Source organism: Anabrus simplex, chromosome 3, assembly GCF_040414725.1.
Source record: "Anabrus simplex isolate iqAnaSimp1 chromosome 3, ASM4041472v1, whole genome shotgun sequence".
In the NCBI taxonomy this organism is placed as follows: domain Eukaryota; kingdom Metazoa; phylum Arthropoda; class Insecta; order Orthoptera; family Tettigoniidae; genus Anabrus; species Anabrus simplex.
Genome location: NC_090267.1, coordinates 438,167,611 through 439,321,043, shown reverse-complemented (window position 1 = coordinate 439,321,043; position 1,153,433 = coordinate 438,167,611). Strand labels below are relative to the sequence as shown.

At 41.2% G+C, this 1,153,433-nt stretch overlaps 3 protein-coding genes and 2 non-coding genes across 7 annotated transcripts; 3 read left to right on the top strand and 2 right to left on the bottom strand.

Moving 5' to 3' along the window:
* Positions 1-13,655: 13,655 nt before the first annotated feature.
* TRNAQ-UUG (transfer RNA glutamine (anticodon UUG)) lies at positions 13,656-13,727 on the bottom strand. Its single transcript has one exon. It is a non-coding gene; the product is annotated as a tRNA-Gln (tRNA).
* A 223,736-nt stretch (positions 13,728-237,463) lies between these two features.
* TRNAK-CUU (transfer RNA lysine (anticodon CUU)) lies at positions 237,464-237,536 on the top strand. The gene has a single exon. It is a non-coding gene; the product is annotated as a tRNA-Lys (tRNA).
* Positions 237,537-440,529: 202,993 nt separating this feature from the next.
* Eip74EF (Ecdysone-induced protein E74) lies at positions 440,530-1,010,929 on the top strand. 3 transcript variants are annotated; one of them, XM_067143498.2, is made up of 14 exons: positions 440,530-440,716; positions 483,615-483,644; positions 556,279-556,342; positions 559,075-559,273; positions 566,339-566,518; positions 571,417-571,500; positions 580,977-581,106; positions 593,760-593,915; positions 979,737-979,943; positions 987,066-987,176; positions 987,270-987,455; positions 1,005,656-1,005,943; positions 1,006,074-1,006,266; positions 1,007,983-1,010,929. In XM_067143498.2, the coding sequence occupies exons 4-14, from the start codon at positions 559,199-559,201 to the stop codon at positions 1,008,089-1,008,091; spliced, it is 1,719 nt and encodes a 572-aa protein (XP_066999599.2). In that variant the 5' UTR covers positions 440,530-440,716; positions 483,615-483,644; positions 556,279-556,342; positions 559,075-559,198; the 3' UTR covers positions 1,008,092-1,010,929. The 3 variants fall into 3 exon arrangements, with proteins under 3 accessions (XP_066999599.2, XP_068082850.1, XP_066999601.1); XM_068226749.1 differs by lacking the exon at positions 571,417-571,500; XM_067143500.2 differs by lacking the exons at positions 440,530-440,716; positions 483,615-483,644; positions 556,279-556,342; ... (3 more) ...; positions 580,977-581,106; positions 593,760-593,915 and adding an exon at positions 951,916-952,442.
* On the bottom strand, positions 496,589-553,373 carry Lsm11 (U6 snRNA-associated Sm-like protein LSm11). The gene is made up of 5 exons (XM_067144605.2): positions 553,046-553,373; positions 551,871-551,943; positions 519,134-519,255; positions 512,238-512,376; positions 496,589-499,185 (listed from the first exon to the last, which is right to left on the bottom strand). Exons 1-5 carry the CDS (start codon positions 553,217-553,219, stop codon positions 498,944-498,946), a joined length of 750 nt encoding a protein of 249 aa, XP_067000706.2. The 5' UTR covers positions 553,220-553,373; the 3' UTR covers positions 496,589-498,943.
* An 83,146-nt stretch (positions 1,010,930-1,094,075) lies between the features above and the next one.
* On the top strand, positions 1,094,076-1,097,406 carry LOC137499039 (uncharacterized). The gene is made up of 2 exons (XM_068227086.1): positions 1,094,076-1,096,144; positions 1,096,521-1,097,406. The coding sequence occupies exon 1, from the start codon at positions 1,094,116-1,094,118 to the stop codon at positions 1,095,580-1,095,582; it is 1,467 nt and encodes a 488-aa protein (XP_068083187.1). The 5' UTR covers positions 1,094,076-1,094,115; the 3' UTR covers positions 1,095,583-1,096,144; positions 1,096,521-1,097,406.
* The last annotated feature ends 56,027 nt before the right edge of the window (positions 1,097,407-1,153,433 follow it).

The following is a 1,153,433-nucleotide window of genomic DNA, read 5'->3' as shown; positions in this document are numbered from 1 at the left end:
TCGGCCGTTATTCTTGGCTTTCTAGACCGGGGCCGTTATCTCACCATCATTAGCTCCTCAATTCTAATCATATAGTGTGAGTGGACCTCGAACCAGCCCTCAGGTCCAGGCAAAAATCCCTGACCTGGCCGGGAATCGAACCCGGGGCCTCCGGGTATGAGGCAGGCACGTTACCCGTATACCACGGGGCACCATTTCGCTCAGCGTGAATAAAATTATTTATAGCCTAGATTGTAGTGGCCCATTCCCCGACTTAACATACCGGTTTTCATTAAATTCTCTTCAGCCATTTTCTAGTGATGCGTGTACCTGGGTACGTACATACATACATACTGTACCAGGAAAGGTTGATTTTCAAGAGCATGAGGTCTTTCTAAGGGGTGTCTAGTCCTTAGGAGATGGTACAGAGAGAGAGGATCGCAAGGCGAAATAATAGATATTATATTTTTTCTTTCCTTTATTCAATCTCTGGGAGGTCACCCTATTATATCGCCGAATCATAGATATTTACTAGAAAATAAATCCCAATTTCGACAACGGAATATTAAAAAAAAAACAAGTTGATCAAGTAAAATTCAACTGAATAATGTCTTTCTCAATCAGTCGTGTCCATCGTAGCTTTCATGACATAAATTAATAATCAAGCATGTTGTAAGTAAATAAGAAATCCTAAAGTCTTTCTAAGGGCACTTACGATTTTAGTTTACGCTTTCTACATAAATTAAAGAAAGTAAAATCTGTAATTCCTTCTTGTAAACACATTAAACTCAAATATGAAACACTTGAAATTAAATCTGATCTTCTGGTATAAAGTTCTGAGTATTGTCCTATTTTTTTGTAACTTATTATGCACGTGACATAAATATCGCAAATTAAAAGTTTATGATACACTTTCACTATGAATGAAACACTCAGTTGAAATCCTAAAGTTCCATTGAGGGAGAAAATACGACATTACGAGAGCACGCTGTTATTTGAAAGTCTGTCTTAAGTTTTGAGTGTCGTAAAGCGTTAATTTTCCAAGTTTATGAACTATGAAATAAGTGAGATTTTGATGTTCTTTGCCAATAATGACACTGTTTGTAAAAGCTCTGTTCAAAGTCAGAATTATGTTTTTGAATGAAAAAAAAAAAACACTGTTATCACCTGACATACGCCTTCTCGTTGAGCTCGAACAGTTGAATACTGCTCTGCAAGCAGCAATCTGGAACTCAGCTAACAGCTATCACCACGATGTTCCATAGTACCACGTGTCTGGAACTGTCCCTCGTAGTACCAAGTCCACGTTGATCTGCATCAAATCTCTGTCGATCTCCGTCGTCTCGATTCAGGATTTCTCATGTTAATAAAAGAGTGGCTTTAACACGAGAAAGTCCAACTGACCAAGTTGAAATGTGGAACATTTGATTTGCACTGTTAGAACTGATTATGATTCTCATAAATAATCATCATTCACTGGATGAGAAATACGTCGCAGCACTGTCTATTATCATCAATTACGATAACTGAAAATACGAAAACACACTTCCACGCATAGTTCATCTTGACACTTACTGCACACTGTCCGTATTGTCAAGAATAAATTTCATTCGAAGCACAGTTTATCAAGGCTCACTTTCACCACAAAGAAACAAATAAATAACTCTCTTTCGTTAATATCTCGTAATGTTCCTTCTCACTATCACAGTTCTACAAGTATTCGTGCATGATTTTTTTTTATTTCACCATATCACTGAATTACGAAGTTTATTATACAGTCTATCCACACGGGTTGTTTCAAATGGTACAGTCTGTTACGATGATACGCGAACAGTCTTTCGGCACGAATTAAAGTGTTCCAGGCTCTGATAAAACTCAAAATAGTCAACGTGTTGCAACCTGCACTCACGATATTCTAAGTAGAAATGGTTCAAGATCATTACAATTTATAGTAGCCGTGCTAACTTCGAGTTTGTTCAAGTCATTCACACGAAAATTGAGATATTTGTCAAGTCCAAAGATTTGATGTTATACACACGTTAATTTCCTAAGTTTGAACGTCTGGCGAATTGCAAGTCCCACAATTTATAAGTTACTTACATGTATTCACAGAAACTAAGTGTCAACTTGCAGTCGAAATTGTATAAGTATGACGATGTTCCGGCCGGATGAATACTGATTTCGACTCGTCGCGTGCAGCTTGACATGCGACCCAGCGGTGAAGAATACGAACTGAATTGCTACTCTCCTTTTCTTCTGGGGGGCCCCCGAAGCCCGCTCCCCCCGCGTGACCATCGACTCAATCTACATGGCCTCCGACATGCTATTATTTCTAAGAAGAAAGAGATAGCAAGGAGGAGTGGGGAGTGATACAAGGAGTATCTGCCTGTTTCCATGTCAGACACGCTACCAGGCGATATTGTGTTAGGTATATGGTATTGAAGGGTCAGGGAAAAACCACATGGGCAGAAAGAAGAAAGAGCCTACATGTAAAACCTGACATCTTTTGATAGCACATGCAAGGATGTGGGCTGGAGAAAGATCAGAGGTTGTGTTACTTAGGAACAGGTAACATGCACAAAACATAAACCAATTCCTTGCCATTCCATCGCCTGGGGATCAGTCCGTCTGGGCACTGCTGTGACTAGCGCGCTCCTTGCCGGTTGCGGAGCCATGCGTCGAGTACCACTAGGGCCTGTCGCACGACTCCACCTCCTTGGGGTACCTCGTACCCAGTCTCCGATCCCGGAGAATGGGGGCCTCCTGGAAGGGGGCGGGTCATGGCGCCGGGCCTCCTTACTCTCTGCCCGCGCCATGGCCCGGTAGACAGGGCAACTGCGATGGGAGGCCGGGTGGACCCCGAGCAGTTGGCGCACACCGGCGCCTCCCTAAGTGCTGCGCAGGCCGTGTAGTGGTGGTCACCACCACAGCGGTTGCACCTCACCTCGAGCCCACAGCTGATCTGACGGTGGCCCCACCTCAGACAGCGGAAACACTGCAAGAGCTGCTGAGGGGGACGTTTAACTCTCACCTGACTGCTGCTTCCCGCTGAGGTCCTCTCCTGATTGGCTCCTCGGTTGACTGCTGTCCTGGGGGCAGTCTTGGGTTGCGGCTGGGCGGCCCTCTCCTGGTGGGCCGGCGTCGCCTTCTGCTTCCTGGTGCGGCGTCGTCTTCTTCTTCTTCCCTGGGGGTGCTTCTCGGCTGGGGAAGAGGCCTCGTCCTGATGCCCTCCTCCCGTCCTGGTGACCCCGGGGTGGCTGGTGGTACCGCTGCGTTGCCATCTGCTTCTTCTCCCTGGCTGGCGGCGGCGACGTCGGTCAGTACTAACGCTCGACTGCGTTCCCTGTCCTGTGGGGCGCACATCGAGGTCTGCATCTCGAACGACATGTTGGCTGGCAGGGCCTGGACGGCGTCCTCAGCACGCCAAGGGGCGTCCTTATCCACTGCCGTGCTGCCATCCACCATCACGGGCGCTCTCCTGGTTTGCGCCCGGGTTACAGGCCCCTCCTGGTAGGCCTGCGTCTGCGACCACTTCGCCATGGTAGGTGGGCGACGGTCCTGGTTGGCAGCCTTGTTGGTCTGCGTGTACTTCGTAAAGTACAGCTTTCCAACTGGGGTCGCGCCGTCGTCGTCCTCGGTCATTGGGTCCGTCTGCGAGGCTGCCTCCTGGTAGCCCGAGACGTCCAGGTGCTCCCTGAGTCCTGGTAGCCGGGCAACCTGCAACTGCTGGGACGCCTGCTCCTCGTACTTACGGAAGCAGGCTGCGTCCCTGGGACGGAGGATGATCGCTCAGCCAGGTATTACATCGCTGATGGTCTCGTAGAACACCTCTCCGATGGATGAAGCGATGCGCTCGATGGTAAGGGTCAGGTAAACCGTCTCCTGGTAGGCGGGCTCCCCCCACCGGTTGAACACCACCAGCGCCGGAAGTCAGACGTCGGGGGCCGTCTCTGGTCTGAGCGCCGCTTGAAAGGCCTCAACAGCTCCCTCGTAGTCGAAGTTCTCCGGTAGCTCTTTGCCGATCAGTTCCTCCATCCTGGTCCTCCTGTAACAGAAGGTAAGAAAGAGCGAGCACTGAGAAGTGCTACAGCTCAGACAATGCTCCTTCGAAAATGTACTAATAAGTACAAGTGCCTGGCTGATACTTGAAAAGTATAGAGCGCCTGGCAAGGAGAGAGAAAGCAGAGCGAGAGGCACACGTTCTTCCACTACGGCAGTCAGCTCGTCCACGGTTTGGTCTGATGCTTATATTCCGTACAACCCAAGGTTGCTTGCCACGTCACTGGGGGAAGTGTGATTCCTTTCTCGCTTATATCTGTTGAATGCCGTGATGGATTTTATTGAAATTAACATATGTTTACGTTCAGAACATGAGCTACACGATGATGTATGTCTCATTTCCGTATCTTTATCGGCTGAAAAGTTAGAAATTTTTCTTCCAGTACATTCGAGAGAAAGGCGTGCAACATGTAGTAGTGACGTCACCCGCAGGTTCATTGCTTCGTATTGCGCTCGCACAAGATGTCGGGCATACGAACATATATTTCTGCCGACCCTTTTCCATATATTCCGGCAATTATAAAACAGTGTACAGTACAGGGCTGGAACAGTTCCTGGTACAATACATACAAGACAGAAATTACGGAAAAGTAAAAAAGTGCATTTCCTTGTTACTGTGGACACTACCTATGCAGAAATGCCATTCTTTTTTAAATTCTGAGCAATGTACAGACAAAACTCTTATTTTATATATATAGATAAGTATACAAAACGTATTTGCGTTCTCGTGGTTCGTGAACAACCTTGCGAAAAGGCATACAAGGAACGTATCACAGGAATGAGGCGTTGATTTCTTTTAAAGTGAGATTTACTTTCCTATGACTGTTTTGAGAAATCTAAGAGATTTTTTTAAATGGTACAAATTAATTCGTTACTGTAAGGGATAACGCTTCACTAATACTGCATGTTTTTAACCCAGCGGTTCCCAAAGTGTGTGCCGCGACACCCTGGGGTGCCGTGAAATAGCACAAACTTTTCATTTGTTGTCAGTTTTCTTATAGTGTACTTCGTAATTAGATGTGACATCTAGCAGTCGCTGCGCAATCCAATATTCCAAATAGTAACTGACTTTGCTAAAGCCTCTACGATCTGCAATAATAATACCCACTGACCGAGCAAGTGGCTGTGCGCCTTGGGCAACGTAGCTATCAGCTTGCATTCGAGAGATAGTGGGTTCGAACCCCACTGTCGGCAGCCGTGAAGATGGTTTTCCGTGGTTTCCCATTTTTACCATAGGCAACGGCCACGGTCGTTACTTTTCCACTCCTAACCACTCCCATCGTCACCATAAGACCTATCTGTGTCGGTGTGAAGTAAAGCGCATTGTAAAATAATAATAAAAAACTATATTTCCGGATAGTTCCCGAAGTTTTTCGAACTTTCTGTGTACTTTTTGAACTTTTTTAGGTAAAATATTTTCGATCAAAAGTGATTAATGCCTGATCTGTCATCCTAATCCTACTACACTTACTTTACTTAAATGTATGATGTTATGACACGCACTTTACAACTCTCTTTGACAATGTTGCCCCATCGCCATCCTTGATCAAAGTTAGCTTAACAAGTTGACTCACTCGACAATAATTGTATGCAATTTTCAGATAAGAAAATATCAACAGCATTTTTATAGTTTTGTTACTCATGCTTAATGTCATGTGTCTCTTGTGGTGACACATTTTGGAAGAGACAATACAGTACTTAAGCACGACATATTCAATTCCATAAATACTAGCCTAACTAACTCTCGAATTAGCAGCACTGCAGCGCCATGGATTTGGTTTGGTTTCGTAAAACTTCAGTAAAGCCCGGACGTTCAGGCATTTTTTTGGGCTAAAATAGGCAGGCAATGAGCATTTAAAATTTGGGAAATTAGCATTAAAATAATAAAACGGTTTAATGCAAGCTACTTGTTATACATCTGCGTCACGTTTTAATGCTTAGTCGTACATACCAGTGAGCCTCCGTAGCTCAGGCGGCAGCGCCGGCCTCTCACTGCTGAATTCTGTGGTTCAAATATCGGTCATTCCATGGGAGATTTGTGTTGAACAAAACAGAGGCGGGATAGGTTTTTCTTCGGGTACTCCGGTTTTCCCCGTCATCTTTCATTCCAGCAACACTCTCCAATATCATTAAATTTCATCTGTCAGTCGTTAATCATTGCCCCAGAGGAGTGCGACAGGCTTCAGCGCAATTCCTATCCTCACCACTAGACGGGGGCTTCATTTATTCCATTCCTTTTCATTTTTCTTACATAATAGGTGTGGGACCTGGCAACCCTCACTGAGTAAGATTTGTGTCATATGAAAATATCGTTTGTGCAAAAGTCATTTTTTCTCTATTAAATAAAAGTGAAATTGTTATCTCTATTATTAATTTAACACATTGAAAATATATTTTATTTCCACTGATTCATTTTAACATATGGTTAATAGCAGAACATACCCACAACGATTCAAAAAAAAAAAAGCATTGAAATAGGCAGTGCAAAATAAGATGGACAAGAAAGGCAAGACTTAAATGCGGCCAGTATCCATTATCGGGAGATAGTGGGTTCGAACCCCACTATCGACAGCCCTGAAGATGGTTTTCCGTGGTTTCCCATTTTACACCAGGCAAATGCTGGGCCTGTACCTTCATTAAGGCCACAGCCGCTTCCTTCCCACTCCTAACCCTTTCCTGTCTGATCGTCGCCATAAGACCTATCTGTGTCCGTGCGACGTAAAGCAACTAGAAAAAAAAAAGAGAAATAGTAACTGGTCCTTCTTCTTTATTTGTTTACCCTCCAGGGTCGGTTTTCCCCTCGGACTCAGCGAGGGATCCCACCTCTACCGCCCTCAAGTGCAGTGTCCTGGAGCTTCAGACTCTGGGTCGGGATACAACTGAGGAGGATGCCCAGTACCTCGCCCAGGTTTGCTGATTCGGGGCGCGGAAACCATCGAAATTGAAACATCTCCAAACGATGATTCGCTGTGCAGCTGACTAGTCAATCGACAACCTTCAAAATACTCGCTGAACTTCATGAAACGTAGAAAGTACTCGCGGGCAGTGTTAAGCGAAACGAGGAAAATATTTTAGCATTATATCAGGTTTCCCTATTAATTGCAAAATATGGCCGACCACAGACCATTGGAGAGTCTCTGATAGACTTTTGGATCCATGTCATCTTCTATACCCTTCAGTTTCCAGAAAGAAAGTGCTGCGTTTATTGCCTTTCATGGCAACATAACCGTGTGAGTGTACAATTTCTGCTGTCACACAAATCAAAACGAAGTACAGAAACAGAGCTGAAGTAGAAGCTTATCTTCAGTTCGAGTGACTACGCTTGTAAAAAGCTTGGTCTTTGGAAAACATCACGATCCGTTCCCACCAAGTGAATTTTTTCAGGACAGTTTCTAGGTCCAGACTTGTAATTAGTATCCAAGTGTCACAATGTTTTGTATCTTTTACACATTTAGAAAGTATGTTTATGTAAATGAAGTTAAATTAAGTCCACCTGTGTAGTGTAGTGGTTAGTGTGATTCGCTGCGAACCCCGGAGGCCCGGGTTCGATTCCCGGTTCCGCCATGAAATTTGAGAAAGTGGTACGAGAGATGGAACGGGGAGGTCGGGAGGTCACCTGAGTGGAGAGGGGTTCGATTCACATTTCAGCCATCCTCGAAGTGGTTTTCCGTGGTTTCCTACTTCTCATCCAGGGTACTGGGCGGGCAACTTAAAGAAAATACTAGAAGGAATTGGGATGGGGAACTATTGGGACAACGGTTTAGAAGAAAGAAAAGTCTGTGGGAGAGTGGCACAGAGGGTAGCAGATATAGAAATACAAAGGCTAAGAGCTGAGGGTAATAATAGGAGAACTCTGGAGGAATTCATGAATATATACCCAGGTATGAAAATAATACATGATAAATTAACCAAAAGAGAATACAGGGGAATGATATGGTGGTTGATGGGAGTTTATAAAAATAAGGCATTTACAGAAGTCGCAAATACATGTTTATTGTGTGAAAAGGAGTTAGGAAATGCACATTTCTTGAGACAGTGTGAAAGTACAAGAGCATTACGGGTTAAATACTTGGAAGCGGAAGAGATAAATAAAATGGAAAGAGAATCTGAGTACTATACTCTTGTCAAATTAATAAACAGGGAATGGAGAAGGCCAGGGAAACTATCAAAATTATTCACAATTATAAAAAGCTTGTGGGAGAAAAAAATGAAATTAGTGCATGAGGGAAGGGGCACATGCTGCTGAAAAAAAATGATGAAACAGCGTAATCAGCACGAGTACACATGGTTAAAAGGATATTATGGGACACTTAAGCTACACATACAGGAATGCATGCTAGTATTTCAGGATGAACCAAGTCTCGGCTCTCCTACTTCGGACGACCGAAGTTGGAAGAGGGAGACTCCAAATCGACCAGTTACCCGTACAATGAATAAGAAGTTTAAAATTGATTATAGTCAGTAGAAGAAAACATACGGAGAGTAGTTATCTCTGAAGTATCATCTCTGTATGGGTTAATAATAACGAAGTTTTGTAATCATGTATGTACATAAAACAACTTTGATTCACAGATATGGAACATTATAGAGTTTAACTCACTAATAACTAAGGGCGACAATAATTATAAGTTTAGTATTATTTTCGTTTTTCATATCTGTTCAGTTTTGTTCCCTTGTTCCTTAGGTATTGTTGTTTGTCTGCCTGTTTTATTTTCTTTGGTTTTGTTAGTTAGTTTGTTTTGGCTACCTTCTAATGAGATTGTTGGTTGTTTGTCTGCCCGTTTTATTTTATTTTGGTTTTATTTTAGTTTGGTTTTGTTAGTTTATTTGTTTTTGGCTGATGACGTACAGTGGAGTTGGAAGAGGCGGGGATAGGCCTGACCTATCTCAAGCTAAAGTGTTGATTCGGTACGTCTGCACATGTAAAGTAGAGTAAAGTAGTGAATAGTGTTAGGTTAGGGGAAGTAAGTTGTCAATGAGACAGTGAAAGATGAGCCGAGTTATGGTATCCGTCTCGGCAGTGAAATATAGGTGTGATAGCCTACATGTAGAGCTAGGCAATCCGCTCACATGTGGGTTGTTACAGGAAGGAGTGGTGAGGAAATAACATTGACAGCTTAAAGGGTCTATGAGGTATCGGTTTCCGAGCCTCATGAGACATGTCTGGTCGTGACATCCCAGGGAAGGGTGGTAGCAGTTCCTCACCAGGGGTGATGTCACGGCCAGACAGATTTAGGATAGATTTAGTATATATTCATGTAGTAAAGTAGTTAGTTTAGTTAGGTGGTGTGTTGCATGTGGAGCTGGCGATCCGCCCATGTGCAAGATGCTACAAAATAGATTTAGAAGTAGTTAAGTAGTATATTCATGTAGTAAAGTAGTTAGTTTAGTTAGGTGGTGTGCTGCATGTGGAGCTGGCGATCCGCCCATGTGCAGGATGCTACAAAGTAGATTTAGAAGTAGTTAAGTAGTAAGTAGTTAGTGTCTAGCTATAAATAGTCTGTGAGTGTTTATTTTATTGGAACATTGTAACTGGGCGAAAGCCTGTTATGTTCAGTTCAATAAATTCATTCATTCATTCATTCATACTTCTCATCCAGGCTGGGATAGTACCTAACTTAAGGCCACGGCCACTTCCTTCCCCTCTTTCTTGTCTATCCCTTCCAATCTTCCCATCCTCTCACATGGCCCCTGTTCAGCATAGCAGGTGAGGCTGTCTGGGCGAGGTACTGGTCCTCCTCTCCAGTTTTATCCCCCGACCCAAAGTCTCGCGCTCCAAGACACTGTCCTTGAGGCGGTAGGGGTGGGATCCCTCGCTGAGTCCGAGGGAAAAGCCAACCCTGGAGTGTAAACGGATTATGAAAGAAAAAAAAGTTACATTAAACTTGAATATGGAGTAATATAATAATTATTGTCCGCCTCTGTGGTGTAGTGGTTAGCGTGATTAGCTGCCATCCCCGGAGGCCCGGGTTCGATTCCCGGCTCTGCCACGAAATTTGAAAAGTGGTACGAGGGCTGGAACGGGGTCCACTCAGCCTCGGGAGGTCAACTGAGTAGAGGTGGGTTCGATTCCCATCTCAGCCATCCTGGAAGTGGTTTTCCGTGGTTTCCCACTTCTCCTCCAGGCGAATGCCGGGATGGTACCTAACTTAAGGCCACGGCCGCTTCCTTCCCTCTTCCTTGCCTATCCCTTCCAATCTTCCCATCCCTTTACAAGGCCCCTGTTCAGCATAGCAGGTGAGGCCGCCTGGGCGAGGTACTGGTCATACTCCCCAGTTGTATCCCCCGACCCAGAGTCTGAAGCTCCAGGACACTGCCCTTGAGGCGGTAGAGGTGGGATCCCTCGCTAAGTGCGAGGGAAAAACCGAACCTGGAGGGTAAACATAATGATGATGATGATGATAATAATTATTAGTCCCATATTACACGAATAAAATCAAATACAGTAACATTACAAAATTATGTTTTTGGTCACTGAATTCAATATTATATTCTGTGGCTGGGGGTCCTAGGTTAAGCATGCAGACACAAAAAAGATGCGGGATATGATGCCGACCTTGGACAAGAAATAGGGGGCGGGCTCTGTGGAGCTGAACATGCTGCGATCGTCCCTTGAAATGACTCGCTACGACCATGCAATAAATGAAATTCCGTGTAACCTCTGGAAAGGCCTGGTGCAGGTCTTTTGATTTGACACCCGCAGGCGACCCGGGCGTCCTGATGAGGTTGAAATGATTTTGAAGACGGCACATACACCCAGTCCCCGTGCCAGGGGAATTAACCAATTATGGTAAAAATTCCCGACCCTGCCGAGAATCGAACCCAGGACCCCTCTAACCAAAGTCGAGCACCATAACCACTTAGGCATGGAGCCGGACATGCAACGAATGATAATGTGCGTTGAAGGCTTGGTGTAGCCCCAGTTGTGGAGAAAGCAAGAGAAGCCCGACTCCGGTGGTACGGTCACGTTCATGTGAAAAGACGCGATTCAGTTGCCAAAACAGCACTCCAACTTCATCCTGGAGGACGTCGACCTCATGGTAGACCGCTTAAAGATGTGGATGTCATGCGCGATGTTGATCTCAACCGCGAAGACGTCCACAGCAAGCCCTGGAAGAGACGTAGAGAAGATGTTGTTTATTATCTGAATGTCCGACTCGTTGGCTGAATGGTCAGCGTACTGGGCTTCGGTTCAGAGGGTCCCGGGTTCGATTACCGGCCGGGTCGGGGATTTTAACCTTCATTGGTTAATTCCAATGGCCCGGGGGCTGGTTGTTTGTGGTGTCCCCAACATCCCTGCAACTCACACATAACACTATCCTCCACCACAATAACACGCAGTTACCTACACATGGCAGATGCCGTCCACCCTCATCAGAGGGTCTGCCTTACAAGGGCTGCACTCGACTAGAAATAGCCACACGAAATTAAAAATTATCTTAATAGGTTATATAGATAACATGGGGTCTTAGTATGCAATATAGTGTGTGTAAGTAGTGCAATTAACGGTGTCTACGTCAGGGATGGCAAAACTTCACAGAATAGCGTGTCAGTTAAGGTCATGTTTATCACTTTTTACAAGCTACTTTACGTCGCACCGACACAGATAGGTCTTATGGCGACGATGGGGCAAGAAAGGGCTAGGAGTGGGAAGGAAGCGTCCGTGGCCTGAAGTAAGGTACAGCCCCAGCATTTGCCTGGTATGAAAATGAGAAACCACGGAAAACCATCTTCAGGGCTGCCGACAGTGGGGCCCGAACCCACTATATCCCGAATACTGGATACTGGCCGCACTTAAACGACTGCAGCTATCGAGCTCGGTTATCACTTCTTACTGTCTAGTATGTCATCGGTTATTTTGCTTTAAAACCATCATGAAACCCCTCATTTGACTTCATTTAGCTATTTGATTGCATTACGTAATTATAAATCCGTTCGACAGAATGTTTCATAATTTTATTTAGCAAACATAAGTGAAAATTACAAAATTCTTCTTCTTCTTAATCTGTTTACCCTCCAGGGTTGGTTTTTCCCTCGGACTCAGCGAGGGATCCCACCTCTACCGCCTCAAGGGCAGTGTCCTGGAACGTGAGACTTTGGGCCGGGGGATACAAGTGGGGAGAATGACCGGTATCTCGTCCAGGTGACCTCACCTGCTATGCTGAACAGGGGCCTTGTCGGGGGATGGGAAGATTGGGAGAGATAGGCAAGGAGGAAGGAAGTGGCCGTGGCCTTAAGTTAGGTACCATCCCGGCATTTCCCTGGAGAATTGGGAAACCACGGAAAACCACTTCGAGGATGGCTGAGATGGGAATCGAACCCCCCTGTACTTAGTTGACCTCCCGAGGCTGAGTGGACCCCGTTCCAGCCCTCATACCACTTTTCAAATTTCGTGGCAGAGCCGAGAATCGAACCCGGACCTGAGGGGGTGGCAGCTAATCACACTAACCACTACACCACAGAGGCGGACTTTATTTTTCAAAATTTACCAATTAAAAATGCAATGTCCGCCTCTGTGGTGTAATGGTTAGTGTGATTAGCTGCCACTCCCCCTAATATCTAAACTACCAAAGTATTAATCATGTATAGTCTCACTTAGTAATGATAGCCACTTGATGTCACTATGATATAAAAAAAAGCTACGAAGTGAAGTACGGTAATATCCTTCTATTTCCAAAACTTTGGTATCATTTCAACAACATGAGTTAAAAGAAATTAGTGATTTCCTTAAGACTGGCGTTCTGTGAAGTACCGTAATTGTTACTTTACTGATTACTTGTCGAAAAAGTAATATGTATGTTTACCGTCCAGAATTAGTTTCTCCGGACTCAGAGAAGGATCCCACCTCTACTCTTTCAAGGCTAGTGTCCTGGAATGTGAGACATTTGGTCGGGGATACAACTGAGTAGAAGGACCAGTACCTCACCCATTACCTGTGGTGCTGAACAGTGGCTTTATGGGGGATGGGAAGTGGGAAACCACTTCGAAGATGGCTGAGGTGGGAAATGAAATGGCGTATGGCTTTTAGTGCCGGGAGTGTCCGAAGACAAGTTCGGCTCGCCAGGTGCAGGTCTTTCTATTCGACACCCGTAGGTGACCTGCGCGTCGTGATGAGGATGAAATGATGATGAAGACAGCACATACACCCAGCCCCCGTGCCATTGGAATTAACCAATTAAGGTTAAAATCCCCAACCCAGCCGGGAATCGAACCCGGGACCCTCTGAACCGAAGGCCAGTACGCTGACCGTTCAGCCAACGAGTCGGACGCTGAGGTTCGAATCGAACCCCTTCTCTACTCAGTTGACCTCCCGGGGTTGAGTGGACCTCGCTCCAGGTCTCGTACCACTTTTCAAATTTCGTGGCAGAGCTGGGAATCGAACCCGGGCCTCCGGCAGCTAACGACACTAACCACTCCGCCACAGAGGCGGACAATCTAATTGTAGGCTAATTGAGTAAAACGTTTAGCCTGCTTTTCTTAAGCCATAGTCACATTGCTTGGCTTTCGTGACTGGGATAATTTTAGTATGCAGCACAAAGAATTCTTCATTCTTGGTTCTGAATTCCCAGATACTCGGGCAACCTTTAGTAGAAATAGATGAAGTTTAAAATTTCTCAAGGTCCCACCGAGATTTGAACTCGGATCGCTGGATTCAAAGTCCAGAGTGCTAACCATTACACCATGGGACCTGACTGTGAGTTACATCAGCACAATAGTATCTGTATTAACGTTGCGAGATCTCAAGAAGTGAATAGTTTGAGCCACAAAGTAACAAAGACCAAGTTTTGAGCAAAAAACATACTGCAACATCAATTATTCGTTAAGTCTTTTCAAAACGAATTAACTTTGTGCTTCTTGACAAGCTTAAGATGACAGTACTTATTTATTTCTGTGAACTTAACATTTTTGGCAAAACATAATTTGATTTGATGAATTTGGTTAGTTACTGACTTTAGGTTGACACTTGTATGTGTCTTATGTTAACTGCAAGATTCTTTAATCAAACGTTTCTTAAAATACTACTTCCTTTCGCTCGCTTTCTGATCCCAAGTTGGCAAGCTGTATTCTGGCTCATTCCAGTGGTATTTGAAGGTGCTTAAATACGGTTACGTCAGCCTCGTGTCGGTAGATTTATCGCCACGTGAAAGAACTCTGTAGAGACCAAATTCCGGCACCACGGCATCTCCGAAAACCGTAAAAATAGTGAGACTTAAAAACAATAACAGTTTATTATTATTTCCTTTTGTTTGTTTGTTTGTTTGTTTGTTTGTTTGTTTGTTTGTTTGTTTGTTTGTTTCTTTCTTTCTTTCTTTCTTTCTTTCTTTCTTTCTTTCTTTCTTTCTTTCTTTTTTAATCCGTTTACCCTCCAGGATTGGTTTTTTCCCTCGGACTCGGCGAGGGATCCCACCTCTACCGCCTCAAGGGCAGTGTCCTGGAACGTGAGACTTTGGGTCGGGGATACAACTGGTGAGGAGGACCAGTACCTCGTCCAGGCGGACTCACCTCCTATGCTGAACAGGGGCCTTGTAGGGGGATGGGAAGATTGGAAGGGGTAGACAAGGACGAGAGAAGGAAGCGGCCGTGGTCGTAAGTTAGGTACCATCCCAGCATTTGCCTGGAGAAGTGGGAAACCACGGAAAACCACTTCGAGGATGGCTGAGGTGGGAATCGAATCCCCCTCTACTCAGTTGACCTCCCGAGACTGAGTGAATCCAGTTCCAGCCCTCGTACCACTTTTCAAATTTCGTTGCAGAGCCGGGAATCGAACCCGGGCATCCGGGGGTGGCAGCTAATCTCACAAACCACTAAGACCTCTCTGTGTCGGTGCGACGTAAAGCAACTTGTAAAATCTTTTGTAGAATCCTAAAAGATGTAAAATTCAAGTCTTTTCACCCAAAATCACTTCACGCGTTGCATGAAGATTACTATGATAGAAGACTTGATTTCTTTGAACCATTTGTAATCCGGAACGAAGCAGATCCAAATTCTTGGCAGTCAATTTTATCGACAGATGAACTAAATGGTCGAGTTAATCGCCACAATTGTGTTTGGTTGTCCGACACAAACCTCCGTGAGATACTAGTAATGGACAAAGAGCTCAATGTTTCAGCTATTTCTTGCTGTCTGGGAAGGAATTTCAAGTATCGGGTTACTAGGATCTTATGTTTTTTCGAGAAACTGATACTCCAACCGAACCGTGTATTTGAACATTCTGCAGAAGTTTGTAGTGTCTGAGCAGAAAAGCAACTACTTTTAGCATTTCATTTGGCCAAACTCCGTGGCTAAATGGTTAACGTGCTGCCCTTTGGTCACAGGGGTCCCGGGTTCGATTCCCGGCTTGTTCAGGAATTTTAACTATAATTGGTTAATTTCGCTGGCCCGGGGGTTGGGTGTATGTGACGTCTTCATCATCATTTAATCCTCATCACGAAGCGCAGGTCGCCTACGGGAGTCAAATCAAAAGACCTGCACTTGGCGAGCCGAACATGTCCTCGGACACTCCCGGCACTAAAAGCCATACGTCATTTTTTGGAGCTCCACCTCACTTTGGATAAGCAACTTTTTGGATAAGACAGTCACAAAGTGGATCGGATGCCGTGGGATTATTAATTAGTCACCACACGCTTGTGATTTGACGCAATATGATTTTAGTCTATGGAGGATTGTGAAGAACAGGGTGTTTTCTGCATCGCCAAAAAAAATTTTTAACTGAGAATGTCCATTGAAAATGCATTTCATACCATTAAGAAAGATAAGCATTTATTGTCCCATATTTGTGAATCGATTGTAAGTCGTTGCATGAAATGCACTGAGCAAGGTGGCACTTCGAACAATCTCTGTCTTCAATAGTTGCATATTATGTTAGGGGAAACTGACTTTTGCGCCATCCTACAAATCCCCGCTAGTTGTCTTTGTTCGTGCGGGTTAATCTCGATAACCACCCTGCGGCTGCTGATGTGATTTCCACCGTTGTATGGAACGTTTAATGAGGAAGCTTCAGGTGTATGAAATATTGACAAAAGGGAGACCAGTAGAGACGATTGTAGGAAAAAATGAAATAATAACTCGGCTATTCGAACACTTTGCTTGGTTTGCGCTGCCTGAACCATCAACGATAAACCCCAAGTATAGTTCGCACACTAAGGGCACAATCTTACTCTTTCTCCCCTGTTAATACTGAAGGTAGCGATTTATAGTCATTTTCTGACAGCTGGGTTCGATTCAGTGTTACTAACCATACGGTTTAGGGACCCTACTTGTCGATACGACGTCTTACAGTTACAACAAAATCGGTAGATTGTGCGTAAGAATTTCGGGAGTTTTAATGAAAATTTCGGTAGTTCTCGAGCATTGAAATGCTGTATGAAAATGAAAACCTACAAACTGTTTTCCAGTCAGTGACCGGGTCAGGGATGGAATGAATGAAGCCCCATCTTGCGGCGAGGATAGGAATTGTGCCGGCTGCCGAGGCCTGTCGCACTCCTCTGGGGCAATGATTAATGACTGACAGATGAAATGCATTGGCAGTGAAGAGTGATGCTGGAATGAAAGATGACGCGGAAAACCTGAGTACCCGGAGTAAAACCTGTCCCGCCTCCGCTTTGCCCAGCACAAATCTCACATGGAGTGACCGGGATTGGAACCACGGAGCCCAGCGGTGAGAGGCGGGCGCACTGCCGCCTGAGCCACGGAGGCTCATCACTGAAATGATATAATATAACTAAATTAAAGAATGCAATAATCATTTGAAGTTATTATGAGAAAAATATACAAATTCACTCACCCGTACTCTCTGGCCACTCTATTATTATTATTATTATTATTATTATTATTATTATTATTATTATTATTATTATTCTCTTTCTCCCCACTCTTTCCGTTGATGCAGTTATTCATCAGACGTAGTAATAATGTGCCAATTTTGAAGTCGTACCAGGATGTAGATTTTGTATTCCATGTGCGGGTCGGTGATTTCCGTTCGAATGATGCAGTCAAGCGTGAGTTTTGAGTTCAATAAGAGGGGAGAAATTACGTAATTCGAGCCTAAAATGAATGCGGGGAAGTACGTACGTGGTACGTAACGAGATATGTTATCGATAAAACGTCTCGCAGTGAGACGAGGGGCAGTTTTTCGGCACAAATAGATTATGCACCATTGATCATTATTATTCATTTTCCATAAATTTGGATTAAAAGGAATTTCTGGAGTTTTTTGTTTTTTCCGGGTTTTCTCCTCAAATTTCGGGGGACCTGGCAACACTGCCGGTTGGCACTATGTAGTCATGTTTTTTCGTGACTTGCACACTTTTTAGTGATAGATTTTTGTTCTGGGTTGAGGAGTTCCGGTTCCGGTAATACTGCCAACAGAATGGAAATGAAATCTGAATTGAATCGATAATATGATCGATCGATATGAATTTTCTAAATCTTCATTATCTTAAGCCAACAAATATATCATACACACACATTATATAACATTTCTCTATGCGAATCTTGTTCCTAGCATGAATTCTATAGTTTGGCTTTGCTGTGTAAACAACAACATTACGAGTACGTAAAGTGTACGCCAGATGTCGCACAGCGATGCATAAGCGATTCTTAGTTTGTGTTTCAAAGGTTGCCAGTACGAATCTTGAAGATAACCGAGGTCGACCGATTCAGCACTAGGGTGTCCATCTATCACTAAAAGATGCGCGTACAATACGTACTACCTCTGCCGTATTAAGATCAGTTCAGCTGAAATGGATGGATATTTCGTTGTCAACCTAACCTAACCTAACCTTGTCTTGTCACGACTTTGGTACGGTTTGCAGACTTAGCCTTTGTGTATTCTTATTGACTTACGGTATATGTACTTGTAATATATTTGCTTGTGTGTCTTATTACAGCGTGGTTTCACTTCAGTCCGACAAATTTCAGGAAAGGAGCCGAAGGCAAACACCGAAGAATACGGTTATAGTAATGCGTATATCAAGATAAAGGCAGAAAATAAATTCCGTGAGTGTGTTTATTTCATTAATAAATTCCTCATTGAGCTAGAATGTCGACAATTTTGAATATATTGATTGATCATTACTCGGATAAGGGAACCTCCACTATTGAGTCTGAACCTGAACCTCGCGCTGCGACTGCTGCCGCTTGAAGAGCGATAGCTGTAGTTGAATTGGAATTACCGACAGATTGGGTCCTTACATTCCATTTTGATATGAGGCTCGTAGAGCGTGCAACTCATCATAATGTTTGGTAATAGACTAATTTAATTTGCTATAGTAGATTCTTTCCTGGTGTCCAGGAGTGTTCTAAGGAATATATACAGTACTTAACTTAACATTAATCTAAGCCTATTACTATTAAATACATAATATTAATTGAAGTGTATGCGAAATATGGTAGATATATACAGGTGTGTTTTCTCGAGGTGGTAACGTATTTGGCCCTTTTCGAGTTTGATCGCCTCCGTTTACTGGCGGGCAAATAGATGACGATATACGACTGCCTCCAGGGTCATCCCTGGGGGCGGGTGAAGAATGCCTAACAACATATTTTTTAATTCTGTCTACAATACCACTGGAGTGTATGTGACTCATGAGGATTGAGTGTCTTTCCTCCGGTGGTACTTCAGACAGCATTTCTACCGCCTCCTGTCGGGTTGGGGGCATTGTTCTTTTCTGGTAGACGTAGTCTGCCTATTTCTTCTTTTTCGGTGCTTGTTTCTCCGGCTGAGACATTTCCTCCTTGTCCTGGACGCTGGGGTAGTGGTGGGAAGTCGGTCGATCTCAGCTGGAACATCGGTGTAGTTGCTGTACCGGGAGCCCCTCTCTCCTTCTTCTTGAGGGTCTGCCCTTCCTTGGCCCTGATCATAACACGGCAACCACCGTAATTAGCGGTGTGGTTGCCCTTGCAGTTTATACAGGTAAACTTCTTACTGTCTGTGAGGGTACACTCTGCAGTGCTGTGCGCCCCCAGGCATTTGACACAGCGCGGCAAAAGGTTACAGCTTATGTGTGTGTGCCCTGTGCGCTGGCAGCGTTTGCACTGTGGCGGTCCTATCGGTTTCTTGGGTCTTTCTACCTTTATTATCTAGTCCATTAGCGTATTCTCATCGAATACCTGTCGAGATTTTTCCGAGTAATGAAGTGTTACGGCGAACAGTGAGGTTAGTTTGTTGATGGTTAGTCTAGGTCTCGTGATTTCAATATGTAACTAGTGAAGTTGGCAGCAGTGATGAGCCAATAAAGAAAAGAAAAAAAAGAAGACAATAGTTTAGTCATATTTGCTTTTTAGTGTATAGCCTTACGAGCAGAGTAGTATACGTGTGAACGAAGTGTTCAGTCACTTCTGATCTGCATTTAGGGGAGTCGTCCAGGTGGCAGATTCTCTATCTGTTGTTTTCCTAGCCTTTTCTTAAATGATTGCAAAGAAATTGGAAATTTATCGAACATCTCCCTTGGTAAGTTACAATCCCTAACTCCCCTTCCTAAAACGAATATTTTCCCCAATTTGTCTTCTTGAATTCCAGCTTTATCTTCATATTCTGATCTTTCCTACTTTTAAAGACACCACTCAAACTTATTCGTCTACGGATGTCATTCCATGCCATCTCTCGACTGACAGCTTGGAACATACCACTTAGACGAGCAGCTCGTCTCCTTTCTCCCTAGTCTTCCCAGCCCAAACTTTGAAACATTTTTGTATCGCTACTCTTTTGTCGCAAATCACCCAGCACAAATCGAGCTGCTTTTCTTTGGATTTTTCCCAGTTCTTGAATCAGGTAATCCTGGTGAGGGTCCCATACAATAGAACCATACTCTAGTTGGGGTCTTACCAGAGACACTTATATGCCCTCTCTTTTACATCCTTACTACTACCCTAAACACCCTCATAACCATGTGCAGAGATCTGTACCCTTTATTTACAATCCCATTTTTGTCATTACCCCAATTAAGATCTTTCCTTATATTAACACCTAGATACTTACAGTGATCCCCAAAAGGAACTTTCATCCCATCAACGCAGTAATTAAAACTGAGAGAACTTTTCCTATTTGTGAAACTCACAACCTGAATTTTAACCCCGTTTATCATCATACCATTGCCTACTGTCTATCATCGACGTCATTTTGCAGTTGCTCACAATCTTGTAACTTATTTATTACTCTGTACATTGCGAGAGTAGAGGAATTTAAGTACTTAGGCGAATGGATCACTGAAAATGGCTATGAAAATAAATCAGTAGCTTCAAGAATTCTGAAAATGGAAATTGCTTTTGAACACACAAAGAATGCGTATAACAAAAAAAAAAAAACAAAAAAAATGCTTCTCCTGGAACAGTAAAATTCGTCATTACTTAAAACTGATGAAACCTGATGATCGTTATGCTTCAGAAACGCTCAGTTTACATCATAAAAAAAGTATAGGAACAATTAAAAGATTAAATGGTTCATGGTGTGGGTTACTGTAGTCACGTCCTAGTTCGTGAACCATGGGCAACGGCTGAGTGGCTTAATAAGTGGTCCTGAAAGTCGGGATACCAGCTGCTGCGGAATGGGAATGGGCATCTCCGACACATTCTGCGTCATGCCTACCTGGTGTTCAAGCGGCTAGGATTATACAGTACACCGGTTGTCCCTAACGCGTTAGAGGAGAGATCCTCACTTGGACTATGTGTAAGTAGGGTAGCATCCTGCTTCATGAATTTACCGAGCTCAGAACATTTTAAGCAAGCCTCGGACCTATGGGAGTAACGGAGTCCCACTCCCATTTGACAGGCGAGGGACTCCTTGGAAACAGCTTGGCGAACGAAATGAAATTCGATGGGGAGCTATCAATATTAATGGGGATTATGGCAGAAAGAAAGTAGAACTGGTTGAGTCAGCAAAGAGGATGCATCTGGATGTGCTAGGAGTAAGTGATATTCGGGTAAGGGGAGATAACGAGGAAGAGATAGGAGATTATAAAGTGTACTTGACGGGTGTTGAAAAGGGAAGGGCAATGTGTGGGGTAGTGCTTTTCATCAGGAATACTATTCCACGCAATGTAGTGTCTGTTAGGCACCTAAATGAGCGAATGATATGGGTAGATTTGGCAGTTGGAGGAATTAGGACGAGAATTATCTCAGTGTACTCACCATATGAAGGTGCAGATGAGGATGTTGACAAGTTTTATGAAGCATTGAGAATTGAGTGACATCGTGGTCAGAGTCAGCAGCAAGGATAGAATAGTGCTAATGGGCGATTTCGATGCGAGATTTGGAAGTAGAACTGAAGGATTCGAAAGGGTGATTGGTGAATGTGGAGAAGATTGGAAGCTAAGAGGAATGGGAAGCGTTTGCTGGACTTCAGTGCTAGTATGGGTTTAGCAGTTACGAGTACTTTCTTCAAGCATAAGGTTATTCACCGCTACACATGTGAGGGTTGGGGTACAAGTTCCATAAAAGACAATATCTTAACAGATTCAGAATTCAGGAAATCTGTTAGGGATGTACGAGTTTTTCGGGGATTTTTCGATGATAAATATCACTACCTGATCTGTAGTGAACTAAGTATCTCTAGGCCTAGGATAGAGAAAGTGAAATCTGTCTGCGAACGAATAAGGGTAGAAAATCTCCAGGACGAGGAAATTAGACAGAAGTACATGGATATGATTAGTGAGACGTTTCGAACAGTAAACAGTCAGTAGGTTCAGGATATAGAAAGAGAATGGGTGGCATACAGGGATGCTGTAGTAGAAACAGCAAGGGAATGCCTGGGAACAGCTGTATGTAAAGATGGGAAAAAGGTAACATCTTGGTGGAATGATGAAGTGAGAGCAGCTTGTAAACGTAAAAAGAAGGCTTATCAGAAGTAGCTCCAAAAAAAGGGCTGATGCAGACAGGGAATTGTATGTAGATGAAAGAAACAGAGCGAAACAAATAGTTGCTGAATCCAAAAATAAGTCGTGATAGTATTTTGGTAATGACCTGGAAAGGCTAGATCTAGCAGCAGGAAGATCTTTCTGGACAGCAATAAAGAATCTTAGGAAGGGAGAAAAAAGGAAATTATCAGTGTTTAAAGTAACTGAATCGATTATTTCAGAAACCAGTCAAGCGCCAAGTCTGTCATTTTTGGGAAAATGAAGAAAACTGTCTAGCAACAGACAAAATGTTATTGTAGGGGTTTTAATATTTTAGCTTGAAAGTATACCATTTAATACTTTCTATCTAAGGAAAGCTATTTTGTGCTTATTAACTTTGCTGTAAAAAAATCCGAAACATTTTCCACTTAACTGGTTTCTGAAATAAACGAGTGTTGCAAACACATTTTTGTGGGATAATTCTTGAATTTTGAAAGGATTTTGTCATAAACTCCATATTTGTGTAAACAGAAAATATTTGAATAGGTTTAGACTACAAATATAATTATTAAAAGGATGAAATCAGCGATTCCTGCTTATTATGACAGGAGGTAATTAATCCTCATAAACGAACTCCACACCCTATTCTGTCCCTGTAGTAGGCCTTTGTAAAATACTGTCCTAAAACTGTTCATATCCTAAGGTTTTAAGGCATTTAGGTCACGTATCTTCTTGATATTGATGGACACATAAAACAAACAATAACAAAGAATAATGTAAGGCTCAGACCAGGTATTTCATTTCCTGAGTAAGAAAGATAACCTTCTCCTTTTACCCTGGCATTTCGAATAATATTACGCATGTGAGTTTGTGTGTCTACCACTTCCATTTCCTTTTTGATACAGGTTCGTCTTCTGAACATTGAGACATATCACTACTATTATAAAAACACTGCACTAAACAAAAGAAACACTTTTTCAATCAGTTGTTCAGAAAACTACGAATATGCCATTCAAGAAACACAACAATGACAATATAAACTGCTGAACAGCTGGATTCAGAGCAGCAGCACCAACCGGCAAGGTGCGGCACATCACAAAATGTACCAGCAGTTTACTGCAGAAACCAGCCAAGCGGTGTCACTTAACTGGTTTCTGAACTAAATACGAAATTCAACGTAATGCCTGACCATTATAGGAGGAAATTTCTTGACTGGTTTCAGCACCAAAATGTGCGTATACACTCCTAGTAACAAATTCTGCAATTAACTCTTTTTTTCATTTTTTTTTTTTTTGGCACTTGACTGCTGTCTGAAATAATCGATTCAATTCAGGTGAACTCACAATAGATCCCAGGGAATCACTGGGCAGGTGGAGGGAATATTTTTAAAATCTTCTCAACATAAAAGGAAATCTTCCTGGTGGTGTCGTTAACAACCTACCTCATGGGGAGGAAGAAAATATGTTGATGAAATTACGCTTGAGAACGTGGAAAAGGTGGTAAAGAAACTCTATTGTCATAAAACAGCAGGAATAGATAAAATTAGACCTGACAGGGATGAAATGGCTTCATAGAGTAATAAGATTAGCATGGAGTGTTGGTAAGGTACCTTCAGATTGGACAATAGCAGTAGGCCTAACTGCACTTATCTGTCAGCAAGGGAACAGGAAGGATTCCAACTATCAAGGTATCTCATATTGATTAATAGACCAGGCAAAGTATTCACTGGCATCTTGGAAGGGAGCGTGCGATGAATGGTTGAGAGGCAGTTGGATTAAAACCAGTGTGGTTTCAGAGCACAGAGGGGCTGTCAGGGTAAGATTTTCAGCATGCGCCAGGTAATTTAAAAATGCTACGAGATAATTAGACAGTTATATTTATGTTTCGTTGATCTTGAGAAAGCATATGGCAGGGTACCGAGGGAAAAGATGTTCGCCATACTAGGGTGCTATGTGATTAAGGGTACATTAATAAAATCAATTAAAGGCATTTATGTTGACAATTGGGCTGCAGTAAGAATTGATAGTAGAATGAGTTCTTGGTTCAGGGTACTTGCAGAGGTTAGACAAGGCTGTAATCTTTCACCCTTGTTGTTGGTAGTTTACATGGATCATCTGCTGAAAGGAATAAAGTGGCTGCGAAGGATTCAGTTAGCTGGAAATGTAGTAAGCAGTCTGGCCAATGCTGACGACTTGGTCTTAATGGCAGATTGTGCCGAAAGCCTGCAGTCTAGTATCTTGGAACTGAAAATAGGTGCAATAAGTATGGTATGAAAATTAGCCTTTCCAAAACAAAATTGATGTCAGTAGGTAAGAAATTCCAAGAGAATTGAATGTCAGATTGGTGATACAAAGCTGGATCAGGTAGATGATTTCAAGTATTTAGGATGTGGGTTCTCTCAAGATGGTAATATAGTAAGTGAGATTGAATCAAGGTGCAGTAAAGCTAATACAGTGAGTTCACAGTTGCTATCTACAGTATTCTATAAGAAGGAAGTTAGCTCCTGGACGAAACTATCTTTAAATCGGTCTGTTTTCAGATCAAATTTTGCTTTACTGGAGCGAAAGCTGGGTGGACTCAGGATATCTTATTCATAAGTTATAAATAACAGAAATGAAATTAGCAATAATGATTGCTGGTACAAATAGGTGGGAACAATGGCGGGAGGGTACCCGGAATGAGGAGATAAAGGCTAAGTTAGGAATGAACTCGATGGATGAAGCTGTACGCATAAACCGGCTTCGGTGGTGGGGTCATGTGAGGCGAATGGAGGAGGATAGGTTACCTAGGAGAATAATGGGCTCTATTATGCTGCTTAGCTTATTGTTTTAAGGGGCCTAACATCGAAGGTCATCGGCCCGGCTCTATTATGGAGGGTAAGAGAAGTAGATGGAGACTAAGACGACGATGGTTAGACTCAGTTTCTAACGATTTAAAGATAAGAGGTATTTTAAATGAGGCCACAGCACTAATTGCAAATAGAGGATTGTGGCGATTTTTAGTAAATTCACAGAGGCTTGCAGACTGAGCGCTGAAAGACTTAACGGTCTATAATGATGATTTATGTATGTATGTATGTACAGTATGTATGTATGTATGTATGTATGTATGTATGTATGTATGTATGTATGTATGTATGTATGTATGTATGTATGTATGTATGTATGTATGTATGTATGTATATTAAACGATTAAGATGATCTCAAAACAGTTGGACTCGAAATTTCAGGTGCAGAGAACAAGAATAAAATTATCAGCCTTCTTAAGAAACACAAATTTTCAACTGAAATGATGCACAGAAGGCCTGTAGAGATTTCAGACGAATTAAGAACACTGCGATCAGAACGAATGTAGAAGTACTGGGCAGATAGGAAGAATGAAACAGAACAACCTTCAAAGAAAAAGTGTATATGGAAGACTCAAGTGGTCCAATGTGACCAGTAAAGTAAATAATAATAATAATAATAATAATAATAATAATAATAATAATAATAATAATAATAATAATAATAATAATAATAATAATAATAATAATAATAAAAGTTTGAAGGAAGGAAAATCATGAGAAAAATCTGAGGGCCAAGAATTAAAAATGGCATACATTACCCCAAACCCAACTCGGAAATATACTTAAAAATATCTAAACTTACTGATACGATGAGAGGTGGTGGTGGTGTTGATTATTGTTTTAAGAGGAAGCACAACTAGGCAACCATCCTCTATATAACACTAATCAGAGAGGAGAAAAGAAAGGAAAGGATGTGACACTTCGAAAAATGAGGGTATCGACCAAAGAAAAAGAAGGGCCACGAAGGACGTGAAAATGAGACTCCGTAGGCCTCGGGAACCTAATACCATCGGGGTCGAAAAACAACAAGAGTTGACCAAGGGAGGTCGGATAGGATAGATGAAAATGAGGAGTCTGGCACAAGAAAGTGGAAGCAATGCCAGGACTCAGTTGAGGACTCCGTGGACGCCAACCTACGCTCCTAAGTTGAGAGCCCCTGGGGCCCCTTTTAGTTGCCTCTTACCATAGACAGGGCATTCCGTGGGTGTTATTCTACTGCCCCCACTACAGGGGGTTGATACGAAGAGACTGGGACGATTTAAATTTATAAGTCATTTGAAAAAGTGGATATCAACACACTTATCAAATACACAACTTTTTTCAAATGAAGGTACGAGATCAAATTGGCATAAGCAAGTAGAGAAAGATCTCGCTGAATTAGGATTACCAAATCTGCAGAATAGAAACGTAATCAGGAAAATTGTTCACACAAGGGGGCTTTGATAAAGACGAAAGGAAACCAACATGACGTACGTGGTCTTATGAACAGGAATTACAACAATCTATGAACATGAAGAACTCTTGGGCAGAGGGAGGCTCAAAATATGTTGATTCCGCGTGGTCCTGAGTGACCCATTCGCGCAGAAGAAGAAGAAGATGAAGGAAAAAAAGAATAAGAATTTGAATGATTGGTTTGGGAGTTACCATCGTCTTAGTGAAAGCCTAGGAACGCTTGGGGATAAAGTAGTGAACTAACGGCAAGGTGGCCGGGAGGTCCTTGAAGTAAACGTCGCACTGAGGTAAGTGCAGTCGCTCAAAAAAAAAAAAAAAGAGCGCATGAGCACTTTTCTCAGAAACAATTGAACCTATAGTTATGTCTGTTGTGGGTATACACAGGGTTTGTATTTACATGGGTGGTGAATTATATTTTGGTAATAATTAAAATTAAGTCTGGCAGAATATTAAATGTTTGGAACGTACAATTTTTTTTAATTTTTTAATTATTATTATTTTTTTTTTTTTGCAAGTTGCTTTACGTCGCACCGGCACATATAGCTCTTATGGCGACGATGGAAAAGAAAAGGGCTAGGAGTGGGAAGGAAGCGTCCGTGGCCTTAATTAAGGTGCAGCCCCAGCATTTGCCTGGTGTGAAAATGGGAAACCACGGAAAAACACCTTCAGGGCTGCCGCCAGTGTGGTTCGAACCCACCCGAATACTGGATACTGGCGGCACTTAAGCGACTGCAGCTATCGAGCTCGATCATACAATATCATGTGCTCATTCTTTCCTTGAGCGACTATACATACAATTAGTGTAGACCTATGTTATGTTGTAGACCAGTGGTTCTCAAACAGGGCGAGTTGGCCGTGCGGTTAGGGGCGCCCATCTGTGAGCTTGCATCCGGGAGATATAAAGAACAGCTCAGAAGATAGTTTTCCGTGTGGTTTCCCATTTTCACACCAGGCAAATGCCGAAGCTGTACCTTAATTAAGGTCACGGACACTTCCTTCCCGCTCCCAGCCATTTCCTGCCCCATCGTCGCCTAAGACCTACCTTGTGTCGGTGTGACTTAAAGCAAATTGCAATTAAAAAGTAGTTTTCAACCTGTAGTACGCGTACCCCCTAAGGGTACGCCTAAAACTTTTAGCGAAGAGTGTCTGTTGAAAAGGTATTTCCACTTCCAAAAAATAGATCACTCTATCGTCTATATGCATTACAGTAGCTGAATATTACATTGCTGTGAGCAATCCAGACCACGAAGATGTAATTCTTTAAGGAGGGACCTTTGAACATAGAAAAATGGGGTTATTAAACTATTTTTATGCAGCAATGGAAATGAATACTAAAAGGAAATTTAGTATGACAAACACATTATTTCTTAATGAAATGAAATGGCGTATGGCTTTTAGTGTCGGGAGTGTCGGAGGACAAGTTCGGCTCGCCAGATGCAGGTCTTTCGATTTGACACCCGTAGGCGACCTGCGTGTCGTGATGAGGATGGATTGATGATGAAGACAACACATACACCCAGTCCCTCTGCCAGGGGAATTAAACAATTATGGTTAAAATTCCCGACCCTGCCGGGAATCGAACCCGGGACCCTTGTGACCAAAGGCCAGCACGCTAACCATTTAGCCATGGAGCCGGACTATTTCTTAATAATATGCCTACATAGTTAGAAATAGTATAAACCTATGACATAAATAATTAATTATTCAAAATGGTTGGTGTATCATGGTCAATATTTTGCTGTTTCCCCTGATAATTTCCGAACACATAAATGTTTTTCTATGATTCTTTTTTACTTTATGATCAACAATGTAATAGCTACAACATGTACCAGAATAAGTCAATCAAGTATAGATATTTTTTTCATTACGTTATTTTCAAGTAGTTAATTTTTCGTTCATTTTAACTTTAATATTTTTAAAAATTAACCAACGAAGCTTGCTCAATAATTCTACTATATCTCCTTTTTCTTCTCTGTGAAATATACATGCATGCGACATTTCACCTTATTGTCTTAAAAGCTCTGAGTTATCATGGAAACCGTTCTGAAGACTTGGGAGAAAGAAGACGAGCTGCTCGACTAAGTGGTATGTTCCGAGCTGTCAGTGAGAGATGGCGTGGAATGACATTAGTAGACGAATAAGTTTGAGTGGTGTCTTTAAAAGTAGGAAAGATCAGAATATAAAGTTGGAATTCAAGAGGGCAAATTGGGGCAAATATTCATTTATAGGAAGGAAGTTAGGGATTGGAAGAACTTACCAAGGGAGATGTTCAATAAATATCCAACTTCTTTGAAATCATTTAAGAAAAGGCTAGGAAAACAACAGATAGGGAATCTGCCACCTGGGTGACTGTCCTAAATGCAGGTCAGTATTAATTGATTGATTGATTGATTGATTGATTGATTGGTTTATTTATTTATTTATTTATTTTTTAATTCGTTAGGGCCATCTATGGACCACGGTGCTTGTGTTTTAGCTGTTTCTTGAAGTCATCGTCGTTGTTTGCCACAATTGGTGTTCTTAGCGGCTGGTTTGGCAGCTGTTTTCTTGTTGGTACCTCGAGCTTTCCTGATGGCCCAGTAGTCCTTCATTTTCCGGCTAAATTCAATCTTACGTTCCTCAGACCATTTCCTGGTCTCGTCTTTTGGTCTGTGGGTAACTTCTGTGAGGGATGTTACAAAGGATTTAGTTTTAAGAGTTGTATGATAGTTACTCCGATCAGCTATGTCGTTTTGATTTATGTGGAGTTCCGAAAGGTCCTTCTCCACTTGCTTCATCCACACGAACCCAGTAGCTTTGCCCTTGTTAGCAGCCTTGAAGATCCTATGAGATAATCTATTTGAGTCCATTCTGGATAGGTGTCCGTAAAAAGCCAGTCGCCTTCTTCTGATGGCATCTATGAGATTTTCTTGGTGTTTATATAGCTCACGATTTGGTTGATACCATCGGCTTCCATCTGGTAAAATTCTTGGTCCCACTATCCGTCTCAGGAACTTTCTTATTTATGTATTTAAAAACAAAAGTTACTGGAAACGAGCAATAAGGCTTGCTTAGGTGACAGGGCTTCAAGTGTTTGGCCATATCTCCGAAAGTATTGGAAATATTAACAAAAATTTTGCACTGTTATAAAGAGAAAAGTTACATTTTAAATGAAAAAATAAATAGAAAATCGCATTTTTGGTCGGTCAAAGGTGTTGGTCCCCTCTTAAAAGTTGTACCACCGAGCTCGATGGCTGCAGTATTCGGTAGATAGTGGGTTCGAAGCCCTGAAGATGGTTTTCCGTGGTTTCCCATTTTCACACCAGGCAAATTCTGGGGCTGTACCGTAATTAAGGCCACGGCCGCTTCTTCTCTGCTCCTAGTTCTTTCCTGTCCCATAGTCGCCATAAGACCTATCTGTGTCGGTGCGACGTAAAAAAAAAAAGAAAAAAAAGAAAAAAGAAAAAGTTGTACCCAACCCGATCTTGGGTACATTTCATGTGCCTTTTATGTTTCTTGCGCTTTTCCCTCAACTTTCTTAAGCACCTTTTGAACAGACTCTCCTCATATGTAGCCACGCTTCGCTTGAAGTTTCACCTGGACTACGACACATGAGAAAACAGTGCCATGCCATGCAGGCACACCCATCCAATTGAAATGTTGATGGTTTACACTAACTCAATTCCAGAATTAATATCGAACATTTTTCATCCCTATTTATGAATTTGATATTGAGGCTGAAACCTAGAGTTTTGTGAAACTTTCATACAAACAGAGTATCGTGTGTTACTTTATGATCATTGTATTATATCTGATACAGACACAAACGCTTACATTTCTTGTGATGTGTTATAAAAATCCCCAGTTCTAGGCTTTTAGCCAAGCAACTCAATGTTGAAAACATCCTAGGGATATGAGACACGAATTTTAGGTAAACAAAATATTATAAAGTATGAGAATATGTTTTTTATTTATTTATTGCTAAAAATTACAATCCCTTTCCTAATCATCATTATCCGGTCGATTAGATTAGCAGTTTGCCTTTATCCACCGCTACGAGCGCTAATGTGTGTCAATGCAGAGTTTCACTCAAGCTCCACTACGAGCGCTAATGTGAGTCAATGCAGAGTTTCACTTAAGCGCTTATAACTACATTCTGTGTGAATATTTTTCAAAAATCAACAAATGTCTGAAGGTATTGAACCTAGGAACACATTACAGAAATAATTTGAATAAAAAAGAAAATTAGTAAAGAAACAAGCGATTTAGGCCGGAGGTGTGTTTTTCAGTATGATATAACTATCCAAGACTCACAATTTGAACCTTTCCGGACTCTTTAGCCCGTCAACTTTCGGCACAATTGAGAAAATTGTTAAATTTACGTTTTTCGTAGTATGGGGACCCATACTTTGTCTACTAAGAAATGTTTTCAATATTAAATTGTACGTAATTTCACAAACTTGTCTTATTTAAAATGTGTGTTTAAAAGAATGGTTTATAATCAATTGAAATTCCTTACTAATTAGCCAGGTACTCACATTTTTAAACCTACCATTTAGGGATTTTTTCGTGGATGTACATTGAACTTTTAACTATGAGTGAAGGGTACAATCTCCTAATAGTTTGAAATGCCGGGCTGAGTGGCTCGGACGGTTGAGGCGCTGGCCTTCTGACTCCAACTTGGCAGGTTCGCTCCTGGCTCAGTCCGGTGGTATTTGAAGGTGCTCATATACGTCAGCCTCGTGTCGGAAGATTTACCGGCACGTTAAAGAACTCCTGCGGAACAAAATTCCGGCACCTCGGGGTCTCCGAAAACCGTAAAAGTAGTTAGTGAGACGTAAAGCCAGTAACATTATTATTATTATTATTATTATTATTATTATTATTATTATTATTATTATTATTATTATTATTATTATTATTATTATTATAGTTTGAAAACCTCTCTTCAAGACCATTCAATCCCCTCCTCATGCAAAGGCCTCTCCCAACTTCTTCACGTGCAGTCCTCATCCAAACCTGTCCCGCAACCCGTTTCAGGACATCAGACCATCTAGTAAAAGGCCGTCCTCTCGGAAACTCTCAAATATGAAGTTTGCATATGACATCGTCCTTTTCTCGGAGAGTCCTAAACAACCTCAGAAGATGACAGAAGATATAAATGAGCACAGCAGGAGAGTTGGATAAATAAAATAATAATATATACGTCCCACTAACTACTTTTACGGTTTTCGGAGACGCCAAGGTGCCGAAATTTAGTCCCGCCGACACCGAACTGACCAAGTTGGGATCAGAAGGCCAGCGCCTCAACCGTCTGAGCCACTCAGCCAGGGTTGGATAAATGATTAATGAAACAAAAACCAAGTTCATGATCAACAGTCTTGAATAAGAAATTAAGTACTATGGTAACATGTAGAATATGTAGAAGAATATCAAGAGACAATTTCATTCCTTAACAGTGATGGTGATGATTATTGTTTTATAAGAGGAAGTGCAACTGAGAAACTATCCTCTGTTAACACTAATCAGAGAGAAAAATGGAAGGGATCCAACACTTCGAAAAAATGAAGGTATCAGTCAAAGGAAGACAAGGCCCACGAAGGACGTGAAAATGAAAGACTCCCTAGGATTTGCAACAGAATACCGTCGGGGTCGAAAAGAACAAGAATTGACCAAGGGAGGTCGGATAGGATAGATTATAGTGAGGAGCCTGGCACAAGTAAGTGAAAGCAATGGCGGTACTCAGCTAATGGCCCCGTGGTTTCCAACTCACGCTCCCAAGTTGAGAGCCCCTGGGGGCCTTTTTAGTCGCCTCTTACGACAGGTGCGGGTTACCGAGGGTGTTATTCTACCGCCCCCACCCACTGGTAAAAGCTCTTTAGATTAGATTTCACTTCATTCATTCTCAAGGTCTGGAGGGAGTCGATCTATTTAATGATTTAATTCCCCGTCGATAAAAATATCATATTTCCTACAAATTAACTTGGAACTCAATTTTGACATTGTATCATGATTCACGAGTTTCAACGATGGTAAGTTTATTTTTTCAAACTCAAGCATTGCTGTAAATAGATCATTTTAACTATGTCAGAAGTGAGTTGTTGGGAAAAAGGGCCGCCCGTTTGCTGTTAAAACGGGAGAGTAGTTCAGACCTTCAAACACGGGAAATCCCGTATAATACGGAACAGGTAGCAACCCTAGTTTTGTCAGTGTTAGTAGCGTAGTTACCCAGCCTGCCTCTCTCGGGAGCTCGCGAATCCACAGAGCATAGATCCGAACCATTCAATTCTCTGTCGGTGTGCAGCGCTTTGTTCCAGGCAGTCACGTACCCAGGACGTGGAGGACAATACCGGATAACTCGCACAACACTGGCTCTCCTATAACTGAAGAAAATTCCACACCGAAAAGATAAAGTAGTTCGATTCCGTGTCATAACAACAATCAAAAGTCCGTCAACACATAGGAGACAATGTAAAACATCCACCGTATCCCCCGTCTGTCGTAAGGGGTTCTCATTTTGAGTACGTCAGTTGGAGACCACGGGGCCCCAAGCCGAGTCTAGTGTTAATTCCACTTACTTATGTCAGGCTCCTCAGTTTTATCTTCTTTTTTTAGGTCCTATGGCGACCATGGGCTAGGAAAGACCTAGGAATGGAAAGGAAGCGACCGTGGCCTTAATTAAGGTACAGCCCCAGCATTTACCTGGTGTGAAAATGGGAAACCAGGGGAAAACCATCTTCAGGGCTGCCGACAGTGGGGTTCGAACCCCACTATCTCCCGGATGCAAAGTCACAGCTGCTGGCCCCTAACCGCACGGCCAACTCGCCCGGTCAGTTTTATCTTCCCTATCGGATCACACTTGGTCAACTCTTGTTTTGTTTTCTTCCGACCCTGATAGTATTAGGTTTGCGAGGTCTAGAGTGCCCTTCTTGGCCCTTCCCTTTCCTTGACCGATACCTTCATTCTTTGAAGTGTCGGGCCTCTTTTCAAAATTTGTTTTACGTCGCACCAACACAGACAGGTCTTATGGCGGTGATGGGATAGGACAGGGCTAGGAATGGGAAGGAAGTGACTGTGGCGTTAATTAAGGCACAGTCCCAGCATTTGCTTGGTGTGAAAATGGCAAACCATAGAAAACCATCTTCGTGGCTGTCGACAGTGGGGTTCGAACCTACCATCTCCCGAATGCAATCTCACATTTACGTGAACCAAATCACCCCCTGTATTCTCTACCCGTCGTAAGAGACGAGTAAAACGGGCCGGAGGAGCTCTCAACTTGGGAGCGTGGGTTCGTGACCACGGAGCCCTGAGCTGAGTCCTGGCATGGCTTCCACTTACTTGTGCCAGGCTCCTTACTTTCATCCATCCTATCCGACCGGCCTTGGTCAACACTTGTTTCTTTTTCGACCCCGACGGTATTAGGTTTGCGAGACCTAGGGTGTCTTTCATTGTCACGCCCTTCGTGGTCCTTGTATTCCTTTGGCCGATACCTTCGAAGTGTCGGACCACTTCCATCTTCTCTCCCTCATTAGTGTTATATAGAGGATGGGTGCCCAGTTGTATTGTACTTCCTCTTAAAACAAAAACCACTGATCCAAATCGCGTAGCCAACTTGCTCCTCCTTCATATTATCCTCTTATTAGTGTTAAGAGAAGATGGTTGTCCGACTGTAGGGCCTACTTCCTCTTAAGACAATTATTACCATCATTAACCTCCCCCCTCCCGAACTACGGTTTAGCAAAGTAGTAATCGGCTTGGGCTCAATTCTGGAAATGTCCAGTACTTAAGACTGGTTAGAACTTGAATGTCGTGTACACGCATGCACAGAAATGGTGCCCCGGCATATACAATCAACACTGCCCCACTCGAGTACGGAAAAGAAGGGGAGGGAGCGAAGGGGTAGTGTTGAAGGTCACTCCAGTGCTGAAAAGGAGGGGAAGGGTTTGAACTGGTATAATAGTACTAAGGGCACAGTGTGTGTATTCCTATACAACCGCCACTGTACCCATTTCAATTACAACAAAGTCTTGTAGCAGGCTGTCTACCTGCGTAAAGCGAGGAGGTAGAAAGATACCGTGCTTTGTTTATATCGCGACACTGTGCATACGTGTACCACACCTCATGGAACGTATTTGAGGAGAGAAGTAATTTAAAATCACTATATCGGCCTTCCTAGAAGTGGATTTCTGTTGACTCCCATTTCATTTCAGTAATAATATAATCAATTTTAAGACCCGCTACCTACATTTTAACATTAATTTGCAAGGTGGTGAGGTGTCGGAAATTTGTTCCATTCCCGTACGAGTTCTTTTGCATGCCGATAAATCGACCGAGACGAGGATGGCATATTTGGTCATCTTCACTACCACCGGACTGACCCGTGATCGAACCCACCAAAGTGGGCTCTCGGGCCGACTCAGAGGGGGTATCATGGTGTCTTATGAGAAAGAACAGCGGTAGGTCTGGGAAGGTAGCGAGCGTGGCCTTAGTTGCGGTTTATCAGCTTGCGTTCAGGTGACAGTGAGTTTGAACCCTGCTGTCGGCTGCCCTGAAGGTGGATTTCCGTAGTTTCCCATGTTCACACCAGACAAATGCTAGTGCTCTACTTTAATTAAGACCACAGTCGCTTCCTTCCCTTTCCTAACCCACCGCCACCATAAAACTTATTTGTGTCGGTGCAACGTAAAGCGGAGATTTGAATATGCTGATTTGTTGCAGTGTCTATAAATACTGCAGCCGTACTGACAAGGAGTTTCCTCTGCACTTGATAAATATGACGATTTTTGACATGGGTGTAAAACTCCTAGCGAAACGCCTATGTTTTAACAGACATACCCAGTCCTAACCCTGAGTAAAGTGTGAAGGTAAGTTATTTTGTTCTAGCTTTCACTGGCTGATACAGTGGGTAAATATAACTGTAAAGGTCTGCATACACCAACGCGGGAGCGGGAGCGGTCCCGTCGCGAAATATTACGAGTACAGCGGGATATGGATTCATTCACACCGGTGCGTCACTCTCCCGCCTACATGGCGGAATTGCTGCGAACCATTTTCATTTTCCATTACTGAAATGAACGTCAGCATTCCAGAAGTACTACACTAAAGATACACAGATCCAATCATGGGACCTAACAAACGGTTCTTTTCAGAACCTACTCTGACTGTAATCTCGGTGAACATCGAAGGCTTGTCATCACCGAAACAACAATTACTATACGAGCTGTGCCAAGAACAGAAATGCGATGTTTTATGCATTCAGGAAACTCATAAAGATAACCATCAGAATCGACCATATGTACCAGGTCTGAAGTTAGTTGCAGAAATACCACACCCTAAACATGGTAGTGTCGTTTTTGTCAAACCAGAGATCCAAGTTGAGAGTGTCCACTGTACAATCAACCACAACATCGAGATAATCCCCCTAGAACTCAGCAATTGTGTAATCACTTCCGTTTATAAGCCTCCTTCAGAAAGATTCTCCTTTGCCCCACCTAAACATTTCTATTCAGAGAAGACATCTGTAGTATTAGGAGATTTCAATAGTCACAGCCACGTGTGGGGATACACGCATGAAGATGAAAATGGAGAAGCTGTTCTTTCTTGGGCTGAAAGTAACCACCTCTGTCTCATCCATGACAGCAAACTACCTCCATCCTTCAATTGTGGAAGATGGCAACGAGGATTTAATCCAGACCTTCTCTTCGTAAGCGAGAGTATAGCACAACATTGTCATAAATCTGTGTGCTCACCGATCCCCAAAACACAACATAGACCAATAATGTGTCAGCTACTCCCTGTAATAAGACCTGAAGAAACTCGCTTCAGGCGACGATACAACTTTAGAAAGGCTAATTGGTCTAAGTTTTCCGAAATGTTGGATGAGAAAGTTCGGACTATCCCAGCTGTACCTGAAGAATATGAACGTTTTGTTGATGTTATGAATCTATGCTCTCGGACATGTATTCCAAGAGGCTGTAGGACAAACTATGTCCAAGGGGTAACTGCAGAGACATCAGTATTGCTAGATGAATATTACAAATCATACAACGAAAACCCATATAGTGAGGAAACCTCCAACGTGGCAACGCGTATTCTCTCTTCAATCTCTGAGGCAAAGAGAGACCAATGGGAGAAACTGATGGCAAACTGTGATATGAGTAGAAGCAGCCAAGGGGCTTGGAGATTACTACGGCGCCTAAATAATGACCGTTCTCAAACAAGTACACATGTAAATGTTAAAGCTGATGAAATTGCACACCAGCTCATTGAAAATGGAAAAACTACTAGAACCATCAAGACTAGTAAGAATACATTTGAGAGAAAACCTGATCAAGAAATCAGCATTATAGATCAACCTTTCACTCGGGCTGAGCTTGAGTATGCGCTGAGCAAAACTAAAAACGGTAAAGCTGCTGGCCTTGACGACATAAGAGTTGAGGAAATTAAGAACTTCGGTCCAGCCACAAAGCACTGGAGTGTTTCCTTTCTGGCCAATTCACTGTATCCCAATGTTTATCCCATGCCTTGCTATCTCATTCGCATAGGAAACAGGGAAATTTTGTATAGCCTTTTTGTTGTCCCAGCAACAATCCAATGATCTTCAAATCACCGCAAATTTGCCACCCATGCTCGTGATATTTAATTTTTTCAAGCACCATCTTTAAGGTCTCGTATGTTTCAGACATTTTTGTGGAGTGTGCAAGTGGTACGGATGCCAGAACATTTGTATTATGAAGCAAAACAGCCTTTAAACTTATTTTGGAAGAGTCAATAACACCACGCCAGTTACTAGGATCATACTCTTTCACTCCCAGTTGACGTAGAAGATTTGAAACATCCGTACAAAATACAAGTTCGTCTTCGTGAGTATAATACTTTTGGACTGTTATCTTTGCAAGGAAACTGCTTTATCAGTCCATCATAAACATTGCATAAGGGCTGGGGCTTTTAACACGTCTGTTCATTCAAGTGGTCTAAGATGAAAGACAAACGCTCAACTGTCTTATCTTCAATCCTACATACCTCGCGGTCTATTGCGTATCTGTAGGAGTTAGTTATGAATTTACCAGGAAACTCCCAACTACAAAATGAAAATTTAGACAGCAATAAACCTATAATAAAATGCAAACAATAACAAATCAAATCACATAATTGTATTCTAAAAAAAGTTGCGCGAGAACATCTCTCAACATCTTACGAATTCATGCAGATACTAAAACACTGAATTGCGTCAAAACTAGACGTGATAGATAAAATATAGCATCATTTTCGGAATAAGGGCAGGGATTTCTATAAAAATTACATATTTTCTATTTTACCGCAAAATCATGTTGGCTAGTGTTATCACTGCTTGTTTGTGACTTTTTTCACACATTTCTCCGTTCGCAAACTTCCAGATACATATAAGATGTATTATTATTATTATTATTATTATTATTATTATTATTATTATTATTATTATTATTAGGGCTAAATGGTGTGCAGCATAGGTGTAAGAAGGGTAGTCTAATTACAGAGCACGCCGAAGGTCGTCACTGTTAATATTATTATTATTATTATTATTATTATTATTATTATTATTATTATCAAATAAATTTCAATTGTGATATCCCGGTGGATATATATTCTCAAAATACCATGGGAACGACGTTAAATGTAAACATAAATTACCTAACGACAAGCAATTATATGAAAGCGAGACATTGGAAGAAATTATAACAAAACCAGGAATTTCATGATATGAGAAGTATAAAAATGCAATGTATGAAAACAATTTTTATTTTCGTAAATTTAAAACGATTTTTCTACAGAATTTCACTCCCTGCGTATTTCCGCCATGTCATCATACTGTGGGTTCCCTCTACTGAGACCAAGTCTGCCTATTAAAGTAATGTTATTGCTGGACAATGCAGGGCCACATCCAGATGAACACGAACTAGTATGTGGTGGAATTCGTGCTTTATTTTTGCTCCTAACGTAACAAGTTTGATACAACCTATGGATCAGGCCGTTTTGGAATGTCTAAAAGGGAAGTATCGGCACCGCCTGCTACATTCATTCCTGAAAACAACAGAACGTGAGGAAACCATCACGAACTTCCTCAAACAGATAGCCACGAAGGACGTAATGTATTGGACGAACTTCGCAGCGACCGCGGGATTGTAGGTTTCGCTGACTGACAACTCTGCGTGCATGAGAAACAGCCATTATCAGACGTTATCAGATAGCGCAAGCCTGGAGGAGTGCATATTACACGTTCATAACTACGGTACTCCATGGCTAAATGATTAGCGTGCTGGCCTTTGGTCACTGGGATCCCGGGTTCGATTCCAGGCCGGGTCGGGGATTTTAACTTCGTCTGGTTAATTTCTCCGGTTCGGGGGGTGGGTGTTTGTGTTCGTCTTAAATATATAAGTTCAGTTCATCAAAGTCAATTAATAAAATAATAATAATCGTATGAAAGCTAGAACAGGTCGATAATTTGAAGTATTTAGGTTGTGTGTTCTCCCAGGATGGTAATATAGTAAGTAAGATTGAATCAAGGTGTAGTAAAGCTAATGCAGTGAGCTCGCAGTTGCGATCAGCAGTATTCTGTAAGAAGGAAGTCAGCTCCCAGACGAAACTATCTTTACATCGGTCTATTTTCAGACCCACTTTGCTTTACGGGAGCGAAAGCTGGGTGGACTCAGCATATCTTATTCATAAGTTAGAAGTAACAGACATGAAAGTAGCGAGAATGATTGCTGGTACAAACAGGTGGGAACAATGGCAGGAGGGTACTCGGAATGAGGAGATAAGGGCTAATTTAGGAATGAACTCGATGAATGAAGCTGTACGCATAAACCGGCTTCGGTGGTGGGGTCATGTGAGGCGAATGGAGGAGGATAGGTTACCTAGGAGAATAATGGACTCTGTTATGGAGGGTAAGAGAAGTAGAGGGAGACCAAGACGACGATGGTTAGACTCGGTTTCTAACGATTTAAAGATAAGAGGTATAGAACTAAATGAGGCCACAACACTAGTTGCAAATCGAGGATTGTGGCGACGTTTAGTAAATTCTCAGAGGCTTGCAGACTGAACGCTGAAAGGCATAACAGTCTATAATGATAATGTATGTATGTATGTATGTATGTATAATCGTATGGCCTCAGCTACCGTGTGCAGACATTTCAATTCGACGCCATCTGGCTGTCTGCTCGTCAATTTCGACGTTCCATTTTACTCTAGGCCCCCACTAGGTGACAGACCGAGTAAACCGAAACTCTCTTGGGCGTCTATGGCTGAGATTTAATAAATTTTGTCGGGTAAACACCAAATGTGTCACCAGAGATCTTTTACATGCCGACATCGTACGACATGGAGTGTCGAATGGACTTTTTTCCGCCCTTCAAAAATCCGACCACCTCTGCCGGGTTTGAACCCGCTATCTTGGGATCCGGAGGCTGACACTCTACCGCTGATCCAGAAACAGAAACATGCAGAGCATTGTCGATTCATAATTAATAATCAGAAATATACAAAATTGTAGCTGGCTAAATGGTCGTTAAGACCGAAAGCCAAATTGAAAATAAAAAAGCTACGGTACTCTATATGCAATACATGTAGACTATATATTCTTTCAAATAAGGACGTATAAGATTAAATGTGTTCAAGACGGTGTTTGTATAAAATTTCCCGAACAATATGCTTTATAATCACCGTGTACCAGGAAAATAAATAACTACTTTAAAGGTTGCCATAAGCAATGAAGTACAAAATAAAAGGCTATTTTTAGGGGGCTTAACATGCTCAACTCTCCCATGAACAATTATGAACAGAATTACGACCAATTCTCTGCCGCTACCATATCGCTTCTGTAGCAAAACGCTATTTGTATAAACAAAAGAAAATACCGGGCGAGTTGGCCGTGCGGTTGGGGTCGGGCAGCTGTGTGCTTGCATCCGGGAGATAGTGGGTTCGAACCCCACTGTCGGCAGCCCTTGAAGATGGTTTTCCGTGGTTCCCCATTTTCCAACCAGGCAAATGCTGGGGATGTGTCTTAATTAAGGCCACGAGCACTTCCTTCCGATTCCTTTCCTATCCCATCGTCGCCATAAGACCTATCTGTGTCAGTGCGACGAAAAGCCAATTGTAAAAAAAAAAAAAAGGCTATGATAAGAATAGCATCTTCTCGAGCAATCATGTTGATACAGAAGTACACAAACAAATTATTGTGCATTGAAGTCTTCTGAAGACGTGGACCAAATTTCTCTGCGAAACGTAAAGAATTTCACCTTGTTTTCATGACACGGCATAAGTCTAAAAGCCAACATCATGTCTACATGATATCGGCTACCCTCTTAAGATTATCCGTTGTCTTTTTTAGTAAATCTTTTGAAAATCTATCCTAAAATATCGTAAAACAAATGAATTTACAGACAGCGGTTCCTCTATACAGATTTTTTTAGTAGTAGTAGTAGTAGTATTTATTCATTCATCATGTCGTTTACATATTTACAGGACTCTGTTTTATGTATACATAACTCTTCTAATAACATTATTACTTGAGGAATATTAATCTTATAACTAAACCACATATATTACAGAAGTGGTATTATTATTATTAACATATTAATACTTAAAATAAATTGAACTTGTAACTATCTCTTGCACACATTAAATAAATTATTATTATTATTATTATTATTATTATTATTATTATTATTATTATTATTATTATTATTATTATTATTATTATTATAATACAAAATCACACCAACCTCAACAGAGTCGAGTAGATATCAGTAAAATACCACGTAAGGTGAAACCTTGTGTGTGGTAATTTAGAATATTAATTACATAGAGATAAATATATTTTAAATGATGCCTGAAATACGAGTATGGGTATGAGTGAATGACGGATATGATCAACAGCACATGGTGGAGCATCGAATAGAAATTGGATATGGTGATTTGATATTCTCATTTAGTTATTTCTTCCATAACAGTTTTATTATCCCTGACAAAGGATTTAAGACACTTCAGACTCATTTTCTGACCTAATGAAGTAGTTTGTAAAGAACCGGAGATTACTCCAGTATCTGTCGGTACTTCTCGAAGTTGCTTTTACTAACTCGTCGAAATGTGAATGAATGGAGTAGTCCCTTTAACTGCCTATAATTGGAAACAAATATGCACGTAGCCGTACTTCTCGCAAGGATATCATGTGGAAGGACAGGAAACATGTCAGTTGAAGTCCTACCGCCAGGAAGGAAGCCCCGCCATCTGGTTGTAAACGCTATGTGGAAGCTAAGTTACGGCGAGAAGGCCAATGTTGAAGGCTGGTCGTGTCTGCATAATCATTTACGTTGAAAGACTATCAACGAGCGACGTTTGTCAGTCGTGAGAGTGAATCGAAAATAATGAAGCGAGGATTTGCCTTGTACGGGACGTCCGTAGGTGACAACAGCAGCTTATGACCTCTGTCTGTGGCTTTTGAAGCCAGTGGTATCATTTCTTGGTGGCCACAGGACGTCGTACAGTAAGTCATTCCAGTTTTCACTTCCTCCAGCCATGGCAAAACTGACAAATTGATTCATAAGTTAAACATATTACGTGTTAACAACAATGAACATCATCTTGATCAAGTTACACAAATTCTTTAGTTGATGCATTTACTGTTCTCATCCTAATAGCACCTCAAGGTTATCATAGGCTACCAAACCAAACTAAACACCATGCCGGAACAGCCTCCAAGGACCTTGGCCTATCAGGCAACCGCTGCTCAGCCCGAAGGTCTGCAGATTACAAAATATCGTGTGGTCGGCACGACGAATCCTCCCGGCCGAATCTTGGCTTTCTAGACTGGAGCCGCTATCTCACCGTCAGATAGCTCTTCAGTTGTAATCACATAAACTGAATGGACCTCGAACCAGCCCTCAGATCCAGGTAAAAATTCCTGACCTGGCCGGAAATCGAACCCGGGGCCTCAGGGTAAGAAGTAGGTAGGCTTCCCCTACACCGCCGGGCCGGCTTTTATCATAACCTACACCGAATTTTTAAAATAAAATGTTGCCTTAAGATAATAGAATTCTACGTTTTAAAAACTGATGTTGCATGTAGCTCACTCCCATGGGATGTACCGGAAATACAGCTACAGAACTGGCGATCCGAACATGGCCTCTGACACTCCAACTTCGTACGGGAAGTATTGGTGCCTTACATGGCACACGCCATGTCGGCTAGCTGTCACCTGGGATTCTGCATTCTAATACAAGAAGTCCTCCAAATGCCCCCCATGCGCCTGAATGCACGCCAGAACACGCCACCTCATTCCAACACTCCAGGCACTGATGGCAACCTTGTTCCACACACTGTTTGGCTCCATGGCTAAATGGTTAGTCCTGGCCTTTGGTCACAGGGGTCTAGGGTTCGATTTCCAGTAGGGTCAGGAATTTTAACCATAATTTGTTAATTTCGCTGGCATGGGGGCTGTGTGTATGTGTCGTCTTCATCATTTCATCCTCATCACGACGCGGGGGTCGCCTACGGGAGTCAAATTAAAAAATTCAGTCTGGCGAGCCGAACTTACCCTCAGACGCTCCCAGAACTAAAAGTCATACGTCATTTCATTTCCACATGCTGGCGAAGTATTGCAATGTGACATACCTGACTCCAAACTTAATCCTAAATACGAACTATACCTCCATTCCAGCTAATATCTAAAATAGGCGTACGATCGACCGTAGGGATATGTTCATAGGGACGTTTTGTGTTGTTTTGGGGCATACTATCCACTTCTCCCTTCCCCTCCTCCCCCCTTACTTCCCGCACGTTTGAGAACATTCTGTATATACATTAGAACCTCACTAATCCGGAGTAATTACCGGCTGAATTGGCCGTGCGGTTAGTGGCGCACAGCTGTGACCTTATATCTGCGAGAGGTTATGTAGACCAAAGGTATCGATGAAATGCCACTGTAATATTTGTAGTAAATGGAACATTAAAATTGCCTTTGCACCAGTAAAGTGAAAAATTAAGACATACCGTCGTTACTAGAGAAATATGTATACGTACTTACGGGCCGTAAACAGGACTCCTTTATGTTGTATTCCGCTGCTCGTGCCGTCTTTTCTTTCTTTCTTTCTTGAGGTCCAGGGCTTGCACCGACGAATGGGAGTGCTATGTCTGTGAATTGCCATTATCTTTGTCCATATGACTAACGCGGGCAGTTCAAACGGCAAAATAGCATGATCCCTGGACCAATAAATATATCATTTAATGAATGAGTTAGGGCACAAAACGAATGAGCAATATGGAGAAAACGACACCTAATTAATTCAAACAACTTCAGTGAGCAAAGACATCACACACGAAAGTGTTACACAAACAGAACACATACGGAAGCGCTGCGACGTAGCAGGAAAAAAATAGTTGTAAGGTAGTAAAGTATGTATCCATATTATTCCCTGCAAGTAAAATATTTCGTACTATTTCTTAATTTACCGCAGATTTTACACTTTATTTGAGTAAAATGAATTATTATATTCCATTTGGGACAAATATTACAGTGACATTTCGTCGATACATTTCATCTACATAACCTCTGGGAGGTAGTGCGTTCGAACTTCACTGGCGGCAGCCCTGAAGATGGTTTTTCGTGGTTTCCTGTTTTTACACCAGGCTGTACCTGAAATTAAGGCCACTGTCGCTTCCTTCCCACTCCTAGGCTTTTCCTATCCCGTCGTCTCCGTAAGACCTATCTATGTCGGTATGACGTAAAGAAATCCGGACTAATTGCGGCTCTAGGTTGTCCGAATTCATCAAAGTCCGGATTAAACAAAATAACTTACGAAAGGAGCCATGGTACATATTTAAAAATCTGTACAATAAATATAATAATAATAATAATAATAATAATAATAATAATAATAATAATAATAATAATGCCATTGGCTTTATGTCCCAGTAACTACTTTTACGGTCTTCGGAGACGCCAAGGTGCCGGAATTTAGTCCCGCAGCAGTTCTTTTACGTGCCAGTAAATCTACCGACACGAGGCTGTCGTATTTGAGCACCTTCAAATACCACCGGACTGAGCCAGGATCGAACCTGCCAAGTTGTGGTTAGAAGGCCAGCGCCTCAACCGTCTGAGCCACTCAGCCTGGCTGTTCAGTAAATGTAACGTGTACAATACAGTATTTCAAATTTAAGAAATACAAAGTTTATTTAGTTGTCTTATACAAGAAGTAGCTGCCTGGCCGAGGTGGTAAAGGACGCGGGTTCGAATTCCCGCCAGGAAGTCGTATTTAAGAAACGAGATTTCCACTTCCTGAGGTGCATATAGCCCTGAGGTTCACTCAGCCTACACAAAACGTGAGTGCCAAGTACCAAGGTTACAAATAGTGAAAGCCTTTACCTTCCACCCCTCCAAGGGCCTTCATGCCCTTTATACAAGAAGTATAATACAGTATTAGGCCCTTACAAGATACAGAATAACTGGTGCAGTACAGAATCAGAACGTGACAATCGGAGCACACCTTCACTGACCACACTTGACACGCTTACTAGTTTGGAGAAACTGATCTTTTGTTGACATTAATTAATTAACTCACGCTGATGCCTCAAATGTTCGTAATATGCAGATATGTTTTCATCGCTGTTATCTTCATCGTATTTAACGACAATGTTTAGATGGTCTTTAATTTCATTAAGTTTTGTCTTAGGGTTAATAATATCATCTGCTTCATCCTGGTCATATTTGTCCGTTTCAGAGCTCTCTGCAGTGATCACACTTTAGACAATCTCCTCCTCAGTTAAAATGTGATAACCCGGATCATCTTCATCTGCTTCTATCCACAACACAGTGTCTTCCAGTGTTGCTGAATTTACACACCTTGGTGGAGGTTGTTATGAAAATCCTCCCGTTTCCAATCCAGCTTATCTGGTTCAACCTCTTCATTTATTAGAAGTTTCTTCAACGAGTTAATCAAAGTTGATGATTTCATATCACTGACAGCGGACGCGAAATTGAAAATCATCGATATGAATTTGTAATTGCATTTATATTTTATTATAGTCCGGCTCTATGGCTAAATAGCGTGCTGGCCTTTGGTCACACGGGTCGATTCCCGGCAGGGTCAGGAATTTTAACCATCACTGATTAATTTCGCTGGCATGGGGCTGGGTGTATGTGACGTCTTCACCATCATTTCATCCCCATCACGACGCGCAGGTTGTGTACGGGCGTCAAATCAAAAGACCTGCACCTGGCGAACCGAACTTGTCCTCGGACACTTCCGGCACAAAAAGCCATACGTCACTTAATTTCATTTATTATTAACCGACTGTTCGGATTAAGCGAAGTCCGAACTAATGGGATCCGAATTAATGATGTTCAACTATATATTTTTTTTAAACCTACAACCTTTTTTCCAGTCAGTGACCGGGTCAGGGATGGAATGAATGAAGCTCCCATCTTGCGGCAAGGATAGGAACTGTGCCGGCTGCCGAGGTCTGTCGCACTCCTCTGGAGCATTGATTAATGACTGACAGATGAAATGAAATGCTGGAATGAAAGACGACAGGGGAAACCGGAGTACCCGGCGAAAAACCTGTCCCGCCTCCTCTTTGTCCAGCACAAATCCCACATGAAGTAACCTTGATTTGAATCACGGAAGCCAGCGGTGAGAGGCCGACGCTCTGCCGCCTGAGCCACGGAGGCTCCATCTACTGTACTTTACATCTACGTAAATACGCAAAGCAAAGCAAAGTCACCTCCGTACAGGCCATGAAGGCCCTTGGAGGAGTGGAAGGTAAAGGCTTCCACCATTGTTAAACTCAGCACATGTTGGGGTAGAGTAGTTAGCTCTACGCCCGGCACGTAAATACGCAGACAAACCAAATAATACCACCGAGTAAGTGGCTGCTCGGTCTGGGCCACTTAGCTATCAGCTTGCATTCGAGTGATAGTGGGTTCGAAGCCCACTGTCGACAGCCCTGAAGATAGTTTTCCGTGGTTCCCCATCTTCACATATCAGGCGAATTCTGGCGCCGTACCTTATTTAAGGCCACGGTCGCTTCCTTCCAACGTATCCTTTTCCTATCCCATCGTCGCCATAAGGCCTATCTGTGTCTGTGCGACGTAAATCAGATTTAAAAAAACAAATGCTGTACAAACCGAAACAAATTGATAAACTATTTTATCATCATCATCATCATCTGTTTACCCTCCAGGTTCGGTTTTTCCCTCGGACTTAGCGAGGGATCCCACCTCTACCGCCTCAAGGGCAGTGTCCTGGAGCTTCAGACACTTGGTCGGAGGATACAACTGGGGAGTATGACCAGTACCTCGTCCAGGCGGCCTCACCTGCTATGCTGAACAGGGGCCTTGTGAAGGGATGGGAAGATTGGAAGGGATAGGCAAGGAGGAGGGAAGGAAGCGGCCGTGGCCTTAAGTTAGGTACCATCCCGGCATTCGCCTGGAGGAGAAGTGGGAAACCACGGAAAACCACTTGCAGGATGGCTGAGGTGGGAATCGAACCCACCTCTACTCAGTTGACCTCCCGAGGCTGAGTGGACCCCGTTCCAGCCCTCGTACCACTTTTCAAATTTCGTGGCAGAGCCGGGAATCGAACCCGGGCCTCCGGGGGTGGCAGCTAATCACGCTAACCACTACACCACAGAGGCGGACTGATAAACTATTTACAGTTAGTTAAAGTATTCATGTAGTTTTCTGGGAGTTCATGTCTTCGAGTTTTCATTTTAAAGGAATCTTTCTCCTTCTTCTCCCATATCCTCATTGGATGTCGGCTGTCACCAGGTCAGCTGCCCTGAAGATGGTTTTCTGTGGTTTCCCACTTTCACACCAGGCAAATGGTGGGGCTGAATCTTAATTAAGGCTAAAGCTGCTTCTTTCTCCACTCTTAGCCCTTTCCTAATCAGATCGTCGCACAGTGCGTAATTTCAGGAATCTAGCCGGCCAAAAATCGTATCTCGGAAACTAATGGATCGATTTACATAAAACTTAGTATGTAACTGTTATTATTGGAGATAATTAAGTGTGTGGTCAATCAAGTACAAAGAACAAATTACTACGCCAGGAATAGAATTAGAAATCTTTGTCATTTTAATCATTTTTCGTTATAGCTTTAAGAAATTAAATAGATGTTAATAGTGGGACATACTGTTTAGAATGTTTAAGAACAGATACAGGAATACATGTACTTGCCAAACAATTTATTCATTAGATGCAGTTACATCAGAATCGCTACCGTCACTTTCATTATCTCCTTCGGCAGAAGCAGATACAGGATGCTCAGACAGTAAGTCGAGCACTTCTCGTGAAAGCGGAATCAGCTTCCTCCTCCTTGATTTACCTAAGCTGGTAATATAAGGGTCCGATAATATAAGCAGACTATAGAAAAGGTCAGTATTTGTGTCTTTCTGGAAGGATTCCTATTATCTTTATTCCTGGTCTCCTGGGCTTCCTCGGAGAGGTGTCCAATAGGTATAATACAGTGCCATGACCCAAGAGTTTGTGCAAAATTACATGCATGTAGTACGATTTGTATTTTTGTAAGTACAATTGTATAGTTTCCTTTGCGTACATGCCAAACGTCACTTTATCAATGGAATACCCACTCGAAAGAGTTCCTACGATGGCACGTAGATGGTTTATTAAATTTATATCTACTCCAGTAATATCTGCAGAAGTGGAAATCTCTCTGAAGAATCTTCTAGCTGTTTCCATCATTGATATTGCCAGCACTTTGCTTCGGATATCAACCAATAGACTCGTTTCCTCCCTGAACTTCTGTAGTGAAGTCATCTACAGTATTTATTTATTTCGTGTGTATTTTAGGCTTTAAATCAGTGCTTAAATGTATTATGTTGAATGAGAGTTATGCGATAAGCCTACGTGTGTGTTTCTTTAACATTAATACTGTGATCTTTTGTAATCATCTGCAGTATTTATTCAATGCTTCTGTTTTCTAGCTTTTATTGTCTGGATAAATTTATTAAATGCAATTAAATACATCCCCCGCCCCTCAAGTCCATAAAAATTTTTTGTCTATTTTCTCTCGCAATTTGCCTTATATTTCAATGCTGAGGTTTCTTATGTGCCGTAGTTTACCTCTGATTCTGTACAAACCAAAAGTGGCCCCTGTAAACCCCACGTCCCCTTCAGTTCATAAAAGTAATCTGTAGCTTAGTTTCTTCAGCCTTTTGTCTTGAACTTGCATACTGAATTTCACAAATTTATGTGCCGCAGTTTTCCCGTGATGGCGTTGAGCGGAGCCGTTCGATATGGCAACCCTGTTGTCATAAGAGCAATTCTGTTTCCTTAAACATGCAATGAGCTATAGTAGGCTAATGGCAGGCTAATCATGACATTGTTGTGATGCACGTCCTTCTGCAAGGCTCATTCTCTGCTCGAACCAACTTTTATTGTACTTTAGCAATTTGTCCCATTTTCTACTATATTTTGTCCAGCGGGATCGAATTTTAGCACACAAAATACTGACAGATTTCCTTATTGACTTGGATGTATCCTCGGAACAATCCTCACAGCCTGAATGTTCAATTACAACATTCGCAATATCATCGTTCCGCTTATATTCTCTGCTGTTCCTCAACATCTCGAAAACCGACCTCCAGGTTACAGAGTACATGGCTTCTGAAAAAAATTAATTACTCTCATGGTCGCACCTGGTCGCAGCAAAAAGTCACGGTTTTCTATTCATTAAAGTATAGATAACTCATCCAAAAGACTTTCATTGTGGAAATCAAAGGCAATCCATTTTGAAAGTCAGCTCAAATTTGTATAATTAGATAGCGCTTGGACACCGTGTACCCGAATTTTAAGTGCATAGTTCGGACAACAATATAGTAATTTTCAGAAAATGCTACATACTATATAAAAATACATACCTTCATCTAATATAATTGCATTGCAAGCTAAATAAATATTTAGTTCTGACGTCTTTACTGAGCCCTCACATAATAATAACTGCGCGCTCGCCTTGCCAGATTATGATACCCTAACGAAGGAGAGCCACTTTAGCCCTTCGGTGAGATTAGATAATCAGACAGCACGACTTTTCAATACTTAATTACTGTACCCAAGAGTCTTATAAACACGACTCACATAAAATGCGCACCAAAGACAAGGGTTGAAAATATTATTTTCGGCCGGCTGGATGCTAGAAATTACCCACTGTGCGTCGCATCGCCATAAGAGCTATCTGTGTCGGTGAGACGTAAAAAAAAAAAAAAAAAAAAAAAAGTAATTAGCAAGGCCGCGAGACGTTCTGTATCTTAAGGGACAATGTCGTATTTAAGAACAAAATCTCCTGCCCCTTAAAAATAGTTTAAGACTATCTCCAACTCGCCGCCATATCACATCAATTATCAGAATGAGACTTGGACATGCATCTTACCTCAGTCATCTGTTCAGAGTCAAAGTTATAGACTTTCCAAATTGTCCCCCTCGAGGCGCGGGGCTGTGAGCTCGCATCCGGGAGATAGTAGGTTCGAATCCCACTATCGGCAGCCCTGAAGATGGTTTTCCGTGGTTTCCCAGTTAAACTGTTCTCATTCAACCCAAGTTCCTATAGCATGGCTTTCTATCACCAGTTAGTCACAATGCCATGTTTTAAAGATGTTGCTCTTTGACCTTCCTATTTTCTAAATGTACAGAGCTGGCGGCAGCATGGTCTTACGGACCAAATACCAAAATGTTAATTTTAAAAAGTTTAAGGGACATAGATTGTCCCTTATTTTCAACACTGGAAATACAGATTTTGCTTGTCATCTCGACAATAAATGCACAGTAAATACAAGTGATGGTGTAGTGGTTAGTGTGATTAGTTGCCATCCCCCGGAGGCCCGGATTCAATTTCCGGCTTTGCCACGAATTTTGAAATGTGGTACGAGGGCTGGAACGGGGTCCATTCGGCCTCGGGAGATCAGCTGAGTAGAGGGGGTTCGATTCCCGCCTCAGCCATCCTCGAAGTGGATTTCCGTGATTTCCCACTTCTTCTCCATGCAAATGCCGGGATGGTACGTAACTTAAAGCCACGGCCGCTTTCTTCCCCCTTCGTTATCCAACCCTTCCAATTTTTCCATCTCCCCACAAAGCTCCTGTTCGGCACAGCAGATGAGGACGCCTGGGCGATGTACTGGTCCTCCTCCCCAGTTGAATTCCCCGAGCCAAGGTCTCACGCTCCAGGACACTGCCCTTGAGGCGGTAGAGGTGGTATCCCTCGCTTAGTTCGAGGGAGAAACCAACCCTGGAGGGTAAACAGATCAAGAAAGAAAGAAATAGAAGTGATATGGAAAGAACTGTCTTTAATTAATTAAGTTAGAAATAAAAAAAAACCTTATGTCTTGCTTTGTTGAGCCACATCAAATGATTCAATATCGACCTAAAATAAAAGAAAGCTCAGTAATAGAAGAGAATCGAGTACTCCCATCCCCTAGTTCCCCTGAAACTGGGGAGAAGGTAATCGTTTATTGTAATCCATTTGTTTAATATATGCATTATATTTATCTTCTTACAATTATTTGACTATTACTGCATTAAATATTATACTTAAAGATAATAATATTTATATCCATTCCGCGAATTATAATCCCTTTTTTCTTTTCTATTTACTTTCTTTTGGTCCCAGATGTAATGCAGTGCTACACATTCTAGGACAAATGTGAATTTTACTATTCATTTTAAGGTAGTGCTTTCCTTTTCATTTCCTTTCTTTCTTTCTTTCTTTCTTTCTTTCTTTCTTTCTTAATCTGTTTACCCTACGGGGTTGGTATTTCCCTCGAACTCAGCGAGGGATACCACCTCTAACGCCTCAAGGGCAGTGTACTGGAGCGTGAGATTTGGGTCCTGGGATACAACTGGGAAGGAGGGCCAGTACCTCGCCCAGACTGCCTCACCTGCTATGCTGAACAGGGGCCTTGTGGGGGACGGGATGTTTGGAAGGGATAGGTAAGGAAGAGGGAAGGGAGCGGCCGTGGCCTTAAGTTAGGTACCATCCCGGCATTTGCCCGGAGGAGAAGTGGGAAACCACGGAAAACCACTTCGAGGATGGCTGAGGAGGGAATTGAACCCCCCCCCCCCCCCCTCCCTCAACTCAGTTGACCTCCCGAGGCTGAGTGGATCCCGTTCCAGCCATCGCACCACTTTTCAAATTTCGTGGCAGAGCCGGGAATCGAACCCGGGCCTCCGGGGGTGGCAACTAATCACACTAACCACTACACCACAGAGGCAGGCCTTTTCATTTCCTTCTGCTATATATTTTTAGAACACAAAGAAGTGTTGCTGTTCTTCCCGGTGTAATGCACTCATTGTTTAATAATTTAACAATCGATATATATAAAATAAGAGTTTTGTCTGCACATTGCTCAGAATTTGAAAAGAATGTTTTTTTTTTTTTGTATCGGTCATGTACATAGTAACAAGGAAATGCACTTTTAACTTTTCCGTAATTTATGTCTGTCTGTCTGTCTGTCTGTCTGTCTGTCTGTAGTATGTATGTATGTACACGCATCACGAGAAAACGGCTGAAGAGAATTTAATGAAAATCGGTATGTGAAGTCAGGGGATGAGCCCCTACAATCTAGGCTGTAAATTATTTTACTCACGCTGAGTGAAATGGTAGTTTAGGGGAAGGCCTAAAATTAAATTCTCAAATATTTATATTATTAGTGGTCCTATCGATAAATATTACATAACTAAAGTTATATAGAATTAAATTTCCGAACATTTATGTCATACATTGTTACCATACCGGCTATGATAACACATATATTCATGAATTTGTATTGTTGTTGCCAAGTACATATCAACGCCGAGCCAAGAGAAAATGGGTTAACAGAATTTAAGTCGGTATATAGAGTCGGGAAATAAGAAACTAGAGTCCAAGATATAAAAAAGATTTTATTCGCCCTGTATGAAATTGTAGTTTAGGGAAAGACACCTACCATTTAATTTTTAAATAGCTATGTTATTGGTCCTATCGAAAAGTACTACATAACAAAAGTTATGGAGGATACAATTTCCGACCATTTAAGTTTTATTCAATTTTACCGTACCGACTATGATATGACTGGTATTTCAGAGTCGGAAGAAAACTAAATGTGAAGGCCCACAATATTGAAAGCATTTAACATTCATCAACAATAACATTACATTGACCAATGTTTATGGTGATGTCCTTTGTCTCTTATGCTGCCTCTCAAATCCGATAGTGGGATTACTGCTGCGTACCGAGTATAACAGCCTGATCGAATATTGGCAGGGAATAGCTGGGGAGTTAAAAACTTTCTTCTTTAGCATGACATTCCTCTGGTTCATACATTTTCTGATACAGTACTGCTGGTACGTAACTCACTGGTTTATCATAGTATTCCAGCTATTCGATCCCTACTCTGACGCACTGTTTTGAATGAGCAGTGTGCACTCTTAAGACAGAGGCTCACGTAGTAGTAGTAGTAGTAGTAGTAGTAGTAGTAGTAGTACCTGGTCTAGAATGGCAATTTAGGCATATTCCAAATTATAGCATCACAATTCACTACATAACTCAAAAATCAACCCTGAAAAGAGCCGTTTCTTCACTTTTATTAATTCTACATTCATTTTATTCAAAATTAGCAGTGAAGAGGGGGTTTCTTCTCTGGCTTGGAGGAAAGAATTGCCTCCAAGTCAGATAGATTTTTCCACCGCCAGTGTAGTGAACTGAGATTTTCCGACTCATCGGGTACTCCTAGGAAACAGATTAGTAAAAGGGCATAGATTTTGCCTTGGGGCTCTCCACTATTCGAACCCCTCCCCCTCCGAAAAAGAGTGTTCACGGATCATAGGCCGTCTGCCGCCTGGTCATTCCAGCTCTGGAACTTTGGGTTGTTAGATCGGCAGCATAGTACTGTTCGTTAAAAGTGAGAAAATGTGTGGTTTTTTATTTGATCGAGTATTTCATGTGAGGTAAGGTAAGGGTTATTCTACCCGAAGGCAGGTCCGAACCTCCGCAGAGGTGTTCCTGAGCCGGAGTTTACGTGTGGTAGGGTGGCCAGTTCCTTTCCGCTCCTCCATTCCCTTACCCCCCCTTCCCCAACCAACAGCGCGTGGCAACCCATCCAACTCCTGACCACGCCCAATGTCGCTTAACTTCGGAGATCTCACGGTATTTCATGTGTAATCATTCCTTTTACTCGCGCCATTCCTACTGACGTCATTGTAATGATCTGTGTTCATTTCAGTTGGGAAAACCACCAAGACAGTCTTTCTGAGGATGTAAATAGGCAGGTGGAGAGTGAGTGTCTGCCATTATAATGTAATTCCCCAACCTGACTGTGCCTGATGGTAGGCCAGCGGGCCTACCATTACAATGAAAATTCCTTAACGCAGTCTTCATATGGAAAAAGACGTTTGGTGATTTCTCCGTCGCGTTTCCAGGGTAACGTTAAGAGCTATGCAATTTAATACAGTCTTGCTCACAACACGTACTCTATCTAACCTACAATTCTGTATACATTGTAGAATTCCGTAGAGAAGCACGGGTACATCAGCTAGTAAGCTATATAATTCTTTCTCTGTCCGACTCATAGACTGAATGGTCAGCGTTGAGGCCTTCGGTTCAGAGGACCCCGGGTCCGATTCCCGGCAGGATCGGGAATTTTAACCATGATTGGTTAATTCCCCTGGCAGGGAGACTGGGTGTATATGTCGTCTTCATCATAATTTCGTCCTCATCACGACGCACAGGTCGCCTACGGGCGTTAAATCAAAAGACCTGCAAACCACACGCCATTTAAATTCTTCTGACCCGGGGACTGGGTATTTGTGTTCGTCCCAACACTTTCCTCTTCATATTCAGACAACACACTACACTACCAACCACCACAGAAACATGCAATAGTGATTACATCCCTGCGTATAGGTTTTGGCATCGGGAAGGGCATCCGGCCGTAAAACAGGGCCAAATCCACATATGCGACACAGTTCACACCCGCGACCCCCAGAGATGTGGGGAAAGCGATAGAAGAAGAATATATAATTCTTTCTGTATTTTTGTTTTATATTCACCACCCAAATATTTAACTCTTAAGTGCGTCAGTCTCGCTACATACTCTCAATTATTTCTCTCTCCTTTTTTTTCCTTTTTGCAAATTGCTGTACGTCGCACCGACACAGACCTTATGGCGACGCTGGGATAGGCCGCGATGGGAAAATGGGAAACCACGCAAAACCATCTTCGGGGCTGCCGATACTGGGGTTCGAACCCACTATTTTCCGAATGCAAGCTCACACCTGCGGGACCCTAACCGCGCGGCCAACTCGCTCGGTCTGTCCAGAAAATAAGCAATGATTTTCGTTATGTCACTCTCTCTCTCTCTCTCTCTCTCTGTCCCTTATTTTTATATATTTTCTCATTAACTAGCACCTATTTCTCTATTTCTTTGCTCATCGATATGTTTGAGATAATTTCACAGAATTCCGTAGTCTCACATTTTGCCTTAATCATCTGCTTACCAGTATCTTTCTAATCGTTACTTTCTTGCTGAATTTCTTATCTTTGTTCTGAATCTCTTTACCCCAATAGTTCCACTTTCCTATTCTGTCGAGCATCCTTTCACTTTCATTAGCCAATAATCAATAATAATTTAACTCCTCAATAGGCAACTATGTGTTCTTCCTGAAGAAGGTTTTCCTTTTTCACACCAGGTAAATGCCGAATCCGTTGCTTAACCCATTGTCTGTTAAGCTAACTGCCCAAAGGCTGTTTGGATCCTCAAATAGCACCACAAAGGTGGCGCCATAATGAGGCGTACAAGGTATAATAAATAGTGATGTAGTTCGTCATTGCTTTTCTAGTTCGGGTCTTCTGTCTGCCGAAACTATTTTTGAATAAATTCTATTTTAATAGTTTTCTTTTTCACGCATAACTCTATTTTAATTAAGTCGTTTCTTTTTCAAGTACAGGTCATGCGAGTAGCGCCTTTCATAACACTAGTCCTGCTCCAAAGGGCGAGTATTTATAGGCACTAAAAATACCCAAAATAGGAAGGCAAATATGCTCTTGAAAATAGGCTCTACAATGGCAAAGAAAAAAAAGGGCACTAAAAACCAACCCGAATATACCATCTCCTTAGCATTTGAAATTACTCAGCATATGTGTATCATGCCACTTCGTTCTCAGCCCAAGGAACAACTGGTCACCAAAATCAGGAAAAGGTAAAAGTAATAATGGTGATAAGTATTTGCTATTTTGCTTTACGACGCATCGACACAGATAGTGGCGACGAGGGGATAGGGGAGGCGTAGGAATGGGAAGGAAGCGGTCGTGGCCATCATTATTTATTTATTTATTTATTTATTTATTTATTTATTTATTTATTTATTTATTTATTTATTTATTTATTTACTTCGGCAGTGGCGAAGTTAGGGCTCGTGGCCCTCTCTTACACTTAACGACATAATTTAGAGATAATACATATATAAAAGAAATGTCCGACTCATTGGCTGAATAGTCAGCGTTGAGGCCTTCGGTTCAAGGGTCCCGGGTTCGATTCCCGGTCGGGCCGGGGATTGTAATCGTCTCTGATTAATTCTTCTGTCTCGGGGACTGGGTGTTTGTGTTTGTCCCAACACTTTCCTCTCCATATTCAGACAACACACTACACTACCAACCACCACAGAAACACAAAATATATAGATAGGGTTGGCGTCAGGAAAGGCATCCAGCCGTAAAACAGGGCCAAATAACCATTTGCGCACAGTTCGCACCCGCGACCCCCCACGTGTGGGAAAAAGCGGTAGAAATAGAAGAAGAAGACATATATATAAAAGAAATGTACTGTTCTATTATAAAATCATAAGCTAAAAATTAAAGATTTGGACAACATATAATGAAGAAAGTAAGGTTAAACAAATACAATAAAATGAAATAAAATAAATCCGGAGCATAAAGGAAAAAAGAAATAATGGAAAGCAAGATAGAAACTGAAAAATATAAGCAATGCATAAAGAGAACACAATACGTATTAAAGTAAATGGAAATATAAGTATGGCCATAAAAAGTGATCTATGTACATGAATAACAAGCTAAATATTATGTACATTTATACTATAATAATAATAATAATAATAATAATAATAATAATAATAATAATAATGGATCCTCAAATAGCACCACCAAAGGCTATGCAGTTATAGGGAAACCGAAAAAACCAATGGCAGAGCCCAAATGAGGCGTACTAGGCAAGATGAGGAGTGAGGTAGTTTGCCATTGCTTTCCTCACTGGACCAGAAGGTTCTACTGCAGCACGACTGATCCTATGAGCAACACCTTTCATAACACTCAGACACTAGTTGTGCTCCGAATGTCATTACTCAGCACCACCCATACCCCTGCAGCTTCCATATTGTCACAGCCATGGATGAGACTGGGACTTCGGTGGAAGCTACACTTTGCTCTGGCCTGTGCCAAGAGACGGATACAAAAATACTGCATCCATCAAGAAATGGCAACAGGCGGTAATAATAATAATAATAATAACGACAATCACACAACATATCATACGTCATCCTTTCTTAGTCAGCACGTGTTACAATGACAGCCAGGTACTGTTCCTAATTTTGAACAGTAAAACTGCCTGTTGTTGGCTAATTTTTTTTTTTATTGAGAAAGTGACCTTTCCACTTCACATGATTTGAGGGGACAGTATGTAAAAGCAGCTCTGCTGGTGGTGTTATGTCTGTCCCTTCGAGAACAGCAGCAATAGGTGCATCCTTCCAGCCGGGATTCCTCCGCATTATACTGTGAAATTTGGCACTGATCTCACCTCCTATCGCTCCAATAAGGTTAGCAATTGTCATCTCCACCTCACGAACAATCCCTGCAGCCTTCATAAGGAGTAAATCTCTCTCTCTTCCAGCTTCTTTATTTTGGAAGGTAGCTGGTCAAACTAGGAAGAAATGTACGTGAAAATCTTGGGGTTGGCCAGTGCAGGGCACAGATTCAAGGTCAGCTCATTCCAAGCAGAATCGGAGGACAGAAAGAACGTTGTTATCCTTTAATCACTTTTTTTTTTTTTTTTTTTTTTGCTAGTTGCTTTACGTCGCACCGACACAGATAGGTCTTACGGCGACGATGGGACAGGAAAGGGCTAGGAGTGGGAAGGAAGCGGCCGTGGCCTTAATTAAGGTACAGCCCCAGCATTTGCCTGGTGTGAAAATGGGAAACCACGGAAAACCATTTTCAGGGCTGCCGACAGTGGGGTTCGAACCTACTATCTCCCGAATACTGGATACTGACCGCACTTAAGCGACTGCAGCTATCGAGCTCGGTTTAATCACATTCAAGTGTCTGTCTTTGTTAGCTACCTGCAAAGAATGCCTACTTTCAGCGGCTATTTGGTAAAGGAGACTACCAAAGTAGAGATGGGTGGAAACGATTTAAAAATTTAATATTTTTCGTTTTAGGCATTTAAATTGCAAATATCAAACATTAGCCATTAGTGCACGAAATAGGCATTTATTAGCACAATAAAACCGGCGTATTTCCTTCACAAATCGACTGAAACAGATTTTAGACTTATGAGCCTACATCTGAGTTGAGGATAAAAATAAGCATTTATGACGAAATCCTCGCCTTAGTCATTACTTATTACTCAGCACCATCCAAACGTCAGCAGCTTCCATACCGTCACAGCCATGAATTGACTGAGATCTCGGTGGAATGAAGTGTACATTTCACTGTGGCCTGCGCCAAGAGACAGTCGCAAAAATACTACATCCATCAACAAATAATAACAGGTGCCGTTCTTCTTGCTTCCGAATTTGGCCAACTGTGGACCGCGTGAAAGTTAATGCTTTCTGGTCAGTCTTCTTCGTTTCTCTACCCAGAACTTCTTCATTCGTTCACTCCTTATTGTTCTCTGCTCGTCAGATATTACAAATTTGGGCCTGTTCTTCCGCTGCTCTTCATGGAATTTATGGTCATCTACTCGAGTTCTGAACTTCTCTCTGTTGAGGATCAATTCTGGTGTTATTTTAATTTCTTCTGCGTCCTTCTTAACCTCTCCATCCATTTCGTTATGCTCCTCATTCCAATTACATATTTAAATATCCTTTTACTCAGGCGGTTGTCATTCATTCCGATGAGATGTCCGTAAAATTTCAGCCTTCGTTTTCGCATTGTGTCCGTGATCTTTTCGGAATACTTGTAGAGATCCTCATTTCTCATTTTCCTCCATGTATCATCCGTCGTTTTCTGAGGTCCAAGAATTTTCCTCAGAATTTTCCTTTCCTTCTTCTCGATTTCTTTCAGTTCCCCTTTTTAATTTAAGATAAGGCATTCTGAACCGTACAGCCCCTCTGGTTTTACAACAACATTGTAGTGTTTAATTTTGGCTTTGTAGGATATTGCCCGTTTATTGTACCTGTTCTGTGTCAGTCTGTAGGCCAGTTCCAATTTTCTAGCTCTTTCCTTGTTTGCCTCCTATTCTCGTTAGAAACCTATTCAGGGATATTCATAGATTTCTTGGTAAGCTCAAACCAGGTGGCTGGCTGCACGGATAAGATATCACTCCTTCCAGGGAACAGCAAGATAAAGTTCTCACGAGAAGCATTTTTTGTTTGTTTTCAAAGAATACGGAATCACCGATACACCAGATGTAAAGTTTAAAATGATTCACTATGCGACGACATTGGTAGTTTTTAATGTACCTGGTATGAGTGTTAAAAATCTCACGTTGTAAATTACGGGTGACTACACTGAAGCTGTTACTAATTTTCGTAAGAAGGTGGTATTGAAAGAATCCAAAGTTTTCAAACTGGAGTTAGTTTCTATGTAGAGCCCTGCGCAGATATACAAAATATTATCCTCAGCCGCTCCGCATCCGCGAATGGTTATCCGCGGATATTGGAAATATTTGACTATATTACATCCGATGTATTGAAACGGATAGATCTATTAACATAATACAACAGGCCTGATACCTGGCAACAATCTCCTGCAGCGACACGTTTATGAGGGATCTTTTCACTGACTGCGGTCAGGGGCCAGTTAGGCGTAGATCAGATTTACGACTTTATTGACTCAGGCTCTTTATATATATCACCATTTTCCAATAACAATGTCAAGAGTCGCCTCAACACAAGCATAAATAACTGCATGAAAAGTATGAAAGACTAACTTGTCGAGATTTCTGGAGTATACCTGAGTGAAAATCAATAAACATTATTATTCAGAAATTATCAGCAAAATTACCCGCACTGCCATACATTTTGCACCCGCCAATACACTAACTTCGCGGATATCCGCGCAGATCTCTATTTATATGGAATTATTTTTTAAGCTCTAAAGTTCGTAGTTTGACCTGTACTTACAGAATTACATACAAACTTCTGTGTAAAACTAAATAGTTATTTATACGTGTAAAATAAAAGTCCACAGTAAGTGCCTGTCTATGTTTCAGAACCACTGAACATATTTTAATTAATTTTGAACTTAAGTAGTGGTGAAGTTCGGGCTTGTGGTCCTCTCTTAGAGTCAACCACGTACATTACAGGATACTTATATAAACAATACTATTCTGTTATAAAGTAACTAAGCTAAATAATAGATTTGGAGAACATAACCACTCATCCCAGAGAAGAACACGATAAATCAAAAAAATAAATTTCTCAGGCGAAACATTTTTTGTTTTTTAAACAATACGAAATTATTGATTCACAAAATGTTGTTAAACCATTCTGCGTTATATCAAATAGCTTAAATGACGAGCATGTTTCCAAAACGTACTTTCTCCATATTTTGAGGAAATTGACTTATGGGTACATTGATAATGTCCATCTCTTTCTCCGTGGAATAGTGATGAGTTTTTTTAGGCAGAATGTCCTTTTTATAAGCACAAAGCACGGTTAAATATGATCTATGTTTCCAAAGAGTCTCTTCTCCACAGCAATATGGCTGACTGGAGTGCATCACAATTATGTTTACAAAATGTCTCTATACTGCATAACAAGGACTGCCATTATTGATTCAAAGCTGTCTCTTATCCTCCAATACAACTAGATATAAAGGCAATGCAAAACGAGCATTCTATGCAATTTCATTGCAAATATGGTGATAATTTTGTAGTGGTAACATTGTTACATGACTATTAGATTTAGGAAAACAATTGAACTACAGGTTATAGGTTATGCCTAGTTATTGTGCTTTTACGCACATTGTTTGGTATATTTAATAAGTTTGGACATACTTTTTGTCAGGTGTTTACTGTTACATTCGTTTCTACGCAAAATAATGGCAGAAAAACAGTCAAATGAAGATTAGTGTGAAAAACAGTGTAGTAGTTCCTGCTACCTTGAGAAAAGGGACAAAACGTACTAGGAACGAGGAGGAGTGGAGGAAAAATATTAAGAAACGAAAACTCTATGCTCAGAAGAGACTACCACAGATGCCGAAGTGTACGCATGGCAGCAGTGTTTTGAAGTGTAAAGAGTTATCTATGCAGGATGTTCAAATATATTTCCAAAACGTCTCTTATCCTTTTTATATTTCCAAAATGTCCCTTCTCCAACACATTTGTATTAATATCTAATTAACGGTATGTTATTAAATGCATTCTTTGATTGTGGAGAATTATGGAATGTATAGTCTAATAATTAGCAAGAAGAATGTTTGAAAGAGTCAAACTCAAAATTACATTTTCTATTCGTTTTTTCTCCGTTCTGTAAACTAGAAGCTGCTGGAGAAAGGACATTTTGGAAATATGCTCCTCAAATATAATGGTTTTGGTTTGATATTTGTTTAATTATAAAATGAATGAAGTATCTGCTTTCGATCGACAATGAAACTAGCTTCTGTTCTATTGACCAGGAATTATTTTCTTATGTGGACCAATGAAACCCAAAGTGGTGTAAGTCACATTTGTGTGTTATTAGCTAGTAATACTTAACAGTTCGTTTTTAAGAAAGGCAGCTGTGTAAATCCGCTATCAATAATTCATTTACGAGATAATAATGTTCACATCCACATTAACAACAGAAAAAATACCACACACAAGACTAACTGACTTATCTCGTTGAAGCTGCTTTTATTAACAATATTCAGAATATTAACAAGATAATTCAACTGGTTCTTACCAGGGACTGTTTCGTATTCTTGAGTAATCTGGAAGTGCAATTTAGCTTATTCTTCTTCTTCCGCTTTCTTTCCCCTCACCTGTGGGGTCGCGTGTGCGAACTGCGTTTCACATGTAGATTTGACCCTGTTTTACGGCCGTATGCCTTTCCTGACGCCAACTGCATATCGGGGGATGTAATCACTATTGCGTGTTTTTGTGGCGTGTTGCCTGAATATGAAGAGAGTATTGGGACAGACACAAATATCCAGTCCCCGAGGTAGAAGAATTAATGAGAAGCGATTAAAAACCCCGACCAGCCTGGGAATCGAACTCCGGACCCTTGTAAGCGAAGGGCAGTAAAGTGACCATTAAGCAAAGGAGTCGGACTTGGCTATTTCTTCAATATTATAATGAAATGACTTATCTTGTTGTCCGCCTCTGTGGTGTAGTAGTTAGCGTGAGTAGCTGCCACCCCCGCAGGTCCGGGTTCGATTTCCGGTTCTGCCACAAAATTTGATAAGTATCCGGGCTGGTACGGGGTCCACTCGTCCTCGGAAGGTCAACTGAGTAGAGGTGGGTTCGATTCCCACCTCAGCCATCCTGGAAGTGGTTTTCCGTGGTTTCCCACTTCTCCTCCAGGCAAATGCCGGGATGGTACCCAACTTAAGGCCACGGCCGCTTCCTTCCCTCTTCCTTGTCTATCGCTTCCAATCTTCCTATCCCTCTCGCCAACAAGGCCCCTGTTCAGCATAGCAGGTGAGGCCTCCTGGGCGAGGTACTGGTCATCTTTCCCAGTTGTATCCCCTGACCCTAAGTCTCACGCTCTAGGACACTGCCCTTGAGGTGGTAGAGGTAGGATCGCTCGCTGAGTCCGAGGGGAAAACCAACCCTTGAGGGTAAACAGTTTAAGAAAGAAGGAAAGAAAGAAGAAAGACTTATCTTGTTAGTGTCAAAGGATAGAGAGCATTGACGTTATAGTAGGTTACTGCAGAAATTTAAAAAAAAAAAAGAGTTATCTAGTTTTACTCGGAATATATGATATTATACCGGGATTTGAAGCAGCCCATTCTTCACGCCAAGCCTAATCTACTTTGAAGTAAATCCAGCACGTGGCTGTGTGGTTTGGGTCACGTAGCTATCAACTTGCATTCGGGAATTAGTGGTTCGAACCTCACTGTCGGCTGTCCTGAAGATGGTATTCCGTGGTTTCCCAGATATAAGGCCACGGTCGCTTCTTTCCCACTTCTAGCGCGTCGTCTGCATAAGACCTATTTCTGTCGGTGCGACGTAAAAGGAAAAAAAGAATGAGCAGTTGTGGACGAGTCTGATAAAACTGGCAAAAGTGGCATGATTTGACGGTAACCGATAGAGCCGTCATTGTTTTATTCTGTTGTGTGTCAACTTTTGCTATTTGTTGTACGTCGCACCGACACAGATAGGTCTTTTGGTGACGATGGGATAGGAAAGGCCTAGGAAGTGGAAGGAAGCGGCCGTGGCCTTAATTAAGGTACTGCCCCGGCATTTGCCTGGTGTGAAAATGGCAAACCACGGAAAACCATCTTCAGGGCTGCCGACAGTGGGGCTCGAACCCACTATCTCCCGATTACTGGATACTGGCCGCACTTAAGCGACTGCAGCTATCGAGCTCGGTTCAACTTTTGCAGTATGTGCACTATTAAGACAAATAGGGTGGCAATATTTGTATTAGTATGACGTAAAGTATATTACATTCAATGAAAATCCACAGCCTGTTTCCAGTCATTCGGCTGGATCAGGAATGGAATGAATGAAGCCCCCATCCAGCGGTGAGGATAAGAAATGTGCCGGCTGCCGAAACCTGACTCACTCCTCTGGGGCAATGAATGATTAATGACTAACAGATGAAATATAATGATATTAGAGAGTGTTGGTGGAATGCAAGATGACAGGGAAAACCGAAGTACCCAGAGAAAAATCTGCCTCGCCTCCGCTTTGTCCAGCAACAAATCTCACATGGAGTGACCGGGATTTGAACTACGGAACCCAAAGGTAAGCTGAACCGGGATCAAACCTGCTAACTTGTGCTTGGAAGGCCAGCGCTCTACTGTGTGAGCCACTCAATCTAACCATACAAAAATGGATTAATTTAAAAATAAACCCTCCAAAGTTTGCCAGAATTATACATATTGAACAATCTTCAGTCAGGGACAAATGTATTGGTTTTCTAGCATATGCTGTCTTTTTCCCCCAGGGTTGGTTTTTCCCTCGGACTCAGCGAGGGATTCCCCCCCCCCCCCCTACCGCCTCAAAAAATGTGTCCTGGAGCGTGACACTGGGTCGGGGAATGAAACTGAGGAGGAGGACCAGTATTTCGCCCAGGCGGCCTCACCTGCTATGCGGAACAAGGGCCTTGTGGGGGATGGGAAGATCGGAAGGGATAGACAAGGAAGAGATAAGGAAGCGACCGTGGCCGTAACTTTGGTACCATCCCGGCATTTGTCCGGAGGAGAAGTGCGAAACCACGGAAAACCATTTTAAGGAGGCTGAGGTGGTAATCGAAACCCCCTCAGTTGACTCAGTTGACCTCCCGAGGCTGAGTGGACCCGTTCCAGCTCTCGTACCACTTTTCAAATTTCATGGCAGAGTCGGGAATCGAATCCGGACGTCCGGGGATGGCAGCTAATCATACTAACCACTACACCACACAGGCGGACATGTGCTGTGTAAAAAATAAAAGAGCCGGGCTGAGTTGCTCAGACGGTTGAGGCGCTGGCCTTCTGACCCCAACTTGGCAGGTTCGATTTAAAGGTGCTTAAGCCTCGTGTCGATAGATTTACTGACACTTATCTGGCTGCATGGCTGAATAATTAGCGTGTGGCCTTTGGTCACAGGGGTCCCGGGTTCGATTCCCGGCAGGGTCGGGAATTTTAACCATCACTGATTGATTTCACTGGCACGGGGGCGGGGTGTATGTGTTGTCTTCATCATCATTTCATCCTCATCACGACGCGCAGGTCGCCTACGGATGTCAAATCGAAAAGACCTGCACCTGGCGAGCCGAACTTGTCCTCGGACACTGCCGGTACTAAAAGCCATACGCCATTTTCATTTTTTTTTTTACTGATACTTAAAAGAACTCCTCTGAGACTAAATTTCGGCACCTCGGCGTCTCCGAAAGCCGTAAATGTAGTTAGTGGGACGTAGAAAAACAATAACATTGTTATTAGAAGTAAAAAGATATTGGTGGTATTCAAGGTCAATGTTTTAGACAGAGGCATGACGACTTATTTCTTAATAACAGGCTATTCTCATTTGCCATTGTAGACTTCTCTCATTCAATATTATGCCTATTGCTACTTGAGACTCGCAACTAGCCAGTTAACGAACGAAGGAAGCATTCTGTCACTCGCCCGCAAACACTTGGCAATCAGTCATTGCACTCCGCTGTGCCGGCAAGCAGCAGGCCAGCGATCGATGTGTGTGTGATGTTCCAAAACAGCTGAGCTGCGGGGCTGTCGGTTACCAACCTCGTTCTCCTCCTTCCCCGCGCGCAGAGGTGAATGACTGAAATGTCAAAGTTACGTGACGTCACGGACTCAAGCTCCACCTCCCGAAGCGCCTTGCTGCCAGAGAATCCCAACTTGACTTGAAACCGCGCGAGTTTACCTCGCTCCGACCAAAGGTTTCAAAGTTCGTACGACGAAGTGAAAAGCAATGCCATAGTGTATCAAGTGTAACAACGGATTGTCTTGTAACTACAGCGTGTAATTTTATGAAATACCATCGCAAACGGCCAAGGTGACGTCACTGTTACGCCACTAGTTCGCTGTTCGCTTACGTTCGGGAATGTTCGGCTCCTGCAAGTTTGTATCGGCTGCGAACAGCGGCCAGTGATCTTGCATGCCTCTTGCCGAGTGAGCGAGGTGTAAGTGAATTTCCGTGCTTTCGTTTGTGGATTTTTCTTGTGCGTGCGGGGGAAAGTGACAACTCGGAGTGAGTGTTGGTGCGGATAAGTGCCGTGGATCAGTGTTTCGTGGTGACGGAGTAACAGCAGAAAATTGTAATTCTTCGGGTAAGTTTTATTTTAAAAAAAGCACAAACCACATCATCAGTGTGATCATGGGATGTCATGTTTTGGTGTCAATGACCTTGTCGCGGAGGTTAAGAGAGCGCCAGTAATCCGCCCAATACCTGCGGATATTCTCTAACTGCGCATTTCTTGTTATTTGTCCCTTCATTTGAAGTTGTCATGTGGATAATTCCGTCGATCGATATATAGAGACAAACTCATGTCAAATAAAAATGAATTATGCTGTATCACGCCGAAGGCCGGTAGACAAGGAAGTCAAAGGGGGCGGAACCCTATTTCAATTACATTCAATGATATTACATTGCTTATCGCTTAGGGTGGCGATAATTTCGTAATATCAGTATTACGCGTAATGCTTACAGAGGCTTGTACTTTTTTATTTTTCACGATCTGTAAACCACTTCTTAATGTGTTTTAGAAACTGGATAAAATGCAAAATCTATTCTAAAATGGGACGTCTTTATTTAGGTTTTTTTTTTTAATTTCTTCTGGAAACTTAAACGTAGGAGTTTGTGCACCCTTCGACTGCCTACAAATGCTGTCGGCTGTTGAGATCAAATACCCAGAGTTTGTCTAAGAAGCTCTGCAGCGTATTTGAGGGTCTTAACAAGATTTCAGATGCTGAGAGATATTTCATTAAATTCAGTACAATTGAATTATAATGAATGACGTAACAAAATGATCAGGCGTGCTCTATGATTCCGTTCAAGAATGTCGCTGATTCATGAACATGATTTAATTTTGTATATTTTCTTTTTATTATTCTGATTTTATCATCATCATCATCATCTGTTTACCCTCCAGGTTCGGTTTTTCCCTCGGACTTAGCGAGGGATCCCACCTCTACCGCCTTAAGGGCAGTGTCCTGGAGCTTCAGACTCTTGGTCGGGGGATACAACTGGGGAGTATGACCAGTACCTCGCCCAGGCGGCCTCACCTGCTATGCTGAACAGGGGCCTTGTGGAGGGATGGGAAGATTGGAAGGGATAGGGAAGGAAGCGGCCGTGATCTTAAGTTAGGTACCATCCCGGCATTCGCCTGGAGGAGAAGTGGGAAACCACGGAAAACCACTTCCAGGATGGCTGAGGCGGGAATCGAACCCACCTCTACTCAGTTGACCTCCCGAGGCTGAGTGGACCCCGTTCCAGCCCTCGTACCACTTTTCAAATTTCGTGGCAGAGCCTGGAATCGAACCCGGGCCTCCGGGGGTGGCAGCTAATCACGCTAACCACTACACCACAGAGGCGGACATTCTGGTTTTATACTAATATAAATTCATTCTTTGTTTTTATGCTCTCCTTTAGCCTGCATGATTGAAAATGCGATTTTAATTCCCACTAAATTTATCAGATTACATAACCTTCCATTCATTAGAATTAATTCTAATTCTTTTGCTTCAAAACGCCAAATTAGACTTGTATAATACCGGACAAGTTGGCCGTGCGGTTAGGGGCGCGCAGGTATGAGCTTGCATCCAGGAGATAGAGGGTTCGAACCCCACTGTCGGCAGCCCTGAAGATGGTTTTACGTGGTTTCCTATTTTCACACCGGGCAAATGCCGGGGCTGTACCTTAATTAAGGCCACAGCCACTTCCTTCCCATTCATAGGCCTTTCCTATCCCATCGTCGCCATAAGACCTATCTGTGTCGGTGCGACGTAAAACAAATAGCAGTGATTTCAAAACGCTAAGAATCACCAGGCCTACATTTCACCCCCTTCAGGAAATATTTCAGCGGATTTACCTGGGATTTGAAGCACGATTACAAAGGTTTAGACCCTTCGTTATATTCTTGAGGTCCTTGAACTCTAAAGATGTTGGTAATCACAGTTTATACAAGAAGGCTGAAGTTTGCTGCGAGTCTCTTTTGAGTGATGTAATATTTAGTCATGTTTGGAGATACGCAGATGTACCTGAATTTCTATTACTCTGTGATCAATCTATTAGCTATACTAATTAAATTAATTCGTTAATTTATTTCCTTTTAACTCATAGCGAAGTTACTCTGCTCCTTTGCTGAAACATCAGCTTAGAGACCTTCGGTTCAGAGGACCTTGTGTTCGATTCCCGGCAGGGTTGGGGTCGGAGGATTTTAACCTTAATTGGTTACTGGGGTTGGGTGTATGTGTCGTCTTCATCATCATTTCATCCTCATCGCGATGTGCAGTTCGCGTACGGGCGTCAGTTCTAAAGATCTGCACCTGGCAAGCCGAACTTGTCTTCGGACACTCCTGACACTAAAAGCCATACGCCATTTAATTTCTCTGGTCTCCATACATACATTTCGAATGTCCGGCTCCATGGCTAAGTGGTTAGCGTTCTGGCCTTTGGTCCAGATTGTCCCGGTCGGGGGTGTTATACCTTAATCGGATCCTGGGTGTTCGTGCCTGCTCCATCATTAGAAATCATCCTGCAGGTACTATCTGCGCACTTGTTATCGATAGATTTGTGTACGGGTTTGAGGAGTAAGGAGGGAGCAATTCCGGTTCCAGTAGTACTGCCAACTGAATGGAAATGAAATCTGAATTGAATCGATAATATGATCGATCGATATGAATTTTGCTAAACCTTTGTTATCTTAAGCCAACAACTGTGTCACACACACATTATATAACATTTCTCGATGCGAATCTTATTCCTAGAGTGTATTCTATAGTTTGGCTTTGCTGTGTAAATAACAACAGTACGAGTACGTAAAGTGTACGCCAGATGTCGTACAGCGATGCATAAGCGATTCATAGTTCGTTTCAAAGGTTGCCAGTACGAATCTCGAAGATTGCCGAGGTCGACCAATTCAGCACTAGAGTGTAAATCTATCCAGAAAAGGTGCGCAGACAATAGATAGGGCCACATCCTCACACACATGCCTGTAGGCCTTGTATTAGAAAAAGACCTGCACCTGGCCTCTCCAAAGGCCATACGCCGTAAAAAATCGTTAAAAATCTTTGGAATTCTTGACATGACTAAGCTATCGTTCGTGTCGACTTCTTTATGTACTGCTACTCGTAGGCTGCCTGTCCGAGACGGTAAAGGCGTGTTCGGTTCTTCCGAAAGGCCCTGCGTTCCCCCCATCAGAAAGTCGAAAAATCGCCCTGAGTGTCATTCAGCTTACACCAAGAATATTGACTACCGGGTTAATTCTTGGGGACAAAGGCGGCGGGGCGTAGAGCTCACCACCCTGTCCCACTGAGTACGCAGGATACGAATAATGGCGTGTGGCCTCTGGAGAGGTCTGGTGCAGATCTTTAGGCGACCTGCGCGTCTGTGAGGATGAGGCCCTACCTAAGCTGAAATCTGATGCTGGAAACGTCACAAACACCCAGCCCCAGAGCCGCAGGAATTCCCGACCGGGAATCCCCAGCGTACTAATCGTTCAGCCATGGAGCCGGCCAGTACTGTCCCCTCGTTCCGGATCACCTGACACTGGGAAAAGTTCGGTTCGCCAGGTGCTGGTCTTTTAATTTGAAGCCCATATGCGTGATGAGGACGAAATGATGATGATGATGATGATGACACAGCCAGCCCTCGTGCCAGCGAAATTAACCAATGACGGTGATAATTCCACACCCTGCCGGGAATCGAACTCGGGACCCCTGTTTGTTACCAAAGGCCAGCACGCTAACCATTTAGCCATGGAGCCGGATTATAACTACATTAAATTATACTTAAACCCAATAGTGTTTAGTGCCTCTTCTACTAATATTATTACTTTTGTCCTAGATGTTATACATTGTCCTAGGACAAGCGTGTATCCTACCTTCTAATTCTCTTTTTTCACATACGTTTTAGAATACAGAAAATTTTAGCTGTTCTTCCCGTGCAATCCACTATTTATCTTCTTCTTAATCTGCTTACCCTCCAGGGTCGGTTTTTCCCTCGGACTCAGCGAGGGATCCCACTTATACCGCCTCAAGGGCAGTGTCCTGGAGCTTCAGACTCTGAGTCAGGGATACAACTGGGAACGATGACCAGTAACTCGCTCAGGTGGCCTCACCTCCTATGACGAACAGGGTCCTTGTAGGGGGATGGGAAGATTGGAAGGGAATCGAATCGACCTCTACTCAGTTAACCCCCTGAGGCTGAGTGGACCCCGTTCCAGCCCTCGTATCACTTTTCAAATTTCGTGGTAGAGTCGGGAATCGAACCCGGTCCTCTAGGGGTGGCAGCTGATCACACTAACCACTACACCACAGAGGCGGACCTACTAACTTTACAATTGTGTGAAATTCTTTGTCTTTTTCTGTTTTATCAATCGTCAATGATCTGCTATTAGTGCTATCGCCCAGGTGGCAGATTCCCTATCAGTTGTTTACCTAACTTGAACGTTTTCAAAGAAATTGGACATTTATCGAACATTTCCCTTGATAATGCCAACGGCCGTAGCCGTGTTGAAACACCGGATCCCGTGAGATCTCTGAAGTTAGGCAACATTGGGCCTTGTCAAGATTTGGATTTGTTGCCACGCGCTGTTGGTGGGGGTTAAGGGAATGGAGGAGCGGAAAGGAACTGGCCATCCTACCGTACGTAAACTCCGGCTCAGGCACATCTCTGCGGAGGATCGGACCTGCCTTCGGGCACAATACACACTTACCTTACTCCCTTGATAATGTATTCCAGTCCCTCACTCATCGTCCTATAAATAAATATTTTCCGCAATTTGTCTTCTTGAAATCAAACTTTATCTTCATATCATTATCTTTCCTACTTTTAAAAGCTCCGCTCAAGCTTATTTGCCTACTAATGTCATCCCACGCCATCTCTCTGCTTACAGCTCGAAACATACCACATAGTCGAGCATCTCGTCTCCTTACTCCCAAGTCTTCCCAGCCCAAAGTTTGCAACATTTTTGTACTACCACTCCTGTCGGAAACCACCTAGAAGAAATCGTGCTGCTTTCCTTTTCCAGTTCTCGTATCAAGTAGTCCTGGTGTTGGTCCCATACAGTGGAACCATACTCTTAATTGGGGTCTTACCAGTGACTCATGCGCTCTCTCCTTTACACCTTTACTACAACCGCTAATACTCTCATAACGACGTGAAGAGATTTGTATTAACAACCTCTTTGTTGTGATTACTGAAATGCAGATTATTCCTTATGTTACGGAGTTATCCGTGGTAGTTAGAGGTGAAAGAAGGTGCGGGCTGGAATAGGTCTCAACTACAAAATAAAAATTAATTTAAAACATTAACAAAGGTTATATTTTCTTTTCAAAATCAACAAATAACAACAACAGAGTAACAGGTACCAAGTAGCAGGAAAACAAGTTAAGAAATTACAATTCTTTACAAGATTTGGGCTTCGAGCCCCAAAATTAATTTCTGAGCTCTCAGCTCACCACCACAATTGCTAAAGGGCAGAAAACCCCTAAGTACGAGGAGCACTTGCTCCTAATTACAATTTTAAGAAAAAGAGCAGACCCGCTCTCAATTTTACAAGCCTATCAAAGGCTACAACAAACTTCATTTCTATCTGCCCTTGCGGCACACATGGAAACAGGGGTAACTAATACCCAATCTACTGAGCTTTCTCAGGAAGGAAAACAAAACGGGTTAAGTAAATGGCCCAAAATACAAAATGAATGGAGGCGATAACTTGCACTCCTACACCAAGTTTTTGTCTAAAACCTATGTGGCGCTAGGCCGATCATACAGGGGCTAATCCCAAGCTAGGGAGGTGACACGTATGAGAAAACTTTACTACATTAAAGAAGAGCGGTTATGAAAACGCAGTCACCTCCTATTCAAAAATGAAGGGGAGTTCGAGAGGGTGAAGCACTCTCTATCCCCGCTTTACAGTAATTTATAGATTTATAATTTATAGATTTTACATAGACAGCAAAGAATTTACATTTTTAAAAGGTAGGTTACATACTAAAGGTTTCGAACCCTCCCCGAGAGTTAAACTGCTAAGCTAGCAAGAAATGAAGATGTTAACAGGCCATTACCTTGTAGATGAACTGCTGCTTGAAGAAAGAGGCGCTTCCCGCCCCCTGCTACATATTCACACACTAAGAAAGATGTTACTGAAGTGGCTCCGAGACAAGAAAATCAGCACTTTATATACCTTCGTGGAACATTCGAGACCTTTCAGGAATGAGTAGACACACCCTTTCACTTTTATTGGATGACAGCAAAAACTAATACACAAGACGAGGAAGAAACCCCTTATTGGTGGAAAATTAATTACGTAAATTCCAGATTGGTTACATTCAAAACGGGCGGAAAGAAAGGGTTTATATGGCCAACCCACACACCACAGAACAAAATTTAGTAAAAACAAAATTTAGGAATACAATATTTCTTCAAGAAAGTTCATTCCATTGCACCAGAGTGTTACCATAGTTTTGGGTAGAGACATCTGTTAGAGATTGTCCACACCTCTTAATCGTTGAAAAACAAAAGGCAAATAAAAACCACTCAGTGACATCTTCTGAATAACAGTGGAATTAGATCAGTAGTTAAAGTTCCAAGTTTCTCCAGTAGAGAAGTTTCAATTGGCGCAATATTTGAATTAGCGGCGTGGAGGTGTACCGCCCGGTACACCTTATATTAACACCTAGGTACTTACAGGGATCCCCATGAGGTACTATCACCCCATCAACACAGTAATTAAAACTGTTGTGACTCTCCCTATTGGTGAAAATTAAAACTTGTATTTTCTTCCCATTTTATATTTACTACTCACAGTGACTGTCTCCCTACATGCTCTCAAGAAAAGAACTTCTTCCATGGACGCTCCACAGCAGCCCTGTTCAACGCTGTTCCAGCGTTGCCCTAAAATGGCGCCTTCCCCAGTTAATTTCCAAATTAAGTTTTAATTAATATTTGAAAACAGTCTTTTTGCATTCGAATGAAGATTCTTACTTTTCGTCTTAAAATCACCGTCCTCAAGCTCAGAAAATTTGTCCTTACCTCAAAATATATCTGTCACTGTGGAGTAGTGATTAGCGTGATTAGCTGCCACCCCCGGAGGGCCGGGTTCGATTCCCGGCTCTGCCACGGAATTTTAAAAAGTGCTACGAGGGCTGGAACGGGGTCCACTCAGCCTCGGGAGGTCAACTGAGTAGTTCGATTCCCACCTCAGCCAACCTCGAAGTGGTTGTCCGTGGTTTCCCACTTCTCCTCTAGGCAAATGCCGGGTTGGTGCATAACTTAAGGCCACGGCCGCTTCGTTCCCTCTTCCCCGTCCATCCCTTCCAATCTTCCTATCCCCTTACAACGCCCTTGTTCAGCATAGCAGGTGAGGCCCACCTGGGCGAGGTACTGGTCCTCCTTCCCAGTTGTATCCCCCGACCCTAAGTCTCACGCTCCAGGACACTGCCCTTGAGGGCGTAGAGATAGGATCCCTCGCTGAGTCCGAGGGAGAAACCAACCCTGCAGGGTAAACAGATTAAAAAAGAAAGGAAGATCTCAAAGTATAAAGAGTTTTGAGGTCATAAAGCCTAACTGACTAGTGATCGCAATTAGTGAAAGGATGATTCGTTAGAGCAGCCCCTTCTACTTACATACCAGATTTTCCTCAACTTGCAGGGAGCATGCAGTGCTAAATTTCACATTAATTATGTGAGTAAATATAAATCCATATATTTGTTAATTCTATATTTATTTTTAGTCGTAGCAAAGGCAGCAGTACGAGAGAGTGGGGGAGGGGGATGCGTTTAAGCTCAGTGGCTTAGCTGCTGGTTACCCACCCAGAAGGCCGAAGTTCGTATCCCGGTCGATCTTCGGTCAAGATTTTCATCTCAAGAAAGGGCATTCGCACTTTAACCCCTAGCCAAAATCAAAATGAGCCTGGGTGGCCTCAACTACCCCCGAAATAACTGGGATAAGGCAGCCGTAATGTCGAACATGGCGCCCGTGTACCCTTAATTATCATGAGAGTGTGCCCGAGTGCAAACGAACTTTCGACAGCCCTGCTCCACAGAGTAAACAATGATTTTCGTACTGTTTCTCTCTCAAATCCTTATTCTTATATATCTTCCGTGCCAGGGCTGAGTCAAAAGTGGCTGCATTTTAGGACATACAGGTAAGTTTGAAGTTTAAAAAAGAGGCAGTATTAATTGTAGAGGGTTTGAATGAATAGACACCGAGCGAGTTTGCCGTGCGGTTGGGGCCACGCAGCTGTGAGCTTGGATTCGGGAGATCGTGGGTTCGAACCCAACTGTCGGCAAATCAGAAGATGGTTTTCCGTGGTTTCCTATTTTCACACCAGACTGTGCCTTAAGGTCATGGCCGCTTCTTTCCCACTCTAGCTCTTTCCTATCCCATCGTCGCCATAAGATCTAACTGTGTCGGTGCGACGTAAAGCAATTAAAAAAATTACAAATGAATAGGCCTACACCAGCCTATGTCAGAAAATTGTATTTTCACTTTTTAATTAACTTCATCATCTTCTGTTAACTGTTGAAAATTAAATCAGTGACTTGTACTATGAGGTAATGTGACATACTCTTACGCCCTGGCACGAAATATATGCTCATAGCCACCACACCATACCTCTTACTCCTTTATTCGTAAGCCTTTCTTTCTTTATAGACAACGTTTGGACTATTTCGTAGAATTTTAATAATGTTCTTTTTATCTTATATTGTGCCATGACCATATGCTTCTCAATATATTTCACTCTAATAGTTACTTTCTTACTCATCATCTTATCTCCGTTCTGAATTTCTTGATCCGAATACTGCACTGTATTTGAAGCCTTTACATTCCACTGTTCCTAGGACCTTCATGGCCTGTACAGAGAAGGCTTTAAATATTTTCTGTGCTGTGAGTACAGTAATATAGAAGTTCATGGAAGTTCGCTCAAGTCTTCTTCATAAAGGGGCTGTCAATGCTTTTGATTAAAGCTAAATGCTGTTAATATATATTTTATCACAGCACTTACGTTCGAATTTTTCAACTACCCTAAACAGAGGAGAATTATTACGTATAAGAACTGATTTAATATCTACATTTCTTAAGCACGGGATAATCTAAACTAATGAAATCAAATCATAATGGTTAGCTGAGTCCTGTCATTGGTTCTACTTGTACCAGGCTTCTCACTTTATCTGTCCTGTCCGCCCTGCCTTGGCCAACTCTTGTTCTTTTCCGACCCCGATCGTATTAGGTTTGCGGGGCCTAGGGAGTCTTCAATGTCATGCCTTTCGTGGTTCTTGTCTTCCTTTGACCGATACCTTCATTTTGAAGTGTCGGACGTCTTCAATTTTTCCCCTCTGATTAATGTTAACAGAGGATGGTTCTTAGTTGTACCACCACCTTCCGAAGTTTTTACTGTGTTTGTCTTGTAGCTATTGCTTTAGTCCGCCTCTGTGGTGTACTGGTTAGTGTGATTGGTTGCCACCCCTCCCCCTCCGGAGTCCCGGGTTCGATTCCCGGCTCTGCCACGAAATTTGAAAGGTGGTACGAGGGCTGGAACAGGGTCTACTCAGCTTCGGGTGATCAACTGAGTAGAAGGGGGATTCAGTTCCCACCTCAGCCATTCTTGAAGTGGTTTTCCTTGATTTTCCACTTCTCCAGGCAAATGCCGGGATGGTACATAACTTAGGCCACGGCCAATTCCTTCCCTCTTCCTTGTCTATCCCTACCGATCTTCCCATCACCCCCCCCCCCCACTAGGCCCTGTTCAACATAGCAGCAGCTGAGGCCGTCTGGGCGAGGTATTAGTCCTCCTTCCCATTTGTATACCCCCGACCCTAAGTCTCACGCTCCAAGACACTGCCCTTGAGGCGGTAGAGGTAGGATCCCTCGCTGAATCCGAGGGAAAAGCCAACCCTGGAGGGTAAACGAATTAAGAAAGAAAGAAGCTATTGCCTTAAAGGAAACGTAACGTAGATAGATAACATCACAAATGAAGACATATTGTTGTTTTGAGTTATCAGTCCATAGACTGGTTTAATAGAGCCCACCATGCCACCCTCTCTTATGGTAACCTGTTCATTTCTACGCAAATGCTAAAGTCTATATTTACTTTAATCTGTTTGTCATATGCATGCCTTGGTCTACCTCTACTGTTCTTACCGCCTACTCTTCCTCAAAAACTGACTGAACAAGTTGTGAGGGTATCTCAGTATGTGTCTATCATTATCTCTCTTCTTCTTGTGATGAAATTTCGCACACATTGTTCTCCTCCCACCAACTCTATTCATCATTTTTCAATTTGTGATCCAATCGACCCACCTGATTCAGCATTATTCTTTAGCACCACATTTCAAAAGCTTCTATCCTCTCTCTGTGCTAGTCTTTGTCCATATTTCACTTCCATACAATGCCCTGCTCCACCCTAAATTCTTCAAAAATACCTTTCTACTTATTTTTCTGTGATGTGATAGAAAGTATATTTTAGGGATTAAGTTCAATGAGCAACCAAGAAAAAAAACATTGTTTACTTTAACAGGGAATATGTGGGGTCACACACACACACACACACACACACACACACACACACACACACACACACACACACCCCGTGATAGCAGTTAACCCTACAAGAATATGTGATACCAGTTGGGGGTTAAGGAACCTTCTCTCTCTTACGGAGCAAATAACTGTGCGGTTCCAGTCACGTAGCTGTCAGCTTGCATTCGGGAGGTAGTGGGTTCGAACCGCACTGTCAGCAGCCCTGAAGATGGTTTTCCGTGGTTTCCTCATTTTCACTCCAGGCAAATGTTGGGGCTGTACCTTAAGGCCACGGTCGCGTCCTTCCCCCGGAGAGAAGCAGTGGTATTATATCATCTTCGGATCGGCTACGGTTTAGCAACGCACTCCTACTTACTGAAGGGATAAGCCTTCCCCCCACCTTCCGGCGTGTACTTGGGGTGGTACACATCCATACGGAGTTCGTGGACCTGGCGAATCTGCGCCGTAGTCTAAAACTTCCGAGTACCATCTTCTTCGTTCTACGAGATGACGAGCTGTCAGCAGACATCATCATCCGTTTTATGAGGGATAGTGATCTGTTTTATCCTATATGAAAGTGTATTTTCCATTTGTTTTTGACTTTTGTTTTAGTTAACTCCGTTTTGTTTTATTGACTGCGTTTTAGTTCGTCTTTGTGTATTTTACTTTGTTATTTTAACTTTTAATGTGAATTATACATATATCACTTCAAAGGCAATGCCTTATCCTATTTCATTTTTTGCATCATTTTATAAGGATATAATGCATTTCGAATGAGATCCATTGTTTATTTTAAATTCATATTTATTCATTTTTTTTTAAATTTAGTCAGTGGATAAATTTTAAAATTGTAATTTTCATGACATCATTACATTTCGTTTCACCTCGTACCAGTAAGGGCCGATGACCTAGATGTTAGGACCCTTTAAAAGCAAGCATCATCATCATCATCATCATCATCATCATCATCATCGCTTCCTTCCCACTCCTAGACCTTTCCTAACCCACCGTCGCCATAAGACCTATCTACCTGTATGTCGGTGCGACGTAAAGCAGACTGAAACCTTCTCTCAGCCTTTTCAAATGCAAGGACTTGGAACTGGTAGGTCAGATTTTAGAGATTTTTATCAGTCAGTATTCTCAGAACATCACATTGAAAAATTAAGTAAGAGTAATACGGAATCTCACAAATTGAAAAGTAATTCCTATCCTTCCTTTCTAATCATAACAGCTTCCGGCCAAGTTAATGCATTTAGAACTTGTAAAACATATTTTTTTTTACTTCGATAGGTTCTAATAAAATGTTCTTTAAGTGGTGCAAGATTTGACATTGTGATCATGGAACATTTCTTGACCCCTTAATTTCACGTAGTATAGTCCTAACTTCAGTTAAGAAGAAGCAGTCAAATTAACATTTTGTTCGCAATGCGCTGCGCGTGGCGACAGCCTTGAAACAATAATTCATTACGTAGTCCAATGACCTTACACTGGTACTTTCTCCAATGACGATCATCCCGAGACCTTATCGTCTGGTCACATGAATATTTACACAGTGGCATTACTCTCTTGTGATTTCTCTATCACATACAAGCGGGACTCCGACTACAGGCCCTTTGTATCTATCCTCTTCAGTGAAATGGTGAAACCTCACGGATCTCTTTAATACTTGGCGTAGGAGGCTATGCTGTTCTTGCCGAGTCATACTGACACGCAAAAGACATGTTGTTAAGTCATCCCGAAAACTAGAATTAATATTTATTTATTTATTTATTTATTTATTTATTTATTTATTTATTTATTTATTTATTCATTTATTTATTTATAACTTATCTGCAATACATTTGCTAATCTTTAGTAAGATATTATACATTATCTTTGCAATTATTTTCATCTATTGTTACACATTTTTATGCATTGTTGTAATCATTACTGTTTGCAACGTTGTCAAGACTCCTATTTACAACATTACTAAGGTCTCTACATTTAGATTAGCATAATAATATTTTACACAAGGTCATTTCGTCCTGTGTTGTGTGTTTTTATCGATGATCTAAATGGATCCCTGAAATGTATCAATCAAAATAGATACATTTCCTTTCATGGACTAATATTTAAATTGTAATTTTATTTGATATGACTCGTATTTTCACATGTTTTTAATTGATATTTTGTTCTTAAGTGTGTCATTTCTGAAGACAACTTGTTCAGAAATTTAAGAAACTACAACTCTAGAGCCATATTTGTTGTTGTACCTGATGATCTGAAAATAACTTCTGTACCTGTCTTGTTCCACGTCTATGTTCATTTATAATTCTATATTGTGGGGTTCAATAATTTTCTTTAATTATGTTGTAATAATAATAATAATAATAATAATAATAATATACTAAGTGAAATTGAATCAAGGTGCAGTAAAGTTAATAGAGTGAACCCGCAGTTGCGATCAACGAGAAAGAAGTCGGCTCCTGAACGAAACTATCTTTAGAACGGTCTGTTTTTTTGCAGACCGAATTTGTTGTACGCCAGTTAATGCTGGATGTACTCGGAATACAGGTATCTTATTCATAGGTTATAAGAAACAGATATGACAGTAGCGGGAATGATGTCTAGTACAAACAGGTGGAAACAATAGCAAGAGTGTTCTCGGAATAAGGAGATAAGGTTGCCTAGGGGAACCCGCCAGGTGTAACAATCCGATTTCCCAGAAACTTCGCTCAGTGGAACAGGGGACGAAATAAGCGAACACAAGTTTCGGCTTCTCCGTAGACACTCGACCGGTTCCGAGAAAATGACGCTCAACTGACGCGGTGGTGCAGTGGCATGAACTCTCACTTTTGCGCCCTGTGTTCAAATCCCGATGATTTTTTTCTTTTTTTGAAATATCATTGCCCGTTTTAGTCTATTAATGTTCTGTCCGGTAAATCTTTCTTAATCCGTTTACTCTCCAGGGTTGGTTTTTCCCTCGGACTCGGCGAGGGATCCTATCTCTACCGCCTCAAGGGTTGTGTCCTGGAGCGTGAGACTTTGGGTCGTGGGGATACAACTGGGAAGGAGGACCAGTACCTCACCCAGGTGGCCTCACCTGCTATGCTGAACAGAGGTCTTGTGAGGGGATATGAAGATTGAAAGGGATAGACGTGGAAGAGAAAAGGAAGCGGACGTGGTCTTAAGTTATGTACCATCCCGGCATTTGCCTGGAGGAGAAGTGGGAACCACGGAAAACCACTTCGAGGATAGCTGAGGTGGGAATCGAACACCGGCTGCTGAGTTGAGCTCCCGAGGCTGAGTGGAACCCGTTCTAGCTCTCATACCACTTTTCAAATTTCGTGGCAGAGCCGGGAATCGAACCTGGGCCTCCGGGGGTGGCAGCTAATCGCACTACACCACAGAGGCGGACCTGTCAGGTAAATGAATTTTCAAACATCTTGTTCTATACTCATTGCACAGCAAAGGCATGGGACGACTAGACGCGATGCAATAAAAGTCCACGCACTGATTCATAATCAGTTGCAGGCGTCACTTTTTGGAAAAATGATCCGTTATGCGTCGTTTGTCGCAAACTTACTGCAAATATGTGAAATCTTCAGTAATGTTAACGACGTTTCTTTCCCGGGTGACATTATGCACAAAAGATGCGGAAAAGTACAGTAAACACAGGACGAACCGGTACTGTCCAGCATAATAATCTTACGCATCCTTCTGTTGTTAAATAGAGCAAGCCGCTAGGTCGCGGTACGCACAAAAGCTCGAGCAATACTCAAATTATTGTTTTCTGACCCCAGCTTGGCAGGTTCGATTCTGGCTCAATCCGATGGTATATGAAAGTCCTCAAATACGTCAGCCTTGTGTCGGTAGATTTACTAACACGTAAAAGAACTCCTGCGGAACTGAATTCCGGCTATCTGCGAAAACCGTAAAAGTAGTTAGTGAGACGTAAACCCAGTATTATTATTATTATTATTATTATTATTATTATTATTATTATTATTATTATTATTATTATTATATTATATTATTATTATTATTATTATTATTATATTATATTATTATTATTATTATTATTATTATTATTATTATCTGCCTCTGTAGTCAGTGTGATCAGCTACTACCCCCGACCGCCCGGGTTCGATTCATGGCTCTGCCACGACATTTGAAAACTGGTACGAGAGCTGGAACGGGGTCCACTCAGCCTCGCGAGGTCAACTGAGTAGAGGGGGGTTCTATTCCCACCTCAGCCATCCTGGAAGTGGTTTACCATGGTTTCCCACTTCTTCTCCAGCCAAATGCCGGGATGGTGCCTACTTTAAGGCCACGGCTACTGCTTCCCTCTTCCTTGTCTATCCCTTTAAATCTTCTCATCCCCCCACACAAGGCCCCTGTTCATACAGCAGGTGAGGCCTCCTGGGCGAGGTATTGATCCTCCTTCCCAGTTGTATCACTCCCGACCCAAAGTCTCACGCTGCAGGACATTGCCCTTCAGGCGGTGGAGGTGGGATCAGAGGAAAAAAACCCAATCCTGGAGGGTAAGCGGTTTAAGGAAGAAAGATCATCATCATCATCATCATCATCATCATCATCATCATCATCTATGGTTCACCCAGCCATCTGTATATCAGTGCGCTGAAGACAGCCTCATATTGCACGGATCAGGTTCGGAAGAGAATAAAATCCTTCGAACACGAATATGTGTGCTATCGAGTGTCAAAATCAGTTAAACCGAGATATATCGAAGAGAAAGGTGAACGGAAAATCTGATAATAAAATTAATTCCATACAATAGCCGTGTTATTCAGCAGATAATGGAATGCAAAGCAAAGTCACCTCCGTACCGCCATGAAGGCCCTTGGAGGAGTGGAAGGTAAAGGCTTCCACCATTGTTAACCTCGGCACGTGATGGGGTAGAGTGGTTAGCTCTACGCCCGGCCGCCTTTGCCTCCAGGAATTAACCTGGTGCTCATTTTTGGTGTAGGCTGAATGAACCTCAGGGCCATATGCACCTCCGGAAGTGGAAATCTCGTTTCTTAAATTTTACGACTTCCTGACGGGTATTCGAACCCACGTCCTTCCGGGTGAACCGAGCACGCCTTTACCGCCTCGGCCAGGCAGCCCCTGATAATGGAATGCACCTGGAATAATAATAAGTGTTTTTGTATTTCAAAATTGTATGCGGGAATAGGAAATGAGGTAAACATAGAACGGTCGATGAATCAAGGAATAAGTTACAAACATAAGAATGAGCTAAGGAAACAAATACTGTGCTAGTTTTCCAGCCAGCTACGTGGTATAAGGGTAGCGTTCCTGCCTGTTACCTGGAGGCCTCGGGTTCGATTTCTGGCAAGATCAGAGATTTTTACTTGGATCTGAGGGCTGGTTCGAGGTTCACCCAACTTTCGTGATTAGTTGATTACAGTTGAGGAGCTATCTGATGTCATATTCGTGTCTCTATTTACTTGGAATTGACTCTTTTTGTAAACGAAACGCTGAACTTTTATTTCTTTGTTGACAGTGTTTTTGCCTTATTCTGTGCAATAATATATTGTGAATATATTGGTACATTATTGGGACCTTTCAACCAGCATCTGAAATTTTTGGAGAACAACGGAATTAGTGCAAGAGTCAGTACAGTCTTTGTTAGCCTTGAGAATCGAAGCTGGATTCCTGTTCGATGCATCTTTTAAAGTGTCGGCTAAAGACTCAACTACGAAGGCGGGTGAAGTAATTCACTCTCTGCAGTATCTTGTGCCATGTGTTCATTTTCTTCGTGTGGCTAATACTCTCCTGTTTCAATCCTTGTAAGGCAGAAAGTGGGTGTTGGTCTGGTGGATGGTAAAATTTAGTGTGTGTGGTGTGCGAATTTTAGGATGTTGTACTAAGGTTATTAACAGTTTATAGTTAACCCACAAGGGGTCGTGTCACGATCTTTTGGAGCGGGTGCATACATTTTTTATTCCTTCGAAATAGTTTCACTGTATAAAGTTTCCTCCCTTCCTGTACCTTTCAGTGGACTCGTTCACTACGCTTGCCTACGTTCGCTGTTCCTAACTTTCATCATCAGTCACTCAGTGGAAAGCTTTTTCTGTAAGCCTGGTCATTTCCACCTTGCGCGATTCCTGACGTACGCCGTCCGCGGTCTTTGTTGTCGGTATAGAAGTGGTTTGTCAGTTTCATGGATATATTTCTTTTTAGTAATACAATGTCTTTTACTACAAAAAGTGGTATTTAGCTTCACGGATATATTTTTCTTTAATAATACAATGTTTTTTGCATTAAAAACAGGTATTTTCTTTCATATATACATATATGCATTTCTTTAATAATAAAATGCGTTTTGCAATAAAATTGGAATTTTGTTTCATGGATATATTTTTTATTAATAATGCATTGTGTTTTGCTATAAAAATGGTATTTTGTTTCTTGGATATGCTTTGCTTTAATAATACAGCTTGTTTTCACTATAAACGCCTGTATTTTGTTTCATAGACATGTTTTTCCGTAAAGATAAAATGCATTTTGTTACAAAAACTGATATTTTATACTCCCCGGTCAAATCGACCGTGCGCGTGCGTAACTCTTTTGACGCGACCCCTCGCGGGTAAAAAATCCCGCGACACCCCTGGGAATCAAACACGGAACTTCGACTCCTGAAGGACATACGCTAGTCACTCACTACGGAGACGAACAAACGTGGAGAGTATTATAATATTCTATTCATCATTCCCGATTTTGCTGTACCTACCTACCTTTTTACCTAAACAGGTAAGAGAGTAGATTGCGAGTTGCGGTTTCATACCAATTGTTGCTCATTTGTTAGATGAAGCCATAAAGTGACTGGAACGGAACGAAGCCTGCCAAGTGTAGGAGACAAGTAAGCGGCAGTCCATTGAGTGGTTCTACCTTGTTTCCAAGAGTGGACTGTAGGGAATATACAAATAACACGTTAGGTGTTCCAAAAAACAAAACAAAAAACAAAAAAGCAGGCCTGCTGGGCCAGTGTTAAACCAACATAGATGGCCATCTGTTGTAGCTACAGACAGATGGAGAGGGGCAGGGCAAAGGAAACAAATGGGGCTAATATGAGTTATTAATGGCGTGGGGCCTCCGAAAAGGCCTGGTGCAGGTCTTCCGTGTTGACGCCGTACAGGTGACCCCGCCGGGAATCGAGTGTGGGACCCCTTGAATCAAAGACCAGCAAGCTAACCATTCAGCCATGAGTTACTCATAATAGTAAATTCGCATCAAATATTGAGGCCACGAGAGTGCGAGTTGCGCTCTTACCTACTCGGCTCCCGTTTTACCTACTTCCACTGTCCAGATGGCTCCCGCCTAGGCGATTGTTGCGCCGATTGTAAAATAGATAAAACCGGGCTGAGTGGCTCAGACGGTTGAGGCGCTGGCCTTCTGACTCCAACTTGGCCAGGTTCGATCCTGGCTCAGTCCGTTGGTGTTTGAAGATGCTCAAGAACGTCAGCCTCGTGTCGGTAGATTTATAGGCACGTAAAAGAACTCCTGCGTCTCCAAAAACTGTAAAAATACTCAGCGGGACGTAAAGCCAGTAATATTATATTCTTCTTGAAACAATAATCACCACCATTTTGGAGCTAAATGGGGAAACCTTTCAGTGAGCAGGATGGGGAAAATGGGAGGTAGCCGCTAGGTACGGGTGATATGAAATTGTGAGTGGAAAAACTACGCCATTGAGGACTATGAGCTGCACTGTAGATTCCATAAGAAAAAAAATATTCTCTGCCCTGGTCGAATTGCTAGCACCTCACGGGAGAATCACTTGCCTGAGGGCATGAGAGAAAATCGAATTTCGGCCTTGCCTCCGGTCATGTGGCGGTCAGTCACTCTAGTTCATTGCCTGCTGAGTGGGTATCGATCAGACACCCCAAACTGTGCTCGGACCTGGTATCTGTTGACATATTAAAGGCCAGCGTATTATTGGCTGTATAGAATTAGGCTTTAGTTCTCCTTTAATGTCAATGGACGCAGTTGACTAGGCGTTTGGTTACTGAGCTCTTGGTTGCGGGATCGAACCCCTGCTCTGTCCTTTGGTATTTAAGGGAGGACCCTACTGAGTTTGTAAGTCTCGGAATTTTCATTCGATATTCACAATATTTTGCGAGTTCGTTTATGTTGCCAAAATTAAGATTATTGTTAAATTTGGAACATTTTGGTAACATAGTTTCAACATCCCTTGAAACATTCTTGTGCTAGTTCTTCGGGTTATGTTAATTGATACGGGGTTACCCGTGGACCAGCAGAGGTGAAAGAAGGTGTCGGGGTGAATGGGTCTAACTACTATATCAAGACAGAATTTAAACTGAAATGGAAGTTTATATTTTCAAAATGCAACAAGTTAACAAATTCTCACTTAGATAACAATGACATAGCAATTTAAAAACAAAACTTAGAAAGGTCCAAGATTTCAGAATTTTCACGCTCTTGGGCTACAAGCCCCTAGTTTTACAATTTTTGAATTCCTAGCTTAAAATGACAAAAGAGTACAAATTTATATCAGGGCAGAAATCCCTCAATACCTGGAGCGCTGGCTCCTAACTCACAATATCAAGCCTTCAAAAGGCATTCAGCAATCTTACTTTGAAAATGTGTTAGCAGGCTCTGTTTTCACGCCTATTCAAGGCAACACCAAAACTATCTTACACCTTTTGGCCTTCCATGGCCCAGCTTACAAACTGATACAGGGGTATCTCGTGCCCAACCTATAGGGCCTTCGTGTAAAAGAAATAACAGTTAAATAAATGGCCCGAACACAAAATGAATGGAGGCGTGTACTTGCACTTCTAAATATGCATTCTTAAAACCTAAAGGGCACTAGGCCGATGAAACAGGGGCTATTCCCAAACTATGGAGGCGACTCGTATAAGAATAAATTAAGACTTTACGGAAAGGAAGAAAACCAGTTACAAAACGTAGTCATCTCAACCCAATATGAAGGGGAGCTCGAGAGGTTACATCACTCTCTATCCCCGATTTACAGTTAAAGATTTTATGAAATTACATAAGCTGGCAGAAATTACATTTTCAGGAAAGTAGGTTACATAGTTCAGGTTTCGGACCTCCTCCTCGGGTTAAACCGCAGAGCTAGCAAGAAATAAAGATATTAATAGGCCATTACCTTGTTGAAGAATTGCTGCCTGATGAAAGCGGCGCCTCCCGCCTCCTGCTTGACACACACACAGTTAGATGTTGATGAAATGGCCAAGAGACGTGAAAATCCGCAGTTTATAAACCCTCGGGGAAAGTTCGAGACCTTTCATGAATAAACTAGCCCCACCCTCTCAATTTTATTGGAGAACTTAAAAGTTACACTCAAAATCGAAGAAGATGATGGTGACTGGTAGAAAATTAATTACAGAAATTCTTGATTCGTTGAATTCAAAACTGGCGGAAAGAAAAGATCAATGTTGCCAACCCAGAAATGAATGAACATAATTTAGTAAAAAAATTACTTATGAATACAAAACTTCTTTGAATCAAAGTTCATCCACTTCGTACCAGGGTGCATTACTGTATTGTTGTAGTGACATCTTCTGAGTAAAGGTTGAAGTAGGTCTAGTTTCAAGTTCACAGTTTCTTCTGTAGATGAGTTCTTTTAGGCGCAAGATTTAAATGTGCGGCTTAGAGGTGTACCTCTCGGTACATTATTATTATTATTATTATTATTATTATTATTATTATTATTATTATTATTATTATTATTATTTAAAATGCATTATTGATGTTAATAGAACATTTTTCTCTCACCCTTTTGAATAATTTTTAGAAAGTCTCAAATTTTCCTGTTTAACTCAGGATATCTCTGTCAGCTATCGTTATTTTGCAAAATGTATACTAACTTTTATGCATCTCACATGGCACTATAGGTATGCCAAGTTTGAAAACAATCAGGCAGACACTGTTGCATTTGCACCATATTTTTAATACTGAAAAGTAAAGTTTGGATAAAATTGCAGTAGCTGCATCAGAACCTCCCAGAATCATATATTTCTCCTTTCTTGGCCCATTTCTTCCCCTCAGCAACAGTTTTTAACATTCTATTCTACTTACTGTTAAGCTCTTAGGGCCAACATAAAAAAATACGTATCCCGTAGATTAGCATAGTTTTCATTAAACACTGTTTGCATAACTTATTCCATTACGGTAAGCCACGTCATATGCGAGTGTTAAGGTATTAATTCCAGTTAATAATTATTGGTAAATCTAACATACTGAACTCAAGTTCAACTTTGAAGACTGAAATATTCCTCAGAAAAAGAGAACAAAAGTACAAGACACGTGCGGTGGGCATTTTCTGCTCGAATGATTTGTCGTCCATAACGGGGAACGGGTGAATTTGACTATTTCGAATGTTCCTCCGTATACGTAACTATGGTAACTGTCCACAGATGACAACGCAGACCAGTACGCCAGGAATAGCCAGAAATTCAAAAGCGGAACTATGATGGTCCTATACAGTGAAATTCCGAAGATACTAATCGAAGAAGTGGACGTGGCCAAATTCTTCTCCTACAGCTTTTCCCACATCTGTGAGATCGCGGGTGCGAACTGTGTCGCACATGTGGACTTGGCCCTGTGGTCGATTTTTTTCGTGTACGGCCATTTTAAAATTTGAATTTGAGGTTTTAAAAATCCCTTCACATAGGGTTGGCGTCAGGAAGTGCATCCGGTTGTAAAATAGGGCCAAATCGATATGTGTGTCACAGTTCGCACCCGTGACCCGACAGGTGTGTATACTATTACTATTGTCCGACTCCGTGGCTGAATGGTCAGTGCTGAGGCCTTCTGTTCAGATGGTCCTGGGTTCGATTCCCGGTCGGGTTGCGGATTTTAATTGCGTCTGATTAATTCTTCTGGCTCGGGGTCTGGGTGTTTGTATTCGCCCCAACACTCTCCTCCTCATATTCAGACAACGCACCACAGAAAATCGCAATACTGAATAGGACATTTCTCAACATAGGGTTGCGTCAGGAAGGGCATCCGGCCGTAAAACAGCCAGATCCACACGCACTCCACAGTTGGCACCCCGACCCCGCAGGTGTGAGAAAAGCGGTGGTGGTAGTAGTAGTAGTAGTAGTTGTAGAAGAAGCATTATTATTATTATTATTATTATTATTATTATTATTATTATTATTATTATTATTATTATTATTATTATTAGACAGTCCCGTGCTTTGCGGGTAGTATGCCTATCTTTTACTCAGAGACCCGGGTTTGATTCTCGGCAGGTTATATACGTCAGGAAAGGCAACCAAGGCGAAACAATGTTATTTGCAATATCTGGCTGGACAGTGGCCAACTTGGAAGGTCACGGCTCTCAATTGGCTGTATGTACCAAAGCGTTATTCTTTCCCGAGCTGACGACAACTCGAGCTCTGTTCCGAAGCCGGTACACTGCTTAGGGTGCCGCTGGTTTTCGGACTTCATTAATCAAAATCTCCAGATGTTTCGGTCTTTAACAGTGACTCAGGTGTTGTAGGTTGCGCTCAATCTATTTAGCCAAGGTGAGCTTGGGATACTGAACCTTCCACTGTGCTGGCCGCTTAAGCCAAGGACGTTTGTATGATTGATATCGTTTTCTTGTCCATACGTCAGATGTAGTCAAACCAGCTGAGTCATCTCACCCGGATCGCTTTTCCAATAGCGTACAGGTCATCACATTACTTCCTGATGGTATACTGTACTCCTGCCATGTAAGATTATACGCTGAGGGTACAACCTTATTCTCCTGTTAATACTGAAGGTATGATTTATAGCTATTTTCGAAGTGTTGGGTTGGATTCAGTGTCGCTAACTGTACAGAACCTACTTGCCGATATGACGTCCTACAGTTACTGTTAATAATAATAATAATAATAATAATAATAATAATAATAATAATAATAATAATCCGAGCCCGATAGCTGCAGTCACTTAAGTGCGGCCAGTGTCCAGTATTCGGGAGATAGTGGTTCGAACCCCATTGTCGGCAAACCTGAATATGGTTTCCCGTGGTTTCCCATTTTCACACGAAACAAATACTGGGGCTGTACCTTAATTAAGGCCACGGACGCTTCCTTCCCACTCCTAGCCCTTTCCTATCCTATCGTCGCCATAATACCTATCTGTGTCGGTGCAGCAATGAAATAAATAAATACTGATTATGTAATCCCCATAGCGTCCGTCTCAATGGCAAAATGGTTAGCGTGCTGGCCTTTAGTCACAGGGGCCACGGGTTCGATTCGCGGCAGGGTCGGGAATTTTAACCATAATTGGTTAATTTCGCTGGCACGGGGGCTGGGTGTGTGCGTCGTCTTCATCATCATTTCATCCTCGTCACGACGCGTAGGTCGCCTACGGGCGTCAAATCAAAAGACCTGCATCTGGCGAGCCGAACTTGTCCTCGGACACTCCTGGCACTAAAAGCCATACGCCATTTCATTTTTTTAATCCCCATAGCCCCTTAAAATTCCTCAAAAAATAATCCCCCCCTCCCGCCCTAAAATTCCCCTGGACTCTTGTCTCCCGCCAACTTTCCCTCTGGGACGATTAAATCCCTCTAAATTTAGAGGTAAAACTCCTAAGTTGGCAACACTGATATTACCGTAGCGTAATGGCTAGTGTTATTAGCTGCCGTCCTCGAGGGCCCGGATTCGATTCCAGGTACTGCCAGAGATTTAAGAATGGCAGGAGGGCTGGTATGTGATTAAAATGGTACCTACATGCAACTCACCTCTATTCGGGGTGTGCATGAAAAGAGCTGCGTCACCTCAGAATGTGGGTACGAATTTTCTTCACATACCGTACCAATAATACCATTCGTTGTGCAACTGGTTCCTGTAATGAATGATGTGAAAGTGTTGCTCATAGGTTCGGCTTTGTATGCATTTCAGTGAGCTTAGCAGACTAATATTTAACAGTACCTTCTGGCTCGGCGAGGAAAGTAACGGGAAACTACCTTACCTCTCATTTTCCTAGTACTTTTTCAGCGATGCCTAGACGCTATAGATGTTTATAGCGGATCTGTTCAGGATCCAACCAGCTTCGGGCTGAGTACTCAATATACTATATACATACATACATTTTTTTTTTGCTAGTGGCTTTAAGTCGCACCGACACAGATAGGTCTTATGGCGACGATGGAATAGGAAAGGCCTAGGAGTTGGAAGGAAGCGGTCGTGACCTTAATTAAGGTACAGTCGCAGCATTTGCCTGGTGTTAAAATGGGAAACCACAGAAAACCATATTCAGGGCTGCTGACAGTGGGATTCGAACCCACTATCTCCCGGATGCAATCTCACAGGCTCGAACGCTGTAGCACCCCCCGGAGTTGGCGCCCCTGTACATACATACATACATACATACATACATACATACATACATACATACATACATACATACATACATACATACATACATACATACATACATATATAATCACGTAATTGTATAACGTAAGGGTTTGTTCTTACGCGACTTACGGCAATTGACTTGGTTACCCGAGGAACTGAAGCTGCAGTATCATGTTCCTGTGAAGGTGTGCAATCTCGACCAGGTCAGCGCACCCTACTGTGAGTGAGACATGGAATTATGTTGGAGGCCTGCTATTGATTGATCTGGCGGATTGCGTAACGGCCTACCTGGCAGTCCTGACCTGCGTGCGGTGTGACCTTGACTGGCGCGCTCATCACCACCACATTCCACACTACACCATCTTCAATTAAAAAAAAAAAAAACTTCAATGGAAGGGATCAGGTTTCAAACTAAACTACAGTTTCCAAGAAGAAAACCGAGCGAGTTGGCCGTGCGGTTAGGGACGCAGCTGTCAGCTTGCATTCGGGAGATAGTGGGTTCGAACCCCACTGTCGGCAGCCCTGAAGATGGTTTTCCGTGGGTTCCCATTTTCATACCAGGCACATGCTGGGGCCATGGCCGCTTTGTTCCCACTCCTAGACCCTTCCTATCCCATCGTCGCGACAAGACCTACCCATCTGTGACGGTGTGACGCAAAGCAAATTATAAGAAAGGAACCCTGTTCCAGAATTGAAGTCGTTAGAATGGCGAGGAATCGAACCCAGGGCCTCCGGGTAAGAGTAGGCACACTATCCCTAGACTATGGAGCTGGCACCGAAAAAAAAAATGTTCATAATAATGAATTAATGAGAATGATAAGGTCGTGTATCTTAATCTACGGTAATCCGCGTCAGGGTTAGTTGAAGGTGTGTATCAATCAATCAATCAATCAATCAATCAATCAATCAATCAATCAATCAATCAATCAATCAATCAATCAATCAATCATCTGTATTTAGGGCTGTCTACCAGGTGGAAGATTCTCTATCAGTTGTTTGCCTAATATTCACACTTATTTACTATTACTTACTTTTTTTTTTTTTTTCAGCGAACTTGGAAGTGTATCGAACATTTCCCTTTATCATTTATTCCAATCCCTCGTTCTATAAATGAATATTTTTCCCCAAACTATCCTCTTGAATTCCAACTTTATCTTCATATTTTGATCTTTCCTACTTTTAAAAGCTTCACTCAAGCTTATTCTTCTACTTATGTCATTCCACGCCAACTCACCACTGACAGCTCGAAACAAACTACATTGTCGAACATCTCGTCTCCTTTCTCCCAAGTCATCCCGGCCCAAACCAAGATAGTTAGTGTATTCTACGTACTTTGGGCCCAAACATTGCAACATTTTCGTAATAAGAGTCCTGTGTCGAGAATCACTCAGAACAACTCGTGCTGCTTTTTTTTTGGATTTTTTCCAGTTCCTTGTATCAAGTAGTCCCAGCGAGGGTCCCATACACTGGAGCTATACTCTAGCTGCGGTCCAGAGACAAATACGCCCTCTCATGTAGGGATTCAGGCTCAAGCCATTGTAAGTTAAAACTGCCTTTAAGTTTGGTCCATTTGTAAAAGACTAGTTCTTCCTTGTGGCTTGTTGGTCAGGATATAAGCCCTACAACTTGCCTGTTCATCCCGTTTACCATAATACGGTCCGGCTCTATGGCTAAATGGTTAGCGTGCTGACCTTTGGTCACAGGGGTTCCGGGTTCGATTCCCGACAGGGTCGGGAATTTTAACCATAATTGGTGAATTCCGCTGGAACGGGAGCTGATCGTAGGTGTCATCTTCATCATCATTTCATCCTCACCACGACGCGCAGGTCGCCGACGGGTGTCAAATCCAAAGACCGGCATCTGGCGAGCCGAACTTGTCCTTGGACACTCCCGGCACTAAAAGCCATACGCCATTTCATTTTTTAACCATAATACAGTCTGGGGAGAAAGGGGCAATGGGACGCACCCCTCTAAATCCCCTCCCGTGGTAGCAAGCATTCTGTAATCTGCTTCATCTAATGGGGAGTTGACATAACGTGTATGCGAGCGGAGTGTCAGCCTGAGTTGCGTGTTTCTTGTGCTGTGCAGAAATATTCGTTTTGTTACATCAGAAGAGTTGAATTTATATTAAGAGACGTACTAAACTGTTCACTTTCTTCTCGAAAGTATTCAGTTTTCTGAACGTGAAATGCAATATCTTGTGATACACATGTGATTTTCATTTTTTCCTTCATCGGTTATAAAATGGCAGAACAGAAGGTGTGAACGTGTCTAGAGGGGTAATCGTACGCGCTCTGCGTCTCATTATCCCTTCTGTGCGTACAGTTATCCCCTCTAAACAAAATGGATTTTATGTTTTACCAGAGACTTATGTGAGTGATACGTGTACACTATTAGCGAAATAAGTACATGGGCATATAATTAAAATTAAGATTTTTAATTTCAGATTGTTCGGAACCGTTAGAGCGCTACAGATAAGGCTTCCTGGTCTGACGAAACGTTATTTGCTGCTGTTAGAACTGGACGTAAAGTGCGTGAGGTTGGGCGTCAGTTTGGTATTCATGAGGCAAATTTAAGGAAGCGTTTGAAATGTGGTTTAATGGGAGGAAAACTTTCTTTACTGAACATCAAGGAAAGGAACTCTGTTTTCACCTTCTTCAGTTAATAATAATAATAATAATAATAATAATAATAATAATAATAATAATAATAATTTTGTGTGGCTATTTCTAGCCGGGTGCAGCCCTTGTAAGGCAGACCCTCCGATGAGGGTGGGCGTCATCTGCCATATGTAGGTAACTGCGTGTTATTGTGGTGGAGGATAGTGTTATGTGTGGTGTGTGAGCTGCAGGGATGTTGGGGACAGCACAAACACCCAGCCCCAGGGCCATTGGAATTAACCAGTGAAGGTTAAAATCCTCGACCCGGCCGGGTATCGAACCCGGGACCCTATGAACCGAAGGCCAGTACGCTGACCATTCAGCCAACGAGTCGGACACCTTCTTCAGTTTGTTAGGCTATTTTACGGCATGACGATGATTGAACTACGTCGTGTTGCCTATGAATTTGCGGACAGGAACAATCTTTGTAACAATTTTTAAGAAAACTACTAAATTACTGTAGCTGGCAAGGACTGGGCGCAAGGTTTCTTGAGCAGAAACTCAGAACTCAGTCTGCGGAAACCCGAAGCAACTAGCGTAAGCAGAATTTTATCATTTAATAAAGCAGAAGCTGACAGATTTTATCATTATGTCTTGACTTTCAGTGAAAAATGTGTCCTGCGTCACGTGTTTATAACGTTGACGAAACCAGCATTTCGACCCTCCACAAGCCACCTCCAATAATTGCCCGCAAAGGTCAAAAGCAAGTAGGGACAGCGACCAGCTAAGTACGAGGAGACGAAATATTACTGTATGTTGCGCCATGAGTCTTACGGGTAATTATATACCACCCACGATTAGGCTATACTGGATATCCCATGTGAGGATGACCACTGCAGTAACACGTGGAGGCCCTCCAGGAAGCATTTACATGTGCTCCAGGTGAGGATGGATGAATGAGGACTTGTTCCTGACGTGGCTCAAGCATTTTGCTGCACATTATTCAATTATCAGTGAAGAATCCAGCTCTTCTTTTAATGGACAACCATTCGAGTCACACATCACATTCCTCCTTTTAATTTCTGCAAGGAAAACGGAATTATTGTTTTTGTATCAATTCCTCTCCCATTCCTATCAGTGAATCAACATCTTGTGTGAAAACACAAAGGTCTAGGCCTAAGCAGCACTCTGAAATTTTGACAGCCACACCCAGAAAGACAGTATTAGAGGAGTTGGAAAATAAGAGAAACTAGTACACAATGGGCCGGCCCCGTGGTGTAGGGGTAGCGTGCCTGCCTCTCACCCGGAGGCCCCGGGTTCGATTCCCGGCCAGGTCAGGGATTTTTACCTGGACCTGAGGGCTGGTTCGAGGTCCACTCAGCCTACGTGATTAGAATTGAGGAGCTATCTGACGGTGAGATAGCGGCCCCGGTCTAGAAAACCAAGAATAACGGCCGAGAGGATTCGTCGTGCTGACCCCACGACACCTCGTAATCTGCAGGCCTTCGGGCTGAGCAGCGGTCGCTTGGTAGGCCATGGCCCTTCAAGGGCTGTAGTGCCATGGGGTTTGGTTTGGTTTTAATACACAATGGTCAAGAAGACTCGAGCTGGAAATTCAAGAAAATGAAGAAAACAAATAAGGTACTTTTTCAAGACAACAACAGCCGTGCGCGTAGAGGCACGCGGCTGTGAGCTTGCATCCGGGAGATAGTAGGTTCGAATCCCACTATCGGCAGCCCTGAAGATGGTTTTCCGTGGTTTCCTGTCCCATCGTCGCCGTAAGACCTATCTGTGTCGGTGCGACGTAAAACAACTAGCAAAAAAAAAAAAAAAAAAAGACAACAACAGTTTGTCAAATGAAATATGTAATGATGATAATGATGATTACACGGAAGAAGTGGTGTTTGGGTTGCCACAGAGGAATACCACCAACGATGTTTGTCTCTTCTGTGGTGAAAGAAGTACATGCGTGCCATTGCCTCACATGGGTGGGTAATGGTACGCAAAACCAATTTCTGTAGTTTGATAGAAGACTCGGTAACGTTACTACTTGTGTACTTGTATTCCACACTCCGTATTCCTAAATATATTTCCTATCATAATGAAGTACTGTAGAGATTTTCGATCCTGATCACTTCTTACAAAATCTGCTTGTCATTGTGGCTTCAATCTTAGTGCAAAGAATACCATAAAATGGACGGGGGATCTTGGATCCACGTCGCTTTGGAACTGAAGATTGGCTCGAAATACGAATTTTGCAGAACGATGTAGGCTAGGTTTCTTCGTAGGTGCTCAAACATTCAAAATATAATGCTTAATACTTCATCAATGCTGTATTTCAAACTGCAAATAATATGGACAGAAAATAAAAATGCCTACAATGTAGAAAACATAAATTTAATTTAGCAAAGCCTAACATTTGACTGAAAACAAGCATAAAGATGATTGTCTCATATTTTTGAAAACACTCACAGATGTTTGGAAGGACCTATTGGCCCATACACTTCACACTTACAAAATACGTTTAAAAAATCATTACTACATCCGAGTTGAAGGACGTTGCGTTTTTCTTTGTGGATTTCATTATTCAGCAGTATAAGTAGAAGAGACCAGTGTATCATAAAACATTGAAAGATGAAATGAAATGTCGTATGGCTTTTAGTGCCGGGATATCCCAGGACGGGTTCGGCTCGCCAGGTGCAGGTCTTTCTATTTGACCTAGGCGACCTGCGCGTCATGATGAGGATGAAATGACGATGAAGACAACACATACACCCAGCCCCCGTGCCATTGGAATTAACCAATTAAGGTTAAGATCCCCGACCCGACCGGGAATCGAACCCGGGACCCTCTGAACCGAAGGCCAGTACGCTGACCGTTCAGCCAACGAGTCGGACATTGAAAGATAAACACACTAGACTACAGACAAAAATCAACAAGCAGAGATTAGGAAGAGTGATTCCAGAAGCAGAAAGAAAATTTCGTTCAGAAAGGATGAACCAGTATTGGGCTGACAAAATGAAGAACAACCTCCATAAACCTGACTAAGTAGTCCTCTGTTGGCTAAAAAATTAAAATAAATAATAAAATGCCACGGTACACCCAGTTTATCGAGGAGGCTCTTAATACCCTTGACTTTGTTTTCTTTCAATACCTTGCCCATTGGTCCTTGTTCCCCTTCGTGAAACAATCATGTCCTACCTCTTTTCAACAGGGTGTGTTTGCACACCACGAGCGAAAGAGCAGTCCCACCACAACCAGTAAGCGGTCACGTGATACGTGCGCGCCGAGCTATTGGCCACGTGGAGTAGCGGCACTTTGGAAATAAAAACATTGACGAGTTGCGTCACTTTGGAAATTACAACTATTGGATGACATTTTAATCATGATATACTCCGCTTTGAAAATAAATACGTTCCCGCATGATAAAGTACTGACCGGAGAGTTGGCCGTGCGGTGAGGGGCGCGCAGCTGTGAGCTTGCATCCGGGAGATAGTGGGTTCGAACCCCACTGTCGGCAGACTTGAAGATGGTTTTCCATTTTCACACTAGGCAAATGCTGGGGCTGTACCTTAGTGAAGGCGACGGCCGCTTCCTTCCCATTCCTAGGCCTTTCATATCCCATCGTCGCCATAAGACCTATCTGTGTCGGTGCGACGTAAATCAAATAGCAAAAAAGATAAAGTACTGTTGTAGGAGTAAATGTTCACGTTCAGCTTGAAATCCGAAAAGAAAGTTGAGTTGCTTCACTTTGGAAATAAGCCCTTCAATCGTAGCAAATATTCATTTAGAGGAAGAGGGATTAGGGATTGGAATAATTTATCAAGGAAACTGTTCGATAAATTTCAGAGTTCTTTGGAATTATGCGAGCTAATCAAACAATTGATAGGTAATCTGCCACCTGGGTGATAGCCCTGAATGTAGATCGAGCGTGTGATACAGCGTCACTGGATGGAGGTGAGATAAGTTCACAGCCAGCAGGTGGGTCCGATAATGTGGACTGTTAAAGATAGGGCCATGCAGATAACTGAGGGTCAGTCTTATGCTTCAATATTAAACGCACGATTTCTAAAAATTGTAATAATTGAATACTGTATTGTTTGGGTTAGCTGAAAGCCTTGTGGAAAGTGCAGGATTAATGACAATAATTCATCATCATCATCATCATATTATTATTATTATTATTATTATTATTGTAATTCTACAGTTTTTTCACATCTGTGGGGTCACGGGTGCGAACTGTGTCGCACATGTGATTTTGGCCCTTTTTTACGATCGGATGCCCTTCCTGACGCCAACCCAATATGGAGGGATGTAATCACTATTGCGTGTTTCTGTGTTCGTTGGTGGTGTAGTGATTCAGAATATGAAGAGGGGAGTGTTGGAACAAACACAAACACAAACACCCAATCCCCGGGTCAGAAGAACTAATGAGACGCGATTAAAATCCCCGACCCGGCCAAGGATCGAACCGGGACCCTCTGAACCGAAGGCCTCAACGCTAACCATTTAGCCAATGAGTCGGACAATGACAGTAATTCCATATAAGAAAGTATTTCTTTGTATGTTGGCATTTTACATCTACAGATATATAATATCATGAATAAGGTTGTCACCGAACGTGTTGGCCGTGCGGTTAGGGGCGCGCAGCTGTGAGCTTGCATTCGGGAGATAGTGGATTCAAACCAGGGGCGTAGCCATGGGGGTTACTGAGGGTTAGAACCCTGGAATTTTTACAAAAATTAAATAACCAGAATCTGACAATAAACAATAAACTAAATAAACATTCGGAAACATACTGTTATTGTGCAACCAACAGATGTGTAATTAATTTGTATCAGTGACCTTATAACGAGAAGTCATTCATGCACCTCCATTGTGTTCTACGAGCATTGTGTAACTTCATCCCCCCTCCCCCACTCCCCCTCGGCCGAACCTGGCTACGCTACTGGTTCGGACCTTACTGTCGGCAGCCCTGCAGATGCCTTTCCGTGATTTTCCATTTTCACACCAGGCAAATGCTGGGTTGTACCAGGCCACGGCCGCTTCCTTCCTACTCCTAGCCCTTTCTTATTCAATCGTCAGCGTAAGACCTATCTGTGCCGGTGCGACATAAATCAGATGGTAAACAAATAATAATAATAATAATAATAATAATAATAATAATAATAATAATAATAATAATAATAATAATAAAGATGAAGAAGACGAAGAAGTAGAAGACCACAGAAAATTATGATCTGGGTTGCCGATGGCAGGACTTAATCCATAAGACGTAGACATTACGTGGGAGAATCTTCTAAACAGAAACCTACTGAATAAGTTGAGAGCATCAGGTAGGTGTTAAAAACATGTTTTCCTAAAGAGGATAGTCACTCTTGTTGAGATCCTCACAACACACAGCCAGTAGGCGGGGATAAGAGTATAACAACCATGTTGGCTGAGCCTCATCAACCCACTGCATCGACCATTCCCAAGTGATTCTACAAAACTGTGCGTAGGGGAGAATTCTTTGAAGGCTTCATTCGTAATTTAGCTCCATTACCTGCACAAAGAATTTCCTTCCTTTTATGAAGAGAACCGGGCTGAGTAGCTCATATGGAAGAACGCTGGCTTTCTGAGCCCAAATTGGCAGGTTCGTTCCCGGCTCAGGCAGGTGGAAAACAGGAGTACTTTATTAGAAGTTGGTAGATTTACTCCTAAGGGATGACGTTCCAGTTCTCGGCGTCTCCAAAAACCGGAAAAGTGGTTAATGGGAAGTAAAATCAATAGTGTTGTTGTTGTTCTTCTTCTTATTATTACTATAGGACCGGCGCCATGGTCGTCCGTTTGTCCTGGGTTCAAGTCCAGGCCTTGTCACGTATATGATACTGGAATGGTTCAGCTCTAGGTAACATAGCTGTTAAGGTGATAATAATGATTGTTGTTTAAAGGGGTCTAATATCTAAGGTCATTGGCCCTAGCTGTTAAAGGATTTTTAAATTTATTTTTTGCTATTTGCTTTACGTCGCATCGACACAGATAGGTCTTACGGCGACGATGGGATAGGGAAGGCCTAGGAGTGGGAAGGAAGCGGCCATGGTCTTAATTAAGGCCGGTATTTGCTTGGTGTGAAAATGGGAAACCACAGAAAACCATCTTCAGGGATGCCGACAGTGGGGTTCGAACCCAGTATCTCCCGGATGCTAGCTCACAGCTGTGCGACCCTAACCACACGGCCAACTCGCCCGGTGTTAAGAGATGTAGCCTAATGTCGTGCGATCTCCGGAGATACCTGGTGCTGTTCTTTATAGCTGACGCCCACGGGCGACCTGAACGTCTTGGAGGTGGTAGTGGTGGTGATCATGAGGTAGGGAGAGGGTGATACCTGGTGTCGACACAATAGCATACTCCTGTCTAATAGTACCAAGGGGTCTGCTCAAAGCTTAATGTCTCCATCCGATGGACGATTCACTATCAACAGCGTCATACGCGCTCGCTGCATATGAACACTGCCGAGAAGTTTAGAATTCAGCCTAGGCGTTTGCCCAGCATTCTAGTGATAAAAAAATTGTATACCACTTCTCTCCTATCCCGCCGGTCAGCTTTCTGAAGATTAAAGTATTTTCCACGAACGGTACTCGAACCAGCTAACCACAGCGTCAGCCCATAAAGACGTGACCCCCTCAACGATCATGGCCACGAGACGATCATTCAGAAGCGAGTTAAAAACCTACCGTGAGCATTCCTTGGAGGAGTAAGAATGTAAACTCGTGTGCCCGTCCCGAGGTGGTGCAGCCCTGTTCAGGCACACCTCCAAGGGAGGTGAGCTGTACGCACTTTTTTAAGCAGCCTTTCTCCTGCTCGTAACTCCAGAGGCTGTACGCTGGATTGAAAAACTTGATATTCAATTGTGAAGCACAAATTACTCTGTTTCTCATCTGTAAATATATATATTGATATTGTCTGTATAAGCCGTACGCTAAAATAAATAAATACCAGCCTTCCTGCCATTCTTAATCTCTGGTATTACCGGAAATTGAACCTGAGCCACCGAGAATGGCAGCTAATAGCGCTAACCTTTAGCTACGGAGGGGAACATTCGTTGGAGTGATTTTCGTTGTTTCTCATTTCAGCTGTAAGTCAATGGCGGGAAGGCATCACGTTGTAGTTTCTTACATTTCAGTCTTCTTCTACTTCTTCTGCCCCTTTTCCCGAATCCAGGAGGTGGGGGTAGGGTGTGCGAACTGTGTCACACATTTGAATCTTAGCCCTGCTAAACGGCCGAATGCCACGTTCGTATACTTCAGTCATCATTGTTAAACGCATCATTTCCTTTGTTATTTTTCATTCTGATATACGTTTTACTTCACGGGGTTTACTGGTATCCTAACACGTCTCCGTTGTCTAGTACGATTCGGATGATGATAATAGAAGAAAGTATACAACCTGTTTTCCAGTCATTGACCGGGTCAGGGATGGAATGAATGAAGCGAGGATAGGAATTGTGCCGGCTGCCGAGGCCTGTCGCACTCCTCTGGGGCAGTGATTAATGACTGACAGATGAAGTGAAATGATATTAGAGTGTGTTGCTGGAATGACAGATGGTAGGGAAAACCGCAGTACCCGGAGAAAAACCTGTCCCGCCTCCGCTTTGTACAGCACAAATCTCACATGGAGTGACCGGGATTTGAACCACGGAACCCAGCGGTGAGAGGCCGACGCGCTGTCGCCTGAGCTACGGAGACTTCAATAATAATAATAATAATAATAATAATAATAATAATAATAATAATAATAATAATAATAATTTCTTTGACTTTTCTTTACTTGTTAGAGATTGTAATAAACGTGAGGGTTTCGGAATTTTGTCTCGCAGCAGTTTTTTTGACGTTCCGGAAACTAACGACACGGAGTTGACTGAATGGTGAGAGTAGAGGTCATTAGTTCGTAGGGCCCTGGATTCAGTTCCGGCAGAGGCTGATTCTCATGGCTGCGGGACTGGGTGTTCGTCTTCATTTACACACAACGCACCTCGTGCAATTTTGAGTAGTTACATTCCTTCGCATAGGATTGGTGTCAGGAAAGGCATTCAGCCATAATACAGGGCCAAGTCCAACGTGTATGACTCATCTTGTACCCGCCGGAAGAAGAAGAAGAAGAAGAAGAAGAAGAAGAAGAACGTATTCGCACCAGAATTGTTTGTAGGTAATGACTGAGGCTACCTTTCTGTGTGTCTCTTTCAAGGTCGATTCTTATTGGTGTTTAATGACATTCAGGTAGAGTAAGATATTTTATTACCGTTGAAAAAACACTCTTCTTCATTGTTCCATTCACTTTTAATAATAATAATAATAATAATAATAATAATAATAATAATTTCGTGTGGCTATTTCTAGCCGGGTGCAGCCCTTGTAAGGCAGACCCTCCGATGAGGGTGGGCGGCATCTGCCGATGTGTAGGTAACTGCGTGTTATTGTGGTGGAAGATAGTGTTATGTGTGGTGTGTGAGTTGCAGGGATGTTGGGGACAGAAGAAAATACAGTCCACGAGCCAAGGGAATTAACCATTTAAGGTTAAAATCTCCCACCCGGCCGGAATCGAACCCGGAGACCTCTGAACCGAAGAGCACTGCGCTGACCATTCAGCCAAGGAGCCGGACCATTCACCGTTTGCCAAAAATAGTGAATGAAACCATAATTTACAAATTCTCATTCATTTTTTGACCGGTCCAGGAGGCGATACACTTATACTTCAGTCTGGATTCGGACCGGGATCCGCCAGTTGACGACCAAGGATGTAGAGATTTAGGAATTCAACCACCTCTTAAACAAATACTCTTTTTCTGTATCGCTAACTGAAAGTTCCAGTGGCCTTTTTGAGAAACATATCTAATGGCATAGACATTATACGTGAAAACTTCCCTAACAGTTCTCACAGTATCTGCCATAATATTAACGGCAGAAATAGATTAAGAGTGAAAGTCCCACCGGTGAATTACAGATAATTTGTTTTAAACTTCTCGTTTGCTGTAATCTTTTTTTGAAATTGTGAGTTTGTTCAAGGTGTTTCAACTGTTTCAACAGTCATTACAATGGTACACAGTCCTACTGAATTATTGGTGCCACTGCCTCCAAATAATTATCACAGTTCAAATATATTTGTATTTATATGAAACTAGAGATTTTATATTTGATAAATTTATAATTCAATGATTAATTGAAACTAGAAGACCCGTGCATTCGTTACAAATAGGTCAGATAACTAGTCTTGCTATGCCTATCATATTGTTTTGCCTGCCCTTTTCAGTAGTTTTAATGGACATTTAATACAGGTAAATAATAATTGACTCATTCGTAATGTAGTATATAATACTTCTTTTCATGCAATATTATCTGTGCTTCGACCATTCTACCGTGTCTGGATCTTAACATTTTCAAAAGATCTTGCCCGAGAGTGTAACATACAATTGGCCGTGGCTGACTACTGGTTCGGGTAAGTGGACACCCACTTTTTCAGGAGTTTGTCCCTGCGCTTTATTAATGGTCGTACAGAAGGCTGGTCGATGGATACCTTCCCGTCTGTACGTACTGCACTGTTTTCTCTTAGCATCATGTAAGTTATTAGGAACGTTCTGCCATCTGTTGAATATATTCAGAAGCTGGACAAGGTCAGAGAATCAAAGAGTATCTAGCACAAAATAATACCGTATTCTTCCATGATCAGAGGAAGTGTATAGATATGATATTTTAGAAATAGCATAATTTAGAAGTTACTTGAACAATAATTACAGAGTTTGTGTCACGGCATGGTTATAAATGAGTGTGAAAAGTTAGTCTCCAGGAAACTTCAGTTGTAATTTGTATTATACTCGCCTCTGTCTCAGAAAGAAGCTTCAGTTTTTTCTTTCTTTGTGTGTTGGCATAAAATATATAATACATATACCTGTTCAGGGAGGTGCGCTTTTGAAAATATGTGAATAAATATTCGAAATCTTGGTCCTTTTCACAGCTACCTATATGTATATTATTTCGCTTTAGAAGCGAATAGAACATTTTCATTCTAGATTTTGAATATTTGTTCAATAGTAAAATAATACCTTAATATATCTTTAGCATTTGTTTATATCTTCACCGACTCTTAAACTAACGAATTGAACTGAAAACCAGAATTCCGCATGGAATGGTGACTCTACTGCGCCTCTTCTTAACGAATAGGCTCCCTGGGAGACGAAGATCAGGGCACTGAACTCGGCTGCTCAAGTTGGTGTTTCGGTTGGAGCGATGGCTGCCGCGATGTTGCCACACAGTCACTCCATGGATGTAGTGCCCATTTCTTCTCAATATGGTTGCCATAACAGGTTGCCAGAACTGTTGATAGAATTTGTTTCCTCCGCATGGAATCATACCCTCTCAAAAACATCTCTAAATCATTGGCACCCACTTACGAAAACGTTTCGTATACGTCCATCGTGGACCAGAAGCAGACATTCGGTCATTGTAATTGTCTTCAGAACAATTTAAAAGCTCTCCGAACGTAAATCACCTTTTAAAGTTGAGTGAAAGGTGTAAGGAATTGAACGTTCGACGTCCGTCACTTTGTAAAGAAATATGGCAGCTAGTGAGGAGGATCTTTCGAAGTTAAGTCCCTTTAAACAACAAGCATCATCATTATCATAATCATGATCATCTTTCGAAGTGGCTTGAACGTGACTGTAACAAAGAACCTGTGTCAGTGGAAAGCGATATTTGAAACCGAAGTGATTAAATGACTACAATAGTTCAGATGAAAATAATTTTACTGACGTAGTTTTCAACCACCCTGGAAGGTTGATTTCCAGTACACTAAAAAAAAAAAATTACAATTTACCATAGTTTTTTCACTATGAAGGATTGATTAATGGTTACTGAACATCGATATTGATTTAAACACAAAAATTCCATTAACATTTCCATTTATTATAAATATATTAAGTTCCTCCATTTACTATTAAATCAATATGGAGAACCTGAGTCTAAAGTACCAATGGTCTTATTTTTATTTTCATGCAGACTCCATTATCATTTTCAGGAGGAATATTGAGTCTTGGGTAGTGGGTTACTATTATTATTAATGATCTGACCCAAAATACCCCTTCTAGAAATTAAACAAACGAAGGTATGCAACTTTGAGACTCAAAAGTTCGTAGACTATATCTGTGGCGATTAGAGTCATGGGACCCCAGACTGAGCCTGGCATTGCTGTCATTGTCAGGCTCCTTTCTGTTTTCTTACCAGTGGTTAGACACTCGTCTCTAGAGGTCCAGATTTTGGGGTCCAGTCCTGGTGCATTCGGTTGGTGTTCGGGATTATTCACGCTTAAGAATCCGTTTTACCGAGCGAGTAGTCCGCCTGGTAGCCACGATCGTAAAGTTACTAAGTCCCTATGGTCTGACACCATGGTTAGCCAGTTCGAATCCCGTCGGTGGACACATTATTTTTACCAGAATATTGGCCGGCAGGGTAGGAAAGGTGGTGGTATACAAGTTCCAATCACTAGATTGCGTGCCAAAAGCCTGGATTCAATTCCAAACCTCTCTCCAGGGTTCATATGGAGTGAGAGCATACGACGATGTTGATGGTTATTCCTCTGTCGGATGGAGACGTAAATCCTTGAGCAGACTCCTTCGTTTTATTCAACCGGAGTAGGCTATGTGCCGACACCGGGTTTCACCTCTCACTACCTCATTATCATCCCACACCTAGATGCGCAGGCCACCCGTGGCCGTCAAATAGAAAGAACTGGTCTAAGCAAGCCGAATATGTGATATGAAAAATAAATAAATAAATACGTAAATAAATAAATAAATAAATAAATGGCGGGCTGAGTGGCTCAGACGGTTGAGGCGCTGGCCTTCTGACCTCAACTTGGCAGGTTCGATCCTGGCTCAGTCCGGTGGTATATGATGGTGCTCAAATACAACAGCCTCGTGTCGGTAGATTTACTGGTACATAAAAGAACTCCTGCGGGACTAAATTCCGGCACCTCGGCGTCTCCGAAAACCGTCAAAGTAGTTAGTGGGACGTGAAACCAATAACATTATTATTATTGAATAAATAAACGAATGAATGAATGAATACTCTACGATACATCACTATGAAACGGTTCTGAAGTCAGTAGTTACAGTATTCAGCTGAAACCCTGTCCGTACAATCCAATAAAGGACTCCTCGAAGACCTGGCGAAAAAGAAGCGCAGAATAATTAGAGGAATCGTGGGATCCAACTACAAGAATGATATTCACGAAAAAAAAAAAGATCCAACAAGGAAGTCTATAACAAAATAGAGAAAATTACAGACACGATCCGCAAAAGACGGGCACGATTTTGCGGTCACCTCAAAGGAACGAACGGAAACAGGTTGACCATACATATCTTTCACTGATTTGATTCAAAAACGAAAACCACGTTGCTTTGGTTAATAAACACCAAAGAGGACCTTCAAGTGCTACAGATCAAACTGGAAGACGCCTTTGACAGAGGTCTTTTCGAAAAAAATAAAAAATAAGATATCGATGAACGGGCTAAACTAAGACGAACAACCGAAAAGAAGAGACGGTGTTCCTTGAACAGAGGAACGCAAGCTGACCCACTCAAAAAGAATGAGAGAATTCTGGGCTCAAAAGAAAGCAAAGTTAATTGCCAAAAGTAACAGGACTTAACGTGGTCCTCCATGGTCCCAGCGATTAAATAAATAAATAAATAAATAAATAAATAAATAAATAAATAAATAAATAGTCCGCCTCTGTTGTAGTGCTTGGCGTGATCAGCTGCCATCGCCGGAGACGCGGGTTCGATTTCCGGCTCTGCCATGAAATTTGAAAAGTGGTACGAGAGCTGGAACGGGATCCATTCAGCCTCGGGAAGTCAGCTGAGTAGAGTGGGGTTCGATTCCCACCTCAGCCATCCTCGAAGTGGTTTTCCGTGTTTTCCCATTTCTTCTCCATGCAAATGCCGAAATGGTACCTAAATTAAGGCCACGGCTGTTTCCTTCTCTCTTCCTTATCTCTCCCTTCCAATCTTCCCATCCCCCCACCAGGCCCCTGTTCAGCATAGTGGGTGTGGCCACCTGGGCGAGGTATTGGTCCTCCTCCTGAGTTGTATCCCCGACCCTTCCCTTGAGGCGGTAAAGGTGGGATTTCTCGTTGAGTCCGAGGGGAAAAATCTACCCTGGAGGGTAAACGGATTAAGAAGAATGAATGAATGAATGAATGAATGAATGAATGAATGAATAAGCGAGTTGGCTGCAGTTCTGGCCATATAGGTGTTAGGTTGCGTTTTAGAGATGGTGATGCTCTCGGCATCCCTAAGGTTGCTTCTTTTTCCGTGGTTTCCCATGTTCATACCAGGCAAATGCTGAAGCTGTACCTTAATCAAGGCTAGGATGGCTTCTTTCTCAGTACATACCCTTTCGAATTCCATCGTAAAAGAAACTGTCTGAGTTGGTATAATGTTGAAACCATTAGAAAAGTAAAAATACCTTTCATGGGAAAATTTGCGGTACTCCGGAAGGGAGGGAAGTTGACTGGCTGTGTAGCAAAGCGGCAGGATACACACTCACCTCCATGTTCAACATTGCAGAATCGAATACAAACGGTCATTTGGAATTCAAGACCGGTAAATATGAGAGACCATAGGGAGCGTGATAGCTCAATGGTGTATAAACTGTCTTCTGACCATGGAAGCCGTTGTTCAAATCCCTGCTCATGCGAGGGGAAATTTTGAAATGAAGGCTCACGTCCCTGTGGTTCGTATTCCACGTACAGCTGGACGTCCCTTGGCTATTATCATAATAGCAACAGCCACGCAAAACCGCAAGCTTAATAATAATAATAATAATAATAATAATAATAATAATAATAATAATAATAATAATAATAATAATAATAATAATAATGTTCCTGGTTTTACATCCCATTAACTACTTTTACGGTTTTCTGAGACGCCAAGGCGTCGAAATTATCTCCCGCAGATATCATTTTACCTGGAAGTAAATCTACCGACACGAGACTGATGCATTTAAGTACTTTTAAACACCACCGGACTGAGCCGGGGTCGAACTCACCAACTTCTTCCTGGAAGGCCAGCGACCGAGCTCGATAGCTGCAGTCGCTTAAGTGCAGGCAGTATCCAGTATTCGGGAGATAGTAGGTTCGAATCCCACTATCGGCAGCCCTGAAAATGGTTTTCCGTGGTTTCCCATTTTCACACCAGGCAAATGCTGGGGCTGTACCTTAATTAAGGCCACGGCCGCTTCCTTCCCACTCCTAGCCCTTCCTTGTACCATCGTCGCCATAAGACCTATCTGTGTCGGTACGCCGTAAAGCAATTAGCAAAAAAAGGAAGGCCAGCGCTCCACCGACTGACCTACTCAGTCCAGCTAAAAGCTACGAGCTTATCTGCCAATTTGACCGATAAGCTTAAGAAATCGTCTCTTAACATTTATAGCAATTGAAGAGACGTTGAATGTTATTGCCGAAAGAGAAATGAAGTTTTTAACGATTTTTTATTCTTTCTTTTCGTTTGTTTTCCAAACGTGACGATTCTTGCTGTCATTTACACGACTTGCCGGGAGAGAAGTAATGATTATTGTTTTAAGGAAATAAGCAATGGTTTCAGTCACATTTAATGTTAATCGAAGGAGGGAATAATTATTAAGCGCAGTGTGCATACATAATTGCGTAAGGTACAAAACCATTCATCATTGGACAATAAGAAATAACACCTAAATTGACAAAGGAAACTCTGATAGGTTAGGTTAAGACAGAATGATTACATATCTAATTTGACGGATTGGGGGGGGGGGGGGAAGGAAACCACACTCGCACAGTGTGTCTCTGAGGCAACATATCCTCATAGAGTGGAACTCTTTACGATAATACCTCAATGGGATTGTGGCGTTTCGGCATTGCGAGGTTCAAAGGCTGATCGTGACAGTGAGGTGGTTTCCTCATCGGATATGCCCGTCCTTCGGTTTTACTTCAAGAAAATGCTGGGCTTTTCCTTTTTTTCTTTGCTAGCTGACTTAGAAGAAACAGTGGTAAACCTTCCGCGATACTGGAATAGGAGAGGGCTAGGACTGGGAAGGTAGTATTCGTTGCCTTTTTTAAGGTACAACATACCTAATGTGGAAATGGGAAGACATAGAAAGCCATCTTCGGAATGCAGAGACGATGTCACTCGGTTTTTTACCTAGATTATTACTAGATTCGGTTTTGGCCAACTATGTTCTAGCGCCAATATTCCTTCATTCCTTTGCTTGCAGCTCTTTTCGTCTGTCCAACGTTGCTTCTTCTTGGGTGCCGTTTGTAGTTCCTGGAACCCCTCAAATGCTTGTATCTTGTTTCTGAATGTGGTTCTGTCGTGGATATCTTTTTCCATTATGTTAATTTCTTGCTGTTAACGTCGTGTTAAACTATTGCTAGTGAGTTTTGCCTTTTCTGTTGGACTTGTTTTCAACATTAAAAGTTCAACTATTTTAACATTTCATAGCACACAGCGTAGGGTTCCCCAATATTAAAAAAAACGTAAAATTAAGCAATTTCTGTAGTTGTGCCGACATTTGAAGGGCTAAAGGGGCCAATAAGATTTCAAATTGTGAGTCTTGGATAGCTCTATCAAACTAAAACAAACAAATTTCGAGAGTCACTTCCGGCCTAAATGCACTTCCGGAAAATCAGCCTAAAATCGCTTCTTTATTTACTCGTTTTCATTTATTAAAATATTAGCCAAAATTATTTACATAATCATCATCATCATCATTATCTGTTTACCCTCCAGGTTCGGCTTTTCCCTCGGACTCAGCGAGGGATCCCACCTCTATCGCCTCAAGGGCAGTGTCCTGGAGCTTCAGACTCTTGGTCGGGGGATACAACTAGGGAGTATGACCAGTACCTCGCCCAGGCGGCCTCACCTGCTATGGTGAACAGGGGCCTTGTAGGGGGATGGGAAGATTGGAAGGGATAGGCAAGGATGAGGGAAGGAAGCGGCCGTGGCCTTAAGTTAGGTACCATTCCGGCATTCGCCTGGAGGTGAAGTGGGAAACCACGGAAAACCACTTCGAGGATGGATGAGGTGGGAATCGAACCCACCTCTACTCAGTTGATCTCCCGAGGCTGAGTGGACCCCGTTCCAGCCCTTGTACCACTTTTCAAATTTCGTGGCAGAGCCGGGAATCGAACCTGGACCTCCGGGGGTGGCAGCTAATCACGCTAACCACTACACTACAGAGGCGGCTATTATTTACATAATTCTTTACGTAATGTGTTCCTTGGTTCAATACCCTCACACGGTTTTTGATTTTGTGAAAAATGTCCATACCGAATGTAGTTATGAGGGCTTAAGTGAAACTCTGCATTGACTCACATTAGCGCTCGTAGTGGTAGAAAAAGGCAAACTGCTAATCTAATCGACCTGATAATGATTAAGGAAAGGATTGTAATTTTTAGAAATAATTAAAGAATATATTCTCATACTTTATTGTCTTTTATTTACCTAAATTTCGTAGCTCATATCCACAGGATATTTTCAACATTCAGTTGCTCGCCTGTAGGCCTAGAACTGTGATTTTTTTCTGACCTTGTCATCGCTCATTCTCGTAAATGTGCCCCTATAATTTATCCCTTTGTTTACCCATGACGTTTGGTATCGTGCTACTTATTATTATCTCTTTGAACAAAAAGAGTTCACATTGACAAGAAAAGTGCGGAGATATGACTATAGATGCAGTAGATGGTCAGATGGCCATGCTAAAAGCAGTTTTCATCTCCGGGAAATTCTTTCTAATCCTTCCATGCCTATCATTTACTGTATATTCAAAGACTTCATTGACTGTCGGACATATTTCTCATTCAATACTTGGAGCCGATAGCCACAATGCCCCATTCCTCTAAAAGGAAAGTACGGGGACCATACCGGATTGAAATTACGATCCTACAAACTCACCGATGCTACTTGGGGTCGTACAACTCGTTTATGCCATGCCGTACCGAGCCAATGGCGAGCCTTGCCTTGCCTTGCCATGCCTTACCGTGCCGTGCCGATGGGAGTGCGCGCTACATTTGTAAACACAGTGCGAAGGGTCAATGACCACAGAGCTAGCCGGCGCGGAACAGCTAAACTTATCAGCAACGTTGAGCTTTAAGTTGTACTGTATATTAGCTAGAACTTACACTCTCAATCACCCCTCTTATTAGCACTTCTTTCCTATTCCTGAGGCTGATTCAGAAGCCATAATAATTTGATTATTATTGCTATTTTAAAGTGTTTACTGTATACGTCATTGGCCACCATAATGGATTCTCGGTGCTACCTAGTTCGCCTTTCATATTTTAGGCAAGTGATCAAATTAAACAATGGTAAAACTTGTATTAAATTATTGATTAATTGAATTTACATATTTCGATCTTCAAGGCAATCATTTTTAGGCGCGGGAAGGAAAAAAATTCACTTCTTATACCACTGACGAACGGTTTGGGTCATGTAGCTATCGGCTTGCATTCGGGAGATAGTGGGTTCGAACCCCACTGTACCTTAATGAAGGCCACGGTTGCTTCCTTCCCGCTCCTATCCCTTTATTATCCCGTCGTCGCCACAAGACCTTTCTGTGTCGGTGCGAGGTAAAAAAAAAAAGAAAACAAGAGAATGACATTAACTAAATAACACAAATAATAAACTGTTGGAAGAGAAAGTAGTGCGTTAAGCTTAAGTGGGGAGAAATTCAAGAACTGGAAAAGATACAAAGGAACGCAGCTCGATTTGTTCTGGGTGATTTCCCACAAAAGAGTAGTGTTAGGAAAAAGCTGTTAACTTTGGGTAGGGAAAGGCTTGGGAGTAAGGAGACGAACCCGGCCTCGCGGTGTAGGGGGCAACGCGTCCGCCTGTCACCTGGCGACCCCGGGTTCGATTCCCAGCCGGGTGAAGGGTTTTTAATTGTAAATTATTACTATCCTTGGCCTTGGGACTGGGTGTTTGTGTCGTCCTTAACGTTCCTTTCCTTACATTCAACAATCTACACTTCCGTAATTCCAATTACACGCAGGTTCATATCATATGGTGCAAGTAGGGGCAAAAGATCTATATAGTTCGACGCCCCGAACAAAAAGCATTTAAAAAAAGGAGACGAACAGTTCACCGTAGCGGAATGTTCCGATCTGTCAGTAGACGGATAAGCCTGAGTGGAATTTTTAAAAAGTAGGACATATAATATGAAGATAAGGTTGGAATTCAAAAGAACGAACTGGGGCAAATCCTCTTTTGTACGAAAAGGAAATAGGGATTAGAATAATTTACCAAGAGAGATATTTCATAAATATAATTTAAAAAAGGGTAGATAAACATCTGATACGGAATCTGCCACCCAGGCGACAGCCCTAAATACAGGCGCGGTAAGTTTATTCTAATATTAGTCATAAAATAGTTGGGTAGCGTGGCCCAAATGGTCGAGTGCTGGTTTCATGAGCACATGTTAGTTGGCTCAATTCCGGCTCGGGTAGGTGGTATTTGAAGGTATTCATGTCGGCAGATCTACGGGCACGTAAAATAATTCTTGTGGGATAAAATGTCGGCACCACATCATCTCTGCAAACAGTGGATGTAGTGTATCATCATCATCATCATCATCATCATCTCATTTTCACTTTCACGAAAATGCCGGGACAGTTGATATTCATAGCCCACAGCCGATTTCTTCTATCTCCTTACTCAGTTTCATTCATCATTCATTTCACCTTCATTAGCACCTCAACTCGGTTTGGTATCAGGAAGGGCATCTGGCCGTAAAACATGCCGTACAATTTAATCTCGCCTCTTCCCCGAATACATATCAAGGAACGGGACTAAGAGGGGTAAATATACAGTACATTCTTCTTCTTAATCTGTTTACTCTCCAGGGTTGGTTTTTTCCTCGGACTCAGCGAGGGATCCCACCTCTACCGCCTCAAGGGCAGTGTCCTGGAGCATCAGACTCTGGGTCGGGGGATACAACTGGGGAGGATTACAAGTACCTCGCCCAGGCGGCCTCACCTGCTATGCCTGAACAGGGGTCTTGCGGAGGGATGGGAAGATTGGAAGGGATAGACAAGGAAGTGGGAAGGAAGCGGCCGTGGCCTTAAGTTAGGTACCATCCCGGCATTTGCCTGGAGGAGAAGTGGGAAACCACGGAAAACCACTTCGAGGATGGCTGAGGTGGGAATCGAACCCACCTCTACTCAGTTGACCTCCCGAGGCTGAGTGGACCCCTTTCCAGACCTCGTACCACTTTTCAAATTTCGTGGCAGAGCCGGGAATCGAACCCGGGCCTCCGGGGGTGGCAGCTAATCACACTAACCACTACACAACAGAAGCGGACTCCATTATTATTATTATTATTATTATTATTATTATTATTATTATTATTATTATTATTATTATTATTATTATTATTATTATTATTATTATTATTTTTATTATTATTACCGGTATTATTGAAAGAGCCGATTAAAATATGACTTACAGTTACAATACTGTATTCTAATTCTAAAATCTAGTGGATTCGAATAAGCCGGCCCCGTGGTGTAGGGGTAGCGTACCTGCCTCTTACCCGCAGGCCACGGGGTTTGATTTCCGGCCAGGTCAGGGATTTTTACCTGGATCTGAGGGCTGGTTCGAGGGAGTTCCACTTAGCCGACGTGGTTAGAATTCAGGAGCTATCTGACGGTGAGATAGCGGCCCCGGTCCAGAAAGCCAAGAATAACGGCCAAGAGGATTCGTCATGCTGACCATACGACACCTCGTAATCTGCAGGCCTTCGGGCTGAGCAGCGGTCACTTGGTAGGCCTAGGCCCTTCGGGGGGGGGGGGTAGTGGCTTCGAATCACACCGTCGGCAAATAATTTTGTTTATGCCATTTTGCACAATATTTTGATGGCTATATTTGATTCTGTCCGCCTCTGTGGTGTAGTGGTTAGTGTGACTAGCTGCCACCCCCGGAGGCCCGGGTTCGATTCCCAGCTCTACCACGAAATTTGAAAAGTGATACCAGGGCTGGAACGGGGTCCACTCAGCCGCGGGAGGTCAAATGAGTAGGGGTGGGTTGGATTCCCACCTCAGCCATCCTTGAATTGGTTTTCCGTGGTTTCCCTCTTCTCCTCCAGGCAAATGCCGGGATGGTACCTAACTTAAGGCCACAGCCGCTTCCTTCCCTCTTCCTTGTCTATCCCTTACAATGTTCCCATCCCCCTAACAAGGCCCTTGTTCAGCATAGCAGGTGAGGCCGCCTGGGCGAGGTACTGGTCATTCTCCCCTGTTGTATCCCCCGACCCACTCTCTCACGCTCCAGAACGCTGCCCCTGAGGCGGTTGAGGTGGGATCCCTCGCTGAGTCCGAGGGAAAAACCAACCCTGGAGGGTAAACAGATTAAGAAGAAGATATTTGATTCTCTTAATTATGCTATTTTACTTGGAGCTATCGTGCTCACAAATTTAACGTACCTAATTTAATATAATTATTTGGAAAAAATGACGTCCAGAAATATTGTTAGTTTGTTTTGGTACAGTAGGTAAATCGATACTCTCATTAAATATCGCTATCGAATAATACATCGATATTTTAGTATATCGAAACTCGCAGGCCCCGCGTTCAGTTCTCAGCCAGTATAAATAATATTTAATTGTGAACCGAGGGCTGGAAAGGGCATCACTCGGCGTCATTGAGATGAGAGGCTACGCACCTGGAAGCTAAATCATACGGCTGAACATAGTCTATCGGTTATCACCCTTGAGCACTCCAACGTGTACAGGCCATCTGGCTGGAAGTGCCATGGTTTGAACTGGTCAGCAAGCATCACACCATTTACCTATGGTGGCTTTGTGGAATCTACAATATTTGCTTGGTTAACGGGCTAGCCCTGTTGATACATTGGCCCCGTTAAGCAACATTGGATTGGTAATCCACTTGCTGTTCACTAGAGAAGAGGAAACGAACTGGTTCACTCTATCATAAGTATACTTAGGATGCCTGATCATTGGCCTCTGGCCTAGGGAACAGTAGTGAAACCTGCGAGTAGATGGGTAAGTTGAGCTTTTCCAAAAATCTAAAGAAATTCAAGCAAATATTTATTGAAATGTAATATACTTCTGAAATGCCCGCGTAGCGAAGCCTTGTCCAGTATGCAAGGGTGATTTGTAGTCGTCAAAGCGCCAAGGTAAGTGGAGTCTTTCCTAGTCAATGACAAGAGAGCTGGCTATTGTTGCGCGCGTCTAGCTACAGAATTTTCAGGCTCGCTTTCCCCAGCGAGATTGTAAAATAGTGTATTTTATTGCTATTTCACTATTACGTATTCAATGCTACCTAAAGCTGCACGTCTGTAGATTTGAATATAATTTAGATTGTGTCTAAAGGCAGCCATTTGATACACTCAGCAGTGAAAATGCGATTCAACCTAATGATGAAGTCATTTAAATCGTCCTTAAAACAATAAGAAAACTCATAATACTATTAAAGAGATTAAAAACTAAATCGGCAATTTCGGAACTCTCTACCTCCCAAACAGGGAAAGAGAAACTGCAGATACACAATATTTATGACGGATCTACACCTATCAAACCACCGGTATGCATTATTATTATTATTATTATTATTATTATTATTATTATTATTATTATTATTATTATTATTATTATTATTATTATTATTATTATTATTACATGAAGGCATGTGTGGCGGGGGCGTGTAGGGAAGGAATTTTAGGCATGACAGTTAGAATGAAAATGTGTTTAACCTAGGGGTAAATGTCTTCCACCCGCAGAACGGTTCTACAGTGAGATTTGCGTAAGGATTAGCGATCTGAACTCTCAGAACCCCTAACATTTATGCAACTCTCCGACATACCTGTAGAGCGGCTACCTGATACTTGCGCCTGGTATATGTTCCCGTTCTAACATGCTAACTTAGTGCCTAAGAATCCTTAGCGGCTGGCTTCCCACCCAGAAGACCTATAGCTCATTCCATGTTAAGAAAACAGTATTGCTGTTATGACAAGAGAGATGCCATATCGAACGGATCTGCTCAACACAATTACGGGAAAAACGCCGGCACATCAAACTGTGAAATTCAATATCTATGTTCAAGACAGAAAGCGGAAGAAACTAAAATACAAATTATTAGTATGTACTAAAGGGGTCGGGATGTTAACAGAGGTAAACTACAGCACATAAAAATACTCAGCATTGAAGTGTAAGGCAAATCGGGGTGAAAATAGACAAATAATTGTTATTGGCTCGAGGGGTGAGGGATTCATTTAATTGCATTTAATAAATTTCTCCAGGCAATATAGACTAGAAAAGAGACGCAATACATTGGTTAAATACTGTAGATGACTCTACAAAAGATCACAGTATGAATGTTAAAGAAAGAAATCACACACGTAGGCTCATCGCATAACTCTCACTCAACACAAGACAAACACGCACTGATTTAAAGCCTTAAAACACACTTGCAACAAATAAATACTGTAGGCCTAGATGATTTCACTAAAGAAGTGAGCTGCGGGTGGTTCACAGAGTTAGTGACTGCACGAGGCTTGTACGAGAGCAACACACAAGGAAAAAAAAAGGAAGGCAACGAAGCGATGGCTGTTCCCACCATTGTGCTTCCTCCCTACAAATGTACTTATGAAAAAGAAAATGTTATGTAGTTATTTTAACAACTCACGGCCAAAAATGCGTCATCCTTTTTATCTATCGTTCATAATACATTACAAAGTGCAGTATAATATTCCTTAATCACGAGGAATTATGGGTGTCTCAGAGGGAGTGTGTTTACTCCTTGTAGGTCCATAAGAACAATACTGTTTTCTTAACGTGGAATGAGCTATAGGTTCGAATCCCGGTCGATCCTGGGTTGAATGTTGCAACGGAAGGCCATGATGGAAACCTTCCGAATCCAAGTGGGTGGCATTAGTGGTTTAACACGCTGAATTGTGCTTATTTATAGGCTGATTCATGTACTGTGTGACGTATTGAGGTGTTATCTATCATACCTGTGCTCCCATTATAGAAAATTTTCACTAAATAAGTGAGCTGAATTTTTGCCAAGACGACAGCCATTTTGATTTTTATTGTTCAGCGTTGATTTATATGTCCAGTAGCTTTAGGTTATACAGAGAAGATAAAGATAAACCAATGCCATCTAAGCGGTGATTCTAACAAATTACTAAGGAAGCCGCTTGTTATCATATAAGCGTTCTGTGTCCATTAATCATTCAACGTCTGAATTAGGCTATGTTCTCAATATTGTTTGTTTCTCTCTTCTTGCCGTCTTTTAACTCTCTTTAAATATCCTACTATGATACCTTCAATTCATTGTTTGCACTTACAAGACGAAATATTTTACACATCTCCACTTTCTGATATATTATATAGTTTCATAGCAATACTGTCTATAGGGCTAATAAATTATCATCATTGACAAATAAATCTGTAACTATATTATCGGGGTTATACATCCTGTACTATGGCTACAAATTACACCAATAAGAGTACCGCTGATAACAAAACACAATGTCAATTTTGCGGACAAATGTATAAAGGCCTTAAGATACATATAAGTAAATCACACCCAGAGCAATACAGAGCTTGCTTGTTGAATCCATCTATGACCACACCTAGCCAGTCTAAGATTCCACCTACAGATCCTATTCCTATTTCTAGTAAAAATGGTCAGTCAACGAAGTTGGAAATAACCTCTGATCAAAGAGAGCAAAAAAATAAACCTTACCACGACGAACTGAGTAAATGGCTAGGTATTTTTCAGCATGAATTGAATGATGCTGAATTCAATGAACAAGTCACTAATTTTGTAAACTTCCTTGCCACAGCTACAGACCTACTGCCAGATCCAAAGAGTCCAGTTACTAGATATGTTGAAGCTCGTAAACGTGGCACTTACAAAAATAACAACCGACAGTATAAAACCTCCAGTAACCCACAGAGATCCTCTAAGAATGATCGTGAACGTCGGAAAGCTAAATTCGAATATGAAGTGACTCAATATGAATATTTTTACCAAAGGAGGAAAGCAATTAGAAAAATTTTAAGTGGCAAAAGAACTAATAATTTGAAACTAGAGAAAGATGTTCTTGAAGGATATTTTAGGAACAGATTTGAAACTCCTAATGATTGTATGAGAGACTCCTATATTGGTTATACGAATGATACCTTAGATGATACAATTTCAGTATCTCAAGAGTTAGTTTTCTCTATTATCAAGAGCATAGCAATTGACACTAGCCCAGGTCCGGATAAGGTTTTATTGAACTCTGCTTATAATCCATCTGCTGCTAATATTTTAGCCCATATCATCAGAAGAATATTTGAAAGTGGGTTCATTCCTGAGGTTCTCAAGGCAGCGATAACTGTTCTTATACGTAAAGGCGGTGAGGAGATTGATCTGTCCAAATGGAGACCGATTAGTATTTGCTCCATTATTCGGTGCATATTAAGTAAGATCCTTGATAAAATTGTAAGGGAATACATCCTTTTGAACCAGTTCCAAAGAGATTTTGTCCTGACCCCTGGCTCTTTCATTAACGTGAATATTGTTGATGGCATTTTACGAACAGCTGTAATGAAAAAGATTTCGGGCTGCGTAGTATTCCTCGACATCAGCAAAGCGTTCGATAGTATTGGACACAGTCACTTAAAGGCGACAATAGAGAACTCTATACTACCCAGATCCATTAAGAAGTTACTAGTCAATCTTCTCACAGAAAACACAACACAAGTTCAAACTGCTCATGGTCATACAGATAAGATAAACATCAAATGTGGAGTGATGCAAGGAGATCCCATTTCACCTTTCTTATTTATCTGGGGTATAAACTACATCCCTGATGAACTTACAGACATCAAAGCATCAGAAATGTATGGTTTCAATTGAGTCCTAACACTGTACCTTTAACATCCCTATGCTTTGCCGACGATCTGATGATCATAGCTAAAGATCAAGCAGCAGCTTCAATCCTAGTCACTTCTGTCATAAATCCGCTTCAAGAAATAGGTTTGCATATAAATGCGGACAAATCAAATGCCATTATTAAAAAAATGGTAAACTTCATTCTGATGATATCGTGACGGTCTCTGGAAACATTACAAGTATAAATGATAGTAAAGAAATAAAATATTTAGGGGCAACTTTCAGACAGACTTTAGTCTTCAATGAAAATTAGGTACTTGAAAAATTGAAAGCTAACTTAGATCAGATTACCAGGACTCACTTACTCCAACCGCATAAAAAACTGACTGTAATAAATCGGTTTATTGGCCCTACAATGATATACCCCTTCCAGACTGTTTCGGTTGAGAAAATTCCCAAATCAAGTCTGTTAAAAGCCGACAACATGATCAGAAGCGCACTTAAAGAAATTATATAACTTCTGAGTGACACGCCGACAAGTATGATCTATTCGAGCCACAAATATAAAGGGTTAGCGTTAATGCGCGCTACTTGGGAAGCGTACCTTCAACAGCTGAACATCAATCTTAAGCTAGAAGCTGTGAATGATTCGCACGTAAATGCTGTTCGAAATTTCACAGCAATAAAAACTCGCTGCCTATCTGAACTTCAACTCAATGAAGAGACATCATCGAAATCTGTTAGATAACTGCGCGATATACTTAGAACACGAGAATTTGAAGCTTGGTGTGCATATCCACAGAAAGGAAGAGGTGTTGAGTTATTTGCTCAAGTCCCTGCTGCTAATTCTTGGGTTACCAGGAAGGATGGTTTAACTTGTTCGGAATGGAGGGAGATGTTGAAGATGACCGCGATGGTTGCATCAGTACGTACTCTGTCGGGTCGTTCTACCAGCACAGGCCACTGCAGACTGCAGTGAGTATGAAACCTTACCACATGTGCTGGGGAGTTGCCCTCAAGGAGAACTGCTTAGGATCAAACGCCATAATATCATCAGAAACCTGATTGCTAATGCTCTTCGTCTCAAAAATCTACAAGTGTACGAAGAAGTCCACTGCATCGTCGAAGGAGGCAGCACTCGCAGGATTGATATTATAGCGATTGACAGACGGAGGAACGAAGCAGAAATTGCTTTGAATCTTCAGCCTCTCAGCCGTCTGACGTAGACAATGAGAAAAAGGATATCTATAATCCAACCAACCATCCCTTTCTTTCTTGAGTCGTATAACCTTAAAAAATTTACGGTGACTGGACTTTTCTTTGGGGCGAGGGGAACAATTCCCAGATCTTTCGTCACATGGTGACAAAAATATAAACTAGCGAGAAGTCTACAAAATGAGATAGACGTCTCACTCATCAAATACTCCGTTCCGATTCTTCGTCACCATTTATATGGAGTTCATGCCATTTAACATGGTTAATTGTAACCTATCATTTTTTAAAACATTAATCTTTTTATCTTCCCTCAAAATTGTTATTGTGTATTATTCTGTGTCTTATGGCAAATCTAGGGTGTCCTGGATCAGACTAAATAAATAAATAAATAAATAAATAAATAAATAAATAATAGTAGTATTTATTTATGTCATTATTTATTTATTTTTTATTTATTTTATTTATGCATTTTATTTAATGAAAGATTGAGTTCCATTCAAAGAAAATTCCCATGTTTCGCCACTGATGGGGACATTGACCGGTCTATCAACGTCCAGGTTTGGATTAGGCACCTAATAAATGAAGGTCTGCACCTTGTTTGTGCAGGTCTTTGCACACGATCAGCTGCGGAGGTTGGTGGTTTTTAAATATATAAACAAGAGCTGATATTTCAAGCGATGAGTAGTCTGCAGATCAGTATTTGAGAGTTCTATAATTATATCTGCATTACCCACGCTTCCGAGAAGCTTTCCTGCTTATAGAACCAGAGAAAGTGTGTATTTCTGTTTAATTTGCTTTGCTTGGAGGAGGAGGAGGAGGCCAGAAGCTCAATCCGGAAGTTCACTCACCACATTCATACCCGAGAGCTCGCCATTGTTTGCCGCATGGCTTATTAATAGCTGGCGTCTATTTTGATCGCCGAGTCACGCGCCCAGCATGAGACTGCTTATCAAACGTTACAATTGACATATTTTAAATTCATTCCAATATGGACGTTTTTCAACAGTTGTAGGCCAATAGTATGGCAATAGTTACGGAGTAGACACTTCCTTGCGGTACCCTTAACGTCGGAAACGAGACGACTTGGGGCCGTATTTCGATTACGAGCATTTTTTTTGTGTAGTTACAAAAAATGCAGATTGGTAATGAAGGACATTATGCAAGGAATACGCCAGTTAGGCCTATATAAAGTTATTATAATGTATTTTTCTATGTTCTTCAGACTCAAGTATTTCTTAAACATTTAGATAGACTTTCTACGGTAGGTGGGGAGGGGGGCGGGGGAGGGTGTAGTGAGCCTGCCTTTTAGCAGCAAGTCCTGGGATCGATTTCCGCCCATCTTAGGGTTTTTTTACCTGCATATGAGGGCTGGTTCGATGTCTACTCAGCCTACGTGGTTACAATTGAGCAGCTATCTGACGGTGAGACAGCGGTCCCGGTCTAGAAAACTAAGAATAATCACCGAGAAGATTCATCATGCTAACCATGCGTTATCTCGTAATTTGCAGGCGTTCGGGATGAGCAGCGGTTGCTTGGTAGGCCAAGGCACATCGTGGGTGGAGTGCCATGGGTACTGGTTTGTTTTTAGACGTGGACTTTGTCGTCTTTAATTTATAAATTTACCGAGCGAGTTGGCTGTGCGGTTTGGGTCACGGAGCTGTGAGCTTGCATTAGGGAGATAATGGGATCGAATCCCACTGTCGGCGGTGTTTAAGAGGGTTTTCTCTGCTTTCCCATTTTCGTACCAGACAAATGCTGGGATTGTGCTTCAATTAAGGCCCGCGGTCGGTTTCTTCCCAGTTCTAGTCTTGTTCTATCTGATCGTGACCATTAAAACCTCTCTGGATCGGTGCGACGTAAAATAAATAAATAAATAAATAAATAAATAAATAAATAAATAAATAAATAAATAAATAAATATGACAAGCCATTTATATATTTCCTGTACTTAAACTTTCCTTTTTTAAAATACTATTTCTCCTTATTGAAGTGTCGGTAGCCATCCGGAGGCGATGCTTCATGTCGGTATTCTTGCTGCACATTGTTCTTGGACACTTTCGAAGAGAGTATAACAGCTTGTAACATGTCTGTCTTCATTACTCGTATGTTTACGTTAGCTATATCATTAGCAGACTGTCGTGGCGTTCTTATACTACCATCGAGAATAATCTATCTAGCTTTAAATCAAATTTTGAATTTCTACCAAAAACCATAACCCACCTACACGAAAGTGGCATGACAAATCCGTTGAATTTATGATCAATCTGGAGATCGTATCATGAAAGTGAAAGATGAGATTGACGATGCAGAGAGGAAAGGGTAGGAGACAGTTTGTAAAATCGATTGATGCTTTAATGAAAGAAATCATGGTTGACATTTTCAAAGATAATTTAACAGCTTATGACATAGTGTTTTTCAAATAAACGCCTGTGAAACTACTTGCTGCAAGCATAAAACCAGCGTTGTTGACCCACGTAAGCAAAAGAATTGCTATCATCACATATTTCTATTATAACCGAAACTATTCCACTACAGTACTTCCCATTATTTGATTGAAAATGTGGTAAATAACAATGTATACGAGATATAATGAATTTGGTTACATTTCAATGCGTGTTCGTTTGGCTCTGAATGTCAAAAGGAGTAGAATATTCAAATGTATGCAGTGAATTGAACGATGTACATTCGTTAAAAAAAGGAGAGGAAAAAGTGATCGAATGGCATTGTATATTCCTCACATTTAAATTGTTGTTGTTTGTGTCCATAGACTGGTTTAATGCAGCTGTTCATGCCAACCTATCCTGTGCTAACCTTTTCATGTCTACATAACTGCCGCATCCTACATCTACTCTAATCTGTTTGTGATATTCATACCTTGGGCTACCCCCTCCATTCTTACACACTACACTTCCCTCAAAAATCAACTGCACAAGTCCTGGGTGTCTTAAGATGTGCCCTATATTGCTATCTCTTCTCGTCAAATTTAGCCACAACGATCTCCTCTCACCAGTCCGATTCAATATCTCTTCATCAGGGTTAATTATTACTATTAAAATTTAATTCACCTCCCATTTATATATAAACCCTGTGGATACCCACAACATACAGGTTCATTTTTTACGATTGGCTTTAGGTCGCACCGACACACATAGGTCTTATGGCAACGATGGGATAGGAGTGGGAAGGAAGCGGCCGTGGCCTTTATTAAGGCACAGCCCCAGCATTTGCTTGGTGTGAAAATGGGGAACAGTAGAATACAGGACTGCTAACAGTGGGGTTCGAACCATTCCGGCTCCTTGGCTACATGGTTAGCGTGCTAGCCTTTGGTCACAGGAGTCCTGGGTTCGGTTCCCGGCAGGGTCCGGAATTTTAACCATTATTGGTTAATTTCGCTGGCATGGGGGCGGGGTGTATGTGTCGTCTTCATCATAATTTTTTTTCCGGCTCCATGGCTAAATGGTTAGCGTGCTCGCGTTTGGTTCAAGGACCTCGGGTTCGATTCCCGGCCGGGTGGGGGATTTTAACCTTAATTGGTTATTTCCACTGGCCCGGGGACTGTGTGTGTGCGTATGTCGTCTTTAAGCAGAAAATACAAGGGGAAAAGAATTATAAATATAAGAAAGTATTTAAAACCCTCCACTGTCTCCCGAATGCATGCTAACAGATGCGGGCCCTTAACCGCACGGCCAACTCGCTGTGCGTTACGACTTCAAACACTTGCTTGCGAGGAATGTATTCAATACTAGCTGGTGTACCCGTGCTTCGCTACGGAATTTTACATTGTACACAGAATTCTAAATGAACTGCATAATAACATCGGTATTTACAAATTACATTTTGGGCGCCTTCCCCTGAACTACCAGCGTGAATAAAGTTATTTATAGCCTTTACTTATTTATTCCCCGATTTTGCATACCGATTTTCATTAAATTCTGTTCTCTCATTTTCTCGTGGCTCGGCATTGATGTGGACTTTGCAACAAGAATGGAAATTCATGAATACAGTGGAATCTCGATATTTCGAATCAACTCGGAAGCTAAATTTTATTTCGAGTTATCGAACTTCGGAAATATAGAGAATACCGTTTTTAAGCGTGTATAACACGTACTTGAATTATATGTATCTATAGGCTTATATTGAATACATTGTTTTTAACAGTATTAAAATATACATACAAACCCTATTTTACGGCATCTTAATTATAGTGCTCATTATAGTAACTTTTTAGAAGATAGGAACGTATACAATACTATCTGGTAAAAAAATATGAAATGAAATATGTTTACCATCCATGGTTGGTTTTCGAGTAATGGGGGTTCGAGATATCGAAATTCGATTGTATCTCTGTTATCATAACCTGTACGGTAAAAGTGTATAAGACATAAATGATCGGAAATTTAATTGTATATAACTTCAGTTATGTAGTATTTATCTATAGGACCACTATTAACATATATACAGTAGTGAAATAAGAAACATACCTCGTTTAACACCTTTGGAATAAATCCGTTAGTCTCTTCTGTTTGTTATTGTTAACCTTCCCTCCCTTCACGTTGAAACTTCTCGTCAGTACCACGCAGCCGAGATTCATAAATGGAGCTTGTTATCCGCGACTTCGGGGGGGTTGCTTTCGTACGTGGCCGGTGATTATTGCACACCCGAGAAACAGCGAGGCTTCGCCGATTTCCCGATCATTAAAAGTTTCAGTTATTCGGTTCCCGTCATATTCGCCTCCAACATCACTGTAAACCCTTATTTACTTGTTAACTGTTCCTTACGAACTACAAATGCCGTATTGCACAGTTAATGTTGCACAAAATTCGAGTTGCAAAATATTTTTTCCTTCAAGGCAGGAAATGTTTGCTTCGAGAAATCGAGAAATTCATGTGACCGAATTACGAGTAATAGAGAAATAAATACACGTGAAGAATAGGACGAACGGCCGGGAAATTTACATTTACTTCGAGATACTGAAAGTTTGATTAATCGAGGTTCGAGATATCGAGATACGACTGTATCTCTACTATCATAACTGGTACGGTAAAAGTGTATAAGATATAAATTATCGGGAGTTTAATTGTATGTAACTTCAGTTATGTAGTAATTTTTCGTCAGAACCACTATTATCATAGACTTTTGAGAATTGAATTTTAGGCCTTGATTCAGCGTAAATAAAATTATGTACATCCTAGATTGTTGTACCTTATTTTCCGACTTTACATCATCATCATCATCATCATCATCATCTGTTTACCCTCCAGGTTCGCTTTTTCCCTCGGACTTAGCGAGGGATCCCACCTCTACCGCCTCAAGGGCAGTGTCCTGGAGCTTCAGACTCTTGGTCGGGGGATACAACTGGGGAGTATGACCAGTACCTCGCCCAGGCGGCCTCACCTGCTATGCTGAACAGGGGCCTTGTGGAGGGATGGGAAGATTGGAAGGGATAGGCAAGGAAGAGGGAAGGAAGCGGCCGTGGCCTTATGTTAGGTACCATCCCGGCATTCGCCTGGAGGAGAAGTGGGAAACCACGGAAAACCACTTCGAGGATGGCTGAGGTGGGAATCGAACCCACCTCTACTCAGTTGACCTCCCGAGGCTGAGTGGACCCCGTTCCAGCCCTCGTTCCACTTTTCAAATTTCGTGGCAGAGCCGGGAATCGAACCCGGGCCTCCGGGTGTGGCAGCTAATCACGCTAACCACTACACCACAGAGGCGGACTCCCGACTTTACATACCAATTTTAATTAAATTATCTTCAGCTATTTTCTCGTGATACTTGTTACTGTGGACACGACCGAAACAGAAATGCCATTTTTTTACAAATCCTGAGCAATGTACAGACAAAACTTTATTTTATTTAAATATAGATTATGCGTTCATTCTTGTTTTGAGGCACTCTACGTGCAAGATTTGCAGTCGTTCCTCCATTTACCATGGCCTTTTTATTTGCTCGAGTAGTCGTGAGCCCGATATAACCAAGTTCGATTTTTAAAATTTATAATTATCAGGTCTCTTGCGGCTAATTGGAAGCTAATAAGTTTTTTATACATCATTATTTAAATGTGTTTTTACCGGGCGAGTTAGCCGAGGGGTTAGGGGCGAGCAGCTGTGAACTTGCATCCGGGAGATAGTTGGTTCGAGCCACACTGTCGGCAGCCGTGAAGATGGTTTTCCGTGGTTTCCCATTTTCACACCAGGTAAATGCTGGGACTGTACCTCAATTAAGGCCAAGGCCGCTTCCTCCCCATTCCTAGAATTGTCTTATCCCATCGTCACCACAAGACTATCTGTGTCGGTGCGACGTAAAGCCAATTCTTAAAAAAATGTGTTTTTTCAAAGTGTTTATCCCATAAGTGAGAGTATCGCAGGATCAGCCAATATTCCCGAAAAAGATAGTCATAACTCAGCTGTATTTCTGACAAAAGTTATATGTACTTCTTGGTGCCTGTTTGAGTCACATTTCTCGTTTATCGCTAGGAACACAGTCCTGTGCCTAGAGCACTCTGTATTGTTATGTATGTCCACAATCACCTGCTGGCTATGAATGCACACCACTCATCTCCCAAGTGGACCTCACGTACTGGGATAAATCACTCATATTTTGGAGTACGGTATTTTTATTCCATTCACAAGTGTGGAATGTGTGGAGTTAATTGTAAAAAGCTTTTACATAACTTGAGTGGCGGCGTGAGGCTGGTGACGTCACCGCTTGGCAGGGCAGGGTCATTGCCTCGGCCGGCCGGCGACCGGGGAAAGTAGCGCGCACTACATCATCATCATCATCATCATCATCACAAGGCAGAAATCGTAAGTACCAATAAAAGCATAAAGTTTAAAAGGTATGTACTTTCTCTCACGTTTATATGTAACTGATTTACACGTAGTTATATTCTGTTCTCCTATATCTGTTTACCGTCCAGAGTTGGTTTTCCCTCGGACTCAGGTAACGATCCCATCTCTACCATCTCAAGGGCAGTGAAACATTGGGTCAGGGATAAAACTTGGAGGGAGGACCAGTACCTCGCCCAGGCGGCCTCACCTGCTATGCTGAACTGGGGAGTTGTGGGGGGGGGGGGGGCGGGGATGGGAAGATCGGAAGCGATAGACAAGGAAGAGGGAAGGAAGCGGCCGTGGCCTTAAGTTGGGTACCATCCTGGCATTTGCCTGGAGAAGTGGGAACCACGGAAAACTACTTCGAGGATGTCTGAGGAAGGAATCGAACCCTCCCCCGCCTACTCACTTGACCTCTTGAGACTGAGTGGACCCCGTTCTGGCCCTCTTACCACTTTTCAAATTTCGTGACAGAGTCGGGAATCGAACCCGGGCCTCGCGCTAACTTTTACACCACGGAGGCGGATCCTACCAAATATTTCGCCCTGAAAATTTGCGTGTTCAAAAATACGAGATATATATAACTCGGTCTTCATGTTTGTTTCCAGTCGTATGCTAGGTTTTCGCTCAATTAATTTTTTTTTTCATTATAGGCATTTTTATTTTCTATTCGTATTCTATGAATTTTGAAATTCTTAAATTGTGCGTATATACAGCATTTGTGAAGCATTTGATTAAATATATCATTAAACAATTACCCTATATTTGAAAGTTTGAGCACCTACGAAGTAACCTGACCTACACCGTTCTGAATAATTTGCATTTCGAGTACCTCTTTGGTTCCAAAGTGACGTAAATCCAAGACACCACGACAAGCAACTTTGGTTTGAAGTGATATGGCTACATAGAAAAAGTGAAGTCTCTTATTAGGAAATCACTTTACTAAACAACGATGTTTTCTGAAATATTGTGTTTCGTGGAGATGAGTCACTTTGGAAATAAGCCCCTGTGTGCAAGGAATGGCCGGATTAGCTAAAGTCTCCTGAAATTGTATAGATTACACTTAACAAAATGTAGAAGTAAGTGGAACATCGATTGACTTAATGGTAATCTCAGCCGATTCTAGTCGCGTTATAGGAGGAAGATGTGCGGTTCCATAGCTAAATTTGGCTTTGGTTCAAGGGATCCCGCGTTCCATTCCCGGTCCGGTCGCGGATTTTTAACTTTCATTAGTACCGAGTGAGTTGGCCGTGCGGTTAGGGGCGCGCAGCTGTGAGCTCGCGTCCGGGAGATAGGGGATTCGAATTCCACTGTCGGCAGCCCTGAAGATAGTTTTCCATGGTTTCCCATTTTCACACCAGGCAAATGCTGGGGCTGTACCTTAATTACGGCCACACCCTATTATTATTATTATTATTATTATTATTATTATTATTATTATTATTATTATTATTATTATTATTATTATTATTATTATTGTACCGGGCGGTACACCTCCGCGCCGCTAATTTAAACATTGCGCCAATTGAAACTTCTCTACTGGAGGAAGCTTGAACTTTAACTTCCACATTAATGCTAAGATTTCTCAGAAGATGTCATTACTATAAATTTTGAAGAGTTCTGAACTGTGTCTTTTTCGATTTATTTTTGTTTTCTCTGTAGTAAGAAGTGTGGACATTCTCTTATAGATGGCACTACTTAAGAACTACAATTGTGGACCCTAGTGCGAAGTGAAGGAACTTTTTTTTGAAGAAATTTAGTATGTATAAGTTTGCTCTTTGTTAAATTTCTTTCAGTCATTGTTTGAGTTGGCAATGTTAATCCTTTCGTTCCGCCAGTTTTTAATTTAGCCAATTCCGAATTTCTTTAATTAATTTTTGACCAATCAGGTGTATCTTCTCCAACATGGATATGTTGCTTGACCCTAGCCAATAAAGTGAGGGGGGTGTGGGTTCTCATTCTTGAAAGGTCTCGAATGTTCCACGAGGGTATATAAACTGCTGGTTTGCTGGTCTCCGGGCCACTTCAGTAACATCTCTCATTGTGTAATTATGTAGCAGGGGGCGGGAAGCGCCTCTTTCTTCGGGCAGCAGTTCAACCACCAGGTAATGGCCGTTTTATAACTTATTTTCTTGCCAGCTCAGCAGTTTAATCCTCGGGGCGGGTTCGAAACTTTCCTCATGTAACCTATATTTAAAATGTAAAAGACACTTGGTATAAATTCTGTTTCTTTAACCACAAATTGGGATAGAGAGTGCCTAACCCTCTCGAGCTCCCATTCATTTTGATTTGAGGTGACTACGTTTTTATAACAGTTTCCCTTCTACTCGTAATGTCATAACATTTTTCAATCGTGTCACCTCCGTCGTATGGGATTAGCCCTTGCATAAGCGGCCTAGTGCCAAATAGGTTTTAAAGAAATGTATTAGGAGTGCAGGTACGCCTCCTCTCAAGTTGGTATTTTGGGGGCCATGTAATTGTCCTGTTTCTCTAAGGAATAGGCCTCAGTAGGTTGGGTATTTTTACCCCTGTTTTCATGTGCTTGGAGGTCAGCTTGAAGGGGGAGTTTGGTGTGGCCTTTGATAGGCTTGAACTTTGAGAGCGGGTTGCTCTTTCTTAAAGTTGGTTTCTGTGTGCCTCGAGCAGGCTTGACTGAATAATTGGGAGCAAGTGCTCCTGGGCATGATTGGGGTTTTCTGCCCCTTTGTTGAACCTGGTGTATAAGTAAAGTGGGGCTAATTGCTCAAGAATTGGGAATCTGGGGCTCGAAGCCCAAAATCCATTAATAAACTGTAATTGTACTTTCTTAACTTGTTGATATACAAATGAGTTCCTGTTATACTTGTTATTTCTTGATCTTGAAAAGAAAATATAACCTTTGTACAATTTTAAATTAACTTTAATTTCGTAAGTCGAGACCTGTTCATCCCAGCACCTTCTTTCACCTCTGCACATCCACAAAACACCGTAACAATTATTATTATTATTATTATTATTATTATTATTATTATTATTATTATTATTATTATTATTGCTAGTTCCTTTACGTCGCACCGACACAGATAGATCTTATGGCGACGATGGGATAGGAAAGGCCTAGGAGTTGGAAGGAAGGAAGCAGCCGTGGCCTTAATTAAGGTACAGCCCCAGCATTTGCCTGGTGTGAAAATGGGAAACCACGGAAAACCATTTTCAGGGCTGCCGACAGTGGGGCTCGAACCTACCATCTCCCGAATGTATAGGTCTACTTGTCGTTCAATTTGTCTGTTCACTACATTTGTTGCTTGTCTGTTGATTTATCTTGTTTTTCATTTTTCTTCTCATTTGTTCATTTATCTTCTTTTCAATTTCAATTGTCTTCTTGTTTGTTTATATTCTTCATCTGTTCATTTTTCTTCTTGAGTGTTCATTTGTCTTCTCGTCAGTCTGTTCATCCGTCTTCATGTTAATCTGTTCACTTTTCTTGTTGCTTGTTGATTTTTCTTTTTAATCTGTTTATTTTTTCTTCTTAGTCTATTTATCTGTCATCTTGTTAATCTGGGCATTGTTCTTCTTTTTTGTTGGTTTTTCGTTTAGTTTGTATTTTAATTTGTTTCCTTATATGTTTGTTTGCTTGATTTCCGTTAATTAATTGATAGTCTGTGTTATTTCTGTTTGCTTGTTTGGATGTCTGCGTTTCCCCTCCATCGATTATGTACGTTTGCATGTCTGTTTGTTTCCATCATAACGCCAAAAATATTGGAGTCGAGTCGGTAGCATACCACCTGTAAACAAAACAGAAGGCGTTCTTAGAGAAAGATGATTTGTCATCCTTTCAATGTCCGAATCGTTGGCTGAACGGTCAGTGTACTGGCCTTCGGTTCAGAGGATCCCGGGTTCGATTCCCGGCCGGGTCGGGGATTTTAACCTTAATTGGTTAATTCCAGTGGCACGGGGACTGGGTGTAGCCTATGTGTTGTCGTCATCTCCATTTCATCCTCATCACGACGTGCAGGTCGCCTACGGGAGTCAAATATAAAGACCTGCACCTGGCGAGCAGAACCCGTCCTGGGATATCCTGGCACTAAAAGCCATACGACATTTCATCCTTTCAATAAAATTTAAAACGACTGAACATTTTTTAAATATTCATTACTTCAAATTCAATAGTATTTAAACTCAACCACTTACACATTAAAGGTCACTGGTTGTAGAACAAAGATTCCCGGCCTCGGGAGGTCGCAGTTCAAACCCTATAGTTTGCCGCCCTTAAAGAGAATGCCCACGATTTATCACTTTTACCTCCAGGTAAAGATGGATGCAGGGACAGGCCTTTTCGGAAGTCTATAGCCCCTTTTGTCTTTTACTTGTTAGCCTAGGATACGTACAGCGATATGAGCAAGAATGTATTGTTTATATCACGAAAACTGAGCAAAGTGTGTGTCCCTTTGCCTTAATCCAAGGTTGATATAGTGGCTTCTTGTATGATTTAACCGGATTCGATTCGTGCATCTACCACAAATTTAAGATTGCTTTGAGGGCCTACTATTCCGTGGTTTCGCTGCTTCATATCTAGAAGAATGTTGAGGTGGTATCTTACATTCAAGCCACGGCCACTCCCATTTCAATCATGCCTCCAAATACTGTAATTACAAATGCATACAATACACTAGCTTCAGACAAGACAGCTGTACAGGTGATATGACAGACTTAGCAAACACAGACTGCATAGGACTGATGATCATGCCGTTCCAAACAGCAAAAGTTCCATCTCTTAGACTTGTGGGGAAGGAGGACTGATAATTTAGACACGAGACATGAGCTTGTTCCGTACGTCTAAAGAACATGAAATTCGAATGACATTGGCACTGCATTCTTGCCAATTTTTCTGTGGTTTGGATTCCATGTAAAACTGGAGATTACTTGGTTCTGATCACAGTATCAATAGTTTCACAAAACGACACGTTTAAGCAAACAGGCTAACTTCCGACTTTCACGTGACTGTTTAAATTGTTATCATAGCCATGGGACCTATAGTTTTATGTGGAATATTTGAACCAAGAGTATTTATTTTCAGAAGTCCCACCTGCGTTAGCAGAGATTTTAACCAAGAAATGAATAACACCAGACTTACTTATCGAATACACCAATTTCTGCAAATCAAACGTACGAGCCGGGCTGAGTGGCTCAGACGGTTGAGGCGCTGGCCTTCTGACCCCAACTTGGCAGGTTCGATCCTGGCTCAGTCCGGTGGTATTTGAAGGTGCTCATATACGTCAGCCTCGTGTCGGTAGATTTACTGGCACGTAAAAAGAACTCCAGCGGGACTAAATTCCGGCACCTCGGCGTCTCCGAAGACCTTAAAATAGTAGTTAGTGGGACGTAAAGCAAATAACATTATTATTATACAAACGTACGAGATCAAAATGGTATAAGCGAGTAGAGAAAGACCTCACTGAATTAGGATCACCAAATCTGCACGAGAGAAATGTAATCAGGAAAATTGTTGTCACGACGGGATTTAAATGAAGATGAGAAGAAACCAACACGGCGTACCTAGTCGGGAACAGAAATTAATACAATCGATGAAGATGAATTGCTATTGGGCAAGGAGGAAAGATCAATAAATGTTGATTCCGTGTGGTCCTAAGTGACCCATTCCCGAAGAAGAAGAAGAAGGAGAAGAAGAAGATGAAGAAGAAGAAGAAGAAGAAGAAGAAGAAGAAGAAGAAGAAGAAGAAGAAGAAGAAGAAGAAGAAGAAGAAGAAACCATTCCTAATAATGATCTGTTCTCGGTGTGAGAATGCAGGTGTTTGAAGTGGTCCTGGTAGGGCAATGACCTCTCTGCGTAAGGAAAGGTGGTAAGAGTGTAGGCGCGCTGTAGGTACTGGGGTCAACGACCCGGCTGGAGAAAGTAGCGCTCACTAGCTCGGCTCCAAGCAAGCAGCAGCAGCATCATCATCATTATCGTAAGGAGACATGTGGATCCCAACAGAGAGGCGATTATGTAAACACAAGTTGTGAAAGTGAGACGTCTTTCCACTCCCAAATCTCAGATTACACTCCGCTCATTATCAGGCAGGGTCATTGCCTCGGCCAGGCAGGACGGAGAAAGTCGCGGCGTGTTCGCTAGCTCGCTCTCCGACAAGACTTCCAACGAAAACAAACATCAAGTACACAGCAGCTATGTGCATACCAACCCAGCTCGAACACGTCCTGAACGCTGAGTTCTCTGATTAACATGACGAGCTTTTCATTTGTAAAATCAAATAAAGTTCATGTAAAAGATAGGGAGATGGTGTTCTCCTGTGCGGGGGTGGGGAGTAGAATAATACCCCCTTCCTGTCGTAAGAAGCGAATAAAAGGGGCCCCAGGGGCTCTAAACTTGGGAGCGTGGGTTGGCGACCGCGGGGCCTTTAGCTAATTCCTGGCATTGCTTCTACTATAGTTCTCAATATTTCATTTTGGTGTAAATAAATATCACCCAAAATAAGTTCACTTCCTTGTATAAAAACACTTTATTGCCGCTACGTCTAACAACACACAATATTATACACAACACAACACTATTAAGGGAAACTCACTGAAGCGATATTTACTGTCGGTTCTGTCAAGTACAGACATCAACAAGTCCACACACATTGATTATTCACTTTACCATCACAAGGCAAGACTGTGTTCCCTTTCACTCAAGTCGATTCTGACAAGTTCAGATGTCTACCAAATCCTCAGCTTACCGTAACACTCACTCTAATCCACACTCTCCAACTCCAATGGCCTGTCAGCTCGATATATATACCGTTCGACAAACATTCTAGAAATATCGACTTCTGGAAATGTTCTTGCAGCATTGTAAATGGAATACATCCGAACATACAAGGAACAATCGATCAACCGGCCTCTCGATTTTAGTTGATCAAACTCGAATGTTCGATTACAGTTTACAAACACACATGGACACGTCTATAACATCCCCAATGTTTCTACATGTTTCTGGTTAATAAATCATTACTGTAAGTTTCCAGAAACCTCCATATGTGTCAGAATGATTTTCAGTTATGCCCAATATACGAATATTACAGAGGTTTTTTTTTTTTCTTTTTTTACTGTTTTCGACTAAACATATTTTGAGGTTAGACGTATTCACAATACTTATTTGAGGTTATACAAATGTACAGTACATATTTACAGGGTATAGTCGTACTTAGCATTTAATAAAATATAATTAAAATATATTAAGCATAATAATTCAAGGTTTTACAAGAGTTAGGTTATGTGTAGGATGGCGTACATGCGACACCACTAGTGGCAGGCTCCTGACTTTTATCTGTCCTATCCGACCTGCCTTGGTCAACTCTTGTTCTTTTTCGACCCCGATGGTATTAGAGCATTCGAGGGGTAGGGATTCTTTCATTTTCACGCCCTATCTTTCCTTGGCCGATTCCTTCATTTTTCGAAGTGTCGGATCCCTACCATTTTTTCTCTCAGGGAGATCGTGGTCAGAAGCCTAGTGCTCTTAGTGCCGGTGAAGTCTGCCTGAAAACTTGAGCCGATGGATGTGTTTAATATTAGTGATCGGACCGTTGTCGTTGGTAGCTTGCATTCTGGAGGTGGGTTCAAATCAAGTTATCGGCAGCCCTGAAGTTAGTGTTCCGTGGTTTCCCATTTTCACACCAGGCGAATGCTGGGGCTGTACCTTAATTAAGGCCACGGTCGCTTCCTTCCCACTCCTAGCCCTTTGCCGTCCCATCGTCGCCATAAGACCTATCTGTGTCGGTGCGACGTAAAGCAAAAAAAAAAAAAGGTATGTCAATTTCAAGTGTTCTGTTACTCAGGGAACTTAGTTTCCGTTTGATTCGTTTGTGACCTTTCCGGCTAAATGGAATATTTTTGTTTTATTTTGAAATCCACATTGAAATTCCTTCGTTGAATAAAAAAATGTTGCTTTATTTTAAATTTCTTTTACACTTACTTTTCCGGTCTCGAAAGCCAAGAAAGCCGAGAGGATTCGTCGTGTTGACCACAGGACACCTCGTCATCTGCAGGCCTTCGGGCTGAGTAGCGGTCGCTTGGTAGGCCAAGGCCCTTCAAGGGCTGTAGTGCCATGGGGTTTGGTTTGGTTTGGTTTGGTTTTTCCACTTACTTTGTTCAGAGAAGATGATTACCTACTTGTACTTCTTAAAAGCAAATTCACCACCAGTACAACCAAAAAACTATTATAAAAATGTTTGGTACAAGCAGGTGGGACCAATGGCAAGAGAGTACGCGGAAATGAGGAGATTAAGTTTGGAGTGAACTCGATGAATGAGCTTATAAACCGGCTTCGTTGGTGGAAAAATGAAATGTCGTATGGCTTTTAGTGCCGGGATATCCCAGGACGGGTTCGGCTCGCCAGGTGCAGGTCTTTCTATTTGACTCCCGTAGGCGACCTGCGCGTCGTGATGAGGATGAAATGATGATGAAGACAACACATACACCCAGCCCCCGTGCCATTCGGGTTAACCAATTAAGGTTAAAATCCCCGACCCGGCCGGGAATCGAACCCGGGACCCTCTGAACCGAAGGCCAGTACGCTGACCGTTCAGCTAGCCAGTCGGACTTCGTAGGTGGCATCTTGTGAGACGAATGAGGAGGATTCGTTACCAAAGAGAATAATGTAACGGACTCAGTTGGTCGAGTGGCTGTGAGCTTGCGTTCGAGAGATGATGGCTTCGAATCCTTCTCTCGACAGCCTTGAAGATTGTTTTCTGTGGTTTCCCGTTTTCGTACCACGCCACTGCCGCTATCTTTCCAATCTTAGCCCTACACCAGCCTCGCGTCGCGGAAAACCTTCGATATGGTAGCTTGACATTAAAGCATTAGCATAAATAAATAAATAAATAAATAAATAAATAAATAAATAAATAAATAAATAAATAAATAGACTGCCATGAAAGGCAATACAAGTAGAGGGAGGCTGTCTTTTATGATTCAACGATGAGAGGTACGGAACTAATTAATAACAATATTAATACTAATAATAGTAATAATGCTATTAATAATGCTATTGTTTTTACGTCCCACTAACTACTTCTGACGGTTTTCGGACTCGCCGAGGTGCCGGAATTTTGTCCCGAAGGAGTTCTTTTATGTGCCAGTGAATCTATGACACGAGGCTGACATATTTGAACACCTTGAAGTACTACCGGACTGAGCAAGGATCGAACCTGCCAAGTTGGGGTCAGAAGGCCAGCGTCTGAGCCACTGAGCCCGGCACAGGCCGCAAAGCTAGGCTACTTGGAAATAGAGGATTGCGGAGGCTCTTAGTTAATTCACAGAGGATTGCAGACTGAACGCTGAAAGGCATAAGTTTAACGAAGAAGTATGTGTGCTAATAAGTAAATAATGTTTGTGGTTTAACGTCTCACTCTTCCGGAGACGCCGAAGTACTGGAAATTTGTCCGGAAGGATTTATTTTACTAGGGCTGATTAGTCGAGGCATTAAACGCGTGCTCGAATTACCCGGAAAGACGTAGATTCGATTCCACGCCAGGAAGTCGAAAGCTTTTAAAAGCGATATTTGCACTTCTAGATATGACTTTGAGGTTCACTCAGCCTGCAGAAAAAGTGAGCAGGTACAAAGTTAATGAGGAAAGGTGGCCAAGTAGCAAGTTTTTACCTTCCACTCCTCTAAGGGCCTTCATAGCCAGTACAGAAATGGGTTTTAGTTTTGTTTTGGACGTAAGACCAATAGCATTAAAATTCAAGGAGTAAGTGGAAGGTATCCGACCATTCGAAGAATAAACCAGTATTGGGAAGAAAGGGAAGAGAAATGAGATGCCTCGAATACCTTACGCTGGAGGGATCAGAAGAGAATAGAGAATTCGAGTCGAGCAATGGACGTCGGATGGTAAAATGAGAGGAGGAATTGGGCACAAGTAAGAGGAAGGTAATGCCAAACTCAACTACGGGCTTCTTAGCAAGATAACGGACACTTCATTGATGACGGTGATAGGTGTTATTTTTAAAATACATGGAGATCATTAAATCAGGAAGACCAAGTTGGCAGGTTCGATCCCGGCTTAGTCCGGTGGTATTTGAAGGTGCTCAAATATGTCAGCCTCTTGTCGATAGATTTAGCGGTACGTAAAAGAACTTTTGTGCGACATAATTGGGCTTCTCGGCGTCACCGAAAACCGTAAAATTACTGTAGTTTGTTGGACGTAAAACCATTATTATTATTATTATTATTATTATTATTATTATTATTATTATTATTATTATGAAGACTATTTCACCTTTACAAACAAATCAAGCTCTTGGCACGTACAGCCCATTTAGTAGCACTGTGCAAAAGGATGTGTAAGAAGGTAACAACGAGGGTTAAGGTACAACAACAAAAACAATACTCTTATGGTTTTACGTCGCGCTAACTACTTTTACGGTTTTCGAAGACAGCGGAATTTTGTCCCGCAGGAGTTCTTTTACGTGCCAGCGCTCTACAGTCTGAGCTGCGCAGTCCGGCGGTTAAGGAACATCGGAGGCGCGTACACACACGCACAGAAATGGTGTCCCGACATAAACAGTCAGCATTGCCGCACTCCAGTACTGAATAGGATGGGAGGGAGTAAAGGGCTAGTGCTGAAGGCACAGTGTGTGTGTGTGTGTATTGCTATACATCCGCCATTATGTCCATTTCAATCACAACAGTCTTGTAGCGGGCTGTCGACCTGCACCAATGCGTCAAGCGAGGAGGTGGAGGGACGCCATGGTTTGTTTATATCGGAACACCATTTCTGTGCATGCGTGTACATCTTTGATAGCCAGAGAGGTCTGCTGTAGCAGAGCACTAGTGGCGATTGGGAATTAGAAGTGGGGATGAAAAAAATTACAGACAAGAAAATGTACCCGGGTTTGTTAATAAAGAAATTAAAGGAACGAATTAGCTGATGAGACACCAGGGCTTGTAAAAATAGCTTTTTTAATAATTCCTAATTTCAGGTGGCTAAAATGGAATAAAATGCCGTGTTTTCTCCACAAATTGGAGGAAGACGACTGCCCCCTCCCTCGTTCCCCTTATTTCTGCCACTGTAGCAGAACATGATATACATAATGACCATCAAATCATTTTGTATGTCCCATCTGTCGTTTGTAAGGAGAAAGGTTTACATTTAAAATCATGCGTGAGGTGATAGAAATTACTGAACACTTCAACTGTTTTAACAAAGGGCTTATATTGTACTGACTAGGTCTTGGCTTAACGTCTCCATCCGATGTACGTAGTACGAATAGCCATCAACAGCGTCATATGCCCTCATGCCATATAAACATTGCGGAGTGGTTAGGAATAGAATCCAGGTTTTTGACACGCAGTCTAGCTCTCCCACATTGCCGGCTAACATTCTAATGGTGAACATGTTTCCGCCAACGGGATTCGAGCCGGCTAACCACGGTGACATATCATAGAGATCAGGGGTTTCCAAAAGATGGCCCGCGAGGTTTTTACATTTCTTGTACGAAATGTGAAAAAAAATGTACACAAATATTTCATAGCTCTTTCAAAAATGTATTTTTGTATGTTCTTGGCGAATGAAAGGTTCAATCGCTCCCAATATACGTAACACGATCGGTTCGAGAGCCAAGTGTTTACATCACAAGGAAGATAGAGCGTAGCCGAGTGAGATGACCATGCGCAGCTATGAACTAGCTTTCGGAAGTCGTGAGTTCGAACCCCACTGTCGGCAGCCCTGAGAATGTTTTCCATTTTCACACCAGGCAAATGCTGGGGCTGTACCTTAATTAAGGCCACGGCTGCTTCCTTTCCACTCTTTGCCCTTTCCTGTCCTATCGTCGCCATAAGACCTATCTGCGTCGGTGCGACGTAAAGGCAGCTTGTAAAAAAAATGAACACAGGGAGTCAACTTCTCCTACTGTTTGTTCATGACGAAGATTAATAATAGAACAAACGGACAACGTTTTAGTTGTTAAACTCATTTGATTGCAGCTCTGATTACAGCACAGATGACGTTCCAGGAAATGTGTGGGGGACTCAAGACGTCTAAGTGGATCAGCCGACAGTCAACTGTTTATGTGTTGTCTTCTGGTTTTAGGTCGAGTAAAGACTCATATACATTAATGTACATGTAGCTTAGATTGTGACCTCCTATAGATAGACAGACAAGTGATGAAGACTGTTATAGTGAAATTTGAAATAAATTATTTATTCATTGAGGTTGGTCGAAATCTGGTGAGCGAATTCAACACGTCTGCATTAAAATGAGCGTAATTAATACTGTTCCAATAATTTTCACTTCGTTCGACGGAATACTGGAAGATTGTGTTGAAATCACTCCTTCAAGCACTCCTTCAACTATTGAATGGATATAATATCTACATTGCCGCCACCTTTGAATCTTATATCTACCCCTTGTGTAGTTTTAATTCCCATTTTTGGAATGTCGACTCGATTACCTATTTGATTGAAGTGAATAATAATGTGAGAGCATATAAGTTTATTATCTATCCACAAATTTTGCATATTGATTGATGTGTTACATTGAAACTTCAGTTAAGGTGGTGGTATTTTTCTTTTAAGGATAAGTACAATGGAACTACTGTAGTGGAAAAAAGTATAGGCAACCGAATTAATACGTTAATAAAATGTTTATCCATTGACCCACATAGAAACAGGCTACACCATACTTCAGATTCTATTATTATATGTTTTAGTTATGTGGAGTAGAGATTTTTTTATCGCACCCAGTTAAAATTTAACGCAGGTTGAACAAAAATGTTCTGGTATTTTTTCCATTTCCAACGGAGCGCCCACTTAGAACAATTCATAACTTTAAAAGTATTGATCTGATCGTTACCAAACTTTCATACGAGTTAAAGGAACTTACTGTTTATCTCTGTGCCAAGTTTTAATTTCATCTGATATTTCCGAAAAAGGTTCTAGTAAATTTTGTAAAACATCTTTTTTCCTCATTATTGCGTGATCTTAGCCGTAAAAAAAGTCGGCTCCTTGTTGAAGTTCATGAAAATGTCAGGTTAAAATTAAAACTGCTTTTGACTGCATGCAATTGTTGATTTTATATTTATTTATATTTAATTGTGTGGTTGTGTGAGAAGGCAGACATTTACTGAATGGAAACTGAAATGCTTCAGATATTACAAAAAAAAAAAAAAGTTACAGAACGTATTGTAGTAAGGATGTAAAGGAATAATTGCTACGAGAGTTGGAAACTATTTCAAGGGAAAGCAGCCCGATTTGTTCTGGGTGATTTCCGACAAAAGAGTAGACACAAACATGTTCATAACTTTGGACTGGGAAGACTTGGAAGTAAGGATACGAGCTCGACTACGTGGTATGTTCTTAGCAGCCAGTGGAGAGATGGCTTGGAATGACATTAACAGAGGAATAAATTTGAGTGGAGTTTTCAAAAGTAGGAAAGATCATGATATATGAAGATAAAGATGGTAATCAAGAGGACAAATTGGATCAAATATTCATTTATAGAAAGATGAAGTAATTTTTTCCTCTTCTTCTCCTTCCGATTTTCCCCACACTCTGTGAGGTCACGGGTGCAAACTGTGTTGCAAATGCGGGTTTGTGCCTGTTTACGCCAATCCTACGTGGAGAGATGTAATCACTATTGTTTGTTTCTGTGGTGTGTTGTCTGAATATATGAAGAGGAGAGTGTTGGGACAAACAGAAACACCCAGTCCTCGAGCCAGAAGAATTAATCAGACGCGATTAAAATTCCCGACCCGGCCGGGAATCGAACCCGGGACACTCTGAACTGAAGCGCCTCAGCGCTGACCTTTCAGCTAATGAGTCGGACAGGAAGAGGAAGTAATGATAATAATGTAATCATGTTATTTGCTTTACGTCCCACTAACTACTTTTACGGTCTTCGGAGACGCCGAGGTGCCGGAATTTAGTCCCGCAGGAGTTCTTTTACGTGCCAGTAAATCTACCGACACGAGGCTGTCGTATTTGAGCACCTTCAAATACCACCGGACTGAGCCAGGATCGAACCTGGGAAGTTGGGATTAGGCCAGTGCCTTAACCGTCTGAGCCACTCAGCCCGGCGAGGAAGTAATGACTGTTAGATACATTTCCAGAAGACTAGGAAAACAACTGATAGGGAATCTACCGCCTCGTCGACACCCCTAAATGCACATCGATAGTGGATTGATTGATTGATTGATTGGTTGATTATAAGGTTGGGGATGAATCAGGTGATAATGACCTTTTACCAGTTAGTCATCCCTTGCTAATCGTTTGACGTCAAACCGATTCCGTGTGGGGTAAAGTACTGTAGGTCTGGGACTGGGAACGAAGGCGCCGTGGCTTTAATAACGGCCCCAGTGTTTGCCTGATGTAAATACGGGGGTAGTACGGAAGACCATTTTCAGAGCTTCGAACCCATGATCTCCAGAATGCAGGCCTACATCTACATGGCCGATACAATTCGCTCGGTTGTAGAGCACTGCGGTATAGCTTCATATTTTCTCTGCTGATGTTATTTAGACTACACTTACTATACCGACAACGCTGTAATCGCAGCTACACTTCATCCTACGGTGGCGTGTTGTTTTCTTATCTCTGGGCAGGTCATGCTCATGTTTAGCCATATTGTGTATTATGCAAGCCAGAGGACTGCTGACTGACGTATGGTGCTCGCACCGATGAATTCCATTGGTTGAGACAGGCAAAGAGTATCATAGAAGATACTTATATTTCCATTTTCGAACCAATATTGACACTTAAACAACGTCTAGCTAAACAATGGCTAAACATTGGTTATGTAACGGAACGTCGTGTATACCTTGACCAGTGATTCTCAAACTGTGGTACAGGTACAACTAGGGGTACGTATGAGACTTTCAGTGGGGTCCGCGAGAAGCCTTCAGGCGAAAAAAAGAAGAAAATTTGAAATAACTGATGATGATGATGATGATGATGCTTGTTGTTTAAAGGGGCCTAACATCTAGGTCATCGGCTCCTAATGGTACGAAATTAAACGAAATGTTATGTCAATTCAAAAATCCATAATCCTCCACTGACTAGATTCGAAAACGTGAGGACGAAGAATGAATGGATGGATATGAAGTTAAAACAATCAGTGGATCCGACCCGCAATGCCCCATATTCCGAGAAACTAGCGTTAATAGTATAACTGACCAAGGGACTGCTTCTAAAGCACAATACTGAATCGATAATGCTTGTAGTCCAAACGGGTCCAAAATCCAGGTCATTGGCCCCTCATAATGGTACTTATCGCTAGGAAAACAGAACCATGCTATTTGTAATGTTGCGGTACTAATCAGAAGTGGCGTAGACTCGCGGTATTCCACACATTATGGTACTACTCACAGGTAATGTAATGCGCACATGTAACACAGACCTATGGTGTTTCGCACATTGTGTCGCTATTTATGGGCAACGTAAACCTATACAGACAACGAAAACCTGTGGCGTTCCTCACATAAGTCGACTAACCACAGGGACCCGCACTATCCTGTGGTGTTCATCACATAGTGGGTACTAATCACAGGTACAGTAAAATGCATCCTGAGCCACTCACTGTCGCTACTAAATAAACCTACTTTGTACCTAATATAGTGGTATTGATCGCAAGTAAAAGCGACCCATGGTGTTCCCTGCGTGATGGTACTTATTACAAGTAGTCTCATGGTTCTAATTTGATCATCCCTTAGTCGGACCGTTTAGTCGCCTCTTACGACAGGCAAGGGTTACCGAGGGTGTATTCTTCATCTGCGTCTCCCACCCACAGGGGGTTGTGTGTTTGGTCCGCGAGAAGTATTTTATTTCCCTCAAGTCCGCCGGCAAGCCGGTTAGGACCCCCCTATCCGCCACTTGGGACGCGCCACGTGGGAGTATCACCTCTCTCCCTGCTACGCCAGCGTAGTAGGTTGGTGGTACATCTGTTCTACTCTGTTTGTCATCTTCATGCCTTGGCCTACCCCTGATGTTCCTATCGCGTACACTTCCCTCAAAAGTAACTGAACAAGTCCTGGGTGTCTTACGATGTGTATTATCATTCTATCACTTCTTTCTGTCGGCCCCGTGGTATAGGGGTAGCGTGCATGCCTCTTACGCGGAGGCCCCGGGTTCGATTCCCGGCAGGGTTGGGATTTTTACCTGGACCTGAGGGCTGGTTCGAGATCCACTTAGCCTACGTTATTAGAATTGAGGAGCTATCTGACGGTGAGATAGCGGCCCCGGTCTAGAAAGCCAAGAATAACGGGCGAGAGGATTCGTCGTGCTGACCACACGATACCTCGTAATCTGCAGCCCTTCGGGCTGAGCAGCGGTCGTTTGGTAGGCCAAGGCCCTTCAAGGGCTCTAGTACCATGGGGTTTGGGGGGTTATACATTTCTAAATATTTCTTAGTGTGACTTGTTAGAATTTGATGTTACTCGAACTACATTGAAAACAAACCTGCGGGTCAGATTATTTACGATGCCCACTGTAGAAGTGCAGTCTGGTCGACAAAGTAGCGATCGACCTGAACTCACGAACATTGATGCTGCTTTTTGAGATGCCAGACGTGTGCTGTTTTATTCCAACGCGGGAGGCATTTATAACGCTACCAGGCTGCATAACTTTAGTCGTGTTGTGCTTACTTCCGCCTCATCGTACAGGCAGGTTGTCATGTAGGGATTGTTTTGATTGGTTCTGTAATTACTGTAATTATTTAGACTGAGGGTTGACTTACTGTACATGTCTCAAGACTTCAAATAATCTAGTTTCCAAACTTCTTCCTGGACAGAGTGTGGGGAGACTGAAATAAGACCAACATTTTAGTGGTCACTATGAAGACATCTAGCGAAACCAACAATTTTATGCAATTACTGTGAAGAAACAGGGATAAAACCAATGTTTTTATGAAATCAAGGTGAAAAATGTGGTGAAAAATACAACATTTTTATGGAATGAGTGTGAAAAAATGCAGTGAAAACTATGGAGTAAATGTGTGAAAAATATAGTAAAATCCAAAGTAAATTCATGTTCTCGTCCCGAGGTGGTGGTGCTGCTCTTTTTAAGGTACACGCCTAATGGAGGTAAGCTGTGTGTACCATTTTTACTCTCCTGCCAATCTTAAATTCTTCGGAGTATCAGGAATCGAACCCTGGCGAGTGACGACAGCAGCGAATAGCGCTGACCGTTACCCAACGGAGATGGACATTAAATATTCAAAATATACATACACTGAATGTAAAAACCAACATTTTTTAAGAGAGTGTGAAAAAAAGTGATGAAAAAGGAATGTGGAGTGGTGAAAAAAAATGTGGAGTGAGTGTGAAAGAATTTAGTGCAAAACAATTTTTTTCTCGATATTTTTTTGTTTTTGATTTAAGGTTGCTCTTTGTAGCTCATACACGTTTTTGAGGATTTTTTAAATGTCGTGTGGTCTCTGGAGAGGCCTGATGCAGGTCTTTCGAGTTGTCACCTTATAGGCGACCTATAGTTTATGAGAATGCGGCTCTACCTATTATAAATTGCCATGCCCGAGCCATCGGAATTAATCAATGAAGGTTAAAATTACCGATCTTGTCGGGAATCGAACCCGGGACCCTCTGAACCATTTAGCCATGGAGCCAGACTCTTGAAAAGTGAAGACCCCCTGGTGTGTTCTTCTGGTGGCGACCTCACCGTGGCCCACATCCTGACAGAATGTGCCTATCTCTCAAGTCTAAGCCTGCAGGAAACACTCGAACTCATACTAGCCGATGACGAGAATACTGCTGATCTCGTCATTCGCTTTATGTGTGAAAGATGGTGGTGGTGATTGTTGTTTAAGAGGAAAAATGAAGGTATCGGCCAAAGAAAGACAAGGGCACGAAGGACGTGAAAATGAAAGACACCCTAGGATTCGTAAAACCGGATAGGATAGATGAAAATGAGGAGCAGTTCCAAGACTCAGTTAAGGGCACCGTGGTTGCCAATCAACGCTCCCAAGTTAAGAGCCCGTGGGGCCCCTTTTAATCACCTCTTACGACTGGCAGGGGGTACCGTGACCACCTTCACCCAGGGGGGTGGATTTCAAGCGTTCTGTTGCCCAAAGAACTTACGTTCCATTTTTGATGCGTTTGTGACATTTCGGCTTAATAATATAACCTAATTTTAAAAATTTATTTTCGAATTCCTCCGACGAATACATTTTTTCTCCATTAATTTCAGAGAGGATGATAGCCTAGTTGTACTTCCTCTTAACACAAAAATCGCCGCTCCTAAATCTACCACTCTGTTCCCCACTGGGATGACATTTCCCCAAGCTTCCTGGATTACACTCAATAAAACATACCTTGTACCAATTCTAACGTACGGTCTGGAAGCAGAAACTTTGACTGGACTTGCAAAAATTCGCTTACAGGCCACTGAAATGAAGTTACTCCGTTCTTGTCTCCAAAAGGCAAGGAGAGACAAAATAAGGAATGAGAACATCCGGCAACAATTTGGATGGATATAGTCTGTTGGCAACCTTAGAAGTAAGCAGTTTACGATGGTATGGACTTACGAATCACTTGATGTTGAAAGGGGACTTCTGACAATCTCTAAATTTTACAGGAGAAGGAAAGACCTGTCTAGGTAATGGAAAAATCGATCCTTTTTTTACGCCTCTGACAGTGCATGATGCATATTCTAATGCACACATCGGTGCACGGAAATACAAAATGTAATTCATAGATTATGACAAAAAATACCACGTCTCTTGATACATCAAATGGAGTGAAGTGTGGAACTTCAAATGACGGCTTCCGCATAAAACCCACACGTACTTACAAAATGTATTGTTATTGCCTTCGAAAGGTATAAATACAATTTTCAGTATGAAAACTGAAGCAATAATGCCAAACTTAATAGTAATATGAAAATGAAGTGCAGTAGAATATCAACACAGAGAAAGCAGTTCCAATCAGAGGAGTTCAATGTAATAAAATAATGCCCGAAATATTACTGATGTTATGAACTTCTAGATGTCGCCATTTAACACCATACGGAGATTTCGCAAGCACGACACAGCCTTGGTGTGGACTGCAAAGGTCTCCTTTCAACACCTCTCATCTGTAGAACCGCATCAAAACCGAACCTTTCATAAAAAGTGATGTTCTCTACTTATCTACCGGAGTGTTGTAGATATACGCTGAGAGAATTCAACTCAGTTAATTAATTAATGAATTTTAATTAATTAATTCATTCATAATGTCTGTTGTAACTTAACGATCAATCGCTACTGATCTGCAATGAGGGCATTCGCCCAGGTGGCAGATTTCCTATCTATTGTTTTCCTAGCCTTTTCTTAAATTATTGCAAAGAAATTGGAAATTAATTGAACATCTCCCTTGGGTAAGTTATTCCAATCCGTAACTCCCTTTCCTGTGAACGAATATTTGCCCCAATTCGTCCTCTTGAATTCCACCTTATCTTCATACTGTGATCTTTCCTGCTTTTAAAGACACCACTCAAACTTATTCGTCTACTGATGTCATTCCACGCCATCTCTCCACTGACAGCTCGGAACATACCAATTAGTCGAGCAGCTCGTCTCCTTTCTCCCAAGTCTTCTCAGCCCAAACTTTTGTAACATTTTTGTAACGCTACTCTTTTGTCGGAACTCACCCAGAATAAATCGAGCTGCTTTTCTTTGGATTTTTTTCCAGTCCTCGAATCAAGGAATTCTGGTGAGGGTCCCATACATTGGAACCATATTCTAGTTGGGGTCTTATCAGAGACTTATATGTCCTCCCCTTTACATCCTTACTACAACACTTAAATACTCTCATAACCATCTGCAGAGATCTGTATCGTTATTTACAGTCACATTTATGTATTTACCCCAATTCCTATAAGGAAGTTTCACCCCATCAACACAGTAATTAAAACTGAGAGGACTTTTCCTATTTGTCAAACTCACAACCTGACTTTTAACCCCGTTTATCATCATACCATTGCCCACCGTCCATCTCACAACATTATCGAGGTCACCCTGCAGACGCTCACAATCTTGTAATTTATTTATTACTTTATACAGAATAACATCATCTCCAAAAAGCCTTATCTCTGATTGCACTTCTTTAATCATATCATTTACATATATAAGAAAACATGAAGGTCCAATAATACTGCCTTGAGGAATTCCCTCTTAATTATTACAGGGTCAGGCTAGTGACACAAATATACTTCCACTAACAACAATTAATAGCGGGTAGCATTCATGATGTCGTAGACTAAATAACAATGTTAGTCTAGGACAAAAATAAACATAAAAATCTTAGAAATTACAATTTAATGATCGGGTATAATTAGTGAGTAGGCGTAATTTTAATATTTAAGGCAGTAATAGATACATTAATTGACAAAATGATGATGTATCAGATAATTTGGATTGCGATAAATGATTACTCTTTTCTCAGTTTCAGGCCATCATGAACTAGGGGATGGGAGTGTTCTGTTCTATCCTGTTCTGTTTGTAAATCCCGCAGAAGTAACCCTTTCAACATCAAGCGGTTCATATGAGAATCTTGGCTCCAAATAGGATCCCAAAGGAATGTTTTTAAGAGGCCCTGAGGAAGGTCTCATGATGGTTAGATTAAGTACATTTTCAAAGATTTTTGGACAACGTGATGTAATTGACAGCAAAAATAAAAGAAATAAAAATAGATCATCAGTTGGGGACGGACAGGACGAATTGCCTCGTAAACACTCCCACCAAGCTCACTGGAGCGGAGAACTGATTTTTTATTTAGTTTCATTGTCATTGAAAACGTTTTCTACGCATGATGTGCTCATGAAAAGTGTTTTAACATTTTTATTCTACGAAGTGATATCCCACATAACTTTTTACTATCAGTTACAATCCCATATATTTTTTTTTTAATATGCAAATTCATGGACTTTATTCCGAATTTCTCTTTGGTGCGGCGAACGAGTAGACTAGTAGGCTGTAATTTGAATGTCGCTAGGCTCGCCTGAAGACTTGAGGTGAGACTGAATGACGGCATGGGAGGAAGACCCACTAGTGTTACCACGGCCTTGGCTGGTCGACCAGACCTTGCAGAGCAATCGGATTAACTTAATTAGGTCGAAGTGGCCTCTGCTTGACGTCATCGCAACAACTTTGCCCCGTCAGTTGTACAGCCGTTAGTTTTATCTTGTGCAAGTAGGAAGAGATCTCGAAATGGATGGTCTGTGTAAAAGATCATAACCTTCGCGATTGCGATTCATGTGTCGAAAGTTGCTAGTAGTCTAGCTTGTCTCTTCTCAGACCTTTTTTTCTCTCTGGGGTAAATTATATCCAGTGTTCGCTTACAGTCCATTTACAACTACGGAGTGAAACGGAGAGCCATATCGCCGGTCTTCCTCTTGTTTTCTTCCACTCCACAGGGCTCTAGAGAGATAGTCCACCTAGGGAATCGAAAGACCGGCCTCCTAATCAGTTCACACGAATAATATTTGTTTTATATGATGTTTGGATTATGTCGGACTTGAGTCGTGACCCAAGGTTTCCATTGCCACCTTCAGGCAGATTGTCACTTTCATATTGTATTTGAAAAAGAAAATCCAATATTTGGTCCTTCAAGTTAGGGAGTTGAAAAGGTGTCTAACAGTCGCCAGTGAATTTTTCAACGCTGAGTTCTCTATAGTCTGCATAATGGTGTCCGGGATTTTGTTTATTCTTAAGAAGGTCAGCGTCTCCTTAGGAATTGTCCCTCTAGCGCCAATCATAAGGCCAATGACTTCACATTTTGTAATTTCATATTTCTTTCCGAGATCCTCAAGGCATGGTTCATATATGGCCTTTTAGTCCTCACACAGTAATCGAGGCTGCTGTTCATTTTCCTCGAATCTTACAATAACTATACCCGTACCTTTCGCCCGATCTATGGCAACAATATCAGCTCGTCTTGTGGATCCATTTGTGGAAAGACATCGTACGTCTTCATGGATCTCCAAATGTTGTTGTTTACGGAGACTCCCAGCAATCAGTGGATTCTCATCAGCTCTCCCTTAATATATGAGCTAAGGTTTCAAACTCGTCACATCTTCTGCAACGGAATGAATTAAGGCTCCTTCCAGGGAGAGATAGAGCTGGGATGACGTTACAGTTCATTTTAATTGCTTCTGTCCATTGCCCGCATGACATACCTCTCTTTTACAAATTGATCTCTAACAGAATCTCAGCTACAATACTTCACCACATTCCAGTTGAACAAGCAGGATTCAGACCTAACAGGAGCTGTTGCAATCAGGTTCTGGCACTAACCAGCCATAATGAGCAGGGCTTTCAAGAAAAAATGAAGACGGTTGCTGTGTTTGTGGATTTATCATCAGCCTATGATACAGTCTGGCAAAAAGGGATGATCCTAAAGTTCCTGAAAATTATCCCTTGTAAGACCTTAGCTTCCTTGCTCAAAAACTTGCTATGAAATCGCCTGATTCAAGTACTGTACATCCCAATGGAAACAGAAGCAGATCCTACAGATTAAATGATGGATTGGCGCAGGGTTCTGTTCTTGCTCCACTTCTCTTCAATCTCTACACGACAGATCTTCTATCTACTGCGTGCCGAAAGTTTATATATGCTGATGGCATAGCCCTAACAGCACAGTCAACAGACTATGAGACCGCTGAACCCATCCTCACACAAGATCTCCTAAAAATGGATAGATACTTCAACACCTGGCGATTGAAACCCAGTGTAAACAAAACAGAGATCAATACCTTTCATCTAGACAACAGGAGAGCGCATTACACTCCACAAGTTCAATTCAGAGGCCAACAGCTAAAATACTGTGCTTATCCAGAATACTTAGGTATTGTGCTGGATCGCTCTTTGACGTCTAAAGAACACCTCTGCAGAACAGCAGCAAAGGTTAAAACACGTAACAACATCCTTCACAAACTGAGTGGCACTAGTTGGGGAGCAAATGCTAATGTCCTCCGAACAAGAGCTCTTGCCCTAGTGTACCCAGTTGCAGAATATTGCAGCCCTGTATGGATCAACAGCGCACACACAGGAAAAGTTGATGTCAAGCTGAATGATACCACGAGGGCAGTGTCTGGCACACTCAAATCCACACCACTTAAATGGCTGCCAGTATTAACTAACATCCACCCTCCTTACCTTCGAAGGCTAATTGCTCTGAAGAAGGAATAGTTAAAATGTGCTGCAAATACACTCTTGCCGATTCATCAGGACTGTAACCCTCAGAAGCATGGACGATTAAAATCTCGACATCCATCATGGCAACTAGGAAAGAGGCTGGTTGGGTCACAGTACAACATGAATAATGCCTGGAGGGAAGAGTGGGCTGCTTCAAACCCTGACCAGCTAGGGTTGATATCTGACCCTTGTAGGAAACTTGCTGGGTTCAACTTGCCAAGAAGAATCTGGGCTTCGTTGAACAGAGTGCGGACCGGTATTGGAAGATGCAACTTCTGGCTCCACAAATGGGAAAATTTTCCAGCCCTCATTGCGACTGCGCTGACGTGGCTTAGACAGTCCACCATGTTGTAATGATGTACCCACTTCGGAGCTTCCAGGGAGGATATCACGAACTTCATGCGGCAAGTGAGGAGGCAGTGTATTGGCTAAATTCTCTGGACATTAAATTATAAGTTATATTACCATCCATTGATCCTTTGTCCGATTGTTGTTCTATCTACTTTAAGTGTATATTATACATATGTGTAGTTTCTCTGTACCCTCTATACGCCATTCGAAGCAAATAAACCTCTCTTATTAGTGATCAAAGCATTTCCTTCCTTCCAGTGGGAAAAGAATTACTCCCTTACCTTTGGATGGTAATGTGCACCAACTTCTAAAGGAAACTTCGCGGAGTACTTTTCGGATGAGCTTCGGTTTTCGAGATGTTCAACTTGTTCCTTGCTAAGCGGCAGGTGTTCAAGGCGATTTCAGTACGGAGCTCTCTAGTGGCTTCGACGTATGTGCTTCTCACACGCATCAGCCTTTTGCAAATATTTATATGCTGAATGAAAGCCTCCCATTGAATTTTGGAAATTCCACGTTTTTTAAGATACCATGCTGCGTAAATAATTGCATCTGGGGCATCAGTAGGTATTCCAAAAAGAGGAAGGGGTCCTATCCTTCCAAGAATAAACAGTGAATGTCCACGAAGGGCGTGAACATAAGAATTATGACCCTCATAAACGTACCATTATCCGTTTTGGTAGAAAACAGGAATTGACAGAGGGAGGTCGGATAATGTGACAGCGAGGATTCTCACCAACGTGGGCGCTGTTCGATCCCCGACGAGTGCATGTGGGAAAGAGACGTCACGTCCCCGCTGTTTGAATTCCACATAAAAATGGATGTGCCGGGCTGAATGGCTCGGACGTTTGAGTGCTGACTTTGACTCGAAGTTGGCGAGTTCGATCCCGGCTCAGTCCATGGGTATTTGTAGGTGCTCAGATACGTCAGCCTCCAGTCGGTAGATTTACTGGCACGTGAAAGAACTCCTTCGGGACGAAATACCAACTCTTCAGTGTCTCCCAAAATCTCAGGCAGTAGTTAGTGGGACGTATGCTTGGTACAAAGTATAGGGCACCGTGAAATATGAATCACCGAGCTCGATAGCTGCAGTCGTTTAAGTGCGGCCAGTATCCAGTATTCGAGAGATAGTGAGTTCAAACCCCACTGTCGGCAGCCCTGAAGATGGTTCTCCGTGGTTTCCCATTTTCACACCAGACAAATTCTGGGGCTGTACCTTAAGGACACGGCAACTTCCTTCCCACTCCTAGCCCCTTCCTGTCCCATCGTCGCTAGAAGACCTATCTGTGTCAATGCGACGTAAAGCAACTTGCAAAAAAAAAAAAAAAAAAAAAAAGAATCTTATGAATGGATGAATGAACTCAGTGGACTACTTTTTGTGCAGCGTCAACATGGCATCGTGAACGCCTTCCCACTCAAAGTGGGGGCCCGCCCTTCATCCTCATTCGTAACCAGGCCCTGGTCGCCTCCACCCTGCGGTTGGCGAGCTCATGAGCGCCTTGTTAGGTAGGATTCCTTTTTCCCTGCCCTCAATGGGATATCGAACTGGGCTCCCCTGCGCCACCAGCCGATCGATGTTGTGTTCTGCTTAATATACCTGTAGCACGCGACTGGCTACGACCGCAGTTTAGAGGTGAAAAGAATGTCATATGAACTTCGTCGTTTCTTTAACCTCAAGAAGACCGGCGGCGTAGCAGAGATGGTTAGGTAAATTCTGACTCAGCCCATTAAGTGGATAACCCGTTAAGAACAATCTTTTCACCTTAAATATATTTTTTAAATATGAACTGGCCTCATGTGGGTAGGGGCGGTAGAAGAACATACGCGCTCTCCCCTACCTGTCGTAAGAGGCGCCTAAAAGGGAGACGAGGAGCTCTGGCATTGCTTTCACTTACCTGTGTCAGACTCCTGGCTTTTATCTGTCCTATCCGAAGACACGTAACATTGTCTTAATAAATAACATAACACAAAGGATAAAAATTGCTCCCTTGGTGAACTCTTGTTCTTTTCCGTCCCCGACGGTATTAGCTATTTGAGGCCTAGGGAGTCTTCCATTTTCACGCTCTTCGTGCCTTTTCCCTTTCGTTTGCCGATATCGTAATTCTAACGTTGACTTAAGTTCCTCGAAAATGGGTGCATGGAAAGAAACATTTTAAGACGCTTTTAGTGTTTGGGCAGAGCGCATATATCACCGCGAGTATTTACCTTACGATTATGTTTAATGTCTCAGTTGTCAGCTAAATAAATAAATAAATAAATAAATGAATGAATGAATGAATGAATGAGGTACACCTTAGTAACAAGTATTTTTTTTTTGCACCCTGTGCAGCTGGTCTGGCAGGGGACCTGTTTTAAAGATGCTGAATGGCTGTCTCGGGTATGGTACCTCACGATCGCTGTTGATCTTGTCGTAGCAGGGTACGAGGTCAGGTACCTTCTCATAGTATCCCACATGTGCTCGATGGAGCTTGAGGTCTGGTAGAAGGCTTGCACGGTGTACAGCATACTGTGTTGGTCTTGCGGCATAGGCATGCGTGTTCTGGTGGATTGATTCCCTCTGTGTCTAGATATTGTCGGAGGGTGTACAAAGCATTCATTATCTGGCAACGATTCTTCAAATTCAGAATTAAAAAATTCAACTATATCCGAGCTCACGAGAGAAATAGAGGTGGTACTGAGGAGTAGTCCTTCTGATCCTGAATAATAATAATAATAATAATAATAATAATAATAATAATAATAATAATAATAATAATAATAATAATAATAATGTGTGTGTATGTGTATGTTTAGTCCTCAGCCCGAAGGCTGGTTGGATCCTCAACAGCTTCGCCATCAGCTGTCATAGATGGCCTAGGCATCACTGAAGAGGCGTACTAGGGAAAGGAGGAGTGAGGTAGTTTCCCGTTGCTTTCCTCACCGAGCCAGAAGTTGCTATTACATATCAGTCTGCCAAGCCCACTGAAATGCATACACCAACCGACCCTATGAGCAATATTTTCACACCATTCATAGCAGGGACTGGCTGCAGAAGGAATGGCATTACTAGCATCACTCATACCTCAGTCACTTTCATTTTGTCAAAGCCAAGGATAAAGCTGAGACAGATCAATGAAAGTAACAAAATTGCTCTAGCCCATACCAGAAGACATAGTGCACTGTAAACACTAGGTCCCGCCAGCAAAGGCATAATAATAATAATAATAATAATAATAATAATAATAATAATAATAATAATAATAATAATAATAAATGTATGCACTGAGAGAGTCGTAGAATATAGGCAATGGAAATGAATGTATCAGAAGAAAATCAATTATACTGTAAATCATAGGGTTCCAGTGGGTTTTGGAGCAGCCTGTTTCGCTATGGCTAGGCAGTCCCTTTGACCCCACTCACTCACGTAACCATGTGGCACTAAATATCTGCTTGGTAGCAAAGATCGTGATAGACGAAATGCCGTTCCCCTTTATTCTCTAAATGAATGCCTAAGATTCTAATGTAAGTCAATTTCTTGTAAAATATACATAGTGAAGGAATAAAAATAAGTGAATTCCGATTTCTACTATTAGGCTTATAAACTACGGTAGGCCTACGAGGATAATCACTTCTATAAGATTCTGTCGAATGTGAATCGTTATTCTGTGACAAGGTTCTGTTGTCATATCCAACCCACCGATTCAACAGTGTGGTGGGCAAGTTCACGATGCGAAAATTTGGAGTTTCACACGTTTCTTCCCACCACTCGGGACAAGAATTTAATGCTGTAATAGAATGCAGTAGATTGTAAGCGGGTATGATGTATCCTCTTTCTGTACGACAGTAGTGTAGGGCGGGGTGCATATATAGTAGGGGTTAAAGCAGATCGTATCGAAATATTCCTGCAAATCTCACAGTAAAACCGTCGTATGGGTGAGAGGATAACTATTTGCATTGTACGTTATTACTCTATGAAACGGTCTAGATATAGTATTTACAGTGCAATATGTCTTGTGGTGCGGGCTAGAACTTGGCTACTTCCATTGACCTCAGTCTCAACCTGTACGTAGCAATTCCCTGTTGTCAAAGATGTGACAGTGTTGCCCACTAGTTGGTTTGTACATTGCGGTGGGCTTGCAGACTGATGCCTGATAGCAATTCCTGGACGTCTGTATGAAATTCCTGGCCTTAGTCGTTAATTCAACAATCTGGATCCTTGGCTGAATGGTCAGCATAGGTCCTTCAGTTCAGAGTGCTGGATTCGATTCCCAGTCTTGTCGGAGATTTTAACTTAACTAGGTGTTCGTGTTCGTCGTAATATACATCTTTATTTACATCCAGCGTGTTGCAGTTCACACCACTATAGAAGCACACGCAATAGTAAATCCATCCCTCCAAACACAGTTGCCCTCAGGAAAGTCATCCGGCCGTAAAACTGGGCTTATTCCATATAGAGTGCCGACCCCAGGTAATTGAGAAATGGCGAAGGAAGAACAGTCATAATTCAGCAATCTCTGGTCTTTAGCATATCCCCTGAACAGATACAATGCTCCACACAGACGGAAGTCCAGTGTCTCGTACTGCGTGGATGGCAGATTGCCTATCCCACAGGTGTTCTTACTATTCCGTGTTTCTGCAATGTAGTGGATGTAAATGAAACATTTTAGTCTAACTTATGGCATTACTTTTCCAGGAACTTAAGGTGAGAAAAAAACCCTAAGCCTGACGGTAGGGGACTTCCAAATTTAATTTATTGGTAAGAAGTTTGCCGAAACAAAAGCTATGGTTTAGTTATAGAAGATTTCTCATGAGGGGCATATAATATTGTTGTCAATAGATCTTTGTATTTAGAGTGAGTGACGTCTACTGATAAGTTGTGCAGACATTGTTTTCATTTGTAATTCTAAGATGATGATTACAACTTTAAAGATCCTGACTTCGAGGTCATCGCTTCTGGCGGTAGATGGTCAAAGTTCGTGGACTATATGTTAGATACTATCCTGGCGTTCAACAAGAGCTAGAAAACTTATTTTGTGTTATTATAATATTTTATATATTTTTAAAATAGGAATGATATCGGCGTAAATTTTTCTTCAGTATATCTGTTATTTCTGTTGTCAATAGAGCCTGTGCGGGTCATTTGGGTTTTTGTATCGAAAGTCTTCCTCACGCCACGTAATTTTTAGTTGAAAATTCCACCCTATAATATACCAGAATTCGGATCTTAGTTGTCTGTGTGGAAATCTAGCAAGTCCTTTACATAAACAAGAAATTAGCAAACTAAGAAAATCTAGCAGTTTTGCAGTTTCACCGGGCATATTATTGGTCCTCGTATGATAATGCCCTTACTTAGAAGCGTTTTTATTAAACATTTCTTATGTTCACAGTCTGTGTAGAATCGCATTCCACTAGGATGTGACGTTAATTTTTATTATCATCTTCAGCAGCGAATGATTGAAAATGAAAATGCACAGCGTGTTTCCAGTTTCAACTGGGTCAAGAATGGAATGAATGCAGTCCCCATATAGCGGCGAGGATAGGAACTGTGCTGACTTCCGAAGCCTGTCGCATTCCTCTAGGGCAATTATTAATGTCTGGCAGATGAAATGGAATTATATTAGAGAGTGTTGCTGGATTGAAAGATGACAGAGAAAACAGGAGTACCTTGGAGAAAAATCTGTCCCGCCTTCGCTTCGTCCAGCACAAATCTCACTTGGAGTGACCGGGATTTGAACCACGAAACCCAGCTGTCAGAGGCCGGCGCGCTGCCTCCTGAGCCACGGAGACTCTCACTGAATGATTATATGAAGTTAATTTTTTCATAACACAAATCTGGTGGCTGATACTGGAAAGACAATAATTGCGGAAAATAACTTTCCTAATCCTACCTCAGTGGCGTAGTCGGTTAGTTGCAGTCCTTCGGTAGCGACTGAGATCAATAGAATTTGAGGGTGTTTATTTGTGACAACTGCTCTCTTTAGGCTTCAGTAAATTGTAGGTTATAAACTTCATGGTTCTGATCCGTATTGAATTGTAAGTACAATTAATTAATGTAATTTAGAATATTACATATTATAGTATTGAAAGGTGGACCATTACTACATTAATTTAATAATTATATTGTCCAGTAAATTGAGGAACTCCTGCGGTACAAAAGACAGACACTTTAACCTCTTAAAATCCGTAGCTGTTGTAGGAACGTTAGAAGATCAAAAAACATTCTGCATCTTCCTAGTACGGAACATCTTTTAAAATTAGTGAGCGTTAAGCATGATTTTGGTGTTGACTTGAGGTTGAAATAAGTTCTGTTATGAAATTTTTATTATTATTGTCGTGGAAACATATTTAAATTCCGTCTCAAATTGGGTGTCACGTTAAAAACAAGATTAAACTTATTTGAAACTGTTGATGACGTCATCACACAAAATAAGATGGCTGCTCAGATGACCGATGATTTCTTGTATTTCACGGTACGAAAGATATTGTAGCATCGGGAACGGACGGGGTAGCATCGTTCGCAAGGTGTGATTTTGTAGCTAATGGACAAACAAACAGAGATTGGTGAATTTCATGAAGATGTAATAGTGCATAACAAAAAAAAATGTCAGACGAAGAAAGTATTACGCAGTGACTTGGTGGCTAACCGGGATTCAATGCGACGGTGGGTTGGTGCATCTATCAATGCTAACGGAGGGTATTTTGAATAGTATTTGTAAGAAGTGTTCCATGTTGTATCTTGTTCTATTTCTCTGTGTTTCCTATGATTAATGTTCTGCGTAGAGTTGTATAAAACGAGTTTTAACGTGGAAATAAATCGTTTACGGTCCTATGTCCATATACCATATTTCTTCTTCTGCATGTGAGGAATGCGTCCTGAAAATTTGATCGTACTTTATTGTTACACTCTGTATATGACATGATATATTCTAGCTTCCATCATAAACTACACAGAATCATTAAAAGTTAATATTTCGAAGTATACATATAGTCCCCTGCACGTGAAGTATGTTTTCAGAGCGTCAAATTGTCAACTTCTTATTTCTGTTATTAAGTGCTTAATGTAAAAAAAAATAGTCATGTATAACAACGATTTATTCACTCTTTACTTCCAGATTCCTTAGTTGCCTATCAGATCAACTACAGGCCTACTTTCTTTCTTTCTTTCTTTCTTTCTTTCTTTCTTTCTTTCTTTCTTTCTTTCTTTCCTTCTTTCTTAATCCGTTTACCGTCCAGGGTTGGTTTTTCCCTCGAACTCAGCGAGGGATCCCTAGGACCTAGGAAATGTTTCCATTCCCCTCCCTGAAGGGTAGGGGCGGGCCAACTAGAAGGTAACGCCTTCTTTCTGGCCAGGTGATTCGGCGGGCTTGGATATTTGATGGAGTTAGGAAGTTTGACTTGGTGAAGGACCTGGGTGGGGTTTTCGGCCTCTTGGCTAAGTGCTTTATTTATTGTTTCAAAATGTACAATTTGACATTATATGGGATCCCACGTCTACCGCCTCAACGGCAGTGTCCTGGAGCGTGAGACTTTGGGTAGGGACAACAAGTGAGGAGTAGGGCCAGTACCTCGCCCAGGCGGCCTCACCTGCTATGTTGAACAGGAGCCTTGTGGGGGGATGGGAAGATTGGAAGCGATAGACACGGCATTTTTCTGGAGCAGAAGTGGGAAACCACGCGAAATCAGTTCGTACCCCCGTCTACTCATTTGACCTCCCGAGGCTGGGTGAAGCCCGTTCCATTTTTCAAATTTCGTGACAGAGCCGGTAATCGAACCCAGACCTCCGGGCGTGGCAGCTAATTATACTAACCACTCCACCACAAAGGTGGACATAGGTCTACTTAACACGTTTTTAGTTCGTTAAAACTGTAACAGCTATGACCTTTCATTCGAGATGTAGTGGGTTCGAATCCCATTGTCGGCAGCCGTGACTATAGTTTTCCGTGGTTTCCCATTCTCAAACCAGGAAAATGCTGGGTCTGCACCTTAATTAACGTCACGGGCCCGTCCTTTCGACTTCTATCCCATCGTCGCCATAAGACCTATTTGTGTCAGTGAGAAGTAAAGCAACTTGAGAAAAACATCAATAAACTGTGAGTGTTCATCGTGGTTTGTTGTTGTTGTTACTTCTCAGTGGCAGTGATTCCTGGAGTCAGAGTCAACACCGCGATCTTCTTTAAAGGCGGGTCGAGACTTATCCCTGTACCGTATCTCCGTTGCGTATCAGTGTGGACGGTGTCCCGTATCACCATTCCGTTGCAAAATGTCGATACGGTGATACGCAACGCCTTGTTTGCTCACTTGGCGGTCTTTTGCCGTCGCATCAATTGGACGACACGCAGTGCAGACGTGCTAGTCTGGACGTGCCCATGTTACATCACACCGTTGCTACTCAGTTCCACACAAAGACAATGCATAGTCATCGTCAGAGAGAGTTATTCATATTTCTAATTCAGTAATGGTTTCTCATTCAGAGAATGAGCAAGCTCCCCTGTAAAAGGGACTTGAAGATTAATCTCCTTATTCGTTTACTGCAGTATTTGTATTCTGTCTTGCTTCATATTGCTGAGACTTGGAGCGTTGCAGAGAACACCGCCAAAAAACTCGCCAAAAAACTTCTTTGAGATTTGGTGCTACCGATGCCTGCTCAGAATATAATGGGTTGACAGAATACGTAACCCTGAAGTAGGCTACTCCAAAACCTGAAAAAAAGAGCTCGAGGTCATGCGCAACACCAAAAAGGAGGAAACTAAAATACTGAGGCCATATCATTTGAAATGATAAATGTAGACTGCTTTAGCTTGCCTTACAAGGTAAATTTAAAAAAGGAGAATATCTTGGCTACGGAGAATGGTATACATAGGCTCAGTATCCCTCGCTCTTTTTCGATTTGCTGAGAACAGGAATCAGATCGGCCTGATTACAGCCGACTTCCAGTAAGGATATGGAAGAAGAAAAAGAAAAAAAGAAAGAACGCTGGATTGGAGTAAGGAATGTGTGATAAACTAATCGATCAGTACAAGAAGTGAGGGACGTGATATGCAAACTCGAAAACGCGGAACATTTTAATGGAAGAAAAAAATGCACACTGCATATCCTTGTGAAAGTTTTGTGCATTCCACTGACCGATTGAAAATTCATGCCCGCCCACAGACGGGACCTATTTTTCTACTTTCCTACTAGCATAGATCTGTAATGTCCACATACGTGGTGATTTCTTACTTCTTTTCTTTATAGCACAGTGGAGATAGATGTTCGCGGGCGCTACTGCGTTCAACTTAGATGTAGTCATTGCTAATTGAAAGCTGGTGCGAAAGTGAGGTTCAGCTCATTTCTTTCCGTTGCATGGATTAGACAGCTTTCTCGGATACGGATACGCTGGAGGAAAATTCTCGCGTTTCCTCTTGTCTTATCACCGGATGATACGCAACAAGTCAGGACCCTTTGAGTCCACGAAGAGGCGGAGGGATTGTTCCACGCCTTCCCACCATGTGGCCTTTGACTGAGACGACTTTTAGATTGTACTACTTCTAGTAGGCTCATGACTAGAGCGCGGAGTTGTAAGTAAATCAAACTGCAAAATATCTACATAAAAAAGTAGTAAATATAAGTGAAATATGTTATATTCACAAAATTTGTAATATTCATAAAACATGTAATGGTATTAATGCACTAAATCGACAGAAATGTTCGTATATTCATATTATGGTAATTGACTTATGGAAATAATTAATGGCGTGTGGCCTCCGGAGAGGCCTGGTGCAAGTCTTTTGAGTTGACGCCGTATAGGCGACCTACGTGTCTATGAGGATGTGGTCCTACCTATGATGAATTCTAATGATGAAAACGGCACATGCACAGCCCCCGAGCCATTGGAATTAAATCCCGGACCCGGCCGGGAATCGAACCCGGGACCAGCTGGGCCAAAGGGCAGTACGCTAACCATTTAGCCATGGAGCCGGACGTGATGAGGATGAAATGACGATGAAGACGAAGAAGAATGAAACAGTGTTGATTTCGCGTGGTCCTAAGCGCCCCATTCGCGAAGAAGAATAAAACACAGGTATAACCATATCAGAACCACAATTCGCCGACATTTTTCATTTTCAAGTTGCTTACAAGTAAAGGAATCGGATATAGAGGGCTCGGAAGTTGAAGACCTATAAATTGTCTAAAAGGACCTGCAAAAAGACCTAAAAACAACAAATAAAGGACCTAAAAGTGGCAAAAAATAAATCCTAATTCGTTCATAAATTTAGTTTTAATTACAGATAATTAATAAACGAATATAATATTTGCAAAATTGTGGTGGTATGCAAAAATATGAGTGAAATACTTCTTCTTTCAGACTTTATATATTTTTAGATTGACATAAATTTAAAAAAGGGAATTCAGTGTTTGTTAAACAAAGTACTTGCAGAATTTAGAATGAAATATTTTTTGCGCCTAGGATGAATTCGGCGAACCCGCAATGGACATCCTGGAAAAAGGAATTGAAATTAGTATAACTAGAATCATATTTGTCTTAACCACACTAGAGTTACAGAAATTGGAATTTGGAAACCTTACCTCAGTTGGCTTTGCAGTAGGCTACATCACAATAATCATCTCCAGCTTCTTAGGTGTAAAGGACCGTCAGTTTTCAGACAGCACGTTGTGAAACGTCGAGAAACTTTCCTCCACATCAACGGATATTAAGGGTTCATATTTGAAGCAAGTGAGATCATCTTCTTCTACAAAAACAGCCTGGCTGAGTGGCTCAGACGGTTGAGGCGCTGGCCTTCTGACCCCAGCTTGGCAGGTTTGATCCTGGCTCAGTCCGGTGGTATTTGAAGGTGCTCAAATACGTCAGCCTCGTGTCGGTAGATTTACCGGCACGTAAAAGAACTCCTGCGGGACTAAATTCCGGCACCTCAGCGTCTCCGAAAACCTTAAAAGAGTAGTTAGTGGGACGTAAAACAAATAACATTATTATTATTATCTTAAAAACACTCACATCAAAATTTTCTCCTTTCAATATTTGAATTATCTTGCACATAATTTGATACCCCTAGGTTTTTCAAGCATTAGTTTGAATTTTTCATTTAATTTCATTAGTTTTCTCTCTTACTACACAAAGAATGTTTAAGAGGCGATGGATGAACTGATGATGATTCGAACTGAGAATGGGCAGTACAAATGTTGTCAAAGGAAGGCGAAGTTGTAAAAAAGGACATTAAGACCTAAAAGAGCTAAAAGAGGATCTATAATTCAAAAAAGCTGAAAAAGGCGAAAAAAAAAGACAAATAAAACCCGCCATTTTCTGGCCTACATTGACCCACAATGAACATATATGATATTGGGCCTCATTTTCGGGCACTCAAGAGAAAAAACGATGAACTTCCGAGCTCTAATAAGAATCCGGGCCCTAGTTATAAATTTGCCATTCCTCTCCATCAACATCAGCTGTCTGGCTACTGTAGTGCATATGCAAGCTCATATAAGTTATCAGCTAAGTGCTCGGAGCCGCCCAGCTACAGTATTTTTCAGCAATTAATTATAACACTGCCATTAACTTCACAGCAAACTGCTTAATGCCATTAAATTTATGATATATTTATTGATTCTTCTTCTACGTTGTACTGAAGTATGGTCAAGCGCAAACAGTTTCCATACTGAACACGCTATCAGGTCCTTTCACCTTTTCGTTAGACTGAGCACTCGCTAGTTTAAATTAAAGGGAGACTCTCAGTGTACTGTGCGTACACGACTGATATCTGACCAACTCTAAAGGCACAGCCCCTTTAATATCAACATCATAGCAAAACGTAGACCATGATAGGAACAAGTTAACCGAGATCCAGTGATGTGTTGTTTACAGTTTAAAGTTGCGCGATTCACAGTATGCCGATAGCAACCCTTAAAAAGAATATTTTTATACATTTTAAAATATAACAATGATAAACCAGTCGACCAGCGCTGCTCCGCAGTATTCGTTATAAATAGGTCAGATAACTCGTCTTGATGTGCTTGTCGCAGTCGTTTTGTTTCGTCTCCCCTTTTCAATGGTTTTATGCAAATTTAATAATAATTTGCAATTCGTAGTCAGAATTCATCCATTCTGATGGTAAAAATCTATCCATATATTCGCTTTTTTATCCTTGGTATTGTGTCTTAGAAGACAATGGTACCTCTAATCGCAGTTCTTCTATACAGAGCGGTGGTCTTGTGAGCTCATACGTTAGTCTCGAAGAATTTTTTTTTTTTTTTTTGCGAGCCAGAGAACTTTTTAAGATACATGGTCTTTACTCTTTCTAGTGTAGCTGGGTTATCCTTCGATAGGTGTTCCCAGATAATGACGGGGTCTGTTTGTACGTAGACTTTTCCTCTTAGCACCATGTAAGTGATTAGGAACGCTCTGCCATCTGTTGAATATATCTGGAAGCTGGGAAAGCTTAGAGAATCAAAGAGTATCTAGCAGGGAATAGTATTCTTCCGAGAACAAATGAAGTGTATACTCTCTGGCTTGACAGGTAGTAATCAAACATGGCTGCATGCAATGACATCACTAAGGATCTGAATATTAATGAAAGTTTTAGTCGCTTAGCTAAGTAAAAGAATGTATTGCGGGTTAGGGTAAGTCTTCGCCTGCAATTATTGGACTGGTCATTTAATGATTTGATTTTATGATTGCTCGAAGTTGGCTGATCTTAGAGATCTATCAAAGTCTCATGATTCACCGTCAGGTAATTCCGGAGAGAGGAAAACAAAAATGAAGCAAGTTGGTCCAGTCGAACGGACGGACGGATTTGCCAAAGCTGTTTTTAGTAAACTCTTTGAATATATCGATATGGAAATATCGCTCAAGTAGACAAACGTAAGTATATAGGTGAAATTATTGAACCAGCAGGGTTAAATCAGCAACCTAACAAAGAATTGAAAAACTTCAAAGAGCATACAAAATTAATTAAAATTGAAGTACTGTATCAAAAAGGGCAAAATTACGACATTATAGCAAAGTAGTTAAAACAGGAGCACTTTATGCATCTGAAACTATAAAAATTGGCGGAAAATGTCGAATAAAGATGATCGAAAAATAAGAAAGAAAAATCCTCAGGAAAATATTAGGACCAAAATGCAAAATGGAAATTCGATGAAAAAGAAATCGCATGAAATCTGTCAAGTTACAGAACAAATCACAGATACATTTAGGAAACGGTGATAATAATTTTATGGTCAGTTATACAGAATAGTAATAACAGACTCGCAAAGAAAATTTTAAACTTAACCTTATTAAAATCACAATAATTGGCTAAAAGGAATCAGTGAAGACCTAAATGAAATTGGCATTAATCAAGGAACCATTAAAGATAGAATAAAATTCAGAACCTTAATTCACAAACATATTTTCTGTAAAGCCCACCCGACTAAATACAGGATGGACTGAACAACGTAAAATGGAACACAGCGAGAGATGAAGACAATTTTCCTTACAACTTGCTTTACGTCGCACCGACAGAAAAAGTGACGATGGGATAGGAAAGGCTAGAAGTGGGAAGGAATCGGCCATAGCCTTAATTAAGGTGCAGCCACAGCATTTTCCTGGTTTGAAAATGGGAAACCACGGAAAACCATCTTCAGGGCTGCCGACAGTGGGGCTCGAACCCACTAACTCCCGGATGCAAGGTCACAGCTTCCCGCCCCAAACCGCACAGTCAATTCGCCCGGTAGAAGATGAAAATATATTGGGAAGATAAGAAGAAGAAGAAGAAGAAGAAGAAGAAGAAGAAGAAATAAAAAAAGGTTAATAAGTTCAAGCGCGCTCCTTAGTTAGGCTTAACGAATCACGAAAAAGAATAATAATTTGAAAGAAATAAGCTATCGAATGGCGAAGGAATATTAATGAAATCGGTGGGTGATTCCCGACATTGCCCTCAATATATACATTTCCAAACGTTCTATATTTATAACATTGATATATATATGTTTGGATTCAGGAAAGCTTGCTTATATTCAAGAAGGTGAAACCGAAAATGTCAATTTTTTATGTTTTTTCATGACCGTTTTCATTTAAGTGGCAAAAAAAACCTGTTGGGATAAACCTCATCTTTTTGGGGAAAAGTTGACCAGAGGTCACAAGTTAATGTTCTCGTGACCGTGCCCAGTTCAGGGAACTTGTCACTTCACAATAGGAGTTGGCCGCTAACTATAGCCACAGCCGCCCACGGTTCTGCGGCTGGGTCGCGACACCAGCGCCTCGTGCGGTGTCGACCTCAGGCTCCACTCTGCTACACCAACTTGCAGATTTTTCTGTCTCCAAAGCCAGCTTGGTAACTGCGGAATTATAGCTGAGCACTGATGTAAACCAGGGTGTCGTGGTGAAATCCACCAAGACGTTTCGGTGATAACAATTGAAAAAATACCATTTTCGGCTAAACATACACATACCACTAATTACTATTATTATTATTATTATTATTATTATTTCATCTTTGAGGACTACTGTAAGTGACTTATCTATCAGAGACATTGTTTCCGTGAGTTCAAGGTAGCTACTGTACCTTACGCGTATTTGTTACCCTTCGAAAGCTGATGAACTTTGTCTCACAGTTACATCCATACAAAAAAAAGGGAAAACCGTCCCAGTACACGATGGATTTTTGAGTAGGATAGGTAAATGCTTCCGCTATTCATAACATCGGCACTGAGTGGTAATTTCGTATGTGTTAGGAGTGTACTGGTAGTTAACTAATATTGGAAATAAAAAACTAAAATACCTGAACAGGCCCGTGTAATCTTTAACTAGGCAATCAAAGAATTAAATCAGTATCGACAAAATGAGAATAGACATTAAAACACACAGGAAAATGCAACTACCCCTCATAAAAGCAATGTACACTTTCAATAAAATATTCCTCATCACTCACCGAAGGAACATTACAACATCCGAAAAGTAAGATATCTGAATCGTCACAAGACATTACAAGGTAATATCTAAGTCATAGGTTTTCAACTGCTCCCTGGAGCGACTTGAGTGACCTCCGGGGCAGCCGTGGATTTTACTTTAAGTGATGAAGAAAACAGGTGTGTTAACTTACAAAGAAAACTGAAAATGTACTTTATCCATAATTATCTTTAAAAAAATATTTTCCTTTCATTTTTGTTTTCAAAAGTATTAAAAAGAAAATACCATAATCTGTTCAGTTTTCCATAAGTTAGTAAAGGTTTTCCATACCGCTCTTTGTGTGTACGAGGTTTTTCTTGTACGTTAGTATATTTTTTTCACAGATTCTTGGAATAAATACCAGCATATCGATAGAGAGTTTTTATTGGGCATCCCACAGGAAGACGATCAAGGAATGTTGTTGGTCAAGGGAACCTTGTGCCAAAAAGGTTGAAAAGTACTGATCTAAGTCAAAGCAAAGTCATCTCCGTACAGGTCACGAAGACCCTTGGAGGGGTGGAAGGTAAAGGCTTCCACTGTCCGTAACCTCGGCACTTGGTGTGGTAGAGTGGACAGGTCCCCGCCTGGCCGTCGTTGCCCCCAGGAATTAACCTGGTACTCATTTTTGGTGTAGGTTGAGTGAACCTTAGCGCTATGTGCATCTCCGGAAGTTGAAATCTTCAATTTTTCTACTTCCTGGCGCGGAATCGAACCCACGTCCTTTCGGATGAACCGAACACGCCTTTACCGTTTCGGTCGGGCAACCCATGAGTAATATTTAAGCTTAGTCTAATCCTCTATGGATCAGTGATAAAATGTCGGCCTCTACCTCTGGGGATCGCGGCTTTGAACACGCAGGAGTCAGATTATTATTATTATTATTATTATTATTATTATTATTATTATTATTATTATTATTATTATTATTATTATTCCAGTTTAGCCATAATTTACAATTAAGCCCCAGTTGATGATTTAGGATCATATTTAGACTATTTCCATTTACAATAAAATAATTTAGACTATGTTTTGTTGTTTGCATCTTTTGGTTTGTTCAATTATTTGTTCTTATTTCGATCACTAATGTCATTGTATGGGGGGGGGGGTGGATAATGTATTACAAATGTATTGTCTGTTTTGAATGCCCTGGGTAGACCATTTTTTTTTTGTAAGGAATGAACCAAGAAAAGTGGTAAATGAAAATAGAGGATAGCGATATTTTGGAGGAGAACGTTCCAGATTTTTACTCCAGTAAAATAATATTACACTGACATGTCAGAAGTTATGGGACAGGGATCTAGGATTGTGTAGGCTCTTCTCTAGCTCGTCCAAGTTGCTGTAACTCGTCGTCGCATAGATTCCACAAGTGGAAGAAACACTTGTCGAGAGATTCTGGCCCATGACGTTTGGAGAGATTCTCATAGCTTCCTGCTAATTGGAGGTGCTGGTGTGAGGGACCTTACCACCACGTCCCATAAATGCTCGTCAGGGTTCATATCAGGCGAATGAGGCGGCTACAGTAGTCGTTGAAACTCTCCAGAAAGCTTCTCGAACCAGTGTTGGACAACATGGGCCCGATGATATGGCACATTATCCTGCTGGAATATCTCATCGTTGTAGAGGTATGTGAAGCCCATGACGAGCTGCAAGTGGTCACCAAGCAGTTCAGCGTAGCAGTCACTGGTTAAAAACCTGTTCAGGTGAATAAGCGTATCCAACCCATGCCACGTGAACACACCCCACACCACCAACCTGTATGGTGCGTTGTAGACTACTGGGGTCCATGGCTTCATGAGGCCGGAGCTACCATCAGCTCAGAACAAAGCACATTTGGAATAAATGAAATTTTCCCGCATACACTGATCACATTAGTGATCACAATAAGAAGAAATAATTGACAAACCGAGTGAGTTGGCCGTGCGGTAAGGGCGCGCAGCTGTGAGCTTGCGTTCGGAAGATAGTGGGTTCGAATCCCACTGTCGGCTGTCTTGAAGATGGATCTCCGTTTTTAACCATTTTCACACCAGAAAAATGCTGGGATTGTATCTAAAGGCCACGGCCATTTTATTCCCATTCCTAGGCCTTTCCTATCCCATCTTCGCCATAAAACCTATGTGTCGATACGACGTGAAGCAAATTGTAAAAGAAGAAATATTTTACTGCTCACCGCTTTTTTATACCGCCGGGCTGAGTGGCTCAGACGGTTAAGGTGCTGGCCTTCTGACCCCAACTTGGCAGGTTCGATCCTGGCTCAGTCCAGTGGTATTTGAAGGTGCTCAAATACGACAGCCTCGTGTCGATAGATTTACTGGCACGTAAAAGAACTCCTGCGGGACTAAATTCCGGCACCTCGGCGTCTCCGAAGACCTTAAAAAGTAGTTAGTGGGACATAAAACAAATAACATTATTATTATTATTATTATTATTATTATTATTATTATTATTATTATTATTATTATTATTATACCAGTGTTATTTTTCATCGATGGGTCGTTCTGTCTCCAAAGCTGGGAGACTTTTGCTCGGTAACCACTCTGTAACCTGCGTCGATGTACATAGAGGTGAGGTAACTGTCCGTTCTAGAAAGTTTGTTCCCCGAGCTGCCGAACAGACCTTCCTCACTCATAACCTAATGAATGAATGAATGAATGAATACACTTCTCTCCCAGTCTCAGATGACCACCAACTGGGGCGAGTGTATTCGTTTATTGTAATCTAAAACATTACTTGTAGTTAAATATGAACGTACTACAAACGAACAAACAAACCAATAAACAAAAACAAGATACAAAAAATCCAAAGATATTCCAATTCGTTAAAAGTTAGGTAATGAATAACCTAATGAAGGCACTGGTTCAAGAGTAGCGTCTTATTTTACTCTTACCGGATTAGATATGGTTGTTTGGACCAAGCTACATGTCGCCAGTCCTCCAGCGTCCAATCAGCAACGTCACGCGCTCATGCGAGACGCAGTGCCTGGCGTCGTGGTGTAGCCTTGGACACTCTGATAGATCTGTTCTCTTATCCCACTGGCGTTAAAGAACGCAGCATTGACCTGCTATATATGAGTCTGGTAGGTACCTGCTTCATTGAATGTGGATGTGATTTTAGACAGTGTGACTTGTATGTTACCATCGACAGTTCTACCAGACGTCGCTAATCGCGATAATTAAGTATCCGTGCTCGGCCACTGCGATGTTCTCTGTGGGTGGTAATGCCTTCCATGAGGTATTCCAGATACACACGTGGAAACTTCCAACGAGGAATTTTAAATGCCCGCACATCTTCGAAAATGGAATGTTCCATCCATCTCGCCCCCACTATCGCGTCCCGTTCTAAAGGATGTAATTCACGTCGCCTTGCCACGATCAGCACAGACGGTGTTCACCACATTCACTCTCGAGATGCCAGATCACACCTGATACAGGTCTGGCCACTTGCAGACGACACTCTGCGGTGGCGCCACCGACTATTACATTTAAAAACTGCTATCCCATGACTTCTGGCATGTCAGTATAATAATAATAATAATAATAATAATAATAATAATAATAATAATAATAATAATAATACCGAGCGGGTTTGCCGTGCGGTTAGGGTCGGCGTTGCTGTGAGCTTTCATTCGTGAAATCTTGGGTTCAAATCCCACGGTTGGCAGCCCTGAAGATGGTTTTCCGTGGTTTCCCATTTTAACACCAGGTAAATGCTGGAGCTGTACCTCAATTAAGGCCACGGTCGCTTCTTTCTCGCTCGTAGCTCTTTCCTATCCCATCGTCGCCATAAGACATGTGTCGGTGCGAGATAGAGGAAAATTGAATAATAATAATAATAATAATAATAATAATAATAATAATAATACAGAGCAACATTTTGATCCGGATTATGTCGGAGCCAGTTAAATTTGAAACCTGAATTGTTATAAGCCGAAACCATAAAACTGAGCGTGTTATTCTGTGTATGCAAGCTCGTTTTGTGCCAGACTGTTCTTCTTGGTCACTACCTAATTTATTGGGTTCGGCACTTACGCTAGATTGTTAAATAAATACAATACAATAAACAACAATGTCTCGACTGACAGATTGCAGGTCTTTGATTTCACCCTGCTAGTTGCCAGTGTAGATATTCTATATTTACTTCTGTTGTATTAAATTTTACAATTTCCTCCCCCCCGCATGACGCAACAGCCCCGATGGGCCATGGCCTACCAAGCGACTGCTGCTCAGCCCAAAGGCCTGCAGATTACGAGGTACTGCGTGATCAACACGACGGATCCTCTCCGCCCTTATTCTTGGCTTTCTAGACCAGGGCCGCTATCTCACCGTCAGATAGCTCCTCAATTGTAATCATGTAGGCTGAGTGGACCTCGAACCAGCCCTCAGTTGCAAGTAAAAATCCGTGACCTGGCGGGAATCGAACCCGGGGCTCCGGGTAAGAGGCAGACACGCTACCCCTACACCGCGGGGCCGGCAATTTTACAATCGGTGCTCCTTATAGTGAAACTCAATGTTCCATAAGAAGATGAATTTGTGCGCCAAGGGTTAATATTTTGCTGCTGACCACTTAATTTCTATACCAGTGTTATTTTTCGTCGATGGGTCTTGCTGTCTCCAAAACTGATTCTTGTCTGCGATCGGAATTGGGGGACTTTTGCCCGGTAGCCACTCTGACACCTGCGTCGATGTACGTAGAGGTGAGGTAAGACGAACTGTTCGTCCTAGAAAGCTCGTACCCTGAGCTACCGAACAGACCTTCCTCACTCATAACCTAATGAAGGCACTGGTTCAAGAGTAGCGTCTTCTTTTACTCTTCCCGGATTAGATATGGTTGTTTGGAACGTCTCCAATGTCTCAAACCGAGAACGACACACTTAGAGAAACATCAACACTGCTTGCTCCTCGCTGGCGGGAACTGCGATAAATACCTTTATTTTTACAATTGTCGCACCGACACAGAATGGTCTTGTAAAATAGGAAAGGGCTAGGAGTGGATAGGAAAAGGCCGTGGCCTGAATTAAGGTACAGCCCCAGCATTTTCCTGGTGTGAAAGTTGGCAAGCACGGGAAACCAACTTCAGGGGGATTCCGACAGTGGTGTTCGAAAGCCACTATCTCCCGAATGCAAGCTAACAGCTGCGCGCCCCTAACCACACGGCCATGTCGCTTGGATCGACAAAAAGTACGAACACACATTGAAATGTGACTTCTTGATAGTAACGAAATGGCACCTTAATAGTTCATTTACGAGGAACATTCATGTAATAACTTACTCCAGACCCCATAACCCCTCAGTATGGCCAATATATTTTCTCTTGGAACTCTGGTACATACTGTATCTTAGAGTTCCTTCGTCTCTTCTTAGCGAGCAAGTGCCTGCGCATTCGGGAGATAGTGGGTTCGAACTCCACTGTCGGCAGCTCTTAAGATGGTTTTCCGTAGTTTCCCATTTTCACACCAGACAAATGCTGGGGCTGTACCTTAATTAAGGCCACGATAGCTTCTTTCCCGCTCGTAGCCCTTTCCTATCCCATCGTTGCCATACGAACTATCTGAGTCGATGCGACGTAAAGCAATTTTTTTTAAAGGTGACTTAACTTTCATTTAAATTCCTATTTTTGTGACTTTCATGTTTAAAGCAATAAGGCTTTAACTGTACTCTTTATATAAGTACATATTAACATTTAATACAGTATAGATATTCTTAATATGATTAAACATTTTAAAATAAAAAAGTCCAAATTTCACTCCGTATTTTGACATTTTTAGCCCATATGTATGTACCAGGTTTATGTATAAGTCTTTTCCGGTTTCACTAAGAGATGGCGCCAGCGAACAGTGCGCAGCGTATGAATTTGACCCATACGTCAGTTTGTTCGTCTGACATTAACCTCCCAACACACACAAGTTGAGTCCGCCAAACACTAGCGTCTGTGTTGTATCGTTCAGTGATCGTGTCGATCTTTGTGCCTGAAAAAGGACATTTGCGGCACGCGCTGCTTTTTTATTTAATCAAAACAAAAACAAAAAAGGCCGTGGAAAGTCATCGCTTGCTGATAGAAACATGTGGTGAACGCGCTCCATCGATTAGAACATGTGAGACATGGTTTCGTGGTGATTTCAATGTGCAAGGCAGTGCGCGCGCTGGTAGGTCACAAAAGCGCGAAGACGAGCAATTGCAGGGCTTACCATTAATGCACAACGCTATCGTCAACAAGCGATTAATTTAAATCACGCATTGATCGAATGGGACAGAAACAAACATGGCAAGGTGCTTTTGTTACACGACAATGCGCCGTCTCACACAGCAAAACCAGTGAAAGACACCTTGAAATCGCTTGGATGGGACATCCTTCCGCACCCGCCTTACTGCCCCGACCTGGCGCATCTATCATCTCTTCCCATCAATGGGGCACGCGCTCGCTGAGCAGCATTTCAGCAATTTCGAGGAAGTTGGAAAATGGCTCTACGAATGGTTTGCTGCAAAACACAAGCAGTTTTTCGGGCATGGTATTCATAACTTACCTGAAAGATGGGCTAAGTGTGTAGAAGCCGCTGGGCAATATTTTGAAAAAATAAAAACTGAAATTCCCTTAAAAATTAAATGTTTTCTTTACCACAAAACCGGTAAAAACTTATGCATACATCTGGTACATACAGTATTTAGCCATCTTTATTACATAAAAATCCTAGCCATTATAATAATAATAATAATAATAATAATAATAATAATAATAATAATTATTATTATTATGCGGATAAGTTCATTAGGACTACGAAAACTACTCATTGGCGTGTTTTTGCCCTCTTTGTGCCCATATTTCTTATATTATTTTACTGTGGTTTTCCTTTCTCTCTTCAGACCAGGCTGTTCCAATGTTCTTCTCCGTTCTTTCCTCTTGGTCAACTTACCATTTGTGAATTTTGGATCTGAGGATTACCCTGTTTTAAATATCCGCTGATGTAATTCCTGCCTGTTAGAAATCTGTTTTGATTTCGCCAATCCATTTCGTTGCCTGTTTTAGATTTACTCCTGTTTCTGTCTGTCTGGATGCATTCTTTTAATATCGCTAAATTGTTACGAATAAAACTCCATCTATTTCATTAATCTAATTTATTTCGGGATGACCTAAAATGCACACACACATATTTAGACATACACAAATCTAAGCAGTTATGAATGGTCACACTTACTCATTGCAAGTCTATTCAGAAGTTCCTCTACCTTATGGCGCAGCAAGAGTCCAGCCCATTCCTTTACCTGGGACGCTAATCCTTACTTTCCCCTTTCCCCAAGTCCAGTCGCCTCCTAGAGCAGCTGTGCGTAGACAGCTGGATTTTAACACAATGCCACTGGCTACACAACACACGATGACTGTTCGTTGGTTCGATTCCACAGACAGTCCAGTAATTCACACAGTAACATGCAGTTAACAACTAAACATTTCAACAGTATTGAACAGCAGGACGATACTCACAAGAGCGAACATTAACACAGGTCCATTTACCTTCACACTCGCGATAGTGGCTTCCCTCGCTCTGCCTCAGTCCACAGAAATACACGAATACACAGTACAGTCTTCCGTTCTGTCGTCTCCAGTTCCCGCACTCACTGGTCTCTCCGACACCACAACAGCAGCTCGCTCGTTCAGAGCTCGGTGGGACATTATGGCTGGTTTACACGTGGACAGTGTTTAGTACAGTAGTAAGTGGTAAGTTACTACTTAACTCACGTAGGCTTGTTTAAACGTAAGACAGCGTTTAGTACAGTGGTACATGACAGTTTGTCACTCAAGCCACGTGATTCAGTCGTTCCTGTATCGTCAACTAGATCAGAGATAAGATGGACGGCCATCAACAACGTGTTAGATAACATTTTAGAGGAAGTTGAGGATGAGGTGACCAAAGTTGGGAGAAAAAGAGAATGGGAGCGAAAATGGATTACCAGAAGGAATAATCTCGGGGCAAGTACAATACTCTTTAAAGAATTAGCCGAGGAGGATCGACAGGAATATATGTTATCCTTGCGAATGTCACAAGTAACATTTAATGAGTTACTGCATAAAGTTGAACCAATGATACAAAAGACAGATACCATCATGCGTAGAGCATTATCAGCAAAGCTGAAACTGCATATCGTGCTGTACATGCTCGCGACGGGAAACAATGCCCGAAGCCTTCATCATTTCTTCAGAGTTTCCAAAGCCAGTATATCTAGTGTTTCCGGAAGTATATGAAGCTATATATATACTGCTCTGAAAGATTTCATACAGGTAAGGAAAAATACAAACACATATTGGTTACAATATTATATATAAGCGATTGTTTAGCAAAACGACTATTATCAAAGGTTTATTGCTTTTAAATTTCAGTGAATACACATCAAAAACCTATCACAATAATTAGTATGTTTCCATTCTGCAGTGACTTAAAAGCTTCTGTCCATCTAGCCATTGTTGTCGGCAATTAGAATGAACGATCAAAAGAAAACAGGAACTCACAACGATGATCAGCTCCGTAGCTTTACCCACAACTTATGAACTTGACTAAATTGCGCCCGTTCGCACGTGGTAAGTTGCAAGTACAGTGCTCCCCCACTACTCCGATGGGTGCGCGCGCAGCTGGTGAGAAGTCTACTTGAAAGGAAAAATAGACTGGATTCTATTCCACTTGACTAAATTGTTACTTAATCGTTTACTTACCACTTACCACTAAAGTCACAGTTCACACGCTGCAAGTCACTTAAAATTAAGTTAATAATTTAGTTACCACTAAATTACTGTCCGCGTGTAAACAGGCCATTAGCGACAGCCAACACCTCTGTCGCCCTCAGACCAGCCACCGAACCCCAACACACTGACTCCACCTCGGAGCCCAACTGTCACTCCGAGTTCAGTACTGGCTGACTGTCCGCGGCTAGCCTCCCTTTTTATAGCTCGCTTGATTTGAGCCAGAAATTTCCTGAAAGTACCTAAAGGAGCTACCACAGGGCTGGCACGTAACAATATAATCTTAACCTGTGCTTTCTAATGCCACTATTATTATTATTATTATTAAGTTATTACTATTATTATTATTATTATTATTATTATTCCGGGAATTTTGTGGAACGCAGAGGTATAAGAAGGTGCTGGGGTGAATGGGTGGAGAGGGAAATGACCAGAACATTAAAGCACTCAATTTTGAAAAATTATGTATTTATTTCTTTTTATTTTAAAATTTGATAGACAGAAAATCTGAACAAGCAACAACAAATAACAAATAAATGGAATAAGGATGAGCTCGTCTCCTCTGATGACAACCACGGACTATCAGTCCAAAAGTCAGGTACAGTAGAGAATAGAGTGCCCGTACTAGCTGGCCTTAATGTAAAAATAAAAGGTTTAGCACGATCGGCCATGAACAAAAGGCTAGGAGGCGAATCACTTGCACTCCTTTTAGGGTAATACTAACAACCCTAAATGGGCTTATGGCCCGAAGTTGTAGAGGCTAAGCCTATACTACAAAGGGCTGACTAAACGAAAAATATTAAATGCCGAAGGAGAGTGAAGAATTAAGAAGTTTAGAAAATTTTATCCACCCCATACCAAGTTGAATGGGAATCAACAGAGGGTGAACACTCTTTGTTCCCTTACTTTACATGTTTCCCAGGAGAGATTTGAACAGAGTACTCAGGCTTTGCCGAAAATTTACATTTAAACAATGACTTTAGAACTTTACATTAATCAAAGAAGTTTGAAACCTTCCCCTTAAGTTATCTGCCTTGAGCTATCACTATCACATTTCTGCCATTACCTTGAGTAGCTGGGCCTTCCGAACGACGGCAGTAAGCCCCAGACAATCCCCATTTTTAATTGGCTAGAGAAATATACACCAAATTCCAGATCGGTTAATAACTTAAGGAAGAACAGAGCCGTGGGAGTGTTGACAACATTGACACATTAAAACAACAATCTACAAAACTTAGTTTTCCACCTTCCAAAAATTGAAATTCCCTGCAGAATTAATTGTCCTTGATCCCGCCAGAGGGGGCACATTGGCCGCTGGTAAAGACATCTAATGGTTAAAGCTCCAAGAATCTTGAGTTACATTGGTTCGGGATTCCTAGCACAGATGGCCTTCTAGAACGCGCGCATTTCAACGGGGCGGAGAAGGTGAACCCCCGGTACAATTATTATTATTATTATTATTATTATTATTATTATTATTATTATTATTATTATTATTATTTTTACAGACAGGCTCCTTAGTTGAGTGTTCAGATTACTGGCCATTGGTTCAGAGGGCTCTGGCTTTGATTCCTGGCCAGGCCTGGACATCCGGCCGTCAAACTGAGCTAAATCCATATCATGTGCCGGCCCCATGAAATTGGGAATAAGGCCAGAAAGGAGATGAACAAGAGCGTTCTTTCTAAATCTCGACGTGTGCTCTGAACGAAGTGTAGAGGAGCAGCTGTGGTAACTACGCACGCTCCTATCTCATCTGCTGTTTAAGATCTGATCATCTCGAGCAGCAGGTGAAGCTGATACTCTGTGCACTTGGTGGGCTATTTGTAAGATATACCTTAGTGCGTTGCCAGCTTCTCTTCGTGTCAGAGCGTGTGCTCACTTCGCCGTCACAAGTAACCATTAGTTTATTTAACAGCGATATTTCTTAACCAACTGGTGGGCCATTCAGTAAGTAGCCATTATTACCTAAGGCTTGAGCACTGTGTTGGTGGTGGTGGTAATTGTTATTTAAAGGGATAAAACAACGAGGTTATCGGCTAAAGTAAACAAGCTTAAGAGTTTTAACATAACTGTTAACCGTAAGTTCTGTGTTCTACGTTCGGTCCTACGGTTTTACCTGGAATTCGATGTTATCAGCCTTAAATAAAATTAACTGAATGACTAAATTCTTCTTCATTTCGGCCTGCTGTGGACGACGTTACTCCAGCCGCTCGTATTCTTCCCCAACATTCCCGCACTCGCTTTCTGTATTGTGAGTCTCCTTTCTTGAGTCCACTTCTTGCATGCTTTCGACTTTGACTTTTCTTGGAATCGCTGGTATGCTGGAAGATTCTTCTTATTCTTATTCTTATGGATGTGTTCATGTGTTGTGACCCTTATTACTCGAAGGTCTTTTTTAACTTTCGGTGATCCAAGGTCCCTTGGTGTTCTTGTTTACAAAGAAGGAAAAGATCCAGTTGGTCAATTTATGCGAGCTCATACTTATGTGGTCATAAATATTAATCCTCTTTTCCGAATAATAATAATAATAATAATAATAATAATAATAATAATAATAATAATAATAATAATAATAATAATAATAATAATATAATACCGGGGGAGTTGGCCGTGAGCTGTGAGCTTACATACGGGAGATAGTGGATTCGAACCCCACTGTCGGCAGCCCTGAAGATGGTTTTCCGTGGTTTTCGATTTTCACACCAGGCCAAATGCTGGGGCTGTACCCTAGTTAAGGCCTCGGCCATTTCCTTCCCACTCCTAGGCCTTTCCTGTCCCACCGTCGCTACAAAACCTATCTGTGTCGGTGCGACATAAAGCAAATTCAAAATAATAATATAATAATAAATCATATCAGGTTGCGGGATTAAGATCTCACGCACCTTGGCGTCTCTGAAAACCATAAATACAAATTTGGACTAAGAAGTACAGAATGGAGTTAACATTATCCTAAATTTATTCTTACTTTCTTCAGGTTATCCTGGCTATTTTCTGGGGTCGCTGGAGCCACCTAGGCTCATTTACGTTTTGGTCAGGTGAATAAGATCGGATGACCTTCCTGACGTCACACAATCCTTGAAATATCAAAACCTCCAGCCAGAATCGACCGGGATTCAAACCTCAGCCTTCCGTGTGGAATGCCAGCAGCTAAGCTACTCAACTAATCACGAATTTATTCTTCTCTTTGAATTTCTTTTCATGATCATATCCCAAACCATCCTTAGAACTTCAGTGTGCGTTCTCTTTTCTGCTCAGCTGATCAAAAGTAGTAGTAGTAGTAATAATAATAATAATAATAATAATAATAATAATAATAATAATAATGTTATTGTTTTACATACCGATATCTACTTTTGACTGTTTTCGGAGACGCCGAGATGCCGAAATTTAGTCCTGCAGTTCTTAAATATTTTGGACACATGACTGAATAGTACAGGATCCTACAGTTGAGAAGACCTCAGGACAACAGAGATCTGGCTGAACAAGAATATCCTGGCTGAAACCCTGAGAGACAAGTTCGAGATGAGCACGATGTCGCTTTTCCATTTGGCAAGCTCGGACTACAATAGCCGTGGTGATTGAAGAAGAAGAAGAAGAAGAAGAAGAAGAAGAAGAAGAAGAAGAAGAAGAAGAAGAAGAAGAAGAAGAAGAAGAAGGTCACTTGCAGTAATTATTTAAAGGAAAGTATTTTCCCTTTGTCGATAATCCGACGATCCAAGATAATTACACTCTCGTCGAGTTGATAGAAGACGGATAATATTTCAGTCAGTGATAATAGTCGTTGCGCCTGCAAAAGCCCCTATGTGCCCGCTATGCATTGAAGAAATACTGACCCGTAGCACAAACATGATTAACACGTTGGGCGCCATTATTCTTTTGAAATTTTGCTCTGTGGGCCGAAACTTTATTTTTACCCTCTCTAAGTGGACATTCGTGTCCGCCGTGGCCCAGCGGGAAGTCCAAAAAGTTACCAATGTCCGCTGTGCGCTTAACTTGGTAAGAACGATAATTCTTTGAAGATCGTCGCGCAATATTGAACCGTAGATGACGGATCCTTATCAGCCAAAGTTCTAGGTAGAAATATTTTCACAAAGTGGTTTTTGCAGGTGCAGTGACGAAATTATATTTCATAGCTTTTTAGTACTTAGGTAAAGTGATGGAACTCGTGAGATGTTAAGTTCAAAAAAAGTGCATCGAACCTGCTGGCAGTATCAAATGGAATGCGGATGCTTTTGAGGTAGGAAACGATAGCATGTAGATAGTCGTCTGATTAAGAGGTGTGACAAATAACAGTTCATATCAATGGTAGTTTATCACTCTAATTATCTTCAGTTATTATGACTAATGTTAAGATATATATATGAAGACTGTTTTACAATCGATGGTTAGCCTCAGAGGGGACTTCAAAATTTTGTAGAGGATGTCTTCGTTAAAGAAAACCTGGCAGATTTAGTCGGATTTTCGAAGGGCGGAAAAAAGTCCATTCGACACTTCATGTTTGGCATGTAAAAGATTTCTGGTGACGCAATTGACGTTTACCCGAAAAAATAATTAAAACTCGGTCATAGACGCCCAGGAGATATTCGGTTTATTTTGCCATCTAATAGGCCTAGAATAAAACGGAACGTCGGAATTGATGAGCAGACAGCTAAATGACGTCAAATTAAAATGTTTGCAAACTGTAGATGAGGCCATGCGATTATTATTAATTCTTACAGCGCACAGTGTGTCGAATCCCATATCTAAGTGGAAATAATTCACTGCCGCAAATCAAAGCGAAACTTGGCTAATTCGATAGTGAACAAACCAGATGGTGATCTTCGGTCTTCCTTTCCGCTTTCTGATGCGTAGGAGGGAGGGGACAGGTGTTGAAACGTCTTCCTATCAGTTATCAGTTTAGTTGGTAGGAAGTGTCGGAGTGAACCGAACGTTGTGTTTCAGGTGTGTTCAACGAGGTGTTGTCTTCTGTGGCTCATGGAATAGTGAAAAGAGGCATATGCTCTCACTATTGTGCGTAGTACAAGCGTTATGCACTAAATACATTATTTACAGTGCGTTGTAAAAGGAAGCAGTTGTAGAAAATTAGATTGTTTTTAGATTTTGCTCGAGAGAAACTTTGAGTGCCTCACAGTGCCACTTTACTTTAAACGTCATTCGATGGGAAATTTAATTTATATTCAGGATCTGTAGTGGTTTTGTTGCGCACGAATGTGCATGATGGTTTATTTTCTTATTTTCAGTGACTACGTGGGCGTTACCGCGAGAAGAATTTTTGAACGCGTGGCGGTCGTGTCGTAAAGAAGGGCGTTCATAAGTCATATTTCAATATGTTATGAATAAATTTGAGCGTACAACTCTTACTGACACTCAGGTTCAGGAGCTAAGAAACAAAATTAAGTTGATATCCCATAATATTAACAAAAATGGGAGAGTGCAGGAAGAAGAGGACGATTTCGGGAAAAATTCGGTGATTGGTTAAATGGGACGGATTTCATCGTGTTAAGTGAACAAGACGACATTGGTCCAGCGTATGATCCGAAAACAAGTTGTGTCCCTAACAAAGCCTGAATGTTCCGTAAAGACGAAGAAGCAAGAAGTTTCTGATATTAACGAATCGCGTAGTTTGGAGGAAGTCGCGTTTGCTGCTGAAGAGATGCAGCAAACATGGTGAAAGAGCTTTATTCTTCCCCAAAAAGAGGCACAAAATTTAATAAAGCTCTATTTGCTCACAAAAAGGAGCAGGGCAATCGTCCATTTACACCGGAGGAAGCGTTAGCGTTATATGTTGACACCAAGTCTACCTCGTATGGTTATAAATTAATGAGGACGTGCCATGGATTTAGGGCATTTTATTTACCCCTCATATTAGCTTTAAAGAAAGCTAAAGCTGCGTGTTATCCTGTGGAGGAAGATATGACTATTAGCGATACCTCAGGTACTGTAAAGTTACAGGCAATATTAGATCTAACGGTAAAACGCTTAGTTTTACACCTTGCCTGTGCAAAGTACTGATTCCTCTGCCACCCTTATCAGCAAATGGGGATGTGACGGAAGTTCAGGTCACAGTTTGTACAAACAAAAATTTAAGGACCAGAGTAACACGGATGAGTATTTGTTTGTAATCTGTTTCGTTCCTTTAAAACTGCACCTGAATGATGCCAATAAAACTGTCATTTGGACAAATCGCAGGCCTTCATCAACGCGGTGTTGCCGGCCAATAACATTTCGTTTTGAGAAGGAAACATCTGAAATGGACAAACGTGAAGTTGAGTTAATTCAAAACCAAATAAAAGAGCTGACGCCATCTCTGGCTGGAAATTGGACTGTAGTTCACAGCTTTCTGCAAACCATGGTAGATGGAAAAATCTGTAATATTTTGACATATACCCCAGGCTCTCAAATTGGCTATATTTGTGGCGCAAAGCCAAGGGAAGTGAACTCACTTATGTCTGGAAGTGTTAATGTCAATAAGTATATTTATGATTTATCTACATTATATTCGTGGATAATAACACTCGAATGTTTAAAAACATTGGTTACAGAATTCCATTTAAGGTATGGCAGGTTCGTTCACAAATCAGGAGAGAATTTGAACATAGGAAAAAACAAATTCAGCAAGATTTTAAACGAATACTGGGCTTGACAGCTGACGTTCCTCAGCGAGGATTCGGCACTTCAAATGACGGCAATACGGCCAGAAAATTTTTTCATGAAGCTGAAAAAGTTCTGAAATAACGGACGTCAATTGAGGCTTAATAAAAAAGTCCATGTATTACTAGCTGCTCTTTCTTATGGTTCTGAAATAAATGTTATTAAATTCATCGAATTTGCTGCGCAAACTGCAGCTTTGTATGTTAAACTATATCCATGGTATTATATGCCCGTAACTGTGCATAAAAGTTTAGTACACAGTACTAAAGTAATTGAACATTTTCGTGTGCCAATAGGAACTTTACCTGAAGAAGCTCAATAAGCTAGAAATAAATATTGTCGGAGGTTTCGTGAAATTCATGCTCGAAAATGTAACAGGGATTCAACGAATAGAGGCTTGCTTAACATGTTGTTGATTACATCAGACCCCTTAATAAACAAGTACCGAACAATGCCACGTAAAACTCCTGGGTAATCAACCTGTGGAAGTTATTGAGTTACATAATGACTGCCAAGATCCTTTCACATAAAATGAAGAAGACCAGTATAGCAATGACTATGATGCTCTGGACTTTACAGACGAATTAGGGGACGAATGAACGTTAGACATGTTACTATTAACGGGATAAGATTGATGAGACAATTACTTGTAATTAATATGATGCTTTAACGTCTTTTATGAAGCGTTTTTTAGTGTTATCTTGCCTTTTTCATGTGGAAATACAATATATATATATAATATTGTTTTCGTGTGTAAGATGTGTTTACTAAAACTACGTCATTAACAGGACTGGAAAATGAAATCTTGTTATAAAGAAATATTGTTGTTATGATTTGGACAAATATATTTTTATTTTTAAAAAATAAATGTTATTTTTTGTGCATATTTCGTTGTTCTATGTTTAATACCAGTTTAAAGTACGTTATCAGTCTGGAAGATTTACATACAGTGCCTTTGTCTATTCCCTCAAATAAAGTGTAACTGAAAATACTGGGCTGAAATTCTCATTGTTATTCATATTTTATCCAGTTTTAAATAGTATGTTTACCATTGTCATAAACTATAATATACATATCCAAATCGTGACTTTACTCCCGTAAATGGACGATTCTTTTGTTGCTTTCGGTCATTTTTACACCTCCCCTTGCCTCTCACCCCTATATATTTACCCCCGAAGATCACAAACTTTAGACGATGCCAGACATGAATTCAGCGACCTCGAAAACGGCATATTGCCAATTTTAATAGGATCCCAGTACTGTTAACGACGTTCTTAATTTTTCCCACCTGGAATTGGATTCGACACACTGTGCAGCGTTGTGCCCATCTGTGGAGCGAGATAGAACTTATTTAGCTGATGCTAACTTTCTTCTTCCTCGGTTCACCCGGAAGGACGTGGGTTCGAATCCCCGTCAGTAAGTCGTAAAATTTAAGAAACGTGGTTTCCACTTCCGGGGGTGCATATGGCCCTGAGGTTCACTCAGCCTACACCAAAAATGAGTACAGGTTAATTTCTGGGGGCAAAGGCGGCCGGACGTAGAGCTAACCACTCTACCCCATCACGTGCCGAGGTTAACAATGGTGGAAGCCTTTACCTTCCACTCCTCCGAGGGCCTTCATGGCCTGTACGGAGGTGACTTTGCTTTTTAACTTTCTTCTTCTCCCAAAATCTCCTCTGGGCACTGAACATTAATTATTATTATTATTATTATTATTATTATTATTATTATTATTATTATTATTATTATTATTATTATTATTATTATTATTATTAACTAAGCATCCCTACGAAGTGACATAGATTCATATTCTTAATGCCTTCACTGGCTGCTGTATCCATCGCGGTATATAATTTTTTCAAAAATTATTTATCAGTATGACCCACCTTCTAACGCACATGTACCCGCTTCACGTAGTTTCCGAACACCCTATACAAGGAACTGCGAATTAGTGGGGTGGTATTAGTGTTGTGTGTGAGGCCCCGGGCATGAGGAATCGAACCTTGTACCCCAAGAATTGAAAACCAAGACGCTGACCAGTCAACCATGGTGCCGAAGAAGATAAAAAGATAAAATAATAATTGTTGTTTCAGGCTTCTTGAATTGTTATGCCTCATAAGAGACGCTGGGATTTCGAAGTTTTGCCCCACAGGAAGTCTTCAAATGGTAAAAGCCAGGATAGTCGTACTTCATCTCCCTCTATTTGGACTGACCTCAGCTGGAATCGAACCCCAATATCTTGGAAACACAGTATTAACCAGAGAGTGACTGGGCTAATCTGGTCGACTTTAAACTGCAAGCATTACCACGCTATTTTAATTTTGATTATCCCAGTGTCAACAGGCAGTACTGAAAGTTGACATGCTAGTGGTTCTGAGTATCATAACGGTATTCTGTTAACAGTTGTAAGGATTAGAATGCTGAAGAACTTAGACATGACCGGGACATTGTTCAGCTGTTGGGCGAGGAATTTGTGAGAGTTCAGCGCCGCACCGTATAGGCAGCCTCTTGCATGGTTCTACTTAGCTGGTTGCATGATGAAGCGAGCGGATATTCAGGGGCAAACACTCGTGGAAGTAAGTGCGATGTTTTTTTACAGGGCTTTTTTTAAATCTCAGTTGGGCTGCTTGGCTGAATGATTAGCTTATTGGCCTTCTGTTTCGAGGGTCTGGGTTTGGCCCCCAACCGGGCCGGTGAGTTTAGCTTCTCTAGCTCTGGAGCTGAATTTTTGTGACCGTCCTAATACAAATGAGCACATGGTAGCTTAGAGAATACGAATATTATTGTCATATGGAATGAGGAATATTGGTTCGTCCATCGAATGGCGACGTTAAGCCATGAGCAGACCCCTTGGTGTTATTCGACAGGAATAGACTATATGCTGGCAGTGGGTTTCACCCTCTCCCTTCATACCTTCATATACCTCGCATCACGTAATTCATTTCATCTCTTTAACTCCTCTCTCGTCGCCATAAGACCTATCTGTGTCGGTGCGACGTAAAGCCCATAGCAAAAAAAAAAAAATTAACTCCTCTAATGAGGATCACGTCTAGAAGGGCATCCGGTTGTAAAAACTCGCTACGAAGATATGTCACTTCATATCAGATCCTGAAAAAAACGGGACAGGTGTTGGACATTATTATTATTATTATTATTATTATTATTATTATTATTATTATTATTATTATTATTATTATTATTATTTCTTTCTTAATCCGTTTGCTATCCAGGGTTCGCTTTCTTCTCGGACTCAGCGAGGGATTCCACCTCCACCGCCTCAAGGTCAGTGTCCTGGAGCGTGAGACTTTGATTTGGGGGATACAGCTGGGGAAGAGGACCAGTACCTCGCACAGGTGGCCTCATCTGCTATGTTGAACAGGGAACTAGTGGGGGGATGGGAAGATCGGAAGCGATAGACAAGGAAGAGAGAAGGAACTTGCCGTGGCCTTAATTTAGGTACCATCCTGGCATTTGCCTGGAGAAGAAGTGTGCAACCGCGGAGAACCACTTCAAGGATGGATGAGGTGGGAATTGAACCCTCTCTACTCAGTTGACCTCCCGAGGCTGAGTGAACTCCGGTCCAGCCTTCGTACCCCTTTTCAGATTTCGTGGTGGAGTCGGGAATCAAGGCCGGTCCTCCGAGGTGGGGGGGGGGGGGGGTGGCAGCTAATCACGCCAACCACTACACCACAGGGGCGAACACGTTATTATTATTATTATTATTATTATTATTATTATTATTATTATTATTATTATTATTATTATTATTATTTATTATTATTATCCGGAAATCTGGGTCAGAGACTTAAACAAAATTTAGGAAACATTTGGGTTAGTTACGGACAATCGGGCTGTAGTAGGGGCGCTGTGATACTCATTTTTTACAGTACCACCCAAGATACCGTCTAATTTAGGACTGGAGAAGCGCACCAACACAATGTTACAGAAGTTTAATGCGGATTGTGTGTGTGTGTGTGTGTGTGTGTGTGTGTGTGTGTGTGTGTGTGTGTGTGTGTGTGTGTGTGTGTAGGCTGCTTTGCGAACGAAAAGGAGAGAAAAACAAATCACACACCTATTTTGTTCTCCGAATGTATATTTTCGCTTAGATTTTATAAGACGATAGTGTATTTTGCATTCGGGTTATAGAGGGTTCAAACTCCCACAGTTGGCGGTCCTTAACATAAATTCATGAAATAATATTCAAGTTTAGTAATTACCTGTCATTTTCTGTGGTTTAGTATTTTCACACCAGGCAAATGCTAGGACTGTACCTTAATTAAAGCCACGGCTCTTTCCTTCCCACTCCTAGCCCTTCTGTATCCCATCGTCGCCATAACACCTATCTCTGTAGGTGCGACGTAAAGCAAAATTACAAATTTCTCTCTGATTTTTCTCGTTTCTGTACAGCCTTTTAGCAGATATGTATAGCCATTTCCCCTTTTCCGTTCTAATTTCAGAAACACGACCAAAAAAATTAAGGTGATATGTTTGTAATATTTTCTAACACTTGAATTGAAATACCCTTTGTAAGATCTATTAGAAAAATAAAATCATAGTTTTATTGTACCCCATTTTTGAACTATCAAGTTTATTATTTCAAGAAGAAACTTTAAAAATTTAAAACTATTGAGCCGTTTAAGATAGAGTATTTCTCCTTATACAAAAATCATTGTTCCCTAATTAACAGAAAAATGAAATAGAAGACCGACAGCAAGTAAACTGACTTAAATGGGAGGTCTTTATTTTCCTGACACTGTGTATATTTCCGGTTTTTCTAATTTTTTGCAGCACTAAATGTAAATTGTTTTTCGTTATTTTTTCTCTTAAGTCTTTATTGTTGTATACTCCCGTTAATAACCCCATCACACCTCTCATTTCCCTCGTTAATTTTTGGACCTTTACTTCCATATTTTCACTTATTTTATAATATTCTACTAGTATTCTCTTTTTATTACATTCCACTTCTTTGCGAATGCCGACAGCTTGTTCAAACTCTTTTGAAGACCCTCCCTAGTCACAGCCATTAATATGACATCATCTACAAAAATCAAACCCGGTATCTCTAAATTATTCATGACCGGCACTGCCCATTTTTCTCTACCATGCCCTTCCAAAATGTCATTAATGAACAGTAAAAGTAGCAGCAGCGAAAGTTTACAACCTTTTTTTTGCTAGTTGCTTTACGTCGCACCGACACGGATAGGTCTTATGGCGACGATGGGACAGGGAAGAGCTAGGAGTTGGAAGGAAGCGGCCGTGACCTTAATTAAGGTACAGCCCCAGCATTTGCTTGGTGTGAAAATGGGAAACCACGGAAAACCATCTTCAGGGCTGCCGACAGTGGGGTTCGAACCTACTATCTCCCGAATACTGGATACTGGATACTGGCCGCACTTAAGCGACTGCAGCTATCGAGCTCGGTCAACTTTTTTTTTTTTTTTTTGCTAGGGGCTTTACGTCGCACCGACACAGATAGGTCTTATGGCGACGATGGGATAGGAAAGGCCTAGGAGTTGGAAGGAAGCGGCCGTGGCCTTAATTAAGGTACAGCCCCAGCATTTGCCTGGTGTGAAAATGGGAAACCACGGAAAATCATCGTCAGGGCTGCCGATAGTGGGATTCGAACCTACTGTCTCCCGGATGCAAGCTCACAGCCGCGCGCCTCTACGCACTCGGCCAACTCGCCCGGTCAACCTTGTTTTAGCCCCGTCCTACAGTCTATGGGCTCGCTGATTAAATGGCCTTTTAGCTTGATGCAGCAATGAACCTGGCTATATAACGCTTCTATCGCCCATATCATTTTTCTAGAAACCCCTAACCTGCCTATTTTTTCTACCAGTGCTTCTCTGCTAACCGTATCAAAGGCTTTTTCAAAATTAATGGCCGCTTGGTACACGTAACCTCTGTCTCTACTTAAATACTTACCCAATATCATCCTGACTGTCATAATGTTGTCTACTGTTTGTACTCCTTTTCGTAATCCTCCTTGGAATATTGATATTATTTATTGGCTTTCTGCCCAGCTTGATAACCTGTTAGCCAAAATCCCTGCATAAATCTTACTCAGCGAGTCCAGTAACGTTATTCCTCGATAGTTACTTGGTGCGTTCATGCTCGCTTTCTTTTTGTTAATTGGGCAGATGATTTCGCTTTCCCATTCTTTCGGTATGATGCCGCTATCGAAGATCCTGTTGAATAATTTAACTATTCCGTCCCTAAATTGACTGTAATTCCATACTTTTTTCCAGCATAAATTATTTATGCCTTTCCTTCCCCCCGCCGATTTGTTCTTGAGTTTACTTATTACCTCTTGTACTTCTTCTATAGAGATCTCTTTGTCTAGTTCGTATATACTAATTTCTAAATTTCTCCAAGTGTTCATCATCCCATCTTCACATTTCCATCTATCCCTGACACCTAACAAGCCACTGAAGTAGGTCACCCATTGGTCATAGCCGATTACAGCTTTCTCAACCCTTTTACCTCCTCCGCTAATTCTGTTTATTCTTTTCCATACTCTCTCTGCTTGGTTTAATTTGCATTCCCTGTTAATCGCTTCTGTTTGTTCTGTAATCCATGACTTCTTCGTCTCATCAATTTTCCCTTTGTATTCCTTCCTTAACCTACAGAAAGATTCTCTTTCCTCCATATTTTTACTTGATCTATATTCTTTTAAAGCCTTCATAACTTGCACGAGATTAAGGAGGCATTACTTATCGTACCATCCACCTGTAATGCTACTATATCATAGCTTTCAAATACCTTCATTACTTCGTTATTATTTCTTTTGCTTAGCAGACCTTCGATATTTATGAATCCTACTTTCCAATCTAGTTATAACTTGCCCTCTTTTCTTCCTCCATTACCCTCTCTGTTTTTGCTTCTTGTTATCATTAACCTTTCTCCATTTATCTCCACCCCTTCATATCTTGACGATTTAGGTAGTTCTTTCTTATCTTTTCCTTCCGTATCCTTATTTTTCTTACCCCACAGATCTTTTAAACTGCTGCTTCTTCCCTTCAACAGCATGTCTCACCCATTTTTATCGTCTTTCGATCCACTCCCTTCCATATTGTGCCCGCCCCCTTTCTGTTACATTTTATCCTTATTGTTTGTCTTTCTGTTTTTCACTCTTTGGACCACCTTCTTACACAATCTCCTGTCATCACTTAATGAATGTATTTCCCATTCGTACCCCATTCCTATGTCGTCCAGTAACTTCTTCGCCCTATCGACTCGGTAGCCCTCATTTTGATGCTTCATTTGGTACTGATCTGCTATGCCTAGAAGTTCACCTCCTGCTCTCGTTTTTAGCCTCAACCAATAGTTAATTATTCGTTTCGCTGTATCTGTCCGTATACTCATCCGTTCGCACATCATTCTCACTCCACTATTTGCAGTACAGCTTGTCATTACAAGTTGTAGGAATGTTGAAGAAAGTACATCGACCCAGTTTGCAAGCCGGGGGAATTAAGTATCTACGATTATAATTCCTCGACCGGGCCGATAATCGAACGCGGGGCTCCGAGGACCGAAGGCCAAGATGCATACCATTCAACCATAGATAAGAAACCCTTGAAACAATCACCACCATCACCTTGGACCTCTGCACGACTGTGGTGACTGACTACTAAGCTACCGTGGTACATGGTGACACACTGCGCATCACGTTAAAAAGTTGCCGTATTATTTGTGTTACTTAATAAGAGTTTAAAGCAGATTGTATATTAATTTTTTTAAGTAACATTTACTTCTTTTATTTCCATGGCATGAGGGCAACAGGAAATTTGCTGCAACATTACATTGTGTAATATACTCCGAGTGCATATCATTATTTTTTATATATTTGAAATATTTTCATTATGCCTTGAATTCGACTATTTAATACTGTCAAAACGAGAAAATCATGTACTATATATTTTATCTAAGGCAACAACAAATACTTTTTCATAAAATATGGGGGTATTGTATTTAAAACAATTGTATTGTCTCATAACCATAAGTCATCATCAAAGCCCGGATTTTCATGCCATAACAGGTTAGACTGCAAACTAAATTTGATGTAATGCAGCAAGAGTAACGTAAATCAAAGGAGTTCTGATGGGCCGTACCCCTAACGTTTATGCAAACCCCATAGCATAATCGTTGTGAAGGTAGACTATACTTGCTGCTCGCTTCAGAAACTTTGCATTCTAACCTATACATGCATAAAAATCCGGGCTCTAATGATCATATAAAAAATATACGAACATTAAAAACGAATTCCATTAATATCATTACATTATATTTACTGAATATTACATATTTAATTACGCATTTTGTGAATATTAAATATGTCACTGATATTTACCAGATTTTATGTACATATTTCGCACTTTGATACTACATAAAAATACGGTCCCTAACATTATTATTATTATTATTATTATTATTATTATTATTATTATTGGGCGAGTTGGACGAGCGGTTAGGGGTCCGCAGCTGTGAGCTTGCATTCGGGATGTAATGGGTTCAAATCCCGCTGTCGGCAACCCTGAAGATGGTTTCCCACACGAGGCAAATGTTAGGGCTGTACCTTAATTAAGGGCACGGCCGCTTCCTTCCCACTCCTAGCCCTTTCCTATCGCATCGTCGCCATAAGACCTATCCGTGTCGGTGCGACTTAAAAGCTAAATTGTAAAAAATAAATATTATTACGTAATTCTCTTAGTTAAAATCCAGGAAATACCTCATAAGGATAAGGTTGTACACTTTCGAAGATATACCTAAGTAACTATTAAATAATGTGTCTGTAGTAGTAAATTGTAATTGAATTAGGTATCATGACAGTTTGTTAGTTGGAAGGAGTGTGTTACATTTCGAAATGGAACAAAACCAGTGGCATATAATAGCGATGGGTGCAATGATCGGACGGTCTCTCCTCCATGTTGGTGGTTATCCGTGACTGGGGGAGGGGGATGTCTGTTATTTGTTTTCGTCGGTCATATGTACTTAAATATGTTTGATTCCCCGTAATTAATAATTCTGGTTGCATGTGAGTGCAATGGTTGCGGCGGGCGGATGTCCCCCCCCCCCGTCGGTTGGTGGTTATCCGTGACTGGGGTGGGTCTCTTCGCGGTTTTTTGTTCGCTTATATGTGGTAAAAATAAGTTACGTATGATAAGGATGTATAATATGTATAGGTATGCAACATATACTAACAATATTTAACTTTTAACGAATTGGAATATCTTTGGAATTTTTTTTCTTGTTCTTGTTTATTTGTTTGTAGTACGTTCAAATCTAACTACATGTAATGTTTCAGATTACAATAAACGAATACACTCTCCCCAGTTGGTCACCCGTGACTGGGAGATAAGTGTATTAATTAATTAATTAATTAATTCATGCATTCATTCATTTATACGTAATTCTGCTCCTTAAGGCCAGGTGGTGCCTCTGCGAAGCGGTCACGATGGTCAGTATAGCGGACTGAAAGCCCCATAATTCAGAGATTCCTCTCTCTCTCTCTCCGTAATTAATTCGGATTCCCCGTCAATAAGGTGTGCGGTTACTAACTACTCGTACGGTAGCGCGCCAAGTGGCGAGTACCTCACACTGCAGTTCGCAGCTAGTAACATGGCCTGCCGCACCAGACTGGGTCAGATGGCGGAGAGGGGGCCAACTTTCCATCACTTGATGCTCCACGGGGTCATGCTGGACCCACCGACTGAATGTAGGTCACCTACATTACTAGCCAAATCCGACTGAAAGTGAGTCAAAGTCAACATCCAAGGGCGCACGTCAGCGCTTGACGAAATTGTTCATCTCGCGCAGCCTGCCTGCTACAGCTGTTTGAGACCACGTTACGATATATCTCACAGTTGTTTATTTACTAGGTTTAGGACATTTTCCGCAGAAACTCATCAAGTTGGAACAATGTTTTGGAACCTTTTTTTTGTTTCTGGGAACAGTAAAACTATTTAATTGAAGCTTGGGAAATCCTGGTTACCTGGACCACAGTTTTACGTATTATAGGGATGATCAGTAGGCGAGCCAAATTGCAGTTCGTATATTTAAAGCAGTGTTTGTTTAATACTCTTCGTAAAAAGTCATTCATTTAAATTTTACAACTTACAAAAATATTATTATTATTATTAACAGTAGTATTATTTGTATATTCTTTCTAAAACGCTTCAGGTAAATAAATTTATATTAATACTCTCGTTGTAAAAATTCACTTTCAATTACAAAGGTATAGAGAGCTTTAAGTACATAATTATGCTGACATTGATAATTCAGTGTATTGATACACAGACAATCACGAACAGTTGGTGATTTTTGTGTTAATATAATTGATTTTTGTCCGCCTCTGTGGTGTATTGGTTATTATCAGTAGCTACTATCCCTGGTTCGTTTCCAGGCTCTGCCATGAAATTTGAAAAGTGGTATGAGGGGTGGAAGGAACGGGGTCCACTCAGCCTCCTGATGTCAACTGAGTAGAGGGGTGTTATATTCCCTCCTCAGCCATCCTCGAAGTGGTTTTCCGTGGTTTCCCACTTCTCCTCCAGGCAAATGATGGGATGGTACCCAACTTAAGGCCACAAGCGCATCCTTCGCTCTTCCTTGTCTATCCCTTCCCATCCCCCTACAAGATCCCTGTTAAACATAGCAGGTGAGGCCGCTTGGACGAGGTACTGGTCCTTCTTACCAGTTGTATCTCCCCGACCCAATGTCTCACGCTCCAGGACACTGCCCTCGAGGCGGTAGAATCCGATGGAAAAACAACTCTGGAGGGTAAACGGATTAAATAAAAATATGATGCTGATATCACTCCATACTATCAGGCTCTCTCATGGCTGAAACCTGATATACGTCGGCAGTTGTACATTTTAACAATAGTGTTTAGATTGTGAATTAAAAACCAGCCGCTGTATATTTCTTCTAAATTAACCTTATTATCATTATCTTTTCACGACCTAAATACCCGCTGGGGCTCCTTTCTTTCTATTCCTGTCCACCGCACAAATAAACCGATAATTCTTTTGGTGACCGGTGCCAGTGTATGGAATTCCCTGCCAGCTCAGTTCTGAGACACCAGCTTCTTTTCAAAATTTAAGGTCGCCTGCTGAGATTTCCTGCTAGAAACAGCTGTTGAATGGTTGTAGTACGAATGAGAGTGTGTGCCCGAGGATTAGTTAATTATAAGAGCATGTACCAGGATCTGTGGGATTCGACCGCACTATTTTCAGAATGCAAACCCACAGCTGCGGGCCCCTAACCGCACGGCTAACTCGCTCGGAGGGAAAACATATTGGGTTATTATTATGTACATAATTTTATAGGAGCTACCGGTTTCACCCGGAAGGACGTGGGTTCGATTCTCCGTTAGGAAGTCGTAAAATTTAAGTAACGAGATTTCCACTTCCGGAGGTGCACATGGCCCTGAGGTTCTCTCAGCCTACACCAAAAATGAGTACCAGGATAATTCCTGGGGGCAAAGGAGGCCGGGAGTAGAGCTAACCACTCTACCCCATTAGGTGCCGAGGTTACGAATAGTGGAAGCCTTTACCTTCCACCCCTCCAGGAGCCTTCATGGCCTGTACGGAGATGACTTTGCTTTGTTTTTTTTTTACATAATTTCATTATGTTATTTGTTTTTATTTCATTCTTACAATTTCTTAGGTTCATGCACTGCACACTTTCATTTATGGGCCGATGACATACATGTTAGGCCTCTTTAAACAGCAGTAATAAATAATTCATTTTCATTTATTGCAGTATTTTGTTACACTGTTGCGTTTATGCTAAACATGTTATACATTTTCTTTAAGGTTTAAATATTACTTAGCTTCAAGCATCTTCATTATTTTAATATATTTTCCGTAAGTTTTAAATTCAACTTAAATTACATCAGTTTTTAAAATTAATTTAGTTTGTTAATTATTCAGTCAAATTCAGTGTTAATTATATTATTTATATTTTAATTATTTTATTTTTTTATTTGGGATTGTAAACAATGTTTCTAAGTGTAAGAGAGGGTCTAAAGCCCGAACTTCTCCACTCAACAAGGCATTAATAAATAAATGCATAAAATATTAAATAAATTTATTGTTTGTATGATATTCGTGCTTGTCTCAAGGAGCACAATAATTTTATTCCCGGTCGCATCTTGGATGGGCAAACCCTAGTAGATCGCCAGCCAAACTTCAGGTGCAGCGGTCCACAACACCAAGACAACAATTGAATTGCTTATTCCTAAAAGAGGGGTTACGCACCTGTTTGCAAAATTTTCAGAAGTACAAATAATTCTAGATTTTTGTGTTAACATATTTTTGTGTGTTATTGATTAGAGTCCCTTATTGGAAACGTGTGTGCCAAGAATAGCAGCATGATATTGACACTTTGTTGATGTCATTAACTAGGAATTTTGTTCCACAGGAGTTTGTTTTAACATGGTGGAAGCCAACAACCTCAGCCAGGATCAAACCCAATGTCTTGCGGACAGTACCGGGCCTTAAATGGTTAGGTAATTCCCTTGGCTCGGGGAGTGGATGTTTTTGTTTGTCCCAAACATCCCTGCAACTCACACATCACACACACACACTATCCTCCACTACAATAACACCCAGTTACCTATACACGGCAGGTGGGGCCCACCTTACACGAAATTATAATTACTTGACTTTACGACGATATTCTATTGAGTTATTCATTATTTAAGACATGTAAACACTTTAGGGCTTTTCAATTGTGAAATTACCAGCGTTTCGCTCCAGTAACCATTATTACTTGTTTTGAATGTAATTCACAGATTGCTGTATGCCCTTTCTTATCTTATCGTAAAGCTCTGTAGAGAGAACTTTAGATTTTTCGTGATAAACTTGCTGCCTGGCGGCATTTGGCAAGTGAAAGTTGTGGACAACAATTTGTACAAGTTTCTCATTCACAGTAGCTTTAATATTTGACGTGAATCTTGTGGTTGGTTAACACTTGAGTTTATGGGACACGACAAATTAAATTAGCATTATAAATTATTTTTTAGGAGAGAAAGTATTCTCAGATGATTATATCAAAAAGACACAATATTTTCAGAAATCTGTCAGTAACATTAAGAAGACCGAGCGAGTTGGCCGTGCGGTTAGGGGCGCGCTGCTGTGAGCTTGCATTCGGGAGATAGTGAGTTCGAACTCCACTTTGAAGGTGGCTTTCCGTGGTTTCCCAAAGCAAATGCTGGGGCTGTACCTTAATTAAGGCCACGGCCACTTCCTTCCCACTCCCAGCCCTTTCCTAGCCCATCGTCGCCATAAGACCTGTCTTTGTCGGTGCGACGTAAAGCATATTGAAAATAATGTATATATCGAGAAGAAATGCATGAAATGACATGGTTAAACAGAATACATGGCAAATTTTCTTTCTTTCTTTTTCTTTCTTTCTTTCTTTCTTTCTTTCTTTCTTTCTTTCTTTCTTTCTTTCTTTCTTAATCTGTTCACCCTCCAGGGTTGTTTTTTCCCTCGGACTCAGCGAAGGAAGGAAGCGGCTGTGGCCTCAAGTTAGGTACCGTCCCGGCATTTGCCTGGAGAGGAAGTGGGAAACCACGGAAAACCGCTTCCAGGATGGCTGAGGTGGAACTCGAACCCACCTCTATTCAGTTGACTTCCCGAGGCTCGGTAGATCCCGTTCCAGCACTCGTACCACTTCTCAAATTTCGTGGCAGAGCCGGGAATCGAATTCGGGTCTGCGGAGGTGGCAGCTAATCACACTAACCACTACACCACAGAGGCGGACCATGGCAAATTTTAAAATGTATAAAGATTCGCTGTAAGTTGATTACTAGATACATATAATGTAAGAATTACAATGAGTATAACTATTTTACCTTCTCTGTAATTTTAGATAATAATAATAATAATAATCTGGCGGGATTGAGATTGTGGGGCAAACAATCCATCACTGATCGATAGTTATGAGGATATTATTTAGTCTATCGATTTAAAAAATGCACTAGCTGTGCCCTGATATCGAGTTCATATTAATTTATATAGAAGAAATAAATTTTAAAAATACACATAGTCAGTTACAGGAACCAAAATGATGAAATGTACTCGATTCTTAGTCTCGACTGTTACTCCTGTGCCACTTCTCACGTCCTGGTGTGTTTTGGTAGAGCAAAGCCTTGTGGGCGTTAGTTGGCAGCACGTGCCGATCTGCCACTGTCATGGAGCAGGCAGGGAAGTGGGGCAAGTTAGGTGTTATCGCTTCACTTTCAGCAGTGAACTAGCCAGGAGAATTTCTCTTGCTGCCTTGGGGCATTCGGCAAGTGAAAGTAGGAGGGAGGGGGGGGACACAACAATCAGCACAAGTTTCTCACTAGCAATTCTGTCAAATATGGTGATTTTAACCGTAGCGTGTGTTAATAGTGTCCTGCTTCACGTTCTTCATACCAAGAGATTCAAAACTGAAGCAGCCCATTCGAATACGAGCGTACAGCACCTAACAAAAGTTTAACACCACCTGCGAAAATCAGTTAATGAACTGCTGGCTCTACGTTTGTGGTACGAATTGGTCTGCAAATATTTTGTGTCTTATTCATATACAACTTACAAAAATACAGCCGTTGAAATATCGAATGACGTTTATGATTTGTTTTTTCAAACCTTTTAAGAACCTTTAAAAATAGCTCACTTTTGGGTGTAAATGCCATCCTGTTCGCTTAACTACATCAGGTATAGGACTATTTAATTGTTTTATACCTATCCAATACCTCTGTGGATCCGTGGTAGAGTGTCGGCCTCCGGATCCCAAGATAGCGGGTTCAAACCCGGCAGAGGTAGTCGGATTTTTGAAGGGCGGAAAAAAGTCCATTCGACACTCCATGTCGTACGATGTCGGCATGTAAAAGATCTCTGGTGATACATTTGGTATTTACCCGACAAAATTAATTAAATCTCAGCCATAGACGCCCAAAAGAGATCCGGTTTACTCTAGGTCCGCTAGATGGCAGACAGAGTAAGCCGGAACGTCGAAATTGACGAGCAGACAGCCAGATGGGGTCAAATCAAAATGTCTGCAAACGGTAGCTGAGGCCATACGATTACTATTATTATTTATTTACCTTGAAATCCGAAAGATGAAAGTATCATAAGGTCATTTTTGACAACACTCACTTCGAAATTCGGAGATTGACTGTAACCTGACGCTAGCCAGTGATAAGTCTGGATCTGTAACATGTCTTGATCCCTCCGATCTGATGAGCGAAGCCTGTAATACGTGAGGATTGCAAGTCTGGTGACGGTGGCACATTCCAAAGATGTTTGAAGTTTGTTGTTGGTTATTATTACCTAAATGCGAAATTTCAAGGACTTCCACAGCCAGCTATCTGCTTTCATGTCTGTTAATTCTAACTTATGAATAAGATATCCTGAGTTCATCCGTCTTTCAGTCACGAACACCGTAGTTGGTCTTAAAACAGACCGGTGTAAAGATAGTTTCGCCCGGAGCTGACTTCTTTTTTTTCTTACAGAGTACTGTTGATTGCTACTGCGAGCTCATTGCATTAGCTTTGGTGCACCTTACTTTACTACCATCCATGCAAAAGAACTACGGGACGAAATTCCGCTAACTGTGCTTCTCTCGTAAAAGACGTATTATTATTATTATTATTATTATTATTATTATTATTATTATTATTATTATTGTTGTTATTATTCACACCATTATGCCCACCTGAGGAGCACGCTTGAACTTCTTTACCTGATGATTTTGCTTTCTTCTTTTCCCCAAATCTCTTCATCCTCTCTCTGAACTTTTTCTTACATTCTTCTGTCCAGGTTTTATTAGTTCTAGCTTTTGGCTCCGCGAAACAATGACTATTAATCAGTGTTATGAAAGCAGATCGGTTCTTCACAGTTTCATGGTTGATGTTGATTTCCTGAAGATCTGCCTCTATTTCATTTAGCCACTTATTCCTGACTTTCAGTGTGAGGGCAAGATTTAGAATTATTTTGGTCTATCATTGTTCATTCTGAGAATGTAACAATTGAATTTCAACCTCCTTTTTCTGATAGTGTCTGAAATTTTTTTCAGTATAGCAATAAACTTCATGAGATTTGCTTTCCATCCATACTCCCTCTGTGCAGTCTGGGCAGAAAATTTTCCGTAACATTTTTCTTTCTTGCTTTTCTGAATGTTTTATGAGTGATCTACCGCCAATGTTTAAGGTTTTCGACGCGTATAATGCTTAAGGTTTTATTACTGTATTGAGTTAGTTTTGTTTTCCGAGATAATGATTTTTTGTTATGTGTTTATTATTATTATTATTATTATTATTATTATTATTATTATTATTATTATTATTATTATTATTATTATTATTTGTTACGGCGATCTAGAGACCACGTTTACACAACCCACCTGACCTCTCTCTCAAACTAATTCCCTTTTCTTTGCACTTCTTCCAGATGTTCTGAAGTATTCTGACTTCTCCTTTGTCGCTCTTCAACCGAGATTTTGCGTGACTTGACGAGTTTCTCCGATGCATCTGTCATTCCAGAAAATTTCTTCGTATTTTTCTACGTTAGGGTCTTCCAGGGACCACATGACAATTTCAAGGTTTCATCCTTTGTTGTACCTTCTTCTTCCTCCAATTCTCCTCATTATGTCTCTTTCTCCTCTTCTCGGACCATTTTGGGCCTGTCTTAATTCCCTCCCGACCTCGGAATCCTTCCATTTTCAACACATTTTTCCTAAAATTCTCTCTGTTGCTTCTCCTTCCTTCTCTTATACGTTTCTTTCTAAATCTTTCAATACTTCATGAATCCAGATTTTTGTTGACCTTGTTCCAGAGATATTTGAAATTTGTCTAGTTAACTTGTTGTCATCCATTCTGTATAAATGTCCATAAAATGTAAATCGCCTCTTACGCATTGTTTTTGTTATGCTTTTTACGTTCTGGTATATTTCATCATTACTTCTTGATTTCCAGAGTTCTGTAGTTCTTAGCGGACCAGCACTTCTAATTTATTCAGTCATTGGTCACTGTATTGTAGGCTTGTATTTTGATATTTTTAGATAAACACTTGTTGTTGTAGATATTCCTAGTTATATCGTCGCCATAAGACCTATCTGTGTCGGTGCGACGTAAAGCCCCTAGCAAAAAAAAAAAAATTCCTAGTTATACCGTATGCTCTTTCCATCTTGTGTATCCTTTCTTCTACAGCGGATTTTTCCAAACTGTTTTCTTGAATTGTTTCTACCTTTCTCATTCGACCAATTTCTGCTATTAGAATTTTTTATATTTGTCGTAAATTTGTTTTTATTAAACGTGTTCTGTGGAAAATTTCGTCCAAGAGATTGACTTGTATACCTGTCAAGGTTTCTGAAAGTATGGCGAAATTATCTGCAAATGCTAGGCAGTTTATTAGAACATCTCTGTTTCTTCTTCCCAGTGTTATTGGTGAATGTGTTCTTCGAATTTGTCATTGTACAAGTCCGGCTCCATGGCTAAATGGTTAGCGTGCCGGCCCGGGTTCGATTCTCGACAGGGTCGGGAATTTTAACCATAATTGGTTAATTTCCCTGGCACAGGGGCTGGGTGTATATGTTGTCTTCACCATCATTTCATCCCCATCACGACGCGCAGGTCGCCTACGGGCATCAAATCAAAAGACCTTCACCTGGCGAGCCGAACCCGTCCTGGAATTTCCCGGCACTAAAAGCCATACGCCATATTTTTTCATTCTAAATTCTTACTATTTTCTGCAGGACGCAGTTGTAATAGGAGTGAATATAAACCAACTGCTTGCATTACACCTTTATTCGTCCTGAATGCTTTTGTTTTCTCTTCCTATTATTATTGAAAATCCACAGCCTGTTTCCAGTCATTCGACCGGGTGAGGAATGGAATGAATCAAGCCCCATCTAGCGGCGAGGATAGGAATTGTGCCGGCTGCCGCAGCCTGTCGCACCCCTCTGGGGCAATGATTAATGAATGAAAAATGAAATGCAATGATATTGGATAGTGTTGCTGGAGTGAATTATGACAGGGAAAACCGGAGAACCCGGAGAAAAACCTGTCCCGCCTCCGCTTTGTCCAGCACAAATCTCACATGGATTGACCGGGATTTGAACCACGGAACCCAGCGGTGAGAGGCGGGCGCGCTGCCGCCTGAGCCACGGAGGCTCCTTTATTATTATTATTATTATTATTATTATTATTATTATTATTATTACAGCACACGTACATTATTTTAAAAGTAACCGAGTTGGGTACTTGGAGCGGGTTGTGTGGCTGAAGTGTTTGTTGAGAGACTTCATTTCTCATATGCACACCTGGAAACTGCCGAGGCTATTGTCTTAATTAAGGCCAATCCTGGCCCCTTCGCATCCCAACGTCGCCGAAACCCTGTCTGAGTATTCCATATCTTTCAGAGGTAATTTCGAGGGCGATCTCTTAGCTTCTTGCGTTACTGTGAGTCACGACATGATCCATCTCCTAGGAGTTCATGCGAGTTTCTTTTTTGGGGGGGCCACGCCTCTGTTAATTACGGCTGCGGCACGTAGTGGGGTCGACATTGAACTACTGCTGGCAGGACCTTGCCCCACATAAATACAGGAATTACATACGATCCTAAAATATACATTGCGTACTCCGGCTAATTCATTCTCGTAAAATATTCCGTCAGGGTTCCGCGAATATGACTCGATCCTTTCATTGCGATGTAATGTAACTAAGTAATGGAATTGGGAACAGAAGTAGATTTGAATGCGTGCATGGGCTATCCTGCAAGTGTTTTACGTGCCTTCTTAATTATTATTATTATTATTATTATTATTATTATTATTATTATTATTATTATTATTATTATTAATAATAATAATATTATTATTGAAAGGATTTTTAGGCAATAATAGGGTAGAATGCAAACCTGGGTGATCTGCGCCGTAGTCTGAAACTTCCGAGGACCATCTGTCATCCTCTCCGAGATGACGAGCAGTCAGCAAACCTCGTCATCCGTTTTATGAGGGGATAATGGACTGTTTTAACGAGTATAAAAGTGAATTTTCTATTTGTTTTTAATTTTTATTTTATTATTAACTACGTTTTATTCTATTGACTCTGTTTTAGTTCGTCTTTGTATATTTTAATGTATTATTTTAACTTTTACTTCTTAGTAATAATAATAATAATAATAATAATAATAACAATACTGTTTAATAACAAACAAGAAGCACTCCAGTCCGTAGAAATACTTCATGAACTAGCGGCAAGAACAGGTCTGCAAATTTCATATGAAAAGACAAAGTATATGGAAGGTAGAAAATTAGGACTTAACAACCATCCTCTAATCACTAGATGTGAGATAATCTCCCAAGTAGATACATTCAGATACCTAGGCGAAATTATACAACCAAACTGGATAAATCATCAAGGAAACAAAGAAAGAATTACAAAATTACAAAAGTATACAAAATTGTCTGGAGCAGATACAACAAAATACGTATATTCCAAAACTCAAAATGATGACACTACAACACAGTTTTCAGACCAAAAGCCCTTTATGCATCCGAAACTCTGGTAACTGGTGCAGATCACAAATTTAAAAAAACGTCGAAAAACAAGAGAGGAAAATTCTCAGGAAAAAGGACCTAAATGCGAAAATGGTATTTGAATGAAAAAGAAATCACAGGAAATCTATCAAGTAACAGAAAATCAGACACCATTAGAAAAAGAAAAGTAAAATTCTATGGTCACCTGATCAGGATGGTTAACAATAGGCTAACAAAGAAAATACTAAATCCCGCAGTATCTCTAAAAAATCACAACTGGCTTACAGAAATAACCAAAGATCTTCAGGAAATTGGTATAAATGAAGAAATCTTGCAAGACAGAAAAAAATTCAGAAATCTCGTAAACAAGTACAAATTTGCAGACCAACCTAAAAGACAATCTACAGGATGGACGGAAGAACACAAAAGGAAGCACAGCGAAAGGATGAAGAGATTTTGCTAAGACAAGAAGAAACACCGTGCTAAATAAGTTCACACGCGCTCCGTAGTTGGGCATAACGAATCAATAATAATCTTATTGGCTTTACGTCCCACTAACTACTTTTACGTTTTTCAGACACGTCGAGGTGCCAGAATTTAATCCCGCTCGAGTTCTTTTACGTGCCAATAAATCTACCGACACGAGGCTGACGTATTTGAGCGCCCTAAAATATCACTGGACTGAGCCAGAATCGAACCTGCCAAGTTGGGGTGAGAAGGACATCACCTCAACCCTTTGAGCCACTCAGCTCGGCACTTTTAATTTAAATGATATATATGATGGATTAAAATTTTTTTTTTTGCTAGGGGCTTTACGTCGCGCCGACACAGATAGGTCTTATGGCGACGATGGGATAGGAAAGGCCTAGGAGTTGGAAGGAAGCGGCCGTGGCCTTAATTAAGGTACAGCCCCAGCATTTGCCTGGTGTGAAAATGGGAAACCACGGAAAACCATTTTCAGGGCTGCCGATAGTGGGATTCGAACCTACTATCTCCCGGATGCAAGCTCACAGCCGCGCGCCTCTACGCGCACGGCCAACTCGCCCGGTATGATTAAAATTTTAAAATTTATTTCGTTTCATCTCGTATCATTAAGAGCCGATGATTCAGATGTCAGGCCCCTTAAGACAACAAGCATCATCATCATCATCATTATCATCATCAAGAAACTTTTGCGTGAACTTAACCGTGATGGTGCTGGTTCAAGTCCATACAGTGGATTATTAAGCGAAGAAGTTGGCCGGTTGCATGTTGTAGATATTTTTGACTTAGCGAGTAAATCTAAATTATTAGTCGCAGATAATGTTTCAGCGTTGGTGGTTTCTCGTGAAGTTACTTTCAATTAAAGAAAGAGCCCGACCGCCTGTTAAAGTGTAGATGTGTATGTACTTCCACAGAAATAGACAGTTAAGTGCCACGGTGTTATAAACAATGTTATAAACCTGTCACATTCATTGGGAATACAACAAACTTTTAATTATGGTTTGATCATTATATTTAATTATCTTAATTGTCCAGCTCCATGCCTAAATGGTTAGCGTGCTGGCCTTTGGTCACAGGGGTTCTGGGTTCGATTCCCGGCAGGGTCGGGAATTTTAACCATAATTGGTTAATTTCGCTGGCACGGGGGCTGGGTGTATGTGTCGTCTTCATCCTCATCACGACGCGCAGGTCGCCTACGGGAGTCAAATCAAAGGACGTGCATCTGGCGAGCCGAGCCTGACCTCGGACACTCCCGGCACTAAAAGCTATACGCCATTTCATTTAATTCTCTTAATTATCTTATTTGTCTTGGGACTATCATGATCTCATTTTTAAAGAACTTCAATATAATTTCAAATCCTTGTATTTTGGAAAAATCATAATTTGATATCGAGAGATATCCAGATATATTTCTTATATCTAAAGCCACTTATTTTCATTTCCGACTCAAATATTTAGAAGTGTATAAATCAAATGTTAAACAAATATTTCTGCATTTCTAAATAAGTTATTTGAGTGTGATTTGATATAATCTGACGATGTCCTTTTAAGAACGAAAGATATCATTATCTATTTTAAATAAGTCGTTTCTTTTTTCAACTATAATATTGTTACCATAATTATGTTTTCTCTTTCAGGTAGTTTATATTTTTATTATTCAATCTTAGCTTTGGCAGACTGAATAACCTAACACTTATAACATAAATATTGATATTTCTTTTTGATAATATCAGCATATCGATACTCCAATTAAATATCGATGTTCAGTGTAACGTAACATCCCTATTGAGTGGGTATGGTAATTTTGTACATTGGACGTTGTAGCCTTATTGTTCGTCAATCATTATTAGTGGCTATATACAGCCGGGACATTGCTTGTGACATGGCATGCCGTACCTGATAAAAGATCAATATTTCGCTATCTTCGAACCCAGTACCAAGGGATCTGTGGCACAAAGGACTCTCCTTGTGACGCTTTATATTGATCTACTATTACCGTCACATTAGTACCAGCTCATTTATTTACCGAGAGCTGTTCACAATAATAATAATAATAATAATAATAATAATAATAATAATAATAATAATAAAAATAATAAAAATAAAAACAACAGTATGTCCAGGTCCTTGTTCGTATGGTCAGCGTACTTGTCTTCGGTTTAGAGAGGCCCCGGGTTCGATTCCCGGCCGGACCAGGGATTTTAATCACATCTGGTAATTCCTCCGTAGCTCAGGGGTTGGGTGTTCCTATTAGTATACATCTACATACAGCACATTACACTATAAACCATTGCACAAACAAGTAATAGTAAATAAATCCCTCCACATAGGTAAAACTGGGCTCAATGCAGATATAATGCTGACTCCAAGTAATCGTAAAAAGGCCAGGAATAATAATAATAATAATAATAATAATAATAATAATAATAATAATAATAATAAAGTGTCTGCCCGGTTTGATCACGTAGGTATGAGATTGAGATTGCATTCGGGAGATAGTGGGTGCGAACCCCACTGTCGGCAGCCCTGAAGATCGTTTTCCGTGGTTTTCCTATTTTTTCACAACAGGCAAATGTTAGAGCTGGGCCTTAACTAATGCCATGGCCCCTTCCTTTCTACTCTTAGACCTTTTCGATCCCATCGTCGCCAAAAGACCTATCTGTGTCGAAAAATCCCATGGCGCAACAGCCCCGAAGGACCACGGCCCACAAAGCAACCGCTTTTCAGCCCGAAGACCTGCAGCACATTACGAGGTGTCGTGGTCAGCACGACGAATCCTCTCGGTTGTTATTCTTGGGTTCCTACACCGGGGCCACTATCTCACCGTCAGACAGCTCCTCAATTTTAATCACGTAGGCTGAGTGGACCTCGAACCAGCCCTCAGGTTCAGCTAAAAATCCCTGATTTGGCCGGGAATCGAACCCGGGGCCTTCGGTAAGAGACAGGCACGCTACCACTACACCGCAGGGCTGGCCGGTGCTACGTAAATCAAATCGTAAAATAAATAAATAAATAAATAAATACCTATTGTTTGTAACTTGCTACTTGTTCATAAACATAGTCATTCTTATTCTTTAATCTTAATAGTCTCTACTCCCAGTGCTAAAGGCCGTTGTTGTCGTTCTTTAGTGTCCAGATTCCTATTTCTGCTGCTTATAAATCAGCGAAATATATCTTTAAAATAACCCAAGCATTATGAAGGGTAAATACGTTACATTCTCGATGTGACATGTTCGAAAATTAATTGGCAGTGTATTACAAGGCGTGATGTCAAGACGGTGGCACCAATTGTGAGGAACAGCTGGCGAACCTTGATATCAGTGGCCCACTTTAGTGTTCGGCCATGCTCGTCAAACAAACAGGTCGTCATTGATTCGTCAATGGAGGAAAAATAATATTTATATATTCACCTTTGCAGCCGAACGTTAGAATTTACTCTATTTGAGGTTCGAATCCCCGTGTTGATTGCGGTTATCCTGAGTAATGTTTTCTGCGTGATCCTTCCGCTCGCTCTCTTTTAACCTTCTTATTCTAGTAAAATGCTGGGATGATGTACAGGTTGTAGGAGAACTTCCGTCCAGTCACAGGTTGTGATGAAGGTGATGAGGACAATTAAAATGTGGATCTATATATTAAAAACAGTTTTCTCCAATCTGTACAACAAGCAGTTCCATGGAAGAAAGTATTACAAGAAATACTACTCGTTTGAAATTTTAAATCAAGCATTATCATATACAAATTCACACACAACTTACGTATTCCCAGTGCTTTATTCTCTCCGAAATTACCTGCCAGTGAATCACTAGTCATTGATAGGTCTCTGTGTTCAGTCTACTTTGAGTAATCCCAAAACCAAATCATTAAATGACCATTCCAATAATTGGAGGCGAAGGCTTACCCTAGCCTGCAGTACATTCTGTATGTATCGGATTGCTCACAGTTAAAGAGCAATGTCTTTACGTACAGAAATCGGTGAAGCTATAGGCGGCTATAGGCGGCTATAGGCAAACGTGCAATTTCAACCAAACTTTTTAAAATGCTTTATTCCTCACCCTGTGAAGAGGTGAGGCGGGCCACCCAGAGGGCAACATCCTCTCTCTGGCCGGGAGAGCGCACATGTTAAAGGAGGCGAGAAATATACGTGAGGGGGACGGAAGGGTATGATGATATCTTAGAGGTAGATTTAATCACTTTTGTGGGCAAGGGAGCATGATATGAGGGTATAGTTTATTTATTTGTTTGATGACTACAGTATTTGTGGTAGGGGGTTCATTATATAACCAAACTTGGTACACATATGACTTAATACTATCTTGAGAGAAATGCCGTGGGAGTAAGACACAACCAGCACCCTAGGGGTGGAGTAGTGAGGGAGTGGCATGTAAAAATAAACGAAAACGACATATATTGGTGTCGAATTAATACTTTCCACGGTCGCTGAGATGAATGAGATGAGTAGGGACACTCTGGATGACATTTGGTTCCAATTTTAGCCACCATTGGCATTGAGGTGGGGAGGGTGTGAGAAGGGGTGAAAACGAAAAATGGTTAGTACTGAATTCATAATTTTGGTGTTGTCCAGGCTGATTGGTGACAATCCCAATAACAATTGGAATCGTATAGTACATATCTATAATGCTGTGTGTAAATACAGTTATAACTTATTTTTAATTTTAATATCTGAAAGGACTGGGCGAGTTGGCCGTGCGCGTAGAGGCGCGCGGCTGTGAGCTTGCATCCGGGAGATAGTAGGTTCGAATCCCACTATCGGCAGCCCTGAAGATGGTTTTCCGTGGTTTCCCATTTTCACACCAGGCAAATGCTGGGGCTGTACCTTAATTAAGGCTACGGCCGCTTCCTTCCAACTCCTAGGCCTTTCCTATCCCATCGTCGCCATAAGACCTATCTGTGTCGGTGCGACGTAAAGCCCCTAGCAAAACAAAATCTGAAAGGATCAGTTACTTCCCAGACAATCTGGTCTGCCACAAGGACAAATTTCCATGCGAAACTAAATACTCTAAAAACGAACACTTTACATTAAATACACAGCAATAGCCCCAAAGCTACAGAATAGTTCGTAAAACCCGGACTGTGTGGGAACAGAGCTCCGAATAAAGTCGCAGTAAGTTCTCACAGCCAAGAAATTTGAATTTATGATTTGAAGTTAATATTTTGATGCTGTTTCCTTACTTATGTTCACAGCCAGGGAAGGGTTAAAAAAAAAGCGATGTTTGCTCAGGAAGAGCTCCGAGCATCAGAGCTTGCCATGCCGATGGGAGAAGCTGAGGCGTGCAGCAGGCAGTGAACAGCAACATTCTTGACCTTGTTACTGCCAATGCAAATCCCAAAATGTCTGACGCTGCAAAATGTATTCAGAGATGACCTAGATTCGAGGGAAGGCACCGTTACGAACAACACACGACTCTTTCACTCTTTCTCGCTATGAGGTGACGATACCGCTGCTGAAAGAGTCGTTTTTTGCTGAACAAGACACACTTTACTGGCTCGTTACAGTTTGGTGTCATGGTTGTTACTGTACCAGAGAAACTTTCTGCCGTATTAATGTTAAAGTTAACGCGTTAAATGGTGTAGGAGTTCTCATTTTCACTAACAGCTGTCCTGGGTATATCTGGTAGGATACAGTGATTCTCCGGGAGTCAGACTCTCCGGCTGAATGGTCGGCCTTCGGTTCAGACTGGGGCGGAGATTTTAATCGCGTGTGATTACTTCTTCTGGCTCGGGGACTGGGTGTTTGTGTTTGTACGAACACTTTCATCTTTATATGCTACCAACCACCACATACCGTGCTCGAGAGCTGCAGTCGCTTAAGTGCGGTCAGTATCCAGTAATCGGGAGATAGTGGGTTCGAGCCCCACTGTCGGCAGCCCTGAAGATGGTTTTCCGTGGTTTCCCACCAGGCAAATGCTGGGTCTTTACCTTAATTAAGGCCACGGCCGCTTCCTTCCACTTCCTGGGCCTTTCCTATCCCATCGTCGCCATAAGACATATGTGTCGGTGCGACGTAAAGCAAATAGCAATTGTGAGGTCCTAAGGATATAAACGACCCAATCAGCAAATTGGTTCGGTGTAATTGATTTCACGCACGAAAGAGGCACATTTAAATTTTATTTCACCGTGCGATTAGCCAAGGCTTGCTAATCACGTTTACCTAAGTGACCTTTACCCAGAAATTCAGAATTGCCCGATATTAACACAGGTGTACGAAGCAGATCCTGTTTTGATGAATACGTTTTGGAAATCTGCATTGGTGCACGAGCAAGAACATATTTCATATCCTCACAAGTAGATTCGACCAAAAATGGTTCTTCGATTACAATCACAGATTTATTGAGAAAATTTTCAAAAGCAAACTCTGAAAGTGAACCTACACTTGCGGCATAACCAGTCACGAAGTGTGTGGCAATGCTGTGTACTATAAAACTTCGCTGTTACTTGGTCCATAGAGACAGAGCGAGTTAATCTTTCGTTGTTCCTCATTAAGAATTTTCTTAAGGTTGCAGACAAAATCAATAGGAACAATATTATTTCTATAAAACAATTTAGGTATTGTATCTCTGCTAAAACTGGTGCCATCAGCTGCACACTTTAACAGATGTTGAAATATATTTTTTCTTTCGGAACAAGGTTTTTCTTTAATATAACAAGAAATTTTATTTTGAATTTCCCTATCTAACACATGGGAATAATGTCCAGTAAGGAGCGTCCATGTGGTAACTCGATGCACGAGACTGTCCGCCAGGCATTTATCATCAGATACTTGTCCATGCCGTTTCAGTTTCTCGCCCGTCGGGATTATTTCATTTGTGTATATGTAGAGTGATACCCTCCATTCAATCGGGATCCATTTGTTCGTCCAGTGTACATAAATCGTACAAACTCTACGAGGTAGCCTTGTACTTCCTAATTAACTACTCAAGAATATTGTTTGAACCTTTTGATGGCGAAGTACTCCCAGCTCGGTGTCTCGGTCCAGGGTGATGGTTGTCCAGGGGTGGTTCAGAAGATGTAGTAATCCTCCTCTTTCTGGTTAGCTCCTGGAACCGCCGAGAATTCTCCTGTTGAAGATGGATCGATTGTGACACCACTCTAACGAACTCAGCCCATTCCCCAAATTTATGCTAAATAGACTAAGTCTTTACAGAGTAAGGAAGGAGCAGACGTATGGTATCGTTGCCCTTCAGATCGAACTTGCAATTTGGTTGATGAAAAATACCCTGCAGAAGAATTGAGAGGTGGTCAAGTGAGAGCTCTGCTAAATCGGCGCTTTGAACGAGCCAGCTCGAAAGTGTCGTTAGTGCAGAAATAATGAAGCTGATGAAAGTGTGTGTCCTTATATACCTATTATGGATGCTTATTTCAAGGTTATAGTTCGGTATAGTGATTTTAATATATAACTAGTCAAGTTGGCAGCAGTGATGAGCCGTTAAATAACAGAATAGGACGGCGATATTTGCTGATTAGTGTGTAGCATTACGTGCCGTGTACTATACCTTGACATTACCTTTCCGTTATCACGCCTCTATTCTTTTTAAAGATAAAATGTACATAGAGTTAATTCAGAGACGTTGAACTATGTTAAGTTATTGGTAGTCTTAAAGAGACGCCCTAGTGCCTGCAGTTTGGTTTGGAAAATGATATTGAATGAGTCAGTTCAGGCAATGTGTCCGTGCATTGCCTATCTATTGTGCAGGGAATCGATACTGCAATCTTGAGGTCAGCAGATTAGTATGCTTCACGGTCAAACACAAAGCGATAAAACACTGTCACGCAGAGAATATCTAACCATATCTTCCGCGATTTTCAGTGTTGCCGTACCGGGCTGTAATTTTAGCATCGTAACGGATGATGTTCCATTTCCAATTATTTTCCCACGAACGTTCTACGTTGTCTTAGGGGGAGAGGTGACACTCCCACGTGGCGCGTCCCAAGTGGCGGATAGGGGGCTCCTAACCGGCTTGCCGGCGGACTTGAGCGAAATAAAATAGCTCTCGCGGACCGAACACACAACCCCCTGTGGGTGGGGGACTCAAACCAAGAATACACACACGGTATCCCCTGCCTGTTGTAAGAGGGGGCTAAAGGGAGCGACCAAGGGATGCTGAACTTTGAACCATGAGATTACCTGAGATTAGTACCATACCGCGAGGAAATCAATGAGTCGACTTTTCTTGCGATTTATACCACTATGTGAGGAATAGCACGGGTCTGGGAGTGGATCACATTGGGTTTGCAGTATACGTGTACAGTATTCGCCACTATGACGGAGGCTCTCCTCTGTTCACATTCGATTGGGACAGCCTAAGGAGATAAAGAGGCTCACCTCATTCGGGTGTTTCACCATCGGGTTGTGGACATCATGGGTCTGCGTTTTGAGGAACACCACGGGTCTGGGCGTTGCCTGTGATCAGTACCACTATATGAGCTACACCGTGGGTCTGCGTTGCATGTGATTAGTACCCATTATGTGACGAACACCATGGGTTTGCATTGCCTATGAGTGGCGCCATTATGTGAGAAACACCATAGGTCTGTGTTACTTGTGATTAGTACTGCTACATGAGAAATACCATAGTTCTATTTTATTAACGATAAGTACCATTATGAGGAACCGTTGACCTGCATTTTGAACCCCTTCACACAACAAGGATCATGGCTTCAGGACTGTGCTTTGAAAGCAGCCCCTTGGTCAGTGCGTGTACCATTGTTCTAAGTTAGTTTCTGGTGAGGTGGGGCATTGCGGGTCGGATCCACTGATTGTTTTAAGTTCATAATCATTGTTTGTCGTCGTCTTTTTGAATTCCAGCCAGTGGATTGATTTTAGAATTATTCTTAACTTTTAATATTGTGAGTTATATCCGCTGATAATTTTACATTCATTCTACATCATCAAGTTTTGAATTCTGGTCAGTGGATGAATTATTTAATAGGAGGTAGAGTATGATATGTGACGGCGAAGATGACAAAGATCTGGAAAGACAGATCCATCACCAACAACACCAAACCCAGGCTGGTAGATGATTTGGTTTCTTCCATCGCCTCATTCGCAGCTGAAACCCGGACGATTAATAAAGCCGACAGGAGGAAGATTGAAGCGATCGACCGGGTGAGTTGGCCGTGCGGTTTGAGGCGCGCAGCTGTGAACTTGCATCCGGGAGATAGTGGATTCGAGCCCTACTGTCGGCATCCCTGAAGATGGTTTTCCGTGATTTCCCACTTTCACGCCAGGGAAATGCTGGGGCTGCACCTTAATTAAGGCCACGGCCGCTTCCTTTCCATTCCTAGGCCTTTCCGATCGCATTGTAGCCATAAGACTTATGTGTCGGTGCGACGTAAAAGTCAAAGTGTGGGTGTACCGCCGAATTCTAGGAGTATCGTGGACCGGGCAGTGGATGAATGTTTCCGTCGTAGAAGATCTCAAGATCAAGACAGGCTCACGATGAGGATTAGCCAGGCCTATTTGGGATGCTTAGGCTGCCTATCAAGGAGAACTGGGGAGCCTCCGTGGCTCAGACGGCAGCGCGTCGGCCTCTCACCGCTGGATACCGTGGTTCAAATCCCGGTCACTCCATGTGAGATTTGTGATGGACAAAGCGGAGGCGGGACAGGTTTTCTCCGGGTACTCCGGTTTATCCTGTCATCTTTCATTCCAGCAACACTCTCCATTCTAATTTAATAGCATCTATCCGTCATTACTAAATACTTTGGGAGTGGCAACCCCATCGTACTAATAGCCTATATATGATTCATTCATTACATCCCTGACCTGGTCAATGACTGGAGAACAGGTTGTAGGTTTTCATTCATTTTCATCAAGGAAAACTGGAGATATGGAGAAGCTGATTGTAGAGGGCAAAGTGTAAGGAGCAAGGACCCAAGGAAGAGCTCCAGCAAGGTGGATTGACCAGATGAAGGAGTTGGTTAGGAAGTCTCTACATCATGGGACGCATCTAGCACAGGGTAGAAGAGCATGGAGAAAACTTTGCAAGTAGCCTACTCAAGACATGACTCTTACACCCTTCGAAGGGTGCATGGATAGTAGAGAGAGAGAGAGAGAGAGAGAGAGAGAGAGAGAGAGTGAGTGATATCCGAAATGGGGACAATGATGTCGATATACGGTCCCTTACCCCAACCACCACCACTTAGAACCTCTTCTCAGGTATGAGAGACTCCTTGATAGTAACAGACAGTGGATTTGACCACGAGAAGACCAAGTCATGACAACATATTTTAATTAACCTCAGTGACTGAAAATCACAATATTTGTAATTTCGGATTTCCCGCATTATTGGGACGGTTGAAGTTAAATTCTATGAAAGTTCATCACATCTAAATAATACGAGTATGATTCTTCCAAAGTGGTCTCCAACCCCTTATTGTATCTTAAGCACCCTTGTGAGTATGCAACAGGTTGCACAGCTTTCGTCATGGTAACCGAGGAAGAGCTTGAGGAACTGACCTTTCTTGGTCTTTACTAGCTCTCATAGACATTAAAGCGTTACCAAGCGGCAGAAATAACTTCCAACCCTGACTAAAAAAAATCTATTGTTTTAGAAACTACTGCAGCTAAGAGTATATCTAAATCTAATTAAACATCTGCCTGTTTTACCACGTTACGAAATCGACCGTTGCTCACTCACTGATGCAATGAAAACTGATACAAATTTCTGTATGCTGCATTATAAAAATCAATACGAAATATGGATATTACAAACTTCAACGCTATTCTAAGTTTGTCGAAGTTTGGAGACACTTTAGACAATTGTTTCCTGTAAAATACCATATCATACTTGAATTTGTTGAACAGGAAGAACTGATGGAACACATCTTTGCTTTCTTTGTTATACGCATGGCCAACAGGAGTGTAGACAGGCTAGCCTATTTGAGAAACGAATTTGTATAAGGACGGGCATTGTCATGTTGAAACATCACTTTTTAAATTTTGGACGAGAGATAGGGATCTACGATGGCCCCCTTGGAGTGGTACTCTTCGGTAGTTTAGGTGCCTTCATCAATCATAATAGTAAACCTGAAAAAACTACGATGGCGTCACCAGTAATGCTATGACGTGCTGAGTTACTCAAGATCGGATTGAATGACCTTCCCGCATAGGTCGTATGTTACTTGATATCTCCTTGTTCTCAGGTGATGGACGTGGGGGACGATAACGGGAATGTTGGGGATAATGGGTATCCAGTCTTAATGAACCCCTCCTTTAGCAATTGATAAGGCAATGGGATGCCTTTGCTGGGGAGACCTAGTGTTTACACTGCTCTGTGTCTTCTGGTATGGGCTCGAACAATTTTGTTACTTTCATTGACCTGTCTCATCCTTCGATTTGACAATATGAAACTGACTGAGGTATGAGCGATGCTAGTAATGCCATTCCTTAGTCTTTCAAGCGGAAGTGATAGCTATCACAACATGTCTTGAAGAACATTTTCATTTTTACGGACAGCCAAGCGGCCATTATGGCACTAAAAGTAGTGCGGATAATGTCCAGAATTGTCTGGTATTGCAATTCACTTCTCTTGAAGCTCTCAAAGTACAACATTGTCAAAATAATATGGGTACCGGGGCATGCAGGTATAGAAGGAAATGAAAAGGCAGATAAACTGGCCAGGAAAGAGCAGAAACACATTTTGATAGCGCAGAACCTGTATGCAGGATTTCCTATGGACAAGCCCGATACTACATAGGAAACTGGGTACAAAAGAAACAAATGGAGAACTAGAAAAATACTCCAGGATGCAGGTTTGCAAAGGAACTGATAAAAGGACCAAACAAGAAGCACACTAAAGAACTGTCGAAACTCAGCAGAGAAAATATAAGATGGGTAGTAGGACTGTTGACAGGACACAAAACACATACATAGAATTGGAGTAATAAGAGACAATATATGTAGGAAATGCAGTGAAGCAGAGGAATCAGCTGACACATACTTTTCGAATGTGAGGCGCTAGGTTGAATCAGACCCTCCACTCTAGGACTACCAGGTGAAGAGAGAGAAAACAATCTAAGACCTAGTAAGAAAAACCTGCAGCTTTGTGAAGGGAGCAGGTATATCTAGGTGGGAATGAAGGAAAAACATGGTAGCAAAAGATCTTAGAGGTCTACGCTAATTAGGAACTAGTATTTAGAGGCCCCATGGAGAAGTAGGAGAAGAATGCCATTCCTTATGCAGCCAGTCCCTGCTATGTTGCTCATAGGGTCGTTTGATGCTTAGTAGACTGATATGTAATAGCAACTTAGTGAGGAAAGCAAAGGGAAACTACCTCACTACTAATTTCCCTAGTACACCTCTTCAGTGATGGCTAGGTCATCTGTGACAGCTAATGGTGGAGCTGTCGAGGATCCAACCAGCCGTAGGGCTGAGGACTGAACATTCATGCAAAGAAAGGGAACTTTGCCGACGAAGATCAATGTTTTGACATGTGAAAGTAACTGCATACATAGTTTCGCGTGTTGTATCTGATGACCTACATAACGCAGCAGTCCGATGAATGTCAAGACGAATTCGGAACGGAATTTGGAGGCCAACTTCATTCTCTCATTTTAAATAATATGTGAATTAGAGCCTACGATGGCACAAGTCATTTAAAAAACACGGGTACGCATGACACATCGGAAACATGTTTTTTTTGCTAGTGGCTTTACGTCGCACCGACACAGATAGGTCTTATGGCGACGATGGGATAGGAAAGGCTAAGGGGTTGGAAGGAAACGACCGTGGACTTAAGGTACAGCCCCAGAATTTGCCTGGTGTGAAAATGGGAAACCACGGAAAACCATCTTCAAGGCTGCCGACAGTGGAATTCGAACCCGCTATCTCCTGGATGCAAGCTCACAGCCGCGCGCCCCTAACCGCACGGTACGGAAACCATTACATTGTAAAAGTTCGTCTCTACCCTTGACTTCGAGAGATTGCCTTAAAATTCTTGTATCCCCATATCCTTTCTGTGAATTTCTGAATAATAATAATATAAAAATTACTTATTTGATTTAAGTTATTTTATTCTATCTACAATACACTTTCAAACTTCAACACCAGTAAGGTATTCATTATTTACACCTTGTACGTGCTTATCCACCTGTGAACTTGTTATGTATTGGTGTGCACTGTTGCAATCCTTCTCATTTACAACTTTATTAAGATTTCTGCGTTTGCATTATCATAATATTTTACATGCGGTCACTTCTTTCTGTGCTCTCTCTTTTTTTATCACTTTGATCTAAATGAAATCCTGAAATGTATCAATCAATGTAGAGAAATCTCTTTATGATAATTTTTCCATTGAAATGAAATGAAATGAAATGAAATGAAATGAAATGAAATTAAATGAAATGTCGTATGGCTTTTAGTGCCGGGATATCCCAGGACGGGTTCGGCTCGCCACGTGCAGGTCTTTTTTATATGTGACGCCTGTAGGCGACCTGCGCGTCGTGATGAGGATGAAATGATGATGAAGACAACACATACACCCAGCCCCCGTGCCAGTGGAATTAACCAATTAAGATTAAAATCCCCGACCCGGCCGGGAATCGAACCCAGGACCCTCTGAACCGAAGACCAGTACGCTGACCGTTCAGCCAACACGTATTTAAACTGTGTCCGCCTCTATGATGTAGTGTTTAGTGTGATTAGCTGCCACCCTCGGAGGCTCAGGTTTGATTCCCGGCTCTGCTACGAAAGTGGTATGAGGTTTGGAACGGGGTACACTCAGCCTCGGGAGGTCAACTGAGTACAGTGGCTTCGCTTCCCACCTCAGCCATCTTCGAAGTATTTTTCTGTGGTTTCCCACTTCTTCTCCAGGCAAATGTCAGGATGGTACCTGACTTAAGGCCCTGGCCGCTTCGTTCCCTCTTCCTTGCCCATCCCTTCCAATCTTCCCATCCTCTCCTCACACACCACAATGCCCCGGTTCAGCACAGAAGGTGAGGTTGACTGGGAGAGGTACTGGTTCTTCTCCCCAGTTGTATCCCCGATCAAATGTCTCATACTCCACGACCCTACCCTTGAGTCCGAGGCAGTGTTGCCACCTTAGCGGATTTTCCGCTAAATTTGACGGAATTAGAAGACTGTCGGCGGAGAAATATATCATTTAGCGGACAGCGGAGTTTTTGGCGGAATTCTAGATTTATTATAGCGGGATTTAGTGTTTTATCAATTTTACGGTTTGAAAAAATTGTGCTCCAGTCTGTCTCTGAGCTATTCCATATTTCTTGTCAGGAGCTAGCAAGTCACATGAGGAAAACATGTTAACTTATATGGATTTGATGTTACGAGATCATGGTATCATAAATTTGTAATGCGTGGGGAAAGGGTACTTATCTCTTAGTTGATGAATGACGACAGGTAATGAAACTGTGAGAGAGTGGCATATACAGGGTGTTAGGGGTATACGTGCAGATATTAAGCTAGACGGCAAAGAAAAATACATCTCACAATATATGCTATGTACTTTTTACCTTGTCCTATTAGTTTGCCCATAACTGAGCCAAATATTTCAGGACCTAATGTGTTTTGAACGGCCGTAGCAGGATATGCCGGTTACGTCATTCTGTCCACGCGTAGTGGAAGCACAGTAGCAGAGTATAGGGCTTGTTGAACCTGTTTCTTATCGCAGGCCAACGCATGTTGTTGTGCACTTCCCCTAAAGCCTTGGCAAGTAGGAGAGGATGACTCACGTGCCAAGCCACTTGCTGTACTCGAAAAGCGGTCTAGGGTACTCTGTGTGAAATGTACACAGAATTCTTACAGTGACCTCGAAGATACGTACCAGCACATACATGCGAATCAAGTATTGTGTAGTTGTGTGTGATTTTTAAGACGTCAATGGCATTACTCAGTGATCCCAGCTGACAAAATGAAAGGAAATAGTTAATAAGTAAATTAAAAATGAGCGCAACATTTCTGTGCTCTTATTGCGACAGTCCACGATGAATTTCTGACAATAGACAATGCGAGTTTTCTATGCTTATTCATAAACTTTTCAGGTCAGTGAAAGGACGGTGGACACTGAAAGAAAAGGTTGTAAGTATTCAGTCATACTGTTATTAATGAGACAGATTTCAAAAACCGTAGCTGCAAATATGCGTGAACATTGCTCGAAGGAAAAATAGCTACTGTGGATTTGCTTTGCTAGTTACTTTACGTCGCACCGAGACAGATAGGTCTTATGGCGACGATGGGACAGGAAAGGGCTAGGAGTGGGAAGGAAGCGTCCGTGGCCTTAATTAAGGTACAGCCCCAGCATTTGCCTAGTGTGAAAATGGAAAACCACGGAAAACCATCTTCAGGGCCGCCGACAGTGGTGTTCGAACCTGCTATCTACCGAATACTGGATACTGGCCGCACTTAAGCGACTGCAGCTATCGAGCTCGGTCTACTGTGGAATTGCCGCCGGGCATTTCTAATAGAAGGCTTATTCTTCTTTTTCCTAATCTGTTTACCCTCCAGGGTTGGTTTCCGGACTCACCACTACCGCCTCAAGGGCAGTGTCCTGGAGCGTGAGACATTTTCCTAATCTGTTTACCCTCCAGGGTTGGTTTCCGGACTCACCTCTACCGCCTCAAGGGCAGTGTCCTGGAGCGTGAGACATTGGGTCGGGGGATACAACTGGGGAGAATGACCAGTACCCCGTCCAGGCGGCCTCACCTTCTATGCTGATCAGGGGCCTTGCGGGGGAATGGGGAGATTGGAAGGGATAGACAAGGAAGAGGGAAGGAAGCGGCCGTGGCCTTAAGTTAGGTACCATCCCGGCATTTGCCTGGAGAAGTGGAAAACTACGGGAAACCACTTTCAGGATGGCTGAGGTGGGAATCGAACCACCTCTACTCATTTGACCTCCCGAGGCTTAATGGACCCCGTTCCAGCCCTCGTATCACTTTTCAAATTTCGTGGCGGAGCTGGGAATGGAACACGGTCCTCTGGGGGGTGGCAACTAATCACACTAACCACTATACCACAGAGGTGGACAGAAGGCTAATTACTGGACAGTAAGTGCCGATAGGTAATGTAACGGACCCGTTTAATTAAAACTTCCGTAATAATAATGTTACTACTACTACTACTACTACTACTACTACTAATATCTTAACGTTTCACTAACTAATTTTCACGGTTTTCGGAGACGCTGAAGTGCCAGAATTTTGTACCGCAGTACTTTTTTAAATGCAAGTAAATCCACAGACACGAGACAGGCGTATTTCAGCACCTTCAAATACCACCGAACTGAGCCGCCATCGAACCTGCCAAGGTGGGATCAGAATACCAGCGCTCTATCGTCCGAGCTACTCAGACCGCCATTGGAGCTTAGAGTAAGTTGATCGTGCGGTTAGGGGCGCGCAGCTGTGAGCTTGTATTCTAGTGATAGTGGGTTCGAACTCCACTGTCGGCAGCCAGGAAGATGGTTTTTCGTAGTTTCCCATTTTCACATCAGGGAAATGCTGGGACTGTACCTTTATTAGACTTCGAACGCTTCCTTCCCACTTGTATCTCTTTTCTCTCCCATCGTTGCCGTAAGACCTATTTGTGTCGGTGCGACGTAAAACAATTTGTAAGTACATGTTTCGGTAATTTCGGAGACATGTCTGCAATTATAATATTAATAATAATTCGGACCTGTTAAAAGTTCACTATTTTCTTTAGTGTTTTCTGACAGATTACGAGCTACGATGTTTGAGTGGGGCGATTAACTTTTATTTTCATAATAGTTAGTAATAATAGACTAACACAGTTTTTATAATAATATTGTTACTGGCTTTTCGACGGATGCAAGCTGACAGCTGCGCGCTCCTAATCGCACGGCCAACTCGCCCAGTAATAATAATAATAATAATAATAATAATAATAATAATAATAATAATAATAATAATACATCTTTACGTGCCAATGGAGACGCGCGGTGTCGGAATTTTGCCCACAGGTATTCTTTAACGTGCCTGTAATCTACCGATCAGAAGCGGTCGTATTTGAGCACCTTGAAATACCAGCGGACTGAGCCAGGATCGAGCCTGCTAAGTTCATGAAACCAGTGCTTGAACAGTCTGAGCCACTCAGCCTGGCAACGTTTATTTTGATACGTTTAATAGGCACTGCAAAATCAGCAGTAAGCTAGAAGGCTTTCATTTACATTTAAAGTTCTCTTCGGTTGGAAGCACGAAAGGAAGGTACGTCTAATTCATTTATGTTCATAACATGTCCCTTACTTGTATGAAGTAAAACGTTCGATGTGTTTTGACATTTCAGTTCCGATACTACTCACTTGGAAATCATATCCCATGCATTCTTTCGTTGACGTAATAAACTTTATTTACATAGACGTCAACGCGGGATGTTTCTGCATACGGCGAGTTGCACTCCCAAAAGACCATGATATTGAAATCGCACTGTGGGAAAATATTCCACGTAAGCAGTTCGACAAAAGCACTAAACGTGTCTCGTGCCGATTCCGTTGTCTGCTGTACCTAGGGAAGGGGATGTGGCTGGACGGGTTCCCCGCCCCTACATGAAACCGGTCTGTCTGACCTTGACCTGAATAACAGCTGTCAGAGATGCGAATTATCGTCTGTACTAGTACGCGAGTTACTTCGTAGTAGTAGAATCAGTAGTATTACTTGAATAATGCCAGTGTATGAATACCACGAATACCATGATATGCTGCTAGTGTATCGTGTGGCAGAACAGAACACGGGTCGCCCTTCATGAATCTATCGGGAAAGGCTTCGAGCAATTTATATTTTGTTTTTTATTCACTACGAGTTAAAACAGAGGACACTTTGATTTTAAGGGCCGATGACATTAAGACAGCAATCATCATCATCATCATCGTCGTCGTCGTCATCATCATCATCATCACGTATAAATATTCAATAAAATAATTGTTTTATATTCATCATTACTGAAATAGGAAGTATAAGTTAACATTTAACTTAAGAAGGTTGCCTAGAGTGTTTTGTTAATTTACAAAAGAAAAATTAAAATTTCTTTTAGTGTAAGGCAATCTGTATGTTTTTGTTTTCTAAACTGTTGTACTGTAATGTTTAACATAGGTACATTTTGTTGTTCACAGGCGTTTTCGTGTACGTTCGTAAATCCGTACTTTTCTATTCGAGATAGTCTTGTTACCGTCCACCTGGAATTACGGAGCCCGTACTGTATGGTAGTTATTTTTCTACAACAGAGTGTTACTCATGCGACTGTAGTTCCTACGACCACGCCACTCTTATGTCTGTGTCACTAATGTGCGCTTTGTTCGGCTCTGTACTGCTTGACCATGTGGCTCTCGTTACCTTCTTCTGCCACTTCTTCTACTGCAGCCTTATGTCTTATTCTACCGACATCATCTTAACACGCAGTAGCGTAATCTGTTGCGATTTACCGAGCTCGATAGCTGCAATCGCTTAAGTCCGGCTCCATGGCTAAATGGTTAGCGTGCTGGCCTTTGGTCACAGGGGTCCCGGGTTCCATTCCCGGCAGGGTCGGGAGTTTAACCTTAATTGGTTAATTTTGCTGGCACGGGAACTGGGTGTAATGCCATCTTCATCATCATTTCATTCTCATCACGACGCGCAGGTCGTGGATACAGGTGCTTATGTACCACAACATCACCGGCTTTCAGGCCGGCTCCTTGGCTAAATGGTTAGCGTGCTGGTCCTTGATCACAGGGGTCCCGGGTTCGATACGCAGCGGGGTCGCGAATTCTAACCATCATAGGTTAATTTTGCCGGCACGGGGGCTGGGTGTGTGTGTTGTCTCATCATCAATTCATTCTCATTACGACACGCAGGTCGCCTACGAGTGTCAAATCGAAAGACCTGCTTCTGGCGAGCCGAACTTGTCCTCGGACACTCCCGGCACTAAAAGCCATACGACATTTCATTTCAGCGTGGCCAGTGTCCATTATTCGTGAGATAGTGGGCTCGAACCCCTCTCTCGGCAGCCCAGAAGACGGTTTTCCGTGGTTTCCCATTTTTACACCAGGAAAATGCTGGGGCTATACCTTAATTAAGGCCACGGCCGCTTCCTTCCCTGTCCTAGCCTTTCCAGTCCCATCGTCGCCATAAGGCCTATCTGTGTAGGTGCGACGTAAAGCCAATAGCTGCTGCGATTTGTTATTAGCACCATCATAGTAAAATGTAATATAGTTGTGGCGGAATCTTCTTAGATACCTTCGATATCTGTGGATTGTGTATAATTTGATAACTCATCTGTACTCATGAAAGCGACCGTCGGCCTGGCGTTCAGGTTAATAGCTACATCTCTCTAACGCGTAACCTTGATTATGTTTCTTAGATTTGTTGATGTGTATGTTTGATGTTTATACCCAGTACGAGATTACAGCTGACTCATCCCCACGAGCTTGACCTGGTTCTCGTCTTAAGCATAGTAATCTGTAGGTAACTACTGCGTCCGATGCTAACTCACGTGACATACATTTCATCTTGTTTCCTCTTAAACCACGCGTATTTTACTATTTTCTTCCACGTATTTCAGCTTTTAATTACTGTACCTGATAATAATAATAATGATAATAATAATAATAATAATAATAATAATAATAATAATAATAATAATAATAATAATAATAATTGCTTTACGTCCCACTAACTACACCGAGCTCGATAGCTGCAGTCGCTTAAGTGTTGCCAGTATCCAGTAATCGGGAGATAGTGGGTTCGAGCCCCACTGTCGGCAGCCCTGAAGATGGTTTTCCGTGGTTTCCCATTTTCATACCAGGCAAATGCTGGGGCTGTACTTTAATTAAGGCCACGGCCGCTTCCTTCCAACTCCTAGGCCTTTCCCATCCCATCGTCGCCATAAGACCTATCTGTGTCGGTGCGACGTAAAGCCCCTAGCAAAAAGACCTATCTGTGTCGGTGCGACGTAAAGCAAAATAGCAAAAAACTACTTCTACGGTTTTCTGAGACGCTGAGGTGCCCGAATTTAGTCCCGCACGAGTTCTTTTTATGTACCAGAAAATTTGCCGACACGAGGCTGACGTGTATTTGAGCACCTTCAAATATCACCGGACTGGGCCAGAAGTTGGAGTCAAAAGGCCTGCACCTCAACCGTCTGAGCCACTCAGCCCGGAAGGAGGTACGAAATATAGGTACGTTTAATTTATTTAGTTGTATAACATGTCCATTATTCATTTGAAACTAAACGTTCGATGTGTTTCGATAATTCAATTCCGATGCTACTCATTTGGGCATCCCATGACTGTTTTCGTTGGCGTAAGGAACTGCCATCTTTCTTCTACCTTTACGCAATGCACAACGGGGATCGTACCGTATTTCACGTCCTGGCGCGCTTATCCCAACCAATAATTATATCAGTCGTACTGGTCCCGCACCGATACAGGTTTTCAGGTCATTTCCATACTCACTAGACCACGGGGCTGATGACCACAGATATCCCAACCCCCTAAATGACAAAACAGCAAATGAACCAGTATTAACGCTGAGAATTCGGTACATCTTCAGGGTCCGAAACCGATGACCAGGGTTGTCTGAAGCCCCTAAGACGGAAACTAAATACTGACAACAACGAACCCAGTCTGGCGAGAATGTAACGTAATATGGCATACACTACTGTAGTAGTCACCTTCAGCTGTTATCATAGCTCAGTGGCTCTTAAACATAAAACCAGTTTGACAAGTATGTTACGTAACATCTCGTGCAATACATTGGCAGCGTTCAGCTGTTACAGTAGCACACTTGCTTGTAAACATAAACAGAAACCAGTTTGGCACGAATGGCGCGTGACTCGCCTGTTCTCAATGCGAAGCTATTCATTCACCAGAACAAGTCATACTACCTATTCTAAAAACATCGTATCTTTTTGCTCTCGAAAATAACTTCCGAGGATTACTAAAAGTTTGATATATAGTGGTTCGTCACATCGTTCTCTATTGCTAGAAGAAATATCTGCAGGTATACACCTAACACCCTGTATATCTATGCTATGATGGAAAACCGTTTAATGAACTGGCCTGTTCTGTTCTGGCCCTTGAGGTGGGGGATTCACCTAGTTTGCACCCGGCACTAAAACGCCTAAGTTTTAGCTCGCCGGCCCGCAGGCTCACAAATCAGATGAGTGCAGACATTTACTTTTATTATTATTATTATTATTATTATTATTATTATTATTATTATTATTATTATTATTATTATTATTATTGCTCATTTTTAATGCTCATTATCTGAGATCGGATTTCTTGGCGGAATTTTAGGGGATTTGTAGTAGTATTTAGTGGATCTTGAAAATATAAGTTGGCAACACTGGTCCGAGGGAGAAAGCAAACCTGGACGGTGTCATAATTAATGATGACTGGAGAAGGAAATTTTAGTAGATTGAAGGATTCTAGTGGAGATCATGGGTGCAGCATTAAATCAACACTTCCTGTAATTTTAAAAATCATTTTTCGAAGTATGGTGTCCTTTTATCGAGTTGTTATTTATCTGTTATATACGCAATAGAAACAGGCTTGTATATACGATAGCGTTTTTAGTAATATGTTCTTCTGTTATGTTGCAGAATACGGTGGCGAGTTAACTGGAGGGTCTAGAGTTCAACGCAGCACCTTACAGTAAGTACGTTATTCATGGCAGCATGTTGTTTTTGTTTCCTCTGACATGTCAGGTACATTATGGTGAGTTTATAGAGAGCAACCGGTAAAGGAAGTCAAAACTCTGAGATTTGCCGACAATGATGATATTTTATCCGAGTCTGCAGAAGATGTGGTGATATGGACACATTCTTGGAGGAATACAGCATGATAATAAATGAATCTAAAATAAAGGTAATGAAGTAGTAGTAATGTAGAATAACGATAGCAGAAGTAAGGAGGACATGAAATGCAAACTAGCGCAAGCAACAAAAGAATTGTGCTTATTTCGAACATTGATATAAGAATTAGAAAGGTGTTTTTGAAGTAGGTTTTAAGGGTGATCAATCATTCACCACTGATCTGCATTTAGGGCAGTCGCCCAGGCGGCACATTCCCTATCTGTTGTTTACTTAGCCTTTTCTTAAATAACTGCAAATAATTTGGAAATTTATTGAACATTTCCCTTGGTAAATTATTCCAATCTCTAACTCCTCTTCTTATAAACGAATATTTGCTCGAATTTGTCCTCTTGAATTCCAACTGTATCTTCATATTGTGATACGTCCTACTTTTAAAAACACCATTGTAATTTATTCGTATACTAATGTCATTCCACGCCCTCTCTCCACTTACAGCTCGGAACATACCACTTTGTTGAGCAGCTCGTCTCTTTTCTCCCAAGTCTTCGCAGCTCAAACTTGGCAACATTTTTGCAACGCTACTATTTTGTCGGAAATCGCCCGAAACAAGTCGAGCTGCTTTCCTTTGGATTTCTTCTAGTTCTTGAATCAAGTAATATTGCTGAGTTTCCCTCTCCTTTACATTCTTACTACAACCCCTAGATACCCTCATAACCATGTGCAGAGATCTGTGCTCTTTATTTACAATCCCTTTTATGTGATTACCCCAATGACGATCTTTACTTATATTAACACCTAGGTACTTAGTGTGACCCCCATAAGGAACTGTCTCGCCATGTACGCAGTAAATAAAACTGAGAGGTATGGAGCGGGAGTGAAACATGGACGATAACTAGCTCAGAAAGAAACATAATATAAAGTTTTGAAATGTTGTGTTTAAAGAGAATGCTCAAGGTGAGATGGGTAGAGAAAATGAATTGAAGTGGTGAGAGGAGAATAATTTGGTGAAATTTGACCAGAAGAAGAGATAGGATGATAGGATACATCTTAAGACAGCCAGGAATTCATCAGTTTCGTTTTGAGGGAAGTGTACGAGGTAGGAACAGTAGGAGTAGACCAGCGCATGAATATAGCGAACAGATTACAGTAGATGCAGTTACGTAGAAATTAAAAGATTACCACAGGATAGGGGACATGGAGAGCTGCATCAAACCAGTTTATGAACTGATGACCCAAGCAGCCACCTCCCACGCACGTAGAGGTGGGGTGCTGTAAGTGATGAAAATAAGTAAGGAAAATAAATACAATTTTTTTTAGTGAAGACATGTGACACACATACGAAAAGAGTATGAAGAGACAAGGAAATGTGATAGTAAAATATAAAGGTGAAAAGAAAACACATATGAAATATATAGGGTGATTCAAAAGAACAGTAACAACGCTTAGTATGTTGTCCGGGACGACGAACGGATTGTTTTTTTCAAGAGGGAACCCATATCTGTTAATGCATGGTTTGGGTGCTGTGTGGCGTCGAAGTTTAACAACACCTCGGATATTGGCAAGGATGTGCGTATCTCATTTTTTATTCTTCAAGAAACAACCACCAGCCCAAGAAAGGTACCATACCGCGCTTTAAGTTGCAAAAGGAGTTCGAACTGTCATCTTGTACTTGAGTACAGAGCCTACAGGTATTGCACAGTATTTGCCAGCGCGCGTACAGTAATTGTAAGGTTATCCGTGGCCGTAGCGTGGCTACACGACAGCCCAGTTACACGTACAGTGGACCTGTTCGCTGTATTCACGGGTAATTTTTGACTTTTGACAGTTGTTTTAAAAATGTATTTTAGTTAATTAGTACGTTTCCCCTTAGGGCGAGAAGGAGAGCCTGATAAACTCAGTGGCTTTATACCCGCAAGGCTGAGGGTTCGAATTCCGGTTGATTCTGGGTTGCGATTTTTATCTAAAAATTACGCGATGTCTGGAAGAGCATCCGGTACTAAATCCCCGGCAAGACAAAAATGAACCTAGGTGGCTCCAGCCACCCCAGAAATAACTAGGATAAGCTGAAGAAAGTTAATGTGTATCACCTTACTGGGCTATGGAGCCAAGCTTTCCATTCGGGAGACACCGTCAGTTGTTCTGAGAATGGTTTCCTCTGGTTTCCCGTTTTCACTCCAAGGAAATGCCGAGATAGTCCCTATTCACAGGCCACAGACGATTTCCTTCACCTCCTAACCCATTTTCATTCAGTTCATCTCAATTAGCTACTCAACTGAAGTTGTCGTCGAGAAGGGCATCCGTGCGTGAAACATCTCATATAATTTCGTATTTTACTGAATGAGCGGCTGCGCGGTTTGGGTCACGTAGCTTACATTCAGGAGGTAGTGAGTTCGAATCCCGTTGTCGGCAGCCCTAAATATTGTTTACCATGGTTTCCTATTTTCATATCAGGCAAATGCTGGGGATGTACCTTAATTAAAGCCATGGCTGCTTCTTTCCCGCTCCTAGCCCTTTCCTATCCCATCGTCGCCATAAAACCTCCCTTTGTCGGTGTGACATAAAGCAAATTGAAAAACCTACTATTTAGTCCACTTGTCGTAGAAATTCGTACGTTTTGATATGCCATGGACCACAGCAGTGAATATGTCTGTTTCTTGCTAGACGTGGCAGAAGTGGCCACATACTAGCAGTGAGTGTGTCGACATATTTGCTGGATAATTGAGTCATGCTAGCGTTACGTGAATGAGCTCACCGGTCACGCTCAGCCCATTATCGCTAAGTGCAAGTATCTGAAGGTTGGCTACATTGGACGAAAGCAACGGTTGCATTTTTCAGTATTTTAATGTTAGGATGCCTGCTTGTCAATTTCGACGCTCCGTTTCACTCTGCCAGATGGCAGAGAAATTGGAAATGAATTTGTGAGGTAAGCCCTAAATGTTTTACGGGAGATCTTTCACATGATCTGGAGAAGGGTTAAACTGCAAATTGCAAGAGTAAAGGAATTTAAATACTTAGGTGGAGTGGCGAAGTGTAATTCCTTGTATTGGGTAGACGGAGGATTAATGAATCTCGAAAGTAATCGGGAGATAGTGGGTTCGAGCCCCACTGTCGGCAGCCCTGAAAATGGTTTTCCGTGGTTTCCCATTTTCACACCGGGCAAATGCCGGGGTTGTACCTTAATTAAGGCCACGGCCGCTTCCTTCCAATTCCTAGGCCTTTCCTATCCCATCGTCGCCATAAGTCCTATTTGTGTGGGTGCGAGGTAAAGCAAATAGCAATAAATAAATAAATAAATAAATAAATAAATAAATAAATAAATAAATAAATAAATAAATAAATAAATAAATAAATAAATAAATAAATAAATAAATAAATAAATAAATAAATCTCTTAAAGTAACAAACGTGCTCAATTCCTCGAAAATCGCAGCCTCATTCTACTCCAGGTTGGAACCTCTTTCTTCTCTTCAAGAGGCATACACAGTTAGGAATTAAAATATAATAATTATTTTTTGTAGTTTTCACATACACATTAATAAACGAGCAGAAATGTTATTTCAAATTAATAAAAAGAAACCTTCATAGCTCCATTAATGCGTATATAAGTAGCTTAGTGAGTCTTTAGAGTATTGTATATTTTATAACTAGGCCTGTTATGTTTGGCAATGGTTTGAAGCTGAAAAAAGCCGTAATTTAAAAGCAGTAAATGCGTATATAAGTCCACTATTGAGTCTTTAAGGAGTATTATATACTTTTTTTATTTGCTTTACGTCGCATCGACACAGATAGGTCTTATGGCGACGATGGAATTGGAAGGAAGCGGCCGTGGCCTTAATTATGGTACAGCCCCGGCATTTGCCTGGTGTGAAAATGGGAAACCACGGAAAACCATCTTCAGGGCTGCCGACAGTGGGGCTTGAACCCACTATCTCCCGATTACTGGATACTGGCCGCACTTAAGCGACTGCAGCTATCGAGCTCGGTATATTATATACTTGAATACTATGCCTATTATGTCTGGCAATCGTTTGAAGTTGAAAAAGCCGTATTTTAAGACCAGTAAATACGCGCGTTATCGAAGGATTCCTCACTTGACGCCGAGAGCAGGAGGCCCTACATTGAGATGTACTGTAGTTATAATAAGAAAGCCGTATAATTCAATTCCACCTTCATATTACACACTTTATTAACTCTCACGTTGTTCCAATATGGACAACACAAATGCTAACATTTGCCTCCAGTTAAACATTTCTAACATTACTGATAGAATAAGGCTGCGACAAATTCAATTTTTAAGCCATTTGGAAAAAATGAATAACACCAGGTTTATTTATCGAATACACAAATTTCTGCGAATCACGTTCGTTCGTTCGTTCGTTCGTAATCTGTTTACCCCCCATGGTCGGTTTTTTCCCTCGGAGTCAGCGAGGGATCACACCTCTACCGCCTCAAGGGCAGTGTCCTGGAGCTTGAGAATGACCAGTACCTCGCCCAGGCGGCCTCGCCTGCTATGCTGAACAGGAGCCTTGTAGAGGGATGGGAAGTTTGGATGGGAGAGGCAAGGAAGAGGGAAGGAAGCGGCCGTGGCCTTAAGTTAGGTACCATCCCGGCATTTGCCTGGAGGAGAAGTGGTAAACCACGGAAAACCACTTCCAGGATGGCTGAGGTGGGAATCGAACCCACCTCTACTCAGTTGATCTCCCGAGGCTGAGTGGACCCCGTTCCAGCCCTCGTACCACTTTTCAAATTTCGTGGCAGAGCCGGGAATCGAACCTGGACCTCCGGGGGTGGAAGCTAATCACGCTAACCACTACACCACAGAGGCGGACTGCAAATCATGTACGAGATTAAAATGGAATAAACAAGTAGAGAAAGACCTCACCCAAAAAGGATCACCAAATCTGCAGGATGGAAATGTAATCAGGAGAATTGTTCACAATTTGAGGAAGATGAAAAGAAACGAACACGACGTACCTGGTCGGAGGAACAGAAATAACAACAAGCGATTAAAATGAAGAACAATTGGGCAGTTGATTCCGCGTGGTCCTAAGTGAGCCATTCGCGAAGAAGAAGAAGAAGAAGAATTTGTATTTACAGTTAGCTTTACGTCCAATCCACACAGATATGTCTTATGGTGGCAGTCGGATAGGAAAGTGATAGGAGCGGGAAGTAAAAGAGCATGGCCTTACTTAAGGTTCAGCCCCACCATTTACCTGGTGTAAAACTGGGAAACCACGGAAAACCATCTTCAGGCCTGCCGACAGTGGGGTTCGAACCCACTATCTTCCGAATGCAAGCCGAAAACTACGGGACGGAGACCACCCAGCCATTCGCTCGATTTAAAAATTTCTTGTGGAGGTTGTCAACCTGATCAGCGAATGAACAACTACCCTTTAAGAGGGAAAGCAGTGGGGGGGGGGGGGGGGTGAACGTTGGAGGAGAAGTAAGACGTCAGTACGGGAACAGTAATAAAGGGACTTCTAGATCTACTGAGCTGGCCGTGCGGTTAGGGTCGCGTAGCTGTGAATTTGTGTTTGGGAGATGGTAGGTTCGAATCCCACTGTCGCCAGCCATGAAGATGGTTTTCCGTGGTTTCCCATTTTCACACCAGGCAAATGCTGGGGCTGTACCTTAATTAAGGCCACGGCCGCCTTTCCACTCCTAGTCCTTTCCTATCCCATCGTCGCCATAAGACCTATCTGTCTCGGTTCGACGTAAAACAGATTCTAACACCAATAAAAATTAAAGCCACGGCCGCTATCTTCCGAATCCTATCTTGTTTCCATCCTTGCCTCACCAAAAACCTTCGACGTGTTAGAGCGATGTTAAACTACTAGCAAAGAAATACAACTTTAAAATCCTTTCAGACCTGAAGAGTTGGAGCGAAGAGCTATTTCATATCATCAAGTAGGCTAGTTGTTTTTGATATCGTATTCCTTTCCTGGCGTTGGGAATCTTTTCATTCCCTTCAGGTTTGGTCGAAGAAGATTCACTGACTCAGCATCTTGAAGCTGAGCATATACATATAAGGGCGATGCTCTTGAAGCTAATTAAAAAGAATCTTTCAAACTCTCGACAGAGTGTAGTGTAGACTGTATCCAGTCTGCAGCCTGCTGCGATAAGCACTTGCTCAGGGAAGGTGATCTTAAGACTACAGGGATCTGACGGCTACGCAGACCTTCAGCTGGCCATGGCGCTCGATAAATGTCAGTGACGATGATTCAGGACGGTAACTCCGCTTACTGCATAACTACAGTACAAGGTCACGACTCACCGATAAAGTGCCCCCAGTGCATTAAATCTATCCTCGAAGTAACCCTTGAAACACTTAAATTCTACATTACAGAAGCAAAAATAATTCAATTAACAGCCATTTCTTTGGATCAGTGGATCGAGTTCGGCACCTGCGGTGAAACATTTGACATTTTTCTTCTTTCTCTCTTAAGCCGTTTACCTTCTGGGGTTGGTTTTTCCCTCGGACTCGGCAAGGGATCTCATCTCTACCGGTGCAAGGGCAGTGTCGTGGGGTCGGCGAGTAAAACTGGGGAGGAGGACCAGTACCTCACCTACCCGTCCTCACCTACTATGCTGAAAAAGGGCCTTGCGGGGGATGGGAAGATTGGAAGGGATAGACAAGGAAGAAGGAAGGTAGCGGCCGTGTCCTTAAGTTAGGTACCTGCCGGCATTTGGCTGGAGAAGTGGGAAACCACGGAATATCACTTCGAGGATGGGTGAGGTGCGAATCAAACCCCCTGTACTGAGTTGACCTCCCGAGGCTGAGTGGACCCCGTTCCAGCCGTCGTGCCACTTTCCGAATTTCGTGCAGAGCCGGGAATCGAACCCGAACCTCCGGGGGTTGCAGCTAATCACGCTAACTACTACACCACAGAGGCGGACATTATTATTATTATTATTATTATTATTATTATTATTATTATTATTATTATACAATAATATGTTATCTGCTACCTTCTGACGTGGTGTTATCTAGGCGGCCTGCCGAACAGTTTGGACATTCCGATTGTGCTGCTACCTAACTATGAAATCGGAATTTACTTAAGTGTTGCATTAGAGACCTCTAACCCTTAAAACATTACTTTTATCTGTTATTTACATGAAAGCTGACTCAAAATCGAAATTGTCACCGTGAGATGGACTTTCTCTTCCTGATTTTATTGGAAAACAATCCATTACGTGGTTCTTCTGGCCAGGGAGTAAAAAAAGTTGTCCTACAACCGCCAACAAATTTTCAGTGCAGTGTTGTCTGTGGTCTGTGTGATGATGTCCGGGAGTGGATGTAACAAGGGAATTGCCGCCAGACTTGGAGAAAACCAATCCCCTCATCATGCAAATTTTAGGTATGTCAGGTCAATACTGGACCCGGAACACTACATGAACCATCTTAGGAGCCGCGATCTGTAATACAAGTTTTGTTAACTTGGCAGTGTGTAGTTATCATTGACATGCAGTTGATGTGTAGCTTGTGCAAGGAAATTCTTTGTATTGTATGCCGGTACCAGCGTTGTGTTCTGAAGGTCTGTTCGATACAGACAAAAGATTCCCCAGAAATGACTGCATATCATGAGGGGGGCATGTATTGTATTCTATAAAGGCTGCAGCCAGAGCTGTCAGTATAATAGATGATGTCCTACCAAATCGTCCTGTTTTTCTGACAGGTTGTATATACCCCAATAACCATTTATTGAGAAAATTAACTCGACTTCGTACCACAACGGATACTTGTTGACTGTACTTACAGAATCAGGTTAAGAAAGCCTCCTACGGGTGGGGCGCAGACGAAGAATATACCCACGTTTATCTTCTGCCTGTCGTAAGAGGTGACTACAAGGGGCGTTCAAGGTGTGATTCATTAAGAACCATGAGACTACTTGTGATTAGTACCATCACGCGGGGAACACAATGAGTCCCTTTACTTGCGGGTAGTATCACTATGTTAGGTGCACAGTAGGTTTGTGGTTAGTAGCAACAGAGTGTAGTTTGTGGGTTTCCAGTACCTGTGATTAGTACATGCATGCACAGAAATGGTGTCCCGTCGTAAACAATCGACACTGCCCCACTCCAGTACTGAAATGGCGGGGAACGAGTTAACGGGTAGTGTTGAAGGCACAGTGTGTGTATTGCTATACATCCACCACTGTGCCCATTTCAATTACAAGTGCCGGGCTGAGTGGCTCAGACGGTTAAGGCGCTGGCCTTCTAACCCCAACTTGGCAGGTTCGATCCTGACTCAGTCCGGTGGTATTTGAAGGTGCTCAAATACGACAGCCCCGTGTCGGTAGATTTACTGGCACGTAAAAGAACTCCTGCGGGACTAAATTCCGGCACCTCGGCGTCTCCGAAGACCTTAAAAAGTAGTTAGTGGGACGTAAAGCAAATAGCATTATTATTATTATTCAATTACAAGTCTTGTTGCGGGCTGTCTACCTGCAGCAATACTTTAGGCGAGGAGGTGGGGGAGGGCATCCTTTGTTTATGTCAGGACACCATTTCTGTGCATGTGTGTACCACTATATGCGGAACATCACGGGCTTACGTTGCCTGCGATTAGTACCACTGTGAGAAACACCACGGGTCTGGGCATTGCCTGTGATTAGTACACCTATGTGAGGTGCACCATGGGTTTGCGTTGGCTGTGAGTGTCGCGATTATGTGAGAAACACCATACGTCTGCGTTACCTGTGTGACGTACAATGCTTGTGAGTAGTACCATAATATGTGAAACGCCGTGAGTCTACGTTACTTTTGATTAGTCACGCTACATGAGAAATACCATGGTTCCACTCCACTAGCGATAAGTACCATTATGAGGGGCCGTTGACCTGGAATTTTGACCCCTTTAGACATCAAGCATCATCGATTCAGGATTGTGCTTTGGACGCAGTCTCTTGGTCAGTAATACTATTGTTTTGAGATAGCTTCGTGTCGGATCCACTGATTGTTTTAAGTTCATAATCATTGCTCATCGCCGTCTTTTTGAATTCTAGTCAGCGGATCGATTTTGTAAATATTTTTCACTTTCAGTATTGTTAGTTGGATCCGCTGATTATTTTAAATTCATATTTATCCATTCATTCTTCATCATTACGTTTTGAATTCTGGTCAGTTCGATGCATTTCGGACTTTTAAATTGTCATTTATTTCGTTTCATTTCGTACCATTAAAATAATGCTTTACGTCGCACCGACACAGATACGTCTTATGGCGGCGATGGGATAATAGAAAATTGCTAGGAGTGGGAAGTTAGAGGCCATGGCCTTCATTAAGGTACATTGCAGCATTTGTCTGGTGTGAACGGGGGAAACCACGGAAAATTATGTTCAGCGCTGCTGACAGTGGGGGGTCGAACCTGCTATCTCCTGAATACACGCTCACAGATTGGCGACTGTAACCGCACGGTACAGAATCAGTATCGCACACATAAATAAAGGGAGAGGTCAACTGGAAATGCCACCCTATCTTCACTCTGTTACGTGTCCACCTTCGTAGCGTAACGGTTACGCCTCTTAGCTGCCGTCCTCGGGAGGTCCGGTTTCGATTCCCGATACTGGCGGTGTGAATGAAAAAAAGGGCACCACCTCAGTATGAGGACTTTTAGTGGATTCGAACCCCACTGTCGACAGCCCTGGAGATGGTTTTCCGTTGTTTCTTATTTTCACACTAGGCCGTACCTTAGGGCCACGGTCGCTTCCTTTCTATTCCTATCCCTTTCCTATCCCATCGACGGCATGTGACCTATCTGCGTCGGTGAGACCTAAATCAAATTGTAAATAGACTAAAGGACCTGCGCTTCTCCGCAGGATTCGTTATAAATTGGTCAGACAACTCTTCTTGATACGCCTGACGTAGTCATATTGTTTTGCCTGCCCTTTTCAGTGGTTTTATGAACATTTAATAAGAAGTGTGTTATGGTGTGGCGCAGTTCGTACTCAGAATTCATCCATTCTAATGTCATCATGTCGCCTGTTTGGTAAAAATTTCTCCATATATTCGCTTTTTCTATCCAGCAGTTTTTGATGTAAAGCTTCGTTTTGTGTCGTAGAAGGGAATGGTAAATTTTTTTTTATCGCAGTTCCTCTAAATATATAACGGATGTCATGTGAACTCATAGGTTTGTCTCCAAGGAGCCTTTTTTTTGCCAGGCAGAGACTTTTTTAAAGATACATGGCCTTCATTCTTTCTAGTGTAGCTAGGTTATTCTTGGTTAGGTGTTCCCAGATAATGTCTAAGGCGTATGTCTTGATGGGGTCTGTTTGTACGTAGACTTTTTTCTCTCAACAGCATGTAAGTTAGTGGGAACGCTCTGCCATCTGTTGAATGCACTTGGAAGCTGGGCAAGGTTAGAGAATCAGAGTATCTAGCAGGGAATAGTATTCTTCCGTGATCAGAGGAAGTGTTTACTCACCGGCTTGGCAGGTAGTAATCAAACTTGGCTGGATGCAATGACAATACTAAGGATGAAAATCGCACATATTAGAATGTTAATGAAAGTGTTAGTCGCTTAGCAACCTGCCAAGTACAGAACGTATTGCGGGTTAGGGTAAGCCTTCGCCTGCAATTATTGGAGTGATCATTTAAAGATTTGATTTTATGATTACTCAAAATTGGCTGAATTTGAAGACCTATTATTGTCTCATGATTCACCAGCAGGTAATTCCGGAGAAAATAAAACAGAAAATGAAGCATATCGGTCCAGTAGAACGGACGGACGGATTTGACAGAGCTCTTTTTAGTAAACTCTTTTAATATGTAAATAATAAATGTATAATTACGGAATGCTGCTGGAATTAAATTTACAGGTAAAACCCGCAGATCCTCTCCACGTTTCCTAGCACAGATTTGACATCTAATACAGTAGAAGTACATTTGTGCAGAAGGGTAGGTGACTCCCCGCGGTTGGGGGACTGTGACGCTTGATGGATAAGACGTCCATGATTTTCGTGTGTGGTCACTGTCCTTGGGCGCCCTTTTGTCTCCTTTTATTGACATGAGACTGATCCCGTATGCCGGAACTTGTCATTGTCCTGTTATTATTTGGTGTCTCCTTATTAAACCACCCCTCGTTCTGTGAAGCAAATTCGGCCCATTCTGACACCCCACTCCGGTAATAAACACCTCCTCTGTTGTGAGAACCAAAATTGCTGAAATGAACACAACAGTGAATTCACAAAATGGCAATCTACAATATCATACAGGGTGGTTCAAAGGAACCGCTTTACTATGTTGTGTGGGACGGCAACTGATGATATTTCAAGCAGGGATCGATGTCTGGAGATGCATGATTTGCGCACTGTGGGGAGTCAACATTTGACAACACTTCGGATATGGTAGTGGACGTACGTTCCATATTTTGCGAAGAAATATCCACCAACTCAACAATAGCATCACAACGTGCGTTAAATTAGAAAAGTGGTACCGAGCGATTTGGCCGTGCGGTTAGAGCCGCGCCGCTGTGGGCTTGCATCCGGGAGATAGTGGGTTCGAACGCCATTGTCGGCAACCCTGAAGATGGTTTTCCCGTGGTTTCCCATTTTCACACCAGGCAAATGCTGGGGCTGTGCCTTAATTAAGGCCACAGACACTTGCTTTCCACTCCTAGGCCTTTCCTATCCCATCGTCGCCATAAGACCTATCTGTGTCGGTGCCACGTAAAGCCAATTGTAAAAAGAAGATAAAGAAAAGTGGTAAAAATTGTCGACGTCCTACTTGATTACAGACGCCTTCCGGCCGCCAACCCTATGGGGATCGTGTATACTTGGGGATAAAACATGACGGCCTCAGTTCCTGGAAGCAAGCTGGAAGTCAGCCGTCAATCACACCCTGCGACGAGTTCTAAGTGATCCTTGTTTGGCGTGGAGAGGTTGCCAAACCACTTTCTTCAGTCTTTACTCTTCCTGTCGAGTGCAGTTTTGACGATTTGGCAACTCCGGCTACAGTAGACGTAGTAACTCCTACAAGCCGCTAATAGACACCAGACTGCCGGTGGAGAGTAGTGGTGTGAGGTGAGGTCGTAGTGTTTTGTCCCCAAGTATATTAGCAGCACCTTCATATGCCTGGGCTGTTACATGGAAGAGACTGCCCCTCGCTCCGGCTGACAGGGACACAGCTTATTAATGATCCAGAATGTCTTAACTGATGCGCTTTGCAGATAGCGTGCTTTAAAAGTGAAGGACTCCAGCAGTCAATGCCAGGCGCTCTTACGTCATCGTTTGACCTCTGAGCTGACAGCCATTGCTGTCCACCCGCACTTCGCTTCGTGACCAGTAGAGGGCATTGTGGGAACCTAAAAACTTCGAAATTCCCCTTTGTGTGTATTCAAATCTGTTTCGACCTGCCACGGTTACAAACTTCAGCAGATAATTAAAGGGGTAGAATAATATTTTTTTTGCCAGTTGCTTTTTTTTGTTGCTATTTTGCTTAACGTCGCACCGACACAGATGTGTCTTATGGCGAAGAGGGGATAGGAAATGTCTAGGAAGTGGAAGGAAGCGACCGTGGCCTTAATTAATGTACAGCCCCGGCATTTGCCTGGTGTGAAATTGGGAAACCAGGGCTGCCGACAGTGGGACTCGAACCCACTATCGCCCGATTACTGGCTAGTTGCTTTACGTCGCACCGACACAGATACAGTAGGTCTTATGACGACGATGGGATAGGAAAAGCCTAGGAGTTGGAGGGAAGCGGCCGTGGCCTTAATTAAGGTACAGCCCCAACATTTGTCTGGTGTGAAAATGGGAAACCACGGAAAATCATCTTCAGGGCTGCCGACAGTGGGATTCGAACCCACTATCTCCCGGATGCAAGCTCGCAGCTGCGTGCCCCTGATCGCACGGCCAACTCGCCCGGTCGTAGAAGAATCAAGAATAACCAGCATAATGAACAGAGCCAACTCACGTTAGAAATCAACATCGCTATAATACGAACAGGTCAAACAAGATATTGAAACTTGACACCTTCAAAATCCCGGAATCACTAATACATGATCGAAAAGCCACAAATAAAGTTCAAGAAAGAATTGAGGCCGAAAAAATCAGAAAAAGCTAAACAGTAACAAAGCTAAAGAATGAAAGATTTATGAACAGAGAAGAAAACTCTCAATGTACAAGCAGCCCCTGCAACCTGAACTAAGAAAAAAAAAACCATCGTAGCCCACATCTGGGTCATCCAAATAATAATAATAATAATAATAATAATAATAATAATAATAATAATAATAATAATAATAATAATAATAATAATCATAATAATAATAATAATAATTTTTAAACTCAGTTCCAAGTGTCGAAGACCGTACTAGAACCGAGGTAAAGGAGCATGCCAGGCGGCTAAATCTGTCATACTTCACCGCTACGATGTCGAATGGGCAAGAATAGTTATTGAAATTAAATATACAGCAGAAGGCGTGTGAAAATCCCTGCACCATCATCATCTTCTTCTTCTTTCTGGCCTTTTCCCAATTATCCGGGGTCGGCACTTTGTATAGATTTAACTCATGTTTACAGCCGCTTGCCCTTCCTGACGCCAACCGTATGTGGATGGGTATTTTCACTATTGTGTTCTTGTGGTGCTTTGTAGCGTGATGTGATGTATTTAATTGAAGATAGGTATTGAAACTAACACAAACAACCACTCCCAGTGTCCGACTCGTTGGCTGAACGGTCAGCGTACTGGCCTTCGGTTCAGAGGGCCCCGGGTTCGATTCCCGGCCGGGTCGGGGATTTTAACCTTAATTGGTCAATTCGAATGGCACGGGGGCTAGGTGTGTGTGTTGTCTTCATCATCATTTCATCCTCATCACGACGCGCAGGTCACCTACGGGAGTCAAAGACCTGCACCTGGCGAGCCGAACCTGTCCTGGGATATCCCGGCACTAAAAGCCATACGACATTCCATTTACCCACTCCCAGTGCTGGAGGATTTGACTAAACAAAGTTAAAATCCTCGATTTGGCCATGAATCGAACCCGGATTCCCCTGAACCGAAGGTCAGAATGCTGATCATTCACTCAAGGAGCCGGACTGGAAATCCCCGCATCGCCTTATACAAATGTCACACTCGATCACCGAGATTCTTATAGACTACTACTACTACTACTACTACTACTACTACTACTACTACTACAATTTTGCTGTGTGAAGAGATCCTTTAAAATTGTATGTAAATCCATTTGTAAAGGGTATGCGTCATCATTTCGTCATCGTCGTTAGTTCCTTCCGAGCGGAACGCATAGTACCGCAAGGTCCCGTCAACGAGTCCTGTTTCAAGCGTCGTTCTCGATATCGTTCCACCCGATTTTAACCGTTCGTAGGTCTTCTTTCAACGTTTGGCGCCACGTTTTGTGTTGTCTGACCACCTACCGCCTGCTCCTGGTGGCTCTCAATAGTATAGCGTTCTTCGAATATCGGCTGTCTGGTAAGCGAAGAATATGACCGGCTAGACGCATTCGACGTTCCGCCACAATATCTTGTAAATTCCTGGAGCTACTGTGCCGCAAAATATCCGCATTTGTGACTCGATCGCCCCAAGTGACATCCAAACTTAAGCTTCCTTGCAGTCTGCGTCGTAATTTTCCATGTTGCACTTTCGTAAACCGCTGTTCGCATCACGAATGTTTTATAAAGTTTGAGTTTTTGACTGTTGAAGCAGACCACATGGACCATAAGCGCTGAAAGACCGCTGAGGCTTTGCCAGTTCTGTAGCTGACATCTACATCTACATTGCCATCTTACGTTAACTCGCCGCCTAGGTAAGTGAATTGTTTTGCATTCTGTTCGATTTGCTGTCGTCAACCCCGACACTGAGCACAGGAAGTTAACTACTAACCCAGGCTATTCCAAGAGGGCAGCCAGAGAGAACGAGAGAGAGAGGTAGACGGCACATTTTATGAGATATAGAAAGAATATTCAAGAATATAAAATATCAGCCTCAGTCTTTAAAAGAAAATAACACAACAAATAAGTATCCCTTTTTTCCGCATTTTGGATGACAGCTGACAGTTCTTTGATTTCACCAGCTTGTGATCAGTGTTGCTAACTTAGTGGATTTCCCGCTCAGTAGCGGCGATTGGAGGGGGCGAGGGAGAGGGGGCAGTCGCCCCCTTACTTTTTGGAGAAAATATTACATTTTTATTCCACTTTAGCCGGCTAAAACTACGAATTATAAAAACAAGCCATTTGTACAAGCCCTGTTGTCTTATCAGATAATTCTTTTCTACCACCATTATTAGCGGAAATACGCAGAAAATGTCCATCGTCCCGGCTAACCGATTTGTACAGCGCCACAGCAAATAGTTGAGACTTCGCCTGTGCTGTGAGTATTTTTTTTTTTTTCCTAAGGTCATAGACACTGAGATATGATTCACCAATTGCCGCGTGCATTCGTCGGTCTGGCAGTCTCTTTAGTGTCTGTTAATTTTTTAGTGTATAGAAAAATACAAAATGATTTTAATTGTATAATGACGCCGTATTTCTTTTTAATTGTAATAAATGTGTAGTATTATTCCTTTGGTGAAAGTTTTATTGTATAGCATTGAATCAAATTCTCAAAAAATCTATTATTACCGCTTTTAAGTTGGCAAACTGTCATTCTTTACCACTCTGTCGAAATTTGCTGAGAGAGCATAAAATACTTATCATTCTGTGCCTTCTTTTAAGCTTTGATGTATATAACCCGAGCCCCCTCTAACCGCGCTATATCCCTCGAACCCGTGTACTGTTTGTTGTCTGTATTTTTTTGCCTCCGCACTTTTAATTCCCAATCGTCGCTACTGTTCCCGCTAAATCTGGTGGATTCTAAATTCTTATAGCTGCGAAAAAAAAAAACCATTTAGCGGCTAGCGGTATTTTTGGCGGAATTTTAATGTGTCAGAAGATTTTCTAGTGGCTTTGTTAAATGTAAATCTAATGTCACACATTTATGGCATAAATATCACTGTATCACAATAGTGGGAAGAATAAGAATGCACCTAGTCCCCGGTGGAAGTACCACCAACACTACTGTTATTTCTCAATTGCGTTAGGCCGAGCCTGTAAATCTCCTTCATGTAATTGGGAAGTTTGGTTCTTTACTGGACGTGACCTGTTTTTCTTTGTGAGTGTGCACATTAAATAGTTCAGTTCTTCACTGGTGTTTGTGCGGGACTGAGTCATCCTACTGCAGCACCACAGGGATCTCTATCTAAATATTTAGTATTTTAGTGACTTTCATCAGTGTGTTGTGCACGCATTCTGTGTTTTTTTATGTTTAAATGATTTACGGTATGTATTTACATTAAAATAAATGTGAAGAATATAGCAGATTTCTAGCGGAATTGGCACAGTCAATTAGCGGATTTCACTCGTACAGTATTGGCAACACTGCTTGTGATGTCGGGGAAGGTTGCTAGAGCAGAATTAATGCGTAACCCTGCTTCCAACGCAACATCGGACAGGCATGACCTAGTTTCAATAATGTTATTTGCTTTACGTCCCACTAACTACTTTTACGGTTTTCGGAGACGCCGAGATGCCGGAATTTTGTCCCGCAGGAGTTCTTTTACGTGCCAGTAAATCTACCGACACGAGGCTGACGTACTTGAGCACCTTCAAATACCACCGGACTGAGCCAGGATCGAACCTACCAAGTTGGGGTCAGAAAGCCAGCGCCTCAACCATCTGAGCCACTCAGCCCGGCATGACCTAGTTTCAGGATCATTCAGTTCTCTTAGGAATTTGGATGCAATCTGCTGGAATATTACAGAAATGGGCGTTTCTAAAAGTGAAATTATCATGAATATATCCTTCAATAAAACGTGTGACGCGATGTGACATGTGGTCCTAATAGTGAAAGAAGCGTTCTGACAGGTAGCATAGGAGGGAGGTGCTATTGTAGTGCCGTTGCTGAGAAGTGAAAGGTCTGCCAACTCCAAGTGGACAGTACCCGTAGGCTCGTCTCCATGGCAACCGTAGTGGGTCCGCTCACGTTTCCAAGTTAATCATACCCCTACTCCCTTCTGTCCAGCCAGGCAGGCAGTAAACGGACCTTTCTTGCGCTACCTGTAAGAACCGTTGCTTTAATATTAGGACCGTGCAGACTGTGGTGTGAAGTATTGATGGATGACCATAACATACTGATCCATAGCCTATGGAGCTCCATGACCTGTGCACCTCTCAAGGTAGCTGTTGCTAGGTAACAACTTGCTGCATGACAGTATTTCCTTACATAAATTTTCGGATGACTCCCAACTCTAATATATATTGTGACAATTTCGATAGCCCGGCTAGCTCAGTCGGTGGAGCATGAGACTCTTAATCTCAGGGTCGTGGGTTTGAGCCCCACGCTGGGCGCTATTAATGTTCCCGTTAAAACTAGACAACAGCCGCAATGTCTCAGTGTTTTCCGGCTGTTGACTACTATTACCGGGTACATTCATTTTTTGTTTTTTTGTTTTATTTTTTTATTTTTTTAAACTGCGCGCCCCAAACCGCATGGCCAACTCGCCCGGTGTCAAAAACATTATCAAATATGCAGCCAGTTCCTTTCATTGCAATATAACTGATAACCATGCAGTTTGCCTCACCAATGTTAAATATCATTAACCATTTTACTGTAATTTAAACACAATTTCCATCAAGCAATTGTTCGCGTCATAACAAAAACATCGACTGTGCTAATAGGAAGATGTGACTGGAAACTGCCACATGTAATATCATTATCTATATGGGAAAATTTTATTCAGAATTTTATTCGTAGAATACGCAAGGGGTGTATGTGACAGTTTCGAAAGTCCGGCTAGCTCAGTCGGTGGAGCACGAGACTCTTAATCTCAGGGTCGTGGGTTCGAGCCCCACGCTGGGCGCCATTAATGTACCCGTTAAAACTGGACAACAGCCGCATTGTCTCAGTGTTCTCTGGCTGTTGACTAATATTAACGGGTACAATATTTATGTCAATGTTCTATTCAGGTGACATGTCTTCGATATTTCTATGCCATTGTCGAAGTATTTAAGCGCTTCACGGTTATTATCAGTGTTACGGACAAGTCACATGTGAGAATTATTCAGAAATTCTCTCCTATAATTGTTTTTCAAACGGTGAAATTTCCATCACAAACGTATTGATTCTGTCCCACGTAGCACCAGTCAAGATTTTGTAGTCTTGAAAAGAAATATTTAAATCACTCAAATGATTTGTAATATCGGCGAAAACGTCAAGATCAGCAGCACAGCGCGTGCCCTGGGTAAACACAGGGGTGCGTCTGGGCTCCATTCTCCTAAAATGAATGAAGGTAGGAATGACCTTGAATAACCAACTGCTCAAGTCGGCCGGTCGACTATTGATAAGAAGTGGTGAAATGTTTATTCTGTTCCCCATAATCGATCTCATTTTCATAAAACATATTCTTCTTATCAGAATAACATTGTATTGTAGTCCCCTACGTTGTCCACAATGCGAGAATCGTCGCATACCAGTCGCCTCGCCATGGGTGAATTTTGCAATCTCATGTTTCAGAGCGTTGTCAGTGTCCTCTCATGTCCCAAACCGTCTCCCACTCAATTGTTCTTTCACTTTGGGGATGGCGTCAAAATCGCAGGGAGATAAGTCCGGTGAGTATGGCGGCTGTTCCAGTACTTCCCACCCCAGCGCTGAAGTTGTCAGCGTATAGGCTCTGCTGCATGCGGTCTGGCGTTATCATGGACAAGAATGACATTGCTTTGGCTTGTAACACAAGTAGTACCCGTCTTCTGTCCACATCCATGTACTGGATAATTACTGCACGTGATACATCAGTGCTGACACTAACAGATCTTCCGGACCGTTGCACGTCGCTGCTTATTTCACGCCTGTGCTGAAATGCTGCTGCCCATTTACGAACGGTTCGGTACGGAAGGGCATTAATTCCCACAGCTTCCATCAGCTCTCTATCATTACTGGCAATGTGATCCCGACGAACGGCCAGTTTGATGTACGACCGCTCTCCTTGCATCGTCACACCCATTCTCCTCGGAGCCTAACTCATTACTGCAGTCCCGTCGGTGTCCGGCATTTGCGGTCTCTGAGATACACTTGTGGCCACTCACAAAAATTCCCCAGCAGTTACAGGAGATTTGCGGTCAGTGTACAAGGGGGTGGGCCTCATTACATTAATCTCGAGGTATGCCCGCTACCTGCCTGGGTTCCTGCTCGCTCGTTCGGGATCAGCATATTTCTCTTGCGCGCATTATTTACAGCCTGATACATTCGGCGATCATTGTGCACATTACAATGGTTATATGTGCAGGAAGTATAGGGAAAGTCAACATGGAATAGTCACCTGGGTGTGTCTGAAGGAGAAGAACAAGTCATGTCGTGTTTTTGGAAATATAAAATTTTTCAATTTGAAACAAAGTATAAAACACCCCAATGTACAGTATATTGTGTTGAAAGTTAGATTAGATCACGTGTTTTTGAGAAAACAATGTCTTAAAATTGACGCATGGATGGAAAATTTAAAAACGGGTACTTTTTGCGTTCCACCTGCGATATGAATATAATTACAAATTAAAAACCTAACGTAAAATGAAGCGAGGAATGTGATGACGCCATTGGATTTTCAGTAGACCTATTCGTTATTTAATGATCAACTTTCAACCTCGAGTGCATATAATAATTTGGTCGACAGTAAATTATATGTCTTTAAATGCCGATTCCCATCACACTTTATCCAGAATGTTAATGTAGAATAAGCGAACAGGAGCTCAGGCAGGTTAGCAAGGATATCCCGAGATTAAGTTAATGAGGTCCACCTCCTGCTGCAGTGATCGCAAATCTCCTGTGACTGCTGGGAAATTTCTGTGTGTGAGCACAAGTTTATCTCAGTGACCGCAAATGTCCGGTGACCGTAAATATCCGGTAACCGTCCCATCGCCCAACGCGTGGTACCTCGTGCTGTGTCCATGTACTATGAATATCATACTTTCCAGGACATATGACTATGGTAGCACTGTGCAAATATGGCGAAAAATAGTTTGCCATGGCTTATGCCTCAACCCTCTTGAAATATCAAATTACTTTCGCAGCGCGTTAACAGTTCACAGGAGACACCACTTTCTGTTGAACTGTCGGCGATGTATATCTGCTTTTCTCCAGGTCTCCTTCTCTGTTTACCATGTGTGAGCACGTCGCAGATGCGAGTCTACAGTTAACAGACACCCGAAGCGACGTCTTATGAGGCTCATTGTTGTCTTGAAATACAGAGAGTTGCATTATAAGCACAAAACCGGTTTTAATGTGGTATAAACATATAGTAACACGAGCGAGGAGGCACTGAAAGTACTGTTTATCACTGCTTTAAGACATTCAAGACACAGAAATCTACATGATGGAGAGGACTGCGGCGAACATTCTCAAACTCATATTTATTACCTCTGTACCGTAGTCGGTTAGTTGATTTCTTTTTATTACTAACATAACGACTTCGATCCCCGATGAGGGGATAACTTCATGTTATCAGCTTCTGGAGCTTACATAAAGTAAATTTAATCATAAAGCCCGTATTGTCGTAAGTATATATTTGTGAAATCCTTCATCAAAAAAACACCTTTACAATACTAATTGCCTGTCTTTATTTTAAGACAACATTATTATATTTCAAGAAATGTTTCGTTTTCCTTTAGGACATCTTCAATCGATGATATACAAGACACCTTAAAATATAGCAGGGACATTGAAAGTTAACTAAAATTCAAAGTCGATTGCTGCATGGTGTAAGAGGCCATTTGAAGAAGTAAACTCCCTCGATAGATCAGCAGTGGATTGTTGAACTTACGACCTCATGATTGCGGTTTCAAACCAAGCAGAGGAAGTCTGATTTTATGAACATCGGAAAAATTCCATTTTGCACTCCATGTCGTAGTTGGCATTGAAAGATCTCTGGTGACACACTTGGTGTTTATCCGACAAATTAAACTTAACAATATTGATCGCCCAACAGAAACCCGCTTTTTATTCTGGTAACTGGTCGAGTTGCTGGTAGGCTGCCTAGATGACGTCAAATCAAAATGCCTGCACGCGGTATGTGAGGTCGTACGATTATTATTATTATTATTATTATTATTATTATTATTATTATTATTATTGAGGGCCACATGACCTTCAGGTTCACTCAGCTACAACCAAACCTGAGCACCAGATTATTATTATTATTGCTAGGGGCTTTACGTCGCACCGACACAGATAGGTCTTATGGCGACGAGAGCACCAGATTACTTCCAGGGGAAAACACGGCTGGGCTCTCTCTTTCACTTGATGCTGAGGTCACGAACAGAGGAGGCCAGGCCTACCTTCCGCTCCTCCGAGGGTCTGTATGCTTTATTATTTATATTGATTATTTATTAATCGGCCATCTAGTGGCATTATGTCCGACTCGTTGGCTGAATGGTCAGCGTACTGGCCTTCGGTTCAGAGGGTACCGGGTTCGATTCCCGGCCGGGTCGTTTAACCTTAATTGGTTAGTTCCAATGGCTCGGGGCTGGGTAGGTGTGTGGCGCATTCAACATTATACGCCATTATTATTATTAGTGTCATTATACATTCTGGCCTTTACTCAGTTTTCGATTGAGCCAGTAGGTTTTCATTAACTCGCACTCCCTGTGGGTGGGGGACGCAGACGAAGAATACACCCACGGGATCCCCTGGCTGTCTTAAGAAGCTACTAAAAGGGGCGGCCAAGAGATGATCGAATTAGAACCATGAGACTACTTGTAATTAGTACCATCACGCGGGGAACGTCATGGGTCGCCTTTACTTGCATAGTACCACTATGTTAGGCACACAATGGGTTTGTGATTAGTAGCAACAGAGTGTCAATCAGGCTGGGATTTACACTACCCGTGATTAGTACCACTACATGCGGAACACCACGGGCTTACGTTACTTGTAATTAGTACCATTATGTGAGAAACACCATGGCTCTGGGCCTTGTCTGTGATTAGTACCAGAATATGAGCAACACCGTGGGTCTGAGTTGCCTATGATTAGTACACACTATACCGGGCGAGTTGGCCGAGCGTTTAGAGGTGCGCGGCTGTGAGCTTGCATTCGGGAGATAGTGGGTTCGAATCCCACTGGCGGCAGCCCTGAAAATGGTTTTCCGTGGTTTCCCATTTTCACACCAGGCAAATGCTGGGGCTGTACCTTAATTAAGGCCATGGCCGCTTCCTTACACATTAAGTGAGGAACACTACAGGATAGTACGATTCACGTGCTTTGTACACCTACGTGAGGAACACCATAGGTTCGCGTTGCCTGTAAGTGATGTCGCAGTGTGAGAAACACCATAGGTATGCTTTACCTGTGTGACGTACAATACTTGTGAGTAGTACCATAATGTGTGGAATACCGCGAGTCTACGCTACCTTTGATTAGTACCGCAACATGACAAATACCGTCGTTCTACTTTGCTAGCGATAAGTACCATCATGAAGGGCCGATGACTTGGATTTTGGAGCCCTTTAGACTACAAGCATCATAGATTTAGTATTATGCTTCAGAAACAGTCCCTTGGTCAGTAATACTAATGTTTTACGCTAGTTTCTGGGAATGTGGAGCACTGCGGGTGGGATCCACTGAATGTTTTAAATTCATATTCACTCATTCATTCTTCATCACGTTTTGAATTCTGGTCAGTGGAGGATTTTGGACTTTTAATTTGTCATTACATTTCGTCTCATTTCGAGTACGAGTGTTTTGATGGTAGCCACAGTGAAGAGAGAACAAGCGCTCACTGACATTTAGTTTCGCTAATGTGTCCTCAGACCTCAGTAAAGGTCACAGGCTCTAAATGTGCATTATACTACCATCTCATTCTCCCAGGGAGAGATAGTGACGTCACGACACTCCACACAATGCTTGTTATGAAGCCGTTTACGGTTTCCATGCCCTATGAGAAGATGATACTGACTTTCAAAAATACATCAAACTGTACAGTTTGACTCCTTAGCTGGATGGTCAGCGTAATAGGCTTCAGTTTGGAGAGTCCTGATTTCGATTCTGACAGGTTGGGGGATTTTAGCCGCGTCCGGTTTGGGGATGGGTAGTTGTTTTCGTCTTAACATACTGTACATCTTCATTTACATACAGCCACACGTACCGAGCGAGTTGGCCGCGCGGTTCGAGCCACGCAGTTGTGACCTTCTTTTCAAGAGATGGTGGGTTCGAATTCCACTGCCGGCATCCCTGATGATGATTTTCCGTGGTTTCGCTGGGGCTGTAGCACTTGTCCATGCTTGCGTTACCGAAAACTTTTGATGTGTTAGTACGACGGTAAACCACTAGCAAAAAAATGCAACCGACCGACCGACTGACCAACCATTCAGTCACATAAAACCTGAATCAGGAAGGGTATCCGAGTGTAAAATCGGGCTTAATCTACATCTAGTCACAACCTCCCACTCCCCGCCACCCCAGCCCCAAAATGGGAAAAGGTCCCAAGTAAATGGGGGGAAAAGCAAAGAACATCTTATAGAATTTCACTGCCTGTGTATGTTGCCTGAATGCTGCCATTTCTTAATGTATGCTGTACTTCAGCATCGGTTTCTTGGCACAGGCCAGAGCCAAATGTAGCTTCCACCGAAGTCTCGTCCTTTGCTGTGACAATGTGGAATCTGCTGTGGTATGCATGGTGCTGAGTGATGAGATTGAGCACAACCAGTGCGTCTCAATGTTATGAATAGCACTTCCTGGCCTAGTGAGGAAAGCACTGGCAAACTACCTCACTCCTCATCTTGCCTAGTACGGCTTGTTTTGGCGCTGGCATCGATTGTTACGGTTTCCCCGTAACAGCATAACCGTTGGTGGTGCTGTTTGACGATCCAGCCAGCCTCTGGGTTGATGACCTGACAGACAGACAGACAGACAGACGTGAGGGGAACAAGAAGGGTTTTAAGGAGAGTTGAAACACTAAAAGTAAAATATGTGATAGAAATTTTGTTTAATTAGACAAATTATCAAATGTCCGTTAGGAAAATCAAAATAATCATAAATATTAATTTATTGAAATGCGCACATGTTGTACATATTGTCGGGTGTTAGCACACCATGTACACTTTCACATTCCGATCACTTCAGTTTACAAGTCGAAAATCCACTAGGGACTTCACTAGATTTTTACATGTAGTAACATGGGAACGATCACAGATTTGCTCACGCAGTTCACACATGCATTTGGTTTCGGGGTCATGAAAACACTTGATTTTACAGATTTTATGATGGATCCATGTGCTGCCAACGAGTTCACAAGATGTCAGAGTTCCTGATTAGTGTTGGACCATGGCCTCCATTGTGTAGAAGCTGGACCAAATCTCACTTCTCTTAAATATGTCTCTCAATAAAATGTGTGACGCGGTGTGTGCAGGCTGTGATTTGAAGTATTGATAGATGGCCATGACGGCCTGTACAGTTCTCAAGGTACTGTTGCTAGGTAAAATTGTGTCACACATTTTCCTCCATACACTATTTCGTTACATAGAATTTTTGGACGACTCCCAGCTTCTAAGGTTTACATGTGTCAAAATCCTGATTACATTTGTGTTAAGAAATCCAAAATAAGCGCTTGTGAGGGTTTTGGCAATGAACGGTTAGGGCTCATAATTAGTGTGCAGAATAGTACTCTGTTAACATCTCAGATATAATTAGCTGGGAAATGTACGGATCATTAATATCTAATCAATGAACACTTTCCTATGTTACGCGATTCGCGGCAAAGCTTATGGCTATTTTTGCGCCTAATATTTGCGAACATTTCTTTCACAACTGAACCAGATTAAAAACAACGCGCGTACACGAATAATAGACGTCCAACTTATGTTAGCTTTACGTCTATCTACGAACTGCATTCTTCTTACAGTACAGAGTGTCCTAAATTAGATCGACAAAGCCACTCTTTGTGAAAGAGCCTATTGGCTGCGAAGCTTCATTTCAGTACAAGAGGGGATTATGTCAATACTTGATTGGATCATAGAGGAAGGGATTGAAGTGTCATTACCGAGAATCGGTAGGAGAATGATACTGAAAACAAGAAGTCTACAGACTGGAAGTAAACAAACTTTCTGATAGATGATACTGAGCTCAGAGAGTAAACAAAGTGGATCGAAGAATGATACTGAATTGAAGAATTAAACGCATTGGATGGTAATTTTTTTTACAATCTGCGACGATAGGGTAGGAGAGGCCTGGGAGTGGGAAGGAAGTGGTCGTGGCCTTAATTAAGGTACAGCCCCAGCATTTGCCTGGTGTGAAAATGGGGAAACCACGGCAAACCATCTTCAGGGCTTCCGACAGTGGGGTTCGAACCTACTATCTCCCGGATGCAAGCTCACAGCTGCGTGCCCCTAACCACACGGCCAACTTTCCCGGTTTGGGTGGTTAGTAATAATGACATAAACCTCTCTTGCACTGAAACAAAGCGTCATCCTCAAGAAAACGTATTTGGATGAAGTTTATTTATCCGATCCCAAACTTTGTCGGTCTAATTTACAAACATTCTGTACACAGTAAACGATGTACCGGTAAGCGATTTACAGAATGTGTGAATGTCTTATTGCCACAAATGCAATACTCTCATAGGTGCATACTCATGATTAAAGCCCGGATTTTCATGCAGTAATAGGTTAGATTGCAAACTAATTTGGTTAGTAGGAAATGCCGGCCACCCGCTGGTCCATAATGTAGAAAGAGTAACATAAATTGTAGGGGTTCTGATGGGCCTGATGCAAACCCCATAGCATAATCGTTGTGAAGGTAGACTATACTTGCTGCATTCTAACTTATTAGTGCATAAAATTCCGGGCTCTACACATGATATATTCAGTACAACATTAGTTTCGCCCAACCCTAGCTGACGCAGGAGAAGGTAGTGCGTGACATCTTCCTCTTGATGTAAAAAAAAAAAACAGAACTACAGCTGCGTCTGAAATACGTTGAGTGAGTTAATTGTGATAACTTAACCTCCATGCCGCACCTAGATTACGATAACACCACTAATAGTACCGTAAGTTTAGATGAAAGGAAAAAGCCATCAAACTACGTGAATTAACTGAAGAGCGCTGGGCTAGATTTATAGCTGCGTACGGGGCCAAGGGCGTGAATCCCGGATGAGGGCATCCTGTTAAGAGGTTTCCGCTGTTTCTCTACATTTGTGGCCAGTTGAGTGATGTAGGTGGTTAGGAAGTCGTCTCCTCTTCCCAAGGTTTTCAAGTCGAATCTTACCACAGTCGAACGTCCTGTGTGAGACTGGCGTCGGTTGACTAATTAACATGTTAAAACTACGCCAGCAGAGTGGCTTTCAACTCTAAACGTTATCGAAACTTGTTCAATTTAAACCCCGAAAGAAAAACAAAACAAAACAGGAAACCTGCCTTAGACGGACTTCAACACATGCTCCTTTAAACCACTTGCTGTTTTATAGCCTAAAACGGAACCTGCCTAACACAGGAACTATTTTGTTTTGCAATTTGCTGTACGTTGCACCGACACAGTTAGGTCTTATGGTGACGATGGGATAGGTAAAGTCTAGGAATGGGAACGAATTAGCCGTGGCCTTAATTAAGGTACATCCCCAGCATTTGCCTGGTGTGAAAGCGGGAAACCACGGAAAACCATCTTCAGGGGTGCCAACAATAGGGTTCGAACCCACTATCTCCCGGTTGCAAGCTCACAGCTGCGCGCCCCTACTTGCGTGGCCAACTCGCCCGGTGGAACTATATTTTCAGTGCCAAGAGAGAAAATGCCGAATAAAATGAAATTTCCTAGGTTTTTGAGCCTAAAACATCTCAATCTGGTCAAAACGCCAGCCTTGTCGATCGATTTATCGGTACGTGAAATACTTTCTACAGGACAAAATTCCAGCACCTCGACGTAAAAGTAGTTAGCTGGACCTAAGACCAATAATAATAATAATAATAATAATAATAATAATAATAATAATAATAATAATAGTCATTACATCATAATTCACCCCTGTGAGCAGTGATCTCACTGTTGGGACTCTTATATAAATTTAATTTCACCATCATCATTAATATTTTTGAGATTTTTTATAATGATTGTTGCTTTGAATGGACAAATCGAGAGGATTATGAACCCCTTCTTAATGAATCTCAGGAGAAAAATGAAGACGTCTGACTCTTCCAGAAATGAATGTTTGTGATAAAGAAAAAGAAAACCTTTGAAGGTGAAGGTGTGGTCATGCAAATCAAATATGGACTGGGATGAAAGAAAGAGAAAAAGGAAGAAAGACAAAGGCTGGGCAGTAAATGGAAGCTGAGGTTGCAGTCACCATTCTACACTCACATGGTGAGAAGAGCCTGGAATTTTCTGTCAGGAATTCAACAAGGAGGATTTTGTCGTAAATTCCAGTTCCCCATGTACAATTGATCCTCATCGATTTCTTTCTTTCTTCTTTATTTATTTTTTATCTCCTCTTTCTTAACTGAGTATTTTTATAAAGACGTGAGCCAGCAGGATGTCTGTCTCTATATCGATACTAGTGACATAATCGATGTGACTTCTCACTTTGTACATAGGGTGGTTTGTGAGCGAACATGAACTGCTGTTCTACGATACAGAACGAACTGGCTGATCAATATTGCTAAATGCCGACCTGGACGTGAGAAGCTGTAGGTTCGTATCTCGCCAATTGTTCTCACAGTCCCTTTCAGAGTTCGTCCCAACAAAAATGAGATTGTCGGTAGAGTAACACCGGTTATTAAAGAAAATAATAATCTTGAACGCTTCTTCAAACTGACAAGGATCGTAACAGGTATCTAACGTGTCACAAGGAAATCATATTTAGTCACCGACTTCAGTTGAGGTTGAGTCTGCTGTCTTGGGAATAAGAAACTGCATACTATGGTCACACAGTTTAAGGTCCCAAATTCTTCGACACTACCACCAGACATCGAATTACCTTCATAAGAAAATAATGCAATATTGCACAAAACCAAACCCCATGGTGCAACAGCTTCGAAGGGCCATGGCCTACCAGGCGACCGCTACTCATCCCGTAGGCCTGCAGATTACGAGGCGTCGCGTGGTCGGCACAACAAATCATCTTGACCTTCATTCGTGGCTTTCTAGACCGGGGCCGCTATCTCACCGTCAGATAGCTCCTCAATTGTAATCACGTAGGCTGAGTGGACCTCGAACCAGTCCTCAGATCCATTTTATTATTATTATTATTATTATTATTATTATTATTATTATTATTATTATTGTTGTTCCGGTCCTTGGCTGAATGGTCAGCACGGCGACCTTCGGTTTAGAGGGCACAGGATTCGATCTCGGCCGGGCCGTTTTAGCCGCGTCTGGTTGACTCCCTTGGCTGGGTTTTATGTGTTCGTCTCTGTGATCTGGTGGAGTAAAATAGAACGTCTAAATTGACACGCCACGAATCTACTACGCTGTCGTATCTGGGAGAGAGGTGATACTGTCACGAGGCGCGTCCCAGGTGGCCGATGGTGGTCCTAAGTGGCTTGTCGGCGGTCTTACGGGAAACAAAATAGCTCTCGCGGACCAAACACTCAACCCCCTATGGGTGGGGAAAGCAGACGAAGAGTACAATCACGGCATCCCCTGTCTGTCGTAAGAGGTGACTAAAAGGGGCGACTAAGGTATGATTGAATTAGAACCATGAGACTACTTGTAATAAGTACCATCACGCGGGGAACACCATGTTAGGTACACAATAGGTTTGTGATTATTAGCAATAGAGTGTAAATCAGGATGGGTTTTATAGTACCCGTGATTAGTACAACTAAATGTGGAACACCACGGGTCTGGGCGTTGCCTGTGATTAGTACAACTATATGACACCGAGGGACTGCGTTGTCTGTGATTAGTACCCACTATGTCCATAGCTTGTATTTTTTTTTTAATATTTTGCTTTAGGGTGCATTACAACTAGTCCTTGACACCTCTCCACAACCGGCAATAGTCTACAGAGCTTTCTTGGCCATGTTTACTTGTCAGTTACAATAGGATGCAACACACTAGGTCACGGTTAGCGGAAACCGCGATAGGAAACAAGATAGCACTTGTTAAGATGGACAAATACCCGATAACTCTTCTTCGGAGGTCTTCCGTGTCCAATTAACGAGACACTTGGTAAACTTATAGTACAGTTTGATGACTGTTACTAAATTGACGAAGCAATATAGTAAAACCAACAGGTATTCTGTGGAACTAAACAGCAAATAACTAAAGACGCACACGCGAAACACAGATCAATGGCGAATTCACTACGCACAGCAAAACTAATTGCACTGTTGTTCAGTACTTTGTAAAAAAAAAAAATTTAAATGAATGAAATATAATTTTCTTCTCTCCCCATCACGAATGACCAATAAGTGGGGAAAGAGCATGTATGCCTGTACTTTATTTTATTTATTTATTTATTTATTTATTTCATTATTTTTTATTTATTTTTGTTCCGTTGGGGCTCCTTGGACCACGTGGTTCCTAACTGGTGAGCTTTCTTCACGACCCAGTATTTATTTATTTATTTATTTACTAGCTGATGTACCCATGCTTCGCTACGGAATTCTACATTGTATACAGAATTCTAGGTTAGGTAGTGTGAACGTTGTGAGCAAGATTGTATGGAATTGCATAGCTCTTAACGTTACCCTGGAAACGCGACTGGGAAGTCACCAAACATCTTTTCTCATATGAAGACTGAGTTAGGGAATTCTCACTGTAATGGTAGACCCGCTTGCATACCATCAGTCACAATCAGGTTGGGAAGCTTTCATTATAATGGTAGAAACTCACTCTCCACCTGCCTTTTTAAATCCTCAGAAAGACTGTCTTAGTGGTTTTCCCAACTGAAATGAACAAACATTACAATAACGTCAGCAGGAATGGCGCGATTAAAAGCAATGCTTTCATATGAAATACTCGATCAAATGAAAAACCAGACATTTTCTCATTAACGAACAGGACTGAGCTGCCGATCTAACAGTCCAAAGTTCCAGAGCTGGAATGACCAAGCCGCAGACTACCGTGATCCGTGAACATTCTTCGTCCCTCTTCGCCGGGGAGGGGGTCGAATAGTGATGACTCCCAGGGCAAAAACTATGCCCTTTTACTAATCTGTTTCCTAGGAGTACCTTGGAATAAAATGAATGTAGAATTTTAAAAAAAATGAAGAGGAAGAAGCGGCTCTTTTTAGGGTTGAGTTATGAGTTATTTAGTGAATTGTGGTGCTATAATTTGGAATAGCCGTAATTGTTGTTGAAGATCAGTGCACACTTTTACTACTACTACTACTACTACTACTACTACTACTACTACTATTCCTCTACTGATTGAGCCTCTGCCTTAAGTATGCTCACTGCTCATTCAAAACAGCGCGTCCGAGTAGGGATCGAACAGCTGGAATACTATGATGAACCAGTGTGTTACGTACCAGCTGTATCAAAAAAATGTATGAACCAAAGGAATGGCATGCTAAAGAAGAAAGTTTTCTAACTCCCCGGCTATTTCTCGCAAATATTCAGTCAGGCTATTATACTCTGTATGCATCAGTAGTCCCATCTGTCGGAGTTGAGATGCAGCATAAGAGACAAAGAACATCACAACAAACAATGGCACCGAAATCGATAGGTGCAGTCGCTTAAGTGAGGCCAGTACCAGTATTCGGGAGATCGTGGGTTCGAACCCCACTGTCGGCAGCCCTGGTTTTCCATGGTTTCCCATTTTCACACCAGGCAAATGCTGGGGATGTACCTTAAGGCCACGGCTGCTTCCTTCCCACTCCTACCCCCTTCCTCCCTCATCGTCGCCATAAGACCTATCCGTGTCGGTGCGACGTAAAGCAAATGCCAAAAAAAAAAAAAAAAAAAAAAAAAAAAAAAAAAAAAAAAGAAGAAGAAAAAGGTCAGTATAATGTTATTGTTGATCGATATTGTAAGCCTGAACATTGTTTTCTTCCGACTCTGAAATACCACTCTTATCATAGTCGGTACGTTAAAACTAAGACATAAATGATCGGAAATTGTATTCTCTATAACTTTTGTTATGTAGTACTTTTCGATAGGACCAATAACATAGGCAGTTAAAAATTACATTTTAGGTGCCTTCCCCTAAACTACAGTTTAATCCAGGGTGAATAAAATTGTTTATAGCTTATACTGTAGTTTCTTATTCCCCGACTCTATATACCGATTTTCATTCAATTCTGTTAACCCATTTTCTCGTGACTCGGCGTTGATATGGACTTAGCAACAAAAAATACAAATTCATGAATACCTATGTTACCACAGCCGGTACGGTAAAAATGTATAAGACATAAGTGGTCGGAAATTTAATTCTATATAACTTTGGTTATGTAGTATTTATCGATACGACCACTAATAATATAAATATTTGAGAATTAAGTTTGAGGCCTTCCCCTAAGCTACTCAGCGTGAATAAAAGTATTTATAGCCTAGATTGTAGCGACTTATTCCCCGACTTTCCGTACCAATTGTTATTAAGTTAGGGCCACTAATAACATAAATAATTGAAAATTAACTTTTCGGCCTTCCCCTAAACTACCATTTCCATCAGTGTGAATAAAATTATTTATGGCCTAGATTGTAGCGACTTCGCATACCAATTTTCATTAAGTTCTCTTTAGCCATTTTCTAGTGATGCATGTACGTACGTACAGACAGACAGACAGACAGACAGACAGACAGACAGACAGACAGACAGACAGACAGACAGACAGACAGACAGACAGACAGACAGACAGACAGACAGACAGACAGACAGACAGACAGACAGACAGACAGACAGACAGACAGACAGACTACGGAAAAGTAAAAAAGTGCATTTCCTTCTTACTATGGACATGACCGATACAGAAATACCATTCTTTTCAAATTCTGAGCAATGTACAGACAAAACTCTTATTTTATATATATAGATTTAATGTTGCATTCAGTTAGTTATTTATAATTCAAAATACTGGATATATTCCATACACAGTAGAAATTGATTATGATGACATTCAAGAGACTTGTTTGTTTGTTTGCTATTGGTTCAACGTCACTCGAACACATCGAAGGTTTTCGGGGACGGAAGAATACGAAAGTGCTAGGATTGGAATGGAAGCGGCCGTGGCCTTAATTAAGGTACAGCTCGAGCATTTGCCTTGTATGAAAATGGGAAACCATGGAAAACCATCCTCAGGGCTCGAATGCAAACTCACAGCTGCGCCACACTAACCCACGGCCAACTCGCTCGGTTCAATAGGATTGTAATAGAATGCGAATTCTGAACATCACTGAGTGACTCACGGCTGAGTAATATCATTAGTGATATTTCAGTAAGGCGGTTCTGGTTCGAATACTGACCAATGCTCGTAGGTTTAAAAAAAATGAAAATCCATGATAGTTCCTTGACTATGACCATTTCGTCAACAGTAAGATAAAACTGCAGGTTTCTAAGGACACATGATCGTTGCATGGTGTGTCGTTTGCCCGCGAGGTGCTGCTTGTTCGCTGATCTCCACAGACAAGCGATGGGTGCCTACACTCTCATCTCTATGCACATCCACTTTCACCGCAAGAACACGAGCTTTCTCCCAAGCGCTGCAGCACGAATTGGCCGCCCTAGCTTAATTAGCGCACCCTACATCCGGTCACGAGATTCGAACCAAGGACTTTCCGTGAAATTATCACCTTGATCGCTAATATTGGTGCTGTCTTACTTTACATCGCGTTGTACCGGTCAATAATGATCATGATTATGTGGCCTCCAGGTGTGGATCTTTCGAGTTGACGTCTTACAGGCGAGGGCGAGGCCCTGTCTGTGATGAATTTTCATATTTTAAGACGACACACACACACACACACACACACACACCCAGCCCCCGACCTATCGAAGTTAAACTTCTTCTGTACCATATCCTCATTGGATGTCGGCTGTCATCAGGACGATCTGGTTCTTGTTCTCAACAACTCGAAGAGGATTGGGGGTATTGAGCCCATAACATTCTTGTAGATTCCGTAACCTCTTCTTCCCCTGCTTCTCCTTCCTTCAATTTTACCTTGTAAGAATAGCTGAAGGATCTGTATTTATCATTTCGAATGATATGGCCAAAGTAATCAAATTTCCTCTTCTTGATGTTGTGCATGACCTCCAGCTCTTTGTTCAGACGTTGTAGTACTTCAGTGCTACGTATTCTGTCTACTCATGATATTCTGAGCATACGTCGGTAGCACCACATCTCAAAGGATCGAAGTTTTTGGCAGTGCTCTCTGTTAGTCTCGAAGTCTCGGGCCCGTAAAGTAGGACAGAAAATTCATAACACCGAAGTAAACGGAGACAGATTGATCTTGAAGTCTCTGTTACAGAGAAGTTTGCTCATTCTCTTGAATGCAGTCCTTGCCTGTTCAATCCGGGACCTAATTTCAACGGTCATCTTTGTGCCAGCTGTGATCAAGTACGCTGCCGAGATACAGCACTATACCAACCACCACAGAAACACGCTATAGTGATTGCATCCCTCCATAAAGCGTTGACGTCGGGAACGGCATCCGGTCATAAAACAATGAAGGCTAGAATCCCTTTAGACCAAATGCCAACACTTCCGAAGGTTCGGACCTTTTGCTTGCTTTTATGATGAGAATCAAGAAGTTGAGATCATCACGTTGTATTTCACTTTAACAACAATAATCACCATCTTCTTCGCACTATGTGATACAGCAGTATGTGGCTAATCTGAGCAAAATCTCCCCGCCAGGTCGTCCGCAAGTCCTCTGCGGCTGTTGGCGCAGCTCCTGGCAGTGACAGCAAGAAAAACGTAATTTGTCATTCACCACAAATATCACCAGCCTTCCATTGTCTTCCCTCGATTATGAGATGAAGTGCGCACCTCGCTGGACGACTCAATTTATTTATTCTGTACAAGCTTCTCGTCGTCTTTTAATTTACATCAAGACCTTTCAGCGGCTGACATAATTTACGCATTAAATCTGTTTCGAAGAGGCAGTCCCAAGTCTTGGTTCGTGCAGAACGTCTCTTATAAGCTGAAAACATTTCTGGGGACTATATCTATGTCTACTACTCGGAGGATCCGTGTTGAATTCTTGCCTGGACTTGAGAGCTGGTTAGAGGTCGACTCAGCCTACTTGGAAACATGAAATGAAATAGCGTATGGCTTTTAGTGCCGGGAGTGTCCGAGGACAAGTTTGGCTCGCCAGGTGCAGGTCTTTTGATTTGACTCCCATAGGCGACCTGCGTGTCGTGATGAGGATGAAATGATGATGAAGACGACACATTTACCCAGCCCCCGTGTCAGCGAAATTAACCAATGATGATTAAGATTCCCGACCCTGCCGGGAATCGAACCCGGGACCCCTGTGACCAAAGACCACCATGCTAACCATTTAGCCATGGAGCCGGACAACCTACTTGGAGCTATCTGACGATGAGATAGCAGCCTCTGCCTAAAAAGCGAGCAATAGTGGCCGAGAGGATTCATCGCGGTGGCCACACGTCACCTCATAATTTGCAGGCATTATTATTATTATTATTATTATTATTATTATTATTATTATTATTATTATTATTATTATTATTATTATTATTATTATTATTATATTCCGTCAATATTTTTACAACAATGTGATCTTATTTAATCGCTTATTTCTCCCTCTAACTCTTATTGTCCTAATATAACAATTTGAAAACCGAGCGGAGAAATTTTTGAATTTTTTTTTTCAAGTTGCTTTACGTCGCACTGACACAGATAGGTCTTATGGCGACGATGGGACAGGACAGAGCTAGGAGTGGGAATGAAGCGTCCGTGGCCTTAATTAAGGTACAGCCCCGGCATTTGCTTGGTATGAAAATGGGAAACCACAGAAAACCATCTTCAGGGCTGCCGACAGTGGGGTTCGAACCCACTATCTCCCGAATACTGGTTACTGGCCGCACTTAAGCGACTGCAGCTATCGAGCTCCGTTTGAAGTTTCTAGGCTGCATTATACCATATAATGTATGGTAAGGGAAAGTGACAGATTCGAGGTGTGAATGAAGTGCTTGTTGTTGTTGTTGTTGTTTGGGTTTGAATGGTTCTATGCGGCTCTCCATGCCACCCTAATCTGTGCTTTTTCATTTCTATTAGGCCTAACTAATACATCCTACATCTGTTCTAACCTGCACTTCCTTCAGAAACTAACTAAACACATCCTGGGTTCATTGAAATGTCTCCTATCATTCTATCTCTGCTTCTGGTCGTATTTAGCCAAATCGATCTCCTCTTACCAATTCGAGGATGGTTGCCCAGTTGTACTTCCTCTTATAACAATAATCACCACCACCATCTTACCAATTCGATTCGGTATTTCTTCATTCGTTATCCGATCTACCCATCTCACCTTCAGGATTCTTCTGAAACACCACATTTAAAAAGTTTCTTTCTGAGCTAGTTATCGTCCATGTTCCACTTCCATACAATACCACTTTCCAGACAAAAGTTTTCAAAAACAGTTTTTCTAATTCCTATATCAATGTACGAAGTGAGTAAATTTCTTTTCTTACGAAAGTCCTTCCTGTGCTCATCTGCACTTTATACCGTTCTTACTTCTGCCATCGTTAGTTATTTTACAATCCAACTGACAATATTCAACAACTTCCTTTAAGACTTAGAATTTAAAAAAACCGACCTGAGTGGCTCAGACGGCTGAGGCGTTTTCCCCCTGACCCCAAGTTGGCAGGTTTGATCCTGGGACAGCCTCATGTCATTAGATTTACTGGCACGTATAAGAAATCCTGTGGGACTAAATTCCGGCACTTAGGCATCTCCGAAAACCGTAAGAATAGTTAGTGGGACGTAAAGCCAATTGCATTATTATTATTATTATTATTATTATTATTATTATTATTATTATTATTTACGTCGCACCGACACAGGAAAGTTTTATGGCGACGATGGGATAGGAAAGGGCTAGGAGTGGGAAGGATGTGACCGTGGCCTTAATTAAGGTACATTTGCCTGATGTGAACATGGACAACTATGGAAAACCATCTTTAGGGCTGCCGACAGTGGGGTTCGAACCCACTATCTCCCTAATGCAAGCTGACAACTATTATTTATAAGTAGGGCTCGGAAGTTGAAAACCTATAAATTGCGTATAAAGGATCTATAAAAAGGGCATTAATTTACTGGCACGTAACAGAACTCCTGCTAGCAAAAAGCACGTAAAAATGAGAGCCAAAATCATACAGAATTTTAGTTCTAATAATATAATATAGTGTTTAAAAATGCAAAATTATGGTGGTATGCAACATACAGTGAAAAAAAAACATATGAGTGAAATACTTCTTCTCTCAGACATTATATCTTTTAAGATTAATATAATTAAAACAAAGGAATTCCGTGTTTGTTAAAAAAATTTCAGAATTTAGAATGAAATATTTTGTCCACCTAGAATGAATTCAGCGAGCCCGCATTGGACATCCTAGAGAAAGAAATTTAAATCATTATAACTAGAATCATATTTGTCTTAACCACACTAGGGTTACAGAAATTGGAATTCGGAAACGTTACCTCAGTTGGCTTTGCAGTATATCACAATAATCATTTCCAGGTTGTTAGGTGTAAAGGACCGTCAGTTTTCAGACAGCACTTTGCGGAACGTCAAGAAACTTTCCTCCACATCAACTGATATTAAGGGTTCATATTTGAAGCAAGTGAGATCTTCCTTTTCAAAATCAAAGTCAAAAGAAGCTGAGGTTGCAAAAAGGTCGTTACGACCTAAAAAGGGTTAGAAAGGACCAATAAGCCAAAAATGCCGTAAAAGGAAAACAATGACCTAAATGAACGTATATTATATTGGGCCTGGTCTTCGGACACTCGAGAAGAAAAAGAAAACAGTTTTCTCAACTTTCAAGCCCTATTTATAAGCATTTAAGTACGTTATGTTTGACTCCTCAATTACTATAAAGAAATCGGGCTCTGTGTCTAACTGGGTAGCGTGGTGCCCTTTGATTCAGAGATCTTGTATTTGATTCCCGGTCGGATCTGCGATTTTAACTTTCATTGGTCAATTCCTCTGGCTCGCGAACTGGCTGTTTGTGCAGTCTTCAACACCAGATTTCTTCCTAGGTAGGGCCCAATCGTCACAGCCATGCACGTCTCCCATGGGTTGACTCGAGAGATCTGCACCAGGCCTCTCCGAAAGTCGTACGACATTATTGTACCGGAAAGGATTGATCTGAATCTAGCACACGAGCGAGTCTTACTTCCACGATATCAGATTTGTGGTGGAATGCTGATAGCCTGTTTCATTACACCTTTTAGTACTCCAAGTTATCCTTAGAACTGTAGAAGAAATAAAGCACTGAAAAGAGGCACGACAAAGACCTGTCCCCCCCACTCGCCTGTATTTTATGGAACTCTGACCACAGCAGGGTTCACGCATACGCTTTACGGCTGCTGATAACGTCCGTGTGTCGCTTTTGACCAAGTGAGCCCTCCGGAAAAAATCTACGTTAACATTTCTCACACAAACGCTTCCACACACTATGAAAATAAGACTAACTCGGACGCATGTGTTAACCCATATATATTGTTTGTGATGTATTAGTTGACGCTGCTGAGGAATAAACAAAAAAAATTCAGAAGGCAATTAACTCTTGCAACCGTATAATTTTTACATTATTATATACCAGTCGTGTTGCTCCCTGTTACGAGACACTCGGCTGGTTAAAACTTAAGCAGATAAGATATTTACACATTACTACACTCATTTTCCTACTTTTAAGTGAAGCATACCCTCTCCTTCACCCATCAGCATTACACTCGTTCCAAGTTCTCTCTTATTATACTATACCCATAAAACGTCCATTCCAATTGTGTGGTGCCAGGCAATGGAATTATGTCCCGTTGAGAGTTAGGAACTGCACAGCCAGGTTTTATGATTGCACGGGGGAATGTGAGAATAAATGACATAAGTGTTTACATGATGAATTCATATTTGTATTAAATATTAATGGCGTGTGACGCCCAGAGAGGCCTGGTGTAAGTCTTTCGATTTGACGCCGTATAGTCGATGATGATGATGAACTCGAATGATGATGATGGGACATACACCCAGCCTCCGAGCCATCGGAATTAACCAATGAAGATTAAAACTCCCGTCCCGGCCGGGAATCGAACTCTGGACCGAAGGGTAGATAATTAGTTCTAGAACAAATGCTGTGTATTATGTTATAACTTTGTTTTAAAATGAAAAAATGAAATGGCGTATGGCATTTAGTGCCGGGAGTGTCCGAGGACAAGTTCGGCTCGCCAGATGCAGGTCTTTTGATTTGACTCCCGTAGGCGACCTGCGCGTCGTGATGAAGATGAAATGATGATGAATACGATACATACACCCAGCCCCCGTGCCAGCGAAATTAACCAATTATGGTTAAAATTCCAGACCCTGCCGGGAATCGAACCCGGGACCCCTGTGGCCAAAGGCCAGCACGCTAACCATTTAGCCATGGAGTCGGACTGTTTTAAAATGAGTGTTACAATCATCATTAAGTTATTATCCATTGTCATGTAGTTACGTGCAGAATGTTGTCAACATTTTATAATATGCCCCCCTTTTATCGCTGTAGATTGTATGTTAAAACCTCCTCTCCTCCATCACCATCATCTTCATCGTAATCATTTTCTTATTAATGTGTATCAATAGACAGACAATTTAACCTACAGCAAGTAACTTGGTTTCGTATAGGGGAGGGTCAAGAGTCTTAACTTCGCCACTATAAATAAATAAATAAATAAATAAATAAATAAATAAATAAATAAATAAATAAATAAATAAATAAATAAATAAATAAATAAATAAATAAATAACATAGAACACTCCCATGCCCTAGCTTCGGATCGCCTGAAATAGAGAAGAGAGTATTCGTTTATTGCAATTCATTTAATTTGATGGATGCATTAAATTCTCCTTCGTACAAGTATTTAACTATTTCTGCACTAATATTTTGTCCTAGACGTTAACAGTTTTATATATTCTAGGACAAAATGTATCTACCCCCTCTTAAGCTTATTTAGTGCTTACTAAATACAGTAAATAAGTAAAATTCAGTAAGTGGGAAGTAAATACGAGAATTAGGGATGGGAGCGAATATGATGCAGCTTCCGTGCGCCAGTTTAACTGGCCCCAAAGTTCAGTGTCTAGCTGAACACTTCCGTGTTGTTAGTATTGTTACTAGTCGTAGAGATGCGCTCTACTCTGATGAAAGTGCACTTTCACTTTCCTAGGCTTATGCACTTGCATTCACTCTCTCCCAGTGCAATTGCAGTTTCGTGACCGGAAGAGTGCTGCCTCTTTATCGAACTCGGCACTCTTTTCTATTAAAACCTAGAATACACTAAGTGGTGTTCCTTTATTATAGAAATTACAGAATGCATGTAATTGCGTGAAAATGAAAAATCAGAAAGTTCTAAGTTAGAAAGTTCTTCTACTCATGGTTGAGTTCCTTTAGACTCACACCTGTTATGTCTTTCACTCAAGCATACATGATGGTTAGTAACAACAGTTTCACCCTGATAATAATGCATCTGGGGTCATCTGTCCGTGATCAGCGTAAATAATACAGCGAAACAAAAATATATTATCTATCAAGGTTAAGTTTTTTATTACATTAACGGCATAAACGGTATAATTTGTCGTAGATTGCGCCGAAGAGTTCACTGATATTCTCCTGACTAGGGGACTTGACAGATTGTAATAAAATATAGGTGAATGATCAGTTAACACATTGAAGACCGTGCCTGAGCAGTTCTCGGGCTTGGTTTTTGAAACTAAGGAATCAGCACATGTAACCGAACAGTAACATTGTATTCAGGCAGGTGCGTGAGGACCATTCTTGGCCCATTGATTAAGTCATGTTTAGCATTTACCTTTCTGAACAACATGACGATAGTGCTTTTTTTCAAAATTATTTTGTGTTGGCAAGTCTGATGGGTTTAAATATACAGTATGTTTAAACGTAAACTGAGTATGCTATAGCACTGCCTTCATGATGTACAGGCCGTACTGTAGAAAGCGCGCCATGCCCATCAGCCTCTGTATGTTTCACTTCAGGATTTACGTAAATAGCTCTTATAATGAGACCTCATAGTATAGGTTAGGTATGTTGTTGTGTGTAGTGAACATTAAAGGGACGTAATGCTTCTCGTGGAATTTATTCACCGAATTGTCATTGTATAACACGTTTTTGTGGAAATATAATCTGTTGAGAATTTAAGTAAATTGTCGCATTGCCAAGACGTCATGTGCACCACGACGAAAATCCAACTATACAAGTGACTATATACCAATGTTCTCATTTCCTTCGAATGAAGCCAGGAGACATATGTGGAAGACGAAAATCCTAACCGAAAATATAACTGTTACGAGTTTTTCCAAGCTGATGGTGACTTCTTCCTTTGACTTTCTTCTTCTTATAGGTATAGATTTATAGCAGCGCGTTTTATTGTTGAAACACAAGTCTAAAAGTAACCCAGATGATTAGTGACCAAGTGAACCTACATTTGTGTTATTTGTTAGATTACGTAATACTGAGATCGTACGAAGTAAAAGAAAAACCCAGTCTAAAATGTAGAACTAAACGCAGTTTATAAAATACAACCTTCTATTAAATGATTTTGGCATTAGTATAAATAGACTTTAAAGAATTTAAACTGTTGCTAGTCGACAATATTTAGGTGTAACAAGCAATGCAACTTAATTCCTTGAGGGATGGTTCCAGAAGTTCCAAGAAAAGAAACCCACGAAAGTTGCACTCTATTTATGATCATCTGGAGGTACGGTGGCAAAGCATTATTATTATTATTATTATTATTATTATTATTATTATTATTATTATTATTATTACCGGGCGAGTTGGCCGTGCGCGTAGAGGCGCGCGGCTGTGAGCTTGCATCCGGGAGATAGTAGGTTCGAATCCCACTATCGGCAGCCCTAAAAATGGTTTTCCGTGGTTTCCCATTTTCACACCAGGCAAATGCTGGGGCTGTACCTTAATTAAGGCCACGGCCGCTTCCTTCCAACTCCTAGGCCTTTCCTCTCCCATCGTCGCCATAAGACCTATCTGTGTCGGTGCGACGTAAAGCCCCTAGCAAAAAAATATTATTATTATTATTATTATTATTATTATTATTATTATTATTATTATTATTATTATTATTATTATTATTGTACGTTCGTTGTCTCCATATTTTTATCAATGCACAATAATTATGAATTGTTGGGTACATGGTGGAGTAAATCAATCGTTATGCGTTGACCACTTTGATCACCTTTTAAGCCTACTTCTTCCTAAAATTACCTAGACCTAACTTACGAGATGTATGTATGTTTAGTCCTTAGCCCGAAGGCTGGTTGGATCCTCAACAGCTCCGCCATCAGCTGTCATAGATGGCCTAGGCATCACTGAAGAGGCGTACTAGGGAAATGAGGATGAGGTAGTTTCCCGTTGCTTTCCTCTCCAAACCAGAAGTTGCTATTACATATCATTCTGCCAAGCCCACTGAAATGCATGCACCAACTGACACTATGAGCAAAATCTTCACACCATTCATAGCAGGGACTGGCTGCAGAAGGAATGGCATTACTAGCATCACTCATACCTCAGTCACCTTCATTTTGTCAAAGCCAAGGATAAAGCTGAGACAGATCAATGAAAGTAACAAAATTGCTCTAGCCTATACCGGAAGACATAGTGCACTGTAAACACTAGGTCCCGCCAGCAAAGGCATACTTAGGAGATATGAAACTATTACATGTGTTAACAATCTCACCTGTTATATGAATGCAATATTTCGGAATATTTCTTAACTATAAGGCACAGTCGTATCATGTGCTTGCATTGCGCGGGTCGGACGAAGGAAACTGTTCGCTTATTTGCGTGACGTCATCGGAGCTACAGTGCGGCCTGTACATCACGAAGGCAGTGGCAGCGTTGCCAACCTCTGAGATGGTCAGGATCGTACAGAAACCCCAAACATACCGTATTTTTTTCATAATAATAATAATAATGTTATTTGCTTTACGTCCCACTGACTACTTTTACGATTTTCGGAGATGCCGAGGTGACAGAATTTAGTCCCGCAGGAGTTCTTTTACGTGCCAATAAATCTACCAACACGAGGCTGACGTATTTAAGCACCTTCAAATACCACCGGACTGAACCTGCCGAGCTGGGATCAGAAGGCCAGCGCCTCAACCGTCTGCGCCACTTAGCCCGACCGTGTTTGTTTTTTAAGAGAGGATCGTACAACTTAAAATGACCATTAAAATATCCGCTATAAGTCTATTTATAGATGCAATAGCTCACTTACGCAGCAGTTTGTTTCTCAGGAAGCTGACCGGTACAATTCTCGGTTAATAATATGAGATTTCAGAAAAGTCGAATGCCTCTGGTTCCGACCGCACGTAAAACTCCACGTTCCGCGGATTACGTATAACACGCTAGCAGGTGTACCACTGCCGCAACTCCACATTTAAACAGGTTAGGGTGGAAAATAAAAAATGAATATGTCATTGTGTTAATATGTAAAATTCAGTACCAGTGACAAGAAAATACATTTTACGGTATTTAGATTACTTTAGAATAGGATAATTTGTAAAGAAGTAGTCGCCGGGCTGAGTGGCTCAGACGGTTGAGGCGCTAGCCTTCTGACCCCAACTTGGCAGGTTCGATCCTGACTCAGTCCGATGTTATTTGAAGGTGCTCAAATATGTCAGCCTCGTGTCGGTAGATTTGCTGGCATGTGAAAAACCTCCTGCGGGACTAAATTCCGGCACCTCGGCGTCTCCGAAAACCGTAAAAAAAGTTAGTGGGACGTAAAGCAAATAACAGTATTATGACAAAAGTCACTAAAGTACCTTACGTCATAGCTGGAAATCGTCATCATATTCTTCTTCTGTGGAACTTCTAGGCGCATTCGCAGCAGGAGGTTCTGTAGTACCGGTAGCGGTACTTGAGCTTGCTGGTTGATTATACAACTGTGCTTTAGTCATCCTTCTGAGCATATTATCCGACGGTTAGAAATCGTTACACGTACAACTGACTCGAACACATTGATTGGCCAGCAAGCATCCATTCACTGCAGAAGTAATTCACCTGTTCCTGCTTGTGACTTCAACTAGATGAATTTTGCTGAATATTTTTTCATAATCAGCATTCTAGTGAGGGGGTGACAAAACAGAGAATGAAAATTCCGGAAGTGCGGGAAATTCACATTCTCCAAACGTGTTTTTCACTTCCTGTAACTTAGCCCAAAATTAATTTACTTCAGAGCAGGCTTTAATATCATCATTGATGTTGACAGTGGGTCATTTCCTTTAGTCATCGTCAATCTGCTGAAGGCGAATGCTATGACGTACAGGCGCGAGATCGTGAAGTAACTCAGAAAGGAAAGAGCCAACTCTTGGTAAATTCCCTTCTGAGAATCTCATTATTCGAAAAGCCTCACCCTCGCTTTCCAACTTGTCATTTATGACAGAACATAAGTAACACGAATAAAAGATGGAACAAAATCTACGCATATTAAAAAGAAAACAGGACAAAATTTGCGATATGTCATAGGATCGTACAATAGCCGTACGATCCGCGGCTTGGATCGTACGATGCTACACAGCATCGAATGATCGTACGACCGGGCGAGTTGGCCGTTTGTTTAGGAGCGCACAGCTGTGAGCTCACATCCGGGAGATAGTGGGTTCGAACCCCACTGTCGGCAGCCCTGAAGATGGTTTTCCATGGTTTCCCATTTTTACAACAGGCAAATGCTGGGGCTGTATCTTAATTAAGGCCAAGGCCGCTTCCTTCCCATTCCTAGGCCTTTCCTGTCCCATAGTCAAAACAAGTAGCAAATAGCAGATCGTACGGTTGGAAACGCTGGGCAGAGGCTATATCGGAAGTCTTTTAAAATCCCTATCCACTGGTACCTTATTCATCGCTATAGGCTTTAAATTAGTTGAGAGAAAGGGATGTTGACAAACAGAAGTACCGTAATATAAAAATTGATACTAATGTTCATGGCTGTTATACGTCCAGGGATACAAAGTACTAATTTAATAACACAATTTATAGATCATTCATTAATTATTAATTTATTAAATTATTACTTTATCCAATTTTCGTGTAACAATCACTCTTTGAATACAATGTACAGTACAAAGAATATACTACGTGCTTCACACTAATGACCTATTGGTGATGTTTCCTGACGGCATCTTGGAAATCTTATATTCACTCTTAAGTACACCTACACACCCATTTGTTGGTAGACGTCGCTTCACCGAATTGAGAAAGAAGGGGCAAAGCACAGATATCTTAACAAGATAGACAGCTCCTTTCGCCAATATGGTAGTGCTGAACGTTGAATAGATATCTTTGAATTTTATTTTAACTTACATTTTATACGAACAATGTGTAAATCCTATCCACTGATAACTTATTCATCGCTGAAGGCTTTGTATTGGTTGAGAAAAAAAGAAATGTTGACAACGGGAATAATATACGCGTATATGATAAAGTTTTCGAATCGTTTATAATGGGAGCTAAAATTCTGTGTAATGTAATATGAAATCTTGGTCATCTATACAACATAAATGTGCATACTATTAATATAATATTTTATTAACACAAACGAGGGAACTGCCGGATTCTTGTTCACAATCGCTACCTTTTGTCGTGCTGTGGACAGCCTATGTAACAGCGGTTAGTGTACAGTAATGCTCTAATGTCTCGATTGGCCAGCCTACAATATTCCGTTGCAAATGGTTCCTTCGGTACATAATATTCCATTTAAAACTACAGTGGCAAATAAATACTTATAAGTATGTAAATGACCATTAGCATCAAGTTTATGATGTCTACCATGTTGCATTGTAACCGACCTGGTTAACCCAAACAGATCCCCTCGTAAGAGGTATTTATTTTTAAGATGTTAAAGTCTGTTTTCTGTATTAATTTTGTGTGTTGTATTTATAATTTTAAACAAGTAATCAGTTATTGTACCGCTCTATGTACTGTTCGTTGTAGTGTTGATGCATTGGAAATATTTAAGTTTTGTGTGAATTTATATATGGTTGCCTGGTAACAATTGTTGTGTTACACTACCTGTGGTGCGATATTTTGTAAATTTTGGGTGAATTTTTAAGTATCTATATTGTAATTATGTTACGCTATATGTAAGTAAATATTTTACGTTATTTTCCCCAAATTTCGTGTTAATTTCTTTATGATTGCTTTTAATTATAGTATTATATTTAATTCTCAGGTTTTTGTTTTTTGTCATAAATATGTCTTATGACTGGGGGGGGGGGGGGCATACGAAAATTTGTATAACGTAAGGCGACAAAATGTGAGACGGAAGTGTAACCATAGCAACAGTGCAGGCAGTGATGTAAGGTACAGATGGATGGTCATGACTGAGTGACATAGTATACCAGGTATATGCGTAAGTCTTTTCCAGTTTCACTAAGAGATGGCGCCAGCGAACAGTACGCAGCGTATGAATTTGACACATACGTCAGTTTGTTCGTCTGACATTAACCTACCAACACACACAAGTCGAGTCCGCCAAACACTAGCGTCTGTGTTGTATCGTTCAGTGATCATGTCGACGTTTGTGCCTGAAAAAGAACATTTGCGGCACGCATTGCTTTTTTATTTAATCAAAATAAAAAGACTGCGGGAAGTCATCGTTTGCTGATAGCAACATGTGGTGAACACGCTCCATCGATTAGAACAAGTGAGACATGGTTTCGACAACTTAAACTTGGTGATTTCAATGTCAAAGACAGTGCTTTGTGTCTGATGGAACCAGAACGGTATTGTGTATTATAAACTCTTGAAGCCCAGGGAAACCGTTAATGGAAAAAATGATTAATTTAAATCACGCATTGATCAAAATACGACCGAAATGGGCCAGAAGACATGGCAAAGTGATTTTGTTACACGACAATGCGCCGTCTCACACAGCAAGACACTTTGAAATCACTTGGATGGAACATCCTTCCGCACCCGCCGTACTGCCCCGACCTGGCGCTATCTGACTATCACCTCTTCGTGTCAATGAGGCACGCGCTCGCTGAGCAACACTTCAGAAATTTTGAGGAAGTTGGAAAACGGCTTGAGGAATGGTTTGCCGCAAAAGACAAGCAGTTTTTTTTGGCATGGCATTAATAATTTTCGTGAAGGATGGGCGAAGTGTGTAGAAACCGATGGCCAATATTTTGAATAAACAGAAATGAATTTCTCTTAAAAATTGCATGTTTCCTTTACCACAAAACCCGGCAAAAACTGATGCATTCACCAGGTAGAAGACTTTATGAAAGGGACCTTGTTTCATCACATTGTAAAGAACTGATTATTTAATTCGTGGTAGTTTTATTGGCCCTGAGTCCATTTTCCACTTTAGATGGACTGAATCCTACAATTGTCCACTCCAAATTCCACACAGATGTCTCTCGAAAACAATTCTTTACATGCAAATAAATGAATAATTATCAATTTGAGGTTCATTTATTGAAAGGCTTATCTATGATCACTTCATTTTCTCAAAGAGAAATCTGACACATTTTTTTGGTCATAATGTTAATAAATAAGTAATGCCACTGGGATATCAACCAGTTGCTATACAGGGTGAAGCGAAATTCGCGCACTCGGGTGTCGCAGCGCGACTCCTCGCATGCCAGCAATAAAAAAATGTCTCTCACAAAACTTCGTCCTGCGAGTATATCCGGGAGAAAAAGGACGTTGAAGAGTGGCAATCTGGCAACGCTGTAGCCACATGTAGGGTAACTACCTCTGTCAGCACACAGTAGTCGCGCTGTACAGTTGGTGCAGTGGATAGAGTTTTGGGTTAGCATGCAGGAGGTCGAGGGGTCGATCGTGGTTTGAGGCGTATGTTTTTTATTTCGTAAATGTAGTCCAGGTGGCATCTTAATCGTCAACAGCGATTGCAGTGGGTCCTCTAGAAACCATTTGCACTTACATACTATGATCCTAGAAAGGCACGATCATTCGTTTTCATTGGTCAGCTTTGAAAGACGCCCTTTCCACGTCGTGGACGTGAATTTATTCGCACCATTTCATCTACTAGGTGCGTTACAACGTGTTCAGCGTTACTAAATTTTGTAAATGTAGGATACATGTGACCTAATAAACGGTGTCTTACTGTATTACAGTATGTAATGTCCGATGGAAATTAGCAAATAAAAAAGTGCGCCTCAACCCAGGATCGAACCCTCGAGCTCCTCCATGCCAACCCATAAATCTAGCCACTGCACTAACTGTACATCACGGGAAGTATGTGCTGACAGAGATACTTACCCTACATGTGGTTACAGTGTTGCCAGATTGCCACTCTTCAACGTTCTTTTTCTGCCGGATATACTCGCAGGACGAATTTTTGTGAGAGAGACAGTTATTATTGCTGACATGTGAGGAGTCGCGCTTCGACGCCCGAGTGCGCGAATTTCGCTTCACTCTGTATACTTATATGTTAGGTTTCTGAAACAATTAAATAAATAAAAAATATCCACTATTTCTGGTATATATAGGTCATATTGCAAAATCATTTCCAGATCACTGAACATGCTCAGATCTCTTGGCTGACTAAATAAGGGCCAACGACCTAAGCTCAGTTTAAACGAAAACAATGTGGTACAAGGTGCATTTCAGAATTCAACAGCCTTGGAGTGAGGCTGCAAGTGAAGAAAAAAAGATCGGCATTGTTTTCGTACCTTAAGCGACGGGGTAACCTGGATAGCTGGAGGTCTTTGGAAGGAAATGAAAACTCAGGGCTCAACATATCGCGGCGTTCGCGCGTGATCACTTTCTCTCTAAAACCATAATAATAATAATAATAATAATAATAATAATAATAATAATAATAATAATAATAATAAATAACAAAATCATGACGAATATAAAAACTATCTAAAATTGCTAGGAACAGATGTTGGTTCGATCGAGAGGGTAAAGCAATTCAAATATTTGGGGAAAAGAAAATGGTTTGGAAAAATCTGCTATTGAGGCAAGGATACACAAAATGGAAAGAGCATATAGTATAACAAAAATGCATACAGCAAAAAATGGTTATCTAAAAATCTTAAAATAAAGCACTGCAACACAGTTGTGAAACCAGAATGCTTATATACCAGTGAATGGTTTGTACTCAATTATAAACCTGAAAGATTGGAAGTACTAGAAATAAGAATTATAAGAAAAATATTAGGCCCTCTCAAAACTACAGAATTTTGGAAATTAAGAAGTAGTAACGAAATTTATCGGAACATAGAAAACATATCTATAACAGTACGGAAGAGAAAACTGTTATTTATTGGACATATTTACGGAATGGACGACAATAGACTAACCAAAAATGTCGGTGCGACGTAAAGCAGCTAGCAAAAAAACTTACCAATAAGATCTTCACGTACCTTTGGAAGAAAAGTCATCAACCACCTGGATTCGAGAGATCAAAAAAACAGACTTGGAAAGAAACAACATCAGAGAAGAAGTAATGGAAATTTTCCAGGAAAAAAAGGTTTAAAGATGGAAGGATTCCAATTGGGGGGGGGAGGCAAAGAAAACCGGCACAAAGTGGCCTGAAGAAAGAGAAAAAGAAACATAGTGAAACAATGAAGGAATATTGGAAGAAAAGGAAGGAACAACAACAAAGGATGAAGAATTGAAATTGGAACGTGGTCCCTAGTAAGCCCTAACGCAATAATAATAATAATAATAATAATAATAATAATAATAATAATAATAATACAATTTTGAAACTGCAACAGAAGAAATTAATGTGCTGAAAGACGTAGGAGAAGAAACAGGCTTGAACATATCCTTTGAAAAGACGGAAGTAATGCGAAACATCAAAGACAACACGACCCAACTGAACACCAAATATGGGACAATAAAACCGTTAGCATAAATTTAAATTTTTTGATGAGTGGATTCAATCAGATGGACTAGATAGAGGCATTACGGGCCAGAACAAAAAGAAAAAAGGGGGAGGTAGCTTTCCAAACCACCCGGAACATATATAACAAAAGGTGCTTTTCTATGAATACCAAAATTCATCATTATAACGCTATTCTCAAGCCGGTATTTCTCTTTGCGTCAGAATGACTTATCCTCTCTGTCTAAGTTAGAGCGAAAGCAGAGAAATGTATTCCACAACATTCTTGGCCCAAGCTACACAAACGGAATGTGCATAAGAAAATCCAAACAAGAAATCTGCTCTAAGATAGAGAAGACGACGGACGTAATGCGCAAATGCAGAACTCACTTCTACGGTCACCTACGACGGATGGACGACTCTCAAACGACAAAACGCATTTTTAACAAATTTGACTCAAAACGAAAAACAGTGGTACGTTAACGTCAAGGAAGACCTCGAAGAAATGGGCCTACGACCAGAAGACGCGCACCACCGAGACTTTTTTTAGAACTAGCATCGCGGCTTTTGGGACTTTACGGGATGTAAAGTGGTGCAAAGTGGTCGGATGAACGTCGTGCTCAACACAGCGAGCTAACAAAAAACTACTGGATCAGTCGAAAACTGAGTAAACGCAAGAACCGATTAGCGAATAATAATAATAATAATAATAATAATAATAATAATAATAATAATAATAATAATAATAATAATAATAATAATACCGAAAGTTTAATCATTTACAATTACCAACAAAGTGTTATTTCTTTCAAAAAATCCAAAATAGGATCTAACGTTACGATTATCCTTCAAACGGCTGAACTTTTAAACATACAAACCACGTGACCTGTATTGCCAGCGTTCTACTTCTGTGAGAACAGCTGTAGGAAAAAAAAACCACAATTCCCTCGTAAAATTTATTCAGAAAAGTCTAAGAACTATGAAAACACGTTGAGAACAATTTCATAAGAACTGAACACATCCTGACACTAAAACCAGAAGAGTAAATGTTTAAGAATATAAAAGGAGTGAGAAAATAACAAATTACTCAGTACTAATGGCTGAATGGAAGGAGAGTGCGCCCAATAAAGGAAATATTCCACTAATATGTCACTAGAATTCTCTTATGACACCTCACTGTTTGTGTTTTCTACTTCGTGAGTTGTGAAACGCTTATTTTTTTTTTTTGCTGCAAGATAACTCTTAATCTGAGTTCAGACCTTGTCAGTTGCATTTAAGTGGCAATGTTAATAAGGTGGAGGAGTAATTACTTCGTGTCCGTGACGTACCACACAGTGGGTTATCTTAACCAACCACGAGGTGAATATGAACATGATAGATGGCAACTACTCGTAGGTTTCAAAATCGTGGTCTATCGATATAAATCGATATGAATAGTAGTTTAACCATTACACAGCATGAAAACGTCAAGTTACAGTCACGGATTGATGAGCGTGTTGGCATAGTCGGTAAGTGGCTGTCCTTATGTATTTGTTGGACTAATAGAGGTGTAGTAACCTATACTGTGAACCGCTCTCACCTGGCCAGACGATCAATGTAACAGAGTACTCGCAGCAGCTGAAGGTTGCACACGAAATACTGAGACCCGTCAAGCCAGCACCTGTGAATCGTAAAGATGTCATACTATTACAGGAGATACATGTGGTTGAGGTCCCGATGATACCTTTATCCATTTTCATTGGAAAACGCTGCAGCTGCTGCCATATTCTACCGACATTACCCCTTCCCAACACTATTTATACCATTCGATAAATTTTCATCGTAGATGACAACAATACTGAACCCTCGACGAGGTAATGGCCGCAGTAGGTGAGTTCTTCGGTTGACGGCCCACGAAAGTCTACCATGGTCTTTCAGAGCTTTGTAGACAGGTCGTTATTTTGTTAACTGGCAGGTTCAGTTTACTTCAACTTATAGCGTTTCTCTTTCTTTCATCTATGACGTGACCGAGAAGGATTCTGCTGTCAGTGATGTAATTCTGACCAGTAGAATGTGCTTCACACGCCGCGAGTGTTGGCAGTAGGACGTGACCTACTCTAGTTATGATGTCTCCCACTGTTCATGAATACAAGAGCCACTTTCATTATTATACACGGTAAGGATCAGATACTGTGCCCGAAAAGAATATAGCCCATCCACGAGGGCGTGGTAAGCGTAGTGGCTTAGTCGCTAGCTTTCTATTCCGCCGGCATAGGTTTGATTCCCGATCGATCTAGGCTTGGAACTCCAACACGAAATATCACGTAGTGTCAGGAAGGGCATCCTTCTTTAACTCCCTAGCTAAGACCCCAGCTATTGACCCCATAAATACCTGAAATAAGCTGAAGGATGTTTATAATTTCTCCACGAATTTTCGAACAGTTCTTTATTAGTGTGATGAACACTGAATGGTTCTTCAGGCCATTAAACCCCAAATTATTTTAATATTGTTTGGGAGATAAGTACAAATAACCTTATGGAAGGTAGGAAAGAATGTCCGCAGTTGAAAAATATATTGTGTTTTTTAAATAGAGGATGGTTTGTCCGGGGGAAAATAGAGGGCGATGTTGGTAGTAGGTTCGTTTGCCCCTCGGCTTATACAACCCGCCGTACCATGCTTCAGGACGTATTCTACATGCGTAATGTGTCACAGAAGCATTTCTAAGTACATCACTGCACATCGCTTATTCTGCATACGTAACGTGTAAGAAGCATTTCTAAGTACATCACTGCGCTGCAGCTTCAGGGAGTAAGCATGCGTAAGTTCTATGAGAACGTTCTCCATACAAGAAGCGAACGTTTTCACACTGAAAAATATTGTGATGTATGTCAGCAAAGCCCTACATCAAATTTTCAAATTAATTTTTTTTAATATTTTAAATGGGACGTTATTTTGACGTCATAGTACGCAGCGCCCTGCCAGCCACACTGTATATTGAATTTCCTGCCAAACTAACGAAAACCGAGTGATTGGCTGCATGGTTAGGGTTACGTAGCTGTGGCTTTGCATTCGGGAGATGAAGGCTTCGAATCCCATTGCCAGAAGTCCGGAAGACATGTTTCTGTTATTTCCCATTTTCAAACCAGGCTGTACCTTACTTAAGGCTACCGTAGCTTCCTTCCCACTCCTGGACCTTTCCTATCCCATCGTCGCCGTAAGACCTATCTGTGTCGGTGCGACGTAAAATTGTAAAGAAAAAGCAAACTAATGAAAGTGCAAATTCTCAATTCATCAAAAACAAATTGTGACTGCCCGTAATTATTTTTTATATATTTCTGGATGGTTTTGTGTGTTATCCATAGAGAACGAGTTGCAGGTTCGAGACTTAATCAGACGGTAGGCTTATAAAAATAGTAAGTGCAGATTAATAATTTATTCTTACTGAGCCAGTTGGCCGTGAGGTTAGGGTCGCGTAGCTGTGAGCTTGCATTCGAGACATGGAGGGTTCGAATCTGACCGTTGGCAGCTCTAAAGATGGTTTTCCATGGTTTCCCATTCTCAAACCTGGCAAATTCTGGGGCTGTATGTCAGTTAAGGCCACGGGCGCTACTTTCCCTCTCCTAGGCCTTTCCTATCCCATCGTCGCCATAAGAGGATGTCGGTCCGACGTAAAGCAAAATTGTAAACAGAAAACCTTCCATCGCCGAAATCCTTTGATGTGTTAATGCAACGTTAAATCACTAGCAAAGAAAAAAAGGTCGATGATATAAAACCAAACCAAACCCCATGGCGCAACAGCCCCGAAAGGCCATGGCGTACCAAGCGACCGCTACTCAGCCTGAAAGCCTGCAGATTATGAGGTGTCGTGTGGTCAGCACGACGAATCCTCTCGGCCGTTATTCTTGGCTTTCTAGACTGGGACCGCCATCTCACCGTCAGATAGCTCCTCAATTCTAATCTCGTAGGCTGAGTGGATCTCGAGCCAGCCCTCAGATCCAGGTAAAAATCCCTGACCTGGACGGAAATCGAAACCGGGGCGTCCGGGTAAGAGGTAGGCACGATACCCCTACACCAATTTCTATGAATGAAATAACGTCTGTTTTGTGCTCATTAACCAGGCTGATTGGTTCAGACGGTAGAAGCCCTGGCCTTCCGAACTCAATTTGGCGAGTTCGATTCCGCCTCACTCCAGCGGTAGGCCTACTTGAAAGTGCTAAAATACGTGAGATATACAGCACGCGGGACAAAGCGTTGAAGTAGTTAGCGAGACGTAAAATCAAAAACATTATTCCTTTACTATCCATCTCAGTAGGAGCAACCAAAGCGCACTCATAGTGTCAAACTTATATTTTGCACCTGAAAATTCAGAACCGTACTGACTTTTTCTACAAGAAATGTGCACGTTTTGTAGGGTGACTGATAGGTCGTGGGTCTCAGTAAATTCTACAAGAACCATCATCTTTTGAGTGACCCAGTCTGTGGGCGCCATATGACGCTCCACCAAGCACCTCCAGTTTCTCCTGTCTACAGATTGTGCACGTAATAACCGGGTCTTACTTTCTACGGCCCTCCTCTTCTTCACGGTCACTTGTCAACTAAGTAATTCGCGAAAGTTTCTACATCGAATGTCTTGGCCATACAGACCTGAGCAACGTCAACTCTTCAAATCTTGTGTGTTTATCGCCTTCAGTCCTGTGTACGAGTGGTGGTGATGATTGTTTTAAGAAGTAGTACATCTTGGCAACCATCCTCTCTATAATATTAATCAGAGAGAAAAAATGGAAGGGATCCGACACTTCGAAAAATGAAGATATCGGCCAAATAAAGACAAGGGCCACGAAGGGCGTGAAAATGAACGAACGACTCCCTAGGCCTCGATACCTAATACCGTCGGGGTCGGAAAATAACAAGAATTGGCCAAGCAAGGTCGGATAGGATAGATGAAAGTGAGGAGCCTGGCACAAGTGGAAGCAATGTCGGGACTCACCTAAGGGTCCCGTGGTCGCCAACCCGTCCTGTATACGATATACGGTACATCTGGTCTTTCGATTCTTTCTATACCGAGTGAACTGCTGCATGATACTGGCCGTAAGCTTGGGAGATGGTGGATTCCAACCCCAGTCCTACAGGTGCTTCTCCGTAGTTTCCCACTCTCACGCCAGGCAAATGCCGTTTTAATGATGACCACGACCTCTCTTTCCTAGCCCTTTCATATCTTAGTACCGCCGAAACTATGTTCATGTTTGTGCGACGTTAGAACTGCTAGAAGATGGATGAATGAATGGTCTCAGCCTACAATTACGAAGTCCAACATCTGAGGGGTGAACATCAACACACCGGGCGAGTTGGCCGTGCAGTTAGGAGCACGCGGCTGTGAGCTTGCATCCGGGAGGTAGGGGGTTCGAACCCCACTGTCGGCAGCCCTGAAGATGGTTTTCCGTGGTTTCCCATTTTAACACCAGGCAAATGCTGGGGCTGTACCTCAATTAAGGCCACGGACGCTTCCTTTCAACTCCCAGGCCTTTCCTATCCCATAGTCGCCATAAGACCTATCTGTATCGGTGCGACGTAAAGCCACCAGCAAAAAAAACAACATCAACATGCAGTTTAGAAATTAATTACATTAGGAAAGAATAATAACAGTAGCAGTGATGATGATGATGATGATGATGACGATGACGATCAATATCCCAATTATCGCAGTTATCCTGTTCTTTCTTGCACTATTTATAGCAGAATTATGGCCCAACTTTAGCTACTTGGCTTTAATCTGCTCTGAAGTATTTCATGATCTTGCAATTTTCTTATGCACACATTTCTAATGACTAATAATAACTTACTGAAGTTACTAGGTTTAGTCCCTCCTTTATCGTTTTGATGATTTTATAAGCATTCTCTTCCTGACATAACATATCACTTGCGATACATTTCCTTCCAGTTGCTAGGGTTTCTCTACAAGATCTCAGCAACGAAATTATTTCCTATTTTCTCTGCACAATCAGCATCTCATTGAATATTCTTCCCTAATCCATCACTTATTCTTATAACTTCCCACCATCCTCCACATTAAACCTCGTATTTCTGTTCTGTTTACATTTTTATGTGCATATACCGTCCCAGACAAGTCTGCTATGTCAGAACGTGCCATACATAATGACCATCAAATCATTTTTGATGCAACTTCTGTCATTTGTAAAGAGAAAAATGTTATACCTAGAATCATTCGTCAGGCGATAGAAATTGCAAAACACCCGAATAATTTTAATGAAGATGTCTGCTATATACTGAGTAGATCGAAGCTGCCCACCATAGTTAACTCGTCAACATATTTCTCCTTGACTCTGGAGGCCCTGGAAAGAATTACATTTCTAACATGGTCTCTCTCTATCTAGAGTGTGCTTACTATGAGTGACATTTGCCTAATATTCCCAAAATTATATATTATAAGGATAAGTTATTGTGAGTTTTAATAATATTCCGTGCGAAGTTTATACGTCGAAAGCCATGCTTAAACCATATAAGTACCCCTGTGGGTGGGGGAATGCATACGAACAATACACCCACAGTATCCCTGCCTATCGTAAGATTCGACTAAAAGGGGTGACCAAGGAATGATTGTATTAGAACCATGTAACTACTTGTGATTAGTACCATCACGCGGGAAACACCATGGGTACACAATAGGTCTGTGATTAGTAGCAACAGAAGGGGAGTCTGTATGGGTTTTCCAGAACCCGTACCATTGTGAGAAACACCTCGGGTCTGGGCGTTTCCTGTGATTAGTACTCACTATATGAGGAACACTATGGTAATACCGGCGCCCGTGATTAGTACACCTAGGCGAGGAACACCATGGGTTTGCATTGCATGTGAGTGACGCCATAAGTCTGTGTTACCTGTGCGAAGTACAATACGTGTGAGTAGTACCATAATGTGTGGAGCACCGTGAGTCTACGCTACTTTTGATTAGTACCGCAATATGAGAAATAACTGGCGATAAGTACCATTATGAGGGGCCGTTGACCTGGATTTTGGACCCCCTTAAACAACATGCATCCTCGATTCAGGTTTGTGCTTTAGAAGCAGTCCCTCGGTCAGGAATACTATAGTTTATGATAGTTTCTGTGTCGGATGCACCGATTGTTTTAAATTTATATCCATCCATTCATTCATCATCGCGTTTTTTATTCTGGTCAGTGGGTGTTTTTGAACTTTCGAATTGTCATTACATTTAGTCTCATTTCGTACCATTAGGTGCCGATGACCTAGATGTTAGGCCCCTTAAACAACAAGCATCATCATCATCAAACCATATTGGTCGGTTCGTTGGGATTTGTTCTTAGACTGTAGCTTAATTTCATAAGGTATTGACTGTAATGTGTACAAGTTCTGCCTGGCCGAGTTCAGAACTCACTTTCTCCAAAACAATTGACCTTAAATACGCATGTCGTTTTGCTCGAAAACTTATCTTTCCTGCCAACTGGACCGTTTCTGAAAATACTGTGAAGTGAATCCATATCAATAGTACGCAACCCTTTAGTTCTAATCCAAACATCGTCGCTCTTTACTATGCATTGTTTAACCGCCGGGTTGGGTAACTCGGTGATAGAGCACTGGCATTCTGAACTCAAATTGGCTCAGTCTGGTCGTATTTGAAATACGTCAGCCTCGTGTGGGTAGATTTACTGGCACGTTAAATAGTTCATGCGGGGCAAAATTCCGGCAGCTCGGCGTTTCCGAAAACAGTCAGAGTAATTAGTGGGACGTAAAACCACTAACACTGTATGTCTACACCTTAGTCCCGTCGCTTGGTACGGGGTCGTGGATGAGGTGAGAAATTTAAATGGCATGTTTTACGGCCGGATGCCCTTCCTGATGCCAACCTAATGAACATGAAATGAATAATGGTAAGGAGGTGGAGGGAATCTGCTGTGGGCTATGATTAGGGTCTATCCCGGGATTTGCCTGGAAGTGGAAATGGAAAACCACAGAAAATCATTATCAAGACAGTCGACGGTGGGGCTCGCTCCCACCCGTCTCCTGAATGCAGAGTTTCGCTCCATGTGAGATTTGTGCTGGACAAAGCGGAGGCGGGACAGGTTTTTCTCCGGGTACTCCGGTTTTCCCTGCCTTCTTTCATTCCAGCAACACTCTCCAGTATCATTTCATTTCATCTGTCAGTCATTAATCATTGTCCCAGAGGAGTGCGACAGGCTTCGGCAGCCGGCACAATTCATATCCTCGCCGCTAGGTGGGTGCTTCATTCATTCCATCCCTGACCCGGTCGAATGACTGGAAACAGGCTATGGATTTTCATTATTATTATTATTATTATTATTATTATTATTATTATTTATTCGTTGGGGTCATCTAGGACCACGTTAAGTCTTGTTACATTTGGCAATTTGCTTCGCTTTCTTTTGAGCCCAGAATTTCCTCATTCTCTGTGAGTAGGCAGCTTACGTTCCTCTGTCCAGACGGTACCTTGTCTTATTTTCGGTTGCTTGTCTCGGTTTAGCCCATTCCTCAGTATCTTTTTACGGAAGAGATCTCTATTGAAGGCGTCTTCGGGTTTTATATGCAGCATTTGGAGGTTTTCTTTGGTGGTCATGAACCAGGGTATTGAGGTTTGGGGTTTGGAGTCAAAAAAGTGAAAGATCTGTTTAGTCAACCTGTTTTCGTTTGAGATGACCATAATATCATGTCCTTTTCTTACGGAGTGTTTCTGTAATTTTCTCTATTTTACTGTACACTTCTTTGTTGGTTTTTTAAATAATGGGTGCCATTCGTGTAATTGGATCCCATGATACTTGTGGTGATTTTGCGCTCTTTCTTCTCCTGTTCTTCGAGGAGTCCTTTATTAGCATTTAGGGATAGGTTTTCGGCTGCATACATAACTTCTGGCTTCAGAACAGTTTCATAATGATATAGTTTAGTATTTTGGGACAGGCATTTTTTGTTGTAGATTGAGTGCGACGTTTGATAGGCTATTTCAAGTTCGTGCACTCGGTTCCTTAAGTGCTTCTTTGTCCAGTCCATTTTTAACTATGATCTCACCCAGATACTTAAATTTTTCTACTCGGTTGATCTTCCCCTATTTTTTCTGGAGTTTTGCTGGAACATCTTTGATATTGGTCATTAGTTAGGTTTCTTCAAAAGATATCTGCAAGCCAGTTTGTTCAGCGTTTTCTTTTAGAAGGTCGATTTGCATCCTAGCAGTTTCTACATCGTTCGACAGAATGGCGATGTCATCAGCAAACGCTAGACATTCGATCATGATCCTCTTAGATTTTGTTCCCATTCTCAGAGGACTATAATCAGCTTCTAATTAATTTTTTTCGCCAGGTCCTATAATAATAATAATAATAATAATAATAATAATAATAATAATAATAATAATAATAATAATAATAATAATAATAATAATAATAATAATAATAATAATAATAATAATAATAATAATAATAATAATAATAATAATAATAATAATAATAATAATAACGATAATAATTTTCAGTTCTATTATTATTATTATTATTATTATTATTATTATTATTATTATTATTATTATTATTATTATTATTGGTGGTGGTGTTATGAAATGTTTAACCAAAAGTAAAAATATAAACTTGGACAAAACCTCATACGTTTATGTTGCCTAAAAGACAAGTACAGCATATCCTTTACCTACTTAGGCACTCAGAGCAAACCACACAATTCTCGCTTCATATATTTCAGTTTCACTTGGAGTTATTCAATGCCTGAAAGAAAACAAAAACAATTTAATAGCTACTCAACAAAATTAATAAGTATATTTCATTGAATTTGTACAGGGATATCAATACAAAGCTTCATTTCAACAAACAATTGTGGCGCTAACACTGCACTGATTGAACAAGCAAATTTATTTAGTTAAACTATTTAAAATTATGGCTTAACGGTCTGTTGTATGGAAAATGTTCTAATAATAAGAATTGTACATTTGTTTATACACAAAATGTGTATTAGAAACTTTTTGATAAGAATGACCGTTTTTGTGAAAATGCTGAAAAACTATTTTGACCGCCATTTATTCAAGACGGTGGCCGTAGCATAAGTTTTTTCCGAGGGCTTTTAGTATGTTTTCCGGGTACCTAAAAACTACATATATACCGAATCCCATACTTCTAATAGTTTTTAATATAATGGGGAGATTTGGGCCTAAAATGACTGGACCACTCACATAATCAAAATATCCGAAATGTCTGACTCTCTAGATAGCAAAATGGAGAAGGAAAGTTTCAAATGATATCTGTAACCAGGACAGTCGAAGAATAACGAAGAAGAATATATATTTTAGTGCTTACGGACTCTATTTCAACGACTGTGGCTCCAATTATGCACAGAAAATTACAAAACGTTAAATGTGCCTGTGAAGTGAACTAACCTAATATCGATCTGAAGAGGTAATCTATTAATTTGGGTGTGTCTGGTGTTTTAATACATGTATTTACCTAATTACTATTCGGTAAGCCTACTGTTTAAATAAGTCAAACCAGGAGCTCAGGCATTGAAGCGGGGCTATTTTACGTGAAGATTTACGGATAATTTTCCAGTCCACCTTGTTTATTTACTACATAAATACATACTGTATGTTGTACTGACATTATTCTATGGTCAGGCTTCGTGGTTAAATGGCCAGCGTAGTTGCCTTCAGTTCAGAGGGTCTCTGGTTCAATTCCCGCCCGGGTCGGAGATTTCAACCTTAAATTGTTAATTCCCTTGCCTAAGGACTGGGTGTTGGTGCTGTCGCCAATTATTCCTTCGTTTAGATCCAATAAAGACCATGTTAAATAACTGTTACATTTTTGGACGTCTCTTTTTTGAAGCCCAGAATTGCTGCATTCTTTCCTTGGCAGAATTAACTAACGTACTGTTCTGCCTTTGTTATTCGTGGAAGCCCCTGAAGTTGTTGATTTTTAACCGGTACTGTGCTCGATTTGAGATGTCCTCTCGCCTTAGTCTAGCCTTGTGCAAGTCCTTCCTCACCGCCTGGAACCACTTGTCAGAAACTTTAGGTGTAGGACTATGAAGTATCTGAAAGATTTTTGTCAAACATTTCCATCCATTCTGAAGAGGTGTCCATAGAATTTCAGCCCCTTTTTCCTAATAGTCTCCATTATTCGTTCATTTTCCCGGTAAAGTTCTTCATTTCCTCTTAATCCACATTGTCAGATTTTTTTACCGATTATCTAGCGAAGAAATATCTCAACTTTCTCTTAGATCAGCCTTCCCAGTCATTTGGAGGCGCTCACTAACATATGGACATTATGTTTTAATTACAGTGTTGTAGTGTCTGATCTTCGCTTGTAATGAGATTGCTTCCTTATTATAAATGTAAGTTCTACGAAAAGCAGTGCCCATCTTTTCTCGTCTGCTGTTGTTGGCTTCCCTTTCACCATGTTTTCATTTGGACAGTCTCACCGAGGTATCTGAAGCCCTCAACACTCTCATTCCTACCAGACTTTGTCTTCAGGTGGTGGGGTGCAGTTGTAATGTTTGTCATGAACTTTGTTTTTTCAAAGAAAATCTGGAGCCATGCTTTTCCTGATCGTTCCTTGAGTAGATTTATCTGTTCTACAGCTGTGTCTGTTTCTGGACATGATTGCTACGTTATCAGTAAATGCTAGGCAATTCATCTTGACACAGCTCTTCGATCCTTCTATTATTATTATTATTATTATTATTATTATTATTATTATTATTATTATTATTATTATTATTATTATTATTATTATTCTTGCGTTCCGGCCTTCTAAGGACCACGTTACAATTTTAATTCTTCCTCCTTAGTTCTTTCCTTTTTCTTCCAGTATTCTTTAATTGTTTCACTGTGCTTCTTTTTCCTGTCTTCAGTCCACTTTGTGCCTGTTTTCTTTTCCTTCCTCCCTTGGAATCCTTCCATTTGTAAGACTTTCTTTCTAAAAACCTTTCTTTCCAATAACTCTTCTCGTATGTTGTTCCTTTCCAGGTCTTTCTTGACTTCTTGAATCCAGATGGTAGTTGATTTCTTTTCCCAAAGGTACTTGAAGATTCGTTTTGTTAGTCTGTTGTCATCCATTCTGTAAATGTGTCCAAGAAATAGCAATCTCCTTTTTCTTATTGCTTCTGATATGTTTTCTATGTTCTGGAAAATGTCATTGTTACTTCTTAATTTCCAAACCTCTGCAATTCTTAGAGGACCTAATATTTTCCTTATAATTTTTCTTTCTATTATTATTATTATTATTATTATTATTATTATTATTATTATTATTATTGTATGCACTCTTAAATAACAATTATTATGGTGCCCGGCTTTTTGGTATCGGCTCAGAGGAAATATTACCAAGGATATAACAAGAATTAAAATAAAAGAAAGACGTAGAACATTTTAAGCGATAAAGCATGCATGACGGAGTTTGGTTTTTCTGCTCTCTGATTCATTTGCTATCTGAAAGTGCTCAGTGTGGCAACAACGTTCCTTAAGGTCTTTGTCGGTCCTTGGTGCGAAGTGTAGCCTTGTTGTCACTTTCTCTGCGGGTTCCACAGGGTCATTCGCTCGGCGCGGTGCAAACTGCAGTCTTCATCACCTTCCTAGCCTGCATCTAGGACAATCGAGTGACCTTCTCCGTAAAATTTCGGAAAAATACCACTTACTATGTGTATTGGTATGTAAAAGCAAAATTTACGAAAGGAGAAAAGGTACTTGTCGAAACAGATATACATCTTTCCAATAACGAACTCAAAATAATTAATGAATTCAAGTACTTGAGGAGACACGTACACGAAATTCTTCAAAACGATGTTTTGTTTTTTGCCGAAATGACTTGCTTGTTATATAGGGAATATAGTCCCAAAATGATTTAGTTCAATTCAGTACTTTAGTGCCCTAAATTTCTAACACACGCGCGTCAAATGCTAAGCCTCCTTTTCCATGCATTGCCCTTTCTTCTCCGCTGAAATCTTTACGTCTGTTTTGTGAGGTAGTTGACGATATCAAACTTAGAAGTATTGAAGAAGGCTGTGAAGCGTCATTCGGTTGGTCAAGTATGGTGATCACGTGAAAAGTTGGTTTTGATTTGAGATATATATTACGAGGGTTCGTGTTGTGAAATTCAATCGTTATTTCCTAGACTTCATTTTTCCATGAAACATTTACTTTATCCTCAAGAAATACTGAAGATATCAATCTGAAATTTGATAGACAGGTGGACTAAACATGTTTACACATTTTGCTGCAAGAAAATTATAAAATGTGTCCTTTAATGGACTTAAGAGTTCAATATATTCGTTTTTCTTTGAAATTTTCTAATTGGCAAGTTCATTTATTTTAAAAACATAAATATGCATTAAATTAAAAACGTCTGCTGGAATTAAATCATCACGTTGTTACAGAACACTAAAATGAATTACAAGGACCTCGACATTGCTGAGAAGAACGTCGCTGACCAAATTTGAAAAAAATATTTTTTTATAAAAACATTTTATTTAAATTAACTGATGAGTGTTCAAAGCATATATAATCATTGTGCGAAGTTTTAGGATTCTGACTCAAATATTTTTTTTAATATCGTGTGGCTATTTCTAGCCGAGTGCAGCCCTTGTAAGGCAGACCCTCCGACGAGGGTGGGCGGCATCCGTCATGTATAGGTAACTGCGTGTTATTGTGGAGGAGAATAGTGTTATGTGTTGTGTGTGAGTTGCAGGGATGTTGGGGACAGCACAAACACTCAGCCCCCGGGCCATTGGAATTAACCAATGAAGGTTAAAATGCCCGGCCCGGCCGGGAATCGAACCCGGGACCCTCTGAACCGAAGGCCAGTACGCTGACCATTCAGCCAACGAGTCGGACACTCAAATAATATCAAGGTTAAAGAGAATTTAGAAAATCAATGAATTTTCGTACACGTTTCCCCTTAAGTGTCAGCGTGCAACCCATTACAGATCACATAGCAGGCAAAAGGCAGTGCATATTACATAAACAGAACATGAATTAAAATGCTAACGACAAAAGAAGCGGATAAAGAAAGCAAAGCAAAAGAGTGGCTGCGTCGCAGATAAACCGAGCATCACCCAGTATAAAAATACAGATTTCTAAAACCTAATTAGTACAATTAAATAAACTTTATTAGTAACGAAACTACAATGACTAAAGAACATCTCCACTCTTAGACAAAGTTTATAACAGTCAGGCATATAGAAAGAAGTGAACAAACAGACAAACAAATAACAGATGTTCTGTTAACAATTGTTTAATAAAATAAACTTTCACTAAGGGTAACCTTGGAGAAACTTCATTAATCAATGAAAACAGACATGGAATAAAAGATAGTGAGCTGAGACAGCAAAATCAGTAACATCAAGATTTAATTAAACTGTTGACATATTCGTATCAGCGGTGAATTTCTTTGACCGACAGACATGCAACGTCCACAGTAGAATTGTTGCCATGCCATGTCATGTCATGTCCTCAGATTAGTCTACTTCGTAATCAACTGTGAACTGTTGTGTTCCTTAAATGTGTATTAGGAGTTTCAGAGTAGAAAACGGTTTTCTAGAAGTAGCCATATAAACTGAGCATGCTGTGAATATTTCAAGCAACTTCTTACACTGGAAAGAAAATTAGACTGTATGAAGAGAATGAAGTATATGTCAGATGATATGTATTCTACAGTTTAGCCAGAAAGGATTTTTACTTTTGGGTGTAGACTTGTATAAGGACAAAATGGTATTATGTTTAGCTGAATGGGAAATTTCTAGATGTGTTGGTTTCCATTTTCCATATATCTCTTTCCCTAAGCGTTTATACTAGCATTTAATAGCCATTCCCTACCAATCTGTGAAGGTTCCCCACATCACACCGATTCTTCTTCCTCGTGAGATCTCTTGGCTGTGTAATGCGGGAGCAAACACTTGTGCTTGTTGTGGTCCAGACATGCTGGTTACTGGGTATTGAGTTTTGCTGTGGAGATACACCACGATCATTTTGAAAATGGCACCAAGACACCATTGGAGTGAGTTAGTACCGACTCAAATAATGATATTCTTCTTCTTATTATTATTATTATTCCCCTCCTCACAGAAGTTTGACGATCATCACTGAGTGTGTAACTGTTGCCACATCTCGGATGTTCCACCACTGTCGGAGACACCACGCCCAGTTAAACTTTCGCAACCCACTTCCATCCTGTTTTCTGTGATTACTTGTATCGGAATGTATTTGCCAATTCTGGATATGTGGCTGTAATAGACAGCTTTTCCTGCGTATTGAGTGGGTTACCCTTATTAGTGTTACTAGTGAATTTGGAATCCGTCACAGCGTCGTGTTCAGGCTTTGAGATAGATATCCGGAGACTGGAAAAGCCTAGACGTGTTGAGGGTAGCCATTCACGGTGCAGATCATCAGTAGGGGAACCATATTTAGTGTTATCTGCGAATGTAATCGTGTGGGTCGTTAAACCTGTTCTCCATTAGTGAGGCACGTATATGGTGAACGCGTTACAAAAATGTTACAAAGTTTGGGCTGGGAAGACTTGGGAGAATGGGGACGAACTGCTCCACTAAGTGGTATGTTCCGAGCTGTCAGTGGAGAGATGGCGTGGAATGACATTAGTAGACGAATAGGTTTGAATGGTGTCTTTAAAAGTTGGAAAGATCACAATATGAAGATAAAGTTGGAATTCAAGAGCTCGATAGCTGCAGTCGCGTAAGTGCGGCCAGTATCCAGTATTCGGGAGATAGTAGGTTCGAACCCCACTGTCGGCAGCCCTGAAGATGGTTTCCCGTGGTTTCCCATTTTCACACCAGGTAAATGCTGGGGATGTACCTTAATTAATGCCACGGCCGCTTCCTTCCCACTCCTAGCCCTTGCCTGTCCCATCGTCGCCATAAGACCTATCTGTGTCGGTGCGACGTAAAGCAACTGGGAAAAAAAGGAAAAATTGGGGCAAATATTTGTATATAGGAAGGGGAAGTTAGGGATTGGAATAACTTACCAAGGGAGATGTTCAATAAATTTCCAGTTTCTTTGCAATCATGAAAGAAAAGGCTAGGAAAACAACAGATAGGGAATCTGCCACCTGGGAGACTGTCCTAAATGCAGATCAGTATTGATTGATTGATTGATTGATTGATTGATTGATTGACTTCTATTACTCGAACGCCTATAACTCGAATTTTCGATATCTCGAAGGGATTGTCGTTTCCCGACGGAATCATGTATGTTTCACATGTTTCATAACTCGAGATTCTGTTACTCGAATTTTTCGATACCTCGAAAGGGCGTTTTAAGCCCAGATGTTAAATGTGTCTCTGTAACTCGAAATCATGCGTAACATCACGCTCATGCGCACACATCATTCTCACGAAAATCAAGAACCTCTAGAAAGAACCGGAACATAAGTCGTCTCCGCATATACGTATAAGAAATCTGTACATTTTAATCAGAGTGTATTTCATGACTAGCCGCGTACCATAGCAGTTTAAAATCCTACTTCAGGGTACATTTTTTCTTTATTTTGACCTTCGTCTACAGGACATTTGGCCATCAATAATGTACAATGATAAAAATTGTTACAGAAAAGAGAAATAAAAAGGGACAACAAGTTAAAAGACATACAAAATAACAGAAATGACCTAGAACAGAGCAAAAAGGAAGCAAAAACACACTTGAAATAAAGACACTTACACTTTAGATATTAACACCAGTTTTTGTGAAGTATGTTGCAATTGCACTGTACACACGTAAGTCTCCAGTTGCCAGTAATAGCTGAATATGTGTGGGTAAGGGAACACGAAGGTGCACAAAGGTAGCGAACAATTCTCTGCGAAAGGATACAGTTCTACTGCACTCGAAGATAATGTGGTTCACATCTCCCGCGTTTCTTGCGCTACACGGACATTGTGCTGATTGGAGGACTCCAATCCTGTTGAGGTGAGCGTGGAATGAAGCATGGTTGAACCTCATCCGAATAATGGTACTTCAGGGTACTTGACAGTGCTCAGGACGGGGTGGTTGTAGGTTGGGAGTTCCCGGCCTGCTGGGTTGGTCAAGCGCTGGCCAGATTCTGCAGTTTTATTCAAGGAGAGTCATCAATTGGCGAGAACGTGTGCGGTGCTGTCAGTATGCGAGAGCAATTTGTAGGGTGTAGTATTTTTAAAAAATACTGCAAAGGAAAATAATCACGGACTTCTCTTCAATACGAATTTGTAAGTATCCAAAATGGGAATGTTCCCTATAAATAAGTCTGGTTTTAAAACACGAACTTGTAAAGAAATTGGTAGAACCGAAGTAGTATGCACGTATTCTATACCTCAAATATTCGATATCTCGAAGTGTTTTCAGCCTCCACAAGCACTTTGAGACATCGAAGTTCCTGTGCTCAGAAGCCCACTGCCTGAAGAATGGCCATCTCTGCCTTAGCAATTACTCAACAGCCCAACAGAAACACACTACTGTTCTAGCATCGGATTGCACCGCCTTGCTTCGGTGGTGGTGGTGATTATTGTTTTAAAAGGAAGTACAACTAGGCAACCATCCTCTATATAACATTAATCAGAGGGGGAAATGGCGCCTTGCTTCGTCGGTGGCAGTTGACGGCGTGGAACTATGACACCATCAAACAACGTGGAAAACACTCTGCCACTATTCATTCTGATATTCCGAAATTACTTTGGCACCGTAAGCGTCCCTAGTCGCATCAGTTCATCAGAGCAATCACAAGAATGTGTTGTTTCCCTCATCACATCCAACTACTGCGATCTTCGTTCTGTTCATCTTCAGCTGATCCAGTTGGAGATCTTAATAACATGTTATTTGGATGTCCACACCACTTTGCTCGCGATATGTGTCTACTACAAAAAATATTCTCATTGGGATATCAATTATTACCGGTACCTATTCTTTCGTTAATTCACCACAAACCTGACCAGTCTGCCTACCTTGAGTTACATGCATTTCTTTCTTATACAGTATTGCGGATATAAACCATCACCTAGCATCGATATTACCCTATCAGAACTACTCCTACCTCATTGTGTGCTCATGTGTGCCACTCTCCTGTATCCCAACAACAAATAAATAAATCCCTTATTTACATAATTCACTGGCTGAGTGGGCTTTGTCCCGGATGCCAAAAAAGGAAAAATTTAAAATAAATACGAATTCAACAGTTTCCTGTTGATTATTCCTTACCGATTCCAGTCGCCAATAGGAGGAGGGTGGATCTCGTACTGAATGGTCTTAGTCTGTTCATGAACATTATATGCTTTTGCTACTCTGTACACTGTTGTAAGGTATTGATTGAGGGCTGAGGACGGGAGATGCTGTGGATCTGTGCTGGATGATCACAAACTATATGCCTTACTGTGCTTTGAGTCAGAACAAAAGTAGACCAACTCCATATGTGGATTTTGCGATACTGTTAGTATCCATGTTTTGTGGACATCAATATAATTAAGAAAATAAGTTTTTTTAAATGAATAGTTTAACGTAACAGTAACAGATTTTTAGCGAAGATTGTAAATAAGATTTTCAATTTGCTTTACGTCCTACCGCCGCAGATAGGTCTTACGGCAACGGCAGCGTAGGAAGGAGCTAGGATTGGGAAGAAAGCGACCCTGGCCTTAAATGAGATACAGCCCTGTGTGGGCGACCAAGTTATGGAAAAGCAAGACTTCACAAGAATGTTAAACGTTTTACAACTTCACTTGTCCAATCGCTTGCAATACTTGGGAAGTCTTCCATAAGTCTTGGAAGTAAATTAGAACGTGTTCTAATCGATCAAATAATTGTCAAGTTTTTGACAGAATTGACCAATGGAATTCGAGTATTAACGGTACGCGCTAGACCGCTAGGCATGCTGGGAATCAGAACAAAAATGTATGCGTCTTCATGACCTAGGAATGTTATGTATTAATTACTAAGTATGACTGACATCCCTAGGTATATTCAGTGGGTTCCGTAGAGTGCCAAAAGACAGTGGATTAAAACGGCAGGGTACGAGGGGATTGCAAGATAAATATCTCAAGGAAGTGGGCAGCTGGTGGCTGGCATTTGGTCCGGAGGGTCCCGGGTTCGATTCCCGGCCGGGACGAGTATTTTAACCTTGATTTGTTAATTCCAGCGGCTCGGGGGCTGTGTGTGTGTTGGCGAATTCAGCATTAGAAATCATCCTAGGAAGGGCCTTCATCTTCACAGACATGGAGGTCGCCTTTGAGCCGTCTGCGAGAAAAAGACCCACATCAGACCTCTTCGGAGGCCATGCGCCATTGCCATTATTATTATTATTATTATTATTATTATTATTATTATTATTATTATTATTATTGTGTATTCATGTAATAAGATATGAATTTCCGTTGCATTGCTAATCATTTTTATTCAGTTCATGTGAGTAAATGCAATAACATAATATCTGTAAATGATGTTTTAGCAAAAATGATGTTGAAGATAACCATGTAAATTATTCTTTATTGCAATTATCTCTTCCTTTTTGAGAAAATATCCCACTACCAGTCCAAGATTCAAAAATGCTGTTTGCCTTTCTTCCATGATAAAACAAAGGTCTATCGAATCTTGCCAAATCTTTTCAAATCTTGTCAAACCTTCAGCAATGTTGAACAATCGTTGACAGGATTTGACTATTTTTCTTGTGAAGTATTGAATTGGAAGAAACAATTGGTGTACAACAGGTATAAGATGGTAGCTGCTGTGGCTTTAATTAAGATACAATCCGAACATTTAACTGCGTGAAAGTGGGGACGTACGGAAACCATCTTCAGGACTGCTAATGCAAGCGTCCAGTCTCACGACCCGTACCGCGTAGCTCACTCAATGCAAACTGTTGCTCGGGTATAATATGTTCATAAATAGAAAAGACCATTGTCCACTGGAGAGAAGTCTGCAGACTGCTAAATGCTCCTTTGTGTAGTGTTACTTTCTGGTTCTCTGCCAGCTGCATAGCTCGACTAGATTAGCGTTGGAGGGAGCTACAGTGGCCATGGTCGAGTGACGTCACTCTGCATTGAACAATTAGAAGCGTCGTCTTCAAGGCTACGCGATGCACTTGCTGGAGTCACGACGACTCCACAAGACCCGGAAGCCGTAAGGCACGAACGTTCCGCTACATAAGTCCGCTGCATCCGAAACATAAGTCCAGAGTCGTTCGTGTATTTCCGGTCACTTCTTACCTGTGTAGGTATATGCAGTCTTTAATAAGAAGTCACATTTAGATTGCAGAGTGGGAACGACCTGAAACTTTCAGAGCTGGTCATATATTCTGGAGACAAGTAGTATCGAATCCTATTGTTGCTCTTCCGCGACACGATTTACCGCGGCTTCACATTTAACCTCACCTGAGAAACATACCTGGAGCACAGTTCTCTAAAATGAAATGAAGCCCCGTCTAGTGGCGAGGATAGGAATTGTGTCGGCTGTCGAAGCTTGTCACACTTCTCTGGGTCAATGATTAATGAACCGGGTTGAGTGGCTCAGACGGTTTAGGCACTGGCCGTCTGACCCCAACTTGGCAGGTTCTAGCCTGGCGCAGTCCAGTGGTATTTGAAGGCGTTCAAATACGTCAGCCTCGTGTCGGTAGATTTACTGGCACGTAAAAGAACTCCTGCAGGACTAAATTTCGGCACCTTGGCGTCTTAGAAAACTGTAACAGTAGTTAGTGGGACGTAAAGCCAATAACATTATTATTATTATTATTATTATTATTATTATTATTAACGACTGACAGGTGAAATGAAATTATATAGGAGAGTGTTGCTGGAATGAAAGATGAATGGAAAGCCGGAGTACCTGGAGAAAAACCTGTCCCGCCTCCTCTACGTCCAGCACAGATCTCACATGGAGTGGCCAGGATTTGAACCACGGAACCCAGCGGTGAGAGGCCGGCACGCTGTCGCCTGAGCCACGGAGGCTACAGTTCTCTAAATTATTAAGGAAAAAAATGTCGACTGGATCTATGATACATAGTTCATTGTTTTTTTAAAACATGAATTTTTAGAATATGTAACTATCATATCCGCCTGTGGCTATTTCTTGGTGGATTCGGTATTTTTGCTTCTGTTTCTGTAGATGAAGATGTATTTTACAGTTAAGTCTGTGTTATCTTGCCAGTCCGGAAGCTACCGAGGTATGAGTGGTGTTCCGGAGCACAACTCATGCTTCTATTATGAAACTTGATACTCATGGGGCACTTAATAATAGCTCTGCCGGCCTGAGTGGCCTTCTGACCCCAAATTGACACGTTCGATCCTGGCTCAGTCCGGTGGTATTTGAAGGTGCTCAAATACGTCAGCCTCGTGTCTGTAGATTTACTAGCACGTTAAAACTCGTGCGGGACTAAATTCCGGCACCTCGGTGCCTCCAAACACCGTTTAGCTGGAGGGACGCAAAGCTAATAACAGCACTTTCTGGCCCGTTGAGGAAAGCAACGACAAACTACCTCACTCTCATCATGCCTTGCACACCTTGTTAAGGCGCAGCCATCGGTTTTAGTTGTTTCTCTATAACTGAACCATTTTTGACGGTACTATTTGGAAATCCAACCAGCCTTCGGGCTGATAAGTAAACAGGCAGATACCTGGAGAATGAGCCAACATAGTGGCTAAGGTCGTAAGGTACCATAGGCTAAAAGGTCTTCTTGCCTCACAATTCGTGGAAACGATGGAAAGAGTCACGTCCTTCCTTATTCATGACTGGCACTTATATTTACCAATATTTTTAATAATTAGAATTTATTGAATTTTAAGGTAATTTAGGAAGAGTAGCAGTAAACTGGGCTGAAAATGGGGAATTACACTGAAAAAGCGTAAACTGAAATGGAAAGCGAAGAATCTCAAATGTAAATTGCTCCGAGGAAACAAGTTGACCATTCTTCCACGTACTGTACTTTGCATTGCACCTTCGAAACATAACAACCTCTGTTTCATTTCACTTCACTTCAGTATCATACAAATATTTAAAATCATCCACATTTAATACTAAGATCAAACGGTTCATTAAAAGTCGTGCTTGGTTTTATATCTTAATTTATTTTTTCTTTCATTTTTCCATTCTTTCGTTTTAAAAAATTACATTGAAAAATAATAGCGAGTCGTCGTTGCGCCTTGAAATTCCATTATGTGACAATGTTGAGCAGAGAAATACTGACCCGCAACACATGAAGATTTGTTGATATCGTTTTTTCAATAGTGAACGTTACACGACAGAACCTTTCTGGTCAGAGTTGTAAGCTGAAATATTATCACATAGCGATATCACCAGGCTCAACGACCAAATGCTGTTAACAAATGTGAAGCCCTGTTCATAGGAACTGATTTGATTCTGAGTGATATTTTCTTCCACAAAAAATAAATTTCATAATTAATCCGTATTGTCAGCCTCAACAAGATCGGTCTTAATGATTGCGTGACTCCACCTTTACAGTACAGTAAAACATTATTCCTTTAAAGAAAGGGTCATGTTTCGTTTTTTTCTTGTGCGACATCTTCAGCCTAAAAATATTATGATACACATGATATTCTTAACACTGTACGTATTCAGGCTTCCAACTTGAAATTACATGGACCTAATTTCAAAATTTAATTCCGATTTTAGAACGCTGTAACCATCATATTAATTTTATTTTGAATATTAAAACTTAATGGGAGTTTCACCATTTAGTAATTGGTCTTAAGACAATGTTTAACAATACGAACTGTTTTAAAACTGTGTTTACATGTGACAGATTGAGTCATCTTGACATTTTAACATTTTAAGGATATGGCAGTGTTTTCTTAGTGTTAAGAATGTCCTGTGTTTATCTTAATAATTTATGCTGAAGATGTCTAACAAGGAAGAGACGAAACATGCCTCTTTGTTAAAAATTAAGTTAAAGAAGGAATAATATTGTACTGTATTGTAACGGTGGAGTCAGTCAATCATTAAGACCTTCTATCTTGTTGATGTTTTCTTAAATAATATGTATGAACTATTTCCTGTGTACAGATTTTCGGCATAGTTTTAAACATAGTTCTCGGTCTAATAAGACGTGAACTCTTCCACGAAGACATGTAGGCCTACAGATGGGTGACAGGTGTCAAAGCTTTTAATGAAATGTGAACGAAGAGATTCACACGCATTCGTAGTTCGTACAGTTTCTGCCGATTTTGCTGCCCACATACTGGGAGGAAAAGGGGCTCTTTCATCAATATGTGATTCTGTGTGTGCGCGCACAGTTGAGGCGCTCGACTTCTGATCTCAACTTGGCAGGTTTGATCCTGGCTCAGTCGAAGGTGCTCAAATACGCCAGCCTCGTGTGGGTAGATTTACTGGTATGTAAGAACTCCTGCTGGACTAAATTCCGGCACCTCGCATCTCCGAAAACCATAAAAGTAGTTAGTGGGACGTAAAAGCAAACAACATTGTTTTAGTTTGGTTACTTATGCGAGGTATAGTCTGGACAAATGAGAATAATCTTCTTATTATTCTTCTTTAGTTCCCTGCTGGTGGGGGACGCAGATGAAGAACACGTAAGAGGCAACAAATCACAAATTTATAGTTTTAAATTTCTGTCGTTTTTTCTCACCTACTTGCACTTGCTTTTACTTAAATTCATTAGAACAGCGCACTGTAACCTCTTTGCAGCTTCGAACGGTGGAGGGATATTACACATAGGATTCTTCATCTTGAACTTCAAGCAAACTGATATTTTATATGGAAAGCATTTTTAGGCACTAGTAGGTTAGGATGCAAACGTATTTAACCAAGGCGCAAGTGTTTTCTACCCGCAAAACAGTTCTGCAATGAGATTTGCATAAATATTAGCGTTGTCAACTCTCAGAACTCCTAAAATGTATGCAACTCGCCTACATAAATATAGAGCGGCTGTGTGATATACAGTCGAACCTCGATATCTCGAACCTCCATTACTCGAATTTTCAGTATCTCGAAGTAACTTTAATTTCCCGGCGGTTTGTCCTATTCTTCACGTGTATTTATTTCTCTATTACTCGAAATTCGGTTACACGAATTTCTCGAAACAAACACATCCTCCCTTGAAGCAAAATATACTCTGTTACTGCAACATTTTAACTGTGCAATAGGACATGTTTGGGTTGTCAGGAACAGTTAACAAGTAAAGAAATGTTTACAGTGATGCAGGGAGCTAACGTGACGGGAACTGGAAAACTTCTAGTGATCGGAAAATCGGTGAAGTCTTGCTGTTTCTCGGGTGTGAATTAATTACCGGTCACATACTACGAAAGCAACCTCCGAAGGCGTGGATGACAAACTCCATTTACGAATCTCGGCTGCGTGGTATTGACGAGAAGTTTCAACGCGAAGGGAGGAAAGGTTAACAGTAATAAACAGAAGAGACTAACGGATTTTTCTCCAAACGTGTTAACGGAGGTATGTTTCTTGTTTCACTACTGTGTCCTGTCTTCTAAGAAGTTACTATAATAAGGGTTATAATTAAAGTGATGCCGTAAAATCGAGTTGGTTTGTATATTTTTAAATACTGTTAAAAAGAAATGCATTCAGTATAAGCCCGTAGATACATCTGTGCTATACGTGCACAAAAACGTTCTCTATATCTCGAAATAAAATTTAGCTCCCGAGATGGTTCGAAATATCAAGGTTCCACTGTATTCTTGTTCATGATATTTCTCCGACAAATAGTAAACTGTATAATATGATAGAAAGGTCACTATGTACCGCGTGTGTCACAGAGCAGAAGATGCTCTTCTCCGTCCTCTACATGACTGTACCCGTCTTCAACAAGCTTGGCGATACGTGACATACATCATCAAACGAATTGCTCGATCCCATCATTTTCAAGTTCCGCCGGAATGGATTGTATGCGCCTCTTTACATCTTTGCAGTTTTAATAATTTCGTGTGGCTATTTCTAGCCGAGTGCAGCCCTTGTAAGGCAGACCCTCTGATGAGGGTGGGCGGCATCTGCAATGTGTTATTGTGGTGGAGGATAGTGTTGTGTGTGGTACGTGAGTTGCAGGGATGTTGGGGACAGCACAAACACCTAGCCTCCTGGCCACTAGAATTAACCAATGAAGGTTAAAATCCCCGACCCGGCCGGGAATTGAACTCGGGAGCCTCTGAATCGAAGGCCTGTACGCTGACCATTCAGCCAATGAGTCAGAAAACTCGTGTCCTCATCCTGAGGTGGTGCAGCTCTTATCATTGGAGGTGAGCTGCGTGTACCATTTCAACCACATACCAGCCCTCCTGCCATTCTTAAATTTCTGCCAGTACTGGGAATCGAACCCGGGCTCCCGAGGACGGCAGCTAATAGTGCTAACCGTTACGCTACGTAGGCGGACAGTGTACGTGCAGACAGTGTTAAAAATGATGGGGCATCGAACTCCCGACATCATAGTTCGTGTCCGGACATCCAGGACGGTACGGGTCGAGTTTTATCGTCACCAAAAATTGAATATTTTGGGGAATATAACCAGCTTTTTTTATTCAATAATGAAATACTTCTGTTGTGACAACAGTATGAATAATTAAGACTGTTTTCAATCAGATTTTTTAAAATTCTCTGGAATTGCTGTTTGTTTATTGTCTCTGTAGTATCATAATAGAAATTAAAGATATAAACTGCGCGGTGAATAAATCCCTAGAAATAGGGGCGGGTGATCTGCCCGGTAGAAATTATTTAACTGTAGTTATTTATGGAAATCATCTTTTAATGTTTATATTATTACAAGCCGTTGACATGCCATGCAAAAATTTCTTTATTACCAATCAATCAATCAATCAATCAATCAATCAATCAATCAATCAATCAATCAATGTTCTGCGTATAGGGCTGTCACGCAGGTGGCAGATTCCCTATCAATTGTCTACTTAGCCTTTTTCTTAAATATTTTAAAAAACTTGGAAATTTATTGAACATTTCCTTTGATAAATTAGTACAGTCTCTTCCTTCTCGTCCTATAAATAAATGAAAATGGAAACCTACAACCTATTTTCGAGTCAGTGACCGGATCAGGGATGGGATGAATGAAGTCCCCAACTTGCGGCGAGGATAGGAATTGTGCCGAATGCCGAGGCCTGTCGCACTCCTCTGGGACAATGATTAATGACTGACCGATGAAATGAAATGATAGTGGAGATTGTTGGTGGAATGAAAGATGACAGGGAAAACCGGAGTACCCGGAGAAAAACCTGTCGCGCCTCCGCTTTGTGCAGGACAAATCTCACATGGAGTGACCGGGATTTGAACCACGGGATCCAGTGTGCGAGGACAGCACGCTGCCGCCTAAGCCACTCCTATAAATAAATATTTGCCCCAAATTTCGTCGAATAAAATATCGATATTTAAGTATGGCGGGACGTCCCTAACAGTAACGTTTGTCACCTATCCCCTTTTAAATACGGAATACTCATCAATTCAATTTACAACACCTGTGTACGTGTTTCTTGTGTCAATAATTATGAAACTTGAGAACGAATTTGTGTGGGGGGGGGGGGGCTGCGGGAAGTAGCTTTTATCCCACCGTATACAGGGAATTTATGATACAACTATTCATGTTGTCGCGAGAGAAAGGAAGACTGCACTCAGCCTAGTTCGATCATGTTCACTGCAATTGATGCCCGCTCGCGGAAGTGCTTAGAGATAATAGCTGTCACTGGGCTGTAGAATGAGCATCATAATTAATGATATTCAAGAAAAGTACTGCACAAATAGATGTAAATCACCGTAGAGCGTAACAAATGGAGAGTTTAAAATTAATCACCATAATAACTCTAATAGCTTTCTGTATCTGTAGTAATAAGGAAGTTCAAACAATATTACAGAACCATTGCCTGTCTCATTTCGACTGTAAGTTTCACTTTCATTACATGTCTGTCGGAGTCAGGGGTTATGATCACAATATGCGACCTTGTTGTGTGCGAGGATTTGACGACACTGATCAGTTTTAAAGCCAGTGGTCGTTTCTAATGCCAACCCTATGTGGGGGGGATGTTTTCACTAGTGCATGTTTCTGTACTGGTTGGTAGTGTGACGTGGTGTATGTAGACGAAGAGAAGTGTGTTAGGACGAACACAAACAAACACCCAGTCCCCAAGCCAGAGGAATTAATTATACACAGTTGAAATCCTCGATCCGGTCGAGAATCGAACCCAGGACCCTCTAAAACGAAGGCCAGTACGCTGAGCATATAGCCAAGGTGCAAGACATTCTTCGTCTTATTTTCCCACATGTGTTGGATCGTGGATGTGAACTGTGTCGCACATGTCGACTTGGCCCTGTTTTAAGACCGGATGCCCTTTCTGACGCAATACCTATGTGATGGGATGTAATCTTTATTGCGTGTTTCTCTGGTGGTTGGTAATGTAGTGTGTTGCTTGAATATGAAGAGGAGAGTGTTGGAGCGATCACAAACAGCCAGTCTCTGAGCGAGAAAAATTAATCAGACGCGATTAAAATCCCAGACCCGGACAGGAATCGAACCCGGGACCCTCTGAACCGAAGGTCTCAACGCTGATCATTCAGACAAGGAATCGGGTGGTTATTATTATTATTATTATTATTATTATTATTATTATTTGCGTATGAACCCTGTTTATCACGCAATGCTTTTATGATTCCACTTTCTGATCTTCCGTATGGATTTCATTTTATTACGTGGGCTCTCTTCGTTTGTTCAGCCCACTTGGTTCTTGGTCTCCTTGGAACTTCATTCTCCGGCTGTTAACTTTATTACGGAACAGATTTCTGTCTAATATTTCTGATATCTCTATCTGGGCTCTCTCCAGGTCCTTCTTGACTTATTGGATCCATGGTAGACTCTTCTGTATTTTCTCCTGTATGTCATGTGTGTAAGCCTTGTTGTCGAGCGTGTTTGAACGCGTCCATAAAATTTCAATCTGCGTTTTCTAATATCTGCAGCCAGGTGGACAGTTTCTCTGTTACCTTGCGGGATTTCAGTCGGTATCCGTTTTCAGATTTTTCTGGACCAAGAATTTTCCTCGTTCTTCCATCAGAATGTTCTCTAGATTTCCTTTTCTACTGAGTACCAGCGTTTCGCTCGCGTATACAACTTCAAGTTTGATCACAGTATTGTAGCGTCTCATCTTCGCGTGTGTGGACGTGCATTTTTTGCTGTAAACGTCGCATGTTCTCCATAACGCTCTTTTGATTTTCTGCAGGCGAACTTTCACTGTGCTTCCTTTTCTAATCCTATTGACTCCACAATTTTACCAAGGTATTTGAAGTGTGGAACCCGATCTATCTGTATTATTATTATTATTATTATTATTATTATTATTATTATTATTATTCGTTTCGGCCAGCTAGGGACCACAACAGTTCAACTGTCTCCTTTTTCGATCTCCTGCATTTGTCTCTGGTGTTCTTTTCTCTCTTGAGTCCACGCCTTCCCTGTCTTCAGTTTCGTCTTTTCCTGGAAACCTTTGTGCGTATGTAGTTTTTCCTTAAGCGGAGCACGTTCCTGGTTATCTTTACGAGAAATTTATATTTCTCGTGGATCTTTCTCAACCTCTGTGTACCAAGCCCCTTTGGTTTTCTTATCTTGAAAGTACGTTAATATCCTTGATGACGCCATTGTCCATGTCCCTTCTCACCCAAATTTTCTCACCTTTTAAGTTGCTGGTATTCCTCAACACTGTTTCCGCCATCAGAGTTGATATTAACTTAATATTGATCGGTCTCCTACCCTTCACTTTCCCCACTCTATATGCATCGTCTATGTCCACCTCACTAAAGTTTATCTTCACTTTACTTTGTAACACTTCTACCACTTTAAATACTATTTCCACCTTGCTTTCGTTGTCTCCTTCCGGCACACCATAAATAAAAATGTTTTCCTCCTGAGCTCCTGGTTTGTCCTGTGTTCAGACCATTTTACTTGCTTCAGTTCCTCCTCTAAATCCCTGACTTTGGTCTTCAGTCGTTCTACTTCTTCCGTGTTATGAGCACTCTCTCTTTTTATCACATTCTCCTCTTTAACACACTGTATTAATTCTTGTATTTATTTATTTATTTCCTTGGCTTGTTCTCTATTCAGGTCTCTTGTTTGCTCGTCCTGACATGCTTCTTTGATCAGTTCCTTAATCATTTCGAATTCTTCCCATCCGATTGCACCAACTGGTCCAGGCCCCGGATTTAGCTCAACTCCACCTATTTCCAATAAGGTTGCTATTACTGCGGCTACCAACATGGTTACCAGTACACCCATTTGCTGCCCATTTTTTATCTCTCCTCTCACTTTTTCACATTTCACTCCTATAGCTGCCCTGTACTGCACTAGTGGATCGCCCATGTTGAGCACTCTACTCAGCACATCCCCTCACTCCATTGTCTCACTCACGACTGTTAATACCCTACCTCGGTTTATTCGTGTGACGTGGCTATAAAAGGCAATCCTTTTTCGAATCGTGACACTCATCTTCTCCACGTGCTTGTACAATTCGTGGTTGTGAAGCCTTCTGTACTCATTGTTTTCTTGATTGTTTGATGGGACCGAAGCTTTTTTCTCAAGATCTTTCTTTCATTAACTTCTAGTTTTTCCATTAGAACTTTCTTGTTCATTGCAAGAGTTTCTGCCGCATACATTATTAAGTAAATGCACTTTGGAACATGGATTCTCAAATTAATACATAAATAATTATTTGGTTGAGTTTATTTAAGCCATTATGTAGTTGAGTGGCCATTGCGTATATGTCGTATGTTCTACAGAGCTCGACCTGGAGTGGAACCAGGAATCTATTCCTGTCCAAGAAATTAATCTTAGCATCGAGTTGCCATGAAACATCATGTTGCTCCGCTGGGTAAGGTAGGCCTACTTGATATGGAGCTGATGTTATGATGAACACAGCCATTGAGTTCTGCCTGAAGGCTCGCTGAAGGCTGTTGTCGCTTAACATGTGAATGGCGTGTATTCAGTGAATGTTCACTTACACGCCTAACAACTAAAAGCATCAAGTTGACATGATGATGAAAACTACGGGGACTGTAAGTAAAATAGCGGCATTATTGATAGAACGCAATATTTAACAAGGACAATTGCATTACATTTCTTCAATACAGTCAGCTGGAAAGTCTTTTGCAAATGTCGAGAAGCCGTCGAGGACCATTGGCAAGGCTTTCTGTGTTGATGACAGCCCTATTGCGGCCTCGGAGGGGTTCCTTCAACTTCGGAAATCGGTCGAAGTCATAAGGACCCATGTCCGGTGAGTACGGAGGCTATTCCAAGACTTCCCAATGCCACCGTTCCAATATGAGCTTGACATTGTTTGCAACGTAGATGCCACCAGTGTGTACCGGTACCATTTCTGTACGTCGGTGAGTTTATGTGGAACCCAACGGGACGCAAGTTTCCACATGTTAAGACATTTTGTCAGTATGTGCCACACCGTTTGATGACTGAGACAAACATCTACGGGCAATTCCCGGACAGTCCATCGATGGTGATGTCAATCTGATCTTGAGGAATGGACGGCCGACCTGTGTGGTGCAAATCCGTAGTCTCATTCCGACCCGTACGGAGCGCCTTGACCCGTCGTACACTCGAATCTTTAGTGTCTCGTGGCCAGAAATATTCATTTCAGGCAAGAAATCAGTACAGCCCTCAGAACCAACCAGTACCTGCTTATACACTCTCTCATTGGTCACAACCATCAGACGCGTTAACACATGCACACATCTGAAGAGTGAGGGGAGGTGGAGAAAACGGAAGTACGAGGATATCTAGCATGAACGAAACACACGCAGAGAGGAAGGTACTTGCTTCCCCGCCTGCCCACACGTCCCACTAGCTCGACAATGAAGGGAGAGGGGAATGAAGGGAGGAACCACACGGCTCATTCAAGGCAACAGGCATATGTGTATGTCAAGTCACTGAGGGTCAAATTCACCAGTTTCTTTGTAATTCTTGTGTGCGAAGTCTGGCTGAAATGTTGGCGGTCTCGACTATGACCTCATTATCAAATGGCATCGCGCGCAAAAGTGATAGCTGTCAAATATAGCATGTTTTGCAGACACGGTCGAGTGTACAAAGTCCTCATGAAAATAAAGGATGCATGCAATTCCTGAAAATCTCAGTCTCCCGTGATGAACAGCCTAGTAACAGGTGTTGTTTGCTTATGCGGTCGAGAAGCCCCAGCTGTGTCCTGCAGTAGTAATCTTGTTACTTCAAACAGGATTACTGGAGTTATATCCTAGGAGACGTCTCGCCAACAGCCTTTCTTTCAGATGTGTAGCTTCCTAAATATAAGATGCTTATGAAAATTGTAATATTGTCTTATTTCTCTCGAAATTCACCAAAAATAGGATGATTTGTAATCATTTGAAGAGGTGAACACTAGAGTGTGAATAATCATTCAAAGAAGACAACGTGACCTCGCAGAAGTCATAGAGGTTGAAACACTACAGATTTTTCAGTATAAGTGCGGACGGCATAACAGGACTAGGATTTCAACATTCCTTCGTACATCATAGACTGTAATGCCTCTCGGCGTTCATTCTGCACATCTCTGTGAATGAGATAACCGGATTAGTGATTCTGTAGTTGTAAAAAGCGCTATAACCATGCCTCTCAGATTTAAAACTCTGTAGTGCTAAGTGCATACGTTTGCGTGAGTAACAATAAAACTTAATTTTATCACTTAATTAAATTGGTAATAATTTTTTAAAGTAAAGATAGCCGTGTATACAATAACAGCGAATTAGCAAAACGGCGATTGCAATATATTTCTAGACAAATTTCTGTTAATAGAACATTTTTCTTGGTTACAGCTAAATAAGAGTAATAAAAAATTCTTAAATGGGTATAAAAGCTCTCTTATGAAAGAGAGAGAAAACTTGCAAGTTTCTAACAAGTGTATAATTGTTACTTTGTTCTATATGAACAATTTTGGGACATTAAGAGTTCAAGAAACGCTGCCGTGAGCTTGCATTCGAGACATAGTGGGTTCGAACCCCACTGTCGGCAGCCCTGAAGATGGTTTTCCGTGGTTTTCCATTTTCACACTAGACCAGGGCCTCTCAAACGCTCAAAATCTCACGCGTGCAAATCGAGGCGCAGACACGCCGAGCACTGTGCATCGTTCCGACTCGTCTCAACTCGGCTTGACTCGGATGGTGTAGTGCGCTGAGAGCGACGAAGCGTTCGGTGATGGCGGCTTGTTTATCAGTAAAATAGATAAGCGCAAGACAACAACATAATAATGGAGCAACCTGTTTTGAAGAAAGCAAAGACTTCCGAAAGTCCATTTCGTATTTCTTTGTCAGTCGTGACGATAAAGCCAAATGCTTAATCCGTGGGATAATAATTATGTGATAAGTTAATGAAAAAGATCTGATTTTCCAATACAAAGGCTTTTCTCAAATTCTACGAGAATTTCTCGAAGGAAGATTTTCCTAAGCTGCATCGAGAAGCAGCTAAGATTATTTCTATGTTTGGTTGCACATGCATATGTGAAAGGTATTTCTTCCTGCTTTGACTTGTACGAAAACTAGATTGCGTTCGAGTAGGCCTATTTCTGATTGTAATTTAAAGAAGGCTCTCAAATTGCTGTCAGCCAGTCCCTTGTTCCAGGCATAATTGGTATCATTGTAAAGATAAAGGAAAAGAAGAGCTAGAGAAGATAAAATTGTCTGTTGAAACCAAATTGAAAGAAGAGTGTTTTAACACCAGTAACATTGTACCATACAACAGTGTCACCGCTAACCGCACATAAACATTTCGCAGGAGGGGAGGATCAGCGGGGAAGGTGGAGAAGGCGAAGACAGGCCGAACGGGTGAGACAGGTGTAGGTGAAGTGGGGTGGGGGTTTGCACTCTGGTCAACCTAGTGAAGTCGTCTCCTGCACCTTGCGCTCGTGCACTGCACGGCGCATGCACCCTGAGAGGCCCTGCACTAGACTAACGCTGGGGCTGTACCCTAATTAATGCTACGGTCGGTTCCTACCCACTTCTAGCTCTTTCCTATCCCACCCTCGCCATAAGACCTATCTATATCGGAGCGACGTAAAGAAATATGGGGCGGTGTTCAGAAAACAACTCCAGAATATTTTAAAATATCAAAATAATATAATACAGGTTTGTGGATGTTACAGCCGCATGCAGTCCGTATTAAGGGACGCCATCGGATGAGTGTGGGCGGGGTCTGTCCTGTACGGGGGAAATTGCATGTTATTGTAATGGAGGATTGTTGTGTGTGATGCGCGAGTTGAAAGAATGTTGGGGGCAACACGAGTACCCAGTCTTCGAGCCAGGGGTATCCATCAGTTACGATTAAACTCTTACGACCCAGCCAGGAATCGAACCCGGGTCACCGAAGATCAAGGCGGTGACCACTTAGCCATGGAGCCGGACATACAAAAATTCCGTTGAAAAACGGAAAATATTTAAAATGTCCACCTTAGTCAATACGATTCGTTTATTAAAACAATTCAAGAGATTATTGTAGAAAAACGGCACGTGTTTCCGCCTTAATTAGGCCTTCGTCAGCCACATGTTAAAATACAAAGTAGACAAAATCGTGAGAATGACAAATGATACAAATAGAACTGTTTTAAAAATAATCAAGAAATGGTTATGTAAGAAATATTTGTTTTGCTGCGAGAAACCGTTAAAAATTATATAAACCGTTTCGTAAGAAAAATATGTCTCGGTACTTATTCTTAGAAAACCATCACTTGGAATATCTTCTTAAAATGTTAGAGAAAAGTGCAGTCTTATTCGAGAAATTTTCCTACGACAACTGGATCGGAGAAAACTCACTGAATAATTAAAAATATACAATAACGCACTTAACGGAAAATGGAATTACGTAAAACAAGCCTGCGCTTGGAGTCAACGCGGAATAGTGATTTTGTAGATGAAGTTAAAGACTGTTATGATCAAAGCCCGGATTTTCATGCCGTAACAGGTTAGACTGCAAACTAAATTTGGTTAATAGGAAGTGTCGGCCACCCGCTCTTGTATAATGCAGCAAGAGTAACATAAATCAAAGGAGTTCTGATAGGCCGTACCCCTAATGTTTATGCAAACCCCATAGCATAGTCGTTACGAAGGTAGACTATACTTGCTGCTCGCTTCAGAAACGTTGCATTCTGACCTACTAATGCATAAAAAAACGGGCTCTAGTTATGATGTTCCAATTTAAATTTCAGGTTGATATTTTGAATGGAGGAATCGGAAAGATGAACGAATGCGTACTTCAGTGGGAACTGCCAGACTAAAATACGAAACTGATTGTACCATTTTAACAGATTTTTCGCATGAAAATGTACATTTTATAACCATTTCTTGATTTTTAAAACAGTTTATTTGTATCATTTGCTCATTTTATCATTTTGTCTATTCATTGTACTTTAATATGTGGCTGAAGATGGCGTAATCAAGACCGAAACATGTGCCATTTTTTTACAATAATATCATAGTCATTTAATATAAGAATTGTATTTATTAAGGTGGACATTTTAAATCTTTACCTTTTTTTTAAGGGAATTTTGTATGTTATATACTGTCAATACAGAACATTAGAAACTTCTTCATAAACTGTTGCCGGGCTGAGTGGCTCAGGCGGCTGAGGCGCTGGCGTTCTGACCCCAACTTCGCAAGTTCGATCCTGGCTCAGTCCGGTGGTATGTGAAGGTGCTCAAATACGTGAGCCTCGTGTCGGTAGATTTACTGGTACGTAAAAGAACTCCTGCGGGACTAAATTCTAGCACCTCGGCGTCTCCGAAAACCGTAAAAGTAGGCCTAGTTAGTGGGACGTAAAGAAGGTATTATTATTATTATTATTATTATTATTATTATTATTATTATTATTATTATTATTATTATTATTATTATTATTATTATTGTACCGGGCGGTACCACCTCTACGCCGCAACTTTAATTCTGGCGCCAATTGAACCTCCTCTACAGGAGAAACTTGAAAGTTAAAACTGGAACAACTTATAAATTTACTCAGATGTCGCTACTGTAATTTTTTTATGGTGAAGTTTCCTGAACTGTGTACATTTCTACTTGTTTGTTTTCCGTTCGGCAAGAAGTGTGGTCAGTCTCTCATAGATGTCTCTGCCAAAAAAACTATGATCATGCACCCTGGTGCGATGTTAAGGAACTTTTCTGAAGAAATTTTGTGTTCCTAAGTTTTCTCTTTACTAAATTTCGTTCTTTCATTTGTGGGTTGGCAATATTGATCTTTTCTTTCCGCCAGTTTTGAACTTAGCCAATCCAGAATTTCTGTAATTAATTTTTGACTAATCGTGTCTTTCTTCTTCGATTTCTATTCTGACCAATAAAATTGAGTGGGTGTGGCTGTTTTATTCATGAAAGGTCTCGAACTTTGCCCGAGGGTATAAAAACTGCTGATTTTCTTGTCTCTCGGCCACTTCATCAACATCTACCTAGTGTATGGACGTGTAGCAGGAGGCGGGAAGCGCCTCTTTCATCAGGCAGCAGCTCTTCAGTAAGGTGATGGCCATTTAACATCTTTATTTTCTTGCTAGCTCAGCAGTTTAACCCGCGGGAAAGGTCCGAAACTTTTACTATGTAACCTATCTTTCAAACATGTAATTTTCTGTCGTTTTTGTAAAACTTCATAAATCTGTAACTGTAATTCGGGGATAGAGAGTGATTTACCCTCTCGAGCTCCCCTTCATATTGGTTTGAGGTGACTACGTTTTGTAACGGGTTTTCTTCCTTTCTGTAATGTCTTAAAATTTTCTTATACGAGTCACCTCCATAGTTTGGGAATAGCCCGTGTTTCATCGGCCTAGTGCCTCTTAGGTTTTAAAAAGTTTCATGTAGGAGTGCAAGTAGTACACACCTCCACTCTACTTGTTGTTGCGGGCCATTTACTTAACCTGTTCTTTTCTGCTAAGGCCCAGTAGGTAATATAATAATAATAATAATAATAATAATAATAATAATAATAATAATAATAATAATAACACGATCATTGGAATACTATAATTTCGTGTGGCTATTTCTAGCCGAGTGCAACCCTTGTAAGGCAGACCTTCCGATGAGGGTGGGCGGCATCTGTCATATGTAGGTAACTGCGTGTTATTGTGGTGGAGGATAGTGTTATGTTTTGTGTGTGAGTTGCAGGGATGTTGGGAACAGCACAAACACCCAGCCCCCGGGCCGTTGGTATTAACCAATGGAGGTTAAAATCCCCGACCCGGCCGGGAATCGAACCCTGGACCCTCTGAACCGAAGGCCAGTACGCTGACCATTCAGCCAACGAGTCGGACATTGGAAGACTAGAACAGCGAAATGCCAAGGGATTTAAAGAGTAGTGGAAGTCTGTAACTTCTCCAGACTCTGCTTCATACTGCGTCATAGATAATATCTAGGTACTACTTACGCTTATGAAGTATCTGTTAAGAGAAAACCGGATTGCAATGGTTCGAGTCTTGTCACCATAGAGATTATCTCTGATGTGAATGATAAGCTAGTCAAAACAGCTGCATGTCACTGACCGGGTGAAATGATGTGCAATCTCTAGACTTTCTGATAAGCATTTGATTGTGAGATTATCTGCACGTGAATACTGTAACCAGTACTTCCGGGGTCATCCAGGGAGAGAGGAGAGAGTCTCGCCACATTCAGAAATACTGAGATGCACAATGCTGTGCTACCAATTCAATTTTACTATCTCCTTCAAGACACCGTTGGAAATCCTGAGTCAGCCCTTGAGGCAAGCAACTCAATGTTGAAAACTCCTAGGGATATGAGCTACGAATTTTAGGTAAATGAAATATAATAAAGTATAAGAATATGTTCTTCATTTACTCCTAAAAATTACAATCCTTTTCTTAATCATCGTTATCCGGTCGATTAGATTAGCGGTTTGACTTTTTCTACCACTACGAGTCGTTATGGACATTTTTCAAGAAATCAAAAAACGCCTGAGGTTATTGAACTAAGAAACACATTACATAAAGAATTATGCAAATAATTTGGCTTGAATTTGAATAGAAAGAAAACAAGTAAAGGAAAAAGCGATTTTAGGCTGTTTTTCTTTTAGTTTGATAGAGCTTTCCAAGCAGTGTTGCCAACTTATATTTTCAAGATCCGCTAAGTACTACGAAAAATCCGCTAAAATTCCGCCAAGAAATCCGATCTCAAATAATGAGCAATAAAATGAGCAATAATAATAATAATAATAATAATAATAATAATAATAATAATAATAATAATAATAATAATAATAAATGTCTGCACTCACCTGATCCATGAGTTTCACTGGGATTAACCCCCTGCCTGCGAGGCGGCGAGCTAAAACTTGTAGGCGTTTTACTGCCGGGTGCAAACTAGGTGAATCCCCTACCTGAAGGGCCACACACAGAACAGGCCAGTTCATTAAACGGTCTTCCTTCATAGCATAAATATGAATGCTACTCTCTCACAGTTTCATCATCTGTCGTCATTCGTCAACTAAGAGATAAGTACCCTTTCCCAACGCATTGCAAATTTATGATACCATGATCTCATAACATCAAATACAAATAACATGTTTCCTTCATGTGACTGCTAGCTCCTGACGAGAGTATAATTTTTTTTTTAAAAACGTAAAACGGATAAAACACTAAATTCCGCTATAATAAACCTAGAATTCCGCCAAAAAATCCGCTGTCCGCTAAATGATATATTTCTCCGCCGGCAGGCTTCTGATTCCGCCACATTTAGCAGAAAATCCGCTAAGTTGACAACACTGTTTCCAAGACTCAAAATTTGAGACCTTTCCGGGCTCTTGAGCCCTTCAACTTTTGGTACAATTGAGGACATTGCTTAATTTTACATTTTTCATAGTATGGGACCAATGTTTTCAACAGTATCACATGTAAATAACAACAAAATCTTCTCTCTGTTAGAAACACACAGTTAATGGGTAGACCAGGAGTTCTTAACCTTTGTTTAATGCTACGGACCTCTTTAGCTCTGAAACTCTATACAGGGTTGGTTGGTTGATATTCAACAGCAGTCGAATACACGACATATTTTACGTGTTCCCGAAGGTAAAACTTCTGGGGGTTCAAGTCAGGGGAGCGTGGTGGCCACCTTTACCTATCCGGCGCCAAATTGAACGGCAAAGAGAGAGGAGTATTGTTTTATTATTTACTTTCTTTTTCACTTGACTTCCAATGGTGACTCGAAGGGGACAGTAAAATTGAGTTGGTAGCACTGCACGGTACATCCCAGTATTTCTGAACGTCTTGACTTTCTGTCATCGTTCCCTCAATCCTGAAGATGATGATCTCCGAGGAGGCTATTGGTCAGTTGCTGTCCTTGGCCAAACGTGCTGTACCAGTTATACTCTTGATAATGTTCGACCATCGAGTGGGAACTCGTCCAAGATCTCTCTTGCCGGAACATTTTCAAGAACGATAAGTTTTCTATGCTGTCATTCCCACGTCGCAGAGTGCGTCCAAGGAATTTTAATACTCTTTGTTTACATATTGATTATCTGATTTGAGGTTGAGCTTGTTTATAATCGAATCATTGGTGCGAAATGCTGTTCAAGGTATGCGTAACATTCTTCGCCAGCACCGCATTTCAAAAGAATGTATTTTCTTCAGGTCTATAGCACGAAGAGCGCACGACTCCATAGAGGACATTCCATTGTTTTCGGTGGTAACGAGATAGAGCCATCCTTCCATAAACGGGGCAGATTCGTCATTACATGTTTGGCCGTGACTTTTGTTCTCTTAATCTCAGGAGCACAGCTACCTGAACTGGAAATGACTGGAAGTTACCTAACCTTTTGGTTGGTTGATAATTAACAGCAGTCGAATACACGACATGTTTTACGTGTTCCCGAAGGTAAAACTTCGGGGGTTCAAGTCAGGGAAGCGTGGTGGCCACCTTTACCTATCCGGCGCCAGACATCGTCATCCATGAAGTACAGCTGTCGACGGGTTGCTACTGGTACAGTGTATCTTCCAAGTAATCAGGCAATGTAGCCCGCAAGAAATCTGTGTAGTTCTCTCCAGTAAAGGCCACCACACACAGAAAGCTACGCTACGCTACACTATGCTACGCTAAGCAATGCCAAGCTGTGGTGTGCTATGACACGAATAAAAAGCTAAGCTAAACTATGCTAGGCAGCACTGTTATTTTCTCGCTGTTGTAAATAATCAATTGCTCTTTCTGCTCGGTGACTTGATTTTTTTTTCTTTTTCGAAGGGGTTCGACTGGCTGAGATTGCGTAGGTGTGGGTGCGGACGGAACAGATGATGAATCAGATATATGTGATGGGGAGTGTAGGTCATCACATTCCGGGCTCTCAGTCATCTGGTTGGTTACTTAAGTTATCTCTTGACTTCGATATGTTCTCTGCCTGTCAATTTTTGAATGTGTGCTGTAAGGAAAATTAATTAAGCTATTAATACACATCCAAACGTATATTAAGAAATGACACACGGAGATCTGTTTATGGAGAATGAGCATATTAAACTCTCCTAGTCCTTGTGCTGCACACGCAATTATTCATGTTGTTCATTTTATTAGTGTCCGGCTCCATGGCTAAATGGTTAACGTGCTGACCTTTGGCCACAGAGGTCCCGGGTTCGATTCCCGGCAGGGTCGGGAATTTTAACCTTAATTGGTTAATTTCGCTGGCACGGGGGCTGGGTGTATGTATCGTTTTCATCATCATTTCATCTTCATCACGACGCACGGGTCACCTATGGGAGTCAGATCAAAAGACCTGCACCTGGCGAGTCGAACTTGTCCTCGGACACTCCCGGCACTAAAAACCATACGCCATTTCATTTCATTTTATTAGTGAAATGTTTATAATGTCTTAGCTGCAAAACATAACAAATCGAGACGTTCTGATTTTCTTATAACCTCGAATGAATTACATGCGTTTTAAATTATAATATACTCAACATATAAATTCACTTATAATTTAATCAATTTTTAATATTTTAAAAATATTTTAAATATTAGTCATACTGCGTGCGTTAAAATGACAGCTCACCTTCTTGTAGATATATAAGGCAGAAGGAATTCCATTTGTTTGTGGAATCTCCACTCCTTCATTTTCCCCCTTACTGTCCACTTTTACTCTCTTTTTGTCTCATCATTGCCTCCCTAAAACAGTCTCTGTCATTTTCATAAGTTTTTAAGTTCTTTACCTAAAACAATATATGCTATTATTTTACCTTTCACGTTCTTAGTAACTGTTGATATATTTAAGAATATGGCATACAGTTGCAGAACAGGCGCTTCAACTGGATCTGCTAAATTGTAAATAATGTGCGTAAAGCCATGTGAAAAACGTATTCTTCTGAAACAATTACAACTGTCAAAATTGTGATTATACAGCTAATTTATGAATGGTAGCCTACTTACAATCAATTTGAAGTACGGAACTTATTTCCTGCCAACAGTTTTCCTTTCTTATCACGTCTCTGTAGTAATTTGATGACGTATCATAAAGGCAGGGATATATTTTTACCTACTCAATTAGTCGTTCTTTTGGACCTTTATTCATTGTATTAAAATATCGAAGTACTATACCAGAAGAGACTCGCACGACACGACTAAACACACACGACAGCCCGCCAGACCAACTGCTCAGAAATGAAAAGCGCATGCGCCAGGCCAGCTACAGCCAAGAAAATCGCCTACCTAGCGATCTGTCTAGCTTAGCTTAGCTTAGCTTGGCATAGTATAGCTTACCATAGCGGCCTGTGTGTCTCATCGTACTTGAATGCATTGGGAGCGATATTTTTCACAACAGCGCGTAGCTTAGCTTAGCTTAGCCTAGCTTTCTGTGTGTGGTGGCCTTTAGCCTGTTCAGAAGAATGCTGGGTCTCAACAAGCAATCACCATGTACTGGAGAAGACAGGATAGTGATAGGTCAGCCCCACCTCACATTTATTTACGAAGATGTTGCAAGATTTAGGCAAGGGAGACTTGGGACAAAGGAGACGAGCTGCTTAACTAAGCGGTATGTTCCGAGCTGTCGATGGAGGGATGGCGTGGAATGATATTAGCAGACGAATACGCTTGAATGGTGTTTTTAATAGTAGGAAAGATCACAATACTGGTATGAAGATAAAGTTGGAATTTATTCAAGGGGACAAATCGTGGAAAATATTTATTTATAGGAAGAGGAGTTAGGGACTGGAATAATTTACGAAGGGAGATGTTCAATAAATTTCCAAATTCTTTGTAATTGTTTAAGAAGAGACTAGGTAAACAACAGATGGGGCATCTGCCACCTCGACGACTGCTCTAAATGCAGATCAGTGATTGATTGATTGATTGATTGATTAGCACTATTGTCGTTGTTTAGTGATATGTTCTGAGTAGTTCAGTGTGTGGAGCAATCGCGTTGACTATGAGTGAACTGAATTGACTGTGTGTGTCATCAAATTCATCTGTTGTCGAACAGCAGTTGTGTGTTGTGATTGTCAACAGCCCTGTGTTTCATCCTGTCCGGGTGCAGCTGCTGTGTGAAGTGACTCAGCGTGCGGAGCCTAGTGTAATGTGAGCTGTCAGTCAGCAGGATTATCGCCGACCAGGTAATACCAGCCAGCCGGACAGAAACTTTGTAAATTGCCACTAATTAGGGAACTGTTGTCATTCATTCTCAAATAGAATTGTGTGAGTATATATGTGTATTAATTGGGTCATTCTACATTACATTATGTCGATAAAACAGGCATTGTTTTGTTCATAACATTGTTATGTAGACAATAGCGGCTGTGGTCTACCTGCAATCCAGATCTCATAGGTTCTTCTTCTTCTGTTAGTAGATTTACAGGCACTTTAAAGAACCTACTTTGAGGGCAGAACTCAGCCCCTCCGAAGTCGATTAAAATCTGTAGCAAATTATTTGTAGACTTAAAACACACAGCGTTACTTACTATCAGCCTGTCTGTCTCCTGTCCCGATGCTGCCTATAAGAACCGCTTTTATTGGGTTTCTGTAATGAATGCATCCTGGATACCCGTCTAGAATGTTAATAGTTGGCGAAGTTTACGTAAAGATAGGTAAACCATGAGGCGAGCTCAGCTGTGACTGACAAAAGAAGGAAGCCAATGGCCGACTAATGACATCATGCATTGTGAAACAGAGAGACTTATCCCGGAAGACACGGATGTCTTGTCCAAGACGCCGAGAGTGGAATGTCAATGTGACCGATAGTCGATCAAGAGACTGCCTCCGTCAAAATTAGCGAAGTTTTTATTTTGTAAGGTTTAACACTTCCGCGAGTTATTGTCCTGTGTTATCGTACACCGCTCTTCATCGATCGCAAGCCAGGGTTCGTAATGCAATCATGAGCCGGGTAAATGACCCAATGACAGGTCCCATGTAAATGCGTTGGTGATTAATCAATCTTCTCCTTCACCATTCTTCCCAGGAACAGGAAATTGCGAGGTAAGGTTTGTTTCAGGTTGTCACCTCCGAAATCAGAAGCAGAAACGTGATTTTATCTAGTTGTAAAATAAATTATGTGAGTATAGTCGATATGGTAGGTACTAGTAATATTTATGTATTTATTTATTTATTTATTTATTGATTTATTTATTTATTTATTTATTTATTGGACTCCTTGGCTGAAAAGTCATCATTGAGGCCTTCGGTTCAGAGTGTCCCGGATTCGATTCCTGGCCGGATCGGGAATTATAATCCTGTCTGATTAATTCTTCTGGCTGGGGGAGTGGGTGTTTGTCTGAAATTTTTCATCATCCTTCCTGGTTTATACAGACATTGTATTTGGCAATCATATTCTGGCTCACGCGAGTGATTTCTGCTACAGTAATGAATCTTATTACAATCGTAATGTTTTCTTTAAGCTCCTCCAAATGTGTGAGGATTTGTTCGGTACACGTTTACTTTCAGTTTACCCCACAAGCAAAAATCACACACTGTTAGATCTGGAGAACGAGGGGGGAAATAGAACTAGAACATTTCTTTATTGCCACCCTAGTTTACACCTTCGGCTTACTAGCAATAAAGACAAAATGGATACAAAAATACAAAGGCAAACATACAATATCTACTGTCCTCTCTTAAAATCTACCTAAACTACCTCACTAAATCTACTACGATGCTCCTAACAAAGGCGGATGACCTGTCCATATGTTAGGGCACCAAACGATCACAGGTAATAAATAATGCAAAATACATAGAAATAAAAGAACAAAACTATAGATAAACAATCACTACTCTACACCCCTTGAACTACTACCGACGTCCCTCCTAATTTAGTAGCGTCACCCAGGCGGATAACCATACCATGGGTAACTCCATCCTACACTAAACAAACCATTAACTACCTTGGTGGCGCTGCAGAGGCGGTTAGCCAGACCATAAGCAGCACCACCCTTCACTACTCTAATTTGGTGGCGCAGCAGAGGCGGAAAGCCGGACCATAAGCTGCACCACCTTTCACTAAAACTAAAGTTATACTACATACATCTAAAATACCTGCCAAAAGGAAAGCAACTGGCTGCTCGCAGTATCCCCTGGTAATGAGGGAACCCACGAGGGGGGAAATAGATCAGAATTGATCACTCTGTCTGCAGACACTTCCGAGATTATAAGAAGGGTATGAGCAGGGGCTGAATCTTGTTGAAACCACCCACGCGATTTTTCTTCTTCTGTAACTGATGGAAGAACGGTGTCAAAATATTATCTTGGTACCTCTCTATATTTACTGTCGGCTCGAAAGAGATAGGCCCAATTCTTCTTCTTGCACTAACAGCACACCGCACACTAATCTTCCTATTCTAATGAGGGACTTCATAAACACCAAAAGCGAGAGTTATGACTGTTAACACGAACATTAAGATGAAAACAAAACTTTTACATAAGAAAATACGGTGCTGCAATGGTAACTGTTAACAGCTGAGATTCAGACTGGCGACTGATGCTTGCCAGGTCGAACACGTGCAGGCTGCTTGCAAGGTCGAGAATTACGCGCGCGCCTCCCATACTGCAAACACCGTGCGTTCGGTCTACGTTCATATGAGACACTCTGTACAATGATTTTTATGCATGTTAAGATGAGAACGCAAATTACAAAATAAAACTACATTTTTTAACTCAAATTAAACTTCTTTAGTCATGTGATCCTTCTTAGATTTCCATCAGTAGGCTAGTTCTTATTTCATCATAAAAAATGTTGGTGCTTTTGTGGAATGTATCTCTTGTATTTTAGCATGCTCTAAAGGTACTTTGCGCAATAGATAAGCTGCTAGAAGGTCCTCGGTCAGTGACTGAAAACCTTGCTGCAAAACACTCTGTTTTTCCATATCCGTTCCTATTATGGTAGAAACTCATCAGATCGAAGTCCATTTTACGTCGACGGCCGCGTCAGTCTTAACACATTTCGGCTAATTTTATGACTGAGGCACTTTTAGCATGAGTCGATTCTTTTGAGACTTTGTACGCAAGGGTATTATAGTCATTATAAATGTATTACTGAGTCTACTTTCGAGTGAATGTTAACGGATTATTTATTACGGAGTTGAACAATACAGCGGTCATTGTGATACAAAATGAAACCCTATTTTTCATCATTGGCTGTAAAAGCCATCACGAGTCATAAAGCACCAGTGAAAGTTGAAAGGAATTCGAGATGCACACTAATTTTTCACGTTAGTATTCTGCAAGTATTTTTCTGCTCGTGAAAGTAATGATGCACTTTCTCCCAAGGCTCTCGGATATACACGATTCACCATGATACAGCATCTGAGTCGTTCGTATCTCTCGTTCATCTGAGATAAAGAAAATGTATCATACCACCTGTGTTTTATTGCGTGAGTCTGTTTCTTGCTGCGTGGAATATTCTGACTGAACATTCTTAAAATTTAGGATTCATCTCATGAGATCAATAAGAGCACTGTGACTAACTCCTACGACTTACAACTTGAAGAAAATCAGAAATAATAATAATAATAATAATAATAATAATAATAATAATAATAATAATAATAATAATACGTGAACACGGATTCTTTGTCTAGGATCAGGCGTAGTGAATTAACAAGTGAGCGACACATCAGTTGTCCAGCTGTCGGTATAATGATTCTTTCCTTCAACTTTCTTCTTTTCGTTTTTATTTTATTTATTTATTTATTTATTTATTTATTTATTTATTTATTTATTTATTTATTTATTTATTTATTTATTTATTTATTTATTTATTTATTTGCCAGGGTCATCGAGGACCATGTTAGGTCTCGTTACATTTGGCAGTGAACTTTACTTTCTTTTGAGCCCAGTATTCCCTCATTCTTTCTGAGTGGGCCTGTTTCCGTTCGTTTGTTCGTCTCGGTTTAGCCGTTCCACATGATCTTTTTTCGGAAGAGATCTGTCAAAAGCGTCTTCGGGTTTGAAGATGTTCTTTGGTGTTTCTAAACCAAGACACCGTGCTCTCGTGTTTTGAATAAAAAAGTAAAATATCTTTTTGGTCATCCTGTTTCCGTCCTTTCTTTGAGGCGACCACAAAATCGTGAAGTAATAATATAATCATAGTAATAATAATTATTATTACAAATGGGAGTTTCACTAAAACTTCCAGAAAATTATTAGCGTTTTGATATCTTGTCCAAGTGTGTGGTTGAATTGTCGGTGTAGCAACCTTCGGTTCGATTCTCATTTGGGCCAGGGATATTCTTTTGATTCGATGACTTTATTACACGCAGCACATTACACTGCCAATCACCACATAAGCGTGAAATACTCGTTGGCTGAATGGTCAGCGTACTGGCCTTCGATTCAGAGGGTCCCAGGTTCGATTCCCGACCGGATCGGGGATTTTAACCTTCATTGGTTAATTCCATTAGCCCGGGGGCTGCACCCAACATCCCTGCAACACACACCACACATAACACTATCCTCCACCACAATACCACGCAGTTACCTACACATGGCAGATGCCATCCATCCTCATCGGAGGGTCTGCCTTACAAGGGCTGCACTCGGCTAGAAATAGCCACATGAAATCATTATTATTATTATTATTATTATTATTATTATTATTATTATTATTATTATTATTATTATTATTAGCGTGAAATATTTGAATCCATGCTTCCACGGAGGGTAAACGTCGGGAAGGGTACTCAGTTTTAAAACTGGGCCAATTATTCTGTTCTCTACACCTCTCAGTACAGTGTTCGGAAACCCCAGGCATGTGACATATCTCAGCACATACAATTGCATCTCGTTTGGAAACAGTTAAATTGCCAGCTTGGTGACCCTCGAGGACGATTATGCTGCATAGCAATCTAATGTAGTCCACTCATATGTGACTTCTTATAGCGATGACAAGACAGGGATAGTTAGCACAGTGAATTCTCAATTCCGAACTTTGGACGAGGGAGTTCACAGAGAACGAACTTCTCTGTCGGCCAGAGCTCATATTGACCACAGTACAGTGGAAGCTGATTGGGTTGAAGAATCACATCAGAAAGTAACATGGATGATTTATTGTACTAATTAAGACAGAAACAATCAAGTTTTCGTGATGAAAGCATAAAGATAAAGTTACATGAGATTATGCATCTGACGCGACTCTCCACAGTCCACTACTTTCTAGAGTACTTGGAACCGTTATTGCTAGACATACTATTTTCTAATCCCTTTGAAAATACAACCCTGAATAGATTGTTTTATTTCTTGTTTGTGTCAGAATAGAAGTTTTTACAGATCGTTAGCTTATGTTTGTTTATTTTCGGACTAACCGGATGAGCTCCAGTCAGTCTCATCTAGACCGTATAAACGCACTTCTTGTGTATTGTGCAGACAAGAGATCGCTTTGTTCGACAGCGAGTGTCGTGTTATTCAAGCCATTTCGAAAAGAAAGAGAGCGCACTGTTCGACAGCGAATAGTTCTTATTGATATTGTTAAGGTAGTTAAGAAATCGATCTGTTCGACAGTGAGATCGTCTTACTGACGGACAGTTCAATCTATTCGACAGCAAGTATGTCTTTTTGAGACAATTATAGCAAAGTGTTCGACAGTGAGTATGCCTTACTGAAAATATTGAAGTAACGACGAAATAGCTCATTTGGACAGAAGAAATATCTTATTCGAACTATTCAGTAGGGAAGTGGCTGTTCTAACATGGCGAGGAGACTGCTCAGGTCCACAGCGAGTTAAACCATCAAGGTTGCAAGACAAGTCTGGCCACTTCGTCTCGAGATTTATTGTATTGTATACTTTTTCTCATTGACTCTACACAACGTCATAATTATTATTGTACCTTATTAGGAGGACACGACTAGTTTTACTGTCGCGTGATCCTCCTCGAGCGCTGATTATGCGACAGCGAAACTACCTTGGAGGTGAGATAGTGGGAGTGTAAACATCATGTACAGACATGTGCAAATTACTAGAATATTTAATTATTAAATTTTAAAACAGATCAATTATTTTTTTTACCCTATCTCTCTCTCTCTGTAGATGCCATCAAGTGAACGTAGACTATGAGCGAGTGAGGAGGCGAGATGCTCCAGCAAGTGGTATCTCCCGAGCTCTCAATGGGCAGATAGTGTGGAATCACATGAGTAAACGGATAGGCTTGAGAGTAGGAAAGATCATATTATCAAGATAAAGTAGGATTTCAAGGGGACAAATTGGGGCAAATAATCATTTATAGAACGAGGAGTAAGGGACTGGAATAAATTATCAAGGGAAAAATTCGATTAATTTCCAAATTCTTTGAAAACGTTTCAGAAATAACAGTGGCGTATAGATTTATTGTCGGGAGTGTCCGAGGACAAGTTCGGCTCGCCACATCCAAGTCTTTTGTTTTGACGCCCATAGACGACCTGTGCGTTATGATGAGGATGAAATCATGATGGAGACGACACATACACCCAGCCCCCGTGCCAGCGAAATTAACCAATGATGGTTAAAATTCCCGACCCTGCCGGGAATCGAACCCGGGACCCCTGTGACCAAAGGCCAGCACGCTAACCATTTAACCATGGAGCCGGACAACGTTTTAGAAAAGGAGAAAGAAACAATTGATAGGGAATCTGCTACCTGGGCGACGCCCTAAATGCAGATCACTGATTGATTGATTGATTGATTGATTGATTGATTGATTGATTGATTGATTGATTGATTGATTGATTGATTGATTGATTGATTGATTGATTGGGAAAGACAGAAAATAAAAAAATACTTTAATAATCAGCATAGTGTGGCATTGTTCATGAATGTCCATGTCACCAGAGTGTATTTTGACGAGATACTGAGATGTATATGTGCAGATAGCGCCAGTCGTGTGGCCTTGCTGCAAACTACCGGCTCACCTTCTCTGCTCACTACGATAATTGTCTAAATATGTTGACCTTAATTTCGCGGCGTAGCTTTCCTCTAGCACCTGTTGGTAAGGATTATTTTTATTTCAAGTGACCTGACAAGGAAATGTATGCTAATCTTATGCTGGCCTAATAAACAAAATCAATGTCTGCGGTGTAATAATAATAATAATAATAATAATAATAATAATAATAATAATAATAATAATAATAATAATAATAATAATAATAATAATAATAATAATAATAATAATAATAATAATAATGGCTTCACGTCCCACTGCCTACTTTCACACGGATTTTGGAGACTCTGAGGTGTCGGAATTTAGTACCGCAGGAGTTCGTTTACGTGAGAGTAAATCTACCGACCCTGGCTCAGTCCGATGGTATTTGAAGGTGGTCAAATACGTCAGCCTCGTATCCGTATATTTACTGATACGCAAAAGAACTGCTGCGGGACTAAATTCTGGCACCTCGGTGTCTGAAAAACCGTCAAAAGTAGTTAGTGGTACGTAAAGCCAATAAGTATCTGTTTGAAATCTGGGTAACTGGATTGGAGGACATGTGCAGTATTAAACTATTTCGTTTCACTTCACTGCTGCTTCTTCCTCTCACAAGAGAATAGAGGAAAAGAAACAACTTTTTTGCGTTAATATCATCTTCCCCAGAATTTCTTCTTAGAAAAAGGAAATGAAGGATAAGAGAAAAACAATTTTGCGATTTAATTTTGCTAAATTTCTTCTTAAAAGAAAGGAAAGGAATGAGTTTATTGTACTTTTCTGGTCTTAAAAGAGAGGAGGAGAGAAAAAGAAATTATTTCTGTTAATAATCGTGCTTTTTCATCCTAAATTTCTTTATAAAAGGAAGTATAAACAATTCAACAAATTAAACAATAACATAATACATTTCTCTGATTATTTTGTATACTCACATTATTAACAAGAGAATAGGGAAGAGGAAACAAGTTTTTGCTCTTCTCCACCGGAATTTCTTCTCGGAAGAAGAAAATAGAGAAGATGAGAAAGGAAGGAAAATGTTTAGAGTTAATTTTCCAAAATTGCTTCTTAAAAGAAAAGAAACGAAAGGATTCAGTATAGTGTGCTTTTCTGATCTTAGAACAGAGAAGGAGAGGACAGGAAATCATTGCTAGTAATAATCGAGCTTTCTAATCCTAAATTTCTTCTTTGTGGAAGAAAATATAAAAGTAGAGGTTTTTTTTTGCTAATTGCTTTACGTCGCACCGACACAGATATGTCTTATGGCGACGACGGGATAGGAAAGGCCTAGGAGTTGGAAGGAAGCGGCCGTGGCCTTAATTAAGGTACAGCCCCAGCATTCGCCTGGTGTGAAAATGGGAAACCACGGAAAACCATATTCAGGGCTGCCGACAGTGGGATTCGAACCCTCTATCTCCCGGATGCAAGCTTACAGCCGCGTGCCCCTGACCGCACGGCCAACTCGCCCGGTAAGAGAGTATTAATCGAGCTTTATCCTCCTGCCCTCGAGACATTTAAAATATGCCAAAATATCCGGTATTTTAGAATATTAGACAATTTCTTCTCCTCCATAACGGGGAGTCATTCCTTTACATTAACCTTGGTACTTTTCCTCCTAGACCCGTTGCCACTGCAGATGTTGGCTGTCCCATCAAACATATCTTTCCAGTTTAGAAGCCACCAGCAGTTTCGTTCTTTGTTTTGTCTTATAATGTTGTAGTTCATTCATTTGGTTTCAGGTACACGTGCTAACAATTGTGTCAAAGAGAACAAGAAAACTGAACAAATTAAACTATAACGTAATAAATTCCTATGATTATTTTTTACACTCTTGTTACTAGAAACATCCTATTACTGAGGTACTTTCCACGGATTTATCGCATGTAATTATGATAATGAGGACAACATTCCGTATGAACTTATATTGAGAATAATTAATGTGAATTTATTTTATCAGATAAATAGTTCAGAGCAATATTTTTTCGAGCACAAAACAGTGTTATTAGTAAGTGTGAAGATTGAGTAATCACCCACTCTCTTAATTTTTAGTAAACTCTTCCCCAGTTTTCATCGCTTTGCCCTCCAAAGACATTTTGTTTATCATCTGGTCACCCTGCCACGGAGATTCAAACTCAGGTCTTTCCAGGTAAACCACTAGGCGACTTCCTATAAATTAATTCTAATTAAAAAGAATAATTAATGACGTTAGGCCTAGTGTCACAGGCGGTAGCGAGGCTGAGTTGGCGGGTTCGATTCCAGCTCATTGTCAGTCTGGTGGTATTTCAAATACACCAGACGTGCAACAACGGAGTGGATCAAAATAATAATAATAATAATAATAATAATAATAATAATAATAATAATAATAATAATGATGATGATAATAATAATAATAATAATAATAATAATAATAATAATAATAATAATAATAATCTATTAAGAAAGAGAAGGATGTGGACGTTAAAATGTGCTGTCTCAAAAGAGAAGTTCAGCTGGTCAAACATCGTCGAACTGTAATTGGGGTCAGATCCGTGATCTTATTTATTGGGAAGGACAGCTATTGAATTGAACCTTTGTGTTATTCAGGCCGAAGGGTCACGGTTCTCCAGAGCAGATACAGGTTTCCCACGAAGAGCTATTCAAGAATTACCTGCGTTTAATCTCTGTCGGTTGTCTTTCCTTTCTTACAGACAAGGATATATATGGTTTGTCTTCCAAGACTAATATATTCTCCAAATATTTTAGGTATATTTCTCGTTTTAATTTCAGTTGTGTTATTATAAATAATAATTTCTTGCGGCTATTGCTATTCTGGTGCAGCCCTCCCACGAGGGCGACGGCATCTGCCATGTATTGAAAACTACGGCATATTGCGTTGGAGGTTAGTGTTGTGTATGATATGTCAGGATAGCACAAACAGCCAGTCCTCGTGCCAAGGGAATTGTCCATTAAAGATTAAAATCCCTGACCCAGCCGGGAACCCAACCAGTGGCCCTCTGACCGAAAGGCCTTCACGCTGACCATTCAACCAAAGAGCCGGGTAATTAATTGTGATATTAAGAGCTGATTTTAGTTACACTTGTACATCGACTAACCCCTATCGATTCTAAATTCCGTGCCTCACACGTAACCAGAAAACAAAAACAAGCTCATTTTTAATAGTGGTATCGCGCGAGTGACTGCGTGTGTTTGGTCACATAGCTATCAGCTTGCATTCGGGAGATAGTGGATTCGAACCCCACTGCCGGCAGCCCTAAAGATGATTTTCCGTGGTCTCCCATTTTCACACCAGGCACACCTTAATTGGTCGCTTTCTTCCCACTCCTAACGCTTTCCTATCGCCGTAAGACCTATCTTTGTCGGTGCGACGTAATAATAATAATAATTCTGTTTTTAACATTCGAATTGAGCCTCTATGAAATGCGTGTTAACAACCAATATAACTTTTAATGTCTGGTAGATTCTGTTCCTGGAAAGACGTGGGTTCTATTCCCCGTCTGAAAGTTGAAAAATTTGAGAAACGAGATTTCCACTTTCGGAGCTGCACATAGCTCTGAGGTTCACTCATCCTACACCAAAAATAAGTACCAGGTTAATTCTTGGCGGCAAATGCGGCCGGGCGTAGAGCTAAGCACTTTATCCCACCAAGTGTCGAGGTTACGGATAGTGGAAGACTTTACCTTCCACCTCTTCAAGGGCCTTTATGGCCTGTGCGGAGATGACTATTTGTTTTTTTCTTGTTAGTAGATTTTGTTCGTCTGCCGGCTTTGACGTCCTTCCAGTATCTCTTGAGTCCATCAGTCAGCACTTTCCTTCGCTCTCTGTCTGACTCCCCGCGGTCATTCATTTTATCCTCCGCAATGTCTCTCTCTCTCTCTCTCTGTCTCTCTCTCTCTCGCAGATTTTTCTCACGCTCCTGGAATCATCTTAACTTGGATGCCTTCGCTTTCTGGAAATTTGACTTTTTCTTCGTGAACCGCTCGTTATTCATATGTTTTTATGACGCTCATTGCTATGAATGCAAACCTGATCAATGCATTAAAAATTCAAATCACTGCCCATGAGCTTCCTGACTGTTCTAGTTGTTATGACCGCTGTCTCGTGAATTAATTTATTGAAATATGTGTCCAGATCGACCTCCTAAGGACTATGCAAATAATATTTCGGACACCTGCAATACTGGAAATGACCGGACACATTTTATATGCTCTCTTGAAATTTGTCACAGACTTCAGGGTGATTCCACCACCTCGTGGAATTTTGTTTTTAAGAGAAAGAACGACGAGGTATGTATTCTTTTAATTCCTCCAGCTGTCAAGTAGAGAGGACGTTGAACCTTAGTGGCATTGTCGCTAGCTTCTTACTTAGGAAGCGACGGTTCGAATCCAGGCCAATTCACATGGGATTTTAGAAATGCTAGTTTTGCTAGTTGCTTATGGTCTTATGGCGACGATGGGGGATAAGAAAGGCCTAGGAGTTCGAAGGAAGCAGCCGTGGCCTTAATTAAGGTACAGCCCCAGCATTTGCCTGGTGTGAAAATGGGAAACCACGGAAAACCATCTTCAGGGCTGCTAACAGTGGGATTCGAACCCACTATCTCCTGGATGCAAGCTCACAGCCGCGTGCCCCTGACCGCACGGCCAACTCGCCCTGTAACGAAAAGTCACAGTGTTGTGATTGGTATTTCCTCCCGACTCCTAACGTATTAATACCTAGGTTTGTAAGGCATACAGAATAGCTGTTTGCATTATCACTCTGTAGCTCTCCATGACACCCTATAACGTGTCATTTTTTAATTTCTACATTGTAATTTGTTAGTCATATTGGTCTGCCTCTACAATTAATTATCCCATGCACTTCCCTCAGGATCTAGGTGAACAAATCCTGTGTCCTTTCAATCTATCTGTCCTTGTGAAATTTTACCAAATCTTTTTTTTTTTTTTTTGCTAGTGGTTTAACGTCGCGCTAATACTTAGAAGGTTTTTAGTGACGTAAGGATGGGAGTGCAGCGGCCGTGGCCTTAATTAAGGTGTGAAATTGGGAAACCACGGAAACGAGGAGACGCATGATCTTTGGCTCTCTAGACCAGGGTCGCGATCTTAACCACATCATTCTCGGTTGCAGTAAATCTCTACTGGCCCTTACTCATGTTCCTTTTCCTACCAGAGTAATATGCTTACTATGGAGATCTGATACCAACTTGTCCAACTTTTATATATGACTGAATGTGACATTCATCGTCGAAGGTTCTTTTGCGTGTGCTGTGAAGTGAATGAAGTGCGTTGTATTTCTTTTCCAGTTGAGATATTTCATCTGATTCTTGTATTTTTAGGTAGTGTTCTTCTATATATGGTATGTACTTTTGGTTGTATTTTTCTATATATATATATATATATATATATATATATATATATATGTATATATGGTTATTTGTACATGATGTTTTTGCTGGCTGCATGGCTACTTGCTGAATGACAAATAATTAAATCTAAAAAGACCAGGGTCGCCATCTCACAGTCAGACAGATCCTAAATTGTAATCAAATAAGCTGAGTGAACATCGAGCCATCTTTCAGCTGGCCTGTCCGGGAATCGAGCCCGAAATCTCTGGGTGAAAAGCAAACACTCTCCCCCTAGACCACGGGACTAGCTAGAGTAGTATATACCGGGTGAGTTGGCCGTGCGGTTAGGAGCGCGCGGCTGTGAGCTTGCATCCGGGAGATAGTGGGTTCGAATCCCACTGTCGGCAGCCCTGAAGATGGTTTTCCCTGGTTTCCCATTTTCACACCAGGCAAATGCTGGGGTTGTACCTTAAGGCCACGGCCGCTTCCTTCCAACCCCTAGGCCTTTCCTATCCCGTCGTCGCCATTAGACGTATCTGTGTCGGTGCGACGTAAAGCCACTAGCAAGAAGAAGAAGAAGAGATAGATAGATAGATAGATAGATAGATAGATAGATGTCTTTATTGGCGTAGTTAAGGCCATTGGGCCTTCTCCTACACTAAACCAACTTACACTACTATACTACAGTATTATATAGCGAAGATAATTTTGCCTTATGTGTACGTATGTTGATGTACAATGCATATACGTGCCTTTTTCCTTCCTTTTCTTATGTTAAATTTTCTGTGGTACTAAGGCAGAACCAGATAAGTCAAAGAACTTGGTTTTGAAAGAGGCGCTTTCAAAAGTGGCGAGCTCGCTGAAATTCATATAGCATTTCAATATCCTCTAAACTGAAGTGGCATATATTTGTGAATGTAATAAAAGGAAGGAACAAGTTTAATTCTTATTTATTCAGCAAGTGGTTGCCTCGATATACACACTGAAAATATCGGAATCTTTATTTTGGGAACAGCGTATTATACGGGCACCAGAATCATAGCGGGTTTTGTCATTGTTGCAAAATCTACCATATTGGCACTAAGGGGAGTCGTAATGCTGCATCCCGCCAATTTTAAAATAGCTGAATAAATGAATTTTTTTCTGAGTGGCCATTAAATGTGGAAATATGATTTTTTTTAAATATCATTTTAACTAATGTCTTTTGCATAAACTGATCTAGAACAGCTTTAAAATAGTTGCTACGAAAAAAAGGTACGATCTTTTAAAAATATTCCCCAATTTTAATTTTTCTGCACATATTTTATTATAAAAAATAAACTATTCAAGGAATGTCCACTAAGGTAGACCCATACTACCACAGCAGTATCACAAACGCGTGGTAAACAATTCATGGAAGTACACCCGTTTGTTTCTGAGAAAAGGGAGCATTGAGATTTTGAGTAAATTGCATTTAAAAGTAAACGTTACGGTAAAGCTCTCCTACTGCAGAATAGAAGCTTTTAAGTCCTCCACCAAAACAACACTGCATCGTGAGATTGCAGTTCAAGCAGAGTGACCAGCTAATAAAACATATATACACTGACTGACAGAGCAAATGCAACACCAAGAAGGAGTGGTCAGAACTTTATGCCAATTGCAGGGTAGACTGACGTCACTGAGGTATGCTCATGATGTGAAATGCGCCGCTGTGCTGCGCACGTAGCGAACGATAAATGGGACACGGCGTTGGCGAATGGCCCACTTCGTACCGTGATTTTCAGCCGACAGTCATTGTAGAACGTGTTGTCGTGTGCCACATGACACGTGTATAGCTAAGAATGCCAGGCCGCCGTCAACGGAGGCATTTCCAGCAGACAGACGACTTTACGAGGGGTATGGTGATCGGGCTGAGAAGGGCAGGTTGGTCGCTTCGTCAATTCGCAGCCGATACCCATAGGGATGTGTCCACGGTGCAGCGCCTGTGGCGAAGATGGTTGGCGCAGGGACATGTGGCACGTGCGAGGGGTCCAGGCGCAGCCCGAGTGACGTCAGCACGCGAGGATCGGCGCATCCGCCGCCAAGCGGTGGCAGCCCCGCACGCCACGTCAACCGCCATTCTTCAGCATGTGCAAGACACCCTGGCTGTTCCAATATCGACCAGAACAATTTCCCGTCGATTGGTTGAAGGAAGCCTGCACTCCCGGCCTGCGTCCGCTCAGAAGACTACCATTGACTCCACAGCATAGACGTGCACGCCTGGCATGGTGCCGGGCTAGAGCGACTTGGATGAGGGAATGGCGGAACGTCGTGTTCTCCGATGAGTCACGCTTCTGTTCTGTCAGTGATAGTCACCGCAGACGAGTGTGGCGTCGGCGTGGTGAAAGGTCAAATCCGGCAGTAACTGTGGAGCGCCCTACCGCTAGACAACGCGGCATCATGGTTTGGGGCGCTATTGCGTATGATTCCACGTCACCTCTAGTGCGTATTCAAGGCACGTTAAATGCCCACCGCTACGTGCAGCATGTGCTGCGGCCGGTGGCACTCCCGTACCTTCAGGGGCTGCAAAATGCTCTGTTTCAGCAGGATAATGCCCGCCCACACACTGCTCGCATCTCCCAACAGGCTCTACGAGGTGTACAGATGCTTCCGTGGCCAGCGTACTCTCCGGATCTCTCACCAATCGAACACGTGTGGGATCTCATTGGACGCCGTTTGCAAACTCTGCCCCAGCCTCGTACGGACGACCAACTGTGGCAAATGGTTGACAGAGAATGGAGAACCATCCCTCAGGACACCATCCGCACTCTTATTGACTCTGTACCTCGACGTGTTTCTGCGTGCATCGCCGCTCGCGGTGGTCCTACATCCTACTGAGTCGATGCCGTGCGCATTGTGTAACCTGCATATCGGTTTGAAATAAACATCAATTATTCGTCCGTGCCGTCTCTGTTTTTTCCCCAACTTTCATCCCTTTCGAACCACTCTTTCTTGGTGTTGCATTTGCTCTGTCAGTCAGTGTATTTCTCTTCAAAACACGCCAAACCAGAGCCTTCTACAATGAATAGTCCCTGAGATATGTGTAAATCAATGATACATTGCACAAAACGTCTCTTCAAGTAGAAGTGTACCAATATATTAAATTATTTAAAATAGTATATTCAAATATTTGAATGAAACAAATCCCACATTTAACATAATGATTCACTTATTAATAAAAAAAATTAAAAAAAATTTCAAAATTTGGCGATTTGGATCATTACGACTTCCTTTAAAACACATGATTCTATTTTCTGACATATCGCGTTCTGCTTTTATCACTCAGTTAGTCGCCAGTGGTCTGCATTTAGGACACTCACCTAGGTGCCAGATTCCCTCTCTGCTGTTATCTAATATTTTCTTAAATAATTGCAAAGAGTTTGTAAATTTATTGAACATCTCCTCGGTAAAGTATTCCAATCTCTAACTCCATTTCCTATAACGATTATTTTCCCCAATTTCTCCTTTTCAATTCTAACTTATCTTCATATTGTTATTTTTTTCTACTTTTAAGAACACCACTCAAACTTTTTCGTCTACTAATGTCATTTCTCGCCATCTCTCCACTGACGACTCGGATCATACCACTTATTCGAACAGTTCGTCTCCTTTCTCCCAAGTCTTCCCACCCCAAACTTTGCAAAATTTTCGTAACGTTACTCTTTTGTCGAATATAACCAGGAACAAATCGAGCTGGTTTTCTTTTCGTTTTTTCCAATTATCGAAACAATTAATCCTGGTGAGGGTCCTACACACTGAAACCAAACTCTAGCTGGGGTCTTACCACAGACTTATATTCCCTCTCCTTTACATCATTACTACAACCGCGTAATACCCTCATAACCGTGTGCAGAGATCTGTACCCTTTATTTACAACCTCATTTATATGATTACCCCAGTACAGATCTTTCCTTATACACCCCATCAATGCAGTAATTAAAACTGATGAGACTTTTCCTAATAGTGAAACTCACAACCTGACTTTTAACCCCGCTTATATTCATACCATTGCCTCTTATCCATCTTACAACATTGTCCATGTCTTCTTGCAGCTGCTCACAATCTTGTAACTTATTTATACAGTAGAACATCATCAGCAAAAAGCCTTACCTATGATTCCACTTCGTTACTCATATAATTTATACATATAAGAAAAAACTAAATAACACTGATAATAGGTAACATAACCTTTTCAGTTTTCGAAATTACGCGACACTCCCTCGCTGCAACAATGGGACTGCTCTGTTCTTTGAAGGCCGGGTTGCATCTTTACTATTTGAAGGGGCGGTCGAGTGTCATTGACTTGCAATCCCTCTTGGAGAATGAGGTGGTGGCGGGGGTAATTGTTTTATGATGAAGTAAAGCTTGACAATGGCAACCATTCTCTCATCACTAGGGCCCGGATGTTTACGACCTAAAAATGTTACAAATATGTAAGAATTTATCACCTAAAATGTATTAAAATATGACAATAAATATGACTTAGAAGTTTTTGGTCACATTTTCAAAATCTTCAAAATCTTGTCGCTGTTGAAATACCATTATATTGAATATATACTTTTAAAATGTAGAACGTTCAATAATAATAATAATAATAATAATAATAATAATAATAATAATAATAATAATAATAAATATTAATTTTATTATTATATTTTCAAATTAATTACTCAATCCAGAAGTAACTCTTGACTCTGCACAGAATGAAATAAATGTAATATTTTTTGATGGTCGATCAGAAATAATTACAATAGCAAACTACATATATCTTAGTTTTTAAATAGGAACGATCTTCTATTTTCACGCAACACTGACATGTAACGGGAAAAAGACCGCTCAAGTTCGCAGGATGTTACTGGAGCATATTTGAAATACGTCAAATCATTAGAGTTCAGTTGAGGCTGCCTACTCTGTCTCTTTCTATACAGCTTACCCTCCTAATTCACATACATTATATATTTCTAAGAAGATCATTGTAAGAAATTACAGACAGCAATTAGGAGATGTGAAAAATACGTCTTTGAGACGACTTAAAGCAGGTATGTGAAAATGTAATAAGATAAAAATATGACCAAAAAAAGAAAATCCACGGGAAATATGACCATAGTACGAAAACCTACCGTAAAATGACAAAAAAAGCCGTTAAAAGAACCAAAATATGACTTTATATGACCCGTAAAAATTATATAATTTTAGAAATTATATAATTTTAGCTACCGTAGATAAAATCGTGCTTAACTTGTATCTTCAATGGAATTAATATGAAGGAAAGAATACGACATGCCATAAACGTCCGGGCCCTACTCATCACTAATCAGAAATGAAAAAAAATGTAGAGGTGTGACACTTCGCTAAAGTAATAGTAGTAATACTATTGGTTTATGTCCACTAACTGCTTTTGCAGTTTTAGGAGACGCCGGTATGCCTGAATTTAGTCCCGCAGCAGTTCTTTTACGTGTCGGTAAATCTACCGATACGAGGCTGGCGTATTTTGAGCACTTTCAAATTCCTCCGAACTGAGCCAGGATCGAACCTGCCATGTTGGGGTCAGAAGGCCAGCGCCTTAACCGTCTGAGCCACTCAGCCCGGAAAGATATGAGACTACCTAGCCCTTATAAGTGGGTGGAAGAGAGTAAGAGTTGAACAACGAAGGTCGGACAGGAAACATGCCAGTGAGGAGTCTGATACAATGTCATACTCAGCTATGGGTACTGTGGACACCAACCCATGCTCCCAATTTGAGATCCCACGGTCCCACTTTTAGTAGTCTCTTACGAACGGGCAGGGAATAGCGTGCTTGTATTCCACCTTTTCTGCCCACAGAGGTTCAGTAGAAAAGGAACTCAGCATCTACCTATTGTTGCAAAGTATGGAATGAGTTTTCAATAACCTGTATCATTAAGAATGTTGTCAATAATAATAATAATAATAATAATAATAATAATAATAATAATAATAATAATAATAATAAATTGTTCAATCATTCCAATTGACCGTTTGGTGCAGGTATTTAGATAGCATTTAATTTTAATTGTATTTATCTTGTATCAATGGTATTGCGTATCTGTCCCTAGTATTTAGTTTTTGTGTAGAATTACTATGTCTTCCTTTAATTTTTATGTTTAAATGTTAATTGTTGAAAGTGGTGGTGTAGTGGTTAGTGTGATTAGCTGCCACCCCCGGAGGCCCGGGTTTGATTCCCGGCTCTTCCACGAAATTTGAAAAGTAGTACGAGGGCTGTAACGGGGTCCACTCAGCCTCGGGTGGTCATCTGAGTAAATGGCGGTTCGATTCCCACGTCAGCCATCCTCGAAGTGGTTTTCCGTGGTTCCCCACTTCTTCTCTAGGCAAATGCTGGAATGGTACCTAACTTAAGGCCACGGCTGCTTCCTTCCCTCTTCCCTGTCTATCCGTTCCTGCCCCCCCCCCCAAGGCTTCTGTTTATCTTAGCTGGTGAGGCCGCCTGGGGGAGGTACTGGCCCTCCTCCCCAACTGTAGCCCCAGTTCCAAAGTTTCACGTTCCAGGACACTGCCCTTGAGGTGGTAGAGGTGGGATACCTCGCTGAGTCCGAGGGAAAAACCAACCCTGGGTAGGAAGGAGGGGGATAAGCGAATTAAGAAAGAATTAAAGAAAGAAAGAAAGAAAGAAAGAAATATTATTGAAAGTGGTTAAGTGTAAGACCTAACTTCGACGCAAATGCAAGTCAACAATAAATAAATAAATAAATAAATAAATAAATACAACTTTCTTCTCACTACCTAACCAAGGACAGCAGGGAAATGCAAAAATTTTCTCTCGGCACTTTCAGTTGGCTTTCTTCATCCTCTAAAGGGGTGTATTCTGCCCGAATGCAGGGTCGAACCTCCACAGAGGTGTACCTGAGCCGGAGTTTGCGCACGGTAGGGTGGCCAGTTCCTTTCCGCTCCTCCATTCCCTTACCCCCCACCAACAGCGCGTGGCAACCTATCCAAATCTTGACCACGCCCAATGTCGCTTAACTTCGGTGATCTCACGGGATCCGGTGTTTCAACACGGCTACAGCCGTTGGCTCTTCATCCAATAAAAGCTGGTATTTCTGTAAGTGGTACAAAATGTTCAGTAGATTCTTCTTTATACACCTTTCAAGCCAAGGTTAAAGAGCATAAGTCAAGACCAGCTGCATTTCAGTGCATCAGTTAGAAGTTTTAAAAACAGAGACAGTATTAATTGTAGAGGGGTTGAAATGAATTAAGATATTTGTATTCTTCATTTTTAATGATCGCTTTCTTCTGCCAACTGTTGAAAATCACATCGTTAACTTGGAGCATGGACCCGATATAGCATGACCAAGAGAAAGGACTTGAAGGCCCGAATAGGTTAGGATGCAGGCGCAAGTGTAATCTAGCCGTTCTACTGTTATGTGGGAGAGTTGCATACGTTTGATAGGTTTTCACAGCTCAGATCGCACGAACGATTTACAGGGTAGTTATATAATTATGCCTAAAGAACTGGTAACATTAAAAACGACTCGGTGGTGGTGTGTTTCAATCCCATTTTGTAAAGTGTGAGAAAATTATTTTAATGCTCATTTGAAAGAGTTTTTAAGTGTCTATTTTTAGTATTTTAGTGCCGAAGGTCCGGTATCTAGATACTGCATGAGGTTGTAGCTCAGCCCCAAAAATGACGATACAAAAACGACCGCTGCATTTTTTACTGGTTCGCCCATTTGACCTTTGAAGAGATTTAGCGTGTGACCTCTGGTGGTGAGGTTAGCGGCCAGTTAGTGTGACATGGAGAAAGTGTTGTTATCGATTTTGCACCTCGAGCAGTCATTGAACTCTCGGTAAGGAAGTGTCGATGTGTGGGGGCGAGAGAGAGAGAGAGAGAGAGAGAGAGAGAGAGCGCCAGGTCGTCGACCCGACCGACGGCCGTCCTCGTCCTCTCAGAGCGTTGAGGCTGGTCGGGCTTGGTCGTTCACCCCAAACACGCTACGTCATCCTGCATCGACCAGATTCAACAGGCAAGCGTTTATCTCCGGTCGGACTGGGCTTCAAACTGCAACGCGAATGTATCAAGCAGCCTCCATCAATTATTTATTTATTTATTTATTTATTTATTTATTTATTTATTTATTTATTTATTTATTTATTTATTTATTTATTTATTCGTGGCGAAGTTAGGGCTCAAGATTCTCACTACTACTACTACTACTACTACTAGTTGTTTTACGTCTCACTAACTTCTTTTACGGTTTTCGGAGACAGTCTGAATTTAGTTCCGCAGGAGTTCTTTCACGTGCCAGTAAATCTACCCACACGAGGCTGACGTATTTGAGCACCTTCAAATACCACCGGACTGAGCCAGGCTCGGACCAGCCAAGTTCCACTTACACTTAACCATAACATTAAAATTATATAATTACGCAATATAAATAGTAAACGTTACAGCATACCATGAATGTGCAACATGACAGTATGGAGGAAGATCACGAGAATGATTATAAAAATAACAACAGTAATAATTAAAGAAGAAAAATTGCAGCATAAACCATTAACTAGCAAATACATTTTTAATTTCTGGCTGAAAGTTGGATTTAAGTTGTCACCATACTACGAAATAATTTGCCAGGTGGACCGATGACATCGCTTTCATGCTTCGTAAGACATGTCTTGTCGACGACGACCTTCATTTAAGTGAACAGCTTACGTTCAGGCACCTCTGGGTTTTTGTCTTGTCATAGCGCCTAAACGTTTAATAGGAAGCTCTGTGACGTTTTAATTCCTGAAGTCCGACGATGCTCCTCTGTAGAGTACTTCCCGCACAGTGTGCTACTGCTTACCAAACCGTGCATTGCGGTTTGCTGACCCTGCTAATATGGCTGTGCTGACGTAATATGACGTAACATGTTCTATGCTACGTATCTACCATGAGTCCAGAACAGTACAGTAGTTGTGGTTTACTCAGCGTGTGATGATCGGTACACACCTACGAATCCCAAAACTATAAATATCAACTGTAGTAATGACCTTAACTTTGTCCCGAACATAGAATCATCTTGTCTTAATCCAGAGATGAAAAATGAAAATCCACAGCCTGTTTCCAGCTATCGATCGGGTCAGGAATGGAATGAATGAAGCCCCCATCTAGTGGCGAGTATAGGAACTGTGCCGGCTGCCGAAGCCTGTCTCACTCCTCTGGGGCAATGATTAATGAATGGCAGATGAAATGAAATTATATTGGGGTGTGTTGCTGGAATGAAAGATGACATGGAAAAAAACCTGTCCCGCTTCCGCTTTGTCCAGCACAAATCTCACATGGAGTGGCCGGGATTTCAACCACGAAACCCAGCGGTGAGAGGCTGTCACCTGAGACACGGAAGCTTCCTTAATCCAGAGATATGGTTACTTATTAGTGTAATATCAGCTCGCTGAAGTACATTTTTGTAATAATAATAATAATAATAATAATAATAATAATAATAATAATAATAATAATAATTTTACGGCCCACAAACCACCTTTTTAAGGTTTTTGGAGGCGCCCAGGAGTTGTTTACGTGCCAGTAAATCCACCGACACGAGGCTGATGTATTTGAGCACCTTCAAATACCACCGGGCTGAGCCAGGAGCCAGGATCGAACCTGCCGAGTTGAATTCAGAAGACAAGCACTCTACCGCCTGAGCTAATCGGCCAGGTATAACGGGTATAGAAGCATATCGTGTGTTCCTAGAATCCTATTTGTCCGAGCCTCTGTAGGCTGCCTTTTTTCCAATGGAATTCTTAGCCCAGTTCTGGCATTCATATTTAGTCATTCTGCAACTTGTTTCATGACCGTGCGGGATTTGTCTGCCAGAAGTACGACGTAGAGTCACTGATAAAAGAGAAAAGGTCCCTTAGAAAATGTAGTTCCAAAGGAGTAATTAAAGAAATGACTCGCTTTCTGCTTGAGACTAAATCAGAAGCTTTACTATGAGAAAATGAAGACTAGCTTTCTGTGGACACATCAAGGCGATGAAACCGAAGAAGATGGAGATTTTTTCTGCAAGAAAATTGGAAAAACCAACCTCTGTAGCTGAAGATAGTCCACAAAGAGAAGAAATGAGCGTCGAAGAGGGAGAGCTACACCAAAGATCAGTCTTCAAGAGGGAAACTGTTGGAATGAGGAAGTGTATCCGACATACATGCAGAGTCTCGAAACATCTATGTAGAAGAGTGAGAAGGGAAAAATCGAAGATCTTGAGTGTGAGTGCAAAGGAGGTTAGAGTGGAAACCTCTTATCGTGAGTGTGTCAGTTCGTAGAAAATCTGAGCCGATTGCAGAAGCAATGACTAGTTTTAAGCCTTAGACTGTGTCTAACTAAGCAAGGTCTAAATTACTCACGATGTTCCTGTTTAGCTAGACGCCGTGTAAGTGTCAGTATTGATTCGAAAATGGAAATAGAAGCATCTTCCATGCTACCCTGTGCTTGTCGCAACCAAAGAAATTCGTGCTTACGCGCGCCAAACGTTAGTCAGCTGTCTTAAATACTTCAGTCAGCATCCACATGACTTGCCCACGGATAAGAACATCGCTTTCTGTAGAAATGAAATTAAATTATCGAACCATGTAGATGAAGGCTTGCATTCTGGAGATCGTGGGTTTGAAGCCCTGAAGATGATTTTCCGTAGTTTCCGCTTTTTTACATCGGGCAAACTCTGGGGCTGTTAAGGCCACGGCTACTTCCGTCTTAATCGTTGCCTTTTCCCATCTCATCGTTGCCGAAAACTTATTAGGATTTTAGCGTGACGATAATCCGAAAAAACACACACATATGTACTTTGTAGTGCCACTATTTTGTGTTCTTGATGATGTCATAGAATGGCCATTGGCGATTCTATGAATTAGCACTCTTCAAGTTTTCCTGTTCCACTCTGCCTCCTTTAGTTGTTCCAGGGTAAGGGTGGTGTATGTTTTAATGGTGTCTAACCAACGAGTCCTCTGGCGACCTGGTTGGTCGTCTTGTACCGCTGATCATTCCTAGCATGATTGCTTTTTCCAATGCATCTGATCGCAAAACGTGGGCAAATTATGCTAGTCTCAGCTTCATAATCTTACCAACCAATGACATACGGGGCTTGATGTGCTCTAAAACTGCCTTATTGGTGATTTTCGCAGTCCATGGTATTCGTAAGATTCTTCGCCAACACCAGAGCTCAAAAGCGTTGATCTCCCTTCTGTCTGCCTGTTTCAGTGTCCAGCTCTCACATCCATACATGAACAGTATGAATATAATCGTATTGCCTAATATGTACTTGGTAGTCAAACTGATACCTCTGCTCTTCCAGGAAATAGAAGCAATTTTCAGACAGCCATTTATAGAATTGTATCTCCATGGGGAGTATGTGTTTTTGAAAACAGATAATTCACTTTTTTTTTGCTTTACGTCGCACCGACACAGATAGGTCTTATGGTGACGATGGGACAGGAAAGGTCTAGGAGTGGGAAGGAAGCAGCCGTGGCCTTAATTAAGGTACAGCCCCAGCATTTGCCTGGTGTGAAAATGGGAAACCACGGAAAACCATCTTCAGGGCTGCCGACAGTGAGGTTCGAACCTACTATCTCCCGAATACTGGATACTGGCCGCACTTTCCTGGCTGCCCGTTCATCATAAAAGCAATTAAGGCACACTATAAACAATCACGACACTTACAAGCCAAGCCTACACCACCCCCACTACTCAGTCAATCACTTCAACATGGCTCACAACCGAACCCACGACCTATCACTTCCACATCCGCCCCACCTATCACCGACACAACCATCCTACTTCAGCGATTACTTAACCTAATTTCAACCCTAACCAGGCCACCTTCAATGCCCGAACCACAACATCATGTCACTCGAAGCCAATGCCCCCACCAAGCAACGAACCCCGAACCACAACCTCAAGTTACTCCCAAGTAAATGCCCCCACCAAGCAAAAACCCTGCCAAGTTCAAGTACAGTGTAAGAACCACGAACATCTCACTTCCTCACACTACAGCCAACCTACATCCTCAGCCAATCATAATACAGCAAATCACCTCAGCAAAAAGCACACACAAAAGAAGCACTGGAAACAAACGGTCGCCGAGGCGGGTATTCATAAAAGCTCCAATTTCAAATGCTGTATTTTCTAAATTTACACGTATCAAAAACGACGGATACACGGGAATATAAACATATTCCAGCGAACAATCCAGCGGCAAGGCCCGGTAAACCTAAGCAACACCGGGCGTGGTCAAAACATGGATGGGTGACCAACCAAACTTGCCCTTGCCGCTGGCTCAAAGGCAAATTTAGATATTTCATTTAACATCCAGCCATGGCACACAACGAATAACGTTACGTTCTTAACCATACATCCAGTTAACCGCACACACTAAACAGACAAAATTCCACCATTATTATTATTATTATTATTATTATTATTATTATTATTATTATTATTATTATTATTATTATTATCAAATTCTATATATTTATTCTTTTTATACTTTATCCTCTACAACAGGCCAGGTGAGGAGCGCGGCATAGCGCACCGGTACTGGCACCGCACTAGGCACCCCTTCGGGGGTGTCCAAACTGACATATGGTTGGTCTGCCACTGTTAAGCAGAATCTTGGAGGGGCGTGCCAGTCCAACTGATGAGCCTAAATGGCACGTTTGGGCGAAACTCTGCAAATGCACACAGTCTAACCACCCAGAAGCTGGTTCTATTCCCGAGATTTTAAGGCGTTTTCTGTTCTGCTTGTGATTTGAAATCGCAAGGGAAGGACCTTGACCTCTATGAAAGGTTAACATTGAGAAACAATGGAGAGGCATCTTCATGCTTGCCGTCTGTGAAGTTTGAACCCAATACCCTTCGAATGCAAATATACTCTACTTTTTCAAACTCGCCAACTCGCTCAAAACCTGTTTCTGGTTGTAGGAGTTCTAATTTATGGTTTTCGCATGGACTTCAGCTTCGTCTGTGAGCGCTGTTGCAAATAATTCACTTATCTCCCACATTTGTAGGAAGGTAAAACAAATATGGCACAGTGTCAGTGTCAACAGCCCTTATCTGTCAATGCCCCTGAAGATAGCATATCTATTGATCAGGGGATTATGGGAATGAGCCAGCGAGAAGGCATGTTATGCATGAGCCTGAATATTTTTAGACACTCGTGAATGCGGAACACTAGTCTTCCGGTAAAGATAGTGGGTGAATTCAACAGATCTTATCACTCATATTATTCATACTTAGCCTAATCAGCCTGGTGTGAAATTTTCATTAAATCGCCATGTTAAGAATGTAACAACGTCTCACGGTATAAAATTGTTCACGATAATCTTAAAAATTCTAGACAAAAATATAATTTAAATCCGATTGCTGTTAATGTAAGATCACATGTATTAGACTGTAAGTACATCTACCGGGCGAGGTGGCCGTGCAGTTAGGAGCGCGCAGCTGTGAGCTCGCATGGAGATAGTGGGTTCAAACCCCACTGTCGGCAGCCCTGAAGATGGTTTTCCGTGGTTTCCCATTTTCACACGAGGCAAATGCCGGGATTGTACCTTAATTAAGGCCACGGCCGCTTCCTTCCAATTCCTAGGCCTTCCCTACCCCATCGTCGCCATAAGACATATCTGTGTCGGTGCGACGTAAAGCAAATAGCAAAAAAAAAAAAAAAAAAAAAAAAAGTATCTGAATGCCACGGCCAGCTTCCTTCCCATTCCTAGGCCTTTCCTGTGCCATCGTCGCCATAAGAGCAAAAAAAAAAAACAAGTACATCTGCATGACATGGGCACAATGTCATAACGGTACAGAAGGAAACGAAAGAGCTGATGAACGTGCCAAAGAAGCTGCAACCACCCCTGACTCTCTGTTAATATATGACAAGTGCCCTATGTCATTTGTCAAAAGGAAACTGAAAACGTACACTGAGAATATATGGAATAATCTATGGATAACTACCTCAAGAGGTCAGTTTGCAAGGAATGTGTTCTTTCCGAAGATGCAGGATAGACTGAAATGTAGATTAACACATGGCCATATTTTAACACAGTTTATGTCAGGACATGGACAATTTGGGTGACATTTTGGGAGGTTTAAAATCAATATCCAGAAGCCCTATACTTGTTCCTGTGAAATGCCACAAACTGTTCATCATCTTACTTTTGAAAGAAGTAGATACGAATCAGTGCCGTTCCCATGGTGTAAGGGTAGCGTGCCTGCCTCTTATCCGGAGGCCCCTGGTTCTCTTCCCAGCCAGGTCAGGGATTTTACCTGGATCTGAGGGCTGGTTTGAGGTCCACTCAGCCTACGTGATTAGAATTGAGGAGCTATCTGACGGTGAGAAAGCCAAGAATAACGGCCGGCAGGATTCGTCGTGCTGACCACACCACACCTCGTAATCTGCAAGCCCTCGGGCTGAGCAGCGGTCGCTTGGTAGGCCAAGACCCTTCAAGGGCTGCAGTGCCATTGGGGGGAGGGGGGGTTAGATATGAATTACTAATTCATTTGAATATGCGTGATATACAATATCAAACACCTTTTAATACTTCATTTCATCTGGGGGCAGATGACCGGAGATGTTAGGCCCCTTTGAACAACAAGCATCATCATACTTCGTTTCAGAAAAGTTGCTCTTGTAATGCGTTTGCTAAATTTCTCCATTGTATTTACGAGTCGTTACTGTTTTAAGTTTTAGTTGTTACTTTATGTGTTAATCTAGTATTGTTATCTATAGCCCTAATATGCCATGTGTAAAATAGGGTTTGTACTTGGATGAATAATAATAATAATAATAACAATAATAATAATAATAATAATAATAATAATAATAATAATAATAAAATATCCACAGCCTGTTTCCAGACATTCGACGGGGTCAGGAATGGAATGAATGAAGCCACCATCTAGCAGCGAGAATAGGAATTATGCCGGCTGCCGAAGCCTGCCGCACTCCTCTGGGGCAATGATTAATGAATGACACATGAAATGAAATGATATTGGAGTGTGTTGCTAGAATGAATGATGACAGCGAAAACCGGAATACTCGTAGAAAAACCTGTCCCGCCTCCGCTTTGTCCAGCACAAATCTTACATGGAGTGACCGCGATTTGAACCACGGATAGATAGATAGATAGATAGATAGATAAGAAATGGGTGAGCCCTGTTTTCGCAGAGCTCCACACGTAGGTCTATGAAGATCCTTTGTGCCCCTTGAACGGGTTTGCCTAGTCCAGCCCTAGTGCTCCTATAAAGGATACCAGTGTCCGGATTTTGGCATTCCTGATGTCCTCCAGGCTCACGAAGTGTGAGCCCAGGTATCGATGTCTAGTGCTTGCAAAAGCCTCGCACTGACATAACACATGCGCGGAGGTCTCCTCCTCCTTAACGCATCTTCTACACATCGGATCCTGGGTGATTTTCATGATGTGTAGGTGTCTCTGTAAGGTATTGTGGCCTGTTAACAGTCCAACTACCATTCTCATTCTGGTCCTATTCAAATTCGTTAGGACCTTTTTATAGCTTTGACTAGGCCCTTTGATAAGTTCACGTGCCTGTCTTGCTATGGTTAACCTCTTCCAAATATCTAGGTGAGACTGGTTTATCCATTGGGATATTACCAGTCTCACACTTCGGAGTGACACTCCCAGGAAGGGCTCTGGTCCTGTAAAGGAACCCATTGAACCCTGTTTCGCTAGTTTGTCAGCTTCTTTTGAACCACGGAACCCAGTGGTGAGAGGAGAGGCTGGTGCGCTGCTACCTAAGCCACGGAGGCTCAATAATAATAATAATAATAATAATAATAATAATAATAATAATAATAATAATAATAATAATAATAATAATAATAATAATAATAATAATAATAATAATACACCTCAATGGCGAAAAGGAAAATAAAAGGAGAACATCAAATGATCATAAATACGTCTATAAGTAAAACGTGTGACGCGATGTTACCTAGGAACCGTGCAGGCTGTGATGTGAAGTATTGATGGATGACCATGACATACAGATCCATGGCCTGTGCACGTCCCTTTATAAAGGTCCTTGGACTGTGCAGCTCTCAAGGTATTATTGTGCTTCTCTATAGGTTAACAACCGGTACCAGAAAGGGCTGCCCAGAAGTGAGTGGCATGGAAAGATGAAGCGGTGTTGTCAGTTTTCTGACTGCAATGCAGTGTTTATTTGTATCAAGTTTACTGTTCAATTCCTATTTATTTTATGGTCTGATCAATTGAGTTGCACGTTGCTCTGTTTGGCGGACTCAACTTGTGTATGTTGGTTGATGTTGATTAATTTCTTGAAGTGAAGTACTAATGTTGTGCCTGGAGTTGTGCTTCTGATCGTAAAGTATATGTAAATTGACAAGGGTCCTAAAATTCTCCTTCCTCCTCCCCCTTCTTTTCTTCTTTGTTAACTACCTCTTATTCTTCTTCCCTTTTTCGCCTTAAGGAAGGTTGGAGGACTAGAAGGGAACACGTACACAGGGGTCTTAAAATTATCCTGCCTCCTGCTCCTCTTCTATTTTTTGTTAACGTCTTCTTAAGGAAGATTGGAGAACAAGTAGAGAAAATATACAGGAGGGTCTTAAAACATTCCTTCCTCCTTCCTCTTCTACTTTCTCGCTGACATATTACTCTTCAGGAAGATTGGAGAAGAAGAGAAAATATACGGGAGGGTCTTAGAATTCTGCTTCGACCTTGTCTTTTTCTCTTCTTCGTTATTTTCTTCTTAACGAAGATTGAAGAACAAGAAGAGATAATATGGAGGAGGGTCCAAAAGTATTCCTTCCTCCTTGTCTTATTCGTTAGCTTCTTCTTATTATTATTATTATTTTCTTCTTCTATTTGAGGAAGATTGGAGAACAAGAAGAGAAAAATATACAGCAAGGTCTTAAAATTCTGCTTCTTCCTTTTTTTTTCTTCGTCTCCTTCTTATGATAGATTAACTGAGTCAAAACTGAAAAGAAATGACTTCAGAAATTTAAAAAATGGAAAACTGCAGATGGACAGCAGACGATGGTATGATGATAAGCGGGGGTGAAAAGTCAGATTGTAGGTTTCACCAAGTGGAAAAGTGCTCAGAGTTTTAATTACTGTGTTGATCTGATGAAAGTTCCGGATCATTGTGGATACCTTGGTGTTAATATATGGAAGGATTTTTCATTGGGGTAATCACATTAACTGGATTGTGATATAAAGGTTATGTCTTCACATGGTTATGAGGGTTGTAGTGAGGATGTGAAATAGAGGGCACAGTTAGAATATGATTCGAGTGTATGGGACCTTCAACAAGATTACTTAATTCGAGAACTGGAAAAAGTTCAAAGAATAGCGGCTCGACTTGACTTGTTCTGGGTGATTTGAGGCAAAAGAGTAGCTAGCGTATGTTGCAAATTTTGAGTTTGGAAGACTTGGGTGAAAGAAGATTGAGTGGCGTGTTCGGAGCTGTTCAGGTTTCTTGCAGTCCTTCACAATCCTGTAACTTATTTATTACTCCATACAGTATAACATCATACACAAAAATCCTTATCTCTGATTACAGTTCTTTATTCATAACATTTATAGACATAACAACCGAGCGAGTTGGACATGCTGTCAGGTTGCATTCGTGAGACAGTGGGTTCGAAGATGGTTTTCTGTGGTTTCCCATTTTCACACCAGGCTGTACCTTAAGGCCACGGCCGCTTCCTTCCTAGTCCCAGCCCTTTCCTATCCCATCCTCTCCATATGATCTATCTGTGTCGGTGCGACGTAAAGCAAATTGTAAAAAAATATACTTAAGAAAACATAAAAGTCTAATAATTGTGCCTCGAGGAGCTCCCCTGTTAAGTGTTAAGGATCAGATTGTGCGTTTCTGTGATACTTGGTAGTGTGATGTGTTGTAAGTAAACGAAGATATATATTAAGATGAATAACCAGAACCAGAGTTGCAGGAATTGACAAAACTCGGTTAAAATCACCGGCCCGGCCGGGAATCGAAACCGAGGACCTTCGAACAGAAGTCCACTACTCAGACCACCTAGGAGCCAGACAAAGTCAAGAATGAGACCATATCAAACCACGGAAGATTTAAAAGTATGTGTTCAAAATATCTCTATGAAACGAGCTCGTAGTGCGACAGTCCTCTTCTTCTTCTTCTTCCTCTTCTTCTTCTTCTTCCTCTTCGTTTTCTTCTTCTTCTTCTTCTTCTTCTTCTTCTTCTTCCTCTTCGTTTTCTTCTTCTTCGTTTTCTTCTTCTTCTTCTTCGTTTTCTTCTCGGGTGGTTCTTCTTCTTCTTCATATTAGACTATTATTATTATTATTATTATTATTATTATTATTATTATTATTATTATTATTATTATTCATCAGTAGTGTTAGAAAGTACTCAGCTGTGGTTTCCTACATAGTTATCCTTATCCCTATCCCCATTTTGCAATGTTTTTCACCCACAGTAAACACACGAAAACTGTAACATTCGTCGATGTGATATATTTCTGGAATTGGTCAAATTAATTGTAAATATTAGTAGGTTTATCTATATTATTATTATTATTATTATTATTATTATTATTATTATTATTATTATTATTGAAACTGTAATTCGTTGTATGTTGTATGTTAATTTCTTCGTAGGAAACAAAATGTTAATTTATATTGTGTGTTATTTTTACGTACAGCAGGATAGCATAGTGCCATATTAATTTGTTTCAGTCTCTTTTTTCATTTCTTCAGTATTTTATATATTTTTATGTTATTTATGTATTTCACTGGTTAAGTGTAAGACAGGGACACGTGTCCCTAACTTTGCCAGTTAAAATAAACCATATCTCTCTCTCTCTCTCTCTCTCTATCTATCTATCTATCTATCTATCTATCTATCTATCACAGGTCAGTAAAGGTATCGAACCTGATCCAGAACACACCAAAAGACATAGTGCTTTCTGTACACTGAATCTCTCCAACGGTGTATTGGGGCAGACATACTGATCTGCAGTATCATAAATTAATACATAAAATATAAAAATGTTCCCACTGTGTTCCAGTAGTGTTCCAGTCGTGTTCCAGTCTAATAAGCAATGCGTGATCGAACACGTAATGGGTCATCCATAAAATACATTCTCAAAAATGCCATATAATTTAACGCCTTCTTTCCATGGTAACACGTTGTACCTACCACTCCCTATGTGAACATTCAAAATAAATTGCTCCCCCCTCCCCACTTGTCTGGGAAAACGCAAAAGTCTATAAATATGACTGAGAGGTTGTGCCAGCTTCACAACAACTAATGAGAGACTTCTGGGCACATAACCTTAATGCTAGTTTCGATATGCTTTCGGAAAACTTCTTACCGAAATGTGAGGTTATTACGTTAACTGTAATAAATAATACTATCGGCTTCACGTCCCACTTATTACTTTTACGGTTTTCGGAGACGGCGAGGTGCCGGAATTTAGTCCGTCAGTTCTTTTACGTGCCAGTGAATCTGCCGACACGAAGCTGAGGTATTTGAACGCCTTCAAATACCACCGGACTGAGCCAGACTCGAACCTGCCAAGTTGGGCTTAGGAGGCCAGCGCTCTACCGCCTGAGCCACGCAGCCCGTTGAAGTTAATTGTAACTCTGAGGTTTAACATAGGCATTGTAGAGAATGTATAACCCAGATTGGTGCGAATTTCCAAATTGTGTAGATAAATGTACATACATTTTATTCTTCATAATTTACTGTATTACTATAATACGCGTTTGGCAGACTTGTCTCAAAATAGGTCATAATGTTTTCCAAGAGAAAAGATCGTGAACAACTGAAGAAGAGAAAGGAAGGGAGAGTTGTTTATTTTTAGCCGGAATAAAAACCTTTATGGAAAGTGACAGAAAGAAAGTTCATTTGGATTTTGTGTTCGGATCATAACGTAAAAACTGACGAACATATTTTTGTACAGACCCCTTCCCCTCCCCAATTTTCGTACAATTTTGTCACATTCTTCTAAGACGCCCCCCTCCCCACCTTTCTAGTGAACGTATTTTATGGATGCCCCATAATGTAATTTGTAAATTCTCCCCAAATTGAATGTTGGATTGTGTATTCCCTACATATTATGGATACATGTTAGACTTGATGTATCTTAGAAATGGAAATCTGGGAAACTTTCCTTTATGTAGTACCATAATATTGTCACTAGCACTTTCTCGCAGTGAAGATGATGCCACGAGAAAGTGAATCAGCCATATGTAACTGAGAGCCATCTGTTGGCATTGGCTGTAATAGTTGTAACATTACAATTACGCCTTGTGGGGGTAAAAAAGTAAAAGTGGCAACATTTATTGCTCTGAGAACTCTAGGAGAGAAAGTTGATAGAAGTGTTCCTATTTACTATATACAGTCAGAGGACTTGCAGCTGTTGGAGACATTGTGTAATGTTCAGCCGCGTAGCTGTGATTGGAATGTTCCAAGAAACTTCCCCTAATAATCACCATCCACACCACCAATGCTCCTTGTAGCTGGGGTATTGGGGATCGACTAACTATAATTGTTAATATTATTTCCGAAAGGTACCATAATATTGTCATTAGCACTTTTATGCGAGAGCGGGAAAACGCTCAGAGTGTAAAATTTCATTTGAAAATTCATTTTAGGACTTTAATTAAGTCCAGATGCCGGCCCCGTGGTGTAGGGGTAACGTACTTGCCTCTTACCTGAACGCCCCCAGTTCGATTCTCGGCCAGATCAGTGACTTTTACCAGGATCTGAGGGCTTGTTGAGGTCCACGCAGACTACATAATTACAATTGAGGATCTATCAGACGGTGAGATAGCGGCCCCGGTCTAGAACCAAGAATAATGGGAGAGAGGATTCTTCGTGTCAACTACACGACACCTCATAATCCGTAGGTCTCTCCGGGCTGAACAGTTGTCGCTTGGTAGGCTGTAGTGCCATGGGATTTTGTTTTTATTATGTTCACATAGAAAATATGCATTAATATACAAAGCATTTATGCTAAAATGTTTGCAGTTTCAGGAATATTCAAGATACCAGGATGGACTTCGTGCTTTTTGACACTGAAACTCTAAATACTTCCATCTGAAAAATATTAATTTCCCTGCAGAAATCTGACTGTTTTAAAATGAAATGGCGTACGGCTTTTGGTGCCGGGAGTGTCCGAGGACAAGTTCGGTTCGCCAGATGCAGGTCTTTCGATGTGACACCCGTAGGCGACCTGCGCGTCGTGATGAGGATGAAATGATGATGAAGACGACACATACACCCAGCCCCCGTGCCAGCGAAATTAACCAATTAAGGTTAAAATTCCCGACCCTGCCGGGAATCGAACCCGGGACCCTTGTGACCAAAGGCCAGCAAGCTAACCATTTAGCCATGGAGCCGGACTGTATTTAAATAATGTACAATGATCAAAATTAACTTCTTTAAGGCACAGATTAGAAATCGACGAACAGGTCAATATAAATTAAACAAAGTGTTGCTCATCACGTGCCCCGGAAATGGATCATCTTTGGCTGCATAGACACGTTATGTTTTGGCCAATTCATCGTATGGGATTTGTTGCATATTGCCAACAAACGTGATTTTCAATACCCTGTTTGACATGGATTTTGGGCCGTTTTGACAATTTCTCTTTAATATTATGGAGTTTCTTACCTACGTATGTTTCCCATGATCTCCAATTTTTTTAAAATACCTTTTGGAAATAAGCCTCACTATTTTGTGCACAAAATCCTTTGCGGCAGATAGATTAAAGCAATTGTTTCTTGAAACATATGTTTTTTTTACAGCACGTAATCATAGAATGCGTATATGAATTCTGATTTAGATCTTGATAGTAGCTCTCCGGAGAGTAAATTTAATCATTCCAGGTCAATTGGTCCACAGGCCAATGTCCAATTTACAAAATCTTCAAAGAAGATGTATGTTTCAAATGAAAGATAATTTGAATGTCTGTCTGTCTGTCAGGTCAACACCCCAGAGGCTGGTTGGATCCTCAAATAGCACCACCAAAGGCTATGCGGTTATAAGGAAACCCCAAAAACCAATGGCAGCACCAAAATGAGGCGTACTAGGCAAGATGAGGACTGAGGTAGTTTGCCATTGCTTTCCTCACTGGGTCAGAAAGTACTATTGCAGCACGACTGACCCTGTGAGCAGCACCTTTCATAACACTAAGATGGACTAGTTGTGCTCTGAATGTCATTACTCAGCACTACCCATACCCCAGCAGCTTCCATATTGTCACAGCGACGGATGTTGACTGGGACTTCGGTGGAAGCTACACTTTACTCTGGCCTGTGCCAAGAGGTGGATACAAAAGTACTGTATCCATCAAGAAATGACAGCAGCCAGAATTTGAATATAAGGACAAAATAATACGAAGCCATATCTGCAGGCGCTTTAATACTGTATAAAGATGCATGCTAACCCCGGCGCAGAAGAAAATTAGGAAATTAAATTCATCTCGTATTGCATAGACTTGCGAATTTGGTTACATTTCATTGTTCTATTACTTTACATACCTGCTAAGTACAGCTGACTGAATAACTGTGCGCCTGGGGATTAGTTACATGGTAAGAGCATTTTAGTGATAGTATCCTGGGAACAACGTTTCATTATAGCTGTAAGAAAAACATTATTATTATTATTATTATTATTATTATTATTATTATTATTATTATTATTATTATTATTATTATTATTATTCATTCATATCATTTTGCCCTTATGGACAGTGTTTGAACTCGAATATCCCATTATGACACAATTTTCACTTCTTTCTCTTCTTCCTCTTCTCTTCCCAAAATCTCTTCATCCTTTGGCTGTGCTCCTGTTTCCTTTGTTCTGTCCACAATGTTCCTGTCTTCTTCTTCTCATTTACTATAAATTTTGTATTCCTAATTTTGTTTCTGAAATCTTTTCTGTCTCCTATCATTTGCCTGTTGATTGTTATTATTATTATTATTATTATTATTATTATTATTATTATTATTTGCGTTTTGATTTTATTTCATTCTTAGAATTCTAGAGGAAAATGAACTGCACTTTTTTATTTATTATAGTATTTAGTGTTATTCTTGTGCTTATACTTGCTCTTAAATAATGTTCTAATTTTCTTTAAAGGCTGCAATATTTCTGAAATTCAACTGCTTCTTTTTCATAGCCATCTGTTCTTAACACTTCAGACTAACTTTTGTACAGATTGAAGATAATCCTTCTTTCTTGGTATGTAATCCGATCACCTTCAGAGTCTCAAATAATTTGGTCCAGTCAACGTTATCCTCTGGGTCTTTATTCTGTTATTCTTTAGTCCGGCGCCGGTATCTGACTCTCAGAATAGCTCCTCAATATTGTTCTCACATAGGCTGAGACGATCTCGAATCAGCTTCCAGATCCAAGGAAAAATCCCTGAGCCGGTCGGCAGTCAAACTCGTTGCCTCCGGTTAAGAAACAGGCATGCTGCTACCACTACACCACGGAGTCTGCTAAACCTGTGCACAGTGGAAAAAGAACCTGCTACTGTTCCATTCCGTGATAGACAGGTGTCATCGTGCTGATTTATGACGTCATGCTTCACACAAATCCAACGTCCACTGAACTCGTTCATTTATCAGATGAAGTAGCTCATATCTTTCTTTTGTTGCAGAACCTCCAGAATCTGTAAAAGACGACGTCGCATCTCAAGGCCGACAGACGAAGCTGCGCGCGCGTTTCTCAAAAGGTGAGTACCAACGCCATGTGTCTACTAGGTTAGTAAGAAGTAATACTTCTCATTATCGACCAGAATGTGAATGAAATCCAGTAGATCGAACTTCAAATTATGTTATTACATCGCAAATAAAATAAAGGTTATAAAATTATCTTGGAAAAATGTATCAATATACGCTATTTTTATAATATACAGGGTATCTCATATAAACTCAGACCGTCCAGCGGCGGTTTTACTCTCCGAGACTTAAGCAGCAGTACGGGAGGAGTGCGCATAGTTCTTGACCTTGCAAGGAGCGTGCACATGTTCGACCTAGCAGTCGCCAGACTGAATCTCAGCTGTTAACAGGTTGATACAATTATTTTCGTACAGTCGAACAGCGGGTGATCACTGTGAGGGAGGGGGGGGGGTGTTCTGCTCGAAGGCAGGTCCGAACCTCCGCAGAGGTGTGCCTGAGCCGGAGTTTACGTGCGGTAGGGTGGCCAGTTCCTTTCCTCTCCTCCATTCTCTTACCCCCACCAACAGCGCGTGGCAACCCATCCACTTCTCGACCACGCCCAATGTTGCTTAACTTCGGAGATCTCACGGGATCCGGTGTTTCAACACGGCTACGGCCGTTGGCAGGTCACTGTGAGGAGGGCCACTATTCCATTATTATTATTATAGTTGATGTTCACACGCAGGTTGGCCAATGTTATTTCTCTCTATTAAGAATCAATGAGGTAGGAATACTGTAGATCTGGAGGGAAATAATAATTTTAAGTAAATAAAAATAAATATCACTTATTTTCGTATGAAAAAGTTATTTTAAATACGAGTCGGTTCGACGGGAGTGTGATGCATTTGTTCAGCAATTTCTTGGTGAAGTGCCACCTTCAGAAGCACAGATTCACATAATTGTAAATAAATAAAATTGTAAATACATTTTTAACTACTGGCTCAGTGTTCAATTAAAAAAAAAACAGGCGCGCACACGAATAGTTTTAACTTTGTTTAAAACCTGCTGATCCAGCCACAAGAGTGAGATACTGTGAGCGGTATCTTGTATCATTGAATGATCGTTCATTCGACCCACAGCTTGTGTTCTTTTCGGATGAGACCTGGTTTCATCTTCATGGTCGTGTTAACAGTCATAACTCTCGCTATTGGTGTTTATGGAGTCCCTCATTATGATAGGAAGATTGGTGTTTGCTGTGCCGTTAGTGCGAGACGAATAATTGGCCCTATTTTTTCTTCCAGACGACAGTAAATGCAGCGTGTGATTTTTACTTGTGGTGTAAAATGAAAGAAAAAGTGTACCGAACAAATCCTCACACATTTGAGGAACTGAAAGAGAACATTACGGATGAAATCAGAAACATTACAGTGGCAGAACTCAGAATGTGGTTATCAGATACAATGCCTGTATAACCCAGGAAGAACGACACTTCCAGCATCTTTTATAAGGTAAGAATGTATATAAGATTGTATACACGCTTAAAGCAGGACGGCTGCGCGCGACCTATGTTCGGCTGAGGCAGCTGCCGCAGCGCAGAGTACGAACAACGTGCATTCGGTCTGGAGTTATATGAGAGACCCTGTACATTTTTTATATGATTTGGGGTATCTGAAGATGTCACGTCCTGATTCGACGAAACATGTCACTGTGTATGAAACATTTATTAAAAGTCCTCTGTTTGAACATTTCTTATAATAGAAATTGCGTTCGATAAACTGGAAACATTCTCATTATTTTCTAGCAATACACCTGTTATTATATGTGAATATTATTTTGATATACGCAGCCACGATGTTCCACGCATAAATCCTGACATAAGCGGGTGTGAGACATGCCGCCTTCCACATATCCTGAGATTTACGAGGTATAGAATATCCTCAGCCAACAGCAAAATTCTTCCGTTCTTTTCCATTAAATCACCGCTCTTCCTGCACTTGGCTGACGTACTGTCAACTGGATACACAAAGTTCCTTCATCTTCGTTTTGTTTTAGTCCACGCAATGGATTCCGCAGCTGGTTAAATCAAGGGCACTCGTATCTTGGTCAATAAATAAAGTTGCATCCTGCGCGACTTGGCAGGGTGGAATGCCGGCTTCCCCACTAATCGAAGACTGGAACGGAAGGCATTCAGTATCATATAACAGGACTCGCATGGAACCCTTCCCAATACGCCACCCCAGACACAGGGATGAGCCTTGGTAGACGAGTATATTTATTGTTAAGCGACCAATTCTACCTGACATTGAAGGGATTATTCCAGAGTGACTTTTCTCTATGAAATTATAATTTTCACATAACTTGTACATTTATGACAGAAATATAATTCTTGGAATATTAGTTCTTTCATTTATTGGAAATTTAAGTATGTGTGTGGGGAGGGGGGGGGAGGAAATTCCACAATTATGGGGATGGTGGAACTGGAATCACCATCATTCTTAACATAACACAAAGAGAATCCGAGATTTTCTTTTTTTCGGAATAATTCTGATACACTCTGTATATTCACAATTTGATCAGGTGAAATGTTCGTTATTACGATAATGACATTTCAGAATAATTTGTTCCATTTTACTGAATATTTTGCACAATGTATTAAGACAAATATAAATGACACAGTAAATTAAAACTAGTGTTCAGAATTAGCAACAGTTCATATCACATTACATACTGATAGTGACTAGCGTATAGATCACCACAAAACTAACCTCTGGCGAAGAGTTGATTCAGTAATCTTTTTCAGTATCACAGGTATGGTAAATTCCCTGTTCCTTTTATCGTGTATGCCCCCATATCTCGCAGTTGTTTTGCACTAAAATAGAGTTCATTAATAAATTGTCTTGTTCTACTTTGCTCGTTAAAGAAATAGCTTTGTCATCCAATTTTAACTTTGTGTCTTGGCATCGTCCAACATCATGTTTACATGAAAGTTGTGGAGGGCGACCATCACTTGAACATGTCTGTGCTTTGTCCGGATCCATGGATAAATGGTTAGCTTGCTGGACTTTGTTCACAAGGGTCCCGGGTTCGATTCCGGGCAGGATCGGGAATTTTAATCATAATTGGTTAATTCGGCTGGCACAGAGCTGCGTGTATATGTCATCCTTATCATCATTCAATCTTCATCACGACGCGCAGGTCGCCTACGGGAGTCAAATTAAAATACCTGCATTTGGCGAGTCGGATACTCTCGGCTCTAAAAGCCATACGCCATTTAATTTCTTTTGTACTTTCTCTCTGTTCTTTTTCCATTGAGATGGATTAAGAGATTTCTTCCTGGCAATTTTCGATGTCTCGCGCTCCACTTCCTCTTCAAATGTTGACATATTATTCTAATAATTGATCACAACCACACACGTCGCGCCTTGCAACAAGCTTACAACGATATGACAGTTCATCAGGTCCTTGAGCGTTCCTAATGGTCACACGGATACAAGACTCTTTCTAATAAGAAAAGCATGGAAAAAGTCACATTCGAAATAAACGCAGCTTCCAAATGCTTGCCAAACTGCAATAAACGTCGCTTTTGAAATTATTATTATTAAGCGTATGATATTTACAGAATGGACAAGTATATACAATTTTATACAAAAGAAAAACCTGCAAAGAATACATGGTAAGTAGGGAACAATTACACATGGAGCTCCGGAAATAAAACCTCATAACCGGTACGGTAAAAATGTATAAGGCATTAATTATCGGAGATCTAATTCTATATAACTTTTAGTCATGTAGTATTTATCGTTAGAACCATTCATAACATGTATATTTGAAAATTCAATTTTAGGCCTTCCCCTAAACTACCATTTCACTCAGCGTGAACAAAATTATTTAGAGCCCAGATTGTAGTGTATCATTCCTCGACTTTACATAGCGATTTTCATTAAATTATCTTCAGCCATTTTCTCGTGATACCCGTACAGACAGACAGACAGACAGACAGACAGACAGAGACGATGGAAAATTAAAAAGAGCATTTCCTTGTTACTGTGGACGCAACTGATACAGAAATACCATTATTTTTTAAATTCTAAGCAATATACAGACAAAACTCTTATTTTATATTATATAGATAATTCGATTTCTTCTTAAAAAAAAAAAGAAATTGAGTGTCTTCTAGCCCGCATGAGAGTTCTGAAGTGAGATTTGCTTAAGGGGACTCGTATGTGAACAACATAGTAAATGCTCCAATATATGCTTGTATTCATGGTGCTCGTGCTTCTGAAGTTAAGAATGCACAAGGTTATGATTATTAGGATAATTTCACTATAACTTTAGATGTATTTTATATCCATAAAAGTTGAGCTTTTGCAAAAATTGATTTTGTTATAAATTTTTAATGACTTTTTGTAACATTCAATAAATTTTGTCACTTCATGGGTTGGTACATCTATCTCAGAAACCGGCAACTTTACAGGAATGAAATTGTTCATATATTTTACCATAATCTGGTCTTAAAACATACCATTATTGAATTTCTAGTGTGTGAGAATTCTACAGTGTGAATTTTTATATTTACAAACAAAAAGTATTGACAATTTTCATCGGTTGGTCGTAACTAAATATGGGAATTATTTTACCTAGAACTCTAAAAATGGTCTACATTCATCTCATATCTTCCTAGGAGTTATAGACAAAATTTCATCTCTCTATCTTCAACAGTTTCTGAGATACATGTACCAAACCATGAAGTGACAACATTCATTGAATTTTACAAAAGTTCATTACAATATTTATAACAAAAGTAATTTTTGGGAAAACACAACTTTTGTGGATTTAAAATGCTTTTAAAGATATATGGAAGTTATCGTAATAATTATAACCTTATGCATTCTAAACTTCAATAACAGGAGTACCATGAATATAAGTAAATATTGGAGCATTTTATATGAAGTTAAATATTAGCGATCTGAACTCTCATAACCCCTAAAATTTATGCAACTCAACCGAGATTTCTGTAGAGTGGCTGCGTAATACTTGCGCCTTGGTTAAATACGTTTGCATCCTAACCTGTTAGTGTCTCAATATCCTTCACCTAGAGTTGAGTTAAGTTTGGAAATAAGCCATTCAATTAGTCTTAGCCTTCAAAACGTTATTTTCTAGCTGATGCACAAGCAACGAAAGAACATTCCTCTTTTCATTTCTATTTTCACTCCAATGGAAACAAACCGTAACAGCGTGCGTTTCTTCCCTCAGCTCTCAATCCTAGGACTACTGCCAACTTAGCTTACACAATGAAATTAACTATGCACTGTCAGAGAATGTAACACAAATGTTCCATGAAGAAGTTTAGCTGCGGATGACGAATGGTTTCGCAGCATCAAGAGGAAAGACAACTTGACCACAATAAGTTAAAAATTCAGCCATTCCCATAATGTGCTTCACGGACCCTCTGCGGGGCGGCGACGATAATCCAAGGGGTCCGCAATAATAATGTAAGTGGTAAGAGCGAAATTTTATTGTACACACACAATTCATAGAGCATTATTCTAAGTTGAGTAACTGCCTTCACTGTTCTGTAACTTACATGGTACACGTTAGCAGCAAAAAGAGAAGAAATACTACAAGGCAATGTAAGTGATGTAATTGTGACACACTTGGAATTGCTAGCATCCACACTCAGACCACATTTTCCGTCTCTGCTTGATAAAATCTCGTGGATCAGAAATCCCTTCTTTAAAACGTCTGCCCTCCCTTGAGGAAGATCATCTAATATCTTAGCAGAGAGAAAGTGAAAAATAAATTGAATTATGACATGGGTGGAGAATCAGATGGAGTGGCATGTCTAGCTCCAACAAGTTCCATGAATGTATCACAACTACACATCTCTGATCAACTTTTGTGTCTATGACAATTTCTAGAGAGGAAAGACTGCGTTTAGTGACAACATACCTGTGTGAGTGCACCTTTTCTGCTCTCATACAAATGAAAACGAAGTACAGAAACAGAGCTAATGTTGAGGTTCAACACCTGCAACACGTGAATTTTTTCAAGTAAGTTTCTCGATCTAAATGGTTGTAATTATTAGCCAGGTGTCACTCTATTTTATGATTGCTGAGCATGTATGAAGTGTCTTTATATAAATGAAGTTAAATTAAACTTGCAAAGAGTAAACGTTAGCCCTAAATTATACTAATACAATCAAACGTGATATCATCACAAAATTCTGTTGTTTTTTTTAATTCACTGAATGCAGTATTATGTTCTGTGGTTGAGGGGGTCCTTGGACATGCTCAGAGACACAAAGTTTGGGAAAACCTGAGTTAAATCATTGTCAAGTCCAGAATGAATGGTATGATAAATCCTGTTTATTTGCTTTGACTCTGCAAGGAATGATAAGCATGTTTGATCCCATACTTCTTCCGTTCCGTATTCATGGTGTAAACAAAGTTTTTATTTTGACATAAATCTCTTCTGGCTGGGGGTGATCTGAAATTAATGATACAAATTTTATGATCATTTCATTCTTCCAAAGGGAAATTTGACACCATTTTTTATTTCGATATTCTAAATTCACGCAACAATAAGTTCGCTAAATGCAGGGAGCATTTTGCCTACGCGGTCAGGGTCACGTAGCTGTGAGCTTGTAGTCTTTTCGAACCCCAATGTCGGCAGCCCTAAAGGTGTTTCGTGTGGTTTCCTATTTTCACTCCAGGCGTTGATGGGTGATAAGTATTTAAGGGTTGTATTAAGGATGTAAAGTAGAGGGCGTATAAAGCAGTCAGGGTATGGTTCTAGTGTACGGGACACTCACCAGGACTGGAAAACATCCAAAGGAAATAAGCACGATTTGTTCTGGGTGTTTTCCGACAAAAGAGTAAGTGTTCCAAACTTTGGGCTGCGAAGACTTGGAAGTGTGGAGACAAGCTGCTTGCCTACGAGGAATGTCTCGAGCCGTCTGTGCAGACACATTAGTAGACGAATAAGCTTGAGTTGACCTTTTTAAGTGGGAAAAAAAGAAGATTGTAGGAGAGTCAAATTCGGTTCATTTCCTTTCGCCTCATATTAGAATAAGCTTTCCTTGTAGCTAGTTGGTAGTCACTGTAGTATTAACTGTATTTGATTTATATCTAAATAAAAGCTTTTCAGTCTGAAGAACACAAGAGTTCCATACAAACATTATACTATAACATTCCTGTAAAAAGCACATTATCAAAGAAGGAATAAAAGTACATGGGAACTATTTATTTATTTATTTATTTATTTATTTATTTATTTATTTATTTAATTATGTATTTAATTATTTGTCGTATGGCATAGATATACAGAAACAGGACCTTATTAAGATTAATTCTACAATTTAATATCCTAAATATTAATGTCCAAAGTTATCCATTCTAGGGCCTCTGTGTTGGCCTCTAGAGAAACAAACCACTCTCCAGGGTAGGCTGTTCTGTTCCATTCCTTTACAATGTGTTCGATGGATTTAAAAAGGAGCACCACAGTCACATTTGTGGGATTGTATCTTTTGCCATTTATACAGGGACGCAGCACAGACTCCATGACCGCATCGAATCCTATTGAGGATGGTCCAAGTTCTTCTTGGGAGATCAAACCTCGAATTAGGTGGGGAAAAAGGCCAGAGATGTTCACGTCCGTAGGTTAAACCTTAAAAATCCTTAGTGACCCCTGGGTGGTGCTAAGGAAGCAACAACGTTGGCTGCTGGACCTATCTTCTAAAGATCTCCCAGCAAATATGCAAACTGTACATAGGCACTGTTAAATAAAAATGACATGTTTCGTTCTTAAAAAAACATTATCACATTCTATCCAGTCTCCCTCAAATGTTTAGAAATAATATTATCTCTGTTTATCTCTGTTTAATATTTAGGATATGTCCAGCTCCATGGCTAAATGGTTAGCGTGCTGGTCTTTGGTCACAAGGGTCCCGGATTCGATTCCCGGCAGGGTCTGAAATTTTAACCATAATTGGTTAATTTCGCTGGCACGGGGGCAGGGTGTATGTGTCGTCTTCATCATCATTTTATCCTCATCACGACGCGCAGGTCGCCTACGGGTGTCAAATCAAAAGACCTGCAACTGGCGAGCTGAACTTGTCCTCGGACACTCCCGGCACTAAAAAAGCCATACGCCATTTCATTTCATTTAAGATATTAAATTGTTAGCTGCCTCTGTGGATCAACGGTAGAGTGTCGGCCTCCGGATCCCAAGATAGCGGGTTCAAACCCGGCAGAGGTAGTTGGATTTTTGAAGGGCGGAAAAAAGTCCATTCGACACTCCATGTCGTACGATGTCGGCATGTAAAAGATCTCTGGTGACACATTTGGTGTTTACCCGACAAAATTCATTAAATCTCAGCCATAGGCGCCCAAGAGAGTTTCGGTTTACTCGGTCTGCCATCTAGTGGGGGCCTAGAGTAAAACGGAACGTCGAAATTGACGAGCAGACAGCCAGATGGCGTCAAATTGAAATGTCTGCACACGGAAGCTGAGGCCATACGATTATTATTATTATTATTATTATTATTATTATTATTATTATTATTATTATTATTATTATTGAATTCATCTTAATGATGCCCGGCTTTGTCTCCACTCCAGCATAAATTGTCACGCGGTTGCTCTCTTGGAGTAGGTTGGTACTTAGTAACAGTATCAGAGCGCGATGTTGCTGTTCAGAGGGCTGGTCTTGCTGCAATAGGAAACTATCTGACCCAGTGAGGAAAGCAATGGCAAACGACCTCAACGCCTCATATTGTTGTAGCGTTTTCCCTGTAACCGTATGACCTATGCTGGTGCATTTTGAGGATCGAACCAGCCTCCGGACTGAAGAATTAATAGGCAGACTTGTTTCTGGTGAGATGTAACGTATCTTCTTGTATGGACTAGAACAAGTTCGTTACTTTCATTCACCTGTCTCTTTGGCTTTGGTTGTGACAAAATGAAAGTGACCGAGGTACAACTGATGTTGGAAACACAATTCCTTAATCATTCGGCGACAAAAGTGTGAAAGTTTGTTTTGTAGGGTGGGTTGCTGTATACATTTCACTACGAATATGTAGCAGCATTGTATAACTCGGTGAAGGAAATGGGAAAATACCTCGCTCTTCGTTACCCAAATGCTCCTGTTCAGCGCCCGGCTCCATGGCTAAATGGTTAGCGCGCTGCCCTTTGGTCCAGAGAGTCCCGGGTTCGATTCCCGGCCGGATGACTGATTTTAATCTTAATTGGTAATTCCAGTGGAACGGGGGCTGGGTATGTGTGTTGTCTTCGGCGAATTGAAAGACCAGCACCATTCCTCTCCGAGGGCCACAGGCACCTATTCAATAATTATTTAGATTTTTATAACAACTGAAGGCAGTAATGTAGAGGATACAACAAGACTTCTGGGTGGGAACTTAACATACAGAAAGTTTCAAAAATTTAAAACAGGATTTTCCAAGATTTTTAAATGAATGTACTGTACCTGAAAGGGTTAAAGATAAGACAATGGGGAGACTCGGGTAAACCCATTCTGTATTTCTTTGTTCTTTGTTTATTTACATTCTGCTTTACATTGCACCGACACAGATAGGTCTTATGGCGACGATGGGATAGCAAAGGCCTAGGAGTAGGAAGCAAGCGGCCGTGGCCTTAATTAAGGTACAGTCCCAGAATTCGCCTGGTATGAACTTGGGACACTACGGGAACCCATCTTCAGGGGTGCTGAGAGTGGGTTCGAACCCACTATCTCCCGGATGCAAGCTTACAACTGTGCGCCCCTAACAGCACGGCCAACTCGCCCGGTAATCCACTCTGTTGAAACAAAATCAGAAGTATCACGCATTTTGAGAACGCTCATCAAAATAATAATTATACACTGGAATACCGATAGACTTCGCCTTGCGGTTAGGGTCGCGCTGCTGTGAGCTTGCATTCGGGAGATAGTGGGTTCGAATTCCACCATCTACAGCCTCGAAGATGGTTTTCCGTGTTTCTCCATTTTCACACCAGGCTGTACCTTAATTAAGGCCGCTGTCGCTACCTGGACATGGCCTGTCCAATATAATCGTTAGGAAAACCTAAGTATTCGAATGATATCCAAAAACGTGCAGAATGAAATATGTCTGTATTTATATACCGGTATACGAGTATATGCCAGAGTGCGTAGGTCAGCTGAGCCCCAGTTGGCACGGTTCAGTCCGCTTGTATTTGAAGGATCTAAAATACCAGCCTCGTGTTGGTAGATTTACTGGAATGAAAAGCAATTCCGGGATCTCGGCGTCTCCGAAACCCATGAAGGTAGTTAATGGGATATAAAACCAATAATATCATTATTATGGAAATAATTTCTGGACATTACAATGTTAGAATGCAAACGTATTTGAACAAGGCTGCAAGTGTCTTCTAGTCCGCAGAACGGCTCTGCGCTGAGATTTGCATCTGAACTGTCAGAACTCCTAAAATTTATGCAACTCACCTACATGCCTGTAGAGCGGCTGGAGGATACTTGCGCCTTGTTCAAATATGTTCGCATTTTTAACGTCTTAGTGCCGGGCTGAGTGGCTCACTGGCCTTCTGACCCCAATTTCTGGCTCAGTCAGGTGGTATTTGAAGGTGCTCAAATACGTTAGCTTTGTGTCGATAGATTTACTGGCACGTAAAATAACTCCTGTGGAACAAAATTCCGGCACCACGGCGTCTTCGAAAACCGTCAAAAAGTAGTTAGTGGGACGCTGAAACAATAATATTAGTGGACAAAAATTATTTCACTAATCATTATCATGCGAGTCTGACAGTTTTCTAAATCCTCGTACTTTCAAAACTTAAAAACAGATTATCTACTTACTGTATTTATTAGAAAACTTATTTTAGACAGGACGTAGTGGAGTGAATGTGATATCAATGATCAGTACTGTGTCGCCACGAGTTGACACTTTGTCAACACTGAGTTTACTTTCGTTTAATGGCGTTATACTTTCTACTTCTTACTACTTTCAAAGAAGATGTGAATGAGGTCTAGAAAAGTGAAAACACACACATCAACATAATCGGTCTAAAAATAAATCGATTCATGTACGTGGAGGATAATCAAGTAGCCATCCTATTGTGGTACTGATGTTCTGACTGCTTCACCACTCCTGAAATGTTTTAGCTCCTCGATCTCCAAAATGTAAGGAACAAAGTCATATTTTGCGATCCCACAGAAAAACTATGATGATGATGATGATGATGATGATGATGATGATGCCAACATAATTATCGAGCCAGATCTTAACCTATAATAAGATAACAAGACCCAGCCAACTTGGTTCAAGTAGGTAGAAAGAGACTTGCATGAGATGGAGATCACTTATGAAGATGTACAAGAACGCAGCCCATTCAGGAGGAAACTAAAATACCACCAGGGTTTTCAAGAAAGACGAAAGTTGAAGACGCGAAAGATGTGGACGGTGGAAGGAAAAGAGCGCCACCGGCAACGAATGAAGGAGCAGTGGGCAGAGTTCAAAGCCCGGAGAGGACAGCTGAAATAATGTGGTTCTTAGTACGCCGATACGAACAAATAATAATACTAATTCTAATACTAATACTAATAATAATAATACTAATAATAATAATAATAATAATAATAATAATAATAATAATAATAATAATAATATGGATGTATTTCATCGGATGGTAAACCATAATGTGTTGTTTCCTTTCAGATCCGATCTGTCGAAGGTATGAAGCCTTCAAAGTATGGTCGGTATTTGGAAACCATACTTTTCGAAAAATCAACCAGCTTCATATTATTGTAAAGGAAGCTAGCAAGTGGTAAGGAAACGCTTTCGAAGCATCCTGCTGTGTAGCATTAAGAGTAGGTAAGATGTGCAAGCCCCACACGACTGCAAAAAGATAGCACCGGGCGAGCTGGCCTTGCGGTTAGGGGCCCGCAGCTGTGAGCTTGCATTCGGGAGATAGTGGATTCGAACCCGACTGTCGGCAGACCTAAAGATGGTTTTCCGTGACTTCCCATTTTCACACCAAGCAAATGTTACGGCCCCTTCCTTCGCACTCCCATTCCTTTCCTATCCCATCGCCGCCATAAGACCTGTCTCTGTCGGTGCGACATAAAACAAACAGGTAAAGAAAACCAGCACCAGATTAATATCCGGTTGCAAAAACGGCCAGGCATAGGTCTAACAACTGTTCCCATTGTTTTAAGGCATTTGTGTTCCATTCCTTTGTAAGCTTCCATGAACTGTATGGAGATGGCATGTCTTATTTTTATTCCGTAGTTTTAGGCCGCGATGAGTATAGGGGCAGTGCCAGAAATAAATACACGTAGCACTGGCGCATAAATAGTAAGAAATACTTGAGGATAATAGGCACCATTTTACAATTTCCAGTATATTCATATCATTGACAATAGATATCTTACAGTCCTTTTAAATTCACTGACAGAATTACATGATTTAAGTTCAGCTGCAAGGTTGTTCCAGTTCTTTAACAGGAAGTTTAGCAAACTAAATATATCGTAAGAAGTAGCCTTTCCTTTGTTTCACATCTGTTTCTAAATGCCATTTTCTTTCTTTTTTTTTTTTCGCACTGACCCAGAGAGTCTTATGGGAACGATGAGATATAAAATAGCTAGGAGTGGAAAGGAAGCTACCGTGGCCTTAATTAAGGTACATCCCCAGCATTTACCTGGTGCGAAAATGGTAAACCGCGGAAAACAGTGAGGCTCGAACCCACTATCTCCCGAATACAAGCTCACAGCGTCGCGGCCCTAACCGCACGGCCAACTCGCTCGGTTCTCTAAATGTCTGTCAACGAGTTGCTTATTTCATTGTGTCGTTATAAAATTATTTGTTCAAATTTATTAAATCCTTACGAATGACTTGACTTTTAAGTAATGTCACTGTTACCAAGGTGCCACACAAATGGTTGTTGTTGTTTAAGGGGAAAAACAACACGGCAACCATCCTCTCTGAACTGGAATCAGAAATGAAAACTGAAGTGGTCTGATCATTCCAAAATGAAGGTATGAACAAAAGAGAGGGAAGAGACACGAAGTGGGTGGAAATGGACGACTCCCTAGGCCTCGGCAGGGTCAGAAGAGAACAAAATTTGACCAAGGGAGGTCGGATAGAAATTATTACAGTGGAGGGGTTGCCACAAGTGAGTGGAAAAAAATGACAGATTCAGCCAGGACCCCGTGCCACTTACACTCCCCTAGGGCCCTTTTTTAATCGCGTCTTACGACAGACGAGGGTGTATTATACAGCACCCGCCCACAGAAGGTTTCGAAAGCCCACTCTTTTGGTTGAAAGAAGCAGTATTATTCAGTAACCAAACTGATATAATCAGAACAATAATACTAATACTAAGAACTCAAGTTAAGTGACAGTGTCCTCTTAAAGAGAATGTAGCTTAGAAAATGAAAGCTGCACAGCTCCAGCCTTCAATTCTACACAGTGTATAGGTGATGGTGTTACAAACTTTCAGGGATGATGTAAGACAGCAAATGGATCAATTTGAGATAAGAAACCATATTTTGGAAACGATCGAGTCAAAAGTTAAGCAAAATTCTACTCATTTAAGTCTGTTTACCTGCACAAGTTTCACAAGCTGCTCCGTTTGCAACAAATGTTCGAAATGGCGTCCCTCTGCGACATTGCAGGCATGGCAGCATCGCACAAAATTCTGTCGTGCCCGTTCGAATGTCCCCGGTGTCGTTTGAACAGCGTCGCAGGCAGCGGGAATTCTCTTCAGTCTCGACAGGTGTCTCATACACGAGGCTTCAGAAGAAGAAATCAATTGGGGTGAGATCAGGTGAACGAGTGGGCCACGAAACGAAACCTCCTCTACTAAGCCCAAGCTCACGTGTTCAAACCTGACGTTAAACAACTTTTGACTCGAACGTTTCCGAACTACGGTTCCTCATCTCAAATTGATCCATTTGTTGTCCTCCATCGACCTCAAATTGTAACATCATCAGTACGTAGTCAGTGCTGTAAAGGATTAGAATTACAGCTAAGAACTCAATTTAGGGGACAGTATGTAAATAGAACTAATTTAATGTAAACTCGTGTCCTCATTTTAATCATACACCTGCCATGTTTACACTTCCGGCAATAGGGGGAATCGAACTCGGACCTTCGAGGACGGCAACTAACAGTGCTAACCGTTACAAATTGAAGTCACGAACTCAATCTACGTCAATAAGGCAAGAAGAATTAATACTGCTGTACCGTAAGCTGTGTGCTTCAGCTAAAGCAAGGGCCACTTGGTCGGGAGGACCGCTGGCGTTACTTGTGGTGTCAGGAATGATGGAGGGTGACGGGGGCGTTTTGATGGTAGACCAGTATTAAAGTCCCTCCGCAAGCGAGATACGCTGTTTAACTGTTGTTTTTTTAATTCAAAGAATTTCTGTCAAACTTTCGGAAGTTTCAAGATTTTTGAGCTATTGAGGGAATGCAAAGCTTGAACATTCTAATCGCTAGGAAGTCGGTAAGAATCGTCAGACAAGCACACAGCTGAACAGAAAGAGACATGGATTTTACACAGATTGATTGTTAATATTTATTCTTGCAATAAAAACGCCGATAAGTTTTCTAGTTTCTAGATCCAAAATATAGCAAGCCCAAACCAAACCCCATGGGGCAACATCCCCGAAAGGCCGTGGTCTACCAAGTGACCGCTGCTCAGCTCGAAGGCCTGAAGATTACGAGGTGTCGTGTGGTCAGCACGGCGGATCCTCTCGGCCGTTATTCTTGGCTTTCTAGACCGGGGCCGCCATCTCACCGTCAGACAGCTCCTCAATTGTAATCACAACAATAAAACCGCGCATCTCGCTTGCAGGTAATCGCATTGCGCAGAGACTTTTATACTGGTCTACCATCAAAAGGCCCAGTTCTTAGGTGCAGGTAAAAATCCCTGACCTGGCCGGGTATCAAACCCGGGGGCCTCCGGGTAAGAGGCAGGCAAGCTACCCCTACACCGTGAGGCAGGCAAACCTTTTTCTGAAATAAATAACTTGTGTAAGATCTTAAACACGGCAGAAACTGAGAGTAGATAAGTAACTCTTCCCGAGTCATGCAGGTGAGTCCATTGCACCGTGACGCTTCAAAACCCAGCGTCTAATGATATCTTTTTGCATCACTAATGTCAACTTTACCCATGACCCATGAGAAAGTGGCAGACAAGTGCAGCTAACTATATTTAGTGGTTGATTTTGGCCCTTACAGTAATAGCAGAGGAGACTTTCTTTCTTGGCCACTTTCCACCACGAGCAGGCTACGAGGTGAAAGCTGAACATACCGGCCGGGTTTTTCTGTACCACACAAGCCAAGAAAGTAAAAGCGCACTTTCTCTGCTACTGCTCAGCATCCCATTGCCTAGCAGCCATGCACTTCAATTGTCTTCTGTATCGACATGAAGAACTGCAAATTCATTAGATTATTTGATCCATAGGTCTTCTTAGCAGAAAATATATCCTTGTGGTTCTCATCTATGAGTATAATTGGCACAAAGTCCGGCTCCATGGTTAAATGGTTAGTGTGCTGGCCTTTCGTCATAGGGGTCCCGGGTTCGATTCCCAGCAGGATGGGGATTTTTTATCATAATTTGTTGACTCCGCTGACACGGGTGCTGGGTGTATGTGTAGTCTTCATCATTATTTCATTCTCATCACGGGCATCAAATCAAAAGACCTGCACCTGGCGAGCCGAACTTGTCGTCGGACACTCCCGGTATAAAAAGCCATAAGCCATTTCATTTCATTGACACAAAAATACTAATGAATAGGGGGCGAATGTTGTTGAATTGTGATCCTTCTTCCATTTGCATTACAACATTTTTGAGTAGTGTAGAAATACATTGAGCGATGTAACGAACGATAATTACGTGATTTTATTTTGCATTTTTTGATACGTTTTTGCCAATTTGAGTTGATCTGCCATTATTTCATCTTTTGAGAAGATGGGCGTTAGAGAGTTGGTCACACTGATAAATTTCTTCCTCTTCGTCTTCTTATTTATCTGTTTACGCTCCAGGGTCGGTTTTTCTCTCGAACTCAGCGAGGGATCCCACCTCTACCGGCTCAGGGGCAGTGTCCTGGAGCTTCAGACGCTGGGTTGGGGCATACAACTGGGGAGAATGACCATGCTATGCTGAACAGGGGCCCTGCGGGTGGGATGAGGAAGAGTGGAAGGGAAAGACAAGGAAGGAGGCGGCCGTGGCCTTAAGTTAGGTACCATCCCGACATTTGACTGGAGGAGAAGTGGGAAACCACGGAAAACCACTTCCAGGATGGCTTTACTCGGTTGACCTCCCGAGGTTGAGTGGACCCTATTCCAGCCCTCGTACCACTTTTCAAATTTTGTGGCTGAGCCGGGAATCAAACTCGGGTCTCCGGGGGTGGCAGCTAATCACAGTAACCACTACACCACAGAGGCGGACTGATAAATAATTTGAAAAAAAATAATTTGATATCTCGCAACGTAGTCATTTTATCAGTCGCTGATGTTAGGCAATCAGATCACTTCGCGGGTGAATTCAAATGGGCTCTGCGAGGCTGTGTTCTACGTGGCTGAAGACCGACTTGAGAGCACTGGTCGAGCCAAGGAAGGGGTTTGAATACAGGCCTCCGAGTTTACAGGATCGCACCTATACTGGCTGAAACTCACGATGTGTTCATGTTTAATGCTGATTTCTTGGTATGGCTCACTTTGAATGTGAGGAACTAACAGAGCGATTCAGTAATATTTATAGAATATTCTCTTTCAGTTAAAGAAACAGAATTTCAAGTTTTAAAACATGATAAACCTTCCCCCCTATTGCGTACGATACTGAGGGTACTCCTCCGGCATACATCAACATTCTTCAGTTTGCTGATTTTCAATTTTGTTTTGTAAGTCAGTGTCACTGTTACAGGAAACTGCGACGCGAAAGATAAAGTTTTGTGTCAAACTGGGAAGGACGGCCTCTGAAACCTTGGAACTCTTTCATTGCCAACAATGTGTCGTGTTACTTGCCGCGCAGTAAATCACTGGAAACTACAAGCTAAGCAATGCAAGTGCTTCTTCTCTCTGATCTTATACCTCTTTCTTCGGATCAGTGGTAGGATATCAACCTCCGGATCGTTGAAGTAGTTGGATTTTTTGAAGGACGGAAATGTCCACTCAGTACTGCTGTCTGAATGTAAAATTACTTCTTGTGACACACAGTGCTTTTTTGTGGAACAGTTCCGGTTGCTGTTCCGGAAAAATACTGTGTTCCGAATAACAGTTCCTAAAAGAAGAGTCCTGGGTTCAGGAAGTGGAGGAATTAGAAAATATCAACAGTCCAAAATTGTTTCCTCACTGTGAGTTTCATACTTTGTTTTAATTGGGTGCGCTTTAGGATAGTTGAGCCTAAACAAGGTAAACTGATACCTGTCTTTACCCAGACGGAACTAGGAGAGTACGAGTAGGATCGCAGGAATTCCGAGCGAATAGTTAGCTCATGACGCAATTGATTAAGAAGAGTTGCTAGGTGGAGTCGAAACTGTGGACCAAGAAATCTGCATTGAGTGACGTAAGCTTTTCACATAATTACCTTTACTCCTCTGACGATATTTAAAGTAATTGTTAAGATATATTTTAATAAGTCTAATTAACAAATTGCTGTAGACAGCACAACACAAACAGCCGTAAACCGCGGTAAAATATATTGGTAGTTAGCTATGCACATGGCTAAACGCAGTGAGATTTAAAAGGAACAAAGATTAATAATCAGTGTCATGTCAGGGATACTTACCGCGGATTCGCTGTTTGTCGAATTGTTGACGAAGACGTGGGCCTCCTACATATTCATATCTCGTGGGTTCCCTTCCCTGGTCCGTTAGTGTCTACTGCTGTTCATTGCATCCAGTGACTACTGTGTCCGACTCATTGGCTGAATGGTCAGCGTACTGGCTTTCGGTTCAGAGGGTCCTGGGTTCGATTCCCGGCCGGGTCGGGGATTTTAACCTTCATTGGTTAATTCCAATGGCCCGGGGGCTGGGTGTTTGTGCTGTCCCCAACATCCCTGCAACTCGCACTCCACACGAAACACTATCCTCCACCACAATAACACGCAGTTACCTACACGTGGCAGATGCCGCCCACCCTCATCGGAGGGTCTGCCTTACAAGGGCTGCATCCTGCTAGAAATAGCCACACGAAATTATTATTGTTATAGTTTCAAAGAACATCAAAAACAGTGTAGAGAACTAGTACTCACGTTCAACCGCAGTCGGAACAATCAGTCAACCAGCGGTGCTTTAGAGGTTCTCAAACACCTGGACCAAGCAGCTGCTAGACCAATCCCGCTGGAGTACAGGAGACGGGGCGATTCGGAACACTACTATCTTGGAACAAGATGTTCCTAGACAAATCTCACTGGATTGCAGGTGATGAGAAGATTCGGAACACTGCTTTTCCTGAACAGGGTGTTGCTCGAGCAATCCCGCTGGAGTGCAGGCGATACGGAACACTGGTATTTTGGAACAAGATGCTGCTAATCCAATCTCGCTGGAGTGCAGGCGATGAAGCGATTCGGAACACTGTCGTTTTGGAACAAGATTCTCTAGAGTACTGTTCATTTTAAGAGCAGTTCCAAGTCCGGAACAGTTCCAAAATAAGTCCTGTTATTCTTTCTTCATCACTCAGCAATGTGTCTCCTAATCGAGTTCCTGTTTCTCTGCCATCTGATAGAATATTACTGTACTTCTGTAAACGCCATGCAGTGCGTTTTTGATGTCCTTTGCCTTGTGGCGATCCAACGGTAGCTTTATTTTTTTTTGCTAGTTGCTTTACGTCACACCGACACAGATAGGTCTTATGGCAACGATGGGATAGAAAAGGGCAAGGAGTGGGAAGGAAGAGGCCCTGGCCTTAATTAAGGTACAGCCCCAGCATTTACCTGGTGTGAAAATGGGACACCACGGAAAACCATCTTCAGGGCTGGCGACAGTGCGGTTCGAACCCACTATCTCCCGTGTGCATCTTCAGTAGACTATGGAGAAGTATTCTTTGAGTCAAGCCGTATAAGTGAAGGACGTGTCCAATGAAAAATGCTGGGTTGTTTGTCAAGTCCACGTGGAGTGACGCGCGGTGTTGCCATATCTTGTCGTGTTTCATACTGTGCTAGTTCGCTTGAGCAGCAAATCTGACACAACCACTACACTGCAGAACTTACAATGTTGACTTTCACAAGCACTAAATGAAATCATAATATATAATTTTGGGGTCGTTAAGTCGTGTAATGCTTATAATATGCTGCTGACGCGCTTCGAACGTGCAGCCAGGATCGTCTTCAGAGAAGTGGCAAAGGTGTTAATGGTAATTATCAGTCCATAGTGACCAGACTCAAGACAGAGAAAGCTTGTTAGAAATGCAGTTCATTCGAGGGCCTCCAGAGTCAAGGAGAAAGATGTTGAAGAGTTAACTATGGAAGGCAGCCATGATCTACAGTACTCAGTATATACCATTCCCCTTTCTTATTTGAATGCTTAGTAATTTTTATCGCCCCACGAATGATTCTATGTATAAATTGTTTCTGTTTACAAATGTTGGATCAGAAATGATTTGATGGTCATTATGTATGGCATGTTCTGTCACAGAAGCCTTCTCTGGCTGGCAAAGACGTAAGTGCCTGCGATGTTCCTCAATCCTCGTTGCTACCTTTCTGCATGTTTGGCCAATATAAAACGATCCACGGGAGCATGAAGATGTGTGTATCCAGCACAGTTTAAACATTTAAATCATTAGGAACTTCAACAGATCGCAAACAATTGCCTATGATGATATACTTTAAGATGGTCTTTATATCGAGCCTTCTGAGAATATTAACAATCCTATACATGACAGATTGTATGTATGGCAAGAAGGCTAAATTCTTTGACATCTTTGTCATGCCACATATACTGACAAAGAGCTGCTTGAGCTGACAAGGAGCGCACTCAATGTTGAAAATTTCTGGTGCACCACAATATGAATCTTAGATGAACAGTTTATTTCTATTTCTTTTAATTTTTCTATGCAATTTTGTACATCTTAATATATATGTAACTTTGCTTCTACCAAGGTATGAATGAATAAATAAATAAATAAATAAATAAATAAATAAATAAATAAATAAATAAATAAATAAATAAATAAATAAATAAATAAATACATGCCAAACTCTGAAGACGATCTGGTTGCAGGTTTGAATCGCATCACGATCTAACATCACAAAATAAATATATATATAATGAATGTTTGTTTGTTTGTATGTATGTATAATATTAATAATTTCGTGTGGCTATTTCTAGCCGGGTGCAGCCCTTGTAAGGCAGACCCTCCGATGAGTGTGGGCGGCATCGGCCATGTGTCGGTAACTGCGCGTTATTTTGGTGGAGAATAGTGTTATGGTTTGTATGTATGTCTCGAATGGACTCAAAAGCTACTGGAGCGATCTGGCTGGAAATTTCACAATTTGTTCTTATTAGCCCTGGGAGGGTTTAGGAATTGATTTGAACGGAATCTGGTGGGTAGTTCGGCATAAGGAGGTGAGAAGGTTAAAAAAAAAAAAAGTGGAAGGTAAACCGCATGATAAGTCTGATCAGTGGGTTGCCTACCCAACAGTATGTGAAGATTAAGATGTGTTTCATAAAACGCATGTTCTTATTCTTCTGTACACGGTATATAAAAATGAAAAGTCCGAGTTGAGACCCCATGGCATAGGGGGTGAGAAGGTGTGAAGAAAGAAAATGTAGATAATGACAAAGATGACGGGTGAATGTGTGTGCATGTTTCAGCAGAGCTCTCAACCAAACATGGTACTCGTGACTTACTGTTCGGGAAAGAAACCCGTAAGGTAAGACATCCCTACGGGCGGGGGTGGAAAGAGGGTGATATATATTAAAATAGTAGAAAACGACCAAAATTACAAGAGAAAACTATGTACGTTAGTAAATATAGTTTTTCTTTTGCATTTCATTAAACGGTTTAGAAACATCTAACGCGGTTTAATTAATAAACACGCGCGAAGCCACAGGCACCTTCTAGTATTATAATATTTGTAAATTTTGAGGTTTAATACTTCATTAAGGATATATTTGCTTGCATATTATGCTATGGCCCAGATGATTAATTTCCTTACCAGGAGAGTTGCAGTGAATGCTGCTATTTATTGTGACATACTTAAGCATTTGCAATTAGCAGAAAAAGGTCTGGACTCCTCTCAACAGGCGTCGCGTTTCTGCACGACAATGCCAGGCCACACACAGCTAACAACACTCGTGAATTGTTACAGCACTTCCAAAATAAGGTACTGGACCATTCTCCCTACATCCCCGATCTGGCACCCAGTGATTTTCATCTCTTCGGACCGTTGAAGAAGCATCTGGGTGGAAAATTATTCAAGGACAACGTTTCAGCTGTGAGCTTCCATCCGGGAGATAGTGGGTTCGAGCCCCAATGTCGGCAACCCTGAAGATGGTTTTCCGTGGTTTCCCGTTTTCACACCCGGCAAATACTGGGGCTGTATTTTATGTCCACCGCTGCTTCCTTCGCCCTCGTAGGCCTTTCCTATCTCGTCGTCGCCATAAGCCTGTCTGTGTCGGTGGAACGTAAAGGAAATTGTAAAAAAAACTACTGTGTGGTCTTATAGCTGCCTGGAGTAGTTGCTACTTTATTTTTTGAAGGAGTGGGGCAAGGCGGCATTTTGTCCCCTCTCATTTTAAACGTTTACATAGAACAGGCTTTAAAGGAAATCAAATAGAAATTTGGAAAATGAAGCACAAATCAAGGGGAGGAAATAAAAACTCAGAGATTTTCCGATGATATTATTATTATTTTATCAGATTCTTTACAAGATCTGGAGAAACTGCTGAATGGCATTGACAGAGAGAAGAAGTACACAATGAAAAATAAATCCAAAACAAAGTGCAGTCGAATGAATTCTGGTGATGCAGGAAATATTAATTAGGAAATTAAGTCTTAAAGGAAGTAGATAAATATTGCTCGTTGGGTAGTATAATAACTGACGATGGCAGAAGTAAGAAGGGCATAAAATGCAGACTAGCACAAGCAAGGAATTACTTAAGAAAAGAAATTTACTCGCTTCGAACATTGATGTGGGAATTAGATATACCTTTTTGAAAACTTTCACCTGAAGCGTGGTATTCTATGGAAGTGAAACATGGGCAAACACTGGCTCAGAAAGAAAGAGAATAAAGCTTTTGAAATGTGGTGTTACAGAAGAATTCTGAATGTTAGATGGATTGATCAAATCATAAATGAAGACGTACTGAATCAAATTGGTGAGGGGAAAACGATTTAGCGAAATTTGACAAGAAGAAGAGAAAGAATGATAGGACACAGGACTTGTTCAGTAGATGTAGATTGTAATAGTAGTCGCGTAGAAATGAGTACAGGATAGAGTGGCATGGAGGGCTGCATCAATCAGTCTATGGACTGATGACCCAAAGAACAACAACAACAACAACAACAACTTTCAATGTAATGTATGTATACATTTAAAGAAAAGAGATACAAGAACGCGTGTAATTTGATTCCCCCACCCCACCACCTCCACTAAATTACATTAGTAATGAGAGGCGCGGAAGCCTACAGCAGGCGCCAGGGGACATCACCTTCGAGTGCCCTTGTATTCGCCTCCAGTCTTACATATTCACTTTCTAAACACGGACCTGTTTTCCTTCGGGCGCCGCAGGGCTGGTCCCGAATCATCTGCGAAGTGAAGATCATTAAGGTCATCCTTTAAAAGGGTTACTAACTTCCCTGCGCAACACCTGTTTTAAAGAGGCTGCTCTTTGTCAGGGTCACGTCTCCGAAACCTTGCGCGATGTCCGTAAACAACAATAAATACTCCATTTTATCAACTGCGTATGAGCATACCAGTTCTCCTGAGTAGTAGTGCGTGTTAGCGCAATGCTGCCAACTGAAAAAGTTGAAACTCACTCCATTCCATTGCGCAGACACAATGTGTTTTTAAAAACACACACACATCAGCACATCATCAAATGAAATTTCTATTTATCTGATATGGAAAAATCGATTGATGAAAATAATTATATCGACAGGGTTTCAATCTTCTTCTTCTTATTCTGTTTGTTTCCTCGTCGCAACGGCATAGACAGGTCTTATGGCTACGATAGAGTAGAACATGGTTCTTTAGCTGAATGGTCAGCCATCGATTCTGGCGGTCTGCGTTCTATTCTCGACGGTGTCGGCGATTTTAGTTGCACCTGGCTAATCCCTCTAGCTCGGGGACGGGGTGTTTGTTTTTTAGTAGGCCTACATATCTCTTTATTTAAACACAACCAACTAAATCAGTATCATCCACCTCAGATTGAGGTCGGGAAGGGAATCTGGCCGTAAAACTGTAAAATTATTATTATTATTATTATTATTATTATTATTATTATTATTATTATTATTTCGGGCTGAGTAGCTTAGCCGCTAGGGCGCAGACCTTCTGAAGAGCTCAAGTTGGCGGGTACAATCCCGGTTCAGATAAGTGGTATTTGAAGGCGGTGGAATACGTCATCCTCGTGTCGGTAGATTTACCGGCACGTTGAAGAACTCCTGCGGGACAGAATTCCGGCATCTCGGCATCACAGAAAACCGTAAAATTAGTTATTGGCACGTGAAATCAATACGATTTTATTATTATTATTATTATTATTATTATTATTATTATTATTATTATTATTATTATTATTATTATTCCCGGCTAAGGAGCGTGATTTAACTTATTTAGCTGATGTTGCACAATCTCTACATCTTCTCGCTGTGGCTTTTCTTGCAATCTACTGATCAGTTTTTGTTGGTGGTAGTGCTTGGATGGTCTGCAAACCGATGATTGTTGACTAATTTTCTGAACTTAGATCACCGGGCGAGTTGGCCGTGCGGTTAGAGGCGCGCAGCTGTGAGCTTGCATCCAAGAGATAGTGGGTTCGAATCCCACCGTAGCCAGCCCTGAAGATGGTTTTCCGTGGTTTCCTATTTTCACACCAGGCAAATGCTGGGGCTGTACCTTAATTAAGGCCACGGCCGCTTCCTTCCAACTCCTAGCCCTTTCCTATCCCATTGACGCCATAAGACCTATCTGTGTCGGTGCGACGTAAAGCCACTAGCGAACTTAGATCTGTCTAATACACAATGTCCTGAAGATCTTTCCCAACTTCGAACAACTATTTTTTTAAAATTTCTTTTAACGTTCATCGATAGGGCAACGTTCTAAATTACTGTGGTCAATCTCTGAGGAATGTGTCCGTATAATTTCAAACGTCTTTTCCAAAATATGTCTGAAATTTTCTTCTTCTTCTTCTTCTTCTTCATCTTCTTCTTCTTCTTCTTATCTTTCTACTTCTTTCTATTATTATTAAGTACAGTATGATATTGAAGGTCGGAACTCTGAATATAGCCTGGCCTTTGACACCGTAGGTTAACAAGAAAGGCAATGTCAATGCCACTGTGGCCTAAATCCCAGCGTGATTCACTAGACACATACCGTATATCAGTTCTCCATGCAGCGCTGGTAAGAACTGGTTCCAGACATGAACTGGCGTGCTTTCTTCCTCAAACCATCACCCACACAGGTTCTCTCGAGCATCTCTGGCAGCGGCAGGAAGTAAGTAGATACTAACCATGGCCGGGTTCTATCGCGCGCAAGTAGGCTGCGAGCTCGGAAGCCCTCAAGATAACACAGCCTTGGGATTTGTTCACACTGATCTGAATACAAGGACAATGCGCTTCTGCAACCAGAAGACCTTGCATGATGTGGAGCAGGGCTAGCATACTGTACTGCACCACTTTATTACTCGTATAACACCGCAGCCTGACGCAGCCCCTTGGCTGTCGAAATCTACCTCGCAAATTTTAACATGTATGATTTTACCAACTAAAAATGTTACTAAAACCGAACATCAACAGTTTATTTACTCCTCGGGAAGAAGAGTATGAAGAGCCTCCGTAGCTCAGGCGGCAGCACGCCTGCCTCTCACCGCTGGGTTCCGTGGTTCATATCCCGGTCACTCCACCTGAGATTCGTGTTGGACAAAGCGGAGGCGGGACAGGTTGTTCTCCGGGTACTCCGGTTTTCCCTGTCATCTTTTACTCTAGCAACACACTTCAACGTCATTTCATGTGTCAGCAGTGTTGCCAACTTAGCGGATTTTCCGCTAAATTTGGCGGAATTAGAAGACTGCCGGCGGAGAAATACAACATTTAGCAGACAGCGGATTTTTTGGCGGAATTCTAGATTTATTATAGCGGAATTTAGTGGTTTATCCATTTTACGGTTTTTCTAAATTTTGTACTCCAGTCTGTCTCCAAGCTATTCCGTATTTCTTATCAGGAGCTACCAATCACATGAGGAAAACATGTTATTTGGATTTGATGTTATGAGATCATGTTGTCATAAATTTGTAATGCGTGGGGAAAGGGTACTTATCTCTTAGTTGACGAATGACGACAGATAATGAAACTGTGAGAGAGTAGCATTTATATTTATGCTATGAAGGAAGACCGTTTAATGAACTTGGCCTGCTCTGTGTGTCGCCCTTGAGGTAGGGAATTCACCTAGTTTGCACCCGGCACCAAAACGCCTACAAGCTTTAGTTCGCCGGCTCGCAGGCAGGGGGTTAATCCCAGTAAACGTCGCCATAAGACCTATCTGTGTCGGTGCGACGTAAAGCCCGTAGCAAAAAAAATCCCAGTAAAACTCACAGATCAGGTGAGTGCAGACATTTATTATTATTATTATTATTATTATTATTATTATTATTATTATTATTATTATTGCTCTTTTTTGCTAGTGGCTTTACATCGCACCGACACAGATAGGTCTTACGGCAACGATAGGATAGGAAAAGCCTAGTAGTTGGAAGGGAAGCGGCCATAGCCATAATTAAGGTACAGCCCCAGCATTTGCCTGGTGTGAAAATGGTAAACCAAGGAAAACCATCTTCAGGGATTCGAACCCACTATCTCCCGGATGCAATCTTACAGCCGCGCCTCTAACTGCACGGCCAACTCGCCCGGTTTGATCATTTTTATTGCTCATTATTTGAGATCGGATTTCTTGGCGGATTTTTAGTAGTATTTAGCGGATCTTGAAAATATAAGTTGGCAACACTGTGTGTCAGTCATTAATCATTTCCCCGGCTACCGGGCGAGTTGGCCGTGCGCGTAGAGGCGTGCGGCTGTGAGCTTGCATCCGGGAGATAGTAGGTTCGAATCCCACTATCGGCAGCCCTGAAAATGGTTTTCCGTGGTTTCCCATTTTCACACCAGGCAAATGCTGGGGCTGTACCTTAATTAAGGCCACGGCCGCTTCCTTCCAACTCCTAGGCCTTTCCTATCCCATTGTCGCCATAAGACCTATCTGTGTCGGTGCGACGTAAAGCCCCTAGCAAAAAAAAAATAATTTCCCCAGAGGAGTGCGGCAGGCTTCGGCAGCCGGCACAGTTCCTATCCTGGCCGCTAGATGAGGGCACGGTCGAATGACTGGAAACAGGCTATACATTTTGGAAGATGATTTAAAATAGGCAGTTTTCCGTCCTGGCGATTTAATGTTCCCATATTAAAATCGTGCTAATTTACACTCTAGAAAGATAATTTTAACTGGATACTTTAATTTAAGTGTATACTATATTCTTGTAATTACTGTAATAATTTTATAATCTTTTACGAGGTGTCGCAATTTTGTCCCGCAGAAGTTCTTTTACGTGTCAGTAAATCCACCGACACGTGGCTGACGTATTTGAGCACCTTCAAATACCACCGGACTGAGCCATGATTGAACCTGCCAAGTTGGGGTCAAGACAGTTGAGGCGCTGGCCTTCTGAGTGTATCGTTTCTTTTATTTGGCCAACAGCTTCAAGTGGCAGTAGGTGTGCTTGCCCTTAATGTTGTCTATAAATAGTAGTCGAGGTCTTCCTTCGTTCCTTCTACTTTCCCTTCCCTTCCCTTCAAACAGGCTGGTGCACCGGTCAGAATGACGAAGCAAATGGCAGACGAAGGTATTTCTTCTCCTGTTTAAGGTTTCAATCAAGGAGCGTGTCTCTTTTGAGAACGTTCTTGTTAATGACTGTAACAGTCTAAGGCAGGGATGGCAAACCTTTTCCGACAAGCATGTCAATTAATGTCTTCTTTATTACAGTTTGCTGTCTAGTCTTCCATCGATTATTTTCTTTTAAAATCATCATGAAACCCCTCATCTGACTTCATTATGTGTTATGAATGTTTCATTATATTTTATTTTGCAAACATCGATGAAAATTACATTTTAATAAGCAGGTAAATTTAAAGTTTTCTTTGCTTTAACCTAAAAAACAAAAGTTTGCATACACCCCATTATTCCATAGTTTATTGGAAAATACTTACTGAATGTTGATAGTTTTGATACATGCGCTTGTGACGTCTTCCCAGACAGCGAATAATTCTGTCCTTGTACTAAGAGCATGCGCTGTGAAAACCAACCCTATGAATCGCATTGAACAAGGTACAAAAGTCAACATACGCTTAAAGAGTCAGTCGCTGGTAACATCCGTGTTATGTATTAAGGTTTATGCTACAGCTGTGTGATCGAGTTGGAGGTTTTATCACAATGTGTTCCGAAAGAACTGAAGTACCAACTGCACAGAAGAAAGTTATAACTGAACTTCATGCAAAGGGGTTTTTATTGCGAATAATTGGTGAGATGGTGAAAAGAAGCCATTCAAGTGTTCGGACAGTTATTAGAAATTATAAGGCACGAGGTAGAAATCAACCCAGAAGTGGTAGACCTCCAAAACTCTCTGATAGAAATAAACGACACATCATTAGAACAGTCAATTCTTCGCATGAAATCACAGCTACTGAACTGACTGTGGATATCGCACAGACTAGTGGAAAGACTCTCCATTCCATTACAATAAGAAGAAAATTAAACAGTGCGGGTTTTCGGAACAGATCAGTAAGGACGAAGCCCTACTTTTGTACTCTCAATGAGAAGAAGCGACTGTAATTTACAAAATTGCACAAGGATAAGAACTCCAATTGTTGGAATAACGTCCTCTTCACAGACGAGAGTAAGTTATATTTGTGTGATGGAAAGCAGAAAGTTTGTAGAAAACCTAATGAAAACATCCAGAAGAAAAATCGCCTTACATCAGTGAAATATGGAGGTGGGGACGTTATTGTTTGGGGTTGCATGATCAGTGCTCCGGTAGGTAATATAGAGTTTATTAAAAATAAAATAGATAATGGAAGTATCCGGATATATTCAAAAAAAATCTGAAGCAGTCTACTGAAAAACTGGAACGAGGAGGTGGCTGGGTCTTTTAACAAGACGACGATCCTAACACACCGCTATAATAGTAAAAGAATGACTGCTTTACAATGTTCTCAAATAATTTCATTCACCTCCCAGAGTCCCGACATTAACCCCATTGAACACCTTTGGGAAGAACTTCATAGGAGAATTGTAAAATATTCCAGTAAGAGGAAGGGCGATTTGAAACTTGCTATACGAACATAATGGAGTAAAATTTGACCATAAGTCACCAGAAACCTAATGGAATCGATGCTCTGGCGTTTGGAAGCTGTGATAGCTGCTAATGCAAAGCACTGAACCTAGCATGAGAGTGAAAAAATTGTGAGTGTATGTTCACTTTTGTTCCTAACATTTCTTCCGTTTCATAAATGAACGAGATCTTGCCTTTAGTTCTACACTTGTTTAATGTTCCCAAAATGTGTCTACAAGTCTGTCAGTTTGTTTTATAAGGGTAGATAAGTAAAACGTGCTGTTTTCTTTATATTTGTATGAAATGTTGAGGTGCATGTAGACTTTTGTTTCCGACTGTACTTCTTTATTAAAGTGTGCCGGGCTGAGTGGCTCAGACGGCTGAGGCGCTGGCCTTCTGACCCCAACTTGGCAGGTTCGATCCTGGCTCAGGCCGGTGGTATTTCAAGGTGATCAAATACGTCAGCCTCATGTCGGTAGATTTACTGGCACGTAAAAGAACTCCTGCGGGACTGAATTCCGGCACCTCGGCGTCTCGGAAAACCGTAAAAGTAGTTAGTGGGACGTAAAGCAAATGACATTTTATTAAAGCGTAATGTCAATACGCAATGTTCGTAGGTTTTCGACCTATTTATTACTTGTTAAAAACATTAAAATATGTTAGTATGTTGTTTGAGGTGCAATAGAAGTTGTATTCGCGTGTCACCTAGCGACACGAGTGTCACATATTAATAATAATTAATGTTATTTGCTTTACGCCCCACTAACTATTTTTACGGTTTTCGGAGACGCCGAAGTGCCGGAATTTAGGTCCGCTGCAGTTATTCTACGTGCCACTAAATCTACCGACACGAGAGTGACGTATTTGAGCACCTTCAAATACCACCGGACTAAGCCAGGATAGAACCTGCCAAGTTGGAGTCAGATGGCCAACGTCTCTACTGTCTGAGCCACTCAGCCCAGCTGCCATAGGTTCGCCATCTTTGGTCTACTAAGGTATAGGCCAAACCAAACTCCATGGCGCAACAGCCCCGAAGGACCATGACCTACCAGGCGACCGCTGCCCAGCCCGAAAGCTGAAGATTACGAGGTACCATGTGGTCAGGACGACGAATCCTCTCGGCCGTTATTCTTGGCCTTCTAGACCGGGGACGCTATCTCACCGTCAGATAGCTCCTCATATGTAATCATGTAGGCTGAGTGGACCTCGAAGCAGCGCACAGATACAGGTAAAAATGCTTCAACTGACCGGCAATCGAACCTGTGGCCTCCGGGTAAGGTGTAGGCACGCTACCACTGAACTGCAGTGCCGGGAACAGCATTAATTCTATGAGAAGAATACGGAAACACAGTACTTTGTGAAGAATATAGCTCTTTGTTGCTGAAAGTACATATTATGGTTTTATCCGTTTAGTGGTGACGGACTTTCGGATATTCCATGGATCAAGGCACGTCATATTCTGTTCCGTACTGATTCTTTCAGTTCATGTACTTGCATCCTGGTATCAAGCCAACACATTCTTTGGCGACCTGGGCTTTAGTTCGTCGCTGATCCTTCCAAGCATGATCAATGTTCCAAACAAGCCAGTACGCTTTAAGTACGAGAGCCGCTGTTTCGTTGTTTTCTCCTCCAACGAGATCGTTGGTGTAACGCGGCCAAGGACAACTCTGTTGGTGAAATTGGCAAGAGCCTCCTCCAGCACCGAAATTTTAATGCGAATATCTCCCACCGGTCAGTTTTCTGCGATGTTTCGCAACCTGAAGTCGTGACAGGAAAGACGATGCTTTGCCTGTCAGTTTTTATTTTGCTGCTGTAATACAGATTGCCTTTCCAAATAATGTTACTGACAGAGAGACAGACCTGTTCATTAAGATCGTTATGCCTTTTAGTGTTAATTCAGCAAACCCATGTGATTTGCAACTAGCATTATGGTCTTTTCTGATAATTGATTACTGGAGTGTAACCGTCGTTGTCTGTCTGCTAGCAGTCTTCTCTTTCCTTAAGTAACTTATCTCGCTCTAATCACCTTACATGACATCCACCACCGTAGCTGGTGAAGATCTTCGGGTCGCTGGAAGCAAAGGAATATATATATCAGGGTTATGGGCTGAAATAACGAAGATAATTGTAATGATATTAAACATTTGTAAGCAGAGGGTGTCATTTATTACTAAGCGAAAGTACAAACAATATTTTATGAATGCCAGTTACGAAAATCCTTTCAGGACGTTAAATACTTCCAGGTAATAATATGAATATGAACATCTCTTTATTGCCCACCCTAGTATCCACCATCGGCTTACAGGCAATAAAGAGAACAAAACAAAACTTTAAGCAAACAATATCTAATCTATGTCTCTTAAAACTACTAACTACATACCTAACTAATTTGGTGGCGTAGCCCAGGCGGATCCCCATACCATGGGCTGCGCCCCCTACCCTAAACTAACAAACTCTACTATATTTCTCTTAGGTAATAATAATAATAATAATAATAATAATAATAATAATAATAATAATAATAATAATAATAATATTTTTTACAACTTGCTTTACGTCGCACCGACAAATATAGGTCTTATGGCGGTGATCCGACAGGAAATGGCTAGGAGTCGGAAGGAATTGGCCGTGGCCTTAATGAAGGTACAGCCCCAGCATTTGCCTGGTTTTCCGTGGTTTCCCATTTTCACACCAGGTAAATGCTGGGGTTGTACCTCAATTAAGGCCATGGCCGCTTCCTTCCCGTTCCTACGCCTTCCCTGTCCCATCGTCGCCGTAAGACCTATCTGTGTCGGTGCGACTTAAAAAGCAAATAGTAAAAAGAACTACTGGAATTTTGTTGAAAATTTGAAGAAAAAAAGTTATGGGACTTCTGACGAATTGTCAGTTAGAATCATGTAAAATATATATCGCGATTGTTTATAAGATAGAGGCCAATACCCATTTTTATTTTTGCAGCTAAACTATGTAGCAAATGAATATCTGGAGCTAAGGTGTGAACACTATACTGAAATATTCAAACACATCACCAGATTTCCAAGCTATCAAGCCATAGCTCGCTGTGCTATGACCCTCTGACATATTGTACGATAGTAACACATCACCTTGCACTTCTGAATTATGCATAATTGGTGGGTGCACGTGACGTAGCGACCTCTTAAGAACCTTGTGTCACCTACAACTTGGATTCTAAGGTTATCAGCTCCAGGTGTCCTTACCTCAGACTTGGGTGAAAGTGAGCTCGTTTCTTCTATCAACAACTGTAAGTCAGTTTTTGAAGATATATTTTATGTATGAATAACGAAGTCCGAGTTTGAATCCCTCTCAAACATTGCGCCTTTCAAATAATTATAATAACCAGGATCAAAAGCAAAGAAAGCCGGATTAGGCCTTGGACTACCAAGCGACCGCTGCTCAATCTGAGGTCCTGCACAGTACGAGGTGGTACATGGTCAGCGCCGAATCCTCTTGGCCGTTATTCTTGGCTTTCTAGACCGGGGCCGTGTCCGTGGCTCCCGGCCTCTCACCGCTGGGTTCCGTGGTTCAAATCCCGGTCACTTCGTCTGATATTTGTGCTGGACAAAGCGGAGGCGCGACAGGTTTTTCTCCGGGTACTCCGGTTTTCCCTGTCATTTTTCATTCCAGTCATTTCATTTTATCTCTCAGTCATTAATCATTGCCCCAGAGGAGTGCGGCAGGCTTCGGCAGCCGGCACAATTCCTATCCTCGCCACTGGATTCATTCCATTCCTGACGCGGTTGAATAATTGGAAAACAGGCTGTGGATTCTCACTTCAAAGTATTAACTACGAAGAGATTCAGCTCGGGCGTTGTTTTAATAATATTACATAATTACTTAAAAATTGTTTTCAGTAATTATTACTATCATTACTATTTTATTCAAATATACAATTAATATTTGTCCTAGCAGTCATTAATATGGACAAATAGGCAAACGAAACAGGTAATATACAAATAGACTTATTAGCATTGTTGTAACTACAACACGCCATGCTGTCAGTTGTGTACACGGTTTTGTTTACAAATCACACATTATATACACACATTAATAAACCACCATTTTGAAGAAACAGTGCTACGAAGAAAAAGAAGAAAAGAAGACTGCTACATTAGCATGTCGACCAAAATCACAACAGAGTTCACATGACTAACGACTTTCACTAGCAACTCTTGCTAACAACTCAGTTCTAACTTCCAGGACTGCCTCTTTATATACATTGCCTGGCCAGGCTTCTAGAAAAGTATGACACAACATGTTTTCTCGTAATTTCTAGAGTCTTCAATAACCTATTTACAAATGGATCGAATGTTCTGTAACTCTTTAGTGACAAAGGTACGTTGTTCTGGACTCTTACCCTGTGTTGCACAACATGACATTGGATTTATACAACATATGTACAGGCAATAATAAATTATATACTATTAATTACGTGTTCTTACATTAAATAAACTCTTAGTAATATACATGCAGCACACATGGCGTGACATAACCTCACATGTTCTGTTACACAAGACACAAATAATAAATGATACGATCACGATTTATACCAAATAAAGTCCGTATATAACTACGTAAATAATAATAATAATAATAATAATAATAATAATAATAATAATAATAATAATAATAATAATAATAATAATAATAACACCTACTAATCGAGATCGATATTTCTGCTAGTAACCCAGGGGTTTAGAGAATTGTTTCGAAGTTATACTAGTCCATTACACTTGCATCAGCATAAATATGTGTTGGGGGTCATCCGAAAATTTCTGTAACGAAATAGTGTAATGTAAGGAAATGTGTGACGCGATGTTACCTAGCGACTGTGCCTTGAGAGCTGCACAGGCCATGGATCTGTATGTCATGGCCATCCGTCAATGCTGCACATCACAGCCTGCACGGTTGCTAGGTGACTTCGGGTCTCACACATTTTACTAAAAGACATATTTACGATCATTTGGTTTTCTCAAAGAGAAAAGTAATAACCTTTGAAATGAGAAGTTACGTCCCTGTTCTTAACCCTCTGAAGCTATATTTACGAGGTTTACGGAAACTATGACCACGGCAAAGTACGCGCATGCGTTGTACGACTGTTGATATCGCTGTTCGAGTGTCGCTTTTAATCAGGTTCTCCATCTAAAGAAAGCATTCTACGTTAAAAATCTTAGTCATCAGGAAAACGAATTGCCTTTTTGACTGAATGAAAAGTGCTTGTTGGTGGATGCCTTGGAGTGAATGATGAACAAAAGGAGACGACATGGATGGAAAAGATACGAGATGCTGGAAAATATAAAAATATAAGACGACCTCCGAGAAAATGAAGAGAATAACAGAGGACAAGATGAGGTAGGCAGGTGCTGTGTGAAGACTTGCCTGCCTTAAGGCGAAATATTACATCTGTACAGAGTGCAGGAAAAATGTCGTCCAATAATAATAGGCCTTGATAAAGGCGTTCAAGGGCCGATGACCTTCGATGTTAGGTTCCTTTGAACAAAAAGCATCATCATCATCATCATCATCATCATCATCATCATCATCATCATCAAAGGCGTTCAAGAGAGTTAAGATGAGGATGAGAAACAGCCTTCTAACTCATAATTTTTATCCAATCGAAAGAGTGGCTGCACGATTGGGATCACCTGGCTGTCAACTTGCATTCGGTAGATAGTGGGTTCGAAACTCCTGTCGGTAGCTCCGAAGATGGATTTCCATGGTTTCCCTTTTTCACAGCAGGCATGCTGGGGCTCTATATTAAGCAAGGTCACGGTTGATTCCTTCCCACCCCTAGCTTTTTCCTGTCTCGTAGTCACCTAAAGACCTATCAGTGTCGGTGCGACGTAAAGTGAATTAAAAAATAATAGTGAAATAGAAAAAGACCTTCAGAAAATTATTCAAGATCGACTCCAATTAAAAAATGCTGTCAACAGCCATTATTTTGCTGAAAAAATGAATACCAGAGGCAATAAATCAAGGACTAAAGAACGGAGGAAAATTATGATGAAGAGATTTTGGGAGAAGAAAAACTCAACATGAGCTAAATAGACATTACTGTATTGGCTTTTGGGCTTGTGCCGTGTCAAGAAAATTCACCTTATTTTCTTGACACGGCATAAGCCCAAAAGCCTATACAGTATCATGTCTATAAGTACGGGCCGTGAAAGCATTAATGGTAACATGAGCTAAATAATTTCTATCGCGCTCCACAGATTGGCATAACGCTGTAGAAAAATGTAAAAATATCCAGTTTCAGAACCGTAAATATTCGTTCAGTGCGGCACGGCCAGTCTCTGCTATGGGGAGACACATGGATCTGCCATCCTGGAAATAGATAATAGATAAAAATGTTTAATGACTACATAGATATTTAATCTGTTAGAGAACGCTGAAGGAAAGCAACGGGAAACTACCTCGTACTTCGTTTCCGTAGTACGCCTCTTCAGTGGCGGAGCTGTTGAATATCAAACCAGCCTTCGGGCTGAATACCCAACATACACAGAGAATGCTGTGTGTTATAAATTCCACTTAGTAACTTTGTCTTAATGGGTCATTTGTATGATATTCAACATAGAGGGTATTTAATAATTCCCTCTTTCAATCATAGAAGATTAATTCAATTATGTGTCAATCTTTACGCAACAAGTAGCTGAAGATGTCCAATATTTAGGACGAAACATGTACTACTAGTTTATATCCTGTGATTTTTCACTGAATATACGGTACATTGTATTGAAAATGTGAACTATTGCATTCTTTGCATTGTTGTAATCAGAAATACGCGGACGCGAAATGCTGTGAATTGCGTAAACGGTTTTATTTACAAATAATATACACCTTATACACACACACATTAATGAACTGCCATCTTGAACTGAATAGAAGAAGAAGAATGAGAAGAAGAAGACGACGAAGCAGAAGAAGAAGAAGAAGAAGAAGAAGAAGAAGTCTGCCACATTAGCATGTCAACATAACCATTCGACAAACGATTATCACTAACAACTCAACTCTACTCCCCAGACGATCCTTTATATACCTTGCCTGGCCAGGCTTCTATAAAAGTATGACAAAGCATGTTTTGTCGTATCTTTTCGATTCTCCAATAACCTACGTACAAATGGATAGAACATTCTATAAAACTGTAGTGACAAAAGGTGCGTTGTTATGGACTCTTACATCGGATTTATACACTATGTATGTATGTATGTATGTATGTATGTATGTATGTATGTATGTATGTATGTATGTATGTATGTATGTATGTATGTATGTATGTATGTATGTATGTTTGTTCAGTCTTCAGCCCTGAGGCTGGTTGGATTGTCATCAGCTCCGCCATCAGCTGTCATAGATGGCCTAGGCATCACTGAAGAGGCGTACTACGGAAAGGAGGAGTAAGGTAGTTTCCCGTTGTTTTCCGCACAGAGCCAGAAATTGCTATTACATATCAGTCTGCCAAGCCGACTGAAATGCATGCACCAACCGACCCTATGAGCAAAATTTTCACACCATTCATAGCAGGGACTGGCTGCAGAAGGAATGGCATCACTAGCATCACTCATACCTCAGTCACTTTCATATTGTCAAAGCCAAGGATGAGACTGAGACAGGTCAGTGAAAGTAACAAAATTACTCTAGCCCATATCAGAAGACATAGTGCAGTGCACTGTAAACACTGGGTCCTGCCAGCAACCATATCTACAGGTAATAATAAATTATATACTATTAATTACGTGCTCTTACATTAAATAAAGTCGTATTAATATACATACACCAGACGTATCGTGACATAACCTCACATGTTTTGTTACACAAGACAGGTCATACAACATACAAATAATAAATGATACGACCATGATTTATACCAAATAAAGTCCTACATCACTACGTAGATGATAATAATAATAATAATAATAATAATAATAATAATAATAATAATAATAATAATAATAATAATATACCTACTAATCGAGCTCGATATTTCCACTACTTACCCATGGGTTTAGAGAACTATTTCCAAGTTATACCAGTCCATTACACTTGCATCAGTATATACATGAACATTGTTACTTGCTCCAATTGAAACTACATGGAAATTGCAAGTTAGAGGGTTGGTTTCAGTCTTCATTTTAACTGTACTCATCCTCTTATTAAGTGTCTGGGATTATTAAACGGCATTTTCCCTACAACTTTGTCTATCTTTTCAAAAATGTTTTATGTAAACCGGGCTGAATTGCTCAGTCCAGAAGTTTTGAAAGGTCAAACACGTAAGCCTCGTATCGATAGGCTTACTAGCACGTAGAAGATCTCCTTCAGGACAAAATTCAGGCACTTCGGCATCGTCTCTAAAAATCGTAAAAGTAGTTAGTGGGACATAAAAATGATAACATTAGTGGCGAGTTCGTAAATGCAGGAGAACGTTGTCATATATAGGATGGATGTTTGGCGAAGGGAAGCATGCAAAGAGAGAAGGTAGGAGGTCTGCCTTCCTAAAATTCCGCTCATAATTCTAAGATTCCGAGCGCTATCAACAAGTCTTGGAAGACTTGAAGAAGCCGGAGCTGAAGCGTGGAGAGGTTCTTCACCTCGCGATGCTCAAACAATGGACCGGCGACCTTCTGTCTTTGAACCATACACTATGCCGCGGTGAACATTACAGACCTTGTGCATGACACACGAGCCTTAACGTAGAACAGAGCTTCGTCAATGCTAATTGATGAAACACAGTGAAGTGCGTGTTTCAAGCAGACAAAAACGAAAGTTGGAGAGGGGGGGGTGCGTTTCTAAACAATGTTCACATTTCCAAACTACAGGGTGTTTTCACTGAAAGTGTGTACACATTAAACAGACCATAAAGAATGCTCTACAGAATCTTTTAAGATAGGAAACTAATGGTATGATAACGAGATATAGGCTTAAACATGTCTATCACTATTATTGTGTATCGGATAATTTACAGTTAATTTTTATATGCACTCTCCGGATCAGAGTGGGGAGACGCGCTGAAAATGCAATACAACGTGGTTCCTGTACGGGCCTTCCCTGGATGCAGTCGGGATGGAGTCGAATGCAGTGAGCCTGGAACCCTAGCTCATGTTCTCGGTTCATGTCCACGGGGAGACTTGCTCAGCAATGTTAGGCACAACAGAATAAGATCTAGAATTTCAGCAGCATTCTCCCAGAAAGGTTATGAGATACATGAAGAAGTGGCATGTGTTTCTGACGGTGAAAGAAACTGGAGAATATATATAATCACAATTAACAGATAAAAGGATTTTACATGTATTCTGGACCCCTTCATTACATGTAAGGCCAACTCCAGTCAGCCGCAGAGGTAGACGCGGAAAAGCGAGCCATCAGCTACTTCAAAGAATAATACTACATCTCCTGCATAAGGTTAGGAGGACTTTTCATCGGAGCAACACGAACCATATCAAAATTCTTAGTTTTTTCAAAAGTATGGACATTCTCAATAATCACCTATACAGGCATTTAGCCATCTTGACCGTTAAAGACTCCATATTGTGAGGAATCACATCTATACTACTGCTTACGGAGGGATTAACTCCAGAAAACTCTTCATGGTTAAATATACATTCAGTATTTAAGTGTTATTGTATACTTCGTCAGATTTTCAGCCTATAATTGTAGGAAGTACAAAGAAATAAAACAATGGGTAGTCACGGACATGGAATTAGTTAGCTGGATTTTATTTTCCTGTGATATGATTCGAAACATGCCAAAATAATCGAAAGCGTGCGGTAGAAGCTGGTATGCTGATGCCATGTCATGTTGGTAACCGTCAGTTTGAACAACTAATGTGCGGTACAAGGTATGGCACTGTACAGTCATCTCTAAATAATATGTAAAAATTAGTTGTAAATAATTCGGAAAACAGTAATAATAATAATAGACATATTTAAGACTATAATCTCCTTAAGCTGGCCTGGTTCACTGTCCCAAAATATTCAGTATATTATCCCCTACTTTCTGTTTAATTCAACATGGATATATTTTTGGGCTGGGGATGTATCTGGAACTAGTGTTATTACTAGGGCCCGAATGTTTATGATTTATGACCTATAAATGTTACAAATATGCAAGCATAACATTTTGAAAATCTTCAAAGCCTTATTGCTCTTTAAATTAACATTATATTGAAAATATACTTTTAAAATCTAGAACATTCGATGATAATAATAAATAAGCAATAACATTAATTTTATTATATGTTTTGAATTTATTTAATTGCTCAGTCTAGAGGTACCGTAACTCTCGACTCTGCACAGTATGAAATAAATTTCACATTCTGATGGGCGATCAGAAAGAATTACAATAGCAAATTGCGTATATCTTAAAGTTTCAAATAGGAACGATCTTCTGTTTTCACTCAATCTTGACTTATAACGGGTAAAAGACCGCTCAACATCGCAGGATGTTACTGGGACATATTTGAAATACGTCAAATCATTCGAGTTCGATTGAGGCTCACTACTCAGTCGCTTTCTACGCATCTGCCCCTTTCTATACAGCTTACCCTCCTAACTCACATATATATTTATTTCTAAGAAAGTTGATTGTAGGAAATTACAGACAACAATTAGATGCGAAAAATTCGTCTTTGAGATGACTGAAAGCTGGTATTCGAAAATGGAATAAAAAGATAAGAATATAACAAAAACATGAAAATTCATGGGATAACAATCATATGAAAAAATACCGAAAAATAACGAAAAACGTTAAAATAGCCAACATATGACTTTATATGACCCGTTAGAATTGCATAATAATAGTCACCGTAAATAAAATCGTGCTTAACTTGTATTTTCCATGGAATTAATATAAGGAAATGAAATATGACGTTATAAAAATCCGGGCCCTAAACATTACTTTCCATTGTAACCATGACAACCAGTTTTCGTCATCTGTGTTTACTAAGTCAGTGGCGTCATCTACGGTCTACGTTTCTATAAGAACACCAAGCTCTTAGTTCGTGTGTAGATATCAAAACGCAAGTTCTTAGCTTGATTCAAGACTATAATGAATTTCTATACGAGTTGCTTCTCGCTATGCAAAGCACTCTAATGTAGACGGAGGGAAAGCATTTACAGTAGATCTCTCTCCGGCTATGGCACCAAAAAAACCCCTGTGGGTGGGGGCGGTAGAATAACACCCACGGTATCCCCTGCCTGTCGTAAGAGGCGACTAAAAGGGGCCCCAGGGGCTCTGAACTTTGGAGCGTGGATTGGCGACCACGGGGCCCTTAGCTGAGTCCTGGCATTGCTTCCACTTACTTGTGCCAGGCTCCTCACTTTCATCTATTCTATCCGACCTCCCTTGGTCAACTCTTGTTCTTTTCCGACCCCGACGCTATTAGGTTTGCGAGGGCTAGGGAGTCTTTCATTTTCATGCCCTTCGTGGCCCTTGTCTTCCTTTGGCCGATATCTTCATTTTTCGAAGTGTCGGAACCCTTCTATTTTTCCCTCTGATTAGCGTTATATAGAGGATGGTTGCCTAGTTGTACTTCCTCTTAAAACAATAATCACCACCACCACTATGGCACCAAAACGGAGCAGTTTGTTAAGAGTTTTCGTTCCCAAGTGTCTGCATCGGTCAACCGCGTATATTCAAGATCAGAGCCTTTCAGGGGGCATGCACCGGTGCATTGCATGGTGCAAGGTGCATAACGCGACTTGGCTGGTTGACCAGAGTGAAAATCCCCATTTCTCAATTTTGAGCAATAACGCTGCCTCTCTCTTTCTCTACGCCTGTCTCGCCCGCTCCGCCTCTTTCCCCCTTCCTCACATGTTCCGCAGCCATCCAACATCCGAGCAGAGTTAAGCCGACCTTAGCTGAGTCGCCCCGACACTAAAATCTGGTCCGAACAGAGCCGAGTCGGTCCGATGCACGGTGCAAAGAAGCTCTGTGCCACGGTTTGCACGCGTGAGAGTTTGGGTGTTTGGGTGGCCCTGTTCAAGATTGAGCATGTCACTCCCTTTATGATGGCTACGAGACGAGACAGACGTGGAGAGAAGGCCAAGTAGGTCCTCCACATGGCAATGAAGATTATGGGTATCTGTTTACTCAAGGTTTGTTCGACACGTTCAAACCTTAATCTCGCTAAAGTTGTATTATTTTTTTACAATTTGCTTTACGTCGCACTGACACAGATAGGTCTTATGGTGACGATGGTAGAGGAAAGGCCTAGGAGTGGGAAGGAAGCGGCCCTGTCCTTAATTAAGGTACAGCCCCACCTTTTGTCTGGTGTGAAAATGGGAAACCATGGAAAACCATCTTCAGGGCTGACGACAGTAGGGTTCGAACCCACTATCTCCGGGAAGCAACCTCACAGCTGCGCGCCCTTAACCGGCCGGTCAACCCCACCCGGTCTCGTTAAAGTAAAAGACATGACGTTTGTGGAGGCCTGTATCGCGTGGAATCTCTCGTTCCTCAAACTGATTCCCAACTCGATACATTACTGGATGAAGCTGAAGGAGGACGTGCTTGCGATGGTCCGTCAGCTTGGTAAATCCACTGTATTATTCACTTTGAGCATAACATCGCTCTCTCGTCTTGTACGCCCAAAAATATAGCCATGATTCTATAATTTTCCGTATAGCAGAGAAATTGTACAACTGTGATGTTTTATTTGAAGAATGTCTCACTCCGACATCATCCCGTCCTAATGCATGCGCAGTGATCATAATTGTAAAGGTGGCTATCATGTAGCCAATGACATCAATGACATTAACAGATATCGCAGTCGATATATTTGTAGTGCAGGATGATAGTGGCAGGCTACAATTGGGAACATGCATGATCCGGGGTTTTAATTAAAAATATGCTAATCTGATTCAAAATTTCATGCAGAATTCAAAAATGTGATCAGAATGTACAAATAATAACTCCAAACATGATAAAATTCTAAATCAATGTAGGGAACTGTCACGTGACGCAAGTACGCGATCTCATTGGTCTGACGTCATCGTACAGGTTGACCGAATTAGCAGACGAAATAACATAGTGTGCTGTGAGAAGCAGGATACACTTCGCGTATTTCTACTTTATGTTAGTGTCTGGTATGGTTAAATTCGAGGTCTATACATTGGATAATAATCTGAGTGGTATATTTTAGACTTAAAATGAATCCTGCGCAGACAGTGAGGCAAAAAACTTGGAAATGGTGTAGAGTTCCGATGTGCTATAGCACATCGCATACCATCCCAAACAAATTGTTTATAAATGTTCCAAAGACGACAAAACTAGGGAGAAACGGATTTTGTCGAGCCGGAGAAATGCTGGTGATATATCGGAAAAGTCTACAGTTTATTTTTTTTGAAGATTTTAACGTAAGATGAATTTGTTTGAATTTTCAATCACTTTTACATGTCAGCTGTTCTAGTGGTAAAACTTTAAATTTTAATGTATGATAGTTTATTTAAATGCTTCAATTACATCTTGGAATATGAAAGTAATAAACAGTGCATTAATTAATGCTGATTATTAAAGTATTCTCCAAACTTAACCTATGTTTTGGGTGATTCATGTCAAGATAATAAATCAAAGGGGTTATGAACCATTTTAACAGCTCTAAATCTACCAATTTATCTTGGCATCCGACAGTTATTTATGTCTTTATTGAAGAGCTTAATTTGTAAAGAAATTTAGGCTGTATCTAAATACTCTATAATATAACGAAGAATAGGCGTGTACATCATGAAAGGAAACAACATGAATTTAACAAATGTACAACTCTACACAAAAACAATGCTTGTCTGTTGGGGTCTTATAAGTTAACAATGTTCAGTTATAATAATTATCATAATGTTAATGAAATAAATAACATAATTCCACACAGGTGAAAATAGTGATGTTGGTATTTAAAATATTATCCAACTTAGCCTAAGTTTTAGGTTATACAAGCCAAGTCAATAAACTGAAGGGTAAAAATACCGGGCGAGTTGGCCGTGCGGTTAGGAGCGCGCAGCTGTGAGCTCGCATCCGGGAGATAGTGGGTATCGAACCCCACTGCCGGCAGCCCTGAAGATGGTTTACCGTGGTTTCCCATTTTCACACCAGGCAAATGCTGAGGCTGTACGTAAGGCCACGGCCGCTTCGTGCCCATGTCTAGGCCTTTCCTGTCCCGTCGTCGCCATAAGACCTATATGTGACGGTGTGACGTAAAGCAAACAGAAAAAAAGTAAAATTCACAGCACCAAAAGACATTCCTGCATTGAACGACTAAAATGTCACCAGGACACTTTTCTTGCCTGATATGCTCAGCTTGTTAAAAGCCAAATGTAATTAATGTTATTGGCTTTACGCCCCGCTAACTACTTCTACGGTTTTCGGAGACGCCATTGTGCAGGAATTTAGTCCTGCAGGAGTTCTTTTACGTGTCAGTAAATCTACCGACACGAGGCTGACGTATTTGAGCACCTTCAACTACCACCGGACTGAACTAGGATCGAACCTGCCAAGTTGGGGTCAGAAGGCCAGCACCTCAACCGGAACCACTCAGCCCGACTTGTGAAAACTAGATGAAGTCATATCTATCTTTATCATGTTTAACTTTTTCCCTCCACAAAGATATTTAATGTTTCTCTTTCATGGGCCTCGGAAGTGGGTAGGCCAGTTATCCCAACCATAAATATATATATTTTTTTGGGAATGATAGATTATAGCCCTATAGTACTATGATCTTTCTTTATTTCTTTCTTAATCAGTTTATCATTCAGGGTTGGTTTTCTCTCGGACTCCGCGAGAGATTTCACCGCTACCGCTTCGAGGGCAGTGTCCTGGAACGTGAGACTTTGGGTATGGTGATGCAACTGGTGAGGAGGGCCATTACCTCGCCCAGGCGGCCTCACCTGCTATGCTCAACAGGGGCCTTGTTGGAGGATGGGAGGATAGACAAGGAAGAGGGAAGGAAACGGCCGTGGCCTTAGGTGCCTGGAGGAGAAGTGGGAAAATACGAAAAACCACTTCGAGGATGGCTGAGGTGGGATTCGAAACCCCTCTACTCAGTTGACTTCCTGAGGCTGAGTAGACCCCGTTCCAGCCGTCGTACTATTTGTTTTCTACTTTCATGGCAGAGCCGGGAATCGAAACCGGGCCTCCGGGAGTGGCACACATTAACCACTACACCACAGAGGCGGACTAGTACTATAATGCTACCCATATGTTTATGTTAGTGCTGAAAACCGATTTCTTACTTTACTAATGCTGAAAGCCCGAAAATATAATGTTATTCTTTAATATGAGAATCAGTCTAGTCTAGAAGGAAATGTTGAAAGTGATGTGATATCTATCCAGGTTCGTTGTTATCCTAATACTATGGGTTACAGTACATTGCACGTATATAACAGACGCCACTTACAAACTTGCTTTTTATCTGCGAATCTGCGGCCACAAAAGATACTATTTTTCAAGAATGATGACATCTACACATGGTAGATTGTCTAACTGTGCTGTTTTGAACCTTTCTTCTGTCATTTCGAAGTTATTCGCGATCATGAATAATAAACAATCGGCTTTCAGCAACGGCTGATGCACAACGGCTGGTAGAGCTGCATGCGGTACTGGATCGTGACGTCACAGCGCGCCGCTTACGTCAGAGGCCGTTTCACTCACCTTGCGGAAAGGCACTTTTAAATATTTTTTTAATGGTAGAAAACAAGGCAACTTACCACAATGCAATACGTTTACGTACTATTTCATTGGTGTACTTTTCAAAAAAAAATCTTTGAAAATTATGCATGTTCCCTATTCTTGCACCATTTACAATTTTAGAATGCAACCCGCAGGACAGCAAGGCGAGAGAGGTAGCAGTTTGGATGGGGTTTAATTGGCATTGTCTACCAACCAGTGTCCTAGTCTGTGTGTTGTCTTCATCGGAGGCTGCTTGGATCTTCAAATAGAACCACCGAAAGTTATAGAAAGACAAGGCACGATGAAGAGCAAGGTAATTTTAAATTGCTTTCCTCACCGAGCCAGAAAAGGCAATTGCAGCTCAACTGGCCATTAACATCCAGATGCACTAGTCTTGCTCCTAATGGCATTACTAATTTCCACTCGTACTTCAGCCTACAACAGACTTTACGAGTGAATTAATGAATCAATGATAGAATGATTTGCCTGATTGGGTTATACTGCACGACTCAATGCATGATGAATGAATGAGTGATTAAGTGATTTAATGAGTTGAGTTCTCTCCGCCTACATCTACGGAACTCCAGCAGATATGGTGAGAACATTCCAATGTGCTTGAATGCATGACAGTGAATGAATGATTAATGAATGACTTGTATTCATGCATGCATGAAAATAGGCCTCTCTCTCCCAGTCACGGATAACCATCAACTGGAGAGACTTTTAATTTTTAAATGAGTGAATGAATGAATGAATGAGTGAGTGAATTGTCTGGTTGCTATATTTATTGATCACTTCTTCAATGTCAGTACATATGTTATGTGCATATTCAAACGGGAACGTAGCAATGATCAGCGTTGTGGAGGGGGGGGGGGTATGAAAATCCACAACCTGTTTCCAGTTTCAACCAGATCAGGAATGGAATGAATGAAGCCCCATCTAGCGGCGAGGATAGGAATTGTGCCGGCTGCCGAAGCCTGTCGCACTCCTCTGGGGCAATGATTAATGACTGACAGATGAAATAAAATGATATTGGAGAGTGTTGCTGGAATGAAAGATGACAGGGAAAACCGGAGAAAAACCTGTCCCACCTCCGCTTTGACCAGCACAAATCTCACATGGAATGACCGGGATTCGAACCACGGAACCCAGCGGTGAGAGACCGACGCGTTGCCATCTGAGCCTCGCAGGTTCTGGGGGGGGGCGTATAGTTACAAAATTATGATAGAACACAGTGAATGTACTTGTGCGTGTGTGATACGCGCATCCAAGACTTGTCATTATAAGGACACTGATACAAATGAATTATGACCGGGCGAGTTGGCCGTGCGGTAAGGAGCACTTAGCTGTGAGCTCACATCCGGGAGATGGTGGGTTCGAACTCCACTGTCGGCAGTCCTAAAGATGGTTTTCCGTGGTTTCCCATTTTCACACCAGGCACCTTAATTGCGGCCACGGCCGCTTCCTTCACATTCCTAGGCCTTTCCCGTCCCATCGTCGCCATAAGACTTATCTGTGTCGCTGCGACGTAAAGCAACTAGCAAAAAAAAAAAAAAGTTGATATTCAGATTGCAGAACACTACTAAGTCTTGCATTTAAAAAACAGACCAAGAACAATACGATTAACAATTTTATAGCCAATGGTATGTTTAAGTTTACAATCTAAAATTCAACTTTCGAGACTTCTTGGAAAATATAATCAACAGATCTGTTGGTCCTACAATTATGTATTGAATGTTTATTTAGTTAATTATTAGTTTCTGTTTATTTTCTTTTTGTAAAATTGAATGGGGGAGTAGTTCTACCCTCCCCCTGTAAAACACACACACACACACACACACACACACACACTGGCTACTCCCCTGTATTCAAAATGGTGCGATTATTTAGTCTCTCCTCTGATAATTTCACAAATATCATTGTGACTCGGCGTTATCTTTTGTTGTACTTATTGACAGGACTTCATGAAGGATTTTCAGAATTCATGGTCCACTCCACTGGTTCAAAATGGGTACGTATAGAATCCTCATAGAGGCTTTACGGGACTCAGGAATCACTCCACCAAAACCGGACGTATAGCATCCTCATAGAGACTTTACGGGACTCAGGGATGACTCGTCGAAAACGGGACGTATAGCATCCGCATTGAGGCTTTACGGGACTCAGGGATGATTCCACCAAAACGGGACGTTTAGCATCCTCATAGAGGCTTTACAGGACTCAGGGATGACTCGTTCAAAACGGGACGTATAGCATCCGCATTGAGGCTTTACGGGACTCAAATGTGACTCCACCAAAACGGGACGTATAGCATCCTCATAGAGACTTTACAGGACTCAGGGATGACTCATCCAAAACGGGACGTATAGCATCCTCATAGAGGCTTTACAGGACTCAGGGATGACTCGTTCAAAACGGGACGTATAGCATCCTCATTGAACACAGGGATGATTGGTGAAAAATCGAGACAAATTAAGCAAGACGAGATATTTATATTTGCATATTTCTTTGGTTATATTTGTGAGACTTTCTAGTTATTTTACAGGTCATAATCTTCAGATATTAGGTATGGTACGAAAAATAAGGAAACGTGAAGGTGTCGTCGTAGTCGCGATACTGTGAGAACTAAACGTCGTGACGTAAAAGTAGCATCGCTCAGCATGAGGTACCGCCAGTCGGGTATGCTCTTCTGGGTGCCCCCTTGACCCCCCAGAGCCGCGACCCACTTCTTCGACCTCATTCCTAGACTTTCACTCCGGACTGACCCGCTTCATCGCCAATCTGCACAGTGTTGCTCCAGTTCGCTCACGGCCGGAAATGGAAAGTAAACGATATGCAATTTCCTCGTCAACTCCTCCTACACATACTCGATATTGTGTACTGTATTGCTTGTGCAGTAGAATTCCAAACTGGGACTGTGGTTTGTTCATATTATCAAAAAAACACGTAATACTGTCTATAGGCTACAGCATTAGCAATCTCAAGGCAACGTTGCGTACAGAACACAATAATGACAGTATCTGTCTCTTCTATTTGTATGTCTTATGGCTGGGAGTCATCTGAAAATTTGCGACACAAAATTCGTGGTACAACATGTGTAACACGGTGTTACCTAGCAACCGTTCAGGCTTTTTTATTTATTTATTTATTTATTTATTTATTTATTTATTTATTTATTTATTTATTTATTTATTTATTTATTTATTTATTTATCTATTTATTTATTAAACCGAACCAGCGATTACTTATATATTTACCATGGAGCAGCGCAATGCAAACTTAAAAAATAAATGAAAGAGCAATGAAGAAGAATCATCTAATGACAACAGAAAATTAAAATCTAACAAGATAACTGTAAAGACTCAACAATTCACAATAAAACATAAAGGCAAATGAAAAGAACGAGATGATTATTGAAAGTAAAACGAAAAGAAGAACTTATAGGTAGGCACAGTAAGATAAATACAGATATGATACATAAGTAACGGTATAGTACAGTAAAAAATAAATTAATATTGCATTATGTATAATAGAGGGGACAGCAATGAGAAGTGAAAAAAGGAATATGAAGGGAATGAGCTAGATTAAGTTAAGGAAGAATCGATTAAAGGTGTTACACGAAGAAAAACGCCAAAGTTCCTGTCAGAAGTATTACTGAGAAACGAATAGAAGGCTCTTTTTTCGAAGAGGCATCATCTTATCAAACTTCGTGGCAGTTTCAAATGCTCCGAGTCGATCTCCCTCTTTCATTGCACTGAGTACTACACTTGTCGATTCCAAATTTCATACTGATGTCTCCAAAACCCGATACGTTAGATGTTAATAAATGAATCGTTATCAAATTGAGTCTAATTTATTGAAAGACTACAGTATTTGATTTTCTCAAAAGGAACTTTGACACAATTTGTTTGCCTAGACTTCTACTAGTGCTACAGTGAACTGTTGTAGAATTTAATTAACAACTTACTGTATTTAAATCCTATTTATCTATATGTTATCTCAAATGATCGTTTCTAAGTACATTACTATGATTAAATATTTCCTTTACACAGGAAATTGGATTTCAATGTTTGTTCCTCAATCACGAATGTTGCAATTATCCGAAATTTCGGATTTGTGAGGTTCTACTGATCATATTATTATTATGGCCCGAAAAATATTCTTCTGGCCTGGGTGCCAGTTCTAAAAACCAGGCGCCACAATAAAACGAAGATAGTGTCATCCAGAGGCCTACATTAGGTGGCCTCAAATTATAGTTACTGGTATAAGAAGTACAAGGCTACCCCTCGAATTTTACAGCAAACTGAAGTTCTACAAAGCAACGGTGTGTGTTTTGTGTATTTAAATCCTATTTCATTCGTTCACATATCTTGCACTTTAAGCACTCAAATGAACAATTTCTCAGTGTTTTAGATGGATAAAAATGTATCTACTGTAATGATGGGCCAATTATGTTGAACATTACATTATTAATGCTTTCCAACTCCATTGATGACCTCAAGTTGTTATTTATTAGGTTCATAAAAACTAAACCCTCCCTCACAAAAAAAAAAAAAAAAAAAAAACACCGGACGTAAGTAGTACTGACACAATATGAAGCAACTTGCCTAAAATAAAAAAATACCGGGCGAGTTGGCTGTGCGCATAGAGGCGCGCGTCTGTGAGCTTGCATCCGGGAGATAGTAGGTTCGAATCCCACTATCGGCAGCCCTGAAAATGGTTTTCCGTGGTTTCCCATTTTCACACCAGGCAAATGCTGGGGCTGTACCTTAATTAAGGCCACGGCCGCTTCCTTCCAACTCCTAGGCCTTTCCTATCCCATCGTCGCCATAAGACCTATCTGTGTCGGTGTGACGAAAAGCCCCTAGCAAAAAAAAATGTCGCTTTTTAACACAAATTTGCTCAAAAGTTCGCTTGACTTCATCCCCTTGCCAAGTATTTTGAATTCATATTATCATTCGTATAGGCAGTTGTGTTTCGCTTTACTTTTATTTAAAGTCCGTGATAAAACCCACAAGTGTTTTTTTGCAAGTGGCTTTACGTCGCACCGACACAGATACATCTTATGGTGACGATGGGATAGGAAAGGCCTACGAGATGGAAGGAAGCGGCCGTGGCCTTAATTAAGGTACAGCCCCAGCATTTGCCTGGTGTGAAAATGGGAAACCATGGAAAACATCTCCAGGGCTGCCATCTGTGGAATTCGAACCCACTGTCTGCCGGATGCACGGCCAACTTGCCCGGCAAGATGGTTCTAAAAAAGCTGCGTCAATGTTTCGATCTTCTCCTCTCCAAGATTGTCTAGTCGCTTCCCTTCTGATCAAGTATCAACTACCCTGGTGCATATCTACTACTGCTACTACTACTACTACTACTACTACTACTACTACTACTCCTCTTAACTCAACGATATTAAATATATTTGAGTTTCAAGATAAATCTGAAACTTTGAACTTTATCCGGAAACAAATTTACTATTTTTTATGCATCCACATAAAAATCAAATCTTCTAGCAGGCAAACATTGGAAATATCAACTTCAGAAAAACCTAGGCGCCAAACTCGTATTTCCAGTCGCTATGGCGATCTGGCACCAGACATATTTCGAGTTATTATTATTATTATTATTATTATTATTATTATTATTATTATTATTATTATTATTATTATTATTATTATTATTATTATCTGGGCTAACAGAAATGAACCGAGCGAATTGGCTACACGGTTCGAGGATGATTGCTATGAGCTTGCATTCGGGAGATAGTGGGTTCGAACCTCACTGTCGGCAGCTCTGAAGATAGTTTTCTGAGGTTTCCTGTTTTCACACCAGGTACGTTAAGTTCACGGTCGCTTCCTTCACAGTCCCAGTTCTCCACTCCCATTGTCGCAGTAATACCTGTCCGAATCGCTGCACCATAAAACAAATTTTAAAAAAGAAAGAAAAAGGCGGAACTGTTACTTCACAAACCAATACGTTGAATTGTGAAATCCTCACCTAGTTACGTGCTGACGTGACAGTACATTTTCTTATCCTTCATCTTCTGTAATCAGTTCTGTTCATTAGTTAGAAGTGACAACAATGTGTTACTAGGACGAGGACCAGCTTACCTGCTGTATACGGGCATGCAGGTGCTGTGGCTGTCATGGTGGCAATCCAAGGAGCCCTGAGCATGGGCTAACAGGCACGTTTCCTTAAAGGGAGGTGTCAGAAATTTTTCCATGGTAACTATATCCCTATACGCGAATCTGTCCAGCAAGACAGGTAGTTAACGGGCCCTTCCTGCGCTATTGGCAGAACGCTTCTTTTAATATTACGACTATAAGTGTGCAAACTCACGGAAATGCTTCCACTAGCCTTTGAACGACACTTCCACACCATTCATCATAAAGAATGTCCGACTCGTTGGCTGAACGGTCAGCGGCCTGGCCTTCGGTTCAGAGGGTCCTGGGTTCGATTCCCGGCCGTGTCGTGGATTTTAACCTTAATTGGTTAATTCCAGTGGCACGGGGGCTGGGTGTATGTGTAGTCTTCATCATCATTTCATCTTCATCACGACGTGCAGGTCGCCTACGGGAGTCAAATAGAAAGACCTGCACCTGGCGAGCAGAACCCTTCCTGGGATATCCCGGCACGAAAAGCCATACGACATTTCATTTCATCATAAAGAATGTCTGCAGAAGAAATTGTGTTACTACCGTCTGTCATAAATCTGCTCAAAATCAAGGCTGATGATATTAACACTTGATCCAGCACGAACCGAAGACGCAAGTGTACTATGAACACTATTGAAAAGGTGGATCTTGTACAATTTAACTCATTGTTTTGTAATCTCTATTCAATACGGACCGAACATGAAATTCTTGACTTTAAATATATACAGAGTGGGAAAATAAAACTGGCCCGGACAGACGAGCAATTAAGCCTTGTTAATGAACATCACAGAAGATGCTGGAAATGGCCTCATCTGAGGAAATGAAAAACTGAGAATCCACAAGTCCTGACTCCACTTCACTCAGAAACCACCGACAGAACTCAACACGCTTTTAACGCATGCTGAACAGTAAATATGTAAGGATACAGATGTAGGTCCTTTTGATAATGTTCCGACACGATGATCTCTTAATTCCCACTTGCACCGATAAACGGCGTTCAGATTCGTTCCAGTCTTCCCTTCACTCGAGTAACGTCTTCCAGTGTTCGAACTCTAGTTGCGGTTTCTACTCGCTGCAGAGCCCGTTTCACGCCATTTTGCCACTAAGTTTTGCATTACCGGGTGAGTTCGCCGTGCGGTTAAGGGCGCGCAGCCGTGAGCTTGCATCCAGGAGATAGTGGGTCGGCAACCCTGAAGATGGTTTTTCGTGGTTTCCCATTTTCACACCAGGCAAATGTTGCAGCTGTATCTTATTAAGGCCACGCCAGATCCTTCCCATTCCTAGGCCATTCCTATCCCATCGTCGCCATAAGACCTATCTGTGTTGGTGCGACGTAAAGCAAAATTGATTGTAAAAAAAAAAGTTTTGCATCGCATTGCGCAAACAGTTCCGCCCAGTTTTTCCATGAATCGTTCTTCGCATGACACTCGACAATGAACACGCGCTGTTTTATCATCAGCTCCATTTTGTGTAGAATTCAACTGGTCACTAAACACGTCTGCTCCTCTCACTCACGTAATGACACAGCGACGTACTCGGGAGATGCGCACGCCCAGACATGTGACAGCAACTGATTGGTTCATCGAAATCACGGTTTCCAGCACTTCCTGTGATGCGGTATGAATTACTATTCTTTTTTCTTTAAATAAAGTGGGATGTAAGAGACTTCTCACACCCCTAAGGGTGGTGGTGGTGGTGGTGGTGGTGGTGGGGAGGTGTCACATGTAAGATGAATCGTAAACGACCAATATTATTGTCGAGTACATAGTTCTCGGGTTTGATGAGGTGAATAGTGAAACTCCGGATGCCGTTTTATGTCCATGTTCAGACCTCATTGGCATGGCGAGTTACAAGGGCTGGAAAAGAAAATTTCCAAAATAACTGATATTAGTGTGGAATCCACAGTTTTCGGGGTCACTAGGCTGACTGGTGAGTCTCAATGACAGTTGGAATCGTGTACATCATATCCATAGCGCAACGCGTAAATACATACAGTTATCAGTTATTTTTGTTATTTATTTGAAAGGATCAACCTACTTCCCAGACAATGTGGACTGCCACAACGACAAAGTTTAAAGCGAAACAAAATAAACTAAAATTAAACACATAAAAATAATCTGTCTCGTAGGTCATCAGCCCAGAGGCTGGTTGGATCCTCAAATAGCAATCACCAAAGGTTATGTGGTTATAGGAAAACCGCAAAATCGAAGGCACCATCAGAATGAGGCGTACTAGACAAGAAGTGAGGTAGTTTGCACCGAGCTCGATAGCTGCAGTCGCTTAAGTGCGGCCAGTATCCAGTATTCGGGAGATAGTAGGTTCGAACCCCACTGTCGGCAGCCCTGAAGATGGTTTTCCGTGGTTTCCCATTTTCACACCATTCAAATGCTGGGGCTGTACCTTAATTAAGGCCACGGCCGCTTCCTTCCCACTCCCAACCCTTCCCTGTCCCATCGTCGCCATAAGACCTATCTGTGTCGGTGCGACGTAAAGCAACTTAAAAAAAAGGTAGGTTGCCATTGATTTCCTCACTGAGCTATAAACTGCTGTCATAACACGACGACCCTATGAGCAACACCTCTCATAACAATCAGACGCATTAGTCGTGCTCTGAATGTCATTACTCAGCAGCTTCCATATTGTCACAGTCATGGGTGAGACTATCCTTTATAATGACCGTTAATTCCCTTCGGAGTCGTATAAAAGATTTCGATTGTATATGCTACCCGCGAGTTGAGTTCAAGGTAATACATTTTATGGAAGTATTCCACGGCTTGTCATGTATGTTCAGCTGCTGAGATCTCAGTTATATTTCTACTCGTGTTTGTCCCTGTTCGACTTGCTCGTTGTGGAAGAGTTAACGATTTTACAGTCGTGAACGCCTCATTGGTGATGTCAAGTTAGCCATTAGCATAAATAAGTTCACTGCATCACTTCACTCGGAACGCCCCAGTTAGTCACTGTGCTTTGAGTGGGGGAAGCGAGCCTCTACAGACTAGTGGTCAAGTCACGGAATAATAATTAAATTGTGGCGATAATTAACTAATTTCATTTTATAAACATATTATTTATCACATTAACTAGCTACAGGCTTGTTTGAGACTAAAGGTGGTGATAATTAATCTATTATTTATTTATTTATTTATTTATTTATTTATTTATTTATTTATTTCCATTCATAGAACGCGTTGGAACTTTGATGACTTCCAAAATATCTTCATGAACTCACTGTGTTACCTCTTACGTTCTTCTGGCCACTGTGTACCAGTCCTGCTGTTAGTTTTCACCATACATGTGTGTTTATTTGCTGAGGTCCTGAAGACTTCGCGTATATTCATTATGCCTTCCCCGATGTTCAATTTATTCAAGTCCAATCTTGTTTCTTCCAACCAGTTTATTCTCCTGTTTCAGGAATTTATTAAATTGAGTAATCTTCTTGTGAGTCTTCTTATTTCACTTATGTTCTTTGAAGTTTTAATTTTATTCTTTTAATTAACCATGTAAGTGCTTAGCGTAAAACTTACAGATATAATATTTTTAGCAAAACTGTGTCGAAAAAATGTCAAACGTCTCCTCCGTACAATATTGATGAAACTATATGTGTGATTATTTGGGCCCGGATGTTTATGCAGTAATAGGTTAGATTGCAAACACTGAAGCGAGTAATAAGTAGAGTCTACCCCACGACGGTAATGCTATGAGGTTTGCATAAACATTACGGGTTCGGCCCATTAGAACCCCTAGAATTTATGTTACTCCCACTACCCTACGTTAGAGCGGGCTAGTCGACATTTCCTACTAAATAATTTTGTTACTAAATAACCCCTAATGTTTATGCAAACCTCATGGCATAACCGTCTACTTGTTATTCGCTTCAGTAAGTTTGTATTCTAACCTATTACTGCATCAACATCCGGGCCCTAGTGATTATCAATTTCTGTAGTTCACCTTTCGATCCATACTCCATTTTCTTGTACGGAGCCGAAAGCTTTCCTAAGATTTTTACGTTCTTATTCTTCAGTATCTGAAATTTTAGAATGACATCCTGAAGTTAATGTTTCTGATGCATATAGAGCTTCCAGTAAGATAACTGTTTTGTAATGTTTCAGTTTAACATTACGTGACATTACTCATTCATTGTAGTGATCCCATGTTACTCTAAATGCCCTCTGAATTTTTGAGGCTATTTATGTATGGGCCATACTGTCTAACCTCGGAGGAAGAATTCTTTCTTCAAGGTATTTAAAAAAGAATACCTGTGAAATTGTCTCATATGCCGTTTCTATTTTATATTTCTTGCACTTTGCTGAAAATTCTGCATATACTTCGTTTTCTCGAATTATATCTCAAGGCTTCCCTGTGATGCTGTTCTGTGTAATGTTATTATTAGTGAAAGGATTTTAAGGTGGAAAGTATGGTCAAGGAAGGGGGCAAAAAGCTCTGAAAATACATACAAAAAGGAGCATAAAAGGTATTGATGAAATCACGTTATTGAAAGAGTTACGTGAACTTACCTTATCCCATTTACTGGGTTCTAGTAGTTAACAAACTTGTTATATCGGATTACATACAACATTTCAGTGTTATTGACAGTAAGTCTCTGGCTCTTTGAGCTCAGTAGATTCTTAGATATAGAAAGTCCTCTCGACATCTACAGAAACCAATGAAGCATATCTTGTCAGCACTCGTAAAGGGTGTTCAGTCAAAGTTCCAAAGGTTTTCACATCTGGATTGTTCTTCTAATTTAATTCAAATTTGGCAATAGCAAATCCATTACGGTTTTCCCTAAAATTCATCAACTTCTTCCAAACTCTGAATCATATCAGGCAAATACTTGTAGCCATGCACTGGTCTTTGTTGTTGGTCAATTGTTGCACCTGCTTGATGGCTTCTGCATCCGTTGAATTTAGGACACATACGAAGCATTTGATTTTTATCAAAATGTTCGCCCAAGAAAATCTTTTGAAGCAGAGAAAAATTATTCTGTTTAATCTTTTAAAAACTCAGATAAAAAATGGGAGGGATAAAGTGCTGAAGCATGAAATAAAAGGGTGAAAGGTGGCAACATGTAGTAATCTCACAAGGAAGGTGCAAAAGGTGCAACAGATTGTGTGTATTTCGCTTAATTTCATGTCCCCAAATATATATTGACCTAATTATATGAAAATAGCTATTTATTTGGAAAGATGCTGCACCTTAGAATTCATCTTTTATAAAATGCTCAACGAGCCGTGCCGTTTGTAAGAAGATATATATGAATAGTGGAACAGCTGCACTTCCGGCTACCAAAAATATAGTTCCGATTCCTGCCGTTCTTGAAATCTTACGGTAGCTCCTCTTGTGCGCGGTATTTTCGTGAATGCAGTCGGCGCTGGCCTGGGCAGCGTTCCAGCGGTGTAGATCCCGGCAGGGCGCGCTGCTTATCTCAAGGCTCCTAGATAGCAGCCAGCCAGCATGACCTTCGATGCAACTGCAACTGCACTCGCTACGTCATGAATACGAATCACTTCCTGTATGCAAGCTGGCAACAACGCGCATGCGTGAGTCTTCCCGGTGACATAACGAGAATTGGTTCTGGGGGAACGTCGCTTCCTAACCACTTACTCCAATAGAAAAATACAAGTAAAAAAGAATCCAGTGAATATTCCAGGCGCATGTATCGCAGGTGCCTGAAAGCAGAGCAAGAGAACAACACACAATCCAGTAACTTGAATGTATTTAATTGCAAGGAAATGTCTCCAGAAGACTATAAGCCAGCCACCCCTATTCCCGACCACTTTTCTTACAAAATAGTGGTCCCCACACTACGATAAACGTAAAATTAAGCAATTTCCTCAACTGTGCCGAAAGTGAAGGGCTAAAGGGCCTGGAAAGGTTTAAAATTGTGAGTCCTGGGTAGCTGTATGGAACTACAAAAACTAATTTCGAAAATCACTTTCGGCTTGAATGCAGTTCCGAAAAAACAGCCTAAAATCGCTAGTTCCTTTACTCGTTTTCCTTTTTGTTCAAATTCTAACCAAATTATTTATATTATTTATGCATGTGTTCCTTGGTTCAATTCCCGCAGGCAGTTTTTGATTTTTTGAAAAATGTCCACACCGAATGTAGTTATAAGGGCTTAAGTGAAACTCTGCATTGACTCAAATTAGACCTCGCAGTGGTAGAAAAAAAAAGCAAATTGCTAATATAATCGACCGGATAAAGATGATTAAGAAAATGATTGTAATTGTTAGGAGTAAATAAAGAATGTATTCTTATACGTTTTTATATTTTATTTATCTAAAATTCGTAGTTCATATCCCTGGGATGCTCTCAGCATTGAGTTGCCTGCCTGAAGGGCTACAACTGTGGATTATTTTTGTTATTTGTTTAACATCGCACTAACACATCGAAGATTCTCAGCGACGGAAGGATGGAAAAGGACTGCGACTGGGAAGGTAGCGGCCGTGGTCTTAATTGAGGTACAGCCGCAGAAAATGCCTGGCGTGAAAATGAGAAACAATGGAAAACAGTCTTCAGAGGTATTCGAACCCAGTATCTCCCGAATGCAAGCTTGCAACTGCGTGCCTCTAACCGCACGGTCAACTCGCTCGGTCTAGTATTAAACATACCTTCGTTAACACTGCATTACACTGCAACATTCTTCATCAAGTCATCAAAAGTAAAGACTTGTGAACCGCGATTTTTTTTTTTAGCCGGGCTTAGTGGCTCAAACGATTGAGGCGATGGCTTACTAAGTTCAAGTTGGCAGATTCAGTCCTGGCTCAATCCGCTTGTAATTAAAGTGCTCAAGTACGTCAGCCCGTGCCTGTAGTTTTAATGGCACGTAAAATTACTCCTTTGGGACAAAATTCTGACACTTCGGCGTTTCTGAAAACCGTAAAAGTCGTTAGTGGGACGTAAAACCAATAACATTTATTTATTTATTTATTTATTTATTTATTTATTTATTTATTTATTTATAGCTGGAAACTGGGGAATTAATATTGATACTGTATAACAATATTTTAACCATACTTACGACAGTAACTGCAGTCTTTCATCAGTCTGTGAGAAGAGGGAAAGAAAATGTTGTTTGCTAGGAAATAGAGCCCCGATTTGTAGGCAGAAATAGCTTAGAATGCTAACTTAATGAAGAGGATAACAGGTATAGTCTAGACTGCACAACGGTTTTGCTACGAGGTTTGCATAAATACTAGGGGTACGGCACATCAGAACCCCTATTATATATGTTACTCTCGGTACATCTCCGAAGAGCTCAGTAGACACTTCTGATAAACAAATTAGTTTGCATTCTAACCTATTAGTGGCTAAAATCCGGGGTCTACTGGAGAACCAACTGGAGTGTGTCGTCGAAAAAGGTCAGTAGCCTACTCCAGTACAGCCGGTTGGGAGTTGAACATCTCCTGCAAGGCCTGTAGCCACGCACCAGATTCCGATTGCACAACGGAGCAAGATTCTCCGTCGGCCCTGCCCTTGAAGAACAATCAACAATAGTAACAAAGATCCCATTGTCTCCTAGTGTTTAACGTGAGATAGGGAGATTACTTCTTGTTAACATGCACTAGATCCACTTTCTTCTTTCCCGACATTTGACCTGTGTTTTCTTTCTGTTCCTTTCCCCTAATTTCTTCTAGTCGGCACAGGGTGAAAATGAGAGCTGTTGGACTAGACAAAAGTATTTGAATGGATGGCTAAATTTCTAGAAATGGAACTCGGAGAATTACAGTTGGTGAAGCACAGTGTTGCCAACTTATATTTTCAAGATCCGCTAAATACTACTAAAAATCCGCTAATATTCCGCCAAGAAATCCGATCTCAAATAATGAGCAATTAAAATGAGCAATAATAATAAATAATAATAATAATAATAATAATAATAATAATAATAATAATACAAGTAAATGCTTGCACTCACCTGATCTGTGAGTTTCACTGGGATCAGCCCCCTGCCTCGAAACCGGCGAGGTAAAACTTGTAGGCGTTTTACTGCCGGGTGCAAACTAGGTGAATCCCCTACCTCAAGGGCCACACACAGAACAGGCCAGTTCATTTTAAACGGTCTCCATTCATAGCATAAAATAATTGCTACTCTCTCGCAGTTTCATTTTCTGTCGTCATTCGTCAACTAAGAGATAAGTAACCTTTCCTCACGCATTACAAATTTATGATACCATGATCTCATAACATCAAATCCATATAACATGTTTTCCTCATATCTCTGCTAGCTCCTAACAAGAAATACGGAATGGCTCGGAGACAGACTGGAGTACGAATTTAAAAAGAACGTAAAATGGATAAAACACTAAATTCTGCTATAATAAATGTAGAATTCCGCCAAAAAATCCGCTGTCCGCTAAATTATATATTTTTCCACCGACAGTCTTCTAATTCCGCCAAATTTAGCGGAAAATCCGCTAAGTTGGCAACACTGGTGAAGCGTTAGCTGATCCTGTAACTATTAAGAGGGGAGTTCCGCAAGGCAGAATTATCGGGCCTTTGTCTTCTTATGTCTTCTCAAAGCACTGGTAATTCTTTTTGCGGATGATGTTATGCTGTATGGAGTAGTAAAAACATTACAGGATTGTGAGCTACTACAAATACACCTCGACAGTGTTGTGAGATGGACAGCAGAGAGAGGTACGGAATAAAAAGTCAGGACGATTTCCTCTCAGCATTAATCATTGCAGTGATGGGGTGATGGTACCACATAGGGATCAATGCAAGTACTTGATTAATATGAGGAGAGATCTTCATTGGTGTAATCACATTAACAAGGTCGTAAATACAGGTATGAAAGTATTTAGGGGTTGCAGTAAGGATGTAAAGGAGAGAGAGTATACTGTAAGGCTCTGGTAAGGCCCCAATTAGGGTATGGTTCCAGTGTTTGGGACCCGCATCAGCATTACTTGATACGTGAAATGGAAGAGTTCCCAAGGGAAAGTAGCACGATTTGTCCTTGGTGATTTTCAACGAAAGAGTAATGTTACGAAAATGTTGCAAAGGTTGGGCTGGGAAGACTTTGGAGTAAGGAGATGAGATGTTCGACTATGTGGAATGTTCCAAGCTGTCAGTAGAGACAGGCCGTGGAATTACATTAGTAGACGAATAAGCTTGAGTGGAGCTTTACATGGTAGGATTACCTGGTGAGTTGGCCGTGCGGTTAGGTGCGCGCAGCTGTTAGATAGTGGGTTTGAACCCCAATGTCGGCAGCTCTGAGGATGGTCTTCCGTGGTTTCCCGTTTTCACACCAGGAAAATGTTAAGGCTGTACCTTAATTAAGGCGAAGCTCGCTTCCTTCCCACTCTTAGGCCTTTTCTATCCCATTGTCGCCACAATACCTATTTGAGTCGGTGTGACGAAAAACAAAGTGTAAAAGAAAAAATGTTAGGAAGGACCACAATATGAAGATAAAGTTGTAATTCAAGAGGACAAATTGGGGCAATTATTCATTTATAGGAGGAGGAATTAGAGATTGGAACAATGTATCAAGGGAAATGTTCGAATACATTTCCGACCTGAACAACTTACGTACAGGGCTGGAGGAGAGACAGAATACCTGCTCAGCATTTTTATTCTTTAGTGAAGAAAAACAGAACTTAAATTTCATTCCGTTCCGAGATTGACGACCGATAATATCTGATATTTCCGTTGTAACTAGTCTACATTTCAATATTCCTCCTCGAGCCAACTACTTCTTATTCAACTCTGGACATATCTAGTCAGCTAAACACAGCAAGACTGAAAAGTATATTTCTTTTTAAAAATTGAGTTTTTATTCTACACTATAAAACTCTTTCTTTCTTATTAATTTTAGTACTATATATTGCTGTTTTATACGTATGTCTTATTTCTTGTACATCAATCTGAAGATGACCTTAACACAGGTCGATACCTGTTCTTTAGACATAATGTTTAGACAGGTTATCTAATTTAAGTGGTCATATTTTATTGTATTGAACAGATGGACAGAATTATGTAAATTCTAACTCAAAATATGTTAAATTATAATTCTGTTGCAGTCTACCGACATTATTGATGGAATCTCCTAATTTATAACTGGTTAGACTGGCAATACTGTTATCTAATCTCTTGACAATACGTGCCATACTCTGGTCGGCTATGAGAGTAAGTGCATTGGACAGAGTTCCATAGGAGAACGTCGCGAAAAGGTGTATAGGTAATTGAAACTGCGCCGCGCCTCCAGTTTTCAGCATGAATCTTGTCAGTGCACCGTGATCTTTTGTATGGTAGCCTTCAAGTGGTGATCACGTAGGAACTCCTGACGAATGACAATTGAGATGGCGGATATAACTCATAAATAGAGAATTTTCAAGGTTAGGAATGGAGATCCTTTGACAACTAAAGCAGTAGCTTTTAATCATGGGTAAGGTACCCACTTCCAAGTTATGAAGAATATTAGTACATTTATCTTCTAGAATATGAAAGACGTCAGTGCATTTTGAGGTGCTGTAAAGCTGGAGATCTCATCCTTTTCAAGATTGTGAGCAGCATTCACATGTAATCCGTATTTGTCTATAGATTTACCGGCACGTAAACATTGAAATGAAATGGCCTTTAGTGCCGGGAGTGTTCGAAAACATGTTCGGCTCCCCAGATGCAGATCTTTCGATTTGACTCCCATAGGCGACTGCGCGTCGTGATGAGGGCGGAATGATGATGAAGAGGACACATACATCCAGTCCCCGTGCCAACGAAATTAACCAGTGATGTTAAAATTCCCGACCCTGTCGGGAATCGAACCCGGGACGCCTGTGACCAAAGGCCAGCACGCTAATTATTCAGCCTAAGAGCCAGACACGTAAACATTACTCCTGTGGGATAACATTCCAGTACGCCGACATTTACAAAAACCGTAAGAGAGAGAGAAATAAAAAATTATTTTTTTGCATGTCTTTATTTTTTTAAATTTTCGTTTCGGTCGTCTAATGACCATGTTTGACAATCTCTGCAGTATGTTTTAGTCTTCTCTGTCTTCACTTTCTGCCAGCATCTTTTCATCCTTTCTCCTACATACTCCTTCTGCTTTTCTGTATAGGATCTCCCTTTTCCCACTAGTGTTGCCCCATTCTACTGGCAACCGCGGAACTTTTTGACTACTTGTCTAAATTGATTTCTGTCCGTGATATAACCTTCTGAAGCCCCCACACTTCTCGAGACTATTTCAGATCTGGCTTCCTCTTCCTAAAGAATTCAAAGATTGTCTTCGTTAGTCTGTTACCGTTCATCCTCAACAAGTGTTCATAGAACTGTAACCTTCTTCTTCTCATAAGTTCAACCAGTCCTTCTGTTCTTTGTTAGATTTGAGTCTCATCTCCCCATTTAGTACATTTGGGCCTAGATTTTTTCTTAGCATTTTTTTCTCTCTTCCGGATGTCTTCAAGTCCACCTTTTCCAATCATGTGCAGTATTTCCACTGCATACAGGCACTCAGGTATAACAGTTCTTCTTCTTTGTCGTTTAGGCCTATTGACGACCATGGGGCTCGTATCTACTCTTCGGTAAAGTTGTTGCTTTCTTCTTCTTCTTCTTCTTCTTCTTCTTCTTCTTCTTCCAGTACTCCTTCATTTGCTGACTATGAGCCAGCTTTCTCTCCTCTGTCCACTTAGTTACCTGTAGTCCTTTTACTTGTAAGGGACGTTGGGAAAATTCTCTGTCGGATGGCTCGACGGAACAGTAGTCGGTCATGACTTTGTCCCAGTGGGATACCTAGTTGTTCCATATCCGACTTAACTGACGTGATCCATTTGTTCTTAGAAGCCTTGCCTGTTACTGTGAATATCCTGTTGGTGAGGCTTTTGGAATCCAGACGGGCCAAGTGTCCATAAAAGGTCAGGCGCCTTTTCCTTATAGACGTGACGATGTCCTGGTGTTCATACAGTTCATCATTATGGCGGATTCTGTAACTGCCTTCTTCCTCTCTGATTGGTCCTAATATCCTCCTCAGGATCTTCCTCCCTTTTAATTAACTCCAGCTTTCTGAGTGGGCCCTTCCTAGCCATTACAAGGCACTGGGAAGCATACAGAACAGATGGTTTGACGACCGAGTTGTAGTGTCTGAGTTTGAGGTTCTTGGAGAGGCACTTAATAGATACTACGACACGAGTGATAAGCCCTTTCAAACTTGGTACATCTGGCATCTATGGCTACGTTCACGCTCTGATTCGCAGAGATCAATTCTCCCAAGTACTTAAATGCAGGTACTTTTCGTATGGTAGCGTTTGTGAGAGGAATTGTAGAAGGGGCCTCCTTGATATTGGTCATAAATTCAGTCTTCTGGATGCTGATCTTCAGACCAGTCTTAACCGCTACACTATAAAGACCCTGTAAGTTGTAGGTAGCCTCCTCTATATTGTTTGCCACTTTGCCAGTAGAATGAGGTCATCGGCAAAGGCTAGGCACGGGACAATGAGGTTGTCTCTCTTGTACCCAAGCTTCAGTCCAGGTCCCGGTGGTAGCATCGTTCACCATTCCCTAATGATCTTTTCCAGGACACAGTTGAAGAGAATGCAGGAGAGACCATCACCCTGTCTAAATCCTGTTCTGATTGGAAAGCTTTCGGATAGTTCACCTCTGAACCTGACCTTGGACGTCGTGTTCCTCAGAATGGCTAGAACCAATCGTAAGGTCTTCCCATCCAGACCAAGTTCCCATAGTATGGAGAAAAGGGTGTGTCTGTCTACAGAGTCATAAGCTTTCTGAAAATCTACTAGGACCACCACCCAGGGATGTCCACCTCGGCTTGTGTGATTGAGAACTGTCTTCATATTGTGTATCTGTTCTGTACAAGATCTAGTCTTACGGAAACCAGCCTGGTATTCTCCTAACTGTGAGTCTAGCTATGTGGTGACTCTATTGAGCAGGGCTACAGAGAGGATCTTGTGGGTAATTTGTAACAAGGAAATACCTCTATAATTACTTCCCTTCTTGTGGAGGGGATGAATCACGGTAGACGTCCATCCTTCGCGTAGGGACTCTGTTGTCCATATGTCGCTTATGATTTGATGGATGCTCTGCAAAGACTGGCCATCTGCATGTTTCCACATCTCGGCAACTATGCCGTCTTCACCTGGAGCCTTGTTGTTCTTGAGACCACCGATGATGTCCTTAATTTCTTCTCTCGTAGGTGGTTAAGAATCAGGGTTTCTGTGTGAAGGCTTATGGAAAATAAGCTTTTATTTAGGTTCCTCTGCGTTTAGTAGCTTCTGGAAATAATCTGCAAGAGTTTTGGTGCAGTCTTTATTGTTCAGTTGAAGTTTTCCATCTGGCCCGTGGAGGATGAGGGTAGGAGCTGTGTACTGGGTCGTTTGCTTCTTAAGTCCTTTGTACAGGTCTCTTGAATTGTTTCCCTGAAAATTATTTTCAGCCTATTGCATTAGGCTCCTGAGGTAATTTCGCTTGGCACTGCGGATGGTGTTAGCTGTAGCTTTTCTTTGCATGAGGAAGGCTCTATAATTGGCTTCAATTTTATGTTGGTTCCAGCTAGTCCAGGCTTTACGCCTTTCTTATATAACCTTATCACACTTTGAACTCCACCATGGGTGTTTGCCTTTGGTTGATGAGATAGGGATAGTTTCTTGAGCGGCATCCAGCAAGGCCTTATGTTCTTCCTGAGGTTATCCTGAAAATCACAATCCTCAGCGCAGTCGCAAAGTGTTGAACCTGGGTATCTTATGACTACTTTGGAGAGTTGGTGTTTTTCTAAAGGGTTGCATATTAATTTTGACAAGTGAAAGGTAGTGATCAGAGTCAATTTGGCTCCTCTTAATACCTTGACGTTCTGTATGTCCGTATGATGTTGCCGTGCTATAGCAACAGGGTCTAACTGGAATTCACCAAGCGTAGGATTTGAACTCCTCCAGGTTTTGGCCTTTCTAGGTAGACGTTTGAAGGCTGTTGATTTCAGGACTAAGTTGTACTTGTCACAGAGTTCAATGAGACGTTCTCCATTTCTGTTTGTTCTCTTATGGGCTGGATAATGGCCTACTATCTTCCGATACTTCCACTCCTTACCGACTTGTGCATTGAAGTCTCCCATGAGTATGATGGAATGGTGGGAAGGTATCTTATCTAGAGTTTCTTCTAAGGTCGCCCAGCATTGTTATACATTTTCCAGGTTTATTATTATTATTATTATTATTATTATTATTGAATGAATAGGATGGTACATTAAACTATCAGAAGTGTATATGAATAGTTGGCTATCTACAGAATGGGCCATAACAGGAATTCTTTCTTTATGGGAATAACTCTTAACTATGATCTCAAACCCGGAGGAAAAAAAATAAAAAGTATAGGCTTACATAGACATATGTCCTAATATCAAAATAATTTATGGCCCATCATCAGACCAGTGTGCTTTAATAAAAATTGTATCTTGACTAATAGGGGATAGCTTCGATAAAAAAAATGGGCGAATTCTACGTGAAAAGTATATTCCGCAAAAGCTCGAAATATAAGTTAAACATATGAGGAAATTAAAAATGTAAATAGAGAAAAATTAAATTAAACGAGGAAAAAAATCACTTCGCAGTTAGGATTGACTCAATATGTACCGTTTTCTATAGGGAAATATTTACATGTACCTTTGTAGTTAAACAAACTCGTGTTTTATTTTAATTTTTTTTCATTATAATTATAGAAATATATTCGTCACCTAAAAGCAATTTAAGCAATTTGTTCCTTTTTTAAATATTTCTGTAACAAGCCAGTCTGAAAAATGCATTAGGGATTGTCTTTGTGGATTTGTACTGTTGCCATTTCCATGGCTTTCTGCTTGTACACTCCGAATATTCAGCAAATAGTTTGTTTTTATCTTGCACGAGCTGTAGCCTATAATGCAATTAATTCTACCTTCAGATTCATCTTTCGGTTTTAGAAGTATCACGCCAAATATACTGGAGTGGTTGGCTTTCAGGTTAGGATTTGATTAGAAGGGATGCTGGTGAGAAAATTAGGCTACACAGGATTACAAAATATTCGTAAGAAGAGAAGGGGATAATACAGCAATTAGTTTCCTACGTATAACGTCATTCTTCTGTCACTATTCATACTTTTCCCAGTTCTTGCAAATCTTCTCATTTGTACAAAGTACAGTGCAGCATTGACGTCACTTCCTACAAGCGTGCCAGTTTTACTTTCTCCTGTCAACCACTATATATATAATTTTAACTGTATTCCTCAGAACTCTTGACTTTAAAATATACTATAAATTTTTAAACATTATTTCTTCTTCTTTCTTAACCTGTTTAACTTTTTCTTTTTTTGCTATTTGCTTTACGTTGCACCGACACAGACATGTCTTATGGCGACGATGGGATAGGAAAGGCCTAGGAATGGGAAGGGAGCGGCCATGGCCTTAAGTAAGGTACAGCCCCAGCATTTGCCTGGTGTGAAAATGGGAAACCATGGAAAACCATCTTCAGGGATGCCGACAGTGTGATTCGAACCCACTATCTCCCGATTACTGAATACGGGCCGCACTTGAGCGACTGCAGCTATCGAGCTCGGTAACCTGTTTACCCTTCAAGATTGGTTTTTCCCTCGGACTCACTAAGGGATCCCACCTCTACCGCCTCAAGGGCAGTGTCCTGGACCGTTAGACTTTGGATCAGGGATACAACTGGAAAGGAGGACCAGTACCTCTCCCAGGCGGCCTCATCTGCTATGCCAAACAGGGTTCTTGTGGGGGGATGGGGGATATCGGAAGGGATACGCAAGGAAGGGGCCATGGCCTTAAGTTAGGTACCATCCCGGCATTTGCCTGGAGGAGAAGTGGGAAACCACGGAAAACCACTTCAAGGATGACTGGGGAATCGAACCCCCCTCTACTCAATTGACCTCCCGAGGCTGAGTGGACCCTGTTCCAGTCCACGTACTACTTTTAAAATTTCGTGGCAGAGCCGGGCATCGAACCCGGGCCTCCGGGGGTGTCAGCTGATCACACTAACCACTACACCACAGAGGCGGACATTTTTAAATTTTCCTTCTCTTATTTAAACAAAAAATTACATTGATGTTATGACACGAGAGAATACAAAGTCATGAGCCGTGAATGTCGGACCATTGAGGGAATGTGTGTTTTGAAAGAGACGGTCTCAGGTGATGCTTCCTATCTACTTTCTTCAACGGTCTTATTATAGAACTGTCATTTCTTTAAGGTGTTTGTCGTATGTATATATGCATTGTTGTGTGTGTAAATATTTACTAGTTTGCTGGCTGTGTGGCTGATAGGTCTAAAAGCCAAATTTAAAAAAATGCTAATCCTTTTGATTCAGTGTATGCTTTTCAAACAGATGATTACATTTTCTAAATGTATATACCTCAAATCTTTGTTCAGCTAACCTTACAGTTAGATCTCCCTACCGACGGTTACCTTTGTGTTCAATGATGTCAGCATTGGCTGTCGTGACGGAGTTGTCCCACTATGTTAGTGCTTTGCCTTATCGTCTAGTGAAGGCTTGGGGTCTACACCTCCATATACGGCCAGTCAAGGCCCTCCGCTCACATCTCCAGCAGTTAAGTATCTAGTGCTAGAGACAGTGCCGCAGCTTCTCAAGATATGAATGTTCTCGTTTCGTAGACGCCGTGGTGCTCGAATATTGTCCCACAGAAATTCCTTTTTAAGTGCAGTAAATCTACGGATGTGAGGCTGGCGTATATGAGCACGTCAGATACATCACTGGTTCAATGACTAATAATATTGTATTTACAGTCGAAATCGCTTAGTACGACATCGCTTAATACGACATATCGCATTTAACGTCCGATGTTGATTTTTGTTTGTTACGCGTTTAGGATTGCTGACAACAATGTCAAGCTGATTTTCAAACGGTTTTTTTCAGTATATAGTCGATTTCAAGTCAGTCTGCTTGTTAAATAGTAAAGGCAAGCATCAGTGTGAAGATGCCGCAGAAGAAATGGAAAGTGTTCAATATTGAAGAAAAGTCACAAATATTATAGCGATTGCAAAATTGAAAAAAAAAAAAAATGAAATGAAATGGCGGATGGCTTTTAGTGCCGGGAGTGTCCGAGGACAAGTTCTTTTGATTTGACTTCCGTAGGCGACCAGCGCATCGTGATGAGGATGAAATGATGATGAAGACGACACATACACCCAGCCCCTGTGTCAGCGAAATTAACCAATTATGGTTAAAATTCCCGACCCCGCCGGGAATAGAACCAAGGGCTCCTGTCGCCAAAGGCCAGCACGCTAACCATTTAGCCAAGGAGCCGGACAATTTAAAAGAAATGGCATCCTCACGAATTGGGTGTATCACACTCAACGATTTCTACAATTTGGAAGGACAGAGGAAACATCTCATTTAATAACAAAGACAGTCTGCGACATTATTGGTCAGTTTACATTATTGCTGTACTAGCCTCCGTGGCTCAGATGGCAGCGCGTCGGCCTCTCGCCGCTGGGTTCTGTGGTTCAAATCCCGGTCACTCCATGTGAGATTTGTGCTGGGCAAAGCGGAGGCGGGACATGTTTTTCTCCGGATACTTCGGTTTTCCCTGTCATCTTGCATTCCAGCAACATTCTGTTGGTCATTTCATTTCATCTGTCACTAATTAATCATTGCCCCAGAGGAGTGCGACAGGCTTCGGCAGTCGGCACAATTCCTATCCTCGCCGCTAGATGGGAGGCTTCATTCATTCCATCCCGGACCCGGTCATTGACTGGAAAACAGGTTGTAGGTTTTCATTTTTACTATTGCTGTACTACTGTGTAAACATTAGAAGAAAAATTCCTCTCAGTAACAGTCCACAAATATTGTACTTATTTCACTTGTGTTTTTTAAAGATTTAACTTAATTCTGTTAATTAACCATGTAAGTGCGCAGCCTAAAACTTAGATATTTTTAGCAATAAAAATACCGCTTTATGCTACTGTATTCTATAACGGTTACGTCTCAAAACTCACGAGTCTCAAAACTTTCTTTCTTTATTTCTTTCTTAATCTGTTTACCCTTGGCTTTTCCCTCGGACTCGGCGTGGGATCCCACCTCTACCGCCTCGAGGGCAGTGTCCTGAAGCGTGAGGTTTTGGATCGGAGAGATACAAATGGGAAGTGGATCAGTACCTCGCCTAGGCGGCCTCACCTATGCTGAACAAAGGCTTTGGCGGGATGGGAAGATTGGAAGGGATAGATAAGGAAGAGGGAAGGAAGCGGCCGTGGACTTAAGTTAGGTACCATCCCGGCATTTGGCTGGAGGAGTAGTGGGAAACCACGGAAAACACTTCCAGTACGGCTGAGGCAGTAATCGAACCCGGACCTCCGGGGGTGGCAGCTAATCACATTAACCACCACACCACACGGGCTAAGTTTAGTATAAAATAGTGTCAAACTCGCGACTACGAACTAGTAACTAAATTAATATAATAATAGTTTCAAAATTCACGACTCTGAACGTCAGGTCCCTGTGATGACCGCAAGAGGGATGAGGCGCGCGGTGACTTACGCTGACCTTCAACCCCTCGTTGTTCATCCATTTTTCGAATGGGATATCTCATGTTTAACTGGAATTATCACCCTACCACAGACCAAATTCTCCAAGTATAGCACTAATCTGTACTCACTTATTTTGCTTGGTCTCATCGAGCAGTGCATAGCTTGGAATTCTATACTTCGCGAAAGGGTAAACTAATTTACAACGGTTATAGGTTTCATAAGCAGAGAAAGAAAACAAGACGGGCGAAACAACAGAATGTCATTCGCGTGTGCCGGTAAAGTTATAATTGCAAGTGACAACAGCGTTTTAAGTGAAACAGACCTCCAGTGTGTACCTGATGTCCATGAGTTTCTCAACCTCTTGTCTCGAATACTTTGTGTGAGGCTACACGACAGGCCTACCTCTTGATGAGAGAGGTGCCAATTAAAAGAGGGCACGCACTTGCGGCTGGCGTTAACAGTGGGACTTTTCGTACAATTCTGATTACATCTACAGTCGTTATGTGGGAAGGGTGGGCATTTATCCATTCAAAGGAAAACTGGCCCGGCTTGTGAGATTTGAAACTGGTCCAAATAAAGAAACCTACTCTTACGAATACTCTTCTTGGAATTCATGAATTTTGATATTCGTGTGAGTTTTAAGACTCGTAAACTCTCAGACAACATACCTACAATTATCATTAATAGGCGGTCCCTTCAGAGTCGCTATAACTAGATTCGACTGTATTTACGATACCATCACATAGAAATTTATGCAGGTCTTTTCTTGAAGCATAAAATGCTATGGTGAAAAGGCGGTAAGACGATTGCTGCTGGCAAATCATTTCAAATTTATCAAATCCCCTATTTGAATGTCACTGCTTTGAATGTAACTGTGATGGAGATAGTGTTGCTCACCTACGCTCGTGAACACCTTCACACACTCTCATATACCAGCTGGCACTGACCCGTTTAGCACGACGGCCACTTCCGCCATGCCCTTGGTGGAAGCGTGTCAAGACCGCTCGTTCGTTCACTGTCTCTGTGTCACGGCGTTGCGGTTCTTAGACTTTTAATGCAATGTGTTTTTGAAGTGCTCAGGCTTCAACCTGCGTCCCCTTACCTTGTGCTAGTCACACGCAATTATAGCTGCAATGTCTGTGGTTCTAAACCTTTACAGTTTCTCCAGCCACTATTAAGAGACGTTTACACTCGATTACATGAACCGGGTGAGTTGGTCGTGCGGGTAAGGGTGCAGCTGTGAACTTACATGCGGAAGATAGTGGCTTCGAACACCACTGTCGGCAGCCCTAAAGATGGTTTACCGTGGTTTCCCATTTTCCACCAGGTAAATGCTGGGGCTGCACCTTAATTAAGACTACAACCGATTCCTTCCCACTCCTAGCCCTTTCCTATCCCATCGTCACCATGAGACCTACTGTATCTGTGTCGGTGCGACGTAAAGCAAATTTAAAAAAGTCAATTATATGTTTTATAAACACCGCGCGCCCACTGAAGCTTATAATATTGAAACGGCTAGATGAGTTGATTAATTACTTTTCCACCCTCGTGTGGCAGCGGGCTCTTCAGTTGGACTGCCCACACCTTTCCAAGACACTAGCAGCTAAAATAGTGGCCGTTAATACCTTGCCATTGTGATACCGCTATGACTGAACTTCTGTTAGAAGTAGAAAAAAATCGCACAGTATTTATTTATTTATTTATTTATTTATTTATTTATTTATTTATTTATTTATTTATTTATTTATTTATTTATTTTATTTATTAATTAAAGGATGATATATCGCAGGCGGAGTTAACTATGACAATGCAGCACACCTCGTAGTTACTGCTTTCGCCGCTCAAATGTCAGACTGGGCCCATCTATAGTAGGCTATAAAGTGGCTTGACAAGTGCACATGCCGTCTTTTGTCCCTGAAAGCTCAGGAGACAGTGACAGAATAGGAGATGAATTAGAATCATTTTGACATAAATATGTCGTAGAGCTGGGGGCCATCCGAAAATTTGTGTAACAAAATAGTGTCATTTAACAAAATGTGTGACAGAAGTGTAACCTAGCAACCGTGTAAAGTGTGGATGGATGACCAGACAGTGTTACCTAGCAACAGTACAGGCTGTATCTTATGGCTGGCGGTCATCTGAAATTAAGAACCGTTGATGGATGGCCAAGACCGAGACACATATAATACATATTTATGATCATTTGAATTTTCCCATCAGGAGATTTGACACTTTTTTTTTACTATATACTAACCAAACCACGCAACTAAAGCAGGCCTGCAGATCTCTATAGGAAAGGCACAGTGTATGAAAAACATCAAGGCGGCTCCTAGATGGACGACAAAAGGAGGAGGGAAAATTCAGAAAGTGGAGAGATTCAGATACCTAGAAGAATGGATAGAAACTGGGCTGACAGAAAAAAAAAAGCAATGAGAACTCGAATAAACAAAATGAATACAGCATACAAACGAACTATGAACGTCTACAATAAGAAGAATATTCCGATTAATGCAAAATTAAGACATTACCAGATAGTGAAACCCTGAAGCTAGTAAGAACAGGTATATTAACGAAATTAGAAATGGTGGAACGAAAGATTCTCAGAAAGGTACTGGAACCGCGAAGAACAGAGGACGGTCAATATAGGAGACAAGCGAACCAATAACTGAATACCAAAATAGAGAAAATCTCGGACATCTTACGGAAAAGGAGCGTATTCTTAGGATACATCCTGAGAACGGACCAGGGGAGGTTAACGCTGCAAATAATACAGTGTCTTGTGAACAAGAGAACCAAAGTTCGAAGAGGCTCAAACGGATCTAGAAGAAATAGGAATTCAGGAACCAGAGATATACAACAGAGTGATTTTTAAAACAAAACTCAGGCTTGCACAGGCATTCAGGATAGAACTAGGCCCAAAACAAAATCTTCATAAGAATAAAATAATATTGGGCAAGAATAAAGACCAGAAGAAACGAAGCTGATACGAATTAACGTGGTCCTCAGATAGCCAAAACGAGAAGAAGAAGAAGAAGAAGAAGAAGAAGAAGAAGAAGAAGACATGGGCCTTTCGAAAGAAACATGACACCAATATAACATCATACGTTGATGGGAATAAGCGAACGTTTTGAGAACAGAGAATGGCTGATTAAGCATCTGCATATCTACTGAACGTATTAATTTTTCTTTCTCAGGAAAATAATTGTCAGAGATCACCATTTTGTATTATTTTAATAAATTCGACACATGCAACCTAGTTATACTCCAGCGTAGAAATTAAGATAATCTTAAAATGCCATTAAAGTTTGTAATAGGAGTTTTGTGTAAAATTCTAAGTACTGCATTTATAGCTTTCATTGGCTCGAGGCAAGAAATTAAATGATAAGCAGATTTTCAGAACAACTTTAAAGGATACCGGCTAATATAGGAAACGGATGACCTCGCTCGTGGATTTTGACCTGAACTGGCGTTTAGGTCGCCTTTGATAATAGTCAGGGCTAGTGATAACGGTCACGGCTACCATCACCTCAGCGCCGTACACTCACACACTCTGTCCTCGGGGATTATGAACGGAACTTCTTTTGGTTGAAAACTGGATCCAGATAAAGTCAAATGTCGACAAGTTATCAGCTGATAGCGAAATTAACGGCTGATAGAATTTAAATAAATATACGATTTAATAACATGTCAATTAAATGTCACTGATCTAGGAAAAGTTCAGATTAGAATTGATACATTCGAATGTGTTGACAGAATATGTGACGTAATCTGCGTCCAAAGCCAAGCCTGCCAGCAAACGAACTGTTCAAGGACCAAGGAGCAGAAGTTCAGCAGTTCAGTTTCGGTCTACGGTGAATCTTAAGGGGACCCATACCACATTGAGATCAGGAAAGCACTAAGTCATTAACAATGTTGAAAGCATCACACAATGCAAAATGTACCTTTGTGTGTTAGAAAGCCCAGATCTGTCTCTGGGATAGGTTGCTGTTTGAGTCATCACTCCATATGTTACTTTGATGCAGGTCTCCATGCCACCCTATCCTGTCCTAACCTACATCCTACGTCTGCTCTAATCTGCTTGGTATACCACTACTGTTATTACCGCGTACACTTCCCTCAAAAAGCACGTGAACACGTACTGGGTGTTTTTTTAGGACGTATACCATCATTCTATCTCTTCCAGCCAAATTTAGCCAATTCGTCTTCCTCTCACCAATTCGATTCAGTATCTCTTCATTCGTGATTCGATCTAGCCATCTCGCCTTCAGTATTCTTCTGTAACACTACTTTTTTTAAACTCATTTTCTCTTTCTGAGGTAGTTATCGTCCATTTTTCACTTCCTATAAGAAAGGATAGGGCTTACTTAAGGTACAGCCCAAGCATTTACCATGTGTGAAAATGGGAAATCACGGAAAACCATATTCAGGGCTGCCAACAGTGGGGTCCTAACCCACCATCTTCCGAATACAAGCTCACAGCAAACTCGCTCAGTTTATGTGTGATTTTAAAACATGGTGATTCAATATTTAAGAGGTGATTCCTCCTTTTCTGTTATTTTTCCGGATTTCCGGATTTTTTCTGCTTATGAGAGCAAAATCAGAATTGCAATGAAGGAAAGGATGTCCAAACCGTTGGTCTGTACTTTCAAATAACCCATTGCTACCAGGAAAAAGGAACACCACGCGAAAGAAATGAAAGGCCCATTGCACTTTGGTGGTCTTAAGAACCCTTCACGGTCTTCTGCGGACCTAGCCCGGATGACACTTAATGCTTCTCGGCCCCTTGTACCTTTCCAGTGAAATATCTGAGATTTTTAAAGTTTGGCTTTTTCCACCTTTCTACTGACAAATATCCAATTACGAATACCGTTCCCACCCACAGGGATTGATGTTATAACAACAAGAGTGGAGAGCTTCCATCAAAGGAAACTGTTCTAGCACGAGACTTGTGAAGTAGGCCTACCCGTACTTTGCCGGAGATTATGACCATAGTCTAAGAACTGTAACTGGATCGGCGAGCGTACAAAATCGTGTTATCCGGGAGATAGTAGGTTCGAATCCCACTATCGGCAGCCCTGAAAATGGTTTTCCGTGGTTTCCCTTTTTCACATCAGGCAAATGCTGGGGCTGTACCTTAATTAAGGCCACGGCCGCTTCCTTCCAACTCATGGCCTTTCCTATCCCATCGTCGCCATAAGACCTATCTGTGTCGCTGCGACGTAAAGCCCCTAGCAAAAAAAAAATCGTGTTAAGGTTTAAAATAGAGATAATTTCTACATAACGCGTGCGACAGTAGTGTTCAATATCTTATTGTAGAGTGGAAAAACCAATGTACCTAGCATCAAAAGTTCGACTTTCATATGACATGTAGTAGCGCCACCATCTGGAGGTTCTAAAATCGCCGTGCCGCGCGGCTTGCGATTAGTGTAGTTCTGCACTCCGTTGTATTAAGCAAAAGCAGGCCATGAAGGCCCCTGCAGGGGTGGAAGGTAAAGGCTTCCACCATTCGCAACCTCGTCACTGGTGGGGAGAGTGGTTAGCTCTTCCGCCGGTCGCCTTTGCTCCCTGAAATTAACTTGGTGCTCATTTTTGGTGTATGCTGAGTGAACTACAGAGCCATGTTCACCTCCGCAAATGGAAATCTAGTTTCTTAAAATTTTCGACTTGCTGGCGGGGAATCGAACCCACTACCTTTGTGGTGAACCGAGCACACCTTTACAACCTCGCCCAGGTAGCCCACACTCCGTTATGTGAGGTGTCGTTTGATTCGTCTTAGTGAATTCTATGTTTACATGACAAAAACTAAACAAATGTATTTCTTTCTTTTTTCGAGTCGGGCTGAGATGATTAAGGCGCGCTCGCCTTCTCACCCCAGCTTGGCAGGTTCGATCCTGACTCAGTCCAGTGGTATTTGAAGGTGCTCAAATACGTCAGCCTGGTGTCGGTAGATTCAGTGGTACGTAAAAGAACTCCTGAGGGGAAAAATTCCGGCACTTCGGCGTCTCCGAAAATCGTAAAAGTAGTTAGTGGGATGTAAAGGCGATATTATAAAAGAAATATTCTTTCTTTCGCAGAATATCACGACATAAGGATAATAAGGTAAGTTAAGGGTGTATTCTGCCTGAGTGTAGGTCCAAACCTCCGCAGAGGTGTGCCTGAGCCGGAGTTTACGTAAGGAAGGGTGGCCAGTTCCTTTCCGCTCCTCCATTCCCTTACCCCCCACCAACAGCGCGTGGCAACACATCAAAATCTTGGCCACGCCCAATGTTGCTTAACTTCGGAGATCTCACGGGATCCGGTGTTTCAACACGGCTACGGCCGTTGGCACATAAGGATAATAGATTACTTCAAAATTATGAACAAAAAAGCACCAGAGAGGATAGAAGTGCTCGTTAGAATTCCATCGAACATTAGTATGCTTATCGGGAGCCTCTAAAAGTTAAGGTGGATGAACGCCACGAGGCGAGTTCTGCGCAACTGAAGTCCCGGTCGAGCACGTTGGTGGAAAATTATTTGTCACTTGTACATGTGAATCGACTTTGTCTTGTACAATTGTTTATAATTAGTAAGAAATGAAATGTTTACAATAAATTTCAGTACTGTACTGACTAGATATTTTATTTCTTGACCTGATCTTCCTCGGGGAAATTCCTCTCTGCTTCTGTACAAATTCATCCGTTCCAACGTTTCTCACTTGTTTACCGCTCAGCTAAGAGAGGTGAAGGAGTTACTCTTCGCCCGTCTTTCGCCCGTAACTCTGCCTTTCCGAAGGGTTTTTATTGGCGCTCTGCACAGCTATGGGACTCGCTGTGAGGAGATGTCAAAAACTAGCCACTTCTAAAATTTCAGATGTATGTAAAGAAAACTGTAATTTAAAAGAACTGCTGCATGTGTCTGTGAGTATGTGGGGAGTGAGTGAAAGACAGATTGGGACAATCAAAGGAAGTATGTGAGAAAAGGAATGAGTGAACGAATGAGCGAACGAATGAGTGATCAACTAACTGTGGATAGAGAGAATGAATGTGCGGTAAGACATTACATCTTGCACAGTACATACAGTACACTAGAGTACACAGAGCGTGGCACTGTATGGAAGTGAAACATGGAAGAAGGAGAATAGAAGCTTTTGAAATGTAGTGTTACAGAAGAATGCCGAAGGTGAGATGGATAGATCGAATCACGAGTGAAGACATATTCAATCGAATTGGTCAGAGAAGATAGATTTGGCTAAATTTGGCCGGAAGAAGAGATAGAATGATAGGACACATCCTAAGACACCCAGGACTTGTTCAGTTCGTTGTTGAGGGAAATGTAGGTGGAGAGAACGGTAGGGGTAGACCAAGGTATGAATATGACAAACAGATCAGAGCAGATGTGGGATGCAGCAGTTACATAGATATGAAAAGTTTAGTACAGGACAGGGTGACATGGAGAGCTGCATCAAAGTAACCTATGTAATGATGTCGCAAACAACGGCTACTATTTAAGTACATTGTAAACCATGTAATTATTGTAAATAATTTCTCGAGATAGATCTAGGGGAACATTGTATATGTACATGGGGGCTACCCTTCTTTTTCTCTAGACTTTCCATATTCCTGTACTGAATTATGGTAAATAAATAATATTAATACTAATCTATGACGCGATACGTACTTTGCGTGAAAATTTGTGGCCGTGTCTCGGACACAGGCCGTTTAAGTTTTCTTCAGTAGCCTGTTTAAGGCGGCACTCCGGAGGTAAAAATATATTTTTACCTAATCCATGGATTTTCACGAAACTTTGTGGGGAATTTCACCTTCATAAAAAGAAAGATATCACGAACATTTGTTTCATATACAATTACTAGTTTTCCAAAATAATTGTTTTTAAATTTTTAATTCCATTTTTTCGTGAAATTTAATTAACATGTTAATGTAAATTCGTAATTAGGTAGATAATACTTCTTTTAAAAGCACTACATATCGATTTTTCTGTAAATAATTTATATAAAGAGATATATCGTACTAAAGTTTGTGTAATTTTTACGTTCTAAAATTTTGGAGTTAAAAATCCCTATTACTTGAAAACATTCTGCAATCAGAAATTCCATTCGCAGATTTCTCAATATAGCTGTGATACGTATTGTACCGTACCCAAGGGTAAATACCCTCTAGGACGATGCCTCCATTCCTGTATGAACATCCGACCAACTCAGGGTTGGGCAGAGTGTGGGTAGGTTGTCGGTTGGGTCAGGATAAAAAGTCGAAGTTCTACACTAAAATATCAATCAATAACAGGAAATGGAGGTATAACACGAATGAGAAACAATCATAGGGGGTAAGATGGATTTATTGATAAATATCCCCGATCATATTACGAGAAAACAATTAAATCAAGAAAAAAATATGTCAAAATGAGCTCAAAAATGTAGAAAATAAATGGAAATCAAAACGTTACTGGAATGATAAGACAAAATTTGAAATAAAAAATCAAGTTCAACCAAGAACATTATATACATCAAGACTGAACTGCTTCTTATAGTCCATTGTTTATATTGTCTGGCAACAAGTGTACGCAAATACTGACATGGGGTATTTCCGTATGGAGTTATACACTATCGCATCACAACGATACGGTTTCCAAATTTAAGTTAAATCCGAGAGTCGCCAAAATACAACTGTTAAATAAAAGTTACATTATAAAGAAAATTTACGACGAAAAGGAAAATAATTAAGACGCAATGGACGCTACGTAAATTATGCAAAATACTAGGGGCATATCCTACACTATATTTACAACAATTCAACTAATCAAACTAAACACATCTATATACATCGGATATCGAGTAAAGTCTTAAATGCTACACAGATTCTAATGTGAAACCCGGTTCACTGCAAAATATCTAGACAGAATACTTCAGCACTCGGGCTGTTCCCTTTTAAAACAACGAGACACGGTATACAACCACAAATAACAATGTAAAATATCAACCTGTAAGGGAAAGACATATAAATAACCCTAGATATCATGAAGAAAGCAATGGGCAACATTGCCTCCTTCTGCTGCATTTGGGCGCTCAACAGCGCGGTCATCCGTCATGTTCTTCCGGGTAGATTACGAGCTGAAAAGAAATGTTGAACTCAACACTATGCTAAAGTTTGGATTCTGTCTCCCGGGGCTGTCACAAGGAAGTTTCGTCTCCTTCACACCTACAGATAAACACAGGCCAGAAATCAGCTTGCCATGAGATAACGCCTTTCGCCGGCTACACGGAAACTCACGTATATTCATACCTTCTTAGCATGCTTTTACCATTGAATATCATCAGACTCAATGGTCTGGAATTAATACTATCCATTCTGATCACAAAATATACTCAGAAGACACTTAGCAGGCACACACATCTGCACAATATTCTTTCTGTTTACAGGGCATACAATCAGCCTGCATCAATACATTATAATTCGGCATGCAATTTTTATCTCATTATTTCTCATAAATCCCATTGGCCTTCCACATAATGAGACTCAGTTCGTATCCTTTACAGACCACCAGGTAAACAGAATCCAACTTAACTCAAAGATCTTATTTTAACAACGACGTTCTGCAGCTCCTTCAGTCAGCTTCCGTAAAATCATGCGTCATGCAGAATATCTATACCTGTCTCTCTGAATATCCGAAATGAAATGAACTAATACGTATGGAACGTTGTATAAAGATGAACCTGTCAATCTAGCCCTTCTAGCATATAAATATCAGGAAAACTTGGAATACCCTATACTAAGTAACATACATAAATAAACAACAACTAATCCTATCAATCCCTCATTTTCCCAATCATCTAATCATAAAGCAAAATGAAAATAAAATAAACATGCATTATTCTCGTATCCGAATCTATCATATTAACAAAATCAAACAAACACATGCCTTCAGGCTTACTTTACATGAAAATTAAAAATTCTATCTACACTGCCCTAGTACCTTAACATAATTTACATATCATGCCATAAATAACACATGCGTCTTAACTGAATTCCATCCGACGACTCTCGAGATACCAGGATAGCAGCTTACATCCCCGCTGATTGAGGGATTTACTCCATGTTAATCACAGCATTAACATGTGAGAATGCACTTCTTTCTTCTGCATGCATCGCCTTCATCTTGCTGGAAAATACTCCACTGGAACACAGAAGACTATGGTTGACAATATCTTCGCTGCTTAATGCTACGAGCCGAAATACCCTTTCTCTATACAAGACCAGCTAAACACACTGATATAATTATAATACACTTCACTTAAAGGGTGAGAATACAGTTTTAAAAGCAGCACACGGTTCACTACGGAAGTTCCTCGCGAAACGCGCCCGTCGCGAAGTAGTGAAACAATAGCACGTCTCCACTACACTTGCTACACAGCGGTCACTAAACACCGTCTTTATTTATTGAAAGTAAACTCTGCTAAAATATACTATTCCATTTACTCAAGAACAGTAAAATCTTCCAACTGCACAATTTAAAATATCATTTAGAACCAGATACTGTTACTGGAATCACGATCACCAATTCAGAGTTTGTGCTTCCGCACTATCCAAGCATTTAACACAGAGTGACGCTCTCCAGAGCTTGGGTTACTGAGGATGCTTCGGTGACGCCATCTCAATAATGGGGTTCCCGGGTGTCTGAACCAACCACCAATCAGAAAATTCGTCGTATATGATGACACACTATTATTTGTGATATATTTACAAAACACAGCTCAAACACTACCAAATCTCTTCTTCAAATTATTGTATTACATTTCCAAATATATCTGACTTTAAAATCTGTTGAAAACCCGATTACCGACAGAAACTGACTTTAGCAACAGAGCACGTTGGTCATTCTGGAATTAAGATTTGGCGCGGTATGGCCTCCATGTTTCTCTAGTCCTTAATTTCCATTGGCTGAAATATATTGCTTGGCCAGCATCTAATACACGTACGTGTCGATCCTTACCAACGCTTAGTTACACCACCCTTTCTCACGGTCATACGGAAATATGAAGCAATGTCCAGCGACTCACTGTCTTGCTCAACATCCGGTATCAACTATTTTGGGATACGATGCTTTAACATGTTAGACTGTAATTTTACGAATAAATTTTACATATTGGGTCAAATAATACTCTAATTATTATTATGGGCCGGCAGGATACGGCTCAGTATACCATACAAATTTTGTTACATTTGGCAGAATATTGAGGGAGAAAATGGGACTTAAATGTAAAATCACAACTGGCAAACAAAACATCGTTACAGTGATAAATTGTTTGAATTCAAGGCAAGAAAAAATAAACTCAGCCCTTTCAATTTCAGTAATTAAAAATGTCACCAAAATAACTAAAATATCGATTTTTTTATCTCTGGAGTGTCGCCTTAATATTAAGAGACAACTGGACATGAAGATTAAAATATCGACAAGACATACATGTTGGCATTATCGAACTTTAAACAATTGGCGAGTTATAATCCTCTACTGCAGTCATTCCCAAATTGTAGTCCGTGGACCCCTGGGGGACCAATCCAAGGGGTTCGCTATAATAATGTGAAGAGTGAAATTGCATTGTACACACACAATTCACAGACCATCAGGCCTATACTAAATTTAGGAATTATGACGTCACTGCTGTATAACTTACATACAGTATAGGTAACTATTACTTGGACGATAGAGAGTACAAGTTAGCAGCAGAAAAAGAAGAAAACTACAAGGCAGTGTAAGTACACTTGGAATTGCTAGTACACTCAGACCATATTTTCCACCTCCGGTTGAGAAAATCTCGTGGATCAGAAATCCCTTCTTTGAAAGTGAACATGAACTGCCCTCCCTTGAGCAAGATCAACTAGCCAAAGTGTCTCGGCAGAGAGAAAGTGAAAAATAAACTGAAGTATGATGTATGTGGAGAATCAGATGAAGTGCTATGTATAGCTCCAGGAAGTTCCATGAATGCCTCACAACTCCACGTCTCTGATCGACTTTTATGTCCATGACATCCCCTATAACCTATAATTTCTAGAAAGGAAATAGTGCGTTTAGTGGCAACATACCTGTGTGTGTGTACTTTTTATGCTCTCACACAGATGAAACAGAAGCACAGAAACTGACCTTATGTAGAGAGTGGTCTTCAGTTCGCTTGTAAAATGCTTGGTCTTTGGAAAAGAGCACCATCCGTCCCATTGATGCAACAATCGTTCTAAGTGAATTTTTTCTAGTAAGTTTCTAGATCCAGACTGTTGTAATCATTAGCCAAGTGTCACATTGTTTTATAACTTTTGTGCATGTATAAAGTATATTTCTGTAAATGAAGTTAAATTAAACTTTCAAAGGAAGTAAATAGTAATCCAAAATTACACAAATAAAATCAAACATGGTATCATTACAGAATTCTTATTTTTTTATGTTTACTCAATTCAATATAATGCTCTCTGGCTAAGGGATCTTTGAACATCCCTGCGATATGCTCAGAGGGCCTCAGAGGCACCTGCTGTGCTGTACATCCACCCAGTCTGATGTAATTTTCTGACATCTCCACTTACAGAGTTGTGGTCCGTCAGTTCGGTCTATTTCTTCCTCCTAGTGTGGAGGGACTGCAATGCTGCTGTGGAGTGCTTCCTGATGCGCCAGCCTCGTAGCAGTCCAGCAGATGAAAGGGGGCCGCTCTGTTCTTGAGGTATTAATGAGCCTGGAGTAGTGTTGACTGCAGGAGGGAGACCTTGACTGAAGGTGCCTTGCTACAATGTTGCAAACAGATTTAATCACTGAGTGGTCGGCCGTCTGTAACTGGTGCCAGAGAACAGACTGCTGCGAGTTGTATTCAATGCTCACCAGAAAAATACGATATACCTGTAAAAACAATATTTTTGGAATATTCTGGAGAGGCGCTGTACGGTTATTTTTGGTTGTATTATAATATATGATACGTCCGGGACAGCGTGCAACGATCTATACCTTGCAATAGAAGAAGACAGAATAATTACAAAAATAAAACTCAGAATGTATGATACTAAAGGTCACGACAAGTTACACTAATTGTCTGAGCTAGAAGAAGATGAAACACATGGCGTATTATATATGATACATAGGGTCGTTAGAGGATAGGGACTTTTTTGTTTCTGGCTCTCTCCGAAAATCATAAAAGTAGTTAGTGGAAGGTAAAAAAAAAAAATGACCCTACTATACACGCCTAAATTCCACCCTTTTTTTTTCGGAACACACTTGTATATAAGATTGTCTGTTCAAGTACAACGTGGAAACAGCACAACGTTCTGAAATGAACTTGCCGACATCTTGAAAATGGTCAACTTGAGTTAGAAATATTCCAAACAAAACTTACTTTAAATTATTTGTATTTATTTATTTATTTATTTATTTATTTATTTATTTATTTAGTTTAACGTCCAGATTTGGGATCCCCCCTCTACCGCCTCAAGGGCAGTGTCCTGGTGCGTGAGACATTTGATCGGGGATAGAACTTGGAAGGAGGACCAGTACCTAGCCTAGGTGGGCCTCACCTGCTATGATGAACAGTGGCCTTGTAGGGAATGGGAAGATTGGAAGGAGTAGGTAAGGAAGAGGAAAGGAAGCGGCCGTGGCCTTAGGTTAGGTACCACCCCGGCATTCACCTGGAGGAGAAGTGGGAAACCACGGAAAACCACTTCGAGGATGGCTGAGGTGGGAATAGAATCCCCTCTACTCAGCTGACCTCCCGAGGCTGAGTGGACCCCGTTCCAGGGATTTCGTGACAGAAACCGAAATCGAAATCGGGCCTCCGGGGGTGGCAGCTAGTCACACAAACCTACAGAGGCGAACGTTAACCAATAACGCCGGGCTGATGGCTCAGACGGTAGAGCGCTGGCCTTCTGACTCCAACGTGGCAGGTTCGATCCTGGCTCAGTCCGGTGGTACTTGAAGGTGCTCATATACGTCTGCCTCGTGTCGGTAGATTTACTGGCACATAAAAGAACTCCTGCGGGACAACATTGCGGCACCTCGCCAACTCCGGAAATCGAAAAAGTGGTTCGTGGGACGTAAAGCCAATAACATTAATAATATTCATTACAGCATTTTTATAGGACAATTATAACAGAGATGTTCACTAATTCAAATTTTTATTACGAATTCCATCAACGGCGAGCTTCTCTGACATTAAAATATTGTTAAGTCGTTAAGGGTATAGTGATGGTTGTAAGGAGCATGACCGTGCGGTCAGAAAAAATACTGATGATGACTATTTAAATGAGAAGAAATCTGTACTGGGCAAGTGGCTGGGCGGTTTGGGTCACGTAACTATCACCTTGCATTGTGAAGATAGTGGGTTCGAACCCTACTGCCGGCAGTCCTCAAGACGGTTTACCGTGGTTTCGCATTTTCACACCAGGCAGATGCCGGGGCTGTACCTTAATTAAGGCCCTTTTCTGACCTACCGTCGCCATAAGACCTATCTGTGTCGGTGCGACGTAAAGCGATGAGGAGAAGAAGAAGAAGAATAAGAAGAAAATAAAAACGGGAATCGGGTTGAGTAGCTCAGACGGCAGAGCTCAATTTGCCAGGTTTTATCCCGGCTCAGTCCGGCGGTATTTGAAGGTGCTCAAATACGCCAGCATCGTGTTGGTAGATTTACTGGCACGTAAGGTAACTCCTGAGGGACAAAGTTCTGGTATCTCGGCGTCTACGAAAACTATAATAGTATGTAGTAATTAGGAAGTAAAAATAAAAATAAAAGCCTAGGCATTATGTTTGTTACTGTCAACTTATTAATTCTGGGCATTGTACGTAATAGCCTGATACACTATGTGGCAAATCTCTTGCTGTAGGTTCCAAACATGCCAACCGTGTAACTAATAGCCTGTAGGACCTCCAGCGTTTAATCCTTAGTGCGCATAGTCGTTTTGCTTGGATTCCTCTGTTACAACTCCCAACGAATGCTGGAATAGTACGGCCGCTTTCTTCTCTGCCTTTCCCTAAACGGACGCCTAGCGTATCAGCACAGGTTTTCGTACTTCACACACTCAGTTCACGAGGTTGTTGATGATAATTTCCTTCAGATTTACCAGCAATAACTCATTATTATACCCCCTGTGGGTGCGGGTCGTAGACGAAGAGTACACCCACGGTATCCCCTGCGTGTCGTAAGAGACGACTAAAAGGGGCAACCAAGGGATGATCGAATTAGAACCATGAGAATTCTTGTAATTAGTACCATGACGCCGGGAACACCATGGGTCACCTTTACTTGCGAGTAGTACCACTATGTTTGTTACACAATAGGTTTGTGATTAGTAGCAACAGAGTATGAATCAGGGTGGGATTTACAGTACCCGTGATTAGTACCCCTACATGCAGAACACCACGGGCTTACGTTGCCTGGTACTTGTGAGTAGTACCATAATGTGTGGAATACTGCGAGTGTACGCTACTTTTAATTAGTACCGCAACATGACAAATACCATGGTTCTACATTACTAGCGATAAGTACCATTAAGAGGGGCCGCTGACCTCAATTTTGGACCCCTTTAGACTACAAGCATCATCGATTCAGGATTTTGCTTTAGAAGCAGTCCCTTGGTCAGTACCACTGTTGATTTACGCTAGTTTCTGGGAATGTGGGGTATTGCGAGTCGGATCCACTGATTGTTTTAAATTCACACTCACTCATTCATTCTTCATCGTCACGTTTTGAATTCTGGTCAGTGGATGATTTTAGATTTTTAAATTGCCGTTATATTTCGTACCATCAGGGGCCGATGACCTAGGTGTTAGGCCCCTTTAAACAACAAGCATCATCATCATCATCCATCATTATTCTCCTTTAACACGTAACGTGTAGAGATGCCATTTAAAACGTCCACACAGTTGCCCGCGCGCACCAATTGAAGAAAAAAACTTCGCCAGGGGAGGAATTTGAATACGCACCTCCTAACTGCAAGGATCGCCCAGTAGCCAGTACGCTACGGCGACAGGGGCTAAAACCATCGACGTGTTTGATGCTGATTTCTTTCAAGCCGTTCTTGAGCCTGGTGCACATTTAGCAACACCGTCACGCGAAGCTAATTTGAGTTTTCTCGCGAAGCGATCTGATTGGTTAACTTTAGCAGCTGATAAAATGACAGCGGCGGGCGCCGGCCTCTCACCGCTGGGTTCCGTGGTTCAAATCCCGGTCCCTCCATGTGAGATTTGTGCTGGACAAAGCGGAGGCGGGACAGGTTTTTCTCCGGGTACTCCGGTTTTCTCTGTCATATATCATTCCAGCAACACTCTCCAATATCATTTCATTTCATCTGTCAGTCATTAATCATTGCCCCAGAGGAGTGCGACAGGCTTCGGCAGCCGGCACAATTCCTATCCTCGCCGCTAGATGGGGGCTTCATTCATTCCATTCCTGACCCGGTTGAATGACTGGAAACAGGCTGTGGATTTTTCATTTTCAGTATGACCAGCTCATATACCAGGTTCAGATTGTTTCCAACCATAGTCTTTTAATATTATTTATCAGTGTGACCAGCTGTGAAGCCTCCGTGGGGTTCTGTGGAGACTGTTACATTGCCCCCGTTGCCTTATAAGGTCCCAGCAAGTGATATTCGCGCTCTCAGCTGAGACATCTGGTTATGTCCCATTGGGAGATGGAGTGGCAGGCCACTCCTCTTCCAAATAAGCTGAGAGCAGTTAAAGGTACAACGAAGGTGAGGACTTCCCTTCGGGCTTCTCGGAGGGAAGCAGTGGTATGATGTCGTCTTCGGATCGGCCACGGTATAGTAACGCACTCCTACTTACTGAAAGGAGAAGCCCCTCCGGTGTATACTTCGTGGCGAACATCTTACCGTGGTACACATCCTTACGGAGTGCGTGGACCTGGCCCATCTGCGCCGAGTGATATCTTCCTCATTCTGCGAGATGTCTCATATAAACGTTGTGCTTCGTATTAGTATTTCTGTTATTGTTCACTACATTTTATTAATTTGATTCTGTTTTAGTTTGTGTTTGTATATTTTAATGTATTTTTTAAATATTAATTTTCATGATATATCATTGCATTTTTAGGCAATGTCTTATTCTACCATAATCTATCATCTGTCACTCTTATCGAAAATAAGACATTGCGAATTAGATCCACAGATTATCTTAAATTCACAATCATTGTTCATCTTCATTTGTTTCAAATTATAGTCGGTCAATACATTTTGTAATTATCACATCATGTCGTCCATCTCGTACCATTAGTGGCCGACGACCTTAGATGTTAGGCCCCTTTAAGCAACAAGCATCATTGTCATCATCATCATCATCGCAACCATCGTGTTCGTGGGAAAACGGCTCTCGAAATACAATCGTCCGTAACGATAAGCGTCCACTAATAACAATTCATTCCAATGAAAATGAAATGGCGTATGGCTTTTAGTGCCGGGAGTGTCCGAGGACAAGTTCAGCTCGCCAGGTGCATGTCTTTTGATTTGACTTCCGTAGGCGACCTGCGCGTCGTGATGAGGATGAAATGATGATGAAGAAGGCACATACACCTAGCCCCCGTGCCAGTGAAATTAACCAATGATGGTTAAAATTCCCGACCCTGCCGGGAATCGAACCCGGCACCCCTCTGACCAAAGGCCAGCACGCTAACCATTTAGCCATGGAGCAATTCCAATCAGTGATCCTAACTGGTTTAAAAGTAAGAAACATTGTCATCGGTATATTTCAGATCTGTTACCATTTACTGGTTAAAATCTTTCACACGGATAAGTATTCAAGTTCGAGACTTTTGTTCCAAAAAGTAATTAATGGTCTTGTAATCTTGTTTAATAAATGGGCAAAAGAAAACTTCACGCTTCTCCCTCTGTAATGTTCCTCAACATCATACCAGATGTGAGGATTACCACGTCTCTATAACTTCCGCATTACAGGCCTGTGAAAACAACCCTAACAAGCCTTTCTTCCCGGAAACTACTGTTTTCGCAGCTAATGGATTTACATGCCATAACAAGCTGCTTGTAACGAAGGAGGAGAGCGGCAGGTATGCTAACAATCTGAACCAAAGAGAGAGACTGTGAAGTTTTATATACAGCCTATAAATGATATGAGTGAAGAACTAGAATCAGACCTAAGGCATTTTGCGGATGAGGTTATTCTGTATAGAGTAATGAATTTTATTTATTTATTTATTTATTGTCTTGTTTTATATGGCGGGACTCAGGCTATGAAGCCTGCTATTCTGTCCGACCATACATACACCTACATGAAGAGTTAAATATACACTAAATTATCTACAGTTTAATATCTTAAGGTAGCAATTAAATGTTTTAATTAATCTAAAACTTAACTATGATTTAATCCCACTATGTTATAAGAAATCATTATTATTTATTAACCAGGTTTGACAGAGTTTCTTAAAGCGGAGGTGGTTTGACACGCTCCTAATTTCAGCAGGTAGGGAATTCCAAATTCGGCTGGCGGCGACTATAAATGATCTACTGTAGCCAGTTGAGCGGTGAATGGGAATGCTTAGTACTGCGGTGGATGATGATCTGGTAGGAATACTAGAAGGTGATGCTAGGTAATGGAATTGTGTGGCAAGGTATTCAGGTGTGTTAAGGTTCAGTATACGATGTAACAGGGAAAGAGTGTGTAAATTTCGTCGCTCTCTTAAGCGTAGCCATGAAAGCCTACCAAATGCGGGAGAAATATGGCTAAACTTTGGTATATCTGAAATAAATCGAACGCATGCGTTATGTGCCTTTTGGAGCTTGATGGAAAGTGAGGCATTCAGGTTACTGTATACTACGTCACAGTAGTCGAATGAGTTACAAGTTTGTGAGGGACTGCAAAAAGGCCTGGATAATGTGGTGAGATGGACAGTAGGCAATGGTATGATGATAAACGGGGGGAAAAGTCAGGTTGTGAGTTTCACTAATAGGAAAAGTCCTCTCAGTTTTAAATACTGCGTTGATGGTGTTTGAGTTCCTTATGGGGATCATTGTATGTATCTAGGTGTTAATATTTGTACAAGGAAAGATCTTCATTGTGGGTAATCACATAAATGGGATTGTAAATAAAGGTTACTGATCTCCTCACATGGTTATGAGGGTATTTAGGGGTTATAGTAAGGATGTAAAGGAGAGGGCGTATAAGTCTCTGGTAAGACCCCAATTAGATTACTGTTCCAGTGTATTGGTCACTTATCAAGATTGCTTGATTCGAGAACTGGAAAAAAATCCAAAGGAAAAGCAGCTCGATTTGTTCCGGGTGATTTCCGACAAAAGAGTAGCGTTACGAAAATATTGCAAAGTCAATGGAGAGATGGCGTGGACTGACATTAGTAGACTAATATGTTTGAGTGGTGCTTTTAAAAATAAGGAAGATCACAAAATGAAGTTTAAGTTGGAATTCAAGAGGACGAATTGGGACGAATATTCATTTATATGAAGGGGAGTTACCAAGGGAAATGTTCTTTGCAGTTAATAAAGTTGGAATTCAAGATGACAGATTGGGACAAATATTCATTTATATGAAGGGGAGTTACCAAGGGAAATGTTCTTTGCAGTTATTTAAGAAAAGCCTAGGTAAACAACTGGTGACTGCCCTAAGTGGCTATTGAAGTAGAGAAAATGAGATCACAATGAATGGTGTGGTATTGTTAGCAATGTTAATATCGAAAAGGCAAAGTCAACTTTGTCACAAGCCGAAGAAAAAAGCAAGGTTCTTGGTTCAGGGTACTTACGGGGGTTAGACAAGGCTGTAATCTTTCACCTTAGCTGTTCGTAGTTTACATGGGTTATCTGCTGAAAGGTATAAAGTGGCAAGGAGGGATTCAGTTAGGTGGAAATGTAGTAAGCAGTTTGGCCTATGCTGACGACTTGATCTTAATGGCAGATTGTGCCGAAAGCCTGCAGTCTAATATCTTGGAATTTGAAAATAGGTGCAATGAGCAATAGCAATAGCAATTCATGTCAGTAGGTAAGAAATTTAACAGAACTGAATGTCACATTGGTGATACAAAGCTGCAACAGGTCGATAATTTTAAGCATTTAGGTAGTGTGTTCTCGCAGGATGGTGATATAGTGAGATTGAATCAAGGTGCAATAAAGCTGATGCAGTGAGCTCGCAGTTGCGATCAACAGTGTTCTGTAAGAAGTAAGTCAACTCCTGGATGAAACTATCTTTACATCGGTCTGCTTTCAGACCAACTTTGCTTTACGGGAGCGAAATCTGGCTGGTGCAAACAGGTGGGAGCAATGACAGGAGGATACTCGGAATGAGGAGATTAAGGCTAAGTTAGGAATGAACTCGATGGATGAAGCTGAACGTATAAACAGACTTCGGTGGTGGGGTCATGTGAGGCGAATAGAGGAGGATAGGTTACCTGGGAGAATAATGGGCTCTGTTATGGAGGTTAAGAGAAGTAGAGGGAGAACAAGACTACGATGGTTAGACTCAGTTTCTAACGATTTAAAGCTTTGCAGTTGCAAATAGAGGATTGTGGCGACGTTTAGGAAATTCACAGAGGCTTGCAGACTGAACGCTGAAAGGCATAACGGTCTATGGTGATTATGTATGTATGTATGTATGTGTAAAGGTGCGTTTTCCAAGGTGCGATTGTAGCCGCACGGCAACAGCAGTGTTCCGTCTCCGCGCATGCGCAGTTTGAATTTGGTCTGCGACTCGCTGCGATTGCGGCTTGAGCCGCCACACTGGTGCAGTGAGCAGTGCTGGCGGCCGCAGTCGCTGCGACGGAAGTGACAATTGGTCAACACCTCCTCCGCAAGCATTCTCCTCTGTCGATCAAGGGCCGATAAGAGCCGAGCCGTGCACAGATGTTAAACAGTCTTGATATCTTGTCAAGATTACTGGGTCATAATTTATAGGAATGAATACACAGTGTAATATGTACTTTTAAATAAAATGCAAATCCCACTTTGCATTATCATTTTTATGCGTTTTTATTGATTCCTTCATTCCCTAGATTACGCCGATGGAATGGCATGTAAATAATTGACATATTGGTGCAATTAATGTTGTGTCACTCAATTAAGTTGCGGATTTGTTAAACTTGAAGTTTACCGGGCCAGCTGACTGTGCTGTTAGGGGCGCGCAGCTGTGAGCTTGCATCCGGGAGATAGTGGGATCGAATCCCACTATCGTCAGTCCTGAAGATAGTTTTTTCGTGATTTTCCATTTTTACACCAGGCAAATGCTGGGGCTGTCCCTTAATGAAGCCACGGCCGCTTCCTTCTAGCTCGTAGGCCTTTCCTATGCCATCGTCGCCATAAGACCTATCTGTGTCGGTGCGACATAATGCCACTAGCAAAAAAATCTTGAAGTCTATTACGACCATAGATTTACTGATCGTTATGTCTTACTATAAAAACACTTATCCAGCTGAGCTAAACACTGTTAAAATAAGGTTAAAATATCCGTACCTGAGGATGAGTGCAAGTTTCTCAGGTGGGCTGATAGGCTTCTAGTACCGATTGCATGGGGTTTTGAAAATGTCACTTTTTAAAAGTTAGAGAATATAACTAAACACTCAGTCTGAAATACTTCTTGAACTTTGTCTCATCACTTAAAAGACGCCTCTTAATTAAATTGTTATAGCGTCCTTCCTCATAGTGCGATGCAAATATACTGTTGACTTTCCTTCTTCTTGGGCCGATGTACCACATTAACAATTCTTCTTCTTCTTCTTCTTCTTCTTCTTCTTCTTCTTCTTCTTCTTCTTCTTCTTCTTCTTCTTCTTCTTCCATTCAAATGACAAGGAAAGCCCTGCCACTAACAAAATCGTCCGTTCTCTCGTCCTCTGACGGACTGGGCTGCGTGACTGGCGGCTGGAGTCGTGTCTAAGAAAACACCCCACGTGCCCGTCGCTTGCGGCTGCTGTCGTCAACGTATATGGCGACCCCAGTCATTGCGAATCTGGCCGCCGTGGCGGCTACAGTCGCACCTTGGAAAACGGACCTTAAGGTGGAAAACCATCAACAAATTCTGTACTTATTATTTTTTTCTAAACCTACAAATGTACCTGTTAATCTTACGGTAGTTCATCGTCTAGAGTCCGGTTCTGTAATGTAACGATTAACGCTATTAGCTGCAGTCCTCAAGGGCGCAGGTTCGATTTGCGATACTACCAGAGATTTAAGATTTGCAGGAGGGCTCGGAGGCTTACCTATGATAAAATGTAAAGCTGAAGAAGTCGTACGCACTCCCAGCATCCCCAACCATTGGAATTAAGCAACGAAGGTTCAAATCCACAACTCGGCCGGGAATAGAACCCGGGACCTCTTGGATCAAAAGCCAGCACGCTAACCATTTAGCCATGGAGCCGGACAGAAAAGGGAAATGAAAATCTTAGTAAAATTCTAGGACCACAGAAAACTACATACGGGACATGGAAGAAAGGAAGAACGAGAACCCCGTACAAATACGCCTGAAAAGATCACATGCCGGGCTGAGTGGCTCAGACGGTTGAAGCGCTGGCCTTCTGACACGAACTTGGCAGGTTCGATCCTGGCTCAGTTCGGTAGGAATAAGACGGGTATGGGACGTCACAAACTTTAGGCTGCCGTGCACACAATGGTGACTAAAAATGGCAGGGCGGTGTTAAGTAAACACTTCTTGCGGAACAACTAGAGCGAATAAAAATGCAAATGAATAAATAGAACGATGCGAAAATTTCAACTTTTTGTTGTTTCTCATTCCAGTACTGTTGACTCTTTCAAAGACAAATACAATCTAAAATGCACGAATGTAACAGGGCTGCTGATAGGAGCACGAGACGGTACACTTCGTTTCTCGAAGAATTTCGTAAACAATATAACATTCCAGCTTCCATACGAAATGAGATAGTAACTATAGTCCTAAAAGAGTTGCCAAATTCTGAATCACTATCTTAATCCACACCTCTAAGTGTTATTTAGCAATATGTTTGTATAATGTTCTTATTTTTGTTGGAGCTGTCATTTTAATGGTTATTATTTCTGTACTGTATTTTTGTAGCTATACAGAGTCCTTCGTGACTATCTCCTTTGGGAGGTAAATAAAAAGAAAACTAGCCAGCGAGTGAGTCGTGCGATTAGGTTCACGAAGTCCGACTCCATGGCCCAATGGTTAGCGTGCTGGCCCGTGGTCACAGAGGTACCGGGTTCGATTCCCGGCAGAGTCGGGAATTTTAACCATGATTGGTTAATTATGCTGGCACAGGGGGCTGGGTGTATGTGTCGTCTTAATCATCATTTCATCCTCCTCACGATGCGCAGGTCGCCTACAGGTGTCAAATCAAAAGACCTGCACCTGGCGAGCCGAAGTCGTCAGACACCTCCCAGCACTAAGACATACGCCATTTCATTTCAGGGTCACGAAGCTGTTTGCTTGCATTCGGGAGATGGTGGGTTCGAATTCCGCCGTGGGCAGCCCTGAACATGGTTTTCTGTGGTTTCCCATTTTTACAACAAGCAAATGCTGAAGCTGCACCTTCAGATCACGGCGGCAGCTTCCTTTCCATTCTTATCGTCACCATAAGACCTTTCCGTGGCGGTGCAACGTAAAACAAATAGCAATAAATAAATAAATAAATAAATAAATAAATAAATAAATAAAACTGTAGTGGCTGCAGTACCAGATATTTTCCCCTCAAATATTAAGAAATTGCTGGTGCAATAATAATATTTGGGGGGGGGGGTTACAATGTGAGAGTATATATATTTACAACTAGGCCCTATTCCTTGTAGCTTTTAGGCAGTTAAAGAATTGTATTTATGGATTGTAAGAACATATTTTTAAAATATCATTTTTGGATGTTACCTAACAGCTGAAGGGGAATGGTAGTTTTGCCGCTACATTTTTTAAAAATTCCTTTACCCTCTAGGTTTGGTTTTCCCCCAAGACTCAGCGAGGGATCCCACCTTTACCACCCCAAGGGCAATGTCCTGGAGCGTGAGACATTTGGTCGGTATACAACTGGGGTAGGACCAGTACCTCACCCAGGTGGCCTCACCTGCTATGCTGAACAGGGGCCTTGTCGGGGGGATGGGAAGATTGGAAGGGATAGACAAGGAAGAGGGACCTTAAGTTAGGTACCATCCAGGCATTTGCCTGGAGGATAAGTGGGAAACACGGAAAACCACTTCGAGGATGGCTGAGTTGGGAATCGAAGCACCCTCTACTCAGTTGACCTCCCGAAGCTGAGTGGAACCTGTTCCAGCTCTCAAACCACTTTTCAAATTTCGTGGCAGAGCCGGGAATCGAACGCAGGCCTCCGGCGGTGGCAGCTAATCACACTAACAACTACACCACAGAGGCGGACTACATTTAAATAACCATTCGAAATTCACTTCCGTTGCAGAAACATACATTTATTATTTTATATTTTTGGGTTCAGGAAAATTACTTTGTCCAGCCCATGTCCCGTTTCTGTACAGGATCGGCTATGAGGTAGGATGAATCTGTTTTGGCGGGTTTTTATGACCGAATGCCCTTCCTGACGTCAAGCTCATTAGAGGAGTTAATGAGATTAAATGAATGACGTGAAATATGATGCTGGAAACGGTGCCAGTACATAGCCTATTCCTGTCGAATAGCACCAAGGGATCTGCCCAACGCTTAACGTCTTCATCCGACGGACGAACCACTATGAATAGCGTCATTAGCCCTTACTCCATATGAGCACTACGGAGAGGTTTGAATTTAATCCAGGATTAATCTAGTGATTCGAAATTGTATACCACTACCCCCCCCCCCCCCTGCCAGCCAACATTCTGATGGTAAAAATATTTTCGACCAAGGGGACTCGAACCGACTAACCACGGCGTCAGACCGTTTATACTTCAACGTCTTAACGATCATGGCCACCAAACGTGCTTCAGGAAAGTCACTATATTCAAAGAAATGCGAATTTTTGATGGTTTTTCACGGCCCAAAAAAAGGGCATATTTCACCACCTTCCAGCTTCTACCCTCGACGCACTAATACTGCCTATTGCCCTCCGCAGCGCGACCTCAGCTTGACTTCCGAGTCTACTTGTGGTAGTCGAACACAGAACCTGCCAGGTGTTCCTTCTTCCTGATCCTACTGCAGTGGCGAATAGTGTTAGAGCCGTGCACTTGAAGGAGAGAAATGAGGCCAATAGAGGGGAAGGTGTGTGGCCTTCTTATTTACTCCCCCACTCCGCGCTCTCCCCTCCTAGCCACGGCCGCTTGCTGCACGAGAAAGTGAACCTTCCATTTCGTTACTGACACTAGAACCTCGTGTGTGCGCGTGTGCTTACTGTGTGCTGTACGAGTGAAGTGTCGCTGTGAAAGTGAATCAGTGCTCAAACCTTTCTTTATCAAACATGTAATACAAATAACAAGTGTCAAGTGTTTAGTGCTGATCAACACTTTAACTGTTTCTCTGTGTGGATATTTGTGGATTATTCATTCCCAATTGGATTACCATACATGAGGTAAGTACCGGCAGAGGTTGCTCCTCGCTGCCGGGTCATCGAGTTTGTTCACCTACACTCCAGCCCGCGAAACAGGCACTGCACTGCGCTGCGGTCCGAATCTCCTCTCTTCAGCAAACTGTGTGCCAGCTCACTCGGTAGAATAGGGAACTTCTAGTAGATCGTGATGTTTTACGTAGAGATGTTTCTTCTCTAGCACAAGGCACTGTGAGAATATTTTTTTCAATCAATCCTCTGCAGCCAGTTTCAGTGGAATTCGCATTATTCATCATGTTATTGCTTAAAACAATATATTTAGGTGGCAGACTTCTTTCTAACTGATCGTAGTTCGTATCCCCTGCTTTAACAGCTGAGCAAATATTTTCAGTGATTTTTACGTAGAGATTTGTCTTTATTAGCATAAGAAAATTTAATAATAATAAAATCGATCTTCTAGAGAAAGTTTTAGTGGAATTCCAGTGTGAATAATTGTAACACTTAGTGCTTAAAAAAATATCCACTGTGTGTCTTCTAGTTGATCGTGGTTTGTATCCCCTATTTCAACAACTGAGAACATCATATTAAAGTTTTACGTAGGGATATTTTTTCTTTGCCATAAGGAAATACAAGAATATTTTAAATCAATTGTTTTTATTTTAATATTTCGGGATACGAAATACAACACTTAACAGAAACACTAACATTCCTGTAAAGAAAATTATTAGTAACAGAATATCATGTTTCGTCTTACAAGAACATCCTCAGGTTGTATCAAATCACTGTTAACCATGCGTAATATATGCGCAATATTGTTTACGTTGCGTTGAGTCACTGACAGGTTTACGCAACGTAAACGATATTGTAGATATACTGCACTCGCGTGGTTAACAGCGATTTGATAAACCTGAGGATGCTTTTGAAGAACGAAACATCTTTAATTATGTTACTGACAGTTTTTTAACAGGTATGTTACAAGTGTTCAAAGAGTTAATATTACGTGTTTTGACACACTGAAGAACTTCAACGTGTATATTTTTAAAATAACTTACATGAGTGTCTAGGGGAATTCTAGTCGGACGTGGCTCGTATCCCAGTCCCAACAAGGTTTAAGAGAAATTAAGTTAGGCTCTACATAGCAATTTAACTTCCTTAAAATTAAAAATATAATGCGTACGGTATCTTCTGTATACAGTCTGATTTTAGAGAAATTTCTAGGCGAATAATTTTGTTCACCGAGGTCACGCAGCTGTCAGCTTTGATTCGGAAGAATGGGTTCAAACCCCAGTGTCGGTAATCCTGAAGATGGTTTTCCGTGGTTTCTCATTTTCACATCAAGCAAATGTTGGAGCTGTGCCTTAATTAAGGCCACGGTCGCTTCCTTCCCGCTCCTAGCTCTTTCCTAGCACACCCTCGCCATAAGACCTATCAGTCTCGGTGCGACGTAAAGCTAATTATTGTGTGATTAATATTATCTGTCTCTCTTTTAATATTAATATTTGCATATGACAATAGGAGACTTCTAGCAGATACAGGCTCGTATTCTTGTAGCAACATCTGATTATTTCGTTATCTTTAGTGAGGTTTAACGTAGTGATTTTTTTCTTTGACACAAGAAAATATAAGAAAAATACCAATAGATCAATCTACCGTTTTCAACAGAATTTGAAGGTGAATATTTAACAAAAAATGTACTATCCGTTTTGTTATGGCAGACCTAGGAGACTGGAGGGGCTTGAAGTCGAATATGATTTGTGTACCTGTCTCAACAATTCCTAGAACATCTTCAGTTCCTACAACAGCATTGGGATTTACACCTAGAAATCACGAAGAGTTATCTACGTGGCCCATTGTTGGCGGAAATCCAGTATGAACTTATATGAACTCTTTTCAGTTTCGGAATAAAATAACATTTTGCCGGTGATTAGCTACAAATGCTAATAATAATCTACCTGACTACAGTATGTTTTAAGTGAAATTCTACGGTGAACGAACAGTGCCATTAATGTTGTTATATATTATTGTTCTCGTCGTGCCTTATCAACTTAGAGGACATCTTCAATGATATTTTACATTGTGGGTTTTCTTCCTAACCACTCAAGGAAATATAATAATTATATCTACCGTTTGTTTTAACGGAATTCTGATGTGAATAATTACTCTAAAATATACTGTACATTGATGCTGGGAAACGGAGCTAAAGGGCAGACATACATACACGCTGTACATATATGTTACTGTTCCTTAAAGAAATACGGACTTAAGTTTGCTGTCGACAAACCGAATAGGGGAACTTAATATGAGATGTTTACCTGTGAAAGAGAGTAATTATTCCAAACATTCCTTTCCCGTGGCGAAAATAGGTTGACAGTTTAATTACTTAGTGATTTATAATATCATACAATGTGCATGTATTTCATTCATACGCTCTTTCATAGCTACGCTTGCTGTGGCACGTACCACAAGCTGACCACCGTACCGAAGCTGGGTGGTTCGTTTCTTAACGTTTTCTCTGTGCGAGCGTCTTTTTTCTTCCACTCACTATGGTCTAAGGTCCAGTCTAGGTTTACTCAATGTTGACTTCAATCGTGCAAGTGATTTTTCACGTTACGGGGAAAAGTGACTTCCAAAACGTCTTAATCCTAGTACGGCATTGGGATTCACACATAGAACACCTAAATTCATTGATTGTAAAACACCCCTAACTTCAAGATCAAACACCTGTGGCACTTGAAAATATGCGGTTTGTTTACTGAGAAAACTAACATAATTACATATTAGATGGAAAATTATACCATACCGCGATGGAAAATGACGTAGCCCTATACTAAACGAAAGGCGTCTTCGAAAACGGTAAGAGTAGGAAATTAGACGGTCGTAAAACATATAACATTATGACACAATAAATTAAGTAGTTTGGTGTAACATGCTATATATAGGCCCAGTGCTCATTCACGGAAGATGAGAATATGCACACCTAAAAATATACGAGCGTACTAGCCGATTGACATCACGAGTATCCTCTCGCCAAGGTGGTCTTATTTCGAATTCACCGGACGAGTTGGCCGTGCGGTTAGGGGCGCGCACCTGTGAGCTTGCATCGGGCAGATAGTGGGTTCGAACCCCACAGTCGGCAGACCTGAAGATGGTTTTCCGTGGTTTCCCATTCTCACACCAGGCAAATGCAGGGCCTGTAGGTTAATTAAGGCCACTATCACGTCATCGACATAAGTGTGAATAAATATATATTTCGAATCCTGACCAAATCTTGTGAAATTTAAAAAAAATAGAGACGTCAGTGTGACCTACTCGTAAAAACAGGAGATCCCGAAGCTGTTATCATTATCACTATTCACATAAAACTTCTTCTACCGCTTTCCCACACATGTGGGGTCGCGGGTGCGAACTGTGTAGCACATGTCGATTTGGCCCTGTTTTACGGCCGAATGCCCTTCCTGACGCCAACCTTGTATGGAAGGATGTAATCACTATTGGGTGTTTCTGTGGTGGTTGGTAATGTAGTGTGTTGTCTGAATATGAAGAGGAAAATGTTGGAACAAACACAAGCACCCAGTCCCCGAGTCAGAAGAATTAATCAAACACCATTAAAATTCCCGACTCGGCTGGGAATAGAATCCGGGACCCTCTGAACCGAAGGCCTCAACGCTGACCATTCAGCCAATGAGTCGGACACTATTCACATAAAACTACAAGTTTGAATTTAAAATTAGAAGGGAGAGGGGCATGACATTTTAAATCTTCGGACGGTTTTGTTTTAAAAAATCTTGTGCTTTAGAAAGGGTATTTAAGAGCTCTAAAACCCAGCCGAAACCCAAAATGAACCAGAGTAGCTCCTGCATCTCAAGAATTAATTATGATACGCATCTCAAGAATTCCTTAGGACACACTGATGTAAGTTTTAGGTAGATAGGTACCCATCTAAATAATCTTGGAATAACTGTTAATTTTACACATACTTATCCCTAACTGATTGTTTGAGAAAAGTAAAACCTTCGTTGCGCCTCGAAATACCGTTATGTGACAATGTTCAGGAGAAAAATACTGACCCGCAGTACATGTATCGCTAGTTCATGCAATAATGAACCTTAGATCACAGCATTTCTGGTCAGAGTTCTAAGCTGGAATATTATTAATCGCGCTTTTTTCTGTGTAAAAGGACGAAATATTTCAATTTCGGGGAAATCTGTAGAAGCCCCACTTAGGCTACGTACCTTTACATACCGGCACTATGATTTGGAACTTCGATTGGGCTTATTTCAGCCCTTCAAAAATCCGGCATTCTCTAATGAGTTAGAACATCGCAGACCACTGATCTACGGAGGTGGACATGTGGTTTATTACCCTAATTATATTTTGAAGATGCTCCTCACTGGAAGAAGAGATAGATCACTTTCTGTAACAAGAGCTAGAATAAGACTGTATGTTGAGTATTCAGACCGAAGGCTGATTTGATCCTCAATAATTCCGCCATCAACTGTCGTAGACGGCCTAGGTGTCACCAAACGGGCATACTGGGGAATGAGGAATGAGATAGTTTCCCGTTGCTTTCCTCAGCGATCCAGAAGTTGCTGTGCCATATCAGTCTGCCAAGCCCAGGGGGGAGAGATGTAGATTTGTACTGGTGCCAGTGCGAATTCAATCGCTCTTCACCCAGTGATTTAGTGGTTATTTTTATTTAGATTGTGGTTAATTAGGTTGACTTATTTGTATTATCCTATCGTAGAGATTTAAATAAATCAGAATATTCTTTAAGAGAATGTAGTTGCTTTTTTATATTTTTAAAGTGCATATTAATTTATTTAGTGTTGATCTATACTGTTTATATGAGATCGGCAGTATGTGGTATACTGGGTGGTTACCCATCCAGATGCTGACCACGCCTAATGTTGCAGAGACATGTAGCTGGGATTATACGGCCGACGTCTTGTGGTACTTATTTGTAAAATAAGTTGTCCGTAGGTGGTAATATCGATCAGCAATTTAAGATGAGATATTATAAGGTCTATAGGGAGGGGTGGGGAGGGGGAGCATACGTAATTTTGTTGCCAGTAGGTTTTAGGTTGATTTTATTATCTAAGAAGTGGGAGTGGGGAAGCTGAGGATGTAAAAACGGTCCTTGTGTTAGTAGGCCTTGGCTTGGTTTGAGATGTTTCGTTGTATTAGGCTTATAGTGAGGTAGTGTGCGAGATTAGCTTATTATGAGTTTTGGAGGGTGTTTTTTAGTATTAGTATGTATTTTGGGCGTCTTTTTAGCTTGCCTTGTCCGTGCGGTTGGTATTTTCCTAGTTGTCGAATTAGTAGGTTCGTGTGATGTGTATGACTGTAGAATTTTGTTGTAAGGGCTATTATTATTATTATTATTATTATTATTATTATTATTATTATTATTATTATTATTATTATTAATGTCTAAACTGATGGCGAAGTTATGGTTGCCGGCCCTCACTTACACTTAACCACAATATAAAAATAATATTAAGATATATTAGAAACAAAAATTAAACTTAACTATGATAATAATATTATATTACAAACGTAGCGTAATTAATTTAACTAACGTAAGTGTACACTGTAGTATAAAATCTTAGGAACAACTATAGCCATCTATTCACACAGTCATACGTCATTCACTCAGGTAATTCTAGAGTTTACCGAGCAAGTAGCTGTGCGGTTTGGGTCAAGTAGCTATCACCTTCCATTCGGGTGATAGTGAACGCCACTGTCGTCAGCCCTGAAGATGGTATTCCGTGGTTTCCCATTTTCACACCAGGCAAATGCTGGGTCTGTACCTCAAGCAAAGCCACGGTCGCTTCTTTCCCATTCCTAGCCCTTTCCTCTCCCATCGTAGTTCTGTGTCGGTGCGACGTATAGCAAATTGTAAAAAAATAAAAATAAATAATTTCGGTAATTAGATCTAAAGTTTTTTAAATAGGTAGAATTTCTACTGTTTGGTACCCGAACTTGGAACGACCAATTAAAAAAAAGCAGTTTTTTTTTTACTAGGAATGGTAGAGGAACTGGATAGTCCAGAATGTATGGCACTCTGGTTTTGTCATGTATAGTAGTTCAACGATGGGTATTGTGTTGTATTTTACTGCTAGGTGTATGCATGAGGATTGACTTTACTGGCATCGCTCACACCTCGGTCACTTTCATATTGTCAAAGCCAAGGATGAGACTGAGGTCGGTCCGTGAAAGCCTATACTACTGTAGAAAGAGGTACTGCATGGTAAACGCTTGGTCTCATCAGCAACAACAAGACTACGGAACATAGTTATCAGAAACAATATTGTCATGGAGTATCGTGTGGCTCCAAGTCTCTCCGTGATGCAGCGTGAAGGCTAGTTTCTAGTAGTTGTGGAATATTAAATTTTTGCAGCGAGGCCGTGTCCTTGGCTGCACTTGGGGACCATACACCATCGCTGAGCCACCGAGGTCATGTTTCCCAACGGATCTTGGCCGACTAACAGTTCTAGTAGGTCTAGAGCGCGAATTGTTACAAAACCCACCTGTGACGTCACCTCTGGAAATACAAACTTGGTAATACTTGGGAAGGACTCACTCCACATTGGGTGTAGTTTGAGTGTACGAGGAGGTCAAAGATTAGACATCTTACGACCAATAATTCTCACGAAGAGAGCCCAGGTTTAACCCCTTCCCGTATCTGTTGGAGCTTTCAGCTTCAAGTACTTACCTAAGTGGATAATGTCGCTGCTTTGATTGCAGACAAACTATAGAGTAACATTTGTTTTAAAGCAAGCGAACAAGCGTTTAGTCCTACGAGACTGTTGATATTGTGATCATAGCCAGAGAATTCCAGTTATACGTCGAATCCGGACTATTTTTCATTTCAGTAATGCCTCATATATTAGTCGGGATTCGATTTGTGGCCACCTTAATTAGAAGCTCGTACACTGCCAATCGGCTCTCGCGTCCCCAAGGCAGTCTACGTACAGAGAGATGAAAATGTTATGCTGTAAACTTCTGCTACTACCTTAATGACAAAACAGGAGTGTTGAGGCGCTAATAGAATTGAGCGATTGACTGACAGGTACAAACAAATTCATCACACCTCCTCCAAATCATGTACTTGTTATCGAGAAATATGTACCAATATTTGGTGTCAAATTTATTATTATTATTATTATTATTATTATTATTATTATTATTATTATTATTATTCCTACTATTTTATTTGTCTTACGTCCTACAAAATACTTTTACGGATCCGGGCACAATAAGGTGGCGGGATTTTGTCCCGCAGGTGTTCTTTTACGTATAGGTAAATCATGAAACAGTTCCTTTAATAATAAAAGCGCTTGCACAAGTCTCTTATACTTCAGTGTCTGCAGTGTGGGTGATGATTCGATCTCACAGTTTAGGATGATTAGCTTCCAGGTGAGCTACAAACAAACTAAAAATAGTAATAAAATGAAGGCAATTTTTTAGTGATTTACCGACGACAAACCAAGAATTCTAATACTGTCGCTCTGGTTCGTTAAAATATTGTTAATAAATGGATTTGCCTCGCTTTCGGTCTAAAACGCCGTTAAATAAACTCACTTTTATTGCCTTCGCTGAAATTGTTTCTATATCGACTAGAAACGAATATAAAGTGACTTTTAATGACGGGACCTAACTATCCAAAAGAAACCATAGGTTCGATCTGGTTCCGTGTTCGTACACAAAGCAGCTCTACAGGTTATGCAGATATATCGCTTTCTTTACTGTCGTAAATATGATAACGGTTCATGACGTAGTCTTTGTAGTGGTATTATCATGGTGTCACACAGTTTCCCAACTTTACTAAGTTAAAATTGAACCCGGAATTGAACTGTGACCATTCAGCCAACGAGTTGAACGTATAATATTTCATAATATTCCTTAAATTTATACAATAATAATGATGATGATGATAATAAGAATAACAATAGTAGTAATCCCTCTCCTATCAAGCCAAACTCGCACTGTAATATCGTGGTGAAACCTGAATGCCTCTATGTAGCAGGGAGAATTGCCAGAAGGGCAAAATAGAAAAGAAAGAGCTTAAATTTCTGAAGAAAATTCTGAGACCCAGGAAAGCAACAGGAAATAAGTTTACCTTCCGTTTGAGATCAAATCGAGAGCTGTATAAAAATGCGAGAATATTTCAAGCTCGATACGAAAAAGGCGACTGACTTTCTATGGACACCTGAGAAGAACGGGACCGGAACGCCTTGCAAATAAGATCCTCGACCTCCTCTTTCAGGAAAGAAGAAAGACCCAAGTACCATGGCTGAAAGAAGTTCATGAGGATCTTAAAAAAAAATATGGCATTGAGGAGGGAGGTATTACAAACAGAACAGTGTTCAGAAGGAAAACTGCGGAGGTGACGGATCTGTTCGTAGAGAAACCCAGGAGAACAAGAAGGGTGTTCTCGGATGAGGAACAAGCAAAAGCGAGCCAGAGAATGGAGTATTGGCGAAAGAAGAGAGAACAACAGTCAAGGAAGTTGTGTAATCGTAACCCATAGGAGGTTGGAACTATCCTAAATACATAAATAGTAATAATAATAATAATAATAATAATGTTACTTACGTCCAACTAACTATTTTTACGGTTTTCGGGGACAATGAAGTGACGGAATTTAGTCCCGCACAAGCTCTTTTACATACCGGTAAATCTATCGACATGAGGCTGGCGCGTTTGAGCACCTTTAAATACCATCTGAGCCGAGCTGAGTAGCTCAGATGATTGCGGCGCTGGCCTTCTGACCACAACGTGGCAGGTTCGATCCTGACTCAGTCCGGTGGTATTTGAAGGTGCTGAAATACACCAGTCTCGTGTCGATAGATTTACTGGCACGTGAAAGAACTCCTGTGATACAAAATTCCGACACCTCAGCATCTCCGAAAACCGTAAATTTAGTTAATGGGATGTAAATTCAGTAACATTATTATTATTATTATTATTATTATTATTATTATTATTATTATTATTATTATTATTATACCACCGGACTGAGCGGGGATCGAACATGCCAACTTGGAGTCAGAATGCCTGCGCTCTACCTTCTGAGCTACTCATCCCGGCACTATAAATTGTAAGAGGGACCGGCATGCCGGTACTTTTCCCTGAAACGAGGTTCTTTTGAGTGTCAGTAAATCTACCGACAGGTGTGTGTGGCATTCCATGCCGTAACCTCGAACACAGACGCGAGCGACTTAACAAGTGCGCCTGATCCATGGTACAGAGTAGTGGCATGTTACTAGTCCATCCTCGTGTTGGGAAGACGACGACATTCTAGACATCTTCCTTAAAGGCCAAATGGACGTGCGGTAGACATGAAATCACTAGTTAATGGCAAGGATGTGGAGAATATGACAAGAAGATAAGTAAGCATGCGTTTTTTGTATTTGTTTCACGATTATTTATTTATTTATTTATTTATTTATTTATTTATTTATTTATTTATTTATTTATTTATTTATTTATTTATTTATTTATTTCGAAGTTAAGGCTCACTTCCCCCTCTTACAGTTAACCACTTTTAATAATAACATTCAATATATATAAATGAAAGCAAGACATAGTAATTCTATAAAAACTAAATACTAGGGACAGGTACGCAATACTGTTGATACAAGATAAATAAAATTAAATGCTTAAAACTGTCATATAATGTTATCTAAATAACTGCACCAAACGGTGAAGTAAAATTAATTTATTACTAGGGGACCCGTGCGAGAAATCTTGCATGTTCATTAAGTATGTGGTGGAGTTCTACTGGTGAACTAAGGAATACACAAATCAGTACAATATTAGACAGTCTTACTTACCACTTAATGTAATCTTTGATTTTTTAAACATTTATGGTATCCACTTGAACGGAAGCAAATGCAAGTGCATTATTATACTGACGAATGTTCCGGAAGTAATTTTAGGTTTTACTCTCATTCTTTTCTTAACTGATAATTACAGCACATTATAATGACATAAAACAGGCCTCCCAACGGCCAAAATGTGAAGTGGACAGCAATGATGGCGCGTATTTTCCTACAGCAGCAGTATTTGCAAATCGCACACTTCGTACAATTTTTTAAACTCATGTTTTAAAGAAATTTTCGATATTTATGAAATGAGAGGGTAATTCATCACTAATAATGTCTATTCTCTTTCTTTTGAATGCTAATTTGCCACGATCGGTTACTTGTGAGCGCCGCAAAAGGGATCTATACTACTGAAATAATATATTATTCTTACAATTGGTGCCAACGGCCGTAGCCATGTTGAAACACCGGATCCCGTGAGATCTCCGAAGTTAAGCAACATTGGGCGTGGTCAGGATTGCCACGCGCTGTTGGTGGGGGGTAAGGGAATGGAGGAGCGGAAAGGAACTGGCCCCCCTACCGCACGTAAACTCCGGCTCAGGAACACCTCTGCGGAGGTTCGGACCTGCCTTCGGGCAGAACAGCCCTTACCTTACCTTACCTTACTATTGGTAGCAGGAAATGTAAACTACTGAACTGCAGCAATGAACGGATATGCTTTTTGGCTGGGGAGTATATATACAACATACAATTGTACGCCTCGACGTGATGGTCATCTCCTGAGCACTCGGGAGAATAGCAAGACGAATGTCAAACAGACAGACGTCTGCATGAAGTAGTGATATGATAACTCATCACGGAACACATAGTGGAAGGAGGACATGCACCTGTAATGTATGCCAAGAGAATTTCAACGGAGGATAAGATCAAGAAATTACAAGAAACGTCTACAACATTCGGAGAAGAAGCTATGCAAGAACGAAGAGTGCAAGTTTACGCTTTCACCTAGAAGGAACCTAAACCCTCCCTGGGGAAAAAAAGTGTACACGTGTCATTAATGCAACAGTGCGTTCTCGCGAATTGTTGATCCAGAAAAACACCATTGCATTCACTCGGGGGCGAGAGTACACAAGTGTACAATATGCGTAATACGTTATCATGAAACAAACTACAGATTAACCAATATAATAATGGTCTTCAGGACCTGCTCACCTGATGAGCTAAACTGAGCACTGTCCCTGCATTACAGGAGGCCATAGCCCTTAGGGGATTCACACGGCTAATTTATTTATTTATTTATTTATTTATTTATTTATTTATTTATTTATTTATTTATTTATTTTTTTATTTATTTATTTATTTTATATCTGGAATTAGTGATCAGTTTAGCATAGACAGGCAACCAGGCAACCAGTGTCCGTCATCTATTTTCTGTATACTAAGTCTTCGTTATCTTCTTTCTCACGTTATTACCGGAAGCTAGAACTCTGCCTTCTCTATACAGTACTGTAGGTACAAATGGCGCTGTGTCTTAAACCTGTTTCCATTGTCTTTGACTGGCGTTTCGTTTAGGTCATGTCACCGAAGGCAGTAGAATTTTTCTCCTAATACGTATCTTGAGAATGTTTATGTCCATAAAATTGTGCGCTAAATAGGCAATCATTTGGTTGGACGTAGATCTTGATAGGTGGGGCTCTCTTGTGACATGGTCTGGGAATGTTGTGTGCTGGATCAGCTGCCATATTATTAGACGTTGATCGTGATGCTACATATTTCTTTCGATGTATCGGAGCTCCTTATCTCCTCTGCCGGTGGAGTCATAGGATGCATTCATTATCTGTACGTCGAAAGAGGCTACTAAGAGGGGGAACAACCAAGGAATCTGTACTCAACCTCTCGTTGTGTAAGCCCAAAAATATAACCATGATTCTATGCTTTACTATGTTGCGTAGAAATTTACGTGTATCTTTTTTCAAATATATATTATGAAAATATTACTGGCTGTTGTACCCGTCGTTGTCGAGTTGGTTATTGTACAACTGCAACGGTAATGCCAAGTAGCGAAGGTGGATGGCAGCAGAAGAGAGAGAGAGAGAGAGAGAGAGAGAGAGAGAGTAGAGTTCAGATGTTTAGGTAGTTATAGATTAGAATGCAAACTAATTTCGCTAGTAGGAAGTGTCATCTAACTCCTCTTGCGTAATGTAGCGAGAGTAACATGAATTCAAGGGGTTCTAATAGGCCGTACTCCTACTGTTTATACAAATCTCACAGCAAAACTATAGCGTGGGCTAGAGTATCTTGTTACTCGTGTCAGTAAGATCTATTTCTGCCTAGTCAGTACTAACAGTAATCAAATACTCCCATGTCAGCTATATACTTGGCTCAGATATCTAAATTGCTGAAAATTTCCATTATTATAGCTTTTACAGTAACTATGTAGCTTATTAGAAACAAAAGAATTTAAGAATTCTATAAATTTTATTGTGTGTAATATTACGGTAGACGTGGTTCAAATCCTGGTGACTCCATGTGAGATTTGTGCTGGACAAAGCGGAGGCGGGACAGGTTTTGCTCCGGGTACTCCGGTTTTCCCTGTCATCTTTCATTCCAGCAACACTCTCCATTATCATTTCATAGCATTTATCACTCATTAATAAATCACCTTGGGAGTGGCGACCTCATTGTAATAACAGCCTACATATGTTTCATTCATTACATCCCTGACCCGGTCAATGACTGGAAAACAGGTTTATGTTTTCATTTTAATTACGGTAGAAGTAATATTCCCAGAAATAATTAATTGGAAGATAATAATAATAATAATAATAATAATAATAATAATAATAGTAGTAGTAGTATTCGAATAATCTATGGCCTTAGCTACCGTGTGCAGGGATTTGAATTTGACACCATATGGCTGCCTGCTCATCGCGAAGTTCACGATGATGATCCTGAGAAACTGATCGTGCAGTTAGGATCGCGCAGCTGTGAGTTTTCATTCGGGAGACAGTGGATTCGATCCCCACTGTCGACAGCTCTGAAGATCGTTTTCCGTGGTTACCCATTTTCATACCAGGAAAATGCTGGAGCTGTACCTATTAAGGTCATGGTCCTTCCCACTCCTAGCCCTTTCCTGTCGCATCGTCGCCATAAGACCTATATGTGTCGGTGCGACGTAAAGCAACTTGTGAAAAAAAACCTCATTCATGACATTTGGAAATATTGATTGCACTTGGTTTCAGAAAAAAATGAGGCTGTATGACAACGAAGGAAATATGGACAGTAAAACCGGTCACTGGGGACATTCTTAAGTGTCAGCTATGGTGACAGGTGTCGGACTACATGCTTCAAGAACTGCATGAAAGACAAGTGTTTCTCGCAAGACAGTCATTATTTTAAAGAAACTCGGCTTGCCATTGTAAATTCGGAAATTACTCGCAAATTTGTTCGTAAAATCTGCAGTTCACTCAGCCAAATAATGGGATCTAAATTTGATCTTGCTGACTTCGGCACCTATCAGAGCGGCGGCAGCCTACTCTGCTTATTATTGGGTAATGCAGCCCTGGATATGTTCTGAGATCCCTCAAACGACATCCGAACGAAGTAAGGCTCCACCAGCTGCGACCCTGGAACTACAGATGACGTCATGGTACCTTGCGCCTGGTATGCCCTCGGAAGCTGTGGCAGTCCGTTTCACTCGTGCACGTCTATCTACACCCTTGCGCTCAGCAACAGGTAGTTCACCAACTCATTACTCCTCTGCTTACCACGGTCTCCTCTCACTGACTGATAGGCCACTGTCTCGATTCTGGAGACTGATAATAAACAATCTATAATCGTCTGTCTTAACGTACCCTTAAGTGCTATAAATTTTACGAGACTCTGGAATGTTGTGCAAGCTGCAAACGTGTTCTGAAGTTTATTTTGAATGTTGTTGGTTTTACGTCCCTAAAACAAACCGATGGTGCGCTGATTGGGTTTGGCGTACCAAGTGACTGCTGCTCAACCTGAAGGCCTGCAGATTGCCAGATGACGTGTGTTCAACGCAACGAATCCTCTAGGCTAGACTAGGAATGGCAGATATTTTCCGACTAACCTGTCAATTAAAATTTTGTTTATTACTTTTTACTGTGAAGCCTCCGTGGCTCAGGCGGCGGCGCGCCGGTCTCTCATCGCTGGGTTCCGTGGTTCAAATCCCGGTCACTCCATGTGAGATTTGTGCTGCACAAAGCGGAGGCGGGGCAGATTTTTCTCCGGGTACTCCGGTTTTTCCTGTCCTTGTTCATTCCAGCAACACACTCCAATATCATTTCATCTGTCAGTCATTAATCATTGCCCCAGAGGAGTGCGACAGGCCTCGGCAGCCGGCACAGTTCCTATCTTCACCGCAAGATGGGGCTTCATTCATTCCATCCCTGACCCGGTCAATGACTGCAAAACAGGTTGTAGGTTTTCATTTCATTTCATTTCATGTGATTATTATTATTATTATTATTATTATTATTATTATTATTATTATTATTATTATTATACCTGTAAGGAAACGTACATATTTTATATATTCTATTCTGAAAATGTTTCACGTGTTTTCAAATGTCAAGCCCGAATAAATGGAAAATTTTCTAGTACACCTTCATAACCTGGTCCCTTGGGATTCCGTTTCAGGCAGGATGTTGAATTACGTTAAATTTGGGATCACAACAGTTCCAAGAAAAATAAAACAATCGATCAAAATATCGTGTGCAAAATAATGATCGTAAGTTTGTTGTATTTCCGCCGAACTTGTCATGTTTAGACATTTCACTATTTTTGTCGGGTACATACACACTGTAGCCTGTTAGTCGGAGAAGCCATTTTCGCAGCTGAAAGTAACTGTCACGAGAGAACACGAACGCAGAAACATTTATGCGATGAATATTTCCGATTTAAATGCAAAGTAAAAACGCCTACACGCATCTAAATTTAAGCAAGACACGCACCGAACACTGGTAACAGAATGGATGACGAATCTACTACTACTACTACTTTTTTGCTATTTTGCATTACGTCGCACCGACACAGATGGATCTTATGGCGACGATGGGGCAGGAAAGGCTTAGGAATGGGAAGGAAGTGGCCGTGACCTTAATTAAGGTACAGCCCCAGCATTTGCCTGCTGTGAAAATGGGAAACCACGGAAAACATTCTTCAGGGCTGCCGACAGTGAGGTTCGAACTCACTATCTCCCGGTTGCGAGCTCACAGCTGCGCGCTCATATGTCACACATATAGGGAATTAGCCCTGTTTTACGGCCGGATGCCCTTCCTGACGCCAACCCTTTGCGAAGGGACGTAATCACTATTGCGTGTTTCTCTGGTGTTTGGTAGTGTAGTGTGTTTTCTGAATATGAAGCCAAACACAAACACCCAGTCTCCGAGCCAGAAGCATTAATCAGACGCGATTAAAATCCCCGACTCGGCCTGTAATCGAACCCGGAGTCCTCTAAAGCGAAGGCATCAACGCTGACCATTCAGCCAAGGAATAAGACGAATGGATGACGAAGAATATAGGGAAAAAATTCCTTGTTGTAGGTTACTACCTTTTACTATATTAAAATATTTCGTGCCTTCCTTTTACGGTAATAGATTACTCGTGAAGTTTACTCTTAGTTATAATTAATTATAATCATGTACACATTGTTCAATTAATACCACTATTCCTTAATTTTCCTAACTATCTTTTCGATATCAGTAATGTCATAACCTCATAACATAGGATCTATACCACAAAAAATAATATCGATACTAAAATATCGAAACAAAAGTATCGACATTTATTCATATCGATAATATTGCAGACAAGCGGCATACTCGCTCTTTATGAGTCATACGTAGCCCTTGTCTCCTTGACTTTTAGGTTACCAAGTCCTGACGTGCACACTTGCTGTGGTACATAATCTCCTAGCCGGGCGCCAGTATTAGGTCAGTCGTGATCTGCGCTGCCCTATGGTTTGTGGTATTGGTTACCTATTCTACGTCGTAAACTTGTGTTCCTGCGTCACAACCGAGTCTGCGCGAACGTGAGTCTTTGAAGTAACACCATCGTATTTTCCATTTCTCGCGATAGAAAGGCTTTTGTTCCCTGACCTCATTTAATATCAAATGAGCTATTGAAAAGAGAGACTGGGCACAAATATGTAAACAAGAACACAGCTTCTGTAGCGCCATTTTCTCTCACTCAGTCGTCAGTATTCCTGAATTTAGAACACAAGACGCCTAGCTTCAGAAATAAAAACAGAATGCTGTTGACATCATTTTCTTCCATATTATTATATCCTCATTATTATTGTGTACTTAGCTCCGTCTGTGGATCAGTGGACGAGTGTTGGCTTCCAGATAACAAGATCGCAGGTTCAAAACCCAGTAGTTGGAATTTAGAAGGATAGAACAAGATATATTTAAAATGTTCATGACGACACAATTGGTGTTTACCTGATAAAATAATTAAATCTCGGACCAAGGTCGCCCAACAGAGTTCCAGTTTCTCTGCCATCTGGGAGAGTAATACGAAACTGCGAAATCGGCTCGCACGCAGCCTAGATGGCATCAAATTAAAACAGTGTCAACACTCAGTATGTGAGAGCATATTATTATTATTATTATTATTATTATTATTATTATTATTATTATTATTATTATTATTATTATTATTATTATTTGAAGATAAGCTCATTTTGTGTTCACCTTCCTTTATGTCTGTATATTTTTCATTACTTTGCTGTGAGCTTGTTTTTTCTCTTTACTCCAAATTGTTTGTTTCGAAGGTCTTCCCGTGTGATTCCTGCCAATTTAAGGTAGTTTTTGATTTCGCCGACCCATTTCATAGAATCTGTTTTTGCTTTACTCCTATTATTATTATTATTATTATTATTATTATTATTATTATTATTATTATTATTATTATTATTATACTATTATTATTATTAAATATCGAACTTTGTCAATCTCTATAAGTGCGTAAAAGAGGGATTATTAAGCGAGTTTTATGAATATTGGCCTAGGCCTACATATTTATTTATTTATTTATTTATTTATTTATTTCTGTTCCTTTAATATCTCCTCGACTCAGGTTTTCGGCGATGGTGGGATAGGAATGGGAAGAAAGCGACCATAGCCTTGATTAAGTTGCAGTCCCAGCATTTTCCAGGTGTGAAAACTGGACATCATGGAAAACCATCTTCAGAGCTGCCGACAGTGAGGCTCGAATCCATTATCTCCCGAATGCAAGCTCACAGCAATATCCTTCGAACAGTACAGCCAACTCGCTCAGTAAATTAAATGTGTATAATTGTTAAACTTGTGCGTCGATCAGTATCGGTGCTTGGAATAACATAAAAAATAGGTGTTCATCATCCTAGTGTAAATGAACGCTAAATAATTTCCTCAACGAATTTTGTACTGAAAGATGTCTCAGCAGGTTAAAATATTCCTTTAGGATACAAGGCTAGAATATTTCAGTGAAATACACTAAATTAAAGAAGAAGGTAAGAAATTGACATTTGATACCCGTTTCACCCTGAATGCCGATCGCTGTATATGAATGTGACACGCCAGCTTGACTCAAGGAACCAAATTTACGGCCTCCCTACTCCAAGGCTGAACTGTTTAATCATAACATGACCTTGTCGTTTCTGCAAGCTCTGTGTGCGCCTTGCAAAAGAAGTTGAAGTCGCTGTTTCAATACAGTAAACTCAACTCCCAGTGTGTGTATACTGCTTTGGGGATTTCCTTTTTTTACTGGTAGTAAATATTATGTTATTGGATTCCTTGGCTGAGTGGTCAGCGTTGAGGGCTTCAGTTCAGAGGGTCCCGGGTTCGATTCCCGGCTGGGTCGGGGATTTTAATCGCGTGTGCTTAATTCTTCTGGCTCGGTTGTTTGTGTTTGTCCCAAAACTCTTCTCTTCATATACAGACAACATATCTATATATTGGTCCGACTCCTTGGCTGAGTGGTCAGCGTTGAGGGCTTCAGTTCAGAGGAAGCCGGGTTCGATTCCGGGCCGGGTCGGGGATTTTAATCGCGTTTGATTAATTCTTCTGGCTCGGGGACTGGCTCTTTGTATTTGTCCCAACACGCTTCTCTTCATATTCAGACAACATGCTACATTACCAATCACCACAGGAATACGCAATAGTGATTATCTCCCTCCACATAGGGTTCCACCAGGAAGGGCTCCAGCAGTAAGACCGGGCTAAATCCACATGTGGGATACAGTTTCCTCCCGCGACCCCACAAGGTTTGGGGAAGGCGGTAGAAGAAAAAAAAAAGAGAAAACAGCACGTAATTGGTTTTACACCTCACTAACAATGTTCGCTGTTTTTGAAGCCGCAGAGGTGGTGGTATTTTGTCCCGCTTTAGTTCGTTTGCCTGCCAGTATATCTACCGGCACGAGGCTGGCCTACTTGAGAATCTTCAATTACCACCGTATTGAAGCGGTATCGAACCTGCCTACATGAGATCAGCTCGGTGTCGTGAAGTGTCTTGTAATCGGTAGGAATGTGGGTATGTATAGTTTCTCCCCCCCACCCCCCCACCCGGAGGGCTGAGGTTCGAATACCGGTCGATCCTGGGTCGATATTTTAATATCAAAAATGACGTGGTGTCAGGAAGGACATCCGGTCTTAAACCCCCGGCGAGAATCAATATGACTCCAGAAATAATCAGGATAAGCTGAAGAAAGTTTTATAACTTAGATACTTTTGGGTAATGTTTGTACCGAGCTCGATAGCTGCAGTAGCTTAAGTGCGGCCAATATCCAGCATTCAGAAGGTAAAGGACTCGAACGCCATTGTCGGCAGTCCTGAAAATGGTTTTCCGTGGTTTCCCATTTTCATACCAGGCAAATGCTGGGGCTGTACCTCAATTAGGACCATGGTCGTTTTCTTCTCACTCCTAGTCCTTTCTTATCCCATCGTCGCCATAAGACCTATCTGTATTGGTGCGACGTAAAGCAACTTGTAAAAAGAAAAGTTCGTTATGTCCATCCATCAGTTACGGCAGCAGAGGAGAATGGATTGGTGAATTTTCATTAAATGTGTTATTTACGTTTGGGGTAACTAAAAGTAGGATCGTAAATATAATTAGTTAAAAAATCATCAGGGACAGCTTTACGGGGGGCCTTAAATATGAAACTCGATGTATCTTCATTACGATTGATTTTACAGGAAACTTGCTCATGACAATATTTACTTCGAATATTATTTACAAACATTTTGACAAAAATATGTCTTATGGCTGGGAGTGAAGTGAAATGTGTGACGCAATGTTGCCTAGCAACCGTGATGTGAAGTACTGATGGATGGCCATGATTGAGAGGCATATAGAAGGCTCTTTTATCAAAAAAGACCTCATCTCATCATATTCTAGAGAATGGATCATTTCATTCGAGTTAGTTTCATAGGCCCTGAATCAGTTCTCACTTTCGATGCACTTGTCTTCAAATTCCATACGATTCGTTAGATGAAAATAAATTAACTGTTATCAATTTCAGTTTCACTCAAAGGCATCTTTTTTATGTTCATTTGATTTTCCCGAAGGGAAATTTGACCCCGTTTTTTTTTCACTTCGCTCTTAGGTATTTCGCGTCAGTTTTTGAATTCATCAAAATTTACATTTATGTGAAATAACAAACACTGTTTTTGTTCCTCCAGAATGTTACGCTCAAAGGCCTGCGTAGAAAATGGAATAGATAATTAAACTGTAAGACTGAGTTGCTAATTCAACAATTTATCCTACAATTCGATATTTAAAAGTGTTTCTTGAGTAAACACATACCTTCAAGTAAATGTGGTGAATGTACATGTTTTTGACAGGAAAGATCTGGCCTCAGCTAGGGTGGCCCGACTCACCCTCTGAAGGTGGGGATGACATTTTTCAAAAGAATAATCCTCAATTTCTGTTCTAATGTGTACTGAGTCAAATGTGTCAGTCAAGGTAGTATAGGTGCACTATAACAATGTCTGTGTGATGTCATATGATCTTTAGATAGATGATCGGACAAGGTAATAACCGAACACCAAAAGCAGGTGCAAGTGTCTCTATAAGGTACACCTTTCTGACTGAAGCTCCTTAGGGCAGTGTTAGGCAACATTTGGTTGGTACTTGTAATAGGCACGTCCGAAGGCTAGATGCAAATGGTGAGGTCACAGCGAGGGCATTCAAGCTCGCGGCCGCCACACCAATGACATGTCACTGATACTCTCTCCACTCCACACGACCTAAGAGCATCACTGCTGTGTCCAGGAAACTGGCTGTGCTCTTACAGAAATGACAAACATACTCGTGGACGTGACGTGGCAAACAACGGAAAACTTTGAGGATGGCTGAGGAAGCTCTGCAACATCCTTACAGGGTGGCCATGGAGAACACTTGCTACATTATCCTTGGGACTAATCACTGGACTATCCAGATAGACTCCCATCCGTTGGCTTCCAGTTCTTAGCAATAGCATGCAAAAAAAAAATTGCGTAAAGAAGTTCCTCTGAATTGAAGTATATGAAGGTTTTAGAAAACCCGGGCCTACTTATTCTTAAAGATATCCCTAATTGTAATAGGAACCGGCTAAGGTGCAAATAACCGCCAATCAGTTACACCCAGAGTTGAACAGATGTTGATGCATATGGCCAGTGAAGAGAAGAATGTAACTTGAACATCAGCCCTCAGCTTTAATCCTTTTAAAACAGGAACAGTCCTATTCCTGATTTTGATCTCCCAGATATAATGCTGCATCCTGCAAGCATGCTCCTCTCTATGTGTGACTCATAGTTTTAGCAGTTATTTGTTACTAAATAGATAAAGAATGCACCAAATTACAAAGGATTTATTTTCTGGGAAAGTGCTAGAGTTAGAAAAGAAGTGTAGCCTATATAATATACACAGGACCTATATCTGAATACTCTGGGAGTTTTCAATAAACGAGAATACACAAACACCAAAAGGTTCAGTATTCACTCCAAAAGTTGCGAATTAAAATAACTGTACATCCCTAGAGAGTGACGAGCCATTGCCTATAATATGAGTGGGCTTGCGGTGAGAGCGGGAATTATTTTCACTCCAGTAGCTACAAACTCGCATTTAATCAGGTTGTTGAAGTATCCGAGCAGTAACATTCGTGCTTATAAGTATCTTTTTACACTGTGCAAGTTTTATTTATTCAATTGGAATGTTAAAATTCCAGTGATAAAACCATCTAAAACCGGGCGAGTTGGCCGTGCGGTTAGGGGCGCGCAGCTGTGAGCTTGCATCCGGGAGATAGTGGGTTCGAACCCCACTGTCGGCAGCCCTGAAGATGGTTTTCCGTGGTTTCCCATTTTCATACCAGGCTGTATCTTAATTAAAACCACGGCCGCTTCCTTCCCACTCTTAGCCCTTTCTTATACCGTCATGGCCATAAAAACCTATCTGTGCCGGTGCGACGTAAAGCGAATTGTAAAAATATTATTATTAAGTTATTGCTTTCCTTCTTAAACCGTTCACTCTCCAGGTTTGGTTTTTCCCTCGGCTCTACAGCCTCAAGAGCAGTGTCCTGGAACATGTAAATTTGGGTCTGGGGATACAACTGGAGATGAGGACCAGTACCACGCCCAGGCTGTCTCACTTGCTGTGCTCAACAGCGACCTTGTGGGGGTATGGGAAGATCGGAAGGCATAGACAAGGAAGGAAGGAAGGAAGGAAGGAAGCGGCCGTGGACTTCAGTTACGTACCATCCCGGTATTTGCCTGGAGTAGAAGTGGGAATCCACGGAAAATCACTTCGGGGATGGCTGAGGTGGGAATTAACCTCCACCCCCTTCTACTCAGTTGACCTCCCGAGGCTGAGTGGACCCCGTTTCAGCCCTCGTACCACTTTTCAAATTTCGTGGAAGGGTCGGTAATCGAACCTCCAAGGGTGGCAGCTAATCACACTAACCACTACACCGTATAGGCGGATTTATTATTATTATTATTATTATTATTATTATTATTATTATTATTATTATTATTATTATTATTATTATTATTATTATTATTATTATTATTATTATTATTATTATTTCCAACAGCACTTGCTCACGAGTTCAAGTATTGACCACGACCAATGCTTTTAACCTCAGTTATGTGGCGGTGCCCTGAGTTTCAACACGATTGCGCTGCTGTCAACTCAATAATAATAATAATAATAATAATAATAATAATAATAATAATAATAATAGATGGTTTCGTCATCGATGTTTAATTTAGCTTGCTTCGCCATTCCCCCTTGAGCGAATCGCCTGCCTCGCGCCTCCGTGAGGGCTATGTACGTAAGTAAATGCCTGGTGACACGAGGTATAATTACATCTCTATTGTTGTTACTGAGGTTATTTTCTCACACTGAAAGTGAGCAAATTCAAATGGCGAGAAAGACGTCATACCGTATCATTTACAATGCTGACCGTAATATCATGCACATGATGTTTGCATGACAGCTTTTATGAGTGAATAGCATCGTCAGTTGGGGACAGACGCACGTAGGCAAGTTAGGAAGTAATTCTTCCTCATAACTTTGTTGATCGAGGGAGAGATAAGATAAAGCAAATATTCACTTACAAATAATCACACAATTTATCGTAGAATACAATCACCATTTCCACACGCTGGGATTCCTGTCCCTTGAACTAATTCACCACACGTCATTTTTGACCGAATCACCACTCTGAGGTAAATGATTTCTGAGCGATGACTCGGTCCGAAAGGTGTTGATATGCAGGCCCCAAGGTCAGGCTGTATGTCCCAACGACAAGTGTCCAGCAGGGTGTTTCTGGAACGCCATCATAAGGCCTAGCATTATCGCGTTAGGTTCCGTTGCATCGGCTGGTGTGGGTGTACCCTCCTTGATAGTTGACTTAATACTAGAGGTAACTTACGTTGTAGAGTTGTATGCAATTATGTTGGATTTAAAAAATGGAAATTTGAATTCTACTTGCCTTTGTCTTTTAAAAGAATTTCTGAGCCACAAATCGTGAATTTTTTAAAAGTTGTGTAAGCATCATGGACAGAACAGGTTTGTGTAACTGTGAAACGGCACAAATTTGAAAATGGAAAACACGGTTGAACGAGTCAACACTGATATGAAGCGTGCTTCTTCTAACTCTTCATTGATCTAATTTGCCGCAAATGGCGCAATAACATTTGTGATTGTTGCATTGCACTATGTCTTAGAACATTTGAATTCACTGCTGTGATTGTGCAGAGCAGTATGATAAGCGAAGGTTCCTTCCTGCACTGCCAGTGATAACTGTTTTTACCACATCACTTTCAGTTTTCGCAATCACATAGTTCCTTATGCTGCTGTTGGAAGCTTTATTTTGAACAGCACTTTTGTGGTGTTGTTTTTTCGTTCCCACGTGGTTGACTTTGACCGACCTCCATGTGAAATACAAAATTTAGCATTGCACAGTATACATTCTACGCTGTCGTCTACTAATTCTTTGATGAAGGGAAATTCTCTTCTCATACTAGCGTTAAATCTGCACTTACGTCTCGGTATGATACAAACTTTGTGCAACATTGAGTAGCAACCAATCTGCGTATGTATGTAACGCTGGTAGCAGAAGCATGGAGAAAAACAGGAGCATCGTCGTTAGAAACTTTTCTTTCTTTCTTTCTTTCTTTCTTTCTTTCTTTCTTTCTTTCTTAATCTGTTTACTCTCCAGGGTTGGTTTTTACTCGGGCTCAGCGAGGGATCCCACCTCTACCGCCTCAAGGGCAGTGTCCTGGAGCGTGAGGCTTTGGGTAGGGGATACAACTGTGGAGGAGGACCAGTACCTCGGCCAGGCGGTCTCACCTACTATGCAGAACAGGGGCCTTGTGGGGGGGGGATGGTGAAGAGTGGAAGGGAAAGACAAGGAAGAGGGAAGGAAGCGGCCGTGGCCTTAAGTTAGGTACCATCCCAGCATTTACCTGGAGGAGAAGTGGGAAAGCACGGAAAACCACTTCGAGGATGGCTAAGGAGGGTATCGAATCTCCCTCTACTCGGTTGACCTGCCGAGGCTGAGTGGACCCCGTTCCAGCCCTCGTACCACTTTTCAAACTTCGTGGCAGAGCCGGGAATCGAATCCGGGCCTTCGTGGGTGGTACTAACCACTACACCACAGAGGCGGTCGTTGTTAATATACCTCATCAGAGTTTCATGAATTCGCTACGTGCTGCATATTTAAAATGGAATACATTGCATAAGCCTAATGCACTTCTTTTAGGAATGATAACAGCAGCAAACACTCGAACACGAGGATAATGGTTATCTATAACTAGCTCTCAAGCTGCCAAAAGATGTCTGTATTGGCTTCAGGAGCGTAATGAATGTGATTCGGGCCCCCTCAAATAAAAAGTGAACCCTACGAACAACTACAGCAGGTAGGTAATACGCAGAATATTTTCAAATTATATAAACAAAGGGATTATTCACTATCACTAAATAATAAGTTCAATATATATTTTATTTGACTGTCTTAGTGGTTTCACGACTAAGCTGCTAAACCATTCACCACTTAGTTGTTCGCACTTAAAAGTAGTTTCAGTTTATAGTAACTACCAAAATATCAGATATAATAACTTTTTAAGTTACAAAACAGAGCAATATGCGAACAAAATGAAATAAAAATCTGTTCACATAACGTCTGAAAAACATCAGACAGCACAAGTAACAAGCCCTTGCGCAAAGAGAGCTCTTTCAAAACTGAACTGACTGTGTTACTACACCTACTTCTTATTCGCGTTATACATTGCTGTCGATTAAATTAGTGATAAAGTTAAATGCTCAGCAAAATGTGTGCACTACACAACACGAAAATATCATGTTCTAACTAAAATATGATATTCGGTATCAATTTTCATGGCTATAATTATGTTTGAAACCCTATCCAGCCCTATGATTCCAATTGGAATCACTAAATTTCATGTTTTCTGTGAATTTCCTGAGTAGCTGTTTCATATTCCATTTGGAATCACTGTTCTGTTTTCTTTATTTTTCCGAAAATTGTATGGATTTTTGCACACAAACATTATTCATAACTATTTGAAGGGGATTTCCAAGAATTTTCCTTTCCATGTGTCAAATCAATTTGGGCAGGAGAGGGTTAAATGATTTGGTGCAGGTCTTTCGTGAAGTGTGTGTCGCGGTGTTGTGAGATACGGCAAGGGGAAGCATTGTTTACAGCTGTGCTATAACAACTGCTGCTAGGTGGCAATTCCTCTACGTACAAACTGTAAATTATGATTTCTTTCTTTCTTTCTTTCTTAATCCGTTCATCCTCCAGGGTTGGTTTATCCCTTGGACTCAGCGAGGGATCCCACCCCTTCCGCCTCAAAGGCAGTGTCCTGGAGCTTCAGACTTTGGGTCGGGGTACAAAACTGGGGAGGAGGACTAGTACCTCGTCCAGGCGTCCTCGTCTGCTATGCTGAACAGGGGCCTTATGGAGCCTTGTGGGGCGGGGGTGCTAAGAATGGAAGGGATAGACAAGGAATAAGAAAGGAAGCGGACGTGACTTTGTTAGGTACCATCCTGGCATTTGCCCGCATGATAAGTGGGAAACCACGGGAAACCACTTCGAGTATGGCTGAGGGGGGAAACGAACCCTCCTGTACTCATTTGACCTCCCGAGGCTGAGTGGACCCCGTTTCAGCCCTCGTACCACTTTCCAAATTTCGTGGCAGAGCCGGGAATCGAACCCGTGCCTCTGGGGCTGGCAGCTAATTACGCTAGCCACTACACCACAGAGGCGGAACATTATTATTATTATTATTATTATTATTATTATTATTATTACGAGGAGTGTGCGGGGGCCCTGAAAGGCCCTGGCCCGCCTGCAGGCCCTAATGTTACGCCTCTGTAGGCATACTGAAGTTCAGCTTAAGCTGTAGTAGATGTTTGTATCCTAGCTTTTAGTCTACTCAACTTTAGGAAGGATACTTACAAAATAAAAAAAGTGGAACATATGCAAAAAAAAAAAAAAAAAGTCGCGGACACCGGGACATTCTATTTTTTTTAACATGACTGTCCCGCAAAAAAAAATTGGACGAATGGAAACCATTTATACTGATGCCAATTACATTTCTGTAGGATAATTGCGGTAAGAGGCCTGAAATTTCAAGCCCATAAATTATATTGGAGGACCTGTGAAGAAATAGCTTTCGTCCCACCAAGACGACTCCGGTTCGAATCCCAGTTAGAGTATTGGCATTTTAAATTGTTTACCTAAATTTCCCTTTGGGAAAAATCAGATGATCATAAATATGTCTTTCAGTAACATGTGTGATGCGATGTAACGTAGCAACCGTGCAGGCTGTGATGTGAAGTATTGATGGACGGCCATGACATACAGATCCACGCCCTGTGCAGCTTTCAAGGGTACTGTTGCTAGGTAACTTCGCATCTCACATTTTGTTACACAAATTTTCGGATGACCTCCAATTATTTTAGGGGTACTGAAAATTCAAAGCACCCCCAACTCGGTGCGTATGGCAGGTATATGGTTTAAAAGGTACACGCAGCACACGTCCTTTGGGTCTGTAACTGAATAGACTGAATTTGAACCATGGCCAGCAAACAGATTGTAGCTGTACGTGACTTGATATAGTCATCACAACCTCAGGACCTCTGATTTGATGAAGAATATGAATCACAGTAACGCAGGATTTGCTGAATTCGAACCGAGGCCGCTTTCGTTAGAAATCAGTTGTCGATGTCATTCATGTCTCACGCGCATAATCTTATTCCGGGAGTTAATGACCTTATAATCTCTCGTGTCCTCAAAGATTTCTGCCAGTCATCATTCTGTAGCTTTTAGCATTAAAAATAAATTACTTTAAAGTGGTACCCGCGGGAAGTGAATGCACGCTGTGGTTTGAGAAGCTTTCTCTGAATGCAACAGAGAACTTTCTCCTGCCGTATGTTCAACAATGGCGTAGCGAAAATGAAAGTAAATCCTTTATTCGCCATTGTCTTCGTTAGAGATGGTTCAGCTATGTTTCGAAGATAATAAAACACATGCTAATAAGTGCGTAATTCAGTTTTGGAGAAATCTAGGAGAAAGTTAATTTTCTTTCTGCACAAGTGGCTCTTCAACAAGCGTTACTGTTAAAGAAGCTACTGTGCACATAGGACAGGTATCGTCATCATAACCACGGGACCTCCAATTCTGTGAAGAATCTGGATCACAGTGACGCGACATTCTTGAGTTTTAAGGAGGACAACTTTATAATCCTCTCCTCACACTGGAGACAACAAAGCTGACCAGAATGGGCACGCAAACCTCCCATACAGTATGCATCAGCGCATTCGGCTTTCAGTACGACGACGGGTTGAATCATGTATGTGCTAACGGAGGGCAATAATAATAATAATAATAATAATAATAATAATAATAATAATAATAATAATAATAATAATAATAATAATAATAATAATAATGTTATTGGCTTTACGTCCCACTAACTACTTTTTTGTTTTTTGGAGACGCCGAGGTGCCGGAATTTAGTCCCTTAGGAGTTATTTTACGTAATTATTATTAGATGGAAGAGGTCCGATCCTTTGAAGACTGAAAGTATTCGCATATGCCTTCAAGGCCGTGAAGGCTGTGCAAACCGCGCGAACCTAATACCTTCGTTGTCGGAAGAGAACAAATAGCGACCAAGGATGGTCGGATAATAAAAATGAAAGTGAGGAGCCTAGAAACAATGCAAGATTCAATCCACACTCCCGGTATCAGAGTCCCTGTGCTCCCCTTTTAGTCATGTCTTACTACTGTATTCTGCCGTCCCCGCCCACAGGGAGGGGGGGGGGGTGGAATGTCACCATGTTCATGGCAGACAATATAATGGTATTCTTGGTTTGGTTGTTCAGAACTTAATTTCTTTTAGCTCTCTAGTTCCTAAGTAAAAGCTCTCGTATGAGAGACTTAAATAGCAGATAATATTCGCTGTATGATATGCTAAAAATGCTAATGTAATGAGCCATTCTAACAGTAAGCGAGTGTGCACGCGATGTAATTATCGCCCTCAAATTCCGTTATATTATCAGCGGGCAGTACAAAATAACTGCGGCGTGAAGCCGTTGACCTGAGGCAGTCCTGCGTCACTCTTAAAACAAAAGCCGTGAGTACGTTTAAATAGTGTAGGTGGGGAATTTGTTTTTCTCTCCGAGTTAGTCTTACCACATGTACTCTTTTTTTAGGATGCCTGCTTCGGTACTCGATCATTTTTAGTGTAGAATATTCTTTTGTACTCCCTTCCTCCACTAATTATCTTAACTAACCACTAAATTAAATTAAAATTAAGGGACGACAGTGGAAAGAACGCTAATGGAAATAAAGGAAACATCATTTTTGCCAATAAATATGAAGGGAATAATTTCAAAAGCATCCATGTCTAACATTAAGAAAGACGTCCGGCTCCATGGCTAAATGGTTAGCTCGCTGGCCTTTGGCCACAGGGGTCCCGGGTTCGATTCCCGGCAGGGTCGGGAATTTTAACCTTAATTGTTTAATTTCGCTGACACGGGGGCTGGGTGTATGTGTCGTCTTCATCATTTTCATCTTCATCATGACGCGCAGGTCGCCTACGGGTGTCAAATCAAAAGACCTGCATCTGGCGAGCCGAACTTGTCCTCGGACACTCCCGGCAATAAAAGTCATACGCCATTTCCATTTCATTAAGAAAGACAGCTCTCTATTGTAAATAAAGAAGTGGACATATAATTGTGATCAGTTTCACGTGTATTTTTTATTTCACTGCTAGTTCTATTAAATGTGTTTTTTATTCCACATTAATTATATCCGAAGATATTACTGTTCATCCTAAGCAACTCAAATTATTCTATGTCCGTTTTCTTTCAAACTGCTATAATACGCCAAAATTAATTGAGAACTGAAAAAAAAATCCAAAGAAAAGCAGCTCGATTTTTTCTGGGTGATTTCCGACAAAAGAGTAGCGTTCCAAAAAAAACCCTACAAATTTTGTGCTCGGCTGGGAAGACTCGGGAGAGAGGAGACGAGCTATTCGACTAAGCGGTATGTTCCGATGTGTTAGCGGAGAGATGGCGTGGAATGATATTAGTAGACGAATAAGTTGGAATTCAAGAGGACGAAGTGAGGAAAATATTTGTTTATAGGAAGAGAAATTAGCGATTGGGAATATTTTATCAACGGAAATTTTCGATAAAATTCCAAATTCTTTGAAAATATTTAAGAAAAGACAAGACAAACAACTGATAGAGAATCTGACACCTGGGCGACAGCTCTAAATTCAGAGCAGTGGTGATTGATTTTTTTTAAATTTGGCTTTCGGTCTTACCAAAAATTTAGCCAGCTACAATTTTGTATGTTTCTGATTATTAATTATGAATCTACTTTGATGAATTGAACTTATACATTTAGGACGAGCACAAACACCCAGCCCCCGAGCCGGAGAATTTAACCAGACGAAGTTAAAATCCCCGACCCGGCCGGGAATCGAACCCGGGACCCCACTGATCGAAGGCCAGCACACTAGCAGTTATTGATTGAACACTCTTACCTCAGCAGTCTCCACTTATTTCCAGAGGTATAAAATGGAGAGGCTTTAGTAGAAGCTTGTTCCGGCCTTCGACATTTGCAAAAATATCGCATCATTCAAGAACCAGTAAATGGAATATTTATAATCTTTATTGCGCATAAAACACTCGTAACTGTGTTTGTCAGTGCAGTGTACTATCCGCATGTGTCTTTGCGTTTAAAAATATTATTTAGGTCTATTTTGTAGATATTACATTAGCGGCGTCAGCCTTTCTGAGTATTAGATTCGTACATCAGCGCATAAGTTAATTTTTTTTTATTTTATATTTTTCTCGGAACTTGTTTGATAACTTAAAGAACTTCAGTGACAGCTTTATCGATGTATGACATAATCCACTCTGCTTTATTTAAGTCGAATTGAAATCACTGACCCAACAGTTCGCTTCGAGACGTCAGATACGCAGCATGAACATGCTGACAAAGAAAATAACAAGTTTGAGCCAACTAATCTCTCTTCAATAATAATAATAATAATAATAAATAATGGCTTTACGCCCCGCTAACTACTTTCGCGGTCTTTGGAGAAGTCGAGGTGCCGGCATTTAATCTTGCAGGAGTTCTTTTACGTGCCATTAAAGCTACCCACACTGGACTGACGTATTTGAGCACCTTCAAATAACACCGGACTGAGTCAAGATCGAACCTGCTAAGTTGGGTATCAAAAGGCCAGCGCAGTACCGTTTGAGGCACCCAGCATATGAACAATCTAAATGTGACTGGTCAATCTTCGGTTTGAGGAGAACAGTTACGATTTGTTGTTGTTAACTGGTGAATAACGTATAAATAAAAAAATCGCGTTCTGCACATTATTGTATTGTAACCACATTGGTAGCCATTCTCAGAATTCATGTATGTGGATTGCATGGTCACCTTTAATTTGTTATTATTACGAACTCTGCTAATTATTATATTTTGTAAAAAAAAAAATCCATTATTAGTGTGTGTCGCTTTGGCAAGCTCATTAAGACCAGACAAGATTTTAAAAATTGTCCTATCTATGGGGAATATACTACAAGGACGCCAATAGATCAGACAGCTATAATATATGCGTGTACCGACGATCCCTCGGTGGATAAGTGGTAGAGTTGCGGACTCTGCATACTACCATCGCGGGTTCGAGCCTATTTCCTATTTCGCAATATGAGGAGGTTCCTTCTCTCAGAGATCACAGGCTATGACGTCGACAGAATCACCGTAAAAGGGCTATTCTTTGGAGCCAGGGGAACGATTCCTAAAGGTTTGTAAAGTGGAGGGAAATATATAAATTGGGAAAGAACTTCAAGATCATATTATAACAACCATTATAAATATTTCAGTAGCAATCGTCCCAAACCATCTGTACGGATATCAGAGCACTTGAAATTTGACTAAGAACGTATGGCTTGAAATTTATTACAAATCATGTAAATCACTAGTGTATTATTCTCTCTCTTTCTCTCTCTCTCTCTCTCTCTCATGGCAAGCTCATTATAGTGTCAGATTATTATTATTATTATTATTATTATTATTATTATTATTATTATTATTATTATTATTATTCTGAACCAGTGTTTTGCCCTGGACAGGGTTCTGTTTAAACGTAACAGTAATTCTTCTACATTTAAGTGCCTGTAAGCAGAAGGTGGCTATGCTAGGATTATCTAGGAAGTGAGTTGAACTGACCAATTAGGAACTACACGGCTGTCATCCTCGCTTCGCCTGTCAGTCGGCCACCAGCGATACAACTACGGGCCAACTAGGAAGTGTTCACCCGGGTCGGAAATATGTTGATGCACGTGAACAGCGCAGGTGCATTTCTTTCCAGTGATAACAATTAAACTAACGAGTGTTAGGCAGAAGGCCAGTGATGCGGGTCCGCTCCAACCAATGAGGGCTCATGCTCTAAGCTTTCTCCAGCGCTCTTACGGAGCTGTCGCCAGCTGGACCAGTGTTGCACGCAGCGGTACAGTCACCACAAAAAAGCGAGACACCCGAACGACCAGAGGAATAGGTTCTCCAAAGGATGTCGAGTACCGGCCAGTGAATTTGAGTTACTTAGTTTCCACGTATAACAAGCATTCATTTTAATTAATTTCGTGTGGCTATTTCTTGCCGAGTGCAGCCCTTGTCAGGCAGACCCTCCGATGAGGGTGGGCGGCATCTGCCATATGTAGGTAACTGCGTGTTATTGTGGTGGAGGATAGTGTTATGTGTCGTGTGTGAGTTGCAGGGATGTTGGGGACAGCACAAACACCCAGCCCCGGAGCCAATGGAATTAACCAATTAAGGTTAAAATCCCCGACCCGGCCGGGAATCGAACCCTGGACCCTCTAAACCGAAGGCCAGTACGCTGACCATTCAGCCAACGAGTCGGACCATAACAAGCATTGAAGTAACGTAAAACGGAAGACTGTTCCAGAGAGCTTGAAACTCAACATAAACACAACGTAACCACATGTATGTTGTGCTACTAACATTTCTGAAAACATTCCCTAAATAGGCGCAAACATGTTTAAATAGGCACTCTCATTTACAGTATCTGGAAGTCAGTTTGTTATTGAAGATAGAATAAAACTGCACTCTAGCTCCATTATATTTTTTCAAAGTATTTTTCTTCCTGTGACCTTTTTTCAAAAAATATGGGAATCGGCACTTGGTTGTTTTTCCGTCGATCGTAAGTGGCCTATTACTCTCCGTAGGCCAACGAGATATAGCGAATCAAAAATGCAATTTTACATTTTATAATGATGATGATGATGATGATGATGATGATGATGATGATGATGATGATGATGATGATGATTATGATGATAATAATAACATCCGCATTTATCTGTCATGATTTGACCCAAAACGGATTTTTAACTTCACTCTGCATGTCTAGCCAAAAGCAAACCCCGTGGCGCAATAGCCCCGAAGGGCCATGGCCTACCAAGAAAAGAAGTTTGCTTACTTCGAACACTGATATAAGAATTACAGAGATGTTTTCTAAGATGCTCGTCTGGAGTGTGGGATTGTATGGGAGTGAAACATGGACAATCATTAGCTCAAATAGCAAGAAAATAGGAGCTTTTGAAATGTGGTGTTACAGAAAAAGAATGCTGAAGGTGAGGTGGGTAGATCGAATCACGAATGAAGAGAGAGAATGACAGGTGTCAAAAGAGGTACTAGTTTCATAGGAAAGGAAGTTAGGATGTCAAGACAATTAGAAACTTGATTAGCACAATTATGAAGGATTCACTCGGCCTTTAACAAAAATACTGCACAGTAGGCCTACAGTTAATTCCAGGAGGCAAAGTAGGTTAATACCGACACGAAAAGAGGGGAAACTCTTCAATTTGCCTATTCCAGGACTCTTCGTGGTCTATTGCCTGGTTTTTAAGCTAGTCAGTTTGAATTAAAACAAAATCAACTCTTTTGTACTTCAGAATTATTAAAGGCTTTTCTGGGAAATATTGGTCTGTGTGTATTTTTAGCAGATATTGATCGTTCGTTTCGTATTATATTCACGGTCTTAAGAATGGTGCGCTCGTGGGGAGTATTAAAATAATAGCAGCACCTTTACCGCTGTTAAGTGTCAAGTGCTATAACGTAAATTCTATTTTGGGATAAATTAACTGTCGGACCCGGCACTGTCATTATTTCTGGATAATTGCGGCAATATCGGAGATACGTGGCGGCAGCAGCAGAGACAAAGTACACCTCAGCTGACAGTAGACGGTCAGTGTAATGTTACTCTAAAGTTTGACATTTTGTTTTCTTCCGGTTCAGTGAAAGCTTCCACCCTCTCTTCTATTATTCATTTTTTGGTTTATTATTGTGGTGATAAGAAATTTGCTGCTTGTAGCTTATTAAAAACAATCACAACAACGACCTGAATAATATTTCCACGTCAGCGAGGCTCACCATTGATAGACTTAGCAAAATTGAAATGAAAACCTACAACCTGTTTTCCAGTCAGTGACCGGGTGAGGGATGGAATGAATAAAGCCCCTATCTTGCGGAGAGGATAGGAATTGTGCCGGCTGCCGAAGCCTGCCGCACTCCTCCGGGGCAATGATTGACTGACAGATGAAATGAAATGATAGTGGACAGTGTTGCTGGAATGAAAGATGACAGGGAAAACCGGAGTACCCGGAGAAAAACCTGTCCCGCCTCTGCTTTGTCCAGCACAATCTCACATGGAGTGACCGGGATTTGAACCATGGAACTGAGCGGTGAGAGGCCGACGCGCTGCCGCCTGAGCCACGGAGGCTAGACTTAGCAAAAGTATTTTTATAATTTACTTTACGTCGCACCGACATAGACAGATCTTATGGTGTGACGATGGGATAGGATAGGAAGCGACCGTGCCCTTAATTAAGGTACATCCTCAGCATTTACGTGGGAAAGCATGGAAAACCATCTTTAGGGCTGCCGACAGTGAGGATCGAACCCACTATTTTCCGAATGCAAGCTGATAGGTAGGTGACCCAATCTGCACAGCCTCTTGCTCAGTTACACAAACTTTGACAGTTGACACTATCCTCCAATAAGCCAACGCATGCTGTATTAATCAAATAATGTTATAGGTATGCGGAGTTTTCATATAAAAGTTGAAAACAGTGCTTAAACGTCCACGAATAATACGTAATTACCAGAAAAATTAGTGCCATAAAGGCATTTGAAGAAAAACTTAAAAATTAAATTAAACATGGCATTTTAGAATTACATTTTCAAAGTTGAAAGTAAGCCCTAGCAATTCATAAATATCCTTGAAAACATGCGATTCACAAAATGTTAAACATGCCTCACAGTTTCAAAAGATCTTGCGTTGGACGTGTAATTCTGCTAATTATCAGTATTTTGGAACCACTGTTTTCTATGGAGTGTGTACAATAGAGGTAACTGTGCATTTTGTTGTTGCTAACGTCGCCAGCTCAGGAACAATAGGTGAGTGAGAACGATCTTGCAGCTGAATGTACACTGCAGCACAGCGGGGTTTACCTTGAGAATAAATATAGCAGTGTATTGTGAGCGTGCTGGGTTCGACGTCAAGGCGTCGTGCAGAGAGTGAGTGTATGTGTATAAACAGTCTTCTTCCAAGTAGCATGCGAAGGAGCATTCAACACTTATCATGCAACAGGTGAAAGTCCTTCTCAATGAACAAAGACTACACTAGATTGTTCACTAACTGTTCTTGTTGTCACTTGAGATATCGCACTCGGTAGCCGTGTTTGCTTGGTCTGTATGCCTGATGATGATGTTAATGTTATGATCATCAGTCCATGGAGTGGTTTGGAACAGCTCTCCATGATACACTATCCTGTGTTTAACTTTTCATTTCTACGACACTACTACGCTCTGCGTACAATCTGTTAAAAGAATGGTGTCAAATTTTCATTGGGAAAACTCAAATGATCATAAATATATCTTTCAATAAGTGAAACTCAAATTGAGAACGTTTGTTTGCATCATTTCAGAGGAAAAATACAGAGCCTTCTGTATGTCTGTCATGGCCATCCGTGAATACTTCACATCGCAGTCTGCACGGTTGCTACGTGACATCGCGTCATAAATTTTTGTATCGCTAGCCTCCGTGGCTCACGAAGCAGCGCGCCAGCCTCTCTCCGCTGGGTTCCGTGGTTCAAATCCCGGTCACTCCATGTGAGATTTGTGCTGTACAAAGGGCAGATGGGACAGGTTTTTCTCTGGGCACTCCGGTTTTTTCTGTCATCTCTCATTCCAGCAACACTCTCCAATATCATTTCAGATGAGTGCGACAGGCTTCGGCAGTCGGCACAATTCCTATACTCGCCACTAGATGGGAGGCTTCATTGATTCCATCCCTGACCCGGTCGAATGACTGAAAACAGGCTGCGGATTTTCAATTCCATGACGCAAATTTTCAGATGTCCCTCAGCCATAAGTCATATTTATGTCAGTTTATGTCAGTTTGTTTATTCATGCCTTCGTCTACTCGATTTGTTGTAAGTCCAAATGCCACCAACGTGCATACAATGCGAGCGTGGAAGTACAGGGCAGATGACTACGTGGTTATGTCCGAATGTAAAACTGTACTATCTTCCAAATATTTTGTGCGGTTGAGACGGTTCAGCGCTGGCCTTCTAAAATGAAATTAGCGGGTTCGATCCCAACTCACTCCGGTGGTATTGGGAGGTACTCAGATACGTCGGCTTCTTGTCGATAGATTTACCAACACAAAAGTAACATTTGCATGGCAAAATTCAGGCACCTCGGCGTCTTCGAACGCCGTAAAAGTAGTTGGTGGCATGTAGAATCAATAACAATATAATAATAATTATTATTATTAAAGAAGTGTGAGGACCTATAGTATTCAATCAGGGCACACCGGGCGAGTTGGCAGTGCGGTTAGGAGCGCACAGCTGTGAGCTCGCAAATGGGAGATAGTGGGTTCGAACCCCACTGTCGGCAGCCCTGAAGATGGTTTTCCGTGGTTCCCCATTTTCACACAAGGCAAATGCTAGGGCTGTACCTTAATTAAGGCCACGGCCGCTTCCTTCCCATTCCTAGGCCTTTCCTGTCCCATCGTCGCCATAAGACCTATCTGTGTCGGTGCGACGTAAAGCAACTAGCAAAAAAATAGCAATCAGGACACTTCATAAAGGCGTTCACACTGTCAAATTGTGAGCAAATAACTTTTTGTTGACACTACTTCTCTCTTTCCTTGTCTTGTGAACTGCAGAATGTGACTAAGAGGCAGACATCCCATACAACTTGAGATGATGTAAGATCATCCCACCCTCCTCTCGTTAACAAACGCCACACCCACTAGCAGGTGGTGCCCCTGCCTACGTACATTGCCCAGCAAGGAACAGCGACGGAATGCTGTCACACTGAGACCACTAAGCCGCGCACAAAAAAGCCACATTATCAACCTACTGAACAGCTAGACACAATAACCAAAGAAAGTCGAATGAAAGTTAAGTTATATAGTTTGGCCTGTTGTTATGGCAAACTGTGTAATAGATGCAGTAATTCCTGCGCTAGCATTCTGTTGTACAAGAAATGTCAGATTTGGTAAAGAAATTTCAAACCACGGTAACTCTGTGAGAGTGAAATTGTTATTAGTCAGAATAGGCACACTTAGATGCAATACACTTCTCCAAACGAGTTATATTCATAGCCGTTTTATCAAGGCCCGGCTGTCTAGATATAATATTCTGGAAGGTACAGGTTTTCCTTAGTCCGCTTAATAGACGCACCAAAAGAGAAATAAAGTGGTATGTAGGTTTGCCACAGCGCGAGTATTATGGCTGCACATCTGCAAAGGAATGCGAGCATGGTACGTCGTTCGGCAGTGTGGAATGATCATGGAGAACTTTTTGAGGAAGGAGGTCGAACGAGACTGACGTTCCAATGTTGATGGTATGGTCTTAAAAGTGAACATTAGTTGAGGCTTGATGCACGCGATTTTTATGGTAGACCTTCATCAACGAAGAACTGCCTAGTATCATGAGACAAGTGTATAAATGCTACGGGTCCATATTTGTAACAAACCTAAATATTTATTACGCCTGTATGTTTATATTTAGAACATGTGTTTTCCTTACCAATATTTATTATATTTTTATTTTTATTTATTTTGATTCCTGGTAATCACTACAGCGGAATGCAGCTACAGTCACGTAACCTTCTGACTAATACTTCAAACTTTATATTTTATTCTATCTTATTTTTTATACATACAAGTATATTCCCATCATATCTGCCCCCTTCTAGCGAGTCTTTTCTGAACTCAGTTTAAAGTTGACAGCACTGAAGGCCACTCAGTTCTTGTTTGTATTTCACCGGTTAGCTCTTGGTAAGCTGTCAAAAAACTTGTGGTATCTGCAAAGGGTGTTAATATGACCATTGATGACTCAGGACTTATTGATTAAATAAGTGCTTTAAGAACTTACTACAAGACGAACAGTGCAACTTCAGTAGGGAAAAGTGCTGGAGAGGAATGGCACCAGTACGTGTCAACATAAACACAGCTGTAGAGAGAATATTTTCCCTTCAGTTGACTGACGAGTGAAATAAGCTCAGTGTTGACAATTTAAAATGGTTGTCAACTGAATTGAACAACGAGAAAAATTCAATATGTGTGCAGTACTATGACAGCATTGTCTCTAAAATGGGTTTTCTAAAAATAAGTCCAAGCCAGCGAAAAATAAGTTAAATAAACCACTCGATATAAATTCTCCACGTTTTTAAACTGAACATTATGCTAACCCTCCGGATTTTTCATTTTGAAATATGGTAACGCGACATGGAAAACGATAAAGTGAGTCAACTTTACAGAATTCACACTTTTGTCTTTTTTTTAATAATAACCGTTGAAAGTCAACAGAGCAAAGATTTTGAGTGATTTGCTTGTGATTACGAAAGGGGAACTCTACAGCTCCCCTCAAGACACTGTGCGTTTCCACCACTTCGGCAAGGACAACAGTGCTGACAATATGATTGACTACGAATGTCTGTCTGTCTGTTAGGTCATCAGCCCAGAGGCTGGTTGGATCCTCAAATAGCACCACCAAAGGTTATGCGGTTATAAGGAAACCGCAAAAACCAATGGCAGCACCAAAATGAGGCGTACTAGGCAAGACGAGGAGTGAGGAAGTTTGCCATTGCTTTCCTCACTGGGTCAGAAAGTGCTACTGCAGCACGACTGACCCTATGAGCAACACCTTTCATAACACTCAGATGCACTAGTCGTGCTCTGAATGTCAGTACTCAGCATCACCCATACCCCAGCAGCTTCCATAGTGTCACAGCCATGGATGAGACTGGGACTTCGGTGAAAGCTACACTTTACTCTGGCCTGTGCCAAGGGATGGATACAAAAATACTGCATCCATCAAGAAATGGCAGCAGGCAATGACTACGAGACGTAATTTGATTTTTGTAATAAAAGAAGATTTGGCTCGGGAAAACCTGTGTTGTCGCTTCATAATATGTGCATTAGAGATACTTAGTCCTTAAAAATTTAAAGAAATGCAGACTGCAGAAAATAGAAATGATTCAGTTAGACGTTTTCTGATTTTTTCATGTGAGAAAAATGTTGACATAAAAATGTCTGGCGATCATCTGAAATTAGCGTCCGACTCGTTGGCTGAATGGTCAGCATACTGGCCTTCGGTTAAGAGGGTCCCGGGTTCGATTTCCAGCCAGTCCGGGATTTAACCTTCATTGGTTAATTCCAATGGAGTGGGGGACTGGGCGTTTGTGTAGTCCCAAACATCCCTGCAACTCACAGACCAGACGTAACACTATCATCCACCACAATAACACGCAGTTACCTACATATTGCAGATGCCGCCCACCCTCATCGGAGGGTCTGCCTTACAAGGGCTGCACCCGGCTAGAAATAGCCACACGAAACGATTTTTTAAATCTGAAATTGGCAGCCGTTGATGAATGGCCATCACGAAGAGATATATTTATGTTCATTTCATTTTTGCAAAGGAAAAGTGATTTCTTTTTCATTTCAAATGCTTTTTCCTTAAATATATACTTTTTTGGGTTCGCCCTTTGTATTCGCAACGCCTCAATTGCAGGTTTGCGTAAGAGTCGTAAGACTGGTGGAAAAACAACAAGAATATCTATTTTCATGAAAGCAGGAGAGAGAAAGTTCAGATCTTTGTGTAGTGGTGTAAGGAAAGGAAATAGTATGAACTATGGGAACAGGGATGATAATGTTGATGATTATGATGATGATGATGGTTCGAACCCCGCTGTCGGAGCCCAGAAGACGGTTTTCCGTGCTTTCCCATTTTCACATAGGCAAATGCTGGGGCTCTACATTAATTAAGGTCACGACCGCCTCCTTCCCACTCCTAGCCCTTTCCTATCCCATCCTCGCAATAACACCTATCTGTGTCGGTGCAACGTAAAGCAAATTGTAAAACAACAACAACAATTAACAATCATTAACCCCCCAATATCCAGTTTAAGTAAACTGTTATGGTAAGGTTGGCAGTATCAGGTATATAGAAACAAGCCATTATGGCACGTTATATCTTTTTGAGCTACTGCAACCGCTAAGTGTGTTGATCTTGTTCTTAAGTCGTGTAATATCCGCTGAATCAGAGTCAATTGGTAAACTACCGCTACGTTATTAAGCTCTTAAGAATCACTCCAATAATAATACATAATAATAATAAGAAGAAGAATATCTGTGAGGAAGAGGCCCTTCTACCTAGGGTGAAATTTCATGTTGAAGACAGCACACACATCAGTCCCCGGGCTAGAGGAATTAACCAATGCCACGAACCTAATACGCTGGCGTAGCAGGGGGAGAAATGATACTCCCAAGTGGCGCGTCCCACGTGGCGGATAGGGGGGTCTTAACCGGCTTGCCGGCGGACTTGAGCGAAATAAAATAGTTCTCGCGTACCAAACACACAACCCCCTGCGGGTGGGGGACGCAGACGAAGAATACACCCACGGTATCCCCTGCCTGTTGTAAGAGGCGACTAAAAGGGGCGACCAATGGATGATTGTATTAGAACCATGAAACGGCTTGTGATTAGTATCACCAAGCGGGGAACACTTTGGGTGGGTTTTACTTGCGCGTAGTACCACTATGTTAGGTACCAAATAGGTTTGTGATTAGTAGCACGCAGGAGCACCGTGCGGTCAGCCCCCCACTTACAGTGCACTGTCGGCTTTTACAGTACCTGTGATTAGTACCACTATATGAGCGACACCATGGTTCTGGCTTGCCTATGATTAGTACCGAGTATGTGAGGAACACCGCGAGATAGTACGAGTCCCTGTGGTTAGTACACTTATATGATGAATACCATAGGTTTGCGTTGCCTGTAAATGGCGCCGCAATGTGTGAAACACCATAGGTCTGTGTGTATGTGCGAATTTCATTACCTGTGAGTAGTACCATAATGTGTGGAATACTGCGAGTCTACGCTACTTTTGATTAGTACCGCAACATGACAAATGCCATGGTTCTACTTTCCTAGCGATAAGTACCATTATGAGGGGCCGACGACCTGGATTTTGAACCCATTTAGATTACAAGCATCATCGATTAAGTATTGTGCTTCAGAAGCAGTCCCTTAGTGAGTAATACTATTGTTTTATGTCAGTTTCTGTGAATGTGAGGCACTGCGGGTCGGATCCACTGATCGTTTTAAATTCATATCCATCCATTCACACTTCGTTCTCACGTTTTGAATTCTGGTCAGTAGAGGAATTTGGACTCTTAATTTGTCATTACATTTCGTCTCAATTCGTACCATTAGGGGCCGATGACCTAGATGTTAGGCCCCTTTAAACAACAAACATCATAAATTAACCACTGAAGGTTAAAATTCTCGTTCCTGCCGTAAATCGAACCCACGACTCCTTGGAATAAAGGTCGGAGTGCTAACCAGTTAGCCACGGAACTGGACAACCGGGAAGTTGACAAATGACTGTGGCTGAACAAAGTTGAACCAATGCCGATGAGTTATAAGCCCCTGCAGGGTTAGCCTTATAAACGTAACTCGCACAGTGCGAATCAGCTTGGTCGCGAGTTCTGCGATCACATGTGCAGATGATGATGGATAGGACAGGGCAGCGCAGGTGTTACACTTCCTGTGTTCTGGTGACCTTGAGTGACCCGCTAGAAGCCCAGCTGACCTCGCCTACACCTCCTCATGCTGGAGATTTATCACAATGCGGGAATCCATGTCAGGTTTTTTATGTTTGTTTCTGAATTTCCTGCAGTATGAATAGGTAAACAGACGGTAACCAGCGAAGTAGTGCAGTTGGCTAGGTTCGGCACTGCCTTCATGCTCTCTGTAGCAGGATCGAATCCCGGCAAAATCGGTTGACGTTTACGGCAGCCTTAATGCGAGAGATCCACGCCATTACATTTACTGGCAACATTAGAGTTCTTCGACGCCTCTTAAAAACAATAACAGTTTCAAGGGTGTATTTTATTATTATTATTATTATTTTATTATTATTATTATTATTTTATTATTATTATTATTATTATTATTATTATTATTATTATTAAATATGGGATTCTTGGGGTATAGACCTGTTGGAATAGAAAATCCATTTTTATTTAATTCCGTTAATTTATGTTAATAAGAGTTCGATGTAGTATCAATATTTATAAAATATCCTACTCCAAAGAAAAATGATCTTCGTGTTATGTTGATAATGCTGGTTTAAATGGAAATGTCTCGTCATATGAACACCACTTCTCCGCAAGTTTTAATTACTTCCTGGTCCTCCTTATAAACTATTACATTTTATAGAGAGGTAATAGGAGAAAAGATTTGATCAGGAATCTATATCAGCAAACGTACTACTTCCGCACTGTAAGAAAAATAATGAACATGAATGTTTGAGAACGTATTTTACCTTTGAAAATTTCATTAGCGTCGTTGCAACTAATTTCATTAGGAGACTGTTCGCGTTGGCTTGGAAGTTCGGCAAACGAAGGTGCAAACGGAAGGCCTCCTTGATCTTATTCAGTATAAACTGACCCTCTCACGAAGGAAACATTTTTTGGTATATGCCATTCGTATACCGCACTCGCAGCCCTGTAGAAATCCTAGAAGTGTATTATAGAATTTGTTTATCATTGGGTTAATAATAATAATAATAATAATAATAATAATAATAATAATAATAATAATAATAATAATAATAATAATAATAATAATTATTATTATTATTATTATTATTATTATTATTATTATTATTATTATTATTATTATTATTATTATTATTATTATTCTCGTGTCAGATACATAAAAAAAAAGAAAACAGCTACAATAATTTCAAGTAACATTTAAATAACCTTGGACCAATAATAATAATAATGGTTTTATGTCCCACTAACAACTGTTGTGATTTTCGGAGACGTAGAGGTGTTGGAATGTTATCACACAGGAGTTAGTTTACGTACCAGTAAATCTACCAACACGAGGCTGGCGTATTTGAGCATCTTTGAATAACACCGGACTGAGCCAGGATCGAAGCTGCTGACTTGCGCTCAGAAAACCAGCGCCTTAACCGTCTGTTCCACTCATCCCGGCTACTAAAATGTTTTATTTTCGAACCCTGATGGGATACGGCGGGCCCCCTAGTGGGTGACTCCCTCTCTCAGGCCAGGGTGATATGTTGCGGTGATTTGTGATGCAGAGAAGGTAAGAAGGGAGCGGGCGTGTACTATAACAAGAACTGTCCCCGCATTTGCCTTAGTGGAGAAGATGGAAAACCATTTTCAGTACCAGGCACTCTGCTCGGTGTTGAGGATTATAATAAGACTGGAAAGAATATTTGTTAGCACTGTCATAGCGCTTAGTGTTTGTAATATTTTATCTGTACGGCTGTATGTACTAGGCTGAGGCTAACCAGTGAAATGCAAGTTTGCAGTTAGCTGGTAGCAAAAAATACTTTTCTTGATGTACAAAATAGAGTAACATTTGTTTTCTTTGTGTACAGAATAAAGATTACCTAACGTTTGTTTTCTTTGTTTCAGCCCGACGACGTCACCTCTGAACTTGCCCAGGTAAGTACTTCATTACCCGTTCCATCTGTGGTTTTTTTTCAATTTCTACTCAATTCTTCAGATTTCATTGATTGGCAAGTAGAGAAGCATAACGACTTCAATCTGATGGTAGGCTAGAACTTTTAGTAACGTACAGTAGTTCATTCACACAAAATGCTTGACTTTTAAAAACAAACATTACCGGGCGAGTTGGCCGTGCGCGTAGAGGCGCGCGGCTGTGAGCTTGCATCCGGGAGATAGTAGGTTCGAATCCCACTATCGGCAGCCCTGAAAATGGTTTTCCGTGGTTTCCCATTTTCACACCAGGCAAATGCTGGGGCTTTACATTAATTAAGGCCACGGCCGCTTCCTTCCAACTCCTAGGCCTTTCCTATCCCATCGTCGCCATAAGACCTATCTGTGTCGGTGCGACGTAAAGCACCTAGCAAAAAAAAAAACCAACATTGTAAACATTATACATTCAGAGAATATCCTTTCATAAATTCTCATTAACATTCTGAATAGTGAGGGCGTTAGTTGTTTCGTCGAATCTTCAACCCAAAATGGGACCGGCCTTGTTCCCGAGTACATCATCGCGTAGGTAACAGAATACAGCGACTCAATGTCGCTTAATACATATAGAAATTATGTTTCATCTCTTACAACTTACAATGGAAGGGTGTGTACTGTTGAATCGCCGATCTTACGAACATTTTGCACACACGTTAAAGGAGTCAAAAAAAACACACAATGGCCAAAACACTTCTTTCGGAAATTAACTCGTGCGACCAACAGAAAGCGTTGAAGTTCGTATGTTGAATTAGCGCGCTCGACTACGCAGGCCGCTACTCAATACCCTGCCGAGAACTCGCACTCTCCAAGACCTGATTTGAGGCCACGCTGACACACGCTATAGTCGTTGTATGGGACAAGAGTATGTTTGTATAATGGTAATCAAAACAGGCAAAGTTATTTTTGCGTTGGAAGGAAAATATAGAACATGTGATATTAAGATTTGTCCTCGCTTCGTTAGGTGTCGTTGGTGTAAAACTACTTTGTGCTTTCAACATTTCCATCACGAACATCATTGTTGCAGAAGCTGTAAAGAGTAACTTTCTTTCCTGTGTGACGTCTCTTGTTATATTGATTAACTTTTATTTTCACTATAACAGTCTTTATGGACTCATAATCATTGCAAGAATTAAATAATTTCTCTTAATACCACAACATCATTTTTGCGAATTACCGCGCAATTATTAACGGAATAGAAATGAAGATCAGTGGGGCGGTCCCCCGACTTACACGCGCCGCAATCCTACGTAGCCAAGCGCGCCAATTCAAAGATGCGAACTTAAACGCTTTCTGTAGGTCGCGTAAGTTAATTTCCGAAAGAAATGTTTTCACCGTTTTGTTATTATTGGCTCATTTAACGCGTGTGCAAAATTTACGTAAAATCCGTGATTCCCCGGTATCCGCCCTTCCCTTTTTTTGTCGAGCTATCTCATCAGATTACAATTTTCTTCGGAATCATTTTTATCATTTTTATAGTTGTATATGTTTATTTCCTTCTGATGTATAAGTAGAATTTTGTCTTTAGGTAGTACTATTTCTTAAGCGACGTTATAGATTTTGAACACACGAATTTCCCATTTGTAACTCTAAGATTAATGTTATTCTTTATTTATATAATGCACTTCTTGTATTCTCAGTGTATTAACACTGACTACTGCATAGTAAACGAAACACAAAACTTACTCTTAATAGGAAGTAACACAGAAAATAACACCGTACCCTATGACTATGTTGATGGTGGTGGTGGTGGCACGATACTATGCAAATAAAGGTATTCCCTGAAGGAACAGATTCGATACAGACAGAAAGGACCGAAGACCAACAGCCTCGCCGGATCATTAATACTCGCCTTTAGTATGCAGCACTGCTTCCAGAAACGTTTGGTGGTTTGCCTGTATGGCCGGGCGTCAGTCTATTTCCTAAAATGTTCGGTCTTCAAACTTGGTGATGCACGGCTCTAGTTTGAACCTCCAATAGTGTCAGGGATTTCAGAACTACTCCTTCTACCCCTCGTTCTAGGACCCGACTCAGCCAGCTATCCAAATAAGTACCATTCACATGTTCTTCATTGGCACTCTATATTTGATGCTCAACACTTGTCGGGGTGCATTGCTGACCATATTATCTTCATCTTCTACTCCTTCACTCGCAGCTAGGTCAGTAGTAATTATGTTCCGTCACTTACTTCAAATTAAATAAATAAATAAATAAATAAATAAATAAATAAATAAATAAATAAATAAATAAATAAATAAATAAATAAATAAATAAATAAATAAATAAATCTTGCGGTTTTCGGAGACTCCAAAGTACCAGAAATGTTGACTTTCATCACGTGGCATTATATTTCTTGAATACCATCGGACTGAGCCAGAATCAAACCAACCAACTTGGAGTTATAAATCCAGCTCTCTACAGTTTTAGAGTCTCAGCCCGGTTGTTAAGAAACGAAAGTTCCAAGAGAAAGCTGGTTAAGAAACCCTGATTTGAACTACAGGACGGAGATACTGTGTACTTTGGCCCAACTTAACTTCCATAGCCCACTTTTGGTTTAGATATCCAAATTACGCTGCAAAAGAAAAATTAACTCGATTTGCCACAGTGCATCATTTAGATACAACCTCAGTCAGTTAACTTTCTACCGAGAGTGATAACTGTTGTACACATTGCTTAGCATTCCCCGGGATATAGTGGGTTCAGACTCCACCATCCACAGCCCTGAAGAGAGGGGGAGGGGTCATTGAACCCATACTAACATTTGTAATTTATTTCATGAATTGCACAATATGACCACTAAAATCATAATACTGTGGTCTCATAAACTAGTCGAGGGACAATTACTCGAAAGGAGGATGATCTAGGAACATTTTAAAGGAAAATATCAGTGATATATAAAGTTTTGGGTTCAACGACCTCTCCTCTTGGGAGTCCTAAGTTTAAACGTACAGCGTTTACGAACACACTGGTAGGCCGAATCTTAAGCAAGGTTAATGCACTTGGCTGTAAGAGTTGTTTGTTTTATCTTCATTAAAGCAGTTCTTGCTCTCTGATTTCCAGCACGTGATACCAATGTTCGTTTATGGGAGAGAACATACAGGGCATAGGCAGTGCCGCCCTCTGTTGGTTAGCTTCCCAGTACTAGCTATTTTCTATTCCATATTCACCGTCGTCGGAAGCACGCATGTATTGGTTGACGTTTAGAAGAGCTAAGCAATAAAAATATTCTTCCTTCATAGAATTCCACGCTGGACGGACGGTCATTGGCCCCTAATTTATAAGAAAGTAGTGTGTAGGTGCTTCTGGCCTTGACCACCATACATAAGGGAAGTGTTATTGTGCCCCAGGTCTGTCTGGTCTCCTCAGCTGTATAAACACACATGTTTGCAAGGTCTCTGCAGTGGAACCCTAAACTTGATTCCCATGCTGCTGCTCGCTCCAGGAAGCACGGTGGAGCTGCTGCCATGCCAGTCGCTAGGTCTGGGTCAATGAACTCAGCTGTTGTGAGCTCACCCAGGTTGAAGGTATTCTTGTAACTTGCACATTCAAATCTCAATGTAAGGATGTTATTGAACTGGTGAGCCACAGATATTCTCTCCTTTGCACAGTGTTTTTGCCTACTTGCGTTCACTATCAAACTACAATTCTGCTACAATGATCTTATTTTTTGAATACCAGCTACGATTCTGTCAAAATTATTTTATATTTTGAATACAAACTACATTTCCACTAAATCGATCTTATTTTTTGAATACCAACTACATTCTGCTAAAATGATCTTATTTTTTGAATACCAACTATTATGCTAAAATGATCTTATTTTTCAAATACCAACAACAATTCTGCCAAAACGATCATATTTTTCGAATACCAAGTACAGTTCTGCTAAAACGATCTTAAATTCTGCTAAAGTGATATTATTTTTTTTAAATTCGAAATACTGTGTATTCATACAACTAACCCGAAAATTCTAATTTCCCTTGGATTCTATAATAGCTCCTTCGAAAGTGGTTACAAAACCATATTTGGATATACCAGGCGGCCCTGCAGCCCCGTACTTTCTACGTATACGTGTCTGGCATGCACTAGTGATGAATGGGATGCCTGATCGCTGATTTGCAAAGGAGCCCTATAACGTGCTGTATTTCAGATGTGAAATGAACAGTAGTAATTTTACTACACGCGTTCTATAACTGGGTACGTTTTTCAATACTCCAAAGATGCAGCAAATAAAGTTTAATAACTCATTAATTTGGACACATACAGACTTTCCACTCTACCAGACAGTCGCTTGTAATATGCCTTGAACGATTCTTCAGCTCTTAATCCCAACTGTGTTCGGCGAAATACGTGTATAGAAGGCAGGTGGGTATTTAGAAACTCCTGCTGCGTATATCGTCTGCGAGCTTCGGCTGCATTCGAACAGATTCTCTATAGATTAAAATTACGTCTGTGTATTCATCGTTGGTGAAAACGCCAGCCATTGTCGAAATGTTGACAGCAACTGTAGTGCTGCTGTACCTATTATCAGCCTACTGATGTGCATTCGAAAACGAGGCTTACTAATGCAAGGGGGCGTGCTTAGGAGACTGCAGAGATCGGCCGTCCTCTGGACATGTTGTTATTTTATAATTAATAATTGCGAGTATTTATCTCAATGTTCATTTAATGCCACTAGATATTTCTGATTATTTTAACAATCTGCTTCACGTCACAGTGACGCAGATAAGTTTTACGGCGCGGCGATAGAAGAAAAAAAGGGCTAGGAGTGGGAAGGAAGCGGCCGTGGTTTTAATATAAGGTACAGCCCCAGAAATTTCCTGGCGTGAAAATGGGAAACGACGAAAGACCATCTTCAGGGCTGCTGACAGTGGGGTTCGAAGCCGCTATCTCTCGAATGCAAGCTCACAGCTGCGCGCCCCTAACCGAACGGCCAACTCGCTCGGTGATATTTCTGATAACTGCCATCTAATGACTGTGGACATTTCTGGTGCTGGACATGAGCGTAAGTGGTTATTTTTGCAGTGCAGATTTCGCTGGAGAATAATTTACTAATAATAGTCCTTCTGGCACGTGTATACTTTCTAAAAAAAATCAGCGAATGGCATTATTTCATCAGACTTAGTTTTAATTATTATCAAGATATAAATGACCTCCCATCCATGTACTAAAAACACTGTGGATACCCACAACAAACATTTTTTTTCTGAAAAGAGTGTACTTGCGAGAAACTTGCTCAACACCATGCGCTCATTCTTTTTTTGAGCGACTGTACACTTTGAATTTCCTGCTAATGCGCTTTTATCTCGGAGTAGTTGTGTGATGATCAGTTCAATCTTAGTTTTTATGTAAGTTTGTCGAATTATAGCTTCAAATCTACTGGACTGATTGGCATGAACACTGTTATTTGATTAAAACGGATATTCGGCAGAATCGCCGCACAACCGAAGTTGTTCTATACGCACAGCTTCGTCCAAATACAGTTCACTCCTAATATAGCCTCATCTCCCCATTCTGAATACCCTCCTGTCATTGTTCGCACCTGTCTGTCCCAGCAATCATTCTTGCTAATTTCATGTCTGTAACCTTCAAGTTATAAGGCATCCAGAGTCCATCCATCTTTCATTCCTGTTTAACAAATTCTGTTTGAAAACTGATCGATGTCCGGACATTTTCTTCCGAGAGCAAACTTCTTTCTTACAGAATACCGCTGATCGCAGCAGCATTACCTATCCTGAATCTTAAATTCCTGAAAGAATCCACCTGTTCCAGTTTTGTATTCTCGACATGGCTGTTGAATATTTTTTTTGTAAGTTTACCCTTCTGAATACGAAATACTCGTGCACCTCATTTTTCTCCGAAATAGAATTTCAGCACGGAAGCGTTAACGCCTACGCCTACTAAAACTTCCTTCAGCTTGCCTCAGTTATTTCTAGGGTCACTGGAGCTTCTGGGGATTTAAAACCGGGTGCCCTTCCCAACGCCACGCGATTCTTGAAATGAAAATATCGACGCAGCATCGACCGACATTCGAACCTCGGCCTTCTGGATGGGAAGCCAGCAGCTAAGTCACTGAGCTAATCACGCCTCCCCTGCCTCCCGTTAATGCCTATCTCTGTCGAATACGAAAGTAAAACATGTTTCGATATATACACCAGTTTTCTTTCTGTCAGTATATTTTGATTTTTCTCCTTATTCTTTTTTTTCTTGTCTTGGAGATTATATAATGATTCATTTCATCTTCGGTTTTATTTTTGTGTATCTCATCTATCCTTTAGTGGAAGTATCACACCATATCTCTTGGAATGGCTGACAATGAAAGTTCGTATTTGAGTCGAAGGTAAACTGGCATTGCGTAGGGAGAGGTGTTTACAGAGTGTTCTTAAGTTTTCTGCGCATATTTCCACAACAGTTTTCTAAAAAATGCATATAATAAATACAAAATACTTACTTTCCTGTTCTATTCATTTTCTGGCAGAGCGAACCAGTGCCGATATGTCTGGGAAAATCGTTTCTGTTTCTTTTCATAGTTAAATATATATCAATTATGTTAATAATCTAACACTATTGGATTTACGTGCCATTACCTACCTACCTTTATGGCATTTCGACACGTTGAAGTGCCGGAATTTAGTCCGACGAAAGTTCCTTGACGTGCTGGTAAACCTACCAAAACACGAGTCTGGCATGTATCTCACTTCAAGTACAGATACCCACCCTAATAATTATGTACTTATTGTCAGGATTAATGACCTAGATGTCCATAACCCCTGAATGAGGTATACTAAAGTGAAACCATACTTAGTACCCCGTTCTGTCCCAACTTGCCTTCTGATAATAGTAATTAAAAAGATGATGCAGGTGAGTCAATCATGTATCGTCAGACAGGTAAATGAAAGCGAACAACTCAAATGGTGTGAAAGAAGGGTCGTCTTCGTTGCGAGTATCAGCCAGTGAAATCAGCTAAAGTGGGTCTGCGAACCTCCACTTTCACTCCGCGAGCCGGGCTGCAGTGAAAGCTGGCCTCCATTGACGTGGTGTGGGTGGAAGCCAGAGAAAGGGCTTTCAATTATCACTATTAGAGCCAAAAAGTATAATATCCATTACAAGTCTAGGATTTGTATTTAGAAGTAAACCTGTAGATAATTTGGCGGTGTTCAGAAGTCTACCTTTGTAATGCATGGTACTCTTCCTATACGAGGGCGATTCAAGAAGACCTCTCGTTCAGTATGTATACACTGTATACACTAGCACAGTAAAAGCAAAGCAAAGTCACCTCCGTACAGGCCATGAAGGCCCTTGGAGGAGTGGAAGGTAAAGGCTTCCACCATTGTTAACCTCGGCACGTAATGGGGTAGAGTGGTTAGCTCTACGCCCGGCCGCCTTTTCCCCCAGGAATTAACCTGGTACTCATTTTTGGTGTAGGCTGAGTGAACCGCAGGGCCATATGCACCTTCGGAAGTGGAAATCTCGTTTCTTAAATTTTACGACTTCCTGACGGGGATTCGAACCCACGTCCTTCCGGGCGAACCGAGCACGCCTTTACCGCCTCGGCCAGGCAGCCCCTACTCTAGCACAGTACATAGAAGAAATCAGGCATTTAGATAGTCCAAAATGACGGATATCAGTCGGTGCCAGGGTAGAACAACATAGTCCAGTACTACCCAATGGTAGCGCCGGGACAACTCACGTGTGCAGATGGCAAAGTGTGGCCTTTGTTATCGTACACCAATACGACGCATATACACAGCAATTCATATCGTCTCCTACGATTAATCAAGTGGTAAGTTCGTTTGACGCAGAAATGTAGTCGTAGTATCCACATCAGTGTTCGATCGTTTTTCCGCCAATACTATAATTTTATGTGAATATTGCAAATTTTGGGCTGGGAAGACTTGGAAATAAGGAGACGAGCTGCTCAACTAAGCGGAATGTTTCGAGTTGTTAGCGGAAAGAAGGCTTGGAATGACATTAGCAGACAAAGAAGTTTGAGTGGATTTAAAAAAAAAGTAGAAACGATCATAAAATGAAGGTAAAGTTGAAATTCAAGAGGGCAAATATTCTTTTATAGGAAGAGGAATCTGGTCGCTATTTGCTTTTACGTCGCACCGTAGGTCTTATGGCGAAGGAAGTGGCCGTGGCCTTAATTGAGGTACAGCCCCATTTGCTTGATGTGAAAATGGGAAACCACGGAAAACCGTTTTCAGGGCTGTCGACAGTGAGATTCGAACCCACTATCTCCCGGATTCGAGCTCACAGCTGCGCGACTGGAATAATTTATCAAGTGAGATGTTTTAATAAATTTCCAACTTCTTTGAAATAATTCAAGTACAGACTAGTGTTAGGGAATCTGTCAAGTGGGCGACAGCTCTAAATGCAGATCAGTCGTGATTGATGTTAGGACAGTACAACTGGACTGGATAATATCGACGTTATAGGCCTCATGATCGATGTAAGAGGATCAATTCCTAAGTTCTTCGAAGAATTTCGCTCAAGATTCACTCTTATCAGAGTCGTTAACGAAAAATGTGGTCCTCAAAGTCTTGAAAGGTTCATTATCAATATTGAGAAATCATTTATATAGTTATAAATGTATATAGTATATTCTGTCCTCATGGGCAACCTCCTTATGGGAAAAGTGTTCATTCTCTCTGAATAAATATGTGCGAACTAATAGTCATGAGATGGTGGTGTACATGCTCTGCTTACTTACCGAATGACGTACACAGATCTTAAGCAGTTGGCTCTTCATTGATACCTCGGAGTTCTCTTTGGGAATGCTGGATTTGCCTCCTCATGATTTTTATGCAAAATTAATTCCTTGCAGTCCCTAGGTCAGTAAAACTAAAACAAACAATGAATAGCAACTATTGTAACCAAACTCCAGTAAGAAAATACACGTTTTCTCCGAAATTTCCATTCGTAGAAATAAGTAAATGTAAATGTCGACTGCTGTTTTAGCGATGCAGTCGCCATCAAAAATAAGACATTTAGTAGATCCAGTTTCAAAAATTCTGTATTATATCCGAAAATGTTTCTTCGGTCGCAACTTAAAACTTTCTCTGCTGATCAATTTTTGAGTGTACAACACCCAAAACGTTTGTTCTTCCAGCCTTCCAAGGGCCGTAGGATACCTGAAAGATGATGGATTCAAGTGGTTAGTGGAACAATTTTCTCAGATGTATAAATCACACCTCACAACCTTGTCTGCTTCCTGTTTTATCAGTTCCTCTCGTGTCTTCATGAGACTGAGTTAAATTCTAAACCTGGAGGTAACCCCTAGTACCACTAGGCCAGCAGTGCAGGGAAAAACAGTCAAGTAGTAAAAGAATATCACCATTGAATCCAGTTGTAGTTATACTGTATAAATATTTCACCCTTTAGAGAAAAGACATGCCTTCGAAACTCTTTCCTTTTTCAACATGCGTTCTCAGAATATTATGTTGGAGGTGCATCCTGAAATCCGTTCAGTTTAAATCATGAACGAATCCTTGCCCTTAATCCACTGTTTATTCATCAGAGGTGAGAATGTGCTCCCTGAACTTGGCATTGTAGCAAGGGTTGGAGGATTAAACCGGCAAGGCACGCCGTCATATATGCACTGAATGAGCAAATGTCATGGGATAGCAGAGCACTGATGCGCAGGTGTGTTGTCTGCGCATCACACGCCCCTTCTGCCAGCGGCAGTTGTATAGGATACCTTGTGAGCAGTGGCTGTGCATGTGACAGGTGTAACATGGAACATCGTCGTGAGCTGACACCGTTCGAACGGGGTATGGTGGTCGGTGCCCGACGGATGGGAAGTGCGATTTCGGAAGTGGTAAGGGAATTCGGCTTCACACGATCAACCGTGTCCAGGGTGTATCGTGAATGGTTGAATGCGGGTGTCACCGTCCACAACAGACGAACGACCGGCCGTCCAGCCACCCTCGATGACCGTGACCGGCGACATCTGAGACGGATTGTCAATAGTGACAGACGGGCAACCGTGCAACAAACCACGGCTCAATTCAACACAGGCCGCGCTAGACACGTCTCCCAGTGGACAATCCGTAGGAACATGGGTTCTATGGGGTATGGGAGCCGGCGCCGCACACAGGTGCCACTGTTAAACCAACGTCATCGGGCACAACGACGCGCATTTGTCGCCAGTCACCAGGGATGGACACTGGAACAATGGCGTAACGTGATAAGGTCGGACGAATCACGATTTCAACTGCACCATGCCGATGGGAGGCACCGTGTATGGCGCAGACCACATGAAGCGATGGATCTCGCCTGCGTCGAAGGTGTGGTCCAGGGCGCTGGTGTCTCTGTTTTGGTCTGGGGTGCATTTTTCTGGTATGGAATGGGCCCCCTAGTTGTTCTGGAAGAGACTTTGAATGGTACGCGGTATGTTGAGCTGCTCGGAGACCATTTCCACCCATTTTTTGCCTTCCAGCGCCCAGACGGTTTTGCGGTGTTTCAAGATGATAACGCGCCGCCACATCGCTCCCACGTCGCCCGGGAATGGTTCCAGGAACATGCAGCGGAGGTCCAACGACTGCCATGGCCACCCAGGAGCCCCGATATGAACCCTATCGAGCATATCTGGGATGTCCTGGAACGCAGGCTCCGTGCCATGGATCCTGCACCCTCGAACAGACCAGCATTGGCGGCCGCTCGGCAAACGATTTGGTGTCATCTGCGTCCAAAGGACTACCAGGGACTTGTCGACTCGCTTCCACGGCGTCTCACTGTGTTCGCAGGGCCAGAGGAGACCGCACACGCTGTTAGGTGACTAACCCATGACATTTGCTAAGTCAGTGTATTTCGATGTACTCTTCTGTAGACGACGTGAGTTACACTCCCTGGCCCAACATTTATTTATGGTCAGTTTATTTCAGTTATAACAGTATTAAGGTACATTGGGACCGAATTTCGAGACTTCCACATTTCTGAATTTCTTTACTGACAACTAAATCCCAGCAGAATAGTAGGAATTCTTTTTTCTATATGCCGTGCCCAGTCTCTCGGACGTTGACGATCAATATGGACAGTGTTCTTCTATCTTTAGCAACACGGTAGGGTTGTTCAACGGTTCTTTTTCCAGTCCAGTCTTGGATGTTCTTAAGACATGGCGTTCTTCTTTCGGCCTACTCCTCGCCATCCTTCAATCTTGCCTTTTAAAATGAGGTGCAGTACTGCATACCTTTCACCACGTAACACATGCCCCACGTACGCAATTTTTCTGCATTTGATGATGGTCAGCAGCTCTCGTTCAGAGTGTGCTCTCTGCAATATCTACAAAAATTCAGCTGTAATATTTTTTAATGTTATACCTGACATTTATTTCATTCCCACTATAAAAATAACTGAAATTTTACTCTGGAATTTTATTTCTGGTCTAAGTTTGAATATCAGTGAAAAATTCCGATAAATTTACACACGATTTGAACCGTATGGAACACTTTGTATATTGACATGCTGCATGGAAAGTGTGTGCTTTGCCTGAAATATTAAAATGCTACAGATTTTTAAGTTTGCATTGCCTGAAATATTAAGATTTCTAAGTAAGCTGTTTTCTTCCTTTTTTCCTAGCAACATCAGTGCTTATGATTTAAGCCATATGGTCTCACTGACAAAGAAAATTTCGAGTTCTTGACAGGATGTTTTGACCAAATACTCTGTTCCAAAATCCCTTATCAGCCTCTTACGTAACTGGATTCGTTTCGAAATTTGAATATCTTCTCTTCTCCAACCGTGGTCTGTAGAATCAAGTTCCATAATGGTCAACTTAAGACACATCTAGCATATACAGTAACTGAAGAGAAAGGGCGGATTGCTGGAGGCTGGTAATAAGATTCATTGCCGTTCAGGGATAAGATGTGATATGATGCACTGAGTCGAAGTAGGCCAGCGCGTCTGAAGGCCTTTCGGCCAAGGCCACAGGCCACACAGCTGTCGACCGGCTATCTTCCAAATACCTTCCATCACGTAGGTCTGCAAACAAGTTGTGACAAGCCAAGGCCTCACTATACTTCGACTATTTAAACTTGACTGTACTTCAAAGGCCAAGGGATTGTTAATCAGATCAGGGAATTAACTTCTTCATATATCGTCAATGATTGTCCCAACACCAGGCAAGGACATTAATTACATTCTCCCAACAAAAATGAAGTATACACACATTTTGATTTTTGTTGTTGCGAAAATTGGTGTTTATGTATAGGAACTGAGAGACAATAATTTTACTGTTTCTTTGGAGTAGCCGAGGTGCCGAAATTTTGTCTCGCTGGATTATTTTTCTTACGTGTTGATGGATTTTCCGACACGACGATGGCGTATTTAAGCACTTTAAAATACCACTGGACTACCCTGCGATCGAACCCGCCACTCAACCATGTTTGTTACGAGTAGTAACTCGTCAGTAGCTATTACCCACAACGGGCAATATTTACTATTAAAATCGCTAGCACACAACTTACTGTAGCCGACACATAGAATGAAATGAAATGGCGTATGGCTGTTTTTAGTGCCGGGAGATCCCAGGATGGGTTCGGCTCGCCAGGTGCAGGTCTTTTGATTTGACTCCCGTAGGCGACCTGCGCGTCGTGATGAGGATGAAATGATGATGAAGACAACACATACACCCAGCCCCCGTGCCACGGAAATTAACCAATGATGGTTGAAATTCCCGACCCTGCCGGCAATGGAACCCGGGACCCCTGTGACCAAAGGCCAGCACGCTAACTATTTAGCCATGGTGCCGGACGACACACAGAATAGAGAGGCATCAAGAGTGAAACATTCACATTTACTTTAATCGGCAGAAAAAGACGACTCTACAATAAAATGTACATCAAAGTGCAACTGGAGACTGAATGGAACAAAATCAAGCAAACAACATAAACATCTACAAAATGAAAAATATTTATTAACATAATAAAAATATAAAAATTTGAACATATTTCTGTACAGTTCATGAATTTTGGGGAAAAATTAAGCATTGCATAGCACAGCACATTGGAAAACGTAGGCCTTTCAGCACCAATAATAAATAATGTTATCGAGTTCATATCCCACTAATTACTATTACGGTTTTCAGAGGTGCTGGAAATTTGTCCCGTAGGAGTTCCTGAACATGCCACTCCAAATACCACTGGACTGAGCCAGGATCGAACCTGCCAAGTTGGGCTCAGAAGGCCAGCGCTCTAACGTCTGAGCTACTCAACCGGCACCTTCAGTACTGAACATGTGCTCAAATCTGGAATTAATAATTAGTGGGTTGTGTTGGTTGTTCCAAACCATACTGCTGTTTACGATGGGACCACGGATGATCAACGAATATGGGGCAGTGTTTACTAAGAATGCAAAAAAAAAAAAAAAGAGTAGAATTTACTCGACTAACTACCATATGTTGGCTTGCCAACTGTAGCCTGTAACATTACGATACTGTTAATATAATGAGCATAGTGACGAGAAGTCAAGTGCCTGTCTGAGTGGCTCAGACGGTTGAGGCGCTGGCCTTCGGACCCCAACTTGGCAGGTTCGATCCTGGTTCAGTCCGGTGGTATCTGAAGGGGCTCAAATACGTCAGTCTCGTGTCGATAGATTTACTGGCATGTAAAAGAACTCCTGGGGGACCAAATTCCGGCACCTCAGCGTCTCCGAAAACCTAGTAGGACGTAAAGTTCATAACATTATTAGACCTAAAGTTTTATGTGACTCCTCATTTTTTTAATATTTACATGCATTGAAGTGGATTCGAAACGCAGCCGAATTAGTGAGAAACCACAGTTATTCTCCTAGCCTTTATTCAGTTACCTTGGGTCGGCGCTAATGAATATGAAGTCAACGGACAGATACCTTTCCTGACGCCAGTCTTATATGGAGGGATATAAAGTATTCACTGGCAGTTAGTATTATGATGAATGTGAGTGAAGGTGTATATTAAGACGAGCGCAAACATCCAGTCCCCGAGCCAGAGGAATCAATCAGACGCGGCTAAAATCCAGGGAATCGAACCCGGGGCCCTCTAAACTCACGGCCAATATGTTGGCTGACTATTCAGTCAAGGGGCTGGACTGAAGCCAGTAACAATGGAACTCCCCTATAACTGCATAACCTCTGGTTCAGTGATGTTAGTGGTGCTATTTGAAGATACAACCAGCCTTCGGGTGGAAAACCTAAGACATTTAAGGAAATTACAACTATGCCCCCTAATGATTTTTGCCTTCTTCAACATAAAACAGATCGTGAATTTCAAAGCTAGAAATCTGCCAACATCTTCCGCAGCATTTTTATCGGTCATTTCACTAATTGGGGACACATGCCAGAACATTTTTGTCTTTCTCATTCAGCAAGTCGTTCTTTACCAGGGAAACCAAGAATGGTTGATCGTATTCACTGAAAGAAACGTGTAGGTTAAGCTGCAAGCCGGAGGAAATTAATGAGAAAAGCCTACATAATTTTTCAGATCGTATAAAACACTCGATGCATACATGAGACGAGGTACTCCACGCATGGACTGTAGGGCCAATCCTATATTAGTCGAGGTACACATATCCAGCCAAAGGAGGTTAAGACACTGTAAAATATATATTATATAATGCTTCAATGGTTTCCTGAAGGAATGGTACGTGTTTCTTATGACATATTCCAGTAAATGTCCAGTATTTCATTCTATCCTTCATCACATATAATTTAAAAAATGGAGCAAATGTCTTCCATTGTAAGGTCTGCTTCATAATATTTCCATGCTACAGTTTCCGAAGATAACTTCATGTTGGGTAAGCTCTTCATACTGTTAGTTTTTTTTACAACACTGTGCATATACCACAAATGATTTCTATAACTTTGCTAAGAGTACACAACGCTTGTTTACTAATGAAATGGGTTGTCTGAACATTATGGAACACAAATGAAAATCCACAGCCTGTTTCCAATTTCATCAGGAGCGGCGAGGATACGAACTGTGCCGGCTGCCGAAGCCTGTCCCATTCCTCTGCGGCAATGATCAATGGCTGATAGATGAAATGAAATGATATTGGAGAGTGTTGCTGGAATGCAAGATGACATTTCCTGCACCCGGAGAAAAACCTGTCCCACCTCCGCTTTCTAGACCGGCTTGCAATTTTACGCGACTGTTGAAATCGCGATCGCAGTCGATTTAAAAAAGTTAGAAACCGGATGGGTGAAAACGTATTCAACATGATTTTCAGTCTGATGAATTTTATGACCCAGCCTCTTCAAGGCAGATTTAATACACTTCAACTTTTCGATGACGTAGCAGTGGTGGTGGTGGTGGTGGTGGTGGTGGTGGTGGTGGTGACGGCCTTGGCGGGGGGCTTGTACTCTGCAACAGCGACCAGCACGATTTGCTCTCCTCGAACGAGCAGCTGACCCACGTGCCGCTCGCACATCTCCATACCACGACCGAAGGGAACTGTAGTCACCCGTGGAGGTTTGTACCGAGCAGGGTGTGGCGTACAGCTCCCACGTACCACGGAATCTACAATCATAGAAACAGCCATAACAAATATTAACTGAGCTAACAATTACATCTTATTCCCTTCTGAAATATCTACGTTAAAAAAAATAAAAAAAAATAAAGAATCTCCCGGACTAAACACTGTTTACAACATCGGTCTGTTTCCAGACCAACCTTGCTATAAGGGAGTGAGAGCTGCAAGGAATCGGGATATCTTATTCAAAAGTTAGAAATAACAGACAATACAGTAGAGTAAATGATTGCTGGAACGAACAGATGGGAACAGTGGAAGCAAGTACTTGGAATGAGGAGATAGAAGTCGTTGGGAACAAAATCGATGGATGAAAATGAACGAATATATCAGCTTCGGAGGTGGGGTCAAGTGACACGAATGCAGCAAAATTAGCTCTTATTTTATTTTTATCGTACCTTGGACTGGTCTGATGCAGTTTTCCCAATGCATCTCATCTTAATCCATCCCGACCGACCCTTCCATTTTTTTCTACATACTTTTTTTTTACAATTTGCTTTTACGTCACCCCCTCACAGATAGATCTTACGGCGACAATGGGATAGAAAAGGCCTAGGAGTGGTAAGGAAGCGGCCGTGGCCTTAATTAAGGTACAGCCCCAGCATTTGCTTGGTGTGAAAATCGGAAACCACGGAAAACCATTTTCAGGGCTGCCGTTAGTGGGGTTCGAACCTACTATCTCCCACATGCAAGCTCACAGCTGCGCGACCCTAACCGCACGGCCATTTCGCCCGATTATTTTACATACTAACCTGGAAAAGTAGTGGGATGTTAAGGCAACGATGATGATAGTACTAATAATGTTATTTGCTTTACGTCCCACTAACTACGTTCACGGCTTTCGGAGGCGCCAAGGTACCGGAATTTTGTCCCGCAGGAGTTCTTGTACGTGCCAATAAATCTACCGGCACGAGGCTGACGTATTCAAATAAGACCGGACTGAGCCAGGATCGACCTTGCCACGTTGGGATCAGAAGGCCAGCCCCTCAACCGTCTGAACCACTCAGCCGGGCAGGCGAGAACGGTTAGATTCAGTTTCGAATTCTTAAGGCGAGGAAATAAACGGGGAAAAAACACCACCTTGGCAGAACAGCCCCGAAGGGCCATGGCCAACAGATTACGAGGCGTCGTGTTTTCGGCATGACGAATCCTCTCGGCCGTTATTCTTGGCGTTCTAGACCGGGGTCGATATCTCACCATCAGATAGCTCCTCAATTGTAATCACGTAGGCTGAATGGATCACGAACCATCCCTCAGATCCACGTTAAAATCCCTGACCTGGCCGCGAATCGAACCCGGGGCCTCCGGGTAAGAGGCAGGCCGGCGCCCCTACACCACGAGGCCGGCGAGAATATACCAGGAAATGTATGTTTTCATCTCTACAGCAGTGGCTAACATGTATGGCTAAATGAGGGCTATGCCTATAGCCGGAAACAAGACAAGGTGACTGGCTTACCGTGCCAAGGGAGCTGGAAGTGGTCAGGAAGAGAGCAAAGTTGTGTAACCGAAAGGAAGAGCGCGAGATCCACAGAGATTAACTAGCGAGCAAGCGGATCATCTAGCCTTGTACAGATTGCACAACGACAGCCAGTGGCCAGGGAGAGGATAAGAACTATCGCCACGTTCTGTTAACTTCTACGTTATCGAAACATCATTCCTAGAGGCGGCATTTATATGTACAGGCTAATAATAATAATAATAATAATAATAATAATAATAATAATAATAATAATAATAATAATAATAATAATAATCATATCGCCTCAGCTACCGTGTGCAGACATTTCAATTTGACGCCATCTGGCTGTCTGCTCGCCAATTTCGACGTTCCGTTTTACTCCAGGCCCGCTAGATGGCAGACCGAGTAAACCGAAACTCTCTTGGGCGTCTATGACTGAGATTTAATGAATTTTGTCGGGTAAACACCAAATGTGTCACTAGAGATCATTTACATGCCGACATCGTACGACATGGAGTGTCGAATGGACTATTTCCGCCCTTCGAAAATCCGACTACCTTTGCCGGGTTTGAACCCGCTATCTTGGGATCTGGAGGCCGACACTCTACCACTGATCCACAGGCTAAAATACTTCTCGTACGAGTAGTTAGTGGGACGTAGAGCCAATAACATTATTATTATTATTATTATTATTATTATTATTTGTCGCACGAATGATGTTTTTTTATTACAACTTGTTTTTACGTCGCACGGACACATACAGGTCTTATGGTGACAATGGCATAGGAAAGAGCTAGGAGTGGGGAAAATACAGCCCCAACATTTTCCTAGTATGAAAGTGGGAAACTACGGACAACCATCTAGGGCTGTCGACAGTAGGATTCGAATCTACTATCTCCCGAATGCAATACAGTGTTTGACTGATAACCGGTTTTACAGCCACCGTAGAGCCGGAAATTTGCCCTGGAATTATGTTCTCCAACGTGCCAATAAATTTGTTAACTGGGATGCCTCTCTCATTTAAGCACTCTTCCTAATTATCAACAGACGGATTCGATTCTGCAACAATGAGTACAGAAGGTGAGCGCCTAACCAACTTCGCTAATCAGGCACATTTATCAGAATGTGTTTCAGCTTCGATATCTTTGTAGTAAGCATGCGGATTCATAAGTTTCCTGGGGATATTTTTCTCTCAGATCATTATTGCCAACCTTAATGGCGCAGTCGGTAGACGTTTTCATTGCGTTCCCACGATAGCGGATTTGATCCTAGAAGAGGTTGGTGGCATTTGAGGTTGTTTAAATGTAACAAATCTGTGTCGTTAGCTTCCGACACGTTTAAAAAATCTCCTGAAGTACGAAATTCTGACTCCCCTTGTGTATATTAAAATCGATAGTTGAAGTAATCTTAAACAAATAAAAAATTACACAGATCAATATAACTGGATCAGTTGTTTTGTAAAGGGCTTCAGTGGCTGATTTCAGCAAAGTGATATTGTATTCCATAGGCCTAGACCTTACGTTCCGAATGTAAAGAGCAGCGCAGTACTGCAATAAGAAGCCATGGTTTTCAGAGACGGCCAGATACTGCAAGAGTCTACTTAAGTGCCGGTACAGACATCAGGCTGGCGTACTTGATCACCTTCAAGTACCCCCCAACTGTCCGGCTCCATGGCTAAATGGTTAGCGTGCTGGCCTTTGGTCACAGGGGTCCCGGGTTCGATTCCCGGAACGGTCGGGAATTTTAACCTTAATTGGTTAATTTCGCTGGCACGGGGGCTGGGTGAATGTGTTGTCTTCATCATCATTTCATCCTCATCACGACGCGCAGGTCGCCTACGGGAGTCAAATCGGAAGACCTGCATCTGGCGAGCCGAACTTGTTCTCGGACACTCCCGGCACTAAAAGCCATACGCCATTTCATTTAGCCCCGAACTGTACCGCCAACTGTGCTCTGCCACCCAACCCGCTCAACCCGGCATCAACTTTCTGATTAAAAAAAAAAATAGTGGTTTAACGTTCGCACTAGCTCGGCGACAGGGTGGGAAGAAAGCGCCTTCATTAAGGTACAATCCCCAGTATTTCCCTGGTGTGAAAATGGGAAACCACGGAAAAACCATCTTCAGGGTTGCTGGTTGTGGGGTTCGAACCCATCATCTCCCGAATACAAGCTTCCAGTTTCGCGGTCCGTACCAGGTAGGCAACTCACTCGGTTTGCTGAGTAAATTTGGGCTTGTCACAGGCTTCAATACGACTGCTTCTTACTCCCGAAATGGAAAATCAATTCCCAGAAGGCCCTACTTCATTACAATGCAGACAGTCAGATACGCCAACTTAAAATACATGCACACGATAGCTGGGGCCATACGATTATTATTATTATTATTATTATTATTATTATTATTATTATTATTATTATAATATTTACGATAAGCCTCCATTCTAGTATCAACTAGCAGATCTTCTAAACTTACTTTTTAACTGCTCACATTAATTTGATTAACAATAATAATTCTCATTATTCGTTTAAAGAGGGAGAGGAATGACAAAAACCTGCTCTACGCCACTGCCACACGTCGTAATTCGATAATTCAGCCTCTGGGGGACCGATCCGGTTACTCAATTAACTGATGCACCATCGTATCTCGTGACGTAATCACAAGCAACCCTCGAGTGCAGGCCCGCAACACAGCTTTGCTCCGCGCCCTCAAGGCCATGACTGGCAGAGTCGACTGCAAGTTCAACCCTGACCTACTCCCGCTAACCTTGGGTGGTGCGCTAGTGCGCAGCCGCGCGGACAGATGGCAGCTCCAAAACCAAAAATAGTCGGGCACGTGGCGCCGAAGCATGGAAATAGGGTTGTTAACCTCTAGTGACCGGGGCTGTTTCAGGAAACATGAATGTTGGATGATTTCCCGTAGCACCTCCAAACTACACATTTTCCGGTACAAATTCAAAAAGTATGCTTGGTACAAGGCGCCATTTTTTAATTTTTACTTATGGGCCGAACTCACTACTGAGGTCCGTTAGTCCTTATCCGCCTGTCCGTAACATAGCAGGTTCGAATTCCGGCCGAGATTGGTGTGTTTGGAGGGTGTTTAAAATGCTACAATTCTGAGCCGCACGTTACATGATTCCTGCGGAACATACCTCGCTGTCTTTTAAAATCTGCAGTAATCGAAGGAATGTATTATTATTATTATTATTATTCGTTTCAGCCAACCGTGGGCTGCGATTACACAACTTCTTTCACTTTCTCAATTCTTTTCTCCCTATCTCCTCTTTCACCAGTATTCCTTCATTCTCTGGCTCTCTCTTGCTCGTTCTTCTTCCGATAATAACCTATTTGATCTCCTTAATTGTTTTTCGGACAGATTCTTTACCGACGCAGTTTTCCTCCTGAACACTTATCTGCTTGCTATGTCTTTCAACTTAATGCACCCTTTCCTAGATCTTGACGGACTTCTTTCACCCATGCAACTTGCGTTTTTTTTTTTTTTTTTTTCTGTTCTCCTTAAAGTTCAAGATATTGTTTGCCATCCTTTCTGGTAGCATTATTTTGACGTGTGGATAGAAGGCCATTCTCATCTTCAATCGGACTGATATATTTTCAAACTTGTCATACAACTCTTTGTGCGAACTCACGCGGAATTTAAATTTGTTGGCAATTAATATTTTGGGTCCCAGGAGCTTCCTTAGAAACGTTTTCTTTCTTTCTTTCTTTCTTTCTTTCTTTCTTTCTTTCTTTCTTTCTTTCTTTCTAGTGCTGATAGTATATCCCTGGTCATTGTTTCTACTGTGTATAGGCATTATGGTTTGACTGCAGTACCGTAACAGCCAATTCAGTGCAGGGCAAAGGATTCTGAGGGCCCTACATCATCATATTAGAGTCAGTGTGAGGACCCATGCCTCTTAATAATAATAATAATAATAATAATAATAATAATAATAATAATAATCTCAAGGGTAGGACTGAAACACGCACTTCGGATATGCCCCGCGTAATGTAGCAAGCTCCATGTGTACGCCTATATTTATATATAATTATTAACCTTACTGACCATTTTCCCAATTAATTGCTCTCAATATTACATGTGGATTAAGCCACGGCTGGAAGAATTCCAGATTTCCGGTCGCCATTCCGGCGGAAGGGGGAGGGGAGGGAATGGTGAATGAATGAACGAACGTACATCTCAGAAAACTCACGAGCATTGTTGAAGCATTGTTGAAGCATTGGTAATGTCAACAGCTTCGTGTGGAAAGAGGGTTTAGTACTATGAATTTACTAAAAATGTACTTAAAATCCTCACTGCACACAGACAGCATGAATCGTCGAGAAGATCTTGAACAAACAAAACCAGCACAGCACTCGTATTAAAAAAAAAAAGATATGTTTGGGAGAGACAAAGAAGAAAGTAGTAATGACGGCCGAAGGTGATAAGACCCCATTTGTTAATGCTATAGAGGTAATCAAGTGAACTATATTTTTTTCATACGTGGTTCCTACGAAATCTTCCTGGCGCCTAGACTTTCTTCAGATTTGTCCAGTCCCGCATAAAGTCCAGATTTACGGCCGGATACCTTTCCTGACGTCAACCCTATGTAGAGAGATGGCATTTTTCTATTGTGTTTTGTAGTGTGATAAGTAGCATGCAAATGAGGATGTGTATTTGGAGGAATAGAAACACACAGCCTGCGAAACAGAGGAATTAACGAGGTACGGCTACAATCCCCAGCCCGGCCGGAATAGAACACAGGGCCTCTTTAACCTGAGGCCACTACGCACATCATTCAGCCGAGGAGCCGGACACCCATGTTTGGACTCCAGATTTTTAACTAGTAATATGTTAGAATGCAGACTAATTTGGTTATTAGGAAGTGTTAGTGTCGTCTAGCCCGTTCTTATCATATAGCAAGAGTAACAAATCGGGAGTTCTGACTACCCGTGCCCCTACAGCTTATGCAAGACACATAACATAACCGTTGTGTAGGGTGGACTATACTTATTACCCCGCTTCAGTGAATTTGCATTCTAACCTATTAAAAAAATTAAAAAAAATCCACAGCCTGCTTCCAGTCATTTGACTGGGTCAGGAATGGAATGAATGAAGCCCCCATTTAGCTGAGAGGATAGGAATTGTGCCGGCTGCCGAAGCCTGTCGCAGTCCTCTGGGGCAATGATTAGTGACCGACAGATGAAATGAAATGATATTGGAGTGTGTTGCTGGAATGAAAGATGACAGGGAAAACCGGAGTACCCGGAGAAAAACCAACCCCGTCTCCGCCTTGTCCAGCACAAATCTCACATGGAGTGACCAGGATTTGAAAAAACGGAACCCAGCGGTAAGAGGCTGGCGCGCTGCCACCTAAGCCACGGAGGCTTCGCATTCTAACCTATTACTGCCTAAAATCCGGAGTCTACCCATGTTCAAGAATGATTTATTTCCTCTAAACTAACCATCAGAGGCCGTCCGGCTCCATGGCTAAATGGTTAGCGTGCTGGCCTTTGGACACAGGGGTCCCGGGTTCGATTCCAGGCAGGGTCGGAAATTTTAACCACAATTGGTTAATTTCGCTGGCACGGGGCTGGGTGTGTATGTCTTTATCATAATTTCATCCTCAACACAACGCGCAGGCCGCCTACGGGCGTAAAATCAAACGACCTGCATCTGGCGAGCCGAACTTATCCTCGGGAACTCCCGGCACTAAAAGCCATACGTCATTTCATTTTCATTTCAGCAGAGGCAGAAATAATATTTAGCTCTTCGTTTCATATCTGTTCAGAAATTTACTGTCTCAAAAGTACTCTTCGTTCAAAAATGTTATGTATTTAATATACGGCAAAGGAGGGAAAGTTACTTTCTCTTATGATATGGAACTACAGTCTAATATAGTACAGTTCATTGCTCCTTACTTACCAGAGGATAAAAATTGATTCTTTTCACGTGTAGAAGCATTAAATTCTTCGCAGAAAGCAAGTGTTCGTCCGAATAACACTTTCCTACTTACTTTCCCGCCGGATTACAGAAGTTCTTGATGTTCCGGTCTATACAAAGTAGGTTCAGCTGATTCCTCACAAGCCTACGAAGCATGTTTAAATATTTAGACTCTGAAGATTGTTGATTTAATAGGCAGTAAAAAATATATCTTAAGCACGTGCTTTTTTTTACCACCCTTCTGAAACTGACTACCGGATACCTTTCCTGTCAAGTCAGATGAGCATCAGGTACTCATGACAAGCAAGCAAATTAATGAACAAAATAAATCTCTTAGTTTTACTGGAATTCGAACTATAGGGACGAAACTTTCCATCTGCAAAATAAAGTCACACATGCAGTAGCCGGAATTCGAACTGCGGCCTCCTTAGTGACAAGCCAGTGAATATATCACTGGGTTTTTGAGCCCCTACAAATAATGTTGTCTGACTTGAAGGATATCAGAGATAACTTCTTTTACAAATAGCTTAACGTCGCACGAACTCAGGCAGGTTTTCTCTGACGACGACGCGATATGATAGTGCTAGGACTGAGGAGGAGGCGACCGCGGTCTTATTTAACGTACAGGTACAGCTCCCATCCTTGCTTCGCCAAAACCCTTTTTTTATGTTAGTGCGACGTTAAACTGATAGCAAAAAAGTAATTAAAAATGCAGATTTGCCAGCAATTCTTCACACCATTTCTACCATTTATAAATCATCCGAGAATTCATACGAAAGAGAACAATTACATACAGTTTAAGCGCTCCCGTACTGATGACAATACGTATTACATAACCGTAAACAGCTCACGTCAATGGAATTCTTTAGCCTACACTTGCCCCACACGCATTCGCACAGTTGCCATACCCAACAACTTGTCTAAAGGTTTCAAGACTAGGAATCTGCTACTTTTCAACATCGAAAGCAATGACGAGCCGAAATCTGGATCTTGAAACTCCTTAATACTTTTCCAAATCAACGTTCTGCCTCAGCCATTTGTGTAGGTTGGCAAGTTTCTAAGAACCGCTCCAGAATGTCCACAGTACTGTCAAATACATCGCTATGACAAGTAAACTCAACGACCGGGTGGTTAGGGGCGCAAGGCAGTGAGTTCGCATTCGGGAGATAGTGGACTCTAATCCCACCGTCGGAAACCCTGGAGATGGTTTTCCGTGGTTTCCCTTTTTCACACTAGGCAAGCTGAGGCTGTAGTTCAATTAAGGCCACGGACGCTACCTTCCCATCCTTGTGTCGGCGAAAAATCTTCGATGTGTCTGCGCGATGGTTAAACCAATAGGAAAACATAAAATCAGCTCAAGATACTTAATAATAATAATTTCGTGTGGCTATTTCCAGCCGAGTGCAGCCCTTGTAAGGCAGACCCTCCGATGAGGGTGGGCGGCATTTGCCATGTGTAGGTAACTGCGTGTTATTGTGGTGGAGGATAGTGTTATGTGTGGTGTGTGAGTTGCAGGGATGTTGGGGACAGCACAAACACCCAGCCCCGGGCCACTGGAATTAACCAATGAAGGTTAAAATCCCCGACCCGGCCGGGAATCGAACCCGGGACCCTCTGAACCGAAGGCCAGTACGCTGACCATTCAGCCAACGAGTCGGACAAGATACTTAATGGAAAATCCAAACAAAACGATGAATTCTGGGCTAGAATCAAGTAAGACACTGCATCTCTGTTTAGGCATTATGTTGTTCAATAACTGGAGTACAGTGCTATTCCCCCTTCCTTGTCATTCACTGAAACAGCTGTCAGACTCTATGGCTGAATGGTCAGCATCTTGGCCATCGGTGTTATGGGTTCGATTCTCGATCGGGTCAGGTATTTTAATCTTCAAATGGTCTATTCTCTCAGCTCGAGGACTGGTGTATGTGCAGTCCCCAACACCGCTGCAACTCGCACATCACACACAAAACTATCCTTCACCACACTAACACACAGTTTTCTGTACACGGCAGACGCCGGTCATCCTCGTCTAAAGGATCTGCCTTACAAGGGCTGCATCACGCGATTACATCTGATTAGACTTCCGTATTTTTCAGTGGAACGTGAAATAGGAAGTGTGGCTATGGAGGTTGACGATAGTACAACTTGGTATGAGGCACTCACAGATAAGCGGCCTTGTCCAAGTTAGGCAAACCACAGCGCGTATGATTCGCTCCAGTAGGCGGCTTTCCACTCTTTAAACAATACATACTGTAGGTCCCTGGCCTAAGTTCATGGACGGTCATTAGAATGGCAATCACACCTCATTTTTTCCACATACAATGCAAGTGTTGCAGACATTCTTATACGCAGTGCATAAAAGAAAGAAACCACAATGATCTATTGTGGTTCATACACATTCATGCCCATCTGGTGAATCAAAAAACTTCCTGAACCGATGGTCATAAGAAACATGTAATGTGGTAGCTTACAGTTCAGTAACGGGAGTGAGGTGGCGACAGGAACTTACTGGAAATTCTGCACCACACAAATTGCATTATTGTCGAATATTTCATAATACAGATTTACCACAATAAAAATCAAATTAGTTAGATATAACTCTCGCTCTGCAGATTAGTGGCAGAGGGTCGGACTCTGTATCCCCAAGACTGCGTGATCAAACATAGGCAGAGGTGAGATTTTTAAAAACTGAAAAACGTTCATTCGGCATTTCTTGCGATATCGGCAATAAAACAACTCTCCTGATACATTTGCTGTTTATTTGCAAAAGAAAATTCTCAAAAAGGAAAGGCGGTGATTTTTTAAGGGAGATAGGCAGTAGTTCTTCTGACCACTCAGAGTAGTAGTCCGGCTGCATGGCTAAACTTCAATTTTTTTCTCGTCCTTCGTCAGACTGTGTTTCCTTATTTCCTATTTATAATGATAATAACAGTGTGTGGCCTCCGGAGAGGCCTGCAAGCCTTGCAAATCTACAACTATAGCGGACCCAAAAGAACAACAAATGGCCAAAGTAGGTAAGACAAGGGCAGTCGTGCGATTACTCCATGCGTCAGAAAGGGTGAGCCCTTGGGGAGATTCCTGAAACATGTCTGAAAATTTGTCAGTACAGTGATCATCCACGTTCTCGCAGCTACTTAATATCGACAGTCAGCGATACCCTACCCCTTATGCCGATCGCTGTACTCAACAGCGTTGCGGGTAGTCTAACGTACTTGGTACAAATTCTGAATGATGCGGGTTGACAACCTGTAAAAGGGTAGTGGTCATTTTCACGCGCTGCGGGAAGACTAATATGCAAAACGTAATATAAAGTGATAATGCGGGCTGTCTAGCCAATAAAGGATGTAATAAACTACGCATTAAAAAGTAATCAATAAGGGTTACTAGTAAGCTTGAGTGAAACAATCATATCGGACTAGTATATTCACCACAAATCTCGCACATCATTTACTTGTCAAGTGCAATGGGAGATAGGGTCCTTTGTAAAGACAAAGTACTTGTTACGAGCGGCCAGTAAGAAAGAGAGAGAGAAATTAAGAGTTCGTACGTTCTTGAACCCAGATAAAAGAGATGAGGGCAATGTGTCCATCACTGTTTTCAAGAATAATCCAGTAAATCGAGTCGAGTCGGAATCCTCTCATACGTAGGAAAAACTAAACATAAAGGCCAAACGACTATTAAGAATCGAAACCAAGTTCCTTCAGTCGTGTGAGAACATTAAACTGGTGCTAACTGCTGGTAAGCGAGAAACGGGCAACACAATGTGACGATCACCCTCCCCACCGCAACATTAACTGAACGAGGAAAAGTTCCGAGTCTGCGAATAGAGAGATGTAAGGCCACATCTCACACAAGTGGAGTCCGAATTAACCAGGAGACCTCACATAGAGCCTGGCACAAATAAGCGGATTGGTTTAAAGTTATTTATTTTGAAATTCCATGCGAAGGTTCCAAAATGAATAAATGAATGAACGAATGCATAAATAAATACAGTCGAACCTCGATATCTCGAACCTCCATTACTCTTAATTTTCACCATTTCGAAGTAACTTAAATTTCCCGGCCCTTTGTCCTATTCTTCACGCGTATTTATTTCTCTATTACTCGAAATTCGGTTACACGAATTTCTCGATTTCTCGAAGCAAACATATGCTCTGTAACTCGAATTTTGTGCAGTGATAACTATGCAGTACGTCATTTGTAGTTTGTGAGCAACTGTTCAGTAACGTGATGCTGGGAGGTAATATGACGGGAACCGAAAAACAAACTTCTGGTGATCGGAAAATCGGCGAAGCTTCGCTGTTTCTCGGGTGGAAATCAATTACCGGTGACGTACGAAAGACACCCCCGAAGTTGCGGATGATTAGTTCCATTTACGAATCTCGGCTGCGTGGTATTGACGAGAAGTTTCAACGTGAAGGGAGGAAAGACGAACAGAAGAGATTAACGGATTTTTTCCAAATGTGTCAACCGAGGCCTGTTTCTTGTTTCACTACTGTATGTACTGTATCCTGTCCTCTAAAAATTGAGGGTTATAATTAAAGTGATGCCGTAAAATAGAGTTTGTTTGTATATTTTTAAACACTGTTAAAAATAATGTATTCAGTATAAGCCCGTAGATATAAATACGATTCGATTATGTGATATACATGCTCAAAAACGGTATTCTCTACACCTAAAAATTTCAATAACTCGAAATAAAATTTAGCTCGCGAGGTGATTCGAGATATCGAGGTTCCACTGTAACTTATAAATTAATATTTTACACCGGTCATGAATAAACTATATCAGGAAGAGAGACTTGCGACTAGCGGCACATTTAGTGCATTAACATGAGGGTGAATGAGCATTTTGTCTCAGTATCCCTGCCTGATCCCTCCGATACTGGACGGCAACAGAGTTGATTCCGAGTCTCCTGAGAAGTCGACGTTCATGGCGTGATATTTATTGAGTTAGTCGGCTATACACGAATTGTGCCTATTCTTTTTCCCTTTATCGACTTCTACTGGCTTGGTGTGTGGCATCGGCCTTGAATATAACGGTTAGGGCAGTCACTCATTTCACTGCAACTGCTGAGAAGAAGAAAAAAATGGTGTAAAATTTCCCTTTGGGTAAAGGGGGAAACTACCATGAATGACATCATACTCTAGAGAACTGATTATAAGATGAGGCCTCTCTGATTAAAAAAAAGCCTCCTATATGACTGTCAGTCACGGCCATCCATCAACACTTCACAGCCTGCACGGTTGCTAGCTAACATCGCGTCACACATTGTGTATCGCTAATTTCAGATGACCCCCAACCATATTTATGTAAAAATGTTTCTTTCTAGTTCATAAAAATGGCAACGGCTTAAAACAGAATAGTAACCAGACAGGAAGTCGATATGAAGATGAAAAATCACCTGCATAGATCGTGCAGCGAAGACAGATAGTCGGCCACTCACCCAGGAAGCCAACAGACAACAAGAGAATCGAACCCAGTGCGAAGAGAAAGTTTCCATTCCCGCCGCAGAGCTAAGTGAGTTCTCAACCAGTCTGGGGCGGCTCACACTGGGAACTTGGATCGATTGTAGGAGCAATATTTCTCTGAAAAGGAGCGAGGAAGAAGTGGTCGTAAAACTATCTGCAGCGGAATGAGAAACTTACCAAGAGCAGGAACTTTGCGCCGACGTTTACGACGCCACACTTCTCTAACATCCTCTAAAGCCAAGTTCCAGTGCTTGTCGAAAGCCGCTATGAAGGCCTCGCAGTGGCCTCTCACGCCACTCATGTTCCTAGTGTACACCTGTAACAAGTACCATCCAGCTTACATACAAGAAGGGAAACAAATATTTTTAAAACTAAAAGACATTATTCTCCAAGGCAAGACCATCTTTAAGAAGTAACATTCTACATAACCAAGATGCATTCATGATAGAAAGTATCGTAAACGAAAACAAGGAGAAAAGAATATATAAAAAAAGGTAACATACAAAAATCCGCAGTTCTAGCGTTTTAGGCAAGCAACTCAATGTTGATAACATCTTACGGACATGAGCTACGAATGTTACGTAAATAAAATATAATAAACTATGAGAATATATTCTTTATTTATTCCTAAAAATTACAATCCTTTTCTTAATCATCTTTATCCGGTTTGATAGAGCTGTCCAAGACTCACAATTTGAAACATTTCCGGGCCTTTAGCCTTTTAACGTTCTGCACAATTAAGGGGGGAGACCTAGCTCAACACGGGGAAAATAGGCCAATATTCATTCGATTGTTATATATGCTACAAACGTTGTTGACAAATGCTACACATACCCCAGGATTGGCATGCTTAAGAGCAATCAGAAGCAACGTCAATAATGTCAAAATTCTAATTATAACATTTTCAAAATTTCCCGCCTTTTTAACAATATATCACGGTTTCTCTTACTGATTCACGGATAATTATGATTTTTTCAGAGTTTCCTCCCATAATGTTGTACTATGAACTGTACCTCACTCAAATCAATAGGATTTAAATTCCATTTTATATAACATTTTTATTTAAAAAGCTATTAATATTTTCTGGTGCTCGGAATAAAAACGCGACAAAAATCCAAATCACAGTCTATGTTAATGATTGAGGTTCATTTTGTAGCTGGAGTTTTGATACACACTTTAAAAAAGGAAAAGTACGAAAATTCTTATAAACTTGGAATTTATAAGGGAAACAGTGATATACTGTTAAAAAGGCGGGAAATTTTGAATATTTTATTTTAAAATATTAAAATTATTAATTTTTTTTTTGCTAGGGGCTTTACGTCGCACCGACACAGATAGGTCTTATGGCGACGATGGAATAGGAAAGGCCTACGAGTTGGAAGGAAGCGGCCGTGGCCTTAATTAAGGTACAGCCCCAGCATTTGCCTGGTGTGAAAATGGGAAACCACGGAAAACCATCTTCAGGGCTGCCGATAGTGGGATTCGAACCTACTATCTCCCGGATGCAAGCTCACAGCCGCGCGCCTCTACGCGCACGGCCAACTCGCCCGGTAAAATTTTGACATTATTGAAGTTGCTTCTGTTTGCCAGGAAGCATGCCAACACTTTGATATGTGCAGCAATTGTCAACAACAATTGTAGCATATTTAACAATCGAATGAATATTAACCTATTTTTTTTTCTTTGTTAAGCTGGGTCTGCCCCCTTACGGAAATTGCCTCATTTTACGTTTTTCGTAGTATGGGGGACCCCTACGTTGTCTGCTAAGAAAATATGTTTTCAATATTAAAAGAAATGTCATGTAAATTTAGAAAGTACGACAAATATCCACGGCAGACTCGTAAAACTTGCAAACGCAAATATATACACGGCTTTCGCACAATAATAATAATAATAATAATAATAATAATAATAATAATAATAATAATAATAATAATAATAATAATAAGCACCGTTAATCCTGGGCTTATTAACGACCGACTTATATAAAATAAGAGCTTCTGGGCGATGCGATCATCAGCCCCACGAATTTATTGCGTGCGTAGTAACTGGTATCGCATGTTACCGTGGTTATTATTCCCCTTGAGAATTGGCAGGATGTGCGGTAAACCACGTTCGGGGATGATCTTTTTCGTCACCGCTTATCTGAAATTTTCTTTGCGAAATATGTACTTTCTTTCCCCTCATTACGGCAACGCCGTAAGTTTTTTTTTTTTTTTTTTTTTTTTCGATTTCCGTATAACCTCATAATCTTTGGTGTTGCGTTTTTGAGGATACAATCATCCTCCGGGATGAAGACTTAACAGACAAACTTCCTTACATAGCATGGCAACGCCAACTTTTTAATGGTATCATTTCACTTCTGCTTACTTATTCTTTATTTCGTGGAACAGTGGCCGCCGTGTCATATTAGTGATTTTAGTCGTACTGTCTCTAAGGCTCACCTTTTGCATGAGAATCGTCCGCTGTCAGCCAACCCACAAGGCTGCAGGAATCCTGGTACGATGCCGGTGAGTGGGTCAAGAGAAGAGAAATCGTGGAGAAAGTTCGCTCACCCCACCGCACGTTCCTTGCCCTCATATCGCACAGTTCTGCCTGTCTTCAACCCTCAGTAAGGTCACCCTCTCACTACATTCGCTTTCGCTGATGATGACTGCGACAATGACAGTCGTGCAATCTTCCTCTAATCAGTTTCTCCGGCCAGCGTCACAAGCTAGCAAATTCTCTGTGCTGTTTGCGAGAGTTACATCCTATCATCGTGACCTAGTCAGACCGGATACTTCCTTATTCAACTGCGGAAAGGACGTACAGGTACTTGTTGATTCCAACATGCCATCTAACGGCTTACATTACTGTAGCACGTCTGCCGAAGTAAGAAACCAGTAGCTTATTGAGTTGGAGAGGGACGAGATACATTAAACTTCCTACACAATGAAATAAAATGGAAGTACTTGGGTCGGATTTCTATGACCTTAAAACATTCCGAAAATATGCACACACTTATGTCCTAAACCAGTGGTATTCAAAGTATGGTACGTGGGTTCGTCTACAGGGGTACGCAAATTTATCGTAGCTTCTGTTTTCAGACCGGGCGAGTTGGTCGTGCGGTTACGGGCGCGCGGCTGTGAGCTTGTATCCGGGAGATAGTGGCTTCGAATCTCACTGTCGGAAGCCCCGAAGATGGTTTTCCGTGGTTTCCCATTTTCACACCAGGCAAATGCTGGGGCTGAACCTCAATTAAGGCCACGGCCGCTTCCTTCCAACTCCTAGGCCTTTCCTATCCCATCGTCGCCATAAGACCTATCTGTGTCGATGCGACGTAAAGCCACTAGCAAAAAACCTTTCATGCCTCAGTTCCTGCAGAGACCCTGAGCAAGCGGGATAAACTGCGGAAGATGATGATTACAGTTAATATTATTTGGCATCTGGCAACACTAATTTGTTAGGCTACTTCTGGTATAATCCCAATATACTCGTACTTCGGAGGTACGAAGACAAACTCGGATTCGATTTCGGACTATGAAGCCAATTTGAGAAGTGTCTTCATTTTTATTTTGAGGGAATGGGACGAACTGTACTGCATTAAATATTAGGTAACATGAAACTGAGAAGAGACGGATAAATTCCCACTCCCTGTTATACTAGAAACAAACTCCCACTTTACAACATCAGGTGAATGACACACACAGACTTTCCTTTCTAATGTAACAAACATTAATTGCAAATAAAACTTCTACAGCTACGCAAGACTGCTCACTGTTGAAGCTCAGCTGTTTAGATCCACGCCTTCTGTGCTAAAGACCGCAGGTTCGAATCCCGGCGGAGGCTGGTTGAATGAGACCCATGTCATTAATATAAAATACTTCCTTTTCAGGGCAAGATTTCAAAATTGCGGAATCCGCTGAAACTAACCGCATATGAGGATTTTTTTTTCTTTTTACAGTTTGTTTTACGTCGCACCGACAAAGATAGGTCTTATGGCGACGATGGGACAGGAAAGGGTTAGGAATGGGAAGGAAGCGGCCGCGGCCTTAATTTACGTACAACCCCAGCATTGCCTGGTGTAAAAGTAGGGAAACCACAGAAAACTATCTTCAGAGCTGCCGTCAGTGGGGCTCGAACCCACTATCTCCCGGATGCAAGCTCACAGCTGCGCGCCCTTAACCGCACGGCCAACTCGCCCAGCGAAGAGTATTATTATTATTATTCTGCCTTTGCTGGCGAGATGTAGTATCTTCTGGTATGGGCTAGAATACATCTGTTACTTTCATCTGTCTCAGTCTCATCCTTGGCTTTGACAATATGAAAGTGACTGAGATATGAGCGATGCTAGTAATACCGTTCCTTATGCAGCCAGTCCTTGTTATGAATGGTGTGAAAATATCGTTCATAGGGTTGGTTGGATGCATTTCAGTGGGCCTGGCAGACTGATATGTAACGGCAACGGTTGGTCCAGTGAGGAAAGCAACGGAAAACTACATACCTCACTCCTCATTTCCCTAGTACGCCTCTTCAGTGACGTCTAGGCTATTTATGACAGCTGATGGTGGAGCTGTGGAGGATCAAACCAGCCTTGGGGCTGACACCAATATGCGTTTGCCACAAGACACGGAATAGCTCACAAGTTCTTCGAAAAGAACTGAATTGTTGGTTTCGTAAAAGAAATGTCAATGAACTTAAGATTATGAACATCGTTAATTTCCTTCAAGCAACATTAAAAAACCAATAAGTATTATGCTTTCAACACAAATAGTTGCGCATTATTACCACCGAGAATTTTATAACTATGGTAACAATTCTGTCTTGCATATTTCGGTCCAGTTTGTACGATTGCTGCCATTCTCGTATGTTCCTGACACTGTAGGCTCTCTGGAAGTAGGGCATTGTATATATATTCCGTTTATCTATTTCATCTGGCTGGGAAAGAAAGTATTCTAACTTTATCGTAGGGTCAATTATTTCTGCTTCGTTTTGTCTCCGATTTTTTTTTGCTAGTTGCTTTACGCCGCACCGACACAGATAGGTCTTATGGCGACGATGGGACAGGGAAGGGCTAGGAGTGGGAAGGAAGCGGCCGTGGCCTTCATTAAGGTACAGCCCCAGCATTTGCCTGGTGAGAAAATGGGAAAGCACGGAAAATCATTTTCAAGGCTGCCGCCAGTGGGGTTCGAACCTACTATCTCCCGAATACTGGATACTGGCCGCACTTAAGCGACTGCAGCTATCGAGCTCGGTCTCTCCGATTGTTGGCAATACTTCTACGTTCTGCTATACAGTGGACTTCCTCACGAACGTTGAGGCTTTTTCCTTTAAGGCTGCTCGCTAATGAATATCTTATCTTAGTGTTACGCCGCTTAATACGAAGTACAACAAAAAATACACAAAAATACGTATACAAGTACCTTTATACAGAATACAAGAACTGAAGCAAACCATTAAAAGAAGCAACTTAGCCCTACGGATTTCACAGGCATCTGTCCAGTTTGTCCAGCCACTGTTATAGCGCCTGTGTAGATGTTACCACCAAGTCCAAAGTACGCTCTCCTCGGACATTCTTCCGCGATATGGCGGATGGTTTGATTCGCTGCACCATAGTCTAAGTTGGGAAAAGTTCGCATACACTTCTTGAAAAAAAGCAGTGAGCCATATCATCCGTGGTTGGTTTGGATTCTGTTCAGGGCAACCCAAGTTCTTGGCTGGAGACCATAAAACCAACATGAGGGTGCTTGGTGTTAAAGAATATCTGCCACTCCTTCAGATCCGCGTTGCTCTATACACGTGCCTATTCTGTGGCTCCGTTGGCGAGCATGATTTTAGACACCTGAATACTACAGCGATGTCCAGGCGGATAGCAAGAGCTATGCTTGATGGCATTCGTCTGTGCTCTCCTACCAGGTTAATCTTGAAGGATCAGTACGATTCAACACAGATAACCAAAGATAAAGTAGTGTATTTAGCGATGACGGTGACCTACTCATGGTCTGATTCAAGAGAACGTCATCTTCCTAACATATGGGGACATTTGAGTCACATTGAAGAGTGAAGCCGATTGCTCCGCGTAGTGCCCCTGTATAGGTGACCCGTACTGAACTGAATGTCAGCTTTCGGCAGCCAGATTATATTTCAGGAGACCTCCTGCCTAATAGTACAGAGAAGTGTTGCCACCACACTTAAGTTATTTCCAGAGCCAATCGACAAAATCTTTAGGACTGGTCATAATCCTTCAACTCAACATAGAAGGAATAAGAAGATGTACTTTTTTCTCGTTTAGTGACGTTTAGTAACGTCATGTAAGTATAAGACATTTCTGGAAGCTTTTTTTTTGCAGCCCAAAAGCGTTTCATTCTTTCTCTAGCCCCTGTCTTCTCTTTTCTGCCCAGCCGCTGTTCTGCTGTTGCTCATCGTAGAAGCCCTTAAAGTTGTTCCACTGATCTGTATTTTGATCGGTTAGAGATGTCCTCTTGATTCAGTACTATGGTCTTGAGGTCATTTAGTAGGGGTGCATCCATCCTGAACAGATGTCCGCAGAACTTCAGTCGTCGCTTCCTTACTGACTCCATTAGCAGTTTAGAATATTCCCCCCGCCACCTCCTTCGCCCCTGATGGGCCTTTGCCAACAGCCCGAAGGCCTGCATATTATGAAGTCACGCGTGCTCATCTAGACGGACGCCATCCTCAGCCGTTCTCATGTAGGTTGAGTGGACCTCGAACCAGCACTTAGACCCTCATCCCGGAGCCTCGGCATACGAGACAAGTTTGCTATAACCTTAGACCGCGGGGCCCAAGCAACATCAATTCTACGAAAAATAACAAAACTTCTGCACGCGAATTTTGTAAAGCTACGAGCAGGTACTTGTCTATGGACACGCCGGAGTTAAGCAAGCTGAAGTATAACAGTCAGCACTTTTACCTGACGCACGTGACATAGTAATGATGACAGAATCTGTGGTAAGTATGCAGGTCAACATTCCGAGCTCCACAAGTAACGCACCAGCATTGAGTAAACCATCAAGGTTAAACCTTACGAGACTAGAACCAACAGGAGATAGCTCTATTCAATAAATACTTCTTACCTTCACTCGCAGACGACGGTCCATACAGGCTCTTAGCACACTCAGAGGGCCTTCAGAGACCTCCTCAGAACGTGTCAGTACATCCCGTGAGAAACGTGCAGGTCGTGGTGCTTTAACAGGCACTGAAACACAGATGCATAGTTTGTAATTAACTAGTGGGGTCGGCGAAAGTATTTTAATGAAGAATAATAAAGTTAACAGTTTTACTTCCCACTAACTAACTTTACGGTTTTCGAGGGTGCAGTCTCAAAATATCAGAGTCTCAAACTGTCCGAACAAGACAGAAAACAGCACCAAATTATGAGCAAGAAATATGTAGGCGAAATAAATAAGCTAATGAGTCTCAAAATATCCCAGAATTGTAGTAGGTAGGTGTATAACTGACGGGGATTTTAAAAACAAACAATTCTTAAGTTTACTAGCTGGTTGCCCGTACTTCCCTGAGTTGTGGGTGATTTGTTTATTTATTTTATTTTTACAAATTGCTTTACGTCGCACTTTCACAGATAGGTCTTATGGCGACGATGGGACACGAAAGGGTTAGGAGTGGGAAGGAAGCAGCCATGGCTTTAATTAAGGTACAGCCCCAGCATTTGCCCGGTGTGAAAATGGGAAACCGCGGAAAACCGTTTTCAGGGCTGCCGAAGGTGGGGTTCGAGTCCACTACCTCGCGAATACTGGATACTGGCCGCACTTAAGTGACTGCAGCTATCGAGCTCGGCTATTCTTTTATTATTTTTTATTTTATTTGAAAGATTTGTTCGACTACTTCAACGATTAGTGACTGGAAAATCTATAAATGTCACTTGAGCTGTAGAATTGTCATGGAAAACGACAGCGAGCAAACGATGCCGTTGAAGGATGGTATTCTTAGCTCAACAGTACAATAAAAAGACCTCATCCCCGCTTCAAGGAGTTGGTACCTTGTTTGAAAAAAGAAAGAAGCTGGAACATCTGATTTTCAAATACAGTACTCAGGATAGATATGAATCTCGAAGGTTCGAAGAGACGAAAAAATCAAAAGGACTACAGCTAAATTCAAGAAAACCGGGCGAGTTGGCCGTGCGGTTAGGGGCGCGCAGCTGTGAGCTCCCATCCGGGAGATAGTGGGTTCGAATCCCACTTTCGGCAGCCCTGAATATGGTTTCCCATTTTCACACCAGGCAAATGCTGGGGCTGTACCTTAATTAAGGCCAGGGCCGCTTCCTTCCAACTCCTAGGCCTTTCCTATCCCATCGTCGCGACGTAAAGCCACTAGCAAAACATATATATATTCAAGAAAACTGGAAATACACAATAATCTCTTTGTCATCAAAATGGATCGAAACCTATGGCAATATTCGGAGTAAAATATTGTAGGCTACATATTTTCACAGCAGAATTTGTACATGATTAAGGTTGTTCATATCTGATAAAGCAATAGCTGCATTTTAAAAATGACTAGGCTTAAATTTGCGTGGGCTCATGGCGTCCGTGCGGTCTGTGTGTTTGTGCGAGGCTGTACAGCAGGCACACCCCAAGACTGAGGTAACATTTTTTGAAAAGGGCAAGCAGCCACAGCTGTTGCTAGCAATGGTCCTTTCTGTGTTACTTCATGCTTATTATGATAATACTGTACACATGCAGGGTGTTTTGAAACAGCACCTTCTTCTTCTATGTGCAATGCCCAGTCTCCCGGACGTTGGCGATCAATGTGGAGAGTGCTTTTATGTCTTCAGCAACACAGTAGAGTTCTTCAGCGCTTTTTTTTTTTTAATGCCTGTCCAGTCTTTAATATTCTTAAGGCATGTTGTTCTCCTCCTGCCTACTCCTCGGCGCCCTTCAATTTTGCCTTTCAAAATTAGATGTAAAGCTGCGTATTTTTCACCACGCAAAACATGCCCTAGGTATGCAGTTTTTTTTCTGCATTTGATGACTGTTACCTGTTCTTTTTTGCGAATTTGCTCTCTGTAACATTTGATCAGTTCTAAGGCTTCCAGTCTTTTGATGGTGGCCTCTTTTAACGTCCAAGCTTCAACCCCATAAAGGAGAGTAGACCAAATATAACATTTCACCATACGCTGCCGATGTTTTAAACTTAATGCACCATCATACAATAATGACTTCATCTTCCTGAATGTTGATCTTGCAATTTCTGTTCGGCTCTTAATTTCTAGGTCTGGGTTCGGTTCATCCGTTATCCCACAACCAAGATATTTAAGTTGGTCTTTAAGTTTCAGAGTAGCATTATTTCTTCCTCTGCTGAAAACCATTAGTTTACGGCCACTTATATAGAACGGGCTCAAAAGGAAAATTTTAAACGTAGCCTTCTCAATGAAAAATTACAATATTTGGCTAAAAGAAATCAGTGAAGACCTGAATGAAACTGGCATTATTGAAGACACCATTCAAGATAGAATAAAATTCAGAACCTTAATTCACAAACACAGTGACTAAATACAGTACGGACTGAACAGCGTAAAAAGGAATACAGGGAGATGATGAAAAGATAGTCGAAGGAGAAGAGGAAACAAAAAAGTGCTATTGAGTTTGAATACGCTCCGTAGTTGGGCATAACGAAACAAAAAAATGGAGCGAAATCAAAAAGTCAAATGGAAATGAATTTTAATTAAATTCTGTGCTTATATCGCCGTTTTCCCTCCATTTATTTTTCTTACCAAACTTTCTCCACTCTTGATAAACTTAACCATAATAGGTATTTTATTTGATCCTGTATTGACTTGTCTAAATCTATTAAAGAACCTTAACGTGTTGATAGCCGCTACCCTTCTCTAATCAGGTTATGACAGATGGAAGCGAGGCCTGTAACATTCGTAGTTCCGAACAATAACCAGGAAGAAGCCAATCATGTTGGCGTGCTTAGTTAAAATTATTATACATTTTATCCGAACAGTGATTTGTCACTCATAAAAATGAAGAACGAGTCTTAATATTTAGACTTTGTAGAATTTTAATTCTAATTTTAATTTAATTGTGATCAACATTTCTCACAAGGAACACATAATAAAAATAGATGTTTCTTTTTCTTCCTTAAAGAAAAAAGGACGAAAAACTTGAAGATCTTAAATTTATTTAGGTATTCTCATTCATTTCATCAAAATATTAAAATTTTATGTAATGATAATTTTCATAAGATTTCACTAGTTTGTTTATTCATTGATGTGGTGAATCAGGACAAAATACTTCTTTAAATTGTGGGCTAAACAAAAGATAGTGTTATGTAGTTTTTTATTCCTTGATTTGACTTCACTGATGAGGGGAATGCATGTTGTTCCTGCAACATGTATGATAGAATAAATAATTTTCAATCATTAAAAGTGTATTGATAAGGTGGACCCAACATAAACTATTTTAAATAGTTACCTTAATACATTTAGACAAATCAATACACGATCAAATAAAATACCTATTATGGTTAAGTTTATCAACAGTGGAGAAGGTTTGGTACGAAAAATAAATGGAGGGAAACGGCGAGATAGGCACAGGACATTTGTATCCCACAGAAGCATGCAGAGTGAGTGAGTGGAAGCTATCAAAGACTGTACTTGAAACCTGCGGTCGCCAACCACGCCCAACAATTTCTAGATTCTAGAAGTAGGGAACTGTCAGCGCTATCAGAACGTTTATCACATTTCTACATAGGCATTTCTCTCTCGCACAATTTAATGGCCTAGAATTATAATGGATAGAGCTGTAGCAACATCGTTCTAAGGAAGGAGCCCGGGGGAAGGGTTTAGTGTTGGCAATTCGAGAAATGAACAACAAGAACGAAAGTGTTGATGTGGCCTGGAGCGGTGACGGAAAGTGAAATGAGAAAGCCAGTGAGAGAGTGTGTAGCTCTCTCAAGACTAGTTAAACGTGGATAACTGGTATTTAACACACTGCTGCTTGAAATAATATATATATATTACTCCTCACATTATATCACTTAACTATTAGCTAGAAACGGCACTTAGCTAAATAGCCTCGACAATTCAGGCACGCCTTCTTTAATATACTCTGTTTTAAACCTGACTACGCGTTCTTCGTTTATCGTGTCTATATTTTGCATTCTATACAGTACAGTCATAAATGAAATGCGGCATAACATCAAAATTGCATAATTGCCTTTGCTTCAACAGAATAGTTTGACCTGTATCGCAGAAACTCGTATGTCACAGAGCAAGTACACAAATGTGCTTAGGAGAAAAGCTGATGCAAGCCTAGTCACAACCATCAATATGTCACTGAAAGGTTGTAGGTCATTTCTGTCGCCCGTTCCTAATTCTTGATGGGTGAGTGTCTTTACATCTGTCTCTTGGAGCAGGTCAAAGTAAAAGGTACCTTCCACGCAATTCTCGTCTCATTTATGGTTGAGACAGTATGGAAGCTCTTTAGGTATAGGTGATGCCGAGTAAAGACTAGACCTTGGATTTTTATTGCTAATTTTTTAGATGCTTAAAAAAGGCTCTCAAATGTGAAAAAATAGGTTCTAAAATATATTTTAAACAACCTCAATTTTACGTATCTTAAAAGAAATTTATCAATCCATGTGTATTTCGTTAAATTATAACTCCTTAGGGGGAAATATAAAACAAATTTCACTCACCTCTTTGCTGCACACGTCACAGAATATAATTTTACCATGGACGTGAAGTGGGGAAACTCCTGTAACCTTTTAATTAAAGACGACTTGGAAGATGACACTATCTTGTTTTCAGCAAGTCAATGGACACTTGTGACTACGGGCGTGTAGTACTGCGGGAAGTCCTTAAGGATTTCCAGGGAGTAGGGTATGCTTTACAGTTTCCCGATTATAAGACTTTGTTTGGAAATAATATACTGAAGATAGTTAAAAAATCGGCAAATACATATTTTAGTTTCTCGAAATGACTTAAAAGCCTTTTTAATCGATTTAGGGTAGGAATATATGGAAATATAGGTTCTACGTCAATTTCGGCGTAATAGGACAACCGTGTTTAACCTTATAAATACACGTAATGTGTAAATACAATTTCATTTTAAGTTATCTCAAAAGGAACCAAACAAGTTTTTGCCTAAAATCCGAAATCTAGTAATGACTTTCGGAACACGCCTACTGCAGCATCTGGATGTTATGAAAGCAATGGCAAACTAAGTTACCTTACTCCTTATCAGTTTTTTGCAGTTTCCTTATAACTGCTTAACATTTGCAGGCGCTTTTTGACAATCTAAACCAGCCGCTGGGCTGAAGACTTAGCAGACAGTTCGTATTTACACCAGATTTGTCTTACGTCGCACCGACACACACAGAGATGGGATAAAGTTAGGATTAGGAAGGACGCGACCCTTGGCCTTAATTAAGGCACAGCCCAAACATTTGTCTGGTGTGAAGATGGGAAACCACAGAGACCCATCTTCAGAACTGATGACTCCCGAATGTAAGCCAACAGCTACGCAACCCAAACTTTGTAGCCAATTAGCGCGGTCGTAAGCCATTTTGGATTGAAAATTCCATGTTTAGATGTTTAATGATTTTGTTAGCTGGAAGTCCATTTTATGATGTTCATGTGTTTTTTTCTGAAATTGTACCTCGAACGCCATTTAAATGTCACGTGACATGTACGAGAGCCACCACACCTTTTCACATCTGTGCTTTCTGTCCTGAAAACTAGAATATTTTCAGTTTAGTGGGCTAGTTCCTTTCTATTTCAGAGGTTTGTGGTTCTAGGGAAGTTTTGTGTACTGGCCATCCTGATAGTGCATCAGACATTTGCTTACTTTGCGGCCACACGATCTTCTTCGAAAGTATTTGCATGGAATGACTCAAAATCCAAACGAGCCATTCCATAACGTGATCTGGATCAGGGGGTGCCAAAAAAAGTGTTCGTGGGGAAAAGGACTTTGTTAATAGGTGTTGAGAAAACTGGGTATAGAACCACAATATGTGAACATGATTGGTGCGTGCTGTGAAATGGATAATTTACGAATGAGAAAATCAGATATAAAATTTGAAGCCAATTCAAAGGAAGCTAGGAAGTTAAACCAGAAGAGGGTCAAAAATATGAAGACAACCCAGATGATCCAGAATATGGGTCTGGTAATGTAATAATCTTCAGGAGCACTATCTACATTTTTTTTTCTAGACGAATGTTCCTTTTTGTCAGGAAGCATTTTAAGAGTAGAGATGTGAATAGTAGGAATGGAGGATTGGAGGTTTTTGTGAATTTCCCATAATAGTAAAACTAATATTTTATGTTTCCGAAGGGGAAAGTTCGAGAACATTTGGAAAACATACACTTTTCAAAAAAAACATCTAAAGAATAAGTACAAATCTAAAAGCCTGCAAAATTTTCTTTCAATAGGCCAAATACTTACTGAGAAAAAGGAACATGAACATCACAAATTTAACATGAGAAGAACGACACATTCGTGAAATTTAGTGAGCATAATGTAAACAACAGCTCTCAAGTTGACTGAAATTCACCAGGTGAAGATGCAGTGATACTAACATTGGTAACCTGGTCGCTGCTACCACAGCAACAAACCTTGTGCGCTGGGTGATATTCAATCGTCGTTCTGACGTAGATACCAGCCTCAAGTGCTATCTTTCGAAGGAGTGCTGTAAGAGTTGCCCTTTTGTGGTAGAGGTGAGCAACCAAACCATTACTTGAGAGAAGCTGGTCACTGAACACACAGATCTGGTACTGAGAACGATGTTCTAAGCAGAGCAGTTGTCTACAGTTGGCAGACAACTAGTGCCAACGATCAGTACGGACATAACATTTATATAAAGTCATCGCAACCATTTGTGAGATAGTGGGAACAGCGAGCAGCTGGACTTTATAGGCATTCCTTCTTTCAACTCTTTCCCGTCGTAAAACTTGAAGTGTTAACATCGGTATTTTGTTCGTCCGAGCACTCCCCCCCCCCCCCCCTCACTGTACGGTACTGTCTACGATAGTAGTGGCGGCGAATGTTGTTACATCACTAGTAACAGTATCTATTAGATTGTAAGTGATGGTATCTCCATGCCAGAAAAAGTATTTTTTTCTGTCTCCAAGGAACGCCAGCGATATCATTAACAACATTAACAATTATTACGTCAAATCTATAGTTTGGTCAGCGATACTTTCGTAACTGCCTCGTAAGAAATTGTGGTCGCGTGATCAGCAGCCGTATACTCTGCCGTGCTCATAGCTATCATATGTTACTTTACTTAGAATATCGTATTTTAAACAATGTTCCGGGCGAGTTGACCGTGCAGTTAGGGCCGCGCAGCTGTGAGCTCGCATCCGTGAGACAGTGGGTTCGAACCCCACTCTCAGCAGCCCTGAAGATGGTTTTCCGTCGTTTCCCATTTCCACACCAGGAAAATGCTGGGACTGTACCTTAATTGAGGCTACGGCCGCTTCCTTCCCATTCCTAGGCCTTTCCTGTCCCATCGTCGCCGTAAGACCTATCTGTGTCGGTGCGACGTAAAACAAGAAAAAAAAAAAGCACTGTTATGGCAAATACTAATCGTTCGCCGGGTGGAGTAGCTCGGACGGTAGAGCGCTGGCCTTCTGAGCCTAACTTGGCAGGTTCGATCCCGGCTTAGTTCGGTGGTATTTGATGGTGCTCAAATACGTCAACCTCGTGTCGGTAGATTTATGGGCATGTAAAAGAAAAACTCTTGTGAGACAAACCGAAAACCATAAAAGTACTTAATGGTACGTAAACAACGATTTTTATTATTATTATTATTATTACTGCAAGTTGCTTTATGCTGCATCGACAGACACATGTCTTATGGGAACGATGGGATAGGAGAGAACAAGGGAGAGGGTAGGAAGCGACCGTGCCCTTATTAAGGTACAGCCCCAGCATTTGCCTGGTGTGAAAATAGGAAACCACGGAAAAGCACCTTCAGGGCTGCCGCCAGTGAGCTTCGAGCCCACTATCTCCCGGATGCAAGCTCACAGCTGCTCGTCCCGAACAGCACGGTTATTATTATTATTATTATTATTATTATTATTATTATTATTATTATTATTATTATTATTGACTGGCCAGCATTTGAGCCACGTTTCGTATACATGAATGCCTTGGAAAACTTATATACTAACCAGTTTTAACATATAGTACACTCTCCGAAGAAAATTTAGATCCGAGGTTTGTTGAATATTTAGTTCTCCGGTTTAAGAATGGTCTTGTGGTGTGATGGCTCACCCAGCCGCCGTATTTCTGGCGATCAGTGACGTCGCCCAGGTCAATGTCCGAGCCTAGCCTAGCCCGGCTATACCAACGAGTAGATTGGGATAACGCTCTCGTGCCAACTTTCGAACGAATCACAGTTCAACCACACTGGAAGATATCAAATTGTTTTCTTTTTACTGACAGTCCATCTTGCGATCAGTGCACTCGTAGCTGAAATGTTTAATGATATTTCCTGTTCATCAACGTAAAATAAAATCAAATATTATACATCAAATTTATAAGAGGCATACGCTCCTTAACTTAAAGAGGAATGTAGTGCGAAGCTTCTTTTAGTGGATTTTAGAAACGAATCTATCATTTTGAGAATAAATATGCAAATAAGTGTCAGAATGCTCCTTCTTCTTCTTCTTCTTCTTCTTCTTCTTCTTATGCCGGGCTGAATAGCTCGGGCAGTCGAGCGCTGGCCTTTTGAGCCCAACTTGGATGGTTCGATTCTGGCTCAGTCCGGTGGTACTTGAAAGGGCTCAGATACGTCAGCCTCGCGTCTGTAGATTCAGCGGCACGTAAAAGAACTCCTGCGGGACAAAATTCCGGCACCTCGGCGTCTCCGAAAATCCGAAATATGTAGTTAGTGGAACGTAAAGCAAATATTTTTCTTCTTCTCTTCTTCCGCCGCTTTTCCCACTCCTGGGTGGGGTTGCAGGTGCCAACTTATAGCACATGTGAATTTGGTCCTTTTTTACGACCGGATGCCCTTCCTGACGCCAGTCCTATGACGAGGGAAGTATTAACCACTACTGCATGCTTTGTAATGTGTTCTGAGTTTACGAAGAGGTGTTTATTTTGTGTCAAACACCTTGTCACCGAATCAAAGGAATTAACCTGGCGCGGCTAAAATCCCCAACCTGCCCAGAAATCGAACCCGGAACCCTCTGAACCGAAGGCTGCGATAATGACCATTCAGTCAAGAAGTCTGACATATTATTATTATTATTATTATTATTATTATTATTATTATTATTATTATTATTATTATTATTATTATTATTATTAGTAGGCTATACGGTAGACAGTCCCGTGATACTCCTCTCCAACTTTCGTTCGGTGTATACCAATTGAATGGCAGCTTTCTAGTGTAGGGTAGTGTGCCTGTCTTTTATCCCGAGTCCCCTGGGTTCATTTCCCTGCCAGTCCTGAACTGAGGGCTGGAATATGGTGCACTCAGCCTCGTGAAGCCAACTGAAGAACTGTCTGATACGAAAGGCAGCGGGCCCAGTAAAGAAAGCCAAGAAATACGACTGGGAATGTCGTCACGTTGACCAAATGGCACTGGAGCATCTGCAGGCCACTTGCTGGGCAGCAGTCGTCTTGGCAGGCAAGGCCCTAATGGGCTGTCCACACGCTTTTTTTAATACTAAGTCGCATATTCGACTAAGTATCGGATCAGAAAGCACAACGAGGTCGAAAATTCGAAATTATGAACATTTGAATTTCTATATTTTATATGGAAGGCTAAATAACTGTATGCATGTTCAGTCCTCAGCCCTAAGGCTGGTTGGATCCTCAACAGCTCCGCCATCAGCTGTCATACAGTAGATGGCCTGGGCATCACTAAAGAGGCGTACTAGGGAAATTAGGAAGTTCCCGTTACTTTCCTCACCGAGCCAGAAGTTATTACACATCAGTCTGCCAAGCTCACTGAAATGCATGCATCATCCTACCCTATGAGCAACATTTTCACACCATTCATAACAGGGACTGGCTGCATAAGGAATGGCATTACTAGCATCGCTCATACCTCTGACAATATGAAAGTGACTAAGCCAAGGATAAGACTGAGACAGATCAATGAGAGCCTATATCAGAAGACATACTGCACTGTAAACGCTAGGTCCCGCACAGGAAAGGCATTCCAAATAATTAGCTTGAAGAAATAATGTAATAGTGTACTATGTAATACTCGCTCGTCCCTCGTCAATATCAAGAAAATGCAGAGATTTTACCTTTCGCAAGACTTAGGCAGCCCCCAATCCTAATAAATATATGAACTGCCTACAACACCACAAAGCTGCTAGAGCCCACACGCGTAGTAAGTACAAGGAACTGAGGATTGAAATGTCTACAGTGCTTCAATGACACAGCGATAGGAATTCTAAGAGTGAACGTCAAGGAGGCGCAGTGCCAATGTCCACGTGTAACTGAAAGGAATCGCGCGCGCTTTATTTGTAATTATTAGGGTTCTGATATTCGTCACACTCTTTCCGTTTTGGCTTTTCGTTAGAATTACGTCTCTGAGCGTGTTTGGCGATATGTTATAGGGCACATGAAATGAAATTGCGTATGGCTTTTAGTGCCGGGAGTGTCCGAGGACATGTTCGGCTCGCCAGATGCAGGTCTTTTGATTTGACTCCCGTAGGCGACATGCGCGTCGTGATGAGCATGAAATGATGAAGACGAAACATACACCCAGCTCCCGTGCCAGCGGAATTAACCAATTATGGTCAAACATTCCCTACCCTGCCGGGAATCGAACCCCGGACCCCTGTGACCAAAGGCCAGCACGCTAACCATTTAGCCATGGAGCCGGACATAGGGCACATAAATGCATACTTTACGAGTTTTTTATTGTTTTGGTCATATTTCGGTCATTTCAGTTGCTTAAGGTCGTATTTTGGTTACATATTGCACGGAATATATATATAGTACTTTGAATGTGATGTCCGATGTTGCTCGTTTGTGGCATTGTGACGAAACTTAAAGCTCGGGCCTTCGGAGCTGAAAAGTTGACGCTTGTTGTTATCTCGTCTGACTTCACATATAACTAGTTTTAGAATAATTTCCTTTAGAGTAGGACTTGCAGTGCGGGTATTCATATCCACAGGAATGTCACCCTTGTCGGGAGAGAAGCAAATACCGCAGGGCTTATCCTCTTACGTGTCTTAGCATTTTAGAGCCTCAATTGAAAAAACAAATTCACAGCCTGTTTCCAGTCATTCGACCGGGTCAGGAATGGAATGAATGAAGCCCCCATCTAGCGGCGAGGATAGGTATTGTGCCGGCTGCCGAATCCTGTCGCACTCCTCTGGGGCAATGATAAATGACTGATAGATGAAATGAAAAAAATGACAGGGAAAACCGGAGTACCCGGAGAAAAACCTGTCCTGCCTCCGCTTTGTCCAGCACAAATCTCACATGGAATGACCGGGATTTGAACCACGGTATCCAACAGCAAGAAGAGCCTCAATTATCTTTCCTAAAAATGTCAAGAGATAATTTTCAAGGAGCGCTCCTCTACCGAATGAAAGACTACAATTTAAAATGTTAGGTACTGACCACAGTTTAATGAATGATATTTTTGATATAAAAGAACTAGTGGCAAAAATATTTTTTTTGGAAGTACATTAAGTTTACAACGCATACATTTCACATTTTATTGTAACATCAACGTGTGTTTTCTTAATGTGTATGTTTTTATGAGTATCTTTGTAAATGACATTTCACGTTTAAAGTTTTTAGATCAGTATTGAGTATAGCTGAAGATGGCCAAAATGAAAGGCCGAAACATGTCTTAATGTTTTAATGAACTTTTAATGTAATTAGCACGATAAGAATTGAACAGCTGGACCTATCAAAATTTATTTTTTTAAGAATTGAATCTTTGTACTTTACAAGCAACTTTGGTCATAATTTCCATTTTGGGTCATATTTAGCTATTATTACGAGCATATTCGCCTGCGTATTTGGTCTATTTTTAAGTCCTAAACATCCTAATCCTACTAACTATTAAGGACTACCTGTGTTCAAACTAAATAAACGTATCCTCTTTTCCGTGCAAGTCACAAATGAGCAATTTACCGTATTCCCATTCTGGCCTACCACAGTGCGATGTGATTATGATGATAACCATCTTAGTGTTCCTAAACGGGCTGAGCCTATGAAACGTAAAAGCCTTGAAATAATGTTCATCCTATTCCTAACTTAAGTTATAAAACCATCACGTCTCTTTTTTTAAAAACAATGGGATGAATAACATTCCACACACACATGTAGACTACCCTGTCATGCGTGAATTATTTTTCGTTTGTGTTTGAAGTTTGATATTTTCGTCAGCAAAGTTCAGCTAGCATTCAGCGTCTTAGATTTATCAATAATTCTTAACTGGAGCTAATACCTTCACACTCGTATGCGATACGGTTCACCACAATGGAATACACCGAGAATAAGAGTTGACCAAAGCAGGTCGGATTGAATAGATGGAAGTGAAGAGACTGCCACAAGTAAGTGGAAGCAATATCGGCTCAGGTAGGTGGTGGTGGTGGTGGTGGTCAACCCACGCTTAAAAACGTCATTCCATGTTACAGTATTGCTCTTATGACACCGAGGTTGCCACATCGAACGGCTCTGGTCAACAGCGTATCGGGAAAACGGCGGTGAAACTCAGTACTTAGGTTCAAAATAAAGGGAGGGAGAAACTACGCTGAAAATTATTTTTATGATATCTAGGCTACAGCGATTTTAGAGGGAGCTTATTTCGGTTTTAAAAACAACATGGGTAAACTACTGCATACACAAAACCTCAGCATTGAAGTACAAGGCAAACTGGGGCAGAAAATAGATAACAGATCATTTTGATAAGCTCGAGGGTGTGGGCAGCAGTTAATAGCATTTAATAAATTTGCGCAGACAACGCTGGGTACTAAGTTACGTACCGCCTCACGAAAACAATGGTAAAAATTAAATGCGCTTGTGGAAAAAGTAGTAAAAAGGTAGCTAAAATAAAATGCAATTAAGAAACAAACGCTAAATAACAAACTAAGTACAGATAAAAATCATCTGTGCAAGCCATGCCATGATGTATCGCAGCAACCTCATCTTTAGTAACAACTGCTGTACAGTACGAGAATATTAGGAAAAGAAAAAAAACCACCACCACCCACATGAATTCTCTTCAACAGCGGTAAGCTGCAGGCGATTCACAGGGGATTACGCGCTAAATGTATCAGGCCAACTAGTAACGCAAAAAAGCGATGGCTGCTCCCGTCATTGAGCTTCCTCCCTGCGAATGTATTTATTAAACAGAGAATGTTAAGTAGTTATTTTAACAACTCAAAGGCAAAAAAAGCCTCATCCTTTGTCTTTTTTCCATAATATATAAAGTACATTATACTATTCCTTGATCACAAGGAATTGTGGGTGTCTATGAGTAGGGCGTGTTTATTCCTTGTAGGTCCATAAGAGCAGCACTGTTTTCTTAACATGGAATAACCTCAGAGTTGTCCGGTTCCATGGCTAAATGGTTAGCGTGCTGGCCTTTGGTCACAGGGGTCCCGTGTTCGATTCTCGGCAGGGTCGGAAATTTTAATCATCATTGGTTAATTTCACTGGCACGGAGTGGTGTATGTGTCGTCTTCAGCATCATTTCATCCTCATCACGACGCGCAGGTCGCCTACGGACGTCACATCAAAAGACCTGACCTGCACCTGGCGAGCCGAACATGTCCACGGACACTCCCGGCACTAAAAGCCATACGCCATTTCATTTTACCAGAGTTGAGAGACTCTGCGTTTGCCCTTTTTCATCGCTTTTTTATGACAGGCAGGGGATACCGTGTATATATTCTACCGCATCACCTACAGACAGTAATGTTTCGTCCCTGTAGTCCCTTGGCCTACTGTCTCTAAGTCTGCATGTAGTAGTTAGTAACGGCATAATATCGCTACGAACTAAGTACGACTGTGCCAACCGCATTTCTGCGAGGAGTGATCTAGCAAGTGATTCCAGCAGTTAACAGGTGTTGCGCTGCCATCTGTTGGCGCCATTCCGGGCAGATGGCGAAATACAACTCCCTACTGGTGTAGAAGCGTTCCCAAGGCCGGCCGCGTACTACAGCATAGTAAAACATTGAGAAAGGCCACTGCTTATCGCAGTGACAGGCCGTGTGCGATTAGGTTTCCACGCTATGAGCAACACGTCCGATATCCAGAGTCCAGGTCACTGGATTTCGTCCTTTTGTTATTCAACGTTACGATTTTAGAAAATATGTTACAACTGAATTTTATTTTTCAGATTCTTCAGGACCGTCAGAACCAAGTCCAGTATTTCGGCGACTTTTGGGCACTTACTCTGACTGCAGACAAACATTGAAGTTGTATGCTAGAATGATTCCCTAGTATCCAAGCCCCGATGAACCGACAATTCGTATTATCCGAGGCTAATGTGCCAGTCCTATTTTTTTGGAATCACTACATGTAGATTATGCTCAGTTATTACTTTTCCGATGACCGAGCGAGTTGGCCATGCGGCTAGAGGCGCATAGCTGTAAGCTTGCATTCGGGAGATAGTGAGTTCGAACCCCACTGTTAGAAACCCTGAAGATGGTTTTCCGTGGTTTCCCATTTTCATACGAAGCAAATTATACTGAGACTATCTTAAGGCCACGGCCACTAACTTCCCACTCCTAGCCTTTTCCAGCCCCATCGTTGCCATAAGACCTATCTGTATCGGTGCGACGTAAAGCAACTTGTAAAAAAGAGAATAAAACATTTCCTGACGCCAACGGTATGACTGCGTCTTCCTGCGATGATGAAGCTCCTTGTAGCCCCTAGGGAGGTGAGCTGCATGTTCTTTTTTTTAACCACATACCTGCCCTTCTAAGCAGACCCGGCCAACAGCTGGAAACTGCAGATGATGATGACCAGCCCTTCTGCCAATCTCCGACAGGACCAGGAATCAAACTAGGGCCTCCGCAGACGACAATTACCAGCGCCAACCATTAGTACACTACGGAGGTGGTCTTGTGTGCATTAAGACTAACACAAACACGCACTTCCAGAACCAAAGGAATTAGACCAGACACGGCTAAAACGCCCGGCGGGAAATCGAACCCGGGGCACTCGGTAGCAAAGGCCGCGACGCTGAACTATTAACGAAAATGAAAATCCACAGCCTTTTTCCAGTCATTCGACCGGGCCAGTAATGCAAAGAATGAAGCCCACATCTAGCGGACAGGATAGGAATTGCGCCTGTTGCAGACACTTGTCGCACTTCTCTGGGGCAATGATTATTAACCGACAAATGAAACGAACAGGCATTGAGATGGAATCCACAAGGCAGTCGCAGGCAAGGCAGGCCGAGGATTACCTGGAAGAGAACCATAGACAAGGAGATTGCTGGAGTTAACAAGACATGGTGGGAGATGAAAGTAATGGGGGCAAATAAAGCAAGCTGGAGAAATTTCGTCGAGGCCCTATGATCCACCTGGAATTAAAGGAAATAAGTCAAGTAAGTCAAGATGAAGCGAAATTATATTGGAGTTGCAGGAATGAAATGTGGTGGGGAAAACCGGATTACCCGAAGAAAAACTTGTCCCTTCTGAGCTTTGTACAGTACAAATCTCATATGGAGTGATCTGGATTTGAACCACGGAATCGAGCGGTGAGGCCGGTGCGCTGCCGCCTGAATCACAGAGGTTCAGCGGACTATTAATAAATATTAGACAGAGATAACAAACATGAGCCTGTTTCCTGTACTACATGGGTATATTTAATGCCAGAAAGGAAAACAAGAAAAAGGAGTAGGCAAGCCAGAGGTGGGGTTGGGGTGAATGCGCGTAATTGTTATGTCGAGAAACGATATATAGATACATAAAATGGTTGTGAAAAACATATCTAGACCACGTGGTGGTACTTTCAGGAAGAACTGTATTTTCTTTCTCAGACTTGATAATATAAAGCAGGTCAGGGAACACTTAAGAGGGCTTGCAACAGGTCTTTGTTGCTTCGTGCTTCCTGTTTTCTTTACTAAAGAGCACTTCACGTCCTTGTATTTAGCCTCCTGCGCTTGGCCGGAGAACAACTCCGGTCGTGAGCTTGCATAACAAGGCGCAAAACATCCATGTAGAAGAGCGTGCCGCTCCCAAAGCGGCAGTTTACAGACCTCAAGAAATGCTCTGTCAGAAACAAGGTGAGGTGAGATAAAGCGGTTTACACATGGTCACCTTGGGAGATAATCAAGCTGTGTGTTTAAAAGTCCCAGCAACAACCAGCGTCAGGGTGCCGGAAGTTTGACCAAGAACAGGTTCCTTTAACGTGATTATAAATCAACATACAATAATCCCTCCCATTTAAGCAGCCTCAAATATAGGCCGAAATTAATGGGCAACAGGAAGCAAGCCCCATATAGTCAGCTCTCTCTGGGAGAATTAATAATCCTGCTAAACAGCAACGAAAAAAAAAGTTTTCAAAAAATAAAACAAACCTAAAAAGAAAACTGGTAGTAAGGGTCCATAGAACGCAAGATGCAACACAGTGCATTCATGAAGAGATTTTGGGAGGATAAAAACAAGCCAATGAACAAGTTCATACGCGCTATTTGAATGGCTATAACGAAGAAAGAAGAAGAAAAGAAATTCGCATAGGCTATGCCAATTAAAAGGTTTGCTTCTGGTGCCATCTCTTCACAGAACATTGACGACCACCAAGGAGTAACTTACTCTATTTTGTGTTTCTCATATGTGGGGGCTGCCTGACAGAGGCGATAAAGGCGTGCTCGGTTCGCCCGGAAGGAAGTGGGTTCGATTCCCCGCCAGGAAGTCAAAATAATTTAAAAACGACATTTCCACTTCAGGAGGAGCGCATGGCCCTGAGGTTCACTCAGCCTACATAAAAAAACGAGTACCAGGTTAATTCCTGGTGAAAGGCCAAGTGCCAAGGTTAGGGATAGTGGAAGCCTTTACATTCCACCCCCCCTCTGAAGGCCTTCATGGCCTATTTCTCTCTTGTATGTGGATGTTGAATAACTGTCGGCGGTTCCGCGCGCAGGATAATCTTGTCTGCCCTTCTGTGATCAGTTTTATCACACTGTATTTGTCATTTAAGATGATTTACCAGCATGACGGAGACCTTTTACGTAGGTCACTTCGTCCTTTAAAAATCTGACTACCTCTGCCGGATTTGAACCCGCGATCTTGGAATCCGGAGCCCGACACTCTACCACTGATCCACAGTACGATAGCTTTATGCAGGTAGCAAATTATCTGCAAGAAGAAATATTGAAACTACGGGCTTTCTGTATGGCGGTAATACACGCATTATATGGGGATTACGTGCGATCACTTTCAAACGTCCGGTTTCCCCACTCAATAAAACGTCAACTTGGAATAAACATAGAGGTCACGCCGAGGTCTTCCGACGAGGTTCACGCGTGGTATTAACGAAAATAGGTCGAGGTGATGACTGGTATTCAGGTGTGGCTCAACGTCCCAATACTAAGGATGTGTTTACTCACTTGTTCAGAACTTGAACTTGACCTAAAATACAAAATGTCATATTTTACGGCCCACGCTATCGAAGCTAGAAATAACCAACCATCTGGATGTTTGTCCTATAACGATAATTCTAGTGAGCTTTCTTGTTTTGTGAGTTAAAATCTTGGCGCCACAGGACTACAGTTTGACGAGAACATTTTGAGAATATTATAAGTACTCAAATGGATTCATGGTGACAAACTAACAATAGTATAACAGTTACTCGGCACGCCCATATCATCTCAAAGAGATGCACTCCACTGCAGTATTATTTCTATTTTCTCGAAAGTGTGCAGAATATAAGTTACTGCTGGAAGGGAAAATGTCGTGTCAGTATGAAAACTAATAATAAGAATGCTATTTGCTTTACGTCCCGCTAACTTCTTTTACGATTTTCGGAGACGCCGAGGTGCCGGGATTTAGTCCCGCAGGAGTTCTTTTACATGCCAGTAAATCTACCGACATGAGACTGACGTATTTGAGCACCTTCAAATACCACCGGACTGAGGCAGGATCGAACCTGCCAAGTTGGGGTCAGAAGTCAGCGCCTCAACCGTCTGAGCCACTCAGCCCGGCAGTATGAAAACTTGTGAAAAAAAAGTCGGAAAATCGCGTGGTAAGTCAGAAAATTTTAAAAAAACCTACGTGCTATACCGAAAGGATCATTGGAAGATATTTTTTGTTGTTCTATGTAGGTAGAATACATTTCTTCGGAAGGATCTACTATACTTGCTCAAAAGCGACACACGAGCAGCGTTATCAACAGCCGCACAGCGCATGTGTGTGTACTCTGTCGTTGTCATAGTTACCGTAAACCATCAAGTATAACGGCAGGGAGTAAAATTAAGTCTCTTTATACAGAGTGTAGCAATAAGGCACCTGCAAACTTGCAGGGCACATTCTTCACACGTAGAAGAATGTTACATGGGCATCGGTCCGGAAAATTTTTATCTCCATGTTCTACATAGAACATTAATCATGGGAAACACACAGGAAGTGACTGTACCAGCACACCATGTGAAATGTTCAAAATGCCCTCCGATAGCAGTGCTACATACATCAGGCCCACCATCGCTCTGAATCCTGGAGGCGCAGATCTATGTTTAAGTTGTGTTTCCCAAACTAACAGTAGCCTTTCCCAGTCTCTCAGACTAGTCATAAATTGGGGAATCAATTCCAGGTTAGCTGCGCGGGATCTTACCAAGCTATCTCAGAGACCACAGCAGCTTTACAATTAAAATAATAGTGTAAATCCTCAACCCAACGATAATTAATTCTGTAAATTAATACAGTGTTACGTATGATGCGAGAGAAATATATACTGTACATCAATCTGCATTTTAACCATTTTAATTCTTCTGTAAGTGGCTATTAAACATTAGTACAAGTTTTTGAAAAGTATCGTATTAAGACCTCGTATTTTAACAATATCGGAACAAGTTTATTTAATTTTCTTGTAAACAAATCTTATGAGCAGGTGCTCAACGTGAAATTGTTTTCGTAAAAAAATATAAAAAGCCAGCTCAGTGTGTAATTTTCTGATGAAGATCACGATCCAGTGAAGCGAGAGAATGTTATCCTCCATATTTTGAAGTGCACACATGACGCACAGAGCTTGAAGCATACACTAAATATGAGAACAAGAAACACACCGCACACATCTGTGAGCATATAGTGTTTATGTTAGCAGGTCATTAGCCTTAGAGCGTTAGCTCGGCTGACTTCCGTCTTCCTGCCTCGCACGGAGAGAGACCTTGGGAGTGCATCCAACATACCGCGATAAACCTCGAGGTGCGGCCTTGCAGCACTGCTTTCTTTCACTCTGTATTAATAAGGTCCCACTCTTCGTTCCTGCAATAATGGACGCTACAGATTAAAATATCTATAAAAAGTAGACTAATTCATACGAACTATCTCCCGCTGTTGACATTTTAGTTGTCTCTGCTCGCATTTGAGAGCAGGGCAGATGGAGTTCATATTTCTGAGACAAAGAAGTACATTTAAGGATTTGAACCTAATTTCTCACATTGCGCGAGTTGGCTGGGCCCTTCGTCACGCAGTAGTGAGTTTCCTATTTCTACATAAAGCAAATGCAGTTAAACATAAAACAAAAATATCATTCTAACGTAAAGCACGTAATAAAATAACTTCTAGAACGATTACTTCCATCAAATTATATTTACGCTGTTTACAGAGTGAATTTAAATTCATGCGCTATTAAAAGTGGCCATATTGTTTTAAATGTTGTTAATGTTAGTAAGTACTAATTACTGTTGTTTCAAGAGACTAAACACCGCGGATATCTGCCGCTAATTATCTAATTACTGTTTTCAATATCAGCATATTGTTAGATACATGAAGATACTGTGATGTTCTAGAAGAGTACATTCACACGAAGAATACAGCGACGAATACTTCCTGCAATCGGCAGATATATTATCCACAGAAATAGTGTTGGAGTTCATGGTTCGCCAGGTTTTCCTCAAGTTCAAGATAGTTCACTGAATGGCAGTTCGTTTTCTGCGTGGTCTCCGGTACGTCGTTGGTCTCCAAATAAATTCCGGCTCTTTGGGTGATGGGCAGAGCAGTGGCCTCCGGTTCACTGGGCCCCAGGTTCGACTCCCGGCCAGGCCGGGAATTTTATCCGCATCTAGTTAATTCCTCTACTTCGAAATACGGGTTTCTGTGATCTTAATATACAGCTTTATTTGGGTTCTTATAGCTTTATCAGTTGCTTCATAACAGTAAAGAGACTAACCAATGAAATGAACTCGAAACGTGTCCGAGATCCCCACTTCCATCCCATGGCGACTGCTGAGGAGAAACTTAATTAGGCCATCATCTCAGAAGTGACTACAGGGACAACACATGTTTAAGTTCCTTACCTTTTTCTTTATTTTCGTCGTTCCTAAAACAGTGTCAGTCCCCAAGAAGTCAGATCTTTCGAAGAGCCAAAGTAAGTCCACTTGATACTCCATGCTGTATATCAGTATGTAAAAAATATCTGGTGACACATTTGATGTTCATCCGGCAGAATTAATTAAAGCTTAGCCATAGATCACCTAACATTAATCCGTTTCTATATCATCTGATAGAGTAAAACCGTGAACACACTGAACACAGAAACCTACTGTGAACTACTGTAATGTCTGCCAGTCAGAATATTCAAATGGCATCTATTTTGCTGTAACAAACCTAACAAATCAATGCTGGAGTTGAGTAATCAAAATCTCTATGGTGAGGAAAAGAAAGTGTACGATCAGTGAAAGTGTTGCATGCAGTGCTGTAACTCCATGCATGATGCATACGACCGACGCGGCGCGCGAAAGTAGAGCGGGGTACTTTCACTGTGGTGCATTCTCCAATCTCGTTTGCCAACTCTTTTGAGTGACAAACTTCCATGTGCCAGCGCTACTCAGGATTCCAGCGATTCTTTTACAAAATCCAAACATTAACAACCACGCCTAGAAAGTGTAGCACTTTCCTTTGACGAATATACTGATTACCAATAAATATACAGTTCAAGAAAGTATTTGAACGGAGGGCCCCAGACATTCCCCGGAATATGCTCTGCGTTTTTGAATGTTCAATTTATTTACTCGAATACTTAACGATGCAAGGTAAAATTATTACCTGTTTGTGTAATAATAATTAGGGGGCGGATATTGTTGAAATGTAGAGCCTCCGTGGCTCAGACGACAGCGCGCCTGTCTCTCACCGCTGGATATCGTGGTTCAAATCCCGGTCACTTGATGCTGGACAAAGCGGAGGCGGGACAGGTTTTTCTCCGGTTCTCCCTGTCATTTTTCATTCCTGCAACACTGTCCATTATCATTTCATCTCATCTGTCAGTCATTTATCATTGTCCCAGTAAAGCCTATAACATTTTAAAGAATTTTTAAATAATTTGTTTAATATAGCCTATGGCCATATTCAAATAATGAACAACTAACTAGTCCACCTCTGTGGTGTAGTGGTTAGTGTGATTAGCTGCCACCCCCGGAGTTTGAAAAGTGGTACGAGGGCTGGAACGGGGTCCACTCAGCCTCGGGAGGTAAAATGAGTAGAGGTGGGTTCGATTCCCAGCTTGGCCATCCTTGAAGTGGTCTCCCGTGGTTTCCCACTTCTCCTCCAGACAAATGCCGGGATGGTACCTAACTTAAGGGCACGGCCGCTTCCTTCCCTCTTCCTTGTCTATCCCTTCCAATCTTCCCATCTGCCCACAAGGCCCCTATTCAGCATAGCAGGTGAGGCCGCCTGGGAGAGGTACTGGTCATCCTCCCAGTTTCATCCCCCGACCCAGAGTCTGAAGCTCCAGGACACTGCCATTGAGGCGGTAAAGGTGGGATCCCTCGCTGAGTCCGAGGGAAAAACCAATCCTGGAGGGTACAAAGATTTAGAAAGAAAGAAAGAAAGAAAGAAAGAAAGAAAGAAAGAAAGAAAGAAAGAAAGAAAGGATATTTAATATGTCTCCTCACTAAAAGTCAATAATAATTGGATAATTGAAATTGAAGAAAGACTTCCAAGAAAACATAACATACGAAATTATATGGGACAGGGCTTTAGAACGTTGGTGAACAAACATCGTTCTGCTGAAAAACAATAATAATAATAATAATAATAATAATAATAATAATAATAATAATAATAATAATAATAATAATGTTATTGGCTTTATGTCCCATTAAATACTTTTACGGTTTTCGAAGACACGAGGTGCCGGAATTTAGTCCTGCAGGAGTTATTTTACGTGTCAGTAAGTCTACCGACTCGAGGCTGACATATTTGAACACCTTCAAAAAAAAAAAAAACACCGGACTGAGGCAGGATCGAACCTCCCAAGTTGGTGTCAAAAGGCCAGCACTTCAACCGTGTGAGCCACTCAGCGCGACCTGAAAAACCCAAGACGAGAACCAACACGTCATGGACGGAAGAACAATCGTGGCGAAAGGACGAGGAGATTCTGGAAAGCAAATTCATCTGCAAAGTAAGTTCAATCGCGCTCCTTATTTGGGCACAACGTTGTGAAGAAAAATAAATAATCGAAGAGGCTTTGTTAGTTTTCTTCTAAGGCATTCCACACTATCCAGAAGAATGACTGCAATAGTACGAGATTACCTCTAGTCTCAGGCAATAACACTGTTCAACACACACACTCAAGAACATTGGGATATGGTCGCTTACAATTCCCTCCCTAAAACTAAAAACAAAACAGCAGCATTTCACTGGCTGATTACTGTTATTCATGTCGTACTACTACTGGAAAGGTAAAAAATAGTAGAAAACGAACTAGTCAACGAAGAGTACTACAGCTAGTATACAATAAAACGTTCCTAGCATTCATCTGTCAGCCATAACAAGAAAATACTCGCGTAAGTTTATCTCGTAAGGAATAAAACCTGTAAAACATTGCCCTCTATAACGATGTGCTTCCTAGCCGGAATGTTGTGTGGCTTCTGGAGAGCCATCTGTCGCAGGAACCAGGTTGATAATAATCCTGTTCGTTTCCTTCTTTAAAAGAACAATAATTACCTCCACCATACCACATTGCCGGGAGGAACCGGGAAAACAATCCCTTCTTTATTCCAAACAGAATTCCAAGTCAAGCTACAAGAAATGCATAGTTTACATCAGTACTATTCACTAGATTTCAGCGCAGTCATTTAACATTCCGCGATTATCGATCAAAATATGCTACGATTATTAATGAATTATTAATGAAACACAATAACATCACTTTATAAAGGCATAGGCCTACATTATTCCAACACATTTGCATATCTCTATGTGCAATAAACAAGTTAAATGGTTTCATGGTCTAGAATACTAGATGGATGAATGGAACCCTTCCGCGGGCGCGAAATCGCACATGTGGACATTGTCCTGTTTTATGGCCGGCTGCCCTTCCTGACGCCAATCTTTAGGAGGGAGGTATTCACCACTGCATGTTTCTGTCGTCATTGGTAGTGTGGTGTCTATTGTTTTAGAACAAATACAGTCACCCAGTGCCCGAGTCACAGGAATTAACCAGACGCCAATAAAATCCCCTAGCGGCTGGGATAGGAATCCCGGACCCTTGTCAGGAAAGGTGAACTAACTAATAAAGTTTCAGAGAGGCCTCTGCTTTATATTCACACACAGAAAAAATATACTGAAGAGACCTCTGCTTTATATTCACACACAGAAAAAATATACTGACAATAATAAATTATAAAGCCGAAAAATGGGCCTACAAATGTTTGTACGTCACAGATTGCAGTATATCGATGATTATTATTATTATTATTATTATTATTATTATTATTATTATTATTATTATTATTATTATCAGTGGTACGCCTGCCCTTTTTCTAACTTGCTGAGCGTTCGGTCCAGTTTTACCTCCGGATGGCCTTCCTGGTACCAACCCCATTTGGAGAAACGTGTTCGCTATTGCGTGTTTCTGTGGAGGTTGGTAGTCCCCGATCAAGATGAGTTAAAAAGCCCAGCCTCATAAAACAGCAGCTCTGAAAGGCCATGGCCTCCCAAGCGACCGTTGCTCAGCCTGAAGGTCTGCAGATTGCGAGGTGTCGTGTGGTCGGCACGACGAATCCTCTCGACCATTATTCCTGCATTTTTCTAGACCACATGAGGAGTTAACCATAAACAATTACATTCCTAGGCCCGGCCAGAAATCGAACTCGCGGCCCTCTGAACAGAAGACCTGTACGCTGACCATTTAGCCAAGGAACAGGACATTATTATTATTATTATTATTATTATTATTATTATTATTATTACCGAGCAAGATCCCAGAGGGCTAGGATTTTGTCCTAAATATAATTTCACCTGCTAATAAATGACTTACACGAGTGTGAATGTGCCAGGATTCGAACTCGCGATCCTGGATACAACACAAATGAACTGCACTACCCAATCGACCTTTACGCAGTTTGTCTCGTCGGACATTGCATAAACCCTGAAGTTTTATTATGTTTATTAACACTACAATTGTACTTAAAGTATATCAATAAATTAATGTCAAGCAATATAAAAAACATGTATTTTCAGAGTTCCTTTTCTGTTAACTGCACCAGTTTCACGTAACTGATCCGTTATTCTATAATTGTATTTCATTACGTCGACTCTACTCCAGTTCTATCGTCAGACTTAGGGGCGTGACAACGACCTTGGATGGGCATTAAACTCACGTCGATCGTAGTCGCATTATCCAGGCAGTCGCAAACTTCGACAAGCAGAAAAATGCATGTAGTAGATATCACGAACAAACTTTGCTATTCAGGGTCGTCAAGCTGCACGAAAGCACCGGCCAAATTTTACAGAAGTAGAATATTAAAACTTTCTGCGACAAGTACTTGTCCATTAGTTTATCAGGGGACTGAAACGTGCTCGGTTAAGATGTAAAGGTAACAAATGTGCGGCCGAGGAGTGAACGTTATCGCAGGTCAAGCGGGGCTGCGCGCGGCGCGCTGAGCCGAGCATCTGGCCATTCACCCCGCGCCACACTTGGAGGAGCGCAGGGCGGGCGGAGGGTCATACCCGCTGGTCATTCACCCCGCCCGGCCACTCGCTTGCGCCTCGCGCGCCCACTGGCTCCTGCATGCCTTAAAACTAAATCTGTAGCTTTGGCCAAAATATTAATACCAGTATCACTGATTTTAGAAATCCAACTATTGTACAGTGAAGGATATTATTTATAACCACACTCTGGAGTGCGGCACGGATGCAGCACCTCACAGAACACGTGGAACGCATTTTTCAAACTTGCCGAAGAGAAGGTTCAAATGTAGGTACAGTAGAACTTGGCTAATTCGATGAAGGAGTTAGAAAAACGAACGTGATTAACCACGAATTCGAATTAAACAATAACTTATCGTATTTCCCCGAATATCTGATGCAAAGCGATCTCACTTTTCCAGTGGTTCCTCGCGTTGGAATTACAGTGGAATATGGCTAACCAATAACATACCATAAAACTGTATATGGTATTTTATCATAAACACTTCACGTATTGCAAGCCTTTACTGTCAAAGCAAAAGCAGAGAACATTCCCTTTTATTATTTAACACTTCAGGGTTATCAGCAAAGCCAAGCCGTTATCACCTAATCAATCAGCAATTAATGGTAGATATTTTTATTTCACCTTCCAAGACGATGGAATGTTTCACTTCGTCAGCCGACAGCTGTCTATCAATTCCACGTGGAGTTCTGGGTTTATGTCTAATGAACGAATGTTCTGCGTTATAGAAACTCAAAAGTTTGCTACCTAGAAAACCATTCAAGGAGCATACAGTACTCTCAGTCGGTCAAGAGCTTGAACTCTTTTGACCGAGCGAGTTAGCCGTGCTGTAGCTCGCGCAGCTGTGAGCCTGCATGCGGGAGATAGTGGGTTCGAATCCCACCGTCGGCAGCGCTGAAGGTTTTCCGAGGTTTCCTGTTTTAACACCAGGCAAATGCCGAGGCTTTACCTTAAGACCACGGTCGCCACCTTCTCAATCCCAACCCTTTCCCACCCCTCCGACGCCGAAAACATTTGATGTGTCAATGCGACGTTAAACAAGTAGCAAAAATAGCTTGAACTTTTTGTTAGCTTCGCAACAATTACAGTTTGTTTTCCAGTATCAGCACGATTCTACACTACTTTTCTCTTCCAGCCAGGCAGAGTTCCATCTTCCTTACATGGCCCTCGGAAAACTGCACTCGCCCGTGGCGAGTTAGCTTTTATCGAAAAAAGAATCAGCAGTCAATTCACAACAAGTAGAGCAGAAACACAGTTCACTACTTGAAGTGCCTCCTTGATACAGTCGAGAATGAATTGCCACGTTCTGGATTTCTTGTGCCTGCCTCAAAATAACACCATAACATAGGGTGACCAGATTGAAAGCATGAAAATACGGGGTACTTCGAGTGCCGTTGATTATTAGGCCCTATTTAAGATTAGAATTTAACACGAACCACTAACCTCACAAACAGTATCATTTACTTATAGAAAACAAGTACTGATTATTATTATTATTAAAATGGCGTGATACTATTAGTAGTGTGTGCTGGTGTCCCAGGATTTGAAATACGGTGCTACCGTCTTTGAACCTTTCAATAGAAGATTGTGGAGAGAAGCTCTCGGCTTCGATTTGCCTGTCCAACCCAGCGTTCCGGACGAGAATCTTTTTAAGTCGGCAACCACTGTCATTCTCAAGAACAAAGGAGCCGACGGTTCCCGACAATCAAACGAACTCTATTACAAAATACAGAGGGGGCCAGTGCCCTCGTTCGAAACTACCCGTGAGGAAATGTTTACGCAAGGGGACATCATTCTAGTACAGTGATTTCCACCGTTTGTTTAACATTCGTCAACATCCACAAGTAAGTTTACTTTATCGGATAAGAGTATTTCCTCCGTCATGAAAATTTCTCAAGATATTTAAAACAAGTTTTCATTATAGTTCGACACAAGCCAATCAGACTTTAGATATAGTATTTAACCATTTCTCCCCGATATACAGTTTGAACTGTCCGCAACAGCCAACGCGAGAGCCACCAATAAACTTGCACTATAACGTCGCCTAGTCGAGCACCAAACGTAAATTCAGAAATTCTTGAGAAAGAAAACGTAACCTCACATACAATGCAGAGATATCGAGTAATAGGGCGGTGTGAAACAGGCAGGCCTAACAAAACAGCTTGCAAAGTAAGAAGCTAGGAAATCGTTGTCAAACATGAAGTGCATTAGAGCAGACGACATAAAATAGCAACTCCACCTTATTTTCTTAAAATACTGATAGTTGAATTGAACTGAACAGTGATGGAAAATGAATGGATAAAAAGCAGTAATCAGATGGAATAGATTCAAAAGAAATAAAACCACGCCTGTGTGACACTTCACATTGTCCAGCCAGCCCATTTCAGAACATATTTTGCAGTTTCAGACAAGTCTGATGTGGCAAGCTTATGAGTCTCCTGGTGTCGTCGTAGTCACAGAGATCACAGACTGGTGATGCAGCCACCTACTCCGTTCATATTTTCATTGAAAGGGAACTATTGCAGCCCACATCTACGGTACATTACTTTTTTTTTTTTTCAATTTGTTTTACGTCGCACCGACACAGATAGGTCTTACGGCGACGATGGTATAGGAAACAGCTAGGAGTAGGAAGGAAGCGGCCGTGGCCTTAAGGTACAGCCCCCAGCATTTTCCTGGTGTTAAAATGGGAAACCACGGAAAACCATCTTCAGGGCTGCACAGTGGAATTCGAAACCACTATCTCCCGGATGCAAGCTCACAGCCGCGCGCCCCTAACGGCACGGCCAACTCGCCCGGTACATTTATTTCTATTCCATACTTCATTCAGAACGATTTGAAACGATTACGATTAAAGGTTTCTAGATTTTTGTCAAGTAAATACGATTTTTTTTTTTTTTTTTGCTTTACGTCGCACCGACACAGATAGGCCTTATGGTGCCGATGGGATAGGAAAGGCCTAGGAATGGGAAGGAAGCGGCCGTGGCCTATTTAAGGTACAGCCCCAGCATTTGCCTGGTGTGAAAATGGGAAACCACGGAAAACCATCTTCAGGGCTGCCGACAGTGGGGTTCGAACCCACTATCTCGCGATTACTGGATATTGGCCGCACTTAAGCGACTGCAGCTATCGAGCTCGGTAATATGATTCTTAGCTATAACTATTTCTTGATTATCTGTAATACAGGAAATAAATCATTGAAAGACGAGTATATGAAGGATGACGATGGTGTCAGGAATAGAGGGACTGCAGGCCTACATCCTCCTTGTTACCCTGCTTCCTCTTTATCAACCCAGTTCAATGACTAGTGCTGAAAGAGACAACATTGTTTTGCTGGTTTTTTTTGTTTTTTTAAAGATATGAAATGATTATTCACTTCTCACCAACACAGTTCAGTACCTCTTCACATGTTTTCCAACCTAACCATCCCACGCTTAGTGCTCTTCCTATAACACCAGACTCCAAAGCTTCCAAGATACTTTTCCTTTCACCACCACTAGTTATTACCCATACTCACCTCCATACACTCTCACACTCCACCTTCTGAAACAACTTTCTAACATACTGTAACACATTATCCTTATGTTTAGAGGTGAAAAATTTCTCCTCCTCAGAAAATGCTTCCTTTCCTGTTACGTTCTCATTCTTTTGAGGCTATACGTTTATTTTAGTAGGAGCCTATTCATGCATTACTTTTAAGATTTCCTTATCTGATATTATGTAACACACCTGATGTTATTCATTCTATTTTGCATGTTCATCTACAACTCTGCCTCACTCAGCATTCATTGTCAGACTCATTTATTCATAGATATTTTTCAGAAACCAAACCGTTATTTCTCAATTCAGTTTCAACTCAACTCCTATTTCTAGGTACAACAAATTTTAAGAAAGGAGAAAGGAATTCTTTATTCAGTGGGTATAAAGAGTTAACAGATTTCTTTTTTGCTAGTTGCTTTATGTCGCACCAACACAGATAAGTCTTATGGCGACGATGGGATAGGAAAGGCTAGGAGTTGGAAGGAAGTGGCCATGGCCTTAAATAAGGTACAGTCCCAGCATTTGCCTGGTGCAAAAATGGGAAACCATGTAAAATTATCTTCAGGGCTGCCGACAGTGGGATTCGAATCTACTATCTCCCGGATGCAAGCTCACAGCCGCGTGCCCTTGACCACACAGCCAACTCGCCCGGTGAGTTAACAAATAATAACGTACGAATCGTATGGCCTCAGTTTTTGTGGTCAATTTCACCACTCCGTTTCACTCAATCAAATGGCAGAGGAACCAGGACTATACTGAGCAACTTATTGATGTTTTTAATTAATTTTGTGAGGCGAACACTCAATGTGTCGCCATAGACCGTTAAATGTGTCAAAATTGCACAATACTATGTGCCAATGGACTTCTTTCTCTGCTCTTCAAAAAATTTGACTTGCTCTACCAGGTTTGAACCCACGGTCTTGGAATCCAGACGCTGTCATTGCACTATTGATCAACAGAGAAAGCAATGAAAGAAACCTTAGATAATATTACTGTTCAATTTACATCTTTCTTCTGATACACATAAGCAAATTATACATTAAACCAAAAGGTAAAATATTAACAGTTAGGTAAAACAGGTGGGTTGATCTGTAACATCACTACAAAGAATATTACCAATCAGGACTCATTTTGCAGCAACTAAGTGCCTGCGTATTATATGCAAGAGGCCACAGCTAGTCTGAGCTAGTCGTGAGAATGATTTTCTGTGGTTTTCCATTCTTGTGCACTAAGGCGAACGCCGGGACAGCTCCTAGTACAGGCCATGGCCGCCAACCCCCTCACCTTCTTTGCACATCTCCTTCTCCGATCCAAATCTCCTGGCCTGAGAGACGGAGGCCCGCTGTCCCCTTCAGGGGAGTAGTAGTAGTCATTGTCATTTATAAAAAGACAGGAACATAAATACATAAGACAGTGCAGGATAAAAACAATGATAAGTCAGAATCTGAAGAGAGAGCTACAGTTAGAGAAGACAAGGACAACCTTCACATCTCCGTACATCTGTCCTCAAATACTGGTTCTTCCTCATCAATCCCAGTTCCTCTACATCCAGTTCTCCTCAACCCTCGACGAGCTTGTTACTGCTTCACAGCTTCATCAGGAGTGTGGTTTCAACACTCGCTGAGAGATGTTCAGTACTGTTGCAGGAAGTAGGATAAGAAGAATGCCAGATAGCAATAGGGGAGAGTAAAGAAAATAAGGATGAGTACAAGTGGTAAAAATTAAGCACACTGCAACAGCATGTTCTGCAAAACTGTTAAAACTGACATTAATTTTCTTAACATATTTGTATTCTAATCATCATTTTAAAATTACACAAGTCAAATGATGGAATTAATATGAACCTCATTAATTACTTAAAGAGACTAAAGCTCAAAACAATTTGGCAGTCTCTTACTAACTTTTTAAGGGCCCTATGAAGTATTTCATATGAGAACAAAACAGTAGGTCACAATAACTCGGTAAACAGACTGCTCAGTGACTGTAGCTAAGGCATATCCCATACCTCTAAAGCCGAGTCCACACTTGTATCAAATCAGCGTATCTGCATAAAGAATTGATACACAATCATGATACAGATGTCTTTTGACAAGGCTGCCTGATCTGTATCACGTATCCCTATCATCATTCTATGCTTATCTGTTAGTTTTCCATCCATCGGTCTTGTATCATCAGTTGAGTTGGCTCTCCAGCTCTTCTAAGAGCCGCGAGCAGATACTATCATTTCTTTTTGCACGATTCGATGGGGTTCTCAACGCCATTCACGATTTTTTTCCATGCGTAATTTTTTTTTCAATCTATTGGAGTGGTGCGGATCATTTGGGTGCCGCAAAATGACCTTTTGTTGATACATTATTTATGGTCCTATGGAGTGGGGCATCAAGTGTAGCCCAAGTTTGCTTAACATTAAAGAACAGTACAAGGAGCTACTTAATGAAGAAGCACCAAAATAACATACTAATGTTAGCTGTTGCTGACAAGTTGCATCATACGGGATCAGTCATATGTCAACAAAAGGGGACAGCAGTGTGCCCCAGAACAGTCACCACATACGAGAATCATGGACAACTTATCCAACAGGTGTTACAGTTCCCAAAGCATAGACTGGTCTATAACGAATACTGCTGAAACTCAGTTTGAGTGTCAGATCTGTTCAGCGAACATTTAAAGAGCTGGGTAGATTTGCATACCACATTCAAATTGTTCAGCATATAAAGCCCTATTACAGTATTGCAGCCTAGTGTAGTCCATAACATGTGATGATCCAGATTTCTTCTCTCTCCGTGTGTGTGTGTGTGTATCCAACACTTGCCCTATTTCTCTACGGGGTCGGGTATGAAGTGATATGAATTTTCATAGCAACGTTTTACGACCGGATACTCTTCCTGATGTCAACCTCATTAGAGGAGTTAATGAGATAAAATGAATGATGTGATATTTGATAGCAGGAAAGCAGAGCATGAAACTCTGTGCCGGAACGTAGCTTATTCCTGTCTAATAAAACCAAGGTGTCTGCTCAAAACTTAATATCGCCATCTGAGAGACAAATCACCATTAACACAGTGGACAGGTTTCGAATTGAATTTAGGCTTTTGACATGCAATTTAGTTATTATAAATTGTATACCACCACCTCTTCTACCCTGCTGGTGAACATTCTGATGGATGAAATTTTTTCGACCAGCAGGACTCAAACTGGTTAACTATGGCGTCAGACTTGACGCCTTAACAATCATGGCTACGAGGCAGGCTCTCTAGATTTCTTCTGCAACATATAGTTTTCAGATGAATACCATATTCGCCCTAATGGCTCACTCGCTTTTTAAGGTTTTTGAACAGCCTGATGTCATTACACAAAAACCACTACTCAGTCTACAATTTGGTGTCTGATCATAGAATCTTCTACCCTTATTTCGTCAAGGATGCTGAACAGAATCCAAAAAACAATGGACAAGGTAGTCTACAGACACATTATTACGAACCCATTAATGCGGGATTTGTGCTATTTTTGTTGTGCCAGAAACTCACCCCTCCAAAGACATTTTAGAAGTTGCCTGCCTGATTTTTTGTGGCATTCCATTCCTGATCGCTGGATCTCTCAGACCCAAGTGTCTACAGTCAGCATCAACTAAAGTCCTAAGCGGTCTATCTGAAGCCTTCCACGGTGAGCCCTTTCCCTCTTTCCCCTTCTCCATCACGATTCTTGTCCTGAACCTGGCGGGTAATGCAAGCGGCTTTTACATAAAATATAAGCCTATAACATCAAAGAGACCGCTGAGGACTTGAGTCGACTCCAAGTATACATATGGGGGCATGTTGAAAGAATCAGTTTTCAAGACAGGTGACCCTCCTACAAATAGACCTATTCCAGATCATACATGAAAATATAATTTTCTGTCTCCTTATAGCAATCTTTGTTTGTAAACATGTTCAATAATCTTCGGAAATATTACGAACAATGAGTGGCATGTGATGGATATGGTACTGTATAAACACAATTAAATAACGTTTCATGGTCCATTATTGGACATCATAAATTTTCGGGCTAACTAATTCCTGTTGCCAGTGTTTCTCCCCAGTATTGAAAATGTTAGTGGTGTCATATTATAACCTTCAGTAGGCCTAATCTTAAACAGTACACTACTGACCAGTAGAATATTAACTTTTACAGGTCTAAACCCAAAAGAACAATCATCATAACCAACATGGGAACTCACTTTGATGAGGTAGAAAACGACGACCAGGAAGACTTGATGTGGAAGGTTCCGGGACGGCCTCCTCCTCCTTGGGCTGAAAGAGCATGTTGAATAATATTATTCTCTTTCAGAAATACACAATTCACTAACTTTGATAATGCAGTTTTGAATTTAAACAAATACAACTTAAAGCTTACAAACACAAAATAGCTTAAATAAAGAAGGATCACATTAACTGACCAGTATATTCTATCAAAAGTCAAGCGGCTACAAATGTTAGTATCTGTCTTGCTTGGGTTCCCATTCCACATCAAAGTATCCTGCGAATGCATGCATGAACTGTTAAAGTGTTAAAGGATTTCAAGCTATGAAAGTTCAATTAACTGCAGCTCAGATGCTATGAGAACGATATTCTACTTACCAAGACTATCAGAAACGAACAAAGTCAAATTAATAATCCCATTATACATAGTTAAAGACAGAAGATTAAAAAAAAAAAAAAAAAGGTAAAACATCCTCAACAAGAAGGTTGGGAATAACTGTATTAGGCCTAAGTGCTACTGACATGACTTTCAAGAATGCTTGTACTGTAGGCTATATGTACTAAAATTAGAAAGTCATAGTGTATATATATCAACAACAAAGAACAAGTCCTCTGGAACAAGATGATCAATATTCTCAAAGGCTCTAATAAAATATTCTATGCAGATATCTACTTAGGCTTATATTAGGAAAAATAAAATTTAGGGCACAACAAGTATGCCACCCCAAACCCCAACTGTAAACAGATTCGTCTCTTAACAAGAATTAGTCTCCTAAAATGCAAGGGCATAGTTAGGCCAGTATATACAGTATATCTACAGGTGAAGAACCCAAAATTGTTGCAGTGCTAACTCGTACAACAATATTATACTTTCAAATGGGGTCCCTTATATTAGCTACTACGCTACAGTACTTTCCGAATGATACATCTAAGGTGTGTACCGATAGCAGTACACTGAAAGCTTCAACAAGATGTATATGTTCAGAATTACCCACGGTAAGACATATCCACAAAATATCGCAGTCGTAAGTCCAAACAAATACTAACCGTGAGGTAATACAACACATAACAGAAACTACAGCGAATCCTAACCCTTAAACCAACCAGTGAACACGATATTCTTGTAGAAAGGTTATGTTTACAAGTCCCTTACTTTTTCTTTCTTTGCCTGTTGACCTCTCAGATATGATGTATATTTACTTATGTTGTCAAGAATAGGAGCAGATGGACATGGAAGTCGAACTTTCGAAGAATATAAAGCACGAAGTGGATCAAATGCTTCCGAACTAACATTCAAAGAATCGTCCGACATTTCCGAATCCGACATGATAATTTTAAATATCACAACTTCAGTTAACTAGAATATATTCATCTGAACGTAAATATACCGACAAATGCAACGATATAAAGACAAAACACAACAACAGAGTGAAAAAGGTCATTTATAACATCAACTAAGGCTGTACACCATCAGCAAAACAGCGGCCATATTGCCTGAATTCCTCAGTGCTGCTGTGAGAAACGCAACGACATCGGTCGGAAGCGAAGATATCGTTGAGCAAATTCACGCAAGATGGCAGCGCCACTCAAGCTTTGATTATATCCTCAGTGCCATCTACCAGCAATAATGCTGCAATTTGCTGTAACAGTGTCACCAACAGTTAAATAACTGCAAGTAGTTTGCGAGAAATTAATTTATTAATTAAAACTTTTTAGCCTTATTTGCATATCATTTTTATCGTTTGAATATTTAGTTCTACTAGTTTAATGAGTAATATAAATAAATAGGCATAAATAATAAGAACCGAAAGAAATTATTTGAAGTGTTAGCAAGACGAATAAAGTTAACTGAATACTGCTTCTTTATCTGTTAACCCTCCAGGCTCGGTGTTTTCCCCCGGACTAGCGAGGGATCCCACCTGTATCGCCTCAAGGGCAGTGTCCTGGAGCTTCAGACCCTGGGTCGGGGGATACAACTGGGAAGAATGACCAGTACCTCGTCCAGGCGCCTCAACTGCTGTGCTGAACAGGGGCTTTGTGGAGGGATGGAAGATTGGAAGGGACAGGCAAGGAAGCGGCCGTGGCCTTAAGTTAGGTAACATCCCAGCATTTGTCTGGAGGAGAAGTGGGAAACCAACGGAAAACCACTTCGAGGAGGGGTGGGGTAGGAGGAATGTAGCGTCAAGAGACTGGTGGTCACAGAAGAAAAGGTTTCCGCCTGGGGTTATTGTTTTAAGTTCTAATGAGGAGAGCATGAGGTTCAGGGTGTACGGTCCACGGGTTGGGTACATACTGTTTCAGTCCGAGGCCATTAATAAAACTGTATATAAAATATGTGTCACAGTTGTTAGCTGACAGTCCAGTAGTTGGAGAAGACCACTTTATAGACAAGTTAAAGTCGCCCATTAAAATTACTTCACTATGAGGAAGAGCTGCAATGACTGAGTCCAGGCACTGTTCAAGGTCACAGAATGGGGTGTTTGGTGGTCTATAGTAACATCCACAAGTACAGGGCATCGAGGAAAGATACAAAAATACAAAATTACAGAGCTAATTGTTCAAAAACAGCTTCATTGTTGACATTAGACTGCGTTTGAATTCATGAACAGACTATTTTTTACAGTTTTGCCTAGGGCTCCAAGTGAGGATCGCCCGTACAGTTTGGGGCTTCTGTTGTCAGTAGAAAGGGTAGAAAATGAAAGAGTAAGACAGACACTGAATGTGATGTTAATAACGAGTTGCTCCTCTGTGAGCCCTCAAAACGGCAGCAAAATGGCAAGGCATCAACTCTACAAGGTGTTTGAATCGTTCTGGAGGGATGTGGACCCCACACATCTTGCACTGCTACCTACAATTCATCTTGTGTATTTGGTTCGTGGAGCATACACCAGCATCAATGGCATCCCCTAAATGTATACTATTGAATAAGTGGAAACCTTTAGCTTTTGTTTTACGTTATACAGCTCTTCAATATGGCATAATATTACATTTTTTACCTATGATCCCCTAAATGCTAGATTGGATTAAGATTGGAGGATCTGGAGGGCCATTCCATGATCGTAACTTCACTGGAGTGCTCCTCCAACAATAGAGCAGTAACCTGGCGCATTGTCCTGTTGAAACATGGCATCTCCATCAGGGTACTCTAGGGCCAGAAAGGGATGCAGATGGTCTGAAAGAATGTCCACATAATATGCACCTGTCAGCGATCCCTGCAGCCAGAAAATGGGGCCTAATTGCGACCATGAGAACACCGCCCAAACCAGAACTAAGCCACCTCCCGCCTGGACACAACCTTGTTGACACGCAGGACCCAAAACTTCATGGGGCATACACCACACTCTCACACCCCTATCAGGTCGATACAACTGGAACTGGGATTCATCGGACCATACCACATGCCGCCACTGTTCCATGGTCCATTGCCGATATTGAGCTCTGTGTCAAGTTGTAAGCAAAGGGACACGAGTTGGTCTTCAATTGGTGAAGCTTATGCGGTGCAGTTGCCTCCGTACAGTTCCTGACTCCCAGCATTCAATTAGGCGGTGATCTAACTCACAGTAGCTCGTCGAGCACCCAGTATGATTCTGCGGAGGCGACATGATGTCCGTTCGTTAAACACCTACGGTCTTCCTGTGTGGCAGTTTACGCAGGTGGTAACATTCTGTCTGTGATATTGAAGATCCACCCTGTTGACCTTGGAAACCCAAATTCGCGTGTAATCTCCACAGTGCTATGACCCGTGTGCCGTGCACCGATGATCATGTTCAAGATCGGTTAACTCTCGGCGTGATGCCATCTTTGCGACACTGGTGTCTGTGACAGACTGCTCAGCTATGCCACAGCTACCCTCAATGTTCAGGAGTCAAACAAGGCACATTTTCTAATGGGACACCCATGACTTTTGGCCACTCAGTGTATGTACCCCATGATGCAAATTTAACTTGTACCTAAAAGTTATGACTGATAGTCTCAAATGATAGATGATTTTGAATATCATCATCTGTTATTTTCAGAATAGTTTCCCGTGTAATTAACTCCAGAAAAATGCAGGAGTGTCTTTTTCATTTGCTTCTACTCACATTGTGAGGAAACTGAACTTTATAATATTAGCATTTCTAAAAAACATTTAAATCTGAGAAGTGCATGAATCGAACTGTCATATTGATTTAATAATGACAGAAGTGATTATTGAGGCAAACTACTTTTGTTAATCCTCATGAAGTCATGTAGCCTAAAATAATAGCTTCTTAGAAGCAGTCGCCCAACTATGCTTGTAGAGTATTAGGGTACTGTAAGTGTTCTCAAATTTACTGATAGTTTGTCATACCAAGTGTTGTGTAACAATACAGCTTGTCGCTAACACATTTCTTTCTTTTGTTTCAGGCGGTTTTCAACAGCCGTTGTTCATGTTTTGGATTAAGTTCCAAAAACACCGTGATATAGCCAGGTAAGTGTCATTCTCATCTATTAAAAGAGGCAGTGATTACTGTTGTAAGAGGTAGACAACTATAATCTCTTAATATTAATCAGGAGAGAAAAAGGAATATTTGCAATACTTTGAAGAATTAAGGCGTAAGCAGAAAAAGGAAACGGTCATTAAGTGCGTGAAAATAAGGCTCCCTAGGCTCTGCACCCCCCCCCCCCCTCCCCCACTTGGTGGAGAAAACATCACATTCTTATTCCATTTTAGCCAGGTGAAACTAGGAATGTCCGCTTCTGTGGTGTAGTGGTTAGCGTGATTAGCTGCCACCCCCGGAGGTCCGGGTTCGATTCCCGGCTCTGCCACGAAATTTGAAAAGTGGTACGAGGGCTGGAACGGGGTCCACTCAGCCTCGGGAGGTCAATTGAGTAGAGGTGGGTTCGATTCCCTCCTCAGCCATCATGGAAGTGGTTTTCCGTGGTTTCCCACTTCTCCTCCAGGCAAATGCCGGGATGGTACCTAACTTAAGGCCACGGCCGCTTCCTTCCCTCTTCCTTGCCTGTCCCATCCAATCCTCCCATCCCTCCACAAGGCCCCTGTTCAGCATAGCAGGTGAGGCCGCCTGGGCGAGGTATTGGTCATTCTCCCCAGTTGTATCCCCGACCCAAAGTCTGAAGCTCCAGGACACTGCCCTTGAGGCAGTAGAGGTGGGATCCTTCGCTGAGTCCGAGGGAAAAACCGAACCTGGAGGATAAACAGATTAAGAAGAAGAAACTAGGAATTATTTTTTTAAATTATACAAGCCCTGTTGTCTTATCAGCTAATTCTTTCCTTTATTTTCTTTCATTATTTACAAAATTATTAGCGGAGATATGCACAAAATGTTGTTCGTCACGGTTAACAGATATTTATAGCACCACAGCAAGTACTGGATACTGGATATGTGCTGTGTGGCAGTTTACGCAGGTGGTAACATTCTGTCTGCGATATTGAAGATCCACCCTGTTGACAGGACAATGCAGGGGTATATCTTTTGCCAAGGTCGTGGACACTGAGGTATGATTCACCCGCTTGCCAGGTGCATTCATCCATTTGGCAGTCTCTTTAGTGTCTTATTATTATAATTAATCATATACAGTCGTATCAGCACACTAAATTTTATTTCAGAACCGGTTTTCGGACTCTAAGGTCCATCATCAGTGTTGAAATATTTTAGAACATTTGATTTTAGATGAAGGTGTCACATTGAGTTTTAAAATAGTTAAAATAGAGCCCTCTTGAGATCAACTGTAAAATAAGAGAAATAAAAAGTATAAGAGTATGCATAAAACACATATAAAACTTAATGATGATGTAAAATATGTATATGACGTACCACAGGAGGGGCTGGATTATCTTTGTATTAGACAAAAGTTCTTCCGATCAGGAGTATATAGGCTCACTTGTAACGCCTGCAAAATGTTTTACATAGGAAGGACTGGCCGAGCCTTAAATCAAAGATATCGAAAACATTTCAAAGCAATAAAGTACAACAAATATTCAGCTTTTGCGGAACACATTTATAAAAATAATCATAACTTTTTAGGGATCGAAAAGGACATGAAATTAATTGTTAAAGGTAATTATGGATTTGAACTAAATACCCGCGAAAATATTGAAATATTTCTGGCGCAGATAACGGAACCTGATAAAATTTTAAATGAAACAGTCAAAAGCAACATATTATTCACAACCTTGAGGTGACGTAGTATCGTGTACTTCCAGCGTGCCCTGTACTTAAAGCTGAACATTTGTCTAACTCTAGATCACGAGGATAATCCAGCCCTTCCTATGGTATGTCATATATATTTTTTACAGCATCATAAATTTTTATATGTGTTTTATGCATACTCTTACACTTTTTATTTTTCTTATTTTAAGTTGATCTCAAGAGGGCTCTATTTTAACTATTTTAAAACTCAATGTGACACCTTAATCTAAAGTCATATGTTTTAAAATGTTTCAACACTGATGACAGATGTTAGAGTCCAAAAACCGGTTCTGAAATAAAATTCAGTGTGCTGATATGACTGTATATGATTAATTATAATAATAAGTAACACCATCAGTGCTGTTATTAAGATGGCTTTGATATTTTATAATGATTATAATTCATCTTTAGTGTTTGTTAGTTTCTTAGTGTGTAGTCAAATACTAAATAGTTTTTAATTGTATAATCATGCCGTACTTCTGTTTAATTGTAGTAGATGTATTCATATAGTAAATTAATAATTGTACTTGGGCATTATAACTCAATTACAGATGTGTACATTTAGTGATAATAAATGTGTTACACATTGTCATGCATTGGATTTACTTTTCAAATCTGATTCCACTAGGCCAAATCAACATTCAGTGAATGTATTGAAATGCCTACACTGAATTATTTTTTGAAAGATTTGATTGGAAATTCTTAATGCAGCTACATGAAGATGAATTTAAGCTAAAAGTGTAACAGTTCATGACTGTGTCTAGGAATGGGCTATTTACCTGAGAGCTGGTTACCATCTGAGAATTTACCTGAAATATGTGAAGGGAGGCTCAAGGAAGACACCTGAAATTATTGAGGCAGTGGCTCTACCTTGCCAGTCAATTGAGTACTCTATCTGCTAAGTATTCTTGTGGGTATGACTGTCATAATAACATTAGATTTTGTGTTAGAAGCTCTACTGCCATTTGTAATTTGCTTAAGTTTCATGGAATAATGTGTTGTGTTTCAGGTCGCTGTTGGAGTTGGAGAGAGGTAATATTCGGTAACCAGTACACACTACAGCCACGCTGGCAGACACACAGCCTTACCGGCCGCAGCCTGAGCTTCCAGCCGGCCAAGCCTTCTCCAGCGCAATGCCTTTCATTGATGATGACCTACTATGGTGTCCTGACAACGACGGAAAAATGGTGGACCTGTCGCAGTGCTTGGCAAGTTATGGGCATCACAAAAAGGGATGCTAGCATCCAAGCACACTAGTTCAATTCATTCTGTTCGTGAAGTGTTGGCAGATGGGAACATTTCACGAACAATAACAATCGAAAGGGCCCCCACATTCAAAACTATAACACCTAGTTTTATGATATCTAGTATTGTGGATCTATGGTAGATTAAATTCCATGTTGTTCATGATAATGATCATACATTTTTGAATTTCCTTCTGTAGTACAAGAATCAGAATTAACTTTTCACTGTAGCTCTCTAACAAACCAGTATAATGTGTGGCCCCATTCAAAAGTACCCTACATATTCATGAAAAAGTTCATCTTCTTCTTCTTTACCCATTTGTTTCACAACACCAAGCTTCCCAATAATTTTAAATACCTTCCTTATCTTGTCCCTTGTTAGTTGCTTCATCTCCATCTGATCTTTTCCTCGGTACTTTGCATCTAAATTCTTCTAACTGAAAAGATAATGTATTTTAATTTCTTGAAACTAGTGTACAGCACTGAAGGTACTATGTATGTATTTTTCACAAGTAACATTTAAACTGGATTATATTCTGTGATGTGTTGGTTAATGAGATTTTCTGGGATGAGAGAGCAGTATCTAACATAACATACCAGATCATCCAGTTCTAGACTGCTTATAGAATAGAGAATTAACTCTGTGATATCTCCTTACAGCGTGTACATTTTCATCTCCCACCACATTGCTACAGCCCAGAATGCTGTGGATTCGTTATATCCTAATGACCGTTAGTACATTCGTGGTGGCATAGATTAGGAATCGAACAGGACAATTGAGTGTGCCTCAGTTCCAATTCTTTTTTAAACAAGGTACTTTAATGCATTATTCTTACATTCTGATGGATCCACTTATCAAATGTGTCCAAAATTTCAGAATATATTTATTGAAATTAGAGTTTGTATTGCATACCTGCTGGTTTGATACATGATCCTTCTGGGTGTGTGTGCTCTGTACATTGCTGATTGAAATGTTTGGCACTTTATGGACTAATCAGCACTTGGATGAAAGGTACCGGTACCTAATATACATTTAGGTTATATAAGTCTGTCAGAAAATGAAAGTTAAAAACAAGATTCTTGTAAGGTACTGGATTTTTTTAAATATTCACAAATCCTCAGAAGTCAGGATAGAATATGATAAGTCCACGTGTGATATAAATCTTGTTCTTCTGGGATAACAGAAATAGGACAATACAAACACTTCTGTTTCCATGACCAGGTTTATTTTGTGGAAGAATCCCTTACAGCAAAATTTCTTTTAATTTCTGTGGACATAAGGTGAAAACACTGAACAGCTGGCTGTGTGAACTGAGAGGTGCCTAAAAAAACATGGGTGACCGTTCTTGAATCCCTGTCATTACTCGTATGTCCATTGGGAAGCTATGACATCTCATAAAGCAACGAGTACCCATTATTCTTCAAAAGAATGGTGTATCTAGAAAACATCGTTTTTGCTGTCCTTGTAGGCACCTTTCATGGATAATTACTTAAGTTGCCTGATAATGTAACATTCCATGTAGCTGAGATACTTAAAATGTTATTTTTTTTCTCTCTGGGCATAAGGTGTCCAATCAACCAGTACCTCTGTGTCAAGAAATATACTTCCAGAAAATGTCCTCTGTTAAGGGGTTATACATCAGTGTGATATATGCTAAAACAAACTTAATACTCCATTCTATATTGCAGGAAATATCTTGAGATAAGCAGTATATTTCTACCCAGTTTTTACTTCATGTGAAACAGTCTTTCATGCCTAAATATTCAGCCACAATATTTAATGTCTACATAAATTTATGGGAATTTTAAATCTGCACTAGTATTCAGGCATGATATGAAACTACTATGACCTTAATCATTTGTATAATTTCCATCTGAAATATTCCCTGAGTTATTTTTAGATTATCACAGAAATTAAAAATAGCCTACTGTAAAAAAAAAAAAAAAAAGTTCACGAGTACAGTACGGTATATATTTTATTTCTTGTGAAGATGTATCACATACATAGAAGCAAAGAAATTTTTATTTCACTGTCACTGAAAGAGTTCTCTGATCTGACTACTAGCTTCTCTTCAGTAATCACTCTGATATCATTCCTAATCAGCATCTCAGTACCGAGGGAAATATCATTATTAAATGTCATATATTCAGTCTTCTTTTAACACCTCTTAGAGATGGCTTAGAAAATATTTTCTATTACAGGGGCTGCTTTTTTTTTTTTTTAATAACTGAAACTTGAGATTCAAATCCAAATCCTCACTTCTGGATGGATATGATAACTGATTCTGCCAGGATGGTTGATATTTGAGAGCTGTTTGATGTTGAATTGGCTGTCTAAGTAGACATCTTCTGGGCAAGAATTCTATTATATGAATCCACTTTTTAACTGCTAGAATGCTTTGTCACTAATCCCATAAACTGATTTAGTTTTTGTTAGGGATGAGAAACAAGAGTGCATGTCTCGAAGCCTGAGAACTTGTCAATACCTTACTCAGATGATGTCTTGCAAGACTCTCAAGAAGAATAACTCCAGTTCTTATGTCATGCAATATACTGATAGCAACAACACGCTGTGGCATCTCGGTGAACTGGATGAATCAGGAAGCAGTTAGGGTCTTCCATTCACAACGAATAGCATAAGCGTATGTGTAACAGGGAAGAAAGGTGGTAGGAGATCTGATTTACTCCAGTCATCTTACAATGTAGATAGCAGAATCTGTCATTTTATTTGAGCCTGAACCTTTGATTTATGGTGGGTGAAGATCTACACCCTTCTACTCATAATTTTTTTATTGTAATATTTGTAGCGCACATTTATGGCTACAAGAGAAAGTTATAAGTCTGGTAATATTTCTCAAAAATCCCAGAAAATGAAGTGCACTGTATCCTAATATGTATTCCCAGTGTACTAGTTTTGAAAGCAAAAATTCATCATGCAGAGTTCTTTATTTAAAGAGCATGAGCCACTGCAAGTGTAGTCAAGTATCAGTTACTTTCCAGGCAGCATTTGTTGCTTAAACTGTATTCTGTTCTTCATTCCTTCTCTACCGGGCGAGTTGGCCGTGCGGTTAGGGGCACGCAGCTGTGAGCTTGCATCCGGAAGATAGTGGGTTTCTAACCTCACTGTCAGCAGCCCTGAAGATGGTTTTCCGTGGTTTCCCACTTTAACACCAGGCAAATGCTGGGGCTGTACCTTAATTAAGGCCATGGTCGGTTCCTTCCCACTCCTAACCCTTTCCTATCCCATCATCACCATAAGACCTATCTGTATCAGTGCAATGTAAAGCAAAACAGTAAAAAACATTCCTTTTCTGCAAATAAGTAGTTACAATTTTGCAGTTTAATATGAGGTTTCTATGAAAACAAAAGCAAGTGAAATTAAAAGGATTTTTATTTAATTGAAAATCTGTTTCCAAAGAGTCCCTAAACTGGATTTTGTTGTATTTCATTTCTTTCTGCAGATAACCAGTCATGTTAATATTAACATATCCAATATATGGTACTCTGAAAGCAAGATATTTTTGAAAGTTATTGCTCATGTGTCCAGTGTTAAAACAGAAAAATGATCCTTTAAAATAATTTCGGTCCTATGCTTTCAAAGAGAAATGTGCTGTGATTTGCACAAGTGCACAGAGAGCGTAACACTGCTCACTTAGACTCGAGAGGGACTGTGAGATTCCCGAGACGTTGGCTGCCGGTTTTGAGACTCTCAGGTGAGAAGAATTCCCATGCCTAGTTTTTGAAAGTCAGAAAAGTATTTAGAATGTAGTTTCCTGTAAAATAATTCAGTTCTCCCCAAGCAGAGGACATAATAGACAGCTAATTCAACATCAAAGAGCTGAACTGCCCTAACAGAAATGCTAAACACATCTGTCCAGAAAGCAGGAGGTTTAGATTCTTCAAGGCAGCCTCAATTTCACCTCTTTCATCCTGGACAACTGTAGGTCTTATTGCTTTTCACATAAAGGTATACTTTCAAACAAGCCCAAACATCAAGGATTTCTTTCTACAACTTTCATCCTGTTGGAGCACTTCTTTCAGGCAGACCTCAGAAATGGCAGACTTGATCTGCCATATGTGAATTGATATGGGAAGCATCTGAGAAACTGTGTAAAGGTATACATTCATAGGGTAATATAAATTAGAAAGTGTACCAGAATTTTTCATCTAGTACTGTTCTGGCATTTGCCTGGAGTGAGTGAGTAAAGGACAAACTCCGCTCAGTATGTTTGGCTAGTTTTGGTATTACCAATGTTCACATCTGTGTAGGTATGTGCTCAGTATGAGTGGAACTTACGAATAAAAGTAATATACTGACTCCTTTAAGTGTTGACTGAAAATTTTCTCATCTTCATCCTAAATACATAGCTACTCTAAAAGAATGTCTGCTTTCTGAAAGTTAAGACTTGCATTACACTACAAATACAATTATCTCTCAAAGTATCTAGTTCTTTTATTATATGCATTATAACCATTCAAAATAATATGTACCTTTTGTCACTCAGCAGCTGGTTCTGCGAGTGTAGGAGGGTTAAAAACTTGATCCTTCAAGTAGCATCACAGAAAAAGTTTTGTGTAATGAAGCAGCCAAGACAGAGGCTTTCAGTCAATGTCAGTCCGGGCCTCATCTGTCACTGGGGTAAGTGCAGTTTAGAAATGCTCTGCCTTCCTGGTTTGAATGATGTTGGCCTCCATCTTCTTGCAGTGTGAAATGAACACTGTTATTCAGTGACCATATTCAGGTAAGTAATTCATGTTATGGACTCATTCAAGAAGGAGAATGGGCCATCAACGTTTTTTAGAAACTACACCGAGCTCATTCTCTTCAGCAGAGAAATGGTTCACTAATAGATATATTCTATTACTTTACTTCACAAGAGAAAGACTGCTTCATCACAAAAATGCTTTCAAAACACTGCTTTCTTCTGTTAGCCTTGCAGTGCAGTACAGAAAGTCTCCTGTCTGTAAATTTAGTGACAGTCATCAGGTGTGTGAACTTTAACAAGAAAAATGCCTTTGTTCATAGGAACTTCAATAAAAAAGATTTAAACTATTGAGTAAGGTAATTTGAGTTCCCAGCACCAAAACTTTATTGAATAGTTTCTCTACTTTGGTTCAGATTTGACTCAAACAGGAAGAACTGGACACTCTTCCTTTACCTTCACAGGCATCTTGAAAATGAAAATCCACATCCTGTTTCCAGTCATTTGATTGGGTCAGGAATGGAATTAATGAAGCTCCCTTCTAGAGGTAAGGATGAGAACTGTGCTGGCTGCCAAAGCCTGTCGCACTCCTCTAGGGCAATGATTGATTAATGAGATCAAATAATATTGGAGAGTGTTGCTGGAATGAAAGATGAGAGGGAAAACTGGAGTACCCAGAGAAAAACCTGTCCCACATCCGCTTTGTTCAGCAATAATCTCATATGGAGTGACAGGGATTTGAACCACAGAACCCAGCGGTGAGAGGCCGTCGCACTGCCACCTGAGCCACGGAGGCTTTCCATAGGCATCTTGATTCCTATAATTGGGAACACTGGCTATGAATGAAATTGTCAGAGTGTGAATAGTTGTTCAATTGTCTGACTTTGATGAAACAAAATTCTTTGTTCATCCATTAGCTACGATATTGCAACAAACTATATTTCATAACTAGAGAACCCGATCTGACAGATGTGTGACACGATTAGCAAAGAAACTGTAAGCTGACCCCTCAGAAATCAACGGTGTCAATTTTCTGCCTCTGTGGACAATAGGTCTTCAGTTACTGTTGTGTTATCCTGTTGTAAGGTCACAACAAATTACTAAACATGCCTACAGTGGGAAACTTTCTCCCTAACAGTGCTTGTCTCTCTGTACTAGTGGTATGAGGGCAGGGCTTATATGTAGTGAAACAAAGTTTAGCTATCACCCGAGAGTAAATCGGGTATTCTAATGGATAGCGGCCAATATGAATATCTTTGAGAAATTCCCTATCCAGCTAAGTAGGGCTATAATTTATAGTGGCATGTTCAATTTTCTGCCAGTAATCCCCCTCCCTAAAATAAAAACAAAATCATGAAGCACTGACATTCTTTTAGAATAGCTTTGTACATGGTGTACTACTTCTGAGAATTATGTTATGACAGTCCATCTGGCAAGTTATGATGGTGCTGATAGAATTACTTTCTCACTTGTTGAAATGATACAGAAAATTTCATTTTCTCATCACCTTTACTGCACTGCAATGAACAATACCCTACCGATGGTTCACAGTAGAGGAAGATACACATAAGTTGCTTTCTAACTAGTTGTCGTCAGTGGATGCAGAGTGGGTTTCGGCCCTTGGGTTTTGTCCCTTGAGAGGCCACGGCTTGCCCTTGGTCCAACAGCTCTGTACTCTGACTGGCCAACCTAGCAGAGGAAAGTTAGCCACGGCTGTACCGTGGCTCTACGCCTCTGCATTCGGGAGACGGGCCTGGGGCACAGTGCCGGACTTCACGCCTGGCCCCACTCGTCGGCTGTCCTGAGAATGGTTTTCCATGGTTTTCCATTCTCCTGCACTAAGGTGAATGCCGAGACATTTCATAGTATAGGCCACGGCCACCCACCTCCTCGCCTTCTCCGCACGTCTCCTTCACCGTAACAAATCTCCCGGCCTGAGAGACGGCGTCACGTCTAGGAGGCCCGCCTCCCCCTTCAGGGGAGGAATGAAAACGTTTAGTAGTAGTAGTAGTAGTAACTAGTTGTTAGTAAATTCAATGCATCCTGCAACCTAAAATTCAGGCAATACCTTGGAATTTTACATGATATTAATTTGATAAGTTTTAGGAAATGCATCATGGAAAAAAATATTTTCAGGATGGGTCTTGTAACTTACAGGGCTTTGATGTTGTTAGTTTTATTCCTCATATAATCAGTTCCTTTGCACTGTTTCTATGGTCCTAATTGTTTGTTTATCATCATAAGAGATCTAAAATGCAGTAGCATGTAGCATGAAATTCTTTTTAAATGATAAGGGACATGTTATGCATAATGTTCACTGTCGCAGGAGGCTGCCGGGAGCCAGCAGGAGGCTGAAGGCTCGTTGCGGCTGGGGGAGCTGACAGAATCGGACCTCAATGGGCTGGTGTCGGGCATAGATGTTGACGAAGATGAAGATATCTTTAAGCGGCTGGGAGGGGATTCCACTTTTGAACTTGACAATATCTTCGATGCATTTGAGGAAAAGGTAAGTTTTATAATTTTCTGGTCTTGTTCAACATACATACACACATACAAAGATTGGAATTTTGTTGGAGGAAAACCTACAACCTGTTTTCTAGTCAGTGACTGGGTCAGGGATGGAATGAATGAAGCCCTCATCTTGTGGCGAGGATAGGAATTGTGCTGGCTGCTGAAGCCTGTTGCACTCCTGGGGCAATGATTAATGACTGACAGATGAAATGAAATGATAGTGGAGAGTGTTGCTGGAATGAAAGATGACGGGGAAAACTGGAGTACCTGGAGGAAAACCTGTCCTGCCTCTTTTTTGTCCAGCACAAATCTCACATGGAGTGACCAGGATTTGAACCATGGAACTCAGCAGTGAGAGGCCAACATGCTGCCGCCTGAGCCACGGAGGCTTAGGAATTTTGTCAGAGACAACTGTTAAATAGTAGTGGTATATATTCCTGTTCCCACTGGCATTGTTAGCCATTAACTATTGGGGGTCACATGTGCAAATAATTTTTTAAACTACAGGGTAGAGTTCCTATTTGTATTTTTTAATGACCAGTACAAAACTGTGCTTTTCTTCTATCATTCTTTGAAACAGAAATTCTTGCCACTTTTTGGTTCTCAACAGCAAACTGCCTCTTTTGAGTGATAGTTGAACACAACTATACTTTTAAGCAGTAAAGAAAACTGAGACATCTTTCTGCTTCACACTTTGATTTTGGCAAAACTAACAGGAGTCAAAGAAGGCGACTGCCATTTGAGGCAAAACATCTTATTTCTGAGCTCATCTCAGAGAAAGCAACCACTGCATCCTTAACAAAAGCAATGTTGTTTTTCCTAGGAACAATTTAAACTCTAAATCTAAAGATGTCTCAATCTCTGGATATAACCTGAGATCACCACAGTTTTTCCCCATTACTAACACATGAGTGAAACACTTCAGGTGCAGAACGCTGCTCATCATTATTTCAACTTTCCACTCAGCAGTACCACCTAATGTTTGTTTGTCCAACCTTTGTCCCGTTTCCCTACGGGGTCGGGTTTGAGGTGAGATGAATCTGCCGTGGCGGGTTTTTATGACCGGATGCCCTTCCCGACGTCAACCTCATCAGAGGAGTTAATGAGATGAAATGAATGACGTGATATATGAGAGTAGGGAGAGGGTGAAACCCAGTGCCGGCACATAGCCTACTCCTGAGCAGTACCACCTAATAATCCTTAGTTACTGGAAAGAAGTAATCAGCATCTAGAACATGAGTGAGCTTCATTGCTTGATATAAGCATGATATGAGCACTTTTGGTAAAGTGTAATTCACCTAATCTAGGTAGTATTGATTAGGTGGAATTGTCCCCATTTTACTACGTAATCTACGCTTAACATAGTAAAAAATCATAAACCATAGATATCAGACATGACACAGAAAATTATTGGGTGGTGCATGTCCCACCTGTTCCCCACCCCCCAATTACACCCGTACCTCTTTCAAACATTTTCTGTCCAACAGTGGTGCCTTCAGTGTTGTGTAATACACTATCCATTACCAGGGATATGCAGGTGGATAATGTTGTCAGCAGTATCTGTTTTGTTGATCACTTGAGTAGAGCGGCCTACTGCCTAAAGAATGTTTGGAATAGATCTGATTTGAATATTGAGAAGTTTCTTCATCTTAGGGTGGCTTGCACCAGTAAGCTCTACTTCCATAGCAAAGTATACTTTGAAAGTATTTTAGTCCTTCGAGATATTTGTGGAGTAAATTATTACAAGTAAAAGTGATGAAGAGTACTGGCCTGTAATATGTAAATAAATAAAAACTTTAGGTTTGAATTTACTTTTATGTCATGCATGGAGTAAGCCAAGAGTAGAACTGTTGAGTGAACTAGAATATCATATCATATATGTGAGGAAGACTTTTTAACATGTTCTTGGGATTACCAAGATTACATTGACCATCTCGACAAGGAAAATGTTGGGAATGTAATAGTGCATGTAGGACATGGAAGATGAGATCTTTGTGTTATTTACATGGAGAAAGAGTTTAAGGAACATTTTGGTCTTAGGAAGGAACCCTTTACATTCCTTCTGAATTCTAAATCTACTTGGTGATCATTTACAACAATTCTGACAGGAATTCAGCTACATCTCACAAATTACAGATGTTTGTGGCCTGTGAGTGTTTTGTAATGGAACATTCCAGTTAGTCATGGGGGATCTCATTAATATTCACCACAAAACTGCTGGTTGTAACTCTCATTATGCAGTTAGAGCACTAGTGAGGTTAAGAGAAGGGTAATTAAATATCCCTTCAAATGATGACGAATGTTTGAACATAAAATAAAATTCTTTGCTGGTAAATACTCTAATATCCACTTTACTTTTCTGATTTAAGTTGTTGTGATTTTGACTTCATATCTACTGTATAATAAAGAAACTGTATCACAGTATTTGATTCAGAACTATTGAAAACATTCCTTAGAAGGTGGATCACACTGTCAGTGAAACAGACACTGTCTCAACTTACTACAGCTTCCATATCACTGGTGACAGGCATCAGGAAACAGTGCAGTCTCTACATCTCAAGGACTTAAGTGACATTCTTTCACTGGTGTTTACAATTTATGAACATCTCTTCAGGCTCTCATGGATGTTTTGTTCAAGATGGTGGTGGGTAGTTATGTGTTTTTTCTTGGCTACATTCTTGTGGGTAACAACTTGGTGTCTGGCAAGTGAAGGAGGTTGTGATACTGTAAATTTGAACACCTCACAGCTCCTAGATTTTCATTTATTTCTGAGGGCTAGACACATCAGGAAGAGAGTGGAATAAACAACCTGTACATCTCATTGAGTACTTTGTCCACTTTGAAATTAAACTGTGATTATCATGAGCAGTATATCTAAGCTACACCAAAAATGAGTACCAGGTTAATTCTGGGCATAGAGCTAACCACTCTACCCCATCAAGTGCCAAGGTTTCAGAGAGTGGAAGCCTTTACCTTCTACCCCTCCAAGGGCCTTCATGGCCTGTGTGGAGATGACTTTGACTTTTTAGTATATGTAAGGGACAGTCAAATGAAAACCGAATACCCTCCATAACACACATTCAGCTCGAAAGGTGGCAATGTTGTTGTTGCGTATCGATACTGCCATCGCTGTGGTAGGAGAACTGCATAGTGACAACTCGCAGGTGCTTACAGTTGTTGGGTTATGTCTTTGTTGGTGTGCGGACTGGTCTAGCATGTTTGTGCAGCTGTAGAAATGGAGGCAAGCAAAGAAGAGCAGAGAAGTGTGGTTCGTTTTCTGGTCGCTGAGGGAACTGGAGTATGTGAAACTCACCATTGCATGTCAGCTGTGTGTGATGAACACTGCATGTCTATGACAAATGTGCATGAGTGGCATAGGAGATCCTGAGAAGGGCGTACGAAGATGCGTGCCCAGGACAGGCTCATCGAGCCATTACTCCTATGCTTGAGCGATTTGGTTGGGAAACACTTCAACATCCTCTGTACAGCCTGGATCTTTCACACCATGATTTCCACATTTTTGGCCACCTGATGAAAGACATTTGTGGACGTCAGTTTCATTTGGACGAGGAAGTGCAAGATTGGGTGCGGTTGGGGATCCGTCAGTGATCTACCTCTTTTTATAAAACTGGAATTGTTCATCTCGTCTCCCAGTGGGATGAATGAATTAATGCTTTTAGTAATTTCTTTTGAATAAAACCATTCCATGGTCTTGTTGTAGCGGGTGTTCGATTTTCATTTGACTACCCTTTATAATTCATTTTAGAGATAGTGGACACCTTAAGCTTTATATGTACATAGCAACTGCCTTTATTTTTTTTATTTTTTTTTTTAGTGTTCAAGCTAAGGTAGCACCTTAGAATGTCAGTTGAACTGAGTTTGGTAAATGTACTCATTAGTGAGATCCATTTGATTTTACGAATGTCTAATCATTTCTTATCTGAAAGACAGATGATTATTTTTTAAATTTAAATTGTACTGTACATAGTAGTTGCCTGTTCTTCAGCTGCAGTGATTAATTACTTTTATATCCCTTCATAGAATATATTCTGGACAATTAGTGCCAAGTTATCAGGATACAAAGAACTTTCATGTTCTACAAATGGTTGATCGTTTATGTAAAGTTGAAAGAAACATCTTTGGTTAATCACTCTATTTGTAGCCTCTACTCACTCTGAAAAGTTACAACAAGTGCAGATGCAGAATGTGTTTTCTGTAATTTATGTGTCTGGAATATTTGCTTAGTGATGTCAACCAGATCAACTAAAGGAAGTCATTGTTGTCATATCAGGTAGGTAAGGCATCCCAGAAATACCGGTACCTTGAGCTTCAAAACTGTCCACAATTTACCGGCTTCAGTGAGGAAATTCATGCTATCATTTCTGTTTGTCTTCTGGTGTTGGTAGTTTGTCTGCTTCATGTGAATAATGGAATCTTTTCAGTTAAATTCACTTTATATGTCTACATTCAAGAGGTTTTACAATATTGTTGTAAGTCTTCACATATTTTTTGATCTCTGAAAATCTTGAATTTTCCGTAAATGCTATTCTAGCACACTGCCCATTGAACTCGCTTTCATAGATTTCACATGCCAACCTTCAGCCTAATGCATTGTTCCTATCACTGTAATTTTTTTTTTTTTTCAAATATCTATTTTCCTGCTTTATGAAGAAGAATAATTCTTCACTCTTTTAGGGCCAAACATCCTAGAATGTGGCATTTTTATGTCTGTTCACATGCCTTAGCATTTTGGGAATTCTTATCCTATTCCCCAGTACCCGTGTTATCCCTTTTAAGTTTATGGCTCCCTTTGTTCATTTGGGTCCTTGTATCCATGGGTCATTCCGTGTATTAAGTTTTGGATCTGTTGACCTTAAATCCATGTCTTTCCAGAGTTCCAACCCTGGTGTCGAGGTCTGCTTGAAGTTTGTCAGAGCTGTCGCTGCACAGAATGATGCCATCAGCAAACAGTACCTGGTAAGGATCTTTCTTCTATATGTAGTCACATCACACTGGGATGTAGCCTTGGTGCAGTCGAAATGTTGAGGAGGGTTTCTATTTTTGGCTCAAGTTCTGTGTAACAGATACGTTACAGTCATCCTACACACATTCTAAAGTTCTTTAATGGTTTCTTTGGGCCTTATGAAAACCCTAGTAGGCTTCTCTATCTTCCCTCTCATATTGTTAAAAAAATTATCATCTCTTTTTCTCTTTCCTCTTCATTGATATTACCCATACTTTTTTAAACTCACATTTCCAGGTATTTACTTACATGGGTGTCTCTAATAAACCCAGACAGAGCTCACAGTGTTTGTACTCTGTGCTACAGCAGCTGCCTCAGCCGGCTGCCCTACTGTAAGTGTGTCCGTTCTTGTTAAACCTACTCAACACCTTTGAAACTTCATTTCCACTGCTTGTATTCTACCTTTATCCCTCACCTTCGTCACCCACGTTTCTGATCCATATGTCAGAATTGGCACAAAATAAGTCTTGTAGATAACACCTTTACATCTCTGTGGTACTTCCCCCCCCCCCCTAGCTCTCAGGAAAAGGAAAAAACTAATATAGTCAGGTGTTTTTCTTTCAAGAAAATTATTTAAAAATCAGTATTACGTAGAAGTGGTAGGGAATTCCGTGTGTGGTATTCTACCGTGGAATACAAGTCACCATTCATTTTCCAAAATATTAAAAATATTACATACCCCCAGGTCTAGTCCCTCCCCTACAAACTATCCTATGGGCGCCCATGTCCCTGTTCCATATCAATCCTCCCCAGACTCTTGAAGAATCCATTTGCACACCTTCCTCTTTCATTGATTTCCATCCTGTTTCCTCCATTTTCTTCTATTACACTTCCCAGGTATTTAAAGCTTTCAGCTCTTTTCAATTGCTCCCCTCCTAATGTCATGCCATTATACACTCGGTTCTTGTTTCGTATCATTACCAGCACTTCACTCTTTTGTGCTGAGAAATTCATTCCATAAGATGACACAACTTCCTCCTCACATGCCTTCTCTGTATCCATGAAGGCCATCACTAAATCTTCCCCAAACTCATAGTACCATTCTTGAAGCTGCCTTACTGTGAATATGAGGTCTATAGTTGACCTTCCTTATCTAAAGCCATACTGTTCTTCTTTGAATTCTTTTTTCCACTGACTTTCTTATTCTCTTCTCAAGTGATTTTTTGTATATCTTGGCACAGTGACACATCAGGGTTATACCACGGTAGTTCTGACGTTATGAAATCTTACTTTATAAAAGATGCCAGAAGTGTCATCCTTCATAATGAAGGGCTTCATGAACACCATTAGGATTTTCTGCACACCAATAGTGAGAATTATGACTGTTCACACTCATATTCTTATAATTTTGAGGGCCAAGTAATTCAAAATATTTATTCAAATATGGGAATGCAAATCACTTAACCCCTCCACTGTCATATTATGTTTCTTCTGATTCTATAACTTGCCGTATTAATTTTTTAACCGCAACAGTTTGATTTATCCTTTCTTAAAGATGGGTACTATTACACCCTTCTTTCAATCTTCTGGTACTTTTTTCTCATTTCACACTACAAGTTATAATTCTCATGTTAGGTCCATATTGAAATGTACATAAATACAAAGTATGTTACAAGTGTTATTTTAATATCCACCTATTCAATACAAAGAGATCTAGTAAATTAAGAATTAAATCTTATCATATAAAGCTACTTAAAGGAGACGATTGTCTTATCTCAAAAGGTTTTGGGTGCATTAAATCAGTGCTCCAGAGAGTGTAATCTTGTGAACTTGTGACATGCAGCTTGATACTACGGTTTTAACCAAGGACATTCTAATAATTTTATGTTAGACAAACACCTACATTAATATCCTCTTTTTATGATTTGTAAGAACAATCAGGATCCTGATTATTCACCTTACAGGTTTCAGTTTGAGGCTGTTGATGCCCTTAAAATGGGTGAAACATGTCCCTTGTAACTTTTTATGATAAGATTTAATTCTTAGTTTACTAGATCTCTTTGTATTGAATAGGTGGATATTAAAATAACACTTGTAACATACTTTGTATTTACATTCCACACTACCGCATCATCCTGTATAGCCACTGTGTACCCATTTCCCCTCCAGCTCTTATCTCCACATTTAAGTCATCCACTTCTGGTGCTTTTCTCCAGTTTCATCCTTTTCAAAGCTTCCTCCACTTTTGCTCCTCCATTTTCTCCTCACACCTTTCATCAGTTTCCTCAATATAATCTTCTTCAGTTAATCCACCCAAATTCAGGAAATCCTCAAAGTATTCCTTCCAAATTAGTTTCCTCCTTTTTTTCCACTAGGTTACCATTTTTATCCTCTATTCTGTCCACTTCACTCAGCCTACTCCTTTTTTTTTTTTCTCACCATTCCATACAATATTTTACAATTGCCTTTGCTACCTTCCTCCATCATCTGGGTCTAGTTCTCCATCCACTTCCTCCTCTCCTTTGTAACCACTTTTTTAGCTTCTATCTATTTGTTTGTATAGTCTTCTCTTGTCTCTGACTTTTTCTGTTGGATCCACACCCAAAAGGTCTTGTTTTTCTTCCCTACTGCTTCTTTCACTTTGTCCTTCCACCATGGTATCTTCTTCCATTTCTTCCTTCAGCAGATTTTACCAAAGTACTTTTAAATCTTTCCCATTCCTCCTCTCCTATCTTTGGTTTGTCTGTTGGTAATTTCTTCCTTATTAGTTCTTGATACTCTTCCTTGGTTTCCTTCTCTTTCAGTTTCCATACTTTTATTTCCCTTTCCTGGTCTTCTGTATTTTTTCTTTCTTTCACTATTCGGAGATTCATTACCAACAGCCGGTGGTCACTTTCTAAGGCCACTGATGATATTACCTTCACATCTGTGATGTTCCTTTTCATCTCACAGTCGAAGAGCAATTAGTCCACAACTGATTTCAGTGACAAATCCCTGCTATACCTTGTTATCTTGTGGCTCTCCTTCTTAAACCATGAGTTTCCTACCATCAACCCTTTCCTCTTGCAAAACTCTAGCAATTTCTTTCCTCCATCATTCATCTTTCCCCAACCTTCTGGACCCAGCACATTCTCATAGCCCCTCCTGTTCATACCTATGTGGGCATTTAAATCTCCCATGACTATAATGTGCTGGCCATTTAGCTTTTTCTGCAATTGATCCTCAAAATCTTCCTTCTCTTGCAGGGTACAGCCTACCTGAGGGGCATACACTTGAAGTACTTCCAAGCTCTTTCCTTTTATAAATATTTTTATTTTCATAATTCGGTCACTTATCCCCTTAATTTCCACTTTCAGTCCCTTTCTCACTACTACTCCCACTCCACTATCCCTTCCTTTTTCCTTTCCACTCCAGTACAGCCAGAAACCATTCCTCAGTTCTTTATTACTATCTCTTCTCCACCTTGTCTCTGACAAACCTAACATATCTATTTTCCTTTCCTCCATCACATCCACAATTTCATCCACTTTGTTTGTTAATGTTGTAATGTTCAGTGTTCCAAATCGTCGTCCAGTGGCTAGTCTTCTGATATATCCATCTGGCTTAATGTTCCTTTTCTTAAAGGCAACTTTAAAATAAATCCATGAATTCCTGGTCATTTCCACGAATGCCAAGTCATTCAAAACATTATTGTTGCTGAGAAAGTTAATATTAATATGAGAAGATATTCAAAAGTAAAATTTTATTGCATTTAAAATAGGCTACATTGTTTGAAGGAAACCATGCTTATTCTCCAGTGCTGACTCAGTTAAATGTGACTTGAAAGCCTTTCAATCTGTCAAACACACAAGTTCAGTATAAATTTTACATTATAACATTCCTGTAAAAAAAAAAAAAAAAAAAAAAAAAAAAAAAAAAAAAAAAAAAAAAAATGACATGTTTCCTTCTCATCAAATTCTATTAAGTCACACTCAATATTTGGAGGCCCCACATTGTTTGGTGGAGTGAAGACAAAGCAGGCCTTCATTAAGATAAATTTCAAATTTCAAATTCGTAGATAAATGAAATGGCGTATGGCTGTTAGTGCCGGGAGTGTCTGAAAACATGTTTGGCTCATCAGGTGCAGGTCTTTTGTTTTGACGCCTGTAGGTGACCTGAGCATTGTGATGAGGATGAAATGGTGATAGAGACGACACGTTAACACCCAGCCCCCGTGCCAGCGAAATTAACCAAGGATGGTTATAATTCCCAACCCTGCCAGGAATCGAACCCAGGACCCCTGTGACCAAAGGCTAGCATTTAGCCATGGAGCGGGACAATTCATGGGTGTTCAGACAGAAATAAACATAAATATTTCCAAATATTGAGTGTGACGTGATAGAATCTGATGATCTTTAACCTCTTAACATAGCAATTATTTACAAACTTGTGATTTTTTTTTACATAATTGTTTGTTGTTAAAATGGACTCTTTAATGAAAAATAGTGACAGTGGTCAAAATGAAAGTAAATGTTGCAAACTTAATAATGAAATATAGGTCACTGAAAAGTTCCTGTTTTGATATTTTTATGGGTTCTTCTTTTAACTTACATGTAAAATACACCACACTAAACAGATAGCAAGTAATATAACATGACACTCAATAATGTACAAGAATGTACATTGTTCATATGTTTGTGGCTGTGTGAAATGTCCTAAAACAAGGATCAACACACAATGCTACATCGCACTCCTTACACATGTACCCGGATTCCCTTCATGCCTTCTTCCCTCTAGCATCGCGCACACAGAACTATCAGACTCACTAAACTCAATATCAATCTCTTCTTCACTCTCCATTTTCACCTACCCCCTGTGGGTGGGGGACACAGATGAAGAATACACCCGCAGTGTCCCCTGTGAATGATCGAATTAGAACCATGAGACTACTTGTAATTAGTACCACCATGAGGGGAACACCATGGGTCACTTTTACTTATGTGTAGTACCACTATGTTAGGTGCAAAATAGGTTTGTGATTAGTAGCAAAAGAGTGCGCTGTCAGTTTTCACAGTACCTGTGATTAGTACCACTATATGAACTATTGGCTTTACGTCGCACCGACACAGATAGCTCTTATGGTGACGATGGGACAGGAAAGGGCTAGGACTGGGAAGGAAGCGGCCGTGCCCTTAATTAAGGTACAGCCCCAGCATTTGCCTGGTGTGAAAATGGGGAACCAGGGAAAACCATCTTCAGGGCTGGCGACAGTGTGGTTCGAACCGACTATCTCCCGAATACTGGATACTGGCCGCATTTAAGCGACTGCAGCCATCGAGCTCAGTACTATATGAGTGATACCATGGTTCTGGCTTGCCTATTATTAGTACCCACTATATTGGGAACACCACAGCATAGTATGAGTCCCTGTGTTTAGTACACTTACGTGATGAACACCATAGGTTTGTATTGCCTGTACACTTAGATAGCAATAAATACGAAAAAGCCATGAAAACGAGCTGCCTGAGTCACTGACATCCAATACAGTTGAGTCAGAGACATCTTTTAGCAAAAATAGGAACCTGAAGTAATAATTTTATAAATATTTGGCTGAAATACTGAAAGGCAACAAGAAATGAGTATATTCGGGCCTTTAAATTAGGTTCCGATCATTGCGCAATTTTTCCGATTATAGCAATAAATACGAAAAAACCATGAAAACGAGCTGCCTGAGTCACCGACATCCAATACGGTTGAGTCAGAGACGGTTTTTTATTATATAAATATATAAAATCCCGAGGATACTCAGGCTTTTATGCTAAGAGGTTAAAGAACAAAACATGTAACTCTTTGTTTAATAGTGAGTATTTATATTCCTTGTTTAATAGTGTGCTTTTTTTTTTAATACAAGTATGTTACAGTGTAATATTTATATTAAACTTGTGTATTCAGTTACAGTATATTCAGTGTCTATGACAAGAAAGTCTTTACACACAAGTACCGTTAATATGAGTGAAGGTCCTTCTCTGCACATACAAATTTGCAACCCCGGGTTCTCACTCCCATTCGTTCTCACGTATCTTCCTCCAGTCCTTAAGGAGGTCATACTGTGCGAAAGTGATCAGCTGCTCAGAATTTTGACATGCTAACAGCAAGCTTTTAATAGATCATATCTCACTATGATGGACAAACAGTGCAATACTACCCTGTATGTGGCTGTGAAAGTATCATTTGAGACTGGTTGTGATATTTTAAAATTACACCCACCTCAAATTAAAGTAAGAATTGAACACAACAATGTACAGTGGTGAAAAAGAATTAACAGTGAGCTTGTGGTATTGTATGTTCTTTGCATTTAATATTTTATCAGACTTAATTTCAATTATTATTTTTAAGAAAAGTGCGAGTTGGCCATGCGGTTACAGGCACACACCTCTGAGCTTACATCCGGGAGATAGTAGGGTCAAACCCCACTGTCACCGAGCTCGATAGCTGCAGCTGCTTAAGTGCGGCCAGTATCCAGTATTTGGGAGATAGTGGATTCAAACCCCAATGTCGGCAGCCCTGAAGATGTTATTTCCATGGTTTTCCATTTTCATACCAGGCAAAAGTTGGGGCTGTACCTTAATTAAGGCCCATGGCTGCTTCCTTCCCATTCCTAGGCCTTTCCCGTCCCATATTCACCATAAGACCTATCTGTGTCAGTGTGACGTAAAGCAACTTGTAAAAAAAAAAAAAAAATATATATATATAATTCACCTCCCATGTAGACACAAACCCTGTGGATAGCCACAACAAACATTATGCCTGCATGGTTTCTGAGAACAGTGTATCTGCTTGGAACTTGTACAATACCATGCGCTCAATCTTTTTTCACACTGACCTGAAAATAAGTGAAGAATGCCAAGAAACTCACAAAACACTCCTGTAGTTACCATAGCCGCAATCATGCAATTTTCCTTCCTTTTGTTGACTCTTGAGTTTATTTTGCAAATCATATGGAGATTCCCACTGAACATTCTGAATGTGCAAGTCCTTCTTTCCATAACCTTCATGAAGGGGGTTATTTACCTTTGCCTGCCTTGTATTAATACAGTGTTTATTTATTTACAATTTTACGCCCACATTGGAGCACTTAAATCAATCCATATACATCTAAGTCTCCAAAGAATTAACTGGGAATTTAACTTTCATCATCTTTCTCCTCTTCCAAAACATCTCCATTCTTTCGACCTGGTTGCCCTTTCTTCATCAGATATGGCATTCTGTTTTCATTGCAAAGTTTTAAATTTAAGTCTTAAATGTTTGTTCTTCAGAATCCTTTTTCTGTTCTCTGTTTGCAATATATAGCATTGTAATATTCGGCTCTTCTAAATGATCTGGGACTTCTTTGAACCAATAATTTTTTGTGTCACTGGCCTGTTTTATTGTGTTTAAAAATGTATTTTCCACTCGTTTTTAATTTCTATTTTATTGTTAACTATGTTTTATTCTATTGACTCTGTTTTAGTTTGTCTTTGTGTATGTTAATATGTTAATTTAACTTCTAATTTGAATGTTGTATATGATTGCACTTCAAGGCAATGCTGTATTCTACCATAATCTATATTTTCTATCATTTTATTAGAAAGTGAGCCATTACTAATTAGATCTGCTGATTATTTTAAATTCACCATTTGTTTTAAATTCTAGTCAGTGGATACATTTTAAAATTTTAATTATCATTTCATTTCATTCCACCTTGTAACGTTAGGCACCATTGACCTAGATGTTAGGGCAGGGGTGTAACGAATGTAACACGGCACTGCCTACCAAACTACAAATTCGGGCCCCCTCAAATAAAACGTAAAACCTATGAATAACTCAATATAAATGTAATTACAGCAGGTAGAAGTAAAGCAATATGTTGTCAACTTATATGAACAAAAGGATTATTCCTTATTGTAAGATTATTATTAAATAATGTTTAATAGGTTTTATTTGACTGCCTCCATGGTTTAGTGGCTAAGTTGCTGAACTGCCAACCATACACCACTTAAATGTTCGTACTCAGCTTTAATTGATTTCGCCGGGCTTAGTGGCTCAGACGGTTGAGGCTCTGGCCTTTTGATCCCAACTCGACAGGTTCGATCCTGGCTCAGTCTGGTGGTATATGGAGGTGCTCAAATACATCAGCCTCGTGTCAGTAGATTTACTGGTACGTAAAGAACTCCTGCAGGACTAAATTCCGGCACCCTGGCGTCTCTGAAAACCTTAAAAAGTAGTTAATGGGTTGTAAAAAAATAACATTATTTATTGGTTTCATTTTTCAGTAGCTACAGAACTATACTCTTTAATCAATACCGAAGTCTCTATAAGAAATAAATTGACGTTTTCAATACAATATATTAAGTAAATAATATTACATCAGTCTTGGGACTAGTTTCAGCCACTTAGTGGCCATCTTTAACCAAATAAAAATTAAACAGATCATGTGATAACTAAAACATATGTATACCAGGCAAAGACAATGTTTCAGGAATAATTATAAAATTAACATACATATAATAACAAAATTATAGTTGTGATCTTCTTGTCATAATATGATGTCTTAATTGACTTAGGACCTCAGGCAAAGAAGTAAATCTGGAAATGATAGCCAGAATTAGGAATGAATAAACATACATAAAATAAACTAAAGGAGAAAAATTATTTATGGGACTGACCGCTATAAAGGAATGCCTGCTTCCTCCAGCATGTCAGTGCGTGTTCTACATCTGACATTATATATAGGCCTACTGTACATTTCACTATAACTGAGCTGACCAATTGTTACTACATAAACTTCTTGTTGGCATTACACATTGTTGTCGAATAAATGTGTGACAAAAGAAAAATGTTCTGCAAAATTTAAGAATAACATGATGTCAAGTGAACTACACAGCAAGAAAGTGTCATTTTGTAACTAAATTGTGATGTTTTGGTATCAGTTTTCATTGCTGTAATTATTTTTTATAATTTGCTGCCGGTCATTTCTGAAGAGCATGTCACGGTGTTCCAAGACCACTGTGGCATGTTAAGTTCGACACAATAAACTGCTGCTAGATGCAATCAAGTGGCAATTCCGTCACGTACAAATTGTAAAGATCAAACTATTTTGACTGATTCTGCAAAATCGCCCTGATCATTTCCATGCAGAGTGATGTTAGACTACATGTATAGTATTTTTATTTTTTCACGAGGAGACCACGGGGCCCCTTAAAAGCCGTGGCCCGCATGCATTGCAGGAATGTTACGTCCCTGTGTTAGGCCCCTTCAAACAACAAGCGTCATAGTCATCATCATCATCATCATCATCCAATTATTTTTTGTTTTACTTTTCCAATTAGTTGATAAATAGTTGTTTCAAGAGCTTGGTTTCATCTAGTCTTGATATAGGATAAAAAAAGGCAATTCTCCTTTTTCTCTTTGTGTCTAATATTGATGGAATATTTTAATTAAAAGAATCATAATCTATATCTCTTTGTTTCAGGAGGAGAACAATAACAATGTGGTTTCATCTAATGGAGGAGCAAGTGGGGGTGGAGTAACAAGCAGCTCTGCCCTCAGCAAATCCGCCACCCGGAAATTTAACATCGCTGCTGCCAATCCTCTGCTTGCAGGTATTTATCAAGTATAAATACTGGTAGTATACAACTGAACCTGAATTATATTTATATCAAAGTGATGAGCAAATGTATAACTAAGAATTATTTACAAATCAGGGGTTTTTTTACTACTTGCTTTTTCGTCGCACTGACACAGATAGGTCTTATGTCGATGATGGGATAGGAACGGCCTAGGAATTGGAAGGAAGCGGCCGTGGCTTTAATTAAGGTACAGCCCCGGCATTTGCCTGGTATGAAAATGGGAAACCACGGAAAACCATCTTCAGGGCTGCTGACAGTGTGGCTCGAACCCACTATCGCCCATTTACAAATCAGGTTTAGATGTTATGTCATATCATTATTAGAATTATAAGAACAAATGATATTGTTAACTTATATCTCTAAAATAACCCGTCTTTAATCTTATTCCTGAAAATAAACAAGATTCTTTTATAATATATCAGGTATAACATCACAGTAAGCTCTAACTTTTAGTTTTAATATTAATCGGAACTTTCCACCTTCAACTTTTCACTTAAGAGAAGTCAGAGACCCTTATCTTGTCAATGTTAATTTGAGAGAAAAGATACTCAATTAATCAATTATCTTGGAAAGCATTAAGGTCAGATGTTTGAAATCTTTACTCCTGATAATCAAACTCTTTCTATTAATACTGAACTAGAGTGGAGTGGTTTGAGTGAACAACTGTAAGTATATATGATTCATTTTGTAATGTGCTCCTAATTTTTAATTTTAAAATGTCATTAAAATATCTCTCAATTAGAAACAAAAGGAGGGAAATGCTCTTTTCTAGATCAGGAGCTGAATTGTGGTTTTCAGATCTAGTTTCCTAGATACTGGGTCAAACATGTGAAAGAAAGTCAATTTTCAAGAATTTGAATTTAAGGCACTTGTTCACTTACACAACCACCTAAGTCAGCACCTAAAAACAGCCTGCTCCATAGTCAGCATTATCTATATCCTCTTCCCGTCTAAGTCCACCAAAACATAGCCTAACTTATCTATACTTGCTTCTTTGTCAATAACTTCTACCTCAGAAGATTCAAGTTTCCATTTAGATAACCTGATGGGCGTGGCTGTGTCATTTTTCGACAGCAGATGCATTACAAGGTTCAAGATTTACAATATCAGTACACAGACGCAAGGGCGCCCATAGGATAGTTTGTAGGGCGGGACCTAGACCTGGGGGTATGTAGTACTTTTAACATTTTGGAAGATGAATGGCGACTTGTATTCCACAGTAGAATACCACCCATGGTATCCCCTACAACTTCTACATAGTACCGACTTTGAAATCATTTCTTGAAAGAAAAATACCTGACTATCTTAGATATTTTCCTTTCCCTGAGAGCTAGTGGGGGGCTTGAAAGCCCCCCCCCCCCCCTACCCCCTGGCATGGGCACCCTTGCATAGACCGGCAACTTGTTTCTACTGATTTCCGCAAACCTTATGTTTTTTAAACAGACCATTCACCCTATTCATGGTTAAAACTGAAATAAATCAGTTATATTTCTAATAGATGATGCATATACAATGATTTAAAAAATGCTCACAGAAATAAAATCACAAATAAAACACCGATTAATATGAATTACGTGAATGTTTATTATGACTGTGCTGGAAACTTTTTCACACAACATTCAGGAACAGCTCGGTGAAAACCACAGCCTTCTAAACCTCCTAAGGTTTACAGAAATGGGTAACTTCAAAGAGAAACATACCCGAATTTGTAAAATTTGTCACTTCTGCATTAGTATTCTAAAATAGCTTTAAAATGCTTACAGTTAGGGTATCATAATACATTACACACCATTTCATTCAGCTGAGTGCAAATTATTTTATGAGACCAAATTTGGTAAAAGCAATTTTCATTATTTTTGCCTTCCTACTCCCCTTAAACAAAGAATCTCACATAATAGGCCTATTATTGCCATTGTAAAAAAAAATGAAATGAAAACCTACAACCTGTTTTCCAGTCAATGACTGGGTCAGGGATGGGATGAATGAAGCCCCCAACTTACGGTGAAGATAATGAATGAGTGCCGAGGCCTGTTGCACCTCTCTGGGGCAATGATTAATCACTGACAGATGAAATGAAATGCTGTTGGAAAGTGTTTGCTGGAATGAAAGATGATGGGGAAATGTCATTGTAAAAAATATCACAACTTATTTAGTGCCCAAGGTTTATTAGAAACATTACACCAGATTACTGTACAGTATGCCAACATCTGGAGAACTTTAGAAAAACAGTAGGAACATCAAAGAAAAAGATACATTTTGAGCTTGACACCTTTTTTTAAAAGCATTAAGTGTTCATTTAGCAAACTTATTAACAGCACTACAACTTTTTTACACTAAAACACCTAAATGCGGTCATTGCATTAAATACTTTGCTGAATTTGGGTTTTTGAACATTTAAATAGTTTTCTTTGTAACTTTAGTATTCTTTAGTAACTTTGATCCTTTAGATCAGCAATGATCTCCTTGTCCTGTAGCCCTAGGGGCTCATAACTTGGGAGTGTGGGTTAGCGACCACAGGTCCCTTAGCTGAGTCCTGGCATTGCTTCCTCTTACTTGTGCCAGGCTCCTCACTTTCATCTATCCTATCCAACCTCCATTGGTCAGCTCTTATTCTTTTCTGACCCCAACGGTATTATGTGTGGAGGCCTAGGGAGTCTTTCATTTTCATGCCCTTTGTGGCCCTTATTTTCTTTGGCCGATACCTTCATTTTTTTTAAAGTATCGGGCCCCTTTGTTTTCTTTTCCTTCTGATTATTATTAATTGAGGATGGTTGCCTAGTTGTACTTCCTCTTAAAACAATAATCACAACCACCACCACCGTCTCCTTATCTTGCATGTCTCGATGTACAGTCAGATTGTCATCAAAGTGTACATAGGTATCGAAATTAACCCCCTCTGATAAATGCAGCTGGTTGTTGCCAGAAGGCCTCTTCTCATAAAAGACCAGCTTCACAGAAACAGCCGTTGATTGTATGGATGACATATGCTCTCAGGCAGCCGAAATGAACTCCATGGCTTGGAATACATTAATAGATATGAAAAGGAACAAAGCTGTCTCCATTACAACCCATGGACACCCCTGGTAGAGTGGACAGTAAAGGTTTACACTATTCAAAATCTCATTCACTGTGTCAAATTGCTGTTGCCTCCATGAATTAACCAGAGACTCCTTTCCTCTTCAGAAAAGATGGTGCCATTTCTAAACCTTTAGATTTGCAACCAGGTCGTTCTGTGTTACCACCTCCTGCCAGTTCACAATGCATGGAGATAATCAGTGAACTTTCGAAGCCTTTCTGTGACCGAAGGATGGGAAAGGTCTAGGATTGGGAAGGTAGGGAAACTGTGGTAAACCATTATCAGAGCCTCTATCTCCCGAATGAGAGCTCACAGATATGCAACTTTAGCTGCATGGCCATCTTGCTCAGTGGTGATTGTGTTAAGAGGAAGTACCACTATATGATATGGATGTAAATTCCCGTAGGAAACTTGAATTATGTGTCCCGAATGAGTAAATTTATAATATCAATATAATGACTCTGCTATTTGACATTATAAATTTTCAGGATAACTCATTTCTGTCACCAACATTTCACCCCAGTGTGCTAATTTGGGCTGTCAGTTGGTAAATAGCACACCTCCCAAGATGCGTGGCTAGTGCACTCCGTGGAGGCCACTGTGTGGACTATTTGAAGCTACCAGTGGTGCCAATGCACTATGAGAGACTTTGTTTGGAAGTACAACTAGGCAGCCATCCTCTCTTAGCATTACTTGGGAGAAAAAAAAAGAAGGGAAGGTCTGACACTGAGAAAAATGAAGGTATCTGGAAAAGAAATTCAAGGGTCCTGAATGACATGAAAATGAAAGGCCTCATAAACCTAATATCATCAGGGTCTGGAAAGAACAGTAGTTGACAAATGGTGGTCAGATCAGAAAGATGGAAGTGAAGAGCTTGACATAAGTAAGTGGAAACGATGTCAGTCTCAGCTAGGAGAACCTTATCTATGACACATGCTCACAAGTTGAAAGCCCCTGATCCCCTTTTTAGTTGCCTTTTATGACAGACAGGAGATACCAGGGATGTATTCTACTTCCCCCGGTCTCTAAGAAAGTCCAGACTGTTGAAATAAAATACAGGAATACATTACTAGTTATAGCAGGGATGTGTTTGCAAGAGCTGTGAGGATTGATAGACAGCAAGATTATTTCACAGATATTTATTATTCTGTCAGAAGGGAACCATTCTTTGTGAAGTAGTCCCCATCAGTTTTAATGCGCTTACAAGGTTGGATCAAAATTTTCCTGGGCTAGCTGTATAGTGTGTCAAGAGATGGCAGCACAGGATTGAACTAGCACTATAGTGACCTTCAGTCTTGATAAGGTAGTGTGCCAGGAGACATCGCTGCGTTAACATTGGGAATTGTTATAGTGGTGCTTTTGTGAGCACGTATGGGTGGTAATCTGTGATTATATCAGAGGCAGAAAGGCAGAACAGTGATCCAACGTGAAATTTTGCGTTAAACTGGGCAAATTGGCCACAGACACACTCAACATGCTTCAGCAAGCATACAGTGATGAGGCAATGAGTTGCATGGAATGTTTTGAGTGGCACAGGTGGAAGAACATCCCTTGAAGATGGAGAGCAATCTGGAAGACCTTCCACGAGTATCACCCGCCAAAAGGATGGAATAAATTTCAAAACTTCTGTGTAAGGACCATCAGAGGACAATCGACGACATTGTAGACATTCCTGGTGTGCCATGTAGGTCAGTGCAGACAATTCTAATTTAGGAAATAGACATGTGGCTAGTCGCTTCCAGGATTGTCCCCTGAATGCTGATGAATCCTTCACAGAAGGAACATCATATCACAGTGTGCCAAGAACTCCGAACCTTCCTTTACGTCTAGGGTCATCACGAGTCTGGAGTCCACGACTGTGGCCGTGAGACATAGCATAACAAAGCATACTTGCTAAAACATGCAGTGATGTCTCCAGACACGCTGCCTTATTAAGGTCGGAGGTCACTATAGCTGTTAGCGCAACCCTAAACTGCCATCTGTTTGCACACTACAGTGTTAGTCCAGGAAATTCTTGATTTGACCTTCTATTACAATTTTCTTCCAGTCCCTATAAACATGATAAGGCATTCTTTGTGAGATTCTTGAGTATCGCCTAACATTTCTTTAACAAAATTTGTGAGTCCTCAAATCGATGGCCCCATAGGGAATAGACTAAAGTCACAGGGTCTGTAAGGGGTATATGTTAGTTTAATTTAGCCAAATATTCCATAACTTGATTGAGGTTGTGCCTTGTCAATCAATCAATCAATCAATCAATCAATCAATCAATCAATCAATCAATCAATCAATCAATCAATCAATCAATCAATCAATCAATCAATCAATCAATCAAACAATCAATCAATCAATCACTACTGATCTGCATTTAGGGCTGTCGCCCAGGTGGCAGATTTCCTGTCTGTTGTTTTCCTAGCCTTTTTTTAAACGATTGCAAAGAAATTGGATATTTATTGAACATCTCCCTTGGTAAGTTATTCCAATCCCTCCCCTTCCACTCCCCTTCCTATAAACAAATATTTGCCCCAATTTTTCCTCTTGAATTCAAACTTGATCTTCATATTGTGATCTTTCCTACTTTTAAAGACACCACTCAGACTTATTCATCTCCTGATGTCACTCCACGCCATCTCTCCACTGACAGCTCAGAACATACCACTTAGTCGAGTTGCTCATCTCCTTTCTCCCTAGTAATGCTACTCTTTTGTCAGAAATCACCCAGAACAAATCGAGCTGCTTTTCTTTGGATTTTTTCCAGTTCTTGAATCAAGTACTCCTGTGAAGTTTCCACCCATCCTTTAATGGTTGTTTCTTTTCACTGTGCTTCCTCAAAATCACCAACAATAACAGCTGCCTCTGTAGATCAGTGGTAGAGTGTCGGCCTCCGGATCCCAAGATAGCGGGTTCAAACCCGGCAGAGGTAGTCGGATTTTTGAATGGCGGAAAAAAGTCCATTCGACACTCCATGTCGTACGATGTCAGCATGTAAAAGATCTCTGGTGACACATTTGGTGTTTACCTGACAAAATTAATTAAAATCTCAGCCACAGACGCCCAAGAGAGATCTGGTTTACTCTGTCTGCCATCTAGTGGGCCTAGAGTAAGACGGAACGTCGAAATTGACGAGTAGACAGGCAGATGCGTCAAATTGAAATGTCTGCACACGGTAGCTGAGGGCATACGATTATTATTTTTTACCAACAGTAACTCATAGTATTCTGATGTAGCCTTAATGTGGAAGGAAATTGCATGCTAATGAGCCATTCAGTCACTCTTTTGTCTAATCCAAAAGCCCTCACTTTTGTCAGTAGTATTCAGTGACCTACCTTGTCAAAGGCCTTGAAAAAGTCAATAGTAGTACAGTCAGTTTAACCTCCTGAGTCTAAAATATGAAGGTTGGAACTTTAATAGTGGCAACATTGCTGTAGAAACTCCATGCAACGGAACCTAGTAATGTTGCTGATAACATACCTACCTTACCTCAGAGCACATAGACTTGCCCTTCCCACCTCACGTGTATTTGAACTGGCGAGAGGAACAGAGCCTTGTGTTAGCTGGTGGCCTAAGGTCGTGTTGTCACCATGTTTTTGAAACAGGAACAACGGAGTTGGGTAAAGATCGAATGTGCCAGAGGTCGTACAGCACGACATGTCATCAAAGTCTTCAAGAGGCTTGCGGGGAATCTGCATTGCCTTAGAGAACAGTGACATGGTAGGCAAAAGCCTTCAACAAGCAATGCCGAAAAGTGGCAGACATGCGTCAGTCAGGTTGTCCTAGTGTCTGTGAAGACGAAGGAGTGCAGTCAGCTTGACATGTATTGCTTGTAAATTCAGGGAAAGGATTATTTCTTATTATATCAGACATGTTTGTAAAATTACTAATTGGTTTGATAGAAGTGCATTTCCTCAAGTCATCTCTATTTTATAGAATATAAAATGCAAGCAGCTGCCAACCGAAGGATAAGATGGTGATGCCATCTATGGGTGTTGAGCAGTGGCAGTTAGTGAATTCTCTGACTGGAGGGGCTGTAAATGCTGTCAAGTTCTAAAATCTGGCAAATGACTAATTAATTAAACCATGAGAAATTTCTAAATTTTCAGATGTCACAGTCTCACCGTGCCTCTCACCCCAAGCGAAAGCTAAAATTTTCCACACTTGTGTTGATCGGTTTACTAAGAATGCAACGATGTTTAGCCAATTTCTCGTTCAAATGTTTTGTTTTGAGGCTGTATGCAGAATCTAATCAACGCCTTATGTCTACTTTCCCAAGCATCACAAATTCAGTACCACTATGTGCTTTTCACTCATACTATGTTTTTTAACTTCCTCACTGAGGTACTTTATATCTGAAACGCCATCCTGAGTCCATGCAGGATCTAACATTCATCACAAAATAGCCATAAGAAAAGAATTTGTTCCGAATAAAACACACACACAACCAGTCAGCATACTTATAATGGGCAGGACTAGATTTTTTTGTACAATCTGCCCGTTTTTGTTTCTCGGTAATGTTTAAATTAAGTCTTGGAGGTCCCAGCCTCTTCAGTTCGAATCGGCTTTTGAAAGTAATTCCTACCATAACTTAAAATATTATTCATGGTTCTCCTGTAGTGTGTCAGTCATACAGTGAAGTTAAACTAGGTATTTTAATTCTTTTCTTAATAATTTGCTTTGAGTTGCACAGACACAGAAATGTCTTATGGCGACGATGTGATAGGAAAGGGTTATGAGTGGGAAGGAAGCAACCCTGGCCTTAATTCAGGTACATCCCCAGCATTTGCCTGGTGTGAGAATGGGAAATTGCCGAAAACCATCTTTAGGGCTGCCGACAATGGAATTTGAACCCACTATCTCCTGAATATAAGCAGACAGCTCAATGACCCAAAACATGCAGCCACTCACTCGGTAAATTTCAATTTAATATAGTATAATAATATTATTACCTATTTTTAGTGATTAAGGACATATATTTGGCCTCCCATAGGATATTGTATTACTTCTCAACAATTAATCTATGAATAAGTAATAATAAGCTGTATTTATCAAGATGTAGTTACATTGTACTGTTTGCATCACATCCATGGACTCTGCCCAAATTTCCATTCACCCACACAACTCTCTGCAGTCTACAAACTGCTTTCACCCCACCTCTCTTTCCACTCAGATAACAAACCCAGGAGCTCATTTTCAGACTGTGTGTTTGGAACCCCACACACTGTTTGGAGCAATGCAGAGAAGTAATAGAGCAGAGAGAAATGAATAGAGGCAACAGTTGTTGTTGTTGTTGTTGTTCTTTCAGTCATAAGTCCATAGATTAATTAATGCAGCTCTCCATGTCACCCTATCCTACACTATTCTTTTCATTTCTACATAACTACTACATCGTTCATCTGCTCTAATCTGTTTGTCATATTCATACCTTGGTCTACGTCTGCCATTTTTATTGCCTACACTGCCCTCAAAAAAAAAAAAGAGAACAAGTCCTCAATATCTTGAGATGTGTTATCATTCTATCTCTTCTTCTGGTCAAATTTTTCCAAATCGTTCTTCTCTCACCAATTCCATTCAGTATCTCTTCATTTGTGACTCAATCTACCCATTTCACCTCAGCATTTTTCTGTAACATCACATTTCAAAAGCTTCTCTTTCTTTCTGAGTTAGTTATCGTTCATGTTTCACTTCCATACAATGCCACGCTCCAGACAAAAATCTTCAACAACATCTTTCTAATTCCCATATCAGTGTTTGAAGTGAACACATTTCTTTTCTTGAGAAAGGCCTTCCTTGTTTGTGCAAGTCTACATTTTATGTCCTCCTTACTTCTGCCATCAGTAGTTATTTTACTACACAAGCAATAATGTTCATCTACTTCCTTTAAGACTTCCTGCATGACCTGACTTCATTTGACTCGATAGTATTATTAAAATAAATAAATAAATAATAATAAAAAATTAATAAATATGTTATTTGGATTGAAGCTACTTTATATTAACGCGTCTAACAAAAAAACATAGAGATAGAGCTGCGGCCAAATAACTTCAACAGGGAAGACTGCTTCAAGTTATAAAATACATGGAGATCTATACTCCAGAAATGCATATGTAACACCACCATGGCACAGCATAATGCACTCCAGAAACTGTTGGCAGAGGGCAGCGAGTCAGTAACTTCCCTCCCAACCATCACAGCACAATGCAACGATGCCAGAGTCCTATTAATAGGAGGTCGTGGGTAATGTGGTCATGACTTCCACATCCCTTGAAGAATTTCTATGCTTACTCTCAGCAGTAGACGTTCACATGCTTTACCCCGTTGAAAACTAATGAAACTTGGCATAAAGCTCGGTTTTTTCTTGTTATGACTCAGTAATATAAAGAGGCTTTAATCCACCTACAATATTTTGTTGTTGTTGTTGTTGTTGTTAATGTCGTAAGACCTATCTGTGTCGATGCAGTGTAAAACAAATTGTACCAAAAATACATAGTGGATAGATACTACTGGATAGTTTTAATTACTGTGTTGATGGGGTGGAAATTCCTTATGGGGATCACTGTAAGTACTTAGGTGTTAATATAAGGAAAGATCTTCATTGGGGTAATCACATAAATGGGAATGTAAATAAAGTGTACAGATCTCTGCACATGGTGATGAGGGTATTTAGGGGCTGTAGTAATGATGTAAAGGAGAGGGCATGTAAGTCTCTATTAAGACCTCAATTAGAGTATGGTTTCGGTGTATAGGACCCTCACCAGGATTACTTGATTCAAAAACTGGAAGAAGTCCAAAGAAAAGCAGCTCGATTTGTTCTGGGTATTTCTGACAAAAGGGTAGCGTTACAAAAATGTTGCAAAGTTTGGGCTGGGAAGACTTGGGAGAAAGGAGACGAGCTGCTCGACTAAGTGGTATGTCATGATATACTGTAGATGTTGATCCCCATAGGGAACCTGAAATATTTTTCCCGAAAGAGTAAATTTATAATACCAATATAGTTGGTCCGTTATTGGTCATTATAAATTTTCCAGCTAACTCATTCCTGGTTGCCAGCATTTCACCCCAGTGTGCTAAGTTGAAAGTGATATATCCAAGCTGTTGGTGAAGAGATGGCATGGAATGACATTATTAGATGAATAAATCTAAGTGGTGTCTTTAAAAATGGGAAAGATCACAATATGAAGATAACGTTGGAATTCAAGAAGACAAATTGAGGAGTTTGGGATTGGAATAACTTACGAAGGGAGATGTTGAATAAATTTCCAATTTCTTTGCAGTCATTTGAGAAAAGGCTAGGAAAACAACAGATAGGGAATCTGCCACCTGGGCGACTGCTCTAAATGCAGATCAGTAGTGACTGAAGACATGAGCCACAAAAATCTATGTTCATTAGTGGAACTATTAGTTGAGCCTTCTTTACCGAGCTCGATAGCTGCAGTCGCTTAAGTGCGGCCAGTATCCAGTATTCGGGAGATATTAGGTTTGAACCCCACTGTCAACAGCTCTGAAAATGGTTTTCCATGGTTTCCCATTTTCACACCAGGCAAATGCTGGGGCTGTACCTTAATTAAGGCTACGGCCGCTTCCTTCCCACTCCTAGCCCTTTCCTGTCCCATCGCCATAAGACCTATCTGTGTCGGTGCGACGTAAAGCAACTAGCAAAAAAAAGAAAAAAATTATTTTAAAAAATAGTTGAGCCTTCCATGATAGCAATCACAGTACACCTATACAACCCTCTCTGAGTTAAGTCGTGAATCCCTTTTCACTACCTCAAAGATTTTCTCTCATCCTAATTATGATGTAAGATAGTATAATAGGAAGGGATTTAGTGTATTAGTGTATTTCTTTTTAATCTAATGGATACATAACGGCCAACACCATTATCTAAGAGTAACAAACTCGTCTCTTACCAGGAGACTCCATGTTTGATTCTCGGCCCCGTCAGGGATTTTCATCAGGATCTGAGAGCTGGTTTGAAGTCTATTCAGTCTATGTGAGGACAATTGAGGATGTTTCTGACAAGAGATTGCGGCCCTGGTCTAGAAAGCCAGGAGTGATAGCTGAGAGGATTCATCTTGTTGACCACACATCACCTTGTAATCTGCAGCTCTTGCTTCACAGCTGTACCACCCTGGCAGTGTAGTGTGGTATTTTGGCTTCATACCAGTATCTGACTTTATGCCATCCATCACTTCTCATCTTTTTGTACCTCAGTACCTCACCCAAGTGGCCTCACCTGCTATGGTGAACAGGGGCCTTGTGGGGGATGGGAAGATTGGAAGGGATGGGCAAGGTAGAGGGAAGGATTGGCCTTAAGGTTAGGTAACATCCTGACATTTGTCTGAAGATGAAGTGGGAAACCACTTCGTGGATGGCTGAGGCAGGAATCAAACCCTCTCTACTCATTTGACCTCGAGGCTTAGAGGCGTTCCGGTCCTCGTACCACTTTTCAAATTTCATGTCAGAGCCGGGAATCAAACCCATGCCTCTGGAGGTGGCAGCTAATCCCACTATACCATGAAAAGGAAGTGTTCTGACCCTTCGAAAGAATGAGGATCTCGGCTAAAATAAGAATAGGACCAGATAATGTGGGGAAATGAAACCCTCCCTACAACTTGCACAGTTACATCTGTGAAGAAGAACTGACCTATGAGAGGGGGAATGGGAAAGATGAAAGAGAATAATTTTGTACAAAAAGATGGAACTAATGCTAGACTCAGCTTAGTTCCTGTGATTTTCTGATATTGTTAAGGGTTCTCTTACTTATTTCGAGGATAACAATCCATCATCAAAATGTTTGAATCATTCTTAAATGTAGATCTAGGTGAGTGTCTTACTGTATGTTCCTTACATTATGACACACATGCATCACACCTTATTACAGTACAAACAGCTTTCCCTCCTGAAATTTGAAGAACTCAGAAATCTCCACGTAGCGAAATTGGTGCTCAGATGACTAACTCGAAGAACTCTCCAGTGCCTGCCGCGCCTCTTTTCACGAGCATAATACACACTCTGTTACTACCGTTGCCATTCCCTTTAGCAGGTCAGCTGCCTGTAATCGGTCATTTATTCTGATGGGAACTAGATTATGGAACTCTGATCCAAATAACATCTGCAGCAGTAACTCTTTATAGTCATTCAATTCTTCATATAAGAAGAACCTCTTAGATGCATAATCTAACAGTGGGAAACATGATGAGTGAATGATTGTGTGCATGTGTGTGATTGTGTGTGTAATTTAATTAATTTTCATTAGGTAAAAATTTAAACTTAATTTTCATTTAGTAGTTTGACTAATGTGTACATATTATGTTGCTCTTATTTTGAATATGCATATTACAAATGAGTTTCTTTTTAAATATTCTCCACATGTTTTTATATACAATGATATGGTTAAGTATAAGAGAAGACCATGAATTCTAACTTCACCACTACTAAAGATAAATAAATAAATAAATAAATAAATAAATAAATAAATAAATAAATAAATAAATAAATAAATAAATAAATAAATAAATAAATAAATTTAATTAATTAATTAATTGTGGTGTTTCAGAGAAATTGGCAGCACCACCTCCTGTAGTCAGCAGCTGTAGCAGTAGCAACAGCTGTAGTACTACGACCATCACAACAACACCAGTCACCTCGCCTGTATCTACAACATCAATTCCCAGCCGCACCACCGTGAAGACAGAGTGCCTCGTCCCTAAAGGTAGGAACAAATTGTATTTATCTAGCAAGTAGTAGAGGGGGGAAAGTTGTCTTTATCACTTAAAATGTGTTTAAACCTATCTCTTGTAATATTTATAAATCGCTAGCAGTTTCGTGCAGGCTCCGCCCGCAGTGTAATTTGTTGTTCATTAATATCTCCATGGATGAACTTGCAAAGTTTCAAGGTTGTGAGATAATACACATATAATAATAAACACTTGAAAATTCATCATAAATAGAAACAGAATTACCATATTTTTCAGACGATAAAACACACTTTTTCTTACAAAAAATACTGCCTAAAGTAAGTCTGTATCTCATGGTCTGAAGGTCTGTCATACTTAGAAACTGAGTATACATGATTTGCTACACCAGTACTCAAGATATTCCTTACAATACTCTCAGCAGTTGACACCTTTTATTACTGCAGTTATGAAACAGATTTGTCAGACAGGAATGTGAGTGGACAGGGAATTCCTAACAAGAGGGCTCGCAACTCCTTCCCCACTGGCCTCCCTATCGTACCAGGCAAACACAAAGAGTTGCGACCTTGCTTACCATTATAGGTAACCTTCAAGGAAGGGTAGAAAGAAAAAAAATTTGTTTTATAATCAGTAGCATATACCAGTAGTGGCAAGTTCTGATAGCGATAATTTACCATACACAATGTCAGTTGTACAGAAGATGTTTCTTTACGACTTAGGATTCAAATTAAAAGTTATGGAACACGCAAAATTACATGGTACGAGTAATAGGGCAGCAAAGCCTACTTGTGATTTGTAACAGTGATAGTATTGCAGTACCTACTGGCAATTAGTGTTTGTAAACAAATTCAATTATTTCCGTTAAATTTTGTTTGAAAATACAGTGAAATTATATTTTTCCTTAAATTTTCATCAAAATATCAGTGTGCGTCTTATGGTCTGAAAAATGTGCTACATTTGTTTTTCTGCAGTTTGGTAACATTTTGTAAATTATTGATATCAGTTTGTTAACTTCGAACATCTTTTCTAACTGCAAAGTCGTTAGTCCAATGCCGCGAGATAAACGTTATTGTACGTCATACTATTCCCCTGAGTTCCAATCCTGGAGCAAACTACATAAAACTGATCATGAGAGAAACACGGAATTTCTAAATTAATCCCTGCTACTTTCAGTGATTGTCCTCTGACCTTGTATACAGTCATCGCGAAAATGTTACGCTGATGAAGTACAACAGTTTCTACTACTAAGCATGTAGTTATGATTTCTTCTAATGATGTTGAGGTGAAAGATACAGAACAGACTCTCCAATTACTACAATCTACAACTGTGAAATGAAGTCTGTACAGATTGGAATAAACAGAATCAATAAAAGACATAATGAAGGCGTCGTTCTATAGGTAATTATGAAACTGAGAGGAATGCAAAACTATGGTATACACGATTGAAGCAGTCATTCATGGAATTAAGGTTAATTTTCCAGTGAATAAATTGCTCGATTGTATCATAGAGCAAAACCCAGTTGGAAAGTAAGCTATCACTGCAGGCCTTGAAGATTTCAAAAAGCAGTTTTTGAGGACATTGAGAGATGGCACCACCAAATATGTAGTTGTTGAAGTTACCCCACAATTTTTGTTTTTTTTGTTTTGTTTTGATTGTTTTTCAGGCACTGCTTTGTACAGAGCTAGAAGGAAAGTTGAATGGGCATCTTGAGCTAGCATTACCATGGTTATGCCTGGTGGTCATATCTTGGAAGCAGTTGATTTTAGGGCAATGTTGTTTCCAGTCTCGCTGTGGGACATACCAAGTATTGTTTCTCCCAGTGAGAGGTGTAAATTGAGCTGTGTTCAGGGTATGGTTGGAAGACAGGAGCGAAGGGAAGGAAGGGGAGAAGTTGTGGATGAGAGATGGGAAAAATTTCTCACTGATACCTCTCCTGAAATCTCTCTCTGACTAGATACCTTAGCCCACGGTTTCTTTCTCCTTAGAATATTCTTCACTTCTAGGATTAAAGAACAGGTATTAGTTGAGTGAGACCTACCATCATTCGCATCCTCTGTTACAAGCCTAATTATCTCCCTCAAACTCTCCCTCCTTAATGCTCCCTCACATCCACTCACACTAAAGCCCAGGTAGTACAGTTCCAATGATTTATTTCATTCGAGAACTGGAAAAGATCTAAAGGAAAGCAACACAGTTTGTTTTGGGTGGAAACTTTGGGCTGGGAACACTTGAGAGTAAGGAGAGGAAATGTTTGACTAAACGTTATGTTTTGAGCTGTCAGTGGAGAGAGACATTAGTAGACAAATAAGTTTGAGTGGAGTTTTGAAAAGTAGGAAGGTTCATAAAATGAGGATAAAGTTGGAATTCAAGTGAACTAATTGGGTCAAATATTCTTTTATGGGAAGAGAAATTAGAGGTTGAAATAATTTACCAAGGGAGATGTTTGATAAATATCTAAGCCTTCCTGGCTCAGGTGACACCGCGTGTGCATCTCACCGATGGGTTCCATGGTTCAAATGCCGGTCACTCCATGCGAGATTTGTGCTGGACAAAGCAGAGGCGGGAAAGGCTTTCTCCGGGTACTCCGGTTTTCCCCGTCATCTTTCATTCCAGCAACACTCTCCATATCGTTTCATTTCATCTGTTAGTCATTAATCATTGCCGTAGAGGATTATGACAAGATTCAGCAGCCAGCAAAATTCCTATCCTCACCGCAAGATGGGGGCTTCATTCATTCCATCCCTGACCAGGTCACTGACTGGAAAACAGGTTGAAGGTTTTCATTTTCATGTTTGATAAGTTTCTAACTTGTTTGAAATGATTTAACTCAGGAGGAGTCGCGTGCCGAGTGCACATCAGGTGTCGCATACAGTTGTTTCAACCAGAAATTAATAAAACACCAAACACTTACTTAATATGCCATTTGTATGTTGTATGTTGGGTATTCAGCCCGAAGGCTGGTTTGATCCTCTGCAGCTCTGCCAACAGGTGTTATAAATAGCCTAGGCGTCACTGAAGGGGCGTACTAGGGAAATGAGGAGTGAGGTAGTTTCCCGTTGCTTTCCTCACCGAGCCAGCCGTTGCTATTACATATCAGTCTGCCGAGCCCACTGAAATGCATGCACCAACCGACCCTTTGACCGATATTTTCACACCATTCATAACAGGGACTGATTGCATAAGGAATGGTATTACTAGCATCACTCATACCTCAGTCACTTTCATATTGTCAAAGCCAAGGATGAGACTGAGACAGGTCAATGAAAGTAACAAATTTGATACAGCCCATACCAGAAGACATAGTGCACTGTAAACACTACATCTCGCCAGCGAAGGCATATATGCCATTTATTATTACAATAATAGAATACTATATAAACACAGACAAACACTTTTTAACATAATAATTATGATAATGAGATTACCTTTTGGTGATGAAATAAAAAATAAAAATTCAAGTTCTGTTTATGGATAATATTAAAATGATGTTTAATTTCATTTAACACACATCTAGACAATGCTCCTTCTCCCTCTACTCAACAATGAATGATAACACTGCACTTCCACATTATAAATAAGTCTACGCCATGAGTCGCGTATGGTTGAATAGAACGGAGACAGGTAACGCGAGGAGTCGCATGCGAACGAAACGATCGGATAGCCAGCTTGTCACTCACTGAAGCAGTGGAGAGGGATAGCAGTGGTGTGACAGAAGTGTGGATGAGTCCACTGAAAGGTATTGAGGAATAGAAAGCAAAATAAACAGTGTTCGCGGAAGGATTGATCAAAATAAACAGAAATGGTCTAAACAACCGGACGCGACCCCTCACAGGTTAAGAAAGGATTAGGTAAACAATTGATAATGAACCTGCCACCTGGGTGATAGACTTCTAAGGGGCAGCCAAGTGAAAACCGAACTCCCGCTGCAACGTGACCATGGAATGGTTTTATTCAAAAGTAATTACTAAAAGCATTAATAAATGTATCCCACTGCGATCAATTCCAGTTTTATAGAAAGAGGTAGGTCACCGACAGATCTACAATCTACACTCACTCTTGCACTCCCTCGTAGGAATGAAACTGATTTCCACCAATGTCTTTCCTCGTCCGTGATTCGTTGGTTTTCCTGGATGAGGTCATCAGTCTGCCCTGTGACATCAGGAGTAATGGCTTGATGGACCTGTCCTGTCTTGCAGTGATGTGCGCCCTTCTCGGAATCTCCTGTGCCACTCGTACATACTTGTCATGGACATGCAGTGTTCGCCATACACAGTAGACGTGCGGCAATGAGTTTCGCATACTCCAGGATCCACAGCCACCAGAAAACGACCCACACTCCTCTGCTCTTCTTCACTTGCCTCCATTTCTACAGTTGGATGAACACACTAGACCAGTCCATGCACCAACATAGACATAACCCAACAACTGCAAGCACCTTTGAGTTGTCACTACCACAGTGTTAGCAGCATTGATACGTAACAACAGTGTTGCCACCTTTTGTGCGGAATGTGTATTATGGCGGGTGTTCAGTTTTCATTTGACTGTCCCTTATAAATGCAGGTCAGTGGTAAATGAGTGAAAAATTAATGAATTTTTTAAATTTTGGAACAGTGGTGGATCTGGAACACATTTAGTAAAATATTAATTGATACTAAGTTTTCCTGATATATTTTCTGGTGGCATGTATTAACTTGCTTCTACCACCGAATGAACCATGCACTTCCAAATATCCTACATAGCAAGGAAAAATTGATAGGAATTGTGAGTTTTCTTCAGACGGCCACAAGGGAGTTAATTGTTCATGGTTCTTGCCTCTCATTAAATAGCATCTTTTTTCTTTTTAATGCAATTTTAAGAATAATTTTACATAATAGTACATAAAAAAATTCTCAGATCATATGACCTTCATCCTAAATTAATGAAAATTCTTGTACTAACTGTAACCAACACAATTTCAAAGGTAAAATTCAGGGGAGAAATGTCAAATGCTTTTACAATAAATACAGGCCTCAGATAAGGTGACGGATTAACCCACTGCTTTTCAATGTGGCTGTAGATTACATCATGAATATTTGGCAAAAAGGAAACTCACCTAAAATCAAAATTGGAGCAAAACCCTCAATAAGGACAAACTGCGTAGTGTTTACAGATGATTTAGCTCTCTTAGCCCTTGATATGGCAGCAGACCGTGCTCAGATCATCAGTCTCCAGAAAATTGCATTAAAAATAGGATTATAAATATCCTTTGAGAAAACTGAGGTCATGCCAATGAAACCCCTTGATGTAAACAAAGTCATCATAAATGATCAAAAAATTAACATAGTCCTACAATTTAAATACCTTGGAGAAATCATTATGCACAATTTAAGCGAGAAAGCAGCATGGATAAATAGAACCAACAAAATGAAAAAGCACAGATTCTAACCTGGTCAACTTATAACAAAAGATGCTTGTCAGTAGACACTAAGATCCAACACTACAAAACTGTACCTTTGCCCGAAGCCACTTACGTTTGCTAAACCTTGTACCAAATTAAAAATGAAAGAAGAACTGATCAGCTCCTCAAAACTGAAAGAAGAATTATCAGAACTTGCATAAATAAAAATTGCCAGGTTGAAGGAGTCTGAAAAATCCTCCCCGATGAAACTGTCTATCGAGAGATTGACCCACTTACCAGCACAATGAAGAAGAAAAGAATCCCTTATTTCTTTCACATCTTACGATTACCAGAAAGTAGGATTTTATGACAACTAGTGATTAGAAATCTGGAAAAGAAGACAGGAGGGTATTGGATCAAGGAGATCCAAGAGGATCTCAGAACAGTTGGACACAAAATTACAGATGCAGAGAACAAGAATAAAATTACCACCCTTCTTAAGAATCACAAATTGTCAACTGAAATGATGCACAGAAGGCCTGTAGAGATTTCAGACGAACTAAGAACATTACGATCAGAACGAATGTAGAAGTACCGGTACTGGGCAGGTAAGAAGAATCAAACAGTACAACCTTCAAAGAAAAAGTGTACATGGAAGACTCAAGTGGTCCAATGTGGCCAATAAAGTTAATAATGTTACATAATATGAAGTCCAGAATGCACTATTTTAAAACTTACATGTAGATTACAGAGCAGACTGGTGAGTGAGGACTGATCACCTGATTGGAAACGCTCAAATTACATCACACAGTGTCATGGCCACCCATATGACAGTTTCTAGAGGGGGGCCCAGACTTGGGGGTACGTAATAATTTTAATATTTTGGAAGATAATTGGCGATTTGTATTCTGCGGTAGAGTAATCCACGGTATCCGCTGCCTGTTATTGGTGGACGGTACTACCGCTTTTACGTAATAATGACTTTTAAATCATCTTCTTGAAAGGAAAACACGTGACTACACTAGATTTTTGCCTTTCACTGAGAGCTAGAGGGGGGCCACGACCCCACCTTGCCCCTGGGTATGTGCGCCCTTGCACAGTGTGGAAGTTGGACAAAGAAGGGCAAGCTTGTAATTCATGTAAAGTCTAAATTCAAACACATTTTATATACAGTATATTTAAATGGATTTTCTCCGTTTATAATGTACTTGAAAAAGTATGTGGGGGTGGGGGTGGGGGGGGCATACCCTTTGCCTTCTCCCTCTCCTGCTTGGTTTAGAATCTGTCAGTTATATTACATCCTACTTTTACAGGACCATAGAGAAAATAGAAAATCCTTCATTTGAAGAATGAACCCTTCACTGTATCTAATCTGTATCTGATAAACTCGTCACTGATATGTGCTGCCCTATGATTGTCCTATCTTCTTTTGTAGTAGGTTTCTCAGAGTCTTGTTTTATTGGAACCACTACCAAGTTAGTTTCTGGTTGTGTTCATTTCTGAGCAGGAAGGTTCGATCACATATCAGTCCTCCAATTCCACTGAAACACATACCCCGATGAACCTTGCAAACAGCAACTCACCATATATCCCAGGAATGACTACGGCTTATTATGAACTGAGAAATAATGCTGTTTATACTTTCATATCATCAGCTTCCCACTTAAAAACATTGAATGCCAAATTCGCCATAGCCTGTAATCAAACAACTCGCTATTTACTTCCAAGTAACGTTCACTGCCATCATGTAGTCAGTTGGTCTGTTGACCACAACGTTGATGGCTTCTGATACAAAGCAGCAGCAGTAACTACCGAAAACCCTCATGGAGGTTTTCTTCTGCCTTACGGTGCTTGCAATACTTGTGATGTTTTAGAATTCTGTTTCAGTGGTACGATTTCACTATGTCACTATGAGTGTCGATTGTCAGTTTGCATGTAGAGGGGCAAACTCTCTACAGCATTTGTTCGAATCTGCATAATCTCATCATGTGCAGAAAAGTGTGCTAGGTGAATTGCCATTTTTTCCCCATATGCTACATGTTGTAATCAAGCAGTGAATTCAGTTAGCTGAATCAGGGGCTGCTTGTGAGATAGTGCCGGTGCGCCATGGCACCACCAGTGTAAAAAGAAAAAAAAAAGAATGCAACATTCTTTTTTTCCCATGTACAGTTCATATCAAATTTAAACTTCAAGGGAATATGCAGTATGTATATTTCATTTCGCCCTCATTTGAACAGGTATGAAAACCGACATGTGCTCTGGCAGTGCTTGTCTGAATATGTGCGCCAAATCTCACGGGCACCAGTTCCCAACATAAAATACTGTACAAAAGACTGTTTGGCTCAGTTTGGCTTGAGTTTCGTGTGTGAGCACACCCCTTATCGTTAATGGATAAGAGTAGGCTATGTGAAAACACCGGATTTCACCCTCTTCCTATTTTATAATCATCAGCACACACGCAAACGTGCAGGTTGGCCATGGGCGTCAAATAGAATGACCTGCACCTGGCGAGGCAAACATGTCCTCGGACTCTCCTGGCACTAAAAGCCATATGCTAAATAATAATATACATATTTATTCTAAAACAGAACCCTTTCTAATGTCATTCTAAGATTTTATTCATGTTTTTTACATTTTACCCAGCCGCTTTGTTGCGTTCCACCAGACAGCACCTGAAGTATCACTGGTCGTACGCATACCCCCTGTTGAAAAGTGCTGGGCTAGAGGAAAGAAAGGGTTAAGAGTTGAGTGGAAATAAGACTGAGTCAACATTACAAACAAGTATGATTATTGGCAGTGTTGGAAATGAAGAAGAGTTTAACAATAATAATAAAAATAAAGACCACATTATGAAACAGAAATACAGGGAGAAGATAGACAAATATACTCCTTTGGCAATGGAAGTAGCAAGGATCTTGAAACAAGACAGAGTGACAATGCTTCCTATTCTCCTTTCTCCCACTGGTCTGCCAAAAAAATCATTTCAAGAAAACTTGAAGATTCTACAGTTCACCATCTACACTCACAATGTGGCACAAAAGGCTGCAACTTTGAAGATCTGCAATATCATCAGAAAATTCCTGAATGCTCAGTACGGACCATAAATACAGTAGAAAAGGCTGGAATGTCTATAGCGAAGAGAATAATGAAGACATATGTTGTAAATTTATGAAAATTATGAGCAAGTTCTATTTCTTATATGCAAAATATCAAAATACAAATAATATTACAAACTATAAAGTTGTGAATAAATAATAAGAATAATAATAATAATAATAATAATAAAATACGGACTGAAGTGAGGAAGGTAGGGGCTGCCTGGCCGAGGGGGTAAAGGCGTGCTCGGTTCGCCCGGAAGGACGTGGGTTCGAATTCCCGTCAGGAAGTCGTCAAATTTAAGAAACTACATTTCCACTTCCGGAGGAGCATATCGCCCTAAGGTTCACTCAGCCTACACCAAAAATGAGTACCAGGTTCATTCCTGGGGGCAAAGGCGGCTGGGCGTAGAACTAACCACTCTACCCCATCACGTGCCGAGGTTGACAATGGTGGAAGCCTTTACCTTCCACTCCTCCAAGGGCCTTCACGGCCTGTACGGAGGTGGCTTTGCTTTGCTTTGAAGTGAGGAAGGAATAGCATAGGATTCGAATGAGGGAATACTGGGTGAAAGTTAAAGCCCAAGCACAAGGGAAAGGAAAAGAACAGCTCAAATAACGTAGTCTGTAGATGGCCGAAACGACAGCAATAATAATAATAATAATAATAATAATAATAATAATAATAATAATAATAATAATAATAATAATAATAATAATAATCTATATTATATAGATATTATATATACTATATCCTCAACTGCCAAGTTACTGTCCTTCTGAACTGGTGCCATCTAGGCGGCCTGCCTTCCATTTTCGACATTCTTGCATCCGGGAGATAGTGGGTTCGAACCCCACAGTCGGCAGTCCTGAAGATGGTTTTCCGTGGTTTCCCCTTTTCACACCAGGAAAATGCTAGGGCTGAACCCTAATTAAGGGCACGGCCGCTTCCTTCCCAACCGAGCTCGATAGCTGCAGTCGCGTAAGTGCGGCGAGTATCCAGTATTAGGGAGATAGTGGGTTCGAACCCCACTGTCGGCAGCCCTGAAAATGGTTTTCCGTGGTTTCCCATTTTCACACCAGGCAAATGCTGGGGCTGTACCTTAATTAAGGCCACGGCCGCTTCCTTCCCACTCCTGGCCCTTTCCAGTCCCATCGTCGCCATATGACCTATCTGTGCCGGTGCGACGTAAAGCAACTTGTAAAACTGATTGTACTACTACCGAGCGAGATGGCCGTGCGGTTAGGGTCGCATAGCCGTGAGCTTGTTTTCGGGAGATGCTGGGTTCGAGTCCCACCACCGGCAGCCCCGGAGATGGTTTTTCGTGATTTCCCATTTTCATACCAGGCAGGCTGTGCCTTAAGGCCACGGCCGCTTCCTTCTCCCACCGTTTCCCACACTTGCGTCTCCGAAAACCTTCAGTGCGACGGTAAACCACTAAGTAGTAAAAAAAGAAAAAAGTACTACTGTCTAGCAACGAGAGTGGAATTGTATTGGACGGTTCCTACGAATGACTTAATTGTCTAAATCCGCCGCCAACAATGACGTGGAGTGTCAGGATTTTTGATTGCCTGACAAAAAATGACCTCAGTCAGTATCAAATCCGTAAACTTCGTATTATGAGTCACAGACTCTATCTGTGATTCACCGGAGCGGCTAAAAGTTGACTAAAGAGATCGAATAGGAAGCCACATACAAGTGAGTGAAAGCTCTGCCAGACCCAACTAAGGTCCCATAGTTAAAGCCCTGACCGCATCCGCGGTTATTGCAACTATATTACACCCAATGTATCGAAACTGATAGATCTGCTAATATAATACAATAGGCCTGACAACTGGCAACATAGCCAGTGGGGCTGAGTGGCTCAGGCGGTTCAACTTGGCAGGTTCGATCCTGGCTTAATCCAGTGGTATTTGAAGATGCTCGAATACGTCAACCTCGTGTCGGTAGATTTACTCTTGCGGAGCAAAATTTCGGCACCTCTGCGTCTCCGAAAACCGTGAAAAGTAGTTAGTAGGACTTAAAAACAATAACAATATCACTATTACTACAGACATACTGAGCGGTTCTCTTCCGAAACATTTGTTCCTTCCTTCCTTCCTTCCTTCCTTCCTTCTTTAATAGCGGTCAGGAGTCAGTTAGGCTTAGGTCAGATTTAAGCCTTTATGGACTCAAGGCTATTTAAAATATCACCATTCTGCTACAAGGGTCGCCTCACCACAAGCAAAAATAACTGCATGAAATGTAGAAAAGACTGACTTGTCGAGATTCGTATAGAGTATCATTATTTAGAAATGATCAGCAAAATTATCCGCGCTGACATCCGCTAAGACACTGACTTCGTGGATATTCTCGGATAAATCCGCAAATATCCGCATCCATCCGGGGATCTACACCCCCCCCCCATGGCACTACACCCGTTGAAGGGCCTTGGCCTACCAAGCGACCGCTGCTCAGCCCGAAGGCCTGCAGCTTGCGAGGTGTCGTGTGGTCAGCACTATGAATCCTCTCGGCCGTTATTCTTGCCTTTCTAGACGGGGTCTACCCTTAGTCACATGTCACAAACTGGAAACTATGATCCCCCTAGGGAGCGAGGGGTTATGGAAGATGAGATAAGGAAACAATTTCTAGGTCTCGTAAGCCTAACACAATCGGGGTAAAAATAATTGACATGGGGTTGCTGCAGTAATCTGGTAGAATTAAATCACTAAACCGTACACTTCCTACAAAGGTAGAGGGGCTGAAATTTGTCATAAGTGTTTCTAATGAAAGTAAGGATGTATTATTTCGATATTTTGTGATTAAGGGGGGTGAAATAGGGTTAACTCCCCAGGTTACAATATTTAATTCTCACACTTATCACGAAGCTAGAGAGCTGCAGTTTAGGACAGACGTATTTCATAAGCAAATTAGGAAAACTAAAGATGTTTCATTTCAATGTTTTGTGATTAAAGGGGTGAAATTTCTGGGTAAGTTATACCCTAAGTACAATATCATTAATTCTCTTGCTTTCCACGACTGAAATTTCGCTGTTCCTTATAAGCTAATTAGGAAAATTATAGATGTTTAATTCGCATCTTTGGTGATAAACTGGTGAAATTGTGGTAAGTACACAATACAGTACGGGTATCACTAAATTGGACACTTCCCACAAAGGTAGAGGACTGACGTTTGGCAGAAGTGTTTCTTATCAATCAATCAATCAATCAATCAATCAATCAATCAATCAATCAATTAATGAGTAACCACTGATCTGCATTTAGGGCACTCACCCAGGTGGGAGATTCCCTATCTGCTCTTTACCTAGTCTTTTCTTAAATAATTGCTAAGGATTTGGAAATTTATTGAACATCTCTGTTGGTAAATTATTCCAAACCCTAAGTCCTCTTCCTGTAAACGAATATTTGTCCCAGTTTGTCATCTTGAATTCCAATTTTTCTTCATAATTTGATTTTTGCTACTTTTAAATACACCTCTCAAACTTATTCGTAAACTAATGTCATTGCACACCATCTCTCCGCTGACAGCTCGGAACATACGACTTAGTCGAGCAGCTCGTCTCCTTTCTCCCTAATATTTCCAGCCCAAACTTTGGAACATTTTCGTAACGATACTCTGTTGTCAGAAATCATTCAGAACAAATCGAGCTACTTTCCTTTGGGTTTTTTTTCAGTTCTCGTATCAAGTAATCCTGGTGAGATTTCCATAAACTGGAACCATACTCTAGTTGACGTCTTACCAAAGACTTATATGCCCTTTCCTTTAAATCCTAACTATAACCTCTAAATACCCTCATAACCATGTGCAGAGATCTGTACCCTTTGTTTATGTGCTTGCCCCAATGAAGATCCAGTGATACCCATAAGGAACTGTTACCCCACCAACACAGTAATTGGCGTGAAAGTTCCCCTTATGATAATCAAACGAAGTAAGAATGTCTTATTCCGATATTTTGTGATTAAGACATAAAAAAGATTACGCATTATCCCGTGCGAAGAACGGGCATTCAGCTAGCTGAGCATAAAATCAGGCTCCCAAGTCATGTGTCACTGAGTTTATTCTGCGGTACCTCACCAAAGTACTACTAACACGTTGTGATGCTTGGTTTATACAGCAAAGAGTGGTCCTATTGCTAATTGTACTCACTTTGATCAAAGAGACCTCGATCATTTGAGCATTGCTTCATTTCGCGTCCTGACCTATAACAAACCAATCATTCACCGGTCACTAATAATATAGAGCGAAAGTTTAGAATAGTTGTGATGTGGACGACGCGTGGTGATGGATGCATAATTCCGATAACACACAGAGAAATTAATGCCCAGTTGAATAATAGGAAGTGTAGCAAATGATGAATACCCAATTGATGTATGGATCATGTGTTATTGACAATGCAAACTCATCAGTAATGTATAATGCACCGTTACATGGTTTCTTTTTCCGCTTAGAAATACGATTCATATCAGATTAAATTATCAATGCATCTATGTTAACTCAACAGGCTGTGTGGAAATGGCCTTTCCAATACATTTAACGCGTTGATGCTATCCGAGTTTTTTTGTATATGGAGGGACTGTCAGTAGATCTGCCTCAAGCGTACGTTTTAATTACCAGCTGGTATGTGAATATATGTGGCCAATAATAGCGTTATTAAATTAAATAATTTTTAATATAATGAATTATTTCTCACCACATTGATGCTTCATAAGAGTATAGGGCTATACGAAAAAAATGGAGAAAATCGGGAATTGCATTTTTCCCCTCTATTTGATTATTCATTTGTCACCAGTTTTGTTTTATTAGGCTATTAGCACTTCTACTCGCCATTTATATATATTTTAATGTGCTTTACGTCGCACCGACACAGATAGGTCTTATGGCGACGAAGGGTAGGAAAGGCGTAGGAGTGGGAAGGAAACAGCCGTGGCCTTAATTAAGATACAACCCCAGCATTTTCCTGGTGTATAAATGGGAAGCCACGGAACCAAGCCGACAGAGGGGTTCGAACCCACTATCTCCCGGATGCAAGATCACAGCTGCGCGCTCCTAACCGCACGGCCAACTCGCCCGGTTTTATATTTATTTATCGTATGGCTGACACAGTGGTTAGGCGGTTCGAGTGCGTTTGTCGAAAAGTTTCCACCATCAGAATGTTGGCCGGCAGGGTAGGAGAGATGGTGGTAGACAATTTCTAATCACTAGATTGAGTGCCAAAATCCTGGATTAAATTACAAACCTCTCCGCAGTGAGAGGGCATATGGCGCTGTTGGTGGTATTTCATCTGTCGGATGGGGACGTAAAGACTTGAACAGACCCCTTGGTGCTATTCGACAAGAGTAGGCTACAAGAGTAGATTTCACCTTATCCCTTCCTACTAGCATATGCCACGTCATTCATTTCATCTCATCAACTCATCTAATGAGGTTGACGCCAGGAAGGGCATCCGGTCGTAAAAGCTCTCAACGAAGATTCATCTCACTTCATACCCGAGCCTATAGAGAAGAGGGACAAGGGTTGGACAAACATGGAATGGCTTTTAGTGCCGGGAGTGTCCAAGGACATGTTCGGCTGCCCTGCTGCAGATATCTGACGTCCCGGCATTTGTCTTAGTGAAGGAGAATGGAAAACCACGGACAACCATTCTCAGAAGAGCCAGCGGTGGGGACCAGTCCCTATCCGTCTCCCTAATACAGAGGCCGTGGCTACCTATCATCTGCTCAGTTGGTATGCAGAGCTGTCGGACCACGGACCAGCCGTGCGCACTTGTAGGCAGAAACCTACGCTGCATCCGTCAACGCAGAACACGAGCCGTTTAAAATAAAGGACTATTTGTGAAGAGTTCTTTTTTCAAACTGTACTCTTCAAACAATATGAACTAAAGACAAATTTGTGTGCAAAAACAACTTTCAAATTATTTTACCTCTACAGGCTATGGCCAGGATTAATGAATGATTAATGAAATTAAATGATATTTGAGAGTGTTGCTGGAATGAAAGATGACAGGGAAAACCGGAGTACTCGGAGAAAAACCTGTCCTGCCTCCGCTTTGTCCAGCACAAATCTCACATGGAGTGACCGGGATTTGAACCACGGTATCCAGCGGTGAAGACGGCGGTGCGCTGCCACCTGAGCCACGGAGACTTCAGGACACTTAAACTACTGTAATGATTTTTATTACTGTAGTTCCCTTTCTGCTCGGGAGATGGCAATAATCATCAGTGCTTCAGCAGAGAGTAAATAAATGAAGCAAGGCCTAAAATGTCCATTGTTGTGTCAATTTGTTTGTTTGTTTATGAGTGCTAAAGTTGTAACTTCATGAAAAATGACTTCAGCTTCACGCTATGATAGTAAAAAAAAATAAGTAGGTAGTTATTCCACAATTATTGTTGCTACAGGACTTTTATAACTTGTAATGGTTTGAAAACATACAAGAGTAGACATGCAAATGAAAAGTAAATATATATATATGAGTTCAAAAGGTGCTATTTCCACTTCATTTTTTAAGTTCATATATTAAAGTACTTGAGTACTATCGAATGCAATGAGCAATCCAGTCCACAGATATGTAATTCCTTAAAAGAACTACCATGCCTGATCATGGATACGTTCCATGTGCCGTTTATTTTACGTTTCCTTGCATTTTTCGGCGACTTTCTTAGGAAGAAATGGTTCCTTTTGAACAGACACGGCTCATATTTTACTTTCTGTAGTTGAGGTTAGGGTCTCAAGCCTGGCGTCCTATATGTGAGACACTCGGCAAATACACTGCATGTAAATAAATTCAGTTGAAATACGGATGTTTCCTCCACTTCAGTCGATCCGTAGCGTCCCGGGGGCTGAGATTGGTGAGCCGCACGTCATCCCTCACCCGGTCCAGCCAGCGTGTTTGAAGTCGCCCTCGAGGTCGGCCGACCCTCCACATTCAGTTGCAACTGAGGTATGCAAGAAGGCAGACCCCACATACGTGGGAAAATGCAAAGAAAATGATGAGATAGGACGCCACTTTCCTTGTAAAAGAAAATTAGCACTAAAGTTATGTTCAAACCATTGTGTTTCTGGAGCTATAATGGGGTGAGAAAAACGTAAATATATAAACAATTAAACAATCGAGGCATAAGGACACTGAAAATGAAATGGCGTATGGCTTTTAGTGCCGGGAGTGTCCAAGGACAAGTTCGGCTCGCCAGGTGCAGGTCTTTTGAATTGACACCCGTAGGCGACCTGCGCGTCGTGATGAGGATGAAATGATGATGAAGACGACACATACACCCAGCCCCCGTGCCAGCGAAATTAACCAATTAAGGTTAAAATTCCCGACCCTACCGGGAATCGAACCCGGGACCCCTGTGACCAAAGGCCAGCACGCTAACCATTTAGCCATGGAGCCGAGCATAAGGACACTGTAACAAGATGATAGAGATAAGGGTTCCCTATCCTGTGTTTGCTGTTTAGTACATAAACATAGAAATGAAACGATTAATTCCACACACACACACACACACATACATACATAAGACTGAACAGTGGGGGAAAAAAAATGATAGATTGGATTGATACTTCAGTCTGAGATACGGCACATCTAGGTCATCAGCCCTATGCTAAGAGGAGAGTAAATACTGGAACGCTTCCGGTCGGGTTAGAGAGATCCGTATAAGTCATCATTATACTACGAAAGTAACACGCATGAGGTTACTGTAAGCATATATCAGGTCAAGTAGATTCAGGGCCTCAATTTCTGATAGGCGCCTTAAAGTTTTAACAATTGAAATGAAGAATTATAAACCGCTATTCGATTTAGAATTGTTAGTGACGACTATTGAGGCCCAGAGAGGAGAAGGGGGCCTTACGAACCTTATGAATAGGGCTCGGAAGTTGAAGACCTATAATATGCCAGAAATAACATAACGGGCAAAAAAGGACGTAAAAATGTGATCCAAATTCTATAATCCTTTTAGTTTTAAATACATATTTAATTAAGGAATATAATTTCAGATGGAAAATTTCGGTGGTAGATTAATATAATTTTGTCCGCCTCTGTGGTGTAGTGGTTAGCGTGATTAGCTGCCACCCCGGAGGCCCGGGTTCGATTCCCGGCTCTGCCACGAAATTTGAAAAGTGGTACGAGGGCTGGAACGGGGTCCACTCAGCCTCGGGAGGTCAACTGAGTAGAGGTGGGTTCGATTCCCACCTCAGCCATCCTGGAAGTGGTTTTCCGTGGTTTCCCACTTCTCCTCCAGGCGAATGCCGGGATGGTACCTAACTTAAGGCCACGGCCGCTTCCTTCCCTTGCCTATCCCTTCCAATCTTCCCATCCCTCCACAAGGCCCCTGTTCAGCATAGCAGGTGAGGCCGCCTGGGCGAGGTACTGGTCATACTCCCCAGTTGTATCCCCCGACCAAGAGTCTGAAGCTCCAGGACACTGCCCTTGAGGCGGTAGAGGTGGGATCCCTCGCTACGTCCGAGGGAAAAACCGAACCTGGAGGGTAAACAGATGATGATGATGATGATGATTAATATAATTTTAAGAAAATCCGTGTTTGTTAAAGTACTTGCAGAATTTAGAACGAAATGGGTTTCTTTTTCCACTTAGAATGAATGCAGCGAATTCACAATGGACATCCTGGCGAAAGAAATTAGAGCGAGTATAACTGGAATCATATTTCGCTTAATCACACTAGGGTTAAAGAAATTGGAATTCGGAAACATAATCTCAGTTTTACAGTATATCACAATAGTCATATCCAGATTCTTAGGTTTAAGGATGGTCGGTTTCCAGACAGCACGTTGTGAAACATCAGAAACTTTACTGCACATCAACGGATGTTACGGGTTCTTACTTGAAGCAAGTGAGATCTTCCTCGTCAAAAAAACTCACATCAAAATTTTCTGCTTTCTGTCCGACTCGTTGGCTGAACAGTCAGCGTACTGGCCTTCGGTTCAGAGGGTCCCGGGTTCGATTCCCGGCCGGGTTGGAAATTTTAACCGTAATTGGTTAATTCCTACGGCACGGGGGCTGGGTGTATGTGTTATCTTCATCATCATTTCATTACGACGCGCAGGTCGCCTACGGGAGTCAAATAGAAAGACCTGCACCTGGCGAGCCGAACCCTTCCTGGGATATCCCGGCACTAAAAGCCATACGACATTTCATTTAATTTCTGCTTTCAGTTTACCTTGCACACAATTTGATACCCCTGGTTTTTACAAGAATTAGCTTAATTTTTCATTTCGTTTTCACTTCATTTTCTTTCTTCTACTTCTTCTTCTTTATCTATTTACCCTCCAGGGTCGATTTTTCCCTCGGACTCAGCGAGGGATCCCACCTCTACCGCCTCAAGGGCAGTGTCTTGGAGCTTCAGACTCTGGGTCGGGGGTACAACTGGGGAGGATGACCAGTACCTCGCCCAGGCAGCCTCACCTGCTATCCTGAACAGGGGCCTTGCGGAGGGGGGGGGGGTGAGATTTGGAAGGGATAGACAAGGAAGAAGGAAGGAAGCGGCCGTGGCCTCAAGTTAGGTACCATCCCGGCATTTGCCTGGAGGAGAAGTGGGAAACCACGGAAAACCACTTCCAGGATGGCTGAGGAGAGAATCGAAACCACCTCTACTTACTTGACCTCATGAGGCTGAGTGGACCCCGTTCCAGCCCTCGTACCACTTTTCAAATTTCGTGGCAGAGTCAGGAATCGAACCCGGGCCTCTGGGGGTGGCAGCTAATCACACTAACCACTACACCACAGAGGCGGACCATTTTCTTTCTTACTGCAAAAAATTTGTTTAAGAGGCGATGCATGAACTAATGATGATTCGAACTGAGAATGAGCATTAGAGAAGGTGAAGTTGTAAAAAAGGCCGTTAAGACCTAAAAAGGACGTACAGGCCAAAAAGGGTAAAAATGAGCATTTTTTTTTACAAGTTGCTTACGTCGCACCGAGACAGATAGGTCTTCTGGCGACGATGTGATAGGGAAGGGCTAGGGGTGGGAAGGAAGCGGCCGTGGCCTTAATTAAGGTACAGCCCCAGTATTTGCCTAGTGTGGAAATGAGAAACTACGGAAAACCATCTTCAGGGCTGCCGACAGCGGGGTTCGAACCCACTATCTCCCGAATACTGGACACTGACCACACTTAAGAGACTGCAGCTATCGAGCTCGGTGCAACAAATAAAACGCACCATTTTCTGTGCTGCAATGACCCAGAATGAACATATATTACGTTGGGCCTCGTCTTCGGACACCGCGAAAAGGACTTTTCGTCAACTTCCGAGCCCTACTTCCAAGCTTATGAGCTAATGGAACTGTAGTTCGGGACGCTGAACAGGCAACTGGCGGGACAGCTGCGTCATGATACACATTTCTTTGAGCAGCAACTGAGTGTCATGTGATGAGCACGAAAGATCTTTGTACCCGCAATGTCAGTTGGAAAGCAAAAGCGAGGATTTTTTACTGTATAAAGCCCCTTAAACCTGTCTTAATTTTGTGGCAGAGCTGAGGGTTGAAAATGGGTCCTTCTATACCAATTCATCACGATTATGGCAACGATTTTGTACGTGCGTCAGAACGTTTTAGAACAATATAAATTAGATGTTCTGAGGAGTACTGACATCATATAATTTTCGCCCTGCTGTATGAGATATTTAAATGATTTTTCTTAATACTTAAAGCTAGTATTTAACTTAGCCACTTTGTGGAGAAAAATTAAATATTTATTCCATTTTAGCCGCCTGAAGCTAGGAATTATTTTAAGAAACAGCAATTCGTGCAAACACTGTTGTTTTCCAGCTAATTCTTCCCTTTACATGCTTTAATTATTAAGAAAATACTTAGCGGAAACACGCACAAAATGCCGATTGTCGCGAATTGTTCTGCTATGAGGGGTAGCAGGGCCGCGCTCTTTCGTCGGTCTGGCAGTCCCACTCAGTGTGTCTGTTGGTGTGTGGTCAAATAATATATGATTTTTAATTTGTAATCACGCCGTACTTCTGTTTAATTGTAATGAAAAATCCACAGTCCGCCTCTGTAGTGTAGTGGTTACTGTGATTAACTGCCACCCCCGGAGGCCCGGGATTCGATTCCCGGTTCTGCCACGAAATTTGAAAAGTGGTACAAGGGCTGGAACGGGGTTCACTCAGCCTCGGGAGGTCAACTGAGTAGAGGGGGGTTCGATTTCCACCTCGGCCATCCTGGAAGTGGTTTTCCGTGGTTTCCCACTTCTCCTCCAGGAAAATGCCGGGATGGTACCTAACTTAAGACCACGGCCGCTTCCTTCCCTCTTCCCTGTCTATCCCTTCCAATCTTCCCATCCCCCCACAAGGCCCCTGTTCAGCATAGCAGGTGAGGCCGCCTGGGCGAGGTACTGGTCATCCTCCCCGGTTGTATCCCCCGACCGATAGTCTGAAGCTCCAGGACACTGACCTTGAGGCGATAGAGGTGGGATCCCTTGCTGAGTCCGAGGAAAAACCGACCGTAGAGGGTAACCAGATAAGGAAGGGAAAGAAGAAGAAAAATCCACTGTCTGTTTACAGTCATTCGACCGGGTCAGGAATGGAATGAATGAAACCCCATCTAGCGTCGACGATAGGAATTGTGCCGGCTGCTGAAGCCTGTCACACTCCTTTGGGACAATTATTAATGAATGACAGATGAAATGAAATGAAATTGGAGAGTGTTGTTGGAATGAAATATGAAAGGGAAAACGGGAGTATCCGGAGAAAAACCGCTTTGTCCAGCACAAATCTCACGTGGAGTAACCGGGATTTGAACCACAGAACCCAGCGGTGAGAGCCCGTCTGAACCACGGGGGCTACTGTTTAATTGTAGTACGTGCGTAATTCTTGTTCCTTTGGTGAAAGTATTGTTGTATAGTTCTATTATTACCGCACTTAAGTTGATAGACTGTCCGTCTCCGTAGCGTAGCGGTCCTCGGGGGCCCGGGTTCTATTCCCGGTACTGGCAGAAATTTAACAATGGCAGGAGGGCTGGTATGTGGATGAAACGTTACATGCAGCTCACCTCCATTGGGGGTGTGCTTGAAACGAGCTGCACCAACTCGGTATGAGGACACGAGTTTGCATTTTTTGTAGTTGCTAGACTGTCAACCTTTAATGTCTCTATCGAAATTCGCTATTTTATTGCTATGTTCTCAATTTTGATCTCGATTCTCGATTTCTCCGGCCCTGTGCTTTTCCAGAATTTGTGACTGGAAATCCCTTTTGACTATTATATTTTCGAAATACTTCGCAAGAAGTTGCTGTTGAAAAGCTGCAAGTTAGAGCTAATCACTATTTTTATTCACCATGTCTCACATTTTACCACTCATAAATTCCAGTTGACTGGCCTGGAATTCGATCGCATAATCCTGAACTCAGGAAGCGAGCAGGCTCATCCTGACTTAACTAGTAAACGTACATATTTGAGTTCGTCCCCAGGAGGGAGCTCTGAAGCGTAAAACAACCATGCATAGAGCTTTAAATATACACGCCAGTTTTGTACAATGGTTTGTAAAATAAACATACGAGAAATAGCAGTATTTCTGCACGAGTGAATGAAGTACTGACATGTTTAACGTGAAATCATACTCTGGAAACACACCTCTTGGTGACGTCTGGCCTCACTGGCCAGTGACATAAATCTGACGGAATACGGTAAGCTTTTTATATCCCACTGTTTCATATTGCACGCCACATAGGTAACTTATCAAAACTAGTGAGTACAGCTTCTGAAACAAGTAAAAGAATATTTCTCCTGGTGCATCTACCCTGTCTTACATCCTGTTTTGAACTTGATTTATTATAGTATGCAGCCCCTCCGCCAGATATCACGTATCTTCACGTGAGAGAAGTCGGATCAAGATGTTAATGTAACCAGACTCATATTCTTTTCGATTCGACTAATCTAAATGGTTAGCGTGCTGGTCTTTGGTCCAAAAGGTCCCGGGTTCTCTTCCCGGTCGAGTAGGAGATTTTTAACCTTCATCGGTTAATTTCGATGGCTCGGGGGCTGTGTGTGTGTGTGTGTGTTTCTGCAGCATTAGAATTATCATTGATAGGGCCCCATCCTCGCAGACGCGCAGGTTGCCTATAAGGTGTCACTTCGAAAGACCTGCACCAGCCATCTCCGGAGGACACACGCTATTCATCGAAAAGATTGAAGATTTCCTCTTGTCCAGTACTTTGAGTACTCAGCCCGAAGGCTGGTTTGATCCTCAACAGTTCTGTCATTAGCTGTCGTAGATGACCGAGCTGTCACTGAAAGGCCATACTTCGGAAACGAGTGATGTAGTTTCCCGTTGCTTTCCTCACCGACCTCTTACATATCAGTCTGCCAAGCCCACTGAAATGCACACACCAACCGGCCCTGTGAGAGACATTTTCACGCCATTCATAACAAGGACTGGCTGCATAAGGAATTGCATACCCCAGTCACTTTCACGTTGTCAAAGCCAAGGATGAGACAGATCAGTGAAAGTAACGAATTTGATCTCGGTTACTGGCTTGGCAGGTATTAATCCAACATGGCTGCATGCATTGACACTATTAAGGATAAAAATCACATACATCAGTGTAAATAATGCAAGTGTTGGTCGCTTAGCAACCTGCTAAGTACAGAATGTATTGCGGGTTAGGGTAAGCCTTCGCCTGCGATTATTGGAGTGATCATTTAATGATTTGATTTTATGATTACTCCAAGTTGGCTGAACTTAGAGACGTATCAATGCCTCATGATTCACCAGCAGGTAATTCCGGAAAGAATAAAACAGATGAAGCAGATCGGTCCAGTAGAACGGACAGACGGATTTGCCAAAGCTTCTTTCTAGTAAACTCTTTTAATATCTGGAATATTATGTTTGTAGTAGATAGTCCAACTTCTTGGGGCTAAATGGTCAGCGTTGAGGACTTCGGTTCAGAGGGCCCCGGGTTCGATCCTTCTGAGTCGAGGACTGGGTATTCGTGTTTGTCCCAGCACTCTCCTCTTCATGTTTGGACAACACACAAAACTAACAACCACCGCAGAAACACGCAATAGTGATTCCTCCACATGCCTCTAGGGTTGGCGTCAGGAAGGGCATCCGGCCGTAAAACAGGGCCAAGTCATATGTGCGGGGGAGGGGGGTTGTCAGAAGAAGGAGTAGAAGTTGTTCGTAGTCTTAGATAATAGATATAGATATTATTATCATCTAATTGAAAATGCGAAACAGCATTGCTTGTAGGACGCGCTGTCCTTGTCTGTCCCGCCGGAGACGCACTTGCTACCAATCGTGTGACCATTGTTCACGTGCCTTCTTGTGATTGGACGTGAGAAAGTCTTGTTAAAATATAATCTGAAATATTGCAGTGCATGACTAAGTATTCATTGAACATCGCAGAGAAGCAAAACACCTGTTCCCTAAACGCTGACTTAAACTTCCTGTGCATTTACTAAAAACAAACACATTTTAAAGTTATTCACTAAAATATTTACTTTCCCGAAGTTATTTTTAATCTGCTGAATTTCTTGGCTGGAGTTGACATCTTACACTGCGAGTAAATATTTTTTTATCTAACAACGCGTCAAGTGAAGCTGATAATACCTTGAATACTGTGCGGATAGAAATCATAATTTTAAAAGAAGCATGGATGTGGGTGCGCGTAAAAAGGACAGTTACATAAGTACCCTCGAGTGCGTCAGAAGTGTAATAGTTTCGTACCTTGGTATTGGTTCTTGCTGGTGTCTCACCCCCTCCTACCTCACAGGGATCTATAAAAGGCATTGAGATGTCAGACACAAGTACAAGAGCAGATGAACTTACGTTTCATTTATTATGAAGAAAATCCGCTTCAGCTGTTCAAGAGTTCTACATTTGTCTCATATTCAAAATGCATTCCTAGAGTATACCTATGCAGCTTAATTAGCTCAGATCGCCCGTCTGTACACTAATTGTCCTGACGAAATTGTCTGTTTTAGGAGATATTATTATGGTATTGATGATTTTTTAACCATTTCCACTCCAGATTTTCTTGTTATTTGTTTAAACAAAGTCGTGAAATTTGTCATCAGTATATATTAGACTACACCAAAATCACTTTTCTATTTTTCTTTTTTATTCGTGGTATGAAATATTTTTGTGGGTCTACATGAACTCTATGGGAATACGTGACTGAAACATAAATTACAAGGACAATCATTGCTCTGTGTGTATATACGTTTATTCTGATCGTACCACAATAAAATGCAATGCGTATATTGGTCGTGGGCTGCAATAGTGGGACAACTCAAAAAATACGAAGTCGATAGTCCAACATAATATATACAGGATACCCCCCCCCCCCCAAGAAAAATCACCGACAACGCTTAGTATGTTGTGCGGAAAGGCAAATTGATCCGTTTTCAGGAACGAACCCATATCCAGAAACTCACAGCTTGGACGCTGTAGCGCTTCGAAATGTGAGATGAGTGTGCGTTTCACATGTCGTCAATAACATGAGCACATCGGGTTCATTACAAACGACGTTCGAACTATGTGCCTCCTACGTTATTGCAGAGCCTACATCTGCAGTGCTGATCTCACGCACATGACTCAATACGTGGGGTTGTCTTTGAAGAATTTCAGTCGCTCCGTGGACTCGACCAATAAGGTCCTCCGTTGACGTTTCAGGAGTGCCATACACCATACTCTTCATGCGTCTACGTGAAATTGTCCGGGTTATCTTGGTCGTCTCTCGATTGCTACGAACGTGGAATGTAGTGGGGTAGGGCCTACGTCTGTTTGGAAAACGTTCCGCACACAATCTTGCAGCAGTTCTACCATTGCAATCCCCTTTACCGTATGCAACCATATTGTTGGTCATTTCCGCAGCTGTGTACTGGTACATGTCGCATTGTTGTTAACAATGATACTGCACTGGCAGACTACAGTACACAAGTAACGCAGTAGGATGCGCATCAACGACTGTGTGGAGGGATGCAGCGCATACCCAGGAATGTTATTAGGCTGAAGTCGTCCATCCGCAGTACACAGATGGCTAAAGGGTTGCATACTTTCCGTATTAAGACACTTAATCGGAACAAATTGTCACAACCATCTTTAGACTTCGACGCTCTCCAGCGCCCAAACCGTGCATTTCCGGACAGGGGCTCCTTCTTGAAAGTCGATCAGTCCGCCATCTTGTCGGTGTTTTTTGGGGACACCGTGTATATTTTTTTAATATTGTGGCAATAGTGACACATCTTAAAATGTCTAGGTTATGGCTTCGGCAAGGGGAATGAAGGAGCAATTTTTAAGTAACATGTACATTAACTGAGCGCCTATCGAGCCATTTAGTACAGTTTGTTCATTATTCCAAAAATTAATCGTATGATTCCTGGATTTCACTACTAAGGGAAACTTTGTACTCATTTATCTTAGAAATTGATTTTTGAGTTGTGTCATATTGCAGCCCATGAGCGGTATATAAAAACAAATTTGAGTCAACCCAGCACTACTGAGAGTCTTTGGTTTCTTCATTCTTCTTACCAAAATAAAATGTTACACTATTTATATATTAAATATATTCTATTATATATATAAGAATAATAGGTTTTCTTACTATTCGCCTTCACACTATACCGGAAAAGAAACTTAATTTTCTGTTACCGCGAATACCATACCTTTGGCTACACTTACAGAAGGTGTGACAAAACTCAAACGAGTTCTGCAACTTCGAAATATTGCTTATTGACAGAGACATCGCCTTGCCTTAGAAATTCTGGAATATCTTCCTTTGATATTCCAGCCATCTGGAATAAAGTAACAGACAAACAAAACTTACAAATACACAACGTGTACGAAAGTACCCTCATTTTCACAAACTGTGTGATCCCACTGGGTCCATGTGGATCCGATTATTCATATCATAACCTCTTCGTTCACTAAATGACAAAAACTGTTTAACTGCTAAATTATTCTGCATTCACTATTAATCTTATATCAATAGTAGGAGATTATTATAATGTCTATAACAAAAATATAGGCTATAGCAACTCGATTAATAAATCTATTGTAACATTTCATTTAAAATTGATGTGATTTTTTTTAAGATTTGGATCTTTTTCTTGCAGTCATTATATAAATCATTTTATGGATCATTTTTAAACATTTTAGGTCATCAAAATCCTGGCTCTGCTGATAGACTATAGAATAATAAATATCATCAAATTATCTCACAATTATTGCAAAGAATGGGGCAAGAAAGACGCCATGTGGTGTGGACCACACTGAGTGACAGAGTGCACCATGTGTACGAGGATCAGATGGTGCTGCAATCTGGTTGAGCGCAAGAGTACTAGAAACATAATAGTGCCACTCGGACACAGAGAGCTTTCGCAGACGTCTTCCAAACGTGAATTTTCTACAATTGGTCCATATGGACCCACTGGGCAGGATAGGGTTTAAGAGAGAGAGAGAAAAAGAACAACATGATGTTCAATTTTTGTTTTCTGTTGAACTGTCACACGATTAATAAAGCCAAGCAATGCGGCTGAGAAGTGCTACGCTGACCACGTGCATTCCAATATTTGCAGGTGATTTGGCTAGGCAACAGTCATCTTGTGAGGGCAAGGCCCTGATTTAACTCTTCTAGGTCTTCCATGACGATGGGATTGGTAAAGGCTAGGATGGGAAGGTGGCGACCGTGGTCTTAATTGTGGTATAACCTTGGCATTTCTCTTGTGTGAAAATAGTGAAACAACGGATAACGATTGAACCCAACCTATCAACTCCCAAATGCAAGCTTACATGACATATAATTCTATCAGATTCTGTCCCTCTACGGACTCTGGGTACATAGTCTTTCATTTTTGACATAAATGTCTTGTCATCTGAAAATTTGCGATACAAAATGTGTGACGTGATGTTACCTAGCAACCGGGCAGCCTGTGCTGTGAAGTATTGATGGATGGCCATGACAGAGAGACACACAAGCTTATTTTATCAAAGAACCTAACCTCATCGCACTCTAGAGAAGATTATTTCATTCGTGTTAGTTTCATAGACCTTGAGTCAGTTTCTTCACACTTCGATGCACTATCCTACACTTGTCGACTCCGAATTCATGAACACACCTCCTGAAAACGATTCGATAGATGGAAAATAATCGTTGTCAATTTGAGTTTCAATTTTAATGAAAGACATATTTATGATCATTTGAAAGGGAAATTCTACGCCATATTTTTCTCTGTATAACATAAACGGAGCTTCACCGAGCAGCTGGGCGTGTTAACGCACTGCGGCTGTATGGAGCTGGGAGACGAGTGGGTGCGAACCCCACCGTCGGCTATTAGTGATTTTCCATTTTCATCTCCAGGAAAATGTCTGGACAGTTCCTGTTCATACGCTACAACACATTAATTTCATTTTCATTACCTCCTCAACTGAGGTTCGCGTCAGGAAGGGCATCCGGCCGTAAAACACGCCATATAATTTAATCTCACCTTATCCCCTACCCTATCAGGAAACGGGACTAAGAGGTAGACATTAAAAAAAACATACGGGGAACTTCATATTAATGTTTCAGCTATTGATAATTGAATGTCAATGGTTTTATGTCCCATTAACTAGGCTATATACTTTTACGTTTTTTTTTCAATCTGCTTTACGTCGCACCGACACATATAGGTCTTACAGCGACGATGGGATGCGAAAGGGCTAGGAGTGAGAAGGAAGCCATCGTAGCCTTAATTAAATTAAGGTACAGACCTAGCATTTACCTGGTGTGATAATGGGAAACCTCGCAAAACCATCTTCAGGGCTACCGACAGGAGGGTTCCAACCCACTACCTTCCGAATGCAAGCTGGTAGCTACATGACCCAAACCGAACAGTCAGTCACTAGGTTTTAACGGTTTTCTTAGAGGCCGAGGTACTGGAATTTTGCCCCACATAACTTATTTTATGTGTCGGTAAACTCGAGGCTGACGTATTTGAGAACCTACCTTCAAATACCATCGGACTGAGCTGAGATGGAACCCAGCTAATTGAGCTCGGTAGGACAGCGCTACTGAGCTTTGAAGTATGCAAATATTTAGACCCACCTGAGACTCAAAGTAGCGTCCTTAGCTTAAGTACTGGGATGCTGTGCCCATCGGGTTGCTACTTGTGCGGCCGGGAGTACAAGGAAATGCGAATCGAGCGGACGGACATTTTGTTAAACAACCAACGCGCTCAGGCAGAAGCAAGGTCAGGCCGCACTCAATAAGTAGCGAGCCAGGCTCCGCGCAACAAGGAAGTGAGCGATGAGAATCCCTGTCTTCGCACCACTGCCAACCGTTGGCACACAAATAACACCACCAGCTCTCCAGGCTTGAGACGGTGCTCTAGAACTGTAAATTGGCCTCCCAGACTAGTCACCAAAACGGTGACATTGATAAGTTTGGTGTAATTTGTGGTGTCAGAAAGGGCACCCGGCCTTAAATCCCCGGTCAAAACCAAACAGCCTGGGTGGCTTCAGCGACCCCAGAAAGCTGAGATAAGCTGAATAAAACAATTATCATGTTATATTTATTCAAACTAATTCATTACAGTACTAACTGCATAAGACTCGGGCCTTGTGGGAGGGGTGTTAGAATAACATCCACGGTGTCCCGTGCCTGTCGTAAGAGGCGACTAAAAAGGGATCCAGAGGCTCTTAACTTAGAAGCATGGGTTGGCGACCACGGGGTCCTTAGCTGAGTCCTGGCATTGCTTCAGCTTAAATGTGTCAGGCTCCTCACTTTAATCTATCCTATCCGACCTCTCTTGGTCAGCTCTTGTTCTTTTCCGACCTCGACGCTACTAGGTTTGCGAGGGCTAGGGAATATTTCATTTTCACGCCCTTCGTGGCCTTTGTGTTCCTTTGGCCGATATCTTTATTTTCGAAGTGTCGGATCCCTTCCATTTTTTCCCTCTAATTAGTGTTGTATAGAGGATGGTTGCCTAGTTGTACTTCTCTTAAAACAATAATCACCACCACCACCACCACCACCACCACCACTCATTCGAAAATTTATGAAACGGAAATAGTGTAACAAAATGTGTGAGCGGTAGTGTTACCTAGCAACCATGCAGGCTATGATGTAAGGTTTGGATGGCAGACAATGTTACCTAGCAACCGTGCAGGCTGTGATGTAAGGTTTGGATGGATGGCCAGACAATGTTACCTAGCAACCGTGCAAGCTGTGGTGTAAGGTTTGGATGGATGGCCAGAAAATGTTACCTAGCAACCGTGCAAGCTGTGGTGTAAGGTTTGGATGGATGGCCAGACAATGTTACCTAGCAACCGTGCAGGCTGTGATGTAAGGTTTGGATGGCAGACAATGTTACCTAGCAACCGTGCAGGCTGTGATGTAAGGTTTGGATGGATGGCCAGACAATGTTACCTAGCAACCGTGCAAGCTGTGATGTAAGGTTTGGATGGCAGACAATGTTACCTAGCAACCGTGCAAGCTGTGGTGTAAGGTTTGGATGGATGGCCAGACAATGTTACCTAGCAACCGTGCAAGCTGTGGTGTAAGGTTTCGATGGATGGCCACACAATGTTACCTAGCAACCCTGCAGACTATATATAGTTAAGGCTGGCGGTCATCTGAAATTCGCAGTCGTTGATGGATGGCCATGACCGAGAGATATATGACATACTTACGATCATTTGATTTTCCCATAGGGAAAATTGACACCAATCTGTTTGTTGGGCTACCTCTGTAGTTGTGTCTGTGGCTAAACTCAAGTATCGTGTTTCGTAAACATTAATGGTGGGATTAAGTCGTTCGCTAGTTATTGTTAATTCCGTGTTACAGTAGATATCGATGAAAATGACTCTTTGTCAGCGAACAGTAATGAAATTTCGAACAATGACTCTGAAAAATCTAATTTTGTATCTTTTTCAGAATACAGATATTGTGACGAAATGCATTGCAAGATACGTAGGCATACAGAAGTGAGGGGAAAATATCTCAGGAGAGGGGTCAATTCCAGATGTTTGAGAACTAGCCCGTAAAGGGTTAATTGTTATATAGTGCAGTGAAGGATGCGGTAGCACATTTTTCACAAACGTCAGAAGCAATCTTTCCACGTCGTTAGGTTGTGTTTGTGTTAAATCTCAAGCTATATGAGATAGACAGTAAATAGAAATGAGTCATATGGTGATTCCTGAGAAGGGAAAGGCGACTAGCATAAAGCTTATCACTCTTATGACACTTTGTATAAGGACAATGGAAGGTTTTGGCGTTCGTAAAAGAAATTAATTTCACGTTTTCACTACATGAATTCACGTATGCGGATACTCTCGACAGAAACAAATACAACAATGAACATATGGTCTTTATCTGATAATAGAATTCAGCAACAGTATGACTAGGGGAATATGCGAAATGTTCGTGGTTTCTCTGCTTAGGTGTTCGTTTTTAGGATTCTTAAGAATTCGTTGTCAACAGATTCAAGAACGGTACTTCGTGCGAGTGAAATCTTTGTGGCTATTGTATGGTACTAATTGAAATGAGAAATCAGGGCAACTACTTCTAGGATGGCCGGCAGTGGGATTTAAACCCAACTTTCTTCACAGTTTCTGACATGAGGCTGAATGCTGCCTGTTACTGATCCTTCGTTGTGGCGCCAGACAATACCAATGCAGTGGCAGTTGGAAATAATTCTTGAAAGAAGAGGGTCCAAAACACGCAAGTCCTTATGTTCTGAAGCAGTGAAAGAAGTTCGTTTGCAACCTTTGCTGTGATATATTCTGTTACGTGAAATGCGGGTGCCTCCAGCCCGTATGTATCTCAGTTCTCTCGGTCTATCATCATGATGTATTATTTAATTAGACGTTAATAACCGTCCCAGTCATCAGCTTTTATCTATCTTCGTTTCCTTCTCTCCTTTTACTTTACAAAAAACTTGACATGTTATGGAACGCACAATTAACTCGTATAATGATAATGGTGTTTGGCCTCGGAATAGGACTGGTGCAGGTATTTCGAGTTGTCGCCAAAATTGGAAAGAAAAATAGTTTTGCCTGGCTAAACAAACTGTTGCGGCTCTGTGCCTTCGTCCTTTATACGGCCAGCAAATGATGGTGCTGTTCAGCCAATAGAATTAAGTGCCAGTAAAGAAGGGGAAACCGAGCTCGATAGTTGCAGTCGCTTAAGTTCTGCCAGTATCCATTTCGGGAGATAGTGGGTTCGAACCGTACTATCGGCAGCCCTGAAGATGTTTTCCGTGGTTTCCCATTTTCACACCAGACAAATGCTGGGACTGTAGCTGAATTAAGGCCACGGTCGCTTCCTTCCCACTTCTAACCCTTTCCTATCCTATCGTCGCCATAAGACCTATCTGTGTCGGTGCGACGTAAAGTAACTTGTAAAAATAGAAGGAAAACTCGCATGTTCTTACAAATGGAGACGCATCTAGATCTTTCATAGGAAAGCAAGATCAAGCCAGAGTAAGTAGAAAGGCCCACGCAATAACAAGAGGAAGGATGAAAATCCCGACCAAACAACCACCTCTGAATGAAGGTAGTGGGTGGGATACTTGTATTTTCAACAGGGGTATTGCGGTAGAAAATATTATATCAATGGAATTAGAATCCTTGCCAGATATCGTTCTACTTCCAGATGTAAAAAATAAAAATAGGACCTGCTGTCTATGCTGAGTTTATCAACGATGAAAAAAAATACTTCTACCTCAAAATTAATGCTTGAGTAGACTTCAAGCTTGTCAAAGTAAATGGAGTAGGTCAGTTAATGAGTTAACGAGCATAAGGCGTTATAGGGTTGCCCGATTTCCAGATGGCAAGTAAGGTAAGGGTTATTCTGCCCGAAGGCAGGTCCGAACATCCGCAGAGGTGTTCCTGAGCCGGAGTTTACGTGCGGTAGGGTGGCAAGTTCCTTTCCGCTTCTCCATTCCCTTACCCCCCCCCCCCCACCCACCCACCAACAGCGCGTGGCAACCCATCCAACTCCTGACTACGCCCAATGTTGCTTAACTTCGGAGATCTCACGGGATCCGGTGTTTCAACACGGCTACGGCCGTTGGCAGATGGCAAGTAAGGAATACTTAAATTTCTTTGCCGTATAGTTCTAAACTAAAACACCTTAGTAATTTAATGAATGTGAGAAGAGACCAAGGATGTGTTAACTAATAAATACCGGTAATAATATACCAGCGTGAAATATTTATTATATTATAAATTAACAATGCGTATTTCTTTAGAATTAACTGTACATTTTTCGAGTAATTATCATAGGAAGGTGCAATTTGCAATCATTTCTTATTCGTCTTAACTTTCTTGTGAAATTGCTTACAATTCTCATCATAATTGAAGTATACAAGTAGTTCATTTTTTATTAAAACTACAGAGCTTCTGTTTCTGCCATCTCTACAGTTTTATTGCCTTTATTGAAAATACTCTTTCAGTATGTGCATTCGATGAAAATTAGCACAAACGTAGACTAAGTACCATCAAAATGTTCTTCACCTTGTTCTAGGCCGATTAAACGTGTAATAATAAACCCACTTTCCTGGTATTGTTTTACCAGCACAACCCACCCCATAATTCAAATTAACTAATTTACCAACTTCTGAAAACATGTTGAGTGTCCTCTAAACTTAGGGTCTCCACTGACTTGAAAACTTCCTGAACTGAGGTGAGTTTTCTAGAATTATACAGTTTAACAATGCAAAAACATTAGAATTAAACCATTTACATTGATAATTAACACAAACCTCATAGATTTGTTTGAATCGTTTTCACAGATCTTAACTTCTCCAGTAATTATTCAATTTATTTAATGTGTGAGTCACTTTGTTACTCTACATTACCGCTAGCACACTGCTAAAGGTGATAACTGATCGTTGGTCAGAATACAGAATATTTTGTACTCGATCATAACCGCCCTCTGTTTTCATACTGTACTATTGTCTTTACCGCGAAATTAAACAGAAAAAAACGGAACATCCGGCATACGGTTTAAAGGGTGACACGTAATCGGAAAAAATGAGAAAAAACAAAATGTTCCGGACTAAACCGTACATGTGGCAACCCTGGGCATTTAGTTCTTTCCCAAATGTTCAAGTGTAGGTTAATCCGCACTTTGAGATAACATAATAACAATTAACTAGATGACTCGTAGTCATATTGCTTTGCCTGCCCTTTTCACTAGTTTTATGAACGTTCAATGTCGGTACATAATCACTGATTCATTTGTAATTTAGTTTATAACACTCCTTTACATACAGTATTCACTATGCTTCGAACATTCGGGCGTATCGGTGTCTTAATATTTTCAAACGATCTTACCCGAGATAGTGTAACAGTGACTGAATACTGGTTCGAGTAAGTAGACACCCGCTTTATCACTTTGCTAATGGTAATGGTCGTACAGAAGGCTAGTCGACTTGATACTTTACCGTTTGTACGTACGTCGATGTTGTCTATTAGCAACATATAAGTTATGAGGAAAGTTCTGCCATCTGTTGAGTATATTTAGAAGCCGGGGTAGGTCAGAGAATCAAAGAGTATATAGCACAAAATAATCTAATATTCTTCCATGATCAGAGGAAGTGTATACTCTCTGGCTTGACGGGTAGTAATCAAACATGGCTGCATATAGTCACATTACTAAGGATGAAGTCCGCCTCTGTGGTGTAGTGGTTAGCGTGATTAGCTGCCACCCCCGGAGGCCCGGGTTCTATTCCCGGCTCTGCCACGAAATTTGAAAAGTGGTACGAGGGCTGGAACGGGGTCCACTCAGACTCGGGAGGTCAACTGAGTAGAGGTGGGTTCGATTCCCACCTCAGCCATCCTGGAAGTGGTTTTCCGTGGTTTCCCACTTCTCCTCCAGGCGAATGCCGCGATGGTACCTAACTTAAGGCCACGACCGCTTCCTTCCCTCTCTTGCCTATCCCTTCCAATCTTCCCATCCCTCCACAAGGCCCCTGTTCAGCATAGCAGGTGAGGCCGCCTGGGCGAGGTACTGGTCATACTCCCCAGTTGTATCCCCCGACCAAGAGTCTGAAGCTCCAGGACACTGCCCTTGAGGCGGTAGAGGTGGGATCCCTCGCTAAGTCCGAGGGAAAAACCGAACCTGGAGGGTAAACAGATGATGATGATGATGATGACTAAGGATGAAAATCACATATAAGAATATTAATGAAAGTGTTAGTCGCTTAGCAACCTGCTAAGTACAGAATGTATTGCGGGTTAGGGTAAGCCTTCGCCTGCAGTTATTGGAGGGATCAGTTAATGGTTTGATTTTATGATTACTCCAAGTTGGCTGAATTTAGAGACCTATCAATGTCTCTTGATTCACCGGCAGGTAATTCCGGAGAGAATTAAACAAAAATGAAGCATATCGGTCCAGTAGAACGGACGGATGGACTAGCCAAAGCTGTTTTTAGTAATCTCTTTTAATAGATGAGACTTCAAGTAATATATTTTTACGTGAAAGATTGTTTTATTTTTAATCCTCAGCAACCGTCGTGAGGTCCCTGGGGCCTACCGCAATCTTGTTTGTTTGATCTGTGCCATTCCTTTCGCGCAATTACCTTATCAATCCCCGCGCCTTCAACGAACTCGGTTACCTTCAGGCAGCTGTTGTGATAACATCAGAATGTGCGCTGTAAACTACATAACTCGAGTGGTCCGCTGGACCTCACAACGCCGGTTACGTATTTTCATTTTTTTAACCGAGCGAGTTGGTCGTGCGGTTATGGACACGCAACTGTGAGCTTGAATTCGGGAGATAGTGGGTTCGAACCCCACTGTCGGCAGCCCTGAATGTTGTTTTCCGTGGTTTCCCATTTTCACACCAGGCAAATGCTTGGGCTGTACCTTAATTAAGGCCACGGCCACTTCCTTCCTACTCCTAGCTCTTTCATATCCCATCTTCGCCATAAGACCTATCTGTGTCGGTGCGGCGTACAGCCAATTATAAACAAATATTTTTTTGTTCTTGCGCGATTTTATTTATTGTTGTACGAAAATCGTTTTGAAGTTATAACTATGGCTAAACCGAGACCATCAGAGACATGTATTGGCAGTGCTTCTTTTGAAAATGTGTTAGGTGCATGGGTGCACTAGTGGTGGAGAGGATTCTGACAATGACAATACTGATTACTAGGGCTCGGATGTTTAGGAAAAGTCATATTTTTTCTTTGCCTCTATTTCTTGCCTGATTGGATGTTGGTGTAAATCAGATGGTTATCTGCACAATTAAATGATTTTTATTTGTCATATAAATGCATATTTTGGCTGGTTTTTTTATCATAAGGTCATATTTTGAGCTATTTTCATAGAAGCGTCATATTTCGGTCATATTTTGGCAGCTTGACGACAGCTGTGAAAAATCATCTTCAACTTACCGAATGCGAACTAGTGTTCACAAAGCTGCTTCTCGGTATCACATCTGCAGTTAATACAAGTGGGATACTCTGCATCTTCTGTCAAGATTGGACAGGAATTGTTTTCCAGCAGTTTGTTAGGAAGTCTGGCATATATACGGCATATAGTCGAACTTTGGAATTATATCGATCGCAATTACTCATTTAGAAATTGCTAGCTTAGGAATGCATGAAAGTATTGAAATCCAGTACAACAATCAATCATATGGAATAGTTGGTGAGAGGGTAAAACGGAATCTTCAAAACACTCTTGCCAACTATTTTCGAGTCATATTTTGTAATTTTTACGTCATATTTCGTCTCTTTGAGGTCATATTTTGTCACTTTTTAGGTCATATTTGCTTGCCTATTTGCGCTATTTTAGGTCTTAAACATCCGAGCCCTACTGATTACACACAAAGTGACCACAGCTCAAGTTCAGACTTATAGATGATCTTCAAATTAAAGGATATTTTAACTTTCGTTTGAGGTGAATTTGGAGAGATCAGATTGATATATTTCATCTTGGTGTTATTAGTAGGATATACAGGGTGATCAGAAACAACGTGAACCTCTGTATATTAGTGTTAGAAGGTTGGTCATACTGATAGATAGTTTTCAAAAAGTAATTCGATATCTTGATAGAAGTAGACATTAGCTACATGATATTTCAAAAATCTATCAGTAACTACCTTACGGAGTTATTTTTTAGTGAAATTAGGACAAATGATTAGAATTAATAATAACTATACACAGCATTGTTGATCTAATGACATATTTTCAGAAATTGAAAACCGTATTTATCCTTAAGCATGTGGGGTCGCCCGGACACAACACCGGTGTGTTTTACAAGTGTCATAGTCGGAAGGTGCAGAGTGGGTATCGGCCCACAAGTGACACGGCTTGTCCGTGGTCCAACAGCTCTGCACTCTGACCGGCCAACCGAGTAGAGGAGGGGTAGCCACGGCTCTACCGTGGTTCTACGTCTCTGCATTCGGGAGTCTGGACAGGGCTGGACCTCACGGATGGCCCCAACCGTCGGCTGTCCTGAGAATGGTTTTCGGTGGTTTTCCATTCTCCTGCACTAAGGCGAATGCTGGGACAGTTCCTAGTATAGGCCTCGGCCGCCATCTCCTTCACCGTCACAAATATCCCGGCCTGAGAGACCTCGTTACCGTCTAAGAGGCCCGCCTTCCCCTTCAGGGGAGGAATGAAAACATTCTAGCAGTAGAGCAAGTGTCATGACGCTTGCTGAAGGTTAAAATAATTAGTTTTGCTCAATGTCTCTGAACTAACTTTTTGGCACGTAGCTCCTTTACCTTTCCCATTATTCTGTTCAAACGAGTGAAAAAAAGGGTTCACACTCTCAGTTATTATGAAGCCGACACTGAATTGCTATCAGCAGAACTCTCTTGAATTATATAACTTAGGTTTTCAAACAGATACATTAACAGTTGATAAACTTCGCTTTGTAAGAATTGCCATTGTTTCACAGTCTTGTTGTATCTTTCCACTTAGACGTGTCCCATTAAGTGTATATAATTGGCCGGAAATGCAATGTATGATGGATGTGATATGGAGGATGAGCTGCTAGTGGGAACCTACGCACCAACCTTGACATTCATTGCAGCTCGCTTCAAGACTCGGCGGAGAAGAAAAGGAGGATAGACTCCGTCTAGAAACTTGTTTTAACAAAGGTTTTCTTGTTACTGAGAAACATTTACTCATCGCCATGCTTGTTCATTGCGCTCTGAAAGTGCCTTCAAGAGGGTTAGCCAGCGATTTTTACCATAGAATGTGTTTTTCGAAGGACTTTTCTTTTTCAAATGCGGGCAGCATTATCAACAGCCGTATAGCACATGCGTGTAATCTGCTTTGGTCATGGTTACCATAAATCATTGTTAGGCATTTCTTCATAGTGTGCATAAAAAGCCTGTTTATACAGGGTGTATCAAATTAACTATTCCTAATATTCTGATGTGGTAGAGGACATGAAAATAAACATTTTTTTCTTATAAATTAGCGTTCGAAAATGCTTTGTTTATAAAAGAGAATGCCTCATCACTCACGTTATGACTGCATTTATGGTTAACCTGTTCTCGTTACCATGAAAATAACTAACACTTGTAGGCTAGTTAGTTAGTTGCTGTTTGTGAGATATTATTTAATTTAGGGTATTAAAATACATCGGTACACAATCATTTTCTTACTGCCTGGTATTAGATAACAAAACGTTACTGAGTAACCAAAACCAAACCAAACCAAACCAAACCAAACCAAACCAAACCAAACCCCATGGTATTACAGACCTTGAAGGGCTTTGGCCTACCAAGCGACCGCTGCTCAGCCCGAAGGCCTGCAGATTACGAGGTGTCGTGTGGTCAGTACGACGAATCCTCTCGGCCGTTATTCTTGGCTTTCTAGACCGGAGCCGCTATCTCACCGTCAGATAGCTCCTCAATTCTAATCACGTAGGCTGAGTGTACCTCGAACCAGCGCTCAGGTCCAGGTAAAATCCCTGACCTGGCCGGGAATCGAACCCGGGGCCTCCGGGTAAGAGGCAGGCACGCTACCCCTACAGCACGGGGCCGGCTACTGAGTAACCACAGAAAGTAAATAAAGTAACTTCCCAAGTTGAGAATCAGTTTACCTTCATGCCATCTTAACTTGGAAAACGAAGCAGGAGGGGCTATTTTAGAACAGCCACTTACGATATGCCCTGTATTTTTCCTGCCTGCGTTGGACATTCTACAGAGGTCGGTAGGTAGATCTTGGTTGCTAATGATATGTTTCCGGTAGATTTTGTGGCTACCACTTGTTCTTGTATGGCCACCGTGAATCCTTCTGTATATCTAATCGAAAATGTTTCCTAATTTTAATTTAATTACTTTTAATTAATTTTATCATAATGTGCTAATAAACCCATTAGGACTACGCAACGTACTTAGAGACGTGTATTTGCCTTCCTTTGCGCCCATATTTCTCTCATTCTTTTACTGTGGGCTTCCTTTCAGTCTTCAGACCAGGTTGTTCCAGTCTTCTACTTTGGTCTTGCCTCTTTTTCAACTTCCCATTTGTGAATTTTGGATCTGAAGATGACCATGTTTTGGACATCTGCTGGTATAATTCCTGCCTGTTTCAAGTCGGTCTTGATTTCGCCAATGCTATAGAATTAAACTATTTGTTTTGTAAATCTGTCTGGATGCATTCTTTTAATATGTCCATAGAATCTTAACCTGCGTTTTCTAACGTCACTGTGAATATTTGTGTATTATTTGATTTCGTTCTCTGCCTCTGACAGTGAGTCGGTATTGTCCGTCGGCGAGTTTTGGGCGTAGAATTTTTCTTATGATTTTGCGTTCCTTTTTCTTAATGTTTTCAATGTCTACTTCGCCGTTCAAAATTCGAATTTCAATATTATTATTATTACTATTATTATTATTATTATTATTATTATTATTATTATTAGTAGTAGTAGTAGTAGTAGTAGTAGTAGTATTTTTATTATTGTTGTTGTTGTTATTACTATTATTATCTGGTCGTGAAAGTTCGTATAAGTACAATAGTTTTATATTACCAGAAAAACAGACTGCCACTTGATCTCGGGTTGATGAAAACCAGCTGCATGGCAGAGCAGGTAGAGCTGATCCTAGAGACACAGTAGTCGAGTGCTCTTGAAACCGTAGCCAGCGAGCTTCATTGACCCGTTCAGTAAAGCAAAAGTGACATAGTGGCGCCGTGCCAACAGCCAGCTCTGCCATCCTCTGGAGCAGAATGGACTTAGTTTTTAATCTCACATTCCTCTCTGAAATGTAACTCAATATGCATTTCAAGCATATTAACTTGCATCCAAGTTATGTATCCGCGTAGACTACCGAGTTTCGAAATGAAGTTACTTCAAATACATTTCTACAGGGTGGTCCGGAGGTACAGGAGAGTACTAATGGTGATCAGGTCTGAAAGCAGTATCAGTTAGAGTTTTAATTTGGAACTATTTTGGGGTGAAGGGAGTATCGTATTCCTGCAAGAATTCGACATCCGGTTTTTTTAATTAGTGGTTTAACGCCCCACTACCACTTCGGAGGTTTTCCGTAACGCAAGGATGAGAAAGGCTTAGGACTGGGAAGGTAGTAATAATTATGTTTTGCATTGAGGTTCCACGAATTACTTTGACGGTTTTCCGGGACGCCGAGGTGCCGGTGCCGGAATTTTGTCCCACAGAAATTCTTTTACATGCCAGTTAATCTACCGACATGAATATGACGTATTTGAGCACTTTCAAATATCATCGGACTGAGCGAGGACCGAACCCGCGAGCGTCAGTGCAGAAGACCAGAGCTCTACCGTCTGAGCTACTCTGCCCGGCGAATCCTCAACAGCTCCGCCATCAGCTGCCATGCATGGCCTAGATGTTACTGAAGAGGCATGGTAGGGAATTAGGGAGTGAGGTAATTTCCCGTTGTTTTACTCGCCGAGCCAGAAGTTGCTGTTCTGCAGATCAGTCTGCCAAACCCACTGACATGCATCAACAGTGACATAAGTGACATTTTCACACCATTCATTAGAGGGACCGGCTGCATAAGGAATCACGTTACTAGCATCGCTCATGTCTCAGTCACTTTCATATTGTCAAAGCCAAGGCTGAGGCTGAGACAAATCAGTGATGGTAACAAATTGGTTCTAGCCCATACTAGAAGAAATAGTAAACTGTGAACACCAGGTCTCGCCAGGAACGGCGAGAGAAATTTGAAATTTAGTAAACTCTGCGTTAAATAATAATAGATGGATGAACAAGTGTAGATTTTACTTGTTATTAATCTTTTTGTACATTGAATAATCTTTACAACATATGCGCAGAAATCTACGATAAATCAACTCTTATATTTAGTATGTATTTTGGTCCAGCAGTTAACAGTTCACAAATTATGGGATATATAATTTCGGGCATTATTATTATTATTATTATTATTACTATCATCATCATCATCATCATCTAAGTACGACGTATCATTGTGCTTCGTGTTTAGTAAACAAGTGTCCTATGCACATACCAATTCCTATGTATCTAAAATTTGTTTTCTTAGCCTCGGGCCTGTGAAGAATCTTTCGTGAAAGGTACTTATTCTGATACCGGAAACTAACGGCGTTGGAATTCGACCAATAGGCCTTAGATCTGCCGTAGAGTAGTATTCTTCCAGGTTTTTGAAAATTTCACTTGATTTAAGCTTCAACTTTTTCAGTCACAGGTCCTCTTGTACTATTTACTGAAATGTCTGAAAACATGAATTTTTGTGGTGAATGAAATAATTAATATCGTTTAGGCACGTAGGAAATTACTATGAAATACTATCTCAGAATTTATGTGAGAAAGGTCGGAAGGAAAAATTTGGCATCTGTCTTGAAATACTGCTCATACGAAATGTTGCTTGGCTTCGAAAACTTACTGGATCTAATATTTTGACACAGGTAACACTTAAAAATGTTCATTGAATAATTCAGTATTGTTTGATATGGATCTAGAACAATACTGCCACTCTGAGTTGAAATGTTTTGCCTTGTACGCCGATTAAACAAGAAAAAAAACAATACTCTATCACATGCGTGTTGGAGAAAGGATGCTTTGTTTTCATCCTCTTCGTATTTAAACAGTTGTAAATTATGATAAATCATCGTGGAAACTCCCACAAGTGTAGAAACAGCGGTGATACATTCCTAAGTTAATTTTGGCAATTTGAAACGCAAATCTGGAGGAGTCCCGTAGTTGTTGGCAGCAGTGTGATGTGGTGACGTCAGCACGGCCGCTATATTTACCCGGGCTACTGGTGTATTATAATATTAGCCAGCTGGCCTTGGGCGCGTTGCCAAGCGACGGGAGTTCGATGGCCAGCCACCTCGTCCCCTTCCCCTTCTCCGTCCTTCTCATCCTTCTGCGTTACGGCGCGCTCTACAGGCTACCGGCTTAACTACTGTTCAATACTGCACACTTACTGGCACTCCATTGTGAATCGCCTTAACAAAGAAATGCCGGATTTTAGTGAATTTCCAAAACATCTTCGAACAACTTGTAACCAGGGCCCGGATTTTGATGGTCGAATGAATGTTCAAAAAAATTTCCTTTGTAAAATGAATGGTGACACACATCTCCGAACATGACAAATATGAGCAAAAATTACGAAAAATATGAAGGAAAATAGAATATCTATAATCGTAAATATTTGCCTTATATATTTTAGTTTCAATTCATACCAGAGTAAATACAACATGTAATAATAATAACAATAATAATAATAATAATAATAATAATAATAATAATAATAATAATATTCATACGGATTCACCGTGTGCAGGAATGTTGATCTGACGCCATGTAGGCTGCATGCGCTTCAATTTCAACGTTCCGTTGTGCTCTACCAGATGTCAGAGTAAGCTGGATCTCTGCTGGACAGTCGATGGATGTTTCAGTTAATTTTGTCGGGTAAACTCCAGCTTGTACATCAATAAGTTATTATTAATTATTGTTAAGTAATATACCTTTTTTATATGTTATTAATATTATATAAATGTATATAGCCTATATATATATATATAAGATCGAAACTAACCAAAAATTGTTACTAAGATCAGTCACCTAAATTCAATTCAATCTTAAATTAGGCCTCCAACAAAAAATAGGAAATTTTACATGGCCCCAAAACGCTTACTAACTTAAATCAGCCATGCTTAATTCAATTAGATATTGAAAACCCCTTAACTTTTGTCAGAGATCTTTTACATCCGACATTACACATGGAGTATCGAATGGACTTTCGTCCGCACATCAAAAATCCAATTACCTCCATCACTGATGGGCTGGAATGATATCAAAGTTTGCAAAGAAAAATATATTAGTTCATTTTCTCGGTTTTTTTTAAATCATCGAGACATTCAGTGGATATTTCAAAATTATTTTCCCATATATATATTTATTTATTTAATATATTTATTTAATGTATTTATTATTTACAATAATTAGGCATTTACTTTCCAAAACAATTGGTTCTAATCATTCTTATCACTAAGCCTCGGCCTTTTTGGGGAAATTACATCTTTGCATTTGCTGAAAAGACGCCCGAAAGGAGCATTTGAAAGAATATCTCTTTTTAATTGTAAGAGCTGTGATGTAAATTTTAGGATGAGTTTGATGTCTTTGGAAATACTGGAGAGGTAAGATACTGGTGAAGGTACTGCTTCTGCTTCCCTGCAAAATATATCGAGTACTAAAATATAACGATTTAAGTTTTATATTTCAAAAAGGTAAATCGGCAGCCCTGAAGATGGTTTTCCGTGGTTTCCCATTTTCACGCCAGACAAATGCTGGGGCTGTACCTTAATTAAGGCCACAGTCGCTTCCGTCCCACTCCTAACCCTTTCCTATCCCATCGTCGCCATAAGACCTATCTGTGTCGGTGCGACGTAAAGCAAGTGGTAAGTAAGAATTACACTCCAATTATTTTTTCTGTAAAATTAGGACGAAAACGCATCCACAGTAAAGTGTTTTCTAGGAGATTGAGTTCTTAGTGTGCTTGGCAGGCTTCATTTTTAATAGGGCTAAACGTTTAGGCAGCATATTCACTTTTAAGGGTCTTGGGTTAATATTTTCCCCTAACTTGCTTCTTATTTTCTTTCGTCAAATGGCCCCCTTAAGACACAGCGCGATATTAAATAGCCTTTTTGTTAACCGAACGTACCAGATGTAAGGTTTTGAAATTAGAGTTCGAACGGTCAAGTAGTTTTTACGTAAACGACAGACAGATGTATACAGGGTGTATCAAAACTCAAACGGAAAACTTCAGGAGTGGATTCCTCATTTACAAAGAGGGATATAACAACATGGATTCCGAAATGCATTAACGCAGAGTTATCCGACCTTTGTTTGGCCATCACACTCTCCCGACTTAAACCCACTTGTAATTTTACCTTTGGAAACACATTAAGTACTTCATGTATTCGACTGCTATTGGTGATGAATAACCCCGGGTTATTAGACAGTAATAGGTTAGAATGGAAACTAATTTGGTTAGTAGGAGGTGTCATCTAATTGGTTCTTCCGTAATGTACCGAGAGTAACAAGAATTCTAGGGGTTCTGATGGACCGTACCCCTAATGATCATGCAAAACTCATAGCATAACCGTCGTGAAGGCTAGAGTAGACTTGTTATTCGCTTCAGTGAGTTTTTATTCTAACCTATTACTGCCTAAAAGTGCGAGTTCTAATGTCGAACCAAATCCCCGTATTCGACACTCAGTGCGAAGAAGAGCGGAGGCCTGTGTTCATACAGGAGGAAATCACCTTGGACATTTCATCTGATACGTGGACAGAGTGTTTCAACTGGCGTTACAGATGTATAAATTTGTAAGAGTGCAACCGTGTTGTGAGTGTCGAATTGTACTAACGTTAAAAAGAAGGGGGAAAAGGATGTATCAACAGGCGTCCGGAAATGCACAATTGCAGAGTTATTCGACGTTTGCTTGGCCACCACGCTTTCCTGACTTAAACCTCCTGGACGTTTACCTTTGGGGACACGTTAAATCCGGATAACTCTGTAATTATACATTTCCGGACGCCTGTTCATACATCCGTTATTTATTTTTCTCTATATATATGAGGAATTCATTCCTGAAGCTTTGCCGTTGAGTTTAGTTACACTCTGTATATTATTAAAGTGATGATGTGAATCCGATACCGCGCGCTGTGTGAGAGCGGTTACAAATGAAACGTGCTGTTCTAACGGTCACCCAGCTCTAGCACGATGTAACCTGTTAGTTGAACACTTCCATTTTCGTGGACGCTACTCCTTTATGGCGTACCGTATGCCATCAAAAACAGAGTTTGAATACGGCCTCTGGAGGTTTCTTTAACAACAAGGGAAGTTGGTTTTACTCCGAAGTAAAGATTTAACAGCTGGAGTACTCTTATACGTTTTGACATTGATATCAATTTACTTTTGCAGTATTTCGATTTGAAAATGGCAGATTACATACACAGTCGAACCTCGATATCTCGAACCTCCATTACTCGAATTTTCAGTATCTCGATGTAACTTAAATTTGTCAGCCATTTGTTCTATTCTTCACGTGTATTTATTTCTGTATTACTCGAAATTCGGTTAATGTATTCACTATAAGCCCGTAGATACATGTGATTCAGTTATGTGCTATACATGCTAAAAAACGGTATTCTCTCCCTATCGCGGAATTTCGATAACTCGAAATAAAATTCAGCTCCCGAGGTGATTACAGATATCGAGGTTCCACTGCATTTTAAAAAAATCTCCGTCTGCTATAAACTCGGGGAATAGCCATCGCCTTCGATGAAACAGCGGGTGTATAACTGATCCAGCAGTCAGATTCGAGACTGATGCGACATATCCAGATGAATCTTGTCGGCTAGACCGTGACCACTACCTCATTGTTTGGGAAAGGAATTTTAGGTTAGAATGCAAATTTATATAACCAAGGCGCAAGTGTTTTCTACCCGCACGACAGTTCTGCATAAATATTAGCTATCTGAACTATGAGACCCCCTAAATGTATGCAACTCACGTACATAGCTGTAAGCGGCTAGATGACACTTGCGCCTTGTTCGCATTCTAACGTATTAGTGGCTACACATCGTAAATTCTCGTGTAGACGGAGCGGACTTCGAACCAGTCCTCAGATGCAGGTCGGAAGACTAGCTAGTCCTAGACTAGGGCCCGACTCATTTCATGTTTACATACTTTGAACCAAGGAGCAAGAAGTGGGATCAGTTACACGCTGAATTGATCACAAAATTAAGTTAATTTAAGGAAGAATGGAATGTGTTACTGTTACACACTTACCGTGTATTAATGGTGATTCTTGTGTTAAGGGGAAATACAACATTCCCTTTACAGTGTGAATATATAGGATGTAACAAGAAGGTATTCCAAACTTTCAAGAGATACTCCTCACACTTAGAAGAAGAAAATGTTTTATATGGACATGGAATCGGAAACTCTTGATTTCCATTGTCGAACTCATTTTCCACAACTACAAACACAGAAACAACCTACCAGCGTACCACATGAAACTCTTTCTTAAATTAGATGTTTTGTCATATCTAAAGACATTTCTTTTCAGTTTCGACTCAGAAACTACCCGAAAAAAGAAAACATATGGTAAATGAATTATAGGCCTGTAAGGGGCGGTCAAAACGTTCCCGTTCGATGGCCGTACAGTCCTGAGCAGTGAGGTGACGGACCAGGTTGAAGAACACCGCGTCCTCTGCTGCTGCACACACACAAGAACCTCGTTTACCCGTATCGAAAATACTTGTACAGTATTTCTTTTACTGGGTAGACTCTCTTCTTGAATGTCTTTTCTGCCAAGAATAGTTAGGGACAGGAATTGGAAGTAATTCGGCCACGGTCTAACAAAGGTACCGTCCTGGTATTCGCCTGGAATTGAGAATGGGAAACCATGGAAAACCATTCCCAGGACGGCCGAGGTGGGATTCGAATCCCACGCTCTTCTGAATGCAACGCACTACTAATCCACTGATGGTGAATTCGAAAATGAAACCGGCGCTCTATCAAAAGAAACAATGACTCATGGAGAGGCAACAATGCAGCTAGACGGACAAACTGATGGCCTGTTTAGAATCCTAGACTGAAACCACACCGGCAGAACTGTGATCGTGCTGCGCGCAAACGCTATGCAAATATAAAACAGAAAAAAGTCACACATTATTTTAGCCCTTTCAGACCTGAAAGAAAACTGGAGGTGTGAATTTTTGTTTGTACGTCAAGAACTGACTAAAATGCTCCTCAATACACGTATTAATAGTTTATTTTACAAAATAAAAACTAACATCCGAAAAACAGGACCCACACAATTGTGCGTATCAAAATTCAAAACCTCGTTGTATCACGTACGATGGTGTAGCTTCAAAATGTACGTTCACCCTAACCAATGTACACACTTCATTGAATATATTCCGGTATTCAGTAAAGCTTCTAGATTAATATAAACGCAGTAAATAAATACTTACTTTCGGCACTACTGCTTCCTGCCATCTCGCCGATCAACTGTGCTTTTTAAACTCTTCTTCCTTCGCCCTGGCGGTCAAGCGCATACTAAAATCAATTGAAATACACGCCACGTGTCCTGCACAATCACTGCAGTCCGGTGTAGCGCCGAAAAAACATTAAATACGGCCAGGGATAACTAAAATACGAACCCGCACAATTGTGCGTACTCGGTATGAAAGGGTTAGTGGATAAAACAGAGTCGTAAATGTACGAAAAGTATTCTTATTTTTTGTACAATTGAAAAGAGGATTATATAATATGTACTGTATTTGTTGTTTAGTTTTCCGGATTATTCGAATATTTGATAATCCGAATCAGTTCCGGTCCTACTTAATCCGGATAAACGAGGTCCTTGTGTACTTCATTGTTACACTCTGTATAGATAAAGAGAAAAAAATGTTCTATTATGAATCATTGAGTCCTTACCTTCCTGGCAGTGTTATCTGGGAGGAGGAAGGAGAGTGCAGATAGCTATGTGATGGGGTATGGCACTTCCTGTTGGCGATTTTAAGGCTTCGTGCTCTAACAGGTGACTCACTTTCAGTGAGCCTTAGGAGTTTCGTGACTGAGTTCCCGACCATTACAAGGTGGATGGAGCTTCCTCCATGATTAATCTTTCTTGGAACTCTCGTTCAGCCCTTCTTTTTAAGTGTCCATTTTCCTGTCTCGGTCTGCTTGGTAACAACTGGTCTACGGCATTGATTTAAAGATCATGCGATCGATTCTCATGATCCTCTTGTTAATTTAATTGTTGTGGCAAATAACTAACCGACATAAAGTCTGTTGGCGTCTCCGAAAATCGTAAAAGTAATTAGGGGGACGTGAAATATTATTATTAGCTCACCTTGTTCTTTTGTCGCATTTTCCCCATCTATGGGGTCACGCATGAGAATTGTTTATTTGGCCCTGTTTTACGACCGGATGCCCTTCCCGACGCTAACTATATGTGGAGGGGTGTAATCACTAATGCGTGTTTCTGTAGTAGTTACTAGTGTGGTGTGTTGTCTGAATATGAAGAAGAGAGTGTTGGACAAACACAAACAGCCAGGCCCCGTGTCAGAAGAATTAATTTGACGCGATTAAAATCCCCGATCCGGCCGGGAATCGAACCCGAGATCCTCTGAATCGAAGACCTCAATGCTGACCATTCAGCCAAGGAGTCGGCCTATTATGAGCTTACCTGTCACTAAAATATTACTGAGAGAATGAATGAGCAGCGAGAGATTATGTATACATATACACTGTGACAGAGTGCCGGATTGAATGGTTCAGGAGGTATAGTACTGGCCCTCTGAGCCCAAGTTCGCAGTTTCGATTGCGGCTCAGTCCGGTTGTATTTTAAGTCTTTGAAATACGCCAGCCGCGTATCGATAAATCTACCGGTACGTAGGGAACTCCTGTGGGAGAAAATTCCGGCCTGAGCCGGGATCGAATCCGGCAAGTGAAGCTTAACCGCCTGAACTAGTCAGTCGAACCACGCCTGTGAGACAGCTCCCTAAGTAGTCTCGTAAGCTGAGTGAAGTCTGTTCCAGTCCTCAGTCCAGGATTACAATCCTGGAAATCGAACCCGAAGGAGACTGACGTACTAACGCTATACCATGGGGCTGGTGGAAAATGCCATTTCCTTAAAGAATTTAATGTGAGTTTATATTCTGCTTTGTTCTTCAGTGTTCTCTGCAGTATGTGCTACATATCTCTATAATAATTATTATTATTATTTCGTGGTGTCATTGTTACTCTTGTTTAGCCTTGTAAGACAGACGACGTCTACTGTGTTTGGGAAAATGTCGGACGATAAATGAAGTGAAGCACATACTTTAAGATAATAGTCACCACCATGGGAGGGTCGTGTCCCCTCTTGAAATACGTAATTTGGCGAGGTACTATCTCTCTAAGAATAACAACAATTGTTCGGCAACATTGATCTATCTCAACTGCTTAAATTACGTAAAGGACAGTCTGTAAGGAAGCAGGCACAACACTGTTTATTAGTTCTGCTGGCACGTGCGATTTTGCTCCCGGAAGTTAGTTGTTTATGTAAGTTAGCCTTGAAGGAGTTGGGAAGCTTGTTTAAAATTAAATTTGCTTATTGGTTCGTGTATTTTTGGAGGGAGGGCTCTTCCTTTTGGCTTCTGTAAGACGAACAGACATTCTGCTTGAGGCACGCGGCCGAACACAGAGCAGGGTATGTGGACAATGCCGGTCTTTGCTGCAGGGAATGAATGCAACCTGCCTTGCAAGCTCGTAATCCGGGCCGGTATTTGATCACCGAAGGCGATCTACTCTTCAGTGCTTACAAGGGAGAGAGTTAACAGGTTCGCTCAGCGCGTTGCGTCACGGCTTGTTATGGCTCTGTACTCGTGAGACAGGTGGGTTCGAATTCCCCGTTGGACATCCTCGAAATGGTTGTCCGTGGTTCCGCGATGGTAGCTTAAACTTACCTACACCCATAGACAACACCTTTACAATGCAGTACATCAAGCTCACCCCTGTGGGGTGTACTAGGGAAATCAGCTATAGAACTTGTGAACCGAACATGTCCTCAGAAATTCCCGCATTAAAAAGGTATACGCTAGAAAAAAGTGAGTTGCGGAGTTGTGTATGAGAACCTTGACTAAACTTTCCGCTTAGAACGATAATGGTCCCAGAGCAGAATGTGTAAGGTGCAGCTATCGGAAACTGGTGTGGGCTCTACATTAGACTGTCGAATAGACTTTTGCAATACCCATAAATGTTTAGGAAGTTGATTCGGACATCGCAAGAAACGCATGAAATACGTGGCTATTGTTTTTGTCGCTCTGAAATTGTTTCAGTATCATTTGTCAATGACAGCATAATACGGTAACAGAGAGAAAGAAATGAACCAGTTGCATTGCAGAATACGCAACGGAGACATCTGTGTACCACCCACTCGGGTAAACAATGAAAAATGAAAATCTTCAGGCTGTTTCCAGTCATTCGACCCGATCACGTATGGAATGAATGGAGCCCCTATCTAGCGGCGAGGATAGGAATTGTGCCGGCTGTCGAAGCCTGTCACACTCCTCTGGGGCAATTATTAATGACTGACAGATGAAAATGGAATGATATTGGAAAGTGTTGGTGGCATGAAAGATGACAGGGAAAACCGGAGCTCACGGAGAAAAATCTGTACCGCCTCCGCCTTGTCCAGCACAAATATTGCATGGAATGACAGGGATTTAGTCCGGCTCCATGGCTAAATGGTTAGCGTGCTGGCCTTTGGTCACAGGGGCGTCCCATTATGGTTAATTCCCCTGGCATGGGGACTGGGTGTATGTGTCCTCTTAATCACCATTTCATCCTCACCACTACGGGAGTCAAATCAAAAGCCCTGCACCTGGAGAGCCGAATTCCTTGGACACATCCCGGCACTAAAAGCCATACGCCATTTCTTTTTACCGGGATCTGAATCACAGAACCCAGCGGTGGAAGGCCGGCGCGCTGTCGCCCGAGCCACCTAGGCTCTTCGAGTAAACAATTTTTTTTTTTAATTTAACAGTACTCTTCTCAAGGTTGCAGATGTTTCCGTCTTGTTTGAGGGTTTCAAGCGACTGTGAAACGTAATTTTTCGCGCATGTCTCTTTGGATCCATTGCCGTTCTATGCTGTGAGTTACGTCGACAATCTCGTCGGCCACTCCGCAATTCCCCCGAGTTATTGTTCAAATGGGCGAGTTGTAAATTGTTTTGTAAACTAAACTTTCTCTCCTAAATATCGTTCTGTTTAGTTTAAATCTTACATAATTAAAGACGTTATTTTAATAGTGGTGCAACTCCACTTTTTCTCAAAATGAAATTATCCACATTTTTATAATCAAATTAAAAGTGGTCCAGATCCAACTTCTTTCGAGCGAATCAGAGTGCATCAAAATGCAGACTTGTTACATAAACATACAAGGAAGGTATCTTAGTGATACAACTCAACTGTGTTCTATGCTAAGACAACGTGAGTGATTTTAAACAGATTTAGAGTGATTCAGACACTATGGTTGATCAAGATTATCAAATATCTAAAGTTAGACCTATTAAACAGATTTTTTAGAGGACAGTGTAATGTTGAATTAAGATTATGTTGAGGATATCACTTAATTAAATTATAAGTTTCTATTAAATTCTTTAATTTAGTTGTGACATCAGAAGTGCGTCAGTTATTATACATAAGATTGCCGAAGTGAATAATGTAAAATAACTCTTTTTATACTCATGTTGAAAACGTCTTATGAACGAAAGACTTCTGAAGTCACAACTCCTTGCTGTTGATAAATATAGGATCGGAAGGGGGGATTCGGCCTCTCCATTACGTCCATAAAACTGAGCGAGCTCGCTGTGATATTTGAGTCACGTAGCTGACAGCTTGCATTCAGGAGACTAGGTTCGAACACCCATGTCGGCAGCCCTGAAGATAGTTTCCGATGTTTTCCCATTTTCATACCAGGTAAATGCTGGCTAGGACTGTACCTTAGTTAAGGCTACGGTCGCTTCCTTCCCAATCCTTCCCTTTCCAGTACCTTCGTCTGTGTTGGTGCGAAGCATTCCAAATAGCAAAAGTGTCATGTCCCTGAAATTCTTGTTTAAGTCCATGTCGGGTGAGTATGGTGGCAAGTGTCAGAACTGTCTATACTACTTCTCCAACTAATTCTTGACAACGTCGTTTATTTTATATCGGGGGTAAAGAATCGTAATATTAGAAATGATAAGAAGATAGTGGTGAATAACGTATTTAGGAGCCTTGTCACGTGAATACGGCGTTCGCCGCTAAGGAAACTCAACCAGTCTGAGGAGTCCCTGCTTAAGAACTGCTGAGCGCGGCCTCTACCAACAGTCTAAAATAACACATCGCGACTCATTGGTTCGTCTCTCAAACCTCATGGTGGTCCAAAGCCATGGTGTTATCCCTTTCAGATCCGAGGGTAGATTTTTTACAAGAGTTATGAGTTCTATATTTTAATGTTGAGAATATTTCTTAGCGTACAAAGTAGGGGTCCCTATACTGTGAAAAGCCATTTCCTCAATTGTGCCGAAAGCGAAAGAGGTAAGGGCCCGGAAAGGTTTCAAATTGTGAGTCTTGGACAGCTGCACCAAACTAAAAAAAAATTTTTGAAAATCACTCCTTGATATCGCTTGTTTCTTTACTCGTTTCCTTTTTTCAAATAAAATCCTAGCCTAATTAACTTATTTACATAATTCTTTTTATAGTGTGTTCCTTGAGCCAATACCCTCATGAGGTAAGGGTTATTCTGCCCGAAGGCAGGTCCGAACCTCCGCAGAGGTGTTCCTGATCCGGAGTTTACGTGCGGTAGGGTGGCCAGTTCCTTTCCGCTCCTCCATTCCCTTACCCCGCACCAACAGCGCGTGGCAACCCATCCAACTCCTGACCACGCCCAATGTTGCTTAACTTAGGAGATCTCACGAGATCCGGTGTTTCAACACGGCTACGGCCGTTGGCTACCCTCATGAGCTTTTTGGTTTTTTGAAAAATGTCCACACCGAATGTAGTTATAAGGGTTTAAGTGAAACTCTGCATTGACTCACATTACAGCTCGTAGAGGTATAGAAAGGCAAACTTCTAATCTAATGACCGGATAACGATGATTAAGAAAAGGATTGTACTTTTTAGGAATAGATATAGAATATATTCTCATACTTTATTTTATTTACCTGCGATTCGTAGCTCCTATCCCTAGGATACTTCCAACATTATGTTGCTTGCCTGAAGGGCTAGAACTGTGGATTTTTTGATGCTACAAATTAGTGACAAAATGCAGGAAAATATACTTTTAAATATAGTTTTTGCATTCAAATTCACGACCTGCTCATTTATGTGATCTGAGTTTTAACCGTTAATTTTTCTGAGCTTATTTGTCTTGATAATATATTAATTTTAAAAGTAATTAGGGTTTATTTTGACAGTTATTTGACACATATTACCAAAGTCCTTCAATTGTAAGGGTGAAGCACACGTTACTTCAACTTACGAGATTTTCTAAGTCAGTTTGTATTCTTTAAAAGAGCTTTTTAATACTTAAATGATATATTTAATTCTCGAATTTATTATTTAAACAAAGTTACAGTCGTTTCCATAGGGACAGATACAGTCAACACTTAACCAACTGCTGCACCTCTTGATGGCGATTATTGGAAAGAGAGGTTACCGATGTGTTGTACAAGTTTGAACTGTCTGGTGGGAAACAAAGTTTATGACCTGCAAATATTTTTGGATGGGGCTTAGAGGGTTAAAAGTTATGTATCTTTTCTCACGCCATTCAAACTAAAGTATGCTACAATTATTTGGTGGATATACTTCGTGTATGGAATGGAGGGGTGATTACAGGTGGTTCATCCGTTTGCCATTCACTTGCTAGGATCCTGTTCTACTCTACGAACGTACTGATCGTTGTTATTCCCTTACAGTTCTGTTCGTTTTAAAGTGATATGCTCCAAGCTTCTCGCTCCTGTGTTGTCCTCATTCCGAGCTAAAATTGATCATTCGTTATGTAATGGTCGGGGAATGAAGGCATGGCTTTGCTTACTAATGAATTCTTGCAGGCTGTCATCGCTCTTCATGTTGAGTAATATTGCCGCGCACCAAGAAAATCATAGATCACCTACTTGTAATTATGTTCAGGTGAAAAAGTAAAGATTTCATTTACGCAATAATATCTGGTTTTACAGTGGCCTGCTTCTAACTCTACTTGCAGCGCATAAATTAGGTAGAAATAAAGATATGATAGATTGAAGGAATGTGATATTCACCATCTTAATTATGTTATCAGACTTAGTATTTAATCCACATGGAAATGACATGTTCTTTGGTAATGCCTCGTGTTGTGCCTGGTAACTAGTCAACGGTTGAACATTACTACATCTGCAAAACAGTATTTACTTATTTTAGTGACTATATAGTGTGGTGTTGCTTTCTGTAAAGTAGACCTCTCATAGCCTCATTGCTAACATCACTTTCCGCCAGATTTGTCTACATTTCGTTCTTATTCCATTTTTGATGGCTACCTTTTTCCTACTGGCTTAACGTTCTCATTATCATATTTAAGATTTTCGGCTACGCAAGCTTGGAAAAGGGGTAGGGGTGGCATGTAGCGGCCGTGAATTTAATTAAAGTACAGCCCCAGCATTTGCCTAGTGTGAAAATGGGGAAATCACGGAAAATCATCTTCAAGGCTACCGATAGTGCGGTTCGAACCCATCATCTCTCGAATGCAAGCTCACAACTGCGCGGCCAACTCTCTCCGTTTGATGCTTACTCTTAACACACTTTACATAATTTTGGCGCTTGGAACAACCCACAAGTGCAGCGGTTTGTGACATCGAGATCCGGATTTCTCGTGCTCCTTCATTCTATTATGACGATCTGAGTGGCTCAGACGGTAGAACGCTTGCTTTCTGAGGTCAGGTTTGGGGGTCAGTCCGGTGGTATTTGAAGATGCTCAAATACGCCAGCTTTATGTCGGTCGGTAGATCTCCTGGCATGTAAAATAACTTCATAATATAACTTCGAAAACCAATGAAATTATTATTATTATTATTATTAATATTATTATTATTATTATTATTATTATTATTATTATTATTATTATTATTATTATTGTCTATTACTTAACCCCATGACTTTTTTTTACTAGTTGCATTACGTCGCACCGACACAGATAGGTCTTATGGCGACGATGGGGCAGGAAAGGGCTAGGAGTGGGAAGGAAGCGGCCGTGGCCTTAATTGAGGTACAGCCCCAGCATTTGCCTGGTGTGAAAATGGGAAACCACGGAAAACCATTTTCAGGGCTGCCGACAGTGGGATTCGAACCTACTATCTCCCGAATACTGGATACTGGCCGCACTTAAGCGACTGCAGCTATCGAGCTCGGTCCCCATGACTTCAACCACGTGTTAACTCCAAAATTCTTTCACCATGGACAGTACGTCGAATTGCAATCTATAATTACACATTCTACAGTTATATGGAAACCTGACCGCTTTCATGTAACCTATGAAGTGATATGTGACTTATTTTGTTGCCATTTTGTTACCATTCTTAGCCATGGTGGCCATGACAACGGCCGATACGATTTACGTGAAACGTCATAAAATTATCAAAACAAACTTTTAACATGCACCTTCAGCTGCCTTTGTGGATCAGTGGTAGAGTGTCGGCCTCCGGATCCCAAAATAGCGGGTTCAAACCCGGCAGAGGTAGTCGGATTTTTGAAGGGCAGAAAAAAGTCCATTCGACACTCCATGTCGTACGATGTCGGCATGTAAAAGGTCTCTGGTGACACATTTGGTGTTTGCCCGACAAAATTCATTAAATCTCAGCTATAGACGCCCAAGAGAGTTTCGGTTTACTCGGTCTGCCATCTAGTGGGGGGCCTAGAGTAAAACGGAACGTCGAAATTGACGAGCAGACAGCTAGATGGCGTCAAATTGAAATGTCTGCACACGGTAGCTGAGGCCATACGATTATTATTATTTTAGCAGCGAATTTAGATCGAGTATCTCGGCTAATCACAAAATCAAAACTGAAACCAGTTTTCCCTTTGTGAAAATCGAATGATCATAAATGCATCTCCGGTCATTGCCATCCATAAATGGTTGATAATTTCAGATAACCGCCAGTCATTAGACAGCCTGCACGGTTGCTAGGTAACACTGGCCATCCATCCACACTTTACATTACAGCCTGCACGGTTGCTAGGTAACCCTGGCCATCCATCCACACTTCACATCACAGCCTGCACGGTTGCTAGGTAACACTGGCCATCCATCCACACTTTACATTACAGCCTGCACGGTTGCTAGGTAACCCTGGCCATCCATCCACACTTCACATCACAGCCTGCACGGTTGCTAGGTAACACTGGCCATCCATCCACACTTTACATCACAGCCTGCACGGTCTAGGTCACACTTCCGTCACACATTTTGTTACGTGTCACTATTTCGTTACACACATTTTCGGTTTACCCCCAGCTCTAAAAGATATTAATTAAGTCAAAATCAGAAGCGAAGTCCTGCAATGTGCTAAACCGTCTAGAACGATCAGATGAGTAACTACTCTTGAAGAACGCAAATTGAATCACCATACTATACAAACATCGTCCTAAATAGCTTACCACTTATGTTCACTTCTTAAAGCAATAATCACCTCCACCATCACCCTTACATTTGGTCTTTTTCGATTGTAATAATCTCATCGAATTGGTCGACTCTTGTCCCCGTCAGTAAGTGTAATTTCATTTTCTTGAATTTACGCCATCGGGTGATGTTTATATAATGAATTTGGAATGTTTGCACATAGGATCTACTTGATTTTTTTCTTCTGGAATCTTCTAACGTTTAATTATTTCATTCTTAGCCTATAAGGGAGTATATGTGGTCTCCACAGAACTTGTAAGTAAAATATACCATAGTGAAGTAAACCTAACACTCTTGTGGTCTGTTAGGAAGATTGAAAAACAATTAAGCAACAAGAACTGTTGTTCTCGGTACGTGTCAGCGCTCGGCGGGGAAGTAAACCGTGACTTGAAGTGGATGTAATCAAAAGTGTTAGCACGTGAAGTGCAGCTGGGTGTTCCACTGTACAGATGTCATCACATGACCACCTCTGCTCGTGGCTTACCACTTTCACCCTACGTCAGGGTTACATCCCAGTCGGAAGTCAACAGTTTGCATGATCTGTAATATTTGTATGTAAACAAAATTACACTTCACAATTCTGTCTCATAAAACAGCAAACCAAATCCTGATGAGCCATACCCCACCAAGCGACCGCTGCTCAGTCCGAAGACGAGGTGTCGTGTGGTCGGCACGACGAATCATTTCGGCCGTTATTCTTGGCTTTCTAGACCGGAGTCGTTATCTCACCGTCAGATAGCTCCTTAGCTGTAATCACGTAGGCTGAATTGACCTCGAATCAGCCCTCAGATCTCTTATTCACCAGGAATATAATGAAGATGACTATCGCAATGGGAAATCACTCGAAGAATTTGGGTAAAATGAGTCACAGAACGGGGGGGGGGGGCGTGGAGTGGCGAGGTGAAAGCTCATTTATCGCCTAGCCAAAAGAAAGCAATATTTGATGGGCGTACACTGACCAGCTATTGTTGTTACTTGTCTCTTCTGCTGCCACTAATCACCACTAGATGACATTACTGCTGCAATTACAAAAACTGACCCGTCAACAACAGGTCTAATACAGCTACTACTCTGTGTAATACAAAAGAATCGGAGCCGCATTGGTACAGATTTAAGCTGTTGCCTTCCATTTCTTTTTTACGACGCAAGGCCTTGCCGTGTGCCAAGAAGGAAAAATGTTGAATGATGTCGCGTGCCGCGTCATTTCGCTTTCTGGAACCATTTCAGAGCTGTTCTACTATTTTGTTGCTACATTGATTTCTTTTTTTACTCGTGCAGTCTAAGGAAAGGAACAACTCTTGGAAATCTAGCTCCAGATTTTATCCAGATTGTAGATCTTCAGGACGAATTGATTACATCAGATTTACTGCTTCTTTTCTCATTTCGTTTTTATTTCCCAAGTTTTCAAAATACTCCTCTTTATGAATTATATTACTTAGCGTGTTATGGAAGAGATAACTTTTTAATTCCGCACTTGCCCGGTGGATAGCCCCAATGGTAGAGCGCTAGTTTCTGAGCACATGTTGGCGGGTTCGATCAGTTCGGTGGTGTTTGACGGTGCTCAAATACGCCATCCTCGTGTCCGTAGTCTTACTAACACGTATTCTAAAAGAAGTCATTCAGGACAAAATCGCGGCATTTCGGCGTCTCCAAAAACCAAATTGTAGTGTTATAACTCGAGCCCGAATTTTTAGGCAGAAATAGGTTAGAATGCAAACTTACGAAATCGAGTAAAAAGTATAGCATAGCCTGCACAATGGTTATGCCATGCGGTTTGCATGAACGTTAGGAGTACGGCCCATCGGAACTCCTTCGCTACAAAACGGAAGAGCGGGCTAGTCGCCTTTTATTAATAACTATGGCCCGGATGTTCATGCAGTAATAGGTTAGTCTGCAAACTTACTGAAGCTAGTAACAAGCAGAGTCTACCCGCACGACGGTAGTGCTATGGGGTTTGCATAAACATTAGGGGTTCGGCCCATTAGAACCCCCTAGAATTGATGTTACTCCCACGACACTACGTTAGAGCGGGCTGGTCGACATTTCCTACTAAATAACTTTGTTACTAAATCATTTTGTTGGTAGAAAATGTTGACTAGCCTGCTCTAACGTAGGGTAGTGGGAGTAACATAAATTCTAGGGGTTCTAATGGGCCTAACCCCTAATGTTTATGCAAACCTCATAGCATTACCGTCGTGCGTGTAGACTCTACTTATTACCCGCTTCAGTAAGTTTGCATTCTAACCTATTACTGCATAAACATCCGGGCCCTATTAATAACCAATGGGGAAACGTAAGGAGTGGATTCCTCGTATAGGGGGGAAGAAAAAAGCATGACAGTATGGGTCTGGAAATGTGCAATTAGGAAACTGCCTCAGACAGTCCTTAGAGACTGAAGTCGAATACGGTAATAGTTTCTTGCCCAAGAGCAAGTATTTTATTTTATTTTATTTTATTTTATTTTATTTTATTTTGCGATCAGCTTAGATTCCATATATATATATATTGACTGAACACATAAAATACACTGAATGATGTTATGATGATGATATGAATTGTGAAACGTTGACTCACACGACGTCATTTTGGTGGATGAACGAGTACTAGCGCGTGAGATGCACTCGGTGATGGATTTTTAGTTTCGATGTTGGTAAAGTGGGGGTAGTTTTCGTAGACTACAACATATCTAGTAAACATGAGGCAATTTACATCACCCTTGGTGGTCAGCGGAAGGCTTCGGTGTACAAGTGGCCACGGCTGGTTCGTGGTCCGACAGCTCTGCACTTTGACCGACCAACGAGCAGACGAGCGTTGACCATGTCTCTGCCGCCGCTCTACGCCTCTGTATTCGGGAGACGGAGAGGGGCTCCTCCCCACCGTCGGCTGTCGTGAGAATGGTTTTCCGTGGTTTTCCAGTCTCCTGCACTAAGGCGAATGCCGGTACAGTTCCTAGTATAGGCCGCGGCCGTCAACCGCCTCGCATCTTCTCCGAGCATCTCCTTCTTCGTAACGAATCACCTGACCTAAGAGATGGTGCCACCGCCTAGAAGGCCCGCCTCCCTCTTCAGGGAAGGAATTAACATATTTAGTAGTAGTAGTGCTGGCCCTGTGGCGTAGGAGTAGCGTACCTGCCTTTTAACCGGAGAACCCGGGTTCTTTTCCCAGCCATGTAAGGAATTTTTACCTCGATTTGAGGGCGGTGAGGTCCACTCAGCCTACGTGATTACAAGTGAGGAAGTATCTGACGGTGAAATGGGTCTAGAAAGCCAGGAATAATGGCCGAGATGATTCGTCGTGCTGACCACACGACACCTCGTAATCTGCGGGCCTTCGGGCTGAGCAACGGTCGGTTGGTAGGCCAAGGCGTTCGGGTCTGTTGCGCCATGGGGTTTGGTTTTTGGTTAGTAGTAGTGCCCGTTGTATGATGTCATTCCTTGCGCATGATAATATTTAAACATGTTTAAACAGAATTATGAAATTCTATCTCTGTACTCGCTGTTTTCCTTCCGTTACTATTCTGTGAGTCATTTTTTACGGTCATGTGCATATGGTGTGAGAGGAAGGTCTGCAGTAAAATCCAAGAGGAAAACTCGCAAGCATAATTGTACTTAGTTATGTGTGTAGAATACCATAATATTTCCGCTTTTACGTAATGCAGGCATTGCTATTTAGAATATGACGCTATATCATCCTTATATTAGGATGTATACGCTAACCGCTACACCACATCATGTGGTGGGATAAAACATTCCATCTCACCTAGTATCGCCACTTGTGAGTCACAGTCCGGATGTCTGACGTCATGTGCTCCACCGCATTGCCCCATGACGTCATCCAATGCAAGTAACGGTCTTTAGTGTGTATGTGTGTGAAGTAGCAGGAACATGAAGCTATGTAGAGATTCCGATTACCATTCAATATCCACTGACTACAGGCTAGTCTTAAATTAAGAATAAAACGTATGCTATCCATATTTTAATAATAATAATAATAATAATAATAATAATAATAATAATAATAATAATGATAATGAAAACTATCGTGTGACTATTGCTAGCCTGGTGCAGCCCTTGTAAGGCAGACCCTCCGGCGAAGGCGGAAGGCGTTTGCCGTGTGTTAGGAAATTGCGTGCTAGTGTAGGGTAGATATTGTTGTCTGCGGTGTATGAGTTGAAGGAATGTTGGGAACAGCACAAACCCGAGTCCCAGAGCGAAGATAATTCATCAATTAGATTAAAATCCCTCGATATGGCCGGGAACCGAACCCGAGGACCGAAGAGCGAGACGATGATCACTCAGCCATGGAACTGGATGATTATGATTATGATGATAATAATAATAATATGTAAAAACCCGTGGCTCTGAAGCTCATTAAGGTCTTGGCCTGCCAAAACGACTGCTGTCCAACCGGATGACTTACAGATACTAGATTTCCACGTGGTCAGCATGACGACCTCGTCAGCGGTATTTTTTTGGCTTTTATAACCGGGTTCACTGCCTCTTGTGTCAGACAGCTCCTCAATTGGTCTCAAGAGGCCGAGTGATCTCTGAGGAATCGAACTCAAGGTCTCCGGGGAAGAGGCAGACATGCTATCGACATGCTATCCTACACATTGGGGCCCATAATAATAATAATAATAATAATAATAATAATAATAATAATTTGGTGGGTGTTGATAGCTAAAAGGTATATACACTTATTCTCGCCTAGTTTGTCATGACTTGAACCCCAAACAATGTGTATTTTTAAAATGAAAGTTTAAATCTCTGTGGTTCAGATTGTACGTGAAACCTCAGGTCCATGACCAAGATACCGATGCTAACAATGACGTAAACCCGCAAGCTTGCGTAGTTCATTCTTCTTTGAAATATTTTTCTCAGTTATTTTAGAGTTAGCAGTGATTTTTCTTCAATTTGCTTTACGTCGTACCGACACAGATGTCCTGGAGACGACGGGACAGGTAAGGGCTAGGAGTGTGAGGGAATCGACCTTGTCCTTGATTAAGATACAGGCGCAACATTTACCTGGTGTTTAAACGGAAAACCACGGAAACCATCTTAAGTGCTGCCGATGGCGGAGTTGGAACTCACCATCTACTGAACGTAAGCTTACAGTAACGTGGACAGTACCACGCTCACGCTGTCAACTCCCACTGTAGTTCAGATTATAATAATTTAGTTGATTTTTATCTAACTGTTCCACTAGTTTAATCGCACTGAGCAGATAGGGCTGATGACCATATTGTTCCTAGGATATAAAACAATTGACTAGGCACAGATGACATGATGCTAAGTTTCCACTTCTTATTCTTCGTGTTTTCCAGGCATTAGATCGAAAAATAAACCTAGTTTACAAGTCAAGTCAGATCCATGATTTGTGATTTAACTTGGTAAATATTGCGACAGTTTTTAAAATAGCTTGTTCGTCCTAAGTTGACCTCAAATGTAGGGTGTTGCCTCATCTTCTGAAGCTTGCCCACTTCACTATCCAATTTGGCAGCTCTTGCCTCGATAAAATCTCCGCTCTACTCCGCTAAACTGTTTGACACAAAGTTTCCCTATCTCCATGAAAGTTTTTGATGAAATTTAGTGTTAGAGTTACCGAGGGATTCACTACACCACTTAGTGATGGTTCATATGGAGGTGAGCCCCAAGTAATATACACCATAACCGTATCAGTGGTCCACTTACGTGTTGAGCAGCTCCGTGGATCAGTCCACTGCCATTTATGTTGATCTAGTGGAGTGCTTAAGTTTAGAAGTACAATTAATTTTAGAAAGAATAATAATATTAGTAGCAGTAGTACATGTGTGACTACTGTTCAAAATGGGGGAGGAAGCGCCGTAACAAAATTGACTGCTTACTGAATGAGTCTGCCTCTGTGGCATAGTGGTTCGTGTGATTACCTTCCACCCGTGGAGATCCGGGTTCGATTCCCGGTTTTGCCACGAAATTTTAAAAGTGGTACGAGAAATGGAACGGGCTCCACTCAGCCTCGGGAGGTCAACTGAATAGAGGGGGAGTTTGATTCTCACCTCAGCATCCTCGAAGTGGTTTTCCTTGATTTCCCAATTCTTCTCCAGGTAAATGCCGAGATGATACCTAATTTAAGGCCACGGCCGCTTCCTTCCGTCTTCCTTCCCTATCTCTTCCAATATTCCCATATTCCACAAGGCCCCTGTTCAGCATAGCAGGTGAAGCCGCCGGGGAGTGCTACTGGTCCTATTCCTCAGTTGTATCCCCGACCAAATTTCTCACGCTCCAGGACACTCCCCTTCAAGCAGCAGAGGTGGGATCCCTCTTTGAGACCGGGGAAAAACCAACACTGGAGGATACACGGATGAAATAATAATAATAATAATAATAATAATAATAATAATAATAATAATAATAATAATAATAATAATACTGAATCAATTAAATTATTATTATTCGAGTCCGAATGTTTTGGCAATTATAGATTAGGTTGCAAACTTAGTGGAGCAAGTAACAAATACACTCTAGCCCGAGTCACATTTGTGCCATGAGATTTGCATAAATATTAGAAACCCGGCCTATTAGAATCCGTAGGAAGTATGTTACTCTCGCTAAATTACAGTCTAGGAAGCCAAGAATAACGGCCGAGGGGGATTCGTCGTGCTGAACACACCAAACCTCATAATCTGCAGGCCTTCGGGCTGAGCAGCGGTCGCTTCGTAGGCCATGGCCGTTCGGGGCTGTTGCGCCATGAAAATAAAAATACGGAAGAGCTGGCTAGACAACACTTCCTGCTAACCAAATTAGTTTGCGTTCTAACCTATGATTGCCTAAACATCAGTGATGGGACGAGTACAAGAAAATGGCAAATGGGTTGATAAATTTTTACTCGGTTACAACCACAAATTACTTTTACATGTAATCGGTAACATTACAGTTACAATTCCTAGAGAATTGATTTTTTAGTAGTAATAAGTTAGAATATAAACGTATTTAATCAAGGCACAAGTGCCTTCTACCCGCACAACGGTCCTGCACTGAGGTTTGCATGAATTTTAGCGATCCTAACAATCAGAACCCCTAAAATTTATGCAAGCCACAGACATAATTGTAGAACGGCTACGTGATACTTGTCTTCCTTGTTCAAATACTTTTACATTCTAATCTATTCGGGCCTGACAATCCTTTCGTTAACAATCACTTTACAGAATGCTAGCTGTAAGGAAATCACCGACTTCATTTCGCATGGGGCTGTATCAATACCAAAGTTTGAAGGGAAAAAATGTTAGCCACTTACTGTGTCTATGAATAAAAAACACAAACGCTAAACACAGTAAGGAGCAATACAGAAATTTTAAAAAAAGTAAAAACACGAGAAAAGACTAAGCTAATAGCTGAAGTACTGCGCAGCTCTATTAACATTTTTAACCCAAGCTACGTAATGAAGACTGGGCTGGGAAGGAAATGTAGATGGAGTGGCGGGGGGGGGGGGCGATGTTGTGTTTCGTAACGATTTCGGAAATCTGAAAGCAAAGCAAACTTCGGGAACACTGATCTTCAAACATATTGTCGAGGGAAGTCCCCAAATCTGTAGTGTAAATAATCAGGATGTCATAGATGCTGCTCCGGAAGCTCTACAATTTATAAATAATTTACTCATTAATTTGTAACATTCTTCTTTTAGTTTTTTCCGTATCTTGTATATAAATAATTTTCGTAATGCTATTCCTTCTTCTTTCTCTTCTTCTTCTACTACCGCTTTTCCCACATCTGTGGGGTCAAGGGTGCGAACTGTGTCGCACAAGTGAATTTGGCCCTGTTTTATAACCGGATGTCGTTCCTGACGCAACCCTATATGGAGGGATGTCATCACTATTCCGTCTTTCTGTGGTGGTTGGTAGTGTGGTACGTTGTCTGAATATGAACAGGAAAGGGTTGGCACAAACACAAACACCCAGTCCCCGAGCCAGAAGAATTAATCACAAGCGATTAAAATCCCCGACCCGGCCGGAAATGGAATCCGGGACGCTATGAACCGAAGCCAATGAGTCGGACAATATTTGTAATGCTATTAACCAAATAAATTTATGTTACTGACAGTTGAACATCATCGGTCAGAAATTCTTGTTCAATAAATCAAGGGGACGGTTTCATTCCCCACCCTAAAGGGGTGCGGCGGGCCGCTTAGAGGGAAACACCCTCGCTCTGGATAGGTTGTTCAGATAATACGGAAGATGCTGGAAATATGAATACGCAGGCCATAAATAACTCTAACCGCTGCTCTGTCAGAAATGAGTTCGCTGTTTGTGGTCATGTCGCTGACGCTGTCCTGCCTTGTTTTCTAAACTGTTGCTGGTTTCTGTTTGATAAGCACTTCTAGGAATGCATAGGCTGGCATTTCCGCACTTTGGGGAAGACAGCAGGCAGATAACCTTGGCGGTGCTGTGGATTCTCGCCAGCGAAAGTGCGTGCGTCCTACTTTTAGGCTGACCCACATTACATGCCATCTTGGCCAATTCGTTACGTGACACTACGCTCGGAAGGACGAACAGATAAAAAAGTAATTTCAGCGAGATACGACGTTCCAGAGGCAATATAGCCCTCAGGACCACCATCTGTTCCGCTGAGGGGGCGCATTGCGTTATGACGCGGGTAGGATACATTGTGGTAGACCGCTGTAAGCACAACCAGTTCCCGTACTCACCAGCAGACTGCATTGCCTGAACTCCAGCTTTACAAATCTTTCATTTGGCAATCTAGTAAGGAATAAGCAAAATTAATAATAAAATAAAATAACTCGACTCCTTGGCTGAAAGGTCAACGTTGATGCCTTCGATGCAGAGGGCCCCGGGTTCGATTCCCGGCCAGGTCGGGGATTTTAATCGCTTGTGATTAATTCTTCTGGCTCGGAGACTGGTTATTTGTGTTTGTTCCAACACTCTCCTTTTCATATTCAGACAAAACGCTACACTACCAACCATTACAGAAACACGCAATAGTGATTACAGTACATCCTATTGGATTGGCGTCAGGAAGAGCATTCGGCCGTAAAACAGGGCCAAATCCAATGCTCGACGCAAGGTCGCACCCGCGACCCCACAAGGTGTGGGAAAAGCGATATAATAATAATAATAATAATAATAATAATAATAATAATAATAATAATAATAAACATCAGTACCCAGTATTCGGGAGTGGATTCTAACCCCACTGTCGGCAATCCTGAAGGTGGTTTTCCGTCGACACAGATAGGTCTTACGGCGAGCCACAGAATTTACATGGTGTGCAAATGGAAGCCACGGAAAACCATCTTCAGGGCCGCCGACAGTGGGAATTTTCTCTCTCTTTCTTTCTATTTCAACTTTGGATTTGCTGTCAAAGATATATTTGAGTGATTGTAAATTAACATTTTTTTAATATGTGCCATTGTTTAACCAGTGAGCTGAGTATCACAAGCCGCATGTTAATTTTCTTTATACCGAGCGAGGTGGCCGTGCGGTTAGGGTCGCGCAGCTGTGAGCTTACACAGCCGTGTTTTCCCCATTTTCGCATCACGGCCGCTTCCTTCTCACTCTTAGCCCTTTCCTATCCCATCGTCTCCATAAGAACTGTATGTGTCGGTGCAACGTAAATCAAACTGTAAATGAAGAAAGAAAGACGTTACGGAGTTGTCGCACTTAAACACCTTAAATGCCACGGTTGTAACCGAGATCGAACCCAGGGCCTCGAGGACAGAAGGAACAACGGCTAAACGACCGCGCAGTTAGAATTTTGTGGACATTAAACACATAGTACCATATCGAAGGCATTAAGGTTATCAGACGAATTTTGTGTATTCTAAGCTCACAGGAGTGACGACCGAGATGACCCAGACTCCTTACATGAATAAATCATGTGGTTTTGTTTTTTTACCGGCACTGAGCAATCCATGCAATGTTTTATGATCGTACCTGACCGCTGTTTTTGATGTTGCAATTTTATACAGAACTGCGAGTCGTTTGGCGGGATTGCATAACCAAGAGTAAATGGGGTCAGATGAATCATCAGACACACACAGTAATCAAATACATAGTGCCAGATGGTGTTCAATACATCAACTGTGCTGATAGGAATCCTGATATATGTTACATTTCATTATTATTTGAAAGAAATGCCTGATGACTCTCGTTAGGGCCCTGCCCATTGGGTGCATAGTTTCTTAACCAGCTCAACACCGGTAGCTGTATCAGTAACAGGTTACCTTGACTAAACTAGTGGTGGCACAAATAAAGTGAATATGCGAGCGTGTACTGAGAATCCGCCATCCTTGACCTGGAACAAGTAAGCTACCGAGAGTGGAGTATGTTGTACACTTGTTGATCATTCTGTTCGTACGGTTGGCAGTGGCACAGGTTGCCCCAATAGTTTAGTACGGCCCCAGAAATTTGTAGGATCCCAGAAGTTCGCGGTGACCTTGTAATGATGATTTGATGATATATAATAAACATCTGCCTGAAAATATCTATCAGCCGCCGGGCTGGGTGGCTCAGACGGTTGAGGCGCTGGCCTACTGATCCCAGCTTGGCAGGTTCGATCCTGGCTCAACCCGGTGGTATTTGAAGGTGCTCAAGTACGTCAGCCTCGTGTCGGTAGATTTACTGGCACGTAAAAGAACTCCTGCGGGACTAAATTCCGGCACGTCGGCGTCTCCGAAAAACCGTAAAAGAAGTTAGTGGGACGTAAAGCAAATAACATTATTATTAATATATCAGCCTGGAGAATTATTGGGTCATTCAAATGGCACTGCCGAAGAGTATGCGGGTATAGGGGGACCGCGAAAGAATGAAGATGCCATCGTATTTCTTTTTAAATATATTTGGCTTTTGCCCCTATTAGGCATACAGCCAGCAAATTATAGAGAGTTTACAATTTACATAACAGTGTATAAATATATACCAGTACCTGAAAAGAAAATTTAATACTGATAATGACATGCCATTTTTAATTGGTTCACCGGGCGAGTTGGCCGTGCGGTCAGAGGCGCGCGGCTGTGAGGTTGCATCCGGGAGACAGTAGGTTCGAATCCCACTGTCGGAAGACCTGAACATGGTTTTCTGTGTTTTCCCATTTTCACACCAGGCAAATGCTGGGGCTGTACCTTAATTAAGGCCACGGCCGCTTCCTTCCAACTCCTAAGCCTTTCCTATCCTATCGTCGCTATAAGACCTATCTGTGTCGGCGCGACGTGAAGCCAGTAGCTTTTAATTGGTTCACCACAGACATTGCTAACGTGTACAGAAATCCTTATCATAGTTCCCACATTGCAGGAATCTTAATTTATTCGGTCATTTTTGTCATTTTTTGCCGTTTTGTATTTCTAGGTCATTTCCTAAAATTACACGTAATTACTTGGTCATTTTATGAATTTATTTGACTATTTTATACTTTTTGAGTCATTTTCTTACATGTTTGAGAATTTTGAATCATTTATGCGCTTGATATTGGATATTATCGTTACTTTAAGTGACGATGTATACGGAGAATCGAGAATCTTCACAACGCGTTGTCAATCTGGGGACTAAGGCAACTTTGTTCACGACCTCTTGGAAATGTCCACATTGCAAGAGAGAGACCTCGAATTGGAGAAGTTTCCATGTGAACAGCAGAGATTTTCTTCTGAAGCCGCGGTGTACCTGTGAAACTTAAAGAATTTTGTGTTCTTTTCTTGATATGACAAAAGTCTAAAAATCGTATTATAATGCCTATAACATAAATAAAGGCTATAAGAACTCGATTAGTAAATTGATTACAAAATTTCATTTAAAATTGATGTCATTATTTAAAAGTTTTCGTATCATTTTATTGGATTTTTGCCGTCATTTCATAGATCATGTTTTAAACATCTTTAGGTCATGTTGGAAGAAGTGAACGCAGAACTGCACTTGCAGCAGTCTTTCTTGAAACACACATTCACTGGCTCATTTCAAACATTGCCATAGGAATTAGAAATATTTTTTGAAGACTTTACTTTCTTCTGGATCGTGGCATTGTATGAAAGTGAAACATTGACGATAACTAGCTGAGAAAGAGAATAGAAGCCTTTGAAATGTAGCGTTACAGGAGAGTACTGAAAGTGAGATGGATAGATCGAATTACGAAAGAAAAGTTAGTGAATAGAATTGGTGAGAGGAAAACAATTTGGCGAAATCTTACGAGAATAATAATAATAATAATAATAATAATAATAATAATAATAATAATAAAAACAACAAAAGTCTATATCCCAAAACGCAAAATTACGACACTGAAACACACTTGTAAACCCAGAAGCCCTTTATGCATCAGAAACTCTGATAACTAGTGGCAGATCACAAATAAAAACATCGAAAAACAAGAGAGGAAAATTCTCAGGAAAATTCTAGGACCTAAATGCGAAAATGGTATTTGGATGAAAAGGAAATCACAGAAAATCTATCAAGTAACAGAAAAAATCACCTTCATACACCAACCGACCCTATGAGCGACATTTTCACACTATTCATAGCAGGGACATGCTGCAGAAGGAATGGCATTACTAGCATCGCTCATACCTCAGTCACGTTCATTTTGTCAAAACGAAGGATAAAGCTGAGACAAATCAACGAAAGTAACAAAATTGCTCTAGCCCATACCAGAAGACGTAGTGCACTGTAAACACTAGGTCCGCCAGCAAAGGCACCTTCTGCATAGTATCTGTTATCTTTTCTACTTGGAAATAGAGCTCGTGGTTGTGCATTCTTCTCTATTTGTGTTTGATGGGGCCCAAGATTATCCTCCAAATCTTTCTTTGATCTCAAGTTTCTCAATAAGGCCTTTTTTTAGTTCGTTTGGGTCGCCTGTGGACCACTGTGCTTGTGCAATAGCTGTGTTGTTGTCTTTGATTGTTGCCCCTTCTGGTGTTCTTAATGGTAGGTTTGGCTGCTGCTTCCCTTTTGATACCTTGACCTTTTCTGTTCGCCCAGTATTCCTTCATTTTCTTGCTGAAGTCTGTTTTGCGTTCTTCGGACCATTTCGTGGTCTCATTGTGGTTAGCTTCTGTAAGGAATGTTTTTTTGCTAGTAGCTTTACGTCACACTGACGCAGATAGGTCTTACGGTGATGATTGGATAGGAAAGGCCTAGGAGTTGGAAGGAAGCGCCCGTGGCCGTAATTAAGGTACACCCTTGCCTGGTGTGACATCGGGAAACCACAGAAAACTATCTTCAGGGCTGCCTACAGTGGGATTCGAACCCACTATCTCCCGGATGCAAGCTCACAGCCGCGCGTCTCTAACTGCGTGGCCAACTCGCCCAGTCGTACAGTTATTATTATTATTATTATTATTATTATTATTATTATTATTATTATTATTATTATTATTATTATTATTGATGGCAGAGGGGCTGTTTTGATCCACATTGGTTTATTACAACAAACTTCACTGCGATTTATCCGATTAGTTTAGGGGGCAGGTATTACCTGTTTGTGTTCAAATCCAGGTGAATGTAGTTATTGTGATCCCCTTCTTTCCGGTAGTCCTTGACCAGGTGGTCCACATGCGTGCAGGTAGCAACAGGAGAAAGTGGGCGCGGTGCGGCCCGATCTGTTCCGTCGCCGGCAGCAGGGAAAGACACTCCGGGGAAGGACGTTTCAATCCCCTGTTCAAATATTCCCACTGCCAGTGTAGAGAGAGCAACAAAAATGTGGGACAAAAGAAGTTCCCTCTAAGTACCAGTGTCGGCCTCTAGATTCTAGTTCGAACCTGGCAGAGATAGATGTTTGAACGGTGGACAGAAGTCCGTTTGACATTCCATGTTGAACGATATCTGGTTTTACGTTCGCTGTTTAACCGGCAAAATGAACTAATACCTAACATTACGTCGCCCTATAGTGTTCCGGTTTTCCACCATGTGTTGGAGAAAAACAGAACTTTGAATTTGACGAACAAGTAGCTTAAAGGATGTCAAATAGGAAGAAAGTGCTTACATGTTAGCTGAGACAAGTTTATTATTATTATTATTATTATTATTATTATTATTATTATTATTATTGCTGTTGTTTCAAAACTAATTGTCATTAGCGTACTTGTAAATTCTTATGTGACTTGATTTCGTGATCATACGTAGACTACAAAGTTTCGGTTTTACATGAAATCCTAATTACCTGTTAAGAAAGTTGCTACAGTAACAGTTCATGATAAAATGAATCCTTGGTTCAAAATAGTTCACAGTTACTGTAATCTTTCATTCACCTAGCGAGTTGGGGTTACATAGCTGTGAAGTTGCGTTCGGGGGACAGTGAGTTCTAATCCAACTGTGAGCACCCGTGAAGATATTTTTCCGTGGTTTTCCATTTTCACACCATGCAAATGTTGGGGCTGTACTTCAGTTAAAGCCACGGCCGCTTCTTTCCCATTCCTATGAGTTTCCCATCCTTGCGTCGGCGAAAACCTTTAATGTCCTAGTGCGACGTTAAACCAATAGCAAAATAACAGAAAACAAACAAAAAATGGTTCTTAGGGGTTTCGGGTTCGATTTCCGGTAGGGTCGGGAATTTCAACCATTCCCTGGCACGGGGACTGCGTGTATGGTGTCGCCTCCATCATAATTTCATCCTCATCACGACTCGCAGGTCACATACGGGCGTCAAATCAAAAGGCCTTCACCTGGCAAGCCGAAGTCGTCGGACACATCCCGACACTAAAAGCCATACGCTGTATACAATATATCAGTAACAATTTCATTTCTAAAACTTTTTCTGTTTTGAATAACTCGGTTGGATATGTTGTAGATCCGAGGGAATCACTGGATAGATGGAAGGAATATATTTCGAATATCCTGTGGCTTAGTGGTCTAGCGATTGGCTCCCAATTAGCGTGTCACAGTTTTAGATTCTTGTGACATAAGACTACCTCGTGGGATCAGGAAGTTCACTTGGCCAGATCCGACAGTGAAGTGGATGCTTCGCGTGGCTTTGCATATACGGGGAGAATGGGAGATGGAAATCTTTATAATTGAAAGAGGGTAGGAATTGTACCTATCTAGAAAATGGAAGAGGAAGAATTGCTACAATTATCGACATATTTGTCAGATCAGTGTTCGCAGAGTTCGGGGGTCAAGCTTGGTACAGCCAAGTAAGAGGTCCACACATAAAACATCCTTATTTATATTTATTTTACCGAGAAAATGGCCGCGCGGTTTGGGTGGCGTAGCTATCAGATAGTGGGTTCGAACCCCACTGCCGGCTCCCTGAAGATGGTTTTCCGTGGTTTTCGATTTTCACGCCACTCCTATCCCATCGTCGCCATAAGACCTGTCTGTGTCGATGCGACGTAAAGCAAATTGTAATATATAATAGACTGTAAATATACCAACTAAAGGATTTTATGAAGCTTATGGTTTCATAAGGATTTTCTGGGAAGCAGAATTTCGCTTATTTCGCGTGAATACAACTAGTATTAGGGTCCCCTCCTAGCTGAGGAAGTAAAAACATTTTCGGTTCACTTGAAAGGACGTAGGTTCGATGCCACCTAAGAAAATCTTAAATATTTAGGAACAGGATTTCCACATCTGGTGTGGCACGTGTCCCTGAGATTCACTCAGCTAACACGAGAAATGAGTACCAGGTTAATTCCTGTGGGAAAAGGTTGCCACTCGATCTCGCTTAGAGACGAGCTTACGAATGGTGGAAGTTTTTACCTAACACTCCGTCAAGGGCCTTCATATCCTGCATGGAGATGACTTTACTTTGCTCTGCTTTGATTCGCAACTAGTATTGGAGGAATGATTTTTTACGACGTACAGAAATCAGTGATAGATTTCGAAGATTGTTTTAATTATAGAATAGGAGGCATACTTCGTTTGGATGAAGTAATTAGTTAAATTACATGGGTATTGTGCTAGCGATGTAATCACTGGCTAGGACTGTACGGTACAGAGCAACAGCTCCTGGAACATTTGTATTCTTCAAAAAAAACCAAAGCGCCGCCTCTTAGTTCTCCACTGAGTGATGATACTGTGCTCGATGAAATGTAGACCATCCATTATGCCCAGCTTAGCATCCATTAAGCGAGCGGGGGACAGCGCTTCAGCCAGACATGAAAGGGAACCGACATCCGTCATAAGGTTCGCTCATGATAGAGCTAAGAGGTGTACCACAGTAACAAGCCATCTACAATAAGTTGACTTCGAGCTTCGACGTCTGAGAGGGGAACCCATCATAAGATGTCATCCGGTGTCGTAGTTACTGGAGATTTCGTTCGATAAAGACAAGAACTTACACGTCCACAAATATTGCAGAAAAAATAGTCATCCACAGCTGTTAAATCCATCTCTTCAATCGACATTCTGTTTTACTGTGTATGTCTCCCCTTTGGTCCCGCTAACTGAAATGAGGCTGTACCTTAATTAAGGCCATGGTCGCTACCTTCCCACTCTTATCCACCGTCGGCATAAGACCCATATGTGTCGGTGCGACGTAAAGCGAATAATAATAATAATAATAATAATAATAATAATAATAATAATAATAATAATAATAATAATAATAATAAAAAATCAATTTATCTCCCAACGCTATAGCGCTCAAGTGGTGAAAATTTCTGACTCCTTGGCTAGATGGTTAGCTTGCTATCCTTTCATCTAAGGATTTCAGAGTTCGATTCCTGGCCGGGTCAAGGATCTTAACCTTCCTTGGTTAATTCTTCTTGTTCGGGGGCTGTGTGTTCGTGCCGTCTTCAGCGTTAGAATTCACCTGAAGTTAGGGACCAATCCTCACAGAGGCGCAGGTCGCCTATAGGGTGTCATCTCGAAATACCTGCACCAGACCTCTACGGAGGACATAAGCCATTATTATTATTATTATTATTATTATTATTATTATGACGGAAATTGGTATGACCCCACAGTCGGCAGCCCTGAAGCTGGTTTTCCATGGTTTCCCATTTTCACACCAGGCAAATGCTGGGGATTACCTTCATTAAGTCCACGGCCACTTTCCTCCTAGCCCTTACCTATTCCATCGTCGCCGTAAGACCTATTTGTGCCGGTGCGACGTAAAACAAATTGTAAAAAAGAAATTGGTATGAATACATATTTTTATATTCTAAATAGGATGGAATAAAAAAATGATCTGCCACCATCGGAATATTTGCTTGTCAGGCGGTAGAGCGCTGGTCTTCATGGCTCTGATCCTGGCTCAGACCAGTGATATTTGAAGGTGCTCTTTTATGTGAGGTTCTTGTCAATAAATTTATTGACACATTAAAGAACTTCTGTGGGAATTTTTTTTGCAGATCGGCGTCTCCGGAAATCGTAAAATTTTCTGTAGTTGATAGGATGTAAAACATAACGGTATTATTGTCGTAGTTTTAATGGACATTTTCGTATATATCACAATAATTAATCTGGGCATTACAGGATTAAAATACTGTGCTAAACCTTTAAGACGAGAGAAGGCAGACTGGTTTTTGCTGTGAGATACATCTTATATTAAAATAATATCTTGCCCATATACCGGTTCAGTAGTAATCTTAACGGTTCCATCAGTAATCCTTGACTGCACACTTATTTGATGTCATCACGGTGGTTGAAATTAGGTATTTCCACGCGCCGTGGTTGGCCTTCAACATCTTTGTTTCGTCTGAAGGTCTTCCTCAAGTTCTGTCTCACGGAAGAGGACAATTAATTAATCTTGCCGTGAAGTGAACGAATCGATAAGTCTGAAGCAGCAAACATTCTTGAAAGTGTCTTAAAAAACTATACATTCGTTCCTCTTTGTTGTTAGAAGAAGATCTGTCCCTACTTGTGTCCACTGTGTGAGTTGAGTCTTGTGTTGTAGGTCATTGAGAGAAAGAGAAAAGTGACCACCGGACAATTCGTACCAACGGACATTACGTAGGACTAGCACTTAACCGGCTGTCAACTTGCGAAGGGTCACCTAACGACTTTAAACATTTTTTTAGGATAGGGCAAGCCGTACCACTTGAAAGAATGGGAAGTATTCCGGGCGAATTACGGCCTGTCTTCTTCTTCTGTATCAGTTTACCCTCCAGGGTCGGTTTTTCCCTCGGACTCGGCAAGGGATCCCACCTCTACCGCCTCAAGGGCAGTGTCCTGGAGCTTCAGACTCTGGATCGGGGATACAACTGGGGAGGATGACCAGTACCTCGCCCAGGCGGCCTCACCTGCTATGCTGAACAAGGGCCTTGCGGGGTATGGGGAGATTGGAAGGGATAGACAAGGAAGAGGGAAGGAAGCGGCCGTGGTCTTAAGTTAGGTACCATCCCGGCATTTGATTGGAGGAGAAGTGGGAAACCGCGGAAAAACACCTCCAGGATGGCTGAGGTGGGATTCGAACCCACCTCTACTCAGGAGTGGACCTCGTTCCAGCCTTAGTACCACTTTTCAAATTTCGTGGCAGAGCCGGGAATCGAAACCGGGCCTCCAGGAGTGGCAGCTAATCACACTAACCACTACACCACAGAGGCGGACACGGCCGTATCTATTTCTTAATAATATGCTCTTACTGATTATTTATTCGAGAAAATCTCATATACATCATAGGGGTACAGTGAGTGCAATTACGATTTACCGTTGCGGAGGTTCTGGAGGCAGACAGAAGTAGTGCTATAATGAGTTTAGCGTTAGCGAAACTCTTTGGTGTTGGTTGGAATTGTTTGGTGGCTTCAGTAGTGTCATAATCTTTTCTCGTGAAATAAGGCCTATGATAATGTTAAATTTTGCTTGGCAATAGTGTCAGTGATTTAGTAGCTCCATATCTATTAAGTTCTTGAATAGTCAACTTATTGAGATAATAAAACATCTGGAAGTGGCACTAAGAAAATTAGCTGCTTATAATGAGCTGAACATGGATGAGACCAACCTTTTAAAGATTTGTACTTAACTCCTGTATACCAAGTATTTTGCTCAATTTATCTTGGCAATTGATGCGCAGACAATAACATCAAATTCAAGTGTTCTGATTCCCATCATACTTTATCCAGGCTTTGGACTGGCAAAATATTTATTTGCAGTTTATAATCATGTTGGCGTGTTTAAAATCAGCTGCGATTAAGCGCTCGTCATATTTTATTGATTTTGGTGTTTTTATTGGTTTTGGTGGGGGTCTATGCAGGAGAAGAGCAAGTTCTGCTCTCAAGCAGAATCTCAGGTTTCCTTTGTCTTCATACCGCTTCATTATGCATACAGTTGGCTGACTCTGAGAGGAATTCCCATCTTACGTTTACGTGACATTACGCGATACGGACTGTCCTGGCGTTAATATTTGATGATTACGAGAGAACACTCTGCTGGTAGCTAATGAGTATAATGACGTGCGTACGTGGTACGGCTAACAACGAAAAAGTGTACCGAGCTCGATAGCTGCAATCGCTTAAGTGCGGCCAGTATCCAGTAATCGGGAGATAGTGGGTTTGAGCACCACTGTCGGCAGCCCTGAAGATGGTTTTCCGTGGTTTCCCATTTTCACACCAGACAAATGTCGGGGCTGTACCTAAATTAAGGGCACGGCCGCTTCCTTCCACTTCCTGGGCCTTTCCTCTCGCATCGTCGCCATAAGACACATCAGTGTCGGTGCGACGTAAAGCAAAAAAAAAACCGAAAAAAGTCTGACCACCATAAATATTTTCGTACCGCCCCTCTCCTTCCCCCCTCCGAAAAATCGTACAGTGTTTGTCACATTCTTGTAAACAAACCCTCCAGGAGAGCGAACGTATTTAATGGATGACCCCCTACCTGTCTCGGTGCGACTTAAAGCAAATTGTAAAAAATATAACTGTGGCCTGGTTGTGGCAATGATATTCGGAGGACAACTAATGCGTCTGGATGTTATGAAAGTTGCTACATAGCCGAGATGCATGCATATTAATAAAGTAGAATTCAGACTGAGATAGGTCGACGAAAGTAAGAAACTTGGCTGCTTTTATTGATAGTTATGTTTTCGACCGTCTGGAAACAAATGCACCTTCCCAGACAGTGGTATTTGTATTACTACTAAGCGATCAATATGAATGTTAAGTGACACTGCATTGCTGGAATTTTACCTTGAAAAGTGAATCCTTAACATGTACCGTACAGACGGACGTGTGCCTGACCTACACGGTATTACGTCACAGTTACTATGCGGGCCGCAGAAGTGAGTGTAGTGTATGTATTGCACCTGTGTGTTGACCTCATTGTGTGAACTGCCAATGAATGGCCTTGTGTCTAACACACACACACACACGTACCTGCTTTAGACTGCTCCGAACTTCGACCGCGTTTCCTTTCTATCTTTTGTTGTATTGCAAAGGGTGGTAGATTGCATGGAAGCAGAAGGGGGAGAGGGATCTACTGGCCATTATGCTAAATTTTAATTCAAATATCTGACAGTATACCTTCTTCTATTTTAAAAGTAGACTTATTCCTCGACAAGCGGTACATGGAAAAAAAATTAGGACGCCTTCAGTGTTTTGTAGAACGAGTATTTAACTTACGATCCTGTCTAATATCTCAATTGACAGATAAAAAAATGGGCTACCTGTTGCCAAAAAAATCTGAAACTTACTTTTTCATGAAATAGCGCTTCAAAGTAAGGCAAAATTTGTGCTAAATATGTGACGTCCTGCGCATACATTGTTATAAGATGGCGCTGTCTTGACTCGCGCGTTCAGTTGGAGGTTGATTTTCCTAAATATCACTTTAATGTGAACTCTCCCTGCACAGTGGGCAATTCATTTATTGATATTACTTTTACTCGCAATGTTACTCCCCACCTCTTAAATTATGTCTCTTGTTTCTCAAATCAGAGACCCATATTTTCTTCCTTAATCTGTTTACCCTCCAGGGTTGGTTTTTCCCTCGGTCTCAGCGAGGGATCCCACCTGTACCGCCTCAAGGGCAGTGTCCTGGAGCGTGAGACATTGGGGAGGATGACCATTACATCGCCCAGGCGGTCTCACCTGCCATGCTGAACAGGGGCCTTGTGGGGGGGGGGGGGGGAGATTGGAAGGGATAAACAAGGAAGAGAGAATTAAGCGGCCGTGCCTTAATTTAGGTACCATCCCGGTATTTGCCTGGAAGAGAAGTGTAAAACCACGGAAAACCACTTCAAGGATGGCTGAGGAGGGAATGGAACCCCCCTCTACTCAGCTGACCTCCCGAGGCTGAGTGGACCTCGTTCCAGCCCTCGAACCACTTTTAAAATTTCGTCGTAGAGCCTGGAATCGAACCCTGTCCTCCGGGGTGGCAGCTTATCACACTAACCACTATACCACAGAGGCGGACACTCTTAAGCTATGCCTCTTATTTCTTATATCATAGACCCATACTGCACCGAATTGTTAGCGACACTCCAATTGTACCATGTCGATTGAATACAATGTATTATCCACATAATATTTGTCTTTTATTTCTAATAAGTAAGTCTACGAATCACTCAATACCCTGCGGCCGTTAAAATAGTGACAGCCTACCGCCATTTTTTTAAATATTGACCTTACGTCTTGTCTTACAAAGTGTTTGCAAGCAACATACGGTAATTCTTGTTATTTTTGTGTTTCGCAAATCAATCTCCTGTGGGTACTGTTGGTAAAATAACATCAACAGTATTCCCTGACTGTCGTATGAGGCGACGAAAAGGGGCATCAGGGACTCTTTATCTTGCTAGCATGGGTTGGTGACCACGGGGCCTCTAGTTGAGTCCTGTCATTGCTTCCACTTGCTTGTGCCATCTATTCTACTCGTTCGGCTCCTTGGCTGAATGGTCAGCGCAGTGCTCTTCAATTGAGAACGGTTGGTGTTCTATTCTAGGCCGGGTTGAAGATTTTAATCTTAAATAGTTTATTACTTTGGCTGGGGATTTGGGTGCTTGTGGTCTCCCCAACAACCATGCAAGTCACACACCACATAGAACACTCCACTCCACTACAAAAACACGCAGTATCCTATACATGGCGGATGCTGCCCTCCCACATCGGAGGATCTATTACTTGATGTCTATAAATTTCCAGAGTTTCTAAAATGTTCAGTTTTATCCCCTGTGGATATGTGTGGAGAGAATTCTGTATCTTTGATACTTCATGTCCTGTGTCATGTACAGACAGCGTGATTCAGTTGCTCCTTCCAATGTAGTTTTATGCAACCCACAGTATTCATTCCGTCCTGAAAACATGTGCCCTGCGGGTAGCCTATGCTGAGAAAACACAAGCGGATATCTTGGTATTTACCGCCTCACCATGATAGGAGGCCGTAATGTTATACACGTATTAAACACTGGAAGACATGCGTGTGACTTCTAGATAATATGAACGTGACATGCCGACGAAACACTAAATTGATATTGTGACCGCAGTAAACCTAATACCTGCTATAAGATGTCCAGTGTGCCGTACGGAACCGAAGTGTAGTTAGTAAAGGCGTGGCGGAGCAAGCTTGCATGTCAGGTGGTAGGTTCGAGTCCGGGGAGAAGATAACAATTTTTTCAAATATTTGTTTAATACGTACCGCACGCAATGCAAGTTCAATATCCGCTTTCGTGCAAATTGTGTGTGAATGGCTGTGTTTGTGGCCCTAAGAATGGCCGATTAGTTAGCAGGCTGGACGCATACAGACCGGAAAATATAGGAACACAACTACCTTGACAGTTTTATCACAGCAAATGCTCGATATGATGACCGTTTTGGTTTATGCACATTCGGGTCCGGTGTCCAGTAGATCGTCTTGCGCGCTGAAGCATTCCGGGTGTAATTGCTCGGCAGGCATCCGCGATGAGTTGCCGGAGCTGGTCGGAGTTTTCCGGCGCTTGAGTGTAAACGACTTTTTTTACATGTCCTCACAAGAAGAAGTCTAATCTGGTGGGCCAAGAAACAGGGCCTCCTCGTCCTTTCCATTTCCCTGGCACCCGGTGTCGCACCCGGTGAGGACTGTTCGTGCTCCAATAGTGCATGTTGTGGCAATTGACGTTCCCATTATTGTGGAAGCGCGATTCGTCCGAGAACAAGATATGCGATACGAATGCTGCATCATTGTCCAGCCTGCCTAACAGTCACCGACAGAACTCCATTCGAGCTTCGAAATCCCGCCCGTGGAGCTCTTGGTGTAGCTCAAGATGGTATGGATGAAATGTATGTTCATGCAGTATTCGCCAGACGAACGGCTGGTCGGTGTTCACTTGTCGTGCAATCGCCCTAGTACTGTGTGTGGATTATTACGAGCTGTCTCCAGAGCGGCCTCTTCTCTTTCACCCGATGTAACGGGCCTTTTGCGGACTGGTGGTTGGATGGAAATCACGCGTGTTATCCTTGGTCTTTCAACGCGGTGGAATGCCGTGGAATGCCGTGGCAGCCGGGTTTCGCCTGTCGGGATACCTTTCCTGGTACAGACGTAGTGCCTCGCACGCGTTTTGTCTTGCTTCCGCATAAGAGGAGCATGTCAAGGTATTCCTCTGTGGAAAACATGCCGAATGACAGCAGAGATTGCAGTACATTCAGGCCCTAACGAGCGGAGTATGCGCAGAGCACAAGATGAATAACAGCGTGATTCTACTGTTTGAATGTGGCAAACGTGGGCCTGTGTTTACGTATTCAAACATCATACCGATGCAAACATGTTTGAACGATGCAGGATTCGAACCGCCGCTGGCACATTCCGTCGACTGCTAGGCGAACGCCTAACCACATCCGCTACGCTACACTGCTGGAAACATGCTGGTAGTACGACGAGAGCAGAGACAATACGCCATCCGGTACCTAGTTTTATGCATTGATTCCCCTCTTCGCTACACCCAGTCACGAGGCACGCCACATTAACGTAGTTACATGGCAAAAGGAAGTTGCTACATGATTTCAAGGTGTCATGTTTTGCGAACGGATGATATAACATTTCGCTAGGGTTCAGAATCGTGTGCAAAATGTGCTCACTGAACATTAGTACCGTACTGTACACCTGCAGCGGAATAGCACCCCTATAACCATGTGCACGTTAGTTGGGCTGCAGCAAACGATATTGGAAGGGGCCGCTGAACTACACTGTAGATGTGCGTATGACACACAGTAGTACAATATTATTTGGAAACAATAGTGTAATACGTGGAGCCTCCGCGGCTCATGCGGCAACGCGCCGGCCTCTCACCGCTGGATACCGTGGTTCAAATCCCGGTCACTCCATATGAGATTTGTGCTGGACAAAGCGGAGGAGGGATATGTTTTTCTCCGGCTACTTCGGTTTTCACTGTCATCTCTCATTCCAGCAACACTCTCCAACATCATTTCATTTCATCTGTCAGTCACTCTCAGAGGAGTGCGACATGCCTCGGCAGCCGGTGCAATTCATATCCTCGGCGCAAGTTGTGGGGCTTCATTCATCCCATCCCTGACCCGGTCATTGACTGGAAAACAGGTTGTAGGGTTTTCATTTTCAGTGTATTAAGTAGAGCAACTAGTATTTGTCACATTCTCACCACCTGATGTTAATAATAATGTTATTTGCTTTACGTCCCTCTAACTAGTTTTTCGGTTTTTGGAGACGCCGAGGTGCCGGAATTTAGTCCCGCAGGAGTTCTTTTACGTGCCAGTAAATCTACCGACACGAGGCTGACGTATTTGAGCACCTTCAAATACCACCGGACTGAGCCAGGATCGAACCTCCCAAGTTGGGGTCAGAAGGCCAGCGCCTCAACCGTCTGAGCAAGCTGTTCTACTAAAGTCTCTGAAACGCGTTGTGGAATAAATAATTGATTATAACTTGTGAATCGTAACGGTTTATATTATTTCGTAAATAACAAATACAATTACCTCGTTTCGTCGGCACAAAACATGTGCATAATACTTGGTGAGTGGTTAAAACTATTGTCTGACCGAAAATAAGCTTTCATACCGGTCAGATATGATTTTAATATACAATACACTAAAATATACATTGATATTACCAACAAGAACCGTGCAGCCTATTAGTTATCACGAAAGCCAGACGTGTTTGAAAAGAAACTTAAGTTTTGTAAAGAGAGCAGGACGAAAGTATGACGTCACAGAAATCCAAGCCCTAGTGATAATTGTTTTCAAGGCCTAAACCTGGAGAACATCGGCAGATGTGTATTTAAGGATTGGCCGTTAAGAAGCCATCTACTGGAGTCGAAGGGCATGTGTTAAACCGGGACATCCTGTGTGCAATCCAGCTTTTTGCCCGTGTTTTAAGAGAGCGGCTGTTGTGTTTATCATAACTCATGGCTGTGGTTGGCAGGAAACAGCATTACAGTTCTGTCCTTTCACATATGGGGCGCCATTTGCTTGCTTTCTACTCTCAAGTCTTCCTCCGTAATGAACTCGACCAAGTTATGCTTCATCTCCCAGTTTCTCTCCGAGTAAACTGTAATGTCTCATGGAGAAATTTCATAGCGAAGAGATTACGAATTGTATGTATGTATGTATGTATGTATGTATGTATGTATGTATGTCGCTTCCTGCAAAACCCAGCTTGAAGGTAGGTTGAATCCTCAGTAGATTCATTATCAGCTGCCTTGGATCGCCTAAGTATCAGTGTTGAGGAGTACAGGAGAAAATTATGAAGAAAAATAATAATAAAAACGCAATTTTACGTCACACAATTGCTTTCACTGCCTTTAGAGATACCAAGATACCGGAATGTTATCCCGCAAGAGTTACTTTACGTATCAATAAGTCTGTCAACGCGAGGCGGCATATTTGAGCAACCTCAAACACCACCGGACTGAGCCGGGACCGAACTCACCAATTTGAGTTCAGAAAGTAAGCGCTATACCTTCTCAACCACTAACACTGACGCACATTACTATTATTTATTTATTTATTTATTTATTTATTTATTTATTTATTTATTTATTTATTTATTTATTTTGGCGTGCTGTTGCTGTCATTGCCACTGGCTTCTTATTAAGTTGGGCGTGGTCCGAAACCCCGTCAATCCACGTCGGTATTTTACATGAAAAAACATGTCACTTTGATTCGGATTCCACATAAATCTGGCTTCGATCCCAATATCCAGAATCGTGAAAAATGGTATGCCTTCTTGCTTTATTATTATTATTATTATTATTATTATTATTATTATTATTATTATTATTATTATTATTATTATTATTATTATTACAGTGACCATAAGAGTGAGACAAACTTTTTTCAATTGGCTTTACGTTACACCAACACAGATAGGTCTTATGACGACGATGGGATAGGAAAGGGGCAGGTGTGGGAAGGAAGCGGCCGTGGCCTTAATTGACTGAAATAACGGTATCTTAAATTTTACACTACCGTGTGTCCTCACAATATCTTTGTATCAGATGCTAAATATAAAAAATAACTATCTGTTAAACAGGTGTCTTTTGACTGGATCAAGGTTCGCAACTATTGTCGTAAACTTGCGCCGTTTAACGATTCCACATAAGTCTGGCCTCGTTCCCAGTATCTACAGTCGTGGAGGAAAACTCCTCAGAAAAGAAGTTATAAGGATTAGTTCGATTTCGAAACCTTGCATGAGTTTCACAAAAGGAACTTCTTCACAAGTATCCATATTAGCATACATCCTGCTTCAATAACCACGGTCACCACAATAAACATTTCCGTCAAATTTCTGGTTAGACTGCATAACTCACGATACTGTCATATGATGACGCGAACCACTCGATTCATCCTTAATTTTCCGGCAAAGGTAGTGTTAGTTGAAGCGTACAGTTAGGGGCGTCTCGTCTTAAGGATCACATGAGCACGTGAACACCTTAGTAATCCCAAACAATTTAAATTTACACGATATCATATGATGAGAAAGAAATTTGTGTACGTTGAGAACGTATTTACGAAGTTGTAAGTGCCGATTCACTCTCCGTTTTCATTTGAACTACAAAATTTGGCGTATTGCATAGCTAGAGCTTGAAGGGGCATTGCTCTGTGTAATGCGAATATGAGCACAATTCCTGTGTGATCACGGCCCGCTGGCACGCTTCCAGTGCCTTCTCCCAAAGTTCTTCTCAAATACCAAATATGGTAGCATGGATCGCGTAGTCCTTGGCATTGGGTAAGGTACAGGGCTGCTAGCAGGGAGTAGTTAATTGATCAACCGCATGGCGCTGTTCTTGTCAGCCGCAGGTGTAGCATACGTAATTGCTTAATGAGGATTTTAGCTAAGTACTTGCTTACAAAATAGATTTGTACCTTCAGCTAGAAATTCCTATAACTATGTTGGCAGCCATTCAGCAGGACGGGAGTTTATATTCCTTAAAGTGAAGTGGAGGGTAGGGTTTGTTTTACAGCAATATTGCCGGTATGCAAGCAATTTTTAAATTTTGAGTGTTAACTTCATATTTGTATTCATGTCGGTTTATTTATAATATTACTGGCAACACAATATAGACTAACTGGGCCCCGGTTAAGGTATTAACCGATTGAGGAGCAACTTATATATACAGTGCATAACAGTTTTGTTTGTACACCAGCTTATTGCAACGAAATAACGGTTAAACTTTCGTATACAATTACTGTGATGTATTTTATTACCCATATCGTAATAGATACATTAATAAACAATTTAAATAATAAAGAAACAGATACGTGACCTTACAATTTAACACAAATACAAGCAATGTACCATAACCGGGCGTTTCATCGTGCAACAATCTTGTTTGTACACATGCAAAAGAAAATGAAAATTTCACTCAAAACACTTGTTTCCTTGGATTTAATACCCCGATGAGTATCCTCTGGCCTTGAGAATTGCCTTTCACCTTCGCTGTATGGAATGAACCAGTTTGTTACATCTTTCTGGATCGGTTTTACCCCTTCTTCGTCAACTGCACTTCTTAACTACTCAAATGATTGAAGTTTCCTTGCATGAACCCTTATTTTTAGGTCGACCAACAAAATTTCTGTGGGTTTCAAGTCGGGGGATTGGGCAGGAGTTCGCAGTTGCGTTGGTATGTTCTATATCAGCCACTGTTTGCAAATATTAGCTGTGTGCTTGGGGTCATTGTCTTGCTGAAAGATGTAGCGAGACCCCAACCCCATTTTTACTGCACTCTGTTTGACATTGGTCTTTAAAATGTTTAAATAACCTCATCTGTCCATGATGCCATTGATGATTCCGATATTTTCCACTCCACAAGACGACATGCACCCCCAAATCAGAATTGATCCACCTCCATGTTTTGCGGTGGCTAGAGTATTTGCAGGTTTATTGGCTGTCTTTACTTGTCTTCATACAGAACTGTTTCCATTCGAACCGTATAGAGATATTTTGGTTTCATCTGACCAAATAACTTTGTTCCGGAACGTACAATCCTTGTTTTCACACTCTCTGCAAAAATTAATTCTGGCTTTTCGATTGTTTTAGTAACAAACGGCCTTTTCCGTGGTCGTCTACTGTGATAATCATATTTCCATAATATGCTACGAATTGTCTGACTTAATATTTTCTTCTTCGTACTTCCTTCCAGCATTACGCGGATCTTACGTGCACTTAATTGTGGATTCTGTTTTACTTGTTTCACAATATAACGTTCGTCTCTCCTGTTCAGTATCTTTTCTTTTGCTTTTCTTGGCATATTATTTGTGGTTCCTCTATATCTGAATTTGTCCAACACATAGTGTACGGTATTGTGGAATGCGGTTTATTTATTTTGCGTCCAATTTCAGGCAAAGAATAACCTTGCAATCCAAGAGATAAAATTACATTTTTTAGTTCGTCACTTAACTCTTATTTTACCTATTATGTAACTCACGGCCTGGTGCACAAACTGCGAAAATATACACACTAGCACAGCACAGATACACACCAGCTAACTAGGAGTGTTCCCGAGCAAATACGAGGTAGTGAACGTGTACAAACATGACTGTTGCAAGCAAGTAGGCCACTACACAACATATTTCACTCCCGTTCTTTGAAAATGATGTACCGAGACTTTTGATCGCTAACGTCAAGTTCTCAACATCTTGTGCAATAACTTATCCAAGTCTCGTGCATTGGTTATGTACTATTTAGAAATTATAAAGACATTATATCTGTTAAATGTGGTGTACAAACAAGACTGTTATGCACTGTAGGTGGGTTTTTTAATCTACTGTCTGTTCTGTGTGCACACCCAAAGATTTTAAGCACGCGACGCCACAGCGTACAGCAATTCTAAAGTGAATGTGATTTCATTTTGAGTTTCAGTAATGCGTAAGTAATTGCTTTCTAATCAAGCGACTGATTTCCATTTCCGTGTTATTCTGTCATCATCTAGTGATGCTTCTATACATGGTTGTCCGGCTCCATAGGTCCGTGTTCATGGGGGCATGGCGATATGGCAATAGGACAGGGAAGTCTTGTGATCCAAGTCCGATCCACTGGTTCGGAAGCAGTTCGATCAGCCGGCAAATGACACACAGAGCAAAATATAGCGAAAATATGAACACCTTCGTCGATCGCGGGACGCCTAACTCCGCAAAACGTTTATGAGTTGACGTTAGCGTCAATAGTTGAATTGATTCTGCGTCCGACTCGTTGGATGAATGGTCAGCATACCGCCCTTCGGTTCAGAAGGTCCCGGGTTCGATTACCGGCCGGGTCGGGGGATCTTAATCGTTTCTGATTAATTATTCTCGCTCGCGGACTGGGTGTTTGTGTCTGTCCTAACGCACTCACTCCTTTTCATGCTGTGACCAAAACGAACAGCGAATCCCCTCATAACGTCTTACGTTCGTGAACCCACACGCAAGCCACCAAACGATCCTCAACACTTGAAACCACTTGTATTCGCCATCATGTTACCCTCCCGACGAAACCGAGAGGGAATAATGAATAATAATGTCGTCATTTTCGGAACTGTCTATAAAATAAATAACTTTAAACATGTCTACGCATTAATTTTTATTACGGGCTAGTGTAAAGACCTTTTCATCCACTCTGTGCTTTCGCCAACTCTGCGATACGTCATAAGAAGTTAAATTTTGCACAAGTTAGGTAAAGGTCGTTATCAAATTTGTTTGATTTTCAACCTACTCGCAGCCGTGACATCTTGGAGTGCTTCTCTGATAGACTTCCTTTGCCTCTACCCTAGAACTTGTAGACGGCGCAGAGGAGCAATAGTCTCGTTTCTCTTGCCACTCCAGGCCTGGATGATTTTACTCCAAAATTGATTAAGACTTGTCATTGACGGAGCTGTATTCTAAGTCTTTACTGTTCTTAACAACGCAGACTGTGCCACTTAACTGATAATTAGCTCGCAATATTATAGGGAGATTCATAATGTTCTCATATTTTGTGTGGAAAGAAAGTTAAATTTTATCTTTGTCTATATTAAAACATTTTAGCTGAGGTTTCGGGCTGACCAGCTCAAACGACAGTGTATTATTTTAATTAAATTTGTGCAACGCAGTTTATATGTTTATAAGTATGTATTAATTGTCCATGGTCTAGGCTATGGGCGGTAACAAAAGTAGAGGGAGTAGAGGGAGTTTGGCATTGGATTTTAAAGATTTAAAAAGAGATGTGGTACTACAAAAATTCATTCCTCCCAACGTCTATAGGTTGATTACCGTTCAGCTCAGAAGGGAAAAGGACTTACCCTTTGACCGCCTTTCGCCGGTATCTCTGCCCTTCAGAAGGGTTTTTATTGGCGTTCCGCAAAGCTATGGAACACGTTGTCAAGCGATGTCAAGAAATGGCCTCTTCAACACATGGGACTGCTGCATGTGTCTGTGAGTGAGTGAGTGAGTGAGTGGGTGAATGAGTGACTGACAGACTGGCAGCACGAGGGCAGTGTGTGTGCACAGGAATGTGTGAATGACAGATTAGTAGAGTGAAAGGCAGTTTGGGAGCACAGGAATGTGTGACTGACAGACTGGAAGAGTGAAAGGCAGTATGTGAGCATAGAAATGTGTGACTGACAGACTGAAAGGCAGTATGTGAGCATAGGAATTTGTGACTGACAGACTGAAAGGCAGTATGTGAGCATAGGAATGTGTGACTGACAGACTGACAGAGTGAAAGGCAGTATGTGATCACAGGAATGTGTGAATGACAGACTGAAAGGCAGTATGTGAGTCCAGAAATGTGTGAATGACAGACTGAAAGGCAGTATGTGAGCACAGGGATTTTTGAATGACAGATTGTTGGAGTGAAAGATAGGAATGTGTGAATGACAGACTGAAAGGCAGTATGTGAGCACAGGGATTTTTGAATGACAGATTGTTGGAGTGAAAGATAGGAATATGTGAATGACAGACTGAAAGGCAGTATGTGAGCACAGGAAGGAATGAATGATTGGGTGATTAGCTAACTGTCGGTAGAGAAAATGAACAAGCAGTAAGAAATTAAGTATACATGGATATCTTGCATTTATAACTATTTAAGTGTTTGTAAACCATGTAAATATTGTAAATAATATCTCATCTTAAGATAGGTCTAGGGAATAATTTAATATGTACACGGGGGCTTACATTTTTTCCCTTAGACCTGCAGAGAATTGTGGTAAATATTAATACAGAACCAGATGCAAAAATACAGTTGTGCAGGTGCATAGTTATGTGACAGAGGCTTGCAGACCGAACGCTGAAAGGTATGACTGAAGATGTATACTACGTGTTTAACGTCGCACTAACACAACGAAGGTTTTCGCCGACGGAGCGATGGGAAAGAGCAAGAATCGAGAAGGTAGCAGCCGTGGCCTTAATTAAGGCACAGCCCCAGTATTTGCCAGGTATGAAAATGGCAAACCACGGAAAACTATCTTCAGGGCTGCCGATGGTGGGATTCGAACCCACTTTCTCCCCGAATGCAAGAATGTCTGTGTAATGTATGTATGTATGTATGTATCCTAAAAATAGTTCTCTTCGTAAGAGTTTCACGGCATGCCCTGTCTTGCAGTAACCAAAGCAACAGAACAACAGAAAAAGTTGTGCGGAAAGCGGAACTCGTACTGTGTTTCCGCGTAGAAACAGGAAATCCATCAGCACGTAACCGACAATGGGTCAACCTTCAGCCTTATCAATGAATATACGTATCTATAGTGCTGTTCCCTCTACCTCGCTGCCTCTAGTCTCTTCCGCTGCCTTATCTGTTGAAACAGTCAATATCTGTCCCACGGCTGGTAAAACTTACTAATGACGTGTTTTAACTTTTTATTTGTGTTGTTCGTCGGATGGAGGGTTCCACAAAGCGTGTGTTTTAGAAGTGCGAATGGTTATGAGGAGCGATTTCCGGCAAGAAATTGGCTAAAAACGTCGTCGAACAAGGGGGGCAGAGAGTGCAGATGAGATCGCGGAGCAGGTGTTGCTGTGAAAGGGTAGTGTGCAGGTTCCATAAATCTGCGAGCTGTTCGCGAGATGAAGCGGTAAATGGGGGGTCGACTGTCGGCAAGTGCAAGGCCATGTGGTGGCGATGATGGATACCTGTAGAGGAAGGAAGCCAGATGCCAGAGCATTAAAACCTTCATCTCCTGCCATTAGAAGGAATAAGTAGGCGGTAATGTTTTAGAGATGCATCGAGAATCCAGAATCCGTGTTTTGACATGTTGAGGGTTAAATAACTTGCTTTCGGATGTGACCATGGTAATATGATACTAGTACTAGCCGTGAGTAGTCAATAAAATAATAATAATAATAATAATAATAATAATAATAATAATAATAATAATAATAATAATAATAATAATAATAATAATAATAATCATAATAATACCGAGCAAGTGACAGTGTGGTTTGGTTCACGTAGCTATCACCCTGCGTTCGCGGGATAGTAGGTTCGAACCCATTGTCAACAGCCCTGAATACGGTTTTCCATGGTTTCCCACTTTCACACCAGGCAATGTACCAGACAGCTATACCTTAATTAAGGCCACGGTCGCTTCCTTCCTAATCCTACCTCCTTCCTATCCCATTGTTGCTATAAGTCATATCTGTGTCGGTGGACCTAGCAGATTAATAATAATAATAATAGTCTAATAATGGCGTGTGGCCTCGGGAGAGGTCTGGTGCAGATCTTCTGATTTGACGCCCGTAGGTGACCTGGCGGATGAAATGATGATGAAGACAGCATATACACAGAGTCCCCGTGCCAGGGGAATTGACCAATTATAGTTAAAATTCTCCACCCTCCCGGGAATCGAACCCGGGAGCTCTGTGACCAAAGGCCAGCACGTTATTAATATTAGTCATGGGGCCGGACAGCAGATTGATGATGATGATGATGATGATGATGATGATGATGGTAATACATAAATTACTGAATTAAGGATTGAATTAATTAAAATGTTACAAAAGGCTGCAGTTTAGAAGACCTGTAACATCGTCACATCATTCCTGAATGCTGAATACAGACCATAAAATAATAGAAAAGTCTGCAAGCTCTATAGCGAAGAGACGTATATTGTAGATTTATTTACATTATGATTGTTATATTCCTTATATGTAAAATATCGAAATACGAACTATATAACCAACGATAAAGTTGTGAAATAATAATAATAATAATAATAATAATAACAACAACAACAATGGCGTATATCCTGTGCGGAAACCTGGTGCAGGTCTTTCGAATTGATGCCTATAAGCAACGTGGGCGTCTGTGACGATGATAATTTTTAATGTTCATGTCGACACACACACAGTTCCCGGGCCAGAGGAATTAACGAATGAAGATCCCCTGACCCGACTGGGAATCGAATTCCGGATCCCTTGGATCAATGGCTAGCACGCTAACTATTTAGCCTCGGATACGGATTTAATAATAGATCATCTGACAGAGGCATTAATCATTGCCCCAGAGGAGTGCGACAGGCTTCGGTAGCCGGCCAATTACAATCCTCGCCGCTAGAGGGGGCTTCATTCATTCCAGCCGGGCTGAGTGGCTCAGACGGTTGAGGGGTGGCCTTCTGACTCCAACTTGGCAGATTCGATCCTGGCTCAGTCCAGTTGTATATGAAGGTGCTCAAATACTTTAGCCTCGTGTCAGTAGATTTGCTGGCACGTAAAAGAACTCCTGCGGGACTAAATTCCGGCACCTTGGCGTCCCCGAAAACCGTAAAAGTAGTTACTGGGATGTAAAGTAAATATATTATTATTATTATTATTATTATTATTATTATTATTATTATTATTATTATTATTATTATTATTATTATTATTATTATTATTACATTCATTCCATTCCTGATCCGATCGAATGACTGGAAATAGACTCAGGAATTCCATTCCTTTTCCCTGAGGTGGTTGGGGGGGGGGAGAAAAGGAAGCACCTCAGGAGGGTTGTACGGCCCAAGAAAATGTCTTACGTTCCATCTGAGGTCCAATATAGAAAATATATCCACTACAGTGGGAAAGAAGAGGTTCTCCTTTTTATCTGTATTTGAAGAGAATGATCTCGGAAGAATCGACATAAGATACTTGTGCTTCAGGAGAAGTTGAGAGTGGTGCGCAGAAATCTGCAGAAAGGAAGTACGGTTTATAACACCAGCTAAAACTCACGACAGAAAACTTTTTTAGGAAGAAAGATGTAGATTTCAGGGGAAAATACTCGGAAAATCACTACTAAACCGTGGACCAAACAAACAAAGCCACCTCCGTAAGGCCCTGAAGGCCCTTGGAGGAGTGGAAGGTAAAGGCTTCCATCATTGTTAACCGCGGCACGTGATGGGGTAGAGTGGTTAGCTCTACGCCCGGCCGCCTTTGCCCCCAGGAATTAACCTGGTACTCATTTTGGATGTAGGCTGAGTGAACCTTAGGGCCATATGCACCTCCGGAATTGGAAATCTCGTTTCTTACATTTTACGACTTCCTGACGGGGATTCGAACCCACGTCCTTCCGGGCGAACCGAGCACGCCTCTACCGCCTCGGGCAGGCAGCCCCTAAACCGTGGAACATTCCAGTGAAAGAACGACAGAGAACAAGCCAAAGGTGGGAATAAAAGGAAAGGGTGTAATCTTAAGCTCGGGGAAAGGTCGGTAGCTTGTCCACTCGTAGCTCATACCCGACTGTATCGCTTTAATAATAATAATAATAATAATAATAATAATAATAATAATAATAATAATAATAATAATAATAATAATAATAATAATAATAAATTGTGTTCACACTGATCACTGGCCTAAAACTTATCATCAGAATGAAAGTAGCATTACACTCGCTTATAACCTTGGTGCTGCAGGGCTTGTTATCAGTTCGACAGGCTTCCAGCTATCAGCACTTGCACATCGTCCGTTATCTCGCTGGAAATTGTAACTGTATACCCTTTTTTTCAAGCTTCTACTTCCGTGTTTCTTGGATCATTAGTTGGATCGATTTTTCTGTACCCCCCCCCCCCTCGTAACTTGTGGGGAAACATAAAAAAGGCGAAGAATTAATAATATAGAGTTTTTTTTCTGAGGTCTGCTTCCTTCTGGAACTTGGAACTTGATTGAAGAAGTCAGGAAAGCCTGAAAGTCTTGTACAAAACATCACCATTTTTGCCAGAATTGTTCGAAAGTTATGGCTTGTGGAAATTCAAACTAATGGATATTAGATCATTTTTTTAAAAAAATTCAGTTTTTGTTTGTAAACCGACACTTGTATATCACAACGATATGTTAAATTATATTATTCATAGAGTGACAGAACAATTTAGATTTCATTTAATAATACATTGCGCTGATTAACATCAGGGAAAAATGTGTTCGTATGAAACTACATAGAAAATGTTTCGGAAATGAACATTTTTTTCAGTCCATCTACCTGTGTGTGATACGCACTTCTCAAGAATTTTTCAATTTCAGTTTGAGCAGGTATCCTTCACTTTAAAAATCCACATCAATTGCATTATTTTGCATAGAACGAGTAGAGTGCGTTGCAAGTTTCCTTTTTCTCACATAAAATGAAAATGAGAAAATGGGTTCAAAAATTAACGAGTTATTCAAATGACTTGTATATTAAATAGGTTGGATACATGCTGTTATAAATTAAAGGGGATGGTTGTTGATATTAGACTTAGTAATATGGCGCCCCATGTGTTTATGAAGTGAGTAGCTCCCCTGGTCTTAAAATGTTTATTACTCTTGGAGTGAAGGGGCCCCTTCCCTCCAGTAGGGTGTGAAGATTATGATCGGTGTCTTGAGGGCTACACTCTGAGGTTACCAACCCCAGTGCTCACGGTTTGTATAAACGGACGTTATAGAGGATGTTTTAGGAGGAACAGTGAATGTATGGACTCTTTCGTGTAAGACAGGTTATACAGGGTGGTTGGGAACAACGTTAACCGGAAATATGAGCGTTAGAAGGTTGGCCATACTGATAAATAATTTGAAAAAATCGATATCTCGCGCTGTTATCATTTTATCAGCTGCAGAAGTTTGCTTTGTGGGAGATTTCAAATGAACTTTGCGAGTCGATTTTGCTACATCTGCACATGGTTTAACAAACATCTCCCTTGATAAATTATTCCAATTCGTAATTCCTCTTCCTATAAAAGCATATTTGCCGCAATTTGGTCTCTTGCATTCCAAATTTATCTTCATTTTATGTTTCCTACTTTAAAAAATTCCACTCAGGCTTCTTCGTTTACGGTCATTCCACGCAATCTCTCCACTGACAGCTCGAAACATTCTATTTAGTCGAGCAGCTCTCCTTATTCCCGAGCCTTCGCAGCCAAAAGTTTGCACCGTTTTTGTACCACTACTCTCTTGTCGGAAATCACCCAGAAAAAATAGTGCTGCTTTTCTCTTGATCTTTTCCAGTTCTCATATCAAATAATCCTTTCTTTTTTTGCTAGGGGCTTTACGTCGCACCGACACTGATAGGTATTATGGCGACGATGTGATAGGAAAGGCCTAGGAGTTGGAAGGAAGCGGCCGTGGCCTTAATTAAGATACAGCCCCAGCATTTGCCTGGTGTGAAAATGGGAAACCACAGAAAACCATCTTCAGGGCTGCCGATAGTGGGATTCGAACCTACTATCTCCCGGATGCAAGCTCTACGCGCACGGCCAACTAGCCCGGTCAAATAATCCTGGTGTGGGCCCCATGCTCTAATAATTGGGATCTTAACAGTGACTTATACACCTTCTTCCTTACATTCTTACTGTGATACGTAAATACCCTCATAGCCACATGAAGAGATCAGTAACCTTTATTCACAATCGCGTTGTAGATATTTATGTATATTAACACAGCAATTAAAACTGACAGGACTTCTCCACTTTGTGAAGGTGCTCAAATACGACAGCCCCGTGTCGGTAGATTTACTGGCACGTAAAAGAACTCCTGCGGGACTAAATTCCGGCACCTGGGCGTCTCCGAAGACCTTAAAAAGTAGTTAGTGGGACGTAAAGCAAATAACATTATTTATTCCACTTTGTGAAACTTCTTAGAACCAGACTTTTCACCTCGCTTTCCTTCTCACAACTTTCTGCGGTAGACTCTCGATGGTAATCTGAGTGATCTTTTCAAATAATCGCATTAGCTTAGTAAGAATAAGGTGACCAAACTGCCCACATTTTATGGTATTTTGTAAATGTCCTGCCCTGGACGTCATTTATCCCCCAATTGTTTCGTTTTCCAACTGAAAGAATTTTCATGTTATTGTCGTCGGTACGAATTTTCACAATACGTAACTCTCCTACCATCTAGCTTTAACTAAACGTGTTTCGGATGTAGCCATACCTGCTGACTTCCTAGTTACCGTTAATCCATAGGATGGCGTATGTGGCTATTCTGTAGCACGAAGCGCATCAACATAGACGTGTATTAACTGGCGTTTTTCTTTAAGTTTGTGTTATTTTTGAAAGGGTTTCGGTGTCGGATAGCGATGACTATACTTTTATTTCGTCATAAAAAATAAAGCCATAATTTAAAACCAAGAAGGCAAAATGGAAAATAAACGCGTATATGCATATAATGCAAAGTGGGAAACCAACAGTCATACTTACATCCTGATTGAAGTGATGTCCACAAGAAGTTTCATTAACTTTGCAAAAGGATGTTCAGTATATCTCATGGATGAAGGGTCTTCAACCCACAGACTGGAAAAGATATTGTACAATAAAAATGAGTAAAATTTATTTTTCTATGTCATTACTTCAGTAAGAGTACTCTTGGTCAAAACAGAGGGAATGTGTCAAAACGATTCTTTTGGAAATATTCAAATTTTTGTCGTTTTAAAAGGACTGCCAAAAATGTAGCTGTCCCCTAAATTTGCGGAATGTCCCCCGATTTTTACTGTCTTGGCCCTCATTCTTTCCTTCAACAGTTGGTCACCCTGTTTTGAATCTGTGTCTTCGTACGTAGAGACCATGTGCCCCAGTTCGGTTGTAATTAATGTAAATTAGATTGCATTTGTTGTTTAAATCGTGTGGTACGGATATACAAATAGCTACCATTACTGTGGCGCGCCTTCAACCAATGACACGGCCCATCAGTAGTGTCTGAGCTGCTTCTCCTCGTACCGTAACCCTAGCCGATGAGCCCCGACGCGACCCGAGGCGACCCGTGCAACCCGCTCAAACCGCGCGCCACGCAGGAAAACATTCCTCACTTGGCGGGGGCAAAAAACGAGGTGATGCCCGAGATCATTTTTTGGTAGGATATTTTCTTCTTCTCCGAGATTCCACAGGCACAAGAAAGCAACGCGCCATTAGTAAATCTAATAAATGCAGCGAGCACATGGAGTGCAGCTGCTGCTATCAGGTGGCGGGTGAAGTGTCGAGACAACTGGTTGTTGCCCTCTCCCCCGGCCGGGCGCCCTGGCACGGCACGGCGCTGCACAAAAACCAGAGGGCGACACGTGTGCCTCGTAATGCACACAAACATGTACGCTATCCAAACTAGACATGAACTCTTGAGGAGGGCGGGGCACGTGGGTCAACATTCTGCTCATACCTCCTCAGAGGTTAAACACGATACTTATCTCAGGTGGTGGTGATTATTGTTTTAAGAGGAAGTACAACTGGGCAACCATCCTCTATATAACAATAATCCGAGAGAAAAAATGCAAGGGGTCTGACACTTCGAAAAGAAAGATAAGGGCGTAAAAATTAAAGATTCCGTAGGCCTCGAATGATCTAATACCGTCGGGGTCGGAAGAGAACAAGAGTTGACCAAGGGAGTTCAGATAAGATAGAGGGAAATGAGGAGCCTTCCATAAGTAAGTGGATGCATTGCCAGGACTCGGCTAAGGGCCCCGTAATCCCCAACTCACGCTCTCAAGTTGAGAGACCCTGGGGCCTGCCGTGAGGACAGAGATACATTTTCTAAAAATCTTCACCGAGCGAGTGGCTGGGCGGTTTGGGTCACGTAGCTGTCAGCTTGCATTGAGGAGATAGTAGGTTCGAACCCCATTGTCGGCAACCCTAAAGATGGTTTTCCATGTTTTCCCATTTTCACACAAGGCAAATACCTTAATTAAGGCAAGTGCCGCTTCCATCCCACTCCTAACTCTTTCCAATCCTATCGTCGGCGCGAGGTAAAAAAGAAAAGAAAAAAGAAGCCAACAAGAACTTGATGTCACACGAAGACTTTGATGACTCAGAATAATCCTTGGCTAATCTAAGTACTCGTCCGAGAGCGAACTGGGATGCGAAGTAGATAGTGAAGGTATGTCGATATAGGATATTATTTTTTAACTATGAATTTGGGGAAGGGGTGGCATGAGTAGATCACTGACTTAGCTGCTATAGTCCTAATATTAGAAAAATCCTGCCTGGCTGGAAAACAGGGAGTAAGAGGATGGTTGCCACGGAAACGTGAGCGGACCTACTGAGGTTGCCATGGAGACGAGTCTGCTGTTCACTTGGATTTGCCAGACCTTTCACTTCTCAGCAACGGCACAACAGCCTCTCCCTACTGAGCTAACTGTCAGAACGCTTCTTTTATTATTAGGACTTTAGCTTCCCAACCGGAGGCTGAGGTTTGAATCCTAGTCAATCCTGGGTTGAGGTTTTCGTCTGAAAAGTTACGTGATTTCAAGAAGAGCATCCGGCCTTAAACCTCTTACCGGTAATAAAAGGAGGCTGGGTGGCTCCAGGGACCCCAGAAATAATTGGCATAAGCTGAAGAAAGTTATATATTAGGATTTCTTTTTTTCTTTTCATGACGGTAGTTTTCCAACAACGCAAATCAAAAACCAAACCCTATGGTACAAGAGCCCCGAAGGGCCATGGTTTACGAAGCGACCGTTGCTCAGCCCGAAGACTAACAACCCATAGGTCTGTATATCATCGTTGCGCCCAGAAAAACCGATATGTAATAATATTTGAGCTTAAAACTCTGACCAGAAATGTTCTGTCATGTAAGTTTCAGTATTGCATCAACCATATCAAGGAATTGTCGTTCCAAAGTAATACGCGTATTGCGGGTCAGTATTTCTCCCCTCAACATTTCGAGGCGCAATGACGATATTTAACTCTTTCACATTTCTCTATCTTCTATTCCTCGCTTAACCTTTTTCATCCTATGTCCGAGTTAAGAGGAATGCCAATGTGTCTCCCGCTGTCCCAGAACTCGGATTTACCGGGTGAGTTGGCCGTCCGGTTAGGGGTACGCGGCTGTGAGTTGGCATCCGGGAGATTGTAGGTTCGAACCGCACTGTCGGCAGCCCTGAAGATGGTTTCTCGTGGTTTCCCATTTTCACATCAGGCAAATGCTGGGGCTGTGGGGCCTACATTAATTAAGGCCACGGCTGCTTCCTTCCCACTCTTAGGCCTTTCCTATCCCATCGTCGCCATAAGACCTCTTTGTTTGCATCCGACGTAAAGCAAATAATACTTTTAAAAACTCGGATTTCAAGCAATGCTCTGTCTTCACCTTCGAGTTCAGTCTGACGCTGTAGTTTCCTTGTTCATCAGCTGCTCTGTTCAGACGACGGACCATTCATAAATCGCCTTACCGTATTTTGATGATAATTATGTGCCTGTTGTCTTTCTTAGCTGTCTTCTGAGCTGGGTAGGCTGAAGTGTAAGAAAGGTATGAAGTAGGATTATATTTTTGAAATTATAGGGAATGATGATGAGCCTGACTTTTATCAGAGATAAGTTGCAGTGAAACGAGCTGTGGTCATTTATCATGCCATCGTTAAGTTCTGGTAAAAGTACCAAGAGAAAACTATTGTTAATGTTGTCGTTCCATGACTGTTCAGTAGGTGTGTAAATACGTGATATTTTTAGCCTATTTCACCCACTGTATACACATCCGGATAAGTCTGAAATGGGACATGCATAAAGTTGAAAAGAACTTGGGAGATTCCCCTTTCTTGGTGCTCTCAAATTTCAGTCTTGCCCATTTTGTCATCATTTTTACGTGTCCCAACCATTGTAAAACACTTTCTTCCTTCACGTTCAATCCATTCTCTTCTACCTTCATAATTTCTCTGATTTGATGTGTATTTTTTTAAACTACATTCAAGCTCGTGTTCTCGGACGCTCCATGCATAATGATTTGTTTACTTGTTTGTGCGTCATACAAGAAAATACTCTGCACCCCGTAATTGTACGTGAGTTTGTTTTGTTTAATGTACTTCAACCCCCATACTTGTTATTTCTCAGTTAATTTACTCATCATATATGGATCATATACGCTTAATATAAAAGGTACACCTTCCGCTACCTCAAATTTAATACAATTCTATTTTTTATTGCTCAATAACTTTAAATACTATTTAAACACAATTTTGCATGCTTTACATTCAACCATTACCATCCGTGAAATAATGTTCAGATTTTCAAATAGCCTAGTAATTACTGTAACTCGCATTCTCATGCGAATTTGATCAGATTTGCATACTGTTTTCAGCTGAATGGAGTTTTTACTGTACTTACTACTGATTTACTTGTGTCAAAGAATTAATAATTAAGGTTATTGATGTTACATCCCACTAGCTACTTTTTCCGCTTTTCGGAGACGCCGAGATGTCGGAAGTTTGTCCCGGAGGAGTTCTTTAAAGTGCTATTAAATCTACCGACACGAGGCTGACGTATTTGAGCACCTTCAAATACCACCGAACTGAGCTAGGATCGAACCTGCCAAGTTGAGTTCAAAAGGCCAGCGTTCTACCGTCCGAGCTTGTCGAAGAATGGAGCGTAAAGCGTATAAATAAACTACAAGGCACAATTACCTTCAGATATCTTCAGTAGTTTTTGTAATTACGATAAAATCTACTCTTCTTCTTCTTCCTGGCCGTTTCTCAAATTCCTGGGGTCGGATGTTTGTATTGATTTAGCCCAAGTTTACGGCCGGATGCCTTTCCTGACGCTAACCCTACATGGAAAAAAGTATTCACTATCTGTGATGGTATGACGTGTGATACATTGTATTTAAATGAAGATGTGCGTTAAGAATACAAACATCCAGACCTTGAGTTAGAGAAATTACCTGTTAAAGTTAAAATCCGGGCTTAGATTATAAGGGTGGGAAATTAATTTACAAGTCGCCTTTAAATTGGTTTAACGCTGCACAAACACATTGAAGGAGAGGATTAATATAAGTAACTCTTATTTGTATATTTTACGAAGCCACAGGAGCAATTGGGAACACCTAGATTACAAGCAACTACTGTTCTGCTCCCGAAAAGCTCGTCTCTCGTCGCTTCCCTCAGTTCTCCTCAGTTCATTGTGCACCAGAACGATCTCTAAAAAGATGTGGAGGCGTAGACATGACCCAGTAAGTCTCTCGTTGTCAGTCCCACACAAGATCAAATATTAGGTTAAAAAGAAAGTCGTGCTTGAGCTGGAGATAAAAGATGTGTAAACAAGTAAATCTCTTCCTATTGTTATGTAAGAAAACTTCCTTCCTGTTGCCGCCTTTCAAGGCCCAGTTCCCACGACCTCGCCCCAATCCAGGTCAGCAGCACGGTGCTACCCGCCTGCCTGCTCTTTTGACCAGGTAGAAAGGAAAAGTGACAGCTTCCCTTACGGTTAGAAATAGGACAGCACTTCCTTCTTATACTTCCAGCGCTGTATCGTGGGGAATCATATCCTCAGAGGGGTTATATTGCTACACTTACCATATAGAGCTTATAACTTATATTTATTAAATGCTCAACAGTTATGTTCCCACATGCAATAATAATAATAATAATAATAATAATAATAATAATAATAATAATAATAATAATAATAATAATAATAATAATACTGTTTACTAAAACAGCTTCGTCCAATACGTCTGGTCGTTCTACTGGACCGATCTGTTAATTCGTTTTTTATTGTCTCCGGAATTACCTGTCGGTGATTCATCAGGCATTGGTAGGTCTCTAATTTCAGCGAACTTTGAGTAACCCTAAAAATAAATTACTAAATGACTGTGCTTAGTGGGTTGCATGTAGTTCAGGAGCAATATCTTTACCTAAAGATATAGGCGAAGCTAAACGATTAAAAATGACAAAGGCATCTATAGGAAAATCTGCAATTTCAATCAAACTTGGTACACATTGTCCCCATATAGCCACCAAAATCTGGTGATGCCCCAACTAGCCAGCCACTCAGGCGTGTCCGGTCCTAACCCTCTATGAAAAATTCGAACTTACACCGCTATTTCAGATTTTGGGAACATATACTTCGATAAACAGACACTGTATAATGGGTGAAGCTATCTACTGAATAATGGGCAACAGTTGATTTAAAACAGATCCTAATTTATTCAAAATAAACACATAAATAGCAAGGCAAATTAAACAAAACAAATTAAACATCCCTGGATTCAATAACTGTAAAATTCATTGCGTATATGAACGTCCAAAGTCCTATATCTAATGAACACGAATATACCATCTTACACTCGTGGATTTAATTCTTTAATGTTGACGCAAAACGGAAACTGTGCTTGTATTTTATTTCTCGCTGAATGGCGTGAGTAGCTAAATTTCATGCCCACAAACATTGTGGTGAAATCCTATCCGACCTCTACGTAAATATTTAAGGGATGACTAACACTAACTCTAAAACTTGGAAAAATGAATCGCAAGAATCAATTACTTATGCACAAACAATATTACAAATCAATTATATCATCCCTCACGTGGATTTCAATTTCCCACGGACACACATTATTTTCAACATAAATTAACCACATGACGCACTCACAACACCTGTAAACATAATGTCAGTCTCACATACAAACCAAAATACATAATATTAACATTCAGCCATGAACACTGTTCGCCTGTCATTCATACCAACGATGACTATCTCTGAAATGAACCTAGCATATGCCCTTCCCAGGTCACTTACCGAAAGCACTGTCTAACTCATTAAATAAAACTGTGGGTGATGAATGCGCATGGGCCTTCGTTTATGACAATCCCTGGGGTATTAACTATTCGCTTCGCCCGACCACACTAGCCCTGGCGGAATTTACACACTGGGAGATCACACACGCTCCCTAATCTCTATAACTCGAGGAATTACACATCTCAATCTCACTATCTCTATAGTTTGAGGAATTACAAATCTCAACCTCACTATCTCTATAGTTTGAGGAATTACAAATCTCAATCTCACTATTACCTTCCCAGGGCCTGTCTGTACACTATAATCAGATTCACATGACTATCGTGTCATTACGATGAAGACTCTATCCACGTTTAGTTAGACCATTCTATAATACGAATACCTGTAAATATGGACTCTTCCTACGACAACAGGAATTATTCCCTGAATTTACATCTTACTAGCAGGTTCATTCCTAGATGCTGAATTTTAACACACCTCAACACACATTTGACGGCCGAACATTTCACTAATTTAATTTAACACTTTGAATTCTCTCGATGATTCTCCTCTTAATTAGGATCGAAGAATTGACAACATGCATGTAAAGATCACATTCATTCTCTAGCATACGTAGAAAATCACACATACCCACGCATGTCCTCATTCGTTTCAAAGCATGCATACTACTAGATTACACTAGACCTGACATTATATTTGAGGCTTGTCCGCGCGTTTATTAAGAAAGGAAAACTATCACTTAATGAAATGTAATTATCCACATTAATTTGACCCTTATTTACATTTTATTTCCAAATGACATGCATCCTTACGTTAACTCCCACACTAAACAAGATGAAATGAGATGAAATGGGTCGATTCATTTACCAATTCTCGCTTTTACTCTTACGTTACTGGCGATTGCCTCTTTGAAAATACAAAATTTTATAAATTAAAACTACTATTTACAAATCCCTGTAAATATCTACGTAAAGTGCTACATGGTTAAAATGGTATGTTTTCTACTCAGCCTTCAGGTCACTCCTTGCTTCGGATCGGACGGCCCCATCCTGTTTAAGCCATCATTGTAGTGGGCGTAGGATGTCCAGATCTCAGTTCCGTCTCCCCTGTGGTCCAGCTGCTGGTCTCCATTGTTGCGCCCTCGTCCTGGATAGGTTGCTCCTGAGGCTGCGTCTCCGGAATATCTCGTACACTGTTGTCTTGTCGGTAGCCTAGTGACACTATAAAATTATGGTCACCTTATGAGCTATGTGTAACTGAGCTCCTGAGTTTGTGTGGCTACTATAGCATCCTAGAATTTGTAATGTTATAAAATTTAGGTGCTAACATTGTCTATTCTCTCCCTCTGCTCACAGTTCATGGGTCTCCCCTCTCGTTCGCGCCGCGGTCGCCCGACAGAACATTTCCCGCACTGCCAATTAACACTGTTCTGTATTTCCTGGACACGATTTGGACTTCGACGTCGGTCAAGCCCCGTTAGTCTCTTGATGCGGTGAACAATAGCCTTCCACCGTCGCGCATGTTCCAATGGACTCGATTGTAAAATGGTAACACTGATTAAAAATAACTGTTTCTCTGGTTGTTATTTTCTTATAAGTTGAGATAACTGCGTTCACGAACTTTGATTCAGAGTACCTAGACAACTCTCTGACACGAGGTAAAGTGATATCTAAATATTACTACGATATGACGGTGTCTCAATGCATCTGTCTGTAAATACGAACGTCACCAGTCAATATGTAGAGTGTACCAGTGAGACGTTCAAAGTAACACGAACTCGCGTGCCGATCCACAAGTACAAGAGTCTGTAAATACGAACGAGAAATAAACTGTTTGACGAATGATGCTAAGACCGATAGTACTATGAGTTCTGATGTTGATAAGACTACAACAGCAATTACGATACCACTAAGGATTAAAGAGTGCCTTTCCAGGTCCTGCGCGGCTAAATTTATCAACTCGGTTTTCTCCCTCCAGTGTATTCATCATTTTGGTTTCTCTTGCCTTTAACCAATCCTACAGGGATAATTTACATGACGCTTTTCCTCATTGGCTGGTTCGTTGTGATTCCTTGCACTGAATTCTATTCTTCCCCTGTTTGTGCTGGCTTGGGTTAAACTTTCTACTATTGTACGAGCTTGGTCATATTTTCTAGGCCTCCACTTTGTATTTTTGACGTTAGTTCAGATCTGTTGTGAATGTATCACTTGGTTCAATTGCGTTCCTTTTCAATTGTTTTTATGACACTTCCGTCACACTACTTTTTAACCGTGAAGCTGGATATCGAGTGTATTGTTTCCTCCTGGTCAATTGTCTTTCCTCGCTCCCAACCCCCTGTTGTTCTTTCCGGTCAGTCCTCGTGAGAATTTATGGCAGGGTTGGCATTTTAACCTCTTGTCGAAAACACTTGCACGTCAACCCAGGGTTCTTTCTCTGTTCGCTGTATAAGATTTATTTCCTTGTCCATTCTTTAGAGAATAAATATACTTGATGCCAGGATACGCTTTCAATGAGCTCGTATTGAAAACGGGCGCATGTCCCGGGTAGTTCGATTTTAGAAAAATCATGAAATGCAATGAAGGATTTTTCTAAACTATTACACTCTCGTCATAACCGTTCCTTTCCCATGCCTCCTTCTGTTTCCTTCTAAATTCACTTGCTAGTAATAAGTCTTGTTTTTCTTGTTTCAGCCTGGCATTTTCCCTTCGCTCTAATTCCACCAGTTGCTTGCGTACTGCCCATAATTTCTTCCTCTCTTCCGAGACATCCTGCACAAATGGTAGCTCTAACAGTTCCTCTGCTCCTTGACCTATGGGTCCTAGCTTCGATTCCCTTTCCTTGTGAATTTCCTTTCCTTCTCGGAATGCCGTTGTCATTCCTTCTCTTTCTTCCGCTGTCATTAGCTCGGTGTGCATCTCATTGTCTCCTGCGTCGTCTTCTCCATTCCCTTCGGATTCCGAGGTCTCCTCTTCGATCACGTTGAGCTCGTTATCCACTCCATCTTCTTCTTCTTCATCTGGTTCTTGAGCGATTCCAGACTGCTCTGGATTTTCGTCTAGTTCCTCATCCTCTGGTGGATAGTACAACTTGAGATGAGCTGCATTATACACACTTTCCGTTGTTCCGTCCAGGCTTTGGACTCGGTAGGCGTTGTTTCCCAGGTTGTGAACTATCTTGTAGGGACCAATGTATAATCTACAGAATTTCGCGTAGATCTTGGCCGCTACGTCAGACACGGCCGGCCTTCTGATTAACACTAGTTCGCCTACTCGTAAGGGCCGATGGTATCTCTTCCCCCGGACACGTCGTAACCTTCTCTCTGCCTGCCTTTTCAGATATTCAGCTGTGTTTTGTATGCACAGCTCATGTGCTGGTCTCGGGTCGACTGGACATGGTATCCTATTTTGCCACGTACGTACCGGGTACCGATTAAAATGTACAATTGCCGGGACCATCCCTGTGGATTCGTGTACTGTGTTATTGATACATTCACTGATAATGGGAAGTACTTCAACCCATTTGGTGTGTTGGTCTGGACAATATATGCGACAGAATTTCGCTATTTCGGCCATAACGCGTTCACTAGGGTTTCCCTCCGGGTGCCTTATACTAGAGAGCGTATGTTTTATTCCCAGCTCCTCCATGGTCTGTCGAAACACAGCTGATGTAAACTGAGCTCCGTGGTCAGTTAGTAAATACTCGGGCTTCCCTAGTGTTGGAATCACGTGGTTTTTGATTCTGCTAATAACCTGTTTAGACGTGGCCTTCTGTATGGGACTCAGGACTATGAATTTTGAGAAGACGTCCACTGTTACCACGATGAAACGACATCTCCTACGACTCGGGACAGTGGGGCCGAATAAATCCATTGCGAAAAGTTCGCGAGGCTTAGAGGGTAACAATGGTTTCGGAGGTTGCTTTAAAAGAAAGGAATTCGGCTTTACCCGTTGACAAGTATCACATCTCTTAATGACATCTCTGATTGTGTCCCTGAGGTTGGACCATATGAATGTTTCTTTAATTACTGCCAGTGTTTTGTCAATTCCCGCGTGTCCCGTGATACGGTGAGCGTGCTTTACTAAATCTTTCTGATAAGATGTTGGCACGACAATACGGAGTTTTGTATGATCTGGATCGATAAATTTGTGCAGTATACCGTTAAAGTAATGGTAGTGCACTGATAATCTCCGGGCATTTAAGTGTTCTGGGTGTTCGGGTGCTAGTTCTCTCTTGAAGAATTTTATCATCATTCCTGTGAATGGGTCACGTTCCTGTCCTTCCCGGATGTGTTCTAACTTGGTGAGAATTTCCTCATCCTCCGTCGTCAAAGTGATCTGGTAAATGCTCGTTTCTTCTGAATTGGGATTTCGACTTAAGGCATCGGCCAGTAGGTTTTCTTTGCCCGCACAATGCTCCCAGGTGATGTCGAATTGCTGTGCGAACAACCCCCACCTGCTTACTCTTTCATTCGCAATGTCCGTTGTCAGCATGAATGTTAGCGCCTTGTGATCCGTCCTAAGCACAATGGGAAATCCGTATACCGTCCTTTTCCAGTGTTGGAGAGCGGTAATGATGGCAAGCATTTCCAACTCCGTGGCCGTGTATTTCGCTTCATGGGTTCGTAATCTCCTACTCATGAAAGACAGGTAAGTCTTCTTCCGCTCCGGGTTCGATTCTTCCTGATACAAAATCGCCCCTATACCCACGGCTGAAGCATCAGTCTGAATGATAAATGGCTTCTCGTAATCCGGGTATCCTAACTTTATGCTTTCCAAGAGCATTTTCTTCGTTCTTTCGAACGCTACATCGTGCTCTACGCGCCACGCCCAACGATTGTTCTTCCGTAGTAATTCCTGTAGGGGTGCTACCGTCTCGGTGTAGTTAGGACAATGGCTGGAGAAAAACTGCGTTACCCCTAAGAATTGCCTCACATTCTTCACCCTCACAGGTTTAGGGAAATTCTGGATTGCTTCTATCTTCACCGGATTCGGTCGGACGCCTTCCCCGTCGATGACGTGTCCTAAAAACAGCACTTCCTTCTGGCAAAACTTTGATTTATTCAGGTTCACCTTGAAGTTAGCTTCCCTGAGGTTCCTTAGCAATGCACCCACATGTTCTAAGTGTTCTTCTAAGGTGTCAGATGCAACCAAAAGGTCATCAACATACCGCACGGTAAACTCCTTAACCTCGGGAGTAAGATTACTTTCTAGTGCTCGTATCAAAGCGGAACTCGCTGTCTTCAACCCGTACGGAAGACGTCGGAACGTATATGTTTGTTGGTCGAATAAAAATCCCGTCAGAAGCCGTGATTTTTCTTCGAGTTCTATGTGGTGGAACGAGCTGGTCAAATCCATTACTGTGAAATACTTCTTTCCTCTGAACCTCATGAGTATTTCTCGGATAGGGGGTACCCTTTCGTACTCCGGCACCAGTCTTAAGTTGATCTCACGCGAATCCAAACATATGCGCACTGAACCGTCAGCTTTCTTTACTACTACCAATGGGCTGGCGAAAGGGCTCGGGCATTTCTGAATTATGCCGTCCTCTTCCATCTGTTGAATAGCTTTCTTTACCTCCGGGTAAAACTTCGCGGGTATCGGGTAAATCTTCTTTTTGAAAGGCTTCCAATCTATGCTCTGTAACGAGTACACGAAATTTTTAATACGGCCGGGTTTCGAATCGAATACCACACTATTATCATCCAGGATCTCTCGTAATTTCTCCTTTCCTTCCGGTGGGATTTTTGCCTCTTCTACCTTAGCTGTCACCGCTGAGATAACTGGGTCACGAGTCTCCTTCTGTAGGGTCGCAATAAAGCCTTCACTCTCACTGTCTTCAAGAATGTCTGCCCCCTTCCACGGCTGGCATGTCTGGCCCTCGTCTGCCATCCTAACCGGCTGTAAAACCATTACGTTCGTCTGGTCGCTTGTCTCGCCCCTCTGCTGCAAGGTCGCTCCTACAATAGAGCCCTCCTTGCGAAACCAGACTTGGTTCGACTGCATGTCAATAGTGGCCTCAAATATCCTCATGAAGTCTGCCCCCAAGATAATGTCATAACTACATTTTGAGAGTACAATAAATGTGTGTTCGAATACGTCTTTGCCAATTTTGACTTGTAAATAAGCTTGCTCTTTACAGACCATAGATTTATCTGGTAAGACACCCTTGAGTTTTAGGTTCGATGTTGGTAAGATAGGGATCCGAACTTCCTTCTTAAGTTGATTAAGTAACGTCTGCGTGACTATGCTCACTGACGCGCCTGTGTCAATCAGGCTCGGGACGACTGTCTGGTTAATTGTAACCGAGATGACGGGTAATGTGCGGCTGATGACCGGTTTTCCATTCACGCTTTCCTCTATTAAATCTTCTGGAGAAACCACCCATGAGTCAATTTGTGCGATGACCCAGCTGTCATCCCTTGGGTTCATAGGGTGTTCCCAGACTATCTCCTCATTTAAGCTGAGTAATTTTTTTTTTTAGACGGCAGACCGTCGTAGGTGGTAGCGAGGGGATTTAGATTACTTGACCTGGCTCGCTGTCTTTCCCGCTGGCGTTCTAAGCTAGCGGCCCCTTCTTCCTGATCGCCATTTCGAGGCTCCAGTATTGCCTCTTTCCATTTATCGCTTTCCCTTTTAGCTTTCTCTAGCTCGTTCAAGTAGCGCTCTGATTCGCGGTGTCGCTCCTCTAGGTTACTTCTGAAGTCCTGTGGTTCGTGTCTCTCCCGCCTTCTATAGTTTGGTCGCTGGTTCTGGTAATACCTTCGTGACTGGTACGGGTATCCCTGAGCTCCTTGCCCCTTTCCTGGCCTCCATCTCTCTCTATCGTTTCCTCGTCTCGGGTTTCGGTCATTCCAGCGTCCATTCTCTGGTTCCCACGGGCTTCGTTCGTAATATCTGTTACTGGCTCTTGGTCGCCACGTATTTTCTTCCCTCTCTCGAGTGTCAGTACCTTGATCTCTGGCTCCTGGGCGGCTATCATTTCCCACAGCCTCAATTGTACTGACGAGGTGTTCAGGTTGCTTATTGCCTCGATGTGGAACGTGGTTTGTCGTTTGGTCGAGATGCCTTAGTGTGGCTTCGGCTTCGACTAGGGTTTTCACGTTCGCCGCGACCATAATTCGTTGCACCTCCACCGGTAATTGTTTTTCAATTGCGCTTATAAGCTCCTGCTCGCAAGGGGCATTGTCTAGTTCCCTTAGACGTTGAAGCTGAACCGTGAAGTAATCTGCATAACGTGTAGGCGAATTGGTCGAATATTTACGTGAGTAAAGCTCCAATCGTAATAGTTGCTGTGCCTCCACGTTCCAGTACTTGTTTAGGAACGCTGATTTAAACTCCTCATAGCTTCCGAATGAATATGAGAATGCTCTAAACCAATTTAAGGCCATTCCGTCCAGCGATTTCTCGACCGCTTTTAATTGTCTCTCCGGTGGGATTCGGTTCTCGCTTATGTAGTCTTGAAGTTCCCTAAGAAAAGCCTTTGGCGTGTAATTTGATTGACCCGTAAATTTCCTAGGCCTGTCATCACTGGTTCTAATAATGTTAATTATGGGAGTGGAGACCTGGGCATTTCGAGGCTGGTTTATACCCTCTCCATTACTGTGGATGCTACTTTGGTCTGGGATGGTTTCATCGGCCATGAGTCCTGTCTTTGTTGTGTCATTTCTCGGGTCTGGCGCTAAGAAATACGCGTGTTGACTCGCGTTCTTCTGGTATAGTAACGACCGATCCTCTCCTACTCTTAGCTGCGACAGTTCTCTCTGCAGATTCAAGATCATTCCCGCGTGAGTTCCAAAGTCCCTTTTCATTTCCTGAACCTGATTATTAGTGGTTTCTACTCTCGTCTCCATCTTCTTATGGCGCTCTCCCCAATTCACGACTTCTTCCGCTAATTCAATTCCATTTTTGTGAATGACTTCCTGTCCAGACTCAATCTTTTCTATGATACTCTTTTGTATCGATTCTAGCTCACTCTGGATTTCTGCCTTTCCTATCTTCACTTCTTCCTCTATTTTCCGATGAATTTCATCACGTTCATTCTTTCTTTCTTCATCTCGTATCTGGAATTCTTCCCTCGTCTTTTTAGTGCTTTCGTCATTCATAATTTTTACAGCTTCGATCTCCTCCGATAATTCAGCCTTAAATGTACTGAAGCGTTCTCCTACATCTTCTGACATTTTTACGAGTGACTCCTGCACTTCTCTCCGAAGGTTATCTACCTCGTTTCGAGTTGAATTCATCTCTTCCCGTATCGTACTTAACTCCCTGCTTATTCGCTTTACCTCGGTCCGCGTCTCATTTCCTTCGCTTTTCATTTCGTTGCGCACTTGGTCTACCTGCTCTTTGACTTGCGCGATGTGTGTGCTAACAATCTGAGTTATTTGCTCGCTCGTGTCGTGACTATTTTGCGCGATTTGTTCGCTCACGTCCTTACTGTGCTGCGCGATCTGTTCACTCGTGATTTTACTGTTCTGCGCGATCTGTTCACTCACGTCCTTCCTACTCTCACTACATTCTAACGTCACCTTCTCTAATTGAAGACGCATCTCTTCTCGAAACTGTCCCATCAGCTCGCGTATCTCCTCCACTGTTGCCATGTTCAACCAACTCTAATAACATTGGGATATGTCCGACCCTCAGCTCGGCGTAACCATTTATATTCGAGCGATAAAATACAAGACTTCCTTCCTTCCTTCCTTCCTTCCTTTAATTTGTTCTCCGGTGTCCAGCTTATTTAAATTTGAGAATTCGTGTGATCGCAACTCACAGCATTTACTTTCGATAAAACCTCTACAAACAGGTTATGCACAAGCCGGCATTTTCAATTTAACACTTAACCAAACCTCCTGTTGCCCTTACTATAAATAGTAATAATAATAATAATAATAATCCTAGTCCTTAGGTCTGTCTGTTATTTTGGGCGCCGAACCAACTGTTCGTCGTGATCCAATAGCTAAACCCTACAATGCCGCTATCGGAATGGACGTCACCTGTCCTTACCTACTAAGGCACTTTCCGATTTCTGACCTCCCGATTAGGTGTAATAAGTATAAACATGACATTCGGTCATCCTAACTTTCCCTGAATATCCACGACCGTTAACTCTTTCATCTGGCCTAACTGACAATTGAATGTTCAATTACCCTTCGGTTCACTTCACGTGTATCTCCGACGGGTTACGGGACTCTACCCTTTCTATCGCACACTATTAATTACTCCTAGCCTCTACAACATAGGTAGGTCATCTCTTTCGCATGGCGTGGATAATTTCCTATAATTTAATATGCCACAACGATTGTTCCAAAATTCTCTAATGATTAATCTCCGCGCGTGTACTACTTTTTAGCTCGTTGTGGGTCTCTACCTTTATAAATAGACGCCAAACAGTGAACACAATCTCATCTTATGGTCACAGTGCGCCTTACATTCTCCTAGCTTATCTAATATTGCGGCAATAACTACTAATGACGTGGCTCACTAACACTGCCGAAATGTAGCCTATTATACGATCAAACAAAGCGGTAATCCGTCAAATAAAGCCCCACAAGTTGGGATAAGCCAATTATATGTCCCCATATAGCCACCAAAATCTGGTGATGCCCCAACTAGCCAGCCACTCAGGCGTGTCCGGTCCTAACCCTCTATGAAAAATTCGAACTTACACCGCTATTTCAGATTTTGGGAACATATACTTCGATAAACAGACACTGTATAATGGGTGAAGCTATCTACTGAATAATGGGCAACAGTTGATTTAAAACAGATCCTAATTTATTCAAAATAAACACATAAATAGCAAGGCAAATTAAACAAAACAAATTAAACATCCCTGGATTCAATAACTGTAAAATTCATTGCGTATATGAACGTCCAAAGTCCTATATCTAATGAACACGAATATACCATCTTACACTCGTGGATTTAATTCTTTAATGTTGACGCAAAACGGAAACTGTGCTTGTATTTTATTTCTCGCTGAATGGCGTGAGTAGCTAAATTTCATGCCCACAAACATTGTGGTGAAATCCTATCCGACCTCTACGTAAATATTTAAGGGATGACTAACACTAACTCTAAAACTTGGAAAAATGAATCGCAAGAATCAATTACTTATGCACAAACAATATTACAAATCAATTATATCATCCCTCACGTGGATTTCAATTTCCCACGGACACACATTATTTTCAACATAAATTAACCACATGACGCACTCACAACACCTGTAAACATAATGTCAGTCTCACATACAAACCAAAATACATAATATTAACATTCAGCCATGAACACTGTTCGCCTGTCATTCATACCAACGATGACTATCTCTGAAATGAACCTAGCATATGCCCTTCCCAGGTCACTTACCGAAAGCACTGTCTAACTCATTAAATAAAACTGTGGGTGATGAATGCGCATGGGCCTTCGTTTATGACAATCCCTGGGGTATTAACTATTCGCTTCGCCCGACCACACTAGCCCTGGCGGAATTTACACACTGGGAGATCACACACGCTCCCTAATCTCTATAACTCGAGGAATTACACATCTCAATCTCACTATCTCTATAGTTTGAGGAATTACAAATCTCAACCTCACTATCTCTATAGTTTGAGGAATTACAAATCTCAATCTCACTATTACCTTCCCAGGGCCTGTCTGTACACTATAATCAGATTCACATGACTATCGTGTCATTACGATGAAGACTCTATCCACGTTTAGTTAGACCATTCTATAATACGAATACCTGTAAATATGGACTCTTCCTACGACAACAGGAATTATTCCCTGAATTTACATCTTACTAGCAGGTTCATTCCTAGATGCTGAATTTTAACACACCTCAACACACATTTGACGGCCGAACATTTCACTAATTTAATTTAACACTTTGAATTCTCTCGATGATTCTCCTCTTAATTAGGATCGAAGAATTGACAACATGCATGTAAAGATCACATTCATTCTCTAGCATACGTAGAAAATCACACATACCCACGCATGTCCTCATTCGTTTCAAAGCATGCATACTACTAGATTACACTAGACCTGACATTATATTTGAGGCTTGTCCGCGCGTTTATTAAGAAAGGAAAACTATCACTTAATGAAATGTAATTATCCACATTAATTTGACCCTTATTTACATTTTATTTCCAAATGACATGCATCCTTACGTTAACTCCCACACTAAACAAGATGAAATGAGATGAAATGGGTCGATTCATTTACCAATTCTCGCTTTTACTCTTACGTTACTGGCGATTGCCTCTTTGAAAATACAAAATTTTATAAATTAAAACTACTATTTACAAATCCCTGTAAATATCTACGTAAAGTGCTACATGGTTAAAATGGTATGTTTTCTACTCAGCCTTCAGGTCACTCCTTGCTTCGGATCGGACGGCCCCATCCTGTTTAAGCCATCATTGTAGTGGGCGTAGGATGTCCAGATCTCAGTTCCGTCTCCCCTGTGGTCCAGCTGCTGGTCTCCATTGTTGCGCCCTCGTCCTGGATAGGTTGCTCCTGAGGCTGCGTCTCCGGAATATCTCGTACACTGTTGTCTTGTCGGTAGCCTAGTGACACTATAAAATTATGGTCACCTTATGAGCTATGTGTAACTGAGCTCCTGAGTTTGTGTGGCTACTATAGCATCCTAGAATTTGTAATGTTATAAAATTTAGGTGCTAACATTGTCTATTCTCTCCCTCTGCTCACAGTTCATGGGTCTCCCCTCTCGTTCGCGCCGCGGTCGCCCGACAGAACATTTCCCGCACTGCCAATTAACACTGTTCTGTATTTCCTGGACACGATTTGGACTTCGACGTCGGTCAAGCCCCGTTAGTCTCTTGATGCGGTGAACAATAGCCTTCCACCGTCGCGCATGTTCCAATGGACTCGATTGTAAAATGGTAACACTGATTAAAAATAACTGTTTCTCTGGTTGTTATTTTCTTATAAGTTGAGATAACTGCGTTCACGAACTTTGATTCAGAGTACCTAGACAACTCTCTGACACGAGGTAAAGTGATATCTAAATATTACTACGATATGACGGTGTCTCAATGCATCTGTCTGTAAATACGAACGTCACCAGTCAATATGTAGAGTGTACCAGTGAGACGTTCAAAGTAACACGAACTCGCGTGCCGATCCACAAGTACAAGAGTCTGTAAATACGAACGAGAAATAAACTGTTTGACGAATGATGCTAAGACCGATAGTACTATGAGTTCTGATGTTGATAAGACTACAACAGCAATTACGATACCACTAAGGATTAAAGAGTGCCTTTCCAGGTCCTGCGCGGCTAAATTTATCAACTCGGTTTTCTCCCTCCAGTGTATTCATCATTTTGGTTTCTCTTGCCTTTAACCAATCCTACAGGGATAATTTACATGACGCTTTTCCTCATTGGCTGGTTCGTTGTGATTCCTTGCACTGAATTCTATTCTTCCCCTGTTTGTGCTGGCTTGGGTTAAACTTTCTACTATTGTACGAGCTTGGTCATATTTTCTAGGCCTCCACTTTGTATTTTTGACGTTAGTTCAGATCTGTTGTGAATGTATCACTTGGTTCAATTGCGTTCCTTTTCAATTGTTTTTATGACACTTCCGTCACACTACTTTTTAACCGTGAAGCTGGATATCGAGTGTATTGTTTCCTCCTGGTCAATTGTCTTTCCTCGCTCCCAACCCCCTGTTGTTCTTTCCGGTCAGTCCTCGTGAGAATTTATGGCAGGGTTGGCATTTTAACCTCTTGTCGAAAACACTTGCACGTCAACCCAGGGTTCTTTCTCTGTTCGCTGTATAAGATTTATTTCCTTGTCCATTCTTTAGAGAATAAATATACTTGATGCCAGGATACGCTTTCAATGAGCTCGTATTGAAAACGGGCGCAACATGTGTCTTAATACTATCTGGATAGAAAATCTGTGGGGGTAAAGTATCCTTGGCATCCCGAGAGTTGTAGTCGGGAGGGAGTGGCATGTGGAAATATTCGAAAACGACCAATTTTAGTACTGTATCCGTAGTTTTCAAGGTGGCTGGGCTGAATACTGACACTCCGGATGCCGTGTAAGTCTCCATCGGCACGGGGGAGGGAAAGAGAATATCCAAAATGACCGATATTATGGTTGTAAATGTGTATGTTACAACATATTTCTCAACCAGGTTTGGTACACATAATACTGTCGATTAAGACACACCTAGCACCCCTACGGTTGGGATTTTGGAGGGATCGACGTGAAAAAATTACTGAAAATTACCAATAATAATGTTGAATCCATACTTTTCGAGGTCGCTGAAGTAAATTGTGACACTTCATTCTTTTAGGTCTAAGTCAGCCTCTATCGGCATGAGGTCCAGAATGGTTGAAAAACGAACTACCCAAAATGACCGAGAGTGGTGTTGAATCCACAGTTCTCGGGTTCGATGGGCTAATTGGTGACAGTCTCAGTGACAGCTGGAATCGTCTACATCATATCTATTGCCCAACGCGTGAACACTCGCAGTCACGTATTTTCATTATTTTTATGAAAGGATCAACTAATTCCCAGACCATATGGGCTGCAACAAGAACGAAGTTCCACGCGAAACATTCTAAAACTTAAAAAATAAAACGATAAATTAAACACACGAAAATAACGCTAAAAGTACAAAAAGGGCTTCAGAACACTGCCCTTGAGGCGGTAGAGGTTGGATCCCTTTCTGAGTCCGGAGGAAAAATCAACCATGGAGGGTAAGCGGATTAAATAATAATAATAATAATAATAATAATAATAATAATAATAATAATATGTATGTTGGGTATTCAGCCCTGAGGCTGGTTGGATCCTCAACAGGTTCACCATTAGCTGTCATAGATGGCCTAGGTGTCACTGAAGAGGCGTACTAGGGAAATGAGGAGTGAGGTAGTTTCCCGTTGCTATCCTCACCGAGCCAGAAGTTGTTATTGCACATCAGTCTGCCAAGCCCACTGAAATGCCTGCACCAACCGACGCTATGAGCGACATTTTCACACCATTCATAGCAGGGACTGGCTGCATAAGGATTGGCATTACTAGCATCGCTCATACCTCAGCCACTTTCATATTGTCAAAGCCAAGGAAGAGACTAAGACAGGTCAATAAAAGTAACAATTTTATTCTAGCCCTTACCAGAAGACATAGCGCACTGTAAACACTACATCTAGCCAGCAAAGGCATAATAATAATAATAATAATAATAATAATAATAATAATAATACTTTGGTTTTACGTCCCACTAACTATTTTTACGGTTTTCGGTAGCACCCAGGCGAAGGAATTTTGTCCCGCAGGAGTTCATTTACGTCCTAATAAATTATCGACATGAAGCTCGTGTATTTGAGTACCTTCAAATACCACCGAAGCGACATGGAAACGAACACGCCAACTTCGACTCAGAAGGAGGCAGGGCAACTCAGTCCGATAAAAAAGAGAAAAAACTCATCAAGAAATGTTGCTTTAAAATAATAACTTTTGATGCCTCCGAACACTGGAAAGTGTTACAGATGAGGAAATGCTGGTTTTTTTTCTTCTTCAAGAATCTCAGCACAACTTGACTGAAATAATGTATAATAAATTCGACTCTAGGAATTCCAAACATCGAGTAAGGACAAAGATGGTATTTTGAAATTGCGACTTAAATAACGTTTCCTTCTATTGTTCATCCTTCATCGAGGAGTAACTTCTACCCACTACTGTAATGCCTCCCACTGCGAACACCGAGAAAGGAAGCGATGTTACTGACAGCTTTACATAACTTGGTGCTAACAACAGAACGACTTGCGCACATTTACAGCATTCGCATGACGGAGTGGCACGTGTACTCGAACTGAGAGCTCTTCTGGTCCTCCACCACCACCACCACTTCTCCGCCCTTCTACTCTCTATTATCAAAAGTTGTTAAATGGTGTAAACTCATGTAGGTTATGATTTTATTAATGGCTATATTAGGGCTGCTGGCACTCGTTTACAGTCAGCCATGATGATGTATTACAAACAAACAAACAAACAAACAAACAAACAAACAAACAAACAAACAAACAAACAAACTTAACTACGGTAATAATCTTATATTACAAATACAGCTTAATTAATTTAAGGTAAGTATATCTGTGTCCGCCTCTCTGGTGTAGTGGTTAGTGCGATTATCTGCAACCCCCCGGAGGCTCGGGTTCGATTCCCGGCACTGCCACGAAATTTTTAAAGTGGTACGAGGAGTGGAACGGAGTCCATCTCAGCCTCGGGAGGTCAACTGAGCAGAGGGGGTTCGATTCCCACCTCAGCTATCCTCGAAGTGGTTTCCCGTGGTTTCCTATTTTTTCTTCAGGCAAATGCCGGGATGGTACCGGTACCTAACTTAAGGCCACGGACACTTCCTTCCCTCTTCCTTACCTATCCCTTCCAATATTCTCATCCCCCACGAGGCCCCTGTTCAGCACAGCATTTGAGGCCGCCTGGGAGAGGTAGTGGTCCTCCTATCTAGTTGTATGAATTAACTACTGTAAGTATATCTGTATAGTCTAACTTAACATCTTCAGAACAAATATAGACATTTACTCATACAATCATACATCATACTCAGGAACGACCGGTTGAAAATAGTAGTTCTGTTGTTGGGAATGGTAATGGTAAGGGAGATCGAACGTGTGTATTACGGTCGTGAAAGGAGGAAAGTGAGTTAAACAAGAAAGAAAGGTTGTGATTCATTCAAGACTATAAACTAGAGTAGCTGTGTGTAATTTACGTAGTTCATCGAATTTTAACCACCCTATTCGTATAAATTGGGTTTTAGGCCTACATGTTCAGAGTAACTTAATGAAAATATTAATCTTATAGGCTACATGAATTTCTTTGCTTTTTTTTAGCTTGTGGTCTGTTCAACCAAACCAAACCAAACCCCATAGCACTACAACCCCTGAAGGGCCTTGGCCTACCAAGCGACCGCTGCTTAGCCCGAAGGCCTTCAGATTACGAGGTGTCATGTGGTCAGCACGACGAATCCTCTCGGCCGTTATTCTTGGCTTTCGAGACGGGGGCCGCTATCTCACCGTCAGATAGCTCCTCAATTCTAATCACGTAGGCTGAGTGGACCTCGAACCAGCCCTCAGGTCCAGGTAAAAATCCCTGACCTAGCCGGAAATCGAACCTGTGGCCTCGGGGTAAGAGGCTGGCACGCTACCGCTGCACGACGGGGCCGGCGGTCTGTTCAACAGTCGCATCAATAATTAAATAACGGAAGTATGAGTGCCTGAACCAATCTAATTTTTAAATTTAGTGGGAGATACAGTATGATTGTTGATGTTTGAGAGGGTGAAGAGAGCATGTATTCTCCTGTATGCAGTCGTTATGTGTTCACTGCAGTTTAAATTTTCAGTCATAATGATACTCAGAATTTTTACTGCTCAGTACTACTTAGTTCTAAAATGGGGATATTGCTGCTCTTGAGCTTAGTTGTGAGGATTTTTGATTGCGTTTTATTCGGATTAATCTGATTAATACTGAGAAAAATTCGCCTGCATATTGTGTTAAATTGCTGAGATCGTCATTAATTTGCTTGGTTGCAAAATGGACGTATTCAACTGAGAATTGATAGTACATTTGGAGATCGTTAGCAGTCAGATAATATTTATAAACTTTAAGTCGTGGTGAGTGTCATGTAAATATAAATCAACTGTAGGGAACTGCCGTATTTTTAAATACTGTAGTAGGGTACATATTGAAATCCTCAATGGAACATTCTATTCCATCATCGTCATCTCACCTTTTTGGGGCTAAATGGTCGACGGTATTAGGTGACAAGGCCTAGGAAGTCTTTCATTTCCACGCTCTTCGAGGTCCTTGTCTTTCTTTGACCGATACTTTCATTTCTCTTATACTGTATTATTTTCCCCTCCCATTAGTATTAATAGAGTATGGTAGCCCAATCACACTTCTTCTTCAAGGAGTAATCACCACCACCACCGAAATCAAGGCCAAATATACATGAAGGCATGATATCTAACTTTTCTTCAAGGCGACCATGGTTCAAATTATTATCAACACAAATTACTTTTACAAAATGTAAATTCTCTTTACAGTGTTCGGAAGCGATGTTTAACTACAGTTACCGTCGCTTATGGCTCTGCATGAGTCACCACATAAGCGACGTTTCTTATTCAATATGCGATGAGGGGCACTAAATAATGGCGTATGGCTTTTGGTGCCGGAATGTGTCCGAGGACTTCGGCTCGCCAGGTGCAGGTCTTTTGATTTGACTCCCGTTGGCGACCTCCGCGTCGTGATGAGAATGAAATTATGATGAAGACGACACATTCACCCAGCCTCCGTGCTAGCGGAATTAACCAATGCAACATTTCTTAACGTTGTATTGGTAACTTTTCCTAACTAGGATGACGTAGACACACAATCAAGTCATTGGTGGCTGGTCACCATAAATTCTAAATTATCTCGCAAACACTCGTTGGCTGAATGGTCAGCGTACTGGCCTTCGGTTCAGAGGGTCCCGGGTTCGATTCCCGGCCGGGTCGGGGATTTTGACCTTCATTGGTTAATTCCAATGGCCCGGGGGCTGGGTGTTTGTGCTGTCCCCAACATCCCTGCAACTCGCACACCACACATAACACTATCCTCCACCACAATAACACGCAGTTACCTACAAATGGCAGATGCCGCCCACCCTCATCGGAGGGTCTGCCTTACAAGGGCTGCACTCGGCTAGAAATAGCCACACGAAATTAAATTTATCTCGCAAACGGCTTACAGCTGTTTCACTTTGCGCTATTAATTATGATGCACCCTGTATTCTGTCTTCCCAATCTCCCCAATCTCTCCTGTATAGCGTAATGTAATATACGAGGGGAAGAATGTATGGTTCCCGAGATGTTTCGCCTCGAATGGCAATATTGGTCATCCTTGGGATGAGAGGGCGACACACTTTGGCCTATAAGGAGAATTCTGAAATGGTAACATTATCAAGGTGATGATTACTGCCCTTTCCACAACACTTCTACACAGGTTAACAAAGAACTTTGATGTAGGCCCGAAAGTTGGCCGGTGGCTACGAAGTTCCTAATGAAGCTACGATAATAATAACTCTGTCAAACAAGTGTGGGTTGCACAATACAACAATAGTTAGTTGGATGGCGTTGTTGCTGGCCTTGGCACTTCACACACTCAGCCGTGACCTGAAATTAGTAAACTTAGGAACCAAATGTGTCACTAGTATTGCTAATGTCCGAGCCATCACGTCCAGATGTCAAAGTATATCGCGAGTTTCTCCGTTTTAATTACACGAGTTAAATTCTCACCTGTCAGGGTTGGTAAAAAATCGAAGCGGTTTTCCTATCTGACGAGACGCACGTGTCATCTGTGATTCGGTTCATTTTTGGTGGGGTTATCCATGGTCAGAAGAGTTACAGGTCAAAATATTAAGACGTAACTCTCATACCCCACCCATTCTCAAAAATATTGCTTTAAAAATTTCGCTTTTGTTTAAATAGACTAAAAGTTGCACATGTGTGTTCGAGTATGCTTACCACTTGTGAGAGCACGTTGGTTTCCCGTTGCGAGTTCAAGTCCCACCATCGACAACATTTTTCTTTTAAATTTGTTTTTAAAAGATGATTAATGTTTGGACGTTTATTATTAATTTATTGCATGAGCACATTCTTACACTCGTGTGTTTGTTGGCATGAGAATTGCGAATAGCCTACCGGTACGTAAAAGGAATAAGTACCAAACATAAATATGATGAAAGAAACAAGGTGTCAGTGATAGGGATCAACACAGCATTTCCTTGGCGGTAAAATGGGAACGAAACCTCGGCAAGCTTTTATTCTTTTCTTCTTTATTTTTTCAATTTGCTTTACATCGCACCGACACAGACAGGTTTTATAGCAACGATGGTATAGCAAACGGCTAGGAGTTGCAAAGAAGCGGTCGTGGCCTTAATTAGGGTACAGCCCCAGCATTTGCTTGGCGTGAAAATGGGAAACCACAGAAAACCCACGATCTCCCGAATGCAAGCTCATATCTGCGCGACCGTAACCGTACAGCCAACTCGCTAGGTTGCAAGCTTTTTGAAAGGATATTAGATGGTGGAATAACTTATTAGAACCAACCTATCTCCCAAATCCCCGGATTTAGCAGGCTCAGTTGCTCCGTTTGGCTTAGCATTCAGGCCTGGGTTAAGTTAAGAAAGGATACTTTTTACTGCTGTCGCATGAAGATGAAGTGACAGTGGTGAGTGGCCCTGGCAGCGGTTGGCATCTGCTATGAGCTATTACGTGCCCACATATGTGCCTGACGGGAGGGACGCACTCATTGCTTTCCATGTGTCAAGTGCAGCCGCTCTTCCCCATCCTAGCTGTTGCATATAATCAACTTTCACGTATGACGACGACGATGATGATGATGATGATATGTTTTGGAGAACAGCCCTGTGATTTAATGACAGATCTTTTCCTCCTGAAAGTTCGATTGTGCTTTCATTCACCGAATTCTCAGTGGTTTATAACCCGAGCAAGGGTAAACAAAACCTTGCATAACCCCTAACACTTATTCAAATCTTCGTTCTTCGTATGAGTAGCTGAGAATAAGACCTCACTAAATAAGGTCGTTATCTGGACTTTTAAGACATAAAATCTTCTCCTTATCCGTCAAAATATCAATAAATAATGACGTCATACAATTATTACTAATTAATAAAAATAATAACAAAATGAGACATTTGTGATTGTACGCGGCTATTGTAATCTTAACCACAAGACATCCAGTTTTATGTAGAATCCCACTCACAGCTTTTCTTGCTTTTTTGTCCAGATTATTATACTATTGCAGATGACCTCAGCACCATGACGCTTTCATCTTTTACGCTGAAGTATCCAAATCAAATGAGTGGGAAGCCTAAGCTGAAAGACGTTATCCTGCTCCTTTTCTAAACTGTTTTACCCAATCGTTGGTTTCATTCAAGTGTTTAAAGTAATTAAAAATCATGACTGAGTTCAACGAGTATTTCGAAATCTTCGTATGTGTAAATCACATTATCAGATCAAATGAGATTCTCGTTTCAAGCTGGTGTTCCTGTTATATCTTTGGCTGGTTCATAATAGTGAAGGGAGTTAGTGAAAAAGCTGTTTTGTATTGAACATGTACCACAGCCGACATATCAGAGTTGTTGTTAGATTTTGACTTTCTTTTCTAGCGTGTGGCTTTTAGTGCCGGGAATGTCCGCGGACATGTTCATCTCGCCATTTCTGTAGATGCGTTTCCCGGTTCGCGCCGTGGGGGTGAGCTACAAGTAATACTGTACGAGGGAGTTGCCTGTGGATGTAATTGTACAGGCTAGGACAGTGGGGCTTGAACCCATTACCTCCCGAATGCAATCTCACTGCTACGTGACTGAAACCGCGCGGAAACTCGCTCTGTGTATCGTAAAGTTTCGTCATAGTCCATATAAAGAAAACTGTAACGGCCGTGTTTTAGTACATTGAGTATTTTGTTGAAAATTTCGTTCAGTTGTCAATTTCAGGTGTAATGATGATCATCTGCATGTCTGTCTGTTAGGTCATCAGCCCAGAGGCTGGTTGCATCCTCAAATAGCACCACCAAAGGTTATGCGGTTATAAGGAAACCGCAAAAACCAATGGCAGCACCAAAATGAGGCGTACTAGGCAAGACGAGGAGTGAGGTAATTTGTCATTGCTTTCCGCACTGGGTCAGAAAGTGCTATTGCAGCACGACTGACCCTAGGATCAACACCTTTCATAACACTCAGATGCACTAGACGTGCTCTGAAAGTCATTACTCAGCACCACTCATACCCCAGCAGCTTCGATATTGTCACAGCCATGGATGAGACTGGGACTTGGTGGAAGCTACACTTTACTCTGACCTGTGCTAAGAGATGGATACAAAAGTACTGTATCCATCAGGAAATGGCAGCAGGCAAGATCATCTGCATATATTTTGGATTTGGTGTCCGTTTGTCTGAGTTCTTATAACTTGAAAACTATTGGATATATTTTTACCAAACTTCGTATCAATAATCCACCTTTCCTTGGGTAGGTTTGAGGGTCAATATTGTTTCTAAATCCCTGAACTGACTGGCGGTGTATACGAAACTGAATCCGTAATTTTGCACTTCCACAAAATATGCACAAAAACTTAATGGAAATCTATCTTCTGTCATGTTATTTCAAGGTGGGTTACAGGGTTTAAGTAAAGAGCCCTTTTACCCTTTTCGATAGAACAGATAAGAGAGTTTTCGTCAACGGTTGGTTTCGTGAGTCTTCAGCTCCAGCGCCACTCCCGGTTTGAGATGAACAACAATATGTAACCGAGAAATAGGGAGAATTACGCAAAACTTCAGACCAGGAACTGTACCGTTCAATAAACTCTGTGACCATCCTAATTCTGTCTCCCCTTTGTTCAGTTTTATCGTTAGACTACTGCCACTTGGTTTTGTATAACAATATCAGTTTAACATGCCGTATTGAACGTTTGAATACAGGGATGTAACTTCGCATAAATTCATGAAGTAATCGTGAAATCTATTACAAATCCCCGTGCTAGTATGAACCCCCTGTGGGTGGGGGATGCAGACGAAGAATACACCCACGGTATCCCCTGCCTGTCATAAGAGGCGACTCAAAGGGGAGACCAAGGGATGATTGTCCTAGAACCATGCCACTACTTGTGATTACTACCAGCACGCGGGGAACACCATGGGTCGCTTATACTTGCGCGTAGTATCACTATGTTAGGTAACCAATAGGTTTGTAATTAGTAGCAATAGAGTACGTTGGCGGTTTCTACAGTACCTTTGATTCGTGCCCCTATATGTGCAAGACCATGGTTCTGCCTTGCCTATGCTTAGTACCCACCTTGTGAGGAACACCACGGGATAGTGTGGGTCCCTTTGGTTAGTCCACTTATGTGAGGAGCGTCAGAGGTTTGCGTTCCCTGTAAATAGCGCCGCAGTGCGCGAAACACCATAGGTCTGTGTTACATATGCGAATTTCATTATCTGTGAGTAGTAGCATAATGTGTGGTAACCTACGCTACTTTTGATTAGTACCGCAACATGACAAATAGCATGGTCCTATTTTCCTAGCGATAAGTACCAGTATGAGGAGCCGATGACCTGGAGTTTGGGCCCGTTTCGATTACTTCAGTATTGTGCTTTAGACGCAGTTCCTTGGTCAGTAATACTATTATCTAACGCTAGTTTCTGGGCATGCGGAGCATTGCGGGTCAGATCCACTGGTTGTTTTAACTTCATATCCATCCATTCATTCTTCGTCCTCACGTTTTAGAATTCTGGTCAATGGAATATTCTAGATTTTTAAATTGTCATACCATTTCGTCTCGTTTCGTACCATTAGGGGCCGATGACCTAGATGTCAGGTCCCTTTAAACTAAAAGCAACATCATCGCATCATCATCATGCTAGTATGAAATAAAATGTTTTCTTTAATTGTTATGAACTGGGTATTGTGAGACAGCATTTGTATTTCCAGACCTAAAATACGGGGTACCATGTATTGAATTTCTTTTTCCAATAAGATAAGAAGGAGAAAGTCCGCCTAATGGTCGATATTTCCAATTTTTTAGTAATAACTTATCTAAACAACAGATAAATGTTATTAGATATTGTTCGTATGAAGTCAATTTGGAGGAATATCACTTCGATTCACTAACAGGGGTAGATTTCAGATGGATTAACTCTCTAAGTCCAATCTGGAAGTTTGTGAACAATGTGATAGAGTAATCTCGAATATCTCGTAAGGTAAAGTGAACAAAACATAAAATATCGGAAATTATATATCACACAACGTACAGTTTTTCTGCGGATAAATTTGACTTCCCTGTTGCTGTCCCCTGAACATTGTTACTTCTTCTTCTGTTCGATTTTGGCCACTATGGAGCACGGAGTAACAACTGTGGTATCCTGGATTACCTTTTCCCTCCCCTGGCTTTGATCTTCTGCCATGTAGCTTCATTCCTTGGCTTATCTGCTTCCTTCTCTCTTCTGAAAATTCACTTTTGAAGATTGCTCTTCTCCTTCTTCTCCGAAGTCTGAAACATTGTCGACAGTGGTTCCTGTTTTGGATGTCTTCATGACTAATGCCCAAAGCCCGGATTTTTATGCAGTAACAGGTTAGGCAGCAAACTAATTTGGTTAGTAGGAAGTGTCGGCCACGCGCTCGTCCGTAATGTAGCAAGAATAACATAAATTATAGGGGTTCTGATGGGCTGTACCCGTAATATTTATGCAACCCCTGTAACATAGTGGTTGTGAAGGTAGACTATACTTGGAACTCGCTTCAGCAAGTTTGCATTCTAACCTATTAATGCATAACAATCCGGGCTCTACTAATGCCGATTCTCTCCATATCTGCATGTATCTCCATAAACCACCTGGGAAAAACTTGTTTCCCTTTGAAATGTGTAAAGAGTTTTCGAGTCAGTCTTTCTTGATTCATACGTAGGAGATATCCAAAAAATAGTATTTGTCTCTTCTTCATCGACTCTGTCATTCCCTCAGTCTCTTTGTATAACTCTTTGTTAGATCCTAATCTTCGATGTCCACCAACATATATAAGTCCCAGAATCTTTAGGATCTTCCTTTCTTTCTTCTCCAGTTGTTCCAGCAATCCTCTGCTTGTTAAATCCAAGGGCTCAGCAGCGTATAGTCATTCTGGTTTAATCACGGTGTCATAGTGTCTTCGTTTTGTTCTCAGACTTAATGATGTCTTGTACACATCTTTCGTCAACTGGTACGTTAATTACTACATCTTTCTGTTACTAATACTAATAAAATAAGATTTAGCACTCTCATGGTATCTCTGATTTTATATACCGTGTTTCGAGAAATGTTGTCAAGCCATTTTCCCATGATCGACTTTTATACACGTAATCCGAGAAAAAATGAGGCAAGAGTTTAAGTGTACAGACTAAATGGTAATTTTATTTATACAACAGTAGATAATGGCCGTTCAAATAGCTGCGCGATTTCGGCCACGTAGCTGTCAGGTTCCACTTGGGAGATAGTGGTTCGAAACCCACTGTCGGCAGCCAGGAAGATGGTTTTCAGTGGTTCTCCATTTTCACTCCAGACGAATGCTTGGGCTGTACATTAAAGCCACAGCCGCTTTCTTTCGACTCCTAGCCCTTTCCTATTCGTCGCCATAGGACCTACCTGTGTCGATGCGACGTAAAGCTAACTGTAAACAAATAAATAAATAAATAATAAAAACTAAAAATAAAATAAAAAAATAAAAAAAATAAATAAATCTTTTCATTCAGCAAACGACTTCACCCAACATTATTGCTTACAAAACACGATACTTGAGATCAGTCACAGACTCAGCTATGGAGATGCAGAAACATCGTTCAGATGAAAAACAAACTCGGGGCATAATTCAAAACAGAAAGACAGGTGTCATCAGATATCATACTGTGGAAGGTGGTGGTGTTTATTACAGTTTTAAGAGGAAGTACAAATGGGCAATCATCCTCCATTAACACTAATCAGAGGAAAAAAATGGAAGGGATCCGACACTTCGTAAAATGAAGGTATCGGCCAAAGAAGGACAAGGGCCACGAAGGGCGTGAAAATTAAAGACTCCGCAGGCGTCGAGTGTTCTAATACGTCGGGATCAAAAAAGAGCAAGAGTTGACCAACGGAGGTCGGATAGGATAGCTGAAAGTGAGGAGCCAGGCACAAGTAAACTGTAAGCAGTGCCAGGACTCCGCTACGGTCCCCGTGGTCGTCAACTCACTCCGAAGTTGAGAGCCTCTGGGGCCCCATTTAGTCGCTTTTTACGACACGGGATACGGTGGGCGTTATTCTAACACCCCCACCCACAGGAGAAATATTGTGGAAGGGATCGTGCACTTATTTTACTCTCACTAACTACTTTTACGGTTTTCGGAGACGCCGAGGTGCCAGATTTTTGTTCCGCAGAAGTTCTCTTACGTGCCAGTAGATCTACCGACACGAGGCTGACGTATTTGAGCACCTTCATAGGTCACCGGACTGAGCCAGGATGTAACCTGCCAAGTTGGGCTCAGTAGGCCAGAGCTCTACCGTCTGAACTACTCATCCCGACAACGTGCTTAGTAACGGAGTCATAAATCTCCAAAACATTCGTAGATCATATGATACAGTAACAAACGTAGCCATAAGAGCGTAGTAATTAAAACGTTAAAAATCGAAAAGCGAATATTAATTGCATGATATTTAGTTGACAGTTCCTATACTCTGTCTCTCAGAGTCTACTGAAAGGTTTTGTAGTGGGTGTTGTGCACATTCTAAAGAGAATAAAACAAATCTGTAAAGGTTGTTTGGAAGGGCTTTCAATTTAACTCGAGAACGCGTAGGAAGAACTAAATGAAATTTCAGTGCAGTAGCGGGGCGTCTCTGCTCAAAGATAATTTCTTTGAAGGATAAGTTTAGTGATCGAAGGAAAACACGAATGTGCTCGGTAAATGTGGAGCAGTGTACTTATTATTTTCGCGTGCTGCCTTTGTAAATAGCATTTTCTGGTATCTCAGTTCCACTTGGACGAATTGATGCGCCTTCTTTTCCAGTTTGCTCTTCTCCGGCGAGTAATATCCCGAGACACTTGTGCGGTTGAGCACGTTCCAGAATCTTTATGTGGAAACAAGTGAGAAACAAACATACCAGGCGGCCCGTCACCGCCGTACTTTCTTTAATTACTTACAAGTGTACCGCATGCACTAATAATGAATGGGATGTCTAATAACTGATTTTTACAGGGATATTACTGCCTAACGTTTAGTTACGTCAGAATATGAAGAGATAACAGGTGCCTCCGTGGCTCAAGCGGCATTGCGCCGGCCTCTCACCGCTGATCCTAATCCCGGTCACTCCATCTGAGATTTGTGCTGGACAAAGCGGAGGCGGGACAGGTATTTCTCCGGGTACTCCGGTTTTCCCTGTCATATTTCATTCCAGCAACACTCTCTAATATCATTTCATTTCATCTGTCGGTCACTAATCATTGCCCCAGAGGAGTGCGACAGGCTTCGGCAGTTGGCACAATTCCTATCCTTGCCGCTAGATGGGGGCTTCATTCATTCCATTCCTGACCCAGTCACTGACTGGAAACAGGCTGTGGATTTTAATGAAGAGATAACAACTGTACGGCCGCTCGCTGTGTGTTCCTCATCGCTACCCGTCAAAAACGCCCTTTTGCGTTAGTAAGCCTCGTTTTCGAACGTTCAGTATTAGGTTGGTACTTGGTATGGTACCATTCGAGTTTCTGGCAACATATTGACAATGTCAGGTGTGTGTTTAGCAACGACGAATACACAGACATAATTTGAATCTATGGACGATCTGGTAGTAATGCACCCGAAGCTCACAGACGGCTCTCACAGGAGTTTCAAAGTAGCCGCCTGCCTTCTATCCACGTATTTCGCCGAACAGAGTTACAATTAAGAGCTAATGAAAGGTTCAAGGCACATACAACTAATTTTTTGGCAGAGTGGAATGTCTGTACGTGTATAAATGAACGAGTTATTAAAATTTATATTCTGCATCTTTGGCGTATTTATAGATGCACCCTGTTAGAGAACGTCTTTAGTAAAATGACTACTATTTGTTTCACATCCGAAATACAGCACGTTATAGCGCTCCTTTATATACCAGCGATTAGGCAACCCATTCATCTTTAGTGCATACGGGACACTTACAAGTAGAAAGTACGAGACTGGAGGTCCACCTGGTATAGTTTCACAAAAGTATTTCCCAGGTTAATGAAATTAAAATATATTTGAGGCTCCCACGCTGAAGTATGTTTCATTCCATTTGCTTTGAATTTGTCGTAACTAGTAAGAAGTGTTTAATCGTGCGAGATATCACATATCAAATACATTGTTCCGTTTCTCGAAACAACAGTACTTAAGTTCTTTCTCACGTGTGTACCTTTGCGCCATTCGAGCCTTTCAGAGTAGAAATGCCCAAGGAAATATACAAGATTCTGTAAACTCTGAATACAGTAATTACGTTTTTTCCAGTGAGCGGGATATTCCCAGATGAATCTCATCGTGACTGAAATGAAAACATTAACCTCACTGTTGTTCACAAAAGTTGTTGGATCTACAGGGCGTCAACTCGAAAGACATACACTAGGCTTCTCCGACACGGAATTATTATTATTATTATTATTATTATTATTATTATTATTATTATTATTATTATTACTGCAAAAATGAATGTTTTGATGGTATGAAATACTGCTTAAGAAGCTAAAACATAACATTTGATTATCAAATGTTTTTACAATTTTTTTTCTAACTTATTTTTTTAGATTTATGTTGATAGTGCTTCTAATTTGGTACAATTTATTAATATTTATATGCACATAATTAGGGAAAGTGTTTTCAGGCACTAATAGGTATTTGAACAATGCACAAGTGTCCTCCATCCGCACAGTGGTTTTGCAGTGAGATTTGTATAACGATTGGCGATCTGAACTACCAAAACCCCTAAAGTTTATGCAGCTCACCTACATCACTGTAGAACAGCCACACATGATGGATAAAATTTAGGATACTCCGCAGCCAAGGAAGTTTTATAAACAGAGTATTAGATTTTATTTGTTGGCAATTATCCAAGTATATGAAAATGGAAATCCACAGTCTGTTTCCAGTCATTCGACCGGGTCTGGAATGGAATGGAATGGAATGGAATGGAATGAATGAAGACCCCATCTAGCAGCGAGGATAGGAATTATCCCGGCTGCCGAAGCCTGTCCTACTCCTCTGGGGCAATGATTAATGACTGACGTATGAAATGAAATTGGAGTGTGTTGCTGGAATGAAGGGAGAGATAACTGCTCTAATACCACGCAAACCATAAAGGTTCAGGAAATGTTTTAATGTTGCAATATTTATTCATTTCCCGCAGGGTTGCCACTTTTTTACATAAATAAGGAACATTTACCTAAAAATGCGGGATTTTTCTCAAAAATACGGGACAGTTCATAAATACTTGAAAATCAAACATTGGGTGCCTTTATTTATTTAGTATTTTTTAAATAATTTTCTTTACGTCGCACCAACACGGGTAGGTCTTATGGCGACGATGAAATAGGAAAGGGCTAGCAGTGGGAAGGAAGCGGCCATGGCCTTAATTAAGGTGCAGCCCCAACATTTGCCTGATGGGAAAATGGGAAAAATCTTCAGGGCTGTCGACAGTGGGGTTCGAACACACTATCTCCGGAATGTACGGTACCAATTTCAATTGGGTTATACTTAATTTCATTAACAGAATAAGATAATTATTGAAATTCGTAAAAGAAACTAACAGTACATACAGTACAATGCATTAGGTATGACAGAACGTTACAGTTTTAGAAATAGATTTCCTTCTTCTGAGGTTCCAAAGAGAAAAAAATAATGGAGCTATTTTGAACTTCAAAGACGCTCAAATCAAATACATATTTTAAAATATTTAGAGACACAAAAGGACAAACGCTCGTTTTTAAGGGACAACAGTTCATAATACGGGACGCAAAAGCTTCAACTCAAATACAGTACGGCGTGTTCCGTACAATACGAGACAGGTGACAACCTTAGCAGCTACTCCCCCCATCTTCCCCGATGGATTCTTATTTATTCAAATAACATGTATGTTATTCAGATGATTTTGTGCTATTTGGAGCCAGTCTTTCAAAATCAGGCTTGACATTTCTTGTATAACATTAGTAGAGAGTCGAAACCTTTCGAAGATATTCACTGTGACATTTGTGATTGTTCCGCGCGCAACAAACAACATGCCAATAACTCTCCAGTTTTTAATTTTATACTTGTGTCCCAAGTCACGAATGCAAGGCTCATAGTGCCTTTACTTCTGTGTCAACCTCTTTTTACTGCTTTTCATCTCTCTCAAATTTGACTTGGTTTGATAATGACGCTTTCGTTACATTTCCTATCATTGACTAGAACGTTCGATCGTATTCGGAACTTTCAGTTGACGTAAAAGTTACTTCTACATAAGCTTCGATCTGGTACCGGGAGAAAAACCTGTCCAACACAAATCTTATATGAAAGGACTGGGATGTGAACGACGGAATCCAGCGGTGAAAGGCAGGCGCGCTGCCGCCTGAGCCATGGAGGCTCTTGTCCAAGTACATGATGATCAATAAATTATAGTCATTTTACGGGGGAGAGGAATAAACATAAGTTGAAGAGCATTTTTGCTGCATTATGACTGAGTCAACAAATGTTCATTCATTAACATAATCTATGCTCGATGATGCCAGAAAACTGAATCTTAATGAGGCTCATACAGGTTCTCCACCAACCAGAGTTCAGATTTTCATTATGATACAACTGTTTGACCAATTAGGTAAGGATAGCATCGTACCTGCGCTCATCGCACTAGCTTCGTACTTGTTTCCAAAATCAAACATGTCGGACACACATATTAACATCAGTACACCTTCTAATTCCAATATTCTACAACCACACGGCACATTCACTTCATCAGCTGTACAATAAACAATTTGCATTTGAAATAAAGCTAGATTATGATAACCTTCTATCAAAGTTTTGAAAACACGACATTGCCAAGGTCTCTGATTCACTCACGGAAAATCAATAACCCAGCGCATGCTCTCTCCGCTCTGTTCAGTAAACTCAACTGTCAAGCGACATCTCGACAGAAATTTACAAATATTTAAAAAATAGAGTTATAATTATCGTCGAGCATAAACAGTCGTATGCAACTAGCCTATAATAGTAATTAAGACATTCGTATATCTTAATTATTGTCATTATACGTTGTTGCATAATGCACTTAAAATGGATAATTATAATTCTATTGCCATACGAATAAAATGACAGTGGACTTACATTTATGTGGCTCTAAGTTTCACAGAAAGTGTCTTACGTTGGTTTAGTTGTCAGCTACAGAAGTAATGTATCATTATCTCTCTTACAAAATCGATGTTAGAAATAAATACACTATTTCTCGTGCTAGTGCCCAGTAAGGAAGTACTTCCCGGTAACACCGACGTCACGAAAGTCGATCACAATCTGTCTGAATATCGTGTCAGGGTCAGTCTAATGGGGCTGCAGTGAACGTCGATATGGTGAGCCCCTGGCCGGCCATACCGGGTCCTCCCACTGCACAGCGAAAACAAGTGGGTCACTGCATGCTTCACACCTGTATGGCCGTGCTGTCTGCACTTAGGGGCATGATAGCCGACTGGCGGCCCTTGTTCGGATCCCAGCCAATGAATGTAGAATTTTGGAATTTTAAAAAATCACCTCACCGTGGTGCAGAATCCACATAACACTCTAATCTTGCCTTTGTCTGCACTACTGTGTACGTTTTGGAGGAAATCGCTGATAAAACAGCAATTTCGGTTTATTATTTTCATTTGGCCCGCCTCTGTGGTGGAGTGGTTAGCGTGATTAGCTGCCACCTTCGGAGGCCCGGATTCAATTCCCGACCTTGCCATGGAATTTGAAAAGTGGTATGAGGACCGGAACGGGGTCCATTCAGCCTCACGAGTTCGACTGAGTAGATGGTGTTCATTACCACCTCATCCACCCTCGAAGTAGTTTTCCGTGGTTTCCCGAATTCTTCTCCAGGTAAAAGCCGGGATGGTACCTAACTTAAAGCCTTGGCCGCTTCCTTCCCATTCCTTGCACATCCCTTCCAATCTTCCCATCCCACACAAGGTCCCTATTCAGCAGAGCAAGTGAGGCGGCCTGGGCGAAGTACTGGCCCTCCTCCTCAGGTGTATCCCCGACCCAAAGTCGCATGCTCCAGTACACTGCCCTTGAGGTGGTAGAGGTGGGATCCCTCGCTGAGTCCGAGGGGAAAACCAAAACTGACTAAATAAAATGTAGTCGCTTCTTGTTTTTTGTTAAAAGCCGCAGGAGAGTGGGTGCATATGTAGTAACTCCAGAGATATTATGATTCCTTAAAATTGTATATATCAGAAAATCTCCTAACCTCATCCGTATGGTTGAAAATGTTTACAATCATCGTGAAAATACATACTAAAACCCACTACGGTTTTCAAAAACCTGAAAACATTTTACTACGGTAAAACACAAACGTAGAGTTTTAAGTAAACTTCATTATCGGGCTTAAATTATATTAATGACGTGTCGAACTGATCTTTGGTTCAGACCCCTCTGTGGGTGGGGAGGTAGAGTAACACCCACGGTATCCCCTGCCTGTCGTTAGAGAGGACTAAAAGGGACCCCATGGGCTCTTAATTTGGGATCACCGAGCTCGATAGCTGCAGTCGCTTAAGTGCGGCCAGTATCTAGTATTCGGGAGATAGTAGGTTCGAACCCCACTATCGGCAGCCCTGAAGATGGTTTTCCGTGTTTTCCCATTTTCACACCAGGCAAATGCTGGGGCTGTACCTTAATTAAGGCCACGGCCACTTCCTTCCCACTCCTAGCCCTTTCCTATCCCATCGTCTCCATAAGAACTATCTGTGGCGGTGCGACGTAAAGCAACTAGCAAAAAAAAATTTGGGATCGTGGATTGGCGACGATGGGGCTCTTAGTTGAGTCCTGGCATTGCTGCCACTTACTTGTGCCAGGCTCCTCACTTTCATCTATCCTACATATCCGACCTCCCTTGGTCAGCTCTTGTTCTTTTCCGACCACGACAGTATTAGGTATCGAGGCGTAGGGAGTCTTTCATTTTCACGCCCTTCGTAGCTCTTTTCTTTCTTTGGCCGATACCTTCATTTTTCGAAATGTCGAATCCCTTCCATTTTTTCTCTCTGATTAGTGTTATATAGATGATGGTTGCCAAGTTTTACTTCCTCCTAAAACAATAACCACCACCACCACACTTCGATTCAGAGAACCCCGGGTTTGGTTCCCGGCTCGGGAATTTTAATTGTGTATTGTTAATTGTTCTGGCTCTCGGACTGGCACTTCTCTTCATCTAAACACAGCATACCACACTTCCAGTCACCACAGAAGCATGCAGGGGTTAAATCTCTTCAAATGGGGTTGGCAGGAGGAAGGGATCGGGCCGTAAAGCTAAGCCAAATCCTCATCACGCCAATATATAAGGAAAATCCCCGGACGAATAAGAATCTTATGGTCTCAGGTAACATTAGCAGACATTTTTATTTGACTCAATTTATGGTCCCTGCGAACCAATTTTGACACTCAATTTTGCTGTCGTCGGTGGTCTCTCTTTGGTTGAACGTCGCTCTAGCTCTGGTGACTTTCATAGGAAAGGGCTCGGACTGGGAAGGAAGTAGCCGCGTCCTTAATTAACGTACAGTCGCAGCATTTGCCTGGTGTGAAAATGTGAAACCACGGAAAACCATATTATAGAAATGGCGTGTGGCCTCCGAAAAGGCCTGGTTCAGGATTTTGGATTTGGCGTCGTATAGGCGCGTCTGTTAGGATGAGACTCGACATGTGATGAATTATAATGCTGAAGACGACATACACACCCAGCTCCCGAGCCATTGGAATTTAAAAGACTCAAATCCCCGACCCGGCCGGGAATCGAACCTGGGCCAGCACGCTAACAATTTTACCATGGAGCCGGACAGAAAACTATTTTCAGAGCTGTCGATGGTAAGGTTGGAGCTCACGGTCTACCGAATGCAAGCCCATGGCTATGCGGCGTGTACCACGCATCCAACCAGCTCTGAAATATGTCCATTGACCTATTGCTGAATATTAAGTTTGTCGAGTAAACACGGAACGTGTCTCAGGTCATCCCTTACATGCTGATATCTTACACGACATGAAGCACTGGATGGACGTTCGGCTGGCCTTTGAAAACCAGGCTCCCTCAGTCGAGATAGAAACCGTGAGTTTTGAATCCGTAATCCACTGAGATTACTAAAATTGTATTCAATAGAAAATGAAATATTTCCCTCATCGTTCATTCCTGCAAATTAAAATATTGGAAATCACATGTTCCTCTACTTTTATTTCGTACAATTTAAAAATTGGACTCATATGTTATTATTCTAATTTTTACGTTAGTTTCTGTGAACTCTGAATTTTATTAAGTTATATTCTGTGATTTTACGATATCATAACAGACAGGCGGTCAGATGAATATATATTATATACTGCTTACTTAATGGAAGACTTATTATTATTATTATTATTATTATTATTATTATTATTATTATTATTATTATTTTATTTTTTGTAATATCTCAAGTATATATTTTCATTTTCGACTCAGTTAATTTTTAACTGTTAGGTTCTTCAGTCTCTGAAACTCCATTTCGAATAATAAATATATAAACTACCTGAAAGAGAAAACATATGGTAAAAGTATTATACATGAAAAAGAAATAACTTAATAAAAATTGAATTACATGCTTCGTTTTTGATTCTATCAAATCTCTCTCAAGTATGTATGTTTATTTCTGTTTAAATAATTGAGAGTTTGAAATCTGGAGCTCTTCATTGAGGAAATATGCTTGGCTGAATACAAAAGAGGACTTCAACAACAACAACCACTTATGGCAAATTGTTCTTCTATGTTACCCTTTCAGTCACGAATTAATTTGTACCAAGTTTTGCAAGAAATTCCTATAGGATTATTGAAATAGTCATAGGAAAATGTATCTCATTTTTTAAAGATATTGGCTAAATATGATACCCGTGATTATAGGCAACATGGCAGAAATTGTTTTAACGACCTGCTGCCGAAAGTATTTGTGACATTGAGCGAAAGATGACCCTCGTGTTACAGAAAGTAGATTAGTAATCCTTGTTGTATGGCCCCTGTAATACCGTCGCGACACTCTATAATGATCCTAGCCCGTGCACTTGCTTGAATGAGGCTCGTTAAGAGCCAAGGACACTCACTCGCCCGCCTGGGTCAGGTCACTGACAGGCCTTGGCATTTCCCGGCGTCGCGGCGCGTTGCCATGACGACGACAAACACTCCGCCGCCGTCAGTGCGTGCATTGAACGTATGGGAGTGGCAATGCGCATGCGCTGCCATCAAGGCCGGGTCAAGTGTGATAGATCTATTCCAGACTGCGAAGCTAACAGTCGCTGGATTATAGGAGTCTTCCCTCACGGGCTGACTGACCTTCATCAGACTCGCGACCCAAATCCCTCGGGTCACGTTGTCTAGGGTCGGGTCACTTCACTGCACCGTTTAGGGTGCCTCCCTTTCTCCAGCAACACTATGGTCAAATGGGGTGCGGATTGCATGTTTCAAGTAATCGATTCTTCGAATTTTTAGAACTGCAGGTACCGCGGTCTGGAGATAGCTTGCCTGTCTCTCACGGAAGGCCCCGAGTTCCATTCCCGGCCAGGTCAAGATCTGAAGCCTGGTTCGAGGTCCTCTGAGCCTACGTGATTTCAATTGTGGGGGGGGGGGTTGTCTGACGGTGAGATGACGACCCCAGTCTAGAAAGCCAAGATACAACGACCGAGACGATTCATCGCACTGACCATGCGTCACCTCGTAATGTGCAGGCCTTCGAGCTGAGGAGAGGTCGCTTGGTTGCCCAAAGGCCGACATGGAGTTTGATCATTATTATTATTATTATTATTATTATTATTATTATTATTATTATTATTATTATTATTATTATTATTAAAGCCCGGACTGTTATGCAGTAATTGATTATAACGCCAAGTTCTTGGCGAGCTGTAAGTGACATCTAGCCCGCTCAGAGATAGTGCACGGAGAGTTGCATAACTTGTACAGAGGACGTACCTCTAATATTTATGCAAACCTTGTCGAAGACCTGTTAATCAGGTTATAGAATATTTGCTTCTTACATAAAGAACTTCGCATTCTAAAAAAAAAAAAAAAAAGCATGGCACAACATCCCCGAAGGTCCATGGCCTATCAAGCGACCGCTGCTCAGCCCGAAGGCCTGCAGATTACGAGGCGTCGTGTGGTCAGGCACACTACCCCTACACCGCGGGGCCGCTTTGCAATATAATCTACAGTATTTGTTAAGTCTTCAGCTTGGAGGCTGGTTGGATTCTCTATTATGAGATTATAGGGAAATCACAAAAGCCGATGGCAGCACCATAATAAGGCGAATAAGACAGGGTGAGAAGCGAGGTAGTTTGTCATTACTGACCTCCCTGGGCCAGAAAGAGCTTTTGCAGCATAACTAATACTATGTATAACATCTTTCATAACATCCATTCGCACCGCGGGCTTCGGCGTATCAAGTGACCACTACTAATGCCTGCAGATTAGGAGGCGTCGCGTGGTCAGCACGGCGAATCCTCTCGGTCAACCTTGACTCTCTAAACTGGGATCGATATCTTACGGTCAGGTAGCTCCTCACTTGTAATCACCTAGGACTTCGAATCAGCCCTCAGATCCAGGTAAAACCCTACGTGGCCAAGAATCGAACCAGGAGCCTCTGGGTAAAAGGCACGCTCACCTACCCCGAATCATGGGGTGAGAGAAAGAGGACTAAGAGACAGAAGCAAAAATAATTCACCCATCAAGAAGGAGTAGCAGGCGAAAAATTAACCTAGACTATTATTACCAATACTACAATTAAGTAGTAGTAGTAGTAGTAGTTTATTTTATTGTTAAACAACTATTGCTTTTATCAGACACCAGAGTGCTGGAATTTTGTCCTGGAAGGAGGTACTTTAATAACTTGGTAGCGACTGGCACAGGGCTTTCGCATACCAGTCAACTGTGCTGGAATACGAACTCATAACCTTGAGTATATGATGTGAGCGTGTAACTAACTAGTGAGGTCTTAATGATATTGGAGATATAAAACCTGTGACCGTGCTGCACGGTACAGTTCATTGAGCGTTCGCCTATCTTTTGGGGATGTTGCGATGCAGGAATTTTGTCCCGTAGGCTTGTTTTTTACGTGTTGGAAAATCTGCCGTCACGAGACTGGTGTATTCAATATTATTATTAATACAATTGTTATTATTTTACATTCCACTAACTAATTTTACGGTTTCAGAAGAAGCCGATGTACCAAAATTTAGTCTAGCAGGAGTTCCTTTACGTGATAGTCAATCTACAGAGACGAGGCTGACGTATTTGAGCATCTCCATATACCACCGGACTGGGCCAAGATCGAACCTGCCAACTTGGGGTCAGAGGGCCAGCCCTTAACTGTCTGAGCCACTCAGCGCGGCGCGGGTGTATTTGAGCACCTTAAAAATACCACTACGGAGCAAGTGGCTTCGCAGTTTTGCTTACGTAGCTATCGGCTTGCATTCGGGAGATAGCGGGTTCGAAACCCACTGTCGGTAGCCGTAAAGATGGTTGTCCGTGGTTTCCTATTTTCACACCAGGAAAATACTGAGGATTTGCCTTAATTAAGACCACGGTCACTTCCTTCGCACTCCTAGCGCTTTCCTTTCCCATCGTCGCCATAAAACCTGTCTATGTCGGTGCGAGGTAAAGCTAATTGTCAATAATAATAATAATAATAATAATAATAATAATAATAATAATAATAATAATAATCCAGTGGACTGGACCGAAAGGGAACTGGCCAACTGTTGGCACAGAAGGCGAGAGCTGAGCAGCCTGAGTCACTCAGTACAGCCCGCCTATTACACCTAAAGTGGGTGGATTGAATCCCACATCAGTTAGTTTACTTTCAAGAGAGGTTCGTGCCAGTAGAGATACTGGGGCGTTAAAGAAGTACTTTTCAAAGGAAATTCTGCAAAATTTACACGAATTGATAGGATTTTAACGACTACAAATGCTAAACTGAAGTAGTAGCGCCTCTGGACGAACTGTGGGGGAAGTGAGCAGACTGTACAACCCCAGAACAATGGGCTCTTTGCAACGCCATTACCCACTCTGTTTATATTTGTCTGGACTTTAATGTGTTCCTTGCATGCTGTGTTACTGCTCTTAATAGAGCACTTATTATTAGGTTAGGTGCGCTCCTGCTAAAATCGCTTGCGTGGTGGTTGGTTTATATCACAAATTGGTAACGCTATATTTATTTTGCACGCGTGTGATACTCACTAATGTAAATCAAGGTCACGGGGTAATTGAGGTGGCCCCGTAGAGACATAACACGTCTAGTTTAGTCTAAGCTCATTTTCAAACGTAACCCACGGACATTCACGAACACGTTTTGCACTCTGATGTCAACCTAGTTGACTACCGTGCCTCCGATGTAATCTACATTCCTTATGATTTGTAAATCATTTCTTCTTAAATATTTTATGTCTGAGGGCTGCCTGGCCGAGGCAGTAAAGGTGTAGTCGGTACTTGGAAGGACGTGCTTTGGATTCCCCGTCAGTAAGTTGAAGATCTGTTGTAACTATTTTAGAATCGAGCAGGTTTAAACACAAAGTGCCTAAACACACCAGTTGTTAGCAAGTGTTTTGATGATAAAAGGCGAAGGCGTATTTGGAAGGTCTTCTTTCATCAGTTCATAATATAGGTTGTAACTAAGATATGCATGTGTTTCATTCTATGATCGATATATAGCACCGACCAAGTCGTCTTGCGGTTTGGGTGACGTAGCTGTGAGCTTGCATTCAGGACATAGTGGGTTCGATATCCGTTGTCGGCAGCACTGAATGTGGTTTTCCATTTTTCACACCAGGCAAATGCTGGTACTGTTCTTCAATTAAGGCCAGGGCCGCTACCTTCCCAATCCTAGTCCTTTCCTAACCCATCGTTGCCATAAGACCTATCTGTGTCGATGCAGAATAAAGAAACATGGAAAAACTATATGCTTATTTTTCCTCTATTCTTTACTTTTTCCTTAAAATAAATACTTGTCTTCGTACCTATATTATTTCCCTTGTCTTCCACAACATCAGCAGCAGATGCCAACTTCATTTTCCATCAGTAAAAATAAAAAATTGATTTTGAAAACCTGAAACTCTGAAACACTCCATACAAATAATATGTAAGACAAATGAAAAGCGGGAATCGCATATCGGCTATTACACACTGCCTAGTGGACAAGTTGGTCTGTTTGATTTGATCCTCTGCAAGGAAAGGTACAGGCGATGTCATTGCTGGTACTTCCAAATCTTATTTCAACACGCCCTTGATGATCATGATGATGAGGGGCAGATAAGGGAGATAATGATTCTTTAAATAAAGTATTGTTACACGTGCTCTCACATTACTGTGCGCCCATCTCAGTGTTGTGTTCGAGACACGCATGGCCGTGTGACGGGAAGTCATGTCCACAGGAGTAACTGTTTCCTTGGCCTGTCATGCGTACCTGATGACATCTCGGTTAAGAGTGGGAACTCTCGCACATTCGCTGATGCAGAGCTGAGCTAGCATCTTTTGTATCTTGAATTGCTGTAAATGTAGCTAAAATATTCTAAGGGCATATTGGGAAGTTAGTTGAACACATTATTATATTATATTATATTATATTATATTATATTATATTATATTATATTATATTATATTATATTATATTATATTATATTATTATTATTATTATTATTATTATTATTATTATTATTATTATTAAACTAATGTAGTGGAAATGTCAGTAACCACAAGATACGTATCACTATATTTCTTGAGGAGAAAGTAAAAATGAACGAAATAATGAACTATGGTAGATTTTTTTCAATTTGCTTTACATCACACCGACACAGATAGGTCTTATTGCAAGTAAGACATACTATAGACCTCATGAAGGATATATTTCAACGTACATTGATAGTCGGTAGATAAATATTACATAGTTACTTCAAATTACTGCACGTAAATAAGAACAGAGTTCATTTAAAGCACCTTCAAGCACAAATAGTTTTTTCTATGTCGTACGAATTTGATATCAAATAGCGAAATTTTTATTATGCCAATTTTGTTCATTAATGTTCTATTTCTGTAGATATATTATAAATACTGAACATATTTCGATAACTGTGGAAAAATTCTGAAATAGCACTTAGTCCAGAATAATTGGTACTGTGTGCTAACACTGTAGTCACTTTTGAAATAACGGGTAAATATAGATTGTTTAAATGTACGTAGTATATCACCCACAAGGCTATATTTTATCAGCTGTTATTTTCATAATTTTTATGCCGTACTTCTATAATGTTATGATTAATTAGTATAATATAATTAAGTTAATACAATTATTATTATTATCATTATTGAGAGGATGATAGCTGATTTGGCATTTCCATTACATTCTCACCAAACTGGCTACGGTTTAGATCCCGGCCAATGAGTTTGAGATTTTGGAATGAAAAATCGCGCCTCTAGATTTTTCATTTAATCCATCCCACATGCACTGACCTGAATTCGAAACGCGGTCGCTTTGTTGAGAAGCCAGTGAGAGTGCCACTCAGCTATCATATCCCTTACCTGGACATTAAGAAGCATGCCTTTTGAAGGAGCGGAAATGTTTTTCACCGAATTAAAGAGGAAAGTGTATTCTATAAAGAGAAAGGAAAAATTGTATTTTTGACCCTTAAAAGTATATCTACTCACCTTAAACACACGTCTCAGGAATGGACGGTTACCACTGCACGAGTATTCAGATCGCTTGGTGCTTTGCAAGGCTTGATCCCGGGTTGAATGGACGACCTCCTGAGTGATAGTTGTACGTGCTGTTTGCTGTAAAATGTGCATGAAATTACCACTCTACCACCTGTAGACGTCAGCTTGGGGGAGCTGCCTTAGAAGTGCTCAAACGACAGAGCAACCTGCAAGAACTCCGTCTCAGTTTAATGGAAATTTACTTGATGTGTCTTCTTGGTTTCGTTTGTTCCGTATCTTTGCGCTCCATTTAAGCCACACTCGCGCTCAAGGGCGATAAATATACTAGGATATACAGCTCCGTGGGTCTAACAGCACTCTTTGTCTCTGAGGTCGACCTCTTGAAACAGCCCTCATTAACATGCGAGTGCAATAAAAATTCGATTTACTTCTGAACTCTAAATAAATATTTGATTTGGAGTAATCTATTAACGATCCATTTTTATTACCCAGTAATTTAATTGTCGATTGGGGAAACAAAAAAAGACAATTTTGAGCACTTTTAGGAGAGAGGAATAAATCTCCATTTGTATTAATACTACCTTTTCGCAATCATTTCGGGTCGGCACTATATTTGGATTAGAAGCCTCCGTAGCTCAAGTGGCTCTCACCGCTGGATTCCGTGGTTCAAATCCCGATCACTCCATGTGAGGTTGTGCTGGACAAAGCGATTTTTCTCCGGGTACTCCGGTTTTCCCCGTCATCTTCCATTCCAGCTTCACTCTCCAGTATAATTTCATTTCATCTGTCAAGTCATTAATCACTGCCCCAGGGGAGTGCGACAGGCTTCTGCAGTCGGCACAGTTCCTATTCTTGCCGCTAGATAGGGGCTTCATTCATTCCATTCCTGACCCGACCGAATGACTGGAAACAGGCTGTGGATTCACACCTGCTCACGAAGTTTGGATTAAGCCCAGTTTTACGGCGGGATGCCTTTACTGACGCCTATCCTTTGTGCTTAGTGAGTTTTTGCTACTTTTTTGCGTCGCTCAGATACAGACAGGTCTTGTGGTGATATTAGGATAGGGCAGGAGCAAGACTGCGAAGGATGTGATCGTAACCTGGTGTAAATGGGAAACCACGATAAACTGTTTTTGGGCTGCCTACCCACTATCTCTCGAATGGACTACTGCATGACCCGAACCGTGTAGCCACCTCACAGAGGTTCCAGTGTTTTAGATGTTCTCGTAATATGGAATTGGTGAGGCGTCTCATTTTGCTTTCGCTGGTACTAAGCACGCTTTGAGGAAGAAGGGTATTAATAATGCTAGGAACAGAGACCAGCGACCCACTTGAAGACAGGGCGGGGTCGCGATTCGTGTCAAGGTAGGCCGCGCTCTCGGTTTGACCCCAATCCCCTGGCCACCTGCCACCTGACTTGCATAACGTACCGGTCAGTGCGACCCTGACTGCCCGCTGATATGCAGAATAGAAACTCATTTTAATTGCATCCCAATCTAGCAGGCATTTAGCACTAATTCTCTGTGAACTGGTTATAAATTTGTGAGCTGTTTTTATTCATCGGGGCGTTATACTCGGAGCAGTGATCTTAAAGCACATGAGTGAACACGACGTTACAATGATTTGTAGTCATAAAACGGGACCTCCATGATTTATCGTGAGAGGATTTGAATCTCGAGTTGTATATAGAAATGCCACAGAAAAATAATGGTAAAGATCTATTTCCGCCTTGTCAATACTATCAAAAGATTTTAAAATATTGTTTAATCTATAATGAAAATGTCGAGCATGTTTCGAGAACCCCAACGTTCTCTTCAAAGTGTAGCCTATTCATTAAATCAGTGTGAAACTCTTTAACATTCAACAAAACCACATAATCATACATGAAATAATACTTAACCTTCTACTGCATGAATTATTTTTCGTTTCCGTTTGGTGAAGAAAATTTCAAGCTTTAATGTTCAACAGTGGTTTGGATATACCAGCAATTCTTGACTGGGCCTAATAGCTTAACACTCGTATGTGATGTGGATTGCCATATTGGAATATATATACGATTTTCCACGATTTTACGCTAAGCTTTTAACATTCAAAGACCGAACATTACTGCCTACTGGCCATGGGTACGTATTGCAGGGCGCAAGTATACTTGCACGACCGTAGGTCGGTAATGTCTTTGAGGTTGAGCCAGAGGTACTCCTGAATCCTGTGGTAATATGATGGGGAGGGCCCACGTAGAATAAACGGTGGATGTTGACGGGGTGGAAGGAGTATCTTTGGCTGTAGGGCTGTTTTGTCTTATGTTATGTAAAAAAAACCAAGGCATCACTGGGATATGTGTTTAATTGAATGTACAGTTGAAGGTGTGCCGTAAAACTACCTCTGTCTATAATATTTATCCATTTACACAGGTGAAAAGTTATCTGTTGCCTAAAGGCGACAGTATGCAGTAGAGGGTTAAGAGTCTATTTTCAGAAAAGAGATTTCTTACTGTCAAATATTGTTGTTGTCCCACCATACAACTCCAACTTGGCGTCCTTGAGACTTCTACTTGTTTTAGAACTGATAAAAAATATTCACTGGCTACAGTACCTAACGATTATGTGAACAATAAAACAACAGAGAAGTGAATACAAGTACTGCCGGGCTGAGTGGCTCAGACGGTTGAGGCACTGGCCTTCTGATCTCAATTTGGGAAGTTCGATCCTGGATCAGTCCGTGTTATTTGAAGGTGCTCAAATATGTCAACCTCGTTCCGTAGATTTACTGGCACGTAAAAGAACTCATAGGGACAAAATTCTGGCACCTCGGCGGTAAGTCAGCCCGAGCCCGTAGTTTTACTTGACATCGTAATCATAGCCATGGCATAGTATCCGAACCACTGGGAAGAGACTTTTCATTTGGAAAACTCACATTTGAGTTGCAAATTAACGACGATGTACCGAGAGAGTTAGCCGCGCGGAGTGGGTAGTGTAGCTTTGAGCTTGCATTCGGACGATGGTGGGTTTGTATTCCATCACCTCCAGCACTGAAAATGTTTTTTCCATGGTTTTCAATTTTCACACCAGGCAAATACTGGGGGATGTACCATAATTAACGCCACAGTCGCTGCTTTTCTAATCCTAGCCCTTTTCCCTCCTTGCATGGCCGAAAACCTTCGATGTGTTAGTGCGACCTTAAACCACTAGAAAATAATAAAGGCGATGTAATAATAATAATAATAATAATAATAATAATAATAATAATAATAATAATAATAATAATAATAATAATAATAATAATAATAATAATAATCTACATCATCATCATTCCTATGGCTATTACTAACCTGATGCAGCCCTTATAAGGCAAGCACGTTGAGAGGGGTTCGATGTCTTGACAGTCATCAATGAATGAATCAGTCAATCATCAATGATCTACATTTAGGACTGTCCCCCAGGTGGCAGATTCCCTATCAATTGTTTATCTAGTCTTTTCGTAAACGATTTCTAAATAAATACTCCCTTGGTGTTATTCTTATAAACGAATATTTGCCCCAATTTTACATCATATTATGATCTTCCCTGCTTTTAAAAACTGTGTTTTAATTAAAAGGGAAACTGTGAGTTTTTATGATTGAGTTGAAGGAATGTTGGGGACAGCATAAACACCCAGTGCTCGAGCCAAGAGAATCCGTCGTCTTGGTTGGGAATGGAACTCGGGACCCTCTCAACCGAAAGACTCCATGGTGACCATTTAACCAAGGAGCCGGACTAATATTACTTTTACATATGCTGTCTTTCACATTCGGCGGAATATTGGTTTCTCTGTCTCTGGCGAATTTCTGAGCGAAAATAGAAATAGAATAATACAGATTGGATGGCCTATTGGCAGTACCAACCACAAACGTTTTTAAATCAACTGAGAGTATGTAAACATTATTTATTTAATAATATGCCAGAGTTTTATATGTTGGCGTTCTTCAAAATAATGTAGAAAATAGAACATTAAAAGGAATTTGCCACCGTACACATCTCAGATTTCTGGGATGCCTATCGGACAAAGTATACTTAACGAATTCATAGTTGGTTAAAATATTGTGTGTTCGTTATGGTTTGGTTTGACAAAGATAGATAGCTATGTCTTGCGGTTGGGGGTCATCTGAAAATTTGTGTCACGAAATTAGTGATACAAAATGTATGATGCGATGTTACCTAGCAGCCGTGCAGGCTGTGATGTGAAGTATTGTTGGATGGCCATTACAGAGAGATATAAAAGAGAGGTGTTAGAGTGCAGATGATCGATGTGATCTTGCAGTCTGTGATGTGCATTTATGATCATTTGGTTTTCCCAAAGGGAAATTTGACACGTTGTTGTTGTTGCGTTCTACCAATGTTAAAAACATACTATCAGAAACCTTTTTCGTTTCATATAAAACAGTTATTTAGATACTTACCAAATGGCTATGCTGCTTCAGTGGGGGGGGGGGGCGTGTCAACACATCTGTCGACTGATTCGTGGATGATATAGATTCTTCGATGGATGGCTTCCTCTGAACTCAGCATAATGTGTTCATCCCAATATTATTTAAATAAAAGAAAAAGTACGACGGAGTACAATCTGCTTAAAGCTATGTTTCACGTACTCGTATCGAAATTCGAAATACACATTTCAACTCCTACGTAAAATCTCACTTTCGACCCTTGTAACGTATAGGTGATGCTGCAGAAAATCATTGACCCATTTCATGAAAATTTGTGTGTGGAAAAATTAATTGTTGGAAGTTGTTTAAAGTTAAATAACTAGATTTTAAAAATATTGTGTCGTTTCTACACTGATGTGTATGTTTCCGTGCAAACTACTGTGCTGTAAGGCACAACATGATTCTGAATCTCGTGTGTGCTGTCTAGGCGCCGTGCATTCTGAGATGTAGGCAACTCCTTGCACCATTCTGAGATGCGGGTTGCCTATCTGTCGCCCCTTGTATTGTGTACTGATGTTTTCCTTTTCCTTGTTGCAGGTAAGAGTTTGTTACGTGGCATATTAATGGGATGGGTAAGTTGCACGGACATTACTATATTTATTACTTTTATATTTGTTCAAATTTTTAAATGTGTGCATGCATGGAGCATAAGATACGTGTATGAAAGCTTCTATTTGCTGTAGAGTTATGTACAATTTAGGAGTCAAGAAAAGATCGTAATTACTCCAAGGGAAGCGCGCGACTTTTGCAAATTAGTCGTGCTGTGGTGAATTTCTTTCATTAAGTTGTGTATCATCATAATAATTAGTTCTGTGGATATATAGTTATTAAAAAATCTTGTATGTAAATCGAAGAAGGAAACTACTCTGTTAGCAAGCAATTTAATGAAATGAATAGTCGGATAGGCAAATCGTGCTTGTATTTTGATAGTCTACATGCAACATTCGGCTGTGTAAAATGTGTGTGCTGTATGTTGATTGGAGGCTGATGGATCCACAGCAGATCCATCATCAGCAATCATTAAAGAGGCATACTTCGGAAATGGAGAGTGATATAGTTTTCCGTCCCTTTAATGTTGTATTGTCTGTGATTTTAAGTTCGTTCAATTTATATTTTCTAAGCAATTCCTTGGGGTCTCTTGAATAATTAATTGATATAAAAGCAAAGCATAGTCATCTCCGTACAGGCCATGAAGGCCCTTGGAGGAGTGGTAGGTAAAGGCTTCCACCATTGTTAACCTCGGCACGTGATGGGGTAGAGTGGTTAGCTCTACGCCCGGCCGCCTTTGCCCCCAGGAATTAAGCTGGTTCTCATTTTTGGTGTAGGCTGAGTGAACCTCAGGGCCATATGCACCTCCGGAAGTGGAAATCTCATTTCTTAAATTTTACGACTTCCTGACGGGGATTCGAACCCACGTCCTTTCGGGCGAACCGAGCACAATTAATTGATATACAGAAAGAAAATTCACATTTTAATATACAGTGTGCTCTTGGGCAAATTGCGTACATGCCAGGGAGTGATTTATGTCCAATTCACAATGCATTCGAATTTCGAGTGTTGATCCTTTGTCATAATACAAGTGCAACTTCAGCTACATTTATTTGTTATTTTGTTTACAGTTTACTTTACGTCGCACTGACACAGATAATTATTATGGTGACGATAGGATAGCATAGGGCTAGGACTGGGAAGGGAGCGACCATGGCCTTAATTAAGGTACAGCCTGGTGTGAAAATGGGGGAACCGCGGGAAACCATCTTCAGGACTGCCGATAGTGGGGTTCGAACCCAGTATCTCCAGAATGCAAGTGTGACACAAACCACGCGGTCACTTGCTCGGTATATTCTTCATCGAGTTGTTCGTAAATTATAAGCACTTTGTAGATTTAATTTGTGTGGGAGATCTGCTAAATCAGGAGTTATTAACCTTTCTTGTATCACTGCCCTTTTTGAAAATCCGGTGAAAACTATGAACTTCCCCCTCCACCAATTTACTTTATTTTATTGTAAAGTGATTGTCTCATACAGTGTGCTACGTACAAAAAGTATTATTAAAAAACAATCTTAACCAAAAATTAAGTTTTTCAGTTTTTATGGGCATGGGCATTCCAATCAATAATGAAATGCAATCATAAACTACAAATTTAAAAAATAAAAGGTTAATTTACCTTTAAAGTTCATTTATTGGGAAAGTCGTCGTTGTTTTTCTTGTTTGGCATGAATATGAATGTGCAACTATGGAACGGCCTTCGTTGACATCCAATCGATTTCACCTACATTCCGACAATTGTTGCGCGTTGCCATATTTACACTTCAAGCAGTAATAAACGGCGGTCATCTGGTTACGAATAAATGTACTTTAAATTAATTTACAGTCTTGAAAAGGTTACCGTTTAACAGTAATGCTGTATAAGTAGGCCTACATTGCTTAAAATAAAATATATTAGATACCCTTCTGCTTTTCACGTTAAAATTAGACTGAATATAAATGATACATCTTTATTTGACTTTCACGGACCCGCTAAAACCCATCCACGAACACCGAACGGGTCCAATGATCGCAGGTTAAGAAGCTCTGTGTTAAATGTTGTTTCAGATTTTTGAATATCCATTGGCGGAATTCACATCACAGGGCAGTGCTCCACTTCTGAATATTTAATCTCGAATTAAGTTGAAATTTTTCGTATCTTACACCTTGTGTTTTGGTGTCGAGAGGCCGTAATCCTTCACCACACAGCAGGTTTGCAGAAGCTGCATGCATTACACGTCTCTGCTTACCGCTACCATTGTCTCGGGTATCTTACGGCACATTCTCCGTGATGAACGTCACAATGCTAAAGCTCACTCACTCAGGAGGAAACTCATCCTTTGTGCTTCATCAGTTCACGAGAACCCAGTAAATATAATCATGCCTGGCAAAGTGGTTCAGATGGTAGGAGTTCCGGCCTTCCTGACTCAGTGCGGTTGTAATTGAAGATGTTTAAATACGCCAGTTCCGTGTTGGTGGATTTACCAGCATGGAAAAGAACTGCTGTGTGTCGACATTCCGGGACCTTCGAAAACCGTAAAAGTAGTCAGCAAGATTTAGAACTATTATTATTTTTATTATTATTTTTATTATTATTATTATTATTATTATTATTATTATTATTATTATTATTATTATTATTATTGAGGAAAGCAACGGGAAACTACCTTACTCCTCATTTCCCTAGTACGCCTCTTCAGTGATGCCTAGGCCATCTATGACAGCTGACGGCGGAGCTGTTGAGGATCCAACCTGCCTTAGGGCTGAAGACTGAACATACATTATTATTATTATTATTATTATTATTATTATTATTATTATTATTATTATTATTATTAAACCAAACTAAATCGTACCCCAAGCCGTTACAACCTTGATGTGTATTGACCTACCAAGCGACCGCTGTTCACCGTGAAGGACTGGAGATAACGAGATGCGACGAATCTTCTCGGTCGTTATTCTTGGCTTTCTAGACCGGGGCTGCCGTCTCGTCAGTTACTTTTTCAGTTGTTCTCTCACGCAGGGTGTGTGGACCTCGAACCAGCCCTCAGATCCAGGTAAAATCAATGTCCTGCCCGGGAATCGAACCTAGGACTTCTGGGTAAGAGGCAGGTTCACTAACGGTGGTGGTGGTGGTGGTTGTTTTTGTTGATGTTGATGTTGATGTCAGTAGTAGTAGTATTAACAATTTATTATGTTAATAATGATAATAAATATTTTAAAAATCTCTTCGATTTCTGATAGATGAAATGGTGTCAGAAATATTTGAATGAATTGAGATTACTTGCTTGCTTTAGTTACTTACTTTCTCCTCGACGCTATGATCGTTGTAGAACCTTCATCTCTGCAGTCGCTTTCTTCCATTGTGCTCTACCTTGAGTTTTTATCCTCCATCTCCTGCCCTCTCCTCCGCATCATCCAGCCATCATTTTCTTGGTCTTCCCCTATATTCCCTTTCTCGAGGATCACCCTCTAGAGCCCTCTTTAGTTCCCTAGTAGCACCAGTTCTGTACACACCAACGAACTCTCGCTGCCTTAGCCACGAACGCTAAATCTTGTTCTTAGCTGGGCTGAGTGGCTCAGACGGTTGAGGCGCTGGCCTTCTGACACCAACTTCGCAGGTTCGATCCTGGCTCATTCCGGTGGTATTTAAAGGTGCTCATATAGCCTAGGACAGCGTCGCGTCGCTAGCTTTATTGGCACGCAAAAGAACTCCTGCGGGACAAAATTCCGGTACCTCTGCGTCTCCGAAAACCGTCTAAACAATAACAGTAACGTAGAAACAATATTCTTATTATTATTATTATTATTATTATTATTATTATTATTATTATTATTATTATTATTATTATTATTAAAGTCCTTCAGCTCCTGGCTCGTCCTAATATGCCATCTAAGTTCTCGTTCCTTTTTGTTTTGTTTTTTGGTCCATATGTTTTTCGCAAAACTTTCTTCTCTCATCTGCTTTATTTAATACCCAATAAGTATTCCTCAGAAAATTTAGTGTCAGAAGTCCCTTGCATCACACCACATCGTTTGTCAGCCACCTGCCGATCCATTATTAATAATAATAATAATAATAATAATAAAAGTAATGGTCATAATATAGTCTAAAAATACCGGGAAAGTTGGCCGTGCGGTTAGCGGCGCGTAGCTGTGAGATTGCATCCAGGGGATAGTGGGTTCCAGCTCCACTGTCGGCGGCCCTGAAAATGGTTTTCCGTGGTTTCCCATTTTCACACCAAGCAAATGCTGGGTCTGTACCTTAATTAAGGCCACGGCCGCTTCCTTCCCTCTCCTAGGCCTTTTCTATCCCATCATCGCCATAAGGCCTATCTGTATCGATGCGACGTTAAGCCAATTGTAATAATAATAATAATAATAATAATAATAATAATAATAATAATAATAATAATAATAATAATAATAGTGTATGGCCTCCGGAGAAGCCTGGTACAGGCCTTTCGAGTTGATAACCGTGAGCGATCTCCGTATCTGTGAGGATGCGTCTTTACCTAGGATGAAATCTAATGTTCAAGGTGGCACAAACACCCAGTCCCAAATGAAGGTTAAAGTCTCCGACCGAGCTGACCCCGACAGTTAGCCACGGAGCCAAACGAAGGGACAAATAGAAGAAAAATATTCAGTAAAATACATTTATTATATTAGACTATGAATACTACTTTAAAAGTAATATTAAAGGACATGTCTCAAAATTAGGACACTGGACTTTAATAGGTTTAGCACCTGAACATCACAGTCGATGCAAAAGATTAACTGCACATCTACACTTGTTTGGAAACCAACGAATTAAATGTGGCTAAATGTTACTATCTTTAATAATGGATGACATTCTTGAGTGTTTTCCCCACGAGTGGAGCGCTCCGCTGACACTGAAGCCCGTTGTGATCTGGATATCAGCTTGCTCCGCAATTTGCATCCTCTTGTCATATTATTAAGTCACAAGCGATAAATAAAAAAAGGTGAAAGCACACACACGCACACACACACACACACACACGGTATGAATGAAAGGGAACTTCCTGCTAACAGGTTTCCGTCAGGTGAGTGAGCGGTGTTCCAGTTACTCGCAACGTCCTCATGCCAGTGTGGAACGTATCGCTTTACGTCTGCACAACACGTTGCTCGACTGTGTATTCTGACAGATTCAGCTGGGCAAGGCAATACTCGCATCTACATTACATTAGATACTGTTGCCTTTCAATGTTCCGTCTGCGACCCTCTGTGAAAGTAAGTGCCTCGATGATAATAATAATAATAATAATAATAATAATAATAATAATGATAATAATAATAATAATAATAGAGTACAAGCAAGAGAAAGAAAAGCATCTGGAAACAAAGTATGGGAAAATCAAAAGGTCTCATACATTTAAATATATTTGTGAATGGATCCAGCCGAATGCGCTTGCTAAAAACTTATCAAAAAAGGAATGGTCAGAAAGATGGAGCTAGCCTATATATTAGTGCAGAATTATACAAGAGAACAATATCTTAGAGGGCAAGGATTAGACGCTACGCTGTACCGTGGTTTTCATGCTAGAGGGACTCTACAGTTCTAAGTCCGGCTCCATGGCTAAATAGTTAGTGTGCTGGCCTTTGGTCACAGGGTTCCCGAGTTTGATTCCCGGCAGGGTTGGGAATTTAGGATTTTAACCATCATCGGTTAATTCCTCTGGCACGGGGGCTAGATTTATGTGTCGTCTTCATCATCATTTCATCCTCATTACGACACGCAGGTCGCTTACGGCCGTCAAATCAAAAGAAAAGCTTGGAAATTTTAGCCGCATGGGGAACTGGATGTTTTTGTTTTTTCAATAAATACAGCATTACCAACCACCACTAGTGAATACATTCACCTACATAGAGTTGGCGGCAGCAAGGTGGTTCTTCTTTTGCTGCCGCTTTTTTCCACACCTGTGGGGTCGCGGGTGCGAACCGTGTCGCACATGTGGATTTGGCCCTGTTTTCGTGCCGGATACCCTTCCTGACGCCAACCGTATATGAAGGGATGTCATCACTATTACGTGTTTCTGTTGTGATTGGTAGTGTGGTATGTTGTCGGAATATGATGAAGAGAGTGTTGGGACGGATACATATACCCAATCCCCGAGCCAGAAGAATTAATCAGAAGCGATTAAAATCCCCGACCCGGTCGGGAATCGAACCCGGGACCCTCTGAACCGAAGGCCAGTACGCTGACCATTCAAGCAACGAATCGGACATGGCGTCAGCAAGGTTATTTGGCCGTAAAACTGCGCTAGATCCACATGTACTGCCGGTCACAAATAACTGGGAAAAGACCAAGAAGAAAAAGCTGAAGACGATTCCTGAAACTTTATAGAATGGCATGTTAAATAATTAACCAGCTTTCCTCCAAGGTGACTGAGCTTCAAATTCAGATGATTTATGTAACAGTTTTTGGAAAGGAAGATCACAAGTCTCATCCTAGTGGTTCGGATTACATTGAAAACTTAAGGTCCCGTGGTTATGATCATGGCATCAACCGTCGCCTAAAAATACTAGCTTTCTTGCGGTGTTGTTGCTGCAAAATCCCTGTTACAGAAAAAAGGCTTCTTTTGTGTATTGGTTTAACGTCGCACTAACACATTGACGGTTTTCGGCGATGCAAGGATGAGAAAGGGCCAGGATTGGGAAGATAGAGGTCGCGGCCTCAGTTAAGATACAGCCCCTGCTTTTGCTTGGTATGAAAATGGGCATCCGCCGAAAACATTCTTCAGTGTTGCCGACGGTGGGATTCGAACCCACTTTCTCCCAAATACAAACCCACAGCCACGCGACCCTAACCGCACGGCCAGCTCGCTCATTAAACAGGTTTTAACGCTGTCTTTCCCGTCAATTAGCCACTTTTATGGGCGATTCTCTGCATGCGTTTTGAATCCTAATGGAAATGGACGCTGTAGCCAAAGCAATTTCTCCTCTCTGCCTATGTATTATTGATAGTTCTGAGGAGAGGGAAGGGAGCATTACACCATTTCAATCACGTCCTGACCCACCTCAATGAAGTTCTGCGGACAAACCCAACCGCAACTCTTACTTCAGGCGCTGATAAAAAGAAAGCGTTGATGGCACATTGAGGTCAGTGTTCAGGAGGAAAACACTCCGCTGACGGAAAGTGAAATAAGACTTGAATATCTCAGGAAAACTTAGAGGGAGACACTGATGCTTTCCAGAAAATAATTTGTACCCGGAATCTCTAAATAGTTGTGGTACAACCATTTTCCTCGACTGACTGCAGTAGGTTAGCCTGGAATACAAATCACTGATCTCATAGCCGGTCTGTTAAGTCTACTTCACCATATAACTGGGATTCCGAGCATGACGTCACATCAACACTTTCAGGTTTTTAGTGACAGTGAGATAGGACTGGCGTTACTTAATTAAGGTACATCCCCCAGCATTTTCCTTATGTGAAAATTGAAAACCACGGGAAATAATCTTACCCACCATCTCCCAAATGCAGACTTACGGCTACACGGCCCGTACTGCTTAACCAAATAGCTCGGTAAAAGAGATTTTACGAACTCGGGCCTAAATTTCTTTTCCTCATTCATTCGGCCTCCAGATGACCATGCAGAAACATTTCCGTTTCCCTATAGAACAGACTCAACTCGAATTCATGTAGGCCTATACCTTTTTCCTAAACTACTTTTGATGGGGCCGAATTCGTTAGTGACCTATTAAAAGATTAAGGACTGGGTAAGTTCATTGCGTCTGCTGCCTTTAAGGGAATGGAAGCAAGTACAAAAATCTTTTTAAAAGTTCAAGTTTCCGACATCTCGGCGTCTCCGATTACCGTAAGAGTAGTTAGTGGGACGTAAAACCAATAACAGTATTGATGTGACAGATGATGAAATTATTCCTATTGGGTCTGTCACTCAACCGGGTCACTGCTTTGAGGAGGAGAGTACGAAGAATGTTTCCGCTCTAGTTATTGTTGGGACTGAGTAGCATTGTGCGTGCGTTGTTTTTGTTGTTTTTATTTTCGTGTCCAGCGTGAGAGTTGTACGTAAAAGGAAGAAAGTCCTTGTTTTCCTGGAAGGAAACAAACAAACAAACAAACAAACAGCCCCGAAGGACAGCAGTGACAGTACTGTACTGTCTAGAATGAATCCCCAGCTCTTTTGATCTCCAGCAGATTAATCCTCATTATATGATAACCAAGGGTCAACGTCGCTGGGTTGTCATCGAGACGGCTGCAGTTTGAATCCCGTTCAGTGCATATGGATTCTCAGAATGATAAGTAATGTCCCTGTGACTGAATTCCGCGTACACTGGAAGGTACGATGGAGGATCTTGTGAATTCGAACCACAGCCTTCTGGATGGTAGGGCAGCAAATAACCCACTGCGGTTGTCATCCTCAGACTTAAATTATCTGAGCTTTTAGTGATGTATACATCAGTATGAATAAGGAACGCCGTTTTAAATGATAAACGTAAGGAACAACATTCAGAAAAATACGACACTGGGAACCATTCCAGCAAAAATGAAAATCCACAGCCTGTTTCCAGTAATTTGACCAGGTCAGGAATGGAATGAATAAAGCCCTCCCCCCCTCCTCCACCACTAATGGCGAGGATAGGAATTGCGCCGGCTGCCGAAGCCTGTCGCACTCTTCTGGGGCAATGATTAATGAGGAATGACTGACAGATGAAATGAAATGGTACTGGCGAGTGTGGCTGGAATGAAAGATTACAGGGAAAACAGGAGTATCCGGAGAAAAACCTGTCCCGTCTCCGCATTGTCCAGCACAAATATAACGTGGAGTGACTGGGATTTTAAGCACGGAAAGCAGCGGTGAGAGGCCGGCACGCTGCCGCCTGAGCCACGGAGGCTCAAGGCATTCTACTCGTTGTTACTATTATGTGAGAGCCTGTTTATTTAACCATAGTAAAGTCAACACAGTTCTGTGGAGACTCTGACTCAGCGTCCAAGACGACAAAAGACTGAACACACCGAGCGAGAAACTTGGTATGACGCAGATGAGTAGAAAGTGGTGAAGATAAACTCGTTTTCCGGTGCTAGAAACAGCGGAAGAATTGTGAAAAGATGATCCAGGATGTAATGTAGACGATTTCTCTTGAATAACTGAGAAACTTGGCTCTGATACTTTTTAAAATATCGGTCTATTTATGGGCGAAATTGCTATGTGTATGCCCCAAGAACTGCAACACATTTACTAGACTGTTGTTGTTGTTTTCACAAGGTTAGACAATCGCAGGCAAGACCCCGGTAGGCTATTCACCTATGAAGTCCAGTTGATTGTCCAAGTGTGGTATCACTACTGATGGTAAATTTGATTATTTTTTTAAGGAACAAAATATAATAATAATAATAATAATAATAATAATAATAATAATAATAATAATAATAATAATAATAATAATAATAATAATAATGGCTCAAACTAGGCTTTCTGAAATTGTGGAATCTACTGTGCGGCAGAAGCCTCAGCTTGGAGACACGTCACAACTTCGTTAGATGCTATGTATATTCAGTGCTTCTGTACGGCGCTGAAGCATGGATTCTGAAATGTAACACTATTAAAAGAATAAATGCCTTTGAGATGTGGGTGTTTCGAAGGATGTTACGGATCTCGTGGACTGACAATGTCTCCAATGCTGCTGTGCTCAAACGCACGAGAAAGGAACGAATGTTGATGTGTACAATCAAGGAGAGAACGTCAGTCTGCCTTGGGCATATCATGAGGAGTGAAAAGTACATCCTACTTAAAGTGACGATGCAGGATAAAACGGATCGCGGTCGAAGGAAACGCTCTTCGCTGAGGAACTTAGGGGATTGCACAGGTCTAGATTCGTGATTTGAGACTGGTGAGGACACCCGAACATCGTACAGACTTCGCTGTGATTGTGGCCAGCCTTAATAATGCAGACGGCAGAAAGAAGGAGAACTAGAAGAAGAATTCAGTGTGGTTATTGCTAGCATGGTTCAGCCACTGACGAAGGTTGGCGGCATCTGCCGTACATGGGGGAAACTGCGTGTTATTGTGGTGGAAAATACTGTTGTGTGTAGTGTATGAGTTGCAGTAATGGTGGGGACAGCACATACACCAACTCTCCAAGCATAGGGAATTAACCATTCAAGATTGAATACCCTCGACCAAGCCGGAAATCGAATCCGCGGAACCCAGCATTTCTTAAAGGAAAAGCTTAATAACCCAGTAGAAATTACAAAAATATTAAAATGAATAACCAAAAAGTGGACTTTCCTATTTTTCTCAGAAATCTAGAAAAAGTACGATCATTTCTGTTTTATGAAAGTATTTTGCAAAGAGCCTAGAATAGGTACAGGAAACCAAATTATTTGAATGATTTTTGCAGTGCACAATTTTCTTTATCATAGCGTATAATGATCACATTATTAAACATAAATTCACTAGAATCCCGGAAGGAGATGGGATGGCTGTAGAGAAGTTTGGCAGCCATCTCACAGACGTATGAACTGTTTCGTGTGAAAATGGAAAACAACGCAAAACCATCTTCAGGGCTGCCGATGATGGAAATAATGTTATTTGTTTTACGTCTCATTAACTGCATATTTATGGTTTTCGGAGACGCCAATGTGCCGTTTTTTGTCTCGCAGGAGTTGTTTTATGTGCCAGTAAATCTAAAGACATGAAGCTGACGTATTTGAGCATCTTCAAATACCACTTGAACCGAAAGAGGATCAAACCTACCAAGTTGGCCTCAGAAGGCCAGTGCTCTACCCTCTGAGCTACTCAGCCCTGCCCAAATCATAAGGTTCGAACCCACTATCTCCCGAATGCAACGTAGCAGCTGCACGGTCTAAGATATTCTGTAAACATAATCTGTTCATGAAGTTCTCTCCAGGTGCACACATATCTACAGTACGTTACAGATATGCTACGCCGTTCCTCCAAGGATTAATAAGAGGGGCACTGTGTTTTTGGGCAGTAATGTTTGTTTATAACCTACTTGAGCACAATAATTGTGTTTACATGAGCTCTCTAGCGTGTGAAAGTGGTGCTACGCCTGAGGCACCGACCTCAATATTGGGTTTCCTCTGGCACAGGAAGCAACTGTCACCGTCGCACAACCTACTGAGCTTGATCACCGCACTGATCCTAATTCCAGCGCTACCACGCGCTTTCCTTTACCTGTGCTCTTTCGTATGACACTTGCTGCTCTTGTGCGTTATTGACATAAATATGTCTTATGGCCGCGGGTCATCTGCAAATTCGCGTCACGAAATTAGCGATTGGCTGCAGCATGTGTGACGTGATGTTACCTAGCAACACTGCAAACTGTGATGGATGGCCATGACGGAGAGACATACAGAAGGCTCTTTTATCAAAGAGGCCTCATCTTGTCATTCTCTACAGAACTGATTACTTCATACGTGTTAATGTAATAGGCTCCGAATCAGTTCCCCTTTTCGCTGCACTGAAATCCTACATTTGTCGACTCCAAATCCCATACAGATGGGTCTCGAAAACGATTCGTTAGGCAGACATAAATTAATTTTTATCAGTTTGAGTTTCGATCAGTCAATCCATCAACCAATCACTACTGATCTGCATTTACGGCAGTCCCCATGTGGCAGATTCCCTATCTGTTGTTTTCCTAGCCTTTTCGTAAATGATTGCAAAGAAATTGGAAATTTATTGAACATCTCCCTTGGTAAGTTATTCCAATTCAGTGTTGCCAACTTAGCGGTTTTTCCGCTAAATTTGACGGAATGAGAAGACTGTCGGGCAGGAAATGTATCATTTACCGGGCAGCGGATATTTTGGCGGAATTCTAGATTTATTACAGAGGAATTTAGTGTTTTATCCATTTTACGTTATTTTTAATTTGTACATCAGTCTGTCTCCGAGCTATTCCGTATTTCCAGTCAGGAGTTAGCAGTCACATGAGGAAAACATGTTATTTGGTTCTGATGTTATGAGATCATGGTACCATAAATTTGTAATGCGTGGCGAAAGGGTACTTATCTCTTAGTTGACGAATGACGACAGATAATGAAACTGTGAGAGACTAGCATTTATTTTATGCTATAAAGGAAGACCGTATAATGAACTGGTCTGCTGTGTGTGGCTCTTGAGGTAGGGGATTCACCTAGTTTGCACCCGGCAGTAAAACGCCTACAAGTTTTACCTCGCTGGCTTCGTGGCAGGGGGTTAATCCCAGTGGAACTCACAGAACAGGTGAGTGGAGACATTTACTTTTATTATTATTATTATTATTATTATTATTATTATTATTATTATTATTATTATTGCTCATTTCCATTACTCATTATTTGAGATCGGATTTCTTGGCGGAAATTTAGTACTATTTAGCGGATCTTGAAAATATATGTTGGCAGCACTGTTCCAAATCCTACCTCCCCTTCTTATAAACGAATATTTGCCCCAGTTTGTCCTCTTGAATTCCAACTTAATCTTCATATTGTGATCATTCCTACTTTTAAAGATTCCACTCAAACGTATTCGCCTACTGACTCCACGCCATCTCTCCGCTGACAGCTCGGAACATACCACTTAGTCGAGCTGCTCGTCTCCTTTCTCCCAAGTCTTCCCAGCCCAAACTTTGCACATTTTTGTAACGCTACTCTTTTGTCGGAAATCACTCAGAACATATCGAGCTGCTTTTCTTTGGATTTTTTTTCCAGTTCTTGAATCAAGTAATCCTGGTGAGGGTCCCATACACTGGAACCATACTCTAGTTGGGGTCCTACCAGGGACGTATATGCCCTCTCCTTTACATTCTTACTACAACCCCTAAATACCCTCACCATGTGCAGAGATCTGTACCCTTTATTTACAATCATATTTATGTGATTACCCCATTGAAGATCTTTCCTTATATTAAGACCTAGGTACTTACAATGATCCCCAAAAGGAACTTTCACCCCATCAACGCAGTAATTAAAACTGAGAGGACTTTCCTATTTGTGAAACTCACAACCTGACTTCTTTTAACCCCGTTTATCATCATACCATTGAGTACTGTCCATCTCACAACATTATCGAGGTCATTTTGCATTTTTGCAGTTGCTCATTTCCCAAAGGGACATTTGACATAAAATACTCGTTTTACAGTGTATGTCAACATACTCAGTTGCACGGAGATCGCTAATGAAGCTAAAGCAAAGCATAATAATCTCCGTGTAGGCCATGAAGGCTCTTGGAGGGGCGGAAGGTAAACGCTTCCACTATCCATAACCTGCGCAATCGTGGGGTAGAGTGGTCAGCACTAGGCCCTGCTGTCTTTTCCCCAGGAATTAACCTGGCACTTAGTTTTTGTGTAGAGGTCATGTCCGGAAGTGGATACATCGTATTGTCGTATTTTCCTATTTTCTTATTTTCTGACGGGGGATAGAACTCGTGTCATTCCGGGTGAATCAAGCACGCTATTACCGCCTCGGCCAGGAGCCCCTTAATAATTAGGCTGACAAGGGTGAATTATACAACAATAAAATTTACATCGTGTCCAAAATTTAAAGACAATCTCAGTTTGTTGTTTGTCCAACCCTTGTCCCGTTTCTCTACGGACTCTGGTATGAGGTGACATGAATCTGTCGTGGCGGGTTTTTATGACCGGATGCCCTTCCTGACGTCAACCTCATGAGAGGAGCTAATGAGATGAAATGAATGACGTGATATATAATAATAATTTCGTGTGGTTATTTCTAGCCGTGTACAGCCCTTGTAAGGCAGATCCTCCGATGAGGGTGGTCTGCATCTACCGTGTGTAGGTAACTGCGTGTTATTGTGTTGGATAATAGTGTTATGTCTGGTATGTGAGTTGCAAGGATTTTGGGGACAGCACAACATCGCAACATCCAGCCCCTGACCCATTGGAATAAACCAATTAAGGTTAAAATCCCCGACCCGGCCGGGAATCTAACCCGGAACCGTCTGAACCGAAGGCCAGTACGCTGACCTTTCAACCAGCGAGTCGGACACGTGATATATGATAACAGGAAGGGAGAGGATGCAACCCGGTGCCGGCAGATAGCCTACTCCTGTCGAATAGCACCAAGGGGTCTGCTCAAGGCTTAACGCCTCCATCCGACGGACGAATCACCATCAACAGCGTCATTAGCCCTCACTCCATATGAGCACTGCGGAGAGGTTTGGAATTTACTGCAGGCGTTTGGCACGCAATCTAGTGGTTATAAAATGTATACCACCACCTCCCCTACCCTACGGGCCAACATTCTGAAGGTGACACTTTTTTTGACCAACGTGACACGAACCGCCTAACCACGGTGTCAGACCGTTTAGACTTCAACGCCTTAACGATCATGGCTACCAGGTGAACTGAAGACAATCTCAGTACACCTGATGAAAGTACATTTTTAAAATATACAAATGGTGCAAATGGTATCAGAAGAATTGTACAACTCTTGATGCACTGAGCATTTATATCGGTCTGCCAATGTTTTCTTTTTCCTTGACTCTACCATCAGAAACTTTCGATAGCCTACTTGGCAGCTATCTAATGTTCATATCCAAGTGTCACACAGTAAATAAGTTGCAGTAAGTTTTAGTTGAAAATTATGGTTATGTTGACATAATACTGAACTGCACAAACAGATAAAAAGCATGGGAATGTTTTATATTTGTATAAGTAAACAGAGATGTGAGCTGGGAGAAGGGGATCCCGTAGGTAGTCGACACCTATGTTCCTTCCCTCTACAATGAGATGAACTTTAGTTGTTTCACACAAAGAAGAAGTAGTGTAGAAAAAAGAGATTGTAGAGGCGCTTTTTAATCGTGCTTCAAGGCACTTTGTAAGTTGAACCGGGATCGAAACTGCGTACCTGGACTCAGTCAGTACTCTACCATTTCAGCTATTCATCCCGGAAAGACCCCCTGATTTAAATTATTATTATTATTATTATTATTATTATTATTATTATTATTATATCCCTTGATGCTGGTTTACTTCTTGACTCCACCCGACCTTAGAGGTGCAGGCGTAGAAGTGAGAGTATGGTTCCAGTGTATGGGACCCTCAACAGGATTACTTGATTCAAAAACTGGAAAAAATCCAAAGAAAACAGCTCGATAATTTCTGGGTGATTTCCGACAAAAGAGTAGCGTTACAAAAAAGTTTAGGCTGGGAAGACGTGGCAGAAAAAAGACTAATTGTTCGACTAAATGGTATGTTCCGAGCTGTCAGCGGAGAGATGGCGTGAAATGGCATTAGTAGACTAAGAAGTTTGAGTGGTGTCTTTAAAAGTAGAAAAATTGACAATATGAAATAAAATTGGAATTCAAGAGGACAAATCGGGGCAAATATTCGTTTTTAGGAATGGAAGTTAGGGATTGGAATCACTTACCCAGGGAGATATTCAATAAATTTCGAATTTCTTTGAAATCATGTAAGAAAAGTCTAGGAAAACAACAGATAGGGAATCTGCCACCTGAGCGACTGCCCTAAATGCAGATCAGTATTGATTGATTGATTGATTGATTGATTTGACTGATTGTCTCACTTTTTAAGGGCGAATGCATGCGAAAGTTCTGTTTCGTTCGTTTTTGGCACATTGGAGAATGTTTACTGGTCGAAATTCCTCCTTCCTGGCATCTTATTTAATAGTTCACAGTTAAAATGGACACCCTTTGCGGGTATAGGCGTAGAATACATTGACGGTGTCATCTGCCTGTCGTCTCTAATAATCGCATCCCACGATAGGCAAGGAATACCGTGAATGCATTCTGTGCCTCAGCCCAGTGGAGGGAATTTGATTTGTGTCACTCACGAATTTGTTGTCAATAGGGGATGCGGTGACGTACTGCATACTACAGGTAATTCCATGTTCTATTATTTCCTTCAACAGTGCCGCTAATTCATGACTTATGGCATGTTAATTTTGGTACATTTTCTTTATATTATTGGGAGGCATTTTTAACTCAGTGGCTTACATGCCGGCTTCCCACATGGAAGGCTGAGGTTTGAATCGCGGTCAATCCTGGGTTAAGATTTTCATGTCAGAAATCACGTGGCGTCAGGAAGGGCATCTGGCCATGCGTTTGCGTTGCCTATGAGTGGCGCGTTACTTGTGCGTAGTACATTACGTGTGACTAGTACCACGATGTGAGGAAGTCTACATTACTTGCGATTTAGTGCCGCTACATGAAAATAACACGGTTCTACTTTACTTGCGATAAATACCATTATGAGGGGCCGTTGGCCTGAATTTGGTAGCCTTTAGACTCAAGCATCATCGATACAGGCTTGTACTTGAGAAGCAGCCACTTGGTCAGTATACACCACTGTGTGGGAAGGTGGAGCTTTGCGGGTCGGATCCACTGATTGTTCTAAGTTCATAATCGTTCTTCATCATCGTCTTTTTGAATTATAGTCTTTGGCTTGATTTTGGAATTATTTTTAACTTTTAATATTGTGAGTTTGATCCGCGGATTATTTTATATTCATGTTCATCAACTGATGTCTCCGTGGCTCAGACGGCAGCGCATCGGCCTCTCACCGCTGGATTCCGTGGTTCAAATCCCGGTCACTCCATGTGAGATTTGTGTTGGAAAAAGCGGAGGCAGGACAGGTTTTTCTCCGGGTACACCGGTTTTCCCTGTCATCTTCATTCGAGTAACACTCTCCACTATCATATAATTTCATCTGTCAGTCATTAATCATTGCCCCAGAGGAGTGAAACAGGCTTCGACAGCCGGCACAATTCCTATCCCGCCGGGCGAGTTGGCCGTGCGGTTAGGGGCCCGCAAATGTGAGCTTGCATCCGGGAGACAGTGGGTTCGAACCCCACTGTCAGCAGCCCGGAAGATGGTTTTCCGTGGTTTCCCATTTTCACACCAGTCAAATACTGGGGCTGTAACTTGATTAAGGCCACGGCCACTTCCTTCCCACTCCTAGCCCTTTCCTACCCTATCGTCGCCAACAAGACCCATCTGTGTTGGTGCGACGTAAAATTGTAAAACCGTTCCTATCCTCGCCACAAGATGGGGGCTTCATTCATTCCATCCCTGACCCGGCCATTGACTAGCAAACAGGTTGTAGGTTTTCATTCATTCATTCATTTTTCATCATCAAGTTTTGAATTCTGGTCAGTGGATAAATAATAGAATTTTAAACTGTCATTACGTCATTACATTTCGTCTCATTTCGTACCATTAGGGGCCGATGACCTAGATGTTAGGCCCCTTTAAACAATCATCATCATCATCAAAACCAAAATGAGCCTAGGTTACTCCAGCGACCCCAGAAATAACTGGCTGAGCTGAAGAAAGTTTTTCTTTTTGGTAGCATTTAAGAGTGAAATAAAGCTAGCCTCAGCTCCGTGTCTCCGCTTCCCAATATAATTTCGTGGATCATGCAGCTCATGTCGGTCCCTTCTACATGGCCTGTAGATGGTGAGGTACACGTGGTCAGCGTAATGACGTCCTCTGCCGTATTGCTTGGCTTTCATTATCGAGTTCGTTGTCTGTCATATCAGACAGCTCCTCAGTTGTCCTCACGAAGCTGAGTAAGCCACGTGAACCAGTCCAGAATGAAAAAATCTCTTGACTGCCCGGGAATCGAACCTGGGCTCGTTACCCCTACATCATGGGTCTGCCTGCCAACGCCCTCCCCTTCCACTCTCTTTCTCATTCATCGAAAATATTTTATAGTTACGGCTTTGGAAGCAGGAATCTAATCAAGCATGACAATTGCCATTCAGCTGTATATTGAAAGAAGAATCGAAGCACGTCATGTGGACAGGATTAGTCGATTCACATCATCCCTGACTTCTCACCAAGATGAGCACGGTTTGAATCCTGGCCAATGCTTGTAGGATTTTTGAAAAAAGAGTCATGTCTCTGGAGATTCTCTGACTGTGATCACCAAAGCCCGGATTTTTATGCAGTAATAGGTTAAACAGCAAACTAATTTGGTTAGTAGGAAGTGTCGGCCACCCGCTCGTCCGTAATGTAGCAAGAGTAACATAAATTGTAGGAGTTCTGATCGGCTGTACCCCTAATGTTTATGCAACATAGTGGTTGTGAAGGTAGACTATACCTGGTACTCGCTTCAGTAAGTTTACATTCTAACCTATTAATACATAAAAATCCGGGCTCTAGTTATCACGATATTAGCAGTCACGTAAAAGTAGAAGCTTACTTGCTCTTTCTTTCCCGTAAAGACCTCGTTATATTGATGTGTGACATGTTGTAAATGCTGAAGTGAAAACAGAGATGACAGAGGAGTCTTCCTTTCTGCTCTGAATCGGGATGCACTTGCACTCGTGAAAGCGACAGCGCATCGAAGCGAAGTGGAGCGCACCGTAGCTGCGGGGCGGAGAGCCAAGGACTCTCTCCAGTGAAATGACTGCTATGACTTTGACAATGAAATAGCACGCACTGCCTGCTTTCATTTAATATACCTACAGGGTGTCCGAGGAGTGTCTGTTTTCCCTAGCGAATAATATCACACAGATTAGTCGCATTCATAGTGGAGTCGTTGCAATCCACAATGCAGTTTAAGGATGATTCACACATCTCCGGGACGTGCCGGCGCCAACCGTGACGTGACGGCATAAATTATCGTCGCCTCGTAAACGAAGTGATAAGTAGACCTGCGATTCTTAGGTGCTAAATATTTTATTTTAGGTGCCCAAAATAGGCTCTGAAATGTTTAAAAAGAAAGCTCTAAAGCATGTTTTAGACAATTTCAATTTTACGTATTCTAATAGACATTTATCGATTAAAATACCATTTATACGTGGCTAAATTGATTGTAACCCTTTAGGGAAAAATAAAAAACAAGTTTCGCTCACCTCTTTGCTACAAACGTCAGATAAGTGCGGCCAGTATCCAGTATTCGGGAGATAGTAGGTTCGAACCCCACTGTCGGCAGCCCTGAAGATGGTTTTCCGTGGTTTCCCATTTTCACACCAGGCAAATGCTGGGGCTGTACCTTAAGTAAGGCCACGGCCGCTTCCTTCCTACCCCTAGCCCTTCCCTGTCCCATCGTCGCCATAAGACCTATCTGTGTCGGTGCGACGTAAAGCAACTAGCAAAAAAAAGTCAGATAATATAATTTTACCATCAGATGTTTTTATCTACAGTTTGCTTTACGGCGCACCAACAGAGGTTTTCTTTTTTTGCTAGTTGTTTACGTCGCACCAACGGAGATAGGTCTTATGGCGACGATGGGACATGAAAGGCCTGGGAATGGTAAGGAAGTGGCCGTGGCCTTGTGTGCCGGGTGTGAAAATGGGAAACCACGGAGAACCATCTTTAGGGCTGCCGACAGTGGGGTTCGAACCCACTATCTCCCAGATGCCAGCTCACAGCTGAGCGCCTCTAAACACGCGGCCAACTCGCTTGGTCCTCTCATATCACACAACTCCTTAGTTGGCCTCACGAAGCCGAGTGAGCAACGTCAACCAGTCCAGAATTAAAATCTCTATACTGGCCGGGAATCGAACCTGGGCTCCCTACCCCTACATCATGAGGTTGTCCGTCACCCCCTTCCTCTCTTCCTCATTCAACGAAAATATTTATAGTTACGGTTTTGGAATCAGGCATCGAATCAAGCACGGCCATTGCCATTCAGGTGTATATTTAAAGAGGAATTATAATAGGCCTACATGATTTTTTAATTTATTTTTATTTATGTATTTATTTACAATTCGCTGCACGTCGTTTCGACATAGAGAGGTCTTAAGGCGACAATGGGACGGATGTGGAAACTGAAAACACCGCCCTGTCCTGAGATGTGTGAATCGGCCCTTAAAAAATGCATATTGATCTTTCTACATCAACAGACTTCGGAGTAGTGTGGGGAAATGTAGAGTTAATTTACATAAATGGGGATACCTACAGGGTTCAGATCTCTGCGAGTGTCGGGAAAGAAACATACAATGTTGCACCTGTGAACTATGCACATACCCTTGCACAACGCAAGAGTTAATTGTAGGCTGTGATAGTGTTATGAAAGTGGCCTATTTCTGAGCGAAGATCATCTGATCTGGGACATTTTATTTAGTTAATTAATTAAGTATTTAGTTATTTTTAAACTGTATAATTGTAACATTTTCACAATTATTATTTAACATCTAAATCGAGCAAGCCATAAAAATACTGTACAATGATAAGTAAAAATGGAAACTATGTGTGTGCCATGCTGTAAAAGCTGAAGTGAAAACAGAGATGACATAGGCGTCTTCCTTTCTGCTCTGAATCGGGATGCACTTGCACTCGTGAAAGCGACAGCTAATTGCTAAAAGAGAGGTGCGGCGTGAGAATAAACTAAAATAAGACCTGTACAAGGGATAATTAACAAATTGCCGATTGTGATGGACGGAGAAAAACTAGAACAAGTAATGGATTTCAAGTATCTCGGGAGTCTGATCGCATCTGACGGAAAATGTACAAGAGAAGTAAACGCCCGGATTGCATAGGCACACGGAGCTTTCTCAAAAAAGAAGTCTCTACTAACATCTAAGACCATCGGCACGGAGCTACGAAAACACTTTGTATGGAGTGTTGTAAACGCTACGAGGAGCGGAAATGCCTTTGAGATGTGGTGCTGGCGTCGGCTCTTAAGAATACATTGGACTGATAATCACAAACGAGAACGTTAGCAAATGAGACACGTGCCTTGGTTGAAACTTGAAGTAAAAGAAGAAATACTCGTAGCTTCGTTCACTTGCTTCGTCGTTCCGACTGGTGCATCCCCCCACCCCTGTTTGAAGGGAAAATGGAAGGTAGAAGGATCAACGGAAGACCTAGAGCGCATTGTGTAGAGAACGTTAAAGGCAAGCACACCTACTGCCACTTGAGCTGTTGGTCAAAGAACAGAAACGCTTGGAAGAAATGGATGTTACCCACCAACCTTAAGGTTGATGAGAAGAAGAATTGTAACATTCCTATACTGCATTGTACGTTATTGCGTCCGACTCGAGTAAGTAAATATAAATTTCTCGGGTATTATCAAAAGCAAAACTATCTTCGTAAAGTCCATCAAGACCCTAGGAGAAGTGTAAGGTAATGTTTGGGTCACCGATTCTTTTTTTTTTTACGTCACACCGACACAGATAGCTCTTATGACGACGATGGGATAGGAAAGGCCTAGGAGCGGGAAGGAAACGGCCGTGGCCTTAATTAAGGTACATCCCCAGCCAGCATTCACCTGGTGTGAAAATGGGGAAAAAATGGTAAACCATCTTCAGGTTTGCCGACAGTGGGATTCGAACACACTATCTCCCAGATACAAGATCACCGCTTCGTGCCCCTAACCGCACGGCCATCTCGCCCAGTGCCGATTTTATTGATACTTCGTGTAGTAATATAAGGGTTGCCCGTGAAACTGAGACTTAAAGTATTAGCGTCGTTATTCGAAGAAAGATAACATTGCGCATGCGTTGGAAAGGAATCTAGTACCGTCTAAACGTGCTAGTGTGCTGTTCGTACGTGCCACCACTTTTAGAACGTGTGCAACTCGATAGCTGAAGTTATAACACTGTTTACCACCACCTAGACGTTTTCTTCTCATGGTTGACGTTTCTCGAATAATGTGCCCCGTCGTATCTTTGAGTCGATACCGGACAGTCTCTTTAGCTCTCGTTAATCGAAAGGAGCGACATCGTATAAAAAGTACAATTATATGCCAACTTTCGCCCAGCTGACCCCCAGAGGTGAAGCTGATTTATCACAGCAGTTGAGACTGTTGTTGTTGTTTTCTGCCATATCGCACTTGTTTTTATGTTGCGTAAGTTATATCGACGTAGTCAAAATGTTATATTCTCGTATGAATATAGGCTACTTCTAACCAGATCTCGCACAGAGTGAGTTGGCCGTGCGCTTAGGAAAGCGCTTTCGGGAGACAGGGTTCGAACTCCATTGTCGGCAGTCCTGAAGATGGTTGTCGGTGCTTTCCCATTTTCACACCAGGCAAACGATGGGGCTGTACCTTGATTAAGGCCACGGCCTCTTCTTTTCCACTCTGAGCCCTTTTCTACCCCATCGTCGCCGTAAGACCTATCTGTGTCGGTATGGCTTAAAGCAAAGAGTAAAAAATATTTACAGCCTTTTCAATGTGATTACCTCAATGAAGATCTTTCCTTACATTCATACCCAGGTATTTACAGTGATCCCTATGAGGTAATTTCACCCGTCAACACAGTAATTAAAAATGAGAGGATTTTTCGTCTATTAACATTTCAAACACTGTAAAAGGAATAACTCATCAGGACAAAATTCCCGGGTTTCTTAAATCTATAACAGTTGAAGGGATGTTTAGATTTATACTTTTATAGCCCGCATTGATAGACATAATAACGAAATCTCGAAAGCTATGTGAAAAAGAAACTGCAAGGAATCTTTACGTTTCACGAAGCACTTAACCCCCATCCTCATAAAAGAAACTCAACCGGCCAGGACGCCCACAACTGCGACTTTTACAACAGTACTGAGAAATTTGACATAAATTGGCCATTGCTCTATGGAAGAAATGACACTCTCGTTCACCAAATGGCTCACGATGCACAATTATATTCAGAGAAGAAATTCACGTATCGATTTTCGCTCTGTGTTTTCCGGTCCATGGGTTAGAAAATATACAGTACATATTTTTAATGAACGCCATCAGACTAATAAAAAACGGAGAGAATATAAATGAAAATAAAATAAATTAAAATGCAGTGAAAGAAAAATAAGAATGCAGAAAGGAATATAACTGATAAGGGGATCAAGAAATTAGTGTCCGAAATGGAGCAGGATAGGAGCGGCAGAAAGATGTAAAGAATATAAAGTAGCTTTCTAACAAACGATTTGAAATAGGTACTGTTGTTATAATTATTATTATAATATTATTATAATAATATAATATAATTATAATATAATTATATAATAATAATAATATTAATATTATTATTATTATTATTATTATTATTATTATTATTATTATTATACCGACACGAGGCTGCCGTATTTGAGTACCTTGAGATACCAGCGGACTGAGCCAGGATCGAACTTGCCAGGCTGGGGTCAGAAGGCCAGCCCTTCAACCGTCTGAGCCACTCAACCCGGCTGTTCTAGAATGATTTTTGAGTGTACACTGTACATACATCTCGGAAGGAACCGAAGGTAACAAGCACCAACACATGTATCCTTATACGGTAATGTAACTGTATATGAAGAGAACTGAATACCATGTTTTCCTACCAGAAACGTTCAATTCAGCCGAATGAGTAGCAAGAAAGTGGGTTCGAATCTCCAAGGTCAACACTTATACCTTGGAAAAATTTGATTGTATAATACTAAAGCAATACTAGCAGCTCATTCTGTTTCCTATCAGACGTCTAAATTGTATGTGTTTCCGGAAATTTACTTTCCGTATGCGTATCAAAGCCTTGGGAACTTTCGCTTATCACTCTCAGACCAAAACAAAACACATGTAGTGTTGAAACGATCAATTTATCACTGTCTGGTTCGATAATAGATCTTGACCTTCAGAAAATAACATTTCATGCGTCGTGGACAAATCTAGTAAAACTACTTGTCAATGAACTTTATTTCTCTGATGTAACTCGGCGTGGCTCTGTGCCAGGTCCACAAGTTGTACTGTGCGACACCGTGCCGAGACCGCTCCAAAGATATTGTATTGTTGATGGTATATAATAACTTTTTATCTTCTGATAATAATTACTGACCCTTTTTTTTACTCAAACATTTTGAGGTGGATTTTGCACCGTTTTACGGCCTGACTCCAGCCCTTTGTGATGGTTGGTAGTACGATGTTTGTGTCTCTTTTTTTTACATTATGGTCTTTGGTTGTTCACCATTTCGCCAGATGATAGTGATAAAGAATAGAGACTGATGCTACGTCTTCTCGCCATGAGCCCAGTCATGGCATTACTATGTTGTTACCACAAAGACGCGCGCACGAAATGCTGTCAATCGTGTACACACTTTTATTTACAAATTTTATATACATATTCTACACACACGCACTAATAAACTGCCATCATGAAACAAAACACTACTACGAAGAATAAGAAGAAGACTGGAGACTGGAACACTTGCATGTCAACCAACCTTCCGCAGTAACAAATTCACATACTCCATTAATGACTTGCGCTCATAACTCTTGTTAAACAACAACTCTGCTCTACCCTCAAGACTGCCTCTTTATATACATTGCCTGGCCAGGCTTCTAGAAGAATATGATACAACACGTTTTCTCGTAATTTCGAGTCTCCAATAGCCTATTTACAATTTAAGGAATTTTCTACACAATTCCAGTCGCACATTGCGTTGTTCTAGACTATTACAGTGTGTTGCAAAATATTGCAGTGTATTTATACATCATATATACAGGTAATAATAAATTATATACTATTAATTGCGTGTTCTTACATTAAATAAACGTATATTAATATACATACAGCAGAGGTTTCATGACATAACCTCACAAATAATACGATCATGATTATACCAAATAATAATAATAATAATAATAATAAAAATCGAGCTCGATATTTCCATAATTTACCCATGGGTTGACAATATTGTTTCCAAGTTATAGGCCTACTTGTCTATTACACTTGCGTCAACTACAAGGTGGGAAGATAGGATATATATATTAACTGTTTTCATTGGGTGGCTTCTGCATCGGGTTTTATATTGCTAAATGGGCGTCTTGTAGGAACTGAATCAGTGCTCTGTAGATGTTGTTATTGTGGTCTCTTGAGAATTTTTTTTCATTTAGTGACCAAAGCTAGAGCCTTCATGGCTGAAGTGGCAGCGCGTCAGCCTCTTACAGCTGGGTTCCGTGGTCCAAATCCCGGTCACGCCATGTGAGATTTGTGCTGGGCAAAGCAGAGGCAGGAGAGGTTTTTATCCCTGTCATCTTTCATTCCAGCAACACTGTCTACTGTAATTTAATTTCATCTGTCAGTGATTAATCATTGCCCCAGACAAGTGCTACAGACCTCTGCAGCCGGCACAATTTCTATCCTTGCCGCTAGGTGGGGGCTTCATTCATTCCGTTCCTGACGCGGTTAAGACTAGAAACAGACTGTGGATTTTCATTTTCAGTGACCGGAGCTGCTGCTCTTACCTGGAACAAGAAAAATACAATATGATTAAGATCAGCATCGCCGGTCTGGTTTATTCAGATCGTTAAGGCGCTGGCTTTCTGATCCGAAGCAGCCAGGTTCAATCCTGGATGGCATTGAAAGTGCTCGAATACGTCATCCCCGTGTCAGTAGAATTACTGGAACGTAAAAGAACTGCAGGACAAAGTTCCGGCACCTCGGAGTCTCAGAAAACCGTAAATGTAGTTAGTGCGACGTAAAACCAGCAACATTAAGCTTGGCGTAATCGTAATGTGGGCACAGGTTAGAGTTCGTCTCTTCGATGCGCTATTGACGATGAGGGTAGCATCCATTAGCCCAGCCTCATCCTGGTGATGGTTGTTAGATGTCTCCTTGCGATGTTGTAGACTACTTCCAGAACTAGAGTTTTTTCGGTATTTTTTTTTTGTAGTGTGTGCCTCTTCGATGGCTATACGATGTTTATTGTGAATGAAGAAGTGTGTTTTAAAACGAACCCCCTCCCGGTGTCAGTGGAATTAACTAGACGAGTGTGGCTCTGTAGAGATCTGTTGGGGTCTAGTGAGTGTTTTTATTTAGGGACAAATAAAATTTACGGTATGTTTCGAAGAACCATTTTTATAATAGCCTAATAAATAAATAATTTTATTGGTTTTCTAAGTCCCAGTAACTAGTTTACGGTTTTCGGAGACGCCGAGGTACTTGAATTTAGTTCCGTGAGAGTTCTTTTACGTGCCAGTAGATCTACAAACACGAGGATGGCGTATTTGAGCACATTAAAATACAACCGGACTGAGCCAGGATCGAACCTGCCAAGTTGGGTTCAGAAGGCCAGCGCCTCAAGAGTCTGAGCTGCTCAGCCCGGCGCAACATTCTTATTCATCCAATGATTATGCTTATTAATTTAGTTATTTAATCAAATACAAGTTCCTCGAGGGATCAAGTGGTTATGGAGTATAACTGGTGATCTTCGTACTGCGGTGGTAGAGATGTCGTGAAGACTCACGTCTGTACGATCGTAATATTACATAAGAAATACTGTACATGCTGTATTTAATTTTTATTGTACTATTCTCAGAACAATATGTTATCACGAAAGCGTGGGAGAAAGGCCAATAATGAGTCGAGAGTTTATATTAGAATGGCGGTCATTGCTTCCTTTCATGCACCTGTCTAGCATTTCACTGCAATGTACCACAAGCTCATCCGTAGGCGAGGCCATTGTATTCATTACCTGTCTGTTTTAAAAACTTTCCAATTGTCAGTCCATTTGTACGTTTTTAATCCTCTTTCGCCGTGGAATTTTACTAGTCTTTCTGGTATACAGTTTAGGTATATTTAACGCAGTCAAACAAAGGGATCATGACCTTCCCTGGAAAGCATCGTAATTACTAATTAGTGTTGACTGTCAAACGATCTGGTGGAAAATGTATTAGTTACTAAGCTGAATTACCCGTTCCTCACCATTATATTTGTCGATAAAACAATACTATTTTTCTTTTGCCTTCCCTCTTTCTTAAATTGTCCACAGAAACAACGTGGAGATGCCCCGAGATGTCGTTCCTTTGTTTCACATTCCCCCGTTCAGTTTGAGAAATAGGCTATAGACCTAGTAATAAATAATGATGAGAGAGGTAAGGACATACAATGCACACTTGCACAAGCAAGGGAGGCCTTTCTTAAGAAAATATATTTGCTTCTTATTTGCTCACTTTGAACACTCATATAGGAATTAGAACTTTTGAAGAATTTCGTCTGGAGTGTGACATTTTATGGAAGTGAAACATGGACGATAATTAGCTCTTAGTCATCGCGAGTCCGTACATTGGTCATTATTATTATTATTATTATTATTATTATTATTATTATTATTATTATGTAGTAGTAGTAGTTCCGGTCTAGAAAGCCAAGAATAACGGCCAAGAGGATTCGCCGTGCCAACCTCATGACACCTCGTAATCTGCAGGCCTTCGAGCTGAGCAGCGGTCGCTTGGTAGGCCGGCCCTTCGGGGCTGCTGTGCAGTGGGGTTTGTAGTAGTAGTAGTAGTAGTAGTACCGAGAGAGTTGGCCATGCGGTTAGGGGCGCACAGCTGTGAGCTCGCATCCGGGAGATAGTGGGTTCGAACCCCACTGTCAACAGCCCTGAAGATGGTTTTCCGTTGTTCCCCATTTTCACACAAGGCAAATGCTAGGGCTGTACCTTAATAAAGGCCACGGCCGCTTCCTTCCCATTCCTAGGCCTTTCCTGTCCCATCGTCGTCATAAGACCTATCTGTGTCGGTGCGACGTAAAGCAAATAGCGAAAAGTAGTAGTAGTAGTAGTAGTAGTAGTAGTAGTAGTAGTAGTAGTAGTAGTAGTAAAGTATAAAATGGCTGGGATATCGTTAGATAGAAATTTAGTAAACTGTTCGTTCTGTGACGAAGACTGTTTTAATGGTAGACTATACTGAAATCTTATAGCCTAATGTCTTGGAGCTTGACAAAATTTAGGCCAAGTATCATATTAAAATTAACATTTCCATTGTTCCCTTTTTTATACCAACGATCTTTGCTTTCATGTATTTTACTTCCTAGTTCTGAATAAGGTATCCTGAGTCCAACCAGATTTCACTCATGTACAGTATAGTACTCTTGATCTGAAAACAGACTAATATACCGTAAAGATAATTTTAGCTCACTTCTTTGTTACAATATACATGGACTGTTAGGTCACTGCATTAGCTTTGAGACACTTTAATTCGATTTACTTAGCTTTATTACGATTCTGGGAAATTTTACATCCTAAGTTCTTGAAATGATGAACTTGTTCCAGTTTCGTATTCGCTACTTGATATTGTCTTACGTTTCTTTCCAAGTGATATGTAAATCCTTCAGTTGCTGATTTTTAAATCATGCACTACATTTTTTCAGCTCAGAAATAGTAACTACCATGGTTTCGACGGTCTGACTTTCATACTAAGTTACAGCCATCTGGTTAACTCCTCACTGTATTTTCTTCGTACTGAATTCCTCTCTGCCATTTATTAACCTTTCATCAAATTATGTAAACAGTGAACAATAGGGGTGAATGATTTGAGCCTTGTGGAACTCCTGCAACTAAGAGCTCATGTGTTTGACCAGTCCAAAGACTGTAGATAAACCTTTGCAATATTCTGCCGTCTTTTGAAATATTCTAATTTTGTACGTATGAGAACAGAGGATCAAGTTCTCTCCTACTAGACTGTACAGAGTGTCTCACTAACCTAGTGGCCAGCAGGTAAGGCTAGACACTGGTATGGCAGTGAGGATGATCATGTAAATGAGTTTATTGTAGGTGTGCTTCAGCGACAAGCTCTGCACGACGCGAACCTTCTTCACCTGAGACTGAGGATCAAAGGTCTTTGTCGTTGTTTGGAACCGAACCAATGTACGCCTGTCGTGTTGCTCTCAGCCATTCATCATGAATCCTTTGGTCCTGTGCTGCGATTGGTTCGCGGGGTGGCCTCCCTTCCCTCGCCCCTTCCGGCTGGCTCGGTGCAACCAGCGACCAAGGCTAGCGGCTGCATTCCAGCGGCGTGTCAATGTCTCTGCCCAGGGTCGGCTTCCCCGCTCTCCTCCAACTGCCGCTGTGCGCAGCGCTGGCTGGCCATCGCGGATATGCAGCGTCCGCGCGTACGCTTGGCTTCTTTGTGCACGCCACAGCGACCTGATTTCAGGAAAAGAAATTGCGGTGCCACAGGCAGTTGTCTACAGCGGTGGTTACTGTTTATTTTAAACATTTTATTGACAACTATTCAAAAGAGAACACGAACTTTACTCGCAGTGAAATGTATATGAATAACGTTGGCAACAAACAGCTCAGATTAACCGAACGGTCTGGTAACAGAAAGAGGATAGGTTTTGTTTTAGTAATAACGTCTCGTCGTCGCAACGCGATCATTAGAACCTTTTTTATTGTCATGCCTTCTGATGATGACCTTAAATAACTTAATTAAAATGTGCGTCACACAGACAAATTGGAAACATTTTGACCGTGCGGTTAGGGTCGCGCAGTTTTGAGCTTGCCTTTGGGAGATAGTGGGTTCGAACCTTACTGTCAGCAGCCCTGAAGATGGTATCCGTGGATTTCTATTTCCTCACCAGGCAAATACTGGAGCTGTACCTTAATTGAGGCCACGGCCGCTTCCTTCGAACTCCTAGCCCTTTCCTATCCGTCGTTGCCATAAGACCTATCTGTGTTGGTGCGATGTAAAACAAATTGTACATTTTTTGAGTGATGAGGTTGTTCATTTTAAAGTATTTTAAACATTCTCTATAAATGTTTTGCATAGACTGTTGCTTGAAAACCACATTCAAGAACTGTTTCCTAATTTGTGAACCACTGCAACCGATTGTCAAGCACTCTTTCTCACTCCTCAAAAGACTCATTTACGATCATCCATATCGCAAGATCGAGTCAATACTCTTGCCATCTTCTACATGAATGCTGACATAATACAGCAACTAGAATACTCAATGTATATGTGATCGACGAAATAGACGAACTTGCGATAAAGAAAGCACGCCGTAAACTACTCCTTGCCTGACTTCAGTTTTGCGAGTTCAGTATGCATGAATTTATTATTATTATTATTATTATTATTATTATTATTATTATTATTATTATTATTCGAATAACCCTTTTGAAGGTACGATAAACCAACTTTGGTTACTTCTCTTTGCATTCAACTTTCTTCGTTTCCAAACTTACTTCTTTTTCTGAAAATGTTGTTCCTTTTCCTCTTGAATCCATTTTCTTCGAGTTGTTAATTTCTTTCTCTCCTGAAATCCTGTCTTTCGTGTTACTTCTCTGAAACTTGTTCTGTTTTCTATGGTATCTATTTTAATTTCAGCGTTTTGGATATTCTTTTCAATTTCAATGAACCACGTTGGCTTGGATTTGAAACTGTTCAATAAGTTGAAGATTTGTTTAGTTAATCTGTTGTTATTAATTCTGTGTCCAAAAAACTGGAGTCTTCTTTTCCTCATTACAGTTGTCAGTTTTCAAATTATTATTATTATCATTATTATTATTATTATTAAGCTACGTATATTTGAAAGCTAATTGGTGGTACCTCCAAGTCGAAGCAAGGGACGGAAATGTTTTTTTCTATTGACTTCAATATGTCTTAGAGAGCTGAAGATTATCCGAAAAGATGTGTAACGAAATAGTGTCATGTAACAAAATGTGTGACGGAAGTGTAACCATGGCAACCATGCAGGTAGTGATGTACGGTATGTATGTATGGCCAGACAGTGTTACCTAGCAACGGTGCAGGCTATGTCTTATGGCTGGCGGTCATCTGAAATTAATAACCGTCGATGGATGGCCATGACCGAAAGATACGTATAAGAGATATGATCATTTGATTTTCCCGTAGGAAAATTCGAAACCCTTTATAATTTTTTCTGCTTTGGGGTGCCAAGTAGCTAAATTCGCCCCTGTATGAAGCGATTATTCTTTTCCACGTTTTAAAATGTTACTGCACAGTGCTGTTTCCTTCTGTGCACACGCACACACGATGCTTTTCAGTAAACCCCCGATTAAAGTTCCGTTTAACCCGAGCATGTTCCATTAGTGCCCAGTAAATCACGGTGCGAAATCAAAGAAATAGTGGGGGGGGGGGAAGAATGATCATAGGGCATAACTACTAGTGTTTGTTTCAGGCAGTACCAGGCAGGGGGGGGGCGGGTACGTAATTGCCCTGCAAGTAAATTACCCCTTTCCCCAGAAAAATGTAAATGTTAAATCTTTTTGTTTGAATTCTGTTGTTACAACAAGAATGAACAAACCTTAGAAAGTTATTGCAATCGGATGAGAAGTCTGAGAGACTGTCCCTGTGAAGAAAGGCCAGACGAGGCGCGATTTGTCCTGATTTATTAGTGGAGCCGTCCTCTACCAGGGCTAAGTGCTGACTGAAAAAATGTGTCAATTTGTACACTCCTTAAGTGAATATTGACCTATTGGCTACCTATCGGAAACACACCCTCTCCAAGAAGTACAGGAGTGATGTAAGCTCGAGCTACTCAGAGCGATGACAAGGGAGAAGGACTTCAAGTAAGTTATATTTTACCCGGATGGAGAAACATGAACAATAGGCTGCAGGTGCGGAGTTGCCACTGGTACGTTTTTTATTGCTGAAGATCTGCCAGTCATTCTATTATTTCTATATTATGTGTATTATTGCTGATGTTTTTATGAAAATATGCACAGTAATTTCAGTAATATGTGTGTTCTACATTTTCCTCGTTATTTTATAAGGAAAGAATCCCCCGGGCAATTTCAATGGACAGGAACATCTGAGATAAAATTGTCGGTGGTTGGGGAACCCCTCCCTCCCACCCGCGATTTCGCACTCTGCAGTAAATACATCTGAGTATTAAACAAAAGTCCCTTGCATAATCATTAACATCTAATGGCGGCTCTTATTTCTCTCGTCCGACTCGTCGGCTGAATGGTCAGCGTATTCGCCTTCGGTTCAGAGTGTCCCGGATTCGATTCCCGGCCGGGTCTGGATTTTAACCTTCATTGGTTAATTCCAATGGCCCAGGGGATGGATGTTTCTGCTGTCCCCAACTTCCCTGCAACTCACACACCACACACAACACCCTCCTCCACCACAATAACACGCAGTTACCTACACATGGCAGATGCAGCCCACCCTCATCGGAGGGTCTGCCTTAAAGGGCTGCACCCGGCTAGAAATAACCACACGAAATTATTATTTATTATTTCTCTCAGGGGATTTAGTAAGATTAATGAGTGAATATACCATATAGTGTAGAACTGTGAAACATAAATATAACGACATTCAAGGGACTTAATTAATTGTGTCGTTTTAACCGAGATCCATATCCATCATCATCATCATCATCATCATCCAGTTATCAGCTCAAAGGTTGGTTTTCAGCAACAGAAGCAAAGGCAGCCATCCTCAATGCATTTCTGCCTTGAGCCAGTCGTTTTATGCCTTGATATTTTATTCAGCGAACGGTCGCTTTCATCCCGCTTCTAGTCCGATAGTCGCCGTAAGACATATCTGTGTCTGTGTGACGTAAAGCAAAATTTTAGAAGGAAAATAATTCAAATTTACAATGATGGACTCGTTAGAATTTGTTTTACTAGGAAGTATTTTCTCTAGAATTTATTCAATTTCACTTTTGTTCTTAATCCTTAGATCGTAGTTTACAGAATAAACATTAAACATGGGCAGGAAACCCTAAATTAATTGACTGTAAGGCAATTAAGATATTCTGTAAAAATGTAGGGCTTGGAAGCAGTATGTGAACATTTCAAAGGCGATATTTGCGAAGATAATTTCTAAATTTTCCGAGAAATATAGGAACTTCCGGTAGAAAAATGTTGAAAAATATCCGGTTAGGTAAATCACAAAATTATCCGTCACCGCAGATGGTTCTACCATAAGCAGAAAATATGATATACAGAATGTAACGGTAATAACAATCAGATTCAGAGGTAACGGAAAGGGGGGTAGGGGGATAAGATTACTATCTAGGTAAAAGTCGCGGTTGAAGGAAAAGGGGGGGGGGGTGCTGTTGAGGTAAGTGGTAGAAGTTACTGAAATGCTGTTGTTGGCTGGTCTCGGTAACCACGTGATCTCCTAGAGGCTACTAATCAGCCCGACCTTGATTCCAGTAAGCCAAAGCTAACTCCTTGAACCCAACCTTTGGCAAGCTCTCAGTTCAATCGCCAGGTGTACGTGACCAGCAACTACTTGTTCACTTACCCATTCACTTGCCTCACCTCATTCTCTCTCCTTCTTTTTACCTAAAACTTACATCATCCATTTTAGAGCTGAAATTGCTCCTAAACCTACTGCCCATTTCCATAGATGAGATGTCAGTCGAATTTAGACAAACGATACTCTAAATATTACCCTCCGTTGGTCCTCCTACGTGACGTAATAAGTAATAACTTTGACTGCAGTTACATTTTTAAGAACATAACTACGGATTGAAGATTGATGGGGTGGGCTTAGTGGCTCAGACGCTTGAGATGCTGGTCTTCCGACCCCAACTTGGCAGGTTCGACGCTGCACGTATAAACTCCTGCGAGACAAAATTCCGGCACCTCGGCGTCTCCGAAAACTATAAAGAGTAGTCAGTGGGGCGTAAAGCCAGTAACATTGATGATACAGATATAGAACAAGTGGAAGTTGCACAACTGAAGTCATATGCCATATTGCTCAGGCGGCAATAGTTTCTATGCAGAAGAGGAGATCACTGTGTACCAGTCAACTTAGTCTTCCCCTCCGAATGAGAATGCTACGTGCATTTGTTCGTACAGTTGCACTGTAAGCCTGTGAAACGTGGACACGAAATAAAAATGAAAAGAACCGTCTTGAAGTCGCCGAGATGTGGTGGTATCGTAAGATGATAACTGTGATGCGGAGAGATAAGATGTCAAACACCAGAGTTCTAGACACCGAAAACCATTGGTGATCAATCCTTCGTACCATCCGTAACCGTCGTCTTGCATGGCGGGGTCACACAATGCGCCATTCCAATTTAATGTGAAGTGTGGCAAAAAGAAAGAAAGAAAGAAAGAAAGAAAGAAAGAAAGAAAGAAAACATCCACGAGGAAGACATAGAAAAACCTTCCTTAAACAAATTATAATTGACATCCAAGCACAGAATTATGTTTCACTGAAGGAAGTGGTAATTGACAGGGCAATATGGAAATGTTGCATGGGAACTGTCAAGTCTTAGGACTATAAACTGATGATGATGATGATGAAAATGATAATGACGAAGTAAGAAGATACTTACCCTCCTTCGAGGGTGTTGTTGATGCGTAGAAAACACCTCACAGCATTTAGTTCACATGCCCAGTAATTCGCTCACACGAACTGAGCGAATTCTACCCACCTCAGCTAAACCCAAATACTCCAACTGAGCGACTGAACAGAAACTGTTCCCCCAGAAAACACTCGAACTGAGCGAAATTAGGTTAGGTTAGGTTAGGTTAGGTTAGGTTAGGTTAGGTTGGAGTAGATTAGATTAGGTGAGGTTAGATTAGATTAGGTTGGGTTGGGTTGAGTTGTGTTAGGTTAGGTTACCTGGGCAGCAAGTCGCTCTATTCGAGTGGTGGATTTATCTGAGGCAGCCAGAATTCTCTCAGTTCGTGTGCGCCTATAAAATATTTCACTCCGTTCGAGTACATCCTCAGCAATGCCTGCTAATGGAACACCTTGACCATACGAGAACAATGAAAGTTTACATTTTGGTAATGCGAAAGCCATTTGCCTCTGACGAGGAAACAGTTCAGGACGATCGTATTTGAACGATGTATACTGAACCATGTCAGTATACAAATATGATATGCACCATAATTACATAATTTTGCATGAAAAATTATTCTTTAACCATTAGATGCATGGTACAGTATTCTTGCAATTGGAATACGTTTCTTTGGAAGAAACTTAACAACTTTCAATGTATGGTTTACATGTACTTCAAAATGTGTACAGAATATATTTTCCTAATAAATGACTGCACAGCAAATTTAAAACAACATCGGTTAATGAGCGGGAACAGACGCTATTTTGCACTAAGTTTGACGTTTGATTCGCAGTATTAAAAATTAATGTTTGAAGAAAGAAAAAATAATATACATTGAGTATGATACTAAGATACGTCTTTACAATGATTGACAACCGTGTATATATTCACTATTAGCGGGTTTGATGACCTCGATATTTAGTCCCTTAAAGCAGTAGAGCATGCATTGTTCTACAGTATAATGCAAACCTATTTGACGAATAGGCTTCTCCGCTCTACGATTGTGGTGGTAGTGGTGATGGTGGTTATTGTCTTAAGAAGTACAATTGAGTAACCATCCTCTCTTAAAGCCAATTTAAGGAGAACTTGATGAGGTGCGACCCTTCGAAAACTGAAGGGCTGCGAAGGTCTCTCAAATCTCATACCGCAGGCCGGAAGGGAACAAGAGCTGACCAGGGGAAGCCGGACGCGAAAGTGAGGAGCCAGATGCAATGAAGTGCAAGCATTACCAGACTCAGCTAGGGGAACCGTGGCCGCCAAACTACGCTCCCAACTTGAAAGCCCCTGGCCCTCCTTCAAGTCGCTTTTTACGACACGCAGGGGATCCGTGCATGTATTCTACGATTTCCACCCACAGGGGCATATTGCACGCTTGTGTATGCGGAGTTGCATAAGCTGTAGGACACGCCCCTAATATTTATGCAAACCTCAGTGCAGAAATGTTAACTGGAAGATACCACGTCATGCCTATCGCATAAGTCTGGCAAATATCTGCAAAAATATGATTTTAGGTCTTCTATAAATGTTACAAATTTTAAAATAGGTGAAGAAAATCGTCCAAATAATATAAAAAAATGTTCCCTAACTGTAATAGTGTTCACAGAAAACGTCGTTTAAATTATTGCGTTGTTATGTAATGTTTCGTAAGTTCCAAGGCCTATATTTAAGTTATCCTTGGAGATAGAAAACTGAATGGGGTTTTATTATCACCCAGATATAATGGAAGTATTTTTGGTGATATCTAAATCATGTGGGTTGTTCACAATATTGTTGAAGTAGTCATTAAGATGTTAACTGTATTTTTATTCCAAAATGGAAAAATTATGTCCATACTGGACACTTTCGCTGAAGAAAAATGTCATTTTTTGAAAAGTGTATGTTATTTTTAAAAAATTACAATTTTTGAAAGTCCCCAAAAACAAATACTTCCTGCAGTTAAAAACTTGTTCGGACCTGAATCCACTTAGTCACAGGTCTCTACTTCTGGTCGGGTGGCTTTGTTTATCTTATCAAATCAGGAAGGGAGGGGGGGGGGCTTTGGCAGTCCCTTACTGTATTTACAATTATTTATTTTTAATGTTCAGAACACACGAAATTAAGGACGTTTCACTATAATGTTTGTCCTTCTACATCAGTTCAAATATCCACAGTGCAGTAAATAATGTCCACAAAAACACTAGGCTAATTTTAAGAATTAGTCGGTTTCTCCGTGTGCATTTCAAGGAAGTTTGAAATCCGTAATCCGTCTGCATCACCTTCGTTCAAAACGTCTAGCCTCAGCTCTCGTACTCCATCAGCAGCTTGTTTTGCATTTAGAAAGCACTGTTTGCATTCTTTTAGAGCTGTTATTTTCGTAGTTAATGTTCGTTAACAAGTCTCCGCGTCCGTTTTTACGAATGTCCGGTATTAAGAAGTTATTTTGCCATTAGAGTCCGGGTTATTCTCTCGGGAATTTGAATACCGTCCGCTATTCAGAAGTGTCGTTAAGGAAAGTGATCAATGCTTTTACTGTAGTTAAGGCATTTGAATGATTCTGCGGTATCACGTTTATGAGGCGTGGATGACACACGACTAAAAATAACAAATACTCGTAACTGAGATAGGTAAAAAATCGATATTAATGTTTACTCGCTTGAAAAGGTCTGGATTCTCTTGGAATCAACAGTGTTTTTTTATATTACAAATGATTACTAGGTGAGAGTGAGCTCCCACAAGAAGCACTGAACAAGCGAGTGGCAACGCAACAGCGGGTGTTCTACTTCAAGCGCACAGAGATTAGAATCACTGCATAAAGTGCGTGACTGTGAGATAGCAGCGCCAAGAATAACGGCTCTGACCACTCTTAATCTGAGCAGCGATCGCTCGGTAGGCCAAGGCACATCAGGGCTGTAGTCCCACAGGGTTAGGTGGTCATATTTTGACATAAATATGCCTTATGCTTGGGGATCATGTGTGATGCTACGTTACCTAGCAACCGTGCAGGCTGTGATGTGAAGTATTGATGGATGGCTATGACAAATACTGTACATATTATCAAAGAGGGAAGTGAAGAGTAGAGATGGTTGATGTGATATTACATTCTGAGATGTGAAGTATTGGTGGGTGGCCATGGCTGAGAGACATGCAGAAGTTTCTTGTATCATTTAACACCGTTTGTCTTTTCTTTTTGTTCAGTTTTTCAAACTCGTAGATGGGTTTCGCACTAGTCAAATGTAAACTTCTTCTCTGCACAAGGTTTTCCATTACCAGCTAATATTGCGCATGCGAACTAAACGTTTTCTGAGACTTTTAATGATTGTGCTTTTCTGAATTGAAAGTGGGCAGGGTTCCTAGTAAGTTTTACAGACTTTCACTTTATAGAAAAGTATTTATCGTACGTTGATAAGTTGGAGATGATACATATAATAGTATTCAAACATAAAAAATGCGTAGATCTCAAGCTGGAGCTCTAAATCTACTGAATCTCTTGGACGGTGGCGCAGTGAAGGTCTTATACTGCCCTGGGAAGTTCGCTAAGCACACTCAAAAACGATGTGGTGCATATTCTCCATTTCTTCACCATAGTCACTGCTTGGTGATAGCCGCCATCCTTATTCGTTAAGTAAAGCGAGCGTCACATCTGCCCTGTCCAACCGTAATTCGGTTTAGAGAACTTCACTGACACCTGAGCAAAATTGTTGAATTGATATCATCGTTGCGCCTGCAAAAACCGATGTGTGAAATTTTTTAGCTTAGAACTTTCGTCGCTAAGATTCCTTCGTTTAAGGTTCAATATCGTGGGAGTATTGTAAGGGAGTTCTCGCTCTTGATAGTATATGTATTGCGGTTCAGTATTTCTCTAGAAATACTATCACTTAGCGGTTTTCGAAGGCGCAACGACGATATATTTCTTTGAGACACGATTTTAAAATTTGGTTGCCAGGGCTCAAAAATTGTAGTCGAATTGATAGATTTCTTTGAGACACACGTTTTAAAATTTCATAGCCAGGGCTCAAAATTGTTGAATTGTTAATTTCTCTGAGAGAATTTCTTAAAATGTCGTTGCCATGGCTCCAAATCATAGCTGAATTGATAGATTTCTTCTAGGTACAATTTTTTAACTTCTTTGAGATACAATTTTTAAAATTTCGTTGCCGAGGCTCAAAATTGTAATTGTCTTGGCTTATTTCTTCGAGACACATGTTGTAAAGACTTAATTGACTGGACTGAAAATTATGGTTGGCTGGGCTGATTTCATCGAGACAAAATGTTAACACATATAAACAAAATATGACTCGGTAGATTTGTTTGAGATGTCGTTGACATGATTTAAAATTTTGGTTGGCTCGACAGCCTTCCTCGAAAAAACAACTTCTAAAATCTCATTGACCTGACTCAAAATTTTGATTGTCATAGCAGCCATTCCTAAAATCTCGTCGACATCTATCAAACTTGTAGATGATCCAGCAGATTTAATCAAGACACTTTCTCTTTGTCTTATTAGGACTCAAAATTGTAGTTGGAGTGACGTATTCCTTTGAAATTTCAAAAATTTCATTTCCAGGCTAAACATTGTAATTGATTCCGCAGAATTCATCGTGACACAAAGTGTTAAAATCTCGTAGGAATGAATCACCTCATTTAGAGTATCTTCTTTCATTGTTAAACAGAATTTCGAAAATAACATTCAGGCAGCCTACATGCCTGGCACGACAGCCGAGGCCATACATATTATTATTATTATTATTATTATTATTATTATTATTATTATTACTTTCGTGTCTATTACTTCCAAGATATCCTGAGTCCACGTTGCTTTCACTCCCGTACATCAGAGTCAGTCTGGAAACAGACCGATGTAAATAATATTTCGTTCGAGAGCTCACTTACTTCTTAGAGAATATCGTTGATGACTGCATTAGATTTGGGATTAAAAAGAAAATATTTCATTTTATTTATCATTCCTCATACGTAGTGCGGTTTATGACTGCTGTGACACGTCTTGTCAGTTTGCACGGCAGACAGGAGTGTTAATGTTGTGAGTAAACTGTCTCTCAGCAGGTAGCTGTGGACATATTGTTAGTAGCATCTGCGTTACGTGATACCCGATCTCTTGGAAACAATAGCGGTAGCACTTAGATGCACATGGCGTACAGACGAGCCATTAACGGTAGCTGTTGAAAAATCTCTCCGAGCTCCACGGCAGCCAATGTCTTCTTATACATCTTCCGTATGGGAGAGAGAATCAAAACATGATAACAGCTCCGACCAGGGGTTTCCAAAAGATCGGCCTACTAATTTGCCCGTAAAAACATGTGATTTAATATTTTTGAAGGTTTAAATAAATAGAAAGTAATAAAATAAGTATAAAACAGTGATCAAACCAGAAGCACTATACGCAGCAGAAACACCAAACATGAATTTTAAAGAGCAGATGGAGAAAGGAAAATGTTAAGGAAGATCATTTGGACCAACATTTCAGGATAATAAGGCAATACACATCAAGAATAAAACAATCTACAAGAAAATTGAAAAACTCACAGATACTATGCGAAATAGGATACATCTTTACGGTCATCTTCTCAGAGTGAACTCTAATAGATTAACCAAACAAATCTGACTTCTTCCGTAACCGCAAAACGAAACCCGACTGGTTTAAAGAAAGTGAAAGAGACATACTAGAATTTAAAAATTACAAAAGATTCACCAATCGACCGAGCAGCTAAACTAATAAAAAAATCCCGGATTTTATGCAGTAACAGGTTAGATTGCAAATTAATTTGGTTAGTAGGAAGTGTCTGCCACCCGCTCTTCCAGAATGTAGCAACAATAGCATAAATTCTAGGGGTTCTGATGGACCGTACCCCTAATGTTTATGCAAACCCCACACCATAACCGTTGTGAAGGTAGACTATATTTGCTACTCGCTTCAGTAAGTTTACATTCTAACCTATCAATCCATAAAAATCCGGGCTCTACGATAACTAAAGACAAAAATTTAAGGTTCCAAGACAAATCTACATTAAAAACCAAACCTATTATCCCGGAAGATGAGAGGAAACGAAGATCAGAAATAGGGCCTACTGAGCACTAAGGAACGAACAACTCATAGAGAAATGATGGACTCAACGTACCGCAAAGAGGGTGAAACGAAAGAAGAAGAAAGAAGTATACATTAATTGAACGAATGTAATTTTAACATAACTTACCTGGATGCGGTTATTGATTGTTGTATTTATTTATTGATTGATTGATTTGGTGTTAAAATTACAATTCAAACTAGGTAATAAAATTTTGTTTTCTAATTATTGCCAGAGAAGATTTTAAAACTGTAGAGCATAAATATTTGAACATTAATTATCAGATGTTAAATTTTCTCAGGAATTCCAAACATAGTAATTACCAGACTTTGGCAGCGTAACTCATACATACTTTCCTTTTCCATGTCCACCTCTTGTGGGTGCTGTTAGTTTCACCTATCCCCATATCAGGACAGTTCTTATTCGTAACCATTCATCCTCCAAGTTCAAGATGACCTTGCGGTGTCGAGAGGTCATGCGTTCGATCCTGGCCGATTTCGATGCATTTTTAAAGAAGAGAAAGACCATAGTCAGTATAGCATGCCAATTTCTTCATATCGGCGTGTAATAGAAACCGATGACCGAGCTCGATAACTGCAGTCGCTTAAGTGGAGCCAGTATCCAGTATTCGGGTGATAGTGGGTTCGAACCCCACTGTCGGGAGCCCTAAACATGGCTTCGTTTCACTCCTAGCCCTGTCCTGTCTCATCGTCGCTATAAGACCTACCTGTAAGTGTATCGGGGCGACGTAAAGCAACTTGAAAAAATAATAATAGAAACCTGACGAATATCAGTGAATTAATGAATATATGAAAACCCTTCTCTCTTAGTCACGGATGACCACCAACTGGGAAAATAGTATTAATTTATTGTAATATTATAGTAATGCAGTTACCTTATTATAATACAAAATATTAAAGATAGATCAACTTAAAAACCTGCAAAGTTATAAAAGTATAATTTACTAATATACTGCGTATAAATGCTTCTTGGATTTAACGGTAATGGTTAGATAATTTTAGCCTTTGTGGTATTTCCCATAGATTAACTAAGTCTAGGTCTAGAATGGATACTTCGTCATACTTATTCTTATTACTAGCGTCAGACATCTTTTTTTTGCCTCCTTTATATTTATTTCCCACATTCCTCTTATAATATTACACAGTTCTGTTCTCCCTGGTATCTTCTACTCTGAATAACTTAACAAGAGTATAAAATTCGGGTTCATTTTCAATTGTACTTATATCTCCTTTCCATCTATATATTTTTCTCTTATATTTCTTTAGTTTTTAGTACGCGTGCCACTTCTATTGCATAAAAAGCATCGATTTTCCTCATTTTCTGTCTTATGGCTTTATTAAATCCTGGCATCAAGAGTATAAAATTCATATGGACAAAGTGCTGGGGAATGAGTACAAGATGAAAATAAATACGTCCAAAACAAAAGTCGAACAAAGTCAGTTGATGCAGGAAATATTAGATTAGAAAATGAAGTCTTAAAAGAAAGTAGATAAATATTGTTATTTGGGTATCAAAATAACGAACTATGGTAGAAGTAAGGAGGGCAAAAATACAGAAGAGCACAAGCAAGGAAAGCCTTTCATAAGAAAAGAAATTTGCTCACTTCGAACATTGATTTAGGAATTAGAAAGATGTCTGTCTGGAGCGTGACATTGTGTGGAAGTGAAACATGGACGATAACTAGGTCAGAAAGAAGGAGAATAGAAGTTTTTGAAATGTGGTGTTATAGAAGAATGCTGAAGGTGAGATGGATAGATCGAATAATGAATGAACAAACACTGAATCGAATTGGTGAGACAGATCGATTTTGATAAATTTGACGAGAAGAAGAGGAAGAATAATAAGACACATCTTAGGAAAAGCAGGACTTGTTCAGTTAGTTTTTGAGGGGAGTGTAGGCGGTAAGAGCGGCAAGGGTAGACCAAGGTATGAATATGACAAACAGATTAGAGAAGGCGTAGTAGTTACGTAGAAATGAAAAGGTTAGCACAGGATAGTGTGGCATGGAGAGCTGCATCAAACCAGTCTATGGACTGATGACTCAGACAACAACTTCCAACAACCACCAAATTATCCTGTCATTTCCTCTTCTGTTAACATTTCAGTCTTTATTGCCACATTTTAAATTCTTTTACAAAATGCTACAATGCTCCTTTGCTATTACGTTCTATTCTTCTTGTTTATCTTTCCCAATCGAACCTCATTCCTATGTCATCTAGTGGTTTCCTCTTCCCACCTACCCCGTATCCCTCACTTTGATGCTTAGAATTTCACCCCCTGCCCCAGTTTTAGTCACAACCAATATTTAACGAGTCGCTTAACACTATCTGCCCGGAAACCTGATTAACAAATTACGTGTTCATGTGTAATATTTCCCTTGGCAGATTCACATTTTTCCATTAAGTTTTCTCTTCCGCTCCTTACTAGGGAACTGTTTCCGTTGGTTCTGAAAGACTTCAGTTAATGATCCATTAACAAGTCCATGATAATATTTTGCCTAAAATAAACGGTAGTGTTATAATTACATTTTATAAGCGTACATGTATTAATATAATATTTTATTATCATAGAAGGAATGATGGGGACAGCCTACAATATACATGTAACATCAGCAGGCATGCAGCGGTGTTCTGATGTCCTTGCTTTCTGTTATTCGTCGCACCTTCACAGACCTTGCAGCGACGATGGGATAGGGCAGAGTGAAGGAAGCGACCGTAACCTTAATTACGGTGCAGTCCCAGCATCTGCCTGATGTTAAAATGGAAAACCACGGAAAACAATACTGAGGATTGCCGATCGTGAGATTCGAACGCAACATCTCACCCATGTTAGGTCACAGGCACGTGGCACTTGTTCGATACACATGAATTTAAATTTCTGCCAAAACCCAAAACCTTATGGATCGAAATACGAATACCTTCCCGCAGCCAAGATGGCCTCATACTTTATCTTCTTCTTCCACTTCCTGGCCTCTTCATAGCTTCCTGGGATCGGCACTTTGTATGGGTTCGGGCCCAGTTTTACGGCCGGATGTCTTTCGTGGCTCCAGCCCTATGTGGACAGAAATATTCACTATTGAGTGTTTGTGTGGTGGTTTGTCGTGTGATGCGTTGGTTGTATGTATATGGAAATGTGTATTAAGACGATCACAGGCACCCAGTCCCCGAGCTAAAGGGATGAACTAGACAACGTTAAAGCTCTTACCTAACCGGGGATCGAACCCAGCGCCTTCTGAACCGAAGGCCAGTACAATGACTGTTGAGATAAGGAGCGGGACCAGATTTATGCTGAATAATTACACTAATTCAGTTATTTTAATGAGGAAAATAGTACACAAAATGCACGTAGACATTAAATCGCAGGCAACGGTTAATATTCCATTCAACTCTTAAAATTTTACGGGCATTTTGGTTACACTATTGGTAAACCACGCTCTGAATAGCTCTCCAACTTGGTCGTGTTACATGTGAGATCGTGGTGCACATGACACATGAGACTATAATAAAATGGAATGTATGTATATTAGACCGTGGGGAAAGGTCTATGTCAACAGAGTCTAGCTTATTGCATATGGACATGTTGAGCCAGATGTGGCGTGCTGGTACACTGTCCTTTCGAAGTTACTGTGGGCAACGGCATCCCTGCATCGTCTTATCTTCCGACGCCCAAGTAGCGGGATTGAATCCCGACACAGATGGGCAAAACTTTTCATAAGTGAGAGAGATCCACTTGTAGGTATGTTAAAAGAAAAACGCTCATTTCGAGATAACGTTTAGACATTTCCTTATGGTCACCATTCGCTAACGATGTCGTCTTCTTTTTCTTCCCTTTTCTCATTTTTTGGGGTGTGCACCATACAAGGTGTAACAGTAAGGTACCGCCAAACTTCCTCACACGTAGAAGAAGAAAATATTTTATATGGACATGTATTCGGAAACGCTGCGTAAAGCGTGTTGGTTGGTATTGCTGTGTATTATTATGGCATTGGTTTTACTGGTTTTACGTCGCACTAACTACTTGCGATTTTCGGAGACACCGAGGTGCCCGAATAGTGTCCCGAAGGAGATCATTTACGTGCTGGTAATCTACCGACTCGAGGCTGGCGCACAGTAGTGCCTCGATTTTCCGAGTTACTGTGGACCAAGACTACGCGGCGGCCCTGAATGAAAATTAGTGGTGATTGATTGATTGATTGATTGATTGATTGATTGATTGATTGATTGATTGATTGATTGATTGATTGATTGATTGATTGATTGATTGATTGATTGATTGATTGATTGATTGATTGATTGATTGATTGATTGATTGATTGATTGATTGATTGATCGATCCTGGCCCGTGCTAAGCCGAAGATGAATATTTTGCTTCAGTGTCTGTGTGGCTGAAAACGTTCAGGTTTCAAAATCGAGTGAAGAGCTTCATAAAACAAAGGTCTAGAATTCTTGGACTGGCACTGGAGCTGTTTTGTTTTACGATCTTTAAAGCTCACAAATGTAATGTCTCCGTTGAGGATATGTTTTGCTTCTTCTGTAAATAGAGCTCTTATACTCTCATGATCCGTGTGCGAGACACAAGTGGGCGACCACCCAGGGCGGACACGTGTTGCTGACTTCCTCACCTCACTGCCTTCCTTACAAGGAACGTTCGCGAAGTACCAGGCAGACGTGTACTAACTGCAGCTGCACATAGCCGTAGAGGAACTTATTATTATTATTATTATTATTATTATTATTATTATTATTATTATTATTACCGAGCTCGATAGCTGCAGTCGCTTAAGTGCGGCCAGTGTCCAGTAATCGGGAGATAGTGGGTTCGAACCCCACTGTCGGCAGCCTTGAAGATGGTTTTCCGCGGTTTCCCATTTTCACACCAGGCAAATGCTGGGGCTGTACCTTAATTAAGGCTACGGCCGCTTCCTTCCCATTCGTAGGCCTTTCCTATCCCATCCCATTGTCGCCACAAGACACATATGTGTCGGTGCGACGTAAAGAAAATAGCAAAAAATTATTATTATTATTATTATTATTATTGGTGTTAAATTCTGTGTATCCTTGGCTGAGCGATCACCTTGGCCGTGTTCTGTCCGGAAAGCCTTGGGATCGATTATCGGCCGCACAGACGATGGAAATCTCAACCTAGGGTCGGCCGAGATTCGAAACTCAGCCTTCCAGATGAAAATCCAGCAGCTAAGCCACGGAGATAATCACGCCCCGTTTGTTTTTAAATTTTATTGAAAATGAAAATCCACAGTCTGTTTCTAGTCATTCGACCGGATCAGGGGTGGAATGAATGAAGCCCCCATCTAGCGGCGAGGATAGGAATTCTGCCAGCTGCCGAAACCTGTCGCACTCCTCTGGGGCAATGATTAATGAATGATAGATGAAGTGAAATGATATTGGAGAGTGTTGCTGGAATGAAATATGACAGAGAAAACCGGAGTACCCGGAGAAAAACCTGTCCCGCTTCCGCTTTGTCCAGAACAAATCTCACATGGAGTGACCGGGATTTGAAGCACGGAACCCAGCGGTGAGAGGCCGGCGCGCTACGCCTTAGCCACGGAGGCTACTTAATAATTATTATTATACAGTATTAATAATAATATTTCCTGTAGTTTTTGCATAGAATAGTCGCCACCACTATCAAACCCTCCTCGTGAAATACCCTATATTATTTTGAAGGCCTTACAGCAGAACAGATTTTCGCATCTGTAAATATAAGGTGACCTATATAGCGAGTTACGAAAGCCGCGGCAGAGAACCGCGCCATCGTGTCGATCTTAAACTAGATTCGTGCTGGAAAACTGTCAAGTTAGGAGAGCGCGTGAGCGGGTACAGCCAATAGCGCCGAGGCTCGAACTGCGCTCACTCACTTTCCGGAAACAGCGTTCCCTCCTCCCCGCCGCTGTCCAAGGCCAGGCGCCACCCGAAGCCGACGACCTCTCCAAGGTAAAGGAAGACGCCTCCCCCCTCCCCAACAAGGTGGGGCGAGGCACCCGGCAGGTGCAACGGAACAACATACTTCATCCCATTTGTGTCTTAATACAATACGTAATGTCTGGAACGAAATTCAAAACGTGGTCATTAAAAGGTAATCACAAACATTTTACTGCAGCAGTACTTGCAGCCTAGACTGTCAGTTTGATACAGTGGGTGTTTTGAGCGTTGTTTGGAGAAGAAAATTCGTAACAGGTCAAACGCGTCACGTGCAAAATCATGGTTATACAGAGCGAGAACCTCCCTCCACCTTGTATGCTTCTCCCCGAGCGAGTTGGCTTCGCGGTTCGCGTCACGTAGCTGTGAGCTTGCATTGCGGAGGTAAAGGGTACGAATCTCACTGTAGGCATCCTGAAGATGGTTTTCCGTGGTTTCCCATTTTCACACCAGTCAAATGCTGGGTCTGTACCTTTAATTAATCTGACGGTCGCTCCCTTCCCAGTCCTACCCCTGTCCTGTCCGCATGTAGCGGCCAGCCGACTTCAGCTCCTGTACATCATATCGTCGCCTTAAGATCTACCTGAGTCTATCAGACGTAAAATAAATATATAAAAATGTATGCGTTGCAGCATGGGTTCGCTACCGCGGGACCCCTTCTTGAGTGTGACTTTGCTTCCATTTACTTGTACCAGGCACCTTACTTTCATCTCTCCTGTCTGACTTTCTTGGTAAACAGTTGTTCTCTTCCGACCCCGACGGTATTAGGTTTGTGAGTCCTAGGGAATCTTTTATTTTTTTACTATTTTCTTTACGTCGAACCGACAATGACAGATCATATGGCACCGATAGGACTGGAAACGGCTAGGGGTGGGGAGAAAGCGATCGTGGCCTTGTTTAAGGTACGGTTCCTGCATTTACCTGGTGTGAAAATGGGAAACCGCGAAAGTTTTCTTGTAAAGTAACAGCATAGTATAAGGGATCTCATTTTCGAATTTGAGCTCTTCCTTCGTCTTTCAACAGGATATTTCTTCATTTTCGCTTTTTCTAATAAGATATATCCGAAAAATAATTTTGTGTATCAACTCTACTCGTACCGCGTATATCCACCTCAATCGGCAATGTAGCTTGGATGCCTGTACTTGGGTGTGTGTTTATATTGAGGCTTCGTTTAAGAAGAAAAATACTTCCCACCCATTCCCAGTGACAACGTTGGATGTCGATGAGGGAACGATGTGGCAAGCAGCAGTTGGTCTTGGAATGGTGCTAGCATAGCTTGCGTGGGGCGCAATTTATCTAGTAAAGCAAGTCTATCGATCGTGTTGAGGTAGTCCCGTAAATGCCGTCACGAGCTCTGGTTTCGTTACGCGACGATACACGCCCACCAGTCACAATAATAATAATAATAATAATAATAATAATAATAATAATAATAATAATAATAATAATAATAATAACACTACAACACAGTAGTGAAACCAGAATGCCTTTATGCCAGCGAATGTCTAGCACTGAACTACAAGCTTGATAAATTAGAAATATTAGAAAGAAGAATTATAAGGAAAATATTAGGTCCTCTAAGAATTGCAGAGTTTTGGAAATTAAGAAGTAACAATGAAATTTACCAGAACTTAGGAAACATATCTGAAACAATAAGAAAAAGGAGGTTGCTATTTCTTGGACACATTTACAGAATGGATGACAATAGACTAACTGAAGGAATCTTCAAGTACGTTTGGGAAAAGAAATTACCTACCACCTGGATTCAAGAAGTCAAGAAAGACCTGGAAAGGAACAACACACGAGAAGAAGAATTATTGGAAAGAAAGATTTTTAGGAAGAAAGTCTTACAAATGGAAGGATTCCAAGGGAGGAAGGAAAAGAAAACAGGCACAAAGTGGACTGAAGACAGGAAAAAGAAACACAGTGAAACAATGAAAGAATACTGGAAGAAAAGGAAAGAACAACTAAGGAGGAACAATTGAAATTGTAACGTGGTCCTTAGAAGGCCGGAACGCAAGAATAATAATAATAATAATAATAATAATAATAATAATAATTTCCTCCGCTCTCCACTCATTCGATTTTCAAAATTGAAGTGCTTTCTCCTGGTAGGAAGCTCACTGCCTTCGCCGAAACACACAGGTCGTCGTGCGGAGATATACAACGAAGACCAGAACATTCCAACCTCTCTCGCGATAGGTGAATACTATAAAGGTGGTACTGTATCGACGATCCACTTCCAGTGTTCCCGGAAGTTTCAGGAGGAGTATATGAAATATATTTTTAAATCCCAGTTCTCTTTAAAATAGTTAACTTCATTGTCGACACCGTGCTATCAACGTTTCTGTTGGTTTTGAAAATAATCTATCCCTCTTTAATATTATCACGTATTTTGTTGTTTATGGCGCACCAACAGTGAAATAATTGCATATGAAAATTAAATCACACATATTTAGCTAAAATCAGTTTGAGCTTTGAAGGAAACATTGCTTCAGAAAGGGAAAATTTCTTTTATTTTCAGGGAAGTTTTCAGTAGACAGTGTGACAACATTACAGCACATTCTTCCCGATGTTTCGTGCAATACTTAAACATGATTTTTCCATCTATTCTTCCTGATCTGAAGTTCTGCAAAAAGAAAGACTTGTGCTATGAAGAAGTGATCGAAGTGATCGGAAAGAAAAGTGGTCTCTAACTGCAGCCTCAATGTTTAAATGTCATTAGGAGCCGATTACCTACAAATTAGACCGCTTTAAACAGCAATCATCATCATTATCATCTCATCATCATCATCAATAATCGTCTAAATGTGACAATATCTGTCTTCTTCTCAAGATATTAGCTGTTTTACCAGTTTCAATTGCTTCTCCAGAATTTTGCCACACAGAAACAATTAAAGATATATCAAAGAAGTACAACATCTGACCCGGCCAAGTCAGGGATTTTTACCTGGACCTGAGGGCTGGTTCGAGGTCCACTCGGCCTACGTGATTAGAATTGAGGAGCTATCTGACGGTGAGATAGCGGCCCCGGTCTAGAAAGCCAAGAGAATAACGGCCGAGAGGATTAGTTGTGCTGACCACACGACACCTCGTAATCTGCAGGCCTTCGGGCTGAGCAGCGGTAGCTTGGTAGGCCAAGGCCCTTCAAGGGCTGTAGTGCCATGGGGTTTGGTTTGGTACAACATCTGAATCACGATTAAGTGGACTTGCCTTGCTTGTCTGTTCATCGTGATACTTTTATGTCTGACAAAGTTTTAGATCAGTTTGCTGGTGTTCCCAAAAAGCTTTATTTTGTACGTTCAAACTGTACCTTAAAAATAATTTAAATTATGTGTACAGTTATCATGAAAAATGTATAAATCCATGCTTTAAGAAGCTGAGATAGTATGCATCATAGCCAACGAGTCTTGGTAACATTGTGTATATATCCACTGTATGTATTATAACTGTGCCTCATTCCTAGGTGTTCTGCGATTTTATACCAAAATAAATTATTTTATACGCCCTTTCCTGGATAATACAATTCCTAAGAACAAGAATATCCATCTAAACACTGCTTTAGACAAGAAATAGGTACAGCAGTCAAACGTAAGTTTCTATAAGTGTCACCTGCTTCATATCCTTCTCCAAAGAAAATAGAAGGCTGCTGTGAAGTGGGCAGCAGAAGGACATCCTAGAGTGGATTGGTGCCAGAATACATTCTCAGTCTGGCAGGAGATAAAAATGCATTTGTCTAGATGGTTACGAGAAGGTACGAAGGAGAAAAATACTTTTGTAAAAACTACCTGGATATTACAATCTCCGTTTTTTATGTTGATTGTTTGCTTTTATTAAGAAAGGTCTGAGACATCGCAGTCAGCAGTCCCGTTTGCTTACTGGTTGAGAAATCTCTGTGGTAAACCTCAGTCAGGACGATATATTACTTCTAAGATGGCTGAAGGTATGATCCTAGTCCACCTCTCTCCTGATTTAAAAATAACTAATTTCACCTTGGAAATGTGTTAACTTAATTGTCCGTTAACTTTAAGAAACTTTCTTCAGATTATTTCTAGGGTCACTGGACCCACCCTGGTTCATTACGTATTCAATAATAATAATAATAATAATAATAATAATAATAATAATAATAATAATAATAATAATAATTTTAATTTCGTGTGGCTATTTCTAGCCGAGTGAAGCCCTTGTAAGGCAGACCCTCCGATGAGGGTGGGCGGCATCTGCCATGCGTAGGTAACTGCGTGTTATTGTGGTGGAGGATAGTGTTATGTGTGGTGTGTGAGTTGCAGGGATGTTGGGGACAGCACAAACACCCAGCCCCCGTGCCATTGGAATTAACCAATGAAGGTTAAAATCCCCGACCCAGCCGGGAATCGAACCCGGGACCCTCTGAACCGAAGGCCAGTACGCTGACCATTCAGCCAACGAGTCGGACATATTATTAATAATAATAATAATAATAATAATAATAATAATAATAATAATAATAATAATAATAATAATAATAATAATAATGGCATGGTCTTTTGTCCCACCTACATCTGCCATGCTTTTCAGACACATCAAGGAGTCAGAATTTTATCCCACAGGAATTCTTTTAAGTTCTAATAAATCTACGAACATGAGACTGGCCACCTGACCGAGCCGGGATCGAAATCGCCACCTTGAGCTCAGAAGCTTAGTCCTCTATCGTGTAAGCTAGTCAGCCTGGTCATTTTTTAAGTTTTGACGGCGAGCTAGAGGGTTTTCCTAATTCCGTGTGAATTTTAGGTGAAAATTCCAACCTGGGATTCGAACCTCGGCCATGTGAATGGAAAGCAAATAGTTAAGCCTCTACGTTGATCTTCTGTCAATTGACCTGGAATGTAATATTTCACCTAAAGAATGCAGACCGGGTAAAATAAGTAACTTCCCACAGACAAAGCTTGCAACACCCGTGCAAACTCACGATCTTTAACGTGACTTCCTTAACTAAGGCTGACATCTACTGCCCTTCTTTCTTTAAAATGAAAGGGCAGTTGCTTGACCGGAATACATAACACCACCGATTTTATATGTATTAGATTAAATGAATGCATCGAGCCAGCATTCGCCTTACATCAAAGAAAGAAAGAAAGAAACAAACAAACAAAGAAAGCTTTAGTTTGGAATGTTGCATTTCGTATGCTGGTAAAATGACAAAACAATATAAAATTTCCTGGTCGGTAATATAATAATTTCGTGTGGCTATTTCTAGCCGAGTGCAGCCCTTGTAAGGCAGACCCTCCGATGAGGGTCGGTGACATCTGCCATGCGTAGGTAACTGCGTGTTATTGTGGTGGAGGATAGTGTTATGTGTGGTGTGTGAGTTGCAGGGATGTTGGGGACAGCACAAACACCCAGGCCCCGGGCCATTGGAATTAACCAATGAAGGTTAAAATCCCCGACCCGGCCGGGAATCGAACCCGGGACCCTCTAAACCGAAGGCCAGTACGCTGACCATTCAGCCAACGAGTCGGACTCCTGGTCGGTGATGCGGACCGTAAAATCTTCCACGCTCGGGAGCCATGTTCCAAACAAGCTACTCCTTCCAAACATTTCGTCTGCAATTGCAGCAGTCATCTTTGTGTCGTCAAGGTGTCAGCTGTATCGGTGATAGGAAATGTTGAGGTTTTTAAGAAATGTCCGATCCTGAGGATCGGGCCGTCGTCATCGCCAACTTTATTCGTTGCTACTTGACAGTGAAGATGGCGGTCACAGCTGCTGACGAAACGTCTGGAAGTAGAAGTTTGTCGTGACCACGGGTCTCCACCTCGGAATACGTTTACCTCAATAAATAATGATAATAAATGGAAAACAAAAGCGTGACCTTCCATTTTATTTGGCTTCATATTGCAAAGCATAGCATGAAATTGTTTACTTGCTATCTAGATTATTGAATTTTGGATGACTTTTAGGATTTATGGATTTAGAAATATTATAACTTACGTGTATTTTCTTTCTTTCCAGGTAAGTCACAACCTTACCATTCCAGTGAAGTTCTCATCTCCAAGTGCGGTAAGTTTTAGAACAGGACGTAAGTTAACAGTCTTCATTTAAGAGTTTAAAGCGTTAGCGAGGGTAAGATGAATAATACTTTCCTTAGTTTGAATTTTCGAAATAAGGAATATTATTTCCCGAAAATGTACTGAAAAGGATTTATGAGCAATTTGTATACATTTTATATGCAGCTGATTCTGTCAGATGCTGAAAGAAAACTATATTGTAGATACATCCTGCCATCAGCTTTTAAATGTGCCTGTTCCTTGATACCTCTATGATTTAGCCGTTACCGTTCCAAACTTCCCTAGGAAGCCTCAGGTTTCGTCCGTTGGCTCTGTGACTTGTTTCAGGCTGTTTTGAAGGTCCAGATCGTAGTTTCGTGCGCTCCTTGAAGGTACTGCATTATCAGAAAGGTATCAGTTCGATTAGGTAAACAGACTTTTCATAATGTGTTGCATTTCGTATGTTTACGTTCTTCAAAGTGATGTACAAAATGGAACTTTCCGCACTCTTTGTCGATTCTTTCATCGATGGCGTTGATTGTTAGAATGGTGAGCCCCTAAATAGGCATGCCATATTCATCTATTTAAATAAAAATGAAGTTCAACGAAGTATAAAACAATGGTTATTTATGCAGCAGCGACGGGAAGTGATGTCGACGTTACGAGTGAACGGAATATCGGAGCGAGTAACGTAAATTGATCACCTTAGTGGCTTGCGTACATTTTATTCTCCATAATTCGGCTAATTTATTTAAATTAAATATCTTGTTACTCGTATATACGTAGATCGAGTCAAAAGTCATGGCAACTATTTTTTTCTCGCGAACAGGAGACAACACGGAAAATCTTAAGTTATGCATTTGGAAACGTACGGTATGTACTTGCGTATGATGCCACTAGATGGTGTATGTAAACAACAGTGTGGGTCTAGCATGTCCCCGAGTTCAGTGTGTGAGTGAGAGCGTCACAAAATGAAAGTCAACAAGCAGGAGCAACGATCGTATATTAAAATATCAGTTCTGCGCGGCAGAAATGCACGCCAATGCCATGCAGAGCTGCGGGAAGCATTAGGTGTGCATGCCATGCCCTGTAGAACAGTGGCGAGGTGGGTGGAGACGTGAGGACATCGTAACAGCATTTCGGACAGAGGTGTCACACGTTAACGATACACATGCAGCAAATGGTATTTAGCGCCTGCCCCACCGCTGGCAACGCACAGTGGAAACCTTGGGTGATTATTTCGAAGGTCTGTAACCATTCTAGACCTGTCTTTTGTACGTAGTCTTATGTATTGGCTGTCTATACCATAATAAAACAATGTTTACCAATGGCTTGTGTTCTGTCACTTTCCTACGAGAATCTCCTGAAGTCAGAATTTGTCTTCAGGCACTGTGCATAAGTACATGCCCTTTATTTCCAAATGCATATCTTAGATTTTCCGTGTTGTTTGCTGTTCGCGAGAAAAAAATAGTTGCCATGACTTATGACTCGATCCTCGTATAATTTTGATTCGTCGCTACCCAAATCATCCATGTTTGACTCGTGCAGTGACTTTCTTGTTTATATAAATATGTCTTAGAGCTGGAAGTCATCTGAAAATTTGTGTAATAAAATAGTGTTATATAACAAGATGTGAGCGGAAGTGTAACCTTGCAACTGTGCAGGCTGTGATGTAAAGTTTGGAAAGATGGATAACCAGGCAGTGTTACCTAGCAGCCGTGCAGGTTGTGTCTTATAGTTGGCGGTCTTCTTGAATTGATGATGATGATGATGATGATGATGTTTATTGTTTAAAGGGGGTCAACGGCCTCTAATGGTACGAAATGAGACGAAATGTAATGACAATTTAAAAGTCCAAAATCATCCACTGACCAGAATTCAAAACGTGATGAAAAAGAATGAGTGGATGGACACGAATTTAAAACAATCAGTGGATCTGACCCGCATTGCCCCACATTCCCAGAAACTAGTGGTAAACTATAGTAGTACTGACCAAGGTACTTCTTCTAAAGCACAGTGCTGAATCGATGATGCTTGTAGTCTAAAGGGGTCCAAAATCAAGGTCATCAGTCTCTTATAATGGTACTTATCACTAGGAAAGTAGAACCATGGTATTTGTCATGATGCGGTACTAATCAAAAGTAGCGTAGACTCGCGCTATACCACGCATTATGGTACTAGTCACAGGTAATGTAATGCGCACATGTAACAGAGACCTATGGTGTTCCTTACATTGCGGCACCATTTACAAGCAACCCAAACCTACAGTGTTCCTCACATAGGTGTACTAATCACAGGGACTCGTACTATCTCGTGGTGTTCCTCACATAGTGGGTACTAATCATAGGCAAGGCAGAACCATGGTGTCGCTCGTATAGTGGTACGAGTCACAGGTACTGTAAAACCCACCCTGATTCACACATTGTCGCTACAAATCACAACCTATTGTGTACCTAACATAGTGGTACTATGCGCAAGTAAAGGCGACCCATGGTGTTCCCCGCGTGGTTGTACTAATTACAAGTAGTTTCGTGGTTCTAATTCGATCATCCCTTGGTTGGCCTTTTAGTCGCCTCGTACGACAGACAGGAGATACCGTGGGTGTACTCTTCGCCTGCGTCCCCCACCCACAGGGGGATGTGTGTTTGGTCCGCGAGAGCTATTTTATTTCGCTCAAGTCTACCAGCATGCCGGTTAGGACCCCCTATCCGCCACCTGGAACGCGCCACTTGGGAGTATCACCTTTCCCCCTGCTACGCCAGCGTAGTAGGTTCGTGGTCTTTGATGGATGGCCATGACCGAGAGACATATAAGACAGATTTACGATCATTTGATTTTCCCATAGGGAAATTTGACACCTACTGTGTGTGTGTGTCACTACGAAAGATACGAGAGGTGTGGACATGGAGCTATGCGGTAATAAAGAATGGATTTTATTTGAAGCGGTGAACAGTCCACTAAGCTACCGGAGTCGTAAACATGGTCCTCCGGTCCTGGATTAATATTAAGATAATACGAACTTTATGATATACTGTAACATATGTGATGTCCATCTGTCGAAAGTGGATTCACCTAGAGAACAATCGAAATGGTCATAGCGGCAGATGATTTGAGCTGGGAATGTAGAAACGCCATTTTTTTTGTAGATGGGTACGGAACCACAGTGCTGCAATCAGGCGCAGAAACACTTGCACAACTTAAGTTTGGTGTCCACTGATTTATAATCTCTCTGATCATGCGTGTTTATCAATCAATCAGGGACGATTTCTAACAAAACAAAAAAATGTGCGGACACTGGAGCGGGTTTCATATATTCGTTTCGAAATTTCATCCCAACTCTTACTCTCTTGGAACGCAAATAATTATTCATGGTTGTGGGGTGCGACTCATTAATTACTGTATATGACGACGTTCCTCCCCTGTGATAGGCCTGTACAACTGTGGAATTCTGATTTGGTCGCCCCGATAATAATAATAATAATAATAATAATAATAATAATAATAATAATAATAATAATAATAATAATAAAATAATAATAATAATAATAATAATAATAATAATAATAATGGTTTTACGTTCCACCAATTACTAATTAGATGCATTTGAGTATCTTCTGAGACGGGTCGCTGGAAGCAACCAAGCTCAGTTTGGTTTTGGTTTTGGATGGAGTTTTAATGCCGTATGCCCTTCCTGACAATACTTAATTTTTCTGTGAAAAATTGCATGCCAGAATCGACTAGAGTTAGAATCTCAGCCATCCAGCTGAAAAACCAGCAGCTAAGTTACGTGCTACTCACGCCTCCTCCCGTAGCTCCCAATCAATTCTCTTTACATCCCAGGAAAATATGGACAAGAGGCTGGCACTTATACCACCAGACTGGGCTGGGACCAAATCCTCTAACTAGGACTCGGAAACTGTAAGACCCGAGTCATCTCCACAGGATCGAGGTATTGGACACCACTCACTGCCAGGAAGACCCTGGAGAAATAGCAGACTTGAACCACATGTAAGAAGTAATCCCAACAGCAGAACAGTCTGTACTCTTCTCTTATGAAGTTATATACCCCACTGCCAACCTCAGTTATCATCCTCTTATCCAACCTAACTCCCCAATTATGAGCTGTAACTTATCAATATTTATCATACTGTAGTGAAAATGAAAATGAAAACCCACAAGCTGTTTTCCAGTCATTGACCGGGTCAGGGATGGAATGAATGAAGCCCCCATCTTGCGGCGAGGATATGAAATGTGCCGACTGCCGAAGCCTGTCACACTCCTCTGGGGCAATGATTAATGACTGACAGATGAACTGAAATGATATTGGAGAGTGTTACTGAAATGAAAGATAAGGAAAACCGGAGTTCCCGGAGAAAATCCTGTCCCGCCTCCGCTTTGTCCAGCACAAGTCTCACATGGAGTGACCGGGATTTGAACCACGGAACCCAGCGATGAGAGACTGACGCGCTGCCGCCTGAGCCACGGAGGCTTCTGCAGTCAGACTGCAGTATTAAGTTATGAATCATTTTCAACCACATCTGTAAATGTATGCTCTCTCACTGTGGAAATACTGGCCGCATGGTCTTCCTCGGACGAACGCCATTAATAGCAAAGTAAATTCGTGTCCTCATCCCGAGGCGCTGCAGCTCTTTTCAGGCACACCACCAATGGAGATTAGCTGCACGTACCATTTTAAGCACATACAAGCCCACCTGCCATTCCTAAATTTCTAGCACTACCGGGAATCGAACCCGGGCCTCCGAGGGCGGCAGCTAACCGTTAGGCTACACAGGCGGACCATTAATAGTAATAAAATATAATTTAAAAAACTGTAAGATGACGGAAACGCTTTGGCGATCAGGTTAGTAGGCCATGTATTATGATTGTATTAGTACTTTTCTCTCTTCAGTCGACTAGAAGTTGCTGAATATCAATGAAGAGGAAATTCACAATGTTTGAATTAGAATAGTTCCCATAGTCTAGAAATCAGTTACTTGGCGTAGCGGAAGTGTGTTTGTTTTTGGCTAGTGTTCTCAGCGGCTCTGAGAATACCCCGTATGCTTGCTTGTGTATGCACACCGGAAAGAGCAGCCAATTTCTCACTTCCTTTCCCTGTTGTCTTGGCCGTAGCTCAAGGCCAGCTGACCTCAACCTTGTGCGCGTTTCTCGGCCCAACCGGGCCCGCGCACCTCGAAATAGCATCCACCGCGCTGGCTTTTGCCGGCCTAACATCTGGCTGTTGAGCTAGCGTGCTTCTTTTGCTTTCTGCAACAGTATTAAGCTTCTGCTGCAGTCAGCCCACTCTGTCGGTTAAATCTGAACTGTGATCAAAGATATAATTTAACCGCCAGACTGACGCTAGGAAATGCAGGCTCGCGGCTGATCCAGCAATATGGCCTCTCACCACGCCCACCTCCATATATTTCCTGTTAACACGCAGCTTGTGGTCGGTAATAATAATAATAATAATAATAATAATAATAATAATAATAATAATAATACCGAGCACTCGCCTTGTGGTCATGATCGTTAAGGCGTGAAGTCTGTATAGTCTGATACCGTGGTTACCCGGTTCGAGTCCCGTAGTCGAAAACAATTTTACCATCTGAATGTTGGCCGGCAAGGTGGAAGAGGTGGTTATACAATTGCTAATCACTAGATTGCGTGCCAAAAGCCTGGATTCAGTGCCACACCTCCCAGCAGTGCTCATATGGGGTGAGAGCGTATGACGCTGTTGCTGGCGATTCGTCTGTCGGATGGTGACGTTAAGTTTTGAGCAGACTCCTTGGAAGAGGAGTAGGATATGTGCCGGCACCGGGTTTCACCCTCACCCTTCCTTCCATCATATATCACGTCATTCATTTCATCTCTTAACTCCTCTGATGAGGTTGACGACAGGAAGGGCATCCGGTCGTAAAATTCGTTACGAAGAGTAATCTCACTTCATTCCCGACCCCGTAGAGAAACGGGGCAAGGGTTGGACATACAATAATAGTGCCGAGCGAGTTGGCTGTACGGTTAGGGGCACGTAGCTGTGAGCTTGTATTCGGGAAAAGGTGGGTTTGAATTCCACCGTCGGCAGCCCTGATGATGGTTTTTCGTGGTTTCTCATTTTCACACCGGGCAAATGCTGCGGTTGTATCTTAATTAAGGGCACGACCGCTTCCGTCCCACTTCTGGCCCTTTCTTCTCCTTACGTCGCCGAGGAGCCTTCGATGTGTTCGTGCGACGTTGAACCACTTGCTAGATTTCCCGCTCGTTCAAGGATTTAAATCCTGTATTGAGAGTCGAAACGGGTGTCATTCAGCCTCGCGAATTTAACCGTCTGGTGTGAGAACCTGTGGACTCTGTCATAAATTCCGAGCAATACGGCCGAGGCACTCCATTACCTGCAGGTCGTCTTACTGTGCGGCAAGTCAGAACACAAAATAGGCCTTTGAACAAATAACGTTCTGAACGTGGAGTGAAATCATTTTAGATCGTTGGGAAGCGGTTGGTGAATGAAGGGGAATATTTTGAAATCCTGACGATTGTGAAGGAGAAGCAATGTGTAGAATCAAAGAAATATATGAAGTAATGCAAACATGTACGTCATAATAATAATAATAATAATAATAATAATAATAATAATAATTCGCTAATTACAGTGTTTACACATTTACAGGACTCTGTATTGCATGAACCATATCAACGAATCTTCGTTCTAAGTGGTACATGTGCTGCGGGTCAGTATTTATCCTGACAACATTGTCACATAGCGATATTTCGAGGCGTAACGACAGTATATTACAGTATATTACAATATTCGTACTACCATTACTGTATTCATACTTAAAATTAAACTCGTAGCTATTTATTACACGTGTTAAATGCATTATTATTATTATTATTATTATTATTATTATTATTATTATTATTAACCAACCTCAACTGAGTCGAGTCACGATATAAGTAATACCACGTAAGGCGAAACCTTCTGTGTGGTAATACATAATTGTAATCATACAGTGATGCCTGAAATACTAATATGGGCATGATGGATATGATAAACAGCACATTGTGGAGCTTCGAATAGAAACTAAATACGAGGACTTAATATTTTTACTTTTAGTTATTTCTTCAGTAACATTTTTACTATCCGGGACAAAATATTTAAGACACATCAGACTGCTTTTTTTTTTTTTTTTGTTCAAGGTAGTTATTTGTAAAGAATCGGTAAGGACATAAAATAATTTTGGAATGAAGTATAAGAAATTGCTTTTTGATATAATAAGTTTTGATTCGTGTAATATACGAGGGTGGCACATTTTACTGCGTGTTGAATATTCATGGTTAATGTTCTAAATTTTTTTTTTTTTTTTGCTAGTTGCTTTACGTCGCACCGACGCAGATAGGTCTTATTGCAACGATGGGACAGGAAAGGGCTAGGAGTGGGAAGGAAGCGGCCGTGGCCTTAATTAAGGTACAACCCCAGTATTTGCCTGGTGTAAAAAATGGGAAACCACCGAAAACCATTTTCAGGGCTGTCGATAGTGGGGTTCGAACCTACAATCTCCCAAATACTGGATACTGAATTATATTTTTGTTTTTCTTAATATATTTCTGCCGCGGTTAACAATGGTGGAAGCCTTTACCTTCCACTCCTCCAAGGGCCTTCATGGCCTGTACGGAGGTGACTTTGTCTTAATATATCTCTAGGGCATACAGCTGCTTTTACATTTTGCTCCAGCATATAATTGACCACTTCCTTAGTGGTACGTTATTCGTAATATACAATGTTGGACAACTTGTATTTTACTAAATACGTATTTGTAAGCCGCTCGCAATGCCAATATTCCGTAGCTAAGAATAGACTGAACAAACGCGTAATTAACCTCTCTTAAGAGTTTCACACTGGCTATGCATTTTAAATTGTGAAATATTGTTAAATGACAAGGAACGTTATTGATGCTTATTAGAAAGAAAGCACCACTTATACACGTTATGAACATTCGAAATAATGAAAATGAAAATCCACAGCCTGTTTCCAGTCATCTGACCGGGTCAGGAATGGAATGAATGAAGCCCCCATCTAGCGGCGAGGATAAGAAATGTGCTGGCTGCCGAAGCCTGTCTCACTCCTCTGGGGCAATGAGAAATGACTGGCAGATGAAATGAAATGATACTGGAGAGTGTTGCTGGAATGAAAGACGACAGGGAAAACAGGAGTACCCGGAAAAAACATGTCGTGCCTCCGCTTTGTCCAGCACAAATCTCACATGGAATGACCGGGATTTGAACCACGGTATCCAGCGGTGAGAGGCCGGCGCGCTGCTGCCTGAGCCACGGAGGCTATTCGAAATAATATGAGTATGTAATTATTACAGTCATTTAAACAAATACCACACCATGGCATGTGTGAAACACCACACATTGTAAATAAATCGGAATAATAATAATCATCGTATGGCCTCAGCTACCGTGTGCAGACATTTCGATTTGACGCCATCTGGCTGTCTGCTCGTCAATTTCGACGTTCCGTTTTACTCTAGGTCCGCTAGATGGCAGACAGAGTAACCCGGATCTCTCTTGGGCGTCTATGGCTGAGATTTAATTAATTTTGTCGGGTAAATATCAAATGTATCACCAGAGATCTTTTACATGCCGACATCGTACGACATGGAGTGTCGAAAGGACTTTTTTCCGCCCTTCAAAAATCCGACTACCTCTGCCGGGTTTGAACCCGCTATCTTGGGATTCGGAGGCCGACACTCTACCACGGCATGTAAAAGATCTCTGGTGATACATTTGGTATTTACCCGACAAAATTCATTAAAATCTCAGCCATAGACGCCCAAGAGAGATCCGGTTTACTCTGTCTGCCATCTAGTGGGCCTAGAGTAAAACGGAACGTCGAAATTGACGAGCAGACAGCCAGATGGCGTCAAATCGAAATGTCTACACACGGTAGCTGAGGTCATAGATTATTATTATTATTATTATTATTATTATTATTATTATTATTATTATTATTATTATTATTATTATTATTATTATTATTATTATTATTATTATTATTATTTATGAGAAGGTGAGGTGGTTGGCCGTCATGGCCTATACTAGGAACTGTCCCAGCACTCGCCTTAGTGGAGAAGAATGGAAAACCACGGAAAACCATTATCAGGACAGTCGACGGCAGGGACCAGCCCCTCTCCGTCTCACGAATACAGAGGAGTAGAGCCACAGTAAAGCCGTGGCCACCCCTCTTTTGCTCGATTGGCCGGTCGGAGTGCAGAGCTGTCGAACCACGGACCAGCCGTGGCCACTTGTAAGCCGAGACCCACTCTGCGTCCGCCGACCAAGGAATCTTTCTAATTTTTTTAGCAATTTTTCATTCTTACCCTGAAGGGGGGAGGCTGGTCACCTAGCACTTCACGCTTTCTCACTGGCCAGGATATTCAGGCGAGTTAAAGATGAAGTGAGGAATTTAGGAGTTGGGTAAGGGATGTGTTGAAATAATGAGATTGAAGGGGTTTGGCCTATTGGCTAACCGTATTTGCTCTCTTTTTTTCCTATTTAAAAATAATTTTATTGTTATTCAGAGTCCATAGTTTGGGATATTTACAGTTTGTGTTTTATCAAGGTGTTGCACATAATACATATTTGATTTTATTGGGTTAATGTTAGACATACATTCATAGATTGGATTAATTTTTACAGATAATCCTATAATTAGATCGTTTTTCACAGTAGCTGTTAAATTAACATTAATGTTGAAAGTGTTTATTTTATGTATATACAAGGTTTCTCATAACATTTGCTATTGTGGATCATATTGTCCAATTTTATCATTTTTTTTATTTTGGTGTGAGGTGGGTTGAGGGCGTTCCGTCCCATTGCAAGCCTCTGTTGTAATACAAAGCATCGATGGAGCACTATCGGAAGGATGCACCTCAAGGCTACTCGTGTAAGTGCCTGCCTTTGGCCTTTATATAAAAAATTAATTCCCCGGAAGAAAACAATAGTATAGTTTCATCGATTGCGAATACTTTGTTTTTTCTAAACCATCTGGACACTATGATTACATAGAAGGGGAAAATAAGGAAATATTTAAGCCGGTAGATATCCGCTACCTGCGCCTGGAGTCCACGCTCCAAAACCGCGGAATTCCTGGTGCAGGTAGGTTTCCGCTCACTATTCCTCTTTAGATTTGTACGAGCGCTGGAGATGTAATGAGGCAAAAAAGAAAAGAACATATAAATAGCTCTCTTAGTGGGTGAATAACAACAGCCTGTTGGCTTGAATCACATACCGGTTCTGTGTTGTGCGCAGGTAAGTTCTGGAGAACAAAGGCCGTTGAATCACCCTTGGAGGAACCCGACGAGAAGTGAAAGTACTGATTCACCTTAGCATTATTTCCGTGTGGACATGATAATGTGGCTAACAGATACTGTACATGGCTAGTTCCTTTTACCTTTATGAAACCTTCTTGGGATAAACCTGGGAAGTCAATAGACCGCGTGATACGAATGCAACGAGTGGTGACAGAACATACATCAATAACAATGTACTTAAGGAGGAGAAACAGTCGTTCGTTTCTGGCATACGGCATTTCTTTAAGATTTGGAGACTCGATCCAACCAGTCGGAAGAAGAGTACTTATCAGTCCCACTCCTTCTTCTTGATAAAAATATGGCTTATGGCTGGATACCACCTGAAATTAGCGATACAAAATACGCCACGCATTGTTGCTAGCAACCGTGCAGGCTGTGTATTTATGGATGGCCATGACTTTTAACAAGAGGGCCTCATCTCATCGTACTCTAGAGAACAGATTATTTCATTCATGGCAGTTTCATAGGCGCTGAGTCAGTTTCCCCCTTTCGACGCACTGAATCCTACACTTGAATACTTCAAATTCTGTACAGCTCTCTCGAAAACTGTTCGTTGGAAGCAAATAAAGTAATTTCATTTTCATTTTCGAAAGGCATATTTATGATTATTTGATTTTCCCAAAGGGACATTGAACACCTTTTTCTTATTTGTTCAGTTTTAAAATCTCGCAAATGGGTTTCCCAGCAGCCAAAGGTAAACTTCCCAGTGTTCCTTCCCAAAATTTCTTGTGCGAGTGTATGTGATAATAATATACTGGAAAACCCCTTCTTGCGTCAGATGTATTAACAACCAGACGCAGTCTGGCCGGGAATCGAACCCGTGATCGTCTGGACAGATGGCCGGAACGTTCACCATTCAGCCACGGAGCCGGACCCTTGTGCGACGCAGTATGTCATTATATTATATTGCAAATGATAATGCAAACCAATATATACTGGTAGGAGGAGCAAACTGGCCTTACCGCTCCAATTCGCTGTAATTCGCAAAAATCATTATTTTCTAAACCAGAATCACATGATTTGTTAAGATATCTTGAAATCGCTTCAAAATATTTTTGTCGCGTTCATTATTAATACGAAAATATCATATCTCTACGTATAGCTTAATATTTATATCGAGATCACTGGTGTGAGCGCGGATAATGGAAAGTAAGTGAGGTTCTTGTTGCGAAGAAGTTTGGCGTGCAGTAGGACTTGCGTCACGCTCCGTCACCGCGCGCGGAGCAGAGGAAACTTCCTGCGGCAAGCAGCGACCCGGAACCCGCGGGGCCTGGGGGAAGCGGCCGAGCGAAGCGGAACAGGCTTCCGGCCTCTCCGTCGCTACCTGCCGCACCGTACAAGTGAACAAAACAATGTCCGTCTTGATATCACCTCTCTAGTGAATCACACGAGTTGGGTTAATGTCACTACACTCCTGGAAAGCTGAACACCTGTCACTTGTGTGGAAGCTGTTTGCGAACTCGTGTAGCAGATGTTTAAATCTACAGAAAACGTTTCAAGGTCTTCATCAGGTCCTCTGCACTTGAACACCTGTCGTTGCCAGTAACGAAGTTTTCTGGATCAGATTACCCGACAAGTCATCGACTCCTTATCCGCGACCTCATTAATTCGCAACAGTAGCATCCTATCAAGAAATAATGTCTGCAAATTTTCACAACGACATTGCAGATAAACTTGTTGCGTGAATTCAGTAAAACTAATCCAACCATTCCTTATTGATGATTATGATTGTAGTTCGGAGGGACCTAACATCTAGGTTATCGGCCCCTAATGGTTCGAGTATGTATGTTCAGTCCTCAGTCCGAAGGCTGGTTGGATCCTCAACGGCTCCGCCATCACCTGTCATAGATGAAGAGGCGTACTAGGGAAATGAGGAGTGAGGTAGATTCTCGTTGCTTTCCTCACCGAGCCAGAAGCTGCTATTGCATATCAGTCTCCCAAGCCCACTGAAATGCATGCAACAACCGACCCTATGAGCAACATCTTCACACCAGTCAAAACAGGGACTGGCTGCATAAGGAATGGCATTACTAGCATCGCTCATACCTCAGTCACTTTCATATCGTGAAAGCCAAGGATAAGACAGAGACAGATCAATGAGGGCCTATATTAGAAGACTTACTGCACTTTAACACTAGGTTTCGCCAGCAAAGGCCAAATGGTTCGAGATGAAACAAAATGTAATCGTAATTAAAATATTAAAATGTGTTCACTGATTAGAATTTTTAAAAATGAAGATGAAAAATGAATATGAATTTAGAATAATCAGTGTATCTCATTCGTAATGCATTATTTTCTTATATAATTGATTTAAAATCCATTCCGTATTAAAGAGAGAAGTACCATCTCGACACATTCAGGGCATCGGTTTGATGGTCTGTGCGGGAGGAACGATCCTAGGCTTCTTCGCTAATTTCTGCAGGAATTTTCATCTTGACAGTCCCTTTCTTCTACGAATTGCAGCTACTGTTCCAAAGGAATCAGTTGCAATCTTACGTAATCACTTGAACGGATCCTAAATTACAGTCTTATTTTTAAGATATTCCAAAAATCTTCATTTTTATAACCATATCGTTCAGTACGTTCCGTCTTGTGGCAGTCCCTGAATGAACTGCTGCGCAGTTTGGGTTACGTAGCTGTCAGCTTGCATTCGTCAGATAGTGGTTTGAGCCCTGAGATGGTATTCCGTGGTTTCCCCATCTTCACACCAGGCAAATGCTGTGGCTGTACCCTTAATTGAGGCCACGACCACTTCCTTCCCACTCCTAGCCCTTCCTGTCCCATAAGATCTGTGTCGGTGTGACGTAAAGCAACTTGTAAACAAAATACACTATGTGAAAAAGAAGTCATGATTGATCGAGTACAGCAAAGGTTGTTAAATAAATCCACGTAATAAACACTAGGTGCACTAACACAAGGAAAAAAATACCTGATAATATTTTTTTTGCTTTACGTCGCACCTGCACAGGTAAGTCTTATGGCGACGATGGGATAGGAAAGGCATCGGAGTTGGAAGGAAGCGACCGTGGCTTTAATTAAGGTACAGCTCCAGCATTTGCCTGGTATGAAAATGGGAAACCACGAAAAACCATCTTCAGGGCTGCCGACGTAACAATATTAAAAGCGATTACAAATAAATAAATATGAAATTTCCAGAAAATGACTTAAAACATTCCCTTACTATCTTAACACTGAAAATACAACGCGGATAAAATCTCCGGCTCAACTGGGCTGTATCAAAAGGTAAGGTAAGGGTTATTCTGCCCGAAGGCAGGTCCGAACCTCCGCAGAGGTGTTCCTGAGCAACGCATAGTTCCAAGAATCGTTGATAATAGCATCAGTGGCGTAAAAACACACTCCATATTTTTCCGTCTTTCTTTCTATTTTCACAAATATCTGTAGAACTATAGTGTAAGTCTGAGATCTTCCAGGAGAAATGTTTACCTAGCTGAGACATAGCCTAGTCTCGAAGCGGTGAACTCAGACGAATAGGACAGCCGAGCTTAGTGGCTCAGACTGTTAAGACACTAGCTTTCTGAACGCAAGTTGACAGGTTCGGTCCGCGTCAGTCCAGTGCTATTTGAAGGTGTTCAGATATGTCAGCCGCGTGTTGGTAGATTTACTGGCACGTAAAAGAACTTCAGCGGGATAAAATTCCGGCACCTTGATGTCTCCGAAAACCGTAAGAGTAGTTAGTGGAACGTTAAGACAAGACTATTATTATGATTATTAGAAACATTTTCTATGTCTGCCCTTTGTTTTATAAGCCGCAAAACCGCATAAACATTAGACATCGATCACGAAGATGAAGGAGATAACTATCGAAATAATAAGAAAAATGTGAAGGGCCGATTATTCGAAGAATGAGGAGGAAAAATAATCGTAAAATGCTATGACCCGAATGCCCTAATACAACGGAGCTGGAAGAAAATGAAATGCGATGGTCTGCCGTGTCTTGATGTTATCAACAATAACATTGCACGGACGACGTGTGCTCTGTCTCAAAACTAATCTGTCCCGACGGACACACAACAAATAGAAGTAAGCAAGAGAGTTTTCTTGTTCTTTTAAGGTCATTTATTGCAGTGGATAGTTTGTTGTAGTGGCCCAGTTTCACTGTAACGGAAGTAAGAGGTAGTAAGTCCAGCTACAAGTTTTAGTGTGACGGTCACGTAATTCCTTCCCATAATGCTTCTCGTGTTCATGTATCCATCGTCCCGGAAAATATCGGCTGTACCGCATGACAAGGTAGTGGTGTGGGTAGCCTGCCTTCACGGCGAGTCCAGCGAGGCCCAGCGCGCCTAGCAACCGCCCCACAGAGCAGCCAACCAAGCGAGAGGAACAAAGACGTTAGCATTTCCTGTTCTTTCTCCCGGGCCAGCCACATTAGAAGGTAAATGTCCAAGAGCTGGAAGGCAGGAAACGCTAACCTTGACGTAAGGAAGTAGTCTTCTTTCTCTTTTTTTTGTGTGTACATGCGCTTTATTTACTTTGTAGAACTTTACGTAATTGTGGGATGTCTTGTTTCAGAAAGTGTGTCTTAAATATTTCTTGGAGAGGGACACGTTCCCACGGATTGTAAATAACTTTCCTACATCAAGAAGTTTGTTGGCCGAAACTTCCCAGCTTACACGTTTCCGAATATTGGAGGATTCTTTCCTTCAATTCAGCAAGACAATGTAAATTTTTCCTTCTATGGGATCACATTTCTCTGAATCCATCTCGTTATGCAAGTGAGTAGCCTGTATGATTGTGAAGCTATATTTCTAGGATTATTTCCATGGTATTTTTATCGCTCACTCCACGGCTATAAATTAAAAGAACCCCAAAGAGGGTAAGAGATAGATATTTAAAAAGAACCACGCCTCAACTGCCATTCAGGATCTTGACCTGCCTCGACATCACTAGTGTCTACTTGGTTAGTATGATGACATCCTCAAATTATTGATTGTCTTTCTCGACCTGGTTCACTAACTCCCATATCAGACAGCTACTGGGCTGGTCTCGCAAGATTGAGTGACACCTCTTCCACCTCCCCCAGAATCGTAAACAGAACTTTCGGGTGAGAGATAGAGGCGCTACGTTTACATAACGAAGCTGACATATTTTCAGGGAGATTAGTAATCAAAAACATATTTCTACCTAGGACGCCGTCTCCCTACGAAGGTTGGCGATCCACTTTGGTTATAACTCGCGAAGCCGGATCGAAAGATTTTAATAGAAGTTCGTCCATACCAGTGGTGCAAGTCCTTAAGCCAGGAATTTCTCCGTCTCCCCGCAGATCGTTGTCCATTAATTTTTCCCCCTCGATGATGAGTCGGAAAAATTCATATCGTTCACCTTTCATAATGTGCCCGATATACCTGAGCTTTCGCTCTTTGATGGTTGTTAGAAGCTCTTTTTCTTATTTAACAAGTTGAGGACTTCCTCATTGGTCTTCCTTCCTTCCTTCCTTCCTTCCTTCCTTCCTTCCTTCCTTCCTTCCTTCCTTCCCAGGATATTCGAAGCATTCTTCTGTACAAGTATACTTAGAAAGCTTCAGTTCGTCTCTCCAGCAAAGGGACTAGCGTCCAGCCTTCGAAACCATATAGAACGGCAGGGAAAATATGGTATAGTAACATCCCGACTCGAGAGCTGAAGGTTGGGATCTCTGCTGGTGAATAGGGCCCTTTATGTTGAACAAGTTTTTGGTTTGCCCAGTTCCTGATAAGATTTAATTATTCGAATCGCAATGCTCAGTCTTTATAGTCCCAAAATAGTTGAAGGATGACATTTGTTGAAGAAATTGTGTTATTGATGTGCAGTGAGTCGTACTTAGGTGTTTTAAAAATGCAATCAGCTTAGGCTTTCCGATATTCATGAACAGACCAAATACTGCAAATACTGCAAATTCATGCACCAACCGACCCTATGAGCGATATTTTCACACCCTTCATAACAGGGTCTGGCTACATAAGGAATGGTATTAATAGACCTCGGTCACTTTCATACTGTCAAGGCCAAAGATGAGACTGAGACAGATCAATGGAAGTAAAAACTATTATAGCCCATACCAGAAGACATAGCGCACTGTAAACAGTACATATCGCCAGCAAAGGCATTAATTTAACGTAACTACATTTTATTGGACGAACACACTGTACTTCGTGAAAAGCGACACACGGATAGCGTTATCAATAGCCACATAGCGCTTGCGTGTACTCTGCCGTGGTCATGGTTACCATTTGCACCTACTGGCTCAGACATCGCACTCACGAAGTGTACAGCCTTGTTGACCACGATGTTCCAACAGTAGCAAAGCCATCGCTATTGTTTACGGAGCCCCTAGACGCGCGCGTTTCGTCCCAGTGCACACCGCGAAAGGAAGGCAGTTCCGGACAGCACTTCCTTCCTATCTTAGGGTCGCCTCGCGGTTACAAGCTCTCCTTAAGCGCGAAAACGATTCAGCACGTGTTTTTGTGCAACGTGTGTTTTTGAAAGAGGAAACCACCTACCTGAGGCGGTAAAGGTCCGGGATAAGTTGACTCAAAAGAACGCCTGCTCGACTCTTCATAGCGAAATCCACGCTTGCACGTCTGTAGAATCATATAGCCGTAGAAATCACTCAGAGTTTGACAGAATTACATACCACGTTAATTCCTAGGACGAAAGGCGGCGGAATCTAGATCTAACCATTCTGTCCCATTTTTCTTTTGTCCTTGTTTCTCGCTGGTGGTTTAACGTCGCACTGAGACTTCGAAGGCTTTCGGCGACGCAAGTCTGGAAAAGGGCTACAATTGGGAAGGTAACTGCCATGATCCTAATATATGGTACACTTCTAGCATTTGCCTAGTGTGAAAATAGGAAATCACAGAATCTGTCCCACTTAGGGCGTTATTATTATTATTATTATTATTAGGCTGCCGCGCGGTGTAGGGCTAGTGTACCTGCCTCTTAACCGGAGGCCCCGCGTTGGATTCCCGGCCAGGTAAGGGAATTACACAGTGAATCTGATGGCTGGTTCGCCGTGTGATTACAATTGAGGAGCTATCTGACGGTGAGACAGCAGCCCGGTCTAGAAATCCAAGAACAAGAATAACGACCGAAGAGGATTCGTTGGTCCTAACCACACGACACCTCGTAATCTGAAGGCTTTCTGGCTGAGCAACAGTCGCTTGGCAGGCGCAGACCTTTCGGAACTGTTGCGCCATGGGATTATTATTATTACTATTAATATTGACCCTAGAGCCTCCGTGGCTCAGGCGGCAGCGCGTCGGCCTCTCACCGCTGGATACCGTGGTTCAAATCCCGGTCACTCCATGTGAGATTTGTGCTGGACAAAGCGGAGGCGGGACAGGTTTTTCTCCGGGTACTCCGGTTTTCCCTGTCATCTTTCATTCCAGCAACACTCTCCATTCTCATTTCATAGCATCTATCATTCATTAATAAATCACTTTGGGAGTGGCGACCCCATCGTACTAATAGTCTACATCTGCTTCATTCATTACATCCCTGACCCGGTCAATGACTGGAAAACAGGTTGTAGGTTTTCATTTTCATTGACCCTAATCTTATTATTATTACTATTCATATTGACCCTAATCCAATTTTTTTTAGAGTGGGCACTTGATATGGATTTGGCTCACTTGAACGGCCGGGTGCCATTCCTGACGCAAACCAATGTGGGATGTACTACATTTGCTATTGCGTGTTTCTATGGTGGTTGGTAGTGTAGTGGCCGGCTCGATGGCTAAATCGTTAGCGTGCTGGCCTTTGGTCACAGGGGTCACGGCTTCGATTCCCGGCACGGTCGGGAATTTAAACCATAATTGATTAATTTCCCTAACACGGGAACTGGGTGTATGTGTCGTCTTCATCATCACTTCATCTTCATCATGACGCGCAGGTCGCCTACGGGAGTCACATGCCCAGGCCACTCCGGAGACCACACGCCATTAGTACACTCGTGTTCATATAAAACAGAATACCTTGAAAGGCTGGAGATGGGAAGTTCATATTCACATGATATGTTCATTAGTATGTTCTGCAGAAACGATTAGCAATTCAGTCACCTAGGTTCATGTTGCCTAGTAGACACTTGGTCCTCCATGGGCACTGATAACTTGTTCCGTGCGTGATGGCATCGACGCGTATAAGGCGCGAATGGCGTCCTGGGGCATAGCCATCTATGCTACATTCACTTGGTTCCACAGTTCATCTTTGACGGTTGGCATTGGGTCACAGCGCCGCCATACTAATGCACATGTCCTGAGAATATGAACTTCCTATCGCTAGTGTTCTGGTTTTTATGAACATAAGTGTATTATAGTAGTGTAGTACGTTGTGTGTTTATGAAGAGTAGTGTATCGAGAGGAACAGAAACACCCAGTCCCCGAACCAAACGAATTAACCATACGCCTTGAAAATCATTGGCCTGGCCTGAAATCGAATCAGAGGCCCTCTGAACCGAAGACAAGTACGCTGACCATTTAATCAAGGAAACGATCGTTATTATTATTATTATTATTATTATTATTATTATTATTATTATTATTATTATTATTATTTAAGGCGAACGGAGGAAGATAGGTTGCCTAGGAATGGAATCGATCATGGAGAGTAAGAGAAGCAAAGGGAGAACCAAGGTGACGACAGTTACACTCAATTATTCATGATTTAATGATGGTGTGGAGTTTAACGAGACCACAGAGCTAGTTGCAAATAGAGCACTGTGGAAGCGGGTAGTTTAATTCTCAGAGGCTTGCAGGCTGAATGCTGTAAGTCATATGTGTATATGAATTTAGAGGGTTATTATTGCTAGCTTTCTTAACGTCACGCTGAGAGGTCTCCGGCGATGCTGGAATAGGAAATATTTGCGTCCCACTAGCTACTTTTACGGTTTTCAGAGATGCCAAGGTGCCGGAGTTTTGCCCCCGCAAGATTCTTTACATGCCGGTAAAAATATGTACACGAGACTGTCGTATAATGAGCGCCTTCAGATATTACTGGACTAAGCCAGAATTGCTACCAGCCAGCGCTCTACCATCTGGAAGACTCCGTCCAACTAATTATTTCTTAAAATTCAGTTAGGCAGACTATTTTTTCTCAGTCTTGCGAATCGGAAAGGCAACAGTGATGCTGTAATTCCCAAGTTTCCCTTTAAATATGATCCTTTTTACACCTCGTTTTCTTGGAGAGATGTAAATGATTATTATTTGAGGTGGACATGTCAGAAACTTCGTGTCACGCGCCTGAACGCCAGTGAAGTGGAACGTGCGTGGGAGAAGAGCATCTTCACTTTCAGTTTGTAGGTACTCTTTGGTGCTGGAGGAATATCATTGGTGGGAAGGGAGGCAGGATGTCTGAGATGCGCTCACCAAGGTTATCGGTCCAATTTTCCTTGTGTAACGCCCAGGTGTGAGGCCACTTGCTTCCTTTGTCTGGTGGCGTGGCCTTGGCTGGGTCATTCTACCGCCGGAGCGACCGGCCTGACGGCTGTGCTGGCTGTGCTGCCCAACCCTTCCTTGCATTCCTCTCCTCTGCACGGCTCATAATTAAACTGCTCTGACCACAGACTTATCAACAGGGACAGTTCTCGTTACTTCCCGGAACTGCTACACTACACTGTCGTTACTAGGGTGACTAACTTTTCGGAGCCTATCCCGAGATATGGCCTGTCATAATTCAGAAAATCAATCCCAGAGCATGATACCTTGAGTAATTCAGAATATTAAATCGTTTATTTTGATTTTCTCACAGTTGCGATCAACAGTATTGTGTAAGAAAGAAGTCGGCTCTCAGTCGAAAGTATCTTTACACAGGTCTGTTTTTAGACCAATTTTGCTTTACGGGAATGAAAGTTGCATGGACTCAGGATAAGTTGTCCGGCTCCATGGCTAAATGGTGGCCTTTGGTCACAGGGGTTCGATTCCCAGTAGGGTCGGGAATTTTAACCATCATTGGTTAATTTCGCTGGCACGGGGGCTGGGTGTATGTGTCGTCTTCATCATCATTTCATTCTCATCCTGACGCGCAGGTCGCCTACGAGAGTCAAATCAAAAGACCTGCACCTGGCGAGCCGAACATGTCCTCGGACACTACCGGCACTAAAAGCCATACGCCATTTCATTTCATTTTTCATTCATAAGTTAGAAGTAACAGACATGAAAGTAGCGAGAATGATTGCTGGTACAGACAGGTGGTGGTGGTGATTACTGTTTAAAGACGAAGTACAACTAGGCAACCATCCTCTACATAACACTAATCGGAGAGAAAAAATTGAAGGGATCTGACTTAGGAAAATGAAGGTATCGGCCAGATAAAGACAAGGGCCACGAAGGGCGTGAAAATGAAAGACTTCCTAGCTCTCGGAAACCTAATAGCGTCGGGGTGGGAAAATAACAAGAGTTGACCAAGGGAGGTCGGATAGGATAGATGAAAGTGACGAGCCTGGCACAAGTAAGTGGAAGCAATGCCAGGAATCAGCTAAGGACCTTGTGGTCGCCAACCCATGTTCGAAAGTATATAGCCCCTGGGGCCCCAATTTAGTTGCCTCTTACGACAGGCAGGGGATACCGTGGGTGTTATTCTACAGCCCCACCCGCAGGGTGATTGGTACAGACAGGTGGGAACAATGGCGGATATTACTCGGAATGTGGAGATAAATGCTAAGTTAGGAATGAACTCGATGGATGAATCTGTACGCATAAACCAGTTTCGGTGGTGGGGTCATGTGAGGTGAATGGATGAGGGTAGGAGAATAATGGACTCTGTTGTGGAGGGTAAGAAAAGTAGAGGGTGACCAAGACGACGTTGTTTAGACTCAGTTTATAACGATTTAAAGATAAGAGGTATAGAACTAAACGAGGCCACCGATTTAGTTATAAATATAGGATTGTGGCGGCGGTTAGTAAATTCACCGAGGCTTGCAGACTGAAATCTGGAAAGCATAACAGTCTACAGTAAAGATGTATGTGTTGTAATGTCTTGTTCTTTTTCTACCGCTTTTTCCACACTTGTGGGGTCGTGGGTGCGAACTTTGTCGCACTTGTAGTTTTGGCCCTGTTTTACGGCCGGATACTCTTCCTGACGCCAACCCTATACGGAGGGATGTAATCACTATTACGTGTTTCTGTGGTGGTTGGTAGTGTGTTGTCTGAATATGCAAATGAGAGTACTGGGAAAAATACAAACCACAGTTCCCGAGCCAGAATAATTAATTAGATGCAATTAAAATACCCGACCCAACCCGGGACCCTCTGAACCGAAGGCCTCAACGCTGACCATTCAGCTAAAGAGTCGAACCATGTGATGTATATTTCATAGGTTCAGACTGATCTCTTACTATAGTATATAGACGTCGACACAATGTATGAAAATGAAATGAAATTCCACAGCCTGTTTCCAGTCATTCGATCGGGTCAGGAATGGAATGAATGAAGCCCCCCTCTAGCGGCGAGGGTAGGAAATTGGCCGGCTGCCGAAGCGTGCCACACTCCTCTGGGGCAATGATAAATGACTGATAGATGAAATTAAATGTTAATGGAGCGTGTTGCTGGAATGAAATATGACAGGGAAAACCGGTGTACCCGGAGAAAAACCTGTCCCGCCTCCGCTTTGTCCAGCACAAATCTTACATTGAGTGACCGGGATTTGAACCACGGTATCCAGCGGTGAGAGGCTGGCGTCCCGCCGCCTGAGCCACGGAGGCTTCTCGACACACTGTAATGGGACCTAATTTAAAAATACGAACATAGAGAACGAATCAGGAATTGCTAAAAGGTCTCCTTACTTTGAGATGGTGACAGCATCGATATATTTAAGCAGATTACACCTGAAACACCAGTTATTTACCAGGTGGTGTCGTGAAAATAGACCAAGGTGTATTTTGACATTCTCCTTTAACATCATTTTTAATGTTTTCAATGTGACATTTGACGTGGAATTCGTAGAAATCCAGTTAAACATTATTATAATCACAGATACAAATAAAGTTTTCCGATTTACCGATTTCGAATTAGATTCTTTAGAATTAGCTTCCTCTTCTTGCTGTTAATACGTTTGCCGAAAGGTTCTTGCTCAATTAATTTCTTCAAGTTCGTAAGCCATTTTATTGGAAGCGGACGCGTGTTTCCTCCGTAGATACGCACGTACTTGATATCTAAATGTGGCCTCCGTTGGGTTCAGCCCCACTTGAACAAAGGAAGTGCCGGCTATTAAAGTCGCGTTAAACTTAAATTGAGAAGGGACGAAGGATGTAATTGTGAAGACTCCTGACGACGAAAATCGTGACAGCGAACTTATTCTTACGAGGATCCCATCCCACTTCGAGGTAGGGAAGTCACAAAGTTGTTGGTATTGTTGAAAGTGCGATGTAATGTCTACTTGTCATTTGGAACATTTATCAGGACCAGTGCAAAGAAACTTGGCGCCCTAGCCGAAGGCTACAGTGTCGATACCCTCCTTCGCTCTCGATGTGAAGTGTGCAGAACAATAATTTTAAAAGTAGAATTTTGGCTGTATATTCCCGTATGTACAGGGTGATCCGAAACAACGTGAACTGGTATATGGGCGTTAGAGGGTTGGCCATACTGATAAATAATATGGAAAACATAATTTGATATCTCACGCCGTTGTTACTGAAGTTGGCCAATCTGATCGCTTTGCGAACGAATGCAAGTGGACTTTGCAAGGCGGGGTTGCTGAATCTGTACGTGTCTTAAAGATCGGCTTTCGAGCACCCATTGAAGAAAAAGAATTTTGCCAGCGAAGTGATGTGGAAAGGGACCTCCGACCTGCGCCATAGCAAGTACGCTAAAGTGACACCGGTTGAAAGAGCGTTTGTGTTTGATGCTAATTTTTTAGTACAGCAGAAAGAGAAAATATATGCCGCTCGAGAATTTGAATGGGCATGTTTCTTTAACTAGCATTCATTTACTAACAGTTTACTAAACTCCATTTTCCCATAACTTTTTCTTTTCTCTAACTTCAGTGCCAACTTTTTAAACCTAAATATTAACCAATATCAAATGAATATCCACAGCCTGTCAAGAGTGGAATGAATGAATAAAACCTCTACCTAGCGCCGAGGATGGGAAGTGTGCTGGCTACCGAAGCCTATCTCACTCCCCTGGGGCAATGATTAATGAGTGACAGATGAAATAATATTGGAGTGTGTTTCTGGAATGAAGTTCGTGGAGAAAATCCTGTCCCGCCTCTGCTTTGTCCAGCATAAATCTCACATGGAGTGAATGGAATTTGGACGTGGGGACACAGCGGTGAGAGACCGGGGGCTACTAATAATCTGATAGGAAATGCAGTTTATCTATTTTATTATGGCATTTATGTACAGATATTTAGAAATAATTGGAAGTAAATGAATAACATTTCTCATGAAATGAATGCATAGAAATGTTGCTCTATGTTCTGTCAATGTACTAATAATAATTTCGTGTGGCTATTTGTAGCCAGGTGCAACCCTTGTAAGGCAGACCCTCCGATGAGGGTGGGCGGCATCTGTCATGTGAAAGTAACTGCGTGTTGTTCGGCTCCATGGCTAAATGGTTAGCGTGCTGGCGTTAGGTCACTGGGGTCCCAAGTTCGATTCCCGGCAGGGTCAGGAATTTTAACCATAATTGGTTAATTTCGCTGACACGGGGGCTGGTTGTATGTGTCGTCTTCATCATCATTTCATCCTCATCATTACGCGCAGATCGCCTACGGGAGTCAAATCAAAAGACCTGCATCTGGCGAGCCGAACTTGTCCTTGGACACTCCCGGCACTAAAAGCCATACGCCATTTCATTTCAACTGCGTGTTATTGTGGTGGAGGGTAGTGTTATGTGAGCTGCAGGGATATTGGGGACAGCAAAAACACCCATTCCCCGAGAAAAGGGCATTAACCATTTAAGGTTAAAATCTCCGACCCGGCCGGGAATCGAACCCGGGGCCCTCTGAACCGAAGAGCACTGCGCTGATCATTTAGTTAAGGAGCCGGATGTCAATGTAGTTAAACATATGGAGTGTAAAAATTGAAGTCTGAATAACAAAACTTAGTTTTCAAAAATACCATTGAAAAAATGAAATGGCATATGGCTTTTAGTGCCGGGAGTGGCCAAGGACAAGTTCGGCTCGCCAGGTGCAGGTCTTTTGGTTTGACTACCGTAGGCAACCTGCGCGTCGTGGTGAGGATGAAATGATGATGAAGGTGACACATACACCCAGGCCCTGTGCCAGCGAAATTAACCAATGATGGTTTAAATTCCTGACCCTGCCGGGAATCGAACCCGGAACTGCTGTGACCAAAGGCCAGCACGCTAACCATTAAGCCATGAAGCCGGACACCATTAAAAATCATATTCAGAATTCAAGAACCGATGAAGTTCTAGAGTTCAAAACTTGGCCATTGCTAAATATTTATACGATAAACATGACTTCAATATTTGGTTGAAATTTTTGGGGAGATAGAGTCTCCCTTTAATTTTCGTTAACCGAGCTCGATAGCTGCAGTCGCTTAAGTGCGGCCAGTATCCAGTAATCGGGAGATAGTGGGTTCGAGCCCCACTGTCGGCAGCCCTGAAGATGGTTTTCCGTAGTTTCCCATTTTCACACCAGTCAAATGCCGGGGTTGTACATTAATTAAGACCACGGCCGCTTCCTTCCAATTCCTAGGCCTTTCCTATCCCAGCGTCGCCGTAAGACATATCTGTGTCGGTGCGACGTAAAGCAAATAGCAAAAAAAATCGTTACGAATTTGTGTTACCAAAAAAAAATTTGTAACCCTGGTTTTTCCGCCGTCTATTTTCTCTGCTAGTTACCGTCCGCTTGACATCGGCTTGAATCGCATGTCGGCTGCAAATGAAATCAGTCATTTATAAAGGTCAAACTGGAACTCCCCCAGAAGATGGGTGTTCCGCTCTCAGTACTTGCCTAGTCACCGTAGCGTGAACATTTTAAATCACATAGTTCTGGTCATTATTACGGCGTTAATTACGAAACTGGGTGGGGGCATGCATGGGTGAAGAATGCCCGGAAGTTGTCGCACACGTCTAGTCGCATCGCATATGGCCAACCCTCTTCGTCACCTTCTGTACACCGGCATTTGCATGTATCAGTAATAAATGGTTGACTGAACTGTAATAGTCAGGAAGAGGATACAAACAGGACAGATTGTAATTATATCACCGAGCTAGTGGACGTGCGGTTAGGGCCGTGCAGCTGTGAGCTCGCATTCGGGAGATATTGGGTTCGAACCCTACTGTCGGCAGCCCTGTTGATGGTTCTCCGTGGTTTCCCATGTTCACACCAGGCAAATTCTGGGGCTGAACCTTTATTAAGGTCAAGGCCGCTGCCCCCCACTCCTAGCTCTTTCCTATCCTATCGTCTCCATAAGACCTAAATAAGCAAATTGTAAATATATATTTCTCTTCAGGTGCTGAGTCGGTTCGGAGAGTAGGGCGCTGGCTTTCTGAGTACAAGTAGGCGAGTTCGATCTCGACACAATCCAGAAAGTGTTCCAATTAGGCAGCTTCATTGGCTTGTAAAATAACTCTTGAAGGACAAAATTCCCCACACCTTTTCGTCTCCAAAAACCTTAAAGTCGTTAGTGGGGTGAAAACAGTATTCATTTGATGCCATTTGGGCTGCCTGTGCGCCAGTTTCTACTTTTCGTTCTCCAGCTCCATGGCTAAACGGTTAGCGTGCTGGCCTTTGGTCACAGGGGTCCCGGCAGGTCGGGAATTTTAACTATAATTGGTTAATTTCGCTGGCACGGGGGCTGGGTGTATATGTCGTCTTCATCATTTCATCCTCATGACGACGCACAGGTCGCCTACAGGAGTCAAATCAAAAGACCTGCATCTGGCGAGCCGAACTTGTCCTCGGACACTCCCGGCACTAAAAGCCATACGCTACTTCACGCACTTTTCGTTAAAACCGGCTTAATTAATTTTCTCGGGTAAACACCAAATGTGAGACCAGAGATCTTTCACATGTCGACATCGTACGACATGGAGTGTCGAATAGACTTCTTCCCGCCCGCCAAAAATCAGACTATATCTACCGGATTTGAACCGATGACCTTAGAGGCCTTTGCACTACCACTCATCCAGATATCGCCCATTATTTATTTATTTATTTATTTATTTATTTATTTATTTATTTATTTATTTATTATTCGCTAATCAGACAACTAGAGACAACAATAATTTTCATTACACTTTCTGGCGTTTACTCTGTTTTCGATTAATCCAATAGGTTTTCGTTAGCTCGCTGTGTTGAGCACGACCTTCATCCGACCACTTTGTACCACTTTACATCCCGTGAAGTCCCAAAAGTCACAGTGCTTGTTCTGGAAAGGTCTCGTCTTTCTTAACGTACCAGGGAATTGTTGTTTCTGGTTTTGAGTCAAAATTGTTAAAAATACGTTTTGTCGATCGAGAGTTGCCCATCCGTCGTAGGTGACCATAGAAGCGAGCCTTGCGTTTGCGCATTGGGTCCGTGATCCTCTCAATCTTAGAGTAGATATCTTCGCTGGATTGTCTTATGTACATCCTGTATTTGTAGATTGGACTAAGAACGTTGTTGAGAATCTATCTCTCTTTTTGCCGTATTTTAGCGAGCTCTAATTTCTGAGAGAGGATAAAGCAATCTGACGCATAGAGGGATACTGGCTTGACGACAGTGTCATAATGATGCATTTTGGTATTTATAGAAAATAATATTTTGTTATATATGTTCCCGGTGGTTTCGAAAGCTACTTCTTTTATTCTTTTTTTATATATACTTTTGCTCTGGCCGCTAAAACCTCTGTTTGATTGGATCCGCTCACTAAGGTATTTAAACTTATGCACACGGTTTATTCTTCCATATTTGGTGTTCAGTTGGGTCGTGTTGTCTCTTTGATGTTTGACATTGCTTCCGTCATTTCAAAGGATATCCGCAAGCCTATTTGTTCTACTACCTCTTTCAGCACATGCATATCTTCTATTATTATTATTAGTTATTATTATTATTATTATTGACACTATCATCCTTTACCAGTGTCATTCTTCAGTTAACTGTAATATTTACCACGCTAGAGGATTACCGCTAGAAAAATAGGTCAACCATAAAAGCGTGGTTCATGCATATCAGAGTTGTTCACGATTTAAATCACTAAGTTAATCATGATTTAAATCAAATGCTGTTTTCTTATTTTCGTCACAGCCATCCCAACAATGCCGAAGAAAAATGAAATAGGACAATCGAAAAATGATGTGATTTCTCAATTTACGACAGCCATTGCACAGTCAGTAAGTGTAAAGAGTTTTCTAGTTTTGGTGCGTGCATTGGAATTTAGAAATAAATTAGAGAGAAGTCTCTCAGGCGGTATTTCAAATAAAGTAGTTAAATGCCCGTAACAGGTTATCTGATGGAATATGTAGCCCTATAGTATAGCATTTAATTTATAACAGACATCTCTTAATAATAGAGTAATAGGTTTGTATCAGTTTAATTTTGCACTGGAATATTTTGTGTTATAAACTCCTCTTTTTTTCGCTAGTTGCTTTACGTCGCACCGACACATAGGTCTTGCGGCGACGATGGGATAGGAAAGGACTAGGTGTTGGAAGGAAGCGGCCGTGGCCTTAATTAAGGTACAGCCCCAGCGTTTGCCTGGTGTGAAAATGTGAAACTACGGAAAACCATCTTTAGAGCAGCCGACAGTGGAATTCGAACACACTACCTCCCGGATGCAAGCTGACAGCCGCGTGCCCCTGACCGCACGGCCAACTCGCCCGGTGTACAAATGTTAATACCATTGATGTAAATAAAGTTATTAGTATTTTCATGTTCACGAATTTTATTTTTTCATACAAAAATGTAGCAAGAATATTAAGCAACATTGTCAGTTTGTTTGACAGAATACAAGCATGTAGGATCCAATGCACAAGTTAATTTGGAATAAAAGTTTTAAAAAAGTGTGATTTAAGAAAATAATCTGATTTTTAATTTTATTTTTTCGTAAAGACGTCGCTTCACTTAATCGTCCCTGAAGCATTGGCATTCCTCACATGTTCATCGTTTGATGAAGGCAAGTAGGTTGACTATTCCCTGATACGGGGTCGGTAACGAGGTGAGATGTTATTTTATGGCATGATTGTACGGCTGGATGTTCTTCCTGATGCTAGCCTCAGTTGAGGAGCTAATGAAGACAAAGTGAATGATGGTAAATGAAATTGGATAAGGAGGTGGTCTCTGAATAGGAGCTGTCCCGTCATATGCGTGGAAGTGAAAATGGGAAAGAAATCGCAGAATACTACTCAGGACAGCCGACCGTGGGGTTCGAACCCACTCTTATCCCGAATACAGAGTTGGGTTATTATTATTATTATTATTATTATTATTATTATTATTATTATTATTATTATTATTATTATTATTATTATTATTATTATTATGTCCGGCCCCATGGCTAACTGGTTAGCGTGCTGGCCTTTGGTCACAGGGGTCCCGGATTCTATTCCCGGCAGGGTCGGGAAATTTAACCATCATTGGTTAATTTCGCTGTCACGAGGGCTGGGTGTATGTGTCTTCATCATCATTTCATCCTCATCACGACGCGCAGGTCGCCTACGGGAGTCAAATCAAAAGACCTGCACCTGGCGAGGCGAACATGTCCTCGGACACTCCCGGCACTAAAAGCGATACACCATTTCATTTCATAACTTTTTTTTCTGATCGTTATTCCCAGCTGAGGAGCACGCTTGAACATATTTAGCTAATGATTTTGCTTTCTTCTCTTCCCAAAATCCCTTCATCCTCTCACTGAAATTCTTACGTTCTTCTGTCCAGGTTTTATTAGTTCTAGCTTTTGGCTCCGCGAAACAATGATAATGAGCTGATAAAGGTGTATTGAAGGCAGTACAGTGGAATATTTACGGTTGAGAGCTCATGTAGGTGAGTAGGTCTATATAGCACTTCTTAAATACCTTATCTGACACTGACCTACTACATGCTGGCAGATAAGTGTCTCAATAGCTGAGCTCTACTTATCTTTTTGTCTTTTGATCCCGGCGTCAAGAATCAGAATGGAGATGGACAAGCTTGATCCGCTGTCTGGAAGGCTCAAGTCTAAAACACACTGAATATATTTGGCCTAGCAGAATATCAACAGTGCATGTACACTGGCAGTTATAGGTCGCTGATTCAATAACGAATTCTTCAGTGCAAAAATGTCTAGTATCAGAAATGTCCATTCGTTAAATGGTCACTATGAAAAAGTCTTCGTTTATTAAATATATAGGTAGAGAAAGATAAAATAGCCAGAGAAATGTATTGATTTTAAATGTAAATTAATACTTCAACAATGAAATGTAAGCTAAATTACAATACTGTCCATTAAGGTGATTTTTTTTTAATTTCCAGCATGCATTTTTGTACGAATTGAACGTGCCAGCAAATATTACTACTGTTCTTATTTACATTGTATTGGCGTGCATCATTTCAGTAATAATGTTATAGGTTTTACGTCATCCTAACTACATTTGTATGGTTTTCGGAGACGCCGAGCTGCCGGATTTTTTTCCCCCGGGAGCTGTTTTGCGTGCCAGTGAATCTACCGACGCTGGGCTGACAAATACCACCGGAATGAGCCAGGTTCGAACCTGCCGAGTTTGGCACCGCCTGAGCTTGTCGTCGCGGCGTACATCACTTCATTTCCCCTTTGTTTTATAATGGACTTGTTATTTATGGGGTGCCGTACGTTTACGCAGCCACTTCGAATTCGGAGTATGGTATTCTCTGTCCATTTGTTGTTGTTGTTGATGATATTTTGCTTTACGTCGCACCGTCACAGATAGGTCTTATGGCGACGATGGCTTAGGGAAGGCCTAGGAGTGGGAAGGAAGTGGCCGTGGCCTTAATTCTCTCCATTTTGTTAATGAGTTACGTTTTCTATAAATATCCAAATACTTACATAATGTCCAGAAACCATTCACATAGGCAATGATTAGAAACTTACTGACCGAGCGAGTTGGCTGTGCGGTTAGGGTCGTGTAGCTGTCAGCTTGCATTCAGGTGATGGTAGGTTCGAATACCACTGTCGGCAGCCCTGAACATGGTTTTCCGTAGTTTCCCATTTTCACACGAGGCTGTACCTCAATCAAGGTCACAGTCGCTTCCTTTCGTCCAGCTCTTTCCTATCCTTCCGTTGACGAAAACCTTCAATGGCTTAATGCGACTTTAAACTACAGAACTAGCAAAAAGAAAATGCAACACATTTTGATTTCCTTGGAAACGCAAACCAGACGTACAAGGATGAAATTATTAATTGTACATTTCCACTTGTTATTAAGGCAGTGGGTTCTATTCCATCCGAGTTCGGTTGCATTTGAAGCGGTAACTCCATGTCATGGTTTTCTAGTTTATGAGGAAACTCGAGTGGGACAAATTCCTGACTTCCAGTGTCTCTTAAAATCTACAACAATTTCAGTAACGTCTCACAAATATCATCATAATCATTATTGTCAGTTCTGTAAAATAACCTGTATTATTTCGTTGTACATTTTCTCTGCTGTATGATGCAATTCTACGAAAAGTCCCCAGTACTTGAAATTAGTGTTATTTCCTCATAAAACTCATACTTCCTGCTGAGAGCTATCATGGTCGAGGATCATATCACTCTTATGGATTCCTTGACCTTTTGTGGAAGTGTACAAAGTGCAGAATTGACTATCCGTACAGTGCTATATCTCCTCGCCTATTGGGCTAAAACACTCTCAATATAATACTTCAGTTTTTCTAAACATGAAAACTTCCATCGTTTCAAGTTATGGACTAAAGAATAGACACGTCATGTTAGGCTACACAAGTAGTATCCTTCAATCCTCTGGGGACTAAACTGAAGCCACAAGGCAGGATAGTGTAGGCTAAAGCATAATAGCGGGTAAGAAGGCGACTGTTCAATGTTATTATCTTTTACGCCTGTAGAGGCCTAACTAAACTAAATGTGAAATATCCGGGTGGAAGGCAGAGCCGAAAGAGGTAAGGGGAGAGCTAAACCAGAAATCGCAATTGACACTGAAACATTCCTCCTAGGATTCCTGTAAATACTGACCCGCAACCTCGCATGTCAGCAGTGTAGAATATTTTGTGAGAACAGACTTATTTTAACTTGGAAAAATCTGTGTTGCGGGTCGGTATTGTCAAGGTATCACAGGCAGTCGTGATGGAATGTCATACTCATGAGGGATGATTTCAATTCATCACGCTGAGGACAGATAGGCCCAAGTTAGCGAGACAGTGGACACTTACGGATTTCGGCGAGAATTAGGTTCAAATTCTGTACAGCCCATCCTTTAAAAAAATGTTTCCTCTCTAAATAAAGCCCAGTTACTGTAGTTACAGATTGTCACTCTAGGAAATCACACCGCAGTACTACACATAAAAGCAAACGGAAACACGCTGTTAGAAACGCAATGAACTGCAAATCACGCTGTTATTCTTCTTAACATGAAGTAATAACAACATATTTTAGTTATAGTTTATTTTTATTATGCAAGACTTCATTTTTAGAGAGATTGGAAGCTTTCTTCAGGATACTTGATTTAGGAATATATCGGCACAGCTTTAAGAAACAGCTCATTAAATACTTTGACAGCTATCCAGCCAGATGACCTGCAGATACTGGAGTTCACGTGGTCAGCGTGATGATATCCTCATTTTTATCATTGGGCTTTCCTAACCGGGTTCGCTGCCTCTCATATCATCATCTCCTTAGCTGGTCTCACGAGCCTGAGTGAACTGCGTTCCATCCCTCAGCTCAGAACTAAAATCCTTGAACTAGTTGGGAATCAAACCGAGGGACTACGGCCACTAGGCTGGAATAGCTTACATTCGAAAGATGATGCCTTCGAACTCCACCATCGGCTGTTTTGAAGATAGCTTCTGTGGATTCCTATTTTCACACCAGACAAATGCTGGGGACGTACCTTAACTAATGCCATGTCTGCTTCTTTCCCAGTCATAGCCACTTCCTGCCGTATGAGAAACTGAGTTAGTAAGACGCTAAACCACTCGCAAAAATACACATCAGTTAACTGTTGTTAGTGCTTTTTTATCACTGGATTTCTATAGCGAATAATAATAGTGCGTCATAATAGTTCTTGTTGTATGGTATATTTGATAGCGGGGTAGGGGGCGGTGTGAAGGATGAACAGCACGCACCGGTACGCACTAACCAGGAGACGATTCAGCCTTGGACGCGCGGCCAGCCTTGAAGGAGTTCGCTGCACTAAGTTGCGCAGATCGGCGCCAAGGGTCATCTTGCACGTTGCACAAATAACGTGACAACAGGAACATCATCCTGTGTAAATATTAATGTACAGGTAGTACTGTCTACCTAAATAAAGCCGGGATACTCAGTATAGAATCAGGGGAAGGAATTGTAGAAATGGCCAGTTACTTCCTAATTATCAGAGTATTGGAGAGTATTTGCCGTTTCTTGTCCAATACATTTACTTCAATACGTTTAATAATCTTAATTCTTGTTATTATTAATTTTGCCATAAGACCTATCTGTGACGGTGTGACGTAAAGCCACTATCAAAAAAAAAAAAAATTATTAATTTTGAATTATAATCGTACTGACATATTTTATTTATCCAAGGACCTAACTCAGTCGCCTCCGTTGAAAAACAGTTGAAATCGGCCAGCGCACGCAGCTTGTTGCTATGGTAACTGCGACTATGTTTTCAATATTAGTGGATCGCACATGCCTACTTGTTGACTGTGTTGCGTGAGCAGCCTGTGAAACAAGTGTGGTCGAGTTTCTGACTCGTTTTCTTTAGTAGTGGAATAACGTTTTTCTACGAGGTAGGCAGATTTAAGCCTTAAACTGATGACTTAGAAACTACTGTATTTTTCAGTCAATCAATAAATCATCACTGATCCGCATTTAATATTATCATCCAGGTGGTAAGATTACGTATTACTTGGTTACTTAGTCTTTTCTTAAATGATTTCAAAAAACTTTGAAATTCATCGAGCATTTCGCACGATAAATTATTCCATTCCCTAATTCCTATTATTATTATTATTATTATTATTATTATTATTATTATTATTATTATTATTTATTGCCTTGTTTTATATGGCGGCACTTGGGCTATGAAGCCTGCTATTCTGTTCTTCCTAGACGTGAATATTTGCCACAATTTGTCGTCTTTAATTCCATCTTCCTGTATTCTTGTACAGCTGACATTCTCAGCCTGGTGTTCACAAGCACCATTATATTCCTAAATGACATGCCGCTGTCAGGTTGATAATAAAGTAGAAATAAATGGAGGGATATGTCGTTATCTACAACGGATTAACACTTTCCCAGTAGATATGTTCTCGGAAGTATAGCATTTTAAATTCAAACTTCTTTTTCTGTTGGGATAGGTAGCGAGAGATTTAACTCCGCCCACCATATCCGCCTTCGAGAGAAATGTAATCCCTCGACCTGTACGAGCAGCGTTGCATTGTCCAAGCATTTAAGGTCCAGGTCTCGCAATAAGCGTATGCAAGCTGCACCAGCTTCATTTAATAAAGCTTTACCCTGTCCCACGTGTTGCGCTAGGACGAGTAGTGGACTGACCGGTTCCTGGGCGCTCCCCTAACTGGCCCTCAATAGTTCGGGTGATCGCGGTGTGGACGTTTTGGCTAAGCCCTGTTGGTATGCTGCTTTAACTCGCCTATTTCCCTTTATTAATGCGCGGGTGTTTACACATGTGGAAATGTAGGACTCAGATTTGAAGTTCATGACCGGGCGAGTTAGCCGTGCGGTTAGGGGCGTGCAGCTGTGAGCTTGCATCCTGGGTTCGAATACCACTGTCGGCAGCCATGAAGATGGTTTTCCGTGGTTTCCCATTTTCACACCAGGCAAATGCTGAGGCTGTACCTTAATTAAGGCCACGGCCGCTTCCCTCCCACTCCAAGCCCGTTCCTATCCCATTGTCGCCATAAGACTTGTCTGTGTCGGTGCGACGTAAAGCCACAAGCAAAAAGTGAAGTTCATGACCATGACTTTTAGCTCCCTGTGTGGAAACTTTGATAGATTGTCAGCTTCCGGATTCCAGGATTCCGAACTCATACCCGGTAGCAGACGAAAATAAATACTGTACATCCGGCACCCCATGCGCATGTAGAAGATGTCTCGTGACACACTTTGTGACAACCTGACAAACTTATTTAATAAAAACCCAGCAATAAGTAGCCAATAGAATTTCAGTTTATCTGCAGTATGCTAGAGTAAAATGGAATGTGAAAATTGGCACGCGGAGAGTGTAAATGGCGTCATATCTTTATAGTTGATTTTATATTATAATAAAGCATAATTCGGTTACAACAATCTTACAACCGTGGGCGAAAAATATTACTAAAATAGAGTTTAGGGTAAGGTTTTCTTAAACTGAGAACCACGCCTGAGTACTTCTACTGCTCTACTACTTTTTAATAACAGTAACGATAATAATAGTAACAATAATAATAATGTTTACGTCCTACTAACTAATTGATTAAAATAATAATTACGAGTATATCGTGGACAGAAATCTGTTTACAACAACTCGTCAAAACGTTCCGTAACCGGGAGATAGTGGGTTCGAACCCCACTACCGGCAACCCTGAAGACGGTTTTCCGTGGTTTTCCATTTTCACACCACGCAACTGCTGGAGCTGTACGTTAAGGCCACGACCGATTCCTTCCAACTCCTAGCCCTTTCTTATCCCATCGTTGCCATAAGACCTATCTGTGTCGGTGCGACGTAAAACAAATTGAAAAAAAAAACGTTCCGCGGTTTCCAGGAGACTGGGGAAACACTAGTGGGAAAAGGTAGATCCTATACAGAAGAGCAGAAGAAGGAATTAAGGGAAGATGAAAAGATACCGGGAGAGAGTGAAGGAAGAGAAGGCTTTTTTTTTCTTTTTTTTTCTTTACGTCGCACTGACACAGATAGGTCTTATGGCGACGATGGGATAGGAAAGGCCTAGGAGTTGGAAGGAAGCAGCCGTGGCCTTAATTATTGTACAGCCCCGGCATTTGCCTGGTGTGAAAATGGGAAACCACGGAAAACCATCTTCAAAGCTGCCGACAGTGGGACTCGAACCCACTATCTCCCGATTACTGGATACTGGCCGCACTTAAGCGACTGCAGCTATCGAGCTCGGTGAAAGAGAAGGCTAAAAATACTGCAAAGATTGTCAAGCGTGGCCCATAGATGACCGAAACGAAAGAAATAATAATATTAATGTTTAGAAAATATTGACAGTTACTTTTCCACGTTATTGCGTGAACAGAAGTATAATATTTCGGCATTAGACAAGGACTATCATGTGAACAGAGTGGTGTGTTAATTGGCTTCTGCTGCTAATGTTCGGTAAGCGACTGCCAGATAATCTTAATAATTTAATAATTTCTTTGAGAATAAATTTAAGAATCTGAAAGCTTATATCGTCTCGTCATAATGTTCTACGTAACATTTGTCTCTGTTTTTGAACGAGTATATTATATCGAACGCAGAGATTACGGATGTATATTTAGCCATATTTCCTCATTTGTAGTTAGGTCGAGACTGAAGGTGAAGAGGAAAACGTGTAAACAATCGCTTCGCTACACCTGATCTCTCACTGTGGCTTGTGGGTAGTCGAAGACCGATGTGGAGTGAAAGTGTGCCAAGGCTGCCTGCTAGTTTGTTATCTTCGGTCCATTCCGGGTTTTGAAAAGAAAAAGGGAACTATAGCCTTTTCAACTCATCACACGGATTCTGTTCTACCGTATTCTAATAGCGTCTCTTCCATCAGCTGTGAGCTCTCTTTGTTTGCTTTAGGAGGGGAGGAGAACAATTCTGCGTAACCTAACCGTAGCATCTCTGTACATTACAATAGGAGCAAAGCTTATATAACCTCCATGCAAAGTGCTGACGCCGGATAATTGGGAAAAGTCCAGGGCGATATTTATTTATTTATTTATTTATTTATTTATTTATTTATTTATTAGTAACATCATAAATACAAACACCACGTGAATTATGTAGAATTTTCAGCGGCATATAGGCCTATTGGTGGTATTTATTTTACGCCATTCTAACCTTCGATGGTCGTGCCGAAATTTAGCCTTACAAGGAGTTACTTTAGTTTCATTCTAGCAATAGTGCTGGTCAAGTAAAGTGAACGATAGCTGAGTGACATCGTTAGTTGATTCTCGCCAAGGTGCCTGCAGTTTGAATCCCGAGTAATGCATGTGGAATTTAAAAACTGAAAAGTTACGTCCCTTCAATCCGGATTCCGTACAAAACATGAGGTCCAGTGCTTGTGGTTACGATATCAACAATCACGTAAAAACTTGTTTTTTTGGTACATGCACTAACCGTAGGGACTTGAGCTCTCTTCTACATCATCATCAGCATCACCATCATTGCCCATACCTCTTCTGCTTCTCGGCGTCGGTTCTGCCAGCCAGTCTAGTACTTGTTCCTGTTCCCAGCGAAGTTCCTGACTTGCTGCACAACTTTTCCCTTCCTCGCTGCCACCTATTAGGCTGGTATTACACTGTCAAAGAAATTTGCCAACGATCTTTTCAGAAATATTTGGTGCAATTTAACTTTCATAGACGATTATAACATACAGCCACTGCACCATTGTACCATTTTACTACATAAAATATTTTATCATAGTTCAACAAAAATGGCTGAAAAAAAGTTGTGCGCATGTTTGGTTAGTTAGCTTTTACTTGTATTGTTAATGACAAAAATTCGTATATGTTTCCGTATATTTTAAATTAACCCACCACAAAAGAGTGTATCACAATTTCGACATCTGTCTGCTTTTTCGTACTACAAGTTTGAACCCCACATGGTTGTAGGTTATCTCACGTAACTTACCACATAAAAAAGTGGTTTACAATAATCGAAGTTAAATGAGTAGAAAAATAGTATTTATAATGTAATCAAATTCAATTTCAGGTTTTTCAGCCAAATAGTAGCCACGTAATTAATTGAAATTTCTTTTTCACGTCCAAAACTGCGCATCTTTCCTGTATATCATTTATCACCTCTGATATGTTTAAAATACACTTTGCAGTCTTACATTTCTATTTTTATATTCCTGGTGTCTTGTGTTGAACATTTTACACTCGGAAATGAGCAATTTTATTGTTGCAACATTCCAATATTTTGCAAAAGCTAACACGATCCTCATACTTTTTATCAAAGAAATGTTATAAAAGGGCACAAAATATTCATTACACTGTCATATATTTTATAAAATATCTTTGACAAATTTCTTTGGTAGTATAATAACAGACTTAGATCTATACTAAGGCCCACGAAAGTTGAAGTCTGGCGGTTAGCTCCACCGGCGAGAAAAAATTGACTAACGCTGCTCGAAAATGGTCTCTTGCTATGGCAACGATAACAGAGATGCCACATTTAAGGATGCTATCGCCACGTGGTTGGCTTGCTCTCAGTCGCTTTTGTTATTTTATTCGGAGTGGCACTGTGTTAGCTGTGTTCATTGTTTGCTGGTTTATGTAATAATTTAAGCGTGTGTTTCCCGAATATTATATTCGTTGTTAGTGTTTTCTTTTTTTGTAAGTTAATCAGTGGGTAGTTGTACAGTTCCATTTTCTATTTAACATGTTCATTTGTTGAGGTTATTTTCAGTTTAGTGAATATGAAATCTTACATTTATAGGCAATGACGTGTTTTGTCTTAAATGCCGGAATTATTAGCACGAGCTTAGGAACGGGTCAGAGTTTACTGAATTGCATTAGGTCAACATATTTGATTAAATATTCAGCCTGTATGAAAGAGTGATAAGCCGCAGATTGGGGTAACTATGACAACGCAGCGTACTTCGTAGTTACTGCTTTCGCCGCTCAAATGTCAGACTTCAACTCTCGTGGGTCCAGCTATACTTGATCCCTTCCTGCTTGGTAAATTCTCTTCGTCGAGTAAACTGTCAGGCTTGACCTCATATACAGTGGAATCTCGATATCACAAATCACCTCAGGAGCTAAATTTTATTTAGAGTTATCGAAATTTAGAGATATAGAGCATGTATAGCACATAATTGAATCATGTATCTACGGGCTTATACCGAGTACATAATTTTTAACAGTATTTAAACATATAAAAACAATTTTACGGCATCATTGGCAATTAATTCACACGCGAGAAACAGCGAGGCTTCGCCGATTTTCCGATCAATAGAAGTTTTAGTTTTTCGGTTCCCGTCATATTAGCTCCCAGCATCACGTTACTTGTTAACTGATCCTCACAAACCACAAATGCCTTATTGCACAGTTAACGCTGCACAAAATTCGAGTTACTGAGTATTTTTTGCTTCAAGGAAGGAAATATTTGCTTCGAGAAATCGAGAGATGGGTGTGACCGAATTTCGAGTAATAGAGAAACAAATACACGTGAAGAATAGGACAAACGATCGGGGAATTTAAGTTTTGAGATCCTGAAAATTCGAGTAATGGAGGTTCGAGATATCGAGGTTCGACTGTACCTGCTTTGGCATCCTTTTCTCATTCATTCCTGTAATGTGTATACCACCTTAGGGCTTACTTCTCGTTTACTATGTACTGCCGATTCCATCTTTAATCGTTCTCTTGTTACAGGAGCTGCCAAGGATATTTGTAAGTAACCACCGCCGATTCTCTTGAACTGTAATACTCGCCGTCTATTTAGGATGAGACACCAGTAGTGTTTCCCAGGCTACTCCGGTAACTTTCGCTTTCGTTCCTATTTTGTGTGAATGACTCACGAGGTCGCAACATCTAACGAACTTAACCAGCCAAGCGGTTTGTTGTAGTGAGCTGACTCAGTCGCACGCTTCACCGCGATGGTTCAGTACCTGCTCAAAACTCTGTATATTGCCGTCATGCATTATTATTATTATTATTATTATTATTATTATTATTATTATTATTTGAGTCATCAGTCCACGCCAGCCTATCCTGTGCTAACCTTTTCATTTCTACGAAACTACTTCATCCTACATCTGCTCTAATCTGCTTGCCGTATTCATACCTTGGTCTGCCCGTACCATTCTTACCGCTAACACTTCCTTCATAGACCAATTGAACACATACTGGGTGTCTTAAGATGTGTCCTATCATTCTATCTCTTTTTCTTGTCAAATTTAGCCAAATCGATCTCCTCTCACCAATTCGATTCAGTATATCTTCATTCGTGATTCGATCTATCCATCTCTCCTTTAGCATTCTTCTGTAACAGCACCTTTCGAAAGCTTTTATTCTCTTTATTTATGAGCTAGTTATCGTCCATGTTTCACTTCCATACAATGCATCACTCCAGAAGGAGGTCTTCAGAAACATCTAATTCCTATATCAAAACTCGAAGTGAGCAAATTTTTTTTTTTTAAAGAAAATTCTTCCTTGCTTGTGCTAGTCTGCATTTTATGTTCTCCTTACTTCTGCCATCGTTAGTTATTTTACTACCCAAGTAACAATATTCATCTACTTCCTTCCTTTAAGACTTAATTTCCTGCATCACCTGACTTCGTTTGAGTGCACTACATTACTTTTGTTTTGGACTTATTTATTTCCATCTTGTAGTCCTTCTCCAAGACTGTGTCCGTAACATTCAGCAATTTCTCGAGATCTTCTGCAATCTCAGATAAAATAACAAATCTCAGGGTTCTGATTTCCTTTCTTTGGATTGTGATCCCCTTTCCAAATTCCTCTTTGATTTCCTTTACTGCCTGTTCTATGTAAACAATGAAACGGAGGGGGGACAAACTGCAGCCTTGCCTCGCCCCTTTCCGGATTGCTGCTTCTTTTTCAAAGCCCTCTATTCTTATCACTGCAGACTGATTTTTATACAAATTGTAGATAATTCTTCTTTCTCGGTATCTGAACCCAGTCACCTTCAGAATCTCAAATAGCCTGGACCAATCAACATTATCCAATGTCTTTTCTCGATCTACGAACGCCATGTACGTGGGCTTGTTCTTCTTAATCCGATCCTCTAAGATCACACGTGAAGTCAGCATTGCTCCACGTGTTCCTACATTTCTTCTGAAGCCAAACTGTTCTCTCAGCTCAGCTTCAACTTGTCTTTCCATTCTTCTGTAAATAATAATAATAATAATAATAATAATAATAATAATAATAATAATAATAATAATAATACGTTATTACCTTACGCTCATTCATAGAGCTTGTTGAAACTTGTTCATTGGTTTGATGACTTTCGCCTTCCTGTTCTTCCAAAATCTCGTCTTGAACTCATTGTATTGCCTCTTCCGTTCTTCTGACCACTTTGTACGAGTATTGTTGCTGGTCTTTTCACCACAAATATGTTTATTTACTGAGGTCTTGAAGACTTCGCGATTTTTCATGATGTATTCCCTGATGTTCAATTCAGTCAGGTCACCTCTTGTTTCCTCCAGCCAATTTACCTCGTATTTCCCTGTTTTGGGAACTTATTACGTTACATTAATACATTGAATAATATTCTTGTGGGTCTATTGTTATCCATCCTAAAAATTTGTCCAAAAATTTCAAACTTCTCCTCCGTACAATATTGATGAAACTATTTGTGTGGCTATAGAGGTCTACAATTCGCAGTTTGATCCATATTCCATTTTCTTGTGCGGGGCGGAAAATGTTCCTAATAATTTAACGTTATTGTTTTTTCAATATCTACAATTTTAGAATGACCTTCTGAATTCAAGATTTCTGATGCATATAGAGCTTCCAGTAGGATAACTGTTTTGCAATTTTTCAATTTAACATTACGTGACATTACTCTTTTATTGTAGTGATCCCATGTTACTCTAAATGCCCTCTGAAGTTTTGAAGCCATTTCTGTATTGGCCAAACTGTCTAATCCCGAAGGAAGAATTATTTCTCCAAGTTATTTAAAAAGATACCTGTGAAATTGTCCAGTAAGCCGTTTCGATTTTATCTTTCTTGCACTTTTGTTGAAAATTCCGCATATTATTATTATTATTATTATTATTATTTAGATTTGTTCTAGGAGCTAGGAGCATTTTTGGTTATCAGATCTTGTACTTTTTAAGCCCTTTAAGCATTCTGTTTACTTACACCTGTGATAGTGTTTATAAATATTGGGAATTGTGAACTGACAGGTGTCTCAAGGCTTGAAATAGGATACTGCATCCGCATTCGGTTAGAGTTATTGAGGAAATTACACAGGCAGATGGCTGCCAATCACCAAATACTGTAGTAGCAGTAAAATTCCTTGTAGGATCCAATAGCGGAACTCAATATTGTTGTGACATGCTGGTTGGAGGATAGAGGAAACTGGAGTGCCTCGTGAAAGTCTTTCAGCTACTACTGAGTGCAACAGAAGTGTCAAGGTAAACCAGCCATGTGAGTAGAACTGTCCTGGCTAAGTACGGATTCAGTTCGGAGAACGAGGACCTGAAGCCTACATTTCACGTTTGACTCATTGGTCGGATGGAATGCAGTAACAACCTCAATCACACTACTTCAAAGATAAATATCTACTAATAAAAATATTATTGACTCTACGTCCCACTAACTACTTCTACGGTTTTCAGGTATCTACTAGTATATGGTATTTACATTCCCCACTCTTCCTTTGAAGCGATTGTCACATAACGGGTGAAGGGAAGGGAAGAATAGAATTTGGTAATCGTTATGACGGTTGGAATGCTGATAGTGTGCTAATGTATTTGTAATTAGAATGTATTAGGGAAGTTTTTAAGGATGGCATTTGAACACCTGTAACACATACGAGTATAGAGTACTGCATTGTACTATATAACATTGCCCTTGTTCGAAGCTGTAGATTAGACATTGTGCTTAATAAAAGCTATTGTTAACTAAGTGTGAAGTTTTTCTTTTCGGTTATTTGGTATTATCTAGGCCGATGGCACTAAGTGTGCAAACGCGTAAAGCTCACGGTTTGTCCATGAGTACAAGCACTCATGTAGATATGTTTTCGGGCTGGGGTTCTATCTGGAATCAGTGTCAGTTTAGCGTAGACCATTTTGCGTTGACAGAAAACAGACTCCGTAGTAACCTACACCACAGCAGCTTCCGTGTTGTCACAGCCATGAACGAGACTGGGACTTGGGCGGAAGCTACATTTTGCTCTGACCTGTGCCAAGAGACGGATGCTAAAGTACTGCATCCCTCAAAACATGGTAGTAGGCTGGGTACTGGATCCATTGCGACCAAAATGCAATATGAAAAATAATAAGGAATTATGAAGTTGCCGTAATCATTCTATATTTAAAAGCAAAGGAGGTTCTCTTTAAATGCAGTAATTCCGGAAGTTCTAAGGTAGTTCTCACCGTGTACCGGTGTTGATGATCCCGAACGGCTGTTGATGTGCCCTTACTTGTTTAAACCCCCCTTACTTGTTCAAGCCATATAGGGTCAGAGCTGGTCCTGGCGCCCGCCTTTCTAGGACAAGGTCCGGTCAGCCGCCTGCAGGCTGCGTCGGTTACTCCACACCGAGCTTGTGCTATTTCCTGCGATAAATGATAGCACGCAAGGACATCTAACAGGATAATAATCAGCGAGACCCGCTCACCTGAACACAGATAATCTGGAACAAACCCGCGAGCGAAATATGTGGGACCCTTAGTAAACAATAATTGCACCGCTATAAAAGGTTTTTGAACATATTACGTTGTTGGAGATACTGGTGGCGATTAATGTTTATAATAATAATGTTATCAATTTTAAGCCACGCTAATTAATTTTCCGGTTTTCGGAGACGCCAAGGTGCCGAAATTTTGTCCCGGATGAGTTCTTTAACGTGTGACTGAATCTATCGACACGATGCTGACGTATTTTAACACGTTGAAATACCACCGAACTGAGCCAGGTTCGAACCTGCCAAGTTGCGGTCAGAAGGCCAGCGCCTTAACCGTCTGAGCCACTCAGGCCGGCAACAGTGTATATGTAAAAGATATCGAGTGAGTTGGGCGTGCGGTTAGGGGCGTTCAGCTATGAGCTTGCTCTCGGGAGATAGTGGGTTCGAACCCCACTGTCAGCAGTCCAGAAAATGGTTCTCCATGGCTTCCCATTTTCACACCGGAAAAATGCTAGGGCTGTATCTTAATTAAGGGTACGCCCGCTTCCTTCCCACTCCCAGCCCTTTCCTACTCCATTGTCGCGATAACACCTATCTGTGTCGGTGCGACGTTTAGCAAAATTGTTAAAAATAATTAATTAAACGGTATTAAGATATTTTTATGAGATTCTTTATTGATTTTCATCATCATCATCATCATCATCATCTGTAATTGTGGTTTCCAAAACGTTGCATCTAATTGAGAAACTTATTTCCGAAATACACAAAATTCAAAAGCAGAATTTTACAGGGGAGAGTAAGAACGCTCAGTGTAAAATTTCAACTGAAAATTCATTTTAGCACGTTTATTAGGCTATGTTCAGATATAGGCCTAATAAACGCATTAGTATTTCTGTTAAAATTTGTCAAGTTTAAGAAATATTCAAAAAGGATGGATTTGGAAATTTTTGACACTGCCACTCTAAATACTTCTATCTGAAAGTCACAAATTGCACTGCAGTCATCTGAAAACCGACTGTATTTAGCCTACATGTACAGTAAAGTGATACAAATTAAGTTATTTACAGTGAAGTCACAGATTAGTTAAATAATATTAAAAGAAATCATCAAATACAACAATATCAATTAAGCAAAGTGTTCTGTTTTTGCTGGCCACGTACCCCGGAAATGGCGCCTCATTCGCTACATAGATACGTTAAGTTTTGACCGATTCACCCAGAAGGATTTGGTGCTTATTGTCATCAAACATGATTTGTTTGACATGGATTTTGGCGGGTTTGACTCTTTTTCTTTCATATTATGGAGCTTCTTGCCAACGCATGTTCTCCGTCATCGTCTTATTTTTTTAAATTTTTTATTTGCTACCGTTTGGAAATAAGCTTCCCAGTTGGGTCCATAATTTGTTACAGCAATTGTTCTCTTTCTCTCTTTACGTACGTGCCATCCGCTCAGTTTTAGACACCTATAACCGCCACTTATTAGTATTTCAGCGGTATTCTCAAATGCAGGAAAGGGGAAAGAAACTGGAACAGTGCATATACCTTCCTGAAGCCGCAAGGTAGTTGCTGACGTATGTTGCTGCGATCGATGTAGTACAAGGCTAGGTGACTTTCCGCAAGCACACTCGCTCACTATACCGGCCCACATCCGCCTCCCCTCCTCCAGCTATGTTGTGTTTGCGTGAAATAGTTCCATTTCGGGATGTCACCTCTGTTTTAACTGGTTTAAACAAGCTTCTTGGATGGAAGTCGCAACTATAAACAAAGATATCGTTCATCTTCCGTATATATAATTTCAAAAAACTGCAGTGCTTAAATTGATTTGAATTGAAATCTAAAAATGTAGGGAATAATTATTAATATTTATTTGTTAAATTACTTTGAAATAAACGAATATAGCTCCTCGAAGTAGGAAACAAAAAAAATAGGCTGACACCTGAATAGTTTAAGGCTACATTATAATGTGATTGACCAAATGTTTTGCTTTCGAGAATATAGATGGCCTTGCAACGATAAATGAACCAGAGTGCTCCTTGCTCGAAACCTGTGTACCATGTTTATTTCTCCGCGATGTTACGCTGTGCCAGTGCCCCTCAATTTTTATCACACCTAGCCTTGCCATTATCATATATGTTATGTAATTAAATTATCAGAAATGAAGAGCCGTGAAAGCTTTTCATGAAATAAAGAAAATTTAAGAGCAGAATTAAGGAAATTATCTTCCTAGTAATGCTTTGCCAAATTACAGTCTGGTGGGAAGAAAATAGATTCAATTGTTCTTATTTATTTATTTATTTATTTATTTATTTATGGCGAGCATGTCGTCACTGGCTTCTCACCAAGGTGGATGTGGTTCGAATCTCAGTTAATGCATGTCTAATTTTTGAAATGAAACATTGCATCCCTGTGGGTTTCATTCCACGTGAAATTGGAGACCCCATTGCTGTGGTATGCCTTTGCTGGCAGGACCTAGTGTTTACAGTGCACTATGTCTTCTGGTATAGGCTAGAGCAATTTTGTTACTTTCATAGATCTGTCTCTGTCTTATCCTTGGCTTTGACCGAGGTATGAGCGATGCTAGCAATGCCAATCCTTATGCAGCCAGTCTGCTATGAATGGTGTGAAAATGTTGCTCATAGGGTCGGTTGGTGTATGCATTTCAGTGGGCTTGGCAGACTGATATGTAATAGCAACTCTGGCTCGGTGAGGAAAGCAACGGGAAACTACCTCACTCCTCATTTCCCTAGTACGCCTCTTCAGTGATGCCTAGGCCATCTATGACAGCTGATGGCAGAGCTGTTGAGGATCCCACCAGCGGCATCGCTGACGGACTGAACATACATACATGGCTATGGTCACGATAACAACAGTCACGTGAAACTACAGCTGTGCTGTATTTATTTGTTTATTAATTTATTTATATACCACTAATACTGTATGAAACTATGTCCGGCTCCTTGAATGAGTGACTCTCGGTTCAAATGGCCCCTGGTTTGATTCTCGGCCGGGCCGGGGATGTTAGCAGCTTCTAGCTAGGCGATTGCATTCCTCTGAATACAAGTCTTCTTTTACATATAACACGCACTACCAACCATCACAGAAAGACGCAATAATGATTACATTCCTCTGCATAGATTTATTGTTCGGAAAGGCATCAAGTTGTAAAAAATGTAATTGAGAAAAGATAAGGAGTAAGTAGAAGATGAAGTACGGTATAAAACTTTAGCACTTGTAGATATCTATGTGGGCAAAGCCTTCACACTCGTTCTTTCTTGAATTCGCGTTACAAGGACCGCTTCCATTGCATGACCGGAATGGGCGAGAGACATGTTCCAGACTTCCGTATAATAAAATGTGTTCATCGAAAATGTCCTTCAGTACGTACGGTATTTCATTACATAACCTTACTGCTTGTTGGTGTACTCTCTCCTCCACGTGTAACGACTGAATGTTCTTTTTTTTCTCACAATTCCTTTTTGTTTCGATGAACGAATTGGTTGTTATGTCGAGTTCCTTATCAGAGTGACTCTGGGTTCGATTCTCCGCCGGGCAGCGATTTTACCCGCGTCTCGTCAATTCCTCTAGCTTAGGGATTGGATGGTTGTGTTTGTCTTCATACTCACTTGTTCAGTTACACTCAGCGCACTACATTACCAACTACTACAGACACACACACAGTGGTAATAATTACATCCCTTGATATGAAGTTGGCTTCACGACGGGCAACCGGCTGTAAAATTGGGCGAATTCACATGTGCAACACAGATCAGATCCGCAACCTCACTAGGTCTAGCTACGTCTAACGTGTCATCATCAAGGTGTTTTTATTTTCTTCACCATTTGGCCTGCTGATAGTGATTTTTTAAAATGATGACGATGGGATAGAAGGAAGTGGCCGTGGCCTTAAGGTACATCCCCAGCATTTGCCTCGTATGAAAATCAGAAACCACGAAAAAACATCTTCAGGGCTGCCTACAGTGGGGTCCGAATCCATTATCTCTCGGATGGAAGCTCACGGCTGCGCGCCCCTAAGCGCACGGTCAACTCGCCTGGTGCTGATACTGATGAACGGGTTCGGCTCGACAGGTGCAGGTCTTTCTATTTGACACCCGTAGGCAACCTACGGGTCGTGATGAAGATGAAATGATGATGAAGACAACACATACATCCAGCCCCCGTGCCATTGGAATTAACCAATTAAGGTTAAAATCCCCGACCTGGCCGGGAATCGAACCCGAGCCCTCTGAACCGAAGGTCAGTACGCTGACTGTTCAGCCAACGAGTCGGGCATGGCATTACTATAACGTGGGAAGACCATTAAAGGAGGGTGGTAGTGATTGGCAGGTACGGTTAGGATACCTTTATTAACTACTTTCAATTGGTGGGGTTTTATACTGTCAAATTGTCGTCTTGTAGGAACTAATCAGTGCTCTGTAGATTTTGCCATCATGGTCTTGAAGAAGAATGTTGACATATGTACAGAATGAGATATTAGTGACGGGAGTTGTAAGAAAAACTGGGTTCGTTGTTGCTCATACCTACAACAAGAAAAAAAAAATGAAATGTCGTATGGTTTTTAGTGCCGGGATATCCCAGGACGGGTTCGGCTCGCCAGATGCAGGTCTTTCTATTTGACACCCGTAGGTGACCTGCGCGTCGTGTTGAGGATGAAATGATGATGAAGACAACACATACACCCAGCCCCGTGCCATTGGAATTAAACAATGAAGGTTAAAATCCCCGACCGGGCCGGGAATCGAACCCGGAACCCTCTGAACCGAAGGCCAGTACGCTGACCGTTCAGCCAACGAGTCGGGCTACAACAAGAAAATTCATTATGATTAAATCAGCATCATCGTAATCGCCATGCGGGCGAGTTGGTCACTCCGATGCGGTGTAGATAGTGATCATCCCTGCTGTTGGTTGTTAGATGTCTCCTTGCGATGTTGTACTTGCAGAACCAGTTTTTTTTCGGTATTGTTTTTGTAGTGATGTCTGCCTCTTTGTTAGCTAGTTCTTGTCCATCTTTTCACTAGCATCGGCACTTCTTAACTACCGTAATGAAGACCGCACATGAAAGTCCCTTAAAACACGGCACTGATGATTGTACCCTGGATGTTTTTAGGCAGTAATTGGATGGAATGCAAACTAATTTGGTTAGTAGGAAGTGCCGTCTAGCCCGCTGTTTTGAAATACAGCGAGAGTAACAAATTCTAGGGTGTTATGATGGGTCGTTACCCCAATTGTTGATGCTTATGTAGTGCAGGCTTCTACTTGTTACTCCGTTCAGTAAGTTTCCATTCTAACCTGTTCTGCTGATGATACTTCCTTTAGCGAGTCGATCTACAACTTCATTGTGCCGTGCAAAATGACAATAGTATGTGCTGGGTAGGAAGTGCCGGCAGGAGGATGACACAACCCCGTTCCGTGGCGGAGCGGTTGCGTAACTCCAGTCTGCCTTGACACCAGTACAGAGCACTAACCAGGTCGTGTTGCGCAATCCGCCAACCAGCTGCGTCCAGCTCCTCACCTTCCTTGGCGAATGCCGGCCACGGTCGCTCGCCGTCACGCTCCTTTAGCTCCTTCTTGTAGTCTACATTCCATCAAAAATGTTTGCGATGAAACGAACGCAGTCCTCTCTTGGTCTCCAGACGAAGGAACTATTCTCAGTTCTCAACAAAACACGTTCTGTACAATGTATTCTGTAAGGAACCGTCCCTCTCAACTCCCTATTCTCGCAGTTTTATACCAGGAACAGTTCTCATAATGAACTGTTCAGATGAATTTCTCCGTTCCCACTGATCTCTGATAGAAACAGGTCTGAAAAAGAAATTCTCCGAAACTCTGTTCCCAAAATGAATGGTCTCTAAACCACACTGTTTTCTAATAGGAATGGTTTTAAATAACAGCCATTCTCTTAAATTCACTGTTTTCTGCTAGGAACATTTCTCAAAAGAGCCGTTCCCCTAAACTCGGTTTAAACTCTCTGTTCCCCAACGTTCTCTACTAGGAACAGTTCTCAAAAGGAACTGTTAACTCTCTTTTCCCAGTGATCTCTGCTAGGATGCCAGTGATTGTTTTAATGGAAACTGTAGCGAATTTAACATTTCTGCACAGTTAGGCACAATATAGCCTACAGCACGCGACTCCCCCTTCGCCCTGCCACTCTCATAAGTAACTATAGAACAGGATATAACGTAAAAGTAATATTTAAAAGTACTCAAAACCAGAATATTCGCAACCTGATAAATGTTAAAGATGTCAGTAAACTTGTCAATCATAGAAGTTGATGGTAGCAAAGTCGTTAATCAAATCTTCACAGTTCAAACGGTCGTCAATCAGGAAGTCTGCTTCGATGTGAGAAATGGACAAGACGTTCAATCTTTCTTCTCACACTGTAGTGTTTTAATAGGCGAAAGGGAGCGTTCTTCTGAATAGTTTGTAAATGTGGTCCAAGGAAATCTTCTAAGAGCAATCAATACAAGCTGTAACATACAGAAGTTGACGGACAAGCTACTCCTCTTTGGAGATTATGTAGCGACGTCTCTAGAAACAAAACAGTTATGCCAAAAGGGGTTGACGACGACAGGTATTAAAAACAGGTCATGTTGTTAAAAAAAGTAACACCATAAGGACGTTGTGATATTCTAAGAATATATCCCGAACAATTAAGGCAGTAGCTTATAATTATTCGAAGCATATCAAAATATTATAGTAGGTCCTAACAAAAAAATAGCATTATCCAACTTTTTGCCGTTTCCTAACTCAGCCGCTCCTAGCTCGACTCGTTGGTTGAATGGCTAGCGTTGAGGCCTTCTGTTCAGAGGGTCCTGGGTTAGATTTCCTGCCGGATAGGGGATTTTAATCACGTCTGGTTAATTCATCTGGCTTGGGGACTCAGAATGGTTTTGTCTCAATACTATCCTCTTCATATTCACCCAACAGACCACCACACTACCACCCACCACAGAAACCACGAAAGTGCATACATACCTCTAGATAGAGGTGACATGAGGAAGGGTATCCAGCCGTACAAGGTAAATTTTATCTGTTCTGGCATGGGCTGGAAGAAAATTTAGAGGATGACCGGTGGAAGTGTGCAAGTACAACCGCAACAGTATCAAGTGAACCAGCGGTGGAAGTCCGGTCGGTCAGTACGGAAAGAAACCGGCTCCACATCCCAGACGTCCTTCCTGCCCGCGTCCCAGTTTCTCGATTTCTATCTGTCTGCTAGAAATGTTAGTTTGAATTTGTACAGAAATGAAAACATTTTTTTAATCGTTCATTCCTCAAATTATTGGCGTTCTTATCTGGTAGTATCAACACTATCTATATATCCCTAATTCAAACTTCTTCGCCACGAGGACGACTCAAACATGTTTCATTAATGTTTTTATAAAGTAAAACCAACTACCGGTACCGTAATAATGGTATTTTAATCTGAGTGTTATTTAATCTCATATAGCCTATGTCTTCTCTCTCTGACTGTAGTTCGGTATTTGTAAAGCAATTGAATATAACGTCAAACTGTATTGCTCTCCGAGTTGAAATCGAACAACGTTAATAAAGAAGCAACTTCTGATAGTAAAATGTGTAACTAAAGAGTCGTTAAAAAATAGCAAAGCAAAGCAGTCCGTACAGGACATGAAGGCCCTGGCAGGGCATGTGCACCTCGGGAAGTAGAAATCTCGTTTCTTAATTGTTTTCGACTTGCTGACATGGAATCGAACCCATGTCCTTGACACGGTAGAGTATCATAAATAGGCTGTCATTTACCATAGGCTAAATCATGTACATTAAATTTTTACACCATTTTATGTGGGTAATATATACGTGACATTTTCATATTAATGGTTTTTTTCGTTTTCGTCTAGTTTTGTTGGTTTTTTATTTTGATTTTTTTGCTAGTTGTTTTACGTCGCACCGACACAGATAGGTCTTAGGGCGACGATTGGACAGGAAAGGGCTAGGAGTGGGAAGGAAGCGGCCGTGGCCTTAAGGTACAGCCCCAACATTTGCCTGGTGTGAAAATGGGAAACCACGTAAAACCATTTTCAGGGCTGCCGACAGTGGGGTTCGAACCTACTATCTCCCGAATACTGGATACTGGCCGCACTTAAGCGACTGCAGCTTTCGAGCTCGGTTTTTTATTTTGATAAATGATGTAATGTTCCCAGTGATTCCCATCAAACTTATCCAGGCTCTGGACTGGCTAAAATACAAATATATTTTGTTATCATTTAGGCATGTCTTCCTCGCGAGCTCGCTTCTTCCTACATGAAGACCTCTGAATCTAAACGGCCAGCCTTCGGATCCGGATTTGCGCTCTGAATTTCAGTATTTTACACCTAAGTGCTTCTGGATATCTCTCTGATTTTTCCCTTGAGCAGCGTCGTATCTCCGTTCGGTCCTCATCGTCCGCTTTAACCCTTTTTCCCAATTTCTTGGGAATTTGTGCAGATTTAGTCCGGTTTTACTGCCGGATGTCCTTCCTGACGCAACCCTAAAGGGAGGGATGCCTTCACTATTGCGTGTTTCTAAGATGATTTCTAGTGTACTGTGGTGCGTTTAGAGGAAGAAATGTGTATTAAGATGAACAGAAACGCCCATTTCCCGAGCTAGAGGAATTAACAATACAAACCAAACCCCATGACGTTATACAACCTTTGATGCTAGTTGGCCGTGCGGTTAGGGGCGCGCAGCCGTGAGCTTGCATTCGGGAGATAGTGGGTTCGAACCCCACTGTCGGTAGCCCTGAAGATGGTTTTCCGTGGTTTCCCCACTTTCACTCCAGGTGAACCTAAATTAAGGCCACTCCTAGGCCTTCCCTACCCTATCGTCGTCATAAGACCTATCTCTGTGTGTGTGTGCAACGTAACACAAACTGTAACGAAGAAAAGCCTACCAGGCGACCACTGATCAGCCTGAAAGCCTGTAGATTACGAGATGGCGTGTGGTCAGCGCGATGAATCCCGTCGGCCGTTATTCTTAGCTTTCAAGACCGGAGCAGCTATCTCACCGTTAAATAGCTACTCAATTGTTCTCGAATCAACCCACAAATTCAGGTAATTCCTGACCTAGCCTAGAATCGAACCGGTCAAGAGCAGGCTCACTATTCCGACCGGGAATAGAATCGAGGGCCCTCTGAACCATGACACAGAATTAGATTATTCTGTATAATTTACTTCGAAGTTCACACCACAAGAAGCAGAATAGGAAAGATAAGAGAAAAAAGAGGGTTAGTGCAAGATCCTCTGGGTTTTCAAATCGGCACTTATTTCACTAGTACTGTAGTTCTTTTTAATTCCTCACCTTCGTGACCAGAGATGTTCTCAGAAAAGAACAGAGCGTCACTCTGCACTGGCAAATAAATAACAGTCATTATATTAGTGCAAATGTACTGGTGGTATAGCTGGGAGAATGGCCATCAAATTTCTTCCGGGAATGTAAACAATAGCGAAGTGAGTGCAATGTTTCCTTTGCGCCGGGTACACGTGTGTTCCCCACACATGGCCGTCGCCACATGCCACCGCCCTGCACCAGAGTTCAACAGGCTGTTCCTGAAAAAGGGAGTGTATTCTTCACGATATGGTGTCAAGTTTTCTACTTTACATCGTGTTCTTGTCAGATATCCATTCCAACAGGTCGTCAGTTCGCTGCCCGCAGACAAGCAACCAAGCGTGCAACTCCTTTTCAGTGTCGATTTCTTAAGCTACGAACTCTCCATCATGGGCGCTTCCCTACTGCTCGGTGAGCTGACTTCGAAATAGGAGAGGGTTTGAATGGGGCAGACAGCAGTCGTGGCCTTAGAAAGGCATTTGTCTCGTATGAAACGGTGAAACCACGGACAGTCATCTTTAAGATAGCTGACAGTGGGGTTCGAACTTACTATCTTTGAAATGGAAACTAGTCCGAACCGTGTAGCCAATTTGCTCAGTATTACCGATTCCTACTGCGTGTTGTTCGTTGGGTTGCGGAGCTTTAAGGGATTCTTTTGGGCATAAAATCCCACCCGCTTTTCCTCCATTGATAATGGCATTATATATATTCTTCTTATTAATCTTCTTCACGATGAGGCCTGCTACAGACCACATGTGAATTTCAAATCATCCTTCCTTGTTTCCTCTTCCGTTCTTTCCAGTATTGCTTCATCATTGCACTATGCTTTATTCTTCTCTCCTCAGAACACTTTCAACCGGGTTGCCTTTTCATCCGTCCTTGGATTCCTTCCATTCTTAGAAATTTATTTGTAAAAATATCTCTTTTTGTAGTTTCCTCTTCTCTCATTTCTTTCTAAATCCTTGTTGACCTCTTGTATCCAGCTCGTTCTTGACTTTTTCAACTATTATTATTATTATTATTATTATTATTATTATTATTATTATTATTGAGACTTACGTCCCATTAACTACTTTTACGGTGTTTGGAGACGTCAAAGTGCCGGAATTCTGTCTCGTAGGAGTTATTTTATTTGGCGGTAAATCTGCCGACACGAGGCTGACGTTTTTGACGCCCTCCAAATATCCTTCTGCAGATCAGTAGTAGAGTGGCGGCCTCTAGATCCCAAGATCACGGGTTCAAACCCGGAAGAGTTAGTCGGATTTTTGAAGGGCGGAAAAAGGTCCATTTGGCACTTCTTGTCGTATGATGTCGATATGTTAAAAAAAATCTCTTGTGACAGACTTGGTGATTTCGCGATAAAATTCATGAAAGAGCCATAGTTCGCCCAACAGAGATCCGTTTCTCTACCATCTGGTAGAGTAAAACGGAACATCGAAATTGACACGCAGGCAGCCTAATTGCGTAAAATAAAAATTCTTGCCTATGGTAGCCATGGTTTTTTAATTCCAAAAGTAATACTGTACATTATTATAAGAAAATTATTTTAAAAATTATTTGTCAAATTTGCACACTTGTAAAATCATAAAGCAGTTATAAGAAGCAAGTTAATTCTCCTTTGCACATATGGCAATGCTGTCTATTTAAGGAACGTACTACTGCCGTTGCGTAAGAAACCATCCTCTAAGAAAATGGAGGAATGAGTTGACGTATGTTCGAGTTCACTATTTTCTAGTGGAAGTGTCGAATGTCGAGGATTTTTCAAGGATTTGGGAGATAATATTTCACTTTTTTCTTTTCTTCGAGTACTTGATTGACTTCTCTGTATCCGGAGCAACGACCACTGCTGATTTGCTAGTTCGAGGTATCGTGATATTCTTACGTGATGTGGAGCGCAAACAGCTTGTGCTAAAAGCACGTTATTTTCAAATCAGAGATCAAGGTGTTCATGTCTTTGTCAGACGTGCATGACACACGTTTGTGGTCTGAGGGAAGGAAAAATTCCAATCTCAAATACTGTGTTCCCAGAAGTGTGGGATGAACTCGAGCTGTCCACACACACACTTCGGAATATTTTTCAAAGAATTTCTTGTGAAAGAAAGCTTCATCTACCCTAAATGATATCGGAGACTATAGAAAACAAAATGAAGAAATATTTTGGATTAATTCGCGCAACACTCATCCTCTCCTCTCCTCTGCCCTGCTGGGGATTTTCTTAGACCTGGAACCAAAGTAACCTTTATGTTTGATACAATTTTCACGAGAAAAAATACACCATTGAAAGTCCCCAAGTTCATCATAGATATAAACTTATAGGAAACTTGTCACCGTCGTGAATCACCGGTCTCTTGAGGTGGAGAGGGGGCTTCCCCGCCGCTCTGCGGTGCCCTTCGACCCAAGCAAGTGCTAGTCGTGGAGTGACGTCACTGGCTCGTGTGTCCCCGTTATCAGCGCATATTTGTGTCAGTGACCCACATCCCAGCAGTAGACAATGTGTTCACACTTGTGGCCAGGGGACCGCTTACGACATTAACACTCTCCATTTCAGCTACCACATCATCTAGATATGGAATTTCCGAACAACATGCCAAGGAGACTGTTCACACGTCTTGTGAATACTGTATTTGCAAACCTGTTAGTGAAATCGCAGACAAAGAAAAACTTCCTCACCTCTCTGCAGTACAATATAGCGATTCCTGCTCGTTTAGCATGGACTTTCCAAACTTCCTCTCCGTCCCCACCTGCTCCATTGGCTAGAAGGGGATGTTTAAAAAATGTATATTTGGCATTCGACAAGTAGCCATACACACAATCTATAAAATAACACTATTTCTAAACAGCATGCAATAGATGATATATCTCAATACAAAGGAAATACAACTCATTTTATTCATTTCACAGAACCTTCGGCGATAAATGTCTCGTTTAGCTCTTCAGATGTGTCATATCTCAAAATTGGGCAAGTGCTAGGTAAATGTTATCAGATCATCTTATAGTAAACATTATATATACTGGTAGGAAAAGGGCCACGAGTAAGGGCCTTTCATATAACACATTTTGTGCATCTCGATATTTATTACAACCGAGAATGATGTGATTAAGATCGGTAATTTCCAATTTGGTCCTTGTCGCACATAGGAGAATCCACTACTCTAATAAGAGGATCGGGGTGGTATATCTACGGTATCCCATAGCGACTAAAAGGGGAACTAGAGGCTCTCAAGTTGGGGGAGTGGGTTGGCGACCACGGTTTCCCTAGCTGAGTCTAGCATAGCTTCCAGTTACTTTCGTCAGGCTCCTCATTTTCATCTTTCCTGTCCCCTTGGTCATCTTTTGTTCTTTTCCAACCCGGACGCGGCCTAGGGAATCTCATCTTCACGGCCTTCATAGCCCTTGTCTTTGTTGTGCCGATACCTTCATTCTTAGAAATGTCGGACCTCTTCCATATTTTTTCTCATTAGTTTTAAAAGAGGATGGCCTTCGTCTCAAAACAATTAATCTCGTATGGCCTCCGGAGAGTAGACGGCGTTTTAGGCGACCTACCTGTCTGTGAGGATGGGGCCCTACCTAGAATGATTCCTAATGATGAAGACGGCAGACACACCCAACCCCCCGTGCCAGATGAATTATCCAATGAAGGTTAAAATCTCCGACCCGACCGGGAATCGAACCCAGGACACCCAGAACCAAATTCCAGCACGCTAACCATAGAACCAGGCCTGAAAACAATAACCACCTCCAATACCAACACCAGAATATTTCACCGCCATTTGCTAATCTAATACAGATTATTTTGTTTTCTATTTTGAACAGATTTCATAAGAGCGAAAACAATATTAGCATTTTCGGAGATATCGCGTATGACGTAATGTCATTTTAGAAATAGTCTGTGGCCCAAATATACTTTGAAATATCTTCAAAGAAATCCCCACGACTCCTTATCACAGTGATGTTCGGATACCATGGTTTGTGGGTTTTTTTATTTTTTACCGGTATTTTTTATTTTTAGGGGCCATGAAACGTCAAGATCAATCAGAACCTAGAGACCGAATATTTGCACGAATACAAAACTTTCTTCACTCCGAACGTCATTTGAAAGTTAAAAAGTTGAATTGAGACCGAGAAGAACGACCGCAGAACTTCGTTCTTCTTCTTCTTCTTCTTCTTCTTCCCTGGCCATTTGCCCCTAATTATCTGGGACGGCATGTGTGCGGATTACCGAGCTCGATAGCTGCAGTCGCTTAAGTGCGGCCAGTATCCAGTATTCGGGACTTAGTGGATTCAAACCCCATTGTCGGCAGCCGTGAAGATGGTTTTCCATGGTTTCACATTTTCACACCAAGCAAATACTGGGACTGTTAATTAAGGCCACTGCTGCTTCCTTCCCACTCCTAGCCGTTTCCTGCCCCATCGTCTCCATAAAAACTATCTGAGTCGGTGCGACGTAAAGCAGCTTGTGTGTATACGGATTAAGCCCTTCCTGACGCCAACCCTACGCGGAAGGGTGTATACACTATCGCCAGTTCTATGGTGGTTGGCAGTGTGATGTGTGTTAAGATGATCACAAGCATCAAGCTAGAGGAATTAACGAAACACGGCTAAATGACCGGCCGGTAATCGAACTCAAGCCACTCTGAACGGAAGGCCACGGAGGCGGACAACCGCGAAAACTCCCACCTGGTCTATAACGGTTGCACGAACTACACGACATTACTTGACTAACTGTGAGTTACGAGGGTTTGTTCCTACCCTCATTTTACTTACCCTGATGCCTGTGAATATTGGGAGATATTTAAGCTACGAACAATAAGGGTCACAGTTCTACCTTACATCCGGAACTACATTGTCCGAAAATTCATTCTCCCATCACCTCTCACTACAACCTTATTGCCAAAATAAATACCTTGTATTGTCTGTAATAACTAGGGCTCGGAAGTTGAAGACTTATAAATTGCCTAAAAAAGACCTAAAATATCCACAAAAAGGACGTAAAATGCTATCCAAATTCATCCATAATTTTTGTACTAATTGTATATTTAATGAACAAATATGATGCTTTAAAATGCAAAATTCTGGTTATATGCAACATACAGTGCAAAAAGAAGTATTATACTATTTTAGAACAATATAATTTAAAAAAAGGAATTCCATGTTTGTTAAAAAAGTACTTGCAGAATTTAGAATGAAATATTTTTTTCCCCTAGAATGGACTGAGTGAACCCGCAACGGACATTCTGGAGAAAGAAATTGAAATTAGTAAAACAAGAATCATATTTGGCTTAACCAAACTTGGGTTACTGTAATTGTAAGTCGGAAACCGTACCTCAGTTGGCTTTGCAGTATATCACAATAATCATCTCCAGGTTGTTAGGTGTAAAGGTTCGTCGGTTTTCAGACAGCACTTTGAGAAACGTCGAGAAACGGCTCTCCACATCAACGGATGTTAAGAGTTCATACTTGAATCAAATGAGATCTTCCTCTTCAAAAACACTTGAAAATGAAAACCTACAACCTGTTTTCCAGTCATTGACCGGGTCAGGGATGTAATGAATGAAACATATATAGGCTGTTATTACAATGGGGTCGCCACTCCCAAGGTGATTTATTAATGAGTGATAAATGCTATGAAATGAGAATGGAGAGTGTTGCTGGAATGAAAGATGACAGGGAAAACCGGAGTACCCGGAGAAAAACCTGTCCCGCCTCCGCTTTGTCCAGCACAAATCTCACATGGAGTCACCGGGATTTGAACCACGGTATCCAGCGGTGAGAGGCCGACGCGCTGCCGTCTGAGCCACGGAGACTACTCAAAAACACTTATCAAACTAGAATATTCTCCTTTCAATATTTCACTTATCTTGCACATAATTTGATACCCCTGGTTTTTTCAAGCACTAGTTTCATGTTTTCATTTCATTTCTTTTTTTTTTTTTCTCTTTATATAAGGCTCAAATATATGTATTTACTAGAGAAAATATGTTTAAGATTTGATGAATGATGATTCGAATTTATAATGGGCAGTAAAAATATAGGCCGGCCCCGTGGTGTAGGGGTAGCGTGCTTGCCTCTCACCCGGAGGCCCCGGGTTCGATTCCCGGCCAGGTCAGGGATTTTTACCTGCACCTGAGGGCTGGTTCGAGGTCCACTCAACCTACGTGATTAGAATTGAGGAGCTATCTGACGGTGAGATAGCGGCCCCGGTCTAGAAAGCCAAGAATAACGGCCGAGAGGATTCGTCGTGCTGACCACACGACACCTCGTAATCTGCAGGCCTTCGGGCTGAGCAGCGGTCGCTTGGTAGGCCAAGGCCCTTCAAGGGCTGTAGTGCCATGGGGTTTGGTTTGGTTTGGTTTTTTAGTAAAAATATAGTGGAAAGAAGATGAAGTTAAAAAAAGCCGTTAAGACCTAAAAAGGCTAAACAAAGAACAAATAAAAGGAACCCTTTTCTGGCCTATAATGACCCAGAATAAATAATTATTATTTTGGGCCTCGTCTTCGGACACTCGAGAAAGGATTTTTCCTCAACTTCCGAGCCCTAGTAATAACCCCCCTTAAGCTCCTTCTGTAGATCAGTGGTAGCGTGTCGGCCTCTGGATCCCAAGTTCCCAGGTTCAGACCCGGAAGTAGTCTGAGTTTTGAAGGGCGAAGAAAAGTCCATTTGACACTCCATGCCGTACGGTGTCAGCATGTAAAAGATCTCTGGGACACATTTGGTGTTTACTGGACAAAATTATAATTAGAAACTCAGGTATAGAATAGAATTCCTCTTTTCTACCATTTCCGGATTATCCGAAACTGAAGAGGAAGTATTAGTTATTTAGCAGGAATTAAAAGAACGCGGCTAAATGCCTGGCCGGGAATCAAACTCCAGGCATTCTGAGCGGAAGGGAATGGATCCGGACAACCCTTAAACAAAGAAACAAACAAACACTATGAGAAAGAAGTACACTACGGAGTGCGTATCAATAAACAGAAATACTGCCACCTGGAAAGATGTGGCAACCAAAACAGAACAAACATTAAAACAGAACAAGACACTAAAAGTACAATTATTATCATCCATAATCATTTCTTTCTTCTAAGATGTTCATCCATCGCTGTCTCTGTTCCATATTTTTGAATCAGAATTTTTGCGTTGAGTAGGCCTACATGTGGTTATGAAACGTCATATTTACTTTCCCATACAGACGTGATACTTACGAAATTAGTAATTTTCCGCATATCGTTTTCCGCTCAAATATAGCCAATTGTTAACCGTTTATTACAGGCAAATGATGAACGTCGGAGTGTCTCTCTTCCAACTTCAGTTGATCGACGTAGGAGAGACGAGAATCGGTTCATCCTGCAACGTTAGTATGAATTTCTGTATGTGGAGTATAACCATCATCTACTGTATGTTTTATTCACAAGTACTCATGCAGATTCCACAGTAACTCAGGTACAGATCGCCCAATAGAGATCCGGTTTACTCTGCCATCCCGTGGAGTAAAGGCAAAGGTGAAAATTGACACGCCCGAAGCCTAAGCGGTGTCAGATTAAAATGTGTGCACTCGAAGCTGAGACCACACGATTTATTTATTTATTTATTTATTTATTTATTTATTTATTTATTTATTTATTTATTTATTTATTTATTTATTTTACGCCCACATTGGGGCACTTAAACCTTATACATCTAAGTCTTTAAAGAATCAACTGGAAATTTAGCTTTATCATCTTCCTCCTCTCCCAGAACCTCTTCGTTCTTTCTTTCTGACCTGGGTGCCCTTTCTTCATCAAATATGACATATTGTTTTAGTCGCAAAGTTTTTAGTTTAAGTCTTACATGTTTGTTCTTCAGAATATTTTTTTTCTCTATTTGCGATATGTTGTATATTCAACTCTTCTAAATCATCTTGGATTTCTTTAAACCAATTATATTTCGTTTTACTTTTCCAGAAGTAGTTAAATAGATGTTTCGGTAGCCTTGTTTCATCTAATCTTGATACATGACTGAACAAGGGAATTCCCCTTTTTCTCATTGTGTCTGTTATCGACTCACTTTTCGGTATACCACTGCATTAGGCAACAATCGACCTGTTTTTTTAATATTAATTATTGTTCTGATAATCCTGTCAACCTGCTCCAGTCTATCCACTGTTGGTTTGATGTTCAATTTAAATAGTGTTTCATTAACGTAAGTCGCTTCAGGCTTACTGACGGAATAGTAATGTTGAAATTTGGCATTCATCGGAAGAGATTTCTTCTTGTGTGTTGGACAGGTAATTCCTTGTGCTTGTATGTAAATATTCTGCTTTCTGTTGATGCTGTCTCATCGGAGTTCCAGGCTGTAATTTCGCCAAAATGTCCGGTTCCATGGCTAAATACTTAACTTGTGCGTGAATTTTATATGATGATGTTGGATTTAGAATGTTAAACTAGTAGTATTTCTTCTAATATTTTCTTTCCATGGAATTGCTTGTTGTACTCTTGCTGTTGTTGTTGGGTAATTATGTTTTTAACTTTATTATCACACTATTGTAAGTGAACATTGCCACCGGAATACTTCCCATTTGCGATGTATTTGTTGTTAATAATAATAATAATAATAATAATAATAATAATAATAATAATAATAATAATAATAATAATAATAATAATAATAATAAATGGTCATCGTGCTGTCCTTTGGTCACAGGCGTCCCGGGTTCGATTCCTGGCAGGTTCGGGAATTTTAACCATAATTGGTTAATATCGCTGGTACGGGGGCTGGGTGTATGTGTCGTTTTCATAAACATTTCACCAGCATCACGACGCGCAGGTCGCCTACGGGGGTCAAATCAAAAAACCTGCACCTGGCGAGCCGAACATGCCTTCGCACACTCCCGGCACTAAAAGCCATACTCCATTTCAGCAAGATATTTAAACGTATTTACAATCTTTACTATTATTCTGGCTAAGGCTCCGTGGCTCAGACGGCAGCGCGTCGGCCTCTCACCGCTGGATACCGTCATTCAAATCCCGGTCACTCGATGTGATACTTGTGCTGGACAAAGCGGAGGCGGGACAGGTTTTTCTCCGGGTACTCCGGTTTTTCCCTGTCATCTTTCATTGCAGCAACACTCTCCATTCTCATTTCATAGCATCTATCATTCATTAATAAATCACTTTGGGAGTGGCGACCCCATCGTACTAACAGCCTATATCTGCTTCATTCATTACATCCCTGATTCGGTCAATGACTGGAAAACAGGTTGTAGGTTTTCATTTTCACTATTATTCTTATTATTGATGCCTAGGCCATCTATGACAGCTGATGGTGGTGCTGTTGAGGATCCAATCAGCCTTAGGGCTGTGGACTGAACGTACATATACATTATTATTATTATTATTATTATTATTATTATTATTATTATTATTATTATTACCACCTACTTTTCATGCCATAATCCGTCATGCTAAACTCGTAACTATTCGTCACTAATTCTGTTCCGGATTAGGCAGAAGTGATGATGACATGTGTATAACAACAATGAGTTGCGCCACGCAGCCGGCGACCCACTTGGCGCTACCAGCGGAAAGTAAAAGTGAGTGAGTGAATGAGGAGAGGAACTAGGACGCTCGAGCGCCGCGCCAGCCCGCAGGCCTTCTCGCCTCTCTTGTGCACATTTCAGCAACCAGTGCGCTGGATTTCTCTCTCATTTCCTGCAGACCAAGGTCGCCGTGAAAAACAGGAAATGAGTGTGTTTAAATGAAGAAAAAGATAGCCAACCCTTTCGTATCGAGGTATTACAATAGCAACTTGCTGTAAATATCAAATGGTACCGCTATTTGCAGATGAACAAGTAGATATCAAAGCCATGAGAACAGAAAATGAAGTATCCGATTCCCATGTGAATTCCTCATGTATGATTGATTATAATTTACCGAGAGAGTTGGCTACGCGGTTTGGGTCACGTAGTTGACAGCTTGCATTGCAGAGATAGTGTAGCCTACTCGAACCCAACTTGTCGGCAGCCGTTAAGACAGTTTCCAAGTTCTAGCCCTTTCCTATCCCATCGCCACCTGTGCGATGTAAACAAATAGCACTAATGCATGTATACTGTACACAACGGTGGGAAAATGTGCTTCATCCATCACCATCATTATTATTATTATTAATTTATTCATCGATACGGCCACCTGTGGGTAACGTTTACACAATCTGCCTATCCTCCTGTCACACTTCTCACTTCGCACTCCCGCCCTTCTTGAGCTTCCGCTGAGATGTTTCGTAGCTAGGGCAGTGGGTTTTCGGGTGCATCCCTCACTCCAGCGAACTTATTTTCTGAATATTCTTCTGTCCTGTAGAAAAATATATTTTCCTTCCTGATATTCACTTGTGCATCTGTGTAATCCACCCAAGGTGTGTGTTCCACTTTTTATGTAGAATTATTTTGTTCGCCAATCCCTTTTGATTCATTCTTTTAATGTATCTATAAGAGGTTAGTCCCCTTTTCCTCATTAGGCGTCTGCTGGAAACACGTGCACGAGGAAGACATTTTCCTTGAGTAGCTGTGAGTTGAATACTTCCTGCGAGTTGCCAATGCCAAGTTATCTATCATTGTGAAATGTTCTTTCAGTAATATCTCCTAAACGAAGCATTTCCAGCTGTATGTTTATAGGACATTTTCCCTTTATTTTAGTGTGTGGAACTCACTCCCAACGTTTATCTAAGTATTCCTCATACACCCTACAAACTACTCGTGAGTAGCTTTAAAAATGTTCCTTGTTTTCTTTCTTTCTTTCTTTCTTTCTTTCTTTCTTTCTTTCTTAATCTGTTTACCCTCCATGGTTCGTTTTTCCCTCGGACTCAGCGAGGGATACCACTTCTACCGCCTCAAGGGCAGTGTCCTGGAGCACAACACTTTCCATCGGGGATACAACCGGGAAGGAGGATCAGTACTTCAACTGCTATGTTGAACAGGGGCCTTGTGGGGGTATGGCAAGATTAGAAGAAATAGACAAGGAAAGGGGAAAGAGTGGCCGTGGTCTTAAGTTAGGTCCCATGCCGGCATTTACCTGGAGAAGAAGTGGGAAACCACCGAAAACCACTTCCAGGGTGGCAGAGCCGGGAATCGAACCCGGGCCTTCGAGGGTGGCAGCCAATCACACTTACCACTACACCACAGAGGCGGATTACTTGTTTTCATGTACTTATTTTGGCGACTCCTTTGCTGGACGGTCAGCGTTGTGGCCTTCGTATTAGAGGGCTCCGGTTTCGATTCACGGCTTGGCCGGGTATTTTGGTAACTTTATGGACAACTCTTGCGAGACAAAATACTAGCACCTCGGTATCTCGGAAAACCGTAACAAGTAGTCTGTGAAGTGACACTACTGTGAAACGAAAGGAAACGCTCTTTTATCCGAAATAGTAATTCTACTGACACTGTTTTTATCGCATTTAGTACTTCGCAGTACCAAAATTTAGTTCCCTGATTCGTTTTTACAGCTTCGAGCACTAATATTCATATAATTATAATAATTTTGACATTGATTGTTATCGGCTAGCAAATATTTTGTAATATCCTTACAAAGAAATAGAGAAGAGAAGATAGAATTAACTTGTAACGACCGTGTCATAACCCTCTCCTGCCATGAGAGAGACCTGCTTTCATTGTTACAAGTGAGCCCCAAATATTGCCTGATTTTCACTCGAGGTAGCATGTACGAGACTGCAACTGTGTCGATCAATAGTTCAATATAGAGGGGCGGTCACTATGACAGGACGAGTGGGAGAATAGATTGATGTTCCAGGTCATCGTCTACAGAGTTGAAGAAGGAAAAATTGCGAAGAATTAGAGTAAGATTTCCCATAGGAAATTCGTATCAGCAAACTTAGAGCCTCAGTTTGAGTCCGGTAACTTCTTCCGTATTTAAAAAAAAATTGGTTTTACGTCGCACCGGCACAGATAGGTCTTATGACGACGATGGAATAGGAAAAGGCTAGGATTGGAAGAAAGCGGCCTTGGCCTTAATTAAGTACAGTCCCAGCATTTGCCTGGTGTGAAAATTGGAGACCACGAAAAACGCTTTTTGGGGTTGCAGACAGTAGGGTTCGAACCCATTATCTCCCGAATGCAAGCTCACAGCTGCACGCCCCCACCCGCACGGTCTACTAGCTCGGCTCTTTCGTCTTTCCTCTCAATTCCTCAATCGGTCAACTCTCTCACTACTCCGACAGTGTTCGGCTGGGATGTGAAACTCTTGCTGAAAATAAGAATTGGAAGGACTCCTGTGGTGTTCGGCTGGGATGTATAACTCTTGCTGAAAATAAGAATTAGAAATACTCCTGCGGTGTTAGGCCGGGATGTATAACTCTTGCTGAAAATAAGAATTAGAAATACTCCTGCGGTGTTAGGCCAGGATGTATAACTCTTGCGGAAAGTGAGGGCTGCTTTTTGTTTTGTTTTTTGCTAGTGGTTTAATATCGCACTAATACATCGAAGGTTTCCGTCGACGTAAGCCTGGAAAAGGACTTGGATTAGGAAAGTAGTGGCTGTGGCATTGATTAACGTACAGCCCCAGCACGACTGAAAAGACTCCGAAAGTGTTCAGTTGGGATGTGTAGCAGTTGTGGAAAGTGGCAATTGGAAAGATTTCGAAGGTGTATAGTTGGAATGTATAACTCTTTCGGAAAGTCACATTTACAGTGAAGGAAAGACTCTGACGGTGTTCAGTTCGAGTATACCTCACAACTCTTGCGGAAAGCGACATTTGCGGACAGCAAAAACGATACAACTACTTTCCAAAGAAGGGGTTCTCAAAGTGGGTGCTGAGATTACTCAGCGTTCCATTAAGAGAACAATAATCTTATTCATTTTACAAACAACTGACTACTTTTAAGGTTTTCAGAGACGCCGAGTTTCCGGAATTTCGTCCCACTGGAGTACTCTTATGTTTATGGGCACGAGGCAGATTTATTTTAATACGCCCACCAAGTCGAGCTCAGAAATCTAGCGGTTTACCGTTTGAGTTACTCAGTGCAGGCGAGGCGGTAAAAGGCCACGCTAAAACGACATTGCACCAAATATGATGTTGGAAACGCAAACCTAACGCCGTTGGGGATGTGAAGAGAACAAGATCTAGAAGAGGTCGGACGGGAAAGTTGAAAATGAGGAGCGTGCCAGAAGTTATTACGAGGAGTATCAGTCTCGTTTAGGGGCGCCATAGTTCCTAACCCACGCTTCCAATTTGAGAGTCTGGGTGTTAAGACCACCTGTGGGTGGGCGGGTAGAATGTATCCACGGTATCCCCAGTCTGTCGTGAAAAGAGACTTAAAGGAGGATCCCAAGATGCTCACAACTTGGAGGTTTGGGCTGGCGATGACGGGCCTTCTAGTTGAGTGCGGCATTGCTTCTACTTGTGTCAACCGCCTCAGTTTCATCCTTCCTATCCGACTCCGACGTGTACGGTTTGCGAAGCCTAGAGTGTCTCATTTACCGAGCCTTTTGGGTCACGTAGCTACCAGCTTGCATTCGGGAGAAAGTGGGAACCCAGCCCCACTGTCGGTAACTCTCAAGATGGTTTTCCGTGGTTTCCCATTTTCATACCAGGCAATTGCTGGGCTGTACCTTAACTAAGCCCACGGCCCCCTCTTTCCCACTCGTAGCCCTTTCCCATCCCACCGCCGCCGCTTTCACGTGCCCTGCTTTAATGCAAGGACAAATGTAACTTTTCAGAATTAAAAAGTCAGAACAACCGCACACAAAAATTCCCCACTCTACAGGTTATGCAATGTCTACAACAGTGCAGTTCAGAAAAATAATTCCTTTCGACTTCCGTGTACCTCTAGACCTGTTTTTACAACAATTCACCATCTCCGTGAAAACTCCCTAATATAACATAATGCTGATTTGAACCACAAATGTATTTTAAACCTTCAACATTAAGGCCTATCCCGTAAATGTAATTATAAGTATTATGACTAGAAAATAATAATTTGGTAATCAAATTACGTTTTTTTTAATTTTACTTTTTCTTGTAAAGATTAAAATAAATATGAAACATTGTTTCTTTCTCATTATAAATATAATATTAGAATAGTTCAGATATTACAGGTCCTACCAAAAGTTTAAGGACAGCTCTATATTTCATGAACACGATTCCTGTCCTTAAACGTTTAGTCTCAGGCATGCGAGTTTTTACAGGGAGCTATTAAATATGAAGAGGAACATTTGCTGACATTTTCATTAAAATATTACTCTTTGTTTTTAAGTTATACAATTTTTGTTTATAATTACTGGAAGGAAAATAACTGTTTTTTAATACTTGAGGAGATCTAGACAGTGCAATGTGGATATTACATTAATAATTTTTATTATGGAGGAACACAGATTACCTGTTGTATATTTATAATTGCAATAGAGTAACAGAATGTTTTTCCATTAAAACATTCCCCTGTTCTAGAGCTCGCAATAGAACCACAGAAGAAGGTCATAAAACAAACATTTCTTGACCTTCCCTGGACACGAGGCCCCTCAAACAGTTCGTGTGTTATATTGTAGTTTGAATATCTTAATATAACATAGAATATAATATCACAAACGATCTCGGTAGCTTAAGGAGTCTCCTGTCCAGGTAAGGTCAAGGAATATTTGTTTTATGACCTCTTTCTGTGGTTCTATTGCGAGTTATATAAAACGGGAGATTTTTAATGGAAGCACTTTCTGTTGCTCTATTACAATTATAAATATACAACAGGTAATCTGTGTTTCTTCACAACAAACCTTATTAATGTAATCTCCATATTTTGCTGTCCAGATCACCTCCAGTATTAGAAAAAGCTACTTCATTTCCAATTATTATATACAAAAATGTAGTAACTTCAGAACAAACAGTGATGTTTTAATGAAAATTTCCGCAAATGTCCCTCTAAATATGTGCTAGTTCCCTGTAAAAAAAAATCACATGTCTGAGACCAAACGTTTAAGGACAGGAATCATGTTCATGAAATATGCAGGTGTCCTTAAACTTTTTTTTCTTGCTATTTGCTTTACGTCGCACTGACACAGATAGGTCTTATGGCGACGATGGGATAGGAAAGGCCTAGGAGTTGGAAGGAAGCGGCCGTGGCCTTAATTATGGTACAGCCCCGGCATTTGCCTGGTGTGAAAATGAGAAACCACGGAAAACCATCTTCAAGGCTGCCGACAGTGGGACTCGAACCCACTATCTCCCGATTACTGGATATTGGCCGCACTTAAGCGACTGCAGCTATCGAGCTCGGTCCTTAAACCTTTGGTAGGACCTGTAGGTTATTAGACTAGTTTAGATACGGAATTATGTTTTTTAGCTACTTGTTTGTTCTAAGGATTTGATTTGAAATATTGCTTTCTCACTGTAAATATAATATTAGAATACTTTAGATATTAGATTATTAGACTGATTCGAAACATTGAAAAATAAACACATGTAGACAATTGCCGCTGTAATGAGGATTAGAAATCCTGTAGTGCGCAGTAAATAAATACACAAACAAGACCTATCTGTGTCGGTACGACGTAAAGAAGATAATTTAAGTAATGCTAGGACAGTGTTTATCCTGTGTGAGGTCTGCCGTGCAGCTATCGCCTGGGGATATCTAACTACCGAGCTAGGAGGAACTAGCGCAAGCTATTCCGTCATCAGACAGACAGGTGTTACGTTACTCAGTTTGGTGTCTGGTAACTGGCTGCACGAGGAAATGTCAACATCTGGGAAAAATACTGGACGGGTTATTCATATCCCTGTAATGGAAACAGTGACTTGACTTCAAATGATGAGGCTGAACAAGTTGACTGCGTGGTTCAGATCGCGTAGCTGTGTACTTGCATTCGGGAAGTGATAGGCAGGGCCACATTTCGTTCTTATTAACGATAGACGCGAAATATAACGGAGAGATGCAGCAAGACGTATCTGCACGATTTATCGTAAATGTGACTAATGCATGGCTGTAATTTTATCGCGAATTCTCACTAAAATGTTCATTTTTACGATAAAAACGAAAACCGCCATTTTTGTTTAAAAAATTTTCAGGCAGTATATTAATTTCGAAGACGTTGGTAGCAAAGGAATTAGAAATCATTTGTGAAGGTACATTAACTCAAAATTATATTATTCTCATTTGACCTGTAGGACCATGACAAGTTTTCGTTTATTTAGAAATACATTCGTTTTCAAGTATTATTTTATTAGCTGCACGAGTAATGGAAGGCGTAACCATATGAACTATTATTTTCTTAGGTTCCCCTTTCGCCTCCACAATTTTTAAAATTTTTGTTTATTTCTAGGTTTGCCAAATGGCACAGTATAACACACTTAAATAACTTCGATGAGATAGAAAGGCAGCTAAGTTGCTCAGACGGTTGAGGCGTTGGCCTTCTGACCCCAACTTGGCAGGTTCGATCCTGGCTCAGTCCGATGGTATTTGAAGGTGTTCAAATGCGTCAGCCTCGTGTCGGTAGATTTACTGGCACGTAAAAGAACTCCTGCGGGGCTAAATTCTGGCACTTCGGCGTCTCCGAAAACCGTAAAAGTAATTAGTGCGACCGTAAAGCAGATGACATTATTATTATTTAATAATAATTTGAATGAACGTGTACTTCAAGGTTTTTTAAAAATATTAACAGCACGATACGGAATAATTCCTTGCTCAGTTAAATGATCGGCGAAATAATAAATAATTAAATAAAAAATATTTCGTGAGGTGAAGACCTTCCGACGTGGGTGGGTAGCATTCTCCGTGGGTGTTGGAGTGTGTAGTTGCAGCAATGTTAGGTGCATTGCATACAACCACTTCTTGAGTCAAAACCGTCCACGATTGAAATAGAACCTAAGATCCCAAACGCCGAAGGACACGGAGGCAGACATTAGGTTATCTGAAAAGTCACTGTTACATAACCTCGCCGGGTTGAAGGTGGACAGCCCTGCTGTACCAGCACTTAGAGATTGATTATTTACTTGTGGCCACCCCTTGTGTCACTTGTTGTGTGCCCCCCTGCAGGGCCCATGTGCCGGCTGTAAACAGCTGGGGGGCCCACGCCAGATATAAACACTGCAACATGTGCGACGGGCCACAGATCAGGTTGCAGGGGAGCAAGTAAGCGCGCGGTAATACAATGCTATATGGCCTGACAGTTGCTCTTAGAAATAAACTTACCATATCTCTCTACCCCTTTTTTTGGCAGCTCACGTGTTTCTGGAAGGAGCGTTGCCCCCACGGGCAGGCGCGTGCAGGGTGTAGAATAGAGGAACAAGTGGCAGTGTTCGCGTGCCTCCATCTCCACGAACGTGCCTACAGTATCCTGTTGTCAAGGCTGCGGACAAGTGCCCTGGTTTAATATTTCGACTACTAACTCCAGATCCACCAAATAATAATAATAATAATAATAATAATGCCGGTACCCATGGTTCCATGGCTCACTCTGTCGGTTTATTCACTATTCCACCTACGGTATCAACTTCACCCATTGTTGCCTAACTTCAAAGATCTTGTTGATTCCGGTATTTCGCCATGGCCAAGCCGTTGACCAATAATAATGGCAGGTGTTTAGCTTCTCATTAATTCCTAATGGTTTTCAGAGATGGCGGTTTTTGGGAAATTTTTACCTACTGAATTCTTTCAGTGATATTCAGCCTTCAGACAACTGTTTGTAATTGAGGAGCCTACGATGGAGTTTCAAAACTAACACTTAACTACATGTGTTTCTCAGACCATGAGAAAAAAATGAAACAAACTAATATGCCGGAGGGAAATGGAAACATGTACAGCCTTGTCAAATTATCTACTCTTCCCATTCCTAAGGTGGTATGCTTTCCGCGGACGTAGCGGCGATCAAAGAAGGTTCTGACGCAACTCCAACATCAGGAAAAAAAAAGAAAGAAGAATGATATCATCATTATCTGTTTGTTGGACATCTAACAACATGCGAATGCGACCTTTGTTCTGGTTAAAATCGGGCGAGTTGGCCGTGCGGTTAAGGACACGCAGCTGTGAGCTTGCATCCGGGAGATAGTGGGTTCGAACCCCACTGTCGGCAGCCCTGAAGATGTTTTCCGTGGTTTTCCATTTTTACACAAGGCAAATGCAGGGGGCTGTACCTTAATTAAGGCCACGGCCGCTTCCTTCCCACTCCTAGCCCTTTTCTACCCCAATGTCGCCATAACACCTGTATTTGTCGGTGCGACGTAAAATCAAATTATAAAAAAATAATAAGTTCTGATGAAATGATCTCTGCAGAGGGTAGTTGGTTAGGTGCACTCCTCTCATGTGCTCAAATGCTTTGAGGATACTTAAATGCGGTGTATCTGTATGAGGTTAATATCGCACTTTTGAATTTATTTTGACGTAAGTACCTATGCCATATGGCTCAAAGTCAGCTGAAAATTGCGCCACGTAATTAGCGATACGAAATGTGTGACGTGATGTTACCTAGCAACCGTTCAGAATGTGACGTGAAGTATTGATGGACGGCCATGACTTAGACATATTATCAAAGTGCATGAGCAGGCTCGAATAGTCCCAAGTGTGACCAAATGCTTTTAGTTAAGAAACTAATTGATTGATTTCTAACTTAAATAAGAAACCAGTTATTTACTTTAAATTTTACAAATCACTGAAACATGTTCCTTTATTTTTCAGATACAGCATATCAGAACTAGTTTTCTTTACGAAGGTTTGATGTTATTATTTAGTTTAAGTTTGAGAAGAATTCAAAATTGTTGTTTTTTGTTTGTTAACTGTTATTTCTTCAACTGCCAGTCAGTAATAAGCTAACATGTATATGATTTCTGGCAGAAAATATATACATTAATACTGCTTGAATACTACGAATATGATAGTTTTCATATCCAAGTCTCAAATGCGCAACCTGAATATTCGAGTAAACTCTGAATACAAAAAGCATTTGAGTTCCCTCACTCGCTTGTTTCACGAGAGTCCCGCTCTGGTGGACTCATCGACTAAGAGTTCCAGAACTAGAGTTATTCGAGATGAAGAAGTATTAGACTCATCATTTCGCTAATCTGATATTTATATTCAAGATGGCCTGATGTAGGAAGTGATCACAAAGACAGTGAAATTTTGATGGCAATGTCTAGTTGAGGCAACGCTTAGGGCCGGTGTTATAATGAGGGTTTAAATTGAAGATTGAGTTAAACTGTAACTTGAGTTTAAACCGATGTTGAGTTTTACAATGGCCAGCCTAAGTTAAATTGAGGTGAAGAAGGAAATATACGTTCTTGGTAGCAGTGACTTGCGAGAAAAGGTTACTGTCAATAATGTTTTGCAGTGACTTGCAAGAAAAGATGACTAACGATAATGTTTCGTTTACTTCTTGTAGGTAAAATGGCGGATAAAAGCAATAAACGTTGTCCTAATTTTACTTGTAAGGAAATAGAATTGCTTGTGCAATTAGTACAGAAATATTTATATAGTCCGTGAAACAGTGGCCTTGTGAATTCCTCCGAAATCTCCGATTTTAATAAACATACTACGGGAGGCATAAAACCGCAATGCTATTAGTAGCTGACTGAGGGGTTCTACGGCATGATTTCTGAAATAGAAGAGAATTACTTAATTTTTTAAAATTTATACTTTTGACATTCAAACAGTTAAAAGTCATTTTTACATTCTTACCTTTGTGTTGCATGTTTTATTCTAGCACCAATTTGTTGAAATAGGGTTATGACAGTCTGTTTAATAAGCCTAAACCTATTTAGAAACTGTTTTTCATTCCATATATGAAATTGACGCCCCCTTCCTCGGAAAACTCGTAGTGCCCGTGGTCGTTCAATAATTTGAACCACTTCTTCGTCATCGCTTAGTATTTCTTCAAACACATCAAAAATATCTTTGAGATCCATTCGTTCTGCCATGTTGTAAGGTTATGTATTCTTAAACTTCAGTTTAAACGGTAGATGAGTGGCAGGAAAATTAATCTCTAGTTAAACTTAAGATCAAGTTTTATTACACACGACTAACAGATAAACCGAAGTTTAAACTGAACCAACAGTTTAAACCTTTATTATAAGATCAAGTTTTATAATACACGACTAACAGATAAACCGAAGTTTAAATTGAACCAACAGTTTAAACCTTTATTATAATACCGGCCCTAAGTCTGCAAACCGTACCTAAGTCGTGACAAGACAATGTTAGGTTAAGTTAGCTTGATAACTGAATTTCCTTCCATTTAAACTGAACTGATCCTTGTAGAGGAGGTGATGTGGATTTCCTTTGCGGAGGAATTCTTGCATATTTCTCTTGCTTCTTAGACATCCTAATCGAATTCTATACATAAGTATTGGACGAAATAAGACCGTAATTCATAAAATGCTGCGTTCGTCATTTCATACCATTATTCGAAGATTCTACTTACTTGGTATTGCCCAAACAGGTTTACAATCTCACAGAGAAAGAAAATACTTTCATTGTACCCGCAAATGTAACACCTGTGATTTTAACAACATGGCAGTGGCAGTGAGCCTCCGTGGCTCAGACGGCAGCGCGTCGGCCTCTCACCGCTGGATACCGTGGTTCAAATCCCGATCACTCCATATGACATTTGTGCTGGAAAAAGCGGAGCCGGGGCAGGTTTTTCTCCGGGTACTCCGGTTTTCCCTGTCATCTTTCGTTCTAGCAACACTCTCCATTCACATTTCATAGCATCTATCAGTCATTAATATATATCACTTTGGGAGTGGCGACCCCATCGTACTAACAGCCTATATATGCTTCATTCATTACATCCCTGACCCGGTCAATGACTGGAAAACAGGTTGTAGGTTTTCATTTTCAGTGGCAGTAAGTAATTCCCCCAAATCACGAAATAAACCATGACTGTATAGTACCAACGTGCCAGATTAACAATAACTAACGTTGTGTCAGCGGGTAGGGTCCCTAAACTGTATGGTTAGAGACACTGAATCGAACATAACAGTAAATAACAAAAAATCACTGCCTTCAGTATTGACAAAGGAGAAAGAGTAAGGTTGTACCCTTGGTGTATAGACTTACGTGCCATAGAGTATAGCTAAGATCCTCTGAACCGGGCGAGTTGGCTGTGCGCGTAGAGGCGCGCGGCTGTGAGCTTGCATCCGGGAGATAGTAGGTTCGAATCCCACTATCGGCAGCCCTGAAGATGGTTTTCCGTGGTTTCCCATTTTCACACCAGGCAAATGCTGGGGCTGTACCTTAATTAAGGCCACGGCCGCTTCCTTCCAACTCCTAGGCCTTTCCCATCCCTCGTCGCCATAAGACCTATCTGTGTCGGTGCGACGTAAAGCCCCTAGCAAAAAAAAAAAAAAAAGATCCTCTGCGCCCTTTCCCTAACCTTGAATACGAAGTTTAATGAAAAATCCTCCTATCCGTTTTTCCGTGATGCTCTAAACTAAATCCGACATAGGACATTGTTTGTCCTCTACGGTGTAAAAACGAAGAACTGTATATCAGATGGACAGAAATAGGATTCCATATACGAGATACGAGTATATAGAAAATAGGCCTAAGGAACCTCTTGCAACAGTTGCAGACCGTCAGTTATTTATGATGTTATGAATTACCCGTCGTGTTTATTTAAGTTATGCGGAAAGTTCGTTACGAGAAGTTCCGCTTAGTTGCAGGGGGCACGTGTCACCTGCAGCTGTAGACAGGAGACAGCGGGGGTCTCACATGTGTGCGCGAGTCTTCCACTTCCCATCTCCTGCCGAGATTACATTGCTTCCTTCCTTCCTCTTCTGATGCCTGCACTTCCGTTTTATTTTGCCTCTTTCCTTCTTTGAATCCTTTCATTATCTTATTTCGTTCGCTCATTTTTTCAGTCATTCCTTTCTTCTTGTCCCGTGGTGTGGAGGTAGCGTGCCTGCCTCTTAATCGGATGCCGCGAGTTCGAGTCCCGGCCAGGTCAGGGATTTGTACCTTGAACTGAGGACTGCTTGGAGTCCATTCAGAAAACGTGATTACATTTGGGGAGCTATATGACGGTGAGATACCGCCCCCGGTCTAGAAAGCCAAGAATAATGGCCAAGAGGATTCCTCATGCTGACCACACGTCACTTCGTAATTTGCAGGCCTTCGGGCTGAGCAGCGATCACTTGGTAGACCATGGCCCTTCGGGGCTGTTGCGCCATGGGGTTTGGTTTGGTTCGTCTCCTTCGTTGCTGCTTTCTTCCTCCTAACTTCGATTTCTTCTCTGCTTCACTTTCTCCCTCCTTTTCTTCCATTCTTAGTTCCTTCGATCCTTCTTTGATTCTTCCCTTCTTTTCATCAATTTTCTATTTCTTCCTAAACTCATGTTTTCTTTCTTTCGCTTCTTCCTTTCTTTTATTTTTCTGGTTCGAATTTTGATGTATTTTCGTCTTATTTTCCTTTCTGCCCTGTTTCCTTTCTTCTATCGTTATTCCTTCTTTGATGTACAGTATTTGCTTCCTTACCTCTGGCTCCATGGCTAAATGGTTAGCGTGCTGGCCCTTGGTCACAGGGGTCCCGGGTTCGATTCCCGGCAGCTTCGGGAATTTTAACCATAATTGGTTAATTTCGCTGACACGGGGGCTGGGTGTATGCGTCTACTTCATCATCATTTCATCCTCATCACGACGCGCAGGTGGCTAACGGGCGTCAAATAAAAAGACCTGCATCTAGCGAGCCTAACTTGTCCTCGGACACTCCCGGCACTAAAAGCCATACGTCATTTCATTTCATTTTTCCTTACCTCTACTCCTCCATGAATACTTAAAACTGATAAGTAATGTTCTACACTGTAATTAAGGAAGGACTCTCGTTCTGAATAAAGTAACATTTGTATATTTAGCTATGATATTCATTTCTTTTACAACTAAGTTACTTGAAATGGACCAAACATACTTACTATCTCTCAATAATGTGAATCAGTTTCGGAAACGCTCACTGTAAAATATTATAGCTTATTTCTGCTCATCCACGGACGTTTCCGAGCCCGCAGTCCAGTCCAGTCACTGGACAACCAATGTCAAAGATAATGCAGAACATATGAACCATGGACTGATCACGGAAATTTCCTCCTGAGGCGCACCATTAATGTTTTAAGTCTTTTTTGAAGATATATTCCAACATGCACGTACGGATTACGTGACAGCTCATACTTGGCAATATTCATGTATCTTGTAATATATGTAATCTGAATTATTATATGAATAATAATGGAAATAAATTAATCAAATCAGTAAAATAAATTAATAATATAATTAATCGACATGTCCGTAGTATGGGTGCCAGAGTTCACCAGAATGGATCCCTCAGATTTTAATAAAGCGTGATAAATCTCTCTCCCAGGGCGTGTACATAAAGCTGCGTACTGGTACGTCTGCTTCAGGCCTTACCTAACCTTCTGAAAACGACTAAATAGGTAGGAACTGCACCTAGGTTCGTCAATAACTCCACTGATTCTAAAGTAAATATATTCTGAATAACATCCGTGCATATGCACCTCATCAACACACCAAACTATACATAAAATGCACTCACAAAATACTGCTGGAAGACTCCATATTTACAACAACAAAAAGAGTGGGAAACTAAAAGCGAGGACCAAGCTACAATTTGCAGTCAGTCCGTTGAGCATTAATTACAAAGCACTTATATGTAGACAGATACCCTTCACTGTCTCTGTGTATCAACACAACTTTCATATTCTCATTATAGACACTTGTTATATCACATAGATACTGTACATTTATAATTCTGTGTTCACTGATTCTAACACTAGGTATAAAGATTATATTCACTCGAGCAACACACGCTTGTTGTTCCAGAACATAAATTATGGAAAGTCTGAAATACAGCACCCCACATAGCTCACACCAAGCCGCCACAAGTGCTAAAATACGAAGTGCCTAAGCACTTACAGTTTGGAGGTCAGTACCACACATCACATTCCAAGAAAGTTACATCTCCTCTCTTCCGCTGCTTTAAGTCAAGTACCCCCGACGTTTTGTCACATGCCTAAATAGAGCTCAGCTTCCCCTTCTCTCACATGATACGTCGAGATTGATCCTGGCCATCCAATCTCGAGTAGAAGATCCTCTTGCCATACCAAGACCACAGCTTGAACCTCTTCAGGGTCTGAAAACAATAACAACAAGGCCATCTCATCGGAATCTGGGCTGTCCGTATGACTCACAGAAACTTTCCGAGTTGCAAATAGCACTGTTTTCCCATCCGCTTGTACAAAATAATTACTCATATCACATATGAAGACCTTCCAGCTTAAATTATTAATAATTAATATACAAATGAAATAATAATAATAATAATAATAATAATAATAATAATAATAATAATAAGGCATAACAGTCTATAATGATAATGTATGTATAATAATAATAATAATAATAATAATAATAATAATAATAATAATAATAATAATAATAACAACTCTTGTTTATTAATATAGTGAGAGGGTGTGATATATGTACTACCACAATCTACTTGTAAAACCTGTTGATTCATGACTGATTTAGTTTAAAGCGTTAGCAACGAAGTTCATGTGTACCTCCAGTCCGTTAACATATCTCTTTCTGGCTTCATCAAAGCTATCCACACGAATCCGTCAATGTCAGTCTGCTGTTATAAATGTATGACTGATAGCTCTCGCATATTTGCTAAATACACTGTAACTGTCGTATGATAAAAACCTTCAGTGAGTCTATAGACTCAACTCTAAACTTACTGCACAACTATCGGATAATTTCTTCAAGTTTAGGTTTATTTCTCACTGGGAGCTCTATAATTCGGCATTTCGCTGCTTTGATTTCCCAAATAAATAAATTTTAAAATAAATATACAGACAACAAAACTTTCAGCACAGAATTATATATTTATGTAAATTACGTTGCAATGGAATAGCACAATGTAAACTTAAAAAGTAAATGAAAGAGCAACGAAGACGAAAGTTGTGGAAGAAAATTAAAAACTAACTGCAGGGAAACAACATTTAATAAAAAATAATGCCAAATGAAAAGAACGAGAAAAATTATTGAAAGTATAAAGAACTTATGGGTAGGCACAGTAAGATAAATACAGATATGACAGGTAACGGTATAGTACAGTAAAAAGTAAATTTTACATTACGTTCATTAGAGGGGACAGCAATGGGAAGATAAAAAGGAATATGAAGGGAAGAAGCTAGGTTAGATTAAGTTAAGGAAGATTCGATTAAAGGAGGCATACGAAGAAAAATCGTCCAAGTTCCTGTCAGAAGATAAAAGAATTAAGGAGGTTTGGAATGTGGATAAATAAAGTTGTTTGAACGAGAGAAATACGTAGTTATTCACAAGCCGCCTAAGTTGTGATTTGTTTTAATGAACGTTTATTATCACTACTTCAGTTTGTAGTTATTCTCTAAATAGCATAAATAAAAATCAACTCAAGATTCTCTCTAGATACATTCTAGAGCTCTTGTATATTACTTCAGATAAACGCATTTTGTGAACTTTGAATCCAGATCAAGATACTAACGATAAGAGCGTTAGAGTACATTCGGAACCCTATCGTGAGCTATTGTAAAATAATGTCTGTGTTTACCACTCTATATCCAGGAAAGAAAAGCTCACAAAGTCACTCGAACATCCTTCAAATGTTATCGCAATTAAGTGATAAGAACGTTAGTATTTTCATCATTTATAGATAGGAAGCAATGAATCTTCAATTTTGCATTTGTAATGACAAAATCTTAACTGTATAGATAAGATTTGATAGGCCTGTGTTTTACCTTGTTTCATGGCAGCCTGTAAATACAGGAGGTTGTTCGAATAAATGGAAATGTATATATAGCAGCAATTTCATAAAGTAACATCTTCATTATATCCAGACTGTTATGCCTTTTTTAGCGTTCAGTCTGTGAACATCTGTAAATGAACTAACAGTCTGCATAATACTCTGTTTGCAGTACTGGCACTGTAGCTTCGCTTACCTTCTGATAGCACCCTTTCGAATCATTTTCAAATAACTCTCGCCTGTCACCTATTTCCAAGGCTCGGTAAACTACTACTACTACTACTACTACTACTACTACTACTACTACTACTACTACTAGAATCTCAGGCCTGGAGATGTAGTACGGTAATTTTGATACGGAGATGGGTGAGATGGGTACGGCCGTGGCCTGTAAAAGGATCTGTCTAGGCATTCGCCTTAGCGAGGAGAATTGAAATCAACGGAAAACTATTCTAAGGACAGTCGACGGTAGGAACTAGTCCCTCCGCCCTCAAATGTAGAACTGCACGGCTAGCCGAAATTAGCCGCTGTTACTGGCAACCGTAGATCTACATGTGTGCACTGAATAGAAAATTACTTGAAGAAAACTAGTGTAAATATTTAAAGAAACAAGTTTCTTCTTCCTTTTTTCGCTCCTATCTAGGATCTTCTATTCATTCTGTGTGCACTTTACCTTGTTATCAAATTGTTTTCCTCTTTGCTGTAATATATTATTCATTATACATTGTAGATGGTCAAATATCCTAAGGACAAAGGACGCAAATAAAAAATAAAAAAAACTAGCCGCTGTTAAGCCGAAGCCTACCCTACTCAATGCCCCGCTAACAACTTCGTGAGCCTCTATAGAGGAGCGTGGGAAGTGCATAATATGTCGTGAACAACGAGGTACCACGCCGGCAGGGCATTTCAAGCGTTTGTTGCTCCTATTGTAATTGGAAAGTTGTAGATGTCAAAGGACTTTTCGAAAATTATTTGCAAGTCCTCCCTTGCAAAACAATTGGTTCTTAAAATTCTCATTGCTAAGCCCCGACCTCTAGGGGAAAATATGCATTGGCTGAAAACACGCTTCACATGGGCACTTGTAGGAGTGAAATAAAATGATGACCGGGTCAGTGATCGAATGAATGAAGTCCCATCTTGCGGCGAGGATAGGAACTGTGCTGGCTGCCGAAGCCTGTCGCACTCCTCTGGGGCAATGATTAATGAATGACAAATGAAATGAACTGATAGTGGAGTGTGTTGCTGGAATGAAAGATCACAGGGGAAACCGGAGTACCCGGAGAAAAACCTGTCCCGCCTCGGCTTTGTCCAGCACAAATCTCACATGGAGTGACCGGGATTTGGACCACAGAACCCAGCGGTGAGAGGCCGACGCGCTGCCGCCTGAGCCACAGAGGCTTACTTGGAGGAATATCTGTTTAATTTTAAGAACATCTCCAGCAGTATTGGATATTATAGGATGAGTTTGGAGTGCAGGAGAGGTAAGAAGTGTCGCATCCAGAACTGGTGAAGCTTCTGGTTCTGCTGTAGCAGAACTGAAGAACGTTTCTTCATGATTACTCACTCTTGTTTCCATGTGATGTGCTGTGCCAGAATGTAACTATTTCAATTTTTAATTCCAGGAGTAAATTACGAGTAAAAAGTAACTATTAAGATTACTATTAAAAAGAATTCGTTACAAGTAATTTGATTACTTTTTCTCAGAAGCGGCGATTAAGGGGAGCAAGGGGGGCACTCCCCCCCCCACTTTGTGGTCAAAACATTACATTTTATTGCATTTTAGCCGGCTGAAACGATGAATTATAGAAGTTTATTTTAAAATGCTATTTGTACAAGCCCTGTTGCCTTATCAGCTAATTCTTTCCTTTATTTACATTAATTATTAACAAAATTATTAGCGAAATACGCACAAGATGTTTTTTCATCGCAGCTAACCGATTTGTATAGCGCCACAGTAAGTAGCGGAAACTTTGCATATGCTGTGAGGAAGGGTAGCAGCGGTATATTTTTTTGCCAAGGTCATGGACACTCGTCAGTCTAGCAGTCTCTTTAGTGGCTGTTAGTTTCTTAGTGTATAGTCAAATACTAAATGATTTTAAATTGTTTAATTTCGGCGTACTTCTATTTAATTGTAATACATATGAATATAGTTCTTTTGGTGAAAGTTTTATTGTATAGTATTGAATCAAAGACAGAAAAACTATTATTACCCCACTTAAGTTTGTGAACTGTCAACCTTTACCTCTTTGTCGAAATTCCCTTAGAGAATATTTAAAAATATATACCATTTTGTATCTTTTGTTTGTCAATTTTCATGTGTAACCCCCCTCACCCTCCCGCGCACTATATATCATAATCTTGGATACGTTTTGTTTTCTGCTCATCTCTTTGTCCCCCTCCTAATTCCCAATCGACGCTACTGTTTTTACTTAGTTACTTCCCAACTCTGGTGGTATCCGTACTGCTGTATGTGTTTTTGTAACTGTGGAACAAACTAATTCTCAGCTTCGACTCTAAATGGGGCGTGATAGCCCAGTCACTGGTTTTTCACCAAGACGTTCGCTGTCCAAATCTCGACGAATGCATATGGGATCTTTAAAATGAAAACTCACTTCCCGGCGGTTCGGATTCCACGTAAAACTGGCGGTCTTGTGACTTCAAGCTCGCTTGCTTTGCCAGTAGCCGTAGCGCCTACAGTTTTCCTTGAATCTGAAATAGTCGTGACTAACCATTGTAAACATTTCCTCATACATTGGCATACATTATGAATTTGGAGGGGAGACATTACTGCCTCTCTCCCCTCCCACACATTGATTGTGTCGAACAGTTCACTTGGTCCTGCTTTAAGACCGGATGCCCTTCCTGACGCCAACTCTGTGTCGAGAAACGTATTCGCCAATGTGTATTTCTGTGGAGTGCTTGGTAGTGTTGTGTATTATGTGAATATGAAGACACTGATAGCGACAAATGTACAGTTGCATAGTTGCGATGTAACGGATTTTGATGCAGTGTGTTAGTTTAGTCCTCGCCCTCTAACCTTGAAAACTACTCTTGGTGTATCAGGTATTAGGAAGTGGTGGTGATGGTGGGGAAATTGCACGCGATAATGATCAGCGCTTAATGGCACCCTACCTGTGAATGTTTCGATCTCGGCACGTGCCCGAGTCTTGCCAAACAGTTATTCCCAAGATAAACAAGTGTTGCTCAATACTTACATCGCTACTTCCAAGCGCGTGTTACAAGCAAGGCCATGATAAAACTCACTGCTGCCCTAACCCATTGGGAAAATCCTCCCCACTTCGAACCTCAAAGAATTTCAAGGAGGCTTCTAAAGGCCGCGTGTTCAATAACCTCAACTACCAATACATTATAACTGGAGTCCGTATGTAAATGTAGTAATAGCATAGACTCCAACTTCACGTATTTTTCTATTAATTGGCCTTCATGTAATGCCACATTTGGGCACCACATCATGGTTGTACAGTCAGTTATCAACACAAGTTAAGATATACCAGTAAATTGCACACAGTTTAAACACCCATCACACAATAATACGTTTAAACAAAGATAATGGAAATTCGAACTTTGGGATCACACTCGAGAAATTGCAGTCTTAAAATAGCACATCACTACTGTTAAAACCATCGTCCAGTATAAGAAATAACGTGTAGGAAAGGCGGTTAAATCTAGTAAGAACATTAATACTTGTCTTAATACTTGTTTCGCTCATTTCTTTATTTTTTTCTCGCAATATGTTCATTATAATTCATGTATTTCCTGGAAAATGTATGGAGAATCTGTAGACTGAAAGATGTTGCTGCTGGTACGTGGAACATTGTAAAAAGTAAACTTGTGTCCTCATCCCGAGGTGGTGCAGCTCTTTTCAGGCACACCCCCAATGGAGGTGAGCTGCATGTACCATTTCAACCACATACCAGCCCCCCCTGCCATCTTAAATATCTGGCAGTATAGGGAATCGAACCTGGGCCCCCGAGGACGGCAGCTAACAACACTAACCGGTAGGCTACGGAGGCGGACTACGTGTAACATGAAAATAGGTATTACATGATGCAAATCTGTTAAGTGGTGCGGATTTGATAGACATTCCCTATAATCAATTACTCTAATTCGAGGTGGGTTTCTGGAGTTGCATCCATATCCAACCTTCTTTCGAATTATTGCGGTTAGATGTCTTCTAATGATTTTGTAACTAGTGAACAAGGGTGACATTGGTACATTAAGCCTCTTGTACACCATCACATTTTTGTAAAATTCGACACCACAAGAATTTTCAATACTTTACTTGTCAAATCGCTTGCAATACTTGAGAAGTCTTCAAAAGTCTTTAAAGTGAATTAGAACATGTTCTAATCGGTCAAAGAATTGCAAACTCTTTGACAGAATTGACTAATGGAATTAGAGTATGAAGTGTGCGCGCTAGGCCTCTAGGCATGCTGGGACTGCCGAGAATAAAAAAAACCAACAAAAATGACTTCGTCTTCATGGCCGAAGAATGTTATATGTGTATTCATTGCTAATGAGGTACATCCCTGCCTATATTCACTGGGCTCCGTAGACTACCACCACAAAATGAAGAAAACTGCAGCGTACGAGGAGATTGCAAGATAAATATCTCAAACAAGTGGACAGCTTTTATGTTTATTGCCGTACGGTAACCTATAAGTACACACTATCAGCAACGTTTGATTTATGATGATCTTCGTATATTATTATTATTATTATTATTATTATTATTATTATTATTATTATTATTACATTCCTAATATGTTTTCATGTTATTAATTAATGCAACTTCTCCCATGAGGAGGTTGCCACAACGGCAAAGTATGTCGACTACACAGTCTTCTAAGTTATTGGCGAGTTTGCTAGTGTGCCAGATAGAAATAACAATCACAAGGCTCAGGAATAAATTCGGAATATGGTCTGATGTATGGTTCCTCAGATGTTATATACTGTAGATGATTGCGGAGTATGGTTATTGAACCTCGTATTACGGCGATAGCGATGTCGTGAATTTCCGTAGCATTGCTATCATTTTTATTCAGTTCGTCTGAGCAAATGCAATATAACATACCATCTGTAACAGTTCGTGTGAGCAAATGCAATATAACATACCATCTGTAAATGACAGTAAATTTCTTGCAAAAATTACGTTGTAGGTAACTGTATTAACTTTTCCCATATAAATTATGCTTTATAGCGCGTTTCTCTTCTCTTTAAGAATATATCCCATTGATGATCCACCGTTGCTTGCTTTTCCTCCATTTAAAAACACAAAGTCCTATCAAACCTTCACAGATCTTTTCAAATCTTGTCAAACCTTCAGCAATGTTGAGCAATCTTTGACAAGATTTAATTTTTCTTGTGAGTATTGAATTGAATGAAAAATGTGATGGTGTACAACAGGTATTAGACTGAATTGCCGCATCGCTTTTTCACTAATGGGAGTTTCGCATTTAGATATGTCGTAGCCTACGAGTACTTTTTCTTTCTCTACTGCCTGATAGTATTCGTCCAATATGTATTGACATTGCTGAGTCATGTGAACTTCCTTAGCACAGTAATAAAAAGCTTTGGTATAATTTTGCCCTTAAAAAGGGCTTCTTTTTCCGCTGGTAGGGTCACGGACTTGATCCTGTTTTACGACCGGATGCCCTTCCTGACACCTACGCTTTGTAGAGGGATGTATTGAGTATTCCCTGTTTCTGTGGTGGATGGTAGTGTGGCGTTTTGTGTATATATGAAGAAGATTGTATTGGGACAAACGCGAAAACCCTGTTTCCGAGTCAAGTGAATTAACTAGACGCGGTTAAAATTACCAGTAGGCCAAGAATTGAGTCCGGGACCCTGTGAATTGAAGGGTTCGACGCTGACCACTCATCCAAGGAGCCGGTCTTTTAATTACCTCCTGATGTTAAATAGGTAGGGATTTTAAAAACTGTATTTGGAAGTGCCAGCGTGTTACTGACCTCAATTATGTGAAGATACTGAAACAGCTTATTCTAGCTACATTACAGTTAACTGCTGTGTATTTTCAAGGTTTTCTTGTGTAAATTTATGCCTCGTTTCAGTCAGGATATTTCTCAATCGAGAGAATGTTCTCTCAACCTCACAAGATGTGATCTCTGTCGACTAAAGAAAGCAAAAAACCAAACAATCGCACTCTTAGATTTTCTTCGCTACACGGAAAAGCTAAGAATCATGGATGTGCTCTTGGGTTTAGAAAACGAGGGAGCGAGTACAGATTCCTTGGTTGTTCTCGTTTTAATAGCCTCTTACGACATGCAGACTGCACTCACAGGGGAGATAACCTAGAGTTCCGAAAAATCGAACGGAAAATGCCTGTTTATTATTATTATTATTATTATTATTATTATTATTATGATCCTTAAGTGCGGCCAGTATCCAGTATTCGAGAGATAGCAGGTTCGAACCCCACTGTCGGCAGCCCTGAAAATGGTTTTCCGTTGTTTCCCATTTCCACACCAGGCAATTAATTAAGGCCACGGCCGCTTCCTTCCCCCTCCTAGCCCTTCCCTATCCCATCGTCGCCATAAGACCTATCTGTGTCGGTGCGACGTAAAGCAACTAACAACAAAATTATTATTATTATTATTTATTATTATTATTTGGAGAAATTGATTAATGGCATCTATAGAGTCTTGGGAAAAAAAGCACAAGATGATAAAAAGCAAATCCAAAACAAAGGTAATGGAGTACAGTCGAACGAAGTCAGGTGATCAGATTAGATTAAGAATTGAAGTCTTAAAGGAAGTCTTACCTGGGTAGTAAAATAACTAACAATGGCAGAAGTAAGGAGGACATAAAATGCAGATTAGCCGAAGCAAGGAAGGCCTTACTTAAGAGAAGTAATTTCCTCAGTTCGAACATTGATATAGGAATGAGATGTTTTTGAAGACTTTCGTGTGGAGCATGGTGGCATTGTATGGAAGTGAAACATGGACGATAACTAGTTCAGGAAGAAAGAGAATAGAAGCTTTTGAAACGTGGTGTTACAGAAGAATGCTGAAGGTGAGATGGGTAGACCGAATAACGAATTAAGTGATACTGAATCGAATTGGTGAGAGGAGATCGATTTGGCTAAATTTGACGAGAAGAAGAGAGAGAATAACAGGACATATCTTAAGAGACCGTAATGTTTTTTCAGTTGGTTTTGAGGGAAGTGTAAGCTGTAAGAACGCTATGGGTAGATCAAGGTATGGATATGACAAGGGTATTAGAGCAGATGTAGGATGCAGCAGTTACGTAGAAATGAAAAGGTTGGCACTGGATAGGGTGGTATGGAGAGCTCCATCAAACCAATCTGCACTGATGACCCAAACAACAAAATTATTATTATTATTATTATTATTATTATTATTATTATTATTATTATTATTATTATTATTATTATTATTATCCGGTCCTGTGGTGTAGAGATAGCGTGACTTTCTTATTTCAAAGCCCTGGGTTTATTTTCCGGCCAGTTCAAGGACTTTAATTCTGGACTGATGAGTAGAACGCCGTTCACTGGATATGATATTTTCTTAAGCTCTTTGTTAATGGAAGAAAGCGCAAAGTGAGAAGTTGAGGCTACTGACCTAATATACATAGATGACGAACGTTGGTTACCATGGTTACGCTAGTGTCTGGAAATTGAAGACGCTTTAGGCACCCAGACATGTACCGCGAACCAGGCGCTGACGGTCAAAATTAGCATTTGAAGGCGCTAACAAATATTTTATTTGTTTAAATTTGACCAAAGGCGGATATTTTAATTTACTCTAAGTTAAGCGGTTATAGGAACTAATAGGCATTTAAACAAAGACCCTCAGTTTCGACACTTTTAGGCAAATAAAAGGAATGACTTCTAGGACTCTTATGACTTAGAAACAAAATCTAACAGCCTAGTGATATATATATATATATATATATGGCTCTTGGCATGATCTGTGCTGCCTTAAGCAAGTTGGATGGCGGGAATGTAGGCCGATGCGATGACGGAATTCACACTGAGCCGTGGTATTTCTACCAGACCGCTGCTGGCTTGCGCAAAAGCGTGCGTGCATGATGACGGAAGGTTTCATCTACTGACCCCTATTGGAGCACTGGAAGGTAAATATTCTAAAAATATCTCGTGTATGTAGGGTAGTAAGTTAGCGCATAAAACAAGGGTGTAGCTTTTCCCTTATTCATGACATCGTGCATGGAAAATTAGTTTAATTAAAACTGGAATAAAAATTGACAACACACTTTTATTAAACAGCTTCGGTTTGTCAATGATCAAGTTTTTTCTTCGAAGCTGTATATATGCTTTAAATCACCTCTGAATCTAAAATAACAATAACAATAATAATAATAATAATAACAATAACAATAACAATAATAATAATAATAATAATAATAATAATAATAATAATAATAATAATAATAATAATAATAGAAAGAAGACCTGTAAATGCTACATATCTCAGCTGAAGACACCCTTAACAGAGATCTCTTCCGCAAGAAAATATTGACGAACGGGCTAAACCGAGACGAGCAACCGAAGAGAAGACACGGTGCCCCTTGGACAGAGGAGCGTAAGCAAGCCCACTCACAAAGAATAAGGCATATTTGGGCTCTAAAGAAGGACAAGTTCAGTGTCAAATGCAACAAGACTTAACGTGGTCCTTTATGGCCCCAGCGAATTATATATAATAGTAAAAACTACAACAAAAATATGTCTCCAACCACACAAAACTAGGACATTATAATACAGTCATTAAACTACAATGCCTTTATCGATCAGAAAAGACTAATTTTGAACAGGAAAGCAAACATTGAAAATATTGAGAAAAAAGAAATGCAAAATCATAATAAAAAAATTAAACCAAAAACTCTCAGACGGACAGTACAGGTTCAGAGGCAAATGGGAAAGTTGCTTAACGTCGCACCGACACAGGTAGGTCTCATTGCGACGATTGGATTGGAAAAGGATAGGAGTGGGAAGAAAGCGGACGTGGCCTTCATTAAGTACAGTCTCAGGATTTGCCTGGTGTGAAAATGGGACACCATGGAAAGCCATCCTCGGGGCTGTCATCAATGGGGTTCGAACCCACTATCTTCCGAATGCAAGCTCACAGTTGCGCGCCCCTAACCGCACGGCCAACTTGCTCGGTAAATAGGAAATCAAAACAATACACAAATATTCACAGTGACTTTAGAAAACGAATATTAAAAAATTGTACCCAGATAGACTTACAGTAAAGTCAAAACAGACTCAGTGAAATAGACTGGCGAAATCAAAAGCGATCTGAAACAGGCAGGAATTACACCAGCAGATGTCCAAATTCGGGTAATCATCAGATCCAAAATTCACAAATGGCAAGTTAACCAGGAGGGAAGATCAAAGAAGAAGAATGGAACAATATGGTCTAAAGACAGAAAGGAAGCCCGTAATAAATTAATGAAAGAAATATGGACACAAAGGAAGAGAGATGCTCGCCTCTAAGTAGGCCCTACTAATGGGCGTATTCGCAAATGCATTGTTATATTATGTCTTCAAAGTCATTCGTGAATTTGCTGGACAGTGTCAGATACAAAATATATCAAAGAACACTAGGCTCAGAAATAAATTTGGAATAATAATAATAATAATAATAATAATAATAATAATAATAATAATAATAATAATAATAGCGTATGGCCTCAGCTATCGTGTGCAGGTCATTGAGGCTGCATGCGCGTCAATTTCGACATTCCATGTTATTCTGCCAGAACCGGATATGTGTTGGCCGATCTGTGGCTGAGTTTTAATTAATTTTGGCGGGTAAACACCAAATTAGTCACCAGGGATCTTCTACATGCCGAGATTGTACGGCATGGTGTTCAGAATGGACTAATTTTCGGCCTGTAAAAACCCGACTATCTCTGCCGAGTTTGGACCCGGAAGTAGACACTCTACTAGTGACACACAGAGAGGGCTGTTGTCTTCTGAGAATACTGAGCCCGGAATGAAGATTATTGAACAGAAGAGCAGTCTGATCCAAACAGAGTAGTCCAGTTGCGTGGTGGTAGCTAGGGAAGAGAACGCAGACGGCTCCAGTGTACGTGTAAGAATTATCAGTGCAGATAACAATAAATGAAGACAGCTAAAGAGACTAAATTTATCTCTTATCTTGATTAACATTCCATTAATTGTTTGGGTACTCTGTCCTCGAATTCCAGTAATTGATACATCTATCATGGGTATCTTTGTAAAGGAGCTTAGAGTCAAGTTCTTTTCCGAGCAAAAAAAAGTAACCTTGTAAAAAAAAAACGTTACTGTTGATATAATTACCAGCCTCGTGATGTAGGGCTGGTGTGCCTGCCTCTTATCCAGACTTTTTCTTTTTATAGTGGAAGTCATTTCTTTTCAGTTACGTTCTTGAGTCTCACGGAACTAATTTTTGAATAAATAAAATGTATAAAGTACCTTGAAAACGAAACAACTTAATTAAAAGAGAATGACATGCTTCATTCTTGAAATATTATCAGATTCTATCAAATCACACACTTTTAAAAAATATGTATAACTTATCAATTGATGATGATACTTGTTTTCTAAAGGGGCCTAACATCCAGGTCATCGCACTTATGAATATATTAATATTATTGAGAATTGTAAAACCATTTAAGGTAACATCTGTGTCCACTCATCTATTGTTGAAATAATGGAGTGCACTCCAAGGTGGACCACAGGGGAGAGAACCACCACATCCGAGGATATCCAAAGGAAAGCAGCACGATTTTTCTGAGTGATTTCCGACGAAAGAGTAGTGTTACGAAAATGTTATTAACTTTGGGCTGGGAAGACTTGAGAGTAAGGAGACGAGCTGTTCGACTAAACGGTATGTTTCAAGCTGTCAATGGAGACATGGCATGGACTGACATTCGTAAAATAAGCTTGAATGAAGTTTTAAAAGTATGTAGGAAAAATTAATATTATGAAGATAAAGTTCAGGCGAACACATTCCAGCAAATATTCGTTTACAGGAAGAGGGATTAAGGTGTGGAGTACTTTACCAAGGGAGATGTTCGAAACATTTCAAACTTCTTTGAATTCATTGAACAAAGTGAACAGTTGACAGATTCCCAGTCACCTGGGCGACAGTCCTAAATGCAGATCAGCCACGGATGAAAAACTGAACGGACAACGTATTGACCTTCGGTTCAGAGGGCCCAAGTTCGATTTTTGGCCGAGTTATGGATTTTAATCACGTCCGGTTAATTCGTCTAGCTCATGGACTGGCTGTTTCTGTGCGTCTTAATATACATCTTCGAATACAAACAACACATCACACGACAAATTTGTAAGCAACTCCAAAATGACCTCGATAATGTGAGATGGGCAGTAGGCAAAAATGATGATAAATGGGGTTAAAACTCGGGTTGTGAGTTTCACAGAATAGGAAAAATTCTGTTTTAATTACTGCGTTGATGGGGTGAAAGTTCCTTATGGTGATCATTGTAACTACCTAGGTGTTAATATAGATAAGGAAAGATCTTCATTGGGGTAATCACTTACGTGGGATTGTAAAATAAAGGGTACAAATCTCTGCACATGGTTATGAAGGTATTTAGGGGTTCTAGTAAGGATGTAATGGAGAGGGCATATAAGTCTCCGGTAAGACCCCAACTAGAGTATGGTTCCAGTGTATGGGACCCTCACCGGGATTACTTGATTCAAGAACTGGAAAAATTGGAAAGAAAAGCAGCTCGATTTGTTCTGGGTGATTTCCGACAAAAGAGTAGCATTACAAAAATCTTGTTAAGTTTGGGCTGGGCTGGTAAGACTTGGGAGAAAGGAATCGAGCTGTTCGACTAAGTGGTATGTTCCGAGCTGTCATTGGAGAGATGGTGTGAAATGACATCAGTAGACGAATAAGTGTGAGTCGTGTCTTTAAAAGTAGAAAAGATAACAATGTGAAGACAAAGTTGGAATTCAAGAGGACGAATTGGGGCAAATATTCGTTTATAGGAAGGGGAGTTAGGGATTGGAATAACTTACTTAGGGAGATGTTCAATACATTTCCAATGTTTTTGCAATCATTTAAGAAAAGGCTAGGAAAACAACAGTTAGGGATCTGCCACCCGGGCGACTGCTCTAAATGCAGAGCAATAGTGATTGATTGATTGATTGATTGATTGATTGATTGATTGATTGATTGATTGATTGATTGATTGATTGATTGATTGATTGATTGATTGATTGATTGATTGATTGATTGATTGATTGATTGATTGATTGATTGATTGATTGATTGATTGATTGATTGATTGACCACCACAGAAACACGCAAATACAGAATGCATCCTTCCACATAGGGATGGCGTCAGGGAAGGCATCCGGCTGTAAAGCTAGGCTAAATCCATTCAAAGTACCGACACCAGGTAACTGGGAAGAAGAAGAAGAAGAAGAAGAAGAAGAAGAAGAAGAATGAGGAGGATAAGACGAAGAATGTGGAGCACTCCGTACCTCTAACTAGAGGTACTCAGAACTTGCGTTGTTGCCTTTTGTTCAAACACTCTTATTATCTTCGTAATTCTATTATCAGCTTCACAACAAATGCACTTTCAACCATTCCTAGTTATTACCATAGACATTTTATTAGTTGTCATGACAGTCACTCATCCCCTGATAAAAAGTAAGATATTATAGACTGTACTGCATTTCTATCCTTCGCGACGGGATAGAGAGAAACACTCCCCAATTTCAATATTCCCTTCTACTCTGAAACTAGTGAAGTCAGACAATGGCATACGGCTTCTTCTAATCAACTGTAAATTGTTTATTTTTCAGTGGTATAAAAGTGCGAATTAAGGCTCACAATGAAATATTACTAAATGCATGCAAAAGTAGTAAATATATCTAAAACTCTACAAAAGCGTGTTTATTTACTTGAAAAATATGTTCGTTTGCACAGAAAATTGCTCTTTGACCGGAAGACACATCCTTTGTGCAGGAAGCCACCAATTATGTTGAAAAAATGGCAATGACGCGAAAATAACACTAGTTATTGCAAGTTAAAATGTATTGTGGTGATGAAAATAAAGAACATCCTCATTTAATTTTGTTCCTTGTTTGCATTTTGAGACAAATAGCACAATCGCAGATAATATAGGAAAAACACAGCAGTTCTAAAATGACGTAATAAATAATAATAATAATAATAATAATAATAATAATAATAATAAAGCACACAGTGAAATAAATAATTATGGGCAGAAAGGCACTGAGTGCATGCGTAGTCCTAGTGTAGTTATTCACAAATAGCATATATATATGTATGCTCACTGCTGCCATTTTCATTTAGCGCCATTTAGCCTACGTGGGTCTCAATTTCGACCCTGAATTCTGCACTTGCAGATGAGAGAAAAACCTGAATTCTGTTGGGTGGCCTCTGCTTAGTTTTCATGTACCACTAGAGTTCATTCACTTGTCGATATCGTACGACATGGAGTATGGAATGGACCGTCTTCTTCTTCTTCTTCTTCTTCTTCTTCTTCTTCTTCTTCTTCTTCTTCTTCTTCTTCTTCTTCTTCTTCTTCTTCTGCCATATGCGGTCTCCCTGACGTTGGCTAATTTGAAGAGGAGTTCGGTATTGTTGATGCTAGTCCAGTTTCGGAGCCATGACTTCGGTGGTCTGTCAGCTCCTCGTTTGCATTCTATCTTGCCTTGTAATATCAGGTATAGAATCCTGTACTTTCTACCTCGTAGAACATGGCCCAAATGAACTGTCTTCCTGGCTTTGATGATGTTTGTCCAGCTCTCGTTCTGCTCTGGCTCTCCTTAACACTTCCTTATTTGTTTCTGCGCTTCAAAAATTAAACTGCCTTCGCCAGATTTAAATCCACTTTTGTATTCCCTACCTGACGTTCAATCCTTTTAGGTTTCTTACGAACCGACATCACTTTAGTCTCGTATGGGGTAATTAATAAAACTGTTTTTCATTATAGCAATAATTCAGACAATTTTAATTTACAAGCACATATAAACAGCAATCATCCAGCATAAAACTAATTGTGATAAATAAAATACTACCGGGCGAATTGGCTGTGCGGTTAGGGGCGCGCAGCTGTGAGCTTGCATCCGGGAGATACTGGGTTCGAACCCCACTGTCTGCAGCTCTGAAAATGGTTTTCCGTGGTTTCCCATTTTCACACCAGACAAATGCTGGGGCTGTACTGTAATTTAGGACACGGCCGCTTCCTTCCCATTCCTAAGCCTTTCTTATCCCATCATCGCCATAATACCTATCTGTGTCGGTGCGACGTTAAGCAAATAGAAAAAAAATACAGTTTGTATGTCCAAACCTTAGTCCCGTCACCTGATACGGGGTCGTTGATTAGGTAAGATGAAATTATATGCCATGTTTTCACGGTCGGATGCCCTTCCTGTTGAGGAGGTAATGAAGATGAAATGAATGACTGTGAAACAAATTGGGTAAGGTAGTGGAAGAAATCGGTTTTAGACCGACTCGTTGACTGAATGGTCAGCGTACTGGCCTTCGGTTCAGAGAGTCCCTGGTTCGATTCCCGGCCGGGTCGGGTATTTTAATCGCTTATGATTAATTCTTCCGGCTCGGGGACTGGGTATATTTGTACGTCTCAACACATTCCTCATCATATTCAGACAACATACCACACAACCAACCACCACAGAAACGCGCAATAGTGATTACATCCCTCCATATAGAGTTGGCCTCAAGAATGGCATCCGATCGTAAAACAGGGCCAAATCCACATGTGCTACGCAGTTCGCACCCGCGACTCTACAGGTGTTGGGAAAAGCTATAGCGAAAGAATAAGAAGTGGAAGAAATCGGTTTTGGCCTGTGAATAAGAACCCACTCGGTATTTGACTTGAAGTGGAAGTGGGAAAGCACAGAAAACCATGTGAGAAATAAAATACTAATGTGGATAAAACTATGTGCCTCGTGTTCGGGTGCATATAAATGAGAGAACATGCTGCGACCATAAGGAGATAACTTCTGTATCTTGAGAATTCAATGGAGCATTTGTTAACGTTTCCAGCTGTTAAAAAATAAAGCAGAGAGAGAGAGAGGGATATTTTTTTCAAATAACGGAGAGAACTGTTGTTACATAAATTACAGATCGATGAGCTGAGTACACTTGCTATTCTGAGCCGCACGTAAGCAGGCAGCTAAAAATACGGTGGTATGCACGCGTTAATGTCTCACGTGCGAAGATAACTCTGCATTCACTTGGGGCGCAGATAAGGAACGGCGGAAACAATGTGTTGCCCAATTTCTCTTATCTTGTAGCGAACTGTATTTGCATTTCCTGATAGTCTTCGAGATGTTCCCTATTGTTCTTCCAGCACTGTACTTTATTTACGCACCTCTGAGAAAGGTACTCATCAGGACACAGAGTTATAAAATAAAAAGCAAAGACATCTCCGTACAGGCTATTAAAGCCCAGGGAGGATGGAAGGTAAAGGCTTGCACTATCCGTAACCTCGGGTCTTGGTGGGGTTGAGTGGTTCACTTCACGCCCGGTCGCTTTGGCCCCCGAGAATCAACCTAGTACTCATTTTTAGTGTAGGCTGAGTGAATCTCAGGGCCAAATGCACCTCCAGAAGTGAAAATCTCGTTTCCTGAATGTTTTCGACTTCCTGGCGGTGAATTGAACCCATGTCCTTCCGGGTGAACAGAGCACGCCTTTACCTCCTCGGCCAGGCAGCCCCTACATAGTGTTATACATCTACCGTATTTAGTGAGAGCCGCTATACTGTACATCTGGCCACGAAAATAAATTCTGACTGGATGCTGTCTAGAATGGAACCTTTTTAACAGTTACAACTTCCGTATTAGTCTGGCCAGGAAGCCCTCCACTGCAGCTGTATGGTTTTCTTTTACAACTGGCTTTAAGTCGCGCCGATACTGATGCGATGACGATGACGATGGGATATAAAAGTGCTAGGAATGGAAAGGAAGCATCCTCGGCCTCAAGGTACAGTCCCACCGGGCGAGTTGGCCGTGCGGTTAGGGGCGCGCAGCTGTGAGCTTGCATCCGGGAGATAGTGGGTTCGAATCCCACTGTCGGCAGCCCTGAAGATTGTGTTTTCCGTGGTTTCCCATTTTCACACCAGTCAAATGCTGGGGCTGTGCCTTAATTAAGGCCAAAGCCGCGTCCTTCCAACTACTAGGCCTTTCCTATCCCATCGTCGCCATAAGACCTGTCTGTGTCGGTGCGACGTAAAGCCACTAGCAAAAGAAAGGTACACTTCCAGCATTTGCCTGGTGTAAAAAATGGAAACCCGTGGACAACCATCTTCAGGATTGCCGACAGTGAGATTCGAACCCACTATATCCCGAATGAAAGCTCACAGTTGCACGCCTCAGCGGCCAACTCACTCGGTTGGTTTTCTAGATGCAGTCTTAAACCTGATACTTTACAGAACGTGGTCGACGTTGAACAGGATCAGAACAAATCATAGTAAATGTGCTGACCTGTTGTACGAGTTGGGGAAAAAAAAAAAAAAAAAAAGGAACTGAGTCCAACATACAAATGCAGATTTCTCAGACAAATCATCAAACAACTTTGAAAATGTTCTGGATTTTTGGATGCTACTCCAGAAGCTCTGCAATTTATAAGTAATTTAGACATTAATTTGTAACGTTCTTCTTGTATTAGAAACATTTGTGATGCCACACAATAAAAACAAAATAAATAAATAAATAAATAAATATACATCTGACCAGTGACTTCGTGCTTGATCTTTATCAAGTCAGTATTCTAATAGAGGCGTTTCATAGTGCCTTATCAATTTTTTTTTAACGAAAATGAGACAGGAGTGCTGGTGGATTCTAATGGCTAACCTGCATATGGAAATATACAAATAATGTGCCATAACTGTTTTCTATATATTTAAAATAAGCATGGAAATTTGGGTTTCACAGGGAAAACTCACTTTACGCAACCTGATCTAAATCTAGTTGTATTTCAGAGTATGTGTTGGGGCAGCACAATTATTGCTGTGAAGAACCCGAAGAACTGAACAAAGATTTGAGTTACTTTTCCCTAAGTCTGAGTAAAAATAATTACATATTTTAAAATATTAAAAATGTGTTAGCACCTGTGGTGATTTTTAATGTATTATTTCTGAATAAGTTTATTAATAAAGAGCTACTTTCAGTTTGATCCTCGAATTTTCCTTTAATGTATTAGCTAAACCAATGAGAATGTGATAGCTTGAGTTAAAGCAATAAGCCCTACTGCCTTATCCATTTTTATAACCTTTCTTGGACATTTTGTGATGCAGAATGTTATTTAAAAAACGTTTTCACACACTGAAACAGCTTTTAAGACAACGTTACCAATAATAAATTCTACACCGGATTCTAGTGTTTCCTGAAAATTTTGCAAATTTGGGTAAGGCAAGTTTTCCAGTGGAACGCCTCAATAATGTTTCATTAAGTCGTACTATTTTTATGATTTGAAGGAGTGTGCTCACGATTCTGTGACGATTCTTTAGAATGGACGTATTTGACGATGTAACGTAACTACTGTCCAAGCGAGTTGGTACGCGGTATGGATAATATTGGCTGTAAGCTTGCGTACGGTAGATTTTGGGTTCGAACCTAAACGTCAACATTCATTAAGATAATTTTTCGTAGTGTCAATTTTGTTTACAGCAGGCAAACGACGAGACTGTACTCGATCAAAACCCTTTACTGCTACTACTAAAATGCTTTCATTCCTTCCCTGAAGGGGGAGGCGGGCCTCTTAGACGGTGACGCCGTCTCTCAGACTGGGAGATTTGTTACGGTGAAGGAGATGCTCGAAGAAGGTGAGGGGGTTGGCGGTCGTAGCCTATACTAGGAACTGTCCCAGCATTCTCCTTGGTGCAGGAGAATGGAAAACCATTCTCAGCACAGCCGACGGTTGGAGCCAGGCGTGAGGTCTAGCCCTGTCCCGTGTCCCGAATGCAGAGGCGTAGAGCCACGGTTCAACCGTGGCCATCCCTCTCTACTCGGTTGGCCGGTCAGAGTGCAGAGCTGTTGGACCACGGACCAGCCGTGGCCACTTATGGGCCGAGACCCGCTCTGCAACTACCGACCCAAAACCCTTTATCATCGCAGCGTCGTCTAAAATCTGTGTTTGTGTTCGTTTAACTGCCAGGAAAACTAAAACCTCCAACTAGAAACAGTACCGCCTGAACAGTATATTTCCTGGCGTGGGAGATCGATTAACCGTGATTTGTGTCCTCATTATATGTTTACCGTAATGTAGACGAGAATTAGCGCTCGTCGATAGATAATGCTGTGTGGATTTGGCCTGGATTCCACTTGTTTGCTCCTCGTAGTTCAGAATTAGGTCGCACATCCTGAGAGACACGCAATGCTGTTACCTGCTTCCACTGAAAGAGGAGGGTTCCCTTTTATTCCCCATGCGGAGCTGGGAAACAGGTGACTTCCGAACAGAACAGTGTTACCCCTCGTTCGACTGCACCTGCAGGATTAGTGGAATACTATAACAATACCGTTTTATTTGGATTTGAACGAGAACTATCTACCAAACTAATGTAAGCGCTTAAAGAAAGGGATTATTTATTTGAACATTGCATATAAACAGTTCAAATCACTACTAATAAGTGTTAATGTTATTGGTTTCTATGTTCCCACGGTTTTCGGAGGCGCTGAGGTCCCGCAGTTTTGGTTGGCAGTTCTTTTACATATCGGTAAATCTACGAACACAAGGTATTTGAACACATTCAAATACCACCGCCCTGAGCCGGCATCGACCCGCCAACTTGGGCTCAAGAAATCCAGCGCGCTACCGTCCAAGCCAGTCAGCCCTTATATATTACCATCAAATTAATACAAAGTGTGAAAAAGGGAACATTCCTTAAACATGAAAGTGAATAGAGTTCGAACATAGATAGGGAAGGAATACGAAATATCCCTCTAGATTCTAGGGATAAGTCATGTCTTTCACTTCACACAATTTCCAGTACAAATATCTTGTGCCGGGCTGAGTGGCTCAGACGGTTAAGGCGCTGGCCTTCTAACCCCAACTTGGCAGGTTCGATCCTGGCTCAGTCTGGTGGTATTTGAAGGTGCTCAAATACGACAGCCTCGTGTCAGTAGATTTACTGGCACGTAAAAGAACTCCTGCGGGACTACATTCCGGCACCTCGGCGTCTCCGAAGACCGTAAAAGTAGTTAGTGGGATGTAAAGCAAATAACATTACTGTCCCCAACATCCCTGCATCTCACACACCACACATAACACTATCCTCCACCACAATAACACGCAGTTACCTACACATGGCAGATGCCGCACACCCTCATCGGAGGGTCTGCCTTACAAGGGCTGCACCCGGCTAGAAATACCCACACTAAATAAATAAATAATAAAAACCATAAGTATTTCTCTTTAACAGTATCTTCCTTTATTCTTAGTCTTGCGTAGTCGGCGTCATTACGTAATAGACTACTTCTCCGGTTTGGCTGTCTCAATTTAATTATTCTGTCAGGCGTTTCAGCCATGCTACGATGTGGGATATTCAGTGAGAATGATAGAACTACATTTCTATTGAAAATGCCACTCAAATTGACGTAATCCACACTGGAAGAAACATTACGTAACATGTTCCTTATCTCGCTACTCAACAAAAATCAAGCGCAAAAAATATTTGAAAAAGTCTTCAAAATTAAATTCTTTAGAAACGGAAAAATGCATCACCTCTCTATAGACTGCAACAACATGATTAGTGTCATCGTATTTCAGGACTCCGATATTATGTCCACAAAGTCCAGAGTGGAATATGGAGGTTCAGGAATGTCCGCTATACTGTGAATAAACTAATCGATAACCAAAACGACCAATATTCCACTTCAGGAAATTATATTTGACATAAAATAGTATGTCTTAGAGCAGAGCCATCCGAAAATTTGTGTGACGGTAGTGTTACCTAGCAACCGTGCAGGCTGTGTCCTATGGCTGGCGGCCATCTGAAATGAGCAGCCGTTGATGTATGGCCATGACCAGGAGACATATTTATGATCATTTGATTTTCCCCACAGGGAAATATGACACCATTGTTCTTTCAAACCTATGTACAGCTTAGTTCGAGATCTAAATCGCAATGGTACGCATATTTTCACGACTTCAGTACTTGTATAATGTTAATGTATTATCTTGGTCTTTCTTCTATTGAATTGCATGAGTGTCATATGTGTTACCAATATTGCCGTATATGGCAAGACTTAAAAGTATATCGTCGCCACTTCTCTCGGAGGTCATGAAAGTTGTTTAGCACGTGTTTTTTAAACATAAGAAAAATATACCTATCTTCCCCAATAAGAGACTCCGAAATACCAATACAATTGGCTATGCTGTTTTGGTCACGTAGCTGCGAGTGGGTTCGAACCCCAATGTCACCAGCCCTGAAGATGGATTTCCGTGATTTCACTTTTTCACACCAGGAAAACGTGAAATAAATAACTACTATTATTTGATTTACTTTGCACCGACACAGACGGCTCTTATGGCGACGATAGGATAGGAAAGAGCCAGGAGTGGAAAGGCAGCGACCATGGCCTAAAGTTAGGTCCCGGCATTTACCTGGAGAAGCAGCGAGAGCCACGCAAAAACCACTTCGAGGATGGCTGAGTTGGGAATCGAACTCCCTTTACTCAGCTGACCTCCCAAGGCTGAATGGACCCCGTTCCAGTGCTCGTACCACTTTTCATATTTCGCGGCAGAGTCGGGAATCGAACCGGGGCCTCCGGAGGTGGCAGCTGAGCACACTAACCGCAGAGGCGGACAAAATACAGTAATAACAAAGCGCTACAGCTTAGAAGTGTAGGGTGGCAATCGCGGGATACAACTAGTGCAACAAGGTAACTATCCCCTATTAATGTTAAGCAGAAGACAAGAAGGAAAATATTCGACCTTCCGAAGAATTAAGGTTTCTGTAAAGTAAACGGAAGGGCCCCGAAGGTCATCAAAATTAAAGACTTCCTAGACCTCACGAAACTAATACCATCACGGTCTGAAGAGAACAGAGATGATCAAGATGAATCAGGTAGGGAGGAGGATTTGTTTTGGGGATTTTCTATTGTGTCCATGGCGTAGTCGCTAGCACATTGGCATTGGAAACTGAAGATTTTGAGTTTGAGTCCGACCCTGATCAGCGCATTTTTTTTCTTTTACTGATACATCCCTTATTTTCTTTTCTTTTTTCAATAATTTATTTGCTGTGGTCTTTTTGTTTTAGAACTATTTGCAATACTTTAAATCATTATTCGTCCTTGTTGCTTGAACGTGTCGTAACTTTTATTCGTTAGAATTTAAATGCAGCGCGTCGGCGATGCTATGTTTATTCGAAATGCGCCGCGTCTAATTCAGCATCGCAGGAGCCCTTCCCTCTGTTACGCACTACTTCACCATCAAGCTAAACTTTCTGTATCCTAAAATCGAAAAAATAAAATAAAATATGGAATGTATCCATAAATTTAAAAAAAAGCGCTGTCCAAGGTCGGACTCGAACTCGAAACCTTAAGTTCCCAACGTCAATGCAGTAGCGACTACCCCACGGAGACAAGTAGGAAATGTACCACATGGCGACTTCTCCTTGTACCTCTTACGGCAGACAGACTGACAGAATACTATGGTTGTATTCTGTGCTCCAGCCATAGAGGGAAGTCCACAGACACACAGTATTGTACGAGATGCTATCTCTCTAGAGCTACATAATTACAGAAAGAATGGATTACCCCGGGATGTTTGTCGTATAAATTATGACGCCGGAGAACTAAGAGAGCGGGCAAAGAAGTCGGAGAGGACCGTGAAGTAATGAGCGGTCTAGTTGAACTCTATATCAGTTGAGTGGATAATGACACCAAACGTGCATCCGCTGCCCAATGTTGGCACAACATCTGCCACCGTTCCTGCTCGACCTACTAACACATCTCGCCATCTGTGGCCACTCACTTCCCAGGGGATATCAGGTGTTGTGTAGCCTATATCCTCTAATCATATTTTAGCGTTTATTATGCACTAGTTCCCTCTGTGCCTCAGTGGCAGAGTGTCGGTTCTCCGGATTCGAGTCCGACTCGTTCGCTGAATAGTCAGTGTACTGCCCTTCGGTTCAAATCCCAGGTTCGATTCCCGGCCGGGTCGGGGATTTTAATCGCTTCTGGCTCGGGGACAGGCTGTTTGTGTCCCAACACTCTCCTCTTCATATTCAAACACCACGCTACCACCACTACCACATAAACACGCAATAGGTTTTTTTTGCTTTACGTCGCACCGAGACAGATAGGTCTTATGGCGACGATGAAACAGGAAAGGGGTAGGAATGGGAAGGAAGGGGCCGTGGCCTTAATTAAGGTACAGCCCCAGCATTTGCCTGGTGTGAAAATGGGAAAGCACGGAAAACCATCTTCAGGGCTGCCGACAGTGGGGTTCGAACGCACTATCTCGCGGATGCGAGCTCACAACTGTGCGCTCCTAACCGCACAGCCAACTCGCCCGGTCACACACACGCAACAGTGATTACATCCCTCCATATAGGATTTGTGTCAGCAAGGGCATCGGGCCGTAAAACAGGGACAAATCCACCTGTTCGACACATTTCGCATCCGCGACCGCATAGGTGTGATAAAATCGGTAAAAGAAAAAGGAGTAGGTCCATTTGTCACCCTGGGGATACATCTGGTGTTCATCCGAAAAACTTCTATTTTAACTCACCTACAGGTCGCCCAACAGAGATCTATGTTACTTTGCCATCTAGTACAATAAAACCAACGTCTAAACTGAAGAGCAGGCAGCATAAATGGCGTCGAATTAAATGTCTGCATACGTTAACTGAAGAAATTTATTTATTTATTTATTTATTTATTTATTTATTTATTTATTTATTTATTTATTTATTTATTTATTTATTTATTTATTTATTTATTTATTTATTTATTGTATGGCTTTTAGTGCCGAGAGTGTTGTCTGTTCGGCTCGTCTCGTGCAGGTATTGTTAATTGTTATTTGGATACATTTGGCGCGTTTGAATTTGGGGCGGGGGGGATAATAATGATAAATGATAATGAGGTAGGAAGAGGGTGAAACCTGGTGTTGGCGCATTTATAGTAAAGAAAGACGTGTACCGTTGTGAATGATTGTCAGAATATTCATGTTCATAATGCGAGAGATTTATAACAGATACAAACTATTATTTCTACACGAGATAATTAATGATAAAAGTACAGTAGCATGTGCTAAATGCAATCATTTCCGTTTGCTAATAACAAACAGGAGATTAATCTGCATGTTCACTGCGACATTTTGCACGTGTTGCTGGATGGTATCCGTAACATATATGCCTAGGCAGATCCAGGGGATCAGTATACATTTCCCCATAACGCGTCATGATAAAATGGGAGTCCCACCTCGTTGGCGTTTACTTATGTATACAGAATGTAACAGTAAGGGACGGCCAAATTTTAAGGACACATTCTTTTCAGGTAGAAGAAGAAAATACAGTGGGACCTCGATATCACGAATCACCTCGGGAGCTACATTTTATTTCGACTTATCGAAATTTCGAGATATGGAGAATGCCGTTTTTGAGCATGTATAGCACATAATTGAATCGTATGTATCTGCGGGCTTATACTGAATACATTATTTTTAACAGTAAAAATATACTATTTTATAGCAGCACTTTAATTATAACCCTTACTATAGTAACTTTTTAGAAAACAGGATACAGTACATACAATAGTGAAACAAGAAACATACCTCCGTTAACACATTTGGAAAAAAATCCCTTAATCTCTTCTGGTTATTTCTGTTAACCTTTCCTCCCTTCACGTTGAAACTTCCCGTCAGTAACACACAGCCGAGATTCGTAAATGGAGCTTGTCATCCGCGACTTCGGGGGTTGCTTTCTCACTTGATCGGCAACTAATTCACACCCGAGAAACAGGGAGGCTTCGCAGATTTTCCGATCACTAGGAGTTTTAGTTTTCCGGTTACCGTCACATTAGCTCCCAGCATCACTGTAAACCTTTCTTTACTTGTTAGCTCTTCCTCACATACCACAAATGCCGCATCGCACCGTTAATGTTGCACAAAATTCAAGCTACAGAGTATTTTTTTGCTCCAAGGGAGGAAATGTTTGCTTCGTGAAATCGAGAAATTCAGGTAACAGAATTTCAAGTAATAGAGAAATAAATACACGTGAAGAGTAGGACGAACGGCCGGGAAATTTAAGATACTTCGAGATATTGAAAATTCGAGATATCGAGGTTCGACTGTATGTTGTATGGACATGAGTCAGGAAACTGTTTATTTCCATGTCAGAACTCATTTACTAAAACTCTACATAGTACATTATTCATGGATAACACAGAGGAACAGAACATAGGAGCATACCACATGAAACTTACGTGAATGATTAAAAATGCTTTATCTTAGTGTAGTGGTTAGTGTGATTAGCTGCCACCCCCCGGAGGCCCGGGTTCGCTTCCCGGCTCTGCCACGAAATTTGAAAAAGTGGGACGAGGGCTGGAACGGGGTCCACTCAGCCTAGGGAGGTCAACTGAGTAGAGGTGGGTTCGATTCCCCCTCAGCCATCCTGGAAGTGGTTTTCCGTGGTTTCCCACCTAACTTCCCTCCTCCTTGTCTATCCCTTCCACTCTTCCCCACAAGGACCCTGTTCAGCATAGCAGGTGACGTACTGGTTCTCCTCCCCAGTTGTATCTCCGACCCAGAATCTGAAGCTCCAGGACACTGCCCTTGAAGCGGTAGAGGTGGAATCCCTCGTTGAGTCCGAGGAATAAACCGACCCTGGAGGATAAACAGATAAAGAAGAAGACTGATACATGCATACTCAATACTCCAGCAATTCAATCTGACGCACTGATGCGTATATATATATCAATGCTAACGTTGGGCCTACATAAATTGCTATGTGTTGCTTAGAACTCTGACCAGAAAGTTTCTGTCATCTAAGGTTCACTATTGCACTATTCTGAGTGATACGTTTGCTGCGGGTCGGTATTTCTCCTCTCAACATTGTCATACAACGGAATTTCGAGGCGTAACGTCGATATGTTTTTATTTTACGTATAGGGAATGTTTTCTGAAAATTTGGCCGTACCTTACTGTTACACTCTGTAGGCCTACTTACGATATTCAGATCTAATAAAAGCATTTTCTTATTTTTCAATTACTAACCGTTTCAAAACAGACGCCGTTATATGGACGCATTTACTGAACTTGCCCGTGCTTTATTCCCTAAAACCCAAAATAATGGGCGAAAGATCAGCAAGTGAACTTAAAATTCAGTTGTTTTTACAAACACAAATCATAGACCCTATATATTTTCTTTGTAATTCTAATAGTTCTCCAGGAAATTACCCTTTTACGCACTAAAACACGCGTTCCAGATCCTCTAAAACGTGCATAACAGTTACAGACTGTCGTTTGTTGAGGTGCGCTGCCGTTTCAGCTGCCTCTCATCTCCGGTAGATGGCAGTACACCTGGAATTTTTCAAAACTAAACCGTCACCGATGGTCATGTCACAGCTGTAATTCTTGGTTTTCTAGACCGAGGTCTCTATCTAACTGTTAAATGTTTGCTGTTGTTGTTGGCCCGGGCTGAGTGGCTCAGAGGGTTAAGGCCTTCTGATCCCAACTCGGCAAGTTCGATCCTGGCTCAGTCCGGTTGTATTTGAAAGTGCTCTAATTCGTCAGCCTCGTGTCAGTAGGTTTACTGGCATGTAAAAGAACTCCTGCGGGACTAAATTCCGGCACCTCGATGTCTCCGAAAACCGTAAAAAAGTAGTTAGTGGGACGTAAAGCAAATAGCATTATTATTACTGTTGTTGTTGTTGTTGTTTGGGTCATAAGTCCATAGACTGGTTTGATGCAGCCCTCCATGCCACCCTATCCTATCTGCTCTAATCTGTTTGTCATATTCACACCTTGGTCTACCTCTACCGTTTTTACCGCCTACGCTTCCCTCAAATGCACCAACTGAACAAGTCCTGGGTGTCCTAAGATGTGTCTTATCATTCAGTCTCTTCTTTTGGTCAAATTCCACCACATTTTTCTCCTCTCACAAATTCAATTTAGTACCTCTTCATTCGTAATTCGGTCTACCCATCTCACCTTCAGTTTCTGTCATCTCACCTTCAGCTTCTGTAACACCACATTTCAAAAGCTTCTGTTCTCTTTCTGAGCTAGTTATCGTCCATGTTTCACTTCCATACAATGCCACGTTCCAGACGAAAGTCTTCAAAAGCATCTTTCTAATTCCTATGTCAAATCTTCGAAGTGAGGAAATTTCTTTTCTTAAGAAAGACCTTCCCTGCTTGTGCTAGTCTGCATTTTACGCCCTCCGTACTTCTGCCATCAGTTATTTTACTACCCAAGTAACAATATTCATCTACTTCCTTTAAGACTTCCTGCATCACCTGACTTCGTTTGAATGCATTCCATTACTTTCAAATTTGTTTATTTTCTTCTTGTACTCCCTCTCCAAGGCTGTGTCCATACCATTCAACAATTTATTCAGATCTTCTGCAGATTCAGATAGATCCTCAATTGTAATCACGTAAACTGAGTGGACCTCTAACCAACCCTCAGGTCCAGGAATAATTCCTTGACCTGGCGGGGTCGTCGAAGACGGGGCTTCCGGGTGAAAGGCAGACAGGTTACTCCTAAACGGCGGGGGCGGCGATAGTACAGCAGGTAGATATTATACTAAACTCAGAAGGTCTTGCGTGATGTCAACATGTAGTTGTTTATCCTGACAGCAATAATTTGCCTCAGCGTACTTGTGCAACGTCCCAGTTAGAGCGAACCGCCGCGCCGGTATTCTGATGGTGACGCAATGCTATTGAGATCATGTCAGAGTCGGATCGGAGCGCGTCGTGCTGACACAAATAACTAGCCGCATGACGTCACGTAGTCGAGTAGCGCACGGCGCCTGCGCAGCCTGAGCGCGGGAAAGTGAAAGTGGCGCCTACTCGTCAGTCAACTCTATGTCAAGGTTGGTAGGGACAACAAAAACAGAGGTACGATACCGGGCCATGTAGGTCACTTACAACACGAGATAGGGTTGCTATAAACAGCAATCACCAAACCGGGACAGGAGACAGCAAGGTAATCGAATTGCATTTATCTCAGCTTGCAGTAAAAAGAAAGCATAACTTATGAAAAATTCTTCGTACAGTAGTATCTGGTAGCGATGACCGTTAAGGCATCAAGTCTTAATGTCTGACACTGCGATTATCCGGTTCGAGTACCGTTAGTGGAAGAAAACTCCATCAGAATGTTGGCCGGGGGAATAGGAGAGAATATGGTGCTGTTTACAATGTCCAGTCATTGGAGTGGTGGTGGTGATTATTGTTTTAAGAGGAAGTACAACTGGGCAACCATCCTCTATTAATATTCATTAGGAGGGAAAAATTGGAAGTGTCAGCCATTTCGAAAAAAGGTATCAGCCACAGAAAGACAAGGGTCACGAAGGGCGTGTAAATGAAAGACTCCCTAGGCCTCGATGACTAATACCGTAGGTGTCTGCAAGGAACAAGAGATGACCAAGTGAGGTCGGATAGGACAGATGAAAGTGAGGAGCCTGAAAAGTGGAAGCAATGCCAGGAGTCACCTTAGGGCAACGTGGTCGCCAAACCACGCTCCCAAGTTAAGAGCCCTTAGGGCCTCTTTTAATCGCCTCTTACGACAGGCAGGAGCTTCCGTGGGTGTTATTCTACTGCCCCCACCCACAGCAGGAACCAGTCACTAGATTGCTTGCCAAAAGCCTGGGTTCATTTCCAAACCACTCCGTGTGTTCGGATGGAATGAGGCCATAAGACGCTGCTATTCGATAGGAGCAGACTGTCTCTCGACACCAGGTTGCATCTTCACCCTACATTATCACCACCACACACACACACACACACACACACACACACACACACGCACACACACACGCTCATGTCGCCCATGGTTGTCGACTAATCCAGCACGTAGTCTGCTCTGTCTCCAGTCACCTTTACCCCCCCCCCCCCCCAGATATTAACCTGATATTCATTTTCGGTATAGGCTGAGATAACCCTTGGGCCATATGCCTTTCCAGAAGAGGACGTTTCGTTTCTACATTTTTAGACTTTGTGATGCGAAATCGAACCAACGCCCTTTTGCGGCGTGTACGGAGCACTCCTCTTCCGACTCGGCTAGGCAGCCTCAGAATCACAGCATGATGATGATGGTGATGATGATGATGATGATTATCGTGTAGCCTCAGCTACTGTGTTGCAGACATTTCATTTGGCGTCTTTTGCGTTGCCTGTGCCTCAATTTGGACGTTCCATTTTATTCTGCGAGATGGCAGGGAAATCGGTCCTCTGTTGGTTGATCGATGGCTTGAGTTTTAATTAACGCCAAGCTGAGTAGCTCAATCGATATAATGGTGGCCTTCTTAGCTCAATTTGGCCGGTTTGATTCCGACTCAGTCTCGTGGTATTAGAAGGTACCCAAATATGTCAGCCTCGTATCTGTAGATATACTGTTATGTCAAAGAACTCGTGTGGGACAAAATTCCGGCACTTCGGCATTTTCAAAAACTGTAAAAGTAGTTAGTGGGATGTAAAACTAGCTATTTGCTTTACGTCGCACCGACACAGATAGGTCTTATGGCGACGATGGGACAGAAAAGGTCTAGGAATGGGAAGAAAGCGGCCGTGGCTTTAATTAAGGTACAGCCCCAGCATTTGCCTGGTGTGAAAATGGGGAACCATGGAAAAGCATCTTCAGGGTTGCCGACAGTGGGGTTCGAACCCACTATCTCCTGGATGAGAGCTCACAGTTGCGCGCTCCTAACCGCACGGCCAACTCGCCCGGAGGGACCTAAAACAAGTAACATATTATTATTATTATTATTATTATTATTATTATTATTATTATTATTATTATTATTAAAATACAATATGAACTATATTCCGCCCTTCAAAAATCCCCATTACTTCTGTTAGGTTTCAGGCCGCGATATTGGCATCCTGAGGCCGACATTCTACCACTTATGCAAAGAGAGAGAGAGAGAGAGTGATGGCTTTCTCAGTCGTACCATTTGACTGTGTTGCCAGGGGTCGCGTCCTCTTATATCAATCAGCTACTCTGTTAAACGAAGCTATTTATTTATTTATTTATTTATTTATTTATTTATTTATTTATTTATTTATTTATTTATTTATTTATTTATTCAACCCTCGTCAGCAGGCTCAGCGGTCTAGGGGTAGCAACTCTGCCTCTCACACGGAAGCTTCCGGTTCGATTCCCGGCCAGAAGAGTTCTTTTAAACCTGGATTTGAGGGCTGGTCCACTCAGCCTACCGCATTGCAATTGAGGAGCCACCTGACAGAGAGTTGGTGGCCCCGATTCAGAAAACCTAGAATATCGATTGAGAAGATTCGTCGCGCTGACAGCGCAATATTCAGCCATTCGGGCTGACCAGCGGTCGTTTAATATTGCCAGGCTTATTACGGCTGTAGTGTTGCGGGATTTGTTTGTTTCTTTGTTGCGAATTTAGTGCAGTGGGTGTGATAGCCGAGTTGGTTTTTCCACAAGACGGCTGTGTTTCAAATCCCGGCCAGTGGGATTTTAAAATGAAGTCGCTGTCGTTCGGATTCCGTGAATAATGGTGATCCCCTACACTGACGTAAAAACTTCAAGCTTGACTTACGATATTTTTAAATAACAATTAAACGACACAAATATGTAAATATGTAAATTTAATATGTTATCCGTCTTAACTCGCTCCTTTTTACAGGATATTTACTTATCCTAAGTATCAGCTACCAAGGAATTAAACTTGGACATAACTACATACAAGGCAGCTCCCAGAACAGTGTCTGCATTTTTCGGGCCGTGGCCGTGGCCCAGGAGCATATGAATGTACCGACCTTTCATCGAAAACTGCGTTCGGTATTCTCAGCGGTTCTCGGAACCCTTATTTCACTCGTATTCTCATTCCACCGAGAGCTTCATAACCATCGAAATCATTCGAAACCATTGAGAATGCCGAAAACAGTTTCCGGTAAAAACGAAATGGAATGGCGTACGGTTTTTAGTGCCGGGAGTGTCCGAGGACAAGTTTGGATCACCAGATGCAGGTCTTTTGATTTGACGCCGTAGGCGATCCGCGCGTCGTGATGATGAAATTATGATGAAGACAACACAACACCCAATTAATCAATTGTGGTTAAAATTCCTAACCCTATAGGGAATCGAAACCGGGACATCTGTGATCAAAGGCCAGCCGGCGCAGTTTCCGGTGAAACGTAGGGACCATCATAAAATGCTGGACCACGGCCTACTAGCCCGAAAAATGCATACATTGTTTATAACGCCGGCCGTGAAAGCCTCAACTGCTATAGCTTCTAAAACTAAGGTAATAAGAGCTCACACGAAAAAACTGTATTTCACAGGCAGATATAAGGACGTCCGCCTCTGCGGTGTAGTGGTTAGCGTGATTAGCTGCCACCTCCGGAGGCCCGGGTTCAATTCCCGGCTCTACCTCGGGATGTCAGCTGAGTAGAGGTAGGTTCGATTCCCACCTCAGCCATCCTCGAAGTGGTTTTCCGTGGTTTCCCGCTTCTCCTTCAGGCAAATGTCGGGATGGTACCTAACTTAAGGCCACGGCCGCTTCCTTCCCTCTTCCTTGCCTGTCCCTTCCAACCTTCCCATCCCAACACAAGGCACCGGGCGAGTTGGCCGTGCGCGTAGAGGCGCGCGGCTGTGAGCTTTCATCCGGGAGATAGTAGGTTCGAATCCCACTATCGGCAGCCCTGAAAATGGTTTTCCGTGGTTTCCCATTTTCACACCAGGTGAATGCTGGGGCTGTACCTTAATTAAGGCTACGGCCGCTTCCTTCCAACTCCTAGGCCTTTCCTATCCCATCGTCGCCATAAGACCTTTCTGTGTCGGTGCGACGTAAAGCCCATAGCAAAAAAAAAACCAACACAAGGCACCTGTTCAGCATAGCAGGTGAGGCCGCCTGGGCGAGGTACTGGTCATCCTTCCCAGTTGTATCCCCGACCCAAAGTCTCGCGCTCCAGGGCACTGCCCTTGTGGCGGTAGAGGTGGGATCCCTCGCTGAGTCCGAGGGAAAACCAACCCTGGAGGGTAAACAGATTAAGAAGAAGAAGAAGATATAAGGACATACAGTAGTAGAGCACTGATACACTTTACTATTAGACATGGTCACCATTCTTGCCCAAGCACTTGTTCCAGATCGATGCTGACATGGAAGAAATCTGTATCCAGTCCTTGAAGCCCATCATGACGGCATACTGAACGGCCGTATCATATGGTCGTTGAGTTGCTCACCAACCAGGCGCTTCTTCAACGGCCCGAAGAGATGTCTAACAGCAATGCGTATCACTGCCCTACTACTGTGTATCCTGTAAAATAAAGATTCTTAGTGTCAGCCCTTGTTACCTAATTTTTCGAAGCGTCTTAGTATTTGCAACTTATTTATATTACTACTATTCCTACTTTATTCTATTAGACAGTTTTGCCCTAACAGTGTTCAGGTGCACAATTAGGTAAACGAAACCTGTGATATAAAAATAGGCTTATTTTGCGTAGTCTGAATGTATACTGGAGCCTACAATGACAGTGATACATTTCGCAGCGAGCACTCCATTTACTGGTCCATATAAGTGGCGTAGCTCAGTATGACCCACTCATTAATCACTGTGCAGCATAGTAAATGGGAAATATTACGTCGTGTAATTTTTTATACGTATTTTGTAAGACAGGATGGAGAAAGTTGCCATTTCAGAAGCATAAAAAGCTCCAAGCGTTGCAGGAGCCATATAAGAATATGACCTAAAATCACCAATTGGACAATGTAGGTCAAAGAATTGCCACAATGTTCCCTAGTCCCATATGTGGAGCGGGCATCGCGTGCTGCTCGAGTTATATTGCTCCTTGAGATACGTGACGAGCTCTTCGTCTCTCTTCGACAATGTATTCGTTTAAGAAGTAGAGTTTTAGCTCAAGATTAATTACGAGCACTGAAATACCATAACATATGGCTAAAGTGGAACTCTGTCTAAAAATTTAGAGTAAATTTTGCAACATACAGTAAGAAACTGCATTTTAGAGTTCGATCATCATGCCAGTGACCTTCTCTACCTATCTCAAAGGGATGTTTGCTATTGTTCAAGTTATATCCACTTCTACATTTCAAGGATCTGATTTGCGGAGACATTTGCACAGAGAAGTCGCTGCGTGTGAACCGGAAAGCTGTGAACTGCGCAGAGATTAGAGCAGGGGTTTGAGGTTTTAGACCAAGAGCTTAAATATCTGCACCAACCACAGCCAATCGTCGCATGTGGCCGCTCCAGTACAAACATCGCCACAAATCTTGTTCAGTTTGCCTGTTTTGAGTATAAACACTTAATCGGATTATCGTTTAACTATCGCAGATCTTTGTCAGTGTACATGTGAGTTTCTTTCGGAGTTAATTGATTTATACAAGATCTTTCCGTGCTTGTGGCATGTTAAATCAGAAGAATATAGAGACCGGGACAAAAGAACCAGGCCTATGAAATAAAATGTCGTATGGCTTTTAGTGCCGGGATATCCCAGGACGTGTTCGGCTCGCCAGGTGCAGGTCTTTCTATTTAACTCCCGTAGGCGACCTGCGCGTCGTTATGAGGATGAAATTATGATGAAGACAACACATACACCCAGTCCCCGTGCCATTGCAGTTAACCAATTAAGGTTAAAATCCCCGACCCGGCCGGGAATCGAACCCGGGACCCTCTGAACCGAAGGCCAGTACGCTGACCGTTCAGCCAACGAGTCGGAGATCAGGCCTATAACGCTTTGGTACTGACCACAGTAAAACTCCTACTTGATTATTTCCACAGAAATAAGTGGTAAAATTGGAAGTGAAAACTGTGCCATGTGAGCACATTTGGTTTGCACAGTCTTCTTTGCAACAATTAGATTTGCGCATTCATTTGCACAGTCAGTCAATCAGTCAGTCGTTGCGTGTGGACCGCTCTTTAGACTATTCAAAGAATTTACATTCATAAACTATTTTCGTACCCACTGATACCTTTATTGCCATATTTTCTGTCAAATGTAACACATGTTCAATATAGATATTACACTGTAACATACTTGTAAGGAACACACTATAACAAGGAATGAAAGTACACACTGCTAAACAAAGAATGACATGTTTCGTTGTTAAAAAAACGTCATCAGATTCTATCAAGTCACACTCAATATTTGGAAATATTTATGTTTATTTCTGTCCCAAACGCGTAGGAATTTAAAATTTGGAAATTATCTTAATGCAGTTCTGCTTTGTCACTCCAGCATACAAATAGTGAACTTGTTGGTTCGATAGACAAAAAAGCTTTTGAGCTACATTTAACTAAGTCGACACTGGGAAGTATGGCTTCCTTCTTAACAAAAAAAAAAAAAAAATTCTATAGCTGAAAATAATAAGAGTTCTAGTTCTCTATACTAAACAAGAAAATGTGTGTGAATACTGCATTAAAAACTACTAAATAAGGAATGATATATTTTCGATTTTAATATGGGCTAAAGCCAAAAAATGTAATATAAATTTGTATAACAACTAATATAATTCACGCAGATAAGTTTAAAAAATATTACCTTTGCGATAAAGAAATATGTAGGCTACTGGTCATAAGAGTCCTGAATTCCAATTGTTAGAAGTGTCCCAGAACTGGACTGACATTGGGTAGCTCCCCAGAATTTGACTGGGAGTAGCATTGCTTTACCTCGTCCAGCCGCTATATCATTTTTACTGGTAATTGTGACAATTTCAGATAGACTGTGTCATGTACCAATGGCCGAAGATGAACATTTTTTCATTATGCTCATTTCCACGCAATCTGGTGAGTTTGCTCTATCTGTTCCCTTTACTGAGTACCGGTATGATAATTCCTGCGGCCGACGCTGTAGTTGATCACCGTAACTTCCGCATGCCTTTTCGGAATGCAGTGACTTGTCTGTGCTGACGTACACGTTGTTTCTCGGAAAGTTACAGGCTGGAGTGACATCGATTCTTGACCGAGGGCCATTTCCTTGTGAGCTAAACCACACTGGTCGATAGTTTATAATTAACAGCTGATCACCTGATTTTAGTACGGGGCAAACCCGAGTCTTTTCCAGACATCACGAAAAGTTTGTTTTAAGAGCAAGGTGGGTTTTCAGTTAAAGAAAGGAAGGCAGCATCTCTCAGAATGAAGAAATGTTAGGCTGATAGGAAATAAAAAATCGTTTGTACATTAATTACAGTGGTCCACTATAGGCCATGAAATGTATACTACTACTAGTACTACTACTACTACTACTATTACTGTTAATAATAATATTGAATATATCCCTCAACATTGGGTTGGCGTCAGGAAGGGAATCCTACCGTAAAACCGAGCCAAGTCCGCAGTTGATACACAGGTTGTATCTGAGGCCCCACCGGGGTGTAAGATATCTTTGCTATTTGCTTTACGTCGCACCAACACAGACAGGTCTTATGGCGACGATATAGCAATGGGAAGCGGCTGCGGCCTTCATTAACGTGTGTCTGGTGTGAATATCGAAAATAACATAGAAACATTTTCCGGACAGTATATAGTGGAGTTCAAACCCACTACCTCCCGAATGCAAGCACCAAATAACGGATCGTACCTCGCAGACAACTCGTTCGGTGCACAGTAGCCTGCAGTTGCCCGAAGTGTCCTTATGTCTTTACACGAAGCAGCAGCAACAAGAACGAGTGTTCCCTCAGGATGTAGAGCAGGCGACCTGTCCTAGGGAAGTGATGTAAGAGAGAAAGTGTCGGTCGGACATCCGCCCTCTCTGCAAGACGCAACGCCTTTAAATAGTTCGCCACACTATCACCTTGGTAAAACCCTTTGGTTCATCAGGAGCATTTCCTTTGTTTTCTTCACGGAAATAATCTTACATAATGTGACACTGACGACCTCAGTGGCGCAAAGGGTTAGCCATCCTTCTACTTTCCCAAAAGATAGTGGGTTCAATCCCCGCTGAAATCGCTGGCATTTAAGGGTGTTTGGATGGGATAACTCCATGTCTTAATATGAATATAAATTGAAGAAACGTTAAACAATTATTATTATTATTATTATTATTATTATTATTATTATTATTATTATTATTATTATTATTTGCGTATAGAGCCAACGGATCACGCAAAGCTCTAACGATTCTATTTTCTGAGTTGCCAAACAGCTCTCATCCTTTCTCCGTGGATCCTTTTTCGTTCTTCTGTCTACTTTGCTCCAGTCTTCTTTTTCACTTCGTTCTCTGGTTGCACTTTCCATCCATTATTTCTTTTCCTATAGAGGTTTCTGTCCGCAGTGTCATTTGAGTTCATCTGGACTTTTTCCCTTATCCTTATTCACTTCCGGTACCCATGGAATATTTTTTAAATGTTCTATGCAGGTGAGAATCTTGTGCGTCAGTCTACTTGCTGGCAGTCTGCGGACGTGCCATAAAATTTCATACGTCTTTTGCGGATGTCTGCTGCAATGTTGAAAAGCTCTTCTTGCGTGCCTCAGTCTATATACATCTTCTGTTTTTTGGAGGCCGAGAATTTTCCTCAGGATTCTTCTTTTAAAATGTCTTCTAGGTCACATTTCCCATTTAGTGTAAGGGTCTCGCTGTCATACAAGACTTCGGGTTTGATTACTGTATTATAGTGTCTGATCTTTGCATGGCGGGACAAGCACTTTTTATTGTACAATAATAATAATAATTATTATTATTATCACATCGTTATGCTCAGTGTCTGCCGTCGTTGCACCTGCGAAAACTACTATGTGAAATATTTCAGCTTAGAACTTTGGCCAGCAAGGTTTTGTCATCTAAGGTTCAATACTGAGTGAGTAATTTCGAAGAATTCTCGCTTGTATGAGATATGTATGCTGTGGGTCAGTATTGTCACACAGCAGCGGGTTTCGCAGGCGCAACGACTCTGTATCATTGAACAGAGAATCTTAAGACCGACATAACGGTGCCATTGTGGTCGACTTACGAAAATTAGGGCATATGTGACATGGTGTACGAAATTCAGAGGAATAAGGCACCTTTTAGAAACTTTATTAACAAATTATAACCGCACGGTACAATATGGCTTCCATAAGCGCACATGATAAACGAATGATGCGGGGTGATATGGTTCGCGCTTTACAATTAGCCATCCGTATCGTGGGCAACCAGCCAGGCAAGTTAGTTCGCAATTTCGTCTCACTGTAGTTATCATCAGACTCTTGTGAGTAAAATTGTTTTCAATTTACTTATTTCATTCAAAGTCACACTTGCGCCGCGCGAAGAAAATCTAATGGGGCAGTCTTCACCACTCCCCACCCGTAATTTTTATTATTTCAAGATTTGAATTATATCGTCTTTCTTTATGGAGAAAGACTTTATTCCCTTCATTTTTAATCTATTACGTCACGTACGATGTTCCAATCCAAACTTGTTACTTGTTGTGGAGATCAGAATTGACTGGAATGAAACAGGTCGTATTTCTAAAGACAACCTCGAAGTTCACACTGAAGGGCAGTGCAGATAAAGTTACTTGCTCAAGTTAGGGGTGGTCGCAGAGGGACGTGCCCCCTCTCTATGCCAGAAATAAATTGCTAGTGACTAACCTATCTCATCTGGTTCATGAAGTTTCTGTTAAGCGTAAAATACGATAGCTGAAGGGAGATAACCTCTTCTTAGAAGTGGTATTCTAGTCATAGAATACGTTACATAAGAACATTGAGGCTACTGCTATAACAAAACACATTTACAATGGAATTTCTTTTGTTTGTGCAGTTTTGCGCTAAATCTTAGGCTCATCAACAAACTTTTCATGAAAACTATCAATAAATACCGTTCGACACGAATCGGATAGAGTTTCCTTGGTTTTAGTTATCATTAAAAGACGACTTAGGCCCGTATTCACGGAACTCGATAGCTCGCAGTCGCTTAAGTGCGACCAGTATCCAGTATTCGGGAGATAGTGGGTTCGAACCCCTCTGTCGGCAGCCTTGAAGATGGTTTTCCATTATTTCCCATCTTCACACCAGGAAAATGCTGGGGCTGTACATTATTAAGACCACGACCGCTTCCTTCCCACTCCTAGGCCTTTCCTATCCCATCGTCGCCATAAGACCTGTCTGCGTCCGTGCGACGTAAAGCAACTTGTAAGGCCCGTACACACCAACAAGAGTAAAAGCATTTTTCTTGGTTTAAAGCTAAGATAGCTTTTAAATTTGTATTCACCAACAATATTGTCTCGGATAATGGGTATTATCTCAGTTTATCACCGGAGAGATGGCAGCTAGGAGACGACTGGAATATTTAATTCAAAGAGAAAATTACAGCGACGAGAAACGTGACGAAGATTATGCAATAAAACGTCCTAGGTGGATCAAATAACGCGCTACATGCTTTGAGGACTACAATGACACTGATTTTCAAACACAATTTAGCTTACCCTAAGCTTCGACACTGTCAGTCTTATCCATGATCAAACATAACCTGGAATTGCCAATAATTACGTAAGATGAATTCTCTATTATAGCTTATATCTTGCTTGCTACACAATTGGTTACGAGTTACTAATGAAGAACTAAGGAATGCCTGCTATAACGTCATCATATTGGTTGGTCGCAGAGGGCTGTTATCAACAATACTACGGGCTATTGTCATCAAAAATCAATAACAATCTGCAAACACCGAACTTACATAAAAACTTGTTTACTTGTCAATTATCGCGACAGCACGTAATTATCTGTTTTCCGGGTGTCAGAATGAAACATTTAAGGTTCATATTCAGAGTGAAATAAAACGTAGTTTTGTTAAACCGAGATAATAAATTCTGTGGTGAATAAAGAAGTGAGCGTTATCGGAGATAATGCCGTAATCCAAGTGTTGGAAATCTAAGATAACAGCAAACTAACTGACGTTTGTGAATACGCGCCTTAGCCATATTGCACTTTTCACAGAGTTACTTTTTTATAAGTTTCTCGCTTAAAAAATGTTGGGGCTGTACATTATTAAGTTATTGTTGTAACGTCATGAGGGAACAGTCGAAGTACTCTGTTCTTTTCTCACATTCCATTTCATGAAAGAGTGCTTCAGACTCGAAAGTTGCAGCATTGCAAGCGTTAAAACAGTATGAACCTCGTCACACGAGGGAGGCGTGTTGACCTAGTAGAAGTTCTCATCTATACATAAATGAAAATGAAAATCCACTTCCTGTTTCCAGTCATTTGACCGAGTCAGGAATGGAATGAATGAAGCCCCCATCTATGGGCGAGGATAGGGAATGGGGCAGTGATAAAAGACTGGCAGATGATTGGAGAGTGTTGCTGGAATGAAAGTTGACAGGGAAAACCGGAGTACCCGGAGAAAAAACTGTCCCGCCTCCGCTTTGTCCATCACAAATCTCACATGGAGTGACCGGGATTTGAACCACGGTATCCAGCGGTGAGAGGCCGGCGCGCTGCCGCCTGAGCCACGGAGGCTTTAATTTTGTTCATACACTTCCAAATTTTCCCTGATACTTAGTTTGTACCTCGGAATGGAAGTCGAAAGTAGGTTGAATTTAATTTGTATCTATCTGTTTCTTGTTACGACACTATGGGAAATCATTTAAATAGAATTTCTCGAAACTTGGAAATTAAGTTGTTGTGAATTAGGCCATTTATCATTGCTTCATTATCCGGTGGCGCTGACTTTAATATCACTTGTGAAAAATAAAATTTCCTTTTTATTTTGCATGCGTTTATACCTTGCGATATTTCCCTCTGTAGATCAGTGGTAGAGTGTTCGGCTCCATGGCTAAATGATTAGCGTGCTGACCTTTGATCCAGAGGGTCCCGGGTTCGCTTCCAGGCCCGGTCGGGGATTTTAACCTTCATTGGTTAACTCCTATGGCTCAGGGGCTAGGCAGTGTGCTGTATTTATCATTAGAATTCATCATAGGTAGGGCCCCATCCTCACAGACATACAGGTCGCCTATACGGCGACAAGTTGAAAGACCTGCACCAGACCTCTTCGAAGTCCACACGCCATTATTATTATTATTATTATTATTATTATTATTATTATTATTATTATTATTATTATTATTATTATTATTATTATTATTCAGGCGTAACTAAGCACTGAGTAAAGTCGACACGCGCGTGCAGGACCATCGCTGTGCTGCGGCAAGGAAATGGAAAGTTTCACACTTCGCTCCCGCCGTCTTTGTTCCAGGATTCTTCTCTGCTGTCAAAATGGGTTAAGGTCGACCGCAGGGCTGGGGAAACTTCCCCAGACAGTTCGTGAGATTCGTAAATCATCCACTTGTCGGCTGTTCCGAACTCGGTCATGGTCACCAAGTTTTGCGTTCGTGATTGCTCAATACTTGCAGGACTGTTTCCTTCCTTCTAGGAAAGAGAATTCTTTTAATTCCTTGGTTTGTTTCTATGTAAAAAATGATCACGATTAATTGAATGAGTAGTTTTGTTTTGCTTCCTTTTATGGAGTTAGCACTTGACGATAATCATCCCCATCTACTTAAGGTGTGTGAAGTACGTGCTGACGGTGTCTAGACGAGGCGGTAAAGACGTGCTTGATTCACCCGGAAGGACGTGGGTTATATTCCCTGTCAGGAAGTCGGAAATTTTTGAAAACAAGATGGATGGGCTGAGTAGCTTAGATGGTACAAGTTGGTAGATTCGATCCCGGCTCAGTCCGGTGGTATTTAAAGATTCTAAAAAACACCACACTCATGTCGGTAGATTTGGTGGCACATAAAAATAACTCCTGCGGAACAAAATTCCGGTATGTCGGCGTCTTCGAAACCGTAAAAGTAGTTAATGAGACGTAAAATTATTATTATTATTATTATTAAGGGAAACGAGATTTCCACTTTTTGAGAGGCACATAATCTCGATGTTCACTCAGCCTACATCCAAATTAAGTACCAGGTTCATGCCTAGTACCATAGTCGGTCTTAAATCATTGCTCACTTAAAGCCGATGTTGCTAATAGTAGAAACTTATGGCCTATCGCCAAAGATGACTGGCTTCCTCTACATGGTTCTTGATCACTGATCACTCAAATATATCTGCAATGGTAGCAATGAATAACGTATACCTTCCTGATCAAAGATATACCTTTGTTCTCGAGGACTTTTAGACCTTTGTGGCAAATTTAAATTCCAGTCCTCTAAATAACTACAATAAAATATCACAACCTTCGTATTTTTCGGCCCAGACGTTCTTCTTCCTCTAAAAAACCGCGGATTGTCTGTGAAATCCGTGACGTATGGTAACCCTAGACATAAGCTTGCTTATGCTCCAGAATGTACAGAGTATCCTTCCGTCTCACCTGCGTCCTCCAGTTGTGCTCCTGGGAATTAAAATATTCTCAACTAACTTCTCCAGAATTTTTTTTTCCAAATACTCCAAGACGTCTCTCTCTCTCTCTCTCTCTCTCATATCCATGTGTGGGAGAGAGAGAAATTAAAGAATCCCGGCGCTGTCAGCGGTTACACTTAAATATACTCCCCCGCTGCACTGAATTTATTCCAGGAAATGTAAGGATAGATACTGCGATATTTTCTGTTACTGAAGGAACTACCCGAATTTTGAGAAATAGTCACACTTGCACTATGCCAGATCGCAAAATCATATTCGAGACTCACGTGACACAGCCAGTGGAAGTCGACAAAGAGAAAAAGGACACTTATAATCCATGTATCGCCAACTACCATAATAAATAGCATTTCAAGAACTTGAAACTGTGGGACATATCGTCGGAGCGAGTGATGCGATTACGTCTTTCTTTGTCTACTGCTGCAGCAGACTAAGAATTGTCAGAAATGGCATTCATGCCGTTGCCCTCACAGCACTGAAGGGATCAATCTGGAATCTGGACGCTACGTTCTTCCTTGGGTTAACGCACTCATTGCGACGCAAATAACTTTTTTTTAAAGGTGTCAGATTTCCCTTTGGAAAAATCAGATTATCAACGTCTTATCCCTCTGTGGGTGGGGGCGGTAGAATAACACCCACGGTATCCCCTGCCTGTCGTAAGAGGCGACTAAAAGGGCCCCCAGGGGCTCTGAACTTTGGAGCGTGGGCTGGCGACCACGGGGCCCTCATCTGAGTCCTGGCATTGCTTCCACTTACTTGTGTCAGGCTCCTCACTTACCTCTATCCTATCCGACCTCTATTGGTCTTTTCCGACCCCGATGTTATTAGGTTTGCGAGGGCTAGGGAGTCTTTCATTTTCACGCCCTTCGCGGCCCTTGTCGTCCTTTGGCCGATAATTTCATTTTTCGAAGTGTCCGATCCCTTCCATTTTTCTCTCTGATTAGTGTTATATAGAGGTTGGTTGCCTAGTTGTACTTCCTCTTAAAACAATGATCACCACCACCATCAACGTCTTACAATATATCTCCCAGTCATGGCCATCTATCAACGGTTGCTAGGTAACATCGCGTTACACATTTAGTATTGATAATTTCAGATGACCGCCAACTATAAGGCGGATGCACGGTTGCTAGGCAACATCGCGTTACACGTTTTGTATCGTTATTTTCACACGGTCCCCAGCCACAAGCCATATTTATGTAAAAAAATCACTTCCTTTGTTCATAAATGTTGTAGGTTACCAAATTATAAATTTGGTGTAGTTTTCTGGCTTCTAGTCACTAATAATTTCAGACAGATTAATACAAAATGAAGTCCGGCCCTGTGGTGTAGGGGGCAACGCGTCCGCCTGTCACCCGATGGCCCCGGGCTCAATTCCCGGCCGGGTCAGGGTTTTTAAATTGTACATGATTAATATCCCTGGCCTGGGGACTGGGTGTTTGTGACGTACCGGTACTTAATCTTCCTTTTTCTCACACACAACATTCCACACTACCGCTATTCCAATTACACGCAGGTTCATACAATATGGTGTCAATAGGGGCAAAAGATCAACATGGGTCGATCCCTCGAACAAAGAGTAAAAAAAGAAAAATACAAAATGAAAGGAATCCATTAGATGGTATATTCACTTACTATATAGTGAACGATGCTTCTCAATACGAACCAACAACAAGAAAAATATTCCCATTAGTAGAAACCTGATTTCGAATGACATTTCGAGTACACTTCCTACAGTAACATGGACTAGAACTATAAAAAGCATGTCATTAATTATGGAAACTTTTCACACGCATTACGAAAATTTCCTCACATTATCATTCATACGTCTGTTGCCTCCTGGCCACGGAAAGAGAAACAGTTCTAACACGTGGTGCAGGAGAAATCGAATGCCAGTCTGGATCGTAGCTAATGGAGCTCGTTTTTAGGGAACAACGATTCTCCTGAGTGTCGTTTGCCGTGTTTTTAACATTTATTTATCCGTGCCCAGTCCATGAACATTTTAGGTACGTATATCCCTATCGCAGTAATAAAAACTCGTCGTGGAAATATTCGAGGTCACAGAAAAACCGTATTCTTCCGTAAGTTCTCAAGTTGTTTTAAAAAAGTACTCGAACACTTATGTATCATCCTTCAAAGCTGTTTTTATCTTTAATTTGCATTGGTTGGGATCAGAATTACGATCGCCTTGGTAAAAATCGAACGATGATGTCATTCACCTATACCTCCCTCCCCTTCTTAAATAGAATTATACACACTGGAAATTTATCTTGTATCGTACAAACTATCCTGAAATATTTTTACTAAAAAATTTACCACGACTTCAAATCAATCTTTCGGGTCAAACCTTCGAACCCTCATTGCCTCTTGAAATTATTTGCGATTGAAAGGTGTAGACAGAAAACAAAACCCACATTAATATAGCATTTTTCGTTCGGAAGTCTTATTTGCCGACGCTTTATGTAAATTATTTCGTGTCTTGTGCTGTTAACAAGCTATCCTTCAAGTTGATGCCTGAGAATGGCCGTCGGAATTTCTCACATCTTGTTTAGATTCAGACTGCTGCCTTCAAATGTAATAAAATAACTTTCTGTGTACGTCCTTGGTTCTGAGTACAGATGAACTCAGTTTACGTTAGGATAGAAATCTAAAAGACATTGAACGGAATTTGGCGCGCAGTAGCGGTACACCTGGTTTAGGCGGAACCATGACAATTCCTGGCAGAGCGCCGTGTCTGACAGTTGCACCATCGCTAATAAAAATACTACCAGCTACTGATAATACTGCCTATATCCAATCCTTGACCCACTCCTTCTTGGCATAACTCGTCATTCTTTTCCTCCAAGTAGTCTAGTTTCTAAATTGTCGTTTTCTGAAACTTCAATTTCATTACAACAAACCGCGGATTGTACAATAAGGTAGATATCTAAGAGCAAACGGATAAACGAACAGGTACGGTTGGTCGCTAACAAATCCATACCGACACTCCTATTTATAATGCGTCCAAAATGAGTGAATTAGTTACGCTACAGAACATTTTGCAAGTATATTAGTATTGTACAAGGTTTTTCTCAGGGTACTCCGGTTTTCCCTGTCATCTTTCATTCCAGCAACACTCTCCATTCTCATTTCATAGCATCTATCAGTCATTTATAAATCACTAATAGCCTATATATGATTCATTAATTTCATTCCTGACCCAGTCAATGACTGGAAAACAGGTTGTAGTTTTTCATTTTCATTAGTATTGTACAATCAGGACTGCCTGACATCGCGGCATTAGTTTTGGTCGATGTTTAAACATTTTGTCCAATATCTTTATTTCCCATTCAGACAAAAAACAAGATACTGAAGGAAAAATCAGCATGATCTTTTCTATAAATATTGCATCTCCTTAGAATCTATTTGGAGCGCTGTGTTCTTCAAGGCCCTGTCGTCACAAGAATAATTTTTGAAATGTTTTCAGACCGAAATGCTGCATCCTTGCTTTTGATCATCATATTTGTGTGAATCTGAATTTTCATACTTGAAAGTAACGAAGACAAAACATTACTCCAGTTTAACGGATCTGCATTTAGGAAATAAAATGGCGTATGGCTTTTAGTGCGGGGAGTGTCCGAGGACAAGTTCGGCTCGCCAGATGCAGGTCTTTTGATTTGTCTCCCGTAGGCGACCTGCGCGTTGTGATGAGGATGAAATGATGATGAAGCCACACATACACCCAGCCCCCGTGCCAGTGAAATTAACCAATTATGGTTAAAATTCCCGACCCTGCCGGGAATCGAATCCGGGACTCCTGTGACCAAAGGCCAGGACGCTAACCATTTAGCCATGGAGCCGGACTGCATTTAGGAAATTCCGTGAGGCTGGTTCTCTCACATCATACGCCTGCTTTTGGAAGCCTGATAGATGACCTGAACCCACAATCTTCTCGTCAAGATGGCACTTTAGATATATCTACTTAGTTTAGTAAAATATTTTTTAAAAATAGTTTGGCTTGTCGCAAGTGATATTAAACGCAGTGAACTTTTCCGCGGAGCATAGTGCACTGAGTGGGTGGGGTAATGCGACAACATAGTAGCCACTTAGTTAAATATTTCTGATTAGCCTCTCGAGGTCAAAACGTTCGACATGAACAAAATCATCTTTGATATTATATGTAGGCCTTTTTCTGTCTTCGTGGCACTGGTAAATAGAAGTATGAGACCGGGCCTGATACACTGTTTAAGTAGTAGCAACGTCTCTGCTCCTTGAGTTGGTCGAAGAATTGTCATCCTGGTCTGAGGGCTGCAACAAGATTGACTCGGAGGCACCGGTTAGTATTACCACTGACGTCTTGAAAACGCGCCTACACTTCGAATCCCGACTTCATTATTATTATTATTATTATTATTATTATTATTATTATTATTATTATTATTATTATTATTATTATTATTATTATCAGTTACTTGGCTGAATGGTCAGTTCTATCGCGGACTGAGTTACGATCGGACCTGCCAACTTGAGCCCATAAGGTCAGCGCTCTACCGACTGAGCTACTCAGCGTGGCAGTAAACCTTTCTTGCGTACAAAGCTCATATGAGGTCCCTAAGATGTGTGTCTCATTCAACGCACTCTTTGGTACTTCCTTTTTTACAAATACATGCAAAATAACGACCGCACACTTCACTTAAGACCTGTTGTGAAGTGTATTACTGTAGTTCAGGGCGCTTCCCGCTGCTACAATTCCAGTGAAACCGTTTGAATGAGTTGCCATGTCATACAATGTCTCTGTTTTTTGACATAGCGTCGTCACATTACGAAGTGTGCGCGAAATGGTGTTCATCTGTGTCCAGAACATTCTGAAAGCGTAGGACAGGTTGCTGCTCGGCTGTACGAAGCATCTCCATGGGTTTACCTGATACCTCTCTTAATATGCTTCTCTTCAGATCGCCACCTGTACAAAACGTTCCCCTGATAAACCCTGTCTTTCCGATACCAGTGAACCATGCAAATCTTGTAGGCCATAATCTGATCTTAATTCGTACCGGGTTTGATACGCGTACTACATATATATTACTGTCTAGGTTCGTCTAAGTAGGAAAAGTTTAATTGTAAACACCCGTTATGGTCAATGAAAACTACATACAGTGTCATGTTGTACTCATAGTATTTTTCCATTATTTGGTCCATGGTGCGTAGGTGATAAGCTACTCAGAATCCTTTCCTGAATCCTATCTGGACTGGCTGGCTTTTAAAAAACGAGACACTTTTTCCCTTGCGAAAATCAAATGATCATAAATATGTCTCTCGGTCATGGCCATCCATCAACGCATGCTAATTTCAGATGGCCGCCAGCCATAAGACATGGCCTCCACGGTTGCTAGGTAACATTGTCTGACCATCCAGCCAAATGTCAAAATGTTCTCGTACTAGAAATATGTGTTCTTTCCAATTATATTACTATTTTTATCACGAGTACAATATATTAACGTTATTTTCTCGAAGAAAGTAGAAATTTTCAAAAGCAAATGGACCCGTAATATTCTTTAGAAACCGAGCTCGATAGCTGCAGTCGTTTAAGTGCGGGCAGTATCCAGTATTCGGGAGATAGTAGGTTCGAACCCCACTGTCGGCAGCCCTGAAAATGGTTTTCCGTGGTTTCCCATTTTCACACCAGGCAAATGCTGGGGCTGTACCTTAATTAAGGCCACGGCCGCTTCCTTCCCAGTCCTAGGCCTTTCCTGTCCCATCGTCGCCATAAGACCTATCTGTGTCGGTGCGACGTAAAGCAAGTAGCAAAAAAATTTTTTTTTGAAAATTTGATTGTGTACGCTTTCAGTGAATTAAAAAATTGGTGACATTCACTTCGAAATGAATATGCATGCACAAGAATATTAATCAACTGCAACCTTGGCTTGCATCTTCCTCCCTTTTTTCCCTTCTCTTTCCCCTCCATAACATTAACCATAAAGGCGTTGTGCCTGTACTGGTGTCCAGTAAAGCGATCTTTCCATTTTAATAGCCCCTTCCAAAGACTTATAATCAAACGCTGTTTTTCGGAGAGTCAATATATCGGTGTAATCAAAACAATTTTGCATTGCATTCTCTAGCAATTTCTGGATACAATTCAATGTCTTTGAGTGAGTAATAAAGGATTCCACGCTTCACGCTCTTCCTCTTGCGTACGCAATGACTACTTTGTTTACAACATCCTTATCGCCCACTTGTTGGAAATTCGCTTCACACACGCGTCACTGCTCATCCTCTCGCTAATCACCTATGCAATCAAACTTAACAATACATGTAAGTTTCGCGGCACTATAACAGTTATTTTATTATCTTCATTACTAACGAAAACTTGTAAAATGATGTTCAGAAGGTGATCTTTTCATTCTACTTCGAACTTTTGTTCTAACAAACATAAGAATTTGAAGACTCGCGCAGGGTAAATCCGGAAACTCAACGACCAGTGGTGACTGTAAGTACTTTCGAATTTTCTTTCAACAGCAAGAAATGTAGCAGTCTCACTGGAAAGATGGATATAAACTGATAACAATTAGAACTCGGTACTCTTGTTAAAATTGGACCGAACGGAGTGGCCGTGCGTGTCAACGCGCTACGGCTAAGAAGCAAAGCTGGGTATTCCGGAGAAGCGTGTGAAAATGTGAAACCATGGAAAACCATTTTCAGGACTGCCTACTGTGGGTTCGAAACCATTATCTCCCGAATGCAAGCTGATAACTACGTGGCCCAAACCGCGAAGCCTCTTGCTCGATCCTACACGTACTGACCGGATGGAAAACCTCCCAGTGGATCTATAAATGTGTGGATTTGTCCCTGTAAATATCTGACTAAGCCACAGGATAAATAAATATAATGCATACCGGCCCCGCGGTGTAGGGGTAGCGTGCCTGCCTCTTACCCGGAGGCTCCGGTTTCGATTCCTGGCCAGATCAGGGATTTTTACCTGGATCTAAGGGCTGGTTCGAGGACCACTCAGCCTTACGTGATTACAATTGAAGAGCTACCTGACGGCGAGATGGCGGCCTCGGTTTAGAAATTTGTTAAAAATGAAGCCATGTTTTCCAGTGTTGACTTAGTTAAATGTAACAAAGGCTTTTCAGTCTGTCAAACACACAGCAAATAAAATGTAAATTAAAACACTATAAACATATCTGTAAAACACACACTAACACACAAAGAATAACATGTTTCGTTCTACAAGAACATCCTCAGATTCTATCAAATCCCTTAAAAACAAGCTTATATATGTACAGTATTGTTTACGTCGCGTAAACTGTACATATATAAGCTTGTTTTTAAGTGATTTCATAGAATCTCGGTTTAGAAAGTCAACAATAACGGCCGAGATGATTAGTCGTGCTAACCACACTGCACCTCATAATCTGCAGGCCTTCGGGCTGAGCAGTGGTCACCTCATAATCTGCAGGCCTTCGGGCTGAGCAGTGGTCGCTTGATAGTCCATGACCCTTCGGGGCTGTTGCGCCATGACGTTTGGTTTTTTTTTTTTTTTTTTAATTGTCAACAGTTTTTGAAATTATCGAATGTTTTGATAGTTTGTACAATGTATTGTTGTACATTGCACAAATTTCAAAATAATCATTTGTTCGCCTCACTACGGTCTACCTCAAAACCTACTCCCTTCCATCATTGAGCCATTCAAGATACGAAGAGAAGTTACTGCAAAACAGTGACCTGAACTGGGCCGAAGCAAATTAAGCACTGCTTCAGTAAGCCAACACATCATTCAGATTAGTTTCAAATGTCCTTTAAAATTGAAGTAATGATTGGTCGTTTATCTTGCTTGAACGCTCAAGATTTCCTCTCGTCCGTGAGTAAAATCGTTAGTTCAGTTCAGCGGTAAAGGTTACACAGCGAAACTGTAGGAGTTTGCTTCTACAACGTCCTACGCCTACAAAGCATTCTTTATAGTCTGTATACATGCTACATTTAACTGAAGCATGCATAGGCTATACATTGTCTAGTTGCGTTGCAGTTTGTTCGTCCATCATCAGACAGTGGCAGATTACGGTCGTAGGAGACAGGGCCGGATGGAGGAATTTTGGGGATCCCAGACTAATCTAACCGATCATGTTCACAGTACTGGATGTTCAGATTATTACACGATTAGCCACCATTAACTTAGTTTCAAAAATTAGATCTATCCCTTCTAAATACAAGCCAATTATGCTTTACAGCTTCATAATTTTGGACGCCGGCGAAAGCACAGATATCTTCCTTTACTAACTTTATTCTAAAATTTTTGTCTACACTTCTGGCCAATTTTCTGGATCGCTGACATCGAATACACACTGAAGGTTTTGTACTTCTGATGGTCTTTCTCCCTTTTCGTGATGTTGAGAGTTAGCTGAAGTATCATTTTCATTACACAGCACTGAAGATAAAGTTCAGTCTACTACTTTTTGGTTTTGTTTCAAAAATATTCATGTTCAAAACCGGTGAACGTTTTAGCACAGTAACTCGTGTTGAATTTCCCGCACTACCTTCTACCTGTACACTGTTCTTATTTAAAACTATAACGGACGGATTTTCGCTACCCTCAGTTGTTGGGGGTCGTATTACTCTGTACTTGTTCGCTGTATTCCCTGTACTGGTACATGCTGTTCATTCACAGGCAACACGTCCACATTGTCTAGCGTTCTCTTTACAGCTTTGTTCAATGCGCCTTCCTGGTGTGATGTTTGTTTCTTTCTTTCTTCGGTTCCTTACGCTTTCTCTTTTGAGAATCTGATAAGAATTTTCTATCCATTTATATCACATTATGACAAACAACGGGAACAAATCACGGACTTCCTGACTAACACATAATCAACAAACATGCTAAGCTGAATGGAACAGGAACTACATGGACAGGAAATTCGTAATCGACAAATGAACTAGAATTGCAGTGATATGCGACTCTGCTTCCAGATTTTAGTGTTAGGAAAACATTGATAATTTAACTGGAAGATTAGGGGTTTTATAAAAAGACAGTTTTAGCAGGAAGTCCAACCTGTTTTTACTAATAACGCTATTACAGAAGGGTGACGATGGGCCCCTTTAAGCTCGGGGCCCTTAAACCTGCCCCGGGAAAAGAGGTTGAAAAAGAAAAACAAACTTTCGTTCTGTACCTGATTTGCTGTGAAGCTAAGCCAGCACTGAACACTGAGGGATACAAAAGTAACAGGCTATAGACGAATTTATAACATTAATAGGAATATATTACCAGTAACCACTGATCTGCATTGAGTGCAGTCGCCCAGGAGGCAGATTCCCTGGCAGTTATTTACCTAATCTTTTCTTAAATAATTTAAGAGCATTTGGAAATTTATGAAACATCTCCCTTGGTAAAATATTCCAATCCCTAGCTTCTCTTCCTATAAACGAGTACTAGTCCTCTTGAATTTCAACTGTACCTTCATATTGTGATCTTTTCTACTTTTAAAAACATGATTCAGACTTACCCCAAATCTTCCCAGCCCACACTTTGCAACATTTTCGTAACGCTCTTCTTTTGTTGGAAATCACCCAGAACAGATCGAGCTGCTGTTTTTTTTTCAGGTCTTCGAGTCAAGTAATCCTTTTGAGGGGTCCCATACACTTGAACCATACTCTAAGTAGGGCCTATCCTTTACATCCTTACTACAACCCCTAAATACCCTCATGACCATGTGAAGAGACCAGTAACCTTTATGTACAATCTCGTTTATGTGATTACCCACAATGAAGATTTTCTTATTGTAACACCTAGGTTCTTACAGTGATCCCCATGAGGAACTTTCATCCCATCAACGCAGTAATTAAAACTGAGAGGACTTTTCATATTTGTGAAACTCACAACCTGACTTTTCACCTATTTATCATTATACCATTGCCGGATGTCCATCTCACAACATTGTCGAGATCCTTTTGTTGTCTCTCACAATCCTGTAACTTATTTGTTATATGTAACAAGCTTTAACAGCTTCATTTCTAATAATAATAATAATAATAATCCCGTATTAACTATATATAAATTTTAGTTTATCTTAAATATTTAATAAATAAGTCAAATAGTACTCTATACAGCAGAGCCTCTCAGGGTGCATGCGCCTGGTGCATACACTGTGCACGGTGCAAAAGATGATTTTGCTTGGTTGACCGGAGTGCAGGCCCCCACTCCTAGATTTGGAGCAATAGCGCTGTCTCTCTCTTTCCCCACGCCTGTCTCGCTCGCTCCCCCTGTCTCCCTCTTCCTCACTTACTCCGTAGCGCTCCAAATCCGAGCCGAGTTGAGCCGAGCGTAGCCGAGTAGCCCAGAGACGAAGCGTTGGTCCGAGCCGAGCCGAGTGGGACCGATACACATTGCACGGAGCTCTTGCGCCGCGATTTGCACGCGTGAGATTTTGGGCGTTTGAGAGGCCCTGCTATACAGAATAACATCATCCGCAAAAAAACTTAGCTGCTTCCGGTTCTTTACTCATATCATATACACATAAGAAAACACAAGGATCCAATTGCAATGCCTTGAAGAATTCCCCTCTTAATGATTACAGGATCAGATGTGTTTCACCTACTCTAGTTTTCTGAATTCTGTTTTCTAGAAATATAACCACCCATTCAGTCACTCTTTTGTCTAGTCCAATTGCTCTGATTTTTGCCAGTAGTCTCCTAGATAAAGTTTATAACTGTTTTCTTTATAGGTGCCACTGAATTGTTTTCTCTATTTACAGCGCGCAGTTGGTTTTATAACGTGTACTTTGATCACTTTTCTTAACTGGTAGTGCATGATTATGCTGTATGGAAGTATATTTTACAAGAAGCTCTTATTTTCGAATTTGTTACTTCTTACTTAAATCCAATGCTTCACGTGTCTAGAGAATAACTGATGTAGGGGCTGGGATGGACCCTATAGGCACCGACTGTGTGACTATCAACCAGTCAGACCAAAATGTCTATTTGGTCATGGCTTCCTGACAAGAACAGCACCTGTAGAACGATGCGGGGAAAGCCGATAACCAGTTTTCCATTGTTTCACTAAAGGAAGGGCATTACTTCTTTGAAACGACTCCGCACAGGGGTTTCAAAATACAGACCTAATTTAAGGCAGTGGAAGAAGATAACTTTCTGTGTTCCTGTGGGATAATGCAAGACTCCCAGTATTTGCTAACTTGTGTAAATCTAGGTCAACCCTGCACTAAGGATGAGCAAGGCAAAGCAAACACATCTCTGTACAGGCCATGAAGGCTCGGGGAGGGGTGGAAGGTAAAGCCTTTCCCCTCTCCGTAACCTTAGCCCTTGGTGGCGTAGAGTGGTTAGCTCTACGCCCGGCCGCCTTTGACCCCAGGGAGGCTGAGTGAACCTCAGGGCCATGTACACCTTCGTAAGTGGAAACTTCGTTTCTTAAATTTTTCGGCTTCCTGACGGGGAATCGAATTCACGTCCTTCCGGGTGAACCGAGCACTTCATTACTCTCTCGGCCAAGCAGCCCCTACTAAGGAGAATATCTTGCTTGAAATGAGAAAGTAGTGAGCATAGCAATGTTTTGGATGGACATCATATAATTCTGAAACAAAACATAAGTTCTGTAACAATGATCGCACAGGTTGGCATCCTTGTGTCTCGCACATTTAACGGAAACTTCATAATAAAAGCAACAGCCTGTATAAAGGGGTCAATCATGTTTGGATTCCAGAGGTGTACATAGTAAGCGGTGACAGCAATGACTTCCAAGTCGCCGCAGAAAGTAAGACTGCGGCGATGGTCTTTTTTATCTCATGTGATGCGACTCATGCGGAGTGAAACCACAGGGAGAAATGAGGTCTCTCGGTAAGCTTAGTCGCATTTACTTTCCTTCGCCGGTCGGTTCTTGAAATGAAAGCAGGCGTTAACCGGAAGTATTAACCTAGCCGTGGGTTCGACACCCTGCACTCTGCGGCTACGCTCGCTCACTCATCCCCAGCTAACGCGCAAATCTAGGCCAGTGCGGCCTTCTGGCGCAATCCTTTCCTTCAGTTATTAAGTTCAGCTCGGTCGTTGAGCAATGTCAGAATGGTAGCTCACTTCATTCCAACCTTCCCACGTAACGCGAGACTGATGGTCTTCATCTCCTTCGATTACCAAATACACTTCTCTGTATCCTGGTACTCCTCGCGAGAATATGGAGGAATCCGTCTTAAACGGGCAACGCAGTTTCCATAGAAAAATATGTTTGCGAAAGGTTTCCCCGTAAGGGAAGTCGGAAAACCCTCTATCTTGACAATGTTAATTTGCCAGAAAAGATATATCATATTATCTCATAACGTATTAAGGTTATTTTTTGCTACTTGCTTTACGTCGCACCGACACAGATAGGTCTTGTGGCGACGATGGGATAGGGAAGGGCTAGGAGTGGGAAGGAAGCGGCCGTGGCCTTAATTAAGATACAGTCCCAGCATTTGCCTGGTGTGAAAATGGGAAACCACGGAAAACCATTTTCAGGACTGCCGACAGTGGGGTTCGAACCTACTCTCTCCCGAATACTGGATACTGGCCGCACTTGAGCGACTGCAGCTCGGTATTAAGGTTAGAACTTCTAACATTTTTACTACTGCTAATTACACTCTTTCCATAAATACTGAAGTAGAATTGAGTGGTTTGAGTGAACAATTGCAAATAGATTATGTCCCAGATTTATTATTTTAAATGTCATTAAAATATATCTAATTTAGGAACTAAACAAGTTAAATACTATGTCCCAGCATTTGCCTGGTGTGAAAATGGGAAACCACGGAAAGCCATTAGTTGAAACGTGATACAAGTTAACTTTCTGCTAACAATAAACTGTTTGTCTTATATAGTTTCCGAGATATTTGCTGGCAAGATGTAGTGTTTACAGTGCACTATGTCTTCTGGTATGGGCTAGAATAAAATTGTTACTTTCATTGGCCTGTCTCAGTCTCATCCTTGGCTTTGACAATATGAAAGTGGCTGAGGTATGAGCGATGCTAGTAATGCCATTCCTTATGCAGCCAGTCCCTGTTATGAATGGTGTGAAAATGTCGCTCATAGGGTCGGTTGGTGCACGCATTTCAGTGGGCTTGGCAGACTGATGTGCAATAGCAACTTCTGGCTCAGTGAGGAAAGCAACGGGAAACTACCTCGCTCCTCATTTCCCTAGTACGCCTCTTCAGTGACACCTAGGCCATCTATGAAATGGTAAACCTGTTGAGGATCCAACCAGTCTTCGGGCTGAATATCCAACATACATACATACATACATACCATACGGGCTCAAATATGTGAAAAAACCCAGTTTTTGAAAATAGAGTTCAAAGTTCACTCGCACTTTCACCTAAGTCAGCACCTAAAAATAGCCTGCTCCAGTCAGCATTATTCGAGTTCTCTTCCTGTCAAAGTCCACCAAAATATAACCTAACTTATTTATACTTACATCTCTGTCAATGAATTCTACCTCAAGATTCTAGTTTCCTTTTGGGTGGACGTGGCAGTGTCATTTTCGACAGTATGTGCATTACTAGGTTCAATATGTACATTAGTCTATGTACAAAATCAGCACATGGATCAGCAACTTGTTTGTACCTATTTCCGCAAAACTACGTTTTCTAAACAGACCTTTGCCTTATTCATTGTTAAAACTGAAATCAGCTATGTTTCCAACAGATGATGCATATACACTGATCAGAAATGTACCAACAATAAAATCACAAATAAACCTTTGATCAATCTGAATTACATGAACGTTTGTTATGAGAGTGCCGGAAAATTTTTCATATAAAAAGATCTGAAATAGCTCAGTGAAAACCTCAGCCTTCTAGACCGAAGAGTTACAGAAATGGGTAATTTCAAAGAGCTTGATAATTGTGCAAAAACATTCTAAAATATTTGTTTAAATGCTTAAAGGTAGCGTATCATAATAAATTATACACATCAGCCGAGTCCAATTAATTTTATGAGACAACATTTTATGTCTTTTAAAAAATTTAATATGGTTGTTCAAATTAATTAAACATTTTCACAGTCCCAACTTACAGACAGGTACGCAAGTAATCTAATGTACTCCTAAACAGTTATATGTAAAGCGTCTGTATGGTCCCTGAAGGCCCTTGGAGGATTGGAAGGTAAAAGCTTCCACTGTCCGTAACCACAGCTCTAAGAGTGATTACCTCCATGTCCCCAGAAATCAACCTGGTACTCATTTATGGTATAAGCTGAGTGAACCCCAGGAACAACACTGGAAGCCCCGTTTATAATTTGTTTTGACTTCTTGACAGCGAATCGAACTCTCGGTGGACCTTGCACACCCTAACCGCCTCGCGATCAATCACACTGTAGGAAAAAAGTACCGGATAAGAATCTGTCAGGCACTTGGCGAATTCTACTTGTAAGTCATCTCTCCAGTTTTATTCTCAATCAGGGAAGATTGCAAGAAATAAAACAGATATTGCACACGACTTACAGTCAGATTTGTACACGACTACATTTTTTAAATTATCTGAACGTTACTGTATTAATTGTTTTATTTCACAATCAACAGTATATTGTAACAAGGAAATGAGCTCGAAGACCAGATTATTCTGTTATCGCTCTGTTTACAGGCCGGCTGAGTGGATTAAGGATATTTGATACATAATTTGCCAGAATGGTTCGTGGTACCAACAGCATGAAACTGTGGGAGGAGAATATAGCTAATGAAGGTAGTTAAGAATTAAGTTGGATGAAGCTGAACCCCGGCGGTTAGATCATGTGAGGCGAATGGAGAAAAATGGTGATTAGATTAGGTTGTTGATTTCGTATTAAAACAGAGGTAGCCACAGTACTAATTGGAAATGGAGCAAGCAAACTAAGCAGCAAACAGTCCATAATGTATATACACTATATGACGCGTTTCGTTCAAATGGTTGTATTTTTTGTATACATATTGAAAACCTTCTTCCTCTTCTTCTTCTAGGTCATCTATTTCCTTCTCTCTTGCCCTGGATAATAAATTGTAGTAAATTTATATATTTGCCTGTTCTTCATGATCTGCCCTTAGTACTCCACTTTACGAAATTTTAGTCTCAAAAGAATCTCTTTCTGCTTCCCCAATCTTTCCAGAACAGTGCGATTGCTGATGTCCGTTCAAGAAATCTTGAGTATCCGACGATACAATTATATTTCATAGGCTTCCAGTTTCTGACTATTTTTTCGTCTCGAGGTCCAGGACTCAACTCCATGCAACAGCACTGGGAAGGCATAACATCGCAATAGTTTTCTTTTACATTGGAGGGATAGATCATGACACCTGAATATCCTCAACATCCTCAGAAACGCCGGCACTTTATCTCTGACCCCATTCATAGTTAATTGATGTCCCCAGGTATGTACATTTGTGCACCCTGGGTGAATATTACCATCACTGGCGCAGGATGACTATTTATTCTGGGAAACAATAATATGTTTTTTCTTTTGTGATGATCGACAGTCCATAAATAGGACTTTTCTTATGACAGAACACACCCCTACTGGATTCCTCGTACCACGATCTCCTCTGTGTCTTTTCCTTGGATACGTATAGTCATCCCAATTTATGTCGATTTAGTTTGATTCATTAATACCCCTGTACGTTTCCTGGGTGTTCGTAATGTGGTAAGCTTGAGATACAACTAGCCTGTAAGCGAAAATATGTTTAAAAAATCTTCGCTCCTTACTGCTTATTGAAGAAAGAAAGAAAGAAAGAAAGAAAGAAAGAAAGAAAGAACATTCAAGCAAAGCTAAGGTCTTACAGTTAATATAGGCCTAGTGGTGTTAATATTAGTAGACCATATGAATAGACCTGTAAAAGTTATTAATCAGTTTAACGAAAGATTTATAATTCTAAGAGAAGGATAAAAAATTGAGAATTAGGTTGTTTATCATTTTCAGTTTAAAGATATTGTCTCCTAACAGGTTTTATCAGTAGGGGTAGAAAATATACCAACGTATAATTGCGAATAGAATGAGGGATGAGGAAAATATGATAAATGTAAGTACTGTAATCAGTTATTATTTGAGGGATAAAGAAATATTAAGTTTTGAAAAATTTTAGTATGACATACTGTCCTCGTATTTGAAGAACGTCTGATTTCTACATTATGCTAAGCAGTTCTCCAACTTTTGAAAATCACACTACAAATATGTGTTAAATAAATTACATGATTCAAGACATGTCTCGCATTTTAAGAATACAATTATAGTAATGCGTATATCAAAATACGTATAGTCATCCAAATTTCTGTCGATTTAGTTTGACTCATTAATATTAATAGACCACCAGTAGGACTATATTCATTGTAAGACCTTAGTTTTGCTTTAATTGTCATTCATTCATTCTTTCTTTCTTTCTTTCAGTGGGGGAGAAACTGTGTTTCTTTTCCTGAATTCCGCAATGATCTTGAAAACTGGCTTGATTATGAATATCATGATTTATTTTATTGGGCTTGGTTAGGAAACCACCATTATTGCTGCTTACATTGAGAATAGTTTGTTATCGTAATGTTTGGTGATTTTAATATGTAACTAGTCAAGTTGGCAGCAGTGATGAGCCATATTCAGGTCAGCCATATTTGCTTTTTAGTGACTAAACTTAACGTGATTACGAGTATAGAAGGATTTTGGTGCCAACACAATTTGTGATAATTCTCAAATCGTGATCTCTCATATCGATATGAGATACTGAAAATAACTTTTCATAACATTGATAAAAATGCTAGTGGGTCACTTGGTCTGTTCTCTAGTCAGAGTAGGATTGACTGGGAGACCTAGTGTCCTCAATTCTCTTATCTTGCCTGCTGGTTCTTATCTCATTCCTAATCTTTGCAGCGGCGTGATCTGTCCACGCAGATGACGGTTTTCCCAAACTTTGAACCTTATCGCTGTGCGAAAATATTCCGTGAGGTTCCTTGCCATGTGAACCAGTTCTAACCATTTTTGTGGCAGCGACCTCTCATAACGATATCGACATTATTTCGACTTTTCCGAGAAACTTTATCTCATTTCCACTTCTCAGAATTTGGCAGTCTCAGGAATACCTAAAATGAAAAAAATGAAAATCCACAGCCTGTTTCCAGTCAGAAATAGAATGACTGAAGCCCCATCTAACGGCGAGGATAGGAATTGTGCCGGCTGCCGAAGTCGGTCGCACTCCTCTGGAGCAATGATTAATGACTTGACAGATGAAATTAAACAATGTTAGAGTGTGTTGCTGGAATGAGAGATGACAGGGAAAACCTGAGTACCCGGAGAAACCTGTCCCGCCTCCGTTTTGTCCAGCACAAATCTCACGTGGAGCGACCGGGATTTGAACCACGGAATCCAACGGTGAGAGGCCGGCGCAGTGCCGCCTGATCCACGGAGACTAACGCCCAACATGTTATTCGTAAAAATGTATCTTCCTTTTCAGAGGGAAGATGAAATGATTACTGTAATGTAGACACTAAGTTAAGGTAGTAAAGACTTTCGCAGATGTTGAGGACGACAGATAATGAGCCCGATATTCAGCTCGTATAACTTGAAGATGTGATAAATAATAAAGTATTATTATAATGTGCGAATGAACTAGCTTCGGTAGTGGAGTCATACGAGGCGAGTGAAGAAGTATTCCTAGGTTGCCTGGGAAAGTAATGTGCTTAGCTATTGAGGGTAAGAGAAGAAGAGGGAGATTAAAGGCGAAGATGGTTAGATTCAGATTTAAATCATTTTAAGGTAAGAGGTATGAGATTGAACGACGCCACAGAGCTAGTTACAAACAGAGAATTGTAAAGACTCATATGTATTTATTCATAGAATACACTTCCCCCATAATGAGGTTGCCGATGAGAACAAAGTATACTAAATACATTTCTGATCACATAAATGATTCTTCAGTATTGAAATGAATCTTAGAAGACTTTCAGGGGTCATCTTTTTTTCGTCAACGACTCTGATAGTTTTAATCTTGAGCGGAATTCTTCGAAGAACTTACGAATTTTTCCTCTTGCACCGATCACGAGGCCTATCCAGTCCGTATTCACGTCGGTAGAAGGGAATAGTTGGTTCGTAAATGATTTTCTTTTCCTCGTGTGCTTCATTGGGCTGGTTAACGTGCGATTCAAGCAGAACCGTAGGATTACCTGTCCAATGCACAGCCATTTCGTGCTGTGGCTGAGTACTGTGAGTATCATACCTTCCAGGACATATGGCCATTGTGCCTGCTGTCATTTCTTGATGGATACAGTACTTTTGCATCCATCTCTTGGCACAGGCCAGAGTAAAGTGTAGCTTCCACCGAAGCCCCAGTCAACATCCATGGCTGTGACATTATGGAAGCTGCTGGGGTATGGGTAGTGCTGAGTAATGACATTCAGAGCACGACTAGTGCATCTGAGTGTTACGAAAGGTGTTGCTCATAGGGTCAGTCATGCTACAATAGTACTTTCTGACCCAGTGAGGAAAGCAATGGCAAACTACCTCACTCCTCATCTTGCCTAGTACGCCTCATTTTCGTGCTGCCATTGGTTTTTGGGGTTTCCTTATAATCGCATAACCTTTGGTGGTGCTATTTGAGGATCCAACCAGCCTCTGGGCTGATGACCTAACAGACAGACAGACAGACAGACAGACATGGCCATTGTGTTGTAACACCGTGCAAATGACTTACGTCCCAACCCTCGTATTATTAAGAGGTTTACGTTCCATCTCACCTATGATTATCATTTTCGGAGACGCTGAGGTGCTGGAATTTTGCTCTGCAGGAGTTCTTTAAAGCACTGGTAAAATAATTACTGACACAAGGCTGGAGTATTTAAGCAAAGTAAAATATCCCCGCTACCGTGGGCTGAGAAAACCAGTGCTCTACCATCTGAGCCACTCAGCCTGGTTCGAGAAATTAGATCACGAGCGCTAGACTTCAGCTTAACCAGGCATCTTCTATTCTTTTCATGTTGAAAACAATTTCTTAGCAGACAAAGTAGGGGTTCTTGTACTACGTAAAATTAAGCAATTTCCTCAATTGTGCTGAAAGTTGAAGGGCTAAAGGGTCCGGTAAAGTTCCAAATTGTGAGTCTTGGGTAGCTCTATGGAACTACAAAAACAAATTTCGAAAATCACTTCCACCGGGCGAGTTGGGCGTGCGGTTAGGAGCGCGCAGCTGTGAGCTCGCATCCGGGAGATAGTGGGTTCGAACCTCACTGTCGGCAGCCCTGAAAATGGTTTTCCGTGGTTTCCCATTTTCACACCAGGAAAATGCTGAGGCTGTACCTTAATTAAGGCCACGGCCACTTCCTTCCCATTCCTAGGCCTTTCCTGTCCCTTCGTCGCCATAAGACCTATCTGTGTTGGTGCGACGTAAAGCAAGTAGCAAAAAAAAAATCGCTTCCGGTCTAAATGCAGTTCCGGAAAAAAACAGCCTAAAATCGCTTGTTTCTCTACTCGTTTTGTTTTTTATTCGAATCCTAGCCAAATTAACTTATCTACATAATTCTTTCTGTAATGTGTTCCTTGGTTCAATGTCCTCGAAGGTTTTCTGATTTTTGAAAAATGTCCATACCGAATGTAGTTATAAGGGCTTAAGTAAAACTCTGCATTGACTCACATTAGCACTCGTAGTGGTAAAAAAAAAAAGCCAAACGGCTAATCTAATCGACAGGATAACGATGATTTTAAAAAAGATTGTAATTTTTAGAAATAAATAAATAAGGAATATATTTTCATACGAGTTGCTTGCTTGAAGGACTAGAACTGAATTTTTGTGTCAGCCTTCTCTTGTCATAATTTCTGCCCCTCGCACTTTTTCACTTAAGACAACAATTACCATCACACGAGGACGACCACCTACTCCTACTCCTGTCAAGTTTCCCTTGCAGTGTCTAGTAGTTGCCCGGCAACAGGTGCTTCTGCTCTAAGCTGCCACTGCACATCCTCCTCATGTGTCGTGAAAGCAATACTTTCGTTAAGAAATGTTCTTGCTGACTTGTGTCGTGTTGTCACAGCCTACAAACCATGTACTAATGAGAACGTTCTCTCTCGTTGCAGGTTCGTATCAGTTGGTGCGCAGACCAGATCGTAAGTACACTAAATAGTTCATAATCTATTTTTAGAACAGCCAGAAAAATGGCGACCTTGAATATACTCCGTGAACAATGTGCATAATGAGGGAGAAAAATTGAGCTATTTCATCTCTCGAGTTTTTGTTTTAAAGGCTTGATTCATTACCATCAGTTCCTTGCATATTTATTAGTTAATCATGGTTGCGGGATCCAATATCTTGGACAGTCATACATATGTTGAGAGGTAATTAAAATGCCTGAAGCCCATGTCAGAATATTTACTGGCACTGTAATGAACCCATAGTCAGTGCATACTGACGTGTATTTATACCAATAAAAGTGAAAAGAACATTAAATATATAAATAATAATAATAATAATAATAATAATAATAATAATAATAATAATAATAATAATAATAATCTCCGGAGCCCCAGATCGTAGGCCCAAACCCCGCAGAGGTCGCCAGAATTTTGATAGGTGGGGAAAACGTCCGTGCGGAACTCCCATTTTAGCGGTACCAGCCTGTCATCTAGCAGAGTAGAACGAAACATTGAAAGTGACATGAAAGCAGTCTAAAAGGCATAAAATGAAAATCCATGTTCCCAGTAACTGAAGTTAATTAATTACTAATTATTATTGTTGTTATAGTTGGAATGATGCTTGGACTGGGAGTTTTTGTACATGCCGGTAAATGCACGGACACGAGCACCTTCAAATACCACCGGACTGAACTGGGATTGAACCCGCCACCTTGAGCTCAGAAGGTTCTACCGTCTCAACTACTCAGCCTGACCCGGTTGGATCGGATTGAATAGACATTACATTTTTATCGCTGATTTATTGATTGATCACTTAGTCGTTCTCCTTCTTCCTGTTCGAATTGTATTCAGTGGCTTTTTTTACAAGGAGGCATGAGGCGCTTTGTTACGACACAGACTATTGTGCGAGGCTCTAGAAATCCACTGTGCGTGATTTCCTTCAATTTTCTTCATCCGCTTTGAGAGGCAACTCCGTCTTAATTAGTATCGCTATAACTACAATTTCTCGGATGGACTGTTCAGTGTGTTTTATTGCCTTTGTCTAGCTTTTTCACATGTAATCTTCACTGATTCACCATTAATTATCTTTTGTGGCACGACGATCTGATCTGAACCCTTAGTCTATAAAAATAGTAAAACTACAATACTTAAAAAAATTCGTTAAATCATTGTAGAAAAAAATTCAGGAAGGTGGATTTCTGGATGGAGGAGGAGGGCGAATCATAGAGAGAATGAAAAATTAACAAAATGTAACAGATGAGTGGAGGGGGAGGGGTAGCGCAGCTTTGGCAGTTCTGTCAGGGGGCGTCGGATCACCTTGATATTGCCCTGCGCAACTCCAGGGTTCGCAGCTGCAATCACCCGAACGACGAGATCTTCCTCGGGTTAATGCGCGTTGTCACATCACAGACATTGCATTCTGATGTCATGACACATTCAGCAGAATATGTAACGTTAGTGGTTTTGAAGAATGGGAGTCAAAATTAATTTATACCCTAACAGTATAGGCCTAGTGTCCGGCTCCATTGCTAAATGGTTAGCGTGCTGGCCTTTGGTCACAGTGGTCCCGGGTTCCATTTCCGGCAGGATCGGGAATATTAACCATAAATGGTTAATTTCGCCGGCACGGAGGCTGGGTGTATGTGTCGTCTCCATCATCATTTCATCCTTAACACGAGGCGCAGGTCGCCTACGGGAGTCAAATCGAAAGAACAGCATCTGGCGAACCAAACATGTCCTCGGACACTCCCGGCACTAAAAGCCATACGCCATTTCATTTTCATAGGCCTAGTTTCTTATTTTTAAAATAGTAATTCGTTTCAGATCCATGGTTATCAATTTCGGTCACCTCTACCGTTCCTAGAAGTTTTTGAGTATTGAATTGTGATACATTCTGTATAATAGGCTAAAAAACGGGCATTCCCTGGCTTCCTTTCAAAATGTCGTCATAGATGTTGAGATTGCATTACTTGTGCAGTGAAGAAGAGTGGTTTTTTTTTTACATCATATGTCACGGACGAGCAGAGTTGGAGTCACGTGAGCGTGATCAACTGTACTACATGCAGTAAAGCGTCGGACCAAATTGTCGTAAAATACCGCATCAGTAAACAAGGAGGCGAAAATTCCGGGATAAAGACTCAACAATATGATGTCTCTTATCAGTGAAAATGTAAACACACTTACGTGTCTAGTCTTCGTCAAGGGGACGGACGGGTTTGGCTTCAGAGTACGGGTCAACTAGCTGTAAGATGATGGGTTCGAATAAATTCAATTCCTAAGGTCAAAGCTGTGCTTTTATTAGTGATAGGAACGGTTTTACGCCGCACTGACCATCTTTTACAGTATTCGGAGGCGAGAGGGACCGGAAGTTTGTCCCACTAGAGTTATCCTACGTGCTAGTAAGTCTACCGACATGATGCGTATGTTAGCATCATAAAATGCCATCGGTCAGAACCGAGGTCGAGCCCACCAACTTGGACACAGAAGGCCAGCGCTCCACCGTCTGAGCCACTAAACTCGGCATTTTTATTATCGACACGACGTGAGTGATCGTAAATTGTAATCTCTATAAAGTTTGTTATGTAGTATTTAATAGGACCACGAATAACATAGATATGAGAATTAAATTTTGGCCTTCCCCTAAACTACCATTTCACCCAGCGTGAAAGTTTGCCTGGTGGCCATGATCGTTAAGGCGTTGAAATCTATAATGGTCTGACACCGTAGTTAGCCAGTTCGAGTCCCGTTGGTCGAAGAAATGTTCACCATCAGAATGTTGGGCGGCGGTGTAGGGGAGGTGGTGGTATACAATTTCTAATCACTAGATTGCATGCCAAAAGCCTGGATTAAATTCCAAACCTCTCCTCAGTGCTCGTATGGAGTGGGGGCATATGACGCTGTTGATTGTGATTTCGTCCGTCGGATGGAGACGTTAAGCCTTGAGCAGATCCCTTGGTGTTATTTGTCAGGAGTAGGCTACGTGCCGGCACCGATTTTCACCCTCTTCATAGCTCATCATCGTCATCATCATCATAATTTTCATCACCCTACCACTTCCAGACGCGCAGGTCACCTATAGGTGTCAAATAGAAAGACCTGCACCAGGCGAACCGAACTTATCCTTCGACATTCCCGGCACTAAAAGCCATAGGATAAATGATAATAAAACCCAGCTCATACATACATCTATGTATATAAAATAACTTGCCCTGACTGACTGACTGACTGACTGACTGACTGACTGACTCATCGTCGCTGAGCCAAAACTACCGGACATAAAGAAATGAAATTTTGGAGATACATTCATATTAACATGTAGGTGCACGCTAAGGATATTCCGTCGCTAAGGGGGTGAAAAGGGGGGTGAATTTTTAAAATGTGGATATCTATATCTCAAAAACTTAGAAGTTTACATACATAAAAATTGGTATTTGGAATCTCCTTTAATTAGAAACAAGTATTTTTTTTTTTTTTTGTTTTCGGAAAAATCCCATTAAGGGGGTTGCAAAATGGGGGAAAGGGGGTTGAACACCCTTTATGAGGAGACTTATATCTCAAAAATGAAAATGTTACAGACATGAAAATTTGTATTTGGGATCTCCTTTGAAAATAAAGAAACACGTATTTTTGGGTTTTTGGATAATCCGATGAATAGGGGCGAACAGGAGTGACAAACGGGGTGAATTTTTAACAATACCATATCTGCAAATAATCAGACACGTAACATATTGCAGATTTCTGAAAACTGGTTTTTGAAATTTCCTGTAAATGTAAATAAACATAAATATTTTTTCGGAAAATCCACTTAAGGTTAACTAAAAAGGGGGTGAAAAGACGTTAAATTTGGTATTTGTAATCTCCTTTAAAAATAAGGAATCACGTATTCTTCTGTTTTCGGAAAAACCCTTAACGGAGGGGGGAGGGGTGAAATAATTAAAAAATTAATTTAATTATTTGTATGAATATATATGTACCAAAGAAATCTAAAGATGTTACAAACGTGAAAACTGGTATTTGTAATCTCCTTTAAAAATAAAGAAACATGCATTTGGTGGGGGAATCAACTTCTTAGGCGAGGGGGCGGGGGGGGGGGAATGAAAACGGAGATGAATTCCTTTTACGAGGATACATATATTTCAAAAACTGAAGATGTTACAGTCGTGATAATTGGTATTTGTAAGCTCTTTTAAAGAAACGGGTACCGTTTGTTTTTGGAAAATTCACTTGAGTGGAGAGTGTGAAAAGAAGTAAAAAAAAAAAAGAATTCTTTTTCTGGAGAAACTTATATCTCAAAAGTGAAGGTTACAGACGTGAAAATTGGTATTTGGAATCTCCTTTAAGAATAAAGAAACACGCATTGTGGAGGTGGGGGGAAACGAACTTAACGGGCGGGGGTGGGGGTGTGGACTGAAGAAGCAGTTGATTTTTTTTCGTGAGGGCACTTATCTCTCATAAACTGAAGATGTTACAGACATGAACATTTGTATTTGGAAATTTCTTTCAAAGTAAAGAAACACGTAATATTTTTTTTTCTTTTTTGCTATTGGCTTTTCGTCGCCCCGACACAGATAGGTCTTATGGCGACGATGGGACCGGAAAGGGCTAGGACTGGGAAGGAAGCGGCCGTAGCCTTAATTAAGGTACAGCCCCCGCATTTGCCTGGTGTGAAAATGGGAAACCACGGAAAACCATCTTCCGGGCTGCCGACAGTGGGGCTCGAACCCACTATCTCCCGCCTACTGGATACTGGCCGCACTTAAGCGACTGCAGCTATCGAGCTCGGTCCGTAATCTTTTGTCTTTCGAAAATCCACTTTCCACTTAAGGGGGGTGAATTAATTGCAGAAAGTAGTTGAATATTTTGTATAAGGATACTTATATCTCAAAAACTAAAGATGTTACAGACGTGAAAATTAGTATTTGGAATCTCCTTTACAAATAAAGACACGCATTTGGGGGTGGGGGTGGGAATCAGCTTGGGAGCGGGGTGGTGAAAAAGGAGTTTCATTCCTTTTTATGTGGATACATATGTCTCAAAACTGAAGATGTTACAGTCGTGGTAACTGGCATTTGGAAGCTCCTTTATAGATGAAGAAAAGGGTATTTTTGGTTTTCGGAAAATTCCTTTAAGGGGGAGGGTGAAAAGAAGTGAAAAATTTAATTCTTTTTATGGAGAAACTTGTATCTCAAAAATTTAAGGTTACACACGTGAAAATTTGTGTTTGGAATCACCTTAAAACTAAAGAATCACGAATTTTTCGAGGGGGGAGGGGTAAATCGACTTAACGGGCTGGGATGAAAAGGAGTTGAATGATTTTTATGAGGATAGTTATATCTCCAAAACTGAAGTTGTTACAGGCATGAACATTTGTATTTGGAATCTTCTTTCAAAGTAAAGAAACACATGTTCTTTTGTCATCGGAAAATCCACTTAAGGGGTGGGGGGGGGGGTGAATGAATTGAAACATAAGTTGAATTCTTTGTATGAGGATACTTATATCTCAAAACCTAAAGATGTTACAGACGTGAAGATTGGTATTTGGAAACTCCTTTAAAAATAAAGAAACTTGCATTTGTTTTTTCCAAATATCGACTTAAGGGGTGTGGGGAGGGGGGAATCAGCTTAACGGGTAGGAAGGGTGGTGAAAAATGGGTTGAATTACTTTTATGAGTATACTTATATCTCAAAAACTGAAGATGTTACAGACGTGGAAATTATTATTTGGAATCTCCTTTAAAAATAAAGAAACTTGCATTTGTTTTTTCCAAATATCGACTTAAGGGGTGTGGGGTTGAAAATAAGTAAATATGGAGTTGAAATATGTTCATGAGGATAATTAATCTTAAAAACTGAAACTGTAAAGGCGTGAAAGTTGGTATTTCGAATTTCCTTTCAAAATAAACACGTTTTTTTGTTGTTTTTTTTTCGGAAAGTCCACTTAAGGCGGGGGAGAGTTGAAAGAAGTGAAGAAGAAAAAGTTGAATTATTCTTATGAGTATACATTTATCTCAAAAACTGAAATTGTTACAGACGTACAGTCATGAAAACTGGAATTTGGAATCTCCTTTAAAAATAACGAAACACGTACTTTTTTGTTTTCGGAAAATCCAGTTAAGGGGCTGAAAAGAATTGGAAAAGCGGGTGAATTTTTAAAATGAGCACTGGTATATTTACATTAATTGTCAAAAACTAAACATGTTAGAGACAAGAAACTTTGTATTGGGAAAGTCCTTTAAAAATACAGGAACATGTACGTTTTTGTATTCGGGAAAGGCACTTAACATGGGGTGAAAAGAAGTGAAAAATAGGATACTTATATCTTAAAAACTGAAGATGTTACAGACGTGCAAATTGGTATTTGGAATCTCTTTTAAAAATGCAAGAAACGTGTATTTTTGCTTTCGAAAAATACACTTAATGGGGGTAAGGGTGGGGAAAGACTGATCAAGTGGTTGAATTCTTTTTATGGGGATACTTATGTATATCTTGAAAACTGAAGATGTTACAGATGTGGGAATAGGTATTTGGAATCTCCTTTAAAAATAAAGAAACATGTATTTACTTTTCGACTTGAGAGAAGACTGTTTCTCTCATGTACAGCCCTTTGTCGCATGGTCGTCTTAGCCCCAAAAGCTAATACCACAAACATGGCTTAAAAATAATTTCTGGGATAAATGAAACTGAATTTCCGGGTGAGATTTTATACTTTAGGAATTCTCAGATAAGGTCTTAGTACAATGCCGAGGAACGATTACTTTGATCAAATGACGAAATCCACGCGAGCAAAGCCGCGGGTATTTGCTAGGACATATATATGTATATGACGGCAAAAAATACATTTCCTTCTTAGTGTGCACTCGACCGATACAGAAATACCGTTATTTTAAAATCCTGAGCAATGTACAGACAAAATATTATTTTATATTATATAGATATTAATCAGATGGACTGATAATCAAGACACTGACATCCTGTGAATTAACAGATGCCCCGTAATATCGTCCGCATCTTCGCAAGTAGGCTGCTGCCTGGATAACCCCGCCCATGTTCGCAGTACGCATAAAGAGTGAGGCAAGATTCATCTTAAAGCAAACAAGAAATAATTCCATATCAGTCGCCAGCGAGAGAAACTGGGTTTCGGAGGAAACGTGCACTGGTTCGCCTTGTGACATTTTGCTACAAGACGTTGCAGGAAGTGACGTCATTGCGAGAGGGAATTAAACCACGGTGCGACTTCTTTCGTGGCTGGCTGTCTGTCTGTCTAATGAACACAAAACATACTGCTACGTAGCACCGTGGAACAGCTTGTACGAGTATAACACGGATCACTCTTCCAGTGTACAGCCATGTACAGCTGTGTTGGATTTGATTTGTTTATCGTTCTATTAAGCTGGTCGGCATCTTGGAACATTCATTGACAGGGTGTTGTGAAACATTTTACATTTTAATTTCCTTGAGATTACTGTATTGTTAATCACCGTATATTGCTATAATTCAATAATAATAATAATAATAATAATAATAATAATAATAATAATAATAATAATAATGAAAAAATCCACAGCCTGTTTCCAGTCATTTGACCGGGTAAGGCCTTCTAGAGGCGAGGATAGGATTTTTTTTTCTTTTTTTGCTAGTTGCTTTACGTCGCACCGACACACATAGGTCTTATGGCGATGATGGGACAGGGAAGGGCTAGGAGTGGGAAGGAAGCGGCCGTGGCCTTGAATAAGGTACAGCCCCAGCATTTACCTGGTGTGAAAATGGGAAACAACGGAAAACTATGTACAGGGCTGCCGACAGTGGGTTCGAACCTACTATATTCCGAATACTGGATACTGGCTGCACTTAAGCGACTGCAGCTATCGCGCTCGGTATTATTATTATTATTATTATTATTATTATTATTATTATTATTATTATTTCTTTGTCCGACTCGTTGGCTGAATGGTCAGCGTACTGGCCTTCGGTCCAGAGAGTCCCGGGTTCGATTCCCGGCCGAGACGGGGATTTTAACCTTAATTGGTTAATTCCAATGGGCCGGGGGCTGGGTGTTTGTGCTCTCCCCAACATCCCTGCAACTCACACACCACACATAACACTATCCTCCACCACAATAACACGCAGTTACCTACACATGGCAGATGCCGCCCACCCTCATCGGAGGGTCTGCCTTACAAGGGCAGCACTCGGCTAGAAATAGCCACACGAAATTATTATTATTTCCTTATTAATCCGTTTACCCTCCAGGGTTGGATTTTCCCTCGGACTCAGCGAGGGATCCCACCTCTACCGCCTCAAGGGCAGTGGCTTGGAGCGTGAGACTTTGGGTCAAGGGGATACAACTTGGGATGAGGACCAGTACCTCGCCCAGACTGGCTCACCTGCTCACGGCCTTGTGGGGAAGGGTGGGAAGATTGGAAGGAATAGACAAGGAAGAGGTAAGGAAGCGGCCGTGGGCCTTCAGTTTGGCACCACCCCGGCATGTGCCTGGAGGAGAAGTGGGAAACCACGGAAAACGACTTCGAGGATGACTGAGGTGAATCGAACCCCCTCTCCTCAGGTGACCTCGCAAGACTTAATTGATCCTGTTCCAACTTCGTACCACTTTTCAAATTTCGTGGCAGAGATTATTACACTCTGTACGATTATTTACTATTCCCTTTCAAATTACCCCGGTCTAGAAAGCCAAGAGGATTCGTCGTGCTGACCACACGAGACCTCGTAATCTGCAGGCCTTCGGGCTGAGCAGCGTTCGCTTGGTAGGCCAAGGCCCTTCAACGGCTGTAGTGCCATGGGGTTTGGTTTGTTTTCAAATTACCACTTACCACGTCGTACATAATAATACAGGTATCAAATATATTACATAAAAATAACGCTGCGTGTTTCTTTTCATAACAGAGCGAGCAAATTACAAATTGTTGAGGACTACCATGCGTGACTTTAAGCTGTAATGTGCTTGTTTACAAATTCCGAGTAAGGGGAGGGAGTAGTGCACGAGGTCAGGGGAGCCGCATTACGTGACAAAAATCAGAATAATAATTAAGCGTGCCTGAGCATATAGCGGCTGTGTCTACCCTGGACGGTTATGTCAAGCGGAAAACAAACATTATTGTGAAGGTTATCGGACCTTTTGCATCCACTGCACTGCATTACTACTCCACCTAGCGTGGCTACGAGTAACGATGAAAATGAAACGGCGTATGGCTTTTAGTGCCGGGATTGTCCGAGGACATGTTCGGCTCGCCAGGTGCAGGTCTTTTGATTTGATTCCCCTGGGCGACATGCGCGTCGTGATGAGGATGAAGACGACACGTACACCCAGCCCCCATGCTAGCGAAATTAACCAATGATGGTTAAAATCCCCAACCCTGCCGGGAATCGAACCCGGGACCCTTGTGACCAAAGGCCAGCACGCTAACCATTTAGCCATGGAGCCGGACGGTATAACGATCACAGTTGGGAAATCACTGAGCAAATGTAATCGAATTACTTGTAACGAATACTTTTTGTCATTGTTACTTTTATTTGTTGCTTTTTTTACAAAATTATTTTCTTTTCTTTTCTTTTCTTTTCTTTTCTTTTCTTTTCTTTTCTTTTCTTCCTTAATCCGTTTACCGCCCAGGGTTGTTTTTCCCCTTGGACTCTGCGAGGGTTACCACCTCTACTGCCTCAACGGCAATGTCATGGAGCGTGAGACTTTGGGTCGGGGGAGTACAACTGGAGAGGGGGACCAGTACCTCGCCCAGGCGACTTCACTTGAACAGAGGCCTTGTGGGGGGGGGGGGAGTGAAAGGGATAGACAAGGAAATGGGAAGGGAGCTGCCTTGGCTTTCAATTGGGCTCCATGCCGGCATTTTCCTGGAGGAGAAGTGGAAACCCACAGAAAACCACTTCGAGGATGCTGAGTCGGGAATCGGACCCCGTTTACTCAGTTGACTTCCCGAGGCTGAGTGGACCCCGTTCCAGTCCTCGTACCACTGTTCAAATTTCATGGCAAAGCCGGGAATCGAACCCGGGCCTCTGGGGGTGGCAGGTGAAATTTAATTTTTACTAGTAATTTAAGTCTCGAAATAAAATTGCAATTGTTACATTCTAGTAACACATATACATCGTATGGATGCATTTTTTTTTACAATCTGCCTTATGTCGCACCGACATGCATTGGTCTTATGGCGACGATAGGATAGGAAAGGGCTAGGAGTGGGAAAGAAGCGACCGTTGCCTTAATTAAGGTACATCCCAACATTTGCCTGGCTTGAAAATGGGAAACCACGGAAAAACCATTTTCAGGGCTGCCGACTTTCACCTGAGTGCAAGCTGATAGCTACGTATGGAAGCAGAACCGGGATAAGATTGATGATGAAGGTAACTTACTCAGTTCTACAAAAGCAGAAGTAACCAAGTCAGTGCTGGATGAGATACTTTCTTACCTCTCCAGTTTCCAGTGCCTTGGCCGAATGGTCAGCGTAGTCACCTCCGGTTCAGTGGGTCCCGTGTTTGATACCCGGCTGTATCTTAAATCATAACCTTAATAATTAATTCCCCTGTCTCAAGCCAAAACATCCCTTCAACTCACACACAACTCACAACACTATCCTCCACTACAGTTACAAGCAGTTTCCTGTACACGGAAGATGGCACCCACCCTCGCCGGAGCGTAATCCTCCTTACAAGGGTTCTACCAGGCTAGTAATAACCACAAGAAATGATTATTATTAAAAATAAGGTAATATTAATGATTTTACATCCCACTAACTACTTTTACGGTTTTTGGAGACGCTGAGGTACCGGGATTTAGTCTCGCAGGATTTCTTTAACGTACCAGGCTGCGGCTGACATACTGTATTTGTGCACCTTCAAATACCACCGGACTGAGCCAGGATCGAACCTGCTAAGTTGGGGTCATAAGACCAGCGCTCTACTCTCTGAGCAACTCAGCACGACGAAATTATTACCTCTCCAGTATTTCCGAAGACATGAACTTTATCCTACAATATCGACCACTGCTGGGGACATTCCTGCAAGTGCCCCAGTACAGTGTATTTTCAGCAAATACAAAGACGTACTTTACCCCAAAGTGGTCGAGGCTTAGCGATGCGAACTTTAAGAACCAATTATTTCTGTAAAGTAAATGAGAAATATGTCCGTCTCTGTGGTGTAGTGGTTAGTGTGATTAGTGTGATTAACTGCCACCCCCTGAGGCCCGGGTTCGATTCCCGACTCTGCCACGAAATTTGAAAAGTTGTACGAGGACTGGAACGGGGTCCATTTAGCCTGGGGAGGTCAACTGAGTGGAGAGGGTTCGAATCCCACTTCAGCAATCCTCCAAGTGGTTTTCCGAGGTTTCTTACTTCTCCAGGAAAATGCTAAGATGGTACCTAACTTAAGGCCACGGACGCTTCTTCCATCTTCCTCCTTCCAATATTCCCATCCCCCACAAGGTCCCTGTTCAACATAGCAGGTGATGTACTGGTCCTACTGTCCAATTGTATCCCCGACCAGATATCTTACGCTCCAGGACCCTGCCCATGAGGCGGTAGAGGTAGGGTACTTCGCTGAATCTGAAGGAAAAACCAACCCTGGACGGTAAACGGGTTGATAAATAAATAAATAAATACATAAATAAATAAATAAATAAAAAATATGTTTGAAGTGCCCAAAAGTCACTAACTAAATAATTGAGAAAAAGTCATTTTGAAAGTTCCAATGTATCATGTTTAGTCCCATTTAACGAAATGTGGTAATGGGTATTTTTGGAGATATACTGACCCTCAACACATACATTATGAAGAGCGAGAATGCTTTGACAATATGCACACAATATTGCACCTTAGATGACAGAACCTTACAGGCCAAAGTTCTAAGCTAAAATATTTCACATAGGAGGTTTTGTCCCGGCAGCGACGATATTTTGTTTGCAAACTTCAGTAACATCCCGTTTCCATGAGAGAAGAATGTCAGTGATTTGCATAAAAATGGCTTTCTGTGAAATAATTGTAATTTTACTGATAATTTGTTAAAAATGTAATTTGTAATTGTAATTGAGTGAAATATGTCTTAGGGTACTCTGTACTTTTTCCGTCCCTGATAACAAACAAGCTATACTGGGAGTCATTTCAAGTCCTATGCGGTCTCGCTTGAATTACCCGCCATGTTCAGGTCAAGAACCGTGATGGTGAAGGGGAAAGATGGCAAGTGCTCACCCACGGAAGGATATTTTCTTCAGTTCTTCAGGTGACTACCGATATAACATCAAAGGGACCGCTTAGGACTTTAGTTGACCGACTAGTGCCTCATATTATTATGTCATTACTTTGGAAGTGTGGTAGTCCGACTCATTGGCTTTCTGTTCAGAGGGTCCGGGGTTAAATTCCCGGCCGGGTCGGGGATTTTAATGCCCTCTGATTAATTCTTCTGGCCTGGAGACTGGGTGTTTGTGTTTGTCCCAACACTTGCCTCTGCATATCCAGACAACACACTACACTACCAATCACCTCAGAAACATGCACATAACCCTCCATATAGGGTTAGTGTCATGAAGGGCATCCGGCCGTAAAACAGGACCAAATGTACATGTGCTACATAGTTCGCACTCGCTACCCCACAGGTGTTGGAAAAGCGGTAGAAAAAAAGAAGACTATGGGTGTGTGACATCCTCATCCATACTGACTTAGCTTTCGCGACTGAACCCGCTGCCTCTTATATCACTAGTCTCAGGGGCAGGCACACTACCACTACACCAGGGCGCTAGCTTGTTTGTATGGTTACCCTTTATAAATACTGGCAAATTGTGGGATATTAATCAAGGCTGGCGAATAGGGTCTTCCAGGACACTATGTTTGAAATCATGTACAGTAATTTTGGGCTGTGTGGCTCAAACTGTATAGCCCTGGGCATGGCACATAAGCGAGTCTTCCACGCCCTCTATAGTCCTTCCCTTTCATCACAGACACGTTCATTCTTCGAACTTTTTCTTCTCTTGTGATTGGAACTATCCTCTTATTGTGTTTCCCATTAAAAAATACCCACCACCAGAGAACCCTTCACCTTCACCTTAGGTTTCAGCAGCCATTGCCCCCTTTCGTGAACTGCGTGAACTCACTGGGACCCCTGGCTGTGAGAATATGTTGCAACATACTGTAGCTTTAATAGCTCTTAAGATGCACGACTCGCAGGGGCACCCAACACCTTCCAGGAAAATACCATCGCCTGCAACAGAGCTGTTGAAATCGAGGGCCTGCACGGATGTGATTACATGGGACACGAGAATCTGGATAAAAGACAGACTAATTAGTATTACTTAAGAGCTTGTCTCTACAATGTAAAATATGTCATTCCTGGAATGTACAAACCATTTGTTTTCAGTTAACAGTAAGAGAGACATCTGTGTTTACCTGTGGACAGTGGCGAAGAGTGATAAGGTTGCAGTGTCGCACAATAAGCAGATATTTTTTTGTAACTCCACCTTTCCGATGTTTTATGGGGTATTGGCAGAGCACCAGGGTCCAGGGTTTGACGGGCGGTAACCACCCGCTATTCCTACTGCGAATTCCACTCGAACATGGTGAAATTAAAACTCGTAACACTAGGTTTAGGAGCCAAGTGCTAGACTACTTCATCAGCCTATATAATAACAATAAGCACGCATATATAAAGGATTTTGTGTGTGTGATTTCAGTCTCCATTTCCTCTCGCCGACCTGAGAAGCTCCGAAGCTTTCTGAGCCCCCGGTGGGAGGTTCGATCTTGACTCAGCTCAGCGGTATTCGAAGGCGCTCGAATACGCCAGCTTCCTGTCGATGGATTTACTGACGCGTAAAATAAGTTCTATGAGGCAAAATTTGGCACCTTGACGTTTCTGAAAACCGTAAAAGTAGTTAGCGATTCGTAAAATAATAATAATAATAATAATAATAATAATAATAATAATAATAATAATAATAATAATAATAATAATCGTCATCTTGGTAAGCTCGTGGATGCGATTTATGTAACACGTAACAACTTGTCTCTGTTTTACTCCTAGATGCCCTTCCTAGCGCCAAACCTATTTGGAAGGATGTATTCACTATTGCATGTTTGTATGATGGTATGTAGTGTGGAGTATTGTGTGTATAAAGAGGTGGGTATGCAGACAAACACAGTTTCCAAGCCAGAGAAATTGGTTAAACGCAGCTAAAATTTCCGACCTGGCTTGGAGTCGAACTCAGAACCCTCTGGACCGAAGACCGCGACACTGACCATTCAACTAAGAAGTCGGATAATAATTTTTCTCAGAAAGATTTTGGGTCCTAAGAAAATGTCCGAAGATTTTATCTTCCACCTGAGATCAAACAAGGAACTGTATGCGAGAGTCGAAAAGATCACCACCGTTGTAAAACAATGAAGGTCCTTTCATGGTCACCTGAAGAGAATGAGCCCGGAGAGATTGGCGTACAAATTGCTCACTTTCCTTGAAAAATAGAAATTCATCCACGCTGGCTGAAGGAGGTGAACAAAGACATCTGAGTATATCAAAGGACATAATGGAGAGGACCGTCTCTAGGAAGAAAATTGCGGTGTTGAGGGATGATCCAGAGAGAGAACCTGCTTAACCGCGGAACATATCGGCGGAAAAACGGCTGAAAAGGAACGGGGGGTTGTAAAATCTTTGGTTACAATGTAAATTAAAATGTTTAAGCCTAAGAAAGAGATGCAGGTAGCTTGTGTACTTCACAGTTGGCTGTATCGAAGTAAATAATAATAATAATAATAATAATAATAATAATAATAATAATAATAATAATAATTAGGGTTGGATGTTTAGGAAAAGTCATATTTTTCCCTTGTCTCTATTTCCTTGCCTGATTGGATTTTGGTGCAAATCAGGTGATTATCGTTACAATTAAGTGATTTTTTATTGTCATCAGTTGATTATCGTCACAATTAGTGATTTTTAATTGTCATATAAATGCATATTTTGGCTATTTTTTGTCATAAGGTCATATTTTCAACTATTTTCGTAGAAGCGTCATATTTCGGCGGTTTGACGATAGCTGTAGCTGTGCAAAATCATCTTCAACTTATCGAATGCGAAGTAGAATTCACAAAACTGCTTCTCGGTATCGCATCTGCAGTTAATACAAGTGGAATATTCTGCCTCTTGTATCAATATTTCGGTGACCCGGTTTTGATTCCCGGTACTGCCAGAAATTTAAGAATGGCAGGAGGGCTGGTATGTGGTTAAAGTGGTACATGTACCCCACCTCCAATGGGGGTGTGCCTGAAAAGAGCTGCAGCACCTCGGGATGAGGACACGAGTTTGCATTTTGCATCAAAATTGCGCAGGAATTGTTTTCCAACAGTTTGTCAGAAAGTATGACATATATTACTTTGGAATTATATCGAGTGCAATTACTCGTTTAGAAGCTGCTAGTTTAGAAATTCATGCAGGTATTGAAATTGTGAGAAGTGTTGAACTTTCAGTACAACAATCACATGGACTTTTAAAATGTTGTGTAATCTGACGATCTTTAAAGGTATGTATTTGATAAGTGAATCGAGGACAAAAGGCTGAATAACTGCTAAAGATGTATATTCAGAAAATTGATGGATGTGGATGTGCTATTTTGTTTTACGTCGCACCGACACAGATAGGTCTTATGGCGACGATGGGAGAGGAAAGGCCTAGGAAGTGGAAGGAAGCGGCCGTGGCCTTAATTAAGGTACAGCACCGGCATTTTCCTGGTGTCAAAATGGGAAAGCACGGAAAACCATCTTCAGGGCTGCCGACAGTGGGGCTCGAACCCACTATCTCCCGATTACTGGATACTGGCCACACTTAAGCAACTGCATCTATCGAGCTCGGTATTCAGAAAACTAATATTAAAGTAAGAATAAAGAATTTAGTTAGCAAATATGTATCAAACGAATTTCCGTTATGATTTATAACTTATTTTTAATGGCCATATTTAGATTAATAATTTTCGGGTCATATTTTGTAATTTTTACGTCAGATTTCGTCACTTTTGAGGTCATATTTGCTTCCTTATTTGGGCTATTTTTAGGTCTTACACATCCGAGCCATAATAATAATAATAATAATAATAATAATAATAATAATAATAATAATAATAATAATAATAATAATAATAATAATAATCAACTTCAATTTCCGCCGACAAGAAGTCAAATAGTTTTAACTATTTCAGATAGTTAAATTATTTTCTTGAACATTAAACTGTTGTTGTTTAGTCCTCAGCCCAAAGGCTGGTTGGATCTTCAACAGTTCCGCCATCAGCTGTCATAGATGGCCTAGGCATCACTGAAGAGGCGTACTAGGGAAATGAGGAGTGAGGTAGTTTCCCGTTGCTTTCCTCACCGAGCCAGAAGTTGCTATTACATATCAGTCTGCCAAACCCACTGAAATGCATGCACCAACCGACCCTATGAGCAATATTTTCACACCATTCATAGCACTATCGATATGAAATGTACCATGTGACAACGTACATAACTCCCTAAGTTTCTTTAAACAGAGTTTACCCAGACAATGCTATCACGCAACGGCACATATTCTTATTTTTAAAATTCATACTTCAGAAGATTCGGCACGGTATTTTTGTAATCCGAGGTTGGCAAACCTGGTGCGAGGGTAACACAAAAACGGTATTAAAAAAAAAAGAACATCATAGTATTCACAGTCTGTCAACAGCGCACTGCTAGGTGATGGAGGCTGTTGAGTCTGGAGTAAAGAAACGTTCTGCGAAGTGAGGAATGTAACATCATCGTTATGTTTATAACGTATAGTAATGTTGTGACGAGTTTGACTTCCTGCCGCGGATCCGCGGTACACTCTTATCACTTCCCGTCAGATAAGCTCTGCGGCTCCAGCTGATTCGCGGAAACTTTGCTCTGTTTTTGTTGATGATGTTATTAGTAGGCTGTTTCATAATAAAGTTCGTTCTGCCAACAATACGCTGATACGAACACCACTATAGTTTTAGTAAACCGGACAACAGTAAGGTTGACCGAGTCCGGCCCCGCGGTGTAGGGGGCAACGCGTCCGCCTGTCACCCGGTGGCCCCGGGTCCATTCCCGGCAGGGTCGGGGTTTTTAATCGTAAATGATTAATATTCCTGGCCTGGGGACTGGGTGTTTGTGCCGTCCTTAACGTTCCTTTCCTCACATTCAACACTCTACACTTCCGCAATTCCAATTACACGCAGGTTCATATCATATGGTGCAAGTAGGGGCAAAGGATCTCTATAGGTCAACGCCCCGAACAAATAGCAAAAAATGGTTGACCGATCGTTCGAAAGGGACGCAGTGCACACAAGCATTGCTCGATGCCTACGCTAATGGCGCATAATATTTTTGATTTCACCCCGAATCTTGTGGTTAATGAACTGAAACAATTCAAATGAAACACACACATTTAATTCCGCATATCAGCGCGTTTTCAGTTTCAAATGAATTACCACAATTTTAGCGTGAAGTGGTATTTCGAATAAATGTACTTAAATAATTGTATATTAATAAGTCCTTGACCCTTTATACTTCCCTTCTAAGGTCAATGCTATTACCGTAGATCTTTTACGACCATATTCCTTGTAAGTTAAGAATTATACGTGATTTTAATTTAATATTATAAATATCTGAGACCTAAAAATAGATTTGCTATATTTTTTTAAATAATGGTGTTTTAATTGTTGTGTGGGACAGAGCAGGTCTTGATAATTGAATTTGAAGATAGAATATTTCTGACTTGCTGAAGGTGAGCTAGGCATTTCGAACTGATCAGTGTCTCCAACCAAGTCAAGGGACGGTAATCGGGTATACTGAGAGGAAATGGCATAAGGTAGAAAATAGTTTCCTTTACCGCACCTCTACTGCGCACTGACATCTTCGCTGTCTTCTTGTCCAGATGGCGTCATTACAATCCCAGCCAATGCACGTGAGATTTTTTAAACATAAAGGTCACACACTGATGTTTCGAATTCCACGTAACATTGGTGGTTCCATCACTATGATAGCGATTCAAGTCATGTGTAAACTACAAGTTTCCTCTTTTGCAACAGCGCTTGTTCATGTGCCTAGCCGAGGCTGTAAAGGCATTCTCGCTTCACCCCGAAGGATTGGGTTCAGTACCTATTCAGGAAGTCGAGAAAACTGAAACGAGACTTCCACTTTTAAACAGGCATATGGCGCTTAGTTTCACTTAGCCTACAAAAGAGTGGTGGGGCACGGGTTCAAGTTTACCTTAAATCAAATAATCGTAAATATATATGTATTGTGTCTCTCGGCCATGGCCATCCATGAAAGGTTGCTAGGTAACATCACGTCACACATTTTGTATCGCAACTTTCGCCTGACCCGCAGCCATATGACACAGCCTGCACGGTTGCTAGGCGACATTGTGTTACACATTTTGTATCGCAACTTTCAGCTGACCCCCAGCCATGAAACATATCTATGTCCAAATAACTGCCATGCTAATTCCTGGGGTGGCCAGACATAGAGCTAATCACTCTACCCTACGAATAGCGGAAGCACTTCCAAGGGTCTTCACAGCCTATACATACGTGGTGTTGCATTTGGATTTGCTTTCACTTAGTTGCCTACACCAGTCTACCTTGTCTAACTTTGTTTAAATCTGGAAATTGTTTGGAATCCGTTGCTAAAACAAGTCTATACTGTTGGGAGAGACACCCCACATCTAATACTATCGAAACTGGAAAATAACAAGAGTTGACCAAGGTAGGGTAGACAGGGTGACCTGCAACATGCTAGTGGTAACAAGACGAGAACCAGTATTTTAGACTCGCTTTATGTATGTAATGGTTGTTACCGCAAGAGTGACATCATCGCTTTGATAGAAGTTATGTGGACGTTTGAAATCACTCTTGGAATTGAGTAAATCACTGGTAGTATAAATTTTCCCTCTTTCAGAGATAATAAAGTGCGCTCCCTCTCTTTGTTGTCATAATGCAACTGTCAGCGGCAGAAACACACAGCGTATTGTTCAACATCACAGGATACGTTCAAAGTCGACCTTGTGTTCATTGACTAGTCCCTTTTTTTTTTAACTAATGGGTCACTCTGACATTTTGTATTTTTAATGTTTACAGTATATGCTATAATTAGCTATGAAAATAATTTTAATTCCATCTCTAGCTGTGGAAATCATCCAACAATGCTGCAAAATTTAGAGTTCAAAATTGGATAGACAGTGGGTGTCGGAACTATGAGAAATGAGATGTTTTAGCAGAATTGCATTTGTGAGAGCTGTACTTTGACCAAACCTACACTCAATTATCATTATTGTGTGTGTTAATTTTCAATATGAAGAAAATAAACTACTGTCACATTCGCCCAGGCTGCGTAAAAGCGAAAAGTAAATGAAGATTATTCAAGCTTAAGAAACGACGAAAAAACAGCGCGAGTGACAATATTGCAGGAATGACAACAGTGAACTAATAACCCTACATAAAAGTTGGAGCCTGAAATCAGGTCTGCAATAAGAGGGAGTACCAGACAAGTACAGTACTTGTTTATATTTCCTTGGTATGTAAATAGTTTGAGTTCAAACTGAGAGTACCCTAAAATTTTCTTTAGAAATGTTGGCCTTCTAAATCCAAGTTGGTGGCTTTAAGCTGTATCTATTGAAAATAACAAGGGGATGTTAAAGATGAATATGTGTGTGATGAAACGTTTCGAATAAACCAGCTTAGAACGTGAATGAAAAGGGAAAATATGTAAGAGAACAACGTATCTAACATGTAGAGGATATGGGTAAGATGGATGAACGGCTATTTTTCAATTTTAAAATGGGAGAGATAAATCCTCTTGATGCGACAATTCTAGCTGTACTGTAAATAGGCAGACGCTAGGTCGCTTAGCTCATTCGCCGAAGCTTTGTGGATATTGTTTGTGTTGTAAATGTTGTTTTTATAAGGGAGAAAGCAATATTATTTATCAGTTTCATATTTTGGGCTTATAATATTTTGTCATCTATTCCGCATGCTCATGTGGAACCTCAGTTTATGTAATAGAATTATTTGGATGTAAGCTCGGGATACAAGTATGACGTAAGATCGGCAGGAACATACGTAAACACACTCAGGAAGAGAGGCTCTGTCAAAGCTGAAATAACGTCTTGGCCTCTCTGAACAGTTGAGGTATCCACGTTTTACCATCCAAAGTTGTCACCGAAAATCACAGACATTGATCAAAGTCCTGTTCTTCAATAAGCCGGTGTCTTTTTAACCGACTGGACAACGTGGTCATTCTTCTTCAAATGCCATATCCACTTCTCCAGACGTTGGTGATCATCTTGGAGAAAGTACCGCTTTACCTAGCGCGTGGCTGCGCGGTTTTTGGTCACGTAGCTGTCAGCTTGAATTCGGGAGATAGTGGGTTCGAACCCCACTGTCGGCAGGTCTGAAGATAGTTCTTTGTGGTTCCGTGGTTCACACTAGGCAGATACCGGAAAAAGGCTCTAAAGGGCCTTGAAACCCGTGTAAATTTAAAGTTTATATATAAAGTCTGTGTGTGTGTGTGTGTGTGTGTGTGTGTGTGTGTGTGATTATCCTATTTATTTATAAGCTGTGTGTTAATAACATTACTCACAGGAGTTATGTGTATACGCATCTAGTAATGCTAAGGAATAACATTGCATTTATGTAACATACGCATATTTTACTATAGGCCTATACAGTAAGTTATATTTTAATCAACGGAGACGGCACACTGATGTGTGTGTGGGGGGGGGGGGGCAGGTTGCTCTTTCTCCATCTTCCGTTCACAAATTGTTTTGGGAAAAAATAAATAAATAAATAAATAAATAAATAATACTAATAATAATAATCCGGTAGACTAAAAAGGAACATCGAAAAGTATACACAGTCTAAGTGGCTGACGTCTTACAATTATTATTAGTGAATGATGTCCTATAATAGTACTTCTCTTTTACTATTACTGTATTTATTTTTGAGGTCAGGATCGGGGTACGTGCCACAGGATTTCAAATAAGTTGTCACACAGCGTTTGATACTAAATTTCCACGTTACTCCTGGTCGACACAGCCTGCTGACCAAATGCGTATCAGAATTATTTCTTCCTCTGATTATTTTCATGTGAGAGTAAAGGACAGTTGAGGCACAGTGTTGACCACACTACCCTTAAACAGTTCAAGAAACCTTGGGCCCGTATCTTCAAATCTTTTATTGTCCAATAGGCGATAGATGTATGGTACCTCGAAAAACTACTTTCCTATGCACCAGTGTTTCTTAACAGAGATAATTAACGAGTTATCTGCAAAAAAACTTAACCTCGAAAACGTGAAACAGAGATATTGAGGATTAAAGTTTTCAGATCCAATATTATGTTATACAAAGGAATGCTATAACTCTCAAACAGAAAGCAAGAGAGAAGATAATGACATGAATGAAAGAAAAAACCATGAGGCTAATGAATTAAGACGGGGGATTTAAGGGGTTTTACCATAGGCATCGATTCAATTAATCATTCCAAATACATATTTATGTTTACATTTTAGGTTTTTGAACATAGAAATTACCTCAAATAAATTTAAGTGATATAATAAATTGTCTTGCATTGAATATAACGTTTGAAGAAAATGAAATAAGGCGGTTACGTGCTAATTTCATATTTTACAAATGCAAATTTAATTTATTTAAAATAAATTGAATAAAACGGTTCCAAGTTTATTCAGCTAATATTTTAAGAACGCGAATGTAATTTAATATTTAAAAGAAATGAAATAAAACGGTTCCAAGCTACTTCAGCTAATATTTTACATAGGTACTGAACGTAACGTGGATTCCCCCTTTCTCCTCCAGGCAAATGCCGCGATGGTACCTAACTTGAGGCCACAGCCGCTTCCTTGTCTATCCCTTCCAATCTTCTCATCACTCCGCAAGGCCCCTGTTCAGCACAGCAGATGAGGCCGCCTGGGTGAGGTACTGGTCATCCTCCCCAGTTGTATCACCCGACCCAGAGTCTGAAGCTCCAGGACACTGCCCTTGAGGCGGTAGAGGTGGGATCCCTCGCTGAGTCCGAGGGAAAAACCGACCCTGGAGGGTAAACAGATAAAGAAGAAGACTGAACGTTACGCATTCTACCGGCTGCAAGCAATAAAACATTAATTGACCGACAACTAGCCCATAATGTTCAATTCCGTTGTCTATATTAATAGCAGAATTGTATTATTTTGTATGCGTGTAGTAGGGGATAAGAGGACGTCAAAATGGAGCATAAAAACATGATGTTGTTTACGAGGTTCTTTCGTCGAACTTCCCAGGGCCAAAGCGTTACTTTCCTGTAACGGTTACAAGGATCGCGGTTTTGAAATGTAACTTGTATATACAACGTGACGAGTAATGATTTAAACAATTCTGCGTTACACGTATCGTCGGAAGTTATCTTACATCAAGTGACAGTGTAGTTTAACTTCGGTATTCACCGTTACAAGTAACGTCACGGCGTAATCTTCGCAAAAGAGTTTCTACTCACTGTATGAACCTTGGTCGTATTCACATGATCCACCATGACAGTTCCAAATTTTCACCACTTAAAATAGCAGGTTTTAATTGGCGCCTAGGAACAAACTATAATAATAATAATAATAATAATAATAATAATAATAATAATAATAATAATGAAGAAGAAGGTAAGAATAGTGGTAGGTATTTTAAACACAGTCGATATCTTACCAGTACTAACTGAACTCCGGCACAGTCGGTTATTGTGGATAATGGCTGCAGTCACAACGCAACAAGATTTTCTTTCCTCTTGTGGCTAGTTGTCATAGTTACCTTAGACGACGCTGGGCTGAGTAGCTGAGACGTTTGAGGCGCTGGCCTTCTGACGCCAACTTGGCAGGTTCGATCCTGGCTTAGTCCGGTGGTATTTGAAGGTGCTCAAATACGTCAGCCACGTGTCGGTAGATTTACTGTCACGTAAAAGAACTCCTATGGGACAAAATTCTGGCAACTCGACGTCTCCGAAAACCTTCAAAAGTAGTTAGTGGGACGTAAAACAGTAACATTATTATTAATATTCCCAGATTGGATGTTATCAACACAGTAACGCACGTTATATGTATGACGGTGACAGTGGTGTAACGTTTCAAGGTAATTACTACGTTATTTTTCGCCCATCACTAAAAAAAGCAATATTATTGCCGATAGGCCGAAGAGAACTTGTCTTGTAGCGTACCGGCGTTTGCGGCATTGGGATAAACAAGAAAGAAATGTGCTGAAGATGGCGACTGCCAGCCCTTCAACAGGTGATTGTTGTCAGATAATTGTGAAGCGATGTGTTACGTCTGAGCCGATCACTTAGGTTGAAAGAGATGCGCGCGATGAAAACGAAGTTATCCGAAGTAGTGTGTACTGTAATTACACGGTTGGAAGTGTAAACGAAAGCTCGTATGAAAGTGCAAGAAAAGACTCATTAAGTGGAGAATTAGGCCAACGAGCAAGTGAAACTGATATGACACGGCTGCGACAAACGTACACACGACTTGGGGAAAAACGAGATTTAAATAACAAACTGCTCCCACCTTTCCTGATTGGAGCGTTTCTGGCTCGAGAATGCCGACAGGAGCCGAGGCGCGCGCGGCGAAAGCAGCCGAAGGCGGCCGGCTTCCGCCGAGAGCCTGGGATGTGAGTCAGTGGGCCAGTCCGGGCATCCAGTCGGCTTGTGGAAACGATAGAGTGTGGTGGAGCGCCAAACTGTCTGTAGTGGAATAGCAAAAACGCTCATCATACTACTTCGTGCGAAACAACTGAACTTCACATTATTCTTGGTGTGTGTGTAAAGTTATTAACTATCGAACAGCGTTGACCAACGTGTGATTACGTGTGTTCTATTTCAGTTTAGTTGTCAAAAATATTTAAATTCCAGAAACATCCTGTGACTTGTGTCTGAGGTGTTATGTCAGTGACAAGTGTTGTAAATACTTGCTGTTACCATGGATACGCGTGAGTTTTTTGTGCGTTGTTACTGTTTGTCGTAAGTCCATCGTTCTTTGGCTCCGTAATGTTGGAAGTGAACAGAATGGATCTACCGCTGGATCTGAGTTTGAACTCCGCGCGAAGCAAATGTGGCTCGCCCCCTCTGAGCCCTTGTCGGGACTGCTGTACGGACTCGGACGATTCAGATGTCCAATCAGGGAGGATGTTAGTTGGCGGCAAGAATTGTAAAGCGTACAAGAAATCTTTAATGAAGCGTTACCGTAAGTACTAAATTAAAATTAAGTTTTGTGTACGTAGTTTATCTTATTTTTTATTATTAAGCAATATACCTGTTTTCACTTTAATTACAAGATTTTTTTATTTGGTTAGAAACGCATACAAGTGGTATGGTTTTATGGAAATATTCCTTTGCTCTTAGTACATTTCTTTCTCGTCAAGTTTTACCACGAAAGAGGTACATCTTAGAAGGAAAAATAGTGTGTGTTTTTGAGAGGTTAACATCGGGCACATATTTTTGATGACTGCCACATGAATGAAAGACAGATGAAATGCCTGTGTTCGTAGAAGAATGTGCTTATATATTTTGTTATTTGTGCATGGCAAGTTGTTGTTTATGATGTGTGGACGCAGCTGATAAGACAGGCTGGCGGGTGTGTTAAAGTTGGCAGGCACGGCCCTTGTTGAACTTGAACTGGATATCTGGCTGGCTGCGAGTGGAGGTGTGGTGGGTGACCTGCTTTCCGGCCCGCGGCGCGCTAAGCAGAGAAAGTGAAACTTGGCAGCAGGTAGCTGCACAACCGAGGGTAGATCCAAGCAACCCCCTCAGTCGTCCCTGACCTATTCACGCTTTCTCTTCCAATAATAGCTTACACACACACAAAAAGAGGGATTCCCCTAGTCTTGATTTTTTTTATGACTGTCTGGATAATAAACCCTCCCTACTGTCTCCTTTCTTTTGCATTTTATTTTTGACAGATGCCTCTTTTCCTTTCTCCCTCACTTTCTTAACTCGTGAGAGGGTGCGTGGGATGCTTTGTCTGCGGTCACCCCGGGAGGTTTCATCTGGATTCATAAAAACGTAAAATAAATGTAAATAATCAAGATTTCAGTGGGTCCGACTCATTGGCTGAATGGTCAGCGTTGAGACCTTCGGTTCAGAGGGTCCCGGGTTTGATTCCCTGCCGGGTCGGGATTAATTCCTCTGGCCCGGGGAGTGGGTGTTTGTGTTTGTCCCAACACTTTTCTCTTCATATTCACACAACACACTTCACTACCAACCACCACAGAAACATGCAATAGTGATTACATCCCTCTATACAGGGTTGGCTTTAGGAAGGGCATCCGGCCGTAAAACTGCCAAATCCACATGTGCGACAAAAGCACCCGTGACCCCACAGGTGTGGGATCAAGACTTCAGTGGATTAGTTATATTTATCCTACACAAGAATGCATTTTACTTACAAAACTTTGCCCAGGAAAGTTCTTATTTATTTTAACTAACAAAACAGAATTAATAATGATGTTTGTGGTTTTACATCCCATTAACCACTTTGCGGCTTGCATAGACTACGAGGTGTCCAAGTATTGTTCCGCTGGAGTTATTTTACGTACCGGTTAATATATTGCTGGATATGGCGTATTTGAGCACCTTCAAATATAATCGAACCTGCCAACTGTGAGCCCAGAAAACAAGCCCTGTACCGCCTGAGCTACTCAGCCCGACCAAAAAGTAATTATTATGAAATGAAAATTACAGTAATACGCGTTTAATTTATTGCTACATTAGCATACTAAGAACTTAATTAAGACCTACATATATTTCCATTAGTCCCGACGAATGTTCAAGGCGTTCACGGTATCCGCTCTTAAAACTGGCGACGTGTTTGTAACCCTGGTCAGACCTCCTCCATCACTAATTTCAGCACTGTGCTCTGTTACGTAGTTTTCGTAATCACCTACGACCTGGAGAAGAGAACTCTAGTTCCGGCTTCGCGCGCGCCCCGCATGTACTTTTCCATACTAGTTCCTGTAATTATTGTGTTCTGGATTAATCGAGACTTGCTGGTTACAAAAAATTGTTTCTGCATCCGGGAGATAGTAGGTTCGAATCCCACTATCGGCAGCCCTGAAAATGGTTTTCTGTGGTTTCCCATTTTCACACCAGGCAAATGCTGGGGCTGTACCTTAATTAAGGCCACGGCCGCTTCCTTCCAGCTCCTAGGCCTTTCCTATCCCATCGTCGCCATAAGACCTATCTGTGTCGGTGCGACGTAAAGCCCCTAGCAAAAAAAAAAAATAGTTTCTAGATTCAAATCTCTCTCATTTCATCCACTGTACCAAACATTTTACCCTCATAGGTTCGTAATCACCCTGATCGAAATTGTTTCGTGGCCACTGACTGCAAAAGGATGAGCTGAGGATGTTTACGGCATATGACCCCATGAAAGTTGTTCGAACAGAATTCGTCTGAAAGGGGAATATTTTAGTGGAAGGCATTCTGGTGTTTTTAATTTTAACAAAGTTTTAATGTGTCTGTTGGAGCTTGCTGTCGCTGTACTTTGTATTAAGGACAAAGTGTTTGGTTAGTTTCTCAGATCATGCTAATCAACTTGTTTTGCATTGGACGTAGTTGGTTCAGGGAAGGAAAGCAGGAAGCTGGGAATTCACATAACTATTATTCGTTCATTGCTTACAGGAATTGCAAATTTTCATGGAATCCGAACCATTGAGGTATGTTTTTCCATTTAGGAATTCTTACTTGCACTGACCGGGATTTGAGCCAAGATAGTCTGGTGAGAATCCAAGAGCCATTTTTGTAGTTAATGGGGTGAGATTATCACTCATTGAATTCGGACGAAGATGAGTTCGGACCACTTATATAATTAAATAATAGGTGAGCCATGAAAGGCAGTGAAATAAAGGCCTCTATGTCTCACAACTGTCGGCGTGGAAAAATCCAGAAGTTGACAAAGGGACCATCGGACGTGAAAGATCGCTGGCGAAGTCTTTGACTAGGAAGTGAAAGCAAGTCCATCTCACTTTTAGCCCCATGATTGCTACACGCTTCTCGGAAGCAGCAGATTTGATTTTAACCATTTGGAACGCGACAGAAAGATTTGTCTTACATCCCGCATCCTTCTGTGATTGGTGAAAGAAGCTGTGCTAAATATGCCTCGGAAAACTAGCTTCTCTCTTCAGTTGGCCGGTGGCGAATCTTAGTTGTTTTCCCGATGATATCTTGAACATACGTTAACACCTTTTTCATTGACCGTGTGATTTCTACTTTTTAATTTTGAATATTATGAAGAATAATTTGTTGCTCTGTGATGTCCATATTTGGTTTTCATCACTTTTTGATATGCATATCATTGACGAACTTGAAACTACTTCAAGTTCGGTTTCCTGGGATCTAAATTTGTTTCATAAATAATGTTTCCATTGCCGACTCTGGGATTCTTTGTAAAGTGCACGGTTATATTTTCCCTTCTCCCCCTCCCCGCGACTTGGAAACTTGTTGATAGGGATGACGGGTCACGTGACTTCGGAGCGTCTCGTCGCACACTCCTTGGCCTTGACGCGTCGCATTGCGCATGTTTTGCTACTGCTGCTGCATTAAAATAACTTTTAATTATGATGGAGGGAGCCGTTATTGTTTACGATTGAATTAGAAGCTTGCTGTGACATAACGTGCCTTATTCCGCCCGTCTTCCGCTTGCCTGGAAGTGCTTTTTCAGATGGGAAGGGTCTAGAATTTTGTTTGCAGATGAAACAAAGAAAACTTGTTTTTAAGAGGAATAAGTTAGTCCTCAAGTGCAGTAGGCTATTTTATACTGCCTTCATTTTCAATAATAATAATCATAATATTAATTTAACGTCCCTCTAATTGATTTTAGGGTTTTAGGCGGAGCCGAGGTGCGGGAATGTTGTCTCCCAAGATTTCTTTTACGTAGGTACCGGTGAGTGTACCAATACGAGGATGGCGTATTTGAGCACCTCCGAATACCACCGAAATAGTCCGGAATCGAACACGATAACTTGGGCTCAATTTGTCGACTGTTTTCGGAGACACCGAGGTGCCGGAATGTTGTCACGTAAGGGTTCTTTTACGTTCCAATAAATCTACTGACACGAGACTGACGTATTTGAGCACCTTCGAACCTACCAAGTTGGGTCAGAAGGCTAGCTTCTAAACCGTCTGAGCCACTCAGTCTTTATTTTCCATTAGGACTACAGTATTTTATCTCTTTAGTCTCCCCTGTTCGAGGTGTGAAGTAGTCTCGACACATTCAGGTGAAATTTGGGCGTTTTTCATTGCAGGTACCTACAAAGGTTGATTTATTATCGCGTTATATGGGGCCCACAGCCGAAAGGTTCAACCTGGCATTAAATTACTCCATTTTTGAAAGACATACAATATGATTTTTTAAAAATTAATATTTTCCTGCTCTCTGTATTATTTCTTGTCGATATTTTAATGAGCTTGTGCCGGGTTATTGACTCAGCATGTGCGTCATGACGATGTCTTAGACATGTATTTTTTGTTGGAAGAAGTATCTCATTAGGAAACTGAAAGATGGCTTATTGATTGTCCAAATATACTGTTAAAATAAAATAATAATGTTATTAGTTTACGATTATAGTGTGAGACAATAAAACCAAATAAAACCCAAAGCATAGCAACCCTGATGGTGATCTGGCCTTTCCGTGACTACAGTGTGAATTTCTGACATTAATCTTCCGTAATTCCTTATTTAACGAGTTTTAACACTGTGTTTGAACCGTAATTGTGCAGGTATTACATCGTTTACTTGGCTTAGCCTATGCGTATCAGATTGCAAGCAAGTCTGTAATTTTGCGTGACAGGTCATATTGTGATTGTAACTATGGGATCACCAATTTTTCGAGGAATCAGAACCACAGAGGGAGAGACTCTTCATTCCAAAAGTCTTACAAATATTGGCTGGGATTTACATTACTATCGGGTTGGTAAAAATTCGGGGATGATACCAGTCATCGTGCACCAATCCTGAATTCGCATAAGAACCCTTGAAGAACTCTCTCTCTCTCTCTCTCTCTCTCTCTCTCTCTCTGTTTTGGAAAGGACGAAGTCGATTGATTTTGCTTGTAGTTAACGAGGTTTACCCAAATTTTAAAGGATAATTTCAGGTGAGAAACTAATTCTGGAATGAGTCGGTGTACTTGATAATTGGAAGCGAAGCTTGTCTGTTTGGCGGGAATGGATGTAAGAACATCGGAAGAGCAGATCTATACGGTCAATGTCAGGACTCAGACCTTTGGATGGGTTTTGTTCATTCCTCTCGCTATTAAATATTATTGTAATAATAACACGACCTCAGTGAATTGGAGGAAAGGTCGGGAAAATATTTCAATTTTTAAATGTTTTGTTTGTGTCTTCTTATTTTGCTACCGCTTTTTCCCCACGCCTGTGGGGTCGCGGGAGCGAACTGCGTCGCACATGTGGATTTGGCCCTGTTTACGGCTGGATGCCAACGCCAACCCTGTGCGGAGGAATGTAATCACTATTGAGTGTTTCTGTGGTGGTTGGTATTGTAGTGTGTTGTCTGAATATGGTGAGAAGAGTGTTGGGATGGATACATACACCCAGTCCCCGAGCCAGAAGAATTAATCAGAAGCGATTAAAATCCCCGATGCGGCCAGGAATCGAACCCGGGACCCTCTGAACCGAAGGCCAGTACGCTGACCATTCAGCCAACGAGTCGGGCGAGTGTAACGTTTCAAATATCATGCAGCATGAGAATAGAATGTACATGTAAACAAATCCACAGTCACTTCACATTCCAAATCAAGTGAGTGGTAGTCATTGCTGTTCATTTGAATAGGATGAAGAATATGTTTGGAATCGTCCAGATAAGAGCGGACAAGTTTCTAATTTCTAGTCATTGCTCTGCAGTCCTCTGTCGCTGGAGAAAGTTTCTATCCGTCCTCTTAAGAGTAAAGTTATGTTTAAAGAGAATTACGTGTTCAATACCATTGAAGGTAATTTCTTCACTCGTGCGTATATTGGTTGTTAGCAAAATATAATGTTCATTGGGCTAAATCTTACAAAGAACAAGCAGTATTTTGCAAGTGGGTAGCTTCCCCAGCATCAGATCACCCCTGGTGACTAATCCTCCCTTTTACTGATGACTCAACACCCCCTTTCTGGAGTTGAGATCGTTGTTGCCTTAGCAACTAAACCACGTCATCTCCCTTACTTACCCTTCTCTACTACCTCAAGAATGATATTTTCTAATGCTGCTCGTCCCCAAGCTTCCTTCCTGTCTTGCAGATCCTACGTGAACTTCAGAAACTGTGATGTGCATTTTATCCTACCGCTTTTCCCTCCACACCTGTGGGGTCACGGGAGCGAACTGCGTCGCACATGTGGATTTGGCCCTGTTTACGGCTGGATGCCCTTCCTGACGCCAACCCTGTGTGGAGGAATGTAATCACTATTGCGTGTTTCTGTGGCGGTTGGTATTGTAGTGTGTTGTCTGAATATGATGAGGAGAGTGTTGTGACGGACACATACACTCGGTCCCCGAGCCAGAAGAATTAATCAGAAGCGATTAAAATCTCCGACCCGGCCGGGAATCGAACCCGGGATCCTCTGAACCGAAGGCCAGTACGCTGTCCCGGGGCCCTAATGTTTATGCAAATTTCATAACAGAACTGTTGTCCGGGCTAGATTATACTTGTTGTTCGCTTTAGTAAGTGTTCATTCTCATTTGCATTTTCACCTTGTAGTAGGGATATTTACATTTGTCTTTGGTAGCATTATGCTCTTATTATGACAAGCGGGGCGATCATCTAATTGTAATTTGCGGTAGTAATCTGCACTCGCATGAGAAAACAGTCTATGTGGATCCTCTCGGCTTGTAGATAGTCTCTAGCGATACCTTATTGTTTATCCGACAAAATGAATTAGAACTCAGCCCTAGGTCACCTACCAGATATGTGTTTCTCTGCCATCTGATAAGAATAAAACAGAACGTCGAAATTGAATTGCAGCTGGCCTAAATGGTGCCCAATCTAAAACTGCCGTGTCATATTATTATTAGACTATTATTATTATTATTATTATTATTATTATTATTATTATTATTATTATTATTATTATTAGCGAATTCTCCCAATATTGGAAGACGTTAAGCAAATAACTCAATCATTTCTTCTGTGGGTGCTTGTTGTTCCAAGAGGCTTTCTTTCTTTCTTTCTTTCTTTCTTTCCGAGAAGGCTTGTTTACGTTCTTCCGACCACTTTGGTCTGTACTGTTTTGTTGTGGTTGCTCTGATGTAGCTTCCCAGTTGTTTACTTTTTGTCTAAAGATGTCTTTTTCTAGAATGCCTGTTGAATTAAGTTTGCGTTTTCGAGCTTCTTTCGAAGTTCGTTAAGCCAGGGTGTTGAGTTCTTAAGCGAGGTTACACAATATTTGCCAATCGATTTTCTGGTAGTCTAGGTAGATGACTGAAGAATTTCATTCGTCTTTTCCTAATGTCAATTTCGATGTTTGAGAACTTTTCTGCTGTTTTGATTGATTGTAACTTGTAACCTTCTTAGGCGTATCTTGCTCCTAAGATTTTCCTAATGATCTTACTCTCTTCTTTTCTTGATTTCTTCAAGTTCTTGCTTTCTTTTGAGTGCCAAGACTCAAGAAATCCACCAAATAATAATAATAATAATAGGTTTCTCCTTGGATTTCCGCACTTGGCGCAGGAAAGAGCTGGGGGTAGAGAATTAATTACCGGTGCATCTTTTCAACTGTATGTCCAATGATTTATTACACTTCTGTGTACCACAAAAAGAAAAAACAGTATATAGGCCCTATTATAAATATAGATTCCATGCACAACTACAAGAGACAAATAAAGCTCTACTGGTAACCTGTAATTTAATCAGGTCGAAAATACTAATTTGTAAGGTTCAGATGTTAAGGAAAAGTCATATTCCTTTCCTTAGGTAATTTTACCACAAATCTCAAACATAACGGAATGGTGGGTCCCTGACCCAGATTAAAGCAATTTGATGTAGAACATAAATGCATTTTGATTGCTTTGGTCATATTTTGTCCATTTTAGTGATGTGAGGCAATAATTTGGTCATATTTTGTCCATTTTAGTGATGTAAGGCAATAATGTGGTCATATTTTGTCCATTTTAGTTGAAGTCGACGCGGTGTTTTTAACAAGGTACGTCTTATCTGCATCGAATTTCAAACACAGGGTTTCAAAATACTGTAGTAGATGTATTTTTTTTTCTTTCTTTTCCCAATAAAGATAGGTAGGAGGTTTAGAAGACATGATTCCAAGAGATACTGTACGAATGTACACCGACAGATACGAAAGAAGCATGCTAATACTTCATTTTAGGTCCCTTTCAGTAGAACTGCTCTTCAGGCCTATGATACTGAAAGAAGTATAAGGTTTTAATTTACCTCCTGTAGCTCTGTCAATCTACATCATTAAGTGTGTCTGGGCACTGAACACTTCTTGACATGTTAGTAACAGTTTAATCCGGGAGATAGTAGGTTCGAATCCCACTATCGGTAGCCCTGAAAATGGTTTTCCGTGGTTTCCCATTTTCACACCAGGCAAATGCTGGGGCTGTACCTTAATTAAGGCCACGGCCGCTTCCTTCCAACTCCTAGGCCTTTCCTATTCCATCGTCGCCATAAAACCTATCTGTGTCGGCGCGACGTAAAGCCCCTAGCAAAAAAAAAAAAAAAGTAACAGTTTAATACTTGCAACCTATCCTTAAAATGCTTAAGTTATATTTTACCCTTTTTTAGGTTATGTTTAGCTAGTTTTTAGGGCATATTTGCTTGCATATTTTGTGCTTCTTTACTTCCGAACTCTAGCCATATGTTGAATACAGGGCACTTCTCGATTCATCTCTGCTGTAGTCATGAACAACACTTACGTCGCACACTGTTTGCCGCTAGATACTGGTACCGAAGTCGTAGAAGATGGCTGTCCGTATAGTATGCAAGCAGGAAGCGAGGTGGCACAAGGTGCGAGTGTTATCATAGCCTGACGGCCAGCCTTGAACCCGGCTGAGCTTGTCTGTCTCTCTCGCTCACTGGCTGCTGGACGAGGGAACGCGGAAGTGGCGCAGCCAGCAAAACTGAGAGGCCCTACCAAGGGCTTCCATTAGCTCACTCAACTAACATACGCCGCTACTGAATGATTTATTTAACGCGTTGCGCCAAGATTATTTAATTTATAGACTCCCACGTCGTAAAGTATTTGTAACGAACTAATCGATAGGGACTCAGCTTTGATTACCGCGCTATGTATAGATATCCCAGCGCGTTTCGTAATGCCAAGCAAGCCGGAAGTACTCACTTGATGGGCTGTTCCGTCACTGTTTTCAAAACGCTGAACATGTATGAAAAGAAATTTCTGAGAAGTACTTATATCTTAACCATGTTCAGCGCTTACTTATCAATTTAGGACATCTACCAATGTAAAGCCTAGCTAATGTTTGCCTTATTGCTGTCGACAGCCAACTCCAGGAATACATCCTGTCATTTCTTGTATTCATGTAGTGTCATGACCTACCTGCTTGCCCTTATAGTTTTGCTAACAACTCATGGTTTTCTCCGTCTACATTGCTGTCGAAGTAAGCGAGATCCGGCGACAAGTGTGACTTTGGCTTTTACGGAGCAGGTGATCTAAGAGGAACTTGGCTCGTTTCAGAAGTCGGGATATGGCGTCAATCCGGAACTAATGTTCGCTTGAGGATAGCTATATTATAAGCTGCAGTGTGTTGCTGATCGATGGGCCTATGACGTAGCAGGCGGACTCGACCACTCGAAATAGCTTGGCTCTGCAGTAGCCCATGGGGACGAAGGCCCGCCCGTGTTGACGTCAGTTCGTATCGATTCGGTCCGTCGGGTGACGTCAGAATAGTGAGAGTGCTTGTGCCTGCCTGGATGAGGCGCGCAAGCCGGCGCACGGATGTCCTCTTCCCCATTCCATCTTTCAGAACCTTTGTGCTCTTCACTTTTCTGGGAAGTGAGAAGCAAATAGATTAAGAGGCGACCCAGAGCCAATTCCTAAGCATTGGAAAGCTGCAGATCTTGTTCAGAGGTCAGGTGTTTTCTCCTCTGTGCTGAAGTCCCAGAGGTAACAAGGTGGTAAACCCGGGGATCATTCATTCCTTCAAATACTTTTCCAGAGCAGCCAACATTATAGTCATCAGTTGAATAATCTTGTATGGAATTCGTTGGCTGATTGTTAATCCAGGGGAAGAAATTGGTTTTACGTCACACTAACTAGTCTTCATGGCTTTCGAAGACGCCGAGGTGTCGGAATATTGTCTCACGTGTGTTCATTTACGTGCTGGTAAATTTACGAACACAAGGCTGGTGGATTTGAGCACCTCGAATACCACCAGACTGAGCCAGGATCAAACCAGCTAACTTGGGCTAAGAAGACCAGTGCCTCTACCGTATGAGCCACTCAGCTTGGTGCATAGGACTCTTGCAAGTCCGATCTCATTGTTCTCCTGTTAATTAGATTAAGATTTTAAATCTACCAAGTTAAATTAATTCAGCCTTAGACCTCTTCAGTGGAGTTCCTTTTCCTTGGTCGCATCGGAGTTCGAACCCGCTATCTCCCGGATGCAAACTCACAGTTGCGCGTCCCTAACCACCCAGTGAACTCGAAATTGGTTCGCAGATTGCCTGAATGTTACCTCTTGAGAAGAGCTTGAGGATCTATTTGACTGTGGAAACTCATTGCAGTCAGTGATAAAGCTGGAGCGCTTTCAACATTGATCTTCACCATCTGGCACCCGATAAATAAAGCATTATTCAATAACAGGAAAACATGTGCGACAATAACTTCGAATTAACCGTTACTCGAAAAGTATTGCAAATTATCATTCGGAGTCCATAACAAGATGAGAGACGGGTTTTCATTGTTCTCTTGTCTTACTTCTCTGTGGGGGATATTTTGTAACTCCCTTCTCGCATGGCAACGAGCTGGGTAAGCAAGAGGCTGTAGCAGCGATTATGATTATATCTGCAAATTCTGCTTTCTTGGCACAGTGATCGCGTAATTTGACAATTCCTTCAATTGCTTCTCGATCAACAGTTGCTGCTCTCAATGTCCTCAGTCTTATTTTTCTTGAGTTCTCATTCTGGATCTTCTTTTCCTTCTTTGATTATCCGGCGTACCCTTTTCTTAAAAAATATTTGTTCGTGGCGTTGACCTCTGCAGATCTTTTGACACTACTTTTACCATATGATAGGAACCTGCGTGTTGAATGTGAGGAAAGGAACGTTAAGGACGTCACATATACCCAGTCCCCAGGCCAGGGATATTAATCATTTACACACAAAAACCCTTGACCCGGCCGAGAATCGAACCCGGGCCGGTTTACCCTTAGTCTGACATTTTTTACAGCTCTTTCCCCTGGCATTTTCATCACATGTCCTGATTTCCTGGTGTGTATTATGGTTGTGTTTGTTAGGACATCAGCCTAGAGACTGGTTGGATCCTCAGATAGCACAGGTAGAAACCGTATAATAAAAAATAATTAAAAAACATTGGTGGCGCTGAAACGAGGCGTGTTGGACAAGATGAGAAGTGAATTAGTTCGCCATTCCTTTTCTCGCTGGAGTATAAAGAGCTTTTGGCACTACGAGTTGCACCTTTCATAACATTCTGAAGCACTTGTGCTCTGAATGTCATTGCTTAGAACTACCCACATACCCCGGCAGCTTCCATATTGTCATAGCCATCTATGCCACTGGAACTTAGGTGGAAGCTACAATCTGCACTGGCCTCTGCCAATAATAGACGGAAAAAAAGTACTGCATCCATCAAGAAAAGGCAACCCCGAACATAAATGCTCTCTGCAGTTATAGTTCGTATTTTTTTTTTTTTTTTACAATTTTTCTTTACGTCGCACCGATACAGATAGGTTTTATGGCGACGATGGGATAGGAGAGGGAAGGAAACAAACATGACATTAATGTTTGAGTTGAACTGTAATTTTGCTGAGAGCGCAGTATTTAATTTCCTTATAGTTTGTGTACGCTAGACCTTCGTTGACCGCTGTCTGATTCGATGTCGTACGGATTTCTAAACAGCACGTCTGTTGGCTTACAATCCGGTAGCAGTAGCCAGTGAAGCAGTTCACAAATTTCTGCTTAGTTAAGCATTAGTCTTTGTTGTAATAATAGTTACATAATCAATGGTGACAGTCGCTTACACAATACAAAGTATCTCCGGATTTTGCCGTGAGGTAGACTATTTCGGATGGCATTTCTGGCATACCTACTGTGGACCAATAACCGCTCGCATATTACGTTAGCTACATATATCATAATTTGAGTTGGGATGAGAGCGCTTTCTATTACCGTTGCCAAGTTGACAGTTTTGCAATGAGACAAGCAATGTAGCAGTAACTGAGCAAGCATTTCAGTCTCCGTGAAGATTGGCCCACTTTTTTGATGCAATCGTTGTGACGTTGCCAGCTTGCCTGGGCTTAAAGACAGGCTGACGCATTATCGACTAGTTTCTGGCTTCCGCTTCCCGGATTCTATTTGAGCCATGAAATGGCTTCCAGAAAATGCACTTGTATGTCTTTAACCCTCCAAACCGCTACGCAACTTGTTCCTGCTGGTATTAGCGACCTGGAACTCTTTTAGTATTAAAGCGAAGGTTAAAGAGAGTTCGAATGTGGGTGTAATAACTTGCTTAGAATTGGATTTCGCCATTTCATTAATATGATATATCTGAAACACCTTATCATTCTGCTGTTGATGCAGCCGTTTGTTTGTTGGTTTGTTTGTTTGCGGAGGTAAACCAGTGGAGCCTTCATTCAGTTTTCTGCTAGTTAATTCTTTGTGGAATGGATGAAGGTAAAATCAAAGACATATTCTGTTCGTCGGATTCACTTTCGGTGGTACAGTGGTGCTTGGTACAGTGTATGTGTCTGGTTTTTCCCTTATAGTCCTTAGACTACCGAAGTTTATGACGCAACGCCCACCTTATATACAGTAATTTATTATTGTCATTATTTTATGAGTTAATGCATTCCAGTTCACTTTGGCTACAGGTAGCTTCCTGATCTGAATCAAATGTTATGGTTAAATCCTAGAATCATCTTACAACAAAGTGACAAATTGTTTCACCGTGTGATGGTTTTCCGTGGTTTCCCATTTTCACACCAGGCAAATGCTGGGGCTGTACCTTAAGTAAGGCCACGGCCGCTTCCTTCCCACTCCTAGCCCTTTCCTGTCCCATCGTCGCCATAAGACCTATCTGTGTCGGTGCGACGGAAAGCAACTAGCAAAAAAAAAAAAAAAGTAAGTTTCACCGTGTTGCTTTATGTAGTTAAGACCAAGAAGAAAATATCCTCTACAAAAATGGTTAGGGAAATTTAGCTCCCGAAGGCAAATTGAATTGTGACTGCGTGTAAACTACAGCTGTAGTCTATGTATTTTCAATTGAGATAGCTACCTAACTGCTACATTCCTTCTGCGACTTTGCTTGGAAAGTAACCCCCAAAGATTACGACAGTTAACCGTATACAAAAGGACACATGTGAATGATTGGCATCGCCTTCTGATCAATAACAGAGTATTATTTAATGGTGGGCGATATTCAGGCAACTGTTTCTAAATAGTAAATACACTTTTATGTCTTTGACGCTCCGTACTACTACGCAACTTGTTCTGAGTATCTTTAGAAATGACCGAAATGCCATACCATTGCAGTGCTTGTTACACGGATGTCCTGTTGCTTGCCTTCTCATACCGGATGAGATTTCCTTTTCGCTCCTGCCAGACAGAGGACGTCCCGGATATCCTTAAACAGCATTTCAATTCCTGACTACCTCGTCACACCTGCAGTAGGTGCAGACTTGCCGTTCGAATGCATATTAGAGACTTTATCTGTAGAATATGGATGTGGTCATCTGGGTGGGTGTTTGTACTGTCCCCAACATCCCTGCAACTCACATACCACACAACACTATCCTCCACCACAATAACACGCAGTTACCTACACATGGCAGATGCCGCCCACCCTCATCGGAGGGTCTGCCTTACAAGGGCTGCACTCGGCTAGAAATAGCCACACGAAATTAAAGTTATTACTTCAAACTACATCGCTTTAAGTTTACCCATTTCTGTCACTTTAGTCAACAAGGTTTCTTTTCCTTAACCTAGTTTTCTATGTGATATCGGCAGTTGCACCATTCCGAGATCAAATGTATTTACCAGCAATTCCTACTATTTTTAAATTAATTCCGTATGGCAGAATCATTAGTGTGCACTGTTTACAAGGATACTATTTGACTCATACCGGTACTTTGTTTTAAGGGCTGTTAACGATGTGCTCGTCTGTTCCATGACTATTGAAGGATGGAAAATGAATTATAATCACGTAAATAATTATAAGAAAAGACAAGGTAAAAGGTATGGAAATTGGGAAATGAGCACACTGACAGACACTGCAATTCTAAACATCGTTGGAAAAGAAGAAAATCTAAATGGTATGAGATGGAACGGATAGCGTAAGTCAGTAGATCGTCGTTTCTCCTCGAAATACTGACCCGCAGCGCATGTGTCACGGAATGACAGTTCGTTCCAGTTCATGTAATACTGAACCTCAGACGACAAAATCTTTCTGGTTAGAGTTCTAAAAAAAAAAAAAGAAATATTATCACATAGCGATTTTTGTATACTCAACGATAATATTTTGTCTGATCACCTCAGTTGACTCGGTAACAGGCTATATGAACAAGTGCCTGAACAAGTGCCGGAGACTGATAATCAAAGCTTCTACAGTTTGTTATATTTTAACCGATACATGTTCTGGAATACATCGCAGTATTCATTACAAAGGTGACTGTAATATCCCCTGTTTCCTGCGATACAATTTTCGCCCTAACTAGCCGAATATGTAAAACGATATTAGAAACATCGGCAACCAAGCGACCTGACCCGAACGACAATCTCTTTCCTGTGGCTTGATACTGCTATGGGAAATAAAATACCTAGATTCTAAGTACTACGGGGATAATTCTTTTAAAATGTGCTTGTGATGTGAGAGTTTCCTCGTTGATGTGAATGAAGCGCCCGGCCGATCTGTCTGGGTTAGTGAGGAAGCAAGCGCTGCTGTGGCGGGCGAGCTTATTGATTTGGCAACGGCGCGCCAACGCTACTCTGCAGGTCCCACTTTCCCTGTCCCACTGACACAGTTCCGCGACCAGCCCAAATGAAAAGTGAAAACCAGGCAGGCAATGCAATGCAGTGAGAATACGTAATAATGAGCTCGCGACGTCACGCTACATCCGGCACACGGAAACATCTGCTACAGCTGTCGACAATTCCGCGCCCCAATAACACGTTTGATAGACTACTCATCGTAGGTCTGACCTGTCTTGGGCAGGTCAGATATGTAGGCTAATTTCAACTAAAATAAGATAAAGACCTCAGCATTCTTGTGGGAATATAATAAAACTGAGTCGAATGTTGCGGTTAAAAACAATGATGTTATGCAATGCGGCCCAGCAGGTTCTCTCTTTTCACCCGCTCGTCGCACGCTTTGGGACAGACAATACATTAACGTATCGATGCAGTAACCTTTCTACTATCCTACACAAATTATGAAGTATGGAAGATCAGAATGTACTATTCCTCCTATTTTTTTATTACAAAGGGTTCTCCAATAAGATCAACAATGGAAGGGCGCAGGCTAATGATAAAATATTAATATTTCCGTCGTGGGATAAATTTATACTACATCAAACTTCATTTTCTACAACTGTTGCATTTATCAATAGGACCAGTATTGCCGGGTGGAGTAGCTCGGACGGTAGAGCGCTGGCCTTCTGAGCCCAACTTAGCAGGTTCGATCCTGGCTCAGTCCAGTGGTATTTGAAGGTGCTCAAATACGTCAGCCTCGTGTCGGTAGATTTACTCTCAACATTTTGTCCTGCGGGACAAAACTCTCGCATCTCGGCGTCTCCGAAAACCGTAAAAGTACTGTAGTTAGTAGGATTTAAACTACCAATAACATTAGTAAGTATCACTATTAACAGAGATATTCGAAAATTACTTTTTAGATCGTTCCCTAAATTACCATTTCGCCCCGTGCTAATTAACTTATTTTTAGTCTTGATTGTAGTGCCTTCTTCCCTGACCTGAAATACCGATTTTCATTAAATTCGGTCTAGTAGTTTTCTCGTGATACGCGTTCATACATTATTGTTGTAGTTTGAGTCATCAGTCCATAGACTGGTTTGATGCAGCTCTCCATAGCACCCTATCCTATGCTAACCTTTTCATTTCTACGTAACTACTGCATCCTACATCTGCTCTAATCTGCTTGTCATATTCATACCTTGGTCTACCCCTACCGCTCTTACCACCTACACTTCCTTCAAAAACCAACTGAACAAGTCCTGGGTGTCTTAAGATGTATCCTATCATTCTATCTCTTCTTCTCGTCAAATTTAGCCAAATCGATCTCCTCTCACCAATTCGATTCAGTATCTCTTCATTTTTGATTCGATCTATCCATCTCCGTTCATACATACATGATGGAAATTATATTTTATTCTTATTCTGGACATGACTGGCTCACATATACCGTCAACTTTTACAAATTCTGATCAAGGTACAGACAAAACTCTTATTTCATGTATATAGATTAACGGTTTGTGTAGCAAATTGAATTTTCACTGCGGACTTTATGGTCACGACTAGCAAACGGAAATTCAACTAGGAATGGTTGATTACGGTGATCTGTGTTGTAAAAGACACGACAACAAGTTTATCGGCCCCATGTAATGTAAATAGAAGAGCGATTAGAATATCTGGAGGGGAGATAGTGTAGAGTTACGAAAGGCAGGAAAATACAACACTCCTTTGGCTTCGCAAACCCAATGCTGCTGGGGGATTGGAAAATAACGATGGCAAGATGTATGTATGTATGTATATATGTATGTATGTGTGTGTAAGAGAGAGAGAGAGGGGAAGGCGGGGTTGTGGTGGGGGAGTCTGTTACAAGTAACCAGAAGAAATGTCACACATTCCGCTATCAATCTCGGAGGGAAGTTGATGGAAATTTGATGGCCTTAAGCGAATTACTCCCTTCTGCTTCATTTATACAAAATATGAAATGTCCTTATAAAATTATATTTTCTTATATCCACCATCATAGCTTACATAGGTACTTTCGTAACCAAGCATTCCTAAAATGTTCTCCTTTTTATCAATAGTAGATAATATAAGAGAGTGCGTTAAAACAAAACATGCTCCTACTATTAATCATTCTTGTCAACATTTCTGACAAAATGCTTCCTATACGTTGCCTCTTAGGTACAAGTAAGACTTCACTTCGAAAGTGTTAAAAACATTTTATTGTTTAACCGACATATAAAGCAACATTTAAACATAGACCGCTCCATGATTAATTTCCAAGATACCACCAACCTCTCTGCAACCTGCTCAGAAAATTTCTAATCTTTTAAAACATCTGATGTGGCTTGTCTCTGATCATGCGTGTGGATCTAGTGCCCTTTCATATATATCACTTGATGTATAAGCTTGTATTTAATTGGGGTATCATCTAGATAGACAGCTCTTAATGATATGAAATGCCTCCATGGCTTTAAAATTGGGTAGGTTTAGTGGGGGTAAAAAAGAAAGAGCTTGTGGGGGAGGGAAGGGGGGCGTCCGAAAGTTGTGCTATATTGTTGCTTCGTGGACTCTACCCAGTTTTCACCTGTTACGGACACTGGAAGAAGGTAATAGAACATGATTCTTCCGTTGAAATACAGTATTTCACAGTAAAGATAAATGTTAAGCATTTTTCAAGTATTTAACAAAGCCTATTTTATTTCTTCCTTTCTGTTACTTAGCCTACAAGGAGAAGGCAAGCTGAAGTGTTCTGGATTATGTAACGTCGTGCCACCAAAAGTATTTTATTTAGCTGGTTAGAGTAGAGGTGATTAGTGCATTTAGGTCAAGTGTTATCAGCAGGTTAAGACACAAGTAGGTCAGCTCCTCTGGAGGCATCCACTTCTCTCTACCGAGAATTTCCGATCCCATTTGGTAACTTGCACGGGGATGTTACAGGACGCGGAAACGACGGTGTTGCGTCAGGCCTGTGCTGGTGGGCGGGCGGGGAGGGGAATTGGGTAAGTAGGTCGCCGGATTGCGCTAGTGTGAGCTTGCAGCACGCACAGACAGCCTATTCATCCAGTCCTGTGCAATATGGCAGGCGTTCTGCTCCACTTCTTTCATGCCAAAATAACGTGAAGCACCTGCTAGCAATGGTTTTCTTCCGTTTCCACTACAGGAACGTTTAAGATGACAGTTCTAGCGCGGATCTGAATTTAACAAAGCCTGTTTCGTAATCGCGCAGACCAGCAGACTTGAGTAAAAGCGAGAGTACCGGGAAGTGGGTCACTGGAACGTTGGGGTTGCTTATTGTAGCTACCTGCTGCGCTTCCCCTGAGTCCCTATCTGCCCCACCTCTCGTATTACCTGACATAACCTGCCTACCTGGATCTAAGAAGGTGGTTTAATATAGATGACAACTTAGATATTTGTCGTTCTAACAGAAAGGGACGGCACTTTTTATATAGTACAATACGGTTAGCTAAGGAAGGATTTGCGTATTGACGGGAATCGAACTCGGGATCCTCTGATCCGAACGCCCCAACGCTGACCATTCAGCCAAGGAGTCGGACTGTCACCTGTAATGTACATTCCGGAAATAACGTAATACTAAATTAAATATACTATTTACAATGTAAAGACGAAACAAGCATATCAACATTTCGATATATTAAATGTTCTTTGGATTGTGTGCTGTTCATAATTTTGGTTAACACTGCCTGTTTATCGAAAAGAGTCGGGTATTGTTTGGGTATATTGCTAGCCATTTAACAAGAAATAGCGATACGAATGTCGAAACATAACCTATAATATTTCCCCCTCAAAATTGTTTAGTTGGCCTATCAAACAAGATCTTTGCTACAAAGAAGGATTCTAGTGTATTTTACACATTGAATGCAGATTTTTACCTTAATCTTACATTGTTAAAAGCTAACGACACAGCCGTATTCATACACCAGACTGGGGTTTTATTTAGCGCTGGCGCGTGGTCATATACTAAACCTTAAAACATATAAAAGATAAATAAGTCACCACCAAGTTAATGTAACTGTTCGCTGTTACGGGGTCAGGGAGAAAAATTTAAAAAAATATTGTACTGTAGCGTCAAGCACTTATTTCTATATATAGGCTTTTGATTATTAATAGAGTACAAACGAAGTAAACACTTCTCCGTTAATTTACCAAGGCGCGTTCAGCATTTCAGATTTGGTAGTATTACGGAACATTTGTGATAATAAAAAATAATAATAAAATAATAAATAATAATAATAATAATAAAAATAATAATAAAAGGGACAATGCATTTTATGGAGTACAAGTTTTAAATTTGAAAAACAATCTACTTCACATCGTTTTTATTCGCGATAAAGTGTCATTGTAACCTCCAATATGACCTGTATTATGCCCTACTATTAATAAGCAGAGTGTCTATTATTATTATTATTATTATTATTATTATTATTATTAGTAGTACTAGTAGTAGTAGTAGTATTTGTAGGTTGGGTGAGACAATTGAGGTTGCGGATGGGAAAGTTGAGGACAACGCACGCGACCGGAATGACTCAGTGCTCAACTTTCGTCTGCTTTAAGAATCGGGTTCCTTAGATTTGTTTTCTTGTTCACGTCTGCGGAAATACCCGGCTTACGACTGATGGAATCTTGTTTCCTTCACTATGTCTGCCAAAGTCTTTAGTGGAATTTCATTGCAAGGTTAACCTTATCTCTCCCGAGACATACAGGAACTTCTGACGTACTATGTATCAATTGTTTGCTGCATTCCTTTAATGCCGATGATGTGAGAACGTACCAGATAGAGACAATATCCTGTATACTTCCATCGATCCTTGGAATTAGTACAATAGCTCAGTACCGAGTTTCAATTTCTGCGTGGTGCAGGTCATGTACGATAGCTGAAAGCTTACATTCGTAAGATGGTGGATCCTGAACCCTATCGTCGTAAGACAAACTGATTTTCCGTTGTTTCTTATTTTTTCACCACACGGCGTTACATTCCGAAACCTTGTCCTTTCTTATCCTAGTGTGGCGAAAACCTACTTGTGTCAGCACCAAGTTAAACGGCACGCAAAAAATCGCTACTAGCTGCACTAAAAATTAAAACTGGTTTAATTTACGGGACAGGAGGGGGATTTGGGTAGCTTCAAGTAACACAACTGAGAAAAAAAGAGGAGTTAAATCGATACGTACGTATTACCACGAAGTTCTTACCCGTTGTTTTCCTCCTTATTTTCCACTAATGGGTCCAAAGGAGAGACGGCTGTTCTAGTTTTCTGTAGTTTCTGATATTAGTAATAATAACAATAGATCTTGTGTCTCTAACTGCAGACGGTTTTGAGGTGAGGGACCACTTGACTAACTTTACCTTGGAATTGTATCTCCATGGGGAGTACATATTTTTGAACGGAGAATTCACTTCTCCTTTAGCAGGTTAGCAATCACTATTTGCTAAACACGATGGGACCACGCAGTTGGTCTGCCACTGCTAAGCAGAATCATGCCAATCCAAGTGATGAGCCCCAATGGCACGTCTGGACGAAACTTCGCAAACATACACGGCCTTATCACCCAAAAGCTGGTTCTATTCCCGAGATTTTATGACTAACTTTAGTTAGTATGACAGATTGAAAAATAAAAATTCCCTGATGAGTTTTTACATTATACGTGATCTATGTCTGACCCAGGTCTATAGACTATGCCATATTATGTGAATGGTATTCTGTTGAATGTTACCCTGAGCAATGTAGTATTTCACTCTGTTTTGTCTGTGACTGTTTTTGTGGTCATGTCGTAAGTTTTACGATCAATATCTGAATATCCAACGGGGCTATAGGCAAGTTAATTAGGCTACCTCCTCGTTAGCGCGAGTCAATCTGTTGTGTCTTTCTCGAAACCTACAGGCAAAATATTTGAACAATCACATTTTTCTATCTATACTACTTGGTTTGATAGGCTGTACATATTATGGGCTTAGTAGCAAAGCATTCAAAACGTGGGATTGAACCTCGAGCACTGGTCGTCTTAGAATACAGAAACATAAATAATTGGTCCTTTTCCTCATTCATCCCTCTCATTGTTCACTCCTTTTTATATACCTTCCTAGCTTAATCAGGTCTGTATACAATGTTCATCCTGCTCAGTTAGTATCAATGTAGCCGTGGTAATACATTACTTGCATTTTATAGCGGCCCAAGTTACCGCTCGTCCATGGTTTCTGGATGGAAACAGAGCACAGTGGAGAGTTACCGATCCTTGATCAGAGAATCTTGACATTTTGACTGAGAACTGGCAAGAATGCTTAGGCACAAATGCAACTACAGATGAACGACTTGAATATTCAACTTATAACGACAATAAGATTTTTCAAAATTCGTCATTTAAACATGTTTGCAGTGATTAGAATTTGCGGGCATGACATCTCTGTTAATTAGCAAATTAAAAATTATGACATGAGTCTTCGACTCTCTTGTTAATATTTTGCCCTACAAAGTAACAATCGGTCACAGGAAACCTCGTGCTAATTCAAAAATATTAAATATAAGGGGTTCCTCATAATGTATTTGTCCATTTATATGGTAGTATGTATGATATAAGAGTATGGTATAGAAAAAACAAACTTGATATGAGACGTGAAATATGCTGGCTATAACCAATGTCGCTGTGTGGTAATCAAGTTGGCACTGTTTAGCAATACACTGCACTTCTATTACCCGTATATGAGGAAATTCAACTCCAATGCGGAACCTCGCGAGTTTGATCCGTGAGAGTGAGACCCGTGTATGGGATAGAAGTTGCTGGTACTGATCCCGGTTTGTGAAGACCGACCGGTGATCTTCAGCTGTTGCACATGCTGTTCTTCCCAGGCTCGTCTCTTCCGTCACACTGATTTCTTGGCTCAATCGGGCGATGTAGGTCAAGGAGAAGGCGACAAATGTGGCAACATTGCTCGCCCGCGGCAGGACTTTCCCTTCCGGTGGCTAGAGGCTCTTCTACTACAATACCTGTTCAGCTTTTATTTATAGCCTCTCTCACCTGTCAGTCTGGAATGGGATGTGCACGGATAATGTATGGATGCCCTCCTATTAAAAATCGACAAACTTTTTTTTTACTTGATATTGCTTATTTTCCTGTCACTTTAGGGCAGTTTCACATTGTTATGTTGGACTGATTCCTCACCGTGTCTCCCCCAGTTCCAAGCAAGAGGGTAAATATATATTACTTAAAAACCAAACCAAACCCCATGGTACTACAGCCCTTGAAGGGCCTTGGCCTACCAAGCGACTGCTGCTCAGCCCGAAGGCCTGCAGATTACGAGGTGTCGTGTGGTCAGCATGACGAATCCTCTCGGCCGTTATTCTTGGCTTTCTAGACCGGGAAAATATATTACTTAAAGTGTATTATCATGAGAACTCACAATTCAGAAATATTACATGCATATTATATGGATAAAAAAGTAGGTAGGTAATTATAATTTATTACCATCAGTAGCATAAGAATGATAGGGAAATGAAGTAGGCTATCTTTTTAATATTGTAACAAGACTCATTCTTCTGAACTTCTGTACTACAGTATAATCATCAGTCAAGAAAAATGAAATATCAAAAGTATAAATCTTTGAATTCAGTCTATAACATTTTCGGTACCGGTAGACCTATACATTGAAATAAAGAGAATTGATGTCGAAACATATTTTTGATTCTATGATACAATTGTTGCAATTTACTGTAGACTTATATTATCAAACAATACTGCGTGCGAATATTAGGGTGTTCAAATGTTATAATTATAAGTACGTACCCCGAACAGGTTTGTTTGTGTTTACTTCATGTCCAAACTCTGCGCGAGTTCATTTTACAGAGTACCGGTACTGATTTCTCATTGTGTAGGATAGCGTTCTTTTTTTCTAAAATCCTAAATCATCTCTGAATATGAGCAAACTGTGTGAAGGATAATTACTTCCTCTTGACGTAATCAATACTCTGTCTTTCCCAGTGCCCCTTGGACGTACATGGAGGAAGTGTTTTTTTTTTTTTTCAGTTCACGCCACATGTTCCATTCCACTATGGGAGAGTGATCACCGTGAACCCCTAAACTGTGGACAATGGTCTCAAAATAATATGTGAGAATCTCCCCCCAGCCTTTAATATACTAGAGAATTTATAACGTATTTGAGGAACAGTTCTGTAGGATATAAGATTCAACCGTTCGTTTTCATTGAGTTTCCTCTGGTATAAGCACATAACTTTCGATGGTGCTGTTTAATGATCCAAGCAACCTCCACACGGTTGGCCTAACAGACATGTTTTCTTGATGTTCTCAGAAATAATGGTTAACTGTGTCAGATTCTACCACACTGTCAATCAAGACTTTTTCTCCTTCCCGTTCATGTTGGGTTGACGTTTCGGAGAAGTAGTTTCCATTTACCTCAGTCCCAAATGGCATTAGATAAACTGACACAGACTGGTGTATATACAATCTTCTGTAAAATCTGTGAATGTTTTAACACTGGGCAAACTAGAACACATGTTGGCTTAATACACTTATAGACTGCTTTTAGCTTTAACATCAGCGCACATTGAAATATTTTAATTCAGAACCGGTTTTCGGAATCTTAGTCCCATCATCAGTGAATAATCAAAATTAAAATATTACAATCCACATAATTGTGTCATCTTGATTTGAAAATGTAGAGGACAGTTGTGCTGTAATAAAAATGGTTATGTTTTAAAATAATATAAATGTTTAGAAAATTACATTTAGGGCTGCCTTATTCCCTTTTATTTCCGGTCATGCCCCCCTTTTTTCTTATTTTTAGGGCCTACATTTCATCCACAAAATCGACGGTGATCGTATTCAGAACATTGTAATATCGATAGTTTAGAAGTATAATCCATTGATGAAGTGATTTTAAACAGTTCCAAGACGATCCAATGTTGGTATCCATATTTCTGAGTGTTTAAAAGGTGGCATCACTGAAACAGAGATAATTAATAATAATGTTATTTGCTTGACGTCCCACTAACTACTTTTACGGTCTTCGGAGACGCCGAGGTGCCGGAATTTAGTCCCGCAGGAGTTCTTTTTACGTGCCAGTAAATCTACCGACACGATGCTGTCGTATTTGAGCACCTTCAAATACCACCGGACTGAGCCAGGATCACACAGAGATAATTATGATAGGCATTCTCTATTCTGTGAAATAACCTTTTCGTTACAGAATAGTACATGTCTTTGCATGCTGCTAAGTCATTGAAGCTTATTAGATTGTGGTTGTGTTCAGTGTTTTTTTGAATTTGTTTTTACTATGTGGTAGATATGCCAAACGAAAGTGTAAATTCAATAGATTCTAGTGAAATATAACGACAACAAACACAACAACAACAAAAACAACGGGTACTATTTGCGTGGAAGTGAAGAAATAAGATGAAATACAGTGGCTTACAGGAGTTAGGATATTATTTAGGTATTGGAATTTTTTTTTCAATTTATAAAGTTTCCATTAATAAATTACAATGAGTCCTTTTTTTTCAAGTTAAGATCTAGCAGCCCTGGTTACACTGCTTAATAATTTCTTAATTAACGAGCCAGAAATGATTGTTACTATATAACCCATACTGAACGTTCTGAATATTCTTTGCTATTTCCTAGGATAGATTATCCGTGTGTAATAGCTGTAATAACTGCCGCTAAGTGGGGTGAAGATGCGGTGAGAACTGGGGATGAATCAGATCTCATATCTCGTTTCATTGTAAAGTGCATCCTCAGAAACGCACACGCATCCATTTGTTATCATTATCACAATCTGATTATCGACGAGGCCGTGCCGCTAGGTTACATAATTGGAGTACATATTCATGCAACCCGGTTTGATTGTGACATGACCTTATGGCGGCCATTTGTTTCTGTCTGAGGGATAACTTCCTGGGCGTCGTCAAGGGCACTTAGTGTGTTTGCGTGTGTACAGTGTTACATATGAGAGCGCTGTTGTCGGTTCGCCTTGCGTTACGTACCCCCTTCCTTCTCTCAGCCTGCAGACCTGGTATAAATTTTCTTCATATCAGGATATTTATTGCAATTGGCAGATCAGGGTATTGAGCTATTACTCCCTATTAATTATTTTCGTCTTAAAAACATTTTTAACTCCCTTCGTTTACAAATTGGAGTCAATGTTTTCTATTTGTGGTCTTGCTAATGCACATATATCTTTGTAACTTGCAGTAAATTAATTGGACATTGATCAAATCACACATAATACACTTTAAAAAGACTTCATAAGTAAGTTTTTCATGAATGTCCTAAGTAAATAATTAACGGAATTAATTAATTTATAATAAAAATGATAACAATACTAATAATAATAATCGAAAAAATAGGAAAAGTAACTGGAAATTATTAGGCAAATTCTATTCCCTAAACTCATAGGCGAACAATGCAGGTAAAAAAAATATCAGGAAAGCAAATAATACGTAAGAATATTGTGATGAATATTTTACTTACACATCAAATATCCTCACGGGTTCACAAAATGTATATTTGGTAACTTTGTCGAATTCCATGAAAATGGGAGTACATAAAAATCGGATACTATTAGTTATTACCTTTTATTTATTTATTTATTTATTTATTTATTTATTTATTTATTTATTTATTTATTTATTTATTTATTTATTAAACTATGGCTTCTAGTGCAATGTGTGTCCGAGAACATGTTCGACTCGCCTGATGCAGGTCTATTTGACTCACATGGGCGACGTGCGCTATGGAGTGGATCGACGAAATCAAAAATTACCTTAACTTGTTAGGGATAACGAAAGAAGACATCCAAAATAGTGAGATCTTTAGATCCCAAATTCACAAATTGATCTAGAGGATAAACCGAAGAAGACGACCGGGACAACTTTGATGAACCAAAGAAAATATGAAAGGAATGTGGGCACAAAGGAAGGAAAACAAACTGCCCTAAGTAGTTTTTCATAGTCCTAAATGGGCTTATTCACGAAAAATAAAGCAATAATAATCTTACCATTTCATGTGATGTACAAGTTTTGCCCAGGAGAGTGAATTCGAATACGGAGGATTCAAAGCCATTGGAGAAGGGATGGCAGATTTTACTTTCATATTATGTTTATTGAGATATCTCTCGTATTTACAGGGTCAAATCAGTTGAGAAATAAGTTTAAAATATTAATTTCTGGACCCTGCGATTGAGTAGAGCAGACGCTTGTATTTCGTCCATTCCAGGAATATTATCTCAGGTGCATACATTAGACGCTGAGTAAATTACGTTTGCGGTAGTAGGTACGTTACCGGTGCGTTTCTTATCTTGCGGATTGCTTATCTAGTGTCGGCAAGGAGGATGACAAGGGGAGGGGGAAAGCGGCAACATCGCGCCTGTCAAGGTTATCCCGACTCGGGTCTATGTCCTACAAGTGGGCTAACCTTGCTCGCAGGCAGTAGAGAGCATGCGCACACGGAAGAGCTGCCGCCATTTATCGGACTTGCGACGGGAAATGAAAGTTGCATATGTTGAATAGGATACGGTAGGTGGGGTATAAAGAGCCATTTCAGTTGCGGTTAGGAATGTCATCATTTAATTCCTCCTTGCTTACACGGTATAAGTAGTTTCTGGAATTCTAGCTGCAGTCGCTTAAGTGCGGACAGTATCCAGTATTCGGGAGATAGTAGGTTCGAACCCCACTGTCGTCAGCCCTGAAGATGGTTTTCCGTGGTTTCCCATTTTCACACCAGGCAAATGCTGGGGCTGTACCTTAATTAAGGCCACGGCCGCTTCCTTCCCACTCCCAACCCTTCCCTGTCCCATCGTCGCCATAAGAGCTATCTGTGTCGGTGCGACGTAAAGCAACTAGCAAAAAAAAAAAAAAAGTTTCTGGAAGTCCGCTGCGATAAGGATATCCCATGTTCCTATGCATTATGATATGGGGAATAAGTCCTACATTCTCATAATGTTTCCGTTTAGATTAATTAGACATGGATTTTCTTTCTTAATTTGAACTCTATTAATATTTCTGTTCCATGGGAAAAGCGACATTGCGATTCCCTATTGACATAGGTAGTTAACAAGTAGGGGAAAAGTGGAAATCAGAAGCCTCGACAATATCAGAGATTACTGGATTAGTCATTCTTTTCCAACTATTAGGTAGGTTGCGGTAATTCCAGATGGCAGTGGAATCAGAATGTTCAAATTGGTACTACCTCGGAAGGCCTGGAGAACCCAGCACCTGAGGTCGTACGATTATTTATTTTCAGTTACTTGTGTCTTCTTTTATGGAGTATACTATACACTTTGTTTTCCGATTCAATTGATGGACTCCGAAGCTTTAACGGGAGTGTTGGGTGTATTTGTGTTACAGTGGACACGATGGAGCTGCCAGGGCCTCACTCGCTGTTGGAGTTGGGCCCCGCTTCACCGTCGCCACCCCCTGTGAAGCGTGAACCTCCGGAACACAAGGCGCTACTTCACGGGATCCTTAGCCAGCAGCATCACCTGAGCAGCCCTGCCGTACACGCAGCGCTGCTCACCGCTCATCGTACCTCGGCCTACACCACCTCCACCACTGGTGAGTTCTGTACCACATGAGGTCGCGTGGCTGCACCAGTCACGTGGACACTGAACTTGAACTTACATAACGTGACGTCACTAGGCGCTAATAGCATGCTGCTACATCTCCTCTTGTCTCGCCTGTTCTGCATTGCACTGTCAGCTTATTCCTGATATGTGGCAGACACTTTTAAAATATCGTTTCCTCTTCGTTTACTCCTCGCGTGTATTCAACAAGAAAACAACATTGAAGTTCTTTGTTGACTTCGAAATGACACATATGCTTCTAGATGTGGTAGGTTTAAAGGGCTGATATGTTTTGCAGTAAATGAATGTGTAAAGGCGAATTGCCAAGAAGGAAATAAAGAAAAGCAGGGTAGGAATAGAGCATTGCAGTAAAATCAACAACGCAACACTATAATGTGGTAATTTTTTCTACGGAAGTGCAGAAAGGCAGTGTTTCTGTCACCGTGATTTGTTTTCCTGTAATGTTCGCAATTTTTTCCGCCCTCATTTTTTATGCGCTTCCTATTAAATGCACTTGCAGTATACCAAGTATATGCATTATGGTAACTAAGCAACAACACTGTCTAAGAGATCACCTCCATCTGGAAATTTGTATTTAACAGCTCTTGCTCCCATTTTAGTTGCTCCTTACGACAGGGAGGGAATACCGTGGATATATTCTGCTGCCCTCACCCAGACGGCCAGCAGGTTAGGGCTATCACCCAGGTGGCAGATTCCCTATCAACTGTTTACCTAGTCCTTGCAAAGAAGTTAATATTTATCGAACATCCCCTTTGTTAAATTCTATTTCTTCTTCTCCTCCTCCTCTAAACGAATATTTGCCCCAATTAGTTCTCTTGAATTCCAATTTAATCTTCATAATTTTGAAAACTCCATTCAAGTTTATTCGTCTACTAATGCCATTCCACACCATCTCTCCGCTGACAGCTCGAAACGTTCAGCGTAGTCGAGCTGTTCGTTTCCTTGCTCCCAAGTCTTCCCTGCCCAAAGTTGCAACATTTTCGTAACACTACTCTTTTGTCGCAAATCACCCAGAACAGTCGTGCTGCTTCCTTTTGGATCTTTACCATTTCTGGAATCAAGGTGAGGGACCCATACACTGGAATCTTACTCGACTAGGGTCTTCATGTGTCTGGGGGCTGCGTGCATATGTGGTTGCTGATTAGGTCGAACCTAACCACGATACGGATTTTTTGTTCTGGAGAGTACATTCAGGTTTCATTGGGTAGATAAGAACAAATAACGGGGCAGTAAATTAAACGTTTATCCTTATCATAATGGTACCCCCAGACGGTGTGGAAACATTTAGTTTTCCTCATGAAGACATTCATTCATCTGTCCTCAAGTAGGAAAACTTAATTGACGACAAGATGAGCGCGTCTGAGAAACTGAATTTACTAGTTGTCACAAAATTGGTCTATCCCTGATGGGGCCTTGGATTTACTCCAGTGAATTTCGCTACTGTACTGTACTAGTACTAGTGAGATATGGCACACGAGGACTAGACCTATTATTATTATACTATGTAATAGGGTTATCTTTTACAGTTTTCCGAGATGCTGAAATGCCAAAAGGTTGTCCCGTAGGAGTTATTTTACGTACTAGTAATCTACCAGTACGAGGTTGGTGTATTTGAGCACCTACATATAGGAACCCGTAAACTTGAGCTCAGAAGGCCCTAATGGGCTATATGTGCCATGGGCTTTTGTTACATCAATAACCAGAAATTCATAGGCTTTGGTAAACTCGATACGTTTAAAATAAACAGACTACGTCCAGTCCGCAGTCTATAACTGTATGTAATATTGCTTCTAAAGTGTGAAAAGGTTTTCTCCACTTGTTTTAAAGAACGTTGGAGACTAGTTGGGCTCCCTGCTGAACCATTCTTTGGATTCTCTCCCTTTAATAGAAATACCGTGGAATCGAAAATGTGTATTCGCAGTGACAGTGAAGGATTTTTAACTCTAGCTCACCTAGGTCCTTTTATACTGTTATAAAAGAGATTTGTTTTGCCTAAATAGGTTGATCTTATTGAAGATGCGGCCGTTATGCAGCCACAATCCCCTGGGGAACAAGCGGGAAGGGTTGTCTGACCGGCAGAAGATGGCCCTTCACCTCTCGTCATTAATCCGAAGGGTCACTGCTGACCGGTAGCCAGATGGCCGTTGGCTAGGAACCAGTTAATACGGAACAATATCGTCGATGTAGGAAGCATTTCCCGTGCCATAAATTGAGAGCCTCTGTATGATATCCGGTTCTTGGAGAAACCTGACGGAATCTTAATCTGTTGAAAAGCTCCGCCCTTGAGCCCCTATGTAGCTTGCTCATCGCGGGCAGGATTTCTATAGGACGAACAGTTCCCACACTAACTGAAATCCTTAATGCACTGCGCGTCCATCAACAAGTCCGAGGAAGGGAGAATCCAAATTCACTCTTTTCCGGAATGACAATGACCAAATTGAGTCCATGGGACATTGTCCCTCGTAACTGAGGAGGGGAGATTCACTTCATTATAGCAGTCGGTTAGGAAAACTAAACTGAGGTGAGAGGCAAACGAGAAGACGTGGATTTGGGGTTGTGCAGTACGGAGCTACCTAACCATTGTACATCTCCTGGAGACGTCATCACGTCATTGATGCTGCGTCTCATCGTTTACTGTCAACGCAGCTGAGATTAATTCAAATGAAATAACCGCAATGAAAGTTTTCCAATTCCCAAATAAACTATTTTCCTGGTGAAAACATTTTCTCTCTCCAGTATGAACGACTGCAATAATACAGATACATCCAGTTAAATGCCTTTGAAATATAAAATGCATTGCGAACACAAATAGCGAATAATATTATTTCATTGAAATTACCGTCTCTAATAATAATAATAATAATAATAACTTGTATTGTGTGGCCTCTGCTACCGAGCTGCAGACTTTCTGAGCGATGCCATCAAATTTCGACATTCCTCTTGTGATGTTGTCTAGGAACACGATGATTGTGCCGCCAGAGATCTTGAACATACTAATCTAATGTATGAATGTATGTTGGGTATTCAGCTCGAAGGCTGGTTTGATCCTCTGCAGCCTCACCAACAGCTGTCATAGATAGCCTAGGTGTCATTGAAGAGGCATACTAGGGAAATGAGGAGTGAGGTAGTTTTCCGTTGCTTTCCTCACTGAGCCAGAAGTTGCTATTACGTATCAGTCTGCCAAGCCCACTGAAATGCATGCAACTTTCACACCATTCATAACTAATTTAATAACAATGTCATAGAGCGCCAACTTTTTTGACCGTCCTTTAACTACTTAACTACTTAAGCGGGGATCGCACCCTGACTTTGGATCATGAGTTGGACACACACTACTAATAATGGCATAATAGGAGTGTAGTGTGTTCGTTGCAGCAGTGTTAGGGACAGCTCAAATACTCAGCTCTCGAGCCTCAGAAATTCACCATAACTTGTTAAAATACCCCTACTCGGCCAGGAATCTAACCTGGAACTCGGGAGTCGCTAAGATCAAAACGCTGAATCATTCAGTCTCAGATTCAGGCAGTCCAGTTTGATTGGCAGCATGTAAATCAAAGGAGACTCTGTATGGAAAAATATAGTTAATGATTTAGCCATGGGCTTTTAATTATGGATTGGTGAATGTAAAAGTATCATGTTATTCTTTCTCGAAGTAACCTTCCGTTCTTAATCGAGTAAGAGCTGTCAAAGAAACGATTCCATTTGATGTGTTATAACATGCGGGGAAGTATCTACGGGAGAGGTAAATGTTGGACGAAACCTTGACCAGTTAAGACTATTGTATTGGATAAGATTGAGAGGTAGTGCATAGGTCTTTTCCTTGAATTTACTCTCTAGGCTGTCAGTGATTTATCGTTCAGTTACGGTTGCTGATGGCAATTAACCACCTCTCTGCAGTAACTCTCTAAGCCCGAAAACGTGAAATAGAGATACTTTTTTTTAATGGCTATTTGTTCGGGGCGCCGTCCTATAGGTCTTTTGCCCCTGCTTGTACCATGTGATATGAACCTGCGTGTAGAGTGTTGAATGTGAGGAAAGGAACGTTAAGGACGACGCAAACACCCAGTCCCCAGGCCAGGGATATTAATCACTTACAATTACAAACCCCTGTCCCAGCCGGGAATCGAACCCGAGACGGACGCATTGCCTCCTACATCGCGGGGCCGGACTAGAGATACGTTACTGACTGTTACAGTTTTCAGATACACAAATATGTTATGCAGAGGTAAGTTATACTCTCAAATTAGTAACAAACGTTAAATATTTTTTGCTCTCTGTTTTTATTTCTGAAAGACACTCATTAATTGGGATGGGAGAGTTAAGGGATTCTTGAATAGACATCTATAGATATAAACTGATTTCCGAACAAATCTTTATTTTTTCATTTTAGGTTTATTGAACATAAAGATGAACTAGAGTAAAACTAGTTCTTACATTTTAATTAAATGTTTAAAAAGAAATTAAATAAAAAGGTTCCATGCTACTTCAGTTAATATTTTACGGACTCTTAGAACTAAATGGTAATGCCATGTCTGGGCCTCAGCACGGATTTAGTTACATTCGGTTAAATCCCTTCATATAATAGGACAGCAAGTCTCGTCCCCCTGTGGGTGGGGCGGTAGAATAACACCCACGGTATCCCCTGGCTGTCGTAAGAGGCGAGTAAAAGGGGGCCTCAGGGGCTCTGAACTTTGGAGCGTGTGTTGGCGACCATGGGGCCCGCAGCTGAGTCCTGGCATTGCTTCCATTTACTTGTGCCAGGCTCCTCGCTTTCATCTCTCCTATCCGACCTCCCTTGGTCAACTTTTGTTATTTTCCGACGGTATTACGTATGGAGGCTTAAGGGATCTTTCATTTTCACGCCCTTCGTGGCCCTTGTCTTCCTTTGGCCGATACCTTCATTTTTCGAAGTGTCGGACTCCTTCCATTTTTCTCTCTGATTAGTGTTATATAGTGGATGGTTGCCTAGTTGTACTTCCTCTTAAACAATAATAATCACCACCACCACCACCACAGCAAGTCTCGTGTGTCTCGTGCAGTGTTTCAGATTTGGTGGTGCGCAATAACCTGAATATAGTGTACGTTAAAGCCAGCGTAACGAGTCGGAAGGATTGGGTAAAACAGTGTAACAAACAGACCGGTATCAGGTTCCACAAAGGGCATGTGCAGATGCTGTAAGGGCAGCTGGATCTTAGCGAACGCAACGCCAAAACAACATCCTCTCTATAAGGTGGGGCAGAACGCCACCACCTACGCTTGGTTGCGTGACAAACAAACCACCCTTTCACTTTCATTCACATTTTTTCCATCTGCTGAGGCAAAAAGGGTGTTTTTCTGGTCAAAACGGGACATTCACCCCGTGTGGAACTGCAGCTGTTTCCACAGTTGCGAAATGATAAACAACCGATGGACGGTAACAATTGCATAATACTTTTGGGTCCTTGTTTGCTGCGGTTTCACAATAGCCTGGAGAAAGGGTTACTTGGATCCTAACAGTTGCGTCCAGATGAGCTCATTACAATGTTCCACCCAGAGCCTGATGTCTTGGAGTTGTAAACAACACGCTGCGCACACGATCGTATTATTTTTCTCCCCTTCTCTGGCTAGATAGGGGCTGCCTGGCCGAGGCGGTAAAGGCGTGCTCGGTTTGCCCGGAAGGACATGGGTTCGAATCCCCGTCAGGAAGTCGTAAAATTTAAGAAACGATATTTCCACTTCCGGAGGTGCATATGGCCCTGAGGTTTACTCAGCCTACACCAAAAATGAGTACCAGGTTAATTCCTGGGGGCAAAGGCGGCCGGGCGTAGAGCTAACCACTCTACCCCATCACGTGCCGCGGTTAACAATGGTGGATGCCTTTACCTTCCACTCCTCCAAGGGCCTTCATGGCCTGTACGGAGGTGTCTTTGTCTTTTGTCTCTGGCTAGATACTAAACATTGTATTATTCAGTTCACCTGTAGGGTTATGTTTTGTTGTTCTTTGGCGGGTAAGGCGCTGTATTTTTCAGAAATATGTCCAAAACTGTTCAGGGTAGTTTCTCCCTATTTAAAACTATCTGTCGTTCCTCTCGTAGAAGAAAATCACATCTATCAACAAACTGCTTCATCTCGAAACTTCAACCTTGTTAGCATCAATCCAGTCGTTCTCTGTATCGTAATTTATATCTGTTCCATTTTCCGAGCCATTTCAATAACTTCTTCGTAAATCCTATAGCAGTTCTATTCAGCCAGTAATACAGTGTAATACAAGAAAATGACATTTAAATGTACAACAGTGCCTCCTCTATTCCAGCCCGTATCTGGAATATTCACTCTGAATGCCATTCAAGATTGTTTCTCTCTTCTCGGAGCATATCCTGGTAACTGGCTTGGCAAATTTAATTTTGTCCGTTGCAACTTGCAATTTATTTAATGATTTTAATGATTCTTCCGTATGGAAAGTGTTGTCAAATCAGGTAGCTCTTCTGCTATCTCCAAGCTGATCTTCAATCTTGAATACATGTATCTCTGTAACCTAAAAATATATATATAACTTGTTTAGGACTAAGCACTTAATAATAAAATCGTAAATTACTCTGTTGTTATTCTTCGTATGAAAATCGGTTTGATACATAAAAGCTTATCAATTATATTTTCTACTATTCTGGTTATGTACCGGTAGCCTACACATTTTCGATAGAGCTAACATTAATGGGGATATTTGAAAATTCATATTTAGATTTCGCACCGAACTATCCCTCTAACGGGTCTTGATTTAACAATTATTAGCCTAAATTGTAATTCTTCTTTCCCTTCTTTTTATACCGAGTCTCGTCATTTAAAAAAAAATCTTGCCTTCTTATCTTATGATAACAGACGGTGGTGAGGAAAGTAAAACTAGGCGACCATCCCCATATGTCAAAAGATAACCCGTGCTGTTTTCACTTTAGGGTCCCCCTTTTAGTCGCCTCTTGCGACAGGCAGAGGAAACTGTGAGATGTAGCCCATTGTTCATTCTCGTCCAACATTAGCACTACATATCTCACAGAAATTTGCTTGTCCTGTATAGATATATTTACCCTTCTTCTAATTATTATTATTTTCCTTGTTGCAGGCTCTCTACCGCCCAGCCCGGCGGACTCGGGCGTGTCGGACGTGGATAGCAGTAGCAGTGGTCATACGTCGAACGATGAACTGAAGGCGCGACTTCAGCCACCTACGCCAGGTACTTACTCTTTAAGTGAGAGTGAAGCAGTAGAGGATATCTGATGATGTAAACCTTTTGACAGTATGAGTGAGTTCGATGTGTCGTTTGCAGTGCCTGCGGCGCGAACCCCGGACAGTCCCGGCCCAGGCTCTCACGGCTACCCGCAGCACGGAGGTTTTCTGGCACCGTACTACCATCCTGCTCACCATCCTCATCACCACCATCAACAACCGCAACACCACCTACACCAAGGCGCGAGGAGTCATCACCCACACCACTTCACCGGCCGGCAACCTAGTGAGTACCAACTGCTCACCAATTATTTTTAGAGAACGAATCTGACTGACAGACGGTGACCTCTGAAAAGATACTAGAGAAGGGTTAATAACTATGTCCATTCTTTTTGTAAGACATATCGATGGCCATTTAAAACTTCAACAAAAGTGACAGGTGGCCCAATCAGAAATTGGCGATTGATGGGCCTGCTGACTCATTCACCAGATAGTTTCTAAAGAATCAAATATATGATAAATTGCTTTCAAAAAGTCAACTGTTTGATGTACGGGTTCTCGTACAGATTACTTTAATTCTAATATTCTGGTTTTGGGCTCATGCGTTATGTTATTTTCCAAGTTTGACTGTTGAGCTGTTCTTCTAAAAACTTTTACGAGATATTTATTGTCTGGATAATTGCTCGACAATTAATTTACCTCACCCTTATTCTCTTTAACAGCTTGCTTTCTGTCAGAGTCGTTCTGTAATCAAATATATCTAGTGTTGAATAATTATAAAAATCCTGTTCATTTCCAAATTTTATTTGACGTTTCTTTCTTGTTATTGACAAAGATCCGAAGCAAGGGTGCGAGGAACGACCAAGTCCCTCATACACCTTAGTGCAGACCTCCGGTATTTGCTTTTTGGTGTTTCTTCGTCTTACTTTTAATTTGTTTATTATTTCCTTCATTTATATTCACACATGTACATATTGAATGGATTATTTATATGTACATGAATACGACCAGAGTTCATTGAGATTAATGTTTAACTTTTTGTTTCCTATATACGTTTTAGTTAGAGGTTAGTTAGTATAAATTTGGGTTTCTTCCTGAAAACTCATTCTTCTACTTTCCACCAAAACAAGAAGACTGTTGGGTTTCTTGCGGCTGAATATTTTCCAGCACTTCAGATTACTATTGAATTTTTTGAAAAGAAATATTAGGTAGTTAGTAATTTTTTATTTTACCTGGCAAGATTAAGGCCCTCAGGCCTTCTCTTCCATGTTAGATTTACAATAGGAAAAATTAAGGTGGAAATCAGTACTTAGAAGTCTTGCTATATTTTATTTCAAGTAGTGTTCATTTCAATGCTTGCTTGTCTACCATTAACATCTCTGATAATTCAGATGGTGATTTTGAAATTTTGATGATTGTTCCTCTTCAACCTTTGTTATAATTTCTGGAATCCTAGACGACCTAATTCTTTAACATACGAGGGAACTGTTCTCGTGGAAATTATTTTGAGGTCTACAAGCATTCAACTTGAAGACATACTGGATATGGTGAAAGTTTAAAAAAAATCTTGTTATTTAAATATTTCACACTGTATTCCTTTATATGTCCCTTAATGTCTTTGTTGCTGTATACAGCTTGTAACCGCAATGAAATAGATCTTTAGGATCTTAAATTGTTTGAGTCATGTTCTGGTTTTCAAATGCAGCTCAGATCTGTCTTAGATTAAAATTTGTTAGCCGGATGGAAATCGTGGGGAGAGAAAATTTCGTGTCGATTAACGTGTGTTGATAATACGATATGTCGTTTGGACTGTTATGTTAAATTGAGGAATGAATGAGGCACGAAGAAAGAATGGAGTTGATTATGAAGTTCAAAACGGTATGAGAGAGGAACTTCTATTCCTGTACTGGAAAGATGCCACGCTTTCTCGGGCGTGTTCCAACGAGGAAATAGTGACCAGTGCTCAGCAGGTAAACAAGATATAAACACAATTAGCCTTACATAAGACTGTTGTCATATCAGCGCTGTCATATCAGGCGACGTGCTTCTTACTTCCTGCTAGTGTCGCAGTTACAGTTCGATCTCGACCTTAAACAGATATGCTTTCGTAAGAGAGACCGGAAGTATATTTACGAAAGCATAACACGCACCCTTTTGGCTTTGCGTGCCACGTTTCTAGTCTGCGTTCGGGGTTTGATTAACTTTTCGGGGGTCTCTTGAATATTATGACATGAATCTGGAGGAGAGACTATATTCGATATCGTTACAAGTCAGAAAAATATTTTTAGGTCTCTGCCCCTAGAACCCAAGCTCTATACATCTTCATTGTAGAAAAGTTGCTAGTGTTCATTTTTAAACTGAGGATTTCCATGAACTTAGAGCGACAACAGACTTACGAAAGAATTAAAGTTACACTCAGCTATGCGAGGAATACTGCTTGTTTACGTGCGGTGCTCTGTCATCAGATGCTGGAGCGACTCGTCAGTCTGATACAGTACTCCCTTTCGCTGCATGTTCTGAGAATTTATTTATTTCACTCTTGATCAAAAAGTCGCTAGCCCCTGAACGATCAAAACTCATTCCATTCCTAATTCGCCCTATTGTTTTTGTATTTGTGGCACTATAAAATTCTTGTACTTTCGTTAGCGCAAGGCGCCTGTCGCCACTGTTCTTGGTGCACTGACGTGCCTTCTGCCTTCCCCGTTCTTCTCCACCCACTGCAGTAAACAAACATTAGCGCCGCCTCGCCCAAATGCAGTCGAATTTTCAATAGATAGTACATGCGGGAAAACCCACCATCTGTACAGTTGTACGCATAGAATAAAGCTGGTAAAATAGTTGGAAAATAAACATTGATCTTTTGTTTGATTGGAACTGCTGAAATCTAAAACCGCTTGCACTGAGCAATTCACATTTTTTGCTATTGAACTGAACCGTCGATATGTCCACCTTACGTAACGGTTTTACGCTGGCAGTACGATGTATCTCAGTTGGTACTCTGCTACTCAAACTGTTACCTTCAAATAGGTTTATATCTTCAACAGCAGGAGAAAGAAGAGTGCTGATGAAACTCCTGAGCTGACGAGACAAGATACAGTATTAAGTTTCCAATACGTTCCCTCACATGTAGGGATAGGATACATGGAAAAGAAACAGCTGACCTGCTGGCAGAGAAAGGAACTACAAAACAAATTCAGTACACCTTTGAGACAGATTTATATATATATATATATATATATAAAACACTAGATAAATTATCTTCAGACGCCGTCGCTTCTTCCAGAAAGAAACGGTTGGCAAAATATTAAAAACATTTGGAAGGAGAAAAATCCAGCACGTTAAGTGTAAACTGCGAGTTTTGTGTAGGCTATACCTTGCATTTTATTTAAGCACCTCATGCTGGTAATACGTATGCTAGCCGAAACTACTGTATAATTTATTGTGAAGTGACGTCTATGATGGTGGTATTAACGATCTTTCTTTAAGACCGGAATTATAACGATCTTTCTTTAAGACCGGAATTATTTAGTAAATTACCACCGTCGTTTACAGATGTGATTTCGTGCACAGTGGTGCGGAGACGAGGGGCGACGCGCTGCTTGCGTGTTTTGTCACCCAAGGTCGTTTGTCGTTTGTTCCACATATTATATCTCACTGATGACGTCTGTTGTCACCACAACTGCGAACGTGGCGTTGATAGTTAACCTGTTTCAAAGCTTCCGTTTAATTTGGATAGATTAACGATGTTTCACTACTAAGTTGTTTCTGCGTATGTTTCTGTATTTTTGAACATCTTATTAAGTGATGGTCCAATATAACAGTGGATATCAGTGGATAACAATTCACAAAAAAATATTTGCGAAGGTTCAAAAGGCTTTTTTTTTTACGTGATTCTTGTAACGGTGGCAATAGCCACGGGACCGCGAGTTCATTTGGAATCCGAAATACATGGACGTGGTTGCTTATTTTAAGAATTCCAGAGTGATAATTTCGCAGGTCTGGGTCGAACTGAGCTAAGTCTGACACTCGGACTAGGTTCCCCTATTGAATGATTCTACCGAACCGACTACATGTTATAAGATCCTTGGATTCTCTTTCCGAACATTACATATTACACTGACATACTTTGAACCCTGACGACGAGCATCAGTACACTGCAATGTTGAAAAGTCATTACTAATATCCCCTTACTCATGTCTTTTTTCAAACTGTTCCTCTGACGATTCAGTTAAGATTTCGTATTGCATATTAGTTTTTTGACCTCAACGGAATCATTTTCAACATGCATAGGTCGTGCTAATGTTAATAGTTTCCTTCAGCCGCTTCGAGTTTAGTAGATAACTAATTTCTCTTTTTTAATTTTTATTTTACAAGTGTTTTACGTCGCACCGACACCGGTAGGTGTTATGGCGACGATGGGGCAGGAAAGGGCTAAGCGTGGGAAGGAAGCGTCCGTGGTCTCAAGTTAGGTACAGCCCCAGCATTTGCCTGGTGTGAAAATGGGAAACCACGGAAAATCCTCTTCAGGGCTGCCGACAGTGGGGTTCGAACCCACTATCTTCCGAATACTGGATATTGGCCGCATTTAATGACTGCAGCTATCGAGCTCGGTACAATACAAGATTCTTTCTTGATGACATTATAGTATTTAAGTTACAGGAAACAAAGCTTTCAGCACGAAAATATATACATTTGCATTTAAACTCTTCGGTTGCAGTGTACAAATATGTCGGGTTCGTCAGAATAACCCAATGTATTATTGGTACAATTGAATATGATTTTAGAGCAAAAGAGCTATTAAGATCCTTGAGTGAGCTGTTCTGATTAGTTCATATAAAAAAGTGCACGTAGTTACGACATATTGGCGATAAACAGCTGTTGATTAGTTGAAGTTCCTATTTAGTCATTGGACTCGCATGCTAAATATAAGTAAATATTTGCTACCATCAAAACGAATACCCAATTAATTTAGAGGGATGCTTGGAAGGAGAATTTGTCGAGCTGGCCTTCTGAGCTGGAGTTGGCAGGTTTGATCACGACTCAGTCCGGTGGTATTTGTAGGTGCTCAAATGCGTCAGCCTCGTGTCGGTAGCTTTACAAAATTGCGGCACCTTGGCGTCTCCCAAAACCGTAAAAGTATTTAGTGGGACGTACAACTATTATTATTACTGGAGAAAAAGAATTTTGAGTTAGTAAAAACTTGGCTCAGAACAGACAATTCGTTAATTATTCAGATGTTCAGCCTCGTCTAGGTGTCTTTTTCCCGCGTATGTCGAATTCTACAAAAGCGTGGGTATTGATGGTAGCAGACAGAAGAAATATCTTACTCCTTTATCGAAGTTTATTTTAAAAAAATCAGTATGTGTATTTATTGTAACTGTCTTTTGAAGGCAGTGAAAAACATTTTCTAGATTGGAAAGACAAGTGTGATAGTTAAGAGAGGAGCCCTTGGCCTTGCTTGGTCGAGTAATGTTTAGAGAAGGAGGCAGACAGCTAGCGGGTGACGGGGCGGGCAAGGGTTGGCAGAGAGTGGCAGAGCCTACACCACTAGTTGAGCTGTCGGCGTGCAGGAGCGCTGTGTTCCTTGTTGACCTTCAGCCGGGCTCGGGAAAGTCAGTGTGTCGTTGAACCAGGCCACAAGGCGTTGCGGAACCGCCACGTGATCGCGTCGCGCGCTTGCCAGCCTCCCCTCCCCCCTCTTCGCGTGGGCGATAACAACGAACGGCGCAGTCGCAAAACAAGACCTCGCTAGCGAATTAGGTGAAACACTCGCAATATCCGTGGAAAGGAGATTTCTGTTACTTGCAAGCCTAAGAAGTATATTTTTTACTGCCTTCTTGTACCTGCTAAGTTTATGAGCTAAATGAATATAAATATAAATAACGAATATTAAACTTAAGGACCCTAACACACTAGTATTCTTTTTAACCCTGGATTGGAAACTTTTTTAAGGAAATAAACTGAACACTCCAAATTTTAAACGACAGTTTGCGTGAAGCATTCTGATATCTTACAACAGAAATACACTATAATACTTATGAGAGTACTACTTAAGGAACATTCACGAAATACTTTCAACAACAATACATTCAAAATTGTATTATATTGCTGTGCAATGATTTCCTGTTTTGGTGAAATTATATTGGAGTAAATTTAGTAAAAATGAAATGAAATGGCGTATGGCTTTGAGTGCCGGTGAGTCCGAGGACATGTTCGGCTCACCAGTTGCAGGTCTTTCGATTTGACGTCCGTAGGCAACCTGCGTGTCGTAATTATGATGAAGACAACACATACACCCAGCCCCTGTACCAGCGAAATTAACCAATGATGGTTAACATTCCCGACCCTGCCGGGAATCGAACCAGAGATCCCTGTGCCCAAATGCCAGTACGCTAACCAATTAGCCATGGTAGTCGGATAGTAAATTTAGTGCAGTGTAGCGATATTCAGGAAGGATTATAGACTTTTAATAAGAAGCTTGGAGCTTGAAGCACGCCGTTTCCTGTCACTTAAGCGTATGTTTCATTCTTGACTCTGAATTCGTTAATGCTAACTTTATTTTTGACTGTATAGTGAGACTCGACTACATTGACGATTCTGATTTCAGTGTGGTAACATTCAAATACATGATATAAGTCCTGATATCTTAACACAGGATAGCCTGAGTATGTTGTGAAGTGAGTACGTAAGTGGATCTGGTCTGTCTAGCTATTTCCGCCCGTTCAGAAGGCGAAGTTCAAGGTAAACAGTCGCATCCACTGATAAGGTGTCATTCGCATTGAAGCAGATCTGACCTTGAGACTGTGAAAGAGATAAACAGAGTTGAAAGTTCAGATAAAAATATTTGGCACAAGTCCCTAATAGCAACATCAGTAAATTTCTTGAGCAGATATGTTTCACGGTAGTCTTTTTGGCTACCCGCTTGGCTGTTCTGAGCTATACCTGTGGAGGCGAAGCACTGTGATGTGAATTGTTTATTTTCGATCAAAGCAATTACTTGAGACCACAGTGACAGTCCGATTTTATCCTATTGGGTGCCGACAAATGTTCAGGAAAAACGAAACAAATTTGATTGCCTGTAATACTGTGGCAGCACTATACGGGGATTTCTCACCTGCGTAGCTCATCTCCATCAGGGAATGTACCGGGGAAGAGTTACAATACCGAGACTCAAATCTAGCATGGCTCTGGGTACGTGTGTAAGAATTTAATTTCCCGTCCCATCTTTAATGGACTCTGTGGTTAAGAAGACTGATGGGAAGGTAATGGTAAATCGACGTGTGCTCACTAGCAACAAGCCTGACACATTCCATGAGTAGAGCCCGGATTTTTATGCATTAATAGGTTAGAATGCAAACTTACTAAAACGAGTACCAAGTGCAGTCTACCTTCACAACCACTATGTTATAGGGGTTGCATAAACATTAGGGGTACAGCTTATCAGAACCCCTATAATTTATGTTACTCTTGCTACATTACGGACGAGCGGGTGGCCGACACTTCCTACTAACCAAATTAGTTTTCATGTCTAACCTGTTGCTGCATAAAAATCCGGGCTTTGTTCATGAGATGTCATTCGAGAGTGGATTCTGAAAAATCCTGCTAAAACCGTTAATTTGCTGTTTTAAAATAATATTATAATCTTTGGGTTTGATTAACACTGATGTGCTAAAACAGTGATGACAGTGACAGAAATGAGCCCAGTACGATTTTAATGGGCAATTCAGCTGACTGGATTATGTGAGAATATGAAATCCTTTCACATGTGTATAAATGTCAATAAGGATCCCGATTATTATGCATAAACTCATCAGACGGTAGAAACAGGAAAAATATAGCGATGAGCTGCATTTACCCCACTCTTGAGTGCAAACGACCGTGAAAGTACGCGTTCTAGGATTGGCTGTACCGAGCAGCCAATGGCGGCACAGCAGAGCTCACAGTGCACTTCCGTCAGGCGCGGCGCCAACAAGAAGAGTTCCTTCTCTCGGTGCTAATTTCATTCCAAGAACTACGGCTCGTATAAATCAACTTTAAAAGTCCAAATTCTTCCAGCAGTAATCCACGACACTGCAGAAGGATATATTTATAGAGTGTATGAAAACACGTCCTTATCCCAGTCTTAACGGACCTCAATTATCTTATTTATTTAATGACAACTAAACGCGTCATTCCTACAGCTTCTGACATTCTCCTAAGATAGATATTTTGTTCCTGTAGTTATGTTGAAATTATTATCCATCATATTTACTTTTTCTGAAGCAGTGGTGGTGGACCGTTATGCATATATCATTATCATCTATTAAAAACAGGTTTCACTTGTAACTTAAGAGGTACATGGGGTGTGATTCCGGTTCCTGTCAACCGAAAGGAACTTTGGCGTATGTTTGGAATAACGTCCTAAAATTTCCTTAATATCAGTTGGTACTTTGAAATAATATTTAAAAATCTTCACCTACGTGTAGCTACCGTGCATTGATTATACACCTGCGATCACATGTGAAACATATTCATTGTTAAACTTTCCTTATTTTTATGGACATCACATCCATGCGTCGCCGCAAACTTTCGTTGTGTTCGTGCGACATTAAACCAATAATAATAATAATAATAATTAATAATAATAATAATAATAATAATAATAATAATAATAATAATAATAATTGTCATTTTAGATATACACTAGACCTCTGTCTGCTGAAGCAGTGTGTGCCCTACGCGGTCAACATGACTTTTGAAAATAGCGACTGAATGGTGTGTTTGGTACCATATTGGAAAGTTTTATGACTAATATTCAACGTAAGCTACCTACAGAAAAACAAGACGACACTTTATCAGACCTTATTTTATAGCTTATTTATGATAATGGCTTTCTCTTCCGGGGAACAAATGACGTACAATAAATGCGTGGTGGGTACTATTTTTCGATTAGTTTTTCACCGTCATGTTCTGCCGTACAATAATAGTCTATTCCCGTGATGCAACTACTTCCGTGTAGAGTGCGCATGAGCAGCGAGCAGCCTCCATCCGGGTCCGCCAGCTAGAGAGTGAGTTGAGTGAGTGACCAGCTCAAGGCCAAGTCGTCGAAGACCGCGCTGACTGCGTGCTACTTCCTGTCCTCTGGCTACCGCTGGATTTTGTCATAAGAAATCGATGATGGTTTATGGCCCGCGATGAAGTTTCCTTTAAGTTTGAAGAATAGAAAGTTTATTATTATCATCGGCTACTCAATATAAAACCAGCCCGCGTGGTAGCTTTTATCGTTTCAGCATCAAGTCTATATGGTCTGACACCATATTTTGCCAGTTTTAGTCCGGTTGGTCGAAAAAAATGTTCACTATAGTAGACTGTTGGCCGGCAGGGTAGGAGAGGTGTTGGTGTACAATTCCAAACCTCGGATGGGGACGTTAAGCCTAGAGCAGACCCTTTGGTGCTATTCGACAGGCGTACAATGTGCTGGCACCGGGTTTCCTGCTATCATATATTACGTTTCATTTATTTCATCTCATTAATTCCTCTGATGAGGTTGACGTCAGGAAGGGCATCCGGTCGTAAAACTCGCTACGGAGATTCATCTCACTTCATACCTGAACACTCTTTATGTGGCTAGTTTTTTTCCTGATCTCTTGCTCTAGCCCGGCAAGTCACGTGCACTATTGTCTCAAGATTATGTATCCTGGTTAAGATAACATAAAATTATCTGGCCTAGATAAAGATTTTAGTTCAAGGCTTTCCTGTACTCTACTTATCGCTTTCTAGTCACATCGATGAAGCTGCCAAAGAAATCTTCTTTCATGGAAAGAATGGGGTTAAATAACCCACTATGTTTACTGTGGAGTCGTCGGCGTCCCACCTCCCCCGGTTCTTGTTTACCTCACATTACAAACATATCAGCCTTTCGTAGATCGTTGTCACTAAGCCATCTCAGCCTTATGTACAGCACCTGATTGTCAGATTGATACCAATCTCTGTTGTCTATTCTGTTGTAATCTAAACTGACCTCCTTAACCCAAATCCTCCATCCACGTGTCCTAACTGCAGTAGTGTCTAAGTTCAGGGAATTTGTCACTGAGGGGACTAGGTGTCAACTCCGAGAATTTGTCAAGAAACGGTGGTTTGATCGCCTGAAGGCATGAAGATCGTGGTGCCAGACCTGTCTTAGCAGGATCAAATAGGAATGGCGTGTAAAGTAGCGGACCCTGCACTGTCAGGGCGAAAACGCTAGGAAGAGGTTTGAATGTTTTCGGTTTTCACTGACAATATCTACTCTCAAAATAAGAACGAGAATATTTCCCTGGAACATTATACAGTGGGTTGTCAGAACCTAGAATAGCGCTGTTGAGCTGAAAAACAAAATTTAGAAAATTCAGTAACCAAAATGACCTCGCACGACTTAATGGATATCACCAGGGAATAGAGCGGGGGAGGGGGGGGGGATCACACAGGGCAGTATCAAAATGTAAAAAACCTCGAAGATTGAAGTAATGAACTTCGCTTTTAAGCTCGCGATTTATATACTTCTATGGATGCATTGAGAGCAAACTTGACGGACATACCAGTCAAACGGTTGTGTTTAGTTGAGAAGCAAGAGAATAAAGACATTATTAAATTTTCCATTAGGAAAATCAAAGGATCCGAAATAAGTCTCAATAAAATGTGTGACGGGATGTTAACTAGTTACCGTGCAGGCTATGATGTGAAGTATTGATAGATGATCGTGACACACAGATCCACAGCTTCTGCAACTCTCTTCATACAAATCCATGGCCTGTGCAGCTCTCAAGGTACTGTTGCTAGGTAACATCGCGTCACACATTTTGTTACATGATTTCGTCACACACATTTTCGGATGAAAAAAAAATCCAAGAGAAAGAAAGAACATTTTTTATAATTTGTTTTACGTCGCACTGACACAGATAGGTCTTATGGTGACGATGGGATAGGAAAGGCCTAGGAGTGGGAAGGAAGCGGCCGTGGCTTTAATTAAGGTACAGCCCCAGCATTTGCCTGATGTGAAAATGAGAATCCACGGAAAACCATCTTCAGGGCTGCTGAGAGTGGGGCTCGAACCCACTGTCTCCCGGATGCAAGCTCACTGCTGTGTGCCCCTAACCGCACGGCCAACTCGCCGGTGAAGGAAAGAACAATCGGATTCAATCTCAGCTAGGCTTCTCATGGATTTCATTGTGATTCTAACCCCCAATGCGATAGATTATCGGTGTGAGCAATATAGAGAATTCGTTGAAAACTTGTAGAAAAGTAATATTGAGAGCATTTGCTCATTTCCTCTTTGTTTTCATGTTACATAAACTCATTAGATATTCGTGAAAACAAGAAAACTTAGCGAAAATTGAGAGATAAAGCCTATAATATCTACCAAGGGCTTAATATTTAGTCTGTGAGTTTACGAAGGCAGGGATTTTTATCTTAATGTGGAAATATTCTAGTTATTAGTTTAAAATTCGCGGCGGTTCCCTGGATGGATACAGTTCGCTCGAGCGGCCGCATTTTGTGTGCAATTTTGCTTTGTCAAGCTGATTCGTTTGTCGTAGTGGTTTGCGCGGCATAATGTTTGTGTTTAAATGGCAGACTTATTGCTGCGGTATATGGAAACTGTGTGTGACACTTACTGGCCTACCTGTTTATACTTAGAGACGCATTATGAGGGTTGTCTCTCCGAGAGGGTGACAATTGCAATAATAACGGGAATATGTGTGTTTGAAAGCGAATGAGTAAAAAGGAAAGTCGAGAAAGCAGAGGTAGCGAGCTGGCTGGTCCAGCCGTGTAGCAAGTAGCACGCTAACCTACATGCACGGCCAAGCGGCACGGACTGGTTTCCATTTCCACGCACATAGTGACAGTTCTACAACTTTCCAGCATGTGTTTATCCCACCATTAACTAACGCACTGGTTCCAGTTACCTTGCAACAGAAACCGCCATTTCTAGCATTTCTGTACCCTGTAGAAACATATATGGGAAAATGCAATAATATGTTTCATAATAATAATAATAATAATAATAATAATAATAATAATAATAATAATAATAATAATAATAATACACCTTTGGCTACCGTGTGCGAGCAATTTGATGTGACGTCATTTCGGCTGCCTGCGCGTCAATTTCGACGTTCCGTTTTACTCCACCAAATGGCAGAGAAATCAGAAGTCTACGGTATTATTGGTAAACACCAGATTCATCTGCAGAGATGTCTAACGGACTTCTTTTCCGTCGTCAAAAAATCCGACTCCCTTTACCAGGTTTAAATTATCCACAAAGGGCTCCACCCACCACTATTAGTGATATCGATTTGATTTATGCGGTTTCGACGAATGTTATTAACAGTTTCTGATCTCGCGAGGATGCTCCTGTCACAAAGCACATCTATCGTGCGGACTGAGACGAAATGTTTTGTATTTTCTTACGAGTTTCATGTTCACTATTTAAATATCATACATTTATTTGCTTATTTCAATGCTGTTCAAGAGCACTGATATCTAGGGTTATAGCCGACTGAAAGACATACTGTGAAGATTGAGGAAATGAAAGACTGGAAGATAGGCCTATAGCCTGTTACGGGATCCTGTTTTTGTAATACTGTAATGTAATTTCGAATGTTTAACAGTTCTAAACACTTACCGAAACGTTCATTCAAATATGTTTCGTAAAGTTCGATATAATAGAGAAAAACGTATTTTGCTTGTTATTGTTATTATTACAGTAGTTGAGAACTGACCCTCATTTTATATTCCATTATCTTGCTCTCTTTTGGTTTTTGGACAATTTTTTTTTTATTCTACTTCGCTGCTACATCGCATATAGGCCTATATATTTTTAATAAATGGTTTACTATAAGGCGGAAATGAAAGGTGTATCGGTGTTTTTCTGGCATGGTGTATTTTTTTTATCATAATCATGTTTGTTCCGCCTCGTGAAGCAAGCGGTAGTATCTTTCTTGGGCTGTATCTGTCGTGACTTATCTTTCGATCCAGAGTAATGATTTGGAGGCCTGTCTGTTTTGGAGAGCATCATCTTATAGGTAAAGCGCCGACGGCCATTCGTAATCCTCCGTCGCCCATTAAGCAATAGCTTGTTTGCTGTCCATTCGTATGATTTCTCCCGTCTTCTTACATCCGGGAAGGCTTCCTCTTCAAGCTATTGCCGGAAATGAGACAAGGACCATAGTTTCTTATCCTGATATCAGGTAATAGCATACAGAATTCCGTTCTAATTTACCTCACGTTCCCATTGGATGACTAGTGAAATAAAATCTTTTTTTTTTTTTTTCTCGTCGTCATTGGTGTGAGCATGACAGTCAAGGTCTTGAAGAGAAAGCGCGCTCATTTACCGTATCTAATGCCAGAAGCTTCTTCACCAGTGTGGAATAGAACACTTTCGATGTGTATTGTTGGTGATCCATGTTAACTGGCTGGCACTTCTCCCATGATCGTTTTGTTAGTCGGCGTTACCTTGAGCCTGGCGTCCTCTTTGTCCCCTGGCCGGGTGACGCAGGAGATGCCAATGACCAGGAAACGGACGGGAAGGGCTGACCTTCGCATCGCATCGCGAACACATGCCGTGATGGCGGCTGCTGCAGCGTTACAGCCTTATTCTCTCGGCTCCATTTCCGCCAACGAAACAAATAGCTTTCTCAAGAGCACTGTGAAACCGTACACAACCCGTGTGGAGTCTACAGCTAGACGCCGCTGAAGTGTTTCATTGAGCGTGACACCGTTTCTTCATCTCATCCTAGTGTTCAGCGTTGAAGTTCTGTAATTGCTGGCTAAGAGAATTGTTCGCAATGATCGCCTGCATCTCAGGGAAGTAAATGCAGAAAGGACAGGACGTATCGACAGATGTAAGAAAATACTGCTCTGAAAATTCTGAATAGAGAGACAAAATTGTCTTTGTCTTGATGGCAGAACGTCATCGTGGAGCTTGTTTGTGTGGCATATTACTTAAAATGGTAGCAGCAAACTGTAAAAGTTTCTTAACTGGTGATCGGGCCTCTGAAAACCCGGATCCTTGGCTGAATGGTCAACGTAATGGCCTTCGGTTCAGAGGGCACCGGGTTCGATTCTCAGCCGGGCAGGGGGTTTAACTGCGAATGGTTTCTCTCTCTCTCGCTCGGGGGCTGGGTGTTTTTGTTTGTCTTAATAGACTTCTCTGGATGTATATACAACTCACCGCACTACCAAGCTCTGCAGAAACACGCCGGAAAACTGAGCTAAGTCCATATGAAGTAACGACCCCAATAAATTAAACAAAAATCCGTGAAGAAGACTTTGTAATGAAAATGTCCGATTTTTGTCCACGGAATCTTTATTACTTCATTTATCCTTTTGGTGCTCTTAAATATTCGTTTTAGGAGGTAGCATTAAATTATATGTACCAGTACCGTATACCATCTGCGTATCACAATTAGTTTAGCGCTCGCCTTCTGAAACTTGGCATAATCGGTCGGCATTTACTATGAATAAGTGCTAAGAGTCCGGCTCCATGGCTAAATGGTTAGCGTGGTGGCCTTTGGTCACAGGATTCCCGGATTCGATTCCCGGCAGGGTCAGGAATTTTAACCATCATTGGTTAATTTTGGCTGGCACGAGGGCTGTGTGTATGTGTTGTCTTCACCACCACCACGACGCGCAGGTCGCCTACGGGAGTCAAGTCAAAAGACCTGCACCTGGCGAGCCGAACTTGTCCTCGGACACTCCCGGCACTAAAAGCCATACGCCATTTCCATAAGTGCTAGAGACCCATGTCAGTTCTAGTACATTAATTTTCCCCTCTCCAGAGAACAGAGACAGAACAGTCTCTAAACATAGCATGGGCATTAAAGCCATATTTTTCTTGAAATATGCACTCTAATTTCGTCTTAAAAGGAGTACCCATCTTCCTCCTGCCTGATATGGAACACCAGATTCATGTCCACATGTGCAAAGGTATGTACGTTTTGCAAACAGTTTACCTTTTGTGGAATTGAACAATTTCCCTTTTTCTCTCATGACGATGTCACAGATTCCTTCCTGATGCGCATCACGTCAGGACAATTGAGTGACTGGATGTTCTCGGCTTTCAGAACGTGTTGCATTTATTCAACAGCTAACGGACCCCTCTCGCGATACGATGAATGCATTTAGGGCCGTTTTAATAATCATAAGTTGGTTGTTGGTATTTTGAATATGGCTGGGTTACGAGCCCAAGTCGTATTTTGAACATTAACTCCCGAATTGAACGTGTTTACTTAGGTTTTAATAAAGAGCTTTATTAATTTCGCGTTGTGTGCCCATTGACGTAGTGTTTTTTAAATTATTGTACTGAGAAAACTTACTACAGTATCTCTGTGATTGATTAGCACAGCGATATCGTGGTCAGCCGTTGTTACGAAAATACCGCACGTGGACAGAACATTGCCGCAGATGGTTTGTGAAGTGAGGTAGTACTGAGCCTACTATTATTATTATTATTTTTTTTTTTTTCGCGAGTGCGGGGCGGACTTTTGGAACAATAGTGGTTCCACCGAAATGGTGCAAGTTTCTCACATGTGCTGTGTTTTTTTCCCATGACCATGTGAGGTAAGAAAATTCTATTGTTCACAGCGAGTCTAAAGATCGCTCGGTTCGTGCCCGGGGCAGGGCGGAAATGGCTGCAGCTTGCTTGCAGAGGGAGCTGAGACCAGTGACACCGGCGTAGCCCCGCCTCCACGGCCTTGAACCGCTCCACCCAGCTCTCCCCGGCACGGCACGGAGCGGCACGGCATGTCCGAGCCGTGCCGTTGTTGCATGCCCCCCACCACCGTTCTTTATTTATATCCAAAATACGGATGCTTGAAGGTGAGGTTGCATAAGAGCTCTGTCACGTAAACTTCAAGTTACGGTGATGGACCATTTTAAATGTACACTTAAAATACGCCGTTAAGTCCCTCATCTGTTTTAGGCTAATTGTTTTGTTGCTTTGTGGATATTTCTGTTTTTCTGTTGTCCATAGAAGAAAACAGTTTTATATAAATAACGGTATCCGAGCCGCTGTACAAATGCGATATATTTGTTTCATATACCATTGTTTTTTTTAATGGTCATCATTGGGAGACTTTGAATACTGCACTGCAAGCAATAATTTACAACCCTGTTCTCGAGGATTTTGATTATTCTTCCTCCAAATCTTGACGTTGCCGAAAATGTCAAAGAATACCTATCAAATTATCAGGGAGAGTGCTCCTAAATCGATAAGAAAAATAATTGAGTACAGGACATATTTGATATTCAGTACAATATTATTCATCTAATGCTTAAATGTGGAATGGATACTGTTAACAAGTCTGTAACTGGTAGAATGGAAAGAATGAGCTTCCAATGTGCGCATGCCCCAGTTAGGGACTGTTTCATTCCGTACACCGAAAAGTCTCGTTGTTGGGACCCAAAAGCAAAATCAAAGCAAAGTCACCTCCGTACAGGCCACGAAGGCCCTTGGAGGAGTGGAAGGTAAAGGCTTCCACCATTGTTAACCTCGGCACGTGATGGGGTAGAGTGGTTAGCTCTACGCCCGGCCGCCTTTGCCCCCTGGAATTAACCTGGTACTCATTTTTGGTGTAGGCTGAAAGAACCTCATGCACCTCCGGAAGTGGACATCTCATTTCTTAAATTTTACGACTTCCTGACGGGGATTCGAACTCACGTCCTTCCGGGCGAACCGACCACGCCTTTACCGCCTCGGCCAGGCATCCCCTGGTTGTTGGGACCCGCAGTTTGGAAATAGTTCCCTTCGCTTCCAGCATAAGCCCTATGACCTCCATGTGTTAACCTTGTAAATTGGATGGCAGGCACATCACAGTATTACCCTTTCTTCTCATCATATACTTCGTGAGGTTTTATATGGGTCTCGGATTTGGTGGTTTGATCGATCGAGAATGTAGTTCTTCTCTCTGGATTTAAATCCAATCATGCCAGTTCTTCCCGTTCCGCCACCAATTCATGCCCTGTGTACTCATTTTTCCCGCAGTGTGTTAGTCATAGACGACCGGATGTACTGACCCTATACAGTCACTGTAACCGGATGCTGAGGTGTCAGTGTCTATAGTTCCTTACACATTCGCTGTAATGACATGATCCTAAGATGTGAGCAAACATTTCGATCTCACCACTGTGCGGTTAGGGTCGCGCAGCTGTGAGCTTGCGTTCGAGAGATTGCGGGTTCGAATCCATCGTCGGTAGTCCTGAAAGTGGTTTTTCCGTGCTTTCCCATCCTTGCGTAGTTGAAAATATGTAATATCGCAGTAACACATTGAACAACTAGCAGAAAGAAAAACATCGATCTCACCATGGAGGCCTATAGTGATTACCGTCCTTGGATCTGCCTTTATTACTCTCGATTCTTATTTTTCTAATAACATATATTGCGGATGACGAATTAGAAGAATCCCTTAAGATCAGTACGTGATGAAAACTTAAGTAGATATTGTGTTCATGAGTTGGGAGGACGTGGACCGATTAATGGCTGTTTTAGAGCTGCGTACAACTACGCATTTGCACTTCCCATTGTTAACCTTAGTGACTTGTCGAGTTTGCATATTGTTATTTATAGTCTTATTGTTACTAGTGTCCGCATTACGTGTCTGGAACGGTGGCGGAAGTTGCCAAAGACGTTTTAATTTGTTTCTCTAGCGGCGTAGAGTCGAACATGTTGGCGCTGCCATCTGTCGATCGATGAGGTAACTACGACGGAGTGCTCACCAGAGCGATTGACCGTATTCAAGGCTGTCCCCACCGACCGTCGTAGATTGGTCAGGGATGCTGTTTGTAAGAAAAAAGTTGGGATTGTGCCAGTATAAAATTGTTGAATAACAAGTTGGGTCATTTTATCATGAAACAAGAGTGGATATATTCAAGGTTATGTTGTAGATAGTGTGTAATCAATTGTGTAGTCTGTGCAAGACACTCGCAATTTTCTATAATTGGAATGAATATGATGCGAAATAATAAATCTGTTAATTAAGTATCAAACTTTTTTTCGAAAACTCTTGATTGTATATGCATTCTGAAATGTCCGCAACATTGCAAATTAAAGTATCATTTTACACTTCCGAAACATTGTCGTAGAAGTTTGGGAGATGGAACAGAAATTAGATTTTATCCAGCATTTTTCTCGTCGGAAGACAGAGGACCAAGATTTGTACCGTTAGCTTAATTTTAAGGTAGAATCATAGCGAATACGCTATGGTAGAACTACTAATGTTTACGTTCTCTGCACGTGTGAGAACCGATACTAGAAGGATAAACATCAGAAAGACATTTACTCCTCTAATAGCGAAAAAATACAAAACACTAATTTCATGACCAGCTAGTTTCTCGACACGTAGGTTTATGTAGATATCTTTGAAAAATGTCTGATTTTTTTATTTTTAAAATTATTATTTTGTGTATTTATAGTGTACAGTTGTTTTTGGGTAGAATTACTTTTAAAAAAGGATGTTGATTTGTGTGTTCTAGTTACGGACGGTTACAGTGGATACATGCCGAATCTCCCCGCGCCGCATCGTCTTCAGCAACCATCATCGTTCCATCCCCAACAGCAACCACCCCAGCAACAATTCGCCGCGCCGCCCGCCCCCTTGCCACCCCGACCTGCCATTCCCACGTCCGTCATCCAGGCTGCCACGTCCAGCGTTAGCGACGACCTCTACATGCTGGACCTCGGTTTTCCTCCCCGCGCCAAGAAGAAGATGAAGAAGCCCAAGAGTGGTGAACCTGGGGCCGTCAAGCGGAAGAGTCGCGAAGGTAAGGTCGTTTTTAGAAAACTGACGCGGAAAATATTTCCCTTAAGCTTACTAGACAGACTGAACGAGTAATACATTGTATTTTCTTATTTATCTAGCAGTTTTTTTTCAAATGTTGTCGTTTGATGCAGGTTCGACAACGTACCTGTGGGAGTTCCTTTTAAAGCTGCTCCAAGACCGAGACTACTGTCCACGTTACATTAAGTGGACCAACAGGGAGAAGGGAGTGTTCAAGTTGGTGGACTCGAAGGCTGTGTCGCGGCTTTGGGGACTGCACAAGAACAAACCTGACATGAATTACGAGACGATGGGACGAGCACTGAGGTAGGTGTTTTAAACTAAGATAATTGACTGCACTTTGTGTAAGAAAGAATCATACTGAATGGGTTTCTGAAAACTTCAAGGCTTTCTGTATCTCCTGAACTGCAGATAAAGTTAACTAAGTTCCCAAAGGAAGCTCTTCTCATTTATATGTGAAGAAAATTATGCTAAATTAGCCAGGAAGCATGGTTTATGGAGAATAGGTTTAAAAGTTATTCACAATAATGTTAAGTCATTTTTAAAGGAATGTACAGTTTAATTAAAAGCCTGAATATATTCGCTGCTATTAAAAATAAATGTAAATCCGTGAAATGCTTCCAGAGATGAATATGCTGTAATATCAGTAACTTTGCTTAAAAAATATACAATGGGAAAAACATTTTTACATTGACATATTACAATAAAAATAAGACTTTTTGTCATTCTACATAAATCACCAAAATCTTTGTTGCCGTATCATATATGTCTTGAAGTAAAGAAGAATTCACAGAGCTACATCACATTATCTTGATTCACTCTCATCCTTTTACACTATGACAAGAATTAAGTCTGAGAATTTGAAAATGTAATAGTGAAGTTATAAAATGCCATCTTGTGGAAACTTAGGAACTCTGTGCACAAAACCTTTATATTCGGGGGTTTTATTTATGTCATTTCGTTAGGCTTCCCAATTATTGTCAGGTTTTGACATTTTGCATAAAAAGTAAAAACCTGCGATATCTCAGATCTGTAAATTAGAAGTGTGCAGTTCATTGAAAATATTGCATGTAATATTGGATACACTGTGCTGAGGGGTGGTTAATTGTAGCATTTATGCATCTCTGATTTAGCATTTTGAAGAAAAACATAGAATGTGAGTTTTGATAATATTAATGTGAAATTAAAATCACTTTTGCTTTGAGCTATTAATTTTTATTTTACTAAGTTGAATAAAATTGTACATTTGTTATAAACTGATACGTCAAGAAAAAATTACATTGATACAAAATCAGAAAAATTAAATATACAGGATTAACTCAAGTCATGTTCATGAATCAGTGACAGTGTTGAAGGAAATCGTAGAACACACGTGAACATTTTGCTCTTATTTCCTACCATCATGTGTAGTTATTTCAGTAAATAATGCTGGTAGGATCCCAGATACATTACAGACCTGCTTAGCTAAACTGTTGCATTCTGTCCAACAGGGCACAAACTCCTCAGTTTGACTTTCCAGGAAAAAATGATAAAAACTAAAGTTTTATTTTTAAAAACATGAGTTTTTGCACAGTTTTATTAAATTTGCATTTTATAATAATAATAATAATATTTGCTTTACGTCCCACTAACTACTTTTTACGGTTTTCGGAGACGCCGAGGTGCCGGAATTTTGTCCCACAGGAGTTCTTTTACGTGCCAGTAAATCTACCGACACGAGGCTGACGCATTTGAGCACCTTCAAATACCACCGGTCTGAGCCAGGATCGAACCTGCCAAATTGGGGTCAGAAGGCCAGCGCCTTAACCGTCTGAGCCACTCAGCCCGGCAAATTTTCATTTTATAACATTTTAAAAACACATTTAAAAAGTGTTTTGCTTGTCATGAAAACTTAAAATACTGATGTTATAAAGGTTAATACATTTCACACAAAATTGTTATTATAAAAGATCATCACCTCCAACTATGCTATGTTATTGTATTGTATTATATTATATTGTGATGTTCTTTTTTGCATTCCAGGTATTACTACCAGCGAGGCATCTTAGCGAAGGTGGACGGCCAGAGACTCGTGTACCAGTTTGTTGATGTGCCCAAAGACATTATTGAAATAGACTGCACAGGAGCGTGACCTCCCACTTCTGGCTGCTAGACACTCAAACTTTGTGGACCTGATTGTACATATCGAGTTGACTAGTGGGAAAAAAAAAAAAAAAGAAAAGGACTGGAAAAGAACTCTACATCAGAGAGGAAAATAAGTGCTTGCGTATTTCATGTGCAATTATTATATATGTTACTGTTTTCTGGATTTTTGCCAGAAGAAAATCATACTATTTTTCAACGAATGCAAAGCAAGGAATATTTCAGTTTTTAATAGATCTCAGGAACAATGTTGATGGTTGCAAGCAGAGAACTCTATTTTTGTAAGTGTCTGAATTTGGTGCTGGGGAGAGGCCTGGGATTGGGAGCTGCGATGATACAACAAACTGTGGTCCAATTTAACTCCAGGAATAAAAGAAACCTTCTCGTGAAGTTGTCCACACTTTTCTACATGCCAATCTGAATTTAAGCTGTGGTACTGCATGGAGTTCCATTGATAAATGTTAAAAAAGTATTGATCCTTATTAAAATATTCCTCAGTTCACCGAGTATTATCACCATCTTATATTCTCGAATGCCTTCATTTAAACTGATCTCTAGGTGAATTTTATCTTAAGTATTCTTTTCCCATTTATTGTGGTTAGCACTTGATGTGGATTTACTGCCAGATGTCCTTTCTGATTCCAACCCTCTGCGGGATGGATTGCATGTTTCTGTGGTAGCTGGTGTGTTGTCTGTACAGGAAGAAGAGTGTATTGGGACAAACACTAACACCTACTTTCCGAGCCAGAGGAATTAACTGCACACAGTTGAAAGACCCGACCTGGCCAATATAATCAAAACTGGGGCCCTCTGACCATTTAGCCCAGGAGCCTGTCTGAATTTTATCTGCAACTGTTTGTTACTAAAAATTGCATATTCCTTTCAAGTTTATAAACTTTCACAGAGTTACATTAGAGTACAACCCTTCAGTTTTCTTTCTGTGTCTTGATTCCCTTTAGAATTTTAGGCAATGAGGTGTAATAAAAATTCTTTCCTGTTATGCATTTCTGACTTGGCATGTTCATTTCCTTGGATTAAGTAAAGATGCTTAATTTTGATTGGACCAGTCCACGTTCCTTCAGCATTACATACTAGAAATTGAGGCAATGTTAATCAAAGTCTGTATTTTTTACTGCTGATTGAGTGGTACTGTTGCATGTAAAGAAGTGTGGTCTTTTTCTTCCTCTTTTAATGTAATGTACATGCAAAGCTATATATGTGTAACTTATTTATTATTTTGTTAATCCTAGCATCTGTAGGGCCTAGGTGTAAGGTATCATTATCATATTCCACCAAAATACTGTATATTTTGATTAAGGGTGGTGCATGGTGCATTTTTGGGGAGAGTCCTTGGATTGGTTTCTGTTGTCCACAACAGTGCCGAAAAAAGGAAAGGAATGTGATGTTAACTGTGAAGAAAGTCAGTGTGCAGGACAGTAGCCAGGAATTTGAAGTGTTGTACTTAACAAAGTTCTCTTTCTAGCTGTCGCATAACATAAGATACAGCAAAGAAAATTGGTGTCAGTCTTCATGATAAGCAAGTTTCTTATTCATTGTCTATTTGGAATTTCAAAGAACAAGTGTACCTTTAGAATTCTGTATGTAAAATCCAATATAAATGGGTTTGTTCTATTCCACTGTAGAGCTAGCATATTGAAGTATTTGGCGATTTTAAAGTTTCTAATTTAAAATTATTGTGTCTCTTCTGGGAGACTTTCTTGCTGTTTTCCAAGTTGTTCGTAAAGTGTTTTGAAGTTAAAAAATATATACATTCAATGTAATTTTTATCATATAAAGATGTATGTATAAACGTTTGTTAAAAAACAACAGACAAGTGTCCAATGTTTAATGGATTGAATTGTTTAAATACTTCACATGTTAATTCTATCATATTATGAAATTGATGGAATATTTTGTGCTTGTATACAAGTGCATGTATTAAGTTTGTTGTGATTATGTCCTGTAACAACTGGCTGTAATTTTGTCTATTATCATACATCAGATATGCTTCAGAGTAGGATCATTGAAGGAAGTGATTGAGTAATGAATTCCTGTGATTGACTGACATTAAAAAAAGCCTATTTAGGAATTATTCGTAAATTTATTTTGGAATCTTTATGTAAAAGAATATTATTAATTTTGCATACTGTGATGTATCATATGGCTCTGTTTTGATCAACAAATGAGATGCACTTTTAAACAATGAATAATTTGTACAAAATCAGTGAAAAAGAAACAAATAATTGTAACTTTCTGTGATGTATTGAAACGGGGAAAAGTGGCAGCAGGAACTGCGATAGTATTTTCTACTGCCCCAGTAGTTTGACAGTGAGGTAGCCAGCCTCGGTGCTTTGAACACGTCCATTAATCGGTGAGGACGTTCACTGATGCAACTTGACTGATTGCGATAATAGCATAACTTTAGAAACCAGAGGCATTATGTAACATTCTATTTCTAATACTATTTCACAGTTTACAAGTTCTTTGATTAGTACCATTTCACCATTTAACTCACAATAGTAGATATTGTGGAGTCCCAAATTTGCGTCCATCGAAATTGTGATGTCTTTGTTATAAAATATTTTAAGACTATATCAACCATAGTATTTCTTCGAAAGTAATTCTATTCTTTCACATTCACCTTACAACTTGTTCAAAAAATTAATTTTTTACTTGTTAAATCTACACAATTACACAGGACTCTTATTACAAGGTTTTAACTAGGACGGCTTTTGGGGATGAAAAGAATGGTTAAATAAATGTAAGGTATTTCTAATATCATGATGCATGTTATGAATCTTTAAGTGCCATTTGTCCCCAGTAGGCTAGAATTGTAGCTCATGCACTGCATTGTCAGTGACAGCTTGCTGACAAAATGTCTTTTAAAATGATCATAACATATTGCTTTTGTTTCAGCATAACATATTGTGAAAGCAAAAACATTCATTTCTTGAAATTCTAAAGTCTCATGTTAAATTGTGTTGCACTTTGGTCCATTGGTTTGTTTTGCTTACATAATTCCCATATATCCACCTTTATGCCTCTCTTATTGCATCATGGAGTAGAAATACTGAGGTAGCTTAAAAGACGATACCAGCTTATTAAGAAAAATATAAAAAAATGAGAGAAGACCTGAAAATACTTAATGTTAGTGTAAAGATAAACAAAAACTACTTGTACAAATGAAATGTAGGTATATAAATGTTCGGTGATATTTTCATACACAATTGTGCATTGTAAATATGATTGCAATGATGTGACATGCCTGTTTCTGTAAAATGTAGAATGTATTCTATAATATACATGTTATACTCAAATATGGAGTTTAAATGGAGTCTTTTACATAATGTGAAATAAAAGTTTTACCAAACATTACAAGTGAGTTACATTTATTTTCTGATTTAAGAAAAAGACTTAGATATAACAATTATATCTATGACCCACCATCCTAAAAACTCCTAAAGTATCTTTGAATGTATGACAAACTACATCGTCTGAAGATCCTAAGTTCAAAGTGCAGAAACTACCTTGATTGTGTGTATGTCCAACTTGTGAAGTACTGCACCATGCGGCAACTTCTTGTGCATCCGCCCCCAGTCTCAGTCCCAAAAATATTCCAGTTTTAGAGATCCCACAATCACACAGTTTCTATTCTCGCGAATGCACTCCCTGGCATAAAGATTGATCTTCTGAAAATTTCTACTTGCACGAATAGGCTACAAGCATGGCCGAAAAGAAAGAGTATGTTATTCGTGACATTATAACACGAGCTACAGAATTTATCTACAGAATCTGGAGCTGGAGTTGTACTTACTTTGACTATGTACCTAATTAGTATAAAATTAAACTAGTACTGATAACAGAAGAGCATAAGTATAAAACAGATCTAACAAATAGGTACTTATAACCTGTACTTTTCCATCAAAATCTCCAAATATGCTGGTTGTCTGTTTCATCAGAATAATATAGGTACATAATTGGTACTACTGAAGGCAACTAAAGAACACTAGCACAGTGAAGAAACTATGAAGATGTTTGAATACACTACTCTGATGATTTATATATTTCTTTTAAAGTGAATGTAGGTGCAATAATACAAATGGTTAATTTGTTTTGCAAAATACAGCTGTTGACTGGTTGAAGTTCCTGATATTCTTATCCCAGATATGTCACCGGTGCCATGAGCTAAATGGTTGGGGACTTCTTGGCTAGTTGATAAACAAAATTTATCCACATTTTGCCAAAAAGAAAGGAGCACTTCTATGCTTCTGGAAGAAGTTTAAATTACATTATAGCATTTGCTACAGATTATCTTAAATATTGGCAAGGCATGTTATATTTTTAATATGATCAAACTAATGCTATATATCACCTGAATACTAATAATTTAACATATTTTTTGAACCTGATATCCCATGAGACATTTCTGATATAATTTATCAGTAAAAACAGATAATATGAAAAAGCATGAACATTTTTGCTATGTTAAGCATTTCAGTAGGCTTGGCAGACTGATATGTAATAGCAACGGCTGGCTCGGTGAGGAAAGCAACGGTAAACTACCTCACTCCTCATTTCCCTAGCACACCTCTTCAGTGACGCCTAGGCTATTTATGACAGCTGTTGGCGGAGCTGCAGAGGATTAAACCAGCCTTCGGGCTGAATACCCAACGTACAATATACACAATTTATTTTTATACATTTCAAATGTCAGCATGGCCCAATATCCCCGATAAACATCAAAGCTTCCCATCTGACATAGGCTATGATAGCCTGCACAGTGCACCTGTGCAAGTTTATTGGCAAAGTGTGTGTTGGACAGATTTTTATGAAAGAGTAAGATAAGACGCAAAGCTTAGAACAAGATGTGCACAGTTTGACATTAAATCTTTCATACAAGAAGACACTCGGTTTTTGAACTGAGAAGAGTACAGACAACTGATGTTGAATGTCATGCAGAAACAAACTGCAGAAACAAGTACCTAAACTACGCTTCAAGGTAGGAAATACAGTTTTATTTTCCTTGTGACTGCTCTGTGACTTACACTCTGGATAGGCCTATGAGGTAGGCCCAACTTTCAGGACACATTCCTCACACATAAAAGAAAATATGCTATATGGGTCTGGAAACGCTTTATTTCGGCTAATTCCTCTAGCTCGGAGACTAGGCTTTTGTGTCTGTCTTAATACACATCTTTGTTTGCATACTGTACAACGCATTGCACTATAAACCATCACAGAAACACACAGTAGTGAAAGCATCCCTCCATAAAGGCTTCGCGTTAGGAAAGGCATCCGTCCGCAAAACTGGGCTAAATCCATACAACGTGCCGATCCCACATAAATGGGTAAAGGCCAGAAAGAAGACCAGACATATGAATTAGAGATAAATGATTAAATATAACATTTGAATTAAATTTACACAGTTTTAAATTAAAATAATAATTTTGCTTCTTAAATTTACCAAATGTGGAACGTTAGCAAATTCATTGAGAATAATATTACAGTTTATAAAAAAAATACGAATTACATTTCTTTAAATTACCGAGTTTGATATGCATAGCCTACATCTAACAACAGTAGTGTATCATATTCTTCAATAACATCTACGAAGGTAGGCACTTGTCGTTCAGTACCAACAAACAAGTAAATATAGTAACTTAAGGTGGTGATAATACAGTGCAAGTATAAATTTAGTCCCCAATACAAAATGATGAAATAAGTAGTGTATCGTTTACATTATTTAGTTTGTGTGTATATAAATATTTTACTCACTTGTCAGAAGCAATCTCCCCAGAAGCCCTGACGGATTTGGCAGTGGGCATTCAAATCAAATCAATAGATACTACTTCAATGTTTATACTGCTGCCCGAAAGCTTGAATATTAAATAGACCAGAGTTGAGAAGTAATTGACTAATATTAATCGAATTACTTGAATCGATTACATTCTTAATAATTTACTTCTTGAAATAAAATTGTGATACAGTCGATCCTTCATTACCGTATCTCGAAGTAACTTAAATTTCCCGACTGTTTGTCCTGTTCGTCACGTGTATTTATTTCTCTATTACTCGAAGTTCGGTTACACTAATTTCTCGATTTCTCGAAGCAAATGATAATGTGTAACTCGAATTTTGTACAACATTAACTGTGCGATACATTTGTGGTTTGTGAGGAACAGTTAACAAGTAAATAAAGGTTTACAGTGATGCTGGACACTAATATGACGAAAAACTAAAACTTCTAATGATCGTAAAATCGGCTAAGCTTCGGTGTCTCTCGGGTGTGAATTAATTACCGGTCACATACAAAAGCAACCCCAGAAGTCGCGGATGACCAGCTCCATTTACGAATCTCGGCTGCGTGGTATTGACGAGAAGTTTCAACGTGAAGAAAGGAAAGGTTAACAGTAATAAACAGAAGAGACTAATGGATTTTTTTCCTAAGGTGTTAACCGAGGCATGTCTCTTGTTTCACAACTGCCTTCTAAAAGGTTACAATAATAAGGGTTATAATCAAAGTAATGCCGTAAAATAGAGTTTATTTATGTATTTCTAAATACTGTTAAAAATAATATATTTACTATAAGCCCATAGATACATATGATACAATTATATGCTATACATGCCCAAAAAACGGTATTCTGGATATCTCAAAATAAAATTTAGATTTCGAGATTCCACTGTAGTTACATTCTAGTAATTGATATACATCGCTCGGAAGGAGAAACGGGAGAAAATAAATGACGATGAAGATAACTTTTTCAGTTCTACTATAGCAGAACCAGTAGGTTCATCAGTTCTGGATAAGGTTATTTTCTTACTTCTCCAGTACCTTAAAAGACATTCCAACCATGTTCTGTAGGGCGTCTTTTCAGTAACTGCATAGCTGTACTTTCCCCTCCCCCCGCCTTAAGATGTCGAGGATTAGCGATGAGAATTATAAGAACCAATTTTTGTTTTGTTTTACAAGTTGCTTACCTCCCACCCACACAGACAGGCCTTACGGCGACGATGGGTTAGGTAAGGGCTAGGAGTGGGAAGGAAGCGAATATGATAAAATAAACTCATTTGTCTGGTGTGAAAATAGGAAACCAAGTAATACCATCTTCAGGGCTGCCGACAGTGGGGTTCGAGTCCACTTTCTCCCGAATGCAAGCTCACAGCTGCGCGCCCCTAACCGCATGGCCAACCCGCTCAAATAACCAATTAATTTATTTGCTAAGTAACTGGAAAATCATTTCCAACGCTAAAAGCCATTAACTAAAATAAAAATGATGGAAAAAGATCATTTCTAAAGTTTCAAGCTATCATATTTAGTCGCAGTGATGATAACTACTTAACGCTAAACAAAGAATCCATAAAATGAAGTAATATCTTTGGTATTATTCCAGCCCAATCCGAAAAAAAAAACGAGTGATTTCGTTAAGACTAGCGTTCTGTAGAGTAATTGTAAAATTACTTGTTCAAAAAGTAATTTGTAATTGAGTAAAATATTTCTCAGTTATCTGTATCCGAGCCCAGTTACTTTGGCCTTGAACTCTTCCCATCACTGAAAAAGACCAAGTTCATGGTGATAAGCTGCAAACACGTTGATGGCCGCAAACGCCTTAGAAAGAGATGACCACTTCATTTCCTTGCGATGCCGACTCAACACACACTGAGACTACGCCGTTGAAATCGAATCCCGAATTGAAATAGCAAGATCCACTGTTGTGCTGTAGATATCTGACTCCTGCCATAAAACTACGCATAGTGAAATGCTATGTATCCTGTATTATTGTATGGAGTTCGAGCCTGGGCTTGAAAGTAATAGAAAAGAAAATCAACTCATTTGAAATCTGTAGAAGACTACTGAGATTGATCTAGAGACGTTACGGCGGATGAGGAAAGTAAAGGAGCTGCTGAACATTGCCAACAGCGTAAATTGGAGTATTTTGGTCACAACTTGTGGAACGAAGAGTGATAGCGCTTGCTAGTGATCCAGGGGAAAATATCTGAGACAAGATGTCCAGGATGACTTCTCATTTCATAGCTCAGGAATCTACGACAATGGTTCACATTGTCATCCACTGATCTCTTCCGAGGTGATGTTAAAACGAATAGGATCATCACGATGATTGCCAAAATTCGGGACTGGATAGGGAAAAAGAAGAAATATATAAATATGATCAAACTAATGCTACCAATCATCTGAATAATAATAATAATAATTAGAACAGATACAACAAAAGATCAATATCCAGGAAAACAAAATTAAGACACTGCAACTCAGTTATCAAACCTAAAGCACTATACACCTCGGAAACCTTGATCATTGGAGGCAGACCACTTATTAAAGACATAGGGAAAGAGAAGAGGAAAATATTGAAGAAAATCTTTGGTCCAGTCTGCTCAGAGGGAATCTGGATGAAACTGAACTCTCGGGAGTTTTATCAGCATTCTGAAAAGATCACCGTCACCATCAGGAGAAGGCGATTGTAGTGCTGTGGCCACATTCTCAAAATGAACAATGACAGGCTCACCAAAAGGATTCTCAACCTTGCTGTCTCAATAAAAGTCAAAAACAACTGGCTTAGGGAAGTAGAAAAAGACCTTCAGAAAATCGGCATTCCACAGGAAATTGTTCAAGATGGACTCCAGTTAAAAAAAGCTGTCAACAACCATCATTTTGCTGAGAAAATCGATACCAGGACTAATAAATCATGGACTGAAGAACAGAGGAAAATATTTAGAGCCCAGATGAAGAGATTTTGGGAGAAGAAAAACTCAACACCAGCTAAATAAGTTCTACCGCGCTCCACAGATTGGAATAACGCTGTAAAAAAAATATTAAGAAGGAAATTGTTTTAACAAATCTGTACAGGGGAAATTTGGATAAGGAAATCTCATGACCTGTACCCCAACACTCAGGGAAAATTTCAGAGATGTTTGGGAAAAACCGTTTGAAATTTTACGGACATATTATCAAAATGAGTAATCAGAGATTGACCAACATCATTCTGAATCAGTAGCGGCGATTGGAATATAGAAGGAAGGGGCGGGGATGTACAGACAACAAAAAGTACCCTGGTTTGTGGGGTATAACGGACGGGGTGGGGAGGGCGGATATATACATCAAAACCGAACACGGAAAAAAGCTACAAAATGGTACGTTTTCTGACGCTCTCTGAGCGAATTTCAACAGAGAGGTGCTGTAATAATAGTTTTTGAGAATTCGGTTAAATGCTATATAATAAAAGTTTCACCAAAGGAACAATGTTATATAATATGCATTACAATTAAACAGAAGTACGGCGTGATTATACAAATAAAAATCCTGTATTATTTGACTACAACTAGGAAACAGACACAAAGAGCAGCAGCCGATGGGAGGGGGTTATATTCACGTTACAAAATATATTAAACAGATCTGTTGGTTCTACAATATTATGCCTCTTGAATGTTTGCTTAGTTCATTGTTTACTGCCCCTGCTAAACAGACTGGTGAGGAAAGCAACGGGAAACTACCTCACTCCTCATTTCCCTAGTACGCCTCTTCAGTGATGCCTAGGCCATCTATGGCAGCTGATGGCAGAGCTGTTGAGGATCCCACCAGCGGAATCGCTGACGGACTGAACATACATACATACATACATACATAAACAGACTGCCAGACTGACGAATGCGCGCGGCAAGCGGGTGAATCTAGGGTTGCCAACTTTTCAAACTAAAAATACGGTTGGAAATGATGGCCTAAATAGTCCCATCGTGGCATTATTGACATGTTTTACCTTTAGGAGACCGTTATATACAACTACACATAAAATAATCTAAAATAAATGTCATTGCACTTGGCCTATTAATATTTCCCACTTGCTTTGTATTCCTCGAGAAACTCTGTATCTGCTCCAGTTACCAGTTTCTTTACAGCGCCTATCCCGACTCTCGCCACTGCATGCGAGTACTTGACGAGTAGTGCACAATTCAGAAACAGCCAATAATGAGCGTTTCCCGAAAGGTTTACATACTGAAACTCCTTTTACAAAACAGGTAGAAAATTACCAAGAATTCATCATTGAACAGGGTACTTAAAAATATTTAATTCAAACAACTTTCAATGGGATCATACATAGCTCTATTCATATTTACCATTTGTTTTGCTTCGGAAGCTTCAAGCTTGCCGACATGAACAAGAGAGAAATCAAAGATGATAACTGGAAATATGGATTGTTGATTTGGGAACGAAAATCTTTGATGATACGGAAGTGTTAGAACAAATAAATAAATACAAATTTATAAAACACGAGGAAAAAGCATCAAATACGTCAAAAACGTAAGATGGGTAAAATAGGTACGTGAAAACCCGTAAAATACGAGCGACCTTGCAACCCTTGGTGAATCATACCTCAATGTCCATGACTTTGATAAAGAAAAAAAATGCTACCTTTCCTCACCTGTGAGATTGTCTTCGGGAGATAGTGGGTTCGAACCCATCTGTCGGCAGCCCTGAAGATGGTTTCCCGTTTTCACACCAGGCAAATGCTGGGGCCGTACCTTAAGACCATGTCCGGCTCCTTCCCACTCCAAGCCCTTTCCTATCCCGTTGTCGCCATAAGACCTGCTTGTGTCGCTGCGACAACTTGTGTACCTTTCCTCATATCACATGCAGTCTCCACTACTTGTTGTGGCGCTATACAAATCGGTTAGCCGCGACGAACGACATTTTGTGCGTATTTCCACTAATAATTTTACAAATAATTAAAGAAAATGTAGGAAAGAATTTTAGCTGATAAGACATCAGGGTGTGTACACATTGCTTTTTGTAAATAATTCCTAGTTTCAGCCGGCTAAAATGGAATATAATTTAATGTACTGTATTCTCTACAAAGTCTGCCTCTGTGGTGTAGTGGTTAGCGTGATTAGCTGCCACCCCCGGAGGTCCGGGTTCGATTCCCGGCTCTGCCACGAAAATTTGAATAGTGGTACGAGGGCTGGAACGGGGTCCACTCAGCCTCGGGAGGTCAACTGAGTAGAGCTGGGTTCGATTCCCACCTCAGCCATCCTCGAAGTGGTTTTCCGTGGTTTCCCACTTCTCCTCCAGGCGAATGCCGGGATGGTACCTAACTTAAGGCCACGGCCGCTTCCTTCCCTCTTCCTTGTCTATCCCTCCCAATCTTCCCATCACTCCACAAGGCCCCTGTTCAGCATAGCAGGTGAGGCCGCCTGGGCAAGGTACTGGTCCTACTCCCCAGTTGTATCCCCCGACCAAGAGTCTGAAGCTCCAGGACACTGCCCTTGAGGCGGTAGAGGTGGGATCCCTCGCTGAGTCCGAGGGAAAAGCCGAACCTGGAGGGTAAACAGATGATGATGATTCTCTACAAAGTGGGAGGAGGGATGCTGACTGCCCCCCCCCCCGCCCCCTCGCTCCCCATAAAAGCCGCAACTGTACTTGAATGCTATCACTTCATTACTTGTCCTGTATTTTCGAGTGTACATCCTTGAAATATTCCGCGATCTACCTTGCCGGCTTTGGAAATTCCAGTGTCATTGGTTCCCGCTTCCATTCTCCTCACATCTATGCGCTTGCTTATCTTCACAAGTTCAGTGATGAGGAAAATAAACTGCTCTAATTTAAGACTATAAATGGGAATTGACGCTGTATAGTTCTTTGGACGATGTGTAGGGAGAAATTTTTAAGACGATAAGTGGCATTGGTTACTCCTATCCCTCCCCCTGTGTGTGTGTGGGGGGGGGGGCAGTAGAAAAACACCCATGTTATTCCCTGCATGTCATTTGAAGTGAATGAAACGGGGTTCCCTCGGGCTCTGAACTTTGGAGCGTGGGTTTGCGACCACGGGACCCTTAGTTGAGTCCTGGCATGGCTTCCACTTACTTGTGCCAAGCTCCTCACTTTCATCTACCCTATACGACATCCCTTGGTCAAGTCTTGTTTTTTTTGCGACCCGCACGGTATTAGAGCATTCGAGGCCTAGGGAGTCTTTCATTTTCACGCCCTTTGTGGCCCTTATCTTTCTTCTGCCGATACCTTCATTTTACGAAGTGCCGAATCTTTTCAATTTTTTCTCTCTGATTAGTGTTATATGGAGGATGGTTGACCAGTTGTACTTTCTCTTGAAACAATAATCACCACCATCTCCAACCCCCTAGTCCCGTTTCTACAAGCGGTTTTAAACACTCAGAATACGATTATTGTATACTGTAGATGCGATAGTAATGATTAATATCTGAATATTTCGATGATTGGTAGTAATCGTAATCACCACTTACCTGCATTAGGGCAGCCGCCAAGAAATAAATATTTTTCCCTATTTTCCTTCTCGAAATCCAACTTGTCTTCCTCTGGGGTGTAGTGGTTAGTGTGATTAGCTGCCATCCACGGAGGCTTGGGTTCGATTCCCGGCTCTGCCACGACATTTGAAAAAAGGTACGCGGGCTGGAATAGGGTTCACTCAGCCTGTGGAGGTCAACTTGGTAGAGGTGGTGGTGGTGGTGGGGGGGAGTCGACGTGGTTTTCCGTTGTTTCCCACTTCTCCAGGAAAATGCTAGGATGGTACCTAACTTACGGCCGCGGCCGCTTCCTTCCCTCTTCCTTGTCTATCCCGATCTTCTCATCCCTCCACAGCGCGTAGAGCGTGAAATTTTGGGTCGGATGATACAACTGGAAAGGAGGACCTGTTAAGCATAGCAGGTGAGGCCACCTGGGCGAGTTACTGGTCCTCCTTTGCAGATGTATCCCCCGAGCCAAAGTCTGACACTCCAGGACACTGCCCTTGAGGCGGTAGAGGAGGGATCCCTCGATGAGTCCGAGGGAAAAACCAACCCTACGTTTAAACACACCACTCAAATTAATCCGTCTACTAACGTCATCCCACGCCATCTCGCAACCGCAGCTCGAACGTACTGCTTAGTCGACCAGCTCGTCTCCTTTCTCCCCAACTCTACTCCCTAGCCCGAAGTTCGCAACTATTTTCATTTACTGCTAGTGTTCTCTAATATCCACCTGCGATTCCATCCACAAGTAAGTTAACCACACACTCGGTTTGGGTCAAGTATCTGGTAGCTTGCATTCGGGAGACAGTGGTTTCGAACCCCACTGTCGGCACCTCTGAAGATGGTTTTCCGTTGTTTCCAGTGTTCACGCTAGGCAAATGCTTGAGGCTGTACCTTAATCAAGGCCACGGCCGCTTCCTTCCCACTTCTAGCCCTATCCTATCGCCGCCGTAAGACCCTATGTGTGTCGGTGCGACGTAAAGGAAGAAAAATACACTGGGTGTCGAGCGGACATTTTTCCGCCCTTCAAAAATCATACGGAGTGAGGGGATATGACGCTGTTGATGGTGATTAGTCCGTCAGATGGAGACGTAAAGCTTTGAGCATCCCCCTTGGTGTTACCCAACAGGAGTAGGCTACGTGCAGACACAGGGTTTCACCCTCTCCCTACCTCATTATATTCATCCCAAATCCAGACGCGAAGGTCGCCCATGGGTGTCAAATAGAAAGACCTACGGCAGGCCAGTCGAACATGTGCTAGGACAGTCCCGGCACCAAGTCCGGCTCCGTGGCTAAATGGTTAGCGAGCTGGCCTTTGGTCACAGGGGTCCCGGGTTCGATTCCCAGCAGGGTCGGGAAAATGAACCATAATTAGTTAATTTCGCTGACACAGGGGCTGGGTGTATGTGTCGTCTTCATCATTTCATCTTGATCACGACGCGCAGGTCGCCTACGGACGTCAAATCAAAAGACCTGCATCTGGCGAGCCGAACTTGTCCTCGGACACTCCCGGCACTGAAAGCCGTACAATGTATACCACTGTTGTCCTGTTTCTCCACGGGGTCGGGTATGAAGTGACATGAACCTTCGTAGTGAGTTTTTACGACCGGGTGCCCCTCCTGACGTCAACCTCATCGGAGGAGTTAATGAGATGAAATAAATGGCGTGACATACTGGCACATAGCTTACTCCTGTCGAATAGCACCAACGGGTCTGCTCAAGGCTTAACGTCCCCATCCGACGGACGAATCACCATCAACAGCACCATATGTCCTCACTCCATATGAACACTGCGGAGAAGTTTGGAATTGAATCCAGGCTCTTGGCATGCAATATACTGATCAGAAATTGTATACCACCACCTCTCCTGCTGGCCAACATTCCGATGATGAAACATCTTTTGACCAATGGGACTCAAACTTGCTAACCACGATGTCAGACAATAAATACTGTAAATATAGGTTCGATTTCGACGTAATTGTCGCTTTTACGAAGCTAGTTCTTTTTTATTTATTTTTTTATTTACGAATAACATCGTCGATATTAATACAGCATTTTTTTTTACCGGACGAGTTGGCCGTGCGGTTAGGAGCGCGCAGCTGTGGCCTCGCATCCGGGAGATAGTGGGTTCGATCCCCACTGTCGGCAGCCCTGAAAATGGTTTTCCGTGGTTTCCCATTTTCACACCAGGCAAATGCTGGGGCTGTACCTTAATTAAGACTGTGCGACGTAAAGCAACTAGCAAAAAACAGTATGTTTTTCACACTTTGTAGGCTGTACTTCAGATAGCGAACTGTAAGTAGTTTAGAAAGCCTAGTGTCTGATCCTTTCCAATCCCCCCCCCCACCCTCTGATTAGTGTTGGTACTTCCTCTTAAAACAATAATCACCATCACCACCACGCACGCTCCAGGACACTGCCCTCGAGGCGGTAGAGGTAGAATCCCTCGCTGAGTACGGGGGAAAACCAACCCTGGAGGGTAAACAGATTATAAATATATAAAATAATATGTTATGTGTTTATAATTCTGCTGTATTAGCCTTCTCGTTAAAGCATTAATAAGTGAACAACCATTTTTCCAAGACTTGCAAAATGTACCACACTTCGGAACCGACTGCTGTGCGGAGAAATACATAGCCTGCCCTCTAGTAGCGCTATTGTGAAGTAACGCCAGTTGTACGTAAGTACCTGCTCTTCCCCTGTCCCATCGCCTAGCTGCTTTGGCCGAGCGGTTTAGGTGTTGGTTATACGACTGGGAGAGGAGAACTTCGGAGGTTCGAATCTCTAGATTTCCGTGTCGGATATAGCGGCCATGTATCTTTCATGGAAATCGTCGTTGTATAACCTTCTTCACACTGGCCTGTGTGAATGTGTGTGTGAAAAAACCTCTGGGCGGTGGACCCGGGGATTTGCTTTCCCTTTCCTACCCTGGGTTCACCCTCAGAGGTTTCTCTCGAAAGAGAGTTTTGCAAAAAAAAAAAAAAAAAAAAAAAAAATGATGGTGGTGACTCATGACGGACATTTTCGTTCATATTAAGTTTTTCTTTTTTACATATTTGAACTTTTTTTCTTTTCATTTCACTCAATACTTTTCCATCCAATTACTCCTTCAATGGTGCAGAATGGTGTGCTCCATTTTGGACAAGAGTCTGGCTAATTTAGCGATCTGCAATATTATGCATTTTTAGCAAGCCCCCTATTGTTTACTTTTTCTATGTTAGAGATTGAGTTCCAGCGTATGACTAATTTATTGTTCAGTTATATGATTTTTTTTTTCTTAATCTGCTTACCCTCCAGGGTGGCTTTTCCCTCGGACTCGGCGAGGTATCCCACCTCTACCGCCTCAAGGGCAGTGTCCTGGAACGTGAGACATTGGGTCGGGGGATACAACTTGTGAGGATGACCTGTACCTTGCCAGGCGGATGATTGGAAGGGATAGACAAGGAAGAGGGAAGGAAGCGGCCGTGGCCTTAAGTTATGAACCCTCCCGGCATTTGCCTGGAGGAGAAGTGGGAAACCACGGAAAACCACTTCCAGGATGGCTGAGGAGGGAATCGAACCCACTTCTACACAGTTGTCCTCCCGAGGCTGAGTAGACCCCGTTCCAGCCCTTGTACCACTTTTCAAATTTCGTGGCAGAGCCGGGAATCGAACCCGGACCTCCGGGGGTGGCAGCTAACCACTACACCACAGAGGCGGACCTATTTGGTCCTTTCCTACTAAAACATCCTACAACAATAAAGACAGAAACCGACCTGGCTTACGCCGGTGTAAACTTAGATCATGTACGGATTTAAAAGTAGAACAGACTTAAACTTCTACAACTAACCATACTCCTTAATCCAACATCGAGGTCGCAATCCTCTTTTTTAAAATTTATTTTTGTCGGTAAGAACTCTCAAAAATATTACGCTGTTATCCCTAAGGTAATTACCGTACATCCTATAATCACGTCATTCATAAATCAATGTTCCAATTGTTATCTTCATGTCATCCCAGCAAAATACGATAATGCAATATTGTTAATAACACACCCTCATATAAAGATCTATAGGGTCTTCTTGTCTTTTAAAATAATCTAAGCCTTTTGACTCAGCAGTTTAATTCTACTCATTATAAAGAGACAGTTAATGTTTCGTCAAATCATTCATTCTAGCCTTCAGTTAAGAGACTAAAGATTACACTATCTTTGCATACCGCGGCACTTTAACTTACGTTAGGGGGCACGTCCGATCTTAAATTAAACTCAAAAGGACCTATTTTTTATAAGCAGGCGAATATTGAATTTGCCTATTTCCTTTGTATAAATCAACCACCAACGAAGCCAGTTTATGCATACAGTTTCACCAATAGAGTTCATTCCTAACTTCGCCTTTATCTCCCCCATTCCAAAAACCCACCTGTTTGTACCAGCGACCATAAACAACAGCCATATAACTTATGAATATGATATCGTGACTCCCAGCTTTCACTCTCGTAAAGCAAATTTGGTTTGAAAACAGACTGGTGTAAAGATAGTTTTGTCCGGCAGCTGACTTCCCTCTTACAGAATACTGTCAATTGCCTGCGCCTTGTTATAATCTCACTTAACCCATCCCGGGGAGAACACACATCCTAAATACTTGAAATTATCTACATGTTCCAGTAGGTTTCTTTAGTCTTTAGTCTTGGAAAGCTAATTTTTCAAGTTCTAAGATATTAGATTGCAGACTTTCAGCACAATCTACATATATATAATAACATGTTCTGACTGACTGACTGACTGACTGACTGACTGACTGACTGACTGACAGATTCATCATCGCCGAGCCACAGCTACTGGACATGAAGAAATGACATTTTGTGAATACATTTATATTTGAGCGTAGGTGCTCATCAAGGGAGGATTTTTGGATATCCCGTCACTAAGGAGCTGAAAAGGGGGAATTGTTTAAATGAGTATATCTATATCTCAAAAACTTAAAACGTTTACAGACGTAAACATTTGTATTTGGAATCTCCATTAAAAATAAAGAAACGTGTATTTTTTTCGGAAAATCCCCTTAAGGGGTAAAAAAGGAGAAAAGGGCTAAAATACCTTTTTTGAGGATACTTATATCTCAAAACGGTAAAGGCGTGCTCGGTTCGCCCGGAAAGACGTGGGTTCGAATCCCCGTCAGGAAGTCATAAAATTTAAGAAACGAAATTTCCACTTCTATAGGTGCACATGGCCCTGAGGTTCACTCAGCCTACACCAAAAATGAGTACCAGGTTAATTCCTGGGGGCAAAGGCGGCCGAGCGGAGAGCTAACCTATCTATCGCATCAAGTGCCGAGGTTACGGATAGTGGAAGCCTTTACCTTCCACCCCTCCAAGGGCCTTCATGGCCTGTAACGGAGATGACATATCTCAAAAACTAAAGATGTTACAGGCGTGAAAAATTAGTATTTGGAGTCTCGTTTAAAAATAAAGAAATATATTTTTTTGTTTTTGTTTCCGGAAAGTCCATTTAAGGAGAGAGGGAATGGAAAGAAGTGAAGAAGTTGAATTTTTTTTATGAGGATACTTATATCTCAAAAACTGAATATGTTACACATGCGGAAATAGGTATTTGGAATCTCCTTTAAATATAAAGAAACATGTATTTTTATTATTTTTTTCGACTTGAGAGGAGACCTTTTGTCCCACGTACAGTTCTATATCGCTTTGTCATCTTAGCCCCAAAAGGTAATACCACAAACGTAATTTACAAAGAGTTTGTCCGGTGAAAGAAACTCAATATTTCGGTGAGATTTTATACTTTAGGGATTTTTCGGATAATGTCTTAGTACAGTACCGAGGAACGGTTACTTTTATCAAATTACGAAATGCACATGAGCGAAGCCGCGGGTAACTGCTAGATAGTCTGTCATTAAGACCAAGTCGTTGGCGTAGGCCAAACTGCTTACTTCATGTCCACCAACTGAATCCCTTCCTGCCACTGTGTACCTTTCAGTAGATGATCCATGTAAACTATGTACATCCAGAGGCGAATCCAGGGACCAGGAAATTTTTGTGGTGGGAGAGAGGAGGAGGGAATGAGCTTCGACCGTTCAAGATCCTCAACTAGCGGATTCAAACCCGGCAGAGGTAATAGGATTTGTGAATAGCAGAAAAAAGTCCATTCGATACTCCATATCGTACGATGTCGGTATGTAAAAGATCTCTGGTGACACATTTGGCGTTTACCCTACAAAATTCATTGAAAACTTAGCTGAGGCCATACGATTATTATTATTATTATTATTATTATTATTATTATTATTATTATTATTATTATTATTATTATTATTATTATTATTACTTTCAGTAAGTGAAGACATCAGTAGCGACGATTAGGAATAAGAAGTGGGGGCAAAAATGTATAGATAAAAATTACGCGGGTCTGGGAGATCTAGCTGGAGGAGGGGGGTAGATACCAACATTGAACAAAATAGCCATAAAATGACTGAGCGAATTTCGATTGAGGCATAAAGGTTGGCTGTATGTGCGGTAACACTAGTCTATACAGAAGCTTCCGTGTTCAAATCCCGGTCACTCCATTTAAGATTTGTGCTAGACAAAGCGGAGGCAGGACAGGTTTTTCTCTGGTTACTCCGGTTTTCCCCTGTCATCTTTCATTCCAGCAACACTCTCCATTTACATTTCATCTGTCAAGTCATTTACCATTGCCCCAGAGGAGTGCGACAGGCTTCGGCAGCCGGCACATTTCCTATCCTCGCCGCTGGATGGGGCTTCATTCATTCCATTCCTGACCAGGTCAAATGACTGGAAACAGGCTGTGGATTTTCATTTTCAACACTAGTCTATACAATAAAACTTTCACCAAAGGAACAATAATTACGCATGTATTGCAATTGAAGTACAATTTAAAAGTCATTTAGTGATTGACTAAACAGTATTAATAATGTTATTGTTTTTACATCCTACCAACTACTTTTATAGATTTCGCAGGAATTCGGTAAATTTACCGACACGAGGCTGACGTATTTGAGAACCTTCAAATATCACCGGACTGGGCCAGGATCGAACCTACCAAGCTGACGTCAGAAGGGCAGCGTCTCGACCGTCTGAGCCACTCAGCCGGCTGACTAAACAGTAACGAAGTAACAGACACTGAACAGACCTTGCGCGGGTCTCCACTACTTGCTGTAGCGCTGAAGAGTTTGGTTAGCCGTGATGACGACATTTTGTGTGTATTTTTCTTAATAATCAAAGATATTAAAAGGAAAGACTTAGCTGAAGGGTTTGAACATGTTTTTATGACGCCTACTTTCGGGCGGCTAATTTTTTTTTTCTCCACAAAGTGCGGGGGCAACTGACCCCCCTTACTCCCCCCGCCCCCCACTAATCGCCGCGACTGTTCTGAGTCTTGCCCTATCAATGAAAGTAAAAGAACTGGCTGCTCGAAGTTGTAAAAGAATTTCAGGAAATAGGCATCACAGATGACATATTAGATGGAAGTTCAGAAAATTAGTGGACAATCACCGCTTTACACACCATCCAAGCACTATCATAAAAAAAAACCTACTCAAAAAATCGCAAGAAAAACTACATCGAGAAGATTAAGAGATATTGGGAGAAGAAAAAGATAACGACATCAGCTAAATAAGTTCACTCGCTCTCCTCAGCAAGCCATAACGAAACAACAACAACAACAATAATAATAATTTAGTTATTCGTATCAGAAGCATAGACTACATTTTACATAACATAATGGTACTTAATGACATACATATCAAATAGTGTCTGTCCAGAATTTTGCCAAATCACGGGCATTAGGTCCTCCATTGTGCAACTTAAAGGACACTTAATGCACTTCATGAAATGGGCTATGGTTTGGTATTCACCACATTCACATAGCCTGGATATGCCGTATTGATTCTTGATCTACCAAGCCCAGTGCGAAGCCTGTTCAACGATTTCCAAGTAGACGAATGTTCCTCATGTCGTGGAGGGAGATGTTCAACTGGTAGCACCCAATCAGCAAGTTTTGGATTTCTAGTTCTCCATAATCTCAACCTTGTGGATTGAGCAGATTCGTTTAGATCTTCGGCTGTCAGGAAACTCCTCCTAGACCTCAAATCTTCGGTGGGCGGGTTCATAACCGTACAATGCGTGTGCACATGAGGAAAGTGCTTTAGTTCTCTCATTCATGGATGCAACTTCTCTTCTAATATCTGGTGGGGCAATTCCAGCCAAACAGTAGATTCTATCCCGAGGTGTTCGTCTCAAATAGCCAGTGATAAGTCGACATGTTTCATTTAGAGAAATGTCAACTTGTTTAGCATGACTGAATCTGTACTAAACAGGGCAAGCGTACTCTGCAGCGGGGTAACACTGAGCCAGGGCTGTAGTTCTCATCGTGTTTGGATGTGTACCCCAATTGGTTCCAGACAACTTGCGAAGGATGATGTTTCTAGCTGACACTTTCTGATTAATGTTCATCCGGTGTTGTTTGTAGGTGAGAGCACGATCCAATGTTACACCTAATAATAATAATAATAATAATAATAATAATAATAATAATAATAACAATAATAATAATAACAATAACAATAACAATAATAATAATAATAATAATAATTTTATTATATTATTATTATTACACCTCAACCCTGCTCATTCAAAAGAAGCGCCTTAAAGAACTATCTATCTATCCTACAAAACGTGAAACGTTTACTGAATGAAGTTGGGACATTAATCAGAAGATGTTACTACTGAATATCTGAGAAGTTTGTTATTTTGAAGTTGCCTAAACTGACTGGAATTATTCAGGTTTTGTTTTTGTGTACTGTAAGAAGTTTGAACCTTTCTCCATAGATGTCCTTACAAATCTCTGGTCATGCACTCTGGTGCCAGATGGAAGAACTTGTGATTTAAAGAATTTTTGTGTTTCTAGGTTTTCATAATCGAATCTATTTTTGGGTTGGCAACTTCTCTTTCATTCCGCCAGTTTTGAATCTGGCCAATTAGAAATTTCTGTAATTATTTTTCAGCCTATCACAGGCTTCTTGTAGGTTTTTGGTTGAAGAAATAACAATTGAAAGAGTGTGTCCGGATTAGTCCAGACTCCTCTCGAACCTTCCCTTCGGGTATATAAGTTGCGGCTTTTCAAGTTTACTTGTGATGATGATGATGATGCTTGTTGTTTAAAGGGGCCTAACATCGCGGTCATCGGCCACTAATGGTACGAAATGAGATAACAACGAAAAATTGAAAAGCATCCACTGACCAAAATAAAAAAAAATGTCATGAAGAATGAATGGATGGACATGAACACAACAAAAAAAAACAGTGGATCAGACTCAAAAAAGATTGTAAATAATAGTATTAGTGACCAAGGGACCACTTATAAAGCACAATGATGCTAATGGCACTTATCGGTAGTAAAGGAGAACCATGATATTTCTCAAGCTGCGGTACTAATCGAAGGTAGCGTAAACTCACGGTGTTCCAAACATTAAGGTACTACTCACAAGTATTGTACGTCGTAAAGGTAACGCAGACCTATGGTGTTACTCACACAATGGCGCCACTCATAGCCAACGCAAACCGATGAGGTTCCTCACCTAGGTGTACTAATCACGGGCGCCGGTATTCCCATGGTGTTCCTACAGAGTGGGTACTAATCACTGGCAACGCAGACCTACGGTGTCGCTCGTATAGTGGTACAACTCACAGGCTACGCCCAGACGCGTGGTGTCTCTTACACAGGTACAACTCACAGGCAACGCAAGTTTACTTGTTTCACTGATCGTCGTCTTTCTGAGTGTGTGTGTGTGTGTGTGTGTTAAGACAGGAGGCGGGGTGCCTCGTTCTTCGGCAGGCAGAACAACAACCAGGTAATGGCCATCTATATTCTATCTTCCTAGCCGTCTCCGCAAACTTATCCTAGGGGAAGGTTCGAATTTCTAACTATGCAACCAACCTTTTCTAAAATGTAAATTTTCGTTCGGCTAATGTAAAATTTCATAAAGTCTTCAACTGTAAATCGGGGATAGAGTGCGTTACCCTCTCGAGTTCCCCTTCAACTTAGTTTGAGGTGACTACGATTTCGTAACTGTTTTTCTTTCCTGTAATGTAATAAACTAACTTTCATTCGAGTCACCTCAGTAACTTGGGATTAGCCTCTGCATCATCGGGCCGAATATGTAATGTTCTAGGAGTGCAAGGGTACGCCTCTATTCATTTTGTGTTCGGGCTATTAATTTTTTTCTAGGGGCTTTACGTCGCACCGACACAGATGGGTCTTATGGCGACAATGGGATAGGAAAGGCCTAGGAGTTGGAAGGAAGCGGCCGTGGCCTTAATTAAGGTACAGCCCCAGCATTTGCCTGGTGTGAAAATGGGAAACCACGGAAAACCATTTTCAGGGCTGCCGATAGTGGGATTCGAACCTACTATCTCCCGGATGCAAACTCACAGCCGCGCGCCTCTACACGCACGGCCAACTCGCCCGGTGGCCATTAATTTAACCTGTTCTCCTTTCTGCGAAGGCCCAGTAGGCTGGGCAAATTATACCCCTGTGTAAACATTGTAAAGGTGTAAAACGGACCGAGAGAGGTCAGAAATTATAATATTTTGATGTAATGTTGCCTTGAATAGGCAGTAAGAAATTGGTTTAAGTGGGAGAGCATGTAAGCTGTTTTCTGTGATTTCTAAATTCTACTGTAATATTGAGGAGTCCGTCTGGAAGGCGATAAATTTGTTGGAGCAAAGTGCTCTTGAAATTTTCTATCTTTGTCTAAATAATACCACATTTGAAATTGTAAATCTGTAAACTAGGGGCTTGAAGCCCTAAACTGTTAAATTCCCTTTCCTGGGGTTCTCTATTTCAATCCCCAAATTTGTCATTAATATTTCACTAAGTGAAATTTGTTAAATTTGTTTTCTGAAAGAAATATAACCTTTAATTAAAGTTTAAATTAATTTTTGATATTGTAGTTAGACTCATTCAAGCCCACGCCTTCTTTCACGTCTCTGACTTCCACAGACACCCCGGAATAATAATAATAATAATAATAATAATAATACAACATTAAACTGAATAGGCTAATATTTGAACCTGGTGTTCTATGAAACACTTCAAAGATCAGTCAGTCACCACTGGTTTGCATTTAGGACCGTCGTCCAGGTGGCGGATTCCCTATCAGTTATTTACCTAGGCTTTTCTTAAATGTTTTCAGATAACTTGGACATGTATAGAACATTTCCCTTGATAAATAATTCTAATTCCTTATTCCTCGTGCTATAAATGAATATTTGTCCTCTTGAATTCCATATTTTTCTTCATATTATGTTCCTACCTTTAAAAGCTCCTCCCAAGCTTGTTCGTCTACTAATGTTGTTCCATGCCATCTCTCCACTGACAGCTTGGAACATACCGCTTAGTCGAGCAGTTCATCTCCTTACATCCGAATCTTCCCAGCCCAAAGTTTGCAAGTTGTACGTAACACTACTCTTTGGCGGAAATCACCCAGCACAAATCATGCTGCATTCCTTTGGATCTTTTTCCTTCCTTGTATCAAGTATGCCTGGTGTGGGTTCCGTGTACTGGAACCATACTCTAACTGGGGTCTTACCAGTGACTTATATGCCTTGCACTTACATACTGAATTTCACAAATGTTTGTGCCGCCGTTTCCTGTGATGGCGTTGAGCGGAGCCGTTCGATATGGCAACCCTGTTGTCATAAGAACAATACTGTTTTCTTAACATGGAATGAGTTATAGTACTGGCAGGCTCATCCTGACATTGTTGTGATGCACGTCCTTCTACAAGGCTCATTCTCTGCTCGAACCAACTTTTATTGTACTTCAGCAATTTCTCCCTTTTTCTACTATATTTTGTCCAGCGTGATCGAATTTTAGCACAAAAACTACTGACAGATTTCCTTATTGACTTATAAATATATCCTCAGAACAATCCTCAAAGCCTAAATGTTCAATTACAGCATTCGCAATATCATCGTTCCGCTTCCCTTCTGTTCCTCAACAGCTCGAAAACCGACCTCCGGGTTACAGAGTACATGGCTTCTGAAAAAATTAATTACTCTCATGGTCGCGCCTGGTCGCAGCAAAAAGTCACACTTTTCTATTCACTGAAGTATAGATAACTCATCCAAAAAACTTTCATTTCGGAAATCAAAGGCAATCCATTTTGAAAGTCAGCTCAAATTTGTATAATTAGATAGCGCTTGGACACCGTGTACCTGAATTTTAAGTGCATATTGCGGACAACAGTATAGTAATTTTCAGAAAATGCTACATACTATATAAAATACAAACCTTCATTTAATATAATCACATTGCAAGCTAAAGAAATATTTAGTTCTGACGTCTTTACTGAGCCCTCACATAATAATAACTGCGCGCTCGCCTTGCCAGATTATGATACCCTAACGAAGGAGAGCCACTTTAGGCCTTCGGTGAGATTAGATAATCAGACAGCACGACTTTTCAGTACTTAATTACTGTACCCAAGAGTCTTATAAACACGACTCACAGAAAATGCGAACCAAAGACAAGGGTTGAAAATATTATTTTTGGCCGGCTGGATGCTAGAAATTACCCACTGTGGTACGGGGGAAAAACCGGGTAAACAGATTACAAATATCTTTATGAATATATAAAATAATATGTTATGTGTACATAATTCTGCTGTATTAGCGTTCTCGTTAAAGAATTAATAAGGGAACAACCATTTTTCCAAGACTTACAAAATGTACCACACTTCGGAACCGACTGCTGTGCGGAGAAATACATAGCCTGCCCTCTAGTAGCGCTATTGTGAAGTGACGCCGGTTGTACGTAAGTACCTGGTCTTCCCCTGTCCCATCGCCTAGCTGCTTTGGCCGAGCGGTTTAGGTGTTGGTTATACGACTGGGAGAGGAGAACTTCGGAGGTTCGAATCTCTAGATTTCCGTGTCGGATATAGCGGCCATGTATCTTTCATGGAAATCGCCGTTGTATAACCTTCTTCACTGGCCTGTGTGAATGTGTGTGTGAAAAAACCTCTGGGCGGTGGACCCAGGGATTTTCCTTTCCCTTTCCTACCCTGGGTTCACCCTCAGAGGTTTCTCTCGAAGGAGAGTTTTGCTTAAACTAATAAGGGGCGTTGATAGCTGATAGTTGATGATGGTGGCTCATGTCACTGATCAAATACCTATAGAAATGAGAAATAACGTTCGTAATATAGAACATTCCAAACATTTTTGTTGATTTTTTGTACTGTACTGTATTTTCTTTCATTTTTTTGCCATCAAGTTTTTCTTTTTTACATGTTGAACATTTTTTTTTCCTTTCACTCAATACTTTCATTTTAACATTGGACTAGTCTAATCACTCCTTCAGTAAAGATGCAGAAAGTTCTATTTTAGACAAGAGTCTGGCTGATTTAGCGACCCGCAATATTATGTATTTTTAGCAAGCCCCCTATTGTTGAGTTTTTCTATGTAGGCTAGAAGGCTCTGTTAACTGTTGAGTTTCAGCGTATTTGTTCAGTTCAAAACCTCTTTTCGTGATGTGAAAATTTAGGATATAGAATTTATTTTCTTGATAATTTTAGAACATTTCTGAAGGATTCGTATTCATTAGTGCCTTATAGGCATACAAAGACTCACCGTGGAAATTTCTGCACACGGTAGCTGAGGCATTACTACTATAATTGCTTGAAAAACACAACTTCATGATAGATTTATGTCTTTCTACGTTCAGTCTGCAAGTCTATGAATTTACTAACCACCACCACAATCCTGTATTTGTGACTAGTTGTGGCCTCGTTTATTTCTATACCTCGTATCATTAAATCGTTAGAAACTGAATCTAACCATCGTCGTTCTTGGTCTCCCTCTACTTCCTTTACCCTTCATGTCAGAGTCCATTACTATCCTATGTAACCTATCCTCCGCCATTCGCCTCACATGACCCCCTTACGCCCCAACAAAGTAAGGAATGCTACCGCCCCAATTAATATAAAACAATCAATATAACAACACCTAATATGATTATTATTATTATTAACACTTCTGCTATCAATACTCACATTTTTAAATTCTAAATAAAATGCGCTTTTCTGTGAAAATATGTTAAAGTATATTTTTCATCTTAAATATATTTCAAATATTTGGTCCTTTTTCTTCTTCTTAATCTGTTTACCCTCCAGGTTCGGTTTTTCCCTCAGACTCAGCGAGGGATCCCACCTCTGCCGCCTCAAGGGCAGTGTCCTGGAGCTTCAGACTTTGGGTCGGGGGATACAGCTGGGAGAATGACCAGTACCTCGCCCAGGCGGCCTCACCTGCTACGCTGAACAGGGGCCTTGTGCAGGGATGGGAAGATTGGATGCGATAGGCAAGGAAGAGGGAAGGAAGCGGCCGTGGCCTTAAGTTAGGAACCATCCCGGCATTTGCCTGAAGGAGAAGTGGGAAACCACGGAAAACCACTTCCAGGATGGCTGAGGAGGGGCTCAGTTGTTCCAGCCCTTGTACCACTTTTAAAATTTCGTGGCAGAGCCGGGAATCGAACCCGAACCTCCGGGGGTGGCAGCTAATCACACTAACCACTACACCACAGAGGCGGACCTATTTGGTCCTTTCCTACTAAAACATCCTACAACAATAAAGACAGAAACCGACCTGGCTTACGCCGGTCTAAACTCAGATCATGCACGGATTTAAATGTAGAACAGACTTCTACAACTAACCATACTCCTTAATCTAACATCGAGGTCGCTATCCTCTTTATTTATTTATTTATTTATTTATTTATTTATTTATTTATTTATTTATTTATTTATTTATTTATTTATTTATTTATTTATTTATTTTGTCGATAAGAACTCTCACAAATATTACGCTGTTATCCCTAAGGTAATTACCGTATATCTTATAATCACGTCATTCATAAATCAATGTTCCAATTTTTATCTTCATGTCATCCTAGCAAAATACGGTAATACAATATTGTTAATAACACCACAAAACAAAAAAATACACCCTCATATAGGGTCTTCTCGTCTTTTATAATAATCTAAGCCTTTTTACTCAGGAGTTTAATTCTACTCATCTTAAAGAGACAGTTAATGTTTCGTCAAATCACTCATTCCAGCCTTCAATTAAGAGACTAAAGATTACACTATCTTTGCATACCGCGGGACTTCAACTTACGTTAGGGGGCATGTCCGATCTTAAATTAAACTCAAAAGGACATATCTATATATATAAAATACGTTTTGTCTGTACATTGCTCAGAATTTGAAAAGAATTGAATTTCTGTATCGGTCATGTCCACAGTAACAAGAAAATGCATTTTTTACTTTTCCGTAATTTCTGTCTGTCTGTGTCTGTCTGTGTGTATGTATGTACACGCATCACGAGAAAACGGCTGAAGAGAATTTAATGAAAATCGGAATATAAAGTCGGGTGATGAACCGCTACAATCTAGGCTGTAAATTAGTTTAATCACGCTGAGTGAAATGGTAGTTTAGGGGAAGGCCTGAAATTTAATTCAGAAATATTTATGTTATTAGTGGTCGTGTCTTAATGAAAAGCGCTAGACAAAGATGGGAAATAAGTCGCTACAATATGGGCTGTACACGCTGAGAAAAATGGTATTTTAGGGGAAGGCCTAAGATTTAATTGACAAATATTTATTTTATTAGTGGTCGTATCTTCACGAAAATTGGTATGCAAAGTCGGGGAATAGGTCCCTATAATCTAGGCTATCAATAATGTTATTCGCACTGAGTGAAATGGTCGTTTAGGAGAAGGTCTAAAATGTAATCTATATATAAAATAAGTGTTTTGCCTGTGCATTGCTCAGAATTTGAAATTAATGATATTTCTATATCTGTCATGTCCACAGTAACAAGAAAATGCATTTTTTACTTTTCCGTAATGTCTGTCTGTCTGTCTGTCTGTCCACGCATCGATAGAAAACGGCTGAAGAGAATTTAATGAAAATCGGTATATAATGTCGGGCGATGAACCACTGCAATCTAGGCTACAAATTATTTTATTCACGTTGAGTGAAATGGTAGTTTAGGGGAAGGCCTGAAATGTAATTCTCAAATAAGTTATTTATGTTGTTAGTGGTCGTATCGATAAATACTACATAACTAACATAACTTTAGTTATGTCGTAAGTTAGTAGTAGTTATGTAAGAAGTTATTAATTTCCCGATCACTCATGTCTTATACATTGTTACCGTACCGCATATAATCAGAGATATTCATGAATTTGGATTTTTGTTACTAAGTCCATATCAGCGCCGAGTCACGAGAAAATGGGTAAACAGAATTTAGTGAAAATCGGTATGTAAAGTCTGAGAATAAGGAACTACAGTCTACGATATAAATAATTTTTTATGACGCCCTAATATCACAGAGTCGAAAGAAAACTAATGTGAAGGCCTGCAATATAGAAAGCTCATAAACTTTATCAACAATAACATTACATTGACCATTGTTTGTTTTGATGTGCTTTATGTCTTCTGTTTCCACTCATCCCCGATGGATAGGATTACTGCAGCGTACCGAGTTTTTTAAAAATGTGCTTGACGTCGCACGGACACAGGTAGGTCTTTTGGCGACGATGGGATAGGAAATAAATAGGGGTGTGAAGGAAGCGGCCTTGGCTTTAATTAAGGTACATTCTGGTGTGACTGGTGTGGAAATGGGAAACCACGGAATACCATCTTCAGGGATGCCGGCAGTGGGGTTCGAATCCACTATCTCCCGGATGCAAGCTCACAGCTGCGTGCCCCTAACCACACGGCCAACTCGCCTGGTCGTACCGACTGTAACAGCCTGCCTGTATATTGGCAGGAAGTAGCTGGGGAGTAAGATAACTTTCTTCTCTAGCATGCCATTCCTCTGGTTCACACATTTTCTGATATTACTGGTACGTAACATACTGGTACATCATAGTATTCGAGCTATTCAATCCCTACTCTGAGGTACTGATTGGAACGAGTAGTGTGCATATTTAACGGAATAATGACAGAGGAGTGCTCACGGCAGTCTGCGACCTGGTTATTCCAGCTCTGGAACTTTGGACTGTTACATCGGCACCGTAGTACTGTTCGTTGAAAGTGAGAAAGTGTGCGGTTTTCCATTTGATCGAGTATTTTATATGATAACATTGCTTTCAATCGCTACATTCCTACTGACGTTTTTGTAATGACCTATGTTGAATTCAGTTAGGAAAACCACCAAGTCAGTCTTTCTGAGAATCCCGTAGCGAAGCACGGGTACATCAGCTAGTTTTTGATAAACAGGCGAATATTGAATTTGCCTACTTCCTTTGTATAAAATAACCACCAACGAAGCCAGTTTATGCATACAGTTTCACCAATAGAGTTCATTCCTAACTTCGCCTTTATCTCCCCCATTCCAAAAACTCACCTGTTTATACCAGCGACCATAAATAACAGCCATGAAAATGGCGATATAACTTATGAATATGATATCGTGACTCCCAGCTTTCACTCTCGTAAAGCAAATTTGGTTTGAAAACAGACTGGTGTAAAAGATAGTTTTGTCCGGTAGCTGATTTCCCTCTTACAGAATACTGTCAATTGCAACTGCGTTAGCCCTGCTGCGCCTTGTTAGAATCTCACTTAACCCATCCCGGGGAGAACACACATCCTAAATACTTGAAATTATCTGATGCAACTTCTCTTCTAATATCTGGTCGGGCAATTCCAGCCAAACAGTAGATTCTATCTCGTGGTGTTCGTCTCAAACAGCCAGTGATAAGTCGACATGTTTCATTTAGAGAAATGTCAACTTGTTTAGCATGACTGGATCTGTACTAAACAGGGCAAGCGTACTCTGCAGCGGGGTAACACTGAGCCAGGGCTGTAGTTCTCATCGTCTTTGGATGTGAACCCCAATTGGTTCCAGACAACTTGCGAAGGATGATGTTTCTAGCTGACACTTTCTGGTTAATGTTCATCCAGTGTTGTTTATAGGTGAGAGCACGATCAAATGTTACACCTAATAATAATAATAATAATAATAATAATAATAATAATAATAATAATAATAATAATAATAATAATAAGAAGAAGAAGAAGAAGAAGAAGAAGAAGAAGAAGAATGGTAATAATAATTGTACCGGGAGGTACACCTCAACCCTGCTCATCAAAAGAAGCGCCTTAAAGAACTCTATCTATCCTACAAAACGTGAAACGTTTACTGAATGAAGTTGGGACATTAATCAGAAGATGTTACTACTGAATATCTGAGAAATTAGTTATTTTGAAGTTGCCTAAACTGACTGGAATTATTCAGGTTTTGTTTTTGTATACTGTAAGAAGTTTGAACCTTTCTCCATAGATGTCCTTACAAATCTCTGGTCATGCACTCTGGTGCCAGATGGAAGAACTTGCGATTTAAAGAATTTTTGTGTTTCTAGGTTTTCATAATCGAATCTATTTTTGGCTTGGCAACTTCTCTTTCATTCCGCCAGTTTTGAATCTGGCCAATTAGAAATTTCTGTAATTATTTTTCAGCCTATCACAGGCTTCTTGTAGGTTTTTAGTTGAAGCAATAAAAATTGAAAGGGTGTGTCTGGATTAGTCCAGAATCCTCTCGAACCTTCCCTTCGGGTATATAAGTTGCGGCTTTTCAAGTTTACTTGTCTCACTGATCGTCGTCTTTCTGAGTGTGTGTGTGAAGACAGGAGGCGGGGTGCCTCGTTCTTCGGCAGGCAGAACAACAGCCAGGTAATGGCCACCTATATTCTATCTTCCTAGCCGTCTCCGCAAACTTATCCTAGGGGAAGGTTCGAATTTCTAACTATGTAACCAACCTTTTCTAAAATGTATATTTTCGTTCGGCTAATGTAAAATTTCATAAAGTCTTCAACTGCAATTCGGGGATAGAGAGTGCGTTACCCTCTCTAGTTCCCCTCCAACTTAGTTTGAGGTGACTACGATTTCGTAACTGTTTTTCTATCCTGTAATGTATTAAATTAACTTTCATTCGAGTCACCTCAGTAACTTGGGATTAGCCTCTGCATCATCGGGCCGAATATGTAATGTTCTAGGAGTGCAAGGGTACGCCTCCATTCATTTTGTGTTCGGGCCATTAATTTAACCTGTTCTCCTTTCTGCGAAGGCCCAGTAGGCTGGGTAAATTATACCCCTGTGTAAAGGTAAAGGTAAAAATTGTAAAGGTGTAAGACGGACCGAGAGAGGTCAGAAATTATAATATTTTGATGTAATGTTGCCTTGAATAGGCAGTAAGAAATTGGTTTGAGAGGAAGAGCATGTAAGCTGTTTTCTGTGATTTCTAAATTCTACTGTAATATTGAGGAGTCCCTCTGGAAGGCGGTAAATTTGTTGGAGCAAAGTGCTCTTGAAATTTTCTATCTTTGTCTAAATAATACCACCTTTGAAATTGTAAATGTGTAAACTAGGGGCTTGAAGCCCTAAACTGTTAAATTCCCTTTTCTGCGGTTCTCTATTTTAATCTCCAAATTTGTCATTAATATTTCACTAAGTGAAAATTGTTAAGTTTGTTTTTTGAAAGAAATATAACCTTTATTTAAAGTTTAAATTAATTTTTGACATTGTAGTTAAACCCATTCAAGCCCACGCCTTCTTTCACCTCTCTGCGTTCCACAGCCACCCCGGAATAATAATAATAATAATAATAATAATAATAATAATAATAATAATAATAATAATAATAGTACATTAAACTGAAAACTGAATAGGCTAACATTTGAACCTGGTGTTCTATGAAACACTTCAAAGATCAATCAGTCACCACTGATTTGCATTTAGGACCGTCGTTCACGTGGCGGATTCCCTATCAGTTGTTTACCTAGGCTTTTCTTAAATGTTTTCAGATAACTTGGACATGTATCGAACATTTCCCTTGATAAATAATTCCAGTTCCTTATTCCTCGTGCTATAAATGAATATTTTCCCTCTTGAATTCCATATTTTTCTTCATATTATGTTCCTACCTTTAAAAGCTCCACCCAAGCTTGTTCGTCTACTAATGTTGTTCCATGCCATCTCTCCACTGACAGCTTGGAACATACCGCTTAGTCGAGCAGCTCATCTCCTTACATCCGAATCTTCCCAGCCCAAAGTTTGCAAGTTGTACGTAACACTACTCTTTTGTCGGAAATCACCCAGCACAAATCATGCTGCATTCCTTTGGATCTTTTTCCTTCCTTGTATCAAGTATTCCTGGTGTGGGTTCCGTGTACTGGAACCATACTCTAATTGGGGTCTTACGAGTGACGTATATGCCTTCTCCTTTACATCATTACTACAACCGCTAAATACCCTCATAACCTATGTAACCTTTATTTACAGCCTCGTTAATGTGATTGCCTTCAGAAGATAATTCCTTATATTAATACCTAGGTACTATCACTCCATGAACGCAGTGGTCAAAACTGAGAGGACTTTACTTCTCGGTGAAACTTACAAGTCTGACTTTCCATCCCGTTTATCATCATACCACAACATTGTCTAGGTCTTTCCGCAGTCGCTCACAATTCTGTAAGCTATTTACTACTCTATACAGAAAACAGCATCCGCAAAAAGCTTTTAACTGTTATTCCATTTCTTTACTCGCATCCAGGGAGTAAAGGGCTGCAGCCCCGGGCCCCGCGTGCCATGGGGTCCTGGCACTTGACCGAACCTAAAATTGTATAAAAAGGCCTGCTGGTCCACCTCCGTGCATGTATATGAATATTTACGCTCGCAAAATATCGAACACGCACTCTTCCTTCCTTCTTATCAGCTGTCCGCGTTAGTATTTCATCACTGCTAGAATCAATTACCGTCCGCAGACACGAATCCTCGCTACTTACGCACTGTAATTATTGTAAAGGTTATTGTTGACGAAAATTTAAACCTGGCAGCTTGCGAGTACGGGCAGAGGGGAAAGGGGGGAAGAGGTTTAGGAAGTGAGCACGAGGGGATAGGGGAAGCATGGTGGAATGCGCATGCTATACTATATCTCTGCATCAGGAAGAGAACTTCCAGGTCACGTCTGATTATTGAACCATTCGTAAGTTACAACTGTAATGTTCTTGTAAAATGGATAGAAAATATTCTAGTGGTGCCAAAAAACGTAAGTTCAGTTTTGTATGTCGGTTTGATAGTGAAGATGAGACAAATGTAAAATATGTTTTGGCATTATGAAATATTAACATGAAAAATAAAGAAAAAATGTAGTCTATTTCAACACTTCCCTATTCAACAATTTAAGTGGAAGTAGTTCTACAAAGGGCACTAGGAAAGTTTTGCAATGTGAGTGAACGCTTTAGACTTTTTCAAAATAATTTCCATCACACTCGATACACTTCTTCATACGTCGAAAGCAGTCACTAAACCAACTCTGCCACTTTTCTTCGGTTACATTTTCACGCTCTTGATCCCATGCTGCCAGAAGCTCCTCATCGGATGCAAAATGCTACCCTTTCAGCTTCATCTTCACTTCTGGGAAGAGTGCGAAGTCACATGGGGCAAGATCAGGACTGTATGGAGGGTTATCAAGCACAGGCAACCCTGATCTGGCAAGAAAATCCACTGTTACATTAGCACGATATGCTGGAGTATTGTCGTGATGCAAGAGCCAAGTGTTGAGCCGTGACCTTGGACGGAGCTGCTTGAGAGCCTAGATGACGAGAGGCAGACAAGTCTCACTGTACCACTTCGCAGGAACTGTCCTTTGTGTTTCTAGCACAACCCGAGTCAGGAACCTCGTTTAGTGAAGAATACTGCAATAATCCTTTTCTTCACTGACCTTGACTTCCGCACAGTCACAGGAGTACCCTCATCTTCAAACAGCCACACCTTGTTCTGGGATTTTGTTGGGACATCGTAATAATAAAGCCAAGTTTCGTCACCTGTAACGATGCTATTGACGTTACGCGAAGTCCCATTTTCAAACTGTTTTAGCATTTTTCGGCCCCATTTCACTCGATGTGCCCTTTGTTCCTCTGAAAGTGAATGGGGCACCCAAAGGGAGCAAACCTTTTTAACATGGAGATGGTAGTGTAGAATTGAATTAATAGCTGGTGCAGGGATGTGTAGGGTCTCTTCTATCTGTCGATATGTCAACCGCCTCTCTTGCTGCAATATTTTCCTCACAGCTTCAATGTTTTCCTCAGTCACTGATTCAAACGGTCGCCCAGAACGAGGATCGTCTTCAACCCCAAAATTTCCCCTCTGGAACTCTTTGTACCAGCGGAAAATTGTTGTCCGATATGGACAGTCTTTCCCCAGCACAGGAGTCATTTCCTCCAGGCACTGGTCAACAGTTAATCCACGAGCAAAATTGTAGCGGATAATTGCGCGATATTCACCTTTAGACCACACTGACATCTTAACTTGCTTTCAATCCCACTGCTTGGTAACAACTGGTGTGAAGGTTGCACCTTGCTGTCTTCTAGACCGGTTTTCACCCTTCACCATAACAGGGGTGTCCAGCCAATCGTTTTTTCGTATTGTAAAACTTCCCTAGTGCCCTTTGTATAACGACTTCAGTATGCTAGTCTTACGTGATGTTACAAAGAAGGGGCCCCACATTTTTAAATAGCCCAGGGCCCCAAAATATCTTAATCCGGCACTGCTCGCATGACTTTTTATATATTATGCAGCAGGATTGACAGCACTAGAATAACATTATCATTCGATCATGGATATTACTGCATATTCAAGTATATTCGTCTACTAATATAATTCTTTCCACGCCATGTCTCCACTGACAGCTCGGAACATACTGCTTAGTCGAGCAGCTCACCTCGTTACTCCCAAGTCTGTATTTTCTATATATACGGTATAAACTAGGTGGACGGGACAATAGCATGTGAAAAGTTATCTCACTCCCCAGCTACTGTACTTACCGCCAATATTCAGGCATGCTGCTGTTTCACTCGGAACGCAAGCAGTAATCCCATCAATCGCAGAAGAGAAAAACGCATCACAACAATGCTCAATATAATGTTACTGTTGATCAGTTTTATGAACTTCCGATATTGTAGGCTTTCACATTTAGTTTCCTACCGACTCTGGGATATTAGAGCATCTAAGGTAAAGGCAGTCCTCCTTTCATGGCTTACTCGTCGTATTCTTCAATCGATCATTCCTTTACGATTTTTCCTCATTTTTTATAATCATCTTCACACTTTTCCTTATCGATACGAACCGATGACCACGCGGCTTTACATCTTCAAACAATCATGACAAAAACCATCGCCAGTTAACACTATTCAACAATACTTCCCTGTTAACAATGCTTGGCGTTAATATGGTCTAAGCAACAAAAGTCTACGTTCAGTATTCTATTATCATAGCCGGTACGATAAAACTGTATAAGACGTAAATGATTAGACCTTGCATTCTCTATAACTTTTGTTATGATATACTGTAATACTTCTCGATAGGACCAATAACATAAGTATTTAAAAAAATTTAGGCACCTTCCTCTAAACTACCATTTCATCCAGAGTGAATAAAAATTATTTATAACCTATACTAAGGCCCACGAGAGTTGAAGTCTGACGTTTAGCGCCACCGGCGAGAAAAAATTGACTAACGCTTCTCGAAAATGGTCTCTTGCTATGGCAACGATAACAGAGATGCCACATTTAAGGATGCTATCGCCACGTGGTTGGCTTGCTCTCAGTCGCCTTTGTTATATTTTTCGGAGTGGCACTGTGTTAGCTGTGTTCATTGTTGTTGGTTTATGTAATGATTTAAGTGTTTGTTTCCCGAATATTATTTTCGTTGTTAGTTCATTTTCTTGTAAGTTATCAGTGGGTAGTTGTACAGTTCTATTCTCTGTTTGGTATGTGTATTTGTTGAGGTTATTTTCAGTTTATTGAATATGCAATCTCATATTTATCGGCAATGGCGTGTTCTGTCTTAAATGCCGGAATTATTAGCACGAGCTTAGGAACGGGTCAAAGTATATTGCATTGCATTTGGCCAGCATAGTTGATTAAATATTCAGCCTGTTTGAAAGGGTGATATGCCGCAGACTGAGGTAACCATGACAACGCAGCATACTTCGTAATTACTGCTTTTGCCGCTCAAATGTCAGACTTCAACTCTCGTGGGCCCCACCATAGACTTATTCATTATTTATAACCTAGACTCTAGCACCTTATTCCTAGACTTTGCATACCGATTTTCATCAAATTCTGTTCATCCATTGTCTCGTGGTTCGGCTTTGATATGGAATTGGCAACAAAAATCGAAATTCACGAATATCTCTGTTATAGCCTGTACGATAAAAATGTATAAGATATAAACGATCGGAAAATTCAATTCTATATAACTTAAGTTCTCTAGTATTTATCGATAGGACCATCAATTACAAATATTTGAAAATTACATTTTAGGCCTTCCCCCTAAACTAGCATTTCACTCAGCGTGAATAAAATAATTTGTAGCCTAGATTGTAGTGCCCGACTTTACATAAATTCTCTTCAGCCATTTTCTCGTGATACCCATACAGACAAACAGACATGACGGAAAATTAAAAAGTGAATTTTCTTGTTATTGTGGGCACGACCGAAACAGAAATACCGTTCTTTTTATATTCTGAGCAATGCGCAGAGAAAACTCTTATTTTATCTATATATATATAAAACATAAACGTGTGATAATATTGCCCTACGGGACGCCCTTTCAACCCTTGTATGGTTGCGCGAAAAAAAAAAAAGAAAAAAAAAGAGATTTTGGGCGTTCGTGAGGCCCGCTCTGCTTAAATTACTACTCATTAAATAATGCTATAATATATCTTGAAAAACAGACAGTGATAGCTAATTTCATCTGTGTTCATTTAAGCATCCAACAAATAACTGTTTAAAATGAATCTCTCATTTGATTGTAGGATTGAAACGAAGACGGGCTCGCTGAATCACACGTCTGTTATCGCTATTGCCCTCAACGTCTCTGTTCTCTGCGACACATCTGTTACAGATGTTCGTCGTGTGTACCTCTTTACATGAAGAACAGGTGACCTTTGTCTTGCGATTTTACCGCCATGTACAGTAAGAACAACGGCCAGCAGCACCTGGAGTACGGGACCTTTGATCCTCTTCGATTCCAGCCAGCCGTCTTATTTTGACTTATAGCTGACGTGGGAAGTTCTCAAGAGTTGACCTGTATGTCAAGTAATCCATGCACAGTTCTCGTGAGAGAGCTTTTGGGAATTCACGTCTATGAATGTTTTGTTTCGTATTTCCAGCAATATTCATCAAAGCAAAAAATAAAGAAAAAAAGACCACCTGTGTTTTTCTTGTGACACTGTAGGTTTCCTTCTACGCCACCTTTAGTTCCATTATAATGTGTTAGAATTATGGGCTTACATTTATCACCACTTTCTTCATCTCTGGAATCAGAACGGTGTTCGGTCGACAGCAACAAAACCACTTTATTTGGTTTGGACTTGTATGACACAAGAGTAGCATGTTCACCATAAACAAACAAACTGCTGTACAATTGCCGTTCCTTATGCTCGGTGTATACTGGCAGTGGGGGGGATTTCTCTCTTGTTTTTTCTTGAAGTTCCTACTATGGACAGTTTATGCTGTGTTGCCAACTTCTTAGCTAATTGTACTGAAAGAAAAACATTTTATACTGTAATCCCCCTTCCCGAGCCCGAAATAGGATCAATTGCTGTCAAAACAACATCATCTGCAGAGCTGCCAAGTTGGTATGGTCCTGTAGGTTGCTCCCGCAATAAACTTCTATATTTGAGGCGTAAAACAGTTTTGCATTGGCCAAACAGTAGACCTTTATACCATATTTAGCCGGTTTCGATTTCATGTATTGTCGGAAATGGCAATGTCCTTGAAATGGCTCCAGCATTTCATCAACTGTCCCATACTCACCAATATAGTAATGTTGTTTACAGTTATTATTGTTAAACTGTTTAAACACTTCACGAATTGGTGCTAATTTATCATACTGAGGCCGGTCATTCCTTGTGTTTACGTTGTCAAATCTAACGCACCTTAGGAGGACCCCGTTGAGACATCGTCGTCTTGAAATATTCGACTCCTGTTAAATCAGTTTGATACAGATCTTCAAGATTTAGGTGATACGTTTTAAAGATACCTGCCATGTATAAAAGTCCGAAAGAAGCCTTTCATTTCTGCGGAGTTAGTGTCTTTGGCATCCCTCTCTCTGTTATACTTGCTCCTAACCTCTGCGATCTTTGTTCGTTCGTAGAACGATTTCGCATTTCGTCAGTCATTTACTCGGTAAAAAATAAATTCCAACACCCCTAAATCTGAACTACACTTTTTGCTGGTCCTCGAACACCTGGTAAATGCATGCATAAAATATTATGTCTTCTGACTGCTCAGTATCTGTATTATGATCACTAGAGCCCGGATTTCCATGCACTATCAAATCTCAAAAAATGCATGCATTCATGCACGACCATATAGCAAAACATGCACAATAAACTGGAAAATATGCACCATCAAAATTCAGTTCCTTTTGAAACATTATACAGAAACTGCCCTAATTTCTCCAAATTGTCTTGATTTAAGCCCATCCGTTTATCTGTCAGCACATTCTTAAGCACAGAAAATGATCTTTTTACATCACAGGAAGTGATAGATGCATACTTCAATGGAGACATATGGATAAAATGAGGTCAAATTGTACATCTTTTGCATTTTCACCACAATACGTCTTCTATAAGCTTGACGAATTCAAAATCAGGATTTGAACTAATTAATTTGTTTAACTTATCTCCAGCTACGGCAGCTACTTCTCCATGCGATGATTGCAGACACATTTGAATGTGCTCAATAACTGGTAACGATTGCCTGCTGTGATAACAAAGACGTGTGACGAGCGAGAGTTCCGGGTAGGACATTCCAGGATAACAACAGTAGAGGGTTCAATGAAAAACCAGAGTTTGTAAGCTGCTATTCCAGTAACGCGGCGCCACAGAAGTGCGATACAAGTTTTCTTTTGTTCGTCTAACAGACGAAAAATGAGCCGTCAATGATTAATGCACAATTTACGGTTCAATTTATAGCAATGTACAACTGTAAAACTGGGACACCTTATTCCTAAGCATTAGATATCGACGTGGGGACTTCCGAAATACGTCATTATTTACTCAAGCAACAGATAAGAAAGTGTTTGGTTAATTGGATTATAAGATTTGTACCGTATGTAGGCTACTAACTTTGATTGTCTCATAGGATGCCAGGAATACATTCTCTCCGTCTCTCAGTAATAGGCATACTATAGCCTATAACGTGGAAAAATTGTCCCAAATTGTGCACACTAACATTCAGGAATGGCACTATCATGCATGTTAACAATTTATATGCGTCAAAATCAGAATTAAACGTCCAGATATTCGCTATTAAATCCAAAATATTCCAAATATGCATTATGCATGAATTTTCTCCTAAAATGGCCAAAACATGCAAACATGCACGGAAAAAGGACGGTTATATGGAATTGTTAATTCGTAAAACGAATATTTGCAAAATATTTGCAAAGTTTGAGAAGTGTAGCTAGCTTATTGAAAAACATGCATTTGCATGGAAATGCGGGCTCTAATGATCACTTACTCCTACCTTGTCTCCATTTCCGTCATCACTGTCTTCAGCAGAATGTGCGTGGTCTGCCAGATTCCAAAAGTAGTTCCCTGATCCACTCTTCTCCTCTCGTGTCAATTTGACCACAAATGACAGTCAAAAGATGGGAAAAACACAAAACTGCACACAAATTTGACAGTCTTAATTAGTCGCGCACGTAACTTAAGACCGTGAAAGTGACACACCCACTTGGTCGCGCACGGAGCTTTAGACAGGGTGATAAGCTTTTTGTACTTGCAGCAACAGAGCGCGTAGAGTGAAAATGATAGATGTACGTTGTTGTAGGGCAGCGCCTATCAGGGTGCATGCGCCTGGTGCATATACTGTGCACAGTGCAAAAGACGACTTCACTTGGTTGACCAGAGTGCAGACCTCCACTCCTCGATTTGGAGCAATAGCGCTGTCTCTCTCTTTCCCCACGCCTGTCTCGCTCGCTCCCCCTGTCTCCCTCTTCCTCACTTGCTCCGAAGCGCTCCAAATCCGAGCTGAGTTGAGCCGAGTAGCCCAGAGACGAAGCGTTGGTCCGAGCCGAGCCGAGCGGGACCGATGCACTGTGCTCAGGAACTCTGCACCGCTTTTCGCGCGCGTGCGATTTTAGGCGTTTGAGAGGCCCTGTTGTAGGGTGAGAGACAGGTGGAAGCTACTAGGAAGTGAAAAGACTTGGCGCCAAACGGAGTACACAAAGCAGAAATAAACAATAGGCCCGGTCTAAATGACCGTGGCGCGACCAATTGAAGGTTAATCATTACGGGATCAGATAATGCTTCACATACTCTAATTCTCTGAGTTCTATTTTCTATAAATTTAGCCATGTATTCAAGCACTCTTCCATCTAGTCCAATAGCGTTCACTTACGTCAGAAGTCTCCCATGATCTACCCTATCAAAAGCCTTCAATAGGTCAATAATGATACTACTCATTTACGCAGAATCTAAAATACTGTATCTGCTATATCTTGCTGGAATCCTACAAATTGAGCCTCACTTGAATAACCTTTCCCAAACCCGAATGCCTCCTGTCGAACCAGTTAGTAATTTCGCAAACGTGTCTAATATACTCAAATGTTTTCCCAGAGCTCACAAACAACACGTGTCAATATGACTGGCCTGTAATTATCCGCTTTATGTTTATTTAATTATGGTCGAGTCGAACCAAAAAAGTCTTATGAAAATTACGAAACTCTCTTAAGCTCGTTTAATAAATATACTCGCGTATTAATAGATGCTATTACAGGCTCGTTACGTAATATACTATTATACACTGTTAATGCATAAGGTTAACATTAAGACTGGCCCGCGGCGCCGAATTGAGGGGGCACCATAATAATGTAAATTACATTCATATTATGTATTTAATGACAGATTGTAATTTTATACACGACCTTTCGTAAGCTTTAGCAAGCATCTCGACTGTGAACCAAATTGTAAACAACTCGATCTTTCTTAACTGACGAATACTTACGCGGAAAATTTGTGTGATGATAATGAGTGGCCTAACTTCTTGTAGTATGGTGAAATAGTTTTTTATGGGGTAACTATTCACATTTTAGAAAGAATTAAAAATGAATTTGAAGTTTTCAAAATGACTAAAAACATACATTTTGCAGCAGGATGGATTGCACTACAATAACACTAACCTTCGATCATGGATGTTACTGGACAGAGTCTGCAAGTATGAAAAGTCAGTAAGTTATAAAGGATTATTAAATTGCAGTCCTTAAGAAATTAAAGTAAAATAAGTCACTTCCTATGTTATTGAGGAGTATTTAAGTTACAGCGCTTAAGATATTCAAAAACTTGAAATGTGGTGCCAATATCAGAAGCGATCCTGTATAGACCTAATCAATTCGTTTAGACCGGGCCTGGTGAACATCACAAGGATGAGTCCAGAGCAGCGGTTTTGAGAGGGCGTGCCGCGGAAAAAAGTATATATTGGGAAAATATAAACACATAAACTCAGTAGTGTTATTTATTAACCTTAGAGAACTGCAATGCTGTAATAGAAACTGAATCAATTAAGGATGTTGTGTCAGTAAATATTAGGGAACGGATTTTTATGAGTTAAGGCACTTGAAAATATTTATTTTCTTATGTCGCAAAAAATTGAAATATATATATATGTACGGTATACACATTATTTAAAAAATGTTTCAGTGTTAAAACATTTTAAGTATCCATACCGAACCATTCACCAGTCATATAATATACACAGGGTGAACCGAAATTCGCGCACTATGTCTCGAAAAAGTTCGTCCTGAGAGTATATCCGACAAAAAATGACGTTGGAGAGTGGCAATCTGGCAACACTGTAACCACATGTAGGGTAACTACCTCTGTCAGCACATATTAGCCGTGCTGTACAATTGGTGCAGTGGATAGAGTTTTGAGTTAGCATGCAGGAGGTCGAGGGGTCGATCTTGGGTTGAGGCGTATGTTTAGTATTTCGTAAATGTAGTCCAGGTGGTATGGTATCTGGCATCTTAATCATCAACAGCGATTGCAGCGGGTCCTCTAGAAACCATTTGCACTTACATACCACGATCCTAGAAATGGACGAACAATCGTTTTCATTGGTCAGCTGTGAAAGACGCCCTTTCAACGTCGTGGGCGTGAATTTATTCGCTGCTGGCAATTAAGATGCCAGATACCATACCATCTGGACTACATTTACGAAATAAAAAGCATACGCCTCAACCCAGGATCGACCCCTCGACCTCCTGCATTCTAACCCAAAACTCTATCCGCTGCACCAACTGTACAGCACGACTAATGTGGGCTGACAGGTGTAGTTACACTACATGTGATTACAGTGTTGCCAGACTGCCACTCTTCAACGTCCTTTTCCTGCCGGATATACTCGCAGGACGAACTTTTGTAAGTGACATTTTCTTATTGCTGGCATGTGAGGAGTCGCGCTGCGACGTCCGAGTGAGCGAATTTCGGTTCACCCTGTAGATATTGCTTCATTTTACTTTTATATAAATTCTGTTAATGAATTTAACAAGTAAATCATTTCATAGCAGCTTGAGTACATGCTCCTACCCCGTTTTAATCGTTTTCAGGGGGTGGTAGGTAGGGCCCATAAAACAGAATACCATACTTGCACCATTTGTCCGAGACCTGAGAAGAGTAATTTCATGTAATATGACCACATAAAAACATTTGTTTGAAGACCATCGACACCCGCGATTCTGATCACTACAATACTGTTCCTTGTCGTCACACACCAATTTTAACACAGTCACACCTGTTTTTGTTAATGCAGGGTGCATGAGGGCTGTTTAGGGAGTGTATTTGGTACAATATGGTACAGCTGTCAATGTCCTGTTGTTGTCCAGAAAGACAAAAGTCAATGTTTTCAGTTTTCCTTTATGTCGCACGTATGGCGAGTGTTTGTAAACATCAGGCAGGTTACATAACCATTTCTTGCGCTTATGATTCACTCTACTACTCTGACCTTCGTCCAGGTGTTTTGTGTTTGTCACAACAGGTTACTTGACCTTGCGACTGGAATGACTCACAGCATACAGAAGCAAGCCATTGTATTGCGACGCGTGTTCTTACCTATCGTATTACTTAACATAAAATTGTGTTTTACAACGTACCATTACAGTACCTACAGTATGTCTGAAAAATAAACATTTTCACATATGCCTTGCAAATATCATTCTCTGCTATCCTGCATGATCGCAGTACAACATTCCCTTTCATCCTGTATATAAAATATTTCAAATGCCCTTGTAAATTTAACTGGAACATTAGACTACACAGAAATACACTGGCGGAAAGAAATATCTAAACACCAAGATGGGGTTGTGCTAGATTAACGAACGTTGGTAGGTGTGTTTATACATCTGAAGGATGACGTTGATTCAAATTTCCCGCAAATCACATTAGCGTTGTGCTAGTAGAGGCCCCATGACGCTGCACATCAGGTTTGCTTTAAATACGGGCTGTACTTTGCTAGAGCGTTAGTGACCTATGAGATTGGACGGAGTGACTGTGAGTGGGTCAAGAATGCCTTTACGACGACGAAGAGGCCAGTATCAACAGCTCACTTCGGTTGAACGAGGCCGTATAATAGGGCTACGTGAAGGTGGATTTTCCTTCCGCGCTATTGCAGAGCGACTTGGCAGGAATGTCTCCACTGCGCATGCGTGCTGGCAGCAGTGGTCACGAGAAGGTACGCTCGCAAGAAAACCGGGCTCCGGACGTCCCCATGGCACCACCAAGAGGGAGGACCGCCATATTCGGCGTATGGTTGTGGCACAGCGGACTGCATCCGCAGCGGCAATTCGAACGGTAGTTGGCATCATAGTGACACAACGAACTGTTCGAAATTTGTTACTTGAAGGACAGCTCCGAGCCAGACACCCTGCCGCGTGTATTCCACTTACCCCAAATCACCGCCGTCTGCGACTTCAGTGGTGTCAAGCGGGAGCTCATTGGAGGATGGAGTGGAGGTCCATTGTGTTTTCCCATGGAAGCCAGTTCTGCCTTGGTGCTAATCATGGCCGTATGTTGGTTAGGAGGAGGTCAGGTGAGCGTCTGGATCCCACCTGTCTGCGGCCTCGACACACTGGACCTACACCGGGAGTTCTGATCTGGGGAGGAATTTCCTATGACAGCAGGAGTACTCTCGTGGTTATACCTCGCATCGTGACTGCAGATGTGTACGTCCGTCTGCCGATTCGACCTGTTGTGCTGCCATTCATGAACAGCATTCCCGGGGGTGTTTTCCACGCGCCCCCATGCCGCTGTTGTAACCCGACATGCTTTATAGAGTGTCGACATGATGGCTTGGCCTGCTCGATCCCCCGATACGATCCCAATCAAGCATGTATGGGACATCATTGGACGAAAACTCCAGCGTCATCCACAACCGGCATTAACCGTCCTTATAAAGACCGACCAAGTGCAACAGGCATGAAATTCCATCCCACAAGCTGTCATCCGGCACCTGTACGACACAATGCATGCTCGTTGGCATGCCTGCATTCAACAGTCAGGCGATTACAGCTGTTATTAATGGACCAGCATGGCACATTTGCGATGGCTTTTCTCGTATTCGTTTGGAGTTGAAAGATCCAAAAGCGGTCTCCAGAAATGGCACTTCCCTGTCGACAATATTAACTGTGACTGCAGAGAACCCCAGACCATGGCACATCTACTGGATTGCATGCTGTACCTTGTGTCTTGTACAGTTGAAGATCTTCTCCTTGCGACACTAACCGCTGTTGAGGGTGCACGTCACTGGTCTGCCGTGGTGCGACTTAATTTAAAATTGTCATTTGTGCATGTACGTATTTTGTTTGTTTGACTCGAATAAATAAATTGTATTTATTTACAACATAATTTGTTTCCTTGTAATTATATTATTGTTGCAACTCGGTATGCCTTTGCTAGCAGGACCTAGTGTTTACAGTGCTCTATGTCTTCTGGTATGGGCTAGAGCAATTTTGTTACTTTAATTGATCTGTCTCTGTCTAATCCTTAGCTTTGACAATATGAAAGTGACTGAGGTATGGGCGATGCTGGTAATGCCAATCCTTATGCAGCCAGTCCCTGCTATGAATGGTGTGAAAATGTTGCTCATAGGGTCGGTTGGTGCATGCATTTCAGTGGGCTTGGCAGACTGATGCGTAATAGCAACTTCTGGCTCGGTGGGGAAAGCAACGGGAAACTACCTCACTCCTCATTGCCCTAGTACGCCTCTTCAGTGATTCCTAAGCCATACAGCCGTTGACAGAGCTGTTGAGGATCCAACTGCTTAGGGCTGAAGAGTGAACATACATGCAACTCGATAGAAAATGTGGGCTCTTTAATTTTGTACAATACTGAGAAGAATCACTTACAAACATACCTGCAATTCGTAATCTAAAACTAAATCCCATAGCGCAACAGCGCCGTGGCCTACCAAACGACCACTGCTGAGTTCGGGGCCTGCAGATTACGAGGTTTCGTATAATCAGCATGACGAATCCTCTTGTCCGTTATTCTAGACCGATGTTGCCATCTCACCGTCAGATAGCTCCTCAATTTTAATAATGTAGGCTGAGTGGACCTCGAACCAGCCCTCAGATCCAAGTAAAAGTCTCTAACCTGGCCAGGAATCGAATCCGGGTAAGAGGCAAGTATGTCGGCCATTTCGTAATCTACAGAAAGAAATCTCTTCCGTTTCTTATTTTAATGTCTGTCAGTGTCGGGACGTTGTTGAAACCCGAAATAGTACAGAGGAGTACGTAACGCAGTGGGTATCAAAAGGCTGAAGGCAAGGTGGTGTCGCGTACACACTTGTGTACATTTGCGGTTAAGACTTATTTAAAAGTTCTTTCATCTCTTTCTAAGATATAAAAATGATTTTACCATACTCATATAAAAAGTATAATCAATAAAAACGGAGTTTCTAGCGGACGGAGTCGCGTACACTGCTAGTTAGAGATAGAAAACTGCTAACATATATCGGTATCACAATATTTCAAAACTAGAAATCAATAGCTTTGGTATATTGGAACAAAATATGGATATTTAGCAATTCCCTTTACATTACAACATGCAATATTGGTGTAAACGATGAAATAAAATGAAATGTACACAAAAGTTATACTCAAACTCAAACACAGCACAAAATTAGGAAGATTCATGAAACAACATTATGAGGCTGTGTCATAATGTAAGCATTAAATATAAAAACGAGTACCAAGCAAGTCGCTGTGCGATTTGGGTCGCCATTAATATAAGACGCTAATAATTTTTGTCTCTCGTACTATTCGGGAGATACTGGGTTCGAACCCCACCGTCGGCAGCCCTGCAGATACTTTTCCGTGGTTTCCCATGTTCACACCAGGCTGTACCTCTATTAAGGCCACGGTTATTTCCTTCCCACTCCTAGCCCTATCCTATCCCATCGTCGCCATAAGACCTACCTGTGTTGGTGCGACGAAAAGCGACTTGTAAAACAAGTTTTAAAAAACTATCTGAAAAAGAAGGCATATGGTAACAGTATTAGACTTATGCTAGAGTGGAGAGGATGATTTTCTAAAGAATGAAACACGTCATTCTATTTTAATTCAGTTGTTTCTTTTTCAAGTATTATACTGTTGCCATATGTATTTCTTTTTCAGAAAGTTTATAAATTTAGTAATCAAAATTAGTTTTGGAAGAATGAAGAGCCTAACAGTTATAAATCAAATGTAAACCTTCTTGAATTCTCCGTGAAGAACACCAGCAATTCGTTAGGAAGTTCAAACAGCTGAACCAGAATTTTGTTCCTCATTTCGGTATGTAGTGTAATCGCTGTTTGCTGGCTACCAATTTCCTTGCAGAGTATTTTAAACGGCCTGGACTGAAGCGAGCGGGATTTGACAGAATTAACGATTTTAACTGCATCATCAAGCACGTTTTAAGGGTTGATGGCATCATTTTTTGTTACAAGAGCTTGTCTATGTAAAACACAATGGCTGTTAGTGCTTTGTGGAGGAACATTAAGGATTCTCGTCACAGCCCCTTTGATCTTCGCCCAAGCATCGTCACTGCAGGCCTCCTCTTACACTAAACCAATCGCATGCCCACCGGAAATCTTCAATCGGTGGACTAACTTCCCCTTAATCACTAAGGTTATGATGTTCAGGAAAAGTCATTTCTTTCCTCAGGTCATTTTACCCGAAATCTGAAAAATAGCTGAATTACGCGTCCCTGAACCCGTTTAGAGAAATTTATGTTGCATATAAATGCATATATCGACCGTTTTTATTGCTTTCATGATATTTTGTTCATTTTAGTGATATTATATTTTGAATATTTTTGTTTAAATTGAGACATCGTTTATAACAAGGTACTTTTTATTTGCGTCGAGTTCTAAACACAGGATTTCAAACAGAAACAGATAGGTAGCAGGTTTAGAAGAGATGCTGTACGAAAGTACGCCGACAGATACCAACAAGCACGCTAATACTTCGCCTTTTGGTTCTTTTCTAGGAAAACAGAGTAAGAACTGCGCCTCAGGGCTATGATACAGTTTTAACGCACCTACTGTAGCTCTGTGAGTTTGCATATAAATGTGTCTGCTGCATTATCGCTTGTCACTCTTTGGCACGTTTAATGTTGGTAATACTTTAATACTTGCTACAAATCCCTAAAAAGCTTAAATCGTATTTAGCTCATTTTAGAGCATATATATAGTGTGTGTGTGTGCGTGTGCATATTTTGTACTTATTTATGTTATAAAATTCCGAACCCTAATAATCAAGAAGATCGTAGATTCGTCGTGAAACTATATTGTTTGACAACTGTACTTTTGTCCGTTTTGTTTGCCCAATATGCAGGCCACAAAGTATTTTTGCACATGGCTTTACAAATAGTTTTGCAATAGTATGTGCTTCCCCAGCACGCGCTATACGGTAACTTCACGATAAGATGCTTCTGTCGCACTTTTGTTATCAGTCTTAGCAATATTATTCAAGGTAAATTTACAGTTTTCAAGTGATTCACTTTTTAATTTTAAAGTAGTGCAAATATTTATCTTTGCATTTACGGTGATTGATTATTAATGTCAACGTAATTTACTGTGAGCTATTGAGCTATTGGCCAGGATTTTTAATACACTGGGCATCAGGAGCATTTCCAACACCCGTAAAACTGTCATAAAACAAACTGTTTTGTCTTCTATCTTGTTCCTGAATTGTGCGCTTTAAGTCGACACTTTGAATTATCTTATTACTACCGACTTTCTTATTTTAATTCACCGAACTCGATAGCCGCAGTCGCTAAAGTGCGTCCTTATCCAGTATTCGGGAGGTAGTGTGTTCAGAACTCACTGTCGGCAGCTCCAAAGATGGTTTTCCGTGGTTTCCCATTTTCACAACAGGCAAATGCTGGGGCTGTACCTTAATTAAGGCCATGGCCGCTTCCTTCCCGCTCCTAGCCCTTCCCTATCCCATCGTCGCCGTAAGACATATCTGTGCCGGTGCGACGTAAAGCAACTTGTTAAAATAAAGTACTTTGCTATTTGCTTTACGTCGCACCGACATAGATGTCTTACGGCGACGATGGGATAGGAAAGGCCGAGGAATTGGAAGAAAGCGGCCGTGGCCTTAAGTAAGGTACAGTCCCGGCATTTGCCTGGTGTGTAAATGGGAAAGCACGGAAAACCATCTTCAGGGCTGTCGACAGTGGGGCTCGAACCCACTATCTCGCGATTACTGGATACTGGCCGCACTTAAGCGACTGCAGCTATCAAGCTCGGTAAAATAAAATAAAAATCAGCCGCCTCACAGGTAGGCTACTTACTAGATGAATTATCTCTTCTTTTTAACCTCCCATATTTTAACTACAATTCTAAAGTGAACTAATAATTATATTCTTACTTGTATAATCGGTGTAATAAACTACTTTCAAAATGAAATACGACATTATTTTTATCATCGTTGAGAGTAGTAGAAGGAGAACAGCCAGCCATCGACGCTGGCCGTCGCAACAATGAACGCAGACTTTGTAATAAACAGGGGTCACAATATAGCTGTTACATGCCACGTCAGGCGGAATGGAATGATTGATTGTCGATAAAAACTAGGCATCAGCTACTAGAAGATATCTAAACCTAAAGTAATTTCAATGGTAATACCATCAAGAGCACTGAGACCATCATGGAACACTTACACACGCCTCACGGAGCACAGATTGGGAAACACTTGTGTAACCCTACCCCAGTCAAGGACATCGTAACATCGACACACTGTATTTTGATCCCTCCAGTACTGTACCTTTTCGTCACACACTTTAACACTTTCTTATACAGGGTTATTATTTAAAACAACGACCACCAGGATATCCGATAATCGAAAACAAGTAACAGGTAATACACAACAAGTAATACTATCCTTGGCTTTAAATCGACAATCGACAATATACACTAGATCGCGTTGCAACACACCCCTATTTAAAACAACAGGCTGCCATAAAAGACAAGGTCATGGAGATCACATTTGATGGAGACGCGACAAAGGAATAAAACACTGAAATTACAACATTTCGAAAGTCTTTGATAGTAACGACATTCTGAATATGTGGTGCCCCAGGAACATAATGGAACCTCAGAGAGTTATCGTAACTATTTCGTGGACGTCCTCCATGGGTAGCTGGAAACGCCTCCATGTGTGAGCGAAGTGTCGAGGTATGGGGCCGCGTGCTCCGACCATTCATAGTGCTTCAGTCTCTTGGAGATGGCATTTGGATATATGATACGGGATTGTAGGTTCGTAGATCTCCTGTTTCTCTAGGTTTACCTCTTCTGGTTGGCCTAGTGGAGTTCGAACCGTACAGATGCGTCTATGATTGAGCCTTTAGAGCTGTGTTCTCTGAAAGTTATCATGTCAATACGACGAGAACTGCCGTTCATAACCAATCCGCGAATTTCTTCATGGATATTAAAGACCTTCTTCCTCAGTTCTGTGGCTATGCCGATGGTTTCGCAAAAGCTCTCTGTGTTTGTAAAATCCTAGGACATGAGCAAGAGTTCCCTTCTCTCTGCAGCAGTGCCGACAGAAGTTGTCGTCCAGGGATCTGCCGGCCACAGAGCACTCTGCACACACGTTCGACATTTTTATCGCCTCTCGACAGGTCGATTTGATTTTTGACCCAAGAATTTGCTGGTAGGCCTAATCTTCGTATAGTTCTACTCCCAAGACCTCTTTGAGTTAGTGAACACCAAGAGGAGATTCACGATCTCTTTCCGACAGTGTTCACTTTACAAAGTACCTCAGAACTCATCTAAGCCTTAAGAGCAGACCGCAGACATCTAACAAGCATGGCAGTTCAACGACACATTCAGGATATCCGATAATCGAAACAGGTAACAGGTAGTACACAACAAGTAATACTATCCTTGACTTTAAATCGGCAATCGAACTAGATCGCGTTGCAACACACCCGTATATAGGCTTCCAATCATACAGACACTCTTCCTTCATTCGCAGATGATTCACCCAAATTTCCCTATTATTATTATTATTATTATTATTATTATTATTATTATTATTATTTCCAGCTCCATGGCTACATTGTTAGCACCAAGCGAGTGGCCGCGAGGTTTGGCACAAGTAGCTATCAACTTACATTCGGGAGATAGTCGGTTCAAACTCCACTGTCGGCAGCCCTGAAGATTGGCGAGTGGCTCAGACGGTTGAGGTACTGGCCTTCTGACCCCAGCTTGGCAGGTTCGATCCTGGCGCAGTCCGGTCGTATTCGAAGGTGCTCAAATACGTCAGCCTCATGTTGGTAGATTTACTGATACTCTTGCGGGACAACATTCCGGCACCTCGGCGTCTTCGAAAACCGTCAAAAGTAGTTATTGGGACGTAAAACCAATTATTATTAATTATTAAAGCGACTTTATTGTGGCGAAGTCCCTTTAACATTATTATTATTATTATTATTATTATTATTATTATTATTATTATTATTATTATTATTGGTCTTACGGCGAGAACGGGATAGGAAAGTGTTAAGAGTGGGAAGGAAGCGACCGTGGCCTTTATTAAGGTATAACCTGGTGTGAAAATAGTGAAACCACGGAAAGCCATCTTCATGGCTCTAAGGCAAGCTGATACCAACGTGACCCCAACCGCTCAGCCACTTGCTCAGTAGTTGTTTTTGTATTTAATGCTTACAATATGAAACAGCCTCACAATACTGCATTTGATTCATGAAACTTTAAAATTTTGCACTGTGCTTGAGTTGTTCAAGTATAAATTTTGTGTAAATTTCACTTTATTTCGTCTTTTACACCAATATTACATGTTGCAATGTAAAGGGAAAAAAACTAAAAACTCCGTCCGCGTGAAATTCGGGTTTTAGAAATTATACCTTTTTATATAAGCAGAGTGGAGAGTGATAGAAAGACTTAGCGCAAATGTACACAACTGTGTACGCTAGACCACCTTGCTTTCAAGCCTTATGATACACACTGCATGACGTCCTCTCCAATCCTCCCGGCCTTCAGCGGTACGACACTTCTGTTTTCCTGCTACTTTATGTCGCCGCCTCACCTGGCCCTGACGTCTCTCAGGCCGCCTATTTTTACCGTAAAGCTTCTTTGTACACAATGTTATGTGTCTTGTTCCCGGAAGTGCAGACATACAGATTACTGCTACTTATTTACAATGTGCTTTGCGTCGCACCGACACAGATAGGTCTTATGGGATAGGACAGGGCTAGGAGTGGGAAGGAAGCGGCCGTGGCCTTATTTAAGGTACACGCATGCACAGAAACGGTATCTCGACATAAACAATCAACACTGCCCCACTTTAATGCTGAAAAGGAGGGGAAAGGAGTGAAGATGTAGTGTTGAAGGCACGGCACGTAGGCTATATTGCTATTCTGATTCCGTTTTTTTATTTTTTTATTTTGCTAGTTGCTTTACGTCGTACCGACACAGATAGGTCTTATGGCGACGATGGGACACGGAAGGGCTAAGAGTGGGAAGGAAGCGGTCGTGGCCTTAATTAAGGTACAGTCCCAGCATTGTGATTCCGTGGCGGCCTAGATTTCGCTCTAGGCCTGCTGTACTGTAACACTGTAAGATGGCTCCTATGTTAACACAAGTGAATCGAGGCTCTATTAATTGTATATTCATCGAGTTTGGGCGAATCTGAGGAATGAACGATGCTTTACCAGCATCTCAGATTCCACTCCTATACGACTAGAGCAAGTAATGAACAGGAATGGGGCATAGACTGATTATTAATGTTCTGGAATGGAGGAGGAACTCGTCACTTACACTTATTGTAAAGTCAGTATTTGATACAACTGATTAGTTATTTAATACCCATTTCACTATTAGTTTTGTGTTAATTTCCATGTTTTCTTTTGTTAAAGGGTAAGATTTTGATTACGTAAATAGGGTCAGTGCACTATATTAAATTATTTTACCATACGTTTATTTTATCTATATATTTCATAGAAAGATGCAATAGGTTCACATTTTCTAACATAAGATATTTATGTGAACATTTGTTAAATGTATATTAATTATTTGTGTTGAGATGTTCCAATAATAGCATTTTTATGTATATTTTAGGATTAAAACAATACATTTCAGATTGATTATATTTTACGAGAAATATGAAAAACTGACTGATGGGTCCATGACCCAGTATAAAGCAACTTGATGTTGCGCATAAATACGTATTTTGCTCATTTTCGTGATATAAGGTCCTATTTGGATATGTTTTGAACTGAGGAATCGTCTTTAACTAGGTACATGTTATCTGCGCCGATTTTCAAACACACGATTTCAAAATACTGTAGAGATGTAATTTTCTTTCTTTTCCCGAAACAGGTAGGTAGCGGGTTTGGAAAATATGATTCCGAGAACGTACGCAGATACGAAAAAGCATGCTCATACTTCATTTTGCTTCCTTTTATTTATTTGTTTAGGAAATGAGAACTGTGCTCCGAGGCTGTGATACTGAATTAAGTATAATAATTTACCTACTTAAGGTAGCAGGTAGGGACCCTCTTCGGAGGCAGCCCTACCCAGGGAGTGGCGCCCCTGCCTATGCGAGTCCCAGAGTACACTGACCCGGTGTGTATCATCTGGTAAGGGTCCCAGCTCAGGGTTACGAGTGAAGACCTCAACGGAATCTACAGCGGAGAAGTTGAACTTCGGAACGGTGGAGATTGCGGAAGAGGCAGCCCAGTACTCAGGGAATTGTATGAGTACACTATTTATCAGCAGCGTCTGTCTCCCATGTTAGGGGCGGCTGCAAGGTGCTCGGTCAACGGTCTCGAAGGCGAAAGAGGAATCTTAACTCCCAACGGCAATGAGAGCGGAAGAACCTAGTGGAGTAAACCACGAAAAAAATAATCATTTCGGACTAACAATCCGATCTTACTTTGGAAGCTAATTCCTTCCTTCACAAATCACAACTTCATTCGCAAGATGGAAATGTCGCTGAAAGAAAGCACTACCCCAGGTGGCAGCTCGGCAGAGAAATCCACCATTGCACTATGCAATGCAACGGGACCTAGGATTCTGGGGTGTCCCAACATCTGCGAGAAAGACGAGTCGGAGCGTCTTGAATCGCCTTCCAAACTCAAATTCAAGAAGAACTACTTCATTGGAACAATAAACGTCAACTCACTTACCAGAGTCGGAAAACAAAAAGAACTAGAAAAGCTTTTGGAAAAAAATCAAATCGAGATCCTAGCTGTACAAGAGACAAGATTCCTGGAAGAAAACATCATAGACATCAACCAATACAGAATATTCAAAGGAAAGTCGGCGATTAGAACAACCACCAACATGCCTCTGCTCGGAACCTGCTTTCACGTAAACAAGAAGATAGTAAACAATGTCACAGACTTCACATCAAAATCTGAAAGATTGTCTCTACTAACTATTAAATGCAAGAATAAGAGGTACACTCTCATCAACTGTCACGCCCCGATCAAGGAAGACAACAAGAAGAACCCACAGAAAGTTGATGACTTCTGGGATCTTCTGGAAACTGAATTCACCCGGATACCCAAGAGCAACGTAAAAATCCTGCTGGGAGACTTCAACGCACAGATTGGGAAGGAACGAAAGTACAGAGACATCGTAGGGGAATATCCAGCACATAAGAGGACAAACAAGAATGGGGAAAGGCTCATTGGACTCTGCAAAGCTTTTCAGTTGAAACTTATGTCAACACACTTCAAGAAACTCCCGAGAAAATCAAAGACATGGGTATCTCCGAATCCCGAACTAGGGGAATTCCAATTGGATCACGTAGCGATAACAAGGAAAAACTCAAAGGAGGTGATGAACGTCAAAGTGATTAGGAACGGTGAATTCGATTCAGACCACTATCTCTCCAAAGTTAAAATCCGTTTTCTCCCAATAGGACAAAACAGAGACCCACCTAAAATAATCAGATACAACACAAACAAAATGAACATCACTGAGGACATCATTACAAACTTCAGGGACGAAATCCGGACCAGCAGAAAGGGGAACTGGCAAGAACTATGCACAGGAATGAAGCCGCAAAGAAAACACTCGGACAGGCTAGGAGGAAAAGAGAAATATGGTGGAATGAAGAGTGCGAGGAAGCTCTCAGGGAGAGGTCCGAGAAATGGAGAAAATGGAAATGCTCCAGAGGAAAGGAACAAATGGAACAATTCAGGCAACAGAGGAAAGAAACATCCAGGATATTTCGAAAGACTAAACGATCATTTGAAAGAGCTCAACTGGAAGAGATCCAGACCGACTTTGTCAAGAACAATTCCAGAGACTTATCAGACCTTCAAGAGAAAACTCAAAGGATACCAAGCGCCAAGTTTGAGCTTCAGAAACGAACAGGGTAAAATCGGACTGAACAACCAAGAAAACTGTGAGATATTAGCCAGATACTTCCACACTCTTGAATTGTCCTTCCCCAACCTCTAAACTAGAATTTCCATACATACCAGAGAACTCAGAAGATGACAAACCACCAACAAAGGATGAAGTCAAGGAAGCTCTTGAAAACCTCAAAAACAACAGGGCAAGTGGAGAGGACTCAATAACGGCAGAAATGTTGAAATGGGCAGAACCGGAAATCTTAGATGATCTTCACCAAATCATCAAGGAAATCTGGGAGAAGGAGACAATCCCAGAAGAATGGAAAACAGCACTTATCCATCCGCTGCATAAGAAAGGGGACAAGCAGGATGTCAACAACTATAGAGGCGTGTCCCTCCTCCCGATCGCCTATAAAATTCTCTCAAAACTGCTTCTTAATAGAATAGAAGGTAATCTGGACCAACAACTAGGGGAATACCAAGCAGGGTTTAGGAAAGGCCGCTCCTGTATAGAACAAATATTCAACCTGAAGTCAATACTCCGCCACAGAATGTTGAGTGGTAAGAAAATTGTGGTGTCGTTTATAGACTTCAAAAAAGCCTTCGATTCGGTGGACAGAGAGACTTTGGATAAGATCATTAGGGAATTTGGAGTCAAAACCAAACTGGCAAATATAATCAAGGAGACCCTAACAGGCACAACCTCCAAGGTAAAATTCTTCGGGCATCTCTCACAATCATTTGAAATCAAGACAGGCGTGAGGCAAGGGGATGGACTATCCCCACTCCTATTCAACTGTGTCCTAGAAAATATAGTGAGAATATGGAACTCAGAACTTGAACATCAAGGGATAATCCTGATCTGTCTAGGGAGAAAACCAGGTGGGATTAAAGTCAACTGCTTGGCTTTTGCTGACGACTTTGCTATACTATCAGAAAGTCCAGAGGTCGCAACCATCCAGATTAACCTCTTGGAAAGAATCGCCAGCCAAACAGGACTGAGGAACTCAGCAGAAAAGACCAAATTCATGACGAACATCAAAGATGGACCAAAATTCTTGGAAACAGAGATAGGACGGATAGAAAGGGTCAAGAAGTTCAAGTACCTTGGTGAGACGATACAGGAGAATGGACTAGAAAAAGCTGCAGTGGAAGATCGGATCTCAAAAATGGAGAGAGCATATGGCTTGACAAAAAACATCTACAATAAGAAGTGCTTATCTTGGAATTCCAAATTAAAACATTACAACACCGTGGTCAAAACAGAATGCCTGTATGCCAGTGAATGCCTGTCCATGAACTACAAGCTGGAGAAGCTAGAGGTCCTGGAAAGAAGAATCCTCAGAAAAATTATGGGAGCTGTCCAAACTGAAAGCGGATGGAAACTTCGGAGTAACAGAGAAGTTTACCAGAAGGTGGAAAGAATCTCAGAGACCATGAAGAAAAGGAGGCTGGCGTTTCTTGGACATCTATACAGAATGAACGCAAACAGACTTACCAAACAGATATTTGATTACTTCTGGAGAAAAAAGACCACTACTGCATGGATTAAGGAAACGAAGAAGGATATGGAAAGGTTAAGCATCTTGGAAGACCAGCTGTTAGAAGGAATACGTTTAGGAACACACTGAATAATTTGGAAGGTGTTCAAGCTGCAGGAAGAACTAGGAAGACCGGAAGAGCCTGGACAGATGAACAGCGGAAGCAGGCCAGCGAACGCATGAGGGAGTATTGGACACAGAGAAAACTCCACACGAAGAGAAAGAAATGAAGTTGTAGCGTGATCCTTAGTGGTCCATTCGCTTGTAAAAAAAAAAAAAAAAAAAAAAAAAATTACCTACTGTAGCTCTGTCGGTCTACATCATTAAATGAGTCTGGTATATTATCACTAAACATTTTTTGACAGTTTAAATGTTAGTAATACCATGACGAATATAAGATCAAGTGTGAGGACTCAACCATTATAGCATGGTAGTTTGTGGTCCCACCTCTGCAAGCACTGCAAGCGATTATATCCAACATGTCGTCCATTAGTTCCGACAAGCCGGGTATAGAAAAGTGCGGGAGACGTTATTGTGCGAGATACTGTATTTAAGCGAATAAGTTCAATTTTCTTTGCTTTCACTTCCTAAACTAAGTTCAGGGTGTGTTGTGTACTTCAAGCATGCATCTTATGTGGCTTGATTAATAGTTCAGCATGCTGTACCGTTTTGTGCCTGGGTGTAAGTTAGGCTATGGCAGAATATTTGATGATATGCGATTTTTTCACCACCGACGGGTAGGAATCAATTTGGAAACTGGACCAGAGCTATTCCGCGGAAGGATACTGAGTTAACGCGTAGTAGCAGAATTTGTCATGTACATTTCTCTGATGATTCGGTAGTAAAATCAGATAATTTTTAGTGAATGGTAAAAATGTGGATATCTCTCGTGTGAAATGGAAATTACGTCCAGGAGCAGTGCCTCACATTTTGCCTAATTTGCCGAAATATCTTTCAAGTGCGATTAAGTCCCGTCAATCTCCGAACAAGAAAAAGAACCTAGACACCATCAGGAAAATAACAAAGATGTTTGAAGACGGTAGTGCATCAGCGAATGGAGAATTAAGGGGTCAGTCTAATGTTGATCAAAAGTTGGGTCATTCTAATGTATTTTATGATGCCGAAAAGACAATATTATCGCTCAAAAGCACCTAAAAATGCTAATCGAAGTTTAATTCGAGTTAGATACAGTCTCAACTCAGCAAAATTGAGAATTAATTTGCTGGAGAAGCAGGTTAGAAATACACAGGCATTTAATTATAACAAACACCTTAGCAAGAAGGAAAAGATCTTTATAACGTCCCGTTGTATGAAGCGAAAACCGGCATATATTTTCAATGTTGATGAAATCCGAGACATGGGGACCCTGTAAAGCAGCAAACTAATGCTATGATTAATATAAAAACTGACTATATGTACACTCCAATAACCTGTGCTTTCCGCAACATGTGATGAAGGCCATAGTTCTTATTTCCATGTATGATATTTTCCATTGTACCCTACCGTGGTATTTTAATTGTAATTTCTCATTGTTTTTTAAAGACAGTGTATATACTTGTCACTATCAGTTACGGAGTATAAGTTTCCTCCGGCATCATTCCGAAGACCAGCTGATAGGTACTGTGGAGCTTGCCCATTCGAGCGCTGCCTGGCGGGGCGCTCTTGAACTCGAGAAGTCCTTACAGTTCTTATATTCTTAAATTCAATACTTGCAACCTATATTTAAATGTTTAAGTTATATTTTACTTCTTTTGAAGGTCATATTTAGCTATTTTAGGGCATATTTGCTTGCATATTTTGTGCTTCCTTAGGTCATAAACTTACGAACCCTAATGATAGTGGTTACAGCAAAATCTTGTTTTAGCATATTCATTTTCTACTTATAGAATTGGTCGTAATTCTATATCAGAGTTAAATTATTATGATATACAGTAAGTTACGAACCAGTAAATGATGTTTTCAAATTATGACCTGAAATGACCCAACTACAAATTATTCCTAACTAGTATCAAATACTTTTAAATAAAAAACCTTTACCTCTTGATGCTGTAATTATCAGAGTGGGTTTCCTAATACTGTACTTCAATATATCCGCCAGTGTCCATTTCGAATCACAACAAAGTCTTGTAGCGAGCTGTCTATATGCAGCAATGCGTTATGCGAGCAGGTGGGGGTGACACCATGCTTTGTTTACATCGGGACATCATTTATGTGCATGTGTGTACAGCTCTAGTATTTGCCTGGTGTGAAAATGGGAAACCACGGACAACTATTTTCAGGGCTACCGACAGTGGGGTTCGAACCCATACTCGCTCGGTACTCTTTCTACTCACCTTGGAGCAAGCCACATAGGACTATCCATGGGAAAAAACAGCTCGTTCATCGATTGACACCTGCAGTGCGGAATTTGACCTGCGACTTGTTGAAAATCAGTAGCAGTAATTTAGAAACTACACGTTTTTGTATGCTGTAAAATAAACAAAATTTGTACCCTTACCACGTAGAGCTAAGTCACAGCCATCTACCAAGAGCTGTGACGTCACAAGGGTGGTGCTACAGTATATTTACTACCTCAGCTGTCACTCGCCACGTGCACTTGCTACATTACTAATGCCATGTTTTAATCATTTGACAAAAACAAGCAATAATATGGTTATACAGGGTGTAACAATAAGGTCCGACTCTTTGACTGAATGGTCAGCACTAAAAGCCTTCAGTTCAGAAGGTCGCGGGTTAGATTCCCGGCTGAGTCTGAGATTTTAATCTCGTCTGGTTCGGCGATTGGCTGTTTGCGTTTGTTCCAACACTGTCTTCTTCATATTCAGACAACATAACACACTACAACGAACACACAAACACTCAATTGTGTTACACACCTTCACATAGGGTTGGTGTCAGGAAGGGCATGCGGGAAGAGGAGGAGAAGAAGAAGAAGGTACGACCAAACTTTCAGGACTTATTCCTCACACCCACAAGAAAATAGATTATATCAACACGCGTCCGGAAACGCTTTATTTCCGCGCTAGAAGCTGCCTCTATAGATCAATGGTAGTCTGTGGGCCTCCGCATTCCAAGATAGCGGGTTCAAACCCGGCAGAGGTAGTCTGATTTTTGAAGGGTGGAAAAATGTCCATTAGGCACCCCATGTCGTACGATGTAGAAATGTTAGGATCTCTGGTGATATCTGGTGTCAGCCATAGACGCCGCCCAAGAGAGATTTGGTTTACTCTGCCATTTAGGAGGGCTGGAGTAAAACGGAACATCGAAATTGACGAGCAGTCAGCCAGACGGCGTCAAATAAAACATGTCTGGAGCCATACGATTATTATTATTATTATTATTATTATTATTATTATTATTTTGAATGTTAGAACTCATTTTCTACAGCTCGACATAGCACATTAATCAAAGTCAAAGTCAAAGATACCCGTCTCCCTTAAACTCGAAAACCATAGATTAGGGAGAGGGTATTATTTATTGTAACCGTTCCAAAATTTGTGATACATGCAGCATACAAAATTAGAAGGAGTAACTTTATATAGCTATTGTGAATTGTGTTAATACTTGGTACATACGATGAATATTTATATAAAGCAGATGATTATAGATTGAACAGAGAAAGAATAATATAAGCTGAATAGTGGAGTTGCGTTCATATATGGTATTTTGACAGAAAAACCGGAACATCTATGTATAGTGATATCTTTACAGATTGTCAAAAAATCTCAACATTACCTTTACAGGCTGTTAAGAAAAGAGGTAAAACAAAATTATTATTCAGCAATACAGGAAACTAATAGAACTACGGTAGTTCCATACTATACCTTAAGCCTATGTGACTAATGGCTCTAGACTTCAACGGAGTTATATTGTCTAGGTTGCCTTAGGCACACTTCAGTTCCTGGCTGACATGTACCACATCCTTTCCTTCTCTTATTTTTCTGCTCCACATTCCCCTAATAATGTTAAATAATGTTGCGATTCTATCCGGGTGCATCCATTCTCTGTTCAATAACTTTACAATTGTATACAACTGATTTTCGTTCTCAATTTTCTTTACATCCTCCTCATCTATGAATTTTTCTCGTATTTTCTTAGTCATTGGACAATCTTTTATAAGGTGTGCCCATCCTAACTCTTCAGAACATAGTAAACATTTATTTTCATCCCTGTTTCGTCTATAGGCTTTATTTTTATGTATCCCCATTAACCACCATATTATACCTCTCATTCCCTTTTTTGTTATAATCTCTATATTTATTCTCATTCTCCCACTTACATTACAAAATTCTTCTAATGACCTCTTACTTCTACATTGTGCATCAATGCTTTGTTTTTCAATATCCTTAATTCTTAGCACTATTTTTTTTTTTACATATTCTCAACTTTTCTTTACACTCATTTTCCCAGTAATATCCCATTCCTATCGTTTCCAAAATGTTCCGTACCCCATCCACCCAGTATCCTTGGTTCTGATGTTTCATTTGGTGTTGATATGCTATCTGTAAAATTTCGCCCCCTTCTCGTAACTTCATTCTCAACCAATACTTTATTATCCTTTTAATAATATCCACTAGCAGACTTATCTTTGCACATCATTCTCACTCCACAATTAGCTGAACAACTGGGTAGGCCCATAATTATTTTCCCAAATCTACTCGTAATTGTATCTAGTGAGTCAACCCTCCCTTCGACTCCCCAAATTTCTGCTCCATACAACACTCTAGATTGAACTACTGCATTAAAAACATTTTTATACACTCTGTAGTCTGTGTTGGGCATCTTCTCCAGTATGCTAATGGCTGACAGTGCACTCACGCCTTTTAGTTTTGATTTTTTTATTTGCTCCGTCCATTTCCCATTTCCACTTAATATCAAACCCAAGTGTTCCACTTTCTTGACAACTTTTAACCTCGTCTCACCCATCCACCATTTTTCATTCTTTGACAATTTGTATCCTTTTTTACACACCATTACCTTGGTTTTCTGTGCATTAATTTTTAAGTTCCACTCTTGACAGTAATTTACTACCACATTTATACTACCCTGCATACTCTTGGGTGTCAAAGTGAGCAGAAGGATGTCGTCAGCAAAAATGAGGCCCGGAATATCCTGGTTCTCAAGGCTTGGGTATACCCCTGCCTCAAAACTTTTGGACTGAAAGATATCATTTATAAAGAGTAGAAACAGTACTGGTGACAACTTACAACCCTGTTTCAACCCTACATTAGAGAATATTTCTCCAAATACTGCTCCCTCCTTGGTTTTAATTGAACATCTTACTTCTGAATATATGTTTTCAACCGCTCTTATCATCTTCTGGGACACCCCTATCCTTCTCATCTTGACCACGACCGCCCCTCTGCTCACAGAATCAAATGCTTTCTCCAGGTCAATAGCAGTAATGTACACTTTTCCGCCTTTCTTTTTTACATACTTATCTATTATTGTTTTCACTGCAAAAATATTATCTGTTGTCCTCATCCTTTCTCTAAAGCCTGCTTGCAGCCTCTCCAGAATCAGTTCCCCCTCTGCCCACTTCATTAACCTTTTGGCCAACACACCTGTATATATTTTACTTAATGTATCTAGCAAACGTTATACCCCTGTAGTTGTTAGGGTTATTTTTATCTCCTTTCTTCTTATAGATTGGGCAGATCACTCCCTCTTGCCAAGATTTTGGGAACTCACCTCCTTCAAATATTCTGTTAAATAGTTTCACCATACTTTCTAGGATATCCTTATTCTGTGCTAGCTGCTTCCAAAATTCGTTAGTGATGACCGAAATCGCTCATGATTTGCCTTTCATGGCTTTCCCTATCACCTCCCTTATTTCTTCATTCGAAATTTCCTTGTCTAATGCAGGCATAGTACACCCTAGTCCTACCGATATTCCGATTTCGTTTATTCTCGGGCTCCACCTGTCTTCAGCCTCTAAAAGTTTCTTATAGATAGCACATTAATCGTGGGATACACACAAGAATATAACGTACCAGCATACCGCATGGAACTCTTTCTTACATGAAATATTCAAAAGCCCTCCGTTTCTATTCCGATGGTTCATTATTTCTGAAAAATTATCACCAAGAATATTTCCCAAAATATGACGGATCATTTTTTAAAAAATTTCTTGCAATTTGTTTTACGTATCACCGACACAGATAGGTCTTATGGCGACGATGGGACAGGAAAGGCCTAGGAGACACCCGGTACGGCGGATCTTAGAGGCACAGTCTTTAAACACATCTCTCTCTTTTGTAACAAAAATTGTCAGTTTCTTCAGTTTTCATTTGAAAAGATATGACGATTTATAAAAACACCCCAATGATTTCCAATCCTTAGAAAATCACCTTCATAATCAGATATCAACGTCCTTAATAACGTAGGTAAGAAAATGAGTAAATGTAAGAAGGGTGAGGTAATTTCGAAACACCTGAGAATTTCTGTTGGATGTTTGCACCTGAAAATGAAAATATATTGAAGACTAGCGAATGTACCCGTGCTTCGCTACGGTATTCTACATTGTATTCGAATATCGAAGTAAATAGTGTGCATGCAGTAAATAAGATTGTTTTAAAATTGCATGTCTCTTAGCGTTATCCGAGAAAGAGCATGGGGAGGTCCCCGTACGTTGTTTCCAATGTAAAGTGTTTGTTATGGATTTGTGATATAACGGCAGGCTCACTGCCTACTGCCATTCACAATCGAGTTGGGAAGTTTACGTTATAATTGCAGGCCCCATTGCCTACTATGCGGACAGAATCGATTTGGGGAGTTTTCGTTAAAATGGCAGCCCCCCTTTCCTACTTCCAGACAGATTAGAGTTTTTATTATAATGGCATGCAATTACCCTACTACCACTCGAAATTAAGTTGTGCAGTTATCATTATAATGTCAGGCCCATTTTCCTACTTTCAGCCAGCTTACTGCCAGTCACACCAAGTTGGTGAGTTTCCATCAAAATAGCAGGCCACTATGCCTAATGCCAGTCACATTTTAGATGAGGACATTTCTTTATAATGGCGGGCACCCTTGCCTACTGCCAAACACAATCGGGTAGGGGAGTTTTAAACAAAACTGCATGCTCACTTGCCTTCTGCAAGTCAAATCGAGAAGTGAACTATTCATTACAATTGTAGACCTTCCTTACTAATGACAGTTACACAGGAGTTGGAGAAGGAACCCTTTCATACTGCCAGTCAAAGTCGGTGTGGGGAGTACTGATTACAATAGCAGACCCACCCTTTCTCGATCGCTACAAATCGACATCAGTGAATATATATAGATCGACATACGAAACTATATGCGTGTTTACAATACTGAAGACCTTCATTTACAGATTAACTGCTACTAAACGTACGTCATATCGACAAAGGATTATACCATAAGACACGCCGGATTTAGTGGCCTAAATGGCTGGTCCTATGATATGTAATCTATTCTTGGGTCAGATTGAGTTAGAAACGTGGAACAGGGTAACGTTCTTGTAAGATTATCTCACATTACATTACTTTTCGGATAATTATGTGACAGCTATATACATAGCATTTGGCTCATATATGGCTACTGGGTGGGCCAATTTTCGTGAAGAGTTTGATGATTCTGTATTTCATATAAGTAATCGAAGGTGTAAATTATGCATGTGAAAATTCCAAATTGACTTAACATCCATTAATAGAGAAAAATCAAACGTAAAATTGATACAGATACGGCAAAGAGTAATAAGACCAAGGTTGTAGATCATTCCAAATTGAACGGAGATTGTGCAATCTGTTATGCGATAGGAATTTCAGAAGGTCTGCACCATTATTAAAATTGCCTGCATATTTCGATATTCTTCGGGGATAAAAAGTGAAGAATTTAATGATCTTGGATGTTTTCCGTTCGTTACAGGCTAAAACGTATAATTTTGTCAAATTTCAATTATCTTCTTTTTCTTCTGGCAGATTATGCCGCAATCTGGATTTTCGGCGAGGCGGGTAAAAATTAGGACTTTCAGAAACTAAACCAAAAATTATGCAGATGGTCATTATTACCCCTTAAACGGAAAGCTGTACGAAAATTTCGCCAAAATAGTTAGTGTAGAGGCACACAGTCGTTACGATTTGATTTATATAGATAAGGAATCTGCTCCATGTAAAACACCTTTTTGGTTATGGCCGCTGGACTTAACCTGCAAAACTGACCATTCATGATATCTCCCTTATTAATCCTCCTGACGAAAAAATGCACATGAAAAAAAGGTTTAGAGGTGGAATTCCATCACGTTTGGTCGATTTCCAGTCAGGTTGGTCTTGTTCTCTATATATTGCGCAAGAGTAAAATCACCATTTCGGTTCCCTATAAACCGCCAGTCCATTCCGGAATATGAAATGTTATTTACGTTTAAAACCTACCTTTGGACAGGTGGATGCTAAATATGAATTTTGGTTCGAATGTCTTCAGTAGTTTTCAAGTTGTAAGGAATACGCTTTACACGCACCCGCTCGTGAGTTAAGTCCGATGGGACTTGTACAAAAAAACGGTCCGTTAATGATATCTCCCTTATTAATCCTCGTATCGAAATGATGCACATGAGAAAAAAGGTTTAGAAATTAATTTCTACCAAGGCAGGTAGATTTAAATTAACGTTGGTTGTGTATATTTTGTGGAAGTGCAAAATCACTGTTTCGGTTTCGTATAAACCCCCAGTCAGTTCAGGGATTTAGAAACAATATTTGCCCTAAAATCTATCAAGGACAGGTGTATTCTAAATATGAGTATTGGTGGAAATACATCCAGTAGTTTGTAGCACTCGCGTACATACGGCGTAATTAAGGAAGAAAATAATACAGTTAAGATAGTTGAAAGTAATAGAAAATGGATTATAACTGAGGACAGCCGGAAAACGACAAATATGTAAATGCCAAGTTAATGTATTGGAAAAACAAATGCCCCTCCATAAATTATGCTAGTGTGAGTTATGGATATAATAAAACGGTAACAGAGGAGCAATTTAGGTCCATTGATTCCTAGGTAAACAAATAATAAGAAGATGACTAATGGTGTTATTATTTAATCTATTCGAAGGCGGTTATAACATCCAACGATATTCCGCCAATATCCCGCAGATAGGCCGATTGACGCCTTTCTTGCATTCTACCCAAGGAACAACCAAGAATTTAAAAGCATAATGAGGAAAATGGCAATACGTTACTTCCCTGCTGGCATGCAGTCAGAGACGTTGCCATGGTAACCTGTAGGTTCGTTGTCGGTCTGTCGGTCACTCAATGCAGAGCATGGTACCAGCAGAAAATTGTAAATTTCTCCGTCATGTAAAGAGTAAGGTAAATTATAAACATAACGAAAGTTGTTTATAATGAAGAGACGTTTCACGTACGGTAAACGAAGTTTACAGAAAATCAATAGTATAAGAGAAAATGGAGGAAAACCATTCTGGTTTTCCAATAAACACCCCGTCTATTCAAAGATTTTAAAATGATATGCATATCGAAACCTTCCCCGGGAGGAGTATGCTCTAAATGTGAAGTTTGGTTGAGATCTATCCAGCCGTTTCGACGTGATAGTGGAAAAACCATTCTCGTTTTCCTATAAACCCCCCCGTGTATTAAAGATTTTAAAATGATATGCATATCGAAACCTTCCCCGGGATGAGTATACTCTAAATATGAAATTTGGTTGAGATCCATCCAGCCGTTTCGACGTGATGGTGGAAAAACCATTCTGGTTTTCCTATAAACCCCCCGTGTATTCAAGGATTTTAAAATGATATGCATATCGAAACCTTCCCCGGGATGAGTATACTCTAAATATGAAGTTTGGTTGAGATATATCCAGCCGTTTCGACGTGATGGTGGAAAAACCATTCTGGTTTTCCTATAAACGCCCCGTGTATTCAAAGATTTTAAAATAATATGCATATCGAAACCTTCCCCGGGATGAGTATACTCTAAATATGAAATTTGGTTGAGATCTATCCAGCCGTTTCGACGTGATGGTGGAAAAACCATTCTGGTTTTCTTATAAACCCCCCGTGTACTCAAAGGTTTTAAAATGATATGCATATCGAAACCTTCCCCGGGATGAGTATACTCTAAATATGAAATTTGGTTGAGATCTATCCAGCCGTTTCGACGTGATGGTGGAAAATCCATTTTGGTTTTCCTATAAACCCCCCGTGTATTCAAAGATTTTAAAATGATATGCATATCGAAACCTTCCCCGGGAGGAGTATACTCTAAATATGAAGATTGGTTGAGATATATCCAGCCGTTTCGACGTGATGGTGGAAAAACCATTCTGGTTTTCCTATAAACACCCCGTGTATTCAATTTTTTTAAATAATATGCATATCGAAACCTTCCCCGGGATGAGTATACTCTAAATATGAAATTTGGTTGAGATCCATCCAGCCGTTTCGACGTGATGGTGGAAAAACCATTCTGGTTTTCCTATAAACCCCCGTGTATTCAAGGATTTTAAAATGATATGCATATCGAAATCTTCCCCGGGAGGAGTATGCTCTAAATATTAAGTTTGGTTGAGATCTATCCAGCTGTTTCGACGTGATGGTAGAAAAACCATACTGGTTTTCTTATAAACCTCCGTGTAATCAAAGATTTTAAAATGATATGCATATCGAAACCTTCCCCGGGATGAGTATACTCTAAATAAAATTTTGTTGAGATCCATCCAGCCGTTTCGACGTGATGGTGGAAAAACCATTCTGGTTTTCCTATAAACCCCCCGTGTATTCAAAGATTTTAAAATGATATGCATATCAAAACATTCCCCGGGAGGAGTATACTCTACATATGAAGTTTGGTTGAGATCTATCCAGCCGTTTCGACGTGATGGTGGATAAACTATTCTGGTTTTCCTATAAACCCCCGTGTATTCAAAGATTTTAAAATAATATGCATATCGAAACCTTCCCCGGGATGAGTATACTCTAAATATGGAGTTTGGTTGAGATCTATCCAGTCGTTTCGACGTGATGGTGGAAAAACCGTTCTGATTTTCCTATAAACCCCCGTGTATTCAATGATTTTAAAATGATATGCATATCGAAACCTTCCCCGGGATGAGTATACTCTAAATATGAAATTTGGTTGAGATCTATCCAGCCGTTTCGACGTGATGGTGGAAAAACCATTCTGGTTTTCCTATAAACCCCCCGTGTATTCAAATATTTTAAAATGATATGCATATCGAAACCTTCCCCGGGAGGAGTATACTCTAAATATGAAGTTTGCTTGAAATCTATCCAGCCGTTTCGACGTGATGGTGGAAAAACCATTCTGGTTTTCTTATAACCCCCCCGTGTATTCAAAGATTTTAAAATGATATGCGTATCTAAGCCTTCCCCGGGATGAGTATACTCTAAATATGAAGTTTGGTTGAGATCTATCCAGCCGTTTCGACGTGATGGTGGAACAGACAAACAGACAAACAGAAACGAACAACTTTATTTATAAGATTATTTTTATACCACTCCCCTCGCCCCCTGCCAAAAGGGTGCTAGGGGTGTCTTACCCTCACGCGGTTTGTCTCCTGATACTAATTGATAAGTGTACCACGTTTGGTGAAATTGCTCCAGTGGTTTAGGAGGAGATGTGTCATATACACACCCACACCCACACACCCACGCACACACATACATCAATTTTTATATATAGTAAGAAGAAGAAGATAATATTTTTATATGTAGTTTTTCGATTAATTTTATATCTCACCCCCTTCGCTCCCCACTTGGATTTGCAAAAAATCCGGAGTAATACTATTCATCTCAGAGACCCTGAAATCTATGGATTCGAAACTGTTTTTAATTATTTCTATATCTCACCCCACCCCCCCACCCTTTGCTCCCAACCTAAAAGGGGGCTGGATTTTAAAAAAATTCTAGAGTATCACTTTTCAACTCAGCGACCCCGAAAACTATGAATTCGACACTATTCTCGATTATTATTGTAACTACCACCCCCCTGACCCTCTCCCTTAAGGGCGCTAGGGATGGCTTACCCCCCACAGTGATCGTCTCCCGATAGTAAGTGATTCGTGTACCAAGTTTGGTTGAAATTGCTCCAGTGGTTTAGTTGGAGATGTGTCATTTACACACACACTTCCATTTCTATATATAGTAAGATTTTTACACTCGTTCTTCACCCCCTTTCCATCCCCGCCCAAAGGAGTCCTATGAGTGCCTTACACAACAGTATATTTTTTTCCCAGATATTAAGTCTTATTTGTACCTATTTTGGTTGACAGCTATGCCCAAACGTACATGCATAATCTCACTGCTCTAGAATCCTGGAGCTGACGTTGCCATGGTTACGGCAGTTCATTTCTTTATCCGATTCCTAGAGCAGGGGTAGTGTGGTGCCAATATCTCCGTAACGGTTGGTTTTAGGGCCTTAAAACATGGTTTTCGGGCCCGTAGGGCTTACCGAGTTTTGTTCTTTGCGTCAAGAGGATTAAATTGAGCTTTGTCTCGTCCTTATACGACAAATTCGATATTTTGCCTATAATAGTATAAGAGAAAATGGAGGAAAACCGTTTTTCCTATAAAACCCCCGTCTTTTCAAAGATTTTAAAATGATATGCATATCGAAACCTTCCCCGGGGTCAGTATACTCTAAATATGAAGTTTGGTTGAGATCTATCCAGCCGTTTCGACGTGATGGTGGAACAGACAGACAGACAGACAAACAGACAAACAGAAACAATTTTATTTATATAGATGTCCATAGGAATATATTTGGAGGTAATTTGCTTCTAAGACACACTGTGCTGGAGCTGTTTCTTTCTTTTTTGTTTTTTTGTTTTGCTAGTTGCTTTACGTCGCACCGACACAGATAGGTCTTATGGCGACGATGGGACAGGGAAGGGCTAGAAATGGGAAGGAAGCGGCCGTGGCCTTAATTAGGGTACAGCCCCAGCATTTGCCTGGTGTGAAAATGGGAAACCACGGAAAACCATTTTCAGGGCTGCCGACAGTGGGGTTCGAACCTACTATCTCCCGAATACTGGATACTGGCCGCACTTAAGCGACTGCAGCTATCGAGCTCGGTGAGCTGTTTCTTAAGAAGTTCAGTTTTTGACGAATGATAGTACGTGATCGCAGTCAGGGTGTTAGTAACTCACTAAACCAATCTTCTAAAGTTCAGCACATATAGGCTACTTGACTTGCAAACTACATCTAGTGATGTAGAAGAGTACTGGAAGCATTCAAATGGCTTAGAAACGCTGAAGTGCGAAGATGTACGTAGCAAACTATCTCCTAAATCCAACTATATTTTTAGAACGTATCTTGCAACCGTTTAGCCACACTTAACTGTTACGGGCACGTTGGCAGTTGCAATGTCTGGTTTTAATTTGTTTAAAAAAACACACCAAGAAAACGTAAAGGCATAACATTTTCGTGAAAATTCAAATAAGTTTATATCTCTTAAATTAGCCAACGAATACTCATAATTTAATATCATTGATCTTCTCAGCATATCTTGAAGCTCAATTAATCCTTCTGCAACATATCCTCTCCCTTTTCTTCTTGTCATTTCCGTTTGGCACGTATGAGGGTGCTGCCGGGAAATGCTGTTGGAAGGGAATCATTAGTTAATTATGGTTTTCCCTCGGCACAGTTAAAATAGAACAGACTTTCTGTTATCCTTTTGCCAGTTGTTTAAAGTCTCGCTGATACATCGAAAGTTTTCCGCGACGCAAGAATAGGAAAGGTAGTGGCCGTGGCCATAAGGTACATTTGCCTGGTGTGAAAATGGGAAACTACGGAAAACCATCTTCAGGGCTGGCGACGGTGGGACTCGAACCCACCATCTCCCGAATACAAGTTTCACAGCTTCGCGACTCTAACCGCACGGCCATCTCTGGACTCTTTGCAGTATCTACCAGAGTGACACGATTTTTCAGAACAACGTCTGATAAAGACAAGCATGTGGTGGTGATTACTCTTTTTAAAGTACAACCAGACAATAATTCTGTATTAACACTAATCAGAAGGAAAATGGAAGAGGTTTGACACTTCGAAGAATGAAGGTATCGGCCAAAGAAAGACTAGGGCCATAAAGGGCGTGAAAATGAAGAAATCTCTAGCCTTCGTAAATCTAATATCGTCCAGGTCAGAATAGAAGAAGAGTTGACCAAGGGAGGTCGGGTAGAATAGATGTAAGTGAGGAGCCTGGGACAATAAATGTAAGCCATGTCAGAACTCAGCTAATTGCGCCGTCGTCCAAAGTTCAGAGCCCCTAGCCCTCCTTTTAGTCGCCTATTATGACAGGCAGGGAGGACGTTACAATAAGGCACACTACACATTCACTCTATTTTGCAAAGAGCCACCAATACATAATAATAATAAACAATAACCATAACTAAATGAGACATTTTAAAACCTGCTGGAAAGGTCATGAATGTTGAATGGGCTCACATAACCTAGTAATGCTTGCTTTGTTAACATCAAGGTGTTTAAAATACAATACAGTACTGTACTGTACTAGTAAAAATATATTACTACAGAAAAGATCATTTTTCAGATAATTTTTCTAATATTTTGTTGTTGTAAAGGCCAACGAACAGCTTTATGATGTTGAAATTACATCAACGCACAGATAAGCTATACTGTAACGTAAACAAGACTCGTGCCTTCATGTGGACCCGATAAAGCTGTGACATCATCTGTTAACAGAAGGCTGGAACTAACCCATCGAGTTGGCCATGACTACGTAATGTCCAGCTATGTTTCCCTTAACGTGCTGTAGTTCCGCATTATGCTATGTAGTCTAGACTAGATGACTGCACGAGGGCCAACATTTAGTCTAACTCAGGGCTGCCCAAACTTTTACATACCGGGCCAGAAATTAACTTATACATTTGGTTGCAAGCCATGTGGACAGTAGTAGCTAGGATCGACCGTGGGGGGAGGGGGGAGGGGTTATAGTTACAAAATTATAATTCTGTAGAACATAATGAAGGTGCTTGTGCGTGTGTGGTGCGCGCGTGCATTAAGTGTCATTATAAGGACACTGATACAAATGAATCATGCTGATTTTCAGATTGCAGTACACTACAAAAATCTTACATTAAAATACAGAACAAGAAAAATATGATCAAGGTCAACAGTTTTACAGCAAATGGTATGTTCAGATTACAATCTAAAATCCAGCTTTCGAGGCTACTTTGAAAATAAATTCAAGAGATGTGTTGGTTTAAAAAAAATGTCTTTGTGGATGTTCAAAAGAGCCAACGCATTGAGTCGACTTTTACTCGTTTATCGTCAGTTTCTTTTGATTTTCTTTTGTAAACATTCCATGTGGGGGGCGGGGGCTACGTCCCTAACGGACAGTAATTAAATGTCTAAATGGAAAGCGATTTTAGCTGATGCTCTTCAATTAATTTGCCAGTTTTGCAAGCCTGATGCTGTAGGTGTAACAGGTCAAAACCTCAGGGTGGGGACTGAAAATTTTCCTAAATAAATAAATAAATAAATAAAAAATGAGGTGTGTAACTGGGGTTTTAAACTTAAAAAAAAATTGAGCCAAGACTCATTATACTGTATTTCATGGCGTTCGCATACAACACACATCATGGTTCTGTTACAGAGACCATATGATTTGCCACACTACCAACATATCAGCTCGCTGATGATTTCAATGTCCTCAGTTACATTGTCGGACTCGAAATTCCAATAACCACCTACATCTATATCACTGTCACCTACTTCTCAATTTTTCTGACAGTCTTAATCCGGAATTAGGCATTTTAAACATCACACAGATGCACTATATTTATCATAAACCAGATGCACACACGTATTCGATGCCATAACGTTAACAATGGGCAAATGCTGCAGGAAGAAATTATTGACGAATGAGAAAAACACGACAGTGAATACTACGCTGGGGATTCTGGGTTAGTGACATCCAATTGCAACTGACAGATTAGAAGGATTCATTGTCCGACTCGTTCGCTGAATGGTCAGCGTACTGTCCTTCGGTTCAGAGGGTTCAGAGGGTCCCGAGTTCGATTCCCGGCTGGGTCGGGGATTTTAATCGCTTCTGACGAATTCTTCTGGCTCGGGGACTGGGTTGTTTGTGTATGTCCCAACACTCTACCACAACACACTACCAACCACCACAAAAAAACCTCAATATTAATTACATCCCTCCATACAGGGTTGGCGTCCGGAAGGTAATCCGGCCGTAGAACAGGGCCAAGTCCACATGTGCCACGCAGTTCACACCCGCGACCCCACAGGTGTGGGGAAAAAGCGGTAGAAGGAGAAGAGATTAGATGGATTCATTGTAGTGCAAAGAGAGGTAGCAACCGATTTTACATGGATGAATCAATATTCCACTGATAAAAATAACAAGTATGCAATGGTATATTTCACGCTACACTTCAATTTATTAGTAGGTTTAAAAAAAATGCTTTACGTCGCACAGACATGGCGACTCTGGGATAGGGTAGGGGTAGGAAGGAAACGACCGTGACCTTAAGGTAGAGCCCTGGCCTTTGCCTGGTGTGAAAATGGGAAACCATTGAAAACCATTTTCAGGGCTGCCGACAGTCAGTTTCGAACCCACTCTCTCCCGAATACAAGCCGGCAGCTATGTGACGCAAGGCCCGCAGCCACTTGTTCTATAGTGGTCTTACAGATTATACATGATTTCCCGAAGTTTGCAAGGGGTTCGGGATTTTTTCCTAATGGTGGATTTTGAGGTTATTGGTTTTTATTGTTAATGTATTATTATTATTATTATTATTATTATTATTATTATTATTATTATTATTATTATTATTATATAGGAATAGGCATTTATTTTTCCGGGGTATCTGTGGAACGCAGAGAGGTGAAAGAAGGTGTGGGCTTGAATGGGTCTAACTACGATATCAAAAATTAATTTAAAACTTTAAATGAAGGTTATATTTCTATTCAGATCTCAAACTTAACAACATTCTTCACTTAGTGAAGAGAAACCAATGAATCAGGTACAATGACAATTTTGATACCAGAATAGAAAACCCCAGAATAGGGAATTTAACAGTTTTAGACTTCAAGCCCCAAATTTACAACTTTACAATGTCGCCAAAGTAGCGTTTAATTAGACACAAAATTCCAGAGCACATTGCTCCAACCGATACAATTTACGGCCTTCCAAAGGCACCACTCAATAATACACTAAAATCAGAAAAGCGTTTACATGCTCTCCGAATTCAACAAAGGAGACTGGCTCCCAATTTCTTACAGCCTATACAAGGCAACTTTTCAAAAATCTTATAATCTCTGGCCTCCCTAGGCACAACCTACCACTTACAATTTAGTTAATACAGGGGTATCTAGTACCCATACTACTGGGCCTTCGTGAAAAGAAGAACAGATTAACATTACTGGCCCAAACTCAAAATGTATGGAGGCGTACACTTGCGCTACTTGGGCTCGCGGCCCGATGATACAGAGGCTAATACCAAGCTACTGAGGTGACTAGAAAGAAAGGTTAATTAATGCTTTACACAAAGAGAAACAGTTACAAAATCGTAGTCACCTCAAGATAAATTGAAGGGAAACTCGAGAGGGTAACACACTCTCTATCTCCGATTTACAGTTTAAGTCTTTATGAAATTTTACACGAGAAGAAGTAGTTTACATTCTTAGGAAACGGATGGTTACATAGTTAGAAATTAGAACCTTCCTCTCGGGTAAGTCTGCGGAGATATAAAACTGGTGGCCATTACCTGGGCTGATGTTCTGCCTGCCGAAGAATGAGGCACCCCGCCTCCTGTCTTAACACACACTCTAAGTAACACGACGATCTATAAGACAAGGTAGCTTGAGAAAGTCGCAGCTTTTATACCCGAGGGGAGGGTTCGAGAAGGATCTGGACTAAATCCGGACACACCCTCTCCTTTTTATTGGCTAACCAAAAACCTACAAGAAGCCTATAATTGGCTGAAAAATAATTAGAGAAAATTTGTGATTGGCCAGACTCAAAAGCTGGCGGGAAGAGAAGGAAGTGTTGCAAACCTTGAAGTATCAAAATAAATGAAAGTCAATTTAGTTGCGAAAACCTATGAACACAGAACTTCTTCAAATCATTAATTATTCCACCTTGCACCAGAGTGCATGACCTCAGTTTTTATAGACATGTCTATGAAAAAAAAAAGTTCAAACTTCTTGATGTACACCAAAACAAAACAAAACAAATAAATCCAGTCAGTTTAGGAAACTTTAAAATAACATATTACTCAATTATTCAGTAGTGACATGTTCTTATTAACGTCCCAACTTTATGCATTAGCTGTTTCAAGAGTTGTTCGATAGACAGCGTTGCTTTAGGCGCTTCTTTTAAATGTGCGGGGTTGAGGTGTACCTCCCGGTACAATTATTATTATTATTATTATTATTATTATTATTATTATTATTATTATTATTATTATTATTATTATTAACTTACACCTGAAACATCTAGAACGGCTTCCTGACTGATTGGTCAGCGCCAAAGTCTTCGGTTTAGAAGGTCCAAGGTTCGATTCTCGACCTGATCGGGGATTTTTATTGGGTATGGTTACTTCCTCTGAGCTGGGGACTGGTTGTTCGTGTTTGTCGCAATAATCTCCCATGCGTATCCACACAACACATCAGACTACACTACCAACCGCCATAGAAATACGCGATAGTGAATACAAAAGACCAATTACAAGCAACGTCTTCAAAAGAAAGATGTAAATGCTTAAACAAATTCTGTTTGAAATTATTGTACTTTCGTCTGTCATGAACTTAATACTATTCTGACAAGGATTATCAGAGTGAAGCCTCCGTATCTCAGGCAGCAGCGCGCCATCCTCTCAACGCTAGATTCCGTGGTTCAAATCCCGGTCACTCCATGTGAGATTTATGTTGGACAAAGCGGAAGCGGGCGCTCCGGTTTTCTCAGTCATCTTTCATCCCAGCAACACACTCCAATATCATTTCATTTCATCTGTCAGTCATTAATCACTGCCGCTGAGAAGTGCGCCAGGCTTCGGCAGCCGGCACAATTACAATATCCTCGCCGTTAGATGGGAGCTTCATTAACTCCATTCTTGACCCGGTCGAATGACTGGAAACAGGCTGTGGATTTTCATTACATTCATTAACCAACTGAAACATTTGCAGTACATTTACCGGAAAGTAACTTTTGCATGACAAGTTCTGTTTAGCCACCACATAAACTGATCTAAACAAACTTGCTGTTGTGTTGATTTTCTCCGGAATGTAATGCACAGACTTAGATCACTCAGACTCCACAGTAAAATTTTCTTTCCATTTCCACATGGGTCTAAAATAAATGAAATGAAATGAAATGAAATGAAATAAACAAATGAAATAAATGAATTTCGAAAGATTGCCAATTTTTTTATTAGTTGAGACACCGACTAAAAATATAATATCCATACATACACGCTCCATACTGCAGTATCAACAATAAGCTCACGTCTTTGAGAACACACCCAGTGCATCACTAATTGTTATGAGTGTAAGATAACTAAGGTTTTTTTGAAAACTCGATGGAAGAACACACTTCTCTTAGAACAAAAATAACCACCACCACTACTACCAGAAAAACAGAGTTTCCCACCGGAAAAATCATAATACGAAGATGAGATTGGAATTCAGAGGACAAATTGGGGCAAATATCCGTTCATAGGACGAGGAATTAAAGACTAGAATAATTTATGACGGGAGATGTTCGATAAATTTCCAACTTCTTTGAAACTATTTAGGTAAAGACTAGGTAAGCAACCGATAGGGAATCGGTCACCTAGGCAGCAGGCCTAAACGCAGGTCAGTGATAATTGGTTAATGAAGACCTCTCTCCGGTTAGGATTAGCGTCAGGAAAGGCACCCATGAAACAGGACAATCAATCAATCAATCAATCAATCAATCAATCAATCAATCAATCAATCAATACTGATCTGCATTTAGGGAAAGTAAAAGAAGAATAAGAAGAGGAAGAGGAGAAGCAACTATGACCTCATGTGGATTGAAGATAATGTGTCCATTTCTTTCTACTTAGTTACAGGAAGTAGATTCGATTATAATTCACAGGGTGATTGTAATGAATGAAGCCCCCATCTTGCAGCGAGGATAGGAATGGTGCCGGCGGCCGAAGCCTGTCACACTCCTCTGGTGCAATGATTAATGACTGACAGATGAAATGAAATGATACTGGAGAGTGTTGCTGGAATGAAAGATGACGGGGAAAAGCGGAGTACCCGGAGAAAAACCTGTCCTGCCTCCGCTTTGTCCAGCACAAAACTCACATGGAGTGACCGGGATTTGAACCACGGAACCCAGCGGTGAGAGGCCTGCACGCTGCCGCCTAAGCTATATTATTATTATTATTATTATTATTATTATTATTATTATTATTATTATTAGAACTTGTGTAGTCTCAATATTTTTAGTTTTTGCGTTTAGAAGCCTATTAGTTTACGACAGCAACTAGGGTTAATTTAAAGTTGTTAAATGTTACACTCTAAACTGGTTGTAACGTCTCCGAAGGGACGTCCAATTAACGGTTGTTATTGGTGATAGTCGCACAAACCGGCCCCTTTGTTTTTGTTGCAAAAAGTGTCATATCTGTAAGTTTTATGTTCCACACTTGCATGTTTAATTAACAGAATAAAGTTAAAACTTAAGTGAAATAAGTACTGTAGTTGCAATATAGTGTTAGTGGAGAGGAAATTTTCTTCTATTGTCTGCACAGTACGTACAGCAATAATATGCCAACAAAATGTAACATAAGTGAGGAAAGAAGAAGCAACCATGTAAATTGATCAGTAATGTCGCGCATGGTCTTGGTTAACAAATGAGTTGTTCTCTTTTATCCTTCCAAATTGTAGACATCGTTGAGTGTGATACAAACAATATTTCTTCGCGATGCTTTCGTTTGCTTCCGCATTTTGTAATCGCCATATTATGATTGACTTTTCTTCGAAATTCAACACTTGCGACATCTTCAGTTCAAGAAGTCGACAGAGGAACGCCAACACTACAGCAGAGTTCGATACAACACACTCTAAACTAAAACAGAACAAAGCCACTGGTGTGGATGCCATTCCAGCAGAACTCTTGAAAAACTGTCATGATGCTATGAAAAACCGAGCTCGATAGCTGCAGTCGCTTAAGTGCGGCCAGTATCCAGTATTCGGGAGATAGTAGGTTCGAACCCCACTGTCGGCAGCCCTGAAAATGGTTTTCCGTGTTTTCCCATTTTAACACCAGGCAAATGTACCTTAATTAAGGCCACGGCCACTTCCTTCCCAGTCCTAGCCCTTTCCTGTCCCATCGTCGCCATAAGACCTATCTGTGTCGCTGCGACGTAAAGCAACTAGCAAAAAAAAGCTATGAAAAATGGTATGTTTGAAGTGATTACTGAATGCTACGAACAAGGAACCTTACCAACTGATTAAAAGTAGAAGAATTACACTCCCCCCCCCCCACTAAAAAAAGGAAATGCATGCGATTGTTCGAATTATAGAACATTAGCGTTCCTTTCTCACGTTTTCTAAGATTTTACTTATCATTAAAGAATAATTAGCAGGAAAATAGAACAACAATTGGAAAACGATCAATATGGCTTTAGAACACAGAAAGGAACTAGAGAGGCTATATTAGTACTACGTAAAATTCTGGAAAGGATAGACGTTAAGAGGAAACGTAGCATTTATTGACTTGTAAAATGCCCTTGATAATGTTGAGTGGAAATTGCTTTTTCAAGTAATAAGAAATATGGAACTTGACTGGAAAGACAGGCACCTTATTCTGAATCTATATAAAGCTCAAACCACGGAAGTTAATATTAATGGTACTACAAGAGAAGCAAAAAATAGAAGAGGAGTGCGACAAGGCTGCCCACTGTCACCATATCTCTTTAACTTGTTTATAGAAAACGCAGTTGGAGAAATTAAAGAGCACACTAAAGGGGTGAATTTTAATGGCATTCAAGTGCACAGTATCCGCTTTGCGGATGACATTGCTCCCTTAGCTAATTCTGAAAAAAGGATATGTGTAAGATGCTAAGGACATTCAACAAATCCTTAGAAAAATTTAAACTAAAAATGAATATAAACAAAATAAAATTCATGATAGTAGACGAAAAGAAGCCTACAGGCAGAAAACAATGAAAAATAACGCACCAATAGAACAAGTCACAGAATTTCCCTATTTGAGTAGTGTATCTACCTCTGATAACAGATCCCTTTCAGAAATCAAGCAAAGAATAGTGGTAGCAAAACAAGCCTTATAAAATAAGAAAACTTATTGCTAAACAACCATCTCAGTTTGGAGACCAGAAAATCATTTCTCAAGATCTTCGTTTGGAATGTGCTACTGTATGGGTGCAAAACTAGGACATTCGAGAAACAGGAAGAAACAAAACTTGAGGCTGCTGACTAAGAAAAAGAATTACGAAAACAAGTTGGACAGATAAAACACAAATGACCGTTTTAAAGAATGTAAAGGAGGATCGAAGGAAAACAAAGTTCTTTGGACACGTACTGAGACATGACTCTTCTCCAAACCATCACTGAAAGTAAAGTACTGGGTGTCTACCCAGGGGACGACCAAGAACTCCGTCGGTGAACTGGCATGTGGTTCATATAGCAACATGAAGAGGCTAGCAGAAGATCGTCAGATGTGGCTACAGCGACAAGGCATTGCCTTTAGTAGATGATGATGATGATGATGATGATGATGATGATGATGATGATGATGATGATATCTTCACAGCGATGCTTCCCTTAACTAATTTACAGATAGTGTTACACTGCTTTGAAATTTACAATCTACCGAAAACAAGAGTTTGAAAATAAGTTTTTCATTGTTTTTAGCACTCTTCAAACTTGTAACAAATAAAAATCAACATTGGACGTTACAGTCGATAGATTTATCTGAGAATGTGATAAAAATGCGCCTTTTTATACAATATGTCGTAATAAGCGATTTTTTAAATACCGGAACTCTTCTGCGCCACTTGTGAAGCGCATCTTCAGCACATTGACATCTGTATGGTACTACTAAGCTCAGATGACGAATGCATCCATGCTATAAGAAATCTGAAAGAAGAAATAACTCTCTCACTACAATCCCTCAATGTCCCTCCATCTAACGATTTGCTACATCCTCGCTTAGAAATAACTGACGCCAGAAAAGTGAGAAGTGTTCAGAGAGGAAAGGCATTCAGTGAGTGGTGTAACTTGCAGTAGAAAGGAAGAGGTGTATGTTTACACAATGAATATACCCCTCCCAATCCCTGGCTTCGAGACCATCAAGGCTTGTCATGTAGTGAATGGCGTGAGGCAATTAAGATGACAGCAAACATTTCAGCAATTAGATCGATACCAGGAAAATCTCAAAACGATTCCGTTTGTAGGCACTGCCTCAAGGAGATTGAAACTCTTGCGCATGTTCTGGGATACGCATCATCATAACATCCGCTCGTTAATTGCAACAACGCTGAAAGATTTCCAGGTACTTGAAGAGGTTCATGGCTTAGCGGACAACGGAAGCCACAGAAGAATCGACATCATTACATTCAAGAATAAGAAGATGGGTTACATCATCGATCCCACTATTCGCTTTGAAAGCCGTAGTCGCAGCCCTCGGATGTCAACCTCGAGAAAAGGAATATTTACCTACCAACAATTCCTTACTAAGAGCCTCCGTGGCTCAGACGGCAGCGCGTCGGCCTCTCGCCGCTGGATATCGTGGTTCAAATCCTGGTCACTCCATGTGAGATTTTTGCTGGACAAAGCGGAGGCGGGACAGGTTTTTCTGCGGGTACTCCGGTTTTCCCTGTCATCTTTCATTCCAGAAACATTCTCATTTCATATCATCTATCAGTCGTTTATAAATCACTTTGGCAGTGGCGACCCCATCGTACTAATAGCCTATATCTGCTTCATTCATTTCATCCCTGACCTGGTCAATGACTGGAAAACAGGCTGTAGGTTTTCACTTCCTTACTACCGGGAGAAATACCAGCTATAGGAAGTCGACCTGGTGGGTCTGATGTTTGGAGCGAGGGGAACAATTCCTGTTTTTGACGCCAATTTTTGGAAAGATTTATGTCTGTCAGTTACAACGTTAGCCTTAAGGGGTTCATTGATAATTCTAAAAAATCATTGTTACAATTATATTACCATACCTTCTAAAAATGAATGTAAAAGTATACCTTGTTGCAAGGCAGCCTCTGCACGAGAGGAAATATTATTTTCATAAAATAAAAATAGGATTTAGACGGGACGACTACATCTCGCCGTTATATCCACTACGTCGTTAAAAGCGATGTCGCAATAAACGGTTTCGATAGTATGTATATTAATGATGATGATAACGATGCTTGTTGTTTAAAGGGGCCTAACATCTAGGTCATCGGCCCCAAATGGTACGAAATGAGACGAAATGTAAGGACAGTTAAAAAGCCATAATCCTCCACTGACCAGAATTCAGAACGTGAGGACGATGGATGGATGGGATTGGATTGGATTGGATTGGATTGGATTGGATGGATGTGAATTTAAAACAATCAGTGGATCAGACGCGCACAGTTCCACATTCACAGAAACTAGCGGTAAACAATTGTATTACTGACCAAGGGACTGCTTCTAAAGCACAATATTGAATCAATGATGCTTGTAGTCTAAAGGGGTCCAAAATCCAGCTCATCGGCCCCTCATAATGGTACTTATTGCTAGGAAAGTAGAACCATGGTATTTGTCATGGTGCAGTACTAATCAAAAGTAGCGTAGTCTCGCGGTATTCCACACATGATGGTCCTACTCACAGGTAATGAAATTGGCACATGTAACACAAACCTATGGTGTTTCGCACATTGTGTCGCTATTTACAGGCAACGCAAACCTATACAGGCAACGCAAACCGATGGTGTTCCTCACGTAAGTGGTCTAACCACAGGGACTCGCACTATCCCGTGGTGTTCCTCACATAGTGGGTACTAATCATAGGCAAAGGCAGAACCATGGTGTCGCTCACCCATGGTGGCGCTCCTATAGTGGCACGAATCACAGGTACTGTAAAATGCATCCTGAGCACACGCTGTCGCTACTAATCACAAACCTATTGTGTACCTAATATAGTGGTACTACGCGCAAGTAAAAGCGACCCATGGTGTTCCTGCGTGATGGTACTAATTACAAGTAGTATCATGGTTCTAATTGGATCATCCCTTGATCGTCCCTTTTAGTCGCCTGTTACGACAGGCAGGAGATACCGTGGGTGTATTCTTCGCCTGCGTCCCCCACCCACAGGGGGTTGAGTGTTTGGTCCGCGGGAGGTATTTTACTTCCCTCAAGTCCGCCAGCAAGCCAGTTAGGAACCCCTATCCGCCACCTGGGACGCGCCACGTGGAGTATCACCTCTTCGCGGAGTATGTAGTGTATATTAATAAGGGGTTTGCTCACTCTTGAACTTTCGGAAAGGTTCTGCAAGTTGAAAAGAATTGGGAAGCATTGGATTACGGCAATACCTGCCAGGCACTTCGTGAACATTTCTTGTTTAGAAACGTGTTGTAATATCGTTTATACGTCTTGAGTGTGTTCACGTAATGTCTCACCTTGAGACGGCAGGAAGAGACTTACTGCGACCTCTCCTTCGCGCACCAGTGGCCACGAGTCGTACCTTTCTCTTGGAGGAGCTGCTAACGCTTTGTGCCTTGTCACTTGTTTTCGGTTCACTGCGACCTTCAGTTAGTTTATTTTTCGCTTCCGGCACGCAAATGGAATTGGTCAGCGCTCACTTTAGTGAACCTCTTACCCGTTACGTTCCTCTGGTTTCTGAAATCTGTTCACTTTCAATCTGGCTGCATTGCTATTGTTAATCAGTTTCCCTTTTCTTTTTGCGAGGTGTGCATTGTTTCCAAGCGTCTCGGAGTGAAGTAACATTTTGAAACCCTGCCCGTAAGAAAGTAGTAGCCTATTCCGCGACTGATATACGGCGTAAGGAGAGATATGACTGAAATGAACTGATTTTGAACCAAAAACTCGTTTTTCTTTTATTCGTATAAAAATAGCCCAATCTTTCCTCTGTTAGAAAATCACATTATTTTAGTCATTGCCGAATAAGTTAGGGTCGCGCAGTTGCGAGCTTGCATTTGGGAGATAGTGGGTTCGAATCCCACTGTCGGCAACCCTGAAGATGGTTTTCCGCGGTTTCCCCACTTTCACACTAGGTAAATTCTGGGGCTGTACCTTCAGGCCACGGCCGCTTACTTCCCACTCCTAAGCCTTTCCTATCCCATCGTTGTCATAATACCTGTGTCTGTCCGACGTAAAGCAAATTAAAAAAATAACAACTTTAGTCATTCCGGCATTTTTAAAGCCCTTAGTGGCCATTAAATGTCAGAGCGAATAGTATTAATCAGAACACATGCTCCTTTTCGTATGTAAAACAAAGAATGCTCGACGTGTAGTTGCTCCGGGACAAAAGAGGTCATGATCAGGAGAAAATACTAGAAGACATGTAAAGCGGCAGAACATAGTGGTGGTGATTATTGTTTTAAGAGAAAGTAGGGGAGAATGGGGCATAACCAGGTATCCCAGTAGATCTGGCTCAGTTATTGCTGCTACCTGGTTGCTAACGGCCGAACAAAACTACAAAGACCAAGGTGAAGCTGCGGGGAGTTCGCCATTTTACTGTGGAGATTTGTTCAGCCGGGAAAAATGTTTTTGTATATTTGTGATTCCTTGTTTCAACTTTCTATTAAGCTGGATCGATTAGTACCGAAGTACTACAGCAATAACAGTAAAGCTAAGTACATTGCATGTAGCTTATTTGTTTAGGCTTACGATATGATTATATTTTAGTGTTTGTTTGTTTGTATGTTTGTTTGTTTGTATAACTCCTGTCCCATTTCTCTACAGGGTCGGGTATGAGGTGAGGTGAGAAGAGATGATCTGTCGTGGCGGGTTTTTATGACCGGATGCCCTTCCTAACGTCAACCTCTTCAGAGGAGATAATGAGATGAAATGAATGACGTGATATATGACACTAGGAAATAAGAAGGTGAACCCAGTGCCGGCACGTAGCCTACTCCTGTCGAATAGCACCAAGGGGTCTGCTCAAGGCTTAACGTCCCCATCCGACGGACGAATCACCATTAACAGTGTCATATGCCCCCACTCCATATGAGCACTGCGGAGAGGTTTGGAATTTAATCCAAGCTTTTGGCACGCAATCTAGTGATTAGAAATTGTATACCACCACCTCCCCCACCCTGCCGGCCAACATTCTGATGGTGAACATTTTTTCGACCAACGACACTTGAACCGGCTAACCTCAGCCTTCAATACCTTAACGATCATGGCCACCAGGCGGGCATATGATTATATTTTTGATTGTTTAATTTTGTTTCCTTACAACTACCAGTGTGGTGAAACCGGATATACCACGTGGGGCAGGACCGGGTGGTTCCCGGTTTTACCACACCTATTCAGCACTGCCGTGTCCTTCCACTAGTTCCGATTCCCATGAGTTCCGAATGCTTCCGCGAATTGGCTATCTGCCAATTACACTACTTGAGCGAGTCCCGTCAGTTCCGAACACTACCTGAGCGAGTTTCATCTTAGTTTTCTACAGCAAAATTGTATTAATTTGTTTATTACTGAAACAGATAAGGTCCATTGTTAGCGCCAGCCGGGAGTGCGAGCCCTCTTTAATGAATTGGCTCTTCTAACAGAGGGGGGCTAACGCCATGGACCGGTAGCTCCCATAAGCAGCTTTCCCCTTGTCAGCATCTGTATCAGCATGTGGCTTCGTCAAAATAATCAGTTTTGAGTTATATTTACGAAGTTCTTAAAATAGTATCAGCATGTCGCTTCATCTATGAACTGTTTTTTTTTTAAATCTTATTTACAAGTCACTTCGTAATCAGCACGCAACTTCGTCAAATTGATCTTTTAACTGAATTTTTATCTTATTTACAAGTCATTTAGTAATCAGCACGTAGCTTCGTCAAATTGATCTTTTAACTGAAGTACCGTATTATTCTCTTTATACTCTAATCAATATGTACAGCAAACGAAACATTTCTTAAAAATACTGTTAAATCACCGGTCTCTTCAAACTGTTGAGTTGCTCTTTGGATTCTGTCATCCATTGCAACATATTTTCTTTTCCATTTTGTGGCTTGCAAATTCAACTCTGCCCGATAATTTCCTCGTCTGAAATTTGACTCCTTCAAACACAACACCAAATCTCTTACACGGGGATGTGGTTTTCCGCATTTCAAATTCAGCTTATGGTTCCAACCCTGTACAGAATCATTCGTTCTATGCCTATTCCCATGGCAATTCTACATTTCAATCGGAATATGCACGTTTTTAAGCCATTGCTCAACAAAGTAATAAAAAACTCGATTAACTTTTCATTGTCCGGGAGCGTGCTATGAATGTGTCGCCAACCGTCTTCTACTTTTTCTGGTTTGAGGAATACAAGTGCAGCACACTGCCTGATGGTGTTTCTGATTTCCTGGCTAGTTTTATACATACCCGAAAGCCCAATTTCTTGCACTTTTCTCCAAATACTTTGGCTTAAGTGGAAAAAACAACCTTGCACTTGGACTCTTGGAAATAATTCTTCTATCGCTTTGATAGCTCCAACCTCCAAATCCATGTTTACTATTTCAGGTGACCATTCAGGTATTGCATTAAGGATGTTTTGAAGAGGCGAACATAAGTGGCAGTTTGGAAGTTTGGAAGCAGTGCGAAAACAGCAGGCGTTACATTTATCTCCTCTTCGTTGCTTCCCAAATCTACATGAATGGTGTACACTTTGCTACTGACACTCTTAAATGCCCCGTTCGTTAAGAAGTGTTTTTGTTTTGTTTTAATATTTCTTTGCCTCTAGGGCTCGCAAATATCAATAATCTGTCGCCTTCACAGACGTCAGCCAATAATAAGTTTGTGCCATCGGGCATAGCCCACATAGAGTTTCTTCAGCTAAATTTACTTCATCTCGATGCATTGGTTCTTTCTGCACTCCTTGTGCTTTACTCCTCTGTCTGTACAAGGAACTCTTTAAACTTAGGAACTGAGGCATTCGAGTCACTAACTCGTATCCTCAGTCTTGCCTAAGCCACGGACGAGTGAGGTCGCGTTGAGCGGAGGGTCCCGGGAGTGGGAGGTGTGGGTGAAAGTGCCTAGAGCTGGAAGGCTGTGGAGAAGTGTGCCGACAATGATTAGTATAGAGCAGTACAGGGCGACGGTAGGAAGATGGCAGGGAAGAATGAAGAAAGAAGAAATGAAATTAGGAAGGTGTTATAGGGATTTGGAGAGAAAAGGTGAATTACTGCTATCAGCGGCGGTGATTATAATTTTGCTATGTATTGGGGGGGTCGAATTGAACCCAGGCCCGACCCCTAGTAGGAATGAAGAAAGGGAGAATATGGACGCATTCAAAAGAGCCGTAAAAGAGGTGGTGGAAGAAGTTGGCCCTTTTGAGCAAATTAAAAATATGATTAAGGAACAAACCAGGAAATTTGAAAAAATGGAGGTATGGTTAAGAGAAAAAACGGAAGACATAACAGCACAAGTGAGACATAACACCGGAGAAGTGGCAGCATTAAGGGAAAAAATAGGACGAATAGAAAAGGAGAACTTGAAGCTGAAAATAGAAGTGGAAGCCAATACTTTATATCGAAGAAAGAAGTGCTTATTTATCTATGGTGTGCCGGAAGAGTTGAGAGAAGACAAAGTACTGACAACTTACAAAGTTGTGGACTTAATACAGGGGAAGTTGAAACATAATTTTAGTGAAGTAGATATAGATGATGTGCAGAGGGTGGGAAAAATTAGGGGCAAAAGGCCTATCAAACTAGAACTGTTTTCTACGTTGATGGCTGATGCTGTGGTAAGAAGTGCGAGTAATATGCAGAGAGAGAAAATATGGATCAAGAGAGACGTTGGATGGGAGACGATTAGGAACGAGAAAATACTTAGAAAACACAAGATGCGTGCAATTAATCAAGGTTTGAGAGCGACTATTAAAGGGCAAGAGCTAGTGGTAGCAGGCAGAAATTGGAAGAAAATCTGGACTGTAAATGGACTGATTGACTTAGACAGGAGGATAAAAGAAGACGAAGAAAAAGTGAGTAGTGCAACGAAAGGTAGGGAAGTGAGGAGTGATATCAGTATTAGTATGGACTTAGAGATGAAGTCAAAGCGGGCTGAAGAAGAAGGGAGCAGTGCAGCGAGCAGTAGAGAGGATAGACAAAATACAAGAAGTAACAGTGTAAGTGTAATTATAGGAAGTAGTACGGAAAAGTGTCAAGAGAGACAGGGCGAGGTGCTAAGTGGAAGTATGAACAAAGGTAAGGAAAGAGCAGTGGACGGACAAGGCAGGAGAGAGGCTGAAGAACAAAGGGGTAGTGAAGTGGGCGGTGAGAGTGAGCAGCAAGAAACTGGGAGAGTAGAGTGTAGTGTTGCAGTGAGCAAGAAAGGACAGAGGAAGGTGGACAAGAAAGGGCACGAGGAGACAGATCGACAGGAAGGTAAAAAAATTATGAGTAAAGTCAGAAGTAGGAGCTTAAAAGACATATGGGGAAAAGTACGTAAAGGGATGGAAGATACAGAGGACATGGAACGGTATATGGAGATAAGGGATGAGAGGTCGATAACTACTAGAAGTAAGAATAGATTTTAAGTGTGGAAAGGGATAAGACTGGAGAAGTGGTGTTTTTTGTTTGAATAATTGTCTTGAGGTGTTTTATTAGGTGGAGTTGAAGTTGTAATTGATTATCATTTTGTATTGTATTGGTGACTGGTATAAATGCGGAGTGATGGCAGACGAGTGTGTGTTAGGGCTGGAAGCTTAGTATTTATGATTAGGTGATGTATGGTTTGCTATTATGTGTATTGAGATGGTTTATTTGCGGATGATTGCGTGGGAGTTGGGAGGTGGTTTTATTGTATTGGTGTTTGGCATGACTATTTAATTTTTGGAGCTGGAGAGAGGTGAGTTTATTATCATTTTGTAAATTTAGGTTTGTTTGTAATATAGCGAGTAAGTAAGTTATTAAATGTTGTGAGGACGAGTGTGTGCTAGGGCTGAAATGTGGTGTTGGAAGTAGAGGTGGTAAATGTTGAAATGTGGTGTTGGAAAGGTATGGAGAAGTGGTGGAGTACTCATGAGTAAGTTGTATTGAATGTGATGATGGTATACGAGTGGGTGGTATTTGTAGATGTTGAAATGTGGTGTTGGAAAAGTATGAAGTTGTAGTAATGTAATTTGGCTATTTGTAAATTTTGGTTTGGTGGAAGATGGAGTTTTCGGTAGGTAATTATGATGGGTAATAGGAGGAGTATGAGTGTATGGTAAATTGAATAAGTTATGATATGTGATATGGTTTATTTGCGGATGATTGCGTGGGAGTTGGGAGGTGGTTTTATTGTATTGGTGTTTGGCATGACTATTTAATTTTTGGAGCTGGAGAGAGGTGAGTTTATTATCATTTTGTAAATTTAGGTTTGTTTGTAATATAGCGAGTAAGTTATTAAATGTTGTGAGGACGAGTGTGTGCTAGGGCTGAAATGTGGTGTTGGAAGTAGAGGTGGTAAATGTTGAAATGTGGTGTTGGAAAGGTATGGAGAAGTGGTGGAGTACTCATGAGTAAGTTGTATTGAATGTGATGATGGTATACGAGTGGGTGGTATTTGTAGATGTTGAAATGTGGTGTTGGAAAAGTATGAAGTTGTAGTAATGTAATTTGGCTATTTGTAAATTTTGGTTTGGTGGAAGATGGAGTTTTCGGTAGGTAATTATGATGGGTAATAGGAGGAGTATGAGTGTATGGTAAATTGAATAAGTTATGATATGTGATATGTCTGTTAAATAGATTGTGTGAGTGTAATTGTCGGAGAAGTAGAAGTGGTATATATAGAAATGAGGTGTTGGAAATGTGGTTATGAGGTGATGTATGGTTTGGTATTGAGATGGTTTATTTACGGCTGAATTCGTAGGAGTTGGGAGGTGGTATTGTGTCTGGTATGAGTATTGAATTTTTAGAGTTGGAGAGAGATGATTTATTATCATTTTGTAAATTTTGGTTTGTTTGTGCAGAAGGGACGAAGAAATATGTTGTTGGAGAGGTGTTGGTATATGATTGCCGAAATTTTCAATGTTATTATGGAGTGTTATGACGGAATGAAATGAAATGAAGCAATATTACCGAGGTTTTGTGAAAGTTGTGGTATGGTGGATTGGAATGTAATGACGGAATATTGTTGTTATTTTGGCTGGTTTGGTATGTATTTGTGTAATGTTGCTGTGGTAGTTTATTTTGGAGTAGGTCAGGGAACAATAAAGCTGATGAAAATGCTGAAGGTAAACATAGGCATGGTTGGCCTGAGCACAAAGCAGAGTAGGTCAAACAGAAAAACAATGGCGGTGTGGGAATGTGCTGAGTAAGAAAGGACAGTTGGTGGAAGGTGTAGTCTTGCCCCGGGATCACATATGAGATATATTGCAAGTAAGGCAAACGGTTCGAGGGAATCTACCGTTGGCCAGTTGATTATTAATATTATTATTCCTTTATTATTATTGTTTTATTATATTATTATTATTATTATTATTATTATTATTATTATATTATTTGTTTATTTATTCAGCTATTTATTTAGTTGTAGGGTGGCTTAGGTAAGACTCTATTGTGAACATGTATTGGGGCTAAACGCCTGTGTTGTTCATCAATAAATATGTAGATACAATCTTAAATATGTAGATACTAACTCGTATCCTGTCTGATGCAAGTGTCCGATTTCTTCGTCGTATATCTGAAAAAAATACATGGCGTTAGAATGGTTCACTTTACCGCTTGTAATTCATTATTACAATATTGTTAAATTACAATAATTATTAAAGAATTAAGCATATCTCAAGAATCATATTAGATCCCTAAGCATGATTATATATTATTCCTAAGCATATTATATAAAGATAAATATTATATTATTTAATCATTCATGTTTTAATCTTAGTCTTATATTTAATATAATAATTTAAAGTGGCTCAAAAGTCCAACAACCCTGTGTTCATTTTCTGTATTCGATTAATAAAATAGCTTGTAAAAAATAAATAAAGAGAAGCAATAAGAAAGTATTATGAATCATTCTTACCTGTGAGATTGAAGTGTTATTCTCCTCGCGAGCTCTTTTGCTGTCCATGGAAGCTGCTTTGAACACTTCATCGCTGGCCATATCAGGAACAACATCAGGTCCACTTCTTTAATCATTTCCCGATTTTTTAAAATCACTTTTTCGGCACATGGTTTTGCAGCACAAATCCACACTTCCCTTGATTTGTTATCGCGTTTCTTATGAAAACGGTAACCATTAAATATCAAAATTTGGTTTCCTTTAATGCTAGTTTTGAACTCCATGTTTATCTGCTCCACTCAAAGACACAAACACAAATTACTTAAAAATAGCCCTTAGGTACCTGGTGGTAAGGCCATTAACTCTTATTAGCCGGTCAATCCTCAGAACTGACAACTGGGTTTTCCAGAGACATTCGGAACTAGTGGGACTCATTAGCTTATTTACTCAGGCGTGAATACGCGGTAGGAACTCATGGGACGTTTTTCCTAACCAGTTTGTTTTCGGAACTCACGGGAATGGAACTCGTGGGACGGAACCAGCACTGCACACTAATAGCTATATACATACAGTGACTCACATAATTATTCGGACACATTGATATTATAGCCTTTGCTACACACTGGCCCTATATTTCAGAGAATATATTGTACACGCAAACTGGTGGAATGAAGGTCTATTTGCTGATGAGAGTAAATTTAACACATTTCAGTCTGACGAGAAGATAACAGTTTTGCGGCGTCCTAATACTGAGCTTCAAGAGAAAAATCTGAAATCAACCGTAAAGGATGGCGGTGGAGATGTAATACTGTGGGGGTGCATATCAACGAATGGAGTTGGTGAATTGATTTTTATGGAGGTTAAAGTGGACTACTTTCAGTACCTTAGAATACTGAGGGACAATATGAAAAAAAGTGCCGAAAATATGGGGGTTGGTAAACATTTTATCAAGATAACGACCCAAAGCATATGGCCTGGAATGTAAGGATGTGGTTATTGTTTAATTGCCCAAAGGTGCTTCATCCTCCCCCTTAATCACCAGACTTACATGTGATTGAGAATCTTTGGGACAAACTTGATAAAGAAATAAGAAAAACAACAAACACATCTAGAGAACATCTGAAGAACAGACTTCAAGAAGAATGGCAGAAGATATCTCCCTATTACACACGCAAATTAGTGGAGAGTATGCCAAGTCGACTCAGGGAAGTAATTAAAATGAAAGGAAAGCCCACTAGATCCTGAACCATTAGGATCATAAGTAAAAAGGAAAGTGTCCGAATAATTGTGTGCAATATTGGTTTTGGTTTTGATTTTGTTTTTTAATGATTATATTTTCATAGAAAGTTTTCATTAGAAGAATGATGGACGTTTAGTTTCTATATTCCTTACAGAAACTTGTATTTAATTTATATCAGTGCTTTATTATTACTGAAATGACTAAGTTAATACAAAGGAAAATGTAACAAATCATGTCTGTCCGAATAATTATGCGAGTCACTGTATATATTTTTAACTAGCAAGATACCCGTGCTTCGCTACGGTATTATACTGAAATTTATAATTGAATGCTTATTGTTTTAGATATATAATCCGCCGAAATTCGCGATCTGACTCGTTTTCTGCGAGAATCCACCAAAATTCCCGATCTGACTCGTTTTCTATTACATTACGGCACGTTTCCTCCCATTTTTCAATCTTCCTTTCCAGCAATCGATTTCGTACTTCCCGGTCTAGTCTCAGGTATTCCTCCCGGTCAGTTGGGTCCGTAAATCTTTGCCATCTTTTTCTATAATCATTTTAATATGTATAAATTCCTTCAGGAGATCCGGCGTGGTGTCATATTGGGTGCTTTGGCGGCACTGAACCCGCAGCCGGACTGCATTCTTAGTCATTACCCGTCCAGGAGCCTTTTCCAGCGCGGTCCGCACATTTGACGACGGTCCGGAACATTATTATTATTATTATTACTATTATGTGTTGCTGGAATGGCTGATGACAGGGAAAACCGGAGTATCCGGAGAAAAACCTGTCCCGCCTCCGTTTTTTCCAGCACGAATGTCACATGGAGTGACCGGGATTTGAACCACGGAACCCAGCTGTGAGAGGCCGGCGCGCTACCGCCTGAGAAACGGAGGATACTTATAAGTACATTAAGAACAGTAAAATCAATTGGTCTCACCTCCTTCTACACCCCACCGCCGTTAAGTTTATTTACCGCCACCCCCGCCCCCCCAAAAAAAAATTAACAGAAGGCTTGTTTCTGTATGTTTAAAGGAGATTCCAAACACCAATGTTCACGTCTATTGCCTTCAGGTTTGAGATATAAGTATCCCCATAAAAATAATTTATTTTTTTCACTTCATTTCACACTACTCTTCCCCCCCCCCCCCAAGTGAATTTTCCCGCAAGAAATACTTGTTTCTTTAATAGTAAAAGATCTTCTAAATACCAATTATCACGACTCTAACTTCTTCAGTTTTTGATTTATGTGTCCCCATGAAAGAAATTCAATTCCTTTACACTCCCACCCTCCAAGATGGTTTCCCCACAGAAACGCGTTTATCTTTGTTTTTAAAGGAGATCTAAATACGAATTTTCACGTCAGTAACAACTTTAGTTTTTATTAGATGTATGCATTCTCATACAATTAAGTCAATTAAATTTTCAATTCTTTCACCCCCGCCCCCCTTCATTGGATTTTCCGAGAATACGTCTTTCTTTACTTTTAAAGCAGATTGCAAATATCAAATTTCACATCTGTAACATCTTCATTCTTGAGATATCAGTAGCCTAATTAAAAGAATTCAACACCATTTTCAGTCACTTTTACCCACCCCCCACTACCCAAGTGGTATTTCCGAAAACTAAAAATACACGATTCGTTATGTATAATAGAGATAAAAAATACCACTTTCACTTCTGTAACATGTTAAGTTTTTTTAGATATACTGTAAAAATTCTCATTTTAAAATTTCACCTCTTTTGAGTTCCCCTTAAGAGGAGTTTCCAAAAACAAATCACCTATGTTTCTTTACATTTACAGGAGATTCCAAACACCCACTTTTTACGTCTGTAACATTTTACGCTTCCAAGATATTCTGTAGATATAGCCTTTCAAAAAATTCACCCCAATTTGTCACTCCTGTTTAACCGCCATTAATTGGATTTTCCAAAAACTAAAAAAATACGTGTTTCTTTATTTTTAAAGGAGGTCACATATACAAATTTTCAGTTCTGTATTATCTTAAGGTTCTGAAATATAAGTATCCTCATTAAAGGCATTCAACCCATTTTTCACCCTTTTACACCCCTCCTATTGGGATTTACAGGAAACAAAAGAATACGTGTTCCTTTATTGTTAGAGGAGATTCTAACTACCAAATTTTACATCTGTAAATTTTAAAGTTTTAAGATGTAGACACTCTCATTTTTAAAAAGTCACCCCCCTTTTCACCCCCCAATATTTGAATTTTCCAAAAACGAAAAAATACGTGTTTCTTTACTTTTAAAGTAGATCCCAAATACCAATTTTCAGGTCTGTAATATCTTCAGCTTCTGAAATATAAGTAGCCTCATTAAAGGCATTCAACCCATTATTCACCCTTTTACACCCTTCCTATTGGGATTTTCCGAAAACAAAAGAATATGTGTTTCTTTATATTTAAAGGAGATTCTAAATACCAATTTTTATATCAATACAGTTTAAAAGTTTTGAGATATAGATAAACTCATTTTAAAAAATCACCCCCTTTTCACACCCCCCCCCCCGTTAATTGGATTTTCCAAAAACAAAAAAATACGTGTTTCTTTATTTTTAAAAGAGATCCCAAACACCAATTTTCTGGTCTGTAATATCTTCAGGTTCTGAGATATAAGTAGCCTCATTAATGGCATTCAACCCCTATTTCACCCGTTTCACGATTCCTATTGCGATTTTCCGAAAACAAAAAAATGCGTGTTTGTTTATTTTTAATGAAGATTCTAAATACCAATTTTTACATCTGCAAACTTTAAAAGTTTGGAGATATAGATTCACTCATTTTTAAAATTCACCCCCTTTTCACCCTCCCATTAATTGGATTTTCCAAAAACAAAAAAATACGTGTTTCTTTATTTTTAAAAGAGATCAAAAGTACCAATTTTCAGGTCTGTAATATCTTCAATTTCTGAGATATAAGCACCGGTATCCTGATTAGGCATTCAACCCCTTTTTCACCCTTTTTCACCCCTCCTATTGGGATTGTCTGAAAACAAAAAAATACGTGTTTCCTTATTTTTAAAGAAGATTCTAAATACCAATTTTCACATCTCTAAACTTTTAAAGTTTTGAGATATAAACACACTCATTTTAAAATTTCACCCCCCTTTTCACCCCCTTAGCGACGGAATATCCGAAAATCCTCTCTTAGCGAGCACCTACATCTTAATATGAATATATCCCCAAAATTTCATTTCTTTATGTCCAGTAGTTTTGGCTCGGCGATGATGAATCAGTCAGTCAGGACAAGCTTCTTTATATATATATAGATAGATAACAGAGAGAGTGTGCGTGTGGCTGTTTGTGATAAATCTTATTTGAAATTTAATACTAGTTTACAATGTGTAGGCCTATATTTTAAATTTATACGAAAAAATATATTGCGTTGCTAATTTCATTTTTATACATCTTTTGTTTAGAATCTGATGCTGGATACGATACAGAGAACATACGTAAGAAAATGGGAACAGAAAGACACGGAATTATCAATGAGGACGACATTGTTTGTGATCTGTGCAAACTAAAATGATTGTTTAATATTTTTACATACGGGGACAAACAAGAACTTTTTTTACTATAATCACAATTTTGTGCACAACTACGTTCAAATATGTACGCTATTTTGTTTCTAAACAGAACTAGTTACCTCCGTTTACAATTATAAAGTAGACAATGAAGAGAAAAGTGTTTTCTAATTTTCCATATATTCAACCTGTATGGGGTAAAACCGGGTGATTCGACCTTTTTCTAATTTTTATAATAATAAGTAGAATGGCTATCTCGTCTATTATCGAACGCTATATTATGAAATAAAACTATTCAAATATCAGCTATCCTGGTTTTAATAGTTATAAATAATAATAATAATGCCTCTGTGGTGTAGTGGTTAGCGTGATTAGCTGCCATCCCCGGAGGCCCGGGTTCGATTCCCGGCTCTGCCACGAAATTTGAAAAGTGGTAAGAGGGCTGGAACGGGGTCCACTCAGCCTCGGGAGGTCAACTGAGTAGAGGTGGGTTCGATTCAACCTCAGCCATCCTGGAAGTGGTTTTCCGTGGTTTCCCACTTCTCCTCCAGGCAAATGCCGGGATGGTACCTAACATAAGGCCACAGCCGCTTCCTTCCCTCTTCCTTGCCTATCCCTTCCAATCTTCCCATCTCTCCTCAAGGCCCCTGTTCAGCATAGCAGGTGAGGCCGCCTGGGCGAGGTACTGGTCATTCTCCCCAGTTGTATCCCTGACCAAGAGTCTGAAGCTCCAGGACACTGCCCCTGAGGCGGTAGAGGTGGGATCCCTCGCTGTGTCCGAGGGAAAAGCCGACCCTGGAGGGTAAACAGATGATGATGATGATGATGATGATGATGATGCTATTTGCTTTTACGTCCCACTAACTACTTTTTCGGTCTTCGGAGACGCCGAGGTGTCGGAATTTAGTCCCGCAGGAGTTCTTTTTTTTCGTGCCAGTAAATCTACCGACACGAGGCTGACGTATTTGAGCACCTTCAAATACCACCGGACTGAGCCAGGATCGAACCTGGCAAGTTGGGGTCAGAAGGCCAGCGCCTCAACCGTCTGAGCCACTCAGCCCGGCTAATAGTTATCTGCCAAAAACATAGCTTCGGGAAGCCGCCAAAGTCTAGCCACCCGGTTTTACCCCACTTTTCCTTTATAACTAGGCTACCATCCTCTATTAATACTAATTAGAGAGAAAATAGAAGGGGTCCGACACTTCGAAAAATGAAGGTATCGGCTAAAGAAAGACAAGGGCCACGAAGGGCGAGAAAATGAAAGACTCCCTAGACCTCGTCACCTAGTACCGTAGGTGTCGGAAAAGAACACGAGTTGACGAAGAGAGGTCGAATAGGAAAGATGAAAGTGAGAAGCCTGGCACAAGTAAGTGGAAACAATGTCAGGACTCAGCTAAGGGCCCCGTCATCGCCAATCCACGTTCCCGGTGCCCTTTTTAGTCGCCTCTTACGACAGGCAGGGAATACCGCGGATGTTAATTCTACTACCCCCACCCACAGGGGGCCACGTCAGAGTGGGATGCAAAGGCGAGCTCCATCCAGAAGTTAGACTTCCATAGTAACTAACTTGGACTGAGATCGCTAGTACATTAAGTATGGTGCAAGGGTTCGTAGAGAGCTCATTCATACATTTGACGGAGACTCTCACCGTTCCATCCACGTTACGTTCAAGAATAAAAGAACGTTCCAGGAAGAAGAAATGAATGAATGCCATGGTCTATTCTTTACATTGTAAGTTTCATAAGTCCATTGTAAATTTTAACGAGTTTCAGGAACAGGAAGTTGGCAAATCATAACGTAACACAAATCATTACAAATCGAGAAAGCTATTTTGATATCAGACTTCGTTAAGGTCTTGCGTCGAACATTCAATGTAGCATGTCTTTCGAGTAAAATAGCACCACCGGATGTTCGTCAAGTAAGGTAAGGGGTAGAGAAATGAAACCTCCTGGCAATGTTACTGATTAACTGTGACGATATGACAGTTCTATCTATAACACGTCTCGGCATTATTATTATTATTATTATTATTATTATTATTATTATTATTATTATTATTATTATTATTATTATTATTATTATTATTATTATTGCCACAATTTCGATAGTTCGATCCCGGCTGTGGTCAACTTGCATATACGGTTTCTTGTTTATTATGAGTGTGATCGTAAAACCTGGAAAACTCTAAGATGCGAGGAAAACAATGCGCTGCAGTCTAACCACACCCTCATTAACCTTGGTTCTCCAAATGGAATGCTTGTCGCCGATACGTCTCTTCTCCTATTCGCATGATATTCAATCACGGCAGTTTTGCAAATCATGTCTGCCAGATAAGAGACCTAAACTCGCCTTACTGTTCCTGTGACCGTCAAGTAATTGCTTATCTGAACCAAATTTTCTTCTCGTGCCATCTTTCTAATGTACAGCGGAAAAAAATCATAATTTTTCTTTCATTGAACTTCCAACTACCACTCACCATACAGTGCATTTTATCATCCTAGCAACCAGAGGTGAATACTGCAATCCCCATATTCTTCAAATGCACCTACTTAAGATTATAAAGTTTGACGTAATACAACATCGGGAAAAAATAATTAAACATACTACAGTTGCAGTGTTTCAATTTCTCTCTCTCCCTCTCTGCCTCTCTCTCTCTCTTTGTGTGTGTGTGAGCATTGTGTAAGGACTCAGAACGTAATCCAAGTACAATATTATGGAAGATTCATATGTGTCTATGTATTTTAAGTGTATATTTATTGCAGGCCCACATATTTTGTATTCTAATGTATTTCTAGCTAGCTGTTTGGTCTGGTACCTAAAACCAACAAATTTTAAAGAAAACTAAGATGTCTTCGAGAGCCTCCGTGGCTCAGACTGCAGCGCGTCGGCCTCTCACCGCTGGATACCGTGCTTCAAATCCCGGTCCCTCCATGTGAGATTTGTGCTGGACCAAGCGGAGGCGGGACAGGTTTTTCTCCGGGTATTCCGGTTTTCCCTGTCATCTTTCATTCCAGCAACATTCTCCATTCTCATTTCATAGCATCTATCAGTCATTAATAAATCACTTTGGGAGTGGCGACCCCATCGTACTAATAGCTTATATATGATTCATTCATTCATCCCTGACCCGATCAATGACTGGAAAAAAGGTTGTAGGTTTTCTCATTTTCAAGATGTCTTCGAACAGGAGTGGGAAATATGCAGAAGTTGGGATATTTGAGCGAAGATTATACTGCACTATGTGCATGTGGTGAAACACAGACTATGAGCCATTTTACTGAATGCCGGGTTGAATTGCTCAGACGGTGGAGGCGCTGGCCTTCTGACCTCAACTTGGGATGTTCGATCCTGGCTCAGTCCGGTGGTATTTGAATGTGCTCAAATACGTCAGCCTCATGTCGGTAGATTCACTGGCACGTAAAAGAACTCCTGCGGGACTAAATTCCGGCACCTCGGCATCTCCGAAAACCGTAAAAGTAGTTAGTGGGACTTAAATCAAATCAAATCATTATTATTATCATTATTATTATTATTATTATTATTATTATTATTATTATTATTATTATTATTATTATTATTATATTGAATGCTCTCTGGCACCTGCAACCTGCATCATCCAGGGAAATTTAATGTAGCGTATAGTGTGGTAGTGCCTCTACAAGTAGCGCATTGCTGGGACAATGCAGTGTAATTCAGAGTTTTAATTGTTAGCCTTCTATTATCCCTTAAGAGATCGGAGTGGCCGAGCTATTGCAATAGAGCCAAGCTCCGCATTCGGGAGACGCGTGTTTTCGAACCCCACCGTCAGCTGTCCTAAGAATGATTTTCCCCATGTTCACTTCCAGCCAAATGCCGGGACGGAGACCACAGCAGAGTCTTTCCACCGCCATTTTAACACCAGCTAAACGCCGAGTTGTACTTTAACTGGCCACTGCCTTTCCAGTCCTGGCGCTTTCCTATCCTATCGTCGCCAAAAAGCCACCCGAGAGAAATAGAAAACCACACACGGTTAGCTTCAGGGAATACATCTGGCCGTAAAACTGAGCCAAATGAATGTTCGTGACACAGATCGTAACCGCATCCACACCAAGTTGTGGGAAAAGTGGCAGAGAAAGAAGGAGAAACATTAATAAACTGAACGATAGAAAGGCCTAAGGAATATCTAGTTGTCAGAAGAAAGTAGTGGTGTAAGTGGAAGTGAGTTCTGTTTTAAGAAATACGATTAGTACAACTGGGCAACCACCCCTTCCCAATAATAATAATAATAATAATAATAATAATAATAATAATAATAATAATAATAATAATAAAAAAAAATAATAATAATATCTTTTTTCTTTCTTTTTTTAGCCCGATTGCCCTCCAGGGTGGGTTTTTCTCTGACGCAGACAGGGATCCACCTCTACCGCCTCAAGGGCAGTTTCCTGGAGCGTGAGACTTTGTGTCTGGGTATACAGCTGGGGAGGAGGACCAGTACCTCGCACAGGTGGCCTCACCTGCTATGCTTAACAGGGGTCTTGTGGGGGGATGGGAAGATTTGAAGGGATAGAGAAGGAAGAAGGAAGTGGCCGTGGCCTTAAGTTAGGTACAAAGCGGCATTTTTGCTTGGAGGAGAAGTGGAAAACCACTTCGAGAGTGGCTGAGGTGGGAATCGAACCCTCCTCTGCTCAGTTGACCTCCCGAGGCTGAGTGAACCCCGTTGCAGGCGTCGTACTACTTTTTGAATTTTGTGGCAGAGCCTGGAATCGAACCCGGGCCTCCGGGGGTGGCAGCTAATCACACTAACCGCTACACCACAGAGGCAAATAATAATAATAATAATAATAATAATAATAATAATAATAATAATAATAATAATAATAATTTGTACGTCCCACTTACTACTTTTACGGTTTTCGGAGATGCCAAGGTGCCGGAATTTTGTCCCGCAGGAGTTCTTTTACGTACCAGTAAATCTACCCACACGAGGCTGACGTATTTCAGCACCTTCAAATATCAGCAGACCGAGCCAGAAGGTCGGCGCCTCAACCGTCTGAGCCACTCAGCCCGGTTCTTAACACTAATCAGTAGAATCCTTCAAAGAATAAACAAAAGAAAGAGAAGGACCACGAAGGCCGTGAAAATGAAAGACTCCCTAGGCTTCGCAAACCCTATACAGTCGGGATCAAAAAATAACAAGGGTTGAAATGAAGTCGGATAGGAAAGGAAACCCATTGAATATTTGATTTTCCTTTAACTGTTACCTACGGCGGATGTTAAATCATACATTTTATCATAGTGTATTTATGGGTACTGTATAGGGAATATCTAGTTGTCAGAAGAAGGTGTGGGAATTCCGTGTGTCAACAGCTACGGTAGCTCATGTTCCATGCGTAGCGCGAATCGAACAGGACAGTCCCCAGCTCGCAAATGAAGCACGTTTGAATACATTGCATTTTCTGGAGAAGTACAGTACTCGTCCAATTTTCCAAATAATCATGGCGCTGAATTTATAATATTTGTAACTAAGTCTAGGTGTAGAAAACAGTGTACTTGTGCTTGAAAAAATAAAGTTAGCACCATTATCACAGCAGATATTCACACCCTTAAAAAGTACTGCAAGTCAGATTATGAGACCCTTGATAATATTACTGAAAATGAAAACAAAATGTGGACGTCCTCAACGGTTCGCGAGTTATTAGAGGTGGATAACTTAGCTGAATAACTCCGTATATACTGTATATGCATTTGCTAGAGGTTTAACGTCGGACTAATACATCGAAAGTTTTCGGCGACACAAGGTGGGTATTTACTTGGTGTGAAAATGGGAAACTACCGAAAAACATCTTCAGATTCGAACCCACCATCTCCCGAATACAGGCTTACAGCTACGTAACCCCAACCTCACGGCCAACTCGCGCGGTGACCCAATATTAATGGTGGAAATTTGGCACCTAGTGAAATATTGGTATGGAAAATCTAATAACAAAAAGTAGTGAACTTGGTTTTTTTAAATATCTTTTTTACGTTTGTCGGCCATCAAATCGTCTATTGCGCTAATTGCTAAGAACGTTATACCAAAGAAATGCCCTCATTATTTCTCATATTCAGTGTTTGCATCAGAATTTTTTTTTTTTCACTCCAAATTCAAGGAATTTGGAAATCCGTTATATTTTTATGAATGCTCATTTTAAAATCACAACGCTTGGCTTGAAATTACGTCCTAAGACTTAAGTTTTTTAAACACATATACGTGGTTTTCAGTGCGTTTATCTGTTAAAAAAGCGTAAACTACAGAAACATATCGGCTATTTTTATAGCCACATACTGTGAACAACTGGTAAAAAATACAGTACATTTCTGGAAATTGATATCCACGTATATTTTCACGCAGTCATACAAAAAATCTAAATTCATAAGAGAAGAGAACAATATGATGTTACTCACGCTGTTGTTGATTAACAGGAGCTCCTCATTACGGCTGGCCTTCAAAGATAATAATTGTGGACATCAGCAATAGATTTAGCTCGCACGGCGAGCAACCGTCGAATATTGCACAGATCACCGAAGTAGTGCAATATCTATCGCAGTCAAATCAAGTTCATCATATTTACGTAGATTCTTGGTTACAACTTTCAGAGTTTTTTTCACTGACTTACGTTCTATCACACCTTAATTTTCTTTTCAAACTGTTACTGTCACTGTTATTGAATAATCACGAACATACTGTAGTCATGATCAAAAAATCTATTTCTGTAAGTCTAATTTGTGGTTTGAAACACTACACTGTGGCAACTATGACATACTGTAGCACCATCGACACTGCCTACCTGTTGAAACGTAGAACTTGTACCCGCCTACAACAAGCAACTGTTTGCCATTTTGGCTGACCATTTCATAACACTGCAAGTTCCCCGTTTGATGGTGGCTCATGCTGCTCTCTCGGCACAGTAAACTACATGCTTGTAAACTATCAGTAAGGTACCCGCAGAACTGCTGGGTTAGATCACTTAGTCGTAATGCCAACACACAGAGTTCTGTACAGTAATACCAATACCAGCTAACCGTGTCCCCTGGCTGAGTACTGTAACAATTGAATCCTGTCAATCAACCAATCAGTCATCATTGACCTATCAAATGCTTACCTAATCTTTTTTTAAGTGATTACAAATACAGTAACTTGGACATTTATCGAAAATTTGTCTTAATACATTATTTCTTGCTTTCTTTCATAATCTGTTTACCGCTCGGGGTTGGTTTTCCCCCGGACTCAGCGAAGGATCCCACTTCTACCGCCTCTAGGGTAGTGTCCTGGAGCGTTAGACTTTTAAAAAAATGTTATTATACATATTTGCTTTACGTCGCACCGATACACACATGTCTTATGGCGACGACGGGGTAGGAAAGACCTAGGAGTGGGAAGAAAATGGCCGCGGCCTTAATTAAAGTACATCCCCAGCATTTGCCTGGTGTGAAAATGGGAAACCACATAAAACAATCTTCAGGGCAGCCGACAGTGTAGTTCGAACTCACTGTCTCCCGGATGCAAGCTCACAGCTGCGCGCCCCTAACCGCACGGCCAAATCGCCCGGTGCGTAAGACGTTGGGTCCGAAGATAAATTGGGGAGGAGAACCAGTACCTCGCCCAGGTGACTGGGGTCTTACCACAGACTTATACGCCCTCTCCTTTACATCCTTATCACAACCCCTAAAATACTTTCATAATCACATAAAAAGATCTGGAACTTATATCTACAAAATCCTATGTAACCTCAATGTCCGCCTCTGTGGTGCAGTGGTTACTGTGATTAGCTGCCACTCTCGGAGGCCCGTGTTCGATTCCTGGCTCTGTCACGAAATTTGAAACGTGGTGCGAGGACTGGAACGGGGTCCACTCAGCCTCGGGAGGTCGACTGAGGAGTGGGCGGTTCGATTCCTATCTCAGCCATCCTCGAAGTGGTTTTCCGTTGTTTGCCACTTCTCCTCCAGGCAAATGCCGGGATGGTACCTAACTTAAGGCCACGACAGCTTCCTTCCCTCATCCTTGCCTATCCATTCCGATCTTCCCCTCCCCCACAAGGTCCCTGTTCAGCATAGCACGTGAGGCCTCCTAGGCAAGGTACTGGTCATCTTCCCAATTGTATCCCCCGACCCAAAGTCTCACGTTCCAGAATACTGCCCTTGAGGCGGTAGAGGTGGGATCCCTCGCTGAGTTCGAGGGCAGAAACAACCCTGGAGGGTAAACAGATTAAGAAAGAAGAAAGAAAAAAGAAAGAAAGAAAGAAAATCAAAAAGACTTGGGAGTAAACTGTTGTTTGTTTCGCTCATAAACAGGGTCATCTCACGTACTATGTCACTCCTTGGTTTACTCTACGGGTTTTCTGACGTCACAGATAAAGATACCCTCAGAGCATTCTGCGTTTCCGGTATCTTACCGTCTGTCGACTATGCCTCTCCAGTCAGGTCCCGCCGGGCTGAGTGGCTCAGACGGTTGAGGCGCTAGTTTTCTGACTCCAATTTGGCAGGTTCGATCCTGGCTCAGTCCGGTGGTATTTGAAGGTGCTCAAATACGTCAGCCTCGTGTCGGTAGATTTACTGGCACGTAAAACAGAACTCCTGTGGGACAACATTCCGGCACACTGTAGTCTTCGAAAACAAAAAAAGTAGTTAGTGGGACGTAAAAACCAAAACATTATTATCTTTTACCCAAGGTCCATCTATATACGTATTCCAGCCAGGTTTAATACCTCATCCCTCAACAGAATCCTAGATATCTTCCTATCGTAAACTTATCCTTCCTTCTGTCATGATATTTCTCACTTAATTTTCCTTCTGCTTCCTTCCTGTCTCTTCTCTTGTGTTTAAATGAGTTCATCTCTGTTTATGACGTTTATGTAAAATTGTAAAATGGAGAATTGACAATTTGCTTTACGTTGCACCGACACAGATAGGTTTTACGGCGACGATGGGACAGGAAGGGGCTAGGAGTGGGAGGGAAGCGGCCGTGGCCATACTTACGGTACAGCCCGAGCATTTTTCTGGTGTTAAAATGGGAAACCACGGAAAACCATCTTCAGGGCTGCCGACAGTGGGGTCCGAACCCACTATCTCCAGAATGCAAGTTCACAGCTGCGCGTCTCTAATCTTGGAATTTTCAGTCTTGCAAATGTATAATTTTCATATCATACTCACTGCACCTATTTTCAAGCTCCAAGCTGCTGGCTTTCAGCACAGTTTGCCGTTAATACCAAGTTATCAGCAGAGGCGAAATTGCTTGCTACATTTCCATCCAACTGGATCCCTTCCTGCCATTGTATACCTTTCAGCAAATGATCCACGTATGCCATGAATAACAAAGGTGAATTAGTAATTACAATTAGTAACTTTATCCACCGAGGAACCTGTGCAGTTCGATTGACAACAAACATAATACATTGCAGTCCACTTACTTTTATCTCACCTCGCTAACATCGGCCCCTCATTATTTCTATATGCACTATTCGTTTTACTAATTGCCCAAATACTGTTAACAACATTAGAGTGAGCTGTAGTACAATCATATGTCTTTGCTATTCTAGCTAATTTTTATTCTAGAGAAGTCTAAACCCTGTAACTTCTCTGAACCAAGTACTCATTCTACCATTAATTCTCTCTGCAGCCAGATTATCAAATAAATGCCTTTGATTGAGAATAATACTAGAGATTGGAATTTTAGGTGCAAAATTATGTTTAAAAAGGTGAAAAAACGTGCTTTAATTTAGTCGAGAAAGGTGCAAAGAAGGTGCAAATTTTACATGTAAATATTCATATAAGCATCACCAAAACCAAATTTTACATCTATAAAAGGATACAAAATTCACTCATGTTATCATGTAAAAAAAATCTTCCAAAAACAAGTCCCAGAACACAACGTTATTAAAATCACATGTCCAGAAAACTGTCAAAACAGATAACATTTAACATATCAATGTTTTTTCAGTGAGGCTGCATCACTATGTAAATAAAATGCATAGGAAAAGAATGTTCAACGTCAAAAGACACAAAGTCTAAACGGTGTAACTTCTTTGAACAAAGTTTGCAGTCGATATTAAATGCCTATTTGTTGCAACATCCTTAACATCAGGGATTTTGACTAAAATCTGATCTAGTATCTGCTTTACAATACCCTCCAGTGCTTCCTTCACATTCATCACAACAGCCCATTTAAGAAATGGCAAATGGTTACAAATAAACACTCCAGCCTTCCCCCAAGTACCCCAACTAGTGAGAATGAAGGAAGTTGGAAGAGGATGACCTGTATTTTCAACATACGATTGTTTCCTAGCAGGAGCCTTTTTTGTAACCTCTTAATGCAAGACAGAAATGAATTTGCATATGAATGTTCATCTCTGAATGCTTCACAAACTACAGTACATGCAATGCTCGTCACGTGCTTTATATAACAGCACATAAGTTTCAGGTTGTCCGCCGCTGTGGTGTAGTGGTTAGTGTGATTAGCTGCCATCCCCGGAGGCCCGGGTTCGATTCCCGGCTCTGCCACTAAATTTGAAAAGTGGTACGAAGGGCAGGAATCGGGCCCACTCAGCCTCGGGAGGTCAAATGAGTAGAGGTGGGTGCGATTCCCACCTCAGCCATCCTGGAAGTGGTTTTCTGTGGTTTCCCACTTCTGTTCCAGGCAAATGCCGGGATGGTACCTAACTTAAGGCCACGGCCGCTTCCTTCCCTCTTCCTTGTCTATCCGTTCCAATCTTCCCATCCCCTCGAAAGGCCTATGTTCAGCAAACCAGGTGAGGTCGCCTGGACGAGGTACTGGTCATCTTCCCCAGTTGTATCCCCGATCCAGAGTCTGAAGTTCCAGGACACTGCCATTGAGGCGGTAGAGGTAGGATCCCTCGCCGAGTCCGAGGTAAAATTGACCCTGGAGGGTAAAGAAGAAGAAGAAGAAGTTTCAGGTTGGCAAATGCCGATAACTTTTTTTTTTTGCAAGTTGCTTTTACGTCGCACCGACACAGAAAATGGGAAACCACGGAAAACCATCTTCAGGGCTGCCGACAGTGGGGTTCGAACCTACTATCTCCCGAATACTGGATACTGGCCGCACTTAAGCGACTGAAGCTATCGAGCTCGGTAATGCCGATAACTAGTAAAATGCTTGGTCCGTAAGTACTAGTCACACTCGATGATATTGTATTCCTTCAGGCTACAATACAATACATGCATCATTAAAACTTTGGATCACAATGGCATTGTTGGTTTAATTCGCGAAGTACATTTCACTTGCTGTCCATTTAGGGGTGCTATTAAAATGTAAATAACATATTATAATGCCTTTCGCTGGTTTCATCAAGTTGAAAATATACTGGATTTTCATCTATTACTTGTCTGATCTGTTATCATTTTACTTTATGCAGAGGCTGACGATATGATTTTCATAACGTGTTCTCATCTGGAACAGACTTCCTAGTAGCCTATATTTCTACAAATACGTTATATTATGGCGTTGTTAAGCTTGGAAAGAGGAATACCACACAGTACAGTCTTTGTTGTTTCAGTAAAAAAAAAAAAATGAAGTTGAAGAAACCACTGTCTCGCGAATAAATTGTTTTCGCGCTCTACCAGGCGAGATGGCCGTGCGGTTAGGGGCGCGCAGCTGTGAGCTTGCATCCGGGAGATAGTGGGTTCGAACCCCACTGTCGGCAGCCCTGAAGATGGTTTTCGGTAGTTTCCCCATTTTCATACCAGGCAAATGCTGGGGCTGTACCGTATTTAAGGTCACGGCTGCTTTCTTCCCAGTCCTAGGTCTTTCTTATCCCATCGTCGCCGTAAGACCTATCTGTGTCGGTGCGACGTAAAGACAATTGTAACAACAATTGTTGTCACACTCCACTCTTACTACATTGTAGTTCCTTATTCTTGACACGTTTTGTGCTATATCGAAATTCAAGTCAAGAGCTTAGGAAAAGTATCCTTCCGCATGTGAGCACGTCCCTTGTTCCCCCTTCCCGTCTCGTCATCGTTCTCCATCTCCGCCACAACCAGCTTATCATTAACGCCGTGCGTCTATCTGACAAATACAGTACTTCATTCTGAAATAGTGAAGCATCAAACAAAATCACTTCCTTTCACATAGCTGTACTTTGATTACGTACCATACCTATTTATTCCTTTATTGACCATGTAAAACCTACAGATTACTGATGAATACCGAGGCAAGAGAAGCAAGGTTTATTTTTATTTCATAATGCAATTTGTGTGAGGTACATGGAGACTTACAACATAAGTATACGATTGCGCTCTCGTACAACGACTGTCAGTGGCAGTTTCTCACAGTTAAGAAAGCTGAAAAACCCACCCGTGAGTGGGATTGCAAAATACAATGCTTCCTTGAATGTTATAAATATTGTAGTCTCGTCATTCGGAAGGTAAAAACGAACTCATGATCCTCTCATGACAACATTTCTGCAGGTAGAAGGCGGTTACGAATATAAAGTAAAGTACACATTATTATTATTATTATTATTATTATTATTATTATTATTATTATTATTATTATTATTATTATTATTACTGTTATTATTATCATCATCATCATCATTATCGAATACGCCAAGGATCCTATTCCCATACCGTGTTAAGGCCCTTCCTGTTTTATTTACGGCGAGTGTTGAGCTGATACATCAATCTTTCGCTGGAGACTTGGATTTTCCGTGAGTTTAAATTCCAAGCAAGCGGCGTAAACACTGCACACAGAAACGCCGATCAGCTGCGCGGTCTTTCTCACGTCTTCCACAGTCCACAGTGGATTCTAACCTCGTAGGCTACTGTAAACGTTTAAAACAATTTGGTTTAGATTTTCTACTTTATTTTTCTCCACTTTTGTTAGCTTTAAAGTATTTCACGAGGGACTCAAGCGTCACAGCATCACACACGTCTTGCTCACAGCTGGCAGCCATTATGAATACTGAACACGCTGTTGCAGCCAGTATTGCCAACAGTTTTCTTGGATCCATCTTCAACGTCGCACATATTATGCGAACTTATCAACAGTGGAATGAACTCGAACAAATTTACTAAGTACACAGTGCAATAAGATATCAATATCATATTAAATAATTTATTTTGCTACATACACCACTGAGAAGAATAACTATTCATAGCCATCTACGTATGAAATATAAGAGTTGGTAACGAACCCGAATAACATACAACCTGTGATATATTTTCCATATTTATACAGGGCAAAAATTTTAATTCATCAAGTCAGTTCACCAGAATATCTAACCAAACTGAAGAAAGCTCCTGACTTCAGGAACAAGTAACAAACCTAGGGAACTATTTGGAGCTGCGGAAGCCTTTTCACCGACCAGAAGTCTGACTAACATCAAAGGGACCGGTAAGGTCTTGAGTTGATTCTCAGTATAGCTATATGCTGCATAACATGATTACGTTGGTGTTTTCTTTATCGATAGTATATCACAAACGATGCACCTCAGAACAGACTCGTTGCTCTGAATACCATCTGCACTGCACAGTTTAGCATTATCACGTGCTTTCTTGGCGTTCATTTTTTGTTTCAGCATACTTGATACTGATACTAATAGGACAATTGCAGGCACCACACACAATCAAAGCGTATGCAGAGTGGGTCTCGGCCCACAAGTGGCCACGACTGGTCTGTGGTCCAATAGCTCTGCACTCTGACCGGCCAGCCGAGCGGCGGAGCGGAGGCCACGGCTCAACCGTGGCTCTACGCCTCTACATTCGGGAGACGGGACAGGGCTGGACCTCACGGCTTGCCCCAACCGTCGGTTGCCCTGAGGATGGTTTTTCCCTGGTTATCCATGCTCCTGCACTAAGGCGAATGCCATAACAGTTCCTAGTATAGGTTCCGTGCTTATAGCAATGTGCTGCTGCGAGTGGATACAACGAGAACCACTTAGGAGTGTTCATCAGCAATTGACCGTAAGGAGAAGTACGTGCGGTTTTTACATTCATTTATTCAATCATTTTATAGTGCTGTCTTTAGATTATTATTTTTTAATGCCAAACGCTCCGGAAGAACTGTGTGCTTACTCTTGGGTGCATTAATAGATACTGTAATGCAGGATTTTCTTTCACCATCTAGCGAAATTGATTTCAAAAGACGGTGGATTTTAGCAGTAAGTCGCAAGAAGTACCGTTAACTCGGTTTAAATACGTACGTCGAGTCATAAGTCATGGCAACATTTTTTTTTTCTCGTGAGTAAGAGACAACACGGAAAATCTAAGATATGCATTTGGAAACGTGTGGTATGTGCGTGCGTATGATGCCTCTAGATGGTGTATGTAAACAACAGTGTGGGTATAAGCATGCCCCAAGTTCAGTGTGTGAGTGAGAGCGTCACAAAATGGAAGCCAACAAGCAGGAGCAACGAGCGTATATTAAAATAGCAGTTCTCCGCGGCAGAAATGCACGCCAATGCAATGCAGAGCTGCGGGAAGCATTAGGTGTACATGCCATGCCCTATAGAAGAGTGGCGAGGTGGGTGGAGACGTTCAAACGGGGTAGAGTATATACTGCCGATCTGCCTTGCCCAGACCGTCCAGTGCCCATGGACAAACGCACAGTGGAAACCTTGAGTGATTACTTCGAAGGTTTGTAACTAGTGGAGACCTGTCTTTTGTACGTAGTCTTGTGTACAGTATTTGCTGTCTGTACCATAATAAAATAATGTTTAAAAATGGCCTGTGTTCTGCCACTTTCCCACGAAAATCTCCTGAAGTCAGAATTTGTCTTCAGCCACTATGCGTAAGTACATGCCCTATATTTCCAAATTATATCTTAGATTTTCCGTGTTGTCTCCTGTTCGCGAGAAAAAAATAGTTGCCATGACTTATGACTCGACCCTCGTATTTTAATTAATACAAAATAACTATTTACGATACTTATTTTAATTCTTTTACAAATAGGTTAACGAATACAAAGAAATTATTACAGCAATGTTGTATTTGCAAAGTAAGCTGCAGTAAGCCATCTTTAAACACACTAGTAGACACATTATAACCGTAGTCTCAATGATAGGCAGTATAATAATAATAATAATAATAATAATAATAATAATAATAATAATAATAATAGATCATATTTCAATACAGAAATGAAATATTATAGTATTCAGTCACGACCTCACATAATTAATTTTAAAATGCAGTATATAGAAATATAATTACAGAAATAGGCCTACATTACACAATACCAATAGCTCACAGAAATACCTTATTTTACAAATGCATAATCATGCGTAAATTCATGTCCTCGTCCCGAGGTGGTGCAACTATTTTCAGCCACAGCCCTAATGCCAATCTTACATTTCTGGCTGTATCGGCAATCAAACCGGGAACCCGAGGACGTTGGCTAATAGCGCTGACCATTGTACAAAGAACGAAACATGTCATTCTTTGTTCAATAGTGTATACTTTTATTCCTTGTTCAATAGTGTGTGTTTTTTTACAAACATTTAACTGAGTCGACACTGGAAAGTATGGCTTCCTTCTTAACAAAACATTCACAGGGTTGATTAGTTCTGACTGAACTGTATAAATAACAGCTGAAATATGCTTACATTTCATTCATGGAGAGCATTCACGGGAACAATTAATCACCACCCTAGTAGCATTTATCTTCGCTAACATCATATATTATTAGAAATAGTCCCAAACTATTTTTTTTTTCTGAATACAGGTTTGTTAAATGTATACATGAACATCTCCGATACATAAATCACCACGTGAAATGGTAGGGTAGCTAGTGAACCGATGTTTCTCTTATCACATTAGCAATTATAACTCTATTGCTATTTCTTCCGAACTTCTTTCTTGTAAATATGACCACTTGCTACAAGATTGGAAGAATTAGGCTTATAGCTGTCATATAAAACACTCTGAAGTCCCGCTGCTATTATTTGCAACACGCGGCGAGACTACAGCAGACTGCGCGGCGACACACGATAACTTACAATGTTCGCCACACGCAGCGCAGCGGTGTACTTCTCCCATTAACGCAGGGAGCCTATAGGCCACGGCCACCAACCCCCTCCGCACATCTCCTACACCGTAACAAATCCCCGGCCTGAGAGGCGGTGTCACCGTCTAAGAGGCTCGCCTCCCCCTTCAAGGGAGGAATGAAAACATTTTAGTAGTAGTAGTAGTAGTAGTAGTAGTAGTAGTACTGTGTAGAGATGAGAAGAATGCAAGAATGAGGAATGTGGCCTGCAAGCACGAACTTCCTGTTCTGCCTAGACAGATCGGCTCTTATCTGCTACACGAAAACATTGACTCACACTTTCCAGTTTACTGGATTACAACTGTCAAGGGCGAAGAGCTGCCAGTAGAAGATAATATAAAGTCGCCTGGGTAGTAGTGGAGTTGCTATGGTAACCATTGCGTCACTGGCTCTGCTGGTGAAAACCCCTTCGCCCCGTGCCTCACCGGGCATGTGCATTCTTCTTATCTGCCAACTATAGCAGTAGTAGTAGTAGTAGTACCGTCACTTACGTAATACGAACAAGGGCGGCAGAAAAGTAGCTAACGGAGGGCGGCAAGCTAGTAGTTCAACAATTACAAGGTTCGAACTTCAGTTGCCGATTAGTGCAGTATAGGGAGCCTACGATCCTAGCGGCGAATTGAGGAACTACACAGAACCAAGCTTTACAGACGAAATAATCAATTCTTCAAAAATTAAGTTCTCGGAAGGAAACAATAATTTAATTTCACGATTGAACAGGCCTACTAAAGAGCTTGAATGTTCAGCTTTATTGTATAATTTCTTTAGGAATAAAATGCGCCAAAGGAGCAAAAAAAAAAAAAAGCATTAAACAAATGAGAAAAGGGGCTGACGTTATATAAAGGTGCAAATAAAGTGCAACTAAAACACAGTTAGGGGTGTTCTTTTTGTTTTCTTTGCAAGACAAGCCCATGTGGGCATTTTAATAGTGAAAAAGAATTAAGGTGCAGCACCTAAAATTCCTAGCTCTAGTATAATAACCTACCTCCTAATCCCATAGTCCTCCAGTATGGCTAACACCTTTACCCTTGGTATTCTGTTATATGCCTTTCCTAGATCTACGAAACAAATATAACTGTATATTCCTCCCATAGATTTTTCAATTACCTGATGTATACGGGAATTCTGGTCCTGACAGCCCGCCTGTGGTCTGAAACCACATTGGTTTTCCTCCAACTTACTCTCAACCATTGGTCGCACGCTCCTTTCCAAAATGTCAGTGAAAAACTTGGCCTGGTATACTGATCAATGAAGTACATCGATAGTTGTTGCAATCCTTGCTTATCCTTGCTTATACAGTAGATAGGTGAAATTAATGTCCAATCAGAAGGTGCCTTACTAACACTCCATGCTAATGTTACTACTCCAGGAAGACATTTCATCCCTACCCTTCCACTGACCATTTCAGGTCTCATTTCATCTAGGCCCTATTCCTGATACTTTATGACAATGTTGTTTATTTACCATCCTTTCCACTGCCTCGAGCATAATTTTACCGCAATCATTGTTCTCCACATGAACCGAAAGATTTCCTAAAAATATGTTGTAAAGATTCCTTCCATCTGACCAATGACTTCCCAGGATGTACAACGAGTTCACCTTTTTGTTCCTTTCTAAGGTTCTTTATTACAGTCAAGAAAGGTTTCCCTACCGCTTGACCAAGCCTTTCCAGGTTACCGAAATCTTCCTATGATTGTTTCTTTTGTTTTTTTTTTTGCTAGGGGCTTTACGTCGCATCGACACAGATAGGTCTTATGGCGACGATGGGATAGGAAAGGCCTGGAGTTGGAAGGAAGCGGCCGTGGCCTTAATTAAGGTACAGCCCCAGCATTTGCCTGGTGCGAAAATGGGAAACCACGGAAAACCATCTTCAGGGCTGCCGATAGTGGGATTCGAACCTACTATCTCCCGGATGCAAGCTCACAGCCGCGCGCCTCTACGCGCACGGCCAACTCGCCCGGTGATTGTTTCTTGGACTTTGCAATGATTTGTTTCTCCCTGTTTCTTTCCTCTACGCACAATTCCCTATCTAGATCACTTCCTAGTTTGAGCCATTTTTAATACTTCTTTCGTTTCAAAGATGCCCTAATTTCATCATACCGGGCGAGTTGGCAGTGCGGTTAGGGGCGCGCAGCTGTGAGCTTGCATCCCATCCGGGAGATAGTGGGTTAGAACTCCACTGTCGGCAGCCCTGAAGATGGTTTTCCGTGGTTTCCCATTTTCACACCAGTCAATGACCAGTCACACTGTACCTTAATTAAGGCCACAGCCACTTCCTTCACGCTTATAAGCCTTTCCTGCCCCATCGTTGCAATAAGACCTATCTGTGTCGGTGCGACGTAAAACAAATTGTTGTAAATTCGTCATTCCAACCAGATATTAGCTTTCTCCCATCTTTACACACAGTTCTTCCCAGGCATTTATTTGCCTTTTCTACTACAGTATCCCTGTATGCCGTCCATTCTCTTTCTATATCCCGAAACTGCTTATTGTCTATTCTTTGGAACTTTTCGGTACTGATATCTATCTACTTCTGTCTATTTTCCTCTTAGAGATTTTCTACCCTTATACGACTGCAGGTAATATTCAATTTCTCTATCCAAGGCCTCGTGATACTTAGTTCACTGCGTAATCGAAAAATCCCTGAAGTACCTGTATATTCTTAACATATTTTCTGAATTCAAAGTCAGTTACAATATAGTCTACTATGGACCTGGTACCCCACCCTCTCATGTGTACCGGTGAATATCCTTATGCCTGAAGAATGAATTCACAACTGTTAATCCTATACTAGCACAAAAAAAAGTCCAGTAGAAGTTTCCCGTACCTTCTCCACATTTACCTATCACATTCTCATAATCTTTATTTCCGATTCTCGCATTGATGTCTCATTGTCCTGTCCTTGCTGGTGATTCGGACCTCTATGTCACCATAGCACGCAACATAGTTTCTCTACACTTCATACAAAATTGACACATAAAGTATTGTCTATTTCATCCTCCTCTGCTCACTCACATGGTGAATATAATGAGACGACTCTCGTACTAATTTCTCCCACCGCTAAATATACCCAAATCACTCATTTACGTGATTAACAGAAACTATGTTGCGTGCTATGGTGTTACTGATGAATATTCTATTCTTCTCTTCTTTTTAACACCTGTTAAGCACACCTTCTCCTATCTCTTCCTCGTCATCTTCCATTACACAAATATCGGAAACTCCTAAAACATTCAAACGCATCCACTTTACTAACTCAACCAGTTCTACCTTATTTCTTCCATAAATCCTGTACCGGGTGGTACACCTCCACTTCAAATATTGCGCCATTTGAAACTTCTCTACAGGAGAAAGCCTGAACTTTAACAAACTGTATTAACTCAACGGTTTCTCGGAAGATGTCACTACTGTAAATTTGGTAATTTTGAAGTGTTCTGAACTGTGTCTATTTTGATTTGTGTTTGTTTGCTCCGTATCAAGAAGTTTGAACATTCTCTAACAGATGTCGCTACCCAAAACTATGGTAACACACTCTGGTGCAATGGAATGAACTTTCTTGAAGAAATATTGTATCCCTAAGTTATATTTTTACTAAATTTTGTTCTGTGGTTTGTGGGTTGGCAATATAAATCCTTTCTTTCCGCCCGTTTTGAATGTAACCAATCATTAATTTACGTAATTAATTTTCCACCAATGAGGTGTTTCTTCCTCGTCTTGTGTATTAGTTTTTGCTGTTATCCAATAAAAACGAAAGGGTGTGTCTACTCATTCCTGAAAGGTCTCGAATGTTCCACGAGGGTATATAAACTGCTGATTTTCTTGTCTCGGGGCCACTTCAGTAACATCTCTCTTAGTGTGTGAATATGTAGCAGGGGGCGGGAAGCGCCTCTTTCTTCAAGCAGAAGTTCTTCAACTAGGTAATGGCCTGTTAACATCTTTATGTTTCGCTAGCTGAGCAGTTTAACTCTCGGGGAGGGTTCGAAGCCTTTAATATGTAACCTATTCCTTTAAAATGTAAATTTCCTTTCTGTGTATGTAAAACTTCTAATCTCTTTTACTATAAAGCGGGGATAGAGAGTGCTTCACCCTCTCGAACTCCCCTTCATTTTGAATTTGAGGTGACTATGTTTTCGTAACCGTTTTTCTCTTCCTTCTTAAAGTCTTAAACTTATTTTGCCAACTAGTCACCTCCATAGAATGGGATTAGCCCCTGTATCATCGGCCTAGCGCCACATGGGTTTTTAGACAAAAACGTTGTGTAGGAGTGCAAGTTATCGCCTCCATTCTATTTTGCATTATGGGCCAGTCAGTTAACCTGATGTTTGTTTTTCCTCATGTAAAGGCCTGTAGGTTGGGTATCTAATACCCCTGTTTCTTGGTGTGCCTTGAGGGCAGTCTGAGGTGAAAGTTGTTGTGGCCTTTAAGAGGCTTGTCAAATTGAGAGCGGGTCTGCTCTTTTTTCCTTAACATTGTAATTCGGAGCAAGTGCTCCTTGTACTTAGGGGTTTTCTGCCCTTTAGCAATTGTGATCGTGAGCTGAGAGCTCAGGAATTAGACTTGGGGCTCGAAGCCCAAATCTGGTAACAAACTGTAATTTGTTAATTTGTTGATCTGCTACTTGGTACCTGTTATACCCTGTTAATTGTTGATTTTGAAAAGAAAATATAACCTTTGTTAAAGTTTTAAATTAACTTTAATTTTGTAGTTGAGACATATTCCTGCCCGCACCTTCACCTCTGCCTTCCACGGATATCTCCGTAACAAATCCCATTAATATTCTACTACTATTACTAAATAAGTTTACACAATTTTATTTTACGTCGCCCCGACACAGATAGGAGTTATGGCGACGATGGGATAGGAAAGGGCTAGGGTTGGGGAGGAAGCGACCATGCCTTAATTAAAGCAAGGTGTGAATATGGAAAACCACGGAAAACATCTTCAGGGCTGCCGACAGTGGGGTTCGAACCCACTATCACCCGATGCAAGCTCACAGCTATGCGACCTAACCACACGGCAATCTCGCTCGGTATACAAGTTATCATTCCGTCCCTGATGGCGGGACTCCTAGATGGTAACGCCCTCTCAGACCAGTGATATTTATATAGTTGACGTGGTTTGCAGCAAGATGACGTGGCGTGGACGTGGCCAATAATAGGAACTGTCCCGGCATTCTCCTTGGTGCAGGAGAATGGAAAACCACGGAAAACCATTCTCAGAACAGCCGACGGTGGGAATCAGCTATTCCGCCTCTCGAAAGGAGTGCTGCAAGGCTAACCAAAACTAGCCGCTGTTAAGCCGAAACCTACTCAGTCAATAATATTAATAGTACCCCATCGATTTCTATTTCTTTCGCCAAGCTATTATTATTATTATTATTATTATTATTATTATTATTATTATTATTATTATTATTATTATTATTATTATTACGGGGATACCCGTGGACCAGCAGAGGTGAAAGAAGGTGCTGGGGTGAATGGGTCTAACTACCTAAGTCAAAGTTAATTTAAAATTTCAACAAAGGTTATATATATATATATTTGGAATTTTAAAATCAACAAATAACAATGTAACAGGTACCAGTAGCAATAAACAGGTCTAGTAAAGACAAGATTGGTGGTATAGACAGGCCCTTATTAAACAATTCCTGAGCTACCCGCTCAAAATTACAAAGGTCACCATTTATGCAAGGGCAGAACACCCCTCAATACATGGAGCACGTGCTCCCAATTTTTAACCTTAAGCCTCCCAGAGGCACTTTTACAACACTTGAAAAGAGCTGACACGCTCTCAGTTTTTCAAGCCTATCCCAGGCAATATCAAAACCTTACAATTACTTGCCATCAAGGCACAACTTACAAAAATGAAACAGGGGTATCTTGTACCCAGCCTACTGGGCCTTCATGGAACACGAATAATGGTTAAGTCGTCCGGCTCCATGGCTAAATGGTTAGCGTGCTGGCCTTTGGTCAGAGGGGTACCGGGTTCGATTCCCGGCAGGGTCGGGAATTTTAACTATCATTGGTTAATTTCGCTGGCACGGGGGCTGGGCGTATGTGTCGTCTTCATCGTTATTTCATCCTCATCACGACGCGCAGGTCGCCTACGGGAGTCAAATCAAAAGACCTGCACCTGGCGAGCCGAGCGGACACTCCCGGCACTAAAAGCCATACGCCATTTCCATTTCAGTGGTTAAGTAAATGGCCCGAAACACTATAAATAGAATGGAGGCGAGTACTTGCACTCCTAGAACTGAATTCTAAAAACCTAAGAGGCACTAGGCCGATGGCACAGGGGCTATTCCCAACCTATGGAGGTGACTCGTATAAGAATAATTTTAAGGCATTACGGAAAGGAAGAAAACCAGTTACAAAACGTAGTCACCTCAAACCAATATGCAGGGGAGTTCGAGAGGGTACGTCACTCTCTATCCCCGATTTACAGTTAAAGGTTGATGAAATTTTACATTAGCTGGCAGAACTTACATTTTAGAGAAGCTAGTTACATAGTAAAGGTTTCGGACCTTTCCCTTAGGTTAAACTGCGGAGCTAGCAAAGAAATAAAGATATCAATTGGTCATTACCTTGCTGAAGACCTGCTGCCTGAAGAAAGAGGCACCTCCCGCCTCCTGCTTGACACACACACTAAGTTAGATGTTAATCAAATGGCGAAGAGCCGTGAAAACCCGCAGTTTATAAACCCTCGGGGAAGGTTCGAGACCTTTCATGAATAATCAAGACACACCCACACAATTTTATTGGTTCAATTTAAGTTACACACCAAATCGAAGAATAAGCCTGTGATAGGCTGAAAATTAATTACAGAAATTAGGGATTGGCTGAATTCAAAACTGGCGGAAAGAAAAGATCAATATTGGCAACCCAAAAATGAATGGACGAAATTTAGTAAAGAAAAACTTATAAATACAAAATTTCTTCAAAAAAGCTCCTTCACTTCGCACCAAGGTGCATGATCATAGTTTTTAGCAGAGACATCTATGAGAGAATGTCCAAACTTCTTGATGAACGGAAAACAAAACCAGTTGAAATTCACACTTTACTGGCAACTTCATAATCACAAAATTACGGTAGTGACATCTTCTGAGGAAAAGTTTAAGTAGGTCTAGTTCCAAGTTCAGTGTTTCTCCTGTAGAGGAGTTCTTTAAGGAGCAAGATTTAATGTGAGGCGTAGAGGTGTACCTCCCGGTACAACTATTATTATTATTATTATTATTATTATTATTATTATTATTATTATTATTATTATTATTATTATTATTATTATTATTATTATTATTATTATTATTATTATTATTATTATTATTATTGGAGATTTTTCGATGAAACAGACCACTATCTGATCTGTAGTGAACCAAGTATCTCTAGGCCTAGTATAGAGAACGTGAAATCTGTCTGCAAACGAATAAGGGTAGAAAATATCCACAGCTTCATAGACAGAGAATGGGTGGCATACAGGGATGCTGTAGTAGCAATAGCAAGGGAATGCCTAGGAACAACTGTGTGTAAAAATGGGGAAAAGCGAACATCTTGGTGGAATGATGAAGTGTGAGCAGCTTGTAAACGTAAAAAGATGGCTTATCAGAACTGACTCCAAGGGCTGATGCAGACAGGGAAATGTACATAGATGACAGAAACAGAGCGAAACAAATAGAAGAAAAAGGAACAGAAAAAGAAGTCGTGGGAAGATTTTGGTAATAACCTGGAAAGGCTAGGTCAAGCAGCAGGGACATCTTTCTAGACAGTAATAAAGAAGGGCAAAGTATTCACTGGCATCTAGGAAGGGAGGGTGAGATCAGTAGTTGAGAAGAAGTTGGATGGAAACCAATGTGATTTCAGACCACAGAGGGGCTGTCAGAATCAGATTTTCAGTATGCGCCAGGTAACTGAAAAATGCTACGAGAGGAATAGACAGTTGTGTTTATGTTTCGTAGATACACCCAGTAGAGAAAGCATATGACAGGGTACCGAGGGAAAATATGTTCACCATATTGGGGAACTATGGGATCGAGGGTAGATTATTAAAATCAATCAAAGGCATTTATGTTGACAACTGGGCTGGAGTGAGAATTGATGGTAGACTGAGTTCTTGGTTCAGGGTATTTACAAGGGTTATGCACCTTTTTTGTTCGTAGTTTACATAAATCATCTGGTGAAAGGTATAAAGTGGAAGGGAGGGATTCAGTTAAGTGGAAATGTAGTAAGCAGTCTGGCCTATGCTGACGACTTGGTCTTAATAGCAAACTGTGCCGAAAGCCTACAGTCTAATATCTTGGAATTTGAAAATAGGTGCAATGAGTATGGTGGGAAAATTAGCTTTTCGAAGACTAAATTAATGTCAGTAAGTAAGATATTCAACAGAACTGAATGTCAGATTGGTGATACAAAGCTGGAACAGGTAGATAATTTCAAGTATGTGTGTTCTCCCAGGATGGCATTATAGTAAGTGAGATTGAATCAAGATGCAGTAAAGCTAATGCAGTGAGCTCGCAGTTGAGATCAACAGTATTCTGTAAGGAGGAAGTCAGCGTCCGGACGAAACTATCTTTACTTCGGTCTGTTTTCAGACCAACTTTGCTTTACGGGAGCGAAAGCTAGGTGGACTCAGGATATCTTACTCACATGTTAGAACTAGCAGACATGAAAGTAGCGAGAATGATTGCTGGTACAAACAGGCAGGAGGGTACTCGGAATGAGGCAATATTAGGAATGAACTCGATGGACGAAGGTGTACGCATAAACCGGCTTCGGTGATGGGGTCATGTGAAGCGAATGGAGGAGGATAGGTCACCTAGGAGAATAATGGACTGTGTTATAGAGGGTAAGAGAAGTAGAGGGAGACGAAGATGACGATGGTTAGACTCAGTTTCTAACGATTTAAAGATAAGAGGTATAGAACTAAATGAGGCCACAACACTAGTTGAAAATCGAGGATTGTGGCGACGTTTAGTAAATTCACAGAGGCTTGCAGACTGAACGCTGAAAGGCATAACGTGTCTATAATGAAGATGTATATTATTATTATTATTATTATTATTATTATTATTATTATTATTATTATTATTATTATTATTATTATTATTATTATTATTATTATTATTATTATTATTATTATTATTATTATTTTAATCGTGTATTGGTGGTCAATACATGGAAGCCTCACTTATCATAACAATAAAAGTTGTCTCGTTTATATCCTCTCCAGCTTTGAAAGTTTCTAAAAGTGCACGCTTTGTTGGTTCCAAGTAGTTCTATAAATGGGCGACAGATGTCATAATAGGCTTAACACAGTAGCAAGGTTCGTCGATAGCACCTGGTGGGCGGGCGAGATTCTGCACTGAATCATGGTCTAACGTTTGTGGGTAAAGGTCTTCTTCTCAAGTCGCCATTTTTGTGCAGAGGTGGAGCACGAGCATTGAACGCCTGGTTAAAGAGAAATAACTTCGCACTTCTGCATTTTCTCACCTCGGCCTACATGAGAAAGCATAGAATCATGGGTATGTTTCTGGACTTAGAAAACGAGAAAGAGCGAGTGCAGATTCTTTGGTTGTTCTCCCGCTTAGTAGCCTCTTACGACATACAGGAGGTATCCTTTGACTCCCCCCACAGGGGAGATAAAAAGTTCCGATAAATGGAAAGAAAAATTAGTGTATAAAAAAAGGATAGTAAGGATAATGAATTGTAATAAAATAAATACATTGTTTTTTAATTATTTGCTTTACGCCGCACCGTCACAGATAGGCGATGGAATAGGAAAGGCCTACAAGTCGGGAAGAAGCGTCCGTGGCCTTAATGAAGGTACATCCCCAGCATTTGACTGGTGTGAAAATGGGAAACGACGGAAAACCATCTTCAGGGCTGCCGGCAGCTCACAGCTGCGCGCCCCTAACCGCACGGCCAACTCGCCCGTTAAATACATTCTAGTCCTCTAAATGGTCCGGCTCCATGGCTAAATGGTCAGCGTGCTGGCCTTTGGACACAGAGGTCCCGGGGTCGATTCCCGGCAGGGTCGAGAATTTTAACCATCATTGGTTAATTTCGCTGGCATGGGGGCTGAGTGTATGAGTCGTCTTCATCCTCATCACGACGCGCAGGTCGCCTACGAGTGTCAAATCAAAAGACCTGCACCTGGCGAGCCGAACATGTCTTCGGACACTCCCGGCACTAAAAGCCATACACCATTTCACCTCTAAATTATTATTATTATTATTATTATTATTATTATTATTATTATTATTATTATTATTATTATTATTATTATTATTATTATTATTATTATTATTATTATTAGCCAGCCCTGCGGTATAGAGCTAGCATGCCTGCCCCTTATTCCAAGGGTCTGGGTTCGTTTTCCGGCCAGTTCAAGCATTTTAATTCTGGACTGAGAAGTAGAATGGGTTCACTTGATACGTGATTTTCTCAAGCTCTTAGAAAAGTTACGGGAAGAAAGCGCACGGTGAGAAAATGGCGCTACTGACGTAGTGTACATAGACGAGCACTGGTTGCCATGGTTACAAAGGTGTCAAGGAATTGATGACGCTAATTCTAGACAGACCTCGTGCTCAAAAGCATATCTATGTTAAAAATCTCAATTATATTTTAAAACGGCAAGGAACACAATTTTGAATATCTTTCTGTACTGGCAAGCTTCTTAGGTGTCCGTGAGGTATAGCATTAATAATAATGAAAATTAAATGGCGTTTGGCTTTTAGTGCCGGGAATGTCCGAGGACAAGTTCGGCTCGCCAGATGCAAGTCTTTTGATTTGACTCCCGTAGGCGATCTGCGCGTCGTGATGAGGATGAAATGATGATGAAGACGACACATACACCCAGCCCCCCGTGCCAGCCAAATTAACCAATTATGGTTATAATTCCCGACCCTGCCGGGAATCGAATCCGGGATCCCTGTGACCAAAGTCCAGCATGCTAACCATTTACCCATGGAGCCAATAATAATAATAATAATAATAATAATAATAATAATAATAATAATAATAATAATAATAATAATAATAATAATAATAATAATAATGCCGGGCTGAGTGGCTCAGACGGTTAAGGCGCTGGCCTTCTAACCCCAACTTGGCAGGTTCGATCCTGGCTCAGTCCGGTGGTATTTGAAGGTGCTCAAATACGACAGCCCCGTGTCAAGATTTACTGGACACGTAAAAGAACTCCTGCGGGACTAAATTCCGGCACCTCGGCGTCTCCGAAGACCTTAAAAAGTAGTTAGTGGGACGTAAAGCTAATAACATTGTACCGGGCGGTACACCTCCACGCCGCTAATTCAAATATTGCGCCAATTGAAACTTCTCTACTGGAGAAACTTGGAACTTTAACTACTGAACTAATTCCACGGTTATTCAGAAGATGTCACTGAGTGTTTTTTATTTGCCTTTTGTTTTTCAACGATTAAGAGGTATGGGCAATCTCTAACAGATGTCTCTACCCAAAACTATGGTAACACACTCTGGTGCAATGGAATGAACTTTCTTGAAGAAATATTGTATTCCTAAGTTTTATTTTTACTAAATTTTGTTCTGTGATTTGTGGGTTGGCAATATAAATCCTTTCTTTCCGCCCGTTTTGAATGTAACCAATCAGGAATTTATGTAATTAATTTTCCACCAATAAGGTGTTTCTTCCTCGTCTTGTGTATTAGTTTTTGCTGTTATCCAATAAAAACGAAAGGGTGTGTCTACTCATTCCTGAAAGGTCTCGAATGTTCCACGAGGGTATATAAACTGCTGATTTTCTTGTCTCGGTGCCACTTCAGTAACATCTCTCTTAGTGTGTGAATATGTAGCAGGGGGCGGGAAGCGCCTCTTTCTTCTAGCAGCAGTTCTTCTACAAGGCAATGGCCTGTTAACATCTTCATTTCGTGCTAGCTCAGCAGTTTAACTCTCGGGGAGGGTTCGAAACATTTAGTATGTAACCTACCTTTTTAAAATGTAAATTCTTGTCTGTCTATGTAAAATCTACAAATATCTTTTACTGTAAAGCGGGGATAGAGAGTGCTTCACCCTCTCGAACTCCCCTTCATTTTTGAAAAGGAGGTGACTACGTTTTCATAACCGTTCTTCTCTTCTTTAATGTAGTAAAGTTTTCTCATACGTGTCACCTCCCTAGCTTGGGATTAGCCCCTGTATGATCGGCCTAGCGCCACATAGGTTTTAGACAAAACTTGGTCTAGGAGTGCAAGTTTTCGCCTCCATTCAATTTTGTATATTTTGGGCCATTTACTTAACCCGTTTTGTTTTCCTTCCTGCGAAGGCCCCGTAGATTGGGTATTAGATACCCCTGTTTCACTGTATGTGTGCCTTGAGGGCAGTTAGTGTAAAGTCAGTTTATGGCCTCTTAAAAAGGCTTGAAGACTTTGAGAGCGCATCTGCTCTGTCTTGTGTGGGAAACGTGCCTCTAGGAGGCTTAACATGGTAATTGGGAGCAAGTGCTCCTTGGCATGATTGGGGTTTTCTGCCCCTTTGTGTGAACTGAGTACTTTGGTAACGTTGGGCTCATAGCTCAAGGATTGTTATGGTGGGGCTAGAAGCCCAGATCTTGTATTATTCCCTAACACTTATAATTTCTTTGTACCTGATTGTGGCTTGTTGTTGACTTGTTAAGTTTTCAAATTCTATGTCACCACTGTTAAGTTTTGAAGATATAACCTTTGTTAAAGTTTTAAATTAACTTTAATTTTGTAGTTGAGACCTTTTCCCGCCCGCACCTTCTTTCACCTCTAACTACCACGGATATCTCCGTAACAAACATTATTAACATTAAAATAATAATAATACTTTCGTGAGGCCATTGCTAGCTTGGTACTAGCCTTGTAAGTCTGACCCTCCGGCTAGGGTGGGCGGCGTCTCTTAAATGTGGCAAACTGCGTGTTAGTGTGGAGGAAGATAGTGCTGTGTGTAATGTGTGTGAGTTGCAGGAATGTTGGAGGCAGTACCAGCACCCAGCCCCTGAGGGATTTAACCGTTTATGATTAAAACTTCTCGACCCGACCGGGAATAGAACTTGGGACTCCAAGGCCCGAAGGCCAAGACGCTGATCAGTCAGCCACGGATCTGGGCAGAAAGAGGTAGGTAAATAATGCAGATATATTATTTAATATGGAAGACACTGATCAATCAGCCATGGATCTGGTTAAATTTTTTTAAAAAAAACATAGGTATATAATGCATCCTGTAATCAAGTGTCGTATGTTCCGTAAGACATCAGCAGACATTTGAGCTTGTAACCTATTTCCAGTAAAGATAATATGAACGTTCCACTGCGTCCTGTAATGGAGGAGGTGCTTGCTGTTTCAGGCGACTAGGAAGAGAACTCCCAGGTGCCGTGAGACGTAAAATAAAATTGTGTAAACTTGTGTGGTAATAGTAATAGAATATTAATGGGATTTATCGAAGAAAGAAAGCAGAACTGGTTGAGTTAGCAAAGACGATGCGACTGGATGTATTAGGAGTTTCGGATATTTGGGTAAGGGAAGATGATGAGGAAGAGATAGGAGAAGGTGTGCTTAATAGGTATTAAACAGAAGGGAAGAGCAGAGTGTTGGGTAGGACAATTCATCAGGAACACCGTAACACGCAACATCGTTTCTGTTAGTCGCCTAAATGAGCAAGTGAACTTGGGAGAGTGCGTTAGCGATCTCAGGGCCCTTACATGAGTCTAATATTGCTTCCACTAGTGCAAAGCTCCTTAGTTTCACCCTCCCGAATGCAGGGGTTGGCTCCATCACTCTAGTTCAGTTATAGGCAGACAAGAATGGTAGCCGGACAGATCAAACGTTGGCGATTGACTATGAAGCAATGCTCCGACGGTATTAGGTTCACGAAGTCTATGGAGTTTTCATTTTCACACCTCTCCTGACCATTTCTTTACATTTACCGAAACGTCTGAATTCTTCAATTTTGCGCATTAATAGATATTACGACAGGGTGGCTGCCTAGTTACACTTTTCTTTAAAACACCACCACCACCACCACCACCACCACCACCACCACCACCACCACCACCACCACCACCATCACTGTACTATAGTGAAAAGCACAGCTCTTTTTTTTCTCAGGACGGAGGTTTTAAGGGACTATTTTTCCCACCATTCTAGTTTCATTATAGGGCTAATAGCCCACATGAAGCGAGATCTCAAGAAACACACAAGAATGGTAGCCGGAGAGATCAAACATTGGCGAATGACTGTGGAGGAATCTTTGTACAAGAAGTGACTCGAAGGACCGGACGCCTATGCGGGAATAAAGGGAAATAATAATAATAATAATAATAATAATAATAATAATAATAATTGCTATTTTTGCACATATCTGTAGAATGGATGATAATAGATTGACAAAACAGATATCCAAGTACCTTTGGGAGAAAAAGTCAACAACGAGCTGGATAAAAGAGGTCGAGAAAGATTTAGAAATAAATAAAATAAGAGATGAGGAAACTATAGAAAGAGAGATTTTTAAATAGAGAGAATGGAAGGATTCCATGGAAAGGAAACCGGGTCCATAGTGGTGTGAGGAGAGAAGAAAAAGCATAGTGCAATGATGAAGGAATACTGGAAGGAATGGAAGAGGAAACAACAAGGAAGGATGAATTGATGATAATAATTAGGGCTCGGATGTTTAAGACCTAAAAATAGCCAAAATAAGCAAGCAAATATGACCTCAAAGGTGACGAAATATGACCTCAAAAGTGACGAAATATGACGTAAAAATGACAAAATATGTCCCGAAAGTGATTAATCTAAATATGGCCATTTTAAAATAAGTTATAAATCGAAACGTCAATTCCTTTGACACATATTTGTTAAGTAAATTCTTTATTACTTTCATATCAATTTTCTGAATATACACGTTTAGCAGTTATTCACAGTGTATTGTCCTTGATTCACTTATCAAACATTCGTGAATACATACCTATAAAGTACTAAGTTCACTATGATTATAGATCACACAACATTTTAAAAGTCAAAAGATGTTTGTACCCTTCATTGGTGGTTTGAAATACGAAGAAAACTAGAAATAAATCTATTTTTTAAAATATTTTGAAACGTTTAAGCCCGATTACATTACTATTGCTCAAATGCGTTAAAGTTTAAATTGAGCACCACGAAACGAATTAAGTAGATGTCTTTCGATACATTATGGTAGGGCGATTCGGCATATAGTGCAAACTCGTATAACTTTTTCATTCCTCTCCGCGGGTGTTATTGAAGTGTATGACAAGATTCATCTTCAAAGCATCAGGCACAAAAGATCTCCGATTATCACTTAACATATTCTTTAAGAAGGGAAGCTCCTTTCTACGTCACATGACGCTGTTGGTGCATATTTAAATAATATTAAATCACTGCTGTCGAGTATGCACTCATCTTGAAATGCACTGGTACCTTCTCCTCTAAGAACATCATTTATCTTGCACACACAGCGAAAACCGTCACTTTGATTAAGCAAATTTTAAAGTTTCCATATTACACTGACGCCAACTATTCCATGTGATTGTTGTGCTGAAAGTTCAACACTACTCACAATTTCAATACTTGCATGTATTTCTAAGCTAGCAGCTTCTAAGCGAGTAATTGCACTCGATACAATTCCGAAGTTCGACTTAATATATGTCCGACTTGCTGACAAACTGTAGGAAAACAATTCCTGCGCAATCTTGATAGAAGAGACAGAGTATTCCATTTGTATTAACTACAGATTTGATACGGAAAAAAGAGTTTTGTAAATACTAGTTCTCATTCGGAAAGTTGACGATAACTTTGCACAGCTACAGTTGTCACCAAACCGCCGAAATATGACCGAAATATGACTTTTCTACGAAAATAGCTCAAAATATGACCTTATGACAAAAATTAGCCAAAATATGCATTTATATGACAAATAAAAATCACTTAATTGTGACTATAATCACCTGATTTGCACCAAAATACAACCAGCCAAGAAAATGGAGACAAAGAAAAAATATGACTTTTCCTAAACACCCGAGCCCTAATAATAATAATAATAATAATAATAATAATAATAATAATAATAATAATAATAATAATAATAATAATAAAATTCTCGTAAATTTATCCTACATTTGGGGGTGACAGGTCTTTGTGGGCCACTACTTGTCTTGTTGCCGGCATATGAAAACTCCTGCTTAATGTAAGATAACGGTTTCCAATATTCTAGATTCGCGAACCCCTTTCACAAAAATCGAGGCTTGGCGAATTCTTTGCTTACCAATATTATTAACCACGTGAAAACTGTTCTATATAATTTTTAGCAATTACCTATTCTAGGGAATCGTACCGAAAGAGGTGGCCGCGTCTGTTATCGCGCAACGGCTATGGAGGCAAACTTTGCATTCGGGGGATGCGTGGGTTCGAACCCACCGTCGGTTGTCCTGAGAATGGTTTTCTGTGGTTTTCCATTTTCACTTCCAGGCAAATGCCGGGGACATTCCTATTCATACACCACAGCCGACTCCTTCCATCTCCTGACCCAGTATCATTCATTATATCTTCATTAGCTCCTCAACTGAGGTTGGCGTCAGGAAGGGCATCCGACCGTAAAAACAAGAAATATGCCTTATAATTCATACTGCTCCATCCCCGACCTCGTATCAAGAAATGAGACTGTTCTAGCCAATCATAATTGCTGCGCTGCCGCGATATGTTAAGATATCTGTTATATTTGTTTACTATATAACATTTTGGGTATTAAAAGGACTCCGTCCTCATAGACGATCACCGTACTACCGAATAAATCGTTGCGCGCACTTATTCATTCAAGGCGGGCACCAGCCGATCATTAATGTTACGAATGAGATACAGCTTATTGAACTTTTGTGACCGAGCCCACTGTCGGCAGCCCTGAAAATGGTTTTCCGTGGTTGCCCATTTTCACACCAGGCAAATGCTGGGGCTGTACTTTAATTAAGGCCACGGCCGCTTCCTTCCCACTCCTAGCCCTTCCCTGTCCCAACGTCGCCATAAGACGTATCTATGTCGTTGCGACGTAAAGAAAAACAACTTTTGTGATATGTCTAAGACGTTTGATAGGGTAGATCATGGGATACTACTGGCAAAAATTAGCGTAACTGGACTAGACAAAAAAAGTGACTGTATCGGTCGCTATAGTTCTAGAAAACAGAACTTGGAGAATTAGAGTAGGTGAAGCATTTTCTGATCCTGTACTCATTAAGAAGGGAATTCCTCAAGGCAATGTTATTGGACCTTTATGTTTTCTTATATACCGTATGTAAATGATATGAGTAAAGAATTCGAATCAGAGATAAGACTTTTTGCGGATGATGTTATACTGTATAGAATAATAAATAAGTTACAAGTTTGTGAGCAACTGCAAAAAGAGCTCGACAAAGTTGTGAGATGGACATCAGGCAATAGTATGATGATAAACGGGGTCAGGTTGTGAGTTTCACTGATAGGAAAAGTCCTCTCAATTTTAACTACTGCATTGATGGGTAGAAAGTTCCTTATGAAGATTACTGTAACTATCCAGGTGTTAATATACGGAAAGATCTTTATTGGAGTAATCACATAAACGGGATTGTAAATAAAGGGTACGGATCTCTGAACATGGTTATGAGGGTATCTAGGTGTTGTTATAAGGATGTAAAGGAGAGAACATATAAGTATCTGATAAGACCCCAACAGGAGTATGGTTCCAGTGTATGGGACTCTCACCAAGATTACTTGATTCGAGAACTGGAAAAATCAAAAGAAAAGCAGCACGATTTGTTCTGGGTGATTCCGACAAAATAGTAGCGTTACGAAAGTGTTGCAAAGTTTGGGCTGTTGAAGTTCCTCATATTTGTTTATCGGATTGTTCTTTGGAACCATGAGCTAAATATTCTACCTTAGTCATCCATCGGAAAGATGTCTTCAGCGGCCTAAGACTGAAACATTTCAGAATGACTGCTTGAGGCTCATCTGTAAACTCTGTGATCTCAACATAAGCATCCGTGCTCTCGACACGGTACTCTTGGAATAAAAATGGCGCTGAATGCAGACCCGATATTTAGAGGCCATGACTTGAGTAACGGCAGGGCAGAACCAACGAGTCAGAACCTTTGATTAAAACATCGTGTACTGTGCTGCTCCAGTAGTGTTGCAAGGCACTACTGCACATTATTTTTAGACCATGCATTAGTGCTACGGCAGCAGTTCACGTACTGTGCTGCTCAAGTGTTGTAATACGGAACTACTACAAAGTTGAAACGATTCTTACTCTTTGCCGACAGAGAGCATTAACTGCTAGAAATCTCTTGGGTAGTTAAATACCTGTTCACTTCCGTGTTATTGTAGGCAGGCTGCAACATGTTGAGCAGACGTGAGATCAGTGGATTACCTGTTTTATGGGCCCTTCCCTAGGGCCCTGTCTCACTTCGGTTGATAACATAGTTACGAATATATTTTATTGCAAATGTGTACAAGTGTATTTAATCAGGTAAACACCTCAAATAATTGGTCAGGGTTGCTGAGTAAGCTTTGGTCAATAAGTAGCCACGGACCATGGCAGGTGGCTCTACACCTCTGCATTCGGCAAGTGGAGAGGGATTGGTCGCCACCGTCTGCTGTCCTGAGAATGGTTTTTCCGTGGTTTTCCTTTCTCCTGTGCCGGGCTGAGTGGCTCAGACGGTTAAGGCGCTGGCCTTCTAACCCCAACTTGGCAGGTTCGATCCTGGCTCAGTCCGATGGTATTTGAATGTACTCAAATACGTCAGACTCGTGTTGGTAGATTTACTGGCACGTAAAAGAACTCCTGCGGGACTGAATTTCGGCACCTCGGCGTCTCCGAAAACCGTAAAAGAGTAGTTAGTGGGACGTAAAACAAATAACATTATTATTATTCCTTTCTCCTGCAATATTATATAGGCCACTGCCGCCAACACGCTCACCCTCTCCAAAAATCTCCTGGCGTCACCATCCCCCCTTCAGGGGAGGAATGAAAACATGTTAAAAACATTTGCAAGTTGTTTTACGTCACACTGACAAAGATAGGTCTAGATCTTATGGCGACGATGGGAAAAGAAAGGGCTATGAGTGGGAAGGAAAAGGCCGTGGCCTTAATTAAGGTACAGCCTCAGCATTTGCCTGGTGTGAAAATGGGAAACCACGGAAAACCATCTTCAGGGCTGCCGGCAGTGGGGTTCGAACCCACTATCTCCCGAACTGGATACTGGCCGCACTTAAGCGTCTGTAGCTATCGAGCTCGGTGGAATGAACCAATAATTTAGTAGCAGTATTAAAAAATCATTTAACGATCACACCATCCACAACCACCTTCCTTATTCTTACACGTCTTTTAAACCTACCCACATCTCTTGACCAGTGAGAGAAAGAGGTGGGGAGAGAGAGGGCGAGTAACCCTCTAGGTGGCCCGCTTTACCTCTTCAGTGTAAGGATTGAAAACGACAGTAACTAAATAATTAACTATAAAATCAATGTTGAAATACCGAGCGAGCTAGCTGCGTGTTTCGGGTCGTGTACCTGTTAGCTTGCAGTGGGAAGATAGTGGGTTCGAATCTCACTGTCGACAGCCCTGAGGACAATTTCATGGTTTCCTATTTTTACACCACGCAAATGCTGGGGGCTATACCTTAATTAAGGCCACGGCCATTTCCTTCCTGGTCCTATCCCTTTTCCATCCCATAAGACCTGTCTGAGTCGGTGTGGCGTAATACTAACAGAAAAGAAAGGTTGAAATATTATAAGTTACACTTACCACATCGGTCGTATCGGGTCAGTCGCATGCCATTAGCCTTTATGATGAGCTCCAGAAATTAATTCAATGATTTTTCATCTTTCTTTCAGGTACGGTAAGCAAATTTCTTCAACATCTCAGACCAAGGATGATGTAACTGAGGAGCTGGGAGGAATATTAGCTTAAGGGGACAGTCTGGAAATAAAACATATATTTTACCTAATGCATGAATTTTTACGTAACTTTGTGGGAATGTCACCTAAATAAAAGTAGGCATATCACGAAAATTTATTTCATATACAATTAATAGTTTTCCAAGACATATTTTTGAAAATATTCCTTGAAATTTTTAATTCCATTCTTTCGTGAAATTTACATGAGATGTGAATTAAAAAGGAATTAGGTAGATAATACTTCTTTGAAAAGCACGGTATGTTGATTTTCTGTATATAATTTGGATAAGGAGATATATCGTACTAAGGTTTGTGTACCGGTAATGTTTTTGTTCTAACATTTTGGATTTAAAGATCGCTAGTACCCGGTACTTGAAAACATTCTTCAATCAAAAATTCCATACATAGGTTTTCTAATATAGTTATGGTACATATACCATACAAATTTTGATACATTTGGCAGAATATAATGCGAGAAAATTGGGAATAATACGTAAAATTATAATTGGGGGAGAATGAAAGTAAAGCAGACGCCACGCCCATTTCTGCTGTGTGCAGACTGACAAACAGAGCATTATTAAAGTGATAAATTGTTTGAATTCAACGGAATAACTTCGTGACAAGAAATCCTTTCAATTTTAACCATAAAACTGTTTTCGCCAAAAATGATAAAAATATCGATTTTTACCTCCAGACTGTCGTATTAACGTACGTTGGGTAGTTTTTCCAATCATTGCACATGTAATATCCTGTGTGTTCTGTTTGTCGACTCAGAAAGTATTAATTCAACACCGCTTCCATAGAGTGCGGGGAGTGCGTTTTAACAGTATCGCCGTCTAAGTATTTGTTACACCACCGCCGTCTCAATCTCTTAGGATTGAGAAGGCGGTGTGTTACACACAAGAAAGGTCTATAAGGAGAAATTAGTTTATGTTCTATATTGATTTAATAGCATTTGTACCATCCACCAACCCTGTATCTTAAGCATTGATAGTAAAACTATTATTAAAAATAAACTAATGTATTTCATGCAAAGTATCTGTGTTAATAAATGTAATTTATATTGCTTTTAAATAAATTGTTGAAAAATATCTAACGGCTGAATTAATAATAAGGTCCATATGTTCAAAGCAAATCTGAGGAATTACTGCAGTGTCATCCGTCCAGAGGTCTTATACGCTTCAGAATATCTTGCAATGAACAAAAAGGCCTGATCGAGAAACTGAGAAAGGAAGATTTTGAGAAAGATCTTAAGTCCCGTCAAAGACAATGGGGTGTACAGAAGAAGGCATAACGACGAACTATACACCCATGCAGATAAGATTACCGACACCATCCGGAAATGTAGAATTATATTTTACGGGCATGTGACATGAATGCATCCAACAAGATTGACGAACCGCATCATTACCTTCTTTCAGCAGAAGAAAACCAAAGCGGCTTGGTTCACTGAGGTGGATAGAGACCTTGAAAAAGTGGGAGTCACACATAATGACATCCAGGAGCGTGTCCCACTTAAGAAAATACTTCACGAGTTTCAGGGTTTCCGAGACAAGCCAAAATTAAAAACAGGAAAGGCATGAGAGGACAGAACGACACCGAGAACGCATGCGGAAGTATTGGGCAGACATCAAAGTCAGAAGTAGTCAGCTGAAATGACGTGGTCCAAAGTTGGCAAAAAAAAAAAAAAAAACTCTGGGAGATATTTGGACCCAAGATTCAAGATGATATGTATGTATTGAACCCTTTAGGTCCATATTGAGGGATACCTACCTTTCTTTACTATCAGCAAAGCTCATGAGATCTGTCTCTTGGGTCGTATCTGGTTCTTCGTCACTTGCTGAGGTAAAGGTAGGGTTCAGTAATTCTAATCTATCTACTGGAAGGAAAGGTCTATTTAAAAGATTCCTATTTATTCAGGAAAATTATGAGGCACTCTGATATGTCAACGATAGCATAGAAGTCAACTGTGTCCACTGGACACCACAATCATTTTTACATAAACGTCAGAACACTGGTGTGAGACTTTAACGTAACTGCCTGACGGGCATTCATACTAGAGACCATTGTCTCAATTATTAATCATTTAAGAAAGGAAAGTCTGGAAATCCTTAAATTCGGCTTCCATGTGAGACCACATGTACCATCATAGTGATTCGTTATGGTCCAGCCCTCGTAACACGAACTCTGGGTATAATTAAGGCCGTCCAATCGGTGTGTATCACACAGTGGTTCTACGGCATGGACCCTTAATTGAATCGATGTGACCTGCGTCTATGTCATGGACCGACATCTAATCTTCTAAGTTACTTTAAAGTCATTGTGGATGATGACCGCAAGGAAATGATGGTACAATGGCATATGGCCCTAATCTAAGTCACTGAGGTTGATGACCCCCTGACCATCCAAGTTTCTAGGCTGAAGGCTAAACACAATTAAGTTACATCGGTTGACGACCAAAGTTTCCACTTTACTATCCCCGGCACATTCACTGCTCAATCAATCAAAGTTCCATAATTACAACAATAGCAATGCTCACAAACTTTGTGGCAGTAAAATCCATTTCCTTCGGATATGTCCCTTTAATCGTTACTTTATACACCTAGAGCCACCGGCGAGTGCAGACGTACGGAGTGGAGGGTCCCTGGAGTGGGAGAAGGTAGTGTAAGTGCGGAGTGTTGGAAGTCAGCGAGGTGCTAACAGGCAATGATTGGTACAGAGCAGTACAGGGCGAGCATAGGTGGTCGGGAGGGAAGGAAGAAGAAAGAAGAAGTGAAGACAAGAAGATGTAGAATAGAACTGGATAAAATAGGATACTTTATACTTTCTGCAGCGGTGATTTTGATATTGCTTTGGATCGGGGGAGTAGAACTGAACCCAGGTCCGACTTCCAGAGGAAATATGAGCTGGGAGGACATGGAAACAATCAGAAAAATCGTAAAAGAGGTGGTAGCAGAGACATGTCCCTTCGAACAAATCAAGAACATGATCAAGGAACAAACGAGGGAGTTTGAAAAAATGAAGGGGTGGTTTCAGGAAAAGATAGAAGACACAGTTTCACAGGTGAGAAGAAATGGTGAAGAAGTTTCAGCATTAAGAGAGGAGATAGGGAGATTGGAAGAGGAGATATCGAAACTGAAAGCTGACGTAGTTGTTAACACCCGAAGTCGCAGAAATAAATGCTTATTTATATATGGAGTGCAAGAGGGTAAGAAGGAAGATAAGACGAGTATAATTTATAAAGTAGTGGACATAATTCAGGGTAAAATGAAAATAAATTTCAGTGAAGTGGACATTGATGATGTGACAAGAGTGGGAAGATTTAGAGGTAATAGGCCTATCAAAGTGCAATTATTTTCTACATTGATGGCTGATACAGTGGTGCGTAATGCAGGTAACGTGCAAGGAGAAAAAATATGGATAAGGAGGGACATAGGAGCTGAAGAGTGGAGGAATGAAAAAACTCTTAAAAAACACATGATACGAGCTAGGCAGCAAGGGTTGAATGCAGTCATCAGAGGACAGGAATTAGTGGTGACAGGCAACAGATGGAGGAGAATATGGTCGGTGAATAGACTGATGGACCTAGAACGGAGGATGAAACAAGATGAGGAGGCTAAGAGAAGTGTAGTGAATAACGGGGATGACAAACGAGTGGAAGATAGTAGGCAAGTGAAAGATAACGAGGGTAGAAGTGTAATTATAGGAAGTAGTACTGAAAAGTGCCAAGAGAGACAGAGCGAGGTGCTAAGTGGGAGTATGAACAACGGTAAGGAAAGAGCAGTGGACGGACAATGCAGGAGAGAGGCTGAAGAACAAAGGGGTGATGGGGGAAAGGAGAGTGAGCAACAAGAAGCTGAGAGAGCTGAGTGTAGTGGTGTAGTTAGACAAGACCAGGGTATAAAAGTAAGGCCAGAGTTAACCCGTGAGTACCTCGTACAGAATATGAGTAGGAGCGCAGGGAGAGATAGAAGATATACGGACATGATGAGAGCTATGAAAAGTAATGAGGGTTTTGTTACAAGAAGTAAAAAACAATAATATAGCGAGTAAGTAAGTAATTATTTGTAGAAGAAGTAGAGGTGGTGGTATTGAGATTGTATTGGTGTCTGGTATAAATGCTGAGTGATGGCAGACGAGTGTGTGTTAGGGCTGAAATGTGGTGTTGGAAGTAGAGGTGGTATATGTTGAAATGTGGTGTTGGAAAGGTATGGAGATGTAGTAATGTAACTTGGCTATTTGTAAATTTTGGTTTGGTAGAAGATGGAGTTTTCAGTAGGTAATTATGACGGGTAATAGGATGAGTATGAGTGTATGGTAAATTGAGTAAGCTATGATATGTTATAGGGTTGAAATGTGGTGTTGGAGAAGTGGTGGTATAAGATGGTGGATGGCAGAAGGTGAGTGTATTTGTGGAAGGAGTAGAGCTGGTATGCTGAAGAGTGGTGTTGGAAGTATTGAAGGCTTAGTATCTATGATGGGTAATAGGATGAGTATGAGTGTATGGTAAATAGAGTAAATTATGATATGTTATAGGGTTGAAATGTGGTGTTGGAGAAGTGGTGGTATAAGATGGTGGATGGCAGAAGGTGAGTGTATTTGTAGAAGAAGTAGAGGTGGTATATGAGGTAGGGTTGGTGAGGTATTGCTGAAATGTGGTGTTGGAGTATTGCTGGCCAAAATTTTTGGAGGCGTGATTGGTATTTGTTATTCATTGCCGAAATTTTTGGAGATGAGAGGTAATTTTATTATGGAGTGTTATGATGAAATGAAATGAAATGAAGCAATGTTAACGTGGATTGGTAAAAGTTGCGGTATGGTTGATTGGAACGCAATGACGGAATAAGATGGCCGGTTTGGTATGCAATCGTGTAATGTTGCTGTTGTAGCTTATTTTGGAGTAGGTCAGGGAACAATAAAGGTGTTGAAAATGCTGAAGCATGAAGGTTGCATGACGAGTGAGTACGTGTGAGTGATAACAAGCAGAAAGTTGCAACACCAGCAGTGGAATGTAAATATAGACCCGGCTAAGGAGGTCTGGTCTATAACTGTAGCGTTAGGTCTTATTGTTTTATTGTTCATCTGATTTTGTATATGGGGGAGAGGGGTGGCTTAGGTTGGACTACGTTTATTAATTTTATTAGTTATTGATGTTTTAAGTGTGAATTTAGAATTAGACAGGGGAGTAGCTGGACGTGGCATGAAGAGATGGAGGATGACTACCGTGGTGACCTAACTTTTGAGGTCACGCTTCCGGAGTATCTGACAGGCTTCATGGCACGGCCAAGGTATACAGTAGCAGTAGTTAGTATTTATTTATTCATTATTATTATGAACATGTACTCGGGGCTGAACGCCTGTTATGTTCATTAATAAATACAAATACAAATCGTTACTTTATATTTAAAATATTCCCCAGAAAACAAACTAAAATTTCCAGAATGCATCTCCAAGTTATTCGCTTGATTAAAGTTATTTCAAAATGCGGTTTCACTGAATTTAATAATTAAATAAATTTAAATGATTTATCGAAATGTTAAAGAACAGTAAATTTTATCTCCGCGGACTCTGGTTTCTTCACAAATTCCTACGCAGCTGTGATGTGAATTCAATATTGTGATGTTTGTCTGGCTGGAAAAGAATTGTTACATAATTCATGTCCAGTCATATATATCTTGTCTCGTGAGCTCACACTTTTAAAATCTAATCTAGTCCTAACCGTTATTAACACTTGGATATCCTACTAATCTACCTACAAACCAAACAACTCGCCATATAATTACGATGTCATATCTCGTCATTACCATTTATGAATTTTGCACACCCCTCACAGACAAACCGATCATCACAACCATCGCTCTATATTTTGGACAACCCTGAATTTGGTTACTCTGTTCCTTATACTCAAAGTTCGTGATTTCAAATGTTCATTACGTCCCCAATTACAGTATTTCACAATACTCAGATCATTACCGGCTATGAATTTCAACTAAATCCAGCATTTTAACGTTTTCCCTGGCCGAGAATACAGTACAATCTCAATTCCACGCCTGTCCCATTATCACAGCTGAGGCCTCTCATCCCCCAAGTTCGCTTGGCAGTTACATGAAACACCTGGTTTACTCACAGTTGACTGGCTTCTCAAAATGCTCTCTTTAAACTCTGCCGACATAATTAAACAAATACGATATTCTAACCAACAAAATGCACAGATTAAGCTTCAAGATGCCCACACTAATTATACGCGTCGCCAATTAATACCGCTATGGATTTCTATGAATTTCTTTCCATTCCCAACATAAAACATTCCTCGGGCTTCCATGTCCCGGCTTCAATGACAGGACTCTAACCTGATTCGCACATCTTATCTCAACTCATATAAAACATTCCTAGGGCCTCCATGTCCCGGCTTCAATGACAGGTCCAACCTGATTCACAAATCACATATCAACAAAACTAACCTCTGTTTCCCAGCTCCACAATTATCATCGACAAAGAACTGGAATGAAATCCTCACTAGAAATCTCGACGTCTAATATCGTACAATGCATTAATCATGAATAACTTCGCATAAATGATATCGTATTTAATAACTTGATTTTTACGAGAAATGACTGAAACATTCTACTAGATCTTTTTATTGTCAGTCAGACACAGTTTAAAATGGGCATAGAAAAACGTTTCTCTCCGTGACCAAATTCATCACCCTAGGTTCTCACCCGACAGCGCGCTTCCACTCGATTGAAAATGAGTAACCATGGATTATTATTATTAACGTCAAATCGCAGACAGGAAAAATTTACGTCGACTGAACATCTTAATTTGACATCACAAAATATAGGCAGTACACTCACACGGATGACGATCTACATTGGACGTGATATCACTTCGGAACCCTATTCAATAAATTTTTACAACATTATACGGCACTCGCAAGACTTCAAAATTTTATCCAAGTGGAAAATAAAACAAATGACTCTTTTAGTCGTACTCTCACATTTACAAAACTTAGTAGGGGTGACCATTGCGTCGTATATCCCCATTCAAATACACTTTTAGAGACCATGAGACAAGATATAAGAGGTAGTAAGATGGAAAGTCACCTACCTCATGTCGTCACGCCAGTGTTCGTCATAGGGCTCACCTGCGACCCTGGCATTTTATTTAGCCATTTTTACATTCATGGCTTTACAAACCATTATGTTTCTTCAGGTTTCCTGGAATAAAGCATAAAAAAAAAGAAAATACCCTTCACTGTTTGCTGAGCGCACACGATGGACTATAATTATTCCCGCACACGAATTACTTAATCACATTAGAATTTATTCAGTACTTTGACCGTCCTATCTGGTACAACTATTTCACTCAAGAAAACTATCTCCTCATGGAGACAAGACCTAGCCACACTGGCTGAAATCTGCAGTTGAACTCAGTCTACTTTCGTTGTTTGATTTCGCAGAGCAGCTCAACAATTTTTCGTCCGCTTTGTATCACAAATGCCGGAGAAGGAGACTTCGTCAAGGCGTCCCTTCATATTTATAGCAGTTACCCCCTCTCTTCGGATCTCTCCCTTTGCCGCCAAGAAAATTTCTATAAATTTTCTGACTTACCTAAACTGTAATTTCAAGAGTTTTGAAAGTGACTACATGCTTGCTACATTTCTGGCGGTAGTGTTCATGGACATTTAAAATTTTTACGGGTTCGATTTGTGAGATGATAGACCCCCTTTGGTAGGCACTATATTTTTTGACTTGGCTTGGGTCACGCCATGTACACGCGCTTTGAAATAGTTCACAAAAATGACTTGAGATTCTTCCGCCGTTGACACGTGTGGCTGACGTCACGTACCCCAGAGCGTGGGACCGAAGGTAATCACCCCCTCGTCACATGTCAAATCCATGCTATCAAGAATCCAACTTTTAAATGATTGTCGATTTATGCATAATGTTCTTAGGGCACAAAGGTCATGGGTTCAGTATGCATGTATGTATGTATGTATGTATGTATGTATGTATGTATGTATGTATGTATGTATGTATGTATGTATGTATGTATGTATGTATGTTCAGTCTTCAGCCCTAAGGCTGGTTGGATCTTCAAGAGCTCTGCCAGCAGCTGTCATAGATGGCCTAGGCATCACTGATGAGGCGTACTAGGGAAATGAGGAGTGAGGTAGTTTCCCGTTGCTTTCCTCACCGAGCCAGAAGTTGCTATTACATATCAGTTTGCCAAGCCCACTGAAATGCATGCACCAACCGACCCTATGAGCAACATTTTCACACCATTCATAGCAGGGACTGGCTGCACCAGGAATGGCATTACTAGCATCGCTCATACCTCAGTCACTTCCATACTGTCAAAGCCAAGGATAAGACAGAGACAGATCAATGAAAGTAACAAAATTGCTCTGGTCCATACCAGAAGACATAGTGCACTGTAAACACTAGGTCCAGCCAGCAAAGGCATCAAGATGATATATGGACGCGTAAAAGCTCAGAAGAACTGTACTGTATGATTGAGTTATTCTCCTCAGTTGCATGGAAGAGGTGTATGAAATTTTACGGACAAATAGCACGAATGGACGATTCTCGACTCACAAAAACGAAAACAAACAAACAAAAACCCTTCTTCATCATTAACGGAACTCGACAAACCAAATTACGCTGGTTGGTAGACGCTCAAAGCGACCTTGAAGAAATTAATATTGACCCACTGGCAACTACACGGGCCACATTCAAACAGAAGATCAATTCACATAAGTTCACATCCAAGAATCCAACAGCCAGGAACTTGAAACTCAAAACCGCTCGGACACAAGAGAGAAGACAAGCCCATAGTGTAAGGATGAGTAAGTTTTGGGAAGATAACAACAAGAAGTCCAGTGCTGAATAATAGTTCTGCGTGCTCCCTAGAGGACAAAGCGCATTATATAATTAATAATAATAATAATAATAATAATAATAATAATAATAATAATAATAATGGAGGAAAGTCATCAATACTAAAGGTGTTCAACTAGGAAGAAATCCAAATAAAATCATTATCGATTGTTTAGCTTTCGCAGATGACATGGCGTTAATTACAGACTCATTAGCTAATGCTCAAGAACAAATACGAGGATTACAAAAACAAGAGGCCAAAATAGGATTGCAATATCATTTGAAGAAACAAAGTTCATGACAAACATCATTAGTACCCCTCAAAATATCACAGTTAACAATAACATAATATCTCGGACAGATTGCTTTAAATACCCCGGAGAATGGATAACAAACAACACAAAAGAAAAGGTAGCTATAGATATGAGTAAACAAAATGGAAAAGATGTTTCATATGACAAAAAAAAATATATGCAATAAGAAATCTCTATCTTTGAACTTGAAATTAAGACATTATCAAACAGTGGCCGGGCCAGAAATTTTATATGCAGCAGAAACTCTTAAACTTACAAGAATTGGGTATCTTTAAAAATTAGAAAAAGTTGAAAGAAGAATTTTGAGCAAAATACTGGGACTTATAAGGAACAACAATGCCGAATTTAGACTACGATCAAAGAGAGAGCTATATTTAACAGTTGAAAAACTGACAACTGTAATGAGGACAAGAAGGCTCCAGATTTTTGGACAAATTTATAAAATGAATAACAATAGACTAACTAAACAAATCTTCAACTTATTGAACAGTTACAAATCTAAGCCAACGTGGTTCATTGAAATTGAAAAGGATATGAAAAACGCTGGAATTAAAATAGATAGGATAGAAAACAGAACAAGTTTCAGAGAAGTAACACGAAAGGCATGATTTCAGGAGAGAAAGACATTAACCACTGAAAGAAAATGGACTGAAGAGGAAAAGGAACAACATTCTCAGAAAATGAATGAAGTTTGGAAACGAAGAAAGTTAAATGCAAAGAAAAGTAACCAAAGTTGATTTATCGTACCCTCAAAAGGGTTATTCGAATAATAATAATAATAATAATAATAATAATAATAATAATAATAATAATGTTATTGACCTTATGCCTCCCCACTAGCTACATTTTAAGGTTTTTGGAGACGCCGAGGTGCCGGACTTTAGCCCCGCAGGAGTTCTTTTACGTACCAGTAAATCCACCGACACGAGGCTGACGTATTGGAGCACCTTCAAATAAACTGGACTGAGCCATGATCGAACCTGCAAAATTGGGGTCAGAAGGGCAGCGCCTCAACCGTCTGAGCCAGGTTGAATTAACAAACACCGGGCGAGTTGGCCGTGTGGTTAGGGGCACGCAGCTGTGAGCTCGCATCCGGGAGATAGTGGGTTCGAACCCCACTGTCGGCAGCCCTGAAGATGGTTTTCCGTGGTTTCCCCATTTTCACACCAGGCAAATGCTGGGGCTGTACCTTAATTAAGGCCACGGCCACTTCCTTCCCATTCTAGGCCTTTCCTGTCCCATCGTCGCCATAAAAGCTATCTGTGTCGGTGCGACGTAAAGCAATTAGCAAAAGAAAATAATTAATAAACGCGGGCGAAGCCGCGGGTACATGCCAGTGGAAAATATAACAGAAGCCATAAGAAAAAGGAGATCGTTATTTTTTGGACATATCTATAGATCGGATTATAACAGCTTGACAAAACAGATATTCAAGTACCTTTGGGAGAAAAAGTCAACAACAAGCCAGATTTAAGAGATCAAGAAAAATAAAGAAAGAAATAAAATAAGAGAAGAGGAAAGAGTGGCGAGAGAGATTTAAAAAAATAAGGTTTTAAATATGGAAGGATTCCAAGTTAGAATGAACAGGAAACCCGGTCCAAAGTGGTCTGATGAGAGAAGAATAAAGCATAGTGCATTGATGAAGGAATACTGGAAACAACAAGGAAGGATGAAGTGAAACTGACACGTGGTTCCTAGCAGGCCTCATCATGAAGAAAAAGAAGCAGCAGCAGAAGAAGAGGAAGAACATACATTTTATTAATCAGATCACCTTTATTTGATACCCATTAGATGATTCGGTTCCAAGGCATTGCGATGTTTTGCGCTATAATGGTTATGCCGCTGCATGTCAGCACATTGTCTTGGAGTAAACATGTCAAGCACATATTCATTGTATTTCCCAATAAGAGTTATTTGGAGAACAACTTTTACAAGTGTCAACAGTGCTTTTGAAATTATGTTCATTGCGGAGGGAGATTCATAATATCTGCGATGGCGGTAATGGCTTGCTTTACAACCAGGCAACCATCTAGAAATGATAAAGGAAGGCGTCCAATACTTCGAAGAATGACGGTATCGGCAAGAGAAAGGGAAGGCACACGAAGGGCGTGAAAATTAAAGACTCTCTTGGCCTCACAAATCTAACAATGTCGCGGTCGGAAGAGAACAGCGGTTGAGAAAGGAAGGTTGGATAGGTAAGATGACAGTGAGGAGCCTGGCACAATTGAGTGGAAGCAATGCCAAGCTCAGCTAGGGTCACTCTATTCAAATAGGAACGTATTCCACAACTGTGTCGTTTAACATATTGCTAGATTGTAAATCTATATTATTTGACGTACGATCAGAATTCAGTCCTTTTTAAAGTTGAGGTTTTTTCGCTTGCCTTCTGACTGTGTTTCTCATGCTGTCATGTTACATATTCTCTATGGAAGTAACACATCAGTGCTGCAGGCTCCTTCTTGCTGCTCCACGTATTGCAATGCTGCTTCAAGGGCTTTTAATCTTTCATTGTTTGTTATTTTGGCACCACCTTCTTCAGTTAATTTTCCTTCCTGTTTTATTTCTTTTTCACCTTTCTTTACAATGCCGACACTTGTTTATTCCTTCCTTCCTTCCTTCCTTCCTTCCTTCCTTCCTTCCTTCCTTCCTTCCTTCCTTCCTTCAAAATCAATCAACCTTGATCTGTATTTAGGGCAGTCGCCCAGGTGGCAGATTCCCTATCTATTGTTTTCCTAGCATTTTCTTAAATGATAGCAAAGAATTTGGAAATTTATTGAACATCTCCCTTGGTAAATTATTCCAATTATTCCAATCCCTATAAATAAATATTTGCTCCAATTTGTCCTCTTGAATTCAAACTTCATCTTCATATTGTGATCTTTCCTACTTTTAAAGACACCACTCAAACTTATTCGTCTACTAATGTCATTCCTCGTCATCTCTCCACTGACAGCTCGGAACATACCACTTAGTCGAGCAGCTCGTCTCCTTCCTCCCAATTCTTCCCAGCCCAAACTTTTCAACATTTTCGTAACGCTCCTCTTTTGTCGGAAATCGCTCAGAACAAATCGAGCTGCTTTTCTTTGGATTTTTTCCAGTTCTCGAATCAAGTAATCCTGGTGAGGGTCCCATACACTGGAACCATACTCTAATTGGGGTCTTTCCAGAGATTTATATGCCCTTTCCTTTACATCAATAAAAAAGTCTCTCTGTTTTTAGATTTGAATGAGGAAGTGTAAGAGCTAGTTTTGCAGGTGTGGATCACAAATGAACTGAGCAGACAGCTGTTACAAATTTGAAACTTCGGATGTCGTCCATTAAAGTACGTGCATACTCCTTGTTACGCATGTGCCTGTACACAAAACACAGCATACTGTATTTTTATGAAAATCAAACCCTCTTTGTCACCATCAACACCCCCCACCAAAAAAAATAATCAAACTGGCATTTAAATACATTTCCTTGACGGGCTGAGTAGCTCAGACGGAAGAGCGCTGGCCTTCTGAGCCCAACTTTGCAGTTTCAGTCCTGGCTCAGGCCGGTAGTATTTGAAGGTGCTCAAATACGTCAGCCTCATGTCGCTCGATTTACTAACACGTAAAAGAACTCCTGCGGGACAAAATTTCGGCACATCGGCGTCTTCGAAAACCGTAAAAACTAACAACATTAGTATACATTTTCTTGCAGACAACACTGTTTCGTAGTTCCAGACAAGAACAGAGAACTCGAGTGGCGCACGTGGATTGCGGTTACGATGGGTTTGGAGAGTGCGGAAGGAAGTTCCCACTATGAAAACGGCAGATGCAGTAGTGACACAAATAGACGAACAGTTGTAGTGTTCTCGTTGTTAATTAAATGTTTACTATACTCTGCAGCTAATACAGTATATATGTTGTAGTTGAATATTACCAGTACTGGCCATGAATTACATTCATTTATCTTTCATTAAGTTTTTAAAAAACCCTACATTTCCAATCATTTTATGAAATCTATCCGTACAATTATCAAAGAAGGAAGAATGTTCTTATGCACATGGTTGGCAACACTGCTGTACTGTTCAATGCAGATGCTGCGGTTATTACAGTTTTTGAGGGAAGTGTGAACGGCAACAACGATAGTGTTAGATCAAGGTATGACCGGGCGAGTTGGCCGTGCGCGTAGAGGCGCGCGGCTGTGAGCTTGCATCCGGGAGATAGTAGGTTCGAATCCCACTATCGGCAGCCCTGAAGATGGTTTTCCGTGGTTTCCCATTTTCACACCAGGCAAATGCTGGGGCTGTACCTTAATTAAGGCCACGGCCGCTTCCTTCCAACTCCTAGGCCTTTCCTATCCCATCGTCGCCATAAGACCTATCTGTGTCGGTGTGACGTAAAGCCCCTAGCAAAAAAAGATCAAGGTATGAATATGACAGATTAGCGTAGATGTACGATGTAGTAGTCACGTAGAAATGTTATAACAGGATAGGGTGGCATGGAGAGCTGCATCAAACCTGTAAATGGACTAATGATCCAAACAATCCCAACAACAACAACAAATTTTGATTCTAATTTTTTTAAATCACCAAACGACTAAAAGCCAATGTTAGTCAGACTCGGCAGCTTCTGAACAACACACTTGAAGGTTTACAACAGTTCTGTTACTTTACTTAGCTGCAAGCTGCAGGACGGATGATTCATACACGTGCTCTCTGTAACATATCTCACCAAGTAATGCGTAACCCCCCCCCCCCCCCATACAAATTAGACTTCTCATACAACAGAAATTAGCCAGATTTGAAAATCTTTGTTGCATTTACTACAAGTTGCAAATTAATGAATATTGCATGTCCCTTTGTTGAGTTTGAGCATGTAAGACTGGTCATGGTAAAGAATGAAATTAAGTAGCTGAATTGAACATAAAGGCCTTGTCTCTCCTGAGATGAGCAGAGAAACCAGAGAGCTTTCTCTTGTACCAAGAACCCATTGTACCAAATAAGCTGTAATCTCCTTGTTAGTCGTGTCAGTGTACTGACTTACATGTTCCATAGATTATTACGTGTGGGGATAATCGAGATACTGACTTGACGGGATGTTTTTCGCGCCGTGAGCTGCTGTAGGTTCCACGTTCTTTCTTTAATGAACTGATATACTGAGTCAAATTGTTTCATATAATCGTTCCTGTAACTTGATACTCATAAAAGTGTTTAAAATAATCGTACCAGTAACTTGGTACTCGTCAAAGTGCTTAAAATATTTGGAACTTTTTTCTTTTTTACAATTTGCTTTACGTCGCACCGACACAGATAAGTCTTACGGCGACGATGGGATAGGAAAGGGCTAAGGGTGCGAAGGAAGCGATCGTGGCCTTAATTAAGGTACATTTCCGGCATTTGCCTGGTGTGAGAATTGGTAACCCCGGAAAACCATCTTCAGGGTTGTCGACGGTGGGCTTCGAACTCACTATTTCCCGAATGCAAACTCACAGCAACGCGAC

Coding starts and splice junctions, on each gene's coding strand:
- Lsm11 (XM_067144605.2), bottom strand. CDS start 553,219: ATGTCGGATTCGGAAATGTCGGACGATTCTTTGAATGTTAGTTCGGAA. Junction 551,944..553,045: donor AACAGGCAAAGAAAGAAAAA/GTAAGGGACTTG, acceptor ATGCTCTTTCAG/CCCAAGGAGGAGGAGGCCGT. Junction 512,377..519,133: donor ACCGTCGTCTGCGAGTGAAG/GTAAGAAGTATT, acceptor TACTTGTTACAG/GTGTACACTAGGAACATGAG.
- Eip74EF (XM_067143498.2), top strand. CDS start 559,199: ATGCCTTTCATTGATGATGACCTACTATGGTGTCCTGACAACGACGGA. Junction 593,916..979,736: donor AGAGTGCCTCGTCCCTAAAG/GTAGGAACAAAT, acceptor TTTGTGTTACAG/TGGACACGATGGAGCTGCCA. Junction 987,177..987,269: donor ACTTCAGCCACCTACGCCAG/GTACTTACTCTT, acceptor TGTCGTTTGCAG/TGCCTGCGGCGCGAACCCCG.
- LOC137499039 (XM_068227086.1), top strand. CDS start 1,094,116: ATGATTAGTATAGAGCAGTACAGGGCGACGGTAGGAAGATGGCAGGGA.